Here is a 1153433-nt window from a genome sequence, read left to right on the forward strand (position 1 = left end):
GTGCAAAATGTGAAGCACAAGTCCAACCACGTTTGGTTTTGGGGTGATAAGGCAACTTGTAGTAGTTTCCAGAAAAGGGGAGAATTCCTTCCGGACTTTGCCCACCATTGTTCTAAAATTTCAAGAAATAATTTTTGTGTAGACTTCTTGTAAGAGGCTTCTCCGTAGGCAAGTCGGTGAGAGTTAACACTGTGCCTGGATAGAAGTGTGGGGATATGAGCGGCTTTATGCTAATATTTGCAGAATACAATTGCTTTCTTTATAAGGATCTGCTAGAGCAAATGTTCTCAACCTTGGATTCCCACCTAATGACTGTCAGTCTCTTCAGCGCTAACCAATTATCTCTCCTGTCTCTGAATTTAAAGAGAGCCCCACCTCTCTAATCAGTGTTTCCCCCACTCTGTTTTGTGTTAAGTCTGTTCAGATTTGTTGTTGAAAGTATTCATGTTTGTCAGTTTGCTGCTCATTTTGTTCAACTGTAAGTAAAGAAAATGGTTTTTATTATTTTATTTATTAATGAGAAAAGGGATGGAGAACTTTAAGCTATTTTGCTCTGTGAATCCCTGTACTGTACTTCTGCTGCATAGCTAGAGGAGAGGAGTTTAACAACAAATTCAAAATTCTGTTGTTGTTGTTTTGACTTATATACTGCCCTATAGTGCTAGAGCACTTGCTGGGTAGTATACAACATAATTATTCAAGGAATATTTTGCCCCCCAGTAAACTGGGTACTCATTTTACCAACTTGCCCCTTTTTTGTAACTGCAATGGGATTTCAGCCAATAAGTTACAATTGTAGTGTAATTTTTCTACTTTTCTCATTCAAATAACTTACTAATTAGAAGCGACAGTTACTTATAACTAATTACTTTTAAGTTTTGCAGGGGAAGAACTTTAATGCTTCCATATGTGCTTAGTAACAAACTCAATATCTAGTTTTTCTATTGCTTCAGAACAAACAGATAGTGATGTGTTTAAACTACAGGTTTTTTTTTAGCAAAGCAAGATATTAAGCCAGGATCTAATCCTAGCTGGATATTCTGCCTTACTGATAAACTGTGGTTTGAACAAACATGGCTGACTTTTGATGCAAGAACAAACTGTGGTTTATTCTTAACTGGGACTGGAAACTTTAACTCTTACTTGTGAGTTTTTGTTTTTTTAATGCAACTGGTTATGCCCTTTGTACCAGTTCGCTCCCCTTCGCCAGGAAGAGATGCCCTCCTCATTGGGTGGATACAAATACTGGGATGATGCATTCAGATCTGGAACGACAAAAAAGCAACAAAACAATGCAGCACAACAACCGGACAACACCACTGTATGGCTGAACCCATCGTGTCACTGAAAACTTCCTTTGATAACAAGCTGTGATCTGATTAGAGGAGACCTTGATTAACTCCTGTTGATTGGAGACATAAAGGGTGCTCTGTATTTTGACAAGATTGTACTCATAACTTACAGCTGGAAGCAGCTGGATGTAGGTTCTTTATCCTATAGAGGCACATAAGGAGTCTGTGCAAATCCCATTGAAATGAACAGGATTTAAACAATTGCATGGTACTTGGGTGATCCACCCTGGCAAATATGCAGAGCATACAAAGCAGGAGCAATTCTGGCTTCAGGAGAATGAACTGAAAGACTGAATAAGCTAAGTGACCAGTGTTGTGCAAACAAAGGGCTGTGTAATACACTTTACATGATTGTGATTTTTTTAGAGACCTCTAAAGTAGTAGTTATTTTTTGAAAAACAACCCACCAAGGTGATCTAACACAATCAGCTACTTGGCCAAAGGTTGCTTTGCCAGTTAAATTGTTAGAAAATAGCTATGGCAGGCTTTCAGGTTAAAACTCTATGAACTAAACCACTTAGCTAGATTAATTGAATGTTCCTTCATCATTTGAATTAATATGAAAATGAAGCTACAGTAGGACCTCTTGATCCATGGGATCAGTATCTGCTGAATCACTTATCCATGGTCTGAAAATATTCAAAATATTAAAAGAAAAATTCTAGAAATATATTGTTTCTAAAGGTGAAATTGCTAGAACTGGCCACTAGAGGGAGGAAGAAAGCATTCTGTGGATAGCATTCACATTTCTACAGTGTCATTACTAAAAGTGGCCACTAGAGAGAGCCAGAGATCATGCTCTGTATAGCATTCACCATTATCCACATTTTCAGTATCCACAGGGGGACTTGGGATCAATCCCCTGCAGATACAGAGTCGTGTTGTAATTCATGCAAACAACGAATAATCAAAAATTAAATTTTAGAATTTTAAGGATTTATTCTTGAAATTATTTTGATAAATGCCCTCCTTGCTCTCAAACAGTGTTCAGGACCTTATGTTTGCAGTGGCCAAAGATTGACTGTTTAAATCCTATTCATCTGTAAATCAGCTTCAAATCCACCCATGAGAAAACGATCCTTGTCATCATTGTCACCATTATTAGGAAAAGAAATAAGTGAGACTTGCAAAAATATATTTCAGTCTCGGGTGCTCCATTCGCTGGCTTGCACCTTGTAACTTGCAAATAGGGAAATAGTTACATCTTGAGCTACAATTCAGAGAATCTCCTAACCAGCCTGCCAAGTCGCTATGCAGCCTGGGAGCTGTAGACCAAGAAAGTAACTTCTCCTATCTCTGGTTACAAGTAATTTCCCCCCATTTGTTGTTGTTTTGATTTATATACTGCCCCATAGTGCTAAAGCACTCTCTGGGCGATTTACAACATTTTGTCTCCCTTCTCCCCTGGATAATCGTTTTATTGTCCATGGAAGACTAAGTCGATCTATCAGGATCGAACTCAGCTTGTGAGCAGAAGCTTGACTGCAGTACTGCAGTTTAACCACTGTGCCATGGGGATTACCTGCTGCCTCCTTCCCTGAGATGCAGCTTGCTAGTTGCATTTCTACTGACAAGGAAGTTCCATTATGTACACCTTTCCCCAAGTAGCACTACACAGAGTTGCCCCCTTTATTACAATACCTTGTTTTGTTTTGTACCCTCACAATGTGCATTGCATGCTGTGACTTTCTTCAGCAGATTTACGAAGAAAACACAAAACTTTTACCTTGACTCTCTTCAAGCACTTGATGTATCCAGACCATATTTTTCCCCAGTGTTTATCCAAATAACAATCAAAAGCACAGGTGTCGGGGGAGGGACCATAATAATTTTTTTTTTAAAGTGGGAAATTACTGGTTGCGTGTTTATAGCATGTCTCAAGAAACTAAAAAGTAAGGTAGCTATTTAGAAGGTTTTCATTGTTACTGTTATGTACTGTCATGTAGAAACTGAGTTACAGCAACCTTAATAGGGCTTTCAAGGTAAGTGAGATATTTAAGGAGTAGTTTTGCCAGTCCCACAGCCCGCAGGGAATTTCCATGGCTGAGCAGAGATTTTTAACCCAGGTCATGTGAGTCTGTGACTGTCCACCAGACCACAGTGGGTGTTATGCTAGATCCATAAAAATTCATTAGACCTGTCATTAAACCCAGAAGAATTCCTATTATAGAGAAAATAAGCTTTCCTCTAGTGTTCAGAGGCCATTTGCTCACCCAGTTGCATTCATGGAATGGGACTGTATTCTAATGGTTCTGATTAAGAGTTGGCATCGAAAAATCTAGCCAGAATATAGTGGCTCTAGAACTGCAGCATAAATTAGTCTGCTTGTAATGTAAGAGGTGGGGGGTTTCACAGACAGTAATGCTGCCCACCCAGTTTCCCCCCTGTTTATTTCTGCCCTCCCTAAACATAATTTTACTAACATTTGTGTGGCAAGTAGCTTCTGTTCTGTGTGAATATAGTTATATATCTATACAGAAAGGATGAGGAAACTGTGCTAATCCAGATGGTGTGGGATTCCCAGTTGCCATCAGCCTTTGGGATCAACATTTCAGCATGCAGAGAGCCGTGGATTTTATTGCTGTGAAGAATAGAGACATAACTACTGTACTAGGAAATGACAGTTGTTACTACTTCTTGACTTTATTAATTCAGTCTGGCTGCTATAGGGTTGTTGAATGTTATTGTTTTTCCATGTCAGTAGTTGGCAGCCGAAAAACAATAAAGGCAGTAGAAAGCCATTTACCAGCAGCTTTATGTCTTGATAACCTTTGTATTACCTGTACTGTTTTTAAATGTGTGGCTGACTTTTAAAATATATATATATAGTGATAAGTTTTAATAGGGTTTCTCCCATGTATTTATTATAGCAATTTAATATCAATATTCTTACACAAACAATTCATATTTCCTTAAACCGGCTACACCAGAGCCCCGATTCATTTTTATTTGTCATTAGTAGTAGTAGTAGTAGTAGTAGTAGTAGTAGTAGTAGTAGTAGTAGTAGTAGTAATAATAATAATAATAATAATAATAATAATAATAATAATAATAATAATAATAATAATAATAATAATAATAATAATAATAATATGCCATCAAGTAAATTCCGAAAAACCTTTTCAGGGTTTTCCAGGTAGAGATTGCTCAGAAGTGGTTTACTACTGTATTCCCTTCTCCTTGAGTGCCCTGGGACTGTGCAGCTTGCCCAAGGCTACACAGGGTGGCTCTTTTCCCAGGAGGCCCAGTGTTCCAACCAGACACCTAACTCAGTGAGCTATCCAGCCAGCCATTTATCAGTAGCCAAGAGTAAAAATTAAACCATAAACATGGATTTCCAGTGAATCTGCTCTTTCCGTTATGGTGTTGCTTCCCATTTCTCCAGCTCCCTACTTTGTCCTAGGAAATCTTAAGCTGTACTGTTTGGCACCAAGGTAACCTTTTCCAATCTATTTTCCTCCCCTTGTATTGATCTGTAATTCTCCAAGTCCACAACCAATAGAAATGCAGCTGGCTGTGGATGGCGGGAGCTTTGGCCCAATTCATTTGGAAGGTACCAGGTTTGGGGATGCTGGAAATGTTGTCGTGATCTTCGTGGAGTATATTTACACTGTACAGTTGCAGCAGTGTGACTCTGCTTTAAATGTTATGACACCGTCTGAAGGCATCCTGGGAGTTACTTGGAATTTTTGGCTAGAGAGTGCTAATGCAACTAGAATGCTAGGTTTCTCCAGCAGGGAAGTGTTGGACAACTATCTGCTGTGACTGTTTAGTCACAGATTTACCCATCGAGAAGAAACTTCTACTAGGAATTTCTGGCATTCATTGGCTCACAGAGGGGTTTCCTCCCTTATTCCTCTAGTTCAGTGGTTCCCAAATGTGGGTAAGGTGTTATTGGACTGAAATTCCCAGAAGCCTTCACCACTAGCTTGCTGGCTGGGGTTTCTGGGAGTTGAAGTCCAAGGACACCTGGGTTACCCAAGGTTGGGAACCACTGCTCTAGTTCAGGTTACTATTTGCTGATCTACTTTGATTCTGCAATCCAAAATCCACTCTGATTTTAGTTTGCAATGGAATGGCTAGGGGATTCTGGGATGTGTAGTCCAGAGAAGTAACTTTCCCAAGATCTGCTAATATCTCTGATCTGCTTAAGAATCTGTGACAAAGGGACATGAAAGATAGAATGAGCTGATTTCTCTTAGCTACGTGATAGGACGAGGACTTGAAAGTTCAAGTATCTTTTCTTTCTGGACCTTGGCCATTTATTTGTCCTATAAGGTCATTTGGCAGCCTGGATTCATGCCTCTGAATTACAGTTGATTAGAAAAAAACATTTATAGGTGTGTAAGGAATTACAAGCTGAGGGAGGCCTGGTTATTATATCCTTAGGCTGCTGTTTTGCAAAACGAAAGCCCATTTTTTGTTTTCTTTCTTTTCTTCCATTTCTCCTCTTTGGCGTCCGCTCTGGTTGTTTACTAGAATTTCTGTCCTCTGAATGGTGTTTTATTCCTTGTGGTGGCGCTTCTAGCAATAGGGTGGTTTTGCATTTTGGAATTGCTCCTCCTCACTCAGCAGAAAGTGAAATGAAGTCTATTTATTATGCTAAAGCCGTTGTTGCGATATGTCTATTTGAATCGTTGGAACTTATGGAGGACTTGACTCACCAAATCCCCATTGAGGAGGGTTTATATGCCCACACCGAGGGCAGCTGTGACAGTACCCAGTCTGGCAAGTTTTCTGTTCTCCCTTAGTCGGGCATTGGCATGCCTGCTGCTTTTTTCTCCTCCACTGCCACAACTGGCTAGTGATGAGACTGAGCCTTCTGTTGCTGCTATGTCCCCTCCCAACAATCCTGCTCCTCCAGCAGCTAGATCAAAGAGGGGTTTGGGATTTTGATACCTTCTGTCTTCCTCCTTATAAGCAACCAATACGAATTTGACACAACTCCGGGAGGCAGTGGAAGACAGGAGGGCCTGGTGTGCTCTGGTCCATGGGGTCATGAAGAGTCAGACACGACTTAACTGTACTAAGACCCTCCCCAAGTCACCAGGGGCTGAGGTTCTTCTGGGGGATCCACTTCCATGTGGTGGCCTTTTGGGAGGGATCCTCTAAAGCAGGCATTCTCAACCTTTTCTTGGTCATGAAGACAATATGAAATGAATATAGGCTGAATCAGGATCCTATAAATCGCATAACAAACCTTACAAGGTGATGTGTGAAGACATGTTTCCAGTCTGTGGCCCCTTCAAATGTTCCAGGGGACCCCCATTGAGGGGTTCCACATCATCCGCTATCATGTTGGGTAAGAGATCACTCTTCTGCATGCCTAGTTCCACCTTTCTCTTCTCCTCCTCTAGGGATTTCTCTTTCCTGCCTCCAAAGCCTCTCTCCAGTTCACAGGAGCCCCTCTACCCTTTGTTCCTGTAAGAGGCCTTCTTCTTTGCTGGGTTCTCCGGTGGCGCCTCCTCTTCTGGGACCTCCTCTCCTGGGTCCCAAGTCACAGACTCCTGGGCCTTGAGTCCTCTGGCACCCATTCATTCCAGAGCGCATTGCCCAGATTTACTATGGAACTGCTAGTCACACATTCTCCTGCCTCTGTTGGAAAGGGAGATACAGTATTCTGTCCACCAAGGTGCCGGTGTCCTCCTGCTTTTCTTCCTCCTCACAACCACTGATGCAGATCTAAACCTGAAAAATGTGGTCTAAGTTGCTAGCTTCCAAATAGCGAATGAGTCACCCATGTGAGGAGTCCCTGAAACATATTTTGGATGACTTGGGGCTTACAATAGCTTCAGTTTAAAATGAAAGTTGTTTTCATTTGCACTGGTTCTAGCTGGAGAGGTAATTCAAAATGTGTGGGGCGTATGCAAATAAAATGGGGAGAAAAAGTACCTTTAGCATATATTGGTTTATTTACTAGATTTGTGTGTCACTCTTTTTTGGTTAAAGCATTCAGTTTGCTTCAATAATAAATTACAAATGAAAGACAAATAATGGGGGTTGTCTTAGGCTGCTAGTGGTCTCCTCAGGAACCTCCTCTCCTGCCCTCCTTCATGTAATAAATGTTTCATGTTCTACAAACATCAAGACCGAGCTGGCAACATTGTTCTGAGTGGTAAAGAGCTCATTGCCAAATTATGTATTTCATTGTATCCGGGGGGGAAGAGGGGAGTGGTTTCTTCTGGGATGAGAAAGCTGAAAGCTGAGGAATGTGATTCATAATACTAGACAGGGAGAAGGAAAAGCTAAAGCAAAGTCAAGCATATTTATTTATTTATTTATTTATTTATTTATTTATTTATTTATTTATTTATTTATTTATTTATTTATTTATGAAGGGAGCTATGATAACATTTTTCACATGACTGAAAGGCTGTCACACAGAGGAAGGGCAGGATCAGTTCTCGATCATTCCAGAGTGCGGGACGTGTACTAATGGACTCAAGTTACAGGAAGGTTGAATATCAGGAAAAACATCCTAACTGTTAGAGAAGTACGGCAATGGAACCAATTACCTCAGGAGGTGGTGAGTGCTCCAACGCTGGAGAAATTTAGACAACCACCTGGCAGCTTACATCATTAAAAGACAGTACAGTGGTGCCTCGCATAGCGAGGTTAATCCGTTCCGGATTAACCTTCGCTATGCTGAAGCATCGTTGAACGGGGCAGGGAATTCCATTGGAACGCATTAAACATGGTTTAATTAGTTCCAAATGGGCCGAATACTCACCGTTCAGCGATGCTTCTTAATGGCCAGCAGCCATTTTCACGCCCTCCTCTCGCTTAACGAGGGCGCGAAAACGCTGCGCGCGGCCATTTTGGGCCATTTCCGGGCTTCCGGTGGCCATTTTGGCCGCTGAACAGCTGATCGTCGGGCTTCGTTTTGCGAAGATCGGTAAGCGAAACGCTTACCAATCTCCGCAAAGCGAATTTTGCCCTATCAAAAAAACGTTGAGCGATCGCATTAGCGATCCCAAAAAAGGGATCGCTATGCGATTTCGTCGTTGTACGGTAAGCTCGTTAAGCGAGGCACCACTGTATTTAAAGCTAACCACAGGGATTAGACAAATACAAAAGGATCAAACTGATGCCATACTAAAAAACATAAGCAACAGCAGGCACCCGTTCACTCAGGGAAAGCTGGCCTGAAGAGAAAGGTCTTGGTCTCCGGAGTTATAGAAGGTTTATTTGTAATAGAAATTATTTTATGTACTATGAGTTGAGAGGATGAGGAGGCAAGGGAAGTATATGAAGGCTAGCATCAGGATACTGTATCTAGGAAGAAAAGAATTGCGTAAAGGGCAACATATTATAACATAAACTTGTGGGAGCTTGCAAGTTACATTTACTTTTAGTTTGTAGTAAAGACTTCAGCGTTTAGGAGGCAATGGATTCCTGATATGTTTACAGTTGGCAGACCATAGGCAGCTTGTGATGGGCACAGGAGGGCGACCTACAAACATTTGGGGTAGCATTCCCTTCTATCATGCTTACGTTAGGCACGAGGTACTGTGAAGCCACTGAAATCAGGAGGATTTTGATTCATGCACTTTCTAGTTATTCTGCTCTGTGGCCTCAATCCAGTATGGTGCTGGTGCTGCAGAATCAAGTGCAGCAGAATGTCAGCCAGACCCCCAAAGCTGTCCACAAAGTAGCTGCAGAGGGCTAAGGGACCTCCAAGGTGGATTTCAGGGATGTGCAGAGTGTTTCAGGGGGAAGAAGATACTGTATTCTACTGTTCCACGAGCAGATGACCAATTTTGGCACCTGCCCCCTGGTTCTGATCTTGAAGATGTACTTCATTAAGGGATCTAAACTTTTTTAAAAAATATTGATTCTAGGTTTGGAGGATAACTCTCTTGCGGGAAGGGTCTAAAATGTAGTGTTACAGTTTCTCCCCATTTAAGACATAATTAATGCATTTCAGAAGAGAAAGGTGAGGGTAATAATAAGTCTAGAATAGGTGTGGGCAAGCTGTGGGGAGCCAGGCCTTGCCTTTTTGGTACCCTGTAAAGGAAATTCAAAATTAGTACTGTAGAAGGTTACTCAAAGTTCAGAGCATAACAACAGCAGATCAGAAACCCTGACTCTTTTTTTTTTTTGCCAGAATAAGGTATGGGGTACACTTTGTCCTGTAAGAGAATCATCCCACTCCTCCCCCAAGGCAAACATTTCCCAGTTTTTGTTCTAGGGGGGAAATCAACAAACATTTTGAGTGCAAAGCTATAGTTTTTCTTTGAAGGGAGAGCTCCAAAAGCTGCTAAAACTGAGTTTTTACAACATCTCATGCTGCCTGTAATTTGTGTAGTCATGTGGGAGTTTCCTGGGCTAGGGTGGCTATCAAGCTATCCAGCACTAAGCAATCATTCCTTCCTACTTCAGAATTCAAATCTTTGCTAAGAGTTATTTTTCTTTCCCTCTCGTCTGTTGAAATCTCTTGTCAGTTGTTTGGTATCTGTTCCCAATTGTTAGTAATGAAACTTTTTTTATTATTTCTGCTACTATTGTCTCGGTGTGAGTTATAGAGTCTCTACATGCCAGTTAATGAGAAAAGGGGTGGTCTGGGAACTTGAAAGTATTTGACTCTGTGAATCTCTGTACTTCTGCTGTGTATCGAAAGGAGAATACTAACCAAAAATTCAAAACTCTGCAACAAAAACAGCCATGGGCTATATCAGCGGTCCCCAACCTTGGGCCTCCAGATGTTCTTGGACTTAAACTCCCAGAAATCCTGGCCAGCAGAGATGGTGGTGAAGGTTTCTGGGGGCTGTAGTCTAAGAACATCTGGAGGCCCAAGGTTGGGAACCCGTGGGCTATATGATTCTTATCTCTTGTGTTGAAGAGTGAAAAGCTGATTTTGAGGAGCAAGGAAAGGAAAACTGCTTAATGTTGATATAGTGCATGTTGAAGCACATTTACGCATCTGATGATGTTCTAGAGCAGTGGTGCTCAACCTTGGGCCTCCAGATGTTCTTGGACATCAACTCCTAGAAATCTTGGCCAGCAAAGGTGGTGGTGAAGGCTTCTGGGAGTTATACTTCAAGAATATCTGGGGGCGCAAGGGTGAGGATCACTGCTCTAGAGAGGATTGATTGTAAAAAAGGGCCTCTGTATTTGGAGGGAATTGGGTCCACGATCTGCTGCAGATGCCTGAAACTGTGGATATTAGCAAATCCTATGCACAACACATAAGGGGGGGCAGGATAAGGCTTTCAAAGCCCATCCCCTGTATGTAGTATATAGGGCTGCAGCAAACCACGGATAACTAAAACCATGCATATCAATCCCACAGATATGGGGGTCCTACTGTATAATATGCTGGTCAAGGAAATCACATTAGCAGTGTCTTCACACATCACCTTATAAGGTTTGTTATTTATTTTTATCCCGGCTTCCTATCTGGTGGCTAGGCCACTACCCTGGGCGGCTTACGCCATATTATTGGCAGAATCCAGCAGCGGCTTGAAATACCTCCGGGTGAAGGCGAGAAAAGAAAGTGCAAAAGCAGGTCTGCAGCTGAACACCAAGAAGCCAAAACCTCGTGACTACAAAAACAAATTGCTACTTTGATGCTGACAGTGAAGAAATCCGAATGAGGGCTGCAGCCAAGAAATCCTAAGACTGAGACTTGGGAGGGCAACTGCGGAGGACCTAGAAAACCACCAAAGTTGCATCACTAGAGACCATTGTTGAGATCATCAGCATAATTGTATTTCCAGTTTCTTTGTATGAATGTGAAAGTTGGAGAGTGAAGAAAGGTGGTGCTGGAGGAGAACGTTGTGGATACCGTGGACGTTCAGAAAGACAAGCAAATGGATGCTAGATCGAATCAAGCCTCTCCTGAGGAGAATATTGAGATGGCTGCACTTTGGGCACGGTCTGAAAAGACAAGGCTCGTTGGAAAGATCTGAAGACAGCGGGAAAGAAGGAAGACCAGTATGAAATGTATTGACTTAATGAAAGACACGGTGCATGGAGTTTGCATCCTTGTGACAAGCAGTTTGAAACTTGACGGCTTTAATTTTGGGGGCTTGCCAAGCAGAAGCATTTTTCAGTCTTGTGCTATTTTTAGTAATCAAGCTCATCTTACAGAGTGAGCCTGTTACTTAACTGTCCCAGTGTAACTTTTGCACTGGACCCTGCTGTGGAAAAGCAACTTTTGCATTGGAGACGGCTGTGAAAAAGTGCCTAGATCCCTGTCTCTAGAGAAGCTGCAATGTTGGTCCCTTGTAAAATTGTCAATAAAAGTTCTCGTGGTGGTTGGAAGATCAGAGAGTTTACATTGGTGTAAGCTCTGATGTACAGAAGAAATGAACTGTCGTCTGTCTTAGATGTCTGTTTAAGAGAGAGTTTGAAATTGTGAGAGGCTGTAATTTGGGCAGGCCTCGGCTCTGGGGTCTCTTTGCTGGGCATCCAGTCAGAATATCTGCAAAAAGGTTAGTTTGTTCATTTATTTCAACAGTCCCATGACTTCTCTCAGTGCTAATCTTTCCTACATTGCTCACTTATATAAAAACATCAATAATCCAATAAAACCTATTATAATGGTGCATAAAATCAAAGGCTATATTGAAACATGGTTTGTTTCATCTCAAGGCCATCTTTTTCCTAGTGAGGGAGAACATTTATTGCAACAGCCTTCCTAAACTGGGCACTCCCCAGGCATTTTGGACTACAACTCCCATTGTTCCCAGTCACCATGGACAGTGCTGACTGGGACTGTAGTGGAGGACATCTGGGAGGTGCTGGCTTGGAGAAGTGTGCATTAAAACAAGGACACAGCACTGTGTGCAGTAATTAAAAGCAGCTTACAATAGAGCATTAGAGAATACAGTGATTAAAAAAAAACTTGGAGCACTCTAAATGCTAATTTAGGAGCAATTTAAAATGAGGAAGGTCTTTAATGCTGACCGTAGAAACAGAGAAAGCAAGTTTCACAGAACTTGTTAAGAAGAGAGGTCCAAAAAGGAGCCAATGTTAAGGAGGCCCTGTCTTTCCCTCAAAGACCTTGCAGCCATTTTAGCGGGTCTAAAAGCAGAGCCTCTGAGGTCCATCTTAGGACCAGGTAGGTTCATATGGGGTCAGATGGTCCTTCAAATAAATTTATTCCCCATTGCTTTATGTAAAAATAAGAATAAATTAACTAACATTAATTAACATCATTTCTTGCTGTTATTCATAGCTTGGACTAGCACTAGATTTGGTGCTAGTCCTAAATTCTGTCAGATTGTATGTGAAGGCCCCTTTCTTGTGGAGCAAAATCTTAGCGCTGTTCATTTCTTAATTGGCAGATCTGAAAGTGTCATTAAATTAACCTCCTCCTTCCCATTCATTACTCTTTTCCCTTTCTTACAAGTTAACACATACAGGAATTACCTCACTTCTGTTCACATATGATTTTAAATTATTAGCATGATAAACTGTAAACAGAGATAAGGTAATTTCTGCATGCGCTACATGAAAGTAAGAGAAAAGATTAATGGATGGGAAGGGGAAGGGGCCAATCCTTGTTATGGAATCAATCTGATATGTGAATTATGATGTATTTTGAAAAGTTACTGTTCAAACTTTTTATAATCTGTACGCTTAGACTGTTAAGAACCTTTCCATGTTATTTTTCTATAGAAAAGTAGTAATCTGAAGCTTCGAATGAAAAAGTGGCTTCATAGTGAATCATAAAAAGATTGGCAGGCAGAACCAGACGAAGGAAGGATTAGCAGAGGCGGGACCAGAGGAAAGAAAGAACTAATGAACTCCCAAATCAGTCAGCCTCTGTGTGAGCACTGATTACAGTTTGAAATGTAATACAGGTTGCAAATCAAATCACATCAAAGTGTAGTCCCATCCTAAGTTGAAAGGGGACATACATACCTTTCTTCTACACTTTTACAACATTTGAAAGTCAGGCTGAGAAGGAACTATTGGTTGAAGGAGAACCAGTAAGTTTTTTTTTTGTTTAGAGGAGACTTGAACCAGGATTGACTAAGTCTTAGCCCACTGTAGTGGTGGTAGTGGTACTACAGTAATAATACAAGATGGAGCAAATACATCAACCATATCACATAAATTTAATGAGATTCTGGGCTGAGGTTAGATTAGGTGGCACTTCTTTACAAGCTGAGTCCTTAGCACTTCTCTTGTTGGAAATGAATTTCTGGTTCCCAGACCCGTCTACTTCTGAAGCAAATACATCATGCGTACCATGATTAATTACCTCTTAACTCACTTTGTTTCTAAAGCTAATCTATTTATCTGCCAACATCAGTGCTCTGTTTGCTTAACTTATATGAGCTGTTATTTCATTTTGCTTGCCTGGTGCCTGGTATTAATTTTGCCTTGGCACAATAGGGGCTGTGGTTCCCTTTGACAGATGAGTGTTTTATGTTAGTTGCTAATATACGCTTTTGTGTGGCAGAACAATGAACTGTACTTAGAAACTTTACATATTACTGCTATTGGAAACAAACATAGCTTCTTAACTCAGGAATTTCCCAGCTTGGTATTTACTGTATTATGTAGCCCTAGATGGAGTGGGGAAAGAAACCAACACCACTCAGTACATTACTGTATTCTGAAAGCATCATAATTTACTGGTTTATTCTGGCTGGAGTTGAAACATTTAATTCCTTTTTTTTTGTTATTAATTAAATTTTTCCCTTGTAGGTGCTTGTCCGTCTTTTGAGAGGCAAGTTCTGTGAGCTAGGTCATGGCCTCTTTTGAAATAACAGTGAGGGGAAGGGTCCCATCCTCAGCCACCAATGCATTTTCTCCTGAATTGGGTGGAGAAATCTGACCCCAACGAGAAGTTTTCTCCATGCCTTCATCTGATCTATGTAATGGGAAGTGGATGTGCAAAGATCTCACGTTTGGGGGCTTCAAGAGGAAAAGTGGCTAAAACAAATTCGCCCAATTGGCCAGGCTTCGTAGGCTTGAGTTCAGGTGTCTGACAAATACAGTGGTGCCTTGCTAGACAGTTGCCCCGCATGACAGTTTTTTTCGCTAGACATTGACTTTTTGCGATCGCTATAGCGATTTGCAAAACGGTGATTCCTATGGGGGAATTTCGCTGGACAATGTTTGGTCCCTGCTTCGCAAACCAATTTTCGCTAGACAACGATTTTGACAGCTCCCTCCATGCTCGCAAAATGGGTGTTTTCGGGACCTACGCTTCGCAAGACAGCGATTTAAACAGCTGATCGGTGGTTTGCAAAGCGGGTTTCCTATGGCCGATCTTCGCTAGACAACGACGATTCTTCCCCATTGGAACGCATTAAACAGGTTTCAGTGCATTCCAATGGGGAAATGCTTTTCGCTAGATGATGATTTCGCTAAACAGCGATTTCAGTGGAACGGATTATCATCGTCCAGCAAGGCACCACTGTAATATGTGCTGTTAAGGGGCATGTAGTGCAAACACTAAATTGTCTTAAGTTCTGCATCATAGTTTCTGCTTTATGTTGTGAGAAAAGTAGAAGATCCATTGGAAGGACAGGCATTCTTCCCCTCTCCAGCCTGTGAATGACCTTGTGTGACAAGAGGAGGCTTGGTTGCATAAGGGAATTGTGCAGTTCTTCCCCCTCCTTCCCAGAATTTAAAGAACGTGACCAGTACTCACAAAATCGCTGCTCTATGTGATGTCTCAAGTCTCACCATGCGGAGACTCCCCATCAAGACTTTGATTGGCACCAACTAGGTTTCCTAGTTTACCACCAAAAGGAGAGCCCTTTCTCATTCTCCCTTTTATTAACTGATAGATTGATTTTGTTTTTCCCGTTCTGCAGCTTGGTGTTTCTTCTGCTCTTCCCAAATGAGTCCTGCAAAGGAAAGATGTTGTTGTGTACATAGATTGCGGTGGCCCTGCACAGTTTGGCATGTCATCCAGACAGAATGACCTCCTGAGAAATCCCTCGAGATTTCTGAAGGGGGGAAATTGCAGGAAGAAATTTCACTGTGAATAGAAAACAGTACTCCCCTGCCTCATTTCTCTCCTAGAGTAGGAGAGTCTATGAGATTCCTAAATTAAATCACCCAGTGATTGCTTCATATCTTAGTTAATAAGAATTGGGTGTTGCATGTTCTTAACAGTTCAGTCCTGTGCATCCAGGATAGGGAGACTGACCACCCACATCTTCTGGGATGAAAAGACACAGTGTGTCTTTGTAGAGATGCACTTCCATCCATGACGGTCTATAATCCCCAACCCAGCAGAAAAAAAATGAGTGTTTATCAGAACAGAGAAAGAAGAGCAGAATTCCTCAAACGCAAGAAGAAACTGTTCCTGGATTGGAGATTAGTGCAACTGAGTGTGTGCTACTGCTGTGTTACCAGCAAGGGTAACATATTAGATATTACAATATTCTCAGAATATTGCCTTAATTAAAAGTATACACACAAACTTCAGGCTAGCTAAAATTCAGGCTTGGAGAGCAAGAAGGCTGGCTATCTTGGTTCTAGAAGGCGTGACTGGTCATTAATTAATTATATCCTGCCTGTCTGGTGGCTAGGCCACTGCTCTGGGCGGCTTACACCATATTATTGGCAGAATGCAGCAGCGGCTGGAAACACCTCCTGGTGAAGGCAAAAAGAAAGAAAGAAAGAAAGTGCAAAAGCAGGACTGCAGTTGAACACCAAGAAGACAAAACCTTGTGACTACAAAAACAAATAACAACTTTGATGCTGACAGTGAAGAAATCCAAATGAGGGCTGCAGCCAAGAAATCCTAAGACTGAGACTTGGGAGGGCAACTGTGGAGGACCTAGAAAACCACCAAAGTTGCATCACTAGAGACCAGCGTCAAGATCATCAGCATAATTGTATTTCCAGTTTCTTTGTATGGATGTGGAAGTTGGAGAGTGAAGAAAGGCGGTGCTGGAGGAGAACGTTGTGGATACTGTGGACTTCCAGAAAGACAAGCAAATGGATGCTAGATCGAATCAAGCCTCTCCTGAGGAGGATATTGAGATGGTTGCACTTCGGGCACAGTATGAAATATATATAAAAGTAAGCAATTTGAAACAGTGTCAGAGTTACTACACCCTGTTCAGTTAATCCCTGTTAGAATTCAGCCATGGTGGAAAAAAAGTTAAGTATCACCACATAATGAGCCTACAAAGGTTCTTTAGATGGCTCACAGCCAGGTCAATATCATTTGCTCATTTTGAATTTAGGCAAATCCTTTGCATATTTTCCTGTTATTAGTCATACATTCTGCCCTTCAGAAAGACACTGGAATTTGAAAGCAAAGGTCAAAGAACTGACAACATTTTCTAGCTTGTGCACTCTAAAAAACAAATATTTTGCCTGAGTTTATTAATGCATGATGGACAAAAATCCATTCAAGTTGTTCAGCTAAAATCTGCCAGGACCAAAAACAATACTGTAGATTCAAATGTCCACAAGTTTGAAATTAAATTGTTACTGAAACAAATTAAGAGTTTGCAGCTGAGTGTGTCAGTTACTGAAGTTGACAAATTGCTTACACATTTATTCCAAATTTGATTTGATTCTGTTTTTTTCCCTTGTATAATATATAAATGAAAGTGGAGTCCTCTCTTCAGAAGCAGGACCTTTTGAGTTGACTGTAGCTTAGTGCCAGATAAATGTGTACACAATTGCAGCTTAAAATACACTAGAAAGTTCATAATTGTGCTTACAAAGGGCTGCAGTGGGTAAGGGGGTGCATTATCTATGGCACACAATTGTCGTAGTTCAGGGAACCCGGCTTATAATTAGTCCCAGTTCTGTAACACAGCCTGTTGTAAAGCTTCCACATCAACGGTGTGCTTCTGCATTTTAAACACTCTTGAACTGCCCTAGAGACATACAGTTGGATGTCACTGGTGACGCAGACAGGTTCCCTTCTTTGCCTGGGAGGAAGCAGGAGATGACAAAATAGGAAGAAGGGGAGGATGAGACAGGAAGAGGAAGCAACGGGAGTTAACTGCCTCTAGATTTAAATATACTGTACTTAGCCTCCCATACTTTTGGGAAGCTATGTTTAAGTCTAGAGGCAGGGAAGCAGGGCTGGGTTAAGATGAGTTGATGCTGAGGCAAAGAAAGAAACAGGCAAACTGTCTCTGGATGAATATAAGAGTCTGGTTTCTCAGGTGGAAGGTCCTCAATTTGCTTGCTCTCATCTCCAGTACAGGTAGCAAAGGTTGTTCCTGGTCAAAGTAGAAATATAGAGCCAGATAGACTTAAGAGTTTGACCTGGTGAAGGTGGCTTTCTTTGTCTCCTCTGCTTTTCATCTTCCTGCCCACCAGCCCTGGGAGAATAACAGTTTACACTATAAAGGACTGCTTTTTGTCCAATAAACTGTGAAGTAATAGGAGTCCTCTTGTAATTCTCCTACCAAGAGAAGCTGCACGTTAGTTATACAAATGCACAGTGTTTCCATCTTTGTTTGCTTTCTGCTGGAGATGTTTTCAGAAGAAGAAAGGTAGACTTTGCAGGAAGGCTCAACACCTGTTGAAGGTACCGTATTTTTCCGTGTATAAGACAGCCCTACATTTAAGACAACACAACTTTAAGAAAACAATATTTTAAGCATAAGTCAGAACACATTTGATATTTTTTAAAGTATTCAAATACTAAATGCATAGGCTATTAATTTTAAGATACATACTGTACTATGAAATTATGTATCACTCTTAGTTCCGGGCATATCACTTTCTTCAAACTCTATTGCCTCATTGCTATCTTCTGAGTCACCATCTCTATATATGAGATCATCCTCAGTTCCATCCATGGCATCGCTGATTCCACATTTCTTGAAGAACTTCACAATCCCCTCTTGTTTGAGTCTATTCCTTGAGTTTAGGACCCATTGCAGACGTCAGTAATGGTGGGTTTTCCCACTCTTCCTGTTGGTGTCAAGCTGTTACGGGCTTTTTATTTCTCATCTATTCCATTCTTCTTTCATCAGGGCTTTAAAGGGCTTGTTGACGGACACATCTAGTGGATGTAGCTGACCTGTAAGTCCACCAAGAATAACTGCTAGCTGTGTTTGCAAATGAGATGCTTCTAGAGATGGGGGTATTCGTATTCGTATATGGATATTGCCCCCCAGGTGGAAATAACGAGAGTTATTTCTACTTTGATGCAAGCTCAACAGAGCCTTCCTGTCGTGCCATTGTCTGCAATAGATTAGCCACTCCTGGCAGGAGGCGGGAAGACAAACCTCTCTGCCAGGTCGCAGAGTTACTAATCCATTGCAGACAACTGCGCAATAGGAAGGCTGTGTAGAGAAATGATGAGTGGACAGTCTGGCCCCATGGGGCCAGACCTTCATTATTTCCATCTGTGAATGAATACGAATACCCCCATCTCTAGATGCAACCCTTTTTGTCCTTTTTGTTAAATGTGCTCAGAACTGATCAAACACAAGCAGAGCTGGCTTCTTCAAGAGCCCCCCAGGTCTTCTGGACTAAACCTTTGCAAACGAAATAGCCATAATCTCTTCATTCATCCAGCCCTTCTCATGAACTTGCACAAAAATGCCAGGTAGTATGGTCTCTTCAGGGTATGTAGCATCTGCAGAACATGAAAGGACAGCAGTATAGTGTATCTTTACATGCCTGCTTGTTTTGACTGCCAGTGTTTTGATTTCTTCCATATCAACAGTTCTGTTGGAAGGCACATCAAAATTGAGAGGCACTTCATCTATGCTTGGAATCTGACTTGGTTCAAAATAATGTTTTCTGAAGTTTTATGACATAGGAGTGAAACTGTTGGATTTTATCCTCATAAACTGGTGGCATTTTCTGGACTAACTTGGTTTGTGTTCTTAAGGCCAATCCTTCTCTCCTCATGAAGCTGAAGCTCCATTTTGCCTTTCCTGTGAAATCAACAATGTACATTTCCCTTTCAAACTGATTTGCCTGATATTGAATAAGCTTGGCTGACACATATACAGTGGTGCCTCGCTTAACGAGGATAGTCCGTTCCAGCGAAATGAAATCCTCGTTAAGCGAAATAAAAAAATCCCATTGAAATGCATTGAAAACCCGTTCAATGTGTTCCAGTGGGCTGAATAACTCACCATCCAGCGAAGATCCTCCATAGAGGTGGCCATTTTCGGTGCCTGTAAAGCGAGGAATCTGTCCAAAAACACAGCGGGAAACCATTTTACACAGCAGGCAGCCATTTTGAAGCTGCCGATCAGCTGTTTTAAAAACGTCATCTAGCGAAGAATCGGTTCCCAAAGCAGGGAACCGATCATCAGGAAGCAAATTTTGCCTATTAAAACATTTTGCGATCGCAAAAGCAACCGCAAAACAGTCATCGTATAGCGGTTTTGTTGTTTAACAACGTAATCATTAAGCGAGGCACCACTGTATTACACGGTAGTGCGGCTCCATAAACCATGTCTTGAGCCTCTGCTCCAAGTTTGGCCATTTTGCTTCTTTTCCTCTTAAGGCCACTTTTTTTTTTTGCATCTTGAGTTGTTTTTCCTATTTTCTCCACTGTCTGATCACTCAGTGGGAGGACTTGAATTTTGTAGAATATGACATTCATTTTTAATTTTCGGACATTTTTATGGGCGAGTGCTCAAAATACTGTTCATGCATTAACTTTTGCATTTACACAATAACGCCAAAATGCTACCCCCTCCAACGGAGCTGTAAACATATGGATGTTTTCAGAGTTCTAATTGGTTTGTTCAGAATCAGCTGATAATGACATCAATTGACAGAGTTACCAAAGGCCCGTGATTGGCGGAACCCTGATTTCAGAGACAAGGTGTCAGAGATTTTGCCACAGAACCGTGGGGTTCTCTCAACTGGTTACTGCCAGGTATAAGACGACTCAGAGTTTTTCATCTAAATTTTTAAAGAAAAAAGTATCATCTTATACACAGAAAAATATGGTAGGTTGGATTTCTCTCTATTCTTATCTCCCCTGATGCTCCCATGCAAAGATCTGCTTTATTCTCTGGAACTGGAAGTTTTACTGGTTGGTGTTCACACTTCTGGTGGCTGTTTAGAGTGGACTGAATTAAGTAAAAAGATCTGTGTGTATCCAACCGTAATAAAATGGCTGCCATACACATGATAATTACTAAAGGTTATAGCAAGAATAGCAGTCATGCTGGCTGGGGAAGCTTGTGCAAGATTTGCTAAGGGGGATACACCATTGGTAGTTCTGTGTTCATGCCTCATGTTTATGGAGTAAGAGATAGCGTTACAATGAACATCACTTGCTTTAAATTCAGCTGCTATTTTTCTGCTTGCATAGACAATTATCTAGGGCGATTCTTATGACCAGTTTGGTCGAAAAGAGTGTCTTGGGACTGACTAAAATAATTAGTGGTTGGATGTGTAAATGCTCGCACAGGCTGCGTAAAGGAGTGAATATTCACTGCATGTGCAGCAGTGTGCAGCAGAACGCACACTTTAGGGCTCTCCTAGGTAAGGCAACAGTTCTGGTTGTGTTCCTTACAGCTTGTTGTGAAGCAATCATGTGCACATTGCACTGTAAAAAGCTCTTGCATCTCCTGAAGGCTAACAACCCTTTCAGGCTGTGCTAGAAGATAGGTGATTTTTTTACGAAGTAGTGTTGAGGTCCTAGCAGCAGAAGAAATGCATCACCAGAAGAAAAATGCAAGAAAGACAGCTGGCTGTGGGTGTAGGGGTTGCTTTCTCTAATTTCTCCATATATATTTTTAGTGGGCAAAGAAGGAACATAGGATGGACATCCAATTTTTAGAGGCAAGGGTGTGTAGCACTAGCATCTTTTATTTTATTTTTTTAAACATATTTTTTGAAATCTGAAATTTGTTTATTTGCTTTATATACTGCCCCATTAGTACAAGCACCACTCTGAGCAGTTTACAGATTAAAACCTGAAAAACCACACAAGACCCCATATAACAACATACATTAAAACCATATTGGGATACACAACTATGAAGTCTAAACTTCATGCAGAAAAAAAGAGAAGATAAAATAATTACAGAATCTAAAGAGTCAGTTGCTGACATCAGCTTTGAACAATTCAGATTTTACCAATTTCTTAAATATTGGGAGGGAAGGGGCTTGGCATATCTCAGTTAGTAACTTGTACCAGAGACTGGCAGCCACCACAGAAAAAGTTCAGTTCCTTGTCATCGCCTTTTTGGCTTCCTTGGTGTGGCACATTTAGCAATATGGATGGAGCAAGTAGCTGATTACTGGAGAGACGATACAACATGTTCCGAGTCGCTAAACTCTTATGGGCTTTATAGGTCGTAACCGCCACCTTGATTTGCATATGGAATTGAGGTCAGGTAGAAGTATGATATGCCATCAGCGTGATCCTTGCATCCAAATGGCACATAGACCTCAAGTGACCTTATTTGGCCCGGCTCCTTCTGCTGTCAATTTCCAGTACCATGAAGTGGCTTAATAAGCGAGTCACTTCAGAATATCGGCATATTGAACATTTCCCTTGCTTCTTATTTTTTTAAAAAATTATTTGCATTGTATAAAATGCCCATCCAAACTGCACCTGTGGGGTGTTTTTCAATTGGCAGTCACCCATATTTTAAAATTTTGATCTAAGTGATACCAAGGCCAAAAAAAAAAAAAAAAAAAAATCTCTTCCCTTGCCCCCTCCACAGAGGAGCAGAGGAAATGTTTTATTTGCTGAAGTGACTAACTTATTAAGCCACTTCACAGTACTGGAAATTGACAGCAGAAAAAGCAGAACCACCTGACGAGATCAAAAAGATGCAGGTAGAAGTACTTGGAATGAATTGGTTCACTCTGGAAATTACATTATCTAATCACGATAACAAAGAGTAAATCAATCCGTTCCCACAATGCACCAAGCAGCGAGACAAAGACCTATTGATTGAGCCCTATTACAGTGGTGCCTCGCTAGACAGTTACCCCGCATGACAGTTTTTTCGCTAGACATTGGCTTTTTGCGATCACTATAGCGATTCGCAAAACAGTGATTCCTATGGGGGAATTTCGCTGGACAATGTTTGGTTCCTGCTTTGCAAACCGATTTTTGCTAGATGATGATTTTGACAGCTCCCTCCGCGCTTGCAAAATGGGTGTTTTCGAGACCCAAGCTTCTCAAGACAGCAATTTAAACAGCTGATCAGCGGTTTGCAGAGCGGCTTTCCTATGGCTGATCTTCGCTAGACAACGACGATTCTTCCCCATTGGAATGCATCAAACAGGTTTCAATGCATTCCACTGGGGAAATGCTTTTCTCTAGACAATGATTTCGCTAAACAGCGATTTCAGTGGAATGGATTATCATCGTCTAGCAAGGCACCACTGTATTTTTTTTCTACAAATCTGGGGATGAAATTTAAAGTGATGTGAAACAAGAGCTTTGAAATGTTATTATTATTTTTGTAACACAGCAGCCATACTTGCTTGTCATCTAATCAAGCAGCATTTCCAAGCACTTTAGGGTTGGGTCTAATATTCTTTCACAGTCGGTTCAGGAGGAGTGTGATTCTTTATAAAGGAATTCAGAGAATGCCTTCTTGGTTGCTCCACCTTGACATCCCTGTTTTGTGAGACTCATCTTGTCTTCTTTGATGGTCTCCCACTGAGAAAGATGGCAACACAGGTGCTGCTGCTCCCTTCCCCACCTCATCTGGCTCAATCAGCCACTCACCGGGCCCACCTTGCTTGTTTTTCCCCCCGCCTCCTCTGCTAATCTCCCAGTCACGAGCAAGAGCACAGACTTCTCTGCCCTGTCCTTTTTGCCATAGCAGGAGATCAGCCGAGAGGGCAGGGCAGAGAAGCCTGAGCTGTTGCCAAGACTGGAAGATCAGTTGAAGATCATGGACGATGGGCCTGTTGAGGGGCTGATTGAGCCAGAGGAGGCAGGGAAGGGGAACAGTAGCACCTGTGCTGCCACGTTTGTGAACTAGGATGAACCGTTCATTCCCATCTTTTATACAGAGTACTCAAAGGTGGTTTTACCAGTTCTTTCTTCTGGGGACATTCTGGGACTGTGCAGTTTGCCCATCTCTACTTTATACCTTAAAAGAAAAAACCTGGAAAGGGTTGCCATAAGTCAAAATCAACTTGATGGCACATGATTATTTTAGGAGCAACTCACCCAAAAGCTGATCACAGGCTACTCACATCTTACCTTCCATTAACTTGGTTTTGAGTTGAAATCATTATCTAAAAGCTCTCATCTTTAAAATAAGATCCAGGGATGTTTTATAATGTAGCTGATTAGAGCTTACATGTTAAATGATTACCACCATTTTCCCCAAACTAATAGCAAATAATTGCTTTTATTTAAGGGTAGTTTGCTTTGTGCAATTTTAGTGAAACATGGACTTTTAATTATCATGGGCATTGGAGGCTGGCAAAGAAATCTTCACTTGACAAGGTAATAAAATTATCCTTGTAAAAAATTTGGAATTTAATATCTGTTACTATAAAAACTAGAAAGCTGGCTTTCTTCTCCAAAGCAGTAATAACTGTCCAGATGTTATTAAAAGGAGATTTAACACAAAAGGGAATTTGTCATGGTGGGAAATTACATCTTTATTTAAGAATGCAATTTTTCAGTCTGGTTTATAACCTAGCTGTCATCTTGTTGTATTGGACAGATGCGCTTCCAGAGCTATTGATGTACAAAGGGTAGCAATGGGAAATAGCTCTTTTTGGGGTTGAGGAGGAGCAACTGAGGGTGACATTTCAACAGGCAGCATTTGCATGTAAGCACAAGCCTTACAAATACACTGCAGGCCAGTGATTCGCAACCTTGGGTTCCCAGATGTTCTTTGGTGACATCTCTCATAAATTCTGACCAGCACAGCCAGAGGTGAAAGCTTCTGTGAATTTTAGTCCAAGGACATCCAGGCACCCATGGTTGGGAACCACTGTTGTAGACAGTGGCGCCTCGACTTACGAACACCCCTACCTGCAAAAATTTCGAGTTACGAAAAGCTCTGGCCGCAAAATTTTGCTTCGACTTGTGGCCAGAGCTTCAACCTAAGAACAGAAAAAGGCATGGAAAAAGGGTGGGAAATTCAAACCGTTGGTGGTGGAGAGGCTGCTTCTTTGTACCTCTTTCGCCCCAATGGTTAGAGCAGGCGGTTAGGGAATTTTTTTACTCCTGGTGGTGCAAGAGGAGGAAGGAGAGGCGGGACGGCTCTGGATCGCCGCCGGGCGCAAGAAGCTGGAGCGCTCCCTGCCCATCCCTGCCGTGAGTCTACTCATGAGTAAGGCTGACCGAAGGTGCAGGCCTACTCACAAGTAAGGGCGGCCAAATGCAGGGAGTCTACTCATGAGTAAGGGTGGCAAAAGGCGCTGGGCTAAGGCGCGTGGGTGGGAGGGGCTTCTCTGTGGATGGGGCATGCAGCGGTGCAGGAGGAGGCCCCCCACCGGGGAATGAGTTCCATTGGAGGAGGCTGCAGTCTGTTTTTTCCTTTTTAGAAACTTCTGGGTGGGTTTTGCAGGGTGGATTTCGGTTGAAGGGAGGTTATGTTTCTGTGCTGTGTTGTTATTTGCAGTCCCAGCGTGGGGATTGCTCAATGTTTATTTTTGGATTTATTTATTTTTTTGCAGCCTTCGGGGCTTGCTTTGTTTATTTTTGGTTATTTTTTAAACCCCCAGCGCGTTCCGATGGGGCTTTCTGTGTTCTTTATTTTATTATCATTATTATTATTTTGGTATTTTTTTGAAATGCTGGAACGGATTAATCCCATTCCCATGCATTTCAATGGGAAATGGTGCTTTGACTTACAAAAAAATTGAGTTACGGCCACTGTTCCAATACGGTTAATTTTGTAAGTCGAGGCACCACTGTATATAAAATCAAGACTCTTGTTTGATATATTAGGTGTTAGATTGGACCCCTTAAAGCTGCAAAAGTGGGATCCTATATTTTGATGCTCCTTCAGGAGCACTTACCCCTTGTGGGTTCAAGGTTGTCACTTCAGAGAGAAGACTTGGGGCTTTTTCAGTGCAGGCTAGCTTCATGTGTATTTTTTAAACTCTTGGAGAGCACGTGAACATTGTATACTCTCACTTGCTGTCAAAAGTGGCACAGTCCAGCAAAGATTATATATCTGAATGGGGTGCTGCTTGTATATCCTGGCTACTTTTCCAAAGTTTTCATATAGATCCAAACTAGACAATTGCCTTTTCATCAGGTGTTCACTTCCTTAAAAACTGTAAAATTTGCCGGACTGTCCAAAGTGCGAGCTCAGGTTCCCCTGCGTGTTGCAAGCTAGTTTGCTTTTGTGTTGCACCTGGATGTTGTGAGGTGAATATAGGCTTACGTTCCAGATTTAATTGTGTTTTGAAGGAATTGTGTGCTTGGAAGGAAATGAGTGAGGTAGCCAAAAAAGGGGGAGGGGAAAAAGGGGGAGAAAAAGACAAGGAAAAAGGGAAAAAACCCAGGGTTCTATATTAACATATAATTTGTACCTTAGTCTTCTCACTGAGCAGTACTAAAGTTATTTAATATCAAGCCCAGATCATCTATAATGCTGGCCATAGTGATGGCTCATTCTTTTGTATATTGTAGAAATTGGGTAACTTTGAGTATTTTGCTTAATGAACAAAAAGTCTTCTGTTGTCATAATTAAATCTTTGAAGGTGTAAGCTTTCCTGCCATGGATGGCTTGTGAGTTTAGGAATGGACCCCTGGGCACTACCATTCACTGCTGTGTAAATTGGCTGGAATTTTGTTGACCAAAGGCTACGGCAAGCTGCAATTCACAGAACACATGTCATTAATAAAATTCATAGTCTTAAGGTCATGGGGTTCTTTGCTGCTTCTAGTGCAAGAGGCTGACATGGTATCACCCTTTCCCTAAAATTTCCACGGACTTAAAGCACTTTAAGATGAATCAGAGAATAGATAAAAATGTAAATGATCCCTTGAGACACAAATGCCAGTGGAGAAAAGGCCAAAAAGGAAGAACCTGGAATATACAGATTAGTCAACATCAATTTTAGGGAAAATTCTGGATCAGATTATAAAGCGGCCACTCCACAAGCACCTTGAACACAATGCAGTAATAACTAGAAACCAACATGAAATTGTCAAGAATAAATCCTGCTGGACTAATATTATCTCAGTTTTTGATTGGGCAGCCTCCCTGTTGTGTGGTGGGAATGCTGTGGTCATAGTATATCTTGACCTCATCAAGTTTTTGAAAAAAAAAAGCCCAATGAGATTCCGATTATTAAGCTAACTAGGTGCGGGATGGATAGAATATCAGAAAGATACACAGTTGGTTACAGAATCGTACTGAGGGAGTGCTAATCAATGACTCCTTCTCAAGATGGGAGAAGGCAGCATGGGATAACACAAGGTTCAATCCTGGGTCCAGGGCTCTTCAACAGTTTTATTAATGACTTGGATGAGAGGGTGCAAAGAATGCTTGTCAGATATTCAGGTGGCCCCAAATTGGGTGGAATAGCTAATACCCTGGAAGACAAGAAACAAAATTGAAAAATATCTTGATAGCCTTGAGCATTGGTTTGAAAAGAACAGAATGGAATTTAATAGGGATAAGTGCAAAGTTCTACACATGGTGGTGGAGGGAGACAAATACACCATTACAAGATGGGGAATAATTGGTTCAGTAAGTGTACGAGCAAGAAGGATCTTGGAATTTTGTACATCACAAGCTGTATGAGCCAAAAGTGTGTAAAAGGCAAATGCCATTTTATGCTGCATTAAAAGAAGTACAGTCTCCATAACAAGTGAAATGCTAATTTCCTTCTATTTGGCACTGGTTAGGACTCATTGTTAATCCTGCATCAATTTCTGAACACCGCACTTCAAGAAGGATGCTGACAAATTGGAACAAGTTCAGAAGAAGACAACAAGGATGATCAGGGAACTGGAAACCAAGCCCTATGAGGAAATACCGAAAGAACTGGGCGTGTTTAGCCTTGAGAAAAGAAAATTGAGGGGGTATATGATAACACTTTTCAGATACTTTAAAGATAGTAATACAGAAAAGAGGCAGGATCTGTTCTCTGTCATCACAGAATTCAGGATAGATAATAACAGGCTCAAGTTACAGGAAGTCAGATTTCAGTTGAATATCAGGAAAATTTCCTAAGTTAGAGGATTGTGACAATGGAACCAATTACCTTGGCAGGTGGTGAGCATTCAAACCCTGGAGGTATTCAAGAAACAATTAGACAACCATGGAGCAGGGGGTTGGATTCAATGGCCTTATATGCCCCTTCCAACTCCATTATTCTGTGATTCTGTGATTGTTATACAGTGTTTTCAGCCCAGACTTTATCACTCCTAGCCATGCTCCTGAGCTACAACTCTGTGCTATCTCTAATAGCTCAAAATGAAAAACTATTTTACTGCACATTTGTCTTTCTGCTTCTCTAATCTTTACAGGATTCTTCCTAATTTTGTGTAACTTTAGGTAGAAAAGGTCTGTGTTGTTTTTTTAAAAAAAGAAATACTGTACATTCACTGTCTATGTCTGTCAGAGAACAGTTTACTAATAACAACTGACTGATCGTAATAACACTTTGCTAATGTCACAGTGACCCCTGCATTGTTAAGGTCCATAAGATACTGGCTTTTCATCTGTTGAGTCATGTTAAACAGGAACAGATTGGTTTGTTCCTGTTTAATATGACCCAACACAAGAAGAAACAGAAACGTGGCACTTTAGAGGCCATACGATTTGCCTTTGAGTGTCCAGATTTCTTTTAGCAGTTGGTAATAAAACTGATCCTAGGATGTACTTAATTTTCTAACCAAGCAGGTAAAAAATAAAAGTCAGAGAAAGATTAATTTAATGGATGGTGTGATAGTAATAGTTGGTTGCCAAAATGAAAATGCCCTCTGGGTTTTTGAAGTGAATTGTCTTGAGAACCTTCAGCCTGAAACACCTTTCATAGACCGTTCTCTCTTCATTTCTGTGGAAAAAGTATACCAAGAATGGCAACAAATATGAGTAATGTTGTTTTAGAGATTGGTCTAGTACACTGGTTCTTAACCTTGGGTTACTCAGGAGTTTTGGACTGCAACTCCCAGAAGCCTTCACCACCAACTGTGCTGGCTGGGGTTTCTGGGAGTTGCAGTTCAAAAACATCAGAGTAACAAAGGTTAAGAACCACTGCTCCCAGATGTTTTTGGTCTAAAACTCCCTGAAGCCTTCACCACTAGCTCTGCTGGCCAGGATTTATTAGGGTTGTAGGTCAAGAACATCTGGGGACACAGGCCCGGGGACCTGTGCTCTATATTTAATTGTGTACAAGCTATCTTGAAAAATTTCTGGAATAAAAAGCAGGATACAGAATACTGTACATATCTTGTACATCCAAGTGTGTATATAAAGGGGCATGAGCTAGTGGGTTACTTCCATTGACAGACATATTCCTCTTAGTGGAAACGGGAGGGGAGCAAAACTCCTGTTTCCTTCCGCCACACTTGTTATTCTGGAAGCTATTCCAAACAACAGAGAAATCCATTTTTTTGTGACGTGAAGGGTTTTGGGAAGGAGGGAGAAGAGTTTTGTTGTGCTAGTGGTCAGGTACTATAACTTTGGGCAGGGTGTATAAAAATCAATGATTATTAATAATCAAATTGATTTAAATCACAATTTAAATAGAAAAATCGATTTTTAAAATTTAATTCATCAAAAAAGCTGATTTTTTTAAAAAAGTACATCATGATTTAAAACAGTTTGATTTAAATCAAATCCACCCCAACTTCGGGTATAGGACATATCTGTCTATCTCTGTGTGTACGGACTTCGACCTTTCATTCCCTGTGGGTGGTGGGCTCGAGTATGGAGGTTTCTTTGGTCAAACCCCAAACTGAATGGAAAGGGTGTGAGTGTAAGAGTTTGGGGAGAGGATTAAATCAGTTGTGAGAACAAAAACTGCTGGATAACTCAGCAGTTTACCTATTAGTTGCAGAGCCAGATGTTGGAAATGTTTTAGTGCAGTGGTCCCCAGCCTTTTTGGGACCATGGACCGGCTGAGCCTCCGAGGAAGGCGGCCCCCTGCAGGTGCTAGTGGGTGCACGTGCGCTCTTAGGCGCATGCGCGAAGCAGTGGGGGAGTACCTGCCTGCTTGCCTCTGCTGGCGCGAGTGCTCCCCCACACCTTTGCACATGCGCAGGGGTGCCTGCACGCCTGCCCACCCACCCCTTCGTGCGGGTTCTCAGGTGCATGCGTGAAGGGGTGGGGGAGCACTCATGCCGGCACTGCCATGCGCGTACATGCACAAAGCAGGTGTGGGGAGGGGAGTGCATGCAGGGGGGGCAGGAGGTCTGTCTTCACAGCCTGGTCAGGCTCAAGCCATGGACCGGTAACGGGCCGCAGACCGGCGATTGACGACCTCTGTTTTACTGACTGTGCTGACTCGAGTTGGGGGTGATGAAAATTCTATTCAGAGGGCACCAGGATGTGGAAGGCCGTTCTAGGGAATAAGCAGCATTGAGCTCAGCTATTGGGAGCTGCTTCTGAATAAGTGTGAGTAGACTGATGTTTGAAATGTCTTATGACTCTTCTGTTTCCCCCCCCTCTTTTTCTGAGGTAAGTTTGATGTGAGCTGAATCAAATTGTTAGTCCAACTGGATGGGACTTGTTAAGTCAACCATATGTAAATCAAGATTACTCTTTTGGAATATACCTCCCAGAATCCCCCAGGCAGCTCTGTTGACTGGGGGATTCTGGGAGTTGTGGCCCAGAACAGGACATTTTTCCCAGCTCTGTGTGTAAATACAAACTTTGAATTAAGGCAGGCATAGTCAGTCTTTAGAGTTCTTAGGCATGCTCAAGGTCACCCACCTTTGGACTTTGGGGGGAGGGCACACCAACTCCCGGCCCATCTCAAAATATTTTTTATTTTTCTAAGACTTTATTTGGGGTGAATTGAAAAGACCTATCCCCACACCTTTAGGGGCTGTTTCTAACATGTATATTATTTTTTGATACATGTGTGTGAGATGCCCAGGAATTGGGGAGAGTCGCAAAACAAGGCAAATTTGCCTTAGACAGCCCCAGGGGACATTTTGAGGTTAAATTTGATTACAATACATTTATTTTTAAGTTCTTGGGGTTCAGTGGGATGTGGGGGCTGTAGTGTATACACCCTGTGGGATGCATTTCGTCCACATCTGATTTAATGGCTCTACTCCGGTTGGAATTGAATTTATCAATCATCATGTGAGCAACTTAGTAAATAGTTTAATGCAGAGTCTAGCTATGGACTTTGTCCGTCCTTCCCTCCATTGATCTATTTATCTAGTTTTCTGTCAGATCAAATCTATATGCCACCTTTCTTTCAAAGATGGGACTCAGAGTAACTTACAGTAATACTTAAAAAACCAGAGACTACAATTAAAACACAAAATAAGGCCAGTAGTGAAAATTAAATTAAGTTAAAAGCCCAACTAAAACAGTTAAAAACATTGCTTAAAAATATGTGTAAAAAAGATACAGAACCGATTCAGCAATAACTGCATTTAGAACCAGGCTAATTGCCAATTGCAACTTCAGATGTCTGGGGAGAGAGAGAGAGACGCTGAACATCCATTTCTAGTGGGAATGACCTCTGAGAAATACTACACACTGTTAACTAACCTTCATTTAAAATGTTTATACATAAATTGTTATTGAGTTAATCTATTATAATTATGGTTATTGTATTTGTGTATGTTTTTGGTGAACTGGTTTGAGTGGAATGTATTGTAGAAAAACTGGTATGTAAATAAATGGACTATGGCTTTTTTAGCACATGATCTGCTGATTTTGGTGAGAAAATATAGATTTAGCTTGTTCCCCATGGAAATCAATAGGATTCAGAAGCCAAAATCCTGTTGCTTAGTGTATTAAGTCACAAGTAGAGTAGGCCAGTTGAATCAACTGATCTTTTGGCAGTGTTGACTCATCATATCCTCACTGATTCAATAGGCTGACTCTAGTTATGACGTGGTACACCAAGCAACAGGATTTCAGCCTCTGAATCCTATTGGTAGGAGACAGGGTTGATACGAGACAGAACTATTGAGAGGACATATATACTAAGCTATAGGATTTCAGCCTTTTTGTCTTATCTTTATGGTGGGATAGTGTCCTGATTCTTGTAGTGTGTTAAAACATGAGCTTCAGACTGTTTCACCTAACAGTATTTTCTCCTCTCTCCCAACTGTCTTGCAGGTCAACATAACTATTTATGCGCTGGCCGGAACGACTGCATAGTGGATAAAATTCGTCGAAAGAACTGTCCCGCTTGTCGCTTGAGGAAGTGCTGCCAAGCTGGCATGGTCCTTGGAGGTAGGCCCTTTGTAGAACTGGGGAAAATGAAAAAAACATTACAGAGATGTAAGCCCACGGGGCTTAGCAAAAGGAGGGGGAACAGCAGTGATCAAAGGGCTGCAGGATCATTTGATCCATTCCCCCCTCCACTTGTTTTTGTTCTCTCCTCAGCTTACTTCCATGTATAAGACAACCCTAAATTTTTAGTCTAAAGATTTTAGATGAAATTATTGTCTTATACATGGAAAAATACGCAAGATATGCAAGAAAAAATAACAATAAAAATTAACATACAAGATATATCAAATGGTAAAACAAAAAGATAAAAATACATATACTGTAAGTTACATAAAATCAACTCAGCACACAAAACTGATTTGTGCAGCTATCACTGGGACTAATAGAGATACATAGGGGGACCCTCATATCTCTGGGGGATTGGTTATGAGCACCCTCTTCCTCACTGAGAGATGTAGAACACAACTCGCTGTTCACCTCCTGGGCGGGAAGATCACATCCTGAATATGTTTTCCGTCCTGTGATAACTTCATTAGAAGCTAAAGATTTTTTTGTGGAAGGGCCTGCAGTCTATTTCATGAATCTGTTTTGAAGTTCCAAATATATGATTAATCAATAGATACTGCTCGCTCTAGTAACAGTGAGCTAGTGTATGCACTCCATGTTTTAGTTCAAAGCTTATCCTGAACCTATGTTGGAGGCAGCTGTATATATCTTCTGTAACACTGAGACTAAAAATCAGAGCAGATTTGACACCTCACTGACATCAGAGCCACTACCAGCTTTCATGGTGATTACTTGTGTTTTGTTATTTTTTTTTCATCCTATTCTATAAGAATTTGAATCCACGATAGAATCTCATTATTTAGACACTGGGAAATAGATTCTGTAACTTACTTTATGTATTCTAGAACTTCACTTAATTAAAACATCTGGCAAACCTGAATTTGCTTTCCATTGTAAACACAATTGTGTTCTTATTTAATACATATAGTGTTGTGGGTCAGAATGTGGATTGTTACACATGAGTTCAGGGCTGCAACAAAATATTGCATTTTGTTCAGGAAGTTCTACTGTCATTCTTGGGGCTTGCTGTTTTTAGTCATTAAGTCGTGTCTGACTCTTCGTGACCCCATGGACCAGAGCACGCCAGGCCCTCCTGTTTTCCACTGCCTCCCGGAGTTTGGTCAAATTCATGTTGGTAGTTTTGATGACACTGTTCATCCATCTCATCCCGTCGTCCCCTTCTCCTCTTGCCTTCACACTTTCCCAACATCAGGGTCTTTTCCAGGGAGTCCTGCCTTTCACATGATGTACTGTATACTGCATATAAGTTAAATAAGGAGAGAAACAATGTACAGCCTTGTCATACTCCTTTCCCAATTTTGAACCAATCAGTTGTTCAAAACCAAGAGTGTTTGTGATGACGAGCTTGTTCTCTTGACAAAACTCTATTAGCCTTTGCCCTGCTTCATTTTGAACTCCAAGGCCAAACTTACGTGTTGTTCCTTTTATCTCTTGACTCCCTACTTTAGCATTCCAGTCCCCTATAATAAGAAGAACATCTTTCTTTGGTGTCAGTTTTAGAAGGTGTTGTAAGTCTTCATAGAATTGGTCAATTTCAGCCTCTTCAGCATCTGTGGTTGGTGCATAAACTTGGATGACTCTGATGTTGAAAGGTCTACCTTGGATTCATATTGAAATCATTCTATCATTTTTGAGATTGTATCCCAGTACAGCTTTTCCCACTCCTTTGCTGACTATGAGGGCTACTCCATTTCTTCTACGGGATTCTTGCTCATGGTAATAGATATGGTAATCGTTTGAATTGAATTTGCCCATTCCCATCTATGTTAGTTCACTTATGCCCAGAATGTTAATGTTTATTCTTGCCATCTCCTGTTTGACCATATCCAGCTTACCAAGGTTCATAGATCTTACATTCCAGGTTCCTGTGCAGTATTTTCCTGCATCAGACTTTCCTTTCACTTCCAAGCACATCCACAGCTGAGCATCCTTTCGGCTTTGGCCCAACCACTTCATTAGCTCTGGAGCTACTTGTACTCATCCTCCGCTCTTCCTCAGTTGCATGTTGGATGCCTTCTGTGTCATATCTTTTAGCCTTTTGTTTCTGTCCATGGAGTTTTCTTTGCAAAGATACTGGAGCGGCTTGCCATTTCCTACTCCTGGTTGGATTGTGTTTTATCAGAACTCTCCACTATGACCTGTCCGTCTTGGGTGTCCCTGCACGGCATAGCCCATAGCCTCTCTGAATTACTCAAGCCCCTTCACCACGACAAGGCAGTAATTCGTGAAGGAGTACCTCCTTGGGGCTTACCTCCTAGCAAATTTGTTTAGGAGTGCAGTCATAGTACTATGAAACATCTTTATGGAGCAAAATTGTCCTACCTAAATTTTCCTTGCAGCAAGAAATTAAGATAAAGTGGGCTTTTGAAGACTGGATTAAGAGGCCTGTCACTTGATTAATTATCTGTGGGCATTCATGTTATTGCTGGGGAGGACTATTATTTAGTTTTAATTGTGTGGTGCATGAAAGTGACCGAAAATAGGTCCTTCACATCCCGTGGTCACCTCTCATTCTCTAGAGGTGAGAGGTGTTCATTTAAAATGGGCATTCAGGAAGAGTCTTTTGTGAGAAGGGAAAGTATTCTGACACAAACTTAAATAGATCACTATTACTGTATTTTAATTTATATCTTCCACAGAGGCACCTTTACACATTGTCAGAATGATACTCTAATCATTTTTAGACTAAGGCTGCAATTACATTGGTGCAATTTGATTCAGAGCCTGTATTTTGGCTGAATTTGCAGTCTGGTCACATAGGGGCTATGGATTGATTTTGGAGTTCAGTGTTCACACTTGATATGATGGGATTTGCATTTCAGCTCAAACCCCCACCACCACCTTCTTTTCTTCTGTCTTGCCCTGTCTCTGCTAATCTTTTATGGTTCACTGTCAAGCCGCTTGGGTTTGGAAGGTTTCTACAATGTTCCAGAAAAGGTAGCAGAATTCCAAAGTTTAATGTGTACAGAAATAATAAACGCCACATAAAGGTCTTTTATTTTGTCTCTGCTGTTTCTGTTCTGTTTGCAATTTAATTGTTTTTCCTCTCATCTGGAAGTGATCTAGTGCTAAACTAGGATAACGTGATCTGGCGCTATTCTCATATATGTAAAAAATGTAAAAACATTTTAGAGGAAGATTGAGGGGAGTGAATGTAGGGACAAGCGTATTTTAGCTTAAAGATCTTATGTCCAGTAACTGATCCTTTGGAGAAACATTTCAAGCTTAAACAATGAGAAATAAACTCAGGCAGACACTTGGAAACCACCAAAGAGTGGTGATGCGGAAAAGGAAATCTGGCCATTTGAGGAAGCTCAGAGGGCTGGATTTAACCCTAAGGCTTAATGTTCTCCAGTCCACTCCAGATCTGGAGGGGAGGCCAGAAACGTAATCCTCCAGTTGTGCTTCCAGATACTGTAACAATCAAGACTTGTATCGGTATAGTTCTGTGAATGTCTACTCAAATGTAAGTCTTGTCACATTTAGTGGTGTTTACTTTTCTGTATCGCAGCTCCATACACCCCATCATCACACCATGAGATCCCACTGGCTTCCCTCCAATGCGTTTACTTACTCTTAAGCCAGTGATAATTACCAAAGCATCAACTGACTAATGTCTTGATGCAGCAACTTGGATTGCCTTTTTAGCAGGAACTTGGAAGCTTATCCTTGTGTGACTGTACTCTTTTCTTAAAAACATGCTTTTACTTATTCGGACTTCAGATGCAGCAGCTCTAAATGATCTTATATTGCATCTAGAGAGATCTCTAAGGTCTGTATTAAGTGCTCATTATTCAAGCAGATTCTTGTCAGGGTCAATGAATAGTGAATTTCTAGTCACTGTTCTACTGAGAACAGCATAGAAGTGCTGATTAGTTATTTATAGAGGCCTTGCATACTTGTTAAATGTAATATTTAAGGTTTATTATTTTACTATCTGATCTAGTACCATCAAGAAATATATAGCTCGGCTGGAACACATTTGCTCTGAGCAAATTGTTTCAGAACAAAGGCTGTGAAATCTTATTGTACTTGTTACGTGCTGTCAAACTGGAACCAAGTTATAGTCACCCTAATAAGCCTTTCCAGTTAAGCCAGATATTTAAGGAGTGGCTTTTCAAGTGCCATAGCCCCAGTTAGAAATGAAAAATGGCTAGCTATGAACCACATCATCATCATAGGCATCCTTCAGTCTCAAGAGACTATGGTAACGTGCTCTGTATGGAGGATTTGGAACAGCGTCTAGTGTTTTGACGCTGTACGTGAAGCTGGAGTGTCCTCTCCAGGGCACAAAGCCTGGGTAAAATAATGTGGAGGATAGGCTGTTACCCAACCAGCAAATCCCCCCTCTCCATGTCACTGAAATAGTCCAATGGAAAGGCAAGAGCCAATACAGCTGGTTTCAGTGACGTTGCAGGAGTTGGCAGAATGATAGGAACTGCCTCCGGGACTCCGGCTCCAGATTTTGCCTTGAGGTTAAACTCCTGAAGCCTTTTCCATCAGTGGATATAGCCACAAGGCCATGAGCCACGAACCAACCAGAAAACCAAACTAGTTCACAATTTATTTTTCAGTTTGTGCCCTCTGTGTGTGTGTGTGCGTGTGCGTGTGTGCACGCAATCTGCTCCTGTCATGTCACCACTATGCTGCCACCACCCTGCCTCCACTGCAGTGCTGCCACGGTGCCACTATTTGTCACTAATCTTACCGCATGGATTCCATCCTGAAGAGTTCTGATCTGAAATTGCAACAGCCGTGTGAATCTTCAAAATGCAGGTTGAAAAAGAATTTGCAACTACCTTGTCAAATAAACTAATGTAAAATATGGGTGTGGGGGCAGCCTTGTTAGTTCTTTTCATTGGCTTGTATCCGCTGGGAGTATTAGCAGCAAATCTCAAATCATGACTTAAATCCTTTTGTAAATTCATTTTCCTGCATATTGGTTGAAGATAATGTTTATAAAAGCAGAAGTAGCTCCCACATGGGATGTATATGTTTCAACTAGTGTGCGAAATTAATATTTAATTTGAAACTCGTCCTTAATTGAGTATAAATGTACTTACTGATCCATGTGATATAAAACATTAGCAAAAAGCAATTTTACTAACCAGATTTAAAATCCAGGATGATTAACATATTTTCATTTGTTACCTCTGCTTGTAATTGGAATCCAGTCGCAGCATTTGCAAATCACAGTGTATGAAAGAAAATGAAAACTAGGCTTTATAAATTGGTTGCTAAAGGCTTCATTTCCGCAGCTTTAAAATACGAGTTAATAATGCATGTAGAAGTCCTGCTGCCTCTGAAACATTATAGTGTTGTTAAAGGAAATTACAGCAATTTTGAACTAAAAGAGAACATTACTGTTAATATATTTAAAGCATTTCTCTTTCAAATAAGGCACATTAATAGGTTACTTAGCAACTCACAAAGCCAATGGTTATTCAGACAAAAATGGTCACATCCACACATGGCATATTTTGAGCACATAGTACTAGGAGATGCAAGCCAAAGTAATCCTGTGTAACTCTTCAAAGGGCATAACTTTTGGAGGCAAATTGCATCGATTGAGAAATCCCTGTAGACATTATCATTTGCATACCACGTCATAAATCTCGTTGTGCAACTGAAAACGTCTGCATTGATTTCTTAACTCGCCATTTGCCCCCCATTATTATGCCAGTGTAAGTAAGTAAGAGGATACTAGCCATTGAGTAAAGCATCCAGTTTAGAAGCCTGGATTGGCCTGCAGTTCCCAGAACACCCCTGCCAGGGTGGTTCCAATCATGCTGACTAGGGAATTCTGGCGCTGCAGTCAAGAAAAAAGAAATCTTTCCTCGTGCTGCCGATTACTTACACAGAACAGCATGAGCAATAAAAATATCTTCCTATTCTGTAGAAAGGGAGAGCCAGATGTCTTATAGTGCAATCCAATTTATTATAATCATTCTGGATGTTTAAATCTAGTTAGTAAAATTGCTTTTTATCAATGCTTTATATCGCAGAGATCCTTAATTACATTTATATTCAGTCCAGTGAGTTTCTTTTCCCAAGTAAAATCCACAGAGTTGGGAGTGTGCGCAACCTTACAGGGCAGTCCATCCATGCTTACTCAGAATACAGAAACTGCTGTATTGTGTAAAGCTTAGCTTTGAGTAAGAAATGTAGGATCACATTTTTAGTATAGGTTCCTTATCTCTTAGCATCTTGTGATATTCATCTTGTAACTAAACGCACAAATCGAACCTACTCTGGTAGGTTTGATTTGTGCATTAGTTAAAACAACACTGTATTTGTTCCCTGGAAGCTCTTTGAATTTACTCTCATTCTTCAGAAGCTTCAAGTCGAGGCTCTGTTTTTTTCTGATATTTTCAGAGTTAGCCTAAGGAGTGCTGTCCAGAACTCAGAGCACTTCTTTTTTTGTTGACTAGAAGCTACAGTGGCTACCAGCTGTAGTCTTGCCTTCTGCTCCCTGTTGTAGATGACAGATGAGTGGAGCGATTAAGGAACAAAAAGTCATGGTACCTTTTGTATGTATAAGCATATGCCATTGCCTGCTTCCCTTCCTTTGCAGTTCACCTTTTCTGTGCTGCTGCTTCTGTGTTAATCTTGGTGAGATACGGTGTGTGTGATAAAATGTTCCTATGGATTAGGTGCACCATTTGTAGCCAAAATAAAAGTAATATGCAATGGCTGGAATTTGTGGGATTTTTGATGCAAAGTAAGTAAGTTTTATTATGCAGGCGTACACCCAATTACAATGATGCCTCGCTAGACAGTTACCCCGCATGACATTTTTTCACTGGACATTGACATTTTGCGATTGCTATAGCGATTCGCAAAACAATGATTCCTATGGGGGAATTTCGCTGGACAGTGTTTGGTCCCTGCTTTGCAACCAATTTTCGCTAGACGACGATTTTGACACCTCCCTCCTTGCTCGCAAAACAGGTGTTTTCGGGACCTAAGCTTCACAAGACAGTGATTTAAACAGCTGATCGGCAGTTCGCAAAGCAGCTTTCCTATGGCCGATCTTCGCTAGACAACGATGATTCTTCCCCATTGGAACACATTAAACAGATTTCAATGCATTCCAATGGGGAAATGCTTTTCGCTAGACAATGATTTCGCTAAACAGCGATTTTAGTGGAACTGATTATCCTCGTCTAGCGAGGCACAGTGGTATATGGGATTTTTAAGTTTTAACATGTAAACTTCCCAGAATAGTGCATGCACTATGGAGCGGTATATACAGGAATTCAAATCAAATCAATCAGACAATAATATATTCTCATCTTGCAATCTTGCTTGGGGGATGTTAAATATCTGTATTTGGGTGTAGATGGTGCTCTAGTCAGCTATTCAGAGTATTTTTCATCATCTGTTGTCTAACAAGAAAGGGGCAAATATGAGATATTTTCTTCATTGTTTATTATATAAATGTCTTGCCATTCCGCTAAATGGTAATACGCCATTTTGAATTTGTCTGTTCCCTTTTTTCCTCTTTCTTCTCCACAGTGATTCCTCCTCTGAGGTCCTATTATGAGCAAACTGTAATTAGACCTCACTAAACGGTGACAAACCCTTCAACTGCCAGTTTGGATGCAGTACCGAAATGTGGTTTATCTCAAGCCATAAAGAAAGGAAGGTAGTCACCTTGGGCAGAATCCTTTTTGGGGAAAAAACAAACAAACCCAAAACTGCACAGTGTCAGTTGTGTAATTGGGAGGGCTGTCTGTCAGTTGCACAGCAGACACTTTGGCAAACAATAATCCCTGTGTTTTTTTCTGTAAGGTTTCTAGCCCCTGTGTGATGGAAAAGGTGAGAAAGCAATATGAAAACCTAAGGTTTCTCACTGCTTTCAGAGCATCAAAGTACGGTTTGGTGTTATGAATAAACCAGAGCTTGGAAGAGTTAACTTTTGGGGGACTACATCTCCCAGAATCCTCCACCCAATATGATCCCTCACTGTGTAGGCTGGGGATTTTGGGAGTTGTTCTCTAGAACAGTCATGTTTTCCATCTCGACCCCCTTTGCCACGACAAGGCAGCACTCCGTGAAGGGGTACAACTTGTTAAAAGTACAGGTGTATCAGTTCAGAACTGTATCTATAAAGACAAATAATTTTTCCAGAATATTGCCGTGTCGGTTCCACTATGCAACGTCATATGCTTACACTAACTTCCAGCTATTTCCAGCTGAAATTTATGCCGATTGCATTACACTAGTGTAAAAAGGTAATAGGGATCCAGCCAATAAGAACAATAGCTGTAATTTACTTCCTTCCTTTCCTTCTGGCACTCAGAACAGAGCTAGTAAATGTATTCCCTCAGGAAAGCGTCTATAGTTGGTGGGTGGTCATAATGGTTTTCAAGCTTAGGCGCAGAAAATTAATACATGTACTGCCATTCCCACCATATTTCCATAAGGCAGGTTAGGCTAAATAACAGCAAATAGGATATGCTCACTCAAGTGACTTCACTGAGACCTGGGATTTGCATACAAATAAACCTGTTGCAGATCCATACTCTACTCCAGGGGTGTCCTACCTTTCACCTTCCCTGGGCCACATTAGAAGATGAAAATTTGGTTTGGGCCGCATGGGGGGGCAGCCCTAGCCGTCCTCCGCAGCCCCGCTCCAAGCACGCTTACCGGCAGCTGCAATCTCAGACAGCAGAGGCTGCCAGCTTCAACTCTGGTGGCTTTATGGGGCCGGGAGGGGGTCCACCTATTGACGGGGATGGCGCAATGCAGTCACGCAGCCCCCTCTTCCCTCCCACTCCTTTCCTTTCCTCTCTCCCCCCCCGTTGTGACATGTCCCAGCTGCATTCTGTCCGCAAGTGCCGACAATGTACCGTATTTTTCGCTCCATAAGACGCACCTTTCCATAAGACGCACCAATTTTTTAGGAGAAGAAAACAGGAAAATATAATCTGTTTTCTTCGCTTCATAAGATGCACAGACTTTCCACCCCCCTGTTTTGTGGGAAAAAAGTGTGTCTTATGGTGTGAAAAATACGGTAAGTCGAATTTCTTTAAAAATAAAAAATTGCACTGGGCCGCATTATGAGCTGATCAGGTTGGACAAGCCTGCTCTACACCAATACTTGCTTGCTTGTGTTGTTACTGTTGATTTTATTCTCAACCACACACTTAAATGGTGCTGTGATCCACAGATGCAAAGGAGGATGTTTCCTATCCATAGGGTGACGCTGTGAAAGACGAGGCACAGAACTTAAAAGGGATGGAAACAGAAGAGAAAAATCCAAACAAATTTGGTGCTCAAAGCTGTCATTGCTTGAAGTGATCCAAAAACTGCTGGATAGCTCATTGGTTTAGGTCTGTAGAGCCAGAGGTTGGGAATTCAGTTCCCCACCATGTCTCTTTGACAGAAACTGGACTCAATAATCCGTAGGGCCCCTTCCAGTTCCAGATGATGATAATGATGAGCAGCTTGAATTGAAGCTGTTTAGGGACAGGAGAGGAGAAACGACAGCTGATCTCTTAGCCAAGCAGATGGAATATGTTCCTGCAGCTCTGTTTTTCCCTTTTGCAGTAGTCAGATGCTGATGGCTTGCTGTTGACAGATGATGGTTGAGCAAGAGGTGGAACCAAATGGACGCTTGTTCCAATCAAGCCATTTTGGACTACACTGCCCAGAATCCCTTAACCGCTGTGGTCATAGCCTAGTTAGTTTGAGAAGTCTACAAGGTGTAATCCAAAAAAGGAAAAGCTCTGGGCTAAATTAAACATATTAGATAGCCCCCATTTTAGCAGCAGAAATCTGGCAGAGAAGGTAGAAGGTTGTCCCAATTTGTCCCAATTTGTAAAGGTGCACAGACGCTGCTCCTCCCCGCCCTGCTTCCTCTGGCTCAAATAATGAGTTCGGGAATTATTTTATTTTATGGTGTTTCCAGAAAATAAATTACATGGCTAGTTCTTTGAAAAATACAATAATGAAGGGCCATGAGCAGAGAAGGATCTAGAACTGAAAAACAAAGGCAATGCAGACTTTTCACCTACGAATACAGGTGGTTCAACTCAGAAAGACATAGTTAAGTCTGTTGGGGTCAGCCTTGCGTTCACCTCTGTGCTGTTTGAATGATAAAATCAGTGCCACAGGCAGTGATAGAAAAACAAAGCAGCCTAATGACTCGTAATAGTAACATACTTTCATGCTTTAAGTAAATATTTAACGGATAGTCCAATACTGATGGGCAAATGAACCTTATAAATTCGACACCATTTGCAGCCATCAAGTGAAAATATGCTTTATTAAGCTAAAAGATTTTATTCCATAGCCATTAGAAAGCTTTCCAGGGGACTATAGGAGGAATAAGGCCACTGTTTTGCCTCTCTCTGCAGGCAGACAGAATAAAGAAATGACATTTGCAGTTGGATTGTGGGCAGCAATGGGTACAACTAGCTGGGATTTTCTGATTAATTAATATCATCTCCTTATGAGGAAACTGCTTTAAAAACTAGAACTATTGGTCTGCTAGACCACACTCATCTTGCCTATTTGTTGAAGACTAGAGATTTGTCCCGTTCGATGATGGATGAGGGCAGCACAGGTGCTGATGCTCCCCTCATCCATCTCCTCTGGCTTAATCATCCACTCTCCATGTCCAGCGTGCTATTTTCCTGCACCTCCTCAACTGATCTTCCAATCCCGGCAACAGCTCAGGTTTCTCTGCCCTTCCCTCTTGGCTGATCTCACATTCAGACAAAAGGGCAGGGTTGAGAAGTCTGTGCTCTTGCTTGTGACTGGGAGATTAGCAGAGGAGGTGGGGGAAAAAACAACAAGCAAGCTGGACCTGGTGAGTGGCTGATTTAGCCAGAGGAGGCAGGGAAGGGAGCAGCAGCATCCATGCTGCCACCTTTATGAACTAGGACAAACCAGTTTGTGCTCATCTCTATTGGAGACTATGCATGACTAATTTTGTTTTGTCACGTAAATAGCAGTTTGTGAAAATCCTCAACAGCCTTGGGAGCAGGATACAAGGGGAGGAGAAATGTAACTATTTCTCTTTCTCAAATTCCAAAAGAAAGAAAGAAATCACCTCTCCAAAGATGCATTTTGCAACTCAGAGGAAGTTTCTGTTAATGTCACTGGAAGCTTTCCTTGAAATCTAAGTAGCAGGTTTGCAAGGGGATTTCTTAGCTTCACATTTAGCTTTGTTCTTGGTGCCTTCATGATCCCCAGATTTTGTAGACTGCATAGAAACAAACTTGGACAGCTAAAGGTATTGCTGCCAGAGATAACATAGCCAACATGGATTGTTTCTCAATGTATCGCTCCTATTGTGCTGGTCTCATTGACTGCATAACATGCTTGTTCAGAACTTCAAAGCTATTATATGTTAACATTGTCATTAGTAGCTTTATCTTGTTAACTTTCTGCTGTGGGTTAGTGCAGTGGCTTACAGATGCAGGAAAATGTATGATCTAGCTGCAGGGAGTGCACTACAGCTCCCTACCAGAGAATTCTGAGCATATCCCCAAGCTACAACTTCCAGGATTCCTTAGAAAGGAATTGGAACTAGGAAAATTGGCTACCAGACCATAGTGGTGTGATATAGGTATGCCTCTAGAATCAGTGAGCTGAGTAGATTCTATTGATTGCTGTCTCTGTGGCTTTGGTGCAGAACTCCAGGGCAGCTGTGCCATTAATTACACTACATACCGTATTTTTCGCACCATAAGACACACTTTTTTCCCACAAACGGGGGTGCAAAGTCTGTGCGTCTTATGGAGCGAAGAAAACATTATATTTTCCTGTTTTCTTCTCCTAAAAAATTGGTGCATCTTATGGAAAGGTGCGTCTTATGGAGCGAAAAATACGGTAATTAACAACTTGCAGGGAACAGAATAATTGGATGGGCAAGTGTTATGGGAAATATAAGAGGCATTAATGCAAGAGAGATGTTAAGGAGTGCAGAGGATGGTGCCAAACACAGGAGAAACTGGTGGACAGAAAGTATTAAGGGTGTTTGGACCACCTTCTAAGTTGAATCTTTCTGCAACATCTTGCAGGTAAGGCTGGACGTAATTTATAGCAGTAGAAGGGATCAGGTCATTTCAGAGTGCAGGGAGAGCCAGTTCGTTCTGAATACCGTACTCCTTTGTGTTTGTTTGCTTTTTAAATTCCTACAAGTAGAATAGACCACAACAGGAGAGGCTGGCTTAGAATGGCTGCTTTCTAAGAAATCTTAGCATGAGCAGGATGGGAAGCAGTACACCCCCCTCTTGCAGGATCCAGTAATACTGTCAGTCCTATAGTTCCATTCTGCAATGTAGAATAGCCCTGCAATTAAGCATTATTTCCTTGTACACGGCATATTCCTGCACTCTTTTTTCCATTAATTGGCACGGTGTCAGATCTGTCATCATTTTTCCTAGCAATAAAGCTCAAAGGACTGCAAAGCCTATTGTTCTGCTACTGATCCGAAACAATGACTCTGCCCATGAGGTCACCATAATTTCATTAGTGATCAAAGGCACAAATGAGGTGAGCTCTTTTTCCCTTGCAAAAACTGATCAGCTTATAATTGCACCTTATATTTAGTTTACAGTATGGTGTTTTATTTATTATACTCCCTCCATGACGCATGTGGCAGGGTCAAAGGTTAGTGAAACAGAAAGAAGACCTAAGATTCCCAGATTGTCTTCTTGTCCAATATAAATAAGTACTGCATTTGCAATCCCTCTTCTAACTGTGGATGCCGTGCTTCAGCTGCAGTATTTCAGTCAAGACCCAGGTTACAATCTGAGTTCACTCCTGGTGGGCTCAGGTGGCCAGCTCAAAGTTGATTCGGTGTTCAATCCTTCGGTGGTCAGTAAATTGAGTACTTAGCTTGTTTGAAGGAGGAGGTCAATGTGTAGCCTGCGTAATTAAATAGTTAACTGCCCAGAGAGTGCTTTAAGTGCTATGAGGCAGTGTAGGAGCAGCACACTTTTGCATTTACAGTAAGTTTTACAAGAATTAGATACTGCCTGTTGCAAGAACCATAATTCAGTTGTAGTGCCTTTATTTCTTACACATGCCAGGAATTCCTTGAATATGTAGTGAGCCTGGGTGAGACACCTTCTGTGGATGTGGAGGGATGCCAGGTTTAAGGGAGTATGTAGATATTCAAGGTTGGAGAGCCAAGATTATCCTTTCAAGAAATAGCTGGTCTGAGTCAGTACATGCTTCTTATTCATTATTTGTCAGATCTATCCCTGGACACTACAGAATCGCACCAGTATGATCATCTAGCTATATTATCCATTTATAAATATTCTGATATGTTTTGTTTATGTCACGCTTCCACGCCGCTGACACATATTAGGACATGTTGCAAGTGTAGTATTCTGAATTGTTGTTACAGATAGGGTATTTCCAGATAGGGCATTTGTACTCCTTTAAGTTTCCTGTGAAGCACTGATCTTAACAGGAGCACCTCCCCCTGACATCCAGATGACTGCTTTCTTATCTTGGTACGTTCCATTTTCTTTTTGGTGAGTTCCCAGAACTTTTTGTCCTTCTCAAATCCCTTGGTGTATTTTGTCCCAGTTCATAATGGGGACAGAATTTCGCACTTGTCTTTTCAATCCAAGGCTGGCTAGCTGGCAGGCTGGCTCATCGAAGAGGAGAAAGGAGCATTCTGCCTCTCCAGATTGTTTTCAAAACCTGGAGAGATGGGAAGAAGTGAACGAAAAGATGTTGGCAGTCCTTTGGACCCTAGAGACTTTTCTGTTAGTGTGTTGTGAGAGAGATGTGTTGTGTTTTCCCTCCATCTCCTCTGCCTCGCTTGCAGTGTCATGAGTTATCTGTCAATTTCCTGAGAGAGAGGAAAGCAAAGCAATTTAGCCATTCAGCATACAGTCCACACCACGTTCCCTGAGGCAGGCAGAGGCTCCCAAGCTATTGTCCCCTTGCATTGGACCCAGAAATGTGTGTGTGTGTGTTGCCACCTTTCAGAAATGGGGTTTGCAGGGATGATGCCTGATCTTGGATCTGGAATTCTTGTTTTCCCCTCCGATTTTTCCATGGGACTTCCTGGCTCCACCCAGGGGAGGATGAGCCTATAGCTGATGGATGCAAGTCCTGGAACATTCAGATGAACCCTGTAGCCTTCCATAAGAGAGGGATGCAAAGAGGTACGAAGGGGAAGAGAATCAAAACAGTACAGATACCACATCTGAAAGAGGTGATAGGCTTAATTTCTGCCCTCTTTCATCTACGGAAAGCACAGAATACAAGGAAAATCATCTCCAATCCTACTCTTCCCACCGCAGTAGAGCTCAGTAGTAAAACTCAGTGGTGACACGGAGAAGACTTGGAATTCCTAAACAGGACTGGGAAAGACTTGATTCCTCTTGTTTTCAAGAGCCATTAGGAATAACTAGTAGTCAGTAGAGCAATAATTCCCAAATCTGAGTACCACATCTTATTGTAAGGCAAATCGTATTGATCACGCTGGTTGGGGCTTACCCTGAGCTGATCTCCATCCATATTTGGGGGTGCCAATTTGTGAACTGTTTGTGGAGACAGTATTGGGCTAAAGTGGATTATCTAGTTTGGTCAAAGACAGCTTCTTACCTGAGATCAGGTTGTCATCATCTTCTTACTTCCTTTATAATTGTAGTTGTAGAAGGGGTAGCTGTGTTAGTCTGTGCAAGCCTTACTAAAAAAAAAGTTTTAAAAAAGAAAATGTGGACTGTCCACAAAAGTTCACATGGTCTTTTATACCCACTTTTTATTTCTATTTTGCTTTTACCTATTTCTCCATTTAGGAATCTTGGAGAAAGAGCAAGTTGGTGGAAGGGAAAGTCATCCATAGAGGTGTATATGTTAATCATATCTTTTCAGTAAATGATTAACAGGTGCGCCTTTCAGATTTTCTGGAATATAAATCTCATAATTCTCCATTCTGAGAGTTCCACCAGCCCTAGCCACACCTATAGACACCAAAAGTTTGCCTAGCTTCTCCAGGTGAATACAAAATGTAGATGTCTGTAGGTGTATGTATGGCAGCTAGAACTACCAGAATGAAGAATCATGGGGTTTGTAGCTCTGAAATCCAAAAGGCAGACCACTAATGATTAAAGTACATGTTGGGTGAACAGTCTTGAGCAAGAGGAGTTAGTTCCTATCTTAGTGATTTATATAAGCATTAAACCGGTCCAAAAGTTTGTTTTTCTTAAAGTAGTGCCACAAATTTTGTGATGGCATGAGACCCAATGTAAGATCTTCCTCTGTTAGTTAGAATAGTGCATCACACTAATGGGGTGATATATAAAATTAATTAATTAGTGGTGGGCAGGGCCAACACTCAAAGGTGATGGGAAGAAATTCAAGCATCCTTCAGTGCAAAGGTCCCACTGCCAATAATTAAGCCGTAGCAGAGGTGTTTCAACTGTTTAGAATGAGAAGAACCCCATACAAAAGATGGGAAAACAACAAAAGGTGGTCATGAAAAAGGGGGAATGTTCATTGATCCCGAACCAGAGGTCCCGATTGGAACTCCAGGAGGGACTGATTTGGTCCCAAGGCTTGAGATTCCTTGCATCTCAACCAAAGGAAAAAGAATGTTATACCCAGTCATTCTTCAACACATGGGTTGGGCCTACAACAAGGCTACTTCCCAATCAGATAGGTTGCTTCCATACTGCTCTGAGGATTTTATTTTCAGAGAAAGAGGAGGGGCTTTTTCTCTCCTGTGCTAACTTGAAAGAGTATATGCTGCTGGTGCATTATCTTGCCTCTCCCCATTGGCCTAGCACAGTGGTTCCTAATCTTGAGTCACCAAATGTTCTTGGACTGCTGCTCTCAGATGCTGTTGCCAACACAGCTAGTGGTGGAGGCTTCTGGGAGTTGCAGTCCAAGAACGTCTAGGGACCCAAGGCTGGGAATCACTGGCCTAGCAGGATAGGTATCCAGGGCGGCACACCCTGAGAAAGAAACAAAGATTACATAACGGTGGTGCCTGTGCTGACTTGTTGCCTCACATGTATACACAGAAGTTGACAGTCTAGGCTACACCTCACCATAAACACTGACTCATTCTGCACATTGCCCGAGCCTCCGGATTCATTGGTTCCTTCCTTCCCTACTGGGCAGTGTCCCCAAATGCATGAATTGTTGGAAGTGGGTGGGCACCATGTGGCAGTGAAGATCAGACTACTGGCAACTTGAAGAGTGCTTCTTCCATTCCATTTTGTCTTCTCATGAGCCACTTCAGGTTCATCCTCCTCTACCTCTGTAGTTGTCCTCATACATATCACATCCTGAAGCAGTTGACTGTATTTTCCAAGTAAGTTTTTTTTTCATGAGATGTTACTCCAGATTCTTCATTGAAATCTTGATGTATCACCTCTGCTTTGTTCTCCTAGCTTGGGTAAACTCCTTCTGGAGAATGCGCAGAACACTCCGCTTTAGAAAACTGCTGGGGCAGAGTGACCTTGGAGGCAGGATTGTGGTATGCTGTCAGGGAAAAAAAATTGTCAAGCATTTTTCACCTGCTCAAACAGTGAAGCATTTTTAGTAGAAGCCTGTCCATTTTTGATGAATTATCTGGCACAACTCGGTACCTTGACATCCAGCTTTTTTTCCAAACTCTCTGGAGGGTAGAGAAGGCCTAAAGGGAATAAATCTAAATCCAGGACTATATATGCATATTTTTAGGAGATTATGACGAGCATACTTCATAAATCATATTGTTGTATTTGCTACATCAATACTGGACTAGTGAGTTTCACAGAGCCCAAATGTTGCCTTATGGAGAACTGAGGTGTTCGTGGTTTTCCCGTTATTTCTGAGGACAGTTTAGCCTTGCGGATTCTGGATGTAAATCCATGTGAAGGAGTAAAAATTCCACTCATTCTGGGTTAGGTTTAGAGGAACTATAAAATTGTTCCTGTATCTTTTTAGAGGGTTCTGACAGGGAAAGTCAAAAAATGTAAGGAAGGTTGAAAGTTCAGAGAGGGAATCCAGCACTGAAGAAGGGAAATGAATTCACAGGATGGTCAAAAGTTCAGTCCATGGAACTATCTTAAGAGAGGAAATGACCTCAGAAGAAGATCAAAGTTCAACAATGACAGGGAAATAGGAACTTAACCAAAATAGAAGAGCTCTGCCAGATCAGATTAAAGATGTACAGTATTTGTGTGAACATTTTATTTCCACAGTCACCAGCCATATGCCTGGAGGAAGTGCACAGGCAAGATACAAAAGCATTACGAGCATCTTCCATCCCTGAAACTGCCATAAAGTGGCACGCTGCCTCTGATACTGGAAGTAATAGGTAGCTCTCATAATTTTGACAACTGATTGCTGGAGATTCTGGAGAATCTGTTCCCCTCATGATTGGGTGATCCAGTTAATAGAGTAATGGATCAGGACTCATGAGACCTTCATTCAAATATTCCGTTTAGCCATGGACACTCACCTCGAGGATGGGGGAAGGGTGTGGTAAAGCCAATCCTTAGAAAAATCACTTACCTTGAAAGCTGTATTAATGTCTCTGTAAATCGGTTCCAGATTGACAACACATAGCATATGCATGATGTTGTTTTGTTTGCCGTCAAGTTGGAACTGAAAGACCTGGTAAGTGAGATAAGTGAGATATTTAAGGAGTGATTTTACCAGTTTCACACACCAGTGATCTCCCATGGCTCAGCAGGGATTCAAACTCAGACCTCCTGAATCTGTCACTTTGTTCACTAGACTAGACTAGGCTACACTGGGTGTTGCAACACACGTAGATGATTGTCCAAAAGTTGGGAGAGGGAATGAAATTTCTATGAAAGTGAAGATGGCATATCAAGTTGAGTGATAGAGGAGTTGTAGATTTAGAAAGGGGAAGAAAAGGAGAAATAGAGAGAGCCAGACTTCGAGTTACACCATGACCACAGAAAAAAAGCCAGGTGGAGGCAGACTGGAGAAACTGAGAAAGAGAAAGCTGGAAATGGTCAGCGAGAAATACGATCTTGGTTAGAAAGAGACTATCTAGAATATGTTTCACTGGACGTTGACAGTTCAAACTGTTAACTGTTTAAAGTGCTTTCAGATTTGGGTGAAACACCCCACCCTGGCTAACTTGTTGCTTTGTTGTATTTTAAGTAAAAGGAAACATAGAATAGTTTTGCCTGAAACCATTTTACTCACCATACGATGACTGCGTATCGTACTACCCATTATGGAAAATTGGTCAGGCTAATAATTAAACCTTCAAAATTAAAAGGCTGTTTTGTGGAGTCAGTTAGGTAATGAAATATCCACTTAGTGACAGCCAAGAGGGTCAAGAAGGAAGGCCTGGTTGGGTGATTGGCTCTTCTTCTGTCTGCTACCTCTGAGATCTACAACCAATGTAGTCAGATATGCAAAGGTCAATAGGCAAATTTCTGGTATCACTTTTCATATTAGCTCATGTACACAGTTCAGGTGCCATTATTACTGTGCTTTGTTTCCCACTCAGAGCATAATCCTATGAAGATTTATTCAGTAATAAGTCCCAGTGTGTTCATTTTGAATAGTGGGCTTGATGGTGCATAGACTGGGCTTAACCAAAGCCCAAAGGTATTGATCATTAGAAGCCAAAATGGAATTTGTCAAGAACAAATCCTTCCAGACTAATCTTATCTCATTTTTTGATTGGGTAACCTCCCTCATAGGCAGTTGGAATGCTTGGGACATAGTATATCTCAAGTTCAGCAAAACGTTTGTCAATGGTATTCTCATGAGCAAGCTGAGTACAGGCTAGATAGAACAACTGTCTGGTGGATCAGGATTGTATTCAGAGTGCTTATCCTTCTCAAACTGGGAAGAGTTAACAAGTGGGATACAGTAAGATTCAGTCCTGGGCCAAATGCTCTTCAACATTTTTATTAATGATTTGGATGATCAAATTTGCGGATGACATAAAAGTGGGTGCAGTAGCTAGTGCCCTGAAAAACAGAAACAAATTTCAAAGAGATCTTGATAGGCTATAACACTCGCTTGAAAACTGCAGAATAGATTTTAACAGGGACAAGTGGAAGTTCCACAGCTAGGAAAACAGAAATGAAATGCACAAGATAGAGGAGATTTCGCTCAATAGTACTACATGCAAGAAGGATCTTAGAATGAATGTAGATCACAAGCTAAGTATGAGCCAATGGTATGATACAAAAAAGTCAAATGCTGCATTAGGCTGCATTAACAGAAGTATAACCTCCAAATCCCATGAGGTGCTAGTTCCCCTCTTTTCAGCCTTAGTAAAACCTCATCCTGTGCTCACTACCATTCAGAAGAGATACCAAACAAGGGAAAATCCCAGAAGATGACTTCATTTTGCATGAGTTAACCACTTCTCACCCAAACACAAAGCAATTGTTAGGACTATTGTTCTACAAATGTGATTGGTAGTGAGTAGAAGAGGGTATCCTGCAGAGCATGTTTACTGCTGCCATTGGTGGTGTTAACATTTCATTGCTCTCAAAACATGTCCCTTCCTAGCCCATGAAGCTGTAACAATGTTTCTATTTTGGAATTCTCTTGCTGGTAAGCCTGTTTCACTCATGCTCAGTTTTACAACAAAGTGGTTGTTTTTTCCTCTTGAAAGGCTTTTTCTCAGGATCAGTATTTCAGCCCTTGCAGCCTGGACTATTTCCAAATAGAAAAAAAGTGGGTAGGACCAACCATTCTCTTTCAAGATAACCAAGATTGGTCTTTTCAATTTGTATGAGCTATTTTAAATCTGGGGATGTTTATTATTATTTCTGAATAGAGGGCAATAGTTTTACTTTAAAAAAAATCAAAACTTAAAAAACCTTTGCCCAAACTTCCACAAAATTGACACAGAACAAGAACAGACTGTCTGCTACAGTACAGCTATGCCAAATTTGGTGATTCAAAATCTAGTTTCAAATTATAATTTTTTTGTTTGGGCTGCCCATATTTTTAGAATTGCCTTGTAGAACGCATATGTTTCCTCTGCTACACAGTAACATAGCTGAACTGTTGTGGGAGTGGAAGCTAAGGCCTTTGAGGAAATACAGAATGATTTGGCCATGTTTAGCCTTGAGAAAAGAAAGTTGAGATATAAAAGCAGTCTTCAAATACTTTGAAAGATTACTATACACAAGAGTGGGAGAGTCTGTTCTTGATCATTCCAGAGTGCAGGAGATATAATAATGAGCTCTAGTTACATGAAGCCAGATTTCAAATGAGTTTGGATAAAAACTTTCTAATTGTTAGAGTAGTACAGCCATGAAACCAGTTTCCTCAGGAAGTGGTAAGCTCTCCAGCATTGGAAGCATTTAAGAGAAAGATAAACAGCTGTCTCTTAGATATAAACTCCTACATTGGGGAGGGAGTTGGACTTGATGATCTTCTAAGCCTCTTTCAACTCTAGTATTCTGTAATTCTGCGATAGACACATATGCCTGTTTCATATCCACATGACTAAACTACCTGTCATTAATTTTCCTTGTCAAAGCAAAGATGGGTCCCCATTGTGTATCCATATATTTGAATTAATGCTCCTTATATTTCCATACTTTTGTTCTCCAGCTTGCTTTGCACTTTGCAAATAAAATAAAATAAAATGTCTTGCGTGCTATTAGCAGATATGTAAAAACAGCTGACAGACTTGCTCCTGTATTCAAAACATTTTGCTACAGCTGCAAACGCTGGACATGATCCATGGATAGTCATGCCATTTATGATACAAATTAATTACCTTTTAACATTTTGATTACATTAAAAAAAAGGGTAGTAGACACAACACTGACTGATCCTACGGAAGAGTGAGATAAGCATTGGTTGGGTTGGGTTTTCCCTGAAGGACAAAGTGCTTAGCTTGGAGATTCTCCTGGACATAATGCTATCTGTCAAGGCACAGGTAGCATTGGTCACCAGGAACACCTCCCACCAGCTTTTACTGATTCGTCAGCTGTTACCTGTCTGGATAAACCAAATCTTTTAATAGTAATCCATGTCTTGATCATGTCTAGGCTAGACTGTGTTCTATGTAGAACTTACTGTTAGGAGGCTCATGCTTATGCAGGGAGGGGGGACTTTTTTCCTGTTCGTAACTCGAGGGAAGTTCCCCTATAGGGCAGGTTCGCAAGTTGAATTGTTCATAAGTAGGGTCGTTCGTAAGTCGAGACCCCACTGTAGTGGGAGAGACCTTTCTCTCAGTGGCCAGATTGGATGTCTCAATGAATGGTTGCACCAGTTTTAAATGTGCAAATGCTCTCCTAGTTACCTAGTCCCAATCAGTTTAGGGTTTTAGGATGACAGGACACTTTAAACTGAGCCTTGAAAGACATGGGTAACTATTGCAGCTGGTACAGTATCCATATACTATTGTCTCCCAACCTGTCTTGCTCCTGTGAGCAGCTGGATGTTTACTTCTGCATAAACACGAACCTCCCAACCTTTTCCAAGCTCATTTGATGAGGACACGAGAAAGGGCCTTTTTGATGGCTGCTCTCAGGAACTGGAATATCCTGCCTCGAGAAGCTGGGTTGGCCCCCTCTCTCTTGTCTTTCTGTCAGGCAAAGACATGCCTTCTCAGACAGGCTTTTAAGAAATAGGTGTGTGGGGGGAGAGGGTTCCTCAGGAATGCTATATTTGTTGAACTTAGAGAGTCTAAGATGTTTTTAATTTGTAGTTTTAATAATTGATAATTGTTTTTTAATATGGGTTTTTACTGTGTTTTAATATCTGTGATTGCTATATAGTTTTAATTGTTGTGGACATTCTAGGGTCTCCTTTAAGAAAAAGATGACATATACTTCAAATAACCGAAATAATGAATGAATGAATGAATGAATGAATGAATGAATGAATGAATGAATGAATGAATGAATGAATGAATGAATGAATGGGGATGATGTGGTGGCATAGAGAGGCAGGGTGGGATGAACTAATTACAAGTTGATCCCCCCCCACATCAGAATAATCAATGTTTGGCTTACAATGGTTGTTGTTGCATTATGTCAAGTACTTGTGACTTACTATGGACCCTATCAATGAGTGAATCACAAAAGGTCTTATCTGTAACAGCCCTGCTCAGGTTTTGCAAACTAAAGGCCATTGATTCGTAACTACTATTAGACTGGGAGTTTGAGAGTGGACAGAGTTTTTTGGGAGTTTGAGCGGGAGAGCGGTGGTTGAGTGGTGGGACTGAAGGAGGATGTTTGTTAAGAGTTAACAACATTGCTTGAAATATCTTCATCTGTAACAATAAAACAACTTCTGTTTGGTTCTTTTAAAATGACATATGGCCTGGACCTCGATCATTAATAGTAGGTAATGTTGATGTAATCATCTGGTGGCAGCTGAGGGGCATGTAGCGTGAGCTCTTAGTTTGGTGAAACAAACAGAGGCCATGTGGGGATTGTGACAGAAAGTATATGCTTTGAACTGTCCAGTTCCAAATTTCACACATTCTAATGACACAAATTGCTTGCTTTTTGAGGTAAGTGATCTCTGCTATATTGCTGAGAAAGGCAACCGTGTAATGGTAGAGTGTTGCTTTTGTATGCTGAAGGTCCCCATTGTGAATCCCTCCTTCACCAAGTAAGGCTGGGCAGTTCTACTATCTGGGCAGTTGCTCCCGGTCAATGGTTTTAAACCCAGTGGTTAGACCTCCCAGCTATTATAGAGCCCACTAAATCCATGTCAGAATGGTAGGGCAACACTTCATTAATCCCGTGGATCTACTCAGGTTGGAGATAGCAGTTGCATTTGAGCAAAGATAGACAATGCTGAGCTGGAAGGATCAGTGGGAACTTCCTACATTCCTATAAAGTTTAAACTGTGTGTTTATCCTTCTCTTAGACATCACTAAGATTTGTAATTATTTGATTGCAGGTCGAAAGTTTAAGAAGTTTAATAAGGTCAAAGTTCTAAGAGCACTTGATATGGTTGCACTCCAGCAGCCCACAGTCCACCCGAATGAAAGCCAAGCTCTTGCCCAGAGGCTCTCCTTTTCTCCAACCCAAGACATCCAGTATATCCTTCCACTGATTAATGTCTTACAAGGCATCGAGCCAGAAGTTGTCTATGCAGGTTACGACAACACACAACCGGAAACTCCGAGTGCTTTGTTGACCAGCCTTAATCAACTGTGCGAGAGACAGCTCCTCTGCGTTGTCAAGTGGTCCAAGTCTTTACCAGGTAACAGAATCTTCTTGATGATGGCAATAGCGCAGTGGTTTAGCTATCAGCTGGGAGTTCAGTTCCCCACTGTGCCTCCTTTACAGGGGCTGGACTCAATGATCCATAGAGTCCCTTACAGCTCTGCAGTTCTATGATTATGATAATAATTGGTAGACCTGGTCAAGCCTCCCTTTGTAATATCCAGTTTTGGACTGCAGTTTAAGAAGCTTATTGCCAAACTAGAATGCTTCCAAAGGAGGGTAGCAGAAATGATGACCGGCTTGGTCACTTAACGTCCTGTGAAAAAAGGTTGAAGGTGGTGGGCATATTTAGCCTTCAGAAGAGATGTTTAAGAGGCAGGCTGATAACCATCTTGAAATGTCAAATAAATAGTGGTGAAAACAGTATATTCCACTTAATTACGGAGTGCATGCACCTTCACTTTGTTGGGCTCAGGCTGCATGGTATGTGACCCACTAAAACAAATGCAACCCACCTGCTGTATAAGACAGTTTAAAGTGTTGTGTCCGTATATGTCACGTACTTCCAACATTTCTCATTTTCTGTGGTTTTTTTGAGTCTTACCATGCTAGGACTTGTCAGGACTTCTGCATGCCCTTGGCTTCCTGATAAAACAAGATGATTGCATTTTTCAATCTCAGGTTGTTCTTCTCATGAGCATGTGCTTTGCAGATTTTGGTAAATTATACAACCAAAAATAAAATAAAATTAATTAATTAATTAATTAATTAATTCATTCATTCATTCATTCATTCATTCATTCATTCATTCCACCCATCTAGTAGCATGTCACTGCTCAGGGTAGTTTATAAACATAAAAATTTACTCATCCACTCAGGTTAAACTCAATAGATAACATTATTTCCAGCATTGTGAGGGGTATATGTATTTTAATGGCAAGGAACCTCTCGGTTTAAGAAAGAAGTAGCAACTCTAATTCAGCACTAATATAGTTGCAATCAGCAGGGATTCAAACCTAGATTCTAGCACTCAAAGCCCTGGGCCTACATAGATGAGTCTATTGATTCTGGTTTCTCCCCCATTCAGTTTTTTTTTTAACTTTTCAGTTTTTCCTAATGTGGATATCAATCATTACGTTTGTACATTTTTAGGAAACTCTTATAAAAATGAATTGAAATGACATTATTCCCCACCCCTTTGCCAGACAGTAACACTTTAACCCATGGGTTTTGATTATGAGAGAAAGTTTCAGATTAAATATTAGGACGAACCTCCAAACTCTTCCAGCTCTGCAGTTCTAAGATGATGATGATGATGATGATGATGATGATGATGATGATGATGATGATGGAGGGTGAGACTGTCTGATAAGGTGGTGGACTGTGTAGTAGGAGAGGTTTGTAAGCAGAATTTGAATGACCAAGGAGATTGTGGTAATGGCTTTCCTTCATCTGAGTAGTTTTGAACCTGATAGACTTTACTGAAACTTTTGATAGGTCCGTGGTCCTCAAACAATGGAGGAATTTACTTTAGAGCAGTCTTTAAATAAACGTTAAGCCTCCGCTCTTCAACATGTCACCTTTTGTAACTGTTATTGTGAAATAAAGAACTCCAGGATTAAATCTCATCATGAGGAATTGTTTACGTATTCCTTAGTTACACAGCACGTTATATCATGAAAAATGTTTTCCCTAGATAATCCTTTAATCCAGCCACTTGGTTCAAAGACTGAGGAAGGGGGCTGTTAGTTGTAACAGAGATGGAAGTGTGTTTGTTTTAGGGGATATAAACAGATGTGATGAGAGAAGGCGGCTTGCTTTGGAATTGGATATGATAAAAGAAGAGCTGATACTTTAATGTGCAGCAGGGGATCAAGGAATCTTCAGCACTATCACTAATTTGAATTGTAGCTTCCGTTATTCTTATTATGCGCTATACTGATAAAACAGTGGTTCCCAGCTGAGGGTCCCCAGATGGATTAAACCTCCCAGAGTCCTTCACCAGTAGCTGTGCTGGCCAGGATTTCTGGGAGCTGTAATCCAGGAACATCTTGGAAACCCAAGTTGGGAATCATTGTGATGGAAGTTGCATGGTGAAACATCTGGATGAAGTGAGGTTGGTCTTATTTTCCAGTCTAACGCAAGACAGTGGTGTTCTCATCTAAGTTTTAACTACTGCTCTAAGTAACATCTGGTTGCAGAGTAGAGATGCAATATGGGCAAAGCTCTCAAGATCCAGGGTTTTTAATTAGTAGGGACAATTATGTTATTTGCCACCTGATCAGGTTTCCATGTTGCCTCTGAATTTAGCTGTGATCCTCACTGTACCTATAGGGGGAAAGGAAGGAGAGATTTTCTTAACAATATATTCCATTTTGAGCTACAGTGGCGCCTCACTAGACAGTTACCCCGCATGACAGTTTTTTCTCTAGACATTTACTTTTTGCGATCGCTATAGCAATTCGCAAAACAGTGATTCCTATGGGGGAATTTCGCTGGACAATGTTTGGTCCCTGCTTCGCAAACCGATTTTTGCTAGACGATGATTTTGACAGCTTCCTTCGCGCTCGCAAAACAGGTGTTTTCGGGACCTAAGCTTCGCAAGACAGGGATTTAAACAGCTGATCGGCGGTTCGCAAAGCGGCTTCCCTATGGCCGATCTTTGCTAGACAATGATGATTCTTCCCTACTGGAACGCATTAAACAGGTTTCAATGCATTCCAATGGGGAAATGCTTTTTGTTAGACAATGATTTCGCTAAACAGCAATTTCAGTGTAACGGATTATCATTGTCTAGCGAGGCACCACTGTATTTGTTCTGCAATATGAAGTATTTGCTGCGGTTTTGTCAGCTCCGTTCAGTGACTGATTCAGCACCTATCTTAGTACTGTGCTATTTCCGTACAGCACACTCTCGTCAACATTTGCCATCACACTGTTGGCTATGGGAAACGGGAGAAAAGAATGCAATTCTGGAGTGCATGTAGCTTCACTTTGTGTGGGTTGGGCTGCATGATACATAACCCACTAAAACAGATGCAACTCACCTGCTGTATAAGGCAGTTTAAAGTGTTGCATCCATAGCTGACAAGTACTTCCAACATTTCTCATTCTCGGTGGTTTTCTGCGTCTTTCCATGCTAAGACTTACTCCCCATGCCCGTGGCTTCCTCATAAAATAAGATGCTATTTTTATTTTTCCCTTTATTAATCCCCCTCCCAATTTCTTGGCCATTGTTCTTCTTGGGGAATGGTAAAATTCTGTGTAGCTTAAGGCACTTTCCATTAAATCCTGCAGAGGAAAATTGCCCTTTTAGACAGGAACTGTAATAATCCTGCACAGTTTGGCATTTTATGGGGGGAAACAACTACCACAAAACTTCTGAGAAATCTTGTGGAATTTCCCATGAGATTGCTTTTGGGAGGACAGGAGAAGAATATTGTTTTTCTGAGAAGTCTCTCCAGGAGAAGAAAAAGGGGGATGTACCTTCTTATTTCTCTCAAAAGAGTAAAAGCCTGCAAAATTCACACCATGATTGCTAACATTTCCTATAATTTCTCTCTTTCTCTTTCCTCTCCCTCCACATCCTGCATTGCCTGTTTCCAGGATTTCGGAACTTACATATTGATGATCAGATAACTCTTATCCAGTATTCATGGATGAGCCTAATGGTATTTGCCATGGGATGGCGGTCCTATAAGCATGTCAGTGGCCAGATGCTGTACTTTGCTCCTGATTTAATCCTAAACGAGTAAGTAAAGGTTTTTCCGCTTCCACCTGTCCCTCATCTGCCTGCTTTTACTCTTTGGACATTGCACAGTTTAAACAATGTTGTTTCTAACCGCCAGTTTAAAACTTGCTGTTCTTCTTCGTGGCCTCTGTGAATCACACTATGGGTAATCCATGCATGCGCGGAGACTTGTTGGAATATTCTAGAGCTTCTGCGGTAGCAAAGGAAAATACATTAACATAGACCACCTCCCCCATGGTATATGTACATTGGCACCAAGGCTCTCCCTTCAGTTTCTTTCAACTGCCGTTTTGAGAGCCTCGATCGCTGCTTCTGTGAGAAATCTGAAAACGAAAGAAGGAAAATTATCATCATCATCATCATCAAAAGATATGCTCCAATCTTAAGGCCAAAGAGTCTCTCCCCCACCTTTCCATTGTTTTCTTTTCTAAACCAGTTCTCGGTTCATGGCCTTTTAAGGCCCATTTAAAAGCTGCATAGCCTGCGATATCGAGATCCTGCTCTCTGATGGCCACGCTAAATGCCTTTTTTGCTTTGGTGATGCCATTAAACTTCCTCTTCCCCTCACTGCAAAAACTTTAAATGTGGAGTTCTTCGCAGTCACCTCTCTAGACTCAAGCTTCAGTTCTGGGAGCAATCTCTAAAGCCACAGATGAAGCTGTTTTCGAAGCGACAAAACAGCACCCGTCAGCTGCTCCATCTTGTTCCGATCATCGACAACCTACTCTGGCCTCAATATAGATGGTCACGTGAGTGCACAAAGCCAAACATTTGATGTTGAAACCCTCAACATTGAAAACAGCCTCTAAGAGAAAACTATCCATGGACGCTTCCTCGGCATGGAAACCATCACCTCCAAAGAAGGCTAAGTCTTTGAAATCGAAACCTTCCACAACCATTTCCCCGACTCCACACCAGGGTCTGGGAACCTCATCTGCATCAGCTCTCTTTCAGATGTGGAGACATTTCCACCTCATCAACCTCACCGTCGGCCTCCCCGCTGTCACACTTTTTTCTTTATGTGGCGGTTGACCCAACTGAAGGGAGAGCCTTGGCGCCAAGGTACATATACCGGGGGGGAGGGGGGTCTATGCTAATATATTTTCCTTTGCTACCACAGAAGCTCTAGAATATTCCGACGAGGCTCTGCGCATGCACAGATTACCCATAGCGTGAATCACAGAGGTCCACTCAAACTTCAATTACAGGTAGGTAACCTGTCGTTATTTTTTACTCAGTTTGGCTGAGTCCTGTTGTGCATCTCTGCATGGGCAATGGGAAGGACATCAACAGCAATGGCAGATTGCCACTAAATAAAGGCTCAATGTCATGATTTTTGGCTGTGCACAGCTTTCACAAATAGGATGACACAGTGTGCACCTTGAAATCAAAACGGAAAGCCTTTTATCAGCAGCAGTCCAGTGCTGATGATGTTATTCCTACCAAATAGAATTTTGGCCACTGGGTGCAAGGGAACACAGGATTTCCTACAGTCAGATATTGATCTGTGGACCAAATTGACCTGGCCAAGAATCAGGTGGTTTTAGCTTCTTGCTCTTTCCCCAGCAACATCCATATGGTTTTTTAAAAAAACGATGCCAGTAGGAAGGATCATCAGCATTGTGCTGAGCGTCATATTTTGGGGTAACCGACTTTCTGCTGTCTAGAAAACTGTAACAGCAATATCAACAAGCATTTGTATAGCAGTTCAAAGTGGTTCAAAAGCATCACATACATTGGGAAAAATCCCGTTGGTATAATTTTGCACCAGTGTCACCGGGATCAGACACCAGGAGGATTTAATTTAAATGTATAAGATGTTTTGTATCTCACCATCGATCAGGTTCCAGGGCTCCCTAGAACTTCCTTTTGGGAATCTTGCAGATACAGGATGGGTGAGCTCCTGTAACAGAAAAAAATGCCACTGGTTCGCCACTGACAGCCCACAATTCTGAACGTGGAAATTTGACTCCCTCTCTATCTGTTTCCTGAGTCTCCCAAAAGCTTCCCAGGGCAAAAAGGAGCCCTTAGGGATTCTCAGAACCTGATGCAGGGAGGATAGGAAACTTTCTGTGATTTTAAATGAAATGTTCTGGGACCTGATCTGAAGTTATGCCAGGGCAAAGGTATGCAACAGGATACTGATCTCTGTCTCATTTTAATAGTTGTAAGAGCTCAAGATGGCTTAGGGTTAAGATCCTTGTTTTGCTTTGTTTATCAAATACATGGTAGGCTACTTGTGACCTTCCAGATATTCCTGGCCTGCGAGAGCCAGCGTCTCTCCTTATTGGCTGTTGCTGTCTAGAGTTAATGGGCATTACAGTCTGACAGCATATAAAGAGCCATAGTTGATTAGCTCTATTTCTGCTGAGGTTTGCAGAGCAACTTGCAGCGAACATATAAAAATGCAATATAGAAAGCAGAGCAGCAGCTACAAATAGAGTAAGCATATAAACATTGCCACATAAGACACATCCCACACACAGAGAGAGAAAAACAATTGAAAATGAATTGTTTACTGCCAAATGGCAATGAGAACAAAACAAGATGAACATCTTTGGGGAAGGTTTTCCAGAAATGTTGGACTACAGCTGAAAAGATTGGTTTGTGGAAGAACTGAGGGAAGAACCAAGCCTTTAAGACTTGCCAGCTCAGTTTTTTTATCTGGTTTTATCAGTTTGAAGGGCTGGTTTCAGAATTCTGCAAAGGGAAAGCCTTCTTGATGACAATATAGTGATATTATTCATAACATATTCTTCAAAGGTACAAACGCTGAAGAGCCACCTATTCTGTGTGCATGTTTTATTTAGCTTGTTTTCTTTCTCTTCTTGGGATGGGTGTAAGACAGAGGATGAAGGAATCATCGTTCTATTCACTGTGCTTGTCCATGTGGCAAGTCCCACAGGAGTTGGTCAGGTTACAAGTCACCTGTGAAGAGTTCCTCTGCATGAAAGCTTTGCTCCTCCTCAATACAAGTAAGAACCATGTTATCTTCTCACCCTCCTTCTCTTCCTCCGCAATCCTCAGGCAAATCCAGTGGTGCCTCACTTAACGATTTTAATTGGTTCAAAAAAATCGCTATGTGAAAACATCGTTAAGCGAAACACCATTTCCCATAGAAATGCATTGAAAACTGGATAATCCGTTCCAATTGGAATGGATTACCGTCCTTAAGCAAAAATTGCCATAGGAAAAAACGCGGTTCCTCCATTGAAATGCATTGAAGCCTATTTCAATGGGGGAAAAAAATTCACAAAAAATTCAAAAAGACTCAGAACAAAGCCAGATTAAGTTAACGAAGGTTTTATTAGGTGCACTAACGATTCCAAGCATTTTAAACATTTTTTAAACATTTTAGAATATTTTAAAAATAGCAAAAATGGGGCTGTCAAAAAAAAGTTAAGCGAAACAAGGGGACCTAAAACCAAAAACGTTAAGCGAAGCATGGTCCCAAAATCGTTAAGGAAAAATCTCCCATAGGGAAAATTGTTAAACAAAGCGCAAGATCGCTCCGGAAAACATTAAGCGAATTTTTCGTTATACGAAGCAATCGTTAAGCGAGGCACCACTGTATTTGTAAAGTGCTTCAGATTTCATCCAGCTGCCTAGATGAAAATAGTTGACCTGGCATAAAACAGTTTACAAACGAGGGAAAGTTACTTTTGTCTGGCTCCCTGATTTGCCCTGATGGCTGCATAATCTGGCAAGTTGCATTATAAAAAGTAACTTTTTCCAAGTTTCTTCCCATGCACCTAGTTTAGTACTGGATAAAGGAGCTGCCATCATGGTTCTGATTGTAGGTAATGCACTTCTTAAAAATTCAATTTCCATTATTGTTTAATCATATTATAGATAGTGTAAACTCCTTTATAAATGACTCATTCTTTTAAATAAACTGGGGAAAGAAACTGCCATTGTAGAGATATGCCAGTTGGGAAACTGAAATGTTCTATGAAAAAAAAAAAAAAGACAAAGTGTTTATTTGTTTTATTAACAAATTAAAAGGTACCAAAATCAGGGATCAAGGCTGTATTGTTGACAGTGGAGATGTGATTACTTAATAGCATTTGACACTGATTGACAGGGTTGTGTGTGAGGTTCCCTGGCAGACAGTGATACCTTGAGATAATTTTAGACCCTGGATGCACTGTTTTTAGAGGAGGCCCCTGTTTTAAATTACCATGTATATTACTTCACTTGCGGATAACTCAGTTAGTATTTCTTTTCTTTCTCTTCCACCCTGGCCCTCTCAACTCCATGCTCCCCATCTGCTCCCCCTTTCCTGATAAGTTACAGCAAAAAGAACCCAGTTGTCAACTCTTTGCAAGCCGGTATGGGGAAAAAGAAATTAATGAGCACAGGGACTTTTGAAAAGAAAACTAAAAACTAAACTGCAATAAAAATTTCTAGCTACATGCCTGTCTACCTCCTACCTGTAAAGGGGAAACATAATAATGGATGGAGTTTTAGAAGAGGCTTAGTCTGTGCTAGCGTATCGGGTCAAACAAAAGAAAAAAAAAAAAGAACAGTAAAGAAGACAAAAATGTTGTGGCACCTTAAAGACTTAGCCGCCTAGAGTGGTCTTGTATGACCAGATAGGCGGGATAGAAATAAAATAAAATAAAATAAATAAATAAATAAATAAATAAATAACCTGCTGTACAGTATTTTAATCTGAGCTTTAAACGGACAAGTCCACTTCCTTAGACATAAGAGTGGGATTGCATGGCAAAGATTTATACAATTAGATGTATAGGTATACAGATAACTGTAGAAATAATACTGGATAGTGTTGTTGTATCTGCATCAGCCCAGGGACAAATGTGAGACCCATTGTCTGTCATCCTCTAGTGGGCCTTCCTCCGTGGGGGACCCTAGACTTCAGCCTGAAGGCTCAGCCTTATCTGCAGTGCTGCTGGCAAGCTTCAAGTTTGGGTTTTTCCTCCAGGGTCAATGGAGAAAAACTGGGCTGGACTTAACAGGTGCCTGAACACGACACATGTGCAGAAAGGTTCCCTGCAGACATCACTTTATTCATGACAGCAGAAGCAGGGAAAGAAGCCGTTTGAGCTCTTGATGTGTTCTGTGTTGTGGGTCTAGGCCAGTGATTCCTAGATCGCCTTGGTGTTTTAGGACTACAACTCCCAGAAATCCTGGCCAGCACAGCTAGCGGTGAAGGCTTCTGTCAGTTTTAGTCCAAGAATACCTGGGGACCCAGATTTGGGAATAGACATGGGGACGAATAAAACAACGGATCACGATATTCATCAGAAATTGCTGATTTGTTAAATATTCTTCCTTTCATATTCGTGGGTTCCAGACACCCTGATGAATTCTAAGGGATGAATATTTCTCTGTTTTTATTCATCCCCCATATGAAGAGAGGGAAGGCTAGCCTTCCGTCTCTTCCTATGGCTTTTTCATTCTGCCTACTTGCCTTCCAATCAGCTGATCTGTGGGACAATAGGCAGCCACCCCCACGCAGCCTATCCCCCGCCCACTTCCTCTCCCTAGTGTAGCCGCCCCCCCATGCCACTCCCCGCCGTGCCACACTCTTCCCCGTCACCCCCACCGATGGATTCTCTTAGCCTACCTTAAGGGAGCCCAGGCTGCCCTTTGCAAAGATGGCAGTTGCAGCTTCCCTACCCTAAATGAAGCCACAGCCGCCATATTTGTAAGGGCAGACAGTGTCCCTTTCTACAGGCTGTGGCTGCAGAGGCCAGCTGGTGGTGGTGGCGATTATGGTGGGGGTGGCATCAGTGGGGTGGCGGGGAGCATTGTTGTGGGTGACAGCGCCGGCGCTGGGGGGCGGGGTGGTATCTGGCGGATCAGGCTTTTTTTTTTTTTTTAGTCTCCCCACAAATCAACAAATAAATTTATGTGTTCTCCATTCATCATGAGGAGTCAACTTTTGGTGCTGTTAACCGGAGTGTTGATATTAGCTGAAACTTTGGTTTCACATCTTGATTTACCAGCAAACTTTAGCCACCATGCGGTTAAATATATGGATTTACATGAGAGGAGAGAACGGAATGTATGTTCTGCTTTATGATTGACTTTTAAATCACAGAGAGACAGTAACACTGGGTGTTTCTTCCCCTTTCTCTTAAAACACAGTACCTTTGGAAGGCCTGCGGAGCCAAACCCAATTCGACGAAATGAGGGCGAGTTACATCAGAGAGCTGGTCAAGGCCATTGGGTTGCGACAGAAGGGGGTTGTGGCCAGTTCCCAGCGTTTCTATCAGCTTACAAAACTCATGGACTCCATGCATGATGTAAGTAGAGGCCTATTCAGGCTGTTTTTGCTCCACGTAGTCTGCCTATTAAGGCCCTGATAGATCATATACATAAGGTGTGGGAGACCTCTTGGTTAGAAATTATGCCTAGTAGGATTTGCACCCACCTGAGGGTCAACAAGAAGGGGATGCTCCAGAAGGATTACATTCCAGATTGCCTCATGCACGTGTAAGAATGATAGATCAGAGTGGATTTTTTTTTCACTTCAGACTCCATAGGTAGGTGTGTTTTGTTGCTTGCAAGCTATTTATTTAAATTTAGGCTCTCCAAAGGTTGAAGGAAGGTCAGTGAGAGAGAGTACATGCTTTGCATATAAATGTTTCAAATTGAGTCTCTAGCATCCACTGCCAGGGAATACCGAAGTACCCTTTCGGACAACCTGGAACAACATTGTCAGTCGCTATACAGAGCTAGATAGACCAGTGGTCTGATGTAACTTAAGGCAGCATTGTTTGAAAAAACACATAAACGTTTATTCCTTACTGGAAGTAATTGTTATAAAAATAGTTTTGATTGCTGGGCATTTGAAGAGATTATTTGTAGCTCCAAGCACCTAAAAAGTAGCAAATGAACATTTATATATTCCATTTAAGGAAACCTTATGTTCCCATTTCTCTCAAGTCACTCTAATAGTCCCTGTTCAGTTACTTTTTCAACAACAGTACCCAAGTGCTGTGAAGTGCTGGCAAACCTCTGAATGTTGCATACCTGTTCATCTTGTTATTGCCTTCACCACCCTGCAACAGAGCATGAGGCACAACACATGACAGCACGTGAACTGAGTGACAGACCTCCTTTACTCCATAACTACAAAAGGAATGAAAGTGTTACAGTTACTTTTGAAAAAGCTTGAAGATATCACTTGTTAATTTACAATTCTAGCACTTGTTACTGGAGAAGGGAGTTGCTATTTGTAAGCCCCGGCTGAGCCTCGTCCTGTACCAAGAAAGATTCACAGCATTCCCAGATACTTCTCCAACTCCCCATCACACTGCCTTGGTAATGCGTAGGAACACACTGTATATGTTGTTCCTTCCCATCCTGCAAAAGGGGTGGGGATTCTCTCTAGGCAGAACATGGGCTGGGGAGGGGTTTGGAGAAACAGGGGAGATGTAGGACGACAGAACATATTTTGCATAGCTTATACTTTCATTGTGTTGCTGCCAGAGCATAACCATGGGCCTCTCTTCAGCAAATTAGAAGCTAGGCAGTGGAAGTCCAAATTGATAACCAGAGGGCCAAGCCAGCAGGCATGACCAAAGTCAGGTCTGAAAAGGAAGAGCAGAAACACAATGGATGGCAGAACTGAGTTACACTTTCCTGCACTGCTGTAATGGGAAGCCCTTTATATTGCTGGCTGCGGCGGGGGGGGGGGAGAATTAATCCAGATCTTGAAGTTTTCTGAGATATAGCCATTGAGGGCTGCAGGTATGCATTGCGCCCTGAGCGATCTCGGCGATTCCTGAGAGAACCAAGTCAGTGCAACAATAGAAATGAAAACTGAAGTAATCTGTGCTCCAGATCAGTTACTTGTTACATTTTAAAAGTCATTTGTTAAAGTTACTTGATAGGCTAGATGGTGCACATTACCTGACATGTTATATGACACGTTCTTTCAAAGTTACTTTTTAAACTTCCTTTTAAAAACAACTTTCAAAAATGATTAAATGGACTCGAACCCCTGGAAACAACTCGAAAATGCATTATTTCAAAGCAATATGCCTCTTGTCAACGCAAGAATCTAATGGCACTATAAGTCTCCAGATGATTGTTGAAAAGTTAGACTACTAACCTCTTTTTGGTTTTCAATAAAGGCAACATATCACCCATTTTAACAGATAATGACATGATACATAATATTTTACTTGCCAGCTGTCTCTCTGCTGCATGTATAATGACTGGTATGTCTTGTGTTTTTAAAATGCAGCTTGTGAAACAGCTCCATCTATACTGTCTGAACACATTTCTCCAGTCCCGGGCGCTGAGTGTTGAATTCCCAGAGATGATGTCAGAAGTGATTGCCGCACAGTTACCCAAGATCTTGGCAGGAATGGTGAAACCGCTTCTCTTTCACAAAAAGTGAAAACACGTCTCCTCCCGTTCTCTTGTTTGTAAAGATAATGCATACAAACGCACATTAAAAAAAATACGTGGAGCTGGGGGAAGGATTTTAAGTGCCGAGATACTTGCAGTCATTGTCCCACTTCACATGCATACCAAATTATGGATTGGATCCACACTTAATCATACATAGAGGAGACCCACTGAGATTAATGAAACACCTATGGGTCTTCACTAACCTAGGTTTAATTCAGTGAGCTTTACTCTAAATGTGACTAAGTTTGCATTCACCCCATTTTGTCTGCAAGCCTTCAAATGCTGCACCGTGTGCTCCATATGGTGGCCTTTTAAATTCCTTTGCAAAGTGTATTTTTTAAAGCATGACCAATGTTTGTCATAAGACATGTTTTATAATAGGCCTGATTGGATTTCTGCTGAGGAATATATTAAAACCATTTTTTGTTTTGTTTTTTTAAACAGGAATTTATTACCTTGTACATTTTCATATTATTCATTTTTAAAATCCGGCAATGGAGTAAAGCTTTAGCCTTGAATACATTTGTGTGTGTGTGTGTATGTGTGTCCGCGCGCGTGTGTGTGTGTGTGTTTGGCTATACGTGTATATGTACATAAATTTCAAAGAATATGATGAAATTAAAATGCAGATTATCTTCTCAATTCACAGTCTATGTCTTTTTCTGTCCAATGTGTTTTGTTAACTCACTCCCAAGGATCTGGTGGAGGCCTTTCAGTGCCAATAAGTGGGCATACAGGGAAGAGTGCATATGAAGTTTTAAATGGCTCTTGCTTCAGGTAAAGGCTTTCTTTTGGAGGCAACAAGGAGATAAAAGTGTCCCCTTTGAGAAACACTTGATGAATTTTTGAAGTGTATCAGGTAGCATTACTCATTTTTCCTAAATACTATCTTCTGGGGGCTCATTTTAGAGGACTTCTGGCAGTTTTTGTATTTCTCTCTCTCTCTCTCTCTCTCTCTCTCTCTCTCTCTCTGTGTGTGTGTGTGTGTGTGTGTGTGTGTGTGTGTGTGTAGTCTGTTTAAAACAACAGTAGTAGAGGCCCAAGGTCCGCATAGTCAAAGTAATGATTTTTCCTGTAGTGATGTATGGAAGTGAGAGCTGGACCATAAAGAAGGCTGATTGTCGAAGAATTGATGCTTTTGAATTGTAGTGCTGGAGGAGACTCTTGAGAGTCCCCTGGACTGCAAGGAGAACAAACCTATCCTTTCTAAAGGAAATCAACCCTGAGTGCTCCCTGGAAGGACAGATCCTGAAGCTAAGGCTCCAGTACTTTGGCCATCTCATGAGAACAGAAGACTCCCTGGAAAAGACCTTGATGTTGGGAAAGTGTGAAAGCAAGAGGAGAAGGGGACGGCAGAGGACGAGATGGTTGGATTGTGTCATCAAAGCTACCAACATGAATTTTAACCCAACTCCGGGAGGCAGTTGAAGACAGGAGGGCCACGACTTAATGATTAAACAACAAGTAGAGGCCCAGCAAAGGTGTATATTACTAAAAAGGAAGGGCTCAACTAAGTCCAAGAGGATGCCAGCATGGTTAATAAGCTTTTATTATTCCCCATATGTTCCTGACATACGACTATTTTGCATTACAACCAGCTCCAGCCACAAAATTTTGCTTCAACTTGTGGCCAGAGCTTCCAGTTAGGAACAGAAAAAGGCAGGGGGAGAAGGCAGGGAATTCAAATTGCTAACCATTGGTAGGCGAAGAGGCTGCTTCTTTGTAGTTCTTTCACCCCGACGGTTAGAGTGAGTGCGATCAGAGGCGGCTTCAGACTGCCTCGTAAGGTAAGGTGCTGCTTTTTGCTTTTAAAAACTGTTCTGGGTGGGTTTTGCAATGTGGTTTTGGGCTGGGTGGTAGGACACAGTTTCTGTACTGTGATGGGTCCTGCACGGTTTGGTTTTTTTTTGGTGTTTTCCCCCCATTCCCGATGGGTTTTGGGGGGTCTGTTTGCTTTTTACTTTGCTTTTTTTTTTTTTGCATTTCTGAAGGGTCTTGTATGGTTTGCTTTCTGTTTTGTTTTTTTTGTTTTTGTTTTTGTTTTTTTGTTTTTTGTTTTGTTTTGTTTTTTGCATTTCCAATGGGTCTTGCACAGTTTGTTTGCTTTTCTTTTCATCCCCCCCCCTTCAGCCGGAACGGGTTAATCACATTTCCAATGGGTCTTGCAGGTTTTTTGTTTGTTTGTTTGTTTTGATTTTGGTGATTCCGTTCTTCAGCCGGAATGGATTAATTGCATTTCAATACATATCTATGGGAAATGGTGCTTCGACTTATGACCATTTTGAATTACTACCGGAGTTCCAGCACCAATCAAGTTCATAAGTGGAGGCACCACTGTATACAACTTGTCCCTTAAAATGGCCAGTGCCAGAGGACTAGAGTATAGTACATGTCACACCTTTAAAAAGGGGAGAGTGTGTGTGAAACTACAGGCCAGTTCGTTTAGCAGCCAGACAGATGTTTGGTATTTCAAAGCCCCACCTCCTCTGGTGGATGCTCACTTAGAGACACAAAGGAGGGAGAGCTGCTGTCTCTAAGTGGCCTCTAAACAAACCAACATAAATAGCTAGCTGAATTGGTGGTTTGTGGCCACCTCTTCTCATGACACTTAGTACTGTATGGAAAAGATTGTCCACGCTATGGAAGAGGACCTCAGTAGAAAGAACTGTTGTATTTCTCTCTATGTGTGTGTCTGTGAATCCACTGTTTATGATTTGTAGTGTATTGGGGGGGGGGGAATAAGAGTTATATGGATTTTAAACTACATGGGGATCCAGTGCTCCTAACCCTAGTGTTGTTGAAGGGAGAAGTGTACTTTTTTTGCACTACATTTCCCAGAATCCACCAGCCCTAGACTGGTCAGGTTCGGGGTAATGTACATTGTTTCCACTTATTTCCACCCTATATAACTTCAGGTTAGGCTGAGACATAATGATTGGTCCAAGGTGAATATCACAGATTCACTTGGCCCTGATCTGTTTAGCTCAGGGAAAAAAACCTGCCCAGATACTGCTTGACTCCCCAGGAGTCTTAGATAGGGTAGCCAGTGGTTAGGGATTATGGGAGTTGTGGTCAAAATTATCTGGAGAGTTGTTCAGCAGTATTCAAATCAGACACCTAACCATGGTGCCGAACTGGCTCCCATTGGAGTTTGTTTTGCAGGATAGAAAATAAAATAAAATACAAAATTGTTCAACGGGACAAAGCATCTTGTAGCACTTTTAAGATCGATATGTTTCATTTGGTATGAGCTTTCATGCACTCAGAGCCATGAGATAAAATTTTGAAGCAACTGGCATTCTTCTGGCGAGCAGCTGGTTCCTCGTCCTGAAATCCTGGGAGTGGAGTGCAATCGTCAGGCTGGCCTACACTGCCGAAGCCTTCCTAGCTTTGCACAGCTCAGAAACATGTGGAAACACTGCCGGGCTCAGCCTGATCTGTCAGGCTAATCAGATTTATTCGCCTTGGCTGTTTCATGTCAGGATGACCTAGTCTTCAGTACAGGGCTTGTTTTTAATTTTAACTCCTACCCACCCTTCCCTGTAGAGTAGAAGAAGGGGGAAACTCATTTTAAAGGGTTTGAAAGTGGAAAAAAAAACTTAAAAAAAAAAAAAAGACTGCTTACAATTGAGTTTATTATCTGCCCCTAAGCCTTTTTCAGAGGGAGGTTTCTTCTTGGTATTTTGGAAAGTAGGCTTGGAATGGTCTGAAACAAGTTCTGATTTTGATCCGTAGTGTGGATTGCTGAAAGGAGGCTATGGGAAAAGAAAAAGCAAGAAAAAAGGAGTTTCCTTCAAATGCAGTCACTGGTTTTAAAATGTATGTGGACTCCTTTTAAGCTGGGAGCCAAAGTCTTTCAACAAAAACAAAAACAGCTGGATGTCATCAAGTATATGCTGACTCATACTGACCCTTTTGAGGGTTTTCCAGGTAGAGAATTACTCAGAAGTGGCTTCCTCTTCCCTTCTTCTGGGGGCGTGCTGGGACTGTGTGGCTTGCCCAAGGCCACCCAGGCTGGCTCTTCTCCCTGGAGACACAGTGAAGAATCGAACTCTAGATACCGAAACCACTGAGCTATCCAGCTGGCTATTCTTTCCGAGAAGCTTGAAATCAGAAACAGAGACTTGTTCTGTGCACATACAACTTTGCAAAATAAAAACACGCAGCTGCTTTTTCACGGGGCTCATGTTTTCATACCACAGCTTTCCCAGTTCCTCTCCATGGGGGCCGTTCAAGCTGGGGCCGAGGAGCATAAAGGTGGGTGTCGTTTTCATTTTGTTCCAGTTTCTCTCTAGAAGACCAGCAGTTGTAATTTTCTCCATAATTGGGATGGAAAGAGCTTGAGATTTTTTTTTTTTTTAAAAAAGAAAGTTTTGGGAGAAAGAGAAAATGAAGGATTCATCCAGTCAAGATCTGAGCCTTTCAACCAGGAGTGGGAGGAAGCAGCCCTTCGCCACTCCTGGGGCTGCCCAGCACACCCACACCAAAGCACATCCGCACTGACACCCATTAGACAGGCAAGAAAAGAAATGAGTTCAAAAATCTCCTTGTGGCCTCTAGGTAATCTGGCAGGAAAATTTGCCATGTCTTGAAGGGGTCCCAATCATTTCGGAAACTAGAGTGTACAAACGGATTTTTTCAGTTTAAAACACTGGGGGAAAATTTTTTTGGGGGGGGGGGAGCTGGGGTGGATTTGTGGGAGTATTTTCACCCTGCCAGAGTCCAAGGTATCCATGGGTTTTAGACCCCTGCAAATCATCCACCCCTGCTTGAAACTCTAAATATAGGTATAAAGAGTTTGAATTCCTTTTCAGTTACTACTGCTAAATCAGAGTCAATACCATCACAGAATTGTAGGATTTCTCCTGCAAATGTTACGTTATAGCATTAATTACAAGACAGGAGCAAGAATATAAAAATGCAAAATGAATACAATGCTCTTCTCCCTAAAGCCTTCTGTGCTGCCCAAAACAGACCAAGAGAGTTTGCTTGCTCTCCAGAGCTAGTTTTGAGATAAGATGGAGGAGGGTATTGAATTCCTCAGGCTTTTAGTCATTCCGTGGTTCTGCCGTTCTGCCAGTGGCAGTCTACCGTTGGATCCTTCCCTATAATTGCTATGCCAACCATTCCCAACACCTTGAAGTATTGGGGAATTTCAAGATGCCTCTCACCTAAAATCAGCAAACAGAAGTCTAGTATGGTTCTTTCTGTAGGTGGTGAACACCTTTCTCACACCATATTATTGTTATTCCTCATGAAATATCCAGTTATTCATAATCACTCAGAAGATATTTGTCTGCTATTTTGGTTTCAGAAATAAATGCATTTATTTGTCCTATTTGAATATTAATGTGTTATTTTACAACGATGTGAGAAACTGGTGTGGCATTTGCAAAGGAAGACGCTGAAATGCTAACCGAGTTAAAGCATTAGAAGCTCCTTGATGTGACGCTGCCGTTTTCATCAAATTGCAATAATCCAAGCGTCCAAAACCTTTGAATTAGGTGGCCTGGCTATCGGTCACAGCCTGCCCTGGAGAGGCTGATTCAGTTATCTGTGAGGTTCTGGATCCTGTTTCATTCAATTTTGTCGGTGAGTTGATTTTAAAAATGACCACACAGTTCCCTAACACCAGGAAGAAAGCAAGAGTGGGGAAGGGAGGCTTGTGTTTGCCAAGTGATGTTCACAGAAGCCTTTATATGATACAGACGTTATCTCTCTCTGCTTTATTGAGTTGTTAAATTGAATTATTTATGAAGGTTTACATTTGGTGGTGGTTGTATGTCTTTCGGGCTCTTCGGCTGTGTTCCGAAGGTTTTTTTTCATAATGTTTCGCCAGTCTCTGTGGCTGGCATCTTCAGAGGACAGGAGGTAGAACTCTGTCTGTGTTCTGCTGTAGTGTGTAGAATAGTTGAGTATATGTAGCTGTGGGATCAGCTTTTGTCCTCTTCAGAAGATTGGGTGATTATGGTGATCAGGGTGGCTTTTGTTTTTTTATTTTTATTCTATTGTTTTATTTTTGTTATGATAAGTGGGGGGAATGGTCTGTCACTATGATTGATGGGTGCCATTAGCTAGTCTTTTGTGTGCAGTGATCACTGGTCCTTGTGGCTGGGTAGAGTTCGTTGACCTTTCGCAGTCTGTATTTTTCATTGCTGGGAGCCAGGCTTTGTTGAGTTTTAGATTTTCTTCTTTTTTGTTGAAGCTCTGCTGGTGTTTGTGGATTTTAATAGCTTCCCTGTGTAGTTTAACATAATGATTGCTGGTGTTGTCCAGTACTTCTGTCTTTTGAAATAGGATTCCATGTCCAGTTTGTTTCAGGGTATGTTCAGCTAATGATGATTTTTCTGGTTGTTTTAGTCTGCAGTGTCTCTCATGTTCTTTGATTCTGGTGTGGATGCTGCGTTTTGTGGTCCCAATATATACCTGGCCACAACTGCAAGGTATGAAAAACCAATGGGTTAGTCAGGTATAATCTAAACAAAATCCTTTATTAATACACAGTGGAAGTGAAGAACAGATTTAAGGAACTAGATTTGGTGGACAGAGTGCCTGAAGAACTATGGATGGAGGCTTGTAACATTCTACAGGAGACAGCAACAAAAAACAAAAAAGAAAAGGAAATGCAAGAAAGCAAAGTGGCTGTCCAACGAGGCCTTAGAAATAGCAGAGAGGAGAAGGGAAGCAAAATGCAAGGGAGATAGGGAAAGTTACAGAAAATGGAATGCAGACTTCCAAAGAATAGCAATGAGACACAAGAGGACCTTCTTAAATGAACAGTGCAAAGAAATAGAGGAAAATAATAGAAAGGGAAAAACCAGAGATCTGTTCAAGAAAACTGAAGATATTAAAGGAACATTTTGTGCAAAGATGGACATGATAAAGGACAAAAATAGTAGGGACTTCACAGAAGCAGAAGACATCAAGAAGAGGTGGCAAGAATACACAGAGGAATTATAACAGAAAGATCTGGATGTCCCGGACAACCCAGAGAGTGTGGTTGCTGACCTTGAGCTAGACATCCTGGACAGCGAAGTCAAGTGGGCCTTAGAAAGCACAGCTAACAACAAGGCCAATGGAGGTGATGGCATTCTAGTCAAACTATTTAAAATCTTAAAAGATTATGCTGTTAAGGTGCTACATTCAACATGCCAGCAAGTTTGGAGAACTCAGCAGTGGCCAGAGGATTGGAAAAGATCAGTTTATATCCCAATCCCAAAGAAGGGCAGTGCCAAAGAATGCTCCAACTACTGTACAATTGCACTCATTTCACACACTAGCAAGGTTATGCTCAAAATCCTCCATGGTAGGCTTCAGCAGTATGTGGACCAAGAACTCCTGGAAGCACAAGCTGGATTTTGAAGGGGCAGAGGAACTAGAGACCAAATTGCTAACATGCACTGGATTATGGAGAAACCCAGAGAGTTCCAGAAAAAGATCTACTTCTACTTCATTGACTACACAAAAGCCTTTGACTGTGTGGACCACAGCAAACTATGGCAAGAAATGGGAGTGCCTGACCACTTCATCCATCTCCTGAGAAATCTATATGTGGGACAGGAATCAACAATTAGAACTGGATATGGAACAACTGATTGTTTCAAAATTGGGAAAGGGGTATGACAAGGCTACATATTGTGTCCCTGTTTATTTAACTTATATGCAGAATACATAATAAGAAAGGCAGGGCTGGGGGAAATCCCAAGTTGGAATTAAAATTGCCAGGAGAAATATCAGTGACTTCAGATATGCAGGTGATACCACTCTGATGGCAGAAAGTGAGGAGGACTTAAAGAACCTCTTAATGAGAGTGAAAGAGGAGAGCGCCAAAAATGGTCTGAAGTTCTACCTAAAAAAACTAAGATCATGGCCACTGGGCCCATCACCTCCTGGCAAATAGAAGGGAAAGATATGGAGGCAGTGAAAGATTTTACCTTCTTGGGCTCCATGATCACTGCAGATGGTGACAGCAGCCACGAAATTAAAAGACACCTGCTTCTTAGGAGGAAAGCGATGACAAACCTAGACGGCATCTTAAAAAGCAGAGACACCACCTTGTCGACAAAGGTCCACATCGTCAAAGCTATGGTTTTTCCTGTGGTGATGTATGGAAGTGAGAGCTGGACCATAAAGAAAGCTGACCGCCAAAGAATTGATGCTTTTGAATTGTGGTACTGGAGGAGACTCTTGAGAGTCCCCTGGACTGCAAGGAGAACAAACCTATCCATTCTAAAGGAAATCAACCCTGAGTGCACCCTAGAAGGACAGATCCTGAAGCTGAGGCTCCAATACTTTGGCCATATCATGAGAAGAGAAGACTCCCTGGGAAAGATGCTGATGTTGGGAAAGTGTGAAGGCAAGAGGAGAAGGGGACGACAGAGGACGAGATGGTTGGACAATGTCATTGAAGCGACAGGAGGGCCTGGCGTGCTCTGGTCCATGGGATCATGAAGAGTCGGACATGACTTAAGGACTAAACAACAACAATGCGCCTGTGTCTGCTACACCCCCAACACATGCTCCATGTGCTTCCACCAGGAAAGACTGCAGAGATGCACCCGCAATTTGGATTCAATCTGGTTAATGTTAGAGAGTGGAGTGAGGGGAAATGTGGTTGCAGTGATGTTCCTCCACTTCTCATTGGCTCACAATATCAAAGTCTCTTCTAGACCTTCTCCCTAGAGAAGGAAGGCAAGGTGTTATGGTGGTTGTAGTCCTTCCTGGAGTGGCTGGACCCAGACTGTGATCCTGTGGGATCCCCACTGATATATTGGTGTGCATCAAAGTGGTGTCTCTTTCCCCTTTACCTCCACATTTTCTAATATCCACATTAAATCATTGGGAGAAATAACCGAGCAGTCTGGATGGTGTCCAACCTTACCCGTCTTTTCCACTATCTAATCCCAGAGAAGGAGTTGAAACCCTAGGCATTTTCTGGAGCAGCTTTGGAAAGGTCAGGAATGAATAAGCTCAAGCCCATGTTGAGATGAGAGTTTTGAATGGAATCCAGCAACCAACTCAATACTGTCCAACTTGATAATCAGCCTGGTAGGTCTCAATAAAACAATTCACGCTCAATATTTGGAATCAGTTGAAATTCTGTAGGAATTGTGGTGCTGACTCTGCAAATCAGTTGGATACCCTATGGTGGCTCATGGGAGTAGTGTTCAATTACAAATTAATTAGGGAAATAATTAATAAAAAAACCCCATACCCTTCCATCTACTGTCACAAATAGGGAAGTGTGTTCAAAAGATTTAGTGTTAAAAGAAACCATTATTCATATGTGGATTGGGGAGGGGAGGTACAATCAAGGAAGAGTCTTTCTGACATATTAAAGGGCTTCTTTACTCTCTTGCTTAGCTCCCTGAGTCTTTTAAGAAGCCATTTCAGCAGTTAATATGACACCTGTTCGTTGATAAGGAACTGTATCATATATTCCCTTCCTATTTCTCTGAGGCTGCTGAGGAAAAAATTCAACTGGAAATTACTCCATCTTCACATAATAGTTTCGTTTCAACCCGCTCGGCTCTTGCGCAACAACACAATAATCCCATAACTAAGGTCTTTCTTCTGGTGGTCCAGAATCTCAGTTGAGTGCTGCTTTTCCTTTTTAAGAGCCAGGCTATATAGAATTACGTAGCTGTGCAGGCAGCAAAAGCTGAAGAGCTGGAGACTGATTTAGCTCCCTCCTTCCTACTCTCCTAGTATCTGCTGTTCTGATAACAAACTAATTCTGTGAATGTGGGCTGTTATGTTTTACTGACCCATAGGCTCAAGGAAAGGGGCACAAGTTCCTCTTCCCTTGAGCCTACTCAGGGGAGGTGAATGAATGGAGAATTCTGCGAAAGAGCATGGCCACTTGCAACCTGGTGGACCTGGAAGAGATCACCAGGACATCACGTCCATATATGCACAGCATCCCAGCAAAGTTTTGCATGTGTGGCTCTGTGTTGTATGGCATTGATGGCTTGAAAGAGAGAGAATCTGAGGATGGATTGAGACCAAAATCTTGTTGGTCAGATTATCAAACCAGCACCTATGGAGAGGAAAAAGAGTCAATCGTCAATTATGAAATGAAGAACACTTTGACGATGATCATTCATTTGCTGATTTCTTGGAGGTCCGGGTTGCCCACCTCCCACAGGGAAAAGACAAAGCTAGCAAAGATTATGGTTCTTTCTTGTCACTGCTATGACTTGCCCTTTTGACTCAAAGAATGGTAGGGTAGGTAGCAAGGAAGACCAGGGACAGCACAGGAACTGGATTCAGTAGCAGCACGACAAAATGAACGCTGCGCATCAGCTAAAGGTCTGCAGTCCACATGTTCTGTCTATAGGCACACACAAGTATTGGTTTTATGGCTGACTCCAGACTTGGTGCTTTTATTTATCCTGCCTTCCTTGTTTAGATGATGATGTGTTACCGTCGCACTGTTGTTAAAATATGGTAAGCCAGCCCTGCTGCATTGGGGGCACCCGGCTCATTTCACTTAGTGGGGCCTTGGACATTTGCCCCAAACCCCTTGATAGCACTGTTGTTAGCATTTGTTGCCATAAGCTGCAAGCCACCTTGAGGATATTTCAATTGAAAGGCTGGGTGTAAATCTTGAATAAAAGATAAATTATAATCTTAACGGCTTTTGTTATAGTAGATTTAGCTCATTTACATCTCTTATTAATAGGTCATTAACATTTTATTGGCTTAGAGATGAGTAACATCTAACTAATTTATAGTTCTTCAATTTAGAGCCTTTTCTGTGTGTCTGTATCTGTTTTTAAGCTCCAATCACCAGTGATCTCCTGCAAGATATGCTTTCAGTCTGCCTTTCCAACAGAGCAACCCCAGTCTTTCTAGCAAAGAGGTATGACTTAAGACATACCAAAATTGTATATTGGATTGCTCGTGGATCATACCACTCTTAGCACACATTCTTAGGCCAGGGTAATCATGGGCTTCCGTCTGAGCAATTTTGGGGACTGTGTTAAGTCCAAATGATCTTTTTCAAGGGCAACTATTCAGCATTGAAATGTTAGAGGCAGAAAGGCACCTCCTGAAAATGAGGGATAGGGAGGAACTAACCATGACACTGAAGAAAGAAGCACAACTTTATTTGATCACATCTTCCAGCCCAAGATTCTTGAGTGCTCAGCTATTCTTGTGTTCCTGCCCTGCGAACCTTAATCATTTATAAGTCTGTTTCAAGAGGAATTTTCATTACAGCACACTCTTAACTATGCAAGGATGATATGAACCTGCCACACGTACATCACTGTGCAAAATTAAGGAAGAAGCTGTTGTTGTTTTTATCTTGCAAGATACAGAGGGCATCTACAATATACAGTTATAGCAGTTTGTAAACACTTAACGGTGCCTTGGCTCATCCAAAAGAATCGTGAGTCTGCTACCAAACTCTAGCACATTCCTCTTGAATTATGATACTTGAGCTCTCTAGTGGAAAATTTAAAGCGTGCTCACCAGACTGCATGTCTTGGTTTTCCATTGGATGGAAAAATATAAAGTGGCATAAACTTGCTGAAGTGCTGGTAGCTTAGAATCAAATATTTTAGTTCACATGTGAACTGGAGTTTTCGTTTCGTTTTGTTTAGTCGTGTCCGACTCTTCGTGACCCCATGGACCAGGGCACGCCAGGCCCTCCTGTCTTCCACTGCCTCCCGGAGTTGTGTCAAATTCATCTTGGTTGCTTCGATGACACTGTCCAACCATCTCATCCTCTGTCTTCCCCTTCTCCTCTTGCCTTCACACTTTCGAACCGGAGTAATCACATGCAGAATAACCATAGATATTCCTCTCTCTTGCAGCTAAGGAATATTCCATACCAGGAATATCTTCTATATGATAAATTCAGGCCAGCTAACACAAGGCTTAAATTTTTAAATAGCTGGGTTACTTGGTAAAAGCCTATGAAAAATAAGGTTGTCTGAATCCACTCAATCATGTGGTTTTTTTGATCTCTTATGTCCTATATCAGGCAGACCTTGTAATGACATCTGGATTACTACACTCGCCAGTTTGGCTGTGCTCCCTGCTTTAAATTCTTATGTGGCTGATAATCTCAAGAAAAACAATAGCGGCATACAAAATATATACTTATTTGGAATTCCCTTCCTGAAAAGCATTCCGAGACAAAATAGCCAATCTTCAGTCATGGATTTAATGCAGAAGGGCTCTTCCTTCCTGAAAGACAAGTGGAGATATTTAAAAATCCAAGAGGAATAGGAGTGCATATCTTTCTCCCAGGGTGGATTCTAGTCCCTTATAAGGAAACACCAAATACGCTGCCAATAATGGCATGTGAAATATACTGTAACTCAGTAAATCTAACTAATTAACTTCTCAGTTATGCTGGCAGATAAATAGGGAATAAAAAGACTCCTTTCTGTACAGACAGTGAAGGTCACTGAAAGCTCCCATGAATCCTTGGGCTGTTTATACTAAAAAGTACACCATGATCTTTGTCAAAGGGTCTCCTGCTAAGTAAATTATGTATCTGACTATTTTACTGTAAGGACAATGGAAAGCCAAGAGTCTTGACATTACTGCTGAAGAATTTAAAACAGCATTTCAACTGGAAAGCTGCCTTTCTTTCTCTTTTTTGGCAGTTAGTCACGTACATAGGTGCATCACCAAAAAACTGAAAAGGTAGCTGGTCATTACCTCCAGTTGACTCAACTACCCTATCTTTAATTATTAGCATTTCCAACCTCAAATTAGTTAGACTTCCCTTAAACTGAAGCTTTATGCTCCTCCATAGTGGTTCCCACATACATCTGGGCATCTAGCAGAAAAATGTCTGCCCATGTATTTCCTCTAGTCCTCATGCTTACACAAGGAGGACCATAATGGACAGAACACATACTTTGTGTGGAGACCCTTCCAGATTTAGTCCTGTATATTTATTTATTTATTTATTTATTTGATTTGTATCCCGCCCATCTGATCAAATAGACCACTCTGAGCGGCTGTACATCTTCAGTTAGAACAGCCTTCCTCAGAACAGCCTTCCTCAGCAGGATCTGTAGGCTGAATCTTAGTCCCAGCTAGACTAAACAGTATAAATCATCTGTATTTATACAGTACAAGTGTTGAATTAAAATCCAACAATTAATTCAGTCGGCCTATTCTGTTTGAACTAACTAGACAAATACTGTAAGTAGGTTCGTGGTCAAATCAATCCTGAAATCTCACTAGAAGCAAAAATGACTAAACAGAGCTTATTGTACACCAGACTCACTGGTAAGGACTGTAATGCTAGGAAAGGTTGAAGGCAGCAGGAAAAGAGAAGGACCAAACATGAGGTGGATTGACTCAATAAAGGAAGCTGTGGGCTTTGGCAGGACCTGAACAGGGGTCTTAAAGACAAGAGCTTCGGAGTTCACTGCTTCATAGAGTTGGTATAAGTCAGCAGAAACCACATAGCACAACAATGAAGTCTACTTGAATAATGGCAATGGGATTTATGTTTTGGATTATAACCTCCACCACCATGGCCAGTGTTGGATGATGAACCCACACTGGAGGAAGTCAAGTAAGGAGGATCAGGTATTTGGATTCTATATTAAATTAAAAATGGACACCTACTGTCAGAGCAGAAAACAGTGGGCAAGATGCCTCAAAAGTATGACAACATATTGATTGTATTTATATCCCCTCTATATGGTCAGACGATCACTCTAGGCGGCTAGACATATGACACAGTTCTCTCTGTTCCTTAGTGTGTTTATATAACACAAACAACAAAACCCTCTTCAACTAATGCTCCTATAGTCAGTATTATGACAAAGCATATGAGTGGATTCCCCCCCCCCCATACCATTATGGACACAATCGCAGAGGAAATGATATCACATGCTGGACAATGAAAAGTGTTTGAAAAGTGCATATTCCATAAAAGAGACAAAAATCACATATCATTCACACCCTGTTTCTAAAGAATCATGATGAAGTATTATCACAACCCAAGAACTTGAATTCCAGAACTCAATTTATGGCAAAGGTGAGAACCTTCTTAATCCCATACGAAACTAGAAACTGTTACTTGGCTCTATGAATCCACACATTTTCTGATTCTAGACATCTGGGGTTAGTACAACCTTCTTCATTCTGGTGTGTTCCAGATGTGCTGGGATACAACACTCTTAATCTCCAGCCACTATTGACTGTAGGTCCTACTGGTAGGGAATAGTATCAGGTGCAGTCTAACCTATCAAGGGCTCCAGGTTGGCCAAGATGGAAGTAAAAAACAGACCATTTATCACCATTGTCAACAATTCATGGGTTGAGTTCAACAGGCAGCTTGTGAACAGTACATATTGAAAGGAGAACTGAATCTAGAAGGCAGAAAAGAGTAAATAGAATAATTTAAAATCTTGATATGGCAATAAGTACAGAATGGATGAAAGTATGTTATTGTCTCCCCTCTTCCTCATCAATCCCAATTCCCTTTTCCTTTTTGTTATCCCTTATAAAAAATAAAAAATACAAAAAAAAAATTCATGGGTTGAGTTGAGACATGCAATATGTCTTTAATGTAGAATAAATTGTATAATCTGTGCTGTTTAGATGTTTCTGATGTAGGAAAAGAAGAAGCTGCTCCTTCTTGCAGTCAAAACTTTATCCACCTAGGCTGGATTTACCTTACATATTCTAAAAGGCTACCTCAGAAACAATTAAGATCCCAAGTATTGAAACCTTCTGCATGAAAAGCATGCCATCTACCAAATAACACTCACTAGTCAGCTTGGTTTAAATTCTTAAGTTTTTTTAAAATATATAAAACAAAATCATATGAACCTAAAGACATCTAATAACACACAAAAAAGAACTATACAAATTGTTTTCTCCCACTCCAGGACTATTTGTAGATACGTATAACCAATTTTTCTTTCCTTTATGGAGCCACATTCGTCTTCCGAAATTATCTAACTTCTTGTGAAGGTGCACAACCCTTCCCCTCTTATTTCTTCAAAACTGATAAACTCTCCAATATCTATTAAAAATGCTTACTTATCAACCCCTTCTTTACACATCAACTTATTCTTAATAATTTTATCCCGAACTCTTTATACTATTCATTTAATTGAAAGCCATATTTTGTTTTCCAGTTCCTAGCTATCATTAACCTTGCCGCTGTCAGTAAATTGGCTGCTTTATGAAATTCTACTGTCTATCTTCCAATGCTCGGCTCATTAAACTTAATATCTGCCAATAATACTGAGGCCAAGTTATAATGCTTGCAATAATTAATGCTTGTAACCTCAATATAATGCAGTGATAATTGATAGTTGTAACTGCATTATTACACAGTCTTCTGCTCATCCTTAGTCTACAATTTTGTTGATTAAACTGCTACAAGTATGATGTTCCAATATCTGTGTTATCAGCATCTTCCTAAGAGTAACAGAGCTCTCCAAACAACATCTCAAATGAAGGGACTGTTTGCATGCTTTCAGTTACAAATGCCATCAACTTCAACCTGCATGCCAATGGCTAAGGACAATGGGAGTCATAAGCCAAAGCATCTGAAGGTACCAGATCCTTTGCTTAATCGGAGCTATGGAGATCATAACATGCTTGACTGACTGGCCAAAAGTGGTCTCAAGATTTACGTATCTGCCATTCTTAGTACCCTGAACAACAGCAACACATTCTGCAACATGGTGCTTATAGTTTTTGTGTAATGTAGGTCTTCCACACAGAACCTCTCTTCAGATATGACAATGTGAGCTAGGGAGGCCATTGAATTTTACACAAATTGAAACAAGATGGTGCATCTGTTGGCCTACTTGGAGAAGTCCCTGTAGAATCAAATGGTAAAATATAGGTCTCCACTGAAAGCTACCAAAGAAATGCTTCCTGCATCTCCATTTGATAAATGGTGGCATATCGACCTGAAAAATGGGTTGCAGAGAACATGTTCTGCTTAACTCTCTTCTCCATCCATTGTTAATCCATTAGTATCTGGCCTGGTTTACACTCAAAGTATTCAAGGCCAGCCATATTAGGCCCAGTGAGTGGGCTGCCTCACACTGTAAGCAATGGAACTTCCAATTCTCAGCTAGCCTTACTTAAATCTTCTAAGCCAATGGTCCCCAACCTTGGGCCTCCAGATGTTCTTGGACCACAAGTCCCAGAAGCCTTCACCACCACCTCTGTTGGCCAGGATTTCTGGGAGTTGAAGTCCAAGAACATCTGGAGGCCCAAGGTTGGGGACCACTGTTCTAAGCTAACTTGTTGTCCTCAGGCACTGCCCCCTTTTAAGAACTGAAGACTGCCAGTCCAACCAGATTCTGGAAATAGGATATCGGGGGCAGTCCTATATGGTTCCTCACCTTCAAGTAACAAACTATTTTGAGTCTTGAAGAAACCCATCCCTGCAACCTGATCTGCAGATGGGTACATGCATCTTTTGTAACTTCATTCAATGTAGCAAGCATTCTTCTCTACCCAACTTTAAAAATTGGGACTAATTAATTGTAGTTATACCCCACTGAATCAATGGGATTTTGGCAAATCAGCAACAATATAACTCTATTGTTTTAATGCCTCTACTCTGGTTGAAACTAATAATTGCCTGTAGGCTCTGGAATCATAGCTCTGTTCCACCTCGTTGGAAGGCTACTTTGGTAAATTCTTGTGTCAAAGTATTCGGGAAAATCATCTTTCATTGATACAACTCCTTCTGTAGAGAATGGGAACAATTCTACAACTTAAAAGAGATGAACACTGCAGTCAGAATAAAAGGAAAACAGTTCCTGCACATGAATTAATGAAATGATGAATGTACAACAAAAAAGAGGTAATAGTTGATTTTAATTTTTTTAAATACCTTACATTTCTAGTGTAAAATTACTTCACAGCTAATGCATGCTGGGTTATTATTTACACATATATGTACAGAGTGCAGATAATTAACAAAAGAGCATACTACAAAATAAACAAAAAACTCTATAATTTATTTGCAATAATTTCTTAAATATAAATTGACTTTATGGTATTACTGGATACAGATTCTCTGTATTAAAATACAAAATAATATTGAAACATTATAAAAACTCTAGTACCAGAAAAAATAATAATTTAAATAGAATTCACAGATATGTCACCTGCTCAGTCTTAATTACCATATTTTTCGCTCCATAAGACGCACCTTTCCATAAGACGCACCAATTTTTTAGGAGAAGAAAACAGGAAAATATAATCTGTTTTCTTCGCTCCATAAGACACACAGACTTTCCACCCCCCCTGTTTTGTGGGAAAAAAAGTGTGTCTTATGGTGCAAAAAGTATGGTATGTCTTTTATATTCTTCGAGGTTTAGGGAAGAAGTTTGATTATGAGTTCTCTTGTGTCCAAGACAACCAAACTTTGTAAGAAGGGACAAAGAGCACCATAACTTAAAGAATTTATGTTATATTAATTCCTCACAATAGTAGGTTTTAGCTGTGGTGCTAAATATAACTGGCAGGAAATATTACAGAAATGACTGAACAAAAGGGGCCCAAATCCTCCATCAGTCTGCGTAATCATCTTTAAAAGTTGAATTTTAAGTTCTATAGTAATGGTTTCTAACCTTGGGTCCCCTAATGTTCTTGGACTACAGCTGCCAGAAATCCTGGGCAGCTCAGCTAGTGTTAAAGGCTTCTGGGGGTTTTTGGTCCAAGAACATCTATGGACTTGAGTGAGGTTGGGAGCCACTGCTCAATAATAATGTAGAACCACAGAGCTGGAAGGGGCCCTATGTAGGGTTTATCGAGTTCAGTCACTGTCAAGGAGGCTCAGTGGGGAAATGAACTCCCAATGTGTGATTTTGCAGCCAGATGCCTAAACCACTGAGCTGTCCTATTTGGAAAAGTATACATCCCCCCACTTCAGCTGAAAAACACATGCACATCGAAGTTGGCTTCTATACACACGTATTTTGGAGGACATTTACATGCACTTTATAACCTAGTCTAGCTTCTGCGGCTGTTCCTCATTTGAAAGTCACCAGTTACGCTAGTCAAATGCTCAGGAGTGGATGAAGAGACTTGAAAAACTGACAGTAGCCAACTGTTATATGGGGCTGCCTATTGTCTCCTATCAAAAAAGCACCGAGCTCATTTCAGAGTTCTGTATCTCGCCATCTCCACTTTCTTTGAAAGATAAAATTGATCTTGTCAAGCTGCATGTTTGGGCACAGGAAGAGAAGGCAGAGGGGAAGAGCAGCTTCACTGCTTTCCCATTGGTCTTTCCCAGCTCTACATCACCCTCCCCAAGCTGCTTTTTCACCTAAGGAGTGTACATGTGCACCAGCGGGCAAGACTTTTCTTTGGCTTACTAGGTGGTTGCTGTATTTTCAAAACATGGAAAGTTTATTGCTTTTTCTGCCCTTTTCTGTTCCCAGCAAAAACTCGACTTCATCAGGTTGAAATCTTAACACCTCACCCACTCTTCTGCAATGTATGAAACATCTTCCCCATTACATGTCCTGACAGAAGGCACGCAGGCTGCTTTGCTCCAAAATCAAGCTTCCGAATGCTCTGCCCGTCAACACCACTGCTAACAAAGGAATTTTGTTTTAGATCTCAAAAGTTCACACAGGGATTTTTTGTGCTTTTTTAGCTAACAGTGAAGATAGCTCCACTGCATGTACAGTATGTATAGAGAAAGCTTTCATTTATGTTAGCAGTTTAAAATCACAGCAGAAGATTTTCTCCTTATGAAGGTTTGGACCAGAAGCTCCAGCGTAGTACGGCACACAGGAAGAGACCAGGTATAACTGCAGAGGATATTTACTTGTTCTACATATTTACATAGTGCTCACAGGAACATAAACATAAGCATTCAGCAGTCAAACGGACAGAGGTAAGCATGACAGTCAAAATAGAACTGTGAAGGGCACACTAACCAGTCTATTAATTTATACTACCTCCAACCAATCAAATTAGTGGTTCACCTCATGGTACTTAATTCCACACGGCTGTGTCTTTCTTGTCACGTAGGCAGTAACTAAATAACTCCACCTGTTAATTACATTTCTTCTTCTTAAAGACCTAACAATTTATACCTATCAATCTAGACAGGACATACAGTATAGTGGGGTCTTTGCAATAGTAATAACCATGTGTCATCAAGTCAATTCTGACTTATGGTGACCTTTTTCAGGGTTTCTAGATAGAAAATACTCAGAAGTGGCTTACCATTCCCTTCTTCTGGGGGTGATCTGGGACTGAGCAGCTTGCCCAAGGCTACACAGGCTGGTTCTACACGCAGGAGGCCCAGCGGGGAAATCGAACCTATGGCTCAGCAGCCAGATGTCTAAATCATGGAGCTCTATTGTAGAGAATCTCAAATTCTGAATAGGTGCATTTGGAAAGAAGCAGGCTTTCAGATATCTCTGCCCAATGCAGAAGTAGTCAAAGTCACCACATTCTGTGACAGATACCAATATTCAGTAACAACTGATTTTGGAAAGGTATTTCCATATGATCAGCTTGTGGGTAGGACTATGGGAGCAGGGTGGGGAGAAAAAAATATTGAGTGGAAAGACCATTTCTTACTAACTCAGTACTTTTTTGAGGAAGCTGAGTTAGTAAGAAATGGTCTTTCCACTTTTGTTAGTAATTTTTTTGAGGAAGCTAACAAAAAAAGGTCTGATTTTGTAGTTAACAGAGCTCGCCTTGCAAATATTGCAATTCCTTTCAATTGTGCTTCTGGTTGACATCAAAGCTATTTCCTTGATGGTTTTAGGACTGTTCACATGACTTCCCTGCCAAAAGAGTAATTTTTCTCTTTCATTCCAGTGGAGAAAGTTGATCCATACCAAAATCCCCTCTCCCTGGAATGGATGGTGCATGTGCAAGACATCCATGTGCACACAAATGGGTTGTTTTCTTTCTCCTTGCTGAAGGGCTTCTCATTAGGCATGCCTTTAATGAGTAATGTGCTAATGGCACACAGACTTTTACACCCTCTCCTTCCCTTTATGTTGAGTGTTTTGCTTTTCTCACAGTTACTATCCTCTATCTGAGTGGTTCCCAACCTTGGGTAACCAAGGTGATCTTGGACTGCAACTCCCAGCAACACCAGCCTGCACAGCTGAGGGCGCAGACTTCTGGAAAATGGAGTCCAAGAACACCTGCGTTACTCAAGGCAGGGAATCGCTGCTGTATCCAAATTTAATTATGACATACAATTTAAACTCATATGATCGCAACTTTTGTTTGCAAAGCATATCACTAAGAATCATTTTTTTAAAAAATAATAAAATAGTTTCGTCTTGTGATATAACAGACGACCCACTGGTTATTATGTGTAAAATACTAACCTCTGCTATACGCACAGCGTAGGAGCCTCGTACCAAAATGCTTAAACTGCAGAACTGCAGCCAAAACTCTGCTCATGACCTAAATTCAATCCCAGATTGAGGTTATATCAGCCTTCCATCCTTGAGTACCCAGTTTGTGGTGGGGTGTGTGCATGCAATGAGTAACCTACATAAATAAATTGTAAACCACAAACATAGTGGTTTGTGTGCGTGCAATGTGTAGCCTGCATAAATAAATTGTAAACCACTAACAGAGTGGTTTAAGTGCTATGGGGCAGTGTATAAGCAGCACACTTTTGTTTCCACTTTGCACTGTGGTAGTGGCTCAATAGTCTGCAAAATGCTTTTGGCCCAAAGGCAACAGAAAAGCCTGTGTACACTATGCGAAGCAAAGCTCCCGTAAACTACAAGCACCCCTTTTCAAATTATTGTCAATTGTCACTTTAATTATGGGACACTAGACAGGATTGCTGTTTAAGCTCTCCTTGGTTTTTCCTTTATCAGTTTTGCTGTACATATAAACAGAAGCAAATCTGTGCCATCGGGATCTGCCCCCTCCTTGACATCAGCCACAGCACTGTACTTCATCCATGGCATTTTTGCCGCAGATGCTGACGTTAGGAACAGAGCAATATACTCTACGGGTGGGTGAAAGGGCAAAGTTCTATGCAAGCCACAGAATGACCTACCTGGTCATGTGTTCAATGGTGTCTACAGACAAAAGCCTAATTGGGGCTTAGACCACACTTAGGGCAGAACCATTATAATCAACTGGTGTTTGAGTCCAACTAACTCTTTTACATTTTTTTTAAAAATGACATTCCTTGAGAACTACTGGATAGCTCGGGGTTCAGGTCTTTGGCTGTGGAGCCAGAGGTAAGGAGTTTGATTCCCCACTGTGTCTCTCCTTGGACAGCGGTTGGTCACCATGATCCATAGGATCCCTTCCAACTCTGAATTTATAAAATGATGATGATTAAAAGAAGATCCAAACATGTTTTTGAAAGCCAGTTATTTACACAATGGGATGATTAACTATACAGATCAGTGGGTGGCAACTTCCACAGAACCGGTGGCCACACGGGCCCATCGTCAGACCTTGAAGAGTTGCATCTGCTCCTACAATTCCTTACCTTCCCAAAATATTTTTCTTTCTTTTTTAACTGAAAAAGCTCTTCCCCTCCCCCATCAACCCTGTGGCATTTTTCAAAGAAATCTTTTTCAAAACATCTTTTGAGGGGTCTGTGTGAGGATTCTGGGCAAAATAAGACAAAACTGATCCCTGCCCCCTCTGTGAGCAATATAATACTATTTGAGGGAGGGGGAAATAAAGATTGAGGAGACTACAGACAGTGACGTATGCTAAGTGGGGGCACCATCTAAATTTCTGGAGCGCTGCACTCTGACCTGCTGAGCTGCAAGAAGAAACGATCATGTCAACATCATAAAAAGTGCTGTTGAGAAAGATGAGTTTCATGCAATGAAAGAATCCTTCTAAGATGTCCATACATTAATTAAGGTAAGATAAAGATCACACCTCAAAATTCTGCTTATACACTGATGGGATATGGCCTATAGCAGTAGTTCTTGAAAATACACCTCAGCCTGTTTTCTCTCAGCTGCTGGATTACAACTATGTACATCAATACAGACCTGTGAACTGGTGTTTTTTTTAAAACCAGGAATTACTGCACATACAGTGAGCGAGTGTGGTGTAACAGATAGACAGACTCAGACTCAGGAGATCTGGGTTCAAATCCTTGTCCAGCTGTGGATACTCACTGGGGGAGCCAATAATAAAACCACTCCTTACATATCTCAAGTATCTTAAAAATCCTATTAGGTTTTGCCATAGGTTAGAGGCTACTTGTTGGTATGTAGCAACAATAACCGCAAACAGATTCCAACTTCTGATTTCTGAGAAATGACAGAGATCTAGTAAAGCATTATCTCAATCATCTACTATGAGAATAGTGATGGCAGTTCAAGGAACTCTACCACCCACACAACTCTCAAGATGCAGAATGCTAAACATTATTGCCACATACATTTACTACCTTTACAAATAGGGAGTGGTGGCACTGAGGGTTAAACCACAGAAGCCTCTGCGCTGCAAGGTCAGAAGACCAGCAGTCGTAAGATTGAATCCACACGACGGAGTGAGCTCCTGTCGCTTGTTCCAGCTCCTGCCAACCTAGCAGTTCGAAAGCATGTAAATGTGAGTAGACACATAGGTACCACCACAGTGGGAAGGTAATGGTGTTCCGTGTCTAGTCATGCTGGCCATGTGACCATGGAAACTGTCTATGGACAAACGCTGGCTCTAGGGCTTGGATACGGGGATGAGCACCACGCCCTAGAGTTGGACATGACTGGACTAAATGTCAAGGGGAACCTTTACCTTACAAATTGGAAAGATAGTGAAATGGGCCCCGCAGATGCCAAAGGCTAGTAATAAGATGGATGAAGTAGATAGACTCTCAGTCTTTCCCATCTTTTTTTGAAAGACAAAACATTATCAACTAAAGGGGCATTATCAGCGGCAACTGCCTAGCAACCGTTTTGCCCTGAATGCATGTTTTTGGGGTGAGATGCAAAATGAAGAATGAGTTTGTTAGTTTTGCTCATTGGGCAATTAATCTTGGGCTTGGTGGCATCAGAGTTCCTTTTCGAACAAACGTTTTAGCTAAACCGAGCAATAAGGTCCATCTTTTCATGAACCACAATGCTAAGATCAGATACAGTATAATCAGTTTTACAGCACACTTCTTCATAGAGATTTTCAAGATACCAGGAAAACTTCAGTGAGAACAACTTGGAATCAATGCATTTTAGTCTGGCTAGGGCAAAGAGCAAGAATAGAAGTCAGACAGGGCACCCACCAAGGACGTGACAAATCCTCTGCTTCTGAAGTTGAAGACAGACTGCAAACCCAATTAATTTGGCAAAGTTAGCTCTTTGATCCACACTGGCGGCAGCTCCCTGCGGCTTCAGAAAGGATTTCCTAGCCCCTTCCTGCAAAGTCTGGGACTAGAATAGAAAATAATACATATGAGCTCTAAGTTATGGCCTCTACCCCATTGAGTTTGATGGGATTACAAGCTATACCGGCCCTAAGTCTCCTATAACGGCAGCAATGCTAGACTGAGGAAACAAATCAGTTGCACTCCAAATTATGAAGCTGATTTGGCAAAGGGGAAGCCCACATAATTCCAATAGTTTCATCACAACAGCAAAGTTCTTATACATGTGGATTACATTGCTGGTATGGGTTAACACTGTCCCAGTTATGTACGAAGCAGGATCGAAAGCTGGGAAACATAACAGGAGACAGGATGCAATTATCACCAGTTCCCTTCCAGGGGCAGTTCCATTTCCCATGAAGTCTAAGCAACTAAGCCAAAGAAGTACTTGATCAGGGCTTTTGAAGATGACTTGAGTTGCTCATTTCAGCCAGTGAACAAGCTGCAACAGACCTTGATGTCAGTCCAGGCCACATCCTTGCTACTCATGAAAGGAAGAAACGGATGGTAGCAGAACAATCCATCATTGTGATTTCACATGGATCCAGATGTCATACACACTGGCTTGAATCAGGCTGACTGAGTTTCAGAATATGAAGCTGGACTGAATCTTGTACACAGCCTATCCTGTTCCACTATTGAGTGTGCTAGTTTTCTACCTGCACTGCTTTTTTTAAAAAAAGAAAAAACATGTTTTCTTTTAAAAAACTTTTTTCAGTCTATAGTTTCTTCATTCAGCAAAAGACTGTGCAACCTCATCATTTTATAGTATATGTAGACTGGAAAAGAGTTGAGGAGACATTCCTGTATGAAAATTATCTTTGCATTTGTATTCACGAAAGCTTTCACGGCCAGAATCTAACGGTTGGGCTCTCTGACCGTGTTCTGAAGGTTGTTCTTCCTAACGTTTCGCCAGTCTCTGTGGCCGGGCATCTTCAGAGGACAGGAGTAGCTCTGAAAATGCCAGCCACAGAGACTGGTGAAACGTTAGGAAGAAAAACCTTCAGAACACGGTCAAAGAGCCCGAAAAACCCACAACAACCAATATCTTTGCATTTGCTAGCGTTAATAGACATAAATAATACACTGATGAACAACAGACAGGCGACTCATAAAAGGGATCCAGCAATACAGAACAGAAGTCTTGTTATAGTACCACAGTTTACTGCCTGATATTTCAACAATGGGATAATCAGAATGGCAACTTCAGATAGAAACTAATCATACCAATATAACATAGAATTTTCAGAAGATTTGATTTTATGAAACTTCACTAGCAGGACAGTTTGGGCAAATGTCCAAGACCTGATGCTGCAACATGAACAGAACTGAGAATATATCGGAGTTGGCTTGTTATGTTTTGAAGTGAGTCAAACAATACTCAGTACCATGGCATGTGTGTGTAAAATCATTAAGCCCAGTGCTTTCAGAAGACACTTGTCAAATTTGTAGAGGAAAACTCAAGAGCTTGAACAGTCTCATGTGTTAAACCACTGGTGAATGGATTTTGGAGACATAATGGTATTTACGTAAAGCTACACTTACTCGTGTTCATTACCTGTTCATTTTTGCAACATTATAAACTCCAGTTTTATTATTTCATTTGTACTCAGCTATTCAGCTGGGGTCCAGCTGTCTTCCAATTGGAAGGGCCCAAAGTAAAAACAGAAAATAAAACACAAAGCCATGAGTAATTTATCTTCTTGACGTTCAGGTTATGTTTTCTTTTCAGAGCAGACTGCTTCTATAAATATAATTTATTAATAATTTTGTGGATAGAACATAAAATAGTGAAGAAACCAAGCCAATCATTCAGGTACTGTCTTGAAAATGCCTTTTAAAACAAACAGACAAAAAAACCCCTCCACATTTTTGTGAAATGGTGTTCAAATCAATGGCATTTTCATGCCTAATAAGTGACATTCATTCCACTTGCAAGTTGTGAATTATCAACAGTTTTAAATACTAGTTTAAATCAAAGACTTCCTTAGAAATGACTTGGACCAACTGAAAATCAAAATCAGCTCAAAAAGAGGCTGATGCTTCTCTCTTTAAAAAAAACAAACTACAGTTACCAATGGAGAATGATAGAAAGAGTACCATTTTCAGTTTGAAAACATGAAATATTTTTTTAAAAAACACAAACAAACCCTGTTGACTATTTTCATTAGGTTTTGTTCCACTTGTAAGAAGCTACATAGTCTGCAGTAGCAGACGTCGAAGGAAATCTACCACATGCAGGGCTAACTGGCAGACCCCTGTATCTGTGTCAGATTAAAAAAAATCATAGTGCTTATTGCCATTACCATGGATACCATGAAGATACTGCTGTCTAAGTTTTACTAGAAAAAGACAACGTAATTTTCTGGAACAAGTCCTGTATTGCCTTCATATGTTGCTTTCAGCCAACCTGGTTCCACAGAGGGATACACTGTTGAGAAATAGAAAACACTGAAATTATTTTCATAGAATCATCAAATCATAAAATAATGGAGTCGAAAGGGGCCCATTAGGCCATCAAGTCCAACCTACTGCTCAATGCAGGAATCAATACCTGATAGATGTTTGTTTATTTTTCTCTTGAATACCTCCAATGCTGAAGAGCTCCTCACCACTTCCTGAGATAATGGGTTCCACTGTTGTACTGTTCTAACAGTTAGGAGGTTTTTCCTGATATTCAAACTGAAATTTGTCTTCTGTTACTTGAGCCCATTATTACACGTCTTGCACTTGGGGATGACTGAGAATATATCCTGCCCTTCCTCTCTCTGACTATCTTTCAAGCATTACTTTCAACTGGTAATCTCTTTTGAATCCATGTTTTAAACCAGTGGTTCTTAACCTTTGTTACTCGGATGTTTTTGAACTGCAACTCCCAGAAACCCCAGCCAGCACAGTTGGTGGTGAAAGCTTCTGGGAGTTGCAGTCCAAAACTCCTGAGTAACCCAAGGTTAAGAACCAGTGTTTTAAACAGTAATACTGTGCTCTCTCCTAGACAAATGTTTCAAACAGCAAGAGCAACAACAACAAAATGATGACAACATAAGGGTACAGTGGTGCCTCGCATAGCGACGTTAATCCGTTCCACAGAAATTGCTGCAGAACGAAAACGTCGCTATGTGATATTAAAAAGCCCATAGAAACGCACTGAAACCCCTTCAATGCGTTCCTATGGGCTTAAAACTCACCTTTGAGCAAAGATCCTCCATAGCGCTGCCATTTTCGGTGCCTCTAAAGCGAGGAATCAGCGCGAAAACACAGCGGGTGGCCATTTTGTTTACCCGGCGGCCATTTTGAAACCGCCGATCAGCTGTGCGAAAATGGGGGCTTTGCGACGATCGCTTCCCTGCGATCATCGCAAAGCAAAAAAAAAAAAAAAACCATAGGAAACAAATGCGTCGCTAAGCGATTTCGTCGTAAAATGGAGCGATCGCTAAGCGAGGCACCATTGTATATATGTCCATGCATATGGAACACACATACTGTATATACCAGCACAAGTAAACGAAAAACAGGGACATTCAGATTTAAGTCTGTTGCAGCCAACCAAAGACTTTGTTTTTTCATTCTTTTTCATGCAAAATAGAAATGTGCATACTTATAAGTCCTTCAACACTGATGTTACTGTTCTAATAATAACCATAAAACATGCTGCATCTTACCATTGGAAAATATTGCTCCCTGGGGGAAGGAGAGCTCGTGACTATGCTCAGCCTTGCAGGAGTACATGGCTTTGGCTTGCCTGAAAAATCATAGTGGTCATTATTACATTAAAAAAAAATCAGACAACCTAGGAATGAATGGAAGGGCATTTGTATTAAATAAAAAAATGCACTAAGGATTTTTTTTTGTCAGTAAAGTACATTATGGTGAATAGTACCCATATCTTAACATTCCCTCCCCCAAAACCTTAAACAGATTTAAAGCAGTGCTTCCCAACCTCGGGTCCCCAGATGTTCTTGGATGGCAACTCTCAGAAATCCTGGCCAGCACAGCTGGCGGTGAAGGCTTCTGGGAATTTTGGGTTAAGAATACTTAGGGGCACAGGGTTGGGGAAAATACTGATTTTGAGGCCACAAGGAGCCTTTTTAAGGAACAGGATATAACCGTGTAGCTTTGTAACCTGTATACCTCTGATGTACAAGAAGGTCTACACCTTGCTATATTGAGTTAAGGAGGGGGCAGAAATTAAGAGATTTAAAATAAAAGTATAATTTAAGATAATATTTTAAGAACAGGCAAGGTAGAAGAGGTCAAGGTACTGATGGGGAGATATGCAGATATCCCACTGCAAAGACTAGAATAATTCACAAATGACTGTAGACTAAATATCTGGTATTTTACTTTTGTTTTCTGACTTCAAGCTTGCCCACCCCATGCAGCAGCTGTATATAAACACTTAACCCAGCCATACAGCCAGTGAGTATGCTTTGGGGGAAAAACCTTTTCCTCTGAGATGCCTCAGTTGTTGTGAGCATAAAAACAACATAGATGGATGCTTTCATTCTTGAAAACTGAATCATTTTTGCTCTTACTATACTCCTTCTTTCTAAAAGTTCAAAGTGACCTATAAGGCGTAGGTAATCATCTATTTAGATCCAAATCAGCAAAATACTGATCAGGTTTTAGCACTCATTGTTGTTAGTCCAGCTAACAACAACTTTGATTTTATGAAATAAGTGGCTGTATTGAACAGATGACTAATGAAAAAAAGGTTTGCAATAATTTGCTTAACATGATCTGACCAAAGTTTGAAGTTGGTTTGTGAACCACAATTCTGGGTGGGGTGGAGAGGGAAGCTTCATCATTTGCCTTCCTATCTGAACTCAGAAACCTTTGCTTAGATTTTAACCAGCAGCTTCTTGGACGGTGTGTGTTAATCTTGACTTAAAAGAGATATATCTTTTTTTCCAAACCCAAACTCTTCTCTAAGGCAAATGAATGGAGTTTTGCGTAGCTCAACATCACTCTGTCACAAACATGTTCTCCCCAAAAAATTTTCACCAAATTACACAGCTCACATGAGACTAAAACAGATCCTACAATTTTGGGAGGCGTAGTCTAAAAACAGCAGGACTAGATGAATCCCAAGAAGGGATTAAGATTGCCGGAAGAAATACCAACAACATCAAATATGCAGATGATACCACTCTGATGGCAGAAAGTGAGGAGGAAACAAAGAACCTCTTAATGAGGGTGAAAGAGGAGAGCACAAAATGGTCTGAAGCTCAACATGAACAAAACTAAGATCATGGCCACTGGGCCCATCACCTCCTGGGAAACAGAAGGGGATAGATATGGAGGCAGTGAGAGATTTTATTTTCTTGGGCTCCATGATCACTGCAGATGGTGACAGCAGCCATGAAATTAAAAGACACCTGCTTCTTGGGAGGAAAGTGATGACAAACCTAGACGGCATCTTAAAAAGCAGAACCATCACCTTGCTGACAAAGATCCGCATAGTCAAAGCTATGTTTTTTCCAGTAGTGATGTATGGAAATGAGAGCTGGACCATAAAGAAGGCTGATTGCCGAAGAATTGATGCTTTTGCATTGTGGTGCTGGAGGAGACTCTTGAGAGTCCCCCGGACTGGAAGGAGAACAAACCTATCCATTCTGAAGGAAATCAACCCTGAGTGCTCACTGGAAGGACAGATGCTGAATTTGAGGCTCCAATACTTTGGCCATCTCATGAGAAGAGAGAACTCCCTGGAAAAGACCTTGATGTTGGGAAAGTGTGAAGGCAAGAGGAGAAGGGGAGGGGAGAGGACGGGACGGTTGGATAGTGTCATCGAAGCTACCAACATGAATTTGACCCATCTCTGGAAGGCAGTGGAAGACAGGAGGGCCTGGTGTGCTCTGGTCCATGGGGGTCACGAAGAGTTGGACAAGACTTAACGACTAAACAACAAAAGTCTAAAACATACATTTACATATCTCTAGTTTTGAAGATATTCTCTTGAAAATGGGCAAATGGATGAATGACAAGGTATGAAAGTGAGGAAAACAAGTAAGAATGTAAACAGTTCCCTATTTCTTATTGTCTCTACCTCTCTTAAGAGAGAGAGTTTAATATCCAAGGCAGTATAGTTAAATTCTTTACCTTTACCAATTCATTTTTAGAGCACACGTTATTCCTCCATGATCTCAGGTAAGTCCTTTAAACTCTCCTACCCTTGGAGAAGGAAGGAAGGGTGGCAGAGAGAGTTGGCTGAGGACAAACCTGAATTTGGAGAGGTCTGAGCTCAGTTTGAAACAGGATAGAGCACTTCCTATTTTGCTTTTAGAATTCTCTGTTTATTACTCCTACCACCTCTACTACAACTCCAGGAATATAATGAAAAACTCATCACTAAGTTCAAGCTAAGGGCCAGAATTCTATTGGTATCTGAGTAACCTGCCACAGCTGATCAAGTGTGGTGAAGGTATCTCCGTCCTATGCCTAATCATGTAGCCGGTTTCACAACCAAGAGGTGTCCAGCACCTTGCCAATCTGCACAATTGGTTACAAGAAGTTATGCAAACCATATGCAAAGACAAATAGAATTCCAGCCCATGATTTTCAGAAAAAGTTTCTAGTCCACATGAGTTCACAGCAGAAGGGGCATGCATGATGTTCAAAATAGGGAATATTCAAAGAATACAGCATCGTCGAAACACATCTTACCTTCCTGGGGGAGTCTGTTTAAGTGAGCAACCACTTTCGAACAGCTGGGCCCTTGCTGCTACACTACAATGAAGAACACAGTTGAGAGTTACACACAGCCTGTTGAAAGTTAAACACTACCCCCCCCCCGAACAAAACAAATTAGGCCAACTTACACGGACCCTGGTCTCTGATAGCCATTACTTGATGCTGCATCTAATCGCAGTCTTCTGCCCATTTTTGGAGGCAGATCTGGGTTTTCTGGAGCCTTTGGTGTCTCTTTGGCATCTAAAGAAGTTAGACTGTGTACTGAGCCACTGCAACTTTTGTTACCTAAGTAACAAAAAGATGAAATCAGCTTGAGCATCTTTTAGTTCTACTCTACATTTGCAGACGCAAACTGAAGCCAGAGAAATCTACATTACCACCTCAATTTAACATCATGCAAGATGTGCACTTACAGAATAGAAATCAAAGACAAAATGGGATGACACTTCAACCCTTCCCATGCCTGCTACTTGGCTCACACAATTTGCTACACTCACGTGGAAAGGAAAGCATGGGGAAAAGTTATAGGTTGTGCAATGGGGAAAGACAAGATTAATCCTCTCCCTTATCTGTGCTCTTCCCAGTTTGCGAGATTCGCATTTGCTCCTTATCTCAATCTGTACTAAAATGCCAAACATGCAACATAGCAATTCTCTTTTTAATGAGGCAGGAGCTACTCTGGTGTTTGATAAGACAAAAGTATGCGTTGAATCATGAACATTTTAAAAATGGAAAAATCCTATACAGTAGTGAAACTAACTTGAATTTTAATCATTGCTGAGAAAAGCTTTTGGTACTGTCATGTAAATAAGTACAGTGGTGCCTCGCTTAACGGCGATAATCCGTTCCAGGAAAATTGCCGTAAGCAAAAACATCGTAAAGCGAAACTAAAAAGCCCATTGAAACACACTGAAAACCTTTCAATGCGTTCCAATGGGCTTAAAACTCATCATCCAGCGAAGATCCTCCATACGGCGGCCATTTTTGCTGCCTATATAGCAAGGAATCCATCCCTAAACACAGCGGGGAACCATTTTATTTACCCAGCAGCCATTTTGAAACCGCTGATCAGCTGTTTAAAAATCATTGTTTTGCGAAGAATCAGTTCCCAAAGCAGGGAACCAATCATCGCAAAGCAAAATTCCCCCATTTAGACCATCGTTTAGCGACTGCAATTGCGATCGCAAAAAGATAGTCACAAAGCGGATTCGTCGTAATGCAGGGCAATCGTAAAGCGAGGCACCACTGTAGCAGGAAAGGTGAAGCTTTTTGTTTCTCAAGACAATATTACTGAAGCTTCCAGTGGCTTTTGCACCAAATCCAGACAAAATTAATGAATGAAATAGTAAGTATGGACCTCTCAATGGCCTAGAACTGATGTCCACCTCCACATTTGATTAAACTTTTAGTGATTTGCCATTGACTAATGTATCAACTTATAGACCAGTAACTCCCAACGAATTCTGGCTTCTGGGACCTAAGGGAAGGAATCGCTGTTATAGATACTTATTGTATATAAAAAGATAGAAAAATTATTAGTGTCCTCATATAAAAATAAATGTTCACAGTGATTAAAACACTTCAATAAGTTATGGTATCCAGTTCTAAACTAGAACAACCCAAAACAAATCTCCAGTACTTGCTGGGGGATTCTGAGAATTGTAATATTATTTTTTAAAAAAAGAAAACCTTTCCCAAGCTCTGAAATATATAGGTTTTCTTTCTTATCTATTATGCAGTGTTATCACACAGCACTTACTTTCCGCAGAAGGGATGGACCTGGTGGAGGAAGCTGCTGACCTTTTCAACCCAGAGAGACTATACAGCCCTCTTTGGGTCAGGTCTACTGGGGAAGTCACATTCTCTGGACTGGTGACCGAGGTAACACTCTGACAGTCAGACTCTATGTCAGTTTTTGTGGTGTCCTCCTTGGAGGAGGATTCAGGGCTTGTGGTCCAAAGGCCTGAATTTTTCTGCCCGTTGGATGATGGAGGCGAAGTGATCCACGGAACAGCTCCTGTTTTCTCCCGGGGCTGAGAAGAGGCAGCTTTTGTGGTGCTGTTTTGTTCCGAGGAGTGAGAGGAGAGGGATTCTATGCTGCCCATGGGGGTGCTGTCTGGACTGCTACTATAGGAATCACCTAGAAAGCAGGAAGATTGAGAGGAAGAAAGAGAGAATGACTCAAAGGGCAATTTTTTTAATAGGATGGCAACACAGCTATTTGTCAACGAAAGTACACAGGAATGCATCATGGTCTAATGGCATTGTACCAAGACGCATCGGAAGTGCATGTATTATTCCACAATTCTGTAGAAATGCAGGATATACCGAGGCACTAAGAAAATTTGCAGAAAAAGCCGAGACATTCTTTCATGCACTTACTTTCCCCAGTCATGGTGCTCAAGAGAGTACACAGTAGGACCACTTTATCTGTGGGGGATTGGTTCAATTTCCCCCCCACCCCTCACATGCTGAAAACCATGGTGAATAGTGAAGACTATACATATAATGAGAGAAAAAAAATCCTGAAAAACATATTTTCACTATGGCTTAACAGAACTGGCTACTAGAGGGAGCCAGAGACCATACTATATACTCTTCAAAAATTAAGAATGCCCATCATGGTCTCTGGCTCCCTCTAGTGACCAGTTCTGGTAACTACATCATGAAAATATGTGGCTCTAGCTTTTTTTTCTTTTAATATTTTTAATATTTTCAGACCGCGGACAAGTGAAACTGTGGATACTGATCCTGGGGGTCCTGCTGTATTTCAGTGTCAGATTCTGGAGATACCCATTTTGAGATGTCTCCATCACACCGAAGAACTCATATTGATAGCTTTCACTCTCTTGAAGACTTGCAGAGCATCACCATGTTTCAACGTATTGCCTTTTAGCCTCTGTTCATATTTCTGTCTTTCTACTGCCTTACTCTGTCAGCAGCTCATCTGAAGCCCATTCCTAAAAAAGTCATTAACACAGCGAAATTTTATAACTTTTACATTAATTTTCCAAACAATCTTTCATTCAGGTGATGGACGAGAAGTCCAGACCAGCTTAGATTCAACACAGAGCCTTCAGTACATGCCCCATGACTTGTATTTAGACCTGCTGGGGCAGGGGGATAGGGCAGAGGGGTAAAGAACCTTAGCCGTCTGTTGAGCGTCACTGTTGTACAGAGGGACTGGGGACCAATCCATTTCCCTGCCTTTACTACGCCTCAGCACATCCAGACGATTTTTGCTGGAGGAAAAGAGGGAACGAAAAGACAACAAAAGCTTGGAAACTTTCAGGTTATAATGCAAGATCTCCTTTACAGAATGTGAAGTGCCGGCAGCAAGAAAAGCCAAGATCCGTACTCTTCTATCATTAAAAAATGGAACAAAAAGCTCTGCAGAGAAGCACCCCTTATGCTTAGCACAGAGCACAGGATTACCGCCCATTAATTGCCAACAGCGAGAAGTGAGAAATGTGCTAGTGCAGGAAGCTGCACTTACTATCTGGGTCTGCCAGGCATGGCGTATACCGTCCTTTGGGTTTCCGAGTGCCTGTGGAAAGGCAGATTGCTCTTGTTCTTCTTGAGCCTGATCGGGACTGAGGCTGCGGAAGAGGAATGTTGGGGTCCGGGGCTGTGTGGAATATCTGTCGATTACAAAGAAGGATGTTACACATATCTATGTTCCTGAGAAGTTTTAGGAACACCCACAATTTCTTTAGGGCAAAAGACCAGGCCTGATCTTTGGCCACTCCACAGTTTCACAGTCTTTCTTAGATCGATACATCACATCGACTCCAGCACAAGACAACCAGGCAAGAGACAAAGAAGCACCCGGATAACAGCACTTTCAAGACAATGACTAGATGTCCCAGCCTTACAGTTTAATACCACCAGGCTGCCAGTTGGTATATCCAAGCTGTCTTTTCCCAAAAGACCTGCATAATGTTCACCAACTAATTAAACAATATTACAGCCAGGAAAGAATTCCTTTGCAATATGACAAGTGGTTGGCAAAATTAAAGCAAATGTCTTCACCAAGAAAGAGGCAAACCAAAGCAGAGAAACTGATGCAATGATACACCACCAATGGGAATTTCTTTTAATCATGATTTATGACATACCACATTTTTCCATATATAAGACGCCCCCCCACTTTTCTAATCCAAAAATTAAGAAAAATAAGTGGGGCTTAGCAAGTGTAGGGGGAAAGGGATCAAAGCGCTGCAGGATCACTTTGATCCCTGCTTTCCCCTCCACTCATTTTTGTTCTCCTCAGCTTACTTTCGTGTATAAGATGAGCCTCAATTTTAGTCTAAAGATTTTAGACAAAAGTATAGTCTTATACATGGAAAATATGCTACATTGGTTAAAATCCTGTTCAGTGTGGTGCAATGTAAAGATATGCTAGCAGAACTGTGTTGGGTGTTATACACAGGGAACCAGCACTGTGCAATTTGATTGCACAATCATCACAAGCTTCCCATCGTGATTGTTGCATGGCATGCATGGGGAAGTGTTTCCATCCTGCCATGATCTTCTATGCTGCTTCTGCAGGTTTGCATTATGCACACAGAGCTTTACAACAGGATTTTGGCCATCATGTCAAAAATCAACAGAACCAACAGCTAATAGTACGTCTCCTAGATAAAGCTACTATCTATCTATCTATCTATCTATCTATCTATCTATCTATCTATCTATCTATCTATCTATCTATCTATCTATCTATCTATCTATCTATCTATCTATCTATCTATCTATCTATCTATCTATCTATCTATCTATCTATCTATCTATCTATCTATCTATCTATTTAACTTATATGCCGCCCACTCTACCCAAAGGTCTCTGACATTGGTGCTTTGGCAATGTACAAGTCCGCTTGATTACCTATAGACTACACAAAGAAAGTATTTACTGCCAACAATGCCTTGCCTCCATCAGTTGGAGCAAATCTCTTCTAAGGAACTTCTGCCTTTTCCCCGAAAGAAAAACAGATGTGGGTTCACACTGAAACCTCTCCCCCTAATTAACTATTTCTTCTCTGGAATAATTAGTGGACCTATTTTGGAGAGTGATCATATTATTCAAGTCTTATTAGATTGGTCTAATCATAGTACTTCTCCAAAGTTTTTAATACTTATATAACACAACCTATAGCAACAGGTAACAGCAATCCTGTTGCAGAAATGTATCACTTAATTTTATTCTGTTAAGACTGAAAAAAATCACTATTTCTGATTCAGAGAGTTAGAAACAGCAAACAAGTTGAAAGGGCAGTAACTGCTTGTGGTCATCCCACTATGTATTTCCTTGGATTTGTACACAGAGTCTTCTGTCTCAAGATAATGCTGAGTATTAAACTGTTTCTTAATCCATACAACCAAAACAATCTTCTTTCATTTACTCATAATTTTATCCTGGCTGTTAAGAGATAATCACCAATACCCTATTAGTTAATTGTCCCCTGTTACATTACACCATCTTGAACTCTGTTTTTCACTGCTATATCCTTGCTGCTCCATCAAACACTAGAGGAATATTCTCTTCTTGCTCCAATATATTTGTAGCTGTTGTCTGAAAAGAGCTTAGGGATTTGTATTTTAACATTCTAATAAGCACACAGAACAGTGTCATGTTTTGTACCAAGTCTGAACAGTTAAAACGGGTGCCCCAGCTGCACCCAATCCTGGAGATATACAGTATGCCGTACGGATTACTACAACATGCTCTACACAGGGCTGCCTTTGGAAATGTCTGGCAACTTCAGCACATCCAAAATGCCCCAGCCAGATTGTTAACCAACTGGGTACGGGAATCACATAAGTCCCATTACAACAGCTCTACGGACTGCTGGTTCATTTCTGGGCACAATTCCAAGTGCTGGCTTTGATTTACAAAGCCCTGACTGACTTGGATCCAAGCGGCGAGAAAAGACTGCACCTCCCTTTATGAGGCTATCCAGGTTTTAAAAATCCTTAGGGAAGACCTTTCTCTCTGTCCCACCTTCCTCACAGGTGTGTTTGGTGAGGACACAGGGCTTTCTCTACTGTTGTTGCCAAGCTGTGGAACTCCCTCCCAATGGGAAGCCAGGTTTCTCTTCAGGAAGACATTTTCCTCAGTGACCGGATCCCTAAGAATGGCCCTGTGGAACACACAATTAGGGGCATTTTTCTGGCCAATTGCATTATGAGGATATTTACTAACCCCTTCCTACTCCCATATAAGCCATGGGGAAATTGTGGGCTTTCATAACTGCAACCATCATCACCATCATCATCGCTGCCACCACCATCAGATTCTACTCAATGCATTTTATGTACTTAAAACAAAGTCATTTAGACTTTTTTTAAAAAGTATTTTATACACCTCAATTTTCACCAGGAAATCCTCTCATCATATTTCATCCTACAACTTTAGGATTTCTGGACATTTTATACCTCTATTACTAGCTACTGAGGCACTTGGAGAAGACATGACATTAATCACACATCTGCCAGTGCAAGTGCCAGAAGCCATACACTTAGCTCCCTCCTCAGCAACTGCAAGTAGTACTTATCTGTGTCACGATGCTCTGCATTTCTTGTTTTTCTTATGATACACGGTGGGGAAGGGGAAAGGCAGAAACATGACAAAGTGGCTTCAGGGAAAGGAAAGGGAGAGCCAGCTTCCCAGCCTCCATTTTTCAAGCAACAAATGACCATCTATCAGAGCAATAATTTAGGAATAATCTTAATACTGTTTGTTAATAAAGTTATAGAAATTCTACCGTGTTTCCCCGAAAATAAGAGGGTCTTATATTAATTCTTGCTCCAAAAAACGCTATAGGGCTTATTTTCAGGGGATGTTTTACTTTTTCATGTACAACAATCTACATTTATTCAAATACAGTCATGTCGTCTACTTCTGGTTGCTGCACAATGGTGGAGGGCAGGGTTTCACTTAACTAGGGCTTATTTTGGGGGCAGGGCTTATATTACGAGCATCCTGAAAAATCATACTAGGGCTTATTTTCAGGGAAACAGGGTATTTTGCATCAGATGACACTTGAGCCCCTAAAGGCTTACATCACTTTATACATTTGAGGCAGACAACTTTGACAAAGCCAGGGGCTAATTTTATGTCCCCAGATAGATCACATGGGATATGCCTGCACCGCTGGATGTCACATGACACTGAAGTTCTTAGAGAAATCCTTTAAAAATATCTTCCCTGTTTTCTCAAAGCTTAGTCATGGCAACCGGACTTTTTTCTCATTAGGTTGAAATGTTTTGCTACTTATCTTCGGTCTGAAGAGAGTTGGTAGGAGATCCCTGATATATCTTCCAGGTTGTTTTCACTTCCCTCTAGTCTGAGTAGGCTCATTAGAAGGACAAAGGATGGGAGGTGAGTAAAAATCCCACCTCTGCAGTCCTTCTCCACCCATTGACATGGGTTGTTTCAACCTAGTAAGAAAGAAGTCCAGTTGCCATGACTGAATTTCCAGATAGACACCTGGATGACTGAGAATCTTCACATATATCTTGCCTGTTCATGTGTTTAAAAAGAAGAAAACAATTGACTTTACTGGGTTTTTGGATACCTGGAGTTTCCAAATTTTGAAAATGTGAATCCAAAGGGCTGTCATTCTGAATACAAATTCTGGTGTTTATTTATGAATGTTCAAAAGATTCTTGTTTTACCTTTTCATAATGTTCTATGAGAATCTCAACCACAATATTCTGAAACTTGATGTTCATCATAGCAGCCACCGTTTCCTCCTGGGCTCTCATCAGTGTAGGACCAAATATAACTCCAAGGTTGGAGATGGTCATGAGATTTTGCTGACTATGTAATGATACTCTGAAAAACAACAAGGACGTTAAGCATTGCATAGGAGCTTTCCACTCACACAAGAGACTCAGCAGACATATATGGTATTCTGTCTTTTTCTACATACATCTACGCTGTAAGAAGCCATTTTGATTTGGTGATACAAACAAGGGAAACCCATTTGGAACAAATAACATTTTATCAGAGAAATGCTGGGGACAGTTGGTAGTACAGTGGTGCCTCGCATAGCGAGGTTAATCCGTTCCGGATTAACCTTTGCTATGTGAAAACATCGCTGTACGGATCAAAAAAAGCCATTGGTCAAAAACTCACCGTACAGCGATGTTTTCTGGGTCCGGCAGCCATTTTCGCGCCCTCGGTAAGCGAGGGGAGGGCGCAAAAACGCTGCGCGCGGCCATTTCGGCCGTAGTGAGACCGCGGATCAGCTGTTCGGCGGGCCGACAATGGCCGCCGGAACAGCCGAAATGGCTGCGCACAGCGTTTTCGCGCCCTCCCCTCGCTTACCAAGGGCGCGAAAACGCTGCCCGCGGCCATTTTGGCTGTTCCGGTGGCCATTTTGGACCCGACGAACAGCTGATCCGCGGGTCGGAAAGTGAAGGTCGGTAAGCGAAACACTTACCGATCTTCGCTATGCGAATTTCGGCCATAGGGGCCGATGCAATGCCTTCGCATTAGCGATCCCAGAAAAGGGATCGCTATGCGAATTCATCACTATACGAGGCGCTCGTAAAGCGAGGCACCACTGTACTGTAGTAAAAAAATTCCCTAAATGCATTTCAAACGAGGCACCAAGTTTTAACATGTTTTGAGAAGCATCTCTTTTAAAAAATATACATTTTTTCAGTTGCTAATTTCAGTTTGTGGATTGACACTTTATATTTAACAATTATTTTATATTATATATTTATTGCATTTGTTCATCCTCTTTCTGCCTCCTAAAGCTCCCTAGGTGATTTACAATGAAATTAAAATAAACCCAAACAGGTAAAAGACACTCAAAACAAAGGGAAAATATTCAAAACATTCTCTAAAAGACAACTTTCAATAAATGATTGAGGTGTGCCCTGTGGAATCAACAAGTGGATAAGAAGGGCAGAAATAAATGGTCTCTCTCATTTCTTCCAAAATGCACTTACATGTTTCTTCAGCTTTGTTCTGTAACACTTGCTGCCATAATAATAATACATCACATGTATTGTGATAATAACACATCACACGTATTGGTGGGAAGAACATTACATGGACTATCATTTTTGTCAACAGACCTATTTTGTATAACAATGTTCCAAACTTAAAGGCCTAACCCTGTGGAAACAGATTTTTGAACTAGATTTTTTAAAGTCATGCTACACCACTGCTTCCCCTCTGCCCAAGATGGAAAACTGGCTTGATGAGGTACTATAGGACCATGTTAGGTCCTATACTGATAAATTTTGAAGCAACGAGATCCGAAAAACGGTAAGAGAAATGAAGTTTCCATCTCATTATAATTTATCACTCCTAACTATGTTATACAATTTAGGTTGTCTTGGTGACAAATTGGGTCCTTAAGTAACACAACAGAAAACTGATTTTGGTATTGGCTTGACTAGCAATCAGTATGAACAGGTTCAGCACAGCCTCAGTTTTTTTAAAGGAATCTTAGAAATGTGCTTTTTAAAATGCTAGCAAGATGAAACTTTTTTTAAATAGCCAATTTTCCCTCGGGCCTTTTTTATCCACTGCCCACCCCCTTCCCTGCCTGGGATAATGAATAGATATGGGCTCAAATAATCAGGCATTGAAAGATGATGATATCTTTTATTCCCTAAAGAACAAAATTGCTATCTCCTGAAACTCTCTTTGCACTATTCCATAGGTCAATGTGCAATCTGCAGAATGCAGTTTCTCCTTATTACAAAGGTGTGAGTTATGGAGTGAATTTTCTTCTGCCTTCTATATTAGGCTCTTTTCAATGACGTTAGTCTCTTTTAGCTCTTCTTATATATTGGCCAAAATTCTCTTGCCAGTGTAATGCCAACGATATATCTTTTAGATGTTATCTGTTGATAACATTATTTCAGTGCACAACAGTTAGTGCTCGTGGTGATTTCTTCTATGGGGCAATTCACCTCCAAAATGTAAGCTGTATGCATAACCCTGCAAGAGGATTGTGGCCTATATATACATAAATATATATCAATATATATCTTTGTTATATTAATCAATCATTCTATCTTTCTATCCGTCTTTATCTTTGTTATTATCTGTTAAGCTGGCACAGTAATCGAGTGATTTCTACTGCCAAATCCTAGAAGTTGAAACACCAGATCTGTTCATTTCTATAGGATTTTGCATGACCTGTATTTTTGTACAGAACGTTGTATGGGTCCCTAAATAGACCCAAGCTATCTCAAGGACCACCTCTCAAGCCTGTTCCAAGTGTTACGAGCAACTAGTGAGACCTTTCTCACAGTCCAGCCACCCTCCTAGGTATATTGGATGGGGACACAGGAGAGGTCCTTCTCTGTTGCTGCTCCCAGACTCTGGAACTCCCACCCCCAGGAGGCTGGCCCCATCTTTGCTGTCCTTCTGCAAGCAGGCAAATATCTTTCTCTTTGGGAATCTTTTCCTCAATGATTGGCTCTCTGAGTGGGTTTTTAAAAATGGATTATTATGCCTTACTGCTTTGAATGTGTTTTAGTACAGTGATGCCTTGCAAGACGAATGCCTCACACAACGAAAAACTTGCAAGATGAAAACCCTTTGCAATTTTTTGGTGACTCGCAAGATGAATTTTTCTATGGCTGTGCTTCTCAAGATGAAAATTTCCCTTTTTTTGGTTTGTTTTAAATCACACAACCGTTAGTACCATGCTTTGCAAGATGAAATTTTCGCAATACGACACGACTTGTGGAACGAAATAAATTTCGTCTTGCGAGGCATCAGTGTATTGCTTTTGTTTATCATTTCTCAGAGTGATATCTGCCTGATATATTCTCAACTCCTATGTCTGAGAAAGTAGACTTGATCCCAAAACTCACATTAAAATATATTAGTTAGTCTTTAACATTTTCATCTCCTTTATCTTTTTCTTTTCTTTTCTGTTTTGTTTCTTGTCTGATATGCATGGAGAGACTAGCATATCTACCACCTTTTTTGGCCACAGCCATAAACACAACATAAAAGAAATATAAGCCGAACCAGGAATGTATACATTGCATAATGAACCTTATAAGTTGGTGCATGGAGAATTGTTTCCAATCTGTGGCGCCCTTCAAGTGTCCCAGGGCCTCCAGGGGGCCAACACTCCCCCCCAAAAATGGCCGCCTTTGGGAATGGCTGTTCTAGTAGACCTCTTTGAGACAAACAAGACGAACAACAGAAACACCTTCTCCCACCATCATTCCTTTCCTCCTTTTCTCTCACCCTTTCAGTGTTACAATTAAAACAGAAAATACTTAAAAGATTTCTTACTTAACCAAGTGCTTGATTAGAATATCCAGCATCTCTCGGTTTTTCTCTGGCAGTTTGTGAACAAGGGCATGGACTGCTTCCACTCTGTAATTCTGGTCATCAGACTCTATTAAAAGGAGAATAGTAACAATGAAAAAGCAAAAAAGCAAAGCGTGCTGCTTATATAACACCCCGTAGTGCTCAAAGCACTCTCCGGCCAGCTTACAATTAAATTATGCAAGCTACACATTGCCCCTCCCCGAGCAAGCTGTTGTTGAAGCAACAACAGTAAAAAGAAGACAATTATTTTAAGAAGCTCATCAGATAATTATTGCTGGCTCGATAATTCATTGAGTTAGGTATCTGGCTGAGGAGGCAGAAGTTGGGAGTTCAATTCTCCACTGAGCATCCCAGAAAAGCCAGCCTGTCTAGCCTTGGGCAAGCGGCACAGTTCCAAGATGGCCCCCAAAGTAGGAAATGGTAAGCCACTTCTATTAACTACCTAAAGGTAAAAGTTCCCCTTGACAATTGGACATGTCCAACTCGACGCGGCGGTGCTTATCCCTGTTTCCAAGCCATAGAGCCAGCATTTGTCTGCAGACAATCCTCTGTGGTCACATGGCCAGTGTGACTAGACATGGAATGCCGTTTACCTTCCCACCGAGGTGGTACTTCTTTATCTACTCATTTTTGCATTTTGCATGCTTTCGAACCGCTAGGTTGGTGGGAGCTGGGACAAGCGACGGGGGCTCACTCCGTTGCGTGGATTCGATCTTACGACTGCAGGTCTTCTGACCTTGCAGCACAGAGGCTTCAGCGGTTTAGCCCGCAGTGCCACCATGTCTATCTACCTAGGAAACCCCTCAAAGGGGTTGCCATAAGTCATAACTGACTTGATAGAACACTGTTATTATTATTAGGAAATTATATCATCATGCTAAAAACAGAAAAATCAGCAAAAGGGTGTATAGATAAACATGAAAGAATGTACACCCCAACCTCCAGCCCAAGAAATGGAACCCAGCCCAACGCTGATGAATTCTTTAAAATATGTAAGCACTTTATCTACTGATCTATTTGGTTCCTTCTAACTCTGACTGTCATCTTATTGGCGTACAACAGGATCATAACACAGGGAAGGGGCAGTCATTATGCAATGCATCAGGTTGCTGCAACTTCCTGTAGCATCTCTTAAGTAGGTGAACATAAGGGTGTCCCAGTGTTGGCAAAGGATTTTACATCTTCTTTTTCAACAGAATGTTTACTTACTAACTGCAACAATAAAATCCTTGTGTAACTTGAAAGTCATCAAAGGCTCTGCAAGACACCTGGGTAAAACAGTTGGAAAGGGGAAAAGCTGCATGTGTTACTGTATATAAACTTATTTTCTAAGTCAGAATTCCAACTCCCAATTGGTTGTACCCTAGACTAACAGACAAGTGACACAACGTTAGTGTTAATGACATTTAAATAGCAATGCATCTGGGAGATGACAAAGTAAGACTTCCTGCCACAGCCTGTTAAATTACATATACATCAGCAGAAGAAAGCAATTTTTACTACTCATTTCCAACTAATTTCCAAATTGTTTTCTGCTATAGAGATGATCATGCCATCTCCATAGTATTACAGAAAGGAAAAGGATCCTTACTTTAATTCTCAAGTAATGCCACTGTTCATCTAGCTTAAAACTATACTGTATTCCAATTGCCAGTTCTTTTCCCCAGTAGAGGACTTTCCTGCTCATAGTACTTGACTGTCTCAAGTTCGGCTTCTCTGCTGTGAGTCACTCCAGGTGTGTTAGGTCACACACACCCCTTCAGTCTCTGGCACACCATGGCCAATGGTCAAAGATGAAGGAGATGTAATCAAAACCTCATAGAGGGGAACACTGTTTTACAGCAACAATCAAAACTTAAAAGACGTTTTGGATGAAATCCTGTTCAGCTATTACTCAAGAGGAGTAACATTTGGAAGTGAATTGCCTTGAATTATGAAGTCTCAGTAAAAAGCAAAGTGTGCTGCTCATATACTGTCCCACAATGCTTAAAGCACTCTCTTGCTAGTATACAATTTAATTATGCAGGCTACACATTACGCTCCCCGCCTGCTGGGATCTGAGCACTCAGTTTACTGCCCTGAGAAGGGTCGAATCTCGGGACAGCTACCGGAGCACATCAGAATCAAACTTAGGTCATGGACAGACTCTTGATTGCAGTACAGCAATGTAACCACTGCACTACAAGGCTCCTCTGTAGACTTTTATCAGTTGCATGCAGAGTTGCTTGACTCAGTATGGAACAAATAATGTCCCGGGAAATTTTGCATCCAAAAGATGCACCTTTTGTGTAGCAGTGCAACAAGATTTCAGCCTTTGCATACAAGATTGCACTAAACCAGCCATTCTCAACTATTTTTTGGCCATAGCCGTAAGCACAATATGAAAGAATTATGCACCAAAACAGGATTGTATAAATCGTATAACATGTTATAAGTTAGTGTGTGAAGAAATGTTTCCACTCTGTTGCCCCTTGCAATGTGCCAGAGCCCTCCAGGAGGCCATACAGCCCCTGTTGACAATGGCTGTACTAAATTATAAAACATTTGCTCATTTGTACAAGATATCAACAATTCTAAGTAGCTTTTCTGGACAACTTGTGCACCATCCATTTTCCATCTCCCTGCAAAAGTAATTGTGTATATTACAAGATTTTGAAAAGAAGACTGAGAGTTATGGCTGTATTCATTCTGCCCTAATAATAATAATAATAATAATAATAATAATAATAATAATAATAATAATAATAATAATAATAATAATAATAATAATAATAATAATAATAATAATAATAATAATAATAATAATAATAATAATAAAGAAAACAAGGCTGCACTGTTTTGATAAATTCACCAGTTAAAGCAACGTATTGGCCAGAGCTGTGAACATTAGATACCAATTTACAAATTAAACATGTTTCACCCCAAATGAACAGCTTTATAGCACACAGGAACCAAGATGGATAGCTATTCATATATGTTATATTGGATGCTTCGCTCCAACACAATGCAATGGTGTATGCATTATGACAAGCAGGCACAGTTATTAGAAAATTTGGATCCACACAGTGTACTCACCTGAGGTAGTTCTTTAGCCCACTCGTTATAGTTTTATTGTCCCAAACTTCCAAATCAATGTCCATATCAGGAGGGGATTTAGGAGCTATTAAAAGGAAGATTGAAGACAAGACAGCATTATTCCCTCGCTGAATATGGAAAACTATTAATTAGAAAAAAAAGGAATGTGCCAGTACCATCTTTATGTTGGAGATTTAAAAAAGAAAAGGGGACATATTTACATATGTGATGGATTTGTGAAACGAGGAGGAAGGAATTTTTCTACTATTTTAAAAAGAGATTTCGGAAATTATGGGTGTTTACGATGTACAAAAGTGTCCAATGATAGCTTTGTTGAATAGGATTAATTAATAATTATTCTGCTAATGGAGACGAGACTGATATTTGCAAGGAATTGGAAGAATAATCAAATTAATATGGAGTAATGGTCCATGGGGTCACGAAGAGTCGGACACGACTAAACGACTAAACACACAATGGTATAAAGAAATGTGCCAGATGGCCATTAACGATAGTGGGACGTGGTGGCGCTGTGGGCTAAACCGCAGAAGCCTGTGCTGCAGGGTCAGAAGACCAAGCAGTCATAAGATCGAATCCACGCGACGGAGTGAGCGCCCATCGCTTGTCCCAGCTCCCGCCAACCTAGCGGTTCGAAAGCATGCAAATGTGAGTAGATAAATAGGTACCATCTCAGTGGGAAGGTAAACAGCGTTCCGTGTCTAAATCACACTGGCCATGTGACCACAGAAAGATTGTCTTCGGACAAACGCTGGCTCTATGGCTTGAACAGCGGGATGAGCGCCGCCCCCTAGAGTCGGACACGACTGGACAAAAATTGTCAAGGGGAACCTTTACCTTTACCTTTACCTAACGTGAAATTAAGATTAGAAATGGAATATTGAATACAAATAATTTTAAAGGAACTTATTTTTTTAGTGCACGTGTTTGAGAAAAGGAAAGGTTACATCCCTGGAAAGAATAATTATATTTCTAGATAAAAATGGGACAGATACAAAACATAAAGTAAAACAAACAGGTAAATTAGTCCCGAAGGGGAACACAGGGTAGAAAATGTAGGCTATATATATTGACAGGTTCGTTGAATTTTCTTTTTGATGTTTTGTTTTTGTTTGTTATATTATTATCATATTATTGTGTATTTTTAAAATTTTAAAAATAATTTAAAAAGGGATGTATTACAAAGCTTTTAAATTTTTTTAATGTGAGCTTTCATGCACAAGTTCACTTCATGAGACATATTTTGTTTTCACCTATAATGCTTGCACAGACTAACAAGGCTACCAAAATACAATAGCAAATCATACAGTATTTACAAGTGATAAAAGCAGATTGAAATTCAAATTGTAGTTTAGTGTGAGTTCCGAATCTGATTACTGCAGTGATTTAATCACCTGTTTTCTTCTTAGGCAAGTCACTGCACAGAATTTTACAACCTTAGCTGTAATTTCACTTGATGAATCAGAGAGGAGAAAAGAGATATAATGTTTATCAGGTCTACCTGGATAATGTTTTAAAATTGGGGAACTAAGTAGACTGAGTGAATTTTTATAATATGCGCAACACAACAGGACATGTTGCACAGTTTCCACCATAATGGACTGTCAGGAACAAAAATGTTGATCATAGGGGATATGTGAATATTTCCCCTCTATAGAAGCTGAAGGCAGAGCATCGAAATAGGCCAGCTCTACTGCAAATTCTAAATTATACAGCTAATCTGCTGGGATAAAGATTTTACTGTGATTCCTGGCCATTGAGTAATAAGGGACATGTGCTCTGTTAAATTGATTCTCTTTGGCTTTCACAAATCTCAAATGTAACAGGGTGAGAGAGGGTCACCCATTAGACAACATTTTGCTTAGGCTGAAGTTATCTATTAAAACCAGAGGTGCTAATCTGATAGGATTAAGCTTTAACTTCAGACAAAAATGGATTACTCTAGTGCCTCTTCAACATCCGTTATTGTGCGCAACTGAGGTTTTCTGTGAACTGTCAACTTACAAATAAAGGGTTCCATATACAGACTGCTCACTCTTGTATCTGGAGTTGTACATATAAAATGAGATGGAAGAGCGAAGATACAGAACAGGTCTATCAAACCCACTGCTAATGTTCAGTCTAGGAAAGGAGAATTTTAGAAAGTCCTTTGGCTAGAGATGTGTAGGACCTCCAGTTTTGCTTTCTTCTACATTCAGGTTTTTGAAACCTGCTTTCAGTTCTCTGTATGTATTTTGATGAAATCTTCAGAAACAAAGCAAAATGAAATTCATATCCATTTCCAGTATCCAAGTCCAGTAAAAAAAAATATTCTATCACTGAAAGGAATGATGATGAAATATTTAAACATGAGGAGCATCTCAGAAAAAGATCTAGACGGAGTACTAAAATGGCTGCATATACAAGGGTCTAAATCTAGTTGGTGATTCCAACTAGAGTAGTTCTACTGAATCAATGGGAATTTTGTAAATCAACAATTAGGCACACTGGCCAACTGACTGTTGGGATTAACAACTGGATTTAGGACATGATTTCAAAGACAGACCTGAAAAGAATATGCATGTTAAATGGGCTAGCTTTTCAAGTTGTTTCCCCCCCCCCGTCCCAATCTTAATTAAAGGGGGGGGGCACTTCTCAAGTGCTTTCATCCAAACATGAACAGCAGTTGTGAATTTTGTTAGATTTATCAACAAAACCTAGACCAAAATGAAATGGTAATCCATCCCTACCTTTAGCTGCATCTCTCCTTAGACTGAATAATTAACAACATCTGCAATGTGGGTCTCCCCTTAGTTTAAAACCTGCCCATTACCATTAAAAATGATGAAGTAACAATGGTTTCAAACTACCTGGCCTATCTAGTCTTGCCGGTATGTTCAAGCAGCAAATACACAGTGGTAAGTGAACTGACAAAGCAATGTGGTGCAGGTTGGTGCATTCCAGACAAAATACTCACATAGCACTGCCATACTTACAAAACACAGTATTCATTAGCTTCTGAACTTTGGAGTTTACACCACCTATTCGGTACAACCCCAAGATTGTGATGCCTTCAAAGGGGAAAAAAAAACAGAACAGAACATAGTGAGGATCTGTTCTGGAACAGAGTTATGTTTCTCCATTCATATATTTATTTGATTTTATTTAATTATTTATAGAGCTGTACTATGAAGTCTGGAATTTGCAACTGCATTTTTAATATACATGTTTTAGAAACTATCTCTCTCTTATTTCTGCTTGGTACACACAGAGGTATCCCATGAAGACTGTAATCCTATGCATACCTAACCAGAAGACACAGTAGTTTACTTATAAATAAACAGGGACATGACTGGGCTGCATGACTGCAACAGTATAAACACTTAATTGAGAACTATTTCCACCGAACACAGTTTACTTTCAAATTGTATGCATAGTACATGGTGTAAAGCTTTATTTGCCTCCTTTTAAAGTCACAGTGCTATGCTTTAAGATAAAATTCTTGTTATGCTCAGATTTTTATTTCCACCATTTTTAGCACTGCTGTTGTCGGTTTGTCTTGTTCAAACAGACACCTCAGAACAGAAAGCTTTCATCTACTGTACTCACTTTGTACTCTGATCACAAAAACTTCTCCTAAAGTAAATGGAGGTTTCACAAACCAGTATTTTCAAATACAAAAGGTTTATATTTAAAACATTCTCAGCATCTAAAAGCTTGCTTTTAAATGGTATATATTTCAGCAGCACAAGAAACTACTAATTGCTTCTATGCCATTTTAGTTTATTGTACATTTGTATTGTGCCTCACGGTGCAGAGGTTAAAATTGCAGTACTGCAGCCAAAACTCTGCTTACAACCAATCCCAGGTTGCTGGCTTGAGGTTCACGTAGTCTTCCATTCTTTCAAGGTCAGTAAATGAAGTACCCAGCTGTTCCATATCCAGTTCTAACTGTTGCTTCCTGTCCCACATACAGGTTTCTCAGAAGATAGATAAGGTGGTCAGGCACTCCCATTTCTTTAAGGACTTGCCATAGTTTGCTGCGGTCCACACAGTCAAAGGCTTTTGCATAGTCAATAAAGCAGAAGTAGATGTTTTTCTGGAACTCTCTGGCTTTCTCCATTATCCAGCGCAATCCAGCTTGTACTTCTGGGAGTTCTCGATCCACATACTGCTGAAGCCTGCCTTGGAGGACTTTGAGCATAACCTTGCTAGCGTGGAAAATGAGTGCAACTGTAGACTGATATTTTCCAATCCTCTGGCCACTGTTGAGTTTTCCAAACTTGCTGGCATATTGAATGTAGCACCTTAACAGGGTCATCTTTTAAGATTTTAAATAGTTCCACTGGTATTCCATCACCTCCACTGGTCTTATTGTTAGTCATGCTTTCTAAGACCCACTTGACTTCACTTTCCAGGATGTCTGGCTCAGGGTCAGCAACCACACTATCTGGGTTGTCTGGGACATCCAGATCTTTCTGGTATAATACCTCTGGGTATTCTTGACATCATTTCTTGATGTCTTCTGCTTCTGTTTTTTGTCCTTTATCATGTCCATCTTTGCACAAACTGTTCCTTTGATATTTCCAATTTTTTTTAACAGATCTCTGTTTTTCCCTTTTCTATTATTTTTCTCTATTTCTTTGCACTGTTCATTTAAGAAGGTCCTCTTGTCTCTCCTTGCTATTCTTTGGAAGTCTGCATTCCATTTTCTGTAACTTTCCCTATCTCCCTTGCATTTTGTTTCCCGTCTCTTCTCTGCTATTTGTAAGTTTCAGACCGTTTTTGCTTCTTTGGACAGCCACTTTGTTTTCTTGCATTTCCTTTTCTTTGAGATGGTTTTTGTTGCTGCCTCCTGTACTACGTTACGAGCCTCCATCCACAGTTGGTGCTTTAAGCAGTATATAAGCAGCACACTTCACTTTTTCAGTCAATGTTAGTAAACACCATGAAACTTTGCTGCCAAATAAATTTAAACCAAAAAAAGATTTCTGTTGTTACATGCCATCAACTCGCTTCTGACTTATGGTAATCATTTTGAATCAGTGATCTCCAAAATCTATCCTCAACATCTCTGCTCAGCTCTTGCAAACTCAAGGATGTGGTTTTCTTGAGTAGGATAATCTCAAGTTTGTCATTATTGCTTCTGGGGAAGGTTCAGGCTTGATTTGTTGTAGGACTCACTTGTTTGTCTTTCTGGCAGTCCAGGGTATCCTCAAAGCTCTTGTCTAGCCAGTATTTCAATGAATATTTTTTTCTCCCCTGTCAGCCTTCTTTATTGTCCAGCTTGCACACCCACACTCAAATCAGAAATACAATAGTGTGAATGATCTTGGCTTTGGTCTCCAGTGACACATCCCCTCACTTGATGATCTTTTCTTGTTCCTTCATTGCTGTCTTCTGAATATCAGTCGTCTTCTGATTTCTTCGCTGCAGTCTCCATTTAGATTTATGACTGAACCAAGGTATACAAAGTCTTCAACAGTTTCAACTGCTTCATTATCAACACTGAAGTTGCGTAGTTTTTCTGAACATGATTACATGCCCCAAATTGAATAATTTGTGGAACAGAAAGATCCAGTCACTGAAAAGAGTGGAAGTGGTGCACTTGCATGTGGAACGAACAGACCTCTATCTGTTTACCTTTGTGGGGCTGGGATGAGACACATGTGAACAGATGTGGATGAGGTTTGGATGTTTAGCTTTTCCTGGAGGCTAATTTGTGAAGGCAAGAGGAGAAGGGGACGACAGAGGACAAGACAGTTGGACAGTGTCATCGAAGCTACCAACATGGATTTGACCCAACCCCATGAGGCAGTAGAAGACAGGAGGGCCTGGCATGCTCTGGTCCATGGGGTCACAAAGAGTCGGACATGACTTAACAACTAAACAACAACAAATTTCCCAAGGTAGCAACTTTACAAAGCATATAGGGTCAGATGTGATGGAACTGGCCACAGTTCCCCAAGTGTAAACAGGTAAATGCCCCTCAAAGCATCATAAAGTTTATTTTTCGAACACATATATGCACAATACATACCTCTTGTTTCCACTGCATGAATACATTTTCTTACGAAGTTAAAACCAGCTTCATTTAGGAACACTATCAAAAGGGAGGGGAAAAAATAACCAGCACTTGCAATATCAGTCACAATTCAGTAAGCAAAACAAAATGATTACTGCAACACAACTTATCTTAGTATTAACAATATTAACCTAACTTATCTTAATATTGACTACAATATTAACAATACTTTTAACCTAATTTTAAAAACCCTACAAGTTTGATTTATTATAGGAATTCAGCAACAGTATTTAGAAAAAAAACAGAGTAAGTAACAGAATCCTACCATGCCATGCAAAGCAAGATACTTTGTCCTACATGTTAAATTATCATCAGGATTATCACTGAGTACAACTATATCAATATACATATATTATATAGTTTTCACATATTATAATTACTTCTTACTCTTCTGCTTTATTTCTAAAGGGCCAAAGACAGATTAGAAAATATAATTAACTAAATTTATATGATTAATATAATTAATGTTATTCAATTAATATAATTCATTAAACTAGAATAAATTTTCCCATAATTAAAGATAAACTTACTTTCTTCCTTCTTGCTTATAATAGCTGGCAAAGTGTAAATCTAAAAAAGAAAATGGATTATATTGCATTCAGACTGATCACTAGGGGGAGGATTTCTATGACATGTCACATTTTCTCTGCAACCTATACCTGAACCGACAAGCAAGTTTAAACATGTTTATGAGTAATCTGGCCTTTCTCACCAGATTACTCATAAACAGGTCCAAACCCACATATCGATTCATACACAGGCTGCAGGAAAAAATATGTCGTGTCATAAAAATCCTCACATACTCATCATATGTGCATTGCTAACCTTCAGACAAGAGTATCCTAGTTTATTCTCATCAGAACTCTATGATGTCAGATGGAAAACTAGAGGAGGAGAGACTAAGCCCACAGACTTCTATGGGTGTTATACCTATCTAAAGGACTAAAACATGTATGTTTTTGTGGACTGCAGACCATTTCCTCAGATGCGTGGCATATGGAAAGTATTTATGAACCTGCTAGGGCATGGGAATAGGTGTCACACTGAAGTTAAAGTGCTTATTTGGTATCTAGGAATGGCGTGTTACAAGTCTTACGTTCCACAGCAGCTCTTTGCCTGGCATCAAGTGCTACACTAGCAGGTCACTAGAGTGATTTGTCACATGTAAAGGCTGGGCTTACAGGGCCCCAGCAATTGTGAAGTATGTTCAGTTTGTTCAGCTGTGGTCAACAACAGCTCTCCTGCTTCCTCTTCTTTGTATCTACATTGGTTTCTGTCTCCCTATGTCAAGGCTAAATCTTAGCCCACTCTAGTGTAGAGTCATTGAGATAAAAAGGGTGTATATTAATTGTGACTAAGAAATGTCAATAATTTCAGTGAGTGTCGTCTAGGCAAGGCTAGAGTGGATTTAGTCTTCTCTCTCTCTCTGTACATAGACACTTAGAGCAATAAACTATTTCTTTGTCCTATAGCTTTGAATTTCTCTTAACTATTAGCTAAAACCTTTGGTTTTAACTTATTGTTAGCTGCCCAGAATAGTGCTTTTGCACAAACTGGGCGGTGTACAAATGAATGAAATAAAACAAATAAATAAACTGAATTATTCTTAAAAATTACAGCGTCCATTTTAAATTCTTTGCCTCAGAACCAAACCCAGATCCAACCAACACCTACAGAACATAATATTTCCTTACTGGTTCTTTTCCGTCCATAGCTTCCAACCACAGCTTTCTGTTGGATTCGGAAAAAGCCTGCAGCGTAATGATTCCGTGCCTATTTGAAATCAAATAATCATACATATGTAACAGCAATTTACATTTTTTTTAACTTCTCAAATGTGAACATTAAACATGAAAGGTACAAAAGGGGGAGGATGAAAAGATGTTAGGTGCTAGACTAAATCTGAATTGGATGATTCTAGTGCGGCTCTCATCAACTGAATGGTTCTGTTTTTCATGTAAGGTGTTCTTTGTCTCATTATGAGAGTTTTCAAATGGCAAAAAAGCAGGGAAAACTAAATATCACAGTAGGATGAACAAAACAAGAAGAACACTTAGATTCTGATGGAGACATAATGTCTGCAGTGTCAAGGGGGCCTTCTCAAGGAAATCACACGCAAGCTATAGAAAAAGGAAATGACAAATAAAGAGCTTGGGGGAAAGCCTCCGCTCAACTCAGATCTTCTCTTTTCAAACATATACAAAATATTTTAAATCAGTGGTTGGGAACTTAATCGTCACTAGCAAACACGACGGGGAACTTTGTCACCACACAGGGAAACTTTTGTTACAATGTGGTCCATAAATAATGTAAATAATTAAAAACAAACAAACAAGTATACAAACATTCCTAGTTGTATTTGTATGTCTGCAGGCTTCCAGTGATGTACTTGTATGTGATAACACCAAGACAGCAGGAGACAGTAACTTGGCTCTCCAGATATTTTTGGAGGGCAACTCTCATAATCCTTCACAATTGGTTATCCTAGCTAAGCTTGATGGGAGCTGCAGGCAAGAAAAAAAATCCTCTGCAGGAGAACAGGAAGGCTATCTGTAACTATGGTTCTTCAAACAGTCAGCTGTGAACTCACATACCTGGACCACTCTGAAATTGTGCAGCTGCGCTTGCAACCTTCCAGAACAGTGGTTACCAGATGTTCTTGGGCTAAAACTCCCAGAAGCCTTCATCACTAGCTGTACTGGCCAGGATTTCTCAGTGGTGCAATCCAAGAACATCTGGAGATCCAAGGTTGGGGATCAATGTTCTAGAGTGAATACAGAGTTTGGCAGGAGCCCCATGCCCATGCAACTCTGCATGATCATTTGGGCTCCCACCCTCAACTCTGTAGAAGGGAGGAGGCTGGGTTTCATGACTTCAGAGTAGCACTCAAAAAGACAAAGTTACAAGTGTACATCTTTGGTCTGATTCAAGGTGGTTGTTATCTCTGAACAAATAAAGATAAGGTAACTTTAGGTTCTGCATCCCAGTGGAATGGAAATGAAGCTTTGTGACATCATATTAAAGAAAGGAGTTTGCCAAGAATGGTCAACAGACAAAAAGAGAGCATAGAAAGTTTCAGAGGAGGGAGATAGTTGCCAGGAGCCTTTTCCTACTGGTAAATCCAGCTCCTTGTTGCAATTTCCTTCCCAGCCAATTGCATAAGGAACACAGAATAGATCAGAGAGCCCTGATAATCCTCTGAGATAAGCTAAAGCTTTTCCCTTTACGATGGAGATTAGGATAACTGGTCACCATTTCCATATTGCCAATTGGAAACTGCAGGAGTTCAGTTAAGAATCCTGTTACTTCACGCGCTAAGTCACAAGTACAGCAGGCCTACTGAATTAATAGTTATGGAGCTGACTTACCAAAGCAACAAATCTATTCTAAGTGTGATTTACTATGCTACGCAACAGGATTTCATACAAAATTAGACTAATATTTAGGAAGATGTGTGGCTGTACTCTCTTCAATAACTTCAGGCTGGAGTGTTATCATTTTTCTTCAACTATTCAAAACCATGTGAAACATGCAGTATGACATTAATGGCACCATCACAGTTGCAGAAATGTCCCCCAGCAGGGACTGAGGAATCCCCTTATTGACAGGTTTCAAGCAGGCATTCTAGATGATTCTATTTTAGCAGGCTTTACATTGATTTGTTTTGATGCAGACTAGACACTGCCCCCCCCCGCAATATTTTTGGTCTGTGCCTGAGTAACAGCACACAGATCTTAACAAGATTCACCCTCCAATGTTGGTGGGATATTTTTAACTGATTTTCTACTATGGCATTTTTGTGTGCTACTGAATCTCCAGGGCGGAATGGGGAATACCATTCCTGCAAATGGAGATTGACAGGTTACCTACCTGTAATTGTGGTTCTTCGAGTGGACCTCTGTGATTCACACTGTGGGTAATCCGCGCATGTGCGGAGCATCGTTGGAATATTCTAGATCTTCTACGGTAGCAAAAAGATACATTAGTGCAGACCCCTCCCCCCCGGTATATGTACCTTGGTGCCAAGGCTCTCCTTTCAGTCAACTGCCACATAAAGAAAAGGGCGTGACAGTGGGGAGGCCAGGTCGGGATGTGTGAATCACAGAGGTCCATTTGAAGAACTACAATTACAGGTAGGTAGACTGTTCTTCTTCTTTGTGGCCTCTGTGAATCACACTGTGGGTGACTAAAAAGCTACGTCACCTGGAGGGTGTCACACCAAGGTAGATGATAATATAGCATGCCCAAAAGCAGCACCAGATTTCTGCCGAACGTCCAATTGATAGTGATTGATAAATGTGGATGGCTGTGACCATGTGGCAGAGGCACAGACGTCAGTGAGGGGGATCTCTCGAAGAAATGCCGTAGATATCACATGCACTAGTGGCGCTGGAACTCGAGTGAGCTGATGAACAAGCTGGATGGGAGATGCAATTTACTTGGATATTCTCTGTGAGGTAACTTGGAGACCCTTGGCAGGAAAGTGGTAGCTGACAAAAAGTCTAGCTGAGGGTTTCGACGTCAACTGTTCGGCTTTGTGCACCCGCATGGCGGTCGATGTCAGGGGTACAACAGGTTCTCGGTGTTCAGAATGAGATAGAGTAGCTGAGGGACGATGTTTTGCCAGCTCGGAATCAGCTTAATCCATGGCTTTTGCGTGGGATATCGATTTACAAGAAGATTGGTCTATGAGTTTAGCAGGTTGAAGTGATTGCTCCCAAAGCAGAGGTTTGAGCCTAGAAAGGTGATTGCGGAGAACTCTGTGCTTAAAGTTTTTACAGTGAGGGCACGAGGGAGTTTGATGAGCCTCACTGAGGCAAAAAAGGCATTTAGTGTGGCCATCAGAGAGTGGGATTTTGTTGTCACAGACTAGGCAGCATTTGAATGGGCCTGAAGAGGCCATGAACTGGGAAGAAAAACAGAGTGGGGGGGCATTCCTAAGGCCAGAGCGTACTTGATTTGGAAAATAATAATAGGGATTGGTAAAGAAAGACATGTTTAAATAATAAAGCTTAAGTAAATTCCATTCTTTCATTTCAGAAAAAACTCATAGAAACTATTGATCAAGGCTCTCAACATGGTGGTTGAAAAGAAACTGAAGGGAGAGCTTTGGTGCCAAGGTACATATACCAGGGGGGAGGGGTCTGCACGAATGTATCTTTTTGCTACAGCAGAAGCTCTAGAATATTCCAACAAGGCTCTGCGCATTCGCAGATCACCAACAGCGTGATTCACAGAGGCCACGAAGAAGAAATGCAAATAGCTGTAAAGGGGGCGGGGATTACATAGAGCTCTCAGAATTCTTTATGGCAGAATTAATTACCACCTTCAGCCCATAAAAAACAAGAAAAAAGAAACGAAGGTGTTAGGAGGAAAACAAACCCTAATGTCCTAAAGTGAAATTCCAACCTAAGCAGTCGTATTGTGGTCTCGCAGGGGTTCAGTTCCAAGCCCCCTGTGGATGCCAAAAAACATGGAAGCATCAAACACCATCCATTGCAAGGTCTCTGCCTTTGTGGGAGGTTTGATTTAGTATTTCAGGCAGCAGATTAATGGATCAGTGGATACTGATCCCATAGATGGGGGGGTCATACTTATAAGAAGGCAGACATTCATCTGCACACATATGCACACTCAGTACTTACAGCGTATGTAATAATAATTAGAAGGCATAAAGAAAATTGGTGAATGCAATGACAAAAAGCTATCTCAATGGAAATCCCTCACATCACATTGCAGAAAAGCAAAATGCCACCAAGAATGGATGCCAAGGGATAGTAACCCAGTGACCTCACTGAGACACCTTCTCCAGTGTCCCATAGATGAATTATTTATTTATTTATTTATTTATTTATTTATTGATTGATTGATTGATTGATTGATTGATTGCATTTATATGCCGCCCATCTAGACATAGTCTACTCCGGGCGGCTATGCACTCATTGCCTTTAATAGGATCAACAGGCTTCAATAGCAAGAAATCTTTCATATAAGGTACCAACAGTTTAATTTTTTCCTTTCTTTTAAGTCTTGTCATCTCTTCTTTATTTTAACATTTTAAGCCAGAACAGTAAATTTAACAGTAGGAAACCATGGTGCACTTTGTTATTTACTGTACCTGCGGCTGCCAGAGAAGCATACGAACAGTGCATATTGGATTAATGCACAGCCTTATTTCAACTATATGCTGATTTATTAGCAGATACATTTATTTTGTTGTTTTTACTTAGGAGCCAAATTGTGGAAACCATGGTGAGTTAAAAGGGATATATGCAAACTTTTCTATATTTCTGCAAATACTGTATATGAATTTTAGATAGTTCGTCCATCTACTCTTGGTACTGTGAAATTTTCAGACAATAACGATATAAAAAATTAAAAGTCTCAAACCTTTCAACGACTTCAATATCAAAACAGAAGCGCTTGTCAATGGAATCTGTCTTGCGTCGGATACAGGACTTCAACTTGAACACTTCTGGTGTGCTTGGAACAATGCCATTCTAAAAAATATCAGGAAGAGTGAAAATGAAATAACAACTCATTAGATTATTAGCTGTATATCCATATAGAACTGACATCAAATTAAAAGAAAACTTAGTTAATTAATCATGTGAGTTTCACTCAGTCGAATTTCCATGCGGGTGAAAATACTGTGAAGCTGGATGAATAATTTCTTTGTTTTTAGATGCACATGTTTATCATAGCAGTATCTCAGAACAAGAATTTGATTTCTCCATGAACAGGGAGAAGTATACCTCTTTTAAAGTTGGATTTGCAATCTGCTGTTTTTTGTAAACATTAGTCCAACTCAGTGATTCCCACCCTTGGGTCTCCAGATGTTCTTAGAGTACAACTCTTAGAAATCCTGGCCAACATGAGTGGTGAAGGCTTCTGAGGGTTTTGGTCCAAGAACATCTGGGGAACAAGGTTGGGTGGGAATCAATGGTCTAACTCGTTAATCAGAAGCATTGCAGCCCTTTACATACATATGCATGTAAAACACTTGGTTACACCTCTCCTTGTCTCTTTCTTACAAAGTATCCCAAGCTATTCCATGTTGCTGCATGAGACAGAGTGGAGATCTTCTGCTAACCCAAACATCTGTAAAGGCAACCAGCTATTAGCTATTAAGCTATTTTGTTGCTGCATGAAATGCACTTGTTAGATGGACCCACCAGGATCATAGAATGTAGGAATACCTTACAAGGATGAAGGGGAGAAGGCCTTAGATCAACAAACAGTAATGGAAAAGCCTTACAATGGCGAAGACAGAAAGGTTTTAGAATGACAAACAGTAACAATTAACTTTTTTCAGGGAACTCGCAGGCAAAGGAGGAAAGAACACAATGAAAGAGATGACAAAAATGACATATAAATGAAAAGATAAAAATAGCTCTATCAAATGTTCCTAGGAGTTTCCTCAGTGGCAACTAAAGGGATCTGAGGGATAATCATTAGGTGCAGGGTTGTGCACAGTAGGGGGCACTATTCTCAGCAGGAAATTTTTGTGAGAAAAGATGTAGATTTCTAGTCAAGATCAAAAGATAGAGGTTTATAGAATGTGTCTAGTTTCCATCTGAATGAGAGCAATGTAAACTATATTTTTTTTAAAAAAACTAAAAAAACAAAACAAACCACAACCACTAGTTTGGATACACCAAATTCTTTTTTGAAAGGTACATGGTCCGTAACTTGAAATTAAAAGTCACAGTAGTTTTTCCTGCCAGACTGGGTAATACTTACTACTTTCCCTCCAGATTTTGCTTCAGCGAGGCTCATCGTGAATGTTTTTGATCCCTTGTCATAAGTACAGTAATGCTTTATCCAAGTGAACCCTAGAGGTCCTGAAAAGAAAACAAAATGGGGAAAAAACCCAATATATATATATATATATATATATATATATATATATATATATATATATATATATATATATATGTTTATTCTGTTTATTAGAACAAAATCCTTCTGAACAATGATAGTAACGGCAAAATAGGTAAGCAGTTTAAGTACATGTTGAAAACTCTTTTATTCCGCTCAGGATCTGATAATTTTTAAATGAAGGTGAGTCATTACCTTTGCATAGAAGACCACATTGAACATATTTATAAAATGCAAATATAAAACATAACAACAAGAGTGAAGCTAGCACTAACCCCATTATCTAGTGTTCGGCAATACTCATGAAGTATTCACTCACACAGAGACTAAAATGTTGAAGAGTGGATTTCTTCTCATAATTCCTGGCATTTAAATAGTAGCAGGCCAATGGACCAATCACCCCAACCTTCAAAGTAATGGTTAGTCTTATGCTGAAGAGAATAAACTACTGGCGAATATCATCATGACTTTTGTGCCAGCTTTGTCAGTTCTGTCAGTGCGGTAACTGTGGCCGTTATTGCTATTCCGAATGACAAAATTATACTGTAGACTAGAGATGGGAGTATTCGAATATGAATATCCCCGCGCAGCTGGAATTCATAAGGGTCCACCTCCTGGGGCCGCACTATCCACTCATGCATCCTGTGGTGGCCTCGCTCATCCTTCGAATCACTCCTGGAGCGCCACTCTCTTCTTGCTCGGCTAGCAACTTGCCAGCTGCGCAGGGAGACTTGTCCTCCCTCCCCTTGCCTGGATTGGCTAAGCTGAACAGGAAGAGAGTGGGACCCCAGGAGTGATTCGAAGGATGAGTGAAGCCACTGCCACTGCTGGACGCGTGAATGGACAGTCTGGTCCCACAGGGCGGACCCTTATCAACTCCAGCTGTGCGGAGATAGTCATATTTGTATATGTAAACAAATACACTCATCTCTAATGTAGACTTTTGCAACTGCATTCTCAACAATCAGCTTTGGCCAGCCGAAAGGAATATGATTATGATGGGGGGGGGGGACCTGCGGTGCTCTAATTTCTGAGGCCCTGATTGGGTTTGTGTCATTTCCCCTTTTAGCCAAAACAAATGACCAAATCCTTTCCTCCTCAATGAGAGCATGTCATGTTGGCCTTTTGCTATTTAATGAAGCTCTGCATGTGCCCAGCCTTTCATGCTGTCCTTGCTCCCTGTTAATAATGGCCAAGGTAATTTCCACCTGACAGGATTTTTCCCCACCTAAGATTTCATTATTATCAGTCAATTAAAGGGTACAAAAGCTGCTCAAAGCTATCTGCCACTGTTACTAAAGCAAGCATGATTGTCTCAGAATAACACAAAGAGACCGGGAGAGAGGCTGGCTGGGGAGGGAGCTAATCTTCTCTGGATTACCTGCTTCTTCATAGGAACAAAAAGCTAATGCGCTTAGTAAGAAGGCCATCATCATCTCATAACTACACTGTGACGGCACACATGATGCTAAAGCTTCATAGAACCTCAGACCCAGCAGCCTAGAATCAGTGTATCTTTTTAAACTGCTGCAACAATGCCACAAAGCCAAACCAAAATAAAAATAAAATAAAACAATTTTTTTTAAAAATGAAAAAGACGTACCCCAAAAATTGGATTCTTGGAAGGTTGTGTAACACAGGCACAACATGGGCACCGGCATAACATTTTGAAATGCCCCAGAACTAACAACTTTCATGCTTTCATCATATGATACCTTATGCAACTGACATCACAGGAAATCATATGATGACTCCCTGACTAGGAAGTGTTGAACTCCATAGCAGTTTCTAGCAAAAACAGTTACAATATGATAGCAGCTAGCCATCAATTTAAGAGCTGGCAAAAAACAAACCTGTTACCATGGAGGACAAGGAGGTAGGTTAGACCTGGATACTACTGCTGACAAAGTCTCTCTGATGACTGTAAAAAACAGACTACCAGCTTCATGTACATCATAAACAGATAGCCATTTGTTGAAAGGAGACGGCAGGAAATGACTATTTCATTGTAAGAGGTACCATCCTATGCTATGCTCCTAAGTATGCAATTCTGTGTGGATGTATTTACTACTCACGTTTCTCTTGTACATAGAGGTAGCCTTCCATTGTCCACTGACTTGGTGGCCTGTAATCCTGGCTAGCAGATTTCATTCTCTGCATTAGTCGCTCTACTTCCTGCCTGGTACTTTCAAAATTATTCCGAGTCTATGTAGTAAGACAGAGAAAAATAAAAGATGAGTTGGAGTTCCATTGTATTCAGAGTGATCAGCTAGGGTTTGCCACTTATTACAGTGCAGCTGTAATAAGGCAAAGTGACTGGGGTTTTGGCCCAGTGTACTGAAATTTAAAGGGCCAAAATATGGTGCTGAAAGGGTGAAAGCTTGCATTCCATGAACAGTTGTTTCCAAGCAGTAGGAAGAGAAAAAAACGAGCAAGTACATGTTGAAAACTAGTTGTGTATTCAGACATAGGCGAGCCTCCCCATTCTATAGGAGGACAGTGTGCATAAGGATTACCATCACATTAGAAGAACTAAAATGTTCAACAGCCAAACAAAAGATGTAAAAAGAGACAACAGCAACATATATAACTCATGTATGAAGTCTCCAAATTTTCCTTAAAAAAACCAACCAACCAAGTATTAAAATTATAAAAACAATCAGTGAAATCATAGAATAAGCATGTCAGAAGGGGCCTATAAGGCCATTGAGCCCAACCTCCAGCTCAATTCAGGAATACAAATCAAAGGGTATGTGTTAGGTGATTGTCTAAATTTCTCTTGAATGCCTCCAGTGTTGCAACACTCATCCCCTCTTGAGGTAAATGGCTCCACTGTCGTACTACTCTAACAGTTAGGACGTTTCTCCTGATATTCAACTAAAATCTGACTTCCTGTAACTTTAGCCCAACAGTTCATGTCCTGCACTCAGGGATGATCGAGAACAGATCCTGCCCATCCTCTGAATTACAGCCTTTCAAGTATCTTAAAAGTATTATATATACTCTCAGTCTTCTTTTCTCAAGGCAAAACAACCCCAATTCTTTCAGTCTTTCTTCATAAGGTCTGGTGTCCAGCGCCCTGATCATCCTTGTCACCCTCCTCTGAACTTGTTCCGGTTTGTTAGCATCCTTCTTGAAGTGTGGTGTCCAGAATTGGACATAATGCTCAAGGTGAAGCCTACCCAATGCTGAATAGAGGGGAACTAGTACCTCGCAGGATTTGGAGACTAAACTTCTGTTAATGCAGTGTAAAATAGTATTTGCCTTTTTTGTAGCCTCATCACACTGTTGGTTCATATTCAGCTTGTGATCTACAACTCCAAGGTCCTTCTTGCTCATAGTATTGCTGAGCCAGGTATCTCCCATCTTGTAACTGTGTGTTTGGTTTCCTAGATGCAGTACTTTGTACTTAACCCTGTTAAATTTAATTCTGTTGTTTTCAGCCCAGTGCTCAAATCTATCCAGATCAAACTAACTTAAGGATACTTAGTGACCTGGTCTACTGGTAGTGCTTTATAACTGCCACATTAAAACTCTCCTACATGCTCTTAATGTCTCTTGTTCTGACTTTGTCAGTCTGCTCCCTGGTCTTCTCCCTCTTGTACACCTCGGCGCTCTCATTTCTGTCTAAAACCTCTGTGGAAAAATCACTTGATTCCTTCCACAGACTCCTCCACTGATCTCCATTCTTTTGGTGTCCAACATAAATGCCTTGTCTTTACTTTTAAAATTATTCATAGCCCCACTACACGTAGCTCAGTAGATTAGGCATCTAGCTACAGAGCCAAAGGTTCAAAGTTCAATTCCTCACCGTGTCTCCTGGATAGGGGCTGGACTCAGTGATTCATAGGGTACCTTTCAGCTCTGCAGTTCTAAGATTAAGATTACCGTATTTTCCGTGTATAAGACTATACAGTGGTGCCTCGCTTAACGGGCGCCCATTTAACGACGAATCCGCATAGAGACGAATTTTTGCGATCATTTTTGAGATCGCATTGCGATGATTTAGATAGGGAAAAATCGCTTTGCGATGATCGGTACCCTGTTTCGCATACTGATCATCGCATAGCGACGATTTTCCAACAGCTGATTGGCGGTTCCAAAATGGCCGCCAGGTAAAAAAATGGCCGCCTGCTGTGTTTTTGCCCAGATTCCTCACTTACCGGGCAGCAAAAATGGCGGCCATATGGAGGATTTTCACTTAAAGGTGAGTTTTAAGCCCACAGGAACGCATTGAAGGGGTTTCAATGCATTCCTATGGGCTTTTAAAAATGGCATAGCAATGAAATCGCTTTGCAGCGATTTTTGCTGCACCGATTATCATCGCTATGCGGGGCACCACTGTACTTTTGTCTAAAATCTTTAGACTAAAAATTGAGGGTCATATACACGGAAGTAAGCTGAGGAGAGAAGAAAAACAAGTGGAGGGGAAAGCAGGGATCAAGGCAATCCTGCAGCACTTTGATCCCTTTCCCCCTACACTTGCTAAGCCCCACTTAGATTTCTTAATTTTGGATTAGAAAAGTGGGGGACGTCTTATATATGGGAGCATCTTATACACGGAAAAATACGGTATATCATTTAGCCTTTATTTACCATTATATACTTACCTGGGATTATGTCCAGTATTACCACCTCAAGCTATTTTAAAGTAGTCTGCCCTTACTATCACCTTTGCCTACTCTCCCTTGCTATCATGGAACTGCCTGCTATAATCTCCACTAGATTATACACTTTACCATATATTTTCTTGAACCCTATCCTCTTCATTTAGCCTTTGGATTATCTGCTTAATTCTCAATCTCATATACAATTAAGTTAGCATAATGGCATTTGTCCATGCTATTTGGCCTCACACTTCCTTCCTACAAATTTTCAACTTGATTCTACTGAATATATAAACAGGCTTTCAGATATTAAAACAATGTATTTGCCCAATGCTTCCATACTTCTCTACTGAGATTAGAGCACGAATATTTTAAGAAGATGCCCTGGCGGTGGTCAGGAGTGCATGTGCATCAGCGCTGCCCTTTTCTGGAGATATCTGATATGGCAAGAGTAAGACACGTCTTCATTACATCCCATTTTGGACTACCATAATGCGGTCTATATGGGATTGCCTTTGGAAAGTGTTTGGGCCAGATTGTTAACAGGGGCCAGATACAACAATCTTATAATTCCCCTGTTGCAACAGTTCCACTAACTGCCAGTCTGTTTCTGCACACAATTCAAAGAGGTAGTTATTAGTTATAAAGGCCTAGACAACCTGAGTCCAAACTACTTGAAAACCCATATTTAGCTTCATGAGCCTGGCCAGGTTTTAAAATAATCAGGGGAAGCCTTTCTCTCAGTTCTGCCCCTCTCAGACGTACATTTGATAAGGGCATGAAATAGGGCCTTCTCTGTCACTGCTCCTAAGCTGTGGAATTCCCTCCCACAAGAAGTCAGGCTGGCCCCTTCTTTGCTATCTTTACACAGGCAGGCAAAGATCTACCTCTTCAGGCAAGTTTTTTTTCCTCAGTGCCTAAGAGGTTTTTGTTTATTTGTTTTCCCCCTTTCTTTCCAGTTTTTATATCGTTTGTCATTAATATTGTAAGCCTCCTTGGGTCTTCTTGAGGAGAAAAGTGGGGTATATATTAAACAAACAAACGAACAAAAATCTTGGACTGTAAAATGGTCTTCCCCTTGCATACAAAGCTCCTTGTCAAAACCAGTCTCGTTAAAACACTCACCAACAAACCATTTAATGGGACCATCTTGTTTGATGTCTGTAGGGCCCTAGACGTTAATCTATTAATAATCTTAACAATGTTCTCCGAAGCACGGATGCTCAGTAATAAAATAAGCAAAGCAGTTAATGGCTCTGCATGTCTTCAAAACTGTGTAACAGCATTATTGCCTATGATAAAAGCCTAAGCAGTGACTAGTATATTACTTCTCAATTACATTAAATGAGAAACTTTTTCTGGTACAAAAGCACCCTGATTTTAAGGCCGTAAGATTATAATATATGTGCTAAGTTGTCATTTTGTATATTTAATACTGTTAGCCAGGTGTTAAACAAGAGGCCAAACAAACAAAATAAATATAAGTTTCTTGAACACAAATGCTAATATAGAGCAAAAGCATTATCTCCAAGAGTGGCCCCGGCTGCAAAATGGGCAGCATAAATCAAAACATCATCATCATCATCATCATCATCATCATCATCATCATCATCATCATCATCATCGTCATTTTATACTACTACTAATAAAATAATAAAACAACAACAATAACAACAATAACAACAATAACAACAATAACAACAACAATAACAACAACAACAACAACAACAACATGCCTGTTCTTCTGCCATGCTGCTTCTGCAAATTTCATACATCCACCAAGTACAAAAAGATTAAAAGGTTTTCAGACTTGAAGAGGCAGCATGAAAAATGAAAAGCACAAACAAATTCAATGCAAATTGGTCTGCCATTATCATGGCCACTATTCACACTACTCACACAACTGTAGAGGTGGAAGTGACCCTGGGTATCACTGAGACTAGTCCCCCTGCCAAATCAGAAAAGCCCCAGCTAAAGCATCTCTGACAGATCGCCATTTAATGGTTTAAAAACCTCCAGTGCAGGAGACTCCATCACCCTCTAAGGAAGTCCATTCTATTTCAAATAGCTCTTACTCTTAGGTTCTTCCTAATGTTTAGGTGAAATCTCCCTCTCATTATCTGAATCCATCACCTCAAGTTCTATCCTACAGAAAACAAAGTCACTCAAACTGCTATATGCTAGGGCATCAGATATTTGAAGATGACAAATCTTGACAGCATCTTAAAAAGCAGAGACATGACCTTGCCAACAAAAGTCCACATAATCAAAGCTATGGTTTTCTCAGTAGTGATGTATGGAAGTGAGAGCTGGACCATAAAGAAGGCTGACCTGCAAAGAATTGATGCCTTTGAATTGTGGTGCTGGAGGAGGCTCTTGAGAGTCCCCTGGACTGCAAGGAGAACAAACCTATCAATTCTAAAGGAAATCAACCCCGAGTGCTCACTGGAAGGACAGATCTTGAAGCTGAGGCTCCAGTACTTTGGCCATCTCATGAGAAGAGAAGACTCCCTGAAAAAGACCTTGATGTTCGGAAAGTGTGAAGGAAAGAGGAGAAGGGGACGACAGAGGACGAGATGGTTGGAGAGTGTCATCGAAGCAACCAATATGAACTTGACAACTCCAGGAGGCAGTGGAAGACAGTTTTTGTCTTCCTCATCACACTCTTCTGGATACATTCCATATCTACAGTGAGGAATGAGGTGTCTGACCAAGAAGAGTCTAAAATGGACAGGTGATTACATGTCTAACCGTAGCGATAGAAAGCAAAACCACTGGGTCTACTTTCTGCTCCAGAATACATGGAACTTTTGCTCAGAGTCAAGAGTTGGCTTTGCTTCTATTCAACTTACTTCAGTGAACCTTTTCCAACTTGGGCCTCCAGATATGTTAAGCTACAAGTTGCATGATACTCAGTGATTACATCAATGAGATTTCTACTCCGATATGTCTGGAGGGCACCCGCTTTGGAACTACTTTGAGGTAACAAATATCCACATAACAACGTGTTTCTACAATCACAGAAACTACAGTGGGGTTATCCTTGAACTGCGTAAATTTACAAGATCTTCTCCATGTAATCCTGTACCTAATGATAGTCAGGTGGGAACACAGTACCCAGACTAACTGATGTTATTTACCCCACTATAGACTAAGACTGCAACAGTATATGCTCTTGCCACTGAATGAACTCCCTGGGACTTACTTTTTGGTAAACACACACAGGACTGCAGCACCTTATCCTATTACTATTGTAGATCACACTGGATATTGTTGGAATTGATTAGATTACAAGCCAGACACAAGAGGATCAAGTTACTGCAAGAGATACAGATACTGTGAGAACACCTAACACTTGCCAAGGGACATGATATAATAATCAAGACTTTCCGTCCTGGAAGGAACATGTGGTGAATTTGCCAAAAAGCACGGCACATTTGGATATACCTGCTTAAAATCTCATAATCCTTTCTGGAACTACACAGTATTTATAAACACCACTTTCTTCCTCTTCTTACATGTAAAATTTCAATAGCAAGTTCAGAGATGATCCGCAATAAGACTGAATAATTACAATGGTACAACTGGACGTGTTATGTTTCATTAGTGTGTGGTAACGACTAAAAGCATGAGAGGAAAGGCCCTCTCATGTAGGCAACAAGAACTAAATGAGCCAGCTTCTCACAGTCACTAGCAATAAAAAGAAGATATTTCCTATGTAATAAAGCAACAGTGACCTCTGGTGCCTTTCAAATCTATAGTTTAGTTACAACGCCAGCGTCTACTATTTTCTTTGCTTCCATATCACACCAGAAGCATTATTAATTACATTTCTGAAGCATGAAAAAGATGCAAGTTGATTTCCAAAGGTCAGATTCTACTCCGGGTATTTCCCAAAGGTTTGTCTCAACTGGCCACTACACTTCTGTTCTAGTATTTTCAAGTCTGAGAGAACAGCCCATTAACTTCTAAAAAGAATTCCATATTTTCTGGACCCTTTCTTATGTTACTAACTAGCGGCACACAACCTACCTCCATGACACTGAGGTAAAATGGAATAGCGGAGCACTCTGTGAAGGGCCAACTGCATCTTTTGCCCCTTTGTAATGTGTAGCTCACATAAATAAACTGTAAACCACCGAGAGAGTGCTTTAAGCGCTGGACGGCAGAATATAAGCAGCACACTTTGTTTTCCCTGACTCGGAAGGGCTCTGAAAATTGGCCCTATCTGCACAGCACTGAGCTTTTCAAACATCGCCTTACTAGAATGAGGTTATGTCACAGGAAAAAGGCTCATGTCTACGCAAGTATTATCTGATAAACCTAACAGGAGTATCTAAGGAAAGCCTCAAGCATTTGGAAGCAAGCCAATTAACACATCTCTCTGTAGAGGTAATCTGCACACTTTCCTGCAGGTGTGTGATTCGTTTATTAAAGATTCAAATTTCTGTGTGGAAGCTTAACAGAGAAAGACAAAAATCCTACCAAGTATGTAATATGGACATAAGATGGAATTCCTTTGCCACACTTCTGCATCATCCTGGAAGGCATTTGTTTTTAAATGGACCCTAAACTTCTGAGCCATGTTCAAACTCTTGTTACCTGTCTGCCCAGTTTACAGAAAGACTTCAAAATTCTCCACACAGATCACATTGAAGCAAACAGGTTGCTTAAACGATGACATTTCTTAACGTTTTTGAAAATGGATCGTACTATTCCTTACCTGAGGTCAGGGCAGTCTAACACTGAACTTGATACTGCAAGGCGCCTTAAAAGACTAGCACTCCGGCAAAAGAGATCCATTGTTCAGCCCCAGAGCCCTAAGCCCTGCTGTTCTTCCCCACTGATGTTGCCGCCTGCAACCCTGCCCAGTCTGTGTGTGTTGGCATTGACCCCCCCAAAAAAAGAGCAGCCGCCCCCACTTTTCTTACTTTCTTTGCTGTGCAATAGTGTAATTTGGTCTAGAGCAAGGATGAGCTTTAATTTCATATCACTGGCTTAGGAGGGATGGATGTTTCCACCCCAAAATGTTGTGGAAGCCACAGATACTCATCTCAAGCTTAGAGGGTGAAGCTGAACAAAAGGACCATTCCAATACAGTGGTGCCTCACTTGACGACATTAATTTGTTCCAGCAGAATCGCTATAGAGCGAAAACGTCGTCAAGCGAAATAAAAAAGCCCATTGAAATGCATTGAAAACCGTTCAATGCATTCCAGTGGGCTGAATACCTGCTCGTCCAGTGAAGATCCTCCCTACGGCAGCCATTTTCGGGTGCCTGTTAAGTGAAAAATGCCTCCTAAAAACAGCGGGGAGCCATTTTGAACAGCCGGTGGCCACTTTGAAAACCCGACGATCAGTGTTTTGATCATTGTAATGCGAAGAATCGGTTCCCGAAGCAGGGAACCGATTGTCACAAAGCGAAAAAACACAATTAAAACATCATTTTGTGATTGCAAAAACATCGTCGTGAAGCGGATTCATCGTTATATGGGGTTATCATTAAACAGGGCACGACTGTAGGGATGGAGACACAGTATGGCGCACCAGTTGTTAATGTAACGTAAGGATGTAAATTCAGTGAGAAGGAACCACACATCAGAATGTGGTATTGGACATACAGTATGGTTTGATAAGTTCATCTGTCATTTGTTTATTGATTTTTAGATTATGCCTTTTTAAACAACCAATGGGATACGAGTGTAGGCATTGTCTACTGGTGTAGGATTCCCCCAAAGTGAGCTGGATAGGGTTTCTGTAAGCAGATAGGTAGGGGCTTGGTAGCTTACACAGCTTCATGGATAATTTAGAGCTTTGATTTTAGGAAAGACTCCATACAGTCTTGTCTAGACACAAATCAGAAGTGTCAGCCCATTCGTTCAATTCTGTATTCAAGGCAGGCTTTATGCCTGTTTTGCTTTACTCCCTTTAACTCACTAGACATCCTGAATGGAATGATATTTCTAAACCGGGGGCAGAGCAAGTTGTACTCATTTAAAGCTGAGAGGCACGTGCGATCAATAACTGGATTTCCCAACAGAAGGATGAAACTCAACATGACTAAGCAACACATAGTTTCTTGCATTTATATATGAGATTAGTTGACTTGTGTGCTAGAGCAGAGGTCGTCAACCCCCGGTCCGCGGCCCATTGCCGGTCCCCGGCTTGAGCCCGACCGGGCCGTGAAGGAAGACCTCCCGCCCCCCCACACACTCCCTCCCCTCCCTCACCCCTTCATGCAAGCCCCTGCGTCCGTAAACCAGCTGTGGGGAGGGAAGTGCCTGGGGGGGAGGTCTGCCTTTGTGGCCCGGTGGTGGCGACGGGGCTGGGAGAGAGCCGGGAGGGAGAGCAAGGCCCGGGTGTTTTTGCAGCTCTCCTCCCGGCAGTAGCGGCGGCAACGGGGGTGGGGGGTGGCTGGAGAACTGCCGGCAGGGAGAGCAAGGCCCGGGTGTTTTTGCAGCTCTCCTCCCGGCAGTAGCGGCGGCAACAGGGGTGGGGGGTGGCTGGAGAACTGCCGGGAGGGAGAGCAAGGCCCGGGTGTTTTTGCAGCTCTCCTCCTGGCAGTAGCCGCGGCAACGGGGGTGGGGGGTGGCTGGAGAACTGCCGGGAGAGCAAGGCCCGGGTGTTTTTGCAGCTCTCCTCCTGGCAGTAGCGGTGGCAACGGGGGTGGGGGGTGGCTGGAGAACTGCCGGGAGGGAGAGCAAGCCCTGGGTGCTCTCCTCCCGGCATCGCTGGTGGCGATGGGGGTGGGGGGGGTGCAGAGCCGGGGGAGAGAGAGAGGCAAGCATTTACGTTTACAGCAGGAAGGGAACAGAGGTAGGACTTCCACCTGTAAGGAGGCAGAAAGACTAGGTATGCTGGCTTGGGATATTCGCAGCCTCAGGTTGGGAACCATCATACCCCATTTGCAAACTTCTTGCCATGCCTCTGGCGCGTGTGCGCGCGCTCCCCCACTACTTGGCATGTTCGCAGGAGTGCCTGCCCACCCCACCCCTGCGCGTGGGTGCATGCTTGAAGGGGTGAGGGAGCGCCTGCCAGCGCCAGCAGCCTGGGAGTCTGAGCATGGCTGGGGTGCTCCTTGCAGCCGCTCGCCTCCCAATCTCCAACAAAGCTAGGGTCGGGAAATTCAAATGGTGGAGGGCGGGGAGGAGCGTCGAAGACTGATGCGGGAGCCTCGGCAAGCAGCCGCTGGTGCCGGTTCCGGAGCTGGAGGCACCAGCGGCCGCATCAGCCTCTCTCTCTCTCTCTCTCCCCCCCCGGCTCTGCAACCCCCCACCCCTGTCGCCACCGGCAGTAAACGTAAAAGTTTGCCTCTCTCTCTCTCTCTCTCTCTCCCCCCCCCCTCGGCTCTGCAACCCCCCACCCCTGTCGCCGCCGCTGCCGGGAGGAGAGCACCCGGGGCTTGCTCTTCCTCCCAGCTCTTCTACACCCCCCACCCCAGTCACTGCTGCTGCCAGGAGGAGAGCACCTGGGGCTTGCTTGCCCCCTCCCTCTCACACCCACCCACACACATTCACACTCTCTCGCTATATCTCCCGGCTCTGCACCACCCCCTCGCCGCCGCCCAACTGTGAAAACAGACCTTCCCCCCTTACTCCCTGCTCCCTCACCCCTTCAAACATGTGCCTGCACACAGGAGTAGGCGCACGGGTGGGCAGGCACCCCTGCACATGCGTGAAGTGGGGGGGGAGTGTGCGTGCGCCTCTGGCGCGCGCGATCCCCCACCACTTCGTGCATGCATCCGAGAGCGCGAGCATGAGGGGCCGCCCGACCTCCCTCAGAGGCTCAGCCGGTCCGTGGTAAGGAAAAGGTTGAGGACCTCTGTGCTAGAGAATTTAGCATCACAATGCACTGCCAATTGTTGCTTCAGTCATAACTGAAGTCAAGCTGTGTAAGAAGTAAGTAGTAAATGCAGTTCAGTCTTACGTTCTGCAGATTGAATTGTAGCTGTTGCTTGTACGGTGCAAACTCCTGGGCCAGCTCGTATCCCTCATGGTAAAACGTAAATAACCCCTGAAGAAATGCCAAAAGCTGAAATGGAGAAAAAAGAAAAAGAAAGAAAAAAACATGATTCAGAATAAATTATCAAAAACATCCGTTGCACACTTTATGGAGCCAAAAGGGAGAAACAGAGATTATGGCTTATTGGTACATCCAATAATGATAGAGTGGTGCTTCACTTAACAACGTTAATTCATTCCAGCGAAATCGCTGTAGAGCGAAAACGTCGTAAAGCAAAATTAAAAAGGCCATTGAAATGCATTGAAAACCGTTCAATGCATTCCAATGGGCTGAAAACTCACCATCCAGCGAAGATCCTGCATAGGGGCGGCCATTTTCGGTGCCTGTGCAGTGAGGAATCCATCCCTAAGCACAGCGGGGGGCCATTTTCTTTAGCTGGCAGCCATTTTGAAACCCGACGATCAGCTGTTTTTGATCATCGTAAAGCGGAAATAGGTTCCCGAAGCAGGGAACTGATCATCATTAAACGAAAAAAACCCATTGGAATCATCATTTTGCGATCGCAAAAACCTCACCGTCAAGTGGATTCGTTGTTAAACGGGGTAATTGTAAAGCGGGGCACGACTGTAGTAATAATCATGTGCCATCAGTTTTTACTTATGGTGAACCTTTTAAGGGTTTTCCAGGTATAGAAGATTCAGGTGGTTCAGCATTCCCTTCTTCTGGGGCTTTGTGGCTCAGCAGCTAGATACCTAAACCAATGAATCCCATGCATCCAACAAATGGCAGTTTATAGTGGCAATGAAGCCTCTGGTGGTCAGACTGCTGTTGACATCTCAGAGGGATTAAGAAAGATGGCAAGTCTAAACAAATCTCACAGTGGCTGGAGCTTCCTATGGAGTAGGATAGCAAGAGAAACCTAGGAGCCTATGAAAACAGAAAGATGGGCCTCAGATATTAACAGACCACAGAAGGGTGCAGAAGAATAAATGAACCAAAAGCTAGAGAGATGAGGAAGCTTTAATTCATGAATTGTTTCAAAACAGGTATTGAAAGAGGCCTTTCTTCAATAAGTTGGCTGGTTAAGAAGCTTTTTAAAAAAAAGATTTTATATTGGAAGCCACCTAGAGTGGTCCGGTGGGCCAGATAGGCGGGATATAAATAAATAAATAAATAAATAAATAAATAAATAAATAAATAAATAAAACTTTTAAAATGTTTATATAATTGTTTAAGTTGTTTTTGAAACATGATAGTTTAATGATTTTTAATATTGCAATAATTTATTATTTTTTAAACTTTTAATGCTGTTTTAATATTGTGTCCTCTTTGGCAGAATAAAATAAAAACTATAATGGAAATGAAATGAATGGAAATGAAAATAAAATGAAAAACTAGACATTTAATTACAATGGCTAGAATCCACTTGTGCATTATGTAAAGTCATAATTTTAAGCAGTGACTTGTTGTGTTAAGATGTTTCTGTAGGCATGATTACCAGTTGCAGATCAAGTGGTAGGAGTCAGTATTCAGCGGATAATGTCTATGTAGATTTCTCAGCTTATGACAGTTCATTGCTAAATGTTACACCTTTTGCACAACTGCACAACAGGATTTAAGCCAATGGATGGGATCTAAACGTGAGCTCTATGGAGCTCTGTTGGCAGCAGAACAAGGTAACAAGGTGACAAATTTAGCTGATTTCATTTTCTTTGGGAAGCCCACACCATCACCTCCCGTATAGTTTCAGTAGGGAGTAACACCAGAGACCACAGAAAGAAGAGGCAATTGGCCGAAAGTTGCAATCCTACACTCTTCCTCCAGGGCCACGTTCCTTCTGTCAATAGTAAGATAAAGAAAATATGGATTCCACTGAAATCTTGCAGATGAGTCTGCAGGGGAGATGGGCTGGTTTGTTTGTCAGCCAAACAGCTCATCTCAGCCAAACCTCCTCTGGTCGACAACCATTCAGAGGCAGTATCCAGAGGAGGCAGAGCAGGGGAGCTGGAGCGCTGCCTCTGAGTGGGTGCCTGCCAGAGGGGGTGTGGTTGGGAAGCACCAAACACCTGTTCGGTTAACAAACCGGCACGAATCGCAAAACCGTCAAGTTGTGCCCATCTTTATCCTGCAGATACAAAACAGTGAAACTGTGCTGTTCTCTAACTCTGGACTATAATGGGGTACGGAAGGGAAACATCAAACCCAAATGCAACCCTCTCACCAAGAGGCTACCTGCTGTTTTGCTTTCAATTTACAGTGGTGCCTTGCCTGACGACCTTAATCCGTTCCAACGAAATCATTGTTGAATGAAATCGTTGTCAAGTGAATTTTAAAAACCCATTGAAACGCATTGAAAACCGTTCAATGTGTTCCAATGGGCTAAATACCTCATCGTAAAGCAAAGATCCTTCATAGGGTGGCCATTTTCCGGTGCCTGTATAGCGAGGAATCCATCCTAAAGCACAGCGGGAAGCCATTTTGCACAGCAGGCGGCCATTTTAGAGCCGCCGATCAGCTGTTTGAAAATTGTCATCTAGCAAAAAATCGGTTCCCAAATCAGGGAACTGATCATCGTGAAGCGACTTTTCCTATTAGAACATCGTTTTGTGATAGCAAAAACCTCATTGTCAAGCGATTTCATCATTTAACGAGGTCATCGTTAAGCGAGGCACCACTGTATTTTAATCAGCCTTAGTGCAAGCAAAGGTAGCCGACCCATAGGGCAAGACATCATGAATGGCAGACAGCAACTGAGATTTTGCTTAGCATCTGCCAATTAACAAAAGGACAAACTTGTGAGCATTTTTTTTAATCCAGGAAAATCTTTCTGTTTTACTGACGATGGCCAATTTTAGTTCCCGTTGACAAAAGCTCCAATAAAGGTAACCTTTAAGTTTCTGAAACAACTCCTTGCCATTTTCTTTGCATATCTGTTATGCATCTCAGTTCACTATTAGTGTACCGCTAAAAGGTCACTTATGCCTTGCCTGAAGTCTTTTCTTCAATTCACATTTTATAGGTCTTCTCATTCCAATAGCACTAGGTGGCAGCAACGTCAAAGTCATTGTGAATAGTTCCATGTGTCTCTACTGAAAACTACAGAACTCTGATATTTCAGTACAGTATTTTCCACTGTAAGACTCAGGATCCTAGAGGTATCGGACAAGAGGAATCTCCACTGTCTCAGGTACTTTTCCTCCAAGGTGCTTCTAGACCAGGAGTTCTTACTGCTTATAATCATAAACGGCACTGTGTACCTAATAATAATTGTGTGCCATCAAGTCAATTCTGGTTTATGGTGACACTTTTCAGGGTTCTCTAGGTAGAGAGTACTCAGAATGGTTTACCATTCCCTTCTTCTGGGAGCATCCTGGGATTGTGCAGCTGGCTCAAGGACACACAGGCTGGCTGTTCTGGGATGCACCGTGTAAACTGAATTCCCAACCTTTGACTTCACAGCTAGATACTTAACTCACTGAGCTGTCCAGCCAGCACTGTGTAGCTATTTTTTTTCCCAGCAAATATACTTTGGTCAGAAAAACACATAGGTGGCAACTGGAATGAGAAACACGCTCGAAATGTCTTTTTAAAATATAAGTAGAGCAAAAGAGGAGAAGAAACTGTGTGTCCCTGTTCTGTCTAGTCTGAACTTTGTTGTTATGGGACATCAGGCTGCTTCAAACTCATGGCAACCCTGATAGGGTTTTGAAGGTATGTGAGATATTCAAGGATTGGTTTACCGTTGTCACCCTCAGTGAGCATCTATGGCCAAGTGGAGGTACACTGGCTATCTTAATCCGATGTTTAATAATCGCTTAAACGACAAGAGACAGAGTGGGCACAGTGAGAATTCACACATGATTCTCTGACTTACATTTGGGACCAAACTAGATATTTCATATACCTTTCCTTTCAAAAATATAATCACACAAAATGGGATTAAATAATCAGCCGGTAGCAGGGAAAGGGTTAAGTAACCCCTTCCCTGCTACCACAAAAATTGCAATGTTGATGTTCCTTTCTGAATTCGGAAGGCCAAGGAAAAAAGCCAAAACTGGGGAACAATTGGGTGTGCAGAAAGGGCAGACAGAAAGCACCTCTTTTTATCATTGTTCCCGTGTCAATGCTGCCCTAGAACTTCTTCTTCTTCTTCTTCTTCTTCTTCTTCTTCTTCTTCTTCTTCATTATTATCATCATTATCATCATCATCATCATCATCATCATCATCATCATCATCATTATCATTATCATTATCATTATTATTATTATTATTATTATTATTATTATTATTATTATTATTATTATTATTATTATTATTATTATTATTATTATTATTATTATTATTATTATTATTATTATTATTATCGCAATCAGGGAAATATTATACACATCTGTCTATCATTGCCAAGAGCAAGAGATGAATTTCTCAGTCGATGGATTTAAATGCAACTGTTTTAAACCTTCTTTGTCCTGTCAATTCATGTTTATTGTTAAAACAGTCCACACTTTGGATGGCAATATCCTGCACCATCTTCATCAGGGAAGGCAAGATATAAACTCAAACAAAGCCAACTTTAAATAGCTCCATATAAAATCCAGGTATTTAAGGTTAGTTTTGTTTGAGTTGATATCTTGCCTTCCCTGATGGAGATGGCACAGGATATTTTAACAATAAATATGAATTGACATGTTTGGAAACCCATGAGCTGTTTACACAAAGTGTTTGTCGTGAAAGACTAGGATCTCTAATTGTTTTAAACTTTTGATTCTGTTATCAGATCTGGTGTCATTTCCCTCTACAACATATATCTACTCCTGAAAAACTGGTTAGATTCAAACAAGAAACACACATTCTCCTTGGTCCCCACTTTGGAGATCAGGAGATTTTGCTTCAATGTTTGACTAACCACAATTGAAAATTATATCGGAACCACAAACAATGATTAGTTTACCTACGATTTATTGAAATAAGCTAACTTCACACCTTTGTTTATGAAATAGTCTTATTTCAATAAACCATTAGTCACAGTTTGGACCAGGAATCATAAACCTTTTAAGGGCAGGAGCGTAGATTATCCTGAATGCCTGTATAGGATGGATGATGCTGGAGAGACCCACACTTCCAATATCACCAGATCCCTAGTCAAAATGCCACTGGAAGCTCCTTCAGCTAGCTACTGGATAAGGAGCCTGCTATAGTCATCTTTCACCTTCCCTATCTAGGGAAGATAAAAAGCAAAACACACCCGGCTCAATAGGAGGATCTGTTTTTATTACTGCAGCTCAAAGCCAGGAAAACCTGCACCTAATAAAACCTCCTTGTTAATGTAGCTGTTTAAACCATGTGTTTTCTACAGAAAATAATGTGGCAACTGAGCAAGTTCCTATGGCGGCTACAGCTGTAGTAAACAGCTAGTCCAATTACATTGTGTAAAAACCAGACATTTCCTTTCTCTCTCTTGTATTAGAGACTACCAACACCACAATTTTAAAACTGGATATCCCTACTATTACTTGTGCTATCTCTAATGTTATTTTCCTTTAAAAACTGAACCAGGAAGACAGTAACTTCTTGGCTGATGAATTGAAGGCTGGAGGTCAAATTCCTACCCTATCCAAATGGAAGTGCAATCTTCTTCCTGTGAGAATGAGATGACCAAACAATCTCAGGGTCACCAACACTACATAAAAATAAATAAAAGACTCTTGCAGGCTTTGGATGCTGTCTTTTTGCTTGCTGGAATCTCTGTAGCCCAGCTGCTAACAGAGTCACTGTTAGAACTGCATTAAATTGATAGATCTGAATTGATTCACCAAACTGGTTGATAAGGGGAAGCAAGAAATGCTAACTATATAATTTTGGCTCTACTTTTGAGATCTTCCAACAGTGTGTTTCTTTTGCTTATCATGCACGTCTGTTGCTTGATAGCTGTTAGCATGAAGTTGTGAATGGCACATGTGAATGCATGGTTGCAAGTAGCTACCACGTTTGTATCAGTTCTAATGCAGTACTTCTCAATAACTCCAGTTCTGGCTCGGAAATTGTGGGATTTGTCACCCAAAGAACAAATCTGAAAAGTCCCTGTGTCAGTAGATTCCAAACACACTCCTGTTTATCTATTCTTGAGTGTTATGCAAATTTGTGGGTATCAAATTAAAACGACCCTTTCATTCATTGTTATTTATTCTAGTTCTGGACTGCTTTTGTTATGGTACAAATTGAGGAGGGTGACTATATTTTATCAGGAAATACTAACATAGTGACACCAGCTGATACCTAAACATGAATAGGATTATTTTTACAGCACATACAAAATAGCTCTTCTCCAGAATGCCAAACAACATCTGAGCTGCTTCTTTTTCTCTCTCGGAGCATCTGCAGCTGCTCTCAATGCGCTGGTGCTTTGCTAAAAACAAAATTAACAATTCAACAGAGTTCAGGAACACGGCCATGTAGGAGAGTTTTTCTTGGTGTGAATGTGAATCAGATGACCGGCCCATCTACAGTAGGGAGGGTCCCATGGACTACGGGCATTGTCCCCAGCACATTCCGCTAAGAGCTAAAAACAAACAAATAAAAAAATCTGGGACAAAAAATAGCTACCACTAACATCACTTTGCCAAAATAATAATAATAAAATAAATAAAAACAATAACAAAAACAGAAACTCAAACCCAAAGCAAAAAATACAACATCAGCAGTAGATGTCCAGTAATTTCCAGTTTGGGGATTGTTGGTGGGTGGGTGGGTTTACAATCCTTCCCTACTTTTTAAGTCCGGTACAGCACTTCATGGGTACAATTTTTTTTTGCCTCCCCAGGCTTGCCACATTTGCTCATTCTAATTTCTTGGTTGGAAAATTTATTTGCAGCGACCAAGATGGCTGGGAGTTGTACTCCAGGGGCAGGAGACTTTTTAAACTCTTGACAAAGAGTTTAAGCAGCAGGCAGACTCAGGTCAATTTAGGTCACAGCTTAGAGAAATTACATTTCTGGACTCATCATCATCATCATAGGCATCCTTCAGTCTTCTCTAGTGTGGCTGAGAAGGCCAATTCAAGAGTGACAATCCCTTCCACACTTAGGACAAGTACAATCTGTACCCCGTCTAGCTCCCTGATTTTGCTGCTTTCGTGACTGCCTCTTTGCCTCAGCCTGCTGGGTGAGGGTCTCTTCAAATTGGGAGAGGCCGTGATGCACCGCATGCCTCCAGGCTGAACGCTCAGATGTTAGGGTTTCCCATCTGTTGAGATTCATTCCTAAGGCCTTCAGATCCCGCTTGCAGATATCCTTGTATCGCAGCTGTGGCCTCCCTCTGGGGCGATTTCCCTGCACTAATTCTCCATACAGAGATCTTTTGGAATCCGACCATCAGCCATTCTCACAACATGCCCAAGCCAACGTAGGTGTCGCTGTTTCAGTAGTGTATACATGCTGAAAATTCCAGCTCGATTTAGGACTACTCTATTTGGAACTTTGTTTCTGGACTACACCTACCAGAATTCTCCAGCCAGTATCATCCCATGGGCTGGCAGATTCTGGCAAATGTTAAAAAGAGATACAACCACCATCACCACTACCACAACAATAAGAAACAATAACTTTTCCTAGCTGTGAGGATGAGGTAGTTCTCATAGCTTGCCTGGATATATAGGATGATTCTTACAGAGTCTGGCCTCCACCCTACATCTGGGCTGCATGGAAGGACAAAAGTTAATACTCATTAAAGTTGCTTCTAAGAATGATTTACTCTAAAAACCAGTGTAGTGTAGTGGGTAGAGAGTTGGAGTGTGACTCGGGAGATGTGGGTTTTAATTCTCAGTTGGCTATGGAATCTCATGGGGGCAGAAGTAGCACCAGTATAACCAATCCTTAAATATCTCGCATATCTCAAAAATTATGCTACAGTCACCTCATGTTGGAATCAACTTGACTCCAGAGATCATGTGTGTCTACACTAACCAACTACAGTTTCAGACTGAGGTTTTTTCCAGATATATCTGAGCAAGCAAGCAAAGTATTAAACCTGGGGCTTTCTAACTAGTCTGTCCTTTACCATTTATTTCTCCAGTTCACAACAAGGCCAAGAGTTTCCCTTTAGAAATGTGTTCAACTTTCTTTTCACACACAAATATATTCACTTCTGCCAGGAATATTTGCTTTGGTAAATGCTCAGGAGGTATCATAACGTCATACAGGAAGGATAGCCTCAGTTCCACTCTGGTTGTGGCTCTGCTTTAGTAACTCATTTTTCCTACACTGCCGAAGAATTGATGCTTTTGAATGGTGCTGGAAGAGCCTCTTGAGAGTCCCCTGGACTGCAAGGAGAACTAACCTATCCATTCTAAAGGAAACCAACCCTGAGTGCTCACTGGAAGGACAGATCCTGAAGCTGAGGCTCCAATACTTTGGCCATCTCAGGAGAAGAGAAGACTCCCTGGAAAACCCCCTGATGTTGGGAAAGTGTGAAGGCGAGAAGGGGACGAGACAGAGGACAAGATGGATGGACAGTGTCATCGAAGCCGCCAACATGAATTTGACCAAACTCTGGGAGGCAGTGGAAGACAAGATGGCCTGATTGTGCTCTGGTCCATGGGGTCACGAAGAGTCAGACACGACTAAACAACTAAACAACAACGTCCATCTTACAGTCAAAGCCTTCTGTCCCACACAGAGTCCAGAGTTGACTGCTCAAGCACCATAAGGTACCAAGTTCACTTTTAAACAACCGTGCACCGAAATGAAGGTTACAGCATGAATCGGTCTCTGCTCAAAAGACTGACCGATCAGGTTCAACTGGATTTACTTCCTGGCAATATCCCCTCTAATTTTCCGCTAGCACAGGGTTCCAGATGTGTCTGGAAGCAAATGGGTGGCAACCCTGTCTTGGCTATATGGCCCCGATCCAGTTCCACGCAGTGACACAGCTTAGAGGGAACATTGTTCCCAGAGAAACACAAAAAGAACTGCAGCCCTAATGAGTCAGGATAAAGCATATGTTGTCAGTCACTGCTCTGTTCACAACAGTTCCATTTTAAACAAATAGTAATATAATTTCTATACGCCTCCTTTCTTTTGCTTTTTAAAGAAAGGGTTGAATAGATTTATTGAAGTTTGAAGACTACTGTCGTGGTTAGGCATTTTGAGCCAATTTTTACATTATGAAATACTTGTCATGTGTTGCACAGACAACATTACTAAGTGCAAGTCATTAAAATGTCATGCAGATAGATGGCAAATCATCTGCAATTTCATTCCGAAAGAGAAACCTTTTACATGAGCATTTAAGAAACTGAGGTTATTCTTGAGGCCAAACTTTCAATAGCTTCTAATATTAAATTCCTGCCTGTAATTAACTAATATATTCCACTTTAAATGCATTTTCTACAGGCATAACTTGGAAGTTTTCAAGAACCGTGTTCCTAAGGAACCACAAAGTTCCTGCAAAGTTCATCAAGAACTCCTCACAAGAATACACTGTTAAGTGCATATAAGTTGCGCAGAAGACAGCTTGGCTCAGCTGAGGAGACATCACATGGGGGTTAAGAAAGCTACCCTGTGCCTTAGCATGATCTCTGAGCTATCAAAACAGGGTTTCTGTGAGCAGACAGTGATTCATGATCAGAAAGTGAAGTTTCCATTTGAAAGGGGATAGTGGTGCTGCACCTGAGCTTTGCACAAAATGTGGCTTGGTATGAGATGGCAAATGAGAAATTATAGTTATGGCTGGTGTTTTTTCTCCACAGACATCTGCATTGTAGAAAGAAAAAAGCAGACAAGTAGCTTTAAGTGAACAAAAAAAAAGAGCCCTTCCCAATGTACATTATCTCCACAGCTAATCTATAGGGTCCCAATGGCAAAAAGCAGAGAATTCAAAGAGGGTTTAAAGCTTGAAGAGTTGAACCACAGATTTGAAAGAAGGAACTGATTTAACGGAAGGAAATGTAACACAAACACAATGGCACAAAACGGTTGTACAGCTTAGCCAATGTTATGTGTTATAGGTACGTGAATGCATTTGTACTTTCATTAGCATCAACTTACAGGCTCAACGAATTCAAACTTCTTTCTCTCTTGCACTTCTTGAATTTTAAAGACATATTCTAATGATGCTTCAAAGAAATTTTGATGTTCTCTGTCAATCTGGGTATCTGCCTGAAAAAAGTAACGTTAAGTCATAATAGAGCTTAAAACATTTTATTATTAGATCATTGTCATTAATACAAGACAAAGGGTTTCCACAATGGAGAAACATTGATATAGGCTAATGGATCTGTTTCCATCTGTTAAATCACAGATTATTTGACTGACATGATCATCTAATCAGAGGAGGTATGATTAATTAATTGGTAGAGCCTCTTTAAAGGATAGTCGAATCATAGAGGACTTTGTATGCAGCCCTTCATGTATTCAGCCCCAACTGTGATTAAAAACACTGTGTAGATTTGAAAGGCTTTATAGGTATGTCATGCTGAGAGGGATTTCACTCTCCTGTCTCTGAAACTCTTGCTGGCCCAGTGAGATGTTTGAATTGGGTCTACATTTCTTCAGAACATGGTTGCTTAGTCTTTTTGGTCACCTGAAGCTTTCTCTAGTGCATCTTTTTACTTTTTCTGGCACACTGTGTTCCCAACAAAAAATCACTTGCATAGGGAAAGGAAGATGATATGATTTTTGGTTCCTTTCCAATCCCATGAGTGCCGTATTTGCTGGTGTATAAGACAACTGGGCGTATAAGACGACCCCCCAACATTTCCACTCAAAATATAGAGTGGATGGCTCTGCTGCGGTGCTGGCGGCAGCTGCCCGGGGCTCTGCCTGGGCCCACCCTGGAAGTTCATGGCCGGCAACGAGGCCTGAGGAGGGTGAGGAGGAGGGGAAGCGGTTGAGCGGGCGGCGGTAGCGGAGGAGGAGGGGAAGTGGCTGGGCAGGTGGCGGCAGCAGAGGAGGAGGGGAAGCGGCTGTCTGGCGGCGGGCTCTGGCCGCTCAGGCATGGCCGGCTCTGCTTCCCTCCCTGCATCCAGACCAACCACCTGCCTGCCCGCGTGCCTTCCTCCCCAACCGGCGCAGCCCCGCGTCAGTCACTCAACGGCGGTGGCGGCTCCTTCCTGGCCCAATTGAAGTGCACCCGGCGTATAAGATGACACCCCCCCCCAATTTGGAGGCATGTTTTTTGGGCCAAAAAAAGTTGCCTTATACGCCGGCAAATACGGTACTAAATTCAATGGTCAGAATTTTTAGCATCATACTTGGCTTAATCAGTTGTTGAACTGGCAGAGCACATGGCAGATCTTGCTAGCTTACAGCAGTTATTTCCACCATTCTTAAACATTTCAACAACTGTCACATTTTAAAGCATCCTTTTTAAAGAATCTGTATATGTTGTGGAAAAAGACAGCTAGGCGGCAGTCAATGAATAAGATAGCTATGCACCTGACTCTTTTTTTTCATAGTTTTATATGTCTAAGCTGAAGACAAAAATATAGTTCTACTACTACTGTATATATAACTGTCTTTCAGTGAAATGGTTTGTATACTACATTTTGAGAAATAAATCTTGGAATTGCCCTTCTATAAAAATGAATTCATTCTAGATCAAGAACAACACTAGTACTTAATTCTATTGATCTAAACCACAACTTTGAGTTGGTAAAAATTCTATCGAGCTTTTATGCTAGCTTAACACTGATGTTAATCTCACTGCCCACCTGATACTAGCTAGTGCATGGACACTATCTGTTGCATACTGAGTTCTGCCACGTGGTCTGAGGATGTTGGCAAGGTAAAACATGCTGTAAAGCTACTACCTCTTTTTAAAATCCTTGCCCATCTTGGCTTTTAAAATTCACCAAGAATACTATGGTCAAATGGGCCACCCATGGAATCAATGCTTCTCTTCAAGAAGGCCATGTGTCCTCCTATTTAAAAGAATATATTATAGTAAGGTCAATTCTTAAGCAAACAAATTTAGTGATGGATGGATGATTTGAACAACTACAGACCCATCTCAAATGTTCCTTTCTTGGGCAAGTTAATTGAGTGTGTTCTAACTCTCATGAGTTCTAGCAAGAAACTGATAATCTGGATCCATTTCCATTGAGGTTTAGACCATGGCATGACATTAAAACAGCACTGGTCACCTTGAAAAATCATCTTCTATGGGAAGGAGAAAGCGGAAGTGTAATCCTGTTGGTCCTCCTGGATCTTTCTGCAGTCTTTGAAACCATCGACCAGAGTATCCTTCTGCATTTACTATTAAATTTAGGGGTTGGGGGTTCTGTTATTTGGTGGATTCAGTCCTTTCTTGATGGCTGACTCAAGATGGCAAAGCTTGGGGATGCCATCTCTACCTCCCTGGGACATCCATGGGTTGACTTATCTCTCCAGTGCTTTTTAAATTTTACATGAGGGCACTGGGAGAAATCACACAGAGATTTGTGGCTCACTGTCACTAGTACACTGGTGACACACAGCTGCTTCTCTTTTTTTCTTCATCTGCGAGTGATGATTGAGTATCATGTAACTTCAATAATAATGGACTAGATGAAGGCCAATAAACTGAAACTGAGTCCAGATAGGATGGAGATCCTCCTGTACTAGTTAGAAAAAAAATTATCTGGCCTCAATGAGAATACACTCCTCCTGAATGGCTGGGACTACAGCTTGGGAGAACTCCTCTTAGACCCAGAACTCTTTATGGAGGCTCAAATATCTGTTGTGGCCAAGAGGGCCTTCTATCAGCTTTGGTTGAATGCCCAGTTGCATCCCTACTGGGATAAGAAATACCTAACAGAAGTAGTTCACACATTGGTAATCTCAAAACCAGACAACTTTAATAGACTACTCTATTTGAAATAGCATGGAAACTTCAGCAGGTCCAAAATGCAGCAGCAAGACTGATGATGGCAGATAATAAAAACAATTATATATCCCCAGTCTTGGCATGCCTGCATTGGCTCCCTGTCAGTTTTCTGCTCAATTCAAGGTGCTGGTTATAAACTATAAAGCCCTTAGGGCCTCAATACTTGTTGGAACATCTCTCCCAGAAATCATTTACCCATTGTACCTGCTCCTCTCAACCCATGTTATTAAAAGTGGCAACATGAAAGGTGGCCGAAAAGACGACTACAAGGAGTTGTGCCTTTTAGGTGGTGGTCCCAGTCTCTGGAACAAATTAGCAACAGAGATAAACCAGGCTTCTTCTTCTTCATGCTCAGGAAACTGGTAAAGACATCATTCTTTAAAGCTGCCTTTAACAATCGATGCTGTTCAATTTCTTAATATAAGAATTTTATAGAGTGATTTATATTTATGGTTTAATTACTCTTGTGTATTGCCATGTTGTTTCTGAATGCATGTTTGTTGTATGGGGTCTTGAAGGCTTTACATTTTAACCTATAAACTGCCCAGAGTAGTGCCTGCACTAATGGGGTGGTATATACTGTATATTTCTGTGTATAATACGCCCCCACGTATAAGAACACCACCACTTTTCTAACACAGAATTTCTTTCTTCGGAATTAAGTGGAAGGGGGAAAGCACTTTCTTGTGAGGAATGTGGAGGGGAAAAACACTTTCCTTGCAAGAAAGCGCTTTCTTGCGAGGAAAATGCTTTATTATCTTCTGAGGAAAGTGCTTTCCCCCCTTCAGTTTCCTGGCAAGAAAGCACTTTCCCCATACACTTTCTTCACAAAAAGTGGAAGGGGATAAGCAGGGATCAAAGCGCTTTGATCCCTTCCCCCTCCTTACGTCTGTGAATAAGACGACCCTAAATTTTTAATCTAAATATTTTAGAGAAAAGTATCATCGTATACATGGAATTGGTGAATTTCATTTATTACCTACACAGGAGTAAGTAATAACAAATGAGATGCTGGCAATGCTGAACCTAAATGATTCAGGGCCTTCTAAAAATGTATAATTCAGCTACTGCCCCCTCCTCATCTCTCTGATCTATGGCAAAAGCCCAGTTCCAATTCTGGAAATCTCCAATTTACAAATGATCAGGAAGCCAGTGATGGGGAAAAATCCTAGCTCTCTGCTGCTGAAAGTTACTCCTAGTCAAAGTAGACAACACTAGACTGCCTGGACCAATAGGTCATGATCTGCTAAGAAGACTGATATATTAGGTCCTGTCAGGGTTGGTAAAATGGTAGACTACCTAAGCAGAAAAAAAAATATGTTTTGAGTTTGCTGTGTGTATTTGTGAAGACTTTTTAAAGGCAAACATGGCAAAAGTCCTAGAAATGTGAAGTGGATTAATCTTTTCCCAATAGACACACTTCACCTAGCCTTTTCTCTCCCATTTTTTTGGAGAAGTGTTGGGCAACATTCCATAAACCTCAGTGGAGACTCTTCTACCCTTGCCTTGTGTTAGCAAACTAACAGTGAAGAACAACAGGAAGTAAAGCAATGACATTTTCTATCTGTTATTATATTCTTCTGTTGCAAGTATTAAAAAAAGAAAAGCTCCTTGAACAGAAGATAATTTATGCACAGAAGAAACTATTAAATAGATTTTTACAGATAAATGTGTCTGTGGAATTGAAAATCACATTAAACATTCATAAACAAATCATTTAGCAATTTATTTTCACATCATAAATGGTGTTGTGTTTCCAACTTAAGTTAAACAAAACTATATACGTATTATATGACGGTGAAAATAATTTCTGTTTTAGGAAAAGAAGACAAGAAGTGGAAAAAATGTTTGTGAAAGCGTTCCAAATAACTCCAGATTTGAGTTTTGAAGTTATGGAAAATATTTCAAGTATTATATTCTATCACATAATCAGATCCTAAATCAAGCAGAACATGAAAATGTTAATGGTACCAAATCCATTGGTCTTAGGTTTTCACAATAACTTGACAAGCAAAGACTAAATTGTATTTATTTTTAAACATATACTGTCCTGCAATAAAATTTGTCATGGTAGCTTATAAAACATCAAATCAAAAGTCACCATAAAACACATTCACGGCAAGAAAAGGCAGATGCAGAGCTAAAAATAGCCATTTTATAAAGGCAACAGCAATAAAGTTCAGTTCACATTTATAGTATAAAATCACATAAGCACTTCCTTAATGCAAAGTTTATTTTGACTTGGAACATTTAGCTTCAATACATATGTTTTAAATCCCACAACAGAAGCCCGTATTTCTGCTCTACCTACTTTACAATGAAAATAAAAACCCAACAATAAAAGCTTACATCTTGCAGGTGTGACTCCTTCTTCTTTGCCGATAAATTTAAATGCTTTTCAAGAGTGGAATAATACTTCTCACTTTCCTTGTCAAACTTCTTCTTTCCTTCCTGGAAAACAAATATTCCAAAGTAAAAAACTGGAAACACAGGAGCAGAGGTGTGACATGTATATGGGGGAAAGAAAAAGTCTCACAGAGCCTTTGAGACAGGAATGAAAGTACAACCAGGTCCCCTTATCCATGGGGTCAGTGTCCATGGCTTCACTTAACTGAAGTCTGAAAATAATAAAAACATAAAAAGAAAAAACCCAGAAATTGTTATTTTCATGATGTGATTATCAGAACCAGCCACTAGTGGGAGCCAGAGACTATGCCATGTATACGGTTCACTATTATACACGTTTTCAGCATCTGTGCAGCAGATACTGTATGAAGGTCGTATTGTATACAGGATTTAATGCCTAACTAAGAAGGAATAACGAAAAAGCACCACAAAACAAGCATGTCTGAATCCACATAAGTGCACAAGGACTCATAGTTTAAACACCAGAAAACAAAGCTTTCCAGCAAAGTTAGTCCATACATTCAACAGTAAGCTATCTAGTGATGGACAGGGTAGGATGCTACTTATATCGGCTGTAAACCAACCTGCAATGGCATGCATGTACCCAGCAGTTGGCAAAAATACTGCAACTTCAGTTCAGAAGAATCCCTCTATTCTGTACTGCTGCATCCCGCGCATAAATACACCTGCTTTGAAACCTTAGTCCATATTAGAGAACTTCCAGGTGACAGTAGCTGATGTCTATGTTAAAAAGCTTACCGACATTCTAGCACATTAGGCAGCTGCCTGCAAGGCATAACATTACAGAGTTTTTGCTCAGTTCCTTACTCACTACTTCTGGTTTTCATTTTAATGGAAGAGCTTTTCCTTTCTTACAGCCTACATACTTCATTCACAGATGATATGTCATCATGATGTTTTCCCCTTTGCATTCTCAAAGTAACCAAGATTGGCTACTAGAAGGGAAAATGTCAAAACATTTTCTTTGCAAAGAAAGTGTCTGGAAAGATTTGGGGATAGAACAAAGCTTTTTTTTACTCATCTTGAGTACTGTGTCCAGTTCTGGACGCCATACAGTACTTCAAAATGACAAATTGGAACAAGTTCATAGAAGGGTAACAAAGATGATCGGAGGTTGGAAACCAAGCCCTATGAGGAAGGACTGAAAGAAATAGGCATGTTTAGCCTTGAGAAAAGAAGATTGAGGGGAGATATGATAGCACTTTTCAAATACCTGAAAGGTTGCCATACAAAGGAGGGGCGGGATCTGTTTTCAATCATCTCAAGTGCAGGACATGCAACAATAGGCTCAAGTTACAGGAAGTCAGGTTTCAACTGAACATGAGGAAAAATCTCTCAACTATTAGAGCAGTATGACAACTGAACTTATTACCTCAAGAGGTAGTGAGTGCTCTAACACTGGAGGTATTCAAGAGAAACTTAGACAACCACCTGGAAGATATCCTTTGATTTGTATTCCTGCATTGAGCAGGGGGTTGAACTCGATGGCCTCATAGGCCCCTTCCAACTTCGTGATTTTCATTATTTCTAATCTACACTCTTGATTTTGTAGGGTTTTTTTTCCAAGCGTAGAAAAACAAAACAAAACAAATCAAAACACCGCAGTAGATCAACAAAATAGCATTGTTTGGTTATGCAAGGAGAATCCACAAATATAAGGTTAGATTGATGTATGCCCACAACCACCTTTGCTTTCTGAGAGAAAGTGGGAAAGGCATTTAAGCAGATGCTAAGACCTGACCACTTTAAAAAAGAATAACTGTTCCTTCTGTTCAAAGTGGTGAGGTCAGCCCTTGAAGCCTCTGACTCAGACAGCATCGCAGTCCTTATTCCAGACATGGGTTTGGCCCAGAGTGTTTTTGGCTGATGACCTGAGCAATTCCTAGCAATGTCCTGCCCATGTACCCAAGGAGTAGCTTTCTGGAAAAGGCAGACAAAAAGCTACAGTAGACAGTATATTCCCACCTGCTCCATTTTTGGATTATTTCGGTGGCGTTGTGGCTGGCAAAAGATGGGTCATGTCAACAAAATAAAAAATTCCTGCTGCGAATAGATAAAAAGCTCTGGGTAAATGCAGTATTTCTACAGCTTCTCCCCTTTCAAATGCCATCCATATTCTTTGCAAGAAGTAACACCTTGTTTTAAGAGATGGCTAAATTTGGTTACTTAAGTTATTTAATTGTTTAAAAAATCCCTTCCTTTCAGAAACTGTTTTCATTTTTGCCTTCAAGTTCTCCTCAGGTGAAGTAAACAACTTAATTTTGTTCCAGCTGTGTATGCTGAAGCATATGGGAGAAATACCAAATTCAAACCATCTTATGCAGCTGCAGAAGTTTCAACAGGCTAAAGAAAATAAAAATATAACAATATTATGCACAGTGATTATATTAATGTGGGTGGAATGGATGAAGAGAGCACTCTCAGCTCTAATTTTTGAGAAGAATACAGTAGTGCCTCGCACAACGATGTTAATTGGTTCAAAAAAAAAAGTTCTGTGAAACATCGTTCTGTGAAACACCATTTCCCATAGGAATGCATTGAAAACCGGTTAATCTGTTCCAATTGGAACGGATTGCCGTCCTTAAGCGAAAATCCCCATAGGAAACATCGTTGAGGGAAACGCGGTTCCCCAATTGAAATGCATTGAAGCCGACTCAATGCATTTGAATGGGTTTGCGAAGTCCCTTTTCGCTCCTGTAAAAGTGCCTTAAACTGTTTGAAACCTGTTTTAAATGCTTGGCATTGATAGTCCAGCTTGTGAAACGTATGCAAACTTAATTTGGTGTTGTTCTGAGGCGTCCTTAATTTTTGGTGATTTTTTGTTTTCTCCATTGAAAGCCATTGGACGGACCGCTCTTTGATCTCCATTTCCCTGCTTTTGAAGCTCTCTCATTGAAATGCATTGGACGGACAGTTCAACAGAGTTCAATGAGAGAAAAAACAAAAAATCACCAAAAATTAACAAAGACTCAGAACAACACCAAATTAAGTTTGCATAGGTTTCAGGAGGTGGGCTAACAATAGCAAGCATTTAAAACACTTTTCAAACAGTTTAAGCCACTTTTACAGGAGCGAAAAGGGACATCGGAAAGGGCTCTTTGATCTCCGTTTCCCTGCTTTTGAAGCTCTTTCCAATGTCCCTTTTCGCTCCTGTAAAAGTGCCTTAAACTGTTTGAAACCTGTTTTAAATGCTTGGCATCGATAGTCTAGCTTGTGAAACGTATGCAAACTTAATTTGGTGTTGTTCTGAGGCGTCCTTAATTTTTGGTGATTTTTTGTTTTCTCCATTGAAAGCTATTGGACGGTCAAACAGTTTAAGGCACTTTTACAGGAGCGAAAAGGGACATCGTTGTGCGAAAATTCCCCATAGGAAACATCGTTGTGTGAGGCGGCAAATTTTTAATGAAAAGCCATCGTTGTGTGAATTCATCATTGTGTGAGGCACTCGTTGTGCGAGGCACCACTGTATTGAATAAAATAAAGCACTATCATTAAAAACATCTCTAATAACATGTTAAAACAATAATTTTCATATATTAATTTTAAAAGATACTGTCCTGTAGTTAAACAATTCCCTTCAAGGGAATTTTTTTTACTACCCTTCATCTTATACCATGCATTGATGCCACTATTAAAAATAATGGATACTTGTCTGAATTATGAATGTACAGTAAGTCCTCCTTATGTATAGGATCTTTACCCACTGACTCAATTATCCACAGTTTGAAAATACTAAAAATATTAAAAGAAAAATCATATTACAACATGTTTTTAAGAATGATATTACCAGAACCAGGAGGTTTATCTTTAGAGCAAGTGGCAAAACTGACCAAGGCTAGTCTGAAAGGGGAAAAAGTCAACTTTGTGAAAGTATGCCTTATGCAAGCAAAATTTCTACTGACATGTTTAGCACTTTTAAAATATTGCTTTTTCTCACTAATTTAGTTAAGATTAGGTTATGTACTTTGCACTTTTGATCACACCATGCTCATTTAATAACAATGCTTACAGTACAACCTAGGTGTCTACTTAGAAGGCATGTCTTCTCACTGGTTTCAATGGGCGCTTACATTCTAATAAGTGAATGTAAGAGTACATTCTCAAGGCTGCAGACATTACTGGCATGCAGAGATATATAACTGTTAACAAGTGATGAGTTAATGTAATTTCTCTGTGTGCTTTAAAGCAACAATTCCTAAAGGAAGGAAATCGTTTCTGAATGTTCATTTCAGTCAACATTTAAGTGAAATGAAGTGAGATGATACAAAACAAGGTTCTGTACCAGACAGTTCTGCACTTAATGTGTTCCAACTATGACAAATCAGCCTTTTAAGTTCTGCAACATTTCAGATAAACCCTACTAAGATTCTGCCCACCTGAAGGCATTGCTAACCAGGAGCATAAATTCCAACCTCCCACATGAAGGAAAACAAAAGGTAACCTGTTGTAATACAGTACATGCAATATTTTTTCCCAGCCTTAACTATGTATTGTTCTGAAATGACTTTGAAAGAGACATTAACCACCCCGGCTTCCTGTCACCAGGGCACCCTGTGGACATTTACTGGAAAGTAGCAACACAATTTGGTTTTGAAGTTTTCTCTTGGCTGTTGATCCCATGCCAATAATTCTCTTTTCCCTGATCTTCAATAAAAATTGTCCACAACAACTGTAGCAGGTGTCCGGATCACCACACCACAATTTCAACTGAATCTACATCTACATTTTTGTTTAAACCACGATGGAACGAGTGGGAATCTCTAAACAGGAGCCAACAAGATGGCCTTTCCTGGCTTTTAACAAGAAATTACTTGGACAAATATCGTCAACATTGTTCTAAAACAAAAGCGCCAGTCTTTCAAAACTATAGGTCAGCAAGTCCTACATGTGCCAAAAACTCATATTTGATTCCACTGCAGCACCTGTTCCTCAACTTGTTAAGACTCAAGAAGACCACCAACGAAAGGCAGGTCAGGAGATCAATTCTAATAGCAAAGGAATTGCTTTGTGAAACCCACAGATGTTTCTAAGCATGACAAAAATCTCTTATCCTAAAAAACATTGACATGAAGGTCATAAACACTGGCTGCTGATCTGTTTCAGGGTACAATTGAATGTGCTGGTTTTGCATGACTTCTGTAATTTTGCACTGAACATCGTATAGGCTCCTAAATGGATTGAGTCCAAGCTAGCTCAAGGACCACATCTTCTTTTATGAGCCTGCTTGGATGTTAAGATCATCGGGAGAGGCCTTTCTCTCGGTCCCGCCACCTTCACAAGCGCATCTGATGGGGACACAGGAAAAGGGTCTTCTCTGTTGTTGCTCCCAGACTTTGGAAGTCCTTCCCACAAGAGGCCAGACTGGCCGCATCTTCGCTGTCCTTCAACAAACAGGGAAAGACTTTTCTCTTCAGGCAAGCTTTCCCTCAGTGAAAGGAAGTGGGATTGCCTAGGTGGCATTTTTTAATGGATTGCTATGTCTTACTGCTTTGAATGTGTTTTTAGTATTGCTTTTGTTTACCATTTCTCAGAGTGATATTATGTGTCTGAGGAAGTGGAGTTAATCCCTGAAAGCTCACATTAAAATACAGCAGTTAGCTTTAAGGTGACACATTTTCCTTTATTTTTATTTTTTGTTTTGTTTCTTGCTTGATATGCTTGCAGAGATTAACACAGCTACCACTTCGAAAAGTCTTGTGCATAGTATTTCTTCCTGGCCCTTGCAGAATTCAGCTGATCAGATTGCAACTAGGGGTGAACCATTCTGGATACTGCCCTTAGGGAAGGGAGGGCTCCAACTCCCAGAATTCTTAAAGCATTCCCTAATCAGAATTCTGGAGGTTTCAGCTCACAGACCCACACCTACAGATGCCTTCATTCACCCGCAAGAGGGCCTCTATGGATCCAAATTTAGCTAAGCTAGGGCTTCATTTCCTGCAATGTTTTCTAAGTGTAGTAGTTCTTTAGGAGGCGCCTTTCATAGGGTCTAAATGATAGTAAGATTACCATGTCCAGGGTGATCACATCCTGGATTTTCACACTGAGGGACAACACACTTTCCAACTCATTTCTTCACATCTGCAAATTGCTACCTCTGTCCCTCTCAAACAATAGCTGCCTATCACCATGATATTTCTCCTCTTCCTCTAGGAAACAGCAAGAATCCTCCATCCACAGGCTTCTCTGCAATCACTTTTATTTATTTATTTATTTTTATTTATTTATTTATTTATTTATTTGATTTTTACCCCACCCCTCTAGACCATGTCTACTCGGGGCGGCTTACAAAATAAAACAGAACAGTATAAAAATATATAAAATCATAAAATTACAATTACAATTTCAATTTAAAACAATTAATTTAAAGAGAGGATTACCAAGATGGAATAGCAAAGACAAGAAAATAGCACTCTGTGCTATTTGCTTTCCTTCTTCCATATCAATCAGCCTCAAGCCAACAAATATAGCCTTATCGCACCTCTTCCACCAACTCCGTATAGAACATCCCTGTCTGCAATCTTCATAAGCTCCTGCTCAAAAGTTTGAAGAGATGGCGAACATTATTTGATGACTTATCGCATACTGCTCTAACAGCCTTTACCTATGTTTCAATTCCATTGAAGTATTCAAATACTGTAATGTAGTAAAAGGGGAAAAAAAGGAACAAATAAAGAAATCAGCTGCTTTGGCCACTCTTCTTTCCACTTCAAGTGTGCCTCTTGGGAGCCTTCAAGCAGCCAGCCAATCTGGAAAACATGCCCAAGGACCACCTAAATTGCCTACTCATGATTTTTAAACGAGTACTATTGGATTTCCATTTGAGAATTAGCAGATGACTTTTGCTACTGTTATTGATCTGTCCTTAAAAAAACCATTTTCATTTGGAGGAGGAAACCATCTTTTGGCAAATTTGTTGGCTAATGAAATAAGGAAGCAAGATCCAGTGACCTCTCTGATTCTGGCTTGCTAGGAGACAGGCAAGTCTGTTTGTAAGGCAAAGCTTCTCCCCTATGCTCTAAGATCAATGACACAACACACATGGATACACTTATTGAAAATGATGATGCCGGGCTATGTCTGAACTGTGTCAATTATCAGACACTCTGGCCTATGTTCTCATTCGTTCTATAATTCCTTAAGCAGTTCTTTCTTCAAACAGTCCACAGAGGAAGCTTTCTCCATATTTCCTAAATAGAAGACTGGAAACAATGGGAGGAAAGTCTTCATCTACTGTATTTGCCTTTCAGATAGGCAAGATAAATGACTTCTACCTCTTATATAAACAGCCAACTGGGCAACAGAATTCCAGGAGGTGAATTCTAGTTCCCATCAGAGCTTCTGATACATTGATTATTGCTGAAATAATAGTATCAGAAGCTTCAGCCCACATAATAGAAAGTTACAAAATGGCTCCTATGGTAGAGCTGAAATCCTCTTGTGCAACTTTCTGTGACACAAGTAGGATGATGTCATCATTCAGAGACAGTACTAATTAATTCAAAGTAATTGCAGGCTTCCTGTTCCCCCTCTTTCAGGTCTCAAGACTCTCTAGGGCTTGGTTTTGACTTGGGGAAGCCCTTAGAAGCCTCAGGAAGGCTTTAACAGCCAAAAATCACTGTTGGATTGCCAACATCAATCTTGATCTCGGTGGTGTAATCCAGCAATGATTTTTGGGCTATTAAAGGCCCATTTAATCCTGAAGCTCCCTGAGGTCAAAAGGAAGCCCTAGGGAGTCTCAGAACTTGAAAGAGGGGGGAGACAAGAAAACTGCAATAAATTTACATTGAATATTACTGACACAGGAGGAGGATGCCTGCTTGCATGGCAAAAGTTACGCCAAGAAGATTTCAGCCTTATCACGCTCTTCAAATCTTTATCCAACTGTGTTATGCTTTGGCTATAGAGCCCAAAGCCCAACACTGTTTCTCCCCCCCCCCCACGTGTATGAGATCCTACATTCAGTCTTTATCACCCCACCACCACCACTAAGAGTATCACAGAGTTTATAGACTTGGAACCCGGTCATATATTAAGTGCTTTGCCCAAAACATACCAAGAGAGTTGTCCAAGAAACCCACTTGTCTATGGGCCAAATGTTTTCCTGTAATATGTGACTACTGCAGGCTTTGAGTTTACAGCTTGCAGCATCTAGTCAAAAGAGGTCTAACAACAGCCAATATAAACATCTTAATGAGCACATTTCTGCCAGAGATTAAATACTACCGTACTTGCTTCAAATGTCATGACTACAATACTGTAGATCCATCATAGACAAAGGAACAGCACGCCTTCTCCATTGTGGATAGTTTAGAGATACATTAATTGGATCTAGCAAACTAATGCTGGACAAATGCACATATTGGGACCACATCCTCTAATGAGATCTTGTGTGTTACAGTGAAGCCATAGGAAACATTAAAAGGTCAAAGAGGAGAAAATCTTCATACTCGTAATTGTCATCAGCCATTCCCAGGATGTTTCACAAGACAAATATTACAAATGAGCAAAACATGTCTATTTCTGGTAAGCAAAATACCATCTCTTTAGGGCCAAACTAAATGGCAACAGATGTGTACATTCCTGCCCCTATTGCTACAATCATATAGGAAGTGGAGGGATGGTTTACCAGAGTAAAGTTTAAATAGCAAAGCAATGGGCTTAGACCATTGCTATGTGCATGCTGCGAACTGTGTTAAGGATGGAAGTCTTCTGTCTTCACCTCTGTCAAGAAGGTGAATGTGGGAAGTAAATATTAAGTATTTGACTCTTTACATGGTGGGAGGTAAGCAGATCCATGTACATTTTAGATCTGCAACCTTGTATCTCCACCAAGCACTCTACCAAGGTTGAATACCTGAGAAGCAGAAAAGGGTCTGTCTCTGTAACTAACACTTGACAACATAATTTTGGGGGGGATTGCAACCCCCAGAATTCCCCAGACAACGTGGCTCACTAGAGCAGGGGTGGGCAATTAATTTCTTTAAGAGGGCCACATGAAAAATCTGAACTGTGTCTGGGGGCCGAACCATCTTTACTTAAAAATAAAATGAAACAGTGATGTTACGATTGTTTTTATTTTAAACTTGTCAATCTTTACAAATACTAAAGAGGTTTTTTGTGGTGTGTTACCTGATCAACTTTAGACAAAAAGCTATAAATGGTTTTGATGTTCAAAACTGTCCGTGGGCCGGACAGGAGTGGCTCACAGGCCGCATGTAGCCCTCGGGACGCACTTTGCCCAGGTCTGCACTAGAGGAATTCTGAGAAACGGAGTCCAAAAAGTGACTCTTGCAGGGGTCAGGAATAGAGATGGTGGTATTCACATTTGTATGTGAATATCCCAGCACAGGTGGCGTTAACGAGGCTCCAGCCCCATGGGGCTGGACGGTCCACTCAATGATCCACCTTTGCTGTGGATGCCACAATTCTTCCAATGGCTTCACAGATCACAATCCGCTCGCCACTCTTCAACCTTGCAGAGAGGCTTGACCTCCTGCCAGGAGTGGCGAGCGGACCGCACGCTGCGGAGCCATTGGTAGAATCGCACCATCCACGTCCGATCAGTGAGTGGACTGTCCTTGTTAACGCCACCTGTGCGGGGATATTCGTATACAAATACAAATACCCCCATCTCTAGTCAGGAAGCAAAGTGTGCTGCTTATATATCATCCTGTAGCACTTAAAGCACTCTCTGGGCGGCTTAAACTTTTATTATGCAGGCGACACGTTGCTTCCTCAGTGAGCGGGCTACCTAATTTACTGTCTCTGGAAAACAGAAGGCTGAGTCAACCTTTAGCTGCCTACCTGAGCTTGCTGGGATTGAACTCAGCTTGTGAGCAGGGTTTTTTCTGCAGTACTGCAGTTTAACCACTGCTCCACGAGGCTCTTCTAACAAAGGAGCCCAAATAATACAAGATTTAATATTGGCATGAGAACAGCTAAGGAATCCTGTTGAGTTTTAACTTCCCACTTCCAGTGCCTTCCCAAAACTAGCTAGCTACAGATTGGGCTTTAAAGGTGTAACTTTATCTGGGTGGCACACATATAATCTCATGTGTATCTATTATGTTTACATACGTGCAACAGTGCACAGAACTAAAGCCTAAGATATGGAACATGCAGATAGTTGCAAAATATGCAGCATACTAAAAATGCATCAGTGTATTTGGTACAGGATCTTCCGAATTCTCCCTTCCAATGATAACATACGACAATGCTAAAAAATATTTCTAAAAATCCCCTTCTCTCTATTTCGTATCTCCCACATTTAAAAGAGAAACAGCTTGAAAGGCAAGTTTTTCTCCTATAGGGAAGGGAACTAGAGATAATTAATCTCACTATAATATATTTTCAAACGGTGATCCCTGTGATGGAATGTAATACCTTCCTTAAGAAAATCAAAGAAGGGATGAAAACATTTATTTCAATATATTACTTGAAGCAGTATGTGCTTTGAAAATGAGCAACTAACCCAATGGGCTCCTGATACTTTCCTTATTGATCTCTTTTGACTGTGTTTTAATGACTGTGTATGTTCTTTGGTTCATCATTAGGAACTGTTCTGTCAGATAAGTTAAAAGATTCTTCTAGTTCAGGGTTCTCTCTCCCAACTGCATGCAATGCGACAGACATTTACAGACTCAAATCACAAAGGTAATATGCAAGCAGCTGTCTTCTGATATTTCTACCAAATCTTTGAACTGTATTCTTTGGCTGTTCGATTTAGCTGTAATGAGTAGACGAAGATGAATCCTGCCGGCACAGGTGGCGGGCCCAAATAGCACCCCGCCCCCAGAACCCACCGGATCTCTTACCGTGCAGCGCGTATAGCCAGCGTCATTGGCAGTGTGCCAATCGTGGCACTAGCCTAACTGCTGGAGCCCCGCCTCTCCGCTCACCTGGCCAAACAACAGCTGAGTTGGGAGAACTCATCATCCTGCCCTCTTGCCAGAGTGGCCGGCTAAGCAGGGAGGCAAAGCTGCACCAGTTGGGCTACTGCCGCGATTAGCACACTGTTGATGATGCTGGCTGTGCGCACTGCACGATAAGCGGTCCGCTGGGTGTTAATTGTCTTCGTTGATGAAGATTAATCCCCCATGTCTAATAAAGAGTAATAGCCACTGGTGGTCCTATCCATTTCTTGCCTGTGTTTCCCAACTTTGGGTCCTTAGCTGTGCTTGGACTACAACTCCCAGAATCCTTCAGAATCCTAACCGCTGATCTAAAGGCTGCCCTAGGGCTGAAAAAATCTTTTAAAACACACACGTGACCAACTAATTGATCAATTACAGCAAGGTTGTATTTCAAAGGGAGAGACTAATCATTTTATTTTATTCTGTCTGGCCATAGTTTTGAAGGTTTTGCATGGTCAGAGAACCTAAAAGTGTGATATACTGTACAGGAAACACATTGAAAGATAGTGACATAATCTATCTTTCACAAATTTCAGAAGGTTTCAGGTTTAATCTCTGACACTGCCAGATAAGGTTGGCAAAACTCCCACCTGACACTTTTGACAGGCAGTGTCAGTAAATGTAGACAATATTGAATTCAATTGATTTATAACCCTCTCATTATATGGACACGTCTTATATTCCAATATATTTTAAAGCCAGCTGAAACAATTAATTCCATCGGTTAAACATGCATAATGTGATGTTCCTTCATTTGTCTGTCTCAAAACTTTCTTCAGTCAATTTCACAGACTGAATTTCACTATTAGCTATTACTTTGAGTGGAGACTATGAGTGGTTAATTATAAACTATTATCATGTCACCCTTCATCATCATTTTTTGAAACTAAAAAAAACCACAAATATTTCAGCTTTTTATCACAGCACAGTCCTCCAATCACTTGAACATTTTACTTGCGCTTTTAAAGGATCTTTAATTGAAAGTGGCTGACATGGCAAACAGTGGAAAAAATTACTGATCAAAGTTTATTTACAGATTTGTAACCCTCTTTGTACCATTCACAAGGGCTGCTGATGGACAGAGCAACAAACTTTAATCAAATACAACATCTGCTAAAATGGATTTTCCCAGGAAACTATCAAATAACATTGCATCACATAAGCCCTCACAGTTGGGAGAGCCAGGGCTATTTCTGAGAAAACAGTCTCATGCTCCTGCTTACAAATTGTTTACAACTGTTCTCCTGTTTACAGACAGAAAATGGGCAAATTAAACATAAAGTTAATCAGGGTGATCCAGTCCTTTACATACACTGGTAAGCAGTAAGAGGAAAGAATGAAATAACTGGGCATGTATAGCCTTGAGAAAAGAAGACTGAGAGGAGACATGATAGCACTTTTCAAATACAGTACTTTAAAGACAGTCATACAGAAGAGGGGCAGGATCTGTTCTCAATCATCCCAGAGTACAGGATACATAATAATGGACACAAGCTACAGGAAGCCAGGTTTAGGCTGAATATAAGGGAAAACCTTTGACCAAACTCTAGGAAGCAGTGGAAAATAGGAGGGCCTGGCGTGCTCTGGTCCATGGGGTCACGAAGAGTCGGACACGACGTAACGACTAAACAACAACAATGAAGGGAAAACTTCATAACTGTTGGAGCAGTATGACAATAGAACCAGTTACCTCAGGAGGTGGTGAGTGCTCCAACACTGGAGGTGTTCAAGAGAAAATTGGACAACCATCTGTCAGATCTGCTTTGATCTGGATACTTGGCACTGACTAGGGAGTTAGACTTGATGGCCTAATATGCCCCTTCCAACTCCATTATTGTACGATTGTATGATTCCGTGATTCCAGCATGAGGCCCATTTTGTTGAAATATTTTCCACTGCTCACAGATTCTATTTTCTGTTCAGAACAAGCAAGTATGCAAACTAAGTCCCAGCCATTCTGAGAACTAAGGATTATTGGTACAGATCTTCTATTAAGATGCAGAGAACTCAAATCGCATTGTGAATTTTTGTTGTTGAAAGCCTTCCCTGTTGTAGTTCTAGTAAAGAGACTCAGGTTTTAATGATTAAACTACAGTACTCCAATCAAGCCTCCGCTCACAACTTGAGTTCTGTCCCAACAGATTCAGGGAGCCGGCTCAAGGTTGACTCAGCCTTCCATCTTTCTGAGGCCAGTAAAATGAGTTCCCAGCTCGGTTTGTATTGTTGGGTTATCCACTGCCCAGGGAATGCTTTAGCACTATGTGGTGGTATATAAGTTGAAACAAGAAGAAATGGAATGGTCTCCTCACTAAGAATAGGTGGGGTGTCAGTTCTAGATATATCTGCTATCAAATGAAGTCCCACCTATTAAACTGCTAGACAGCTCAGCAGTTCAGAAGTTGGGAATTCGATTCCCCTTTGTGCCTCCTTGACAGGGCTGGACTCAGTGATCCCTTCCAACTCTGCAGCTCTAAGATGATGATGATGATGCCTATCTTCCTCTTCCTTAATGCTATCAGTTTCAATTAATTGATTGATTTTTTTAATTTTTGGGTTATTTTTGAGGACAGGCTTTATTGTATTTCCTTATATTACAAATCCTTTGGACTTTCTTTCCACCTCAAAAAGAATACAGATACACTTTTAATTTTATTTATTTATTTAAAACATTTTCACCCCAAGGCGGCTTACATAATTAAAACACAGAAGCTTTAAAGAGTGAATAACTCAGATACTAAAGAAACTAATAACATATTAATAACATTAGGTAAAGCATTACTAAAGTAGATTTAGAAGCAACAAAATGTAAACCATCTTGTTTTAAAATATATCCTAGACAGTATGTCATTAAGGAAAAGCCTGTCTGAAGAGAAAAGTCTTTGCTTGCTCGCAGAACGATAGCAATGATGGGGCCGGCCTGGCCTCCTGTGGGAGGGGCTTAAAGAGCCTCCCACATCCCCACCAAGCGCATCTGTGAAGATGGTGGGTCAGAGAAAAACGCCTCCCCGGATGATATGAACACCCAGGAAGCGTCAGAGAGGGAAATACAGTCTTTGACATTGCTTCAACCCAAGCCGCTTAGGGCTTTATAGGTTAAAACCTCTAAAATAAATAAGCAACTAAACAATTTTGTGCAGTTATTCGCCAGGCTGCAATACCGTAATACCTTACCAGAGGACTGAATGTTGGAAAGATCGATACAAGATAATGTAGACTGAGTGCTTTGAACTCTCTGAAGTGCTGCTGAAATACAAAGCACTGTTATTCTTATGATAGATACTGAGCCATATCAACAGGGAAACAAACAGACCCCGTCTGTTGCTGTGCCAAGAGCAACAGAAAAAAAAGAGGGAACGCAGAGCTGTGCGGAAGCGGGTGGGGGAAGAGAGAAGATGCCTTCAATATCTTGAAAAAATTCTTGGTTGGCTCCTGTCATCTACTTTGATCTGACACTGTAGTGGCCAACCAGTGCTTGAACAAATGCTGCTACATACATTACAGAATGGATACCAAGGAGCCACATGGAAGCTTGCTCTAAACGCACTCACCATGGTAATCTCTGAACTGCACAACATTACCAGCTGGGAACCAGCAAACCACATTGACCAAATAAGGCAAGTGAGTCTCTGTTTGAAATCCTTTCCTGCTTAGCTCACTCCAAGTTTTCCTATGATTTGTGCTATAAATGATAGAGGTCACTCGCCCCCTCTTTGCAGAACATCTGACTTTGAAAGAATGAGCCGCTAGGCTAGAGTTGGGTTTCTATACCCTAGGGGTGGGGGGAAGAACAAGGACGAGACTTTATTATATTTACAAACATTAATCTTATAGAGGAAAGGGGGAGCACATATGTTTTCTCTCCTCTCTCTTTCACTCTCATCACTACAAAGCAATATAGAATTTAAGAAGCTGCTCTTCTAATGACACATTCCTGTTGCCCCTCCATCCTGAAGATCTGGCAAGGTAATGGGCAGGTATTCTATTGCTTCCATCCACCCCTACAGTCACCAGATCATCCAAACAGCAGACAAACTGTGGAAATGCCATTTCGGAAAGGTGTACATTTTAAAGTTAATTTTTAAAAAAGTTCCAAATAAGTTACTTTCAATGGGAGACCCAATCATTCTTTTGTGTTCAACTTCTGTGTTTTACCTTCTTCTGGGACACATTTTTCAGGCATTCTGATGGGATTTTGAAGGATCAGACCTGCAAGTTTTAGATGGACAGAATGAAGACTCCCTCAAGATTTTTCCTTTCTTTTCCTTTCCTTTTGGAGGTTAGGCAGATGCCTTTGCTTTGACTGATCTAAGGAACAGCAACTAAATGAATACAATGCGCCTTGATCAAGCAGATATGACTCACTTATTTCACAAACATACTAATCCTCTATTCCACCATGGCAAAAACATTCTCACAGTGATGCAAGTTATCAGAATTTTGAAAGGACGCATTCTGATATATGTTCTAACTACTCATTGACTCCCAAACACAACTTGAAATTCTGATATAGTAGGACTATGGTACCTGCGGGAGATTGGTTCCAAGGTTGATATATTCCACAATATATTTCATTACCAAACTTTTATGTCACAAATATGTATAGATATAAATAGGGAATACCAGCATAAATAGGGAAAACCATTCATTGTGACTAAAATTCTTCTTAGTCAAGTTTTTTCATAACTTAAACTTACAGTTTGCTTCATATACTGAACGTATCTTTAAAAATTTTAATGTCATAAACATTAGCCTTATAACAAAGCCCAATGTGTGTGTTTGGTTATTAAAGTTTGTATTTCTAAGTTAATGTTTTTCAACAAGCTCCTCCCAGGTGGGAAAACAACTATAAGAATATCTATTGAATATTAAACTGTGAGGGCTCCCAACTGTGAGCCTTGAAGCTACAAATCTCCTGAGAATGTGAATAGTTTGAATCACTAAAGACGTTCATGACCTGAGGAGGTTCCCTCCTCCTGATCTGAAACCACATCATAACAACAATTTGAACTGTTGACTTCCCACACATCTTGGCATGAAGGAACATTCTGAACAACCACCCAGTGCCCATATATCCTTCCACCCAAATACCTCACTCAGTGAGGGAAGCTTTGCAATTTTTTTAACACTCCAAAACAGAGTACCTGAAAGGTGGCGATCTGCCCATCACCAGAGGAAAGGAAAGCTCTCACAAACTCTCCCTTTCTGCACCATTTGGCACAGGACACAGAGCTATGCACCAAACAGTATTTATAAAGAGCAAATCTGCATGTGGACAGGAGCAATACTCCTGAAGCATGGACATATTTTCTTTGTATCTACATTGAGTAATTAAACTAAGAATATAGACTGCATCTGCACAACATAGGTAGAAGAAAATAGTTTTGAGTGTACAGATGTGTATGTAAGCAAATTAAGTATCCTGTTATTCCAGATGCTTAATATGTAGATTAACTTAAGATCATATTGAATATAAGACCAGTGTGCAGGTGAGAAAAATAAGCATGAGCCTGAGTAAGGAAACATTTAAGTGCATACCTACAGCCTCCTTCCTTATCCAGCTGCATCAACTAGATTTATGTATTTAAAATATTTTTATCCCACCTTTCTCCTTAAAAAGGCAGCTTACATCATTAAAAGGCAATATTTGAAAGCTAAAAACAGCAAGGATACAAATATTAGAAAAGAATCAAACAAACGCAACACTAAAAACAGTAATAAGATCAACTGCCAAAACACATTCAAAAGCAACAAGGCATAACAATCTATTTAAAAGCTCCTCTCAGGCAGCCGGTCACTAAGGCAAAGTCTGCCTGGGAAAAAAAGGACTTTGTATGTTTGCAGAAGGACAGCAAAGATGATGACATGCTGGCCTCCAGCCACATTTTGGACCCACAGAAGGTTCCCAACACCTTCCAAAGAGAACTTATGGAAGAGGTGACCCACCAAATCCCCACTGATTCAGTAGGTCTGCTTCAATTCAACTTACTACATTAAGCAACAGGATTTCAACCACTGGCTATTTAATTCACTCAGTTATTTGGCTTTTATCCCACCCTTGTTCCCATAGTGGGGACCAGCACTATCAAACCTATCCTCCACACGTTACACATAAAAGGAGAACAAAATGAAATCCATTGTTCGCATGCACTCAAATTCCTTATAAACTGTATTACAGAGTCCATAAATCTCTAGTTGTCTTACCCCTCCTCTTTCTTGCCTTTCCTGTTCTTCATGTACCCATATTTGGTTCCTTTTCTAGTTCAGTGCCTAGAAAAGTTTGATTTATTGGGTCTCCACTCTAACTAACTAAATGTGAATGGACTATATGGGGTTGATCAGTCGGATCAACGCACAGGAAATAACAATTTTACTGGAGCTAAAAAGCATGTTTTCTTTGTTTTTGAGTTATACAGGTGTCCTGAAAGGATACATGAATTTAGAAAAGGTAGTACTGCTTTAAGTGAAAGAAGGGAGAATACTTCCTAAGGCGGTGCTTGGAGATTTTGTGTCCTTGCATGCTGCATCTAGTAGGTGTGGACCGGAAGAGATCTTTCCGGGCTGGGCTGACCGTCAGTCAATAACCACACTAACCACTTGTTCCTTCCCTGCCTGTGGTTTCAAAGAGAGCCTACCTCTCTGCTCCTTTCTCCCCATTCCACTCAGTCAGTCATGTTTGTTACCTTGCTTTTATCTGTTCACTGTAAGTAAATGAACCTTTTTATTCTTTCTATTACTAATGTCTCAGAGTGAGTTATTGAGACTATAAGTGACAGTTGATGAGATGAAGGGGTGGGCTAATCTTGGGAAGTTGAACCTATTTCTGCTCTGTGAATCCCTTCATTTCTGCTGTACAACTAGAGGAATTTAACCAAAATCCAAAACTCTGCAACAGCATTTACCTTTTGTAGCTCTGACGTGCAAACCTTTTTAGCATGTGTGAATGCCACTGACTAATAGATGCAGGTGTACCATTTGACTCTCAGCCTTCGTACAAAAATATGCAATGGTATTCCCCCCCACAACATGAGTCAAAACTTGCCAATCACTACAAATGAATTATCAGAGTTAACTTCATTCCAACAGTGTAAATGTTTAGATGTGTGAAATACATAATATTCACAAAATTATTACCCAAATGAGGAACATACAAGGCATCAGCTTGCAGTTTGGCTGTGGGAATGGATTAAGCAGATAAAGTGGTGACCTACTGTACGTAAGATTCATAGGAAACTTACTTTTGCGGCACCTATTTGTTCTTTACGAAATTTCTCCAGTGGTGCTATTAAAACATCATTTGCATTCTGGATCTGAAACATCAAAGAAATAAATGTTTTAAAAATAAAAGGCCACAATTTCAACATGGATTTTTGAACAGAAGTAATTTCATTTGCATTTGCAATCTTTATCCACAAAACACTTACTTCAGAAACATTCATATCTGTAAAGCAATTCCACGGACTTTAGTAATAAATAGTCCCTAAAAACAGACTATATCAAGCCTTCTACAATTGTAACAAAGCAAAGTGTGCTGCTTATAGACTTTTAAGACCTCTGTCTTAAAATACTTATTAGAAAGTAAAACCCACTGCATTCGGTCCAATTTAGTGTTGAGTGAATATGCATAGCCTGGCAATGAAAGTGCCCAGTTTAGATGAAACAATAAGGTACAGACTAAACTGTGCTGCTTAAATACCACCCCATAGAGCTTAAATCACTCTCTGAGTGGTTTACATTTTTTTTATGCAGGCTACACATTGCCCCCACCCCCAGCGAGCTGGGTATTCAATTTACCCATCTCAAAAGGATGGAAGGTTGAGTCAACCTTGAGCCCAGGATCAAACCCAGGTTTTGAGCAGAGTCTTCACTGCACTACTGCAATTTAACCATTGTGTCACGAGGCTCTTTCCCCTGCACATCAGTGTAAGTGCTTCAGTCACTGTATCACTGAAAACTAGATTTCTATTATGTCTGTAACTAGATTTCTATTACGTATGTCTGTAATAGAAACTAGATTTCTATTATGTCTGGCAGTGTAGTTTAATGCCAGTAGTCTATGTGGCATGAACTCCATATATCAGTGGCTACAGGGAGAGTATGATTCTCACTCCAAACTGAGTAACTACAGTTTATTATGCAAAAATCATTGTGTTCAAGCTAGCTCAGATCTCACTTGGGACTTGATTAATTTGCCCTATTGGTTTTTCTCATTCATGTCTAACTAGGTAAGTCTGGTTTAGTTAGGTCAAATTCCAATTAGGTCAGAATACGAAGAGGATTTCAGTCAGACTCACACGTTTCATTGGAGTGGAGTCAAAGTGTGCTGCCTTATAAAAATATCAAAATATTACCGATTTAATGTAACTTTTTCAAAATGCTTCTAATTAGATTCAAGCATAACAGCAGCGGCAGAGTTCCTTACTATACAGAGCAGTGTCAACTTAGGACAACTGTATATTTATAAAATGGCAGGTGAATACACTGAACATATACAGCTTAATATAATACAGTATTGATTTTAAACATGGATTTTCTTAAGCTAGTGGGAGATCTTGTACCTGCAGTTTTCGTTTTTTATTTCCTTCTCTCTAAAACTGTAAAATACAACTATGTCATGAGTCTTTATTGTCCAAAGCCCTCTTTGCATAAAAGTCAGATGCCAAGAGAGAAATCTCAGTGAAGCTCCAGAAAGGTTGTCAGCCAGAACTTGATGCTCCTTTGCAGCTGCAAGAACAGAATGGCTTAAAGCCAAAAAAAAAAGGGTGGACTTACAATGTTTTCCCCGACTGTCATAGCATGTTCATGCAGACTAAACCACTGCTCTTAGGCATCAGCACCAATTGTCGGAGTAACCCAGTTTATAACCAATGTTTCTGCTCTGCATTTAAAACTAGATAGTTGAAGACGGATGAGGACCAACTTTAAATTCTGTTTTCTGTAGAAATCTGTCATTTTTATCTAGTTTTCTAAAGTGTTTTTTAAAATTATATTATAGAATCGTAGAATCGCAGTAGGGTTGGAAGGGACCTTGGAGGTCTTCTAGTCCAACCCCCTGCCCAAGGCAGGAGACTTCATACCATCCCAGACCTCATACTATCCCAGACAGATGGGGGCACCCACAAAATTGGGACACAAGCTGTTCCACTGTTTAATGGTTTTCACCATCAGGAAACTCCTCCTTATTTCCAGGTTGGATCTCCCTCCGACGAGTTTCCACCCTTCGGTTCTTGTCCTACCCTCAGGCACAATGGAGAATAAATTGATGCCCTCTTCCCTGCCGCAACCCTTCAGATAATGGAAGACTGCTATCATGTCTCCCTTCAGCCTTCTCTTCGTCAAGCTAAACATACCTAGTTCTTTTAGTCATTCTTCATAGGATTTAGCCTCCAGTCCCGTTATCATAATTGTTGTTCTTCTCTGCACCCTTTCCAGGGCCTCAGCGTCCTTTTTGTACTGTGGTGACCAGAACTGGACACAGCACTCCAAATGTGGCCTCACCAGTGTGGTATAGAGTGGTACTATCACTTCCTGTGATCTTCATACTATTCCCCTGTTGATGCAGCCTAGGACTGTGTTGGCTTTCTTGGCAGCTGCAGCACACTGTTGGCTCATCCTTAGGTGGTGGTCCACCAGGACACCTTAATCCCTCTCACAGGTACTACTGTCGAGCCAGGTACCACCTATCCTGTACCTGTGCATCTGTTTTTTTCCTGCCAAAGTGCAGGACCTTACTCTTCCCGCCACTGAACGGCATCTGATTGGATATGATTCTTTTTCAATACACTTTATCAATCCAGAGCAAACAATAGCTATATTAGGATGACTGACTATACATAAGGTGGTGTGTATATATATATATAATGATATTAAGGATGTGCAGTGAAAACTTCCATTTTGTTGTCACTTCATTTTGTAGGCCGCCTCTATCCAGGGTGGATAAAAATCAATGGTTTTTTAAAAACAATTAAATTGATATAAATCACAATTTGAATTTTCAAAAATTCACTTTTAAAATTTAATAAATTAATAAATTAATAAAAAAAATCCCCCCCCTAAATTTCTCAGCTCCATCTTGCCTCTATCATTTTCATGCACCAGTCCTTTTGTTTGACATGAAAGGGACCCAGTTCTTTCAGGTAACTTAATTTCATTTTCTGGAACTGAAGTCGGGAAAGAACCCTTAAAAACAAAAGGCAGGAAGGCAAAGCAATGGAAAATAAAACCAATCTACTGCAAAAGTGGGCAACAGAGATGGGGGGGATCGGGAGGAGACGGGGCAGGGAGAAGGCTTCTCAAGGGGAGAAGGCTTAGTAGGAGGGCTCTGAAACTCAGATTGGGAGGCTAAGATAGGGACAGGCTCTGTGGAAACCATTTCTAGAATGGTTTTACCCCAAGCAGGATCTGTGACCGGTTGGCTAGCTTGTCCTGAGCTCAAAGGATAGAGTTCTGAGGGGACAAAGCGAAGGCCAAGGGCAGATAAGCGGAGGGGGGCTCAAGTCAGCTAAAACTGTGAAAGTTTGAAGCTGTTATTTAAGGTTATTTGGTGCCTGAGGCAGGGAGAGAAACTCTGTCTTTGGTGAAAGGCCTGGCTGGAAGACAGAGGCCTAGACACAGTAGCTTACCAGTGGATGAGTGCTGGGGAAGCTACTATACAACACATGTCTCACTGAATAATTAGTATTGAAACTGAAATACTGGTGGCAGCAATTGAGTAGGAGAGTGAGCACCTCCTGGAGGCCTGAGATAATAGAGGCTTCAGTGTACTCGCAACATAAATTGGGCTCTACATTCGAACTAGACCTGTCAGCTTAGTAATGACCAGGAAGAATGGGAGCTGGAACCAAGAACATCTAGGTATTGTAAATTCAAGATCTTCTGATGTACATCAAAATAAATACACCACATAATAAAAACACAAAGAAAAGTAGTGTACTGAAATCCAATAGTAAGTTACAACTAGAACAGGCCCATTGGTGAGCTAACTCCTCCATAAATTCCACTGATTCAATAGGCCTGCTCCAGTTGCAACTTACTACTGGATTTCAGTGACTCATTAAAATCCACTGATTACAAAAGGGCACAAGTCATAATGGGCAGCAATAGAACACCACTGAAGGACTGAGAGGAGATGAATTTGTTCTCTGTGAGTAACGAAAGGTAGCCATCTGCCTAGCGTCCAAAAACACAGCTTTGCCTCTTGTTCTTAATTTGGCAGGCAGGTTCCTGCCCGTTCAAACATGGCTAATTTAGACTAAGTACTGTATATCTTAAGTCTTTACTGTGTAGATACACAGGTAGTCAAAAGCAACAACAAAATCCCTGTGTGCAACATTTCGACAACATAGATGAATGTTGCGATTCTTACAAAACACGGATTAGAAATGACACAGAAGGTAATATTGTGGGAAACTGCATTCACCTATTCTGGTAAAACCCTTCCTACATGTAAATTTTATATATCCAGAAATTTCCACATGCTTCGAGTGTTGCATTTTAGTAAAAGAAAATATGTGTTTTTTTATGAAGTCATCCTCTAAAGGAAAAACATGAAACTCTCCCAGACACCCAAGTCCAGACATGTAGAAATTCCTATGAAATGCCTGTAATATGTTCCTGATGTTATTCGCAGCTTCCTCCTCAGACTGAATCCAAATCTCTGCATCTCAGCTTGAAGTCAAGCATTAACACAAAAGAGAAATTTAGACACAACTGTCTTCATAAGATCTACTGCCAACAAACATATTTAAGGGAAATATATTATTAAGAAATAATAGCAGCTTTGAGTAAACAAAACAAAATCATGGATTGATTTTCTCTTTCTCCACTTAATGGACAAAGTTAATATAAATGAAGCAGTGCCATTAGATTACATCATCATGGTGGCTGGCTCAATGATAAATTGGGATGAGGGTCCATTTTCTCTATTATGTTATGTCCCACCTTAGGAAGGTTTCCAGGTCAGACATTTAAACACACAAACACACCTCATAATACCACAGTATAGTCTTTACATTAAGGTGCAGTATAGCTTCCAATAATGGTATGAAAATGTATTATTTCCTATATTTAACCTATTTCATTTCATAATGAGAGGCTTTACTCTGTAGCAGCAGATACAGCAGTCCAGCTAGTGGCAAAAAGGCAAAACAGCAGAGATATGAAAAATTACTTTCCTGAACTACAACTGCCAGAATACCCTGGACAGCACAGGATAAGTATCCATGTTCCAGATGTAGCTTCAAAAGATATATAAGCATTAATTTTCTGTGGCAGGTAGACAGGTTTACACAGAATTGTCACAGTCCGTATTTTTGTATTCCCTATCATCCAGTTCAATAGCGTGATTCTGCCCACCAAGCCTGCAATATCAGAGGCAAGGAGAGGGATAAGAATGCATATATATAAACCAGCAAAATGGCAATGATATTTAATGCATCCGATGAAATGGACTCTAGTGTATGCCATAATGGGCAGGATCCTTTTGCTTTGATACACAGGTGAAATTTGACATTATGCCCATGATAGCTACAGCAACACCAAGATGGAAGTGCTATCCACAAATCACTTCCGTCAGTGCACTGCTTAATGAACCCAATGGGAATTGTATGACCAACTGCACAATCAAATTGCACAATACCCTGTTGTGAGGTATAACATCTGACACTTCTATGCTCATGCAATTTGACGTTACGGCTGCACAAACAGGATTTTGCGCATGAATACATAACACAGCTAGGCCATTCAAATGGCTGTTCACAGCTTTTATTGACTTTTCCTCTGCATTTGACACAATCACCAGAAATTGCCTGTGGGATAAGCTCGCAGAGACTAACATCGATAAGAGACTCCTAACCCTAATACAAGAACTATATTCCAACACAACGTTGAGGGTAAGGATTAGCACAGACAGAAGGCTGACAGAGGAAATTCATACTAACAAAGGGGTAAAACAAGGGTGCTTGCTTGTACCCCTACTCTTTAACCTTTATATTAATAATATTGTAACAGCCTTAAACTATCCAGATCACCCCCTCAGTTAGGAATTATAAGACTGCAAGTGTTACATATGCTGATGACACTGTATTACTACAGTGGACCCTCTACTTACAGAATTAATCTGTATTGGAATGGGGCTGCGGGTTGAAAAGTCTGTAGGTCGAGTCTCCATTGACCTACAATGCATTGAAAACCAATTAATCTGTAACCAGACTTTTTTGTTCCCTTTTTTGTTCCATTTTGGTTTTTTTCTGGTCTGTAGGTCGATTCTCAGGCTGCAAGTCAAACCTAAAAGTCTGTAAGTTGAGCCATCTGTAAGTCAAGGGTCCACTGTATCTATGAACAAAAAGGGACTGAAGAGAAGCTTAAATAAGATCTAAGAAGAGTTCAGCCACCTAGAGCAGTGATGGCAAACCTTTTTGAGCCTGAGTGCCCAAACTGAAAAAACAACCCGGTGGGTGGCGGTGGAAGCAGAGGTGGCGGCAGCGGAACTAGAAGTGGTGGTGGAAGGGGGAATCCCGGGCATGGAGGTGCCTCTAGACCCCCACTCCGGATCCGCCTCTAGTTATGCCCAAACCTGCCACTGCCTATAGCTTAGCTGGGCTGCCGCCACCAGGGCCATCTGCTCTGGATCCTGGCCCACTGCCTGTCAGGGCACTAGCACCTCCTCAGGTCTGGCTGCCAGGGATAGTGATCCAACGTCTTATGGCTTGTGTACCCACAGAGAGTCTCTGCATGCCAGCTGTGGAACGTGTGCCATAGGTTCACCATCACTGACCTAGAGCAACTAAAAATAAATTACAAAAAATCTAAAGTGACGGTTTTTGGAAAGCATTCCCCCAAATTCAGCTGGACTCTAGGCAAAAATAAAATAAAACAAGTCCAGACCTTTAAGTACCTAGGAATGCATTTCGATGAGAAAAACTGCTAGAAATCTCAGATGCAGAGCACCAAAATATCAGTTCAGAAATCTAGCCACGCTCTGGCCAAATTTTTCCATTCTAAAGGTGGTAACCTAGTAACTCCAGCTTTAAAAGTCTTTTAGGGGAAGGTGAGCTCTCAAATGCTTTATGGAACTGAGATCTGGGGTATGAATCAGAACAACCTACACCATCTTGAAGTAGGACAGAACAAGTTTCTGAGACACATCCTCGCGGCCCCCCAGGGGACTCTAGCAGCTTTTCTTAGAACAGAGACAGGCATGGTGTCCATTAAAGCCAGGGCAACTCTAGCTATTTTCTCCTACTATAAGAGGGTGATGGATATGTCTGATCACTGTCTACCTAAATGCTTTATGGTACAGCAATGGAAGAGTGGTGGCTGGGCAACTTCAGTTCAAACCTTACTAAAATCTAAATCCCCCTCCACAGACATTTTTGTATTTTAAACACTTGGCCAATACAATAAACTTGAACTTGGAACATAACACAGTTTTCAATCTTTTAAAATTTATTTTATGTTTTCCACTTTCCTTTACAATCTTTATTTAATACATTTATTTATTTATTTACCTCTGATTTTATTCATAAATGGGACTTCAGCAACAGAAATAGGTGACTGAATTTTCTGTTGCTAATCCCACCCTGGTACCAGAGTGGGAATAGCAGAAGGCATATACAGTAGAACCCCTATATCTGCTGGAGATTGGTTACAAGCCCCCCGCAGATACTGAAAACTGCAAATAATAGCGAACGCTATATATATGGCAAAAGCAGTTAAAGAAAAAAAAACAGGAAAAAATCTCATATGCCTTACCAGAAGTAGCCACTAGGGGGTAAAATAGACCATGCAATGTATTCTTCACTAACAAGTATTCCTAACATGGTCTCTGCCTCTCTCTAGTGGCCAGTTCTAGTAATACACGTGAAAAACGTTTTTCTATATTTTTTTATTTTAATATTTTTAATATTTTCTGACCGTGGATAAGTGAATCAGTAGATACTGATTGTGTGAATAAAGGGGTCATACTGTGGATGATCAACTTTACTATCAATAATAGTAACCATAATGCATTATTATCATATATATAAAAATGTGATAGCATTTTTCATAAGAAAAAGCCCTTGCTCCCTCAGAAAGTAGAATACAAAACAAATCTCAAATACTATTCAGTTTTCTTACTGCCTAAAGAAACTTTTAGTAGAATAGTGACTCTTGTATTCATTGAGCAACAGAGGCAGCAAAAGATATTAGGGGGTGATGGCTCTAAAGGACTCTCAGCAGAAGGCATGCAAGGATGACTGTTGTACTGGAAGAATGTAACTGATGACTGTCTTTAAAACAAGTTTTCATGAATGAACATATGCAGGCACTCGGCCAAATGTAGTTGTTTGTAATGGTGCTCTGCCTGGAAGCTTCAAATTTAGGACTAATCTGCAGCTCTGGATTTAAGAAAGACAGAGTTAATCATACAAATCATAAAATAGTCTCGAAACGAAGTACAACAACATATATATAACGTGAAGGGATGGGTAAACGATGACTTTACAGGCTAGACTTCACTGCCCCGAAGCAACTTTTGTTCTCATTTCTATGGAACCTACACTCTAAAACCTACATATGTCCTTGAAACGGGGGAAGAAAATGTCTACTGAACTTGGGATAACTGAATTGGAAGGAGCTTATAAGACCATTGAGTCCAACCCCTGCTCAGTGCAGAAACCCATATCAAAGCAGATCTGACAAATGGTTGCCCAATTTTCTCTTGTTGGAGCACTCACCACCTCTTGAGGTATTCAATCTTGTACTGCTCTAACAGCTAAGAAGTTTTTCCTGATATTTGGTGTATATCCAGTTTCCTATAGCTTGAGCCCATTGTTACATGCCCTGCACTCTGGGATGATGGAGAACAGATCCTGCCACTTCCCTGAAAGACAGGGTGTTATATCACTCCTCAGTCTTCTTTTCTCAAGGCGAAACGTGCTCAATTCTTACAGTCTTTCTTCACAGGGCTTGGTTTCCAGTCCCCTGATCATCTTTGATGTCCTCCTCTGAACTTGCTCCAGTTTATTTGCATCCTTCTTAAAGTGCAGTGTCCAGAACTGGACACCGTACTCTAGATGAGGCCTAACCAGTGCTGAATAGAGAGGGACTACTGCCTCACAGGATTTGGAGACCATATTTCTGATAGGAGAGTATACAGTGTGATGCACTGGACTCCCTAAAGTGCCGCTGGGCATTTGGCCAGAGAGTTCAACCAACACTTATCTACCACCTTTGCACTGGGGCAAGTCCCGAGACCTCAGCAGTGAGTAGCATAAGCCCTTTGAACAAGTCTGACCTAAAAAGAACACTTTGCACTTGCTCAAAAACTTAGGAAGTACAAACACTTGGGCTTTGTGATTCCTTAGAACTCACAACAGCTCAGTACGTAGGACTCTGAAAGATAGCTAGTTGGTTTCCCTCTCCCTTCCTGGATTTAGCCAGATCCTGCTGCTCAAGAGACTAGTTCTTTGTAAGGATTTTTATAATTAATTTTTATTAGAAAAATAGAGTTTCATTAGAAATCAGTTTATATTGCATAAGCATTAGCATCAAGAAACATATTCAATGATTATTGCAGTTAAATAAGATGACTATTTCCCATTTAAAATAATAAACACTAAAAAGCTAAACTAGGGTAGGCTATAGTGGGCTAGCCCCCCTCTTCTTCTTTTTCCTTTACTTACATCCTCTCTCCTTTATGGAACACACAAACCATCACATTCCATCCTCCTCCATCACTTTCACATAACCCATTGTTCATTTTATACCCTCTTAACTCCTCCCTTCTTCATGGTCTTCCTGGCTGTTAACCAATTAACTTTTTAGAGGTTGTACCACCTCTCTCCTCCCCTTATTCCCATGAGTCCAGGTGTTGTTTTATCTCTTCTGTGACAAGCTTGGAATGTTGAGTCTTCTATGGCCTCTGAATTTGGCCTTCGAGATATCTGGATCCTGGCTGTAAAGGTCTTCAGGAAAACACTCTCATGAAAACACTATCACAGCACTTAAAAAAAAACATTCCAATGTCCCTTAAATCAGTGGTCCCAACCTTGGGCCTCCAGATGTTTTTGGATTTCAACTCCCAGAAACCCTGGCCAGCAGAGGTGGTGGTGAAGGCTTCTGCGAGTTGTAGTCCAAGAACATCTGGAGGCCCAAGGTTGGGGACCACTGCCTTAAATCATCTCCACACAGAACTCCATTTTACATTTCTCTGACTCCATATGCCATCATCATGACATACAGTACTTCTGTTAATGGAGACTATGTTTCTGTTAACTTAAAAGAACTCAGATATTCCACATTCACATTAAGAATCTTTCAAATTTTGGATGCAATGCCCTATTAATAAATTAATAGCCAGGTTTTAAGTTTATTCCTGAAAACATCCAGAGAGGTAGCTGTACAGTATGTGGAGCAACTACTACAAAGCTAGCAGCCGTTTCCTCTTAAAAGGTGCCACCACAATTATGAACCTAACAACCCTCAAAAAGGTATGTTTGCACAACAAAGTACTCTGCCATCCTCTGAACCATTCCCTAGAGACACTTCTGGGCTCTACCAATTCAAAAGTGTGTCATTCTTGCATTAAGTGATAACAAATGTGTAGTCAGTGAACAGGCTCATCTTGAAACCTGGATGTCTCCTTTATTACGCAGAAGTAATTCAGGAGAGTTGGCTCAAAATAACATTTTTAAAGCACGCCTACGTTATCTTCTCCCACAACTGCAGTTTCAAAAAGAGACAAGGATATTCAGTGGCTGGGGGGGTCGGGGGAGTGATGGAGCACTTCCTATGAAACCAAATTTCCTCAGAAGTTGACTGGGGGAGTTATAAGCAGAGAACGTTCACATTTAATTTTAAGAGACAAAAACAAACAAACAAACAAAAATATTCTGTATCTCCTCATTAACATTTAATTTAGACAAAATTGAAATAGATGCAGAAGTTCTTGCAGAAAGGAAAGGAAGGTCCCTAACAAAGGTAGTTTGGAGGAAAGATCAGCAGCAGTAATTCACAATTTTTCCTGTAACTCTTTTCCTGTAAAGCAAATGTAATTAGTGTTGGAATTATGGGCAATTCAACGTGCAAATTAATGCATGATGGCCTGAGAGGAAGAAAGTGCAAAGCTGATCCTTATTTTCAATTGTTTTACCGCCTTTGTTTAGTAAGAGAACCTTTGGGGACTTCGAAGAGGAAGGATGCTCTTTTGAATTTGTCCTGTCCTCATGTCCACCATTTTCTCTCAGCCATGAGAGAACCCACTTTTCGTTTTTACTACTTTAGCCTTTTTCGTCATTCCTTCTGTGAGACTCTGAAGCTCTGTACTTTACTGACGTCTTCTGTAACCACGTTCAAGGCCACAACTTGTAGCCTCAGTGAGTAAGGAGCTATTTTCTTTTTATCTTAAAAACACTGTCCGACTACAGTGGGGTCTTGACTTAAGAACGGCTCGAGTTAAGAACATTTTGACTTAAGAACCACTCTCATAGGAAAATATTGACTTGACTTACATACTTAGATTTAAGAACTGAAAAAAAAAACACGTGGTAGGCAGGGAAAGTGCAAAATTTGAACTTTCAGTTAACTGTTGGCCAGTGAAAAGGGTGCCTGGCTGCTTCCTCACTCCTCCCAGCGTTTAGAGAGTGGATTGGGAGACAGTCTTCAGACTGCCTGGTACTGTACTGCCTGGACTATTTTCCTTGCCTTCCCTGAACCTTTCTTGACCTAAGAAAAAAAGAAACAAAATATCCCCCTCTAGTGGTCGAAGGCGGAATAGCAGCTTCCCATTAGTTTCTATGGACGGAAAAGAGTAGATACGGATCAAATGGTTTTCAATGCATTCCTATGGGAAATGCAGATTTGACTTGAGAACTTTTTGACTTGAGAACCGCCTTCCAATACGGATTAAGTTCTCAAGTCAAGACCCCACTGTAATTACTTGAGCTAGTTAAACGCAGTGAATATATGTGTGTCTGGGAACTTGCTACTCAATTTTAACTCTTAAGATTACTTCAGTTGTGCAATTAAAGGGAATTAAAGATAGTCTTCTTTTCTGGTATCAAAACCCCATCACTATAATAATTGGGACTGACTCTCTTCTTTCCACCGGTCTTCCGCACAGATCTGCCATAAATCTGCTACAATTCAAGTATACTGTACCATGCATCTTCATTACAGCCAATTCTCTAAATTTCAGCAAGTTTTATATTTACTCTTGTCCTCTCAGTGCTCTATACTGATTTTCTGCAACAGATTAACAGAACTATTATTGGAAATGGGGGGGTACAGAGAGACTTAAAACTATAAAATGTGCTCATTAGTCAATGTTCTAAATTGTACAAAGAGTGAAAAACCCCAATTACTCCAAAGCAATAACAAGCCATACCAAACAACAACAAAACCTTAGGGTCATGTTACCTTAGGCCAGACCTGCAACAAAAGAAAGAAGAAAGCCAAAGATAGACAACACAGTTAAGTCTATTAGTTGCCTTGCATAAATATAAGACACAAATTTAACACCATGCATGCTCTGACTTACTCTGAGAGGGTTGCTGCACACTATGATAAGACCCCCCAAGCACTTCTGAACACATAAAAGCACAAGCTAAGATACTGATAACCAACAACTTCTAACATTTAAAATAAACAACTGCCTTTATGTCACAAGGGAGCATGCATTATTGCAGCTGAGAGATCTGGTTGAGATGGATTTTTTTTTTATAAATGAGAAAGCAGTGTTACCATTTGGAATCCCAGGCAATTATGAGTTTGTACTTTGGCTGAACCCAGCCGAGCGATCATTCTCTCTCCCACTCCCACAGAGAACGTGTTTCAAGACAAGAGCACAAAGAGGTGTAAGTGCACCTTAAAGGGGAAAAAAAGGACAGCTTTGAACGCTGCACAAGGAGTATCCTGCTTTGACGCCTTGGTGAGAGGTACTGTAGTGGATTTCTCTCTAATGTGGGCCGTGTTGTTTGTTAAACGAAGCAAAAAGTAACAAAGAAAAATCTTAAGTGTATATCGTGGTTTGCAATCAACACCATTTGTGATATCTTTTCTGGAGGGGCGGCTACGAGGCGCTCTGTAGAGCAAAGCAAAGATGTCTCTCCAAAGATATTTCAGACTGAAGATCAAAGATTTCCACCTGGCGTGTTCTGCTGTGGTTTCTTTCTAACAAGGAAGATTAATCATAACACCTTGACGGTGAGAAACAAAGGATATTGAGGATTTTAACTCACACAAGGGTTGGCAGAGATACCAAAAAATCTACGTCAAAACCTTCTTGAGCGACAGGGCAGAGAACTAAAGTAATGTTAATAAAGGGACAAGAAAGAGAAAGAAAAAAAAGTTTTTTCTAATTTCAGCCAGGGTATTTCCTCAGCCTTAGGAAGAATGAATTAGACCTCACTGTGGATGCTGCAAACACTGAAAAATATCCTTTTAACTATATGCTTAGGTCCTTTAGATCAGAGGTCATCAACCCCCGGTCTGTGGCCCAGTGACGGTCCGTGGCCTGAGCCAGATTGGGCCACGAAGACAGACCTCTTGCCCCCCCCTCGCACGGACTCCCCTCTCCACAGCTGCTTTGTGCATGTGCGGGCATGAGCGCTCCCCCACCCCTTCATGCACGCGCTCGAGTGCCCGTGCAAAGGGGTAGGCAGGCGGGCAGGCAGGCATGCAGGCAACCCTGCACATGCACAAAGGGATGGGGGAGCGCTCACGCTGGCGCTGGTGGGCACTCCCCCACTGCTTTGTGTATGCGGCCGAGCACCCGCGCGAAGGGGTGGGTGGTCACGCAGGCAAACATGAAGGAGTGGGGGAGCACTCACACTAGCGCGGGTGGACGCTCCCCCACTGTTTTGTTTATGTGCCCGAGAGCGCTTTGCACATGTACCCCAAACTGCGAGGGGGCCCTGCCTTCCTCAGAAGCTCAGCTACTCAGCGGTCCCGGGACAGCTGCTTTAGATGAGTTAGGCTCCACAATTAAAGTCACATCTCCTTATAAGAAGCTGCCTTATGCGATACAATTTGTCTATTCTCTTATTGTCTACTCTGACTGTAAGTAGCTCTTGAGTTTTAGCTGAACTCTCTCACAAAACTTGTTACCTGATCCCCCCCCCCCCCGGCAATTAAACTTAAAACCTTCTAAGGGCGAAACATGCATTCTGAATCAGTGATTTATAGAAGACAGGGAGATGTGATCCTGTGTTACTATACTGATGAGACTTTCCACTCGGAGAAAACTCAGCAGGATACTGCCCTGGATCAATGTACACAGCACGTATGACTGCACTCACAGCAAGCCAGCCAGGTGCTAAGGCCTGAGGCAAATGATGACTGTTATGATGTTATAGGTGTGAACTGTGATGGATGCTATAATGCTTATCTCCCCACACCCAGTAATTTTGATGGGGGGAGTTATCTGAAAAAGAAAACATGCTTTCATGTGGACTGTGAACTACATGATGTGTTCAGTCATAATTCTCATGGTGGAGCAAACTCACAAAGATTTTGGACCCACAAATCTAAGCAGGGCTTTTCCCTCAGCGGTGACTAGTATGAAATGGAATGCACTTTCCAGAGAGTTGTGCTTCCATTCTTATCCTGGTTTTCTTCCACCAGTACATCAATGGTTTACTTGTTTTTGATTACAGAAGGGTTTAGTCTTGCTGCTGTTAGCCTCACATTGCTCTTGTTTTATTTGCTTCATTATGTTTTAGCTTTGTAGGTTTAACTGCTTTTAATCCATGCTTATCTTGTCTCTGTCACCTTAATTCCCTCTTTAGAAAAGCAATGCAGGACAGAAGAAAGAAAGTCATAGTTATTTATATAACAAGCATAGACTGCCAACTTGAGCCACAGGTACCATAAATGAATGAGCGGGGAAGCATACCTGACTATTATATAGAAATAATATTTCACTCCTCCCTTCTCCTGGATTATCCGCCTAGCTGCTTCTCAGCTCAATAGTCAACATGTTTAAAATATTCATGATCCATCTTTCTTCCTGTAAGATCCTCCAGGGCAGAAGATAGTAAGGGAAAAGCCAATGCACAAAATCCTTTTGAAGGCCATGGTGATTTAAGAACACCATGGGGGACAGTTGTGAAAAAAAATCCATATCCTCCCAGGCCTTAAATATCGCTGGTAGAGAGATAAAACCACAGGAAGGCATTAAGGAGGGTGTTGAGAATATATATTACAAGGAAGGGCTACTGCTCAAAGAACATTGTTTGTATAAAAACAGTTCCAAATTAAATTATTGATACATCCATTAAAAGCATCAGGGGATAGGTAGTTTTCCTGGAATTTTATTTTATTTTCTAATAAACACTGGCAACAAAATGAAATGCATAAAATATCTAAAGAACTTTTTTTTTAAAAAAAAAACTCACTAAAGGTGTGGCTGCATAGGAGAGGAACACTAGATTTAATTGGCTTTCTTTTAAAAACCTTGTCACTGTTAGCTGTCCACAGCAATAACATAAATTATCCTGTTGCAAGAGTTCACTCTTCATTTCCCTTCTCCACACCCCTTTCTCTTTATGAAGAAGTACGACATTCACTTTCCAGTAGTTTTGACTATTTTACTTCTTTCTTTTCGAAATGACACAGCACTACTTTGAAAGACTTAGCTTCCCACAAAGTTACTTTTCCAAAGTAGAGAGGTAAAGATAAAGGCTTTAAAAGGACCAATTGTCCCAATGGAAACAAAAGCAAGGCAACCTTGGCACTAATGTGATACAGCACTAAATCTGATACTATACGGAGGGACAAGAGGAAGGAAGGAAGGAAGGAAGGAAGGAAGGAAGGAAGGAAGGAAGGAAGGAAGGAAGGAAGGAAGGAAGGAAGGAAGGAAGGAAGGAAGGAAGGAAGGAAGGAAGGAAGGAAGGAAGGAAGGAAGGAAGGAAGGCTGACTGACTGACTGACTGACTGACTGACTGACTGACTGTTTGGAAGACAGACTATAGGCCATCACTTGACATGGATTATCAGGGTTTGAAAATTTTTAGAATGTCTCACCACTCAGTCAAAAATTTCACCAGTCAGCATGACTGGACGATAGCCTTGCAATTTATTGGGATTGGGAATCACTGATTTATACCCTCAGACTTGGGTTGCTTTATTAGCCTGTGGGGGTCACGAAGCTTGTATTTAGAATGCCTTTCTTTTGAATGCTTCCAGCAAAAATAAAACTGAAAGTGCTCGGCCTCTTAAGGAACCATGGTTCCCTCCCAGCTCAGGATGTGTCCTCTTTCGGTTGAAATTGGGAGCAGGGAATCTACATATTCTCTAGCATGGGACTACTCTACATTCTCCTGCAGAGCTATGTCTCTATATATCACTTGAACTCTCTTCTCATGAGAACAGGGCAGTTTTCCTTTTGCAGTGGGAGGGCAGAGGGGAGGACTGCAGGATTAGAGAGAGAGAGAGACAGGCAGAGGGGAAGGAGGCAGGCAGGCAGGGACCTGTGACTCATCGAGCAGCATTTTTCACTTGTCATAGATGAGTGGACAAGTGCATTTTTCAAGCCTTGTTGATTATCCTTCTGTAATGGCACACTGGCTTCACTAAAAATATCACCTGAGGCCTCAGTGGTACATTTAGACCAAGCCAGGTGATCACACTTGACAGAAAAAGGCAGAAAATATACTGGCTGCATCAGTTCAAAATAAACAACCTCCTGTTAATGGTTCAAAAAGGAATGAGTAATTCCAGAAAAAGCATGGGCTTCTGTGCAATTAGGTTTATGTTACTTAGTCAGAGAAAAATGCATCAATTTCAAATGTTGAAACTCTTGACACAAAAAAGCAGAGTATAATACAGTGTATCCACATCTTAAGTTTAATTCTTAGTTTATCACAGATAAGCTTGTGGGACATATAAAATAAAGCAGCCAATGGAAGACTGGATTTTAAATGAAAAAGTGTCTTTGCATGTAAGTACATGCATCTGGGTAGATGTATGCCAGGAACAAAATGAAACATGGATACTTGACTGGAATTTAATCAGAATTCTGGAGAACTTCCTTGGAAATAATTAGAAACATGCTACTATCATTTATTAGGTATTCATTTATAAGTTAATTAGATATCCAAACTTTCACCCAATATACTCAGTATGTCGTTTAAAATTAAAATGAAAGGTAAGATACCTTAAATTGTTTCATTATGTGAATATATGTCTCTGCCTAATCACAGTCTTTCCTTGGGGTAAAAGGATTGTCTGCCCCACTGTAAGAGGTTCAATCATCAACATCTCTAGACAAAGGAAAGAGAATAGTAGGTGATGTGAAAGATCCTGGTAAGTTTTTGCCAAACAGACCAGCAATACTGTGCCAGATGGACTAATACGCTGATGCAATATGAATTAGCTCTGTATGCCCATACAGCTCTAATATACATTAGAGAGGTGCTATCTGAATTTCTGAATTGAACAGAATGAAGGCAGTGCCCATGCTGATGTAATTACTTCCAGCAATGTTAATTATTCTGAATTGCCAAGGACAGCTCTGTATGGCCAGCTTCCTTGCATATTATTTGAAGAAACGATTTTTTTCATGTCTCCAAAACTTTTGTGAATGGGAATTTGAAGATGATACCAACCAATCAAAGGACTCCAGAGCTGAAAGGGACTGTATATATAATCAGGTCCAGTCCCCACCCATAAGGCATTGTGAGGAATCAAATTCTCAACCTCTTACCTAAAACACTAATGTATAGTTTAGCATATATATACTAGTATAGTATATACAGTGATGTCTCGCAAGACGAATGCCTCGCGCAATGAAAAACTTGCAAGACGAAAGCGTTTTGCAATTTTTTTGGTGAATTGCAAGACAATTTTTTCTATGGCCATGCTTCGCAAGACGAATAGTAACACATTAAATAAATTTCAATGCATTCCTATGGGAAACCGTGCTTCGCAAGATAATATTTTCGCAATACGAAATGACTCGCGGAATGAATTATTTTCTTCTTGCGAGGCATCACTTTATATGCTATTGTTTTTAACTAGGTTAACTTATATATCTATGCAGCAAGGCAGTTTGGAGACCTGTGGCTCATCAGACATTGTTGGAAATTCTCACTAGCCCCAACCAGCATAGCCAAAGGTCTAGGTTGATGGGGTTTGCAGCCTAGCAATATCCAGAGGTCATCATATTTCACTCTACCTTAATGTTGTCCAAACATTTCTTCATTCCCTTCAGAGTCAAACAAATGTAAGGCAATGGAGAGACAGTAAAAACTATTTCTAAATTTCTCACAGAGAGATAACTTTGTGCATCTTAAAAGAAAAATGTGACAATCTATATGGAAAAATCAAACTTTTAAAGCCATGAGAGGAAACAAGATCAAACAGGAAGAGAAAAATAGCACCATTAGAGAAAAATGAATAATTATAACTGTCGCAAAATGCCTTCTTGTTAGTCTCTGTAAAGAAAGCAAAATGAGGCTTCACTCCCCATAAAGAAGAGTGAGGTGTTATGGCTCTATTAATCTTCCAGAAGTATGAAGGTTTCACTTGGCACTCCATTTCCCTTATATAAAAAGATACATAGCTTTGTCCTATCCTACACTTCAATGCTCTAGACAAAAACTCTTGGCAAGCAAATGTGTACTTAAAGCCATTTTTCATTAGCTAGAAAAAAGGGAGTCACAAGACTGGGAGTCGTTACTTATTTCTGACTATAAATGACTACAGTGGAATGTTGCTTGGTGTCCCCATCTATTAAGATGCTCTCTTGAACAAACACAATAAATGACTCCATCTAAACCTTAAGCTGAAATAGCAAACCACGATGACTGAAAGGCGTCTATTCTCAGGCTCAAGAATGCATTCCGGAGATGCTGATCATAATACGTGCAAGAGGCAAGCTTTTATCGTACATGAATGACTTGCTTTCAACCTACTTCTGGATGTCTGTGTGAAAGCTTAGAAAATAGTGTACACTCACACATAAAATAACACAGTCTAATATATAAGTAAAGACTGTACCAGGGATTCATTCCAAGCAAAGTTTCATAACATAACTTCTGGCACACACCAAATCCCCCAACCAATGTGCTTGCTAGAAGATTCGGACAGCTGTAGCCCACGCTGCTGGGGCACTTGAGAAGGCTGGAGTCAAAAACATAGTTAATTTCTCTGAGGTCTGATCCCGAATGCTACTGAAACATGATCAAAGGCCACACTGTCCATTCCTCCACAGTCTTTACCATACAGTGGTGCCTCGCTTAACGAGGATAATCCGTTCCAGCGAAATCGCTGTAGAGCGAAATCCTCGTTAAGCGAAATAAAAAAGCCCATTGAAACACACTGAAAACCCTTCAATGTGTTCCAATGGGCTGAAAACTCATCGTCCAGCAAAGATCCTCCATAGGGGCGGCCATTTTCGGTGCCTGTAAAGCGAGGAATCCGTCCTAGAAAACAGCGGGGGGTCATTTTGTACACCCGGTGGCTATTTTGAAACCCGACGATCAGCTGTTTTTAGATCATCGTAATGCGAAAATCGGTTCCCGAAGCAAGGAACCGATCATCGTGAAGCGGATTTTTCCCATTTAAGCCATTGTTTTGTGATCGCTTTTGCAATCGCAAAAACCTAATCGTCAAGCAATTTCCTCGTTAAGCGAGGCACCACTGTATTAGAATGTGGAGGGAAGGATGCACAACTGAAATGCTTCCCACTGCTACCAGGAAGCAGCAGATGTAACATCTGGAGCCACATGGCCTGAGATGCCAGGGGGCTTATTTATGGCAAGCACCCTGAGTCCTCTGGTCACTGTGGTACTTCGAATGAGCTGGAGCACTAGCAATTAACCTCTCTAGGCCTGGAGTTTATACTTAATCTTACTGTCTGCTTATGCCTTCAGTCACCATTGCTGCCATGAACAACAAGGAATCTAAAAGGATAAGTGCCCATCCCAGAGAAAAGAGCCCTCCATGTCTCTTTACAAGAGTAACCATGCCCTAAAGCAAGGACAGTTTTCAACACCAAAAAAAAAAAAAAAAAAAACAACAAAGTGTGCTGCTTATACACCATCCCACAGCGCTTAAAGTACTTTCTGGGCAATTTATAAGTTAATTATGCAGACTAAACATTGCCTCCCTACAAGCTGGGTACTCATTTAACCAACCTCAGAAGGATGGAAGGCTGAGTGAGCCTTGAGCCAGCTACCTGGGATTGAATCGCAGGTTGTGAGCACAATTTGGCTGAAGTACAGCAGTTTAACCATTGCACCACAATGCTCTTCTCACTAGCCTCCTGAAGTAAAAGTATTTTAAATAAATTTAAATAAATGACTACAGAAGAACAGCACAATGTTAATGTTGACAATGAAGAAATTCAAATAGTGTAAGATTTTGTATACTTTGGTCCAATCATCAATGCAAACGGAGACTGCAGCCAAGAAATCAGAAGATGACTGAAATTCAGAAGGGTAACAATGAAGGAATTAGAAAAGATCATCAAATGTCACTCAGGACCAAGACCATCCACATTCTTACATTCCCAGTCAAATTTGGTATTCAAATTCAGCAAGAGAAATTGTAGAATGGGAATCATATTTTCATAGCCAACATGACATGTAGCTAGACATGGGCACTTTGTATTCGTATTCTTGGGGATATAAATATGAAGCGCAGGGAGGTCCGTTCACTCCCTCCAGAACCAGCCAGTCCACTCACCAGTTGCCGTGAGCATCCATTGTCATTGACATCACACCAATCACAGAAGCAGCCCAGCTGGCACCTCCCCACACAGCCAACAACAGCTGAGCGGAGAGACCCTTTATCCCACCTCCTCGCTGGAGTGGTCAGCTGCGTGAGGAGGCGGGGAAGTGCTGACCAGGCTACTTCCGCAATTGGTGCAATGTCGACAACAATGGACATGCATGCCGCACGATGACCAGTGAGTGGGGAGAGGGAACAGACCTCTGCGGCAAGTGTGGTGTCACATTTGATACAGTGGACCCTCTACTTAAGGAATTAATTCGTATTGGAACGGTGGCTGTCAGTCGAAAAGTCTGTAGGTCGAGTCTATTGACCTACAATGCATTGAAAACTGATTAATCCCACAATTGGCAGTTTTTATTCTATTTTTGTTCCATTTTGGTTTTTTTCTGGTCTGTAGGTCGATTCTCCGGCTGCAAGTCGAATCTAAATTTTGCAGCCAGAGAAGTCTGTAACTCGAAAAGTCTGTAAGTCAAGCCATCTGTAAGTCGAGGGTCCACTGTATTCGTATCCCCAGTGATACAAAAATGAAGTGCTCATGTTTACCACTAGCCCGATAAATGCTCAGCTCTGCAGTTGAAAAGCTTACTACAGTTCTAATGGCAAACCTACTTCAAAGGGCAATTATGCCTTTCTGAATGTTTAGGAAGATGGTTGTAAATACTAGTGATTATTCTAATAGCAATCTACTTTGACCTAGTATGCAATTTTATTCCTTGGAACTGCATAGCGTAAAAAAAAAACCACCCAGTGAACCCTTCTGGGAAAAGAGGCAATGGGGATACTGGAACATTTGGATTTTTCATTAGTAGTTTGAGATCTGTGCACTGACAAGAAAACTTGCCTTCTTTTGAAAGAAAACTATGTTGAAACATGCTCTCATTCAAAGATCCGTGAAAGTACCTCTAAAGATTAATAGATGACCCACATAAAATCTAAAGGTGTTAGTAGGTGAATGGAACTCCATAACGTGCTGCAGTTTTTACAACCTTGTATGCTGCCTGGAAAAGATGTGGCTGAGAAGGGAATGTTTTTTTTTCTGGGCTGGAATGACTGTCAATCTATCCAGAAGTAATCAATGGTTCCCTCCCTGCCTCTCAATTCAAAGAGAATGCCTCCTCTCTGCTCACTGCTTTTCCCTTCTCTAGCATCTGCTAAAATCTGATTGTTGAAAGCACTCACATTTTTATCAGTTTGCTGTTTGTTCTGTTCAATTGTAAGTGCCAGCTTATGAGAAAAAGGGGTGAATTACTCTGGAGAATTTGAAGTAATTCTGCTCTGTGAATCTCTGCACCTCTGCTGCACAGCTAGAGGAATTAAACCAACATGTTAAAACTCTTCAACATAAAGCAATGTCAACAACCTCCTCAAGGAGGGCCAAGGAACTCTGGGCAAACTCGAAAGACCTGTCCCTACTGGAATAGATCCACTGAATCAATGGGGCTAATGTAAGGACTGACTTACTAAAATAGCATTATTTTAAGAGGTCTCTTTTTGATGCAATGAATAATTGGATTCAGTCCACCATTCTTCATACACAGAGAAACCAAGGAGGCTGCCCCCTTTTCTGTCCCCCCCCCCTTCTGGGTTTTCAGCAGGGGGCTGCTACAACAGAGGTGGAAATTTCCCTCTATCACAGCAACAGGTATGGTAGAAGTTTAGCTCCAAGAAATTCCTAATAAAAATCAGAAATGTTTTAGTTCCCTAAACTCAAGAAGTGACAAGGTCACTATTATGTTGGGTAATGGTGACCTTGTCCATTCAAACCACAAAACAATGTGCAGTGGTGCCTCGCTTAACGATTGCCTCGTTTACTGATGTTCTCGCTTAACGATGGTTTTTTTAAAAAGAATTCTATGCATCATTTAACGATGTTTCCTATGGGTGATTTTCGCTTAGCAATTTCGGGACCATGCTTCGCATAGCGAATTCATTTTTAGGTCCCCTGTATCGCTTAACGTTTTTTCAATTTTAAAAGTATCTTAAAATGTTCAAAAATGTTTTAAATGCTTGGAATCGTTAGTGCACCTTCTAAAACGTGTGCAAACTTAATTTGGCTTTGATCTGACTTTTCGTTAATTTTTGGTGAATTTTTTTCTCCCCGATAGGAAACAATGGAGCTGTCAAAAGTTGGGCTCCATTGTTTCCTATGGGGGAGAAAAGTATTCATACAAAATTAACGAAGACTCAGAACAAAGCCAAACTAAGTTTGCACACGATAAAGAAGGTGCCCTAACGAACCCAAGCATTTAAAACAGTTGCTGACTTTTCGTTAATTTCTTGTGAATTTTTTCCTCCCCCATAGGAAACAATGGAGCCCAACTTTTGACAGCTCCATTGTTTCCTATGGGGGAGAAAGAAATTCACAATAAATTAATGAAGTCTCAGAAACTGTTTTAAATGCTTGGATTCGTTAGAGCACCTTGCAAAACCTGTGCAAACTTAGTTTGGTTTCGTTCTGAGTCTTCATTAATTTTTTGTGAATTTATTTCTCCCCCATAGGAAAGCATGGAGCTGTCAAATTTTGACAGCTGTCAAAAGTTGGTGGGGGAAAAAATTCAGCAAAAATTAACGAAAAGTCAGATCAAAGCCAAATTAAGTTTGCACCTGTTTTAGAAGGTGCACTAACGATTCCAAGCATTTAAAACAGTTTTTGAACCTTTTAAGACACACTTAAATTTGCAAAAATGGACATCACAAAACCATTGAAATGCATTGAATAGGCTTCAATGCATTCCAATGGAGGAAACATTGTATCGCTTAACGATGTTTCCTATGGGTTTTTTCGCTTAAGGACAGCAATCCGTGCCTATTGGAACGGATTAACCGGTTTTCAATGCATCTCTATGGGAAAACACGTTTCGCTTAACGATGTTTTCCCATAGTGATGGGTTTTTTGGAACCAATTAACAGCGTTAAGCGAGGCACCACTGTATTCATTCAGCATTTGCCAAGAAGTCGCAGTTTCTTCTCTGCTTGGATTTTCATAAACATGAAATACAGCATCCGAAGATCACTGAGTGAATCATTAAGGGAAATGATGAGAATTCCACAATTGTATTCGATGACAGACTTACCAGGCGTCTCCTTTCTTCTTCTACAGCAATCAACAACCTGGCAAATTCCTTCAATGACTGGGCTACAAAAATATAAAAAGAAAGGAAATACTGTATTATTTTTATGTCACAAAGCCATGCTAGAAGTCACAATGGTCTGAATGCTTTAGAACAAGAGTAGGAATATTCTCAGCAAAATATTATCTACAACCACGGCCACAATCTTTCCAGAAAGCGAAATATCACAACTAGAAACCATCAGGAGAATCACCAAATATTGAACCCAAATGTTGTTTTTTAGGAGGCTATGCTGAGGACATGGTGGCACTGTGGGTTAAACCGCAGAAGCCTCTGTGCTGCAAGGACAGCAGATCAGCCATCGTAAGATCGAATCCACGCGACGGAGTGAGCTCCCGTCGCTTGTTCCAGCTCCTGCCAACGTAGCAGTTCGAAAGCATGTAAATGCGAGCAGATGAATAGGGACCACCTCAGTGGAAAGGTAATGGTATTCTGTGTCTAGTTGCACTGGCCATGAAATCATGGAAACTGTCTACGGACAAATGCAGGCTCTACGATTTGGAGACAGGGATGAGCACCATGCCCTAGAGTCGGAAACAACTGGACTAGATGTCAAAGGGAACCTTTAGCTATGCTGAGGAACATCGTCACACCTACCCCTCAAAATTTTGCTATAGAAAAAAATATATAATTCTTTGTGGTTATTCACCACCTCCCTACAGGGCTATACCTCCTCTTTATTAGGAAGCACAGATCAAGAGCCAGGATTTTGCTCTGGAGTGTCTGTCTTTCTACTAAACACTTCAACATTTTATGTAAGGGGAATAAAGGGTATGTCACAGGATGAATGGGGGCTAGTTGTCCTTTGAGATATTCCCGGTCTGCTATTTCCAACATAGAATGGACGTGGTGGCACTATGGGTTAAACCGCAGAAGCCGCTGTGCTGCAAGGTCAGAAGACCAGCAGTCGTAAGATTGAATCCACATGATGGAGTGAGCGCCCATCGCTTGTCCCAGCTCCTGCCAACCTAGCAGTTCAAAAGCATGTAAATGTAAGTAGATAGATACCACCACGGTGGGAAAGTAACGGCATTCCATGTCTAGTCACGCTGGCCACATGACCACAGAAACTGTCTAAGGACAAATGCTGGCTCTACGGCTTGGAGATGGGGATGAGCACTGTGCCCCTAGAGTCAGACACGACTGGACTAAATGTCAAGGGGAACCTTTACTTTTACCTATTTCCAACATCCCTCATATTGGGCTACGACAGCTAAGATGAAGAGAGTTCTAGTCTAATAGCATCACAAAGTATATATTCCCCACCCCTCTGGAAGGAGAGACAATTTTCCATGGTTTTCCTCTGTACAAACAATGCAGATTCCAGGGAGGGAGGGAGGGAGGGAGGGAGGAAGGAAGGAAGGAAGGAAGGAAGGAAGGAAGGAAACCTACTCTCACTAAAATTCTTTCGGCTGTTGTTATTTCTCTGTGTATTCATTTTTGAGTACTGACAAGACAAAGTACCCAGGGAGAGGAACGCAGTTTCTTTTCCAGTGGAAGATGTCGTATTCTGTCCAGAAAAATATCACTTTTATTATTTCTCTAAAATGTACAATCATATGTCCTTCTAATCAACAGCTACTCTTCTATGCAATGAAGGGTAAGACCACATTGCATTAAGCCACTGCTTCTGTACCCAGTGTAAGCCACTGCTTCTGTACCAGAATTCTGGAGAATTCAGGCTTATGGTGAGTAAGCTACATGCTGCTCCACACAGTCCATATAGTTCTACTTCTCCTCCCAGTGGGATTGGTTAAACTATCCAGAAATAAGAAGCATGATATGTCATCCATTCAGAGTTCCAGACTATTGTTCTTACTGGGGTTTTTCCCCCCTTGGTTCTTGGCATATGAATTATATCTTGGAAATGGAGCAACAAACCAGTACAACATGCCCTCCTTGTTACAATATGCTAAACTTCTAATTTCTGCTTGTTTCAGCCACTCCAGTGGAAGGTAGAGAGAAGCATAAGCAAACAGACTGCATGCACTAATACACAGAACATTCACATTGAGTCATAATTGTAGCTTATCCCTGTGTAGAGGCAGAGTCAATGGTAGGCTGGCAACTTACAGAAGTTCAGTGTGGTACAGAATGACACAGCCCAGGACTGATTTAATATCTTGATTAAGAATTTTACCTTGGATCCCCCACACAAAGGGTCTATCATTATTCCTCAAGTGCTAAATCTACTCTGCCTTTTCCAGAAATAAAACAGAAGGTGAAACCTTTCCAAAAACATACTATATAATTGACAAGCCCAAGTAGGTATAGCAGATATAGAATGGCAAGGTCCAAGGAGGAAGGAATAAGAATGGGTTATTCATTTCCCATTTTGCAACGAACTGCCAATGCGAAAGAACAAGAATATTTTTTACAAAAAAACCAGAGAATAAGCAAAACAAAACAGCAGTGGAAGGAGAGATACAACACTGGAAGGAGAGATACAAAAGACAACAGACACTTATAACAGAAGATAATTTTAAAAGGTTAAGAATTACATCTGTAAAGTAAACAGTTACATCTGTAAAAAGCAGCCTGCTCTTTCAAGGTTCATCCTATGAGCCTACACAGTACAACCAGAACAGACTAGTGTTAACAGAATAAATCCAAAGGGCTTATATAATTGTTGACCTGCAATTCAGAAAATGGTTCACTGGCTGAAACCCTGTATGTTATGGCAATACGCCCCTGGATGTCAGTTTATAAATAAAACCTGAGAGAACAACATTGTTCCTGTATGCATCTGGTTCTCAGCAGCACAGAGACAGTTTGCTTGCAATTGTTATATCAGCCACTTAACATATATGCATATCCAGGAAAGGACTGAATTACTAAATAGGGGCACCTAACTTAGATCAAAGCGGGAACCCCAATACAAATTAGCAATACAAATCATCTTTTTCTTGGGGACTGAAAATCGATGATTTGGGCCACAAGTCTTCCAACGTTTTCAAACCAAACCATCTCAGTCTACAAGACCACCCTTTAAATATATACTGTTATTTATAGTAACTGCCCAGAGTGGCCTTGGCTGCAAGATGGATGGTATATAAAAGGAAGGAAGGAAGGAAATTAATTAATTAATTAATTAATTAATAAAGGTCCATGACTTTTTAAATTAAGCAATATTTTATAGGTATTAAAAGCCATATGGACAGAGAAAGAGCTGCAAGCTCACATGGAATAGGCTGGAAAATACTGTCTGTTGGATGAATAGGGGCCAAGAAAATTAATTACTGTACGCTGGAATCTCCTGCTTGGAGACTGATAGATACACAAACATCCTTCTTACATATCCACGCATGTTTGTACATATACATACAACACACCCAAAGAAGGAAGCATACTTCATCATGGATCCCCAACCTCTCCTTCTGCTGTATCCCATTCCATCCCCATTTCTCTTTCTTTTCTGGGCTTTATCTTGCAGATGCTTTAAAAGAACCATCCTTAAGCCAAATCCAAAATGGTCAACTCTCCAACTCTTCCAAATTTCATACAGGCCAAATGAAGAAAAGAGTGAATGTCATTTTCTGGTGTTGGTCTGCACTCAGCTGCTTGAATCAGTTGCACACATGTTTGGGACTGGTTCCTGCCCCCCCCCCCCCGCAAGTTCTGTGACATCGCTATTAGGAAGGTCAGTACAGAAGCTGGCATGCCCATCTGGAAACCTTCATCAAGCAGACAGGAATCAGCAATACTTTCAAATTCACTCTCATTCTGCAAATCCAATTTCGCAGAATTGCATTTCTAGAGCAGCAGTTCTTCACCAGCTTCTCAAAAGTTGTTCTAATATAATCACCACCAGTAAACAAACCACAACAGCCATCTCCTGCGTACTTCTTTTTCCTGCCAGTAGAAGTTGATATAAAATTATCATGGACATGGGATTATCTCGAACACGCAATTCATGCAGGACCAACTTTTTACATTTCAAATTGGAAGGCACAGACAATCCTATTCATTTGTGGCAAAGATGGCAAAGAACATACTGTTTGAATTTTCATTTATAGTCAGAGAAGCACTCTGTAAAACAGTTGAGCTTCTTGTAAAGTCAGCAAAACAAACTGCTTCCAGATTATCTCACGCTAGAAACTAGTCAGTTTTAACCACAACACGCTCTGTAACTAGACACACAAATTGCAATTTCACTAGTAGTTATTCTTCACCACTTTCTGGTGCGGAGCAGCGTGCTTCAAAACCACTTCTTTAATAAAACAACATCCACAGATGATGCCATAAATAAAAACTAGTACACTACATTCTTCCTCAGTCTTTCCATGTTTCAGGATGTCTCGCCGATACATTTTCGAGTGCTGTGAGACTGACTACTAAGCACAGATTTAGGAATCTTGGCCTGTTAGGCCTCTATACAAGTGGTACCCAATCTTGGGTTCCAAGATGTCCTTGGACTATAATTCCCAGAAACCCTGGCCAGCACTAATGGTGATGCTTTCTAGGAGTTTTAGTGCAAGAATATCTGCAGACCCAAGGTTGAGAACCACTGTTATAGACACTTACTGTATATAAAAAGATACACAAATAAATTCATCCTCATAGAAAAATAAATGTTTACAGCTATTAAAATACTGCAAAATTACATACTGTATTTGCAAATTATTTTTCATGAATCCCTATGACACTTTTTCAAGGTATGCATAGCCAACACAACCAGTGGAAAAGGTTTCTGGGAGTTGCAGTCCAAGAACATCTGGGGACCCAAGGTTGGAAACTACTGCTTTGTAGGATACATTCACTACATGTTCCAGAATAGTTTTCAAACTTTCCATAAAGTACCTGGTTAGCCTATATGAAACACATGGGGAGTGTTTCGTATATATGAACTAAGACAGAATTCCAGGTGCCATTTTCTGTGCTTCATATCTTGTCAAAGCATGTAGGAACAAGACCTTGTAAATGTTACTTTTGGGGGGGGCAGCATCATCCATAATTCCTTAGCCAGCATAGCTCTTCCAAGCATTTCACTCCTGATGCAAGAATTCTTCTATTAAAAAAACCAGCACATACCCACACCCAAATATTTTCCAGAAGCAACATAGGACTTGGCTTATTCTAGCAGTTATTTCTAGCAAATAAGAAGCGAAGAGGCAGAGGAAATTTAGACACTGTTATGGGGTGCTTGTTTTAAATATCTGAGTGACCTAAAACTATAAGTCAATCACCTCCGATTGAACTTTAGGAAAAGTCTGGTGGGGAGTTATCAGTGTGGGGGCCCAGATGATCAACTGACCACATTCTGGTGGCTACAATTCTTGCAAATATCGTATTTTACATTTCAGCTGGCTTCCCTACACCTCCACGATGAGTCACAAAACCCTGCTTTGGAGAGCTTGATAAACCCTTTTCAGCAGGTGCCATAGTGGACTGCAGTAAAGGAGGAAGCAAGTTCAGTTCTAGTGGCTCAAGATGCACAACTGATTTTCCCCAATGATTAGGGTTGCCAGATGCATGGGTACCAAAAGGAGGACATAGAAAGACAAAAGAGAGGACAGAGGAGGACGTATTGAATGTTTCATTTGACTTGTTCCGGATTATACAAAAAAACCCAACATTATTTAAACAGCCAATTGTACAATTATTACCTTTATAATCTTTATTAATTACACGACATATTTCTCGGAAGAGCCAACTTTTTGCAGATCTTCATTAGCAATCATATATGCATAAAACTGTTCACAGCTAATATTCCTCAAATTGTACTTCTGGGCTCCAAGTGGGCTGGGTGGGCATGGCAAATCGCTGAACAGCTGCAGTGGTGGCAGGAGGGGCGAGGGGTGCACTCCGGGACTGGTGGCAGATAACGGGGGGCAGGTGGGTGGGGCAGCGAAAGACAAGGGGGTCCTTCCAACTCTCCCCCTCCCATTCAAAATTATAAGATAGAATATACAAAAACCAGACATTTTAAAGGTTTTTATCTTTGCCTGCCGGACGGAGGACATTTGCTTCTTATCTGGACACCTTACCAATGAATGAAAGGCTAAATTAGACCAAACCAAAAAGTCATTTATTCTCTTTCTGGCAGGAGTGAACCTTAAAGAAGGAAGAACCAACAGCTCATGAATTGCCAAGCAAAGTGTTTCCAGGAGAAGCCAACCAATACAGTCAAATGTCTAGGAGACAATATGGTCAAAGGGTCTAGGAATCAAGTCTTATGAGGGACAGTTGAGAAAGTTGGGCATGTTTAAGGAGAAGACTGGAGGCTTATATACCGTAAGTAGCCATCCACAAATACCTGGACTGTCAGATGAAATATGATTGTTTTATGCAGCTCCAGAGAGCAAGACCCAAACTGATGGATTGAATCATAAAAAGATTTCAACTAAACATCAGTAAGGACATCCTGACAGTGAGATCCGTTCAATAATAGGGTGGGCTACTTCAGACTTCCCTTTGCGATGTTCAAATAGGCTGAACAGCCATTTGTCAGAAGTGCTTTAGCCGTATCAGCAGAGGATTGAACACGCCCAGGGTCCCTTCCAGTTTTATAGTTCAATAAGTCTAAACAGCAGTCCAGATAAAGGATATTCACTGAAACACAGGGAACTGATTTACCAGCTCAATATGATGTGCAGTGACTGGTAGTTCCTTTCTAGGATTTCCAACAGGTATTCTATTTCATACCTTTCCCAGCCCTGCCTGGAGATGCTGAGGCCTACATGCAAAGCCAGGTGGCCCTCTGCTGAGCTAATGGACTCTCCACCAAGGAGAAATTGCCACCTTAAGTTAATTTATTGCAGATGATTCTGGTAAAGGTATAAACAGAGAGGATGGAAAAGTTATTCTGGGGGATGACTCCAAGAATCCTGCTGCCAGGAAAAATTGGGAGTGATCATCCACCCCAAAGTAACTTTTCCAAGAAAGACTATATGTACACTATATACATTCCAGAATATGTAAGAATACTTATTATACTGTTGAGATGGATTGCTTTGATAAATACTGTACAATGAAGCTGATTTATAAATAACAATGCCACCATTACATAGACTGAACTCCAGTTGTAAGTCACAACTAGAATAGGTCAACTGAATCAGTGAGAATCAGTGGTCCACATGCCTACTCTAGTTGCAACTTACTCCTGGATTTTAGCCTTTGTAAAACACAGGCTGAAATCCTGTTTCATAATTTATACTGCATAAGATTGATGACATCATCAGCTGCAGTGATTCCCCCCCCCCCATAGAAATAAAAGAAATTCAATCATCTTCAAAGGCCAAATAGGATCCCTTTTGTCATGGGGAAGCTGTGGAGAGTCATGGGATGGGGTTATGGTCTTTAATTTTCAAAAATCACAGCTAATAGGATGATTTTACCTACAGTGACAATTTTCCAAAATTGAATATTTTTCCTTTGTTCCACAGCCCCAAAAGCATCTCCAAAGAGATCCCACAAGAGCCACAGGACCTTGAAGGAGAATCAGTGTTGTTGTTTTTTTAATTTATGAAAAATGGCCACTAATGACGATGTCATCAGCCTTATCTTGTCTCATACTCTGAACAGGATTTCAGACAAAGTACGTATGATAAGAAGCCCTTATCTCTGTTCAGGTTTCTGGAAACAGACTAGAACTGTGGTTTGTTTAGAAGACAACCCTTTCTGTCTCTTTTTCCACCGGTGCGGAAAGCGGAGATGAAGCATGAGAGCTTGAGGTTCATCATGACTGATACATAACAGTGGAAAACTAAAGTCAAAGCATAACTCTTCCTTGTAAGTTCTACAATGGGTATATTTGTCTTCAAAGCCATGGGAAAAAAATAAAGATAGATTGTGAAAGAGACATACAGAAATGAAAAGCCTGGTAGGTTTTAAATTCTGTGAATACTTTTACAGCCTCATTTCTATAGATATATGCTGTTTTTAAAATCAAACATATCACCACATTTACCACTATAATAGAAAGGCTGTTTCAAACCAGCTTTAAGGTATAAAAACGACTGATTTCTCTTTGTTTTTATGTTTGATGGTTTCTTTCATCAAAGTTAAAACAGGTTTACAGCTGTTTTCTCTGGAGCCTTCCCAAATCTAGAAAAAGCTTCCAACAGCCTGAATTGCCAACAAAATTGCAAGCTTTTTATTCTTTCATCAAAAAAAGAGCCCTAATTCGTCTTCACTAGAAAAAACAATATGACTCTAATTGCCTAATATCAATGAAAATTTACAAGTTATGCTCATAGTAAGGTTTCTGGTGTCTATTAATAAGTAATATCAAGGTCTGCTCCATCATCAGAAATACATATAAAATATGACCAGACACACTGTCTACTTCAGGATATTTTAAGATCAGTCATATATACTCTACTCTATTTCTAGAAGAAAAAGAAAAATATGTTCTTTCTGTTTTAAGCCATTTCCTGATATACCTCCTTAACAGACTTTAAAATAAGACTAACATGACGGATTGTATTTCAGACCTTAGCCATTTTGTCATGAACGTATATGTAAAATTCCTTCTCTTGACATATTTTCTAACTAGGATATATATAGAGAAACCACAACAGTTACTTCAGGAGGTCACAAATCAGCTGTGTTTTATTGTCGCCATCTAGATTTTGAGTTCATCACTTAAATACATCAAAAACAAGTTTTGAATTCGAAAGACATTTGAAAATTCCACTGAAATATTTGAGTCTCTTTTGACAGTTTAACAGTATGAAAATACTACACCTAATTAATTCCTACATTTCATATTTTACTTGTCAGTCACTGGTTCATTGTTTATCTTTTAAATTCATTAATATTGATTTGCTTAAGCTATAATTAGCAATCTTGGTCAAGGGCACAAATATTTCATTAAACAAAATTAAATATATTAGTTTATCAAGTAACTATTATAAGGCCAACATAATATTCAGTATTTACATAAGCAGAACTGTAGCTGTGGAATTTGCCAAGGTGATCTGATGAGGTGCTGGTCATGTATCTGCTCATGCATGAACACCAGCACCCTCTCCGATCACCACACCAGTTTCTGTAGCTAAATCTTTGCATTCACATAAATAGTGAACAGGAAACTGCTCTTAATGTCTGAGGCAAACATACCCTAAACTGAGCTTTATAGGCATACCACAGCCTCCCAGCTAAGACTCTCCCCAAATCCTATAAGGCTTCTGTTTGATTTGATCATCTTCTGCATGCATGGAGCTTTCTTCATATCCACTGAAGACGCAAGTGGGAAAACCTATGTGTCCAGAGAAGCGACTGAAAAATCAACGCAATTCCAGAGTGGGGAAAATTAATTTTAAAGTTTCATAAAATCACCAATTCGAGCCAATATTAATAATGCTACATAAGATATTTCTTGGTTTCATATTGTGGCTTGATGTAATGATGTAAATCCTTGTTTTATATTCACAAGATACTATGTCCCATCCTTTCTTTATTCATATCAGAACACTGCACAATTTTAAATTATATGGACATAGAAGAAATATAGGTAATGTAAGATCGACAGCTTTGTCCCTGTGGTACTCCACAGCAGAATATGTTAGTCTTAGTGATATAAATCAATACATGACAAACAAGTGAATGCAGCTCTTAATGACTCATGCAGGATTATTACTAGCTGTCTGAAAGCTGAAATCCCATTGAAAAAAAGTTTATTATTTGGCTGCCCCTCCAGACGTATGTTGAGAAGAGACAGCAAAAAAAATGAACAAAATAAATAATACAGCAGCAAACCCATCTACTTTATGGACAACAACCCCCTAGACAACAGCTAAAATCAAGGAAAAGTTTGCTGCACACAACTCAAGCTCTAAATACTAAACCAGAAGAGGTACCGTTAGGCTAAACTTACACAGAACAAAAACAACACACCTTGATGAATGCATGGATACTGAAGAGGGTCTCTTACCAGGACAAGACTCGAGCTGAACCATCTGAATGTCACTTAATAGACTTTGAATTCAAGTAGGACGATCAAAGAACAACCAGATAAAATGGGGCTACTTCAATACGGGACAAATTTTCTGGGACTGTGAAGAAACCCAATCAATGCGACATTTATGTGCATCCAATTTATGACCCACCAGGTGTCTAAGAGACAATAAGGAAATGCTACATTCTTCTCCTTTGAAAAAGAAAAAGGAATGTGAAGGTGCTCTTGATATCACTGTTCTCACAGTGGTAAGAACAGCACTCAGAGCAAACGACTGTACCCAGCTTTATTGTTCAAAACTGCACAATATGCATAAAACTAGAACTCCTTGGTGACATGCACTTATGAATCAATGGATGCTTTGCCTGCTTTGTTCTTGGAAATCAATTGTTCTGTGCTTGTTGTGCACTTCGCTTTTCAGGGAGAAAAGATACTACTTAAACACGTAGAGATATAAACTGTCTATCATGGGAATCTTAATGAGAGGGCAAAGAATCTCCTTGTCTCACTTTTGGGTGCCAGAGAAGAATCTCACAGGGCTTTTAAATTCCTCCTGAAACAATCAAAGATGAAGGATTAGGCAAATATACTTTTCATCCACACTTTGGCTAAGTTATAATTCCCCAGGTTCAACCAACTACAAAAGGTTAGTTTTTTAAAAAAAACCACCCAGGATAGAAGCCCCAAAAGACATACATAAACATATCTATCTATCTATCTATCTATCTATCTATCTATCTATCTATCTATCTATCTATCTATCTATCTATCTATCTATCTATCTATCTATCTATCTATCTATCTGTCTGTCTGTCTGTCTGTCTGTCTGTCTGTCTGTCTGTCTGTCTGTCTGTCTGTCTGTCTAGATATATATGACATATATATAAGAAATTGTCATCTATAGCAGAGGTCATCAATCCCCGGTCCACGGCCTGGTGCCAGTCCGTGGCCTGAGTTGGACCAGGCTGCGGAGACAGACCTCCTCCACGTACGCACTCCCTCCCCATAGCTGCTTTGCGCGCGCACACACGCATGCCAGCACCGGCATGAGCGCTCCCCCACCCCGTCGTGCATGCGCCTGAGTGCCTGCGCAAAGGTGTGTGTGTGTGAGGGCGTGCAGGTGCTACTGCACATGCGCAAAGGGGTGGGACTGGCACTGGCGCACATGCACGCACTCTCCCACCACTTTGTGAATGCACTTGAGAGCGCATGAGCATGAGGGGGTGCCCCGCCTTCCTCAGAGGCTTAGCCGGTCCACGGTACAGCAACCCTCCTACTCATGTTTGATAGACAGGATCAAGAACTCATAATGGGAAAACACATCTAAGTAAGTAGGTTCTGACAGGAATACGAGATCATCCAGAGTAGGCTTCATGGATGATATCATGATAGCAAAACGCAGAGGTAATTTAAAAAGTGGATGTATCTGAGTGAGATTTTTGTAGAATATGCTGATGGAAATTCAGAAAACAAACTACCTTGTACTTCTCAAACTACTTTAGACACAATGGGGATTTTTAAAACCTCTTTAATATAAAGCAAAAAATTCCACCGGACATGCTCAGTCCCCTGGCTATGCATAATATAGAAAGCAGAACTGCAGCCGCCGTAATTTGATATCAATGTAAGTGATTCAGTTATGATTGTTTATCAACCTTAAAAGGATAGAATTTTTTTTAAAAATACCCTCCAGTTTTTCAATGTGTGATATTGTGCTTCTATAGCCACAATTTAAAACACCAGGAAAAGGTTCAATATTTCTGTATGATATTGTACATGTGTTGACAGCAGGAAAAGGAATGTCAAGCTTTACATAGCAAAGGGGAGCCTTAATGTCGACACCACCAATGGCATTAGTCAAGATGGTTTGCAGCAGCCATTCTCAGTGGGGCCCATTTGGCCCCCTAGGGCAGTGGTGGCGAACCTTTTTGGGCTTGCGTGCCCAAACAGGAAAAAAAGGGCAGGTGGTGTGTCGTGGTGGCGGCACCAGAAGTGGCGGAACCAGAAGTGACAGCGGAAGGGAGAATCCCGGCACGGAGGTGCCTTGAGACCCCACTCCGGATCCGCTGCCAGAACCAGCTACTCCGGATCCACCTGCTGAAGTGCCAGCACCATGGATGCAGCCACCTTCTCAGTTTTGGCTGCACAAGGGGAAATAGCAATCTGGTGACTTATGGCTCACGTGCCGGCAGAAAGGGCTCCGTGTGCCGGCTGTGGCACGCGTGCCATAGGTTCGCCATCACTGCCCTAGGGGACCCTGGTGCATTTGAAAGGGGCCACAGACTGAAAAACGAGAGAAAAGGAGCCCTCCTTCATATGTTCATGTTGTATCCTTGTTTGACAGGGAGCCCTGGAACCTGAGAAGAGCTTCTAAAAGAAAGAAAGAAAGAAAGAAAGAAAGAAAGGAAGGAAGGAAGGAAGGGAGGGAAGGGAAGGGAAGGGAAGGGAAGGGAAGGGAAGGGAAGGAAAGGAAAGGAAAGGAAAGGAAAGGAAAGGAAAGGAAAGGAAAGGAAAGGAAAGGAAAGAAAAGAAAAGAAAAGAAAAGAAAAGAAAAGAAAAGAAAAAAGGTGAAAATAGCTGGTCTACAGGATACCATCTTCCTCTCACTACCTATTCACACTTGTTGAGAAAGAGCCCCAACAATTCTTTATGTTTGGGTGAGAAGTGGTTAACTGATGAAAAAAGGAGAGAGATTCTAAGATTTTCCCTGGGTTGCTGTCACTCTAGGAATGGTAGTGGTCACAAGTAATTAGCCGCCTAGAGTGGTCCTCACCCGACCAGATAGGCGGGATATAAATAAAATAAATAGAATAAATAATAAATAATAATTTGGTGCTGAACCAAAGTCCTGTTTCAAAGTTATAATTCTTTGGGCTGCCACCATTTTTAAGACTGTCTTGTAGAACGTTGATTTACCATGCAGTTATATTAAGGCGGAGTGGATTAACATTAACTCAGGACAACTTGATATGCCGTTATGTTAACACGGCAGACACAGCAGGTTTTGTAAAACTCTTTATACAAGTGTGTTAGAACAAATTTTATGAGTTCAGTTCCAACAGGATTTGTCTGTCTGTACATTACACTATGGCTGACATGCTCCACTGTAAACCAAGGACAGTTAGCTTTGAACACAAAGATAACTTGTATTTCCAGATCAGCTCTCGTCCCCAATCTCAGCCTTCTAGGGAAAACCTCACACTCAAGGGACTGGGCCACATTCCTTATTTCGTTCACCCGTTCATGACTCTGCCAGATTAACCTGCAAATTGCAGAATACAACAATGAACTATTGTGTCCATATATAGCATGTCTGGCCTCCCCAGCAGATGTTTTTCCCATGGTTCTTCATGGAGAATGCAACCTTTAAAATGAATGTTTTCATGTTTAAATAACCGTGATTATAGGATTCAGTTTGTTTATTTGTACTACATTCCAACTTCATTTTAAACCCAGTTCCTTTAAAAAAAGAATTTAAGTTTCAATTTAATTACAGGGTGTTTTTTTTAAAAAATGCTTTTAATTTTAAACTCATATCATTTTATTATTCCTTGTCTCGCACACTGAATGAATAAGCCTCTTTTTTTATTTGCCCATAGCAGTTTTGCCCATAGTAGCTGGTGCAATGTTACATTATATTCCTCTTTAACAAAGACGGTGTTTATCATAATCTTAGAACTGCAGAGCTGAAAGCCACCCTATGAATCATTGATTCCAACTCCTGTCAAGGAGGCACAGTGAGGAATCAAATTCCCAGCCTCTGGCTCTGCAGTCAAAGAGCTAAAGCCACTGAGCTATCCAGCAGTTTAGCTTAAGGACTGGACAAATCATGAGAGGTCAAGACTACACAGAGAAGACAACAACATCAGGAAAAATCCGAGGCAAAAAAACAAAACAAAACAGGGAGATCTAAAATGAGATAGACTGACTCAAGAAAATAGCCATAGTCCTTAATCTGAAACTTACTGTTAATGATAAGACCTCTGAGAGGTCAATAATTTATAGGGTCACAATAAGTCAGAAACACAACTTGATGGAACATGGTAATAATACCATGTTTCCCTGAAAATAAGCCCTAACCTGAAAATAAGCCCTAGTGTGATTTTTCAGGATGCTCGAAATATAAGCCCTACCCAAAAAATAAGCCCTAGTTAAGTGAAACTCTGCCCTCCCCCATTGCGCAGCATCCAGAAGAAGATGACATGGCTGTAAAATAAAACATCCTCTGAAAATAAGCCCTCATGCATTTTTGGAGCAAAAAATTAATATAAGACCCTATCTTATTTTTGGGGAAACACGGTAGTATCATCAATGTGGGATGGATAAGACTCTGCCTGAGAAGTACATTTGTCCAACACCAACACAAGGATGTACAGAAGAAGGTGCGGGGAATTACACATCCTGAAAACAGTCCAGTTCATAGATAACACCTATCTCTAAAGACTCTCCACAGTCATGGATAACACGGCAACTTTGCTGTAGCAATGATTATGCTGTCACAGTGTCTCAAGATCTACTTTCTGAGTTCTATGCTGGAATCGATATTAATGCAGAATCTGCTGCTTACGGCCCCTACCTCTCTGCCCTTGGACTAGGCAAATAAGAGATGATCAAGGAAAATTAGACAACCATCCGTCTGATCTGCTTTGATTTAGATTCCTGCATTGAGCAAGGGGGTGGACTCAATGGTCTTATGATGCCCTACCGTCTCCACTATTCTATAGATTCTATGAAGCTTGGCTTATCCAATTATTATCAAGAAATGAGACAGAATGTTTAATGTAAGCCACCTAACTGAAAGTAAAGAATTAAAAATCCAAAAACAACCACAGAACCCCCTAGCACTAAATACGGAGGTGGAATAGGAAGAACCCTGAACCACAGGGTGAAACATTCTTATCCTTTTTTTTTTTTTTTTTACACAGAGCTGGCATATTGCACAAGTTCTATTTGCAGGAATTTCTTAGAAATCACAGCTCTCATTCTTACCGGGATCGCGTTCAAGACTGGTGTGAAGCATCTGCAAACACAGCAATGGACTGAATCCTGATTCAATAAGTGCAACAGTCCACTTTTAGGCACATCCTCCTTTCAGCTCTCATTAACTCTAACAAAAATCAGACTTGTCGAAATTAGAAGGTCTCCTGCAGACCATCCAGACACAACTGAAAGCGAAGCTGGTATTTCCTGTTTGCCAGGTGCAGCATTTTAGTGTTTATAAATACACTACATTTTTGCCATCATTTATTTTGGAGTAAATTAGATTTACTGTGTGTCGAATATCATCATTTACTTCAAAGGATGTCTTCATTATCAATCCAAGCTGCTGGCTCGTGATACTTTTTTGGAGCCTGAATTCAATAATTCTGACAGTGCATTTTGCCTCTTGGTTATAAAAGCCAACCTTCTATATGTGGTTTAGTATAATGAGAAAGAATCCAGATTGAACAAAAGACAAACTATTTCAGCAATGTTCTGTGCTGCAGTTGTTTCTGTAGACTTACCGTCCTTATTCATATACAGTACCTTCAAAATGTGTTGGGCTATAGCTCCCATCATTCCCAGCCCCAGCAGCTGAGGATGATGGTACTTATAGTCCAACACATGTGGAAGACAACAGATCAGGGCCAGTATCTTTAGTCATCTTCTGGGTTTTGGGTAGTGAAACTTTCCTTTCTTACTTCCTGAACAAGTGCCAATTAGATAACAGTTCATAACAAAATAGAAATAGTTGTAGCAAGTCTGTACTGTATTACTAACCACTTAGGGCTACAAGTGAGAAATCAGATCTCTACATCTCACTGCAACATGAGGATGAGTCACACACTCTTCTGGAGCACTAAATCATTACTCACTAATCTGGGAAGAGATTTACTATTTGTTGAATGGTAGAAATACAGTAACAGCATGCCTCCTGAATTACTTCTAGACAGACCCACTTCTGAACATCTGGAGGAAACTTGGGCACATTCAGAGCAGAGTGGATTTTATTTAAATCAAATTGAATTTTAAAAATCAGATCTTTTCCGGATTTAAATCAAACTGGGTTTTTTTTAATTCAGATCGTGATTTAAATCAATTTGATTTTTTTTAAAAAAAATCATTGATTTTAATCCACTTTTATTCAAAGCCGCACTAAATTTAAATCCAAGGAACAAGTGACAAAACCCGGATCTACCTGCAAAGCAGAGGGACGTAAGGAGGCTCCATGTTACACGTAGCAACAAATCTAGGTTGGCCTAATGTACACCTAAATGCATGCCCGCACAAATAAACTCAGGAGGAGCAGATAAGGAGACTCCCAACTCTAAACGTTTAACAAGCATAATGTCATGATCCATGTGTTTTCAAATAAACATTTATTATTTTACACAGTGCACCAAATGCACCGCGTGTATAGGAGAAGAGGCAGGAAAAGATTTAGATTTAACTATAATTGCTGGAGTGGCCATACCTGTTGGGGATTCTGGGAGCTGCAAAGTAAAAACTACAGCTTGCCAGGGTCTAGTGAAGAGGCTCAACATTAATGAGAGAGACCTATGAATATTCTAGCACAGTGGCTCCCAAACCTGGTTCCCCAGATGTTCTGGCCAGGATTTCTGGGAGAGGTAGTCCAAGAACATCTGGGGAACCAAGATTGGAAACCACTGTTCCAACACGTCCACAACCGACTTTCAAACAGATGTGTGGATAATGTGCAACCAGTTATGATAGTTTTCAAGTACACGAGGGAGGTGAGCACCATCCTATATGTAAAAAATTTCACCAGTGCAAACATTTCTGATGAGAGCCCTCCCAAATACAGTCTTTTCTATGTATGTATGCTGGGCTCCAACTTCTACTTTCACAGTTAACATGACCTATCACCTTTTTGGCCAAGAATCATACAGACTGTAGCCCAACACATCTAAAGTGGTAAAGATACCGTGAACACTATGTGAGATGGAACAAATGGCCTTTATTCTAGAGACAACGTCTATAAACTTTTGGGTTCCACTGCTGAGAGCAGTTTGTGCAGAAAAGCTATGGGTATATTTCAGGACAAGCAAATACCTTTGAATTCATCTCTTAACATGAGTTTCACAGCTAGAGTTTCCAAAACAATGATTGCAAACTTTTTTCCCTTTTACTATTAGTTTTATGGGAAATAACTTGCATTAACAACCAGCAGTAATCCTGTCTCTACGAAAATAACTGTAAGGAATGGTAGAGAGGACCAAGCATGCTTAGATCCATAAACAGTTTCGAAAGTAAGCCAATAAAGTTGGCATTATTATCACCTAATCAACTTCTATGCTACTTCCCACAGCCGGGTATCTCAAAATGGTAGAGAACAAATAATAGGTTAACATTAACAAAACCTCTGAACTCAGAAGGAAGTAGCCCAAGACAATCCATGTCTTCTAAGAACATTTACAATCATTTGGCAACTTCCCTCTCAAGGATGTGGCCCAAAAACGAGTTATAAGTAACTAGACAGTCTTTATTACACATCTCCTGCTTCAGGGAAGACTTTTTCACTAGTGGACACATCATCACCTCCTTCAGTGTGGCATCCTACTTTGCATATTTAAAAACTGTGTATGAATATATAGAATTATACACGCACTGTGACTTCTAATCAAGCTGAATACCTCAAGCTTTACTTTCACCACAGATTTAGATACAGTACTGCAAGGGCATTCACTGGATCATCAGATATCCAGAAAGTCATAAATAACACCTATGTCCAACTAGGATAAGGCAGGAGCGTATTCAAGGATTTTTTTTATTGCAACGAAACTATATATCATCCTGAAGCACTGACATTGTTGCTTCGAAGATCCTTTCCTTAATAACACGAACACTTAATAAATTTTTTACATTTTGAACCAATTTGAACCTAGCCTAAATTGTGAACTTTTAACTCCAAGAACGAGAGCCAAGGAACTGTCCATCGTCGCTTGGAAGATGGATTATACAGATCTACCACACATTTATCTATGCCAAGAATACTGTAACAATTGGTACTTTAAATGACCCATTGCATCAATGTTTTAAACTGCAAGACTGAACCATTAACTTTGTTTCTTTCTCTAGACATTTAAACACATTCTCATTTTCTGAATTGCTTATTGTTTGAGTAACCAGTTAAAAGTTCTGTAGAAGGCGAGTTTATTAAAGAAATGAAAGGAGGACAGCTCCACCATGACAGGCGTAGGCATGAAGCTTTCCCTGACTTTTCCTGGAACAGACTTGACTGCAGAGTCTGAGTGCTACAGTGGGTAATAATTGATTCAATGCTACTTTCATCTGGCTGTTTCTTTTATGGTCCCTCCAGCTGTTTCTGCTTTCAGGTGCTTGCCTGTGGAGTGAGGAACTAAGCACAGCAAAGAAAGGATTCTGCGGCTGGGCATAGAAATCGCTTGCCCAGCCCCCAGCGATGTGTGGCAGAAAATATTCCACTTTTCAAAATGCATTACTGCAGAAAATTAAATATACAGTAGTAGTCAAATCTAAATCAAAGTTAAACGTACGTCATTTCAGTATGGTAGCTCAACAGCAGAGCATATTCTCTGCATGCAAGAAGTCCAACATCAATTTCAAGGAAGACCTAGGAAAGAAACTTGCCTAAAACCATGAAAATCACTGCCAGTTGGAGTCAAAAATACTGGACAAGGTGCACAAAGGCTGAGTCAGAATATACGGTCACTGCTCATGGAGGAGGCTCTTGAGAATCCCCTGGACTGCAAGGAGAACAAACCTATCAATCCTAAAGGAAATCAACCCTGAGTGCTCACTGGAAGGACAGATCCTGAAGCTGAGGCTCCAGTACTTTGGCCATCTCATGAGAAGAGAAGACTCCTTGGAAAAGACCTTGATGTTAGGAAAGTGTGAAGGCAAGAGGAGAAGGGGATGACAGAGGATGAGATGGCTGGACAGTGTCTGCGAAGCTACCAACATGAATTTGACACAACTCCGGGAGGCAGTGGAAGACAGGAGGGCCTGGCGTGCTCTGGTCCATGGGGTCACGAAGAGTCGGACACGACTAAATGAACGAACGAACGCTCATGTTCCATCTTGAGAACAGAGGCTGAGAACCCTTGATCGCTCCGATATTGGACTCCAACTCTCAGAATTCTCCAAGAGTTTCCCAAACAGAATTCTTGGAGTACCAGCTGACAGACCCATACCTAAAGACATCTTCATTTCACTCTTCAGCAACCATGACTAGTCCTCCAAGGCTCCATGGATCCAGAATAAGCTACACTAGGCCTTCATTTCCTGCTACAGTGCTTTTTGGGAACAAGCTGCCATAATCCTTCCTGGGCCTGGTAGACTTGCTGCTCTTTAGGATCTAAAGTGTCTCCTAAAAACCTACTCTACCCAAGAAGTATTGTGGTAGGAAATGCAGGCCTAGAAGACCTAGAAGAGATGTTGAGATCCACAGAGCCTTGGAGAACTAGGCCGGTTGCTGTAGAGCACAATGAAGATGTTAGTAGGTGTGGATCTATGAGCACCAACTCCAGAATTCTGTCTGGAAAGTTCCTGGAGATTCTCTCCCCCCCACTCAAAAAATGGTGGAAGTTAAAAAAAAACAGAGAAAGAAGGGCACATCTCTAGTGTGCATCATTCCATCAGCATCTCTCTGTAAATACCTTACTTATACAGTCGTGCCCCACTTAACGATTACCCCGTATAACGGCAAATCCGCTTCATGACGATGTTCTTGCGATCGCAATTGCGACCACAAAACGATGTTTTAATGGTTTTTTTTTCACTTTGCGATGATCAGTTCCCTGCTTCGGGAGCCAACTCTTCGCATTATGACGATCAAAACAGCTGATCGTCGAGTTTTCAAAATGGCCGCCGGCTGCTCAAAATGGCTCCCTGCTGTGTTTTTGGATGGATTCCTCGCTTTACAGGCACCAAAAATGGCCATCCCCATGGAGGATCTTCGCTGGACGGTGAGTTATTCAGCCCATTGGAACGTATTGAACAGTTTTCAATGCGTTTAAATGGGCTTTTAAATTTCGCTTTACGTTTTCCCTCTACAGCGATTTCGCTGGAATGAATTAACGTCGTCAAGCGAGGCACCACTGTAATTTCTAGCAGGCTTTAAGTGCCCATGTCAATTTTGTAGGAGTCACTGGCCAGAATGTTTTTCCTCCAGAACTGAATCACCAGACAACGGGTCCTCATTTTCATTCATCACTCTAACTCCACACATAAACAGTGTCTTGAAGAAAGCATGGGCAAGTTACATGCACAAGGCAGATTTCTAAGCCAAAAAGGTATCCAAGACTTGTATATGCTTTCTCCCTGTCTTTTTGATTACGTTCAAAGCAATATAGATAGGCTTTCTTAGCTGTATCACGAGCACAACTCTGGGGCAGATAAGACACAAAGGCATCTCTTGGGTAAGGCCATCCAGCAAGTTCCATGGTTGAACAGGTTGCTAAGCCCAGTTCTTCCTTATCAATCCAGTGCTTCCTTCTCTATGTTATACTCCTCCTTTCATAGAACAAACATGAACTCTAGTTTCTACAATGAAATATAACTTAGCCTTTAAAAAAAGAAGAACCTAGAATGGAGAAACAATTGTTGCTATCCATCACTCCTTAAAGCAAATTAAGATTCCGAATGAGGAGAAACCACCTGATATTTCAATTATTGCAGCTGTATAATCATTATAGGTGGGTGGCTCTGTGTGGGTGAAGCAATAAAAAGCAGTCGATGGAAAATAAGAACTATGAACTACTTTTGTGCCTCATTAAAGAGGCACTGGTTTTTAAAACACATTCACTGTTCAAGGAGGATACTTTCCTGAAATATTTTCTGAGTTTGGAAAGCTGAAGCATTTTAACATGAGTTCTATTTTTCCATAATAAGGGGGGGGGGGAGAGAAGAGAGCTTCTGTGGATCAAATCATCTTCTATAGACACAAAGAATGCAAATACATGTCCTTTGTATTTAATGAACTGCAGATATTATAGGTCTGTGGAATAAACTAAAGCTAATGGTGTAGTACTAAATTTGGAAGGACAAGTGGTCCATTATCAACCCCTACTCAGTAAGGTCTAAAAATGCAGGCTGCCGGGTCTGTCCTAGTACCTTAACTCCCAATGAAATGTACCCACCATTAAAGAGCAACACTCAGAAAAAGCCCTGAGTCTATAATGCTATTTAACACAGTTAATCATGAACTAACCATCTACATTTCAGCTGAGAATGGTAGATCAAAATGATCTGACCACCATGACCATTACTGCTAATCAGTGATGCCTAACTCTCCTCTGCCACATTACAGCAGAGGAATTTTGTCCCATTGTGTGACTCAAACCTTCCATCAACTCTGTGACCCGTAGGTGACTCAATGTTTACAAGGTAAGCTATTCAAACTCCTTGCCATTTACTATTTTAGATTCTGGAATGACTGTTGGCAGCAAAACCATTGGAAACACTGCAGTGTTTATCACAGTCTTCTTGAAGTAACAGCGCTGTAGTTATAGCATCTACTTTTTAAGGATGGCTTTCAGAGACAATTAGAGACGTGGTGGCACTGCGGGCTAAACCACAGAAGCCTCTGTGCTGCAGGGTCAGAAGACCAGCAGTCGTAAGATCGAATCCACACAAGAGTTAGCTCCCGTCGCTTTGTGCCAGGTCCCTGCCAAACTAGCAGTCTGAAAGCATGCAAATGCGAGTAGATACATAGGTACTGTTACATACAGCACTGATGTTACCTGTCTGTCATGGGTTTGGAGGGAAAGTTCCATCCTATGGGGAGTGGAAGGCGGGACATCAGGAGGAGGGGCTGTACTGTATATATATGTGAAGCCTGTGTGGTGAGAGAGAGATGCTGAGAGACACTGAGAGACACTGGGGTGTGACGAAGCAGCAGCTGGGAAGAAGAAGCTGTTGTGGGAGTCTGTGTGTCAGACAGGGTACTTCTGTGTGTCAGAGTACCAACCTGATAGGTTCAGGTGTCTGTTGGTTAGCCAGAACTGATAGGTTCAGGGTCTGTGCTTCAAGTTAAGGGTTCTGGGTGAACCAAACTGTATGATTGTATGAGTGAGAATAAGCCACGTTACTTTATCTTATTTACCTGATTGTTTATTTTTCCCTGTGTGTATTTAAAATAAACCTTATTCTTTTTATTGTTTAAAAATCCATCCCTGGTCTGTGTGACTTCTTATAGGGAATGGTTGGTGGCAGCTTAGTGAAAGTGTGGCAGATCCCAGTAGGTCTGGGTTTGTCACATTGATTGGTGTCCAGCGTGTGGGATACGACTGGTCCAGTTGTCCAGCGGTCCAGCAAAGCCTTGGCAAGTGTGCCCAGAGCAAGGGGGGTCTAGTCAGGGACAGTCTGAGGCGCGTAGGTAATCTTCTAGGTGTACCTCACGGGGAGGTGCGCTAGTAGAAGAACGTGCCAACTGGGGAGACTTAGATTAAGGTGCTCTGAGGCAGCCTAGTTTTGGCGGGAAAAAGCTGAGGCAAAACTGCTTAGTAACAGTGAGCTAGCTTGCCAGCTGAGAGGCCCAGCAGAGGGGGGTAGACTCTGACTCGATACTGTTGCAAGTTAGTGCTGAAGAACAGCAGCAATCTCTAGGGAGAGCTGGTTCTGAGGCAAGAAGGAAAAAAGTGGTCGTTTTATTTTGAGGCTTGACTTTTAAAGCAGCCTGTTCTGAGGGGGGATTATGCCCTTGACTCGAAGCCAGATGGCCGAAATGAGTGAAGTGAAAGACCCCCAGATTGACCAAGGTTCTGAGGATGAATTTGGCTCAGTGCAGGGTGACAGCACAGTAGAGCAGAACCCAGAACTTAGAAAATTGCTCATAGCCCAACAGCATGAACTGAGGATGAGGCAATTTGAAATGGAGGAAAGGGAAAGAGAAGAAAGGGAAAGGGAGAAACAGCGGCAATTTGAATTAGAGAGAGAGAGATTGGAAAGAGAAGAAAGATTAGAGAGAGAGAAAATTGCTCTGGAAAAAGAAAGGATGGCGTATGAGTTAAGAAAATTGGAAATGATGAACCAGAACAATAATAACAATAGGGATTCTGAGGGAGGCCAATTGTCTAAGGCTGACCTGAAGAAATTCCCTGTGTACCACAAGGGAGATTGTCCTGAGGTGTTCTTTTCCTTAGTGGAAAGAGCGTTTGTGGACTTCTCAGTGAGGGAAACTGAGAAGATGACCATCATGCGATCTTTAATCAGTGGTAGCCTGGCTGAGGTTTATGCCGAGATGCCTGAGGAACTGATGAAAGATTTTGCAGAGTTTAAAAAACTGGTCTTTGCCAGACATGGGATAAATGCGGAGCAGCTGAGACAAAGATTCAGGTCCCTCACCAAGAAACCAGAACAGACTTTTACCCAAGTGGGGGCCCAATTGGTGAGGCTGCTTGAGAAATGGCTATCGCAGGAAGGGACAGAGACCTATGAGCAGCTTAAAGACTTGATAGCACTGGAACAGTTCTATTCAGTCCTGCATGGGGAATTGAAATTCCAGGTGAGGGAAAGGAAACCGAAATCTGTGGCAGCAGCCGCAGAGATCGCGGATTTTATTTCCCAAATAAGAAAGCCCTTGGGTGAGGGGAAATCTGTAGGTAAACCCAAAGAAACCTACAGCAAGTACTCTCAGGGACCAGGGAAAAGCCAGCAAGGGGGAGGGGCCCATGGTGAAGGGAAGCCCTCAGACATGAAACTAAGACCTCAGATTTTGGAGGGAAAACCAAAACAAGATGAGAGAGAATCAAAATACACCAGAAAATGTTATTTCTGTCAGGGAAAGGGTCATCTAATCTCAGAGTGTGAGAAATTAAAGCAGCTAAAAGGAATGGTGCCTCAGAATTCTAGTGGGACCAAGCCAAAAGCTGTGTTCTGTGTCCAGAAAGAGCAAGGCTCAGTGTCACTGAGAGAGCCTGTTGCCATGGCTACTCAGTCTGGAACAGCTACCTCTGCTGATCAGGCTGAGGAAAATGGTCCTCTTGTGGAGGTAAAGCGCTGCTTGCTGGTGAAAACAGATTCTCAATTGTTTGAGACAGCCGGGGTGGACGTAGGAATACTTGACCGTCAGTATAGGGGGCTGCGGGACACTTGTTCCCAGGTAACCCTGTGCCATCCAGATATTATTCCTAGGGAGTTTATAATCCCAAATGAGAGCATGAAGGTGGCAGGGATTGAGGGGCAGGTAATCTCTCTGCCAGTAGCAGAGGTACCTGTCAACTATCAAGGCTGGAGGGGAGATTGGCGGCTAGCGATTTCATCGACTCTGCCAGCAGCCGTGCTCGTGGGAAATGACCTGGCTGAACATGTGAAACGGGTGCTAGTGATTACACGCTCACAAGCCACCACAGGGACAGTTCAGGGGGGTAATGATGAGCCAGAGACGGAAGCAGAGGGGAGTTCAGAAGCTGTGGTGGAAACCTTAACCACAGACAGCAGATTTGGACAGGAGCAAAAGGCAGACGCCACTCTCCAAAAGTGTTTTGAACAGGTGACTGACGCCCAGCTAACACCTGAAACCCCAGTGAGATTTCTGGAGAAAAAGGGGATTTTATATAGAGAAACCCTGAGGAATATCTCAAAAGGGGGAGATGGGATCAGAAGTCAGCTGGTGGTACCTGAAAAGTATCGCCCCATGATCTTACAAAGGGGGCACTCTGACATGTTTGCTGCACACTTAGGGGTGAAAGGGCCCCTTGATTTGATCAAACAAAATTGGGAGCAGATCACCCAGGATGACCCACAAGACGTTGTGACTTACATAGACACCTTGATGAATGACCTAAGGAGAAATCTAGAGCTGGCAGCAAAAAACCTGCAAGCTCAGAAGGTCAGACAGAAAACATGGTATGACCACAAAGCTAGAGAGAGACACTTTGACCCAGGGGAGGAAGTGCTTTGGCTTAGGCCCTGCAGAGAGAATAAACTGCAGCTCAAATGGGCAGGACCATATAGGGTCATTTCCAAGATGTCAGACCTGAACTACCTAATAGAGCAGGAGGAGAACCAAGCAAGGAGGGTGGTTCATGTGAATGCCCTAAAACCCTACTACAGAGGGGAACAGAGGGTTTTATTCGCGATAAAAGCAGCTGAGAGTGAGGAAGCTGAATTACCCTTCTGGGAGGGTAGAGGGGAAGTAAAATACAACCCAGAGGAGGTAAAGATCAGTCCTGCACTCACCCAAGACCAGCAGCAAGAACTAAAAATGCTGCTTAGTAAATATCAACAGGTGTTTTCCAACAAGCCGGGGATAGTGAAGGGAGTGATGCATCGGATCCACACAGGGGATGCACCCCCGCAGGTAGTATCCCCATACCGAGTAACGGGACCCTATAGGGACAAGGTGCGGAAGGAGCTGGACGAGATGCTTAGGGAGAACATAATCGTCCCCTCTTCTAGCCCTTGGTCCTCTCCGATAGTCCTTGTGGACAAGCCTGATGGGAGCATTAGGTTTTGTGTCGATTACAGGAAATTAAACCGTGTAACCACTCCTGATGCCTACCCAATGCCCAGGCTAGACAACCTGATTGAAACCATAGGGGGTTGTCGGTTCATCTCATCATTGGACCTGGTAAAGGGATATTGGCAATTAAGAATTGATCCCAGGGATCAAGAAAAGACTGCCTTTTGCAGCCCTTTTGGTCTCTATGAGTTTCGAGTCCTGAGCTTTGGTCTCAGAAATGCACCAGCCACATTCCAAAGGCTGATGGACCAGACCTTGGCAGGGCTCAGTGACTTTACAGTGGCCTACATTGACGACATAGGGATCTTCAGTAATACCTGGGAAGATCACCTGTTACACCTGGAGTTAGTGCTGCAGAGGTTAAGTGCAGCAGGGCTAACAGTAAAGGCCAGCAAGTGTCAGCTGGGTAGCCCAGAAATAAAATACTTGGGTCACATGGTAGGGGGAGGAGTGATAAAACCCCTGGAGGCCAAAATAGAAGCTGTTCGTGATTGGCCTAGACCCAACACCAAGAAAAAAGTCAAATCATTTCTTGGGTTGGTGGGCTACTACAGAAAGTTCATCCCGAGGTTTAGCGAGATTGCGGCTCCGCTGACCGATCTGACGAGGAAGAAGGCTGATGACCGCATCCCGTGGACCAGCGACTGTGAGGCGGCGTTCCAGAGGTTGAAGGAGGCGTTAATCAACTATCCTGTGCTGCGGGCTCCAGACTTCGACCGGGAGTTCATCATCTACACCGATGCGTCTAACAGCGGGGTAGGAGCAGTTCTGTGCCAGGAGGATGAGAATGGTGACCAGCATCCAGTATCCTACCTGAGTAGGAAACTTCAAAAAGGTGAGAGACATTTGGCAACCGTGGAGAAGGAGTGTTTGGCCATAGTCTACGCGATCCAGAAGGCCAAGCCTTACATCTGGGGAAGACATTTTATTCTGTGTACTGACCATTCACCATTGCAATGGTTAAAGACAATGAAAACCCACAATAGCAAACTTATGAGGTGGGCTTTAAATCTACAGGACTATGACTTTGAAGTGAAGGTGGTCAGAGGGTCAGTGAACTGTGTTGCTGACGCCTTATCAAGAAGACCTGAAGATTGAAGACGGCGAAAGAAACATGGACTATGTGTATATAATGATGACAAAAAGTTAAAATGTACCTGGTTTTGAATTTGGTTTGTATGAATAAAGGTAAATTGATGTAATGTATATGGTAAATGTTTAAATGCATAATTGCTATGGTTAACTTAGAGTGTAAGTATAAGTAAGTATTATATGGTATGTATAACTGTTGTTGTGTATTTTACCCAGGTTGTTTTTTGGTGAAAAGCACGTTAGCTTTCCCCCTACAAAACAACTTATAAAGAGGGGAGGTGTTACATACAGCACTGATGTTACCTGTCTGTCATGGGTTTGGAGGGAAAGTTCCATCCTATGGGGAGTGGAAGGCGGGACATCAGGAGGAGGGGCTGTACTGTATATATATGTGAAGCCTGTGTGGTGAGAGAGAGATGCTGAGAGACACTGAGAGACACTGGGGTGTGACGAAGCAGCAGCTGGGAAGAAGAAGCTGTTGTGGGAGTCTGTGTGTCAGACAGGGTACTTCTGTGTGTCAGAGTACCAACCTGATAGGTTCAGGTGTCTGTTGGTTAGCCAGAACTGATAGGTTCAGGGTCTGTGCTTCAAGTTAAGGGTTCTGGGTGAACCAAACTGTATGATTGTATGAGTGAGAATAAGCCACGTTACTTTATCTTATTTACCTGATTGTTTATTTTTCCCTGTGTGTATTTAAATAAACCTTATTCTTTTTATTGTTTAAAAATCCATCCCTGGTCTGTGTGACTTCTTATAGGGAATGGTTGGTGGCAGCTTAGTGTAACTGTGTGACATATCCCAGTAGGTCTGGGTTTGTCACAGGTACCACCTCAGTGGGAAGGTAAAATGATGTTCCCTAGTCACACTGGCCACGTGACAATGGAAACTGTCTTCGGACAAGCGCTGGCTCTACGGCTTGAAAACGAGATGAGCATTGCCCCCTAGAGTCGGACACGACTATTCTATTTTATTTATATCCCGCCTAAGAATGTCACGGGGACTAAGAATGTCACGGGGAGCCTTTACCTTCTTTCAGAGACAATTACTCAGGGCTAGCACTGAGTATGGAAAACAACAAAGTCAATTCAAAATAAATCAAAAACTGTGATTAGAATTAATCTGTGACAATCATTGCCAGTAACCCTCCTCCACTACTTTTCCCAAATGCCAATTAATAAAATTCTTACTTTCACCCAATTATCTTTTTGCAATCAATTCAGCTTTCTCTTCCTTCAACATGCCAGAATTCCATGCAATCTTCTCTCCCTACCCTGCTAAACACAAATCCAAAACATACACTGTTACAGTTTTAGCTCTGATTAACTGAGGCAGTTTTCCCCAACTAAATCCTTCCTAGAAATTACAAAAAAAAGTTGAATAAATTGATCAAATGCCATCAATTAACCCTAAGATGTAGGCAAGGAGCATTCAAAAAGGATGGGTGATGGCCTCTGCTACTCTACTTTAAATTAAATGAAATAATTTTCAGATCCCTGAATCTATAGTGAAGGAGACAGGGTATAATGCCAGGGATAGTAGGAATAATAATAAAAAAGAAATACTGTATGAACACAGGGTATTCTGAAAACCTGCTGAGCAAAACTAGAGATTGCTGACATCAATATTCTACTTTTGAGCAGTTCTTGAAATGCTATGCAATATCACTTCTTTTAGCAAGCACAGTCAAATCTGACTTAATCAGAAATAAAATCACATCACTTACAAAGCACATACAAAGATTTGACAATCTTTGCTTGTTTATTCATCACTTCCCTACACAACCCAATAGTTGGAGTTGTATGGCTAGAACACATGATAAAACGTCTTTACCTCATTTAAAAAAGAGAACTCCTTTCTGGATTTTGGAATTCAACAATCAAAAATACCATAAAAGGCATTCTAAAAGACCACAAGAAAATGTGATACGCATATTATAGCCAAAATGAACACTGTCATCAATTAGGACAGATATTTAAAGTGGTCCCATAATTGTTCTTCATAGCTCAAATCCATTCCATGTGATTAGCTAACATAGAAGACTACTAAGCAAAGTTTGTGAATCTGCAGAAATACTAGCCTCCAAATTCTTAACACTATGAAATCTTAACACAATACCCACATACTGATAATCTTGAAATCAGGTTATATGTGATTTATTTCCAACTGGCCTTACAATTTATTCTGAAGATAAAACTAATGGAGAATACAGCATAGGGTTATTGGGATATCTAGCCACAGACTATTATATAATCATGGGTAAGCTTCGGGGAAGCCTGGGTAGCCACGGGCAAGCTGCAGAGTCCCAGAGGCTCCCAGAACAAATAGTAAACCACTCCTGTATATTCTCTACCTGGAAAACCCTGGAAAGTGTTGTCGTAAGTGAGAACTAATTTGACAGGGCATAATTATTATTAAAAGATCTGTGCTTGCTAATCTGCTACCCAGCCAGGTTTAAGGTATCGGGCCACCTTGAGTCCTTTTAGGGATAGAAATATTTTAAATAAATAAACAGTTAAATAAAATTAGCCCTGGAAATTTGGTATTAGCTGATTTTCAGGGAAATGGCTACCCTCATATTGTTAAAGTAGGAAAATATCAGCATCAACTGTGCAAATAACATAGATTAGATTAGGGATCCTTCAGTCTCCAGAGACTATGGTAATGTGCTCTGTATGGAGGACTTGGAACAGCATCTAGTGTGGCTAAGAAGGCCAATTCGAGAGTGACAATCCCTTCCACACTGAAGACAAATACAATCTGTCCCCTGTCCAGCTCCCTGAGTTTGCTGGTTTCGGAAATGCCTCTTTGCCTCGGCCTGCTGAACAAGTGCCTCTTCAAATTGGGAGAGGCTGTGATGCACCACCTGCCTCCAGGCTGAACGCTCAGATGTCAGGGCTTCCCATCTGTTGAGGTCAATTCCTAAGGCCTTCAGATCCCACTTGCAGATATCCTTGCATCGCAGTTGTGGTCTCCCTCTGGGGTGATTTCCATGCACTAATTCTCCATACAGGAGATCTTTTGGAATCCGACCATCAGCCATTCTCACACATATAACAAATAACATGTATGGATAAACAAAAAAGTGCACATTTTCACTTTAGGTTTATTGAATTTTTTTCTTGAACAAGAACTTGACACAATTGATCCAAATGTCCCCATTCCCTGACAATTTATATTTCTCCTCCGGTTTCCTAGATGAAAGCTCACTTCATGATAATGCATCTTCAAGAGCTAAGACGTTTGCATCCTTGCCATCCATCATCTGTGGCTGAAAGATTACAAGTGTCGTTTTGGAAGATGGAAGAAATATAGTCGCCAGCAAAAGGAAGAATAATGTGTTGCACCTTCAATACAAAATCCTTCTAGAAAGAAATAATATACCCACATCATACTACCACACCGATGTCACATTCCCCGCCAATTGGAACAACAGTACCTTTCAAATGATTAACATTCTATCATTTTCCATCCATCTTTCCAAAGCTGGAATCCTGTCTTTCTTAAAAATCAGTCCTATCTTGTATGTAGGATCAACCTCTCCCTCATATCTTTAGGTACCTTAAAAAAAAAAACAATAAAAAACCACACCAAGTTTCAAAAGCATGTTTTTCAGGTCACATGTCACTATGCCATTGATTAAATGTCAGGCTGGCAGGATAGCCATGAATCTGACACCATCATAGTTCCAAAAAGCTTTGCTCAAACTAGCATAGATCCTTGGATAGCCGTAACATAAACCCTCTGGTAATCTCATCAATGAAAAGCAAATGATCATGTTCGTAGCAAAGAATGCTTTCCAGAGCTTCTGCACACATTGTCCAACTAAATTAGAAATAGTGAGGCAGAACAGCAAGTATAATAGGATTTAGTGATTCTTAATATTCGCTAGTAATGAAAAAAGAACACAGCATAAGGCTACATATCTGAAATGAGCCTAAAGCTGAAATTCAGAAAGGGAACTATGGACACTCAAGTGAAAGCTCTCATCTTCCAAATGGCCATGGCAATATGCAATACAAATATAGCATGGACAGAGTTCCTACTCCAGTCCTCTGGAGGACACAGAGACTGGCGAAACATCAGGAAGAACAACCTTCAGAACACGGCCAAAGAGCCCAAAAAACCCACAACAACCATCAAATATAGCTGGCTTCTCCGTCTGCATCCACTCCTAAGAGCGCTCCAATTAAAACTCTCAATTTGTTTTTTAAAGTATTCCTGTACTATCCTTAGTAATAGGCAGTCCAATGACAGTACCTCACCATGCCTATTTTGTTCCTGGCCACTCAATATTCCTAAGAACAAAAAATAAAGACTGAAAAAAAATCATCAGAAGCATCTGATCATCAAGCTTTTAGAAAGAAAGTCTGGACTGCACAATTCCAAAGTTCTAGAAGAGCCACATTCTAGACTAGTCTCAGCAAGAGCACTATTCACAAGCTGATCCTAAAGAACGCTAACGGAAATTGCTTTCGTACATAAAACATGCAGAGCCAACATTGTTTTATGGAACACACCCTAGGACCCTTTGGAGGCTCACCCTGCCCCCCCCGGGGTCAGAGGGGGCGAAATCGCCAGCTTCTGGGACTTGAGGCTTGGGAAGCTTCAGAAGAGTCCCAGAAGCTGGCGATTTCCCCCCCTTTGGCCCAGTGGGGGGGCAGGGTGAGCCTCCAAAGGGTCATAGGGTGTGTTCCAGGACCCTTTAGAGACTCACCCTGCCCCCTCAGGGGTCAGAGGGGGCAAAATCACCACCTTCTGGGACTCTTCAGAGGCTTCCCAAGCCTCAAAAGACTCCCAGAAACTGGGGATTTCGCCGGTGCTGGCCCTGTGCGGGGGGGGGGGAACATAGCAAAGGTCCTGGGAGGCTCCCTCGGACCCTTGCCATGCTCCCCCCCCCACAGGGCCAGGGGGGTAAAATCGCCAGGTTCTGGGAGTGTTTGGAGGCTCCCCAAGCTTCCAAACACTCCCAGAACCTGGCGATTTTGCCAGCGCTGGTCCCGTGCGGGAGTGGGAGGAGCGTCGCAAGGGTCTGAGTGAGCTTCCAGAACCCTTGCCACGTTCCCCCCACCTGGAAGCTGGCGATTTCGCCGGCGCTGGCCCCGTTGGGGTGGGGGAGCCTCGCAAGGGTCCTGGAAGGCTCACCCGGACCCTTGCGACGCTACCCCCCACGGGGCCAGCGGCGACAAAATTGCTGCCTTCGGTCCGTAAGATGCACGGACATTCCCCCCCACATTTTGGGAATGAAAAAGTGTGTCCTAGGAGCAAAAAATACGGTAGTTCTGTTTATCAAGTGGCAGTTCTAGAACCTAGAGGACATGGTATTCTAAAGCCAATGAATTATGTTAAGGGTTCAGGTCATGATATATTCAGGGAGCTAGACTCTCAATCCAGATGTTTTCCCTGATTTTAATGCATGGATTTGATTGTATCTTGATTCCTACCAAAGACAAGTCCGAAAGGCCACACTATTCAGAGCTGAATTGTCTAGACACTGGTTGTTTCAGCTTCTTAGTGAAGATGTAGCCTTAGGATGGCAGATTTAGGATTTCTGAATCCTAGAAGATGGCAGACTTAGGGTTTCTGAATCTTCCACGTAGGTCTGTTGTTGTTTTGTCTACATACTGCAGACAGCATCCTGGCCGTCTGCACTCAATGAAATGAATTACATTGCAAGACCTACAGCAGATGTTTTGTTTAATACAGGAGATCCTGTCAGTCACAGTGCTAGTAGAAGTGACGGTCTCTTTCAGAGACACACAGATTACACTGTGTTTGGAATCACAAGGGTGTGACCCAAGATTGCTGAGGGCAGCTCTTATAAATAATCACTATGCATTTAGGAATTGGCGGAAAGCTATCACAGCAGGCTTACTGACGGCTTTTGCAAGACACTCCGGATTTGCTGATAGCAAATCACTTTCGGTAATTCCCTTGCCACAATTTGGAGATGCGGGATGGATATCTACCATGAAAAGAGTACATTGTTCACTGTTTACTTTTATAAATTCTTACAGAAAAGATTTTCTCTTGAACAAGAAAGCAGAGCTTTTGATTTAAGAATCAATGTTAATTACGAGATATCCTCTGTAAAGCAAATGTCTCTTCGCGTTTATGTACTCGTTTTATGTTTTAAGTGATGAACTGTATCCTTTGTTCCAGAAATCTTTGCTGAAATTATGTTTAGAGCTTTACAAAAGAATCAACTATATATAAACACCCATTGTACGCATGTGTATGCATGTAGTTGATGCTAAAGACAAACTCACCTGGCCAAACTCAGAAGCCTTATACATATGCAGTATTTTTGCCCAAAGACTAGTTTTTATCTATTCACTGTTTTTGAACAACATTGCCTGACAATTTAGACTAGCAATGCTGCAGGTATCTATTCCATTTAGTACCTTAGGAGGGTGCTGGTGACTAAGCATACTAAAGGCCAAAATCTTTTGCTCAGTAATTTGCACACAGAATTTCCATTCTAGCAAAAATTAAATGGGGGGAAAAAGCATAAAATGTCTGTGAGAAAAGTCTAAAGTTTTCACACTTTAAAGGCTAACTGATTTATTTCATTGTGAGCTTTCATTATTAAAATACACTTCATAACACACAAGGACTGCAAACACATTTTCTTGAGTTTGTTTTTAAAGCACCACAGCATTTTGATTTCTCTCCCTCTCCCCCCCCTTTTCTATTCTCCCTTTAATGTTTCCAGTATGTTGAGAGAGATTAACACAACTACTTCTTTGAAAAGAATACTTCTATTCACATTCAGAGAAGAAGCAAAGTCTTCTTCCACCTGCAGTCTTAGAAAGTAACTGCGTTGTGCATCGTTTAATGGCGCCTTAGGAGAGCTGGAAAATCTTTGTGTAAGCTCCAAACACAAAATGCACCCGCAATCTTCAATAGTTCAGTTGAGCTGCATTTCCAGTTTTGACGACCTTCCTAATTCCATTTCCCCCAATACCTGTGTGTTACCCAGCTGAATGCTGTAGCTTTTTTTTTTAATTAAAAGGTGGGGGGAGAAAAAGAAAAAAAAGAAAAAGAAAAGAGTCTCATGGCACAGTGGTTAAACTGTAGTACTGTAACCAAAACTCTCCTCACAACCTAGCGGAAGTCAGTATATATGTTTACTGGTTCAATCCTGAATAGTTAGCTTGAGGCTGACTCAATTTTCCAGCCCTCTGGGTGGGGGGAATGTATAGCCTGTATAATTTGTAAACCATCCAGAGAGTGCTTTAAGCACTATGAGGTGGTATATAAGCAGTACACTTTGATTCGTTCTCAAAAAGCTAGTAGGCGTCCAATTTCTCAACTTCTACTGGTTGAAAATAATATGCGGCACTACAACATGCACACATGCATGCACACACATGCATACATGCTTGCACGGATGCACGTGTGTGTACGCGCATACCCACACACCCACACACACCCACACACACCCTATCTGTATGTCTCAGGCACAAATAGTCCTTATTCATAAGGCTAGACAGGATACAGCCTCTGCAGGCTTAAGGCAGCGCAGCCGGTATTCCATTATCTTGGCTAGTTAGAACTACGCCCAAAGTCTAGTCTTTACTTCTCTCTCCGGAAGTGTACACTTTGGAAGGGAGTGGTATGGCCTGAGTGTATTCATGAGACCTTTTGCCCAGGAACCTGCTCTGCTCTTTGAGACAGTAACCATACAAGGATTACTGGAGATGGAATCACTATAGACAAAATATAGTGACAATAATTGTGACAAAATATATTATGAAAAGTATACAATAAGGTTACAGAAAGCAAGGCTGCACTTCTGGGGGTGGGATACATGATTAAACTTAGCCTGAGTAGTGATTTAAATTGTGATTTAAACCAATTTTATTGATTGATTTTTATTTAACTATTTAATTTATGTACTGCCTGATTAGTGAATTCACACTACTCTAAGCTTAAAACAAGCAAAACCCCACAACCACCCACCCTTCATTCCCATAAGAACATAACATAATCAAAATGGCACTATCAGAGACTTGAATGTGGTCATCTACAGAAAACCTAAAATTCAAACTTTAAAATCAACATCATTTGAGGATATGATTTTTTTAAAGCCTGTCTTTATAATTCTGTCTTGAGTAGTTTATTCAATATTGGGAGGGACAAGCTTGGCGCACCTCAACTGCCAGTTTGCTCCACAAAGTGGGGGACTATTACCAAGAAAGCCCCACGCCTTGTTGTTACCTTCCTAGCTTCCCTTTTTAGATTAAATCCAAACTGATGGTCTATCAACTACAAATCTAAAAGTAACACCATCAAGCCACATTTTATTAGCTTGCTAAAAAGATTGTCATGGATGACTTGGTCAAAACTCAAGATGTCCAAAGATCATAGCACTTCCTGATCCAAAATAATAATCTAAATTCCAGATTACTGGAACCTGAATTACACATGGTTGGATGGCCCCCCCAACCCCAAATATAAGATATATATACAGCATACCATGGCATATAATGTCCCAAACCCTACACAATATTTGAATAAAAACATCTGAATATAAATATAATAGAACACTTACCAATGCTGATTTCATCATCTGTTTCAGCATCTCCAATACATTCAAACTGAAAATCTTGAAGTGACTGAGAAAACTTTTGTACGGCCATTGACAAATCTGTAAAACAAAAATGATCCAAAATTATTGTGGCGCTCATGCTTACAATACAAATTTTCATTAGAACACCTTTAATGAAGCAACCTATTCCATTTTCCTAGTACAAGAAAAAACATTTTTTTTAAGTTTGCAAAAGTTAAGGCACTATCAAAATTACTGAAAGCCTGGTACCAAATAATTTTGTCTGCAATTCAACAATGGAGTTATTTGCTTAGAAGTTCAAAAATCAAGTATACAGCAAAGCCTAACATTGGAACCATTTGGCTTGGTGACAATGACTGCAAATATATTCACAGGCTGTACTAAAGCATGCAGTTGGAAAGCATGGCCAGGATGGCCATTAGTGAAGAACAGGCAGTCATCTCAAGAGGAGAGGAGCTTCTATTGCCAGACACACTACTGCCCATTAGTTAGCCACAGCTGCCATCAATCGCTCTTCCCATTGCTGCTGTTTGCATGTGCATTTCCACTGGAAGAACACCCCACAGCCTCATAATACTCACCAGAGACAAGGAAGAGGGAGGTGCAAGTACAGTCATGGCCAAAAATATTGGCACCTTTGCAATCCCGTCAGAAAATGCAACCCTTCTCTCAGAAAATTGTTCCAGTTGCAAATGTTTTGGTACTCACATGTTCGTTTCTTTGGTTTGCATTGTAACAACATAAAAAAAAACCAGAGAAGAAACGTCAAATCTGATACAATTCCAAGCAGAAATCCTAAAATGCACTGGCCAAAATTATTGGCACCCTTAACTTATTTGGTAGCACCCCCTTTGGAAAAAATAACTGAAATCAATCGCTTCTTGTAACCATGAATGAGCTTCTTACAACTCTCTACTGGAATTTTGGACCACTCTTCTTTTGCACACTGCTCCAGGGCCTTCAGATTTAAAGGATGCCTTCTCCCAACTGCTGTTTTGAGATCTCTCCACAGGTGTTCTGTGGGATTCAGATCTGGACTCACTGCTGGCCATTTCAGAACTCTCCAGCACATTGTTTGTTAACAATTTCTGAGTGCTTTTTGAAGTGTGTTTTGGGTCATTGTCCTGCTGGAAGGCCCATGACCTCTGGTGGAGTTGCATCTTTCTGAAATTGGCTAAAATTCTTGGGTAATCATCAGATTTCATGATACAATTCACACAGTCAAGGCATCCATTGCCAGAAGCAGCAAAGCAACCCCAAGACATCTTTGAACCATGTTTGACTGTAGGGACTGTGTTCTATTCTTTTAATGCCTCATTTCTTTTTCTGTAAAGAGTGCCATGATGTTCTTTACCAAAAAGCTCTACTTTTGTCTCATCTGTCCACAGTACGTTCTCCCAGAAGGATTCTGGTTTTGTCACATAAATTTTAGCATAATTTTTTATGCCTTTGTGTCAGCAGTGGTATCCTCCTGGGTCTCCTTCCATAATGTCCCTTTTCATTCAGATGGTGACGGATAGTGCGAGCTGACACTGTTGTACCCGTGTCTGCAGATCAGCTTGAATTTGTTGGGAAGTTAATCTGGGTTCTGTATCCACCATTCAAACAACCCTTTGTTATAATTTTTCAGTAATTTTGCTCTTCCGTCCATGTCCAGGGAGGTTAGCTACAGTGCCATGGGCTGTAAACCTCTTGATGATATTATGCACAGTGGACACAGGAACATTAAGATCTCTGGAGATGGACTTGTAGCCTTGAGATTGTTGATGTTTTTCCAGAATTTTTTTCTCTCAAATTCACAGACAACTCTTTACACTGCATTCTTTTCTCCATGCTCAGTGTCACAAGCAACACAAAAGTTTGAGTCAACTTTTCTCCATCTTAACTGGTTGCAAGTGTGATTACTATATTGCCCACACCTGCTACTTGTGACAGGTGTGTCTAAATACAAATTAAAAGAGCATCACATTCTCGAAAAGCAATTATTACAGGGTGCCAATAATTTTGGCCAGTGCATTTTTGGGTTTCTGTGTGGGATTGTATCAAATCTCACTTTTCTCTTCTGTTTTTTCTCTCTCTCTCTCTCTCTGTGTGTGTGTGTGTGTGTGTTGTTCCAACGCAAACCAAAGAAATGAACATGTGAGTAGCAAAACATTTGCAACTGGAACAATTTTCTGAGAAAAGGCTTGCATTTTCTGACAGAATTGCAAGGGTGCCAATAATATGACTGTAGGTAGAAAGACATTGTTGACTTTCTACCTACTTGTATACATTTCACAACCAGCTCTGGGAATAATATATTCCTGTTGATTAGCACTTGGGGTATGCAGGTAGGCAGTAGTAATTAGAGGAGTATTATTGCCACCTTCCTCTCACCCTTGTTTGGGGTTAGGGGTAAACAGCGGAGCCCCTTTTCCTTTGATAGGATAGCTTAGGCTACTGTGGCTGCAAATAAGGTTTTAAAAATATATAATGCATATGTGAAAAATATTCCTTTGTAAAAACACACACACGGGAAACACACTACGCAGAACATGCAGAGAGAGAAATGAGGTGGAAATGGCTTTTTAAGAATGGATAACGACCTCCAGAGAAAAGTGTTTACACTTGCAAACTGCATAAAGAAAAATACTTGAAACGTCTCATTGGCTGCAGTGATACATTCTTTACGTGTATCCCACTTGGATTATTGTAAGACACGTGGGGCTATCTTCAAAAATGTTTCAGAAACATCAAATGATTCAAAACACTGAAGGCAGGCTGCTGACCAGCTTCTACCCAAGTGCAGTATTGAGTTTAAATGCGGGGTCATAAGTTTTTGGTGGAATTTTAATTGCTGGGAGAAACGGGGTATCTATATTTGTATGGTGAGTGTTGTGTATATTTTAACTTTTTTTTTGTAGTGGTGTTGTCCAGTTTTACCTTGGGGAAGAGCACCTCATTTCGTTGCACCCACTCGTGAGTGCAATGACAAATAAATTTCTTATGTCTTATGTCTTATGTCTTACACGGAGGATATAATGCAAGTTTCAGTGGTTCACGGTTCATATTTGGCATAAATTCAAAGTACAGGTTATGATGTACAAAACCCTGTATGTCTTGGGGCCAGACTATGGGAAGGACCATATGTCTCTATATGAGCTTTTTCGGCTCATAATATCTTCAGGGGAGTCCCTTCTCTTATTTCTTTTCTTTTTACAGTTGTGTGTGGTGGGAAAATCTTTGTGGCCGCTCCCACTTTGTAGACTGACGTCCCTAAGATTGCTAGGTTGGCCATCTTCCTCCTGCCCCTCAGGCATCAAAGGTAGACTCTCCCCAAGATGGTGCTTATAGGTCTTACATGTGCTTTCAAAGGTTGAATTAGTGTTTGTATTGTCAATTTTTATGTTATCTAATATTTATTTATTTTTTAAAATTGTATATTCAGTGTCCTTTTTGGCTTTACTTGAAATTTAATAATCTTGAGTTCATTTATGGGAGAAAAGTGACACAGGTTGAGATGGTAGCAAAAAACTTGTGGGAAGGGAGAAATCCTGTCATCCTCCAAGGATCTCAGGGCATTCTTTCAGCCTCACAAGGAGCACAAGTCTGTGATATAAGAGATTGGGATGTAGAAGAAATCTTACACTGTACCACCACTCTTTCCTTTGCTCATTACACAAGACAAAAAGGCACCGCTCACTGCACTGTGCGGTTTGTATAGAGAGGATCCCAAGGTACATGACAAGCACCTCTAGAATTATATACCTTTCTTGGTGCATCAGGAATATAGCAAATACAGATATTGCATTTCCTGTATTTTTATGTTTTGTTTTGAACCCTTTTGTTTCCTTTTATCTTGGTCCTAGAATGTTTTTAAAATGGGGGTGGGGGTGGGATTCCTGACTGGCATATTAAGGAACTTCCCCAAGCAAAACAGTTAGTTGTCTGGGGGGAGAAAAAAAAGCTAAATGAATTCCCTTAGCCCAACGTACAGTACAATCTTATCCTGTTATCAAACACCCTTACCATTGAAGGTTTCTTTGAGTTAAATGTTGTAGTTAGTATATAACATTATGTAGTATGAATGGCCCCTCACAAAGAAAACGGGATGTGTCCTCAAGGATCTTGTAATCTAAAACTCCACATAAATTATCTTACCTTTCCCTTCCGATCTACAATTCAACGTTGGGTAAATATGTTTCTCCCTATTGTTTTAGATCTACGAATAATGGTCTCTGTAGCCCTGTGTTCCTAATTCCTGAAGATCACATTGTAAACTGAATTATGATTATCAGAAATAGAGCATCAGCTGGTAGTCTTCTTGATGTATTAAGCCCTCATGCCATTTCTATATTTTATTAAATATCTGCCTTTAATTATGAAAGACTTTGAATGAAATTTCATCAGCTTTGGTGGATGCTTTCTATTTCTAACTATGTCTAGAGAGCAGATGCATCATTTTTCATAGCTGGTGCGTATCTGAGATTAGATAATAAAACTGCAAGTGTAATGACCCATGTTTTGGCATATAAACACATTCTTCTTTCCAACTGCACTCCAGGAAGACCTGTGTTCCTCATGCAGTTCTATGAAGGGTTTTTCAGTAAGAAAGATCACTGAAATAGTAGACAAGGCTTTCTAGAAGTCAACTACCCAATATCCATGCGTAGCTACAGGGTAGTTCATGTGAGCCTAGACCCAACAGATCTAGCAGGTGCCCAATGAAAATAGGAGTCTATTCCAAAAGGTGCAGGAAGTTTCATGACAATGGATCTTATGGATACACATGTAGTCCACAGTAGGCAAATGAATGCAGGAAGGAGTTTCCGAAAGGTACTACATTTGGAAAATTAAAAGCCCAATCAAAGATTAAGAAAATGAACATTCTGTTAGTCAAAAACAGCACCTTGATTAAGTGAGATTTAAAAGAAACATTTTACCAGTAATGACCAGAATCAGTTTTCCCCTTTAGAATAATTTTTCTCCCTTTTCAAGAATTTTACCATATTTTCTGTGTATAAAATGACACCTTTTCCTTAAACAATCAGACACAAAATTGAGAGTTGTTTTATACATGGAATGCTGCTGCTTTCCCCTGCCTTTTGCGAAGCCACGGGGCTTAGCAAAAAGGAAGAGAAGGCCCCCTTTGGGTAAAGCAGCCATGAAAGGGCTGCACAATCACAGCCCTTTAATCCTGAAGACCTTTTATCTTTGATTTACATGAAGGGAGTCTTCCCTTCCTTTTTGCTAAGCCCCGTGTGGCATCGCAAAAGGCAGGGAAAAGCGGCAGTCAAAGGGAGCCCTTTGATCTCTGCTTTTCTCTTCCTTTTGCTAAACCCCATGGCTTAGCAAAAGGAAGGGAAAAGCAGGGATCAAATTTTCTAATTTGGGGTTAGAAAAAGGGGTTGTCGTCTAATACACTGGATCGTCTTATAAACGGAAACATATGGCATTTATAACAATGGAAATCAAAATTAAGAATTGGACAATGTTCTGCCTCTCTCTCTGTATATATACACATACATAGAGTGAGTGAGTGTGAGTGTGTGTGTGTGTGTGTGTGTGTGTGTGTGTGTGTGTGAGAGTGAGAGAGAGAGAGAGAGAGAGACTTAATGGAATGAAATGCTGCACCTATTTTTTCCATGTGATAAAGGTCCCGACCCAGCTCAAATTTTGAATAACAGACCAGATGACCGTACAGCTTCATCAACATCAAATGGCGCATCCAGACAGTTCAACAGAGTTTGGAAGAACTTCAAGAAATGGCTGGACATGCATGTGAAGCTTTGCATTCACAGTGGGTATGAATATCTGAGGCTAGATAAGAGCATATAAAACATAAAATGAACAGAGAAATGAATCCAAGTAATGGCTTCAGAAGTGAGAAGTTAGTGGGTCCTAAACTGAATCTGTGTGCATCTGACCTATGTAGACAACCAGACTCTCTGGGGCACAGAAATTAAATCTTTATACAGAACTTTTACCTCTCAGCACCATCAATTGTGCAATTAACATGTACTAAGCAGGGGGGAAAGATGTAATGTTTGATCAAGTCATCAATCTTGAACTTATCTAAGTCAGTTTTCTACTCCTCCTCTTCTGACTAAACAGTAGCAGGTGGGAGTTGACACATCAATGGCAAGGAAGGAATTGACTAAAAATAGAGAGTGGATACTGAAAATATAAATATTTTATTATAATTATTTAAGAAATGCAGAACTACAAGGGTGTTTCTGGCATTTTTAATACCACTATTCCTGCCTTAACAGATATTTTATTAATGACTGCTGATCTGTTTCTGGACACAACTCAAAGTGTTGGTGTTAACCTATGAAGCCCTAAATGACTTGGGTCCAAGCAATCTAAAAGACTTCATCTCCCTCTATGAACCTGCCCGTGCATAGAGGAGGCCTTTCTCTCAGTCACAGATGCACTTGGTGGGCATATGGGAGAGGGCCTTCTCTGCTGCTGCTCCCAGACTCTGGAACTCCCTCCCACAGGAAACTAGGCTGGCCCCATCATTGCTGTCCTTCTGGAAGCAGGCAAAGACCTTTCTCTTCAGGCAGCTTTTCCCTTAATAACTGGTGGTCTGAGAGAGGTTTTTAATAGACTGTTGCGGCCTTTTGCTTTAAATATGTTTAAATATTAATCTTACTAAGAAGTACCCCTCAGTGTTGATTTGTTTTTAAAGTCTAGGCAACATAAAAACTGAAGTATGAACATGATGGCAGGCAGATTGAGAAACAATGAGGTTTTCTTTACAGATATGAAAGCTGTCATTGAAATATCCTAAAATGCTAAGCCTAAATATATTTCTCTGAAGCTGCAGGGGCTTCACGAAAAACTAGTCTGGCGACGGTATAAAGCTTTCCTTTCTGGCTGCTGTTAACACTTTCACTGCTGGCTGTTTATGAATTTGGCTTAATGATCTCTGACACTCTCTCCCTAGATGTCGAGCTGGACAAACACCTTGGCAAAGCAGATACCACATTTTATAGACTTGACCAAGATCCAGGTCTATAGAGCCTGTGTCCTGAGTATACTCCTGAAGCAGTGTGAAACAGGGCTGTGTCCTTGCGCCAACCCTTTTTGGGATTTTTTTTGCTGTCATGCTGAAGCACGCCTTTGGAACTGCAACAGAAGGTGTCTACCTCCGGACTAGATCAGATGGAAAGCTCTTTAATCTCTCCAGATTGAGAGCAAAGACCAAAGTCAAGCTGAAATGCACGCAGGACTTCCTCTTCGCCAATGATGCAGCCATTGTTGCCACTCTGCTGAAGACCTCCAACAATTCATAAATCGTTTTAGCAAGGCCTGCCAAGACTTTGGACTATCAGCCTGAAGAAAAAACAAGTCATGGGCCAGGGCATGGACTCACCTCCCTATATTACCATCTCCACGCAAGAATTGGAGGTTGTTCATGACTTTGTGTACCTTGGCTCAACAATTTCTGACACTCTCTGCCTAGATGTGGAGCTGGACAACCGCACTGGCAAAGCAGCTACCATGTTCTCTAGACTCACAAAGAGAGTATGGCTTAATAAGAAGCTCACAACATAGACCAAGATCCAGGTCTACAGAGCCTGTGTCCTGAGCACACTCCTGTACTGCAGTGAATCCTGGATCCTTTGTGCATGGCTGGAGAGGAAGCTCAACATGTTCCATATGCGTTGTCTCAGATGCATTTTTGGTATCACCTGGCAGGACAAACTTCCAAACAGAGTAGTCCTAGAACGAGTTGGAATTCTTAGCATGTATACATTACTGAAACAGCGACGTCTGCGTTGGCTTGGGCATGTTGTGAGAATGGCTGATGGTCGGATTCCAAAAGATCTCCTGTATGGAGAATTAGTGCAGGGAAATTGCCCCAGAGGGAGGCCACAGCTGCGATACAAGGACATCTGCAAGCGGGATCTGAAGGTCTTATGAATGGACCTCAACAGATGGGAAACCCTGACATTGGAACATTCAGGAGGCAGGTGGTGCAGCATGGCCTCTCCCATTTTGAAGAGACACTTGTCCAGCAGGCTGAGGCAAAGAGGTAGTCAAGAAAGCAGCAAAATCAGGGAGCTGGATAAGGGACAGATTGCATTTGTCTTCAGTGTAGAAGGGATTGTATTCGTATTGACTGTAAAGGAGTGAGTTCCAGATATTACCAAATATTGTATTTTTAAATTTTGAATTCCGAATCTGAATTTTAGTGCAAGCACACATCCCTGTTATTAACTCAAGCTGAGACGATGTCAAGAGCAAAGGTTGCTTGGGTTTCGCTTTCTACCAAAAATCTGCTCAAATTTTGAAGAAACTGCGTTTTCGACAAGAATTTTTTCTGTGCCAACTTCTCCAACAAAGTGCTTGGGGAGAACTAGCCAAGACCAGTTAAAAATAAATTAAAAAGCAATTTAACGAGAATAATCTGGAGGGGAGTGAAGAAATCCCTTCCATAATGAAAAGAACAGAAACAGAAGAAAACTTTGCAGGAGACTTAAATGGCTGTATCTTTTCCCCATTGGGGGCATAAGGACCTTTAGTGGACGGGATGATTTTTTTTTTTTGCGAAGGAAAATGGCGTGAAGGGCAAAGATCAATAAACCCCTTGTAGCGGGCCACTCTGAAGCCTCTGTCAACTCAGGCCTCCCAGAGTGCTCACTATTCCTCAAACTGCTGCCACCAACCTATCCTTAATACTCAAAAAGGACAAGTGTTTCTTGTAAAACAAAAACTGTGTTTATTGATTTGACAAAATAAAAAGGGTGAATCACAGGTAATAAATCAAGTTGTAAATCACGTTTCTCAATTACTAAATTCACACAGACTTTTCCCTCACTGACTAGCTCTCACCAATCTATCTCACTCTCTCAAACAATTTCTCTCATCTCTCTAAACTCTCAAAACTCCCTCTTTCACACATCACACACACCTTATATAATCCAGCTCCTCCCCCTTCTGCATCACCCTCCGTCCTCTCATTGGCTGAGGTTCCCCTGCCCAGCTGTGACGGACAGGTGAGAGCAGAGCTGTATGCCACACCCCTCCTGTGACAACCTTCAATTTGCAGCCTCAGGAAACAAAAACATGGAGTTTTTTACTTTGCCATTATGACACAGGCACAATAAAGATGGTAAATGTACTTCTCTGAATAAGGAGGGCAGCAATGCCTAACTAGTGTGGGGTGGCCATGTCTTCTTGGCCCTTGCCTTCCCCTCTACCCACCCAGACAGAACCCTGCTATTCCTTTACTTTCAAAGTAAATAAAAAAGACATAAAGCTTGACTTCATACTCCCAAAGAACTGCAAGCCGGAGAACTATATCAATAATCAAAAACATACTGAAGGAACAAGAGCCCCTCGCTGACAAGTACTGTGCGCCAACAGCTGTCATGGCTGATACAGTCAATTTCATTCTAAATAGAACATGCCACAGTGGGACATCTTTTTTTTTTTCTTCCCCTCACAGCCGAGACTGTAAACACGCCAGCTGGAAAAGCGATTCCGCTAACTGAAGCCTGGAAGAACTAAACAGCATTAAAAATACTAATAAATAAGTCTCTTACAAATCATTATTAGTGGAAATTTCTTATCCCGTTTCATATCATGAATAAAACTAGAGAAACTATTTGCAGGAGCTGACAAAATGCAATGCTAGCTGAGAAGGCTGAAGGAATTTTGAACGCTGGCAAGCTGGAAAAGATCTCGGTACCTCACTTCTCTGCCACCACCATGCCAATCTCGTCCACCTCAGGGAGCTAGCTGCCTATGGCCCATGTTGCACTGGTCTTCAGGTGGTAGATCTTCCCCCATCTAAAGGATGTGTTACTTGAGACCGAAACCAAGATCATCCACATTATTGCATTTCCTATCACAAAGCAAAGCAAAGCGTGCTGCTTATATACCGCCCCCCATAGCACTTCAAGCACTCTCTGGGCGGTTTACAAGTTAATTATGCAGGCTACACATTGCCCCCCCCCCCCAGCGAGCTGGCTACTCATTTTACCGACCTCGGAAGGACAGAAGATTGAGTCAACCTTGAGCCGGCTACCTGGGATTGAACCCCGGGTCGTGAGCACAGTTTTGGCTGCAGTACAGCAGTTTAACCACTGCACCACGAGGCTCTTTGAACATATCACCTTGTATGGGTGTGAAAGCTGGACAGTAAATAAAGCAGACGGGGGGGGGGAAAATTGATTCGTTTGAAATGTGGTGCTGGAGGACAGCTCTGCTGGACTGACAGAAAACTTAACAAGCGGGTCCTAGAACAAATCGAGCCTGAATTATCTCTGGAGGCAAAAATGATTAAACCGAGGCTGTCCTACTTTGGGCAGATCATGAGAAGGCAGGATTGTCTAGAAAAGACAATAATGCTAGGAAAGGTGGAAGGCAGCAGGAGAAGAGGAAGACCAAATACAAGATGGACTGACTCCATAGAGGAAGCCACAAGCATGAGTTTAAAAGAACTGAACAAGGCAGTAAAGGACAGGGCATATTGGAGATTGCTCATTCATAGGGTCACCATAAATGAGAGGCAACTTCATGGCACAACAACAATAGACCTTCCCTCACATTCCCACTTTTGTTATTACTGTTATTTACCATCAAGTTGCCTCTGACCCATGGTGACCCTAAGAACAAGTGGCCTCCAACGTGTCTTGTCTACCAGCCTTGCTCAGTTATTGCAAGCTCAAGGACATGCCATCCTTTGTGGAGTCAATCCACCTCATATTTAGTCTTCCTCTTTTCCTGCTGCCTTCAACTTTTCCTAGCATTATTATCTTTTCCAGCAAATCTTCTCATGTTGTGTTCAAATTACAGTAGCCTCTGCACTCAGTAATACTCTAGAAACCACATGTAAATTGAAATCAGATTTTTTAAAAGAAACCCACAAATATTCCTCTGAATCTGACACCACACAATCTGAAAACCAATTAAGACTTCAACAGCCTCAGAATATATTCTTAGAGAATACAGTAATCACTTTCTCCAAGACTTAAGGATGCAGACAGCTAGGGTGTGTGGGTGTGTGTTCCAACTTTACAAAATTTTGATATAACTAAAGAGAAAAGGCCAGTTAGCTCAGTTGTTTAGATATCTTGCTGCAGAGCCAGAGGTTCGGAGTCCAAATCCTCATGGTGTCTCCTGCAAGTAGACAGGACATTGTGTCTCCTTGTGTGGTCTCGGGCAAGCTGCACAGACCCTGGATGCATCCAGAAGAATGGAATGGTAAGCCGTTTCTGAGTATTTGCTACCTAATAAATCCTAAACGGGTTGCCATAAGTCAGAACTGACTTGTCGGCACATGATTATTACGATTATTAAGGAAAAAAGAAAGATGGCAAAACATATAACTCAGTCTCATCCATGGCAACAACGATTTCTGCAACTTTGCAGTATCACTTTTACTATTAATCACTCTCTTTATCCACAGAGAAAGACCTTTTATATATCAAATACACAGAGTCTGAATACATTACTTCTACTGACACAAAAATAGAACTCAGATACACATAGCAGCATCACACAGCTCAGCGAAGCAAGTCTTTTAAAAGAGGATTAGAATATCCAGCAGAACATCATCTGAGTACGATAATATGGGCTGCTAGAACCTTAAAATGCCATCACAGACCAATAGCATATCCATTCAGTTTTAGGCCAGCCAGGTTCCAGAAAATTCAGGAATGTTTATTTTTAAAGTTTTCTTTACATTTATATCCCACTTTTCACCCCCTAAAAAAAGTTGCAGGTCGTCTTTCCCTAAAACGTCTTAAAGATAAACTATTAAGATTGTTGTTACATTACAAGAATCTATGTATGAGTATATTTATACTTCAGTGCTTTTTATTTTTTTACTTTTTCTTTTCTTGTCTAAAAAAAAATACAAAAATTACTTTGGACAGTTAGCAGTTTATCAGAATCAGGCTCTCCCCCCAAAGGAAGGCAAGGAAGGAAAAAAAAACAGTGTCTATTTTAGTAATGAACACATGAACTGGTGAAAAAAAAAACCATGTTTGCTCCCACGGTAAGAAATACAGTGGTGCCCCGCTTGATGATTACCTCGTTAGATGAGGAAATCGCTTTACGATGAAAATAGAGAAAAAACGCTTTACAACGATCGGTTCCCTGCTTCAGGAACCGATTTTTCGCTTAAGGATGATCTTTATAGATGATCGTCAGGTCTTCAAAATGGCCGCCCACTGTGCAAAATGGCTCCCCGCTGTGTTTTAGGACAGATTCTTCACATTACAGGCACCAGAAAATGGCCATCTTATGGAGGATCTTCGCTGTACGCTGAGGTATTTTGCCCATTGGAACGCATTGAACCGGTTTTCAATGCATTTCAATGGGATTTTTACTTTCGCTTGATGACGATTTTGTTCTACAGCGATTTTGCTGGAACGGATTATCCTCGTCAAGCGAGGCACCACTGTACCACTAACACCTTACAAGTCACTGCTGGTAACTAGAGAGCTAATTTTAATCACACAGCCTCTTTTGCTTTCTCATAACCTGTCCAATTCCCCACTGCCTTACCATCAGTAATCACAACCTTCCTCAACAAATGTACCAGGACAATTCAGGAGCTACCGATCTATTTAAACACATACTTTCCATTTCAGGTTAATAAGCAAGCCTGTTTTTCTCAAGGCCCATCTATAGCTATGATTGGCAAGTGCACATTTAGTGAGACAATATAGCCCCGCTGGTCAGAAGGCTGAAACAAGCAGGAAACAGCCATCATTCTTTATGCCTTTGGAAATTTCCTAAACAGGACACATGGCTGCTAAATGTCATAAAAGAATGATTAATTCAATGGACTGAGTCAAATCCATTCTTCTGTTCTTGTTCCAAAGTCCTTCCATCTGAAGCGATTTAGGAAAAGCCATACTGTTTTATGGAGCATAACTTGCTTCACATCCAATTTGCCTTCTCCTAGCAGAATTTAACCATGCTGTTGTTTTGAACTTATTTTCTTTTCGGAGACGGAAGTTAGAAAATGGTGTACCTTCCTCAAGAGTTTATTAATGCATTGTAAATGGGTATTAAAAATAAAAGCTTCTGGTAGTGAAAAATGAGGTTACATGCATGAAGGCCCATAAAGGACACTGAGCTCACTCAGCAATAACCAGCAAAGGGGAAAGAAAAGCCCACGCTTATTTGGACTTGAGTGTCTCGTGCAAAAAAAAAAGGACATGAAAAACGCCTGCTAGCCATCATTGACAGAGCATTTGTTGTTGTTTTCAATGAATGCTCTCTCACATCCTTGCTGAATGCATAACATTTCTGTCATGTGCCAGCTTGTAAACAACGGAACAATAACGAGGCACAAGATGTCATTTTGGGATTGACTTTTCTCCTCAAATTAGGCATCCATGCCAGGGCTGCCTAAAGAAGCAGCTTGGAGGTAGGAGGAAAAAAACGGTTGCCTTTATTCCAGTAAACTCATCTTCTAATTCAAAGTCGCACGGTACTAAAAGGGACTTCCTTTAATATAAACTTTACATTATTTATACAGTGGTACCTCAACTTACCAACTTAATCCGTATTGGAATGGCATTCGTAAGTCAAAAAGTTCGTAAATCGAGGCAAACTTTTCCACAGGAATGCAGTGAAAACTATTTAACCCATATTTGCTGTTTTTTGTTCATATGCCAAGGTGCTGTTCGTAGGTAGAGGCATTAGTTCCCATAGGAACTAAGGCAAAGCCGGTTAATCCATTCTCTACCTCTAGGGGGCAATTTTTTTATTTTTTTCTTCTTTTGACCTAAGGTGAACTTAGGTCAAAAAAAAGGGCAGGAAAGTTTTGTGGTTTTTTTGGCTCCGTCCGCAGGTCGAAGCAACTTTTTGCGAACTGAGCTGTTCGTAACTTGAATCATTCGCAACTAGGGACGTTCATAAATCGAGGTACCACTGTACTTAATAATTCCAGTTTTCTCTGAGTGTACACTTCTGTACGCCATCTCTGTACCTAATAATGAATATATGTACAACACCTGGCTTTTAACTGCAATCATTTGAACTTTAATGTTCAAATGCAAACAAAAACAAAAAACTTAGTCTACACTGGTTTTAAAAATGCCCTTGTTTCCTCCATTACTGTGAAGTGTTCAGTTTCTCTACGACATATGTGATGTCTACAGCACTAAAAAGGAAACAAAGTGGTGATTCATAACTATAAAGTTACAAACTTGATGTGATGCAAGCTAGTCAAGGTCCCTAAATTTCTCTAAAGTCATACTTCAGTGGCAGAAACCCGTAACTAGCTTTTCTTTTTAAGACATTCATAACCCAAGTCTTCTCAACCGAATGAAAGACAGTTAACAATAAAATGGAACAATGACAATAGTTGTAAACACTCACAGACCAGAAGTGGGAAAAGACTACTAAAAACAGCAGAATAAAAAAGATTTAAAAATAGAACAGCCATTAAAGGTAATCTAAGTGTCAAGTTTCTGTCAAGTTAAAATTCAGTGAGAGGGCAGCCAGAAAGAAGATTTAATCTCTTATCAGAAAGCCATTATGGAGTTTCCATGCCCTTCTGCTGCTCCCCTCTAGTTTGACCCACTTTGGTTTCCACAAAGATAAATATAGTCAGACAGATAAAAGGAAGAACTTCACACTGATAACAGAACTGTAAAATTTGCTTCCTTAAGATCTAGGGACAGCTGCCAATTCAGCTTTGGAAGATGGCTGGACAAATTCATTGACGATTGCACTATCAGCAGCCATCAGCAGCACTGAGCTATATCCACTCTAGTACGAGAAACAGAATGCCCCTGAATAGCAGTTATTGGGGAACATAAACACAGTGATCTACTCATGTCCCTCTTGAGAGATTCCCACAGGAAACTGGTTGGCCACTGGTATAAACAGAATGGTGACAGGTCTTAGACCTGATACACATGTCTGTTAAGCACCTTCACCTTCCTGTACTGAAATGGATCTCACACTGGTCCCAATTAAGCTTATTTCTGGGGAGACCGAAATTCATAGAAGGGTGTCTGCTGAAAATCACAGCAGACACACCTAATCATTCCAAAGCAGTCATTCAGATATCTTGATCCTGATTGTGAGGGCTATTAAAGGTCATCACCAACATTTTAAATGTAGGTTTTTAAATTTTAAATTAATTAGGTCTGGAAACAAAACAGCATAGCTATTTCAGTGAATACTTCTATGCTCCTTGCATTTGATCTCTGGCTATAACACAGTGGATGAAATATAATTCTAATTTGTTTGTGACACTGACAGATTCTTTGTACAGTCACTGGTAGAAAGGTAGTAGATCATGTTCCTATGTATTAGAGTAGGAGCCCTGTACTTGAAACTGTGGATATGTGAACCCTGTATCTATAATAGGTCCTGATAGCTCAGTGGTTTAGGTATCTTGCTGTGAAGCCAGAGGTTCGATTCCCCACTGTGCCTCCTGTGAGTAGAGCCAGCATGCATGACCTTGGGCAAGCTGCACAGTCCCAGGGCACCCCCAGAAGAAGGGAATGGGAAACTACTTCTGTGTACTTAAGAAACCCTGAAAAGGGTCACCATAAGTCAGAACTGACTTGATGTTATATGATATACAACATGCAACGAGGTGGGACTAAGACCATAAGGTGATGCTCTTGTATGTTGTATTTAGGGCAGTAATAAACCACAGGAAAGTGAAATCATGGATATCAGTGCCATGGATTCCAGGGTCCTACTGTATATTTGCTTAAGCATAGATGTTAACTTTCATTTGAGCCACTGATATTATCCCAAATGTGGAGCATGTACAATGCAAAGACCTGCAAGTTTAACAAACAACACTACCAGTTTTCTAAGATAATGACTCTGTCATGGCAGCTTTTCCAGTCAAATTCATACCGTACTCAGCAATTACAATACCAAGCAAAGACCTGTCTCGTCAAAGCTCCATCATCACAACTAACATAAAAAGAAATTTCATCTCATTTACTACCAGGCTTTATATTGTATTTCAGCACAAGCCGTTCAGATACATAGCTGTGCAACACTGACTGATGTACATTGACGTGCAACTCAGTCCTTGTTGTGCAATTCTTTTAGAGCTGGTTCATACATTTTCTCTTATGTCTAAGGTGGGGAACCTGGGAACCCCTGAATGTTATTGAACTGCACCTCCCATAACTCACTGTCCAAAAAAAGAGAGACTCAGTTATGCAGTTATGAAGGGCAACGATGATATGAATTGTAGCCTGACAACGCACACAAGGCTGTTACGATCCCCATCCCTACCTTCAGTGACTCAAACACAGTTGGTCAGCTCATGATTTCTAAGAGCATGCTTTCATGCACACCCAATAACAAACAGAATTAGAACTCAACAAATTAATTAGTGCCAGATAGCCACTTGACAGCTCCTTAACCTCCCTTTGAGCAAATACTGAACATTTTTCAAGACAAGTACTAACAGACTTTCAGATGAACGGGCACTAGTAAAACATGTGTTTGAACCCTCATTACAACCCTAGACTATATCTAGAAATGCATGCGTTTTCTGCTACTTTGGATGTAAACCACTCAAGAAATAAAGATTTGTTTCATATATTACAGGCAACTTTTCCATTCCTCTGTGTCCTTTCCTACCAAGGACCTCTATTTAAGAGACTCAACTCAACAGTAGGTTTCCTTAGCGCTTAATACATTCAGAGTTACCATGAGGAAGCAATTTTGGTTTACATTAACTCAGAACCCTAAGGCATTTCAGCAGTATTTCTTTATTAACTGCTTGGTATTATTTACATCCCATTGTGTTTGGCAAACAGAACTGCAAATTCTCCCCACAGACAAAAGAAAAAATAATAATTACTGTAATTGTACTCTTATTATAGGGCAAAATAAAGGAGGAACTAGCCTTCCTAATTTTGTGGCCCTACCCTAATTTCAAGAGAGGAAATTGTAGGAGTGGGTGTCAATTAGATCTCAGATTGATTTTGATCAAAAATTATTATGGTTCACAAAATTCATATGTGAGAGAAAGCAAAACTGTTAGATTTGCTCATATCCAGAGAATTAAGGATCTTATAAATAAAAAGTACTGTAACACTCTCACCAATGCCAAACATTTAAAGAATTTAGTGCCTATGAACTGATATTCCATGAATTGTTCTTTATTTTTTTTATCCTAAAAAGCTTTCCGATGCCTTTTTAAATTACGTAGTTTTAAATTAGATTTAGTTATTCTGATGCTTTTTGTGTATGTGGACTGATACGTTTAATTTTGGTTTTTCATATAACTATTATGTTTAGTGCCTTTTAAAGTGTTGTCTGTTTTATTGTGTTGTGAATCACCCAGAGTGGCCATGGTAGCCAAATGGGTGTATAGAAGTTGAATAAATAAATAAAACAAATCAAGCAATGGTTTTCATATGCATTGTCTAAATTAGATCTATTCTGAAATATTTTATCTGAAATAAAAATGTAAAGGTTCCCCTTGACATGTTTAGTCCAGTCGTGTCTGACTATAGGGGGCAGTGCTCATCCCGTTTTTCAAGCCGTAGAGCCAGCACTTGTCCGAAGACAGTTTCCGTGGTCACGTGGCCAGCATGACTAGGGAGTGCCGTTTTACCTTCCCACTGAGATGGTATCTATTTATCTACTCAAATTTGCATGCTTTCGAACTGCTAGGTTGGCAAGGAGCTGGGACAAAGCGACGGGAGCTATAGATACATCTTATTATATTCTTACCAAGAAAATCACACTAACCTTCAACCTAACAGACTGGATCCCTGAAACAAATAAGGAGGACTCAACCTAGAGGGACGTGGTAGAACTGCAGGTTAAACCGCAGAAGCCTCTGTGCTGCAGGGTCAGACGACCAGCAGTCATAAGACTGAATCCACGCAACGGAGTGAGCTCCCGTTGCTTGTCCCAGCTCCTGCCAACCTAGCAGTTTGAAAGCATGTAAATGCGAGTAGACAAATAGGTACCACCTCGGTGGGAAAGTAATGGCGTTCCGTGTCCAGTTGCACTGGCCATGTGACCACGGAAGCTGTCTTTTGACAAAACGCTGGCTCTATGGTTTGGAGACAGGGATGAGCACCGCGCCCTAGAGTCGGACACAACTGGACTAAATGTCAAGGGTAACCTTTACCTTTACCTAACCTGGAGATAAAACACTGTAGAACTCAAAAATAATTAGAATCCCCTGCTAGGGAACCACAGAGCCGTAGCTGAGACAGATGCACAAGAACTCTGTAGCAAATCATTCAAGACACACTTCTCCTTTCAGCAATGCTGGGGTTGGGGACACCAGACCCCTGTGTAGTTCAAAATCCATGTATAACTTTTCTGCCCCCCAAAATGTAACTAAAGCCTCTATCACAGGGGGACGATGGAAGTGCAACCTCTCATCCTCCCCCCAAAGAAGCAGTACGCCACTGTGATTTCCCCCAACCCATGTCAGCCTCTGGGAATACCCCCAACACTCTCCCTGGCCACCACATGGAGCTACCATGCCAGGAGAGGGGTCTGGCCAGGCCACCACCATCAGACTGGGGGCCCACTGTAGTACCTACAAGAGGGGCCCTGGTAAGTGGCCTTGGTAAGTTCAAGACCCACCTTTCTCTGACCACTTCCTGGAGACAAATAGCAGCATAGTATTTACTGAATATTTATTTGTTGAATATTTTTTTTATCAGGGGAAAAAATTTGTGTAAAGACAAAAACATGTCGCTCAGAGCTGTGCAATTCAAGTGTATTTCACCAAACTACAAATCCTAGGAATCTGTATCATGAATATATGGCAGTTAACGTGTTTTCTGATTGCTATAATGGTCGTGTGAATACACACTGTAATTGCATTCAGCTGATCACCTTTATCTCAGTTGTGTTGGAAGCGATAACAAAAAAAAAATCATTTGGCGCTCATAGCATTCATTATGCAACATGCAACTGTACTACTTTACCTGAACTGTCTTGATGATATCTGACAAACATTATCTTGTTACTTCAAGCGAGACAATATTGTACTCCGCAAACAGGCAGGTTTTGAATAAGTGAAGAATTCTTGACACCTAGCTCAGTGGTTTAGACATCTGGCTGCAGAACCAGGTTTGGCATTCGATTCCTCACTGTGCCTCTCTGAATAAGGCTGGACCTGATGACCCATAGGGTCCCTTCCAGCTCTTATTGTTCTTATTACTTTTATGAGATGGAAAATCAAGATTATTCTGAAAGATCTTTATACACAAGGACCGATCACAGGACAGACAAAAATAAAATGATTGGAAGCCAGTGTGCAGAAATCAGCATCTTTCTTCCTTTTTTTAAATCTTCATTTTATTTTCTTCTTATTCTTTAAAAAGTTTCACAAGCCTTTCAGTTACTATAGCCTGTGCCACCCAGAGCCCCAAAGAAATAAAGTCTAACTGGAAAGTCATAGGGGATTGCTGTGTTTAAAAAGTTATTCTGCAGCTAGGGTAGGATTCAAAAAGTAATTTTAGACACACCCAGGAATTCGCACATGCCCAGTGGGATTTTTTTTGGGGGGGGGGAAATACTCAAAAGATTAACTGCTGTTTAATAGTAAGATCGTCAATACTGCTGAATATCATCAACATCTTCTCTTGAGTTTTCTTTTCAAACTGTCTTACTATGGGGAAAGGGGGCATTTATAAAACATTTATAAAATCAGAAGCACACAGCTTCTATGAAGTGGTTGTACTGTTATTCTCAGTCTAGCCACCAAACAACAGCAGTAGAGATGAACAAGAACTGAACTACGAATCTAAAAAAAATCCACAACACGGGCTAGTTTGTGATTTGGTTTGTGTATTCTATGTTGCAATTAAATGTCAAACTTTCCTTGGTCCAGCGCTTCAAAATGGATGGCCCCACCCTTTCCTTCGCCCCCCCCCCATCACCTCTTCTTCCTTTGCCACCACTGCCATCTTCAGAAACAACAGCCCAGCTTCCTTTCTTGGGAGTCGGGCCTGCTTTCTCTGCACATGCGCTGGTCTATTAGTGTGGTGTGAGAGCGCCATGGCAGCAGCACAACCGGAAAAGGTAACACACCCCCCCCCGGGCATGAACCAAAAACTGAACTGGTTCACAGTTTGGCTTTTCTGGTTGGCTTGTGGCCAACCACGAACCATCGCAAACTACCATTTTTCAAGTTCATGTCCATCTCGAAACAATGCACTTTAAAAAAAATCATTGTCATGCATGCAATTTTTTACTTCCTCATTAATATTTGGAATGTACCTGTCGCGGCTGCCACCTCCTCCTACGTCACCACAAGAGATGACAGGCCACGATCCTTCACACACACACAGTACTTCGCTGCCACCAACCACACATAAACCTGACACTTCAGACTTATTGTGGATTTAAAATAAAAATGATGTTTTATTGATTACAGAAATAAAAAGGAAATCACTGATTAAAAGAATCACTTATTTAAACTATATTTCTCAGACCTTCACCCTGCACAGTTCTTTATTTCTTAACACACAGTTTCTAAATCACCTAACCTATATCTAACCCTGTCACTCTCCAATTCCCCAACAACCACTCTCAACAACCTTTCCCTCCTTGTACACCCCCCTTATATACACAAGCTCCACCCCTATAAGACCCACCTCCTGCCTTGCCATAGGCCAGGAAACTCCAGCCTTAGCCAAGACAGGCAGGTGACGTCATGGCACACGTCACATACCTTCCCCCTTTAATAAGTTGTTTTGTGGGGGAAAGCTAAGGTGCTTTTTCCCCAAAACAACTGCAACAAACATAAAGCATAACATTTATTACACACTTTACCACAACTACAAATATACTTACACTTTCTCCATACAGGTAAATAAAAACATGCAATGTAAAACATTTATCAAACACAATACATAACTTTCCAAACACTTTACATTGCCATATACTATACACAGAGTCCATAAGTCCTTTAGGTGTCGTCTTCTGGTCTTCTGGATAAGGCGTCAGCCACACAGTTTATAGTCCCTCTGACCACCTTAACCTCGAAATCATAGTCCTGCAAAAGAAGCGCCCACCTCATCAGTTTACTGTTCTGTGATTTCATAGTCCTCAACCACGATAGAGGTGAGTGATCAGTGCACAAGGTAAAATGTCGACCCCAGATGTAAGCCTTCAGCTTCCGGATCGCAAAGATGATCGCCAAACATTCTTTCTCGATGGTAGAAAGATTCTTCTCCCTGGGAAGCAACTTCTTGCTCAGGTACGCCACTGGATGTTGGTCTCCGCTGTCATCCTGTTGGCACAGTACCGCTCCCACACCGGCATTAGACGCATCTGTGTAGATGATGAACTCTCTGTTGAAGTCAGGAGCATGCAGCACTGGATGGTTGGTTAGAGCATCTTTCAGCCGTCCAAACGCCATCTCGCACTCTTCCGACCAGGAAACGCTGTTGCTGCTCTGCTTCTTTGTCAGGTCTGATAAAGGTGCAGCAATCTCACTGAAACCGGGTATAAACCTTCTGTAATACCCTGCCAGACCTAGAAAGGACCTCACTTTCTTTTTAGTGGTAGGTCTGGGCCACTTCAGGATTGCTTCTACCTTGGCCTCTAAAGGTTTGATTAGGCCTCCTCCCACTATGTGACCTAGGTACTTCATCTCTGAGTTACCTAGCTGACACTTACTAGCTTTAACAGTTAAGCCAGCATCTTTCAACCTTTGTAGCACTAACTCTAGATGATGCAGGTGATCTTGCCAGGTGTTGCTAAAGACCCCTATGTCATCGATATAAGCTACTGTGAAGTCACTAAGCCCTTTCAGAGTATGGTCCATGAGCCTTTGAAACGTTGCTGGTGAGTTTCTCAGGCCAAAACTGAGGACTCGCAATTCAAACAGGCCAAATGGACTACCAAATGCGCTTTTCTCTTGGGCCTTAGGTTCACTTCTTCCTTCAATCATCTTACTTATGTCATCAAGCCTAGGCCTAAGATAAGCATCAGGTTTAGTTACTGAATACAACTTGCTGTAATACACACAGAACCTGACACTGCCATCCGGCTTGTCTATTAAAATTGCAAGGGCTAACCAAGCGCTAGATGAGTGTACAATAATTTGATCGTTTAGCATTTCGTCTAGCGTTTTGCGAATATTGTCACAGTAATAACCTCTTACTCTATATGGTGTTACAGACTGAGAAGCATTCCCTGTGTCAGTCCTGGGTAGCACTCCCTTGTCAACACCAGGTTTGTTTGAGAACACTTCTTGAGGTTTTGTAACCAGCGCTCCACAACTATTCTGCTGTTCTCTGGATAGAGCAGGGCTGATCTGCACCTTTTGTGTATTGAACTTTTGTGGGCCCCTCCCTTCCCCGAAGGGCAACCCATGTTCCTCCTTATCAGCCTCTTTTATTGCAAACTGCACATGGATGGTCTCTCTGTAATAAGGCTTCAGGGCATTTATGTGAATGACCCCCCTGCCTAACCTTTTCATAAGTTTGGATATATGAGAGGTTCCTAAGTCTGTGATTGTCTCAGAAGGAGAACCCATCCTACTCATGTAATTCACTAAGGCTTCTGCTACAGTCTGGGTCTCTATAGTTAAAATAAATCTGTTCCCCCGCTTAGTGGCATTGGGCATTGGACCTATGATATCCACCCCTAGACGTGTAAAAGGAGTTGAAATCACTGGTAATGGGCATAGCTTTGCTCTGGTTTTATCACAATTAGAGCCCTGTCTCTGACAAATATGGCATCTTTGACAGAAACTCTTAATATGTTTACCCATATCAGGCCAGTAAAAGTTTTGGGCTATTCTTTGTTTGGTCTTGTTAATCCCCATATGAGCTGAGAAAATGTCTGCATGTCCCTTTTCCAGAATCATAGGGCGATATTTCTCAGGCACCACCAACTGTCTCTTAACTTCAGGCCCCCCTTTTGAAATATTATTCAGTTTTTCCCTATACAGTAAACCACCCTTAATAATAAAGCGTTCAGGGCACTCAGGTGATAAATCTTTATCAGTCACCTTTGCAAAACAGTCTTTTAAGGTGGGATCTGCTGTTTGTTCCTTGACAAAGAGGCTTTTCTGAGGTATTTCAACTGAGAATGCCTCAGGTTGTGGTACAAATTTCTCTGGCTCTTGAGAGTCATTCCCACTACTGGCTTCACTTTGTACTGATTGTGCACGTGTTACCACTAGGGCACTCTTGACATGCTTTGTTAAGTCATTACCAATAAGAAAAGGGGTAGGGATCTCAGAAGACACCCCCACTCTCCACAATCCCTTCCAACCTTGATATTCAATTTTCAAGTCAGCTACAGGTAGTGAAACTAGTTCTGACCCAATCCCTTTCACAGATAGAGTCTGGTCAGCAATCATACAACTTTGTGGTACTATGTCTGAGTGGCATATGGAAATTTCAGAACAGGTGTCTCTCAAAGCTGAATAGTCATTTTCAAAAACTTTTATCCTGTCCCCAGCAGATTCCAGTAAAGCAGCATTGGTCTGTATGTAATAACAATGGACAACTTCAGCGAGAGGTAGCTCCTTCAATGTATCCAATTCAGAGCTCCTAACTGCCTCTGCCTGGGTTTCCATGACAACAGAGCTTTCACTAGAAGAAGCTTGAGGTTTACTCTGAACACAAAATACAGCCTTTGCTTCTTTTACATTAACTTTTTGAGGTGGAATTTCTTTATTTTGCCTTGTATTAAAACATTGTGAAGCAATGTGGCCTTTCTTTTTGCAAATGAAGCAGATTCTCTCCCCCCATGAGCTTTTCCCATCAAATCTCTCAAGTTTCTCTTTTCCCTCCAAAACTTGTTTACTGTGCTGGCCCTGTTCTGAGGGCTTTTCACTAAAATGGCCGCCTACTTTAGTCTGTCTCTGTGCTTGTTCTTTAGAGAACTTTGGGTCCCATGTTTTCCTCACACTTCTCCCCTCATAACAACTAGGACCCCTTATTTGAGAAATAAAATCAGCTATTTGAGCAGCGTTTCTAACATCAGTTGGTTTTCGTTCTTGAACTAAAAATTTAAGTTCCCCATGGAGTAAGGAATAAAACTGCTCCAGGCCCACAACATTTTTCAATTCCTGAAAGGTTTTTACATTCTCCTGTTCAAGCCACCTATCTAAACACTTTTCTAAGTTAAAACCCAGTTGGGTATAAGATTCATCTGCTCTTTTAGAAAGTTTTCTGAACTTCATTCTAAGATGTTCTGAATTAATGCCAAACCGATTATAAACCATCTTTTTGAACTCTGAATAATCTTTACTGAGCTCAACTGGCATATCAGCATACACATCAGCCATTTTTCCACTCAGGAGAGACCTCAAAATTATCATTTTCTCTGTTTCCCTCACAGAAAAATCAGCACAACTACGTTCAAAGATTTTAAGGAAGTTTTCAGGACAATCCCCCTGTTTATATGTAGGAAATTTCTTCAAATCTGCTTTTGATAATTGGCTCCCCTCATTTTCCCTATTATTATTATTGTTCTGATTCATCATTTCCAATTTTCTTAATTCAAACGCCATACGCTCCCTCTCTAATTCCATTTTCTCTTTCTCTAGGGCAATTCTTTCCCTTTCTATTCTTTCCTCCTTTTCTATTTGTCTCATTTGAAATTCATGTGCCTGGGCTAATTGAATTTTCTTAATTTCTGATAACTGTTCACCAATAGCTCCTTCCTGCACTGAGGCCACTCTTCCCTCACCATTTGACTCATCCCCAGACCAGTCTGACATTGCTTGGTCTCTTTGTTCACTCACTTCTGCCATTTGACTGCGCGTGAGAGGCATTTTAATCACACAGAAGGCTCTTTTCTATTTTCAAGCCTCTGTTTAAAACGTCACTTTTTTTTTTTTTTCTGTGCTAAGGTCTGACACTCTCTAACAGGGTATATCAACAGATATGGCTAGGCTTGTTACTGTAGTCTCTAATGGCTTCTGCCCCTTCACTGGGCCTCTTGCCAGATTTAGAGCTACTTTAATTTTCTGCCCTTGGCTCTACTTCCAAATCCACCACAGCTTCACCCTCTCTCAGGTTCTGTAGTTCACTAGGGAGATCCCAAATCTTCGCTGCCCTTGGTCAGTCTGTCCCTTCCGAGTTCTCCCAACTCTGGACTCTCAGACCAAGTCACAACAGCCTCCTACTTTTGGGTCAATCTCCCTCACAAAATGGACCTTCTAGAGCTCATAAGTCAGTTCCCTCACTCTGAAGTTTAGGTGCCTCTCTACTAGATCTGCTCCCCCCTGGAGACAAATCCTAGAGAGTTACCCACACCCCACTTCAGGTGCTCCTAACTGAAATCCTTTTGCTCTGGTCACACTAGCCAAGGCTTTTCTGGGCAACTGGGCAACTGGACAACTCGTATCCCACACGCTGGCACCAGTTTTGTCGCGACTGCCACCTCCTCCTACGTCACCACAAGAGATGACAGGCCACGATCCTTCACACACACACAGTACTTCGCTGCCACCAACCACACATAAACCTGACACTTCAGACTTATTGTGGATTTTAAAATAAAAATGATGTTTTATTGATTACAGAAATAAAAAGGAAATCACTGATTAAAAGAATCACTTATTTAAACTATATTTCTCAGACCTTCACCCTGCACAGTTCTTTATTTCTTAACACACAGTTTCTAAATCACCTAACCTATATCTAACCCTGTCACTCTCCAATTCCCCAACAACCACTCTCAACAACCTTTCCCTCCTTGTACACCCCCCTTATATACACAAGCTCCACCCCTTTAAGACCCACCTCCTGCCTTGCCATAGGCCAGGAAACTCCAGCCTTAGCCAAGACAGGCAGGTGACGTCATGGCACACGTCACAGTACCTGCGTTGTAAATGGCCAAAATCCTCTTGCGTAACATGCTGGCCTGACACTAGTGGCGTAACTTTTTTTTTCTGCAGCGGCTTCATCATTGTTTCTTTTATCAACCCTACCTTCTATATAAGGCATCTTTGGATCCAGCCAGGTAAACAAGTAATATAAAGTGCATCAAAACATTACATTAAACATAAATTGAAGTTTATTCACTTGACCATGTGGGCACACACAGATACATACAAACACACACACACACATCTTATAGGAACTATTGACCAAAAAGCACAACTATTGACCAAATCCCAAGATTTGCCAGACAGATCTTCCTTGCGAAATGTGAGAGACTTGTTTGTTTGTTTGTTTGTTTGTGGCATTGATATACTGCCGCATTATTCTGGGCAAAAAAACAGCCAAGTGGCACAATACAAGCAAAATAAAACAGTCGAACACAACAGGAAAATAAACCAACATCTAATTCTGGATTCTGTGTATTTTTATTGGCAAACCCAGGTCTGCCACTAAAAGAAAAAAAGTGAAACCCTACATACAATTAGAATATCATTATCATCATCATCTTAGAACTTCCGAGTTGGAAGGGGCCCTATGGATCATCGAGTCCAGCCCCTTCGAAGGACGCCCAGTGGGGGAATCAAACTCCCAACCACAGCCGGAGACTTAAACCACTGAGCTACATATCCAGCAGTTCTTACAGCTGGATAGCTGTACAAGTAATGAAAAAGTAATGAAAAGGGCACAAAAATGCAAAGTGAACTATTTTTAGGATGTTTATTTTGCAGACGTTCAATTAGCAAATATTCAATTATTCAACTTGTGTAAGGCTAATTTTACCATCAGAAGGCGGGGCAATGGTGATGGAAGACATACGAAACTACAGCAGTTATCTAGGCATTTCAAGTAATAATCTCTTGGAACAACAAGGACAACACTTAGAGCAAGGGTCATGGGAAAGAGGAGCTTCATTCTCTCTTTTTCCTGGCAAGATTTTGTATAGTTGGGTGGGGAGCAATCTTGGCTTTGCAAGAATGAGAGAAAAGAGGAGGGCAGAATTAAGAGGCATCTCCTTGTTTTAAGTTTTCTTTTTAAAAAAAAGCAAAGCACCCTCTTTCTTTAAAGGAAATGAAACACATTCTATGATAAATTCCTTTGAGCCCTAAACAGTCAGTGTGACACACAGCCACAGATCAACAGCCTTTGATCACAAAGCTTGGATCTGTCACATGGTTTTCAGGATTTATACAGCAGTTGGCTTCTCTTAAGCACACACATAAAGAAAGCGGATGTGTTCCCCAACTGTTTATGTATAGCTACAGTGAGAACACACACATCCTCAAACCTTAAACTCCACTCCGGGACAGATGAAAAACTGGAAATAACTGTGGCAACCCACTAAGAAGGCAGCTACGGGTCAATGAGCTGAAAATAATTGAATTATCTGGTGTGACTAAGACTGGGGAAGTCATCTGAAATTAAGCAAAGAACACTCTTCCGAAACTATATCCAAAAGGGCACATTTCAGTTAAGAGAGCTGCTTCTGTTTCACTGGAGATCAAAAGATAGTCACCCACACACAATCAGGAAGAGAGCAGCACAAGAATTGTGTCTGTGATACCTAGAAATGCGTCACAAAGCCAACACTCTAAACAACACCTCACTGTTAAACTCTCCAGATGCTTGATACTTCTGCCCTAATCTGGAGTATAGTGGTGCCCCGCTTAATGACGAATCCGCTTCATGCTGATATTTTTGCGATCACTATTGCAATCGCAAAACGATGGGCAAAAACCGCTTTGCGACGATCGGTTCCCTGCTTCGGGAACCGATTCTTCGCATTACGACGATCAAAACAGCTGATTGTCGGGTTTTCAAAATGGCCACCGGCTGTTCAAAATGGCTCCGCACTGTGTTCAGGATGGATTTTTCACTGCACAGGCATCGGAAAATGGCCGCCCTATGGAGGATCGCTGGAAGCTGAGATATTTCGCCCATTGGAATGCACTGAACCAGTTTTCAATGCATTTCAATGGGCTTTTTTATTTCGCTTGACGAGGATTTCGCTCTACAGCGATTTCGCTGGAACGGATTATCCTCGTCAAGCGGGGCACCACTGTATGTAGCTTTCTCTTCACTTAAGATTAAGTTAAATTGAGTTTACGGCCCAATGCAATGCTAATTATGAAAGGCACACAAATCTCAGGATGTATAAAAAGGGTAGATTTACTTCACGTTAAAACCTGCCCAATGCCTTTCAGCCCAAACAGTCTGCAGCCTTTTCCAGGGGTTATACAAAGAAAACACTGGATCCCTGGACTCTGAATTGCTGGATAGCTGAGTAGTTTAGGTCTCTGGCAGCTGAGCCAGAGGCTGGGAGCCTGATACCCCACTGGGCCTTCTTGACAGAAGCGGGACTTGATGATCCATAGGGTCCCTTCCAGCTCTGCGGTTCTAAGATGATGGTGATGATGAAATAAGAGTCTGTCCCCCTTCATTACTGCTGAAATTTTCTGCACACAATCCCTCTTGTAGATGAATCAGAGCAACCCTGAACAACAGCTGCAGCAAGATAACATCCTTGAATATGGGATTTTCTTGCCATTATGTCATCAGCAGTTCAGTGGAGCTGTGAAACAGACCCAAAGAGATATTCACTATATATAACAAATGACTCATATGTATCAAATAACAAATTAATTTGTTAATCAAGAGTGATCAATAATAGGGTCTACGAATGCTCTCGTTGTGAATAATGCATATGAACATTTTAGATGGTTGGATGTAAATGTAAAAAATGATTTGTCACAGCTCTGTTATTGAGCGCTTTGAGTCTGAAGGCCACTGGCTAATAAACCTATCTTATCTATGATAGGTGGATTGCAATGTGCCTATTATAATGGCCATTCAGTGTGTTGCTCCTCTTTGTATGGCCACTGAGGAATGCCACAAGCAGTTCAGGCCAAAATGCACTGGGGAGAGTTTAAAGTGGAACAAATCTACATTTTTAATACATCCTGAGATCTGTCTGTTTTCCATAATTGGATCAACTGGATGTTTCTTTTTTTTTTCCCTGTTTCTTCCAATATAATGCTGCCAGATCTTCTAAATAAGTGCTTCTCAACCATGGGTCCTCAGATGTTCTTGGACTACAACATCCAGAAATCCTGGCCAGTACAGCTGGTGCTGACTCGTCCTCCTGCTCCCTCCCTGGAGTGGGCAGCTGAACGGGAAGACAGTGGCACTCCAGATGTGAGTGGAAGGAGGAGCGGAACCAGTGCCGCAGCAAGACACAGGGAGCCGGCCCTCGTTAAATCCAGATGCACAGGGATATTCATATTCCTATACAAATACCCCCATCTCTAGTGCTGAGACTTACAGTTCAAGAATATTAGGGACTCAAAGCTGGGAACCATGGTTCAAAGTGATTAAAAGGCAAGAGAGCATCACATCAGCATGAGATGTAGAAAGACAGAAAGGAGACTAAAGTTCATCTGCACTCACACTTACAGATTAAGTGGTTCCTCCTATCTTTACGGCACTGGTCAGGCCTCATCTTGAGTAATGTGTCCAATTCTGGATACCACAATTCAAAAAGGATGCTGATTGGAACAAGTGCAGAGGAGGGCAACAAGGATGATCAGGGGGCTGGAAACCAAGCCCTATGAGGAAAGACTGAAAAAACTGGGCATGTTTAGCCTTGAGAAAAGAGGGGAGATATGATAAAATTTTTCAAATAGCTGAAAAATGCAGAGGAAGGATAGGATCTGTTCTCAATCATCCCAGAGTGTAGGGCACGCAACAATGGGTTTAAGTTACAGGAAGCCAGATTTTGGTTGATTATCAGGAAAAAATTCCTGTTCAAGAGATACAACAACAGAATTAATTACCTAGATAGGTGGTGAGTGTTCCAACACTGGAGAAATTCAAGAGAAATTTAGACAACCACCTGGCAGATATACTTTGATTTGTATCCCTGGACTGAGCAGGGGTTGGACTCAATGGCCTTAGAGGACCATTCCAACTCAGTTATTCTATCATTTACGATAATGCTCTACTACCACTTAGGTTAACTTTCCTTAAGGATGATCAATGTTTCTCAACTAGTCAGGTTTGGAATATATTATGCTCTTGAGTGAATGCCAACATCATATTTACAATAAATCCAGTTCTACTGATAAACATATTGTGGAACGCAAAGCAACAGTCAACCCTTATTTTTCAGATTTTAATTTAGCATGCTTCCAAGCACCTGCTTGCCATATCTATATTTTAAGTTACGAAATGTATACAATTTCCAGACCTTGAACAGTGAACAGAACGTTGGCTGCATGTTCAGGGCCACCGCATAAGTATCAAGCATCCACAGTGTTAAGCCATTGCAGTGTGGTTTGTAATGTTGGCTGTGTGACACGTTTCTGGGTATCACATACACAGAGAATTTGCAAGGTATAACTCAAATGGCACACTTAAAGGTTTGGAGGTTGGGAATCAAGACATGATGGTCATTCAGACAGCACCAGCAGCTGCCCGAAAGCAATCATCACAGTCCTTGCAAACCAGGACCTATGAACAAACAACCCTAACTTATCAGGAGAGTAAAATCAGGGTGGGTAAAATCAATGTTTTTTTTTTAAAGATAAAATTAATTTAAATCAAACGCACCCTGCAAAAAATCCTGAAAACCTTTGGAAGTCCAAGAAGTTATCTAAATTGGGGGTTGGGTAGCAGGACACAGAAACTAAGCAAGCCACTATGGTATAATTTAAAACTGCTCTTGTTTAGTATAGAATTATGATTCAGATTACATCACAATGCCTAACTCCATCTAGCATCTGTAGCCAATTCATTAACTGCCAAGGAAGAACAAACAGATTTGAAAGTTGCCCAAACCAATAAAATCCGTGGCTTTCAACATGACTTCAAGCTTGGAGATTTGGTTTCAACCCATTCCTTGCACATGATACCATCTTTTGGGACCAAGGCTAGCCACCCCCTTCCTAGAAAGCTCAGCAGTTGGAACCACAAACAAAAGCTTAACCAAGCCATTGAAAGCTTTCAAGAAATCAATGGGCTCAGTCCAACCTTCCGCTGGTAAAAGTTTGTTCTTCTCCACTCTGTCTCGAAGTCTTCAGCATTTCCTGAAAATTAGTTCCAGAGAGGTTCAACGCCCTCCAGAACTGGTTTTTTGGGGCACACAAAAGGCTGCAAGAGAGGCACCCCTCTCTGTGGTTCTGCTAAATTCAGGTATTCCCCCCAGGGATCAGTGTCTTGCACAACTGACTTAATATCCAGTACTAGGTGGTACAAGAAAGTGCCTCACAAGTTTAAAAACAGATACAGATAAAATGAGATTAATAAGAAGCATAGAATCAAGTCTTGGGAGTCATATAGAGGAGGGGCAAGTCATAGGAAGCCAGATTTAGGCTGAATATCAGGAAAAACTTCAGAACTGTTAGAGCAGTACGACAACGGAACCAATTACTTAGGGAAGCGGTGAGTGCTCCAACGCTGGAGGCAAACAAGAGAAAACTGGACAAATGTCTGTCAGATCTGCTTTGATTTGGATTCCTGTATTACAGGCCCCTTCCAACGCAATTATTCTAAGCCACCTTTTTCTGACAGCTACCAGTCCGCTGGCAAAAGGCTGCCTGAATATAAGTTTTTTGCATGCTGGCAGAAAGGTAATTGAAAGACTAGTGCAATTTCCCCCGCAGGGAAGCTCTATAGATTAGGAACCCATCACCAAGAAAGCCTGTTTTAAAAATCCTGCTCCGGATCATCCAGCAGAGGCAAACTATAACTCACTGTCAATCTGCACACGCGCAGTGACAAGCCTCAAAATCTGACCTTTTTTCTTTCATTTGGCCCTAAGACAATACGGGGATAAAATTTTACTCTGGATGCCACAGGGCAGCAGATATCCTCAAATCATTGCCATTTTACTATGAGGATAAAGGTAGACACATGTTACCTACAGCTTGTATTTAAATAAATAATAATGGCAAGGATGTGCCTGTGAAGATCAAACAAAACTCTCTGAATCTCCCTGAATCTCAGAGTGAGCATGTTTAAAAGAAAACTAGCTTCAAGGGTCATGGTGGTGCGGCGGGCTAAACCGCAGAAGCCTGTGCTGCAGGGTCAGAAGACCAGCAGTCGTAAGATCAAATCCATGCGACAGAGTGAGTGCCCGTCGCTTGTCCCAACTCCCGTCAACTTAGCGGTTCGAAAGCATGTAAATGCAAGTAGATAAATAGGGACCACCTCAGTGGAAAGGTAACAGCGTTCCGTGTCTAAGTCGCACTGGCCATGTGACCACAGAAGATTGTCTTCAGACAAAACGCTGGCTCTATGGCTTGGAAACGGGGATGAGCACCGCCCCCGAGAGTCAAACACGACTGGACAACAATTGACAAGGGGAACCTTTACCCAGCTTTGTTTAGAAAACTATTTTATTTCACGGGAAGTAAACATGATTCACAAACTGCCAAATATGTCATGGTTCGTTGGGTTTTTTGGAATTACTCTAAAAAATGCACGACAAATACTCAAGCTTACCATATTATAATGCATGCATAAATTCCTTATATTTTTCAATAAACATACATACTGATCAGGATTACCACAAGTTATATAAAGCCATTTCTGAAGTTCTTTCAAGATGAGAACAACAGCTGTTGTTGCTTTTGTGGGAAGAACTAAATTCAATCTCAATTCTTTCCCACCATTTACTGATAAAATAATGCTGTCGGAAGATTTGGGCTTACAGTGACATTTCCTAGATTCAAATGCCGGAAATGAAACTCAGTGTGACTCTTCACAATCTGCTCCAATGACAAGGCATCTAGAAATGAAGTTCTAGGAACACTGGTTGCCATAATGGTTGTGTTTGCACGCAACCACAATCTCTTGGGTATCTCAGACAGAATTCACTGAATGAGTTGTGGCCATCAGGTGGCAACCAACAACTCCTTTTCCTGAACAGCCACACTGAGCATTAACGATATCACCTCTCATAGTCTGCCAATAAGTTTCATGGCCATCACAACTGCTACTTCTAAAAGTCACTTGGCAACTGAACCAGCAAATGGTACCCACTGGGTCTTCTGCTGGCAACTGGCAAATTACCAACTACAGGTATGTTTCTCTTTTGCAAATTCAACACCAGTGGCTGTGACTGATGGACAAATTTTCCAGATAGTAGCCCAATTTATGCCTAAGTTATGGGATAAGTTATCAACGGGCACTGATATCAAAGACAAAGGTAATATGCAGATACATCCCAAGACTGCTATCAAAACCACACTTCCTTGGTACTAGATCCTACCGCAATCAATGTCACTTCTGTAGAGAAATTGTTGGAATTCAGCTGTAAACTTTCTATTATTAAAAAATATTTAAAAGTGGACCTACTTCTGGAATAAAGCTTGGGGAAGTTAATTTTCTGGATTACAACTTCCAGAAATCCTGACAAATAATGATACTGGCATCAATGCTGCCATCTTTTGACTTTCGTCCTTAAAATGAAACCACCTAAATATCAAGCCCAAGGGAGAAAACCATTACTCAGTAGCAAGATGAACAGAAGCTGGGGGGAAAACAGTGTTTCCTATAGCAAATGCAGACATGTTTGTTGTTTGTTTGTTGGGTTGGAGCTCCCAAAACGCACCAGCTAGCAAGGCTCAGGAATTCTGTGAGGAATGGTTATAAATAATTGAAAAAGCAATTTCTCCCATCTCCGCATTTACTATACAGTACTGGTAAAATCACTTTCCTACTCAGTGTCCTTTGAACATATCGTTACAAATCCAAAAAAACAGACTATCAAATGTGCAGAAATGGGTATCTTACAGATGTGTACACACATTACATATTTGGTGTCTCCTGTTGTAATAATCATCATGTGCTGTCAAGTCAATTCTAATTTATAGCAACATTTTTTTTTCACAAGGTAGAGAGTACACCGAAGTGGTTTACCATCCTCTTCTTCTGGGGATGCCCTGGACTGTTCAGTTTGCCCAAGGCCATCCGGGCTGACTCTTGCTCACAGGAGCAATCAAACTTCCAGCCTTTAGCTCCACAGTCAGATATCTCAACCACTGAGCTATCTAGCCGTTTGGTGTCTCCTGTACGCGTATCAACCAAAATACCTGGACTTGGATGGGACTTTTGAATTCCCAACAGCATTTCTGTTTTGTTTCACAGGTTAGTGTTGGAAGAAGAAATATAAGCCCTATGGGTTTGTTCCAGGTCACCACAATGCTCCATGGGAAACGTAATTCTGCGAGGTTCACTCTACAGATCAATAACAAGACTACCTTTCCCATGAAGCATTGTAGGAACTCACAACACGCACGGGGACGACCAAGAAGCACCAGAACAGTCTCCCTCCTAAAATCACAAATACATGAAACACAACACAAATGCTGCTGGAAATACCTCTCATTTTGCCTGTTATTTTTGTTCTCCCACTCCCAGAATTACTTCCATTCTGGGAGCGGAAGTTCTAGAAATCCCAAGGTTTCATCCCTAATGTGGACCTGCCCAAATTCCCATGAAAGGTTTATCTCCATTGTATACCTTACTGAAATTACATAAGTCAGTAATTAAATGGTCTATTACAATAAATGATTTATGGTTCGCACCTGTGACGTCATCTAGACAATTCTGCCCTTTAATATAAAGATATGGGCCTATATGTGTGGTGCAAATATGCTGATTTCATAAAATTAGTACAGTATATGTAAAGTTCATACTTGGAAACAGAATTGCTTTTTATCTACAAATTCGAGATTCCTCCAGCTGCTAAACAAGTTGGCAGAAGGATTTGGAGAGTAATATTCCAAAGTAACATTTCCACCATTTAGAAGTCTCACAAGTTAGAAAAGCGAGCATTTTGCTGCATGTCTAGCTCACTTATAGTAATGAGTTTAAGCACAACTAACTTGCCCACCATACACTGCCATTTTTTCCTTATATTATTAGCACCACAAAAGTAAAATCACTGCATTACTTCAAAAGAAGACACACAGAATAAAAACCTATATAGAACATTGTCTGTTATAAACAGATACCTACTGAATTTGTAGCTGAAAAAAAAGACAGCAAAAACACAATCAACTACCACAAAAGGTCTAAGCAACATAAACAGGAAGTGACAAGTTTATACACACCATGAAACATTTACACTTTTCTTTTTTACTTCCAGATGCAAGTAAAATGCAGACAAACAATAAGCGAGATATCTGAATTTTTTTTTCTAAGATAGTTTTTTTAATAATGGAAGTTTTAATAGTATATTTAAAATAAAAATTCACTGAATAAAAATGAAACAAATAACACCATACATTCTCTGAGACCTGGGTGAAGAATTTAAGCACATCCATTCTAAACAAATGATGTTACATTTTAATGCTGATAAACTAAGCTGCTTTGAAGGCCTTGAAAAGACTGAGAACCAATGATAAAAGCACTGTATAATAACACAGAAGCAGATAAAAGCACTGTATAATAACACAGAAGCATTTAAAAAAACCCACAGCAAAAATGGAGTAGAGATGCATCCAAAGACAACCTTTATTTTCAACAGCCTGATGGAAAACCAAAGTGTGCTGCTAATATCATCCTATACAGGTTAAAGCACTCTCTGGGCACTTTACCATTTAATTATGCAGGCTACAGATCCCCCCCCCCTTGAGCTGGGTACTCAATTTATTGACCTGTGAAGGATGAAAAGCTGAGCAAACCATGAGCCAACTACCTAAGCCCATTAAGATTTAATTCTGTTGAGCAGAGTCTTGACTGCAGTACTGCACTTTAACAACTGCGCTACAAGGCTCAACTTGAAAAGAATGATTTCAGAATGCATGAGACTTTTATGGAACTTCACTGGCACAAGATGTATCATCACTGTTATAACAGTTTGATGCCACTTAAATGCTTGGCTCCCTCGTACAGAATCCTGGAATTTGTCATTTGGTGAGGGACAAAAGAGAATTATCTGTTGTGGTTCCTTGAGTGAGACTCACTAGCAAGGAGATCTAAGTACTTTATTGAACTACCAAGTCCTTAGGGGCACAATACAGTAGCTAAAATGGTATTAAACTGATAGATCTGTGCTGATAAACTTGCGAAGCAGAGATGCATCTTGATTATCAGATGCTAATGACCAAAGGCAACACATGGAGATGCAGATGTATGCCCTGACCTTGTTAATGAAATTCTCCTTGCCCTTACTCTGCAATATTTGATCCTCAGGGTCACTTAACATTCTTTTTCTATCATCTGGCTTTAATTAAATAAATTCCACGGTAAGGCACTAGGTTGAGCCGCAAGTTCAGTTCAACGGGACACACAGCTGCGAAAGTAAACAACATACCTCAGCTCATAAAGATTGTCTGGTGCCTATCCTTGTGTCGCTGGCACCAGTCTCAGGACCTTTTGTTAATCAGGTCTTATTTTAGGGGGCCTCAGATGCTGGGATCCGAGAGCTAATTTGGGAGGGGCAGGAAGCAAAATTTTGTTTCACAAGCAGCTCTAGTTTTGTCCGAAAGATACAGCTGCTTAGATCCCAAGATCCTGCAATATAAGGTTACCCTAACAAAGCTTTTTCAAACCAGGGAACCGCAGATAAGAATGGCAAAGAGATAGAAAGTTTGTTGCTCCCTGCAAATCGTTGTCTCATTGAGCCTAGGATGTCCCTTGCGTCCAGATAAGGGTGTCTGTTACATCATCCCATCCAAACAATGGAAAACTGTTTCCGCAGGTCCTTATTCCACCCATCTGCCCTCACCATCTCACACACCAATCCAGAACAAAGTTTCCACTTAGCAAGTGAGAAGAAGAAAAAGGAGAGCCATCTGAACTCCATAAAATCTGGGGTGTCGGGTCATGCAACAGCATCCCAGAAGATTTTCCAGGTCCTCATTTCTTTCTTTACATTTTATTTTTTGTTGATTTTTTTGGGGGGGGGGTTGTTAGCAGATATTGCTTTGTTTTGAAACTTTCGGGTCTCAGCTTGCATTCAACCACCTTCTTGGGAAAAAATGGGGGAAAAGATTTTCCCCCTATTTTAAACATATTTCTTTCCTATATTTGAGGTAGTTTTTAGGCGCCTCTCACCCAAGCTCATTTTTTACAACTGGTTATCCAGCTTCAGAGTAGCTTGGGGGGGGGACTCCCCCCCTGCAAAGATCTACATCTTTGTCGCTTTAACACACACGGCCCTTTCCTTTTACCTTCCAGCCAATGCTTGGCTCCATTGTATTATTTTTTAAATTTGCTCAACTTTCCATCTGGACTAATTTTGCACAGACCTTTTCCCCTGGATTAAACTTTTATCTGGACCTTACATGAAAGCTGACCACCGAAGAATTGATGCTTTTGAATTGTGGTGCTGGAGGAGGCTCTTGAGAGTTCCCTGGACTGCAAAGAGAACACACCTATTCATTTTGAAGGAAATCAACCCTGAGTGCTCACTGGAAGGACAGATCCTGAAGCTGAGGCTCCAATACTTTGGCCATCTCATGAGGAGAGAAGACTCCCTGGAAAAGACCCTGATGTTGGGAAAGTGTGAAGGCAAGAGGAGAAGGGATGACAAAGGACGAGATGGTTGGACAGTGTCATCGAAGCTACCAACATGAATTTGACCCAACTCTGGGAGGCAGTGGAAGACAGGAGGGCCTGGTGTGCTCTGGCCCATGGCGTCATGAAGAGTTGGACATAACTAAACAACAATAAAAGGAGAGATCCTTTCAATCACCAGCTGAGTCCACAAGAATCTGTCCACTGGAGCACCGCTGTGGATTAGGTACAGTACATATATAAAAGTTTCCTTTTCCTTTTTTTAATACTTGGGATAAGTACAGCTGATAATTTGAATGGTGGTGGGCTAAACTTAAAAGGTGTTTTCATTTAACATCTAAAGGTTTCGTGCATTAGGCAGAACTAAATAACAATTCAGGCTGCTACTGCTGCTGCCTTACCATGCCATTTGCAAGCCACCGCTATTTCATCTGAAGATCTAAGATGGTTTGTTTCATATTTGATTTGCAAAGCAAACCTCCAAAATTGAATGGCAGCCAACATGGCACATTTTTATCTTTGCATGTAACCATCATTCTGCCTTGTGGTGTTTAGTTAAAATTCCATTTCCCCCACATAAAAATTATATATTTCCCATTTTATTCCTAGATATACAGTAATGTCCTTCTGCCTTTGCTCTCCTCCGTGCGTTCAATTTCTTGGATGCTTCTCTCATGTCACATGCAACATTTTAAATAATCCAAAGTACATTCACTGTTCAAAATTCCAAAGACATATTTTCAATGTATTTCACTTACAGTCTCAGGACATTTCTAGTTACTACCTTTTGCCCATTGGAGGATATAGGAACCTCATTTTTAATTTCCCCCCTTTTTAATGCAGTTTTTGCCTTCTGATTGTTGTTCATCTGTTACTTCGTTTTTAATTGTTTGAGGCTCCAATCTTACATACCAGGGATCCCCATCCCCCAGGCCGCGGACTGGTAACAGTCCATGGCCTTGGAAGGACTGGGATGCCAGGACCGATGAGCGGCGAGCAGGAAGTGAGCGGCGAGCGAAGCTCCGCCTCCTGTCGGAGTGCTCCTATTAGGTTCTAATGTCGCTGCTGATCTGACAGGAGGCGGAGCTTCGCTTCCCACTCTCCTCTTCCTGCTGCTAGATCAGTTCTGCCTGTGGCATTAGAATCTCATAGGAGCCTGCACTCCTATTAGGTTCTAAGCTGCTGCTGATCTAACAGGAGCTGGAGCTTCAACTGCAGCTCACCTCCTGTTCCTGCTCGCCACTCATCTGTCCTGGTACAATACATGTAATGAGCTTGATTCAAAGTCTTCAATTAAAATGTCCCTGTTGTCAAAAAAGTTTGGGGACCACTGCTACACACAACAAATATGGTGTGTGGGAGATGGCTCTTCTGCCCAGCTGGCTGGGAGGTTACAAAACAGAACACAGGGTGAATTTTAGTAATATAACCATAAATCTTACTGCTTTCAAAAGCAAAGAATCACTGATACACAGAGCAGATATATATATATAGCAAGTCTTGGTGAATAATAAAACAGGTTACTCTTTTATAACTCCAAGTGGAAAATTCCAAACTGAGCAAGTGCAAGAAAGCATAACAAACACATCTACCGAAAAGCAACTACAACTGTGTTAGGCTGTTCAGACTCCATGATTAGAATGTTTTTAATCTGTTATAATGCTTCTGTTTGACCTAACCCAAAAAATACAAACTGTCCAGATCTACTCTAATGCCCAGATATGGACATTTTCACATACCACTTCTTTCTTCCTCTACATTCTCTCTCACTCTGTCCTTTCAGGGTGTACCCACAAAAGATATGGACCTATGACTATCCAGATGTTGCCAGACGACAACGTTCCTCAACTGGCCTCTAGTCATGTTGGCTCCTACTAGTGTCAGCTGGAATTCAACAACATCTGGAGTCCCACAGAGCCTTCTCCCACTATGTACACTAAGGTAGGAATAACTCCCATTAGATCTAATGGAACATATCCTGGAACAGACACAAAGTTTATTCCATTTCTTGTGTTGTCGTTGTGAATTCGCCTAAGAATTCTGCTTCAGAGCACTCTATAAATGCATGAAACCAAATAAGGCAAATTAAAGGCCTTTGCCTTATTGATACAACTGTCATCTTTTATGCTTTAAATTGGTACTGATTTTTAATATTTAAAGTCCAAGTTAATTCCTTATGACACAATATTGTAGAAACACTTCAGAGTAAGCGGCTCACCGAATGAAGTGGTTTTCTGAGCAAACACAGTATTGCACAATAAACTTGGCTTTTAGCAGCTTTCATATAAGTGATTTTAAAAAGTATGCTTGTCTCTTGGTGCAAGACTGATAAAAATAAACAGAGTCAACTTCTGACATATACATGTAAAGAAAGAAAGAAATGCCACCAGGCTATTGGGAAAAAAGGACCATTCTGTTTCATAAGCCTGAATATTTAATTCCTTAAAATGTTTGTTCTACCAGAGGTCTCAGCGTGCTGTCCCTCTACAAAGGGAAGGAAAACAAAGAAATGCTTCCAATAAGAAGAAAAATAAAAAAAAAATCTTGTCCTTGGTACAGCTGATGAAAATAAACCTATGCTGCACAGAACAGATAAAAACAGAAAATCATTTTGAATTAATTGCAACAGGAAACAGCCATGTTGCCAGGACAATTCCCAGGCTGTAAATCCTCAGGAGATCCACACAGACTCTGTCAAGTCATTTTTCCACTCTAATGAGAACAACATTCACAAAACTACTTTCTCAAAAACCGAAGCTATTTATCTTATTCATTTTGGGTAAAGTTAAATATTGAACAAAAGAAAGAAAGGGGAGCCTGCAAATTCCATGCCTATTTAATCAGGAGTAAGTCCCATTCAACTCAGTGGGTCTTCTTTGCACTTATGTACAAGCCTCCACTATAAGGCTGTTAGAAATGAGGGGGGAAATGACTCTTGCTAGGTTTGTTTTCTTGGATTTACAGACCCATATAAACAGTAGTAACTAAAACTGGCTACTGAAATTTGGTATGATTTAAAACTTCGCCTTGGCTTCCTATTCTTCTTCTGTATCCAACGTAAGTCAAATATAGGAAATATGCCAAGTTTGTGAATGTATAATTTGACCTAGGTAATGCCTTTGTTATTACCTAGGTCAAATTACACATTAAGCAGAAGGCATACTCAGTGGTTTATTATGCCATGTTCCATAACACATTTTTTCTCTGAGACACCTAGCCTTAGCAATCAGACTTGTAGATGAGCTCCCATTATTACCTTCCAGTGACCAATCACAAAACAAAGCACACTAAATACAAGATATGGGGGTGAAGAAGATCTTGTACTATGGCAAATAAATGTCTTTCACCACTTTGTGAGGTGAGAGCAAATTGATGTGCCTTCAGGTATTACCCCTTGACTACCATCTTCAAATCTCATCTCATGACAAGTTCATCAAATAAGCCACAATTAAAGATACAGATGCCAGAAACCAAGCGGCCCAGAAAGCTCCCAAACACTGCTGCCCGTTTCGGCTTCCCATCTGACTCCTCACATCGTTGATTGACAACAAGCAACCACTGCATTTCAAACTCTTATAAGCAACGCAAAGGGGGGTGGGGGGTATTTTTTAAAGGCTATGGCAATCTACATGAATAGACAAAATGTAAAATCAGTCCCATAATTCCTGAGCAATACTTTTATTAGGAACAACTATAAATTCACGACATGTGCAAGTGTTTTGAGTCCACCAAAACTCTTTTATCAGGTTAGATCAGTAGTTTTCAACCTTGTTAAAACCCCAGTACTCTTGGACTGGATAGGTTACATCTTAGTTCACCATGTTGTGTGAGGCTAGAGGCTTTAATCTAAAAGAAGTAACATTTCCATCCCAGAAGAACTGGGATGAGTGGATGGGAAACAGGGGATAGGAAGGAGGAACTGTGGCAGGCCTTATTGGTTAAGAAGCCTGGTAAAAGCTGAATGGGTACAAGGATGTAAAGAGAGAGAAAATCATGGAGAGGAAGGAAAACAGGAAGCTCCAGGGTAAGGAATAAAGTGAGGCACATTTGCAAGGATACAAGTAGTTTTCAAGTATCCGAGTACAGAGGCCCCGCCAAATTGCTTCAATATCTAAACAGTACACCAGGCATTTGGTCAAATATTTGCTAGAGGAAACAGCCGCCCACTGGAAATAGTTTACCAATACTGTGGTTGAACTCTGGAAAAGGCATTTTGCCTGGAGAAGAATGGCAAAATAAAAAGATCAGCCTCGTTTCATAAGAAATGTGCCTAAATGCTGAACTGTGCCTCTTCCCCTAGATAGCTTAATTATTTACTTTATTGTTCTCCGTCAAGGCAAACTTTTACCCAGCTGCCCTGATTAAAGTAAAAGAAATGGGCAGAAATCTGGCCCAATCTGGTGCCCTCCATGTGCTTTGGACTTCAAATCCCATCAGCCCCATCAACAAGGCCAAAGGTCAGGAATGCTGGAAGAGGTACACTGAAGAGCACCATATTGGACAAGGAAACTAAATACACATACACAGAGAGAGAGAGAATGTTTTATATAGAAAAGCCAGAGCTTGGGTTACTTTTTTGGGCGACAAAGCCCAGAATCCCCAAGGCAGGGTGACTGCTGACTGTGCCAGCTAGGGTTTCCTCTGGCTCTGGGAAAGAAATTCTGTGTAAACCAGGAGCTGATACCCCACAGAGCAGACCTGGGCAAAGTGCGGCCCTCCAGGTGTTCCTGAACTGCAAATCCCAACATTCCTCACTGTGTGGGCTAGGCCCAAATCTCCTCACTATTGGCTGTGTGGGCTAGGAATTATGGGAGTTGCAGTTCAGCAACATCTGGAGGGCCGCATCCCCCCCCCCCGCCATAGAGCATATGCCTGCTGTAAGGAAGGTAAGGAATATCCACTGAGATGTACTGGACAGAATGATGGACTAGGACTCAAGAAGCCTGGGTTTGAATCACTGCTCAGACATGGAAGCTCACTGGGGTAAAACTACTCCTTAGATATCTGACCTCGAAAGCCCTATCAGAGTTGCTGTAAGTGGGTTCTGACTTGACTGAACATAACAACGGAGAAGGTAATGGGTATGTTGACACACAAAGACAGCCGTCAACCCAATGTGTGTCCGAATAGATCCTAGATTGCCAATTGCCTTCAAGGAATGTCAAGACTGAATTTTTGCTTTCAGTAGAAGAACTGCTTCAATCGAAGCATTGGCATCAGCTCGATTTGATCCTCACTAGACGTTCTAGCTTTCCTAGTAGTACGATCACACGCAGCTACCAGAGTGCTGATTGTGACACAGATCACTGCCTGGTATGTAGTAAAGTAAAATTGTGAATAAAGAGATTGTACCATATGAAAAAGGAAGGAAGACCATGAAAGGCACATGGGACTTCCTCTTCGCTGATGATGCAGCTGTTGTTGCCCACTCTGCTGACGACCTCCAACAATTCATGAATCGTTTTAGTAAGGCCTGCCAAAACTTTGGATTAACAATCAGCCTGAAGAAAAAACAAGTCATGGGCCAGGGTGTGGACTCACCTCCTTCTATTACTATCTCAACACAAGAATTGGAGGTTGTTCATGACTTTGTGTACCTTGGCTCAACGATCTCTGACACCCTCTCTCTAGATGTTGAGCTGGATAAGCACATTGGCAAAGGAGCTACCATGTTAGACTCACAAAGAGAGCATGGCTTAATAAGAAGCTGACAGTATATATCAAGATCCAGGTCTATACAGCCTGTGTCCTGAGCACACTCCTGTACTGCAGTGAGTCCTGGACTCTTCATGCAGGGCAGGAGAGGAAGCTGAATATGTTCCATATGGATCCTCTCCGACACATTTTCGGTATCACCTGGCAGGACAAAATTCCAAATAGAGTGGTCTTAGAATGAGCTGGAATTTTTAGCAGGTACACATTACTGAAACAGTGACGTCTATGTTGGCTTGGGCATGTTGTAAGAATGGCTGATGGTCAGATTCCAAAAGATCTCCTGTATGGAGAATTAGTGCAGGGAAATTGCCCCAGAGGGAGACCACGGCTGTGATCTAAAGATACAGTGGTGCCTAACATAGCGAGCGCCTCGCTATGCGATGAAACCGCATAGCGAGGGGTTGTGGGCCATCGCCGGAGCGTTCGCTCAGCGATGGCCCCTATGGGCTTTTTTCGCTATGCGATGATCGCGCAGACGCGATCAAAGCATAGCGAACAGCTGATCGGCGGTTCCAAAATGGCCGCCGCTAAAACAAAATGGCGACCGCTGTTTTGCCTCGCTAACGAGGCATCCAAAATGGCCACCGCAATGGAGGAACCTTGCAGAACGGTGAGTTTTAAGCCCATAGGAACGTATTAAATCAGTTTTAATACGTTCCTATGGGCTTTTTAAGTTCACTTAGCGATGTTTCGCTGGGCAAGGGTTAATCTGGAACGGATTAACCTCGCTAAGCGAGGCACCACTGTATCTGCAAGCAGGATCTGAAGGCCTTAGGAATGGACCTCAACAGATGGGAAATCTTGACATCTGAGTGTTCAGCCTGGAGGCAGGCGGTGCATCATGGCCTCTCCCATTTTGAAGAGACACTTGTCCAGCAGGCCGAGGCAAAGAGGCAGTCCCAAAACCAGCAAAATCAGGGAGCTGGAAAGGAGACAGATTGGATTTGCATTCAGTGTGGAAGAGATTGTCACTCTTGAATTGGCCTTCTCAGCCACAATAGACGCTGTTCCAAATGTTCCATACAGAGCACGTTACCATAGTCTCTCGAGGCTGAAGGATGCCTAATCTAAGAAGAACTGCTCTGCCAGGCAACCAGTAGCATTTAAAGCCCCTTTATGGTATAGTTGAGTAACGTAGCAATGACTCTGCCCATGCAATCCCAACCTGAAAGGGTTCTTGCCACCAATACAGGATCCAAGAATACAGCCAGGAAGATTCTTGCAAACTACAAGGTGGCTTCCACTTAATTCAGCATTTCCCAAGGCCTGAATGAGAAACAAAAATCCCACTGCAACTTCCCTTATGCAAACGGCTGTCCAAGTAAACAGATTCCAAGAACCGTGAGAAATATGCGCTACTTTTGAGCTTACATTTCAGGGTATTTTTAACAATAACAAGCATGCAACATTCAGATGTGAACTGAAGCTTAAAGCAACGAAATTCTTCACTGTGTTTGCAGCAGACGCCCACAGCGAATGCAGCACTGAAAAGGGAAAGGAGGTCCTTGATCTTTTTATGGGGGCAACGGGAGGGCTGCAGAAGCCCAAAGGTGATTCCCAAACATATTCAAGCAGCTTTGTTCCAGAACGGAGCAAACGGATGCCTCAGCCCACTGGAGATGTTATTATCACCATTCCCATCCCCATTCTTGAAATGTTTTTTTTTTAAAATCTGGAATAGACAACAGAGACTTTATTTAAAGAATAGTACCTTGTTTAAGAACAGGAACAATTCAGGAGCACATCCTTCTGAAAAATTTAGTCATCAAGCAAGTAATTATCAATAAGTAGTTATCAATAAAGGTCTCAAGCAGAAATGCCCCAAACGTTTGCTCACTCAAGACTTTGCATTATCACAATCACCTGAACTGCTTATCGTCTGAAAAGCCTAGTTCTTTCCTTTCCATTGGGTCCCCCCCCCCCCCGTTTCAGTTAGTTGTGTTTTCTACTCAGCCAGCATTAAAGAACTGTGTTTGCTTGCTTGCAATAAGATATTGTTTATTCTGCTTTTATTATGATGAACAGAGCAGGACTGGCTGCTTACTCCTAATGACATTTTTTTTCTTGAGTAGTTGATAGCAAAAGGTTAAAACAGTCCTGGAGGAACAGAGAGACCGCTATGCATACTATAGTTAGCTGTCTAGCTGGTCACCCAGGTCAGCCATTCCCAACCTTTTTTGGGCCACAGCCATAAACATAATATGAAAGAAATACAGGCCAAATCAGGACAATATAAACTGCATTTAAAAAACTTATAAAGTGGTGTGTGAAGAACTGTTTCCAATTGTTTCCAACCCCTCCTTCAAATATACCATATGTTTCCCCCCCTCCCAGGTTGAGAATGGCCAATTTAGCCTGCTGTTGTCAGTTTGACAACAGTTTGGGACGTGATGGTGCTGTGGGTTAAACTGCAGAAGCCTCTGTGCTGCAGGGTCAGAAGACCAGCCGTCGCAAGATCGAATTCACATGACGGAGTGAGTGCCCATCACTTGTCCCAGCTCCTGCCAACCTAGCAGTTCAAAAGCATGTAAATGCGTGTAGATAAATAGGTAACACCATGGTGGGAAGGTAGCGGCGTTCCGTGTCTAGTCGCGCTGGCCACGTGACCACAGAAACTGTCTACAGACAAATGCTGGCTCTAAGGCTTGGAAACGGGGATGAGCACCGCACCCTAGAGTTGGACACAACTGGACTAAATGTCAAGGGGAACCTTCACCTTTACCTGTCAGTTTGAATCATTTAGTTAGTCCTTCACATAACAACCTGTCAAAATTTTCCCCTTCATCATCCAACATAGAAAATCTAAAGATCAGAAACAAGGTTAAAAAGAGAAGCCCTCAACAAGAAGTTAACAAATATATCTATCCGCTAGGACAGAGGTCCCCAACCCCCGGTCCGCAAAACCAAACCACGGAAACAGATTTCCCGCCCCTCCCACACACACATGGTGAGCATGGTGTGCTCACGTGCATGCATGGACGTGGGTGGGCATGGCATGCTCACGTGCATGCACATGTACATGCCCCACTCACCCGTGAGTGCACCATGCCCATCTGTGCCTGTGCACAAACACACCACACTCCCCCACACATGCGCATGAGCGCACCACACCCACCCACCAGCATGGCTGGCGCCCCCACTCCCCTGCACATGGACACCCCCCCCAAAATGGTCCTCTGTTCCGAAAAGGTTGGGGACCACTGCCCTAGGGGACATAGTTATGATTTTAAATAATCAAATCCATCAATACATTTTATTTGGTGTATTTATTTCCCCAGTCTCTTGCTAACTTGTTTTATGGACAGGTTTTGGGTTTTTTTTTGGGGGGGGGGGGATAGAACCTAAAACTGAAGTATGATTAACCCAACATTAATGTCAAGTTTAGGAATCCACTGACATTAATGAGGTAGCTCAGCTCATGAAGAATCAGGACACAGAGACAGAGCACAGGTGAAAAGAGGACTGCAGGAACAGGCAAAGTCAGGTGTTCATGCCCGGTACTCCTGGGGATCTTCCAGAAAAAGAGAGAGATTGAGACGCAGATAACTCAACAGATAAAAGATTGCTGCTTTCCCCTGCCATGGCTGTCATATATTCTCTAACAATGGGGGTGGAAGGTGGGTGAGCTTATCTGTCTCTACCAGTCTCCCCCTAATGGTTCACATGGAAATATGGCTGGTCCACCTAACAAACTACATATTCCTGTTTAAGAGACTGAGAAACATACAGGGTGAGGAAAACCCACATTTCAGTTCTCACTGTCCATAAATTCCACCAGTTGACCGTTTTTGACATGGCTTACCTTACAGGGTTTTTGTGAAGATCAAGTCAGAGAAAGCAACCATGTATATGACCCTGACTTCCTTAGACAAAGGGAGGGAATACAGTGGTGCCTCGCTTAACGATTGCCTTGCATTACGACGAATCCGCTTTACGACTATCTTTTTGCGATCGCAATTGCGATTGCAAAACGATGGACTAAATGGGGGAATTTCACTTTGTGATGATTGGTTCCCTGCTTTGGAAACAGATTCTTCGCAAAACGATGTTTTTAGAATAGCTGATCGGCAGTTTCAAAATGGTCGCCGGGTAATTAAAATGGCTCCTTGCTGTGTTTAGGGATGGATTCCTCGCTATACAGGCAGCGAAAATGGCCGCCGTATGGAGGATCTTCGCTGGACTGTGAGTTTTTACCCCGGGTTTCAATGCGTTTCAATTGGGTTTTTATTTTCGCTTTAGGATGTTTTCGCTTAACGGCGATTTTCCTGGAACAGATTATCATCATTAAGCGAGGCACCACTGTAAGTCCTAAACAGTTTTTAAGTTGAAACTTCTTGGTTTTTGAGGTACATCATGTGCATTAACCTTTTGACCAATAAACCCATAAATGTATGTAAGCTCATTAATTTAAGTTACGATACTAACTAGTAAATGAAGAGGAACTTTTCTTCAACACTGTCTAATCAGAAGCTACCTGAGTGAGGGCAGCAAGCATTACCCTTGCCTCCTGCCTTCACTCCAATTTGGCTTAAGGGTGATGCACAATGCAGCCAAATTGGAATGAGACGAGAAAGCAAAATGAATGCATCCAGCTCTCAGCCTGGAATGTTCTGAATGCTGGAGGCAGCAAGAAGACTAAAAACCTTGGTCTTTTCTTATGTTACTAATGGAAACCACCAAATTTCACACTCCGTGCACAAATGCGCATACACAAACACACTTCATAGCCTGTGAATAGGATGATGAAGTTGGGGATTCAATTCAGTCTCAGTTATTTTTGACTGTGACAAAGAAATAGATTGATTCAAGGAGCATAACACAGTAGCTGGTCAGTTATTCAGACAGAGAATAATGCCTTCCTGCCTGCCACTTGGCAAAAGGGCTGAAGAGGGGAGAGGAGGGAGAGTGAACAGAGAAAAGGGCTAAATGAACATAGGATGTTGTTGTTAATGTGCTCTCACGTCACATCTGACATGGCAATTCTAATAGAGCTCTGTAAGATATTCAAAATGGGCTTTACAACTGCAGTTCCCCCAGTGATTTTTCTCTGCCCAGAGGGGTTTTGAACTCGGCTCCTAATTTGATACTCAATCCACTAGTCCTAGTCTGACTATCTACCACACCGCACAGGTTCTGTGTTGGAACCAGTGTGGAAAAGAGAAGCAGAGGGAAATGAATGAATGAAAAGGCTGAATGGGTACCAGAGAAGATGGAGAAGAAGACCAGTAAAAAGAAGAAAAAAGATGGGAAAATAAAGGAAGAAAATTAAGGGAATGGAAAAGAGCAATGAAATGGGCCATGAAGTCAAAATAGTTTCTAAATCAGAAAAATCTGCTCCTTCTGCTGGCAAAACTGGAGTCACACAGATCACATCACAAGAAGTTAAAAAGGAACTTGGAAGGAATCACATTCATGATGTGCAGCTCTAGGCATATTCTAGGGTCAAAACCAAGTTTCCTGTTCATTTCCAAGCTTGCTAAACATATTTGTGCCAAAGTCAGAAGTTATGGGGGTTAAAACTATATCAATAGACTCCTCCAGAATCACTTGCAAACTCAAGAACTACACACACAACAAGCAGAATCATTCCAAAACTTTGCTTCTATTTTGGTCCCCAACCTCAGCTGTCTACCTGTTATTTAAGAATGGAATAAATTACTAGGGTCATGCCATAGGCATAAAAGCCAGGCACCATCTTCTTCCAGTGTACGAGTGCCTTTTAGATCAAAATTCACAGAAATCTCATTGTCAAACATGTTTGCTAAGTATCAATACAAAGCTGTTAAATACTGTGCCATTCTCCACCCCTTTCACTCCAAATAAACTGATTATTTACCTGCACCATATGCTGAATGTGATTCTGACTTCTTGGCCAGAAGAGCCATAGTAGGGACTTTAGGTCCATCCTCGTTCAACCTACCCCAAACCTTGCAAATGTAATTTTTGGGTGTTTACACTCTTCCAAAATGTCCCAGTCAGCTGGCCATAGCTTGGGGAATTCTAAAAGCCTTCATTTAAAAAAGCAACTTTTCCAAGCCTCGTTTATTGTCAAGACAAATCAAGATAAGCTCAGACATGGTGGTCTAAGCTTACTATAGAAAAAAGGGATGTGTGCAAAGAAAATAAATGAAATATCTATTTGGGGAAGGGTGATATCTCAGTGATTATGTCTATTCACTGCTGTCATAAATTCACAAATCCAATATTTGTCATCTGCAACTAAAAGAAAGTGGTACCAAGCCATAAGAAAAGGCTCTTTGCCTGAATCCTCAAGAACTGCTCTTATTGCCAGTCAGAAGAAAGCAATAACAGGTCAACAAACAGACTGATTTCCAGCTGCTTCTAAACTGATCAGCATCAGAAACAAAACACTCCAGGTGTTTCCCCAGACTTTGCAATAGCCCAGGTTGAAAACACAGGAGAAAATGAAAGCTAACACCACTTCTGAGCTTTTGAACCTAATTCCTAATACTGTATGCTTTCAGGGAAACAATTCTTAGTAAATGTATTTAAGGGTTTTATGCCATTACGGAAGATCAGATGGAGTGTGACCCATCATGTACTTACAGTAGGGATCTACCCAGCGATCTAGTGTTTGGAAAGGTTACTTTTTCAAATATCACTTCCAGGAACACGGACAGACAGACGCACAGATGGATGGATGCACACACACCCCAGAATGGCTAGTTACCACTGTAGTCCAAAGCAGCAGCTGTCACAAGTTTGGGACAAATATATCTTTCTGATGCCTTTGCAAATATGAGTGTCTTAGAAAACCTGTGCCTTTGTTACCTTAATAGGAAGCCCAGGTAAATTTGTGGGATGTGCTCTCAAATTAAACGTCCATAGGAGAGACATAATTTGGAAGGCTTTCACTCTGCAGTTACTTTTATGATATGTTAAAGTATGTTTTACCAATGATTTGGTAAATTCTTCCCTGTACATTTTTAAGAGTGTTTTTTATTGGGGTATGTGTTGGAATCACACTAGAATAGGCCCATGGAAACAGGGGGGATTTAGTCAACTCCTTCACACACTCCATTGATTCAAATGAGCTTACTCTATTTAGCACAGTGTTGCAACTAGAATAGGCCCGTTGAATAGATGAAACTTACAGACAAGCTGACTCACCAAATCCCCATTGATTCAGTGGGTCATTAGGAGCCTCCTGGTGCAATAGTTAAACTGCAGTACTGCAGTGAAGACTCTCCTCATGATCTCACCTATCCCAGCCTGAGATAGCCAGCTGAAAGTTGACTCAGCCTTTCATCCTCTGAGGTTGGAAAATTGCTGGGGGGGGATGTGTAGCCTGCATAATTAATATGTAAACCACACAGAGAGAGCTTTAGATACTATGGAACAGTAAATAAGCAACACACTTTGCTTTACCTTACACTGAGCAACAGGCTTTCAGCTACTGTTTTATCTATTACCCAAAGAACATAATAGGAACGAGAAACACATATTATAGTGAATAATAGAATGAATTATAATGCTTAAAATAGTGTTATGGGAAAGACCATGAGGCTCTAATTTTTGCAATATAATTCCCAGTAAGTAACCCTCCTTGACCAAAGTACGATACAATCCACACCTGCATGAAGGATAGGGCCCGGCCATCCAGGACGTGTGACTGTGAACTCCTAGGGAGCAGAGACCTGTTATTCTGCACGGTACCATGGATGGAGCAATATAAACAACAAAATGACTCAAAAAAAAAAAAAAACCGTGCAGAGAATTATCAAAGAGATCCTTGTGTTTGCCTGTGCAGCAAAAATCACACAAAGTAGTACTGACACCCCCAGGCTAAATCCAATCAGTCATCCCAGCTGGAATGATTCTGAATTTATCCTTTATTTATTACTAGTTCTTTAGAATGAATGAACAGTACTTGTTAAATTTTTACCAATGTAAGTCTTGCTGATCCACTGGGCCTTCTCTAGTAGGAACTAATGACTGAAGGGTTTTTTTTTTAAATGGACTGTTGTGCTTTGTTGTTTTAAATGTGCTTTAAAATTAATCTTAGTTACCATTTTATTATAACACTTGTTTAATTCTCTCTCTCTCTCTCCTTACAGTTGTTAAGCTTTTCAATGCTGTTTCAACGACGCCAGCCACCTTGGGACCTTTTGGGGAGAAAAGCAGGTCAGAAATATTTTAAATAAACACATATCCTATTTGGCCACGAGTCTGCCCCCCGTTCAGGGCCTTTCTCTCAGCCTGCCCTACCTCCCAAGGCTGTTGTAGGGATAAAGTAGCGAGGGAGAGAGAGAGACCCTATTTACCGTGCCCTGAGCTGATGACAGGAAAGGAGAGAGATGCCCTGGCAGCCTAGAAATCAATGGAGTTTCCTGCAACGTCGCCAAAGCTCGGTATTTTTCTCCTCAAAAAAAAGAGAGACTTCTCCTCTCCTCCCCCCCCCCCCCCGCAAGCCTAACTTTTTTGTGTCCCAGCCCCGAAGCCAAGGAACGGCCGGTCGAGGAAACGTCTCGGCTTCCACCAGGGGCGCCCTCCCCGTCGGAACCATTCAGACAAAAGAGCAGCAGCTCCTTCCTCCCCAAAACGCCGACCCCAAATCTCGCTCCCCTTTCGCTTCCAAGAACCCCCCCTTTAAAAAAAAAAAACAAAACTCACTCCGGAGCGCCCCGATGAGGAGGCTGCCGTCCTTGATGAGCTCCTTGATGAACTTGTTGGTCCTTTCCAACTCCACCTCGTGACATTTGAGGCGCTCCCTGAAATCCGGGCTGTCGAGGTAGGAGTCGCTGAACTCCAGCGTCGGCAGCCCCATGGCAGCGGCCCCGATCCCTCGCCCGGAGGGGGGAGTGGGAGGAAAGGAGACGGGCGCTCCGAAGGGTGGCCCGAACCGCAGCGCAACGAGCCAAGCGAGGTTTCCAGCCGGTCCCCCGGGATCGGTCTACTTAGGAGGAGGAGGCTGGTCCCCGGAGGGCGCCGTCATCAGCTGGCCCCATCGCCCAGCCCGCCGGACATCGGCGGATCCGCGCCGCCGCGCCGCTCAAAAAGCGCCCTTCTTCCGGCAGATCGGGGCCGTCCCGCCGCCTCTTTCTCTCTCTCTTTCTCTCCTCCCTCCTGCGCGCTCCCGTTTGAGCCGCCCCTTGCCCGGCCGGGAGAGAGAGCCTTCCCAGCCTCAGGGCAGGAAACGTGGGAGAGAGAGAGAGAGAGAGAGAGAGAAGAGGGGGGGGGGACTCTACTTCGGAGTCACGATCCCGACCCGATCCGTCTCGGGTGCCCGGCTTTGCCCCACCTCGAGTCAGCTTTTGCGCCCTGCCGCGCTCCCTTCCCCGTCCGCAGGTTTGCAAAGGGGACGCCCCAACCAGCCAGCCAGCCCCCCCCCCAAAATGTAGATCTCCCAAATGACACTAAGTCCCGTTTTCTTTTAATTTAAAAAAAAATCTAATTTAAACATTTTTCTCGTCCCCTCTCGTTTGGGCTGTGCCAATAGTAAAAGGATGACTTATCAACTGTTTTTTGCGTTTCAACCCATTAGAGAGTTAATGGCTTGAGTCGCCTTAAAGTGGCCGCTCCCTCCCGAAGGTTGGAGGTTTCTTAACTTAAGAAAGAAGCTGCTTAGACTGGGGTGGTTTAAAAAAAAACTCCTTGGAAGCACACGGTTGATCTTAATTGTCCTTAGGGAGTAAGCCTGTATTAATATTTTATTTATTTATTTCATTTGTACCCCGCCTATCTGGTCCTGCGACCACTCTAGGCGGCTTCCAATACAACATAAATCAGCAAATAAAAATATCACAAAATTATTATGTAAATAAGTTCCATGACAATTTATAAAACAAGAAAAATAAAATAAGACATAAAATAGAGAAAATAAAAAGATCAAGTATTGACTGGAGGGAAGGCCTGAATAAACAGCCATGTTTTTGATTGATTTTTAAAGGTACCCAGCGTAGAAGCACAGGGTTGTCTTAATTGTCCTTAGGGAGTAAGCCTGCATTAATATTTTGCAAATGGAGATAGTATTGAAGCACAGAAGTTTATGGCTGGCCTGAGACAGAGCTGTTTTGGCACTTGGGGCTTTACTGCCTTATTGGTTAAGCTGGAGTCATATGAGGGTGTGAAGGTGGGAGAGGACAGGCGGATGGAATGGAGCAGGTGGGTCTGAGTAGAGAAGTAAAAATTCTGAAGCAATATAGAACAGTGTATTCTCGTAGGCTTTCACGGCCAGGATGGTTGTTGTGGGTTTTTCAGGCTCTTTGGCCATGTTCTGAAGGTTGTTCTTCCTGACGTTTTGCCAGTCTCTGTACCCGGCATCTTCAGAGGACAGGAGTCAGAACTGGCGACAGTTCCTCAGAATCGGACACAGAGACTGGCAAAACGTCAGGAAGAACAACCTTCAGAACACGGCCAAAGAGCCCTAAAACCCCACAACAACCATCAATATAGAACAGCTTTGGGGGAAAAAAGAGAGAGAGAAATCAGTCTCTTCCCCCCTCCCAATTTTTCCATTCCCCCCCCCAAGCCTTCCCATCTCTAGGCCTGAATGTGCAACTGCCATATTGGTGCTGTACTGAGTCTTCTTCTTTCGTGCTTCTTTGTTTGAAGAGCTGGGGTGTGACTTCCAATCCACAACTGCCTCAGCATTCACCTTAAAACAGCAACCACTGCTTCCTTGCACCTCTCCTGATTTAGATCTAAGAAAGATATCTGTGAAGATTCTCCGTCATCCAGGTGAGGTTATCTGGAAGTTGAGTCATGGCAACTGGACTTCTTTCTTGTTAGGCTGAAATGTTTCGTTACTCATCTCGGTGGACGGAAGAAGCTACTTGGATGAGCAGCGAAACATTTCAACCTAACGAGAAAGAAGTTCAGTTGCCAGGGCTCACCTTCCAGATCTAAGAAAGATGTGCCCGGCAAAATCCATCTTGCCATGAACTTTTGGACTTTTAATTTCTTCGCACTGGTACAATCCCAATGAAATGGTTGATCCACAAAAGCTCGCACAGGGCATGATTAATTTCTTAGTGGTTTGTAAAAGTCTTGCCCTTGGATTCTCTTCTTTCGCGAGTTCCTTTTATCCAGGGAGGATGACTGAGGCAGTGTCAGGGGGCGGTGGTTTTGCACCCTTCCAACTGCCAATATTTTTTTTAATTTTTATTTATTTAAAATGTGTTTATACCACCTTTCTCCTTGAAAAGAACCCTAGGAGGCTTACGGCATTGAAAGACAACATTTAAAGTTGAAAGTATACAACATCATTAAAAGACAAGGTTTAAAGCTAAAAAAGACTGAGTATCAAGAGGCATCGTTAAAAGGTAATATCAAAGCTAAGAAGAATAAATATACAAATATTTAAAAAAAACACCAGATGCCTCTCTGAGAAATGGAAAACACAAGTAGTGCTAAAAATCCAGTCAAAGCAGTAATGCATCATAATCCGTCTAAAAATTTCACACAGGTACTGAGGGAAGGCTTGCCTGAAGAGAAACACCAAGAGTTGGGGCTGCATCCTGTTAATTTGGGCACCCTGGGCTAAAGTCCTAGTCATCTTGTCCAAGTTACAGCTCTGGAATAAGATTTATTCCCAGAACTGCTAGCTCACAGCTTCTGCGTGTAATTCGCAGTCACGCAGACATCCTCGGGGAGAGAGATTTTTTTTCTCCCCCGAGATGGTGATGCAGATTCATGGATGGAAATTTTTATCTGTTGTGTTTCTGCTAGGCTTGCAGCTGTTAAAATCACAGCAGACTGGTCTAGTCTATCCCATCAAGTACTCATAAACCAGTCCCGGAACTAAATTCCAGCAGCTTTCTGCGAAAGGAGATGAGATGGGAAATAACGTGGCTTCATTCCCTCTGCTAAAAGTAACAATACTTTGCTTGTGCTCCTCTATACCCCTAACCAGTTACCTTTCTGGACTGTAGCTCCCATGCCCATAGGAGAATTCTGGGAAGTATATCCAGAAAATTGGGCAAAAACACAATAAAAATGAAGAAGAGAAAAACACTGTGCCACCTTAAAGACTAAATCCTATATTTTAATGTGAGCTTCGATGGACAAGTTCACTTCCAAAATAAGTGTGGGACTACATGGCAAATGTTTATACATTTTGAGAGAGAGAGAGAGAGAGAGAGAGAGAGAGAGAGAGAGAGAGAGATGGCTCCAAAGCAGAGACAGTATTTGGGCACAAGTAGTTGACCCTTGCAAAGACCTTTAAGAGCCCTGTTGATGTTCAGTTCCCTCTCAGAAAGCATTGTTCTGCAAACAGTAGCAATGATTGGTGACTAAATAATCCCAGGTTACAGATAAGAACCAAGAACAACATAGTAATGAGTATCTATAATGATCCATAGGGCTTGTGAGGTGACACTGGTTTGTTGGAAAAGAAATACAGTTTGGGATACAGTAGACACAACACAATATTTTACATTTGATAACGGTCTAGGAAACCTTGGCTTATACTGAGTCCATTCGGGTGGGTTTTAAACATATGTATTTATTTTATCTAATCTCTCTCTCTCTGGATTCTTGTCCTGTAATTTTTCTTCTGTAGAATGGCAACTTTCAGATCTTGTGTAGAACATTTAGGTAAATTTAAATATTTAGAAACAGGTTTCTGTGTATAACCCATGTTTATGTCTGAGGCAGGGAACTTGTTCACAGAGGGTCACATTAAAGTACAGCAGTTAGTCTTTGAGGTGCCACAATGTATTCATCCTCTTCATTTTTATTTTGTTTTTGCGTAGTATGCTAGCCCAGAGTAACATGGCTATCACTTCTAAAAATATCTGGAAAAGTAACTTATCCAAGCTTTCTCCTAACCTATCACCTTTCTAAGGATCATTGTAGAACAACAATTTAACTTAAAGGATTTGTGCTTGAATGGAATGAATGAATGAATGAATGAATGAATGAATGAATGAATGAATGAATGAATGAATGTATTTTCCCTCTACCTTCATTGTTTTTCCCTTTTGCATTGCGAATTTTAGAGTGTAAATCTGTAGCAGGTATACTTGTTCTTCATAAATGTCTGCATTTCTCTGAAAGGAGAGATGAAAAAAAAGTTCATATTTAGTTAGTAAGTAGAAGAGTGAGATCAAAGCAGGTAAGATTAAAACACATCTTCTAAAACATACTATTATTGTTATTACTCACTGTATGATATTCTCCAGAAATGATTATTATCCATATACGATCATGGTCTGTGGAGGAAGCTAAAGGTAACATAATTAACAACATCAGCTGGGAAAATTGCCTTTTCATGTAGGTTTAAGTGCTGTATTGTACTGTTGATATTAATGTAATTAGGTCTATCATTCTGGTTTTGCCTCAAAGTGATTTCCTAATCGAAATCTGGAATTTAACAAAGGAAGGTTAATATTGTATAATGTCTATGGACAGTTCCCTGAATGGTCAATTTAACTGCAGGTTTTGGATCTTAGATGTGTGTCTGACAGTTTATGTGTAGGGAAACAGCAGGTTTTGGAACACATACACACACAGAGAGAGAGAGAGAAGAGCAGTAAATGACAAATCTTGAAAGCATTTCAAAGTTTAATAGTATCTCTCTGCAGAATTGATGTGATATAAATCACCAGGTATTGCCTGGATATCCAGCTTTTGTGGACTACATTTTCCAGACATCTTCCCAGTCAACATTATCAGGCTAGTGAGAGGATTATGGGAACTGTAATGTAGAAATAAAACCTGTGATGGATATTTTGCAGTCCATTTTTCTGTTCCCATGTTAGGCAAGAGATAGTTGATAGGGTGCTCATAAAATGGGACACCTACTCTAATAGCGCCCTCCTGCTTAATGTTGCCCAGGAACTGGGATTGAGACACCCCCTAGGATACTGGAGGTAATGAATGTAACCCTCAGGAACAGTAGACCTCTTTGCTCTGCAGTGGCTCCCAAACTTGGGTAACCCAAGTGTTCTTGGATGACAACTCCCAGAAATCCTGGTCAGCATGGCTAGTGGTGAAGGCTTATGGGAATTTTAGTTCAAGAATATCTGTGGACCCAAGGTTGGGAAGCATGGCCTAAAGGAATGGAAGCCCTCATAGCTCTGCCCTTGGAATATCTCACTGTTTGATCAAACAGGAAGCAAGTAAGAAATTCCATTAGTTTCGCAAGTCAAATTTATTCTATCGGACAGAATTCTGTTGGCGTTTGTGTAAGGTTTGCATAATTTGCTGCAGGTAGTTGTGGCTAACTAATGAGGTTTCATGACTGAGATGAATTAGCTGCAATTATCTGTGGTGAGTTACTCAGACCTTACATGGACATCAGTAGGGTTCTGGCCGTTGTCATAGAAGTAAAATGAATAGTGTAGCTGAGCCAGAAAAGAAGTAGTGAGAGCAGCATTAATACTCCTATCAGTAAAAGTCTGGGCAGCGTGGAGGCTAAGTTATAACCTGGAATAGACACTAGTAAGCAAAGTGATGGTGTTGCTTTTGTGCTAAAATGCAACTCAGCCATAGGTATGGATAGAGTCATTGGTAAGTGAAGCAACAATTCTGGGTTTCTACAGACTAGGAACTATCCATTATTGCTTTCTTTTAGTGGCAGCTGACCTATTAAAGCCAATGGGGCATGTCTTTACCTCAGGCTACTTCTGCCAGCCCACTTCTGCTTGCGTCCTTATCAAAGGCATATAATCAGAGCCCCGTTCTTCATCTTCCCTTTGTAACTCTCAGCCTCACGCCCTCTTGCGGAGAGGGAGAAGATGGAAAGAGTAGTAACTAGCAGCAGGTGGTTGTTGCTAGCTCTACCCACTGTTGAGTGTTGTGCCTTCCACCACACCATCCACAGTCACCACTAGCCGCCCCTGTTTCCTCCAAGGAGAGTGACATGCCAACAGAGGAGAGATTCCTTCTCAACTTTTGAGCCCGCCATACAAGCAGGAATGCCAGTCTTCAAGAACCATACTGAGTGCCTAAATGTAACCAGCAACTTTTTATTTGCATGTGTGGCACTGTTCACATAGAGAAAGTGATCGTGACAAGTGGAGGGAATCTAAGCAGTCCCATTGTAAGCATGAGTGAATAAGTAGTAACTGAACAGCAACCAAGCTTAAGCATGACGGTTGTTATTATGTGCCATCAAGAAAAACTAAGTTGTAGTGACCCTTAATGGGGTTTTCAAGGCACATGAGATATTTAAGGAGTGGCTTTGCCAGTTCCACATCCCAAGGGAGTTTCCATGGCAGAGCTGCGGAATCGAACCCAGGCCTCCTGAGTCCTAATCTGTCACTCTATCCACACTACACAGGCCCTGTGTCACACGGGGCCCCAAGGCATGACAGTACAAGTTTCTTAACATCTTGGGCCATGGGATTCAATAGCCCAGCCCAGTGGGAAGCCCGTTCCTGCACACCTCTGAACAACCAAAATGAAGAGGAAAGACTAGAGTGGTCGTGACGTGGATTTTGTTGTTGTTTAGTCGTTTAGTCGTGTCCGTGACCCCATGGACCACGTCAGGCCCACCTGTCTTCCACTGCCTCCTGGAGTTGGGTCAAATTCATGTTGGTCGCTTCGATGACACTGACCATCCATCTCGTCCTCTGTCCCCTTCTCCTCTTGCCATCACACTTTCCCAACATCAGGGTCTTTTCCAGGGAGTCTTCTCTTCTCATGAGGTGGCCAAAGTATTGGAGCCTCAGCTTCAGGATCTGTCCTTTCTGAAATTGGGTCACTTACGGCCACCTTAATGTTGGAGTCTGTCCTGGATATTAAACACAGCCACGTCTGTAAACATATAACTCTACTTATCTCTGTCCGAATAGCAAATAAAGACCTCTGAATGAGAAAAATATCTCAAGACATATTCAAAGCAGTCTGGAAAATGTAGGATGTCTCAACCTGTTTGTTCTGCTCTTGGTGGAACTGGATTAGAAATGGGGAGACCTAGATCTTAATCCTTGTTTAGGCCATCATTGTCCCACAGACTAATCTTCCTCTCGGGACTGCTGTGAAGATAAAAGGGGCACAGGAATTGTGTTGAGTACTTTTGAGGAAAGGTAAGATATAGCTAATTGAGGTAATAAAAATAATCATTATCATCTTAATCGGCATGCAGAGCAAATTACATTATACCTGTCCCTATTAAACAGTGATAGTGAAATCCCGTATCTGTTTTATTTAAGCTGCCCAGGCCACTATTAAACCAAAGAACCTCCCGAGGTTCTTTGGCAATTCTATTATAATAGTATCGGTTCCTCACTCCATTCTAATCCAGACCCACCCAAATAGTAAGAGAAATTTACTGTAAAAAAACATTTTTTTAAAAAAAAATTCATTCCTCTCTTGATAGGATTTGGGAGGGCCACATTTTCACACATTTGCACATACAAGTAAAGACAACATTTATAGGAAGAATGGAAAATGAACTTCATCTGAACTCTCTGCACCCCTTCTACCTTTTACAGTGCTTTGTTATTTTTTTTAGATCCCAGTGTTTTTCTTGCATTATGGAAGCAACAGGAGGGTCTTCATGCAGACAGCTTAATGGTCATCCATTTCCTCATTTTGCAAGCCAGTGGAGAATGGTTTTTCACCCATTCTGTTGCTTTTGTATCAATATTTTAAAAGCAAAACAAAACAGAACTCTACAATTCCTCCCCTCCAGTCCTGCTTTCTACCAGTACTGTTGAAAGTTGCCATATTCAGCATTTCCTTAGGAGCCTTATTAGCTACAAATACATCTCAAATATATTTTCCAAATATATCCAATTTATTATCAGTCATCTTGTGGAAAGCAAGAATGTTTCCACCTCAACCGAGCAAAAACAGATGATCACACGTTAAGGTCAGCCCTTTCCTTAAGGTTGAGAATCTAAGGAACAACAAACTGTGACTCTGTGGAAAAATAAGCAGAACTAGCTTGGGGTGTGCAAAAGCATACTTGGGTGGGCTTTGTAGCGTGGCCACTGAAGCATCACAAAAGAAATACATCATGCACACACACATGTGTGCATGCACACACAGAGGTCTAAAGAGATACAGATTTGCATATTATTTGTATTTGCTCATTTATGAGATGTATATTCAAAAAAATTATTACAGTACTATAATTTAAATGTAAATATATAGCAAACCCCAAGGGAGCTGTTTCAGTTCTAGATCAGTGTCTGGTGACAGTAATGGATGAGGGTGAATACTCTGTGACAGGTCAGTCAAAAGGCAAATCAAAGAATAGAAATTCAGCCTCTAATGGACAGTTTACTACAGTCGTGCCCCGCTTAACGATTACCCCACATTATGACGAATCCACTTCACGACAATGTTTTTGCGATCGCAAAACGATGGTCTAAATGGGGGAATTTTGCTTAGCGATGATCAGTTCCCTGCTTCGGGAACTGATTTTTGCTTTACGATGATCAAAAACAGCTGATCGTCAGGTTTTCAAAACGGCCTCTGGGTGCTTAAAATGGCTCCCCGCTGTGCTTAGGGAAGGATTCCTCTCTATACAGGCACCAAAAATGGCTGCCGTATGGAGGATCTTCGCTGGACTATGAGTTTTTAGCCCATTGGAACACATTGAACGGTTTTCAATGCGTTTCAATGGGTTTTCAAATTTCACTTTACGTTTTCGCTCTACAGCGATTTTGCTGGAACGAATTAACGTCGTTAAGCAAGGTACTACTGTATACTTCCACTGAAAACACAGGTATGCAGTTTGGGTGCGTGCCTGGACTCACTCCTGAGCCTAGATAACCAGGCTTTAAAGCTAGTGCATTAGCGGCATTCATTCTTGAAGATGCCTTATCTAGCCATGGTGACACATGCCTTAGTTCCATCCACTTTGGATTACTGCAATGTGCTCTATGCGGGGCTGGCTTTGGAAAGTGTTTGGAAATGTTAGTGGGTATCAAAACACTGCAATTGTATTGCAATTGTTGCTGTTATGTGCTATCAGGTTGCTTCAAACTTATGGTGACCCTAGGAATTTGTTACCTCCAAAAGGCCATGTCAGTAACAGCCTTGCTAAAATCCTTCAAACTAAAGATTGCCACTTCCTTTACTGGGTCACTCCATCTCATATTCAGTTCTCCTATTTTCTTGCTGCCTTCAACTTTTCCCAACGTTATTGTCTTTGTATTCGCGAAGGCTTTCACGGCCGGGATCTAATGGCTGTTGTGGGTTTTTCGGGCTCTTTGGCCGTGTTCTGGAGGTTGTTCTTCCTAACGTTTCGCCAGTCTGTGTGGCTGGCATCTTCAGAGTACAGGACCAGAGCACAGAGTGCTACTCCTGTCCTCTGAAGATGTCATCCACAGAGACCGGTGAAACGTTAGGAAGAACAGCCTTCAGAACAACAACTATTACAGTACTGTATTGTCTTTCCCGGTATCTCCAAATGCCTGTAGATAATAATCATGTGTCATCAAGTCAATTCTGACTTATGGCGACCCTTTTCAGGGTCTTCCAGGTAGAGCATACTCAGAAGTGGTTTACCATTCCCTTCTTCTGGGGATATTCTGCAGCTTGCCCAAGGCCACACAGGATGGCTGTACTTGGAGGAGGCACAGTGGGGAATTGAACTCCCAACCTCTGGCTCCATAGGCAGATACCTAAACTACTGAGCTATCCAGTTTCTCTATTTAATGTTATTTTATTCTCCCTAACACTCATAAGTCTCCTTTGGTCACTTCTCATTTGTTAAAATTCACAGGTCACAAGGATCAGTGTGGTGGTTAAAAACTGGGGTTCCACCTCTCTGCAGTTGCCCACTCCTTCCTGCCTTAGGCAGAAAAATCCTGTTCAGGCCCATATCCGCCTTGCAACAGCTGCCTTCTGGATTAGTTGTTTACTTTTTTAAAAAACTTGAAGTATTTATTAATTTCTTATCTGGTCACTTAAGCTCCTAAACCAATGTACAGCTTACATTTAATTTTAAAAACTTACTGGGAGCAATTTCTAAAATGAGTTTTTTGAAAAAAACAGCATAAGGAGTTATTGCGGCGTTCACCCTCGTCCCCCTTGCCTGACCCTCCAAACACAGAGCACACGAAGGCAAACTTCTACTCTTTTTTTACCCCGCTGCCACCAGTTGATCACTAAATCAACATTAATTATGGAAGGATAAAGATGTAGGTCCAAACTTCACTGTCTTTTAAATAAAACATTTTTATTGAATACAGATGTCTGAATATTAATCATAGGTAACTTCTATTATCATCAATCTCACCCTTCTAGTTATCATTATAGCTCTTATTCACTTTTCACTCTAATCACACCTCAGATCTCCCAAATATCACACTCTAGCTCAGGCTTGTCCAACCTGCGGCCCGAGGGCCGCATGCGGCCCAGGTCAGCTCGTAATGCGGCCCAGTGCAATTTTTCATTTTTAAAGAAATTCCAAAGTTTCAAGTTACACTGCCGGTGCTTGTGGCCGGAATGTGGCTGGGACACGTCACAACAGTAGTGGGGGAGAGAGGGAAGGAAGGAAGGAGTGGGAGGGGAGGGGACAGGGGTGCTGCATGACTGCATTGTGCTGTCCCCGTCAATAGGTGGACCCCCTCCTGGCCCCATAAAGCCGCCGGAGTCGAAGCTGGCAGCCTCTGCTGTCTGAGATCGCAGCTGCCGGTAAGCGCGCTTGGAGCGGGACTGCAGAGGACGGCTAGGGCTGCCCCCCCCATGCGGCCCAAACCAAATGTATGTGTGGCCCAAACCAAATTTTCATCTTCTAATGTGGCCCAGGGAAGGTGAAAGGTTGGACACCCCTGCTCTAGCTCCTTCTCCACTCTCTCACTCCGATTCTCACTCTGACTGACTCTAACTCCCTTACTCACTGACTCCCTCTCTGACTCCGCCTCTTTATTACATTTCTCTCGGCTCCGCCTCTCAGCAACATTAGCCTGCAATATTAATATATTTCTGAATAGTTTTCTGCATAGTTTTTTATTCCAGAGCTATAATTGCACTTAATAATGAGCTTAAAGACCACCAGTAGTGAATAGTTAGTTGGACTGTGTTACTTGGCCTGCGGTGTAGATGTTTGTATTTTTAGTGGGGACTTTTATTGGGTGGGGAGTGTTTGGGGAATTTTATGTGTGTGCATGTGTCTGGTCTCTGGGTGTCTGTGAATTTCATTGTATGGGTATACTGTGTATATACTTACAATAACAATAAATAAATAAATAAATAAATAAATAAATAAATAAAATAAATAAATAAAATAAAATAAAATAAAATAAAATAAATAAAATAAAATAAATAAAATAAAATAAAATAAAATAAAATAAAAATAAAAATATTCATAACTGGTTGTTGTGGGTTTTTCGGGCTCTTTGGCCGTGTTCTGAACACGGCCAAAGAGCCCAAAAAACCCACAACAACCATTAGATCCCGGTCACGAAAGCCTTCGCGAATACATATTCATAACTACTTTACATATTAAGGGTAAACGCTACAGTTATATAGTTGTAACAACTTGTAAGCTCAACAATGATGAATTGGGAAGACTTGTCCACAATCAAGGTGCGATGAAGCTCTCTCTTGTCTGTCCACCAATCTAGCTTCAAAGCTTGATAGGAAACAGAACTGGGGCTCTGCTGGGAAGGTTTACTTACATACAAAGAAATGGTCTTTCCGTTGTCATGGTCAAACTCTTTCAATCCTGATTCAAGTGTGACTCAGGAGCGAATGAGGTCAGATCTTACTCAACAGTTCATGCCTGTTGAAACTTCAAGAAAGGGACTTGTAATTTCAGGAGGGAGGAAGAGGAAAATAGTCCCCTTTCCTCTCTTCCACCCCCAGGCTTTTCCTTCCTGTTAAATCAAGTGCTCACAAATTCAGGTTTGGGGCTGGCCTTTAATCAGATCTTGAAAGTATCTAGTTACAAGTCATAGAAGGAGTTAATTACAAGCCACTTCATGTAACAGTTCAAATTGTATGTAACTCAGTTGCTTATGAGCATCATAGGCATGATCTTAAGTTATAAGTAGCATAGTGCAAGTACAAAGTACAAGTACCATAGTTACTTGTAAGTAGTTGCTTTTTATAAGAAGTAATTTATTAAGTAATTAAAAAGCTACTTTATGAACAGAATCTTACTGCTGTTTCATTTGCATATGTAATACTTTTAAGTTCTATGGGGTTATTTATTTACTTAGATATCTATTGATGAACTTTGCAGACAACAATCTCACAAAACGATTCGCTGCTTCTTTATATAACGGACAACATGAGAAATTATAACAACAACAAAATGCTACAATTTGTGCACCCAAGTCCTTGGCAACAGCACCAGTGCAGACATTGCTTGTAGAATTGCAAAGTGGAATTGAAATTCAGACAAAAACCCCAAGACATCATCCTCAGCTTGGTTGGGTATCCATATTATTTTTTTTTCTGTCCTGTCCAGTACATCGATACATTGCTGAAAGTACATCACAGCCAGGAATGTCTTTTTCTTTTCTTTGTTTTAAAAATCCATATTAACAATACACTGAGGACAGTCATCATTACTGGCCACGTGGAAACAAAAAGGTTTACAATCAAACCTTCCTAAATGCCTGAGTGTTTGTTTGTTTGTTTGTTTATTACATTTATACCCCGCCTATCTAGTCAAACGACCACTCTAGGCGGCTTCCAACGTACATAACAACATATAAAATATAACAAAATTGTAGCAAAATTGTAATAAAACTAACAAAATTGTGTAGGTGGAGCCTGCCACCTTTACTGCTGAGAATGTGCCCTTTTTTTGTATTATTGGCCCCTTTAGATAGATGATACCCACACGGCTTGACTTTTTCTGTTCCAGTAGACATATGGTCTATTGTGTGCAATGCATTTTTGCAGGATCAACAAGTGCAATGGAGGATACTTCTCAAAAGAGAAAAACCCTTAGACTTATGTCAGTATATTGATAAAGTGAATAATATATATTTTAATTGTATTTTTAAAATATATAAATATATATATATATATATTTTAAATTTTTTAAATTTAAATATTTAAATAATATATATATTTAAATTGAGAGCATAAATAGACAATTGAAGACAGAAAGAAAACAACCCAGCAACACTGGCTTGTGTACATTGGCTTGGATAGCTGGCCATATAGATTCAAACTGGAGGAAAGTGACCACTGCTGCTAAAAGTGCTTGGGAGATTCATACCAGTATATATATCATGTGACCACAATCCAATTCAACATATGTATGGAAAGTATTGGAAGAACTGCAGAATATTTCCCTTGTGTGACCAGGGCCTAAGATGTAAACAGGTAATACTCGGGTAGGAATGTGTCAAATGTTACTTTTCAAGAAAGTTTCGAAGCATTTTTGGAGATGCTATTACAATACATTTTCAGGTTTTCTGTCATTCTTTTATCAGTCTTAAATAACAAGGGAAGTCATCTTTCATTTTGTCAACCGTATGTCTATAAACATTTCCACGATGCAATATCAGAACTGGCGTCTAGAACCAAATAGAGAATTATTCTATGTGTTTTCCTGGCTCGCAACGCAGTACGATGAATTAATTTAGCAGCCGGAGCAATCATGAGAATACCAACCTGGCCATCAATAACTAATAAATGCAACAAATTCCTGTAGTGATCTGAGAATCTGCTTTTAACTTGCACATGCTTCTCTGTGTGTGTAACCTAGGAAGCTCCTCAAGTATGTGTCACTCATATATTCATTTTTTTTTAAAAAAAGAGTGGCCCTGTTTTTCTTCCACGCTGAAAAGCATTTGGATTTGCTGTTACAGGGAGTGGGTGGGTGAGCATTGCTTCTAACTTTTCTTGGCATATTATCCCATATCTCCCCATGCGTTACCCAACATAATGGATTTTCCTTCCTGGTAAAAACTTTGCCAAATCTAATATTATTGAAAATAATATTTACAGGAGAACATGCTATTCAGGTGATCACATTGTGTTCATTTTGGGAGACATGTTGGAGGAAGAATGAGAAAAAATGTACCCTGTTGAGATGCAAATGCACGTAGGTCATAAAATATATTCTCCATTTTTTGGAGCTCCAATGACCTACATCCGTTAGGATGTAACTTTGGTATCCATTTCAGCTGAAATGGGTGTAGCTGGACATTTTCTCTCAAACAACGACTTTTTTGTTTGTTTTCCTGCTTTAGAATTATTTCTCAATTTCAGCTGGAGAACAATTCTGTAGTAGAGCAGCAGTTCCAAACCACGGATGTTCTTGGACTAAAACTCCCAGAAGCCTTCACCACAAGCTGTGCTGACCAGGGTTTCTGGGACTTGTAGTTAGAAATGGACATGAACTGCCACTTTGTTTATCAGCCAAACAGGTGTTCAGAGCTTCGAAGCCCCACCTCCTCCAGCAGGTGCCCACTCAGACCCAGTGCCTGGAGGAAGCAGGGCAGGGAAGCCAGGACACTATCTCCGAGTGAGCACCTGCCAGAGGAGGTGGGGCTTTGAAGCACTGAACACCTTTTTGGCCAATAAACAAACTGGCATAAACCACCCATCTCTAGTTTTATTCCAAGAACATCTGGGGACCCAAGGTGTGGAACCACTGCTGGAGAGGATTTGTACTATGGGAACATGCAATGTAATATCAGTAGAGGCCCAAGTAAACTGACAAAATGTCCATGAAATTAGCTGCAGCTGGAATCCAGTCAATTTTCATTTATTCAATTTTTGCAAATACGAAGTGTCCCTGTTCGGTGTTCCAGTTTCTCCTCCAATTCCTTTTTTCCCTCCAATCTCTCAATCCCTCAAGGTTTCCATTTTTCCTTTTCTTGTCAGCTAAAAAGTATTCTGTACTCAGTAAGCATGCCTAGTCTCCCTTGGGCCATATTTCAGTGAATTTTGAAGAATTAAATGTGATGCCTATTATACTTTTAAAATTGGGCCAAAATAGAGAAATGTAGCTTTTCTGAAAAGGAACAGTGGTAATATCACTTTTTTAATTATTTTTATTTCCAAAACAAATGCAAGAATACAAAACAGTTGTTGTGGGTTTTTCGGGCTCTTTGGCCATGTTCTGAAGGTGTTCTTCCTAACGTTTCTGTGGCCGGCATCTTCAGAGGACACGAGTAGCACTCTGTGCTCTGGTACAGTTTGTTTAGGAGTTGAGTATTTATACCTGTAAATACTGCACTCTCTTTTGCACAAAGAGAGTGCAAAAATGGTCTGAAGCTTCATATCAAAAAAAATTAAAATCATGGCCACTGGTCCCATCACCTCCTGGGAAATTTAAGGGGAAGATATGGAGGCAGTGACAGATTTTACTTTCTTGGGCTCCATGATCACTGCAGATGGTGACAGCTGCCACGAAATTAATAAGACCCCTTCTTCATGGGAGGAAAGTAATGACAAACATAGATGGCATCTTAAAAAGCAGAGACATCACCTTGCCGACAAAGGTCCGAATAGTCAAAGCTATGGTTTTTCCAGTAGTGATGCATGGAAGTGAGAGCTGGACCATAAAGAAGGCTGATCACCAAAAAATTGATGCTTTTGAATTGTGGTGCTGGAGGAGACTCTTGAGAGTCCCCTGGACTGCAAGGAGAACAAACCTATCCATTTTGAAAGAAATCAACCCTGAGTGCTCACTGGAAGGACAGATGCTGAAGCTGAGGCTCCAATACTTTGGCCATCTCATGAGAAGAGAAGACTCCCTGGAAAAGACCCTGATGTTAGGAAAGTGTGAAGGCAAGAGGAGAAGGAGATGACAGAGGACGAGATGGTTGGACAGTGTCATCGAAGCTACCAACATGAATTTGTCCCAATTCCAGGAGGCAGTGGAAGACAGGTGGGCCTGGCGTGGTCCATGGGGTCATGAAGAGTTGGACATGACTTAAAACTAAACAACAACAAAATTTTGCACATTCTAGCTAATAATTTTGAGTTTTTATTGCTAATTTTTTTTAAAAAAACTTATTTTTATATAGGTCAAATTCCTCTGAGCTTTCTCTATCTCTGAGTTTTCTAGTTCCTTTCTCTTTGCCTGAATTTCTGCCAATATCCTTCTATGTCTTTCTAAAAAAACTTGCTTTCAAAATTTCTCAATTATTTTAAATAAATAATAAATTCTTCTTCCAGTTTTTTCACGTTTATCTCCTTTATTTTTTTCAGTTTTCTGGATTCCCTTATTGTTATTCCTCTTGAAGTAGCTTTTATTATGTCCCATAACAGGCCTAATTTCATACGTCCTGCTTCATTTATTGTCCATAATTCTAACCATTCTTTCTTTATCTTTTCTATTACCTCTGGGTACTGGAAAATGTTAATATCCATTCTCCATCTTTTAGAGTCTTTTAAATCTTTTTTAATCTTTATCACCATTGACATCAAAGCATGATCTGTTATTTCTATAGAATTAATCTCAGTATTAACCATCTTAGGAATTAAATCTTGAGATGTGAATACAAAATCTATTCTAGAATAACTATTATATACTGCTGAAAAATAAGTATCTTCTTTCATCACCTTTCATTACCCTCCAAATATCTTTCAAGTGGTTATTTGTTACCTTCTTGCTCAATATTGTATTTCTTTGGAGAACATCATTCCGTTCCTAAAAAGTCTTATCCTTTATCTTCTCCATAACCATATTGAAATCCCCTGCCATAATAACATAACCCTTCTTTATCTTCTCCATTTCTTTAATAACTGTTTCATAAACATCTCCTTGTTTATTATTAGGTGCGTAAACATTAACCAAAGTACATTCTTCCAAACCCATTTTACCCTGTATTATTATAAATCTACCATTACAATATTTTACTACCTGTTTCATTGTAAATTCACAATTTTAAAAAATTATGATTGCCACACCTCTAGATGGAAGCATTATGCATCTGAAAGCCGCCTAGAGTGGTCGCAAGACCAGATGGGCGGGGTATAAATAAAATAAATAAATAAAATAAAATAAAAATAGATTTAGATATTCCAAGGTTTTTTTCATAAATGTCTATATTATTCATCCAGTGGTAATATCTCTTGCAACATTTCTACATGACATCCCATTATCCCTGTTCACATGTTTGCAAACTCCTCACTAATTTAATATCCTAAATCAAGCAAATCCAAATTCCAAAATCTGCATAGGGGGTGATTGTTATATTGAACCAAAAAACAAAACAGCAGCAACAACCACAAAATCATGTTTACCTGTCACAATTTCAGTTCTCACGAATTCATTTCCTCTTCCTTTCCAGGCACTTTAGCTCCCCCTACTGTTCAAGATCAAGATCATCCACACTGTTGCACTTCTGATCCCCATGCATGAGTATGAAAGCTGGACTGTGAAAAAAGCTGCCAGGAAAAAAAAATTAATTCATTTGAAATACAGTGCTGGAGGAGAGCTTTGCAGATACCTTGTGCTGCCAGAAAGACAAAGAAGTGAGTCAAATCAAGTCTGAACTAGGCAAAAATGTTGAAACCTGAACCCCTCCAAGACCCTACTAAATTCCATACAGTGGTGCCTTGCTAGACGGTTGCCCCGCTTGACGACAAAATCGCTTTATGATGGTTTTTTTGTGATCGCTTCAATGCATTCGTATGGGAAATTTGGTTTTGCAAGATGATGTTTTTGCAAGACAGCGATTTCCATGGAATGGGTTAACATCGTCTTGTGAGGCACCACTGTACCTGAATGGCCCCCAGTATCAGAACAGGAAGTGTATAAACCTATTGAAGCTCTAGCAAAAGACAAAGCACCTGTCGAGGACATGATCCCACCAGAGGTGTATCAGAACATCCTGGGATGGTGGGCCCCAGTCCTAGCACAGCTGTTCTCTCACATTAATGCTACAGGATTTTTTTCCGGGGGGGTGGAGGCAGAGTGCATTTTTCCGTATGTATGCTTTTTCAGGTGACTTTCCCTGGTTGTAACACAGTTTTGTGCACCCTCTTCATTGTATGTGTTTTGTGCACACTTTATGTTTATCGACACATCCGGGAACTGCATGGCCAGAGGGTCTGCAGATTTTGAAATAGAGCCTTATCTCATCTCTTTTATTTGCTTGGGATGTGGGAAATTCCAGAGAGAGAAAAAAGGAAGCATTTTCCCACAAAGAGGAAGGGTGAAAAGGGGATTTTGTTACCATAATATGTTTTGATTCCTGGAACTTAAATAGCATTAGAAGAGGATTAAGTAAATTCACAGAGGATGGGACTATCCGTGTCCTTTCCTGGACAGTAATATGTTTTGTCACATTGACTCACGCGCTGGTAAAGTCATAGCTTGATGATTGTACGTAATGCACTCTCTGTGAGTCTTTCTTTGAAGCTGGCTCAGTGCCTGCACTTCTGAGGTCATCAGTAAAGGGTGTGCCTTATAAGTGAGAACTAGCTGGATATCTAGCTGGTATCTGACTGCAGAGCAAGAGGTTGGGAGTTTGATTCCTCACTGTGTCTCCTGGGAGAAGAGCTAGCCTTTGTACTTTGGTAAATCATTTCTGAGTACTCTGTACCTAGATAACAGATACTACCACCGCCCTAAAAGGGTCAACAGAAGTCTCCATTGATTTGACGGCACATGATTAAAAGGTTTTAAATTTATGAGTCAGATATCACAGTTGAGCTTTTTGAACCTTACTTGGCTACACAGCCGTCTTCAAGGTCTTTTTAATTGTGTATGGAGCCCTAGAGCAGTGGTTCCTGACCTTGGGTAATCCGGGGTTGACTACAACTCCCAGAAACTCAAGCCAGCACACGTGTGGGGAAGACTTCTGGGAATTGAAGTCCAAGAACATCTGGATTGCCCAAGACTGAGAACCACTGCCCTAGAGCAAGTGGCCCTCCAGATGTTTTTGGATTTGCATTTCCAGATGCTCCAACTACCATGGCTTGTATGTATGTATGTATGTATGTATGTATGTATGTATGTATGTATGTATGTACGTACGTACGTACGTACGTACGTACGTACGTACGTACGTACGTACGTATGTACAGTGGTGCCTCGCACAACGAGTGCACCGTAGAATGACGAATCCGCACAACAGGGCCGTTCTAGCGATTGCAAATGCAATCGCACACCGACGGCCCCTATGGCTCAAAATCGCAGAGCAAAGGTCGGTAAGCGGTTCGCTTACTGACCTTTGCTTTGCGACCCGCCGATCAGCTGTTCGGTGGCTTCAAAATGGCCGCTGGAAGCCCCAAAATGGCCGCGCACACCGTTTTCGTGCCCTCGTTAAGCGAGGGGAGGGCGCGAAAATGGCTGCCGGCCATCGGAGAAACATCGCTGTACGGTGAGTAAAGCTGCTATTGGAACGCATTAAACTAAGTTTAATGCGTTCCAATGGCTTTTTTTGATCTGTACAGCGATGTTTTCACACAGCGAGGATTAATCCGGAACGGATTAACTTCACTGTGCGAGGCACCACTGTATGTATGTGTGTGTGTGTGTGTGTGTGTGCGTGCGTGCGTGCGTCTGTCTGTCTGTCTGTCTGTCTGTCTGTCTAATCTTTCTCATCTTTCTTATCTTTCTGCTCTTTGTTTCCTCCATAGAAGTTTGACCTAAGTAACACATGCTTTGATTATAAACCATATTTACCACTGGCTGAAAAGCTCAGTGAATTAGGTATCTAGCTACAGAGCCAGACGTTGAGAGTTCAATTCCCCATTGTGTGTCCCAGAATAACCACCCTATGTGGCCTTGGGCAAGCTGCCCAGTCCAAAGGAAATCCCCAGAAGAAGGGAAAGGTGAACCACTTCTGACCGTTGTCTACCTGGAAAACCCTGGAAAGGGTCATTGGAAGTCAGAACTGACTTGATGGGACAGAGTTATTATTATATTTAAACCTTACCTTTCCACTACAAAGTAGTATTCAAAGCAGCTTTTCATCTGCATAAAACAGTAAAAACAAGTATTCTAATAAAATTTCAAATGAACAAACCTGAAATTTAAAAATCCAAAGTGTCTGACAAAATCACTCTGCTTCAAAGAAAACTGAAATATATCTTTGGTTTGTGATCCTTTAATATTAGAAGGTTTACATACGTTGGATCTGAATGTACTTTAACCAAACTCTTCAGAATTTTCCTATTCTTTTTATAACTGTTCTTGACATTGACATGAAAACTATTTCTAACAGAGACAAAACTTGGGTAAAATAGTAGAATCCCATGACTTTAGTCAAACTGATATTTATTTCTTGATAATTTTTTTTTTGGGGGGGGGGAGATGGAAGTGTAGAATGGATGTGAAAAGGAAGAGTACCAACAAGGGGAAATTCTGAAATAGCTGCATCTCAGACCCTTCTTAGCTGAACTTCAAACATGGAAAAAAAAACTTAAGAAACTACTATCGGCATGCATAACCTTTTCAGCTTAAAGAATAAAAGGTACTATTGACAGCTACTGTCCAACAAAGGGAGCACTTTTATTGCAAATGACATGTTTAGAACTAGCTGGCTCAAATATCTGTCGAAGCTAAAATTACCATTTTTAGCCAGTGTCCCCAAATCCTTTCAATCAGAAATCAGAAGCCTGAAAAATCTATTCTCTATTTGCATAACTTGGTCCTGAGTGCCCTCTAGTGGGAATAGATAGAAGATACAGGGAGTTAAAATGGGTGAGAAAGAACATTGCAGGTTAATAAAAGGGGATGTGTACTTTGTAATAATCTCAGAACTGCAGAGCTGGAAAGGTCCCTATGGATCACTGACTCCATCGCCTGTCAAGGAGGCACAGTGGGGAATCGAACCCCCCAGTGTCTGGCTCCGCAGCCAGTATATAAAAAACAAGCAAGCAAGCAAACCGAGAAAACACAGCATCAATATCATCGATACTTCAATGGGCAGTGTTCATTTTGCCTACAGAACTTGTAGCACATGAAGAAAGACAATGCAAAGGGCGAAGGGAAAGATTTGCTTTTATTGGATTTGAAATATTTTAAAAGGTCAGCTTTTATGCCAAGAGCATAAAAAAGCCAAAAGATATGTGTGAATGTTTGCTTAATTTTTGTTCCTTTTGCTCTGTTACTATAACTAAGGTGATCCTGACACATCAGCATTGGTCCTGCAGCTAAATCCACGATGATGTAATAGAGTAGGAGCTTGGGAGAAAAATCAGTCTTTTTACATCTGAGTTTAAATGCCACTATCCTTTGAAATTTGCAGCTCTCTGAATTTTTCTGAGAAGTTCCTGAGTCTAAAGATGAGTTAAAAATGCATGTATTATGGAAAAGTGCACCAAAAAAACTTGGTTTCTAAGAAGAATATTGAAGATGTTTTATATCAGAACCATAACAGTAAAAAAAAAATATTTTTCCAACTAATATACCACCCCATAGTGCAGTGATGGTGAACCTTTTTGGGTCCTGTAACAGCCACCCTCAAACCTCAAAGAGTGGTTGCTACTTTACTTTGAAACTCTGCTGCCACCGACTTATCCTTAAAAATCAAAAGAAGGACAAGTGTATCTTTTCAAAACAAAATCTGGTTTATTGATTACAGGAAATAAAAATAGTAAATCACTGGTAAAGAATCAATCTCCTTCATGGATTGCTGCCTTGTCGTGGCGAAGGGGCTTGAGTAACTCAGAGAAGCTATGGGCTATGCCGTGCAGGGACACCCAAGACGGACAGGACATAGTGGAGAGTTCCGACTAAACGCAATCCACCTGGAGTAGGAAATGGCAAGCCACTCCAGTATCTTTGCCAAGAACGCCCCATGATCAGAAACAAAAGGCTAAAAGATATGACGCTGGAAGATGGGCCCCTCAGGTCGGAAGGCGTCCAACATGCTACTGAGGAAGAGTGGAGGACAAGTACAAGTAGCTCCAGAGCTAATGAAGTGGTTGGGCCAAAGCCGAAAGGACGCTCAGCTGTGGACGTGCCTGGAAGTGAAAGGAAAATCCAATGCTGCAAAGAAGAATACTGCATAGGAACCTGGAATGTAAGATCTATGAACGTTGGGAAGCTGGAGGTGGTCAAACAGGAGATGGCAAGAATAAACATCGACATCCTGGGCATCAGTGAACTAAAATGGACAGGAATGGGCGAATTCAGCTCAGATGATTATCATATCTACTATTGTGGGCAAGAATCCCGTAGAAGGAATGGAGTAGCCCTCATAGTCAACAAAAGAGTGGGAAAAGCTGTAATGGGATACAATCTCAAAAATGATAGAATGATGTCAATACGAATCCAAGGCAGACCATTCAACATCACAATAATCCAAGTTTATGCACCAACCAGCATTGCTGAGGAGACTGAAATTGAACAATTCTATGAAGATTTACAACACCTTCTAGAACTGACACCAAAGAAAGATGTTCTTCTCATTCTAGGGGACTGGAATGCTAAAGTAGGGAGCCAAGAGATAAAAGGAACAACAGGGAAGTTTGGCCTTGGAGTTCAGAATGAAGCAGGACAAAGGCTAATAGAGTTTTGTCAAGAGAATAAGCTGGTCATCACAAACACTCTTTTCCAACAACACAAGAGGCGACTCTATACATGGAAATCACCAGATGGGCAATATCGAAATCAGATTGATTATATTCTCTGCAGCCAAAGATGGAGAAGCTCTATACAGTCAGCAAAAACAAGACCTGGAGCTGACTGCGGTTCTGATCATCAGCTTCTCATAGCAAAATTCAAGCTTAGACTGAAGAGATTAGGAAAAACCACTGGGCCACTCAGGTATAATCTAAACCAAATCCCTTATGAATACACAGTGGAAGTAAAGAACAGATTTAAGGAACTAGATTTGGTGGACAGAGTGCCTGAAGAACTTTGGATAGAGGCTCGTAACATTGTCCAGGAGGCAGCAACGAAAACCATCCCAAAGAAAAGGAAATGCAAGAAAGCAAAGTGGCTGTCCAACGAGGCCTTAGAAATAGCAGAGAGGAGAAGGGAAGCAAAATGCAAGGGAGATAGGGAAAGTTACAGAAACTTGAATGCAGACTTCCAAAGAATAGCAAGGAGAGACAAGAGGGCCTTCTTAAATGAACAATGCAAAGAAATAGAGGAAGATAACAGAAAAGGAAAGACCAGAGATCTGTTCAGGAAAATTGGACATATTAGAGGAACATTTTGCGCAAAGATGAACATGATAAAAGACAAAAATGGGAAGGACCTAACAGAAGCAGAAGACGTCAAGACGAGGTGGCAAGAATACACAGAGGAATTATATCAGAAAGATTTGGATATCCCGGACAACCCAGACAATGTAGTTGCTGACCTTGAGCCAGACATCCTGGAGAGCGAAGTCAAGTGGGCCTTAGAAAGCCTGGCTAACAACAAGGCCAGTGGAGGTGATGGCATTCCAGTTGAACTATTTAAAATCTTGAAAGATGATGCTGTTAAGGTGCTACATTCAATATGCCAGCAAGTTTGGAAAACTCAACAGTGGCCAGAGGATTGGAAAAGATCAGTCTACATCCCAATCCCAAAGAAAGGCAGTGCCAAAGAATGCTCCAACTACCGTACAATTGCACTCATTTCACACGCTAGCAAGGTTATGCTCAAAATCCTACAAGGTAGGCTTCAGCAGTATGTGGACCGAGAACTCCCAGAAGTACAAGCTGGATTCCGAAGAGGCAGAGGAACTCGAGACCAAATTGCTAACTTGCGCTGGATTATGGAGAAAGCCAGAGAGTTCCAGAAAAATATCTACTTCTGCTTCATTGACTATGCAAAAGCCTTTGACTGTGTGGACCACAGCAAACTATGGCAAGTTCTTAAAGAAATGGGAGTGCCTGACCACTTTATCTGTCTCCTGAGAAACCTATATGTGGGACAGGAAGCAACAGTTAGAACTGGTCATGGAACAACTGAGTGGTTCAAAATTGGGAAAGGAGTACGGCAAGGCTGTATATTGTCCCCCAGCTTATTTAACTTATATGCAGAATACATCATGCGGAAGGCTGGACTGGAAGAAACCCAAGCCGGAATTAAGATTGCCGGAAGAAATATCAACAACCTCCGATATGCAGATGATACCACTCTGATGGCAGAAAGTGAGGAGGAATTAAAGAACCTTGTAATGAGAGTGAAAGAGGAGAGTGCAAAAAACGGTCTGAAACTCAACATCAAAAAAACTAAGATCATGGCCACTGGTCCCATCACCTCCTGGGAAATAGAAGGGGAAGATATGGAGGCAGTGTCAAATTTTATCTTCCTGGGCTCCATGATCACTGCAGATGGAGACAGCAGCCCTGAAATTAAAAGGCGCCTTCTTCTTGGGAGGAAAGCGATGACAAATCTTGACAGCATCTCGAAAAGCAGAGACATCACCTTGCCAACAAAAGTCCGAATAGTCAAAGCTATGGTTTTTCCTGTCGTGATGTATGGAAGTGAGAGCTGGACCATAAAGAAAGCAGACCGCCGAAGAATTGATGCCTTTGAATTGTGGTGCTGGAGGAGGCTCTTGAGAATCCCCTGGACTGCAAGGAGAACAAACCTATCAGTTCTAAAGGAAATCAACCCTGAATGCTCACTGGAAGGACAGATCCTGAAGCTGAGGCTCCAGTACTTTGGCCATCTCATGAGAAGAAAAGAGTCCTTGGAAAAAACCTTGATGTTAGGAAGGTGTGATGGCAAGAGGAGAAGGGGACGACCGAGGATGAGATGGCTGGACAGTGTCTGCGAAGCAACCAACATGAACCTGACACAACTCCGGGAGGCAGTAGAAGACAGGAGGGCCTGGCGTGCTCTGGTCCATGGGGTCACGAAGAGTCGGACACGACTAAACGACTAAACACACACACACACAAAGAATCAATAAGTCAATCACTGTTAATAAACACTGGCTCACACAGACTATTTCTCACTGACAGGCTCTCTCACTCACTATAACTAACAATCACTTTCAACTCTCAGCTCAGACTCTAATCTGCCCTCACACACTCTTCACCCCCCTTTATATACCGGCTCCTCCCCTTAAGTTCCACCCTCAGTCACACCATTGGCTGATGACTCACTGCCCAGCTGTGACGGACAGGTGATGTTTTGGCTGCCCGTTACAGGTCTGAGTGCCCAAATTTAGAAACAAACAAACAGAATACGGTGAGTGGCAGCAGAAGCAAAAGTGGTGGCAGCAGAAGTGGTGGTGGAAGGGGGAATCCCGAGCACAGAGGTGACTCCAGACCCCACTCCGGATCCGCCTCCAGTCGTACCCAATCCCGTCACTGCCTATAGCTCGGCTGGCCTGCCACCACCAGGGCAAGCTGCGCCAGATGCTGGCCCACTGCCTGTCGGGACACTAGCACTGTGCCTGCAGTAACCTCCTCAGGTTTCGTTGCCAGGGATAGCGATCCAGTGAGTTATGGCTCACGTGCCCACAGAAAGGGCTCCGCGTGCTAACTATGGCATGCATGCCATAGGTTTGCCATCACTGCCATAGCGCTACAGCACTCTCTGGGTGGTTTACAACATAGTTCTGTAAACAATACTTCGTTTTCTCTGCCAGTTGGTTATTCATTTTACCGACCTCAGAAAAATGGAAGGTTGACTCAGCCTTGTTCTTTTCTATCTGTACTTTCTGTTTTAACTCCAAGGAATCCGTTTAGGCTCTAATGGACAGGATGAAGTCAAAGAAATAGACAGTTGATCTAGATAAGATAAAGATGACCTGTCAAGAGGCAGATTAGGAAACAGGGCTTCAGTCTGTGCTGGATGGAGTTACCGTACATTCTCCCAGAAAACTCAGTGGGTTTTCTGAAGCTTGGGTTAATCTTGGATTAAGCCTTGAGCCTGGATCCCCAGGTCATGGTGGTCCCCAGGATTAGGTTTGCATAATTAAAGTTAGGGCTCTAGCTGGGCTCATTCCTGGAGAGTTCTGATCTGTTAATGATGACACATCCCTTGCTTATTGTAATGTGTTCAACGTGGGGCTGCCCTTGATCAGAAATCTCAGATGGTGCAAAACAGTGTAACCTGCCAGCAAACTGTAGCTGGTTTCAGGAAGTATATAACTCCCTCGTTACAAAACCCCACTGGCTTTCTGGTCCCAAGCCCCATCCAAAGTATTAATTTTGCATTCTAAATCTGTATATGACTTGGGTCCTTCCAAACTGTGTCTCCTTATATGACACTCCCTAGTTTTCAGGATCTTCCTTCTCTCAGTTCCACCACCTTTGCAGAAATATTTGGTGAGGACATGAGAGGCAACCTTTACAGTGGAGTGTCCTCCCCCTGGAAGCCAGGTTGGCCAGCTTTTTGCCTGTACTCTTTCGATGGATGGATGGATGGATGGATGGATGGATGGATGGATGGATGGATGGATGGATGGATGGATGGATGGATGGATGGATGGATGGATGGATGGATGGTGTGCCATCAAGTCTTATGGCAACCCTTTACATGGTTTTTAGATAGAGAATATAAAGAAGTGGTTTACCATCCCCTTCTCTGGGGGCATCTCTCCAGCTGTGGAGCTTCCCATGACTACACAAGCTGCATCTGCTCACAGGGGGCACAGTAGAAAATTAAATTGCCAACTTCTCACTCCATAGCAAGATACCTAAACTACTGAGCAATCCAGCCAGCACACTCCTTGTAGGAAGGTAAAAGCCTTCTTTAGACGGACATCTAACAATTAAATTAGGCAGAGAGAAGGATTCCTGTTGTGCAATGTTGTACTTTTTAATAAACAGACTGTTTCCAAAAGGATTTTAAATGACTCATCTTTTTGCTATTATCATATGCTTAATATGTTTGTTTGTTAGTAGCCTCAAATAGCACCTGACCTATACTGATCGTAATAGAGTTTTAAAGGTTTGGGATTATTTAAGGAATGGTTTTACTAGTGTCACCCCAGTGAGATTCTATGGCTGATTAGGGATTTGAATTCTGGTTTTCAGAGCTCTAGTTGGTTAGTCTATTTGCTCCACCACGCTGGCTCTCAGATGTTTACTGAAGCATAAAAGGGAACATCTGGATGTTGCTTAGGCCAAGGTTGACCCAAGACATCTTTTTGCCAAAGGAAGGGCACTGCACGGTTCCTCCCATACTCCAAGGTCAAGATGCACAGTACCCAAAGCCAGTGAAGTTATTTCAGTACATGAGGCAGGAAACTATCTGTGCTTCTCTCAGACATAACTAATAATTTGCTGCCTTTTCATAATTCATACACCTATATCACTTATCTTTGCCTAACAAAAGAACCAGCTCTGATCTAAGCAACTGGCCAACTCTCTCTCTTTTTTTCTCTGTGTTTGGTAGGCACTGAACGTTTGATGTTGAGAAGAACTGTTGACGGAAGAGGACTATGAGCTTCATATCGGTTTCCCAGAAGTGTGTGGTTAGCCATAGTGGAAAGTAGGGCAATGAACTAGATTCCCAAGCTGAGTCAGAATATTTGGCCCCCCTAGAAGCTGTCTGGATACGAGCTCAGTGATTAAGGTATCTGAGCCAGCGGTTGTGAGTTTGATTCCTCACTGTGTCTCCTAAGAGAAGAGCCAGCCTGGGTGGTTTTGTGTAAGCTGCACAGTCCCAGGGCACCCTTAGAGGAAGGGGATGGTAAACCACTTCTGATTTATCTCTACTTGGAAAACTCTGAAAATGGTCACCGTAAGTCAAAATTGACTTGATGGTGCAAGATGATGATGATTAAGTCATCATTGTCAGGTCTGATTGGCAGCACCTCTTCAGGCTTTGAAAGTAAGATTTTTTTCCCTTAGCTCTGCCTGGAGGTAACTTGTCTTCTCTGGGGGTCCCCCACTCAAGCAGTAACTGACCTGAACTCTTCTTAGCATCAAAGATCAGACGAGATGATTGTGTTCAGGGCGTAAGGCTGCTGAGCAGGTTTTGTATTCAGCAATGCTTCTATTGTGTTCTTACATTCGCTGACAGTTGGAGATCTTTGAATAGAAATTCTGGCTCATTCATCCATACATTTGGGCACTTAATTCAAGCATTCAAAGAAACCTGGGTCTGATCTTTGTTTAAAGCAAGTGATTTTCAACACAAACCAATCATGTTCGCTCATAAGCAATAAGCAATTATTCTCAGCTTCAGAGATCTCTGCCTTAATCCCAATAACTCCTGCTGTGAAAAAAAAAGTATCTTTAGCAGTCTAATAAAAGAAGCCAAAGCTAATAGACTGTTAATGCTTTCTGAACAAGTGTGTATCTCTTAACTAGGCTATTCCCCAGTTATTATCAAAAATCTTGCCTGTTGCTGATAATAAGGTATTCAGCTCTGCTAGAGCAGTTAATCTTCAAATGTCTTTCTCTGAGAAGAATGTAACATTGATTAGATGGCTGTAAAGAGATTGCCATTGTATATAATTTTTCAATACATGGCTATGCTGACAGGATAGCAAAAGCAGCACCAATACCTTGTTATTGATCATGTTACCTCTTGATAACCTGTTCAGGTGCAAATCAGAAACAGGCAAGGTCCTTCATTCCATACTGCTTTCTATTTTCTCAGTGACTTAATCAAAGTCTCTTCTCCTTTCCTGGAGGTTTTCTTTTTTAGGAAACCATTTAGGTATAGCCCCAGGCAACAGTGACACGTACTCAACAATATTTATCTCAGTCAGCTTCACATGAACCTGCTTCAGACAGAATAGCACACGCTGTCTGTTGCGTGAAGGTTAAACAGGTAATAGACATGAGACTTTTACATGACATTCAGCTTGGATTTTGTTGGAAATGACAGGAGCAAGTCAGCTCCCAGTGAAGACACACGTGTTGCATGAGAAGGAGCAAATAGGTGTAGGAACGTCCTCTCTTTTTGTAGATTCTCCTTTACCTGCTATGACGTATGTTGACTTTCCCCCCCAAATTTGACTAAGGGTGCAGTCAGATAGGTATTTCTCCTGTAGTTTGGTCCACATGACATATTTGCCATTGTGAATCAGCCTACATTTTTGATTGATGTCAACTTGAATTTTTGGGGGTCCTTGTCAAAAGCTTCTCCTTCTCTTTCTTCTTCTCCTCATCATCCTCCTTATTGGATTGCTCCATTTTGGGTTGGTTTCAGCATGTGTGATTGCTGGAATTGTGTCAAAGTGTCTGTCCCTTTGTTCAAGTCACTTAATGATCTTGAGAAATGGAAAGTGTCCTTGCTATTTACCTGCAGAAGGGAAGGAAGAGGAAGTTTCCCATTTCTGTTTGCTTTTTCTTTCTCTTTAAAGGAGCAGGAGATCTCCAGGTCATGCTAAACAGGATTGCTTGAGACATGATGTGGTTGATTCTTGGATGTGGATGCAAAGATTGTCCCAAATAGTGTACCATATCTCAAAGCAACCCTGTTTAGCACAATTTAGACCAATCCAGGCCAAGACAATTGGGCCATTTCGTTGCACCCTAATACTTTTAGGGTTGGTGGGGCACCGCTTTCTTTTCACATTATCTCTTGTCCTTCTCCTTTCATTTCCTTCTTCTAACCTTATTTATTGAACTTCCTGGCAGTCTTCCTGTTCAATATGATCTGTACAGGTACCTTTCAGGAAAAATAACACACACTTAATGCCCTGAAGTGATCACAGACCTTAAGCCAGCATTTCCACCATCTCTGTGAAGAGTCATCATGTACAGCAGAAGCCTTATTCCTCAGCTGTAAGTTATTCAAAACACTTGAGAGGACTTTGATTTTTTTTTAAATTAAAGCCTCAAGAATTCTAGCTGAAAGCCCCTACTCGTAGAGTTTTCCATTAGATAATTGCACTCGAAACATATAGTAGTTTTTTTTCAAAGCACTAAACATGTCCCTTCTCAAATATATTCTCCATCATCGTCTTGGCAAGCAATCAAGCAACGTAACACTACTGCATAAAACAACACGCTCCGTTCTATTAAAGTCCCAGCTTTTGAGCCTTAGGCTCCCCACTCTGCTAACTAAAGGATAATATGGAGAGGGTTTATTGGATTCCAAATGTAGCCTCATTTACACTTCCACTGCTACTCATAACTCTAGCGACAATGTATCTTCCGTAGAGGGAGGAGTGGTGGAATAGCGAGGGAGTGAGATTTCTTCCACTTTAATTTCTGCTCTTTTTTTTCCATTTTCTTTCTTTGAACTTTTTTTTAAAAAAGAAAATGCTTATTTTAGTTCGTTTTTGCTTTAATCAGGACACTGGCTTCTAATTTAGGAGTATTCGCTTTAAAAAAGAAAACTGAAGTTACAATCATTGCATCGTATGAGGGGGGAACATCTATCCACTAATCAGAAAGAGCAGATTTTTGAGCTGACTGAAGCATGATTCATGATAGTTGTGAATGTGTTTTATTAGCTCTCCTCAGATAGCACTCACTTTGTATGTGCAATAAGAGCCCAATAGCATTTTTGTTTTCGTTTTGCTCTGTAATTCATTGCAGTTTTTTGTGACAGTTAAGGGGATGCATTTTGTCATCCTTTCAGAGAAAATGGTAAGATTTTATTTAACAAAGCCTAAAAATATAATCGCTTTGCTAAGGGGTGGGTTGGGGAGAAAAGTGCAATTTGACCTTGGAAATGATAACATTTGGAAACATGCCTTTTGGGGATGATAATTTCTGTGATCCTTATAGCTGAAAAAGCTTCGCAAAAGGGTTTCAGGGCATTGAGAGTCTCATAATTATTGGGTGTTTCACTGGCAGAGTTAAGTGGCCTAGTGCTGAGCTTGTGAATGTTGAAACAGGAATAGCCACTGTGGAAAGAGAAAGTAAGGCAAATGACAACAACAAAACCAAGCAACATTAAAAGGAAGGAGCAGTAAGAAGCAGACAGTGAAAGAAGCCTTGGAATACCAATCTGTATGAAAAGCCAGAGAGGAAAAACTACACTTGGGCTAGGGAGGAAGATGCTGGAAGTGACAACCAGATCTATACCTCTGATGGTCTACCAACCCTATCATCTGCTTGGGGGGGGGGTGGAAGAATGGGAGGGGAGTAAGAAATACCCCTGACTGTCTTTGAGTTGCCTCCTTCCTTTACACGGCTTGGAAAAATAACCTTTTTCGGACTACATATCAAAAAAATCTCTCAGCTAGGATGGACAATGGGAATTGTAGTCCAAGGAACCAACTTTTCCAAACACTGCTGTGGAGTTTTTCTCCTGAGCAAATCTGTGTCAGCCATATTGTTCAGTATTTCATCCCAATAAATCCTGAAGAAGGAAGAGATAAGTTTCCTTTCCCTATACAATGTATGCTACAGTCTCAATGACAATTAACCCAAATTAATTAAAAGTTAACTAATTAAAAATGATTCATTAAAGTAAACCAGTCACAAACTGAAAATGCAATTGATTTGATCATTTGAACTCCTGAGTATATAATGTGATATTTGGCCAAAAGGGGTCAAGGTGTCAATGCTGTAAACAAAAAGAACAAAATTCCTTATGGAATACTTACATTCTATAGTGCTAAACCGTTAAAATCTAATCCTTGTGGTTCCAGTTGGGGACAAATTAGTAAGAGAGCACTTAAGGAATCACATAAATATAGTTAAGGTCATAAAAAGTAGATTGCAGTGTTTAGCATGTTATTTATTCTACCATAAACATTTAATGGATTTCTGTTGACTTTAGGAAGAAAAAAAACCCAGAAGAGATGTTTGTTTCCCAGCAAGGAACAAAGCCTTCAGTGTCTCAATTTCTTGAGTCAAACTGAAAGATGAAAACGTCATTTATTTGGACTTGTAACTCCCAGAATAGCCACAGCCAACATGGCCTGTAACTATACTGATCGGGTTATTCTGGAATGAAAAAATGTAACTTTTCCTGATTTTGCTTAGAACCTATAAATGTGGCCTCTAACTGGCAGTTACTACACTAAATGCATCTGTCATATAAAACCAAAGCACCTTATAGACTGACTGCATGGTTTTGCTACTTCCCACTGTAAATTACCTCACTTCTTTAAAACATTCTGACTTCTTAAAACCATGCCATCCTTCTGGCCTACTCCACAACAGTATGGCACTGACGTACTGATTCACAAGATCCACTGTATGCTGTGGTGTGGAAGAAATCAAGCATCCTTGTACAAATAACAAAACTAGATTGGGTGGAACAGGGCTTTCTCTGTAGTGGCACCCTATTTATATAGAACCTCTACCTAGAGGGATTGGATTATCTCTATCTTTTGATGAGCAGTGAATGCATGTTCATTGAGTCCCTGCAAACTAGGAAAGAAATACTGGTCTCGTTTGCATCCATCTTGCTGATCTATGTTTAAATTTATCATTGAAAGGGTTTTAAATCCTATATACATCCTGCACACACATACCCATGAACCCACTCCATCCACGTGTCAGGTGGACATGCATGTGTTTACATCAAAGGTTACACATCATGCTTTGGAAGCTTGTTCTGCTGAACACTCTTAACAGAGTTTCCATAACTGAGGGCTCTGGGAAGACACAACAAAAGTAAGTTCAGTTCAGTTATGAACATATGGAAGTCTGTTTGCCTTCAAATGTGTGTATGTGTGTGTAAATGCATCCGCCCATTCCCACCAAGTTGCAAGCCCAACCAATTTCTTGAACGTTGCTTGAATAGGGCATCTGAAATCCTGTGAATTCTTACTGACTCAATCAAATGTGAGTTGAAACAGATAGCATAGGTTACACGTCATATACTCCTGGTTTAGCATGCTTGAAATTAATTTAAAAATATCTGCCTAGATGACATACAGTTAAGCACACTTTTGGGGGGGCACATAGCCACGAGAGGGTTGTTTATTTTAACTTGATTATCGATGCAATTTATTTTGAATCTTTTCAGCGTGTGTGAACACCTGTGTCAGAGTAAATAGTGTCTGTGGGGGAATCTGTGGAGTTTGTTGAAAGGGGCACCAAGTACAAGAGGTTTTGGACTGCAGACCAAATCTTTGTTTCTAAAAAAAAAAAGTTTCTATTTTTAGTGCTGCCTTGATCTTGCACTATGGCACTTCTAGATATATAAACAATGAAATATTTAAATTTTATATATTCAAAAATGAAAAGAACAAAGGCACAGAGCCCACAGTGGCCCAAGAGGAGTTTCTTGCTGGGGAAAAATGTGAAGCTCATCTCTTTCTCCCTCCCCCTAGCCTGGAGTTGGGAATGGAGAGTGAGCCACACACACCGGGTGCAATCAGCCCCCTCTCCTCCTGGGGTGTTTCCACTTGCAAATGTGTTTGTTGCAACTACTTTGCCCTCCTACCGCCCTCACCAACAACCTGATGAGCAGGAAGTAGTTAAGGAAGTGGGGGAAGGTAGTAGTTGAGGCAGCAAAGGAGGATTGGTAGCTTGCAAGACAAAATGGTGGCTATTGGTCTTTCTGCTTCAAAAAAACACAATTGTTGCTGTCCCGCAGCTTGAGCTCTTGTCAGCATCGACTTCCATGGCCTTGCTCAGAAGGTTGTAGTTCTTAGGGATATGGGAGTGGGTAGGTGAGAAGGGGGAAAAAAAGTCCTTAAGAGCAACTGACAAAATAGTTCCATGAATGCATACACAGACACAAAACCCATGTGATGATTTATAAAAATCCAAACTGGCTCCCAATTTGATTCAACAGGATAGTGGTGCCCATACAGTACGTAATATCCCAAATAAGCAGTCTTACAGTTCAGTGAATTATATACCTGGCTGCAGAACCAGAAGTTGAGAGTTCAGTTCCCAGACTGTGCCCCCTACAAGTAGAGCCAGCCTGTGCGGCTTTGGGCAACCTGCACAGTCCCAGGACGCTCTCAGAAGGAAATGCTAAATAACTTTGGAGTACCTAGGAAACCCTGGAAAGGGACACCATAAGTCAGAATTGATCTGATGGAGTGTAATTACTACTGGGGCAGTATATAAATGAATGAATGAACCAACCAACCAACCAACCACGCACCCAACCCAACCCAACCCAATCCAAACCAAACCTTCCATTTCTGCATAAAGTTTCTTAGGACTGGACAACAAGTAATTGCAAGGTTATAGAAATGTGATTTAAAGAAATATGTTGGAATAGAACAAATTTATGATTCTGATGCAGGATGCAACATATTCATTTTTCAAAGTGTATGTGTACTACTTCCTGGAAAGTTTTGCAGTCCATGATCAATTAGTCAGGTTAATTGTGTTTGGCTTATAAACCTCTTTGGAACTGATATAACTAATTATATAACAATGGAGTTAAAAACAAATGAAGAGACACCACAAGTACAGCTTATACTGTTAGCTTAGGTTGTTTACCATTATAGTCCACCCGGAGTTTGTTCACCTAATTATCCTCTGCATAATATTAACCATCATAATTACTTGCTAAAATAGCTTGCTGAATGTTATTTCATAATGTTTAATGTATGCAATCTCTAATATATGCAACGGCAGTTTTGATTTAGCTGGATGCATTTAGAGAAGTGGAGAGCCTTATAGTGATTAAAAATATTAACAGTTGTTATAATTCATCCATTTCCAGCTAAAATAACACAGCATCTGCTTATGAATGGTTCCATCAATTGCCCAGAAGTGGTTGCCCATTCTAGCTGTTTGCAGTAGATAGTCTTATGTAAATACACTGAATTTTCCCGGTAGTGCTGTTCTAGTGTTAGATACAGTGTATTTACTGAAGGTTATTTGCCTTTTGAAATGCTTGGCGGGAGCAGTTGGTTGGATTATGTTCATACCTGAAAAAAGAGAGTTCAGTATCATAGCAAATAGCATTTCCTTTATGCAGAAATGCCCCTTTAAGAGCTAGGCTACATATTCACCTGCTAGACATTGCTTAAAGGTAAAGGTAAAGGTTCCCCTTGACAATTTTTTGTCCAGTCATGTTCGACTCTAGGGGGCGGTGCTCATCCCCGTTTCCAAGCCATAGAGCCAGCGCTTGTCCGAAGACAATCTTCCGTGGTCACATGGCCAGAGCGACTTAGACACGGAACGCTGGTACCTTCCCACCGAAGTGGTTCCTATTGATATACTCGCATTTACATGCTTTCGAACTGCTAGGTTGGCGGGAGCTGGGACAAGCGATGGGTGCTCACTCCGTCACATGGATTCGATCTTATGACTGCTTGGTCTTTTGACCCTGCAGCACAGACTTCTGCGGTTTAGCCCGCAGCGCCACCACGTCCCTATTTAGACATTGTTTAGTTCTATCTATATTGAGTGCCAACTCTACTTTTAGGCAGGGCACAGCAGCTATCTCTGGTGGCACATTCTGAATAATGCAGAATAAGTAGAACTATATGTGCCTCTGTGACCTCTGGGCTGCCCATAAGTCCTCAGAAGGAACTCTGTCCTATCAAGAGTATTGAAATAAGATTCAGATGTCAGTTGACTGCTGTGGTCCATAGATTAGGAGATGGGGCGAGGTGCCATCTGATCCTTCACTTCATGCAGAAAAATGGGGATGGCTCTACCCAGATGAGATGATTGCAATGTATTCTCATTGGAACTCCCTTTCATACATGCTAACAAACAAGAACTGATTCACAACACAGTTGCTAGGGTTTGGTGGGAATCAGTGTGGAGCTAACTATTTACAAGCATCACATTTCCTTTTCACTAGTTCCTTTTTGGCTAATAAGTAATGTAACTGGTAGTTACAAAGTTACAGTTTAGGTGTAATGACAACATCTAAGTTACTTAGGTATAATGGGTCACAGTAACTTCCAGAAGTTAGTTCTTAAGGGAATTCTAATCCTTTTTTGGAGACACTTTAGCAGGCATTTTGCATGTTGTACGGAAAGCTCCCTTTGCATTAAAAAGATGCCACATCACAGAGGGAGAATGTTTACAGGCAACCCTCTTTTTGATGGGACAGTTCTTGTTTTGTGTGTACTGGAAATACACAAATCTGATTCCTATCAGACCTGTAATGCAGCCTCTGATAGATTCCATGCTTTTAGTCTGTAGCCTTCGACGCTTAAGGAAAAAAAGACCTCCACAATATTTAAGCATCATGATATCTCCTGCTGGAAGTAATCAAATTAGTTTCTACTTAATGGAACATAGTCATGGGAGTGATCAAGGACAAAATTGTACATTTACAAAACAGGTACATGGCAAATAGCCAAATGATTCCTTATTTTGTTTGGCCCTAGGGAAAGCTGAAATGAGATGCTAATCACTCAACAGAGGCAATATCTGGACAAAGACTATAGTCAAGAATGCATATTCTATATGGAAAAGTCCTAGGTTCAGCTTCTACCTCTCAAATTCAAGAGATCAGTTAGTTGTCTATGTCTACAGCTACTACCCTCCATAGGCATATATTACTACAAAGCATTATTGCACCTTTCTGCACCATTAACACACTTGATTGAGTGGAGCACCATATAAAGAAGAAGAAAATGAGAGAGAGGCCCAGAAGGAAAAGACACGAAACCGGGCCCTCTCGGCGGTGGCTCCTCACCTCTGGAATAATCTCCCTCCTGAGATTCGCGCCCCCCCCTCTGGGCACTTTTAAAAGTCAACTAAAAACATGGCTTATACATTCAGGCCTTCCCTCAAGCTAACACTTGATTTTTTTTTCTTTGTTCTCCCTTTACAGTATTTATTTTTATTCTATTTTTTATTGTGTATGTTATAATATGATTTATGTAATTCTTTGTATTATTTTATTGCTTATATTCACTGGAAGCCATCTAGAGTGGTCTTTTAGGCCAGATGGGTGGGGTATAAATAAAATAAAATAAAATAAAATAAATAAAATAAAACCTGTGTACAGAACATGAATTTTTCATGGAGAAAACTAGAATTGAACTCTTTTAGCCAGATATGCTAGATTCAAGATGACACAATAGTTGAAAATGTGAGGAAAGTTTGGGTTTGACATTTAGGTGTTTGACTTGGCATTTCTGCTGGCAATTGTGTTTTAATGCGTTTCTATGGGCTTTTTAATTTCGCTCAGCAATGTTTTCGCTTAGCAACATTTTTTCCTGAACGGATTAACATCGCTAAGCGAAGCACCACTTGTATGTGGCAAATGGCATTGGCAAAACAAATCAGAGATCCTTGCAGGGTGGGATTCTTTTGTATGGGGAAACACAATGGATCAGTAAACCATTCAGCCTGTATCATCACTAATAGTCGCCTTTCTCTAAACGGAAAAGAGGACTGTTGCACATCACAGGGATTTTCCAGCCCTTGTAGAAGGCTACGTTGTGCATGGCAAATAGATATACAGAAGCTCTAAGAAACCAAGCTGTGCTGCTGTCTCTTCTGGGTTCCCAAACCAATGGCCTATCATAGAAATTGTGCTTTGTTTGTCCATCCATCCATCCATCCATCCATCCATCCATCCATCCATCCATCCATCCATCCATCCATCCATCCATCCATCCATCCATCCATCCATCCATCCATCCATCTCTGTTCAATTGATCCCACAAAGCGAAAGATAAAAAATACATATTAATATTCTGTGCATTACTGTTACAAAACTCTGATACACTATTAGAGTTTCAATTAAAAGAACTGTTAAGAACTTTTCTTAAGACAGATTTACAAACAAGCAAAGTTTTCTTCCTGTCCAATGAGTATCTGAGTATTAGTAAAAGGCGAAAGATTTATACAGCTGAAGAGAAACCAGAGTATTAGTCAGAAATGGTGTAGGTTGTTTGAATGAATCAATCTCTTTACAACAATACTATTATAAGTCCCATCATTTCAACTGTTCTTTGTTTGAGGGGGGATAATGATTGGATTTAACCACAGGGTGCTGTCTTCTGTCTGTCCAACCCAGTTTTGTCTTCTTTCCAAGGTATCAGGTAGATATCTTTGGCACAGCAGGGAATCAAACTCCCAATCTCAGGCTCCACTGAACTATCCAGCCAGTTTGATAAGGTTCTTACAGCCCATCACTAATCTTCGGTGACACCTGATAAAACCACAATTGCCATCTTTAAAACTGAAATCCCACCTCCCATTTGGAGAGCTACATCCCAGGTCTACCATCCCAGTAAAAACATGGCTACTGTCTTTTCCATCCTGAAGGAAAGATGATTGCTGATCAGGTTTAGGTCACTTTTCACCTCATATGGAGCTAATGAGCCAGTTTCATGCCATTTCCTTTCCTTGCCAAGCATATTACAATGATCAAAATCTTTCTATTACCAGCGCAAACCCTTTACCCATCAAGCCCAGAGCATTAAAATTAAAATTGCATGAAACTTTGATCTTGCTCTCCATTAATCATGCCAGTTGACTCTGCACACAGGTGTCAGCTTCCCTGTTACATGATCCACTGTTTGCTAGTCTGAAGACAAATGGGGTGGATGGGTGCGTGCGGAGAGAATGAAACCTCCAAATTTGGTGTGTATAAATTTAAGGAGGAAAGAAACGGAGGGTCTTTTTGTCAGAAAGTCAATGCATGCCACATCTAAAAAAAAGATACGACCTCTTATAGTTCTTGCAGGACCAGAAATATTGCATACAGATTTTTTTATTAGCATCTTTTAATAGCATTAGCCATCACAGCCTTAACCTAATATTTAACAAATGTCCATAAAATCCTAAGGCTGCAGTCCTGAATTTCCATTGATTTAGATTGTGCAAAAGTCATTCTGCCATTTCTTGTGCCCGTCTTTTAATCCCACCGATCCCAGATGCTTACAAAGTGACACAGACATTGTCATTGATACTCTTTCTGGGACAGAAAAGACAAGAGAGGAAGCAAGGATTGGAATTGTCAATGAACTGTGGGGCTGAGACAAAAAAGGGGGAATTCTCTCTCTCTCTCTCTCTCTCTCTCTCTGTGTGTGTGTGTGTGTGTCTCAGAAAGATGATAATGTTGATCAGTGTCAGTCATCAACACTTCCAGTAACTTTTCAGGAATTATGGCAAAAAGGATGGGATATTAAATTTAGGAACATGGAACAGTCTGGTTTTCCCTCCGATACTTGCCCGATCTGTTTCAGTCCGACTCGATGTCTCTGATAGCGCTCTTCTTCTCTGTGTCCCTGTTTGGCCCCACATCCGCCAATCATTTAAAACAGACCAATGGGAGAACTGCTATATACATGTACAAATCCTCAACTTCCTCTCTATGTTGGGGCTCTTCTTATTAAAGCGATGACAGAGGGGCTGAGGTTAGTATGTTCTTGTCATTGCATGAGCTGTTCAGACACATGAAGAATGTCTGGATAGGGCTTCTGTGTCTGCTGAAACATGTAGATGCCTACATTAAGTGATTTCCTTTGCTAATAGTAGGTTGCATTTCCATGCCTTGTTAGGGTGTGCTAGAGGTGGAAATCTGCAATTCGCATCTGGGATTCACGAGCAAAAAAAGAGTGACACTATTACAAAAGTGTTTGCCTACACAGGAAATCTTGCCCTGAACAGGCTTCATTTGCTCTCACACTTCTGACTGATATGTGATCACCCCAGAAATTTTTGCCCTTACTCTGAAGGAGCTTTGTTAGTTCTTACTGACACCAGTTTTTAATAATAATTGTGTGTCTTCAAGTGAGTTCTGTTTCTAGGAAAAGAATACACAGAAGTGGTTTATCATTCCCTTCTTCTAAGGGCATCCTGGAACTGCACGGCCTGCCCAAGGCTACATAGACTGACTCTTCCCCTAGGAGGCATAGTGGGGAATTGAACTGCCAGCCTCTGTAAACCACTGAGATATCCAACCAGTTAACACCAGCTTTTAGCCAGGCCTAATTGGCTATGTTGTGCCAAACTGTCAAGGACAGAGTACAGGGAACATGTGAAAATTCTTGAAAATTCTTGAAGGACAAAGAAACTCTAAGAGGGGTGGGGGGAAGTAGCAATGCTGGTCCTGAAGCAGGAGGTCAATGCTAATGTAAGCACTCCTTAACAGGAGCTCACAGGAAATTCCACTTCATCTGAATTTATTTTACTTCCTTGTCAATTTTATTCAGTCAGGTGTATTTCTGAATGCAGAAGATTTGGATTCAGGTCCTACGTCATAATCTGGATGAGTGAGGTACATCAAGCCAACTCACAAACAAACTTTTTTTCCACTCATGAAAATTGTGCCTCATGAGCTGGAACTTTGTTTTATTTGGGCACATGAAACAATAGATTCAGTTGGTCATGTGTAAATTCTACTAAATGAAAGTAAATTGTGCTTGGAAATGAGACACCCTCTTCGCTGATTTCTTTGTTCATGTGAGAAGCACCACAGTGGAATTAATAAGTACAGGAGATAATTGTCGATCAATGTAGGAAACATCATGAGCATTGGGGGCATCTAACATTGAATCTTCCATGGTGCATGTTGAAGCATAGAGTGGCATATGTGTGAAGTTGCCTTTTCTTCTCCACACTCACAAAGAGCTGTGTGCTGTTCAAAAGCTCAATTTTCTGAGGCCCACTTTGGTTCTGCTAACTCCAGTCTGCAGCCTATGAAGTGGCTCCCAAGCAAACCAGTTTTAACTGTGACCGGGTGGGGGTGGGAGCTAGATTTTCCTGGAGTCCCATCCATTTAAAAAGCTGGATAGTTTGCTTTTCTCCCATTATGGCCAGAATCCTGTTGGCACAGGTACACCTCACAACTCTGATGATGTCATCAGCTACTGCCATGCTGCAGCCATTTCAGGGGAACTTCGGTAAGCCTAAGGCTCTCCTTCATCCTAAGAAGCCCTTGGGAATGGTAGAATGGAGGTAGGAAAATTTAAAGGCCAGAAATGGCCACCACCAGTCCTGATAATGGGGCTGGGGCTGGTGATGGTGATTTTGGGGCTTAAAATCCTTCACTACATTCTGCAGTTTCCAAAAGCTTCCTAGGGTGAATTCCCTAGGGATTCCTGGAACTTGGTGGGAGGTAATAGGGAGATTTGTAAAATTCTATACAAGGACTATGATGAGCTAAATAAACTAAATAATGTTTAGTTTATGTTAAATAACTAAAAGAATGTACAAACTGCCCTTTACTTTTAAGAAATAACACTCAAAAAACACATGCATGCAAGCAGAAACAGAACAAGCAGAGGACTGTCAAAAGATGCAAAGAACCCATCCGGTGCTCCAGACTTTTAAAAAACCAAGGAACAGCCATCACAGGTACTGCAAACTTGGACAATTTGTGCATGCAAATTCCTTTAGGCAAGTGGCCTAAAGGAATTGGCTTACATAAAATTGCTCGAAGGAATTGGCTTGCTTTTGTATAAAACCATCCTATTGGTAGAATCAGAAAATATTTTCTTTCCGGGTATGAAGAAGAAGAAAAAAGATGCAATTCCTGGTCTAGGAAGGCTTTATAACCAGCAAGGGTTTATTTATAATCCTAGTGTGGCCTCACTCAGGGGAGAAGGAACATCATCTGATTCAAGTGCTGTAACCCATGCCCTGTTGTGAGTGTTGAGGCAATTAGAAGGTGGGCAGGAGGAGACGTTGAATGTGCTTTGTTCACAGACACATTCACTTACATGAATCTGATTTTGTTTAAGTAACTAATTTCCAGAAGAAACAGAAAAAATAAGCAGTTACTTTTAAATTGTACCTCTAGTAGCAGAACCTTAGAACTAGAACTGTAAGCAAGCGAGGTTGGTGACTTTGATGTCATGAGGTGGTAAAGTTGTGAATGTTTTTCAGTCTGAAATTTGAAGGAGCTATCATAAGTTTTGAATCACTATGGGAGAAGAAATAGAAATTATACTTAACATGAAATTGGAAGGGTGAATTCCTTAGTTGTTAAAAGCCTCTAAGTGCCGAAGATTTTCTACTTCATATACAATACACGTTAGCTTATTTTGCTTTGTGATTACTCATAAGGATATAAGTACAGGATTTATTTGGTTTCTCAAACACAGAAGACTGTATAAATCAAATCTCTTCAGCTTTAACCGTGCCATCTATAATGACTGTAGCCTGAATATTATTTTGAAACATATAAGAAGGGACATATTCTCATAGACAAATAGCTTTTTGTGAGTGAGGTAATACAGAGGGAGGAAATACATTGATATAACTCTTACTGTCCATTTAACCTGCATTTTCAAAATAGGTTTTATGCCACATTATAATTTTTCAGATAATGTCTGAGGCAGTTTATCCCTCTTGATCCAGGATGGATGAAGGAGATTCCATAATGATCCTAACACTTCTTATATGTGCACATGATTCTATATGTCTGTTGTGAGCATGTGTTAATTGTTTTAAGCTGAAGGTCATAAAAGGAAAGACATTCAGAAAGGAATACTTGAAATCATCTAATTGCTAGATTTAGTTTCCATTTTACCTGCAGCGTTTTGGCTCCTAGCGTTTGTCTGTCTGGATAATGAAAGGAGTGTTAATGGTACCAATTAAGAAGTGTAAATGTGATTTAGTGGTCTTTGTTACTTTCCAGGTCACTAAAGATGCAACAGGAAGACACACATCCAGCAATCTAAAGACAATTTAAACTGAAGCAGTTCTTTGCAATTTAGGCATTTAATTAAAAGCTTTTAAAGTTTAATTAAAAAGTTAAATCATTAGTCTAATGCTGGAGGTGGTGGAGTTTCTGGTTGTGCACCAATTATATGGCAAAAGGAAAGCAAAGAGGTGCACAGTATTTGGGCTGCTGACGTTTGGTCAATTTTAGCAGATGAAGGCTAAACCCATTAAAATAATTTTTTTATTACAGCAGCAGATAGATAAATGGTTCAATTAAAAGCAGCAGGAAATACCCATTTGAAGAAGTGTTATACTATTATTCTTTCAAGAATGATAGCAGGAGAATATTAATGTTCTCCTACTTGCATCAATTATGTCCTTTTTTTTTTGACAAAATTGTCAATTGTCAAAAAACATTTCTCTTTTTGATGGCTTTGTGAGGTAGCTTTGAAAAACATGGATCTGCATGCAGTCATTGTTCTGCACAGTCTCATACAATTTTAGCAACTGACTTCAGTAAGGTTGATTTCAGAAGTTAGTCAATTCTAGTCAAGATGGGGTGACGCCATCTTGTCCGCTTTCTTGGCTGACCTCTGTGTATTTGCCTCATAGGCCATGTAGCCCCATGATGGCCTCACACTGACACCCTGTCAGTGCTCTTTCCACTCTGGAAGCACCTTTAGTTTGCTTCCAACACACAGTGAAGAAGGGATGAGGAGAAAGAAGAGATCACATTGACATATTTCCTGATCTCCTGAGATCAGCTGTGTGGAGAAAGAAACAGGAAAAAAAACCCAATTAGCTCCCTTTTTTTGTTGTTGCTTAGGTGGGTTATGTCATTTTGGTTTGTATTGGCTCTTTTTTTTAATTAAAAAAACCTTTTATGGTAGAATTTCTGGTTGAAATGAATTTTTGCTGTTTTCTCCCTGACACTTTACTGTCTTCTTGTTTCTTATTTTAATACTGTATCACTCTGTGTTCTAAAGTGATTTTAAGATATCATTCTGTTTGAAAACTTATGTTCCCTTCAGCAAATGTTGCCATTTGCAAAAATGGCTTATACTTCTTTAATAAATGCACAACAGAGCCTCCTGTGTCTTTCCCCAACACACCTGCCAACTTTGGTGAAGATTGGATATCAGACATCCAAGTTATTCACCCACAATTTGGGCCTCCAGAACACAGGCAAATAACCCAAAAAACCCACAAAAACCATAAGCTGTTGAAGGTTGCCCAGTTCTCATCGTCATCGTCATCACCATCTTGTCATCTTTCTCTTCCTCCTCCTCCTCCCCCACCTTGCTTTAATTTTTAAATTTACGGCATTAAGTCTTAACATACAAGGACTGCAGATGCAGTTATGATGGTATCAATGGAACAGAGGAGAATTAAGGAAAAGAGAAACACCAATTGTGTAGTTCACAGCTGAAGGAACACACTCAGTCATCCACCATCCTCTTCAGATAAAATCATGAAGTCCAAGTCTAAAATTGGCCATTGATGCCAGTGCTTAACACCCTTCACTGGGTTTAGATTGTGCCTACGTCTGTTGGTTTGTTGTGGTTCCTATTTTATTGCTCCATCCGTCTTTGTCTTATTTAGTCTCATGTTTGCAATTATTTAATTAAAATGTACTTATTCTTTTAGGATGCTTCTTGTCTATTAGACTCTAGTCAAATGCTGTCCCTAGTTCATGCGTTGTGTTAGCTTTTCCAAAGTATCCATTACTAGTGAGATGAGATTTTATAGGCAGGTTAGATATATCCCTTCCTTTATAGAAATGAAAACTATGGCAGAGCCTCTTAAACAGATTTTCAAGAAGTCTCAGATGGTGAAAGGTGATTTTTCCCCCCAGAGACATTGTTCCTTTTTAAAGAATAAAATTGGTCCAAGTGCTAATGAGAATCAGAAAACTGCTCTTCTGTGGCCGAGTAATAGCAAAAGGGCATTCCCAACTTGTGGGAATATAACCTTTTTTTCCAATTACATTTTTCAAATGCAGCAATTAATGAGCAGGCAGAGGGTCCCACTTCATGACCAGAGGACTGTGTGCAAATCCAATGATGTGAATTAACAGTGAAGAAAATCTTTTAATAAGGACAAGATTAAAAGTATATTGAATATTATCACCTTTCTTTGAAATAACGTAGCACCCACATTCTCTTGCTTAAACCTTCCTGCTTTTCCAAGCAGAGAGAAGTTGCAAAGCTAGTGTAATCCTGAAGGAATCTGAGAGTTTCACTGCATGAAAATAACCTTTTTTAAGTTTTCCATTATCACCCTTCTCTTGCTTCAACTTTTATTTTCTGAAGGCTCTTGCAGACAGAGTGTTTGTTCTTTACTGAGGTAATCAGTATTTCCCCCACCATTTATATGTTAGCCTCGTCTCACTTAGTATAGCATTCCTCCCCCCCCCCGTCTTTCCTTTTTAATTCCTGCTGAAATCATGGTTTATTTCCAGCATTTTTTTGTTCTTTTAGGAGTAGGGAGTCTCAAGCTATGACACTCACCTTTGAAATGGATGTTTTTAGTGAGAACTTCCCAATCGGAAGCTTTCAGTGAACACTCAAAATAACAAGCTGGGGGGTGTGTCGAGCTGATTTCTTAATTATTTTTTTTTACAGATCCCCATAAATATTTCTAAAAGCAAAGCTGCCTTCATAAAAAGGAGATAAATGAATTTTTAAAGAGCAATGTGGAGATGGGTCCTGGCCAACTCCACATCCCTTGGGCACTAACTGTTGGAGCAGGAGGGATCCAAAAGCTGCCGCAAGTTATAAACCCATGAATGTCATTGTAACCCCTATGGACCGTTTGGTGGGGCTCAATGGGTGGGGAGGTCTTGGGCGGGGCTTTGGGATTCGAGATTTCAGTTAAGAAGGAGCAGAAGTCAGTTTGGGCGGGAGGGGCACTCGAAGGGTGAATACATGATTTGATGTCTTTGCCTTTGAATTTCTGTTGTGGAGGTCCTACCTCGGTAAATAAATATATCTGAGACTTTGTTCTTGCCTGGGTTCGAAGAGACATTTGAATTCTTCCTTGTTCCATGCTCTGGTACTGGTGACAAGACACTGAGGTGTATATGTATATACATATGTTTTGTTGTTTTTGTATAAGTATTTGTAAAGTTGTATTGTCACCTTTTCAAATACAGAGCTAAGAATGCCTATACTTACTTCCTGCTACCCACCTTGCTAAACTAAGCCGACAGAATCTCTGGGATGACTAGTGACAAACCGACTACATCTATATTGGTGAAAGATGCCCACGTATGCAACAGAGGCAGATATCTTGCAGGATCAAGCATGTGGATCAGGATGTGTCACCACATCCAGGCTCCCCTGTTTCTGCTGAGGTGCTGAAATAATGGTTGGAGGGGGAAATACAGTTTCACAGGAACAATCTATATTAGATGCTATTTTTGTTGTAGGGCAACATATTTGAAAGGGATGGTTCCCTTTCACGAGAAGAGAAGACTCTCAGCTTCAGAGTCTTCTCTTCTCATGCGATGGCCAAAGTATTGGAGCCTGCCTCAGCTTCAGGATCTGTCCTTCCAGTGAGCACTCAGGGTTGATTTTCTTCAGAACTGATAGGTTTGCTCTCCTTGCAGTCCAGTCAAGCGTCTCCTCCAGCACCACAATTCAAAAGCTTCAATTCTTTGGCAGTCAGTCTTCTTTATGGTCCAGCTCTCACTTCCATACAACACTACTGGAAAAACTATAGCTTTGACTATGCGGACCTTTGTCAGGAAGGTGATGTCTCTGCTTTTTAAGATGCAGTCTAGGTTTGTCATGGCTTGCCTTCCAAGAAGCAGACATCTTTTAATTTTGTGGCTGCTGTCACCATCTGCAGTGATCATGGAGCCCAAGAAGGAAAATCTGTCACTGCCTCCATATCGTCCCCTTCTATTTGGCAGGGGGTGATGGGACTAGTGGCCATGATCTTGGTTTTTAATGTTGAGTTTCAGACCATTTTTTCCTGCTCTCCTCTTTCACCCTCATTAAGAGGTTCTTTAATTCTTCTCACTTTCTGCCATCAGAGTGGTATCATCTGCATATCTGAGGTTGTTGATAGTTCCAGAAATCTTAATTCTGGCTTCGGATTTATCCAGTCCTGCCATTTGCATGATGTATTCTGCATATAATTTAAATAAGCAGGGAGACAAGATACAGCCTTATCGTACTCCTTTCCCAATTTTGAACCAATCAGTTGTTTCATATCCAGTTCTAACTCTTGCTTCCTGTCCCACATATAGATTTCTCAAGAGATAGATAAGATGGTCAGGCACTCCCATTTCTTTAAGAACTTTCCATAGTTTGTTGTGGACCACACAGTCAAAGGCTTTTGCCTAGTGAATGAAGCAGCAGTAGATGTTTTTCTGGAACTCTCTGGCTTTCTCCATAATCCAGTGCATGTTAGCAATTTGGTCTCTAGTTCCTCTGCCCCTTTGAAATCCAGCTTGTACTTCTGGGAGTTCTCCATCCACATGCTACTGAAGCCTACCTTTTGAGCACAACCTTGCTAATGTCTGAAATGGTGCTGGAGTAGGGTCTTCAGAGTTCCCTGTACTGCAAGAAGAACAAACCTATCCATTTTGAAGGAAATCAACCCTGAGTGTTCACTGGAAGGACAGATCCTGAAGCTGAGGCTCCAATACTTTGGCCATCTCATGAGAAAACTCCCTGGAAAAGACCCTGATGTTGGGAAAGTGTGAGGGCAAGAGGAGAAGGGGATGACAGAGGACGAGGCGGTTGGACAGTGCCATCGAAGCTACCAACATGAATTTGACCCAACTCCGGGAGCCAATGGAAGACAGGAGGGCCTGGCATGCTCTGGTTCATGGGGTCACAAAGAATCAGACATGACTTAACAACAAAATGATTTTTCAGGATGCTTGTAATACTGTATAATCCCTACCCCAAGAATAAGCCCTAGTTAAGTGAAACCCCGCCCTCTACCATTGTGAAGCAACCAGAAGAAGATGACATGACTGTATTTGAATAAATGTCGATTGTTGTACATGAAAAAAATAACACATTCCCTGAAAATAAGCCCCAATATGTTTTTGGAGCAAAAATTTATATAAGACCCTGTCTTCTTTTCAGGGAAACATGGTACGGTCAGAAAGAGAAATGTTTAACTCAATCTAGTAGTTCATTTCAGTCTTTAAAATGCCAGAGTATTTCTGTTCCATGGTCAAGTATTTCATTTCCCCCCTTCTCTAATGTGTGGTTTGTGCACTTTTAGGGACAAAATAGAAGGAAGGAAGGAAGGAAGGGAGGAAGGAAGGAAGGAAGGAAGGAAGGAAGGAAGGAAGGAAGGAAGGAAGGAAGGAAGGAAGGAAGGAAGGAAGGAAGGAAGGAAGGAAGGAAGGAAGGAAGGAAGGAAGGAAGGAAGGAAGGAAGGAAGGAAGAAAGAAAGAAAGATCTCTAGAGCAGGAAGATTTATTTTTCTAGTGCAGTTGACCGAAGATGATTGTAGACCTAATTAATTTCTGACATCAAGGTCATTTATAGTGTAAAGGAAAAGAAATCTTTTGGGCAGCGCACAAATAGACCTAGGACGATTGTAGAGGATATTCCACCACCCGCATCCATGACCAAGGCAGAGTTCAATGCCACGAAACAGAGTTATAGCTGATGATCAGCATTTTGCGATTCTCTCTGGGAATATTTATCTTTCTAAGCAAGAAGACACTCTAGCTGCAGTTAGGCAGCCAACGCAATTGAAGCCATGTATTAACTCTGAGGCGGAGGATCCCATTGGCCACCTGAGATGGATGGAAGACTGTCAGTTTTCCATTCTTGTTTAATGGTAGAGTGTATTTTTTTACACACAGAATATTTGAGGGCACAAAGAGGTGTTGCCAATAAGTTGTGATCAGGGAATCTCTAGCCTGTGATTAAAAGCAGGGTTGGCCAAAGGTGGCATCTTAGGTGGCACAGTGCTGGAATGCTGGCAGAATGCTCACTGTCTCCCGACTTCTGCCACCTGAGCTAGACACCAGTGGCTCTCTCCCTGCTCCAGACACTTTTTTAGCCAGCTATGTGCATAATGTGCCATGCCTAGTCCCAAGGACCCTCCCTATTATGTCTCAGCCCCCAGATTTCTATATGTTCTTTGGGGTCAAGCATGATGCATTAGGTTCATTGAGAAGTGCCTGTTCTGTGGAGGTGGAAGGCAGCTATCTGAAAGAAGGTGCCTCTGCTGTTGAGTGTAGTGTCATGGCAGTGAGTGGAAGGGGTGGTGGTACTGGCGATGATGGGGCTTCTCTTCCCACCTCAAACTGTAGGATGGCTTTCTCACCAATGGAGAGAAATCTGCCGCAATTGCAAATCTCACGTTAATTCCATCTCAAATACGAATAAATCTGCCACTCATGTCAAAACATTAAATTAAAAAGCAAATGGAATGTGGAGATGAGGAACATCAACATTCTTCTCTTCAAGCCATGGGAGGATGCTTTCAACAAGAACAGACAATGAGAACAGAGAATGAGAAGTGTGTATATTTAGGTGTATTGATGGATCAGTCAGCCTCACTGTGGAAACAATGGAGTTATATAAACTGACAGTAGTTGCTGCGTTCATGCATGGACTTTTAAAAAATCAGTAAAATCAGAAAGGCTATTTATTTATATCATTTATGCAATCATCCAGTCATTCTTGTTGTATATTTACTTTTCTTGAAATGAAGGCAACTATTGTGTGGAGAAACCATTTCTCCAAATGATGGGGATCTCCATGAGAAGAAAACACTGTTCCTTATCTTGCTCTCACCTTAGGTTCAGGAACCGCAAAGGACTTGAATGTTCCTCACCAAGGTGTCTCGTCAAGTTGAGACAGCCATACCAGAGAGAATGAAGAACTTTGTGAGCTTTCTTTACACCTCTAGTCTGACTCCCTTGAGAGCTGTTTCAAAGCTGGGTAGACAGTCCTAAAAAGCTAGACCATGGCAGTATAATGCAGCTTCCTACATTTCTGTCAAGCAATCTGAAGTCCTCATTTTTATGGAAGTCTGTGATGAAATGTCATTTGGACCCTCTATTCATAAATCCAATATCTATATCTATATCAGCTGCCTGGATAGCTCAATAAGTTAGTTATCTGTGAAGGTAGAGGTTGTGAGTTCGATTCCCTACTATATCTCCTGGGGGAAGTCAGCCTGTTGGCCTTGGGCAATCTGCATAGTCACATGGCACCCCGGAAGAAGGGAATGGCAAACCTGAGTATTCTCTACCTAGAAAACCATGAAAAGGGTCTGCATAGGTCAGAACTGACTTGATGAGAAGTTATTATTATATATAGATATACATGCACTCCAGCAATACTGCAGTATTCTGCAAGATTCTAGAAGATCTATGTAGTACTTAAGAAGACTGTAATTGTAATACAGTGGTGCCTCACAAGATGAAAGTAATTCGTTCTGCGAGTAGTGCCATCTTGCGAAATGTTTGTCTTGGAAAAGCGGTTTCCCATAGGAATGCATTGGAATGCATTCCTATGGGAACCTCGCAAGATGAATTAATTATTTTCGTCTTGCGAGGCATCGGTCTTGTGAAAAAAAATCGTCTTGCGAAGCACGGCCATAGAAAAAGCTGTCTTGCGGGACATCAACCCCATTGCAAAAACCATTCGTCTTGCAGGTTTTTCATCCCTCGAGGCATTCGTCTTGCGAGGCACCACTGTACTTCCACTGAAGGAATCCACCCACTGTAAATTGCAGCAGCAACAACAACACAACACAACACACGCAAACACATAGAAGACATTGTTTTCAGCAGCAAAAATTGTGAAACAGTTGTAATCCTGATTTTTAATGTTAAAAAATCCAAAGCAAGGCAAGGAGGCTGAAATCGAGATGGGAAGCTGCTTAACCCTGCCCCATTGGGGTGTTTATTCCCACAACACCATCTCTGGGTGCTTTTTTTCTAGGGCAGCAGTCAGGAAACTTTTTTACCTTTTACCCCACCCCCCAAAATTATATACACTGACATTACCCCCTTGATTTGAAAGGAAGGATCTTGGTTATACGCGGCCAGTCGAGCGCTGCCACCAAAGCCTTATCACCCGCACCTGGGCGGCAGTGGCCGCCTTCTCCTCTGTCTGGTGGGGCCGTGCTCAGTCCTTGGCCCCTCGGGGGCGGCTCCCCTTCTCCATTGGCAGGCGGTTCCTTGGGTGGCTGTCAAAGAGCAGCAGGTGGCTCGCCCGCCGGGGGCGCCCAATGCCGCCTCCTGCTCCGGCACTGGATCCAGCAGCTGCTCACTGGGGTGGCCACGTCACGCCTCGGCATCAGGGCTCCTGCAGGCCTCGCCGTTGAAGTGCCACGACAGCTGCCGCACGGAGGGTGAGAGGCTCTGCCAGGCCCCCAGCCGGCATGGAGGTGGCGCTGAAGGAAGCCACATGGCTGGGTGAGTGCTGCTGCCTCCTCAGGGAACAGGGATGTGAGGCCGCAGCCCCGCGCCAAGAGGCTTCGCCTGGCCCGGGCCACCGTTGTGGCCGTCCCACCCCCCTCTGCCTCAATTTACCTCTCCAGGCACTGGAAGGAGAGGCTCCTCTTGGCTGGGGCACTCCGGCTGTTTGCCCCAGCAAAATGGTTACTTTTTTGGACTATAATTCCCTAAATCTGGGTGTTGTCATCCAGGGATGGGCATTGGAGTTGCGGGACTTGCTATCAAGTCGGACTTAAGTTGCACCAGTGACGACTCAGGGTTGGTTTTTCAATGAATTCAACTTGACACACAACTTGGAACCCAACCACCTCTCTTCTCTTTTTTCTGGGGAAGAAGTCTTATTTTTAATAGGGAATCAGACTTGGGGACTTGGTACCAAAGACATGGACTTGGGACTCTGACGTGAAGACTTGCTGACATCCCTGTTGTTGTTTAAAATAACAATATTTCCAAGCTCAGTTTATCCACCGCTGAAAACAAACCTCCAAGTGCCTATATACACTCCCATTCCTTCATTTTTTTTTGCCGCTGGATTTTCCTAGAATTTCCCCCACCAACTAGTAGGATCGTTCTGCTAACGCTTCAGCAAATTTTGTTCCCTTAGTAACGATGAGGCACAAATCCTTCCCGTTGCTGCCAGAATAAGTGGTGCAACTAATGCTTGCCAGAATCTGTGGCCTTCTGTGAAATAGCTTCCCATCAATACAGCAAATGGGCTGCTCTTGAATGAAGGGTGGGTTTTAAAATGATGTGTTATTATTTTGACTGGGGCTGCAATTTGTTTACACAGATTGGATTTAAAAAAAAACAGTTTAGAGCTGAGTAGACGAAAATTAAACAACAAATTCAAGAAGTCAGGCTAATTTCTCTTCCCCTCCATTAAGTTTTTGATTTATGATTTGTTTGCAAACAGCCGCTGATGCCTCATGAAAATTTGCAAAACCCAGCCACCCTATAGATAATTCAGCTAATACATTGTGTAATGTTGTCATTTCTGCTCCCTTTTCTTCATTTTGTTTGCATAAACTGCCATCTAGCAAAGAAATGCTGCTATATGTTAAGGAAACTAAAGTAGAGATGAGAATGTTTTGCGTGGGAGGTTCTGGGTTCAAGTAGTCTATTATAGACTTTCAATCAAATTTCTCAACTTGTGTGGAAACCAAAGTACAGTATGACAAAGGTTGATGCCTGCCTGCCTGCCTGCCTGCCTGCCTGCCTGCCTGCCTGCCTGCCTGCCTGCCTCTCTATCTATCTATCTATCTATCTATCTATCTATCTATCTATCTATCTATCTATCTATCTATCTATCTATCTATCTATCTATCTATCTATCTATCTATCTATCTATCTATCTATCTATCTATCTATCTATCTATCTATCTATCTATCTGTCTATCTGTCTATCTGTCTATCTCTCTCTATCTATCTCTCTAATCTCTCTCTCTCTCTCTCTCTCTCTCTCTCTCTCTCTCTCTCTCTCTCTCTCTCTCTCTCTATCTCTCTGTCTGTCTCTCTGTCTGTCTGTCTGTCTGTCTGTCTGTCTGTCTGTCTGTCTATCTATCTATCTATCTATCTATCTATCTATCTATCTATCTATCTATCTATCTATCTATCTATCTATCTATCTGCCTGCCTGCCTGCCTGCCTGCCTGCCTGCCTGCCTGCCTGCCTGCCTGCCTGCCTGCCTGCCTGCCTGCCTGCCTGCCTGCCTGCCTGCCTGCCTGCCTGCCTGCCTATCTATCTATCTATCTATCTATCTATCTATCTATCTATCTATCTATCTATCTATCTATCTATCTATCTATCTAATATATTGCCCATTAGTGCAAAAGCACTACTCTGGCTAAAACATATACTAAACAACAAAAAAAAAGCAGTAAAATCAAATTGCTAACAGCCATTAAAAATATATCAACAATCTCCGATATGCAAATGATACCACTCAGATGGCAGAAAGTGAGGAAGAATTAAAGAACCTCTTAATGAGGGTGAGTGCAAACAATGGTCTGAAGCTCAACGTCAAAAAAGAAAAACTAAGATCATGGCCACTAGTCACATCATATTCTGGCAAACAGAAGAGGAAGATATGGAGGCAGGGACAGATTTTACTTTCTTGGGCTCCATAATCACTGCAGATGGGGACAGCAGTCACGAAATTAAAAGACGCCTGCTTCTTGGGAGGAAAGCGATGACAAACATAGACAACATTTTAAAAAGCAGAGACATCACCTTGCCGACAAAGGTCTACATAGTCAAAGCTATGGTTTTTCCAGTAGTGATGTATGGAAGTGAGAGCTGGACCATAAAGAAGGCTAACTGACAAAGAATTGATACTTTTGAATTGTGGTGCAAGAAGAGACTCTTTAGAGTCCCCTGGACTACAAAGAGAACAAACCTATCAGTTCTGGAGGAAATCAACCCTGAGTGCTCACTGGAAGGACAGATCCTGAAGCTGAGGCTCCAATACTTTGGCCATCTCATGAGAAGAGAAGACTCCCTGGAAAAGACCCTGATGTTGGGAAAGTGTGAAGGCAAGAGGAGAAGGGGACAACAGAGGATGAGATGGTTGGACAGTGTCATCTGAGCTACCATCATGAATTTGTCCCTATTCCAGGAGGCAGTGGAAGACAGGAGGAGGGCCTGGTGTGCTCTGGTCCATGGGGTCAGACACAACGACTAAACTTCTACAACAAAAAACAAATGGCAATTTCCTAATAATATCAGGACATGAGATGAACAGTCAACCAGGGTCAGTGTGAAAGGCCTCTCTGAAAAGCAATGTTATATGTTGCCTTTGAAACGACAGCATGGAGACAACCGGTTGTATCTCTTCTGGAAGCTGATTCCATAAGGTCTGTGCTACCATGAAGAAAGGCCTGCCTCTTGTCTGTCTTTCCAGCTTTGAAACAGCAAGTGACCCAGTATTTCCACAATATTTATACTAACAAGTTATCCCTGTTGATGTTGATGGAAGTTGCATCCGCCACTATAAGATTGAGAGCTTTATTTGGCCCAATAATGAGTATAAATAACCTGCGAAAACCTTGTGGGCAATTTACAATACCATTGGTTGAATGGTCAGTGAGACTGTAGCCACATAATAAAAATCAAAATGAGGTGGTCTGAGGGAGCATCCTTAAGACAAAGAATGTAATATGCAGCAGAAACCTAACTTGATTTGAGAATGTGTATTGCAGAGCACTGTGAGTTCTCATGCCTACTGTATAGCATGGAATGGTGGGTTTTGACACCGTATTTGAAATGTAGTTTTATCACAGGATCCTAAGGATGCTATGGAACAAGAAGGGAACTGTCAAAGAAGTATCAAAGCAAATGAACAAACATCAGGAAACTATAAAACATGTAAAATGTAGAAAGCTAGAATACACTGGCCATGTATTGAAAAGTAGAAAGTATTGATTTTTGCAGCAGATCATTCAAGGCAAAATAAATTTATTTTTTTTCTTTAATCAGTCAATTTATATACCACCCCATTAGTGCAATGAACTATTCTGACCAGTTAACAGTAGATTTTTTTTTAAGCACAGAGACAAAACAGTGAAAATCATGCAGATAAATCAAATCATAAAAGTTACAAAGCCTAGATGGCACAACATGTCATAATACATTGGTGGGCACAGGGTGAAATTCATGAGAGGTTGCAAATCAAAGCCTGTTTGAAGAGCAATGTCCTCTGCAACCTCTTAAAGGTAGTCAGCAAGGGAGGCAGGTGTAGCTTGACCACGAGTCAGTTCCAGAGCATTGGTGCCACTACAGATAAGGCCTGACTTCTAGTTGATGTTTTCCTTGCCTCTTTCAGGTGGCTACCCAGAGGAACATTGCCTTGGAGGATCTGGTGGCTTGGGTGGATGATCTTGAGGAAAGACACTCCACCAAGGAACAGGGTCTCAAACCACGAAAGGCTTTGTAGGTGAGCACCAAAATCTTGAACTAGACCCCAGACATAACTGGGTGTGGGAACATATTGGCTGAAGAACCTGGGGGACTGGTTTGGGTGCAATTCAACATCATTGTACAGATCGGCTGCATCAGAAGTCAGACCAGCCCATAATGATGTCCAGCCTTTGGAAGAAGACTAAGTAGAAGCTGCTGGTGTATGTAGAATTTGCCCAAAGCGTTTGTTCTACAGCTGTAACACATGTAGACCCCTGAGCACAACACTTAGTTGAAACCTGCCACCAACAGAACCGATCAAGTAGTTCTTTAGAGAGCAAAAGAAGTGTGTCAATTAAAAACAAATTAAAAGAGATCCAGGTACACTCCGTGGCTTCCCGTTTTAAGAAGTGCCATTTGAAAAGTATCTTTAGATTAAGGATCTCTCGAGTCTACTCACTTAACTGCTTATGACCATCATCCTTTGCAAACCGATTGTGCTAATTGAGCTAGCAGCTTTAAGAGCTCCCTTCCTAACCATTAAACAAAACTGTCAGGCTCACCTCTCCTGCTTGTCCTAGTCTGTCTCATTTAGCCAATGCTTTCTTCCAAAAGACTGCAGTTTATCTTTCCATTTCGTTACACCAGGTCTCCGGGAGGTAATTTAACCCTAAAATGGAAGCCATTTTCTCAACCTGTTTTAATTCAAACTGTTAAAGGAGCCGCTTGGGAAGCTGAGCAGGGGATAGGAAGGGGCTCTTTTGTTTGAATTCAGTAGGCATTGAGCCAAGGAGCTTTATAACATTACAGGAATTTAACCCTTGAAATACATCTTTGATAAAAGGCTCTTCGTGGGTGGCGAAACTTTGATCTTTGACTTGGGCTTTTGACAAATGATTCTATACGGAAATCCATCTTGGGTTTATGACCTTCTGGTAAGGTCCACAGTGAGTTCCTCTTTCTGTAGGATGGGATGTGTGTAGGTTGTGTAGCAATGCACTGTGAGGATGGTGACTGTGTGCTGGTTCCATAATCATTTGTATGATTGTTGACAAAGTCCTCCCTGAGTTGTAGGCACTGTTGTAAGCCTCAAGGTTCCTCTGGAAGTTCATCTGAAGAATTGTGTGTCGCAGAGTTTGCATTCTAATAGAATTCCTTTCGTTATGCAATAGAAGGACAGGGACTTGCAGAAGAGAATAGCTATGAGTTCCCCAGAGCCCACCCCTTTCTCATTAACTGGAACTTAAAGTCTCATTAACTCCCTCTGAGACATTTAGAGGAGAAAAAGTAAAAAATATTCATTTACTTACAGTTGCTTGTAATTTGAGACTTATGTGTGCTGTTTTCTAAAACCGTACACATACTTAGCAACCAACTGAAGAGATCAACAGCAAACACACAAAGAACACTCAGCAGAGAGGCAGGGCTATCTCCAAAAACAATTGTGTGCTGCTTTTTCAAAGTTTGGAAGAAAAGATTGGTAATTGCTGGATAGACAGCCCGAACAGTCCCTCCTGGTCACATAAACTATAACAGCATGAAAAGTTGCAAATAAAACTCCAACAGTGTGATTGGACACTTGAAAGCATATGAAAAAAACTGAGAGTAAGAAACAGGATGCACATTTCCCTGAGAGAAGCTGAAGATGTCAAGGTTGGTTAAAGCTTTGCCTGGTAAGTAATAATTTGATAACACGTTAAGATTTATAAAAAAAGGGAAATGAAATTCAAGAACTTTCTGGAATTTTCCAGAAATTCAGTTTTCCCAGTATGAGTGTCTTCATTCCATCGGCTAGGAATTATGAGTTTCTGTTCCTTTTCCTCTGCCTTCACAGCATCACTAGCACCATGGTGGTTGCTTCTCAAGGCCTGCTTCAAGTGTGAGACGAAGTGGAGGTCACAAAGTGCAAGAGCAAGGCCGGAGGGAGACTTAGGGTTAAGACGGGGAAATAATTCATTCATCAGTCACTCAGTAAGTTTGCATTGTGTCATTAACAAGTGTATCAGTTAAAAAAAAACAATAGTAACCTATTTAAGGCACATTGGCACACCTTCCAAAATAAAACTCAGTGTAACGGCTACTCACTAAATACACATTAAGATATCAACTCATTAGTGTGATAGGACCAAGAGAGACCTGGACCTATTACACTACTATTAATACATATTTATTATACTACTAATACACTTTGTTACACCACTAATAATACACCTTTATCTTGCCCATTGCCCCATCTTGATTTTTAGATCTGTTATTTTGTTATATAAATATATCTTATTTTACATATTTTGGTAAGGGTTGGATTTGGCTTTTCTTTATAAATTTATTTTACTGCTAGAAACCACCCAGAGTAGTGACAAGGCCACCAGATGGTATGATATAGAAGTATAATTAATATATAATAATAAATAAATATACCAATGCGCAAGACATCTACTGTTCAGCTACAACAATCAAACAGACCTTATAGACTGAAAGACTATGGGAAGTATGCTGGGTGTGATGACATCTGTTTTATCTTTTGGAGTTCTGAGAATGAAAATAGCATTGAAGACTTTTGTCATTTCAAAACTAGATATGCATCACGTTGTATATCTGTAATATCCAGTACAAATATTTGCAACTATTATCACTTATTTTATAATATTTACAACTGATTGATTAGGCATCCTTCAGTATCAAGAGACTATGGTAACATGCTCTGTATGGAGAACTTGGAACAGCGTCTAGTGTGGCTGAGAAGGCCAATTCGAGAGTGACAATCCCTTCCACACTGAAGACAAATCCAATCTGTCCCCTGTCCAGCTCTCTGATTTGCTTGTTTCGGGACTGCCTCTTTGCCTCGGCCTGCTGAACAAGGGTCTCTTCAAAATGGGAAAGGCCGTGATGCACCGCCTGCCTCCAGGCTGAACACTCAGATGTCAAAGTTTCCCATCTGTTGAGGTCCATTTCCAAGGCCTTCAGATCCCGCTTGCAGATATCCTTGTATCGCAGCTGTGGTCTCCCTCTGGGGCAATTTCCCTGTACTAGTTCTCCGTACAGGAGATCCTTTGGAATCCGACCATCAGCCATTCTCACAATATGCCCTAGCCAACGTAGATGTTGCTGTTTCAATAATGTATACATGCTAAAAATTCCAGCTTGTTCTAGGAGTACTCTATTTGTCCTGCCAGGTGATGCAAAAATGCGTCGGACACAATGCATATGGAATGTTTTGAGCTTCCTCTCCTGCCGTCCACAAAGGGTCCAGGACTCACTGCGGTACAGGAGTGTGCTCAGGACACAGACTCTATAGACCTGGATCTTGGTATATGCCGTCAGCTTCTCATTAAGCCATACTCTCTTTGTGAGTCTAGAGAACATGGTAGCTGCTTTGCCAGTGCGTTTATCCAGCTCGACATCTAAACAGAAAGTGTCAGAGATTGTTGAGCCAAGGTACACAAAATCATGAACAACTTCCAATTCTTGTGTGGAGATGGTAATAGAAGGAGGTGAGTCCATGCCCTGGCCCATGACTTGTGTTTTCTTCAGGCTGATTGTTAGTCCAAAGTCTTGGCAGGCCTTGCTAAAAGGATTCATGTGTTGTTGTTGGTCTTCGGCAGAGAGGGCAACAATGGCTGCCTCATCGGTGAAGAGGAAGTCCCGCCTGCATTTCAGTTGGGTTTTGGTCTTCGCTCTCAGTCTAGAGAGATTAAAGAGCTTTCCATCTGATCCAGTCCGGAGATAGACACCTTCTGTTGCAGTTCCAAAGGCGTGCTTCAGCATGACAGCAAAAAAGATCCCAAACAGGGTCGGCACGAGGACACAGCCCTGTTTCACTCTGCTTTGGATGTCAAAGGGATCTGATGTTGAGCCATTAAAACTACAGTGCCCTTCATTTCCTCATGAAAGGACTTGATTATATTAAGGAGTCAAGGTGGATATCCAATATTTACAACTATTATCACTAATTAGTGTCTCTTTCTGAGAGCCAGTGTGCTGTAGTGGATAAAGTGATGAACTAGGACTCATGAGGACTGGTCTCAAATCCCTGTTCATCCAGGAAAACTCCCTAGAGTTTTGTAACAATAAAACCACTCCTTAAATATTTTATACGCCTAGAAAATCCTATTAGGGCCACTAGAAGTCAGATGTGACTTAATGGGACTTCATAAGCTATCTGTCTGAATTTTTAAAATGAACATTCCAATTATTGTTACTTATTTCCTTCTCCTATTACTCTTATGACTTTGTGAAAATGTACATGCCAAGTTCCATTGTCAGCACAAACCCCATCCATTCATTCCTCATTTCAGGATCAATATTAAGGTAGTGATAAGTTACACTTACCTCCCAATGACCAGTCACACATACACAGCTTGCTATAGTGCAAGATACAGAGGTGAGGAAAAGCACATGCTAGTACAGTACAGGTAGTACCCCTTATCCATGGTGGGATCAAGTCCTGCCCCCCCAGATGCTGAAATACATGGATTATAGTGAATGATATTTTAATAGCAAACACTATTCATAGTGTGGTTTCTGGCTCCTTTAAGTGGTCAGTTCTGGTAACTTCATTTTTTAGAAATATATATTTCTAGAATTTTTCTTTTAATATTTTTAATATTTTCAGACTGGATAACTGAATGCATGGATACCGATCCTGTAGATACAGGATTCTACTGTACAAAGAGGCTTCTTTTACCTCTCAAAGAAAAACTGTTTCTAATGTCATTCTTAATCATGTTGATTAATTTGATCACCAGAGAAGGGCCACAGAAGACCTAAGCTGATTAACAGGTTCCTATAGAAAATTATTCAAATTTAATAGCATACACTGGGATATAAATTGGCAGTTGGGAATCTATCACTTTTTTACTTCAACTGGTTCTTAACACCTCCTCACTGCAGAACTGTACAGTGGGGTCTCTACTTAAGAACTTAATCCGTATTGGAAGGTGGTTCTCAAGTTGAAAAGTTCTTATGTTGAATCTGCATTTCCCATAGGAATGCATTGAAAACCATTTAATCCGTATCTGCTCTTTTCCGTCCATAGAAACTACAGTGGAACCTCTACTTAAGAACTTAATCCATTTTGGAATGGTGTTCTTAAGTTGAAACGTTCTTAAGTTGAAGCAAAATTTCCCATAGGAATGGAATGAAAACCAATTAATCCGTTCTGGCTGTTTTTTTGTTATGTAGAGGTGCGTTTGTACATTGAAGCATTAGTTCCCATAGGAACTAATGCAAAGCTGGTTAATACATACTCTACCACTAGGGGGAGAATTTTTTTTAACCTAAGATGACCTAAGGTTAAAAAAAGAGCAGGAAAGGTTTTTTTTCCTGTTCTTATCTTGGATTTCTGTTCTCAAGTAGAATCAAAATTTAGCAAATGGAGCTGTTCTTAAGTTGGATTGTTCTTAAGTAGAGACGTTCTTAAGTAGAGACCCCACTGTAGAGCATGTTTAAAATAATAAGTTTCAGGAAGTGCACCCACAATATCCTTCAAAAGTCTACCAGCATTACTTGCAAAATATGGAAATACCTGTTATATGAATCACAGCATCTTCTGTCACAGAGGAAATGTATGATCTTTTAATGGACCCCAAAGATTACGATATTCAGGGAAGAGCAGGTAAGCTCCAGAAAGACCTTTTTGCTGCAAGGGATCAAACTGTAGATCTGTCAAGGATGACCTGGAAAGATTTTCTTCCTAAGCCTTCTACCAATGTAAGACTTAACAGCCATTCCTCAAAGGCATGACTGAAGCCTGAATACCAAACAACTTCCCAGGAGATACATTATGCTAATCGCTGTTGCAATCAGTTATTTATCATTCTTATAGACATGTATTTTCCATTTATGCTAACAGGGTGGTTGATTGGATTCTGCTCATTAAATGGGCAGAGTCAAAACCAGTCTTATAAACTGCTGTTCAAGTTAATTGGGGAGGACTTTAATACTCAGAAACTGAAAATTAAGGTTTTAAAATTATAACCTACATCAACCAGGAATTCTTCTGACATTAAGCCAAAAATCAATCCTCTTAGTGTGTTCAGCATAAAGCTAAAGTAAAGGCAGGAAAACGCTGCATTACCACTTTTACTGTTGTTTGGAAGTACAGTGTTCTCGGCAGGAAAATACTTGGGAAGAAGTTATTTACAATGTTTTGTTTGGGTTGTTCGAGTGTATTCGATAGTGTATAAATCAGTAACGAGAAAAAGGAAATATGAAAATAGAAGAGTCAATGTCATGCCCTGTCATTTGTCTCCTAGGATGTATCAATTTATTTAAATCAGAAGAATATCACCTTTTCTACCCTCTGCCCTCCTTTCCAGTCACCGCTTTTCTAGTTACTCTAGCTAAAAAGTTTTGTAATTGCAAACTGGCATATCTTCTTTCATTGTGGGGGACGCCAACAGTCTCCAAAAATTCCCCAGGCAGAATTTAGGGGTACATCAGAAAATTGGTACATTTTCAGAGAGAGACCGGGGAGTTTCAGCCCATGAACTATCATTTAATTCACCTGGAGAAAGGCTTGTCTTTTGTTTAAAAAAAAACAGAAGAGGAAGTTGCCACTGAGTTTCTTGGGAGTCATAGTTATTTGGGAGGTACCTTCTATTGAACCTAATGAGCAGTGAGAATATAACTTCCAGGAAGCACCACAACAGCACAGGCTGTAAGAGGCCACGCAACCTCATGGGTAGCTTGCTTCTCCAGGTGAGCAAAAGGCAGGTATGAAATTCCCAGAATTCTGCCTGGGGAGTTTTTGGAGAATTCTGGAAGTTCAGAATCTGAAAAAATAATGAAAGAGCACTTTCGTAACTGGCCATTTATTAAACTGTATTACTGGTGATGAGATGGAGGATTAGGTCATTTGTATGGTTCTGCTTTCAATATCATCGGACACCATAGTCACATGATCTGATAATGAGCTCAAATGAGGGTGACAGTGAGTACTGTTGCCAGACAGAGTTGTAACTCAAGCAAGGCAACTGGGGCTTTGACCCAGGGTCCCAAAATATGAATGGTCTGGATGAGTAGTCAGATGGCTATTTTGGAGTTACTTTCTGGAGCTTCGTAGTAGCAATAGCAGAGGTTTAGCTCTTTTGGACTACAACTACAAGACTCCCCAGCCAACATGGCTTCAGGCCATGTTGTATGGGATTCTGCAAACTAAAATCTGAAATAGTAACATTTCCAATTCCAATTAATAGAGAACATTCTTTTCTCCCATTGATATGAAGCAGCAAGTATAAAATGTTTAAAAATATTGAAGGATGATTTCCCATTTCAGCATCAGGTACTTGTTTTGAAACATAAAGGAGGAACAAGTTTTCTTCTGATGTACCATTAAGAGAGACAGGTCTAATGCACCAAGGATAATCCTTATCTCAGGTGACATCCAGTACAATACAGCCCCTTTCCCAGGACAGCTTTTCGATATATAGATGGATTTAGAGGCATGTTTGCCAAAGATAATGGGTTGTATGGGCAGGGTGCTTTCCAGCTTGCAGTATATATATATATAAAAGGACATCAGAAAGGACTATTGGATCTTGCCATCTCAAAAAAAGAGAGAAAAAGCTCACTTCATGTCACAGATAAGATGCCGTATCATTAGACAATGGAAAGCGCTTGCTCAGCCAGGCATGCGATCAACAGAATAAAATTCCCCTTGCTAGAGCTTTGACACAGATACGCTTCACAGAGCTTTCAGCATCTTTAAAACAAAATCAGATCTTTTTTTTTCCCCTGGAAAGGAATTGAGGCAATTTCCTACCATAAACAGCTGCAGGAGTTCAAAATGACTTGAGTCCTGTCACTCCTGACTGATAAATGTCAACCTCCCACATTTCCTGTTCCTATGGATAAGCGTCCATCAAGTGGATTTTCTGCAATTTTGTGTCTTGCTACAGACGTTCCCTGTTACAAAAAAGTACTGCTTCCTTCTTTTTTGGAGAAGGAACAACCAATAAAGAAACCAGTCACGTGCGTATATTTGGGCACCTTTAAGAACCAGGTGATATTAGAACGGCTGGATAGGAGTTCAGTTCCCTACTGCATCTTCTTGACAGGGGCTGGATGATGATCCTTAGAGCCCCTTCCAGCTCTGCACTTCAATGATGATGATGAAACATAAAGGAGGAACAATTTTTTTTCTGATGTACCATAGAGAGAGAGAAAGGTCCAATGCACCAAGGATAATCCTTATCTCAGGTGGCATCCAGTATAATACAGTCCCTTTCCCAGGATAGCTTTTCGATATCATCATCACCATAAACAATTTGAAAAGAAATTAAATAGCTGGAAAAATAAACCACTACATGGACAACACCTGCAAAATATTTATGGGAAGCATGAACGTAATTCAACATAGGCATGGCTAAAACTGGGGACCCGTAAGAAAGGAACCAAAGGCTTGATTTGTGCTGGACGAGAACAAGCACTCCAACATGATGAAAGCTAAGATCCAAGGAGTTAGTGCTAACAGCAAATGTCGACTCTGCCAACAAAAAGATGAAGCTGTGTCACACTTCATCTGTGAATGTCCAAAGATTTCACAAACAGGTTACAACATTAGACATGATAGAGTGGTAAAGTTAGTGCACTGGTCGTTATGCAAAAAAATATAACTTGCCGGCCTCCAAAATCCCATGGGAACATCAGGTAGAGAAGATGTCAGAAAATGAGGAAGTCAAGATCTTGTGGGATTTCTGGATCCAGACGGACAGGCACCTTGAACATAATACACAAGGTATAGGAGTAATAGAACAAAAAAGTATGGATCACTGACATTGCAATTCTAGGGGATGCCAGAGTTGAAAATAAAGAATTCGAAAAACTAAGCAAGTACAGAGAGAGACCTGGCAATCGAAACATCTCGCCCTTGGAAGAAACACACTTTAGCGGTCCCCACAGTCATTGAGGCGTTGGGAACAATATCAAGAAATTTCACATAGTACTATAAGCAGTTTCAGATCTCAGAAATCACACCACCATCAGAGCTACAAAACCCGGCAATATTAGGAACGGCATACATAATGTGTCAAAATTTAACAGATACTTAGGTTTTTGGTTAAAACTTGTATTGGTTATATAATATTTGTCTATGTTTTTGACTGTGTCTGGAGTTGTTTAATAATAATAATAATAATAATAATAATAATAATAATAATAATAATAATAATAATAATAATAATAATAATAATAATACTTGACTTGTACCTTATGACAATTTCTGTGTAGTGTTATTTGCGAAGTCTGGAAAGAATATTGGCTTTCTACATAAACAGTATGTAGGTTTATATCATGCTGGCTGGGTTATTGATATGACAAATTTTCCTTCAATGTCTAATTCTTCACAAATTTCTCAGTTTCATCATCCTGAAGAGATTTTTCTCAGCCAGGCTGAGATCTCCTGGCATCGCTAGAAAATGGCTTTTGTTCATTTTTCTTGTTTTTTTCTTGCAATTCAAACTCCTTGCAGGAATTGGCGTCCTTTTTTTCCTTATCACAGACTGTTTTGCTGTCTTAGTTAGTAATTATGGAAGGAAATGTCTTTCATGTTTGCAAGTGTGGGTGATGATGGTTATGAAAGGACAAGAGTGGATTGCAGATGGATAGATGTTCTGAGTGGCCTATGGATTTTCAATATACGCTGTTGTCTGTGTCAGCAAAAAAACAGGTCATTACAGCCTTCTGTGACATTCATAGCTAATTTACTGGAAGGCCTCTTGTAATATGCTACTTAAGCAACAGCCATTTCGTAATTGAAATCTTGGCTGAAATGCCGACAGGAACCATCTATTTTTATTTCCCAAGCCATAGGTTGTTTTTTATATGGAGACACACACAAAAAAACCCTTGATGTGATATTGCAAAATCACATAGCCTTATCAATATGTATGCCATTAAAATATGATGAGGGCTCATAAAAGATCCAATCAAAGTCAGATGATGAAAAGGCAAAAGGGATGTTCTCAGAGAACACTTGAGGTCTTCTCAAGCCCTACAGAGGAGTGTCTGTCCGTCTGCCTGCTATAGAAGGGGGAGAACATTGAATTGTAGCATGTAAGGTAGCTTGACCACTCATCGCTCATAAAGAGGACAACACAGGGCACCAAGATAGGTGAACAGGTATATGCTGATTTATATGTACATTGTTTAAAATAATTTTTATAATTTCAGCAGAATTATGACACATCCCCATTGAATGAGGAAGACAAGGAACCTATTACCTGTGTATCTACAGAGACTGTAGTCCAGGTGGATGGTCACCTTCATTTTTCTTGATTTCCCTTGTTGTGGGCTTTTGGTTTTACATCAGAGCTAAACTGGACAGTTTTTCATAGAGGGTACGTTCAAAATTTATTTATTTGTTTCAAGTATTTACACCTTGCCTTTCTCCTAAAGAGGAGGAAGAGATAACGAGATAAAGTCTTGTGTCACTTTGAAGACCCATTTTGTTTCGCATAGGTTTTTGTCCACTGTAGCCCTTGATGAAGTCAATGAAAGCTTATGCCAAATAAAACTTGTTAGTCTCTCTCTTTCTCATGAGATTCAAGGTGGGCATGAACCAGAAAGCTAGTTTGTCAGTTTTTCTGGTTCATGGTTCGGTTTGTGCCCATCTCTATTTGAAACCTATATTTGTAGTGACACAGTGTACTGTACAGAGTCTGGAGTCTTCATTTTTCAAAAGATATTCTCATTCTATGGACAAAGTGTGCTGCTTATATAAAGCAAAGCGTGTTGCTTATGTGCCACCCCATAGCACTTCAAGCACTCTCTGGGCGGTTTACAAGTTAATTATGCAGGCTACACATTGCCCCCCCCAGCGAGCTGGGTACTCATTTTACCGACCTCGGTGGGATAGAAGGCTGAGTCACCCTTGAGCCGCTACCTGGGATTGAACCCCAGGTCGTGAACACAGTGTTGGCTGCAGTATAGCAGTTTAACCACTGCGCCACGAGACAAGACCAGTTAGTAAATGGAGCTTTGGGGTCTTTGTGTATAATAAAGATGACCAGTTAAATAAACGATATTTGACTAATGCAGGAATATTTGGGTGGGTGGCTACTCAGTGTGTTGCACTGGACAGAATGACAACCTAGGAGACCTCAATTTGTATCCCCACTTGGCTATGGAAACTCACAGAGGGTGTGACACTGGTAAAATCTCAAAAGTCTCACCTTGAAAGCCCTATTAAGGATGGTTTTGACTTGAGAGCATGCCACATTCATGTGCATTGGGCATTTGTATTGTACTGCAGAAAACCTCAGACTAGAAGTGCAAACTTACTAGGAAACAGGTGCACAGCAGTTACTTGGCAGGTAAAACCTTCTTTGACATCTGTAATATTAATACTTGGAAAATTTAATCAGAACAAGGGAAAGTTACTTTTTGTACCACCGTTCCTGGAACCGCCTTGCTCAGCCTGCATGACCAATTTGTTTCACAATGGCATAATGGCTAAAGAACCATAATTTCCCGCTGGCAGAACATGCAAGTGGCAAACTACTAGTTACTAGTTCATTCCTTTCCCTATATTTTAGAATTCCTTTCCCCAGTAATTACATTACAGTTGTACCTTAACAATCCTATGCCCCAATTCCTTTCTGGTGTAACTATTTATTTCTTGTATAGTTAACAGAGGTGTGGCCTCATGAAATGCTAGAAAATGAACACTCCCCTTAGTAGTTCAAATGCTGGATTGTCCTGTGCTTCATGCTGCTGAACAGAAAATATTGATTTATTTTTAAAGGAGCTTACAGCAATTGTTTTAGCTCTGTTCATGAAATGAGAACATATCACTTTTTCAAAATGAGAACTATAACAGAAAAAACTGTAACTAAATAACTTTAAAAGGTAAATTTCCATATAATATTGTTGCTCACCAAAATAAATAACTGTAACACATTTCAACATTCACAGCAGCTAAATTTCCTCCTAGCATGACAATTGGAGTTAAATTCGAGTTTAATGGATATCTCCCCTTAAGCAGACACTGAAAGGCAGACTTTACGTTTGCGAGATCATTTGTTTTTTTATACTAGAATCCAAAGATCCACTGTCTTGACCCAGCTGCAAAAGCCTTAAACAACAAATCAGATAAGTTTGATGCCAAGAATTTGTTCTGGGGGCAGAAATAAATTGAGCTTCTGTGGCAGGCATGGCTGCCTTTTCCTGGTATTTATGCAAGGTGACATTCATAAAACTTTCTGCTAGGGGAAGCCCTGTTGCTTTCAACTGAGTGATCTGTGACATGAGCGCACACATGCCAGAGAGGTTGGAGGTTTTGGGAGCACTCCACCTGTGGGGCAGTGATGCTCTGCATTTCCTAACAAGAGTCTGCCAGTTGAATTTTATCTATCTTTTTATTGTTAGCAATTGTGTGAGCCTGTTTTGTGTGTGTGTGTGTGTGTAAATCTGGGCTAATCAAAAGAGAAAGAAAGAAAGAAAGAAAGAAAGAAAGAAAGAAAGAAAGAAAGAAAGAAAGAAAGAAAGAAAGAAAGAAAGAAAGAAAGAAAGAAAGAAAGAAAGAAAGAAAGACCGACCGACCGACCGACCGACCGACCGACCGACGGTTTTGGTTATTTCAGCAGTATTTAGAGCATGTATGTGTGTGCATTCATATATCTCTCTGTGGGCAGAGAAGCCAATTGGTTTTTGCCATTAATACATAATGGGAGTCAGCTTTGAAATCTGTTGGCAGTTTGTGATAGGCCCCCCCTTTGAAATTTTGGGGTGATGTTGGATCACAAGCAACTCCTGTTTAAATGTTTCGGAGATCTAATGAAACTGGGGCTTCAAAAGCAAGAGAGAAAAAGCAATAACCTCCAGGATTTTTTTATTCCTAAGGAAAGTTTTCATTGTCTTCTGCTCTGAGGACAGAGAAATAACCCCCCCCCCTTTAGCATCTGACAGGAGAGAAGATAAAAGTCAATAAAAAGAGAATAATTTATTAAAAAGATCTAATGTTACAAGAACAGTACACAGGAACCAGTATTTGACTGTGTCTTTCACATAGTATATACCATTATATATAGTAAATATATACAACTGTATACAAGATATCTAACATTTTAGGATGGGGTTTTGTTTTGGTTTCTGAACCAAGATTCATTTTTCTGATCACTTTTAAATTTTCACAACATTGTACAAAAATACCGTCTTTCCAATGAAGTTAGACTGCTCTGTTACAATCTCATCCAAAGAAAACGAAAACAATCAAAACTTTTTTTCTGAACCCCTTCCAACCCCCCCCCCCCCCCGAAAACAGCAGCAATGAGGAAATAAAATCAGCATCATGAGATGGACAGGGTTGTCTTCTACCAAGGAAGATACATGAGAATATGGAAGTACTTAAAACGTTCATAAATGTTTATTCATTAGCAGAAAATGCCAGATCAGACATCCTGCAAAGGCTGGTTAGAAAAAAAGGGGGATAACTTTCCATCTCAACTTGGCAGAACGCTTACTCCCACCTAGTTCTACCCATGTCACACGTGTGAGTCAGGAGGTGAGGCTGAGGAGCCTGACGCCGAGGGAGGCCCGGAAGGAAAAAACAAGAAACCGGGCCTTCTCGGCGGTGGCTCCTCGCCTCTGGAACCATCTGCCTCCGGAGATTTGCGCGGCTCCCTTGCTGGGTACTTTTAAAAACCAGTTAAAAACTTGGATGTTTGGGCAGGCCTCCCCCCACCCCAGTTAATTCCCAATTTCCTTTCCCCTCTTCTATTTGTATTATTTTATACACTTTCCATCTTGCTGAATCGTGTAATTGTGTTGTACATTTTTATATATGTGTTGTACTCCATGTTGTAAGCCGCCTAGAGTGGGCGAAATGACCAGATAGGCAGGGTATAAATATAATAAATAAAGAAATAAAATAAAGAAATCTCTGTGGTGCAGCTACCCATCATGATAGTGGGTCAATACAGCTAGCTAAAGCTTGACCATTCAGAGCTAAAGTGTTAACTGACCAAGAGGTTATGTGCCATGTTGTTCGTGATGACTCAACGTGCTGGCCATTATTGGCGAACTATATCAATGTGGCCATTGATTACAAAGTGGGAGACTTCAAGCATGCAAAGTTCCCACTTTTAGGGCATGCTTGTTTACTGTAGACGGCATTCAATATTCTGTTTTCAAGATGCCATTTCCATTTGTTGAGTTAGAACAGGTTTTTTTTGTAATCCAAGGGGGAAATCTAAGTATACAGACTTCCTAGATAATGACAGAGGAGTCCACTGCCTTGATATTTAAGTAATTTTTGGATGTCTTCTGTGGAAGCAGCAATAGCCCGTTAAAGATGATTTGCATTAATAGAGGACAGGATATTAAAGCCCCTCTTAATGACATCATGGGGGTTCATTGAGGCATGTTTCTTAGCCTTTGGTCTTCCAGATGTTTTAGACTTCAATTCTTGGAAGCTCCAACTTGTAGTAGCCAGCAATGGATTTGGGAGTTGAAGTCCCAAGCATTTAGAGAGGACTGAATGGCAACTTTTAAGATCCCTCCTTCCATTCTTAGGATCCTTAAGATGACAACCAATGGCATAGGGGCAGAACTGAAACTAGTACCTGGGATTGTTGTGCAATCGGTTAAGCTTGGGTCACATGAGATTCTGGGGAGAAGACAGTATGATGTAGTCATGCCTGGGTCTGCACTCATGAGACCCATACTATGTTCTGTCTTAGTAAAACTTAGCTCTGAGCTTGTCTGATTTGTGTTTCTTTCTGCCTTGGGAGAAGTGACTGTAGATCCTAAGTGTGCTTGATGCAGGCAGGTTGCACCGTAGTAGCAACAAATGCTGATGGGTGAGTTCATACCTCGCAGCAGCAAATATTAATAGCCTCGGTCAAAGTCACAGACACCCTAGTTACAGCTCTTTCTCTCATGTCTATCACAGGACCCTCTCTGATACTGGATGCTTTACACTAGTTATGGTGGCAAAGAAGGCCAACTTAAGGTGCTCATGTGTCCTATTTTAAAGAGACGGTGCTGTTTGGTTCCCAGATGTTCTTGGACTAAAAACTCCTAGAAGCTTTTAGCACTAGCTGTGTTGGCCAGGATTTCTGGAGTTTCCGTCCAAGAAGATCCTAGGGCTTTGATTGTGTGAGCCTTGGTCTCACTACATACCCAAAATCTGGTGTCTAACACAGCTCCCTCATACAACTTAATAATAAGGCTCGTCCTAGTTCTTGTATGCTGACTGGATAGCTTACTGGTTCAAGTATCTTGGCTGTGGGCCCAGAGGTTGGGACTGTGTTTCCTGCAGGTACAGCCAGCCTGTTTGGCCTTGGGCAAGCTGCCTAGTCCCTGGAAGAAGGGAATTCTCTACCTAGAAATCCCTGAAAAAGGGTTGCTATAAGTCAGAATTGACTTGATGACACATGATTTTTATTATTGTCCTTGTATATGATTCTCTCAAGCATATGCTATTTAAAATGTTATCCCTCTGTGCCACACAATCACCATGTCGAAACATATCAGCGCACATACTCAAAAACACAACAAATAAGGGGACGGGGAAGGAATTTTGCTGGTGGGCTGAAATCACAAAAGGCCTTTGAAACGGCCATGTGTGTCTCTTCCCCACTTCATTCTGTACTAGAAAATGGACATACGACACCATGAAAGAATGTCGGCAATTAGAAATGGCAGCAAATGATCAAAACCAAGGGAGGTCCGAGATGCTATGTGACCAAAAGAGTCGAAAGGGCAACAAGGGATTTTAGAGCCATCACTAGGGTAGAACAACTGGGGCTTTGGCCTAAGGCACCAAAATTTAGATGGCACTAAATTTAATTGTGAGCTCACTGGAGAGTGTCAGAGAAATAAATGGTCATACGTCCCAGTACTATTTACTTTTGGGGGAATCGTTCCACGGCCTGAAGCAAAATACCAACCTTGGCCTTGTTTCCAGGGAAAAAAAGGAAGTTTATGCTTTCAAAGAAAAAGAAGCCGATTAAAGAAAGAGGAAAAGGAAACAATTATTATTAGGGTTACTGTAACAAGACTGATATTTGCAAAGAATTGGAAGAATAATAATCAATTTAATATGGAAGAATGGTATAAAGAAATGCGGAATATGGCTATTAATGATAAATTAACTTGTGAAACTAAGGTTAGAAACGGAATATTGAAGTGTAATGATTTTAAGGATATATGGGAATTATTTTTTGGGGGTACACTAAAGGTTGTTTTTGGAAAGAAATGAGGCGATATGAAATATAATTAAAATATAAATGTAAACTAGTCCTGAGGGTGGGGGTTGCACAGATGATTGCAGTTTTGTTTAGTTTTAAATTGATTTGTTAGTGTGTTTGCTTTATTTGTTGTTGATTTTTTTTTCATTGTTTGGAAATTAAAATAAAATTTGTTTTTAAAAAAGCGGGGGGAAGAAAGAAGGGGACGGTATGGCACCCTCTCTCTCTTTCGCTGTATTGGGCAATGGTAAAGACCATTGGTGGTGAGTGAACTCTGCATCACATGCCCAAGAAAGAGGAAAGAGTGCAGTGGCATTGCGAGGCTGCCATGACCCTTTGCAATTCTGCTGGCTGTGAGTGCCAAAATTGCACATTATAGCTTTGTAATGTCTCTTCCATTCTAAATTTAAAAGTGGTGTAATCATACCATACCGCTAGAGAAAGGACAGTATCCTCCATGGTACCTGAGACCAGCATGATAAATTAGGTGATGCAGGACATTAAGCCCATGGAGTAACCTCTGCTCCCTGCTTCTCAAAATCACTTTGCCTATAGGCAGGGTCGGCACTGGTCCAAACTGTGAAATCAATATTTACGCAGACAGGACATAGTAGTCCAGATGACTGGTCTTCAGATAGGAACTCGTGCTCCTCAAACTAAACTAATAGATTGCCAAATAACTAGTATGAGCCAGACCGATGAGTTATGACCATCTGGTGAATAGAAAAGTAGAAAGACAGAAGAAAAGAGAAGAAAAGCTCTAAATAGACACATGTGTAATTGAATGGGTGCTGGCTGGATAGCTCAGTGGTTAGGTATCTGGCTGTGGAGCCAGAGGTTGGGAGTTCAATTCTCCACTGTGTCTCCCGGGAGTGGAGTGGTCTTGTGTGGTCCTGGGCAAGCTGCACATTCCCAGGATGCCCCCAGAAGCAAGGAATGGCAAACCATCTTTGATTACTCACTACCTAGCAAACCTTTGAAATGTTCATCATAAGTCAAAATTGACTTGACGGCACATGGTTATTTTATTACTTTATAAATTAATGAGAAAAGAATACATGAGATAAAAACTGGAAGTCAGTCCCATGTCAGAGATAGCTGAAGATAAAACATGGCTCTTGGAAAGCAAAAGGTTCAGAAGGCAAGGAACACTGTCTGACGTTATCCAGTCCAGTGCAGTATTGAGCGCAAAATTTGAACTTCGTGCATTTTTATTGGCAATAATCCAGGCAACACCATCCTGTTCCAATCCTAATAAGCTTCTTGATATCATTTCATTTAATCACCAAATATAGACAGTACAGTACCATACAAAATGGACTACAAAAATAAAGGTCTAAAGACTGAAAGCTGTTTGAGGAAGACAGCTTAGTCTCTTTGCATTCATTTCTCACTTCCAGTTACCATTTCCTGGAAGGGGATCATGAAGTGTCCTCTGATGCTTTCATTGCTGTTGTGTCTTCAATCAGCTATATTCTCGCTATTAAAAACAAGCATTGCTCCTTCATTCATTAAGATAGACAATAACCAAGGCAAAGAGATAGGGGGCTACATTTTCTCCTTTGCTCAGATGCTGCAGATTTACCTTGGGTTAAAAAGAGCTACTTATACACCCAGGGAATACAAACAAGAAAGAAAAAAAAATAGAAAATGATCATACTTGACCACCTTGACTTGGCATTATTCATAAAAAAAGAGAGAAGGTGCTAGAGTAATTTTGCAAGGGACCACGTAATGTATATATTGTCTTCATGCCTTGTCAACTAAGGCGAAAGAAAGCAAGCCAGCCTTTATGAAAAGAGGGAGGAGGTTGGGACATAGGGGGGACCCAACAGATTGCAAATATTAATCAACTTGTGTTCTTTTAAAAAATAATCCGTAACAACTCAAATGAAATAGATGTACTGTACTAGACGTCACGGCCGAAACTACTAATGATACAAGACTGATGTCAGCTAATATATAAACAGATTAGAAAAGTAAAAGTAAAATTTGACAGAATTTTTCATTTGTTTACAAAAGTTCATTTTGTATAATCTGCATATTCTCTGCTGGGCAATAAACATCCTCTTCTCCATAAAGGATATTTGCAAAAATTGAAGAGAAGAAACCTGATGAATTAGTTTAGCATGAGTTCCCTCCCACAACACTCTTCCTGGTGCGCTGTGTGCTATTCCCAAACATTCCAGACCCTTCGCTCTTTGCCTTTTCCACCCTTTGTGGACACAGAGTTCCATCCCTCGGTGTAATCAGGTGAGCCCAATTGAAGAGGTGAATGAGGAAAGGCCTGCCCACCCGCCTGTCGTCTTCACCAGGAGGTTGAAGGGACCATCAGTACCAAGAGGAATGTTACAGTCGACGAGGAAGTGGAGAAAGCCCGCAGGCCAGACTGAGAATTTGTGACTTTTCCACCTAGAAGGGACAAAACAAAAGAGAAACTGAAACAGCAGATCCCTGGAATATTATTTTGGCCTTTTGCAGATGTGAACACCATGGAGTCCTTGTGTCTCCTGGTGTAGTCTGAGTTGAAAAATTTAGGCCTAAATACAATTGTCAGTCCCGATTAGAGCAGACCCATTAAATCAATTGCTGGATGGTGTGCTGACACGTAGGTGAATCCAGCTGGTTCAGTGACTCTAGCTAGGATTGCCAACAAGATTCTCTCTCTCTATTTTATTTATTTATATGGCACATTTCTTCCCATCACATTAAAGTACAATTGCCAGAATCCTGTTTATGCAGCTCCGCATGTATTAAGCTATGGACTTTAATCTTTAATTAAAAGTTTCCTGTTCCTGTTCCAAGGCTCATGGGGATCCCCTTTGACCAGACGAAGATTAGGGTTCTTGAGATGGGCAGGAGCCTCTAATGCCCAGAAATTGCAATTGGATTCAAGTCTTAGTTGGCCACTGACTTACAAATGTTGAATAGCATTTGATCTGTGTTTGTATAAGGTTTGCATAACTTGCTGTAGCTAATTGCCACTATTTTCTGAGGTGCTGTGGCCTGTCTGATCTCAATTGCATACCTGACCATCCCGGGCCTAGTTGCGCAACTACACGATGTTACATAAATGTTAAGTGAACTCCAAAAGAATTCTACCATTAAAACAGACCTAACTCATTACAGTGGTGCCTTGCTTAGTGACATTAATCCGTTCAGGGGAAAAGGTTGCTAAGCGAAAACATCGTTAAGCGAAATTAAAAAGCCCATAGAAACGCATTAAAATGTGATTAATGCGTTCCTATGGGCTTAAAACCTCACTTTTAAGCGAAAATCCTCCATAGCGCCGCCATTTTCGCTGCCTCTTAAGCGAGGAAAAACAGTGGGCGGCCATTTTGTTTTCCCGGTGGCCATTTTGAAACCGTCGATCAGCTGTTTAAAAAAGGGTTGCTTTGCCCTGATCGCTTCCCTGCGATCATCGCAAAGCGAAAAAACCCGATAGGGATCATCGCAAAGCAATCGCTTTTGCGATCGCAAAAACTCTGTCGCTAAGCAATTTCGTCGCTCAACAGAGTGATCACTATGCGAGGCACCACTGTATATTATTAAAACATAGTTAAATTAAAATCCCTAGAAACCTCTTAATTAAAATACCAATAATATTTTAGCTAAAAAAGAAAAGCAGCACAGCCAGCTGAAACCCTGTTGTTAGAAGGCTGTCAACTGTTAAAGTGAAAGCTGCAGAATTAACATATTTTTCTGTGTATAAGATACCCACACTTTTCTAACCCAAAATTAAGAAATCAATATTTTAAGCATAAAACAAAACACATTTTCCTTTAGTAATTAGGTAACATTTACATACCAGTACTGTCATATTATGCATCACACTTAGCTTTGAGCATATCAATTTATTCAGCCTCTGGGCTCAGAACGCTCAGACATTATTAGTCCCTGTTGCATCTGAGCACTGCCTACATGCGCCACCTCCAAGGAGGTGTATTCCAATTGGTTTGTTCAGCATCAGCTGATGTAAGTTACATAAGGCTCATGATTGAAGGAAGCTAATTCTCCTGACTGTAGGATGCTAAGCCTCATCATTGGAGGCAGCTAGGCCTCGTGATTGAAGAAAGCCTGTTTGCAAAGGCAAGATATGGGCAGTTTTGCAATTGTGCGGTTCTCTCCTCAGCTTACTTCCATGCATAAGACAACCTTCAATTTTTACTCTAAAGGTTTTAGACAACAGTATCATCTTATACACGGAAAAATATGGTATTACTGGATTTGAGAAGCCAACCCCTACTGCTAAAATCAATTACATAGCAGGCACTGCATCCAGTGAGACACAGTGAAAGACTCAAAGAATATACATCAAATGCACATCCACTCTTTGGCTACCATGCCACACCTCCCATACTAAAATCAAGGACAAGCCTTTCCAAAAGGAAGACTTGGTGTTAATTGTCCCCAACACTTTTGATGTTACCTGTTATTATTGATTAGTATATATTCATTAGTGGTCCTGCAGTCTTAGCCTTTCTTAGCAGCAAGCTCCAAAGCATGTGACCAGGATTACACCTACCATTCTAAAGCCCCAAACAGTCAAGTCTTTCTGGACAGTGACATTATTGTGAGTGAAAAAGTCTTTTCTGATAGATACTGAGGAATCCTAGAAGGATGCTTGTGGCTCCAAAAGCTCAGTTCCATCCCTGACACCTAACTGACTAGGAAAAAACAATGGATGAAAAAAAGTGTTGGATACAAAAACCTGTGAGCACTGCCAATCCCAACTAAGGTGGTGACAGTGGGAAGTCTCTCCTCTGCTATGGTCTCCATAAACTAAAATGACTAAGAGCCTGTCTACATTAAAAAAAACACACACACAATATGTAGTGTTTTAATTTTAAGCCAATTCACATCACATGGTTTTTGAGCTGTACCAATTTGAGAGGGTACACAAAAGAGGGGGAAAAGCTCATTAAAGCGCCACCTGGTGGTTTTAAATAGGGCACACATGGGGAGGCTCCCTTTTAAAACCAGCTGTTAAGATTACAACTGGCTAAATTGATTAACAAAACAGCATGCTAAAATGAACAGCCCTCTGGTGGCTGTTTATTTTAACTCACTTCCTAAGAAAATGAAATGGATCAGGAGGAAATAAATGCACACTTTGAAATTCATTGTGTGAACATGAAACGATTCTTAGCACAGGCCAAATCCCAGGTGTTGTTTTTTTTTTTGGCTGCGTGACCAGGCCTGTTTTTGCACATCTTCCAATGGAGGGTATTTTTTATTGTGCACATTCATTTGCCTGCGGTTAAAAGGAAAGGAAAGGAAAGGAAAAGAACTGACCCTAGCAAATTCTGCCCAGGCATTTGTACATATTTTTAATAGTCTCACTAACCACAAACTGGATAACTAGGTAACAAAACAAATTTAAATAAAACAAAACAAGTTGATTTGCCTATTCCTTTAAGCTTCAAATCATGAGATGGAGTGAAGTAGTGAATTGCCATTTCGAAAACAATTTCTTCTTTGACTTCTCCCCAAAGTCTAAGAAAGAGATTGTAAATTCTCAGAGATTCAGTTATATATTGAGAAGGGATGGAAATATGTCTCCGAAGCTTTCTACTCATTGGTTGTTGTGGGTTTTTCGGGCCCCAAAGCCAACTACACCAGAGCACAGAGTGCTGTCCTCTGAAGATTCCGGCCACAGAGACTGGCGAAACGTCAGGAAGAACAACCTTCAGAACATGGCCAAAGAGCCTGAAAAACCCACAACAACCATTAGATCCTGACCGTGAAAGCCTTCGCGAATATATTTCTACTCATTGCTCTTCTACAATGACAGAAGAAAAAGTCATGGGTGAATATCTGAAGGTTTTAGTGCACAGATGAAGGCCAAATGAAGGACTTGCAGCAAATGATGCGGGCTTCTGATGTTAGCTGCTGAAGCTGAGATTTATGGACCTCTAACAGGCCGTTTCTTTATTTGGTTAGTTATACACTCTGTGGACATGGATGTGTGTGGACAAGATTCCCTACAGATGGATGAGCAGACTGCTTTTCTTCTATGGCTGGTGATAGAGGCTGCTCCAACTTGACATGGACACAGAAAAAAATGGGTGAGCCCTACTGGAGCAAATATTCACTCCTAGCACCCTCTATGGATTGCATCAGAGCCCAAATTCATTCATTTTATCCCTCAAATAACATGCCAAATGCCCATTCACAGCAATGAATTCTGGGTTTCTCTTTGGGTTTCTTCACCTTGCACCCCTTTTAAGGTAGCATTTTTACATGGGGGCATAATCTGTTTTTTTTGGGGTTACCAGTGACTCATGTGATCCTTTTTGGCTACCCTATCTTTGGAGGGAGACTGCTTGGGCATAACTTCTTTCAAACCTCTGCAGCCATACATTTACCCTATAGGAAGTGCAACAGGATTTTGGCTGTTACTCGTATGTCTTCCATTGCTCACTGGTAAGAATGAATGCATTATTCAGTTTTGTTAGTTTGCATAATTTTTTTAGCTTGCACATCTAGCAGATGGTGTAACAATAGTGGTAGAACTTAATGCAATGATAGGGGTTTTCACTTCTGGTGTTTGCAGAAACGTTACCTGAAAAAGAGGTTACTCTAATTTGGGAGCTGGGTGTTCCATCCCCTCCTTCACTCACGGCACGGACCTCAATGATATAGACACCAACAGCATCAGGAAGAAGTAGCATTGCAGATGTTTTCTGTGTTTCTATGACTTGACTGTTGCTGTGACCTTCTTGTCGAAACAAGACCTGTGGATGACAGAAACAGGTGTCGAATATCTGACCTTTAACAACTTTCTAATTCCAGACTTGAAAATGTCAAGATAGGATGAAGGATTTGGAAGGATATTGGAGACTTAGGCCTACACCATTACTGCTCCTTCCATATTTCAAGTCCTTCAAAGGCTCACTTCTATGGAAGAACACATCCAACTTGCATGCCTCTCTACAACTCTGAACCCTTGGCTTGCTACAGATGTAAAGGTAATCTTTTCAGGATTAGGAATCTGCACAGAGTCTGCACAGTCCATCCCTTCTTTTCTGCTACACAGATTCTAATTCCGTCCTTTGCTGATGGGCAAATGAAGGCCATTTTCTGCCACACAAATTCCAATCCCAAGAGATGGGCAAAATCTGTTAATTTTGCTATCTCTTTCATTCCCACACACATATTGTGCAAAACTATAGTACACTCTGAATCAAAACCAACAAAGAGTGTGGCTACACAGCAAGAAGAATTCTAATTCACTGGCTGTGAGGTCACACATGGAAATTTGCATTTCCCCAGGTCTGTTTAGGTCTCTCATGTGGCCATGGAAGAGAGAGAGAGGACGAGGAAATTGACTAAATAGTATTGCTCGCAGCTTGTTAACATAGATCTCTCCTGACTGGAAGGAGCATAACTACAGGAGAACTGCCACAATAAACTGTAAACAAGGGTTGCGTGGCAATTTCCTTCTCTCTTTTCCTCCTCTCATTCTCTATTTATTTTCCTTTTTTCCCTTTTCTGATTTGGTTTCTTGGTGCCCTAGCAGAACAGTGCTGGGACGAAGCAGTTTTTTTTTTAAAGAAATGTAATTACAATCACTGCACCATTGTGCCAATCATCAGCACACACTTTCCTGCATAGTTCAAGTGATCATACCGTATAAACGGATATAAATTGCCATGTGGGGGGAAAAGAGAGAGAGAGAGAGAGAGAGAGAGAGAGAAGGGAATCAGGCCCTCTCTCAATGTCATAGCATTTCCTGTAGTATATGTGAATGTAGTCATACCCAGACTGAAACAAAATTCTCACCCACCAGTTATAAAAATAATTTATATTTTAACCATGGCTAATTTTTAATTAGTTCAGAAAGTGTTATTGTGACCCTGGTTAATGCTTACTTCAGTGCTGAACACAAGTGGAAACAGAACATATGTAACTCACTTCTCCCATTTCTACAAATAATTCATACTAACACAATTAGTTTTTAAACCAAGTCTTACAAGAAAATACTGGGTGGGAATATGACAGTACCTGCTGATCCATTTGCCATTTCTCTCCATTTGAGAATTTGGTCCAGCTCTACACGTGTGTGTGTGTGCATCAAAGTACAGTACATGTCTCGGAATATAGCTATCCAGATTTGTGTTCTCAGGCTGTAGTTCCCAGAATTCCCTAAACAACATAGCCACAAACCTTGCTGTTAAGGGAATTCTGGGAATCATGTCCAAAAGCATGAATGTGTACACCTCTTCCCGAGAGGAATACTTCATATGCTTTCCATTTTTTTGATCTAACAACCATTTTCAAACAACATCTGGGCAAAGATGAACTTAATCTCCAAACCACCCAAACGTTGAGGAAGAAAGCAAGTATCCTATCAGCACAGATTATGGAAAATTCCCAACATAATCAGAACAAATCTCAGTATTTGCACTTTTGCTCTACAAAGAAAATACTAATTTGAATGGCATTTACAGCATCTCATGCTCCTGCTTTTCCTTCAATCCCATTGCAAACACTGTCAAATTGAAGCATTAGCATGGATTTTGCAGCTGCCTGTTCCTATTAACAGTCAAATGAGTTGGTGGCAGCACCACCAAGCTACATATATTGCTTTGTTTACAATCTCTGCTCGATGAGCATACTAGGTAAAACCCACCAGCTATGATGTTAAAGTCATTTTTCCCACCCAAAGAAGTTATTCCTTTCATATGATCTCTATGTTTTATACCGGAATGGAGGTAATGTCCCTCAGAGTCATTTTTGTGACCTCTCACCCTAGAGTTCTCCAGCCCCATTCAATCCATTTTTAAACACCACCACCCACCAATTTCTGCTCCTGGTGGTCTCCATGGGTTTTTTTTGTTTTTGGAACCAGGGGAGGGGAAATCTCCACATCCCTTACCTCTCTTCAAATTCAAATATTTTTTGTTTCTTTTTAAATTAGTGTTTTCAGCCACTTCCAGGCCTGGTGAGGCCCAGGTGAGATGCGGGCACTACAATTTGTCTTCAAGCCCACCAAGATCTCCCACACTGTTTTAAATACAGTATAATAAAAATTGCCAGTGGAAATTGTGCAAGCATTGACTTAAGATTCAGCAATTTATCCAAATGTCTACTCTAGTTGGGACTAGCTATAGGTTTTAGACTATGGTTCTTCCCCTACTTGATTGCTGGGGTTGAATACACAGTACCTTGTCCCCAATTATTGCTTTGCTGAATTTGATAAATTATAGCCAACTGAAGAGAGAAGAAAAGGAACTAATTATAATGGTTATGGGGGCAAGGATAATATTGTTGTTTGCCTGGAGAATCAGACTTTTGAAGTATATTAGTGGTTACCTTCCAATGACCCATCACAAATCACAATACTCCGAAATGTGAAATTATGAAGTGAGGAAAAGTTTATGCTAGAACAAGCTGACAGGCTTCACCACTTAAAAATGTCCTGCTTCTACACATAAGCTAAACACACCATGTGGAAAACTGACCTTGTATCCCATGACGTCTGATTCGTTTTCTAAAGGTCTAACAGGTTCCCATCCAAGGGACACATGGGCGCCATCTTGCATCCACATAATATTGCCTGGTGCTTGACTAGGAGCTGAGGAAAGATAAAAATATATACATACATGATATAATATTTTGAAACACATTTGGAAAAAGAAAAGAAAACACTAAGGAGAAGTTTAATTTTTTATTAGGTTTCCATTTGATTGCTAGCTATGCTAGATAAAGCCCAACAGCATAGTCTCTTGCTGAAAAAGTGTCATCTTAATAGCTTCTGGTGAGCCCTGAATCATTTAATCTCTCTTTGCTGTTCCACATCAGAAACATTTAGCCTTGTTTTCCAGAAAAATAGCCCTTTGCCTCTCATGGATACTAAATGTTCTCGGTCACATTTTAAAATACTGATCCTTTGAAGCTTGCTCATGAATCAAAACAGCACCACAACTTTGTTTTGTTATCTGATATAACTCTCAAGAAAAGGAAAACTAAATCAAGGGAACTGAAGCCATTTTGAGAGCTGCACATTATGGGGAGAACAGAAGTTTGGAAACCTACGAGATTTCTTGGTGGAGGCACGGACGATATTGCTAGGTGGTCCATACCCCGCGGAGTTGTAGGCCTTCACTCTCAGGTGGTATAAGGTGTTGCCCTCTAGCCCCGTCAGAACGATGGATGATTCATTTCCTTCTGTCCTGGCTTTCTCGGCAGCTTCCTCTTGTTCTATATCTTTCCAGTAACCAACCTGCCAATGGAAGTGTGAGGGATTAACCAGTACATTTGTGAAGTCCTTTCATGAATTCTGATTCTTCTGATGTCTATAGCAGTGCTTCCCATCCTCGGGTCCCCACATGTTCTTGGGCTACAACTAGAGATGGGCACAAACCGGTTCGTCCCAGTTGGTAAAGGCGGCAGCAAAGGTGCTGCCACTCCCCTCACCAAGCCCAGAGTGCTAGCTTCCTGCACCTCCTCAACTGATCATCCAGTCCTGGCAACCCCTCAGGTGTCTCTTGGCTGATTTCCCACTCAGACAAAAAGGTGGGGCAGAGAACTCTGTGCTCTAGCTTGTGACTGGGAAATTAACTAAGGAGGTGGAAAAAAATGCAAACTGAGCCCGGGGAGTGGCTTGATCAGCTGAGGAGGCAGGGTAGGGGACTAGCAGCATCTGTGCTGCCACCTTTACAAACCAGGATGAACGGGAACAAACCGATTCGTTCCCATCTCTAACTACGACTCCCAGAAATCCTTGTCAGCATATTTAGTGGCAAAGGTTTATGGGAGTTTTAGTCCCAGAACACCTGGGGACCCAAAGTTGGGAACCATCGATCTATAGCATGTTTCAGCATATAAACTTACTGAAATACCTTTTTTGTTATCAGTGAACTTTTGATGTCTTGCAGAAGCCCGAGTAATACCTGTGTGTCCACTCTGACCTACGGCAATATAGTCAGGCAATATAATTTAGCCACCTCCTTTCTTCTACTCTTCAGATGCTTTCGATCAGAATTGTCATAAATAGTACAGCTTTGAATCTCTGCCTGTCTTTAATAGAAATTCATATACATTTTCCATAATGTATATATTGATTTATACCATTTCCCAACATTTGTTGCTTTGTGCACATCTTTCTCATTGACTAAAACACATGTTTGCATATTTTTCATATTTTTACTGTTCATAGTTTTAAAATGAATTCATTATTTTGTGGATAGAAAATGTACTGAAAGCTTTTTAAATGTCTGATTCACCCCAGATTTTTCCCAGTACTTACTTACATACATACATACATATTCTGAGCATACACGGTTCGCTCAGGCTCACTTAAGCCAGAACACAATCACAGCTACAAAAATAATCTGGGTTTGCTTCTGGTTTCACAATAAGTAATCATTTTGTTAAAGAAAGAGGGCCATGGTTGACACTATGCCAAGGTGCCACCAAACACACTGCCCTCAGTTCTCCTGACTTGTGGTCTTTGTCCATATTGCAAATTGATTTTGACACTGAGTGGTGGTAACTGTCTAGACTTCAGACAAAGCAGTTCTGAGGCCAGCTGAGATACCAAGACCTGAACACAGTTCCCTTTAAATTAAAAAAATCTGTTTAGCCACTGAACTACAGCTTTTTGAAAGTTGAGGTTGAGCTGTCATGGCTGAGTAAAGATCTGAAGCTACAATGCAATATTTTAATCACGATATCATGGTGGCTTTCATGCCTAATGCTGTGAAGTCTTCCAAAATGTGCTATTTGTGTTGTTTTCGTTGCTCTAAGAAATCTCACCTGTATCTCTAGGGTAATGTCTGAAGAAAACCCACAGCTCTCTCTTCAGTGGGGCATTTGACATGCTCAGCCAGCCAGCTGCAGGATGCAACTATGTTAGCTTCCTGAAATTCAGTGCATCTCAGCATTGCCAACATGGGATATTGTGTGACTTGTTGGACAGGACTAGCAAGAACGAGTGCTGACAGAAAGTCAAAAGCACTTGAAAAGATTCAAGGGCAGCCCACCTCTGGTGGGCATTCAAAGAAATTTACTATTCAAACCTGGCAAGCTTTGACTGATTTCTGTGAGGAAGTGGCTTGAATAATATTTCCTTCCTTGGTGAACGCAGTGCACAGCGGGGAAGCTCTGAATCTGTGTAATGAATTGGAGATGACAGAACACCTGAGGAAACCTTGTAGTGGGTTAATCATACGGAGCAGCATCGCTTGGGGACAGAGAGGAAAGCCGAGGGTTTGGTCTGAGTTACTCAGATGGGAGCAGGTTTCTGTCAAATGTAATTCAGGAAGAACCCTCTCTTTGGATCACCCCCTCCTCGTTTGCGCATAGAAGACCAAATCGCTTTTGATGTTTACAAGTCTGTGGCAGTCGCTGCTTGCCTTCGCTGCGTTTTCGCTGCTCTCTAGAGGTTTTGCTGGCAGTGCGTGAATTCTGAATAGTTTCTTTGTAATCCATTCAGAGTAGGTGTCTACTTCTTGCAAGGCATTGGTTCTGCAGCTGGAAAAATGCTTATTTCAGGATAGCACTGGAGTTACTTCCACTGAGTGAACACAGTACAACTGCTATTGAGTTATTATAGTTGTTTTATACAAAAGACCTATGTCTCATTTTTCTGATGAGAAGATGGATTTTTACAGAGCAGGAGAAATGCAGTCTGTCTACACATGGACTTTGAGACTAAGGGCCTGTCCGTACTGGGTTGTTTTGGGTGTGGGTGTGGGTCGAGCTACAAAGGTTCTATTAAGGTGCTCTTCCCATCCCCATGTAGCCTGATCAGCTGTCAGAGGGACAGGGAAAATGGGTCCTCTTCTCCATCCTACAAATCTATACAAATCAAGATTTATCTGGTTTACTTATAAGGAAGGAGACAGTTGCAACAGCAGCCAGAGGCAGATATAGTGTGAGGGGAGAACATTGAGGTGAATGTTGGCCGCCATTCCCCCAACTTTTTCTTCAGCTGGAGTTCTGATAGGGCTGCGCCACCTTGTGGGGGTGGAGCCCATGGAGGCAACATAACCCCCTTCCCTGCCATTTCTATTGGCCATCATTCAGCAACCGGCCATGGCTTTCTTCTTTGTTTGTTTGTTGGAGAAAAGCAGCATATTCAAATGGCAATTCATCGACTTGGCATGATTTTAGAATTTCACTGCATCGGTCAGGGAAACATTAAAAATGCCACAACCCAAGTAATGCATTACAAGGTTGTCTCCGCAGTTAACACTGCCACCAATGTCATTTCGGTGAAAGAGCTATTTTGCATCTGAATGAATCATCCTAAAAAGATCTTAGCCCCATGCCAGTTTGGTACATGACAACTATTAAAGGGAAAGGATGGCTCATTTTTAGTCTAAACACAAGCAGACAGGGTCTTTTCCCCCCAAGCCAAACTGTGCCATGAGAGAGCTTTATATCATAACTATATGCCAGTGTGGACAGGCTCTAAGTGTGAACTCTCATCAGCTTTTTAGCAAATTTTGCTATATGATAGTACGACAAACTAGTTCAACCCTTTTCAGGTAAAACACCAGTCAACTAAACCTATAATTGTGCTCTAACTGATTTGGAATTCCTTGTAACTAGAAATGGGCACAAATTGAAAAATGAATTGTAAGATTCATTAAAAAAGCAATAATTTGTCGACAAATGTAATAATGATATATACCGTTCTCTATCACATTCTGTATTTTTTATTTACCCCAATACCCTGATCCAAATCCCTATACTCTTCCCTTACCCAATGGAAATGGATTTTTTTTTAAAAAAATCACTAATTTGTCAATTTGTATTCATACAAATTAATGCCCTCAATGAATACAAATCAATTATTTTTTAGGGATTTTTGATTTGTCAATTGGTTGAGCTATAAAATGCCCCCCCCCATGCACCTAGAGGCACAAAAATCACAGAAAACTTTCCTCTGATTCTCCTCCATAATATCTCCCAGTCTGGTAAAGATTGGGTTTCCCCAAGCCAGCTGCTAAAGGGCACTTTCCTGGGGGGACCCAGTTTGTGAGTGTATAACGAATCTGAAAGGACTTGTAGAGGAGAGTCAGGGGAAGCTTCTCTGCAAATTTTAAAGGAAAAAAATGAATTGATGAAGTGCTGAATTGTCAATTTATCAGGAAAAAAATGTAAATTTATGATTTGTGATATGTCAACCTTGATGATCACAAATCAAAACAAATCACATTTTTTTTCCTGATTCATGCCTATCTCTACTCATAACTCAAACATCTTCAACACTTAAGGGATTGGTTTAAAAAATTCATGATATTTTAACTGACATCTTCTGTAGCTCAACTCAAATTTTAAGGATAATACATGGAAATAAGACAGGAGAACTCATTATATTAAGCAATCATACTAAATCTCTGTAATAAACTAGCACTGAGAACTGTCTTAGCTAAAATAAGGGAACATTCAATGAAATGAATTCATAGGTAGCTTTAATCACTGCCTATATTTAAAACTTGTCCCTGGACAAAACATTTACTTTTCACTTGAAGAATTGTAATTATATTAGGTAATTTTAATCATATATGGTGGAACAGCAATACTGGACAAAATCCTGTTTGTATAAAATTATGCAGTGGAAACTGATGATATCAACAGCCTGTGACAGTAACAATTTAATAAAACCAATTAAAAGCTCCCTGTACCTCCCTAGGGCTCCCTTTTGCCCTGAGGAAGCAATTTCAGAGCCTCAGGAAAGAACGCAGGAGGTAGAAGCTTCAAAAGTAAAATATCACTGCTGAATTTCCACACTGGCATCCAGACTACTGGCTGCAATCCGGCAATGGTTTTTCACTTTTAGGAGTTTCCCCATCCTCTCCGTCCATGTGGGAAAATGTTATTAAAAAACATTCTACCTAATGATTTGAACTTCATCCCTTTCGCAAGGGCCCAACAGCTGATTTTCTAGCATCTTGATCCTTCTGGGGGCCACTCCATTTTCTAAAAATACACCTGGACACGTGTAGAAGAACACTTTTTATGAGTGGTGTTCTCATAAGCAAGAACTATCTTTCTGAAGCTATCCATTCTTTTTGCCACTTTCTTTCTTGGTTGCAGGAGATGAGGATGAACTTCATCGTTGGAACTCTATCAATTGACTGAAGGTTTGGCTTCATGTGGCTCTCTCCCCCAAACTTGGAACATAGAAGCACTTATGGCTGTGCTCACCCATTCTCCTTTTCACATTCCTGGCTTTTTATAGAGGACCGTGCCATGATTCTAATTTTATCCAGAGGGCTATCTGGCTCTGAAGAATCTGCTCATAATTATCTGGACAACATTTTCTCTGAGAACGAGCCTTACAGTCCAATTGTACGACAATGCAGTGAAACAGGAGCTCACAGACTTGGGAAGTTGCTTCCGGCAGCACATAGACAATCTGCAGCTGCTAGCAATTTTTCAGGGTGAGTAGGGCAGAGGTGTGAACCTCTCTGTGAGTGCCCCTGCAGCTAAACACAGGGCCTGGCTGCAAAAATAGTACTGTGGATTTAGGAAAGAAAAAGTTCAACAAAATAAAGAGGCCTAGAGTAAGATAAAAGAATGCTTGTGAAAGGTAGAGCTGGGAACATAATTCCGAAAACGTCCTGTTCATGACTACTGGCTGGAGGATTCTGGGAGTTGTAGTCCAAAACAGTAACTTTTCCCATCTTTTTGGAAACTTGTCCCATGTTTGGGTAGTAGGTAATAATTTAGCCAAGCTGTCGAATCCAGCCCTGTAGCAAAGAAGACTTTTTGACAACATCAAAAATTGTATTCTAACAGATTAGTGTGGTGTTAACTCCAACATATGCCGCTATCACATAGGTTTGGAATAACAACCACCTCAGAACTGCAGAGCTGGAAGGGGACCCTATGGATCATTAAGTCCAACCCCTGCCAAGGAGGCATAGTGGGGAATTGAACCCCCAATCTCTGGCTCCATAGCCAGAAACCTAAACCACTGAGTTATCCAGCAGTTTTGAGCAGGAGCTTCTTATGCTAATTGTTCTCAGAAATCTGCCAGCAAGATGACCTGCTGGCAGAACTCTGGACTAAGTAGAAGAGCCAAGAGATCTGCCTAAGGGTGTGATCGCATTGTGAAATAGGTCACAATTTGGACTGCAACCTATTTCCTGGTGATCACACAATACATGGAGAAATGCACTCTGATCTGTGCTCTTGTTGGATCTTTTTGGCTTATACTTTTTTGTGATCATCATGGAGTGATTCCCTGGCAGTTGGAAGGGTCACTTTAAGGGAGATTGTTCCTGTTACAGCAAACCCATTCCAATGCAATTAGATGTGTGCCTTTTGTAGTCACCGGCTTTCCCCTTAGATCAGTCAGTGATAGGAGAAGAGGTGGGTGAGGGAGGAAGTGAGTTATGCCAGATCCAAACTTCCATCTCAGAGATACAACCATTATGCCAGCATGAAGGCAGGCCAACAGCCCTGGGCTGGGCAGATTTTGGGTTCAGCACAAATGGCTCTCTGTCAACTTAGCTGATGCTCAGCCATCCTCAGACAATTCCAACTGTGGCCTAATTTTGTGCTGCCACAGTGGCTGTGAGTTTGGGCTGAAAGGGGTTTTGATCTGGAGTCAATCAGTGTCTTCCCTTCTCTGCTTTTTTCAGCTCTTCTGCTGGATGATTGTGCCAGCAGATCTGAGAATGGCTAACGTAAGGGAAGATGTGCCAGCAAAAGGGGCTTCTGCTCATTCCAAATCTATGACAGCTGGCTTATCTTTGAGTCTGCACTGTCAGTCATGACTGGAAAATGTTCCAGGATTTCATCCGGTGCAAAATTTTGAAGTTAATTTGCCTGTTCTCTTGTATCCCCTGTACTTGTGTATGTTGGAGAACAGCTATCTTTAGGATTTTACATTTCTGTGAATGCAGCTGTGCCACAAATATTTAGACATGTGTATATAATCTGGGTCATTCCCTGAGGAGACTACCCAGAATTAGGTGTGCATTAGTATGTTATGGATGTGAAGAAATTTCATTGAATTACCTGTTCTGAGTGAGACGGGCTGTCTTGACACATCAGCCGGTCAGAGCATGTTGGGGAGATTTCCTTAGGTTTTCTGATATTTCCTGCCCCCAGCATAAGAACAAGCTAAGGAATGGTTTTTCTATTTGAGATTTCTTAATTTTGTGGAAAATATAATTAGCAGAAAACAAGTGCATTTTTGTTTTTGTGAAGCAAGGCGTATGCAAACAACAGGCACACAAAGAGTGACTGATTGCTCAGAATGATACCAAAAACCCATCTGATGCCTCTAATTTCAACAGTCCATGCAACAAGGTAGTAGTTTCCACAGCTTAGTTCCACAATCTGTGCAATTTTTGCAACTGGCATAAAGATTGTTCTTGCAAATACAGAAATTTTGATGAGAACAGCAGGAAACATCTCACTATCTCACAGGCAGAAAACATATGCAACAATTTGCATATGTCTAAATATATGAAGGGGATATGTATATATGCCAAGGACAGGGGAAGAAACAAATTTGAGACCTGAATTTCATGTATGACTCAATTATGTGTTCACTTCACTTGAGGCCAGTTTTGACCATGTGAAAATTTGTTAAGACATAGCTCAGAAAAGTTCCTTTAGGGACTACGTTCGTTCGTTTAGTCGTTTAGTCGTGTCTGACTCTTCGTGACCCCATGGACCAGAGCACGCCAGGCCCTCCTATCTTCCACTGCCTCCCGGAGTTGGGTCAAATTCATGTTGGTCACTTCGGTGACACTGTCCAGCCATCTCATCCTCGGTCGTCCCCTTCTCCTCTTGCCGTCGCACTTTCCTAACATCAAGGTCTTTTCCAAGGAGTCTTCTCTTCTCATCAGATGGCCAAAGTACTGGAGCCTCAGCTTCAGGATCTGTCCTTCCAGTGAGCACTCAGGGTTGATTTCCTTTAGAACGGATAGGTTTGTTCTCCTTGCAGTCCAGGGGATTCTCAAGAGCCTCCTCCAGCACCACAATTCAAAGGCATCAATTCTTCGGGGGTCTGCTTTCTTTAGGTAGTCCCTTCATGCAGGGACTACAGTTCCCAGAATCCCTAGCCAACATGGTCATACAGATTTAGTTCCACAATTTGTGCAACACATGTGATGGCACCATTTATGTAAATGTTCTTTTTGCAAATGCAAACCTCTTGTTGACACCAACATAAAGTATTTCACAAGTGAGGAGGTGGCCGTGATGTCTGGGTTATTTTTGAACTTGCGGGAGGGGGGCAGCATATCTTTGCTAAGGTTGGTAACATCTCGTGAAGCAGGAAGAAAACCAGCTCAGTTTTATTTTATTTCACTCGGCTTTAAAAGTTTGAAGTCTCCAGTTTTCATAAAGTGTATTGGGGGAACAATCCAGGGTAACAGTGGTCTTTGGATTGGTGCCTGTGCGGCCACAGATTATGATGGCAGTCTCTGTGGGCAGACAGTTTGCTATTAGAGGTCTCCCTTGAATGTTGGCAGAAAGATCCGCAGCCATGGTTCCTCCTTCATGGCTGCTCTAATGGCAGAGTGGGCCAAAGCATGATATTCTAGAATTGGCTTTAGATCCACCAGTCCCAACCCCTCCTGTTTCTCAAAACACCTGAAGAATGAAGGTGAAAGGAGGTTCCTCTTGGAGATGCCCAACAGAAAGGCAAGTGGGAAGACAAACATATAAGAGCCTGTCTTTTTCAGATCCCTCTCTGCCTGCAACAAGCTGGCAGGCTGGTGTATTTTTGGCAGTCTGTGAGCTGGGATGTCTACCTTCCCCCAGTAATGTAGTATTACTTGGTTAATGCATCTGCCACACAAGTTTGCACTCCTCTGAAGAGAACTGTGGTAGTACATGCAAAATCCAGAGCCTTATAGATCTCTTAGGCTGTTCGGACACACAGTTGGTCACCACTGTAATTTGCATGGTTACATTAAGCAATGGGGAGGCACTAGAGTTTGTGTCACTGCATAGGAAGTGGTCTTCAGCCAACATAGATCATCTGCCCATCTAGCCCACTATTGTTTATTCTGAATGGCAGCGAATGTCCAGAATGTCAGACAGAGAAAGTATTTGGACTAGAATTGCTGGGAATTGCTCTTTTCACTTTTGTGGGGTCCTTTCCTCAAACCAAGAGTGCAAAAGTAGGAACAGAAGCAATCTTTCCATCCAAAACCTCTCTCTTGGGGTTTGTGTATATGTTGTTTATGCAGTCATTTAATTTAGGTTATTGGTATGTGAGAAATGAAGAGGAAAATCACATCAAAACCATTGACTCACGGGGAGATATTTTTCCCATTTCTGGGAAACGGCAAGTTTTGCCTGTGCCCAGCCTGCTGATCTTAAATTAATTAATTAATTAATTAATTAATTAATTAATTAGTTAGTTAGTTAGTTAGTTAGTTAGTTAGTTAGTTAGTTAGTTAGTTAGTTAGTTTGTTTGTTTGTTTGTTTGTTTGTTTTTAATACCACCCATCTGGCTACCAAGGCCACTCTGGGCAGTTTAATCAATAACAACTTAAAACGAAATGTGAAAATAATGAAAATAAAATACATTAAAGTAATAAAGGCCTGGCAAAGGGTTGAATGTATAGTTATTAAAAGCACCACTGTATCAGGATGTTCCAGAGTTTGTGATGACCTGTCTAAATAGCCATGTTTTTAATAATCTTTTGAGAGTTCCCAATAAAGGGGCCAGGCGAATTTCAGGTGGGAGACTATTCCAAAGTTACAGAGTGACCACCAAGAAGGTCCAATTCTGGTTGTCATTTTCTGGGCCTCTCTCGGGGTCAGAACTCTCAACCACCTGGCCTAAGAAGACCTTACAGGAGAGGCAGATTTAGTTGGAAGGAGGTGTTCTGTCAGATACCAGAATTTGAGAAAGTGCCCATTTGACCTGCAGCTCCTGTCATTTTTCATCCAGGACAACCATTTCGAAACCTTAGTATTCTGTTCAAAGATGTGGAGCATAAGGGTTCCAATGTGTACAGCATTTAACATTTGCCCTGTATAGCTATACAAGCTGGTGACTGCCCTGTTGCAAACAATGGGGCTTTACACTTGCAGATGGGGTTGCTAGATCACCCCTTTCATGAGTAGCATTAAAAGCAGGTAACCATGGGTACAATTACACAGTGAGGGACATGTGATTTCACTCACATGAATTAGCTGTGAAGTCCTACCTGAGAATGTAGGTTTTCCCAGGTCTATCCACATTAATAAAAGAAAAGCCTTGTTTGCAGCTTGTTTGCAACCCTATTTATAGCCCTGCAGGTGGCACAGTTAAAAGGGAAATGCTAATAAGGTGTAACAAAGGCTTCCTCCTCTCATTAGCTTTTCTGCTCTTTAGCCACCTTTGGTTCTTTTTAAGGAGAAAGGTGGGATGAAACTATTTTAAATATATAAATTTCTGTAACTTGTTTTTAAAAAAGAGAGAGATTGTGTTCACCTCTAACTTTTAAAAAAACCACAAAATATCTTGCTGATACTTCTTTTGCTGTTCTCTGAGTGTGTGCTGACATGGTGGCTTTTTTGCATGAGTTCAATCAATCACATTCTAAATTGATGTGAATGGATCTGTTTTTCAAAAAATAGAAGCCCCAGCAGCAGACAGAAAAAAACCCTATGGATTGGGAGGAGCAAAATTCTGGTTCACATTTGCCTTTGCATCATATGGTGAATGCCAAGGTATTTCCAATATTTTTCCAGTGTTGTTTCACCCAATGTGTGGAATGGACCATTTCTTATACAGGTTTCCTCAAAACAGGACACTGCCCAAAATCTGCAAAATAAGATACATTTTTAAAAAGCTGAGGTCCTCGTAAAGGAAGCAAAGCTTCTTCACAAAAGCTCATGTGGGCTCGAAGTTAAACAGCTGCCTTAGAGTTCCTGAAAGCCTCAGCAAAAACAAATGCTCTGATGACAAATGATTTGCTGGAGGACAGATAGCAGTGGTGATTGCCCCTGTATTTTAGTTTTTCCATCAGTTTGCTTGTCTAGAAACTGCAAAGGAAGTCAGCTTTTTTTTAAAAAATGGAACCGTGAACTCCATGCAGACATAAAGAAGAGTCAAAGATAGTGGTGATTATGGACAAAACATGGAGGAGAATCCAAAGTAATGCCAGTCCACACTAACCTTTGCATGATCCAACATCTTCTAAATCATTTGTTACTCATTTGTTACAAGGATTAAATTTCTGACACAAGTTGTAGTGTGTGATTTTCATTTGTTAAAAAAGAAGAAGAGATTCCCCATATCTCTGACACATCATATTATATTCTGTATTAATACCTCAAATCCCTGCGGTCTTCCCAGACTTTCTTTACTATGTCTCCACGACACAAGAATCTCTGATACAGACAGTCCTGCAGCCTTGATATCAGTTGGAGCTGTGCTGGGTTCTGCAGGAAGAAAAGAGATTGAAGGAATAAACTTCAGCTGTAACAGCTTGTATCTATCAAAAATACTAGGACAGAATTTGTCAAATACTTTCTCCTTAGTGTCTCTTATTGCTGAGGATAAAACGTCACGGTTGTCTTGACTATCGGGGAGAAAAAAGAAAAGAAAAGAAAAATACAGCGACAACCATTATTTCCATGGTATTTCCTTACATCTTCTCATCTTACCCAATATCATTGTCAGGGCCAGAAAGATAAGCTTGGCCGTGTAAAGCAGCCGTCAGGCATTGGATGTTTCTAAACAACTAGCAAAATGTTCAGCAGTCTGATGGACAGAATATGAGTGAAGAGATCAAAAGAAAATAAACTCAGAGTGGGTCATTATAAAATAACTGCAAGATGAAACAATTCTAAGAAACTCTCATTGATGTAATCAGAATTCAGATTGCAAAAAGGAACTCATTCCTTTCTCAGCAGATAGTTTCAGGAATTGTTCTTGTGGCTTTCATCACACAAGCGATTTGTTGTGTTGTGCATTATTAATATGTCGAAATGCCATTAGCCAGTGGGCTGGGAAATAAAATAAATCCCTGTATACGGTTAGATGGCTAGATAGCTCAGCAAGTTGACTAGCTGGCTACAGAGCCAAAAGTACGGAGTGTGGGTCCCTATTGTGCCTCCTGGGAGGAGAGCCATCCTGGGTGGCCTTGGGCAAGCTGCATAACCTCAGGAAAACCTTGAAAAGATGAGGATGGTAAACTATTTCTGAGTACCTAGAAAATCCTGGGATGATACCCAGTATGGTGTAGAATGACAGACTAGGATTCTGGAAACCAAGCTTCAAATCCTCACCTGGACTTGAAAACTCACTGGGTGAGTGGAACTTGTAAAACCATTTCTTAAATATCTCACTTACCTTAAAAGCCCTAATACAGTTGCCGTTAAGTTCAGTTCTGATTTGACAACACATAACAAGAGAAAATACTGGGAAGGGTTGCCATAAGTCAGAATCGGCTTGATGGCATGTACTTACTTTACTTGTTTAAGCCCAACATTTTCATTTTTGACAGGAGGGACTCAGGCAATAATTTTGCCTGTCAGCTGTGGTCTAATTTGTAGCATGTAACTGGAGAGGCGTAGACTCAACATGGGCCTTCAGCATGCAAAGTATGTGTCCTGCCATCTTTCCCCTGTAAATCAGCATCTCCCCTCACCTCTGGAAAGCGAAAACTTCCACTTTGTTTTTTTTGTGACACTGCAAATGAATTCCTGTGTTTTCATAGCATAAAACAAGTTATGCAGTCAAAGCAATATTGATGCTTCAGTGTTTTGCACCCAATATGATTTTCTGTGCAACAAGCACACTGCATTTTCTGTTTTATGCATTATAAAAATGTGTGCATGGAAAGCCATTTCCTGAATTTTATATCACTGAGGCAATTACCTTGTTGTCAGGGAAGATTGCAATGGGACAAATAATTTGTGATCTACACAGACTGTTGGGTGGCAGTTTTCTATAAATGCAGAAATCATTTCCCTTTCATGGAACTGCATGGCTCAGAATGAAAAGTAAGCAGATGAAAAATATAAATAGCTATTTGCCATGTGGGAGTAAACATCAAGTATTTCTTTCTAATGCAGGAAGCAAATGTGGTATGTTCATGTGTGTATGTGCATGCACATGCATGCATGCACATGCATGCTCCATGCAGATATGCACCCATGTTAGACACTAAAAATGCAAATATTCCAGAAAAGCTTGGGTGCCCACCATCTATGAATAAACTAATAATCATCTGGAAGTTTATAGAGATGAAATGGTAGCTTTTACTGATTTGGACAGGAAAAAGGGACCATCAAATCTGCTACAGTTTGAAATAGCTCATAACTCAGTACATTGCTGAATGCTATTTGACTAACACTAAGATAGATGGGTTCATTAGGTTTTCCTATAATTGCTGCCAGTGTTACGATCATAGCCTTTTATTAATATTACAGCATCAACTATAAATGCTTTTGCAGAAGTGCGTAGATGAAGTCCAATATCTATAAAATCTGTTTTTATAACATTTAAAAAATTTTCATGCCATAGATCAACCACACTGGTTTCTCACTTGCAGAGCACAGTAGCTGGAATTCAATATTAAGTGTGCCATATAGTACTGTTCGGACAACAGCGCACCAGTGACACACCTGCATTTATTTGGTGAAATATTAGAAAAGGGATCACAGAATATACTGATACTAAAACATGTACTCCCTTTATATGTCAGCTTAATGCTTACATTTTTTCAAAGATACTTGGACATTCTAACTGATGGACGTTCAGAGAATGCGAAGTTAGGATTTCCTACATATACTCAGAGAACTACTGTTGAGAGTGCCAAAGAAAAAGCAGTCTATTAAATTGGTTAAATCCGTAAGGTTATAGGCAAGGCTAGCCGTCTTCTTTGAGAACAGAAGCTCTTGGAGAAATGGATTTCCTTTCTTTTGCTCTCTACAAACCACATAATATTCTCTAGATGAAGGGGGCAGAATGTTTGTACTTCACTCTGGGGCTTAATTAATATTCCTTTTTTCCCCCTGCTGAGGGAGATCAAGGCCATTCTAATGAGGGCTAGATTATCAAAATGACTGGCAGGCTAGTGATTTTCACTATACAATACTGGTGTACCAAAATAGTAATTTTCCCTTAGTTAAAGGAATCTCTTTCAGCCACTTGGCCTTGAGCCTATTATTTTCACAATACAATGCTTATTCCTGTGAAGAATAAAATATATATGAGTTAAGTAGGCAATTTGATCAATAGAGTATCCCCCCTTCATTAAGTGGTTCACTGAGACAGCAATTTTCAAGTAAAAACCTTGCCATTGATCTACAGCATACTGCCAGAACGAGACTTTTTTTGTAACAAGTGCGAATGTGTGGCAAAATGGCCGTCTTGTGTGGGCTTTTTCTTCTTCAGCATCTTCATCTAGCAGAGCCCGCTCTATCATTAGGCATGAGGTGACTGGCTCCGGTAACTGATTAGAAGTGCTATGAAAAGGGAGCACATTTTCATTTATGACAATTCATTTTTGCTACATTTTATTTTGAAGCATGATGCTTCTGATGTGTTTTCTCCCCCCTTCAGCTTTCAAAATAAGGTGGTTGAGGTGGCGCAATATGAGTTGAATTGGGTGGGTGGAGACACTGTTTGGTGCTCTCAGTCCAGCAGGAAAAGGTCTTGGGCGGACCCTGCGATGAAGATGCCCTGTCCTAGCCATCGTTTTCCCTCCTGACAATCTACTGGGAGAGAATGCTAATGAGATACAGATCGGTGTGAACTATGCTTGATAAAGATGCCTTCCTTTACTCATAGAGATATTAATTATCTCCCCAATGGCTCTCTCACTGTAGAGGTAGAAAATGGACAGCCTGATTGATGGAAGAAGGGATCTGTAAGATTAAAACTTCTAAAAGGCATTTCCATGTTCATGAATATAAATGGCACATTTTGTAATATAGTAGCAGAGCAGCTGGAGTTTTCAAAATAACAGCCTGCTGTTGCTCCTGCTCCTGCTGCTGATGGGAAAGAGGAAGGATATGCATGTGTGATACTGGTGTGGGCAATGCACAGCCCCCAAACAGCTACGAAGGCTCCTTGGGTCTGGTTTTAGCCCAATATAACCTTCGTTAAAAATTTAAAAAAGCCATTTGAGGCCAGAAACTGACCTGTGGAGGCTCACAATAGCCCTTAAAGGGCCAATCTCAGCCTCTGAATAGCAATAAATAAAAAAACAGCAGGCATAGTTGCTAAGTCATCAGGTCATTTCATATTCAAACATAAAAACAAAGACATGCAAAAAAGGCAAAGGGATCTGTACCGCGTGTAAATAAAATACCAAAATCTGTATTAGGGCAATGCTCTTTTTAAGTAGCCTCAGGATTAGAGATGGGCACAAATCAGTTTTTGCTGGGTCATTGTGAGTCATCAACATGGCACCACAGGTGCTATGTGTTCCCTCCTCCCTCTCCCCATCCGGCTCCCCCACTCACCAGCCGGCATGCTCTGCTTGTCTCTTCCTTTTCGCACAGCCATCCAGTCTCAGCAGGATGGTGTGCTGCCTCCTCCGGCAGCTGGCCATGCAAAGACAGCACTGTAGGAATCCTTGCCCCACTCCTGGTCTGAGTGGCCAGCTGCTGGAGGAGGTGGAGGAGGGAAGTACACACTCCTGCTGTGATGGGGTGGCTGCACAAAAAGGAGGAGAGGAACAGCACGCACTGGCTGATGAGTGGGGGAGCCAACCAGAGGAGTGGGGAAAGGGAACGCTGGTAACGTGCAACGACCCAGCATGAAGCGATTCATGCCCATCTCCACTCAAGATCTTCGTAAGAGTATACAAGCTTTGGGGGAATGAGTAGAAGAGGACAAGTGGCTGACATTCATGCCTTCAGGTCTGCATTTGGGTAAATACCTGAATTTAGAGGATATATCCAGGAAGGAGGAAGAAGAGCTACTTTCCCATGTGATAGGCTTGATTTACTAAGTAGTCGGAGATCATTTGTATAGTTTGTATTTGTACAGTCAGCCTCCGATGCAAAGGGGACAGAATCTGGTGAAACTGTTTCAGCAAACTAATTGTAACCCTTGTGGCACAGTGGTTAAACTGCAGTAGTGCAGCCAAGGCTCTGCTCACGACCTGAGTATGGTCTCAATGGATTCAGGTTTGACTCAGCTTTCCATCCTTCCAAGGATGGTAAAACTAAGGATCCAGTGGGATTTGTAGCCTGATAATTATGTTGTAAACTGCCCCGAGAGTGCTTTAAGCGCTACCGGGTGGAATATAACACTTTGCTTTGATTATTAGGAATGACTGAAATTGGAATATTACTGTGGCATCTGCCCAGGTCATGAACATTAATGTGCTATCTGTATGGACCAATGAGAGTGCTGGAGAGGTGGAGTCACGAGATATAAGAATCTCTGCAGGGGGAGGAGTTAGATTGGAAGGTTGCAAGATTTGTGAATTTGGAGTGGATAGAGGGGGTTCGGGGTTGAGAGTGGATGAAGTAGGATGTTTTGTTAAGAGTTAATGACATTGATTGTACGTTCATCACCTGTAATAATAAACTTTTTGGTACTTTTTAAAATGACACATTGCCTGGACATCTGTGATTAATAATAAACAATGTTGATGTAATCAACTGGTGGCAGTGACATGACACATAGCTTGTGCCCTTCGATTGGTGAAACAACCAAGGGACAGGCCGGAACGTGACAATTACAAAAATAGTAGCAGAGAGAAAAAATGAAGATGAATCTACTTCCAGTTCGATAAAATGGCAGCTACCTTGTATACAAGAAAAATTAGTGGGATTTAAGCAACTGGAGTGCTGCCAATGAACTCAAGGGCATATTCTGGAAGGTCCTAAATAGAACTTTGGATGTCACTTAAATTTATTTCAAATGGTGAGATAAAATCAATATTTCCTAATGGGAGTACAAGTGGCGAAACATGCTGATCATGATAAAATTAAAGTGACTTAACCTTCCCATGCTTTATCATGTGTGGCTACCATCTGTCAAGCAAGTATACAACTTGTATGTCTCTCTATATTTTGCAGTTTGTTTTTATGTGTCACCAAACTACCTCAGATTTAAGGTGATTCTATGAACTGGTGAACTCCAAAAAGACCTGTCATCAGCTCCTGCAGACTTGAGGTCATGGCTTCCATTACTGAGTCAATATGTCTCTATTTAGGTCTTCCCTTTTTTTACCAGCTGCCCTTGTCCTGTTAATGCATGGCTTGGCAAATGTGGACTATATCAAATTACCGAAAAATTTGCAAACAGTAGTGGAGACAGAATTGGCCGCCTACGTTCTAACAATAAAGAATAAACTACATGCTACATGACACTGTTTTGCATTGTGGTGGTGGTGGTGGGAGCTGATCTGGATCGGAGTCATGGCCTACGGAAGAGATGAACAACTGTGCCGGCAAACCTGAACCCACTGCGGGCCACACATCTTTGCCATGCATCAAATCTCCTGTGGCAGCAAAAATGCTGCAGTCTCCTTGCAACCCTTTCTTATCAGTGGGATCACATTTCTAGGAGCCTTCTGGGACTGCAGATCCCACTGTAAGCAAGCCAAATGGGATTTTTTTTTTACAAGGAAAGTGTTTTTTTTTGTGTGTGTGTGGAGGCTGTCTCAAGGTGGTTATAAGTCCCCAGGACACTACACAAATGGCAAAGGGGGGGGCTGTGTGGCTTATAGGATGCACACTGCCCATATCTTGCATGCAGAAAGGGAATGCCTGTGTCAGGTACTGTGAAAATTATGCCCAGAGATGCAGTGTGGCAGCTGTCACGGCTCTTCAACGGCGAGGCCCGCGGCCGCCCCAGCGAGCAGCCGCCGGAACTGGTGCCGGAGCGGGAGGTGGTGTCAGGTGCCCCTGGAGGGTGAACCACCTGCTGCTCTTCAACAGCTGTCCAGGAGCCACCCTCCAGTGGAGAAAGGGAGCCGCCCCCACGGGGCCAAGGACTGAGCATGGCCCCGCCAGGCAGTGGCGGCAGCCCGGGTGGCGAGGCTCGACTGGCCACGTGTGGCCGAGATCCTTCCTTTCAAGGGGTAATGTTGGCGTATATACATTTTTTAGGGGGTAAAAGGTAAAAAAGTTCCCTGATCCCTGGATTATAGGGGTGTCATTTGGAATCCCCATCCTATTGAATGAGGCATATCTCTTTGTAGGAGTTCAGAAGAGGATGGCACCCACCACAACTGGGACAGTAAAATTTGCCTTTGTAAGTTTTCCTACCCTGATTTACTCACTTTTGCCATTGCTTACTTCCATGCTTGGAAAGGTGAATAGGCAGGAACTGCAAGAACAACTGAACTTAACGGCTTAGGGGCTGTCTGTGGTTGGGGAACAGGCTTCCTGCAGGAAGTGGGCTTCATTATGTGTCCCATGATGCCAACCTTGATTTCAAGCTTGCATCATGAGGTAAATCCATTTGGGAAGTTGGAAGGAAGGATTTCCTTCCATCTATGCATCAGATCTCACATGTCTAATCACCGTTATGGAATCTAGGCAGCAGATTTCACTTCCAGCCTTCTTCATATTTTACTCAGTCTTGCTGACTGATCTTACATCCTGTTAAGTACATTTAAAATTAAAATCATTTTAATAAGATGTACAGACTCACCTCCCTCGGCAGAACAGATAATGACAATTGGGCTGAATGGGCCATCTCCTTTGTTGTTATAAGCACCAACTTTCACTTCAAATGGAGTCAAGAGAGGCACACTTTCATCTCTATAGATGAACTTGGAGGCGTCTGAAGATGTGACCATTTTTTCTTTCCAGCCTCTTGTTCCATTGGGCCTGAAAGCTACGATGTAACCAAAGCCTTCTCCATTCTGAAACTCTTCGGAGACTGGCTGAAGAAAGACAGGTTCAGTTATGATTCCTCAGGCATCGTACATTTACACTGAAATGGAAGGTTGCCTGCACAAGTCTAATCTTAGCTTTACAACATATTTAAACACTACAATGATGAAGTTGGCCAGTAGAGGTCCAGAGATTGTATTTGGGAACACACCTAATGCAAGCTTTGGAACCAAACCTGCAAAGTGGCTTAAAGTTTAAGAAGTTTAGAAAGAAAGAAAGAAAGAAAGAAAGAAAGAAAGAAAGAAAGAAAGAAAGAAAGAAAGAAAGAAAGAAAGAAAGAAAGAAAGAAAATAAAGATCTACCCAGTTGTGGCTTTAACATCGTTGTTATGGGTTAACAGTTCTTGGAAAATGACAAATACAGATCTTAATTGTGGGCATTAGCAGTCTTTCAAAGGTCATTAGTTGGTGAGCCCTTCACCCACAAGTTTTGAGAGGTACTCTTGTTAGGCTATTTCTGCAGCAGCAACAACAAAACAAAAAACAGAGGCACCGTGGGACGCTTCAAACAAATTCACTTCCGTGTGAGTTTTGTGGATTACAATCCACTTGCACTTTTTGTCTGAAGAAGTGGATTGAAATGAATGAAGTCTCACATTTGTTGACTTACATTTGCTAGTGTTAAAGTTGCTTTTGCTGCAATACAGACTACCCTTCTGAGAATTTCTGCTAGAAATGATGATAGATTAAAAAACTATGCAAATATATTTTTAATACAATATATTTTATATTTGTTGTTTTTGACTCTGTTGTGTTTCCTCTCTTGCCTGATATATACAAACAGAGTAATCCCATTTCCTCTGCAACCTTACTCAGAGGGAAGTCCCATTCACATGTGAATAGAGTTTATGTAATATGTGCCCTATTTTATTGAGGATTTCCATCTGTTTGAAAGGCTGAAGGCTGACAGAAGACTAGCCTCTGCTAGAAGGTATCTTTTTGAAGCGTCAGCCAAGTTCAAACATAAAAGGCTGAATCTAATTGTTCATTTCAATCAGAGGAGATCCACTGAGCTTTCCCAACATGTTGAATTTTCAAAATTCCATTGGTTCAGTGGATTGAATCTAGATGGCACTAACAGTTGCATTTAGCCCAAAGTGATGTCAGAAAGGAGAGCAGAGTTGTCCCCTTGCAATAGACTCAACAGGCACATGTGCTGTGTGGCCACAGGATTCCCTGCTATGAAGAAATATATTGTATTTTTAAAAAAATTACAACCATTATTTGAAAGTTTGCATCTCCCTATATAAGCAGTTTGTGATTAGGATTGAGGGGGTCACTCCCACAGAAATTTTGGGTGAGGTATCCCCATCGCTGAGCTGTCCTAGCGTATGTAAAAGGCATGGTAATCATTGCTGTTTTGTTATCCTTTCTGTTGACTCTGGCTTAGCCACTCTGAGAAGACAGCAGGAGGAAAAGAACAAGAAAATACATTTCACAGAAACTGAACTTTACAGATTATTCCGGTGAAGTATGTCAAGAGAGAATACATTGCTCTAATTTAGCTTTTTTTTTTTTTGTAAAGGAGAAAATTATTTTTTCCCCTTTAGAATGATGATTCTATTTTTAAAAGATGTGCTTAAAACACAGAAAATAACATGCTTAAACACAAAGGCCAGCATTATATACATTCATTATTTTTAGCTCCAATTATGCCACAGAAAGGGAGGAAAATTTCCAAGAAAATATATGAAGCCGGCCAATCAGTTTCTTTCATTTAATTCTATTTATATCCAGAGACCTCTCTGAAAACAATATGTGCCATCATCCGAGTAGAACTCATCTGTGTGTTAAATGGCATTCTGCTTTTTGAAAAGAAAAAAAAGTAAAATTAATATGGTGAGATTTTGTGGAAGGTCCCTTTGTCCCTTTCCTTTTCCTTTTTTTTTTTTTTTTTAAATTCTGGCATATCTGTAATTATTTCCTGGCATTTCAAAATGGGGTGGCTATATATCAAACAAGTTAGAAAGTGAGTTCCAACAGACAGCATCACTTTTCTGGACAATTCTCAAAGGCTTCATTAATATAAAGTGCTAAGTACATTTCTACTTCAATTTGCAAGCCTTTTACAAGGACTCCGGGCCAATATAGACATGACATTTTTTGTCAATTGAAATGGAAGCTTCCCCTCCATAGAAATACAAGAGAGGAAGAAAGAATCTCATTTCAATTATGATTGCACTGGGGTGGGGGCAGTGAAATCATGTCACAGTCCTAGTCACAGTCCTCATGTCACAATCCTAGTTGCCCGACTTTCCATCCCCTACATTGAATTTTTAAGCAAATAAATATTCAAAGCCACTTTGAGTCCCCTTTTGAGGAGAGAGGTGGCATCTAAAACAAACAAATAAACAAAAAATATGAACCATGTTGTGTCCAAATTAGTAACAGTGGCTCATAATAGGAGCATGGGCTGACCCCTTGAAATTTTGAGCAGAGGCATCTGCTTCCAAATTTGCTCCTTTCCATGTGCTGAACTTTCTAAGAACTGTTCTCCCCAGGAGTAACCCTTTAGAGTTCTGATTGAAAGTGTCAATTAAAACTGGATCTCTCTTCATAGGCATCCTTCAGTCTCGAGAGACTATGGTAACGTGCTCTGTATGGAGGACTTTGACGCTGTATGCGAAGCTGGAGTGTCCTCTCCAGAGCATGAAGCCTGGGTAAAATAATATGGGGGATAGGCTGTTACCCAAGCAGCAAATCCCCCCTCTCCACATTGCTGAAATAGCCCAATGGAAAGGCAAAAGCCAATACAACTGGTTCTAGCGACGTCGCAGGAGTTGACAGAACGACATGAACTGCCTCCGGGACTCCAACTCTGGATTTTGCCTCGAGGTTGACTCCTGAAGCCTTTTCCATCAGTGGATATAGCCACAAGGCAGTGGAGGTTTGAAGTAGGAGTTTTCCTTCTCCCAGATGGGCTGCCTTCCTAGGCTAACAAGCCCTACCTACCCGGCTGCTATTTTCTAATACCACCAGTATTTGCTAATGCGTGGGAGTCCTAGGAGTTCCAATTAGTTCAACAGGATTTATTCCTAGGTTAGAATGGCCAACATGTGACCCTCCAGATGTTGTTGGACATCTGGGATGATCGAACAGGAAGGGATCTGCAGGACTACACATTGCCCACTCCTTATCACTGTACTCAATGGGGCATAACTCAGAGTAATGTATAACTTTGCACTGCCAATCCACCATACTATATGCCTCTGGTTGAACTGGTACCCCACCCATAAACAGATCCTTCCACTGGATCTCTAGCACCCATGACATTCCTACCAGGTTCAGCAGGAGTGCTCTCCTGTCGCCCTTCGGCATGTGGCCAATAATTGAGCCACCTTCTCTATCTGTGGAGATTTTCTGTAAGAAATGGAATTTGGTAAAACCAGGGTTTTAATTCATGTGAGAACCTCCATGGATATGAGAGGCCAAATCCAAATCATAGCACTACCAAGTGCAGTAGATCCATTTAATCAAGGGGGTTTACATAATTGTTAACGTATCATTCAGCAACAGAGATGGGCACAAACTGGTCCATCTTGCTTCATCCTAGTTTGTAAAGGCAGCAGCATGGGTGTTGCTGCTCCCTTCCCTGGCTGCTCTGGCTCAACCAACCACTCATCAGGCCCAGCTTGCTTGCTTGCTTTTCCCACCTCATCAGTTAATCTCTCAGTCATAAGCAAGAGCCTTTACAAACTGGGATGAACTGGGATGAACTGGTTCATGCCCATCTCTATTCAGCAACTGATCCCATGGGTCTCTCCTGGTTTGGCCCTAGTTCAGTGGTGGCGAACCTTTTTGGGATTGGGTGCCCAAACTGGGGGGAAAAAACAGCAGGCGGTGTGCTGCCACTGCAGCGGAACTGGAAGTGGCAGTGGCGGAATCGGAAGTGGCAGAGTAAGGGGGAATCCCGGCATGGAGGTCCCTCAAGACCCCACTCTGGATCTACTGCCAGCACCAACTGCTCCGGATCAGCCTGCCGAAGCACCAGCACCACAGCTGACAGACGCTCCGCCTCAACCTCAGGGCATCTGATCGCAGCTCCTCTAATCTCGGTGGGCTGCAAGCCCTGTCAATCTTGCCCAGAGTTGCCACTGCCCCGCCTGCTGCTGCCGCCGCTTTGGCTGTCCTGGGAGGTCTGTCCTGGCTCGAGCGGGAGGAAGGGAATTGGTGTCGCCCCGGGAGAGAGCCTGAATGCTTCTGGTGGAGCTTATTTTTTAGGGCACGCGGCTTCCTCCGGTCAAGGAAGCCCTCCGATCCCTTTCTGCTGTGGATGAGGCAGCAGGAGGGGGAAGCATCTGTCTCTTTCCTCTTCCTCTCCATGACCAGGCTTCCCTCTCTCCCAGTCCCTCTCCCTTGCTCGGCAAAGGTCCCCTCAGCAGTGTCCCCATTTCCTGCCACTGCTCTTTTTAAAACAACACACAGCAAAACACCCTTTGCTGTAAATGATCGGGGTGTCGTACCCCTGTCTCTGCGTGTCCGCCTGCACCTCCTTGCTGCCGCCCCACCATTGGGCATGAGCTGCAGCCGCCTTCTCAAGTTTGGCTGCACCGGGGGGGGGGGAGTAGCAATCCGGCGACTTATGGCTCGTGTGTCGGCAGAAAGGGCTCCACGTACCAGCTGTGACACGCGTGCCATAGGTTTGTCATCACTGCCCTAATTGCTTGAACATGCTGGTGCTGAAAGCTGACCTGTGGCTTAAATTTAATGTTGAAAGGAGAAGGAAACTAAAAATTAATTTGGAATTCTGTTGTGAATGATAGGTCTCCTATCCTACCGGCACTTATTCCTCACATTAAATTGTGACCCACAGGGAGGTTTTAACAGATGTTTAAGAAACGGTCTTTTGTGTCCCCCTCTTGACAGGCTTTGCTGCACAAAAACCCCAGTGCAGACCTCCATAGCCTGCCCTCAAAGACACCAACATGAAACAAGGACTTTAATCAAAAGACTTCCTTACCTCCCATGCTATTACTAATTCATGCCGTCTTCCGCTTCTGCCACTTACATTAGCAGGAGCTGTCTTTGGAACTGTGAACAAAGGGAGAGGAAGAGATGGAGAGAAAAAGAAACAAGAATATCCAAGTTAGGGAGTTTTCCCCAGACATCGTCTCCTTGTCAAGAAGATGAAGTGCCCTGGGCAAATCAGGTCAAAAAATAACAATAATTAAAAGACGCACATTGTTCCTGCTTGCATTTTGCGACTCAGTTTTAAGGAAACCTGCAGTGATGCCCATTAATCATAGTGCTGCAAGAAGATTTAAATGGAAAATGTATGGAGTAGGCAAAATACATTACTTAGGTGTTGGCTATGTTGAACCCTGGCTTGTTTTTAAAATTACAAAAACAAAGCTGCTTTCCTATTGTAGCTATCAAATTTAAATGAAGACCCAGTAGAGTCAAGCGAATGGCTATGGCAAGCTTGTAGAAAGGGTGACTGCAAGGCAATAAAGCTAGAAGCACACCATAAAGCAGGGGTTGCTCAAAAACCACGTGGCCCTGGATCATTTGCCCCCATTCCCATGATATATATATTTTCCCCCAGAAAATCCAATCAGATGCTTTTACGAGTGGAGAAGCATAATACCACGGAGAAGGAGTGTATCCATTTGTACATCCTTTGGACTGGGACCCCAGGAAATCCTCATTTGGCTCAAGAGCTTAATGCTCCCCAACTATGCAATAAGTGTATGCTGTCAAGTTGATTCCAACTTATGCTTTTCAGGGTTTTCTAGGTGTACTCAGAAGCAATTTATCATTCCCTTTTTCTGGCGGCCCTCTGGGACTGTGCAGCTTGCCCAGGGTTTCCCAGGTTGGTTGCTCTCCCAACCTCTTTTTACGCAGAGGTTGGGAGAGCAAGAACTGAACTCCCAACCTCTGTTTACGCAGCCAGGTACCCAACTCACTGAGCAGCCCAGCCAGCTACCTAAATTTACCATATTTTTCCACCTATAAGATGCCCCCGTGTAAAAGATGCTGCCCCCACTTTTCTAACCCCAAATTAAGAAAACGTAGCTTTGAGTATTCAGCCTCTGGGATCAGAACGCTCAAACATTACGAGTCCCCGTTTGAATATGAACACTGCCTACAGGCGCCACCTCTAATGAGGTGTGTTCCAATTGGTTTGTTCAGCATCAGCTGACATCAGTTCCATAAAACTCGTGATTGGAGGAAGCTAAGTCTCCTGACTCTAGGAAGCTAAGCTTCATGATTTGAGGCAGCCTGTTTACAGGGGCAACGTATGTGCCGTTTTGTTCTCTCTTCAACTTGTTGTTTAGTTGTTAAGTCATGTCTGACTCCTTGTGACCCCATGGACCAAAGCACACCAGGCCCTCCTGTCTTCCACTGCCTCCCGGAGTTGGGTCAAATTCATGTTGGTCACTTCAATGACACTGTTCAACCATCTCCTCCTCTGTCGTCCCCTTCTCCTCTTGCTGTAAGTTGCTTCTCAACTTACTTCCGTGTATAAGACAACCCTCAATTTTCAGTCTAAAGATTTTAGACAAAAGTATTGTCTTACATACAGAAAAAATACGGTAGTTATCACTGCCAGTACCACTGGTAGCATCAGTACCCTCAGACTTCTTTACTCTTCCTTTGGTACAGTGAGAGATATGAAATCAGAGAGTTCTTTCTTTTTACATTCTTAAAAGAACCCGCTTACTTCCTGGAGCAGGTAAGGTTTGTACCTTATTTATTCATCTGTCATTTCAGATGATTTACAGCACAACCTTGATTTGAAGTATGTACGCTGATGGCCTTGTTTGTTACTCAGCCAAAGATGAGCCCCTTCCTAGAGGATTGTTAGTAATAGCCTTGTAGACTGAAGCCCTACTTAAATGAGGAGATGTTGAAAGAATAAACCTGTCCAAAGAATAAATTTCCTTCTACAGCAAACTGTAAAATATCGGGACGTACTGAGAAACTCTCTTGAAGGAATAACTGTAACAAAATAAATATGTCAAAGCAAATGTTTTTCCTTCTGCATTGCACCAAACGAAGACCAAAAACCAGAGAGAGAAGCAGTCCTCTTAAATGAATAAATGTTCAATGAAGAGAACAATTAAAATCAGCCATTTCCACCATCGTTGTCATTGCGACTGCATAATTGCAGCTTCCCCAGAAACTTTTCTTAATGGTATGGAATACACTTTTATACCAAGAGCTATTTGGCTATAAACTGTGTTTATTACTACATAATCTGTACCTTGTTGCAAATCCAGATATTAATTATGAGCCATGATGCAGATATTGGCCAATAAATACAAAAGGTGTGGATGGAAAAGTAGCCAGAAAAAAGTTGTAGGAGAACTGATCTGAATAATTTCTCATAGGTAATGTATTTAATGCCTTCACTTTCTAATGAAACACAGGGATCACAAACATAATGTGTTTTCTGCCAAGTAAAGTGTATCATTCATTAGTTATACTGTTGGTTTTTTGAACATTTTTCAGCGGAGAGCATGCTACTTGCTAAGATATAAATGTCATTTCTATATGGCTACATTGAGTAGAGTTTAAACGAATTTGGTTTTTTCCCTCTTTTTTAAAAGCTCAGGATCAGGAACAATCTTGGATGACTCAAGGAATGGGCAGAGCATAAGAATATACATGCTTTTCACAGATCCATAAATACGAATTAAGAAGCTGTCCACAAGGGATACGGCATGTAGGGAACACTGTTTAGGTTTTTCCAAACCAAGTGGGAAAGGTATGTTTGATGGACTGTACTTAGGATTGACATGAGCTGTCTTAGAAATGAGATTCTCAAAGGAAGGGTCCATCTCAGTTTTCTTGAGACTTGCCTTGGAAACTTGAGCATTTGTAAGAGTCGAGGTTTATTTTGGAGAAAAAATACGCATGAAATGATAATTATATTTAAAAAAATATAAGTTATTCAAAATACGTTTTGCTGAAAAGTAAGCAAAAATACATTTCAGTTTATAGGAGAAAAGATGCCTTCTTCTTGATGCTAACTTCTTGATGTTAACTTGCTTTCCACGCAGGGCTACCTCCTGAATTAATGACCTCCAAAAAGTCGTATGGGTAACAGCCCTGCTCACATTTCACAAACTGAAGAGTACTTTCCTTTACTGAGTCAATCGATCTCATATTAGTCTTCTTCCTTTCCTATTATCCTCCACTTTTCTAGCAATATTGTCTTTCCAGTGAGTTTTTCCTTTTTACAATAGGTCCAAAGTACAATAGCCTCACCTCAATCATGCTTTCAATAAGAATCCAAGCTTAATTTGATCTAGAGCCCACTTAGAACAGTATGTACATTTGGGGGAAATGCATGCACTTTAGAATCAGTTACATTTCATTTTTAGATTATGGTTCCCAGAATCACACAGCCTGTGTGTATTCTGGGAACTGTAGTCCAAAAAATATTTTTTTCTAAAATTAAGAGACAATCCAAGCAGAATATCAATTATATTCATCTCAGATCATTAGGTCTTATGGATCCATTCTGGGATTTAGTCTGTTCTTTATAGGAGTTATCGGAAGTGAGAATCTATTTTGGGGACAGGGTTCAACGCTATGATAGCGCCTGTAAAAGGCAGATTAAAATTCAAGCTGGACTCATAGCACTTCCAAAAACGGAGTCAGGAGTCTCCAGCTTTGGATGTAATGAGCCAAGTGAGGGAAAGTAGAGAGTCTCATGTGACAGAATGAACAAGTGTTGAACTTTTCTGTGGACAGGAGCAAACCTTAGGGAGCTTTAAGGAGGCGGTTTTGCTCTGAGAGACCAAAGATTCCCCTAAGACATCCTTGGGTCATAAAAGCAGTACTATAATTTCTGACTATTTTTCTCTTAGACCAAGGCTCCATTCAGAACGGTTGTTTGGTCTTCATGAGCACTAACTGTTGTTGGCTATTCACTTCTGATACCTAAGAGTTCTCTTTCAACTCCTTTGAAGGAGATAAGCACCACATCTTGGAAAAAATGACTGCGTAGCAGAGAAGAGAAGTGAACGAAAGACGTGTGTCTGAAACCAGCAGTGTTAAAAGAGCTGGAGACATCTTGTAAACAACCCTCTGGAGCTAGCCACAAAGAAGCTGATTTACTGTCTTGTGAGATTATAATCCATTTTGTACAAAAAAACAAGTACAGTACTGAAAAAAAATCCAACTAAGTCACCTGCTTGGATTACTGTAATGCAAGTAGAGTTGTCATTGAAGATATCTCAAAACTAGCACAGTGTCGCTGTCAGAATTTTAATTTTCATAGAAAGTGTGGTTCACACTTAGTCCAGAACTACCCTGGTAGTTACTCATGTATAGAACCATTTAATTAATTGTATATAGATTAGTCAATTGTGACTTATGGTGACCGTTTTCAGGGTTTTTCTAGGTACAGAACATGCTGAAGCAGTCAACCATTCCCTTCTTCTGGGGGTGTTCTTGATCTGTGCAGCTTGCCCATGACTACACAGGCTTGCTTTTCTCCCAAGAAACACAATATTTGGCTAAACCACTGAACTATCCAGCCAGCTTATCTTTAAACCCCTAAAAGGCCAAGAACCTAATATCTGAAGGAACAGTACTATAAGCATGCCATCAAGTTACTTCTAATTTATGAGACCCCTATGAATTAGCGACTTCCAAAAAGTTCTATCATTAACAGAACTGCTAATGTCTTGCAAATGGAAAGCTGTGACTAGAGATGGGCATGAACTGCTGGTTTGGCTGTTTGTGTTGGCTTGGCCCTCCAACTGCCTAGCTATTTCATGGGTGCCCTGACTTCCCAGCCCCACCTTTTCTGGTGGGTGCCCACTCAGAGGCAGCGGTGAACGGTGAACCAGCCTGGAGTGATGAACTGCAGTTCAGGCCCATCTCTAGCTGTGACTTCTTTTATTGAATCAGTCCACCCCTTATTTGGTCTTCCTCTTTTCTTCAGCTTCAATGTTTGCCTGCGTTATTGGCTTTTCAGATCAAAAGAATACTATCCCTTGAGAGTCACCGTTGATGCTCATTTTGCAAACATGCAGAGCCCAAGTTAAGGCATTGGTTTCGCCCCTGTTATTTCAAAGTGTATACAATGCCTCTGCACCATTTGCTCCTTCCTGTTCTGATACAATACATTATGGCTATTACTCTTTTACAGCATGCCATGATGGAATCTGATTCCATGACGGGAAGTATAAAAAAATTATAGGGATATAAAAATGTTGGGAGGCATTTAAAAAAGTTTTAAAATAAATCCAATCAATAAGCAAGCAACCACATCTGAACAGAGTGCCTGATGGAATGTCCTGCTGCCCAGGAGACTGTGCAACTTTGTCCCACTGAAATAGATAAGATAGAAAGTGTTTTTAGGACATTCTAAAACACATTGCCTAGGACAGGGTTGTCTCTTGCTGCTTCAAGGTTAAGACTTAATCTGTGTTTTTGCTTGCTCCTACCTGCTCTGCCAGGATCTTTGGAGACTGACAGCAATTAGAGGAAGCAACACTGGGCTCCGATCTTCATTCTGGCTATTAGAGGTGCAATACTTGAATACCCAAGCCTACTGTGTTTGTGACTGGAAATACATATTGGTTATGTCCATAGATGGATGGGCTCCTCAATTTTTTTTTAAAGGCTCGGTACCTGATGTACTTGCTATACCTTGTTCTGGAGTATTGAGGTGAGACACAGGAGGTTGGTTGAAATAAAGGCCACACTTTGTTAAACATTAACACAAGACCCCTTTTCACAAGGGGGCCTACAGTAGGGTGGAATCATCTGGACCTGGGGCCGGCCTTGTCCCAGACCCAGACTTTCACTGGACGAGTTTCCATAACAACTGAGTACCCCCCCCAGGACATAGGCTGGATGAAACTCCTCACCTTTAGCTCATCCAGTGCAGAAACTTCAGGATCTTTAGCTTACGTCCCTAGCGGGTGCCCATTAAACTCACCTTCCAACTCATGACTTCTGCCACTACTCTCCAGTGTGACCAATGATAAGCGACCTCACCCAACCCCAAGGCCAAACGAACAAAATTCAGATGGGATGGGTGAAAACTCATCTGCTCTTTTAGGGCCAATTATAAGGACAGGTCAAAAATTCCCATCCGGCCGTGAAGCGACCAGTTAATCTTGCTTTTCACATATGGTGTGTGTGTGAAAGCAGCCCATCTAGGAGGAGGAAAACTCCGATTTCAAACCTCCACTGCCTTGCAGCTATATCCACTCATGGAAAAGGCTTCAGGAGTTAACCTACAGGCAAAATCCGGAGCTGAAGTCCCGAAGGCAGTTCGTGTCGTTCTGCCAACTCCTGCGACGTTGCTGGAACCAGTTGTATTGGCACTTGCCTTTCCATTGGACCATTTCAGCAATGTGGAGAGGGGAGATCTGCTGCTTGGTAACAGCCTATCCTCCATATTACTTTACCCAGGCTTCATGCTCTGGAGAGGACGCTCCTCGATTCAGAGCATGTTACCATAGTCTCTCGAGACTGAAGGATGCCTATGATGGGTGTGTGAGCCAATGAGCATGACACAAAGAGGACAAGGATGGGAGGAAGTTGCCTTTTAAAGGTAAACATCATTCCCCAACAATAACCTGTCCTCCTTCACGCACCTCACCCAGGTGGGCAGGCAAAGAGCTCCTGCCTCTGCAGCAGTGGTTACAGAAGGAGCCTAATGGATTTACATACTAATTTAAAAATTGTGAAGTGACTTCTTAGGTAGCCACTAGTACATGATCTGCATTGATCTCAATCTTCATCTTAGAACTGCCTCACTGAAAGGGACCCTATGGTTTGAGTCCAGTCCCTGTCAGTTGATGGTGTTGTCTACCTCTCTTGTTTTGTCCAAGGTCCTTAAGTTGAGACATTATATGTGCCAAGGCCTTTTCTATGCATCAAAATCTGAAAAAATTGCCTTTTTCTGTTTTTGCTTTCATTAAGCTTTAATAACTTGACAGCTTTCATCTTATTTCAAATTGCAATGTGTAAAATGTTGCCTTAGAACATATGTGATCTAGATCTTATTTTGCTAGTGGGATACTTTGTGACCTTGGTCAAATTATTTTCTCTCCCTTCCCCCTGCACTTCCCTTTATCCTCTCTTGGCAATTTAGTGTCTTCTTTAGTCCTCTGTCAATATTTATCATAGCTTTTATCATCATTAAGATTATAAGTTTTCAAAGCAAAAGACATATACGGTAATCCAGTATATAAGATTAATCAAGAAAGGGACATGGATTAGGAATGCCTTTGCTAAAGAAAGAGATAGATTCAGCAGATCAGTCACTCACAATAGTTTGGTCACTATTGCCAAACAGCAAGTACTGGGAAGAGGGCTTCAGGACCCAGGAGAGGAGGCAGTGGGCAGCTGCTCAAATGGTCAATTATATAAAATTACATGGCATGAGAAAATAATAAATTGAAATGGGGAAATTCCACTGAATGAAAATAGTAGAAATGAATATGAAATAGCCATATTTTATTATGCTTTGAGAACTAGGGTTATTGTCATTTGTTTTAATATCTCTATTTTTATTTTTGTTTTCTATTTTACAAGTTGTAACACATGCAGGGTAGTGCTGTGACATTAATGGGAGTGGGATACAAATTGAACGAATGAATGAATTAAATAAATAAATAAATAAATGTTTGCACATTGGATGGGTGATTCTATGCTCATGCTCTTGAGTCAAGATCCTGCAATCTATGCAGATGAGAAAAATAAGTTGTTGAGACATTAACCTCCTGCAAACCCAGAGTAAAAATGCCAGTCCTTTCCCCATCATCGTCATCAACAACAACATTAGCAAACAAATGAAGAAAAAATGTCAGGTTTTCTGGGCATACATATGTATAGTGTGTTAAAAAGTTTGTATTTTGTGCAGAATGCACACTTTTGTGGAAAATACGACTTTTTGTACAAAATGCAAGGTTTTGTGCAAAAACCCCTCTATTTCTCTGAAGTTCTCACAAAAATCTTGCAAAACTGGAAAAATGCATAAAACAAAAACAAAAACTCACCCACCCCTAACCCTCTCATAATCTCACATAGCAGCAAGATAACTCTTTCATTTCCACCTGTATGTATAAAATGAGCAAAGATTTGTATCCCTATCCTGTGTGATATCTGACAGCAACTGTGTGGGGCTTTGCCCCTTCAATCCCAATTAATGATGCCAGTCAACTGCTACTTGTTAGGATGATTTGTCAGCTGCTACACATTGGGCAGAGTGAGGCAATTGTCTCAGGCAGCTGATTAAGTGTATCAGGAAAGAGCAGAAATGCTTGTGGGATTCTCTGTCTCATGGTGTGCAATAACATAGTTAGCCTGGGATACTATGTACTGTGTGCGTTGTCTTTAGGTTTAGGGATGGCATTGTAGATTACCACTGAGGGAAGTAATGAAGACTCAAATATTTTCTTCTCAGTGAAAAAGGTGTAATGAAACACTGAGAAAGCCAACTAAAAAAGCCCAACTGCTCTGGATTTTTTCACTTTTGCACAAAGGCAAAAACGAGTTAGTTTTTTTTTTTTTGGTCAGCAATGCCATTATTTTGCGCAAAATGCAAAATTTATTGCACAGAATGCATTTTTCCCAAAATTGCAAAATTCACTTCTATGAGTCTTTCACCATAAAAAGTAAAAAAAAAATCTAATGAAACCCTCATAATCTCCCCCAATAGTTCTTATCTACACAAATTAAATAAACTTTTACTGCTCATCTTAATGTAGTTAAATATTCTGGAATGGCCTTGGTTGGCCGTGTATCATCCTAACTAGACATGTTAGGGATCAATCTTGGAGTTGTCTTTACATAAAGCATGTGCTCCACTGTCAGTCTTGCAAAGACTTCTGGGAAGTGTAGTTCGAAAAACAACATTCTCAAGCTTTGCTCCCTCTTGAGCTGAGACCTTTCTCTCTAGTACTCTCAAAGTAGCCAGAGCACTATAATTTGGTGGACATGCAAAGTCCAATGAGCAAATGGCCCCAGACAATTGCTCCCATTGTGCTCAGCTGACAGGACAAATGACAGTTCACCTTTATAATGGAAGTTGTCATTTTCACTCGGAATAAATAAAGCTGCATGGCACAGGAGACTGGGCTGCTGGGGTCCTGTGGCTATTTCCATTTGATAGAGTTACTTTTTAAACTAGAATTCCTCAAATTCCCATTTGGCATGCCTGGTGGAGTTTGCAGGAGGGAGAAAAATAACTTTTTCACATTCTGACCATCTCAAATGCTAGAATTCATTCTAGAGATTTTAAACCAACACACAACAGTGCAAGTCTGAAAACATCCACTGGATATCCTGTGGGGGAATTTCCAGGAATATCTGAAAGCATACCTATCTGTTTGCAGAACTGGAGACATAGAAACACAGGAAGCCATTTCACCTGAAGTCAGAATACTGATTTATCCACCTTTGTGATCTTCTGGTGGGTGGCCCAAACACCATATTATTTCCAATGGCTTTTGGTTCATGTAGCTGATTCCACGACTGGCACTTTAAACAATATTTTAAATCTCTTTTTAAAGAATGCTTTTTATTCATCTCATTGTATCTTAGTGTATCACGGGGTGGCCAGAAAACATGCTGACAATGGTTGGCTTTCCAGAATTACAGGAGGACGTTTTCCTTCTCCTCCCTGGAGATGCTATAACGGATGTTTCTGCACTCATAGCAACTCAGCTGCAAACCTTTGTGTATGTATTTGTGTGTGTAATGTTAATCATTACTTGAGATCTATTCAGGGTTTTAACTACCTGCAGAGACGAAACACACAAGGAGGGGAAACACACTAGTTGGTGCATCTCCAGGCCTCTTGCCTTCATACAGTACATGTGGAAGGAGACTGAAGTGCAGTGCATCTGCTATCCGTGGAGACTTTTCTCATTGTTGTTGTTGTTGCTGTTGCTGTGATTTCTATACTGTAGTACCCCATAGTGCTACAGCGTTCTCTGGGTGGTTTACAACATAATTATGCAAACAATAACTTGACCCCCAGCAAGCTGAGTACTCATTTTGCCAAACTCAGAAGGATGGAAGGCTGAGTCAGAATTGAGCTGGCTACTTGAACCAGTTAGGATTGAATAGCAGATTGTGCGCAGAGGCTTGACTTCACTACTGCAGGTTAATCACTGCCCTATGGGGCTATTTGGAGTGATTTGGACTTCTAATTTTCCAGGGTTCTAAAACATGTGGTGACTGTCCATGGATGCAAAGAGTCCCCTCTTCAGATTCACTGCCCTTCACATGTAGGTTTGGGGCCTCAACATTTGGCAGATCGTCTTCTCCCACCCAGATCTACCCGAATCACCCGCCATAGCCAGCAGGGACGGCTGAGGGGCCTGACGCCAAGAGAGGCTCGGAAGGAAAAAACTAGAAACCGGGCCTTCTCGGTTGTGGCCCCTCGGCTGTGGAACGCCCTCCCAACAGAAATTCGGCTGGCACCCTCGCTGGGTGTTTTTAAAAGACACTTAAAAACTTGGCTATTTAGGCAGGCCTTCCCTCCAGTCAGCTAAGTCTTTTTATTTCTTCTTTCCTTATCCTACCCCATCTTGGTAATCCTTTTCTTAAATTAATTGTCTTAATTAATATAGTAATTGTATTTTTAATGATTATATATATTTTATATTGATTTATTTTATGTTGTAAGCCGCCCCGAGTAGACATGGTCTAGAGGGGCGGGGTATAAATTTAATAAATAGATAGCTAGATAGCTAGATAGCTAGATAGCTAGATAGCTAGATAGCTAGATAGCTAGATAGACAGACAGACAGTTAGATAGACAGACAGACAGACAGACAGACAGACAGACAGACAGAAAGAAAGAAAGAAAGAAAGAAAGAAAGAAAGAAAGAAAGAAAGAAAGAAAGAAAGAAAGAAAGAAAGAAGGCTGGGCCATAAATGTTTTGGCCCCTCGGTTTCACTACTTTGTTGGTTCTGTTTGGATCACATGATATTGGTTTACACAGGGACAGGCCAGAAGAATGGAGAGAAGCACTTCTGTTTTTGAGCATACACCACTTCTATTGGTTCTGCAGAGAGCCTTCCTCTTGCATTTCCTTGGCTGGAGGCTGCATTCCTGTCCTTCCAGCAGCATTTCTTTTTGCACACACTACGTTTCAGTGGCCTGGATCGAAGCCCTGCCTTAGGTGATTGGGGGGAGTGGGGGGAAAGAATTGCCTGCAAATTCTCCTTCCTTCTGTGCTTCATCTGCAAGTACATTTAATGCCTGAACAATGCTATAGCATTAAACTATCTATTATCCATTAAGCTTTATATCCATTAATAAAATAGGTTTTCCAACAGCTTGCAGGAGCTTCGGGATGCAGAGATGCAAATAAAATGAGTCACAATCCTAGCACTTCAGCTGAGCCTTGAATGTCTTTGCTGTCGTTTGCCTCTCTCTTTTTCCTTCAAAAATATAAAATAAATCTTTGGCAGGTTTTTTTTGTTGTTGTTTCTTTTCTTTTCTTTTCTTTTCTTTTTTTGCAGTACACATCTGTGAAGCCTACAAATGTTAAGTGAAAACCCTTTCACGGTACGAAAGGGCAGCCCTTGAGTTCTCACCCTCCTAGGAACACATTTCACATCTCATCTCTTCTGGAATTAGATGTGAAAATGTGTCAGCTCTTTGAAAGGAATCAGTCCAACGTATTTCACACAAGTAAAGGAAAAAATAATAGGGAGAAAATTACAGGCCCTAGTTTGACACATCTCGTGCGGCTCAGATGTTTCTTCTCTTCCAGTGTCGGAGCTATTTTGGTATTTGTTACTGGAAATTCAGCAAGCCTCCCCCTCTCCTTATCATTATTAGCCCTCTAATGTGGGTAAGTCCGACTTGACAGACAGTCCCATGACCTGAGCCCCCTCCTGGTGCATATAAAGTCAGAGTGGATTCACAGAGCTGCCTCAAAAGGGTGTGCATCCCATAATTCACCTTTCTGGGAGTCCCACATGCAGGACCCAGTGCTTACATCTAAATTGTGCTCACCAGGAGAGAAGACTTAGCTGACAGGCTTTATGCCTTGGAGGGCCTAACCTCCTGTTTGGAAAGGAAGTTGCCTAGCAACTACTAGAGTTTCCAGCAACTATTGGGGACAGAGTGGATCTAGTGCTGCCCTCCAGAAGTTTCCAGATGGCAACTCCCAGTTTTCTTTATCTTTGACTCTCTAGGGCAGAGGAGAGGTTCGGTCCAACATCTTTTAATGACAAGATGGGAGATGCTGGATGTGGCGTTCGACTTTGTTGCCCCTGTTTATTTTGGCCCTCAAAAAGGCTCACACCCTTTTCTCTTCTAGCTGCCACCAGGTATTATCCTCCTAATACCGATTAGTATGTATGTTATACATGTGTGCTGCCAAAGCTAAGGTTTATTGAACTTAGGAATCGGAGGTTTTAGTAACAAATATTCGTTTATTGTCAAGTAAATCACAAGGGTAAATCACGTATGGACTGTATCAGGTATTACCAAGGATTTGATTATATATGGGGTTGCAAGTACTTTTATTCCGAATTACTATATACTTTTAATCAATATCTCTCTTATAGTACTTATAATTTCATTCCTGCTTGTTCACTATATTTTAACCTTCTCAATTCCCTCTCCTAACACTCTCAGCTCAATTCATTAACCCTCTTCTTCTCTCTCCTAAACCCTAACTGCTATTTCACCTCCCCAACTGTCTCTCTGACTCCGCCCCTCCTGCCCTATCCTTGGCTGCTCCCTTTTGATCTTCTGTGATGGATAGGCAGGAATGACATCACCTGTTGCCATTTCGCCACACTGGGTTAGGTTAGGGAAGTTAGTAGACCCAAAATAGACCCAGATTACATCACTTTACGTAGTGCTCAGTGGTTTTGGTATCTGGCTAAGAGTCGGAGTTTGGGAGTTTGATTCCACACTGTACGTCCTATGAGTAAAGCCAGTCTGTGTGGCCTTGGGCAGGTTGCACAGTCCCAGGGCAACCCCAGAAGAAAGGAATAATGAACCACTAGTTGGAAAACCATGAAAAGGGTCACCAGAAGTCAGAATTGACTTGATGGCACGTGATGTAGTGCTTGGAGGGGATAAATCCTTACAAAATTATCTCAATTTCAGGTGATGTAACATCCTCTTCTTTTTTTTTTCAAGTGGGGGTGGCAGTTCATTGTCTGATGACACTGGGAAAAAGCCCAACACATAAATTTTTCCAGTTTGTGGGGTGGAGAAGCTGGAGGAAGAAAACCAGGGTGGAGAAATACCTTACACACTTGTACCATTTTGACTCCTTACCCTTTAGTAGAACTGAAAATTCTGTAGGAGTTTGTAATCAGCGGAAAAATTAAAACTATCTTTATCTAGATAAAGAACGAAAACAGGCTGGTGTGAAGTAGCTCATTATCCACAGTTTTTTTTTCCTGTGGAAGATCTAATTTGGAATCAGGCCTTCCCTTCGCCCTTCTTAATGCCTGCACACATGCTGCTCCTGATAAATGTCACCAGCTTATTAGCTCATGGAATCCAGCGTGCATGCATGATTAGCAGGGTAAACTCTGATTCTACTCAATTTCGACTCTTACTTCCCCATGAATAGATAATGTAATTGATGCCATGCCCCAAGGCACCGAATGCCCAGCTGCTTTTGTGGAATGTCTTGCACGTTTCAATTCGTGTTACCGGCTCTTTTCTAATGTAGACCTATAAAATATGTATCAGAGCCAGCCATAATGAGAATAGGGACACCTATGTTACAAGAGACAGCAGAGGAATTTGGAAAAAATCGCCATCACTGCCGCCACTCCTTCACCACTGCTACCACCTTCATCACCATAATCAAGCTGCTTTTGATCTGCTTTCTAACCTATTTATTTGTGTTGGAATTAAAGATGGACATGGACCACTGGCTCGTTTATTGACTGAACAGGTATTTGATGTTTCCTGGTACTACCTCCTCTGGAAGGCACCCACTCAGAGGCAGCTTTCCTGCCCTGCCTCCTCTGGGCATTGTCCCTGAGTGGCCTCCCAGCAGAGGAGGTGGGGCTCGGAAGTGGCAAATACCTTTTCGGCTGATAAATGAACCACCAAAGTGGCAGTTTGTGCCCATCTCTAGTCAGAATCCTGTTGAACATCGCTGTGCATATAAGGACATTTTCTCAATTCTTGGGCTGACCCTTGTGAAGCCAGTCATGTGATTGATTGCACAAACAGAGAGTTACTGGTCATATGACAACTCAGGAAAGCTGTAATATTGCTTGTATGATTGCCTTTCCTGATCACACAAGCCAAGGGGAATCTAACTTTGCTATATTGTTTATGTTTGTAGAATTGTTTTATGTCGTATTCACTCAGATCCATTGTCCGCTTCACCAGGAATAACTGACTAAACCCAATGCTAATCTCAACTCCAATGGACCCATGGAAATCATTGGAAAGTATATTGCTTGTGATTAAAAAATCCTATTCATTTCAATGACTGTAGTCTGATCAGTTATAAGACTGTAAGTAAAATGGCACAAGGCTGGTCTCCTCCAAATGCAAACAGCATTCTATTAAGCTGCTGCATAGGTGGTATTTTACACCACTCCATTTTAAGTTGTATCAATAAAGAAGCCAGTTCACTCTGTTGGCAGAAATGTGAGAATATCACCATATGCTTTCATACATGGAGGACATGCCCTTTAAAACTCTGTTTTTGTTTTAGATATTAAAAAAAACTGAATCTGAATAACAGTTAATCAGGCAGCCAAATGTAGATTGCTGACTAATAAACTTGATAAATTTGCCACTTAGTTAGATTCAGTGACTCAATTTTTGACAGTTATACAAATAATATGCTGCAAAAGACATGGTAGAGTTTGAAGCAATTATGAAGCGATGGGGCATTCATATACCCTAAGGACTTCCATTCTCATAATTTGTTGAGACCAGACCAAATAATGGGAGTAAAAACCCCCAAATTCATCTGGCAAGAGATAGACAGATTGTTACTCGTTGCTGCTTTTATGAAGTTTTTAGTATTGCTTGTGCTTACCATTTCTCAGAGTGGTATCTGATTGTTTCTTCATATTTGTACACGTTGTTGTTAGCCTTAAAATGGTCTTTTAATCACATAAGCTGCCTTTTCATGCTCATTGTTTTTACCTTTATATATTGTGTTTTGATGATGTAAGCTACCTTTGTATACTCATTGCTCTTAGCTTTAAATATTGTCTTTCAATGATGTAAGCAGCCTTGTGTCCTTTTTAAGGATAAGGGAAGGGTTAAAATGTTTTGAATGAATGATGAATAAATAAACAAGGTGATTCAGTCCCTCCACACCAGAACATAAGAGTTGCAAGTTATATATCATATGCAGCTTATAAATTAATGTCCTTTCTGCATTTAAAAATAAGGTATGATGTAGCTTATGATTGTAACTTAATAAGGAACAACTGGATTCCTTTTTGTGGTATAACTTTTTCGTTTCCTAATTCCATGAACATGGCGTTATGAGAGGAAGGCTGAATTGTTCTGCTGACATTTCTCCCCATCATACTTGAACACAGAAAATGGCCGTCTACTGAGTCACGCCCAGAACTTGGAAATAATTTATTCAAAATTACTTCATTACCTCAATTTGTTAATTTGTCCAGATATCAATTTAAAATTCATGGCTCTAATTGTTAAAAAGCCAAAAAGGGCTCTTCAGCTATTTCTCATTGTTCCTGTCAGAGCCATTTTCAGCTGTCCTAAGTGATATTGTAAAGTTAATGGTTTAACAAATGAGTCAATGAATCAACTAACAAATTGATTAAAAAACAAACAAACCCAGAGGAAGCTGCCCTGCACTGAGTCAACCCATCGACACATCTAATCATTTACTTCTAACGCTTGACTGGCAGCAACTTGCTAGGTTTCAGATTGAATTCAGGCAGCATTATTTCCCAAGGCCTGAAGAAACTGAAATCGTTAGAGATTTGGCATTTCTTGGTTCACTAATTAATTCTAATGGAGACTGCAGCCAAGAAGAAGAAGAAGAAGACACAGACTATGAAAGGCAGCAATGAAGGAACCAGAAAAGACCATCAAGTGTAAGGCTGTGTCACTGGAGACCAAGACCAAGGTCATCTGCAGTATTGCATTTCCTATCACCATGTATGGGTGTGAAAGCTGAACAGTAAAGAAAGCAGACAGGAAAAAAATGGATTTGTTTGGAATGTGGTGCTGGAGGAGAGCTTTGTGGATATTCTGGATAGCCAGAAAGATGAACAAGTGGGTCCTAGATTAAATCAAGCCCAAACTATTTCTGGAGGCAAAAATGTTGAAGCTAAGGCTCTCCTACTTTTGGCATATCATGAGAAGACAGGATTCTCTGGAAAAGACTATAATGCTGACAAAGATGGAAGGCAGCAAGCAAAAAGGAAGTCCAAATATGAGGTTGACTGACTTCCTAAAGGAATCCACAGGCTTGAGTCTGCAGGAGCTGAGCATGGATGTTGACGACAGAGCATTTTGGAAATTGCTCATTCATGGGGTCACCGTAGGTCTGAGGCAACCTCATGGCACATAACACCAACAAAACAACAAACCTGATGTACTAACCAGAGTCAACCCTGTTTGTCTTCCAAAATAAGACAAGTTCAGTGCAGTTTAACATCTGTCCTTGATGCTTCAAGATCAACAGATCAACTAAAATCATTGAGTCAATTAGATGTATACGATATTTAGCCAAATTTTATTATTTATGCCCATAAGTGAATTCCCTCAAGTTTTAAAATCAAGTTCCTTTTAATTGAATGAGTTTACTTTAGTGGAGACTGCAGTTTGGACTACTTATGTCATTCGCACAAACTGATTTTTAAAAATGTTTTTATTTCTCTTTCTTCTGATTGATACTATACAGTAGATAAGATTTACCTCACCTTGATTAAGCACGGTAGTTGCAAGAATGCAAATGAAAAATTCAAATCAGATGGGTTGAGTTTGCTGTAGACACGTTAGGGAGAAAAATATTAAAATAGTCTGGGCAGATCTGAGAAAAGGGGAGGGGGTATAGGAGAAAATGAACAAACTAGTATTCAGAACAAAGAGGAACAGAAAAACAAAACAAAAACAGAGTTTTGAGAAGGTTTTTTTTTTTTAACTGTGAAGAAAGAAGGATAACATAAGATGTTCTGTCTAGTAAGCACCTTCTATTTGGGCGGGGTAAGGTAACACTTGTACAAAATTAGAGCAAACCTGTGTCATGAAATTTTAAAAACCTGAGCCGGCATGGAAATTATGTGCTCACAGCCTCAAACACATCTGGCCCATTAAAACACAGAACTTGCCCTTTAAAATGCAGGATAGGCATGAGGAATTCTGAACGAACATGGGCGTTGGGATGCAACCTATCACTAGCAATAAGCTTCCTGTTCTGTGTCCATGTCTCCTTTGATTTGTGCTGCCTGGCTACACAGAGGGAGAGCGAGACTCTCGGCATTTGACCGACTGTGTACGTACGGCGCCAAAGAGCCATTGACATCATGAGGTGTGTAGTAAAAGCTTTTGCAAACACATCCATTGGTGAAGGGACTCATGCATTTTTAATGTTGTTTGCCTTCTTTCCCATAAGACTGTAACGGAGCAAAGTATGGCGCTCGTTCCTTTTGTTGGAAAGCAAACAGAGGCTGAAACTCCGGATAACTTTCAGGTGTCATTTGAACACATTTATTTATTTATTTTACTTTAAGCGGCTGTGCTTTGGCTCTCCCGACCGATTCCGCCTGAAAACAGTTGCTAGAAAGGGATGCGGGCAGTGGCAGGCCAAGAAAGAGTCTTAAGCCACAGGGATACTAGTCAAAAAGGGTTTAATGCAGTGTGAGGGAGCTTAAGATCTTTCTCAGCAAGAGTTCAACGTGCGGTTAACTACAAATCGTTTTCCTATAAGCAGATCTAAACTCAACGATATGTTGACTGTAGTGAGAGCTTGGAATGGGCACAAACCTGCCATGCCAGAAGGGCGACATTTCAGCTGGCGCACCTGGCCTTCTCCTATATGCCAGCTCAACTATGTCGGTCAGCACAACTTCTGCACTGCCTGAGATAATCTGGCAAAAGAAGCAAAAAGGGGAGGAGGACGAGATGAGGAGAAGCATGGGAGAATTTATATCAGATCCAAACCAGGGATATGGCCTCTGTGCCAGCACAAAGTCAGGGCAGGGGCAGGGCAGCCCTAACCAATTTACAAAATACCTCATATCTCAAAGTGATTTATTGAGCTTGTAAGTACCAGGTGATGAGAAAAAGGAGTGGACTCCTCTGAAGAACTTAAAGCTATTCTGCTCTTTAATCCCTGCACTTCTACTGCACAGCTAGGGGCATTTTATCAAAATTTAAAACTTTGCAACAAATAGTTCAAGGAAAACTTTGACCTAGTATATGGTAGCCACAGAAAGGCCCAGAAGTCATTGGAAATTGATTTTTAAAAAGAGAAAAATTCATCATGGTTTATTATCGAGGTGGGTGCAGGGCTGCAGGCTGTTGCTTTGATTGATGTCAAGCCCCGTCCCAGCGCCATCAGACTTCTGTACCAAAAATGGCCACCATAAATGTTTTTCCACACTGAGAATAGGTAAACTGATGCTACTAGAAGCCTCCAAGAGTGGAAATATATTTTGCAAATACACACTGAAAAATGTACAATGTTTTCAAAAGTGAGAAGTGGGATGCCAGAAATTTCTAGTCCCTTTTCTCTCCGGTTCCCACACACCGCAGCTCCAGCAGTGAGTATAACCATTGGAATGACCTTGATGGGGGCAAAATTTGCGACCTGACTCAGTAAATCACAGCTCTGCTTTATATAAAAATATCGTGCAACCTCAGGGGGTAGTTGGGGATTCCAGTTATGGCTTTCCCCATGCAGTTGCCCTGCTCACCGCTTTTCAGTCCTGTATGCAAAGCTTTGTCACCTCTTTAAAATAAGGATAAGGAACTTGTGTCCCTCAAATGTTGTTGGTTTGCTGTTCCCCAAACCCATCCTCTCACAAAAGGAGTGGATTCCTCTGAAGAACTTAAAGCTATTCTGCTCTTTAATCCCTGCACTTCTACAGAGAAACCAGCTGGTTACAAGGTGGTCCCCAACCTTTTTGGCATAGTGGACCAGTTTAGCATGCATGTGGGGGGAGTGCCTGTGTGTGCATGTATGTATGTGTGTGGGAGTAGGTCTGTGTGTGCATGGAGGGTGAGGTGTGCACAGGGGGCATCTGTGTGTGCATGCAGGGGGCATGCATGTGTCCATATATGCATGGGGTGTGTATATGTGGGGGTTGTGTGCATGCATGCATTCATGTATGCATGTGGGGGGCGTGCATCTGTGCATGTGGGAAGGCAGGAGAGCTGTCTCCGCGGTCTGGTCCTTCCAAGGCCATGGCCCAGTACGGGCTACAGACCTGGGGTTGGGGACCCCTGGTTTATGGGATATGCAGGCTGACAATATCCTCAGCCTTGTTTTAAAGAGCTCACATAATTTTCCATACATATTCAGTACTCAGTCTGCTTCACATCAGCAACAGGAGAACCCAGTGCCTTCAGACTACTTTCTGGGACAGAAATGTGATAGAAAACACCATGTACACAACTAAATAATAGATTAAAACAGTAATGTAGCTGTAAAAATAAAACAATATAATGTAATTATTAAGTGTACTTTTATAATTAACACACATAATTTAAGGGGGGAAATAATGCAATTTAAAATGGGCCCCAGAAAGCAAGCACGCTGCATTGAGTGTTTTTCCCATTTGGAAATTTTCTGCACACAGAAGCAATTCTGCTGTTTTCTACATGGCAGGTACATTGTAAAAAACAGCCCTTAGTGACTAAAGCCTTGTTAATATGTCACACCATTAAGCCAGAGAACAAGTATGGTGCTGCATTTTAATGCATCAGGTGCATAATTGTCTAGGAACCAGAGTAGAGCTAATTGAATGAGACCAACGGTTAAAATCTATTATAAATTTATTAAAGCCATTATGTATTACTTGGAAGCCATCTATGTTAGAAACACATTTAAAACAGGCTCCATGTGATCTACCAGGCTCGCTTGGGGAGATATACATTAGTTAGAAACCTCTTAAACCAGAAACTATTTCACTTATTTTCTAATTAAAATATTTATATTCTGCTTTTCAACCCTTCACAGACTCTCAGGATACAACTAACACGTTAAATTAAAACAATATATAAGCCATAAAACAATTAAAACAAACAAAGTAAAAATACAGAAAGCAAAAAATTAAAAATTAAAAAATCCCCCTTTTAAAAATCCATAAAGCAGTGATGAAACCTGTGAGGACCCGTGTAAGGTAATTTCATGTCTAAGGTGAAACAGCAAATAGCACTCCAAGCCATTTAAGTCAAATAGCATAGTAGTCAAGCACATCCATGTTAACTTAGCATAGGAAATAGAGAATCCCACAATCATTTTTCTCAAACCTTGACAGTAAAAATTCAATAATAACAACAAATTTAATCCCAAGCAATGTTCTGTCCTTTAGTGATACCTAATGCAGGCAGTCTGAGGCAGTTGTCTCAATATACTGAATTGTAGGGTTGGCCCTAAATTTGAGTCCTACCCATTCACTATGGTCAACAGACCTATTTGGATGGTACAATACTAGACATGGGGTGGGGTGGGAGGAGTTGGCTGGATAGCTCATGGTTTAGGCATATGGCTGCAGAGCCAGAGGTTGGGAGCTCGATTCCCCATTGGGTCTCCTGCGAGTAGAGCCAGCCTGTGTGGCCTTGGGCAAGCTGCACAATATGAGGCTGCCTACCTTGAAAACCCTTAAAAAAGTCACTAAACATTAGAATTTACTTGATGGCACATGATTGATGATGATGATGATGATGATGATGATGATGATGAGGATGAGGATGAGGATGAGGATGAGGATGAGGATGAGGATGAGGATGATGATGATGGTGGTGATGATTGGGCAAGGTAGGGAGAAGTTTCTAATAGTGCAGTAGAAAGATGGTACTGATAATTTACAATTGCGCACAGATTTCATCCTTGCTTAAACCACAAGCACTATTTCAGTTCCTAACACCTGGGATTTGCTAGATTCATATAAATCAGATTAATAACAAGCTCAATTCTATATGTAGTAGCCCCCGTGGGACTGATATGGCACCATCAAGCACAAGAACACTTCCATAAATAATACAAAATCTTTGCTGGGGGGGGCGCAGAAGCAGGGTGGACCCTAAAACAGCTTGTTTTGTACAAACCGAACTCTAATTAGCTTTCAGAGAAACCAGAAATTATAAACATTACCTTAGCTGAACAGCAGCATTACATACTACAATACTTTGCTGTAGTTGCCACTGGAAACTCAGAACTTCAGCATGGGTTTGTATTGTCTGTTAAATCTGTTAACAGTTCTAGTGTGGCATTTCAGCAAATGCAGAATGTTGCCGAAAGGATGAAGTAGGAGACCTCAATTACATTTAGAATTGACTGGATTCAGATAAAAGCTTGGAGACATTGTTCTTTTTATACTACAACTCCAGAACCCACAGCCACCCAATTGTAGTAATATATGCATATATAAAATTATATATATTACCACCCAATTAAATTATATATATATATAATTTTATAGCTTTGCATGGAGAACAAACCTATCCATTCTGAAGGAAATCAACCCTGAGTGCTCACTGGAAGGACAGATCCTGAAGCTGAGGCTCCACTGAAAGACCCTGATGTTGGGAAAGTGTGAGGGCAAGAAGAGAAGGGGATGACAGAGGACGAGATGGTTGGACACCGAAGCTACCAACGCTTAGGAATCTGGCTCCTATCGCAAACAACAACAACAACAACAACAACAACAACAACAACAACAACAACAACAACAACAACAACAACAAAACCTTTTCTCCCCAGGTATGCTATGTGAGTTTCTGTGTCTATGTGCGGGAGAGAGAACTGCACTCCCAATAACCTACACTAGAGGGAGCTGTTGCGAGGAAGGTGAGGAGACAGACCACTCCTTACTGGGGGAGGTCTCACGAGATTCCTTGATCCCCTGTGGCTTCCTCTGCTGATGGGCCGTTCACAAGGGCAGTCGTATGACTGCTCGCCTCTTTCTAGCCTGGCAAGCAGTGTGAGACCAGCCCCTTCCCTCAGCAGCAATAAAATTGGGGGAAAGGAGGGTGGCGCTCATGACTTTGGATCACATGACCTGTATAGCTTCTTCTCCCAAGGAGGCATTACTGGTGCCAGTCTCGTGAGGCGATGACACACAATCATTATACGTCAGGGCTAAGATGGAGCAGGATGGTGGCTGCAGGCCATGCCATGCATCCCTGTTTTCCCCATTTGCTTCAGGTTCAGCATTGTGTACACAAATCAGTGCTGTTCATATCTCCCATCTCCTTTCCAAAGAGAGAGAGACAGAGAAAGAGGAAGGAGGGGGACAGATAAAGTAATTTCAAAGTTCTTGTCACCTGCTTCCTTGGTTCGGATCACTCTAGATGGTGCACTTGGATCTCCAGTCCCAATTTTGTTCGTTGCGACCACTCTAAATTCATATTCCACCCACGGGTTGAGTTCGACAGCCATGGCAGACTCCATGTCACCACTGATGTTTTCTGGAACTGTGAAGAAATTGGAATAACTCCTTAAAACCATGTAATCTGCAAACAATTCTCTCTGAAGTTAGTGAACAGACATGGGAGGAATCCATTGAAGAGTCATTAGGGCAATTAAGGATGTGCGAAACAGTGGTTATGCTGAGTGAGAAATTCTAGGAGAAGCAGTCCAGAAACACAGTAGGACCTCTAAGAAGGATTTTGCTATTAGTTGCCTGTGACACACTTCAATGCATGAGAAGTACAGTAGGTATCCATGAGATCGGTATCTATGGTTTCACTTATCCACGGTCCGAAAATATTAAAAATAAGAAAATTAAAATACTGTACTAGAAATATGTATTGTCATAATTTATTTACAGAACTGGCCACTAGAGGACGCTCTGGGGGGGCTTGGAACAAATCACTGGCAGATACAGAGGTCCTATGGTATGTTCCAGAAGCTTCCAAAGCAATCTTTACAGAAAACTGTACGAGCAATAGGAGATTAGGGTCAGACAAAAACTCCTTCTAAAGGGCATGTCCTTTTGCTAACAGGGTCCTCTCCTCAGTTGAAAAACATTTATACATGAAATCTGACCCCCAGACTTTGTCTCTTGGAAAAGTTGCTTTTGCTCGACAATATTCAGAATTCTCTCAGCATACATGGTCATACCAGTGGGGAAATGCAGGGAGTTGCAGTCTCAAAAAATAACTTTTCTGAGGTCTGGATTTCGGTGTCTATTTAAAACAAACAAACAAACAAACAAACAAACAAACAAACAAACAAAAACAAACAAACAAACAAACAAACAAACAAACAAAACCCAAAACACCCTCTCACCAGTTTTCACAGTCTGCCAGCCAAGTGAAAATGGACTTCGGGCTTGGAGGTTGTAGGAAGTGATAGGGCTGTGATTGTCTGCTCCAGGAGTCCAGGAAAGTGTGGCTGTGGTCTCTGTGATCTCCTCAACAATCACAACTCCTGGGGGTCCAGGTGGACCTGGAAGCAAAAGAAAAAGGTTGGCTGCACTACCTCTAGACTTAACAAGTATATGCACAATCACATCAGCATATTCTGTTAAATAACCACAGTGAAGAATTGCAATTCTTTATTAGAATAATATTCTAATAGTTTTCTTTATTATGCTTCTGATACCCTCTCTGTAAGTATATATATTTTTGAGGAAAGCAGATTTCCATGAAAGAACTCTACTACTTTACTGCCTGTTGCCTCGAGCATCTTTTGTGAGAAATGTTGCAGAGTTATGAAATTTTGTGGTTATCCTTCCTTAGAATAGTGACTAATTTCTAGACAATCCACCTCTCTCTCCTTAACTGGCACTTACAGTCTCAATGACTCATCCTGAGACATTGATAGTATAAATAAAATTACTCCATTTTACTTACAACTGTGAATATATCAACAATAAAGTAATTAACAACATGATTGCTTTTAAACAACTCTGCTTCAGTTTACTTTTACAGATTTTTTAACCAGCCTCTATCAATGGACATTGATAGATTCTCTAAGGAAAAAGAACTTTCAGCAGAGAGATAGGGCTGTCCTCGAATTCTGACATGGGGTGAACTGTTGGTTAATATTGGCAGATAACAGTCCCTCCCATCAAACAAGGTAGAAGGCAGCATTTGAGGTTGTAATAACGCCAACAGGAAATGGGCTTTTTAAAAGAAGCCCTGTGGTACAGTGATTAAACTGCAGTACTGTAGTAAAGCTTCTGCTCATGACCTGAGTACAATCAAACAGGTTTATGTAGCCAGCTCAAGCCTTTGGAGATGGTAAATTGAATATTCAATTCATGGTGTGGGCTGGGGGACAATACTGTATTTTTCCTTGAAAACTTACATTTTCTTAAAATAATTAGAAGAAAAATTGAGGGTCGTTTTATACACGGAAGTAAGGAGGGGGCAGGGATCAAAGCACTTTGATCCCTGCTTTCCCCCTCCATGATTTGCAAAGAAAGTGTAGGGGAAAAGTGATTCCTGCTTTCCCCCTATTCTTTTGTTGCAAAAAGCTATTTTCCCCCTACACTTTTTGCAATGAAAGTGTAGGGGGAAAACAGGAAGCGCTTTGGTTCCTGCCTTTCCCCTCCAGTTTCTTGCAATGAAAGAAATTTTGAGTTAGAAAAGTGGGGGCGTCTTATACACTAAAAAATACATTATTTAGCCTGCATGATTGTTTTGTAAATCACCTAGAGAGTGCTTTAAGTGCTATGGGGCAGCACACTTTGCTTTTAACACATTAATTTTTGTTGTTTGTTGTGAGGTTTTTGGGCTGTTTGGCCGTGTTCTGAAGGTCGTTCTTCCTAACGTTTCGCCAGTCTCTGTGGCTGGCATCTTCAGAGGACTGGAGTCAGAACTCTGTCTGTGCTCTGGTGCAGTTTGTTTGGATAAATTAATTTTTGTTTTTCCATATCACTTGCACAAATGTAGACACATTTTATTTCTCATTCCTTCTCCCTTCTTGCCCTCTCTGTTCTCCCCCATCTTGTTTTCTTTGTCTGTTAATCCTGTCTTCTCCTCCTCCACTTTCTCTGTTTCCTCGGCGCCTTTGTGCAATGTGCCTGTGAGTGCATTAAAAAGAGATGGACATGCAGAGATGTGGGGAACAAAAACAGAGAAGCACAGAGGGACACTTCAACTGAAACAAAAAACCAAAGTGGTTTGTAAAGCTATGTTTGTTCATCTCTTTATACAGTACATTATACTTTTAGTCCACCTCATAACAGAAGTTCTTTGTGTGGATTATATGACTGAAGAATAAAACAATACTGCACAGTAAAACAGTGAAAACCATCATTGGCCCAAGACTGAAATATAAAAATATATAATCAGCTCTTTCAGGGCTTCCTGCAGTTTATATACGACTGTAAAAGAAAGGTGCATTAAAAAACAACAACAACAACACAGAGAGCATTATAAAGACTGATCACAAGTAGAAATCCGGATTTTTTTTTAAAAAAAATCAGCAAATGTGGTTTGCTTACATATTCACTTCAGTCACAACAAATGTGTATCAGCTATCCTTAGCAGATGCCAGTCTAGGGAAGGGACCCTGTTGATGGGAGTTGTGTTGTTGTAAATGTTGCTCACATCATTAGCCACCCCGTTAATCTTAATTTAAACTTTCCTATCTTTTCCCTCCACCAAGCTTCTGGGGATGCCTAGGGATCCCTTTAGATCTGGAGCCCCATTTTGGAACTTCAGGATATGGGGAGGAGGGGAGCCTTTAATCTCTAAAAATCACCCCTGCCAGTCTCTCTCTCTCTCAGAAGATGAGGCTGGCAGTGGTGACTGCTGGATATTAAAGGCTTCACCTCCAAGTCTGAAGGATTCCAAATGCTTCCCCGGGTCCAAAAGGATCACTAGAGAGTCTCGGAACCTGAAATGGGGATATAGGAAATGTTAAATCAAAATTAACATTAGCAGCGTTGATGTCATCAGTATTTAAAACCGTGGAGTTGCATAAGAGGATTTCAACTGATATGTGAGGGAAAATGAAAATCTCATTAAACTGTATGCTCAGCTGTAATCATTTGCAGTGTCAGAGCCAAGAGAACCATCTCCATTCCCACAGGACGGTGTGTATGTGTTTTCTGGACCCCCTTCAAGTCTTCTTTTAAAAAAATACACCAAGAAAAGCCAACAGACTGTCAATACAATCTACTCAATTGTGTATTTATATGCTTGGCACAGAGTATGCCTGGAACAAGTGCAGCCAGTCTCTTTGGAGAAAGCAAATTGAGCTCAATCCCATTGTTACAGAATTAATACGAGTAAGTAATGCAACATGTAGTCACTTGACCAAATATTGGTAGTAAATGTGAAGTTACGTGACCCAGTGTCATGGAAAGTTCAGGGAATACTCCAGTACAGAAGCTAGATAAAAACTTCACGGTCCTTCTCCAGAAGGAATAACTATGGGAAGGTCTTGATGGCACCCTGATACAACCATTAACATCTACTGACTAAGCCAGGGTTGGTAACTGTGAACTCCCCTATGCCCTGTACCATTTTTGGATCTGAATCTTTCTGAAGATTCAGACTTTTATGAAAACTGGAAATGCCCTCCCAATCATTTCTGAGTTTGGAAGAGGGGGTGAGTGGGTCAGTAGGATCCAGTGCGCATATGAAAATAGCATGGTTGTAGTCCCTGGACCAATGGGAGATGTCCATCACATTTAAACCATACAATGGTGTTATCCACACCACAAGTTACATGTGGAATACTTTCAATTGCAGCTAAATTAATAAATGGCACTGATCTCTACCCGTTCCCCTCTTCTCTCTGAGTGATGTTTCTGTACGCTTGCTTATTTATTTATCACACTCTATCATCATAATATTCAAAGCACTTCACAAATTAAAAATAATTAAACAAAAGCAGTCACAAACCACTTAAATCCTCAGAAGCCAATTGGACAGAAGCCAGAGATGCAATTAGTAAAGCATTGGAAGAGCACCAGAAACATACAAGACCGAGAAGAAAAAAATTAAGACTTCTAAGATGGAATTCAAGCCAAAGGCAAAACCAAGAAAAAGCAAAATAAAACCAGCTTGACTCCAAGTGGGGATAGAGAAGTACTTTAGTTCCTTCCTATTTGCTAATGTAAGGATCAGAAAAGCCAATGGATTACACACATCTCAGAATGTGTTCTGCAACTTAAAAATGTAAATAATAGAGAAAGCGGCATGCAGAAGAATGGAAATATCTGTATATTTTCAGAAATCATAGTGATGGAGAAGCTGATTTTTTTTAAAAAAATCATGACTGAAGAAAAACTGGATAGCACTGAATGTGAGTGGTACTGTGAAGACCTGATACAGACTTAAATTTGCACCTGCCTTTTAGAGAAGTGGTCCCCAACCTTGGGTAACCCAGGTGTTCTTAGACTGTTAACTCTTAGAAGCCTTCACTATTAGCTGTCCTGCCTGATGTTTCTGGCAGTTGCAGTCCAAGAAGACCTGGGTTACCCAAAGTTGAGAACCATTAATCAAGAGTAATCTGCAACTTTTATTTCTTGCTTTCCAGCTGTGTGACATTTGAGTTGGCTCATTATTCTCTGCCACACAATGGACAGTAAGACTATTCCCGCTGTCCCCATCTACTCATGCACTACGGTGTCCAACTTTTAATCTCTGAACTGTTGGAGAATATGTATTTGCGAAGGCTTTCACAGCCAGGATCTAATGGTTATTGTGGGTTTTTTGGGCTTTTTGACCGTGTTCTGAAGGTTGTTCTTCCTAACTGGCGAAACGTTAGGAAGAACAACCTTCAGAACACGGCCAAAGAGCCCGAAAAACCCACAACAACCTGTTTGAGAATAGGTGGACTGGAGAACACAATTCTGTGGCTTTAAGATCACAGATTTGTAAAAGAAGAGGCAGGACACATGTCACCAACAGCTCTGAAGGAGCAGGGAGTACTGTGGCTATTCTAAAATCCTGAAATGTATAGTCCAAAAAAGGGACCTTTCTCTATTTTTGTGCAGGATGTGTTTGGTTGAGGCTCCAGACCCTGGAGAATTCAAACAGCAATCACCAGCACTTTGTATATGGCCTGGAAAGTTGGTAAAATGGATCTGTTCCCATCAAGAGAGCCAACTCCATATTCTGTGAATAACTGGTGTTTCTGGAACACCTTCAGAATCAAGTTCATATAAGAAACCTGTTGAATCGCACGAGAGGAATGACTGTCTAGTCCACTGAGCCAACCTGATGCTTCTAGGAAGCCTACAAATAGTAGCTGAGTGCAGTAGCACCCTCGTACTTATGTCCAGCATTAGATGGTGTCCATTAGCACCTCTCTTAACCTATGCAGAAATGGTGACTCTGGTTACATGAGCCTGCCTGAACATTGGGATAAGCACGGGCCTGTGTTGTGTGTTGTACTTTCTGCCTCTTGAGGGCAGTTAGCTAGAGGAAAGAGGTAGTTCTATGCTGTGGTCCCACAATTCTTGAATTAATGTCTGTTTCAGTCTTTCAGCAAGTTTCATGGTTACAAGCAGGCTTCAAAAAAGCCCCAAAGCCTCCCTTCCCTCTTTCCTTGAGAATGCTTTAGGATATTGTTCTTCACTTTAGCTGCCATTTTATGTTTTGATATCACCTGGGATGATCAACATCCTCTAGTTTTATTTTTGGGTAGGGTGTTTAATAATTTTAGTTTTAATAATGTAAATGGCCTTGGACAAGTTGAAATAGTGATAGCAACAGATCACATCAGAGAAGGTACACCAAAGGATGATTTTGTACCAAAAATTGTTATCAGCAGGAGTCATGAGCTGAGGCATGTAGCTGAGATCGGGGTGGGAAAATCTCAGAGGGCGGCCAATGAAGGGGTCAGTCAGAACTTCGAGTGAATAAATATCCCTGGGTGCAAGCAAATGGGACAGAGGCGCGTTGCCTAGCAACTAGAGAGAGCCTAGAAATTTCTTTCTAACTTGGGCGTGTTACATATTTTTAAAAAGTACAGTATGGGTTGAATTCGGTGTGACATTCTAGTTCTTTCTCTCTCTCTGTGTGTATGTGTGTGTTTTGTGTCTGTATAAAATTTACCTCTGGAATTACAAGTATCACAATTCCTCATCTAACGGCCATGCTTTTGGAAACAGAAGTTTGCAGAAGCAAATTTTCCAGGAATCAGCTCTAGGACACTTCATAAAATAGGGATACTTTTTCTTTTTCTTTTAAAGTACAAACTGCCTCCAAAAAAAAGCTCCTTTGTAATGTACCAGTGAGATTTTTCTGGGAGCAGCTGGTGGCCATCATGTTTGCATCTCACTGTAGTCTATAATCTCAGTCATAATAGATGACACCCATTTGGGTTTCTGAAACATATACTTTAAGTCCCCATTTGGAGATTTAAAGGGTAACACCTGTCATGCTCTTGACAGCAAGCCTGCTGAAATAAAATAAAAACTATTGTGCAATGAACTTAAAAGGATAGGGCAGGAAAGTTGAGAGTGAGCGAGCAGCAACGTATTTTAGAGATGGAGCATTTAAACTGAACAATGTGTGCAGCGGTTGTAATCATTTGTTATAAAAGCTTTAGACGATGACTAACTTATGGCGACATAATTCATAATGCAGTCAGTTCCAAGGAGTTGAGATGTAAACGACTAACTGGTTCCATCTTATGCACTGAAAAGGCCGCACAGAAATGATTCTTCTCAACATGAGGTATTCAGGGGTTTGTTTTTTTTTTAAAAAAAATTGGTCTCAGAGAGAATTTGCATATTTCTGAGAATAATTTCAGTATGTTTCTTCGAACCTGCAAAAATTAAAGTTATAACACGTACTGCCTTGTTGCAGGGACTAATCAAAGAGAGATTTGTTAGATTAGTTGTTTATATATTTGTGAACAGCCAGCCTATTATGTTGTGTTTGCTGCTTATGCAGGAAAGGGAAAATAAATTTTGTGTAATTTGTGCAAATGATGCAGGGAAAAGCATTTGGAGTCTCGGTCTCACACTGAAGGTGAGATGTCTTGTGGGCCATGAGAATCCTCAACAGACTGTCTCACATTAGTCCGGACAGTCTGCTTCAACCATAAATGAGACACTTGGTATATTTCTTCACATCCCTATGTTTTCTAGCTTAGTAAAAAGGAATGTCATATCACAAAACATTATCCGATAAATAAAATAAAATGGCTTGTGCAATTGTTTTGCCCCTAAGCAAGATCAAGAAAATGAGCCTTTTTTCATTACAAAAAAACAGTCCTTCAAAACAATTATTTTCCTGAGCTAGTCTTGTATTTTGCATTAAAAATCTGATATTTTTGTGCAAAATTCAAGGCTCTAAGTACAAAATGCAAGGACCTGTGTTCTCCAGACGATTTCCACACATGTACTGTAACTACCCTTTTGCAAGCAGCGGGAATATTTGGCAAGACATCCGTTGTGACTGGTTGTGCACGATCAGTTGCATAATCAGTTGCATGAACAAACACTCAGGAATCACCTCACCAAGAAGCACAATCAATTGAACAAAGTTAGTTGCATAGGGAAATTCCTAACAAGATGCTGACTAAGGATTCCATGCAAAATGCAGTTCTTTCTGTGTATAAAAAAGGTATGTGGATTTTACTCAAAAAAGTGTTGAAATGTAAAAATGCACAAACACTCTGATAATCTCCCACAGAACACTTATGAAATTATTCATTCTCTCTTATAAGAAACAAATTTCTTTGGAATTTTCTTTTTAATTAAACGTCTCCCATGTATTGCATGGATCTGAGCAGCTTGGTTTTAGTTAAACAACGTTCCCCCAAGAATGAACAAACTAAGAAACTAATGAACTAACAAACTAACAAACTAATGAATTAAAGAACTAACAAACTAACAAACTAATGAACTAACTAACTAACAAACGAACAAACTAACTGATTGTTTAATGTTATGACGTTTTTCTGTTTTTATAATATTTTATGATATTTGTAAGCCGCCCCGAGTAGATGTTGTCTAGGGGCGCGGGATAGAAATCAATCAATCCATCCGTCCATCCGTCCATCCGTCCATCCGTCCGTCCATCCATCCATCCATCCATCCATCCATCCATCCATCCATCCATCCATCCATCCATCCATCCATCCAATAAACTAACTAACTAACTAACTAACTAACTAACTAACTAACTAACTAACTAACTAACTAACTAACTAACTAACTAACTAACTAACTAACTAACTAACTAACTAACTAACTAACTAACTAACTATATACTATGCTTCTATGCAGCTCCAGGAAGTGGCTTGTTCACATTGTGGGCAGTGTGGCAGCCCCTTGGTCTGATGGGTCCCATTGCTGGCAGTGTGACTACCCCCCTCTCCTGGCATGGCAGCTCCACTTGGTAGCCAGGGAGGATGCTGGGGTATGCTGGGAGGATGACACAGATCAGGGAAGGTCTGTATGTCTGTATATGTATGTACGTTTTGTTAATCAACTGTATATGCTTTGTAGTTACATTTTGGGGGGCACAAGAGTTATAGACAGAATTTGAACTATGTGGCAGTCCAATGCCCCTAACACCAGTACTGTTGAAGGGAAAAGTGTAATTTGAGTCCCTCCTGAACATCAGAAAACAAGCCCATTCCTCCTTTCATGAATATTTCAAGATGACTGTTACCTCTACGTTTTCTCTTTTCAAGGCTAAACATACGCACCTCCCTCAGGCATTCCTCACAGGGCTTCATCTCCAGACCTTCTACCATCTTGGTTGCCCTCCTCCAGAATGCTCCAGCATGCCAATAATCTTCCAAAACAGCAGTGCCCAAAACTGAACACAATACTCCAAGTGAATTCTGACCAAATCAGAGTGGGGTGGAGCATTATATTTCTGTTGATGCAGCCTAGAATTGAATTAACCATTTTCTCTATCACACCACCTTGTCCCCAGAAAGATTAGGACCACACACACACCAGAAAGACAATGTTAACGACCCATGACAATAGGTGGAGAAGCACTGCAGAAGTGGGATTATCCCTCGCCCCCAGCCTTTTGTCCTTCTAATGAGCCTATTCAGACCAGGGGCAAGTAAAACCAACATGGAGGATATATCAGGGATCTCCTGCCAACTCTCCTCAGATTGAAGAAGCTGCTTGGATGAGTAGCGATACGTTTCAAGCTAACAAGAAAGAAGTCCTGTTGCCATGACTCAACTTTCAGATAACCTCACTTGGATGATTTCACAGATATATCACTTTGTTGAGTGTTGCCTACTAACAGCCCTAGATCGTTTTCATGTGTATAAGCTGCCTAACCAATGGTGAAGAATCATGGGAATTTACAGCCCAGCAATCTCTGAAGAACGAAAGGTTTCCGTCCCTGAGTTAGAAGTTGAAATTTTGAATTATGCTGCCTTATATGTGTCTACTTTATATATTCCTTCTTCAATGAAATCAGGAATACCAGAAATCCAACAAGGGTCATTGATCATATTTTGTATTCCAAGTTAAAAATAAATTCCACTGTGCGATCATGCCAGCTGAAATGCATCAGACGCAGCTGAGATTTCAGACAAATAGGAGCTGGCAGGGACAAGTACCAATCAGAAAAGGAGATTTGCTCTGGGATCAGAACCAAGAACCGGACTAATCATGCACTGACAGGAGCAAGACTTGATTTGCTCCCCTGAAGAGAAACTTGACAAACAGAATGACGCATCTTTCCACAGTGTCATAAACACCCTTTCCCCAGTGTGAATACCTTGGATCATTTGAAGAGCTTCTGTCTGTTTCTCTCCTTTCCAGAAACACAAAAATCAATTTGCACTGGGATTCAAACAACAATGAACACACTGAGCAGTGATGTCACAATAGAAAATGACTTCGGGAAAACATGTCTCATTCTTTTGCAAGCCGAGAATGAAAAATTGGCAGGGTGTGCTAGAAAATGAGAGTGTTTGGGAAGCTGTTAGACAACAGAGCCAGTGTTTCATTTCTAGTAGGGGTCCTGTGGTTGTAACAGCTATGCGGCTGGCAAAAATGCCTGGAATTGTCTCTCAGAACACCTGCCGAATGCCACCACATTTCTTTCCTTGAAAATCTCTTCTTACACTCTGAAAATGCAGGTGTACAGCTCGAGGGTGCTCCTGGATGCATGTCTGAGCCTAGATGCTCATGTTTTGGTGGTGCTCCTGGATGCATGTCTGAGCCTAGATGCTCATGTTTTGGTGGTGAACAGGAATGCCTTTGCATAGTTAAAACTAGCGCACCAGCTGAGCCCATTTCTTGAGAGTGCTGATTCGGCCATGGTGGCACGTGTTCTAGTTACCTTTCGGCTGGATTACTGTAACATGCTCTGCCTGGGGCTGACTTTGGAAAGTATTGAGAAACTCCAGTGGGTCCAAATGCCACAGCCAGATTGTTAACTGGGGCTGATTAAAGGGAATAGATAATCTCCCTGTTACAACAACTGCACTGGCTGCTGATCCATTTCTGGTCATAATTCAAAGTGATGGTTTTTGTGGGTGAAATTACTGTAGCTGTCAAGACAACAAAGGTCTGTTTGGAAAGGAGGTCCAACAGCAGAAATAGAATCTGCCTTTGATCTGACAAGGTGCTAATTGGCAATTTCCATCCTTTCTTTTCTTTTTTTTAAAAAATAGATTTTTTTCCTAAGTGATCTAGTGATAATCTGTTGCAGCACTGATTTTTACTTACAGGAATCACATTGTTTGGAGACAACAGGCGTGCCCCTTGCCTTCAGATCAGGTACTCACACCCAGCAGAAAGCGGAGAAAAGTGATCCTAGACAATTTGAGCAAATTTAACCCCAGCACCACCATCTGAACAAAAAATATTATTCTCCTCTGAAAAGAGATGATTCTCCACTAGGGTTCTTACATTGAGCTTTGTGTCGTCTAGTTGCCTGTTCAATTTCACCTGCACCTAATCTGATGCAAATTGCAAGTCAATGTAGTTGCTCCCTTACCCTGCTTTTTCTCCAAGGTGTTTATGTGGTTTGGTTTCCCAGCACGATATGTGAGCAACAAATGAAGCAAAACCAGGTGAACCTATATCACCAAGTATTATTGCAATCTCCAGCTCAGATCCTCCCTGGGTCATGTATGTAAAGGGGTGAACATGTATTTATTCATCTTGATGCACAATACAGGAAAAGATGGAAGCAATGGACAAATATGTCATGTTGGTACTTGCTAGATTCCTATTTCCCCACTCTTAGTTTTAATTGTCTCATTTCTGTATCAGTCTGCATCTTAAAAGTATCCTGGGATATCATATTTCTTGTTATATAATTTTTTGTATGCACTTCCCTCCTAATATATGCATTTTACAGGCAATTTTGGCTCATATAATATGGTTCTGTACCTTATTTCATGTATATATATGTTTTAATGTGTACTGTAACATATACATTTACATTAAAGCAACTGGTAAAACATAGTCAATATTAATGAAATTGAATACTGAAATATAGTAGGACCTCCATATTGGGGGGGGGGATTAGTTCCAAGCCCCCCCGTTGGATGCTGAAAAACATGGATTGTAGCAAATTCTGCACCTTGTCAATTAGCTACAATTAGCTGTTCATACAAGGTCATGCAAATCTTATATATGAACATGAATATGATTTGGGCCTGAAGATTTAACTGAGATTTGAGTAATGTATTTTATCCAAGATTATTCGGAAGTTAACCTTTCATTGATTTGATGAAGTTCTGAGCTGGGTTTCAAAGGTTATTTAGGCATGCCTGATCATATCCATAGTTGGCAAAAAAAAATGTCCCAATAAGCCAGAATTATATCTGGCCTCACCAGTGTTATGAGTGCTCACTATATCTGGAATGCAGCCCATTGAGACCCTTCTCAAATTAGAATTTGCTCCTGGGTTTAAAAACTAGACTTTAATAGATGCTTTCTTGCTATTTTGGCTGATGCTGACTTATTTTATTTATTCGGAAGAGTTGTATTTTTGGGCTCTACCTCTCCTAAAGTCCCTTGTCTGAGCAATGAAAAAGAACCTCATCGTTGGTTTTACGCATAATCTGCTCTTATGGGATCCTTTTGCACTTGTTAATGCTGACTTATTTTAATATCCTCAATTTCTACAAAATTGCTGCTTTACTTTTGCTTAATGCACTGTAAGTAGCCCTGAGGGCTTTTAAGGCTGTGTGTGGTGGGAGCACAAATGTAAAATAAATAAACTGCTGTAAGCCAAATAATGTGCTAATCTATAATAAACAGTATCTAATAGGTGATCCTGCCTGCCTCAGACTTTGACAGAGGCAATTTAACACATGTGAAGCCAATACCACAAGAGTTCCTTCACTTCCTACCCTCAAGAAAAACAAAACACAAGCAAGGTGGGAAAAAGCCTGATTTATGTCTGCAATCTATCACAATGTTAACTCCAAGTAGAATGTTATCAGAGCATTTAAATGCAACCCTTCCAATATTCAAAATCATTTTTCCTTTTACCTTCAAATTCAGTAGTAAACAACCGGAATCTTTAAAAAAAAAACAAATAAGACTTCTCTTGCAAAGGTTTCAGAAGAAGAATCAATGTGCAGCTTTTAATAGTTTTAAGGGACAGATACTAGATTTGCTAAGGAGAGTGTTTCCAAAGGTTTGGAAACAAACAAATGGGTTTTGAAACAAATAAACAAATTCATGGAGGGGCCCTAAGGATGGACAGTTTAGCTGTTTGCACTATCAACTGATCTCAAAGTGCTTCCTTTGAATTTTAAGAGCCAAGCTGTACATTACAGATAGCCTGTGATTAGAAACTGAGATCAATTAGCATTCCACTGATGTGACAGATCCTTCTCGATTGACCAATCAGATAAGAGAAAGAAACCCCAAACAAATCACAAAACAAACCAAAATGTGCAAACTATGGAAAGCACAAGAACTCTGGTGACAATCATGTGTTATTCAACATTGGCGGAATACCCTCTACTAATGACATGTTGTCTGTACATTGGTGCCTCGCTTAACGAGCGCACCGTTTAACAACGAATCCGCACAGCGACGTGTTTTTTGCGATCGCTAATGTGATCGCACTGCGATGTTTAGATAGGCTAAACATCGCATTGCGATGATCGGTAAGGATTTCACTTATCGATCTTCGCATTGCGATGTTTAGAAAACAGCTGATCGGCGGTTCCAAAATGGCCGCTGGGTGCAGAAAATGGCCGCCTGCAGCATTTTCGCGCCCTGCCCTCGCTTACCGGGCAGCAAAAATGGCGGCCGGATGGGGGAATCTTTGCTTACCGGTGAGTTTTCCCCCAATAGCAACCTATGGGTTCCCCCCCCCGCATAGCGACGAATCCGGATAGTGACGTTAATCCTGGAATGGATTAATGTCGCTAGGCGGGGCACCACTGTAATGTGTAATTTGATTCTGCATCTAGGAGTTTTGAAGCAATATTATTTTAAAGCATTGCTTTTTAAAAAACAAAATCACTCTTTATTCTGAAACAGAAAATATTGCATGATCTTTTCATTTCAATTCTTTTCTATAAAATTTAAAATTTTTAAAATTGACAGTCCATTAAAAATAACATAAGAGAGACCTATAAATTATAATACAATGCTTTTCCAAATGACCAACGTTTTTCAATGGAAAAATGGTTTGGTATATATTGTCAAGTCACTTCTAACCTATGGTTAGAATTAATGATGTCCAAAAGGTCCTGTCATTAACTGCCCTGAAAACTAAAGGTCATGGCTTCCTTTATTGAGTCAGTCCATTCCGTATTTGAGGGACGTGGTGGCGCTGTGGGTTGCTCTGTGCTGCAAAGGTCAGAATACCAGCAGTCGTAAGATCGAATCCACACGATGGAGTGAGCTCCCGTTGCTTGTCCCAGGTCCTGCCAACCTAGCAGTTCGAAAGCATGTAAATGCGAGTAGATAAATAGGTACCACCATGGTGGGAAGGTAAAAGTGTTCTGTGTCTAGTCGCACTGGCCATGTGACCACGGAAACTGTCTTCGGACAAAATGCTGGCTCTCTGGCTTGGAAACGGGGATGAGCACCGCACCCTAGAGTAGGATACGACTAGACTAAATGTCAAGGGGAACCTTTACCTTTTACCTATCCCATACTTGGTTGTCTTCTTATCCAGTTGCCTTCCATTTTCCCTAGCAATACTGTCCCCCCTCCCCACGAATCATTCCTTCTCATGGTATGTTCAAAACACATTAACTTCAATTTAGTCATTTTAGCTTCTAGCGAGAATTCAGGCTTGATCCGATTGCTAACCCATTTATTTGTCTTTCTGGCTTTCATGGTACGTGTGAAACTCTTCTACAGCACTATATCTCAAATAATTTTTTTTTCCTTCTCAACCTCTTTCATTGTCCAGCTTTCTTTCATTATCTGGTTCCCCTCTTCTTGTTGGTCTATTCTATTTCTTTGCAGTGATTTTTTTTTTTACAATAGTTATCTTTGCCTCTAATTGCAGGTCACTGAAAAGTTCCTTTTAGGTTCCTGACCTAAGGGTTCTGCCATCTTTTACTTTTGCTTTTCCTCTAACATTACAATTTTAAGAGTTTCATCAGTCAGCCTTTGTGGCTTTTCCTTTCTTTCTATTACAATAACAGTCTTTTTGCATTTTTCCTTTATAATATTTTTGGATCCAAAGCACAGTTCATCTGGTCCATGATCAGTTAAATGTAGCAAGGCAAATATGTCCTTTATATGTTTTTTAAACTCTTTCAGGATATTGTTTAAAATATACTGCATTTTAGCATTATTTATTTATTTATTTGACTTCTATGCCGCTCATCTGGCTGCCAAGGCCACTCTGGGCGGTTCACACATTAAATAAATATAACATCAAACAGGTAAATCAAAATTAGACACATATACACCAACAAATTTAACTAAAAATAATTACTGTATAGTGAGGCGTAAGCAAGATGGTGGGACTAATAATATAAATGTTAAAACAACCCCTGTATTAGGATGTTATAAGGTCCGGGAAGACATGTCTAAAAGCCATGTTTTTAGTGATTGTTTAAAATAGGCTTGTCCAACCTGCGGCCCGAGGGCCGCATGCGGCCCAGGTCAGCTCGTAATGCGGCCCAGTGCAATTTTTAATTTTTAAAGAAATTCCAAAGTTTCGAGTTACACTGCCTGCACTTGCAGCCGGAATGTGGCCGGGGCATGTCACAACAGTAGAGGGGGAGAGAGGGAAGGAATGAGCGGAAGGGGAGGGGACAGGGGGGATGTGTGACTGCATTGCACCGTCCCCGTCAATAGGTGGACCCCCTCCCGGCCCCATAAAGCCGCCGGAGTCAAAGCTGGCAGCCTCTGCTGTCTAAGATCGCAGCTGCCGGTAAGCGCGCTTGAAGCGGGTCTGCAGAGGAAGGCTAGGGCTGCCCCCTCCTCCCATGCGGCCCAAACCAAATGTATGTGCAGCCCAAACCAAATTTTCATCATCTAATGTGGCCCAGGGAAGGTGAAAGGTTGGATACCCCTGGTTTAAAAGTTCCCAGTGAAGGTTACCAGTGGATTTTGGGTGGGAGGTTGTTCCAGAGGTAGGGAGTGACTGCCAAGAAGGCCTGGTTTCTAGTCTTCTCTTTCCAGGCCTTTCTTGGGAGCAATACATTTAACTGCCTGGCCGGAGAAGATCATATAGGATGGGCAAATCACACTGGAGGAGACGCTCTGCCAGGTATCGAGGTCCCAAACTGTTTAGGGCTTTGTAAGTTAGCAACCTTGAAGTTGGCATGGAAACAAACAGGTAATCAGTGCAGGGCCACCTGAGTAGGGAAAATGTGATGCCATTTCTTTACACCACTCAATAGCCTGGCCGCCATGTTCTGGTCCTGCTGAAGTTTCTGTAGCAGCCTCATAGGCAGCCCCATGTAGAGAGCATTGCAGTAGTCTAATCTTGAGAGTACTAATATGTGGACCAGTATGGTGAGGGAATGCAGTGTCAAGGTAGAGACACTGCTGGGCAATTTGCCTTAGGTGGAAATAGGTGGAGCGAACCACATACGCTATCTGGAACTCCACTGATGACACTGGGTCCAGAAATACACCCAAGCTGCAAACCTCATCCTTAGAGGAGAGAGTGCCCCCCTAGGAGAGGGAGGCCTCTCTGTGACTATTTTAGTATTTTTGTTCAGCTTTAATCTAATTTTTTGATACTACTAGTTTGTGGCCAGTACTACACTCCTCTACTGATCTGGTTTTTGCAGAGATGACAGAGCTTCTTCACCTTCTTCTTCCAATTATACAGCCCAATTAATGTCTATATTGGCCATTGGCCATGCATACCATTGTTTGATAGGTTGAATGTATTCGCGAAGGCTTTCACGGCCTGGATCTAATGGTTGTTGTGGGTTTTTCGTGCTTCTTGGCCGTGTTCTGAAAGTGGTTCTTCCTAACGTTTCGCCAGTCTCTGTGGCCGGCATCTTTAGAGGACAGCAAACTGTGCTCTGAAGATGCCGGCCACAGAGACTGGCGAAACGTTAGGAAGAACCACTTTCAGAACACGGCCAAGAAGCCCGAAAAACCCACAACAACTGTTTGATAGGTTGTCTGTAGCATGTATTTCCAGTGAACAAATTGTTTGCTTTACAGTATTCTATGCTCCAGCTGTTTTGGAAAAATTAAAAGCTTCCCATGGATTCCGTTCTAGAAAACCTTTGGGAGCCTCAGAATGGGATAGAGAAGGAGTTAAAGCCAGAAAACTGTGCAGGTAGTCCTGGAGATGGGGCTGAGGGCTGATAGAAGTGATTTACTGACTTTCCATCATTCCCTACCCAGATCCATTGCTCCCAAAGTTTTTCGTCCAGGACCAATTGAGCATCATCTGACCTACAGTAGGAGTTTCATCTTCCAGCACTATTTCTTGTTTTGTTTGCATTGTCCCATCATAGGATTTTTGAGGTATGAATATTCAGAAATAGTTTATCATTGCCTTCTTCTGCACAGTACTAACAAGTGTTAGCTTGAATATCCCTGCTTTTGTCTATTAAAGGTCTTCCACCAGTGTCATTTTTCAGTGTTGCTACTGCCCCATAGCTGCCTGTCAAGAATTTCTTCTCTTCCACTGATGTGGCTGTTAGTTTTTGAAGGCTCAATCTCAGTATTGACCATTCTGCTTTGGTGAACCTTCTAAATGTCTAGGTTTGTAAGAGAGTCTAGCCTCCTGATAGTATTGTTTTCAGTTTCTACAAAACACTCACCACATAAAGGTGTCCATAAAAAGAGGGATAGGAAAAAGGCATGAAGAAAATCTTGGCAAATGTAGGGAAAGGCAAAGCTCATAAATCTTTCTGTTTTTCTGTGATTTCACACTTCTGGCATCACTTCTTCATCACTAGGTTCTCTTCCTGGCCCCTACTTTAGTGTAAGCGTGTTGTCTTTAAAATGGCAGCAGCATAATAATATTGCACATTACAACCTACTCCATGAGGTTTGGGATGATGGACACCCAGCATCTTCAGAATCCCAGTAGGTTGATCCAGATTTCTACAGTATCAGTAAGTTGACATTGGACTGGTATTTCAATAGTAGAAGGGGAAAAACAATTTTAGAGTCAATAATATTATAGAAAAAATGTCTGGAGTTTGTATATAATGAGCATGACAGCTGTCTCCCAAAACATAAACATCATAATCAGATGAACTGATCAGACAATTGCTCATTTCTAAAATTTATATTTGCATCTATCCGTATAAATCAGTGGAAACATATTTATGGACATCTATGTCCCGTTTTGTCCTCTCCTTGGTAACCACAGCCCTTATAACTCACTGGCTGTATTTAAAGAATGAAAGAAAAAGTAGCTGCCCACAGGTACAAATACTCAACTATCCCACACACTACACCAGAGCACAGACAGAAGTTCTAACTCCTGTCCTCTGAAGATGCCAGCCACAGAGACTGGGGAAACGTTAGGAAGAAAAACCTCCAAGACACGCCAAACAGCCTGAAAAACCAACAACAACCATCAGGTCCTGCCCATGAAAGCCTTCGAAAAAGTAGCATGTATTTCAAATGTACCTTTCCATTACAAATGTTTGTTCCATTACTGGATCAGTGTTAGACAACATAATCCACACAGACTTTATTGGAAACATTAAGTGCTGGGAGATGACCATGCATGGAAGAATGACCTGGAGTGGCTTTGGAATTTACAAAAGGAACAGGGAACGTAAGAAACTTGCATACTTTTGTAATTTGGATTTCAACTACTGTAAAATTCAAAGGCTCCCCCAGGTGATCTTTCTATGTGTGTCCATCTGTTAAGGCTCCGTGTATCTAGGCAATGGGATGCAGCTATCTCCCTTTCTTCTTCTTCTTCTTCTTCTTCTTCTTCTTCTTCTTCTTCTTCTTCTTCTTCTTCTTCTTCTTCTTCTTCTTCTTCTTCTTCTTCTTCTTCTTCTTCTTCTTCTTGTTATGCAATTTCGGTTCCTTTTTTCTTTTAAATGCTCCTTTTACTTTAAATTTTTTAAACAGAACTTCAGTGTATATAAGGTTTAATGCACTATTGGTAGAAAGATGAAACAGAAGTTTCCGAAACTACACACCATGGAGAATTAAAAGTTTTATCTCTAATACTCTTGAGCTAGAACAACAGTTATGAACCCGTATATCATTTCAAAAGATTTTTAAAAAAATCCCCAAATGAATAAGCAATATTTTCTATACAATTTATATTCCCCTCGCCAAGACATTGAAGTCTCTTCCCTATTTCTTTACTGCAGTGGAGGTTAATCACAGAGGGCTTTAAAGTTGTCAGAATTATCCGTTTCCAACTGGTTTTCTATCAGCATCTGCACATTTTTAACCACATGTTCTTGGTTCAAAAAACACCCTGTTTAAGACTAACAGACAAATGATGCCCAAAGAAAGGAAAACAAGCTCAGTAGGCAGTAGAATAGCTGAGGAAAAGGTCCATTTGGAAACCCTTATGATAATTTATGTTGCTCACGTCCCCTGTTATTAGAGTACTCACCCCTAACAAGAAGTTCTGCCTCATCTGATACAGTGTCTGCTGTGGTCTGTATCTTGCAGCCGTATCTCCCAGCATGCATCAGAAGAATGTTCCTGATCATTAAATCTGCAGAGGATACTTGCTGGGGAGGAAAAAAAAAACAGGTGAAACAATAGTACCAACTTAATAACATTACAAGTCACTCTTTTTACAATGAAAAGGAGGAATAGCTTTTACCGAGTGTTCTGGAGGCACCTATTCCAATCTGAAGACCTAGCGCAACTTTGCCGATGTCCCCCATCCCACTCCACTTTTGTGCCATTGTGATAGAGGTGTTAATGATGATTAATGTGAGCACATGAAGGTGCCTTCTGACAGTACCTGCAGCCTTGTGCCCTTTGCTGAAAGCAGCTTTTGGAGGGCTCTGGGTGCTTGTTTTACAGCCCTGGTGTCTGATCCGTTTGAAACTAGAGATGCCAAGGACTCTGTTTGGGACATTACATCTGCTCCACTACAGTACCATATACTTCTTATGGCAAGGTGGCTAACCTTTTGCCATGGGTTCACAATGGACCCTCTCAAACCACTAGAGGCCATCTTTGCACCTTCAGCACTTCTACTTCTCCGATACGTTAGCATTGCCAAGATTGTGTCCGCTACAGTTATTATTAGAGATGGGGATGAAGCACCAAAATGGTGCTTCGTCTTGACGACCCACAACCCCCCCATGACCTGATGAACAAGGAACCATTTTGTCATTAGTCAGGTCATTATTATTTTTTGCTTTCCCTCCTCTTGCTATGTCCCCATGGGGCAAAGCAAGAGGAGGGAAAGCAGGGATCAAAGTGATCCTGCAGTGGCTGGCATATCGTTTTGATCCCTTTCCTCCTCCTCTTGCTGTATCAGCGGGGCATAGCAAGAAGAGGAAAAGCAGGGATCAAAGCAATCCCAAAGCACTTTGATCCCTTTCCCCCTCCTCTTTCTATGCCCCATGGGGCAAAGCAAGAAGAGGGAAAGCAGGGATCAAAGCCATCCTGCAGCTGGGGGATCCCTTTAATCCCTCTTTGATCCCTTCTCTTCTTATGCCATGCAGGCACAGGAAGAGGAGGAAAGGGGGACCAAGCCATCCCCCAGCCCCAGGGGTGTCATTCCTTTAAGGCAGGTTTTAGCAAGCTGCCCGAGGGGAAAACCCCTCTCTGCTTATGCCCTGAAGGAACAGGGGGGGCATAAGGACATATATAACTAAGGGACATATATAAAAGGGTTATATCCATTGCTCTGCATTCATTGGGCTCTCTGGACCCCAAGAATACAAAGCAAGGAATATCGGACGAATCAGGGATATTTCACGAAAGCCTTCTCTCCGGGCACTATTTAATTTTCTTTTTATTTTCTCCATCTTGAATTACTATCTATGTGTTGTTAACTGCTAATTTATTTATATTATTTTATTTTGTGTTCTGTGAGCCTTCCAGAGTAGACTATGTCTAAATGGGTGGCATATAAGTTCAAGAAAACAAACAAACAAACAAATATCCTGATTTGCTTTTATATTCGACCCCATGTCTAGTTATTATCTATATTCAGCGACCAGATCTGAACATGAGCATTTGGAAGGTAACAAAGAATGTTGAAAGTTTTCTCCTGTGCATTTAGACTGTGCTGAAATCTTAAAAAACTAGTGGCTTATGGGGGTAGGGAAAGTGTTCTGGCCTGAGGGCTGCACAACCCAATAGCTTTCTAGGGTTTGCATGTCAGTAATGGGCAGATGCCCTGTAAAAAAATAAGGGGGGGGGAGTAGTAATGCTTATGCCCTTTCCACTCACATCCAGGACGTTATCCACATTTCATATATAACACACTTAAATGCACATACATCCATTCTTGCACAAATGCACATAAATCACAGCCATTTCTTAACCTTCTCTCTTCCTGTTCGTGGTGTACTAAAGCCAGCACTCAAAAGTTCAATGCTGCAGGACAGTTAATGTAGTAGGGACTACGGCATCATCCACTCCCTTCAGGCTTCCTTATCTCCTATAAACTCACAGCAGTTTGGAGAGAAATGGATTTTCCCAGCAACCATGTACTGTTGAAACCTACGTGTTCTAATACAAAATATTTGAGGATGTTTTGAATGGACATTTAGGAGCCATTAACCATACAGGAAACCTGTCCTCATTAACTGTTTACATGGTCTAAATTACCCATAGTTAATAAATTACTGTCTGTATATTGTGCCTGCTCATTTTTTTTACCTATATAGAATTATTAATGCAAACAAACATTCACAAGAAAGTTTGTATATACACAAACTGACAGCCAGGGTTTGACCAGTTTCATTGATGTGAGGAAGCAATGGAGTTGTTCTCAAATAAGGGACACGGTACATTTAGTACAACGTAATCTGTTCTGCTCTACGTTGAGTTGTTTCAATATTTGTAAGCCTTGATGCTGCTGAGTTTTTTTTTAATGCACCACAAAAGCGTTGTTCAAAGGAGTATGTTAAAGTAGAGAGAGAAAGAGTAACAACATTTGCTTGCTTTTAAAAAATGTAGAGTGGCAGGTGATGAACTAATCTTCTTAAATAGCTACTACATTTCTTAGAAATGCTGTGCTGTACTTAATGACAAAAAAAAAACATTGTCCCTTATAAGGTTTATGCTGGGTGTTTTCTTGCTGAGCTGCACCTTGCTTTGTAGAATGCTTATAGTGTGCTATTACTGTATTTTAAAAAGTTATGGTATCCTTACTTTACTTCATCTCTCTCTCTCTCTCTCTTCTTGTTACTCTCTGACCCACCATCTAGTGTCCTATGTATCATTTTTCTTCTTCTAAAATATATGATCAAACACAGTATAATGGCTGAATCCTGATACTTCATGCATTGGGACAAACACAGTTAAGAAGCTCACATAAAGCTCTTGGTTGAATGACACTGAGAACTCAGCAAGGAATCACTGCCCAAAATGCCCAATATTGCTCGTCGTTCGTTCGTTCATTTAGTCGTGTCCGACTCTTCGTGACCCCATGGACCAGAGCATGGCAGGTCCTCCTATCTTCCACTGCTTCCCATAGTTGTGTCAATTTCATGTTGGTTGCTTCGCAGACACTGTCCAGCCATCTCATCCAATATTGCTACTATGCCCCTAAGAATCATTCCGCACTTATACTATAATGTCATCTGTCTGTGAAGATTCTCAGTCCTCCAGGTGAGGTTATCTGGAAGCTGAGTCATGGCAACTGGACTTCTTTCTTGTTAGTTGAAACATTTCACTGCTCATTCAAGTAGCTTCTTCAGTCTGAGGAGAGTTGGTAGGAGACCCCTGATGTATCCTTCATGTTGGTCTCACTTCCCCTGGGTCTGAATAGGCTTGTTAGATGGACAAAGGACTGATGAGGGAAGATCCCACTTCTGCAGTCCTTCTCCACCTATTGTCATGGGTTGTTAACATTTGCTAACAGTGGTCTTTCTGGTGCATGTGGTCCTGATCTGTCTAGGGACAGATGAAAAGGCAACATTATAAATAGGAGACAGATAAATAAGGCCTCCATCCCTGTTGAGTAAGGGGTTTTCTATATGCACATGTATGGTCTCCTTGACCCAACTCTCAAACCACCTATGTATCTTCTCAGTCTTGGTCATCAAATGAGTGTCCTTTATCCTTCAAATGAAGGACCACTGCTGATTATGGTCCTGAGCCATTGCCCCTCCTGTGCTGGGCCATTCTCCTGTATAGTGGCTGTTTGGGTTCTCCAATGTAGAGCTCTGAACACTCCTCTTTGCACTGGACCGCATATACTATATTCCTCCTGTTGTCTTTTGGGTGGACGGGTTTCTGCCTTAGTGTGTCTGTGGATTTGAAGTGCACTGGTATGCATGCATGCATGCATGCATGCATGCATGTATGTATGTATGTATGTATGTATGGATGGATGGATGGATGGATGGATGGATGGATGGATGGATGGATGGATGGATGGATTGAATTTGTACCCTGTACCATCTGGCAACCAGGCCACTCTGGGCAGCTGACAACAATATCAGCAACAATATTAAAACATGATAAAAATAATTAATACATAACCAAATAGGGTAAATTAAAACAGATGGTAATGAAGGTGGTAAAAAGAGGTGATGGAGAGGACGGCAAAAAGAATGGAAAAGAGCGAGGGTAAGATCCTAGTGCTCCGGGAAAGTCTGGCGGAAGAGCCAGGTCTTCAATGCTCTTTTGAAGCCATCCAGCGAGCGTCAGGCAGATCTCAATGGGCAGGTTGTTCCATAGGTGGGGGTCAGGTCTCCGGGGTCAAGGCCCTCAACCACCCTGCCTGTGAAGAATGATATTATGGACAGATCTGGCTAGGAGCAGGTGTTCTGCTAGATACCAAGGTCCTAAACCGTTTAGGGCTTTGAATGTTATCATCATAACCTTGAAGTCGATGTGGAAATGAACCTGTAGCCAATGAAGGGCAGCCAGAGTGGGGGAGATGTGCTGGTATACAGCTTGGTATTTTACCAAAAATCCTTTTGAGCTTTTCAGACACACCCACCATGTAAGGAATGCCATCATATTCTACATCTTGTTCTCATCAATGACAGCAAATGGAACATTGGAAGGCTGCTTTACACTGAGGGAGCCTGCCAATTCTTCTACTCGTCCCAGTCTGGCTGACACTGACCAGCAGCCGCTTTCTTGGGTTTTAGGCAGGACTCCTTCCCAAATGATGTCAGAAAACAGAACTTGGGTTCTTCTGCATGTGAAGTACATGCTTTATTCTTGATCTGTGCCCTCCCAATGGGGATGCCAGAGACTGAATGGGGATTTTAACAGGAAATCCCAGGATTTAAACCCAGGAACTCTGGATGAGATCTATTACTGTTAGTGGCCAAGCTGGCTGGGGATTCTGGTAGCTGTTGTCCAAAACTATGGTTATGGCATCCTAAATAGTGTCTCTCCTCCTCCTCCTCCGTTTCCTGGTTAGGCAGCATCATAGCTATTCAGACTTTGGATGTGACAGCCCTAAACATCAATGTTATATTGTGTCCAAACTTCCTATAAGGTTTTCCAACCAACACTTCTCTTCTTCAAAGAACTTCACCCATTGTTTGCACCAAGGTAGAATCAAGACAAAATTCCCCTGGTGGACACTGACCAGCACTGCAAGCCTCTCTTTGCCAATGGCAATGTGGGCCAGCAGCTTAGGGAGTGTGGTGAAAGTTTCCACCTTCTGTGAAAAGAAAAAAAAACAGGAGAAGGAAAGGTTATGATGGCAGATGAATGCTGATGCCTTCATCCCCTGGCTGGGAATAAACAACATTGAACTCAATGGGCTGTACATGTAAGTGTACATGTGTGGGGGTCAGTTTAAAACAATTGCAACTAAAAACAACAGCTGAGACCCCCTCCCCCCAAAAACCCACTTTGCCACCCCCTTGGGGGACCTGATTCCCAGGCTGGGAACCAGGGATCTAAGCCAACAGTACAGTATGTTGAAAAGAGAAGCAAACCATCAATTCCCATTTTTTCAACTGTAGAATTTCAGGCTTTCTCAGGTGCTTCGCAACACAGTTAGCTTGTTGTGACTCTGCAGATCAACAATGTGATGAATTGCTATATTTCACTTCAGTAAGATGCCAACTTGGGGATACAAAGTTTGCAGCTTGTCTAGTGTGACAATGCTTATTAGGCATGAAATATAGGGTATTCAGGAAGATGAATGGTTTTTTTTTTTTTATAGAACCACAGATAGTTACTGAAGTAAGACTAAGATCAGTCTCCATTTTCTTTCCCCACAGAGAATAATTTACATTTAATGTGTGGCTTTGTTGTAAATAAAAACTATCATGTAAACAGTGACTGTCTGGTTTTATTGCCCCTGTGCTTTTAAAAATTGTATCTGACACTCTTCAAGGGGGTTCACAGTGATGGAATTCTAATGTGCTTCTCACAAAAGCAAGTATGCACTGAGGCTACCTACCGAAATGGCAGAAGGAACAGGCTTCAATTTTGAGATGGGAGAGAAAAGAGAAATGTGTGTGGCAGAGTTACTCCAACAAAATGGAGTAGGGTTGCTTTTAGGCAGGCCTGCACAAGCTGTGGTCCAGGCTGCCGGTCTTATATTATAACCTAGAAGGGGACTCATAAGGCTCCTGTGTCTAAGGGATGAGTCTGGCAGAGTTTTTGATTTTGGTTAAATTCCTCTCGCTGCGAAGCAGAAGTACAGATGCTTGAAGAGCAGATTAGTCCCCTTCTTTTTCTCATTAACTGGCACTTACAGTCTCAGTAACCCACTCTGAGACATTAGTGGTAGAAAAAGCAAAAATCATTTTCTTTACCTACAGTTCTGAACAGGTCAAACAGCAAAACTAATCAGAGATGGCTGCCTGAGCAACAGACCTCAACAGCCTCCCTGCTTCCAACAGACCACAGAGAAGGGGGAAGGCTATAGAGCAGAGAGACATGGCTCTTTTTGAACTCAGGGGCAGGGAAGGAACAATTGCTTAAAGCTGGATAGATAGGCACTCATCCATCCCAGACAGGTCCCTCCGAGTCTAATCTACTAAAGGCATCGTGAGAGGTTTGCAAAAACTTCAACAGGGAGCCCCACCATATTAGGCTTGATGGTTCACAGGTTGCACAGATCTGCTCTTTGGAAAGAAATGTACACACATTGCAGTTTAAGGTCCCATGAGGTTTGTTGAGAAGAAGGCTGGGGAAAGTGCTTTGGATAGTATCTTCCCTCATCTCTGGCCGGCAGACCAAACTGGTGCTTGAATGCACCCAGTCTTATTTGGAAGCTAAGCAGGGTCAGGCCTGGTTACGATTTGGGTGGGTGGAAGTTAATTGGAATACAATAAGGCCCCTTGTATCCATGGGATCATCCACAGTTTCACTTCTATAAAAGTCTGAAAATATTAAATAATATTAAATAATGGCAATGAGTTCAGCCATTTAGCATGTGTTAGGGAAATCTTTGCCTCCTTTGTCTTGTTCTTTTGGGGATATATTTCCTCTTTTAGGATAATGAATTACCGGTAATGGCTACCACAGGACCAGTTCATACTGGGATACATGGATCTATCTTTAATACCAGTCTGTTATGTTATCGGACAATGTGGCCTTAAGATGAAAATACCTGCAGTCAACTTCATGTCAATAAAAACTTGGCATTGTTGTTTCCACTGGGAATTATTTCAAGTTCAGCTTGAATGATTAGCTTTGTTTGTATTTTATTATCTGTGAATCAAAGTTAAGATTCTGAGATATCAGAACCTGGAATAGTCCTGAAGAGTCATTGAGCCAAAACAGGACAGATTTATAAATCAAGAGTAGATAACTTCCTAGTTTTTTTCGTCTTCATTACCTGAGGTGGTATGAATAAAATTTGACAAGTTTCTTTTTATACCTTCTGAAATCTTGGTCTCATTGTATGTTACTTCATTAGGAAGAAATTCCCTAAGTAATCTAAAGATAGTGGTGGTGTGTTATCCCGCATGTTATTCTAACAACAACTGTTGTGAAGTGTTGCACATCTGTTTGTTTCCTCTTGTGTGCTTAGTTATTTTATATCCCTCCCTTCCAATAAAGTTTTGTGAGAATCCACAATGCTTCTTCTGTGAAGCCTGAACACAACACTCTTCTGCGTTAGTGCTGCTGAATTCCCAGTTCTGAGGATTTCCTGTCCCTGTCTAGACTTCTAAAAGTCAAGGAGTGTGGCTTTAAGCAACAAAGCAGAGGTGCATTCATGCACGCACACAAGCATGGACACACACAGACACACACAGAAAATCCATAGGTCTGCTGTAGTGGCACACACTGCCTATGCGATTTATGGTCCAATTTGGAAGCTTTTTTCCTCATGAGAAAGCCCTGCGCCATTTCATGTCCCAGTACAGACAAAAATCGGCATGCCAGAGTTGGCATTTTTCTGTGTGCAGGAACGTGTCATGTCAGCAGAGATTCCAAGAAAAACTGCAAGTTAATGTTCTGTTAAATGGTTGTGGAAATTATACATTATTACTCTTGCAAGAGAACTTTAGAAGTTACCATAGCATCGCGGGAACCTCTTGCCTCCACAGCCAAGGCAACTGATGGAATCCAAAACATGTAAGCAGAGTCAATCATAACAGCCTCTTGTATCTTTTCTCTGACTTTTGCTGATCCAATTCTGCCATTCTTAGCCATCCACAGATTTCCTGCTGAAGGAAATCATTCCAACCAGAGGGTGTTTTTTTTAATGGATTGTTGTGCTTTGTTGATTTAAATGTGTTTTAGTATTGATTTTATTTACCATTTTAAATATAATACTTGCTTAATTCTTTTTAAATACTTATAAACTTACTGTTTTTAGCTTTTAAATATTATGTTTTTAATCATGTAAGCTGCCTTGGGTCTTTTTTAAGGAGAAAGGTGGGATTTGCTGTCATTTTAAATAAATACATAACAGTAAATTTCCCCTTGCTATGCCTTATGGCTGGAGCTCCCTGCCAGAACAACTCTATCCAAATAAGCTCCCTTATGTTCTTTAAATCCCTCCTCAAAATATTTTTCTAGGACGTTTTTGCATGCCCCTCACTAGGCCCTTAGACCAGCTATTCTAGACCATTTTCGGACAGAGCTATAAACAGAATATGAAAAGAATGTAGGCCATATTCCCCTGTTGAGAATGGCTGCCCTAGACTAATTTTGGCAGGGCTGACTTTATTTTTCACTTACTACATTTATACTCTACCCTTCCCTTTGTACTCCACGTAGGTTCCATATGAACCTACCTGGCAGTTAAGATCTAGCCAAGGGGCCCTTTTGAAAGAGCTGTCCCTTAAGGAGGTAAGACAAAGGGCCTTTTCGGCAGCTGCCCCCAGACTATGGAATGCTCTCCTGACTGAGATTCGTCTGGCACCGACACTGATGACATTTTGGCGCCAGGTCAAAACCTTCCTGTTCCAGAAGGCTTTTAATTGAAATAATATTAGCTATGGGTCCGATGGCAATTTATATATATATTTAATTGTATTTTAATTGTTCTTAATTTTTATTGTATTTTAAATGTTGTAAGCCGCCCAGAGACCTTTGGGTAGTGTGGGCAGCATATAAATTAAATAAATAATAAATAATAATAATAAGCTCAAGGATGCTTACAAGTATAAAACAACAAAAACAGCAGTACAAACATATTCATTGACATCCTTTTCTTTTCAAAAAACCTTGTTTAAGAAATCTTGTTGGAATGTTAATTAAAAGCTTCCATGGAGGCTCTCAATGGACACCAGCTTCAAATGAGAAATCTTGTTGGAATGTTAATTAAAAGCTTCCATGGAGACTCTCAGTGGGCATCAGTTTCAAATGGGAAACACAAACGGCGAAGTTCCACCTTCCTATGTTGTGTCACAAAATAGTACACGCAACATGGCAAGTAAACTATGGTTTCAGGAGGAATGCAAAGACCTGGGAGGCCATAAAAAATCACCTTACAAAATGAGACAAGAGGCATAGCATATGGTTGGTAGGAACAATACCAAGAACATCAGTACAGAGTCTGGTTCACTAAGGGGAACCAAGAGTCAATCTGTAAGTGCCTGGAAGCAGTTGTCATGAGCAGAGCCATTCCTCTCGTGGAAAGCAGATCCTAGATCCAGCCAAGGGTTATGGTTACTGTCTTTGCTCAATCAGTTTGGTTCAAAAGGAAACCATTACTGAAAACAGGAAGTGATATTGGGAGGATGAGATAATAATGTAACTCATCTTGAAAATATTTGTCTTCTTTTCTTTTCTTTTTCCTGCCACTGGTAAATCAACCATACACCTTTAGGATGACTTAGAACATTTCTTTGGCAAGAATTCTCCAATTAAAACATACTTGTATATCTTTGAAATAATGTATTCTAAGACAGCCTCAAGCATAAAATATTCTACTTAATTAGCACAGCATTTTCTGACAAGTGACACTCTTTCTTTTCCTATTGGCTTTCTTACAAGCAACCTCAGGGCTTAATCACACCTGCCAAAAGAACCCCAGTTATACCAATTCTTTCCATACCACTGTTACACCAATACATTTATTTTTGAGGTCACGTGGTATATATATATAATTTTCCTTGATATTTCCTGGGGCACTGGTGGAAAACTCTAACTGATATATTGATATAGCAAAAAGGGATTCCTGTTTGGGAATGGTTGATCTGCAGTGTTTGCATTTCTGGAAGTAATGCATTGCCTGCCATGGTCTTGGCCCCCACCATGGTCTTGGCCCCCACCTGTACAGCTGTGCCACTTGGCAGACAGTAAGTAAAGCATCAAGCAGTAAACAGGACAAATGGCACATAGAAGTCAAACCATGCTGAGATTGTCCTTGTAAAGCCGTAGATCTTGGTTTCTCAATGTATCGATATACTTACTGCTCATGAAAACAATTAGAAATACAGTGGACCCTCGACTTACAGATGGCTCCACTTACAGACTTTTCCAGTTACAGACTTCTCTGGCTGCAAAATTTAGGTTCGACTTGCAGCCGGAGAATCGACCTACAGACTGGAAAAAAAATGGAACAAAAACGGCCGATAATGGATTAATCAATTTTCAATGCATTGTAGGTCAATGGAGCCTCGACCTACAGACTTTTCGACCTGCAGCCACCATTCCAATATGGATTAATTCCGTAAATCGAGGGTCCACTGTAATAATAATCTCAGGGCACCCGTTTGGCAGTCATGGAGACTGCCTTCCTTGGGAACCAAAGATGGGGAAATAATCTATAGGAACATGCACATGTGCTATACTGGTAAGGAATGAATTGATACATCATCGGTACAATTTTAAACCACCCTCTTGGTGAGGGGAAACAAACTGGAAATAAACAGCTGGCCAAGAAACATGAGTCGATCCTGATTGTGCGTTCAGATGTTTATGAAATGATATAACAAATGGCCAAATCAGCATAACTGGAGTTCTTTTGCTAGATGTGAGCAAGCCCTCTTAAGTGGTCTCTGAACTTTGCTTAGGCTAGTGACTTTTTAAAAAAGGAAACGGATTCCAAAGAGAGTAGCAATTGGAAAGTTAAACAAGTAAAACCATTAAGAAAGAATATATATGGTAAAAGAACGGCTTTCAGATTTCTTGCTTTCAAGAAAACACAAGTTGGTCTGTGATGTTTTGTGCTAAATCTTATTGTTAGTCTCAATGTGGTATACTAACTAAATCAATGGGAATTACATAAATATTTACATAGCCAAGTTCCATTAATTGAGTGGGTCTGCTTTGTGAAGCCAACAATCAGCTTTTGTTCTTTTCTCCTTTGGATAAAGAAGAAAATAGAGACCCCCCCAATTCCATATGTAGATCCGAACTGAATGGACACCTAAAACTTACTTCAGCACTCGTGACAGGATAGTGTCCTTTAGCATAACTGAGTCAGCAAGCTAGATGTAATATTGCAGAAGGTGGATACATTACCACTGTAGTTCAACATGGGGTAACTTTACTTCTTTTGTAGTGTAACTTAGTTATTGTAAGAATTACTTGCGTATGTTCTCACATGGTATAAGTACCGGCTTGTGTCATACCTCTGATTCGGCCTCGGCCTCATGCTCAGTTGTGGTTTTGGAAGAAATGACAATGGAGGAACATATACAGTGGTGCCTCACTTAACAATCGCTTCGTTTAACGATGAATTCGCTTAGCGATGACTTTTTTGGAGCGTTTTTGCACTCCGTTTAACGATGGTCCCTATGGGTGATTTTCGCTTAGCGATGTTGGGACCATGCTTTGCATAACAATTAAATTTTTGGGTCCCCTGTTTCGCTTAACGATGGTTTAAACAGCCTCATGTTTGCTGTTTTTTTAATGTTATAAAGTTAAAGTTTACTGTTTAAAATGTTTGAAATCATAAAGTGCACTTAATAAACACTTTGTTAACCAAATTTGACTTTGTTCTGACTCTTTTTTAATTTGTTGTTGAATCCCCCCCATTGAGATGCATTGAATAGGTTTCAATGCATTTCAATTGGGGAACTGCGTTTCGCTTAGCGATGTTTCCTATGGCGATTTTCACTTAAGGATGGCAATTCGTTCCTATTGGAATGGATTATCCAGTTTTCGATGCATTTCAATGGGAAACCGCATTTCATTTAGCGATGTTTTCACTTAGTGACGAATTTTTTGGAACTAATTAAAATTGTTAAGCAAGGCACCACTGTATTGTTTTTGAATTGCAAACTACCAAACTGTGACCTTTAGAGGTTTTTCAAAAAATAACTAAACTATTTTAACCACCTTTGAGGAATGGAAAATATAGATTTCCTTTCTTTGAAAGCATCACTGCAACAAACTAATGCCTGAGTGGGCGGAAGGGGGAACTGGTACTCCAATTACTTTTTTAAAGGGCCTTTCCAAGCTCTGCATATGATTAAAGATCTTTGTACAGTATGATCCGTATTCTAACTAAATTCATGATCTCTTGCCAACTGCCATACTATAAGAGTCATGGGTATTCTCGGCTAAAGCGAACATTCCCATACTTCAATTAACTTGAATGAGATACTTGTTGAGGTAGGATTTCTTCTCTATTCTTTCCAGTGAAAATGCTTGCATAGCAAACAGCGTTCTGTAAGGGTTTTTTCTCCCCGAATAAAATGGGATGTTGAGCCACACTTACCGCCCTGATACTTTCAAAATGTCCTCCTTCTCTCTCAAAATCAATGGGCTGCCCATTCAGAGTCCAGCGGAATATGACGTCTAAGGTGGGGTCATGAATGGCCTTGCAGCTGAGGACAATGCTTTCACCCACAGTTAGCTCTGTCCGCTTAGGAGACAGTTCTATCCTGGTAGGCTCTAAAGAGAACAAAGAAATCAATGGTCAGAATAGCAGTGTAACAATTTCCCTTTATAAATAGCAGGGTGGGGGGACTTAACCTCCAAATTTTGGAGGCATGCTCTGACCTGAGAGTAAACCACCTGTCAGTAACACTATCTCTTTGCTGTTTCTCAACGTAGATAGAAGGCTTAGGTAAAATACATGGGTTTACTCACCATTTTGCAGCAGGGCAGAGGGAAGTGCAATCGTCCAGATGTTGTTGGACAGCACATCCCATAATACTTAACCATTAGCTCTGCTGGTTAGATGGAGCCTGATAGAATTTGAACTGCCAAATACTTCCCTGGCCTGATTTATGGAAAAGATTGGTTTCTGTTTGTCTGCACCATGAAGATCACCAAGTGTGGAGGTGGGGAAAAACCTCTAACGCAAGGTAAACAAACTACCTTGAGCATTTCAGTTAATAACAGGCGTCTTCTATGGGGTATCGTATATGTGTTTTTGACTATGACTCATATAATCCCTGACCTATGGTCATCCTGGCTGGAGATATCAAGAGTGGAAGTCCTAAACATCTGAAAGACACCATATTAGGGAAGTCAGTATGATATAATCATCACCAAAACCTAGAACAGTTGGGAAGTTTTGTTTCAAATAATGTCTGAAGCACCTATGGGCATGCTTCCAGAGAGGCTGTGATGAGTGTACCTCATCTATAAAGCGGTCCCCATTTTGGTAGTGGCTTCACAACAATCATTAGTGGGAAAGCCCTTTTCCTCCCAATTAGCATCTCATAAAGGTTGTAAATGAAGAACAATAATGTATGTGATATGTTATTTCTACTGCAAACAATGGAATTTCTAGGATTACCTGCACTGACATTTCTATTTACGTTGTGTTGTACCCTTTTGATGTTCTCATATCCTCTTTTTACATTTCTATGGCATTTGCAATTGCTTGCGTTGGGACTGCAGATAAGTGGCAACCTCTAAGATAGGAGAGTCAGAAGGTATGGAGGAGGAAGCAAGCCAACATGACCATCTTGCCCCTTGATCTCTCCCTTCCTCATGGACCGGGTCAACAGGTATTCCTGTAGATGCTCCTTGATTACAGGTATCCGTCTTAAGAGGCTGTCTGAATCAGATATACACTTATGTCATGGTTAATCACCTGGCAGATATGCTTGGATTGTATTCCTGCGTTGAGCAGAGGGACTTGATGGCCTTGTAGGCCCCTTCCATTTTTATGTTTCTATGATACTATGGTTCCATTCATAGCTAGATCAGGACAAGGTACCTGTGCTTTAAAAAGCTACAAAATTTATATAAAGCAAAGAATACACATTTGTGCATCTGTAGTCTTACCTTTAACAAATACAGAAGCTGTTATGTCTGCGGAACCAAATACATTTTCTCCTCGGCAGACGTATCTTCCTTCATCAGATTTGGTGGCATTCAGGATTCTCAGGTTCCCATCTGGAAGAACAGTTATCCTGAAAATTATAAAAAAGGTTTTTATCCTGAAATAGCATATACAGAATTATCTTAAATGCAGACAGCTTCTTAGAGTCTTCTTTTCAGTCTCATAAATAGACCAATGTGTCTTGTCTGATATTTTTGTACAGTGACGACAATACCAATTCAACTGTGCCAGTCTTTTAATAGAAACGAAATATAAATAATTTTCATATTCACTTCTTCAGTAACACAAAGAATACGTCCCATCCCCCAGTGGATTTATCTGCTAAGACATCTTATAAAACTGATGGACGTTAAACATATGAGTTTTTATTAAAAAAGACGTCGGTATTTCAGATTTGAAAAGTGCAACTATTATCAAAATATATTTTCATATTAAGCACCAGCTGTTGAACTGGAATCTAACAGTATTCTCAAAGATTAGATATGTAAAAGAATAGTGTTAAGAAGTGAAAGACGGTGAGCAAAGAAGGAATTAATTGCATATAGCCATAAGATTATTAATAGTACATTGTATGGAAGGTTAGCAAAAAGATGAAGATGAATTTTCACCTGCAATCCATATTATTTTCATTTCCTATAATTATGCGACACATTATCTAAGTGAAGTTGGAGGTGCTAAAGATGGGACTCAACCTCATAAGAAATGCACCCTGCTTTTGGAAATTGACCTTAGTAGAGAAATTTATCTACTATTGTGATGTAGTCACTGTGACCCAACCTGCGAGACCCTTACTCCAGGCTGCACAGGGAAGATACACACAAGCACACTGTTGCTCCTTGTTGCAAATCAACCCTGCACAGAACATGAAACAACCCCAAATGCTTCAGAATCTCCGAGTGTCCTCAAACACTGGATTAGCACCTTCAACTCTTTAGCAGCTGTCTGAATCAACAACAGCTTAGGTAAAATTTTTATTGTTTTATTTTTTTTAAGTAGCATAGCATAGACAAAAATTTCCATTAATTTCAGCAGTGAATACAAAAACCATCCTCAGGGATCATAAGCAGAACTTACAGAGCAAAAGTCATGATAAAGCTGTTCCCACAGAAAAGAAAGGAAAGTGAGCTCTCTAACTATGCCCACAGACATGTACAGAATTCTTCAGAGCAGATAGCATACCAGCATAGCATGACCATACTAAGTCATAATGACCACTCCATGATGATGATACAAGATGGAAGGTGTCTTTGTTCTTTTTCACTCTCTCTTAAATCCCATCATCCCACTGACCACAAGCCTGCAAACCAGCCAATCATGTAGCTTCATAGAATGGGCCCTAGCTCTACCATCCACGTTAGTTAATTAGCTCACTTCAGTTGCAAGGTATGCTCAAGGTCTAGACCGTCTTGGTCCTCCCTTATCTGGAGACAGATTCTCAATCCACATTCTCAAAACAAGCGAGCCCATCTGCCGCATTTCACAGCATTTTAGAACTTGAAATGAGCCCTCTATTCACTCCATACATATTATGGACTTGGTGCTAATCCACAATCATATGTTTAACGTCCATCTCCCACACTAACACACATGATTGCAAGGCTTGATGTGAGACAGCAATGATGGGCTGACTTCTTAATTTGCAGCCATTTCAAAACCTATTAGAAACATGAGCAGGGGCCTTCAGGGGCCTTCAAGATGCTCATCCACAGCACCTGAGCAGTTAGCCCACAGGTCACCCATCTGTGAAGGCTAGGCTGATTACAGGTACTGTACATAGCAGTCTTCCTTGCTATATGGTATGACATGGTCATTATTTATAAATTGGCATGTGTCTGTATAAGTTAGAACACATGTACTATATTCTCTTTTTTCTAGTTCATTGTCATCAGTTATTAAAGAGCAGACCGGGTAGGTGGGGCTCATCATCCATGGAAGGCAGCCCATCTAGGAGAAGGAAAACTCCAACTTCAAACCTCCACTGCCTTGTGGCTATATCCACTGATGGAAAAGGCTTCAGGGGTTAACCTAGAGGCAAAATCCGGAGCCGGAGTCCCGAAGGCAGCATGTGTCGTTCTGCCAACTCCTGCGACATTGCTGGAACCAGTTGTATTGGCTCTTACCTTTCCATTGGACCATTTCAGCAACGTGGAGGGGGGGGGTCTGCTGCTTGGGTAACAGCCTATCCTCCATATTACTTTACCCGGGCTTCATGCTCTGGAGAGGACACTCCTCAATTCAGAGCATGTTACCATAGTCTCTCGAGACTGAAGGATACCTGTGTCATCAGTTCCTCCCCTTGCTTCCCACTATGGCCCATTTATTTGAAATGTGAATCCGGCTCTAAGTTATAAGAAACTCAAGGGGTGGGGTCAAGACATGTGGAAGAAAATCCAGGGGCATGGAAAGGTCAGGTGCTCTGTATACTGCATGGAGCAGACAGGAAAAATCCAAAGGAGGGAAAAAAACAAGACAAAAACATGGGGCACCTTAAAGACTAGCTGTTATATTTCAATGTGCACTTTCATGGATCAAATCCACTTCTTCAGACATACGAAATAAAATGAGATACAGAGGGAAATACAGAATTTGCAATTAAAACATTCAAAACATTCATTGGCTTTAAGAATCTTGGGCATGTGGTTACCTTGTTGAGCCTTCTTGCTCAAAGAATGACTGGGCCAAGTATTTCCTGTCTTGTAACTGTGCATTAGGGTCCCCCTTCCCCCCAGGTTTAGAACTACAATCTACAGCACATGATTGTTTTCAAAACAAAAAGAGATCACTCCAGTTATATCAACACAAGGCAGGGCAGATGTATGATAATTATAGAAATAAAATTTCTAGACACGTAATTACAGTAAGGACAATTTAAACAGGAAATGATGATAACATGTGTAGTATGTTGCTGTTTTAGACTGTTTTTCACAATTTTTGACTATTTGTTTCAAGTTTGCTTACTTGCTGCTTCTGCTTAACAAAATATTAAGAAAGACAAGTTCACATTTGCTTCATTCACAGAAAAGGATCCGATTATACAGATCAGTGCGTTCATCAGCTTTGCTTTTTATCATATGATTTTGCTGTCAGCTCTAATAACAGAGTAAAAACATCGAGAAAGGGATCCTTTTCTCATGAGAAGACTTTATGTTAAAAGATAACCTACTGAGATTGAAAATAGGTGAAATCTGCTTGGTTGATCTTATCTGTAGCAGCCGTACAGCAGACAGACAAACAGGGAATCAGTATGGGATAAGTAGCTCTGCATGCATGGTGTGATCACTGGAATGCTAAATTGGGACTTGGAATGTGGGAGATCCCAGTTCCCCTTCTTACAGTGACAAAACTCACTAGGTGACCAGGGTCTACTCTAGAATATTGACTCAGCCTCCTGCTCTACCTCACAGGGTGGTTGTTGCAAGGATAAAATGGATAGGAGGAGAGCCATGCAGACTGCCTTAAGGACACTGAAATAAATACGAGATACAGATATATGACTTACCCATGTATAACTCAGCCATTATGGTGTGGGGCATAGAGTGGAGGACTGGGATTCAGGAGACGTGGGTTCAGATCCCCACGTAGTCATGGGAATTCAGAGGTAAACCATCCTTTGGGGCTAGTCTGAGATCCTTAGTGGTCTTGTTGTTGTTGTTTCAACAACATACAGTCCCACAGTGCTACAGCACTCTCTGGGTGGTTTAAATGTAATTATGCAAGGAATACTTTGCTCCCCACCAAACTGATTACTCATTTTACCAATGTCGGAAGGATGGAAGGCTGAGTCAATCTTGAGCTGGCTACCTGAACCCATTGGGATCAAACTCAGGTTATGAGCAGAGGCCTGTCTGTAGTACTACAAGCTAACCACTACACCATAAGGTTTGCAATTCCCAAGGAATATAAAAGCAGTTCTGCTGGGTCAGTTTAATCACTATTTAGTCCAACATTCTGCATTGCACCCAGCTGGGCTTTTCTGTTCATTGGAGGACTTTTGATCCAGAAAAGCTAACGGGAACAGGGGGAAGGTGCTATTCCCTCTTTCCTTCTACAGATCCCTTGGGACCTCTGAAAATCTAGTCCAGAAGCGGGACAGAAATCTTAACTAGTCTCAAGTGTTAACTAGTGCAAGAATGAAGAAATGCTAATTTATTCTTTTTGCTCAATAAGTCTGCGAGCTGTTTTGCAGAGGTCTTGAAAACAAAAGAGAATGAGAATAGGAGCGCCTTTTCTTTTTTGCACAAATTTAGCAATATTATGCAAATAGTGCTTTAACACAAACAATGCAAAATGCACACAATTACAGCATCTGCTCCTGTGTTCCATGACCTTTCAAGGACCAGAAACACTGAAGGTGATATGTGCATCTTTTAAAACAATCAGTGACTTGTTCTTTACTTGTGTTTGCACAGATGATACGGAGAATTTGAGCATTTGTGTAAAAACCCTACATCTGAATTGGATTTAGCATATTTTAAATCCATTTTCAAAAACATAACACACATGGAAGCGCAGATTATTTTAGCTAGGAATCGTGGTATTTTACTGAGCCGGCAGAGGGTCGTTTGTTTTAACTCGGATACCAAACTGATTTATTTTCAACCATTTTTGGCATATGTGAATGCCTGTGTTTGTGTAAATTGTATCTGTTGCCTCACAGCCACTTGCGGCAGCTGCTGGGTAATTTTTAATTTTTTAAAATTTCTGTCTCAGTGGAATAGCAACAGTATGACATGACAGATTTAAAAAAAAACAGATTGGAATGCAAGCTTTCACATGTACATGGAAACAAACAGGTTGAGAGGAAAGACACACCCATGAATTGAAATTTACAAGCTGGCAGAGCGAGAAAGGTTGGATGAGGGAAAGCCCTCCACCCTCCTTTGCAAGCCAAGAAGCTCCCGACTTAGTAAATTTCTCTGATCGTCATTTTCCTTGCAAAGGAAGAAAGGCTTTCCCTGCGTTTTTGGTCATTCAGATGGCAGTGCCACTGGATAATACCCAGTGAGGACAACAGGACTTACTTCCAAGGAACCATACCCTGGATTGGGCCATTGCTTTGTTGCATGCATGCATATGCTATTTTAAAAGTTGACCTTGATTCTCACATTTCCTTAGATGAGAAGTCGAAATAATAATGAAGGAATTAATGTAGAACAGCATTTTTTTTAAAAAAGAAACTGGCCAAGGGGAAGGAAAATCTAATAAAAGCTTTCTGTCAATCCCATACCAGCAAGTAGGTTAAACTAAAAACAAATATAAGTACAAATGGTTTTATTTCTTATTTCCTACTTTTCTCAGTTGACATCCTGATTGGGGGTATGAAATTGGTTGGCACTGAGTGCTGGCAAGGGGGACTTTCGAGATGCAAAGCGCATTTGGGAACGCCGTTGACTCATTTGCCCTGTGGCCTTTTGCCGTGTTCAGAACCGAGCAGTCTGTCATTTCACATTAGCTTAAATGCAAAACCTGCCAATATTCTTTAATGCAGATTATGTGGAATGACGACAAGTATTTGTAAATATCTTAAAACCTTTATTTCCCCTTGAAAGTCTCGTGAGTCCTCCCATCTCTTCCCCTGTCTTTCATAATGGACCTTTAAGCCTCCAAATCTCACAGGAGCCGGAAGTTATTGCTATGTTTGAATATTCTCGGGTAACCAAGATACCCACCGAACGTATATGAATTTTTGATAGTCCTGCTCTGCATTGCATTCTCCCTTGCGCCAATATTTTTTGACCTAATTAGAAGGAACTTGATTGTAGTTAAATCCCACAGCTCAAAATAAAATTGCTAGAATCTCTCACACAGCCGATTTTTCTTATCCTCATATTTAAAGTAGATTATCTCCTAATGCTGGAGTGTGGAACCATAAGGTCACTGGAATACTAAAACTAAACCCTCAAGATTCAGTATTATGGTGCCACAAATCCACTTCCTGCTTTTAGCCAAATGCAAAACTTTGCTCATGTTAAAATCGGTGGGTTGCCTGTCTTTGAACTGGAAGTGTGGGATAACGGAACCACTAAGAACTTTAAAACAGCTGGCTGTACAGATTTCTTTTTAACAGTACTGCAAAATCCCTTCCATTACATTCCACTGAAGTAAGGGTGAGCAACCTGATACGAGGATACTCAGAATGTCACATCTCAATAGGGGTAGGATGACCCCTGGTTCAGGCATGAAGTCAAGTTGATAACTGGCTGCCTTTTCCACACCAAAACACTACTTGCTTTGGTTAAATTGGTTACTAATTGACCTAAAATGTTAAATGTTTTAAAATTTGTTTACTATTACTCAAAGGTAATATTTATCGATTTAGCCAGTATTTATTGTATATTTTCTCCTTAATCCCACACTTTCTCTCTCTTTTTCTACAGTGTATTTCGTTAATCAGACACTAACCTTCCCATTATATATATATATTCCCTTGTTTATATTCCATAGTATTTTTCATTTGCAATCAGTTTCTCATTTCTCTCTCCTCCACCTCTTCTGACAACCTTTCAACATGTATTTTAAACTCTTGGAATAAAGCCTATTGAACTCAATGACACTTCTGAGTAGGCATGAACTGGGGTAAACCATTAACTGTTGCAAGGAGCAGGGGTGTTGTCAAATTTTTGGGTATGAGTCTCAAGTCTGAGTCTTTGGTACCAAGTCCTGAGTCCCAAGTCTAAGTCCTATTAAAAACAAGTTATTTTTTCCCCCAGGAAAAAGAGAGAGAGGGTGGGTGGGTTCTGAATCACAAACTGAGTCCTTGAAACAAACCCAAGTTGAGTCATCAGTGTGACTTAAGTCTGACTTGACAGCTTCTCCCTGCTAAGAAGAGAAGGAGAGAAATGTCCTAGAGAGACGAGAATCTTGTTTCTCACAGTAACCAACCAGATATATAGATATAGTCCACAAACAGGAAGGAGAAACAGTCATTTCCTGTAATTGTTTCCTAGTAACTGGGAATCAGAGGCATGGTGCCTGTCATCATGGAGGCTCTGCAGGCTTACCTGCTCATTAATCTGCAATGATACACTCCACTGTTTAGGTTGTATTCAGTGGTGAAAGGACCGCTCTTTTATAATGCAAAGCATTTGATTTTCACATATCCACCCTACCCAGTAGGGTGGCAAGCAAGTTCTCATCAAAAGAGAGAAACTGCATCATTGAGAGAGATGGTAAAGTGGACACAAATTTCCATATGCAAACTTATAGGTGTCGATGCAAATTTATAAATAATTGTCATCTTTAATTAGAAATTCTGGTTGGATAACTCAGTGACTTAGTTCTCTGGCTGTGGAGTGAAAGGTTAGGCGTTCAGTTTCCCACTGTGTATCTCAGAAGAGCCAGCCGGTGCAGTCTTGGGCAAACTTAACAGTCTCAGGTCACCAGAACTAAGAATTATGAGTTCATAATTATGAGTTCATAATCATGACTAGAGATGGAGTTATTAATATATGACTACGAATATTCCCACACAGGTGGTGATAATGAGGGTCCAGCCCCATGGGGCCAGACAGTCCACTCACCGATCTGCTGCTCCTGTGGACGGCATGATTCTTCCAATGGCTCTGCAGATTGCGATTGGCTAGCCACTCTTTGACCTTGCAGTGAGGCTTGTCCTCCTGCCGCCTGCCAGAAATGGCTAGCCGATTGCGATCTACGGAGCCACTGGAAGAATCGTGGCATCGCGGCAGCAATAAATCAGCGAGTGGACCGTTTGGCCCCATGGGATTGGATCCTCGTTATTGCCACTTGTGTGGGGATATATGAACATGAATACCCCCATCTCTAATGATGACACATCATTATTTATTATTAAATAGAAATTCAATACATCTTGCTATACAGGCAGAAACAGACTAAATGCTTGTCCAGTCTTTTTTTTCCAGATGCTAATTGTAAATGAGCACTTAACCCCCTTTTAAAAATTCTTTAAACTGGACTTAGGCTGGTTGCTTTTTCAGTAGAGGACTGTCTTCTGCAAGTTAACATGGATATCCTCCATACCACCAAAGGAAACTAAGAGCAGTCTGAAATTAAAAACTAAATTTAGCAGTATTGCAAGCATAGTTACACAGAAGAAGCCATGTGAGAGCACTTTTATGAGTTAAATCTAAATTCTGCTGTAGTATCCATTGTCTATTAATTTTACAACAGCCACTACCACTTGTACAGTTTGAAGCTAATGGAATATTTAATATTTATTTCCCTTGAAATCAGTCTCTAGATTGTTCATTAAAGGCAGAGAACAATAGATTTAGGATCAAATACTTCACCACTGTAAATCTCTCTTTAGATTTCTGAATGACAGAAGCAGAAAATTAGCCCATTTGCAGACAATTCAACTTAAAACAGACACCTCGACTCCCCATAAAGCTCCTGGAAGAACTGTCTTCTTCTGTACCTCCCACTGCCATACAGATGGCTATGAAACGTTTAGCTGGTTTTGAGCATTAAATTAGTTTCAAATATTTTAAAAAAGACATTGGAACTAACCAGCCTCTTACTTCCACCATCTAAGACTTTAAACCAAACAGGAAACTTCAACACACAATCGAGAAAGGTGTACAGGTTGCAATGTGGGGGGTACTTTTGCTCGGAATCTGCTATTCCATTTTCATCATTTGGGGTTTCATTGTGACCTACCCCATGTTGTTCAGCCTTCTCTGACCACTGCACATGTTCACAGGGTACCAGACTGGGCCCCGAGATTACTGTTTTGGGGGACCATTTTTTCAGTCTTGGGAGCTGCACCCCATATTTCAGGGAATAGGATGCCTCAACCATGCCACCTTAAATTTTGAGGTTCATTCTCATGCTTTGCCCACATGTGACTTAAATTTGCTCAGAAGCATACTTGTCATTTTCATTACCTCGCATACTCTAGAGTAGTGGTTCTCAAATGTGGGTCCCCAGATGTTCTTGGACTACAACTCCTAGAAATCCTGGCCAGCACAGCAAGTGGTGAAGGCTTCTGGGAATTGCAGCCAAAATATTCTGGGGACCCCAGTTTGAAAACCACGGCCTAGAGCTGCTACTGTTGCAAGTCATGTCCTATCCTTCAAGCTTGCCATATATTCTCTGCCTTGCTGCTCTGCCAAGCATGCTGGTCTGCAATTGTTGCTGAAGAGACCTGAGTTCAGGTTTCCCCTGAACCCTTATGCAACTGCATACTGTAAACTCCACCTGCAGTTAGGATTTTTTGAGCCACCCCTTCTTATAAAGATTTTTTTTTTCTGAAAACAACAAAGGTACTTTTGGTGTTCCCCAGCACTCATGATTATCTTCTCCCTGCCGCCTTATACAAGGGTGTGGCCTTTTTGGTTCTATAAGTAATGGCTAGAGATGGGGGTAATCGTATACAAATATCCCCACACAGTTGACGTTAACGAGGGTCCAGCCCCGTGGGGCCGGACAGTCCACTCACCGATCTGCCGTGGATGTGGACGGCGCAATTCTACCAATGGGTCTGCAGTGTGCAATCCGCTTATCACTCCTGGCAGGAGGTGGGAGGACAAGCCTCTCTGCAACGTCAGAGAGTGATGAACGGATCACACGCTGTGGACCCATTGGTAGAATGTTAACACCACCTATGTAGGGATACTCGTATACAAATACGAATATCCCCATCTCTAGTAATGGCACTGAATTGAAGAGTGGAATGAAAGGAATATTCAGTCTGCTGTTTAAAGATGAGGGCCATTACTTGTGCTGGTAAAACAGCACCGGAAATGTGTATGGAATTGGCGGAAGGCCTCTGAGTATCATTTGCTGGGGAACAATGGTGGGAGGGGGCTATTGCCTACATTTTCCATTTTGGGACTTCATAGAGCAATAGTTCCCAACCTTGGTTTCCCAGATGTTCTTGGACTACAACTCTTAGAAATCCTGGCCAATGCAGTTCGTAGTGAAGGCTTCTGGGAATTTAAGTCCAAGAACATCTGGAAATGCAAGGTTGAGAACCAGTGCCCTAGAGAGATCTGCTTGGCTATGACGGGAAACAAGATCCAGGCTAGGGTGGCCACTGACACATCACCAGACAGAAGAGGACATCTATCTGCAGAAGCTAATTTTTATGCAGAGTTGCAAAATCAGAAACAATTTTTATACAGTGGTGCCTCACAAGACAATGTTAATTCATTCCGTGAAAAACGCTGTCTTGCGAAAACATTGTCTTGTGAAACGCGGTTCCCCACTGGAATGTATTGAAATCTATTTAATGCGTTCCAATGGAAAAATTGTTGTCTTGCAAAAATCGTCCATAGAAAACATCGTCTTGTGAAGCACAACAGCGATCGCAAAAACCAATTGTCTTGTGGATTAATCATCCCGCAAGGCAGTTGTCTTGCGAGGCACCACTGTAATTTGAATAGAATTACGATTTATTTTACCTGGGCTGGCATATGGTCAGGTGATCTGTTTGTCTGCTGAGTCCACCACCCAGGTACTAACTCAGGATGAGTAAATGTATGGTTACGACCCTCTCTCATGCTGGTTATTTTTAGGCCCTACTTGGGCTGAACAGGGGTGACTCATGGACAGGGACAGGTGGAGTACCCCACCCCAAAATTTCAGCACCCCCTTCCCTAGTCACTAGCTGCCCTCACTTTCAAAGGGAGGATACCTTTAAAAGGAGGATTGTCACCTGGGCAGCCTTCAAATAAGACTGCCCTCTTTAAAAACAAACAAATATTGCCACTGTATATTCATTTGATCTTCCAGGGCTCTTCTTAAGTTTGCATCACTCTCTTATACACACAGCAATATAGAGAAACAGATCTTTATCTGGTGTAAATTTAGCACAACTCATTTACTTCCACAGAGATTTATACTTCAAGATTGGGCCCAAGTTATTGTAAATCTGAAGGGCAAAATCGGTTCCAGATGCCATCATGTTAACCTCCAGAAATCTATAACAAGCAAGGGAATGACTTCCATATTTTTTGAATCATAAGAACAGATTTTAATTTTGTTGAATGCAACGAATGTAATGTTAAACGTTTCTCATTGGCTGTTTATACCCAAAGTTTCCCTATGCTTGGGGTGATGATGGCTGAGTTAAATCATTTTTATTATTTAAATGAGCTCTGGTAATATTGTCCATTCAAATGGAACCTACTTGTCATATATATATTTTTAAATTCAGATAAATAGTGTCAGAATATTAACAACAGGTTGCATCAGATTCTCATGCTTGGCTGAATACGCTCTTTGTTTAGAAGGCTGTATCATATTTCCCAATAATTAGAGTTCACTGATGACAGGCAGAGAGAGGAAGCACTAATATGTTGCCCCAAGCAAAATTCATCCAAGTGATTTTTTTGGATTTCTCATCAGATGGCATATTTGCTAGGGTTCCAGGGAAGCTTGGAGGAGTTCAAGTTGAGCATACCTAAGTCTTTTTATTTTATTTTATTTAAGTTTAAAATCATCCTTGATGCTTGTCAGAATGTCTCTCCCAGAAATCAGCGACCCAGTCCACCTGCTCTTCTCAGTCCATGATGTTGCTATTCCCACCACTTGCCTAAGTGCTGACTTACTATTCAGTGGCCCAAATGTGTAACTATGCAACTGTTGCAACTTTTGGAGGCAATTTATCCCAAGTTAAAAAATCAACACAGATATTATCAGTTGCACACTAAAGTCGTACAACTCAGTGTACAACTGATAATGTCTATGGTGATTCTTTAACTTAGAACTGGTCTACAGACCTTTCTCTTTTGTCAGAGTTGGCTCCGATATGCAGATGATACCACTCTGATGGCAGAAAGTGAGGAGGAATTAAAGAACCTTGTAATGAGAGTGAAAGAGGAGAGTGCAAAAAACGGTCTGAAACTCAACATCAAAAAAACTAAGATCATGGCCACTGGTCCCATCACCTCCTGGGAAATAGAAGGGGAAGATATGGAGGCAGTGTCAAATTTTATCTTCCTGGGCTCCATGATCACTGCAGATGGAGACAGCAGCCCTGAAATTAAAAGGCGCCTTCTTCTTGGGAGGAAAGCGATGACAAATCTTGACAGCATCTTGAAAAGCAGAGACATCACCTTGCCAACAAAAGTCCGAATAGTCAAAGCTATGGTTTTTCCTGTCGTGATGTATGGAAGTGAGAGCTGGACCATAAAGAAAGCAGACCGCCGAAGAATTGATGCCTTTGAATTGTGGTGCTGGAGGAGGCTCTTGAGAATCCCCTGGACTGCAAGGAGAACAAACCTATCAGTTCTAAAGGAAATCAACCCTGAATGCTCACTTGAAGGACAGATCCTGAAGCTGAGGCTCCAGTACTTTGGCCATCTCATGAGAAGAAAAGAGTCCTTGGAAAAAACCTTGATGTTAGGAAGGTGTGATGGCCAGAGGAGAAGGGGACGACCGAGGATGAGATGGCTGGACAGTGTCTGCGAAGCAACCAACATGAACCTGACACAACTCCGGGAGGCAGTAGAAGACAGGAGGGCCTGGCGTGCTCTGGTCCATGGGGTCACGAAGAGTCGGACACGACTAAACGACTAAACACACACACACAACACAGGATCATGCTTTCCAAATTTCAGATGAATAGATACAGGCTTTTATCTTATTTTACTTTGGCCATCTCTCTGTATATTTCTGACTTTTAAAAAAATGGAGCCAATCTTGTGTGTGGGATAGTGGTTGCCAAATTAATGATATGTCATTCTCTCACCTGCAGTTTCTGATCTTCAGCAAATCAAGGTGAATGTTCTGTTTCCAACCATCTTTTCATCCCTTAGATATCAATGCACACAATGCACTTTAATTACAACCATGTGAAAAAGAAATCTCACTGTGCTTCTGTGGAAGTTGCTATCTAGCAAGAAATAAAAATAAGGTGCAAACTACAAGCTTGAATGAACTTCACATAGGCTGATAAAGGTTTCCCAGCATGCTTGGATCAGAAAGGAAGATTTTGATCAAAGTTCTGCTGTTTTACCCAAATATGATCTGTGACTGTTTTGGAGCAGGCGTTTCTCCAAAATGGGATTAGGGATGTTTATAAAATTTGTTCCATCAATCCTTACTCAAGCACCTGTTGGGCTGAACATGGAATGAACACGGAAACAGGTATAATTTTTTGTTGGAAGTCTCAGAGAAAGGAGACCTTTATAGTTTAGAGTACAGGTCTGAGAGTTGTACAGCTGACCCCCTGACCTTGACCTTGTTGGCTATGGGATTCTGAGAGGTGACATAAACAAAAGAAATAAAATACAAGTCTTTCCCACCTCTGGGCTCTGCGTTGATCAGAGGGTTTGTGATAAAATCCGTGAAAGAAAAAAGGCATTCAACCACATGTAGATGTTTGAAAACAATGCACAAGAACTAATTAAAAAAACATGTGTGTGTGTGTGTGTGTCTCATATATGGATAGGCAGGCAGGCAGGCAGATAGGTAGGTAGGCAGGCAGGAAGAATTAAAAATACAGAATTGATGCGGAACAGACTGGGAGGTAGAGATGTCATCCATAATTATAAGGCTTGACCTTTTTGTCCTTAAATAGAATGTGGTACCTTTAAAAAGTTCTCTGGCTACCTCATTATTATTTTTCATAAATCTTATGATTTTTTTTCCCTGAAGATTGGCTATAGCTTTGATTTTACATCTGTTGGCTAACTTAGTAATGCACTGAAAAGTGTGCCTTTGTGGATTCAGTGTGGATCAGCTTTCTCTGTTTTTTTCTTTTTCTTTTCAAAATAGTGGCTGTATTTGTTCTGTTTTTTTTTGTTTGTTTGTTTGCACATCCCTGTACATCTGGGACATCAACTTGCTCGAGCTCATGTGAGTTTTTTCCTGGGAGCATCTGGAAGGCCAAACTTTGCCCCTCCTGCTTTAAGTATACCTTTTGGGCTGGTGCTTTTTTTTTAAAAGCTGAACATATGCCTTATTAGTGCTACGCTCAACCAGTCAGCCGAATCCCGAAAGCATTAAATGCAAACATAACAATCTGGGTCATATTTGCTTGCTTATCCTAGCTGATTTCTAATTCCCTGGCCCTTTGATATTCAAGCCACAGGTTAATAATCAGACAGATAGTTTCTTCTCTGTTTAATCTTTTATGAGAGAGTTATAAATAAGTACTTCAAATTATATGGCAGAAGCACCATCTTTCTCATGTTTCATACAATGCCCAGTTTAACCTTGGTTATTTAGACACCTTGGAAAGGAAGGAGACTGGAGTTTTGAGTTGTCAATCACTCCGAGCACTTTTTCTGCTGCTATAGAAAATGCTCTGGTATGTCAAAAATAGAATTCTCTCTCTCTCTCTCTCTCTCTTTCTCTCTCTCTCTCCCCCCCCCCCCCCACACACATGCTCCACACTCATGGGATTAGCCAAACAGTGTGTTGGCATCTCATTAGACCTTTGACACTGGCTCTTTGCTCTCCAGAGTTCATTTATGATTCTGAGGAACAATTGAGTTATCATGTGCTATGATTGGGGAATGGGATAAGGCTCCATCCATCTCTTTTTGCTAACAGTACATGGAGAATTATAGGTCTGTGAGAGAGAAGAGGCAGTTAAAAAGATAGATGTGTCCTTTTCTGAGGAACTTTATGGCTGCTAATATTAGGAGGTGAAAAGGGCATTAGTTCCTACGAGCAAACTAACTATTGATTATAAGATGTCCAGAATGTGTAACCTATAGTTTCCCATGCAGGGGCTCTTGCTTTTTAGCTGTAACTTCAGAACTTCTGACAATGAGCCTTAATGGCAGTTTCCCTAGGAAATGTCTTTCTTTTGTTCAGTGAAATATCCTGTAGCAACATCCCTGAGTAAAGGCGAACAGAGGTGAAGCTGTGCAAGTATGCAAGCTATGCAGTAAATTCCTTTAAAATATAGTATTGAGTTTCAAGAGAAAATACATAGTAGGGCTTTTCATTCCAAAAACACAGAAAGTTTGCATCTCTCTCTCTCTCTCTCTCTCTCTCTCTCTCTCTGTGTGTGTGTTTAAACAGTTGTGTGAAAAAAAATCACACATTCGATGAATACATGAGGGGGGCCTTGCAAATATTTCAGTTTAAAAACAAGAGTTCATAATCTTTTCATTCCTCTCTCTGCCCCTGCCCCCACATCTACAAAAGCATAAATAAATATATACTTCTCCTTGCTGCTGTTCCACTCATTTTGTGGAACTGTATGGTGAGGAGAAAGATTGTGTTTAGGTAGCCCTTTTGCATTCTGGGATATTCTTCTCTTTCATTCTTCTCTTACTTGGCTTAGTTGACTGAAACTTAAAGCAAAGCAAAGCAAAAACACAGTGTGCTGCTTGTGTACTCCATCCCATAGCATTTAAAGCACTCTCTGGGAGGTTTACAATTTATTTAGGCATGCTGTCCCACCTCCCAGCAAGCTGGGTTCTCAATTTACCAACCTAGGAAGGATCAAAGGTTGAGTGAACCTCAAGCTGGGTACATGGGGTTAAACCTGGGTTGTGAGCAGAGTTTTGGCTGCAGTATGGCAGTTTAACCACTACTCCCAAGGCTTTACTGAAATATATTGAGTGCTTATGTGATTGTGGAAGGATAATTGTTGTATGTGCTTTGAGTGGATACGTAACACATTTAGGAGGCTGTTAGCCCCCCACCCAGGTCACAGCTATTTCATATCCTGTCGTTTGCTGATACTTATTTAAAAACAGTATGGTGGAGCTGGACATGCTGCCCAGGTTGGGCCCTCACCTCCATGCCTCTCACCATATCCATCAGCAAGTGAGCCATGCTCAGTTACTGGTACTTCATGAGAGTGGTCAGAGGAAAGGGTCCAACTCAGCCAATGCAGTGTGTGGGACTGATGGTCCAAAGGGAGTGGAGATGCCGGACAGACTTGATGTGCAAGTGAAGGTGTCAGGTGAAAAAAAAAGGAGCTGTGTGTGGGACCTTGATTATAAAGGGTATAAATGCCCTGGGACAAGAGGATGAGGGTGATGATGCAGGTGGCAAGTAGACGGAGGAGGAGGTGGTGAGCAGAAATATTGACATGACCACATCCCAGTGGGGACTTGACCCATTGATACTGGCCTCTGCAGACTGTGCTCAACTACATACTTGCACAAGTGGCTTACCTCAACCCAGAAGAGGCAGTGGTGGCTCTGCCACCAGAGGGAACTGAGGACTCGCCCCCTTTAGTTGATTGGGGTGCCGTTGAGACACACAGACATAGGTGAGGAGAGCCAACTGAGATGAGGACTGGGTACCCCCAAGGAAGAGTGAGCGGAACCACTGTTCGACCTGCTCCCATGGACTTGGAGAGACTCAGAATGGGACCAAGGGCCAAGGAAGGCCAGGAAACTGCTAAATGTAAGCTTCAGTAAAGGAATGATACAGGACTGCATTGACTGGCTGCCTCCTATGCTGTTCCCCCATGAAATTTTCACACTCCCTTAACTAGAGAGGGCCCAGAAGACCAGAAGAAGAGATCCTGAAATGCATAGATAATATCACAGACCCAGGAACAGGGCAGATCATAATGTTTCGTAGAGGATACAAGATGGATTGGTCCTGATCTCTTTATTTGGGTGCAGAATTCATTAAGGATTTGTGGAATTTTGCACATACCTATCCCCCGCCAGCAGTGAGCTTGAGGTGGTGTATATGGTTTTCTTCCTCCCCCACTTTATCCTCAGAAAGAGCCAGTCAGGTACGACACATGAGAGTGTGTCTGGCTCAGAACTCCATTGTGAATGTATGTCTAACTAGGGGATTTGTATCCAGGTCTCCTACCTTAATCCAACACACTAACTGCGACACCAACGGTAGTTTGCAACAGTAACTTCTTGGAGAATTTCTGGTTGACTGATAGTGGAGACAGGATACTGGGCAGATCTTGGCCCGATTTAGCCACACCTAGGAAAATTTACTTTTTTGGGGGATTTATGGTTCCTGTAATCCTGAAGCCAGCATGGTTGATGACCAAACTGGCTACTGGATTCTGAGAGTTACAGCCCCCCAAAAATGTAACTTCCCTAAGCTCTGGATGCAGCAAGATAGTTCTTAAATTCTCCAGAAAGCATTATAAGAAGATGTGGGTCCTTTTAAGAAGAAAGTTGTGTTAAGCATATTTTAAATAAAATATATAGTGGTAAGACATGGCATTGCCCATTGCAGTAACAGGTATTTGGTATCACACTCCATTGTGCTCATAAAACTGTGGAAGGATATTAAATTTCTTTATATTTCCAGTCCTCCCTCACTGTCCTTCATGGTCGCCCTCTTTATGAATAAACTTTAAAGTGATATTAAAAGATGCTAGACTCATAAATCAGTACTTATGGTAAGCACTGAGTTATTATCATATCTTTCCAAAGCTTGGCTAAATACCACAATATCTAAGAGAAAAACTAGTACTCAGCCAACCTTCTCCCTTGTTCCCGCCTTCCCCACAATGCATCTTGCAACAATGAAGGTCAATTGCCTACAGTTTGTCCTTTGCCACAAAGGCAGTTAATAAAACAGTGATCTGATTTTAAAAAGACAAAGCCATTAGATGCAAGCCACAAAACCAAAACAATGTGAACCATACAGCAATAAATAACTTTCGTTTGCTTGTTTCTTGGGGGAAAAATACAGTATCTGGTTGACACAGTCTTCAGTGCGATGTTATTGGCACCATTTGCCTCATATACACATTAAGTGTTTAGAATAGTGGTTCCCAACTTTGGGTCCCCCCATATTCTTGGACTAAAACTCTCCTAACTATTTGTGTTGCCCAGGATTTCTGGGAGCTGTAGTCTGAGAACACCTGGAAACCAAAGGGTGGGAACCACTGGTTGAGAAGGTTAAGTTCTTTAGAGGAGAAAAATTAGAGATGTCTCTTAAAAACAGAACACAGCAGAAAGGTCTGTAATGATTAACATTTAGAGACATCCGTGAAGATTCTCAATCATCCAGGTCAGGTTATCTGGAAGATGAGTCATGGCAACTGGACTTGAAACATTTCACTGCTCATCCAAGTACAGTAGCTTCTTCAGTCTGAGGACAGTTGGTAGGAGATACCTGATATATCATCCTCCACATTGGTTTCACTTCTCCCTGGTCTGAATAGGTTTGTTAAATGGCCTTTTGGCTAAGATCAAGTGTAGCATAGATGGACAAAGGATGGGGGGGTGAGTGAAAATCCTATTTCTCCAGTCCTTCTGTACCCATTGTCATGGGTCATTAACAGTCATTAACAGTGGTCTTTCTGGAAGGTGTGGTCCTGATCTTTCTAGGGATGGATGAAAGGGCAGCATGTTAAATAGAAAACAGATTGTATCTAAGGTCTCTACCCCTGTTGAGTGAGGGATTTTCTATATGCCCTGACCTCTCTCTCAAACCATCTTCACTCAACAGGGGTGGAGGCCTTAGATACCATTTACAAAAACAGTTTATAATGTGGCAGGGTCCTTTCTTCAAAAAAACAAAGAAAACAGACACAAATATTCCATGGGCTACCACCAGCTCCAATCAAGAGCCAAAGCACCTATCTGGTATTCCAGCCATAATAAATACCTTAAATTAACCAGTAATTCAGAATAAACAAGATGCTTCCATTGTAATGAAAAAAGGATAAAATTAATGATCATTGATTAAAGAAACAGGAGGAGGAAAAAACTGATCTTGTGGTACACTGGACTAATTAGAAAAACGAGCCACCAAAAGACAAAGACACCTTGCTTAAATTCTTATCGCTGCTGTACAAATTATTTGCTCATGGTACCTCCTATAGTAGAGGACAATGCACTTCTGAAATTAAAACAAATGTGGTGGAAAAATCTATTGGTCCAGACCAAAGAACTAGTTACCATGAGACAACAGCAAAGAATTATCCCAACATGCTGCCATCTAATAAATCACAAACAGTAATGAACCAGAAGCGGTGGCTTATGAGATCGTCAGCCAATATATCTGGCAGAACGAAGGAAGCATCATTATCTGGAAACAATTAGTTAAGATATAATTGAGCCAAAGTATAAATGAAAGATCATAAATCTCGAAGACCCAAGGTGATAAAACAATGCCATTGAATCAAGTAGAACTAAAAACAAAACAAAAATAGTCACATTTGGACATCAGATGTGAGAGGTAAAAGTAAAGGTTCCCCTTGACAATTTGTCCAGTCGTGTCCGACTCTAGGCGACAGTGCTCATCTCCGTTTCCAACCCATACAGCTAGCGTTTGTCTGTAGACAATCCTCCGTGGTCACATGGCCAGAATGCCGTTTACCTTCCCACCGAGGTGGTCCCTACTCTCATTTTTGCATTTCGCATGCTTTCGAACTGCTAGGTTGGCGGGTGCTAGGACAAGCGACAGGGGCTCACTCTGTCGCATGGATTCGATCTTACAACTGCAGGTCTTCTGACCTTGCAGCACAGAGGCTTCTGCGGTTTAACCCGCAGCGCCAACACGTCAAGAATTATCAAGTAGAAAGACTTCTTGAGAATTCTGGCTTACCAGGTATGTAACTGTGTGTACAGGTTCCACCCTAGGAAGATCCAGTGGTTTCTTCCCAGGTCATTTTTCTAGGTTGTTGGAGGAGTGCCAGAGTGTCACCTCACCTCTCACTGGATTTGAGCATTATGCAAAGCAGATCACAACCCAAAGCTCTCTGGTTGATTTAGCTGCACTTTCTTGCATAAGGCACTGTCGGCCAACATGAAACGGTATGTTTGCTCAAACATGATAAATTAGAATTCCAAAGAATGTGGTCAGAGGCAGCGAATGCTAGAGAAGATTTTCAGAAAACAAATGGCAAGCATGCAACTGTTTCTAGCTCTCGGAATGCAAATGTATTGTTATTATGTGCCACCAAACTGGTTTAGACTTATGGCCTCTCTATGAAATAGTGACCTCCAGCAGGTCCTATGACTAACAGCCTTGCTCAGGTCTTGCAAAGTCAAGGTCACAGCTTCCTTTATTGTGTCAATCCACCTCATATCCTCTTTTCCTGTTGCCTTCATTTTCCCCTGAACATTATTTCCCAGTGATTTCTATCTTCTCAGGATGTGTTCAAAACATGACAGCTGAGGTTTATTCATTTTAGGTTCTAAAGAGCGTTCAGGGTTAATTTGATCTAATAATAGAGAACTCACTTACTTGTCCTTTTGGCAGTTCATGGTATATGTAGATATCTCCTCTAACAGCATATTTCAGATGGATAATTTTTCCTCCCTCTCCACATACAATAAGCAAGCTTGGGCCACCTCCCTGCATAAGAAACTTTTTGCTAATTTATTTCTTTATTTATTAGATTTCTATCCCGCCCTTTTAGAAAGAGTCTACTCAGGGCAGGTTCTATCAAACATTATAAACTAAAACAGTTAAAACAATTCAAAACAATAATGCTAGTAATGCTCAAGATGGGAAAAACAGAAAACTGTAGTAAGGAAAAAGTCAAGTATTGACAGGAGGGAAGGCCTGCTTGAGGAGCCAAGTTTTTAATTGGCTCTTAAAAACACCCAGCAAGGGAGCCAGGCGGATCTCTGATGGAAGGCTATTCCAGAGCCAAGGGGCCACTGCCGAGAAGGCCTGGTTTCTTGTTCTTTCTTTCTGGGCCTCTCTCGGCGTTAGGCCCCTCAACCGTCCCTCCTGGCTATGGCAAGTGATTCAGGTAGATCTAGGTGGGAGAAGGTGATCCGCCAGGTATCGAGGTCCTAAACCGTTTAGGGCTTTATACGTCATCATCAACACTTTGAAGTCAATGCGGAAGTGAATGGGCAGCCAATGCAAGGCAGCCAGAGTGGGAGAGATATGCTGTTATTTTCTCACTCCACCAAGGAGTCTGGCCGCCGCATTCTGCACCATTTGAAGCTTCTGCATCAATCTCAAAGGTAGCCCCACGTAGAGCGCATTACAGTGGTCCAATTCCTACTCAAAACCCTCAATGTACACTGAAGAAATGCAGAGTGTATGCAACAGCTCAGTGCATGCAACTGGAATACCAGAGTTTAGAAGTAATGCACTGCATGCAACATCGTTTACCTATAACAAGGTACTTTGGGGGTAAAGAGGGTGTAAGCGATGTATTTCAAAAACAGTTACAAAGGCACTTTTGGGAGCTAATGAGTAAGAAAAGAATAGGAAGCTATTTTAATTGTAGACTTCCGTAGCAATCTTTTGTGAGCTTGTGTGGCTAAAAGGTACACAAGCCCACAAATGTATTCCAGCAAGGGCACCAAAAGAAAGAGGCTAGCTTTCACTGTCTTGAAACGTTCAAAACAAATTGAAAGAGGAAGAAATTAGCCATCTGGACATCTCTGGAAGAAGGATAGTAATCTTTCCAGCTTGGCGTGTCCCTGAACATCCATTGCTGGCAAAAACTCTACACAGAGGAAATCTTAATCTGACTGTTGAGCAATCAACCAGACAGCCTATGATTGATAGGAATGGAAACTACCCTCTATTAAATCTGCAGGCATCTAATTGCTTAGTTCAGTCAAGTAGCACTTTGAGCCTAGAATATTGTGCCAGGTATTTCTTCATTACTGGTGAAAACTATTCACATTTAAGTGGCTTGTGGGCACTGCCACCTGTGTGAGGAAAATTGGGAAGGCAATGAAGTGACTTATGGTTCAGCATAACTGCCTCCCCCGCCCCTCTTTTCCTCCCTCATTTCCTTACTATTCTCAGGTTTTCTATAAAGGTTAAATAAGATTGTGTTTTATTAGGATGGTTTGCTAGTTATTTCTCCTCCTGCTGCAATCTCATGTCATAACTACAGTCTTATTATATTGATCAAGCTAAGCAGAACTGGGTTAGCATAGAATTTGGAAATGGAACATGCTTGGAATATCTGAGTCCCATGGGGAAAATGCTAGTTCTTCTCTATGCAAATCTGTCAGCGAATTGGCTTCCCCATCATTCCAACTGGCTGGTAAAGATTGAGCAGCATCAGACAAGGCTTTTATGATGACAGCAGTAAAAAGGCAGCTAATCTGTTCTATCTTCTCAACAAATTTTCCAAGGTAGGAAAAAAATGTTTGGGCCCTTTGCTAATGATTTTTAAAAAGTCACTTAAAAATTGTTATTTGGGCAAGCATTCCAAAAATGTTATACCTGTGGATTCAGCTGAGTTTAGCGAGCTTACTTAATAAAATCCAGCATTTTAAATGTTTTTATGCAAATATACTTTTATGGTTTGACTGTACTGTTTATTTGTATTTTGTATTATCTGGAGACCCTTATATTTCCAGGTAGTTTCATCTACAAGCATTACCAGGTTCAACCCTGCTTAGCTTCCTAAACCAGACAAGGTCAGGTAGGTACAAGCAGCTTAATACTATGAGCATCAGGATCGCACTACGTACCATCAAAGTATCCTTTTAAGCGCCAGATTTTTGCAAAAGGTCTTTGGTATCAATGCACCCTTACGTTGTGTTCTTTGCATGGCTTCCTGTGAGGTGGTATGGAAACATGTAAATAGTTTAAGAAATGATTTTAAATATATATTTTGCCTTGCACTTCCTCCCTTGAGCTCCAAAATGCTGTGTAAATGGATTAGGCAAGGATCAATAAATGGTTTCCCTTGATTTGAGCCTGGACATTCTAACGATTGGTAATTGGAATCAGCTGCAAAGTCATCAAATGCTGATATTCAGCAGTAAAACACTGGTGCCGGATTGTTATTTGCAAGCCCTCTTTCCTGTCCCACCAATCCTCAGCTAATATGCATTCTACCTAGGAGGTTCGGATTTATTATTTATGAATTCAGTTCCACCCTCCCCATAAAATATTAAGAGAAGTTATATATAGTGCTGAGGAAATGGGCTGATTTCCATCTGAGGTATACTGTATACTATGGTGGCGCTCAATGGTAAAAGCTACCCATAGCTTAAGGGTCGAAATTATGCTTTTCTGCTTTACCCCTCACCTTGAATGAAAAAAAAAATGGGGAAAATATATTTAGATAAGTCTTTCTAGCTGGTAAATTATTAAATTGGTAAAATTGGATTGACAGAATAAAGTAATGCTGGAGGGGGCGGTCTCGCTCACTCCTCCTTTAAGGTCGTTCTGCAGTTCTTTTGTAAGTTCTCAATAATATCGCCCTATAGGTAACGGCCTTGAAGGTAGACATTCTAAACAGAGATGGACTGTGGTCACCAAGAGGTTCAGGTGCTTTCAATCAGAGCTAAGATCAATGTATGGCTGATCTAAGATCCCTTACTAACACGGATCCAACAACATGCCAGGTTTCCTGCCTATTTGACTTTATTTTATTTACGGTGTCTCTTCTACTGAGTGCTCAGAGTGGATAGGAATAACTAAGAAACAAAAAATCGCAGTGTATCTCCCAACTGGTATGTGGTGTAGGAAATGATAAGCACGGTGGAAATTACACCTTGCACAGGATTGGGACACACTGGCTGAAGTACCGTTGTGGAGTTGCACAGACAGCGTAACATTTGGAAGCAAATTGCCATAAGTCAAAAGCAAAGCAAAAGCAAAGCATGCTGCTTATATACTGCCCCATAGCACTTCAAGCACTCTCTGGGCGGTCTAGAAGTTAATTATGCAGGCTACACATTGCCCCCCCCCCAGCGAGCTGGGTACTCATTTTACCAACCTCGGAAGGATAGAAGGCTGAGTCAACCTTGAGCCGCTACCTGGGATTGAACCCCAGGTCATGAGCACAGTTTTGGCTGCAGTACAGCCGTTTAACCACTGCGCCACGAGGCTCTTCAAGACATATTCGTAGACCATATCCATTCAATACTGAGTCACACAACTATGGAGATTTCTTAACTCATGCCATGTATGTGTGCAGCAGGATCTCAGCCACTGAGTGGAAGCTGGTTATACCAATGAGAAGGCAAGGCAGGGGAAGCAGGGAACCACTCCAGGTTCTAATTAGAAGCTGTCAAAGAAGAATCTATTTTGGAGGCAAGGTTCAGGACCACGGATAGCTCCTTTAACATTGCAATAAAAACCCAGAATGGATTTGATCCTGTTGTGAAATGAAGGTCTTCAACAGGCTTGGACAGACCTAGTGCTATCTCTTCCATTTTGAGTAGAGGACATTTAGATATATTCATCATGAGGTCCTTTATTTATATACTAGATGGAAATAATAATTAGGCAGCAAAATCAAGATATATGTCATTCTTTCAAATTATATTCCTTAGAAGAGACTGTATCAAATAATCAGTAACTGCAACCGCTCAGATATATAATAAGCAAATAAGCCAACAGATAATAATAAAATACTGATAGCATTGAACATGTGAACAACTTCATGCTGGCTGAGTGTGCAGTAGAGCAATTAGTTGCAGCAACTTATATAAGCTGTCTTGAAAGCACATGCCATTCCAAAGGGATTTGGGCCAATAAGTAACACATTGCTTATTAAAAATAATATTCTGAGGTCTGTCAATAAGTAAATATCTTACTGACTCATTGTCATTTGAATTTTAAATTTGAATTTTGAATGCATGGTATTTGTAGAGCTTGGAATTTCTAGAAATTCAGTTCAATGAGCCATAGTCTTAAAAAATGAACATTTCCAAGATTTGGTGGAAACCCCTTCCTGAGCAGGTCAGACTGCTTCAATATTTATTCTGCTATATTTCTGTCCTATTCCACTTCGAATGCCTTTTAGCATAGCGGTGATAAAATTTTGTTGGGTATTGCCTGTGTACTTTGGCCTCTATTTGACTAAGTCTTAATGGTTTGCTATGAGGCTGTCCTATTTTAGGCACATCATGAGTAGGCAGGCTTCTCTGGAAAAGACAATAATACTAGAAAAGGTGGAAAGCAGCAGGAAAAGAGGAAGACCAAACATAAGATGGACTGACTCTGTAAAGGAAGCCACAGGCTCAAATTTACAAGAGCTGAGCAGAACTTTTTGAGGACAGGACATTTTGGAGATTGCTCATTCCTAGGGTTGCCATAAGTTGGAAGTGATTTGATGGAACATAACACACCACCTTGAGAAACCTGTTTAATTATTTCAGTCATTTTAAAGTAAATATTCTTATGAGCAATTACAATAAGAGTGTTAATTATTACTGGTACCAGCTTTGAGGATAGTAGTTTAGTGACATATGAACCTTGAAACTGAAATTGTAGGAGATCTTTGTGATAGAAAGGGTTAGAACATTACACTTGAAAATGACATGTTGCATTATGTGTTACTTTTTGGGAGCCAAGTTGCCATTGCCATTGTAACTGTTCCAACTATTGTAATTATTGCAAGTAATTTGTTGTGTTGTGTATTCTTAATGTGCTACATTGTAGCTACCAACCAGCCAGCAAAATATAAGGAAATATCCTTGGATCCCTTTAGCGACCAGTTCTCATACTGCAGGTTGGAAATATTTACAGAAAGGCAAAAGACAAAAAATACTTCTCTTGCCACTTACTGCTGATAAGAGAGTGCCATAAAGCTAGAAAACATGTTAAAAAAAGTCATTGAAAAGTAACTTTTGGAAGTCTGTCTGAAATCGTGCTGCATAGCTTAGGCTTGTCAATAATGATGTCCATAATTCGTCCTACTTCTACCCTGTGACTTTCTGACTTCTGTGTAGTGCCTTTCATAATGTGTGAACCGTGGGAGACAGAGAGCCTAACGAGGAAATCTGTAATTACGGAAAATATCTCCCTGCTAGTGATGTCATCCGGTAGCAGTGATTTTTGTTAATTAAAGACTTCTTCCTTCTGTCCCCCATTTCCCATGGCTTCCATTACAGCCATTACACAGGAGTCAGAAAAGCTACAGGACAAAAGTTGAAAATAATCTACTTCTGATGATATCATGAGCCTTCTGCAAGTGTAGTTAAATCAATCCTCACATTTCTGGCTGATTTTCTTAGTAATAGTGTATTGTCACTAGCTGTTATAATGCAAAGTATTTGATAATGTCTTGGTATTGGATGGGTGGTAAAGGATCATTAACTTTACTAAAGACCTGCTCCTCATCTTTAAATATAGACTGATTGAGCTTCCTGCATTTGGGGTCTCAAATTTTGGCTGTGAGGACTCTCATGATGGCCACTTGTACTACCAAATTTACCACTATTCCATCTGCCTAGACTTTGGGGGCTATTCCTTGGCTCCCCCACAAGTAGTAGAAAGATCTCAGAGATTTGCTACTTGCCTGTTTTGCATTTGGTGGTCATGCTGATGTCAGGTGACTATCTTATTATCTTCCTCAACCTTTTAACTTTTTATTGCTCTAAAACTGTTGTGAAATCTCTGCCATATGGTCCTGTGCTGCCTTTTCATGCTGCTGGTGTGATTTAATGGATGAAACCCATTTTTGTGAGAACTGTGGGAGCTTAGTTTTTGGTAATCAATGACTTCTTTCTTCTGTCCTGCAGTATCCATGGGTTCCATGCAGTTTCAGAATCAGTGTAGGTTTGATGAATCAACTCTGTAAATTCCATTGATTCTGTTGGCCTAGTTTGGTTAAGACTTAGTACTAGATTTCAGCCATTATATACACATATCTTTAATTTATGTTTTTTGTTTTAACTTTTCAGCTGTCCTAACTTTGTTGCTCCAGACTGGAACGTTTCATTTTATTTATAGAATCAACTGTATAGAAGAAAGATCAGTATGATAAACTGTGATTGCAGACACAGCCAAGGCAAAAAGAGAAGAGGAACAAAGGAAAAAAATAAAAGGCAGTTTGTACCCTTGGCACCTACTTAAAGAGGACTACCAATAATGAATACTGCCCGAAACATAATAATGTTTCAGACAGAAACAAAAATAACAATACAGATGAGGGCTGTGGAAAATATGACCAACGCAAATACAGCCAGACCAGTTTTGCACCTTTAAATGCAAATTGAACATAGGCAAAAGAAATGTGTGTGCGCATACACACATGCACATTATCTGTCTGTCTGTCTGTCTGTCTGTCTGTGTGTATAAACATCTTTTTTTAAAAAACTAGCTATAGGAGATTGGATCAAAAATATTGATTTATCAGATTTATGCTAAAATATTCCATTTTGCAACAGCACAGGGGAGAACAATTTATTTGAGGCAATATTTGAGGCAATGTTTATTTGAGGCAGATTTCTGAAAGGAGTATAGCTCTGTGGTAGAACACACACATTTGCTGTGTGCTAGAACACATTCTGTTTACAGTAAATTGGCACTGCCTATAGAAAAGCCAGATACTTTAGGCTGATCTTAATAGACTATACCATCCATTTTGAAATTCACTTTAAGTGAGTGAGTTTGTCCTTCATATCTGGCCAAGATTATTTTTGTTTTGTTTTGTTTTTTGAAAATTTTATTTTTTCATTATTTCTGTCTCCCAGCTCTGCAATGCTTTGCCTGGTGAAGAATCCTATTGGACTCAAAAGCCAACCTGAGTCTATTTTTGTGATCTAATCAAGGTATCTAATCATGCTATCTTTGAGATTTTGTGCAAAGGTCACATGGCTTTTTTCTTTCTGTCTTGCGTCTAGAGACGACTTGACTTTGTGCCCCTACTTGGTTAAGAAATGCCTTATTAACAGTGGTTCGTCGTCGTTTAGTTGTTTAGTCGTGTCCGACTCTTCGTGACCCCATGGACCAGAGCACGCCAATGTGTGAACAGTGGTTCACACATTGGAAATCTTAAAAACAGACTACTGTAATGCTCTTTAAGTAGGGCTACCCTTGAAAACAGCACAGGACCTTTAGCAGGTCCAAAATGCGGAGGACAGTCTCATTTCTGGAATTAGGAAATTCAATTATATCTATCCAGTCTTGACCCACATTTATTGGCCTCCTGTCAGTTTCTGGTGATCAGTTTCATTACTTACAATTGTGAACAGATCAACAGCACATTAACAGACAGCTTCCAACAGACTAAAGAAAGGGAAAGAGAATATTCAGCATAAACATTAACTCTTGCTGAATTATGGGAATGAAAGTCCATTAAATAGAAAAGTCCTATCTCTACTAATCCAAACTTCCAGAGGTGAAATCTCAAACTGATCACCTATGAGGTCATTTTTGCATTCCCCCCTTTCAAAACTTTTGTTAGAAAAAGGCACATCTGGCACAGTGTCCTCACTGAATCTCAGTTCTGAGACATTTACATTCCTTCTGCATCACCCTCTGTAACGCTTAGCCTGAGGAAGGCTTCTGCAAAGTTGAAAGCTAGTTTCTGCTTGTGATATTTTGGTGTTCTAATAGCCCAATAAATTAGGTATTAGGCTGCAGAGCCAGAGGTTGGGAGATTTTTGACTCCGGTGGGAGAAGAGCCAGCTTGTGTAGCCTTTTGATACTAAAAAAGATCAACTAAATACCACACTTTAAAAAGGCAATCAAAAGCAACACCAAAAACACATAGAAAGCAGTAAGGCACAACCATCCATTTAAAAATCTCACCCAAGCAGCCAGTCATAAAGGGAAAGCCTGCCTGAAGAGAAAGGTTTTGTAGAAGAACAGAAAAGATGGGCCCAAGCTGTCCTCCGGTGAGAGAGAGTTCCAACATCTGGGAGCATCAGGAGAGAAGACTCTCTCCCAGGTCCCCACCAAACACGCCAAGAGACAGGCTCAATGCACATCCTCTGCCCCTCTCCCCATGTGTGCCAACTTCGCATGGTTCAAACGTAACCATGGCAGCAGTGAAGGTACCAATTGAGGTACCACAATGGCTAGTTATGGCTGCACTGCACCCTCTATTTTGATCCATGATAGAGAACAGCTTTCTAGGCTGTTATTATCCATCCTAGCCTCTGCAGCTGAAATGCCTCCTGATACTTTGCAGCACGCAAAACAGTGGTTGTGCCGGGAAAAGCGGGAAAGAATGAATGTCTTCAACATTGTTCACTTAAAAGTGTTAATACTATACTCATGGACTTGACAGAAAAAGAGATTAGGCATTATCTCAATTGTCTTGTTACATCTTCCGCTCGCATCTTCACGCTGTGTCACCCGAGCCAGTGTCCTGGCAGACAAAGATCCTCTGAGAATGACGAATAGTTATATTTAAAGGTCAAGTCACCCCTTTTATATTTCAGGGCAGGCAGGCAGAACTCTTCCCCCACTCTTTATAGATGTTTGCTACCGCAAAAGCACATCAGACTATAATAGAACCCATCCTGATGAAACAGAAATTATATGCTTTGGAATCTGATAGCCACCATTCCCTTCGCGAAAGAATATCTGCTTTTGATATATTACAAATTAAACTGCCACTGGGCCTGTTAGACTTTTCTGAATCATAGCAATGAGCAGACCTGGGCTGAACTGATAAGGGGGTCTTATTTTTGTTCTGTGTTTGCTTTGCAAAGCTCCCCGTAGAGTCAAACTGCGGCCTGAGTACCAGTTTTGTTTTCTACCAGAAACCGTTTGAGGACTAACTTCTATTGAGTGTCATCATACGGCTTCATTGTTGTTTTCTCACTCATAAGAAAACAGAACGTAAGGGCTCAACGATGCTACTCAGGTGTATATTATTTAGTGGGCTCCATGCGTATTGAGTGTTTGGTGAGCAATCCAAACTCTGTTATTCCATCTGGTTTTTAATACTGGCTTTTAGAATTGTTTTTAAACCATTTTTAAGTATTCAATTGCAGAGATGGGGAAAAAAGCTGTTCAACTCCCAGAGTACTGCAGTAGGAGTAGGAGTTGTTGTTATTGTTTTGCGCCATCAAATGGCTTCTGACTTATGCCAGCCCTATGAATCAGCCATCTCCATTCCTACTTCATTACTTCATTTAGTTCAAGGCAAACGGTACAGCATGTGGATTATTTGAGGGTTGGGTTTGGAATTGGGGTAGGAAATGACGGGGGACATAGGAGCAACTAAAGATTGCTAGAAGCGACTGGCAAAGATTCTAAAATAAAAGAATATTAATATATGTTATTATTCCTGTGAGTTGTGGCAAAACCAGGTCTAATTGTTCAAGAGGCAAGTTGCATATCAGGAAAACTGTTAGCAGTGCAACAATGGAACCAACTATCTTGAGAGGTAGTGAGCGCTCCAAGGCTGGAGGCATTCAAGAGAAAACTTGAGAACCAACTATCATATCTGTTTTGATTTGGATAACTGCATTGAGCAGGGGGTTAGACTCAATGGCCTTATAGGCCCCCATTCTAACTCAAATATTCTATGATTCTGAGTTAAAAAGAGAGGTAGGACATAGAGTGAGCTTAGCCCTCTCATCTACTAATGCTTCCCAAATAGTGAGGATGGTGAACAGCTTCCTAGAGTGAGGAAACAGACCTAGGAAAGTTCCATGCCTGTCAAATTGGAGAGTATCTGCCAACCAGAACCAACAATAATGGGCAAATAGACCAAGGATTGGGCTCAATATAGTCCCATTGGGTTATTTTTTTAAATCCCCCAAACCTTAAAGTAAGCTTGAAAAAAAATGTTACTCTTTTTTGCAACCGTGTTCCAAGAGTCTCCTTCCAAATTCTGAAAGTTATCCAGAAGATAACTTTTCAGATTTCTGATCCTGGGTTTTGGTTCCTTGGCCCCTCTAGAGCATGAAGGAACATTTGGTGCTGGGTCTTTTTGCACCTACATCTTGCTACAAACAGAAATGGAAATGGCAACTAACAACAATCTCTGTCTATGTCTGCTTGTGTCCTTTGGGGGTGTCTCAACTCATCTGACAGAATGAGGGTGTCTGATTTCCCCTGGGTGCAGGCTTCTAGCAGTATGAGCTCCGAAAATGTCATTTGCCTTGCTAGCACTATTCTGCCCATGAAAAATGAGCTGATAGGGCTCAGTGCAATCCATTACATACCTGATGGAGCTGAAGGTTGCTGGAACCAAGGAGGGGGAGAAGATATGCATGCACTGGAGAAGGAAGGAGGGAAGTAATATTTTAGGGATATTTCAGGCTTTTTCAGTCTTGTAGTAGATGTCTGGGAAAGCCCTGAAGACAATCTAGGGCTTGAGAGATGTTTGGAAGAAGGCAAGGATTGCTTATAGTCAGTTCATGACTCAGGAATCCACTGCCGGTAAGTAACGTGTGGAAATAATGGAAAATAAGGAAATTACTCCAAAAACATGAGGGAACAAGACCCTTCTTCCTTCCCTCTGAAGAACCTGGATGAAGAGGCAAAGCATGTTCTAAGTAGGAACAAGGCCTGAGCCTCAGGTGCAGTGGTTCCCAACCTTGGGTCCACAGATTTTCTTGGACTAAAACTGGCAAAAGCAACATGACTAGATGTGCAGGCATGGATTTCTGAGAGTTGTACTCCAAGAACATTTGGGGATCCAAAATAAAAAAGGGAAACCACCAAATATTTCTCTGAGAGTCTCTCTCTCTCTCTCTCTCTCTCTCTCTCTCTCTCTCTCTCTCTCTGTCTGTCTGTCTGTCTGTCTGTCTGTCTGTCTATCTATCTATCTATCTATCTATCTATCTATCTATCTATCTATCTATCTATCTATCTATCTATCTATCTATCTATCTCCCAATAAAGGAACACAACAACAACTTAAGATATATAAATTTGAAGCAAATAAATGAAGACACTAACTTTAAAATATGATTAAACCAAAAGGGACGTGGTGGCGCTGTGGGCTAAACCACAGAAGCCTGTGCTGCAGGGTCAGAAGACCAAGCAGTCGTAAGATTGAATCCACGCGACGGAGTGAGCGCCCGTCGCTTGTCCCAGCTCCCACCAACCTAGCGGTTCGAAAGCATGCAAATGCAAGTAGATAAATAGGGACCACCTCGGTGGGAAGGTAACAGCGTTCCGTGTCTAAGTCGCACTGGCCATGTGACCACGGAAGATTGTCTTCGGACAAAATGCTGGCTCTATGGCTTGGAAATGAGGATGAGCACCGCCCCCTAGAGTCGAACACGACTGGACAAAAATTGTCAAGGGGAACCTTTACCTTTACCTTAAACCAAAAATAGTGTTAAAAGTTTTCACTTGTCATTGGAAGGACTTTAAGGAGATGGTCAACCTAGCCTCATGAGACAAGGAATTCCATAAATTGGGAGTAGCCACCGAAAATACTCTCATTGAATATGTCTGGGATGATGGTGGAAATGAGAGATTTCCCCCCAAGAGATCATGGTGGTTATATGAGGAAATATGCTCCTTCAAATACCTGGGTCCAAGCCCTCTAGGGCTCTCTGGATCATAATTTGACACAAATAACAAAAACCACAAAATGATGTGCTCCTTGGTTCCATGGTGTTTTCAGGATTACCATGGAACAAAGGAGCAGACATCGCCATTTTGTGACATTTTTGTTAATACTAAAGTGTGATATTTTAAGGATTGCCAGCTGGATAGGTTAGTAGTTTAGGTATGTGACTGTAGACCCAAAAGTTGAAACTACGATTCCTTACTGTGCCTCCTGGGAGAAGAGCCAGGCTGTGTGACCTTGTTCAAGCTGCACAGTCCCACCTAGAAGAAGGGAATGGTAAACAATGTGTTCTCTGAGGCTTTCACGGCCAGGATCCAATGCTGGTTGTGAGTTTTCCGGGTTGTTTGGCCATGTTCTGGAGGTTTTTTCTGCCTAACGTTTCACCAGTCTCTGCGGCTGGCATCTTCAGAGGACCAGGAGCTAGAAAACATAGACAAAGTTCTAGCTCCTGTCGTCTGAAGATGCCGGCCACAGAGAATGGTGAAACATTAGGAAGGAAAACCTCCAGAACATGGCCAAACAGCTTGAAAAACCCACAACAACCATCAGAATGGTAAACATTTCTGAGTTCTCCCTACCTAGAAAACCCTGAATGGAGTCACATGTCAGAATTGACTTGATGGCACATGATTAAGGAAGAAGATCCTGCAAGTGCTCATTATAGTCTCAGAATTGACTTGACACGTGATCATTATTTTAAGGATTAGAATAATTGCTCAAGGCTTTAGAACCAATTTGCCAGTCCTTTTGTGCCCGATGGATAAATTGCTTCTTGGAGAGAAGGGACACTAGTTTTGCACAGACAAAGTGCTGCATCTCTGGTCCCATTTTGGCTCTTCCTCTAGCTGGCCTTAGTCTTCACAGTGGCCAGACTGCAAATCTTCCACCAGATGTCTGAGGTCAGGCTGCAGAAGGACAGTTGCCTTTCCCCCTATTCCAAACCTAGTACAGCTGAGGCATTTTTGAGTTAGGTTTGCACTGGCTGCCTGCAGTGTTGTTGTTGTTGTTGTTGTTGTTGTTGTTGTTGTTGTTGTTGTTGTTGATGATGATGATGATGATGATGATGATGATGATGATGATATCATCATTGCCGCCTAGAGTGGTCGCAATGACTAGATAGGTGGGGTATAAATGGAATAAATGGAATAAATAAATAAATAAATAAATAAATAAATAGATGATGATGATGATGATGATGATGATGATGATGATGATGATGATGATGATGATGATCCGTCAAGTCAATTCTGAGTTATGGTGACCCTTTTCAGGGTTTTCCAGGTGGGGAATACTGGAAGTGGCTTACCATTCCCTTCTTCTGAGGTGCCTCGGAGCTGTGCAGCTTGCCCAAAGACACACTGGCTGGCTGTATTTGCAGGAGCCACAGTGTGGAATTGAACTCCCAACCTCTGGCTCCATAGCCAGATAACTGAACCACTGAGCTATCCAGCCAGCTCCCTGCATGCAAAGGTGCCTTTATTTTCATCTGAGAAAATACTGGAGACCAAAAACTGTGTACTGAGCAGTCATGCATCTCTAAGTTTGCTGCAGGGCTGCTGTCAGTTCAACTTTAAGAGACATCCTCTGCCATCATTTTAAGTGCTCCACTGGGGGCAAGAGAAACGGGTCATTCTTTCTGAAAGAAAAGAAATGGTTATTAAATCCTATTTCAAAACTGAAATGAAAGGACAGGTTGTACAACACACTACTGGGTTGGTGTCTCTCTTATCCTTGTCCCTTGATAAATATTGATGGTAGGTTGGAATTTTTATTCATATCTTGCTCTCTGCAAACATCCCAAGAAAGTAGCAACAGCATTCAGGCACTCAATAATAAAATGCAATATATAAGCATATTACTAAAATCCAGAAGTAGTTAGCTATAAGAACCAGCAATCCACTATAAACACAGTATTAATATATTCTCTAATAAATGCTTGTATATAAGCAGGTAATCAAATGTCTATTAGCCTGGCACCAAACCTTTACTGAAGTTGGTACTTCTCTTGTGACAGGGCATTCCAAAGTTAGAATACCCATCACAAGGAAAGGCACATTTTATGTCATTGTTGTTGTGCTGTCAACTCACCTCCAACCTATGGTGACTCATGAATGAGTGATCTCCAAAATGTCCCATCTTCAACAGCCCTGCTCAGCTCTTGCAAACTCATGCTTGTGGCTTCCTTGATGGAGTCAACCCATCTCATATTTTGTCTTCCTCTTTCTCTGTGGCCTTCAGCTTCTCCCAGTATTGTCTTTTTCAGAGAATCTTGCTGTCCCATGATGTGCTCAAAGTAGGACAGCCTCAGTTTTAATGTTTTTGCCTTAGTTCAGGCATGATCTGATCCAAGACTCATTTGTCTGCCTTTCTAGTGGTCTGGAATATTCACAAAGCTCTCCTTCAGCACCATATTCCAAAAGGATCATCCCCCCCTCCTCTTTATTCTCCAGCTTTTATACACCCATAGATGGTGACTGGAAATACAAGAGTGTGGATGACCTTGGTCTTGGTCTGTATTGACACATCAGCACACTAGATGATCTTTTCTAATACTTTCATGACTGCCCTTCTGAGTTTCAGTCTTCTGATTTCTTCGCTGTAGTCTCTATGGATGGATGATTGAACCAAGGTATACGTACGAAAACTTTAACCATTTCAACTTCTTAATTAAAGCTGTGTAATTCTTTAGTAGTCATTTTTTGTCTTTTTAAAGTTCAAGTCCTGGTTTGGCACTTTCTTCTTTCACCTTCACTAAAAGTCATTTCAAGTCACTGATGCTTTCTGCCAGTAAGATGGTAACATCTGCATATCTTAAATTACTGATGTTTCTTCCACCAATTTTCACTCTTCCTTCATCTGAATCTATTCTGGCTTTCTGTATATGTTCTGTTTGAACAGAGAAGGGGATAAAATACACCCTTGTCTGACACTTTTGCCTATAGGAAACTATGCTGTTTCTCCATATGCTCTCCTAACTGTACAGTGGTGCCTCGCTTAACGAGCGCACCGTTTAACGACGAATCCGCATAGTGATGCTTTTTTTGCGATCGAAACACCGATCGCATTGCGATGTTCTGAATAGGGTAAACATCGCATTGTGATGATCGGTAAGCCAATCAGCTGTTCCAAAACATCGCAATGCGGAAAATGGCCACCGGAAGAAGAAAATGGCCGCCCACAGCCTTTCCGCGCCGATTCCTTGCTTACCGAGGCGGCGAAAATGGTGGCCGGATTGAGGATTCCCACTTAGCGGTGAGTTTTGTCCCCATAGGAATGCATTAAACAGTTTAATGCGTTCCTATGGGGTTCCCCCCCCCCCGCATAGCGACGTTTCCGGATAGCGACGTTTTTCCTGGAACAGATTAATGTCGCTATGCGGGGCACCACTGTATCTTGTCTACAATACAGGTTACACAGCAAGACTATCAAGTACTGAGGCACACTTATTTCCTTCAGAACAACCCATAGTTTCTCACGTCTCACTCAGTCAGAGGCTTTGCTGTAGTCTATAAAGCATCTTCTTCTGAAATTCTTTGGTGCTTTCCAGTAGCCATTTCATAGACATTCACATTTCATGGAATTGTAGAATAATTGAGTTGGAAGAGGTCTACAAAGCCATCAAGTCCAACCTCCTTCTCAATGAAGGAATCTAAATGATAGCATATCTGACAGATGGCTGTCTAACTTTCTCTTGAATGCCTCCAGTGTTGGAGTACTCACCACTTTTGAGGTAATTGGTTCCATTGTTGTACTGCTCTAACAAGTCAGGATTCCCCCCCCCCATTTCTTCTAGCAGTGGAGCAACATAACACCAGCAGGATGGTACAAGGAGAAGATTTCTTCAGAAATCTGGGTCCCAATTCATATTGGGATTTATACATCAGCATCAGTGAATTCATCCTGCAAACCAAATAGATAGACAACACATGCAGCTCTTTCAGAACTGATTATGTGTCCTTAGATATATATATGCCTCTCAGCATCCTGGCAGCTGCATTTTGTGTGACTTGAAATTTCCATCCAGAACATCCTATGGTCAAGGTCCAGTGTATGACACTCCAACAAAGTCCTCAGAGCACTATATGAATTATAATAGTTCTTGGTAATTTGAGTCTCTAGGAGTCCACCACAGTCAACATTTTACCCCAATGGGGTTACTTTCAGTGTGAGGTCAGGAAACAATGTCAATCATATCAAAGTCCATCTGGGTATCAAGTATCTCATCTATTTTCAGAGGATGAGAACAAACCTTTGTTTCATTCGAGGTGAGGTAAGTTGTTCTTTAGACATTCCTGGAATATACTATGTACCCTTTCTAAATAGAAAATTATTTAGGCAATGTCAGGCTGGCTATTTCTGCAGGTTTTATCCACCTAGTTGCTATTCCCCATATGCATAAAGAATAATATCAAAAATTGTTGAAAACCCTATTTCATTTTACAGAAATAAATCTTAGAGAAATAAATTTCTATGAAAAAAGCTGTAAGTGCAAATGCTTAAATCATATAAAAATCATTCAAAATTTCTTACAAATACAGGAAGTTGCAAACAGAAGAAATTCACAATCTATGAAGGCAAAACTTAAACTGCCTTTCAAAATGCTGGTTAAAAATCATGTAGTCACTAAAGCTACAGGCAAGAGCTTAATTCATGTTATAATTATGTTTCAAAGTTGCAGGAGCCTAAAAGGTACAATGAAAATACCAAAGAGAATGTTTTAATTACATTCTAAAAATCAAGGTGCTTATAGCCTTAAAAGGCACATTGAAAAGCAGAGAGCACATCTCTTAAAATATCAAAGTTTTTAAAAGTAAAAAATGTATGAAAGTAGAATATATTACTTAGCCTTTTAGCCTATTACACAGACACACATGAAAATTATTTAATGCTGTTCTCACCCAGCCAAACCAAATATTTGAATCTATGGAGGGAAATCTATGACCTCTTTGTCTATTCTGTCTCTTTGCTGAGGTGGAAGAGAAAGAATGTTGAATGTGGAATGTAGAAATGATGCCATATTTGGGAATGAGAGGGATTCTGGAAAGTTGTGTTGCTGAGTCAGGTCAAACAGAGGTGTTATGACAGATAAAGACACTTCCTGGATAGAGAAATGGTCCTCACACTTACATACCGTTATTTATATACAGTATTATACATTCCTGTTTGTACTCAGCTTGTACTTTGGAAGTGGAGGATATATCAGGGGTCTCCTACCAACTCTCCTCAGACTGAAGAATCTACTTGGATGAGTAGCAAAACGTTTCAACCTAAAGTCCAGTTGCCATGACTCAACTTCTAGACTTACTGCTTATATGCAGAACTTAGAAAGCTACTTTTAAAAAGTAAATTATTCCTGTTATTCATGGCAGTGTGTGAAGGAAGTAAGCCACTATTAGAACTGATGCTAATGTTGAAGAAGAAATTTGCTACAGTGTTTGCTGCACTCATTACTTTTTTGTCATCAGTTTAAGGAAAATCATAGAATTGATCAAAGAACAGGATAAAACCTATTAAATGTATCTAAATATGTCTTGAACTGCACTTATAAGTGAATTTGAGAGCATTTGAGAGCAAAAGGATTTTACTCATTACATCAAAGTAATTTAAGTTACTTCATCATTTTCGAAAATAACTAGAAGCATTTATTCTAAAACCAATCATTTTTTGTATTTGTAATGTTAGTGTGGAAAAGTGCCTTCTTTATATCTAATTACCTACAAGTAAGTACTGTAGTTACAAGTAACTATGTTACTTATAAGACCTTATATTTTAGTTCTCACCTTCCTTTAATAAGGATACAGTATGTTCTCATTATTTCATGAAAAGATCTCTACATAGCTAGCAATCAAGCCCATGATGATGGCAGATTTGGTGTGCTTTGTATACACAAAACTTCCAACAGTTTTAGTGAATACTGATGCCATGGAATACCACCTTTTTCATTTGCATACAGGTTTTCTGATGTGTGCTAATGAGGATGAAATCAAGAAGAAAGTGATATTTTCTGTGCATCCTGCTGAGAAGCACGATCACAAGACATGATCCAAAGCATCAAGTGATGCAGATGCTAGGAATTTTACATCACTGTCAGATCAATTACAAGGCTGCAGGTGGTTAGGATTAACTCAAGGACGAATGAGAACATATTATATACTTACAAGATGACGATCAAAAAGCATGTACAAAATTGCTTGTTGTTTTTCAAACAACAAAGGCAAGGAAGTTTAAGATTATAAATGACAGCACTGGTTTGGGGAGGTTGGTGAGTAAATATCTTAGACAATTTACTACTGATTGCAATATATAAAGCATTTCATGTTTGGCACAACTGTCATTCAGAACACTTCATTCTGAAAGATGCTAACGCTACCGCATCGCATCTATCAAAGGAATAATGACAAATTGTCAAGCTTCACAAATCAAAAGGAGCTGAAAACCCATTGTGAGAAAGCATTGTCTAAATACAGTTGTGTTCAAAATTATTCAACCCCCACTGAAATTGAATGTTTTGGCCATTTTGACATTGATTTTGATCATTCAGTCATCTTGCTTACATTTACATGAAAGAGGCACTTGTAGGTCAGAGAAATATAACCTTAAGTTTATAATGAAATAACCACAAATGTCTTTTCTGTGCTCACATCATTATTAGTTTTTATTCAACCCCCAAGTGACATTCAATCTTAGTACTTAGTACAACATCCTTTTACAGTTATAACAGGTTTTAAACGTGAAGCATAGCTTGACACAAGTGTCTTGCAGCGATCTACGGGTATCTTCGCCCATTCTTCATGGGCAAAAGCCTCCAGTTCAGTCAAATTCTTAGGCTTGCGCACTGCAACTGCTTTCTTTAAGTCCCACCAGAGGTTCTCAATCGGATTTAAGTCTGGTGACTGCGATGGCCACTCCAAAATGTTCCAGCCTTTCCTCTGCAACCATGCTCTAGTGGACTTGGAGGTATGCTTGGGATCATTGTCCTGTTGAAAGGTCCAACGTCTCCCAAGCCTCAGGTGTGTGACGGACTGCATCACATTTTCATCCAATATCTCCTGGTACTGAAGAGAATTCATGGTACCTTGTACACGCTGAAGCTTCCCTGTACCTGCAGAAGCAAAACAGCCCCAAAGCATTATTGACCCTCCGCCATGCTTCACAGTAGGCAAGGTGTTCTTTTCGTCATATGCCTTGTTCTTCCTCCTCCAAACATAGCGTTGATCCATGGGCCCAAACAGTTCTAATTTTGTTTCATCAGTCCACAGAACACTATCCCACAACTTTTGTGGTTTGCCCACATGACTTTTGGCATACTGCAGTCGACTCTTCTTATTCTTGGGAGACAGCAAGGGGGTGCGCCTGGGGGTTCTGGCATGGAGACCTTCATTACGCAGTGTGCGCCTTATTGTCTGAGCTGAAACTTCTATACCCACATCTGACAAATCTGTTTTCAGTTCCTCAGCAGTCACACGGGGACTTTTCACCACTCTACGCTTTAGGTAGCGCACAGCAGTCGAAGTCAGCATCTTCTTTCTTCCACGACCAGGTAGCATTTCAACAGTGCCCTTTGCCTTGAATTTGCGAATGATGCTTCCTATGGTGTCTCTTGGTATGTTTAACTTCTTTGCAATCTTCTTATAGCCATTGCCCTTCCTGTGAAGACAAATCACCTCTTCTCTTGTCTTCCTGGACCATTCTCTTGACTTCACCATGTTTGTAACCACACCAGTAAATGTCTAGAAGGAGCTGAGTATCACAGTCATTTTAAAGCTGCCTAATTGGTGCTTATTATGCTTGATTGGTGCTCGGTGACATCCACAGGTGTTTTCAATACCTGATCGAAAACACCTGAATGAACCTCTCTTCTTCAGAGTGGTAGTCTTTAAGGGGTTGAATAATTGTGGCAATGAAGAAACCACAAAAGAAACATTTACTACTGTATTACATAAACAATTGATGTTATTTTAGTTGCATTTGGTTCTTTAAAACGTCCTTGTAGGATTTCATTCTGAATACAATTCCAAATGTACACTATAGTCCCTAAACCCCTTTACAGCATTGGGGGTTGAATAATTTTGAACACAACTGTATATACATCGATGAAAGCACAGGATTTTAAAGATAGGGAAATAGGTCTTCTTTTACAGGAATCCATATACTTCGCCCATCCTTCTGCCAGTGGCCAAGTTCTACACCGCTCAAGACGATAGATGCATTTATTTAAAACATCTTTACCCCACCTTTCTCTTCAACAAGAACTCAAGGTAGCTTACAGCATTAAATATTTAAAGCTAAAAACAGTCAGTAAACAACTAAAATGGATCAAGCAGACACCAGAAGGCAGACAGTAAACAGAAGTAACACCAAAAACACATTCAAAACAATAAGGTACAACCATCCATTTGAAAAATCCCACTCATGCAGCAGCCAGTCATTAAGGGAAAACTCATCTGAACAGAAAGGGCTTCACCTGCTTGCAGAAGGACAGCAAATATGGGGCCAGCTTGGCCTCCTGTGGAAGGGAATTTCAAAGTCTGGGAGCAGGAACAGAGAAGGCCTTCTCCCGTGTCCCCACCAAGTGCACTTATGAAGATGGCGGTGCCAAGAGAAAGGCCTATCATGATGATCTTACAGGATGACAGCCTGTTTCCAATGATTCCACCAGTGAGATCTGTTGGGTTAGGGGTGGAGCATTTTTAGAGTTAGCAAAAGGGTGATCTCCAGAAGAGATTTTCTTATGCAGCCAGTTGTGCAAAAGGCTGTGTGATTGTTCGCACAACCTCTTCTGTACCTACCTGCATAACCATTTTCACTACACTACTGTTATCCTAAATTAACACCTGTTTGCCCAGCAGCAGTCTTGGGATGCAAACCTCATTCTTTAAGGTGAACGTGCTTTTGTGCTGATAAGGAAGGAAAATGTAGAACTGCTGCCCATTTCAAATCATGAATGAGTAGCATGGAATGCACAACATTTTGAAAAGCAACTATTACGACAGTTAAGGTTCAGATCATACATGAAGGCAAAGTTGTATGCCCTCTTCTTTCACGGATTATTTCAGACTCACAAAAGAGACAGGCAGAAACGACAAAATGGAGCCTGATGACTTGGTGACATCGTTAGGGCAAGTAACTTCTTGTTACATTATTTGGTCATTACTAGAGATGGACTATTCATAGTCATATCTCTGCAGCTGACCACTCATCGACTGAGTGGGGAGACTCTCCGTCCTCACTCCTCATGGAGTGGCCGGCTGCATGGGGAGGTGGGAAGAACTGGCTGGGCTCCTTCCATGACTGGCTCGATGACGATGATGATCCAAGTGCCACGTATCAAATGGTGAGTGGATTGGCCAGTTCTTGGGGGAGGCAATGGACCTCCGTTGGCACCTGTGGTGCTTCTATTCATATTCGTATCCCCAGGGATACAAACACAAATAGCCCATCTCTGGACTCCTCACCTCTTAAATAAGCAGAGTTACTAGATACAGAATATCTCATTGAGGAGGATGTTCAGTCACAGACAACAGGAACATAAAGTCATTATTGATAAGCTTTTCTTCATCTCTCAGAATACCAGAACCCAGACTCATCACTGAGAACCAGGACTCAGAAAGTCAGACTATGGAACGTATTTTCACTAAACTCAGTAATGGTTGCCAGTTTGGGCAGTTTTAAAAGGAAACAGGACATATTCCAGAGGATGAGGATGTTATTGGTACCTAGTCATGGAGAATATATATTTCTTCCAGCACTAGAAGTGGTATCAAGCACTAGTATCAGCTGCTGGGGACATGAGAGTGATGCTACCTTCATGTCGTGATAGTGGGCTTTCCATGGGCTGCTGGCTGACAGCTGTTGGAACAGTATGCTAGACTAAATAGCCCTTTAATCCTCTCCAAGAAGTCTGCTTTTATGTTCTAATGTTCATATCCTTTGTACTGACACAAATTCATTAGACAACATCATGTATTTTACTGTTTAGTTTGTGTAATAATGGATGATACTGGCAGGGGAAGACTTTTCATAATTAAAGACCTCCTCCTTCTGCCCCACAGTTCCCCTGGACTTCCACAAGATTTATTTATTTATTTATTTATTTATTTTATATCCCGCCCATCTGGTCTTATGACCACTCTAGGCGGCTATGAAAGGGCTAGATAAAAGGGATTACCCAGGAGTCAGAAAAGCGTTAGGATAGAAGTAGGAAGTATTTAATTACCAAAAATTGCCCTGTGCTGATGACATCAACAGCTTTCCGCAGGTATAGTTACTCCAATAGGATTTCAGCTGCTGAATTAAATAAATATTTGGAAATGCAAATATTTAACATAAATTTCACATATACAAGTACATTAGTATTCAAAGACAAGATTCAACGTTGCTTTCTATGACCTTTCTTGCTTACAGGTAAACTAAGGGCTGTTGACAACCCTGGCAAACCTAATAAGACCTATGTGCTGGTTAGCAACTACTTTTCTGCTACATCTTAAAATTCCATTTGCTTCCATGTTATAGGCAAAGTGACACAAAAGCAAAATGCAAGCTACAGATCAGGATGTGAGTTATAAAAAGCATCTTTCAACATAAAAATATTAAATTTAATTTAAATAAGTTTAAATATTATTAAATATGAATAATTAATTATAATAAACCTTACATTCCATATTAAAATATTCATCTAATGGCCCTATAAAAGTTTATCTCTATTTCGATGATGTGGGGAGTGAAGGAGGGAGGCTGTGTGGTTTTTTTAAGGTTTTGGGAAATGTTTGGATAAATTGGTAGGTAACAGGAAACATAAATATGTTATTTATATAATCTAATTAAACCTTTATACGGATTATTACTTTGGTTAAAAATTTAATCTTGCAAGCAATTGCATTTTCTTTTCATTTTGCTCAGTGAACAAAAAAAAAGTACAATACAAAGAATGAGGGAAATTTCTTCTAATTATTCTTAATCATCTTTGGGGACCAAGCCTCATCCTGTCCGAAATAATAATTTTTGTCTAGGGAAACATCATATACCTACATCCTGTACTGGCAGTATAACTCTTACAAAGAGAATATTACACCAAGCACAAATCTGGTAGGTAATACAATGTAACTATGCCAGAGGGACAATTAATTCAGGAGAAGGCTCTTGATAGCTTAATCGGGTGGTGGGGAGAGAGGGGAACCCAACATTGGGAAGTTACTACAACAGAGAAACAGAACAGACTAGAAGAAAAAAATAAATCCATACAACCCAGCAGGGAAAGTGAGTAGCAGAATGGGATAGAATAGCGTGGAAGAAATTGAAGGAGACAGTCAAAAAGCAGGCAGTTGAAAGGCCATCTTTCCCATAATGGCTTCATGCACTAGTAGGCTGACATTTCTTCTGACTCTAGATTATATTGGCTATTTAGCTGATGGATGCTTGTCAACTTCTGTGCGGTCATCTATGTATCATGTGCTGCTGTTTCAGGCTCTCCCTATACATTTTGCATATGTGCGTCTCTGTGTGTGTCTGAATATGTATTTATGTATATGTATTTATGTATTTCTGCTTTGGCTGAATACAGAACACAACTGGGTTGATCCGAGGAAATTGGGAGACAAAAAAACTAAAAAGCCCATATCCTTTGATTTGTATTCCTGCACTGACCAGAGGGTTGGACTCAATGGCCTTATAGGGCCTTCCCAACGTCTTGATTCGATGGTTCTACGATATCAGACAAAACAAACATAAAGCCAAAATCTTGTGGCCACAATATTTTTGTCATTTTTGTTTTGTTTTGTTTCCTGTCTGACAGGCCTGCCCAGACTCACACAGCGACTACTTCAAAAAGTACAACTGATGCAGGAAGTTATTACTATGTAATATAGGAAATTGGGTTATACTCAAAGACTTCTTCTTGACTCCCAGATTTTCCACCTAGGCTCTTGTTTACTACCTACACTTTCTCATCTTTGAGCAACTTTGCCATTCGGGTTTAGAGATTTGTGTTACAATCTTTGATCTGTCACAATTAAAAGGTAGATTTCAATTTGTGTGCACAACTCTGTGTGTGGGGTGTATGAGGGATCATGCATAATAGGCAATTGGCTCCACCCTAAGCCACCATTTTGTGTCTGGATTTGCCCTTTTGGCTACCTGGGTTCTCTCACTGAGGGGCGTCTGCATCCCACTGAGAAACAATGTAAACTCAAAAAGCTTGAAATCTACTCCAAAAAGCTTGTTTTATGAGGAGCACAGGTGTTGTAATTGTGATTTCTCCATCTAGGGTACTGATTAGCACAGATTATGCCAAGGGACGCCCTGCAAATCCAGCTAGAGCTTGACTAAACCCAGGAAAATTTGGATAGATTTTAGATCCGCCACATCTCCCTTTCATTTCTCTTTCACATTTCTCATTTCTCTTACTCGTGAGCATGAGGCAACCTGCTGAACTATGCATTTTTAAATACCAAAACTACCAATTCAAAGGAAAGTGGATTTCTTCTGATTAGAACCTTTCGCTTCCAGAGCAGGATTTCCTCAGAGATATATATTTCCACAATCAGGTTTGCAAATGAAGCCCCTGTCTATCTTCCAGTAACCAATCACAAAACAAAGCATGTTAAATGCAAAATAGGCAATGAAAATCATTGCTATAAGAGACAGGCGTCTTTCAACACTTGAGGGATTATGTCTGCAAAAATAAAATAAAATAAAAAAAACACCAGGCAATATGTGATGTTTATGTTGACCTACAAAGCCACAATAGCACCACAACCAAGAAGGAAATATTTGTAGAGTTGAGGAATTCAACATTTTGCTGAAATATACACAGACACACACACACACAGAGAGAGAGAGAGAGAGAGAGAGACACACACACACACCTCATGAAGGAAGAGAGCCCAAAATTATCACACTAGAAGACACACACCCCTCATGAAGGAAGAGAGCCCAAAATTATCACACTAGAAGACAGTACGCTCAGTGGTCATGAATGCTAATTGTTGGGCTAGAGAAAAAAGGAACATACAATCCTGTAAAACAAAAAGGTGTGGATTGAGCATTCTGCATCCCACCATTTTGTGGGAGACCTCATCTCTGGATGTGGTCACACTAATGAAATGTCCCCCTGTCATCCCCGACTGCAGATCATGGAACTGTTGTGCTTTGCTTTCATTAACATATACTCCATGACCTGTTTCCCTATATGTTTTCCCAATTACTGATATAATTATTTGCATTTGTTGCAGTATATGTGGCGACACCTAAATTCTTGGATCTTTGTCTCCTTTAGGTCACAGTGTCACCCCACTTTTTTAAATTAAAAAATATTTTTGATGTGTCAACAGTAGGATTACCATAAGCCAGGGGTGCTGAGAACAGGTAAGAAACAAAACAGAACAAATCCGACAACCCAGGGGCTCCCTTCTAATATCCCAGAGGCAGTGGTGCTCCCACGGCAATCATACAAGGCTTCTCATGAGAGACCGAGCAGGCCCTGATCACAATATTTAAATTCGAGATCAAAGGGGATGAAATAGGACAACATTTCATAGGTGTGATCATTTGTTGTTTTTGTTTAGTCATTAAGTCATGTCCGACTCTTTGTGACCCCATGGACCAGGGCACACCAGGCCCTCCTGTCTTCCATTGCCTCCCGGAGTTGGGTCAAATTCATGTTGGGCGCTTTGATGACACTGTCCAACCATCTCATCCTCTGTTGTCTCCTTCTCCTCTCGCCTTCACACTTTCCCAACATCAGGGTCTCTTTAATAACTATGTCATGGAGGGAATTTGAACAGGCATGCATAGCTTGAAGGAGGACAGCTCATGGGACAGGGAAAGTTCCCTCAGCCCCAGTCACAATTTGCCCTCAGCTTGTGCAATAAATAATCCTGAGACGGTATCTCAAAATGGCAAACATGTTTTAAAGCATTTGATACAGCAAAACTAGATGTTTTGCACCTTGAATATCAAGGGAAACTCAATGATTACTTTACAATAGAGCCTGCCTTCATTGTTATGAGTTGTGCTTGCGATTTCTCTCTCTTTTTCTTAATATAAATATCGCTAGTTAAAATGACATGAATAAAATGCGCCCAAATTGGTAAATAGCTCCCTTGGGTCCTTCTTTGTTCATAAATCACAGCCTATGAAGTTGCACCAGAGCAATCAAATTTGCCGAGCATCGTTTAATTAAATCCCGTCTTTTCAGATGCTGTTTATAAACAAGGCTCTGTCATTCTTTTCCCAACTGCAGGAAATTAAGAATCTGGATTGTGATTTACACATGAGATCAGCAGATTTGGTTTTCCTCGGTTACACCATTAACAAACAAGTGCTTTCCCTCAGAAAATGTGAAGAATGTAATAAATGCCTTGTCCAATCACATCAAGGCCCACAAGTCTTTTTCATAACCATGGCCAGAGAGAAACCTCCAGACATTCACTTTCACCACAAGTTATGTATTCAGACTAGAAAATTCGAAAATTCCCATCATAGAATTCTGGAAGTTGTAGTTTAAAAATGCAACTCTTCCAAGGGCTATCAATGATAACGATCCTTCCTTGTCTCTTTCTGGAGTCTGGTATTCAGAGATATAGTGCAGCTGTGTATGGAAGATTATTTAGAATTATTTGTTGAAAGCCCATAGCAAGTCACAATTAGAGTAAGACCATTGAATCTGTGGAACTTACAGATGAAATAACTCACCAGATTCCCATAGATTCAATGAGCCTACTCTAGCTGCAACTTGCTACTGGATTTCAATAACTAAGTTTGAGGAGGTTGTCAGATGAACTGTGGAAGGTGTGACATTGAGAGTCAGAACATTGCCCAGCTCACCACAACAGTCCCCCTATTAAAGTAACTCACTGTTAAGCAGTTCCTCCATGAATTTTTTTTTTTTTTTGCAATGCTCAAGTGAAACCTACCCTTGGGTATTTTAAGCTAATTCATTCTAGTTCCACTTTTTAGACTAGAGCAACAGTGATGTCTCATTCCCTTCCATGTTTTCTTCTCTAAGCTACTATTTTCTCCTTCCCCAGACTACTATTTAACTATTAATATGTACCAAAGACACAAAGAAATATGTCACATTTAAAAACGTGCAACGAATGGACATCAGCACCTCTCAAGGTAATTATAAATCAATGTAAGTATTGGCTGGAATTTTCCTGGTGTTTACATAAGGAATGCACAACTTTCCGTGCCTGACTGCGGCTAACTGCTGAGATGCTGCAGCACATTCCAGTTGTATTGTTAGGCTCATTACAAGGCATATGGCCACATTACACACTAGCAGCTCATGAATAAGTCACAATTAGTTGTGGCAAGTTATACAAACCTTAGGCAAAAATCAGTAGGATTCTGGCCATCGTGTCGTCTTGATCCAAAGCTCCTATGTCCCATCTTCAAAAACCCTTAAGAAACACATTGGGTTTGTTTCTCATACAAGCTGAAAAGATGCTTGAGTTGGTGACTCATGCACTAAGTAAAGAGAGTACTTCACTCCACTACGGTGGGGTGAGGTTTCTCCCTGGTCACTAGTTTAATGAATTAAAACCTATGAATATCCTGCAGTGAACAGCAGGCTCCAGAAATAATTTGACATCAGTCCAAATGGAGAGTTGTTTATCTAGGCTAGCTAGAATCAGTTTGAACAACTTTTTTGAGAAAGGAATAAAAGATCCTGCCAAGAGATGTTTTGGCAACTCTCTCTTTTGGGATAACAGCAGTTACTTTCCAATCAAGCTAATCAGTGGTTAAACTGACAGGTATCAACAAATCTCTGTGATGGAGCCTGAATTAAAGCCATCAATGGCCACTGTGTGAAACTAGCAAAACCCTGAATTTTAATGTTATTTAGTAATAAGAGTCACTGATTAAAAATTGACAAAAGTAGAGAAAACGGTCTGTACTGCTTACAATGTAATCTCCATAATGTGTGAACAGATTGGACTTTTTCCATCCAACTAATTGTCAACACCAGTAACAAATCTGGCTCATTTTATCATAAACCAGCTACGGGCGTCTAATCTAAAATATTCCCATTTTAAAAATAACTTTTCTTTGAAGGTTTTGCAATCTAATTTTTTTATTTAGCAAAAGGTTATTAGGCTATTTCAAAGAGACAATGATATCTTTCTCAGCAGGATATCTTTCTCCCCCCCCCTTTTTTATTCTAAAAAAAAGGCTTTTTATACTTCGTTTTGGAAATCATTGCATCTTTGCAAATGGGATGGCCACTTAAGTTGCAATTCTCTGCCTATAGGTTTTTCTGTGCTCTCAGTTCTCATTTTTTATAATTAGTTTGAGTCAGCTCTCTACTGAGATAGTGACAGTTCAGCCTCCAGTTTTCCCAAGATCTGATTCCCTGAAAACTCTTTTAATTGCTTTGATAACTTTCGTGCATTGAACTTCTTTTGTGTAAAAAAAAGAAAAGAAAAGAAAAGCCTGGGGACAAAGCCTGAACGAACATACTATTGATCAAAGTCCTTCTTCCGCTAAATTTTCAACCTATTGATGGTTTTGTAAAAAATACCATCTTCCTGAGTGGTCCTTTGAGTGTCATTTGAAATCCTGAACATCCATCTTCTCTTTCAGTCACTCACCCGCAGCGAGACAAAAAAAAATCTTGTGGAACACAATTTCTGAATTTTCAGTTTCTGTCAGAAAAGCTCATTAGGTAGTCTGAGTTTTAATTCAGCAATGCACCTCACACACTACTATGGAATAACCCAAGTGAGTTTTAAAATATTGCCCCATTGATCTGATAATTGTTTTCCAAAATGTTGTGTATTTCTTTTCTGAACATGCAATCCTGATTCAAAGACAGGAATAGGTGCAAATCAAGTAATAAGCACAGACCTCTTCTGCCAGCAGAAATCTGCTGATGGAACAATCTGCTGGAACAATTGTTCTGCTAGTTTAAGATCTGTTGACGGAAGAGCCAAAAAAGTGTAGAAAAGGGGTTAAGCAAGGAAGAAGCTTAAGAGTAGCAGATTCAATGTTCCTGTAGCCTAGGAACAAAGACATACTGCAGGCAAAAAGTTAGGTCAAGGCCAAGGTAGCCCTAACTAATTTTCTAACCTCTCACCCAGCCGCTTGTTGGCTCAGCCTTTGCAACAAGTTAGGCCTGTGACTCAAGACAGTAGCTGTAGGTTGAAACTACACACATGGGGGGGAGGAAGTGGGTAGAATTCAGAGCAACGTCTCCTGCTGAACATGATGCAAGCCCTACTGTGTACCATTTTAAACCAAATGGTTGGTTGTGGTAAGAGAGTCCTTTCTCCTCCACTTGCTCATCCAATGAGTGGCTGATGATGGTGATGGCCAGGGAGTGTGGTGGCAGCAATGGTAGTGGCTGACAGTCTTGACTGAAGCCCCGTGGCTCAGTGGTTAAAGTACTGCAGTCAAGATCCAGCTCATGACCTGAGTCATGATGGGATCATGAATCCTGATGGGATCTGGTAGCCAGCTCAGGTTGACTCAGCCTTTTCTCCTTCCAAGGCTGGTAAACTGAGTACCCAGCCAATGTGCAGCCCTCATAATTAATTTGCAAATTGCCCAGAGAGTGTTTTAAGCACTATGGGGCGGTATATAAGCAGTACATTTTGCTTTGATACCTGGAGAGAACCACCCACCCACTTTACCAAAGTGCTTCTTACTTGCCACAGCTGTCATCCAGCCAACAGCAAGCCTTGTGGAGGAGGAATGGCCCTCTCCCTGACCAACCATGGAGGGAAACCTACTGCTGCCACCCGAAAGTATAAAGTCAGTCTCTTTTGCCCTGACTTTCTACCTTCAGGTGGCAGCAGTGGGGGTAGGGGACGTGCACCTGAAAAAAATGCAAAAAGCAAAGTGTGCTGCTTATATTCCTCCCCACAGCACTTCAAGTACTCTCTGGCTGGTTTGCAGTTTAATTATACAGACTATGCATTTCCCCTGCCGCCACCACCCCGACCTGGATACTCAATTTACTGACCTTGGAAGGATGGAAGGCTGAGCGAGCCATGAGCTGGCCGCGTAGGACTGAACCCAAGTTGTGAGCAGAGTTTTGCCTGCAGTACAGCAGTTTAACCACTGCACCATGAGGCTCCAAGGAATCACATTAAAACAGACAGCATGTGTTTTAAGAGGATTTGCTTATGAACCTCATCTTTATATCACAAACGTATACACCCAGATCCCAATATGGCGACGAATATAAAATCAGTTGAAATAGAAATCAACTATTAAATAATTAAATAGTTAAATAGGAAGCAGGTGGTCAAAGGCCTGGGTAAGGCTTGTCTCCTGAATGCAGCTCTGCCCTGGTTGTGAATTCCATAATGAGGTGGCAACCACTGAGAAGACTTGGTTCCTAACAGTAGACTTCTGGGCTTCCCTCGGGGTGGCTACCTGCAATTAGGGATTGGGAGATGCACGTAGGATGGTTGGTAGACCTGAGGGACGGGTGCCTTGCCAAGTAGCAAGGTCTCAAACCATTCAGGGCTAATTTAGGCCTTATTTGTTTTCCAGAAAGGCAATAGATTGATGGCTATCTTCCTCCCTATTGTAGTAAGTACTTAATATTTACAAATTCTGGCATGTATTGACCGAATCTACACCTCTTGAACTGGTACAGATTGATTCTTAGTTATCTGCTGGTTTTTGCACTTCTTCCATGTTGTGACACGATTCTTGGCTCAAAGAATCTTCTCAACAATGCCTTTTCAAATAATTGAATTGGAAGAAAAAGCATTTAGAAAAGTATTTCAATGCAAATTGATCACATGTTGATTAAAATATATAATCAATGAATGTGAAAATGGAAAGATTTGTGTGAAATCCTGTAAAAATTGCATAGATCAAAACCAGGCACATTTGCTTGTCTCTATCACTCTTGTCATGTCTAGTCACGCTAGCCACGTGACCATGGAAACTGTCTATGGACAAACGCTGGCTCTACGGCTTGGAACCGGGGATGAGCACCGACCCCTAGTGTCAGAGACGACTGGACTAAATGTCAAGGGGAACCTTTATCATTCTTGTCCCCACTGTGGAACATGTATATGCAACAATTAAAATGTTAAATGGCCAGCTTGTAAAATACTCATCAGGGCTGCTTATGCTAGCAGTATTTCTGTTTATCCTAATGGATATAATTAATTTTAAGGGGTAAAAAGCAAGGCTGAACCTTTACACAACTAAACCAACTTAAATTAACTCAACTCACATAAATAACAAGCATTTTATGTGATTCAGATAGGATCTGAATTCTTATCCAAACCCTATGAGTGCCTTGTCTTGTTCCTCATTTGTTGGGCTGAGAAGTGGTATCAATGGTTGTTCTGGGTTTTCTGGGCTGTTTGGCCATGTTCTGAAGGTTTTTTCTTCCTAACGTTTCAGCAGTTTCTGTGGCCGGCATCTTCAGAGGACAGGAGCTGGAATTCTGTGTGGCCAAACAGCCCAAAAAACCCACAACAACCATCGGATCCTGGCCGTGAAATCCTTCCAGTACACAATCTCATCAATGCTTGTACCATCCAAAATTGCTGGGGAGGGACAGATGGAGAGATCCTCAAACATATTTATCCTACATTAGAAGAGTAATGTCCATATCAGGAGTAATTTAGCTTTACCTGGAGTGTAATTTAGACTTTACTCTTCAACATGAACAGAGAGGGAAAATAATACACTTTTCACCTACAGAAAAAGTAACTTTTTCTATCTTTGAGCATCACATTTTTAAGACTGGCTTTTAACTGGCTTTTTACATATCATCATCATCTTAGAAACTAGACCTGAAAGGGACTTTATGGATCATAAAGTCCAGCATCTGTCAAAGTGGCACAGTGGGGAAATGAACTCCCAACTAGACATGGGCACGAATCAGAAAAAAATAGTGATTCATTTTGATTTGTGATTTGTCAAGGTCGATGAATCACGAATTACAAATTTATGATTTTTTTCTGATGGATCGATGAATTGATTTGTCAACTTGTTTTTTAATTCAAAACCCTATGAAACAGACTCCCAAGCACCTAGAATCACCTAGCATCACAGAGACACTTCTATCAACCCTCCTCTACAATTCCCGCAAGTTTGGTGGAGATTGAGTTTCAGACATCCAGGTTATACAGCCACAAAGTGGGTCCTCCCTAGGACACTACCCTTTAGCACCTGCCCTTCTCTACTCTTAATCTCCTGCCCCACAAGATCAATACCTAAATATCCTGCATATTGTGATATTTCAAATGAATGAAAGAAGTCTGAACAATCCCTAATAAAGAAGATCTGGGCTTTTCATATAGCTTGGAGAAGCATGGTATTTGAGCATATTTTCTATAACTCCAATGCCCAACCACTCTCCCGCCTACTCAAACACGCAAATAGCCAACAGTTTAATGAAGCTATCCAAATTGGAGAAATCAAAGCAGAGTTTCTAAATGGTGTCGACCGATTATTTCACACTATTCTGGAGCAAGAAGCCGGCATCATCTGTTCTACACACAGTCGATTGCACTTGTACAATTCTCTGCACCCTTCGTTTCAGTCGGAAGCATGTGAATTACTTCTTTTTAATATTATGTTTATGCAATGAAAATTCTTTCATTAACTGTATTGGGAAAATTACTTCCAGCAGAACAAGCGGCCCCATACTAAGGAAGAAATGATTTTTAATAAATAGGAATTCATCTTCAGCAGTAGCTGCCAGGGGTTATAATTTTTCACTCTCTCCAAGATATCCTATTACACACTAGGGGTTCTGTTAGCTACCCAATTTGGGCTGTGCCTTCTGGTAGACGCAATTATCCACACATCGTGGAAAAGGAAAACTGAATGCAAGAAGTCAAATTACAATTAAAACCTCAAAGAATGAAAGACAACGCATGCAGGTGGAAATACGTATGGCTGCTCCCTATGTTACTTTATTGTTTGATTTACTGGCTTTCCAGGGGCTCCACCAGAGCACAACTGGTCTCAAGTTACAAAGAGCTGCATCATCCGGATGTACCTCCCAAGAAGTGTGCTTTGTTGTTACTATGTGCAGTCATGTCACCCCCAAGTTATGATGGATGAAGTGACCTCCAAAATGCCCCGTCCTCAGCTCTTGCAAACTCAAGTCTGTGTCTTCTGTGTCAATCCATCCCATATTTAGTATTTGTTTTTTCCCTATTGCCTCCACCTTTTCCTATTAAGGAGTCCCTTAAAGCACCTGGAACAGGGGGCGTAATCTCAAATGGGATTCTATATGAGCTACAGATACTCTTACTGTCTTGTGGGTCAAGTGTTTACAACATGTAACCTCCTTGATTTATAGAGAGACCACTGGAACAGTTCATTTCTAGAAATCTCCTCTCAAAGCAAAAGCAACAAAGCAACAGAAAGCTCCAAAGTGGGGACCAATTACCTTTTACAATAGTGATATTTTCTTTTGCTTCTTTTAGACATGTGTGTTGCTCCTTCTATCCAGTCTTTGCCCAAATCAGGGCACACAGGCCAGAGTTTCACCTGCCCTGTATCCTTCTGGAGACACTTGAACCTGATCCTTATTTAAAACAGTGACAAAATTGGTATCTGGATCTCTGTTTTTTTAAAAAAAAACATTCCCTTCAATGGGGAAATTCAAACGGTGATGATCTGGGGATAGGAGGGTTATTGAGTGCCATTAGAATTTTTTTTTTTTTTAAAAAAAAGTTGTTTACCTACTTCCAGCCTAAAGAGCATAAAGAGAAAGTGAAGCAAGAGACATTTATTAAGAACTTTGGCAGTGACACCACTACAGCAACATGAAAAGAGAAACCAGAGTGTGGTGGGGGAGAAAGACAGACCATCACATCTTAAAGTGAAGTTCTGCCCTAACCACAAGAATGCAGGCATTAGTTTATCACATCACTCCGTTCAGCTACACATGCACGTTTAGTCTTGTGTAATGTTAACTAACAAGGCTTTTGTTAGAATTTTATGTACAACCCACTTGTCTTTTATAGCTTGAATGACTGGAAGGGACTTTTCTGGCTGGGGCGATTGTCTATCCTTCCAACACTAACCAATAGTTTCTTCCAGCTTTTGAAATTCAAAGAGAGCTGTGTCTCTCTGCTGAGTGTTCTATTACTCTTTCATCAGTTGGTGGCAATTGTTATTACTATTGATCTGTTCAGTAGGTTGCTAGTATGTGTGCAGTAAAGAATGCAATACACACAAGTCTGCCTTTCAAGTAAAATAAGTAAAGAAATGTACTCTCGAAGGCTTTCACGGTTGGAATCCGATGGTTGTTGTGGGTTTTCCGGGCTGTTTGGCTGTGTTCTTAAGGTTTTTCACCAATCTCTGTGGCCGGCATTTTCAGAGGATAGGAGTCAGAACTCAGTCTGTGCTGTGGTGCAGTTTGTTGGATAGTTGAGTATTTATAGCTGTGGGATCAGCTTTTGTCCCTTTCAGGAGATTGGGTAATTATAGTGATCAGCGTGTTTTTGTTGTGGGTGTATTGTTGTGATAAGGACGAGAGATGATCTGTCACTGTGATTGATGGGTGTCATTAGGTGGTCTTTTGTGTGCAGTGATCACTGGTCCTTGTGGCTGGGTAGAGTTTGTTGACCTTTTGCATGCTGTATTTTTCAGCGCTGGGAACCAGGCTTTGTTGAGTTTTAGACTTTCTTCTTTTTTTGTTGAAGCTCTGCTGGTGTTTGTGGATTTCAATGGCTTCCCTGTGCAGTCTAATATAATGATTGCTGGTGTTGGCCTGTACTTCAGTATTTTGAAATAGAATTTCATGTCCAGTTTGTTTTAAGGCATGTCCAGCTACTGCAGATTTTTCTGGTTGTTTTAGTCTGCAGTGTCTCTCATGTTCTTTGATTCTGGTGTGGATGCTGTATTTTATGGTTCCAATATATACCTGTCCACAATTGCAAGGTATCCGGTATACTCCTGCAGTGGTGAGGAGGGTCCCTTTTGTCCTTTGTTGACCATAACATTTGTTGTATTTTTGTGGTGGGCTTGAATATTGTTTGTAGGTTGTGTTTTTTTAAAAGTTTCCCCATGTGGTCCGTTACCCCTTTGATGTATGGCAGGAATACTTTATTTGTGGCTGGCTGTTTTGGCATTGTTTTCTTGGTTTGATGGCTCCTGTGATTTCATTCATGGAATAGCCATTTGCCTTTAGGCCCAAGATGGTTGAGTTCAGTGCTGAGAAATTGAGCTTCACAGTTCCGATTTGCACTGTCTAACTGTGTTTTGATTATGCCTCTTTTTTGTTGTGGTTGATGGTTGGAAAAGGACAAAAGCTGATGGCACAGCTGTAAATACTCAACTATCCAACAAACTGCACCAGAGCACAGACAGAGTTCTGGCTCCTGTCATCTGAGGATGCCAGCCACAGAGACAGGCGAAACGTTAGGAAGAAAAACTTTAAGAACATGGCCAAACAGCCTGGAAAACCCACAACAACCATAAGTAATGTTTTTTATTCTTTGTTACAAATGTTTTGACACTACATGCCAGCTAATGACAAAGGAGTGGACTCTGAGGAACATGTCTCTATTCTCTTTTGTGGCTCTAGGTATTCCTACTGCATAACCAAAATTGAATTTTATCTGAAATTCAAAACTCTGCAACAGTTTTTAAAAAGACTTCTAGATGGGTAACAGTATTTAGTTGTTTCCTGTCAAAATACAAAGGAAATACATTTGTTCCCCACCTTTAAGCAGAAGACTGTTGGTTACAGGTAACAGCAAGTACATTCAATTATGTCTTAATGGATACTTAATATTGCCTTGAGTCAAGTGGAAAATCAGTGTTTATACTGTTTTAAGAGAATTTTTTTTTAAGAGAGTGGGAGAAGAGAGCATTTTTACCAAAGTCATATTGTGGAGGTGGGCATCTGAATAGATAGCGGTCTCACACCCAACGTATGCACCAAGATACATATAGTTAACAAGAAAAATACAATAGCTATTCAGAATATAGCTGCCAAGAGTGGTCGCAACGACCAGATAGGTGGGATATAAATAGAATAAATAAATAGATTCCAATTGCAAGGTTGTCAGAGAAAAAATTAGTACATGATGCGCTCTGAGCCACAGATTGTTCAGAACTCCTTAATGTGTGAAATCAGATTCAGAAGGAAGGGTCAAGAAATGTGTATCTCTAGTTGGATAGCTACAAATAGGCATGGAATACCACTAATACTGTCAGGATTGGATAGTGGAATTGTTGTTTGGTTTCATTTACATTTTAAGTATACTGGATGGTTATGGACACAAAGGCCATTCAGTTAACCCTTCTGAGCATATGGAGAACATGTTGCACTGTGGTCAACTCTGACCCCAGCCATTATTCACAGCTACCAAAGAACATGGGAAGTGAAGAACCCAGACTGGTCAAACCAAAGATGTGTACAGTCCAACATTCTGCTTCCCACAGTAGCTAACCAAATGCCTATGTGAAGCTCTTAAGCTGAGCATTCGTGGAATAGCCCTCACCCATGTATGACCTATGATTATGGAGGTAATATCCATCTCTCATAATGAGCTGCCACCAACCTCCTGGTTTTTAATGGATGTGAAGAATTCCACTTTAGAGCTGTGTGAGTCAGAAGCCATCATCTTGGAGAAGTCAGTTCCATAGTTCACACTTTAAGAAGGATGCCAACAAACTGGAACAAATTCAGAGAAGGGCCACAAGGATGATCAGAAGACTGGAAACAAAGCCCTATGAAGAAATACTGGAATAACTGAGCATGTTTAGCCTTGAGAGAAGAAAACTGAGGAGAGATATGATAGGACTTTTCAAATACTTGAAAGGCAATCATATAGAGGAGGGGCAGGATCTGTTCTCAATCATTCCAGAAGCAGGACATGTAATAATAGGCTCAAGCTCCAAGAAGCTAGATTTAGAGTGAGTATCAGGAAAAACTTCTTAACTGTTGGAACAGTATGACAAGGGAACCAATTACCTCATGAGGTGGTGAGCACTCTTAACGCTGGAGGCATTCAAGAGAAAATTGGACAACCATCTGTCAGATTTGCTTTGATCTGGATTCTGCCATTGAACATGGGGTTGGACTCAATGGCTCTAAAGGCCCCTTTAAACAAAATTATTCTATGATTCTAGGATTTTATGAGCCTATATTTTGAACAGTGCTTGAAAATGTGACTTTTTCAGATGGTGTATCCTAGAATTTTCAGAGCATCATAGCCATGTAGTAGCTGGAGGAATCTGAATGTCCTTGATCAATGTGGCAACATCTCCAATCTTTAGGATTAACAATTTGCTGAGTAAAGAAGTACCGCTCTTTTCCTGTCATGAATATTCTATCATTCAGCACCATTGTAACTTTAAATATTAGGAGAGGAAGAGGGGTGAAAACATCTCTCAATACATTTACTCCCCACTATATACATTTTCATTATGTCTTCCTTTTGCCCACCTTTTTTCCTAAATAGCCCTAATCATGCCAGAATTACTATTCTTCATGTTTCCTATCAATATATCCTGATCAGCTGTCTTACTTTCCACTCTACAAATTCTCTGCTATGATATTTATTGCAGTTTCCAGGCTGATTTACTTTTATCTTATAATAAGCACAGACTAGCTGACCTAGTGTTGATGGCAGTTTCTCAACTTTTTAAAATATTTCCAGTTTGTTTTACAAATCTAATTTTTATGATACAGCAAACAGACACTGTTAGTTTAATTTTGAACCAAACCTTCTTGCAGTGTGTACAGGATTTATTGGCTCTTTGAGGTTCAGTTGATGCAGCTTACCAATCATGAAGGGATGGAAAAACACATTTTATTTAGTCTTGGAGTATGTACTCTGCCATGGAGTCATTATCTATATTTTTATAGTTTATAAAGTATCACTCTATATTGCAGGAACTAAATATTTTGGGAGGTGCATGACTGCAGAAAACACCATATCTATTTGTCTTCCTCTTTTTTGCTGAAAGTCATCAAATCAAAGAATTATAAAGCTTGAAGGGACCTAACAGAAGAAGTGTCACTGGGATCTTAATAGCTGTTCATTTAACCTGGTGGTTCAGGTAGTTCTGGATAAATTTATGATGGGAGGGGGGAAGGAGAGAAGGAGGGGCTACTGTTTTGGTAGAATGTTTCTTTTAATATCTGAACAGGCTGAGCCCAAGTTGGGTGGACCTTGTACAAGGTCAGCTGGAAAAGAACCCTTGCAGGGTACAGGAAGTTTGTGAAACCTTGCAGTACCCCAAAATCCCATGCTGATGGGGTCATCACAAGGTCCTGGGTCTTTTCCAATGTGACATTAAAGCACAGAGCCTCTGCACTAAAGTGGGTTCACTCACCATGCTCACAATTCTGGAGAGCAGCTAGTGTCCATGCTGTGTGGGGGATTCTGGCAGCTATGCTCTGAAAAAGTACCTTTTTTTCATGCAACCTCTATGAAATATTGGTTCAATCCAAAGGGGTTAGACTAAGAAAGAGTGGGGCTGTGGGTAAGAGAATAGCAGGATAATTGAAGAGGCTGGAGCTGCTGTTAAGTTACCAAGGGACTGCTCAGGCCCTTGCCAACTTGGTCTAGGTATAATTCATATATGTGTGTGTTGGAGGAAGGAATCCACATAGTGAACCCATGTATATGCCATTGAATTGACATTTTATTCTAGAGTTTTGAAGATTCTGCATGTGGAGCAGATTCTTCTAAGTTATGGATTTTCAACCCAGTTGGGGAAGATAACTTGGATTTTGGTCTGGATTTGAATTCAAAAGGACAGTCAAACTTTGCAATTCTGCAAGCAACTTCTGAGTTGGTGCTGTCACCCAGGACTTGGGTGCACAAATGGTAGCATTTGGATGTTGTTCTAATTGCTCATGTTGTCTGTTATGCAACAGTAAATAAGAAGAGACTCCATTTGTGAAATTGTGTTTGCAAGGTTCATCAAGAGATATCTAAGTAAAGAAATAGCCCGAAAGAACTTAAAAGTGTTACATTTACATTCTCCATGTAGCACTAGAGAGGGTCCTAATGTTGGCTTTCACCAACAATTCAACTAGACATATACAGTGGTGCCTCCCTAGACAGTTACCCTGCATGACAGTTTTTTCGCTAGACACTGACTTTTTGCGATCGCAAAAGTGATTCCTACGGGGGAATTTCGCTGGACAATATTTGGTCCTTGCTTTGCAAACCAATTTTCGCTAGACAATGATTTTGACAGCTCCCTCTGTGCTCGCAAAACGGGTGTTTTCGGGACCTAAGCTTTGCAAGACAGCAATTTAAACAGCTGATCAGCGGTTCACAAAGCGGCTTTCCTATGGCCGATCTTTGCTAGACAACGACAATTCTTTCCCATTGGAACGCATGAAACAGGTTTCAATGCATTCCAATGGGGAAATGCTTTTTGCTAGATGATGATTTCGCTAAACAGCGATTTCAGTGGAACGGATTATAATTGTCTAGTGAGGCACCACTGTAAATCCTACACACTGCTCTTGTTTATCTATATCACTTAGAAAGAGCAACTTGTAACATAAAATGAAACTGTGGTGCTCTAATTGAATGAAGAAGATCTGATCAAAATATTATCATTCCTAAAGCTGGTCTGGAATCTATCCCACCATTAGAGAAGTCTGCCCAATTAATATAACAGCATCATTTGGAAAGAGATGCTATTGTAGTTCATTTAGATGACAAAGTCAAAGTTGTCATTGTTTTCTCTCTGTAATTTATATCCAAATTTCTTGTTCCCATTATGAACTGACACAGCTAAATTAAAGTATGATTTATGTATGGGGAAGAATAGGAATGAAAAGCAGCAACTACACAATTCTCACTGGAATATTTCCCTTTTTTAATTCTGTTATAAAACATCTTTTCCCATCTTTTAATGTAAGTGTTCTCTGAAAATTGCCTTTTTGTTACATTATAGTCACTAAAACGCCACGTGGAAAACTGGAGAATCGGTTGGTTGTGTGCTTTGAGATGTTTAAATTCTGGCATATTTTTGGAACAGATTTCTCTTGAAGACAAAGTCAATAGTGGTACTGTGTTTCCCCAAAATAAGACAGTGTCTTATATTAATTTTTGCTCCAAAAACCCATTAGGGCTTATTTTCAGGGGATGTTTTATTTTTTTCATGTACAACTATCTATATTTATTCAAATACAGTCATGTCATCTTCTTCTGGTTGCTGCACAACAGTGGAGGGCAGGGTTTCATTTAACTGGGCCTTATTTTTGGGGTAGGTCTTATATTACGAGCATCCTGAAAAATCATAGCAGGGCTTATTTTCAGGTTAGGTCTTATTTTCAGGGAAACAGGGTAATTAAAACTCCCAATCTGTGGCAGACCTCACAAGCTCCACTTATCAGAGCCACACACTCCCTTTCTCTTTCTCTCTCCCCACTTGGCCAAGTCCTCTTTTCAACCTGTGGGAGCGCGCATGAAATCAAGCATGGGAGCCTTGTCTTTCCTGTCCTCCCCCCCTCCCTCAATGCCTCCCATCATTCCAGTTCCCTGGATGTTTGGCTCCTTTTAACCCTTTCTCAAGCCCTCCCTTCCTCTTCTCCTTCCCATTCTCTAAACATCCCTGGTGCCACTTCCTCCAGAGGTGTCTCCACTGCCCCTGCCTCCTCCGCTGCCGGGAGGCGCCATGGTGGTGGCCTGCATTCCTCCAGCAATGGTGCCCGGGCTGAGGCTCCCATTGGGGCTGACAGGAACTGGGTTCATTCTGAGGGAAATGACAGTGGTGTTGGTGGCTGCGACGGTAGCAATGGAGGGGAGCAGCCTAGGTGTGGAGGGCAGTGAAGGCCTGAAGCCAGTGAGCCCGGTTGAGTAGAGGGTGGCGGCAGCAGCGGCTTCAACATGGCAGTGACCCTGCCAGCGACACCAAAGAGGGAGCCGAACAAGATGAAGGTTAAAAGAAGTTCTAAGTCTCTCTCAAGGACTTGGAGCATCCCAGTGAGTCCTTAGCGGAGGGTGGAGTTTCACTTAACTAGGGCTTATTTTTGGGGTAGGGCTTATATTAAAATCATTTTAAAAAAATTATAGTATAGGGCTTATTTTCAGGGTAGGGCCTATTTTTGGGGAAACACGGTATGGATAGTGTTCACTACAGAAATGGATTTCTATGATGTCATTATAAGAAATGGCCACTAGAGAGGGCCACATACCACTCTATGTATAACGTTCACTATTAAAATAGTGTTCACTCTAATCTGTGTTTTCCAGCATCTGTTGGAGGTGGCTTGGAACCGATCCCCCTTGGGTATGGGGATCCTACTGTATTCTGCAAAAATGGAAGGTTGTTTTGCAGGGTTGTTGTTACATAAAACTGGGCCTCTACCTTGCTCCGTCTCTGTGTTCTGTGTTATCCCAAATCTGGGACCTGAAGGGGCTTGCATGTTCTTAAAATTAATGTTTTCCTCCTTCCAGAATAGAATTGCCTCAGATAAATGTGCCTTGACCATCACACTTGAAAATTAAGCCTGCGTTTATCATTCACTAGCCAATCACAAATAAAAGCACACTAAATGCAAAATACAAAGGCAAGAAAGATGTCACCTTATGAAAGAGAAATAGTTTTCACCAGTTGGCAGAGCACCACTGAGAAAAAAGAAGGCAGCTTTTCAGGCTGCCATTCATTTCTTCCTTTAACTCCATTACTGATGCTTCTTGGTTAGCATCTTGTTCTGCAACTCCTCCAGTGCAATGCAAGTGATGGCACCGGGTACAGCAATTGCCACTAATTAAAGAGTTTCATTTTTCAAACTGGTTTGTGTTTGACCTCCTCTCATTGCATGTGAGCTGTGCACAACCCAAAATCAAAGTTGGAACTAATTAATATCAGCAATCTGCTGCTGCTGACATAACTTGTACAGACAAAACTATGGACTAGGCTATGAGCCTTTTTATCTTTTGCATTTGCCTGTCACTTTCAATTGCTCTTCTCATTCCTATTCATGAGAGTGAGACATCTTCCTTTTAGTGATCCTCACCTGTAAGAGAAGGTATCTCCTGTTGCTCTCACTGAGAGTTTATGCAGCTGCAGGAACAATTTTGGGCAGTGTCTGCCAGAGATATTGGCAAGTCTTTGGGTCCGAGTCCCAAGTCTGAGTCTGAGTCTTTAGTCCCAAGTCTCAAGTCCAAGTTCCTGTTAAAAATAAGCACCCCCCATAAAAAAGGGAGGGAGTGGGTGGGTTCTGAGTTGTGAGATGAGTCCGAGACATTGGGAAAAAAGACAACAACCTGAGTCAGGTTGCTGGTCTCCTATCCCTGATTTCTGCACAGCTAACGTGCCATAGCTGCTGCCTCACTGAATAGAATTTCAATAATTAGAAGCATTGGATTCAGTAATTGGAAGCACTGTTTGTATCATGGTGTTTGCTGCCCATCAATGAGGCAGCCCTATGTTTGTTGTGTAGGTGTGTCACAAAGGGCAAATACACTCACTTTATGGAGGGACCTTTTGTGCTCTTTATAGGACACACACACACACACACACACACACACACACACACACACACACAAAGATATGCAATTTGCTTTCCTGCTGGAGGAAAGATGTTGGGAGGGTTAACAATCCACAGCCTGTATGAACAGGTCAAGACAACTGGCTTCATCAAGGTCCAGTAAGTTAACGAGATTGCTCTGTGAGTACCTGGAAGTCTAGATGCACATTTCTTCTCCTTTCAAGCCTTTTATGGCTACCATGAGGAGAAAAACGTGCACCTATATTTGTAGGGACTTTGGGATGGACCGAGAGAAGGCTTTAGGAATTACTGGTTATGGCTCATCTCCGCATCCTTAATTCTCAAACTTGTTGCTATCCTCTGAAGATCCCGGCCACAGAGAGTGGCGAAACGTTAGGAAGAACAACCTTCAGAACACGGCCAAAGAGCCTGAAAAACCCACAACAACCATTAGATCCCGGCCGTGAAAGCCTTCACGAATATATTGTTGCATTCACTTTCTATTACTTTACTCCACATGTAGGATAAAATAAGACATACCCACAGACTATGTTCTCTGTCAGTTATGTTCAAGAACTCATCTATTCTTGAAGTACCACAAATAGACAATACAAGACTGAGGGCGAAACCCTTGTTGGCAAAGACAGAGTCTAATGGCACTGTGCCCAATCCTGGGATTGTAATTAAGTGTGCTAGAAATTGACAGCAGGGGGCCTTCCACAGCACAAGGAGATAGTGAGTGCTTTGTGAAAATTCAGTTGAAAAGACAACCACACATACAATAGGCTGTTGTCTATGCTGTAAAATTGAATAGATTTTGGGCTAAAATTTCAGAGTTTTTGGTGAAGACTCTTAGAGATGCAACAAATGGGCCAATGATTAATCAACAGTCTACTACACTACCTTGACCTCAATTTTAAATGTAGCCGGCAGTTTAGTATGATGAAATGCGAAATGAATAGGGGAATGAAAAGTCTAACAGCTTTTATTGGCACAAAGATAATCTGACCAAACAATTAAATGCTGGAAATGAACTTCCATTGACCATAATTTTTTTAAAAAAAAAAACACAAATCTTGAAACGTACACAATTTTAGCCTGATACTGTCATTCATTTTCAGGAAAGGCTTAACAAAGCAAACCAAGCCCATTTACATTTTTTTAAAAAAACAAGACACCATTCCCCTGAAATTAGATTTTTGTTGGCTAAAAGCAGACAATTAAAACACGTTCTCTTTTGCAGATGGAGCAAAGTAAGCAATAATAGAACCTTAATAGGATTTTCCTTCGCCAGAGGGGTGTGAGGTGATTTTATTTTAACTATAATTAATGGTCATGTAATGGTGATAATGAGCTGAAATGAAAGCACAATAATGAGAAGATATTTCCATTTGTGTCTGTGATGGGGAGAGAGGAAGTTGGAGGACAAAATGAACAAAGACCTGTTTTTGTTTTTTAAGTGTGTGCCTATGACAGACACACACACACTCAGTTCACTAGGCTTAAACCCGATCTGCATTTTGTGAAGCAAAAACAGATTCAAAGCAGTGGTTCACACTGTGGTCTGGAGAAACCAAGAATGCTGTGGAAGCTTATAAGGGCTGCTCTGTGAGAAAGGTGGGGTTGGTTGGCAAACTTCCTTGGAAGATAATCTATCCAACATGACTGATCATACGCAGTAGCTCCTGGCTACCTTAAATCTGCCTTAACTTCACATGGCATAACAGATTTGCTATCTCTCAAATTCTTTGCATTAAGAGCACACGAATGCTCAGAGTAGAGATGGGGGTGGTCCTCAACCTTGGGCCTCCAGATGTTCTTGGACTTCAACTCCCAGAAATCCTGGCCAGCAGAGGTGGTGGTGAAGGCTTCTGGGAGTTGTAGTCCAAGAACATCTGGAGGCCCAACGTTGGGGACCACTGTATTAGACTACATTAAATTAGGCATCCTTTAGTCTCAAGAGACTATGGTAATGGGCTCTGTATGGAGGACCTGGAACAGCATCCAGTGTGGCTGAGGAGGCCAATTCAAGAGTGAAAATCCCTTCCACACTGAAGACAAATACAATCTGTACCCCGTCCAGCTCCCTGATTTTGCTGGTTTCGGGACTGCCTCTTGGCCTCGGCCTGCTAGACAAGGGTCCCTTCAAAATGGGAGAGGCCATGATGCACCACCTGCCTCCAGGCTGAATGCTTAGACGTCAAGGTTCCCCATCTACTGAGGTCCATCCCTAAGGCCTTCAGATCCTGCTTGCAAACATCCTTGTATCACAGCTGTGGTCTCCCTCTGGAGTGATTTCCCTGCACTAATTCTCCATACAGGAGATCTTTTGAAATCCAACCATCAGCAATTCTCATGACATGCCTGAGCCAATGTAGATGTCACTGTTTCAGTAATGTAAGCATCCTAAAAATTCCAGCTCATTCTAGGAGGGAGGTGAGTCCATGCCCTGGCCCATGGGCCAGGTAGTCATATATGAATACCCACACAGAACTGGCTCTGGCCCAGTGGGGCCAGACTGTACACTCATGTGGCCGGAGGCAGGGGCAGCTCTGCTCTCCCATCCAATCACTCCAGAACTCACAGCTGGCTATCCACTCATGAGCCTGTCAGGGAGACTCAGCTTCCCTCCTTCTGCCAGGAGTGGAGAGCTGACCGTGAGCTCCAGAACGATTGGGAGGGAGAGAGGAGCCAGCTGATCCCAAGCCAGGCTCTAGATGGCCTTTTTTTTTAAAAAAGGTCAGCACTAGAGATGGGCACAAACCATATGTTTGTTTACTGGCCAAACAGGCATTTGCTGTTCAAAACCCCAACTGCTCTGGTGGGCGCCCATTTGGAGGCAGCATTTGGCTTCCCTGCCTTGCCTTGGAGGAAGCAGTAAAAGAGAAAGAATTTCAACTGGCAAGAAATTTGTTTGGAGTACTTCTTAAGGCAGAGTAGAATTATTTAAATAAATAAATAAATAAATAAATAAATAAATAAATAAATAAATAAATAAATAAATAAATAAATAAATAAATAAATAAATAAATAAATAAATAAATAAATAAATAAATAAGAGTTGATATGAAACAATAGAGGAGGAAGGAACATTACACCGTTGCTTAGGCTAGGATTGTGGGGAAAGACAAACAAAGAAAACAAGGAAAGTTTTGATCTCGTCAGACAAACATGGGAGGATAATGATTGCTGTGGATCCCTTAACGTAAACATTTTGAATAGCACACTTAGTGTATATGAGTCAAAGCTTCAGACTAAGAAATATTGCATCAGCATTGTTAATCCTTAAGAGGAAAGTATTTCATTAGGTTCTATGCACTATTCATACTGTGCTGTCCTTCATAAAACCAAGACTGCCTCTGATAAGTAAAAGTATACAACATACATTAGGAACTATAATAAAAATAATGGAACGTCACACAATTTCCTCATTAAAGCATTTGACATTTGAAGCCAGCCACTGCCGCTCAAACATGCTTGTCTGCTATCTCTTTCCTGCAGGCACATGTGCCATCAAAGGCAAACATTAACAAACTGACATCTGACCTTTTATTTTCTCGCAATGCTTTGTCTCCTTTCTTCCACGTGATGGTAGGTTTGGGAGAACCTTGCGGCTTGCACTCGACAGCAACTTCCTGGCCCTTAGTCACAATGATTATTTTCTTCAGCTGACTTGGGGGGAAAGTTGGAGCAGACGCTGTAGGAAAAAAAATGTCACGCCATTAACAGTTTAACTAAACTCCTCCATGGATAATTTCACAAATTTCACAATATCCATTTCTTTCTTCCCTTCTTTCTTTTTGGTTTGGATGAATAACCTTAGGAAAAATCCTACGGCCAATAGGAAAGAACGAAAAGCAATACAGAAAATGACAATTAAATCAATTAAGACTGGTCATAAATTTTCAAAGAACTGGTTAGCATAAATGTCCTGGAAATATAATGTTATAATGTTACGCTATGTGCTATTGCCATTGTGCTTAAGCTAACCAGCCTTTGAAAGTTTATGACCAGTGTTAATTAATATAATTGTCATTTTCTGTTTTGCATTTCATTCTTTCACGCCCCTACGATTATAACCTATTTCTAGAGAAAATTTTATTCCACACAGCTGAAATAGTGAGCTATGCCAACGAAAGTGGACACCAAATTAAATTTGTTCTTCTTAGAAGTTGTCTGTTGTTTTAGTCTGAGTAGAAGAGCCTCTGAAACTTGTGGCTGCTTTTTACATGATGAAGAACATGATCAAGAAGCTTGGATTTCAGGGTTATGAAGTACATGCAGAAATTTCCATGTGCAGCATGTAGTTCTGGAGGGCAACAGCAGAGGGCGATAGAATGCCTCTCCTTTGCTTAAACATAGAGTTTTAAACACCTGCACAGTCCTAATAGCAATAATTACATGTCATCACATCAATTTTGATGTACAGGAATTTCTAGGTAGAGAGTACTCAGAAGTAGTTAACATGCCCTCTTCTTCTGGGGCATCCTGGAACTGTGCAGCTTGCCCGAGGCTATACTGGTTGGCTGTTCCCCTAGGAGGCACAGTGGGGAATCGAACACCCAACCTCTGGCTCTGCAGCCAGATAGCTAATTCACTGAACTATCCATGCCTCCAGTCTTTTTAAAAAAAGAGTAGAAACCACTGAAAGAATAATAAAAGCAGGGTGGAATGTGTGAGCTACCAAGTATGCATGTACATATGGAGGTAAACGCAGACCCATCTTTGATTGCATCCACTTTTTAATGTCCAGATTAATGCAAAAGGCCTGAGATGAAACTACAGTTCCTAAATTTGACTTATCTGATTTGTTCTGACACTCAGACACAATAAACTATTTGTATAGAACTGAACAGAAATGGGTGGAGATTTTCCCTTCAGTTCATTTTCAAAATAGGGATTCGCTAAAATGTTGAAGAAATTGACAGGTTAACAACTGGGTGCAGGGTTTTGAGTGCTTATTTCCTGAACATCTGGCTTTGTATCCCTTAGATTTCAGTTATATTTGTGCTGAACTGAAAGCCTGTTTCTCACTTGTGTACCCATATATTGAAAAGCACTGAGTTATTCCTAGAATATTCTTTGACATGCCTTGGCATTTCAGTCTCCTGAGAGTTAGCAGTGGAATTAACGGTGTGGCTAGGTTGGTGGATTCAGATTGGATGTCACATACTGTATTCTGTTTGCATTTCTTGAATCCATTGAGAATTCCAGCACCCCTCCCCTCGATGGGGACAGCCTATGGTCCCCAGTGAGTGAAGCTGACAGTACACTGCTTCTTGGTGTTATGGTTCACCCCAAAACTGTGCAGAGTATTCTTTTTCGTTAAAACCGATGGCTGGAAAAAATATCCCTATGCTAAAACATTAGATTCATTGGGACAATTTTCATATTTTTATTTTTTGTCTGTAAGAAATAAAATAAAATGGGCAAATATTTAAACTTGGGGAAAATTTTCAAGTGATGACACTTCTGGTGCTAATCTGGAAGCTGAGTCGTGGCAACTAACCTCACTTGGAGAATCTTCACAGATATTCTGGTGCTAATGTTGTAGAATTCCTGCCCTCTAAAACTAGTTTCATGTGAATTCTGCAACCATAAGTGACCTCAGATCTTCTATCCTTGTTCTTCAGGGCTAACAACCTATTCTCTTAATGCTAGCAGCCTAAAATTCCCAAACTTGTTATGCCACCATCTACCAGCCTTTCACAGAGATCTGCTTTGGAGAAATTCCTGGTATATCACACTATATACAGTATATCCAGTGTGTATTTTGAAGGAGAAACCATGGAACTGAATTATATACATACCCAAAATCCTCAACTCAGCACTGGTATAAATGGCTCCATGCTTGTTTTCCGCTACACACTGGTACATTCCAGCATCAGATTGATTGACACTGTGGATCATCAGTACACCATTAACCATCTCAATCCTGCTCTGTAATGGAATAGAAAAATAATTCTACAAAAGCAAACAAAACCAGGAAAAAAAAGAGTTGGGCTTTCAGCTTTAGGTGAAAGAAGGAAAAGAAAAAAACATTAATGAACTTCCTCTGCATGAAATCTGGTTTAACGAAGGCAAAGATTATGTTTTCTTTGTATTGTTCTGTTCTTTACCCTGTGTTAATGCTAAAGTGCTGTATATATTCATTCATACAACAGATGTTGCTGTAGTTATCAGCTTTCATTCTAAGGGTAATAAGAATATATCTAATAATGTGAAATAACACAGTTCTGCACAACTGACTCATTGCCATCTTCTGTCTATAGCATGATGTGAACATCATGCAGTCATCTATCATTTTCCCTGAACCTTTCTGGAATTTCTTCCTTTCCTTGTTTCATACTGTTAGGTTTTCTTCTTTTCTTTCAATGGTATCCATTTTAACATTTGCATTTCAAAGTATGTGCATGTTCCCACACATAGTTTATTTCTCCAAAGCATCCCAGAAGCCTTTTAAAGTTGTAACATAGTATGCATTTCCACTAGGAACAAGTCTTTGGAGGTGCTACTCTTCTTGAGCTTGTCTAGTTCAATGGAAATATTTTCCACCCCTAGTGTACAGTTCTGAGAAACCATGAAAACCTGGTTCTGTGCACCACAATGAGAATAAAGATGTGGGTAGAGCAGACTACTGTATTTTGTAACCCATCTCAAAAATAGCCCATTATTCTGTCCATAGGGAACACATTAAATCTCTTTGGGTGACAAAAGCAGGGGAAATGTCAAGAACTTAAGATACAATCTGTTTTTGTTTTTGTTTAGCCATTAAGTCATGTCTGATTCTTCGTGACCCCATGGACCAGAGCAAGCCAGGCCCTCCTGTCTTCCACTGCCTCCTGGAGTTTGGTCAAATTCATGTTGGTCGCTTCGATGACACTGTCCAACCATCTCGTCCTTTGTCATCCCTTCTCCTCTTGCCTTCACACATTCCCAACATCAGGGTCTTTTCCAGGGAGTCTTCTCTCCTCATGAGATGACCAAAGTATTGGAGCCTCAGCTTCAGCATCTGTCCTTCCAGTGAGCACTCAGGGTTGATTTCCTTCAGAATGGCTAGGTTTGTTCTCCTTGCAGTCCAGGGGATTCTCAAAAGTCTCCTCCAGCACCACAATTCAAAGGCATCGATTCTTCAGTGGTCAGGCTTCTTTATGGTCCAGCTGTCACTTCCATACATCGCTACAGGAAATGCCATAGCTTGGACTATACAGACTTTTGTTGGCTAGGTGATGTCTCTGCTTTTTAAGATGCTGTTGAGGTTTGTCATCGCTTTCCTCCCAAGAAGCAGGCATCTTTTAATTTTGTGGCTGCTGTCTCCATCTGCAGTGATCATGGAGCCCAGGAAGATAAAATCTGACACTGCCTCCTTATCTTCCCCTTCTATTTGCCAGGAGGTGATGGGACCAGTGGCCATGATCTTAATTTTTTTGATGTTGAGCTTTAGACAATTTTTTTTTGTGCTCTTGTCTTTCACCCTCATTAAGAGATTCTTTAATTCCTCCTCACTTTCTGCCATCAGAATGGTATCATCTGCATATCTAAGGTTGTTGATATTTCTTCTGGCAATTCCAGCTTGGGATTCATCCAGTCCAGCATTTTGCATGATGTATTCTGCATATAGGTTAAATAAGCAGGGAGACAATATACAGTCTTGTCGTACTCCTTTCCCAGTTTTGAACCAATCAGTTGTTCCATATCCAGTTCTAACTGTTGCTTCCTGTCCCACATATAGATTTCTCAGGCAATAGATAATGTGGTCAGTCACTCCCATTTCTTTAAGAACTAGCCACAGTTTGTTGTGGTCCACACAGTCAAACAAAGGCTTTTGCATAGTCAATGAAGCAGAAGTAGATATTTTTCTGGAACTCTCTGGCTTTCTCCATAATCCAGCACATGTTAGCAATTTGGTCTCAAGTTCCTCTGCCCCTTCGAAATCTAGCTTGTACTTCTGGGAGTTCTCAGTGTAGCCTATCTTGTAGAATTTTGAGCATAACGTTGGTAGCGTGTGAAATGATTTTGGTGGGTTATAAATTGGAGAAGGCTGGAACAGATGGAATTAACTAATGTTGCTGTGCATAGCTGCTACTGCAGAACTCCTGTTGTGCAACGATCAAACAGAGTTCCAAAGGACTTTGGTGAACATCTAGTTCAACCTCTGCTGAAGGCAGGGTCCGTGATACAGGATGTGGCTACAAAATGCCTGGCCGACGGTCATCCAAACTCTGTCTAAATAGCTCCAGCAACGGGAAACTGAGGACTGTCTCAAGCAGTGTGTTCCACTGCTAAATGACTTGCACTGTTAGGATATTTCTCCCAATGGTAGATGATATTTGCTGAAATTTCTGGCTGTCAGTTTTAGTCCTGCTGTCTGCAGCAACAGCGAACAAGCGTAGCCCTACTTCTGCATTAAATTGTGTTCAACAGAAGAATGTGTATTTAAGTAAGAGCTAAAGGAATAGATACTTTGACATATTAGCAATACTTCATCCCACTTGAAAATCATGGATTTTAAATATATATCAGCTATTAAGGGCTTTATAAATAATTTTGGACAAAATCCTGTTGCATATGGCAGGAAGAGAACTCACATCAGTAAATTGCTGCTAATTCAGAAGTGCCCACTTAGATTCTGAGTCATATGTCAAACCATTCAATTGGCCAACAGTATGGTATCCAAGTGGGGACTCGTTAATTAGCTGCAATTTGCCACTGCAAGTAACTTCCTTTCCTTTCGGCCAGTATAAGTATGCAATAGTATTTGGGCTATTCAGTATTAATTTATGGCTATGTTCCTCTTCCTGTGAAATAATATATTGGCTGAAATCTTGTTACTCTTTTACACATGCAAAAGGTAGAGCAACATTCAATTACCTTTAGCTGACAATTAACGAGTCCCAAGTATATGCAAAGCCAGTAGACGTAGATGCCCCTGAGACTTACAGTTACAATTCTTTGTGTTGTTCTGAGCGACAAATTAGTTTAAGAATGAGGGCCTGGAAGTAAAATAAAAAGACTATCTACTTACCCCTGGCCAGAGAGGTCCTCCATTTTTAAGCCAACGATAGGTAGGCCTGGGCTTCCCGGTTGCTTTACATTCCCATCGAAGCTGATCCCCACTGTCTAACTGCGTATCATTCAGCTTCTCTGACCAATGTGGGTATGCTGACAATAAACAACAAAAGAAGATCACAATGATGAATATTGCTGAAAATGTAGCATTTATTTAATTGAGGAAATGTCCGTGGCAGATTTTAAAATATGTCCATTTTGCGAACAATGGGGTGAGAAAGAATGGCAGGCTTCAGCTAAACAGGACTGACTTCAGCTAATCAGGAGTGAAATTTGAGTCACAAGCTGTAACTGGACATTATATGAAAATGTCAAGCTGCCCTGGGTCTGCTTTGCTGAGAATGTGGATGAAGCTCTTTAGATGCCTTCAAGTAATAACACGGCAGTAAGTAAATCAGAAGCTTTCTCTACTGCAGGAATATGGAACTTCAGAGGGTCTTGGGGATAATTTTATACATCCAGGATCCATGGGGGGGGGGGGGGGAAGCATAGCTGAGCCCAATTATTCTTTTCCAAAAAGTATTTCCAGTACCAGGAATTCTAGTGGTTTTGTTTGCTTGCTTGCTTGTGGCCCGTGGGGCTTTGTGTGGCCCTGTTTCCCCCTTTTTATGGGAAAGGCAAGTGGTTTCCCCAGTTCCCCCCCCCCCCCAGTTGGAGCATATGTAGCACAGCTTCCCCAAAAGGCCTTTGAAAACCACATATGGACTGTGGTTGCAAGCTATCATCCTTGCCCTACTGGTTTAGATTAACCATGGTTTGGTGTAACTATAGGCTATGGTTATCCAACTGAGGTTAGTACAACCAAGTTCAACAGAATATGGCTGCAGTTAATCTGAAGCTGAGGTTCATCTAAAACAGGAGCAAAATCATCTGGGCCCCTCCTTGTGGGTGAGCTTGGCATTTGAAGAATACTTGCTAAATCCCTTACTTTTTAAATCACCCGAGTCTCCCTAATTCATGTGAGTTTCTCTTTTTATAACTAATGCCCCTTTCCTTTAAGAACAAACACATACACATAGACTAAACAGAAACACTAGCTGGTTGTTTAAAACGGTGCAGCAACTCATCCAAAAAGTGTAAAAACTCCATACAACAAAGCAGTGGCTATTATAATTTTATGCTTACTGGGCAATTTGCACAAATTTGTTTTGAGCTGATAGCACCAGCAAATATCTCATTATTTGGATGAGGAGGAAAAATGTGCAATTTTTGGTGATTTTTTTTCCAAAATAGGGAAATGTCGGGATTTACATTCCATAGCTGAGTCTAAGCAAGGTGGTCTGTGTGAGGCTGGAGGTCAAAGCCTGACCTATTCGTCTAATGCTGTTTTCTTCTTATGTCCAACTGAGGCTGCCGCCCGAACCCAAACCGAATGGACTTCCTTCTATTTTCAAACCATTATCTATGTGTATATTCTCATAGTCTGAACATGTATTTCCCTGTCTTTTGTCCCAGCTCTGAATCCCATTCTCCTCCTTAGCATAAGGTTTTAGAAACAATGCTGCAAAATTGAGACCTTAATAACTATTCCACAGATGCCCAACTCCCAAGGAAAAAAAAATCCTTCTCAAATTAATAAGGCTTAACTCATTAATCCAAAGTGCTGCAGAGGAAAGCTTTTAAATCTCTTCTGTACGGCTTTGCAGAGTATCAAGTGTCAGTGGCCTTGACATCAAGAGATGCAGAATAATATATATGGCAGGGATGGTTAGCAGCTGAGAGTTAGCGCACTGAAGGATCTGCTTTGGACAGAATAAAATCAATAATGCACTTTAATAACAGCTCTTGTGGCGGACTGAATTTAAAAATAAATCTTATAATCTTTTTGGTATTTGACCAGTCACCACTCAAAGTTTTGAGAAGCTGTGAGAGTGGAATAGCGGTTCTGCCTGACACAGGAGCTAAAAAGAATATAAATCAAGTTGATGTTTAGGATTTCCAGGTCAGCAGCATCCTATTCCCTGAGATTTCAGGACCCGAAACTGTCTCTTCTGTTGAAGTCTCATGAGATAATGGAGATCCACCTCTTGCCTTGCTTCATACAGCACAACGAATCTAATCACACACACACACACACACACACACACACCAATCTTCTTGTTCTTGGCACCTGGGGCTTCAACATGGTACAGGCACAGCACTAGAGATGGGCATGAACCGGTTTGTCCCGGTTTGTCCCAGTTCGTAAGGTGGCAGCACAGATGCTGATGCTCCCCACCTCCTCTGGCTCAAAGAGCCACTCACTGGGCCCAGCTTGATTTTTTTCCACCTCCTCAGCTAATCTCCCAGTCACAAGCAAGAGCACAGCCGCCTCTGTCCCATCCTTCTGTCTGAGTGGGAGATCAACCCATCAACCTGGTGGGCAGAGAATCCTGAGCTATTGCCAGGACTGGAAGATCAGTTGAGGAGGTAGGAAAAAAAAACAAGCAAGCTGGGCCTGGTGAGTGGCTGTTTTAGCCAGAGGAGGTGGGAGAGTTTTTTACGAACTGGGATGAACCAGTTTGTGCTCATCTCTACAAAGCACACGCAGAAATAACATTATGCTGAGCCAGTGAGCCCTGGCATCATTTGGGTCTGTGTGGATGTGTGTGTTCACACACAAAGCAAAGCTTTTATCTCCTCTACCACTCCCCACCATGAGATTTTCCTCCCCTCTGGAGATCTGGAGAAATGAAACAATTATCTAGAACTCCCACCAGCACCTGAAGACCTCATAATCCTACTGGTGTTTGGACTCCTATACACAGGGAGATGGGTGCATGCACCATCAAACCAAAGGTGATTGATTAACTGGTTAACTGATTAATTGATTGATTGATTGATTGATTGATTGACTGACTGATTGATTGTTTGATTTACACCACCCATCCGACCGAGGACCACTCTGGGCAGTTTACAAAAAACATAAACAGCATAATCAAAATACAATTTCATAGAACAGGAAATAAAAATAATGAAATACAAATAAATAATATAATAAAACACATTAAAATTCATGTGCATAAAAAAACATTTACAACATTTTAAAGGGCAGACATAATCAAATTAGGCCAACTAAGCTCAATTTACTCCACAGATGGACCTCTGAGTAGACCTGCACAGGATTGTGTGGTTTGTCTTGTGCTAGAAAATGTGGCAGTTGATCATGAATGTATGCAGATTTTTTTTCACAATTTTCCAATGTATGTATTAATTTATGCCACACTTTTCTACTAAAAATAATGCTGAAGGAGGTAATAATGGACAACCAGCATCATTACACTTTATTTTATTTCATTGAAAAATGTTAAAATTTTAACATTTCCTAATTTAAAACTGGGGATAGGGCAGGGAAAAATTTTAAAACTGGCAAATCACCACTGGATCGCTGGCAGCAGTCCCGAGCTGGCAGTGAGACTACTGCCAATGATATTCTGATTTTAAAACCTTCTCTGCATGTCCAAAGGCTCTCAAAGAATTTCCCAAGGCAGAAGGGATCCCGAGGGAGCTCAGGGAGAGAGGTTTGTTGTTGTTGTTGTTTAGTCGTGCCTGACTCTTTGTGACACCATGGGATGTAGACTGATCTTTTCCAATCCTCTTGCCACTGCTAAGTTTTCCAAACTTGCTGGTGTATTGAGTTTAGCAACAGCCTTCATCAGCCTTAAGTGGCATAAATTACACCACTGGATCTGAGCAACTACGTTCCAATATAAATGCTACAAAGCTTACACATTGAGATTTACCAGTGTTGATTTACCAAGCCCTTTCATTCAGTGACTTCTTCCCTAGCTGGGACTAGCAGACTGGATTCATCTCTTGGTTGTGCTTATAACAGTCTAGAGATGTAAATCTTTGGCTTAATTCATCCGAGGAGGTGGGACTGAAAACTTTCAGAACTCCTCTTTACAAGAGTTTTCCTGTATTTATTTGGCACCTTAGCCTTTTCTCTCCCCCCCCCCCCAAATATTGACAGAAGAGGTACAAATTATTTTTGGTGCAAAAATGTTTTGCACAAATTGCAAGTGTTCCCCAAACCCACAAAACAACAACAAAAAAGATTTCTTGTGCATTTTTTTGGCTAATGCTGTTGTTGACAAAAAAAGACTCTCTTTTCACTTCTGTATAGTAGACAATCTTTTTTTGGCGGTGGGGGGCATAAGGCATCTTGTTGTATCAAGGTAACTGGGAGTGTTTTTTACTTGCATTTAGTAGATTCCTTAGGGACGTGGTGGCGCTGTGGGCTAAACCGCAGAAGCCTGTGCTGCAGGGTCAGAAGACCAAGCAGTCGTAAGATCGAATCCACGCAACGGAGTGAGCTCCCGTCGCTTGTCCCAGCTCCCGCCAACCTAGCGGTTCGAAAGCATGTAAATGCAAGTAGATAAATAGGGACCACCTCGGTGGGAAGGTAACAGCGTTCCGTGTCTAAGTCGTACTGGCCATGTGACCATGGAAAGATTGTCTTTGGACAAAAACGCTGGCTCTATGGCTTGGAAACGGGGATGAGCACCGCCTCCTAGAGTCAAACACGACTGGACAAAAATTGTCAAGGGGAACCTTTACCTTTTTAGTAGATTCCTTAGAATTAATGCCTGGCTGAATAAGTTTGATTTTCCAATGCACCTCTGGTGGCCTTGAACAAGCTGCACAGTCCCAGAAAAAAGGGGATAGTCAACCACTTTTGTGTATTCTCTACCTGGAAAAGCCTGAAAAGGAGCACCATAAGACAGAATGGACTTGATGGCATATTATTATTATTCAAATAAATAAGACCAAATGTGCTTATTCCAAACAAGTCCAATTGGATTCTATGTGTCCCTTCTAAATATGGGTACAATTGCTTAGGACCTCTCCAATTTTAAATCTAGTTTTACATTTTTTAATGGAGAACTGTGGCAGAAGTACACAAAAAATGAAAGACAGATGCATTCTGGTTCATGTACCATTTGGGGGAGTACAACATGGGTTGAATTGGAAATTCAAATCAAAGAAGGATAGAGACTGTATGCACTTTCTTTATCCTGTTATGTTTTATAACCCTATAAAGCATTCAGGTGTGGTCAATGAAATAGAAAGGAACATTTGTTTTGGTTAATTTTAAATCTGAGGAACGTATTTAAGGAATCCTTCAGTTATCAAAATTAAATTCAAATAACAGGAGTCAAAAAATCAAACTCAGATTAATATTATTCCCCGAGCAAAAGTAACAATGGGCAAGACTTGAAAAGGAAAAGGGGGCCCTTCAATTGTTAACCCAATTATGGCAAATTGTGAATATTAAATAAGTTTCTATGGGACTTGTGGAAAGCAGCTCAACGAAAGAGTGCTTTTGTGATAAATGGACGCTGTTCATCATTTACGAGAAAACAAAAATTAATGAGAATAACCCAGTCAGCCAATTGTGCACTTTAATTAGGCATATTGGAGAACATTAGGTTTGCTCGGATAAGGTGTTAAAGTCCGGAATGTTTTGTTGGCAGGTAATGACTAAAACGCGAGGAGAATTATGATAAAATCAGTTTGACAAGCACACACAAAAAGTTTAAAAGGATTTTGAGCTTGTATTGCTGAACATGATTCGAAAGCATGACATCTTCAGTTCAGGCTGCAATATCATCCCTCCCTGCTAGACGATGGCCAACTGTTTTCTAATTGACCCAGTCCTTGCCAGCCTCGGGTGTTGACTCCTAGAGGAGCCTGTAAAACATCAACAAGGAATCACGCTTTCTCTGCAAGGGCACCCTCTGTGTGAGAATGCACTGTCATAGGAATTATGCCAGGTGCTCTCCCTTCAGGCCTTTCAGAAGCCCCTGAAAATGGAGCTTTTTGGTGAGGTCCTCCTTAGTTAATGGGGCAGCGGAGGAAAGACAAGAAGAATTTTGACTCATGGAACTGCTTATGGTTATTTTTATTGTTGCATATTTTGATATATGCAGTTATAATTAGTTAGAGGTTTTTGTCATAATTTTATAATGTATTTTGTTTTCTGTATTTTGCGGTACACCGTCCAGAAGAGTGGTTTTGCTAGATGGGTCATATAAAAATCTAATAAATAGATAAGTACTGTACATAAATACACACTGCCCTCTTAAGGGCTGCAAACTCCTATCTCTCTAACCTGGAAGGCCACACCCATTCCCATGAGCCACACCCACCAATTTCTTTCTTTCAATTGACCTCTAATAGCTGAATTTGTATTTAAAAAATGTTGGAAGGCAGGGATGCTGGAAAGTCCGCAAAACATGGACATTTCCCCCCAATGCTTCCTAGAGGCCACATGGCCATTTTTTTACTCCCCTCCTCCAGGATTTTCTTTTATATTTTAATTTGTGGGATTTGCGTTGAATGCTGTTGGGGCAAGGGATGTTAGGGCACACATTTTGCCCATGCTTATTCTACAGTGGTCCTGCTTGTGATTTTGTAACCCAGAACTGAAGACAGTTACACACAGTGAATAGGTGCATATTTATCTCCAGATTATTTTTGATAAGAAATTTGCCAAATTTCCCTGGTATACAGAAACAATATAAAGGTTTTTTTTTTTTTAAATGAAACGGATGCCTTCTAGCTTTGGTGGCCTAAAAATATGAATTTTTCCAGTCTTCAGCAATGAATGATTTGTAATGAGTGGCTTCAAACTCTGAACTTACTTTGCGGGTTTCCCGGAAGCATTTTCTGCTACTCTGGGAACCAGAGTGTTAGACTAGAATCACAGAATAACTGAGTTGGAAGGGACCTATAAAGTCATTGAGTCCAACTCTCTGCTCAGTGCAGGAATCCATATCAGAACAGATCTGACAGATAGTTGTCCAATTTTTTCAAGTGCCTCCAGCATTGAAGCACTCAGCACTTCCCAAGGTAATTGGTTCCATTGTCATACCACTTTGACAATTAAGAAGTATTTCCTGATATTCAGCCTAAATCTAGCTTCCTGTAGCTTGAGCCTATTATTATGTGTCCTGAACTTTGGGATGATCAAGATCCTGTCCCCCCTCTGTATGACTACCTCTCAATTATTTGAAAAATCGTATAAGACATAAGACATAAGACATAAGAAATTTATTTGTCATTGCGCTCACAAGTGGGTGCAACGAAATGAGGTGCTCTTCCCCAAGGTAAAACTGGACAACACTACAAAAAAAAGTTAAAATATATCATCTCTCCCTTCAGTCTTCTCAGTCTAGAATGGCCAGGTCAGATCTAAGGACCCTTCTTACGTTCTTACATTGCTGGTTTTGAATAATTCAGATGGGACCATGGTAAGATCCAGTCCTTCAGAAGAATGTTCTCTGCCCTGCACAAACTACATGTGGGCAACCTCAAATCTTCCTAGAACCATCTGAAACCTTCAGCCACTCTTTGATAGAAAGGTCAAGGTGGAATTGGTTCTCTGAAGTTAGAAATGCTGGAAAGCCACATTTGTTCTTGGCTATGAAATCAACAGATTCTGGACAGTGGTAACAACAAATCACAGGTGACCAAAATGACATGGTTGGAGAATGTGGACTTCTCAAAACAAGACAGCAAGGCAGGCAAGGCAGGCATCACAGCCCTGGCAAAATTGAACGTGAAGTGTTTTTTTTTGTCACTGGCAGGGATGACTGTCAAGCCAAGTGGCTGAGACAGACGCGGTGATCCCTTCCAAAGTGTCAGCTGTACTGGACAATCATGGTGCATCTGGTTGTCAGCGTTAGGGGAGGATGGGAATCAAACCAGCCTCTGATTACATGAGAGCAGACAAGCGGCCTCAGTAAATTCTGGGCATTCCCCAAAGCGTTGACAGTGAACTGGATCAAATTCAGCTGACAAACTGAACCTGATGAAGGCAGACAGAAAAGCTAGTACTAAAGTATGAATACAGATCAGAAGATTCGCTTGAATGAGAGCCATAATCCCATCACCTAGTCTGAAGCTGCCCAAGAAACATCATTTCTCTTGCCAGGCAAAATCCAAAGGGGAGTGGGGAACTTTTAAAAAGACAATAACAAGTGGCATCTTAAAGACTAACTATTCTATTTTAATGTGAGCTTTGGTGGATTGCACCCACTTCTTTGGACACAGAGAATAAAATGAAATACAGTGGTGCCTCGCTAGACAGTTACCTCGCAGGACCGTTTTTTTCCCCGCTAGACATTGACTTTTTGCAATCACTATAGCGATTCACAAAACAGTGATTCCTATGGGGGAATTTTGCTGGACAATGTTTGGTCCCTGCTTCGCAAACCAATTTTCGCTAGACAAGCTTTGCAAGACAGCTATTTAAACAGCTGATCGGCGGTTTGCAAAGTGGCTTTCCTATGGTCGATCTTCGTTAGACAACGACGATTCTTCCCCATTGGAATGCATTAAACATGTTTCAATGCATTCCAACGGGGAAATGCTTTTTGCTAGACAATGATTTCACTAAACAGCAATTTCAGTGGAACAGATTATCATCGTCTAGCGAGGCACCACTGTACAGGATAAAATACCAAATTGACAAGTAAAACATTCAAAACATGTGTTGGCTCCAAGTGTCTTGCATAAGTGGTTATGTCTCCTGTGCAGTAATTTGTGGCCTACGTTTTGTGCTAAGTTCTTTTGTAAACATTCCTAGAGGAGACAGAAAACAGATAACCAGGCAAGAGCAAAAAAGATTGGGGGCAGAAGGGGTGGAGGGCTCTACAACTTAATTTTGTTCTTAGTTTTGCCATTGATAAGCAAAGAAAAGCACTTTGCAAGATTATTCTATCCTGTATGAGTATATTTCAGTTTTGAAATCCTGAGGCACAGGGTATTTTTTTTTGGTCTTTTCCACTACCATTCGACTCATATGAATGGGAACATGTGAGAAGGCCATCTTTCCAGGTTCTGGAAATCATTGCAAAGAAATGCTAGGCTAGTTGTGCCTTGGTTGGACCAGGCGAAGCAGGCAATGACCAGAAGGAAAAGATCTTTTTTAAAAAAAATTATTCCAATAGGCATTCGGCTTGGGATCCAACTTCCTTGCTAAAGGACACCATCCTAACTAATGAAGAGGACTGACGGCCACCTAAGCTAGCATTAAGCCAGCAGATGCTGTGTTGCACATGAACCTCTCCTACCTTAGGGATGTTGGAACCTATTTAGGGCCACCTTCTCTTGGGTCTAGCTTTGTGCTGCAATAAAGACTGTGTCCATAGGCTACAGGAAGTTTGGTCCTTCCCTCTTCCAGCATCCTGCCCCACCTTCATCTCCCTTTTAACTCCTTGGCAGGCTGACCTGAGCCAGCCCAGCAGCTATAGCAGCAGATCTACATATCCTTCTGCTTGTAGATCTCTGAGATCAGCCAGCACCACAAAGTTTTGCTGGCATGTAAGCAGTTCTGACAGCTCGAGAGGTTCCTATCTATTCCATAGCCTGCCAAATCCATTTGAATCCCCTATTTTAAATGGTGTTTAGTGTTTTCACTTTGATATCACCCTTTTGCATTTCATCTGTGCTTGCCTTGTTTCCTCCTTGAAGGAGGAGAAAAGAGCTATAAATCAAACAAACTGCATAAATTAATTACTGAAACAAATTACAGACAGCGTGATCAACATGGGCATAATTCACCAAGATTAGAAGGCATCTGCAGGGAGAGAGCATGGACTGTTTCACTCTGGGTAGCAAAGTGTTTCAGGCGGCTATACTACAGGTCTGAGCAGCTAATGAATTTGTTTGTGCCACCAAAGTGGCCAAGTTCAATGCACCCAACTTGAAGGGACCCTTCAAGAGCAGAGGATGGGCTATTCGGCCCATCAGACTCGATAATTCCAGCCAGCCCATGGCCATCTGCCTCCTCACTAGAGGCAGAATTTGCTGGAATTATTGCACTCTCATATGTTTCCTTTAAGAGCCTTTGACTCAGAGGGATCTTTGTGGATGGGGCGAATGTCAGTCCATCCAGCAGTGACCAATGGTTTCCTCTGTGCCTCAGATTTTGAAGACAGACAGCCATGTCTTCTTTTCCCACTCTTTTTAGTCAGACAGTCTGAAGACAAAGTTACATAGTCAGTGAGTGTCAGACATGTAGAGCATGAAGCTATTTAATCAATTAAATCTCTTCATTTAGCCAGTCATCATTTTTCCACAGAATGCTGTTTTGTTTTGATCTATGAAGAACTGTAAGTAAAACGGGACCTTTTTTCCCTCTTACCATCATCTCCAAGTAAGTTATTGAGATAGTAAGTGCTAGTTGAGAATTAACAAAAGGGGTGGTCTACTAAGGGGAAACTTGAAGCTAATTCTGCTGTGTAGGTCTCTGAATTTTATCCACTGCATAGGCAGAGGTTTTTGAAATCATAAATATTCACACTCCACCAATAGAATTTGCCTCCTATTGCTATATAGTTTGATCACACTAAAAAAGAGGGGAAAAAAGGTCATGGTCCTGTGTTCAGATATGCACAATCAAGTTTCCTTTACATCAGCTGTAATGCATAGATGGAAAAGATGCCTTCCTGCTCAGAAGACTGAAAAAGCCTGGTTTGATTCTGCTAACCAAAGACTATTCTGTTAATACAACTCTTGAGGATATGTTCCATGCACATAAAGGAGGACATGCAGTGTCCGCCCCCTCCCGCAGCTACCCCTTCCGCCATCATGCATATGATTGTGAGACCACTTGTACACCCAGCTTCAAATCCAGGCTCACAAAGGAGAATCTGGGGGGGAGGGGATGCTTGTGTGATTGGGCTTGTACAATCAAGGCAGGATTCTGATCCAAGAAATACATGATCTGTCAGATTTTTGCCACTTCCCCCCTGGTTTTCTAAATCTGTTAGTCTAAATAACTACAGCTATCATCTGTCTTTCTATCCCTCCCTCTCCCCACCCATCTCTCTCTTTCTCTCTTTCTCTCTCGTCCCACTATGTTCATTGGGATTTACTCCCACGAGTACATAGGCCCTCAATCTTAGGCTTGAATCCTAAGCAGAGAGAAACAGTGTTCTGGCAGAATGCTGTTGTCTTTCTCTGTTGTCTAACTTGTCTGTGGCTGCATGTACCTAGCAACTACTAGTTGCTCAACCAAAATTGTCTCGCTTTCCATCCTTGTACAAAGTCCAAAACTAGAAGTCCACATGTGCATCATTACTGGTGCTAGTAGATAGAGAGGCTAACTTCAGTTAAATGTGCTCCAAAAATGCATATTTTCAGCCAGAAGCAAGCAGGACTACTGTTGCCATTGTTAAGAGAGAAACTTCACTACATACTGTATATTTGCAGCTGTCCTCGGAAGACATTCCTTCCCCGGGAGTTTTCAGCCTTGCATTCATACGTCCCCGCATCTTCTAGCTGCACGTTTGGGATCTCAAGCACGGCTTGGGACTTCCGCAGGCGGGCTTTGCTCGGATTGGGGCCATTAACTTTCCTCCACGAGATGGTTGGAACAGGGCTGAAATATTTAGTGAAGCCATGATTAGCACTTTCCTGCCATTAAGAATAGATCCTGTTACCTGCTAATTTAAGAACTTAATCATCTAGGCAGCAATAAAATGTTATCACAATTAAGGCTCATGAATGGCTTGATAGATTTCACTTGCAGTTGAAATTACTGTATGTAATAAGTGCCACTGCTATCATGGACAGTTCCTGTTTATCGGAAAGGGTGTTCAATCTTTACTCGGGACTAAGCCATGGAATTTAAGTGGAACATGCCATCTTTCAGGGACACAGAGGAAGAGTGTTGCAGAACTGTAGAGAAAATGTCATACAAGCAATTCCTTCTGTAATGCTATTGTGTTCTCAGCAGGAGTGGCTTGATCTCTAAGCTGAGCCACTATGCAAGAGTAAGGAGTGGTCATTCAGTTTAGATGCTGGTGCCATGGTGCCATCAAAGTTGCAATAGGTTTGAAAAATTTTAAATAAGAGAATAAGTTCAATAAAAACAAGGGTAGAGGCAACTGCATATTCCCGACTATGACATATAGATGTGGAAGTTGGATAGTGGAGAAAGTTGCCAGGAAGAAACAGGCTGAGATTCATTTGAAATACGGTGTTGCACGAGAGCTTTATGGATACCATGGACTACCAGGAAAAAAAAACAAAGACAAAGATCAAAACAAGCCTGAACTATCCCTGGAAGTTAAAATGATAAGGACTAAGGGTGTTGTAATTTGAGCACGTCATGGGAATACAAGGGTGCCTGGAAAAGACAATAATGTTGAGAAAAGTTGAAGGTAGCAGGCAAAGAGGAAGACCAAATACTGTATGAGATGGGTTGGAACCCATGGCCTTGAGTTTGGGAGAGCTGAGCCCTGTCAATGACAGGACCTTTTGGAGGTCATCCATTCAGAGAGTTGTAAGAAGCCGGAAGCAAGGTGGCACATAACAACAACAGGAGCAATCCTCCCTACAATTGGAAGACCCTTCTCCCCCAAACCATCTGTTTGCCCTCCAACACTTTTGTCTGTCTCAACCCTCTCTTTCATTTCAGAATTTAGGCTAAAATGTCTTGCTCCTCAAAACTGGGAGAACATATTGAGTAGAGATCCTTTGACAAGAGAGGAACTTCTTAGTCACAGTTAACTTCAACCTCACTGAGTTCGATGGATCTACTCTACCTGGCCTGAAATTGGATTTAGCTTTTTAATTACTCTAGAATGTCTTACTTGCAAAATTAGTATTCCCAATATGCAATGATGTACTGTAAAGGTATAAATATACAATGATCAATGCATGCCACTAAGATCCTTGAAACACCATTACTCAAGAGCTTTGGACCTTGAAAGGTAATTTCCAAGAATATTTTCATTCTTCAGTTACGACATACTGTTAATTGACTTATTTATTCATAAATTTTGCAAAGCTTCATACTGTTGCTGATAACCTTGCACTTTTCTCATGAACTGCCAGATAGCTCAGCGGCTTAAGCATTTGGCTGCAGAGCCAGAAATTGGGAGGTCACTTCTCCACTGTGCCTCCTCGACAGGGATTGGACCTGGTGATCCACAGGGTCCCTTCCAGCTCTGCAGCCCCACAATTATTATTTTGTAAGCATCCATCAGTCTCAAGAGACTATGGTAAATGATTATTATTATTATTACTACACAAAATTTGTAATATTTTGTGCAATAATATTATTATTAATAATACAATGGCTTTCATGTTCCCATTACAGCATCCATCCACAATGAACAGACAGGCACGGGGAAATATACTATAACATCTGGATTGCTGTATATAGGGAAGGAACCATAGCTTTGTAGTAGACGACCTCCTTTGCAAGGTAAATGACCACAGTTGAGTTCCTAGCATCCTTGTGGTCAAGCTGTGTCAAGATATCCTTCTTTATGAGCTTGTTTAGGCTTTGGAATTCCTTTTCTCATTCCTCCTACCATCAGAGGTACATATGATGAGAATGAGAAAAAAGGCTTTCCCAGCTAAAAAAGATGATAGTGCATCATTACAAAAGAGCCTAAGCATAATGGCTGAAATTCTGGTGCTTAGTGTAGTAAGTTACACTAGAGTAGGCCCACTAAATTAGAATTGGTGAATCAATTTCTCCATAATTTCCATTAATTCAAATGAGCCTACTCTAGTTGAAACTTACTACAGTGGACCCTCGACTTACAGACGGCTCGACTTACAGACTTTTTGAGTTACAGACTTCTCTGGCTGCAAAATTTAGATTTGACTTGCAGCCAGAGAATCGACTTACAGACCAGAAGAAAACCAAAATGGAATAAAAATAGAATAAAAACCACTGGTTATGGGATTAATCGGTTTTCAGTGCATTGTAGGTCAATGGAGATTCGACTTACAGACTTTTCGACTTGCAGCCACCATTCCAATACGGATTAATTCCTTAAGTAGAGGGTCCACTGTATGTTAAAGTAAATCACAGCTAGAGTAGGCCCATTTGAATTAATGGAAATTATGGAGGAGCTGACTCACTAAATCCCTATTGATTCAATGGGCCTATTCTATTGCAAGTCAATACTTTATGCAACACATTTCAGGCAACATCTTCAAATAAACGTGGTAATGTTACATATATTCTTTTTCCTAGGAAAAGGGGAATAAAGGATTGCTTCATCTAACACTTTAAAAATAATACATTTAAAAGAAAAAATAACTCTGTTTCATGCATTGAATTTTAACCTATGATATGTCTGTCTGTCCACATTCATTCTCTAAAAAATATATCATTTTTGGCCTGTACATCTGTTGCAGATTGAGAAATTGCCCATTGCTGTGGTATCAATCGACAATATAGAGACAGGCATAGGGAAAATATTTCAATTTAATTGAAGTGATTCATCACATCAGGAATGATCTAGCAGCAGAAGAAAAAATAATTTCACTTCCCCTGACCCTCTGCAGCCAATCAAAAGAAGTGTTCAATTGTAATCCACTTCAGGATACCAGAAATTGACACTGGAGGGAACTGCAAGGCAATAGTTTAGTCCATTCCCATTGCTGGAATACAAAAACCTGGAGCCCTCAAACCCACATCAAAACAATAGAACTCCCAGACAGGGGTTCAAAAAGGTGTGGGTTGGGGCAAATTGGTCTGCTCCAGCAATGTGGATGGCAGAAAAAAACAGCGGACTCCTCAGTGCACCACAAACACCTGCATGGACATGTTTTTAGTCTAAAACAACAACAACAACAACAACAATGATTCCATGTTCCAGTTTCAAACAATTTTGTTTAATGATTATTAATTCACTGAGGATTTTTTTAAAAAAATTATTTCTTTCATTGCTATGATTGTTAGCCATCTTGGTTCTACTACTTGGGGAGCACAGTGGAGTTGAACATGGAAATAAACAAACAAACAAAGCATCTCTCAGTTATAAAAAAATCAAGTACTAAGTGGTGAGAAAGACCTTTGTTTGAATATGCTGACGAGTTACTGGTGATCAGAGAAGGCACTACTGGATTAGATAGGGAAAATCGCGTCATATATAGGAGGAAGCTTCCTATATTTCAAAGAGCTCAGAAAAATTGTTGGACTACAGTTCTGGCCGCAGGAAGGACGTTGCGAAGTCCTTGAACTGCGGAGCCGGCTTTGCCCTTCCTGGTTCTGGAGGATGCAAGCCAGCTCCGCTCACGTGACCAAAAGGGAGGGGGCTAGTGTTTACTTAAGGGAATGCTAGCCCCCGAAGTGTCCTCTTTCTCTTTCTGGCACCCACCCGCCCACCCTTTTTCCAGTGTGATATTTTGGTCGCCTTTATGGGGACGGATAGGAATTTTTGACCTCTATCCTGATTGGCTACTGGATGGAGGGATTTTTCGCCTATCCCACACTGGAGAAGGGTTGTTGGCATTTGATTGGTGGTTATTCTCGGTCACACTGGCGGGTAGTGCGGGAAAAAACTGGTTGTCTTGGTGTGTCCCTTTGATAATTATGGTAAGCCAACAGTGCATCCAACCTCCTCGCTCTGCGGATCGTGTGATTACAGGGCCGGCAGTGGGAAGATGCGCTGGGCCACTTTCGGACCAACAGTCATCAAATAAAGATGGCTCGAGGTCTGGGGTGTTTAATAGAGGCCAGCCTGGTTCCTCTTGTTGTCAAGACAGCTGGAACCTGGGGCCTGGGACTCACCCATTGACTGATAAGGGTATCATGGATGCCCTGCATTTCTTTCTCCGCACTACCGCAGGCCCCCTCATTTTATGAGGGCAATGATATTTACAATCAGAATTGATTTAATAAAGTGTGGACCATATTTAATCCATATCACTGTCTTGCATCCGTCTTCATTTCGGGACCTGGGAGGGCAAAAATCCCATTGCTGTCTGGGAGATTTTTGGAGTTGAAGTCCAACCCCCCCCCCCAATGTTTTCAACGTCTGATATTTCAAGAAAAAGGGAAGACTCTTCTCCCATAAATTTCAGGAGCTCCAAAAGTTTCTAAGCAATTTGGTATAAGCAAACTTCGAATGGATTTAACCAGACTTCTATCTTGCTTTAATTGTATGCGGCATCAACTTTACTGCTATCAATTATAGCTGGAGAGATGCTGAAGGATTTTTTTAAAATGTCATTGCCTAGGCCATTAACAAGTCTCTTTCAAAATTTTGCTTTCCCCCTCCTAATGATGAGGAGGTAATAAGCCAATTTTTCAAGGAGAGTGAAACACTTTGGCTGTAAAGTTTTAATGATTTCAAAGGAAATTGCTCCCAAATTGCAAATCGCTATTCAAAGACAAGTTGTAGCTTCCCTTAATGAATCTTTTTTTTCTCTTGCTGAAGTCACCAATCACATGGATTTTATAGCTGAGATGAAAATATATGTAGGTGTGTAGATGCAGAAATTTCTCCTTGGTGGCTTTAAGAAAATTAAAAGACTTGCGATTTTTAAAAAATGATTTAGTATGACCTGTAAATCAAGAAAGATTTTATAAAAAAGAGTCTAAATTGTGATTCCAAGATATGTTGGAAAAGTTGGTCACTCCCTTATTTTTATTTTGGAAAATGTAGTAAATGAGGAAAATGATTTGAAAACAGACGAGAAGCACATATCCTAAGAGATAGTATGCAGACAAACTTAGAAATGTATAATTTAACAGAAATTCTTTATAGTCTTCACACTTTGTGAAAAAAGAAGACTGTAATAGGCAATGCTTATATCCTTTCTGAAAACACATAAATTCAGAAGACTTTGAGTGTCTTTCTGACCTCTCCTATAGTATTGTGACTTCCTCAGACACATAGTGTAGCCATTTGGAATAATTTCCAATAAGGTAGCCATGTTAGTGTGTTACACACAGACACAACACACGTGCATATTATGAATGCTGAGGTACTGAATGTTCAGTTCAATCACCTTCATAATTGAGTTTGGTGGGGATATAGGAGGGGGCCTTCTCTGATGCTGCACCCAGACTCTGGAACCCCCTCCCAGAGGAGGCCAGGCTGGCCCCATCTTTGCTATCCTTCCACAAGCAGCTGAAGACCTTTCTCCTCAGACAGACTTTTCCTCAGTGACTGGCTGTCTGAGAGGGATTTTAAATGGGTTGTTGTGCCTTACTGCGTTGAATGCATTTTTGTTGATTTTGTTTACCATTTATAATGTGGCATTTTAAAAAAATATTTTCCAGTATTTGTATACTCATTGTTTTTAGTATTAAATATTGTCTTTTAATGATACAAGCCACCTTGGGCCTTTTTAAAGGGGAAAAGCCAGGTAAAAATATTTTAAATTAATAAATACTGTTGGAAACAAGAAAATAATTTACAGGCTGAATATTTGTTCAGTGTCAAAGCAATGACATAGCTTTCTTTCATCAATTTTCTATGAAATGGAACAAACCTTCTAAAAATATTAACCTCTATTGGCATGTCAAGAACAGCAAGAAGGGATCTACCACAGGTACTGAAGACCTTGGGTCCCTTCACGTCTCACCCATTTCATCCGTGGACTCATTCACTATGTCATCCTCTGTCAAAACACTTAGGTTGGATGTCTACAAAAGAGAAACCTGATCTATTGACTTCTATGGGTGCAAATACTTCAATGGGTGCAGGCTTCCACTGGTTCAAGAATCACTATCCTACAGGTTTCATCATCCCACAGAAGTTTATTTGTTTTATATATACGCCTCCTATCTCCCAATAAGGAGCTCCCAAGGCAGCTAACAATATTAAAAAGAATTAAAAGTGTAAGTTAAACATTAAAAATGATATGCTAATTAAAATACACTTGAATAATTAAAAGCAAATAAACGTCTTAACTTTAAAAAGGCATTCAGGGACTCAATCATGGTTGTTAAAAGCTTGCCTGAAGAGATGGATCCTCAGCTGTCCGCAGAATGATAAAAGCGAGGGGGGTCAGCCTGACCTCCCGAGGGAGAGCATTTCATAACCTAGGAGCTCCCACAGTAAAGGTCCTTTCCTGGGTCCCCATCAGCCGAGCCTGTGCTGGCAGTGTTGACAGTGGGACCAGGGAAGCCATATTATATTAGAGGTAAGGCCAGTAGTGTTTAGTATTTACAAGTACAATGGAATGGGAAGATTCAGGAAAAATCCAATCAGAACTCAAATTTCTGGTTGACATGAGAAAGTGTTTTATTTCAACACTTGATTAAGCAAACAATTACAGGAGTTTTAGAAGAGGTAGTCGCATTAGTCTGTCAGGCAAAATCCAAAGAAACAAAAGAAAACGAGACAAGAAACATGAGACTAACTATTATATTTTAATGTGAGCTTTCATGGACAAATCCACTTTGTTGAACATAGTGGATTTGTATTTCAGTATTTCAAAACAATGAAATAGTGGATGAAATACGAATTTCACAAGTACAGGATATGAAATATTCATTGGCCCTAAAAGATCAGGTTTTATGTCTATGCTAAGGTATCAGGCAAAAATAAAATAAAATAAATAAAGAAGACAAAAACATTGTGGAACCTTAAAGACTAATTACTATATTTAAGTAGCACTTAGTCTTTAAGGTGCCACAACATTTTTGTCTTCTTTGTTGTTGTTGTTGTTGTTGTTGTTGTTGTTGTTGTTGTTGTTGTTGTTGTTGCATGAAACTATATGTGTGTAACTATGGAAATAGTTCCATTTCACCGAAAACCAAGAAAAAAAAATAGGGACAGGGTCGCTCTGTGGGTTAAACCACAGAAGCCTTTGTGCTGCAAGGTCAGAAGACCAGCAGTCATAAGATCGAATCCACGCGACAGAGTGAGCTCCCATCACCTGTCCCAGCTTCTGCCAACCTAGCAGTTTGAAAGCATGTAAAAATGCAAGTAGATAAATAGGTACCACCACGGTGGGAAGGTAATGGCGGAAACTGTCTTCAGACAAAGGATGACTCTATGGCTTGGAAATGGCGATGAGCACCGCGTCCTAGAGTCAAACACAACTGGACTAAATGTCAAGGGGAACCTTCACCTTTACCTAACTATGGAAATACAAATGCTTCATCCGAACAGTCTAGACAAATTAGGGGGAAAGCTTGATCCCTTTAATACTAAAACTTCTAATTACAAGATATCTGGGCCATTTTTAGTGTACTGCCATTTTAATATACCACTGATTTAATGCACCCATATTCACTGCATTATCCAACATGAATCTGTATTTTCTATTGCAGAGAACTCTGTTCAATATTACCAAGATCAGTTAAACAATGAGATGAAACATGATGATTTCCATGGTGGTATGTCATATATGACATGATACTCTGTATTAAGATTCACCAGATTGCTTCTCTAATATCATTTTGTCAACAGGTGAGCATCTTTTAATTGCTGAATGGGTCTCCAATTCGGCAATTGCTTTGAGATTGTTCTGAATTTGATATTCAGTTTCATTATGATGATCTATTCTATTTGCTGGTGATCCTTTACAATGATGCTTTGCAATTATTTTAGTGTTGTTATATTGGTCAGGTCGCATTTTTGATTGATCATGCGGTCAATAAATGCCTTAATATATTACCGTTAATAATTAGGGTTGTCATATAATTAATGAAATCTGAGAAGATTAATTGAATGAGATTTAGCTGGTTATCTTTCAATTAAATTTCCATATGAGAAATCCAATAGGTGTAAAACAAGAGACATACTTTCTTTGTCTTTACTAAGTATACATTTGTCATAAAACACATCATCTTAAAAGAGGAATTTCCTTTTAAGCAAGAGAAGAGGAGAATACCTCTTTCACCATGGTACTGTAACATGTCACCTCTTTTATTAGCCAGAAATTCAGGTGGGGTCAGAGAGATTTAGCCAAAATTGGGCCAATGAGAAATATTTACATACTTGAGGCAATACTGAGAGTAGCAGAAAGAACATGAAAAACAACAGTGCACTCCCCTAAAAAAAGAAAATAAGAAATAAAAATCCTGGTGCAATAATAGCTGGGCATGCTCAGTAGCTAGGGAGTATAGTGTGGCAGATGGAAAAGAAAGAAAATAGATGATAGGCTGGAATGATCTGTTTACAAGGCATTACTGACTGGAACTCCACACAGCAGCCATTTTGTCGGGAGACAGAATATACCACAACATTTTACTATAGATCCCATTAATTACAAATCTTGTTTAGCAGGTTTGTTGCTGATCTGACGTATACTGGCACTGCTGATGCCTACTTCTGGAGCCAGAACAGCCCCAGTGAGGCCACTCTTACTCAAATTCTTTTTCTGAGTTCAAAAATATTACTCTATTACAAATAAATTAATGAGTGTACAATAAATTACTATATGCCTTTGTTCACTAGGTCCTTTCCCCCCCTACCCGTCGAACTATCAAGTCACCTGACTTGAGTTTGACAGACACATACGGTGCCTTTTCCAAGTTAGTTTTTAATTCTAGGGGCCTGTGGTGATTGGCAAACATGATTAATAAATCATTAATCTGTAACTAAAAGCCCAGACTCTTCGAAGGCAAGCTTGCCAATTGCCTACCACAGAAGGTCTCTCAGGAATATTTGTCATTCTCACAATTACAATGGAACAGAAGCCATTTGAGGCAGCCTGAGCAGAAATTGCAAGGAAAACAAAATTACAGAGCCCTACAGCAAATGGTGTTTGGAAATTAGGGATAGCTCGCTTTTGTTTATTTTCACTAAAATGTTGAACAATAAAGAGTTTCTGTTCCCTAATGGTTGCCTGGTGAAAGGTAACAATAGAAACATTTGTAAATGCTAGTGGGGGTTGGTAAGGAAAGAGGTGAGATGAAAACCAAGGAGGAGAACGAATTTCATGCATGTTTACCTCCTGCCTCAGCCCTCAGGTGTGAGATGAAGCCTGAAATGTCATTCATCTAATTATTACACAATGAAATCAAAAGCAGTTTCGGCATAGCCAGTTGCCTGGTTGTGTACTAGAGGCTGGGAAGGAGAGATAATGACTGCTAAAATATCATCCTGTTTCACTATAGATAAGTTTGATGTATTAAACAACTATAATAATAATAATAATAATAATAATAATAATAATAATAATAATAATAATAATAATAATAATAATAATAATAATAATAATAATAATAACGACAACGACAACGACGACGACGACGACGACGACGACGACGACGACGACGATAATAATAATAATAATAATAATAATAATAATAATAATAATAATAATAATAATAATAATAATAATAATAATAATAATATGCCACAAAGTTAATTCTGACTCTTTTCATGGTCTCTCAGGTAGAGAATACTCATTTTGTTCTGCTGGGGGCATCCTGGAGTTATGCAGCTTGCCTAAGTTCACGCAAGCTGGCTCTACTTGTGGCTGTGAGGGAATGAAGATGATGTGACAATACTCAGTAAGATGTTCTTCCTTACAGTTTATCTACATTACACAGTTGTAGCAGTTTGATCTCGTTATTGTTATTGTTATTGTTATTGTTATCGTCGTCGTCGTCATCATCATCATCATTATCATCATCATCATCATCATTATTGCTGGTGCACTCCTCTGCACTAGAGAAGAAAATTCTAAGTATCCCTCTGAACCACAAATCTCACATTTTCATAGGACGGACCCATGGAAATGACAGTGAGATCAGGCTGTTATAAGGAAGATGATGAGTTGGTGACAATGGGGAAAGAGAGTATTCTTTTGACCTCAGAAATGAACCTGCCTTTTCTTTCTGGCTTCAAAGTCATTGAAATTATCTAACAATTTGCAGTCACTCTTGCAACCAAAAAGGCAATGCCACCAATTTCAGATGCAGGAAAGTGAAGGAAGCGCTGGGAAATGTGGAGGCTCATCTGGAATGTCTTCCACTTCTCCCCCACCCCTAAAAGAAATGAACCGTGTTTTTTTTTTCCTTGAATAAACTGTATTATAGTTCTGATGGACGGGGCAGAAAAGAGTGAGAAAGCAACTAGGAAGCAAGTAGAACTTGGGGACATTGCTCTTTTGGACTACCTCCCAGTATCAGGCATGTTGATTGGGGGTTCTGGGAGTTGTAGTCCAAAAAGTAATCTTTCTAAACATCACACTTCTCTGTAGCAATGCAGTGATGTTTGGGTAGTGAATGAACAAGATATTTTTAGAGAAGACTGTCTTCTGATGAACCAACTTAGGCTAAAATCTAGTAAAGTAGACCCACTGGTCTACTTTATTAATGGACTTTACACAGGTGTTGAATCAACAAATTCAAGGGGCCTGTCCTAACTGCAAATTATTCCTGAATTTCAACCTCTGATATGTTCCCAAAGAAGCCCACATTTTCCTAGAAACCAGTCTTGCAAATCGGTGGGCTAGCCAGTAGCTGCCCCATCATTGCAAGGCTCTGTCACTCATGCATTTTTTGGTTTAAATAATTTTCCTCATTTTTCACTAAAAACTCTAAAGATGGCTCACGACTAAAGAAAACAATCAGAACCATGAAATAACATAAAGGAAACAAGCAGTAGCAAAATTAAAGCAACTGAGGAATAAAGCAGCAAGACTTAAAGGAGGAAAAGTAAGAGGAGATTCAGATGATGTTCGACAGGACTGAGATAAATCAGAAAGGTATTCGGTTCCCAAAGGACATAAGTTCAGTTTCTGTGTGTTCTTCACTGGAGACAGCACAGCACAACCAGCATCCCCCTCCCCACAATAACTGAAGATCAACTATTCCTGAAATTGCCATCGGGTCTTCAGCATTGTTCAAACTGAGGTCTGGTCTGCTTTACAGACATCCTTCTTCATTTTATATGTCTCCCTACCCAAATCAGCCTGATGCAGTTATGGGTTTGGGATGCGTCCACATTCCTCATTATTCTTGATTAAGATGTCCCAATGCTACAAGACCTCAATGAAGACATCTACAGCCATACCAAATTGTTCGCAAATAGCTGAGAATTAGCCAAACAGCACTTCAAGTTCTCTAAAATATGCACAGCATGAAGCAATGGATAATAGTGGGGCTGATGACATGGCTGTTCAGCCTGCTGTTTGGTCAGATTGGTGTGCTTCTAAACCTGGCAATCAAATGATGTCTTTGCTGAAGTGAACTGGCCTGCCTCCAGAGTGTTCCCATATGCATTTTTCTGGCCACTGTCGAGGGTCCTCTACTTTTCTGATGCAGGTAGGATTGCTCCATTTGGGTTCATGTCCAGCACAGGTGATCCTTGGAAACAGACCAGAATTGACTTTTCAGTTGTCCCGGCTCCTTCAGCTGTCAATTTGCCACATAATGTAGTGGCTTAAAAAGAAAGCCACTTCAGGATATTGGCAAATTACACACTTCCTTCTCCATCTCTGCGGAGAGGTGGAGGAAGTGATTTTTTTAAAAAAAGATTCTGTTAGGTCAGTGAAGATGCACTGCGTAATTTATAAAATAAAGTTTTATAAATAGAAAACATCTTCCCTGGCTTGGGAGGAGATGAGAGGGGCAATGAGGAGCATTTCCCCCTTCTTTTCTTTAACTTGTCTTAAAGGTCCGGTACAGAACCTGCCCACAGTCAAATATACTGCTCAGTGAGGGCTGGCTTTGGATTTGGCTGCAGGCAGCTTTTTGACTAGCTCTTTAAGAAAGTGGGAGGACCCTGACAGTGTGGGCTGCCCTCCTAGGGACAGAGAGGCTACCTGTGTGTCCAACTCAGGGGCTGCTGCTCACTCTTCATTCTGTTGAGGACAGCAGGGCCACTCAATGGCCTATGCCCAGATGGCTAACTCCGAACATGTTTCTCTGGTCAGCCTCAGATATGATGCAGAGGATCTGATAGGGATCCATCCTCTGTACTATTGCTAAGAGCTATTGGCAGCTGTAAGCAATACAGTTGTGGCCAGTTTTATGCTAAAATATGTTGTACATGTGTGCTTATTTGGTACTCCAGAACTTGGACCCCCGTTATGATAAATACTGAAACACTGTAGCAATTATTCCAGTTTACAATTTTGTGCAAACCCAGCATGTTTGTGCAAACCACTGTTCTTGCCAATGTGAAAACTCTGTAGAGAGTGACAGGAATTTCCTCAGCATCCAGAGCCTTGTGACAACCAGAGGTTGCGGTTCTGTACCGTTACATATAAGGGCAAAACAAGAATTTTATATCCACTATTTTGGTTGAATATCAGGAAAAACTTCCTAACTGTTAGAGCAGTACAATAATGGAACCAGTTACCTTGAAAGATGGTGAATGCTCCAACACTGGAGGCATTCAAGAGAAATTGAGAACTACCTGGCAGATATCCTTTGATTTGTATTTCTGCATCAAGCAGGGTGTTGGACTTAGTGGCCTTATATGCCCCTCCTAACTTCATTATTCAATGATTCTATGATTTTAAGCGTTTTAGGGGTTTTTTCCTCATTGCACATTGCACCGAGCAGCTTTACAGTGCAGTTTCTTGGCAGATTGACATTTTTCTCCTTATATCTGGCCTGGAATATCATAATGAAGCCAAGATGGATAATGAGTTGCTTGGATTTATTTTACATCTCTGTAGTTTCTGTTTTTAATGTCCACTGGACACTGGATAGTTACGCACCCCACAGTCATGGAATATTATGTTACATAAATCCAGAATGGTTCATAATTTCATAATCAATGTAAGACATTTCATTTTCCTCTGCCTTACTGTTTTATCAATTTCCTCATTCTGGACACTGAATTCTTTATTGATTTGACTTTGTCAGGTTGCTAGTTGACTATCTTCTTGGAACTAGCAGGAGGAACACCTTTGTTAAGAGTAGATAGTGTTCATTTTACTTTTGGCAGGTGATGAATAGTCACATGGATACTTTTCACAAGGCTCATGACTTCCTGTGAGTTCTCAGTGAGTATTCAGGCTATGGCAGATGAAATATAATACCATTGTATCACATGATGAAACCCATTTCTTTCTCTGCAGTGACTTTCCTCCATTACATTGTGAAACAAGAAGCAGTTAATAAGGTCTAGAAATCCACCTTTCCCCTTCCCTCCCCCTGCCCTTCCCAAACATATTAGAGATGGGGATGAACCTGGTTTGTGGTCCATCAAAGTTGACAAACCATGAACCACAAATCTCCTCCTCATGAAACGACAAACCACAAATCGGGGGATTTTTTTAAAAAGCTGAACCCCCAACCTCACAGCCTGTCCCCCTGCCCTCTTCCCACTATCCCTGTCGCCTCCTCACCTTGGTTGCTGGAGTCCATGCTGCCGCCACTACCTCCATCACCATCCATGGTGGCCGGCACCATGGCAACCTCCGCATCCAACATCCACCGCTACTCGCTGTGATGGTGCTTCGCCTAGGAGAAGCTGCAACTGCCATCTTTGCAAAGGGCAGCCTGGATTCCCTTAATGCAGGCTATAGCAGTGAAGGCCATCACAGCCAGTGTCTGTTACAGCACGTCGTGGCTGCAGAGGGTGGGTGGTGATGATTGGCAGTGGCAGTGGGTGGCGATGGATGGCAGCAGCGTTGGATGATGGCAGCGACCAAGGAAGGGAGGGGAAGGGGGCAGGGTACAAGCTGTGGGGCTGGCCAGCTGTGGGGCTGCCTGGCTTCCTATGGTCCCACCAATCAGCTGATTGGCAGGCCCATAAGAAGAGCGAGAAACCCATAGGCAGAGAGGGCAGGCTAGCCTTCCCTCTCTTCCTATGATGGACAGATAAAAATGGGGCAATATTCATCCCTTCGTATTTGCTGGGGTCTCTGGAACTTACAAATAGGAAGGGATGAATATTTAATGAACCATTAATTTTTTTTATGAATATCATGATTCATTTCTTTATTCGTCCCCTTGTCTAATCTCTGTCCCTTGGCCTAAATTTATATAAGCCAACACTTATGGGAATAGACTGTAAGGAGCCTGTTACCGTAGGAACAAAGTATTCACAGGTGATCAGTTCTAAACCCCGCCCCCCCAAGATGCTGAAAACTTCAGAAATAGCAAATACTACATATGGAATGGATTTGGGCTCTCTGGAGTGGCCTGTTCTGGTAAATATGCCACAGAAATATGCAGAAATATGTATTTCGAAATGGATAAGTACTTCTTGATTTTTTTATTTAATATTTTCAGGCAATGGATAAGTGAATCTGTGGATACTGATCCCATGGATAGGAGGGTCCTACTGTATTATCCAAATCTTGCATTTTTTACCCTTATTGTGTCCTTTTGATTGGCACAATAATATAGTCCAGTACAGATTTTATAGCTAAGGAGATTGTCAAGATTTGGGATGTGAGAGATGGTTCTGAGCCAAGTCAGTCTTCAAAGTAGACAGCAAAGACGTGCACCTCTCCAACACAACACTCCACACATCACCAGAGTGTGGCACTTATATAGTTTGAACAACGAATCACTGGGCACATCACCTGATGTTTTCTCCCAGACATTACCTCATGTCCAATAAACATTTTATGGATTGTATCAGCTTCATGTGCTGACTCTGTGGCTGCACACCTGTTTTAAGATGGATGCCTTTTAGCAAACTTTGGATCATGCACTAAAGAGTAAATTCTATCTTGTGGGTCATAATATCCTCACAGAGATAACCCTAATATCTACACATGTCTTCTTATAACACAACCCAAATATTGCACAACCTTCCAACTTATACAGTTTGGGTTGGCTCAAGACTTAATGTTACTAAAACACACCTGTTAACAAAGGATTTAAAGTTAGTAATGAATGAATCAAACCTTTTATTTGATAAAATATAGGGTTGTAGCAGGCTCTTTACAGTCATTCCCACAGAAGCCGACTTACATACATTTAGGCTAAGGATCAGGGAAGGGGGTGTTTTGATCCCCAATGCAGGAAATACTGTTAAAGAATAAAGCACTACAATAAAATATGTCACATTTTAATAATCAACTGTGTCTAATTATGGAAGAATATGTACTTACTTGCCCAGCGCAAAGCACTCCATCTTAACAGTAGATCCCTTGGCAGCTGTAACGGTGTATGGGAAATGGACTTCAATTTTCGGCTCATACTCCCCCATCACACCTGGGAAATAAAGAACGGTCTTTAAAAATAAAATGGATGTCACTGTTAGTTTCCACATGTATAAAGTTTATTGTCAGAGACTTTGTGGCAAGGTTGTTAAAACAGTTTGTGAGCCAGCTACAGCCAGCTGGGGGAGGCCCTAAGCCCTCCCCCAGGGAAACAGCAGTAGCTGAGGTAGATATAGAGGTGAGTGAGCAAGGAGAGGGAGAACCGGACATTTGGGAGGACACCTGGGAGTTTCTGCCACCTTTGGAGAAGAGAGAAAATAGTCTGCCCACCAGGACCTGCTACCTCATCATGGATACAGTGGCTGGGGCTTCTCACACAGTCAGAAAGCAATGAAGTTCATTGTGAAAGGAAATGATTACAGTTGGGATCAAATTAAAAAAATCACCCAAAACACAGAATTCCTTTCCATCCTATCAAAGCAATATTTTATTTTTAAACAGCAGCCAATCCTTTCTCATGGTGTAGTTTTCAAGTCAGAATTAGAAAAGGCTAGAAAATACGATACACTTTTATGAAGCAAAATTCAGCTAAAAACCTTGTACTGTGTAGTTATACCAGCATAGAAAAATTTGCTATAATTTGCAAATTGAGGATAATTAACAAGTCTCCGTTTGGATTCCACATCTTGTGTCATTTGGATAGCTTGGTGCATAATGAGGATTCCAAGCAGAGATTTGTTACTTAGTGGCAATTTGCTACTGTGAATTATACCATTTCCCTTATGTGAGTTATGCTATTTCCCTTATGCTAATGTTAACTATGCAATGAATTCTGCACAGTGTGTTAATATTTCTTCTTTTTCTTCCAACCAAAGAATAGTAACAACAATTTTTGCTGTTCCACAAAATGAAGTATCCAGTTATATTATTGAATTGTGAGCCAATGAACACTTCTGTGGGAAACCGGTCCCTGAAAGCTCAGGAGAACTAATTCAGAATAAAGAGGTGTAGGGCTAGGTTGTATAAAAATATGGAAAAATATTAAAACTTCAGATGACTTCTCTTTTCAGTGAGGTGACAAATAAAAAATATGTTAGATAACATTCCTTAAGTTGGTTGTTGTGGGTTTTTCGAGCTCTTTGGCCGTGTTCTGAAGGTTGTTCTTCCTAACGTTTCACAAGCCTCTGTGGCTGGCATCTTCAGAGGACAGGAGTCAGAACACTGTTTGTGCTCTGTTGCAGTTTGTTGGATAGTTGAGTATTTATAGATGTGGGAACAGCTTTTGTCCCTTTCAGGAGATTGGGTGATTATGGTGATCAGCGTGTTATTGTTGTGGATGTATCTGTCTCTCGAGAAATTGATGGGTGTCATTAGTTGGTTTTTTGTGTGCAGTGATCACTGGTCCTTGTGGCTGGGTAGAGTTTGTTGACCTTTTGCACGCTGTATTTTTCGGTGCTGGGAGCCAGGCCTTTGTTGAGTTTTAGATTTTCTTCTTTTTTGTTGAAGCTCTGCTGGTGTTTGTGGATTTCAGTGGCTTCCCTGTGCATTTCTTTTTTCACTATCATGCAAGAGTACAACTCTTTTTAATATCTCTCCCAAGTACGGAATAATATTTAGCTTACACTGTATGGAAAAATTCCATGTACTAGAAATAATGTAGAAAGAGTGATAGCTAACCTTCTTGATTAATTCCCTAAGCATCACATTCAATATTTACTGCTCATTTGCTCTATGATGCAGTATTAGTATTTTAGCAAATTATTCTTTCAACTCTGAATCCTTCACATCCATATCTATATTTGGAACTAATAAGTCCTCTGGCAGTCTCTGACATGCGCTGTGTGAATTCCCTACTCTGCAGTGTGCTAAACTGCTAATATATCCATAGTTCTACTTGAGAATCTGGGAGAGAATGATTGTCACATCGTCCTCATCCCACTGGCAAGACGTTCTTCTTTAAAAATCTCTAGCTGAAAAGAATTTTAATATTGCATTTATGAGAAGGGAGGAACTTCCAAAGACTACCTAGCCAACAAATCAGCTGCTTTTTATCTTGCAACACATTTTGAAATAATTAGGAACAAGCGTATGCAAAAATGAATATTGCCAAATAAACAGATATGGCTGTGGTCACACTAGAGAAATGCTCCTATTTTCTCGCATTCTCTGCTTCCTGTAGAGTCTCAAGCTGCCGTCATGTGACATATCTCGTGATAGTGGTTCATATGGTTTTTAAACATTCCACGTTTTTAAATTAAATTAGATATGGTATTAGATATGATATGCATTGAAGCATAACATTTTGTCTTTTTGTGTATTTCTCTGCCCTGCTTCCCCCACTTAAAAAAAAATTGTGCAGGTACATCGGTGTGTTGGGAAAACATCCTTGCTGGCCACGTACTATTCTGAGGGCATTTTATCCTGTTTCTGCACTGCATTACACTCAATGGTGGAGAACCCACAGTCCTTTTGACATAAACAGACCAACATACTGAAAGGGGGGACTCATATGTCCACCAGCTTCATTGTGTGTACCAGGACCAGAAGTAGCAATTTTGGGACATTTTGGATTCCCACCCCCATTTCACTATTCCCAATTGCTTCTGCAGGATCACAGGATTCCTAACAAAGCTTAGGAAACAGGCAGCAGGGTGATGGTGGAATAGGAAACTTTTTATTACCAAAATATGGCCATAGCTGACTTGTGCAGTGTACATTATTGCCTTTCAGCCACTGGATCAGGTTGAAAATTGGTTTAAATACATTCTTCTTCCATACACCAGAAAGGTTGATCTTTCTGGTCTGCTAAACCTGCTTCCTGTGTGTTCAACTTCCTCATTTCTCCACATGTTTTGCAAATATCCATGCCAAATGTCACATTTTGACCTAGACTCTGCCTTGGGAGGTTTGTCAACAGTTAAAGTCTATGACCCTTTCCAATTCCTCCTGTTTTCCGATTCTCATACGGCTGCTTCTGTGAGGCACAAAAGCAAACAATCATTCGGCTCCTTTGATGGTGGTGACGCCTGCCCTATTTGATGTGGGTCAGGCTTTCCACTCTGCTTCTCTCAGTTATAACAGACTGAGCAAATACCTAAGATTGCTTTTAGCATCTCTGATATCCAATTAAGCTGGAAATCAGCTCCCTAAATGAGAAACGCTTGTCTGCTAAGTGTAACCCACATGTGTCATGCAAAGCAAAAATCCAGGACATCTCATCATTTCATTGATAGTCCAGAGCTCAAAAACATGTTCCTTGATCAGCCACAGCACTCCCTCCCAAATGTCTATTATTTCACTGCCTATGGCAACCAAGTGTCCTCATTACAGAACAGTCTTTCTGTCCAGAAGCCAAATAGTTGCTGTTCATAATCAGATCATTTCAGAGAGCGTTGACATATGACAGGAAATGACAAGTGACTTTTGCCGGATTCCATGTCATATGCCAAGACCATAGGGAAAGCTTTGAGACAGGTAATATGCCAGAAAAGGGCTTAGAGTTTGGGAAAATAGAGGTAAATAAATATCTAGTTTTTCCGAATACCACCATGCCTACCAGGCTAAGACTGGCTTGCCAATTTGCCTTTGATTATGTCAGAAGACTGAACTTCCCCTTGCTGTCAAGCCCAAAAGGAATTGTAGAAATGACTGGAAGGGACCATACAAGGACTGTGGTCTCCTTCTAGGTCCCAGATAATGCGTAAGAGCTGGCCATGGGGAAGAAACAAAAAAAAACAACAAAAAAATTCCATCCAGAAGCCTCTTCTTCCCTTGCAACTTGTGTTAATGAGCTGTCATATAATGCTGTATGCCCAAGGTCTTGTACAACCAGATAAATCTTTCAGCAGATAATTAGCAGACAGAGTAACAAAACACCTGCACCTTCCACTGACGGAGGCAGTCATTTTATGTCAAATCAATAGCCAAACCTAACTCTGATTTCACTAATTTATATGCAGTAATTCCTTAGGTGATTGCCCATGCCTGGCCTCTTCTTCTTGCAAGAAATCAGACTGAAACATATTCTTACAGATCCATAATCTTAATGTACTGCTTTGTCAAATGCAGTGTTGTACCCATAAACTAAACAATGCACCAGTCCTAGTGGTTTGCCAGAGGCTCTACAAGGCTCCTGCTTTATTTGCTTGTTTGTTTTCCTATGGTCTTGAGATTGCAAAAATGGTGGTGGGATAAATAAGAATGGATTGTCAAGCAGCTTGCAGATATTGGGCCTGGCTGCTGTATGGTTTAAGATGGAATGAAGCAAAAGAAGACAGGGAACGATAATGGCGTATAATTAAGAAGAGTAATTATCAGATGTTCCAGATTAGACTGATATTACAATTTTAAAAGTGGAGTAACCTTAAAAGCTAAAACATTGCCCTCAAATCAAGGGAAAAGGGCAACATGGTGGCACAACAAGCAAGCAAACAGGAAGCAATCCAAGATGGCAGGCTCCAGGAGCTCAGCACATAGTAATCCTATGAGGAATGACTGAAGAAAAAAATGCTCCTCACTGGGTTCGATGCCATTTTACAGATTCAAAATTTCTGTTCCCTTCCTGGATTGGCTGACTGTTTACAGCCCTCATGACACCATTGCATGAAAAACCTCTGAGGCAGTTTGACAGGAAAATGATGGAATGGTACCAAAAGACTGCATGAAAGAAGTAACAAAAAAGAAATGTAAAATGTTTATGCACACTTGTTTCACAAACATAAATCAGTCATGCATCATTTTAAAATTTTTGTATATTTATTGATCTTTGCCTTAATATTGCCTGTTAATTGATATAACAGGCAAAGTTATAGACATTGTCTAGAGGGGCGGGGTAAAAATCCAATAAACAAACAAACAAACAAACAAATAAATGCCTCCTTATTCATTGTTCATAATTTTTAAATATTGTCTTTTAATTATGCTAACCTCCATTGTATACTCATTGTTTTCAACTTTAAATATTGTCTTTCATTGTTGTAATCTGACCTGGGTCCTTTTTAAGGAGAAAGGTGGGATAAAAAATATTTTAAATAAATAAATAATCAAAGAGGCTCTCAATTGCTGGAAGAACACTAACCACAAGAAGGACAACCTCTTTTATGTTTAGGGCCTTTAGTTTAGCAGCATCCTTTCTGCTACAGTAAGTCAGTGTAGAGATAACAAGTTTCAGATTTCACGTCTGAGGATGCAGATTAGAATGTTTCTCTCAGTATTAAAATACAAGAATGAAAACTAAAAAAAAAATTCATACACTGCCAATAATTCAGCACCTTTCCCAATGCCCAGCCTGATGAAGCCTTTTGTAGAAGCTGAAAGCTAACTTCTCCTTGTGATATTTTAGGCATCTAATAAAAATATCACCCACTCTTGTGTTTGAGTTCCAGTACAGTGGATCCTTGACTTACGGAATTAATCCGTATTGGAATGGTGGCTGCAGGTCAAAAAGTCTGTAGGCTGAGGCTCCACTGACGTCCATTGACGGCCAGTTACGATTAATGCGTAACTGGCCATTTCTGTTCCATTTTGGGGTTTTTTTCCCCGGTCTATAGGTTGATTCTCTGGCTGCAAGTTGAACCTAAATTTTGCAGCCAGAGAAGTCTGTAACTCGAAAAGTCTGTAAGTGGAGCCATCTGTAAGTCGAGGGTCCACTGTATTGGATCTCCTGCATCACAATTTTTTTTTTTTTTACAATCTTGGTTGAGTAATAAATTATGGTACAGTATGTTGGTTTAGGTATCTAGCTATGGAGTCAGAGGCTGAGAGTTTGATTCCCCACTGTGCCTCCTGTGAATAGAGGCAGTCTGTGTGGATTTGGGCAAGCTGCACCGTCCCAGAGCACCCCAAAAAGAAAATAATAACAAACCAATTTTGATTATCCTCTACCTGGAAAACTCTGAAAAGGCTAATCATAAATCAGAATTGACTCGACGACACATGATGACAACGACGACGATACAGATATAGATCATCAGGTTAATTCCAACTTACAGTGACTGTTTTCAAGTTTCTATACATATGAGGGTCTCTGATTTTGGTTTATCAGTCCCTTTTGGCAGCACTCTGGAATCACACAGTTTCTTTTTCTGCCAGGAGGCACAGTGGATGGGTAGAGAAACTCCCAACTCTAGGCACCATAGTGGTCCAGGTATAACCACTGAGTTATTCAGATACTTAATATTTGGGGAAAGATTGTGATGAGAGAAGTCCTGGGGAAATATATACAACACCTGTATTATGGGTTTATATCATTCTTAGGGGGAAAACGTGCATATCAAAACCTTTGTATTACATGTATTAGGGGAGAGAGTAACAACATCATTAAAATATATGAAATTGAATTAATTGGACCTTTAAAATTAAGTGGCAAATGTTTTCAGCTCTCTGAGACTTCTTTTAATTCTGTGGAAATTTCCTCGGTCTCCCTCTCCCACCCCATTAAAAGCACTATTTTATTGCTTTCACTTGCTAACAGACTGCAAGCATCATCCTAACGAACAATGCTTTTTTTACTGCTTGTAAACACTTATTAAATAATTCTTCGGTGTTTCAAAGGCATCGCAACAGGCAGCTAATGAAATGATACATGATCTATTTTTTTCCTGATGAAACTTTTTATCTCTTCAGATAGAATTTTAAATTGTTTTTGTAAGTCTGCACAAAGTGAAATTGAATTGTGTAGAATGACTGATTGCCAAGGACATCTGCACAAATGAGGTATTCATTTTATTCAGAATCCATTCAAGGATTTCTTGATGTTTTTATTTAATTTGCTTCCTATCAAGGAGATAAGTTTCCCTTTGAGGCAGAGCTCTGAGGAAATAAAAGATTAATATAAAGACAAGTGAATTCCTACACTCTTGCAGGATTTGACATAAAAGTATAATATTATTCAGCTGCTTCAATGAAGATAAATATATAGACATGTAGTCTCGGGAGCTTTCTTGTCATAAGATGCCAGGTCCCAGTGGCATTGGCTACAATTGAAAATTCAAACAGGAAGTAGTAGCCCATGAAATTTCAAATCACAGAAAGGATTATTGTAATTGGATTATTCTGAATTTAGCTCTTTTCAGCTCTACGCCCTCCTTCCAGCAAAAAGCACACTTGCATGAGTCAAGATTATCTTCTGGAAAGAATTCTTGGTAGCTCTTCTCGCCAATGTCAGTCAAGGGTACAACGAAATAACTTCTCCTCTACTAACTTCTTCCCTCCTTAGGCCCCACGTGAAGATTTTCTTCCAGAACATTTTGTGATGTCATTGTTTCTCCAACCAATGTGGGCGAAGAGGACAGGAAGCTAAAATTCACAGAAAGATTCTGAGCTGCGGCTTGGTTTTCAGAGCTTTGCTTGGCTGGCTCTTGTTTCAACTCAGTGTTTTGTCTCCTCCAATTATTCGTTCCTTGCCTCTCCCTTTCTTTTCAAAAGTCCTAGAAACCTCTTTCTATTTCAGACCAAACCTAAGTCATCACATGTAAGAGGACAACTTCCACCATTGCTGGCATGGAATGATGAGAATTGGTGGTATAACAATCCCATCTCCCCTCCTCTCTCCCATCTTTCAAGAGGATGCTTGATACTGCGTTATTTGAAGGGCATTGTCCTTTAAGTCAGCTCTGATTTGTGTTTGCTGTTCTTTGGTTTATTGGGTTTGTTGTTGTAAATCGCTTAGAGCCGGGCTTTTCACTAAGTCAGCAGGAAATGAATGAATGAATGAATGAATGAATGAATGAATGAATGAATGAATGAATGAATAACTGGTAAGTCAAATTTTGAAGAAGTTTCACATAGATTTTATCACTCTCCTACTCTACATTCTCCTATCATTCCTTTCTTCCCTCCTGGTCTCCATCTCCATATTATCATCTTTATAAAAAAGAAAAATAAGAGCAAATGACACACCGAACAAATACATTCAAACTGTTTCTTCCACGTATATTTCATTGTCTTTTTTTTACTGAGCCATACCTCCATGCTTTTTCTGCCATTTACCCTGTGATATCATAGCAGTATAACCCATGTCTAATGATGAAGTTTCCCAGACTGACAGGTGAGCAGCCAGATTGCCAAAAACAAAATGCTAAAGTTGCAATTCTTAAAGTTATCTTTTTCTGTATTTTAATAGGAAATGCAGTCCGTATCCATGTGACATTGGCACAGAAGCCCCTTATCCAGTATTATGATATAGATTATTAATGTAACAAGGAGAAAGTCCAACATATAAATCAATGTGTTTGCCCTAGGGATTGAAACTAACAAGATGAGCAAAAACACAGAAGGCTGCTAAGAAGTCCGGGGGAGTTTTCACACTGTTCTTGGAGACCTGTCCAGCTAGCAAAGTCTGTTTCATCATAGAATTATTAGACAGACACTTCTCATATTATGGGCACTGCCAAGAGAAATTCGTATTAATAAGAAAGTCTGGAAAGATGGGGCTTTATCTGCAGAAGGGATTAAATTCAATCAAACCTGGATAAAGATGAGAACTTTGAACCATACAAATTGGGCATCCTTCTGTTTTGTAATGGTGAACTGCACAATGGGCAGAGAGGAAAGAGACATGAGAGGACATTGAGCTGCATTCAATAATCTGTTCACGTCAGAAAAAAAACCTAATTAAAATAAATCAAATCAAGGTCATAGTCTGCCATTGCTAGCAACTGAGGCATTTAGAACAAATGTTAAGGGACTTGTTTAATTTCTACTCTAAAGGCATCTGTCTATGGATCAGAAATCACAAAACAAAGACTAATTTGCAAAAAGCAGATTGAGGTAAACTTGTGAATAGACAGTCTTTTACCTCTCCAGAGAGCTCTGCTTCAAATGATGTGTTACTTGGACTGTTCTCTAGTTCCAGTGCTCCAAGTCTGCACAACCCAATTCATGTAGTGTACAAATTCTAGCTTGGGCAATTGTAAAGAGAAATCTATGTGCCTGAGAATGTCATGCTAGTGAAGCTGTGCTAGTCTCCTGATCACAAACTGCAAAATGGATTAGTTTTCCGTCTTCCTTTCTTTTTAAAATAGCAAATCACACAAATACAGCACACTATTTTTTGCATGGCATTTCCAATAGATTTCAGCACTGGTATGGAGGTCATGGAAGAACCCCCCCCTCCCGACTGTGAGGACTGTAAAATCTGGGCATCCATGGGTAATGACAATGCCCTACAGGCTGACCGTTCCACTCCAGAAGCACTACTGGTTTGCTCCAGACATGAGTGAAGCAGCAGCATTAGCATCATTTACACAGTAATAACATCTGTGAGAGCCAATTTGTGAGCAATGATCTCAATGCTGGACATGAAACAGTGAGACCTAGACCTCTCAGCCAGACTCACTTTACTGGGCATTTTTTGGGATAAAATGGAGAGAGAAGAATCATGTAAAATGTCCGTGTACATTGCTGCAGCATAAAAATAGATAAATAATGATATTTTGTCTGGCGCAAGGGCTCCTGGCCATACTCTCATAGGATGGCTTTCATGTTTTGCCACCTATTTTTATGGATGGGGGAAAAACCCTACAGGTCCACATGATATCCCCATTAGTGACACAGTGCCATCTGCTCTGCAGTGAAAAAAAATGCAGAGGAAAGTGAGAGCAATCTGTAGAAATCTGGTGAAGAAAAAAAGCATGATTTCTTTCAGAGATATAGATTTTATTATTATAATTTAAAATCCTAGCTTAACTTTATTTGCCTATTCAATTTTTTATCAGAATACATGAAAACAAGCACTAGGAGCCTCATGGTGCAGTGGTTAAACTGCTGTACTGTGTTTTGTTTTTGTTTAGTCGTTTAGTCGTGTCCGACTCTTCGTGACCCCATGGACCAGAGCACGCCAGGCCCTCCTGTCTTCTACTGCCTCCTGGAGTTGTGTCAGGTTCATGTTGGTTGCTTCGCAGACACTGTCCAGCCATCTCATCCTCGGTCATCCCCTTCTCCTCTTGCTGTCACACCTTCCTAACATCAAGGTTTTTTCCAAGGACTCTTTTCTTCTCATGAGGTGGCCAAAGTACTGGAGCCTCAGCTTCAGGATCTGTCCTTCAAGTGAGCATTCAGGGTTGATTTCCTTTAGAACTGATAGGTTTGTTCTCCTTGCAGTCCAGGGGATTCTCAAGAGCCTCCTCCAGCACCACAATTCAAAGGCATCAATTCTTTGGCGGTCTGCTTTCTTTATGGTCCAGCTCTCACTTCCATACATCATGACAGGAAAAACCATAGCTTTGACTATTCGGACTTTTGTTGGCAAGGTGATGTCTCTGCTTTTCAAGATGCTGTCCAGATTTGTCATCGCTTTCCTCCCAAGAAGAAGGCGCCTTTTAATTTCAGGGCTGGTGTCTCCATCTGCAGTGATCATGGAGCCCAGGAATATAAAATTTGACACTGTACTGTACTGCAGCCAAAATGGTGCTCAAGTGTGACAACTTCCATATACTATTGCCTCTACTTCTGCACAGTACATTTCCCCCCTGAATCTTCTACTAATGATGCTCATGTGCTGCCAAGTCAGTTCTGACACACTGTGACCTTTTCCAGGGTTTTCTAGGTACTCATAAGTGGTTTACAATTCCGTTCTTGTAGGGGCACCCTGGAAATGTGCAGCTTTACTCAAGGCTACATAGGCTGGCTCTTCTCCCAGGAGACACAGCGGAAGATAAAATGTTGGCTTATCTAACTGCCCCCTTGTATGATAAATGATGTTCAAGCACAGTTTTATTCCATTCTCATATGCTTTTATCATTTTATATGTACAATTATGACAAATCATAGGGGTATATAAAAAAAACCAAACCCATCCATGTATGAAGATACCCCATGAGTCATGTATGTGAGAAGTTCAGGCTTTCCAGAGACTAGTGGCCAACTTGAATATTTTTCTTCTTGATTGAGAGAGAGAAAAAAAGTAATTTGATCAAATAAAAATAGAAGTTAGTTTGAGAATCATTTCCATTGCCTTACAAAGAAAAGTGAGGCTTGATCTAATAAATATCAAACAACAGTGGCTGACTTCTGAAAAAGCCAACATGGATTAATTGAGGATGGTGTGAAAGCAAAATAAATTACTAGGGCACAAGGAACAACTTCTTATATACAATTCACGCTGCGCAAACATGGACATTTTCTAGCCAGCAGTAATGAACGGGGATCAACTTATTCCAGGCTAAGCTCCGTATGCATATATAGTGTATCAAATCAGATCATTTTTATAAAGCCTAGACTTTGTAATATTCTCACAGTGCTCAAATATTTATAAGCCAGAGCAAGTATCTTACTGTGTTTGCATGTTTTATGGCTTTGCTTAATACTTACTCCTGTGAGCTTGTGTGTGTGCGTGCATGCGCTCAAACTAGTTTCTTGAAAAGGCACAGTTACTGAAAATAGCTCTGTATCTCCATTCTAAAAATACTTTCTATAAACACTCCCTTTAATTAAAAAAAATAGTTCATTCGGAAAAAGGCAGTAATTAAGGGAATTACAATATATGCATATAAGATTAGCCTCAAACAAGTACCTATAAGGCATACATACAGCTTTCTTATATAAGGATAGGACTTTTACTAATCTAGTCCAGGGTACCCTAAGCTGAATGCAGAAACAGACAAGATAAAAGATTTGCAATAAGAGGGTCGTGAGACATGATCTTTTTAATTTCATTTTTAAACCCCCAGATTTACCAGATGATAAGATAATATGCATCTTTCACCCCAAAATAAGTCAATATATTTGAACTTTGTTCAATTCTGGGCACACCAATATGGAGTGGTTCAGTTGAGATTGGACCATGACAGTTGTGCTTAGGTGTTGATTCTTCTGTTGCTTTGTGAGAGCAACTTACTTCATGGAGGGGAGGAGACCTTATGGTGAACATTATGCAGTCAACACTCTTTTCTATACTTATTAGGCCTTCAGGTATCTGTTAGCATATTATTATTGTCATGTGTCATCAAGTCAGAACTGACTTACAGTCAACCTAACGGAGTTTCAAGGTAAGTGAGATATTTAAGGAGTGGCTTCATCAGTGAGTTTCCACGCTGATAAAGTGAGTTTATATGGTTTCCATGTCTGAGAAGAGAAGACTCAAACACCCTGACATTGGGAAATTGTGAAGGCAAGAGAAGCAGGGGACGACAGAGGACGAGATGGTTGGACAGTGTCATCGAAGCTACCAACATGAATTTAACCCAACTCCGGGAGGCGGTGGAAGACAGGAGGGCTTGGCATGCTCTGGTCCATGGGGTCAGGAAGAGTCAGACACGACTTAATGACTAAACAACAACAAAATGGCTGAGCAGGGGTTTGAACCCAGGTCTCCTGAGTCCTAGTCCACCACTTGATCCACTACATCACACTGAGTATCTCTTGCTACCATATACTGTGCATATATTTAGCAACATAACAACAATAAAGAGCCCTGAAGTGGAAGGAAATGACATATAGTAACACCATCCACTTATTTCAGGATGGAAATGACATGTAGCACAAATTCCGATTACAAAACTCCAGTTTGGGCATTAAGCATGAATGTGTGGCAGTGATAGGAAGGATGGAGCAACCATATAAGCTCCTCCCCCATGTCACCAATTCACCCAGAAGTAAGGTAGACCTCCATGTGTTCACAGGATAAGTTCTCACAAAAAGTACAAAATGAAAAAAAAAATCCCAAGTAAATCCTATCTCTCTGATGGGCTTCTTTGCTTCTTTCTTTCTATTTTGCTCCTTCTTCTTCCCCATTCCTCTTCCCATTGCCTTTTGTAACATCAAGCCTAAAGAAGGGACATTAACCCTAAAAGTTTGCTTAGAACTTTGTGGTTGTACTCTTGCTGGGCAGGGTCAACCTGCGCAACCAGAATGAGGTCACCAAAAGCTGTAGATTAAAGACTTTTTTCCTGCTATTTTAGGGTGAATCTAACTTTTTCACATTGTGCACAAGCCATGCATACCCTGAAATCACAAACAGAAGTCTCAATTTTGAAGCAATTTGCTGCTTTCAATGATATTATTTCTGTTCTGCAGACACAGCTGCACTATAGGATTTCATCCTGTGTCTTCTTTTTTTTAAAAAAATGCAATAAAGGCACTGTCTTGATATGAAGGCTGGCTTTTGGATTTTGTTTATGGCTTTCTCTGACAATATGACTTCGTCCATGACCTACAGATTCTTTAGGCAAAATGTGCTTCTCACAATGAATCTTTGGATTTTATTTTATTTTATTTTTTTTGGTAGTGGAACGTCTGCATTATGAACTGGGAATGGTAAATATGAGCACATGGTATCAGCAGTTTCATTAGCTTATAATCCATTTGGGAGCCCTATTTAAAGTATCTGTGGCCACCTTTAAAATCCTAAATAGCATGGAGCCAGAGTTTCTAAAACAAGGTTGGCAAAGTGAAACCCTCCGGATGTTGCTGAACAACTCCCAGCTTTCTTTATTGGTTGCTATCCTGGTTAGGATTGATGGAATTGCAAGCAACATCTGGAAGATGTTTTTTATCCACCTCTGAACTTAAATAACACGACCACCCATGAGCACCTGCCTAGACTTTTAAGATGGTCTTTGGAAGCCACTATAGAATGAAATGAGCAGGGCAGTTGAAGACTTTTAGAGATCATTCATTCATAGAGTTGTCACAAATCAGGCTTGACAAGACATAAAAATCACAGTACATGATGGGATAACACAGTGGAGTTAGAGAGAAAGGACCTTCTTAGTGGTGGCACTCCATGTCTTGAATACACTCTCCCCTTTGCCTGATACACATAGTGATAACTTTTTGGTGACAAGTAAAGGCATTCTGTTCCTCCCTGTCACTTTAGAATTTGGATTTGAGATGTTATAGTTAGATCTGTGAATATTTTAAGCACACATGGAGCTGGAATGCTTCTGAGTAAATATAATGAGCAATGTGTAACAGCAAGCATTCTGAATGGCAGCAGGAAATATGTTAGTAATGTGCAGTTCTTCTAAACTGGGCATATCATGTTCAGACAACCATGTATTCCTTTGAGCCCCCTCCGGAGAGTTGCTGCATTCTGGACCAGGTAAAGCTTCTGAAGGCATCAGACATGGCTTGGTGCAAAGCATGTTACAGTAATCCAATATAGAGAAACTATGGTAATGTGCTCTGGAACAGCATCTAGTGTGGCTGAGAAGGCCAATTCAAGAGTGACAATCCCTTCCACACTGAGGACAAATACAATCTGTCCCCTGTCCAGCTTCCTGATTTTGCTGTTTTTCTAACTTCATCTTTACCTCGGCCTGCTGGACAAGGGTCTCTTCAAAATGGGAGAGGCCATGCTGCACCACCTCCCTCCAGGCTGAATGCTCAGAGGTTGAGGTCTATACCTAAGGCATTCAGATTCTGCTTGCAGATCTCCTTGTATCGCAGCTGTGGTCTCCCTCTGGGGCGATTTCCCTGCACAAATTCGCCATACAAGAGATCCTTTGGAATCCGACCATCAGCCATTCTCATAACATGCCCAAGCCAACATAGACATCACTGTTTCAGTAATGTATACATGCTAACAATTCCAGCTCATCCCAGGACTACACTATTTGGAACTTTGTCCTGCCAGGTGCTGCCAAAAATGTGTCAGAGACAATGCATATGGCTTGGTTACATTAGTCCAATATAGATGTAATTTAGTCCAATATAGATGTAATTAAAGCAAGTGTAAACAACAAGGGCTGTTCCAGCACCTTAAATACTAACAAGTGTTATATAGCAGAAACTTTCATGGAATGTAGTCTACTTGTATGCATCTCAAGAAGCAGTCTACTGTCTATAACTGCTAAGGCCAAATAAAACATGTTAGTCTTTAAGGAGTTGTTGGTTTTCTTTTTTGTCTTTGTTGCAACAGGCTATCATTGTTACACAAAGAAATTTATTTCCCAAGAAATTAAAGCATGACCAGAATCCTATTGTCACTTTATACTTACAGAAGGAAAACCATATAAGACTTAGAGGCCAATGGGTGCTTGTTAACAAAGTTCTGGACACCCACCTGATTACACAATGGGCCCTATGCCCAGGAATGCAATTATCAACTCATTAACAAGTGACAATTTCCCACCAAGACTTACATGATTTCCCTTGTGCAAGTGTAAATGGGCAACAAGTCTATTCCACACAGTTTATGCTTGTCCATTTCACCATGCCTGTGCATTTTATTACATCTGGTCATGTGTCTGAAAAACACTATGAAACAAGGGGCTGAAAAACCTGAAATAAAAAGAATCAAGGATGCACAAAGGAAGAGAGAAATGAGAAAGCAAACACATAACATCTTAGCAGCCCCAAAAGTCCAGGAGCTGCTAATATACCCCTGCTGTTCCCTTATCTTTCTGGCTCATATTGGATAGTTAGTCAACTGTGCACGCATCAGTATGCAACGGTTCAATAATTGCTCACTTCTTTTTCCTAAATGGTAAATCTGATGGATATGGTCTTCTTCACAAATGAAAGATATATTGTATGTGTTTGAACAAAATATTTGCAAATCTATGTCACACTGGCGACAAAAGTGGCTTACCATCAGTTCTCAGCGTCAGTGGCGTAGGAGGGCTGAGGACCCGGGCATTGGTCACTGTGTTCTTCACCAGGCATATGTAGCTCCCAACATCAGATGGTTGTACCTTTGAAATGTAGAGATTGCCTGTTTCTTGGGAAATGAAGCGCCGGCTGTCTTCTGCCACAAAGGAGGGGAACTCATTAAATACCCAACTGTAGATGATCTCTAGAAAAAACAACAGAAGAATACAATGAGTTAATTATTTTTTTAAAAAAATTAACTGAATTATATGTGCCAATCTGGAAATAAAACTGGCCCAAAGTCACATTTCTTTAAGGCATCTCAGCCTTCTCTTAAGTCACCTTGAGGAAAGTTGCATGAATGAGTCTCTTATAGCAAGATAGCTCATGTCAAGGCAGCAAGTGAGAAATAGTCAGAAAAGAGACCATATAACAGTCTTTAGTGCTTCTCCCATGGAGCAAGATAGATGGGCTAAATAAACAGAAACACATTTTCCTGTGGGCATTTAACAGTATTTTTAATGAACTATGAGAAACCTGTTTTTTCCTTCCAGCTTAAAAAGTGTTCTCATTCTGGCCAACAGCAGTTTCCCAGAATTTCAATCATTGTTCTTGCTTGTTCTGACAAAAAATGATACCTAATTGAAGGCACTTTCAACCTGAAATTTCCCAGCCTCAATTCCATTTTCTCCCTCCCTCCCTCCCTCTGTCTCTCTGTCTTTCTCTGTGTGTTGTTGGAGAGAGAACGAGACACACTGAGATCTTTGAGGAAATACCTTGTCTTAGTCCCACCACCATTCCAGACACATTTGGTGAGGACCCAAGAGAGGGCATTTTCAGTGGCTGCTCCCATGTGGAAAATGAGAAGATGGAAGTAGCATGAGGTAGAAATAGAATTGGGATCCTTTGGTAACTTGTAGAGAGAATGAATGAGTGAATGAAGTCCTGTTGGTATCCCTGCCTGCCTGATAATGAATGCCACCATTGGCCTGGATCTGCCTGTTGATGTTGGGTCCACTCACTCTTGGATGCTGTGTCTTCTGCCTCACCAACCACAGTGGGCACCAGCTTTACTTTATTTTTGCCTTTCTCTTAATAAAGGGGAAAGGTGGTGTACAACTACTAAAATATATATATATTAAAAATCGCAATAAATTAAAACATGAACATAACATTTGTCCTCTTGTTCTTGGCAAAGACCTTCCTCTTCAGACATGCTTTTAAGCAGTAACTGTCTCAGGAATGTCTGTTTATTGCTTAATTGTTTTTAATCTTGGTTTTTAATATTAATATATGTTTGACTGTATTTAATATTATATTTATATAGTATTTTTAAACTGTTCCTTTATCTTCTCATTTTAGTTGTTGTAAGCTGCCTATGGGGAGACAGGCAGCATATAAATAATATAAATACATAAATAGCATACGTTAAAGTATGACAGAACAAACAAGAGTGTTCCATGCTCCATTAAAAGTTAATTAATTAAAACACTTCAAAACATTAAATACACCTGATTAAAAAAAAGCGCTGCTAAAAATACACTGCACCACCATTTAAAAATAAATGCAGCCACGCAAGGGCATTTAGAGGTTAAAAGTCAATGTAAACAGGAAAGTTTTCACCTGTTAAGGGAAGGATTGTAAGGAGAGGGGGCAACCTAGTTTTGTGAGGCAAGGATTTCTGTGGGCTGACAGCAGCTGCTGAAAATGCCTTCTCTTGGATCTTCAACCCATGTCTGGGATGGTAGTGGGACTGTCCTCAAATATCTCAAAAAGACGGGAACAGTGAAATTAAATGGGTACAGTCATCCCAAGCTGTATATTGCAGTAGATAAAGTCCTCTTTCTGGCCAAGCTGTCTTTGAGGACATAGCTTCATCTCAATTTTTAAATTCAGTATTCTCCACTTCCATTATCGCGTCTTCTCCTCCCACTTCACCCCTCCCTCTGCCTCCCTCTTCTACGCAGCTGAACTCTTGACATCCAACATTAGCTCTGAGGCAGCCTCGATCTCCTGTCGGTTCCCTGACAGACTTGTCAGGCCTGGCTCTAAACGCAGAAATGTCAAGGTTAGCTCAGTAATAGAAAGTCATTGCTGCAGCTCCAAGACATATAATACTTTGCCGCTACAGTGAGTTCTGGGCTTTCAGCTACTAATTGTCTGCGTAGCTGTTTTCAGCCTGAGCAGCAGTATGAAGTCAGTAATCACAATTTAGTCTGATGGGACATTTCTTTCTAAAGTGCTAAAATGCCTCATTGCAAGACAGTGGTTGGGAAGTGTGGGGGGATTTAAGGACACAAAAGCTGGGGGCCATCTCCCCAATATCTTATTTTTTTAATGGATTCACACACTTTTCTTTAATTGACAAGAATGAAATTAGAATAGTGATAAATCCTTTACAATTTTTTTTTTAAAAAATCATTTTCATGGTCTGAAAGAGGGATATGCAGAGGTCCCTCAATCTGAAGGCTAATTTGGGTTTGTTTGTTTTTTAAAATATTGCATTTCGTGCCTTAACAAATGAAGATTCTGTCTCAGATATGAATTGATCCTATTGACTTGCATTGGAAAACCAGAACGGGTGTGTTTTTTCTGTTTCCCTATTGATATAACATGGGGTTTGGCGACATGATTAAGACCATAGGAGGCAGTCAACCCACCAAATTTCAGACAGGTAGTTTCAGAAGTTTGTCAACTGGTCATCTTTAAAAGTTAGTTTTAAACAAGAAAAGAAAAAAAGCTGAATGGTTTGTGCCTCATTTGGTCTGTGTTCTGGATATAAAGTGATTTGTAAATTCACTTCATTTTGCTGTGGACCTGATTGAATCTGGCCTTTTCACTTTGATCTCAAAGATATACAAATGGGTACAAATCAGAACAACGTAATTTGAATTTTGTGATTTGTTTCAGCTTGTTGCAGAGACCCTAGCTTGAAAGCATGTGATACAGCCACCCTACTGAATCTAAGCCGGTCAGCTCTCAAGAGCATCTCAGCTGGAAACTCTACTTTTTCCCTGGTTGCTTTGAGTTATGAGGTAAAGGTAAAGGTTCTCCTTGATATTTAGTTCAGTCGTATCTGACTCTAGGGGGCAGTGCTCATCCCCGTTTCCAAGCTGTAGAGCCAGTGTTAGTCCGAAGACCGTTTCCATAGTCACGTGGCCAGCGCAACTAGGCACAGAACGCCGTTACTTTCCCACCAAGGTGGTACCTATTTATCGACTCGCTTTTTTAAAAACATGCTTTCAAACTGCTAGGTTGGCAGGAGCTGGGACAAGCGACGGGAACTCACTCCATTGGGTGGATTCAATCTTACGACTGCTGGTCTTCTGACCCTGCAGCACAGAGGCTTCTGCAGTTTAACCCACAGCACTACCACGTATGGGGTATCACAAAGCAATTTGACTTGATCAAAGAAATTGGGATATAAATCAATTTAGCAAAAACCCACAACAAACGACCAATAGCAACATCAACCTCCATCACAACATCTCAGTTCAAGGAGCCCACTGTGCACCTCATGTGTCCAAGAGCTTGTATACACCAGGAGTGAGAATTAAGCAGTCAAACCATAACATCAGGAAAACCATGTCACTAAATGTGGGTGGTAAATTATTTTCCTGAATTCTGGGATTTCTTTTTAAGGAGAAAGAGGGGATAAAATAAATGTAAATAAATAAATAATAAAATTTGGCATCAAACAGGGACATCCCTATTTAAAGACAGGAAATAAAAATGGTCTCTTTGCTCACCTCTTTGCAGGAGTCCTCTATACCAGTGGTCCCCAACCTTGAGCCTCCAGATGTTCTTGGACTTCAATGCCCAGAAATCCTGGCAGCAGAGGTGGTGGTGAAAGCTTCTGGGAGTTGTAGTCCAAGAACATCTGGAGGCCCAAGGTTGGGGACAACTGCTCTACACTATCTGTGGTACATACGGATCAGATGTGGTGTTGCCTAACTGGTCCGTTGTTATTTTGCTTGAACTGACACTATAACTCACAGCAGTAATTCTCACTAACTGCTGTTTCAAAGAACATGGAATTCACTAGGCTAGAAGCAATATGCCCAGGTTTTTCCAAGAAGCACATGGATATGCTTTGAAGCAATCTGTTACATTTTAAATTTATGCAAAGTTGGTAAGCAAGAAGAATGGGGGTGAAACATTGCACATGTATGATGACATGGGGATGGAGTAAGTGTGAATTCTTAGTAATATTTATGAAAAAAAGGTGTTGTACCCTGAATACTGTGTCAGATCTGTGGAATGACTGAGAATCAACTTTATGTTCTCAGATATTCTTAGACTAAAACTAACAGAAGCCTTCATCACTAGCTGTGCTGGTCAATATTTCTGGGAGTTGTAGCTCAAGAACACTCTACAGCAGTGGTTCCCAACCTTGAGTAACCCAGGTGTTCTTGGATTGTAACTCCCAGAAGCTCTTGCCACTAACTATGTTGGCGGAAGTTGCAGTCTAAGAACACCTGGATTACCCAAGGTTGGGAACCATTGCTCTACCCCAGTGGTCCCCAACCTTGGGCCTCCAGATGTTCTTGGACTCCAACTCCCAGAAATCCTGGCCAGCAGAGATGGTGGTGAAGGCTTCTGGAGGTCCAAGGTTGGGGACCACTGCTCTACAGCACCAACCACCTACACCTGCATATTTTGCGAGATAATTTGCTGTTTTCTCCTTCTTTCTTTTAAAAGTTATTTGTTATGGAAATTTGACTGCAGATACTTAATTTCAAAGTGTGTAAATTCTGCTAATCTGTCACATATATATAGTACAGAGAAAGAGTGAAAATGGTTTTCTTCTCCCTCAACCATCTTAGCAGAATCTGTAACCACCAATGAGTGGTTGGAGATACAACGTAGACAGGAGGAAGTACTGCTTCACATGGGTAGGCATCCTTCAGTCTCAAGAGACTACAGTAATGTGACCTGAATAGAGGTCTTGGAACAGCGTCCAGTGTGGTTGAGAAGTCCAATGTTTCACATGTTGCAACGTGAAATGTGCTAAGAGGTGGAAAAGGTTGTCAACATGGGTAGTTTTAAATGTAGATTAAACAAATTTAGTAACAATAACAAGACTCTCAATGGTTGTTAACCACTAAATACTACCCAGGAGTAGAAATGCAAAGAATACTAATTAAATTCCTCATTCTCATCAGTTTTGGCAGTCTTGACATAACACTTGATGCTTCATCCTAGCAGAGACTTTTTCTCCCTCAGGGTTCCTCAAGATGTCGTTAGTCTCCTTCCCTTTGAGAAACAAAGCACAGAGACAGATGGCATGGACGGAATGGCTGGCTGATTAGTAGGAATTATGCCTGTGAAGAAATTGGGGAACATGGAACATGGGGCTCTTCTCAAATGTTCAGGCTTTTCTGTCAGTGCCTGGAAATGGCTGGCTACTAAACGTACTAATTTAAGCAACAGGAATTCAGGCAGAATGGATACATGGAATAGAGAGAGAGAGGTGAGGATGATGTAGGTGAGACATAAGCCCTATTTAGTCACTCTGTGCTTGGCTCCCTCCTTCCAAACATTCAGAATGCTTCTGAAGATGTTGTTTTACAGATAAACCTTCTAACACAACCCTGCTTGATTTTTATGCCTTGCAAGATGCATAGGAACATGGAATGTGCATAGGAACCTGGAATGTAAGATCTATGAACCATGGGCAGCTGGAGGTGGTCAAACAGGAGATGGCAAGAATAGACATTGACATCCTGGGCATCAGTGAACTAAAATGGACAGGAATGGGCGAATTCAGCTCAGATGATTATCATATCTACTATTGTGGGCAAGAATCCCATAGAAGGAATGGAGTGGCCGTCATAGTCAACAAAAGAGTGGGAAAAGCTGTAATGGGATACAATCTCAAAAATGCTAGAATGATGTCAATACGAATCCAAGCCAGACCTTTCAACATCAGAGCCATCCAAGTTTATGCACCAACCACCAATGCTGAGGAGACTGAAACTGAACAATTTTATGAAGATTTACAACACCTTCTAGAACTGACACCAAAGAAAGATGTTCTTCTCATTCTAGGGGACTGGAATGCTAAAGTAGGGAGCCAAGAGATAAAAGGAACAACAGGGAGGTTTGGCCTTGGAGTTCAGAACGAAGTAGGACAAAGGCTAATAGAATTTTGTCAAGAGAATAAGCTGGTCATCACAAACACTCTTTTCAACAACACAAGAAGCGACTCTATACATGGAAATCACCAGATGGACAATATCGAAATCAGATTGATTATATTCTCTGCAGCCAAAGATGGAGAAGCTCTATACAGTCAGCAAAAACAAGACCTGGACCTGACTGCGGCTCTGATCATCAGCTTCTCATAGCAAAATTCAAGCTTAGACTAAAGAGAGTAGGAAAAACCACTGGGCCACTCAGGTATAATCTAAACCAAATCCCTTATGAATACACAGTGGAAGTAAAGAACAGATTTAAGGAACTAGATTTGGTGGACAGAGTGCCTGAAGAACTTTGGATAGAGGCTCGTAACATTGTACAGTAGGCAGCAACAAAAACCATCCCAAAGAAAAGGAAATGCAAGAAAGCAAAGTGGCTGTCCAACGAGGCCTTACAAATAGCAGAAAAGAGAAGGGAAACAAAATGCAGGGGAGATAGGGAAAGTTACAGAAAATGGAATGCAGACTTCCAAAGAATAGCAAGGAGAGACAAGAGGGCCTTCTTAAATGAACAATGCAAAGAAATAGAGGAAAATAACAGAAAAGGAAAAACCAGAGAACAAAGGAGTCGACAACGGATGTCAGAGCCAGCGGAACCTACAGGCAACACCCTGAGAGCTCTTTTATTCACCGTATTTGCCGGCGTACAAGACAACTTTTTTGGCCCCAAAAACATGCCTCCAAGTGGGGGGGGGGGTCGTCTTGTACGCCAGGTGCACTTCATTTGGGCCAGGAAGGCAGGCGGGCGGGCAGGCAGGCAGGCAGATGGTCGGTCCGGACGGAGGGAGGGAGGGAAGCAGAGCCGGCCATGCCTGAGCAGCCAGAGCCTGCCGCCCCGCGCCACTGAGCCCACTCGCCCGCACACCACCGGAGAGCTTCTTCTCCTTCCCCTCCTTCTGCTGCCGCCGCCCGCTTCCCTTTCCTTCTGCCCTAAGAGTTGAGCCAGCTCGCCGCTTGCCTGCGCGCCACCGGAGAGCTGCTCCTCCTTCCTGCCCTCTGCCGCCCGCCCTCTTGCCCTTTCCTTCTCGCCCTCGTCCTCGCTGGCCATGAACTTCTAGGGCGGGCCCAGACAGAGCCCCATGCAGCCGCCGCCGGCACCGCAGCAGAGTGGATTTTGAGTGGATGTTTGGGGGGGGGTCATCTAATACTCCCAGTCGCCTTGTACGGCGGCAAGTACGGTACTTAGAATGATTTACATAGCATGTTGTGAGAGAGACAGTTAGGATACTAGTTACCTAATCGTAATCAGGGTTGGCTGAAATAACCCTTTGATCTTATGCTCTACCTCTAAGCCAAAGGGCAGAATAAGGGGTTACCCCGCCTGCTGGCAGCTGCCGCTTCCTGCCAGGAGTGTATGTACGTCACTGGAACAGAATGCAACTACAACCTTTAAGCAGACGTTTCCCACAAGTACTCCCACAATCGGATGCCTTCTCTGACACTAATGATAAATAATAATACAATATCTTCTATAGCAACAGAGGAACATTTTCAGAGAAAAACGTGTGTAATTAAAGGCACCTGCCCCTCGTTCACATGGAGAGAAACAAGTCTCTGATAATTAGTATGGGTTAGAGCCAGTTCACTTTGTTTGAAATGTAGCCATCACTTGGCTTCACCCGGGACTGATGTAAAATCAAAGGTATCTAATCAGCAACCTGACAGCATGGCCTTTTAATAATTCATCCATTGATTAGAGTGATGGCTAAAGAATAGAGTCAGTGGGAATTAGTTCAGCAGTTTTACTGAAAGGATAGTCTGTTTACCTTTGGTGGTGATCCGGGGTTCATTGGCATTCCTATAATGCTGTGTTTCTCCGACTTCTGATATCTGAGGCATAGGACTTCCCCCCGCATGACACATTTCATTGTTATATTCATAAAAGATATGGCTTTCACAATCTATTCCAAAAGCAAGTGCCAGCTATCTACCTTGCAACTGTCCAGCTAAGATGAAGGATTCACACATTTCTAAAGTTCGTGTCTCCACACATCTTTTTCCCCCCCCAGCACTATGTCCTATTCCTGCCCTCTTTTGTCATTTTTGTTTTGCTGTGATTTGTTTTACAAGGCAAAAGTTCTTCCTGTCTTTGCTTCCCTCTCAATTTGAGCACGTTTGTGAACATATTTTGCATGGTATGCATTGCTTGAATGATTTCCTCCAGCCATACTGCACATTTTATCTTTGCTCCCCATAGGTTATAGACCAAGTTTCACTTGAAAGGTCCTCCTTGTGGCTCACTCCATTGTAGGACCATGTGATGGGGACATGAAAGAGGGCCTTCTTTGTGGTTGCTCCCAGGTTGCGGAATGCTCTTCAAGGAAATAGATGAGCCCCCCCATTCCTTTTATCCTTCTGCCAACTCTTTAGGCAGACTTTTAATAGCTATGACTGAGTCTGTGGATGCTGGATTTTTGTTTCTTCTAAGTTTGCTTTTAAAATTTTAAATATAATTGTAGTTTAATACAAGCTTTTAAATCTGCAATTGATCGTGTTTTTAGTGTTACATTGTGATCTGCCTTGGGTCCCCTCATGGGAAGAAAGGTGGCCTACAAATAGTACAACATAAATAAATAAATAAAATAAATGAGATAAGAGATATGGGGAAAGAGGGCAGTGCTTTTGAAACAAAACAAAATTGACTAGAACGATGCATTCAACATAACACTTGATTTAACTGGCAGAATTATGACAGTTCTAATTCATGCAGACTAAAATGGATATGATACCAGCATTCTTCACCATGCCCACCATGGAAAGAAAAAACAATCTGTGAAACAAAGAAAGGATTTAAAAAGTCTTGTAAGGAGGGCATTTTGGAGGAGGGAAATAATGTAAATGACTTCTACTTTATTTTTATATGTATATCTTATATCTGAAGCATATGTCAGTTATTTGACAGAGATTATGCACATTCATCTCTCCCAGAAAGGCATGGATGCTAGTGAACTAATTTCTAGCATGAGACTTCAAACAACTATTAAGATGTGTTTGGTATACAACAAAGAAGAAGGTGTATGTACGTGGGGAGGGGGAGAGTCACGAAGGGCAAGGTTTAAGCCGTAAATTGGCATTCTCCTGGGGAGCAGAGATGGAGGTATTCTCTGCCAGTCAGCTCTGCTATTTACAAAGTTTGGGTGTTGAAGTGATTAAGTCACCATGGCGACAGCCAAGCTGGCATTTCATTTTATGAATAGCCCATCTTGTTTACTGAGATCCCTCCAGGAGTCCTATATCTACTTCCTGAAGGTCATTTGGAGAGCCTTTTTAAATGTTTGCACCTCTTCCTATATATTATTATGTTTTGTTTTATTTCTGTCGTCAGACCTGGAGGTGCATCTGAACTACCTAATAACAAAGACAGAGATGAAAAGACCAGATATTCTGCAGAGAAATATATTTAAGGGTTCTCTCTCATGAACTTAAAATTAATAAATAAATAAAATCTAGGGCTATCCATTTCTTATCTTGTTTCCTGAGTTGCCTCAATTTGATCTTTTCCCCCTGATGGAGAAATACTATATGGCTGTACCGGATCAGTATTCCCAGTGTTATACTATCTCCTAGAGTGGGTTTTCCAAAGTGGTACTGACAACAATGTGATAAGAAGACAGTACAGACTGACCTGACGCAGAAATCATCGCCAGGCAAATTACTGTATATACCTCCACACTTCTAGCTGTTGTGTCCTTTTAGCTGGAGTCTTGAAAGCATCAGATACGCCACAAAGACCTCTCAGTCTTTGAAATTTCTATTTTTTAGTCTTTACTCTTAACACAAAGTCTCTCCAAATATGGAGGAAATCATGAGCTTTCAGGCCTTTACAAGAAATGTAGCCTTATTGCACAGGATTTGATGTTAACATGGAAGACTGCGATGATGACTCACGAAACAAAACTTTATAACATATCCCAGTAAGATTGTTAGCATACCACATACATAATGATTGCAATCCACTTTTTTACAGATTTGTCTAATAATGAAATATTTTATTTACAGAGTGTGTATCTGTGTTAGTTGACTGCAGAAAAACTATAGCACCCCATTAGAGGAAGGCACTATTCTGGGCAATTCATAACAATAGATAAAACATACAGTAACAAACAAACATACTGTAATACAAACAAAGAGTCTTGTGGCAGCTTGAGAACGAATAGTTCCATAAAGGCTTAGTAATGTATGGAGGATTTTACGTATTGTAAAACAACTGAGACAGCTCCATAGAAGCAAGTGGCAGAGTAGGGACCTACATTTAGCTTAGTCTTTGCCCACAAGACAGTCCATGACCCTCCACACAACTGTGGAGTACAAGTGGAGGGGGCAGGATTGCAGCTTGAGACTGATAAATAAATAGACAAGAAGCATCTTATTAGTTTGAACAAGTTCAAATCTCCAGGGCTCAATGAACTGCATCCAAGAGTACTGGGAAGAACTGGGTGAAGAACTGCCAGAACCACTGTTTATTATTTTCTTGAAATCATGGAGGATGGGTAATGTGCTGGATAACTAGAGGAAGGCCAATGTTGTCCTTATCTTCAAAAATAGCCAAAAGAAGGGACCTGGGAACTACATGCCAATCAGCCTGACATCAATTCTAAGGAAAATTCTGGAGCAGATTATAAAGAGATTGTTCTGCAAGCACTTTGGAAACAATGCAATAATAACTAGTAGCCAACATGGACTTTTCAAGGGAATGCTGTAGACATAATATATCTTGACTTCAGCAAAGCTTTTAAGAAGTGCCCCATGATATCCTGATTAGCAAGCTAACTTAGTGTGGGCTAGATAGAAGAACAGTCAGGTGAATACATAGTTGGCTATAAAACTGTACTCAGAGAGTACTTATCAATACCTCCTTCTCAAACTGGAAGGAGGTAACCAGTGGGGAATCACAAGGGTCAGTTCTGAGCCTGGTGCTCTTCATTTGTAGATCACATGCTGAATATAAGCCAACAGTGTAATGATATTGGCAAATAGCATGTAATGAAGGCAAATGATGCTTTTAGCTGCATTAACAGAAGTATAGTCTCCAAATCCTGCGAAGAAGTAGTTCCCCTCTGTTTGGCACTGGTTAGGCCTAATCTTAAGTCCTGTGTCCAGTTCTGGACACAGCTCTTTAAGAAGGATGCTGAAAAAGAGGACAGCAAGGATGATCAGTGGACTGGAAACCAAGCAATATGAGAAAAAAACTGAAAGAACTGGGCATGTTTAGCCTTGAGAAAAGAAGACTCAGGGGAGATATGATAGTACTCTTCAAATTCTTGAAAGGTAGTCCATACAGAAGATGGCAGGGTCTGTCCTCAATCACCCCAGAGTGCAAGACATGTGATCGTTGTCATTTAGTCGTGTCCGACTCTTTGTGATCCCATGGACCAGAGCACGCCAGGCCCTCCTACCTTCCACTGCCTACTGGAGTTGTGTCAAATTCATGTTGGTCGCTTTGATGACACTGTCCAACCATCTCATCCTCTGTTGTCCCCTTCTCCTCTTGCCATCACACTTTCCTAATATCAACGTCTTTTCCAGGGAGTCTTCTCTTCTCATGAGATGGCCAAAGTACTGGAGCCTCAGCTTCAGGATCTGTCCTTCCAGTGAGCACTCAGGGTTGATTTCCCTTAGAATTGATAGGTTTGTTCTTCTAGAAGTCCAGAGGACTCTCAAGAGCCTCCTCCAGCACCACAATTCAAAGGCATCAATTCTTCGGCGGTCTGCTTTCTTTATGGTCCAGCTCTCATTTCCATACATCACGACAGGAAAAACCATAGCTTTGACTATTCGGACTTTTGTTGGCAAGGTGATGTCTCTGCTTTTTAAGATGCTGTCAAGGTTTGTCATCGCTTTCCTCCCACGAACCAGGCATCTTTTAATTTTGTGGCTGCTGTCTCCATCTGCAGTGATCATGGAGCCCAAGAAAGTAAAATCTGTCACTGCCTCAATATCTTCCCCTTCTATTTCCCAGGAGGTGATGGGACCAGTGACCATGATCATAGGTTTTTTTTGATGTTGAGTTTCAGACCGTTTTTTGCACTCTCCTCTTTTACCCTCATTACAAGGTTCTTTAATTCCTCCTCACTTTCTGCCATCAGAGTGGTATCATCTGCATATCAGAGGTTGTTGATATTTCTTCCGGCAATCTTAATTCCGGTTTGGGATTCCTCCAGTCCAGCCTTCCGCATGATGTATTCTGCATATAAGTTAAATAAGCTGGGGGACAATATACAGCCTTGTCATACTCCTTTCCCAGTTTTGAACCAATCAGTTGTTCCATATCCAGTTCTAACTTTTGCTTCCTGTCCCACATATAGGTTTCTCAGGACATAGATAAGGTGGTCAGGCACTCCCATTTCTTTAAGGACTTGCCATAGTTTGCTGTGGTCCACATAGTCAAAGGCTTTTGCATAGTCAATGAAGCAGAAGTAGATATTTTTCTGGAACTCTCTGGCTTTCTCCATAATCCAGCGCACATTAGCAATTTGGTCTCTAGTTCCTCTGCCCCTTCAGAATCCAGCTTGTACTTCTGGGAGTTCTTGGTCCACATACTGCTGAAGCCTACCTTGTATGATTTTGAGCATAACCTTGCTAGCGTGTGAAAATGGACATGTGATAATGGGCTCTAATTACAGGAAGCCAGATTTCAGTGGAGCATCAGGAAAAACATCCTAATTGTCAGAGCAATACAACAATGCAACCAATTACCTTCCCTCCGGGAAAGAAATTATTGAGACCTTGCGCACATCCTTTTAGAATGTAGTCTATATAGGATCAAACGTATTCGATATCTTGGTTCAATCATGAGCAAATGCACTGGTCTACCTCCCAAAGGCTATGTGAAGTTTCTGTTTTCTGGAGACATTCAAATAATAACACAGTTTGTGGCTACGCTTTTATTTTCAGCTATGAGAATTCTCAAAACATTATAGCCAGATTTTATATTATACTATTTAGTTATTTTATGTATTTTATCTTTGTTTAATAGGGTCTGGGACTGCATAATAAAACTTTACTTACTAATTACTTTCAACACTGAAACATTCAAGAGAAAATTAGCCATCCATTGGATCTGCTTTGATTTGAATCTGTGCACTGAGCAAGAGGTTGGAGCCAATGGCCTTAAGCCCATTCCAACTCCATGATTCTAGGATTCTATGAAGGATGAAAAATGGAAAGGGCAACTTGTTCTTCAGGAGGTCTGGAGTAATGGCCCTGTGGCCTCTCTCTTCTCCCTATAACAGATATCTAAAGTGGTAGGGGACGTGGTGGCGCTGTGGGCTAAACCGCAGAAGCCTCTGTGCTGCAAGGTCAGAAGACCAGCAGTCGTAAGATCAAATCCACATGACGGAGTGAACTCCCATCACTTTGTCCCAGCTCCTCGCCAACCTAGCAGTTCGAAAGCATCCAAATGTGAGTAGATAAATAGGTACCACCTCGGTGGGAAGGTAAAACGGCATTCCTAGTCACGTGGCCATGTGACAATGGAAACTGTCTTCGGACAAGTGCTGGCTCTATGGCTTGAAGACAGGATGAGCACCATCCCCTAGAGTCGAACACGACTGGATTAAATGTCAAAGGGAACTTTTACTTTTACCTAGAGTGGCTAGTGGGGGTGGTTCAAGAAGAAGCCTTCATATAGCAGGTCTCTCCATAAAGCTAGCGGACAATAAAAATGTCCAGGTTTCGTTCCGAGGATTAAATGTGTGTGTGTTTGAAATGCTTTGAGCAGTTCAGAATTCCTGCTATGTGTATCACATCATTGTTCAGTACCCTGGAAATGACTTTTCACTGACAACAGGGCCATATTTCACATCCACATAATAAGCTGGAGCTGAGCCATGCCACTTTCCACACTATTCACCACCCACAGGAAGCGTGCACGCTACAGCACATCTGTCTCCAAAACTTCTGAAAAATGTGTTGCCAGCACAGAGCTGTATTCAGAATTCCAGATGCCTTGCAAATAAGGCTTTTTTTGTTTTAAACCTTATCAATGAAAAACAGAGGGGATTAAACTCCAGATTTCCTAATTGATGGTGACTTTTTTGTTTGTGTGAGACTTAATTAAAATACTTTGGAACCTGCATGGAAAGAGAGGTCTAGCTAATTCATCAAAAGTTAGTCAACTGCCTAATGATGCTACTATTTCTGTTTAGCCATTTGCTAAGCTAATAAATCATGATCGGTGCAAGTTCCTCCCTGTTATCATTCATACTGTACTTGGCAGAGCAAAGACTGCAGCCCTCACCTGATCTTACGTATACATAAAACACAGCTGAGTCCCTCTCATGTCATGCATCATGTAGAGCTGCTGGAAGCCCAACAAATGGCTTCCATACATCTTCCTCTTGTCAAAGAATGGTTATTTAGAGATCATGCATAGCCATCTGTTGTCTTATTTTGAGCCCAGGGCTCTGTCCCACAATTACAACATTTCTTCAGCCTTTCAGCAATACCGGCCAACATGACATTTCATTGTTCAGTTCATAAGAATACACTTCAAAGGAAGAGGCAATGCTTTACTGCCAATTATAATCATATGCTGTCAAGTAGAGATGGGCACAAATTGATTCATGCCACTTTATACAAAGCTGTCAGAGCAGCACTCATGGTGCCGAGCATTCCCTTCCCCTCCCTCCCAGCCAGCTGCCCCACTCACAAGCCTTGGAGTACTGCCCAGGTCATCCTCTGTCACTGGTTGTCAAGTCCAGGCAGGAGCCAAGCCTTCCCTTCCCTGCCTCCTCTAGCAGCCAACCACTCAATGGCTGCACAGGGAAAATCCCCATCCTGCCTCCTTATCAGAGTGGCATGAATCAATTCATGCCCTATTTACTGCCATGTCAATACAGATTTATGGTGACCCCTTTCTGGATTTTTTTTTTTTTACATACAGAGTACTCAGAAGTGGTCTACCATTTGCTTCTTTTGGGAGCACTCCGAGACTGAGCAGCTTGCCCAAGGCTACACAGGCTGGCTGTTCTTCTACAAGGCTCACTGGAGAATCAAAAACCCCACCCTCTGGCTCTACCAGCCAGATACCTAAACCACTGAGCCACTTTGGCTTCTTTATTGTTATTTTAAAAAAATCAATATATCATCTAGTGATACGTTAACATATTCTGTGATTTTCTACACCACAAATAGATCTGTGATCTGTTCCTTCATGTGTAGTCAAATAAACAGGAGTTGAGATATCCCAAACCACATTCTGTTTAGTGATTCGGCATTGTGATTAAATATGAAATTCCAGCGGGAGTTAGACATTTGGGAGCAAACATGAAATTTTCAGTCTGGTATTTTGTCTTCAGGTTTGGGTTGGATTTTTTTTTAAAATGTGTTTTGTTTTGACAGTTGCATTCAAGCTTGGAAACGAATGGCTTGTTCACCATAAATAGCACTTGGGTGCAATTTCAGGTCTAGGGTTTGAGAACTGAAAACTATTTTTAAATTTAATTGATGGCCCAGGAATATATATATTCAGGGACATGAATTCAGTTGGCAGGTCTGACAAGAGTACCCCCACTGATCTGTGAGATTTACATAAGTGTTGATTTAAAATTCAGTAATCGATTTAATGGTTTTCTCTGTCTGAAACTGCTATTTGGATGTAAGTCAGGTTGATCAATAAAGCAACATGCCTGCATGTTAATACAGTAAGGAGTAGAATAATATAAAGCATTAAAGATGTGTTTCTCTTCTAACAATTGGTGGTAGTCTTTGTTTATCAATTACTTTACAGTTTATAAATTGTCTTACACTCCACTCAGGTTCTTCAAACAGGCCCACAGTAATTTAGATGTAATTACAAGTGATTGATCAAAGAATAATAATAAATTCTCCAGGTCTTTGACAGCCGTACATGAAACACATACAAATCTCTAAAGGCAATTTGCAAGTGACAAAATGTTGTAAGGAATGACAGGTCAGTAGCAGACAGATATCTAGTTTTCTTAATTTGAACTTAATTTTATTATATTGAAACTATTTCAAAAGATAACTCAGACATAATCATGTGGAAATCAGATGCATTCAAATTTGTGATTTGTGATGGTATCTCATTACAGACATAGTTCCATTTATAGTGGTGCCTTGCTTAACAATTACCCTGTTAAATGACGAAACCGCTTGACGATTAGTTTTTTGCGATCGCTTTTGCGATCGCAAAATGATGTTCTAATAGGAAAAATTCTCCTCATGATGATCGGTTCCCTGTTTCTGGAACTGATTTTTCACTGGACGACGATTTTAAAACAGCTGATTGGCAGCTCTAAAATGGCTCCCCGCTGTGTTTTTGGACGGATTTCCCGCTTTACAGGCACCGGAAAACAGCCACCCTATGGAGGATCTTCACTTTACAATGAGGTATTTAGCCCATTGGAAAGCATTAAACGGTTTTCAATGCATTTCAATGGGCTTTTTCATTTTGCTTGACGAGGATTTCGCTTAACAGGGATTTGAACGGAACGAATTATCCTCGTCAATCGAGACACTACTGTAATTATATTTATATACTACAAAGTTGATCTCTTCTTACGATGATCCTTTCCAGGGTTTCCTGGGTATAGGGTGCTCAAATGTGCCCCTTCTTTTGGGAACCCTTTGGCTTTATGTATCTTACCAATGGCCACACAGGAGGGCTCTTCTCCTGGGAGACTCAGTGTGGAATCAAACATCCAGACCATTTCTCTACAGCCAAATGCTCCTACCAACTAAGCTGTCCAGCCAGCCAGCCAGCCTCAATTTTCTGGGATAAAGTTAAGTGCCTGGTTCGTATGTGATGAATCAAATAAGCAAAAGGGACATAATCTGTCAAACATTTGTTCTGCAGACAAAGAAACACCCTATTAAAAATGCAATGATTTAAATGTATTTAACCCCCTGTTTTAATGCCTTTTCAACGAAGCTCACAGTGAAAGAAACAAAGCCTGCAAAAGTAGACTTTTAAAAAGGAATTAAGCCTAGGCATAAAAGAAAAAGGGACAGCTAGGTAATGTTTTATTCTGTGTATGTTATGTGCCATCAATCAGTTCCAACATACAGTGCCTTGAGTAGGGTTTCCAAGGCATTGAGATATTTACACTCACATGTTTCCCTGGTGGAACAGGGATTTGAACTCAGGTCTTCTCAGGTCTCTTCCAACATTTGATCCACCATAACTACACTGGCTCAATGTCTTCAGTGTAATACCAACATATGAAGAAAAACAAAAAGCAGGCATTTGTCTCCAGAAATTTCTATCAGCCTGAATTTAGAGATAGAGGTGATAAGTACAAAATCCATAATTCATCTTGGCCAAAAGTTATTGCCATGGAAGTTGTAATTCCTTCTGTTCTAGAATGGACACTGTAAGCGTGGAGAGCAGCTTGCTGTGTGGTGTCACCAGGTTTCATCTCAGGGGAAGTAGAATCAATTGCTTCTATCCATCTGTATGGACAGATGGCTTTCAGGCACTTAGTGAACTCTTCATGGTGCTGAGACACCCTGATGAAGGCTAGCATCTGCCTCATGAAGATTTCTGAAGGATTGTCTAGTTTGGTAACACCAAGTACATGGCCTCTGCATTAGCTCGGAGCAGAGGCATCAGGTAACAGAATATGCTACAGAATAGAATTTAAAGCTGCAAATCAACACATTAAATCAGTATTGCTATTGTTATATGCCATTGAGTTACTTTGGACTTATGGTGGCCATTTTGAATGAGTGACCCAAAATATTGTCCTCAGCTTTTATAAACGCAGCTCTGCTTAGCTCTTATAAACTCAAGCCTGTGGCTTCCTTGATGGAGTAGATGCATCTCATTTTTGGTGGTCTTCTTTTCCTGCTGCCTTCAACCCTTCCCAGCCTTAGTTACTTTCCGAGAGAATCTTGCCTTCTCATGATGCTCCCGAAGTAGGACAGCCTCAGTTTCATCATTTTTGCTTTGATAGATCATGAACTTTGAGAGATCATTCAAGGTTTGATTTGAGCTAGGGCCCACTTATTTGTCTTCTAAGGGGTCCAGGGTATCCACACCAAATTAGCCCCACATTCTGATCTTCTGCAAAGGACCTATGTGAAGGGGCGGAATCATAAACCTATTTCCACTCATTCCCCACAACTCTACACATGAATATAGTGGATATTATTCTCCTTCTTATAGGTATGGCCCAAGGTACTACTAGGACTGACTCTTCTATACCCAGTTCACCAAGGAAAGTACCTTCTTTAGCCTTCTTTCGGTCTCAAAATGAAATACTGTATACAGTAGTTTCAAATGCCCCTCAGAAGCATAAAAGGGGAAAGACACAGAATACTGCAAGTAAAACATGAAGAAGTGCCTACTGACAGGCCTCATGCTACAGCTTCAGAATTACACCAACATGTTATTAGTTTATTCAGCTGACCCCACCCAGGTAGCCAATTGGCCATCCACCACGGGCCACTGAACACTGGAGCATATGGGACTGCCACAGCCCAAACCCCTGCCTGGCCCTTCCCATCAGTGACCGAAGGGGGGGGGCGCATGTGCAGACAGACCTCAGTGCATGGCAGCTGTAATCTAGGAGGTGCAATACTTGCTTTGTGTCAGGTGCTGGCAACCCACACTATGCCACTGTATCACAGTATGGATGATATCAGCCAGTGACATCGGGTCTTGTCCAGTTCCTTCATGGCTACCCTTCCTCACCTCCTTGTGCTTTCTCAATCCCAGTCTTCATTTGGATTGAGGACAGCTGATAAAGTTTCAGGAAATCTTTTAACAATTTTGATTGCTTCACCTTTAACCTTGAAATTATGTGATTATCCCATAGTCACGATTTTTATTTTCTTAATGTTCAGCTGCAATCTTGCTTTCTTTTTCAAAACCTTTCTCAGTAACTGTTTCCAGACATTTCTGTTTTGTGCCAGTAATATAGTATCACCTGCAGACCCTGAATTACGGATGCTTGTTCTACCAATTTTCGCTCCTCCTCCATCTGAATCTAATCCAGTTTCCTTTGTGATATGTTCTGCACATGAAAATCAAAGGGAATGTTGTTGTATCCCTCAAAGGAAATAAAATGTACCTTTGTCTGATTCCTCTGCCAAGAATACAGCATTCTGTATGTTCAGATTCTGTCCTAAAAGTATCTGCTTTTCAAAGTATAGGTTACGCATCAGGACACATACATTTTTGTGGCACCCTTTCTGGTAGATTCATCATTTATTTTAGAGTGATCTATAATTCAGATGCGCAAATGTCATCTGCTTTGATGACAATCTTTAGGCTTTAGCAGCAGACAAAGCATTTCATCCTTGCTTTTAGCTAGAGGAGAAACTGCACACCCATCATTTTAAGAGGAAAGGCAGTTTGCTCGTTGCCAATATGTGATCCATGATATTTCATGGGAAGGCGACAGAATTCAAAAAAAGAGGAAGCCTGCGGGACCTTGTGAGTCTCATATACACTGAGAGTGCTTCCATAAGCAAGCAGCATATGAGACAACATTTGCTCCCCCGGACTGAGTAGTGGCAGCCTATGACCTGCCCCAGTGACTGAAATATGATATATTTTCCATAGATTGTTTTATATGTTTAAGGCAGACTTCACCAAGTTGGTGCTGGCTTGTTATGTTGGATTCCAACTCCCATTGTCCTCAACTTCACTGCAACAACAGATAACATGTGGGTGCACCAGATGGTGGAAAGTTGAATTTAAAACATTTGTGCATTGCCCTCACTACAAATTTTATCTATCTATCTATCTATCTATCTATCTATCTATCTATCTATCTATCTATCTATCTATCTATCTATCTATCTATCTATCTACCTACCTACCTACCTACCTACCTACCTACCTACCTACCTACCTACCTACCTACCTACCTACCTACCTACCTACCTACCTACTATTTATTTATTTAAACCCACCTTTCTCCTTAAAAAGAACAGAACAGCTCACATCTTTAAAAAGACAACATTTTAAAAGCTAAAAACAGTAGGTTTACAAATATTAAAAAAAGAATTAAAGAAATATATTTAAAATGGCAATAAAATCTAAACTAAAACATATTTAAAATAACAGAGCACAACAATCCAATTAAAAAACCCTCTCAGACCACCAGTTATTAAGGAAAAGCCAGTCTGAAGAGAAAGGCCTTTGCCTGCTTGCGGAAGGGCAACAAAGACGGCGCCAACCTAGCTTCCTGTGTCAGGGAGTTCCAGAGCCTGGAAGCAGCAACAGAGAAGGCCTTCTCTCATGTCCCCACCAAGCTAAATATAGCCTATGACATCAGATAAAAAGAAATTACCACAAATCATAATAACTCAATTGAAGTACAACTGAAAAACAAACGTTTAAAAAAACAAAGCTCATGCAATTAATGCAAAAGGACTCTTTAAATTTGTAATACTATCAGCAACAAGATGATTCAGTAATATCCTTAAAACTAGTGATGGTACCAGATTAAGCCTGCCAAAATTATGATGTTAATGTGGATAATACTGATGGATACAGACAGCTATTTGGGCACACAGATACTCAAGAAAGGAGGAGAGATTGAAGCTCAAACTTCAACAGTAGGTAGAGCAAATTTACAAAATACACTGTAGATTAATTGGATGTTCTGTAACAAGCTATCAGCCTGTCTCTGCAGAGTGGGAAAATCCCTCCCTGTCCTTATTATCCCATATATCAGGAACTGTATAAGGAAGATGCCTAAGAGACTGTAAAGGACATGGCCAGAGGCCAACCATCTCGCTGCATTTTTCAAGTTAACTAATTGCCTTCGTTTTCTCTTGATACTTCTCCCCCCCCCCCTTGTGTTCAATTTACTGTAATGGCATTTGGACTTATACTTCTTGACAACAGTAACACTACTGTTGCACGCTAACGAAGATTCCTGGTTGGGGCTTCCGATCTTTCCTGCACAGAGTGCAGACTTGATTTGACAAGGTCAGCTTGTTTTCTTTCTCACTCCTGATTTTCATCAGCCCCTGGGGGAAAGCCATGGCAATGTGTGAGGCCTCACATCCACAGCCACAACATTTGGTGGTGGTCAGCTGTACCTTATGTCAAACTGGGAAGTGGGAGGAAAAGAGGTCTAGGAGAACTCCACTGAATATAGGTGATGGTGATAACAAGACAGATTTTGAAAAAACAGAGATCTTAAAAGGACACGTTATTAGCCCAGAATGCCCAGAATACCCCAACTAACAGAACCATTTCACCTCCAGGACAGTGGAGTCTAGGGGGTCTCATTTTGTCAGGTGGTGAATTTTCGCTGGACTGTTATTTGAACTTTAAAGGAACTGTCCATGGTGCTGATTTTGGGGGAAGTGCTCAGCACCTGGGAAAGCTCCTATAAAATTTGGACTCAAACGCATAGCAAGTTCAATGTTAAAACCAGTCAGCAACCTCTGATGCTCCACGGTCTGAAGCCTTTCAGTGTAATTTGCTGAAGAACACCAGGCTGATAATTATTTCTCTCCTTCATCTTTGGCAGTTTCCCAGAGGCATCTGATTGGCTGCTGGACTACATAGGTGTTGAGTTCCCCTCTTTGATACAAAGGTTAATGTAAGCCTCAGAGAAGCTCAGAACAATACTTCAGGAGGTAGACTCTGTTATGATTGTAGACTCCTAACAGAGTCCTGAAAGTGAAAGAGTCACCAGACTAAGATGCATACATCCTGTCCAGCAGTTAAGGGCTGCATCATATTAATAGTTTTCATGGTGCTTGAGGTGCAAAAATTCCTAAAGGGCAGATAATGGGCGGCAGCAGTGGTGGAAAGTGAAATCGATAGAGGATCTATCATAGGCAACATCAGTAACTGTCAAGCTAACTCTTGTTAGTGCACAGAAGAAGGCAATAGTAAACTACTTCTGAACAATTTATGACTTAAAGGCCCGATGATCATGAGGCAATTTTGGGGAACAATCAAGACATAGTGCTGGAAGTTGCGACTCACAAGTCAGAATGCACTCAATTGGCTACTAGGGAAAAGCAAAGGATAAATCTGATTGATACTGTCTCCAATGAAGCAGCTAGATTAAAGGTGAAAAAGCATATACAGTTGCTGAGAGACAAAAGGAAATTCTTAGGTTGTACGAGACATATAAGTGAGACATGGTATGTGAGAAGTATAAATCGATGCAAGCTCTAAACCATAAAACAGGACATGGGGTATTTAAAAACTGTACTACCTGATGTGATGAAACTGAAGTGGGGTGAAATAAACCAAACCTGGACTTTCACCGGAAGCAAACCTAATTAAATGGAGGGTTGTCATTCTTTGGACATGTTATTGGATGACAGGACTCAATGGGAAAAAAACAGGAATGCAAGAAAAGTTGAATGTAGTAGGAAAAGAGGGAAAATGTACCATGAGATCGAAGGACTTAACAAAAGAAGCCACAATCTTGTAAGACCTGAGCAGGGTTATAAATGACAGGAGCTTCTTGAAGTCACTAATTCATAGGGTCACCATAAGTCAGTAGTGACATGATAGCACCTAGAAACAGCGCTTTGGGCTGGCTAAGCCATTTCTTTGTAGCTTTGTCTTTGTTAGCTGCTGCAGGCATTGTGATTCATCCTTTGCTGCCTAAACACACTGTTTACTGCAGATTGTCAAACAGTTTTGAATTTGGTTTTAGATAGTGTTTTAACTTGCATTATAAGCCATCACAGGAAACCCTGTGGGACTAGTAGGTGGTACAATTAATGATGATGACAATGATGATGACGACAGTTATGATGATGATGATGATGATGATACTACTACTACTACAAATAATAATAATAATAATAATAATAATAATAATAATAATAATAATAATAATAATAATAATAATAATAATAATAATAATAATAATAATAATAATAATAATAATAATAATAATAATAAACAGGAGAACATTTAAGAATACTCTTCTATACCATGTGGGAGGTACAACACCCACACCCATGGGACACATTAAATAATTTCCAGGAGAGACCCAGTTGCAGAAATGCAATGAACGTATCTTCCAACAGATGCTGGAGTGAAATCTCTTTGCATCTCCTTATATAAAGTGGACAAAACAAGCTACAGGGGTTCTCTGCACAAAGAATGTGGCTTAGCAAATCCACATCTTGCTAAGAGAAATGCACTTGGCAGGGTGGGGGCATTATGTATTGCAGTGGCTCCAATTAAAGTGAACTAGACCTGCCCTTTAGAGCAGAGTAATAAAAATTTCAATTTAACATCTGTACAGCTGTTACATCAAAGAATTATACTGCCATTGACAGTACATTATGTCCTTTAAGGCAGTGGTGGAGGGAGCCCCCATCTACTTTTCCTAATACAGTTTGATAGTGAGAACATTCTCACTTTCTTTTAGCTGACCATAAAAAGTTTTATTTGATGGTTTTAATTTTTTAATTAAAAAAAGACCTGAAGCCCTTAATTCTCTTTTCTTATTCTTCTTTTAAATGTTCTGCATCATGTAATTTGAATGATTAAGTGATAGGAGATCAGACTATTCACTTTAGGTAGAATATCTCAGTGCAAAAATGTGAACACTGTCCAAAGAAAACAGTTTGCTGGGGGAGGAGGAGATTCATCCGAATTTCAACAGGCATTCTAGTGAGTGGTCCAAATACAAAATATTATATATTTAGCTTTATGTCAAAGTTGCTGAAATCTGTTCATCTCCTTTTACTCTGATTGAGAACAGATGGGAAAAATTGGGAGGGTCTGGATTCTCTTACCATTTAGCAGGCAGTTATTTCAGCTAATGTAAATCCTATGAAATACTGGTTCAGTCCAAAGGAGCAGGCGTAAGGAGGAGTGGGGCTGTGAGTAAGAGATTTGAATCAGAAAGAGTGGAAGAGTAGAACAGGCTGGAGCTGCTGTTGCGACTTAGACTGCTAAGGCTTCTGCCAACTTGGTCTAGGTATAATCCCTATATGTTTGTGTTGGAGGGGGTGAATCCATATTGGAAATTCAGGCATATATTATTAAATTGGTATGGTTTTGAAGCTGATTCTTTTATGTTATGGATACCCAATCCAATTGAAGAAGACACCTTGGATTTTTGTCTGAATTTGAATTCAAAAGGACATTTTAACTTTGCAAATTCTTCAAGCAGAATTTGTGAGGTTCATTGAGAGAAATCTAAGTAAACAAATAGCCCCATAGAACTTAAAAGTCTTTACACTAATACTACCTTTCATTGCAAGTAGAGAAAGGTGCAACCCTACCTTGAATTAGGAAAGTCTACACGGGGCAGTAGTGTTGCCTACAGGGCAGAACAGTGGCTGAAATAGATATTAGGGCCAGCTGAATATTTGCTCTTTATTTTGGGCTGTCTCTTCCTTGCTTATATATTCAAGAAAGTCTTCACCTTTTTTTTTCTCCCAAGAATCCGGTCCCCTCTCTCTCCCAAGCGGGAAGCCAGTCAGTATGACCCAAAGTTGTCTCTCTATTTCTAGACAAATTCAGAAATATATTTTATTTTCCCTTTGCCCTAAGTGGTCTTGGCTCCTTAATCAAGCACCTTTGACCCTAAAAACTAAAAACAACATCAAAACCAATATAAGAGAACAGAAAGAGTACAAACCTATTGCAACTAAGAAAAACAGTTTAGTCCAGCCTCTAAAGGCAAGAAATCTTCCTAAGCAGGACTTTCAGACCATAATCAATAGGTAAATAAGAAAAATTGACTGTTGTTTTTGGAACATAGGTAAATAGAAGCAAAACAGTTCATTTTCTCATTTAATTAGAACAGACTAAATTTATAATCTCTGCCATATATGCAGCATCACGGTCAATCAATAAAACTTAATTACAGAGGACCCAGACACCAGGTGTCAAACAGAAGAGTAAGCAGGTTTCTATTTGATCGCTATTTCTTCACATAGTGCATCCTTTAAGAGGACATTTAGTGTCACTAGATGTGGTGGCAATTTATTTATTTATTTTCATAGACTTATACACCACCCAGTTAGTGCTGGGCGCTACTTTGGACAGTTTACATCCAAGAATAATCAATATACATGTATTGTACCAGACAGACAGAGATAACAAATCATCAAATAAAAAACAAACAATGAAAAGAAGAAGTAACAATACGGCTTTGCAAAAAATCTTAAGCAGACCTAAAACAATGACAATGCAGTGGCAAAAATCTAAACCAACATTTAACCGAGGATGCTCCTAAAGGGTTTTGCAAAAGGTTTTTTAGCATATTTGTAAAGACAATGTGATGATTGCTGGCTTAGATCAATGGTTGGCAGTAGAGATGGGCACAAATCCAGATTGTCCAACTGACCTAGACTGCCATACCGGTACCACAGGTGCCATGTAGTCCTGTACCCCACCTCCTGGCTGGATTCTCTGTTCCTCCTCCCCTTCATTCATTTCACCAGTCATGGCAGGAACATGGACTTCCCTTCTGTGCCTCCTCCAGCAACACAGATGAGGCAGTGCAAGGATTGCTGCAGTGCTGCCTTTGAGTAGGCAGCTGCTGGAGGAGGCACAGAAGTGAAGTTCATGCTTCTTCCATGACTGATGAAATGACCCAAGAGGAGGAGAAGGAGAGTGAGGAACAGGACCATGTGGGGCCGGTGGGGCTGGTATGATGATCCAACACAACACATCTGGATTCACAGCCATGTCTAGTGGGCAAGCTTTCAGCTTGCGAAAGTTTTACTAGCCTTCTGAGGTCTATAGAGTGAGCAGAAATAGTCGTCAAGTCCTTGCCATAAAAACTACCCAAATAAGTAAAAGAGATGTCTATATTCAGCTCTAAAAAGATGATAAAATTACAATTAAGGGATTTTTCCTGGTGAATCCATTCTAGTTTGGGAGAGTGGGGAGATTGAAAGTGCATTCAGTACTCTAAAGCAGTGGTTCCTAACCTTGGTCCCCAGATATCCTTGGACTACAACTCCCAGAAATCCTGGCCAGCACAACTAGCGGTGAAGTCTTCTGGAAGTTTTAGTCCATGACCATCTGAAGGTTGGGAACCCTTGCTCTAAAGGTATGTCTACACTTCATAGTTAGCTGTTTGATATCACTTTAACTGCAATATGGAACTTTGAGAGTTTGTTGAGATAAACATTCTCTGCTAGAGTGTAGGGCACTCCCTTGAATGCTTAGTCTCTCATCAAAGTAGAAATCCCAAAATTTGGCAGGAAGCAACAATGGCAGTTAACATGGAATTAAAATGACATGACAGTATAGTTCAGAAACAGCCTCCAAATTACTCCTTATATTTTCCTAATCAAAGTGGAAATTTCAGGAGAAGCAGGAGGAAAACACTGCATAACATATGGCATTTTCCATGTATGCAAGGAGAATGCAAGGAGAAACTACATTTAGGACTTAACATCTGATCCAGAAAGGCTCTGTTTAAGTTCAATAAGGCATGTTGGGAGTTTTTTCTTCTCTTAAGTCGAAACAAAAACAAGTAGTCAAAACAAAACATTTGCAATACGTTTGCAACTGCAGATTCTCCCAATGACAAAATAATCTTTATCTGGAAACTCTTGCTCAATGGCATTTATAGCGAGTGATGAACTCCAGCGGTCGTCCTGCAACTGGTGAGGGATCTGATTTTGCTAATACTCCACAGTCAAGCTCATAGCTGAAAATTACCAAAAAGTCAGATTGTATCGATAGAAAATGCATCTGGTTGTACCTGGTGAATGAAGTGGAGGAGCACACATCAGAACGACGCCTTGACCTTCCCGCACCGACACGGCGCTTCTCGTCCGGCCGCTGAAATTCCCCAGATCTGTTAACATAATACAGCAATTTAGATTCATGGAAAGAAAGTTTTCAACATTATCATCTGTACAGATTTTGCTGCTTCCCCTTCCCATTTATCTTCTCGCTCATACACACATTTCATGAGGAAGAATGCTTATTTTTATCCTTGAAGTTTAAAAGGAAATGTCCAGCTCTTTTGTAAGAAATCTATTCTGGCTGATTACATCAGAAAATAGAAATATTTCCGGCCCTAGATCAACAGCTTTTTTTTATTGCTCCTGATAGGATATGAAAACGATGTCAGCAAAAAGGAAAAAAAGAAACAAGAAACATTAGGCAGTATCCCCTTTTGTAACAGACATTTAATAGCTCTTTTATTTCTTTTTACTATTTCCTGCTTATTGATTTCCTCTCTAGTAAAAGTCATTCCGTTCATAGTGAAAAGAGATATAAAGAGGGAGAGGATGCATTGCATCTAACTTGCATCCCATTTTAGGCTCTTGGGCATCATCAAAGAGATGCTGCAAACAGCATAATATTAAAATGTTCAGAACATAGTAAGCAACACTGGATCTACCGGGAAATCTGTTCTACAGTACCTGAATGGTAGTGTATTAATATTATTAAATGCTTCTGTAGCTTCCACTAATGCAAAATACGTTATAATTGAGCTATATCCTAGGATTTAACTACAGGGGTTGCCCACATTCCACTTAATGATTAAGGAAGTGAAGGTGTGTCTTATCTCCCAGTGTAGGAAAAAATCATTCAGCAGGAGCTGACCTTGAGCAAATGTTTCCAAGAACAGGTCATTCCTGAAGTCAGTATGGGAAACATGTATTTTCAAAACACTAACTCTCAGAATTGGATACCCAAAATGAAATGTTTCCTACCTTTGCCCCAGACAAGCCCATGATGCCACATTTGGGAACTGTGTTCCCTCAAGCAGTGGAAAATGTCTGATTGTAAAGCATGTTAAATGCAGAAGTATGATTATATCATTGGACATGAACATAAACATTTACAAGTCTGATAGCTGAGATGTGCATCCCAAAAAAGGAATATGTCACTACAGGGAAAACATCATAGCAACTGAAAATATGTATTTCTGTGAATGTTGGTTTTAACCGTTATTTGAAGAAGAATCACAGGAGGGCCAGGGACTGGTTCACAGGTCTGAAAAGGTACAATCTGGATTTCATTTGCTTTAGCCAGTGAAGGGGAAATTTTGGACAAGTCTTTAAAAGACTTTGAATTCTTGATGCCAACATGGATTTGTCAGTAACAAATGCCAGACTAACCTGATCTCATCTTTTGATTGGGTACCTCGCTGATAGACAGAGGGAATGTTGTTGACATAGTATATCTTGACTTCAGCAAAGCGTTTGACAAAGTGCCCCATAATTTTCTGATAAACAAGCTAACTAAGTGCAGGCTGCACGGAACAACTGTCAGGTGGATACACAGTTGGCTAAAGAATCTTACTCAGAGGGTGATGATGAATGGCTCCTTTACAAAAGGAAGTAACAAGTGGGGTACAGCAGGGTTCAGTCTTGGACCCTGTGCTAGTCAACATTTTTATTAATGACCTGGATCAAGGGGTACAGGGAATACTAATCAAATTTGCAGATTAGACAAAATTGGGTAGACTAGCTAATACCGTGGAAGACAGAAAGAAAACTCAAAATGATCTGGATAGGATTGAGCACTGGGCTGAAACTGAATGAAATTTAACAGGGATAAGTGCAAAATACTGCACTTAGGAAAAAGAAACCAAACACACAGGTACACGATGGGGGATACCTGGCTCAGCAATACTATGAGCAAGAAGGACCTTGGAATTTTCATACATCACAAGCTGAATATGAGCCAACAGTGTGACGTTGGTAAAAAGAAGGCAATCGCTGTTTTAGGCTGCATTAACAGAAGTATAGTCTCCAAATCCTGTGAGGTGCTAGTCCCCCTCTATCAGCAGGGGATAGGCCTCACCTTGAGTATTGTGCCCAGTTCTGGACACCACACTTCAAGAAGGATGCCGACAAATTGGAACAAGTTCAGAGGACAACAAGGATGATTAGAGGGTTGGAAACCAACCCCCCAAATGAGGAAAGACTGAAAGAATTCAGCATGTTTAGCCTTGAGAAAAGAAAATTGAGGGGATATATGATAGCACTTTTCAAATACTTGAAAGGCTATCATACAGAGGAGGGGCAGGATCTATTCTCAATCATTCTAGAGTGCAGGACATGCAACAATGGGCTCAAGTTGCTTACTTCCATCACTCCCAGAACTTACTCAAATTTATTCAGCACACATGTTTCTTAAAAAGGGAAGGAAACCCTCCCCATCAGCGGATAGCGGATCTGCCTTGTGTGTTATGTTTGCCCCCTGCTGTGTCTTGAAGACAGAGACACACACAGTGAAGAAAGAGAAAGGCACAGTGCTGCAAAAATAAAACCCAGCAGGAGGCGTGAGAGAAGCGAAGTTCAAAATGGGGTGTGTGGAATAGCCTGGCTTCTAGTCCTAATTCTTTTGTGACCCACCCTACCCGAATACGCCACAATGGTAAACATTTCATACAGGCAATTCAACTGAATTGAGACTGAATACCTGAAAGCAAATAAAATAAAATAAGCAAATAGCTTATTTTATTAGCTGAACATGCCCTGAAACAAACTGGACATGAAATTCTGTTTCAAAATACTGATACACTGGACAACACCAGCAATCATTATGTCAGACTGCACGGGGAAGCCATTGAAATCCACAAGCACCAGCACAGTTTCAACAAAAAAGAGGAAAGTATGAAGCTCAACAAAATTTGGCTCCCAGCTCTCAAAAATACAACATGCAAAAGGTCAACAAACTCTACCCAGCCACAAGGACAGGGGATCACTACACACAAAAGACCAGCTAATGACACCCATCAACCACAGGAACAGATAAACTCTTCTCCTTAGCACAACAATACACCCACAACAATACACACTAATTACCCATCTACAGAAAAAGACAAAAGCCTATCTCAGAGCCATAAATACTGCACTCCCAAGCCAACTACACCAGAGCACAGGTTGCTGTCCTCTGAAGATGCCGGCCACAGAGACTGGCGCAACGTTAGGAAGAAGAACCTTCAGAACATGGTCAAAGAGCCCGAAAACCCCACAACAACCATTCATTCATTCATTCATTCATTCATTCATTCATTCATTCATTCATTCATTCATTCATTCCTGCCTTTCTTATTTTCTCCAAGATGCTTTCCTTGCACAATGACCTCTCATCACAATGACAGGAAATTCACTCCGAGGGGTTTGTGATTGGAGTTTCCAGGATTGCTTGGACTTTTCATTTGATCTCTCTATCTCCCTCTGCTTTGGGCTTCCTAGTTCTCCTGTTATGGCTTTGCTTCTCTTTTCCAAGACAGTGTGTCTCTCTCTCTCTTTTTTTAAAGTCATCTTTTTAAAATCCTTAGAGTGCTGAAGCCCTGGTTTGATTTGAGTGCCACTTTGGACTTTTTCATTTCCTCTGGATTGATTTGGAAACTTACAAGATACACCCACTTCACCTTGTATTCTGAATCATTTCCAAATACAAAACATATTCCTAATTCCCACTATAAAGCCTAACACCTGGACGATATAAATGGCTGAAATGTTTGACTACTGAGGGAAAAAAATGCACAAACATGCTTTTGAGAAAGGCAAAGCACTCCCTGTCTCCCTTACCTTCCTCTTCCTCATCTGATTTATGGAGGAATTGGTGAATATATTTACACATTATGGAAAAATATGCAAAAAAAATTCACTGAGGGAAGAAAAAAAGTCTTACAACCTGATGTGAAGAAAATATTGAAAAGAAAAGCAAGTGGCTCATGGAGAAACATGATGGCATGTATCCTTTGAGGTATATATTTTTTCTACATATTACTCAGGATAATGAAGGCCATTCAACATCCTATTTGCCTGAAAAAGAATTATGACTTTTAAAAACAGCTGTTACCTCCTCCTGATCTCCTCAAATAAGAGCTGTCCTTCTAACAGAGATGGAACAGCAGATAGTGGAAAGTGGTATATTTTATAAGTGGGATCAAGCAGGGAAGCTTGCTTCTTGCCAGCTCTCTCTGCCATGATTCTACTGGCATGCATGCCAGCAATATCTTTTATTCCTTTGTGCTCCTTTTGTAATTGTTGGCCTGCTGTCAACATTTAGGCTGCAATCTCCTCATGGCAGGAAACATAGAGTATATTTAAAAAAAATTATTCGGTAAACCACTGGGTAAAGAGATGGCACTGCATTCACCACAAAAATACTAAAGGAATAATGAAAAATAACTCTTTTATATGCAAATAAATTTCAGTGAAATGAAAGCAGAAGTCCAATGACGGTAAATCCAGACATGTTTTATCTAAGAGGGAAACACAGGAAAATAACATGGAGAAATAATATATTTGAAAGAGGTCATCAACAGTAGGTCTCCCATCTATGTCTCTTGTGAAGGAGACAAATACAAACTGCAAAAATCTTTAGATCCTGTCCTGTTTCATTTATGTTTAAAATCCACAATTCGATGAGGTCTGTTTCTTTAAGTATTTGCAACATAAATGCACACGTGGTGCCACTAAGATCTTAAAAAAGACACTGGTTTCAGCTCATACAAATTATCTGGGGCATGGAGTAACAGATTCATCTGCTAGCCAAACAAACATAGGCAAGCCTTCAGGAGAGGTTTCTCTCTGTTGTAGTGTCTGTATGAGTTTTCTAGAGTGAAGCATCAAAAGGACAGTCCATGGACTGCGACTTAGGCCATGAAAATTATCACAGACATATTTGTTCTTGTTGATTTTTGTTGTTTCTCTATTCAAGTCCTGCAGGATTGTCTACTTGCAGGCAAAACTAAGACAACCACTGCTGTTTGTATTTATCAAGATCTCTGTCATTTGTGTAATGTGCCTCAGTACAAAAATTATGTCTTTTCAGGGTGGGACACAAAACATACGCGTAGCAAACATTGAACCACTGGATGATGATTGAAAAATGTATTAATCACCCTTCTGATTTTTCCAATCCCTAGACGTCCGTACAACAAAACAGTTGCTGTGGTCCTTTTGAACAATTTGCATTATTTGAGCAATTTTTCTCAATTTCTTTCAACCTCTAAACCCCAACCCTCATTCTCTTTCTTCATCAAGAGTATCATTAAATGTCCTGGCCTTTGTGGTGCAGAAAATAACTTTGCAGTTCCTCATCCTCATGAGGATGAGATCAGGAAGTATTTAATGGTGAAACACTGGGCAAAACCCTAGGGAGATGTTATGCCACTATAATGATAATGCAATTGGAATAAATCTCATTCACAGTTTGTCAGAAATCTAGATGCTAGCATAAGTGTTTGTCGTGCTAAGTAGTATGATTTGGCACTCAACAGCAATTGCCTACACTAATGTCTTAAATTATGACAAATTGCCAATGAAATTTACACCAATAAAATTACAGTGGTGGGTGTAACTACTAGGATTTTGGGTCACTACGGCCTATCACAAGGCTATTCTAGGGACTGCTGTGGATTATAAACTGACAGTGCCAGGCCTGAGTGACAATTATAGTTGTGTTCAGAATTCATAACGTTCGCCAGAATTCACTCAAATTCACACTATATTGATGTAAGAGAAAAGACAGCTGACAGGTTTGCTCACCTCTACCCAGGTACACACAGAATCTGTGTGATACCAAACTTTAAATACTATGAAGAAATCAGTTTCGCTGAAGTGTATGGATTAACATAGTAAAGAGGAAAACTTTCTTGCAGCCACACCATCCTGTAAAACAATCCACTCTGTTTTTCATAGAATTACAGGATAACTGAATTGGACAGGACCTATAAGGCCATTGAATCCAACTGCTGCTCAGTGCAAGAATCCAAATCGGAACAGATCTGACACATGACTATCCAATTTTCTTTTGAATGCCACCAGCATTGGAGCACTTACCACTTCCCAAGGTAATTGGTTCCATTGTTGTACTGCTCTAACAGTTAGGAAGTTTTTCCTGATATTCAGATGAAATATACGTTCCAGCAACCAAAGCTCATTATTACGTAGTTCTGCTCTCTGGAATGACTAAGAATTGATCTGCCTTTCCTCTTTCAAGTGTTTGAGACATGCTAGCATCTCTCTCATTGCTTTTCTTTTCTCATGGTTAAACATGCCCACTCCTTTCAGTCCTTCTTCATAGGGCTTCATTTCCAGTCCCCTGATCATCCTTGCTGCTCTCCTCTGATCTTGTTCCAGTTTGTCAGCATCCTTCTTGAATTGTGGTATCCAGAACCTTTTCCCTGATGACTTGCTTTTGAATAGGATTTCTATAATTTTCCTGAAGAGGAACTGAGGCAGGAGGTGCCTGGGTAGAAAAGCTCTAAGTGTTAGTTAGTGGTCCTCTTGGAAGACAAGGTCCGGCCGCTGGAGGCCTGTGTTCTAATCTCCACACTATTAGGGAGCAGGCCGGGTAGGTGGGGCTTGTCAGCCTTGGAAGGAAGGAGAAGGAAAACTCTGATTTCAAACTTCCACTGCCCTTGTGGCTATATCCACTGATGGAAAAGGCTTCAGGAGTTAACCTTGAGGCAAAATCCAGAGCCGGAGTCCTGGAGACAGTTCGTGTCGTTCTGGCAACTCCTCCAATGTTGCTGGAACCAGTTGTATTGGCTCTTGTATTGACTATTTCAGCGACTTGGAGAGGGGGGATTTGCTGCTTGGGCAACAGCCTATCCTCCATATTATTTTACCCAGGCTTTGTGCTCCAGCTTTGCATACAGTGTCGAAACAACACGGGAAATAGAAGTTACTGTATTAAGATCACACACAGTTACCAGAGTGCTGATTGTGATACTGATCACTCCCTGGTGTGTAGCAGAGTAAAACAGCGAACAAAGAGATTGTATCACACTAAAAAGAAAGAAAGACCATCTATTGACAAAAGCAAAACTCGCAATCAAAGAAAAGTGGAAGGATTTCCGAAGCGCTTGAAGAAACCCTTCCAGGCCCGGCTGATGCAAATGGACCTGAACAATGGGAACATTTCAAGAACACTGTTTATAAAACTGCTTTGTCCACATTTGGCAGGAAGACAAAAAAGACAGCCAACTGGTTCGAAGCCCATTCAGAGTAGTTGATGCCAGCCAACGAGGATAAGAGGAGAGCTCTTGCAGCATACAAAGCCTTTCCTAGCGAGTACAACTTGCAGGCTCTTCAAGTTGCTCGTAGCAAAGTCCAGCCGGCTGCCATGAGATGTTCCAACGATTATTGGCTTCAGCTCTGCTCTCAGACACAGATAGCAGCGGACACAGATAACATCAAGGGAATGTATGATGGTATCAAGCAGGCTTTAGGTCCAATACAGAAGAAATCTGCTCCCTTGAAGTCTGCTACAAGCAGGATCATCCAGGACCGAGCACAGCAGATGGAACACTGGGTGCAGCTGTGTTTCTTACTGAACTATATTCCAGAGAGAATGTAGTAACTGAAGAGGCACTAAATAACATCGAGTGCCTGCCTGTCTTGGTGGAGTTAGACAGCGAACCAACATTAGCAGAAATAAAAGTGGCCTTGGATTCCCTCATCTCCGGCAAGGCACCTGGGATGGATAACATCCCTGTTGAAGTGCTGAAGTGCTGTAAAGAGATCATCGCTGCTGCACTGTATGAAATCTTTTGTCTTTGCTGGGGGGGGAAGGTGGAGTACCACAGGACATGAAGGATGCAAACATAGTCACATTGTATAAGAACAAAGGAGACAGGGGTGACTGAAATAAGTACCATGGCATCTCTTTTCTTAGCGTTGTAGGGAAGCTACATGTTGTGCTGAAGAGACTCCAGGTGCTTTCAGACAGAGTCTATCCAGAAACGCAGTGTGGATTTCGAGCTAACAGATCCACCACTGACATGGTATTTTCCCTCAGACAGTTGCAGGACAAATGTAGGGAACAATGACAGCCACTCCTTGTGGCCTTCATAGATCTCACAAAGGCCTTTGATTTGGTTAGCATGGACAGCCTTCTTAAAATTCTTCCTAAGATTGGATGTCCACCTCGACTCCTTAACATCATCATGTCCTTTCATGAGGAAATGAAGGGCACTGTAGTTTTTGATGGCTCAACATCAGATCCCTTTGACATCAGAAGCGGAGTGAAACAGCTCTGATATCTCTTTTGCTGTCATGCTAAAGCACACCTTTGGAACTGCAACAGAAGGTGTCTATCTCCAGACTAGATCAGATGGAAAGCTCTTTAATCTCTCTAGATTGAGAGCGAGGACCAAAGTCCAACTGAAATGCATACGGGACTTACTCTTCGCAGATGATGCAGCCATTGTTGTCCATTCTGCTGGAGACCTCCAACAAATCATGGATCGTTTTAGCAAGGCCTGCCAAGACCTTGGATTAACAATCAGCCTAAAGCAAACACAAGTCATGGGCCAGGGCGTGGACTCACCTCCCTCTATTACCACCTCCACACAAGAATTAGAGGTTGTTCATGACTTTGTGTACCTTGGCTCAACGATGTTTGTCTTCAGTGTGGAAGGGATTGTCACTCTCGAATTGGCCTTCTCAGCCACGCTAGATGCTGTTCCAACTCCTCCATACAGAGAATGTTACCATAGTCTATTGAGACTGAAGGATGTCTAATCTAATCTCTAATTTGGCTCCCATTTTTTTCAGATGGGACTAATTTTGTGCAGCAACAGACGTGATCTTAACTTCTCCACTGTGTTTCTTACTGTGTTGTATGCTGACCTTTTCAAGAAAGGTTTTCTGTTTTCAGTTTTGTTGATTTCTAAAATAATGGAATGGTATTTCCATTTCTGGCCACCTCAGAGAACCATTAGAGGCAACACTTATATTCCCAAAGACTACAGCACGATATGGAAATGCAGGTACTTTTCAATGCCCATTTCATCTATCATTCACTTTGAGGGCATTTTGCAGGAAAGGGAGCAGCATTCAAAGGAAATTAATGACACCTTTGTTGTTCTATAATTGCATTTCTGGAAATACAGTGCTTCACAGAGATGCCACAAGCTCCAGCACTTCACAAAATTGCTCTCAAATTTGTCCTCGCTGACTGTAAACAAATTATAGTTCATTACGAGCAAAAAGATGGAAATCTGTTTTTATTGTTGTCAAAAGCAATTTGCAGATTTGGAGGGTCCTCAGATAGTGTGATCGTTAATTAACAATTGAAAATAAAATCTCTCAACAAGTAAAAACATATTGGGACATGAATTTGTCCACACAGTGACTTCCTGCAGTAATTATCACCCTTTCATTGATTAATGGCTGCTCTGCTATGTAAAAACACGAGAAGAAACAAGGCAATGGAGATCTTAACTGTGCAAAAGCATTTATGTGCACATTTTTGTAATGTACATATAAGGTGAGTGTGGAGGAGGAAGCAGGATAAGAATGGAGGAAGGTATTTCACATTCCTTCTTGGTATGGTCCTCTGGGTTCATAGGCTCCATTGGCAAAATATTTTTCCTGGGTTTAAAGTACTGAATAAAGATATAATAGCTCAGTGAGTAAGGTATCTGGCAGTGGAGCTAGAGGTTGGGAGCTGGATTCCCCACTGTGCTTCTCGGGAGTAGGGCCAGCCTGAGTAAGCCTTGGGCAAGCTGCACAGTCCCAGGGCACTCCTAGAAGAAGGGAATGGTAAATCACTTCTAAGTACTCTCTACCCAGAAAACCCTGGAGAGGGACACCATAAGTCAGAACTGACTTAAGGGCACACAATTATTAATTAAAGTACCAAACACCCAGTGTAGTATAATAGATAGAGTGATTGACTAGGACTCTGGAGAACAGGGTTCAAATCTCTACTTAGCCATGGAATCTCCATGGGGGAGTGGAACTGGTAAAACCACTCCTTAAATATCGCACTTATCTTGAAGCCTTATTAGGATTGCTATAAGTTTCTTCTGCACAGACAGCACAAAATTAACTAAAACACTGAACAGATTCTTACTGCAGATGGGCACCATTCCACAAAGAATAAGGAGAAAAATTAAAAGGTGGGAACAACTGGGCAGAGTAGTCTAAAGGAAGCAACAGTCATGAGGAGAACTAAATTGACCAAGAGATGTTGATGTAATCGGGATGGAATTAGAAGAGCATGGTTTTCTAGCATTTTCTCTCGCCGCTCCAGCTCGCCGCTTGGGACTTCTTCTCTCTTCTTCTCCACTTTCTTTTTCTTTTTTCTTCTTCTCCTTTCTTGTCCCCCCTCTTTTTCCCCTATTTGCCTGGAGCCGGTGTCTCCCGACGGTGCTAAAACTTACCGGGAGAGTTGCGGAGAGTCGCGGAGCGTGGGACTGAGGTTGGCTGGACCCTGGAGGTGAGGCGGCTGCGGCTCGAGACACGCTGTGGAGGTGTGGAGTCGTGGGGGTCCGCAGCCGGCTTGTTGCTGGGGGGTCCGGGAGCCAGGAGGTCCTGCTGTTCTCCCCGACGGGGCCGGTCTTGGGGAGTGACTGGAGCGAACGGAGACAAGTGGAGTCCGAGCCCTGAATACAGCGGTCCGTGGCTGGAGGTTTTTTGCACAGCCCTGCTTGGCCCTGGAGGATTTGGTGGAGTTTCCTTGCGGGGGACTGATTGACTGGTGACCGGAGGCCGGCGGGATCCCCGACGAGTGGATGGAGCAGGGGGATCGGAGCCGACCAGAGCCAGGAGAGCGTAACGTTGTCCTGGGAGCCTGGAAGAACTGCGGGATCGCCAGGACGCCGGAGCTCCTGCGAGCCGGCGCCATGTTGGCGGCCCTTTCCTCTGTTTTCGGCTACCCCGCTTGTTGCTGTTCCTTATCTAACAAAGGTGTTCCCCAAATTGACTTTCCAAAGTTGGGAACGGCAGGGACTAAGCCTTTACCATCTTGGCTTTTGACGCTTTTGCCCAGGCTCAGAACTAATATCAACGTGGGCTCAGAACTAACAACCAAGATCTGTGAGTCTCTCCCCATGAGTAAGAACTATAAATTAGCCCCACCATTGAGTCCAACGACAAGGCTACAGGGTGGAAGAGTGCAATCTTCGAGCACATGTGGGGGATAACTGTGTTATTCTGTCATTAGTATTTTTTCCCCATTTTATTGTATTATTTTTGATTATTTTATTTCATTTTACTTTAATTATTACTAAGTTTGAGTTGTTATATGTGTTTTTTTTTAAAAAATGGTGTATTTAGTTAGTCTTTGTATTGTGAAAATTTTGATTTTGTTAAATTGTATTAAGTTATTAGTTTTTCTCTTTCCTTTTCTTCTATTTTTCCTTTCGTCATGGAATGGAGGGCCTGCCTTCCCAGCGAGGGGCCACAAAACATCTCTGTGATTACGGGTAGAGGGCGATATGGCTTTGGCTCCGTCCCTACTCGTGTTAGAAGAACTATGAACAGATGTTTAAAGGCTGTTCCTTGTTCTGAGACGGAGACCAACCCCCAGTATCGAGGTAGCCAGACCAGCCAGCCCTCTACTCTACGCCTGGTGTTGTTGAATGCCAGGTCTGTATCTAATAAAACCCAGCTAATTTACGATCTTATTCTGGAGGAAGATGCAGACCTGGCTTGCATAACCGAAACATGGATTGGCGGAGAGGGGGGTCCCCCCTAGCTCTCATTTGCCCGCCCGGTTATGCTGTCCAACACCAGGGTAGACTAGAGGGACGGGGGGGGGAGTAGCTATCGTTTACAAGTCTACCCTAGAGGTAGTTAGGCGCTCCTCGGTGGCAAAGCCGGGTCTTGAGGCCCTCCATGTGTGGATTGGGGCTAGGGACGGAATTGGGATCTTGCTGGGTTACCGTGCTCCCCGCAACCCAGCCATTTCCCTTCCGGAGCTGGTGGACTTTGTCTCCGCGGCATTGCTGGGTTCCCCGAGACTATTGGTCCTGGGGGAATTCAACATGCATGCGGGGGCAGAGGCTTCCGGACCAGCTCTTGAGTTCCTGGAGACCATGGCCTTCTTGAACATGTCCCAGCATGTCAACGGCCCTACACACGTGGGCGGCCACACACTAGACCTGGTTTTTTCCACCAACGGGAGTGAGAGTGGTCCGATGGTGACTGACCTCGAGTCGGTTCCCTTGTCATGGTCGGATCACCACCTAATAAAATGTGTCACCAAGATGGCTCTCCCCCCTCGCAGGGAGCAGGGACCTATTGTCATGGTCCGCCCTCGAAGGCTACTGGATCCGATTGGATTCCAGGATGCCATGAGAGGAGTTACGGCTGACCTGGCTGGCGCTCCTGTCGAGGCACTGGTTGACGGCTGGTTCACCGCCGCTGCTAGTGCCGTAGACACGATCGCGCCTAAACGCCCTCTCCGCCGCAGAGATCGCCCGGCGCCCTGGTTTAACCAGGATCTCCGGGCGTCGAAGCGGGTCAGGAGACGGCTAGAGCGCAAATGGAGAAAGGACCCGACGGGTTTCAATCGTATAGCTGTTAAGGTCGCTACTAACCTTTACCAGGCTAAGGTAAAGGCTGCCAGTCGAACTTACCTCGCTAACCGGATAATCGAGGCGTCTAACCAGCAGGCGGAATTATTCTGTATAGTACGCAACCTATCCGGAATTGGCCCGGGTGATAGGCCTCCCCCTAGTTTTACACCGGACCAATTTGCAGCATTTTTTAAATCTAAAGTGGAGGCCATCCGCCGGGACCTCGCTCCTTTTTTGAATACAGTGAGTCGAGTTGAGATGTCCAGCGCTCCGTCTTGTCCGGTGATTTTTGATACCTTTCAGCCTGTTTCGTCCGATACTGTCGCCAGGACGCTTGACCGCTGTCGTGCCACCACCTTCTCCTTGGACCCTTGCCCGGCCTGGCTAATCAAAGCAGCCAGGCCTTCAACAACGGAATGGGCTACGGTAATAATTAATCGGTCTTTCCTTGAGGGCAGATTTCCCTCTGCCCTCAAGGAAACACTCATTAGGCCCATTAGAAAGAAACCTAATTTGGCGGCGGACGAAATTGGCAATTATAGGCCCGTCGCCAATGTTTCTTTCTTAAGCAAGGTAGTCGAGAGGGTGGTGGCCGATCAGCTTCAGGCGTTCCTGAATGAAACAGATGCCCTGGATCCATTCCAGTCGGGCTTCAGGCCGCGCCACGGAACAGAAACGGCATTGGTCGCCCTGTGTGATGACCTATTGAGGGAGGCCGACAGGGGCAAAATGTCTCTGCTGGTCCTCCTCGATATCTCAGCGGCCCTTGATACCATTGACCACGGTATTCTCCTGGGGAGGCTCACCGAGTTGGGAATAGGTGGCCAGGCTTTCGCCTGGCTCCGTTCCTTCTTGGAGGACCGCCCCCAGAGAGTACAGCTTGGGGAGAATGTCTCGGCCCCGTGGAGCCTCAATTGTGGGGTCCCACAGGGGTCGATCATCTCCCCAATGCTGTTTAACATCTATATGAGGCCGCTGGGGCAGGTCATCAGGGGGTGTGGAGCGATGTGCCATCAATATGCGGATGACACGCAGCTCTACATCTCTTTTTTTCCAACTGCAGGAGATGCTGTTCTGTCCCTTCAGCGTTGCCTGGGGACCGTATTGGAATGGATGCAGGAGAACGGGCTGAGGCTGAACCCGGACAAGACGGAGGTACTAAGGGTGGGCGCTCCCACAGTTGGGGACTTGGGAAACTCCCTCACTTTTGGGGGTGTGACTCTGCCCGCCAGGGATGGGGTCCGCAGCTTGGGGATCCATCTGGACCCGGCGCTCACTATGGAATCTCAGGTGGCGTCTGTGGTCCGTACCACTTTTTTCCATCTTAGGCGGATAGCCCAGCTACGACCCTACCTTGATGTGGGGGCGCTTACTACCTTGGTGCATGCGCTCGTAATCTCAAGATTAGACCACTGTAATGCGCTCTACGTGGGGCTACCTTTGAGGTTGCTGCGGAAACTACAGGTGGTGCAGAATGCTGCGGCCAGATTACTTAGTGGAGTGAGAAGATTCCAACATATCTCGCCCACTCTGGCCGCACTGCATTGGCTGCCCATCCGATTCCGCATCGACTTCAAAGTGTTGATGCTTACCTATAAAGCCCTAAACGGTTTAGGACCTCGATACTTGGTGGAACGCCTTCTCCCACCAAGATCTACCCGTGTCACTCGTGCGAGCCAGGAGGTGAGGCTGAGGGGCCTAACGCCGAGAGAGGCCCGGAAGGAGAAGACCAGAAATCAGGCCTTCTCGGCGGTGGCTCCTCGTCTCTGGAACAACTAACCTCCTGAGATTCGCGCGGCTCCCTCGCTGGACATTTTTAAGAAACAACTAAAAACATTGATGTATAGGCAGGCTTTCCCAACAGAAAACTCCTGACGATTTTTCCTTTCTTATATCTTTCTTTGATTTCTATCTTAGTCTAGGTGCAATGTTTTAAAATTATATTGTTTCTTTTATTGTAAGCCGCCTAGAGTGGGCTAATATGTCCAGATAGGCGGGATAGAAATAAAATAAATGAATGAATAAATAAATAAATTCTAGTATAGCTCAGTGGTTTATTTTTCGGGCTGCAGAGCCAGATATTGGGAGTTTGATCTTCCAGTGTGTCTCCTGTGAACAGAACTAGCCTGTTTGGTTTTGGGCAAGCTACACAGTCCCAGGGCACCCCCAGAAGAAGGGAATGGTAATCCACTTCTGAGTATTCTCTACCTGGAAAACCTTGAAAAGGATAATCATAAGTCAGAATTGGCTTGACAACACATCATGATGATGATGATGATGACGACGACGAGTATACTTTGTAGACTGATGACGTAACACGCTAGAGCACCATGTTAATGGGTGGGGACTCTTTTACTGAGCAAGTGGACAAAATTATTTTATTTATTTATTTATTTATTTATTTATTTTATTTATACCCCGCCCATGTGGTCTAAAAGACCACTCTTATAACCAAGAATGAGTGAGAATTTTGTCTGTCGTCTTCTTAATCAGAATTTTTCAAAAAGCAGAATATCCCATTTGCCACCAAGAATTACACCATTTCCCTGTGCCTGTGTACATTTCTGGCCGTTCCACCAGACAGAAAAAACCTATTTAAAATATTTTAGAAAATAGCATTGTTTGGTATGCATCAACAGAGAAGCAGAGTTTAAAGGCCAGATTGTAGGTGGCTCTCCTAAAATATATCTTTCTATTCTTTAAAAAAAAAAAAAGATAGCTTCGAGCACAGGGAATGAACAACTGGTAGAGGGCAGCATTCCACCAGATGGACAGTTTAAGATGAGAGTGTAAAATACCCTGGAAGTAAAGAAGCAGCAGAATTTGTGAGACTGGTGTTGAAAAATAAGAATATGTTTTGCTTTAAAGTGTGACTGGCAAGTATGACTGTCAGTGTTGTGAGGAACTTCTGTAGAAACCAGTGAAGCAAGGGACTGAAGGCAGAGAAAGCTGTTATTTTTTCCCCCTTCATTTTTCTACTTTTACCTTGGCACAATTTAAAAGTGATACTGAACAAGTTTTTAAATATATATCAATATATATATATTTAAAGGACCCCTGTTTGATTTTACAGGACTGGTGTGACATTTAATTTTTTTAAAGAATCACAGTTCCTATGTATGCATCTTCTGCATAACACGGATAATGATCTTGAGGAGACATCATGCATGTATTATTTGTGGCTGAAAACTTAATGAATTTTATTAATGTGTCAGGAGATATGACTGTGCAATTCTCAAACCATATGATTCCTGCTTCAGAAAACGAAAGTCTCATCCTTCTAGATGTTAGTTTTTCACTTAAGAGTTACTCTGAATTGCTTCATATTATACGTATGGAAGTTAGAGCTGGACCATAAAGAAAGCTGACCGCCGAAGAATTGATGCTTTTGAACTGTGGTGCTGGAGGAGGATCTTGAGAGTCCTCTGCACTGCAAGGAGAACAAACCTATCAATTCTAAAGGAAATCAAGCCTGAGTGCTCACTGGAAGGACAGATCCTGAAGCTGAGGCTCCAATATTTTTGCCATCTCATGAGAAGAGAAGAATCCCTGAAAAGACCTTGATGTTAGGAAAGTGTGACGGCAAGAGGAGAAGGGGACAACAGAGGATGAGATGGTTGGACAGTGTCATCAAAGCAACCAATCTGAATTTGACACAACTCCGAGAGGCAGTGGAAGATAGGAGGGCCTGGCGTGCTCTGGTCCATGGGGTCACGAAGAGACGGACACGACTGAACGACTACGATACAACTCCTTGCAGAAAACACAATCTATTACTCCAGTCATTTCTGTCAGCCTCCAAAACTTTTCCCTTAAATTCCCTTCTGGCACATCATGGTACAAAAGCTGAAAATCCTGATCTGCCTTGTCTTTACCCATAGTAGATATGCTGGGTTTCTGCTTGTTAAATGGTTTCAGAATTTATACACACACCAGTTCAAGTGTAGTATTAAAAAAACCCCACACAGTATAAATGATATTCTCCCTTCTGTGCTAACAGTTGAAAGTAAATATTCATTTTGTCCTGGTAAACCACTAAAGAATGTTTACTATTTTAAAACAACAACATGTAGAAGAATAAATTAAATGTGTTTATAACAGTTTTATAATATATTCTTAGCAGGCATAGTAACAGACCAACAGAAGAAGTAGACTAAGCTGACTCAGGAAGAATAAATCAACTTCTTTTTCTGTCTGGCAGTTAACCCACTTAATACCCATGGTGAACACCAGATAGAATCTGATTAATTACCTAAATTCCAATATATTAATTATACATCCCATATTATACATTTCCACACACACGTACACTCATACATACATGCTGGGTTGTAACACTATATATTATAAAGCACAGATGAAGTTCAGAGAGTTGCCACATTTCTCTCATGAGTCTCCAGGTGGGAAGACAAATCTTAGGGAAAGTGGCTGTTGAGTGGGGGAAGGTTAGATTTTGGTGTATAAGTGTACCTTTGAGGAAGAAGGTTGTATGTAATGTTGATTTTAATATCCACAAATAGCTAAGTCTTGAGGCACTTTAAAGGTTGACAGGTTTTCTGAGGCAAATGCTTTCACAGACTATGCAGACTGCAACCCTGTTCTTCTGGTTTATGAAAGCTTCTGTCATGTAAAACATGCTAGCCTTTATGGTGGTTCAAGATACCCTGTTATTTGTTATTGGTCCATTTCTTTATAAAATTGATATTTGTAAAGTGCCACAGAAAATGAAATTTTAAAAATTAAATAAACCGAATGTCATATTCTTATCACCAATGTCACACAAGAAAGTGACTACAAATAGGTCTGGATTTTTCTTTTTGTTAATGTTTGGTTAGATCAAATCAACTGGGGGGGGGATCTGAGAAATAACCTAAAAACAGGCTTTGGAATCACTGAATGGCCAATTGAAGTTGAAAGAAAAAGCAGAAACTAATTCAGGTTGAAATGTCTTTACTTGGCTTTTATATAGCAGTCAAGGTGACTTTTCCCAACGCTGAAGTGTCGTCATTAAATTTAACAAAATCAAACTGAAATGGAATGTGTGAAGAAGCTTGTTGCTGTTTTATCATGAAGGAGTACAGAGGGGGGAACATTTCTACTTAGGAAATGTAATGAAAACAACTCTTGCCCTGCCACATTCATTATGCCTCAATTTATATGCATCAAAAGCCAAAGAGCTTAAAGTGAGGGAGGTTACCTGGGCATTTGCAAAATTATTTCTAAAAACAATTCCTGTAGAACTGCGCATTCATTGTATTAAATTCAATTACCATTGTAAAAGACTTGTTTCCAGTAAACAGTACAAAGCCTTATTTGCAAGCACAAATTAATTGCTATTCAGGTGCTTCCAGGCTGAAAAAGCAAATGCTCCACACCAGAGTGCAGGCAGATCCAGCCTCCATTTGTAGCTGGAGGCTTCACAGCCTTGGCTCTAATCAAATCAAAGTGGTTAATCATCTGTAAAACAAAGACTGAAGATTTAACACCTGTGCTATGACACTGGACAAAGCCTACCAAACTAGTTATCTGCAGGAGCATCATTCAAGAGAGGGGCATGTTGAGGGAGGGGGAGCAAGCTACATAGGGCGTGATCAGATGACAAGAAAGGATCATGTTTGATCATGCTGGAAAGAATCACTTTGCGGTGAATGAGCTCCCATAAAACAACCCTTCTGTCTCTACAGGAATTGTTTCAGCCAGCCCTCCCCACAAAAAGAGTAGCCCTATCATTGGACCAAAAAGGTCCAACTTGGGCACGGAGCTGGTTCACAATCTCCTGTGTGTCATGTGTCTGCAGGAAAATAGTTCACTCTAGGTGCCACAAGCGGCTCAAAATATGAATTATTTTAAGGGATGCTGGCAAGTCTTTGGGTCCACGTCAGAGTCTTTGGTACCAAGTCCCGAGTCCCTATTAAAAATAAGCTTTTTTTCAGAAAAAAGGGAGTGAGTGAGTGGGTTTTGAGTTGTGAGTCCAAGTCATTGAACACACACACCTCCAAGTCAAGTCCTATCATTCTAAGAGTTGTTGTTGTTGTTTAGTCATGTCAGACTCTTCATGACTCCACGGACCAGAGCACGGCAGGCCCTCCTGTCTTCCACTGCCTCCTGGAGTTGTGTCAAATTCATGTTGGTTGCTTCGGTGACACTGTCCAACCATCTCATCCTCTGTCCTCCCCTTCTCCTCTTCCCCTCACACTTTCCCAACATCAGGGTCTTTTCCAGTGAGTCTTCTCTTCTCATGAGATGGCCAAAGTATTGGAACCTCAGCTTCAGGATCCGTCCTTCCAGTGAGCACTCAGGGTTGATTTCCTTCAAAATGGATAGTTTTTTTCTCTTTGCAGTCCAGGGGACTCTCAAGAGTCTCCTCCAGCACCACAATTCAAAAGTATCAATTCTTCGGCTGACAGCCTTCTTTATGGTCCAGCTCTCACTTCCATACATCGCTACTGGAAAAACCATAGCTTTGACTATGCGGACCTAAAACAATCTAGACAGAGCTAAATACAACATACTGTAAATACAAAAAGCATAGTCTAAAAATGTAACAGTGGTGCAAACCAATTTTTGGAGTGAAGCAGGATTGGATGTGAGGCATTCAACTGGGGTTGACCTGAAAGGCCTCCCTGAAAAGTAGTGTTTTTTACGGCCTCCTAGATCAGTGGTTCTTAACCTTTGTTACTCGGATGCTTTTGAACTGCAACTCCCAGAAACCCCAGTCAGGACAGCTGGTGGTGAAGGCTTCTGGGAGTTGCAGTCCAAAACTCCTGAGTAACCCAAGGTTAAGAACCAGTGTCCTAGATGAGGACAAGGAGGGGGACAGATACAACACAGGGTGTTTCTCTCCAACAGCTGGTTCTTTGGGCCAACTAATTTCCATGGTTTCAGCCAAAACACATCTCTATACTTTATTCTGAATGATGCAGAGAAGGAAGGAAAGAGTGAGCAAAAAGAACTGCAAGTGAGCAAGGAAATTAGCAGTTCCATGGTGTTGGCAAACAGTGAGTTTGGGGCTATCATCTTGTATTTGTAAATTAACAGGTGTGTTTGTGAGTAATAGCTTTCACATCCTTTTCTCTACAATTAGCATTCATCACTTCGGCACAGGTGCTGCATGCACTTGTTTGGATTGTGCACAAAGTCTGTAGATGGTTCCAGCATGCAGAAGATAGAGGCATACACAGGGAATAATCATCACATTCTTTCATACTTTCACATTGTTTTGAATACCATTTGTGGCATATGTTTTTAGCATTGATTTATTCACCATTGTTAATATAACATATGTTTTTTTTAAAAAATATTGGAAAACATACTGCTTTTAGCTTTTAAAAATGATTTTTTTAATGGTGTAAACTGCCTTGGGTTCTTTTAAGGAGAAAGGTGGGCACAAACAAACAAACAATCTAATTAAAATAAAATCTGTTTTATTTCGAGTGGGTGGCAAATGATGACCACGTGGCCTGTGTTAAAAGTCTGACTTTTGATTTAAATGCTGTGGGGAGTGGTAGTGACAGAGGCCATAAGCAGGCTATTAGGGTTTCCGGGTCAGTAAGAAAGCATTCTTGAAATTTCAGGACAAAACCTGGAGGCAAGTCTTCATGATCTCATAGGGTGGATCTACACAAGGTCACAGAGGCAGGGCAGACATGGGTTGGGAACAGCCTACAGCTGATATGGGAAATGAATACAACAGAGACCCACTTAAAGACCAGGGAAGCATAGAAATTCCCTGAGACTTCAACCAGGACCCTGAAAATTCTCAGCTCTTCTATATGGTAAAAAACTGGGCAAAGTCACATTCTGAAAAGTAGCCAGCTGGAATAAAAAACCCGCACATTCAGAGCATGATTTAATACAGAATGTGAACAGTTACATTCCTGAAAGGTCCTAAAAGAACACCAAAATTATAGACCCACATTTTCTTAGCCCAATTTTTACACAGAGCAGATGATATATTGAAGTTGTGGCTGGACTGTAACACTTAATAATACCAGTTGTGGTCCAAATGAGGGGATTTTGCTCTGTCCCCCACTGCTTCCACACCTCCCATACATAAATACAAGGAGAGAGGGAAGCTTGGGTGAACTATATGGACTGAACTAAGACAAGCTTTATTTTCTCCCCCTCATTTCTATAAGTGGCAGGTGAGGAACAGATCAAAATTCAGATGAATCTGAAGTGTAATAACTCAATAGGGCTGCTTTGTTACCACTCCCATTTCTGGTTGCACGAAGTTAGATTTCTACAAATGGGAGCGGTAACAAGACAACCCTATTCATTTGTTATATTTTAATCCATACAGGACTAAATGGGTATTCAGAATAAGGATGTGCACATAAGCCCCAACTAGTTCACCAGGCCCAGCTTGCTTGTTTTCTTCCACCTCCTCAGCTAATTTCCCAGTCATAAGCAAGAACACAGACTTATTTGTCCCGCCATTTTTTGTTTGTTTGTTTTCTGAGTGGGAGATCAGCCAAGAGGGCAGGGCAGAGAAACCTGAGCGGTTGCCGGGAATGCAAGATCAACTGAGGAGGTGGGGGAAAAAAGCGAGCTGGGCCTGGTGAGTGGCTATTTGTGCCAGAGGAGGCAGGGGAGGGGAGCAGCTGCACCTGTGCTGCCACCTTTATGAACTTTATTTATTTAAAATATTTCTATCCCATCCTTCTCCCCAAAAGGGACCCACTTTGGCTGCCTCACTCTAAGACATGAGGCTTACATGTATTCCCATATCCCCATGATCTATTTAGCCTTATATGCCTGAATTAGCACCTGAATATTGAGCCAGCCAGCCAGCTAACCTTTTTGGGAGGATATTCCATTCCACCTCCCTATCCTTCAAATTTCCATTTCTTACTGCATAATCTTGACTGTCTTCAGGGGGCATTTTCTAGAAGTTTCTGTCCCCTTTCTTTTCACACTTCTCATACTGATGTTATTAAGATCTGATTGTGGCAAATCCACTAATTTCATGTGAACTGGCCTGCTGCCCATATCACAAGCCAGCTGTGCTCTGGAGAAGCTATATTTCTATATCAGTTCAAAGCATATGTGCACAGTGTCCCTGAATGCAGAGAAAGAATAATTCTCTAAGACTCAGTAAGTGTTGTGTACCAAACACAAAAAAGTTTTTGTGTACCATCACCAATAAAACTATTGATGCCTAGGCCAGTATCTTGTTCAGTATTTACATACACAGAACCTCAATGACAGAAGTGTCGGCAATTTGACGAGATGCTGGTGTGGTACCTGATCATGCATAGTCAGCACTTTGTCAGATTGTCACAGCATTATTTCCACAACTAGAGCTCCACATGAACATAAATACTGAATGGGATATTGGCTATAAAGCCTCATCTTGGAGGGAAGACAGGATATATAAGTTACATAAACGAAACTAGCAAAAGATGGAGCTGTAAAAAACAACAACACCTAAGCAGCCTAAGCCCAACAACAGTGAATGCCTTGCCATGTTTTAAGACTTCCACTGTTGAAAGGTGCGGTAGTGTAAGACTAAATCTAAGATTAGAATAACAGAAGCAAGAGCTGCTATAGCAACTACAGTAATAGTGGTATTTATAGTCCAGTTGTGAACTGAGAGGGACAGTGAAGATGTTCCTGTTAAGCTGTGCAGCTTTTTCCCAACCAGAACACATCCTGGCACAACAAATGTCACAGCTGTATAAACACCAGGCTACAGACTAAATGTTTTTCTCTGTTTCTCTTTCCGAGATCCTGCTTAAATATGTATTCTTCCTAGGGTTTAAAATGTTGCTCATTAAGCAACCTTTCCTTACAAGAAGATTACAAAATATATTTCGAAACAAACTGTGTGGCATGCTTCATCAATTTAAAACAAAAAAAATACTGTAGAAGTTAAGCTGCCTTATTATCACAGAAACTCAGTTTGCACATTAACTTTCTGGTGACAAAAATACTTCGAATGCTTGGTTGTTACAAATGAAAATGGGTCTACAGTATTGTTTACCTTTATGAATCTACTTTTCCATGTGGTGCATGGACAAACAGCAAAAATGACAAACTACTTTTACTCAGGAAACAGAGGGAGCACGAAAGCCACTCTCCCATTTTTAGAAATGCTTGAAAGGGAAGAAAAAAAGGGGATTTGTTGGCACTTTCAGAACCAAGCCTTTGGTGGATGGTAGATTGGCACAAGAACAGTTTTGTACTATGGACCAGTGGCCAGTGTGGTAGAAGGTTACTCACAAGCCATTGCCATTTCCTGAGATATCAAACTGAAAACCTAAAGGCAGAGCCATGTGTGATGTGTGTTTTTGTGATGTCACGGAGCAAAGCTTCAGCAAGAACTGCAAAAGGATATGTGTGTGACAAACAGAAACTGTGGAGACACAATGGTGAATTCAAGGACCAATACCTCTAAAACAAGGGTTTATTTTCCAGAGTCTGTTGGGATAAAGTGGTTAACTGAACATTGCAAAATACAGCAGGAAGCTAGTATATTGCTAAGGAGTGCTTTATAAACCAGAGGTGGGACAAAAAGATGACTTCTTTGGAAACAACTGGAAAATACTGTTCATTGGTGCTGTCAACTCCATGAGAAGACTATATGGTGTTTACTGTTTGTCTTCTTCTTCTGACCTCTGTTCTAAATAGGTGGAGAGAGTTACAGTAGAAGAAAGAATGATACGATTCATTTTAATTATTATAAAATTTGTGATGCTTCTTTCCATTTTTTCCACTCTTCTTAGACGGTAAAAAGTAAGATCTATATAACTAGGCGGAATATGGGGCAGCAATCTGCAGTCATTTCGTTAAAGTATAGGGAACATCCACAATTTTGCTCCTAGAAAACTCAGGCTTTTGTATTTGGAAATTTTAAAAGTGAAATAGTACAATACTATACCTTAATTAAGATATAAATAAAGTGTTTTACATTTCTATAACCATAAAATAGCTGTATTTATAAAAATAATTATTGCATACTTTCCAATTTCCCCCTAAATCTCAATTTTTCATTAAAAGAAAAAAAAAAGAAATAAAAAATCCCTCCCTTGTGGTTGCTGTGAGTTTTTCAGGCTCTTTAGCCATGTTGTGAAGGTTGTGCTTCCTAATGTTTCACCAGTCCCTGTGTCCGGCATCTTCAGAAGACAGGAGTAGGAACAGAGCATGGACAGAGTTCCTACTCCTGTCCTCCCAAGATGCTGGCCACAGAGACTGGCGAAACGTTAGGAAGAACAACCTTCAGAACACAGCCAAAGAGCCCGAAAAACCCACAACAACCACTAGATCCCGGCCATGAAAGCCTTTGAGAATACATTGAACCTCCCTAATGGCTTTAAAATTGCTGGGGATTTTTACTTTTCTAGTCAGCAGCAGAGTTTTTTTGGCCATGGCTGAGCCAGAGAGTGATGTCAGAGAGAAGATGGGAGCGAGGAACCAGGAACTAGTTCCCCTATGTTATCTATAGCTTGGGATTAATTAAGGCACCAATCATTATAATTACAGTGGGGTCTTGACTTAAGAACGGCTCAAGTTAAGAACATTTTGACTTAAGAACCGCTCTCATAGGAAAATATTGACTTGACTTACATACTTAGATTTGAGTTACAAACTGAAAAAAACCCACGTGGGAGGCAGGGAAAGTGCAAAATGTGAACTTTCAGTTAACTGTTGGCCAGTGAAAAGGGTGCCTGTCTGCTTCCTCACTCCTCCCAGCGTTTAGAGAGTGGATTGGGAGACAGTCTTCAGACTGCCTGGTACTGTACTGCCTGGACTGTATTTTCCCTGCCTTCCCTGAACCTTTCTTGACCTAAGAAAAAAAGAAACAAAATATCCCCCTCTAGTGGTCGAAGGCGGAATAGCAGCTTCCCATTAGTTTCTATGGACGGAAAAGAGCAGATACGGATCAAATGGTTTTCAATGCATTCCTATGGGAAATGCAGATTTGACCTGAGAACTTTTTGACTTGAGAACCGCCTTCCAATACAGATTAAGTTCTCAAGTCAAGACCCCACTGTATTTACTGAACAATGTTTCCTGGAAGTGGAACTGAATATCAACACTGGTCTTAATGGTCGTTGCCAGGCGTGAAATGCTGCAATATCAATGAATTGTGTCCAGGAAACAAACAGCCTCTTTGTTTTGGGCCATGTTTAACTGTATAAATGTTTGCCATGCAGTCTCACTCTCATGTCTGAAGTAGTGGATTTGTCCACGAAAGCGCACATTAAAATGTAGCAGTGGAGATGCCAGCCACAGAGACTGGTGAAACGTTAGGAAGAACAACCTTCAGAACATGGCCAAAGAGCACAGAAAACCCCACAACAAACAGTAGCAATTAGTCTTTACGGTGCCACACTTCTTTATATTTCCACTTTTTGTTTTGTTTTTGCTTCACATACTCAAGAAAGTAAAGGAGTAATTGTTGTGTTAGATTACCTTATCCAATAGTCTATGCTCTTGGAGGTGAGCAGCAGAACACAATTAAGAGAAGCCAGGAATGAGAAACCAGTGGTCTCTTTGGAGCCAAGAAACCAGTGAGAAGTGAAGGACCACGAATGGCCCAGGAGAGGAACACACGAACAATGACAGAATCAGGAAGATGTGACAATCATGCATGGATGTGCTTTACATACTATGTTTTCTATCCAGTACGAAAGATGCCCAGTTCTAGTGTTGGCTGTTTCTGACACTGATTCTCATTCAGAAAAAGGGAAATGCATTACCATTCTAAGCAGCAGATGGATAAAAGGCCCGTGTACAATGTTTGCAGTTTTCCAAGGACAGTCAATACTGCATTGATGGCAAGCTGTCACTTCTACCTGTAGCGTAGTTGACAAAGTGGTTGCACGTCAGCACTAAGGAATGAATTGTGACAGGGGGGCAGGCCATAACACTCATATTCAGATTTCCCAGAGTTTTAAAAGAACATGTGCTGTGACACTTACAAAGAAAGGTCAGCTTCTGACAGTGCCATTGCTGGTCCATGGCATAAGGTGGAAACACATGGTATTCCCTGCAGCTAAAAGGCACAGGTTTAAGTCCAGCTGTCACTGAATTTTCTGCATGTGTGGACAGAAATAATAGGGCTTTGTATTGGTTCCAAACATGACAGCTCCAGAGAGTCCAGGACATAACAGCTTAGGTCTTATTGCTAATCTCCTGTAGTCAACAGTTCTAATTCTTGATTTGACTTTGTCTGTGTTTTATATATATATATAATGACATTTTCAATGTGTGTGTGTTTACAGTATGCCTCATGTTTTCTCTCTCTGTGTGTACATTGGGTGCCTTCAGCAGCAAAGATATCACAAGGTTTTAAATGTTACGTGTTATCATGATTGTAAAAAGCTACAGTATTTTATTTTTAATGTAAAAGGGATCAAGGAGTATTGGATTGAATTTTTACTTCACATTTCATGTTTACTTGTCTTATTATATCCTAACTCACACATTATTCATGTGAGTTTGGTAAGGACATATTTCCTGCTTTTTGTTTGTTGAATTATATGTCTCATCTTGCGTCAACAACAGCCAGGCTTGCTTGAATTCATGCAGACAAGGGTCCCACAGCATCTGAGGGACCAGTTCCCCTAGCTCTGTGAATCTGACAGTTTCATTAAGCACAGTGTGAAGATATATTCATTCATTCATTCATTCATTCATTCATTCATTCATTCATTCATTCATTCATTCATTCATTCATTCTCCTCAAGAGAACCCAAGAACTTTATTCTTTTTCCCATTTATTGGCTCTGAATCTCCCACTTTTGCATTTTGTTGGGTGACTTTGGGTTTTGAAATAAAGTAGAATAGTAGAATCATAGAATTGTAGACCTGGAAGAGATGCCAAATGTCATCAGCTCCAACCAACTCCCAGAAAAGGAAACCGATCACTAAAGTATCCCTGACAGGTAACCATCTAGCCTTCACTTAAAAAACTGCGGTGAAAGAGAATGCACCCTTCTAGGTAGTCCATTCTTCTCCAAGCTAAACACACCCTGCTCCTTCAACTTTCCCTCATAGGGCTTGATTTCCAGACATTTTATAACCCTGGTCAACCTTCTCTGGACACATTTCAGCTTGTCAACATCTTTCTTAAACTATAAGAGCCAGCCACAGCTTTCCACACAATAGCTAACCAAAGCAGAATGGAGTAGTACTGGTATTTCACTTGATCAGAACATTATACTCCCTCGTAGTATTGTTTGCTTTTTTGCTAACCCATCATGCTGCTGACTCATGTCTAGCTTGTGATCTACTAAGACCCTCTTTTCACACATACTACTGCCAGCTGCCACCCATCTTATATTTGTGTATCTGCTTTCTCCTGCCTAAACGTAGAACTTCAGATTTTTTCCTTGTTAAAATTCATTTTGTTTTGTCCTGGTTCTTAAATCTGTTTAGGCTGTCTTAAATTTGATTCTGTCTTCTGTAGTATTAATTACTTTGCCCAACTTGGTGTCATATACAAATATGATGAGCATTCCCTCATTCCCTTTATTCAACTGTTTTATAGAGATGCTGACTAACACAAAGTCCAAGAAAACAACCCTGTTGCATTCCACTTGTCACTTTTCTCCAGGATTATGATGAGCCCTTGGTCTGCACTCTCAGAGTATACTTCTGCACAAAATAAATACAGACTTATAGAAAAATATAACCTCTCGCTCTGTCTCTGGGTTTGTCTACGTGGGTTTAATGAAAGTTGGCTGAAGTGGGCTAAATAAGGTTGCTTAATGTTACATAGGGGTCTGGTGCAATACTTGCATCCAAATGGCATATGTACCGCAAGTGACTCTACTTGGTCACCTCCCTTATGAAAATAACAACAAAAATCTCCCTCCCTGCCTGCTCCTGTCTCCTCCTTCTCCCATTCTTGGGAAAGAGTTGTCAATTTTTAATTTTTCTTTCTTTCTAAAATGGTATAGTGAATCAGCACTACCATCATAGACTTTTTTAAAAAGCTTTTGCTTTCTTCCTCTGCCCCTCCATGAAGGGGAGAGGAAGTGTTCAATTTTCACAGTTTGAAGTGTCTAAGCTGTCTTCTTAAGCCACTTCACAATACAGTGGGGTCTCGACTTACGAACTTAATCCGTATTGGAAGGTGGTTCTTAGGTCGAAAAGTTTGTAGGTCGAATCTGCATTTCATAGGAATGCATTGAAAACCATTTAATCTGTATCTGCTCTTTTCCGTCCATAGAAACTAATGGGAAGCTGCTATTCTGCCTTCTGCCACTAGAGGGGGATATTTTTTCTTTTTTCCCCCTTAGGTTCAGGAAACAAGGAGGAAGGCAGGAAACAGTTTTAAAAGCACTTTAGAAATCTTTTTTTTTCCAACAAAACCAATTTTAAATCATGTTTTAAAGCATGTTGTGCTGATTTTTTCAGCACAAAGACACAGAGGCAGGCTTTTCAGGTGCTGAGCAAGCCTCCCCAAGCCTCTTCAGAGCCAGCCGATCAGCTGATAGGCGGGGAGAGGAGGGTGCAGGAGGGGGGAGCACAAAATGGCTGCCAGGCTCCCTTCTGGTGTGGGCTTTTAGCTGTTTCCTGCTCTTTTTCCTGTTGTTTGTGGGCTACCAAGGCCTGGTAAGTGACTTTCTTTTATTTATTTTAAAGTTTCTGACCCTTTTTTCCCCTCCAGAAGCCTCTAAGGGGAGGGGGCACTTTTTTTCCTGTTCGTAACTCGAGGGAAGTTCGTATGTTGAGTCCTTATTTCCCCTATAGGGTGGGTTCGTAAGTTAAATTGTTCACAAGTAGGGTCGTTTGTAAGTCGAGACCCTGAAAGGTGAAGGGAAGTTTAAAGCTGCGAGCTCTGCTTTGGTTTCATCCCAGTGATTGCATGTGCTGGAAATGAACCAAAATGGAGCAGTCCTACCTGTACCAAAAACAGTAGCCCTGACAGAGATCCAGAAAGATGCAGGTCTTGAGGACAGTCTTGTTTGCTCCAGCAATTATCATCTGATTGCAGAAAAAGGATTGCAGAAAAACAGGCCTTCCTGGCAGCAGACCAAAGAGCAAGACAAATGCTGATTTTTCAGATGGGTAGTAAAAGAAAAAGCCCACCAGATTAGATACTGATCTATCAAGAGAAGGATGAGTGCCAACCGAAAGTTCAAATTACACGGATGTATTGTTTTGCACTTTTAGTAAGATCTAAAAAGTCTATGCTGTTACCATTACTTTAAAAAGAGTAATGCGCATCATAGCTCTTAGAATGCATCAGGACTTCCAGACATTCAGTTCTACTTTGCTGTAATGTACACTTATGGGATGAAAATGATGAAACTGACATTTATAAGAATCTCCATAATATATAACTTATTGCAGAAATCAAAAAACGTCATGCTTTCACTGAGTAAACTCTGCCAAGAATCTGCATAAACTGTAAACAAGAGTATTATAAATCAGCTTTTAAGTGCTTAACCATATTTCCATTTCCAGCTGTATTTTAAAAGGCTGAAGAAGGAACCTCATTTTCCCAACCATTATAATTCAAAACCTGAAACTTGTAAACTTTCTATTACAGTCTTTTCTCATAACACTGAGACTTAATGTATCAAACGTGATGCTTTCACACAGTTTGCTGTATCCAGGCAGCTTGAACAATGAAGGTGGTATTATTCACCGAGCATAGTTTGCTTTGAGGTGATATCTATAAAAAGGTAAATATATGACTCTTGTAATTACCTCAGACCAATTCTGCTGTCATATTGAATAAATCAAAGACACCCAAAGCTTCCCAAATGCAAGCTGGTGTTCTTTAGCTTCTGAAAGTCTTGAGATTTCCAGGAAGGGGGGGGAAGTGAAGTAAAGTATAGCCTTAGCCAGAAACTCAGGGCTCGAGGAACAAATTGCTGTATTATAGAAATTCTTATGATGTAGACAGTTAGAGGAAACTAAATCATAACGATCCCTTCTAGACTTTATATTTATTGATGCCCATTCTGGACAAATGATAGGCACATACAGATCCTGAAGGTAGAATTTTGTTATATAGTAAGTACTATGTTTCCTACTCTTGAGTAGCAGATTTTGAAGGAAAAACTATTCGATCATTTAAATTCCAGTCAGAGCCATTCATACCGCTACTCCTTTACAACAACCCATTGCATGTTTGGCAGAAGGGACCCAGAAATGCAATTTAATTTGAGTTTACTCTCACATTCTCACTGCATAATAGGCTTTAACGTCTTAAGTAGAACGCTGCCCTGCAATAGTTTTTCCTTGGTTTCCAAGAGGTAACAGAGAGTGGGTTCATATGAAAGGATTAGTTCATCTAAAACATAAATGTAGACCAAATAAAAATAGCATGATACACTCAATCTTTTCTGAAAACAAAACAGCTTCTATTAGGGGAGACAAAAGGGGGCAATTCCCTCATGATCTCAAGAACCTCTCTGGAAGATAAGGGGTACAGCAGGGAGGAAAGGAGGAGGAAGCCCTGTTGCTGAGGTGGAAGTATGTTCATGCAACATGAGTTGTTGCCGATGGAAGGCTTGTTGCACTCCTTTCACAAGAGGTTATTAAATGAAGTACCCAACTCTCTGGGGAAGACAGGGAATGTGTTGCCTCCAAAATTAAACAGCAAACTGCCCAGAGAGTATTTTAAATGCTATGGGGTTCATAAATCTCACAAAGGCCTTTGACTTGGTTGGCAGGGATGGCCTTTTTAAAATACTTCCCAAGATTGGATGTCCACCTCGGCTCCTTAACATCATCAGGTCCTTTCATGAGGAAATTAAGGGCACTGTAGTTTTTGATGGCTCAACATCAGATCCCTTTGACATCCGAAGCGGAGTAAAACAAGGCTGTGTCCTCGCGCCGACCCTGTTTGGGATCTTTTTTGCTGTCATACTGAAGCACACTTTTGGAACTGCAACAAAAGGTGTCTATCTCCATACTAGATAAATGGAAAGCTCTTTAATCTCTCTAGATTGAGAGCAAAGACCAAAGTCCAGCTGAAATGCATGTGGGACTTCCTCTTCACCGATGATACAGCTGTTGTTGCCCATTCTGCTGAAGACCTCCAACAACTTATGTTTCATTTTAGTAAGGCCTGCCAAGATTTTGGATTAACAATCAGCCTGAAGAAAACACAAGTCATGGGCCAGGGCGTGGACTCACCTCGCTCTGTTACCATCTGTACACAAGAATTGGAGGTGTTCATGATTTCATGTACCTTGGCTCAACCATCTCTGACACGTTCTCTCTAGATGTCGATCTGGATAAACGCATTGGCAAAGCAGCTACCATGTTCTCTAGACTCACAAAGAGAGTATGGCTCAATAAGAAGTTGATTACATATACCAAGATCCAGGTCTATAGAGCCTGTGTCTTGAGCACACTCCTGTACTGCAGTGAGTCCTGGACCCTCTGTGCACGGCAGGAGAGGAAACTGAACAACTTCCATATGCGTTGTCTCCGACGCATTTTTGGTATCACCTGGTAGGACAAAGTTCCAAATAGAGTAGTCCTAGAACGAGCTGGAAGTTTTAGCATGTATACATTACTGAAACAGCGTCATCTACATTGGCTTGGGCACATCGTGAGAATGGCTGATGGAGAACTGGTGCAGGGAAACCGCCCCAGAGGGAGACCACAGCTGCGATACAAGGACATCTGCAAGTGGCATCTGAATGGACCTCAACAGATGGGAAACTCTGACAACTGAGCGTTCAGCCTGGAGGCAGGCGTTGCATCATGGCCTCTCTCAATTTGAAGGGACCCTTGTCCAGCAGGCCAAGGCAAAGAGGCAGTCCTGAAAAAAGCAAAACCAGGGAGCTGGACAGGGGACAGATTGTATTTGTCTTTAATGTGGAAGGGATTGTCACTCTCGAATTGGCCTTCTCAGCCACACTAGACGCTGTTCCAAGTCCTCCATACAGAGCACGTTACCATAGTCTCTCGAGACTGAAGGATATGTTAAAAAAAGGGGGTGGTATTTTGGTATCACACTTTGCTTTGCTTTTTAAAGTAAGGATGAAGGTTTTTTTTTCCTGAGGTAAGTGAGGAGGATGCATTTTTTAAAAGAATATTTGGCTGATTCCCCCACCCCACCCCACTCCCCCACCATCTAAAGCTCAAACATGGCAAGGAAGGGATAGGGAGTAAAATCAAAGGTAAGCTTTTTCGCCTTCATTCTGGCGAAGCTTTTAGTGTACCAACATAAATCCGAATGCCAATTAAAAATTAACGTAAATGTAAAATATTTCCCCCTTTCAAAACAAACATAATTTAATTAGATTTTTAAAGCTTATTAGCAATTAACCTAATGTGTGGCCCTTTTCATTAATATTCCAGTCTTTGAGCTTTCTGTAAATGAAAGAATGCACTGTAAATTCAATTGAAAACTCATTTTTAAAAGCAACCTGACTTTTTAACATCCATGACTTGACAGCCCTCAGCAACAAAAACCATAACTCTAAAGGACCAAGCTTAAGACCTATGCCTGTCAATACCTGGTCAGCATAGCTAGTGGTGAAGGCTTCTGGCAGTTTTAGTCCAAGAACATCTGGGACGCAAGGCTGAGAACCACTAACTAGCCCAATACTTCAAGATTAATGGATGTTAACTAAATTTACCATTTTCAGATTATTATTTTTTGGCATTTGCTAAATCACAGACTATTCTTTCCATTTTAAGTTATATTTAAAATATGCTTGAGTCATTTGCCACAGGTGTTATACACTTTGATTAACAAAGATAATGAAAAGTAGGATATTTGCATAGAGTATTAAAAATGGGGGGCTACGTACAATAAAGCTTAGTGTGTACTTTTTCAATAACAACAAAAATGAACAAAACACATGACTGCCCATGATAAAGTGAAATTGACTGTTTGCTCTGTGTTCACTCTGTGTAGTCCAGAACGCTGGTCTTTAAATTAAAAAATCAACAACACATCTAAATTGGATAATTTTTAAAGCTAAAGCAGTTGAAACAGAAATGTTTGCACATTTCCTAACCTTTTTACAGATCTGGAAACAGGCTGGGAAAGATAAAGAGACATGGGACCCTCTATTGGGTGCACTGCTTTCCTCCTCCTCCACTCCACTTTCCCAAAGGCTGGGCTGCAGCTGCCATGGATATTGTCAGGGTAGCTGATCTTTTTACTGTTCCAGGCAGCACCACAGCATGAGTGGGATGCTCACCCTCAGGAGGCACTGCTTTGCACCACCACCCAACAAGGAGAACAGCATCCTCCTGAACCTCGAAAACCTGCTCCAGGAAAGACCTTTCTCTTCAGGCAGGTTTTCCCTCAGTGACTGACTCTGCCTGAGAGGGATTTTTAAAATGGATTTTTATGCTTTCTGCTGTGTTTCTAGTACCGCTTTTAATTTACCATTTCTCACAGTGTTTATTTTTTCCTTTTTAATATTTTTATACTTATTATTTCTAGCTTTAAATATCGTAGTTTAATGATATGATCCACCTTGGGTCCTTTTTGAGGAGAAAGGTGGGGGAATCAATCAATCCAATCAATCAATCAGTTTCTTGCTGCCTGGTGTAATGCCTGGCACATTTATATTGTGTACCGTTACTATAAATGATAAGATTATTTATATACCAAGCCCACTGATGCTCTCTATTATGTTGACTGGATACCCCGTGAATAAAGAGAAATGTTTTATATATCTTGGATCTAACACTAAAGGAAATTATTATTTTTAAATAATATATAAACTTAAGAAATATCTGCTTCACCAAAGATGGCCTCTTGATTATTGTTGACTAACTTCAAAAGAGCTACTTCATTTTCAAGGGAAAATCTTTTTCATCAGATGAAATGAATCTAACCATGAATCATACATTTCTTTAATGATGGATTTCCACCTGCCATCTCCAAATTATGGCATGGCGATCAGAGAAAGCTATCTCAACTATTAACAAAATTAGAGGGTCTACCGAATCAGCTATCCTCAAACCACTAGTCAGCAATCCTAGATCACACCCTTGTGATTCCAAACACTTTCTAATCTGTGTATTTCTCAGGTAAACAGTCACTTTTCCTAACACTGTGACTGGCAGGACCTACTATATTAAACAAACATCAGCTATAGGTCCTGCAATGCCATTCAACTTCTTGAGGGGAGGTGATAGGATGCCCTGTGCAGTATGTAGGCAAAGCGACAACAGACCTCTGTACAAGATTTAGAAACTGCAAGACTGCTGTTTTGAACTATAAGATCGATGAACTAAAGAATGCTGCTTATGTGAACTAGGAGCTAGATACTTGAACTCTAAACATTGCGGCCAATCTGACTTTTCTTTGGTTGGAAAAGAAGCACCGCCCAATCCAAGCAGATTAGAAAAGAAGGGAAACTTCTAGCTATACACACTGGCTACTATAACATCATTGATCTGCTTTGGAATATCCTGTCCCCTAGGTTCTCTAATGCAGTGGTTCTTAACCTTGGGTTACTCAGGTGTTTTTGGACTGCAACTCCCAGAAGCCTTCACCACCAGCTGTGCTGGCTGGGGTTTCTGGGAGTTGCAGTTCAAAAACACCTGAGTAACCCAAGGTTAAGAACCACTGCTCTAATGGACATTTGGGAAACACGATCATTCTACAGTGTTGTTTAGTTCTCTCTCTCTTTGTGTGTCTACAGATAATGAGAATACAGGGCCCTTCCAACTCCATTATCCTATGATTCCATAATATATACCTGTCTGATTTTGATTACATGTTTGAGAACATGTCTGGTGCTTCTCAACCATGGCAGGATGGGAAACACAAGTTACTCGTATCTACCAGGAAATCCCATTTAGGCAGGACTCTGTGTTACTCTATTCTGTTCATAATAATCATCTTAGAAGTGCAGAGCTGGAAGGGACCCTATGGATGTTTGAGTCCAGCCCTGTCAAGCAGTGGAGAATTGAACCTTTGGTTCCACAGCCAGATATATAAACCACTAAGCTATCTAGCAGTTCGAATCTCCAATTCAATGATTTAGGATTTATGGGTCTTTAGAAAATGAGGTCCTCAGTGACTGTTTCCATGAAGAACAATATGTGGAGGGAATGCATGAGAGTGAAAACTCTGTGAGCTTTCCATGGGGATCACATCCCCTGCAGCTATGCTTATAACAACGCTTTACAGCAACTTCCACAGTGCTCTTTAGATATTCATAGCTGCTAGCTCAGTTTTCTTAAAGGCAAACTGTTTGGAAAACAAGATATTAATGACTAATGCCTAAGGTTACGATTAAGTCGCCATCACCGCCACCTTTCTTTTCAACCCAGGGAAATAGTATCCTCTCTGTCTTTTTCCTGTCTTCCATATGTTATCTCATTAAGCTCATTATGTTCCGTTTCCACAATATTTGTTAGAAAGAAAATGCCCAACATCCTGCCGTTGTACAAAGACAGATTTAATGTTTGTGAAAAAGCAAAGCATTCTATTTACGCTTCTCTGTGGATTACCTGAAATACAATCTCTCAAAATGTACATTTTAAAAATGTGTCCTCCTAGTTTGGAGGGAAATAGCACCAGAAAATTTAGGAAGTATGAAAGTTGACAAACAATTATGTTTCTGTTCTTACCAGGAAAGAAAAAGGGGAGTAAGGAGATAAATTATAGAGATGCAGGAAGGTAAGCATGTGGAGAAAAATACAGAGAAGTTTTTAAAAATCTTGTAATACTTGTATCATCCACTGAAGCTGAATGATGGAAGAGTAAGGACAAGTGAAAGGAAGTACTTTTCCCCATACCATGTACTGTAGTTAAATGGTGCCATTTGCTGGTGAACAGATGTACTGATAGCTAGGGATGTGCATGATAATTTTTTTGTCTCTTTCCTTTTAGGTTCTTTGCATAGAGGAAGCAAGTAGCAAAATAAAAACTCACACATACCCTCTTCTAAAAAAAAGCCCAACAAGAAAAGAAAGCAAGGAAATCAAGGCCAAAACAAACAAACAAACAAAGAAAAAAAAACCACAGCCCGTCAGATAAAAATTACTAGTATATATTTCTCTTCCTCCTACCACCTGATGCCTTCTTTTATCTGAGTTCAACAGACAGCAGAAAAATAATCCAAAGAAAGGGAGGGATTTCCCCAAAAATGAAAGGGAAAAAAAGGGAGGGAAAGGAAATGATCTAAAATGAAGGGCAGGAGTAGCTCAGCAGCACGCCCAAAAGGACTGAAGCATAAAAGCACTTCTCCCTGGGTTCAAACCAATCCTGTCCCTTTTACAGATTCATCATTCTTGCTCTTGGTTGTTCTGTTTGTGGCTGAAGACAGCAGCCCTCACAAAGCTCTTGGATTTCTCAAGGTAATTTGTCAAGCAACGGATGAAAGAAAGGTTAATGAAAGAGGAGGAAGCCCAAAAGAAATGTGAAATGGTTGAGTACTATGCTTTGGCTAACATGAACCATTTGTGCTTTAGAAGCTCTCTTTCAGGAATCAACAAAAGTACATGACCCACAAGAAAGAGAGCCTCTTTTTCTTTCTTTCTTTCTTTCTTTCTTTCTTTCTTTCTTTCTTTCTTTCTTTCTTTCTTTCTTTCTTTCTTTCTTTCTTTCTTTCTTTCTTTCTTTCTTTCTTTCTTTCTTTCATTAAAACATGAAAGGTCCATCCTTAGTAGTGGCTGCCAACCTGGAAGGCCTCAAAGGGGAATTAGATAACATCATGGAATTTAAAACTATCAATTTTTCAGGCTTGGCATAAATCTTCTCCGTTATATTGGGCAGTGTGACTCTGTGTATCAGTTTAAAGGTAACGGGAGTGTAGCGAAATGGCAACAGGGGACGTCATTTCTGCCTGTCCATCACAGAGGCTCAAGGGGGAGGAGGCAAGGATAGGGCAGGAGGGGCGGAGTCAGAGAGACAGTGGGAGATGTGGAATGGCAGTTAGAGTTAGGGCTTAGGAGAGAGAAGGAGAGGGTTAGAGAACTGAGCTGAGAGTGTTAAAAGAGGGAAGGTTAAAGGATATTGAACAAGCAGGAATGAAGTTATAAGCACTATAAGAGAGAAATTGATCAAAAGTATATAGTAGTTTGGAATAAATGTGATTGCATACATAATCCAATCCGTGTTAATACCTGATACAGTTCATGCGTGATTTACGTTTATGATTTACTTGACAATAAAAGAATATTTGTTAATTAAACCTCTGATTCCTAAGTTCAATAACCCTTAGTTTTGGCAGCACACGTGTCCAACATACATAATTGGTATTAGGAGAATACCTGATGGCAGCGTGAAGGAAAAAGGGTGTGATCCTTTGTGAGAACCATATAAACAGGGGCTACAAGGTCAATTACCACAGGGAGATAAATGGCACAGTTGCATTTGTATCTTGCTGGTGGACCTTTTCTGGACATCTGGGTGGCTCTTGTGTGAAGAAAAGTCTGGACCAGAGAGGCCTTTAGGGTAATGCCACACAGCCGTCAGGTCTTTGACCATTAAAAACATATTTAAATGCAAACGATGGTGAAAATCTGTTTGCACAGAACTCTAAAATCTAGGTTGATTTCTTAATGTAAGGCAATTGGCCATTTAAATAATAAAATAAATAAAAATAAAATAAATAAAATAAATAAAACCCACCTAGAGTGGTCGCAAGACCAGATGGGTGGGGTATAAATAAATAAATAAATAAATAAATAAATAAATAAATAAATAAACAAACAAACAAACAAACAAACAAACAAATAAATAAATATTGCTCAAAGCACTCAAAACCTGATGCTGAGAAACAGGAGCCAAATGGGGCAGGACCATCAATTTAGGAATGTATGAGTGAAGAATTGATGAGCACCTCAAATCTACTTGTTCCTCTTTCACAGAGTGTAGCTTTATGTAGCATACTCTCCAGCTCTCATGTCTGAGAACCACCCACCCACAAGAGTCTCTGTCTAGTCTGGATTTTCTCGTTCTTGTCCTTTATCAAGCCCATCATTGCATCCAGACACTATGTAAAAACATGTACAGTCTCTCTTGATTCTGATATTATGGAGAAACAGACCTGTGTAACATCAGCATGTTGATGTCGCCTCAGGTAAAATCTCCTAATGATTTCCCATAGCAGCTATTACTATAAATTTTAAATAGCACGGGCACAGGACAGTATCCTGCAGTACAGAAAATTATGCTGTGGTGTTGAGATACAGTCACCCTACATTGCTTCATGCAAGTAGGAACACAAATGCTATAAAATGGTCATCTTACCTCCCAACTCACAGAGAAGATACAAAAAAAAGGCCTTATTAAAATACACTGAGAGATCAAGGAGGTCAACAGAGTTGTGTTATTTCTGTCTCTCAAAACAGAAAGAAAGAAAGAAAGAAAGAAAGAAAGAAAGAAAGAAAGAAAGAAAGAATTCAATAACACAGCATAAATGTCAAAGATGGGGAAAATATCTTAATTATAATTTACAATTGTTTTCTATTTCTACATTCAACGATCTTCTGCTGCATTAACTCAAGCATCTCTCATAATTATATCCAAACACCGAACTTCATTAATTTGCTCTAAAAGCAGAGAGCCCTATTAAAAATGTGGGAGGGGGTTTCTTCTGTTTATGCATTAGTAATTAATTAAAAGACTGGGCAATAAATAAATGGCAAATGAGTCTCTATTAAAGTGTACTGTCAGAGAAATTAAGCATTAATTGTTTACAGTCTTCCTGTGTACTTCAGTACATGTTCTGTTGGATATATGGCAAAAGAACACTAATCTTGGTATTTGTTACACTGCCTCTAAAATTTATTTATTTCCTTTCACTTGCTTTGTCTCTTCCTTTTCTCCAAATTCAGGGACACAACACACCTTTTAAAACAGTGGGGTAGGGAACGATAGAGACATTAATTTAAATATAAATTAAAATAGTATGAGTTCTATTTATTTATTTATTTATTTATTTATTTATTTATTTATTTTGCGTACCCCGCCTATCTGGTCAAAACGACCACTCTAGGCGGCTAGAGTTTCTATGAAACCATTATGTTAAAACAATTCAGTAACAAAAAACTCAATATAAGAAATAAACACATTTAAAGACCTTGAAAGGGGAAAATTAAAATCTGAACATCCCTGGTAAAACATTCTCTCTGCAGCTGAATTGGTGGCTAAAATCAGACTGAAATATTTTTATCTGAAGACAGAAGGACAATAGGGAGGTGGCCAGTCTTCATTAGCTGGTTCATTATCATCACAGTGTGAAATTTTAAGGCCAACGTCCCCAAAGGAAAAAAAAAGGAAAAGTGAGCAGTTCAATGTGTGTGTTTAGTCGTTTAGTCGTGTCCGACTCTTCGTGACCCCATGGACCAGAGCACGCCAGGCCCTCCTGTCTTCTACTGCCTCCCGGAGTTGTGTCAGGTTCATGTTCGTTGCTTCGCAGACACTGTCCAGCCATCTCATCCTCGGTCGTCCCCTTCTCCTCTTGCCGTCACACTTTCCCAACATCAGGGTCTTTTCCAGGGAGTCTTTTCTTCTCATTAGATGGCCAAAGTACTGGAGCCTCAGCTTCAGGATCTGTCCTTCCAGTGAGCACTCAGGGTTGATTTCCTTTAGAACTGATAGGTTTGTTCTCCTTGCAGTCCAGGGGATTCTCAAGAGCCTCCTCCAGCACCACAATTCAAAGGCATCAATTCTTCGGCGGTCTGCTTTCTTTATGGTCCAGCTCTCACTTCCATACATCACGACAGGAAAAACCATAGCTTTGACTATTCGGACTTTTGTTGGCAAGGTGATGTCTCTGCTTTTCAAGATGCTGTCCAGATTTGTCATCGCTTTCCTCCCAAGAAGAAGGCGCCTTTTAATTTCAGGGCTGCTGTCTCCATCTGCAGTGATCATGGAGCCCAGGAAGATAAAATTTGACACTGCCTCCATATCTTCCCCTTCTATTTCCCAGGAGGTGATGGGACCAGTGGCCATGATCTTAGTTTTTTTGATGTTGAGTTTCAGACCGTTTTTTGCACTCTCCTCTTTCACTCTCATTACAAGGTTCTTTAATTCCTCCTCACTTTCTGCCATCAGAGTGGTATCATCTGCATATCGGAGGTTGTTGATATTTCTTCCGGCAATCTTAATTCCGGCTTGGGTTTCTTCCAGTCCAGCCTTCCGCATGATGTATTCTGCATATAAGTTAAATAAGCTGGGGGACAATATACAGCCTTGCCGTACTCCTTTCCCAATTTTGAACCACTCAGTTGTTCCATGACCAGTTCTAACTGTTGCTTCCTGTCCCACATATAGGTTTCTCAGGAGACAGATAAAGTGGTCAGGCACTCCCATTTCTTTAAGAACTTGCCATAGTTTGCTGTGGTCCACACAGTCAAAGGCTTTCGCATAGTCAATGAAGCAGAAGTAGATATTTTACTGGAACTCTCTGGCTTTCTCCATAATCCAGCGCAAGTTAGCAATTTGGTCTCGAGTTCCTCTGCCTCTTCGGAATCCAGCTTGTACTTCTGGGAGTTCTCGGTCCACATACTGCTGAAGCCTACCTTGGAGGATTTTGAGCATAACCTTGCTAGCGTGTGAAATGAGTGCAATTGTACGGTAGTTGGAGCATTCTTTGGCACTGCCTTTCTTTGGGATTGGGATGTAGACTGATCTTTTCCAATCCTCTGGCCACTGTTGAGTTTTCCAAACTTGCTGGCATATTGAATGTAGCACCTTAACAGCATCATCTTTCAAGATTTTAAATAGTTCAACTGGAATGCCATCACCTCCACTGGCCTTGTTGTTAGCCAGGCTTTCTAAGGCCCACTTGACTTCGCTCTCCAGGATGTCTGGCTCAAGGTCAGCAACTACATTGTCTGGGTTGTCCGGGATATCCACATCTTTCTGATATAATTCCTCCGTGTATTCTTGCCACCTCTTCTTGACGTCTTCTGCTTCTGTTAGGTCCCTCCCATTTTTGTCTTTTATCATGTTCATCTTTGCGCAAAATGTTCCTCTAATATGTCCAATTTTCCTGAACAGATCTCTGGTCTTTCCTTTTCTGTTATCTTCCTCTATTTCTTTGCATTGTTCATTTAAGAAGGCCCTCTTGTCTCTCCTTGCTATTCTTTGGAAGTCTGCATTCAAGTTTCTGTAACTTTCCCTATCTCCCTTGCATTTTGCTTCCCTTCTCCTCTCTGCTATTTCTAAGGCCTCGTTGGACAGCCACTTTGCTTTCTTGCATTTCCTTTTCTTTGGGATGGTTTTCGTTGCTGCCTCCTGGACAATGTTACGAGCCTCTATCCAAAGTTCTTCAGGCACTCTGTCCACCAAATCTAGTTCCTTAAATCTGTTCTTTACTTCCACTGTGTATTCATAAGGGATTTGGTTTAGATTATACCTGAGTGGCCCAGTGGTTTTTCCTAATCTCTTCAGTCTAAGCTTGAATTTTGCTATGAGAAGCTGATGATCAGAACCGCAGTCAGCTCCAGGTCTTGTTTTTGCTGACTGTATAGAGCTTCTCCATCTTTGGCTGCAGAGAATATAATCAATCTGATTTCGATATTGCCCATCTGGTGATTTCCATGTATAGAGTCGCCTCTTGTGTTGTTGGAAAAGAGTGTTTGTGATGACCAGCTTATTCTCTTGACAAAACTCTATTAGCCTTTGTCCTGCTTCGTTCTGAACTCCAAGGCCAAACTTCCCTGTTGTTCCTTTTATCTCTTGGCTCCCTACTTTAGCATTCCAGTCCCCTAGAATGAGAAGAACATCTTTCTTTGGTGTCAGTTCTAGAAGGTGTTGTAGATCTTCATAGAATTGTTCAATTTCAGTCTCCTCAGCAATGCTGGTTGGTGCATAAACTTGGATTATTGTGATGTTGAATGGTCTGCCTTGGATTCGTATTGACATCATTCTATCATTTTTGAGATTGTATCCCATTACAGCTTTTCCCACTCTTTTGTTGACTATGACGGCTACTCCATTCCTTCTACGGGATTCTTGTCCACAATAGTAGATATGATAATCATCTGAGCTGAATTCGCCCATTCCTGTCCATTTTAGTTCACTGATGCCCAGGATGTCGATGTTTATTCTTGCCATCTCCTGTTTGACCACCTCCAGCTTCCCAGTGTTCATAGATCTTACATTCCAGGTTCCTATGCAGTATTTTTCTTTGCAGCATTGGATTTTCCTTTCACTTCCAGGCACGTCCACAGCTGAGCGTCCTTTCGGCTTTGGCCCAACCACTTCATTAGCTCTGGAGCTACTTGTACTTGTCCTCCGCTCTTCCTCAGTAGCATGTTGGACGCCTTCCGACCTGAGGGGCCCATCTTCCAGCGTCATATCTTTTAGCCTTTTGTTTCTGATCATGGGGCGTTCTTGGCAAAGATACTGGAGTGGCTTGCCATTTCCTACTCCAGGTGGATTGCGTTTAGTCGGAACTCTCCACTATGTCCTGTCCGTCTTGGGTGTCCCTGCACAGCATAGCCCATAGTTTCTCTGAGTTACTCAAGCCCCTTCGCCACGACAAGGCAGCAATCCATGAAGAAGGAGCAGTTCAAACTGCATTCTTTTTCTTGGAAAGTGTATCTGCATTTTTTTAAATAAATAAATAAATAAATAAATAAATAAATAAATAAATAAATAAATAAAAAGTCTTTACATCTACAATGGCAGGTGATCATGGAATAGACAAAGGCCTGTCTAGTGCAACAGATCGTTTTCCTTTCCCACTTTTGGTCATCCAGATGTTCATTTGAAGTCCACATGTTTAGGGTTATATATCTTGGCAGGTCTTGTTTCCATGCATGACAAAGGAAATCACAACCTTTTTATATTTGCTTGCGAGCTGGTGAGATATTTTCTGTCACTTTTTGGGCAAGTTTTTCCATATTTGTCGGAAAGTTGGTTTGCTCAAATAATGCAGTAAGACAAACTATGCACATCATACAAACCTGTAACAGCTGTTGCTTTGCTGCATGGACTTTTAAGAATTAGAAGAATTAAATGGTTTATTTGCATCTTTGCGCAAAAGGGGTTCTTGTCTACTGTGGGAGGATCAATCAAGTCAGAATTTACATCCCTATACAGATGGGTGGTTAGCAAAAGAAAGATATTTTTGGTGGTTGCCCTTTGGTGGATGTTCACCTGGCACTGCTTTTGCTATATGTAACATGGAAGTCAAAGTCTGCCTTCTTTAATGAGCTTCATTGTGCGGTGGCCGTACTAGAGCCAAAACTGTGCTCAGGATCTGGGGTTCAATTCCAGGGAGCAAGCTCAAGGTTTACTCAGCCTTCAATCCTTCTGAGGTCAGTAAAATGAGTACCCAACTCTCGGGGGTGGGCAATGTGTAGATTGCAAAATTAACTTGTAAACTGCTCAAAGTTTGTAAACAAACTGTAAGCAGTACAGTTTTAAGACTTTTGATGTCTAGGACTACGGCTTCTGATTGTGGTGCAATTGTATTGGTTTATGGGTTCCTTTGTAACTGTATACTTGAGATATGATCATTTAGTTCAGTGGTTCCCAACTTTGGTGTTCTTGGAGTGCAGTTCCCAGAAACCTTCACCACCAGCTGTGATGACCAGCGTTTCTGGGAGCTGCAGTCCAAGAACATCTGGATTATCCAAGGTTGGGAACCATTGTGTTAGTTAGTACTGACTGGTGTATTTTTTTTAAAATTGGGTTACGCCTACGTTTTGGTATTTTTAATGGATTTTTAAAATGCCTTGAATACCATGTTTTGTCAGAAAAGCAGCGGGGGGGGGGGGGGTGACAAGAAAACCACCCATGGCCTTTACTTCCGGAAGTGAAAGCAAATGTTAGAAATAAATCAGTGACAACTGGCTGAAAAAAATCTTCTAAAAAGTAATAAATGCTTCAATACCTTATTTTTCAGGTTGGCTTCTAGTTAATTTGTATGTTGCTGATTTTTTTTTAAGCTGTAGGAACATTTTTTTTTCTGAATAGTATTGTGTAGATTATATTCTTTTAAAAAATTGCATAAACAGTAAAATGGTTAAGTTTATTTAATTTATTCTAATTATGATCAACAGATGGTATCAATCCACTTCTTGCCTTGTCTCCTTATCACATGAGAAGTGGATGTACATGTTGGCGAGGGGGGGGAGAGAGTTTAGTATATAGGTGAATGTTTCTTCCACATTTTCTGCTACAATTCACTGTGACTAGAGCTGAAGATTCAAATTGCCCTGGAAAGACAGACATGCACAGATACAGACACTAGAATTCTATTCGTTAGTTATGCTGACATAAGTGTAATGGCATAAAGACCAGCAACTAATTGGTGCTGCTTAGCAAGCTGCTGTGTGTATTTCTTGTCATGTATCAACTGTCACAACTGATGTATGATAAGGAATACAAGTGAAAACATGTTAACTAGTGGCAAATCACTGTCGCAGTTTATGCCATTGCACTTATGCCAGTGTAGCTAACCATTAAGATTCTGGCGGTAGTTACAAATCAAGATGCAAAGATACTTCCACAGAGCAATGTTTATCTTGGCCCCAAAGAAATGTGTGGAGGCATCTGCTAATGAAAATGGCGCCAGCACACAGAACCAATAGTCCCTCCTTACAGAAATTGTGCTGGATTGGGTCCCATTCTTTTACTACTTTGCAGGTGGCAGCAAACTCTCCAGAGAGCTGCCAAGAGTATTTCATGATGGAATGTACAGCACGCAGGCTGTCTCCCAATCCTCTATTGATTTATTTGTCTGTGTCATTGCGGACTTCTTATCCTGTATCTCAGTGGACAGTTATTATGCTACAACCATTGGCAAAGGGAGATATGAGTTATAGCTAATCGGTACTTGTCTTTTTGTATCCTAAATGGGGAAATGGATTTAGGGAGCAAGAAATGCCAAGGAAGATAAAAAAAGGGGGCTGTAATGATCAGCTGAATGAAATTGGAAGCTGAAGGCTGAATTGAAAATTTACGAGATAGATTTCGAGGAGTGAATGTAAATAATACAGTCATGTCAAGTCCTCAAAGAGCAAAAATAATCTATGTCCAACCCCCCCGCCCAAATTTTATTGCATTAAGGAGAGCATCAATTATGTGCCCGAGGAGAGATGTCAACAGAGGAAGTGAATTAACAAACAAAAGCCCACAGTGGTATAACCCAGCTTACAGTTAGGCATAATACCTTTTAGCATGTCTTGGTATACATAACTGTGTGCTAAGATACATCCTCTCCTGTTTCAGCTGAAACAACTATACTTTATTTAATTGTTATTTTAATGTGCCACCTTGGGTCCTTTTAAGGAGAAAGGCGGGTAAAATTATTTTAAATAAATAAACATTCTACAAGTCAACTCCAAAAAGGAGTGCAGTCCAAAACAAAAAGTTATACAGTGGTGCCTCGCTAGACAGTTACCCTCCATGGCAGTTTTTTTGCCAGACACTGACTTTTTGCGATTGCTATAGTGATTCACAAAACAGTGATTCCTATGGGGGAATTTCGCTGGACAATGTTTGGTCCCTGCTTCACAAACCGATTTTCGCTAGACAACGATTTTGACAGCTCCCTCCGCGCTCGCAAAACAGGTGTTTTTGGGACCTAAGCTTCACAAGACAATGATTTAAACAGCTGATCAGCGGTTCGCAAAGCGGCTTTCCTATGGTCAATCTTTACTAGACAACGACGATTCTTCCCCATTGGAACGCATTAAACAGCTTTCAATGCAGTCCAATGGGGAAATGCTTTTAGCTAGACAATGATTTCACTAAACAGCGATTTCAGTGGAATGGATTATCATCATCTAGCGAGGCACCAATGTATCTTTGAAACTGGACTTCAAATCAGCACCAGGTTTGGCACAGATATAGCACACCCTGTGCTCTTGCTCTTTGCCAAATTTGTGGATTTTCCAGTAATGATTACTTAAAAATAAAACTATTTTATCATCTGTGCAGAAATAAAGAATCCTGAATGTCCCCAGATTTAAAATAGATCAAATCAACTGAAAAGACAAATCCTGCTTATTTTGAAAAGAATAGTTGTTCCCACCTGCTTTAAAAAAATTGGAGAAATCCAGGCTGCAGACACTGAAATATTTATCCTTTAAATGTGCAGGGATATTCGTATTTGCATACGAATTGGTATATGAATTTGTATAAGAATACCACCATCTTTAATGAAAAAGTATAAGGGACACTCGACGCGATGGAGTGAGCACCCGTCGCTTTGTCCCAGCTCCTGCCAACCTAGCGGTTCGAAAGCATGCAAATGCAAGTAGATAAATAGGGACCACCTCGATGGGAAGGTAACAGCGTTCCGTGTCTAAGTCGCACTGGCCATGTGACCACGGAAGATTGTCTTCGGACAAATGCTGGCTCTATGGCTTGGAAACGGGGATGAGCACCGCCCCCTAGAGTCGAACACGACTGGACAAAAATTGTCAAGGGGAACCTTCACCTTTACCTTTTATAAGGGACAAATGAAAAGGACTTCAAGGGTCACAGTATTGTCACCTATATCCTTTCTATTTCCTTGCACAGACAAACAGGGCTGTAGCTCCCTGTTTTATTTCTAGATTTTTGTACAGGTTGATATGTCAAGGTCAAATGTATGAGACTCAGACAGCGACATCAGAGCACTCTAAAACTTTATAATACTCTGCTAGTTTGAGTCCGGGTCCATCATAGCTGACATTTATCTATGTGAAGCTTAATTTCAGCTGTGAAATCGAATAACCTTCTCAATCACATCAGTGTTGATCTGAGTATTAAGGTGTCAGTATTTTCATTGTTTAAATGCTCCATCACCTTTCAAAGTATGGGAATGAACCACTGTTTCAATAATGATAAAGTAAATCTTTCTTTAGATATCCTTGCATATTCATGCTACTTTTCCCAGGTAAAAAGTTAATTCCAGGCCAAGTCAGCTTGCCTAATTCTACAAGCTTTATTTCCCTACGTTTCCCTCGATGGTCCATATGCATAAAAACGGTTAATAATTGTTGAAAATATGGAACCTAGAAGTTTTAGGCACGTTATTTCTTACAAAAAGAGTTCTTACAACTATTAAAAATGTACGAATGCTGAAAGAGAAATCCATTCTTGCACATTGTGAAAAGCTGCAGGTACAATTGTCATCCAAAATTCTCACAAGTATGGAAAATTGCAAATAGAAGCACAGCAGCAGTAGCATAGATAAACATTTCCCCATGACATGGACTCCAATTCTGAAGTATCAATACAAGCTGTATACATAAAGCTTAAGCTTTACGGTAAGCATCAATAATTTTCAGACCCAGCAATGCAATTCTGCGTATATTGCTTATGACTAGGCATGTCCACTGTCTTTGGATACACATGTGACAATGGAATAAATCTATCAGAGCTATTTGGGGGTGAGCACTGAGTATATCAAGCAGATCATGGTCACCCATGTGTTGGAAACAACTTCAGGGATCTCTCCAATCCCATTCAACATCTGTGACATTAAAAAGTTTTTAACCAAATGTTGGGCCTGGCATTTAATGGGAAGTGTCTGTCTTCCATTTTGATTGGTTTCCATGTTGTCCTACTGTTCTCACAATTCAGAGATGGAGCAGAGGACAGTCAAGCTGAAGTTTTGGGAAACGAAGGGAACTGGAAACAACAGATGTGATAATCAAACCCTGCTAACGAGCTTATTTATGCATACCTGAGTTTACCATGGGGTGACACTGAATAGGGAGCAAGTAGTTCACATGCCTATATCACTCTTCAAAACATGAACTAATAATTTATTACCCAGCCGCAACTTATTAATGTAAACACAATATAGATATATAAAGATTGTTTATACATGTATTCAAACATCTTGCCATGACCTGTAAATCATGCTGTTGATCATTCTACCTGTTGGGTACCTTTGTAAGTTACTCAATAAATTTATATCCTTGTAACTAAGCCTGAAGCTTTCCTGGAATTTCCTCAGCATCTTCTCAAATCCCGCTTCCCTCCCTCCCTCCCTCATGACAGCTGAATTCCCCTTACTTTCAAAACCAAAGATCTGGGTCACCAGCATATCTACCTCTGCCAAGCACAGCAGCTGCTTTCCTATAGACTATACTTATTCCTTTCCTGACCCAAGTGCAACGGTTAAGGGACCCCACCTCTTACAAGGTGTGTGTTTGCAAAATAACTATTATTTAAGGTCTACTGTGTCCTTGAAATTGATGGTGCTTGTGCTGTTTGAGCATTTCCATTTGTGGAATGAGATATTTCACTGAGATATAGAAACAAAAACATTTGTGTCTTTGTTAAAACATGTCAAGATGTTTGATTGATTGCGTGTTATCCTTTATGCATTTCTGGGAGGGGAACCAATAGGCAAATAGACTAGCCGTATTGCCTAAATTTATTTTTCACCCTTGTTACATGACTTTAAGCCTTAGGATACAAGAAAGATCCCTAGATGACTTCTTCATGGGCTGGTATGTTAGCGGTTGACATGCTCATTTGACTCAACATTCAAGTTGGTTCAACATTCAAGTTCCTTCAATGGCAGTACCATTTTGGGAAAAACAATTTAAACATAGTGTCTAGTTAATTCACTAGCCAACACAATGAAAAACATTCACTAGGTTGTGTTGTCAAATTGTCCTATCAACATACCCTGAGGGCAGATTACATAAGGTTCCCAAGGAAAAGACCTTCTGGCTCTGTGATAATGTAATTGTCTTAAACATTACAGTGGTACCTCGATTTACGAACTTAATCTGTATTGGAATTAAGTTCGTACGTTGAAAAGTGCATAAGTCAAATCAGACTTTCCCATTGGAATGCACTGAAAACCATTTAATCTGTATCTGCTGTTTTCCATCCGTATGTTGAGGTGCTGTTTGTAGGTAGAGGCATTAGTTCCCATAGGAACTAAAGCAAAGCCGGTTAATCTGTACTCTACCACTAAGGGGCAATTTTTTTTAATTTATTCTTCTTTTGACCTAAGGTGAACTTAGGTCAAAAAAAAGGGTAGGAAAGGTGGTTTTTTTCTCCTTTTTTGGTTCATAAGTAGAGGCTCCATTCGCAGGTCGAAGCAACTTTTTGCGAACGGAGCCGTGCGTAACTCGAATCATTTGCAAGTAGGGACGTTTGCAAGTCGAGGTACCACTGTATGTCCCACTTTGCCCCTTTAATATGTCAACAAGATGTATTAAAGGGCATTGCATTACATTGCTGATAATTTCATCCTTTCAGTAGAATGTATAAGCTACTTTTTGGTGCATGGATTTTCTTATATTCGTTGTCAAATGGCCATTTTTATTTTACTTTCTTTTAAAAACAGGAAGAGTATGATTTATCCTAGACCTACTGGATATTTGCATAAATTGTAGTTTCAAGCTTAGCCTATGCATTTGGATATTTTTATTGCATCATCTGCTCATTGCATCTGCTCATTTTAATATCTGTATTTCACATATTACTTTTATGCTTAAGTCATGCTTTACTATTGACCTGGCATTATAACAATAAACTACTACTGCACAAATACCATAATGGACCTGAACCAAATTCAGGTTACAGTATCGAAATGACATAGGGTAGACTGGGAAGCAATCTGTGCACCCTATTTTAGGCACAAATAAAGTTGAGGGACGTGGTGGCGCTGCGGGCTAAACTGCAGAAGCCTGTGCTGCAGGGTCAGAAGACCAAGCAGTCGTAAGATCGAATCCATGCGACGGAGTGAGCACCCGTCGCTTGTCCCAGTTCCCACCAACCTAGCGGTTCGAAAGCATGCAAATGCGAGTAGATTAATAGGGACCACCTCGGTGGGAAGGTAACAGCGTTCCGTGTCTAAGTCGCACTGGCCATGTGACCACGGAAGATTGTTTTCGGACAAAACGCTGGCTCTATGGCTTGGAAACGGGGATGAGCACCGCCCCCTAGAGTCAAACACGACTGGACAAAAAAAATTGTCAGGGGGAGCCTTTACCTTTTTAAAGTTGAGAGTATGGTACACATCTTCTGTTAGCACCAGAATAAATGTATGTATGATTTTCAGGTTGGACATAGTGCATGTGGTTTTACTTTGCAAGTGTTCTGTGTGGAGGCAGGGTGAAGTTTATGAGAAAAGAAGGCTTATCCTTTTGTCTCCATTGTGATTGGGACAATCTCCTCAAAAATGTATCAAGAAAGATTAGATAACATGTCTTCATTGATGCAAAGTGGGGTGAACTCCCCTGAGTTTGCAGAAAGCTGCCTTATATCGTGTGAGGCAATCTGGTGAGTTTGATTCCACTTGCAATTGATCCTTCTAGCCTGGGATGATGCCTTGACAAGCAGAAATTTCTTGGGGTTTCAGTTCTCAGGTTTATCTGGGGATACTTGGAATTAAAGATGGGAGTCTTTGATCTGCCACTAAGATGTGGTCTGAATCATGCAAACGATCCAAAAAGAAGCATGCTCTGCATCTAGAGACAGTCTTAGTTTGGTAGAGTAACTTATGTGGAGACTTTGAATCTAGGAACTAAGCAGAAATTGGGAACTCTCCTCCTTACACTCATTTTGCATTTGATACAAATGTGTAAATATCTAGGCTTTTGATAGATTGCTAGCTGTGTGCAGGTTCTAAACTCAGCAGGAACTGAGGGAAGCAGGCAATGTCACTTTTCAGTTCAAATACCTTAACAGCATGGCAACAAGCTCAAATGGTAGGGTGACAAGTTTATACTGGCAATTGCTGCACATCATTAAAAATTACTGTATCTCAAGAGAGAGTATTTGTTGTTGTGGAGAGCTCTAGAAATGTGAAAGGAGTTATTCCGCATTTTTCCCTCTTTCACGAGAAAGACACATGCTAGGATGTGGGTAAATTAGCAGCAATTTACTGGTCAAGAGAGGCAAGTGTAAAAATATAGGTTGAGTCATTAGTAATGCCAGAGTTGGAAAAGTTACTTTTTGGCACCATGTAATCTTCTAGCCTGAGGAGATGCCTACCTTTCTGCTAGTGTTATCATTAGCGGTCACATACTCCTCACACAGTTGTAGGCACCACTTTTTAACACCTTTAATGCCTAAAATCCTAACCACTAGTCCTTAGTACCACTAGGGAAAGTGTTGCCCTCAATGAACAACCAGCCTGAAAACCCATATCTAAGTTCTTTCTACACTGTCCCAGCTATCTATTTATTTAATATTTATTCATTATTTTCATTCATGTGCTGTTCTTCTTTCCAAAACTACCCAAAGTGGTGCACAACACAAAAAACAATACATAAAAACACACACAACAATAAAATACTTCCAATAAGTGATAAAATTCAGTAAAACTTAGCAATAGCATAAACAAATGTATATTGTATACATTAACATGTACAAACGCACGTCTTGTGCGTAATGGACTAGCAGGGACTCAGGAAGAGAATTCCAAAACATGGGGTACAACATAGAGCCTCCTTTAGCTCACACTTACTTACTTACTTACTTACTTACTTACTTACTTACTTACTTACTTACTTACTTACTTACTTACTTACTTACTTACTTACTTACTTACTTACTTACTTACAAACATAATCACACAGCAAGACACAACAGACACTAAATAGTAGGGAAAGGGCAAATGTGGCAGTCCTTTATAATTCAGACTCTTTCCCCTTCTTATTCAGACTAAAGTGGTTTAATGCCGTCATTCAAATCGGGCAAAGTAATAGAATCAATTGTAGTGGATTGTTACTTACATGCAAACTGAAGTGTAGCTTCTCGGCTCAAAATGCTGCCAAAAATATTGGTGGTAAAGCACTGGTACTGCCCAGCATCCTTTGTTTCACTGGGATTATTGATGATGATGTTTCCTTCTACCATGCTGTAGCGGTAATCACTTTCAACGTCTATCTCTGTTCCATTCCGAAACCATCTTAAAAAGGAAAGCAAAGTAAATAGTCAACCATTTTCCATAGGGTAAATGAGATGCCATTTTTCTATCTTCTAATAGCATCTCCTGACATTCAGACACTGATATTTTGTTCAGAGACCTTTCAGAATATACAGCTTTGTATATCTGTTCCACCCAAACAATCTATACTCAATATGCGTATATGTGATACACATAAATGCTGTCTATAGACCAGATCAGAATATGCCAAGACTAGACATGTATATATTTGCTAATTTCATCCTTGCACATGAAAATGAAAAGTACTCAAAACTTTTTCCCACTGAACAAAGTTATTAGTCTTTATAATTTTTTTTTACATATGGTGAATTCCCCCCAAAAAACTTTGCAGAAGTATTTTTATGCAAAGCGCACAACACAAAAACCTCCCTTGTATTTTGAGCTAAAACTTGTATGCTGTGAAAAACACAGGGGTTGTGATTTTTGACACAAAATGTTCACTCTTGTTTCAGCTGTTGGTGATATACACTGGCCTTTTCACTCTTGAGAAGGAGTGAAAAGTTACCTAACGGTTGGCTTCCTTTTCTCGACAACATGTTTCAATGTGCTGAGAAACTGTTCTCATAAGGATGGGAAAAAAATCATGAGTGTAGGTCTGTAGTACAAGAGACGAGACCCGGAAGGTTCTCGCTGGAGTGTCGTCTCTCAGGAAAGCATCTAGAAGCATGCAGATTACTCCACCACCTACCCCTAAAATGGTTCATCAGGTGTTAGACACCTGGGATTTGGAAACGTGTCTGAAGGGGTTAACCGTCTCTACCAGACAGAGCTGGAGTTGGTGGGAAAGGAGGAAGGAGGGCGGTCTGTGGTAGAGGCGGGCACAGGGGATATAAATATGAACCGGGACAACATACCGGAAAGGTGGGAATTAATCTGGTTGGAAGACCCGTGGACCGGACGATGGGAGCGGGTAAAAGTGCCAAAAGAAGAGGCTGATTATCGTTGACGTTGAGGGTTACCCCAACGCCCATCTTATTGGGGTGAATCTGAGACAAGGGAGCAGAGATGCCGCCTGAGAGAGGAAAAGGAAGCGGTGGCAAGAGAAACTGCAGAATGCCAGGCATGGCAAGTAGAAGAGATGCAGAGGATGAGGTGCTACCAGGACCATGGGGTGCCTGTGAGGGAGAGGGAACCCCCATGTGGGGATGGACTGGGGATGAGGAAACCCTCCCGTTATTAACACCTGAGGGAGTCGATGGAGATGTTCCTGAAATAGAACCTGTACTGGCAGGACCTTGGGAACTTAAGTCTCTTAACCCGTTTGAAACAGAAATGTAGTTGCCCTTTGCGAGACTCTTGGTCTCGCAAAAGAAGTTACAACAGAAATCAGTTAACGGTGTTTTGCAGTTACCTGAAATAATAAACAAAGACTCTTGAGTTCAGTTTACAAATGACTCCTGGTTTATTTGAAAGAAAAAGAGGCCCAACATCTGAACCCTCACAAGGTCAAACCACAGTCTTATGCAGCTCAGCAGGCATGATCCATCTCCTCTCCATCCATCAATTGGTTGATTATTTCTCACATTTACTCACCTTGCAAGGATTCTTGTAGACTTCGGAACAAGGGCAAATTCCTCACTTTCTAACAGGAACATATGGATATTGATTCTTTAGATCTTGTTGGAAGCAAAACTTTCCTCATCCAGGACCACTGTACACACTGACTGGGTCTAGTCCCACACCATCAAGTTATGTGAATCCTCCTAACCACAAATGCTAACACACTATGCATGCTAAAGTGTGTGTATTTGTGAAGGCAGCATTCCACAAAACACATACATTACAGGAAAATGCCACCCTAAAATGTACAGAAACCTGATTAAAAAGAAGAGTGTGTCAGGAGAAAGATTTTGCATATTTTTGGCTTAAAGATCACACACTAAAGCAGAAACAAGGATAAATGAAACTGGGATTAAAACTAGGATAAATTTATAAAGACAAAAACAAACAGTTTGGCACATTCCTACCAGCTTGCTCTTTACCTGTAGGTTGGAGCAGGGTTTCCTCGTGCTTGGCAGTTGAGGGATACTTTCTTCTCATCTGAGTCCACAGGGAAAATCACATTATCAGGTTCTTGTATAAACACCGGCCCATAATCAATGCTGTCTGCAAATGGGGAAAGGACAGTGCTTTCAGAGGTCAGAGTCAAAGCTTTCCACAAGGTCAAAACAATAAGATCTTGGATTTGCCTCATATCTGCAGGTATTCTTCACTTGGAACCAGCAGGTGAATGACTGAATGAGCTATTTCAGTTTTAACATGATAGGTAGCCACAAGATATTTATACCTATGATTGGCAGTCAGAGGAACCAATCAGATTAGTGTCCTCCTGGACTTTTAGCAGAACTTTGATGTGCCAAAATCAGCAGTGGGAATTTTTCTGACATCCAACATTAGCACCAAATTGTGGACAGAGAGGGTTGAGGTAAACAGGCCTCCCGTCTCACCACTGTCCCTACTGCTCATTCACTTGGCCAGATCTTCTGAGCTCAACCTACACTATTGCTTAGGAATACAGTGGTGCCTCGCTTGACGACTTTAATTTGTTCCAGCAAAATTGCTGTAGAGTGAAAATGTCGTCAAATGAAATTAAAAAAAAAAACCATTGAAACGCATTGAAAACCAATCAATGCGTTCCAATGGATTGAATACCTGCTCGTCCAGCGAAGATACTCCATATGGTGGCCATTTTCAGTGCCTGTAAAGTGAGGAATCCATTCTAGAAAACAGCGGGGGGCCATTTTCTTCACCCGGTGGCCATTTTGAAACCAGATGATCAGCTGTTTGCTGATAGTTGTAAAGCGAAAATCGGTTCCCGAAGCAGGGAACCGATCATTGCAAAGCAGAAAACCCCCATTTATATCATCGTTTTGCGATTGCAAAAGCGATTGCAAAAACCTAATCATACAGCAATTTCCTTGTTAAGCGAGGCAATCGTTAAGCGAGGCACGACTGTATAAATCTTAAGTACCCTCTGGTTATTCTCTGAGAGGGACTCACCCCACCAATTCAGGAAAAGCTTTCCCCCATACTCCAGTCATGAACAGCCTATGATATTGGGCATTCCATGTAAATGTGGAAATTTTAAATGGGTCATAGCTGTGGAGTGTAGGGCAAAGGAGGGCTGAGATCAATGCTTATGGGCCCTCACAGTTGTTCAAGAGTGGTGGAAACTACCACCAAGCCTGCTTTTTCCCCCCAATACGGAATCTCCATTTCAGAAAAAGCTTCTTCATTTGAATTTCTACTTGTGACAAATCTTCCAGAAGGAAGAAAATTGGCAGCTGTAACTTCCTGGGAACAAGATAAAGTTACAGCACTTTGCATAATCACTGCTCTCTATAAATGATAGAATAATTTGCTTGGTATCTTTTGGTTTTCTAATTCCCGCGACACGGATACTCTTAAACAAGCCAACGATTTTCATCTGCTAATTTGGAAGATTTTCACATGCACAAAAATACCCTTGTGCATAAGTGTTTGCATGATTGGGCTCTTCTGCTTCTCAGCAGACATAATGATTCAGATCAATCCTTGTCAATTTGGGTCCTCATAGGAGCATGAAGGAGTTGCTAGCAAATTACAGATATGAATATCAGCAATCTATCTACGGGAGACTCCTAGGAAGACATCTGCAGATATTTATTTTTCATTACACTTTTACTCCACCCACCTTAAACAGATAAGAGTAGCTTCACAGTGCATAAAAACAGCACAGCCAACAATATATTTAATGTTTAGAAAAAACCATCCATGTAGAATTGATGGCTTTTAAAAGGCTGAAGTTTTACCTGGCAATCCTATTTAAAAATACTGTATATCATATTGAGTACAATAGGGCTTACCTTTGAGCAGTGAGCAATGTGAATACTTACATTACTTTTTAGTAATAATGAATAAGATCAAATCTAAGTTACTGAAGTATAACAAGTAAGACCTGGTTGCTTTGAAAAGTTATTTTAAAGGTAAATTTTAAGGCATTTTTGAGAAATGCAATGGATTCATTCAGGTTTTGTGTCATTATTTTATTGATCCTCAGTGAGAAGGAAAGAATTCCTTGGTTTTGCCTTTGCTGTTATAAAGATTTCCAAAGTGCAATATTAAAATCTCCCTCCCCCCACTAGCAGGAACCTTCTACTTTTCTGGCTGCTTGAGAGCAACACAACATGTTAATAACATGCAACCATCTGGTGGTTGAGAAGCAATCAGTAACGTAAGAAGTTTTTTGATGTGTAATGTTTCTGGCTCTGCTTCTAAGTAAGCATGCCTAGGACTATAACCACAACATTATTTTCAGAAGCTTATGTCATATTACTGACAGCATAGAACAAGCTCTCTGTATCTTATAGCTGTAGGATTAAAATCCCACACATGCTTTGTTGTTCTTGTTGTCTGCTGTCAAAACAGAACTGATTTATAGTGACCCTAATATGGCTTTCAAGGTAAGTGAAATATTTAAGGTGTAGTTTTGCTAACCCCCCCCCCCCCCGAATTCCCATGGCTATGGATGCATGGCTACTCATAAGTAAATCTCACCGAGTTTCACAGTGTATATGGAACTGCAGCTTAAATGACTACATTAGTTACATATTCTCATTCCAAAGATGAAAGAAAATTACAGAACAATTAAACAAGACATGTACATTTGAGATGCTAGGAGGCATGGAACTGAGGTATTGAGTTGTCAGGATTATGGAGGTGCCATTTGGATTTTTCTGGACTCCAACTCCCAGAAACTGTCAAGAATTCCCTCAGGCAGAATTCTGGGAGGTGCAGATTAAAAAAAACACAAAAGCCTACAGACCACCCTTTCTCACCTCCATCAGTGCCTGTGTTGCTATGAATCTTCTTTCAAAAAGAAGGAAATTTGCCCCATGCCCCCTGGGAACTGCAAGACCTCAAAGGAGGAGCAGTTCTCTGGGAGAAGCCCTTCGCAGGACCTTATGGGCAGCAAAACCAAAACCATCCATCCCATGAGGCCTTGCATCTCCCAGGGAGTACCAGGGTAGTTTCCTCCTTTTTGAAATGAGAGTCACAGGGATGGATGTAGTAAGATAAACTTGCTCTGTAAAATTCTGTGGGTTTTTTGTTTATTTGTTTTTTTTGGGGGGGGGCTGCATCTCCCACAATAATGCCTGGGGGAATTCTCGGTGAATCCTGGAAGTTGGCATCCAAAACAAAACTGAATGGCAAATCCCTAATTAGGAACAAATCCCTAATAGGTACAAGTTAGAGCTCCCTTTAATCATTTTATGAAACTTATAAGATGTAATGTGAAGAGTATTTACAACAAAATACTAAGCCTGTCAGAGTAAAGTTATAAATCCCTCAGGAATGCAGTGTGACTTACCCCTGAGTAAGTTATACACTATGCTACCTTAAAATGACCCAATCTTGTTTGAGGCTGCAGTCACACTGGCAATAAAAACCACATTTAAGCATCATTTAAATCAATTCAGATGTTATCATTCATATAATGCAAGGATGAAATTGATTTACATGGGCTGCAAAGTGAATTTTCTTCAACTGTCCGGCAGGGGCTTTTAAAATATCTCACTTTTAAAATCGATTCAAGTCAGTGTGGTTTTGTGGATATCAATGCTGCTGTTGTTTTAATTTGTGCCTATGTGAATTTTGGATGGCATGGGCACCACAGTTTTTCCTTTTAATTTTTTAAACTCTTTCTTAAAATGTTTATCATTACTTCATGTTACCTTTGGCATTACAACCTCCTACCTCATTATCTCCATTCAGCCAATGAAGGAGCCAGCAGAGTAGTGGAATACCAGTGGATGCAGAGCAGGCATGCCTCAATATGGAGGATGGTTTGTGCACCAGGAGCATTGCTCTGCAAAGCTCGTGGTAGCCTCCCCCACATTTTCATTTTTTCATCATTAATCAGCTGGCGTCACCTCTCCAGTGTTTCCCCTTTCCCCCATGATTTGCAGCAACTATTGTGACACCAGGTGGCATCTCCCGGACACTTGATGTGTCAATATATCACTTCCTTTTTAAAAAATAAAATAAAATCCAAACCTTTAAGAGCAGTGTGCTTCTAAAACAGAAAGAAAATGAGGCAATTTCAGCACTGGAGATATCAAACCAGTTTAAATCATCGGAAATAAATAGATTTCCATTCAGTGCATGTGAACATGGCCACAAGTTTAAACGTCACATGACGTGAACCTCATTTTTAAAAAGTCTGAACAGAAATCGATTCAAATAGCCGGTGGGACTTTCAAACTAGCCATAGTTTGAAAGGTAAGCATGGTCAGACCTAGTTAGTATGTAGAAGAGGGGAACTCAAAGTAAGACCAAGAATGTCCAGGTAGAGTTAGTAGATAATTTGGCCTGAAACCTTGGAGAGCCATTGCTAGTCATAGTTGACAACACTGATATAAATACAGTAAACGAATGTTCTGACTCGGTGTAAGAGGACTTCTTCTGTTCCTTGGCATGTGCATCTTTGGAACAAATACAGTAGAAACAGCTCTCGCCTGTGTAAAGGCTTGAGGTGTTATAACAAGTACAAAGCAATCTTACCACTGGAGAAGGGAGAGAATGACCTGAAGATGAGAAGGTTTCAAACCCAACCAGACTTATATTGGCATCATGGAAGGGCAGGAGGAGTGGCACTCCACTCTCCCCACTCTACTAGTCCATGATACTTTTATTTATTTCCCCCAGTTCTTTCCCAATTACTGGTTGATAGAGATGTGACACCCATACTGATTGGGCCTGGAGTTTTCATTGGACTTTTATGGGCCTGGATTTTTCATTGGACTTTATTTTCATTCTGGTGCCCAATGTGGTATAATGGATAGAGTAATGGACTAGGACGCAGGAGACCTGGGTTTGATTCCCTGGTCCTGCTATAGAAACACATAGGATGATGGTGGTGGTGAAACTGGTAAAACCACTCCTTAAATGCCTCACTTAACTTGAAAACCCTTAGGTAAAGGTAAAGGTTCCCCTTGACATCTAGTCCAGTCGTGTCCAACTCTAGGGCGTGGTGCTCATTCCCATTTCCAAGCCATGGAGCCAGTGCTTGTCCAAAGACAGTTTCCATGGCCACGTGGCCAGCACGACTAGACACAGAACACTGTTACCTTCCCACCGAGGTGGTACCTATTTATCTACTCGAATTTACATGCTTTCGAACTGCTAGGTTGGCAGGAGCTGGGACAAGCGACAGGAGCTCACTCCGTCGTGTGCATTTGATCTTACGACTGCTGGTCTTCAGACCCTGCAGCACAGAGGTGGTTTAACCCACACTGCCACCACGCCCCTTAGAGCTGCTATTTATAGATTGGCATGATTCCATCTATACATCATTTTCAGGGGTGTTGTAGGCTTTGAGCACTGGGTTATCTTGTGCACAGACATGCAGCTTTTTAGGTATGGGGTCCCACCATGTTTGTACTTGAGCCAGGCAAGGAATAATCAGCCAACAAGATCAACAGCAAGACCGCGGGTGGTGGATACTTTTTGGGCTGTGCTTCATCTATATTTCCAAGGCACTTTATAGACCTCGCTGGGTATTTTTAAGAAACAATTAAAAACATGGATGTTTAGGCACGCCTTCCCAACAGATAACTCCTGACGACTTTTCCCTTCTCCTATAGCTCTCCCATTCTGTTTAGTATTTTCTGTTATGTAAATGGTTTTATATGTATATTATATGTATTATTTTTATGTTGTTAGCCGCCTAGAGTGGTCCTAACACGACCAGATAGGCGGGATATTAAATAAATAAATAAATAAATAAATAAATAAATAAATAAACAAACAAACAAACAAACAAACAAACTATAAAAATATAAATACAAAAGTGAAATGTACACAGAGCCTCAAAATTATAACACAGCAGAATTATGAATAAAAGTTAGCAGAGTTCAGTTTTCATCTAAGAAAAAGTTCATGAAGACAGGGTGGCATTTGACTGACACTGAAAGGACAATAACATGTGGATTATCTCAAATGACATACTTTCTTCTTCAATATTTTTCCTACATTCAAAAAGTAAATCAGGATTATTTTATATGATTAATTTTTGCTTGCACAGCCTGTCTTAGTCGGGTTGACTTAGATGCTCAAAGGTAGCACACATTCTGAAATGGATTACTTTAATCTCTTACCCTTAACTTAATGAAGGTTGATTTATTTAGTTCAACTGATTTAATGAAATAATTAAATATGGCAATACTTTGTTTTTAGCCATCAGATTTGCAGGGACTGTCCAAAATGTGAGAAAGTCAGCCATAGCCTATGGGAATGCAGCATGTCGATATGACCTTTGGAGTAATTCATGAGTCTGATGATTCATTTTTAAAAAGCAACAATAACACATGAACAAACTACTTTTGTGAACCCCTGAACAGTGCCAATACATGTGTGGTGAGAACAAAGCACATGTGCCAGGTATTACGACCAAATATAGAACTTTTGAACATAGCAGTCAGAATTCTATTGTAGGCTTACATAGGTATAAGTGTAATGATATGAATCATGGTGAAAAATTGCCACTAATTAACAAGTTGCTGTTTGCAATCCTAATTCCATGCCAATTCTTGTGACTGGCATGAAGCTAGGAATACACGAGGCAACTCATTAATTAGCAGCAATTCAGAGCTGCAGTTTACTTCGTTATATTTACACCAGCACAAATCTACAATAAGATTCTGGTCAGCATGCATTTTCAAGCTTCCTCCCCTCCCAAGGATGTTCATAATTGCTCATAATTGTATTCAGTCAATTTTGAATTTAGCTGAGGGAATTTGCCCATCTCTTGCTGCAAATGGTCTTTGGTGAAAGTTGGAAGTACATTGTTCCCAGTTCATCGTGGATCATGGCCAAATGAAAAATCATAGCCCAACCATTTCCAGGAGATATAGTGTGCCACAGACTCCCAGTGGGAATTATTCTATTGCTTGTACCCTAATCTGTACTCTGTTGTTTGTTATTGGTGCAGCAAGCAGTCATACACTGATCCAATTATCTGAGAAGGTTGATTATGACCCTCCTCTGACACTGATAATTACAGATTTTATTAAAGTTGAAAAAAAAATCATATACTATAAAGCAAAGGGTTAGCATGGATTGCAAATATTGATGCCCCCAAAGAACAGATGGGTGAGAAAGTTGTTTCAGCCTTGTTAGGCATCCTTCAGTCTCGAAAGACTATGGTAGCGTGCTCTGTATGGAGGACTTGGAACAGTGTCTAGTGTGGCTGAGGAGGCCAATTCGAGAGTGACAATCCCTTCCACACTGAAGACAAATCCAATCTGTCCCCTGTCCAGCTCCCTGGTTTTGCTGCTTTTGTGATTTCCTCTTTGCCTCAGCCTGCTGGGCAAGGGTCGCTTCAAATTGGGAGAGGCCACGATGCAGTGCCTGCCTCCAGGCTGAACGATCAGATGTCAGAGTTTCCCATCTGTTGAGGTCTATTCCTAAGGCCTTCAGATCCCGCTTGCAGATATCCTTGTATCGCAGCTGTGGTCTCCCTCTGGGGCGATTTTCCTGCACTAATTCTCCATACAGGAGGTCCTTTGGAATCCGACCATCAGCCATTCTCACGATGTGCCCAAGCCAACGTAGACGTCGCTGTTTCAGTAATGTATTCATGCTGAAAATTCCAGCTCGTTCTAGGACTACTCTGTTTGGGACTTTGTCCTGCCAGGTGATGCCAAAAAATACGTCGGAGGCAACGCATATGGAACGTGTTCAGCTTCCTCTCCTGCCGTGCACAGAGGGTCCAGGACTCGCTGCAGTACAGGAGTGTGCTTAGGACACAGGCTCTATAGACTTGGATCTTTGTATGTGTCGTCAGCTTCTTATTGAGCCATACTCTCTTTGTGAGTCTAGAGAACATGGTGGCTGCTTTGCCAATGCGTTTATCCAGCTCGACATCCAGAGAGAGGGTGTCAGAGATGGTTGAGCCAAGGTACACAAAGTCATGAACAACCTCCAATTCTTGTGTAGAGATGGTAATGGAAGGAGGTGAGTCCACGCCCTGGCCCATGACTTGTGTTTTCTTCAGGCTGATTGTTAGTCCAAAGTCTTGGCAGGCCTTGCTGAAACGATTCATGAGTTGTTGGAGGTCTTCAGCAGAGTGGGCAACGATGGCTGCATCATCTGCGAAGAGGAAGTCCCGCATGCATTTCAGTTGGACTTTGGTCTTCGCTCTCAATCTAGAGAGATTAAAGAGCTTTCCGTCTGATCTAGTCCGGAGATAGACACCCTCGGTTGCAGTTCCAAAGGCATGCTTCAGCATGACAGCAAAAAAGATCCCAAAGAGTGTTGGTGCGAGGACACAGCCCTGTTTCACTCCGCTTCGGATGTCAAAGGGGTCTGATGTTGAGCCGTCAAAAACTACAGTGCCTTTCATTCCCTCATGGAAAGATCTGATGATGTTAAGGAGACGAGGTGGACATCCAATCTTGGGAAGTATTTTAAAAAGGCCATCCCTGCTAACCAGATCAAATGCTTTTGTAAGGTCTATGAAGGCCACTAAGAGTGGCTGTTGTTGTTCCCTGCATTTCTCCTGCAGCTGTCGGAGGGAGAATACCATGTCAGTGGTGGATCTATTAGCTCGAAATCCGCACTGTGATTCTGGATAGACTCTGTCTGCAAGCACCTGGAGCCTCTTCAGAACAACACGGGCAAGCAGCTTCCCTACAACGCTAAGAAGAGAGATGCCACGGTAGTTATTGCAGTCACCCCTGTCTCCTTTGTTCTTGTACAATGTGACAATGTTTGCATCCTTCATGTCCTGTGGTACTCCACCTTCCCTCCAGCAGAGACAAAAGATTTCGTACAGTTCGGTGGTGATGATCTCCTTACAGCATTTCAGCACTTCAGCAGGGATGTTATCCTTTCCAGGTGCCTTGCCGGAGGCGAGGGAGTCCAAGGCCGCTTTTATTTCTGCTAGGGTTGGTTCGCTGTCCAGCTCTTCCAAGACAGGTAGGCACTCAATGTTATTTAATGCTTCTTCGGTTACTACATTCTCTCCGGAATATAGCTCAGAGTAGTGCTGTACCCAGCGTTCCATCTGCTGTGCTCGGTCCTGGATGAGCACACCTGTAGCAGACTTCAAGGGCCTTAATTTAATGCAAATATATATGACATTCATACCTCTAGAACCTACAGATGAGCCAGAATGTAATTATATGGTGATATTCACTGAATTCGCGAATGCTTTCACGGCCAGGATCTAATGGTTGGTGTGGGTTTTTCCACTCCCAAGCCAACTACACCAGAGCACAGAGTGCTGTCCTCTGAAGATGCTGGCCACAGAGACTGGTGAAACATTGGAAAGAACAACCTTCAGAACACGGCCAAAAAGCCCAAAAAGCCCACAACAACCAACTGATATTCACTGACATCTCACATTTTCAAGTGTGATAGACAAGCACAAATGCGTACAAAAATGTTGATAATTGAGAACCACACGCAAAAAAATTCATTATATTAGGGACAATTGCTTGATGGAAAAAAGGGGAAATTTTAACATAACATATTCATAAAATATGATTATAACAAAACATATTCATAAAAAGATATACATTTTTCAGCAGATTTCTTTTTGGAAAAAATCACAAATTGATATCACAAACACAGAATGTACTTAATGCTAGAAAAAAGGAGAATTTAGGAAAACTGAACCCAACAGATTTTCTTATTACTGCCCCTAAACAAGAGATGGAGAAATGTCAGATGTTCAAGTTGGATTCAGAAAATGGAGAGGCACTAGAGATCATATTGCAAACGTTTAGTAGGGACTGTATGAATTTTAGAAGAAATGTAATTTGTGCTTTATAGATCACAGCAATTGTGTTCAATATGCAGAACTTTCAGATGAAAAACTGGCTTATCTTTTTGTGTGGTAGCAACAGTGGGGAAAAAGTCTCTGACACACAGACCAGTGATTTCCAACCCTGGGTACCCAGATGTTCTTGGACTGCAGCTCCCAGAAATCCTGGTCAGCACAGGTAGTGATGAAGGCTTCTGAGAGTTTTAGTCCAAGAACACGTGGGGACCCAAGGTTGGGTACCTTGCCACAGACCACCAGAAAGACCAAAAGAAAGAGAGAGAGAGAGAGAGATCAAATCAAAACTAAATTTCTAGAAGGTAGCATAGCATTACTATATGCTTTAACGCTTAGAACATATCCTGAGAAGCCAAGAATTTCTGGAAAAGGCAATAATACTAGGAAAGACTGAAGGTTGCAGCAAAAGAGAAAGACCTGGCACAAGATGGATTGACTAACTTACAGAAACCATAGGTTCTTTTTTACAAGGCTTGAGCAGAGCTGTTAATGACTGCTTCTTCAATATGTCTTTGACCTGAAGGAAGTCAGGAATGACCTGAGTTATTTAACCTTCTGAATGCTGCTTTGGGTTGCTATGTGGTAAAACAGCAACCCAAACCAGCACTCAGAAGGTTAAATAACTTTTTTTAATCCACTAAGACAAGAATTGCGATCAATCAAATAAAATATCTTCAGTGCTATTAAAACAGCAAAAATAACAACAAAAACACAGAATCAATGGATGATATGGGTGGATCCTGAGAGCACACAGAACTTCCAACTCCACAGAGCCCAGATTTTGTAAGCTGTGTACGTACTACCTTGTGTTTTCTAACTTTATTTCTAATATCTGAGCAAGAAGATAAAAGAGGAAAAGCAATTAATAGGTTATAAAGAGTCATGACAAGGATGTTGATATGTAATAAATCAAAGACTTTCCTTAATAAAGACAGATCTGTTGAGAAATAAATTTAGACAGGCATATGCCATCACTTACGACTGAAATTTCCCGTGGGCAACATTCCTCTCTCTCTCCTCCCCTATGTATCATCATGACTTTTATAGCAACACCTGTCAATTTTTGAATTCTTCCACTTCTGAAAATAGGCACGAATGGTGCTTGTTAGCGTCACAAGTATGTGTTTTTCGGTGCTGAGTTGTCTTTAAATGCATCTTATCGTGATATAAGTTAGTTTTTCATGTGGGACAGCTTCACTGGGACCCAGAAATGTTCTTCAGACATACCGTATTTTTCGCACCATAAGACGCACTTTTTCCCCACAAAACGGGGGTGGAAAATCTGTGCGTCTTATGGAGCAAAGAAAACAGATTATTTTTCCCTGTTTTCTTCTGCTAAAAATTTGGCGTGTTTTATAGAGAGGTGCGTCTTATGGAGCGAAAAATACGGTATTTTGAGTTGTGCAAGGGTGACTCATTATGATAATCTTTAATACCATCAGAACTGTTAAAAAGTTTTCAACATCTTGGTTTAATTATCAGTCCAAATGGAGATCGTAGCTGAGATATTAGAATAAGACCAAGATTTGGGAGGAGAATTGTGAAGGAACTAAACAAGACTGTCAAGTATAAGGATGTGTCAAGTGTGCAGCACGTGATGCATAAGTATAACATGTGAGGTCATGCTTATGGAAGAGTACTTTATTATTTTGCAGGGGTGCTGACTCAGGTTGTGAGACTCACTGTCAAGTCAGACTTAAGTCACACTAGTAACTTGACTTGGATTTGACTCCGTTTTTCTCCCCAATGACTCAGACGTGGCTCAGAACCCACCCACCTCCTCCCTTTTATGTGGAATAGGCTTGGGACTTTGTACCAAAGACATGAACATGGACTCAGGACCCAAAACCTCCCTGCGTCCCTGCTCTTTTGTTTGACCTGGATTTCTGTTGAATTATGGAACCACAGTAAAAGGGAAAACTCTCCTATCCCATGCTATAGAATATTCATGTGAGTGGGACCCCATTTTTTTAAAAACTAAAAGTGCCTCAAAAGTTCCATTTTGCCATGATTGTATTTCAAGACTAACTCACCCTCTCAATCTATGCAGATTGCCCCAGTATTTAAAGCAATGAGCCTTTTTTTTAAAAAGAAGGTAATGGGGGAAATTACACAGTGATTTGGGTTTGTGTCGGTTTTGATGATGGGTTGAAACCAGACTTAGAATGGATCTACTCAAATGAATCAGGTTGCAGAGATGACTAATAGAGCAAGCTCAGAGACACGCTGAGTGGGTTTGGGATGGGTGGAAACCTCTTGGACAAAAACAGCTTCCCTTTTGGCAGCACAGTTGCTCTTCTGCTGTCCGATCTCACTTCTCCTGGTACAAGAGAGTCGGCCAGCACAACCACCATATTGGCTGAGATTTAGTGGAAGAACCAAAACAAAAAACAAAAAAACAAAGTGGGGGAGAAGGAGACTGAGCTTTCTTATGCCAGACCCAAATCCCCTTTAGCCCAGCTTCAAAACTATTGTACCAGTACATTAGGCTAGGGTTGTGTGTGTAGGCATCCTTCAGTCTCGAGAGACTATGGTATCGTGCTCTGTATGGAGGTCTTGGAACAGTGTCTTGTGTGGCTAACAAGGCCAATTCGAGAGTGGCAATCCCTTCCACACTGAAGACAAATCCAATCTGTCCCCTGTCCAGCTCCCTGGTTTTGCTTGTTTCGGGACTGCCTCTTTGCCTCGGTCTGCTGTACAAGTGTCTCTTCAAATTGGGAGAGGCCATGATGCACCGCCTGCCTCCAGGCTGAATGCTCAGACATCAAGGTTTCCCATCTGTTAAGGTTCATTCCTAAGGCCTTCAGATCCCACTTGCAGATGTCCTTGTAACGCAGTTGTGGTCCCCCTCTGGGGCGATTTTCCTGCACTAATTCTCCATACAGAAGATCTTTTGGAATCCAACCATCAGCCATTCTCATGACGTGCCCAAGCCAACGTAGACGGTGCTGTTTCAACATTGTATACATGCTGAAAATTTCAGCTCGTTCTAGGACTACTCTATTTGGAACTTTGTCCTGCCAGGTGATACCAAAAATGCGTCGGAGACAACGCATATGGAACGTGTTCAGCTTCCTCTCCTGCCGTGCACAGAGGGTCCAGGACTCGCTGCAGTATAGGAGTGTGCTCAGGACACAGGCTGGATTTTGGTGTATGCCGTCAACTTCTTATTAAGCCATACTCTCTTTGTGAGTCTAGAGAACATGGTAGGCTAGGGTTAGGGGAATCCTATATGCTGGATAGTTCAGTGGTTTAGGGATCTGACTGCGGCAATGGAGGTTTGGAATTCAATTCCCCACTGTGCCTCCTTGAAAGGGGCTAGATTCGATGTTCCTTAGGGTCCCTTCCAGCTCTGCAGTTCTAAGAGTACATAAGAGTAAGTAATCTCCAACTAGAATGGGAGCAGTTTGGATTTAGCATAGCTTTAGGTGGTCTATTAAGGGCTCTTATGAACCTCAACTGGCTTGGCTAATTAGGATCGCACTAATCCTGGCCAGAACCCCTGTGAGCTATGGCTGCACTCTCAGGACCAGACTGCAACAAAATATTCACATGCATTTTTATATTTAATTTTTAAATGGCAGTGACCCCAAGGCACCGCGAGAAGCAGAGTTACCCAGCTTTATGGTTTACGATGCTTTATTTACTGATAGAAACTCAGGGGAAATGATCCAAAAATGACAGAACAATGGAGGTTAGTTAACATGGAACTTCATGAATATGCACTGTATGTAGGGACTTGGAGGACAATGATGATGAAACATAGATACTGTGTAGACATAGGCTATTTGAATTCATATCTCAGGTAGCCCACTCTCTCCCTCCCCCCCAGAACCAGCTGGTCCACTCACCCATTGTCACACAGTGCTCAGGTCCTTTGTCATAATTGTCATGCCAATCTGGGAAGGGCTGGCACTTCCCTGCCTCCCTATGCAGCTGACTACTCATCAGCTGAGTGGGAAGACTCCCCATCCCACCTCCTCACTGGAGTGGTCAGCTGCACGGGGAGGCAGGGAAGCACCAGCCGTGACAATGACAAGGATGAAGGACTCAGCTGCACAGCAACCAGTGAGTGAACTGGCCAGTTCTGGGGGGAAAGAATAGACCCTTGTGCCACCTGAGGTGCCATGACTGGTATTCATATCCCCAGGGATATAAATATGAATAGGTAAAGGTAAAGGTTCCCCTTGACAATTTTTGTCCAGTCATGTTCGACTCTAGGGGGTGGTGCTCATCCCCGTTTCCAAGCCATAGAGCCAGCGTTTTGTCCAAAGACAATCTTCCATGGTCACATGGCCAGTGCAACTTGGACATGGAACGCTGTTACCTTCCCACTGAGGTGCTCCCTATTTATCTACTCACATTTGCATGCTTTCAAACCGCTAGGTTGGAGGGAGCTGGGACAGGAAACGGGAGCTCACTCCGTTGCGTGGATTTGATCTTACGACTGCTGGTCTTCTGACCCTGCAGCACAGGCTTCTGCGGTTTAGCCCACAGTGCTACCACGTCCCTTAAATATGAATAGCCTATGTCTAATACTGAGGTCTTGCAGCTGCTTAAGTACAGTACTGATAGAGATGGGAACAGGGTTTGTATTGAAAAAAGAACACCACTTCTCTTGATTTTGTGAAGAAGGAGAAGCTCCCACTGCAGCAGCAAAGGCCGTAGCATGGATAAAACTAATCTGGTATTATCTGCTGTGCAACACATCATTTTCACTTCGGTATTCATTCTTTTGAATATTTGCTTTCCATTTACAAATGCTCTGGATGTGCTTCAAGTGATAGCTCTTCAGGGTCTTTCAATTAACCTTCATTACTGTGGAAAAAGACAGTCTGATCTCTTAATCAGTTTTGAAATTCTCAAGATAATGCATAGAGACAGCAGATTCAATCATACGAAAGTCGGGCATTTTAAGTTATTTTGAACTAAGTATCCAGAATGCCTGGACAGACAATAACTTCTTTCTTTTAAAAAAAGAAATCACCCCTGGACATGGACAGTGGTGTTGTCCTGACTCAGGGGCACAGAAAACAAAGCTCATCAAGAAACAATGAAATTGTCCTCTTTATACTCGATAGCTCAGTGGTTTAGGCTTCTGACTGCAGAGCCAGAGGTTGGGAATGTTCCCCTCAGTTCCGCACAGTGCATCCATGAAGAGCCAGCCTATGTAGCCTTGAGCAAGCTGCAGTCCCAGGGCACCTCCAGAACAGTGGTCCCCAACCTTGGGCCTCCATATGTTCTTGGACTTCAACTTCCAGAAATCCTGGCCAGCAGAGGTGGTGGCAAAGGCTTCTGGGAGTTGTAGTTCAATAACATCTGGAGGCCCAACGTTGAGGACCACTGCTCCAGAAGAAGGGCATGGTAAACCTGAGTATTCTCTACTTGGAAAACCCTCAAAGAAGATCACCAAAAGTCAAAGCTGATTTAACAGCACATTATTATTGATATATACCCTGTTAAAAAATCTCCTTCAGTTCATTTCCCTCCACAACAAACATATGTGAAGTTGATTAAACTGAGAATGTAACTGGCCTGAAGACACACTGTGAGTTTCAAGGATAAATGGAAATGTGGACTTCCCTAAATAGGTCAATGAATTAGGCATCTGGATGAGACGCTAGAGGTTGGGAGTTCAATTCCCCACTACGCCTTCAGCAAGAGGTGTCAGCCTGTGTAGCCTTGGGCAAGCTGTACATTTTCACACAACCCCCACAGGAAGGGAATGGTGAAACACTTTTGAGTATATCTGGATAACCCTAAGGAGGGTCACCATTAGTGTAAATGCCATTATGTGCAGAAAATGGCAATATGATTTTGGCCTTTGGAAGCAATCTTAACTGGACCGGATGTCACAGATTTTTGTGTGTGTGTTTCTAGCACATTCCAATGAATTTAATTTTATTTTACAGTAGGGCCCTGTATCCACAATAAAAATATTAACTATTAAAAGAACAATCCTAGGACTATATATTTCTAAAGCTGAAGTTACCATAACTGGCTCCTAGAGGCAGCCAGAGACCATGCTATGAATAGCACTTGCTATTAAAGTAGTGTTCACTATTATCCACTTTTTTCAGCATCTGCAGGGGTCTTGGAACTGATCTCTGTGGATATGGGTTTTGACTTTATTATATTTTACTTTAACCACCTTTCTCCCCCTTATCTGCTGGATGAACATCCATGGATTCACTTATCCACCACCTGAAAATATTAAATAAAAAAACCCTACAGAAATATGTGTTTAATATGTATTTCCACAGCGTATTTATAGAGAAAGCTGCTAGTGTTCACTACTTCCACATTTTTATCATCTGTGGGGATGGTTGGAACTGATCCCCCACAGACACCATGGTTCTACTGTACTAAAAATCAGATTATCGTTTTAAAAATTGTCTTATACTGTCTTATACATAAACCTTTGGATGTATGCTGTTAACTCAATCCATGCATGCATTCATTTCTTGCCAATGTAAAACATATTAAAATAATGTTTATAAAATAAAAAGGAATATCCATATCTGTATTTATTTCTTGTGGATTTCCACGGACACAAATCTCAGCTCTTCCATTCTGAAGACTTTGATACTATTTATTTAATTATTTACATTCATCACGTTACGGTTAGAGCTGCTGCCATATACAACATTGAAGAGTTATTACAGTTCCTCACAAAACCAGAACAAATGGTGAAAGAAGATTTCATCAGAATAATACATACCGTTAATCATCTCTGAGGATTTTTTTTCATTGGAGAATTGCAAAGGTGTACTTTGTATGTATTACGGAAGACTTTTATAAAACATGTTTGACGGATGATAAAATTAGTTTGATAAATAGATCTTCACGGTTATAAACTACATAACTAGTGTTATGGAATCAATGTGGAAAAATACCAGAGCAATCAAGGCAGAAATATATTGGTTTCTCAAGCTTTTACTCTATTGACTTTCAAAGACACAGACATAAGTAATATAGATCAGGCTGTGTTGTAATGCAATTTCATTTCATGTCTCATTTTCCACAGATATGTTACTGCAGTTTCGCTAACAAAAGAACCCTAGGATATAAGTTGGAAGAGCTTGCTTGAAGATCAAGAGATTTTTTAGAAAAGTGATCCCCCTGGATGTTGTTTATTGAAATTTAACAGAAGAGGCAGAGACAAGTGGAATACAATAAACAATCTTGGAAAATCGTCAGAACTGTATGAATGCGGCGGCCAGGCTCCTTACAGGAGTGAGGAAATACCAACACATCTCTCCAACGCTGGCCCCATTGCATTGGCTGCCCATCTGTTTCTGTGTCAACTTCAAAGTTTTAATGCTTACTTATAAGGCCCTAAATGGTTTAGGAACTCGATATTTGGCGGAACGTCTCCTCCCACCAAGGTCTACCCGGATCACCTGCACGAGTTAGGAGGTGAGGCTGAGGAGCCTGATGCCGAGAGAGGCCTGGAAGGAGAAAACATGAAACCGGGCCTTCTCGGCGGTGGCTCCTCGCCTCTGGAACAATCTCCCTCCGGAGATTCGCGTGGCTCCCACACTGGGCACCTTTAAAACCCAACTAAAAACATGGTTATTTATCCAGGCCTTCCCTCCAGCCAACTCCTGATTTCTCTCTTACTTTTCCTTCTTTATTTTACTGCTGTTGCTGTTTGATTATTATGTATTTGTCTATGTTTTTATTATCTGATTTTATATTGGAAGCCGCCTAGAGTGGTCCGGTGGGCCAGATAGGCGGGGTGTAAATCAAATAAATAAATAAATAAATAAACTGTGCCCCCCTTTTTTACAAAGGACCCACAAAAAAGGGTAGGGGAGGAACCAAACATACCATCATGTCTGAAGGCCTCAGAGACTTGATAGAGGTTTGTCGGTGTGTGGTATTGTTGGGCTGTGGCTGCTGCATGCCAACTTGGTGATGAAATACTTCCAAAGGAAGGGCTGCTTGATCGTTGCCTACTTCTCGAGGAATACGACGAACTTAAAGATTTCAGTCGTAAGATAGCAGCGTAGGTTGTAGGGATTCCTGGAATACCTTTGGAGTCTTCTAGTAGATGTGGGGAAGAAAAGAAATGTATTTTGAGTTAGAAATGATCTAAACTGTAACATAACACATTTTTTGACACAACACAAGCACCCAACAATTCTTTGCATTTCCATATTTGTTTAAAAAATGCAGCCGTATCTATAAATTAAAATATGCTGCTTTCCAGGATGTGGCTATCCAGCCTTCCCATACAGATTATTATTTCACACTTGTTAAAAAAAAAACAGTCCAGCGTTTGGATGTGAAGTGGTTAACTGATGAAAAAAGAGAGTCAGCTTCTGGGATTTTCTTTTGCATGGTGTTACTTTGTGAATGGTAGTGAGGAGAAGAAAGCATCCTGTACACCAGCCCTTTCTGCTGGCATGCGAGCCATAAGTCACCGGATCGCTACCCCACCCCTGCACAGCCAAACCTGACAAGGCAGCTGCAGCTGCGGTGCTGGCGCTTCAGCAGGTGGATCCGGAGTGCAGTATTGAGGCACCTCCATGTTGGGATTCCCCCTTCCGCCACCACCTCTGGTTCCACTGCTGCAGCGCGCCGCCTGCTGTGTGTTTTTTTTAATGTTTGGGCACATGAGCCCCAAAAGTTTCACCGCCATTGCTGCAGACCATCTTTACCACTTTCACCAGTGTTGTCAACATCTAGGCTGCCTTTTGCTATGGAAGGCTTGGCTCCCTTTTTTTCTGCTGACAATGTGGGCACCATATTGTACAGCAATATTAGGCCATTTCCTGGCTTTTTAAATTGTGGGCACAGAAGCATTCATAAGCCAGAAACCTTTTTTGAAGAATTGAATTAAAATATGTAGCCATCCAGTACCCAGATGGTCCATCCCTACTCAAACGAATATCTGTATTCCTCTGGGTATCTGTATTCCTTTGTCAGAGCTAAAGGAGTATGTCCTCCAGCACTGATAACATGGGACTTCAACAAATACATTATTTGAGACTACAGCTCCCACACTCCCCATGCTAGCTGGAGAATTCTTGGAGCCGTCATCCAAAAAAAGAGGAGCATTTCCAAGCACTACTTTGTCATAGGGCAAATATGTCTTTAGAAAGGCTACATTGCCTGTGCAGCCCTCACTGTGGAATCCATCTTAGTAAGATTGCAAACTTTGGCCATCTTCAAACATTATGTCCCTGCATGATTGAGAAATATAGGAAGTTTAGGATTACGAACAGATTCCCAAGGTGATGTAGTGGATAGAGTGATGGACTAGGACTGGAGAACAAAGTTCAAATCCCTACTTGGTCACAGAAACTCACTGGGGATATGGAACTGGAAAAACCACTCCTTAAATATCTCACCTACCTTGAAAGACCTATTAGGGTCACTATAAGTTGGTTCTGACTTGACAACACGGGATTTGGAACAGAAAGGTTGTCATTTATCCAGTAAGTCCACAGGTTCATATAGCTCAATATTGTCTACATTAACTGGGAACAACTGTCCAAGGTTTGAGGCCGGAGTTTTTCCCTGCATGTGGCTAAGACTGTACCTGGGAGTTTTTGGAAGAGAATAAGATATACTCTTATCTCGAAGTTGACTCATGGCAACTTGGCTTCTTTCTTATTAGGTTGAAACATTTTGCTACTCATACTTGCTACAAGTATATATTGGTAATCAAGTGAATGTCCTTTGTCCTTCAAATGAAGGAACACTGCTGACTGTGGTCCTGAGCTACATACCCGTACACTTCAAACCCACCAGCACACTAAGGCAGAGAGCTGTCCACTCAAAAGACCAGACACCAAAACACAACAGGAGCAATATAGTATACGAGGTCCAATGCAAAGGGGAGTGTTCGGAACTCTACATTGGAGAAACCAAACAGCTACTAAACAGGAGAATGGCCCAGCACAGGAGGGGAAATGGCTCAGGACCACAATCAGCAGTGGTCCTTCATTTGAAGAAGAAAGGACATTCATTTTATGACCAAGATGTACTAATTTTGGATCAAGAAGATAGATGGTTTGAGAGAGGGGTTAGGGAGCCTGTACATGTGCATATAGAAAATCCCCCACTCAACAGGGGTGGAGGCCTTAGATACAACCTGTCTCCTATTTATCATGCTGCCCTTTCATCCATCCCCAGAAAGATCAAAGTCCTTCACCTGTCCTTAAGTTACTTTCCTTTCTGCCAACAGTCTACCATGCTCTTTCACTGACTTTCCATTCCAGGCTAAAGAAACGGCTCAGACTACCTTGGATTTCTTCCACAGTTGCTTCTACTTTGCTGGTTTCCCCCCCCCCCCACACACATGCTTTCTCGCTCTCTTCCATCTTCTCTCTCTCTCCCTCTCCTGCACTCATACCTACCTGAATGCACACTTACAACTATCTTAACTACACATCTAAACGCTCATTGTGACCACATACGGGCTAATGCAGGAGAAGACCTTATAGAACATGACGAACACTGTCAGAGACAACGTGCAGTAGTGCCTTCTGTGGTTCTTGTCAATCAAATGGGTTTTCTTCTATTTCAGAATTCAGTATATATTGGCAAGCTGTCAAGTATGATAGGAATCATTATCTTCGATCAGCTGTAGGTGGCAGGAAACTGCACTCCTCTTTGGGTTATTAACTCAGGAGGCACAGCAAGAAATAAACAGCTGCTGAGTCAGCTTTATATATCCATCTGGCTCAGCTCTGCCTTCTCCGACTGGCAACTGCTCTCAGGCAGTGATCTCTGTCAACTGGGCTAATGGATTCGTATAGGGAATAGTGGTAGGTAAAGAATGTTGGAAAAGGGGCATCAAAAATACATTTCCTAGTTTGGAAATCTGTGATTAGAAATTAAGATCAACACCACTTCGTATTTCAGTACATATTTACTATTCCATTCTTCTGAAGGTGTCCTTGGATTGTGCAGTTTGTCCAAGGCTACACAGGCTGGCTCTTTTTCTTGCATGCATTGTGGGAGGAGCAAACTCCTAATTTTTTAACTCGCTGAGCTATACAATCATCCAGCCCAATCCCTTTATGTATAAATACATGATCTTCTGCCTATGTCAAGGATAATTTCCAAACCTGAGACAGAGGAAGGTTTGTGTTAATTAGCAGCCATGTTTGCACAGATGTGCAAGATGCTGAGTCATGCAGAATGCTGAGTCATGGATGATGCAATATCTGCAGTGATTAGCTGTATCCAAATATGTATGTGTATATTTGTATGGAGATATACTGAAGATGTATCGGATCTCTTCCTTGGATGTCATCCTGTCGTGCTGCCGGTTGAAACTGCTGTATATACTGTAAATATACTTTGGTGTTGGGAGAAGCTGCCTGTATGTGTGTGAGTTATTTGGACTGCCTGGATTGGAAAAGACTCTGCTAAGTTTATGTCAGTTTTGCACCAACATGTCTACCAGTTTCTTTCCCCTTCCAATTATTTATTTATTTAACTTATATGCCGCTCACACTACCCAAAGGTCTCTAGGCAGCTTACAACAATTAAAATACAGTTAAAATAACAATTAAAATATATACTCTAAAAATTTCACAATTGGAAATAAAAAGTCTTGTATGGGGTGATTGGACAGGAAGTGAAATAGCAGTTGATGGGATGGTTAAAGCTGAGAGACCTTCTACTAAGCATGCGCAGAGTTTCTGTTAATGATAGAGCATCTGGTTCATTGACCAGGAGCAAAAAAAAGGCCAGCTGGCAAGAACTTGGCTACAGAGTTACAGTTTGGGAGTTGGATTTCCCACCATGCCTGCCACAAGAAGAGTTGGCCTGTGTAGCCTTGGGCAAGCTGCATAATCCCAGACTGCCCCAGAAGAAGGAATTGATAAACCACTCCCAAGAACTCTATGGAAACAGAAAAAAACATGGGGAAAAAAACCTATCAAGTTGGACTTGACATGATGGCATGAAATTATTATTAACAGAAGGCTGTAATACTCAGAGCTCACGTTTCCAGTCAAGGTGCTGAGCATGGTCAGAACCTTGCACTGTACAACCAGGAAACCAGCTTTAGCTAAAACTATGCTGTTTTAGCTAGAAAACTATGCTGTTTAACCTAGAAAACCTGGAGATGTTTGGAAAGGAAGTTTTGGGACAAGAGTGGTGACATCAGGGAAAATTCATCAGGCATCCTTCCAAGTTTTAGAAAAGTTGCTCCATAAACGACCAAGCTTGATTGCCATACCTGGAGAAAAGATGGAGGAAGGGGGAGAGTTTTATGTTTCCTTCTACTCAGGGAGAGGGGAATGAAGCTCATTTGCTTGCCTGGGGTGAGCAGGTTCTTGCAACAAATCCCGTGGGCATGTTTGCACTCTTCCAGCAATAAAATATTTAGTACCCTAGGTTGAAACCATAGCCACCCCACTCTGTTACAGCTCTCCTTCCACCTTCATTGTCTGGTGACTGAACAAGAGACATTTGCCAGGCACAACATGAGTTTTTCCACTGAGCTAAACCTGCACCCTAAATATACACTTGTTCCCAGCATTTGCGGGGTGGGGGGGAGTGGGATTTGAATCCATGACCTTCACAGAAAATTGAGGACAGTTATACAGCTCATTTAAACAAGGCATCTTGTAGAATTCCAGCATAAGTATCAGTATCAAAAGAACATAAAAAGGAAAAGAAGAAAGATGAGAGGGGTAGATACTTCAGTCCTCTTAATTTTAATTTCTTTGTAGTTATTATCATTTCCTTTAGGTAAAGCAGATAACAGCACATATTGAATAAAGTGAAGAAGTTTAACTTTTACTATGACTTATACTAACACCTATGAACTCCGTATGCATGGGCAAGAGGATGTAATTAATCCTGAACATCTGCCCAGGGTTACATTCAAATTCTCTCAGCCTGAACTCTTGATGGACTTTCGGGTTTCATTTTTATTTTTAGAAGAATTTTCTAAAATTTGCAACTTTTTAAAAAAACAAACAAACAAACCTCATACAGATGGATCATCCATCCAAATCCAGAGATTCGAGAGGTTAACTTTTAAAAACATGAATTTAACATCTTGTGTTATTGTGTGAGAACTGGGTTGTCAGCTGTATCTAACAGAGGATATTCATTTGCATTTTTTCCTTTCTTTCTGACAGACATCTCCTCTTTGACACATATATGACGGATAGATCCAGCATGGCTTTTCCATGCTGGGAATAGCTGGAGCTACTGAATCTTGTCAATACAGCCAAACGGGGGAAAAATCATTGAAAAATTTGCAAAAAAAAAAAGTCTAAATCACATATTCAGGATGGAAAGTGCTTAAGGTACAAACAATTCAAATGTGACAAGAAAGCACAAGTGACAGATTTTCTCAACCTCAATTGCCTCCTTCCCTGGCTAGAACACTGGGGGTAAAATTCCTACTTGTGCCAACTTTATAATCACAGAAACAAATATTCCTAGATTAGTTGTGATTTGGACAGTCAAAGAATTGCATGCACCTCCACCTTGCATTGCATTAATGTTCCTGCTGTATTGAATAGAAAGGGAAAGCTAAGAGGCACCATCATTGAGGGTAGCTTGTGAATGAAAACAGAGGGTACCTCCCTGCAACTAATCTCTAGGAACCCATTAAGAGATTGATTGTGTCCCACGATCAACCTATGTTCCCCAAATTCAGGTTTGGAACTTATACTGAAGAATAAGAATAAGAATAAGAATACCATGGTTACCCGAAAATAAGACAGGGTCTTAAATTAATTTTTGCTCCAACAATGCATTAGGGCTTATTTTCAGGGGATGTTTTATTTATTTTTTCATGTACAACAATCCACATGTATTCAAATACAATCATGTCAGCTTCTTCTGGTTGCTGCTCAATGGTGGAGGGCAGGGTTTCACTTAACTGGGGCTTATTTTTGGGATAGGGCTTATATTACGAGCATCTTGAAAAATCATAGCAAGGCTTATTTTCGGGGAAGCAGTGTAAGAATAAGAATAATAAGAATTTATTCAAAAACATAATTTGCCAGCCTCCAAAAACCCATGGGAACATCAGATAGAGAAGGTGTCAGAAAATGAGGAAGTCAAGATCTTGTGGGATTTCTGGATCCAAACGGATAGACACCTTGAACATAACACACCAGGCATAGTAGTAATAGAATGAAGAAAGGTCCGGATCATTGACATTGCAATTCCAGAGGATGCCAGAGTTGGAAATAAAGAATTGGAAAAACTAACCAAGTACAGAGACCTGGCAATTCAAACATCTCGCCTCTGGAAGAAACACATTTCAGTGGTCCTCATAGTCATTGCGACTTTGGGAACAATATCAAGAAATTTCACATAGTACTACAAGCAGTTTCAGATCTCAGAAATCACACCACCATCAGAGCTACAAAACCCAGCAATATTTGGAACAGCATACATAGTGTGCCGATACGTAGGTTTTTGGTTAAAACTTGTATTGGTTATATAATTCTAGTCAATGTTTTTATAATTTTGACTGTGCCTGGAGTTTTAAAGTAGTAGTAGTAGTAGTAGTAGTAGTAGTAGTAGTAGTAGTAGTAGTAGTAGTAGTAGTAGTAGTAGTAGTAGAAGAAGAAGAAGAAGAAGAAGAAGAAGAAGAAGAAGAAGAAGAAACGGGCTGTAAAGTCAGTTTGCTATTCCCTTCTCTGAGAGTGCATGAAACTGTGCAGCTTGCCCAAGGCTACACAGCCTGGTTCTACTCTCAGGAGGCTCAGTGGGGAATCAAACTCCCAACCTCTGGCTCCACAGCAGATACCTAAACCAACCAACTATCCAACCAACTAATAACAATGCTCCTAGACCTGCAGGGCTGGAAGGGACCCTATGGATGCCTCTGACAATGAGGCACATTCAACTCCCAACCTTTGGCTCGGCATATGATTTTAAATCTAGTTATCTTCCCCTCATTTCTCTCCCTAAAATCCTTCTATTTCTCAGAAGAAGAAATCAGTCAGTTTTCTAATATGATAGCATGTGACTAATAAAAAGAAGAAAAGAGATAAACTTGGGGATGTAATGATAATACTAAAATTTAAAATAAATCATGGACACAGGGCTTCACATAGCAGTGCCACTAGAAACCTCCACATAGTCATATAATGTAGTTTGCTTTACAATATTATCTTCTATTCTACCTTGATATATTTCTTATCATATTTTAACAAGATCTATATTATGCCAGAAGATAGCACTTGTAGACTGATTGCAGGCCTGGAGACTTAAGCAAACATGACATGAAGTAAACTGTTTGGTATTCTGTATGCACATTCACTCTTTCAGAACAAATATCATCCCGTATCTTACATCTCAAATGATTCCAATGGGAGTTTTATTTCTCAAGATACTTAGAACAAGAATGCTAAGATAAAAACAATGAGTTCCAACTGAAATAAGGTTTACTTATGACCCCTTGTGTTGATAAACTGCAAGGTAGCAATGTTCAGTAGAATTTGCTAAACCTTTTATGCCCTTGTCTCAACATTTAAAACAGGTTTTTCATAGCAGAGTGGGGAGCAAATGGTAGATTTTGGTATTTTACTTTATTTATACTGCTTGTTATTAGGTTCAGCTCTTAAAAACCCCAGGTGGTGCACACAAAGTTATCACAGTTTGCCTGTGACGCAGATGAGATTGGGAGAGATAACAATTTTCCCCAGTGCCAGTCATTGGGTTTCACAGCCAGCTAGATACTCATACCCAACTTCTTCCAGTCCAGTTTTGTATTTCTAAAACTCATTTCTTTAACTACAGGTGTGTGGATACCCTCTGTTTTGGTTTGGTTCAAATTATTCATCTGACAAACAGCAATTGATTCACTTCAAAATGATTTGTAGCCTGTTCACTTCTATTATATACCATAAGATATGTATGTATTTGTATGGCTCCAAATGTGGGGCGGGGGGGAGGAGAGAAAGAAAATGGGGAAATAGAGGCATCTGAACTGGATGGAGGGAAGGTGAATCCTAATCCAGTATGTAGTCAAAGCTCCAGTCAATTAACTTCCCTCCCTCCCTTCTCTATTCCTGCCAGGCACTATGTAACTTACGCTAATCTATTTAAACAAAAATGTTTCTTGAAGGGTAAACAAATACCGGTGGTTAGTAGTATTGTAACTTCACTGGGTAGAATATGTGATTGCTGCCTTTTGTGTCATGTTTACCACCTAGCCTCACATGGAACTCGGGAAGGCAGAGCAAAAAAAGCAAAAAAGGAAAACACCACAAAAAGCCTGCAGCAGGCATAAGTGAAATACAAATTAGGGGGGGATGGGGTGGTGGTGGTGAATAGCACAGACCCTATTCCTAATGTTAAGGTGACCTCCTCCATTCAGATCATACATGGGAGAACCATGGCACATTCTCACACATTTACACACCCAGGCAGTCAATTAATTGGATTCTAATGTGTCATGCAAATTGTGATCTGCAGCTGCCTAAAAGAAAATGAGAAAAAAAGTTATCTAGTGCACACTTGTATTACTGAAAACTGAAATGATATAAAATAGCAATCTATAACAGACTAACACTCTTTTCATGCCCAGCAAAGATGTGAATTGTCTGCTTATCATGGGACAAAGGAATTTATCTGGTTAACCTGAGTCCTCTCAGGATCTTAATTATTGAGGTTTTCAGCAGAGCTTGGACTCTTCATTTGTGCTTGAGCTGTCCATCTCCATCTTGGCTTTGGTCTTCCAGTTCTGCTGAACTGTTGCTTTTGTTTTCTAAGTGAGACTTGATGGAGCCATCAATAATAATCTGTAGATAGTATAATTCAAGAAATATCATAGTGTACAGTAGAAGAATGATATAGCAAAATCGGTGGTTGTTAACAGTTTTTTTCTTGACAGCTGACATCCTCATCTTTGAGGTGCTTCCAGTTCTGCTGCTACTGGCACTGTGGGAAATGATCTACGTAGATCTTTCATACTGAAAAATAGGAAGATGGGAAACAGATATTTTTTTACTGGCCCACCTAGCCTATAAAAGTACTGGCTTTTTTAGATGTCCTTTGTCATCTAAGCTACTGAAATACACATGCTTTTATAGGCTGGTAGGCACAGGAAGAAGGTATTGTTTCTCACTGAAATGCTCCTGCTCCTGAAATGAAAGGCATCAAACTCATCGTTAATGATGAAATAGTGTGTGTGAGGTGGTTTTATTTTAGTTTTTAATGTGAGTGGGCATTTTTGTGTGAGCCATGGATTTTAATAGTTGGGTGTACTTCCCACTGTATTAAAGACATACGTTGGGTAACAGAAGTAACTTAAAATATGTTATATTTCCTTTAAGTGGAAGCTAGCAAATTGGCCAGTCAATCAGAATGTGAAGTTCAGAAACCATATCACCTAATTTAATTTTCTGGTTAGGAATCCCTTCCAGCTTCAGATTCGCAGGGTTCCTGAGACTTTCCTGTGCCACCTCTCTTAATGGTGTATTTTTCTGAAATTATAGCAACCTAAATATTAAGCCTTTAAGAGGTTTGGATAGGAGGGACTTTGGAGTTGAACGTCCATCACACAGTGGCAGCCAATTATTCCCTCTACCTAAAATTCCCTGCCCAACCATTTACTAGTCAGGGTTCTGACAGTATCAGCGTCAGCAATGTCAGAACTAGTGTTCTGTCAGTGATCGTTGTGGAGTCAGCAGTTAGTCAAGTACTGTATTTATGCAACCAGTCAATTAATCAAATAATGAAGTTAAAGCCTCTGGGCTACAAGGTCGAAAGCAGTTCGAATCCACGTGACGGAGTGAGCTCCCATCATTTGTCCCAGCTCCTGCCAACCTAGCAGTTCGAAAGCATGTAAAAATGTGAATAGATAAATAGGTACTACCATGGTGGGAAGGTAACGGCATTCTGTGTCTAGTCCCGCTGGCCACGTGACCACGGAAGATTGTTTTTGGACAAACACTAGCTCTATGGGATTGGAAATGGGGATGAGCACCACCCCCTAAAGTCAGACATGACTGGACAATTTGTCAAGGGGAAATTTTACCTTTTTATGTAAAAAATGAATATATTTGTTATTCTGATATACTTTAAGATTTCTGAGTGAAATAGAAACATTTTTCATTCTTCTCAACACCAGTCTCTCTGACTGAATCTATTGAGACTGTAAAGCCAGTTGAGGTAAAACTAACAACAATAAGGGATGAGATATTTGAAGGAGACCTGTAATTATAATAATTTGTCCTGTAGGTCCCATCCCTGTCTACACTACGTACCTGAAAGTTTTAAGCCAATAATTCCCACACTTTGCATATAATTTTTACATTGACTCCTGGTGTCTTCTGCTCTTTTCTTAACATTTATTTCTTTTGTCCATATTATGTTCTGTATCTCAATCCACTATTTCCCTTACAATCTTCCTTTAACGGGTTTGATTCTGGAGACGTTGTTCTGAAGACTTCATACCTCATAGGTCCTTCCTCACTCCTCTGCTTCATCAGAAACCTATTCCTGTTCTGTTGACTTGTCTGATGTTTCAATTAAAAGTGCAAAATAATCTCACAGTGTTGCCAGTATATGTATCCTGCATCAAAAATAAACTCTTAGAATGGGTACTGTTTTGAAAATAGGAAGGTATTGCTAGAGAAAGTGGGAGATTCAGAGAGTCAGAGACTTTACTCAGACAGTTTTACAAAGCAGCCCAAGTGTTTTTCTTGCTTAAAACTTTTTTTAAAAAAACTTTAGCATCCTTATCCTGTCTCTCAGCTTCTCTGGTTCACTGGCGGACAGCCTGCTTGGCTTAGCATCACTGCTACCTTTGTAGCTTCTCAGAAGGGATCAGCCAATAAGATGCTAGCTCAACTTCCCAAACAGTCACTCCATCTTTAGAGGGTAGTGCCAAACTGTGGATTTCATGCTTGTGAGTTTCTTAGTTGTGCAAAATTGGCTGCAGCTCAATAAAAGGGGTTAGGTTTCTTTTGAAGAGTGAGAACAGCTGAAAAGGAGGGCCATGCATCTTCTCCTTAATTTACTTGTACATTCTCCACTATGCTCTCTGGCGCAGGGAATATATTGTGCCATGGGATTCCACTTTCTAGTCAATATGGAAATCATTTAAGTATTTGAGGTACATTCTGGATCTCCTGTCTTGAGGGAGAAATGGTACAAATGTTCACATTTCACATTATAATTGAGATATTTTGGAGTATTCATGGCTCAGAGGGAATTTTTCATAGAAAAAGTATTCTACCATTTTTGGTACACACCAGTAATTCCCAAACCCCTCTCTCTCACACAGAGATATTAAACATCTTGGAGCTAGCTAGAGATGTATCATAATTTGTTTTGAAGGCATTTCTTAACTATGCTTTTCTCCCAGCCACCATATTAATATTTCCTCCCGTTCTGGTGACTTTGTAATGAGTCGGTCTCATTAAATTATGGATGGGACCCTTAGCTTCTTTGTACTTGTAGCTGCAGAGAGCTTGGTACGATCAGATTTAGACATAATTTACCAAGATAATACCATAGGCAATGCACTCATCGAAATTCTCAGTGGCTTGAACCCTCGTTTTGCAGATGAGAATTCAGATTCACTCAGTGTGTCAGAGATGAGAAATTTGTTAATATTATTCACAAAGAACATCTATTATGGTCCAGGATCAAATCATTACATTTCATGAAGCCTATAGGTACGCCGGGTAAGGCATGGGAAGTAATCAGATCAGTTTTGGATCCAAGAACTGCAGACATTTCAACTTAGGTTAGTTGAAACATCATCAAGTTTGCCACATAAGGAGGCCTAGGAAGCTTCAGGCCCCTGTAAAGGTCTCAAGACACTGCTGGAGCTGTTGCGCCCTGGGGATAGCCCACTCCTAACTCAGATGTAAAGAATCGCTAGGCTCTGTGACCTCATTGCTTTGGCCTGCCCAAAACACCTCTACAAGGAATTTTTACCTTCTTCAAGATACTTTGCTTTCAAGAGAGAATGAGCCAAGGAACAATATTGTTTTCTCAACAGGGTCTTTTAAATTTGCACAAACTGTCTCTGTGCAAAACAAATACTTTTTCAATTAAAAGAGCAAAGCACCCACATGCAGCAAGCGGAGAAATACTGGGCTGATGATCAGAAAAGATACAAACAACCCACTGAATGCTTCTAATCCTTAGAAGTCCATGGGCCAAAGCAGCTGCCACTATCTTTTGGCACAATTTGAATTATTTTGTTACTTGTGCCATTTTGCTTCACTTTCACAAAATTTGTCCACATTTTCCTGTCGATATCACACCCCGTCAAAAGATATGGAGAAACAATTTTTCATTTCCTCATCCTTCTGTTTGAGGACGAGGTGAGCAAGGATATTTATTCTTCCTGCTAATATGTGTCCTACTCTCCTTTTTTTAAAAAAATCCTCTCTGGTCTATCAAGTGGCAATAATGTCAATTTATATTTCCCATCCTGCCTTCAGCTCTGCAGTTCTAAGTTGATGGTGATGATGACCATCATCATCCTGTAGCATTGCTTGGCTTACTGTTGTTGCCTCTCATTACTGTCAACACCTACCAATATGTAAAGCAAACCAAGAGAAGAACTTTTTTTCCTTCTCAGACTGAAAGTGCTATAGCTTTCTTCATTTTCTAAAATCCTGCTAAGAGAAGGATGTGTTCTGGCTGGCCTTCACATTTTATAATTACTCATAGCTAGCGATGGTGAACAAATGCCCCATGGCTCAGTCTGAAAAACCTTTGGTATTTTTCAGCTCACGACAACGTGGCACAAATCATAAAGTTGGAAAGGACCTCTAAGGCCATCAAACCCAACCCCTTGCTCAATGCAGGACTCCAAATCAAAGATTATCTGCCAGGTGGTTGTCTAAATTCCTCTTGAATGCCTCCAGGGATGGAGCACTCACCACCTCTCAAGGCAATTGGTTCCTCTGAAATACCCAGGTGTTTTAAAGAAAAGGTAAAAATAACACCATCCAGATGAGTGAATGGAATCTCCAGTGTCAATACAACAGGACCGTGGTATTTATGGGAGATCAGTTCCAAGCCTCCCAGCAGATGCCGGAAAGCATGGATACGAGTGAGCCCTATATTAAGCATAGTCTCTGGTTCTCTCCAGTGGCCAGTTCTTGTCATTACATAATGGAAGCATGTATTTCTGAGTTTTTTCATTTAATCTTTTTAACATTTTCAGACCATGGATAAGTTTAATATTGTGCGTGTGGATCCTACTGTACTTCCCCTCTTATGCTTCTTTTCTTCTTTCCAATTTCAGGTTGGATAACACGAAGGCTACTCTGATTCTGGATGCAGCAGTCCTAAATAATAACGTTGTGATACAGCCAAACCAGTCTTCAAAGTTCTTTAGACAATATATTCATCTTTTTTTGGTCCAGTTTCTCTCTTCATTTCTATTTATTTATTTATTTATTCCATTTATACCCCGCCTATCTGTTCATCGCGAACACTCTTTGAATGATGAGCTCTAACAATCTAAACTTCCCATTCCTTACTTCATGACCAAAGATTCTAATGTCTTACATTTGATGTAGAAATGTAGAGTGTCTTGATCTTTATTCATGCCTTTGCATTTCTCTATACTGTTTCTCCCTTTTTATGTAAGCTGTTTTAAAAGTCACAATTCCATCCCAAACATTAGAAGTGAAAAAACATAATACCATATAAAGTGCTTTCTCAAAGCCAATTTTATAAATATTTTTTCCTGCTATATTACTTTCTTCAGCTGAATGAAACTGCAGCAGGAGATCACTCTTCAGATGCTTATTGCATGACTTTGATTCCAATGTTTATTCAACCAAATTTCAAGGAACTCAGCCTTGTCAACACTCTCAAACTTTTCATTTTGGATCTTTAACTGCTGCTTGCTTTTTACTGATTACCATGAATGTGCTTTTCTTAACATTCATTTTTAGACCTTGTTCATTACTTACTTCATTAACTTTTATTGAGTAACCTTTGCAGATCATCTAAATTATCAGCTTGTGGTGTTTCACCTACACACCAGCTGTTCTTGCTAAACTCACTATTGAAGATGATGCTATCATTTTAATCAATAAGTGATTCTCTAAAGATGTTCTTGCAGTACAAACCAAACATTAGTGGCAAAAGCAGACTACCTCTGTCATACGATCTTCAGTGTTCAACCTTCCCTGCAGATTTTGTTCTCAATTATATGAATATATTTCAGATCCAGACCTTTTTTGACTAACAACTCAACTTGTTATGCTGAACTTTGTCAAAGGGTTTCTCACAGACTATAAAATGGATCCTACCGCAGCAAAAAAAGACCTATCTTTCAGATTGGCAGGAAACTATAATCTTCCCTTACTTAATGATTTCACATTAAAATCCTGCACTTACTTTTAGACTTCTCAATAGCTCTGCTCATTTATCTTAATCTTGTCTTGTCTTATCTTGCCTTATCTTATCTATCTTATATTATCTTTCCCTCTGCTGGTACCAATCTTCTTACCAGAGCTGGGCACAAGCCACCAAAATCGTAATTTGTGTTGCTTCATGGAAATCCAAGAACCACAAACCACGAATTTATGCATTTTTCCTGAATGCACCACAAATCCGTTCATTTTTTCACTTGAGATTTCTTTTTTATACAGCAAACCCTGGCTGCTTTCCTACCCACAAAGCCTGCTCCCACCCCCTTCCCAATGCCCCCTTTGCCTCCCCAGCTTTTCCTGCTCCTGCCTCTTCCTCCACCGCTGCTGCCATCTTGAGAAACTGCCAGCCCCTGCAGGCCAGCCAGTCTCTGTGCATGTCCCGGCCTTCCAGCTGTGTCGGGGTTCTCAAGACGGTGGCATCAGGGGAGGAAGAGGAGGCAGTGTTAGGAAAAGATAGGGAGGCGATGGGGCAGTGGGAGGAGGGTGGCAGCAGGCTGTGGTTTGGAAGAAGTGAACCAGGAGATTCTGAAGTTGCTCCCAAAATTGTCAGTTTGGGAAAGTTCGGATTCTCCAGTTTGGATGAACACGAACCAACCTGAATCAACAAATTAGTGATTGTTGATGAATTTCCTGGTTCCTTTTGAACTCTGAGCCAATCTCTACTTCTCACCTTCTCTATTCCATGTTTGAATTCTGTTCCCTAGCCATGCAAAACCTTCCTCCTAATATCACATTCTCAACCTCTGTTTTAGGCATAACCTGAAATCATATAGGTTTGTCCTTGTTACTCCAATTACCTGGATTTGTTTCTATTTTGTTTTCTCTTCTTCCCTAGCATCCCCAGAACCAAACAGAGGAAAACTGCAGAAATGTAGGCAACCCAGGGAAAAAAACTTGATAACACCCACACATATCATTGATATCAATACTACTTGGGTATACCATTTGTAAGTCTGAGTCCCACACATTTCATCAGAAAGAAAATGTGATTAACTTTCTTTAGCTGTGCAATTAAGCCACAAAACAGTACAGGTAAGTATCCTTAAATACAACTGTAATCAATGAGATTAAACTCTTCTAGATCGCTGTGTTGAAGCCAGAACAAAAATACTTTTCTCCCTTGACCTTTCACAGGTCCAAGCAATGCGGCTTTTGTTATACTGTATATGGATTTTTTAAACAAATAAACAAACAAATAAATAAATATTTCAGCTAACCAACCAACCAATCAATATTCAACAAACAAACAAACAAACAAACAAACAAACAAACAAACAAACAAACAAACAAACATTTATTTATTTATTTATTTATTTATTTATTTATTTATTTATTTATTTATTTATTTATTTATTTATTTATACCCCGCCTATCTGGCCCGCCGGACCACTCTAGTGTATTCTACACTGTGCTGCAATTCATCTTCAGGAAGTAGTCTGAAAAAGGTGGGTCTCAGATCTATTGAGGCCCCTATTGTTGGTGCTGTGGTGGCCCTCTATTCTTCATGACAGCTCCATGTGGCATTTGGGGAGGGTGTTGGGGCATCCAGGAGTCTGAAGCAGGTTGTGGGAGGTGTCTCTATGTATGAATCAACTGTTTATGCTTTGTAACTGTTCTGGGTTATACATGGATTTTGAACTATAATAGCGTCTGGTGCCCCTAATTCTCTTGCTGTTGAAGGGAGAAGTGTCCATATACAGTACTGTACTTAGAACTGCTACATTCCATAGTACTGGTCAAATGAAAGAGCAGAAAAATTATAGACTCTCTCAAGTGATCATAACCTGAAATTTAATAATTAAAAATGCACTAAAGTAAAAGTGGATATACAAATTTCTGATAACACTTCTGCCAACATCAAGAAGAGATAGTTTGGAGTGACAATATTTCATTCAGGAAGCTGTGTCTACTGTCAGCTCTCATTAAATTCATTGTGTCACTCCTGATTGAGTAGAGCCAGCGCTGGGAAACCGTAGCGGTAAAGACTCCTCTTGATGATTAACTCCAGTTGTGTCCAACTCTTGGGGCTGATGCTCATCCCCGTTTGTAAGCTGAAGAGCCAGTGTTTGTCCATACACACTTTCCATGGTCATGTCGCCAGCATGACTAGACATGGAACACCTTTACCTTTCGACCAAGGTAGTACCTAATCATCTACTCACATCTGTGTTCTTTCAAACTGCTAGGTTGGCAGGAGCTGGGCAAGCAACAGAAGCTCACCCCATTGAACAGATTTGAACTGCCAACCTTCCGAATGGCAAGCCCAATGGCTCAGTGATCTAGCCCATAGTACCACCTGCGTCCCTTGGAAACTATAACACCAATCTGTTAATATACCATTGTTGTGGGAAACTAATTTATAGAATTTAAAATATAAAGGCCCATATGCTGATCAATTTTTCAAAAGGGCAGAGCTCCAACTTGGAACACTGCAGCAGTGATTTAGCCCACTGGTTCTTAACCTTGGGTTACTCAGGAGTTTTGGACTGCAGCTCCCAGAAGCCTTCACCACCAACTGTGCTGGCGGGGGTTTCTGGGAGTTGCAGTTCAAAAACATCCGAGTAACAAAGGTTAAGAACCACTGATTTAGCCAGAAGCTGGTCATAAGTGGTCATGTGCCCAAATGCATGACCAGGTCATGTGACTGCATGCCATTAGATTGCTGTGGCAGCTTCCGCCTTGGGAGTTCCACATATGTAAATATTGAATGAGACACTGGCCTAGGAATTTTAAAGGAAAATTTAAAAGAACTTTATTTTTTTTAAGGCAATAACATTGTGGCACCTTAAAGACTAACTGTTATATTTTAATGTGAGTTTTTGTGTGCAAGTCCACGTCTCCAGATATCTCCAGGAAAGCTCACATTAAAATATAGCAGTTAGTCTTTAAGGTTGCCACAACATTATTGTCCTCTTTACTTTTTATTTTTTTTCTTGTTTTTGCCTGACATGCCAGCCCAGACTGACAAGGCTAGCTCCTCTAAAACTACAACTAAGAATTTTAGTTTATTCATTGACTTGCTAATTAATTCAACAATCATTAAATCTCAAAATACGGAACTGCTGAAAATGGTCATAATGGGTAAATACCAAGCACAACAGGAAAATGGGCATTTGGCATTTTAACCATTAAAATATTTCAAATGTGTTGCTGAAAATAATGAATGAACTTGGGACACAAATTGATTTTTAACACATCATTTCCACGCTTTGGTTAGAGAAGTCTAGGAAGTGCTGGTCTCACTTTAGAGATGATGTTTGCCATCAGAGAATTAAACTAGATAAATTATTTGGTAGATGCTGATGCTAAAGTATTTCTGACTTCCTAGATGGAAGTTGTGACTTTTGGGGGCATCTGGTCAGTGACTAGGCCACAATGACATTTACTGGTTCTAATTAAAACAGAGTCCTCTGGCTGATAATACTTGCAAATGTGACCTTCCTTATGTGGAATATTTCTCTTCATTTTATTCTCCTAACTCGCATGTTTAGCCAAATGTCACAAAAACTCAAAGCCTCCGTTCGTCCGTGTCGCAACTTTTAATTATGTTGTTCCAAAGGAAAAGTTCGTTTTATTCTGTAACTGTGGCTTATTTAAAACAAGCAATTTTGCTTTGGAAAGACCAGACTCTACTAGTGTGGCTACTCACTTGTACTTAAACATAGGCATATAATGATGTTTGCTGATTTCCGTTAGTGGTATATGTTCCTGAGCATCCCCCCCAGCCACCACGGGACTTCCAACATTGCCCTCTTCCATAATTTGTTCCCTAGTAAAAGACACCGATTTGATCAAAACAGTGGGGGTTTTTAAACTTGGAGACAACTCAGCAACTTGATCATCTTCAAAAGATTCAGAACATTTCTTAGTTACATCTAGTCTCAGTCCTTTCTCCCCCAACTGCTCACTTTAGTTAATTTCCACCTTTTATGATACAAAATAAACCTAATATATATTTAAAATTACGTTAAATAATTTTTTTCAGGCCCGCAGAAGTTTAGCAATGCTGCAAAATGAAAAGAAAAGAGGTGGCTTCACACATATTCCTTTTAATATTCAAATATGTTTATGCCAGACGGGTATCTCTTTTTATTGCTAGCTAAAGGACTGCATTATAAAAATGAAATATACACCTCTGTACGTGTACATATTATGAGGCTATGATTTTGTCTCAGTGTTCTAAGGACAAAAAAACCAAAACTCATATGCACTTCTTATGGTTTATGTTACTACCCTGAACCTTTTAGGCATGCTTGGGATAAAAAAACAAAAACAAATTACTTCTATAAGTCCTGGGCAGAAATAAAAAGAGAATATTTTTAAAAGACTCAAATTCTTTTTGAAAATAATTATTAAAAATACAGATCACAAAGCATTGAAGAAGCAAAGGTATGAGAGGAGTCTGAAGTGACTAATAGTCATTGAGGTTGCCATAACATGGGCATTTGTCTTGTAGATTGGTCTGGGTTGGGCATGGGCTGGTTTACTCCTTTTTCTGGTGACCACATGACAAGCATGTCATCATGAACCAATCTATTTCTGTGTATTCTCGAAGGCTTTCACGGCCAGGATCCAAAGACAGTTGTAAGTTTTTCGGGCTGACTAAAACAACCAGAAAAATTGGCAGTAGCTGAACATGCCCTAAAACAAGCTGAACATGAAATTCTATTTCAGAATACAGAAGTGTTCAATGGCACAGGGAAGCCATTGCAATCCACAAACACCAGCAGAGCTTCAACAAAAAAGAAGAAAGTCTAAAACTCAACAAAGCCTGGCTCCCAACACTGAAAAACACAGCCTGCAAAAGGTCAACAAACTCTACCCAGCCACAAAGACCAGTGATGGCTGCACACAAAAGACTAGTTAATGACACCCATCAATCACAGTGACGAATCATCTCTCCCCCTTATCACAACAATAAACCACAAGAAAAAACATGATGATCACCATAATTACCCAATCTCCTGAAAAGGACAAAAAAGCTGATCCCACAGCTATAAATACTCAACTATCCCACAAACTTCACCGGAGCACAGACAGAGTTATGAATCATGTCCTCTGAAGATGTCAGCCACAGAGACTAGAGTCCAACATCTGCAGGACTAGACAGCAACTTGCCATCTATTGTTTTGGGGGGTGGGTAGGGTCCAATTCATCTTCGTTGAGAAGTGCTGCAGTAAGGGCATGAAACCCTTGTTCTTGCAACGAAACATCCAATTATTACCCTTGTTTAGTGTTAGGGCAAGGTACTATTTGGACATCTTGACAAGAGAGGAAAATGAGAATAATATGTTTGTGAAAATTAAGCAAAATTATGCAAGTAAGTTTATAATGCAGATATTGCACAAAATGGCAATGGCTGCTGCTTTGTTGCCTGCACTTTTAGAGATTAAGAGCAATCAAGGGGTGCTTTCATCTGACCATTTATAAAAATTATTTTTGTGTCTACATGACAGTTGCTGAAAAGTTGCATTCAGAATTCTGACCTTGCTTCTGTCACTGTTTACTTTTGTTTCTTGCCTCTACATAACAATTTAAAGTGTCCCCCCCCCCATAATCCATCTAGTAATGGAAAACCATTGCTAAACTTTTCTTATGTTGAAAACCCTATGAGTCCAAAATTAACCATGAGATAGTGCTGGTAGATGAGATTCTCGGGACAGAAAAATTCAAACGCAAGATGGTTTATAAATTCTGGTATGACGTAGGAGGCTGAGAGAATAATTTGACAATCCATTGATTTTGATGCAGAGCGGAAAGGTGAGGGTGCTGAACTTAATTAAAAAAAACATTTCAGTCCAAAAAAGGCAGCCCATCAGATGCCTTAATTTAAGCCATTTCACTTCCCTCCCAAAAGTTCAAGTAAATCCCCAGTAAGCATTCATTTACAATGAAAGACAGACACTGCAGACCCCTGAGAATGATTTAAAATATTTTGCAACAGGTATCCACACTTTTTCTTTTTGCCTTCTCTCTAATTCTATCTGTGTTGTGTTATACTCCTGAGCATTAAAGAACACAGGCCTTGAAGGAACATCACTGAGACTTCTTCACCAATACAGATGGCTGGGTGTGCTGTGTACTGGGTTGCACAGGGCAAAAACACACCAAATCCCTGTAAAATCCTTGAGGATTAACAATCCAGTAACTTCCAGCTGCTCAGACATGTACTTGAGTGCTTACAGTTAATCTGAAAGACACATTTCTTTTTGGCATCTTGATTACTTTGTCAAGCAATAGATACCTAGAGAACTTGTTGAAAAATAGCCCTGACAATAGTTTTGCATGTTTGGGTGAGAACTATTTAACTGATAAAAAAAATGTGTGAGTTTCTGAGATTTCCCCTTGCTTGGTGTCTGTCTGTGAATGACAATGAACATAAGAAAGGTGTCCTGTGTAGACCATTTCGACTGCTGACACGGGTGTTGCCAATGTGCAGGCTGCCCTTTGCCGCATAAAGTTTGGCATCCTCCTGCTGGCATCTTGGGCATGATATTGTGCAATGTGCAGCAATTTCAGGCCATTTCCTGCCATTTTGAATCATGGGTAAAGAAACACACAAAAAACCCCACAACCATTCATAAACCAGAGATTCTTCGGCTTTTTTGAAGAATTGAATATCTATAATATCCTCAGGTTTTCTTCTTTTTTAAAACTGATGTTCTTTTGCTCTGTGCTGCACTTCCAGATCCTTGAATAATATTTTGTGCTATGGCCTACTGCCTGCTAAATATTTTTACAGCATACCATTCACCTTGGTGTGCATTGCTGAGACCTTTCTGTGGCTCAGTCTTTCCCCCAGGAATCCCACAAATTAATCACTAGATGTGTTGTCAGCACTGTAGGAGACGCTTGTAAACAGCTTTTGCTAACACTTAATTAAACTAACCTTTTACTTGTGAAGGTTGAAATTCATTCCAGTCCACAAGAGTGTAAATGCCCAAGCCTTTTTATTCCAGGTTGTTTTAAATATACATAGTTTCTCTTTTTTCAGCACCTGGGTGTCCTCCAGGTTGTATAGTTTAACTTCTTTCAAACTGTCAAGTTCAGATCTCCCTCTGAACTTGGAGGCGGGGGGAACAGGATATCCTAAAAAAATTACCTATAATTCTAAAATTACCTACAAAATCCAGGTTTTGTGAATCTTTGCATGAACTGACCAGTTAGGCACCTTTCATAGTAACAAGAGGGCTAGATTTTACAGGAGCACTGACTTCCACACTACCGGAATGTTCTATGGCAATACTCAGCTTTAAAAAAATGCTTAAATAAACTTAAAATTGCAAATTTTGAGAGAATATTCTTTTTTAAAAAACAATACAACAATTGAATTTTGGGCACATTTCCCTTTTAAAAATGGAAATCCACGGATTATCATAAAAATATGGAGTTACGAGTTTCATCTGGATGTCGCTTTGCCTTACCAAAAAGTCTTTTGCTCACTTAGGCTGGCTCGCTCATTTTTGCCAAACTCACATCCTGCTACAGTCTGCCACAAGGTTCTGTTCTAGAATTAACCTCAGTTCTCAAAGGCAGCTGCAGGAGGCCCATAGAAAGACAGGATTGAATGAGAAGGTGGAATGGGGGGTGATTGTGTGTCCTGATTTGTGTGAGTATTTAATAGTGCTATTTCAGGTTTAAAATTTAATTTCTGTTGAATGATCTCTTTTATTATTTCCCACACCTGTGTCCAATATCTCTTGACTTTTTTGCATGTCCACCACATATGATAATAAGTTCCTGCTTTTTTTTACACTTCCAACAAGCATTGCTATTACCCTCTGACATTTTTGCCTACCTTGTGCCTGCTTGTATTGAGAAAGCAGCCGGAGAGGAAGTCGGACTAGTCACTCCTCTGTAACCACATGGATAAAACTGGATTAGGGAATTATTAAATAGGTTTTAAGGGAAGCACGCAACAAGATGTAATCCCTGAATGAAGACATAGCAACCAAGTTCTTATCAACTGCTGAAAAAAATGATTCATTCTCCTGATCTGCAATGATCTTATTTCTTTTCTTTTCAGAAAAACGAGCAAAGTATTTGTGGAAGAAAGTGAGACATCATCATCATCCATTAAAGTAACCATAGTGATTCATTGGTGGACCTATAATTGGTGTTAAGAAGGAGATGCTGAAATATTTAGCTTGCCCTCATTGTCCCTTAGGCACCCTAAAAACACCTTCATGTGATACACCAAGGGGAAAGGCCTAAATTAGAAGGCTTTGAGGCCTGGACTAGGAAGGGCAATAGGAAGCTCCACCTAAGCTTCCTATTTGGAAAAGAAGCATTAGGGTAGGGTTGCCAGATGTCAGGCAAAAGGAGGACATGTCCTCCTTTTTAGCCTAATGTCCTCCGTCCATCAGGCAAAGATAAAAACCTTTAAAATGTCCAGCTTTTGTATATTTTATGTTATAATTTTGGATGGGAGAGGGAGAGGTGGAAGGACCTCCCTCCCCCTGCCTTTTCTCACCCCCACCCACCTGCTCCCTGTTACCTGCTGCTGGCGCTGGAGCACAGCCTTAGCCCCTCCCACCACCACCGCAGCGGCTGTGTGATCCACCATGCCCGCCCAGCCCATGTGGAGCCCAGAAAGGCAGCGCAAGCAGAGCGCCGCCCGCCAAGCCAGGCAGGAGCAAGTAGCACCTGAGTGCATCGATGGAAAGGTGAGCACCCAGACTTTGTGTGTTCAAAGTCCCTTTCAGGGACTCCAACTCCCAAACTCCCCAGCCTTGAACTTACGACCCTTGGGGGAGGGAAGGCTGCCTCATTCCGTTTTGCCTGGTGCCACTTTCCCCCTGCCTGTGCCGGATCCTTGTTTGGGTGTCCAGATTAGCAAGGTTGCCTCTGAGCCTGTGCAGAGTGTGAGTGGCCAGGGGATCCAGCAGCCGGGCCAGGGTGGGTTCGGGTACTGTTGGCTGTTTAAATAATGTTTTTGGTATTTTGAAAAAAGCCTCCATTGAATTTATTTTTATTTTTTAACATGACTGTTTCTTGGTCAGTTCACTAAGAGACGTTTATTGGCAGCAATTGTAATACAGTGGTGCCTCGCAAGACAAACGCTTCATTTGACGAAGAAATTGCATAACGAAGTTTTTGTGATCGCAAAAGCGATCGCAAAACGATGTTTCCTATGGGTTTTTTTCGCTTTGCAATGATCGGTTACCTGCTTCGCAAAACGAAGATTTTCGCACAGCTGATCTGCGGTTTCAAAATGGACGCCGGGTAAAAAAAATGGCCTCCCGCTGTTTTCTGGGATGGATTCCTCGCTGCATGGGGCAGCGAAAATGTCTGCGCTATGGAAGATCTTCGCTGGACGGTAAGTTTCAAGCCCATAGCAACGCATTAATCGGGTTTTAATGCGTTTCTATGGGCTTTTAAAAATCGCTTTACAATGTTTTCGTTCTACAGCGATTTCACTGGAACGAATTAACATCGTAATGTGAGGCACCACTGTAAAATTGTATTGATTGTGGGTTTAATCTGGAACAATTCAAATGAAACATTCAATATGTCCTCCTTTGTCCTCCTTTATGTCTTTCTATGTCCTCCTTTTGGTATCAATGTATCTGGCAACCCTACATTAGGGTAGGAACTGGAAGATTTTCCTAGCTAAGCCTCTTAATTCAGGCCTATCCCCCAGGGGCATCATCTTCAAGCTTTTGTAAAGTAAGCTAGACAAAACTCCCAAAATAGAGAATTAGGCTATTTGTAGTTCAGAAAATAAAAAAGTTTAAAACAACAACCCATCTCTATCAATTAGTTGCACAGCTGGTTGCATAAACAGGTGGATGGCAGATTGCAAAAATGGCAGCGTGCTTTAGGAACCATGGAGGTTGAGTAGGAAGTACTATCACATGTGCAACTGGGGAAAAACAAAGCAGAATTGCCATTTTCCTCTACTACAATTATGCTGGAGGCAGACTTAGGTATACTACTTAGGAATGTGAAGGGTATTCCCTAAAGTCCAGACCTTCTTAGATTGTGACATACAGTGGTGCCTTGATTTACGAATGTCCCGACTTACAATCAATTTGAGTTATGACCACCTCTGGCCACAAAATTTTGCATCAACTTGTGACCGGAGCTTCGAGTTATGATCAGGAAAAAGGTAGGGAATTCAAACTGCTAACCATTGGTGGCGAAGAGGCTGCTTCTTTGTAGCTCTTTCGCCCCAGCGGTTACAGAGTGTGCGTTCAGAGGAGGCTTCAGAATGCCTGGTAAGGTGCTGCTTTCTGCTTTTTAAAAATTGCCTGTTCTAGGTGGGTTATGCGGTATGGTTTTGGGCGGGGGGGTTATGTTTCTGTGCTGTGATGGGTCTTACAGTCTTTGGCTTTTGGGGGGGAGTTTCACATTTCCAATGGGACTTGCAGGGGTTTTCTTTGCTTTTTGGGGTTCTCCCCATTTCTGATGGGTCTTGCAGGCTTTGTTTGCTTTTGGGGATTTTTTGTTTTTGTTTGTTTGTTTGTTTGTTTGTTTGTTTTGCATTTCCGATGGGTCTTTTTTTTGGTTTTGGGGATTTTGTTTGCTTTTGGGGATTTTTTGTTTTTGTTTGTTTGCTTGCTTGCTTTGCATTTCCAATGGGTCTTGCAGGGTTTGTTTGCTTTTTGGTGTTTTTTCCCTTTGGTCAGAGCAGATTAATCATGTTTCCGATGGGTCTTGCTGTTGTTGGGTTGTTGTTTTTTGTGATTTCCCGCCCAGCCGTAATGGATTAATCGCATTTCAGTGCATTCCTATGAGAAATGGTGCTTCGACTTACGACCATCTTCTGGAACAAATTAAGTTTGTAAATCAAGGCACCACTGTATTTCTATCCCAAGAGATACCTTCACTAAGAATTCGAGAGCCCTACCAAGAGGAAGACAAAGGGTTTTACCAAGGTCACAGTAAACACACACAGCAAGCACCAAAAGGCTAGAGGGCTGTTAAGAAAGTCACAAAGAAGGTATTAAAGGCTTAAAATCAGGAAATGCGGGATGCGCCTAGCTTTACTGCGTTGCTTCTATTTTTGAATCAGTGCCAAAAAACTGTCCTCTGAAATGTAAGAATATCTTAGCAAGTCTTAGAGGGCAAGGAAAAGCATGGTGCAATTCCTCACCTAATGCTTACAAGAATGAGACAAGATGGGATTTACAGGCCAAGCCCAAGACTCTTTACAGTGAGAGCTGTTTTCATTCCTTTTTTTAAAAGCAGCCTTTTTAGCTGATCTATTTATATCTGACACTGTAGAGTGATTTAAAACGGATGGCAGGACAGAACTACTAGAACTCAAAAGCTCATAAAGTATAGCCACAGATTTGCCTTCATACTCTGAGGGCTATACATCCGGAGACGAGTGGGGTTGCAGCTCATGGCCCTGCCCGACGTATCATCCACTGGCTGTGCCCTCATATCCACACCTTCAGTCTGGTTTTCTTAAAATAATTCTATGAATGCACATCCATTTCAGAAAGGGCAGTGATGTTTACATTTTTTAATATCGTAAAACATCATTTATTGCTGAGCTTCGGCTTTTAATGACTTGTTCAGTTTTCTTATTACAGTTCTGTGCTATTGCGGAAGCAGCTAATTACAATAAATAACAGAGCCATACAAAGGAGACAAATCAATCTGCCTCCTCTTGGAGGAGTTTAACGGGAAAATTGGCTTAAAGTGGGGATTGGATTTAAGAGTTATCACACTAGGAGCTTCTTCAAGCAACTGTTAAGAGTAGACATGGGGGATTTGTATTCGTATCCCTGGGGATGAAAATACTAAACGTGGCACCATAGGTGGCATGGAGGTCTTTTCCCTCCCCCCAAGGCCATTCTGGCCCACTCACTGGGCTTTCTGTGGTGTGTGTGGCATCACTGGTAATATCACGCCAATTGCGGATGTAGCCTGCCTGGTGCTTCCCTGGCTCCTTGCGCTGCTGACCACTCCCATGAGGAGCTGGGATGATGAGTCTCCTCGCTTAGCTGCTGAATGGTCAACACAACAGGGAGGTAGGGAAGCACTGGGTGGGCTACTTCCACCATTGGCGTGATGTTACTTACAATGGCCGTGCATGTCACACAAAGCTCGGAGAGTGGACTGGGATGGTTCTTGGGGGAAAGTCCAAAGGGCCCAACCACCTGTGCTAGTGATATCCGTATTCATGCCCTCCAGAAAAAACTATGAATATTCCATGTCTAGTTAAGAGCATTGCTGTGTTTAAAGGAAGCAGTAACTAACAAATTTCTTATTGAGATTTGTAAGGCAAGTAGCTATAAGGTTGACTTTAAAAGTCCCGTTTACTGTTGGTCTGCGCTAGCTGATACTAACAAGTTGTTGTTGTTGTTTAGTCGTTGAGTCGTGTCCGACTTGTATTCGCGAAGGCTTTCACAGCCAGGATCTAATGGTTGTTGTGGTTTTTTTCGGGCTCTTTGGCCATGTTCTGAAGGTTGTTCTTCCTAACATTTCGCCAGTCTCTGTGGCCGGCGTCTTCAGAGTGCTGTCCTCTGAAGACGCCGGCCACAGAGACTGGCGAAACGTTAGGAAGAACAACCTTCAGAACACGGCCAAAGAGCCCGAAAAACCCACAACAACCATCGTGTCCGACTCTTCGTGACCCCATGGACCAGAGCACGCCAGGCCCTCCTGTCTTCCACTACCTCCCGGAGTTGGGTCAAATTTATGTTGGTCGCTTCGGTGACACTGTCCAATCATCTCCAACCATACTAACAACTAGATTTAACTTATATAACTTTTATGAATCTCTAGCTGTTTTATCTGATACCTCCATAGTTCAGTGCTTTAGGTGTCTGGTTGTGGAACCAGAGTTTGAGTAGAGCCAAGCCTGTTTGGTTTTGAGCAAGCTATACAGTCCCAGCCCCCCCCCCCAAAGAAGGGAATGGTAAACCACTTCTGAGTATCTTTTACCTGGAAACCATAAGTCAGAATTGACTTGATGGCACATGTTTTCAAAAAGGTGGTTGTGTTAGTTTGTGCTAGCATATCAGGCAGAACCAAAATACAAATAAAAAAATTAAAGATTACAAAAAAGTTGACAGCACATGATTATTATTATGCCCTCTATGGTAAGGATAAAGGTATGTGTGTATATTTTATGTGCTGTCATATCGCTTATGATGTATGGTGACCCTAGCAGCCAAACAATGTTTGACAGGGATGTCAGTAAGTCTTGGGGTAAAAGTCCGAGTCTTTGGTACTAAGTACAAAGTCTGAATCTTTCGTACCAAGTCCCGAGTCCCAAGCCCCACGTGTGAATACCTATTTCTAAAAAGAATGGTTTGCAGGTCTGTGAGGTGTCATTGGCTTGTCACTGCTGCTCCCCAGTGAATTTCCATGTCTAAGTGGAAATTTGAAACCAGGTCTTCTATGTCTTAATCCAACACCCTGTCCGTTGCATTCCTCCCTCCCCCCTCCCTCCCTCCCCCCCTCTCCTTCTTTACCTAATAGATGGGAAACATTGGGAATTATACCCAAAAACTATTCCTTCCCAATAATGAAGTATCCAGAGATGGGATGACCTGAGGCATTCCTCAACACAGATAACCACAGAAACTGGCCTTCAATCTCTGTTTCCAATGCTGCCATAATTAAGCCCACAAGTTCAATTTTTGAAAGCTTAATTCCTCATGAATTCTTTTATTTTCTGACTTTATATAACCTTTTCATATTCTCTTTGAAAAGTAAGTAAATAAACAAATATATAAATTAATAGGAAAAAAGAGATAAAAGCAAGAAATAGGAAAAGGAGAAGGGGAAAAACAGCTGAACACTTAATGTTATTGGTAACAAACATGAAATTTACCTTAGCGCCTGTGTAAATGTTCAAAACTCCTTGCAATAGAAAGAGTGATGAACAAATAATTCTATCTCTGTTTGCTTTAGAACACAACTCAAATTCCACAATAATTTCACCACACAGAAAAGGCTTCTCCTTATATGTGTTTTTTATTCTCTATTGGCACAGGCAAGAATTTCTACACTTTTTGTAAGCAACTCAGTTTTTCAAAAGCTTTTAACTAGGCAAGAGGTAGCAGTCTGAAAAGTCAATGATTAAAGTTCTCTACTAAGTTTGTTTGTTTATTATTTCTATCCCACTTTTCTCCTTAAAAACACTAGGCGGCATATATCATTGAAAGAAAGTATTTAAAGCTAACAACAGTGAGTATAAAAATACTGAAAAGGGTCAAACAAACACCGTGCTAGAAAACATAAGCAACAACAAAGTACATTCAAACCAGTAAGGTACAACAATCCTTCAAAAACTCCACGCAGGCAGCCAGTTACTGAGGGAAAGCTTGAGGCAGCCAGTTACTGAGGGAAAGGTGTTTTCCTTTTTGCAAAAGGACAGCAAAGAGGGGGGCAGTCTGGCCTTCTGTGGGAAGGAGTTCCAAAGTGTGGGAGCAGCCACAGAGAAGGCCCTCCCCCGTGTTCCCACCAAACACAGTTGAGAAAATGGTGGGACTGAGAGAAAGGCTTCTCCTTATGATCCTAACACTTGAGCAGGCTCATAAAGGGAGATGCAATCCTTGGGACTCCCTAGGGCCAAGCCATTTAGGGCTTTAAAGGTTAAAGCTAATGTTTCGAATTCTTCATGTCCCTATGCCCATTACTTAAGTTGGATTAGAGACAGTATGTGAAAAAGGTACAGAAACCATTGCCTGACAAATTGCATGTTATGTTATTTTTCATGTGACATATAACCACAATGTCTCATCTGACATATAACAACCCTGAGTCTTTAAGATGTACAATATACAACATCGTATTTAAGGAGTGGTTTTACCAGTGCAACACCCGTCCCCCACATTTCCACATCTGAGCAGAGATTTGAACTGAGGACCTTGAGTAAGACCCTCTCTGTTTATTTTATTTTTTATTGGTTTAATAAATATATCACCTGTCCTTGCACTCTATCCACTGTACCACAATGACTCATGAAGAATTGTGTACATCTTATCCAATCTCTCCCCTCTTCCCACTTCCATTTTGGCTGTGGGCATAAAAACATAGGATCATGTCTTATAATAAGCCTTATACAGAGTTAAGCCATTGGCCCAGTTTGTGCACTATTGTCAACTGATGGCAGATGTCCAAGGAGTATTTTCTCCCAGTCCTAGCTGGTTGTAGGGGATCACACACGGGAACTTTTCCATGCAAAGCATGTGCTCCAACATTAAGTCGCAGCCTCATTGTTACTATAAAACATGGGCTTTAGGCAACACCTACTGGTATGTCCCGGACATCTTCCCACCACCATTTCCCCTCAGAAATGTCCCTAGTGGAATCTTGAGGCATCTGAAGTATCCTCCAAAGAAGAATACCTAATGCTTGCTCTAAACATTACCTTAGGATAAACGTCAAAGGCATATACATATTAATTTTACAGTTACCTGCACGGAAGCTTTGAAACTACAAGGTAACAGAGTTAGGACTGTTCACAGCTTTCCAGAAAACCCATCTTCTCTGAAGTGGTGCAAATTACATAATTTAGACTCTAGGCTTCAGGGGCTTGTTGGAGTGTGGCTTCTTTAAAGGCAATGGGCATCAAATGTCAATGTTGACATTTTTTTCAGCCAGTCCTCTTGATCATTTTGACTGGGGACTTTGACTCCACCTCTATTCAGATATTATAGAACCTGGCGAGATGAACGTGTTTGGAAGGGAACATTTAGACCTGTTCTCCCTGCATTGCTTTATTTTTCATGGTTCCAGCACTGGGTCTGAAGAGAAGCTCCTTGTCATGTGTAAGCTCTACACCCAAGCAAGATCCCTGGAAAATCTGTGTTCTTGGTTGTGTGCAGAGCCTATACGCAAGTACAACCTTCTCCTTTTGGACTCAGTGATGAAACTATGAGGAACATGATGACAGATGGAGTAAAGTTAAGCACTGCCCACTAAGCATGTTATCTTCACAGGTTGTATAATGCCTAAATAGGGCTTCTTTCTATCTACTCTGATAAATCTGCTATTTATTTCTTTATTCAAAGGCAGAAACCTTCACAATATCATTTTAAACGTTATTGTTTCTCGTTTAGCTGCATTTCCACCCCTCCTTTTGTTCGTTTCGGACTGTGAATCTTCATTTCCCCCCTCCTGCAAGCATATTGACACACATTTTTCACAGTGTGCATAACTATTTATGGAGTGTCTTCATGTATGCATTTCTGTACACATTTCCCCTACTGGCGACAGCATTTCCAATTTTAAACACAGCCATTCACATGTTTAACATGTGTTCAGGACTTTGCATGCACAGTATTGGAAACCTCATGGGTACACAGATTTGTGCAGGGAGCTAAGAGATGGGGGCAGTTTTAGTGAGAATCTTGAGTCCCTGAAATTCATTCCTGGCTCTAGTTTCTGCAGCCAGAGTGCTTGATTTATATTTGGAGGCAAGACACTTGGTGCACAGGCCACCCTTCCCATGCACAACTTTGAGTAAGGTGCTGTTTCTTCTCTGAGGATGGTAGCATGACCCTCCCTCTGCCACTCTTGAATGCCCAGAATTTCTTGAATTCAGATTAGAAAGAAATGGAAAACACCAAAGAAACCAATGATTGGGCGAAGCTCCCAAAACCTCTTATTAGCAATTTTTTTTGTGTGTTTATACCTTTATTGATCAAATGTAGACATTGGTTTGCTGCAAGCCTATATTTAACTTGTCTTGTAATGTAAGCGTTTACATTTGTTTCTGAATTGATTTTAGTTCTGCAGAACCAGTGACGCATCAAGCCAAACACAACCCACTGGCCACACAGGGTTCCCTGCCAACTGCCTATTAGCTCTTCCCACATACATTCCCTTGATCTTGTGTGCAATTTTAAAAATACAAACGAACGAACAAAAGACAGACAGACAGACAGACAGACAGACAGACAGACAGACAGACAGACCTACTTTAAAAAAGCACTTGAGGCAGCTTACAAAATTTTAAAAGAATAAGAACACAATTAGCTAAAAAAGATATTAACTCACTATCCAGGCTGGCTGCATAGCTCAATGAGTAAGGTATCTAACTGAAGAGCCAGAAGTTGGGAGTTCTATTCCCTACTATGGCTCTAGGGAGAAAAACCAGCCTGTGTTGCCTTGGATAAGCTGCACAATCCCAGGACACCCAAAGAAAAAGGGAATGGTAAACCACTTCTGAATATTCTGTCTGGAAAACCCTGAAAAGGGTCACAATAAGTCAGAATTCACTTGATGACATGTGATGATGACTAAAATAATAAAATCTTGTAAACCATCCCACTGTTTTAAAATTAACCCATTAAATTAAGTAAATAATAATATATTTTTAAAAAGACAAAAAAAAAACCCTATGCCACCTTTCATTATTATATTTTAATGTAAGCTTTCATGGACAAGTCCACTTCTTCAGAGATATTGAGTGAAATACCCTTATAGACTTCACAAGTAAAGTGAAGTTGTACTTATCAAGTATTTAATTGTATTTCACTCAATATACTTCATTCTTGAAGAGTGTAGCAAAGCCTTTCAATCTCTGATTATCCCTTCCTTCCAAGAAAACAGCAAAAAGCAGACATTGTGGGGCTGGAACTCACTATCTGCTCAGATCCTCAAATTAATGTATGCTGTTTATATTTCCGGCCCAATAGTGTTTAAAGCTCTCTCTGGGTGGCTTACGATTTAGTGCAGGCAACACATCCCCCCACCACCCATGAGCTGGGTACTCATATTACTGATCTTGGAAAGATGGAAGACTGAGTCAACCTTGAGCTGGCTACCTGAGTCTACTGGGATTGAACTCAGGTTGTAAGCAGAGTCCTGACTAAAGTACTACAGTTTAACCACTGCACCACTAGGCTCCTTGAATGTCCAAATAGGGGTCATATCTCCCTTACATGGATGGTTGTTGATGTTGTGATTTTTACACCCACTGTAACCCATGTCCCATGTGGAAAATCAGAGACAGTTGCAAAATGCATGGTAATCATTAATTTCATTCAAACAAATTAATAAACAAAAGGCAGCAGCTTGACAGAAATATACAATTGTTAGAATAAGCAAAATAAAACCCATGCTTTTTTCATGTTTTCAACTCCCCCTTACATTCTCTAGACATTTCTTATATTTCCATGTCAAAATTCATTCTCCTGTTTTGTCTTTATCTTAACCATCACCGGCCATCTGAGGCCAGATCCACTGTGGAAAGAGCCAGCTTTAGTCGCAGTTTCCCCTTTCCCCTTTGCTGGAAAGTTACAACTGATCTAAGCTGAAACAATATTATAATGTAGGAAAACAATTTTTTGCCATAACAGTTGACAAGTTGAAGGGGGGGGTATCGTGTACAGGGGTAGGCCCTAGAAAAAGTGACAGCTGACATTTTAATTTAAGATATATATTGCCCACGAAACAAACAAAATGGTAGGTGGATCTAAAGTCAACCTTAGTTGAAGCTAGGCTGAAATAACTGTAGCTTTGTCCCAACATGAGCATGAAAGTACAATTCCTTGACATTTGGACCAAAATATCAGTTAGCATAGACAAATGGGAAGCCTATTCTTAAACATTTCTGATCAAATGGAATAAAGAGGGAGACTATGACAGCTATGAGGTGGTGGAAAAAAGTGAGAAATTGGGTGATTGGTGAAGGAGGTGTTCATGGGCACTAGAAAGCATGGCTACAGGAAGGGACATCCAACAGCAGAAGCCTTTCGTCACTGTGTATATTCGCCAAAGTAACTTGAAGCAATAAAAATGTAGTGAAGAAAGGAGGTGTAATTCAAAGACAAACTTTTAAAAAACTTAAAATGTACTGGTCTTTAATGTTACCTTAACATGGATGTCTGAGGCCAGAGCTACAGTACAATGGGGTAAAATGCAAATAAATGAAATATAAATAAGCATACCAAAAGTACACACAGAGGGGATGGACTTCAAGTGTGGATTACCCACAGCAACAAAAGGCAGTGGAGAATTTTCTCTTCAAGTGTCCTCTTAAACAAGCCGAGTGGCACATTTGGATTTAAGATTGCAAGACAGTGGGATAAAAGCTGCTTAATCTCATATGAAGAACTGCCAGTAGTTAATTATGACTCCAGTGTCTTAATTTTCATTATGTATATATTTATGGGATAATGCCAGTAGAAAAAAATGTGCGGCTGCTGGGATAACAGCATCAAACTGCTAAATAAATACTGCTGCCCACTGTCTTCTCTTTAGCTCCACAGGGTGTAAAGAAACACACCAATTATGGCTTTCTACACTCTTTATTGTTCTTTCCAACTGTGCCAAACAGCTCTTTGATTGATGCTCCGCCCACCGTGCTTCTTCCAATTAAAAGGAACTGATTATGCTGGGTCCATGGAATGTTACTGACAAAATCATGTTTTTAGGGGCTGCTTTTTTTTAAGGTGGGGGAAGGTTGGCCAACATTCAAGGTTTCTTTTGTGTGTGTGCGTGTGTGGTGTTTTCGTACAATGTGCATTTCAGTGCGTTTTTTTCTTTCTCTTTTTTCCCCCCTGGCTTTGGGAGACCGTGAAAAAGGAGGATTCTTTTTTAAGTTCTGCAGAATGAGGGCAATATACTGGACAGACAGCCACACATTCAGTTGCTTTATTTAAATGAATCCGTGAAATCTAACTCTCCTCATCTCCTGTCCAGATGGGCACATTTTCCATCCATGTAGTCTCTATTTGTCAGTTCTCCCACACAATTCCAGGTGGAACAAAACATTATAAGGAAATACGGACTTGAATATGAATACAGCACATAGCTAAACTGTGGAATTCAATGCCGTGCAATGTCTCAATGGCTGCCCAATTGGATGGAGGAGTGAATAAATTCATGGAGGAGACAATCACCAGCATCCGACTTCAGGATGGCTCCTCTATAACAGATGCCAGGATCAGAAGCAGGATGCCTCTGCGCATCCGTGGCTGGGGAATGTGAGGCCGGAGGATGTGGTGGCATTCATGTCCTGCTGGCACCCTTCCAGTAGGCATCTGTTTGGCTTCTGTGCAAACAGAATGCTGGAACAGAAAAGCTTCTGGTCTGCTCCAGCAAGCCTCTTCTTATATTCTTGGCTGCAACTGGAAACTTTGCTTCTTCCTCTCTTTCATAATTTATATACAACTCTCTGCCTGGCAAGAGAGAAAGAGTTATGTCAAAGCCACCTTCCTCCTTTGGTTCTGCTAATCAGACAGCAGTGTGGGTTAAGTCCTGGATACTTGTTTATCGAAGTTTCTTCTATATACTTCACTAGTAAGGGTAGGGTCTTCACAATGGACTGTTTTGATGAACAGATCCATGTTTCCCACTGTTCAATTCACTCTCGGATAAGTGCACATCTTTCCTTAAAAGTGATCGCTTTTAAGTCAACCACAGCTCCTCTTTCACACTTTCACCATTGTGCTTTTTCCTCGAGCAACTTGTGCTCCCATCTCCAGCCTTTCTTCTTCTTCTGCCACACAAGATTATGGATGGAAATGAATTTCTTTTCAGATAGTTCAGATAATTTTCAAGCAGAATTTACAAAACATTTCAAATATCTTCATATTTGCTGTCTGAGATGGAAGGTTTGAAAGTGAAATGCCAAGATCTGTTTAAAAACAAGCAAGGTGCTCCTTTACCTTTGGACATGGATCATTTATATATACTGCTGGGCCTGTTCTCATGGCTGTCAGTTCAACTGGTACCTTTTTTGCTTTTTGTACTGGTTTTGTAGGTTACACATACAAATTGATTCATTTTCTGTCCTGTCTCTTGGTTCCCCCTACCCTAAATTTTTCTTTGTTTCTTTCTTTTTTTAAACTTCATAAGTGATACAATCACGTTAAAAAGAAAGTACACCCTCTTTGAATACTATGGTTTTACTGTACATATCAGGACATAATAAAAATCATGTGGTCCTAAGCATATCTGAAGATTAGGTAAGTACAACTTGACATACAGTCAAGGCCAAAAATATTGGCACCCTTGGAATTCTGTCAAAAAATGCAACCCTTCTCTCAGAAGGTAGTTGCAGTTGCAAATGTTCCGGTACTCACATGTTCATTTCTTTGGTTTGCGTTGGAACAACACACACACACACACAAAAAAAAACAGAGTAGAAAAGTCAAATCTGAAACAATTCCACACAGAAACCCAAAAATGCACTGTAAAAACAGAGAGAGAAGTTAAAATTACGCTTACTGTTCTGAGATGTACCTGCAAGTTTCTAAAAACACACTGTTCCCTTCTCAGAATCAACTCTCTGGCATCCCCACTCCATCCTATTTTTTTTAATTTCCATATCCCCTTCCCAGTTCCTTCCTTCCTTCCTTCCTTCCTTCCTTCCTTCCTTCCTTCCTTCCTTCCCTCCCTCCCTCCCTCCCTCCCTCCTTCCTTCCTTCCTTCCTTCCTTCCTTCCTTCCTTCCTTCCTTCCTTCCTTCCTTCCTTCCTTCCTTCCTTCCTTCCTTCCTTCCTTCCTTCCTTCCTTCTGGCCTGCTTCCTCTTACAAACTTCCAAACTCCCTTGTTTTCTCAATTTTTTGCACTGTCCCCCCCCTTTTTTTTTTACATTTGCTAACTTCCTCCACTCAGTCCTTTGCTCTCCTCTCCTGTCTTCTCCTCCCCATAATCAAAGGGTCAAACTAGATGCCACAGAGAGCACCTCATGAGAAGCATAAATGCCACAAGAGTTTGAAAAACATCTGTTAATCACAGTGTCCACTGGCTCACTTCCCTTTTTTGGCAAATTAACCTGCTTTTTTTTTGCTGATTTGCCACCAGGAGGTAAACATAGACTTAGCATGCTGGTACAATTGCTCAAGTATGAAGCTGAAAAGGAACAATTGTCAGCTTCTAACAGTGTGTTATTTTTAGCATCTAATTTAATTCTGTGGAACTTTCCGCAATCACACAGGTTGTAGGGGTTTCTTAATCACTCAGAGCTGACTAGAGCTGAGCTGTTACACTCAATTACTTACCTAGCGACACACTGAAATTCTGAGAAAACACACATATCTCTTATTTTGGAAAAATAAATCCATGCTCTGATCACCAAGTGGTTTTTTAAATGAACTATAGCCACTTTAAGAAGTGCAGCATGTAGAAACATTATCTTTTTAAGGAAAAAAAAAACAACCAAATCCACAATTGCTAGAATCATTGAGGCAAGAGTGGTAGAGTCTACCAGATGGGTGGGATATAAATCAAATAAATAAATAAACAAACAAACAAACAAACAAACAAATAAATAAATAGCCACTGGCTGTATTTTGGAAGCTTTAGTCTCAATAAAAATGAAAAATAAAATAAAGAGCTCTCAGAAAATTCTGCATTACAAGCTTGCTGACATCTTTGGTTCAGGAGAGTTCACTGTAAAGTTTTTTTTTTTTTTTTTAAGGACCAACATTCTTCCCAGTCGACCATATTCTACATTGGTGGTTAAAATGTGACAATTTACAGTTGAATGTGGATAGTGAGTGACATAAAGTTGTAATTAATAAGGATAACCAAATGCTTTATTTAAAAATTTATAATAATATTTAAATTAGCATATATTTCAAAAGTGGCGGAAATCAGATCCAGCTGGACACCGGTTGTCAAAGAAAACAATGTGTCATTCAACCTTCTATAGTGGTCCTGACATGACCAGATAGGCGGGATATAAATTAATTAATTAATTAATTAATTAATTAATTAATTAATTAATTAAATAAATAAATAAATAAATAAATAAATAAATAAATAAATCTGCCATGGAGAAAAGTCCTGAAATGTCGAGTGAAGGCGAGGGTATTTGTTTGCCTGTTTGTCAGAAAACCAAAAAAAAAAAAACCAAAAAAAAAAACCAAAACAAATCATCATGAAAATACTCGACTACTTTAAATGTTCAGATTTATCACAGACAGTTGGAAGAAGAAAGGGAGATAGCATCAAGAGTTTTCGGATCCCAGGTTCAAATTCTGGACGGTGTTAGTGAGGAGAGGAACTCAAGGAAAGGTGCAGATAATCAACAAGTAGCCCATGTCTCATGATGACAAACTAATAAAAGGAGAATGTTGATCGTTCCTGATAGTATCCCCGGACACTGGTACGTAGAACTGGATTCATCAGGAGTTTTAACCTATTTCCTTCAATATAGACCAACTTCTTTTTTCTTTATACTTACTCTGAATGACTTGGACCATAAAGTTCACATCTTCAATTTCCTGAATCCACTAGGAATTCACTCTCCAGAATGGGACCAACCCACTGACGAACACAGCATACTACTTCTGCTGCTTGGTATCATTATCAATTATATGCCATCAAGTTAATCCTGATGTATGGTTAACCCTCCCAAGCGTAACATGCTGAGAGGTCTTTTGCCAATCTTTCCTTCTGGCACCGTTGTGAGACCTTGCAGTTTGCTCAAGGGTGTCCAGGTTGGCTCGTATCCCGGGCATCAAACACAGAACCCCTGGCTCTGCAGCAAAGTGCTCCAACCCACTCAGCCATCCATTCAGCCCACATTGTGGCATCATGGTTTGCTGAAATATTTGTCATTGTTGTTTTGGTCACAATGGTCAGTATCCTAATTTTTTTGTTGTGTAATGTTGCGTAATTTGCCATGGCTAATTGACGCTAACTGCCAAGGTGCCAGGACATGTCTGCGGCACATGCCTGGCCATTCACCCAGGGATGGATGTGAGGACCTTGTCAATTAGGCTGAATAAGCCACAGCAAGCTATGCAAAAATTACGCAAACACAAGTAGGGTTCCAGCTAATGTGTTACATTGGCCAGGTTGGAGAGGCACCTGATGGCAAAATATAACAGTTTTGTTGGGACAGTTTTTATTCCAACCACTTTTTTTTCTTTTAGGAAACAACGGATCGTCTTTTAAAAACCCAGCAAATCACTGTCACTTAGTGACATTGTTGATGATTGCCAAGGTGACAATACCTTGGTACTATTTGGAGTCGGATTCTGTACGAATTCTGCAACAAAATATGACTCAAGAGGGTTGACATTTCCTGTCGGTGGGCAGGAGGACGACACAAAATGTGGAGGCAGATTTGGAGGCAGGCCAGTTTTCTAAGACTTGGGACAAAGGATGGTGGTGAATCTAAAGTAAGACTTCAAGGCAAATGTAGGTGGTTGAGAGAGACATATAATGAATCTGAAGGGAAAGTGAGAAAAGTTTTACTGGGACTAATGACATTTCACAGAAGGGATTTTGCACATTCCTATAAAATGGAAGCATGATGTTGAATTTGATTAGGACATGCTCTCTGTATAATGGGGATAGCTGTGTGTGGAATTAAAACTAGCAACCACTGTGCCTTGAGCTCAATGCCGATTTGCCTGAGAGTTGCAGTGCGCTTAGTCTCTAAAAGCCTCTGAGAGAGGTCTCAGCTTTGTATAGTATTTCATTTCCCATCTTGATACTTCCAACATATGGGTAAACACTAGCCATATAGAAAATGCCTTTAAAAATCTGTATAACAATCTATAGATTAAAAAACAGAGAAACATTTTTCCTACCACCATAGTGAGATCTCCAATCTCCTATTCAGAATTTTATTTCAGCTCATTTTTTCAAGAACTTAGTAAAATTGTTAAAGTTTTCTCAGATTTGGAACAGAACCCTTCAGGTTTATGAAATGAAATGTGGGAGAAAGTAAAGGTCAAAGTAAGCATGAAGGGAGATGTGAATCCTGTGAGGTTGGTTCTTTTTCTGATAGTGACTTCCACAGAAATGTGTTCCTGGGTAATCAGACTTGCAAATAAGACCTGTGTTTACTGTCCAATGACCAATCACAAAACGGTGCTCATTGGAATGCAGAATATTGAGTTCACTGAAAGGAAGACTTTATCTTTCGCCACTGAAGGAACTACTGGTTTCGATGACCTTTAATTGTATTCCTTAGCTTGATCCTGACCCTAACTGATTCCCCTGTCCTGGGAAACCACAGTGAATAAGACATGAATGCTAGTGGCTGAGAACTCCAGGCATTAGATCCTATGAGACACTGGTGCATGTATCACTCTAAAGACAGCTCAGTGATGCACCAGGCAGAAGAACATGCCAAAGGGTATGCTGGTTTACCTCATGCAAACAATGAATTAAATCTCATTTTTGCACAATTGCTGCCTAAGCTCTAAATACTAACAAGTTACATGTACCTGCTCTCTGAAATCAAATAAATGAGTGTTTTCTTGCTGTGTAGTTTTGTAAATACCCGCAAATCTATTCTCCGCAGAGCAGCACAAGAAAGGAGGGTTAAAAGACATGAAATGTGCTGAGGCGGACGTGGCCTTTAAAGGTTTATTGCTGCTATGAAAAATTGTGGGCAACTGACCAAAGACACATACGGCTGGGGGTGAAGCTCTTCCCAAATGTATAGAGGAGCTGTTATGAGCGTTTTCTCCATCGCTAGCAGAATTCTTCACCATTATGGTGTCTGCTCTGTTGAATGTCTGTGTTAGAGGCTTTGTGTACAGCAAAATATCCTGATGGATAAAGCCTGCTGCGAGACCCCCATCAGGAACCTTTTGGGTCACCCACTGTGATGGAGAGCAGATTTTGCTGTCACAGTAAAAATGCTCCTAAGTGCAACACTTTGCTTTCCCCAGTTGAATGAGGGCAAGCCTTGGGTGAGTGCTATTGTAGCCTGTGATTGTGTGTGAATCTAATGTGCCTCTATTTTTGTGTCACCCTTTCCTGATTCATATTCCATGTGTGTGTTGGGGGTGGTTATCATATTTTATACATGCACATCATTTGACAGATAAACAGCTACCATTCTCATTCATCCAACATTAGGAAAGTTCTGATTTTTTTAGTACAAACCCCATCAATCCCTTGTATCTGGGAGCTGCAGTCCTTTAAAGAAAGGTTTGTAAGCATGGACAGATGTATGGGTGTATGGGGGTAGAGGAGGCATGCATGTGGCAAGGTCTCTGCAGAGGGACAGGAAGTTTCTCTGTCAAGAAAGAGGAATACATCAGAAGCCAATAGATGCCCGGAAGTCAAGCTATCAGTGTTCTATACCAGATGTCTGTACACCTCTCTAAGAGTAATGCTGTATAGTAGGAGAGAATGGCAGCTGTTCATTTATATAGGATAAAGTAGTACAACACATTTCAGGACACCACCAGGATGATAGCTAAAACATTCCTTTGCGTCCCGCTAGCCATTAGAAGCTTAGAACTGTAGAGCTGGAAGGGAACTTATAGATCATCAAGTCCAGCCCCTTTTAAGGAGGCACAATGGGGAATCAGACTGTCAACCTACACAGCCAGATGCCTAAACCACTGAGCTATCCAGCAGGAATGAATCTTACTGAAATCTCCAGGTTGCTACTCCTTGATCTGCATATTTCACTCTGCATCCTGTTTCTGGATCATATTACAGATTATTTTTTTTAAATCTTCAATGTTTTATAAATCCTACTACCAGCACAGATCGAAAAAAAAAAGTATTTTTCCAAAGCAGGTGCAAAGCATCAGTCTTTATTCTTTATTATACAGTCACAGACCCCAAAGCATCATTCTTATGCACGTGCACTCTGCAGGCTGAGACGGCTTTATGCTGGAGGCAAGAATCTCAAGGAACAACTAATATTTGGTCTTTGAGTTTGACACAGAAACAAAGCACGCATCCTTGTGTTCTGTAAAGCAAGGAAAGGCAGCACAGCTGAACAGCTGTAGAGGATTCTGTCAACAGCAGGCAAATGACGTCCTTTGGTGGAGAGCCGAAATGCAAACCTACATGGAAAGCCCAAGCTTCCTTTTCCCTTGAATCATGCCCCCTCTTTTCTCAAACAGTATGCCTGAAAATGTTATTGGACAGAGAGAAATGCTACAGAAGCTGTTAAAAGCCTGGTCTCTGAAGATTTGAGTAAGACTTTTTAACATGTTTTTTTTCATATGCAGACTGTTCTGCAAATACTGGCTGAAAACTGGAAGAAGAAGAAAAAATCAGCGATCTTTCCACAGAGGAAATTCCTGGCGAAGTTTTTATTCTCAGCATTCAGTGCAATGTCTGCTTGGAATGTAGAGGCATCTTCCTTTGAGAAGTGGATATAGAGTGAGCAGGGAAAGCCAAGGTTTCTCTGGTTTGGTGGGTCTGAACCCTTGTGGGCAGTGAAAAAGATCGTGTAGTCTCTGCAAACAACAGAACAGGGATGTTGAGACCTGATCTACTCGTAGTAATCACCAGGGTAGTTTGTCCGACTTGGGAGATTCTGTTTTCTAGCTGCTTTTCCTATTCTACCTCATTCTGCTCTTGAACCTTAAATGTTTTTTTTATAAAATAATTTGTTCAGCTTAGTTTAAGGTTTCTCCACTCAGGCAAATTTCAGAGGAGATTTCTTTTGAATGGGTTGCATTTGCAGTTTGGCTGCACAAATACAGAAGCATTTGAAAATGTATGTTTGGAGAGATAATGTTTCTTAGTGAAGCTGGCATCTCATTTGTTTCTACCCTAATACTCTAACTGGTACACTGCACTGGCTCTCCATTTCATAAAATTTAGTTATGAATATATTTTATTTAATTATTTAGAAGTTGTATAAGATGCCTTCCAAATAAACTTATCCAAAACAGCATGAGATAGAACCATAAAACTGTTGGAATAGCAACCTGCATATTATGCTTTTAAGAGGTTTTAATGGGAGGGACTTTAAATGTCCATCATGTAGAGTAGCTACAGTAACTGTTTCCCTATCTTCCTCAGATTCCTTTTCCCAGCTTTTTACCTCAGTCAGAGTTCTGCATCTCTTAGAGACAGTTTATCAATATCAGGGTTCTGAAAAAGTTAGGTCATGACATTGCCAGTGCTGTGAGTGGTTATGTAACCAGTCAGTTTGTCAAACAAATAATGAAGCTAGTCAGTTAAGATATCGTACTATGCATCAAGCAAATACATTATTGTTTGTATTCATATATGAAGATTTTGTGAGTAAAAGAAATAAGATTTTTATTCTTTTTCAACACCAGACTTTCTGGCTGAATATATTGAGACAAGACTGTGTGCCAGTTCAGGTAAATCTGACTGAAACTAACCCTCTATTTGAGGAAAACTTGTAAACTATACTAATCTGCTCTCTAGGTCCCTGTCTGGAATTTTTTTCCTGCTGTGTAGCTGGAGGTTTTTAAACCAGCAATTTTCCACATACTGTACTCTGCTCATGCTAAAATGATGGTGAAAACAGAAGATCAAAATTGTCAGATAAAATCAAATAATACTATGTACCTTGTCATCTCAACAGAGCCCTTTAAAATCTCAGTTATAAGCCAAGACAAATAGATGAGTTTAGGGGTTGCTTGGTCTTCAATAATGGGGTATCACAACTCAGTTGGAATGTTCTATAAGGGTGGGGCTGCTGCTAATAAAGTTATATCACTCATCCTAGAGAGATTAATTGTTCAGACAGTCACAGAACACTTGAGTTGAAAGGGGCCTATAAGATCATCGGGTCCAAACTCTTGCTCAATTCAGGAATCCCAATCAAAGCAGATCAGACAGACAGCTGTTGAATTTTCTCTTAAATGCCTCCAGCGTTACAGTGCTTACCACCTCCTGAGGTAATTGGTACCATTGTCATAATTCTCTAACAGTTAAGAGGTTTTTTTCTGATATTCAGCCTGTTACTTCAGTCCATTATTACATGTCCTGCACTCTGGGATGATCGAGAACAGATCCTGCCTCTCCTCTGTTTGATGGCCTTTCAAGTATTTGAAAAGTGCTATCACATCTCCCCTTAGTCTTCTTTTTTCAAGGCTATATATGCCCAGTTCTTTCAGTCGTTCCTCACAGGGCTTGGTTTCCAGTTGTCTGATCATCTTTGTTGCCCTCTTCTGAACTTGTTCCAGTCTGCCATCATCCTTCCTAATGATGGGCACAGTACTCGAAGTCTAACTTGTGCCAAATAGATGGGAAGTAATACTTCACAGGATTTGGAGACTATCCTGTTAATGCATTAACATAAAGAAAGCTGACCGCTGAAGAATTGATGTTTTTGAATTGTGGTGCTGGAGGAGCCTCTTGAGAGTCCCATGAACTGCAAGGAGAACAAACCTAGCCATTCTAAAGGAAATCAACCCTGAGTGCTCACTGGAAGGACAGATCCTGAAGCTGAGGCTCCAATACTTTGGCCATCTCATAAGAAGAGAAGAATCCCTGGAAAAGACCCTGATGTTGGGAAAGTGGGAGGGCAAGAGGAGAAAGCAACAACAGAGGACAAGATGGTTGGACAGTATCATTGAAGCTACCAACATAAATTTGACACAACTCCAGGAGGCAGTGGAAGACAGGAGGCCTGGCGTGCTCTGGTCCATGGGGTCACGAACAGTCGGACACGACTTAACGACTAAACAACAACAACAAAATATAATTTGCCTTTTTTGCAGCCATTTCACACCATCAGTTCATATTAAATTTGTGATCTACAACCATCCCAAGATCCTTCTCACTCATAGCATCACTGAGCTAAGTATCCCCCATCTGGTAATTGTGTATTTGTTTTTATTTTTCTCCTACATATACAACTTTGCACTTAACTACCTGCTAGATAGGTAGTCAAATTACTAGCGTTGCTAAAATTTATTACACCACACAAGTTGATTTGCATTTGTAAGTGGCTTTTCAAGTACATGACTGTATTAATTAAGTTTGCAGTCAAAAACAAAACAATGGGAAGCAGAGTTACAGAAAATCTTTTGAATTTACATCACATACTGTACTTTGATTGGCTAGGTCGGACGCAATTGATCACCAAGCACTGAACCTTCTTTGTAATGAGTTTTGCAGGGTTAGATGTCAAACCCTGAACTGGCCAGCTTCAGGATGAATCATATTCTATACCTCCATGCAGAGCTTTCCTAGAAGTTACAGTATATACATCCAGTCCATATAGAGCTCAAAGAACATTGGTCTCCGAAACAGTGCATTTTGCTTTTTTCCTTCTCTTATGCTTTTTCTGCAGTACAAAAGTAAGATGAGAGGGCCAAGGTGCAATATGGTCAATTCAAAAGCACAGCAACACAGCACCCAGATGTCACATACAGTATAAATGAGGACCTAAGTTTTCACCTTCACTTAAATACTAGTCAATGATCTTATCACACACACACACACACACAAAAGGAATGTTTGAAACTGTCTTTGAGTCATCATTCCTTATTTGTCTTAGAAAGTACGAACAGTTCCTATATTTTGTGTTTGTGGAAATTATGCCCCCTTTCGGGTATTGTTTCCTTGGAACAAGCTAACAAGGCTGAAACTTTTCATCCATTTAATAGTCACTGAACGAACAGGTTTCTATCCCTCATGAAGAACTGGGTGTATCTTCTTGTTTATTTTAGCTTGGAAGCCATTATTAGAGTTTTTCAAGCTCTAGCAGGTATGGCTGGGTTGACTGTTAATCTGCCCAGCACTAACCAATCATTCCTTCTCTACCTCTGAATTTAAAGAGAGCCCCACTTCTTTGCTAAGAGTCCCCCCCCCCTTTGTCTGTTGGAAGCAGTCAGCCAATCTGTTGAGGACTGTTGATTGACATTGTCATGTTTCTCAGTTTGCTGTTATCTGTTCAACTGTAAGTAAATTAAACCTTTTTATCCTTTCTACTACTAATGTTTCAGAATGACTTATCAAGACGGTTAGTGTCAGTTAATGAAGAAAGGGGGGCTCTACGGTGGGGATCTTGAAACTATTCTGCTCTGTGAATCCCTGTACCTCTGTTGTGCAGCTAGGGGAATTTAGCCAGAAATTCGAGACTCTGGAACAGCCATAGCACTATCCAGCTGATGAAAATAGTTCCAAGAGTGAATTGCTTCGAATAAGCAGCAACGCCTGTTTTAGAGAAAAGCAAAATAAGTTGTATTGTGGAACTTCCATCTAGAGATAACCATCACAAAGTGAAGGCTAAGCTAGCTACATGCTTGGAAAAGAGAGTTGAGAAAACTAAAGGGGATGTGAAGTCATCTCTGGAAGATCAGTTTACAGGCAAAGAGAGGACAGATGAAGCAAGACAGGAGGGGGACACTGATGACCACTGTGTATTCATAGACCTTCGTGGAAGGGTTGCATCTTTCTCTACTTTCAACAGCAAGGGACAATTTCTCCTTTCTCTACAGTTCCCAACCCTTTGTCATTTTTTTCCAGAAAAAAGCCTCATTGAGCTAGTAGATGTACAGCAGAGACTTAGTCAATCATCAAAATGCCATCAAAACAATTAGAAGGGAGGGCCTGGCTCCACCTCCTTCCACCATCATTTTATCCATGTGGTAAGAGAGGTGTCCGAAACGCAGGAGCTCTCGGGATTCTTGCTTGCTGACATCAAAAAAGAAAAGGCCCAGTGGCTTAATATTTATTTCTAAGGAGTTGGTGAATACATTGGAAAATAACACTCAGATTGTGTCAGAATTGGCATGGTTAGATTGAATGTTTTTCCAATGACTATATACCCGAAGGAATGTATCTCCCCTATATGACTCCTTTCAGTTTAGGAGGCCCTCTTGGTTTAGTCCCACTGCTAGTGTAGGCATGGTGGATGAGGACATAAGAGAGGGTCTTCTCTGTAGTTGTTCCCCGGTTATGAAACACTCCCCCTTGAGTGGTTAGGTTGGCCCCCTCCTTTTTATCCTTCCATGGGCAGCTGAAGACCCACCTTCTCAGGTAGGCTTTTAATAATCATAACTTGAGTCCCTGAATCCCCCGCTTTTTATTTAAGATGATTTTAAATGGTTTATATGTTTTAAATTATTTAATGTATTCTAATCAGTTTTACAGTTTAATTGTTTTTAATGTATTGTGTTATAATTATATCCTTTTTAATACTGTGAGCTGCTTTATTGGGAGAAAGGTGGCCTATAAAATAAGACAAATAAACAAATAAACAACATATAGCTAAATGCAAACCAGCCCATTTTTTGTTTGTTTTGTTTCTTCCATTGTTTTGTTTTGTTTTGGTTGTTTGTTTTTATTTAACTGGTGAAGCTTTTTGGGGATATGTGCCAGTGGCTCAATTTGCATTGCTTTGTGGGGTAATTAAATGTTTCTGTTTGGATGGTAACAATGATTTAAAGGCCAAGGGAAGTTGTGACTCAACTCAGTTCCAAAACAGATTAAGGAATTTGGACTTCCCAGTATAATTGCACCCTTAGTGATTTTTCTTTAAATGTTATGCTTAAGGGCACAATAGTATATGGCTGTATGCATGAAGTCACACAAAACAAGATGTGCACTGAACTCTGTACTTACGCCTCCAGTCTATAATGAGAGACTCAGGAGACTAGTAGCGGTGTGAACTAGCCACAGAATCCATGCTGAGTTGCTTAAGAATATGTAGTACCTAATTGCCATTCCTCCATCTGAACAGGTTTTCTCAATGCATGGTACCAAAATGGGTTGGACGCCTGTGTGTGGACCTTTTTTGTACAGCATAAGTGACAGCCGAGGCAGACTGCATTCTAAAACTGTGAAGCCAGTTCTGTAACTGACAAAAAAAAAGGATGAGCAACGACAACAACCCACAAAAGTGTCATGTACTCAACAGTGTGAAAAGCTTGGAATGGCATCTCAGTGACCATAGCTAGGAAACTGCTACAATTTAGAACATAAAAACAATTACAATTGGGCCATTTCTCTTTGGTGAGCTGCAGAACACATTGAATATTTAACAGTAATTACAGAAGATGAATAAAATAATAGCTACGCTATTACATGCAAACTTGGTCCTTGAGGTACTTTGCATTGTTACTTTTGCTGTTCCTTCCTATTGCTCATATTGTTTTGGTCTTCTGTAAGCTGAAGTCAAACACATCTGGAGGGCTAAAGGCCTCCCCAACTTTGATGGAGACCTGATCACCAGATGGTATAACACAGCTTCCAGGGTCCTTCCCTATATACATTTTTCCAGAGTCTACTCTAGATCATATCTATAGAAAGTAGACACAGAAAGTTAATAACCATGGATGCTCTGTGCACAAGTTCAAATCAAAATGAAAAGCGGTACAAAGTTGGGAATATGTAGTCCTCTACAACTCCCTGCCTACATAGCCAGTGGTGAGAAATAACAGCTGCAGAAGTCCAAGAACCTATGGAGGGCCATACATTTGTCAGCCATGACATTGAGGCAGTCAACAGAGTTTGAGATGATTCCTTTAGTACTGTCAAAAGATCAGATACAGATCCCTTCTCCATGTGTTGATCAAAATCAACTTAAGAATGTCTGACATAATTATGTAGAACAGAGGTTCCCCACCTTGGGTAACCCAGGTATTCATGCACTGCAACTCCAAGAAGCCTTCACCACTAGCACTGTTGGCTGGGATTTCTGGGAATTGCAGTCCAAGAATACCTGGGTAACCCAAGGTTGGAAACCTCTGATGTAGAAAATATGATCCAACGACAGCAACAAGGTTCTGGATTGTGAGCAGGGTTCTGGATTGATTGATGCCGTTAATGGATCACTAAAAAATTATGAACAAGCTTGCCAGTTTACTAGAATTCTTCGTCAAGCAAAGGAGATGTGCAGTTTTGAGATTCATGCATAAGAGTTCTGGAGAAATCAAAAGCTCACCTTATTTGTAACTTCATAGTCATCCAATAAAAATATTTTTCCATTTAAAAATCTACTGATTACCGTATTTTTCGCTCCATAAGACAGACCTTTCCATAAGACGCACCAATTTTTTAGGAGAAGAAAACAGGAAAATATAATCTGTTTTCTTCGCTCCATAAGACGCACAGACTTTCCACCCCCGTTTTGTGGGGGAAAAGTGCGTCTTATGGTGCGAAAAATACGGTAATCTGCTGATTAAAGTTCTGTCCCTATTATCATTTAGGACTCAAACAAATTGAGTTGTAGTTAATTAACCTATCAATTAGAGTTCAATCCCTGGGTATCCTCTCCTAGGAATGAGCCAACTGATTAATCTACCAATTTAGGTTAAAGCCCCCAAACAAACATTTTTATCCCCCCCCCCCCGGGATAGTCATTCATCACTCCTATTAAACAAGATCATTTATTCACCTTTCTATGGCACATTTTCTGATACATGGATCACAGAAAACATTAAATTCTGTCTGTCAGAACCAGGCATATTTAAAGAAAATTATGATTTTCTTTTTTAAAGTCTCCCAAGGATTCAGTACTGAGCTATTTATATCAGCTTTTGGGACTGACATACTTGCAGCAGGCACAGTGAAACAAAGAACTAAAAATAAGTTCTTGACAGCCTGTAAAATAGTATATATCCCCAATAAACATCCCTTGTTCTTTTATAACAGTTCTGAGTAAATAAAAAAACAAGCTTAGTCAGAGTGAAGAGAGTTTTTCATTAAAGTCAATAGAACAGCATCAAAGAGTGGGAGAAAAGATAGTTGTGATCGCTTTGGAAAGACAAGAAAAAGAAAAAAATACAATACAAGGAAAGGTATTTTTGGATTATCCTTTGAAGCTCGAGCAAGGCTATAAAGGAAAATGTTTTCCAAAATGCTGCAGTTTTATGACAATATATAGCAAATCATATTTGTTTCACAGCACCAAATGTAGAAACAGTGTCTCCTGTTTTCCTTTATTACTAAATAAAGCAGTCATACACATTCTACCTAAAAGCATGCTGAAATTTAACCTTCACGTTGTACTTGTTCCAGGTTTACTTTTCAGTCCCTCACAGGAAGTTTATATCTCAAACAATATTAAACGGGAAACTTGCATTGCTCAAAAGCCATGGAAAGAGTGATTAAATTAGGCTTGTGATGGTATTTCCATCTAACTAAGGATGGGGCTGGTGACTTCTCAGGTGGCAAGGGTCGAACTACCGTGTTTCCCTGAAAATGACACAGGGTCTTATATTAATTTTTGCTCCAAAAATGCATTAGGGCTTATTTTCAGGGGATGTTTTATTTTATAGTCCTATCATCTACTGGTTGCTACACAATGGTGGACGGCAGGGTTTCACTTAACTGGGGCTTATTTTTGGCGTAGGGATTATATTACAAGCATTATAATATAATCATACTAGGGCTTATCTTCAGGTTCGGTCTTATTTTCAGGGAAACAGGGTAGCTGCGAGCCACACCAAACAACGATGCAGTCTTTCTAGGTTTATGAAGCAGGGAGAATGAAAAGTCATGCTGCGGTTGATATTCTAATGAGACCTGATCACAAAGTTCAGGAAGCAAATAGGATGGCTATTCAAAGTTCAAGCCAAAGTCAACCATAAATATAAGACACATTGTGTCATCAGTGCAAACACGAGTCAGCTGGAAGTGTAGTCAGTGAGAATCCATGTCAGGTCATTAAAGAATCAAGCAAGCAGGACTCCAACAAGATCACAAGAGGCAACAGAGATAAAAACTAGGTCATTCTTGAAGAGACAAAGCAGGTACACATTCAGGAAAACAGGCTGGAATTTAATATTTTAATATTCATAAACAAATGTCAAAATCCTGTTGTGTGGTTGTGCAAAAGATGTAACTTTCAGTGGTGAGTTCCTGTGAGTTAAGAAATCTCCATAGGCATTATCTATTGTACACTGAGTCACATGACTCAGTAAGCAACAGGTAATATCAATGAAGATTTCTTACAGCAATTCCCCACAGAACGTTATGCCGGTTACATAGCTATGGGACAAAATAGGCTTGAGCACTGAGATGCAAACAACAGAATGAAACTCAACACGGATGAGTGCAAAGTACTGCACCTAAGAAAAAGAAACTAAACGCACAGTTACAAGATGGGGGAAGAACCTGGCTCAGCAAAACTACGAGCGAGAAGGATCTTTGAGACACGCGACAATGGGCTCAAGTTACGGGAAATCAAGTTTTGCTTGAATATCAGGAAAAACTTTCTAACTGTTACAGCAGTACGGCGATGGAATCAATTACCTCAAGAGGTAGTGACTGCTCCAACCCTGGAGGCATTCAAGAGAAATTTAGACAACTATCTGGCAGATATCCTTTTATTTGTATTCCTGCACTGATCAGAGGGTTGGATCCGATGGCCTTATAGACCCCTTCCAACTTCATGATTCTAGGATTCTGGCCAATGTTTTCCAGTAATCTCCCGGTCTGTAATTGAAACACTTGTAACAGACCTAGTATAGATGTCACACAAAGAACTGGCTTCAAGCTTTCCACGTCCCTTGTAATCAGGCATTGTACAAATTGCTTCCAGCCCAGCCGATGCCTTTGGTTTGGCATCTACTTCCCGGACTGGGAGGAGAGCTTGCCTCCCACAGAGTCTCCATCTCTAGACTCACTGCCCTGTGCTTATCTGGTAGAGAGGAGCAGGATCCTTGTCTCAGGATGATTTCTTCAGCAAGCAACATGATAGTAACAACAAGAACACCTGTTGAGTCATACAGTAGAGATATCAAAACGAACATTGGTGTTGATATATGCACCATTATCCATAATGAAAGAGGGAAATTCACAAAGGACAGGAACTTTGAGTTCATCCAATGCTTGGGTGAGCAGAAAATAAAAAAAAGATCTAGGCGGCCATGAAAATCTTAATATGAACTAGAAGAAACATAGGTCATTCAGGACCAAACACTTTGATACAGTGAAGGTAGAAGTCAACATGAAAGGAAGAATATTGTTATTAATACTTGGGCATCCTCAGTATTAACACATTCTTTTGGAACTGTGGACTAGAAGTACAGTGAATTTGATCATTTTCAAACAGGAAAGCAAAGCTTCCTGCCAAAATGGTTTAGGCCCAAGCTATCTTAAGGACCACATTCCTCTTTATGAGCCAGCTCAAGTGTAAAATCATCAGAGGAGGCCTTTCTCTCAGTCCCACCACCTTCACAGGTGTGTTTTGTGGGTACATGGGAGAGAACCTTCTCTGTTGCTGCTCTCACACTTTGGAATTCCCTCTTACAGAAAGCTAGGTTGGCCCCATCTTTGCTGTCCTTCCATGAGCTGGTGAAGACCTTTCTCTTCAGGCAAACATTCCCTCAGTGATTGGCTGTCTGAGTGGGGTATTTTTTAAATGGATTTTTAAATGGTTTGGGCCTTACTGTACCTAACTGCTTTGAATATGTTTTAGTGTTGCTTATGTTTTTTGGTATGGTATTATTTGATCCTTTTAACTATTTGTGTATTCACTGTTTTATTGTCTTTTAATGATGGAAGCCGCCTGTGGTCCTTTTAAGGAGAAAAGTGGGGTAAAAAAATACCATTGCCCTCATCCAAAAGCATGTACAGAGTGTCTTGATTTGCCATAGAGCATGCCATAGAACACACCTGTTGACCTCAAAGAATTGCCAGATATCTCAGTGGTTGAGGCATCTGGCTAAGGAGCCAGAAGGTTGGGAGTTCAATTCCCCACTGTGCTTTCTTCACAAGGACTGGACTCCATGATCGTAGGGTCTCTTCCATCTCAGCAATTCTAAGATGATGATTATTTGAACTAATCTGTATATAGGTTAAATAGCAGAACTTTAAAGCTATTTTTGTGGAAGCATGCTTCCGCTTCCTCAGATGATAGTGGAAAATGATGAAGGATTAACAAGATTAACACTTCCAAATAAGAACCATTCTATATTAATGAAAGACTCAGAACATGGCGTGAGAAATTGTTACATGGACAGCACCCAGTTACCTCCTGGATGATCATGTCAATAAGCAACAATTTGAACTTACGACTTAAACTAGTCCATATGCAGGCTGAAGGATTCATATGTGTAGTCTGATACCATGTTATCTGCACTAGATTCTATCATAAAATAATTATAAAATAAGGTGGAAGGCATATGTGTAAGGCTTGTCACAAATCTAAAGAAACAATTCATCATATCATAGCTGCATGTCCTAAGCTAGAATCAACAGTTTATTTGTGAAGCATAACCAAGTTCCAAAGATAATTTTTCAGCAGTTGGTTAAAACCTATAGATTACTTGCATCTTTCCCTCTGAACTATACATTTCAGCCACCCTCAGTTTTAGAAAATGAAACCACAATGTTGTAGTGGGACAGGCAAGTTATCACTAATAATAGAGTTGATCTAATACAGTACTCCGAATATTATACTTCTGGAGAACCAACAAAGAAATACATACCTTAGAGTGCCATCAACAAGCAACCTCACAAGTACATAAAACATCAAAAATGCAAAGTATTAACCATTAAGGCGAGAAATTAAAAGGCTGTTGAAGCAAGTTCAGGTCCTCCTACACTAATTTCAGCAACCAGTTTGAAGCAATTGCCAACAGTTGCTAACTTGCTTCTTGAAGTCCTAAAATCAGTGATTTTGCAAACACCTTATCTCCCCCACAAATTTATAGGGATCGGTCCCTAATTTTTAAGATTCACTATTTGTTCTGTCCCATGCACAAGAAATGCTGATAAATAACAACAATGGCATCCATGCACGCGCACGCACGCACACACACGCACACACACACACACACACACACAGAGAGAGAGAGAGAGAGAGAGAGAGAGAGAGCTCTACAAATGCTTTATACTTTCATATACACTTGAAGGCCATACTGTATATACTTTCACCACCATTTCTGCTTTATTACTAGTGGCCATTATGCATGTATCTATGTATATATGTACACACACACACACACACACACACACACAGAGAGAGAGAGAGAGAGAGAGAGAGAGAGAGAGAGAGAGATGTATATGTATATAAAATATAAAATAATATATATAATTTATATATGTAAAATAACCCCCCCCCCAAAGCCCCAGCACCTTTTATCTGGCACAAAGTCCAAGGAGGTTTTATGTTTTATACAAACTACAACGGATTTTAATGCAATATACAAACTGGGGCAAATGGAATTTATTTCTCAAAACCTCATGTTGTTTTGCTAGTTGTGCTACTGACAAAAAACCACTCTGGACTAGAGAGGGCTAAAAGCAAAGCCTCAGGCTATACAGAGGAAACTCTCAGTTTTGGATTCTCCTGCATTCACATCTCCCTCCCTCCAGTTCATTCCACTCAGAATAGGAAGCAATTTGAGAATTCTAGACTTTTTTTTTTAAATAAAAAGTCATAAAACAATCTCCATTGCATATCATTCTGAAAGCCCAAGGTCATTGGAACAGAAGAGGCAAAATCCAGTTTCAAATACCAAGGACTGTTACACTCTTTTATTTTATTTTATTTTATTTAGCAGATGTTGGTATTTTTTTTACCTTTGAATGAAATATGGCACTTAACGAGGTAAGCATAAAGATAGCAGACAGTTCCGCCCCTGAATATTAATGCATTAATTAATGCACTCGGCATTTTCCTCCATGTATAGAAGCTATGATCCCGTCATGGTAACTGTTGCATGAAGGACAAAGGAGAAAGACACACACACACTGCCATGCAGCTGGAATGACGAGACAACATCGCAGGTGTCTGATTTGCAGGTTCAGCTTTTCAACAAATTGACAAGGGGCATCATAAGTCCCATGATTGAAAAAAAGATAACTGGCAATAACAGTTCAAGAACAATATGCCCAGGTGGAAGATGTGTGGGCTCAGCTCTCATTGGAGGTGAGGAAGCTGGCAAGGTTAAGAGGAGAGAGAAGAAATGGCCAATTACAGATTCATTGTGGAGAGATGGGAAAAAAAAGGTTTGGATTGCCAGTATATTCATTTTTCTTCGATGGAACAAGAACCTTTAGTCTTCTCACAGGATTTATCTGAAAGGTATATGTATTATATAGATATACATATAGATCTTATTTATTTTATTGATTTATATACTGCTCCATTAGTGCAATGCACTAGTCTTGGCAGTTAACAGACAATAAAAAACAAGGACAAACAATAGCAAAACCCAGGAATGAAACAATAAAATAAAAAACAATTCAATCAACTATCGAACGCATGGCAGCACAATATTTTCAAAATAAGATGGCAAGGCACAAAGCAAAGGAAATTCAAATGAGATTGCTTTCAAAGGCCTCTCTGAAGAGCAGTGTATTCAGCAGACTTTTCAAGGAGGACAGTGAGGGGGGCAAGCACAACTCGACAAGGAGTCCATTCCAGAAAAACTGGTGCCCCCGTCAAGAAGGTCTGGTTTCTTGTTGATTATTTCCTGACCTCCTTTGGGTAAATACCCAGTGTCTCTGTAGCATTCACCCTTATAATGCAGTAATCATGCATATTCATGCTGCAGGCTAATGTTGCTGAGAGGCGTAGCCGAGAGATACGTAAAAAGAGGCGGAGTCAGAGAAAGAGTCAGTCAAGAGAGAGATCAGAGTGGAGAGACAGAGTGTGGTATTTGGGAGATCTGAAGTGTGATTAAAGTGAAGAGTGAATAAGAACTGTTATAACAAATAGAAGGTTGAGACTGATGATCAATAAATCTGTAGAAGCTACCTATGATTAATAATCAAACACTGTAATCAATAAACAAGTTTTATTTAAAAGACAGTGATGTTTGGACCTGCATCTTCATCCTTCCATAATTAATGTTGATTTAGTGATCAACTGGTGGCAGCGGGGTAAAAAGGAATAGAAGTTTGCCTTCATGTGCTCTGTGTTTGGAGAGTCAGGCAGGGGCCATGAGGTGCGAACATCACAGTCTCCTTCAAGTTAGGTCTGCCCATCCAATAAAATCATCACAGGCAGGGCGGCCAAGAGTTTTGACCCCAAGAGAGGCCCGGAAAACAGCTACGAGAAATTAGGCCTTCTCAGTGGTAGCCCCACAATTGTGGAACACCCTCCCACCCAAAGTGTGCCTGGCACCTTTAAAAAGCTATTTAAAACCTGCTATTTAGACATGCCTTTCCTGAACAAATAACAGCCTGATGCAACAGTGCCTCCACTAACCTAATATTCAATATACCGCCATGTTTTTATGCTATTAAATTAATGTAATGTATTGTACTGTTTCACTATGTATTCCTATGTATTTTATGGTATTTTGATTTGCACTTTTAATCTATTGATGCTGTCTTATTTTGTTATTTACTCTTTCTGTCTAGTTGTTCTGAACTTCCCAGAAGGGCCTTGGCTGCCAGATGGGTGGGAAATGAATGAATGAATGAATGAATGAATGAATGAATGAATAAATAAATAAATAAATAAATAAATAAATAAATAAATAAATAAATAAATAAATAAATATTTGGAGGAGCATTGTTTGGGAGGATCTGGTGGCACAGGTAGTTGTTGACTTTCAACACTTAGCTGGTGCAGTGTTGATGTGCCTTACAAAATCATGTTTCCTGGGCAATAAGGGTTCTTCCTCTTGGTTAGCCACACTGTAAGCATCGTTCATTCTCAAGAGACTAGGGTAACATGCTCTGACTTGGAACAGGATCTAGTGTGGCTGAAAAGGCCAATTCGAGAGTGACAATCCCTTCCACACTGAAGACAAATACAATCTGTCCCCTGTCCAGCTGCCTGATTTTGCTGGTTTTGAGACTGCCTCTTGGCCTCGGCCTGCTGAACAAGTGCCTCTTCAAATTCGGAGAGGCCATGCTGCACCGCCTGCCTCCAGGCTGAATGCTCAGATGATAACCATCATCACAATCTTAAACTGTCAAATCCAATCTGATTTATGGTGACTATTTTCAAGGTTTTCCAGGTACAGAATACTCAGCAATGGTTTACCATTCCATTCTTCTCTGGGCAGCCTGGGACTGTGCAGGTTGCCAATGGCTACACAGGCTGGCTCTTTTCCCAGGAGGCACAGTGGGGAGTTAAACTCCCAACCTCTGGCTCCACAGCCAGATATCTAAGCCCTTGAGCTACAGGGTTAGTCACCAAGGAGCCAAAAATCACAACTATTCTTTCCTGTTTGTCACAAAGGATCAAAACCTGGAGTCTCTTCAGGAAATCCTAAGAGAATCGTCAGTAAACATGAATAAATTCTTTCCTCTACTGAGTGTTTTTTTTTAATTTGTGTGCATGTGTATGTGTGTGCACATACATAGCTAATTGACAACCGCATCAAAAGCTTCTGGCTGGAGGCTGTGACTGCAGAAATATACGTCCATGAGGAAGCACCATAGCGCTAAACTCTGCCCGGAATGAATCATGATAAAATAAACAACATGCCTCAGGAGGGGACAAAAATGCATGGAGCATCTTGGATTTTTCACTGAAACAAGCCTTATATCCTATGAGTGGCAGGGAAAACACTGATGAGATCAACAGCAAACGAGGGACAAATGGAGAACAAATACTCCATCTGGAAGAGCCCCCGAGCCACAGTGCCTTTCATTGAACTGGTTTTCATACCAGCTTTGCTAGAAAGAAATGCACCCGGGCCTTGGTTTTTCAGCCCAGAGCATCCTTCTTTTTACCACCAGCACTACAAGGCTGATGGTAATGGAAACAGTGGAAAGTATTCACAGCTCACCTCTAGTACTGATATAGTTAACATGCCTCAGTCACATTTGTCTAAGCGAAAGGAGCAGCTTGGCTCCACCAGATCCAAAGCCAGCTTTTTCCCCCACTTCCACACATGGGGCTCCTCAAATGAAGCCTTTCTGCCTGCTACTGCTGACGTCCATTTTCTACCTGCCAAGATGCAGCCAAAGATGTGGAAACTGCTCTTTTGGCATCCATCTCCCAGAAAAATCTATACCAACATGGTCACCAGCCATGCTGGCTAGCATCTGCTAGGACAGTGGTCCCAAACCTTGGGCCTCCAGATGTTCTTGGACTTCAGCTCCGAGAAATCCTGGCCAGCAGAGGTGGTAGTGAAGGCTTCTGGGAGTTGTAGTCCAAGAACACCTGGAGGCCCAAGGTTGGGGACCACTGTGTTAGGAGATGTAGTCCAAAGAAGTAACCTTTCCCATCTCTAAGCACAGCCGGTGCCTCCACCACAGCTGAGCCCATTCCCCTTGACAGCCCTCTCATGCTTTGGTGAGGAACAGTGGACAGGAAACCAAGGTGCCATCTTGACCCCCTGCAGCCCCGTCCTCGGGAGCAAAGACAGACTTTCACCTTTAGCCACTGAAATAACAGCCATTAGAGCAGAGGTGCAAGACAGTTTAAATTTCACTTTCAAAGACACAATCAAATCACTGTGGGCAGAGGGTCTGTACAATGCGCACAGAGCCGCACTTCCACACACACCCCAGCCTTTCCAGAGGTTTATTTTTAGATAAGACTGTGGAAAATACTCAGTCAAAGGGCCATATAAAGAGGTTTTGCTTCCATGGCAACTCAATCCCCACGTGCAGCAGGAATAATGGGCTGCCATTCACCTCTTGTTTGGAACATGTTTATGACATCCCACTGGGCTCAATAGGAACCAAGCATACCTCTTCCTCCATACCCTCAACCCTGACGTTCATATCTTGGTCACACTGGACTGTAGCAAAGAAATGAGAACTAGCAAATGGCACTGGAATACTTCTTTTTTGATAATATTGTCACTCTGCATAATTTCCACCCTGTTGCCTATTTCATTATATTTGATGCCTTAAATGCAACTTGACATGTGTACGATCCTAGTGTCTATAATTTGTACCGTTGTTGATTATGCTGCTTTCCCAGCTATCAATGTCTGTAGGGATAGGCTATTTTTAACTCGGCTCCTTTGTACTCTGTTCCCTCCTCATATAAATGCTGTTCAGATGAGTAATTTTCACTAGGGATTGCTGCGGATGTTTCTCTTTCTGCATTTATTTTTAGAAAACTTTTAACTTTGGCTTGGCTGGCATATTGAGTTCTTTTGATCTTGAAAGCCCCTAGACAAGAATGGCTACTTCGTTAGATGTAGTGCAAACCAGTAAAACCAGCACTCGTGACAAGTTCACCACAGTAGAGTCGATTCTCCTGAGCTATCAAAGGATTTCTCACTATTTAGAATAAATGCTGGGTTGTTGCACTCTGTCCAACTGTTTACCAAGGGATATTCCCCTATTTTGGGGGAACCTACTTTTATCAAACCATTGTCCTGCCTGGAAATAACCTAGCCTTCGTCAGAATTCAACACTTCAGAATTCTTCAGAATTCAGAATCTATCATTGTCATCATCAATGGGTGTCTATATGGCTAATAAAGCTCTGGCTATATAATTGAATATACCAACATGAATTTGACCAAAGTCCGGGAGGCAGTGGAAGACAGGAGGGCCTGGCATGCTCTGGTCCATGGGGTCACAAAGAATTGGACATGACTAAACGACTAAATAACAACAACATATAATTGAATAGCACTGATGAATGTGGAAATACAGAGATGGATAATAGTAGACAAAGCGGTGGAGAGAGCAAAAACAAGCCCAACCTAGACGTCTAATGTGTGATAAAGATATACAGCGCAACATTTTATGGAGAAAAATCACACGTGTAAAGATAGCTGTGCAGTAGCTTTCTCCTAAAGGTTGGCTCCTTTCAGTCAGGAGCTATACACAGCTCAACAAGGCATGCAAGCGGCTTTCTTACTCTTGAACAGGGGACATTTTAAGAGCAAAAACTGTCCATGATTTTAATGAAGCTCATTATGTGGCTCAGCTATCAAAATCGGGGCTTGATTACACAATCCACTGTTGTAGCCCGCAATTCAGATATAACACAGTGAAGTAAAAGACGTGGGGGAGGGAGTCATCTGTCCATTTTCTTTTTTAAAAAAAGAAAGACTTGCAAACGACTTTCCAGTGCACATCCTGCTTTTCCATCTTTGACAGAGACAGTATTTCAGAAGATACCAGAGAGACGGTATTTATGGCAGGTGCATTACTACTTAGAAACTAATCTTGCACACACGGCTGTTAACGTGAAATATGGATTTTAATAATCCCAGCTCGGTGAGAGATGTGAGCCTGCCTGGTGGGGATGTGATTAGCCACAGTCTGTAAGATTAATTGAGATGTACAGCACAAGATTACATCCAGAGAACTCCAAACCTGTCTGATTATGCAAGAGATCGCTTAGTTAAGGCGATATCTTTACGGATATAAGGAACAGATAAATTTATGTCCTCTAGCTTGGCAAAGGATAACCTTCCCTTGTTTTCAAATCACAAAGCAGAACAGGAAGGTGGGATGAATTGGGCAGCTCAGAATCTGAAAGTATTATAAACAAGGATGAGGCCTGTTGCCTTTTACTGCTGGCTATGGCTAATAGGAACTACCATTTACCAGTGTCACTTCAACAATATCTAGAGGCCACAGAGTCTCCAATCTTGTAATAAAAGAAAGGAGGTTTACTTCCAGTATTTTCTCCCTTCTCTTTTTTTTACAACCAGTACTCAGAGTCAGCCAGTTGCATTGATTGGCAGAAACTGTGGCCAGGCAAAGAATATTCTTCTTCATACAATGTGTAAATCCATGTATAGCAGTAGCTCCTAACTTTGGATAACCCAAGTGTTCTTGGACTTCAGTTCCCAGAAACCCTGGCCAGCACAGCTGGTGGTGAAGGCTTCTGGGAATTGCAGTTCAAGAACACCAGGGTCACCCAAGCTTGAGAACCACTGTTGTATAAAAGTCACTGTCATAAGATCTGGTGATTGCCACAAGTTTATGTGTTTTCAAAGAGTATTTGGCAAAATTATAAATCTATGGTTATTAACTGAGATGACTAAACAGAGCTGCCAGAGAGTGCTGGATTTATACACAAGCTAAGTAACCACAGTTCAGGCCCTCAGATTATGATGAGCATCTTTCTTTCCCAAATGTTGATTACTTTCTATGCCTATTTCATTCTAAAAATCTTAAAGCTGCTGACAGTATTTCAATAGTCCTTTTAACCCGCAAAACACAATAAAAGCAAATAACAAAGAAGGGATAAATCAGTTTAAAAACCATGAGAACAATAAAATCACAAAGGTTACGGAGTAAGGGTGAAATCACACATTATGAGGGATGTGTATTTTCTATTATTGTAATGTTTTCCCTCCAGGCACAATAATCCTTCAAAGCGCTGAGCCTAAAACCATCATACTCAGGTCCTGGAGTTGTATGTGTTGTAAGCTGGCTTCCTGTGGTTCTGCATTGTTGTTATATGCTGAGGAAAACATATAAGGAACAGAGGAAAGCTTGTGCTTGAGTAAACCTAGATCTTGAGAGAGTTCTACTGTAATGCCATTCCGTTCAACCTCTATGACGGTAGCAGGAACGTGCTGAGGAAACCGAACAGTGAACAGGGAGCATGTGACTCTCTTATTACAACAGCTTCTGTTTCCAGACCCAATTCAAAGTGTCTTATGAGACCTCAGAGAATAAAATGTTTTTATTTGGCAAAGCTGAGGATAAATAAATTTTAGGCCTGTCTCCAATGGTGTCATATTCAGAGTTGTGCCATCTAATATAGTTTTTATTGTAAATATAGCTTCCATAATTGTTTGCACCATCATGTTCACTGGAACACCTGATGTTCAATAAGATCTTATTCTCTACATTTGATAAATGCAGTCAAAATGTGTTGTGTGCTACCATTACCTATGGACCATACCTGAAGGACCATTTCTCCCCATATGACCCTTCTCAACATTCAAAGTGATCAGAAGAGGCTGTCCTCTCGGTCCCACTGGCAGTGCAGGCATGATGATGGAGACACGAGAGAGGGTCTTCTCTGTGGCATCTCCCAGGCTATGGAATGCTCTCCCTTGGGTAATCAGGCTGGCCCCTCTCTCTTTTGTCCTTTCGCCAACAGCTGAAGACCTATCTTTTCAGACAGGCTTTAAATAATCATGATTGACTCCTTGAATGCCATTTTTAAAGTTAAGACCGTTTTTAATGTTTATTTGCTTTTAATTATTCAATTGTATTTTAATTAGTGTACGGTTTAATTGTGTTTTTTTTAATGTTTAACTCATCATGTTTTTAATTCTCTTCTGTTAATATTGTAAGCCTCCTTAGTTTCCCTTATTGGGAGAAAGCCGGCCTATAAATAAAACAAACAAACAAATACATATTTATTGGGGAAGGCTCTATTCTACATAACCAGATCAAGGGGAGGTGGATTTAAAAGTCTGGCATGTTATGTTGACAGTCTATTACTTGTCCTCAAAAGAGTGCAATCTGCACGCCCGAAAAAGCTTCCTGACAATTGCCCACGAATATAGAAGGCTCCAGCTAATTTATATGCTTTACCATAAGGCACCAAATCTGCATATTATTTCTTCAGCTTGTCACAGATGCTATCACACAGAGGCCACCTGCCCTACGTGGCATTTTGTTCAGAGAGGGAATATTCCTTGTGTGCTAAGAAATATAATATAATAAATATCTTCCGCATTTCCAGGTCTTCTTCCCCGTCGCTGACAAATGTCATGCTGCACTATAAATCTGAATTGGTTTGACTGACATTGCCTTCTGGGAACTAGAAAGTTGTCAGGGGAATTTACAATCACAAATTGGAATCACATTGATAGAACTATAGTTCTTTGATGGAAGCTGTGACAGTTCAGTCAGTTTTAAACCCCTTTGGTTTAAATCTAGTGTATATACCCTATAGCCTTGCAGACGTTGCCAAATTATAACTCCCATCATCCTTGATCATTGACCATGTTGGCTTGGCATGATGGGAGATGGGTTGCAAGAATCTCTGGAGACCTTCAGAGTGTCTATAATACATGGGGCACCTTAACACCTTTCTAATGTTGTTGAACTACAAATCCCATCAGCAGTTATCATTGGCCATGCTGGCTGGGGTCGATGGGAGACAGAGTCTAACAACATCTAGCTGGGCACAGGAGAATTCCATTTTGTCCAACACTAACTTGTCTGTCAGATCAAACTTTGACAATCCAGCACATTTCATCACACCACAATACGTACAAATGCACTTGAGGAAAGTCTATTTCTGGTTGACTCAATATCGGCATGTGTTATCCTTGAGGATGCTCCATCCTCAGGATGGAGCATCAGAGCCACCTACCCTGGCTTGCCATCAAGGAAATGGCATTCATATTTCCATGGGCATGGCAACATCCTTGGGGCTGCCTCAAGTTGTTTGCTAGATTCCAGCCAATCTACTAGGGTGATTCACCTTCTGACATCTGTCTCGAATATACTTTCATCTCACTCTGAAAAATTTCTCCTTAAGGGTAAGTATGGAATGAAAAAAAAAGAGTTGGAGGTATTCATTAATTCTTAGAATTAATGGGAAACTCTGAACTATATTGCTAGCTGACAGTGGAGGAAAATGCCAAGAGCAGGAGTGTTACTCAATGAAATTACTGAACTTGGGTGAAATAGGATGAGGGCACATTTGTGTGGTATAAATTATCAATGACTTCCCTGTTCATTCTGTTCCATTTGGATGAGTCTGAAAGACTAAGATTTGTCAAGCATAGCAAAGCAGAGGATCTATTGTAATAATATTAATTATGATTACACCAAGAGACAGTTAGGTTATTATATAAAATGTAATAATATTCAGCAATGTCATGAAGCAGTGAGGAATCATTCTTGATGGCTGACCTGAAACAACATCCCGAGTAGGAAAAGGAACAAGCAAACCAAATCCGGAAACAGTCTCCTTCCATTGTAATAACATATTGTGGGAATATTTCTTAGAATCATAGAACTGCACAGCTAGAAGGGACCCTATGGTTGACTGAACCCAGCCTCTGTCAAAGAAGCACCGTGGGGAATCAAACTCCCAACCCAGATGCCTAAACTACTGAGTTATCCAGCAGCTATTTGATAAATACTTTATATCCACCTGCATAACTCATGGTTTACGATTCCCAGTTAAAAACCACAAAGTCATGCTTGCAAACTTACAGAAAAGGATCCTAAAGAAGCAGGAAATGTGAAAATATTGCTGCCAGATTTTTAAGAGTATGGCAGAAGCCAAAGTATTAGATGCATCTATAATTAAGGCAGGTGAAAACAGCAATGCTGATATTATAAAAATAATTCAGAGTGTGTTAAGCTGTTTTCACCCATGTTCTTGAATCCTGATGGTCATGATGAGCTTATTGCAAATAATAATAATCATGCAGCATGCAATGGTGATTCTGACTTGTGCTGTAAGTGACAGATTTTACTTTCTTGGGCTCCATGATCACTGCAGATGGAGACAGCATCCACGAAATTAAAAGACGCATGCTTCTTGGGCGGAAAGCGATGACAAACCTTGACAGCATCTTAAAAAGCAGAGACATCACCTTGCCAACAAAAGTCCGAATAGTCAAAGCTATGGTTTTTCCTGTAGTGATGTATGAAAGTGAGAGCTGGACCATAAAGAAAGCTGACCGCCGAAGAATTGATGCCTTTGAATTGTGGTGCTGGACGAGGATCTTGAGAGTCCCCTGGACTGCAAGGAGAACAAACCTATCAATTCTAAAGGAAATCAACCGTGAGTCCTCACTGGAAGGACAGATCCTGAAGCTGAGGCTCCAATACTTTGGCCATCTCATGAGAAGAGAAGACTCCCTAGAAAAGACCCTGATGTTGGGAAGGTGTGAAGACAAGAGGAGAAGGAGGCAACAGAGGATGAGATGGCTGGACAGTGTCATCGAAGCAACCAATATGAATTTGACACAACTCCGGGAGGCAGTGGAAGACAGGAAGGCCTGGCGTGCTCTGGTCCATGGGGTCACGAAGAGTTGGACAAGACTTAATGACTAAACGATGACGACGATTGGGAACCATCATGATGGGTGCTGACATTCCAAATGTGCCACTACACCACAGGGCATATGGGGACTGAAATAAAGACTGGGCTCACTCAGAACTACAGTACATCCCAGTTACAGCTGGGAATTTAGATATCTGTTCAATTCCCCACTGGGCCTCCTTAACAAAAGCTGGATTTGATGATCCATAAAGTCCCTTCCAGCTCCACAGTTCAAAGATGACAACAAAGACAATTATCAAAAAATACATGAATCAGTTGACTGGTATTATATAACAGATACAAGTCTTAACCGAAAATGTAAGTATCAGTTAAATATTGGTCTAATACATATTCTGTTCCTAATTTTGCCAGGTTTTTTGCTGCTCTCATGGTGTTATTTCAGAGAACTGCAGCTCATTGTAATATTTTATACAATTCTGCAATATTGTTCCCAATGACCCAATGACTATGGAGACCACTATGGGGATGATGATGATGATAACTTTTATGGGGATTTGGTAATGAATTCGATTAAAAAGGGCTATTTCATTGATTCCAGCTGGGGGCTTTGCATCGTTCTTCAGGCAAAGCTGCAAATAATGCTACTGCCTGCTGAATCTTTAAGACATAACACAGAAACTTGTTCAGAGAAGACTAAAACACAACAACAACAACAACAACAACAACAACAACAACAAAAACAACAAAAACGACAACGACGACGACGACGACGACGACGACGACTACTACTACTACTACTACTGCTACTACTACTACTACTACTACTACTACTACTACTACTACTACTACTACTACTACTACTAATAATAATAATAATAATAATAATAATAATAATAATAATAATAATAATAATAATAATAATAAATGGCAAAACCACATGTACTGGCCATTAAGTGATTATGGTTGATAGATAAATAGTCTGTCTTTCACAATCCAGAATAATTTACCTAAGTATGCTTGCCAAACAAACCTACAGCATTCATATTTAATAAGCTAAACAGCCACAATGGGAGGAGATGGGTAAGGAAAGTATAATAGAGATACATTTTAAAAACAAACAAACAAACCTCCAAGTCTTAATTAATAGCAAACTGTCTTATCATTGGTACAGTTCGGCAGCTATGAGGTACTTGTGCAATTAAAACACTAATTAACCCTCCACCGCATAAGCAAATCATTGGTAAAGCAACTCATTATTTATATTATATATAAATAAAATAATAGGATCATAGAATGATGAAGTGGGAAGGGGCCTGTAAGGCCATCGAGTCCAATACCCTGCTCAGTGCTGGGATCCAAATCAAAGCAGTTTTGACAGATGGCTATTTAATTTTCTTTTGAATGCCTCTAGAGTTTTAAGGTAATCACTGTTGTATCACTCTAACGATTAGGAAGAATTTTCTGATATTCAGTCTAAATCCGGCTTCCTGTGGCTTGAGTCCATTATAGCCGCCTAGAGTGGTCTTAACCGACCAGATAGGTGGGATATAAAATAAATAAATAAATAAATAAATAATATTACATGTCATGCACTCTGCTATGAGCCAGATCAGATCCTGGCCCTCCTCTGTCAAATATCAGACTATCTTTCAAGTATTTGAAAATTGCTGCCATATCACCACTCAATTTTCTTTTCTCAGGGCTAAACATGCCCAGTTCTTTCAGTCTTTTCTCATAGGGCTTAGTTTATAGTCCCCTGATCTCTTTCTTATCCTCCTCTGACCTTGTTTCAGTTTGTCAGCATCCTTCTTAATGTACAGTGTCTAGAGCGGGACAAAGTGCTCAAGATGAGTCCTAACCAGTGCTGAATAAAAGGGAACTACCATTTAATAGGGCTTGGAGATTATATTTTTAGGCTGTTAATGCAGGCTAAAAGAGCATTTGCCTTTTTTGTCGCCTCATCACGCTGTTGGCTCATGTTCAGCTTGTGCTCTACAACGACTCAAAGACCCTTCTCTCTCATAGTATTACTGAGCTAACAATCTCTCATCTTGTACCTTTGCATTTGTCTCCCCCCACACACCTGGTGTAGAACTTTGCACTTATCCCTGTTAAATTTCATTCTGTTCTTTTCAGCCCAGTGCTTGAGCCTATCAATATCTTTTTGGATTTTGTTTCTCTCTTCTGAGTTATTTGCTACCCAATTTTGTGTCAACCAAATTTTTTGATAAGAATTCACTGCAGCCCCTCATCCAGGTCATTAATACAAATGTTGCAGGTCAGTAGGCTCAGGATTGGATTTGTGGTACCCCACTTGTTACCTCCTCCCAGTTTGAGAAGGAGCCATTGATAAGCATTCTATGAGAATGATTCTGAAACTGACTATGAATCCACTTGACATTCTATCCAGTTTTAATATCATGGGGTACTTTGTCAAAATATTCACGAAGGCTTTCACTGCTGGGATCTAGTGGTTGTTGTGGGTTTTTTGGGCTCTTTGGTCATGTTCTGAAGGTTGTTCTTCCTGACGTTTTGCCAGTCTCTGTGGCTGGCATCTTCAGAGCATGGACAGAGTTCCTACTCCAGTCCTCTGAAGATGCCGGTCACAGAGACTGGCAAAACGTAAGGAAGAACAGCCTTCAGAACATGGCCAAAGAGCCTGAAAAACCCACAACAACCACTTTGTCAAAAGCTTTGCTGAAGTCAAGATATATCTACAGCATTCCCTCCAACTACCAGTCAGGCATCCTTCAGTCTGGAGAGACTATGGTAACGTGCTCTGTATGGAGGACTTGGAACAGCGTCTAGTGTGGCTGAGGAGGCCAGTTCGAGAGTGACAATCTCTTCCACACTGAAGACAAATCCAATCTGTCCCCTGTCCGGCTCCCTGATTTTGCTGCTTTTGTGACTTCCATCTACCAGATTATCTGTTAAAAAAGAGGTAAGAATAGTCTGGCAGGAATTTTTTCTTGTCTAAAAATGGGCATGAAGCACGGGGTTGGCAGTTCATACAATTCATTTACCACCACCATGTGTCCAGTGGTTTGGTGCCTTACTCCCTCCAGCAGTGCCCACTGAGAGGCATTGTCCTGGCTTCCCTGCCCTGCGTCCTCTGGGTGCTGCATTTGAGTGGGCACCCACCAAAGGGTGTGGGGCACCAAACCTCTGAACACCTGTTGTGGCTGCAAACGAACTGGCAGGAACCCTTGAACTGGCGGTTTGTGCCCATCTCTATTCTTGACAGATCTGTGTTGCCTACTAGTCATTACTGCATTGCTTTGCGGATCAACTGCTTAATCTGCTCCAGAATTTCCCCTGGGATTGATGTCAGATTGACTGGACTGTCATTCCGAAGCTCCTCCCTTTTGCCCTTTCTGAAGATGTGGACAACGATAGCCCTGCAGAATCTTTCCTACTCTGTGGCCATGCTTACTTCCCATGTAAATAAGGGAGGCTCCCCCTTTACATGCCACGGTAGCAGGATGAAGCTTGCAGATGAAAGCCAATATAGGTACACATGGACTAGCTTGTGAGTGATTAGGAGCAGTTCCCAACCTCCATGCTATCAGCAGGGAAAATGGGAAATCTTCTCAAAAGTAGGGCAGTCAAGGGAAATCAAAGAACTGTATACATTAACTTGGGGGTACTAAATTGTTGTATTGGAGTGCCAATGAAAGAAATGGGACATGGCATTTTAGCCATTTCCTTTTCATTGCTGCTTATCGGCTGCTCACACCCACCCCCTTGGCTGCATAACACAAGTTATGAACAAACCCTTTTTGTTCTCTTAATTGTATTTTGTTCTTGAGAGTACTTTTGCCAGCAGCATATTTTTCTATCCTTACCAACAACTGTCTGCCCTTTTACTTATCCTTCAAATCTATTGCCACAGGGAGCTCTTAACTCCTTCCTCTTTGATTATGCAAAGGCAAAAAGGCAGTGCCCTTTGGACTGACTCTTTTTGTGTTTTGAATGTTAGATTTGGGAATGTGCTTGGCAGACAGCTGGAAAACATCACTGATGTAAGCAAGATGAGAGATGTGCTTACATGTACCAGATTCCTTCCTCTGAATGCAACCACAATTCCTGTATGAGTATTTGTCACTTAGTATTCAGTGGTTTAGCCGGCTGGTTAGTTCAGTGGTTAAGTACCTGGCTGCAGAATTAAAGGTTGGGAGTTTGTTTCCCCACTCTGCGTCCTGCAAGTAAAGCAAGCCTGTGTGGCCTTGGGCAAGCTGTACAGTCCCTGGACGCACCCAAAAGGGAATGGTAAAGCACTTCCGTTTATTCACAACTTCAAAAATCCTGCCATAGGTCAGAATCAACTTGATGGCTTATCATCATCATCATCATCATCATCATCATCATCATCATCATCATCATCATCATCATCTTAGCATTCAGATTAGGGAGGGCCAACTTCTGTATCCTCAAAGCTAATGTATTTCTAGACCTAAGTCAAAGGGTTGAAAAAAGCTGACTTCTCATGTGGATGATCAGGCTTTTTAATATATTTTGCACCATATATAACTACTGTATTTTTCTGTTTATAAGATGACCCAGTGTATAAGATGATCCCCCCCCCTTTTCTAACCCCAAATTTGATCCTTGCTTTTCTCTGCCTTTTGCTAAGCCACGGGGCTTAGCAAAAGGAAGGGAAAAGCAGGGGTCAAAGGGTTGCACGATCACTGAGCCCGGAACCAGCGGTGGAGGCAGCAGCAGGAGGAGGCGGAGACTGAGGCAAAAAAGCAGCCAGGCTTGGTCGCCTCTCAATGCTGTCCATCGACTGCTGCCACCGCCACCCAATCACAAGGAGATGATCGCTGGAGGGGCCATTGGGCGGTGGCAGCAGCAGTCAATGGGCAGCCGTGAGAGGTGGCTGAGCCAGGTTGCTCCTTTGCCTCAGTCTCCTGCTGCTGCCTTTCATGTATAAAACGACCCTCAATTTTTTTCTTTGATTATTTTAGGGAAAAGTATCATTTTATACACGGAAAAATATGGTACATAACTTCACATATACAGAACAAATAGATACTTAGGTAATATGAGGCCAGCAATCATGGATACACACCATATTGCTTGTTGAAAGGCCAATACTAGGACAAATACACACAACATAGATATACACTTCTTGTCTTTTTTTTCTATGTTAGTGCATGGCAAGCATTTGCATTAAGATGCCTTCTTTCAAAAAGTCCTGCAGGTCTCTCGGGAGCCAGTTAAAAGTTGTTCTGAGGGCCAAGTCTGGTCCATGGACTATGACTTAGATGTCTGTGATTCGGATAACAAAACCATTTCCAGTGTTCCTCCTGGGGATCAGCAATATGGATGGGCTATAAGTGGTAACAAACTCTTTTCCATTCAACGTTTGTTCATTCAAATATCTGAGGAGAGACATCTGTAAGTGCATCTGTGGGGACTGCCTTCAGATGTTCGAATGAATGTGCAGAGAACAGAGCAAAGCTTGATGTCATCCACACTCTTTTTATGATCCTTAGAGTGAACACTTGAGACAAGCTGTTGAACTTCTTCAAAGAGGCCAGAAGAGGAACAAGAAATGAAGCTCAGTCTAGACAACATGGAGATACTGTCAGCAGGTGGGTTGTCTGTCCAGGTGAGTGATGTTCAACCTCTTGTAGAAGGAACTGCATTGTAGGGATTGTTCAGAGTGCTGACAGGTCCACTTGCATCATTAGAGACAGAAGTCTATAATGTCCCTTGTAAAGCACAGCATCTTTTCCTAGCTACGGCAGGTACACCAGCTTGGTCCTTTCTTAGAGCCAACTTACTTGGCACGAAGTCAAGGAATTTAAAATACAGTGGTGCCTCGCTTAACGATTTTAATTGGTGCCAAAAATATCGCTATGGGAAAACATCGCTAAGCGAAACGCATTTTCCCATAGAGATGCATTGAAAACCGGATAATCCGTTCCAATGGGAACGGATTGCCGTCCTTAAGCGAAAATCGCCATAGGAAACATCGCTAAGCGAAACGCGGTTCCCCAATAGAAATGCATTGAAACCTATTCAAGCATTTCAATGGGGGGGGGGAATTACAACAAATTCAAAAAGAGTCAGAACAAAGTCAAATTCATTTAACAAAGGGTTTATTAAGTGCACTTATGATTTCAAGCACTCTAAACCTTTTAAAAACATTTTTAAACATTTAAAAGACAGCCAACACGAGGCTGTCAAAACCATCGTTAAGCGAAACAGGGGACCCAAACTGTCATCGCTATGCGAAGCAAGGTCCCAAACTTCGCTATGAGAAAATCGCCCATAGAAAACATCATTAAATGGAGCGCAAGATTGCTCCGGAAAACTAATTGTTAAGCGATTACATCGTTAAACGAAGAAATCACTAAGCGAGGCACCACTGTAGTTTAACATGGTAACTTACTGACTGAGGCTGCGGTCACACCAGCAAAATGTTTCCAAGTTACTCCTTGTGAATTTTGACTCTTTAGCAGGAGACGGAGTTGGTTCAGGCAACACAAGACCATTATAGATTCTTTTGTTCGCCTTCTATCCTATCTCTGCATCAAATTCAGCCTGCTGGGAGGCTGCTACTATATTTGTTCCAGATTTCATCATGCAGTATAACCAACATCCAATTGAACTGACACTCCAAAACCAATTCATTTCCTATGCATCTGGTGTGTGATCCCACCTCCCTCACCTGCTGTCATTTGATACCCTTAATGTTTTTTATTTAATTTAAAAATGGGAATGTTGGAGAGTTGGTATACTTCTGTCAACTATGCAGCATCTGTCCCCCTACTGTCTTTTGACCGCCACTGCAGTGTGCTGTGGATTCTCCTCCATAGAAGGTAACAAAGCTTGGATGGAAGGCTGAGTGAACCTTGAGCCAGCTACCTAATCCTGGGATTGAACTCAAGTTGTGAGTAGCATTTTTCCTGCAGTACTGCAGTTTAACCATTTTGCCAAAAGGTTAAGGAGAAGGAGACCCATGAACACTGCCTTGAGTTCACTGTAAGAAACGAAGGATCGTGATATAATAAAGAAATAAACAAATAGTATTTTTTTTAAAAAAATAATAACCCCAAGCTTATCCTATTGTGTTTATGAAGATACATGCTGATTTTTGAAAGTTCTTACAAAAACAGCATTTGATAAAAGTTTTATTTATCTTGATTCAGGAATGGGCTTTTCTAGTATTAACCCCCTCCCTGTTATCAAATACTCACCCCAGAGAGATCTGTCTGGCGCCTACTTTCTTATTTTTCTGTAATAAGCAAAAGCATCTTTCTTTTTTCCCAAACCATTAATTCCTTCCCATATTTTTCTCCGTTATGTCATGTTTTCAAGCAGTTTTATTGTTGCATTACATTTAGGTCTTCTTGTTACGATGTCTGGTGTCTTAGCTTCTGCTGCTTTTAATGGAATGCTGTCTTTAATTGGTTGTTTTATTGTGCTGCTTTTGTTTTGATTTATACAGGTTTGGATTTTATGTCTGTTTTATATTGTTTGCTGCGCTGAAAGCTACTAGCTTTAGGGTAAGTAATAAATCTTAGAAAATGACTAAATAAAAGAGAATAGAGTAGCAATTCTCCCTTTGAAAGGGCCCTCTGAACATGGGCCATAGATTGCGCTAACCTTCTTTTTTTAATTTCCCCATAAACTAATCAGAAACTTCTCATTTATTTAATGTGAAATAACCCATATTTTAGGGACAACAAAGTGAAGGCTGATGGTTCTGATTGTTCAGTGGCAGGTAATCAATTCTGGCTTTTAGTCTGAAGTTTATATGATCTACCCAAGTGCTGAACCCACCTCCATTGGAGAAGTTCCAGAACTAGCTTGACACATTCTTCCATTTGAGTCAGAGCAGCAAAAGGTAACCCATGTCCCAAGTAAAAATATTCAGGGCTAAATCCAAACGTTAGTTCCAACCAGAGTTGACCCATTGAACCAATGGGACTTTCCTAAGTATTAAATTTTAAAAATCCCATGTCTCTCCCTCTGATTTGTTCTGTGTGTGTTTTCTGTGCTGTCAAGTTGGAACTGACTTATAGCGACCTTAATAGGACTTTCAAGGTAAGTGAGATATTTAAGGAGTGGTTTTACCAGTTCCACTTCCCCAGGGAGTTTCTATGGCCAAATAGGAATTTGAACCTCATTCTCCAGAGTCCTAGTCCATCATTCTATCTGTTGGACCACACTAGGAATCCCCTTTCACCATTTGGAGGACTTGATGCCATCCATCAAGGAACAGAAGAGAGCTCTGGCAGTATACAAAGCCTGTCCTAGTGAGTACAAGTTGCAGGTTCTTCGAGTTGCTCGTAACAAAATCCAACAGACTGCCAGGAGATGTTCCAACGATTATTGGCTTACAGCTCTGCTCTCAGATACAGATAGCAGCGGACACAGGTAACATTAAGGGAATGTATGACGGTATCAAGCAGGCTTTAGGTGCAATACAGAAGAAATCTGCTCCCTTGAAGTCTACTACAGGTGTGATCATCCAGGACCGAGCACAGCAGATGGAACGCTGGATGCAGCACTACTCTGAGCTATATTCCAGAGAGAATGTAGTAACTGAAGAGGCATTAAATAACATTGAGTGCCTGCCTGTCTTGGAAGAGCTGGACAGTGGACCAACTTTAGCAGAAATAAAAGCGGCCTTGAATGTCCTCATCTCTGGCAAGGCACCTGGGAAGGATAACTTCCCTGTTCCAAGTGCTGAAGTGCTGTAAAGAGATCATCACCACCAAGCTGTATGAAATCTTTTTACTGGAGGGAAGGTAGAGTACTGCAGGATGCAAATATTGTCACATTGTACAAGAACAAAGGCAACAGGGGTGATAGACAGGGCAATAACTACCATGGCATCTCTCTTCTCAGTGTCGTAGGAAACATGTTTGCCTGTGTTGTGCTGAAGAGACTCCAGGTGCTTGCAGACAGAGTCTATCCAGAATCACAGTGTGGGTTTTGATCTAACAGATCCACCATTGACATGGTATTTTCCCTCCAACAGTTGCAGGAGAAATGTAGGGAACAACAACAGCCACTCTTTGTGGCCTTCATAGATCTCACAAAGGCCTTCGATTTGGTTAGCAGGGATGGCCTTTTTAAGATACTTCCTGAGATTGGATTTCCATCTCAACTCCTTAACATCATCAGGTCCTTTCATGAGGGAATGAAGCGCACTCTAGTTCTTGAGGGCTCAACATCAGATCCCTCTGACATCCGAAGTGGAGTGAAACAAGGCTATGTCCTTGTGCCCACTCTGTTTGGGATCTTTTTTGCTGTCATACTGAAGCACACTTTTGGAACTGCAACAGAAGGTGTCTATCTCCAGACTAGATCAGATGGAAAGCTCTTTAATCTCTCTAGATTGAGAGTGAAGACCAAAGTCCATCTGAAATGCATGTGGGACTTCCTCTTCGCCGATGATGCAGCTGTTGTTGCCCATTCTGCTGAAGACCTCCAGCAACTTATGTTTCACTTTAGTAAGGCCTGCCAAGATTTTGGATTAACAATCAGCCTGAAGAAAACACAATTCATGGGCCAGGATGTGTACTCACCTCCCTCTATTACCATCTGTACACAAGAATTGGAGGTTGTTCATTATTTCATGTACCTTGGCTCAACAATCTCTGACACTCTCTTCCTAGATGTCGAACTGGATAAACACATTGGCAAAGCAGCTACTATGTTCTCTAGACTCACAAAGACAGTATGTCTTAATGAGAAGCTGACAGCATATACCAAGATCCAGCTCTATAGAGCCTGTGTCCTGAGCACACTCCTGTACTGCAGTGTGTCCTGGACCCTTTGTGAATGGCAGGAGAGGAAGTTGAAGATGTTTCATATCCTTTGTCTCTGACGCATTTTTGTTATCACCTGGCAGGACAAAGTTCCAGATAGAGTAGTCCTAGAATGAGCTGGAATTTTTAGCATGTATACATTACTGAAACAGCGACATCTAAGTTGGCTTCGGCATGTTGTGAGAATGGCTGATGGTCAGATTCCAAAAGATCTCCTGTATGGAAAATTAGTGCAGGGAAATCACCACAGAGGGAGACCACAGCTGCGATACAAGGATATCTGCAAGCGGGATCTGAAGGCCTTAGGAATGGACCTCAACAGACGGGAAAACCTGACATCTGAGTGTTCAGCCTGGAGGCAGGTGGTGCAGCATGGCCTCTCCCATTTTGAAGAGACCATTGTTCAGCAGGCCGAGGCAAAGCGGCAGTCCCAAACCCAGCAAAATCAGGGAGCTGGATAGGGGACAGATTGTATTTGTCTTCAGTGTGGAAGGGATTGTCACTCTCAAATTCGCCTTCTCAGCCACACTAGATGCTGTTCTATTCAGAGCATGTTACCATAGTCTCTCGAGACTGAAGGATGCCTACACTGTCTTGATTGTGGTTTTAAAATATTTTTTTGCCTTTTATCTCTAGTGGCATACAAAATAATTAAAAACCACAATCAATGAAATATATATCAATGAAAATTTAAACTTGGATCTGCAAATCTTTGAAAACAGTGTTCAAAAAATAACAAATCAGATTTCAAAAGACCTTCCCATCTCAGTTGCCTGCTGACTTCCCAGAAATCTATTTAAACAGGTAAATTTTCAGCTGCTGGTGGACCAATAATTTGATTGAGCTCTTCCTGCCCAAATTTCGGTAAATTATTCTGGTTTCAAAAAGCAAATCCCACAAACACTTCTCCTTGACACTGAACATGCAAAGTGTTATATATTAAACAATGGCAATGGGGGCAGAATTACTGTTTTTCCAGGCACCTACCTCACTCTGCTTAGTAGTAAATGTGCAACGAAGAGACAAACAGGATATTTATCTCATAAGACTCCAAGGCTTGGGGTACTTTTTCAAAAATTTGCATCATAATGACATTTAATCCAAGGAAACAGGCAAGAAAATAACTCAACAGAAATTCAATAAGTTCTCTAAGGAAGAAATCCAGTAGTCCTTATTCAGGCAAAAGAAAGTTCTATTGAATTTTAAAGGATGATTTATTTAAGGTTGGTGAAATCTTAAGCACTGCACCTTTAATGAGGGGTGAGGAAAGGCTAAATAAATAATGTGACAAGTAATTACCAGGAGCTGAATTTTTGGCTCAGACAAGCCATTCAGGTTTCAGATACTGCCTGAAGACTTCACTTGGTTGCAAGGGAGGGGGGGGGGAAGGGCTAACTAGCATTTCAAATGCTCCATTTTGTGGAGAAAGTAGCTTTTCAGTATTGTGTTGGTCTTGTGTACTTAAGCCGCCTAAGAGACCTGTGTGCCTTGCCTAAGGGTCAAGATGGCTGCCACCAGCCTTGTATTTCCCCAAATGACAGATTGTCATATAATCTCTTTCACTCCATGATATATTTTAGATGTTATGTGATAGCTGCAGAGTTAGCCCTAATTCATCAAGCCTACATTTTGTATCTTGGACTTATGTTTCATTAGCACCTTCATGGCCAAAAATGTCTAGTGATATGTTGGAACTTCCATGCCTCTTCCCCTTTTTTCAAGTCCTTGCCTGATGAGAGATTCTGGAAAAATCCAAAACCTCACATACTATTCCAGCATTGTAGTTCATCCTAATAAAGATGTTGACCTCTTGTGAATTTTGGATGTTGTTTTGTTCTTCTAGATCATCTTGGCTGCCTTCATTTTTCCAGTCTGGTAGTGTAATCCTGGTGGAAGAAAGATCGGTAATCTAAAATATGAAGATGATACCATTTTACTAACTTCCAGAGAAAGTGAAAGGAAAAAGTGCCAAAACAAAACTACAGTTGAACATTAAGAAGAGGAAAATCATGACTACAGAAGAACTAAACAACTTTAATGTTGACAATGGAGAAATTAAAATTGTTAAAGATTTTGTATGCTTGGGTCAATCATCAATTCAAATGCAGTCTGCAGCCAAGAAATGAAGGACAGCAATGAAGGAATTAGAAAAGATCATCAAGTGTGAGGATGTGTCACTGAAAACCAAGACCAAAATAATTCATACTACTGTATTCCTGATCGCCATGTATGGGCATGAAAGCTGGTCAGTAAAGAAAGCAGACAAGAAAAATATTTGGTCCACTTGAAATATGGTGCTGACTGAGAGCTTTGCAGATGACCCGTATTGACAGAAAGAAGCTGTGTTATATTGTGAGAAGGCAAGATTCACCGGAAAAGACAATAATGCTAGGAGGTGTTAAAGGCAAGAGGAAAAGAGAAAGATGAAATATGAGATGGATTGACCACATTATGGAAACCACAGGCTGACTTTACAAGAGCTGGGCAAGGCTATTCAGGACAGGACATTTTAGTGGTCTCTTATTCATATGATCACCATAGGTTGGAGGGGACTTAACACATAACAACAACAAAGTGGAGACCTGTGCTAAATGGACCAAATGGAGCAATGAGGGGCCTTCTTCTTCTTCTTCTTCTTCTTCTTCTTCGTCTTCTTCTTCTTCTTCTTCTCCTCCTCCTCCTCCTCCTCCTCCTCCTCCTCCTCCTCCTCCTCCTCCTCCTTCACCAGAGTTGTCTTACTGCACTTCAAAGTTAGAATACTAGCCCAAACTACTTAAGCCTGAAATCTTCCAGTGTTTCAGTCTGAAATGCCTTTTTTAGAAACATATGAATCCAAAGCAGCTTCTTCAAAATTAGAACACTGCAGGCATCACATTAGAAGCCTGCCTGCCTCCTTGATTATGTAAAATGCTACCTTCTGATGACTCATGCAGAGTAATCCACAGTAATAGGGGCTGAGTAAAAGAGTGGCATTAACATACAAGAAAAGATGTCGAGATAAATATTCAGAACTTTGATGGCCCAGGAGAGAGACAAAGCTATTAAAAATGTTTGCATGGTCATGGCTGACATGCTATGCCCATTTACTTGACAGTAAATCCCATTAAGCTGCATGTAATTCTGAGCAGATCTGCACAAGGTTATACTGGAGCATAACTGGCAAGACCTTTACATGGAAACAATCCAGCCAAAGTCAAGTTTGTAAGCAAAATGTCTTTGAACAACAGAGGCAAGTCCATGTTTTGTAAGGCACGTAACTTTAATTGAATTGTGATGGCCAGTAGGTTTAAGGTAAATTTGGGAAACCTTTGGCCCAAGGGGTGGGTGAAGGTAGTGGAAACTGGTGAACCCAAGGTCCTGCAGGGTAGGGAATCAGCTCCTGAGTTTTAGTCTGTATCAGTGGTTCTTCACCTTTGTTACTCGGATGCTTTTGAACTGCAACTCCCAGAAACCCCAGTCAGGACAGCTGGTGGTGAAGGGCTTCTGGGAGTTGCAGTCCAAAACTCCTGAGTAACCCAAGGTTAAGAACCAATGGTCTGTATTGATGACAGCTGTCCAGGGATCTGACCCCGTATGTTCACTGCAGCACCTTGGAGAGCTCCTTTTAAATAGCAAAACATGTTCCTTACATCAGTGGTCCCCAACCCTGGGCCCCCAGATGTTCCTGGACTACAACTCCCAGGAGCCTTCACCACTACCTCTTCTGGCCAGGATTTCTGGGAGTTGAAGTCCAAGAACATCTGGAGGCCCAAGGTTGGGGACCACTGCCTTATATAACTGCTCCATAGCACTTAAAGCACTCTCTGGCTGATATACACGTTAATTATGCAGGCTATACAGTTAATGGTGTAACTAAAGTTTTAAGTTGCCAGTACAGCCTGTGCAGGCCACTCAGATATACATGCTGCTTAATGGAATTTAATACCAAGTAAATGGGCATAACATGTCAGCCATAGCCATGGCACAGATTCAGTGCCCCTGTAACATTGGAGTCATGAGCTTAGAAAGTCCATGCATGTCCCCATCTGGCCTGCCAGCTTGCACTGTCATATCAGACCACAATCAGAGGCTATTTAAAACACAGGGATCTGATGCATAGAAGAGGCTCTGTTTTCTAGCCCAGGAAGCTCCTGCACGACAGCTTATCCCAGAGTAGAAATGTGTAGCTGTAATTGAGGTGATAGAAAGTTCTTGCACCGGAGTTTATCCATTGATTCCTACACATGGAATTAATCTCTGCTTTGTATGCATGGTGGGAAACTATCCACAGTGGTAAGAATTACAGTTGGATTCCTTTGCTTTGGCTTGATCCTGTAGGGTGGTCAGATCTCAGGATACCAGCTAAGGGTATTACTATGCTACCTTGGGCACTCCAATAGTTGCAGTGCTCATATCTGGTAATGTCTCCCAAAGCCTTGGCTCATATTAAGTCCTTTGATATCTGTGTCTAGTGTGTGTATATTTTATCTCAGAATCAGCTAAGATACCGTACTGTACTGCACCTTCCAGGTATTCTTCTCCATCTTAATAGATCCACCTTAGAAATTTCTAAGGTAAAACAGATTCTACTCTGCTCTTGTGGTCATCCATTGTCTGAGGTAATTTACACACTATTGTAACTGATTACAAAGAAAAGCTTGTAGGGGGGAAAGTTCATCAACGACTGCAAATAACCATATTGATGTAACTCTTCCACTGTTATTTTATAACAGAGGTTCTCACATTCTTTACAGCACAAGCTTCTACTAAAACCTGCATATCAAAGACACTGTCATCACAATGTTTAAGTCCACTGACTTTCTTACCAACCAACCACAATCTATGCATTCTGATATCTATACCTTCATGCCATATATATATATCTGCCTTGTTATATCTCCTTCTCTTATGTTTGATGAAGTGGACTTGTCCATGAAAGATCACATTAAAAAACACAAAAATTAGTCTTTAAGGTGTCTTCTTAAAAACTTCTTATTTTGTTTTCAGCTATAATGCTTGCACAGACTAATACAGCTACAGACCAACCCTTCTACAACTAAAAGATTAAAATACATCAACAAAGCGTATAATATTTACAATCAAAACAAAATAACAGGAAATTCAAATTACAATTGAGTAATTCCTTGTTTAGTTAATGCAATGATTTTCTAATCTGCCTCCTTATTGTGTAGGCCACTGCACAAATGTTTGCAGCAGTGGCTGTGGTTTCACTAGAACAATCAGAGAGGAAAAGAGAAACATTCAGCTAAACCTGGACAATGTTTTAGAATTCAGCGAAATGAATAGACAGCAGGGATCTTTATACAATGTGCATTACAAAATGACATATTTCACAGTTTCCATTATGCCAGATTGGCAAGGGCAAAATGCTGGGCATAAGGGATGCATGAGTATCTTCCTTCTAAAAAGGCTGATGGCAGAGAATTGAAATGGGCCTGATGAAAGTTCTCTGGTGCATAGTGAGTTCTAAGTTCAAAAGACAATCTGCTGGGGTAAAGATCTTGCTGTGATTCCCAGCTATTGAGTAATGTGGAATCCATGCTATACAGAGCTGGAAGGCCAAATCCCAGATCCATTTTTTAAATAGCTTCTTTAGCTGTCAGAAATCCCAGATGTAACTGGTCTGGAGGAAATAACTCATAGGCCAATTTTCCCTGCACTTCTCCTTGATTGCTCAAGTGAAGCCACAATTAAGGTTGCAAAAATGAGTGCAACAATATGTATAATAAGGAGATAGTTGACCAAATTTTTGCATTTAGTAAATTCAATTGTAATTCGAATTTCAGATTGCTTTGTTATCTATTAAAATCAGAGGCACTGAGGTACAGATTGCTCTAGAGTATATCTGGATATACAAAGACGCTCTGAACTGGCTACTTTCAAACCAAATCAGAGGACCTGTGCCCAGCCTTAACACAAATACTTCAATAAGGAAAGGCACAAAAGAAAATAAATCAATGAGGTGTCATCTCCATTCTTTTGTGAATTAGGGATGTTTCAGTCACATTGAACATATCCTATGCTATGGACACCGTGGAAAGAAACTATATCAGCGCCTCAATTAATGAGCGCTCTTCATAGACTAGTTGGTATAAGCCCAGAGAAGGAGGTGGTCTGTAATATACAGAGTCTTAATCCCTCGAGAGCTTTGTTGTACACATGACACTTGGTAAGACTCATAAAAAGATCTGTAGAAAGGTTAGAGCATTAGATATATCACTCCTGTGTAAATGTTATGCCCACGACTATGATAAGGTGAACCTTTTCTACCACAGTACTCTTATCGCTTTTCAAATCCTAATAAAATAACTGATTATCTTGGCATTTATGAAGATTAACTTATAATCAACATATGGTTCTTCACCCCCTCATTTAATATAATGCCCAGTACTGCAGTGAAAGCTCTGGGGCATTTTTAAAAAGCAAAAGCTGTGGATCCAAAGGTGCCAAAATACCTCCTTACAGCCTCCCCAATTCTTCAGTTGTTCTGCATGTAAGCAGAAATAATCAAACACTTTTTCACAAACTTTAGACAGAGCTGAGAAAATAGTTTTTATTTCCTTGGTAAATGTGTTATTATGAAAAGAAAGAATGTGGGAAAGTTACTCCTCTTTGTAATGCAATCCCTCAATTACTATTGTAAAATTTCCAGGCTCTAGAATATGATGGTAATTGTTGCTATGCAGTAGAGATGGGCACAGACTTTGGTTCGAAGGATCGTGCCAGTTCATACGTGAGGCATCACAGATCCCTTCCCCTGCCTCCCCAGCCAATGACCCATTCACCAGTCGGAGCATGCTCCTCTCTTGCTCCTCTTCAGTTGTTCAGTCCGGCCCTGGCAGAAGCACAGGCTGGCCTGTCCTGCCTCCTTGTCTGAGTGGGCGATCAGTCATGGAAGTGGGGCAGGGAAGCCCATACTCCTGCTGGAGACTGGTCAAACAGCGGAAGAGGAGGAGGAGAGGATTGTGTGCTGACTGTTGAGTAGGAAACCCAGCAAGGGAGGCAGGGAAGGGAATGTGTGGCACCTGTGGTGCTGCATGTATGAACCGGCACAAACCTCTGAACTGAGGTTTGTGCCCATTTCTACTGTGCAGTAATACTTAGTCTAAACCTTGTTTCTTGGACTTCAGCCCCCAGAATTCACCAGGCATTTCCCCAACCAGAATGTGGTGGCTTTTGCCAAAAAATTAAAATTGTCACAGGAGTTTTTAGCTACAACATAGGTGGAGAATGAAGGCTCTGGCAGCCATTATCTGTCAGTGAGAAAGAAAGAGGAAATGGCGGAGGGAAGCTAAGCTCTGTGTGAACCACAACAAATCAAGTGATGGTAGTTATTTGAGAGGCATCCTGTATAGAGACCAACCGCCATAGTGACTAACAGTCCCATAATCGTTTGCATCTCCCATGGAGCTTAGTCCACCCCAGCCTCTTCATCTTTCTTCACCACAGCAAAATAATAACTGTCATCATCCAGCATCCATGATTTTAATTCCTCCACTAGCCCCACCCCACGTTCTGCTGGGGGAATTCGTAGTGAATTCTAGGGGCTGAAGTCCAAAAAATACAGAAGTCCAAGTCTATTGATCATATTTACAACAATACATTCGCCAATGCAATAAATGCAAGTAAACAGACTGAATGTATTTGGTGTTTATAATGTTATAATTATAATGTTAACTCATCATTAAAAGCTGAGATTCATCAAGGTTCCTGATTCTGGCAGACCTTGGTGACTGAGAATTATATTTTCAAATCATGCTGGCATTTACCTTCTGATAACCAGTCACAGAACAAAGCAAGTTAATTGGCCAACTGTGAGAGATGCGAAAAGCTTCTGCTCTGACAATCAGACGATCTCAGCAGTTAAGGAATTTCCCCTTCTCACAAAAAAAAAAACCTATCAGTAATGTACATGCCAATCTGGAGTTTCATAAATCTGGAGTTTTATTTTATTCTCTTAGCCGCCTAGAGTGGTCTCAACTGACCAGATAGGCGGGATATTAAATAAATAAATAAATAAATAAATAAATAAATAAATAAATAAATAAATAAATAAATAAATAAATAAATAAACAAACAAACAAACAAACAAACAAACAAACAAACAAACAAATAAAGCAAATAAAGCAAATAAAGCAAATAAAGCAAATACTGACATATCCCTACCCAAATGACTGAACAATGAGAATGTAAATGAGTTTGGGAGTGGAGTATTATATAATACAAGAGAATAACTTTTTATGCAACTTTCAGGAATGGACTGGAGATAAAGAAAAGAAAAAAATCACACACATATGAATAATAGTGTAATTCTAGACCTATCTCCCACTCTTATTGCAGCCGAGGTAGACACTTCACCAACAGTATACGTACATCATCAATGTATCTTTTGATTCTGGATCATTATTACCTCAATCTTTCCAATAATACCACTTTTCCAACACTGCAATACAAAATTGTACTGAACTCAGCTAGTATTATCTTGTTTTGCAGTAAAGATGTGGAAAATACTCAAACATTTCTCATTTTCCAGTTTTTGCCATGCCAAAACTCTGCCTTCAGGCTTCTAGCTCCACCAGTCTGTTTCCCCAGAAAAGTGAGATCTTTGTTTTGTTTCCCTCTCTGTTCCAGTTTTTCTTTTAACCTGTTTTCATAAAAGAACTGTAATAATTCTGCACATTTCATTGGGAAAGAAAGGACCATGAAAAAAAATCTGAGAAATCCCACAAGATTTCCCTGCAACATTTCTCGGGGGGAGGGGGATTGCTCAGAAAAATCTTGCACTCTCCGTTTCATGCCAAGAGGGGGAGGCAACAACATCCATTGTCTTCTTTTATGGTGAGGAAAACACACCCAAGCAATTTATGAAAGGTCTAGATTAATCCAGAAAGCAACTTCAAATAAAATATAAAATTGCCATTGAACAAAGTTTTTGAATGCTCATATTTAACATAGATACTTAACAAAACCCTGTTGTTGTGCCATCAAGTCATTTCCAACTTATGATGATTCTAAGAGGGTTTCTAAGGTATGTGAATTGTTCAAGGAGTGCCTAACCATGGTCACTCCCAGAAAGTTTCCATGCCAGGATGGGGGTTTGAACCCAGTGTTACATACAGCACTGATGTTACCTGTCTGTCATGGGTTTGGAGGGAAAGTTCCATCCTATGGGGAGTGGAAGGCGGGACATCAGGAGGAGGGGCTGTACTGTATATATATGGGGATCCTGTGTGGAGGAGTTTGGGAGAAGCTGGAGGAGAAGAGCTGAGAGAAGAAGCTTGAGTGGGAGTCTGTGTGTCAGACAGGGTACTACTGTGTGTCAGTCAGTACCAACCTGATAGGTTCAGGTGTATGTATGGGTAGCCAGAACTGATAGGTTCAGGGTCTGTGCTTTAGTTAAATGCGTTCTGTGTGAACCAAACTAGTGTATGTATGATTGAGACTAAGCCACGTTACTGTATCTTATTCATTTGATCATTTTATTTTCCCTGTGTGTTATGTAAATAAACCTTGTTCTTTTATTTGTTAAAAATCCATCCCTGGTCTGTGTAACTTCTTATAGGGAATGGTTGGTGGCAGCTTAGTGAAACTGTGGCATATCCCAGTAGGTCTGGGGTTGTCACACCCAGGTCCCCTAAATCCTAGCTGATCACCTATACACTACACCATGCTCTCTCTTGTTGTCATATATTAGTAAGGATTTGGAAGCAGTTTGTTAGAATTCACACATGTATACATTACCTATGTCATAATAATTTATACACCATGGTAATCCTTTAATTTGCAAGTAAAATAACAGTCATATTCATTTTCAGTTGTGGCTTGTATTTACATATTCCGCTTTTGGTGGTGTAGAAATTCAGCTGAGAAACATGTGCATGATCTAATTACACCTAGACATAGATATTTCCAAAGCCTGTATTTTCACTACAGTTTACACAAGTTGACTTGACACCATAGGCTACAAGCTGTCCTCTGGAGTGCAAATTTGGACAAAATTTGTCCAAAGTATATGCCAACTGATTATTAGTTTTATAGTCCCAACAATAAAGCCACATACAGCGAGACGAACCATAGTGGTATCTTAAAGCAGTGGTCCACAACCTTGGGCCTCCAGATGTTCTTAGACTTCAACTCCCAGAAATCTTGGCCAGTAAAGGTGGTGGTGAAGGCTTCTGGGAGTTGTAGTTATCTGGAGAACATCTGGAGTCCCAAGGTTGGGGGCCACAGTCTTAAAGAACAACAAAGATGTCCTTCGGTTGACCCTTTGGCTGATACTCATCAATTACAATTAAGCTTTACTCATATCCCCATCTGTTTATTACTGTATTTATTTATTAAACTATCTCTGCCTTACTCTACAACCTGGGTGTGGGCCAAATCAATCAAACAAACTTTAACCCAATTTAACATGAGCTTAGGTTTGTTCATACCAGCTAAAATGTCAACATACCAAACTAGGAACCAACAGAGTGAAAGACAAAATGAAAAATCTACCACCTCAGAATCAAGTCATGACTCCTGGACTCCCAAAGCTTAGGTGAACAGAGAAGTTTGAATGTTCAGTGCTGATCAGACCTCCAGGAAGAGGGCATTCCACCAATTGGAATGTCCTCTCCAGTCGGTAGATTCCAGTACTACTTCCAAAAGTGGGATTCAGAGGCAAGCCCCTTCAACAGATCTTAATGCTCAGACAGGTCTATAGAGGAAGGGAATCACCCTAAAATATCAACATTTTCCACTATAGTTTCATCATCTGCCTCATTAACTACACTGTTCCTGTTGAAAGGTGGCAACCTACATCTAATACCTACAACTAATACATATTTCACTATGCCCTTTCTTTTTTAAATACATGACACCAACCAGAAGGACTGGGCTTTTGACGGTGAGTTTCCTGCAAACTCACTGGAAAATTTTAGTCAAACATAATCCATAAATCCTGTCCATCTGTCTGGTTCACTTGCATTTCAGCTGAGCAGCCTACAGACCAGCTACTAAATCCTTCATCTGCCATTGAATTTACTTGTCACAAGCAGGAAGATGTAGGGGGTTCATGCTATGTTTAGAGTGTAAAGCTGAATACGCTTTGAACTTTGATGCTTGAAAAGGCAAGACCCCCTGGAGGGAACTCTAAGCAATGTTAAATATGAGCTCAAGAATTTCATGCAAATCCTCAATGTAAAACGTCGGAGTGCCAAACAAATCAGCTTTGATCTACTTTTCCATATGAGGAACACTAAGCTAACTATAACATCTTGATCATGAACTCCTCTTCCATATGACTCAACGTGGAGGGCAGCAGTGTGGCTGAATAAGAAATATGGTTTTCTCCAGCAATAATGTCTTATGCCAACAAGCTTTACATTATCAGCAGAGATGGGAGTATTCACATATGAATACGAATACCTCCCCACAGGTGGGGATAATGAGGGTCCGGCCCCCTGGAGCTAAACTGTCCACTCACCATTCCGCTGCTGCCACGGGCTCCATACTCCCTTCTTATCACTCCAGAACTTGCGGTGGATTAGCCACTCCTGGCAGGAGGTGGGATGATGAGCCTCTATGCCAGGTCAAAGAGTGGCTAATCCACTGTGAGCTGAGGAGCATTAGGAAGGGTGTGTGGAGCCTGCATCCGCAGCAGAATGGTGAGTGGATGGCCTGGCCCCAGGGGGTCGGACCCTCATTATCTCCACCTGTGGGAGGGTATTTGTATATGAATACCCCATCTCTAATTATCAGTTATATTGCTCTTACATTATCACTGCACGAGGGTGCAGTTATGTTATTGTGCTAGCAGAGCAAATCAACATTCCACAAAGCAATTCTAAAAATGGGGCACCAAATCTGGCACAGATCTAGCAGAGAGTTTCCTCTTGTTCTATGCCAGAATTGGGGACATTTGGTCAAAGAGTTTTCAAATTATGATTTTTAAAATGTAAAACTTCTTTTTTAAAAAAATCCATGCAGAGATAACCTTGAAAAATCTGCAGATTTAAAACAGATCACTGAAGACTGTCTTCAGTGTGGAAGGGATTGTCACTCTCGAATTGGCCTTCTCAGCCACACTAGATGCTGTTCCAAGTCCTCTACTCAAAGCACATTACCATAGTCTCTCCAGACTGAAGGATGCTGTCACATACAGCACTGATGGTACCTGTCTGTCATGGGTTTGGAGGGAAAGTTCCATCCTATGGGGAGTGGAAGGCGGGACATCAGGGGGGAGGAGCTGTACTGTATATATATGTGGAGCTTGTGTGGAGAGTAAGGAGTTGGAGTCTGTGTGTCAGACTGGGTACAACTGTGTGTCAGTTAGTACATACCTGATAGGTTCAAGTTTCTATTTAGGTAGCCAGAACTGATAGGTTCAGGGTCTGTGCGTTACCTTAAAGGGTTCAGTGGGAACCAAGCTGTTGTATGTGTGTGATTGGGGTTATGCCACGTTACATTATCCTATTTACCTGATTCTTTTATTTACCCTGTTTGTTATTTCAATAAACCTTGTTCTTTTATTTATTAAAATCCATTCCTGGTCTGTGTGACTCCTTACAGGGAATGGTTGGTGGCAGCATAGTTACAGGGTGGTATACTCCAGTAGGTCTGGGGTTGCCACATTGATTGGTGTCCAGCGTGTGGGATACGACTGGTCCAGTTGTCCAGTGGTCCAGCAAAGCCTTGGCAAGTGTGTCCAGAGCAAGGGGGGTCTAGTCAGGGAAAATCTGAGGGCGCGTAGGTAATCTTCTAGGCTTACCTCACGGGGAGGTAGGCTAGTGGAAGAACGTGCACACTCAGATTGGGGGGGACTAGATTAGGGAGCTCTGAGGCAACCTGTTTTGGCAGGAAAGGGCTGAGGCAAAGCTGCGTGAAGTAACAGTGATCTAGCCTGTCTGCTGAGAGGCCTAGCAGAGGGGGTGGATTCTGCCTGGCAACAGTTGCAAGTTGGTGCTGAAGGAACAGCAGCAGTCTATAGAAGGCTGTTTCTGAGGCAAAAGAAAAAAAGTCGTCATTTTATTTTGAGGCTTGACTTTTGAAGGCAGCGTATTCTGGGGGGATTATGCCCTTGACTCGAAGCCAAATGGCAGAAATGGGGGAAGAGAGAGAACCACAGGGAGACCAAGGTTCTGAGGAGGAATTTGGCTCAGTGCAGGATGAGAGCACGGGAGAACTGACCTCAGAACTCAGAAAAATGCTCCTAGCCCAACAGCATGAACTGAGGGTGAGGGAAATGGAGGAAAGATTAGAGAGAGAAAGAATGGCGTTTGAAATAGAAAAGGAGGAGAAACAGGAAAGGGAAAGGGAGAAACAAAGACGATTTGAAATGGAACAGGAAGAGAAACAGAGACAATTTGAGTTAGAAAAAATGGCGTTTGAGCTGAAGAAGCTGGAGATGATGAGTGGAAATAGGAATAACAATAATAATGAGGGGAACCCAGGGAATGGGGAAGGCAGCCTGTCTAAAACTGACCTGAAGAAATTCCCTGTGTACCACAAGGGAGATTGCCCTGAGGTGTTCTTTTCCCTCATGGAAAGAGCGTTTGTGGACTTCTCAGTAAGGGAAACTGAGAAGATGACCATTATGCGATCTTTAATCAGTGGCAGCCTGGCAGAAGTCTATGCAGAGATGCCAGTGGAACTACTGAAAGACTTCGCTGAGTTTAAAAAACTGGTGTTTGCCCGACATGGGATAAATGCGGAACAGCTGAGGCAAAGATTCAGGTCACTCACAAAAAAACCAGAGCAGACTTTTACCCAAGTGGGGGCTCAACTGGTGAGGTTGCTAGAGAAATTGCTGTCTCAGGAGGGGACAGAGACCTTCCAGCAGCTCAAAGACCTGATAGCGCTGGAACAGTTTTATTCAGTCCTGCATGGGGAACTAAAGTTCCATGTGAGGGAGAGGAAACCTAAATCGGTGGCAGAAGCGGCCGAGATCGCAGATTTTATTTCCCAAATAAGGAAGCCCTTAGGTGCTGAGGGGAAAACTGTGGGTAAGCCCAAAGAAACCTACAGCAGGTACTCTCAGGGACCAGGGAAAAACCAGCAAGGGGGAGGGGCCCATGTTGAAGGGAAGCCCTCAGACATGAAACCACCAAGACCTCAGATTTTGGAGGGAAAACCAAAACCAGATGAGAAAGACTCCAAATACAGCAGAAAATGTTATTTCTGTCAAGGAAAGGGCCATCTAATCTCAGAGTGTGAGAAGTTAAAGCAGCTAAAGGGAAATTTGCCTCATGATTTGAGTGGAACCAAGCCAAAAGCTGTGTTCTGTGTCCAGACAGAGCAAAGCTCCTTGCCACTGAGGGAGCCTGTTGCCATGGCGACTCACTCTGGACCTGTTACATCTGCTGATCAGGCTGAGGAAAATGGTCCTCTTGTGGAGGTCAAGTGCTGCTTACTTGTGAGAACAGATTCGCAATTGTTTGAGACCGCAGGGGTGGACGTAGGAATACTTGACCATCAGTATAGGGGGCTAAGGGATACTTTTTCCCAGGTGACCCTGTGCCATCCAGATATTATTCCTAGGAAGTATATAATCCCAAATGAGAGCCTGAAGGTGGCAGGGATTGAGGGGCAGGTGATCTCACTGCCAGTAGCTGAGGTACCTGTGAGCTTTCAAGGCTGGAGGGGAGTTTGGCGGCTAGCGATTTCATCGACTCTGCCAGCAGCCGTGCTCGTGGGAAATGACCTGGCTGAACATGTGAAACGGGTGCTAGTGATTACACGCTCACAAGCTACCACGGGGACAGTTCAGGGGGGTACTGAAGAGCCCGAGGTTGAAGCAGAGGAGGGTAGTCCCGAAGCTGTGGTAGAAACCTTAGCCACGGACAGCAAATTTGGCCAAGAGCAAAAGGCAGATGCCACTCTCCGAAAGTGTTTTGAAAAGGTGACAGACACCCAGCTAACACCTGAAACCCCAGCAAGATTTCGCGAGAAAAAGGGAATTTTATATAGAGAGACCCTGATGAATATCTCAAAAGGGGGAGATGGGATCAGAAGTCAGCTAGTGATACCTGAAAAGTATCGCCCCATGATCTTACAGAGGGGGCACTCTGACATGTTTGCTGCGCACTTAGGGGTGAACAAAACACAGCAGAGAATCACACAAAATTTTTACTGGCCGGAAATAGGGAAGCAGATCAAGGAGTTCTGTAAACAATGTGATGTGTGTCAGAGGCAGGGGAATAACCATGACAGGACCAAAGCGAAGTTGTGCCCTTTGCCTGTGATTGACACCCCGTTCAAATGTATAGGAGTGGATATTGTGGGACCTTTGCCCAAGGCCACAAAGAGGGGGAACCGGTTCATTCTCACCATTGTGGACCATGCCACGAGGTACCCCGAAGCCATACCCTTGACTAATATCGAAACTAACACAGTGGCAGATGCCTTGGTGGGGTATATGTCCAGGATGGGATTTGCCTCAGAAATAATCACAGATTTGGGCACATCGTTTACATCAAAGCTCATGAAACGGTTATGGCAAATCTGTGGAATTAAACACAAGGAAACCACTGCCTATCACCCCGAAAGTAATGGGTTAACAGAGAAGTTCAATGGGACTCTGATGCACATGATTAGGGCTTACTTGGCAGAGAATCCAAACAATTGGGACCAGAAGCTGCAATCCCTTTTGTTTGCTTATCGATCAGTGCCCCAAGCCAGTACCGGGTTCAGTCCGTTTGAACTTTTGTTTGGGAGAAAAGTAAGAGGTCCACTTGATTTAATCAAACAAAATTGGGAGCAGATCACCCAGGATGACCCACAAGATGTTGTGACGTATATAGACACTTTAATGAATGACCTGAAGAGAAACTTAGAGATAGCAGCACAAAACCTGAAAGCTCAGAAGGTCAGACAGAAAACCTGGTATGACCAGAAAGCCAGGGAGAGGCACTTTAACCCAGGGGAGGAAGTGCTTTGGCTTAGGCCCTGCAAAGAGAACAAACTGCAGCTCAAATGGGCAGGACCATACAGGGTCATTTCCAGGATGTCGGATCTGAACTACCTTATAGATCACCTGAAACACCTGGAGATAGTGCTGCAGAGGTTAAGTGCAGCAGGGCTAACAGTAAAGGCAAGCAAGTGTCAGCTGGGTAGCCCAGAAATAAAATACTTGGGTCACATAGTAGGGGGAGGAGTGATCAAACCCCTAGAGGCCAAGATAGAAGCAGTTCGTGATTGGCCCAGACCCAACACCAAGAAAAAAGTCAAATCATTTCTTGGGTTGGTGGGCTACTACAGAAAGTTCATCCCGAGGTTTAGCGAGATGGCGACTCCGCTGACCGATCTGACGCGGAAGAAGACTGATGACCGCATCCCGTGGACCAGCGACTGTGAGGAGGCGTTCCAGAGGTTGAAGGAGGCCCTCATCAACTATCCAGTGCTGCGTGCTCCAGACTTCGACCGGGAGTTCATCATCTACACCGATGCGTCTAACAGCGGGGTAGGAGCAGTTCTTTGCCAGGAGGATGAAAATGGTGACCAGCATCCAGTGTCCTACCTGAGTAGGAAACTCCAGAAAGGTGAGAGACATTTGGCAACCGTGGAAAAGGAGTGCCTGGCCATAGTATACGCAATTCAGAAGGCCAAACCTTACATCTGGGGAAGACATTTTGTTCTGTGCACTGACCACTCACCACTGCAGTGGTTAAAGACAATGAAAACCCATAATAGTAAACTTATGAGGTGGGCTTTAAACCTGCAAGATTATGACTTTGAAGTGAAGGTGGTCAGAGGGTCAATGAACTGTGTTGCTGACGCCTTGTCAAGAAGACCCGACGAGTGAAGACGGCGAAGAAACCATGGACTATGTATATTTTGGTGACCAAAAGTTAAATGTACCTGTTTAGTGAACAGGCTTGGTTTGTATTAATAAAGGTAACTTAATGCATTGCAAATATTAATTTTTAAATGCATAAGTGATATGTTTGACCTAGAGTGAGTAAGTATGGGTTATGGGATTGTGTTATAATGTATAACTGTTTTGTGTTCTGATCATGGTTGTTTTTTTGGAGAAAAGCACTTTAGCTTTTCCCCTGCAAAACAACTTATAAAGAGGGGAGGTGTCACATACAGCACTGATGGTACCTGTCTGTCATGGGTTTGGAGGGAAAGTTCCATCCTATGGGGAGTGGAAGGCGGGACATCAGGGGGGAGGAGCTGTACTGTATATATATGTGGAGCTTGTGTGGAGAGTAAGGAGTTGGAGTCTGTGTGTCAGACTGGGTACAACTGTGTGTCAGTTAGTACATACCTGATAGGTTCAGGTTTCTATTTAGGTAGCCAGAACTGATAGGTTCAGGGTCTGTGCGTTACCTTAAAGGGTTCAGTGGGAACCAAGCTGTTGTATGTGTGTGATTGGGGTTATGCCACGTTACATTATCCTATTTACCTGATTCTTTTATTTACCCTGTTTGTTATTTCAATAAACCTTGTTCTTTTATTTATTAAAATCCATTCCTGGTCTGTGTGACTCCTTACAGGGAATGGTTGGTGGCAGCATAGTTACAGGGTGGTATACTCCAGTAGGTCTGGGGTTGCCACAGATGCCTACACAGAAAACCAGATCAAATAAATTGAATGCACCACTTTTGTTCATCTTGAAAGAGAATGATTGGCCCCACAACCTTTTTTTTAATTTTGAAGGAATTCAGGCTGAAGGGGCTGAAATATTAAACCTCCAAAAGGGCCTTTCAAAGGGGAAAAGCAATCACTTCGTCATAAGACTGAATGCATGGAACAGGCTTACTAATAAGAGCCTTACAAAGTAGATACATTGTTGCAGCTTTGTAAGCCAAGAAGGAAGATGTTTGGAGGGCAATGAAAGGTGGCAGAAGAAGGCAAAAGACAGTTTTCTTTAAACAGTTAAAAAAAGGGGGGGAACAGGCTTGCTTTAAAGAAAGTAATGGAGCGACAGCATTCTAGAAATGGACATTTTGCCATCAGTCTTTAGAGAGTTGGCATACCATTCAAACTTGTTGAAACACAGCCTTGACAATTTCTTTATGCTTGAGTGAGAAGTGATGGGAAAAAGGGCCAGCTTCTAGGATTTTCCTTTGTTTGGTGTCACTTTTTCTGGACTTGAGTTGGATAAGCACTTCTGAATACGTCATACCTAGAAAACTCTGGCAGTGAGCACAAGAGGGTAAACCATCTTCACTGCTCCTGTTGGTATTGTCAACATTTGGGTACCCTTTGCAATGTAAAGCTTCACATCCCTTTTCCTGCTGGCAGCATGGCCACAATATTGTGCGACAATATCAGGCCATTTTTTCTGGCATACAGTATTGAATCATAGCTATAGAAGCTCAGTAATCCACATTCATAAACCTGATGGGTAGTTGGTTTTTTTTTTTAAATGAATATATAAGAAGAAGAATGAATCTTGATAGTGGCTTTGTCTTTCACTAATCTTTCTTGAGCGATATGCATTATAGCGTAGTGGATATGATGATGGGCTAGGATTCAGGAGCCCTGCTCAAGCATGGAAACAAGTCACTTGGAATACCTGATCAAGCATGGAAACAACTCACTTGGGGTGTGGAACTAGTAAAACCACTCCTTAAATAGATCACTTACCTTGAAACCCTTATTAGGTTCACTATAATTCAGTTCCAATCTTAAAGCATGCAACAACAACAATCTTTCTTTCTTTCTTTCTTTCCTTCCTTCCTTCCTTCCTTTGCAGAAGAAGCTTTACTACATTCTCACTGCAACATGTTCCTCAGTCTTACAACTGTGATCTTCAAATGCAGAAGAACAAACCTTCGCTACCACCCACTTTTTGCCTTCCCTCTTTTTTGCCTGCTGATCTATGTACAGAATTTAATTACTGCCAGTCAGGTTATGGAGTTCTTTCCTTTGTGCAGATCTGAGGACAGCTGAACATATGAAACTTGGGCAGAAACCCAGCAGCAAGTTGTAACTAGAGTAGGCCCACTTGAATTGGTGGGACTGATGGAGGCGCCAACTCACCAAATTCCAACTGATTCAGTGGGCCTACTCTAGTTGCGACTTACTAGTGCATTTCAACCTTTCTAATTAAAAAGTCTTAATTAAAATGAGGACTGTGCCTTGGGACACATGCATAAAAATGGACTGAGGCAGGAGTATTTGTGTAATTCCAGACAGCTCGCTGACCACCTCTGAGGAGGGAAAGAAACGCCACAACAGATCCTTTATATCTGGTCTGGCATTCGCAGAGTACAAAAGATGGTCACTTAACTGAGTTGAGGAAGTGCCAAAATGAGGTCCCCTGGAGTGTATGTGGCTGATGAGGTGTCACCTGTGTTGCCTGGGACAAGGTGCAAATTGCATAGTCCCACAGCAACGCCAGAAGGCGAGGCTGGTTAGCCACTTTTGAATATTCTCGAAGGCTTTCACGGCTGGGATCTGATGGTTGTTGTGGGTGTGACAGATAATCTCTCCCCCTTATCACAACAATACATCCACAACAAAAACACGCTGATCTCCAGCATCACCCTATCTCCTGAAAAGGATAAAAGCTATTCCCACAGCTATAAATACTCAGCTATCCAACAAACTGCAACAGAGCATGGACAGAGTTCCTACTCCAGTCCTCTGAAGATGCCGGCCACAGCGACTAGCAAAACGTCAGGAAGAACAACCTTCAGAACATGGCCAAAGAGCCCAAAAACCCACAACAACCATCACTTCTGAATATTTCATACCTAGAACTCTGGAGAGGTTGCCATAAGCTGAAATCAACTTGATGGCAGATAATTAAAATTAAACATATATTTTAACAATCACTATGCAGTTTAGGGACGTGGTGGCGCTGCGACAGGGACATGGTGCTGCTGCGGGCTAAACCACAGAAACCTGTGCTGCAGGGTGAGAAGACCAGCAGTTGTAAGATCGAATCCACGCGACGGAGTGAGCACCCGTCACTTGTCCCAGCTCCTGCCAACCTAGCGGTTCAAAAGATACAAATGCGAGTAGATAAATAGGGACCACCTCGGTGGGAAGGTAACAGCGTTCCGTGTCTAAGTTGCACTGGCCATGTGGCCACGGAAGATTGTCTTCGGAGAAAACGCTGGCTCTATGGCTTGGAAACGGGAATGAGCACCGCCCCCTAGAGTCAAACATAACTGGACAAAAATTGTCAAGGGGAACCTTTACCTTTACCTTTCTATGCAGTTTAACGTATCACATTGTCTTTGTAAAACTTTGGGAGGGGGACGGTTAAAGCACCCTCCTCGACTTTATTGTTTTTATCTGGACTTGATTTGGATAGCTTGTTGAATAGTCTTTTGTACTTGGTAAAGTAAAACAGACAATTCTTGTGGGGGGGGGAATACAACATAATATATAAAATTATTGTTTGGCTTCCAGAAAGAATTATGATACATGGAAATATGAGAAAACCCATTGTTTATCTTCACAGCTGCAGTCTCTCCCTTCCTCATTTATCAGAGTCAGGGTGAAGTGCTTTTCCTTACCCATATTATATATAATCTACATGTTTATAATTTAAATTTGGAAATAGGATGCGAGCTGAACATTTGAATCACTGTCAGGTGGCTTCATCTCCCTCCCTCGTGAGTCACTGAGCAGAAAGGAAACTTTCCTATCTCTTTATTTATGGCTTAAGTCCATTCTTCTTGGATTTAAAAGCATAATGCAACAGCTTGTCTAGTTGTAGTGATGCAGAATATATATCCCAATAAAAAAGAAGAAGAATCCCATATACGCCTCCACTTTTCAATGGAAAATAATACTGGAAGGGATAATAAACAAGATTTTGTCACACTTAGGACTTACAACATTTGGTTTGGCTTTCTTTCTTTCTAAGGAGATGTACTGAGCTTACCATTGTCCCGATTCTTTTAATGTGCAAATATTTCATCAGATAATATTTGTTAACAGGTATTGTACTAATGTATGAAATTGTTTTCTGCAGCTATGTACAACAGAATCCCTGCTCTAGAGTTGTAAAATTGAAAGCAATTGAAGAGAATATAGAATTCAAGGCAATTGAAATATTTCTGAAAAATCTGATTTATTTTCGCAAAGGCTTTCTAATGGTTGTTGTGGGTTTTTTGGGCTCTTTGGCCGTGTTCTGAAGGTTGTTCTTCCTTTCACCAGTCTCTGTGGCCGGCATCTTCAGAGGACAGCACTCTGAAGATGCCGGCTACAGAGACTGGCGAAACGTTAGGAAGAACAACCTACAGAACACAGCCAAAGAGCCCGAAAAAACCCACAACAACCACTGATTTATTTTATTTTCTCTAATAATTTCCATAGGGGAAAAGATAACTTCAGAGAAAGATAACAATTAAACATAATCATGTGGTTATGGTATTCTCCAATAGCATCTTATGTATAGTAACTTTAGTAAGTTATGTATTGTCAAGTCAGAACTAATGATGGTGACCCTAATAGTGCTTTCCAGGTATTCATATTTAAGGAGTGATTTTATTCCCCCAGTGAGTTTCCATGCCCAAGTGGGGACTCAAACCCTGGTTTCCAGAATCCTAGTGATGACTCTACCCACTACACCAGAATGGGTATGACATCCCATGTATACTTGAGATGAAATCCTATTGGTCACAAGGTCTCTAAGATATACTTGAAGTCCCACAGGCCATGAGATACTGTGATTTCTCTCTGAAGAAGGGGAAGTCCATGAGCAGAGATGGAAGACAACAGGGATGGCTGATGCTCAATGTGGTTGCTGGACCAGAGGGCACCACAGCTAAATGGTGGGCAGAGCTAAGGGGAGCAGCCACAGGGAGGCTCAAAAATTCATATTCATGTTTATATTAATTTCTCTCTCTCTCTCTCTCTCTCTCTCTCTCTCTCTCTCTCTCTCTTACACACACAGAGAGAGACAGAGAGAGAGCAAGAGAGAGAGAGAGAGAGAGAGAGAGAGAGAGAGAGAGAGAGAGCTGAAAGGAAACACAGGTAAGGCCATGACCCTCTGTTTATGCTGAGGCAAGTAGGAATGAACTGGCTGGGGGTCACCTGAGTATGATGTGAGGTGGCACCTCCACACACTGTAATGTTGAGCAAAGACTGAGAATCACAGTTAGAAATTCTGAACAGTGGTTGTTCTTTTGCTGATGCTGATCCGACAGTACAGGCATATTAGGGATAGATTCTGGGAGCCATAATATTTTCAACATCAAAATGTTTCTCATTCTCCTAACATACTTTCCACAAGGGCACAAAATAGTATATTCTACAGATGGCATAATATTTCTTTTGCCTTTTGAGTCAATGGATGAAAACATGTTAAATTCATACTTTAAGGTAGATGATGACATCATCTGGCAATGGAAACCTTTAATTTATTTAAATTTAAAATTTCCTATCGTCCCACTTTGGGTTCTGAAACTATCTATCTATCTATCTATCTATCTATCTATCTATCTATCTATCTATCTATCTATCTATCTATCTATCTATCTATCTATCTATCTATCTATCTATCTATCTATCTATCTATCTATCTATCTATCTATCTCTATTTCATTTCATTTTATTTTACTGCACCTTCCTCCTTAAAAAGGACCTAAGGCAGCTTACAAGAATTAAAAGACAGTATTTAAGTTAGTAACAATGAGTATAAAATACTAAAAGGATCAATGAATATAATACCAAAATACCAAATACCAAAATACATAATACAAAATACAATGGTGCCTCGCACAACGATTGCTTCATACAACGATGAATTCACACAGCGATGGGTTTTTTTGAGGAATTTCCCCCATCGTTTAACAATGTTCTCTATGGGGGAATTTCACTTAACGATGTCCCTTTTTGCTCATTTAAAAGTGTCTTAAAATGTTTGAAACCTGTTTTAAATGCTTGGATTCCATAGTGCACCTTGTGAAACATGTGCAAACGTAATTTGGTTTTGTTCTGAGTCTTCATTAATTTTTGGTGATTTTTTTATTTTCCCCATTTAAATCAATTGAATGGACAGTTCAAAGCATTTAAATAGGGAAAACAAAAAATCACCAAAAATTAAAGACGACTCAGAACAACACCAAATTAAGTTTGCATAGGGCTCAGAAGGTGGGCTAAAGATTGCAAGCATTTAAAACCTGTTCCAAACATTGTAAGGCACTTTTAAATGAGCAAAAACGGACTTCGCAAAGCCATTGAAATGTATTGAGTCGGCTTCAATACATTCCAATGGAGGAAACATTGTTTCACTCAACGATGTTTCCTATGGGTTTTTTCACTTAAAGACGGCAATCCGTTCCAATTGGAATGGATTAACCGGTTTTCAATGCATTCCTATGGGAAATGGTGTTTCACAGAACGATGTTTCACACAACGTTGATTTTTTTGGGACCAATTAACATCGTTGTGTGAGGCACCACTTACATAAACCACACCGAAATACATTCAATGCAGTAAGGTGCAACAATCCATTTAAAAAAACCCCACTCGGCAGCCATTCACTCAGGGAAAGCTTGCCTGAAGAGATCCCTTTTGCCCTTGGGATCCCTTTGGGAGCCTCAAGATGGGAAAAGGAAGCCTTTAATATCAGAAAATCACTGCTGGATCACTGCCTAGTCATGCATTACAGCATACAAGGAAAGCAATCAAATCCTGTCAGAAGAAAACCATAAAAATGCAACAGGATAGCTTAACAAATGGGAAATGTCCCAACAAGCACATATATTTTAACCTGGCTAGTAGTAAGACGATGGTAACATTGACAAGAAAGCTCAAATGATTTATTGTTCAGCAATCTTACACATACAACAGACTTCTTCAAGAATTCCCACACCTCATCCCTTCCAGAAAGACTTTTAATCATAAAAAAGCATAAAAAGAAGCACACATCACAGCCTTGGTTAGATGTAAAGCAATGCAAAAATGCACCACCTCAGTTTGTGCTATACATAAAGTAGTTTTTTTTACTGTATCACTTTTCTAAACCTAAGGGAGGCCTCTGAGGATTGGATCCCCTCCCCATTTTCAACCCTTCCCTCCCCCCCCACACACACCTGTTCTGCTGTCTGGCCTGTAAAATCTGTAGCTATAAATCTTCACTTATTTCATTTTTACAGGTGACAATGAACCATTGCAGAAGATTAGATAGATCTTGATCGGCACAATTATGAGTATTTTTCTTTTCTTTTCTTTGCATCTTGGGAACTTTTTTTGCAAAAAAAATCAAGGAAAAAAAATCTTGCATTTTGCACACAACTCCTTGCATTTTGCACAAAACACATTCCATTGTTGTTGTTTTAAATGTGAAATAAATTTATTCCAGGGAAGTTAGTAGCCAGCCCCTCTGATCCAGTCCATGGCCATATAAAGGGTACACCGATTCAGCCATGCCTGCCCCATGACCTTCAGGGGATAAAGTTTGGTCTACTTCTTGTCTGTACATTTCCAGATTCTTTCGGTTGGTATCTTTCTGGTGAATGGGAAAATATAAATGGCTATGACCAGTGGGGTACGAATGGCAGCTATATAACATTATCAATTTCAGAGATGGGATAATCAAGCCAATTTTACTTCTACCCAAAGGCAGTGGAAAATCCACTGGAACAACTTGCCAGTGGAGATCCACCTGGCTTCATCTCTGGGTGTTTTCAGGAACAAACTTAAAACCTGGCTATTTGGGCAGGCTTTCCCTCGTGCCGTATCTTAATGTCTTATACTTTTGCCATCTTGGATTTATAATATATGCTTATTGGATTTTTTTTTTAATTTGTAAATTGCCCAGAGTAGACTTTTGGTCTAGATGAGTGGGATAGAAATCTAATGAATGAATGAATGAATGAATGAATGAATGAATGAATGAAGGAAGGAAGGAAGGAAGGAAGGAAGGAAGGAAGGAAGGAAGGAAGGAAGGAAGGAAGGAAGGAAGGAAGGAAGGAAGGAAGGAAGGAAGGAAGGAAGGAAGGAAGGAAGGAATAGCTATGGCTCATAGCATCAGTGAGCACAAAGAAGAGAAAAGGTGGAGTTCGAGATAGAGGAAGACAGATCCTGATGAACCAATTCTCCCCTAAAAGAGGAAGGCAGACAGTGATCTACTGCCACACACTCAATCCTCGTAGCAAACAGTTTGCTAAACTAACGAAGCAAGACAAGGAAGAAAAAAGAAAATTCTAGAATACAAATTCTATCCAATAAGAGTGATGCAAGTCTTTCATGCTCTACTAAACATACACAAAAAGGATGGTTGAGCAGCTGCAAAGAGATGCATTACGTGCAGTGGCCTCAATCTAAGGTCGCCCTGGTGCCTCAGTGATTCAGGTGTACAGAGGAGATAATCATTTTATTATATATTTTTGGAAGTTCACATCTCACTTGCCTTCTTCTTTGGTGCTACCAATTCAGTCCTCTTGTTTTCTATTTCTTTCCTTCAGATTCCAGGGTACTGTTGGCTAAAATATTTCAACCAAGTGATCTTTGTTTAATCTTTTAAAAAATATATCATAATAGTTTATTATTTGGTTTTTAACTTATGTTTGTTTTAATACTCTAATCCCCCTTGGATCCTTTAGGAAAAAGGTGGCATATAAATATTTTAAATAAATAAAACAAAAATACCAGGTAGAACATGAAGGTTCTGTGGGGATGGTGCTCCATCCTGTACGTGACCAGCAGCTCTTCACTCTGCCCCACAGTAATACCCTTTTTCGGTATTGCTACTGCCAGCAGAAAAATAAAATAAAAATTAAAAGAAATTAAAGTGCTGGTCTTTTCACTCTGGCAGGAGAGGAAAACATCTCAAACTGCTTGACAATATGTGCCTTAGTGCATCAAGGACGCCATGTTTTGTTGCGGTGTTGATCGTCAGACTGTGAATGCTTTCTTAAAGTGGCTCGTGACTTTCCCAGGGTGAATTGCTTGCCTGAAAAGTTTGATACAATGTTTTCTACTATTCCTGTCACATTTATCCCACTACAGCCTGTAACAGCCTCCTCATGCGTCACAAAGGGGCTATTACGTCACACTCACTCACACTTAATTCACGCTGCCAGCAACCATTCCCTCAAATAATACTTCAGGCCAATGTATGATTTCAAAATAAAAGAACTTGTGTTTATTGTGTACAACAAAAGGAATGGTAAATCACTTGAAGAAAAATAATAAGGCAATCACTATAATAAAGTAACACTCACACACACTCTCTCGCAGACCCTCACTAGATAGCACAGTTCTTACTTCACAATATCTTCAAACCCTATCTCCCTAGCATAACCCTATCTGGTCCCTAACCAGCCCTATCTCAAATCCCTGTCTCAGACCCTATCACGTCCCTATCTAAAGCACTCACACCATTCACTCCCCTTATATACTCTAGCTCCACCCCTTAAGTCCCACCTTCCGTCACGCTATTGGCAGATGACATACAGCTTCAGCAGTGACAGACAGGTGATGTCAACGTTACTGTAACACAACCTATTCCACTCTCTCAGACATGACCACCCACTATGGCCATGAACATACCACCCCATAGCGCTTAATGTGCTCCATCGGTGGTTTACAAGCTATACATTGGCCCCTCCGCGAGCTGGGCACTTATTTTACCAGCCTTGGAAGGATAGAAGACTGAGAGTCAACCTTGAGCCAGATACCTGGTCTTGAACCCCAGCTCGTGAGCACAGTTTTGGCTGCAGAACAGTAGTTTAACCACTGTGCCATGAGGCTCCATAATAAAGTTTGCAATGCTGCTGCTCCGTGTTCCTCACGTTCATTTAGCCTAGTATTGACCACTGCCTTGATGAAACAATCAGAACGGCCACTTATAGATCTCCCACAAGAATAAGGAACCCTGCAGAAGCCAGAAAAATTAATATCCCAATAAAAGAGTTTTGTGACTCCAAATTTCCATAGCATTGACCTCAGATTACATTTTATTGAATGAGACCTTAGCACTGAAGAATTCAGGCTAACATTGTGAACAGTGAACAGAATAACATAGAGCCCTTAACATAGTACACTTCACTTTGATTGAAATTCTATGTAAACCTCATGTAAATTCTGTAATGCCTGAGGGAACAACTTTTGAACTACTCAGTGTCTGCAGCCGTTCCAAACATCTGTCACTCCTGCATCCAGCCAAGGTATTTAAATGCCCTTATTACTGCCGTAATTCAGTGTTTTGCAACATTGTTAAATAATCCTGAGTGGCAGGAAATGCTATCTTTGTTTTACAGAGCATGGATCTTGAGGCACAGAAACAAGGATCCAAAGGGAATCTACACAAGTATACCAAGGAGACCTTCCCTCAGATCTTCTGTAAATCAATAGATTACCAAAGTCACCCTCCATGGATGCTTAGGCCATATATCATGAGGCCATCTACCTTTTCTTATTCTTTTCAACTACACCATAGGAAGATTTCAAATCCTGGATGTATATATCAAGGAGAGAGAATAAGAGTGGATCAGGATGCGATAATTGGTCAGTTCAATTTTTTAAATCCACTTCGTGCCTGCCTGCTCATCCTGTCTGAGTTCCACCTCAGTTCCCAATGACTACTTTACTTTACTTTAATTAGATTTATACCCCGCCCCTCTAGACCAGGTCTACTCGGGCCGGCTTACAAGCATAAAAACATTACAAACAAAGTCTTAAAGCATTAAAAACATCAAAATATCAAAATTGTAACAATTATATAAAAGCCCAGCCAAGATGGAAAGATTAAAGAAAAGGTGAAGACAGTTTAATTGACTGGAGGGAAAGCCTGCCTAAAATACCATGTTTTCAAGTGGTTTTTAAAAACATCCAGCGAGGGTGCCAGTCGAATTTCTGTCGGGAGGCTGTTCCAAAGCCGAGGGGCCACTGCCGAGAAGGCCCAGTTTCTTGTTCTTTCTTTCCGGGCCTCTCTCGGCGTTAGGCCCCTCAGCCGTCACTGCTGGCTTTGTTGGGTGATTCAGGTAGAACTAGGTGGGAAAAAGAAGAAGCAGCACTTCTCCTTTCCATTTATTTACATTATATTATGAATGTACTTCATTTTAAGCCATTCCTTCACACCACTGACCAAAAAGTACTTCTAAAATGTATGGAGTTTTTAGTCTTCAGTGTTTACTTCAGTATAATTTGAAACATTTAATAATTTTGACATTCATCCTAATGATGGGGTACCGGAAGATAACATGTACTCCTTTCTTAATAGTTTTATAGACCATAAATTATATAAGTTCATAAAAAGCTTGGTCAATAGGAATTTCCTGTCCATCTTTATACATCTTTATACCTCTTTAGTTCAAATCTGGTGGCCTTAAAAGTGATGAGGTGGCAGGATAGCTCACTGGTTTAGATATCTGGCTGAGGAGCAAGAGGCTGTGAGATTATTTCCCCACTGGGTCTCCCAGGAGGCAAGCCAACCTGTGTGGCCTTGGGCAAGCTGCACAGACCCAGGATATAACCAGAAGAAGGCAAGGATAAACCACTTCTGAGTATTTTCTACATAGAAATCACTGGATAAGGTCACCATCTCAGAATTAACTTGATGGCACGTAACAACAACAACAACAGTGATGACACATGTCAAGAATGGTGCCACATTCCCCCCTCCTCATTGTTATTAACAGAAAAACTTACATGTATGAATGCTTTTCTGAAAACTCTTATGCTTTTAATGGAGACTTTAAAAATAAAAACATATTCATTTTTTGTTGTTGTTGTTCTCACTGATTTCGGTGATATAACAATTCAAGGAAACTATTCTCATGCCTACAGAATTTCTTCCCTCTCGTCAAAAAAATGTGACACAAGGAATACTACCATTTTCCTATCAAGATCTCCATAACTTGTGAACAATGGTGGCATAGACCCAAAATTCTTTTCTTTGGAGAAGCAAACTATACATGCACACACCCAGCAAGCACAGAAAAACTAATTTATACTTCGAAAAGCTGCAGACATCTTTTCCAATGTTTCCAATACTTCAAAATCTATTCAAATTTTTTTTTTAAATCAGCAACCACTATCATTTTACGCAGGTTGCATTAAAGCATTGTTTGCACAATTTTGCTCAACTTTTGCAACACAAACAACAAAATAATGTTCTTATTCTCTTCTCTTTTCAAGAGTCAACAGAAATGCCTTGCCTTTTTAAAGGGTGAGGAAGATGATGGTGGAGTGGCACATTCTTACCTGCAAGGGCGAGATGAGAGAAGATCTACATCCCCAGCTTTTAAATCAGTGGGGTATGTTAAACTGCTAGCAACTGATCTAAACAAGTGAACCAGAAAATTGGAAAATCATCTTCTCACTAATAGATACCAATGCATTTTTGCAAATCAACACTTAAAGCATATGATGTCATTTCATGGCAATGCACAAATTTCTGCAAAAACAGGTAAATCGCCTTGTAGTCCAGTTTTGAGAAGAAAGATGGGCTAGATGTTAAACAAACAAACAAACTGAAGCTGAACATGCCCTAAAACAAGCTGGACATGAAATACTATTTCAAAATACTGAAATACTGGACAGCACTAGCAATCATTACGTTAGACTGCACAGGGAAGCCACTGAAATCCACACGCGCCAGCAGAGATTCAACAAAAAAGAAGGAATTTAAAACACGCAAAGGTTGGCTCCCAGCACTGAAAAATACAGCATGCAAAAGGTCAACGAACTCTACCAGTGATCACTGCACACATAAGACCAGCTAACGACACCCATCTATCACAGTGACAGATCATCTCTCCCCCTTATCACAACAACATACCCACAAGAAAAAACACACTGATCACCATAATCACCCATCTCCTGAAAAGGACAAAAGCTGATCCAACAGCTATAAATACTCAACTCCCAAACAAACTGCACCAGAGCACAGAGTGCTATTCCTGTCCTCTGAAGATGCTGGCCACAGAGACTGGTGAAACCTTAGGAAGAACAACCTTCAGAACACAGCCAAAGAGCCCAATAAAACCCACAACAACCAAACAAAAACAGCCTTAACAAACCATGACCAGATGTGCATGCCAGTCTGTTTGGTTAAAATCAAGCTCCAACATTGGAGCTGGAGACTCAGGTCAGAGGTATAGGTTTCAAGATGTCACCTCAGATGGTGTGGATTAGAATGTCTCCCCACAATCTTGCTGGACAAAGGCTTGCCAGTCATTCATCATTCCTTCCATCTGCCACTCTATACTGAAATACAAAGGGGTCCAGAAACCAAGCACTATGAGGAAAGACTGAAAGAACTGGGCATGTTAGCCTTGAGAAAAGAAGACTGAGAGGAGAGATGATAGCACTTTCCAAATATTTGAAAGATTTTCACATAGAGGAGGTGCAGGATCTGTTCTCATTTATTCTAGAGTGCAGAACACGCAACAGTGGGCTCAAGTTAAAGGAAGCCAGATTTTGGTTGAATATCAGGAAAAATTTCTTAACTGTTAGAGCAGTATGACAGTGGAACCAGTTACCTTGGGAAGTGGGAAGTGCTCGAACACTGGAGGCATTCAAGAGAAAATTGTCAGATCTCCTTTAATTTGGATTCCTGCATTGGGCAGGAGGTTGGACTCATAGGGCCATATAGAGCCCTTCCAACTCAGTTATTCTATGATTCTAAAGTTTCTTTACTCTGCAAATAGAGGCACACAAAAATGTAGCAAATCTATCAGGAAAGTTGGGATAACATTTAGTCTACATGCTAGGTGAACCTACTGTTGCCAATTAACAATATCACCTAATGGTTGGAGGAAAATGTCCTCAGTTCACAGTCCCACTTGGGTGGTGTTTAATATCGATCTCTAGTTGCAGATACAAGGTTTCTATGTTCCTCTTTTCCTGACAAAAAAGAACCTTATGCTGTGATATAGGACAATGGTGTGTGTTGGAGAATGCTGAATGAAATTAGAAGCATCATTCTAATCCAGAGATGAATTCTTAAATCTACACCTCTGACCTTTTGAAATTTGCTCTTAACAAAGGAACGTGGCATACACATCTGGCCATGATTTTTGGAACTTCTTTGTTTTTATTGCACCACCCCAGCTCTATTGTGCCCACCCTAATGAAGACCTATATGGGGTTGAAAGGTAGTTTATGCTTGTGATCTTTAGTAGTCTAATAAAAGAATCACCCACTCTTGTCTTTGCATTTTTAGACTATGTCATCATTGACTTAATGAACTTTATTAAGTAAACTTTGCATCTGGAATTGTCGGCCACTTATATACTGGATGCTGCTAAGAACCTCTCCACTGACAATGATACTATCATTTGAATCATTAAGTGCTTATCTAAAGATGTTATTTGAATACAGATTGAAAAGCAGTTATATGAGTACATATCCTGTCATACTCCATATTTCTGTGTTCTCTTGTCTTCAAATTTCAATGTAACTTTTTGGTTTACGTTTATATTTACATAATTGATGCTGAATTACTATGTACTTACACAAAGTGGTACTTATACAAAGTGCAATCACAGTTTGTGCAGAACAAGAAGCAAAAGAGAAACACGGATGTAAAGAAATCTCAGCCCATTTATTGTTCTCATTGAGACAGGCTGCTGAGGTTTCATTATTCCCAGTAACATTTCTCATCTTCAGTATAAGAGCAGAACTTCCATGTGTCTTCACGCTCTCATGTCTTTTTGCAAAACTACATGCCTTTCCTTTTACCAAGGATGCAAAGACTGAGTAAGCACAGGCATGCTAGTTGACTGAAAAGGTGCAAACTCCATGTTAAATTTTTCTCCTTTTAAAAACACAACACAATAAAGCAACATCTTTCAACGTTTTGCACCATATGCCCCAAAATCCTTCTTATAAATGTGAGAGCACTCATTGATTCTGGCAGCAAATAATTCACCACCTCATCTGCAAAGATAAAATGTTTGCAGTTTATTGCTAGCAAGAACAAGACAAGTGAAGATTAACATCGCTAACAGAGAGACATTTATAATTGAGATCTGCAGTCTGAGTGCTACTAACTTCCAGGTTTCCATTGGAGAGCAAAATCTGCACCAGACACTATAAGGGAAAACTGCTCTGGGTCTATCATGCCCTTTCTAATTATGCCTGTGAAGATGGAAGGACCAGGATATGGGCCTCCTCAAAGTTCTTACATGCCAGTGAGGTACATATTAACATGCCTTGTTAAGTCAACTCAACACTTGTGTAAATTCCACTGATTCCATAAGAAGGACAGATCCTGAAGCTGAGACTCCCTGGAAAAGACCCTGATGTTGGGAAAGTGTGAAGGCAAGAGGAGAAGGGAACGACAGAGGACGAGATGGTTGGACAGTGTCACCGAAGCTACCAACATGAATTTGACCCAACTTCGGGAAGCAGTGGAAGACAGGAGGGCCTGGCGTGCTCTGGTCCATGGGGTCACGAAGAGTCAGACACGACTTAACAACTAAACAACAACAACAAGAAGATCCAGCCTTGTTCTCAGTGATTCCAGAGTGCAGGGCACATAATAATGGACTCAAGCTACAGGAAGCCAGATTTAGGCTGCATATCAGGAAAAAAAACTCTTAACTGTTAGAGCAGTACAACAATAGAATCAATCACTCAGAATGTGGGGAGTGCTCCAGTGCTGGAGGCATTCAAGAGAAAATTGGACAACCATCTGTCAGATCTGCTTTGATTTGGATTCCTGCCTTGAGCAGGGGGTTGGACTTGATGACGTTATGAGCCCCTTCCAACTCAATTGTTCTATGGTTCTACGATTCTTGTGAATATTTCACTATTTTGTATGGGGAAAAGTCTCCCACATGTCTGGAGCATTTGCCCTCCCTTTTGAAATCTAGTCTGTCCTCCTTTTCTGCCTAAGCTGTAAAAATACAGCAACACAATTTATCCACACTAAAATAAACAAAACAAAACAGATGCTTTCAGCTGCAAATAATTCTTGCTCTAGGCAATGTATTGCCCGGGTGGAAAAATCAATACTGAGAAATGGACTCAGCAAAAACAAATTAACTGTGCTAGTGGCTGAGACTAGTTCTGCAAACTTTTATTCTCATGTTTTAAAGCCTGTTACATAGGTATTCACCTTCCAGACAGCGAAGAAAGAAAAGAAAGGGAAATAGAAGGGATTAATTTAATAACAGCTTGCTATCAATTCACAATAAAAAATAACTGATTTCTTTCAAAAAAATCAGATATTTCTGGTGCGTGGACTGGAGTTCTTCTAACATTTCATCACTGGAGCTATGACTTTCTATTTATTCCTAGCATTATACAGCTAGAGACAGTTAATTCTGCTTATGACTGTTTGCTCTTTCCTCCTGCCTTTTCTTTGCTCCATGAAGTGTTATAGACATTAAAACATCCTCATAATCCTTGTAATGACATCCTTGTTAGAAAGCCTGAGAAATGAAGATTGGAGAAACATTCCTCGCAGCGCAAACACAAGCCGGCTAGGAAACTGCCTGCAAAAGGACTAAGAGGATCATTGTCAGTTTGCAAGAAAGCACCCAGCGAGAGTCTCCTGGGATTTCTGCTGTGTCTTGTACTTTGGAAAAGTGGGTATAACACTTACTGGAGGACTTGCATACGTAAGAAAATCAGGATCTCCGGAGCTGTGTTTTGAACCATTGCAAATTCAAAAATAAAAAGAGCTGATAGCCAGGAAAATTAGCTACCTTGGATATGGGAGTAATTTCAGCAGACGGGTTTGGTGGCGATGCAGCTATGCCCCTTTCTGTTGTAGCATTTTGAATTTCTGGGGAAAAAAATCTTTTTGCTATGTAGTAGAAGTACAGAGATCTGTGCAGATGATCCACAGAAGAGAATAGCTATAAGTTCCCCAGAGTCCACTCCTTTCTCATTCACTAACACTTAAAGTCTGAATAACTCACTCTGAGACATTTGTGATAGAAAGAATTACTGTAATTAACATTTCTTTATTTACAGTCATTTGGAGTTATAGACTTCTGCATATTGCTTTCTTTATTACACACCTCCTTAGCAACCAAACCAACAGATCAAAAGGAAACAAAAAAAAAAAACCTGCCTCCAACAGACAACAGAAAGGGACAGAAAATACTAAGGCTCTTTTAAATTCAAAGGCTGTAAGAAGCAAGTAATTAGCGCTGGATACACAATCAACTCAGTCCAGAAACGTCCCTCCCAGTCATACAAACTACAGATTGGATGCAAGGGTGCAAACATTACTCCACTACTTTCAGGATCAACTAGGATTTGAGCTGGATTTCTTTTTTTTTACAATGAGACAGAAATGGCAAAAAAGTAACACGTTAGCAATGTGTTGTTCTTAAAGTAATGACTGTCCTTTTTTTAACGTTGCCACTAATATTGTGTTATTTTTTCCAAAATAATGTTCCGGGCTATAAATCAATGTTGTTGATGTTCCAAAGCCTGACCTAAGCAACAGATGTATTCCATCCTTTCCCAGATGGCTTATCGACTTGATATTATACATTATGTGCATGTTATACATCCTGTAGACTCATTATTACGTGTTCATTCAGGGATGGGGGGGAGAGCCATTCTGAGCATGTGCAGTTTGGCATTTTAAAAGCACTTAAATCATAATATCAGCATGGAGCTTGCTTCTCCTATTCTGTTGCTGAACAGATGTATTTGAGAATTAGCACAGTTTGGAATACACTTGTCATGGCAACAGATGCAGCTATGTCATTATGCAGCACCACAAGCAAAAAGACTTACCCTTCATGTTGCAGGCTGACAATACGCCGGGGAAGGGTTAATAGTATGAGCTCCGTAGTTGGAGCTCCTGTGGCTGAAGCTCACAGATGTTGGCCAATAAGATTTGTTCTGGGAGCTTTAGTCTACGGAAAGAAAGTTGGTCACTTTCATTTGGCCATGATGTGGAGTTGACTCTTGAAACTGTCATTCGCTTTTAAGAGTTTATTCCCTGCTAAGAAAATGCCTGAGGGGGAATCAGAAAAGTTGGGTGGCTCTGAGTAACATAGAGAACATGTTGATAAACATGTGAGGCATGTCTGTTTTGTTTTATTGTTATTCTAGTTATCCATAAATGTTTGAACGTGTTTGTTTAATTAAGTTGGGCCCAATAAAGAAACCCTGTGTTATTATTCTATATTTGCACTATTTCTTTTTATAAAACAGTAGGCCTTGGCTTGCAATGGTCCCTGATTCAATATGGGTCTTTTCACTAGTCGTGCCCCACTTAACGATTACTCCGTATAATGACGAATCCACTTCACGACGATGTTTTCGTGATCACAAAACAATGTTTTAATGGGCTTTTTTCGCTTCCTGATGATCGGGAACCGATTCTTCACATTACGACAATCAAAACAGCTGATCGTTGGGTTTTCAAAATGGCCACCGGCTGCTCAAAATGGCTCCCCACTGTGTTTTTGGACGGATTCCTCGCTTTACAGGCACCGAAAATGGCCACCCCTATGGAGGAACTTCACTGGACGGTGAGTTATTCAGCCCATTGGAACGCATTGAACAGTTTTCAATGCATTTGAATTGGCTTTTTTATTTCGCTTTACGACATTTTCTCTCTACAGCGATTTCGCAAGAACGAATTAATGTCGTCAAGCGAGGCACCACTGTACTCTGATTTTCAACAAGATCTGAGGTAGTGGGGCTCTGTTGTTAATAATTACACTGTCAGCATTTGCTTTTTCCTTTGGTGGAAGCTGAGGAGATAGGGGACCACCCAGGTTATTGTAACACACACAATTTCTGTGTGCAAAGTACTCACACAAACGGCTGACAGAAAACCTGGAGAGTGCTTCACAGATACCTTTTTCACACATAAACATGCATACTTTCAAAAGATACTCTCTCCAGTGCAGAAAGATTAATGGACTAGCGTCTTTTCATTCTGGTGTCGTAGACAGATAAGGAAGCGTTATCCATCTATGACACCTGAAACCAGGTAGGGCTTCTTGTGGTGTAGTGATGTCGGGATGCAAGAACGTCCTGCTGCCATGTCCCCAAATCACCCATAATGCAAAACTGTGAAGATCCATGACAGTGTTTGTGCTCCGTCGCTGTATTTGCATGTTTTTATGATGGGAACTCTGATAAAGTGGGATTGCCTGTTCCTTTCCCTGCCCTAGCTGGTTTCATGTAGCCAGTGACAAAAGCTGTTATAAATAAATGCCCATTAGATGTTACATCAGTCTGAAACATAAGTATGTTCTTTAAAAGACGGTTGTTTATTTAAAAAGCTCATCATTTGTCATCCCCAGGGTTTGTGAGGCAGGAAATTTCCTCCTGTTAGCAGATGTATTTCGGGGTGGTGTTTGAATGGGAAATCCAGAGAGGATGACCCTGAAAGAAATACAGATGCTCTCAGTTCCTTAGTGGAAAAGAGGCAGGACATAAATGACATGAAAAACTTAAAACGGAAAGGATTTTTTTTCAAATTTGGCAGCCTCAGCGAAAATAGAGTTCTTGCACTTCCTGAGACCTGTTGACTCAAATCCTCTTGTGCAAGTTGCACAAAAGGTGTAAATTTCAACAGTGAAATTAAGAAATCTCCATAGGTGTGATCTGTTGCATACTGTGTTCTGTGTTCTTGGCTAGCAACATATAATATCTACTGAGATTTCTTAACTTACGGCAATTTGCTGCTAAAAGTGATACCTTCTGTATAACTGTGCAACGTTATTTTGGCCACTGTGGGAAGACACACACCTCCTCTCAAGCATCTGCAAATCTGTGAAGTTTACAGGATATTTCTGAGAAAAGAAATGTAGATTTTTAAAAGCACAAATGGCTAAAATGCACATAACTGGGGTGGGGGGGATACAACCAAATGTGGTTTAGTCAACAGGGACAGCTGCACAAATTAGATAAAATGTGCAAATAAATCTGTATATCATGGAATAAAATCCAGTAAATAGATCTGTATTTAAGGGGGAGGGGAATCAATTTAAATACCTGTGAATTCTACTCCAAAAGGAAAATAAATTTTGCAACCTGGTAGGAAAACAAGGATAGGGAGACGATGCAGGGAGATTGAGAGTATTGTAGTGGAACTGAAACAAATATGTTTTCAGTCCCTGTGAAAAATAAAGACTTATTTGATCACAAGGCAGTTCTACATTGCTGGAGAATACTAAGAGAGCCCCTGCCCCCAACTGCATAAGACTATGAATGCATTTGAACAATTATAGCTCCCAGTTAGCTGATCTTTCCATTCTGGAAGTATAACCTCTATGAAATATTGGTTCAATCCAATGAGGTGGGACTAAGAAAGAGCAGGGCTGCAAGTAAGAGATTTGAATCAGAAAGAGTGGGAGAGCTGAAGAGACGAGAGTTGCTGTTGCCGCTTAGACTGCTAAGGCTCTTGCCAACTTGGTCAATGTGTAATTCCTGCATGCTTGTGTTGGAGCAGGGAATCCACATAGTGAATAAATGTATATGTGATTAAATTGATTTTTTATTCTAGGGTTTTGAAGATTCTGCATGTGGAATTGATTCTTGTATGTCGTGGATACCCAATCTAGTTGAGTTAGATAGCTTGGATTTTTTTTTTGTCTGAATTTGAATTCAAAAGGACTTTGAAATTTTACAGAAACTTCTGTACTGGCATTGTTGCCAAGGTCTTTGGTGCATAAACTGTCTAATTTTGTAATTTCTATAATTGTTTGTGTTGTCTGTTATGTAACTTTGAATAAGAAAAGACTCATTTTGGAGGTTGAGCATCGACCTAACAACAGACCTAGTATTTGAGCAGTCTCACAGATGCAAATTATCTATGAGCAGTGAACTTGTAGTCATCACCAGGGACCTGATGGTTTGGCAGCCTTGCTCTGTTTTCAGAGCTGTGCTGTACAAACTCCAACATGTGAAACAATCAAGATTAAAATGCCATGATTTGGCAGAGTCCCTTGGCCTCTGCGTGCATGCACCATCAACATCATTGCTCTAATGCTAGCTATGGCAAAAGAAAATGCAAATGGGTATGTTATTTTAGCTATTGCTAATTCGTGCAATTATTGTGGTCAGCCGTATTGATTCCTACAGCGTGCCTGAACAAATTGGCCCCGGCGAAAGCACTCAAAAATCATTTTCTAATTATTATCTCCCTGTAAACAACTCATCCATCATGAATAATCAAGTCTTTAACATGGATGTGAAAATATCTGATTGCTTCACAGCTCTTATTGAGCTGAATGAAAGTGGTGTACAGACAATCGTAAATGCTGAAGTTTTTTGTTTATGTGAACTAGGCAGTATAACACGCAGCTTCCCCAACAGTTGTGTTAATTAGACATTAATTAGAAAGAATAGAAGGGGGCATTTTAGGTGATTAGTCTGTCCTGTTATATTTCCCTGCTTTTACATTTGTTTAAAAATAGATGCCCAGTGTGGTTTAGTGGGTCAAGTGATGGACTAGGAGTCAGGGGGCCAGGGTTTAAATCCCCACTTAGCCACGGAAATTCACTGGGGATGTGGAACTGGTGAAGCCATTCCTTCATTATCTCACTTACCTTGAAAGCCTTATTCATTCATTCATTCATTCATTCATTCATTCATTTGATTTATACCCCGCCTATCTGGCCCACCGGGCCACTCTTATTAGGGTGGTTATAAGCCCATTCCAACTTGACAGCACATGTAAACAAACATTTGTTTAAAAGGGAAATGTTTGAAGCAGTTGTAGGTGGAGATGTAAAGTGAAGGAACCATTGCAGATGGGAAGGCCAGCAATCCATTGGGTCAAAGGTAATCTCTAAAATAGACTACTGTAATGCTCTCTTTGTAGGGCTGCCCTCGAAGCTGGTACAGAAACTTCAGCAGACCCAAAAATGTGGTGGCCAGACTGATCACAGGTATCAGCAGATATGGACACATATGCCCAATCTTGGCACACCTTCATCGGCTTCCTGTTTCTGTACCAAATTCCAGTTTTGCAAATCTGGGTTGTTTGGTTTGGTCTGGTGCTAAAGGTTGTACACTGGGCCTGCAACTTATCTAAAAAGCCAATTATTACTCTTTAAAGTTTCCAGTAGCAGCAATTCATCATTTTTGTTCATGTTTGGGATTTCTTTTATTTTCTTGTAGAGGGAGTCATGGGAAGTTTCAGCACTGCAAAAATAGCCTCTGTGGGCCACTTTGCTCACCCTCAATGTAAGACCCGACCTTGGAGTCCCCAGAAGTCCTTGGACGAAAATTCCCGGAAGACTTCACCACCAGCTGTGCTGGCTGGGGTTTCTGGGAATTGCAGTCTAAGAACACACGGGTTTACCCAAGATTGGGAACCACTAATATGGTTTCAACCACATCTTGCTTGATGTGACGTTCTCCAAATTCCTTATGCATATCTGTAATTTTTATTTTTTTAAAAAAGTTCCCTAAGTGCTACACCATGGTTGAAATCCAGTGATGGAATGTAAGCCTCATAAGGCTCATGACATCATCGGCCGCAGTGGCTTTTTGGAAATTAAACATTTCTGATTCTTCTCTGCCCCCTCTGGACCTGGAGGTCCCTTGGGATGCAGTTTGTCACAGAGATGCTGTCGTCAGGCCATGAAACAGGGAAGTCTTTAATTTTCAAAACTTGCAGCTGTGGGTAAAATCATCCTAGTGGTAATAGTCTTCAGAAATTAAAATTATTCATTCATTCATTCATTCATTCATTCAGTTTTTATTCCGTCTATCTAGATCTAAATGAATCTACTCTGGGCAGCTTACAGTCCAAGCAATATAAACCAGGAATTAAAACAGACAATATCAGAACAACAAAATAATAATAATAATAATACTCCCACCCCCTCTCCTGTGGTCCACAAAAGGCTTTCAACCATGAAAGGGGTCCCAAGGGAGAATCCAAACATTCAGAGGAAAGGATAGGAATGTTCTAATTTCCAAAAACCCAATATAGCCAATCACACTATCATCATAATGTCTGACAGTAGGATTTCAGCCACCATGTGTTAATGCCAAGGTTTTTCAGACTGCAGTTGGATACAAAATGTGCAAAGTTAGAAAATACTAAATGTATAGTCTGGCCATTTTCCACGCTAGGGCAAAAGATGATCATGTATTTCCTTTCTGTAATAGAAATGCTTTTACCCTTTCTTAGGAAGGATATATTTTTCAAGTTCCATGAGACAGTCAAGGAACAGTTTGCCATTCCCCTGCCCGTCCTCCCCAAGGACATATCCAAGGCTCACCAGGGATTCAGGCTCTATCACATCCTCTTCAACATCATGCTGGCGTTCAATATCGGAGGCGGGTGACTGTGATTTCATGGGGCAGTGATGAATTCTCTCTGCATTTCTGCCTGAAGTTTATAGGAACTGTTCAAGATGCCAGACTGTTTCAAAAAATAGGTTCTGATTCTTGAATGGTTCTTGTACAGTTTGGACTAAAACCCACAGCAAATGAATGTCAATTGTGAAATCACAGTCACTGCCTTCCATTGGCCTTCATCCCACATCTTTAGATGCATTCTGAGTTGACATTCAGAAATCTGATATCAAGGGCTCCTTGGAGTAATCAGGAAATGTAACAACAAACAAGAACAATCTTAATTTTCACTTATGCCAGTGAAATATGTGAGTCCTGATTAAAATTTGGTCTCCGTAGTTCATCAAGTGAAATGTAATTTGATTAATATAAGCAGCACACTTTGCTTTAATCTACCTATGAAATCCATTTAAAAAGTTTGCATTCCTCAAGAATAGATGCATATAAGGCTGCTGCCTTTAATTCACTTCCAGGAAGCCAAGAGCAGACCATTTAGCGCTATATATGAATGTTAAGCAATAAAACTAATTTATTTCCAAAACATCCCATCCCTTCTCAGCAAACAGCCCACATGGGCGTCATTAAAAATGCCAGAGAATATTCGGCATGGTAAATAATTAAGATATTGGTCAAGAGTTTAATATAAAGCCCCCCCCACAGTCAGATCTGCAAATTAGAAAGCCCTGTGAGTCCACCTGGAGTTACAGAAACGGGTAAAAACACACAGGAAGTGACTGAAGTTAAAGCACTCATTCTGACACAATAGTAGTTAGTATTAAATATTAAATAAGGCCAGATTTGAAATGCAAGTAAGTTTCCACCATGATCCAATTTATGGCTCTTACCACATCTGTGGCTTACATAAAAGATGGCAATCAAAGCTTGCCTAGAAGAAGGGCGGTAGAGAATGTGAATAGAGATGTAGAAAACGGATCCGGCAATCTCTTCTTCAGTATCAATTAAGACACCACAATGTCATTTATAATTCCACTGCATTTTATGAATATGAGAATAAATATTTTGAAAAATGGTAAAGAGGAATCTTTATTTATTTATTTTTATACTGTCCATCTGGCTACCAAGGCCACTCTGGGTGGTTTATAGGGTTAAACCATAGATCATTAAACAAACAGTTAAAACAAAATATATTTATTTTATTTTATTTATTTATTTGATTTATACCCCGCCTATCCGGACTACTCGTCCACTCTAGGCGGCTTACAATATAGGATAAATATAATAATATAAATCCAAATTAAGTATAAACGTATCAAGAGAATTTAACAAATAATAACTAAAATGATAAAAAAGGCGGGGTGGCAGGATTGATAATATAAGTGCTAAGACCAATCACTGTTAAAGGTTCGGAAAGGCCTGTCTTAAAAAAAAACATGCTTTTAACAATCACTTAAAAGTTCCCAGTGAAGGTAAGGGTGGATTTCAGGTGGGATGCTGTTCCAAAGTTGGGGAATGACTGCTGGGAAGGCCTGGTTTGTAGTCCTCACTTTCTAGGCCTCACTTGGGGTCAATTCTCTCAATTGCCCAGCCTGGGAGGATCGTAAAGGATGGGCAAATGTAATCGGAAGGAGGCATTCTGCCAGTATGGAGGTCCCAAGCCATTTAGGATCTTATAAGTTAACACCATCACCTTGAAGCTGGTATGGAAACACACAGGCAACCAGTGCAGGGTGGCCAGAGTAGAAGAAATGTGTTGATATTTCTTTGCACCACTTAGTAGTCTGGCCACCATATTCCGGACTTGCTGAAGTTTCTGTAACAGGCCCATGGGCAGCCCACGCAACCAACACTGTAGTAGTCTAATCCATTGATAGTGTTGGGTCCAGAAGTACACCCAAGCTGCGAACCTCATCCTTAGTGGAAAGACTGCCCCCCTCAAGGAGAGAGAGGCACCCAGACCACAAAAAGTATGACTTCCATCTTGCCTGGGTTCAGCCTCAGTCTGTTATCCCTCATCCATTCCAGCACAGTGTCCAGGCAGGGCTCAAAGGACAGGACAACATCCTCTGCAGAGGGATGGAAGGAGAGATAGAGCTGGGTGTCATCCGCATATTGCTGACACAAAGCTCCAAAACTCCTGATGACCTCCCCCAGTGGCCTCATGTAGATCTTAACCAGTATTGAGGAGATGATCAACCCTCATGAGACCCCACAACTGAGAGTCCAAGGGGAGGACATCATCTCCCCAAGCTGTACTCTCTGAGGACAGTCCTCTAGGAAGGACCACAACCAGACCAAAGTCAGGCCACTGATCTCCAACCCAGAGATCTTCCCCAGGAGGGTACTGTGGTCATTGGTATCAAAGGCTGCTGACAGGTCAAGGAGGACCAAAAAGGATATTTTGCCCTGAGCAGTCTCCCTCAGAAGGTCGTCTTGCAGGGCGACCAATGCCGTCTCCATGCCATCCAGACTGGAATGGATTGAGGGCATTGGTTTCCTTCAGGAGTGCCTATAGCTGATCAGTCATCACTCTCTCCACTAGCTTGCTAAGAAAAGGAACATTGGTGACACATCTATAGTTGCTAGTATTGTCCACTGCCAAGTTGGGCTTTTTTATGCATTGGCCTAATGAGCATCTCCTTGAAGGCTTGGGGAACCCTGCCTCAAGGAGAGACCATCAATAATAGCTGTAGCCCACTCTGTTGCTAAAGGCCTGGCTGCTTTTATAAGCCAGGCTGGGCAAGGATGTAGGGAGGTTGTGGTGGCCTTACAACGTCCAAGCACCCTGTTGACCTCAGCTGACATCACAGGCTGAAACTTTGTTAAAGTCATTGGGCAAGGTGGTGTTAGTGGACATCTTGCCTCAATCTACTGGAGAAGAAATGTGATCAAGGTCCTGGTGGATGGACTCCATTTTATGTTTTGAAAAGGCTGCAAATTGGTCACAGGAGATACTACAGGGAGGCCCATCATTGTGACCAATTCCGGATGAATCACATACTATCTGAAAGAGTTTGGCCTGATGGTCTCCTTGTGGCCCTCATCCTAGCTAAATAGATGCTTGACACTGTTTTTGCGGCTTTTAAATTAGATTCCATTGGAGCACATCTCCAGATGCTCTCCAGCCTCTTATTATTTTGCTTCATTGCCCATAGTTGTTGATTGTACCAAGAGGCTTGGCAGGCTTGGCAGTGGAGCGGGCATTTGGGTGCAATCATGTCAGCAGCCCTGGTATCGGTGGCATACCGTCCATCCACCAGGGCTTCGACGGGAACACCAAACAGATCACCTGGCATCCCCCGTATTGCATCTTGAATCCAATAGCCTGTGGGGGCAGGCCATCTTAAGATCCCCATTCTCTGAGGGGTTGGGGAAGTGCCACCTAGAGACTGCATTTTATCAGGAGGTGATCCAACCATGACAAGGGGACCAACACCAGGCCAGTCACCCTCAGGTCACTCTCTCCATGCCCTATTGAAAGCACCAGGTCTAGCATATGGACCCCCATGTGAGTGGACCGTTGATATATTGGGATATGTATAAGGACGCCATGGTTTCCAAGAGTTGGACCAGTGACCCCAATCTCAACATGGATGTTGAAGTCCCCCAGGAAAAGAAGTCGGGGGACCTCAACACCACTGCCGAGACAAAGCCTGCCAGCTCTGGAAAGGAGAGTGCTGGGCTGCAGGGACAACAGTAAAACCAACACTATCCCAAATCCATCCCTAGTCCCTGCCAACACGTGGAGGACCTCTAGGCCTGCGATCACCAAGGCAGAGAGCCTGACAGTCTCTAAGGTCTTTTTATAAATAATGGCACTGCCCTCTCCCCAACCCTCCAGTCTACCTTACTGTTGGAAGGAATATCCATCCTCATGTGGAATTGTACAATAAGTCATGGGCTTAGGAGGAAAAGAAATAGAGCAGATCTACATATAAAATTGATTGGGGAAAAAAACTGTTCCATTTGCTTTTATTTCTAAATTTGTTTCCTCCAAACATCCTTTTAGGTGCTTCAAAATGATTTCTGTGAGATTTTCTGCAATGTGACACCTTGTGATTTCTCTTAGATGTCACTTTTTAAAATGAGTACAATAGGACCCCCTTATCTGCTGGATTGGTATCCACTGATTCACTTATCCAAGTTTGAAAATGTTTAACATATTAAAAATATATATGAGTTTACAAGAGCTGAGAACAGCTGTTGAGGACAGGCCAATCTGGAGGTCACACATTCATAGGGCCACCATGCACTGGAAGCAACTTGATGGCACATAACAACAGAAACACATTGGGCAAAACTGTTGCATGACTTTGTGCCAGCATAACCTGGATTGGGCATTGAACATATATAAGTTAAAGTGGTTAAAACGTCCTACCTCTTCTTTTAGGCTCTGAAGCCTAAAACATCTCCTGAAAATAAGCCCTAATGCGTTTTTAGGAGCAAAAATTAATATAAGACCCTGTCTTATTTTGGGGGAAACACGGTACTTCCTATTTACTTCTAGGGGAACATGAAAAAATTAGCTAGACCTCTACCCTTAACAAATCAACACAGTTCAGTGTTCGTGTTTTTTCATTCATACGCCCCATCCTTCAGCATTGATAATCCACTCTTGTCTATAGAATATGGCTACAGACAGGAAGATGATCAAATATAGGTATAGGGAAAAGATTATGAAATATGGTGGGCAGAAAAGATAATAGAATACGGCTATAGAGACAATAGAAAATTGCTATGGAGCAAAAGGTTATGAAACATGAAAAAGGAAGGATGTCATTATTTTAACCTAGACTCTTCATGGGAACCCTAATGTTGAAAGAGTGTAATATCAAGTTTGGCACCAGGACCGAGAGCCATAGGGAATTACAGGAATCCCAAATCTGACGCAAGGTTCACTAGCACTAATGTATGTTCCCACCTCCGATTTGTGAATCTGAGAACCTCCATTTTTAATTTCACTTCCTCTTTCTGCTATAGTGTTGCCTCCGGTCATTGGGAGAAATTCAGAAGATTGACCTGGGTGTTTCTAAAGGTGGCCTGCTTCTGGAAGCCAAATTGCTCCAACTTGGGGGCCACACCCAAGCCAACCTTGAGAAATCTGGACATCTATGCCTTCTCTTGACAATCACTGGTAATACAAAAACAGGTATAACTCTTGTCATCTTCACCATAACTGAATAAAACCCATGCCTCTAGTAAGTATTCAGGAGAGCAACTTTCCAGTTTAAGGGCACCCAAGACAGGTTTTTAAGTGTACTTAAAATATTTTTTTTAAAAAGACAATCTCTTAAAATGGTTTGCTTTGATTTATTTGTACTTGTTTTCATTGTTTTATCATCTCATTCAGGTTGCTTTATTGATCTTTTAATTGCACTTTGATTTTATTTCATTCCCTACCTTGAGGATAGTGATGGCTATATCTGTCAGCCTTGATCTCATCACAGTTCTCATTCAATACTGTTCAAGCCTTACTCACTTCTCTAGCAGGAAAAACATACCCATTTTTATGTATATTTTTAAAATGTAGACTTTTAAAAATGATGTTGAATGCATTTTTTTCTTTTTGTAATGCATCACACACTTTGTATGCACAGTTTTCCACTTGCAGGGTGTGTTCAGTTCTATATTGGGAGTCTGTGATATGGAAAGTTAGTAGATCTGTAAAAATAATCCCAACATGGAGTGTATTATTCATTCATCCCTACATGAGAATTTCCATCATCAGAAGCAAAAGACAAGTGATATTTGCAAAATGGGCTAGACGCCTTCCAGTTAATGAGATGGCCTGTATGACTGGACATCATTTTACTTCCCAAGATCTGCAATGAATAGTTGTATTAATCCGTTGCAGGAAAACAGATTAATATGCTGGTTCTGCAGTACTTCAGTCCAAACCTGAAAGCGTTAGCTTTCAGAATGACATCTTCAGAATCTCTTGAAAGAGGACTAGAACAATGGGTCCCAAACTTGGATCCCCAGATGTTCTTGGACTTATACTCCTAGAAGCCTCCATCACTAGCTGTGCTGACCAACATTTCCGGGACCTGTATTCCAAAGACATATAGGAAACCAAGATGGGGAAGCAGTGAACTAGAATAGTGGAGAAGGTAGGCTATGGGTTTTCAGATAAGTGAATGGGACTAACAAAGATGTTTCTTTAGATCCCACCCCCATGGCTTCTGATGGCCTATTTTGCACTTACTACAGAGTTCCATTGGATATTGGTAAAACACTGTGTCAATATGTGAGGAATTCAAGTAAGGATTTAGGTTCAATGTGAATACTTTAGCCAGTAACCACAGAGAAACCAAGGTAAGAAATATTATCCAGGATCTGATAAGAAATAGGAATGCCAACTTGGAACAGGCATGCCATTGTTTCTGTCTGTAGACATTTTTGTTTGAAGTCTGAGCATGATTCAGCCAAGGTTGGTTAGGCATCCTTCAGTCTCGAAAGACTATGGTAGCGTGCTCTGTGTGGAGGACTTGGAACAGCGTCTAGTGTGGCTGAGGAGGCCAATTCGAGAGTGACAATCCCTTCCACACTGAAGACAAATCCAATCTGTCCCCTGTCCAGCTCCCTGGTTTTGCTGCTTTTGTGATTTCCTCTTTGCCTCGGCCTGCTGGGCAAGGGTCGCTTCAAATTGGGAGAGGCCACGATGCAGTGCCTGCCTCCAGGCTGAACGCTCAGATGTCAGGGTTTCCCATCTGTTGAGGTCTATTCCTAAGGCCTTCAGATCTCGCTTGCAGACGTCCTTGTATCGCAGCTGTGGTCTCCCTCTGGGGCGATTTCCCTGCACTAATTCTCCATACAGGAGGTCCTTTGGAATCCGACCATCAGCCATTCTCACGACGTGCCCAAGCCAACGTAGATGTCGCTGTTTCAGCAATGTATTCATGCTGAAAATTCCAGCTCGTTCTAGGACTACTCTGTTTGGGACTTTGTCCTGCCAGGTGATGCCAAAAATCCGTCGGAGGCAACGCATATGGAACGTGTTCAGCTTCCTCTCCTGCCGTGCACAAAGGGTCCAGGACTCGCTGCAGTACAGGAGTGTGCTTAGGACACAGGCTCTATAGACTTGGATCTTTGTATGTGTCGTCAGCTTCTTATTGAGCCATACTCTCTTTGTGAGTCTAGAGAACATGGTGGCTGCTTTGCCAATGCGTTTATCCAGCTCGACATCCAGAGAGAGGGTGTCAGAGATGGTTGAGCCAAGGTACACAAAGTCATGAACAACCTCCAATTCTTGTGTAGAGATGGTAATGGAAGGAGGTGAGTCCACGCCCTGGCCCATGACTTGCGTTTTCTTCAGGCTGATTGTTAGTCCAAAGTCTTGGCAGGCCTTGCTGAAACGATTCATGAGTTGTTGGAGGTCTTCAGCAGAGTGGGCAGCGATGGCTGCATCATCTGCGAAGAGGAAGTCCCGCATGCATTTCAGTTGGACTTTGGTCTTCGCTCTCAATCTGGAGAGATTAAAGAGCTTTCCGTCTGATCTAGTCCGGAGATAGACACCCTCGGTTGCAGTTCCAAAGGCATGCTTCAGCATGACAGCAAAAAAGATCCCAAAAAGTGTTGGTGCGAGGACACAGCCCTGTTTCACTCCGCTTCGGATGTCAAAGGGGTCTGATGTTGAGCCGTCAAAAACTACAGTGCCTTTCATTCCCTCATGGAAAGATCTGATGATGTTAAGGAGACGAGGTGGACATCCAATCTTGGGAAGTATTTTAAAAAGGCCATCCCTGCTAACCAGATCAAATGCTTTTGTAAGGTCTATGAAGGCCACTAAGAGTGGCTGTTGTTGTTCCCTGCATTTCTCCTGCAGCTGTCGGAGGGAGAATACCATGTCAGTGGTGGATCTATTAGCTCGAAATCCGCACTGTGATTCTGGATAGACTCTGTCTGCAAGCACCTGGAGCCTCTTCAGAACAACACGGGCAAGCAGCTTCCCTACAACGCTAAGAAGAGAGATGCCACGGTAGATATTGCAGTCACCCCTGTCTCCTTTGTTCTTGTACAATGTGACAATGTTTGCATCCTTCATGTCCTGTGGTACTCCACCTTCCCTCCAGCAGAGACAAAAGATTTCGTACAGTTCAGTGGTGATGATCTCCTTACAGCATTTCAGCACTTCAGCAGGGATGTTATCCTTTCCAGGTGCCTTGCCGGAGGCGAGGGAGTCCAAGGCCGCTTTTATTTCTGCTAGGGTTGGTTCGCTGTCCAGCTCTTCCAAGACAGGTAGGCACTCAATGTTATTTAATGCTTCTTCGGTTACTACATTCTCTCTGGAATATAGCTCAGAGTAGTGCTGTACCCAGCGTTCCATCTGCTGTGCTCGGTCCTGGATGATCACACCTGTAGCAGACTTCAAGGGAGCAGATTTCTTCTGTATTGGACCTAAGGCCTGCTTGATACCGTCATACATTCCTTTGATGTTACCTGTGTCCGCTGCTAACTGTATATGAGAGCTGAGCTGGAGCCAATAGTCGTTGGAGCATCTCCTGGCAGCCTGTTGGACTTGGCTGCGAGCAGCTCGAAGAGCTTGCAAGTTGTACTCGCTAGGACAGGCTTTGTATGCTGCTAGTGCTCTTCTCTTAACCTCGATGGCTGGCATTAACTCCTCTGAATGGGCTTCGAACCAGTCAGCCACCTTTTGGGTCTTCTTGCCAAAGGTGGACAAGGCGGTGTTATAGAGAGTGTTCTTGAAGTGTTCCCATCGTTCAGGTGCATTTGCAGTAGCTGGACCTGGAAGGGCTTCCTCAAGTGCTTGGGCAAATTCTTTCACTTTTCTTTGATCGCGAGTCTTGCTGATGTCAATACGTGGTCTTCCTTCCTTTTTCGTGTGATATACTCTCTTTGTTCGCAGTTTTACTCTACTACACACCAGGGAGTGATCAGTATCACAATCAGCACTCTGGTAACTGCGTGTGATCGTAATACTAGGAAGGCTGGAACGTCTAGTGAGGATTAGATCGAGCTGATGCCAATGCTTGGATCTTGGATGTCTCCAGGAAACTCTGTGTTGCAGCTTCGTGTTAAAGAATGTGTTGCTGACGCAAAGACCATAATGGCAGCAAAGCTCCAGCAAGCGCTGGCCATTTTCATTCATCTTTCCAATGCCAAAACGACCTAGACAAGTGGGCCAAGAATTATGATCAGCACCAACTCTAGCGTTAAAGTCTCCAAGAATGAACAGTGCCTCTCTTTCAGGGACTTTTTTGATAGCAGCTGCCAGATCGTCATAGAATTTGTCTTTCACTTCTGGAGTGGATGACAGTGTTGGTGCATATGCACTAATGAGGGTTACTGGTCCTGCTGATGAGTGGAGCTGCAGAGACAGGATTCTTTCACTCCCCACAGTAGGTGGAACAATGCATCTCAGGAGAGTATTTCTGACTGCAAAGCCAACACCATATTCCCTGGTCTCATTCGATGGTTTTCCCTGCCAGAAGAATGAGAAGTTTTTTTCCTTGACAGATCCCGAGTCTGGCAATCTTGTCTCTTGCAGGGCAACAATGTCCATCTGCAGTCTACTCAGTTCCATGTCAATGACAGCTGTCTTGCGCACATCGTCTATTTCTTGCAGGTCATTAGGAAAGCCGTAGTCAGGAAAGCCAGGGGTCATCTTACGATTGTTGCATGGTGCACAGTTATCGATCTGCTTGTCGGGTTTGACCCTAAACCCCACGCACCCCGTGAAGTTAACAGACCGTGGCGAGGTAGCACCTTACTGGCTGGGGGCTGCCCAGCTTAAGGCGGGCGGTATCTACCTGGTGAGGTGTAATGACCTCTCCCACCGTCAGAAGTAGCCCCTGGCGTCATGCTCTACGCCAATTGAGCAAGGACTTATAACCGGTAACTGCTACTTCCCGTGTTGTTTCGACGCTGTATGCGAAGCTGGAGTGTCCTCTCCAGAGCACGAAGCCTGGGTAAAATAGTATGGAGGATAGGCTGTTACCCAAGCAGCAAATCCCCCCTCTCCACGTCACTGAAATTGTCCAGTGGAAAGGCAAGAGCCAGTACAATTGGTTCCAGTGACGTCGCAGGAGTTGGCGGAATGATATAAACTGCCTCCGGGACTCCGGCTCCGGATTTTGCCTCGAGGTTATCTCCTGAAGCCCTTTCCATAAGTGGATATAGCCACAAGGCAGTGGAGGTTTGAAGTCGGAGTTTTCCTTCTCCTAGATGGGCTGCCTTCCAGGGCTGACGAGCCCCACCTACCCGGCAGCCAAGGTTAGGTACTCAAATATGTGTAGGTTGTCTTCACCAAAAACAGGAGAAACTATGTCCATCATTACAGGCTGTATATTAGAAGGAGCCGCCCTGAAGAGCAGAAACCATTGTAAGTACACACGGACATCCCCTAGATGACAGGATACAACCAGACAATCCTTCATTTCCAGAAGGGTTGTACTGCAAATTTGCTTAGGAGCAAAATGACCCTGCAGATGACAATAATTTCTAGCATTATAATTTGTTTTTAATTTTTACTTATATTTCATATATGTCCGTAATTTAAAATTGTGCAACACTCTGATACAAATAATGAAAGTAAGGCTGTCTTTTGCCAGGAAATCAGAATAGTAGTAGTAGGCATCCTTCAGTCTCGAAAGACTATGGTATCGTGCTCTGTATGGAGGACTTGGAACAGCGTCTAGTGTGGCTGAGGAGGCCAATTCGAGAGTGACAATCCCTTCCACACTGGAGACAAATCCAATCTGTCCCCTGTCCAGCTCCCTGGTTTTGCTTCCTTTGTGACTTCCTCTTTGCCTCAGCCTGCTGGACAAGGGTCTCTTCAAATTGGGAGAGGCCGTGATGCACTGCCTGCCTCCAGGCTGAACGATCAGATGTCAGAGTTTCCCATCTGTTGAGGTCTATTCCTAAGGCCTTCAGATCCCGCTTGCAGATATCCTTGTATCGCAGCTGTGGTCTCCCTCTGGGGCGATTTCCCTGCACTAATTCTCCATATAGGAGATCCTTTGGAATCCGACCATCAGCCATTCTCACAACGTGCCCAAGCCAGCGTAGACGTCGCTGTTTCAGTAATGTATGCATGCTGAAAATTCCAGCTCGTTCTAGGACTACTCTATTTGGAACTCTGTCCTGCCAGGTGATACCAAAAATCCGTCGTAGGCAACGCATATGGAAGGTGTTCAGCTTCCTCTCCTGCCGGGCACAAAGGGTCCAGGACTCGCTGCAGTACAGGAGTGTGCTCAGGACACAGGCTCTATAGACCTGGATCTTGGTATGTGTTGTCAGTTTCTTATTGAGCCATACTCTCTTTGTGAGTCTAGAGAACATGGTGGCTGCTTTCCCAATGCGTTTATCCAGCTCGACATCTAGAGAGAGGGTGTCAGAGATGGTTGAGCCAAGGTACACAAAGTCATGAACAACCTCCAATTCTTGTGTGGAGATGGTAATAGAGGGAGGTGAGTCCACACCCTGGCCCATGACTTGTGTTTTCTTCAGGCTGATTGTTAGTCCAAAGTCTTGGCAGGCCTTGCTGAAACGGTTCATGAGTTGTTGGAGGTCTTCAGCAGAGTGGGCAACAATGGCTGCATCGTCTGCAAAGAGGAAGTCCCTCATGCATTTCAGCTGGACTTTGGTCTTTGCTCTCAATCTAGAGAGATTAAAGAGCTTTCCATCTGATCTAGTCCGGAGATAGACACCTTCTGTTGCAGTTCCAAAGGCATGCTTCAGCATGACAGCAAAAAAGATCCCAAAAAGTGTTGGTGCGAGGACACAGCCCTGTTTCACTCCGCTTCAGATGTCAAAGGGATCTGATGTTGAGCCGTCAAAAACTGCAGTGCCTTTCATTCCATCGTGGAAGGACCTGATGATGTTAAGGAGACGAGGTGGACATCCAATCTTGGGAAGTATTTTGAAAAGGCCATCCCTGCTAACCAAGTCAAATGCTTTTGTAAGGTCTATGAAGGCCACTAAGAGTGGCTGTTGTTGTTCCCTGCATTTCTCCTGCAACTGTCGGAGGGAGAATACCATGTCAGTGGTGGATCTATTTGCTCGAAATCCGCACTGTGATTCCGGATAGACTCTGTCTGCAAGCACCTGGAGCCTCTTCAGAACAACACGGGCAAGCAGCTTCCCTACAACGCTAAGAAGAGAGATACCACGGTAGTTATTGCAGTCACCCCTGTCACCTTTGTTCTTGTACAACGTGACAATGTTTGCATCCTTCATGTCCTGTGGTACTCCACCTTCCCTCCAGCAGAGACAAAAGATTTCATACAGTTCGGTGATGATGATCTCCTTACCGCATTTCAGCACTTCAACAGGGATGTTGTCCCTTCCAGGTGCCTTGCCAGAGGTGAGGGAATCCAAGGCCGCATTTATTTCTGCTAGGGTTGGTTCGCTGTCCAGCTCTTCCAAGACAGGCAGGCACTCAATGTTATTTAATGCTTCTTCGGTTACTACATTCTTTCTGGAATATAGCTCGGAGTAGTGCTGCACCCAGCGTTCCATCTGCTGTGCTCGGTCCTGGATGATCACACCTGTAGTAGACTTCAAGGGAGCAGATTTCTTCTGTAATGGACCTAAGGCCTGCTTGATACCATCATACATTCCTTTGATGTTACCTGTGTCCGCTGCTATCTGTATCTGAGAGGAAAGCTGAAGCCAGTAGTCATTGGAGCATCTCCTGGCAGCCTGTTGGACTTGGCTACGAGCGGCTCGAAGAGCTTGCAGGTTGTACTCACTAGGACAGGCTTTGTATGCTGCTAGAGCTCTTCTCTTATCCTCAATGGCTGGCATTAACTCCTCCGAATGGGCTTCGAACCAGTCAGCCATCTTTCTGGTCTTCTTGCCGAAGGTGGACAAGGCAGTGTTGTAGACAGTGTTCTTGAAGTGTTCCCATCGTTCAGGTGCATTTACATTAGCTGGACCTGGAAGGGTTTCCTCGAGTGCTTGGGCAAATTCCTTCACTTTTCTTTGATCGCGAGTCTTGTTGATGTCAATACGTGGTCTTCCTTCCTTTTTCATGTGATACAATTTCTTTGTTCGCAGTTTTACTCTACTACACACCAGGGAGTGATCAGTATCGCAATCAGCACTCTGGTAGCTGCGTGTGATCGTAACACACACATTTCCTGAATGCCAGGAAATCAGCATTCAAATAATAAACGTCAGCTTCTACCACTGAATGGGCTTAACTTCATTTTTGTTTGAGAGAATAATTAATTATGTTTGATAATGCAACTTAACACAGAAAACAGGTTCTGAAACCTGTTTGCCAGGCATTTTTTTTTTTAATAAAATGACTGAATGTCTCCTGTAAGATAATTTTTAAAATGTTGAATCCAGCTGATGAATTGAAATTAAACTATCGTAAATCTTCCTTTAATGCTGAGAAAATCCTACCTTGGCATGTGATATATTGTATCCACAATCCTTTTCCATCCCATCATAACTGCTGGAAAGTTATCAATGAACTCCCTTCCTCTCCAGTTCGGCTTTAATTTCATTAAAGCAAATTGATAGTGAGCTAGTTTGCTATTAAGACAGCTGGGGCTGTAAATTTTATTCTAATGGAATGGGATGTATCATCTAACAAAACCCAGAGAAGGCCACCTGCTGTTTTGAATATATGAGTTATTAAGTCAACTTGTTATATATCAACCGCCATCCATAAAATCGTTTATGTTAAATGTGCTGGAATTTTTAAAAGATGCAATTAAAAGGAACCAATCTGTTGTGATTTGGCTAATGCTTGGAGAGTAACCAGGGAATTGGGCCAATGCTGGTGAAAGAAAGTAGTAGGAGCAATACAGTTGCGGACCTATCATTGTGGATCAAGAGAAAATGGACTACATTTACCTTATTGTGTTATTATACCTTCAGTACACTGTTGTGTTTTGTTCTATTTGTTTGCATCTGTGTTTGTGTTTGGTTTTGGCTAGTTGCTGTGCCAAACTTAGGATCAATTCAGTAACGGACCAAGTTATCATTGTTATCTTGTATTTCTAAAGTCCTGCATTTTTATCACTACCATACCCATTAAACAAGGAGCTGAGTTATTTACTTAATTTTTGGAATAAATTATGTGCTTCCTTTTTTTTCCTTTTTCCTTAGACATTGTTGTAACTAGAGCTGTGTGACCAGGGCTTTGATCTGGGGTGCCAAAACTTAGAGGACATGACCGCACTCTTTGGTATTTTCTGCTGAAAGGATGCAAAACTGCTTGTCTCAGGCAAGTGTCCCACTTCCAGGTACTCTTATCTGGGCACAAGGAAACAAAAACAGGCTGGTTAAGGGCACACAGGGCAAAATATCCCCCCTTCGTCTCCCCACATAGGCCAATCTGACATAACTCAAGGTTAATTCCAAGGAAGTTTGCTCATCCAATATTTACTTCAACTTGCAGCATTCCTACATATGCTCAGGCTCTAGACCAGGGGTTTTAAACTCAATTTACCTGGGGGCCGCTAGAGGCAGCGTCTGGGTGAGGCTGGGCTGCATCAGATTTTCCGCCAAGTGGAGCAAGAGCCCCAAGGAAGCCGCCCAGGAGTTTCCTTAGCCGACAGACAGGTGGGCTGGCTGGCAGACTGCAGTTCTGGATGGAGGGTGCAAGAGGTGCTGTCTTGGGAGAGAGCCGGCGAGCGAGGCAAGGCTTTTTTTTTTACTCTTGACAACAGAGGATGTGTGGGCGCTTTGGGGTGCAGGCAAGGTGAGGACCACAAACTATCATCTGAGGGGCTGCAAATGGCCCCCGGGCCGCATGTTTGAGACCCTTGCTCTAGACTATACAAGATCCTTTTAGGTCTGAGAATCTTTTACGCTGGAAGCAACAATGACCGCACCAACAACAACAAGGATTGACCCTGGCACATTTTGCTCTGACCTCAGAGCCATGGTACTTCTTATATAATGACTCTTATGTGGCTCCTATTGCAATGTGGATGCTAGCTCCTACGCACATCTCTCTTTTGCTGGATCAGGATGCTTAGTTTTGCCTTCCGGAATGGAACTCCCAGGAATTCTGCTATGCTAGACTTTAATTCATCAAAATCATGTCCTGTTTTTGTTTCAAAACTTTTGCTGAAATCCTGTTGCTTAGTGTGTGAAACTTGTAACTTTCGGTCTGTTCCTAAACAGCGAATAAAAGCCCCCCCCTCCAGTGTGATTTCTCTTGATGTGTGCACACATCAAGAATCACAGCAGGACTTGTTCCCGAGTTTGCTAAGCAACAGGATTTCACTCACAATGTACAGCGATTTAAAGCACTTCTTTTATTTTAATATTTAAGTTCGATCAGAGGTTTTTGTTTTGTTTTCAAAAGCCAAAATTCCCAGTGTTAGCAATTTTAAGAAATTCTTCAAAATAGTTTTATTTAAAATTATTCCAATCAGTTGACCAGGCTGGATTTTAGTTATTAAAATGTACATGTTCTGAAAGAGTGCACAGAAATTATTAACCACTGCATGTGCACAGATCAATGCAGCCAATTTCAAAACAACACCCTTTCGTATTTTGGCCTGTTAGATGCAGTGACTAATCTATTAATTCCATCAATGCTAATACATTGAGATTAGAAATAACAGAATCTATGTAAAACTAATTAGCAGAAATCTTTGCCACTTGGCATAACCATGCTTCTTTAATCAAAAGTTCAATTTACAATTTCACTTTATTATTGCACCAAGAGGACAGAGTTATGGGTTTGTGTGTTCAGAAGTTTACCCTCAAGAAGTATTAATCAGCTTCCTGCAACTCATACTGTGAATACATAATAAAGGCTTAGACCCAAATTTGGATCTTGATGCAATTAAATACAGAAAGGGGGAAAACTGGTTGTTAAAAACTCCAGCTTTGTGGGTGGGCCATTTTCATAGGTATTGATTGCTTTTTCTTCTTCTTCTTTTCCCTTGGTACAAAGATGGCTTTCTGGTACTTATTCCTGATGATTTGTTAACTCTACTTTGCTCTGGGCTACACGAAAGAACAAACCTTCCTATTTAGCTACCTGGAGATCTAAGCTTGCTGTGCTGAAACATGGACTTTGTTATCATGGTTTCAGTCATAAAAATGTCATGGGCTGACACTAAACTTTTTCAAGTTTAATATTTGGAGGAAGGCAGTGAGTGGAGTGCCAGGATCAGAACTAGTGAGTCTTGTTGCACCTCACTGGATACAGGAGCGGGCTTTCTCCTTCTCCAAGTAGGCGAAGGGAGGGTTTCCATTAGTAACAGAATGTCCAGGAGAGATTTTAAAATAAGATGGTTTGTATTTAGTTGACTCTAAATGTGTTTTTTAAATTAATGTTTGCTTACCTAACATTTTTTAGTATAATGCTATTAATTCTTTTTAAAATATTTAAATAATTTACTGTTTTAAGCTTTTAATATTGTGTTTTTAATTATGTCAGCCATCTTGGGTCCTTTTTAAGGAGAAAAGATTGGGTATTATGAACCAAACAACCACCCAAACAAACAACCACCCACCCACCAACCAACCAACATGCAAGCAAGCAAGCAAGCCCTGGCAGCAATAGTGCATGTTCTAGAAAAAAAGGAAGCTACTCTAGGGCTGATGCTGAGCCTTCCAAAAATTCCAGGAGTAGTTGAGAGCCTATAAAATACTCCATGTATGTCACGTGTTGGTTGTTCTGGGTTTTTCGGGCTCTTTGGCCGTGTTCTGAAGGTTGTTCTTCCTGATGTTTTGCCAGTCTCTGTGGCCGGCATCTTCAGAGGACAGCACTCTGTGCTCTGGCGTAATTGTCTTGGGAGTGCAGTATTTATGGCTGTGAGATAGGCTTTTGTCTTTTTCTGTAGATGGGTGATTAGTGTGTATTCTTGTGGGTGTATTGTTGTGCTAAGGGGAAGAGATTATCTGTTCCTGTGGTTGATGGGTGTCATTATGTCACGTATATTCTATGGATTCACGCCCTAGCAGAAATGGTGGCAACTAGTATGGATATAGTTTTCCACCTGGCCAGCCACCCAGAACCTGGGTACTCCCTGTGCCCTGGGTTGCCACATTGCATGGCTGGTCAGGCTGTATTGAGGTCAGGCTGTATTTCAGGCCCAGTTTACATGGATTGCCTTTTTGACCTTGTTCAAATGCATGGACCCAGAAACAAACTGGTTCATTTTCCTGGGACTTTGTGATGGTTTGTGGTCAGCCATGAATCTATTCCAAACCAGACATTCTATAACTGATATAACTAATTACTCCAGCTTTCTGTTCATTCCCTGGCTGTTCTTGCATTGTGCACTTAGATACATGCTTGGTTATGTGGCCAGGCACACAGCAGAGAGCCGGAAAATTCCAAAAATTGCTTCCATCATTCCCTTTATGCATGCAATATTTCACAACAGGATTTAGGCCAGTGTCTTTACTAGTTCTGGAACTGTGAGAGGCCAAATTTAGATACCACATAGAGTATCTAATGTGATTTTCAAGAATGTTACAGCAAAGCAGAAGGATAGACCTCCCAACCAAGTTGTAGTGCAAAGGTTGATAGAGGTGAATGACCTGATGAATAGGTATTAAGAATGTGTCTATGTGTGTGTTTAAGAAATATGTTGTATGATCACATCCTCAGGAAAATACTTATTTTTCTATTGATAGCTATTAACTGAATTGATTCATTTAAAATGTGGTGCTGGAGAAAAGCCTTGCAGATACTCTGGATTTAACTGGATCGTAAAACAAATCAAGCCTGAACTATCCCTGGAGGCAAAAATGTTGAAGCTGACACTGTCCTATTTTGGGCACATAATGAGAAGATAGGATTCTTTGGAAAGGACAATAATGCTGGCAAAGGTGGAAAGCAACAGGAAAAGGACCAAATATGAGTTGGATTGACTCCCTAAAAGAGACCATGGAATAAAGTCTGCAAGAGCTGAGGACTGGGCATTTTGGAGAATGCTCATTCATAGCAGCGCCAAGTCAGAGGCGACATGACAGCACATAACAGCAACATTAACTCTGAATGTGTGTATCAGGTTTTTTTTAAAAAAGAAAAGTATTGTATGATTAAATCCTCAAGCAAAGAAATATTTATTTTTCACTGAACTATGAAGTAGACACATTTTTAAAACATATTGATATTAGTGTCTTTTAAAGTACATCACAAATTCATTGCTATACATCCCTCCATTTTTTATTTTGAAGCCACACAATTTCCATTAATAGCATGCTGGGAGAACAAGGAATAGGCTTTTTGTAATTTTACAGTTTCTCATTTCTTAACCATCAGGCAGACACCGTGAGTGCCATGATTAATTCTGCATCTTTAGCAAAGCTTATCTCCCAAGAGACAGACCGATAAATTATTTACAGTGCTATACATTTTGCAGCGATGAGTAATATTTCTATTTGATATCTCTAAATACTTGGAGGACCAAACAGTTTCTGGAAACAAGCTGCTGGCATTACTCTTAAAGTGCAATTCCTCTCTCTAACCTACTGTTTTGTCAGGAACTCATCCTTCTCAGTATGACCAGCCTTTCACATTTGGTGATCTCAGCACTTCTTTTTCTCTAAGATTTCTGGAGTTCCAAAGGAGTTGGTCAATCCTTCCTATGTCCAGTAAGAAATGTCGTTAGAGGTTAAATTGCTCCCTGAAACTCTCTTTAGGAGTAGCAGCATGGAAAGAGAGAATATAATTTCAAAATATTGTTCTACCAGCACTGGGGGTTGTACAGTGGTGCATCACAAGACAAATGCCTCGCAGGACAAAAAAAACGCAAGACAAATGGTTTTGGCAATTGATGACGCGCAAGACAAATGCTCCTATGGCCGTGCTTTGCAAGACAAATGTTTTCCGTTTTTTGTTCCTGCCTCATGTTTGCTGATTTTAAAATGTTTTTCTATGATTAAAAAGTTAAAGTTTTTTTAATTGAAAATTTTAAAATCATCTGCACAATATGTATGGCTTTAAAGACCACTTAATAAACCCTTTGTAAACCAAATTTGACTTTGTTCTGACTTTTTTGCCCATAGGAATGCATTAATTAGATTTCAATGCATTCCTATAGAAAAACGCATTTCGCAAGACGAATTTTTCGCAAGACAACATTAACCGCGGAACGAATTAAATTTGTCTTGCGAGGCACCACTGTATTTTTTAAAAATGAGAAAATGTAACTACTATTCAGTCATCACAGGCAGAAGCACTCTGGAGGAAGTGGGTTATGCCATTGCTCAAAACTCCACCATCTATTTCAATGGCTGAAATCCTGTTGCTTAGTCTAAAAGGTTGCACTAAACTAGGCCCATTGAATCAGTGGGGATTGGGTAAGTAAATACTTCTGTAAACTCCCTTGATTCATGTTTGGCTGCACAGCTTCTCTCATGAGCACCCTGGCTTCCCAGCCCTACCTCCTCCAATGGGCACCCACTCAGAGGCAGTGGTGTGGCCTACCAGCCCTGCTTCTTCTGGACATTGCCTCCAAGTGGGTGCCATTGGAGGAGGCAGGACTGTGAAGCTGAAGCACCATGGAAGAAGCTGTGCAGCTGAACCATACCAAACTGTGCCCATGTCTAGTTGTGAATTACTCTGCTAAAGAAAGTTGTAACTAGAGTAGGCCCATTTACAGAGGAGTTGTTTATTTATGTAAAATATTTCTGTGTTGTCTTTCTCCTAAAAGTATCCAAAGAGGCTTACAAAATTTTATTCACCAGATCCCCACTGATTCAACAGGCCTGCCTGAATCTGACTTATTGATTGATTACCAGACCACTCTAGACTTATTATGTTAAGAACAGGATTTCAGCCATCATCTGTAAATGGGGCATATAAATCAGAAAATCAATTTCATCTAGAATGAGCAAAGTTGCTTTTCCAGACTACAACTCCCAGAATAGTAACCTTTCTAAGTTCTGATTACGCCCAAGCATTAGCCAGTATCAAATGCCTTGGGAATCTTCATTTCGTGCCATGATTTTCTCACTCCAAAAGCAAACATTTAGTTGATATTTTACCCCACTGATCTTAGAAATGTCAAATAGACAATGGTTCATATGCATCTCAGAGCAATTAAAGAGCAGGCATGAGCAAAAGAAAATATTTTGAAATGGGAAGAAAATTATGACTTAATAAGATATTAGCAAATTTTTCAGTTCAAGCAGGTGAGAAAATTAGAACACCTTCCAATTATAGTCTTTGAATATCCAGCAAAAGCAGTGCTTCGTTTCTATTTAATCACCACTAATATACTGTTCTGCCCTTTCAGGAATTTCTTGATTATTTAAAGCAAATATAAAATGTAAATAGTGACCAGCTCTAGTTACTCCATAATAATGGCGTATTCTCATTTTCTAAAAGTGCAGAATGAATTTTTTTTACACCTTTCCATTATTAGTGCAGATTATTCAGTTTGAAATACAGTTGATTACAAAGTCACTCTAAACTAACCACACAACAGCATTTAAAAAACTGGTTTGGTCTTTTTAGATAAAAGCATTTTTTTAAAAAATCAGAGGAAGCAGATAAATCATGCTGGAAAATCCTCTCCTTTCCAACACAATAGGCATTGTTTCTTTGTGGACATCACAAAGAAATTCAGAGATCACTTCTTTTATTGTTGTTATGGACTATAAATGGGCACGAACTGAACGGCAAACCAGAAAAACAACAACAATGAAACGGAGTGGTTCACAATTCGGTTTGTGACCCAGTTTGGGGATTCTGTTTTGCAGAGGCAAAACAAGTTGCCAAACTTCTAACCCTTTGGAGCTTTGCTTTGTCTGGCCAAAGAGATGTCTGCCTGCCTCCTTTCCCCTGTCCCTGTTGCCTTCCTCCCTGGTCCTGTGGCTGCCTCCCCCTCCCCTGTTGCTGTCACCATCATCCGCAGAGGCAGCAGTCCCAGCTTCCCTGCCAGGAGCTGGTTGCTGCCTCTGCACATGTGCCCATGGAGGCGGCAATTGCAGAGGAGTTGGAGGTGCAGTGGAAGCAGCAGAAGCAGGTAAGGTCCTCCCCAGCATGAACTGGAAAAATGAACAATGAATCGGTTCATTTTTCCAGAGATTCATGGTGGTTCGTAGAATCCATGCAACATCACGAACCACAGTTTTCCCGGTTTGTACCCATCTCTTATTGTGTACCTTCAAGTTGCTTCCAACTTATAGATGACCCTATTAGGGTTTTTCAAGGCAGATGAAATGTTTAGGCAGGAGTTTATCATTCCTCCCTTTCAGTGAGTTTCCATGGTCAAGGTAGGATTTATTTTCATCATTAAAAGATAACATTTGAAACTAAAAACAGTAAGTATACAAATATTTTAAAGGATCAAACAAATATCACACTAAAAGACAGGAAAAAGCAGCCCAGAAACATATTCAAAGCAGGAAGGCATAACTATCCATTAAAAACCCAGTCAGGCAGCCAGTCATGAAGAGAAAGGTCTTTGCCTGCTTGTGGAAGAACAGGAAAAATGGGGCCAGAGTGGCTTCCTGTGGGAGTGAGTTCCACAGTCTTGGAGCAGCAACAGAGAACACTTTCCTGGGGCCCCACCAAACGCACCTGTGAATGTGGTGGGACCGAGAGAAAGGCCCTTCTTGATGAACTTAACATCCAGGCAGGCTCACAAGAGAGATACAGTCCTTGAAATAGTTTGGACCCAAACTGTTCAGGATCTGAACCCACATAACCTAAGACCTAGTCTTACATTCTATCCACTAAATGACATTGGCTCTCTAACACCTTTTGTGTTATATCCTGTCAGGTTGCATCCAACTTATGGCAGCTCTAATAGGGTTTTCAATGTATCTGAGATATTTGAATGGTTTTATCAGTTCCACCCTCCACCCCAAGTGAGTTTAAATAACCAAGTAGGGATATGAACTGAAATCTTCCAACTCCTAGGCCACTACTCTATCCACTACACCTTTTATTAGGGTCATTAAATTGATGGAAAGCTTGGAGAGCTTTCAAGTTTTCCAGAACTCTGTGTAAGGTAAGATAGTACAAAAATGAGGTGACAGACAAAGAACAAAAGGATCCAAAAATCTGACCTGCTGCATCACTCACTGAGTGTCTATTTTCAACTGCAAGATTTAGACTTAACTAGATGATGTACCTAGCACATTTTTTAAACAGGGTTTAGGAATCTCAAAGCCTCTTTTCCTGGACATAAACTGATGTTGGGGCAGGAAATTTGTCTGAGCAAGAGATGATGATGATGATGATGATGATGATGATGATGATGATGATGATGATGATGATGATGATGATGATGAAGAAGAAGAAGAAGAAGAAGAAGAAGAAGAAGAAGAAGAAGAAATGTAAATTGCATTTTTGACGCTTTTTGTGTATTTTTTTTTTCTGGAACAAATGCACAGCATTGCAGGGGTATGACCTTTTCTACAAAAAAATGACCTTTCTTTGCAGGATTCATCCAGAAGAGAGGTCAAACTATGCTGGATTACTATAATTCATGCCAAAAAATGGTACCTTTCTTGCACAACATTCATTGCAGAGAGTGTAAAGCTGTGCAGAATTTGGTAGTTTTTCAGATATGGCAGAAGGAAACAGAACAGTCTGTATCAGTCGAGCTGGAAATTAGATTTAGCTGATACACATAAGTTGTTTGATTTTTTTTTTCAAATTCAGTTGTACTTACACTGTAAGTGCTAGCTAATGTTTTGAGGCAATTGAAGTGAGAGCTCCAACTAGGGTAAGGAACTAGGGCTTCGCCCAGGGTTCCAAAATTTAGAAGACACTGTAATCTGGTGATGCATTTACTGGTGACGGTTACAAAAATAAATGGCAAAACAATCCAGCCCTATTCTCTCTCTCTTTGTTTGGAAATCATAAACATGTTCTTTCTTCTTGGAGGACACCAAATTCTACTCATCCGTTTTCCTTGGGAGACGGCTATTTCATGCCCACGCCTAAGGACAGATTGCATGGCATATGGTGCTGTTTGCCCTCGGTGTAAAAATTGCTAGTTACAGCTCTTGCTGAATTTCTGCTGGCGGTAAGTCTCTCTCGGGTGTTGAGAACTTTTATCTCATGATAAATCCATCCCTGGGCAGCTAACGGTTGCAGAGTTTTGAATTTTGTATTACATTCCTCTAGCTGCGCAGCAGGAGTACAGGAATTTACAGAATGGTATGGCTTCTCCCCCAAGTAGACCATCCCTTTCTCATTAACTGACAGTCTCAATGACTCAGTCTGAGACATTAGTAAGAGAAAGAATAAAAGCTCTCATTACTTCCAATTGAGCAGAACAAATAGCAAACTGACCAACATGACTGCTTTCAGTAAGAAACATCAACAGACTAAAGAGAGGGAAAGAGCTTAAAAGCAGGGAGGAAGGCTTTCTTTGAATTCAGAAGCAGGAGGGAATGACTGGTTACAAAACTCCAGAACTAACTGTGGTATTTTCAGTAGGAAATAAGGAACACAGTAGCCACGTGGCCCATCAGGACACCTGAAATGTCAACCAAATACAAGGATTCCTGGAGCATACCTGTGGGGGGAAAAACATGCAAGTTCCACTAAATAAAGGAGGACCTTAAAATCCAAGACAGATGCTCTTAAGTACATAGAAGGAAAACTCACCCATTGCTGCTATTGTGGAACAGTGGCACCTACTGATGAATCAGCCACCTCCCTCAATGATGTACATCATCTTCCAAACCCTTTTTCTTATTAGTGAAGTTTGGCTTCTGTGAGTCACACTGGAGACAGCCAGAGGGAGAGATACAGTTTCCAGGTCTTATATTTATGCCCCAGGTATGACTCTTCACAATTTAGCATAGATGCCAACTGCTGAATACTAATTTTAGACACACAAACATGACCTTCCTTGTATGGAGATAATTGGTGCCATGATTTAAGACAGCCAGTCCATTATTGTGAATCAGAAATGTCTTTTTTCTCTCTCTTTTGACTGGCTAATGCAACAGGGATTTATTAGCGTGACAGAAGAAACTAGATTTATGAAAGTGATGATTTCTCATATACTTTATATCCTTTTCTTTCTTGATAGTGATATAATTAAATCCTATCATAGTTTTTAATCTTTCCATTAAGTTGGAGACTTAAAGATGTAGCCCACCAACCCCAGGAGTCAAGACAAGGTTTTCTATCTTCCTGTCTGCACCAGTGGTTATATTAGAGATGGGGACAAATTTTTTAAAAAGGTGATTCATTTTGATCCATTATTCGTCAAGGTTAACGAATCAACAAATACGAATATACGAATATATGAATATTCTTCCGCAAATCAATCTGTTGATTTATCTGCACTTTAGATGCCTCTAACACTGGCCCCTGACAACCTAAAGACACCAAATTCACAAGGAAGCTGCCTCAGATACTTTCCTACAATTCCTGAATGTTTAGTGAACATTGGATCATGGACCCTTGAGTTATATAGTCACAAAGAGGACCACACAGGAAAGCTCCCCCCAGGTACTTAGAGACTCCAGAATCACTATGGAGATTCCAATATCTTTCCCCAACATGCCTGCCAATTTTGGTGAATATTAGATATCAAAACTCTGAGTTATTCACCCACAAATTGGGTTCCCCCAGGAGAGTTTACCACATGGCACAGAAGCCAATGCATTGAGGGAGTTATATTTATTATTTATATTTATTTATTTATTGGACTTATATACCGCCCCATAGCGCTACAAGCACTCTCCGGGCGGTTTACAATTTTAATTATAAAGGCTACACATTGCCCCCCCCAGCAGAATAAGAGGGCCCTTTGGCAGAGGCATGCATGAGGCATTGAGCTTGTCTTCAGCTCAGCACAACATTACATTTGACAGTGAAGTAGAGTTTGCCCTCAGGAGGACTGGAGGCAAGGAGGTATTTGGCAGCAAAGCAGGCTTTTGGCTCCATCGGGCACTCAGGAAGTTGACAACAGGAAAACAGGCTCTTTTGGCCCCATCGGGCACTGAGGGAAAAGGCAGCAGGAAAGCAGGATATTTTTGACCCCATCGGGGCACTGAGGTAGTTGGCAGCAGCAAAGTACCGTGTCTTGCCCCATTGGGGCACTGAGGCAAAAGGTAGCACAGCAGACTCTGGTCTTCTTCAGCAACATCAGGTTTGCTTGCAAAGGAAAGGTTTTTGCCCCCAGGAGGTAACTGAGGTTGCTTGCAACTTCCAACAGCACCAGCAGCACCATCAGATGGACAGGGTCAGTGCTGCTAACAGGCTGTTTCTAACAGCCACAGGGCTGTCAGAAACAGATCAGCTCTGCAGTCTGAAGCCAGGCAATGGGGCAACAAAGATGCTCGTTTAGAATGGGAAAGCAGCGGATTGCTTGCAACTTGGCTGCTGAGACCACCCGGATATGATAAAGATTGCCCTCAGAGGTTTGGGGGGGAGGCTTAGACAGGCCGGCCCCCTTGGCACGGGTTAAAAACCAGATGAGCTCTGCCATCTGAAGCTGGGTGATGGGGCGATCGGATGACGCTTGGACAGGCTTTGGGTGGGGGCAGAGCCTGGACTAGGAGACTCACCTGTCCACCAACTAGACTTGCTGACAACCTTCAAAGAAAGAAAGATGCTCGGGTTGAAAACCAGATGAGCACTGTCATCTGAAGCTGGGCGATGGGGTGATGGGGCAATGCCTGGACAGGCTTGGATGGGGCAGAGCCCAGCTTTGGCTGTGCCAACATGGCTGGAGAACCCTCTGTCTTGGCACATGATGGGCATCACCCAACACTTTGCTCTTGTACACTTTAGTTGTACAAGAGCAACTATTTAATCATTTTTCTTACTGCTCAGTCTGGATCTGCCAAGAGACCTGGACAGCCCTCTTTGCTTGTTTGGGGGTGCCAGGACCAGCTCTGGGTGTGCCAGCCAAAAAAGGGTTAGATGGCCCTCTTGGCATGTTCGGGTGACACACAGACAAACTTTGGGTGGGACAGAGCCCGGCCGCACTGCTACTACAGTAGTTAATCTTCAAGGCCGCTGGTGAGCTAATTCGTTTGGATAGTTTGTTCCAACTTCTGCCTACCTACTGAGTTGGCATGGGACTGAAAGCAGAGTGTGTTGCCCCATTGGGGCAGCAGCAAAGTACCGTGTCTTGCCCCAGACTGGCTGTCTGGATGCGATTTTTTTAAACAAATTGTTGTTCCTTACTGCTTTGAATATGTTTTTAGTCTCACTTTTGATTACCATTTCTTATAGTGGTATTTGTGTTTTGCTGTTGCGTATATTTTTAGTATAGTATTTATTTGACCCTTTTAAACATTTGAATATTTATTGTTTCTGGCTTTATTTTAATGATGTAAGCGACCGTGGGTCCTTTTTAAGGAGCAATATGGAGTAAAATATTTTAAATAAAAATAAATAATAAATGTTTATTGAGCTCTTTTAGCTTCTGACTTCTACAAACTGAACACCAAGCACTTGAAGTAGGTGGTAAATTAATGCTATGTTCCTGTTAGTGGTGTATCAATCTATAAAGTCTAAATTTATGGACTTCTGCAGTTCTCCATGCTTGAGTCCGGTCTATTTATTTTATTTTATTTATTTTATTTGATTTATACCCTGCCCATCTAGATCAAAGGTCTACTTTGGGAGGCAATATATCTATACCTCTCTTTTTTCTCAAAGTCTCTCTGGGGTGATTTGACATTGAATACATCTTGTATATAGCTATGTAAGTCTATACTAGCAATAGGATTCTGGCCAATAATTATTACAGCCATATGGGCTGTAATTAAAATACTTCTAATGTTGAATTCTAGAACAATAGAATAATGGAATTGGAAGGGGTATATAGGGCCATCAAGTCCAACCCCCGACTCAGTGAAGGAAGTATCCAAATCAAAGCAGATCTGACAGATGGTTGTCCAATTTTCTCTAAATGCATCCATCGTTCGAATGCTCACCACCTCCTGAAGTAATTGGTTCCACTGTTGTACTATTCTAACAGTTAGGACATTTTTCCTGACATTCAGCTGAAATCTGGCTTCCTGTAATTTGAGCCCATTACAGTGGTGCCTCACTTGATGAGGATAATTTATTCTGTTCAAATCGCTGTTAAGCAAAATCCTTGTCAAGCGAAATTTAAAAACCCATTGAAATGCATTGAAAACCGGTTCAATGTGTTCCAATGGACGAAATACCTGCTCGTTTTGCGAAGATCCTCCATAGGGTGACCATTTTCCGGTGCCTGTAAAGCGAGGAATCCATCCTAAAGCACAGCAGGGAGCCATTTTGCACAGCCACCGATCAGCTGTTTTAAAATCGTTGTCTAGCGAAAAATCGGTTCCTGAAGCAGGGAACTGATCATCATTAAGCGATTTTTCCCCATAGGAACATCGTTTTGCGATCGCAATAGCGATCACAAAAACTTCGTTGTAAAGCGGGTTAGTCGTTTAATGAGGTAATTGATAAGTGAGGCACCACTGTATTACATGTCCTGCACTCTGGGATGAATGAGAATAAATCCTGCCTACCTCTGTATGACAATATTTCAAGTACTTGAAGAGTGCTATCATATACCCTCTTTTTTCAAGGCTAATCAAGCCTAGTTCTTTCAGTCTTTCCTCATGGGGCTTGGTTTCCAGTCTGCTGATCATCCTTGTTGCCCTCCACTGAACTTGTTCTAGTCTGTCAGCATCCTTAAACATGGCATCCAGAACTGCACAGTGGCTCACCATGCTAAGAATTCCTTCAAGATGAAAAAAGCCCTCAATGTGCTTCCATTACCACAGCAGTGGGGTCTGGGGCACATTCAGCCTCCAGTCCAGTGTCTACATCCTTCTGCTTCCTTAACTGCATGTTTCCATTAGCACTAAGCTGAAAGGTGCTGGTTTGACCACGACTGCATATTAGACAAAATTGCAAAGGGAATATTAAAGTGAGTAAATACAATGAGATGTCTAAACAGTCTAGTCTTTAAAAGTGAAGCTTTCTGGAAGACAGATGCATCTGGGCTGCAAAGAAGAGCTAAAAGCTTAGAATACATGCTCTTCAGCATTATTGGAAGCTTTCACACTGCTGCACTTAATGGGAAAAATGCTACCTATCAAAACATTCCACTGAGCAACACGGTTACTAGACAAGAAATTTTAGAGAGCCAAATAAGAGCACTACCTCCCACAGCTGTAGCCATGAACAAAATAAACCCATTTCAACCTTTTCAGACTGAGCAGCAAATGAACTTTTCCCCATTTTTTTCCTGTTGATCTCAGAATCATGTCTTGTTAAACCAAAAATAACTCGACCAAAACACAGAAAAATTACTGTGAAGGAAACGTATTGAAGAACTATCTAATTTGCAGCTAGATATTTAGTCCAGGTGCCCTAAACCTGGCTATTTTACAGCTAAAACATATCTATTCGGTCTTCTGGGTCTGCTCTACAAGAGGCAGATTGAGTTAATTCCAGTTCAGCATCCAGGACTCTGCTCGTCAGTGAGCTATAGAATTCCACTGCCAAATGACAATTCTGTGCTGTCAAGTAGAGTCTGACTTATGGCAGTCCTTGGGTTTACTAGTTATAGAACACTTAGAAGCGGTTCACCATTCCCTTCTTCCAGGGATACTCTGAGACTGTACAGCTTGAGCAAGGCTACATGAGCTGGTTCTATCCTGCAGGAGGCACAACGGGAAAACAAGTTCCTAACCTCTGGCACTGCAGCCAGAAACCTAAACCATTGCTGGCTGGATAGTTCAGTGAATTAGGTATTGCTAAGCCAGCGTTTGGGAATTAAATTCCCCACTGTGCATCCCAGAAGAGCAAGCCTACGTGGTCTTTGACAAGCTGCACTGTCACAGAATGTCCCCAGAAGAAGGGAACTGTAAACCACTTCTGAGTACTCGCTACCCTGAAAATTCTGATAAGGGTCACCGTAAGTCTGAATTGACTTGATGACACAGTCACTGTTGCACAGTGATACATGCAGCAAAAATACATAAATAAACAAGCAAGCAAACAAACAAAGAAACAAATAGAGGATCATTCCTACCATTGGGCAAAGTAAGGCAGCAACCTCAGACATCAGAATTTGAGAGTCATAAAAAGGTAATCAAGTATTAATCACTTGATTAATACTCTGTCTAAAGGCTCTGGCAGAAAACTGCAGGATGAGATCTTTCTTGCAAAGGCCGATCCATCAAACCTCACTCCATGCATTCGGCTAAGAAAGAAAGGACAATGTTCTGTCTGTTGAATATTTATAGCCAGAATCCTATTGGGGATTTACACCAGTGTATGTGTTGCATAAATTGCAACAGCAAATTGTTGCTGATTAACTCAACACTCACAACCTCACACACCCTATTGTGTACTAGTCTAGTGACTTTCCATGCAACGATGAATCAACCCACAGCTTATTAATCAATAGCAATTTCCCTGCTGTGACTTAAGCAATTTCACTTCATCATCATAGGCACTCTTCAGTCTCGAGAGACTATGGTATCGTGCTCTGCATGGAGGACTTGGAACAGTATCTAGTGTGGCTGAGAAGGCCAATTCGAGAGTGACAATCCCTTCCACACTGAGGACGAATACAATCTGTACCCCGTCTAGCTCCCTGATTTTGCTGCTTTTGTGACTGCCACATTGCCTCAGCCTGCTGGACAAGGGTCTCTTCAAATTGGGAGAGGCCATGATGCAACGCATGCCTCCAGGCTGAGCACTCAGATGTCAGGGTTTCCCATCTGTTGAGATCCATTTCCAAGGCCTTCAGATCCCGCTTGCAGATATCCTTGTAGCGCAGCTGTGGTCTCCCTCTGGGGCGATTTCCCTGCACTAATTCTCCATACAGGAGATCCTTTGGAATCTGACCATCAGCCATTCTTGCAACATGCCCGAGCCAACGTAGACATCGCTGTTTCACTTATGCTGCCATAAATACCCAAAAGGATTTTATCCTTTTTCTTGTGTACCATTCAAAATCTGAAATGTGCTGGATAGATTTGTCATTACAACATTCCACAGTAAAGGACACTGACATTATGAGGTACGTTAGCTATTTCATGCAAAGCTCCCTTCAGATGAGAACTAGAAACAGAAGTGCTCAACTGAATAATTCTAATGGAACTATGTGGTGCAAATTTTTTTAATCCATTCTTTCTTTTGTTCTTCAGATCAGAGAGCTGCACAATTTACAATTATGGACTTCTATGAAATATAGGTAAAGTCAAAAACAAATTAAAATGTTAAGATGGACTGTTTTTTACTACTTCAATAGTGATATCTCAGCATATTTTTGGTATACTTGTTAGAGCATAAATTGCATGTACATAAGTACTGCATTGATTGAATTTCTCCATAGTCACAGAAAACTTGTCCTGTATCCAAATAACCCCGTATTATCTGTTTATTCTTTGATCTTCCTACTTCACTTCAAAGTCTTCCAGATGTTCTAGCAAGGCTGATAAGAGGACTCAATGTGGCTCACAATATTCAAAGGAATAGAATTAAAAACATAATGTTGAAGACTAAAAAAACCATTAAACTGTGCGTTAATTAAAATACAGCCAAAAAAATAACAGCAAGTAAATCTTAAAAATTATCTTAACTGATGAAAGCTCACATTAAAATATGATAGTCTTAAAGGTGTCACATGTTTTTGCCTTTTTTTTTTTTGCTTCATTTTGTTTCTTTGGATTTTGCCTGATATATCTTTACTCTAAGGAGGCATTCAGGAATTCAAACATGATTGTTAAAAGCCTGCCCGAAGAGATGGGTCTTTGGCTGTCAGCAGAAGGATGAAAGGGAGAAGGGAGACCATTTCATAACCTGGGAGCTGTCACAGAGAAAGTCCTCTCCCGTGTCCCTATCAGCCCTGCCTGCATTGGCAATGGGACCAGGGGAGGGCCTCCTCTGATTATCTTAAACACTGAGAAGAAGGCTCATATGGGGAGATATGGTCCTTCAAATGGCCTGGACTCAAGCTCTATAGGGTTTTATCGGTAATGACCATCGCTTTGAATTGGGCCTGGAAATGGACTGGTAGCTGGTGCAGCTGTAACAGAGGCATTATAAGATCCCGATAATTGACCTCAGTCAGTAGGTTGGCTGTTGCATTTGCACCAGCTGCAGTTTCCAAACCATCTTCAAAGGCAGCCCCACATGGAGCATGTTACAGTAATTCAAGTGGGATGTAACTAAGACATGCGTCACTGTAGCCAAATCCAACATCTCAAGGAACGGGCCCATTACCTAGGGCAGTGGTTCTCAACCTTGGGTCCCCCAGATGTTCCTGGACTAAATCTCCCAAAAGGCTTCACCACTAGCTGAGTTGGCCAGGATTTCTGGGAGTTGTAATCCAAGAACATCTGGAGACCAAGGTTGGAAGCCACTGGTTTAGGGGGTTGATGTCAGCAAAGTGGGTGGATTTTGTGCTATACTACCTCATTTTGTTGACTATTTGCTAACACCTCTCAGTGTACATCTGGAGGGGTGACATCTGTCAAATAATAGACTCTTTCAATGGGGGTATGTTTCAGGAAAGCCAGTAATAATCTTCCACGGTTTATTAAGAGCTGGATCCACTTGTTTGGTATGCACTGATTTATACCACATGTTTTCGACACTGTTTCTAAACTGCTTCTCATTTCACAGTGCTTTAATATTAAAGTGACCAGAATCCTGTTAGTTACACCCAACGGCATGATTCGGTATAGATCTCAGCTGTGAACTGCTGAAGGTTAGGAAGTCAGTGTAGGCATTTATTATTGCACACCAGTCATTCAGTGTATAAGACCAAATGCTTGTGTCAATTCCCAGATGAAATGTATGCAAATATGCTGCCATAATTGTTTCAGATGGATTCTAATTAGTTTAGTTGAGAATCTTTTATATATTTAAATCTGTTAAAATAAGAAAATCACTTTCATCTGTATCTGCTCTAAACTTGTTGTGATCCCAATTCTAAGAGAAAGGTGGTAAAAAAATTAAATTAAATTAAAAAAATCTCCTATGGGAAGAGCACACTCTCCTTTCAAATAAAACCCACCTACTTTCAAATATAATTACTTCAGCTTGTTTTCGTGAATGAGGCTGGGCTAATCTTTGCAGATGCGTTTTGACAACTAAGAACATGTATAAGATTGTAGTCTTTTGAGAATGAAGACATCTTTCAGGGTTGAACATATGTTTTTTCCCCCTCTGTGGTATTTGGGCAAGTGAGAACGGCAGTGCCTTAGGAAGGCACTGAAGGACTGCTTTTAGCAGTGTGCCACAATGCTGAAAGGGACAGGTTTTAAAAATTAAACCCAGTGGCTCCTCAGTGCCAACCTAGAGTTGAATGCTATCATTTCCTGGACTACACTGAGCTGAAAATGCTCCACCCCATGGTTCGCTTCTGCTGTAGTTGCTTTGGGGACATCCCAGCTGTGCTCACTGTGGTTTCTAAATGAGACTTCAGCTCTGTTTGAAAGCCGTCCTAAAAATCTTAACTGAGAAAAGCACAGGCAGCACTGCAATAAAGCAAGTCTCCGACTCCAAACATATCATCTTTCTTTTATCATTTTCACCAGTAGCTTCCTTTATCTTCTTGCTTTAAGTATAAGCTTCTTTGTGAACATAATTCTCTCCATGGTTTCACTCTCCCTTCTCGTTGCTTTCCTCTATATTTTTCTTCCATGTCATCCTCTTAATACGACCTGCTAAAAAAGCTTCCTTTGTCCTCGTTCCTTGTGGAAGTTAAAATAGTGTGCATGTAACTTGAATGCTTATTCTTTCTCTGTTTCCACTGTTGCATTGAGTTGTCTTTTGTTACTCTGTCAAGTATCATGCATGTTGATGGCCACACACTTAGAAAACCTGACTTATTTGGGACACCGTCCTCAGAATCCCCCCAGCTGGTGTGGACAAAAAAAAATAATAACTTCCACTTGCTCTAATTACATCTTTATGAAAATAATAAAATAATGGTGTTTTCATGAACTCTTTCACATGCTTTTTTTTCTCAATAGAGCAGCTTCAGTTATAACATCACCTTAAATGGAAATGACTGACACCACATAACAACAACTTTTATCATCCCTTCCAAGCACTGCAAAGACTTTGATGAATTTCCCTGCTTTTTCCTCATGGAGGGTTCCTCTTAGTTCAGAATGGTTTCCATTCGGACATCAAATAACTGAAAATTGTTCCTTTCTTTTTTTGTTTCCCTCTTCTGAATGTTATTCCTGTGGAATGCTTTTTTGACACAGTGGGGCAAGTGTTGGAACGGGACAGGTGATATTAAGCAACTACTAATTCATGGTTGTTGTGGGTTTTTCGGGCTGTTTGCCATGTTCTGGAGGTTTTTCTTCCTAACGTTCGCCAGTCTCTGTGGCCAACATCTTCAGAGGACAAGAGCTAGAACTCCGTCTGTGTTCCGGTGTAGCATGTGGGATCCGAAGAAACAACAAAACACCCATAACAAAAGCACACCCTGATCACAGGAAACACCCAATATCCTAAAAAGAACAAAACCTGAAATCACAACTACAAATACTCAACAATCCCACATTCTACACCAGAGCACAGACAGAGTTCTAGCTCCTGTCCTCTGAAGATGCTGGCCACAGAGACTGGCGAAATCTTAGGAAGAAAAAGCTCTGGAATACGGCCAAACAGCCAAAAAAATCCATAACGACCATCAGATCCTGGCAACGAAAGCCTTCAAGAACTACTACTTCACTTTGCTGGTTTTGGAGAATTGAGAAGGGAACCCTGTACTCATCATCATCATCATCTTAGAATTACTAAGCTAGGAGGGGTACCTTATGGATCATCAAGTCTATCCCACATCAAAGAGGCATAGTGGGGAATCAAATCCCCCACCTTTGACTCTGCAGCCAGATATCTAAACCACTGAGGTCTCCAGCAGTTCTTGAGCAACTTAGAACATGATGCTTCAGAGGAAAACACAACTATATGGAAGACTCAGGGAAGAAGTCTGCCATTGGTAGGAACAAATTCTAGTTCCAATCCAGTTGGTGATAATTTGACTCAGTGAAATTTTCAGTTCAGCCCACTTCAACCAACCAACCCTGCATTTAGCAAACTTTGCAAAATATGGGAGACACAATGCATGACAAATTTTCCAACTTCCTAGAAAGGACAGGTGAATTTTTTTTTTAACGTTTGTTAATTTTTTTAAAAGAGTTCAGCAACATTCACAGAATTCAAAGGTGAGAAAATGTGAAACACAGAGAACTCATTTCTAAACCCAATGGACAAAATCCTGTTGAAGAGTATAACACCCTGCTTGCATAAGATTCTGTGCCATTCCATTCTCAGATTGCAGTTGAACCAGACAACACAAGGGTGTAGTGAATAGGCCCTTGCCTGAATGCTGCAGAAAGAACAACCGCATTTGCAATGGACCATTGTGTACGTGGTAAATGGGATTCTGCCCAATGTGTATATCCTAAAAATGTTTATTAGAATGTCTGCTTACAGAAAAACAGCTCGTAGCTTCTTGACAGAAGAACAGGACTGAAGGATTTCTCTCAATAGTATCTTGAAGAAAATGAACCTTCAAAACCACATCCATTGTTGAGGGAAGGCCATTGTCTCAGGAGAAGCTGCTTTCTATACCTCAAAGCAAGATTTTAAGTAGTGGTCAAAGGGCACACGAGAATCTTTTTTCCTGAATTGAATGAATCTATCACGCGTCTGGTTAGTCTGCCTACAAGTTTTCTATTCAGAGCTGGCTGTGGTGGTTGTTGGTGTGAAATGACTCATACCACATGGGAAGAGGGCAAAAAAAGGCAATGGGCTAATGTCAGATTGGAACTGACAGGAAAAAAACTTAACCACACTTAACCGCTGACTTTCAAAACAGCTACAAATTCCACTTCATAAATATAAGAATGCTTGAGGAATTTGAACTTTAGGCTTCTGATACAAACTCAGAGGCTCTGCCTTGTCCAAACTCATACAAACCAGAATAAATGTTTCTGGATGTTACAAGACCATTCTTACCTTGAAAAAAAAAGTATCAAAATGTTTCTAAAAATCTGCATTTTCCAAAGATAATTTGTTTAGTGATACCCATTTCCATTCAAACAGCATTCTCACACACTCCCCACCTCCAAATAAACGTTTCCTTGACAACTTTCTTCTGAAAATGTCAGGGTTTCTCCCACAGGATCTCTCTCATGCCAATATTTATTTGTTCATTTGAAACATTTCTACCTAGAGTCATGAGGGGCAAAGCCTAGCCTTTTCTCCTAGTAACCAAATGTCAAATTACACAGAGTAAAGTCCGCTTTTTTCGATATCTATTTGAAGGGTTGTCCAGTGGTGCTATCCAGTCTGGGTTGAAGATAAGGAAACCAGCCCATGGATCTGCCCAGCAGAAGGATATCAAGTTTTGTCATTGCTTCAATTTTAGTCAAAGCAGATAGTCTCGACATGGAGAGACAGCGTGGTGAGAATTTTCCAAATCTGGCACAGAGTCTCACATTAAGGATGCAATGAATACCCACATTTTTTCTTGTTCTGAGTGAGAAAGAGTGTCTTGACACATTGAGAAACTCCACTGAAAAAAACAGCCATGAGATTTAACTCTGCTGTGAGAGCACAAGGATAACTCTTTTTTTCCTCGTTAGCAGCATTATCAAAAAATATCCTGTGTTTTATTCGATCAAAAATATGTATTTTGTATTAAAATCTTTGTCCTTTGTGTTCTAAAACACAGTAATTTTTTTGGTGGGAAATACATGTTCTAGTACAAAACATTTCCATAAAATTTTCACAAAAAACAAACAAACCACAAAATGTGAACAATGCAGGAAAATATCACCCAGTATGAAGGAAACTTCTGACATTTTTTGTTTTCACCTGTGACAAATCCTGCTTAACATATAATCTCAGGAGTGCTGAATAACACCCCTTTCTCCCTCAAGAAAGAGCTTATACAAGGTTAGACTGTGTGTCTATCAGTTCCACTTCTGTGTTCTCAAACTGGCAGTGGCCCTTCACAATCTCTGGATTTTAGATCTATTTGTTGTTGATACATATTGTCAAGCTGTTTTCAATTTACGGTGACCTGAGGAATAAGTGATCTCCTTAGTAAATTCAAGCCTGTGGCTTCCTTTAGGGAATCAGTCCAGCTTGTATTTGGTCTTCCTCTTTTCTTGCGGCCTTCTATCTTTTCTCAGCATTATTCTCTTTTCCAGAGAATCCTACCCTTCTCATGATGTGCCCAAAGCAGGACAGCCTCAGTTTCAATATTTTTGCCTCCAGAGATACTTCAAGCTTAATTTGATCCACACAATCCTTAAAGGAGGAAGAGAAGAACTGGCAAAGATGAACCTGTGAGGCGCAGCAGGCAAATCTATGCTTTACAACTAAAAGCAGGCTTTTTTCCCTCACTGAGCAAGAGGCCTCAGTGTGCCTCATAGTACACTAGATCTCTTTTTATGTGATGGAGGGCTTCAGTCTGCAAGCAGAAAGAAATATACTATAACAGCTTCTCTGGCAGCTAGCCCATTTTGTGGCACAATTCAAAATGGTGGGTGTAACCAAGAAATCCATAAACAAATCCCCCCCCCCAAAAGTGAAGTGGACAAGCAAAATGCCCCCTCCCAATAAGGCCGTTGCCCTCTGGCCTCATCCTGCTAATGACTTCTCTTCTGGATTTGCTGCCACTGCGAGCCACTCACAAGAATACATGATGGGCAGCTTTTCTTGTTATGTGGAGCAGTGACACCATTAAACAGGAACCAAACTCTCTCTCAGGTGTCACCATCAACCAACAGTCTCAGTTTTGTCATTTTTGCCTCCAGAAATGAACCTGCTTGTTTGTCTTTCTGGCAGTCTGGGTATCTGTAAGCTTTTCTCCAGCACCGGATTTCAAATGAATCAGTTTTTTTCTCTCTGTCAGTTTTCTTTAATATCCTACTTTCACACCCGTACATGGTGACCAGGAATATAAGAGTGTGGAAGACTTTGGTCTTGGTCTCTCGTGACACATCTTTACACTTGACAACATTTTCTAATTCCTCCATTGTTGGTTGCCCTTCCGAGTTTCAGTCCTCTGATTTCTTGACTGCAGTTTCCCTTTGGATGGATGATTGAACTGAGGTATACAAAATCTCCAACCATTTCAATTTCTTCATTGTCAGCAATGTAGCTCTTCTGCAGTCATGATTTTGGCTTCTTAATGTTCATATTCAGTCCTGCTTTCACTTTCATCAGAACTTGTTTCAAGTCATTGCTCTTTTCTGCCAGTAAGATGGTATCATCTGCATATCTTAAATTATTGATGCTTCTTCCACCAGTTTTCATTCCTCCTCCTCCTCCTCCTGAATCTAGTCCAACTTTCCATATGATATGTTTTGCATACAGACTGAATGGACAGGGAGATAGGGTGCACTCTTGTCTGACCCCTATCCTTAAGGCACTAAGGGTGCCTTACCTGCTGGAAAAAGAAAGAAATTCACAGAGATTGCTGAAGTCTTGCAGATGCTGTTGGACCTGATGAAACTGGACAGAAGGTACAGGAAAAGGAATGAAAAATAGCTCTCGCCTGTATGGGAGGCATACATATTAGATGGGGCTTGGTTAATGACTTTCAGGTCCTTTAGGCAATGAATTTTTATACTGGCAGAGGTTGCTAGGAATGGAAATGCTGCATGTTGAGCAGCTTTTGGGAAGCTTTCCGAGGTTCTCCCGTCAGTTAGATTCCGAGCCTCCAACCTGCCAGATGGAAAGGGAGGCATCTAATAAGAGAGCCGAAAGTTCTTTTTCCCACCAACAGCTGCAGGTCAGAATAGCAGGCAGGGTGCTAAAGCATGCATTAGTTCTACATGTGTTTATCTCTTAAGGGCTATTTTTGTAGTTGATGCCTAAGTAGCTTGACCGGCTGTTTGGCGAAGCCCTGCTGTTTCCGATTTGAAGCTTCCAATTTGGGGGTCCAGAACAGATGCCGGTGCTGGTGGATCCTTCGTCTGGAGAAACGGTTGTGTTTAGTTAAAGGCCAATGGCGTTGAGAATGGTGAAATACATTCACTTCCTCTTATTAGCAGTCTGTTTCATTGTCCTATATTTCACTCTTGGCTTTTGACTAAGATGCAACTGGGCTGAGCAGTAATGAAAGTCTGACGTTTTCATTCGCACTGTAATAGCTTAGAATAGAGATGGGGACGACTCACCATTTTGGTGAGTCGTCCTGCTTCACGATCCGTCAAAGTTGACAAATCACGAAGCTCCCCTCCATGAACCGACGAAGCACAAATTTATTAGTTGGTTTTGGGGGGATTAGACAGCCAGAGGCTGCCTAAAAAACAAAACTGACCCCCCACTCCCACAGCCTGTCCCTCTGCCCCTGTCACTTCCCTACCTTTGCAGCTACTGCTGCACTGTAATTGTTACTGGACTGCCGCTAAGGGAATCCAGGTCTAAAGGATTCCAGGCTGCCCTTTGCAAAGATGGAGGCTGCAGCTTCCCTACCCTAAATGAAGCCGTAGCTGCCATCTTTGAAAAGGACAGCCAGTGTCCCTTTGTGCAGGCCATGGCTGCGGAAGCCAGCTGGAGACTGCAGTGGTGACGGTGATGGATTCCAGGCGGTGACGGATGGTGGCAGCATTAAGGTAGGGAGAGGAAGGGGGTGGGAATAGGCTGTGGGGGTGGCTGGCTGTGTGGCTAGTTGGCTGCCTATCGGCCCACTGATCAGTTGATCGGTGGGCCCATAGGCAGAAAGGCTAGCCTTCCCTCTCTTCCTATGGGGGGGTGAATAAAAATGGGGCTATATTTGTCAGGGTCCCTGAAACTGATGGATATGAAGGGACAAATATTTAATGAATCAGCAATTTTAACGAATATCGCAATTCAATTTTTTATTCGTCCCCATGTCTAGTTTAGAAGCATAAGTTGTGCTTGTTTGTTTTTAATCATGTTTTCCCTTTATTTTTATATTTTTATCTTAATAAACCAGTCTGGCCAAGATCCTATTCCATGCTGATAATGCAAAAAGTCCTACAGGTGTATATACATGAGTTTCAGTAGTGGAATGAACAATGGCTGCTACCATGAAAATGCAACTTTTGTTAGATAATAAGGTGTTTCATGCCTCTGTGCATAAATGATGAAAATAACAGAACTGCTCATGCTATGACACATTTTGTGGCTAGTTTGATACCACGGGATCCAGTTAGGAAATTAGGGATAAAATGAAAGATGGGGCAGGGGGAGATACTAAAAATAATAACAAAGTAGAAAGGGGCAAAATTAAAATAATAAATTAAGCTGGCAAACACCAGCAGTACAGTAGAAAAGAAGGTGCATGAACTTCCGAAGGCAACACCAGATCCTGCCTGGGTGCTAGCTGGCAGCTCCCTTTCTGGGCAAGACATTTAAGTAGACCTTGGCATAGTTACACCTCCAAGCCTTCCAAATGAGGTCCTTCTCCTATATGCATCGTGTGAAGGTATTTGTAATGTGCCTGCAAGGTAGATAGAAGCCCCAGAATGGAGTATTATGGTATTGTGGTCCAGAAAATCAGAGAATACCAGCCCTTGTAACTTTATTACAGTATTTATATCTTGCCTCTAAACACGGTCAGTAGTGTCCAAATCTGTTTCATTACCATCCAAAAGAGTGCAGTCAAGAACACTGAAAGCTAAAATGTTAAATCGCCTGGCTTAGTCGGCCATGTGAAACACAAATCAATAGAAGAAAGCATTTTCAGCAGCCAACACACTTCAGTGACTGCAGTAACACAACACAGGTGTAATTGGAGAGCAATGCGATCAGATGTCAAAAGGGACACAGCCCAACAGGCATTGTTAGAATTACAGCTTACCTTGACATCTAACATGATCCCACCAGCATTGAATTCAATTATCTATATATCTGCGACACAATATTTCATATTCTGAGTTACACTGCAGGTTGGCACATACACACACACACACATCAGAAGACAGGAGGAAGTTATGGAGATAGAGGTGTCTTTTGTGTAGATTGTAAGAAGATCATCCTATGCTTTATAGGCTTCAGCAAAACCTTTGTGTAGATCATGAGAAATTTATAGGTTCTGAAAGAAATAGGTATGTCTCAACACTTGATTGTCTCGATGTGTAACTTGAACTATGGACAAGACACTATCATTAAGACAGAATATGGAAGGACAGAATGGTTTCCTATAGGCAAAAATGTCAGACCAGAATGAATTTTATCTCCTCTGTTCAATCTGTACACAGAACATATAATATGGAGCACTGGATTAGATTCAGAAAGAGGAGGAATGCAAACTGGCGGAAGAAGCACCGATGCAGATAACACCAACTTACCGGCAGAAAAGAGCCATGACTTGTTAAGGAAAGTGAACACGCAAAAACAGGATTGCAGCTGAATGTGAAGAAGACCAAAATCATGACTGGAGAAGAACCACACAATTTTAGCATTGAGAATGAATGGTTCAATCACCCATCCATCCATCCATCATTCCTTGGTTCAATCATCTAACCATCCATCATTCAGAAAGAAGACTGAGACTTGGAAGGGCAGCAATGAAGGAATTAGAAAACATCAAGTATAAGGACGTGTCACTGTAGACCAAGACCGAGATCATCCACACTCTAGTATTTCAAGTCACCTTGTATGGGTGTGGAATCTGGTGGGTAAAGAAAGCTGACAGAGAAAAACAAATGAATTGTTCGAAATAAGGTGCTGGAGGGCTTTGTGGATACCAGAAAGACAAACAAGTCGTTGCTAGATCAAATCAAGCATGCACTTCCTCCAAAGGCAAAAAAATGTGGAAGCTGAGGCGGCCCTACTTTGGGCACATCATGACAACGCAGGATTCCCTGGAAAAGAGAATAATGCTGGAAAAGTTGGAAGGCAGCAGGAAAAGAGGAAGACCCAATGCAAGGTGGACAGATTCCTTTCAGTTTACAAGAGCTGAGCAACATGGTTGAGGACAGGACATTCTGGAGAGCTCCCAGTCGTAAGGTTGCTATGAGTCAGAGGTGACTTGATGGCACATAACAACAGCCTTTTAATGTTCAGCATATAAATGAAGGGTTTCCACTTTCTCCTACTGACTTCTCACAGCAAACCCACAAGGGTGACTATTACATCTCCCTGTGCAGAGCATCCTAGAAAAAACAAATAAACATCTTTTCCCCCTCCTAAATCCTACAGATGGGTAACTTTCTAGTTGATGTATGTTCTATATTAGTGGGTTGTGTGGAAATTATTGCATGCAAATTTAAGAAATGCAAATATTATTTGTAGACGAAAACGTAATGCACAGTAATATCGAAGCAAGCATTGTTCTTATAGACAATAATCTTCTTTAGGAAAGCTGTAATAAACCTGGGAATCTTGTCAATGAATTAAAGCCAAGAACATGGTGAATATCTGGCAAGAATCAATGGTAACTAAAAACAAAAACAAAAGCAGAACAGGTGTTTAATTTTAAACAGCATTCCTAGGTGACTGACTGATGCTTTTGCTGTTTTGTAATTCTTCAGACAGATACTCTGCTTAGCATTTAATTTAAAACACCATGCAATATGGTTCCGTAATGCTAATCTTTCACTTTTTGTGGCTTATATTTCAAAGCATTGTTTGAGGATGTATGGATTAGAACAGTTGATAACAATAGATGCCATAATTTAGGCTTAGAAGTACACAGTTAAACTACACAAGTCCTGGGAGATCAAGGGTCATCTTCCAATACTTCTGTTTTTAGCTGAAAGCAGCCAGGGTGATGGGCTCAAATTGGAATGAGACAGAAGTCACAAGAGAAAATTTTCTACCCCTTCCTCCCAACGTTTGCTAACAGTATACAGTCGTGCCCCGCTTTACGATTACCCCACATTACGACGAATCCACTTCATGATGATGTTTTTCAATCGCTTTTGCGATTGCAAAACGATGGTCTAAATGGGGGAATTTCGCTTTGCGATGTTCGGTTCCCTGCTTCAGGAACCGATTCTTCGCATTATGACGATCTTTACAGCTGATCGTTGGGTTTTCAAAATGGCCACCGGGTGATTAAAATGGCTCCCTGCTGTGTTTAGGGACAGATTCCTTGCTATACAGGTACCAAAAATGGCCGCCGTATGGAGGATCTTCGCCGGATGGTGAGTTTTTAGCCCATTGGAACGCATTGAACGGTTTTAAATGCATTTCAATGGGCTTTTTATTTTCACTTTACGAAGTTTTCGCTTAACAGCAATTTTCCTGGAATGGATTGTTGCCATTAAGCAAGGCACCACTGTACATTTCTGTTTTTTGAGCTACTGTTTCTTCCACTGGAGAAATATAAATGTTTGTGTTTGTGTGTGCGCGCGCATGCGCATGTGTATGTGTGTGTGTGTGTGTGTCTGTGTGTGTGTGCGTGTGAGCATGTGCACGCATGTACTTTGCCATATGTATCAATGTATGTGTGTTGATTTGGGTCGCAACAGGTCACCTGGATGTGCTGACACAGCACAACAAGCACTCTCTAAACCAATGTTTCCCAACCTTGGGTAGCCCAGGTGTGCTTGGACTACAAGTCCCAGAAATTCGAGTGGTGAAGACTTTTGTAGTTCAAGAATACCTGGGTCACCCAAGATTGGGAACCCCTGCTCTAAACTCATTAAAAAAAATCTAATCTCAAGATCATGACCAAGAAAACAAGTGATATGTTTTCTTTGTGTTACATTTTTTTACAGTTTGTACAAAATGTCTCTAAAGCTAGTTTTCCTTCTGAAGCTAAGCAGATATACACAAAGCAAGATCAAAAGTACATTCTTTCATTTTCTGTCACTGGAACCAAAAGAGTGTGAGCACCAAATGAGATCTGGAACACAGTTCAGAATGACTGAGATTACTTAAAGATAGGAAGGAGGTGTGTTAGCAAGCAACCGATAATTACTAAGATTTTCAGGTTCTACAATTCACCAGTTCACTTCTTCAGACAAACTACTGCCTCTTTTTCAACAAATGAAGCTACCTGCCTCTCAAGAAGGCATTTATCTCTTCCTTGATCCATCTCGTGAACTGAGGAGCCCAATGGGATAAGTGGTAGATACACACAAAATGGCATGTCTAACTAACTTGCTTGGGTCCCCTGCCAAAAACAACTAAAATTGGCCCAGCAATAAAGATTTTCCCAACACCACAGGGCCAATCAGGCCTCTGGACAATTATGTAGACTACCACGATCAAAATATTCAATATAAGTAATTGAACTGTAGAGCTGGAAGGGATTCCAAAGCCCACCCCATTCCAAAGCAGAAAATACACAGCTCAAGTCGTTGTAGATGGACATCATTTTATCCTCCAAGTTCCCGTCAAATATATCACAACAGGTCTCAGAGACTTTCTTCACACTACCAGATAAGGTCAGACGGTAAGAGACCTAGCTAAACCCTTCACAGAGAAGCTGATTTATTTCTTGATTCTTTATCATTTATAACGATAATTTTCAATATATTCATGCTTTTATTACTATGCTTTATATAGCTTTCTTGTGGCTTAAACCATCACAGAGGGCCTTAGATGCTCAAAAGGTGGAGCATAAATTCAACAATAAAGGAAAATAAACAACAAATATGAACACAATTTCAGTCTGGCACTCTTCCTACACAACCATTTGCCTTTTTGAAGAACATGAGTCAAGAGGTAGAATACCAAGTTGTCAACAAAAAGAGCAATATACGGTATATAAGATAGGCTGGAGGAAAACCTCTTGACCTTTTGAGCTACTGTTACTGATTAGGTCTGATCTATGTGAACACATACTGTAATGCTTTTTTAAAATGTCCCTTTACCTGTGTGGTACATTCACCATGTAAATGCATTATGACATATTCAGAATTGGTTCTGGATTCTAACTGGACCCATTAAAATCAATCTGACCTAAGTTCGTCACATGTCCTGTCGATTGTTGTTGGTCTACTCTAAGTAATAATTCCATAATAGCATCTAGAAGTGCTCTGAAGTCTGAATGGTTGTAAAAATACTACAAAGATGAAGGAAAAATGAAGTTAAGCAAAGCTGTTTGAGACTAAGTATCCCTATAAGGAAAGATTAAAAGGTTATGATCTATCATAAAGGCACCATAATAACAGCAATGTAAAGTCAAGCTAGAAAGTGAGACAAGATGTTCTTTTGCAAGTGCCACCATTGGGTAGAGGGCAGAATATATACCATTTCAGCACCATGGCTTATAAGTTTAAAGCTCTGGTGCTTTTTGATTAGAAGGTCTGATGATCATCAATGACTATTTCATCCAGTTCCCCTGTTCACTTTCTGCTTAATTCCAGTCTTCCAGTAGCAGGAGGGCAAAGATATTTTCCCAGCAACAATACCTTGCTGATAGCTAAATTTGTTCAAATATAACGTATCTTGAGAGTACTTATTTTTGAACTCCCAATTAAGACCCATTAACTTTAAAAACAGCTTGTTCTCAGTAGAGACGAAGAAATGCTAGAACTGGTTCATTGATATGAATCAATGCCTACAATTTTGGAACCATCCTGGGAATGTGGCTATCAAAACTCTCATTAAGAAAGCCTCCATAATTTACACCATGGGAAAGAACCGTCATGATATCTAGAGCATGACATAGGAGTAAAATCCCAAATCTTTCAAATGCTATGGGCAACGAAGCTTCCTCCAACAGTTGGGCCTTTCCTTCTGTCCCCTATAACCAAGGCTATCTCCTAGAACACTGTCACCATACCATTTCTCTATCTTTTAAATCCTTCCTCAACAGTTACCAGAAAGGCTGGCACAAGCCTTACTGCCACATTTCAAATAGAAAGAAAACTCTATTCTCCCTCACTTACCCCAGCCTGTTTTCTTGCCCCACTTCTCCTATGGTCTCACTTATACTGAATACTTAAATTGTGAGCCCACTCCTCAATTATTTTATATAACACGATATGCACAGGGTCATATTTTGTAAACATTTATCATCATCATCATATTTTCATGCGCATAACAATCTTTTCCTCCTTGTATTCTTTTTCTGGAAATAAACCAACTTGCCATTAGGTCCTAAATTAGATACCTGGGTGCAGTTTCCCCAGCTTTTACCAATCCAGTCATAGAAGAAACTGGGAATGTATGGTAAATAAGTTCTCATGATGTCATCAACCAGAAACACCACACACATGGGTCTGTATATCCTGTAATATTAACATGAATGCCAAGAGTAGACGTTGCTGTGACAGTTTGAGGAGAGGTCCGCCATATTTGACCAGGAACATGATTGGCATCTTATCAAATTGGCACACAGCCACTCCCATAGTAACAGGTTTCATGGATGGAGATATAGCATATGATGCCAATCATAGTCTTACAGGTTATCTGAGGAAGGTCCTTATGTTACCGAAAGCAGTGTGGGCAACGGCCACATGGAAAGGCCAACCACTTAGAAAATTTAAGAACTAGGCCACTGCCTTCTTACCTCCAGCAGAAAAGACTGAGAATGTCACAAAGAGTGTTACAAATTGTGGTACGTCGCTGAGTAATGGCATGGCTAAAAAAAATCTTGTAAATAATTAAATAAATAAATAAATAAATAAAAGATAATTATATTAATCATTAGTTGGGATTAAAAAAAAACCCTGCAGGATTATTGCCACATATTCAAATCCCTGACATCTCTTCATAGTGTATCTATCAATGTGCAGGAAGGGTGATGAAGAGGATGTGGCATTGTTATGGCTCAGCTGTAATTGTATAAATTAACTCTTTTTCTTGTGTGTGGAATAACAGTTAGACGTATATTTCCTCCAATGCTTATCTGTCCTGGACAAAGTTTCCCTTTGGTGTTTCCCATTTCATTTGCACCTTCTTACAGGGATAGTACAAAGGTTCTGTTCTTACCTGTAAGACAGCTAGTGAGTGACAGAAACAGCAGCAGTTTCCATGACGACCACATGTTTTGCCTCAAAGGTCTTCTGCCCCTCAGCTGGTGTGAATTGTTAGCAGCTCTGAGGTTTCTTCATTAAAACGTAGCCTGGCGAAGCAAAACACAGCTCTTTGATAAGTATTCTTCCCACCCTTTTTTGTTTTGTTTTTGCTTACAAATGATTACAAATGGTTCTCTGTAAGCAACACTTGATGACCAGAGATGGCACCAGCATTTTTCTTGTCATGGCATTCTCAAAGTGTGTCCTTTATTGGTAGAAATTCAAGATGATAATAAATAAATAAATAAATAAATAAATAAATAAATAAATAAATAAATAAATAAATAAATAAATAAATACATACATACATACATACATACATACATACATACATACATACATACGTACGTACGTACATACTAAGGTAAAGGTTCCCCTTGACATTTAGTCCAGTCGTGTCTGACTCTAGGGGGCAGTGCTCATCCCTGTTTCCAAGCCATAGAGCCAGCGTTTGTCCGTACTTTCCATGGTCACGTGGTCAGCATGTCTAGACACGGAACGCCATGCATTGGTATACAAGAATGTTTGAGTTGTGGAATTTACTTTTTGGAACTTATGTAACCAATCAGATTCTGTCTGGTGTTAGCCAATGGATGTTAAGTGGGTCAACGGCCAGACAGAAAAAGAAATGACAATTCATAGTCTGTTAGAAATAATATGTGTAGTCTATAAGGTGTTGTCTGTTAGGAATCTGATTGTACTGTTAGTCTGACAAGTTGTCTGTTACTATGTCTGATAAGAATACGTTATGAAACAGTTATAAGTCTGTCAAGCACACAAGTCTATATCAAGTACAAATGTTTTCAAGCATTTTTAGTTTATTCTACATATGTGTCACACAGTAAATATTTTTATAGTTTTACCAAGACTAAATGAATATTATTTGAACTGTTGGCACACGCAAGGGAGAATACCATTCATGATCTATGTGATTTTTTTATATTAAGCTTGAACCTCTGTCTGTAAACTCTCAGTACATCCAACAACTGCAGCCTTTCTATGTAGATTATCTGTTATATAAAATGCATGGAGCACTCTGATCTCCCTTTCCATAATTGCTTTAGGATATAGCCAATATGACCTGAGCTGCATTATTAGTTGCAGCTGGTCTACCAAAGCAGCAGAATTAGGCAGCAGAATCTGGGGATGGGGTGAGGGTTAGACTGCAGGCGTTTTGCCATTTTTAATGTTCCCCTCTGTAAAACACCATCATACACACATAGACATACATTTGTGGAAAAAAATGTATTATGGAAAGTGAATCTCAGATGAGGTTGCCTGGTTTCAGGTTTTGACCTTGAGATTTACGTTCTGGGTAATAATACTCAGGTTTCAGACCTGAAATCTCAGGGGTTGGTATGCTCTTCTTCCCTGTACTGTATAAGAATTAACTTTCATGTAATTATTTGAACAAATGAAGACTCACCACGTTTTGTAATTAATCAAACAGAGACTCACATCTTTGTGTTTTAAAAACTGAATTAATTACCAACAGTAGCATGCTTTCATATGATATGCTTCCAATGCAAATTATCATCCAGCCCTTGGCTTCCCAAATACTAGGCCACTGCTCAGTTTTATCAAACTCAGCTTGACTCACTGTGAAATTGATGTCTCGTTTCTGCAAGTGCTCTCGCTTTGAATTTGGCTTTAGGTGAAACTTGTTGGCAGCTCTGCTCCAAACATGACTGTCCATCAAATGCTTAATGTATTGGTCACAATGCGATACCAACCATTACGCAGACTCTCTGGTAGTGACAAAGAAGGGATTGTACCCCTCCCGGCATCCTTGACTGGTCATATTGATGAGATATTTATGGGCAACATCTCCAACCAATAGAGCATAATGACTTCGTAGTGAAGTTTCACATATATTGTGCCTCTAGCATATCTACACCTCAGAAAATATTTCTCAATTAAATATTATGGCTAGCTGTTTTCCCCCCACTTCTGTGAGAATCTGAGCTTCAGTATTCTCCCCAGACTGCTGAGCTATAGCTTTCATGAATATTTTGATGACCTTTCCCCCCTCAGAGCTTATTTACTCTCTTTCCTGCTTAGCGGTGGATCACTTATGGCACTACGACATTGAGAATTAAGTTTTGGGTACTCCTTGTTTTGGTAGTTTAATGCACCAGAACGTATAATGAGTGACGTGGGACACAGTAAACAGGTGGGTACAGGGCTTAGGTAACATCTTCCCCTCTTGTTTTTTCTATGTAACCACTTGTTGATACGGAAATTGCTATTTTCAGACTTTATTTCTTCCTTCTTGGAAATAAGCTCATGTTCTGTTTTGTTAGATAGGTAGCACATGGGGACCCTTTCAAGATGGCTATAAGCATATAAGTTATAAGCATAAATCCATACATTTTAAGTCCATACATTAAGTTCTGTTTAAAATTTAGAATTCTTTCTTCTGCATTGCCTCAGAATGGCTTTCTTAAAACAATAAATATGTGTTTTCTATTTTATCTAATGTCTACAATTTGCTAGCAGAAATTTATCAGTGTATCCGGTAGACCATCCAGACTGCAGCCATTGGTGTCATCAACATTCAAGCTGTTCTTTCCTATGTAAAGCTTGGCGTCCTTTTTCCTCTGGCAACGTGGGTGCCATATTGTGGAGCGATACTCGGCCATTTCCTGACATTTTTATTGTGGATAAAGAAGAGCAACATCCTACATTCATAAACTGGAGGTTTTTTGAACAACTGAATTCATGCAATTTTCCCTCGAGTATACCAGTGGGGGCAAAACAGTAACACATTAAGAGGGGTTTTGTTTTCATTTTGTGTTTTGTTTGTTTGTTTTGGTACAAGGAGCCTCGTGGTTAAACTGCTGGACTGCAGCCAAAACTGTGCCCACGACCAAGGGTTCAATCCCAGGTAGCGGCTCAAGGTTGACTCAGCCTTCTATCCTTCCGAGGTCGGTAAACTGAGTGACCAGCTCACTGGGGGAGGGGGCAATGTGTAGCCTGCATAATTAACTTGTAAACCGCCCAGAGAGTACTTTAAGCCCTATGAGGCAGTATATAAGAAGCACACTTTGCTTTCTCCCCCCCCCCTTTGGTAATTGATTCTTGGTTCTCTATATCTGAGATGTTCCCAGGCATATTCAGACAGAAGGATATAGTGTAAATGCTCTAATTTCTTTAATAATCTCTTGGAGATTTATTAATTTGTTAGCACAACAACTGCAACATTCATACATCAGTATTTTGGACTGTCAACATGCCCACTTTGCATTGTGTGGATATTTGCGTTCTCATTTCAAATGCTGAAATTCCCAGCTATATTTCTTTGATATCTACCAGTGCCGCCTCACAAGCTCCATTGGTGATTAGAGATACCCATTCCCATGTGGTTCCTGCTCGTTATCTACAGCCTGGAATTAATTTAGCCACCAGTCGTTGCCATTGTTTATTGAACAATGTTTCCTGGGAGGGTAACTGAGTATCAACAGGGGCCTTAAAGGTCATTGCCAGGTCAATGATCTGTACCCAACTACAGTCTCCAGTTTAGGACCATGTATAAATGTAAAAATATTTGCCATATCGTCCCATATATTTGCCATATAGTCCCAATCTAATGAATGGGGAAGTGGAGTGGTCCATGAAAGCTCACATTTTAAAAACCCAGTTAGTCTTTACGATGCCACAACATTTTTGTCTTCTTTTTTGTTTTATTTTGTTTTCTTCCTGATTGATCATCTCCAATGGTGGATTAAAATTACCCAACCTCACTAGTTTGACTCTGTTTTTAGTATCTCCCAGGGATGTTGGCAAGTCTTTGGGTCCAAGTCCCAAGTCTGAGTCCAAGTCCCAAGTCTGAGTCCAAGTCTTTGGTACGAAGTCCAGAGTCCCAATCCCCAAACCAGAATCCCTATTAAAAGGAAGCTTTTCCCCCCAGAAAAAAAAGAGGGGGAGGGAGGATTCCAAGTCATGAGTCAAGTCCAAGTCATTGAGGGGAAAAACCTAAGTCGAGTCACTAGTACAATTCAAGTCCGACTTGACAGCAAGTTCCACAACGTGAGTCCCTATCGCTGGTATCTCTCCCCCCCCCCTTTTTTTTTAGCAATTCCTTATACTGCCAAAATTCTTGCCAGTGGTACAATAGATGACCTGGCTCACCAGCTGGTCTTGCAACCTCTCTTTTTTAAAAGTTTTCCCCAAGTTTTCTAGATACTTTCTAAATATGGATTTATTTGTAGACCACATGAGAACACTGCACTACAAGATTACTGTCTGCAGGATATTGCTCAAGCATTTATTATTACCTGTGTTGATGACAAAGAAAGGAGGATTGATTGCCTGCATCCCTAGTGTCTGGTGAACAATTAAAAAAACAATATAACAGGAACAAAAACACAAAGGCTACCCATTTGTGCTTCTAATTTATCCCATTGGCTATGCTGTATTACACATGAAATAGTTGCAGCAAAACCTCCTACATAGTGTGATGGCATAAAACAGTACTTCCCAGCATTGGAACCCCAGATGCTCCTGGACTAAGACTCCTAGAAGCCTCCACTGCTAGTTGTGCTGACCAGGATTTTTGGGAGTTGTAGTCCAAGAACATCTAGTTATCCAAGATTGGGAAGCACTGGCCTAGAATGTTTAGTTATTCAGGGAACAAAACAGTTATAGTCCAAAAAATCTGAGAAAAGGAAAGATTATTAATTAGACAAGGGTTAAAACTTGATGAACAAAACTGAAAATGTGTGGGTGAACAAAACCATTTATGATTAGTTTTCTGCATGGTCAAAAATACAAATTCCTGTACAGTAATATAGGAGGGGGAGATTACCTGCTTCATTGAGAACATTTGGATCAACATAGTTGTGATGAAAAACAAAAGGAACATGGTAATTGGAATCAACTACCAACTACCCAATGAAGGAGGTATGCAGATAAAACTTGAAAAACAAATTGCAAGGATTTCAAAGAGTCATGATGTAGTAGTGATGGAAGATTTCAATTATCCTGATATCTCTTGGGAGGCAAATTTTGCCATGTATGGTCCTTCTAAGAAATTCCTAGTTTGTCTGGCTGATAATTTTCTCCTACAAAAGGTGGATAAAGTAACTAGAAGAGTAGCGATCCTTGACTTGATTCTAACAAACAGAGATTACTTGGTGGAGGAAATGTCAGTAAGGGGAACTCTGGGCAAGAGTGACCATATTTTGCTAGAATTCTTGATTTCAAAAGAAACCAAAGCAGAGTGCAGCCACACATATATGCTGAATTTTTTTAAAAAGCTGATTTTAATAAACTCTGACCAAACATAAGTAAGGTCCCATGGCAGGAAACAAGAAAAGGAGGTGGGAGGGGGAGATTCTTAAAGAGTAAATTCTGAAGGCATAACTACAAACAATCCCAACAAGAAAAAAAAGGTGGAGACAGCAAAAAAGACTAGTGTTGCTTCACAAAAAGCTCAGAGGACTTGAAAACAAAAAAGGACACATATAGGAAGTAGAAAGAAAGCCAGGCCACAGAGGAAGAGTCTAGGCAAGTAGCAAGGAATTGCAGGGATGGCATTAGGAGGGCAAAAGCTGGGAATGAGCTGAGGTTAGCTGAAGACACTAAAAGCAACAAAAAAGCTTTCCTGCTTCTACGTAGCAAAAGATAAAGATAAGAAGGAGTGGCTCAGCTACTCAATGGAGGTGGAAAAATAATAACAGACAACAAAGAAATGGCAGAAGTACTCAGTCTGAGCTCAGTCTTTTCCTGAAGAACAGACTATGATCCTCCAGAGAAATGTGAAGTACAAGTGGAGGGGACAGACAGCAGCTGGAGATTGGTGAATAAATAGTCAAGGGATAACTTATTACCTTGAAAAGGTTCAAATCTCCAGAGTTGGATGAACTGCATCCAAGAGTATTAAATGGCTGGCTGAAGAATTCTCAGAACCACTGTCCATTATTTTCTTGAAATCATGGGAAATGGGTGAAGTGCCTGACAATTAGAGGAGGCTAATATTGTCCCTATCTTCAAAAATGGTAAAAAGGAAGAACCTGGGAACTACAAACCAGTCAGCCTGATGTAAATCCCAGGAAAAATTCTGGAACAGATTATAAAGCAATCACTATGCAGACACCTAGAAAACAATGCAGTAATAACTAGAAAACAACACATATTTGTCAGCAACAAATCCTGCCAGACTAATTTGATTTCATGTTTTGATCAGATAACCTCCCTGATAGACTTCTGGAATGCTGTAGACATTGTACAGTAGTGCCTCACATAGCAACGATAATCCGTGCAGCAAAAATTGCTGCAAAGCGATTTTGTCTCTATGCGATATTAAAAAGCCCATAGGAATGCATTGAAACCCCTTCAATGCATTCCTATGGGCTTAAAACTCACCTTAAAGCGAAAATCCTCCATATGGCAGCCATTTTCGCTGCCTGGTAAGCGAGGAATCCATCCCAGAAAACAGCGGGCAGCCATTTTTTTAACCCAGCGGCCATTTTAGAACCGCCGATCAGCTGTTAAAAAATCATCGCTTTGAGATGATCGGTAAGCGAAACAGGGAACCGATCATCGCAAAGCGACTTTTCCCCATAGGGAACATCGCAAAGCAATTGCAAAAAGTTAATTGCTATGCGATTTCATTGTTAAACAGGGTGCCCGTTAAGCGAGGTACCACTGTACATCGACTTCAGCAAAGCTTTTGACAAAGTGCCCCATGATATTCTGATTAGCAAGCTAACTAGGTGTTGGCTAGATAGAACAACTGTCAGGTGGATACACAGTTGGCTACAAAATCATACTCAAAGGGTGATAATTAATGACTCCTTCTCAAACAGGGAGGAAGGAACAATTGGAGTACCCCAGGGCTCAGTCCTTGGCCTAGTACCATTTTTATTAATGACATGGATCGGGGGGGTGGAATGTTAATCAAATTTGTGGATGACACAAAATTGAGTGGAACAGCTAACACCTGAAGACAGAAACAAAATTCAAAATGATCTAGACAGATTTGACCAACTCCAGTCCCTCCTGACTACTTTTCAAGTATTTGAAAAGCGCTATCTTAACATAAATAATTATATCTCCCCTCAGTCTTCTTTTCTCAAGGCTAAAAATGCCCAGTTCTTTCATTCTTTCCTCATAGGGCTTGGTTTCCAGCCTCCTGATCAGCCTTGTTGCCCTCCTCTGAACTTGTCCCAATTTGTCAGGATCCTTCTTGAAGTGCGATCTCCAGAGCTGGACACAATACTCAAGAAGAGGCCTAAACAGTGTGGAATAGAGGGGAACTAGTGCCTTGCGGGATTTGGAAAATATACTTCTAAAATAGCATTTGCCTTTTTTTGTAGCCACATCACACTGGCTCATAATCAGCTTGTGATCGACAATGATCCCAAGATCCTTCTTGCACATAATACTGTGGAGCCAGCTATCCTCCATCTTGAGAAATTCCACAACTGGGACACCACACACCCCGAACCATGCTATAACATCTAAGGTTCTTCAGCCCAGAACCGTTGCCTACTCTAGTCCACCATTTTAGAAACAGTCAAACTACCTGAGATGCTTTGCACTTAGAATGTGATCACATGTTATCAATTTAGATTTTTTACAATCAGACATGCTATCTATAGTTTGTTTGGCTGAGAGGGACCTGTCTAGGCTGGGGTGACTGTCAATTTATCCAGCATTGGCCAATCATTCCTTTCTGCCTCAGAATTGAAAGAAAACGCCACCTCTCTGCTAAGAGTTATTTTCCCGTCTCTTTGTCAACAACAACTGTAAGCAATGAAACATTTTTCTTCTTTCTACTACTGATACCTCAGAGTGAGTTATTGAAACTGTAAATGCCAGTTTATGAGAGAGAGGTCGATTACCTGGGAACTTGAATTATTCTGCAAATTTCTGTACTTATGCTGTGTAACAAAAGGAAAATTATAAACAGAGTTGTAAAGCTCTGCAACAATGTGGTCCTTCCAAACTACAATTATCTGCAAAACCAAGTTGCAAATGAAGCTCTCCTGATCACCATCATCAGGAACTAAACAAAAGGAAACTAACTGGCAACATGGTGAATCCTGGAAACCTTCTGGTAGTATAAACAGAATCCCTTTACCTCTTAAAGAAGTTTCACTTCTGCTTATTTATTTAGTGTGTCATATAGTCCAGTCAATACACTGAAGTGTGTGAGAGTTTATTGAAGTTACAAATATATATTTTTTATTATTATTATTATTTTATTATTATTATTTATTTTATTTATATCCTACCTATCTGGTCTTATGACCACTCTAGGCTGCTTCCAAATACATACATAAAATGACATATAAATATAACACACAAATTATTACATTAAATAGCAAATTCTTCAAGATGGAAAAAATAAAATAAATAAAGAAAGAAAGAAAAAAAAAACAAATATTAACTGGAGGGAAGGCCTGCGTGAACATCCATGTTTTTAATTGGTTTTTAAAGATAACCAGCGTAGAGTCCGCATGAATCTCCGGAGGAAGATTGTCCCAGAGGTGAGGAGCTACCACCGAGAAGGCCCGGTTTCTTGTTTTTTTTCCCCTTCCGGGCCTCCCTCAGCATCAAGCTCCTCAGCCTCACCTCCTGACTCACGGGTGATACGGGTAGACCTTGGTGGGAGTAGGCATTCCTACTATATTTTTAATATATATATTTTAAAAATCATTCCAATCAGTTGATCTCCAAAGCAAAGCAAAGTGTGCTGCTTATATACTGACCCATAGCACTTAAAGCACTCTCTGAGTGGCTTACAATTTTTTTTAATTATGTAGGCTACTCATTACTCCCTGAGTACTTAATTTATCAGCCTTGGGAGGATGGAAGGCTGAATCAACCTGGGGGTGGCTACCTGAGTCCATTAGGATAGAATTCAAGTTTTGAGCAGAGTCCTGACTGAAGTATTGCAGTTTAACCACTGTGCCATGAGGCCCCATACTTCTTTACAAGGTACTTACTTCTTTCTCACAAGGCCTTTTGCCTTCAAGTCATTAGCTGTACATTTCCCTCACAGAATTAACAGAACCCTCTCTAGAAAAATACAGTGTCACAAAACATTTCAGCCTGAACTACTTAGAAATGAGTTTTGGAACTACACCCTGTCACTCAAACACTGCCTTAATTGGGGATTATACAACATTTTTAGTTGAGCAGTCTCTTGCTTACAAAGTATTCAAAGTAAGTATGAAATTTTGCATATAAATCCAAACCCTGACATATTAAATCAAGACTGTTTGGGACAGGTTCATTGGCTAGATTGGTAGAGTAATGCAAGCAGAGAAGTTAAGATACCCCAAGGATATTAACTTGTGCGGATTTCTTTTGCATAATAATAGGATTTAAATAAGCTCAGAACCCCCTTTCTTACTCATTAAAAAGGAGAGATGGCATCTCCATCCCACTTTTTTTTTGGAAAAAAAAAAAAACAAAGCCCATTTTTATTCTTATCACATTTGTGTTACCGTGTACAGCTTCATGAAATCAGCTTTTTTTAGATGAGGAGAAGATAAAATTTGCTTACTGGTAGCTGAAAGGGGAATCGTCATCTGTAAATCAAAGGCAGCAGGTAATCTGAGACAAAAGCTTTGTCTGGGAAATTTAGCCCCTGTCTCATCTCACAGGTTATCTGAAAAGGTAATTTTGCAGGTCCCTTGTCTTAGCCAGTGTGTTTCTGTCTCCCAAACCTTGTGACAATTTAGTTTACCATTGATATAAAGTGCACTGATTTGTTGAGGAAATTAAATATGGAGGTGTGCCTGCATTCTCATCTTTATTCATTTGTGCAGCACAGTGCAATGGGGATCTGCAAAGCAGTTGACAAATCCTTCATCCGTACTAATGTAGTCTGTCTTGATTCAATGCCACACCTCAGTGAGGAATTTGAAAATTCCACAAGATTCTACACCTCCATCTAAGAGCAACACAAGGAGGGTGGGGTTTTTTTGTTCTTATTTTGGTTTATTTTACCTCTTTAAAGGGACATATAATTTGCATAGCTGGCTGGATATCTCAATGAGATAGGTATCTGGTTGGGGTTCCCAGAGGTTCAGAGTTCAATCCACCACTGTACCTCCCAGAAGAATGAGCCTGTATGGCCTTGGGCAAGCTGCAGAATCCCAGGATACCCCCAGAAGAAGGGAATGTCAAATGTAAGCCACCTTTGAGTACTTTCTACTTAGAAAACTCTAGAAAAGGGTTGCCGTAAGAGAGAACTGACTTAACAGCATACAATTATTATTACTTATAATTGGCACAAACTGTATCTAGTGTCATTTCACACACACACAGCAAGACCACAGAACTGACTTATAAAACAGATACGAACACCCCATTCATTGCTTAAATTCCTAAATGGCTCTGAAACAAAGCAGCAATTGTACTAGTTTCACACAAAGTGTGCAGTTGTACTAATTGCTCAGTTTTGCACAAACCCTGAAAACTTTGTTCTGAACAGTGTGCAGAGCACCTGCATATTCCTCACGATCCTTGGTGAGGTGATGGATGTAGTCATTCTCCAACCTCACCTGCAAGAGGGAGAAAGTGAGGATATACAGTGGTGCCTCGCTTAACGACGTTAATTTGTTCCAGCAAAATCGCTGTAGAGCAAAAATATCGTAAAATGAAAATAAAAAAAAAACACTGAAACACATTAAAACCTGGTTAATGCATTCCAATGGGCTAAAAACTCACCCTCCAGTGAAGATCCTCCATATGGTGGCCATTTTCGGTGCCTGTATAGTGAGGAATCCGTCCCTAAGCACACTGGGGAGCCATTTTTAGCACCCGGTGGCCATTTTGAAAACCCGACGATAACCTGTTTTGATCCTCGTAATGCGAAGAATCGGTTCCCGAAGCAGGAAACCGATCTTCGCAAAGCGAAAAAAACATTTAAAACATCATTTTGCGATCTCAATTGCGATCACAAAAACATTGTGAAGCGGAGTCGCCATAATGCGGGGTAACCGTTAAGCGGGGCACGACTGTACATCTGTACTGTGCAGTACTGAACTGATGCCTTTAAACCTGCAGCAGGCCTGCAAATGCTGGCAATGACATGATGAATGGGGGCAAAAAACAGGACTAGTTTTGCTGGACAGCTAGGCCCTCAACAGATGGGAAACCTTGATGTCTGAGCATTCAGCCTGGAGGCAGGCAGTGCATCACGGCCTCTCCCAATTTAAAGAGACCCTTGTCCAGCAGGCCGAGGCAAAGAGGCAGTCCTGAAACCAGCCAAATCAGGGAGCTGGACAGGGGACAGATTGCATTTGTCTGTAGTGTGGAAGGGATTGTCACTCTCGAATTGGCCTTCTCAGTCACATTAGACGCTGTTCCAAGTTCTCCATACAGAGCACATTGCCATAGTCTTTCGAGACTGAAGGATGCCTATCCATAAAATCATAATCATGAGTTATCAAGTCCAAAATCCCTTCAGAAGCAGGAAATCCACCACTAAGGCAACCCTGATACGTTGCTGTCCAACCTCCATTTAATAATCTCCAGTGAAAGAGATTCTATCACTTTCCAAAGCCGTCTCTTTCCAAAATCCCCAGGCTTCAAAGTTGAGGATTCTGGAAATTGTAACGAATGCCTATGCTGGCTGGTTTACTTTAACAGTGCAGATGATTTCTGTGGTTCTCATTCGAAACTCTTAGACAAATGATGGCATCACATTACATGCTTGGACTGGAACTCTTAGAACCTCCCAACTAACATGAGCATTGGTAGGAAATGGTGGGCCATAAATACCAGTTCTTGTAGAATGCAGGACAGAAGGTCCAGTTTCACTGGTGTCTACTGGAAGAATCCCTGTAGGCAATGAATTCACCACCATATGCACACAATGTCAGATGAAGTAGGCGTTTGGTCTCATTCAGCCTGGCTTTTCCTTATAGTCTTATTTTTTTAACTAAGGTACAATGCATGGAATGTAATCTTTACAATTAAGTTTCCTGTGTGAAACAGATTAAGCTCCTGTTGAGTTTTTCAAATGATGTCGCATGGTTACAGCTCTTGGTCTTTGGATTTGAGAAAATGTGTTTAACCGAGGAAAATCCATCTGTGAATATGTTCCAAAATAAGTTTCAATAACAGCTGTTGCTAGAGCCCCCTCATCCCCCATCACACAGTTCTTCCCCTTTCAGTTTTTGCTCTTCAAGAATGACTTAAGCTGCTTTTTTTCAGATACATTTGATTTAAAGAGACTACATCTATTTGTCATTCTACAATTTATGTATTATGCCCATTCACACATACACTGTATATACCTTCATTTTATTCATTACATCATGGATAGACTGAACAGCTTGCGATGATCTGACTGTGCTCTGTGAAGATGAAATTGTATGTAAATAAAGCTCTTGTCTGTGTGACTGCTTGTTTTAGGCCCATTAGGCTATTGCACTAAATGAAATTGTTATGCAGATTGTCATTTGCATATGTGCATTTATATGCAGATGGGTAAATGCACTGTAATCTCAATTGATCAGGCATGGAGGGACACACACATGGTCCTCTCTTTTTGGCTTGATGAAATAACCATAAAGGACATTGTGGTTTATCATTCTCCTGCAGTAGAGGTATAACAAAGGAATTTACATAAAGCTTGGGAAATTACTTTTAGGAAGGATTTCACTTACTGAAACAATCCATAGTGGAAAAGATGATACTCTGGGTTTCAAAGCATCCTCCTATCAATTATAGTGTGATATCACATGCTATTATAGCCACTTACAATTTCTGAAACCAAACATTTTGCAGTGGCTTATTACCTCTATCATTTATTTCCTATGGAATGAAACTGGGTTTGAAAATTCCTTTTTGATGTGTCTCATCAGGCAGTCTAAATTAGCCCTGTGCACCAGCTTTGATCAAATAGTAAACTCTGGGTTGAATGGGGCACTTCCTGTCAACCCAGCTAACGGAAAAACAAAAAGACCTAACCCAGTTCTGATGGTGATCAGAACTATCCCAGATTACACCATCACAAATTTGGCATTTGGAAGATTAAAATGAAAAACCTCAGCTGAAAAGTGGGGAAAGGGGAATAGAAATTTAGGATACTATGTACTGCAGATGCAAGGTGATAACAAAGAGGGAGCAGACACACAGTTTTACCAGCAGCAGCTAATTAATTAAAATGACTTTTCCTTCACACACACCTATTGATGAAAGTGCAAGGAAGTTCCCTGAGTGAGATCAGCTAAGCTTTATATTACCTTGCAGATGACATACCTGTTTGGTTCTTCTATGTACTAACTGAATTACAGGAGGTGCTGTGCTGTAATGGCTTGTTTAGTTCCACTTTGATCTTGAACTAAGCACATATGGCTGTGTTGGGTAAGTATACTTTCTTGTTTGGGTTTGAAGAGAATAGGCTTTCGTCAGTTTGAACACAGCAGAGTCTTTGTACTTGGTTGTGTTCTCTTTTTTTCTGGATTTTGGGGGTTCCTAATTCTGTTTGTCACTTGCCTTTCTTGGACTGGACTTTTCTACCGGGCATTAGCCAAAGCAAACTTGTTACTGTGGAACGAGCAGTACTCTGCCTCCTGTACACGACCTCCAATGCAAGGAACATCCCTATGTTGGCAGGAGTATGTGGGGAAAGGGGGGGGGGAAGGAAACCTACAGCAAATTTTGGAAGTAACTTGTTTCCCCAAAATGCTGTTTGCAATTTGGCATGGAGACTCTAGCATCCTGCCCAGGTTCATAGGGATGTGTAACCCTGTCCCCATAAGTTATAGCTATTTGTCCCCAGTCAAGTAAAGGGGAATTCCAAATATTCCAAGATCTAAATATTTTGTATTCGCGAAGGCTATCCTATGTGTACATATCAGGCTAAATATTTTGTCCAGAATCAAGCCTGGATTATATTAGATAGGGGAGCAGGAAAGGATCATGCTATGTTAAACTGCACCCTGATCCAAAGTGATGAATAATGAACTCAGAATAAGAAATTCAGCAGTTGAGAAATTTGGTGAGCATTCTTCAGATCCTTATTGTCAAGTAGTTGTAGGCAGGGTTGCATCTTCAAAAAGGACTGGGACTAGAGATGGGCTGATAGGTGTGCCCATGCGCACAGACAGCAGTTCAGCTTCCATAAATCATTTCCCCCCCTGTGGTTTATGGGTTATATGTGGTTTGTGGGCAGCCACAAACTGCTCTGATTTGTCATTTTAATGGGTTGTGCCTATCTCTAATTAGGACTCCTGTGCTTGGGCCAGGAGGAGAGCAGCCTACAAATCATGCAAAATTAAATAAACAAAGTAAAAATAAGTTCCCTGACACCATAGTTTACCCTACCTCTAAACTGAACTGGTACTGTGTGTTTTCAATTATTCTTATTTTACATCAAGTGACAACCTTCGAGGTAAAAGGCAAAGGTAAAGTTTCCCTTTGACAATTTGTCCAGTTGTGTCCATCTCTAGGGGGCGGTGCTCATCCCCGTTTCCAACCCATAGAGCTAACATTTGTACGAAGACAATCATCTGTGGTCACGTGGCCAGCGCAACCAGACATGGAACGCCGTTACCTTCCCACAGTGGTGGTACCTATTTATCTACTTGCATTTTGTATTTTGTATGCTTTCGAACTGGTAGGTTGGCGGGAGCTGGGACAAGCGATGGGGGCTCACTCCGACATGTGGATTCGATCTTATGACTGCAGGTCTTCCGACCTTGCAGCACAGAGGCTTCTGCGGTTTAACCCACAGCGCCACCACACCCTCTAACCTTCGAGGGGGTAGCCCAGAATTAATATAGTGAATATGTTATAATCGTGGCTACAGTTTAGGTTTCCAAGACATTCCTTATTTTAAGAGGCTGTTTCTAAACTACAAACATCTTGATCCTATAGGGAACCATGTCTTTTCTCTCTTTTTTCCCTCCCAGCACATTACTAAGTATAATTAATGATGCTGATTCCAGACCTCAGGCCCCCGAAGTGTCCTTTATTTTCACGTTTAATGTTGGGAAAGCAAGCCTGACACCAGTGTAGTACCCCATAGCAAATAAATAAACAACGGGCATTTGGGAGAAGAGTCTCTCTTGGCATGCTTTGGCTTTCATTCATGAGAATGTGTTTGCATACTGAGCAGCTTGTGCTTTGCATAAGGACTTCAAGCTGCATCTTGAGAATTTGTTGAAGCTATCACGCATGAAGTCAGATCATCCATTTCATTTTGTTCAATTTTGTCTGCTCTCTGGAAGCAGCTGTTTAGGATGTGAGCCCACTTCTTTTCCCCATCAAAAAGCATAAAAGCTTGCTGCTTCTATACCGCCCCACCATGCTTAAAGCACTCTCTGGGCGATTTACAATTTAATTATGCAGGCTACACATTGCCTTTGAGTGAGGTGGGTACTCCATTTACCAAGCTTGGAAAACTGGAAGGCTGAGTGAACCTTGAGTCGGCTACCTGGATTGAACCTGGGTCATAAGCAGAGTTTTGGCTGCAGTACTGCAGTTTAGTAACTGCACTACGAGGCTCCTCCATCACCTAATCCTTTCAGTGAAAGATGCCAAGGAGTTGTTCCAGAACTTCCACAGTTCAATGGCCAAGTGGTCTACTATTGATCTGTAACCCCAGTGCTGCACATTTAGATTTTTTTTTCCACATTAGTAGAATGCCATGTTGCTTGTATAAGGATTTGTTCATGGAATTGTGTGTATTGTATTTTCAGTTCTTCTTCCACTCATAGACCTCTAGATCAGCTGTTCCCTGAGATTTTGTTGAACTTCAGCTTCCAAGAGTGTCTTCCCCCAGGACAAGACTCTAACAGGACCATTTGGAAGTTACTTAACAGACTTGGAAGCAAAGTACGAAGATAAAAAAAAAATCAATTAAAATGGAGTTACTTGGATACAGGAGAAATTTTCTGAGACCATGGAGACATTCAACCAGTGCAGCACATCTACATACAATTTATGCCCCACCATCTGTACAGAAAATCTAGCAAATGTCTGAGATAATGCTATTGAAATAGCCCACTTGTGGTCAAAAACTGTTAACAATGTTCAGGAGATCGAGCTTTTTGACTGGGGAAAAAACAATAATGATTAGTACTGAACTTTTTATCTGGAAAAAAATTATAATCATTAGCGCTTTTCTAATGAAAAGTATCAGAACACTTTCCTACCAGTCAAGCACAAATTAAATTACACTAAGCAAACTGTAAATAGCAAAATGGTTTCTGGGACTGATTGTGGCCCTAAGGGGAAATATATTTCACTAGGATTGTACTGATCACTTCCCTTTTTATGAAAAAGGGAAAATATTCTGTGTTTGTTAATTCATTTATTAAGGGCAATGGAGTGGGGCATAGCTCTTCCATGTCAAATATAAAATGGTATTGTAAACAGAGCAGCCAGTTAGACACCACCTAAGAATCATAGAAAAGTGAAGTTGGAAGGGGCCTACAAGTCCACCTTGTCCAACACCCTGCTCAGTGCAGGAATATAATCAAAGCATATCTGCCAGGTGATTATCTAATTTTTTCTTGAATATGTATTTGCGAAGGCTTTCACGGCCGGGATCTAATGGTTGTTGTGGGTTTTTCGGGCTTCTTGGCCGTGTTCTGAAAGTGGTTCTTCCTAACGTTTCGCCAGTCTCTGTGGCCACAGAGACTGGCGAAACGCTAGGAAGAACCACTTTCAGGACACGGCCAAGAAGCCCGAAAAACCCACAGCAACCATTTTCTTGAATACCTCGTGTTAGAGCACTCACCCACTCCTGACGTAACTGGTTCCACTGTCGTACTGCTCTAACAGTTAGGACGTTTTTCCTGATATTCCACTGAAATCTGGCTTCCTTTAACTTGAGCCCATTGTTGCATGTCGAGAACAGATCTTTCTCCTCCTCTGTATGACAGCCTTTCAAATATTTGAAGACTGCTTCTATCACCCCTCAATCTTCTTTTCTCAGGGCTAAACATGCACAGTTCCTTCAGCCTTTCCTCATAAGGCTTAGCTTCCAGCCCCTGGATCATCCTTGTTGCCCTCCTCTGAACTTGTTCCAATTTGTTAGCATCTTTCTTGAAGTGTGGTGTCCAGAGGAAATTTTATATATATAGATTAGTACATTTAAGTATGTAAAAGGTAAAGGTAAAGGTTCCCCTTGACAATTTTTGTCCAGTCATGTTCAACTCTAGGGGGCGGTGCTCATCCCCATTTCCAAGCCATAGAGCCAGCGTTTTGTCCAAAGACAATCGTCCGTGGTCACATGGCCAGTATGACTTAGACACGGAACGCTGTTACCTTCCCACCGAGGTGGTCCCTATTTATCTACTTGCATTTGTATGCTTTCGAACCGCTAGGTTGGCGGGAGCTGGGACAAGCGATGGGCGCTCACTTCGTCGCGTGGATTCGATCTTACGACTGCTGGTCTTCTGACCCTGCAACACAGGCTTCTGCGGTTTAGCCCACAGCGCCACCACGTCCCTATAAGTATGTATGTACACATAAATTAACCCATGCATCACCAAAAAGGCAAAATACTGTGCTGATCTAGGAAAATTGCAAATGCTAATTCATAAGCAAAGGAACAAACGTAGACTGTTTCAAAAATAATATAAACAATTTTGTTTTTACAGACTGAAGCCTGTGGGTTTCTTTAGGGATTCACTCCATATTGTGTTTGGTTTTCCTCTTTTCCTGCTGCCTTCAACCTTTCCCAACCTAATTGTTTTTAAGGACAGCCTCAGTTTCAGCATTTTTCCTCCAGGGATAGTTCAGGGTTGATTTGACCTAGGAACCACTACGTCATTTTCTGGCCATCCAGAATATCTGCAAAGCTCTCTTTTAGCACCACATTTCAAATGAATCAATTTTTCTCCTGTCAGCTTTCTTAACTGTCCAACTTTCACTTCCATACATGGTGATCAGAAATATAAGAGTGTGGCTGATCTTGAGCTTAAATTGTGAAAAGCTATGTGGATAAAGGCAATCACCTAGCAGTTTTATCAGGAGACTGATTTCAGGTGACAAGTTTGCCTGACATGTTTGCAGTCCAGGTGCTACTACGTTCCACATTTCCTCCTTCTAGTTCTTTACCTTTAAATCAGACTTCAGGAGGTTAGTGCTGAGAAATGGTCTCCTGGCCTCTCAAACAGAGAACTGTCTGCAAAAAAAGGACACATTGCCACCCTAACTGTAACCCCCCCCCATATACTAGTACATATGATAGATATTGATGTCTAATTAGCTGGCCACTAATAATCATCTTAGAACTGCATAGTTGGAAGGGACCTTATCTATCACTGAGTCCAGTCCCCATCAAGGAGGCACAGTGGGGAATCAAACTCCTGACCCCTAACTTCACAACTACATTCCTAAGTCACTGATATCTGGGCGGAGGGAGGGGACGGGGTTTCAAATAAGCCACTCTGTAAACAGTATTTCTGCAGGCTGTAGGTCACTGGTTCTCAAACTGGAATCTCTAGATGTTATCAAACTGCAACTCCCAGAAATTTTGGTCAGCTGAGCTAATGGCGAAGGCTTTGAGGTATTTTAGTCCAAAAACATCTGGGGAACCACTGATGTAGATGGACTGATTGATTGATTGATTCAGTCAGTCAGTCAGTCAAAATATTTTTGTCTCGCCATTCTCCTTAAAAGGACCCAGATGAAGAGGAAAGCACAACCATTCTCTGCTGTTCTTGTTCCAACCAGCTTTCTCTCTCCTCCATCTAAGAGCCAGGTTGCTGTAGTGGTTAGAGTGTTGGACTCTTAACTCCAGAGACCTTGTTTTCAAGCCCCCACTTTACCACAAAACTCATCAGGTGGTCTGGACCCCAGTCTCTAGGCCAGATGTTACCTCATAGGATTGCTGTGAAGACAAACTTTGAGAGGAGAGTTTTGTACAACACCTTGAGCTTCTGGGAGGAAAAGCAGAAGAGAAATGAAACTAATAATAATAATAATAACTGTTATCCAGAAGCTTTATCCTGCTTTGTACAAAGTTGTCAGGTGCTGCATATTCCCTTTCCCCAGCCAGCTGGCCCATTCACAAGTCTCAGTATGCAAGCCAGGTCATCCTCTATCACCAGCTTTCCAGCCTGGGCAAGGCCCCGGGCTTCCTTCCCTGGTCTCCTCCAGCAGCTGATCAGCCCGACTGTGAGGTGGGATGGGGATTCTCCCTGCTCAGTCGTTGACAGGTTGGCTGGTTGCGTGCAATGCAGTGGTATATAAGCAGGATACACTGCTTATCTCTACCTGGAAAACCCTTAAAAAAAGGTCACCATAAGTCAGAATTGACTTGATGGCAGATGACTATTAAGACAATTGTCTCATTGATCTAAATGTTCAGAGTATGAATGTTCATTGGATGAATAAATCTGGATCAAATCTGTTGAACAATTCACTTTCTTTGGCAAGACAACTGAAGGAGAAAAAGCAGGAGGAAGAGGAATGGGAAAGTTAAATGAATGGAAAGTAAAACAAACAAATATCACATGTTGATAATGCAAAATGAGGTTTCAGGGAGTGACGTTTAGGCTTGTTGTTTTAAAGCAGTTACAGTCGCTTAAGTGGTGGCAATTTTGCCTGTAGCTGTTTTTCCACTTGAATTACTGGAGTGATTTTTTTTATATAAAAGTGCCACACTGAAGGATATTAACGACGCAACAAATTGACTGGTATTCTTAGGATGTATTTATCAATTAATTTTTATGAGTGCGCTTAATTGCACATTTTTCTTTAAGTTTATAATTATAACATCCTCTAAAAACAACTTCTAGTTGTTAGAAGATCCATTTTTATACGGAGTATGTTACATTATTATTATCTCTACTGCAGATAATTCACAGAGAAACAGTGTCAGGAAATGAGGGTGGATTAGAAATCACATTACTAATACAGCAGCTTGTCTACTAAGAAAAAGGGCAAATAAATAAAGTACTCCATGCAGAGTAAGAGCCTTTTCCATTCCTATCGCAAATCTCATTTTATTAGAATTTAAGTACCGCTCTCATAGAACAAAGAGTTAGCACAATCTAACTGGGATATTTTTTTAAAAAGTATCAGTTTTGTATTTTGATGTGTACATTTTTGTACACTTCAAGGGTGGAGAAGACTTCAAACATCTGAAAGATGGCCAGTGGCCACACTGGGTGGGAGAATCTGTAAAAAATCTGGGAAGTAAACAAAAATAGAGAAATATTGCATGTTTTTCTTTCAAATTCTTTACTATTACATATCATTTTTGCTTTTCCTGCATTGGAATTTATTAAATCTCAGGTTCTTTTTGAATGATTAATGAATTATGGCAAACCGTTCAACATCAACAAAATGAAATGAAACATCCACTAGTGAAATCTGATATGTGCAGCTTTCGAGTGTAGGACGTATGCTTGTTTACGTACCATGCCATATTGTGTAAAGCTCTCTCTGGGCAGTTTACAATTTCATTATGTAAGCTATACACTGCCACCCAGCAAATTGGATACTCAGTTTACTGCCCTTGGAAGGATGGCAGGCTGAGTCAACCTTGAGCCAGCTACCTGAATCCACTGGGATTGAACAGAGGTCGTAAGCAGAGTCCTCACTGCAGTACTGCAGTTTAACCACTGTGCCATGAGGCTCCGCTGTAAAGGGAATTGAATCATGCTTGCTTGCTATATGATTAAAGAAAAAAGAAGTGACAGCCCTACCAGTACTAACACATTTAATCCTGGACCAGGACTAATGAATGTGTCAATTTCAGGTTCTGCATTCAATTAAAAACAAAAAAGAAACAAACAAAAATGTCTATTTATTTCCAGTCTCTCTGTGTGGAACAGGACGATAACAGACGTCTGTGAATTTAGAACATTCTTAACCAGAACTGAAATTATCTCCATCACTGTTTCTAAACAAAATAGGAATGTTAAAATAGGTCAGTTTTTTTTTTGAATTTGCGGTCACCTGTTTGCTGGCCAGTTCACTCAGGCGAGTTCTACAGCTTTAACAGTAAGTAGACTGAGTGGGTGCTTTCCCCCAGTCTACGGAGATCCTTACAGAACGGAACATGCACATTATCCCAGCTTTATCTTGCACAGAAATTGCTGCTGTATCCTTTGGCTGTAAATGACTGATCAAACATTATCCAGGAGAGGCCAAAGAGAGTGTATTTCTTCATTTGTTTGACAATCCTGTTAAACTAATTTCAGTCTAATAGTAATTGAATGTCATGCCCTTGGCAGCCACCTGGGATAGCAATGCTCCGAGAAAGCTTCCAACTGAGTCTGCACTTCAATTTATTTATTTCTGCACGATTTCATTTCATGGTGACTCGCAGTCAGTCAGCTCTTTTATAGTATTAGTCCTGTCCAGACAGGATAATTGGAAATGGTCCAGTTTACTTATAAGGTTCTTATCTTCAATGCAATCTATTTTATTTCTCACTGAAGTAATTCTCCCATTTCCATGGACATGTTTATTCTCTTGTGAGAAGGATCCACACGGGTCTTTGGATCACCAGTTTACTCATGAGCAAGGCTTATCTGGTTCACTCATGTGTATGTTTAACTGGTTCAACAGGCCTGGCTCCCAATACAGTGGTGCCCCGCATAGCGAGGTTAATCCCGAAAAAGGGATCGCTATACGGAAACATCGCTATACGGTGCACTCGCTAAGCGAGGCACCACTGTATTGAAAAATACAGCCTGCAAAAGGTCAACGAACTCTATCCAGCCACAAGGACCAGGGATCATTGCGCAAAAAAGACCAGCTAATGACACCCATCAGTCACAGTGACAACAGATAATCTCTCCCCCCCTTATCACAACAAAAATACACTGCTCACCCTATCTCCTCAATAGGACAAAAGCTGTTCCCACAGCTATAAATACTCAACTATCCAACAAACAGCAATAGAGCATGGACAGAGTTCCTACTCCTGTTCCTCTGAAGATGCCAGCCACAGAGACTGGCGAAACGTCAGGAAGAACAACCTTCAGAACATGGCCAAAGAGCCCGAAAAACCCACAACAACCATTTAACTGGTTTACTTGCATGTAAGGAGGCAGCAGCAACAACAGCCAAGGATAGCAGCATCCTGAGGGGAAAACACTAGGGTCAAGTTTGGGGAGATGGAAGGCAGGTACCCCCCCCCTTTTTCCTTACCCTTTTCTTCAGCTGGAGCTCTGTGGGGGCTGCACTGTCTTGTGAGGCAGGATCCCATGGAGTTAACTCAGTCCCCTTCCCTGTCTTTTCTCTTGGCCCTCATTCAGTAATGTTTCTTCTTGTTGTTAAATAAAGTAAGCAGCATATCAAAACAGCAATGCATCAAACTAGCAAGGTATTATAATTGTGCTGTGTCAATTAGGGAAATACTAAAAGAAGGAAAAGATGAAAATAGAGGAGGGTTTTTTTCTCTGTTCTCCCTTTTAATGTCACAACCCACTTAATACATTATAGGATTGTCATCTCAGAAAATGTCCCCCACAACTCTATTTGGGTGCAAAATAACCATCAGGGCGACCGGGGGGGGGGGTCAACCGAAAGGGGGCAGGTGGGAGATCCCAGTTTGCTGAAGCAAACGTAATGCCAAGGGGGAATAAGCTTGCCGTTTCATTTTGATTTGGCAAAATGGGACCCCCAAGTTGTGAAATGAACCAGAAACCAGCCCAGTTCATCACGTTTCTTGGTTCATGCCCATCTCTATTGGTATGCGATAAGACAAAAAAAACAAGAATTTTGGAAGTGTTAATATACTTCATTTCTGAATCATAACAGATTGGAGGTGTTCTGTTTGAATTAAATCAGCCAAACCAAGGACAAAAGAACACTTTAGAAATGCTAATGTTACATTATCACAATGGCCTTGTGTCTGCCTTGCTGCTTTCTATTAAAAATGCACAGGTGGTGCTTTATAAATGTAGGTTTTTCTCTTCTTCCTTGAAATAACAGTCCTTGATACATCAACTGGAATTGAACATGCAAAGTGCTATTAGAAAAGCAGTAATTTTGTTATCTACGGCTTGGTGGGGGTAGTAATGTGAAATATTGTTTCTGCCTTGATTTTGCTGCATTATTGGAATCCTTCCAGCATTTTCTTTTTTCATTTTGCCCTTTTTATTTTTCTAAAATGGGGTGCACGTTTCTGAACCAGGGTGCAGTTTGCTGCACAATGAATCAGGTTCAGAATGGATAATTTTGCCCAACCAAGTTATTTTCCATCTACAGTAGCAGGAGGCAAAAGGAATGAATGAATGAATGAATGAATGAACGAACAAATAAACAAACAAGCAAACAAAGAAATACAATTGTTCTGTTCCCCTACTATTATTACTGACTTCTGACAAAGTCATCATTGTTGTTTAGTTGTGTCTGACTCTTCGTGACCCCATGGACCAGAGCACGCCAGGCCCTCCTGTCTTCCACTGCCTCCCGGAGTTGGGTCAAATTCATGTTGGTCGCCTCAATGACACTGTCCAGCCAACTCGTCCTCTGTCATCCCCTTCTCTTCTTGCCTTCACACTTTCCCAACATCAGGGGCTTTTCCAAGGAGTGTTCTCTTCTCAAGAGATGGCCAAAGTATTGGAGCCTCAGCTTCAGGATCTGTCCTTCCAGTGAGCCTTCAGGGTTGATTTCCTTTAGAACGGATAAGTTTTTTCTCTTTGCAGTCCAGGGGACTCTCAAGAGCCTCCTCCAGCACCACAATTCAAAGGCATCATTTCTTTGGCGGTCAGCTTTCTTTATGGTCCAGCTCTCACTTCCATACATTACTACTGGAAAAACCATAGCTTTGGCTATGCGGACTTTTGTTGGCAAGGTGATGTCTCTGCTTTTTAAGATGCTGTTAAGGTTTGTCACAGCTTTCCTCCCAAGAAGCAGGCGTCTTTAAATTTCGTGGCTGCTGTCTCCATCTGCATTGATCATGGCACCCAAGAAAGTAAAATCTGTCACTGCCTCCATATCTTCCCCTTCTGTTTCCCAGGAGGTGAAAGTCAAGGCTAACATAAAAGATTTTACTGCCTTGGGAAGAGAAGCAAATGACATCCTGCCTTAAACATCAAGATGTATAGTACTAAAAATATGCCAAGTTATTTTGGCTCATAAGGCACATCATTCTACAAATACCTCTTCTCATATCTGGCAATAAAAATACACTAATATAGTTTTATTATTATTCTAATATCAATCAATCAGTCAGTCAGTCAATCAATTGTGTGCCATCAAGCCAATTCTGAGTTATGGCAACCCTTTTCATAGTTTTCTAAGTAGAAAATACTCAAAAGTGGTTCACATTTCCCTTCTCAGGATGCTCAGGGCCTGTGCAGCTTGCCCAAGGACACACAGGCTGTCATTTCTCCTGGGGGTCACAGTAGGGAATCAAACTCCCAACCTCTGGCTCCATAGCTAGATACCTAAACCAGTGAGCTACCCAGCTGGCCCTGAAACACAAGTTCTGTTACAAACTGGACTGAATTGTTCAAAAAAACTGGACTGAGATAAAATTCAGATTTATCCCCAAAGTAAGTTTTCACGAGTCTTTAATCACTGACTAGGAAATGACAACACTGTCTAGTAATTAAGGATATAATGGGAGGTCATGCATGCAATGCAGTCATAATGTATCGGGGGAGAGGATCATTAAATAGATGTGATAGGCTAGTTCTGCTTTGCTTTAATTAGAAATTAATTAGCTAGCATGTGGACAAACCGCACATTACAAATTCCAATAATACATTGTTTGTCATTAAAAAAAAGTTTTAAAGTATTGTTCATTATGCAGGACGTTGAGTTATCGGGTACAAGGTTATCCCTGAAGTGGCATTTTACCTTAGAAGGATGTAATAGGATTTATAAAATGGCATTCCGTGAATGCTGAAAATGTCAGTTAATCAATGCAGATTTTATGTATCTTTGGCAGCTACAGAAGGCTGAGGAGGAATACTGGAGATAATGAATTGCATGGGTGATTACAGGATATCTTGTGCTTGGTTAACATTACAGAATTATTTTGAGGACTCTGCTTAACTTAGGAACAGACCCCTTCTTTAAAAATTTGAGTAGGGCTCCGAATATGGGCCAAAAACCTCTTGCTGACAATGGCAAGTAGCACAAAGGTAAGTCCATTACATCAGTGGGGATTCGGTGAGGCGACTCCTCCATAGGCTCCATTCATTCAAAAGCGCCTACTCTGTGGAAGAACTACACATTGCCAGATAACCTGCAGTAAGCGTTTTGCTCCAGGTTATCTGGAAACAGGCATCGAATCACATGAAACATACACTGTTTTAATGTGGTTCTTCACATTAAAGCAAGACCTGTAGATCCAGCCACTGGCTGGCCAGTGCTGAGAGACTTCCTGGCTACCAGGGATGTGGATTTGAGTCACAGGAGCCGCTATTAAGTCGGACTAAAGTCACACCAGTAACGGACCGCATGGGGAAACCGCATGGGGAAAAAACACAACCTACAAACAGTATTCAAGCTCACCACAAAAATACAACAAATGTTACGGTCAGCAAAAGACAAAAGGGACCCCCTCACCACTGCAGGAGTATACCAGATACCTTGCAGTTGTGGCCAGGTATATACTGGAACCACAAAACGAAGCATCCACACCAGAATCAAGGACTAAAACAACCGGAAAAATCAGCAGTAGCTGAACATGCCCTGAAACAAGCTGGACATGAAATTCTATTTCAAAATACTGTACTGGACAACACCACCAACCACTAGGTTAGACTGCACAGGGAAGCCACTGAAATCCATAAACATCAACAAAAAAGAAGAAAGTTTAAAACTGAATAAAGCTTGGCTCCCAGCACTGAAAAATACAACCTACAAAAGGTCACGAACTCTACCCAGCCACAAGGACCAGTGATCACTACACACAAAAGACCAGCTAATGACACCCATCAGTCACAGTGACAGATAATCTCTCCTCCTTATCACAACAATAGACCCATAACAAAAACACACTGATCACCATTATCACCCATCTCCTGAATAGGACAAAAGCTGAACCCACAGCAATAAATACTCAACTCTCCAACTAACTGCATCAGAGCACTCCAGTCCTCTGAAGATGCTGGCCACAAAGACTGGCGAAACGTTAGGAAGAACAACCTTCAGAACACGGCCAAAGAGCCAAAAAGAAAAACCCACAACAAACATCACACCAGTGACTCAACTTAAATTCAACTCATAGTTTGTTTGTTTTCCCCAAAAAACTCAGACTTGGTTCATGACTCAAAACCCACCCACCCACCTCTCCCTTTTTTCTTTGGAAAAAAAGTTGTTTTTAATAGGGACTCAGACTTGGGGCTTGAAGCTCGGGACTTGGTATCAAAGACACAGACTCAAATTTGGGACACAGACCCAAAGGCCTGCCAGCAACTGGCTATGGAGAGCATTGGGGGCAGTGGAGCAGAATATGCAGCAAAAACTGAGCCATTGGAGCTGTCTTACCAGGCAAGTACTGAAGTGGCCGGGAAACCTTACAGCACTGGCTCCACAATGTTTGTACATTGAGGCAGCAGCATGTGGAATGGATGAGTATTCTGCCCTGCTGACCCCAGTACTGTTATCTGCATCCGAAAACCCTCCCAGCACCAGCCAGCCAATGACAGAAGCTCTCCTATGGTTTTTAAAAGTGTGTATTGGTGCCATTTTAAAACTGCAGTAGGGTTTGTGTAGAGAAAGACTCCCTCGAAAAGACCCTGATGTTGGGAAAGTGTGAAGGCAAGAGGAAAAGGGGACGACAGAGGACAAGATGGTTGGACAGTGTCATCGAAGCGACCAACATGAATTTGACCCAACTCTGGGAGGCAGTGGAAGACAAGAGGGCCTGGCGTGCTCTGGTCCATGGCGTCACAAAGAGTTAGGCATGACTTAATGACTAAACAACAACAAGGGTTTGTGTAGTGTGTGGTGGCAGTAGTCACTGTACACACCACTCATTTTTTCCTCAGCATGCATCCATGGCCCTAGTGGCAAATTCAAGCAAATCAAAACTTAAAGGAGTTGATTCACCAAATCCTCATTGGTTCAATGGGTCTACTCTACTGTGACTTACCATGCTGAGCAACAGGACTTCAGCTATTTTTTTTAATTACTAGAACCTCCCTCCCATGAGGGATCCATCAAAACGTGGCAGAGTAAGAAAAGGTGTTGAATTTTTTAGAAATGAAAAGATTGAACTTTAGAGCGAACACCAGAGCAATTCATATGGTGAATAAGAATGTGAAGAGATGGAAGCCAATGGTACGCTATTGTAATAATTTCTGAAAAGATATTGGCTTCACTATTTCTGGAACTAGAAAAAAAAATTGAAATTAAAACTGAAGCTTTCTATCTGTCCAAGAAGACTAACATTCTATCCTTGTGATTTACCACAGCCCATAAATGAAGTTTTTGATGAAATAATAAAAAATACTGTTGAACACTGTATAGCTGCGTATCTGACCCTAAAAAGTAAATGCAACTGATTCCACCATATACTGTTCCATCCTGTTCTATTTTCCTGATTCTCGATTCCTTCCCCATTAACAGTCAACCCCTGAGCATGCTCAGTCAACATATAAAGTTTTCTCTTCCAAACTCACTGCCTGAATAAAACTTCAGGTCATTCTTTCTGGAGGTTGACAAGCCTCGATCAAAAATGGCACCCCTTCCTAAAAGCGATAAGACTTCTAAAACTTTGAGACACTCGGGAAGCATTTCACAGAAGGCAACGAGCTACCAAAAGAAGTAGCAGCAGAACTCAAAGGCCTTGTCATTTAAACTTTCCAGGCATTTGTCCACATACACACACACAGACACACACACACCCCTTTTCTTTTGTAGAAAAGTTTCTTTGGCTGTAGCCCATTGCTTTAGGCGATGTGTTTTTAGCAGTTTCTTCCTTCAGAAATGTCAGGCTCTGTGAAGTGAATGGCTATCAGGAGGTGGAATATAAAATATAAAATAAGAACAAGAGAATGGCACTGACTCTTTTATGCCTTTGAGGGCAGGGGGATTTTAATTTTTTTTTTTTTTTGAAGAGTCATGGTAGAACTCACCTCTAGGAGGAAAAAATCCCAAAGGAGAAATGTCAGTTTTATTTTCATTGAGACAATACCAATAAAATGAGTGGCATCGTAATAAAATTCTGTTGGTTTGATAATATGACTAAGACTAAAAGTAAAGTAAAGCAAAACATGTTGCTTATGTACCACACCATAGCGCTTAAAGCACTCTGTGGGCAGTTTACAACCATGGAAGCAATACTTTCCCCCCAGCAAGCTGGGTACTCATTTTACCAACCTCAGAAAGAAAGAAGGCTAAGTGAACTGGCTACCTATGCCCATTGGAATCGGACTCAGGTCATAAGCAGAGTCTTGAGTGCAGTACTGCAGTTTAATCACTGCGCCATGATACTAAGATGTGAATGACTTCTTCACTGTCATCATTATCGTACCGGGCCATTGGTGAGCATGGAGCTTTATAGAATGAAAGAGGCCAAAGATCTTGTCGTCTGAAATTCAGAATAGGTGAAACAATAGATGAAGTGGAGGGAGGACTAAAAAGGTAAGGTAAAAGGTAAAGGTTCCCTTTGACATTTAGTCCAGTTTTGTCTGTTTCTAGGGTGCGGTGTTCATCCCTGTTTCCAAGCCATAGAGCCAGTGTTTGTCCGAAGACAGTTTCTGTGGTTACGTGGCCAGCGTGACTAGACATGGAATGCCGTTACCTTCCCACCAAGGTGGTACCTATTTATCTACTCACACTTTTACATGCTTTCTAACTGCTAGATTGGCAGGAGCTGGGACAAGTTCACTCCATCATGTGGATTCGATCTTACAACGGCTGTTCTGACCTTGCAGCACAGAGGCTTCTGTGGTTTAACCCGCAGCGCCACCATGTCCCTACTAAAAAGGGAGGCAATATTTGATTGTTCCAGTTGCAGATACTCGGGCTTCATTCGAAGCTGACTTATCATAGAGCATGGGAATGGGGCCATCTCAAAAAGAGGAAGAGAAGTGGCCTCAAGCATGTCTTCTGGGAAGCTGTCCAATGCAAATGAGGCCAAAATGGCCAAAGGGTGTAGCTTTGGAGACCTTGAGATGCCTACCATGATGGGAGCTGGAGGAGGAAGGGTCACAAGGCAGGATACAGAAACAGCTGTAAGCCCCCTTATTCATTCTGAGATGGACTGGCTTAGTGAAAACACCTTCTTCAGCTCTGCAGTACAAGAATATCACAAGCCATATGTGGAGCGGGGTGGGGGGAAGAATTGTAGAATAGAGGCAGTGGAGTGTGGTTTTTCTTTAGTTAAAAAAAGGAATAAAATAGCATTACACTAGAAATTAAATTCATTTGTAGCGCCCCAAAAGAAAGCTTTATCGCAAGCCCATCTACTCAATATGGCTCCTCAATCACCACTAACGTCCTAGCAGCAGTGGATATACATGTAAGCAATGTATGAGCAAGGACCCAACCATGCTTTTTTTCTGTGTAAGAACTGGCCTACATAGTGATACCCTAGTGAGGTGTCAGAGCATACAATACACTGTATCTAGGGATGTGAAAATGTGTCAGGCTTCTTTTAGTTGCACTGTTCAGTATTGCACCAACATTCTCATACCATTTGACTTCTGTATGAGACTTAAACTTTTCTAGAAGAAATCAGTGTATATTTTGGTACATCCTCACGCACCTGCTAGAGCTCCAGAATTAAGTTTTACTGCAGTGTTCACAGAGAACGAGAGTCACAAAGTAGGCATGACCACATGTTTATGTGGACAGTTGTAAGCAGTGTCTCCCCCCCCCCGCCTCGTGTTATATTCTCGTGAGTCAAGAGACTGGTCCCATTCAGGAAGCATGCTGGACTTTCATAAAAAGACTTGCTTACTTTATTAGATGAAATAATTTAAAAGACAAAGAATAGAGGTCAGTTATTGATTGGAGGGAAGGCCTGCCTAAAGAGCCAAGTTTTTAAATGGCTTTTAGAAACACCCAGCGAGGGTGCCAGACGGATTTCTGTTGGGAGGTTGTTCCATAGCCGAGGGGCCACTGCCGAGAAGGCCCGGTTTCTTGTTCTTTCTTTCCAGGCCTCCCTCGGTGGGAGGCCCCTCAACCGTCCCCGCTGACTATGCCAGGTGATTTGGGTATAGGTGGGAGGAGATGATCTGCCAAGTATCGAGGTCCCAGCCCGTTTAGGGCTTTGTATGCCATCATTAACACCTTGAAATCAATGCGGAAACAAATGGGCAGCCAATGCAAAGCAGTCAGAGTGGGAGAGATATGCTGATATTACCTCACCCCACTAAGAAGTTTGGCCACTGCATTCTGCACCATTTGAATTTTCTGCATCAATCTCAAAGGCAGCCCCACATAGAGTGCATTACAATGGTCTAATCTCGAGATTACGAGCGCATGGACAAGAGTAGTGAGGGACAATGTTCAAGCTAAAACAGTAAGTATGCACATATTAAAAAAGATAAAAAAAATACCACACTAAAATGCAATAAACAAAAGCAATACCCCAAACCTACTCAAAGTAGTAAGGCACAGCAATCTGTTTTTAAAGGTAGAGGGTCTGAGAAAAGGCCTCCCCTGGCGATGTCAACACCCGGACAGGCTCATAAAGAGAGACATGAACCTTGAGATACGTAGCTTGGACCCAAACCATTTAGGGCTTTACAAATTAGAACCGGCACTTTGAATCCCACCCAGAAATCGATCAGCTGCCAGTGAAGCTATTGTAACAGGGGAGTTTATGTGATCCCTGTGACCAGCCCCAGTTAGCCATCTGGCTGCCACATTTTGAACTTGCTGAACTTATACAGTGGTGCCTCATATAACGAGCGCCCCGTTTAACGAAGAAATCGCATAGCGATGGCTTTTTTGCCATCGCTTTTGCGATCGCACTAAGATCTTGCCTATGGGGAAAAATCGCTTTGCGATTTTTCCCCGTAGGCACCATTTTCCCCCAGCTGAGCGGCGGGAGCTTTGAAGCCCCGCCGCTCAGCTGGTGGAAAATGTTGGCAGTGGGCTGCGGCCTCGGAAGGACCCCGAAGCCACCATCCCCTGCCGACAATTGCATTCCAAGCTCTCAAAGGGCCCCCTCCGATATTGGAGAAAGCCCTTTGAGAGCTCGGAAGGCTCTCAGCGGCGGCGGGGGAAGGGTACAGGGGTGTCGAAGGCTTCCAGGCAAAGGCCTGGAAGCCTTCCGGACACCCCCCCCACCCTGTCCCCGCCACCGGCAGCCTCCCCGCGCCAGCTCCCCTGGCCGTTCTCGGACTTCTGGAAGTCCGAGAACGGCTGGGGAAAGCAGCGCGGGGAGGCTTCAAGCATCGGGGACAGGCGGGGGATCAGGAAGGCTTGAAGCCTACCCGCTCCGCTTACCCAGGCTGTTCTCGGAGTTCCAGAAGTCCAAAAACGGCCTGGGTAAGCGGCGTGGGTAGGCTTCAAGCCTTCCCGATCCCCCCCACCCTGTCCCCGATGCCGGTAGCCTCCCCGCGCCGCCTACCCCAGCCATTCTCGGATGCCTGGAAGTCCGAGAATGGCTGGGGAAAGTGACACGGGGAGGCTTCAAGTGGCGGCTGCAGGGTGGGGGGTATCCGCACCCAGTCTCCCCCCACGGGGAGGGTGGTGGCATTCCTGAAAGGCATTCCAATCCCACCATCCTCCCCCCACGGCTTGGATCCGAGCCGCGGTGGCTACCCCAGCCATGGCCGGACTCTAGGGAGTCCAGCCATGGCTGTGTTAGCCGTCGTGGGTCAGATCCAAGCCGCGGGGGGAGGGAGAAAACCGGATAATCCGTTCCAATTGGAACGGATTAACCAGTTTTCAATGCATTCCTATGGGAAATGGTGCTTCACATAACGATGTTTTCACATAACGTTTTTTTCTTCGGAACCAATTAACATCGTTATGTGAGGCACCACTGTATATGTATGTGTTTGTATGCTATCACGTCAATTCTGACTTATGACCCTTTCCTGGGTTTCTTTAGAGAGAGTACATAGAAGCTGTTTACCATTCCTTTCTTCTGGGGACATCTTGGGACTGTGCAGGTTGCAATTTTGTCTTATCCGCAAATTTGATTAGCATTCCTTGTATCTCCTGATCCAGGTAATTATTAAAAATGTTGAAGGGCCCAGTGGCCAGGACTGAACCCTGGAGTACCCCATTTTGTTACCTCCTCTCAGTTTGAGAATAAGCCACTAATCATCACCCTCTGAGTACGATTCTGTAGCCAAATGTGTATTTTCTTGAATAAGCTCTTGGATCTACTCATTTTTTCTTCTTCTTGAATAAAAATGAGTAGATCAACTCCCCCACTCCATGTACCACAGATTAAATACATGTCTCTTGGACAGTTTATGAAACTCACAAAGGACTAGAAGAATGAGAAGAATTCCTTGATGATAAGAGCTGTAATGAAGCAGTGCTGCCTCAGAAAGAAATGGATTTTCCTGCATGAAGGAGTTGGTATATAAAATGGAAGACAAATTTCTGCTTAACGTTACAAATCTTTCGTTATTATAAATTATAGTGTTTGCAAAAATGGAAAAATCTATCTGATCTATTACTCCTTTTGTATTTTTGTCCCTGTGTCCAACAGGAATTCTTCAGGCAGCAGTGTGATCTTCCAAAATTGGTTCTATGTAAGTCAAAACTTGAAATACTAGCTAGCCACAATCAATTGTGTCTCAAATTCTTCCATTCACAGTTTCTTACTTACAGCTGATAAGAAAATTGAGAAACAAAGCAACAGGAGCTTTTGCTTGGGCTGATAAGGTACTGGGATGTCAAGCAGATGTTGATTTCGGAGCAGAATCTTTTCAGGTAAAAAAAAGAAGCATGAGGCACAATGCATTTGGACATAATCAGCTGGCACCATTGTTTCTCCTCTTCACTCTTGAGAAGTGTACAGGTCAAGTGTAAAACTGACATGAAAACATAAGTAGACCATTACTTGTTCAGCCATGTGGAAGAGCACTGCTTTTTGCGATTTGCCACAAAAATCCTAAGTGTTTCAGCCAGCTCATTAAAAGGCCCTCCAGAACAGTGTTCCTCAACCTGGGGGTCATGAACCCCCAAGAGGGTTGCAAAAATTTTTTCTAGGGGATTGTGTCTCATCTTATATGTCTTGTGGCCCTTGTTAAATATTTTCTTCCTTGCCTTTTAGAGCTGGATATCAACCTTGTGTATGCATGAGAAACAGGCCCTTTTGGGGAGAAAGAACCCTCTACTTTATGAGAAAGAATGAATTCAGACCATTAGAAATGCCTTTTTATGCAAATGTCATGGGGTATGTGTGTTCCAGATTATAAAAGGGGGTTGTGACTCGAAACGGGTCAGGAACCACTGCTGTAGATTGTAACTGTTCCTACACAGCTTGCAGAGAGAAAGAGCATGCATGATGATTGTGGTCAGCAGCAGACAGAGAAGATAAGAAAATTCATTGTCAGTCTAAACTGGGCTGCAAATCCTTTGTGAAGGGGCCGTGCCATGAATGTGTCCTGCGCAACGGCAGAGCACCGTGTAAATGAATGCTAAATAGCAGCAGAAGGAATTCGCCCTGTAATCACCTGTCCAGCAAGAGTAAGAAGAATGTTTTGGAAAGTTGTTTCCTTCTTCTTTTCCCCAAATAATTAGCTTTCCCAGGGAATGGCTAGTTAACTGACACAGAGAGGATTGCTGTGAATTGGAGGAATTACTGAGCAAATAATTATGTCCTTAGTAGCTGTGAAGTCAAGGGTACTCTTTTAACTGTGAAAGGTCACTAGGGAAGCTTTATTTTTTTTAGGATGAGAGACAGAAAGAAAGAGAAATCACATTTTAGCTATAACTGTCAATATTTCTCAAATGAAGAGATAGAACTTGGAACAGCTGGAGCATATATGTGATCTATTCGCGAAGGCTTTCACGGCCGGGATCTAATGGTCGTTCTGGGTTTTTCGGGCTCTTTGGTCGTGTTCTGAAGGTTGTTCTTCCTGACGTTTCGGTGGTCTCTGTGGCCGGCATCTTCAGAGATGCTGGCATCTTCCCCCTCCTCTTTTCTTTCCTAATGTTTAACCCAATTGTCAAAAGTTTTTCTTTATGTAATTCTGCTGTTTTTATTGTTGTATCCCTTGCTGTAAGCCGCCTAGAGTGGTCTATCGACTAGATAGGCGGGATACGAATAAAATAAATAATAAATAAATACCGTATTTTTCGCTCCATAAGACGCACCTTTCCATAAGACGCACCAATTTTTTAGGAGAAGAAAACAGGAAAATATAATCTGTTTTCTTAGCTCCATAAGACGCACAGGCTTTCCACACCCCTGTTTTGTGGGAAAAAAGTGAGTCTTATGGTGCAAAAAATACACACACACGTGTGTGTGTGTGTGTGTGTGTATATATATGTATATGTGTGTGTGTGTGTGTGTGTGTGTGTGTATGTATGTATGTATGTATGTATGTATGTATGTATACATACATACATACATACATACATACATACATACATACATACATACATACATACATACATACATACATACATACATACATACATACATACATATATTTAACTTATATGCCGCCCGCACTACCTAAAAATTTCTGGGTGGCTTACAACATTTAAAAAAACAATTAAAAGACAAAACAATTAAAATGCAATTAAAATATAACACTTAACTTTTGTTAGTACCGCACAGAAGAGGGCTATGGTAAACCATTGCTGATTTCTTCAAAATGTTCAAAACCCTATGGTGAGACAATCCAATAAACATACACATATGCACATGTTCTGTTTTTCTGGGTATGATTTCTTGGATACCTTGGTCCAGACTTTTCACATTCTGTGTTCCAATTACATAAGCTTTTGACTTTTGCCTTTGTGCAAATCTACACAGATATCCTTTTGGGCTTAATCTAGTAGATTCTTTTGCAACACTGCTATTTGTAATTTATATTTTGGTCTTCCCCAATAGCTGATTGAGTGCCTTCCAGCCTGAGAGTCTCATCTTCCAGCACACTTTCCTACTGTGATTGGATTGTTTCATCATATGGTTTTTCCAGGTATAAAATATTCAGAATTGGTTCACCATTGCCTTCTTTGCAAAAGAAAAATAAAGTTAGTTTGAGTTTGATAAATGATTATATAAAATTTCTTTGTTCCACTCTGCAAATAATGTATGAACATACTTTCACTCACCTAGAACGTTTAAGGGTAGATAGCATATCAATGTGAAAATGTAACAAGGTGAGAGATAAGTCCAGGTGTTTAACCCTGAATTGTGGTGGAAGACATACTAGAATTAAAAAAAATCCAACAAACATAGCCATCTAGTCTACATACCATGACTGGTTATATTAAAATGAATAGGTTATACTTATTTTGGAGACAGTGTCTTTTCCACAAATTTTTGTTGAGAGTTCAGGCCAAGAGTTTTCCTGACACTCAAGGAAAATATATTGGCAGGCACCAGTGAGATTCGAATCAACAAATAGAAAATGTACATTTTTTAAAAAATCATCATCATCATCATCACCTTAGAACTGCAGAACTGGAAAATATCTTTTCCAAGCTATGGTTAGAGGAATTGTCCAAAATGTCACAAATGTTGTGTTTTATACATATGTGTGTGTGTGTGTGTGTGTGTGTGTGTGTGTTCAAGTGTTTTAAACTGATTTTAAATTAATGGTCTTTAAATATTATTCAATATGATTTAATATTATTATATATCCTTTAAGTATTATTACCTATTGTCTGCTTTTTAAAAAAAATCATTTTGTGAGCCATTTTAGATCCGTCAATTGGGAGGAAGTTGGAACAGACATGAAACAAACAATAATAAAGATGAAGAATAACATCTACGTAGGTTACTGGCCTCCAAATGGAATAAGATGTGTGCCCCTAAAAGTCATGAACAAATTCAAAAGGGGGCCACAAGACTTAGAGATTTTCATGATACTCATATTAAACTGCCCCCCCCCAGTTATTACTTATTCTCTTCCATTTATATTAACCTCTTGTGAAAAGCAAAACCACCTGTACTTTTGTTTCATTTAACATTCCTTTTACTAAGTTTTGCATTTCTTTTGAATTTTAAAATATAAATTGTGTGCTGCTGAAAAGATTAGGAAGTGTTGGTCAGGTCTAGGTAGCCATACCAGATTAGCTTTGCTTTTCCATCATGAATTTGTATGGGATTGCTATGAATGGCAAGACATAATGGTAGCGTTCACCTCTCTAAGGACCCTGTCCAAACCATCAGGCTGCAAAACCTGAAATCCATTAACACAAGACAAGCAGGGGACACAGTTTCAGTAGAGCCTAAATCCCCCTCGCAGCATCTAAGTCAGAGTGGATACAAGCCATGGCCTGCATTCTCTTCCTACAGACTTGCATGCAATGGGCTTTTGATGTCTTAAAGAGCTCTCCATTGGATAACCCTGTGCAGATGCAAAGATAGCAGAGAAGAATGACTCCTTCACCACTGCCACAGCCACAGAGGAGGTCTTCCAGTGGGCCTTAGCCCATGTTCGGCCAGATTCCGTGTTTTCTGCCATTGTTGCTCTAGTCTCCATTCCACTTGTTTCATCACTACCAGCTCCCCAATAAACTGGGGGTGGTGGTGGTGGTGCAGTTGTTCTGTACTTCATGGGAGCAGAGGGAGCAGATGAACAGTAAAGGTAAAGGTTCCCCTGGACAATTTTTGTCCAGTCATGTTCGACTCTAGGGGGCGGTGCTCATCCCTGTTTCCAAGCCATAGAGCCAGCGTTTTGTCCGAAGACAATCTTCTGTGGTCACATGGCCAGTGCGACTTAGACACGGAACGCTGTTACCTTCCCACCGAGGTGGTCCTTATTGATCTACTTGCATTTGTATGCTTTCAAACCGCTAGGTTGGTGGGAGCTGGGACAAGCGACGGGCACTCACTCCGTCACGTGGATTCGATCTTACGACTGCTGGTCTTCTGACCCTGCAGCACAGGCTTCTGCGGTTTAGCCTAAATACTTGAACATTCTATATGTAGTTATGTGTTTACAAATATTGATGTCCTATGTATGAACAGCTCAGCATGGTGGCTGCTGTATCTCAAAAACAGCTGTAGTCTAAAAAAGTAAAATTTATCATCTCTGTTTTTTTTAAAGAATTAAACAATTCAAGATAATACAAACAATACGTAAACAAAGATGAAGAGCAAACATGGGATGCAAAGGGAATGGCCATTTCAATTTCCATTTTCCAATTAAACATTGTTAAAATCTGATAAAATCTTTAAAAAAAAAAACAAACGAAAAATGCCCAGTTAAAAATAGAGATACATTTATCTAACATTTATTTATTTATTTATTTATTTATTTATTTATTTATTTATTTATTTTATTTATATGCCGCCCACTCTACCCAGAGGTCTCTGGGCGGCTTACAATAATTAAAATTCAATACAATAAGATGATTAAAATACAATTATAATACAATTAAAATACAATTAAAATTGCCATCATCAGGACCCACAGTTGTTATTTCAATTAAAAGCCTTCTGGAACAGGAAGGTTTTGACCTGGCGCCGAAATGTCATCAACGTCGGCGCCAGACGGATTTCAGTTGGGAGGGCGTTCCATAGTCTGGGGGCAGCTGCCGAAAAGGCCCTTTGTCTACAAGCCATCCCTCTTACCTCTTTGAGGGATGGCTCTTTCAAAAGGGCCCCCTGGCTAGATCTTAACTGCCGGGTAGGTTCATATGGAAGGAGGCGGTCCTTCAAGTATCCAGGGCCCAAGCCGTTTAGGGCTTTATATGTCAAAACAAGCACTTTGAATTGGGCTCGGGCAGCAACTGGTAACCAATGTAAATTGAACAGAATTGGCTTGATGTGATCTCTAGCGGCTCCACCACTCACCAGCCGCGCAGCTCGATTCTGGACCAGTTGCAGTCGCCGGACCGTCTTCAAAGGCAGCCCCACATAGAGCGCATTGCAATAATCTATACGAGATGTTACCAGTGCGTGTGTAACTGTCATGAGACTCCGCTCGTCCAGGTAGGGCCGCAGCTGGTATAATTTCCGCAGCTGAAGGAAGGCGCCTCTGGCCACCGAGTCCACCTGGGCTTCCAAAGTTAGACTGGGGTCCAGGAGCACCCCCAGGCTGCGGACCCTGTCCCTTAGGGGGAGTGTAACCCCATTCAGGGCAGGGAAATGGCCCTCCAACCTGTCCGGCGAAGCACCCACTAACAGCACTTCCGTCTTGTCTGGATTGAGTTTCAATTTATTAACCCTCATCCAGTCCATTATCAGGTCCAGACACGAGTTCAGCACAGAAACCGCCTCACCTGGATTGGTGGAAAACGAGAGGTAGAGCTGAGTGTCGTCAGCATATTGCTGACTCCTCAGCCCAAACCTCCTGATGACCTCTCCCAGCGGTTTCATGTAGATGTTAAACAGCATGGGGGACAGTATCGAGCCCTGAGGAACCCCATGACATAAATGCCATGGGGCAGAGCAACTGTCCCCCAGCACCACCTTCTGGACACGGTCAGCTAGGAAGGAGCGGAACCACCGTAAAACAGTGCCTCCAACTCCTAACCCAGCCAGCCTATCCAGAAGGACACCATGGTCGATGGTGTCGAAAGCCGCTGAGAGGTCCAGGAGTATCAACAGGGTCACACTCCCCCTGTCTCTCTCCCGGCAAAGGTCATCATACAGGGCGACCAAGGCTGTCTCTGTACCAAAACCCGGCCTGAAACCCGATTGAAATGGATCCAGAAAATCCGTTTCATCCAGCAGCGCCTGGAGTTGCCCGGCCACAACCCGCTCCAACACCTTGCCCAAATAAGGGAGGTTCGCCACTGGTCGGTAGTTGACCACCAGCCTTGGGTCCAGGTTAGGCTTTTTAAGGAGTGGTCGAATTACCGCCTCTTTCAAGGCGGTAGGGACCACTCCCTCTCTCAGAGAGGCGTTCACGGCCTCCTGGACCCAAGTGCGAACCCCCCTGGCAGATCTTCCAATTAGCCAAGATGGGCAAGGGTCGAGCGGCGTGGTGGTAGAACGGACAGATCCAAGCACCCTGTCCACATCCTCGGGTCTCAACAATTGAAACTCATCCATTAAAGTTTGACCTAAGCACGGCACACTGGACACATCTTCCGATTTTGCAGTAACAGTGGAGTCCAGCCCACTGCGAATCTGAGCGATTTTTTTCCTCAAAATGAATAGCAAACTCATCACAGCGAGCTGATGAGCAGTCCGGGACCTCCACCAGGTTTCCCGGTTGAAGAAGATCCCGGACCACCCGAAACAGCTCTGCTGGACGATATTCTGAGGAAGCAATGCGGCTGGAGAAATATTGCCGTTTCGCCAGCCGTATTGCCACGAAATAGGCCCGATAATGGGCTCTAAGTCGTGTTCGATCGGATTCCCAGCGGGACTTCCTCCACCTGCGCTCTAGCCGTCTCCCCTCTCGCTTCATCGCCCGCAGTTCAGAAGTATACCAAGGAGCTGTCTGGGCTCGGCGAGCAGGGAGAGGGCGCTTAGGCGCAATCGTGTCAACCGCCCGGGTCATCTCCCTATTCCATAGGGTGACCTGAGCTTCGACAGGAGCGCCGACCATATCAGACGGATAATCCCCCAGAGCATTCAGGAAACCATCCGGATCCATTAGTCTCCGGGGGCGGATCATCTTAATCGATCCCCCACCCTTGCAGAGGGAAGAAGAAGCTAATAGACTGAACTTGACCAGGAAGTGGTCTGACCATGACAATGGGGTCACAACCAGCCCCTCCACATCCAAATCACCACCTTCCAGTCCCGTTGAGAAAACCAGGTCCAAGGTATGGCCCTTCTCATGTGTCGGGCCGATGACACATTGAGACAGCCCCATGGTTGTCATGGCGGCCATGAAGTCCTGAGCCGCCCCAGTCAAGGCAGCCTCGGCATGGATGTTGAAATCTCCCAGCACCAACAGCCTGGGAGTCCTCAACACCAGGTCCGAGACAACCTCCGTCAGCTCAGGTAGGGAGACCGTTGGTACGCAGCAGGGTGGGCGGTACACCAACAGAATCCCTAATCTGTCTCGTAAGCCCAACACACAATACAGGCCCTCAAGACCTCCTCTCAAAGGGACAGGAAGCCTGGTCAAGGAGATAGAACTCCTATAGACTATAGCAACTCCCCCTCCCCGACCCTCCGAGCGACACTGGTGCTGGACTGAGTACCCAGGAGGACACAGCTGGGGGAGGGGGACACCACCTTCCTCTCCCACCCAGGTCTCAGTAATGCACGCCAGGTCAGCACCCTCATCCAGAATTACATCATGGATGAGGGCAGTTTTATTTTGTACTGACCTGGCGTTCATCAACAGCACCGTGTGGCTCGAGGGTTTGCTGATATGGTCGCCTGATACCATTTGGTTGGAGGTAGGACTAGAAGAGGGGATAGATGTAAGATATCTAACCTCTCTTCTCCCACGCGGGCGTGTTCTACCCCCACCGCCATTCCTTCCCCTACCCAGCACCACCTCAATGGCTGCCCCCTCCAACGCCCTCCCCCCTTCCTGTTCCATCAGGTCCACTGTGGGTCTTTATACAACCTGATGGCAATTAATAATACTAACAGTTAAAACAAACAAGAACAAACCCACACCCCTTCTAATGCCCCTTCTCCCCTCCCAGCCAGGTGGCTGGTGTTAAGGAAGGGGTGGCGTGGCCCAAAGCAGCAGCAGCAGCAGCAGCAGCAGCAGCAGCAGCAGCAGGGTCCCGGTCCTGAAGGGTAGGGGGAGTGCAGGCCAGAAATACTCCCAGACACTGTCTCTCACCCAGTGCCTGGGGACGGCAGATGTTACCAGCAACTCCCCCGAAGACAGGAACGTTGCTCTCAGAGAGCCCTGGCACCGGCTTCTTGCTTTTAAAGCTTCCCTCCCCTCCCAGCCAGGTGGCTGGTGTTGAGGAAGGGGTGGGTTTGCCCAAAGCAGCAGCAGCAGCAGCAGCAGGGTCCCGGTCCTGAAGGGTAGGGGAGTGCAGGCCAGAAATACTCCCAGGCACTGTCTCTCACCCAGTGCCTGGGGACGGCAGATGTTACCAGCAACTCCCCCGAAGACAGGAACGTTGCTCTGAGAGGGCCCTGGCACTGGCTTCTTGCTTTTAAAGCTTCCCTCCCCTCCCAGCCAGGTGGCTGGTGTTGAGGAAGGGGTGGGTTTGCCCAAAGCAGCAGCAGCAGCAGCAGGGTCCCAGTCCTGAAGGGTAGGGGAGTGCAGGCCAGAAATACTCCCAGACACTGTCTCTCACCCAGTGCCTGGGGACGGCAGATGTTACCAGCAACTCCCCCGAAGACAGGAACGTTGCTCTCAGAGAGCCCTGGCACCGGCTTCTTGCTTTTAAAGCTTCCCTCCCCTCCCAGCCAGGTGGCTGGTGTTGAGGAAGGGGTGGGTTTGCCCAAAGCAGCAGCAGCAGCAGCAGGGTCCCGGTCCTGAAGGGTAGGGGAGTGCAGGCCAGAAATACTCCCAGGCACTGTCTCTCACCCAGTGCCTGGGGACGGCAGATGTTACCAGCAACTCCCCCGAAGACAGGAACGTTGCTCTTTTTTGGAAAGAGAATTCCACAGACAGGGGCCTGAGTTTTATAATCCCAAAGTAATGTTTTCCGGCTGTTATAAAATCAGGTCACAAATATGCACACAAATCACTCGAAACCTCACAGCTTTTCAGTGCTTCTGAAAACAGTCAGCCTCAAACAGCAAAAAGACTTCAGAAAGGCAGTTTCAAGCTAGAGAAGACTTTTGTGGGTGTTCAAATTGCCTGAACTTGGTGGAGTCAAGGCCTTATCTTCAGTGCTCTGAGAGATAGCAAAGAAAACCAGCGGTGGATCCATTTTATTAGTCGTCTTATGTCTTACAAATTTGAAACATTGAAGTTAAAAATAGTCCTCACAATGTATGTATGCATGTTTTAGGATGCCCACTTTAGCTGCTGAGTGGTTGGCTGTGGGGAGAAGTGGGGAAGCGCTCTTCCGTGATTGGGGCAACAATGATCTGCATTCTGTGCAGAACCCAGTGAGTGGACTGGGCTAGTTCTGGGGAGAGGGAATAGACCGTTGTGGCACCTGTGGCACCATGCTTTGTATTCATGTCTCCTCGATACGAATATGAAGCACTCATGCTTAATCCAAAGAACTAATGGACGGGTTGTACATATTGCTTAGCTCTATGTTAAGTGACTTGCTTAAGACATCTGGTGGCGCTGTGAGCTAAACCACAGAAGCCTGTGCTGCAGGGCTAGAAGACCAGCAGTCATAAGATCAAATCCACGCGACGGAGTGAGCTCCCGTTGCTTTGTCCCAGCTCCTCGCCAACCTGGCAGTTCAAGGGCATGCAAATGCGTAGATAAATAGGTACCACCTCGGTGGGAAGGTAAAACAGCATTCTGTAGTCACGCTGGCCACGTGACCACGAAAACTGTCTTCGGACAAGCGCTGGCTCTACGGCTGGAAAACGGTATGAGCACCGCCTCCTAGAGTCGGACACAACTAGACTAAGAATGTCTAGGGGAACCTTTTTAAAAAATGGAACTGAGGGGAACTCTGGTTCAGCCTTCACAAGGGATCCCTGCCAGAATGCTGGGAAATGGCTGTAGCTCAATGGAAAAGCAAAAACTTTACATGGAGAAGGTCCCAGGTTTACTCTTCAGAATCTCCATGTAAGAGATCCTGACTGACTGGAAATTCACTACCAGTCAATTTTGACAACATTATGTTGTGTAAGCCAACAGGCTGTTTCAGTACAAGACAGCTTCTTATCTCCTTATCCCTGATGCCTAATTATGTCAGGCACTCATGCTGGTGCTAATGGAACAAAAAAGAAGATTCAGTGGTCAAATGATGCTTCCCAGTGAGCCTGGAAGTTTAAAATCCATCTTCCTTCTTGGGATGTTAAAAGTTTAATAGGGACCCAATCTATATATCTTTCATTCATCTTTCTTGGTCATGGTTAAGAAGATTCTAATCTGGTTTTGTTTGTTTGTTTGTTTGTTTTAGCAGTGGGTAATTTAAGTGACAAATTTGGGGGGTAAGTTTAAAAACAGGCAGACATTTCAGCTGCACAGGGAAGTGAAAGATGCTACAGAAATCAGCTGCTTTTCCAAAAGATGGTTTTTGTCACAACATTAAGTTAAATCTGTCATTTGAAGTCTCCTTAATCCCACAGCTAGAAAAATGACAGAAAGATTTCAGATAAGAACAGGATATTGATTCAGATCCTTTTATGCCTTCCAGACCAATCTGTTCTCATAATAATCCTCTTTTTCTCTTTGTGGCATGCATAAATGGTGGCTGTAACATTTTAAAATGCGTTTTCTTTGGGAGATTTGAACTTCATTTACAGCATGTTCCACCATTCAAAAGGTAATCAGGTGAACCCTATAGATCATGGGTGTGTGTTTTAAGATTAGCGTTCATTGGTTCTGTGCAACAAGTCTTAATACTGTATAAAAGGTACAGTTCCTTACAAATTAGGTGGCAGGACAGATCTGTGGGTTGTGGCACCAGGATCTCAGTGGCTGAGACTCTGATTTCACTGTGATCCCTGGCAGAAAAGCCAGGGCTCTCTGTGTAGCCTTGGGTAACATGCACAGTCCTAGAGCATCCTCAAAACAATTTCTGAGTATTTTAAGATACAATGGGAAAGGTCACCTTAAGTCAGAATTTATCTGACACAATCTCATATGACCTGCAGCAAATTTTACAGCCTTATGAGTAATGGTATATATACCATTATTCACAGGCTGTTAAATTTGCTCCACGTTGTATGAAGGTCAACCTGGGGCTTAGCACCACCGTAGATTGTATAATAATTGCAATAAGGGGTGGGGTGGAGATGGTTCTCTTCCTTTGGTATGGAGGCAAAGAAAAGTGAGATGGTTGGGATGCCTTGAGACTAGAGCCTATTCTGGATCAGCCCACTGGCTACTATTTAGGATGACTATATACCCTCTGTAATAATGCAGTGGAAATTTTGAAGCAAAAATCCAGGATTCAACTACACATGATGGAAACCCACTAACTGTAGGGAAAGGTGAATCACCTCCCTAGATACCATAGCTGACTAGGATGTTGAGTTGAGCATGGTGAGTCAGAATTTGGCCTGGTGGTCTCTCCCCTGTTTGAAAGCTGACTGGAAATTAACTGCTGAGGAAAAAATCACAGTGTGTGCTTTCAAATCAGTCTTTCCTCTGTGTAGGGATGTGTGAAGACCATTATCTTTTGAATTTCTCTGTAACAAAATGAAATGAAGTGAACCTTGCTTTTCAGCACTCATGACTTAATGTGAGGGTTGGAATGCAGGATTTCACACTTCTCAAACTGTTTCGTTGTAAGCATAAAAGTTGCATTTATTTAAGTAATTTGAGAGAAAAAAATAGCAGAAACAGTACTGTGAGAGGAAAAAATAACTGAAGCACAAAAAGCATGGGCAGATCATCCTCCCAGTGAAATCAGAGTGCTCTGAAATAGTTAGGGCTGGCATGCATGAGGTCAACATTATAAGTCTCAGGGAATCACTATGTTTCTCCTGGTCTACATGCAAGGAGACAACATCTGACTTGGTACCAGTGGAAACTGGTGGCTCCAGCTGCGGGCTAAACCGCAGAAGCCTGTGCTGCAGGGTCAGGAGACCAGCTATTGTAAGATCGAATCCACGCGACGGAGGGAGCTCCCGTCACTTTGTCCCAGCTCTTTGTCAACCTAGTAGTTCGAAAGCATGTAAATGCGAGTAGATAAATAGGTACCACCTCAGTGGGAAGGTAAAACGGCGTTCCCTAGTCACACTGGCCACGTGACAACGGAAACTGTCTTCGGACAAGTGCTGTCTCTACGGCTTGAAAAATGGGGATGAGCACCGCCCCCTAGAGTCGGACATGACTGGACTAAAAATGTCAAGGGGAACCTTTACCTTTACCTATGCCTGCTCCAGGTCTTAGCCAAATGTTTTATGACCTATCCAAGGTGCTGAACTTTACATCAACTGGATATAACCTGGAGCAAATTTAACAGTCCTATGAAATTGGTGTCACCAATTTGTACTGGCACAGATCAGCACTGAACAATGAGTTTTATGTGTTTGGGGAGGCTTAAAAACCTGATTTCAAACATATGTCCATCCTTTCTCAGCTGGTGTCTACAGAGTTGCCTGTTATGCTTTGACTGTACAGTATTTGTGAAATTTAAATTTTCAGACATTGTTACATATCTCCCAATTTATATTCAGTCACCTACATCTTCTTGCTTAGGTATATCAGAAGAAGTTAATTGCTATCACTCACAGTGGCCAATTGCTGCTAAATAAGGAGTCCTCACTCAGATCCCTCACTGTGCACCAGTCAGGTGGCTTGGCACGTGACCTGGAATTGGAACAGGGACTCTTTAATCAGCAGCAATTTGCCACCATTAGTTATGCCATTTCTCTTTGGCCAATGTAACAATGCAGTAGGATTTTGACCATTGCTTTCCTGATATTAATGTGTTCATTTCTTCTTAGTGTTTTCATTTCCTTTTTAAATAGTATATACTATTTAGTTATATGCCAAATAACTTTCTATGTATCTTTCAGGAAGATACCTTTTGGGCATTATTACTTTTTAGCTATTTAGAGACAATATTTGTGCAGATCTGTTGTAATATTACTCCCAATTGAGGGCATGATAAGGAAATTAGAGGACTTTGGAATTTATGCCTCCCAGCCTTTCTCCACTTTGGCAATAAAAAGGAGCAAGGAAAAAGGTTTTATAGTAAAACATGTTTAAATAGTCACATAGTTTCTGACCAGCAATTTAGTTTTTAAAAAAGAGAAGGCAAACATGCAGCTGCCGTGTTCAAAAAGATCATTGTCAAAGCAGGCATTAATGTCAGCACAAATCTCACGCAGAAAATATATGATCTGCAATGTAAACCGTACATACAAGATGAAACTACTAATGAAATTTAGATAGTTTTTAATAGCACTCATTGTCAAATGACCCATGCTACACGAGATTAATTTCCCATGAAAAGGAGGGCTCGTGTGTGGTGCTCAAGGCATTATTTTGCTCCAAACAGTGAAACGCCAATGCGTTATTGATACATGTAAATTGAAACCATCCTACAAATCCTTATCACAGATCTAGTGTTAATTAATATTAGTAATATACCAAAAGATAATTCATTTTTTTCCAGGAGGTCTACACATGCTTGCTTGTTTATTGGGTTTCTTTCTATACCTCCCAATTAGTGATAAACACATTTTACATTATAAAATGAAAAAAAAAAATACCCCTCCTTCCCACCTTCACCCAATTATGATCCTGGAGTGCTCCCAGTAACAGTTCAGAAGTGACTCATCAATGCTAAACTGTTGTATGAATTTACTAAGGCTGGTTCTGACAAACGTACAAATGAGGTTTGTATACCTTACGCAAATTTGACACGTTTGCGAACGTATGCGAACACTGATCAAAACAAACACGTAGCCTGGTTTTCTCTTCTTTTTTTTGTAGTTGAGGAAGTGTAAAATTTTGCGAAACCAAAATCTGTAATTTTATCCATACCTAGGTCCTGTTGGTATTTTAATTATCCATGAATGCACTGCTTTAATTATCCTCTGATAAAAAATCATCATCATGTAATGTCAAGTCACTTCTGACTGATGGAGATACACACTATTTACTTAAGCAAGCAGAAAGTGTCAATCATTTCCAGGATGCAAAATCTGGCTTGCTTAAGGCATGCCACAATTCCATAACGGGTCAAAACACTTTGTTGCTTCCGACTGGGCACTTTGCCCCAAACCTTGCATTAGCTATTCCAGTCTCACTTGCAATGCTGAACATTGCAGCTGAGCGACATTGGGATACCCAGATTGCCCACCCCTCTTGATATTTAATTAGTATAGGCAATGAGCCAGAGTGGCCCAGTATAGCTCATTGGCTTTGGAGAGCCTGCCTACGGAGCTGGGGGCTAGGTGTTCAAATCCCCACTGCAGCTCCCAAGAGAAGGGCCTGATGGAATCATCCAGAACATGTGTGACGGATGGGATTGCATGTTTTTCCACCTCTGTGCCCTTGGGCAAGCTGCAAAGTCCCAGTGTGCCACCAAAAGGAGGGGCTAGTAAATAACTTCTGAGTGGTTTGTACCCAGAAAACTCTGGGAGCATTTCCATCAATTGGATTGACTTCATAGAACATAATTATTAACCAATATTCTAGACTGGTGGTTCCCAACTTTGGATATCCAGATGTTCTTGGACTACAACTCCTAGAAATCTTCTTGGACTACAACTCCCAAAAATCCTGGCCAACATAGCTGATTGTAAAGACTTCTGGGAACTGCAGTCCAAGGACACCTGGATTACCCAAGATTTGGTACCACTGTCTTAGACCATTGGTTCCTGGCCTTGGGTCCCCAGATGGACTAAAACTTCTAAAAGTCTTCACCACTAGCTATGCTGCTCAGGATTTCGAGGGGTTCTAGTTCAAGAACACCTGGGGACTCACTGTCCTGGATGATACTCGGAAGCTAAAATATCTGTTCTAATTCTTAAGACCCTAGCTACAATACTTTTGTCTACTGATCTGGAAAACAATTAAAAATATATGATCTCCCACAAAAAATAATGGATATCTGTTGCAACCTGGAGTTTGATCTGCTAGTAAATTGGCCAACTTAGAGCTCTAAAAGAAAGGTATCATTTCCAAAGTAATGAAATAGCAGGCTTGATTGCTCCCAATATTGTCTGGTTGTTTTCAGAGCATTATTACTACAATGGATAGCAGCGTTGGTGTTGCTACTTCTATTGAACTCCAGCAGGAAGGTTTGACAGGCACATCCAGTACTATGATCAGGCTACAAATTTGGCTGGTTATTTGAAAATCTGTGTTAATTGCTATCCTCACTCATTCAAGTTAGTTAAGGAAATGTATAATTTCTGTAGTTTGCCTTATAGCACCACATACCCCCTGCAAGCTATAAAATGACTCTGTTTTGTAGACTAGTCTAGAGAAATATTAGAAGCAACAGGATTCTTCTTGTGTTATATTTGATAAAATATATCAGAGAAAGGGGACATTGTACATAGTTAAGGCTGCAGTGTTTTGACTTTTTTGGCTGTGAATTGGGCAGCCTTTTGCTCACAAAGAAAAACAAAGAATGTTTTTTTTTCTCCGAACTGTGAGATTTTTCTATTAGTTTTTTTTCCCTCCAAAAACCTTGCACAAGTCCTGTGCATCTTTCCTGCACAGGATTCCCTTGGAAGGGCACCAAGCTGCACAGGAACTGACCATTTGTTGCATAGAAGCACAGGTGAAAAATCGGGATATACTGCATATGTGGAGCATGAGGGAACAAGAGCAGGGCCTCATTTTTAAGGAAAGCTAGGAAATCTTGTTGGTGCAGATGGTTCAGGTGTCAGAGATTCTCAGCCCAGCAAGACTCTGAAATTCAGCAAGAATTAGATGCATTTTGAGTACTCATTGTATCCCTAGTAATGAGCAAGTTTGCCATTTGGCCAATCATCGCTATAGGTTTACAAATGCGCAGTAATCAGGCTTTTGTAAACGAGAATCAACAGTCATTAGCATTTCACTCGGAGCTCTGCAAAGGCTAAATTTCTCACATTATCAGAGTGTACACAGGCTTTCCATGTGTAAAGCCTCCTGCATGTGTAGCCTAAGATATAAAAGCCCCAAACTCCACTCTTGGTGCTCTGAGTCATTTATGAGGGTTGCTTTCTGCCTGGGTACAGAAGGAAGCAGCAAAATATTTTTCTCTGCTTTTTTGGCAACCATGCAAATTTACCTTATCTTGTCTGCGATGATCAAATCTGTGTTTTCATACTTCTTCAGCAGTGTGGTTTCATAAATAAATGCTGACAGAGCTGTTTCCCTAGATCCATTTTCATGTATTTATATATGTACTTGGAATTGACAACAACCCATCTCTGAGGCCCTGGATGTGCAATTTAATCTTATGATTTAGGGCTGTGCTGACGGAGAAGAATCATGTGGAATAACCAGGTAACATACTCTGTTCACGTTCTCTTAAAAAGATGAAGGTCTGAAAATAACTAGAAACTTTATAAGGCATAGGAAGGATTGGTCTAACATCTGTGAAGTGGATAAAAGGGCAGGAAAAGAACCAGCTCTTCTCAGTTGACCAGAAAACTGAACGAGCCTGATTTGAAAGTCTCTTCACGGAATAATAACATAATTGAGTTGAAAGGGGCCTATAAGGCCATCGAGCCCAAACCCCTGTTCAATGCAGGAATCCAAAATCAAACTAGGTTGACAGACGGTTGTCCAATTTTCTCTTCTCTTTTCTCCAGAATTGGAGCCCTCATCACCTCCCAAGGCAATTGGTTCCATGGCTGAGCTGCCCTGACAGTTAAGTATTTCCTGGTATTCAGCCTAAATCCTGTAGTTTTTGCTGAGCCCATTATTACACGTCCTGCATTCCGGGATGATTAAGAACAATTCTTGCCTCTCCTCTTTATGACAGTCTTCCAAGTATTTGCAAAGTGATATCATATTTCCTTCAGTCTTCTTTTTCATGACTAAACACATGCTCAATTCTTTCAGTCTTTCTTCATGGGGCCTGGTTTCCAGTCCCCCTGATCTTCCTTGCTGCCCTCTTCTGAATGAGCTCCAGTTTGTTGTCATCCTTCTTAAAGTTTAGTGTTCAGAACTGGACAAAATACTCTAGATGAGGCCTAGCAGGGTGGTAAATAGAGGGGAATCAGTACCTCACGGCATCCGAGGTACTGCAGTCCTTATCTCTTTAAATGTTCACATTTTTGCAGTTATCCTGATATAGTACTTTCTGGCAAATACAGTGGTGCCTCGCTTAACGAGTGCACCGCATAACGACGAAATCGCATAGCGATCCGTTTTTTCAGATCGCTAATGCGATCGCTTAACGTTTTTCTAATCGGGGAAAATTCGCTTTGCGAAGACCGGTAAGCGTTTCGCTTACCGATCTTCGCAAAACGAAGCCTGACGATCAGCTGTTCGGCGGCCAAAATGGCCGGCGGAAGCCCGAAAATGGCCCAAAATGGCCGCGCGCAGCGTTTTTGCGCCCTCGTTAAGCGAGGCGAGGGCGCGAAAATGGCTGCCGGCCATTAAGAAGCTTCGCTGAACGGTGAGTATTTGGCCCATTTGGAACGCATTAAACCATGTTTAATGCGTTCCAATGGAAATCCCTGCCCCGTTCAACGATGCTTCAGCATAGCGAAGGTTAATCCGGAACGGATTAACCTCGCTATGCGAGGCACCACTGTACAACGAAATTTGCCAGGAGAAGGAAAAAGAGAAGAAAAAACTTCTCATGTGATGGGGGAAGAAAAAACATATGTGTGCATGTGTGTGTGGAAGAGAATGGCTTGTAGACAAGGACAGAAGGGGATCCTCACACCAAAAATTTTGGGGGCACCCCTCCCATCCAGAAAGAAACAGAAGTAAAGAGAAAAGAGCAAGGTTGGGAGGTGGGGAGCCTATTTAAACTCCGGATTGCTTTTGAACAATGACCCACGAAAGAAATGCTAACTCCCAAATAGTTTTGACTATTTTTTCCCATATCTATAGATGAACTATGACAGAGTTGCAGTATACCAGGTGTGCCAGGTGACACCAACAAGTAGAGTTTCCCAGACTTATGAAGTTACCAGGCAAGGAAACAGTATTGATAGCAGAAATAATTGTATTGAATCAAGTACATTACAGGATATATACATACACATACAGCTTTGTCCTTTTTTCAGTCCAGTGGTCAAACACAGCAATTCCAATAGGCATAAATTAGATCAGAGTTCTTACAAATCAGTTCAGCAGTCAGAGTCCATATAATTCAGTCTAGCAGTCAGGATCCTTCTCCAAGATTCCTCTACAATGATACAGCACTTTTGACCATGACACCACTGAGTATGTGTGCTGGGTCTGCTTGCTTTATCCCAGGGTTAGCCAATCCTAGGTTTTCTTTCTCAGCTGATATGAGTCATGTATTACCCCAGCTGCATAAATTCTTACTTGGCTTACAATTCTTAGCGTGGAGCCTTACAATTACTTACAGTGTTTTTGCTCTTTTACAATGGCTTAGCACAAAACTGTATTAACAATTCTTCCAGGTTTATGTCAAACCTGTCAAACTATAGCTGGAAGGATAGCTCAGTGAGTTGGAACACCTGGTTGTGGAGCCAGAGGCCAGGAGTTTAATTTCTCACTGTGCCTTGTTGAAGAGCCAGCCTATGTGGTCTTTGGCCAGCTATACAGTCCTAGAGTGGGCCCTGAAGATGGGTATGGTAAACTATACTAGTACTGAGCATTCTCTCCTTAGAACATCCTGGAAAGGGCTGCTGTAAATTGAACTTCATTTGAGGGCATGTAATTAAGATTAATTAATAGATCCACTCCAATTCAGTGGGTTCTTTGGAGGATGAAATGTACTAAAATAAACGAAACCTAGATATGAACACATGTGTTAATGACAGTTTTAGAGACGAGTCATTGGTTTCTCAATTTAACATTTCTGATTGGTGTCAGCAACATTTGATTTAAAATAGACTGTCCCAGAGCATTCCTCCTCATTGTACAGATAGAAAAAATGTCAAATACATTGAGGTACTATATTAGTAGCTGTATGTAGAAGTCTCTTAGTTTGCATTTTCAGGAAAAAAAATCAAGGAGCTTCTAGTATTTTAATTGAAAGGAAATTTTCAACATAACCATGCACTCTTGGAATTAAGGCTGCTGGTTCTGATCACACCATGTGATCTTCCGTTAATCTTCTCTCTTGGGCCGTGGGAGTGAGAGACACAGCATGATGTGTTTAACACAAGGGACTTGCCACAATGTATTTAAGAGCTGTCCTTTTGTCAGTGATAAATTAAACTGTGCAAAAGATCTTTTCAAAGAGAAGAAGTAATTATGGAAATGGTTTTCAGCAGATGCATTTCAAGTCAGAAAAAATAATAAATTATATCAATAATAAATTAGCTCAAGAAGTGCTTAAAAACACCAGTATTTCAGTTGTTATGAGGCAAAACCTAGACTGCAGGCTAGTTTGGAAAGTAATGTTAATGACACTAGGGGGCATTAAAAATCAGTACAAGTACGACCATGGTATCCACAGGGGATCAATTCTAAGACCCCCCCCCCAATGGATGCTGAAAACCATGGATATAGCAAACCCTATATATTGCACAATCTCTGCTTCCTTTTAGTGGCCAGTTCTGGTAATGAACCTTGGAAACAAATATTTCTGGGGTTCTTTTTGCAATATTTTGAGATAGTGGGTAAGTAAAACTGCAGGTACTGATCCTGTGGACGCAGAGGTCCTACTGTATTTATTGCTCTTCTACGCACAATAAATGACTTGCAAACATAAACACACTCTGCTCCATATCCCTCCAAAATAAGATTGGACCTCGTGGCGCAGTGGTTAAACTGCTGTACTGCAGCCAAAACTGTGCTCACAACCTGGGGTTCAATCCCAAGTAGTGGCTCAAGGTAGACTCGGCCTTCTATCCCACCGAGGTTGGTAAAATGAGTACCCAGCTCGCTGGGGGGGGGCAATGTGTAGCCTGCATAATTAACTTGTAAACCGCCCAGAGAGTGCTTGAAGCGCTATGGGGCGGTATATAAGCAGCACGCTTTGCTTTGCTTTTGCTTTTCTTAAGAAGAGAGGCGGAATACAAATATTTTGGATAAATGAATAAAATAAATAAGTTGGCTGTATAAGAGTTGGTTTCTCTATTTGAACCTCAGTTGTTGGTGGACCACAGTTCCCAGAAGCCAACACACACAATGCCTGTGTTGTCTTAAACTTGTTATCCAAGAACATCTGGGCCCTCAAACCTGTGAACTACTCCCAACATAGAGCCAATGATGTTTGTTGCCAGTTTCACATAGATGCCATAGCACGATATCTTAGAATTTGCAGAAGAAAGTGTAGTGGGTGAGTGTTTTGTTTTGATTTTTAATTGGCCCTCTCTCCTACATTGGTATTGAGGCCATATGGAGAAATTTCCTACCACACCCCATTGCATCCATAGGACAGTTACACAACTAAAAACCACTGGCTACATCTCTCGTGGATAATTTGGTTAAAGAAATCTCATCAAAAATTTGCATTAGAAGCATTTTGAAGATCTTTTTGGAATATATGAGATGAAACTTGGATCACTTCCACAGGCCCTTCCCTAACAGCTACCCTGCACAGCTCTGAATGCAGCAAGATATTATTCCAGTAAAATAGAAGGGGGTATCTTAAGAATGTTTACTGTATTTAAGCCCCCTTTGAAGTACCATATTTTCCATGTATAAGACTATACTTTTGTCTAAAATCTTTAGACTAAAAATTGAGGGTCGTCTTATACACAGAAGTAAGCTGAGGAGAGAACAAAAACAAGTGGAGGGGAAAGCAGGGATCAAAGCGATCCTGCAGCACTTTGATCCATTTCCCCCTACACTTGCTAAGCCCCACTTAGATTTCTTACTTTTGGATTAGAAAAGTGGGGGCATCTTATACACGGAAATATACATTAAAAAGACAGATTAATTTGCCATGCATGAAATACATGGGCAAGGAACAACTGGGAAAGTATATGTCAGCATCAACCTGAGTGCGAGACAGGATGCCATACCAACTACGCATGATCTTTCCTCCTCTTTCCCACATGTCTCAGCCTCTACCTCATCTTTTATCACTTTGCTGCATCCCCACTTCCCAACCACCTCGAACTGCAGAAACTGAAAAGTCCTATAGCAGAACTGCCCACCATTGGCATCATGGGTGGGCACCACAGCTATCAAATAGCCCACAGTTTTAAATTGTGTGACTGTCTCCTGGATGTGGTAGGTATGGCTCCCTACACGGTCTCTTCCTGGTTATCCTTTCACCAACAGGAGAAGCCCTTTCTCATCAGACAATTTCTTAGCAACAGACCTCCTCCTAAGGAAACAACTCTTCATGGGGGCAGGGGGAGAATCCTTTAATTAATAAAAAACAATTTCAGATGTGCTTTTAAATGATTTGTAATCCACCTTGGCTTCTTAATTTGGCAGGCAGGCAGGAGGTGAATGAATGAATGAATGAATGAATGAATGAATGAATGAATGAATGAATGAATGAATGAATGAATGAATGAATGAATGAATGAATGAATGAATACTTCTTCCAATGTAATATCCATGTGTAGGAAGAGCTGGAAATGAGGTGACAGAAAATGTAAACATATCTTTTGGAAATAAAAAAATAAAGTTATAGGCAGAGACAGCTTAAGCATTAAATCAGTTGGATTTAAAAAATGAATGCAAAGAATGCCATTCAAATAAATTGAAAATGGAACAAAGAAAACATGTGAAAATGAGACCGCCCTCCCCATCATCCTTGCATGCTGGTAAATATACATTGCCATCTTCTAGGGCACACCTGTTCAAATATGTGTCTTACCAAGTTTATTTTCCTATCTGGTGTTTTAAGAATAGCAAATGTTTTCCTATTTTTGTTTCCCAGGACATGAAGAACGAGGGGGTTGGCAGGCATTTATCAGGCTGCAATACATGACTCGCAAACAAAACAAGAACAACCGTATGTTATTGGCTGATTGTACTCTTGGCAGGATTGCTCCAAACTGTCCTCCCCTCACCCAACTCTCTCGGAACTAGAAATGTTGGAAAAGTAAATACACACTGTATGTGTTGGATCAACTCTTGGCAAAGTGACTTCCTTGGAGTACAGTTTTATGAGTTCCCGAGGCAGCACAGTTACTAGCTGTTCTGCTTGGGGCATTCCATGTCAGGGATTTTGAGAATTATCATTCACAAAAATCACATTCTCAAGATCTGATGCAAATCATTGCACCTCAATTATTTTTTTGCCTGGGAGATACATGCTGGTACATCCCTAGAGATGATTCCCCGGGGGAACGCATTTCTGAGTTTCAGCAGAAACTCAGAAATTGTCGATCGTCCATTTCCTGAAATGACAGGAAAGTCATAGAAGGTTTAGTTTTATATTACATTAGTCCTAAGCAAACCTTTGGCAAGTCAGATAATGCCTGCAGTTTGTTCATTGTCACTCTTTCCTTTAAGGGGAGTTAAAATATATATCTCTTTGTTGTCATTTCCGTTGCTCCCGGTTATCTGATCATAAAATTTATGACAAGGTAAATGGTATGGGAAGTGTTGATTCGTTCCTTTTTTCCCAGGATGGTGAAGATGCTGACAGCTGACTTTTCTGCAAGGAAGACATCCGAAGGAGCAGAGGGAAGTCAGATCAGGAACAGTTTATTTGTCAAGTAAATCTTTTTGGCTTGTTTTGCTAAACAGCTAATGAAAATTCAGCGTGTGGTCTCAAGCTGAGGGCATGAAAACAACATGAGGGGGATCTTTACATCCTAGTCCAACTGCCTTGAAAATAGCTCTGATTTTTATTTGAGACATAAAATAGAACGTGAGGCAGAGGAATGGTGTATAATACTTTAAAAAAAAAAAAACCTCTGAACTCACAAAGAGAAGAAAGAAAGCAGACGTAGGATGTGACAAAACATACCAGATATCCTAATGAATAAATCAAGAGTCTGAAAGCAATAAGTTATAAGCATCATCTTCCACTCTAATGAGTAACTTTGGGGGGCACTGAGAGTATAATGAAATTAATGAAATTACATTTCAGAAGTAAGGTAATAAGGGGGAATGAAGTCACTTTATTAGTGGAAAGCTTAATGTTTTTTCATTATTTTAGAAGGACATGACTTATTTTTAGAGAACAGGTTTGGATACATTTTGAAAATAACCTTTGAAGTGGTTGTTGTGGGTTTTTCGGGCTCTTTGGCCGTGTTCTGAAGGTTGTTCTTCCTAACGTTTCACCAGTATCGGTGCCCAGCATCTACAGAGGACAGCATTGTTCTCTCTGAAAAGAACTATTATATCAGCTCAGCTGTCATCTGGGTTAACAAACATCTCTTCATAGTTTAGGAGATAGGCTACAGGCAAAAGGTTCAGCTCCATTCTCCCTGTGCCACACCTGTTGCATCAAGCAGGCACAAAGATAAGGAATACATTAGAAAACAGCACAGAACAAGAAATAGTTGAAGGAAGATAATGACGAGATTGTACTAGAGATGGGGATATTCGTATACGAATACAATATCCTTGCACAGGTGGTGATAATGAGGGTCCAGCCCCCTGAGGCTTGACAGTCCACTCACCGATCCGCCACTGCTGTGTACGCCATGATTCTTCCAATGGCTTCACAGACTGCAATCGGCTAGCCACTCCTGGCAGGAGGCGGGAGGACAAGTCTTGCTGCAAGGTTGAAGAGTGGCTCACAGATCGCGATCTGCAGAGCCACTGGACGAATTGCAGTGTCCGCGGCAGATTGGTGAGTGGGTCATCCAGCCCCATGGGGCTGGACCCTCGTTATCGCCATCTGTGTGGGGATATTCGTGTACGAATACCCCCATCTCCAGAGTGTACACCTGTTCTATCACTGTCAAGAACTTTAAAAAACGGGATGGAGGCAAAATCTATGTTTATACAGAAGCACAGCTTATACAGAAGCACAGCAAAGATATCCCTTGCCAAAATGGAACATTGTAGACGTTAAGTACATCATATGGAAAAATATTTATGTCACACAATTAGAAAAGTGGGATAGAAAAGAAGCTTGCTAGCTCTTTAATGAATAAGAAAAAAACATCTTGAGGTTAATATGGCAGAAATTCCTGATATATTTGGCAATCTACAAGAAGCAAACATACCTTAGAGAAATTAGAATTCCATCAATAAACACCTTCAGAAAGAAGAAAAAATCCAAAAAAATGTACAGAAATAACAAAAATACTAAGTACCAAACATTATGGCAAGAAATTAAAAGAATATGGGAGCAAGATCAAGTAAACCTTCATCCCCACACAAATTTCAGTAACTGGAGTCATTCCAAAATCTTTGATAACCAACTAAAGCCAGTAAAAGTTTTTTTATGTTGTCCTAGACCCGAATATACAAAGATAAATACATAGAATAAATACATAGTATAGTATAAAATCTTGTTATAGCATTCTGCAAATTCTCATAGCTGAAAATAAAAATGTAGCCACTAACTGCGTTATTATTTGATTCTGTCCGGACAACAGAAACTTCAGATTGTCCGTGGGAGGTAGACCAGTACATTTACTCATGACTGAACCAAGACATCAAATATGTTCATTCCTATATAAGCTACATTCTAAAATAATGTGTGCCAAGGTCTCAATAATTTATTTCCCACAGGGACAAATCTTTTAATAACCAACTTAAATAAATTGCTGATGTTTATCAATTTCCTTCCTGAAACCCAAAAATCAGCAATTTGCAAACATGTCATCTCAACTGCATGTTTTCAGGACTTGGCACCTAATGTTTAGGACTGATCCTTTTTTGTTTACCCTCCCAAGCCAGCAATGCTGAAAAACAAAATAATAGCAAAATGGCCAGAATTCTATTGGTATTTGTGTAACTTGCCAAAGCTAGATGTGATTTACTGATGATATTATTTGATTCAGTGGCTTAATTGGATGTCTTGGATTGCCTATTAACTCCAATTAGCTGCAGCAACTTAAAACAAACCTTACATGAACACCAGTTGGGTTCTGGCCAATGTTTCCTATCTGTGTAAATAAATAATATAAAAATACAGATGTGAAAAGCCACAAAATAAAACTAAAGTTAAACCAACAACAAAGTGGAAGAGCAATTCAAGGATCTGCAAAATACTAATGTATTAAAACTGGAAGAACAGAAAATACTGGTGAATGGAAGTGTTTTCACCTGGTTCTGAAAGGAGTGGTCTTAACCGACCAGATAGGCGTTATATAAATAAAATAAATAAATAAATAAAGATTACAGTTCCACCCGCACTAAAAAGGATTATTGGGCAGACAGGGTCCTCCACGTGGCTTCTGTGTTGACTGTTTCTAAATGGGTCTTAGGAGACCTGGCTATTCCAGGCTGTTTTAATTAGACCACCTGCTTAGATTTTGTCCTATAACATAAGCCAGTCAAGGGATGGCTGGCTTCTACAGAGCTGGTGTTAATTCATTAAAGCTTGCCTCCCTCCCTCCCTCTCTCTTTTTGCAAGTTGTTTTAATGAGCCCCCCGAAAACTTTTGTTTTTTGAGAGAGAGCTTGGCTCCAGAGACTTTTGCCAGCATCTCTACACTGCTGTGCGCCTGGTTTTTGAATTCTGAGGATTTACACTCAGTCTGGGAATTGCACTGCCAGTGTCAACAGCTGCTTTTCTAATGGACCCTTTCAAACATGTATGTAAATCTATACCAGTGTTCACAAAGACTCTGCTGGTTCTGAACAGGTATTAAAAATGGTTGATGAAGAAACTGGATGCATTAGGGGGGGCTGAGCAAAAGCCACCAGCCTTTTCTATAAATCCAGTGAGCACAGCTCCTCTGTTAGGAATAATGGGCTGTATGAAAGTTAAAAACCTTTAATGATTTTACTGAAAGTTATTTGAAGACCAGGGATGTCCCATTTTGATTGCTTTGATTGACTGACTGACTGACTGTTTGTTTGATTGTTTGATTGATTGATTGATTGATTGACTGACTGATTGATTGATTGATTGATTTTTGCTTGCAGAATTATCCATTCTAGGAATTCTACCTGACAGACCTAAACCTACAGGTGCCTAAATGTGGCTCACCTGGAGGAAGGCCTAGCTGAAAGGGTTAGTGGACTGGCTTCACAGCCTAGCTTCCTGTTAAGCTTCCTTTTTAAAGGAGGCAAAGAAGTAGCTTGTAAGACCAGAACTGGAGTTTTGTCCAGCTTCCTTTCCTCCATATTTTGTTGTTCCATCTGGTTCTAATGGGAACTGCTGGATAGCTCCATGGTTTAGGTATGGATGGAGGTTTCATTCCCCACCTTGACAGGGGCTGGACCTGATTATCCATAGGGTCCCTTCCAGCTCTGCAGTTCTAAGATAATACAATGATTCCCTGGTAGGAAATTGAAATGCTGTACTGTAAACAATCAAAGAAATAAAAGGTTCTTGTGTACCTGCCTTGTATAATAACACACAGAAGGCTTCCCAGCAAACAGCATTCAACAGGCATATCAATATTAATATCATGTTTCATAAGGGGACAAACTAACATGAAAGGACACAATTAGAACCATTTTTGCTTAGATGACAATGACACCGTGTGCACACTTAACGTTCCATTGAATGTTAGGTTATCCTTACAGCAGATCTCCACTTATAAAAGGCTTACAAACAATAGATTATTAACACCTTCAGAAGTGGTGATTATTAGTTCCCCTTTCCCCCTGTTTCTGTTCATGTCTTCCAACCCACTCTCTCTCACACACACACTTATCTGTTTTACCCTCACCCTGATTTCTGCTTCTCCGCCAACTTGATTGTTCTGATGACCTCAATCAAAAGGCAATTACCCAGTGAGGGCGGAAGGTAATTATTCTCATCAAGGAGAGATTGAACGCACCTGAAGAGACAGCTGCAGTTCTTCCAGGGATTACATTAGAACGCATGAAATTGCCTTTTGCTAATTTGTGATGCGTGTCAAATTTATGATAAAAAGCTGATTTGTTTGCAGGACAACTCAGGGCCTGGACAGTACCCTGCAATCTCCTTTCTCAGCCATTTACTCCTCCAATGGTGGAGAGAGGCAGTGATCCCAGGTTGTCGCTTTGATCCAGTCTGTCGACATCTCTCAGCATGCTAAACGATGGTAGTAATGTAAAAAAAAAAACATTGAAAGGAAGCAAGTCACATGGGCTCTCCACTCTAGACAGAAACTTTATAATTTCAAGAAATAATACAAAAATAGTATTATAATAGAGAATGGCACTTCCAAAAAGACTGATATGCAGAATTAACTCATCTAGTACAAAATCTAGGGACGTGGTGGCACTGCAGGTTAAACCGCAGAAGCCTCTGTGCTGCAAGGTCTATAGATCTGCAGCTGTAAGATCAAATCCATGTGACGGAGTGCGCGCCCGTCGCTTGTCCCAGCTCCCACCAACCTAGCGGTTCGAAAGCATGCAAATACGAGTAGATAAATAGGGACCACCTTGGTGGGAAGGTCTGGTGCTGACAGTGTTTTGTGTCTAAGTTGCACTGGCCATGTGATCACGGAAGATTGTCTTCGGACAAACGCTGGCTCTATGGCTTGGAAACGGGGATGAGCACCGCCCCCTAGAATCAATCATGACTGGGGAACCTTTACCTAGCATTTATTTATTTATTTATTGCATTTATATGCCACCCATCTAGACATAGTCTACAAAATCAGCTGAGAAAGAAAAGTTGTGACTGGAGCGGAGAGCAAGATTGTGAAAAATATTTACAATCTGCATCTCCCAGAAGGGTATCAGCATGAAACCTAGCCTGAACACAGTTGGCCTTGTCTCATATCAGAGGCTAGGCAGGGATAAACCTATTCAGAGACCAGGGACAGATCCAAATTAGACATTAATAAAAGAATACCAGGGATGTTAAGGTAGGTTCAAGAAAGAATCCTTCCTGAAATTGTAAGAGTCTGAGTGGACGATGCCAGTCTGAGAGGATGATGCTGGACTTGATGGACCACAGCTTTGACTCAGTACAAGGCATTTCATACATCCTTGAAGTACTAGAGCAGAGAGATGGCAGGTGAGAGGATCTCCCAATGTTTTATATCAGCCTCCTATTCTGGAGATGCTTCCTAAGGTATTTTACGTCTATGTACACATCAGAATTGATGCTTGAAATCTGGTGCTGGAGGAAAGCTTTGCAGATACCTTGGACTGCCAGAAAGACCTAACAAGTGAGTTCTAGATCAAATCAAGCTTGAATTATCTCTGGAGGCAAAAATCTTGAAATTGAGGCTGGGCAATCATGAGAAGATAAGATTCTCTAGAAAAGACAATAATGCTTGGAAATGTGCAAGGCAGCAGGAAAAGACAAAGGCCAAATATGAAATGAACTGACTCCCTAAAGGAATTCACAGGCTTGAGTTTACAAGAGCCGAGCAGGCAGATTGGAGATCACTTGTTCATAGGGTTGCCATAAATCGGAGGCAACCTGATGGCACACAACAACAACAATACATCAACACTTGGAAAAGTTACTTTATTGAACTATGTCTCCCACAATCTTCCTATGTAGTATGTTGACCATTCTGATTTTCATTCTTCATGACTGATCCCAAAGGAAGCACAATGCAAACAAGCTGTTTCTGGTGCTAATGCTGCAATTAGAATAGATATTTTGTCTTTCTTACGGGGTTGGCAAGACTGCTGTGCATCACCTCTAGCTGCAATTTATGACTTCACATTGAAATTTCATTTCTGTGCTCTCCAAGTGGAACTCCCATAAAACTCGCATTTCAGCTTTCCATAATAAATAAGGAAAGAGTGAATCTGCTTAGCTAAGCACTATCAAAGGATCTGGGGGCAACATTTATCAGTTTAAGTGAAGGTAATTCAATTTTCCCGGTCGTCAACAGTTTTATGTGCAGACATTTAAAAACATTGTTATAACTTTAATGTCCATGGATTTTAATACTTTGAGCCTTTGTTTTAGGCAGCTGCTTTTAGATCCACTACTAAGCTTTGATCATCATGATATAAAGGGGGGAAAGGATGAAAATATATTCCAGTTCTAGAATTTTCAGTTAGAGGGCATTGTTTTCACTGCTCTTCAGCAATGAAACTGAAGGAAATGTGCCATATTAACACTCCAGGGCAGCAACGGGAAACTTCAAGGCCTGTAGACACTGTTGTATTACAACTTCCATCAGCCCTAGCAAGCAAAATGAGAGATGAAGGGAAATATAATCTAGCCATCTCAGGATGGTCACAATTTATTCACCTTCAGTATGTTTTTTTATCTATGTTTATAACTGATTTAAGCCCTATTCAGAAGTTACGGCCTGAAACCAGGTAGACTTGGTTAATTTTGGTAGGAATGGGGGCACATAGGTGAATCCTGCCCCCTTCATCCCAACCCACCCAGAACTCAGGGAGACCTTTATGTGTTTACAGGGAAAGTTGGCAGTGGCTCTTGTAAGTGCAATTCAGCGGAATGTGTTTATAATGTTTCCATGACTGGCAGCCATGACTTATCTGAGCTCCTGTCTGAGGAAAGATGGGGCTCACGACTGCAAACTCCTCTGTGGATCTGAGAAGGTCTGCCTGTCTTCTTGGTTGGGATGTGAGATCCAAGACTTCTCTGTGAACTCACATCACCGCTATCCAGGGATGGGCACTCAGGTCGCAGGACTCACTATCAAGTCAGACCTAACTCGCACTTGTGTCTTGACTTGGGTTTTTATCCCCCAATAACTCATACTTGACTTATGACTTGGAACCCACCCACCTACTACTTTTTTTCTGGGGAAAAAGGCTTCTATTTAATAGGGACTTGGGGTTTGGGACTCAGGACTTGGTACCAAAGACTCGGACTTGGGACTTGATACCAAAGACTCAGACTTGGGACTTGATACCAAAGACTCGGACTTGGGACTTGATACCAAAGACTCAGACTTGGGACTTGATACCAAAGACTCGGACTTGGGACTTGATACCAAAGACCCGGACTTGGGACTTGATACCAAAGACTCGGACTTGGGTCTCAGACTCCCCCAAAATTGCCAACATTCCTGCCACCATGTGTCAAGCCCTATCTGGTTTCAGATATAATGCCTGAACAAGGCTTGATTCATCAGTATTTGGTGCATGCCTAGGAACACAACCATCATCTTGTTAACTAGCAGCTAATGTGATGTCCCTTATGTGATCTCCTTACATACATGTAAATTGGCAATAAGATTCCGGGGTTTTTGTTCAGAAACATTCTCATTTTCAGGTTCATTCAGGTACTGATTCTGTTGGTAAACCCAAAAATACTCCAATTTGTGGGATTTTTTCATTTCAGTTTTCCCGTTCTGGTTTCTGATGCAAGAGCCAAATAAGCCCCATATAACCCTCAAAACTAGTCCAAAAAAACCAGGGTCTGAGCAATACACAATTCTCCATTCTAAAAACTAACAGTACATGAGAAAGAAAAATACACATACCTATGTAGGTACCAGCAATACTTTAAAGTTTGTATTTATAATCACATCAACATTCTCATCACTGTCATCAGTTCATCACCAGGAGACAGTACAGATGAGAAAGAGAAATATCTTCATGATAGCCATAATCAAAATAAAAAACCCACACACATCCATTAAAGACAATATAATTAAACCCCTCCCACTTCAAAATATGGGAAATTGGGGAGACGGGTCTCCCTTCAACCACTTTGATAGCTTCAGTCCACCATTGCAGGCATCACTCTACCAGTAATCTTCAAGGGGTCAGTTTCTCATAAAATAAATATTTTTACTTGTATTTTATTTTAAAAATGGTTGCTTAAAATACATTTTGGTATATTTTATGAGACCCAAACATCAGAATTCAGAGAAGTTCAAATTCTGACAGAAACACATTTTCCCATTTGCACATCAGTCTGGGAGATGTGGATCAGGCCAATTCATATCAGAATTATTATCAAGGGAATTTCTGAACCATCCTTAGTCTGATTTAGGAAGAGATTGTGTTCTGAGAACACCTCTCATCATTTGACATCTAACCTAATAGAACAAATGGGGATCAGACTTGGAAATTTCTGCATGCAACGCACATGGCCAATCACAACTGCAAAGTGAGGTGTACCTGGGTGATGGCAGCAACCTGTCGGGTAACAGTATGCCACACCTGTGCCTATAATTTAGTGTCTTTTGCAATTGTGGATGCTCTTCTGGTGGAGAATGATTCAACCTCTATGCAATCAGCTTTTGTGTATAGAATGGGAAGGCCGCCATCTTGTTTTTTCATTTGTTTAAACAGAGCTATGCTCATTCCCTAATACGTATTTCACCCAACACACTTGTTTTGAAGGGCATGCTTTCTTTGTGGGAGTATATAAACATGTAGCTGGCTGGACAGCTCAGTGAGTGAGGTATCTATCTGGGGAGCCAGAGATTGGGAGTTTAATTCTCCACTGTACCCCTATATATAGTTTGGATCCAGAGTATTTGAAGCCTACTAGGTTTTTAAAATCTTCTGGGGAGGAGAAGACCTTCCCAATCTTCTTTGGTGAGGACACAAGAGTGGCTGCTCCCAGGCTTCCCTAAGAAGCCAGACTGGCCCCCTCCCTCTTTTCCTTCTGTTGTCAGCCAAAGACCTACATCTTCAGGCAGGCTTTTAAATGGTATGTTGGAATGCTCTATGACATTTGGATATTTAAATATGTTTCTAATATTTTTAAAATCTTGACCAGTGTTTGCCTTTAATATATCGTTTTGCATTATATTTTTAACATGGTATTATTACTGTATAATTTTCATTTTTGTGAGCCGCCTTGGACCCCTATGGGAAGAAAGACAGCACATAAATAAAATAAAATAATACCTTGTAGGAGAAAAATCCTATAGGAAGTCTGTAAGGACCTGCAAAACATAAATAGTCCCAAAGTGTCCCCAGAAGAAAGGAATGGTAAATCCATTTCTGAGTAGTTATACCTGGAAAGAGTTGCCATAAGTCAGAATTGACTTAATGGTACATTATTATTATTTCATTAAAATAGGTGATTCCAACCCTTTTATTTAATGGTACAGGTCAGTGATGTCATTTGAGTTTTTTCAATTCGGTACAAACTCTCTGTTGTTAAAGCATTGAAAATGAATATGTGAGTGGGAGAAATAAAGCTGAGTGATTATTTCCTTTTTAAACAGAACTTGCATTTTGAAGTTGGAAGGGATAAAAATGTGTCTAAGCTGCCTCTGTAGAATTTGTAGCTCTTAATAATAGGAAGGAACTGCGAACATGTGCAGTGCTACCTCTCTCTAGCTACTTGGGGGCTTGCTAATATTAAGCTGTTAAAACACAGGACACATGTCTGCATATTCATTGCCTTTCCAATAATAAACAGCAACGAACCACTATAAACGTCTTCTGAAGAAGTTCATGAGAGATGGATATAATGAACACACAGAGGGGAACATTTTAAATCCAGTGTGTGGCACCAGTAGGCAACAAACCAATTATGCAAATAATGTTCACATCACTCGAACACTGTTTTGCAGTTCAGGGAGTGCCATAAAGTTTCTTCTAATGAGAACTGTTGCTGATTGTTATCCAGGGAAGAGAGTCCCTTTACATTTCTTGGAAAACAAATTATTCGAACCCAAAGAAATGCTCCAAATTCTTCCATGCACTCTTATTCCAGAAAAAAAGGGAGCTTTACATCTACAGAATCAAAAAAAAAACTGGAGATAGATTATTATAAAACTGGGGCTGTCCCAAGTCAGTTCCTGTCTCAGAAAAAAAAGTTGGATTCACTACATCAGCACGAGCAGCTGGATAGTGCTTTCTCAAAAATTAGTCACAGTTATAGTTAATTTTCTTCTTCATGGATTGCTGCCTTGTCGTGGCGAAGGGGCTTGAGTAACTCAGAGAAACTATGGGCTATGCCGTGCAGGGACACCCAAGACGGACAGGACACAGTGGAGAGTTCCGACTAAACGCAATCCACCTGGAGTAGGAAATGGCAAGCCACTCCAGTATCTTTGCCAAGAACGCCCCATGATCAGAAACAAAAGGCTAAAAGATATGACGCTGGAAGATGGGCCCCTCAGGTCGGAAGGCGTCCAACATGCTACTGAGGAAGAGCGGAGGACAAGTACAAGTAGCTCCAGAGCTAATGAAGTGGTTGGGCCAAAGCCGAAAGGACGCTCAGCTGTGGACGTGCCTGGAAGTGAAAGGAAAATCCAATGCTGCAAAGAAAAATACTGCATAGGAACCTGGAATGTAAGATCTATGAACACTGGGAAGCTGGAGGTGGTCAAACAGGAGATGGCAAGAATAAACATCGACATCCTGGGCATCAGTGAACTAAAATGGACAGGAATGGGCGAATTCAGCTCAGATGATTATCATATCTACTATTGTGGACAAGAATCCCGTAGAAGGAATGGAGTAGCCCTCATAGTCAACAAAAGAGTGGGAAGAGCTGTAATGGGATACAATCTCAAAAATGATAGAATGATGTCAATACGAATCCAAGGCAGACCATTCAACATCACAATAATCCAAGTTTATGCACCAACCAGCATTGCTGAGGAGACTGAAATTGAACAATTCTATGAAGATTTACAACACCTTCTAGAACTGACACCAAAGAAAGATGTTCTTCTCATTCTAGGGGACTGGAATGCTAAAGTAGGGAGCCAAGAGATAAAAGGAACAACAGGGAAGTTTGGCCTTGGAGTTCAGAACGAAGCAGGACAAAGGCTAATAGAGTTTTGTCAAGAGAATAAGCTGGTCATCACAAACACTCTTTTCCAACAACACAAGAGGCGACTCTATACATGGAAATCACCAGATGGGCAATATCGAAATCAGATTGATTATATTCTCTGCAGCCAAAGATGGAGAAGCTCTATACAGTCAGCAAAAACAAGACCTGGAGCTGACTGCGGTTCTGATCATCAGCTTCTCATAGCAAAATTCAAGCTTAGACTGAAGAGATTAGGAAAAACCACTGGGCCACTCAGGTATAATCTAAACCAAATCCCTTATGAATACACAGTGGAAGTAAAGAACAGATTTAAGGAACTAGATTTGGTGGACAGAGTGCCTGAAGAACTTTGGATAGAGGCTCGTAACATTGTCCAGGAGGCAGCAACGAAAACCATCCCAAAGAAAAGGAAATGCAAGAAAGCAAAGTGGCTGTCCAACGAGGCCTTAGAAATAGCAGAGAGGAGAAGGGAAGCAAAATGCAAGGGAGATAGGGAAAGTTACAGAAACTTGAATTCAGACTTCCAAAGAATAGCAAGGAGAGACAAGAGGGCCTTCTTAAATGAACAATGCAAAGAAATAGAGGAAGATAACAGAAAAGGAAAGACCAGAGATCTGTTCAGGAAAATTGGAGATATTAGAGGAACATTTTGCGCAAAGATGAACATGATAAAAGACAAAAATGGGAGGGACCTAACAGAAGCAGAAGACGTCAAGAAGAGGTGGCAAGAATACACAGAGGAATTATATCAGAAAGATGTGGATATCCCAGACAACCCAGACAATGTAGTTGCTGACCTTGAGCCAGACATCCTGGAGAGCGAAGTCAAGTGGGCCTTAGAAAGCCTGGCTAACAACAAGGCCAGTGGAGGTGATGGCATTCCAGTTGAACTATTTAAAAGCTTGAAAGATGATGCTGTTAAGGTGCTACATTCAATATGCCAGCAAGTTTGGAAAACTCAACAGTGGCCAGAGGACTGGAAAAGATCAGTCTACATCCCAATCCCAAAGAAAGGCAGTGCCAAAGAATGCTCCAACTACCGTACAATTGCACTCATTTCGCACGCTAGCAAGGTTATGCTCAAAATCCTACAAGGTAGGCTTCAGCAGTATGTGGACCGAGAACTCCCAGAAGTACAAGCTGGATTCCGAAGAGGCAGAGGAACTCGAGACCAAATTGCTAACTTGCGCTGGATTATGGAGAAAGCCAGAGAGTTCCAGAAAAATATCTACTTCTGCTTCATTGACTATGCGAAAGCCTTTGACTGTGTGGACCACAGCAAACTATGGCAAGTTCTTAAAGAAATGGGAGTGCCTGACCACTTTATCTGTCTCCTGAGAAACCTATATGTGGGACAGGAAGCAACAGTTAGAACTGGTCATGGAACAACTGAGTGGTTCAAAATTGGGAAAGGAGTACGGCAAGGCTGTATATTGTCCCCCAGCTTATTTAACTTATATGCAGAATACATCATGCGGAAGGCTGGACTGGAAGAAACCCAAGCCGGAATTAAGATTGCCGGAAGAAATATCAACAACCTCCGATATGCAGATGATACCACTCTGATGGCAGAAAGTGAGGAGGAATTAAAGAACCTTGTAATGAGAGTGAAAGAGGAGAGTGCAAAAAACGGTCTGAAACTCAACATCAAAAAAACTAAGATCATGGCCACTGGTCCCATCACCTCCTGGGAAATAGAAGGGGAAGATATGGAGGCAGTGTCAAATTTTATCTTCCTGGGCTCCATGATCACTGCAGATGGAGACAGCAGCCCTGAAATTAAAAGGCGCCTTCTTCTTGGGAGGAAAGCGATGACAAATCTGGACAGCATCTTGAAAAGCAGAGACATCACCTTGCCAACAAAAGTCCGAATAGTCAAAGCTATGGTTTTTCCTGTCGTGATGTATGGAAGTGAGAGCTGGACCATAAAGAAAGCAGACCGCCGAAGAATTGATGCCTTTGAATTGTGGTGCTGGAGGAGGCTCTTGAGAATCCCCTGGACTGCAAGGAGAACAAACCTATCAGTTCTAAAGGAAATCAAGCCTGAGTGCTCACTGGAAGGACAGATCCTGAAGCTGAGGCTCCAGTACTTTGGCCATCTAATGAGAAGAAAAGACTCCCTGGAAAAGACCCTGATGTTGGGAAAGTGTGATGGCAAGAGGAGAAGGGGACGACCGAGGATGAGATGGTTGGACAGTGTCTGCGAAGCAACCAACATGAACCTGACACAACTCCGGGAGGCAGTAGAAGACAGGAGGGCCTGGCGTGCTCTGGTCCATGGGGTCACGAAGAGTCGGACACGACTAAACGACTAAACACAAAAACATAGTTAATTTTAAAAAACAACCTTGCCTTCACATTTCCCAAAGCCCATTTATTACAAGCAACCAGATGTTTGGAACTAATTATTTCGAAGAACTGGTTGAGATCCTCAGGTTGCTGTAAGCCCTCATAAAGGAGCGGAGATATACAGAACAGCCATCAGCTACCTCAGGCACTTAGTAAGGTAAATGGACCAATTCCAGCTTCTGCAAAATGAAAGTTGGTCCTCTTACTCATACTTTCCCTATTTTCTATATTGTATGAAATGTGCTTCCATGACTGTTTGCTTCATGAACTCCAGCAATATCTGAATAATTATTATATTATTATGATTGTGTATTTTATGTGGACCTCCCAGAGTAGTGCTGCAGTACTCACGGGAGTGATAAATAAATAAATAAATAAATAAATAAATAAATAAATAAATAAATAAATAAATAAATAAATAAATAATAAGTTGCAGTTAAGACAGAGGATAAAGAACAATATTATTTTCTATTGGAAAGGTGTCAAAGAACAGTGCATTTCATCTTCATATGCACTCATTTTATATGCAGAACATATAATATGAAAGCTTGATTATTTTGGATTACACAAAAGTGAAAATTGGTGGAAGAGACATCAGTTATTTAACATATGCAAATGATACCACATTATTGACAGAAAACAGCAATTGCTTGAAATGACTATTGAGAAGAGTTTGAGAAAAACATAGAAGAAGAAGATTACTGCTGAATTAGGAAGACAAAAATAATGACTGGAAAAGAATCATGCATATTTAATGTTAACAATAAAGAAGTCAAAATTGTTAATGATTTCCAGTGTCTTGGTTCAATGGAGACTTGAGCCATCAATTCAGAAGAGCATTAGGAGGGCAGTTATGAGGAATCTAAAAAAAGAACCTTAAATGTAAATATGTGTCTCTGGAAACCAATGGCAAGATCATCCATAATATGGTGTTTCTCATTGCAATGTATGAATGTGAAAGCTGGACATTGAAAAAAAGGTGTCGGGGGGGGGGAAATGATTTAGCTAAAATGTTGTATTGGAGGAAACGTCTACAGATAAGATGGACTGCCAGAAAGCTTGCTGTATGTCAGATTGAAAAGATATAAACAGTGCATCTGGTGCTCTTACTTACTAGACGTTGTGCAGTAAGAGTGGAGGCACAGAGATTTTGTGAAGTTCACACAATGTGTAATCCTAGATCCAGAACTTTTGATGGAACAATAAATTTCTGCCATAAGCAGGGCCCTTTTTTTCCAATTTAGGTGGATAGCTCAATTGTGCCCCTACCTGGACAGGAGATCCCTGACATGCATTGGTGATCTCAAGAATCGATTATGGTAATAATCTCTATGTGTTTAGAGAGTATTACCATATGCCCTTGAAAGTGGTTTGGAAACTCCAGCAGGTCCAGAATGTGGCAATCAGGCTGATTTCCAGTGCAAATAAACTTGACCATATCTGGCTTGCTTACACTGGCTCCCTGTTGGTTTCTGTGCCAGGTTCAAGGTGCTGGGTTTGACATACAAAGCCCTTAACAGTTTAGGGCCTCAGTATCTGTTGCAGCATCTCTCTCTCAAAGAATAGACATCTAGGTCACCTGCTCCTCCTAGGCCTCACTGCTGAGAGATTAGAAGAATGTCTACTAGGAAGGAAGCCTTCTTAGGGTGGCCCCATCCCTGTGGGGCCACCCTAAGTACGTCAGGCCCCCTGTCTCCAGATTTTCAGGAAACTAGTGATGACAGAGCTGTGTATAAAGACTTTTAGCAACATATTCCCTTCAGCTTAATTCATTATTTGTCATCTGTGTGCAATATTACGTTACCACCTGGTTTGCTGATTTTTCATTTGATTAAGTTTTTGATTTTGTTTGTTGCGGGTTAAGTGTTGATGGGTTAATGGGACTAATATTCTTCTATTTTCCATATCTTGCCCAAACTGCCCAGAGTAGTGGCTTTCGCTAATTTGGGTGGTAGAGAAATCTCATAAAGAAATAAATAATTTTGTGAAAATATCTTTCTGTCTAATATGAGAATCCTTGTTGAGGGCACCAGAATTTCCTTCTCCATCTTACAGGCAAGAAGGAAAAACTGAATTATTTTTGCTTTCATGGGTTACCCAACACAGATGACTAAGCACTTGCCATAATATTTTTGGTGTTTTTCTGACCTTAAAAAAAAAAAATCCTTTTTGTTACCTATGAAAATTCCGCCCATGTTTTGCTTGAATAGGAATATCCAGAACAACCCAACGACAGTTCATCTTGTCAGGGGACTACTGCTATGTCCTAACTTGGCCCAAGAGTGATCAGCGTTGCTTTTTAACTGTACTCAAAGCCATCGAAACATACTTCCATTCAGGAGAGAAAAAAATGATTCGATGACTAGAAAATAAGCAGGCAAGCAATGCCAAGCAAGCTGGTCTCGCCCCTTCAGAAAAGAAAAGGAGATGGTATCATGAGAGTAAGACAAATGCTTCTGTCATAGTCCTCAGCATTCACTAAAAAGAGCTGGCTTTAGCACCATGATCACCTGGCCTCTTCAGCCTTCTGCACCATCAGCAGGCAATTTATCACCTAAATGCTTTGCTCAACATTACTGGGTTCAACCTGCTGGGATTGAAGCATTTATCACCTCATAGTGGCATGATATTTCTTGAATATAAAGATAATACAGAGAGACACAACTACACACACGTAGTGCCAGAGTTTAGAAAGTTACATTTTTCGGACTGCAGGATCTCCCAGGCACTATGATGTGTATAGGATTCTGCTTGGGAGTTTCTGAGACTTGCAGTCCAAAGAGAAATGGGGGAAGACATGGTAGGTGAATGCACTTAGTCCTGTCACATCATGCAGAGATAGGGGGTAGAGTACCAGAATCTTGACTCCTGAGCCTTTTTGTTGAAGCTCTTGTGCCCTAGTAGCAAGGGTGAAGAATCTGAAAAAATTTGTGTGTGAAGGAAGGGGGTTTCTGTGGCTTGGTAGCAAGCTTCCCACAAGTCTCTGAAAGAGAGCAAGCCTTAGGAAAACTAAAACTTTTTCCTTACTGGTGCTATATTGCCGTATTATCAGGGTTGCAATATTCTGGGCCAATTTCTTAGATTGCTCTTGTGCCTCTTCCCAGTCCACTGGCCCAGAAGTAGCCCTGGCCTCTCTCACAACTGTTACCAATCCTATCAAGTTTCCCCCTTGAAACCTCAGGGACTCATGTGAAATGGAGCCTATGTACTTTGATAATTTCTTTTGGCTGCGAGAATAACACAACAGCTACAAATATATCTTCCATTCTTCTTCTCCGGGATGGATTTGTAAAGGTTTCCAATTAAAGCTGGATATTTTCGCAACCAACAACATTCATTCTGTTGTTTCCACAATTCTAATATAATTGTGTTAGTCACCCATAACGTAAAAGAATCAGCTTCAAACCCCTAGACTAAAATATCATTTTAATGGCATATACATGAATTCACTACGTGGATTCACCTCACTAGGAATTATATCTAGACAAAGTTAGCAAGCAGTCTAAGTGGCAACAGAAGCTCCGATTTCTTCAGCTCTCTCACTCTTTCTGATTCAAATATCTTACTCATAGCCCTGCTCTTTCTTAGCCCCACCCCTTTGGGCTGAACCAATATTTCATAAGTGTTCCACTAACAGCAGGCATCTAGCAGCAAACAGTCCTAACTGAACACCAACGTATCAACAGACAAGCATCATATTAACTTACTTTTTTCTTATATACGACAGTTAACCCCCTAAGCACTTATTGTTTGTTTGTTTGTTTGTTTAGTCGTTTAGTCGTGTCCGACTCTTCGTGACCCCATGGACCAGAGCACGCCAGGCCCTCCTGTCTTCTACTGCCTCCCGGAGTTGTGTCAGGTTCATGTTGGTTGCTTCGCAGACACTGTCCAGCCATCTCATCCTTGGTCGTCCCCTTCTCCTCTTGCCATCACACCTTCCTAACATCAAGGTTTTTTCCAAGGACTCTTTTCTTCTCATGAGATGGCCAAAGTACTGGAGCCTCAGCTTCAGGATCTGTCCTTCAAGTGAGCATTCAGGGTTGCACTTATTGGCTGACACTAAACAGATTCAGATTGGTTACACATATTCTCTTATGTAAATAATACAGCTCACACTTGCTTATATATATACACACACACACACACATATATATACCGTGTTGCATAATTATATATTCTAACGGTATCATGGCCAATTGCTCATAATATTACTGACAGAATTGGTCATAAACCATTTGCTCAGGCCAACTGGATTAGACCCACTGCATCAATGGGATTGGCACAAGCACTCACTATTCAGCAAGAGATTCAGTGGGTCTAGTCTAGTTGGAAGCAGCCCATTTTTTAAAAAGCCACCATTTCAAAGAAGTCATTCCCTGAATGGTAAATTCAATGTGCTAATCATGACCTCAGTGGCCATAACTTTTAATGTTACCTTCTATGAACATGACATTTGATAAGGGAGCACCTCCTCAGATCCTGCAGCCCTCAGTAGGACAGTCAAGTTTCAGCCTTCTACCTTAGCAGCTAAATGCTTTGAACAGATTTCAAGGACAACTTGAGAGAGGATATTACTGTCATCTAGCCTCAGGATATGGAAGGCACAGGGAGTTTTGCATCTATTAAAAAAAGGTCAGACAGCATGTTTGAATACTTCCAAAATGAAAATAGCCATATAAAAGTGATGTCTGAAATACCACGGGACGGGGCTTTAATGTTACGGATAATATCAGAGACATCACTTTTAAATAGATATGTAAAAAGAGATCATTAAAGCAAGCTACCTTTTCTCCACATCCACTATGAAGCTGCAGAAGGAGAGGTCCTTTCTAGGTTTGTGCATCAGGTTCAGGGGGAGGAAAAAAAAACCCAAATTGCTAACTTTATCAGCCTAATTCGGACCAATCTTGATGCGGTTCAGACTGAAGCAAAGTGGCCAGATTTAGTTCTTCAATAAAGTGAATTTAGAAAACTGTTCATCCTTAGAGTACAAATCAAATCAAATGAGGTACAAATCACTTTAGCCCTTAAGACGCATGCGAGGGGGGGGCGTGCACGCACACACACACATGCACGCACGCACGCACGCGCACACACACGCACACACACAAACACACACTGGTGATGGGGAGAAAACTTTAAAGGTGCCTAGAAAGTAAAAACCTTGAGTTAGCTGGGTGAAATCTGGCAAGCCGATACCCCTCTTTAGTTGACTAAATAGCTCAGTGGTTTAAGTATCTGGCTGTGGAGCCAGAGGTTGGGAGTTAGATTTCGCATCTGTGCCTCCTGTGAGTAGACTCAACCTACGTGGCATTGGGCAAGCTGCACAGTCCCAGAGCACCCCCAGAAGAAAGGAACGGTAAACCACTTCTGAGTATTGTGTACTAGTAGCTTGGCTACTAGTTCCGGGATGGATGGATGGATGGATGGATGGATGGATGGATGGATGGATGGATGGATGGATAGATAGATAGATAGATAGATAGATAGATAGATAGATAGATAGATAGATAGATAGATAGATAGATAGATAGATAGATAGATCGATCGAGCGATCGAGCGATCGAGCGATCGAGCGATCGATCTCAGGGGCAAATTGCCCCATGGTAAGAAAGAAATCAGACTGGTCTTTTGATGTTCTGAACTGAACTGCTAAAAAATACCAGCACTGCTATAAGCCGCTGTTCTGTGGTATGAAACATACCTAAGCAATGAGGGCACACACAAATTAAATAAATAAATAAAAATAAATAAAAATAAATAAAAAAATCATGGAGACAATACTATGACAGAGACTTCATATCAGGGTAGGGCACACATAAATTTAAAACAAGCACCTTATCACTCATTTGAAAGTGACATTCTGTTTCAAAGCCATTGCTTTTCACTTTTTGATTATTGTCACTTGTCTATAGGCACATTTCAAAGGTACAGTATATATTTCTCCCCTCCTCAAGAATAATCTCATGTTACAAGGTTATACTTCAGGTACAAGGAGGTATGAAAAAAATCAGCAGAGGGAAACTAAGAGAAAAACAATCCTTTTAAGTTTTTGTCTTTTGATTTAAAATAGGGTAGCCCTAAGCTTTCATAAAGTTATTCAGCCTCATTCACCCTTGTACTGTTGGGTTCAGGTGTAGCCTCGATGAACTATTATAAAAGAGTACTGCAGTGGAAAACTGCAGTGTCTTAAATAACATAAAATAGTTTTGAGAAAAGTAGAGAACAAAGGTTAAAATTCTTCCTGGTTTGACCAATATATTGAGTTTCTTAAAGAAACCACTTGGCTGATTCTTTCTATCAAGTTCATACTTCACAATGGATGGAATCTTGTTGCTCAGTGTAGTAGGTTGCAGCTAGAGTAGGCCCATTGAACCAGTGGAATTCACAAAGGAGTTTACTCACTAAATGTCTGATTAAATGGCATACAGTGGTGCCTCGCATATGTGAAAACATCGCTAAACGGAACATAAAAACCCATTGGAATGCATTAAACATCGTTTAATGCGTTCCAATGGGCCCTAAACTTACCGTTCAGCAAAGTTTCCTCCATAGCGGCAGCCATTTTCGTGCCCTCGGTAAGCGAGGGGAGGGCATGAAAATGCTGCGTGCAGCCATTTCGGGCATCCAGCGGCCATTTTAGAACCGCCAAACAGCTGATCCGCGGGCATCACAAAGCGAAGATCGGTAAGCGAAGCGCTTACCGATTGTCGCTATGCGGGTTTTGCCCATTGGAACGATCGGTATGCCTCCGCATTAGCGATCCCGAAAAGGGGATCGCTATGTGGATTCGTCGTTGTATGGTGTGCTCGTTAAGCGAGGCACCACTGTACTTTAGTTACTTTTCACTACTCTAAGCAACAGCATTTCAGCTAATATGTAATTTGGTGAAACCTGTAATGGAGTCTTCCCTGAAGAATGGTTAAGGATTATACCAGTGGTTCTCAACTTTATCCTATAAATGTTATAGGACTACAACTCCCAGAAATCCTGGCCGGCACAGTTAGTGGTGAAGGTATTTGGGAGTTTGAATCCAAGAACATCTGGGGATCCTATCTTGGGAACCACTAGATCAGTGGTTCTTAACCTTTTTGAAAGAAACGCCCCCTTGAGCCATTGAGGAAGTTATCATCGCCCCCCTCCCCGTGGTGATATCTTTTTTTTTATTTATTTTTTTATTTTTTTATTTATTTATTTATTTATTTATTTATTTATTTATTTATTTATTTATTTATTTATTTATTTATTTATTTATTTATTTAAGACACTTAAATCCAATGACCCCTGAAAACAAAATTAAATTCCAAGAAAATGAAATGCCCCCCAAAAAGTAACATTTAATGATTTAGTTGCAAGTGAATTTTAAGACGCAAAAAGAAATATAAAAAGGGCATAAAAACAAATGGAGGAACTAAAAATTTCAAGACAAAAAGTCTGAAACTAAATTAAAATTAGAGGAAAATATATATTCATGCTCACTGTAAAAAGGCTGCAGCCATCTTCACAGGTTTGGCTTGCTCCAGCACCCCCCTACCGCCCCCCTTCTGCTCCAGCGCCCCCACGCCGCCCCTTTTCGTTCTACCGCCCCCCTGAAAAATGAAATCGCCCCCTGGGGGGCATTATCGCCCACGTTAAGAACCTAGGCACTAGATTATACAAAGCAGAACACAAAGCATTTGTATCTCTCATCTCTAACTTAATATGTGCATCAGCTGTAAGAGACTATGATTTGTGTTTCTTTGCTCATCCTCACTTATGGTGAAGTGATGGGAAGTGCAGTCTATTAACATACCAAGTACTACGGTTTCATTGTACATACTTAACTGAAAAAACTCTGGCTTGTTTACTGAAAGTTTCCCTGTACTCCTTTACAATGATTCTGTCAGTGTATCTAGGAGTGCTCTCATGTATCACTAGATGAAAGTGTTTTAGCATGCGTTTTATATGGTTTAGAATTCTAGCTAGGAAGTATAGGGCATTATTATTATTCACATCAATTGGCAAACCATTCTACATTCATGAGACTTGCTTCAAAATAACTCGATCTTAATTTTTCAAAGTCAGATTAGGCCAGTGTGTAGAATTAAAGAAACAGAGTATTGTACAACTGAGATGAAATCCAAGAGCCACTGAATCCAACTCTTCCCTCCTACAAGAAAGCAGGAAATTCAACCAACCTCTCTTTGAAAACCAGTGATGGAGAATAGAGCTGCACAGCTGGATGTAATGAGGGTCCCCTCATGTGTCCGCTGCTGTTGCCAGCTCTGCTCTCCCTTCCAATCACTCCGGAGCTCGCGTTCGACTATCCACTCCTGGCAGAAGGAGCGAAGACATGTCTCCCTACCAAGCTGATGAGTGTATAGCGCACTGTGAGCTCCAGAGCAATTGGAAGGGAGAAAGGAGCTGGCAGCAGCAGTGGATGCATCTCCCTGGGGCCGGACCCTCATTATGTCCTTGTTACAAATACCCCCATCTCTAATAGAGAGCCCAGCAACGTCTGTGGTAATCCATTCCATTACTGAGCAGCTCTTACTGTTAGGAATTCATTCCTACACTTCAAAGAAAATCTTCTTTATTTTAACTTGAATGTACTGTTTCAGGGCCTGGAGTCACAGAAAACCATCTTCTTCCATCTTCCCACATGGCTACCTTTTAAATATTTTTAAATGGCTTCTGTGTCACTGCTAAGCCTTCTCTATTCCATGTTAAATAGATTGGGCTCCATCAACTGTTTTTCGTAAGGCACAATTGCCAGAACTTCTATTACCTTGGTTGCTTCCTTTGGGGACAATTCCAGCTTCTCAATAATCTTTCTTGAACTGTCCAGAGTACTCCAGTTGAAGACTAACCAAATCAGAATAGATTGGTTCTATTACTTCCCCTCATCAAGGCACTATACTTCTGTTGTTGCTGCCTACTATTACATTTGATGTTCTCATTGCTCCTTCACACTCTTACCTCATGTCCAGTTCATGGATTACTAAAACCCCGTCAATCTTTTAGCTTAGTTCTCCAGTCTGTGAAAATTCTCTTGGATCCAGAGTCTATGTACCTTCATGTTAACTGCTCATATGCATGGATGATGGATGAAATGAATGCACTTTAGCCAACCAAATCCTGTCAACTTCATCATATACTCTTATCACAAAGTCAACCACTAGAGCATTATAGTGACTTGCACTTTATTTCATTTGGCATTAGAAATAGGAAGCACACAAATGAGCAGAATTTTTTGTAACAGTCCTGCTAGCTGGATATGAACCTCCTCTGGCTTCAAAATGGGGAAAGGGAAGAAATATGTTAAAGAGTGCAAGATAAATGTACTCTACAGAAAGTGAGGAGGAATTAAGGAACCTTGTAACGAGGGTGAAAGAGGAGAGTGCAAAAAACAGCCTGAAGCTCAATATCAAAAAAACTAAGATCATGGCCATTGGTCCCATCACCTCCTGGCAAATAGAAATGGAAGACATGGAGGCAGTGACACATTTCACTTTCTTGGGCTCCATGATCACTGCAGATGGGGACAGCAGTTACGAAATTAAAAGACGTCTGCTTCTTGAGAGGAAAGCGATGGCAAACCTTGATAGCATCTTTAAAAGCAGAGACATCACCTTGCCAACAAAAGTCCGAATAGTCAAAGCTATGGTTTTCCCTGCAGTGATGTACGGAAGTGACAGCTGGACCATACAGAAAGCTATTGATGCTTTTGAATTGTGGTGTTGGAGGAGGCTCTTGAGAGTCCCCTGGAGTGCAAGGAGAACAAACCTATCTGTTTTGAAAGAAATCAACCCTGAGTGCTCACTGGAAGGACAGATCCTGAAGCTGAGACTCCAATACTTTGGCCATCTGATGAGAAGAGAAGACTCCCTGGAAAAGACCCTGATGTTGGGAAAGTATGATGGCAAGAGGAGAAGGGGATGACAGAGGATGAGATAGTTGGACAGTGTCATCAAAGCAACCAACATGAATTTGACCAAACTCCATGAGGCAGTGGAAGACAGGAGGGCCTGGCGTGCTCTGGTCCATGGGGTCACAAAGAGTCGGACATGACTAAACGACTAAACAACAACAACAATTTGCGTATCGCTCTTGATCTCTGAAACTTATGGAGTCCTTGCTTGCCTTCTTGCAAGCAGGCAAAGACCTTTCTCCTCAGGTAAGCTTTCCCTTAATGACTGACTGTCTGAGTGGTTTTCTTAATGGACTGTTGCACTCTGTTGTTTTAAAATATCTTTTTAGTATTTATTTTATTTACTATTTTTAATATAATACTTGTTTAATTCTTTTTAAAATATATGTATACTCACTGATTTTAGCTTTTAAATATTGTCTTTTAATTGTTCTGAGCCACCTTGGGTCCCAGCCAAACCCATCCTCAAATAGTTGACCTACTCCGCCTAATGACAGAATTGGCTCTAACTGAGTAATGAAGATCCCTAAATATCTGTGGATGTAACTCCGGCTATACACACTGCTACACATCCAGGAAGATGTGTGCACTAAGTCATCCCAGAATTAGACCAAACGATGAGAATGCCTTCACCCATATTGCAGGAAATACGTTCACAAGTTAACTTTATCATTACAAATGGCCTTAAATTTTACAGCCTATTTAAGGCCACCGCTAATTAGTGACAAACTGAACTGTATAATTATCTTGCTCAAAATTACATGGCTTGTAATTTCTAAGAGGATCAAAAGAAAATTGATAGAGGGTTATCTGGGGTATATTATGTATCACCTATGAAGTAACTCACCCTTTTAGCAGTATATGTCTTTTGCTAACGATCTTCATTTTACAGTAACCAGTTTTATTAATCCTCAGCTGATGCACCACAAAAGACAGAAAATTTGACACTTTATGCAGGTTATTTAAATCAATATTGATTTTTTAAAAATAATTTTCTACCAGTAGGGTAGTCTTATCCTGTGCAGCAATCTGATGGGAATAAAGTAAAAATAATAATAATGGAAACTGGTTATGCTGAATGTAGATGTCACAGCATGATGCTCAATTCAGTACGATAACTGCATGGGCACAATAACCATAGTTTAAAGTTACTGCCTCTTCTTATACTATTGCATATATAAGAAGAGGCAGCTGTGTCAAATTCATAATAACAATTAAGGTTCCAATACTTTGGCCATCTCATGAGAAGCGAAGACTTCTTGGAAAAGGCCCTGATGTTAGGAAAGTGTGAAGGCAAGAGGAGAAGGGGACGACAGAGGATGAGATGGTTGGACAGTGTCACCAAAGCAACCAACATGAATTTGACACAACTCCGGGAGGCAGTGGAAGACAGGAGGGCCTGGCGTGCTCTGGTCCATGGGGTCACGAAGAGTCGGATACAACTTAACAACTAAACAACAACAATGATCACAATTATTTATATCAAAATTACAGTATTTATGGTTACAACTGGGACACGGGTATTACAGGACAGGTATGCTAGATGGAACATTAGAAATAGGAACTATAAGAGGAAAATTGCACACATATTGGTGAGAAAGAATGTATCTGTGCCACAAGGCTGTAGAAATTTGGGAGTACTTTAACTCTAATGGTTTCTTCAGCTTACAAAATTCATGTATGTGTTTTTTGGTGAGAGACATACGTAGAGTGTTATCACATGTGGAAACAGATCACAATTTGGGGTACTTACAGAATGGTCTGGTGCCATCTATTTCCCGGTAATCACATGATGCATGGTGAAATGCCTGATGTTGATCCATGCCCAAGCTGGACCTTTTTGATCCAGCTGTAGGGCATCCACTTTATGAGGCTCGGCTAGATTGATTCCCCAACAGACAGAAGGGCTGCTTTAAAGGAGATTTGCTGGGATTAAAGCTACCCATTCCATTGTGATCAGGCACACTTTTGCAGCCATCTGAATTCTGTTTAAGATAATGCAATAGAGTTCTCTAGCTGAGTGCACTGCCTCCTAGGCCAGTGGCTTATAACATTCAGGTATTTTTTTTCCAAGTAAGTAAAAGTAGTAATTTTATTTATTTTTGAGAAATGGGAAAATACAGAGTTATTTCAAAATGTTCCTATAGTGATCACTAACTACTTCCTTGGTTTTGGAACTATAACTGTAAGTAACAGAGCAAATGTGTACAGCATGACGTACGGCGCAAGCCAGAAACTGAACCAAATGAAATTCAGGAAAAATCAGTGGAAGGATGAAATTCAGTGAAGCTACAATCCTGTTAACCTATAACCCCACTAAATATCCAAAGTGGTTGGGCTGTATTCATAAGGCTGACTGGAGTGAAATCTAGGGCAGTGGTCCCCAAACTTGGGCCTCCAGATGTTCTTGGTCTTTAACTCCCAGAAATCCTGGCCAGCAGAGTTGCTGGTAAAGACTTCTAGGAGTTGTAGTCCAAGAACATCTGGAGGACCAAGGTTGGGGACCACTGATCTAGGGGACTTGCAGGGAGTAGAGGCCTGTCAGTTGACCAGAGCAGGCTGTCAGCTGTAGCTGGGTGAAAGACTGAAGTGCCAGGGGTGTGTGTGCAAAATATCTGAAAGCCCAGGGACCCAGCCATAGGTTAATATGGCCCTGCAGTTTGATGCAGTGAATAGAGTGACAGACTAAGACTCTGGAGAACAGGGTTCGAATCCTTACCTGGCCATGGAAACTCATTTAAGAAGTTCACTTTCACTTACCTTGAAAGCCCTATTACGTTTGCTTTAAGTCAATTCCGACTTGATGGCACATAACTGGAATGGCACCATGACCCCATTCAGTGAAGCTATAAACCCAGCAGGATAAAAGTAACTAGAAAGGGACAGTTACACTGCAGAATGAGTTGCACTATCCCTTGATAAGTCAATGCTGTAATGTAATACAGTGATAATGTTGCTGTTGGGAAATGGAATTAATTCCAAGTAACTAATTATTTTGAACTTGTTGCTTTTAAAGCTTTGGCTACTGGCATGGAAATTCTCCACACAATCGTAAGCATGAAAGAGGAGCCCAACTCATAGTGCCTCTGACACTGGAGATTCCAAATACTAGTCATTAATGCCATCTTCCATGAATTTTTCCCTGTCCCCTATTAAAGTTTTTTTCCAGTTTGCAAACATCACTACACCTTGTGTAAGTGAACACTACAGTTTAATTATGTGCTGTGTGAAGGACTACCTTAGGATTGAGATGTGTTGACTGCTGTAGACACTAAGATTTTACAGCCACAGTGAAGAAAGACTTCACACAGATTTTTTTCTAATTCAGATGGTTAATGAGAATTTTGCTAAGGGGGGCTTGGCATGCTCTAGTCCATGGGGTCATGAAGAGTCGGGCACGACTAAACGATGAATGAGAATTTATACTTGGATCTATTTTCCACAATCTTCCCCTAAAGTCATGTGGAACTTGAACACATATAATTTTGAGGCTGCCATCATATGCATATTTACCTGGGAGTAAGTCAACTTGGGCTCAGTGGGGCTTGTTTCTGACTCGATGTGCATACGATTGTGCAATATGCATCTAATGATTGATGTTCAATAGTTCACATTCAATAGCTGATAGGCCGGTAAAAGGGAGTTCGAGACTGGAGCATTTCCAAGCAGGAAGGATATGGCACTCAAGGGAAACATAATAAGTATCAAGGATTCATTTGTTCTTTCTGTACGGCAATCAAGCATTGTTGCAGCTAATGAACCATAGCACCAGATCCAAGGCAAACCTTGGAGATGAATGTAGTCTTCTATAGCTGCCTGTATACTCTAGATCAGCACCAGGACTTACAGGATGACTACTTTAATGAGCAAATGGAGTGTGGTGGAGTAGAAAGCCACAAACTCCATTTCTAATATCATTTCTATCATAGCTAGCTCTCTTTACATGTTTCTCATCATCTTTGGCTTGTTAACTTGCAGGAAAGGAGTGTATTTAGTTTTGGGACTCCAGTCACTGACCTTTTACTTATATTTAACACAGACTTAGATTAACTTCTCAGGAACTCTTCCCAAACTTTATAACTCCTAAACCTTTCAACTCTGTCAGTGAACTCAAAGCAGGTGGTGCAGGAAAAAAAAAGTAATTTCAGAAGGATATTTGAGAAGGAGACAGCTGTAGGCTATGCCCAGTGTTTGTTGATAGGTTTAAACCAGTGTGTTCCCAACTTTAGGTGTTCCTGGACTGCAATGCCCGGAAGCCTTCATCACCAGCTGTGCTAGGCAAGAACACTTGGGTTACCCCTGGTTAAAACAGTGACAAAAGTTTCTTATTTAATATTAATCAGATGGCTTTCACCATAACCTGGTACACAGCCCAGAAGTGGTTTTCTCTCGCAGACGTCTGACCTCAGCATAATCAACTTTCTTTACTGCAATCAGAGCTCATTGTTTCAGCACTTCAAAGTCTCAAACCTCTATATGAGCCTGCTCAGGTATTAAGATCATCCGAGGAGGCCTTTTTCTCAGTCCCACTACCCGGACAGGTGCGCTTGGTGAGGACAGGGGAGAGGGCCATCTCTGCCATTGCTCCCAGACTCCGGGACCCCCTCCCACAGGAGGCCAGTCTGGTCCCACCTTGACTGCCCTTCCCCAAGCGAAGATCTTTCACCTCAGGCAAGCTTTCCTTTAGCGACTGGCTGACTGAACGGGGTGTTAAAATCAAGATGATTAGTAGGTTGTTGTTTCTTAATCTGTTTTAATAAGGCTCTTATTTAGCATTTTTAATTCAATGTACTGTATATTTAATTCTTTTTAAATATTTGAATGATTTATGGCGCAGCATAAAAGTCCAATAGATAGATAGATAGATAGATAGATAGATAGATAGATAGATAGATAGATAGATAGATAGATAGATAGATAGATAGATAGATAGATAGATAGATAGATAGATAGATAGATAGATAGATAGATAGATAGATAGATATTTTACTGATGTATGCCACTTTGGGTCCTTTTATGGAGAAAGGCAGGGTAAAATATTTCAAATAAAATAAAAGAAGCCTAACCACTGTGGATTAGTTGACAGGTGTTTTCCATGACTTAATCACGCTTACCTATTGCTGGAATGTTTTTGCAATCAACACTTTCAAAGCTCATTATCAGTGTTAATAATGTCATTGTCATCTTGTGTCTCATTTCACTTCCACCCTTAGGATCATGTACAATTCATATGCGAACCTGTGGCTTCAATACTGTATTCCATAGATTGGAGAAATAGATTTTAATCCATCAAAGCTCATATCTCTCTCTCCAGCAGCCATTTTGTTTTTGTTGCACCAACTATCGCTGAGGACAATAACCACACTGCCACAGGGCTGTCCTCTGAAGATGCCGGCCACAGAGACTGGAGAAACGTTAGGAAGAACAACCTTCAGAAAATGGCCAAAGAGCCCGAAAAACCCACAACAACCAATAACCACACTGTTTCTCATTTCACATAGAGCGGAGGAAGCTCCTTCCAGACATTCAGATGTGTTTCCATTTAGTTTAAGGACTTCAAAATTAAAGAATGGAGTAAAGTTCTGAAGTGCATAATATCTTGCCAGTTGTAATGCTCAGCAAGTTGTCAGGTATAAATCCTTTAGAAATCCAGGCTGTAGATATACATCTCCCTTCGCCTGCATGTTCAACTAGCTCTGAGCACTACTCATTACAATGCAGATGAGATGCATACCCTGATATGCATCTGGAAAACTGTTTTTATTACCAGATGGGGGCTTTTTTTTTTTAAATTGAAGAATGATTCATGGCAGAAAAATGAAAATGTATTGCAAGGGTGTTTCCCCCCCCTCAAATAATTTATGAAGAATTGCTGAGATAGCCAACTCAACCATGGTACAATTTTATCATGTATGGTGGCTTTAATACCTGGATGCCCACCTTTTTCTCACTCCATCTGACACTGGGATCAGAGGTGCAGGAGGAAGATGTATGCATCTGTTTAAGAAGATACATGAACCACAGTAGTTAAGCACTACTGCAGTCAAGACTCCTCTCATGGCCTGAGTTTGATCCTCATGACGGATTCAGGTAGCCAGCTCAAGGTTGACTCAGCCTTCCATCCTTCTCAGGTTGGTTAAATGAGTATCCAGTTCACAGGGAGAGCAAAGAATTCCTTGCATTATTACATTGGAAACTGCCCAGAAATTGCTCTTGCACTATAGGGCTAGGTGTAAGTCAAAATAACGACAACTTATTTCATGTTCTCGTGAAAATTTTACAAAATTCCAGAACATTCCCCAAAAGTCTGCCTCCTCTGACAAGGGCCTGCTCCTGGTGACATTGCAAGCATCTGCCCCTGGTTCTGGGTTTCAGCCTTGGGGAGGCTTCATGGTTAACAAGGCTACTTACCAACCTTGCTGATTTGGGAATTGTGAGAGTTCTAGTTCCCAAAGCAACTTTTCCAAGCCGTGTTCATTGTTGCACGGAAAGCTCCATCTCCTTCTGAAGTCAAACACAAAGGTGATAATCTGTCTCTTGCTGTTTCCGATTTTGTTTGTTTTTACATAATTACTAAGCCAATTTGCTGAACGAGGAGCGCTGTTTCATCAAAACACTTCCTTTTTTCAGTATTTTGGGCTCCTTTTGTTGCTATATTTATCTGTTTCAGCTCTCCTCTCATGGTATGTAATGATTAAATTCCATCTCTCTCTCTTTTTTTTTTTGGAAAAGCATGTAAATGGTAAACTTTTTTTTTTAACACTCTTGATTGTCTTCCCTGGAATCTCTCACCTCGCCGCTTTTTATAAGAAACCTATTAATGTTTCCCACAAATGGGTGTCTGCCTGTCAACCTGACAATATGAAAGCATTCAAACATTTACTATCTCCAAAATTCAGAGTGTTTTCTTTATGTATGTACTGTATATATATATATATAGTCACTAGGCAACCGTTTCTCTTTTCTCTTTCTTATGCAAAATATGTCCAGGAAAGAAAGGCATAGAAGGAAAAATTATTCCTGCAGTGAGATATTTTGACAGGGGGAAAAATTATTCCTTCATCAAAGAAGAAAACTACCTTGTCACTCATGTCTAATTACAGCCTGGTATCTGTCATAGTGAGAAGATGAAAACTCCCTGTGGTGATGTCATGCAATGACATTTGCAAAACACCACCAGATTTGGCCTCGGCTCCATGTTTGCCAGGACCAGTAAGTGTCAGGCACCCTCACTTAATGTCGGCAAAGACCATTTACACTTCCAATTATTCTCTTCTAACCTCAAGGAAAGTGCCTGTCATTTTTTTCTCTGTCTTTCTTCCTGCTTGGCTGATGTCTCTTGTTATAGCCGCGCACCAGTTTCTTTGATAAGTTATTTGTCAGATCTAAATTCTGGCTTTTTAAATTTTTTGACTATACGAGCCACTGGCCATACTGGTTCTGGGTGCTACAGTACAGAGAACTAGCTTTGCCAAATTCTGGAAAGGCCAGAAAGATCAGGACAATATGCCCAGGACTATATCAGGCACTCCATGATAGAGTCTTCTTTGGACGACAAAAGCCAGAATGATATATCTCAGCTGGAGAGGACAGGAGAAAAGCTTGATGACTTAGTGGATAGACCCTCCCCAGAGACACATGGGGCTAAGACAGGCCCTGGAGCTTCCAGAGATGACCTATTCCCTCCATATGAGGGGTTGAGACCTCTAAGGAGGAATGAGCCCCAAGTCTTGGGAATGGTAGCATTTCTCCAGCATGGACTAAAACTGCAATAATCTTCTCTGCTTTCACACAATAAATTATTACCTAATAATGTGGGAAATGTTCCAGGATTGGGATGGTCATATTCACATTACTTTTCTTTGACTACATGATGCGAAGCACAATATCAAAGTGTGCTGCTTATATACTGCCTCATAGCACTTGAAGCACTATCTGGGCAGTCTACAATTTAATTATACAGGCTAAAGTTTGTCCCTGCCCCCATGAAATGAGTACTCAATTTACCAACCTTGTAAGGATGGATGGCTGAGTCAACCTTGAGCTGGCTTCCTGAGTCCACTGGGAATGAACTCAGGTTGTGAGCAGAGTCTTGCCTGCAGTACTGCAGTTTAACCACTGTGACATGAGCTTCATCTAATTGTAAAAATCAATGCAAATCATCCTCGACTTTTTCTTTCCCATACTTTTTCCTTCTGCTGCTGGGGCTTCTGCTTGTTTTAGAACTGGATGCATTTGGTTCTTTTCAGGTGGTGTGATCGTTTGAATTGATGCAATAGGCAAGATGAAGCTCGCTCTCCCATTTTCCTAATTTAAGGTGGGAGACCAAAGAAGAAGAAATCACAAACAGCCATGTTCTGGTAGTCCAGATAGGTGGGGTATAAATCAAATAAATAAATAAATAAATAAATAGATAGATAGATAGATAGATAGATAGATAGATAGATAGATAGATAGATAGATAGATAGATAGATAGATAGATAGATAGATAGATAGATAGATAGATAGATGGATGGATGGATGGATGGATGGATGGATGGATGGATGGATGGATGGATGGATGGATGGATGGATGGATGGATGGATGGATGGATAGATAGATAGATAGATAGATAGATAGATAGATAGATAGATAGATAGATAAATAAATAAATAAATAAATTTGTTTGCAGCTTGTTTAGGTAGCCATGCTTCCTGAAAATCTGACTGGTTTACAAGGTGCTAACAGGTTCAGATTGACAATTTACTCTGTTCTCTTTCCTGACTTCTGTGTGATCCATTAAGGCTAATTCATTTTAAAAAAGGCCTACTTCCCATATCACATCAGGTCACTTTGAATCTTATGTGTTGTGTAGTCACACACTGAGATACCTTGGTGCACGATTTTTAAGCTCCACAAGATTCCGAGCTTCCAGCAGTCAAGCTAGACAAGGAGCTATTTTCTCCTCTCAGAATTTCCCCAATTTACACCAAGTGACACCAGGCAAAGACAGCATACCTCCTTTTTGAAAAGCAAAGTGTGCATGCACATGTATGTGTGTGTGCGTGCGCACGCACACACATGCGCATACACACACACACACACACACACACACACACACACACATAGAGCAAGTACATAAGGACTGGGTGATTATTCAGACAGATTAAGACAGACCACCTAAAGCTTCTGATTTTTAAAAGCGCATAAAACAATGCAGAATTGTATTGCAGCCTTGACTAACTAAGCTATTTTACAGAGTATGCCTTTCAATGCAATGAAATAGTGCAGAATGTCCAGAAGTACTCTAAAATAATAATTGCTTATATTAGATACTATGTCAAGCATATTCTTCCGAGGGTCCCACAACGACATTCTACATGACGACAACAGCAACAAATATACTGCTCAGACAGACGGCAAAAATAACATATTTCCCCAGCTACGAACTACAGCACAGCAAGTAAGCGAAAAATATTCTTCACAACCAAGATGTTAGCTGGAGGAAAGAGATGAACCTGGTGTTGATTTCATCTTGTACTTAATCTTGAAGTTTTTCTACTTCACCTCTATACTAATAACTTTTATGGGATCTGCTATTGGTGTAGCCTCAGGATTCTTATTTATTGTTTTAATTTTGTAGGACACTGCTTCGAGAAGGGTTTGCTTGGAAATCAGTGTACAGATATATTTAATGATGATGCTCCTGTTACTGCTGCTGCTGCTGTTCTTGGTGATGATGTGTACAAATGGTACCACGTTAAGTATGAAATACTTCCCGTATAAGAATTTGTTCAGCTATCATCCCAGGACTTCCCAATGTATCAGACTTTGAAGCATCTGTTTTTCCTTCCCTTAATTTCCTTTCTGCAATAGTTTAACAACTCACAAGTGCCAATTTCTTAGTCCCCACCAGAATAGGCTTACTGAATCCATACAGAAGTGTTGACCTTCGAAGTTTTGTTTGTTCCATGGGGCTACTCTAGATGGAAAAAATAAGTGGATGCAGGCCTGTGTTTCCAAGTTCTGACATTAAGGAGTGTGATCCTCAACTCTGACTCACACTGACATATCTCTCTTGTTCCAAATAATGCAAGCAAGTGTGACAAACATCTACTGGGGCTCAGGAGAAGATGCCATGGATTACAGATAAGATTCTTTTCAATAACACTTCCCTGTTCTTGAGGGTGGTTGTGACTGGCTGGATGAATATTGCTGGTTCAGCCAGACAGTCACTAGGTCTTGCATATCTATAGCTCCTAGATCTTGACCCTTGAAACTCCTCTTCTCTCTCTTCAGTCCCCTGACATCTACAAATACGGTTGGGGAAAATATTCAACAGGGACAACTATTGCTAGTCAGTGTACATTTGGGCATTGGGAATGTGTTGTTGAAATTATGCGTTATCAAATCACTTCCAAATTATGATTGACCCTACTTGGAATTTGGAGAAATGTGAGTTATTCAAGGGGTGGATTACCATTGCCATTCTTCAGTACTTTTCAATGGCAGAGCAGGGATTTGAACCCAGGTCTCCTGAGACCTCATCTGAGACTCTATCCACTAATCCAGTGGCTCCCAACCTTAGGTAACTCAGGTGTCCTTGGACTGCAATCCCCAGAAGCCTTCGGTACCAGCTGTGCAGGCCAGAGTTTCTGGGAATTTTAGTCCAAGAATACCTGGGTTACTCAAGGTTACGAATCACTGCACTAGACCACACTGGTTCTCCAGATCCTGTTGCTTAGTGATGTAAATTGCACTAGAGTAGGCCCATTAAATCAATGCGGATTTAGTGAGTCAATTACTCTGTAAGTTTCATAGATTCAGCTGGGCCTATTCCAACTGAGACTTACTATGCTAAAGTAAGTTGGTTCAATAGGTGTACTCTAGTGCACTTTACTACAACAGGATTTTGGCTGTTCTTATGCTGCAGTTCTCATCCTCTAACATTGGCTTTGGCAATTTCCAAACTTGTTTCTACACTCCCAAATTTAACATATACCCTAATTTCATCCTCATTTGTTTCCCTTGACCTCTTGACAATTCGGGTCTACAACCAAATGTAACTCTGGGAAATGTCAGTGTCATTTCCTGGTACATAATGTTAATGCAACTAGAAGGTAGCCACATACTTTTTGCCTAGCTACATTCAATTCAGCACCACATAACTTTCTTTCTTTGGGATATGGATGGTTGCTTTTCTTCCCGTGAGACACAAGCAATTGCTACTGGCATGTTGAGCCAATGGTAGCCTTTTGCCTTTGCTTGAGTTGATTTATGAGTATCCAGGAGGAATATCACCTTAATCAAAATATTGATTTATCCCAAGCACTGTTTCTGTAAATTCTGAACTATTGCCAGCTAGATTTGTTGAAATCAACCCCAAATGCTCACTGGAAGGACGTATCCCGAAGCTGAGGCTCCAATACTTTGGCCATCTCATGAGAAGAGAAATCTCCCTGGAAAAGACCCTGATAGAGGAGAAGGGGACAACAGAGGACGAGATGGTTGGACAGTGTCATCGAAGCTACCAACATGAATTTGACCAAACTGGAAGACAGGAGGTCCTGGCATACTCTGGTCGATGGGGTCTCAAAGAGTTGGACACAACTTAACGACTAAACAATAAAAGTTGATCAACTTTTCTCTCTAGGCACTATAATTCAAGAGATGTCTACTCAAAAGTAAAGAAGGACTACACCCCACCACAAGCCTGTTCATTCTTGATGAGAATTTCTCTCATTCACACCTACTGTAATGAAGCAGTGAGCAAAATTACATCTGCGATTTCATATCTCTCCAAGCTCACAGTGCAAATCACACAAAAAGGAGGAGTTTGGAAAAAATGCATACACATAAAAAATGCCCACACACTCATGTTAAGCAGTGGAAGAAGGGGGAAACCCTACATTTTAAAAAAGACTCACAAAGAAAGAATGTACAGTGGTCTCTCGCATTACGACGTTAATTCGTTCCAGTGAAATCGCTGTAAAATGAAAACGTCGTAATGTGATTTTAAAAAGCCCATAGAAACGCATTAAAACCCGATTTTCTTTTCCCTTTTCATAATAAGTGCCACTGAGCTTTATATGATCCTGGCTTGGAAGATGCTTACCTACATACGTTCTGGATATGCATTCATTTGCTTAAGCCATGCAATATGTTGTTACCAGACTGCATTTAATCTCAAATGAGCAAACTTCTGCTGATGCAACACAAATATTATTTGTCTTATTTATAGGCTGTCTTTCTTCTGATAAGGGATTCAAGGCGGCTCACAGTAGTAAAAAGACTAGAACTGAAAACACAGTGAGATATAAATAAAAAACCCAATTAAACCATAAAAACCAATTCAAATACATTGAATAATTAAAACAGGTAAAATGTTAAAAACTTTCTTAACTGAAAAATGGCCTTCTGAGACTCGGTTATGATTGTTAAAAACTTGCCTTAAAAGGTGAGTATTCCTCTTCTACACCTGCAGTAGTATCATACAAAAATTCTATCGCATGAGAATTTTTGACCGTGCTCAGTTCATTTGATACAAAAGTAATTCCACTTGAAAATAATACCAAGGAGGAGAAATGTTATATAATTTCTCTTCAGTGAAATTCAGGATTGATTTGCTGATCTCATTTGAAAGGTGGATGTGAAGGAGGTGTGGGTGTCTTGTGTTTTGTCATACAAACATCCCTGTGGCAATCAACAGCATTCCCATCTATCCACAATCCAGTTAAGAGCCTGTAGGGGGATGTCGTAAAGCAAAAGCGACGGCTTCCAAGAAACTTGTTCGCATCAGGATTTGTGAGCTGCTAGAGGAGCCGCAGAGGAATAATGAGATGTATAATAGAAAATGGAAAACAAATGCAGCACTCCACAATGTTATAGCAAGCTCAATAATAATAATAATAATAATAATAAGAATAAGAATAAGAATAAGAATAAGAATAAGAATAAGGATAAGAAGAATAAGAATAATAAGAAGAATAAGAATAAGAATAAGAATAAGAATAAGAATAAGAATAAGAATAAGAATATTTTTAAGGCCCTCAAAAACGAGGCAGAAAAACAGAAGTGGTTTTAATGAGGCAATAAAATATCTAGGAAATTGTGGGACATACTACCACAGAACTACCATCAACTTTTTCCCCTAGAGTTGGACACAAAGCTGCCCTCCCTCAAGGCCTGTGGAGAAAAAGCTGTATGAGAAGCCAATGAGCCTAAAATGTATGTACAATGGTCTGTCCAAAATGGGGCAGGAACTGTACATGCTTACAGGTCTCGCCAACCTAACATGCATAGTTAGTGAGGAGACAAAACAGGGGTTTTTGGGTGACTACTCCCAGGCTGCAGGACTCCCACAGGAGGCCTGGCTAGCTCCCGTTCAACTATCCTTCTGCCAGTAGGTAAAGACTGTTCTTTTTAGTTAAGAGGATTTCTGTGAGTAACTGTGTATTCAGGAAGAAGCTTTAACAGGGAAGTCTCGTATTTTCAAATGATGATGATGATGTATTTTTATATCACATCAAAAGTCTTTTTTATTCAATAGTTCTAAGCCCAAATTTCAGTATGGGTTTGGAAAGGCATGAAGAGGAGGAACGTGTTTAGTGGTGATGGTGGTTGTAGTGATGATTACTGTGATGATGATGCCAAGGGAGAAAATGCTATGCCTCCTGAAAGGAAGGAGATGAGGACAGAAAAGCAAATCCTGATGAGCGTGCTCCATTGGGTTTCACCTGTGTTTCCCTTCCTACAGCAACCATTACTCTCTGCTGAGGAACCTAATATATTAATAATACGGGCCAATGCGTTCTTGTTTTCCTTTCCTTCCCGGTGTTCTCCATTCTTTTTTCCAACAGGTTTTCTTGCTGAGCCAGGGGAAGAGAAGAAAGTAACAATGTGCTTTACTTAAAAAATGAACCTTTCTTGTTCCAAAACCATTGAGTAAAGCATCATATTCTTATACAGTGGCCACAGCACCATTAGCTTCACATCTAGGGAAGAGGAAAGGTGAGGAGAAAGAGAAAAGACAGAAAGTGCAGAGAAGAGCAGGACCTCTGCATTGCCTATTCAACAAGGAATAATAATAAAAAAAGACTGTGTTCACTGCCATTTTAAAATACCTCACTTAGACCCTACTTGGCGGCTGTCTTAAGAAACCAATGGGGGCTTTCTCTGAGTGTTTGAGAAAAAGAGAAAAAAAAATAGCACACCCAACTCTCCAGAGAGCTTCTGCCTGGCCAGCCGCCCTGCTGTTCTGCCTGGCTATTTCAGTCCAGGACTTGGCCTATCTATTTGCTTGTTCTCATTTCTGGAAATGGGGTTTTCCAAGAAAACTGGAAACATACATATGGAAAAGGATGAGGTTTGAGCATCTTCAGCAGAGCACAGACTAGGTGAGGTGTCAATCTGGGTACAATTTGGGCACGGAGGAAGTTGAGGGAAGCATGTTCTTAGTGAACAACTGTGTAACTAAGTCTAGTGGTGATGGTTTCCATGAACCAAGACAGAGAAAACTCGCTTCCTGCCTGCTGGCTTTAGTTCTCAAAAGCCCAAGATGGCTGTCAAAATTATAGTAAGAAAGAAATACTAGCAGCTGGGCTTTTGAACATATTTTCCTCTGGAGCAAGTGGAGTGAATTCATATAATTACCCTGTTCGTTCTTCCTCTGTCTCTCCTAGCCAGGCTCTGCGTGGCCATTAAGAAGAAAAGTTCAATTTTAAAATGAAGAAAACCTAATTATTTGCTTTTGTCAAATCCTGCCACATTAAAAAGAAAGGCTTTTAGTGGAATAGTAATTCAACTAATCTGAGCAGCTTTTCAACAACGCTCTTTGCTCCCCCGCCCCTGGTCTCGGTCGCATTAACCCAATTGTGTTAGAATACCAAATACAGATTTGCATTAGCTGAATTTTAATTAGGCTTTATTAGTTTTTAAAAGGTAATCTAAGACCAAGGGGGATTGACATTAGCCATGGGCCGACCTCCTGAAGTTAATGGAACCTTTGTGAATGGAGAGAGCAAATCTTTCTGAGTCAGGAAAGGTTGTACAACACATGCAGAAATGTGCTCGCTGACTGGAACCTCTGCTATTCTACCCAGAGAAACAATTCCCCCATCAGCACTGCCCCGTGTTCCAGCTTTGGTGAAAATGGTGAATGATCTTTGGGAACATGCTGCAGATCCTCTCCTTTTTTAATTTTAGTGTTAAGGAAATCCAGTTTGAAAACGGCCAGTTACAATTGCTTGTACTTCAGGTTCTTATAGTGTGCTGCTGTTCTCTGTGTGTGTGTGTGTGCGCACGCTCAAGCACTCTGCATATTTGGGGGGCACTGTTACTATTTTATGGTCTGTGGGGTACAGTGTCAGAAGGACGTGGACAGGGAAAATCTCTTGATTTCATTTCCACCCATATGTGAAAAATTTAAACCTCCAAATTCTTTTCTATCCTGAATATACAATTTGAAAACATAGGGCCATTTTTCAAAAATGAACCTCAAGTAATTAATTAGGTACAGCTGTTTGCAGCAAGGAGAGGACCATCTTAAACCTGCCTGCCAGTGAGGCACCAAAGAAATGTCCCACTTTAAAAAACTAAGTGGGAAATTCCTAGATTCCTGTTTAAAACACAATATAACATAACAAAACAAAAACAGGAAATAAACTACAGCTGTGGCCGGATCCCATAAGCCAGTTTGGGGCTTTGAAATGTGTTCTGATTCAGTCTGGCGAGATGGATAGATAGATAGATAGATAGATAGATAGATAGATAGATAGATAGATAGATAGATGGATGGATGGATGGATGGATGGATGGATGGATGGATGGATGGATGGATGGATGGATGGATGGATGGATGGATGGATGGATGGATGGATGGATGGATGGATGGATGGATGGATGGATGGATAGATAGATAGATAGATAGATAGATAGATAGATAGATAGATAGATAGATAGATAGATAGATAGATAGATAGATAGATAGATAGATAGATAGATAGATAGATAGATAGATAGATAGATAGATAGATAGATAGATAGATAGATGGGTGGGTGGGTGGGTGGGTGGGTGGGTGGATGCAGAAGCAATGCATTTGAAAACTTTAATAGTTGTAGCTCTTCCGCTGCCATTGATGTACATAAAACTTGGAGACAAGAAATTACAGAAGAATAAAAAGTCCTGGCAGAAGAGACAATAGGAAAAGAGGAGAAAAAGTTAACTCAGCAAGAAACCTAGCCAGATAGTCGGTAACACCTTCCCTGCAGATGCTGCTTAAATTTTAAATCTGCCCTAGCAGAGAAACCGCATCTGTGTTTGTTTTTTATTTCTTTCTTTGGCTGGGGGAATAGCAGAATTGGACAACCAATAACAAGAATAAAAAGCATTTGGAGCAAAATCAATAGAACACAAACAAAGAGAGAGAGAGAGAGAGAGAGAGAGAGAGAGAGAGAGAGAGAGAGAGAGAGAGAGACCCTTTGGATTGATATCTGGGATCACACAGCGGTAAACTGAAGAAAAACAGAGGGCTCCAACTTCCACCTGAAAAAACAGTAGCCTTGCTGGTAAACCAAAAAGGTCTGATTTAACACGGAAAAGGGCCAGGCTGCTTTACAGTCTGCTTTACATCACGTGATCATGTAAAAAAAAAAAAGATTGACCTTCTCCATGCCATTGGTTGACAAAATTGAGGGAGAACTCACAATGTTTCGTCAGCCGTATTGCCACGAAATAGGCCCGATAATGGGCTCTAAGTCGTGTTTGGTCGGACTCCCAGTGGGATTTCCTCCACCTGTGCTCCAGCCATCGCCCCTCTCGCTTCATCGCCCGCAGTTCAGAAGTATACCAAGGAGCTGTCTGGGCTCTGCATGCAGGGAGAGGGTGCTTAGGTGCAATCGTGTCAACCGCCCGGGTCATCTCCTTATTCCATAGGGCGACCCCTTCAACAGGAGTGCCAACCATATCAGACGCATAATCCTCCAGAGCATTCAGGAAACCATCCAGATCCATTAGTCTCTGAGAGTGGATCATCTTAATAAATCCCCCACCCTTGCAGAGGGGACAAACTTCACCAGGAAGTAGTTTGACCATCACAATGGGGTCACAATACAACCTCTGTTGTTCAACAGAGCTGTTTCGGGTGGTCCAGGATCTTCTTCAACCAGAAAATCTGGTGGAGGTCCCGGACTGCTCATCAGCCCACTGTGATGAGTTTGCCATTTATCCAAACCACCATCTTCCAGTCCCATCGAGAAAACCACATCCAAGGTATGGTCCTTCTCATGTGTCAGGCCGATGACACATTGAGAGAGCCCCATGGTTGTCATGGCGGCCATGACGTCCTGAGCCACCCCAGTCAAGGCAAGCCTCGGCATGGATGTTGAAGTCCCCGAGCACCAACAACCTGGAAGTCCACAACACCAGGTCCGACACTACCTCCGTCACTTCAGGCAGGGAGACTGTTGGTACGCAGCAGGGTGGGCGGTACACCAACAGAATCCCCAGTCTGTCTCTTGAGCCCAACACACAATACAGGCCCTCAAGACCTCCTTTCAAAGGAATAGGAAGCCAGGTCAAAGCCAGGAGGGGAGGGAGAGCGAGGGAGGGAGGGGGGAAACGGTGTCTTGCTGCTGGCTGGCCAGTGCGCCTAGCAGTTTGTGTGTGTGTGTGTGTGTGTGTGTGTGTAGTACACAGGTGCGGGCGAGCCTGTGTTGGAGGGGGGCGTGGAGGCAGCAGCGACAGTGCTGGCGCTCCAGGGATTGGAGGCACGCCAGCTCAGCCTCAGCCCAGAGTGCACCAAAGCCGGCGATGCTGCCTTCGCCACCGCCACCGCCGGCTGGGCATGGTGGCGCAATCCAGCGCAGGCTCCTTCCCTGCCCTGGCTCCTCTGGCATGAGGTGGAGGCTCTAGGCTGGCCTCCCAAGGTCTGAGCCCCATCCGCCTTACATTGCACTGCATCGCACAGCCAGTGTCCAACCACCCCTCTGGCCAACGATCGCTGGGAGTACGTGCGCTTTGTGTGCCAGGGTCACTGTCGCCACGCCTGCACTGCCACCGCCACCACCACTGCCCACTTTGGTGGGGCTGGGGAGCCGGAGCGAGAGAGTTTGGGAGAATCCTTGTGGCCTGAGGAGGGAGGGGGGGTTTGAGGCTCTTGCTCACAGATGGCTGTCACCCCCGTCGCCCGCCTGTGGAGCAAGGTGGCCGCCCGGCACCCATTGGCTCACTCAGCTTCCTTCTGAACACCCTGAGAGCAGGTACGGGAAGGCAGACAGGGGGAATGAACGAGCCAGCTGAGAAGGGGCTTGGAGGCGAAGCATGAGCGTGACACGCCCCTCCTCAAGTGCAACATGCCCCTCTGCAAGCATGACATGCCCCTCCACAAGCGCGGCACGTCCAGCCGGGGGGAGCGGAGTTCCATGTCCGCCTCCCAGTTCAAGGAAGCCCGTGGACTGGGGGGGGTTGGGGATCCCTACCTTAGAGCATTGTATACGCATTATTAGCTTAGATACTGTATTTTAATTGTTGTAAACTGCCTTGGGTCATTTTAAAGGAGAAAGGTGAGTTAAAAATAGTTTCAATAAATATAAACAAATAACATTTGGCTGCTACACTTTGAGAAATCATTAGGTTATAATTATAATTTCTGATTAATGCTAGAATTGCTTCTTTTATATTTCCAAGTGTTTAGAAACTTTTTTTCTCCTTGTATTCTAGAATTAAAATTGTTCCTATTTCACACCCTTCAAAAAACAAAAATACAGCGATGCTAGTACAGGAATAAAAATACATATAGATGCTTCAGTTGCAGTTTTTTTTGTTTAATCTTAGGGTTTTTTTTCCTTTTATAGTTGAAATGACATTTCCGCTCTGCATTCTCTCACCTGTTATTCCCCATTTTCTGGGTTTTTCCCCCTCTTTAGGGTCTCATACTGAATAGCTTATCAGAACACTTTAACTGTCAACGTTTTCACTTCATCTCTCTGGGCTTTGAACTCCGAATCATTGATTCCTCCAACAGGTTGCTGTCTCTCTCTTGTTAAATGTTCTTTCATCATTGTGTCCAGCGGATGAATCATTATGCTGATAGGTCAACATCTGAGATCTCTGGGCAAGGTACTGGTATGTGTTTGTTATTTCATTTAGATTTCTATTTGGTACAATTATTTAAATGCGGGATTCTTACCACCCTGTGTCACCAACCACTTGAATATTCAGCAGCTTCCTCATTCGCTTTCGACTCTGTTCCATTATAGTCTCCTCTTGCACAAAAGGCAATCCACTGCAGGTAATAGGAGTAGTGAATCCAACTTCTTCCTTTGATCTCTTATTGAAGCTGGATGATCATTTTAGTTCTAAAATGCAAGCTGATTTAAAGGCAATAGAGGATGTGAGTGTTAAACCCAGAATTCTTGTCAGAGTTAGATTTCAGTTAGGGGGGAAAAAAGTAGGCCATGGAAAGATTTCAACTTCTTTGCATGAGCTTTACGACCCCTGGAAAAGCTAAATATGATCTAACAGTCCAATGTGGCTGCAAAAAAGGCAAATGCGATTTTAGGATGCATTAACAGATGTATAATCTTTAAATCGCATGAGGTATTCATCTAGATGAGGCCTGACAAGTTCTGGACATCGCACTTTTAAGAAGGATGTCAACAAACTTTAGAGGAGTATAACAACGGAACCAATGACATCGTTGAGGTGAGCACTCCAAGGCTGGAGGCATTCAAGAGAAAAACAATCTGTCAGATTTGCTTTGATTTGTATTCCTGCATTGAATAGGGGGTTGGACTCAATGGCCTTATAGGCCCCTTCCAACTCAATTATTCTATATTTCTATGAAACTTGTATCTCAGCCATAGCTGAAATATGGCCTCATGCACAACTGTCACATATCAGAATAGTTGATTTACACTGAACATATGAAATTGCCCTCCGCACAGTCAGCCCATTGATGTAGTACTGCATAATCTTTCTGGTGGTGATGTTTCAGAAGATTTTCCCAGTCTTGTTAGCATCCTTTAACAGCCCCCTACTTAAGAAACCAGACAGAAGAAGAGGTTGATGGACTAAATGATGTCAGGGAGTGTGACTAGTTGGTGAATCTCAATGGAATGAAGATTTTCCCCACATTATTCTGCATCCTCCCCATACACAATTTCCACATATATTCACTACTTTTATTTTAGAATTGCTTTAGTCTCTTGCTTCACAGTGACCAAATCTATTTGACAGCTACAAGGGACATTCCAAAAGAAGGGAGAAAGAGCTATCCACACAATTGATGGCTTTCTTGAAAAGTTCTTATCCTGCCCCCTTAATCATTCAAATTCCTGACCTTGTAAAATTAAGGTGAATCCTATTGTCATTCAAAGTTACATAATAAATAAATAAGGAAACATTTGTGTTCATCAGATTTTTCATTGCAATACAGTAGGACCCTCGTATCTGCTGATTCTCTTTACCACTAGGTGGAGCCAGAGAGCTTTGATTAGATTAGGCATCCTTCAGTCTTGAGAGGCTATGCTAACATGCTCTGTATGGAAGACTTGGAACAGCATCTAGTGTGGCTGAGAAGGTCGATTCGAGAGTGACCATCCCTTCCACACTGAGGACAAATCCAATCTGTCCCCTGTCCAGCTCCCTGATTTTGCTGCTTTCGGGACTGCTGCTTTGCCTCGGCCTGCTGTACAAGGGTCTCTTCAAATTGGGAGAGGCTGTGATGCACCTCCTACCTCCAGGCTGAACGCTCAGATGTTAAGAGTTTCCCGTCTTTTGAGGTCCATCCCTAAGGCCTTCAGATCCCACTCCCAGCTGTGGTCTCTCTTTGTTTGTAGTTTTACTCTACTACACACCAGGGAGTGATCAGTATTGGAATCAGCACTCTGGTAGCTGCGTGTGATCGTAATACTAGGAAGGCTAGAACATCTAGTGAGGATCAAATTGAGCTGATGCCAATGCTTGGATCTTGGATGTCTCCAGGAAACTCTGTGTTGAAGCTTCGTATTAAAGAACATATTGTTGACACAAAGACCATAATAACAGCAAAACTCCAGCAAGCATTGGCCACTTTCGTTCATCTTCCCACTGCCAAAACGGCCTAGACAAGTGGATCAAGAATTGTGAACAAGCCAGAGGCCATGCTATGAATATTACAGGCGTACCTTGGTTTACAAATGTAATGTGTTCTATGGGATGTCATGTAATGCAAAAAATTTGTAAACCGAAATGTGGATTGCCATTGTCATAAACCAAAAAATAATTGGAGGGGGGAAACGTAAACCAAGGCATTATTTTCAATGGATTTTGCTTCGTAAACCAAAAATCACATTAACCGAGACGTTCATAAACTGAGGTACCACTGTATTTGCTATTAAAATAGTTTTCACTATAGTCTGTGTTTTCCTTCATCCACAGGAGACTTGGAACTAATCCCCTGTGGATACGGGAGTCCCTCTGTATATTAGAAAGAAAGAAAAATGAAAAGTAATAACATTTTGTTTATGATTTTGAAGCCGAATTGAGCACATTTTACCAGCCATGTCCTGATGTGCATGCTTTCCTAAATCCTAAATGAATAAGGCGTAAGACATTATAGCTTCTCAAGAATCTATATTCATGCAATGAGGCTACACATGCTCACCTTGCACCTAATGGTGCATACCATGTTAGCGTTGGAGTTTTATTTGCAACCTTGCATGCTGTCTGTGCTTTGAGTGACTGGGAGGGACTTTTCTGACCAGCAATAGTTGTCTATCTTTCCAGCACTAACCAATCGGTCCTTCCAGCCTCTGAATTCAAAGAGAGCCCTGCCTCTCCGCTCTATCTTGTTTTTCCCTCTCTTTCCTCAGTTGGAAACAGTTCTTTTCTGTGGATCTGTTCACAACTATAAGTAAATAAATCTTTGGTGCCTCCCTTGACGAAGATAATCCGTTCCAGCAAAATCGCTGTAGAACGAAATTGTCGTCAAGTGAAAGTAAATATCCCATTGAAATGCATTGAAAACCGGTTCAATGCGTTCTAATGGGCAAAATACCTCAGCATCCAGTGAAGATCCTCCATAGGGCGGCCATTTTCTGGTGCTTGTAAAGCGAGGAATCTGTCCTAAAACACAGCGGGGAGCCATTTTACACAGTGGGGAGCCATTTTGAAAGCCCGACGATCAGCTGTTTTGATCGTTGTTAACCGAAAAATCGGTTCCCGAAGCAGGGAACCGATCGTCGTGAAGTGATTTTTTCCTATTAAAACATCGTTTCCAATGAGGTAATTATCAAGCGGGGCACCACAGTAAATGGCTCAGAGCAAGTTACTGAGACTTGATGTGCCAGTTAATGAGAAAATTGTGGACTCTGGAGAACTGGTTGCTATCCTTCTCAGTGAGCCTCTGTACTTCTGCTGGGTGGCACAAGTAATTTTACCAGAAATTCAGAACTTTGCAACATAGCCTCTCCCCAGACTTGCAGGAAAGAAATACCCGTAGGCTTCCTTTTGAATTAAAACTGTGAATACATAGGGTTGTAGCCCTCTGGGATAGCTATGTTGCCCTAAGAAGGGCAGGAACGATAGTTACTGATGGCGAATTATGAGAGATTCAGGGTGAATAGAAGGAATTATAATGCATCACAGTTAAAACTGTGGTATTCATTGCCAAAAGATACTGTGATGAATGCCAACTTGACTACTACTCAGGATAGCAATAATGTTACTGAGGTGTGGTGGCTGGAGAATTTGGAGAGGCAGTTCAAGAAAGTAACTTTTTCTGGTTCCTTCTGTTGGCAGCTTCCTCTTGGACAACTGGCAGGCCATTCTACAAAGAGAAAGCTGAACTAGAAGGGCCTTTGGTTTTATCCTACATATACTATTAGTAACACAATATATAATGTCTTGCAACTCTGGACAGGGTTGGGAAAGTCTGCTATCTGAACCCTGGAGACCGATTGCTTGTCAGTGTTGACAATGCCGAATCAAAGGGATCAATACTGGGCTAGCTAGGCTATCATCTTCTGATGAATTAGTTATGTGGTGTCAAGTCAGAACTGACGTGGCTTATCTGAGATATTCAAGGTTTCACCTATTCCATGCCATCAGTAAGTTTCCATGACCAAGTGAGGATTCAAACCCAGAATACTAGCCCATCACTCTATCCACGCCCATCACACTAGGTGGTTACTGGGTTGCAATCTTCTCATTTATATGGGTACAGTCCTAATTAGCCAAGGTGGCAAAGGGCCAGCTGAGCTGACTCTAGTGCTGTTTCTAAAGCCTGTGCCCGTTTTTGGCTCTTCTGCTGGCTGATAGCCAGCATTACAGTAATGCTGGCTGATCCTTCTGGGAGATGTCGGAGGCCAGCCAGCACAAGGAGGGTCTGCTGTTTCAGTGCACACAGCACTATTCTGTGGATGAACCAGCATGAGAGGCTTCAGCCCAGCCCAAGCCCACTACAACTAGACCAACGTTGATTTAAAATGGCACTGCAAATCAGCTTCTCCTCCTCCTCCTATGGACGTGTACATTGCAAACTATCTTCCTTCATACCATCATCCAGGTATGGGCAGCTTTGGGAAGGGGCTGGCATACAATGGTGAGATTGGGGTAAACATGCCTTTTTCCATTGCTCCTTTCTACACAGCTGAGTCAGTTTGAATAGTGTGTGTGACTCAACAGCGTTTCCAGATAAAACCGTCTTTTTGCTTTTCCCCCTATGATCAGATACAAGTGGGTCTATTTGTTCCTCAACACTAAGGAGATAAAAACAGCAGCAGCAAAAACAACAACCCGTGCAAGTTAACGTGCCTGTTAGATTATGATAAACACTTGCTACACTGGTATTGATTTGTCCTCTCAAAGCCTGTGCTTACATAATGTTGGCATAATAAAAAATGAAAGGCGTGGAAGGGGCGATGGTGTGTGACTGTCACATTTGTTAACGTTAACTAACAAGTCTGTTGACTTGCGAGATGACTTATGTCAGGTGGTTAATGGTAACCTTAATAAGATGCTGCACACAGTCTCCAAAATGCCATTAAAATCTGTCCAAATGCAGAGGGCAATCTCTCACCCAACACGCTGTGGGCATTTGCTATGTTTGTGCAAATTTCAAACAATTTGCCGTCTTCCTGTGACAGACTAAAATGCCACTTCGCGGCACAGTCCAGGCCAGGGTAGCTGAAGTCCTTGTTATGACTCGTGTCACCGACTAAAGTGGATGGAAATTGACTCAAGAACCAAACACTGATTGCTCGGGACAGAAAGAAACTGCTTTACCTGCAAAAGGCTTTATTATTTTTTCCCCTGCACTAAGAAAAGTATTTAGACCAAAGGTTCTTTTCCCATCGAATGTATCAATACATCTGCGAGTGGCCCCGGCGCCTCCTTCCATCATGGCGCGACAAGTGCTTGCATGAACAAGCTCTTGTACTGGATCGACACATCAGTCCTTCAATAGAAGTGGAACCCTGTCTCTTCTACCAGCTCCACAATGGGCCAGACATGGAGTGCCACGGCAAGGATGCTGGATGCAGGTAGTCAGCTGCCCCTGGAGTAGCAGAACCTGGGCACCTTCCCCAGCTACTTCCCTATAGTCACTGTTGGCAATAATCACCCCATATGTGCAGTACTCTTCCTTGGGGGCATGGACAAAGTCTATACAAATATGGCTGGGCTTGCTGGAGTAACAAGTTGTGAAGGGAGGTGTGATGGGAGAGGAGGATTGGCTGGCTGGCCACCATTGTGTGGGTCCTTGCTGTGGGGCCATTGGCCCTGCTGCTTCCTTTTGCTAGTGCTGTGACCTTCTCTGATTCTTCAGTCGCTTTTCTTTATGCCATCTCGCCTTGTTTCAGTGCAACCTGGGCTTGTTTCCTCCAGCAATGCAAAGAAATCCTCCCAATGTCCGGTGTCAGGATCCCAGCAACAGATGGTCTCTCAGCTGGCTGTCAAGTGCTCCAGCAGTGCCAGCACCTCCTGGGTCTTGAATGCCTCCCAGCTGATGGCATCCACCTAACGGTCCTTCCTGTCCTCCTTACTCTCTTCCTTAAATCCCCAGCCATCCATGCTCACACATGTGGCCTCCATGTCAGTGCCACCAACAACACCCCAGCCTGCAAGTGAACTCCCTGTTGGGAATCTTGACCTTACTCTCAGGGAGCTGAAGAGCCTACTCTACCAGCAGGGGGATCAGGGTGGATCCCACCATATCATATATTTATATATTGACAGGTCTCAATTCAACCTTTAGGAATTGTTCATTGCAATTCAGTAGATAAGTTATAACAGGATCAGAATTTAGTGAGCAACATGTACCAAAGTAATACAGCTGGGTTAATTGAGACAGCTGTGGGACAACCAAGTTAATTGGAGCAACCAAGAATAAAGCTAGCTAAGCTAGCAGACACAAGTTGTTGGGTAGTTGGTGGTTGTGTAGTTGAGAGCTGTTTATTTGGTTGATAAGTTTTCATTGATTGTGAAAGAAATTTATGCTGCATCGCTGGATGAAGACTTGCTACATTGCAAGAGGAAGGTCCTGGAGGAAGACTATCTCCGTGGTGAGAGAAGACTTCGTGGATGCTGGACTATTTACATTGGTAACAGTCTTTGGATACTGAACCTGTAATTTACTATTGCAAACTGAAGAACTACTGTGAAAGACCAGGACTGTGTAAAAGACCAAGAGAAGTTGTATTTGTACCTGTATATATGAACTTTAATGTAAATAATTCTACCTACACTACAACAGTGTCTGTTTGGTTTCATCTCTGAGCAGTTCATTTCACCATAGCGCCCCCTGGTGTAGTCTGGTAACGCTGCACCTCTGTCATATATTTTCTAATTATATACAATCATCTTGGGTGGTTCTTCTCCTACAATATATACACACGTTTTATCCATACAGCATCTCTGTGAAGTGTGCTATGGCCACTGAATTAAGGTCACTTAATAAAGTTTATAGCTGAGAGAAGATTTGAACCTGGTTCTTCTGGTAACCTACATTGCTTTCCAGCATCATCTCCAATCCATCATTAAAATTTTTCACTTTAGCACAGTAACTTATAGGGGGGAAAAGAAATAACATATTTAGGCTGAAATCCTGTTGATGTAGTTATGCATGCAGAACGATGATGATATCAGCAACGGAGAGAGGTTTTCTACAATAAAAGATTTCTCTTTTTTCTCCTGTGGCTTTTCTGACTTGCAAACAACCCATTTCATTGCATACAAGCCGTGGGAACCACATGACAGGAGAAGGAAGTATTTCAATATTGAAAATCTCTATCATTGCTAATGTAATCCAGTGGCAGCAATTTTCAGCAATGAAAGACTTCCTACTTCTCTCACACACTTTCACTCAACATTGTTTTGAATAGATGTGAAATATGCAAATTTTTCTGTGTCCATATTTCTCCCTAGGATATGTCTGACCTGAAGCCATATTATGTTTTGTTGTTTAGTTGACATTTTTGTGTCCAATTTAGTCCCTTTATTTTAGACCAGTATCAGACTGAGAGACTAATAGACAGCATGAGAATAACAGAATGTAAGGCAAGTACCTTAGTTGTTTCTGATATTGGAACTATTATACTTGGTCAATGGTTGGGGCGGTAGTCAATGTCTACGTTGGCTTGGGCATGTCATGAGAGATGGTCGGATTCCAAAAGATCTCTGTATGGAAAATTAGTACAGGGAAATTGCCACAGAGGGAGACCACAGCTGCAATACAAGGACATCTGCAAGCGGAATCTGAATGCCTTAGGAATGGACCTCAACAGATGGGAAACCTTGACATCTGAGCGTTCAGCCTGGAGGCAGGTGGTGCATCATGGCCTCTCCCAATTTGAAGAGACCCTTGTCCAGCAGGCCAAGGCAAAGAGGCAGTCACGAAAGCAGCAAAACCAGGGAGCTGGATAGGGGACAGATTGTAGTTGTCTTCAGTGTGGAAGGGATTGTCACTCTTGAATTGGCCTTCTCAGCCACACTAGATGCTGTTCCAAGACCTCCGTACAGAGCACGTTACCATAGTCTCTCGAGACTGAAGGTTGCCTACTACTGGTTGGGGTGGGGAAAATATTGGTCATGGAGAACAGCTGATAGGGGCACATCTTCCCTGGCAGGTATAATGTATGGCTTTTTGAGTTTCACTGCCCAACATGTGAGAGGAGGCTTTGAGAAGCTCTTTTATGGAGAACATAAAATGGCTTGAAAAGTTTTGCCAAACCAATTTTTGTAGCCCTCCCGGGTGGTTTATTTGAAAGAGCTTTTTCAAAGCATTTCGTCTTTGATCCAGTCTTTATGCCATCTTCCCATCAAGGCATTCAATAAACATAAATGTTACCTTCTAGTCAGAGGTGAGTGAGGTGTTATGCGCCAGTCACCATGGATGGAGTTCAATTTGTGATCCACCATAATATATTGTTTTTGTGGACACTTAGCTCTTGTAGAGGCACTGGAGGTAAATGCAACTCACTTGCCATAGGCTGGAGGTTCACACACCAAAGTTTTTCAAGTAGCTTTGCAGTTGCTTTAATGCACCAACAAGTCTCCTAATAGCTTTACTTGCAAGAGCTAAGAAGGGATCAGGAAGCTGCAGGCATTAAAGCTAAAGACGGTAGAGATTCAAAGGTCATCAAAGCTCTTGAGTCTTACTAATCATTTGGATATGCTCACTAAGCTTCTCATTCCATATACTCCAAATTCACACTCCACAGCTACAGACCTTAGCAGAGATAATACGATTGTACAAAGAGTTCTTGGTTGGATAGAGGAAAGAATTACTCATGTATGAGAGGCAGAATGGTCGGTAGACACGCTGACTACGTATAGGAAACTGCATGCATGTTAGGGTGGTTATATGTTTACAGGAGATCATCCTCCATTTTAAGGGCCACCAAAGGACAGTCCTGCTTTTGAAGGGGTCTTCCATTTGAAGGCTTTTCTGGTACAACTCTGATTTAATGAACCACAAGGAGGGAAATAAAAGACCTTGATGTTGACCACCCACAGTCAGCAGCACCTGGACAAAAATCTTCTGGCCATAGCCTTTCCCCTCAAGTGAGATTCCTTGGAATGCTGTTCAAATTATAAAGTTTGTGTCTAATACAGCATCTGTATAAATAAATTGCATATGTATTGTGTGTGTGTATGTTCACGACTGGGCTTTCATCTTCAAAGGAGGAGCCCCTCTGGCACTATATACCAACTATAGACCATTAATGATGTTGGTGACATTTAAGGTATAAGCGAACTGATAGTTTGTTCTTTGACAGCTGAAAAATAGGCATGTGCTTTGAATTCAGAATTCATTCAGGTTCCAAAGCAAATTAGGGGCATCAGTCCACTTCCAAAGCAAAAGAAAAGTACCCAAAGCAGCACACAAATTGAAGCAGGGGTCTCTGAAGTCCCAAATGTTGGTTCACCACTTCAGGAGTTGAAAAAGCTTAATTAAAATGAAGCATTCACTGGGAAAAACGGAATTAGTAAAGCAATAAATCCAGAAAGTGCAAAAAGAGAAGGAAATTGACAGCTTATGTACTAATAAAAATTCCAGTTTTTCCTGGAAGCCCTAATCATGGGAGAGTTTTCCCATGCATATGGGAGGGAATTCCTCTGCATATATGATCAATCTCTATTTTTGTGAGAACCTCACTTTGAGGAATAGAGATTGCAACAAATTGATTTCATTTTCAAGAGAGAAGGAGAACTGGATAATTTTTTCTTCTACTTTTTTAGGCAACTGCAGATCTCAGTCCAAACAGTTAAGCATCTATGTGTGTCAAATGTGTGCCATTGTGCAGGATTTCAGTTGTGTAAGTCACAGTAGCATTAGGACTAGGACCTAAGCTATCTATATAACTCAACACTTGGCAGGTGAGGGGAGAAGAAGAAAAAATGATGGAAGCTTTGCATGTCAAGCAGTAATTGATGGCAGTGAAATTGACTCCGCCATCCCATATCAGAGCAGTTATTTCTCTCATTTTCATCCCTGTGCCACCACTATTTGGACATATATACATTCATGCAAATAGTTTGGAATATTTGGATTCAAAGCAAAGCAAATACACTACAAAGGCATTCAAAGCAAATCGGGGTGTGTGTTTTTCGTAAGGCAAGAACTTTAGAGCAAATCAAAATATAGCTTTGACCTCTGGACAATGGAAAGTGAAGCCACCAGAATGACTAGTTAATGCTTTACTGCATTTGCAGACAACCGCTCCCAAATCTCCCAGTCGGTGGAGCTAATGGCCTTTAGGGTTTCCAGGTCTTGGCACTAGAAAAAGTCTCAGTGAACCATCAGGATTCTTTGGGCCCCCAGGCAGGAAGACAAATCTCAGAGTGATTTAAAGGAGGAGACAGTTTGATACTGGTAAGTGAGATGGCATGAAAACCTGGGTACCATCTGTAATTCTTTCCAGCTTCCACCAAGGCTCTTTGGCTCAAAGCAAATATGTCTATGTTTCTGTTTTCCTTTTACCTGCCCTGCCTCTGTGACAGCACAAGGATCCACCCTTGAGTCTCTAATGTGGGCCCTGAAATCTCAGACTGGCAGATTCTAGGAGTTTCGGGTCAAAAAAGTAACTTGTCCAAGTTCTGATTTGATGTGGGCCAGCAGATTTGCTGCTTGCTGACATCTTTTGGCTCTTATCAGCTTTAATTAAAATAGTCCTCCCTACTCACCTGAAGAGGTCTTGCTTAGGATAAAGGATAGTGTGAAATGAATGCTTCTTTTCTGGATTAGAGAGTTTATTGAAAGCAATCAGGACGAATAGAAACAGTATTAATTCCCCCTTGGAGATTTGTTGGTGCTGAGATTAAATATGACCTTCGTTCATTCCAGCTGACTTGTGCCGGGCCTCATTATTTCCAGTTTCTGGGTGAAATTCCATCAGAGTTATAGCTAACTTCCACCCCAAAGCGAACAGCTTAAAATATCTAAACATTTAATCTCATTATAGCTCCACTGACAAACTCCTCCCTTCCTGATCACTCTTTAACACAGTACTTGAAACTAATAAGAGGACTTATTGGTGTGATTATGAGACTTCGAAGTCTGCACACTTTCCCCAAATGCCTTCAGTACATACTTTAACTTTTACATCCACCTGACCTTTGCAAAACCAAAAGAGCAGAGTAATAGGCTCAATTTAGAACTAGGACTACTATTAAATTTCTTCTGTGCTCTAGGTGATGGGTTGAATAGGTAACAATGAAGAAGATGGACTTTCCAGTCCTTACCATAATAATAAATCAGTAAACAATTATTGCTAAAGTAACAAATGCTAAATAAGGTAGCTTTCTTGCAAGAACAGGACTTTATGGGATACAAAGACTAACACCAACAGAAACTCAAAGAAAAATGCTAATGTATCTTTGCAGAGAACTGTTTTCCATTCCAAGAGGTCCTGGGGGGGAACTGTATGTTTAGGAGTGCCCTCTGGTTCAGAGGGCTGCTCTATTAAAATGAGGCGGGTTATCTCCGATCATGGGGTGTTCTTGGCAAAGATACTGGAGTGGCATTACCAATTCCTACTCCAGGTGGATTGCATTTAGTCGGAACTCTCCACTATGACCTGTCCGTCTTGGGTGGCCCTGCACGACGTAGCCCATAGCTTCTCTGAGTTACTCAAGCCCCTTCGCCACGACAAGGCAGCAATCCATGAAGGGACTGGTGTGCTCTGGTCCATGGGGACACGAAGAGTCGGACACGACTAAACGACTAGACGACAGGTTATCTCCAAAGGTCCAAAGGCCACACATGGTCTTCTCTAGAACTTTCACCTCCATTTTTACTCAAAAAAGACTTTTATGCCCTCTAGGGGATGGTGATTTGTTTGAAATGTGGTGCCTCCTAAGTCTGAATCTGAATTTCCAACTGCAGTACCTATTTCACAAATAGCTTTCACTTGAGTGACTAGAGTGAGATCATGAGGGCTGAGATTCTGGGAGTTGTGGTCAAAAACAATACACAACTGGTTCTCATCTTTGCGCAAGTTCACATGGGGTAGGGATCAACCATGGAAGCAAAATGTGCCTCTAACGAAACAGGCTACACTGCAATAAAATAAATCAAGCGTTAGACAAATGAAAACAAGTAGATGGAACCACCAGAACGTGCTCTTGGCCTACATGCTGTTTGATCGAAAGGCCACCATGCAATATGACTGTGTGTCCCCCCAATTTTTTTTTGATACATGCCAAATCTCTTTGTTCATGTTCCCTGGCACCATGCAGCATTCCTAAGAATGCCAGAAAAGCCATGATGGATCTGACAAAGGCCTATCTAACCTGGGCTACTAGGATGCCTAGAGGAAGCCCACAGGCAGAACATGAAACCATTTGTCTCCCTGCTGCTTTTCTCCCCCTTGGTTCCTGGCATTCAGAGTGATGTTGCTGCTAATCCTGGAAGGAGGAAAAAGCAGGAATGTTAAGATATTTTACCATTGTCTCTGTTTTAGTTGAGACATGTACATGATATTTCTTGAATAATTGCCTGTCTACTCCAACGTACCATCTGATTCACAGACTACCTATCTACCTATCTACTTACCTACCTACCTACCTATCTGTCTGTCTGTCTATCTGTCTGTCTGTCTATCTATCTGTCTGTCTGTCTGTCTGTCTGTCATCCCAAGGCAGTACATAAATGTTGCATGTTAATTTATGTATTGTATTAGGAATATTAATGCTAATACTTTTTGAAAATCATTAATGTGTAGTGTTGTCATATTCTGATGGAAAGTGTCAGAAAACTTCAGCAGGTCCAAAATGCGGCAGCAAGATTGCTGACTGGGGCTGGCTACAAGAAACACATAACTCCCCTGTTACAGCAGCTCCACCGGCTGTCAATCAGTTTTCCGGCACAATTCAAAGTGCTGGTTTTAACTTATAAATCCCTAAATGGCCTCGGTCCAAGCTATTTCAAATGCCATACCTACCATTATGAACCAGCTTGGGTGTTAAGATCATCAGGACAGGCCTTTCTCTCGGTCCCACCACCTTCACGGGTGTGTCTGATAGGGGCACAGGAGAAGGTCTTCTCAGTTGCTGTTCCCAAACTTTGGGACACCCCCCCCCCTTAGAGAAGGCTAGACTGGCTCCATCTTTCCTGTCCTTCAATAAGCAGGCAAACCTTCCCTCAGTAACTAGCTAGTAGCTGCCGGTGTATAATTTTTAAGATGGATTGTTATGCATTATTGCCTTGACTGGATTTTTAGTACTACTCGTGTTTTCCATTTGTATGCTTTCCATTTCACAAAGTGGCATCTGTTTTTGTTTTTTAATTTAATATTTGCATACTTGTTCTTGGCTTTAATATTGCCTTTTAATGGTGTAACATATCTTTTTATACTCATTATTTTTATACAGTATTTAAATATTGTCCTTTGACGATATTAACCACCGTTGTCTACTCATTGTATACAGCTTTTACTGTTTTCTTGCAATGCTATAAGCCACCTTTGGGTCCCTTTCACAATATTTTAAATAATTAATCAATAAATAAACAACTTGGCAAGACATAGCAACAAGAAACTGAATATTTCATTGTCTTGTCTTATATGTTTTCGGTTGTTGTCCACTGCTTAGAAATGTATCTATGGTAATTGTCAGAATAACTTCTCCCTAAACAGAATGTGATCTTGGGCAAGGAGTCATTGTTGGCAGAATACTACCACTTTTAGTACCTGAGGTAGGTCTTTTAACCCCAGAAGCACATAGCCTTTGACCTATGGACAAAGCTCAACCTAAAAAAAGAACTCTTGTCTGCTTACAAGGCAATCAACCATTGACTATCTGCTTCCTTAGATAGCACAACAGACTGGCTAGGTAGGAAGTCTCTATTTAGTAGCAATGAGTGACCTTTCCAATCTCCACTGGATTTAGGTACAGTCCTGCTGTTCAAGAGACCAGTCCTCTGTTGAAGAATTATATTTGTCTTTATTAAGAAAATAAAGTAGTTTCATTAGAATCCAGTGTAGCATTAAAAAGCATAAATCATGTCATATCCAATCAATTACCGTGATTAAAGCTTACTATTCTTAGATGAAATAATAAAAAGCTAAACTTAGTTCAGTAATCATTTTGACTAGCATTCTACATCTTAGCATCTAGAGTAGCTGGGTGATCTCTCCCCCACCCCTTCTCTTTCAAAAAGACAAAGCTCTCTCTTCTCACATTCCACAACATCACACCATCAATCTGTCACATACATGAACAACCATTTTTCTACATGTCTCTAGACCTCCCTCTTTCTGACACTTCCAAGCTGGCAACCTCTCGATTGAGAGCATATTATCCTACTGTCTCTGTGTATGGTTCACGAGCTGCACAGTGGCAGAGAAAAAGGCAATTCAAAGGGTGATTAAGATGGCCCAAAACATCATTGGCTGTTCACTCCCCTCTTTGGAAGAATTGTATAAGAACAGATGTAAGAGGAAGATATCTAACATACTGAAAGACTCCTCTCATCCGGGATATCAGCTCTTTAAACTATTACCATCAGGAAGGAGATTCAGGGTATTGAAAGCAAGGACAAGCAGATTCAAGAACAGTTTTTACCCAAGTGCAGTATTGAGTTTAAATGTGGGGCCATAGGTTTTTGGTGGATTTCAATTGCTGAGAGAAAACGGGGTATCTATATTTGGATGGTGAAAGTTGTGTATATTTTAACTTTTTTTTGTAGTGTTGTCCAGTTTTACCTTGGGGAAGAGCACCTCATTTCGTTGCACCCACTTGTGAGCGCAATGACAAATAAATTTCTTATGTCTTATGTCTTATGTCTTATGTCTATTAGGATCAAGTGGGCGTACACATTTCACATGAGATCTTGCAGGTGGTTTATCTCATATCAGTTAGAAGGTTTGTGGTGTTTCGTCTTCCCTTGATCTTCTCAACCTTGCTCCTTATCTTGGTGCCGGGCAGAGCAAGCTTAGGACAAGAATCCCATGAGAACATTTCAGTAGTTTAAATCCAACTGCACAATAAACCTAACAGACTCCATTCTTTATATGACTACAAGTCCAAGCTTCCTTCTAATTCCTTACAAGAATAAATAAATCCTTCAAAAAGCCTCCAGTTTCTGCTATTGCTTCTGTGTTCATGATTCAAATGCCAGGAAATGGCCTGACATTGCCTTGGAATCTCACGCTCACAAGGAGAATGGGGATGCCAAATTTTATGTATTAAGGACACCATGAATGTTGATGACACCAATGTCAGCAGTCAAGATGGCTTGTGGGATACCCTTCTATGCTCACTACCATTCCAAAACAGACCCCAAAGGAAGAGAAAATCTTAGAACCAGACTCCATTTTTCACTGGTATGTCACATCTCAGCCAAACACAAAGGGTCTTCTTTCTCTCAACAAATCTCCTGAGTTGTCTAGGCATAGAAGACTCAGAAGGAATTCACCATTCCTTTCTTTTAGAGTTATTCTGGGACTGTGTAACTTGCTCAAGACCACACAGGTAGTTGGGACTTCTCCTACTAAACAGAATTGAAATCCTGACCTCTGGCTCTTCAGCCAGGTGCTCCAACACACTAAGCCAATTAAGAACATCCCTTCACCAGACTTCTAGCTCTCCTGTCAGTATAGGACAAAACACATACTACCAAGATGGCCAGCCTCTTTGCCACTAACTTAACTGGCCTCCAAACAACCCTGAGCCTCAACTAAAAGACCTGTTGTTGTGGAGAGTCAACCTAATAATTTCCCAACCCAGCTTCTTATCTGTTTCTGTTCCACCTTGCTGAAGAAAGTTGCTTTTATCTCTGTATCTTCATCTAACTCCACCCTCCTTCTTTAACTGGCCTGTGATTCTTGCCAGCTGATCTAGGGAGCAGTTGTGCTGCCTCACTGGGTTTTCTGGATGAGCAGACCTCTGTTTCTAGCCCCCCACAGGCAGGATGGGGCCACCTTGCTGGAAACATCCAACAACGATGAGAACAAAATGTGGGTGGAAGTTGAAAAACTGCAACGAATTGGAGACAGAGATTTTTCCAGATCATCACAGGGAATACCATGCTTGGGGGTTTGATGACCCTCCACATTTAGGGAAGAGAGTACACCTTCGGGTCCTGTCAAGTTATCAATTTCTTCTTCTAAGAGTTGCAGCATTAGATCCCAGTAAATACACTTCACACATTCATTTCAAAGTAGTATCCCTGCTCATTGATTTGGTTTACCCACACAACCTTTGGCTTTTTGTTGTTCTTGAAAACCCCATTTCTTCAATAAAGGAAGCAAGTCTCTATTTTCAACTACTCCAGATGATATGGTTTAATGGTCTCTTCAGAGAGATGTATTCCCCAGTAATCTTAGTAATGCTCTTCCTTGAAACAATTTGGCCACGGTGACAACATGCCCTACTTAGTTCTCAGATGGATTACTGTAATGTGCTCTATGTGGGGCTGCCTCTGCAAACTGTTCAGAAAATTTCAAGAGTCAAAAATGCTGCAGCCAGGTTGTTAACTGGGCCTGGTTACAGAGCACACGTAACACCCCATTACAACAGCTCCAATGGCTGCCGATCCATTTCTGGGCACACCTCAAAGTGCTGGTTTTAACCTACAATACGATAAGCAGTTTGGGTGTTTTTACTGTTTTTAGCTTTTATATATTGTCATTTTAATGATGTGATACGTACATGCATACGTGCATAGGTGCATAGGTGCATAGGTGCATACGTACATACGTACATACGTACATACATACATACATACATACATACATACATACATACATACATACATACATACATACATACATACATACATACATACATATCATTTACTTTAAGCAGAAGCCTCCAGATTTACCTCAGCTTTCGTGTCAGTGGCCACTTGTTTGAGGAATGTGTTATCTCAGCCCTCAAAACACATTTACTTCAAGTTTACTTCAAGTTTCTTGAATATTCTCCTCAGTTGGGCACTTCCAATTTTGTCTTGAGGTAAATTTTTTGGAAAGGTTTTTTTTTTACCTCCAGCTTAGTTTAACAATGCAGGGCCAGCTATAACACAATTTGCCAGATATCTTTTTGTTGTTACCTTTTAAGTCTGTTAACTTCTGGAAACTCAACATTGATTTAAAAAATAAAAATGCATCTTATGTAAATTGAAGATGAATATTTCTGATGTGATGCTTGTCAGTTCAGTTTATTTATGGTAACATTAATTAGGGCCATGCATTGGGGCGGGAACACACACAACCCACACACATTCACCTCAGAAGACATTTAAGCTCAACCCTCATCTTCTGCACGCACATATAACATAAAAAGGCCTGGCATATTATTTCTTACAAGCAACACAGTAGCTAAGGGCTATGTTTTTCAGAACAGCATGCCTGGAGTTAGTTACGATGCAACTCTAATTAACATTAATGAGATCAGTAACAATAATCATTCTTGCATGGTTGTTAAAATGCACCTCCAAGGTCTATAGAGGATGTGGACAACCTATGCAAAACCCACTTCAAATAAACATGCAACAATGAGCTCAGCTTTAATATCACTGCTATCAGTAGATTCACTAAAACAAGGCATTACATGGAAATATGCAACAATGTCAAGCAGTTGTTCACATGTTCTTAGATGCTAAATAGCCATAGGAAGGGAGAACATGAACATTGGGAGCTTTTTTTCTTTGCTTATGTATCATATACATAATATCATGAGATCTCAAGATGGGATACAATAAAAAAAGTCTCAAACAATTTAGAATACAGTGGTGCCCTGCATGTAATCTGTCCCATGAAAATCACTGTTTAGCAAAATCGTCGTCATGCGGTTTAATGCTTTCCAATGGGGAAAATACATCGTTGTCCAGTGAAGATCGCCCATAGGGAAGCCATTTTACAAATGCCAATCAGGTGTAAAAATGGCTGCCCTGCGAAGCATGGGTCCGGAAAACACAGGGCAACCATTTTGTGAAGCCGAAAAAATCATCATCTTGCAAACAAACGGTTCGCGAAGCATGGACCTAATCAATGTCCAGCGGAAATCCCCCATAGGAATGACTGTTTTGCAAATCGCTATAGCAATCGCAAAAAGTCATCGTTATGCGGAGTCGTCGTTTAGCGAAGTACCAGTGTGGTTCAAAGCGTACAAAGCAGCTTGAGCTATTTAAAACGATTTTAAAATGGTACACTGACAATAGAACTACACACCATACTCAGGCCAAAATCCTTAAACCCCAAAGGCTTTGGTGAAAAACCAGATTTTAGCCTGGCACTGAAAAGAACACAATGCTGGCACAAAACAGATATATAAAGGGAGTGATTTCCAAAATCACAGCATCACAACGGAGGAAGCTGTTTCTCACTTTTCCATCTATTGTATTTCTCTCACTGGTGGAATGCATTGGTTCCCACCTTTGCTCCACGTAGTATATTCCTCCCACTTTCTCACTGAAGTCATCATTGGCAGATCAACTTTCAGAGGTTTATGGCCTTCTATTTATGTTAAAGCTGGCTGGATCTCAGATGCTAAACAACAGATAGCTGAGAATAAAATGAAAACACAAGAGTTGGAGGAGGTGAAAAGAAAAGATGCTAAAGTGAATCAAACAAAAGAAAGATTAGAATCAGTGCAGAAGGTTCAAAAACAAAATGAAGACAGATTAATAACACTAGAGATAATCAAAGATACTTAGATTCCAAAATGTGTCAGAAAATGAAGGGGAAGATATAGAGATAATAATGACTAAGGCTCTGGCTGCAGAAATAAGGATGAAATCAAGTGAACTGCAACAACTTTTGAGGCAACTTACAGGGTGAGCTCAGCATTTATAAGAAGAAATAACCTCCTGAGGATAATCCATTTGGGATTCACAAAGAAAGCAATTAGAGACAAGATTTTAAGAGCTATACAAGATAAACAATTGATAATAGAAGGCAGGAAAAAATAATGTCTTAAAACAAATTTCCTGGCAAATGAGGCAGAGAAGGAAGCAATACTCCTCCCTTACATATTTACTACAACAAAATGGAATCTCACATAAATGGCTGACACCAGAAGGTTTATTCTTCTGAACTGACTCACAGAGATACAATATAACTTCGTTGATGAAGGTGCAAGATTTTATGGGAAAAATGAGAAGGAACTGACAAAGCAGGGAGAAAGAAAGATGGAGGGAATTTTTTTAAAAAAAAGGCCTCAAGAGAAATCAGATCAGTCATCTGATGGTGAAAATCCAAAGAGAACCAACAAAAATGTTAATTATAAACATTTATGTACCAAATGAAAACCAAGACAATTTTTAAACAATTAGAATTAGAATTAACAAACAAAGATTATGATTACTATTGTATGATAGGAGACCTTAATGCTGTTTTTGACAGACACCTAGATACAAAATCAGATAAAATAACAAAAAACAAAAAAGAGAGGAACAATCTCAAGAGATTTTCTATAATTGGCGGAAGAAGTAAATATCATAGATGCCTGGAGGATGCAATACCGAAATAAAAAAGATTATACTTTTTATTCCAATAGACATAAATCGTGGTCATGAATTGATGCATGTTGGATCTCAGCAAGCCTAATGAAAGAAATGAAACAAATAGATATTTTGCGTAATACATTTGCAGATCATAATCACATTTCATTACAATTGGGTAGCAAATCAAGAGAAATTTGTTGGAGACTCAATACTTCACATTTAAAGAATGAGTAGTTTAACAAGCAAATAAAAGAAGACATGCTGTATTCATATATCCTTGGTATTACCAGTTAGCTTCCCATACAAGGACTAAATTGCCCCAATCTTTCCTAGCTTTTGAAATCACATGAGCTCATCTGAATGTTGGTATAACTGAAGTGTTTAATTCCCAAGCATTTATCCTATTGAAAGATTTAGGCTCTGACACAGCCATGGTTTCCTTCTGAGTAACATACTAAAGAATGTGATTCATTAACAGCTTGTTCTATGCTCAATTAATATGAAAGACTTTTATATGATTTAGGTTGAGCTCATTGCACCAGTCCATTGATTTCAGAAGGCCTGTATCAGCTTAAGCCAACTGCAGTTGGAGGTATAACAAAGCTAGGAAACTCTTTCGTTTATTTGAATCCATTCCCTGCTTCTTTGCATGCTGTTTTTCACAAGAGATTTCATACACATTCTCTTATGAAATGCAAATGGAAGTAAAAGTAGATAATAAAGCTTGCAGAATTAGACAAGTCCGGACTCACTGCAACAGGGAAAAGACCTTGATACCCAGATAAATTTTCATATAAATGATGGTCTTGTGTTATCCTGGAATTAACTCTTTTGGGGATAAACGCCAGCTGTGACAAGCACAGGCTTCTGATTTGCCCCCAGAGGTCTGTATGTATTAGGGTGATGTTCAGGCGCCCGACTTCTTGACTTGACAAGGCTAATTTCAGTCTGATTTCAACACCTTGAACAGCTTCTGGAAAGACTGGACTAAAATCAGGAGCAGGCGCGCTACCCCACACATATTAGATCCAACAGCTGCCTCTGGTTGGGGCTGAGAGGATTGTCCAAGGATGTCATATATTGGTTCAAGGCCTGCTATTATATGTATCAGTTCAGAACTGAGAACAGTGTAAGAACCTGGATCACACAATATTCAGAGCACTTTCTAGCCCTATTCTGAGAAACCAATGTGTGTGCCCCTTCCACTGCCGAAAGAGTGAGAGCTGGTAGGGAACTGCTCCTCATAAAAGAGAAGCAAAATCAGCACTTCTCGACAAAGGATTTGCACATCTCTGCGTCCTGCTCAAGTGGAAAGGAGGTGGGGAGGGAGGAGATTGTCTCACACTGAGGAAAGGATGAATTATGCCCCTAAACTATGCAGTAATGCACTGTAGGCAACGAGTGTGCATGAGGCTGGGCTGTATGAATCAATCTCACACCAGTTATCCTGACCATTTTAATCGCAGGAGACTGAAACAAGAAAGATTGGCTGGGTTTCCTCCCTTCTTTTTTATATAGCTTTATATCTTAATACTGATTCATGGGACGATACTCCTTTCACATAAACAGGGTTGCAAAACTGTATACATTTGGTCTCAAAATTACCTCAGATATGACTGTCATATAGTGAAAAAATGAGAATATGCTAATGTAAGTACCACTTACTTGTTTGACCAATGTATGCAGAATTAGGAGCAACTCAGTTCAAAGATTTAGATATTCCATTTAATAGATCTTTCCTGTATACTTCTGAACACTTGGCCCGATTTGCTTTTAGAAAAGCATTTTAAAGGAGGAAGGTTTGTAGTGATGAGAGCATTTTTTAAAGCTGAGCAAATTGTTTTTGTCAGAGTGCTGATCCTGGTTGATTTTTATTTGAGTCATGTTTTCATTTATTTTATACGACCTGTCCTTTGTAATGGTGATCACTACACAAATACACTTATTGTTCTTGTCAGGATGTTCTTTCAATGATTACAATCTGCCAGGGATGTTGGCAGGTCTTTAGGTCCAAGTCCCAAGTCTGAGTCTTTGGTATCAAGTCCCAAGTCCAAGTCCAAACCTTTGGTACCAAGTCCTGAGTCCCGAAACCCAGTGTTAGAGTCACAGGTGTATATATTCACATTATGTGTGTTTAGCCATGGTGGTGGGATTCAAAATGAAATAGGGTAAATAAAATGACAAATTGCATTCTTACTACTGGTCACAAACGACTTACATTAGCAGTGTACTTCATTGCAGTGGAGACTGGTCCTTTAAGGGTACTGGCTTTCTCCTATGGGAGAAAGCTCCTGGTCCCAAACATAGCTCAGTGGTTTAGGTATCTGGCTGTGGAAACTAGAAGTTGGGAGTTTGATTCCCCACTTTGCCACCTTGACAAGGGGCTGGACTAGATGATCCATAGAGTTCCTTCCAGGTCTGCAGTTCTAAGATTTCTCTCCAAAGGCCTCACCTGGGTGCCCTGGCTAGATTCAGGTAGGCAGAAACACACATTTTGAATTATTAGTGTCATATTCTTAAGTGTGAGAGAGAAGTGGTAGGAAGGAAGAGGGGAGTAGTCATGGGTGGGGGCATTTTTAATTTTGGGAGGGAGATGTCTCTCTCTCTTTTTGCTACAGATTGAATTAATTGAGTAGGAAGTGATACACTTTCTGACAGAATGTACTGAGGGAGACAAAAAGAAAGAGAGAGGGAATATGAATGGTTGTTCACCGTTTTTGTTACTGGCACCACATTTCAGTCCTGGCTCCTCCCACCATTGGTTGCTATGCCTTCTATGGGCATGAGACACATTGCTTAGCATAGACATTAAGAGGCTGGTTTTCACAACAGTTTTCTTTATAGCTGACATCTAATTAGGAAAAAAAACACATCACAATATGAATGCCACCAGGCGCTCAGGGTTTCAGCACAACAGAACTGCCACAATTTTTTATTTCCAAAATCATAGCACAAAGCTGTAGCACTTCAGGGATAATTAACTGCATGGCAGATTTGTGGATTAGCTAACATTATGTTTATCGTTCTTTAAACCTTACTTGTTCCCACAGTAGTTATGCTAACCAGCGATCTGAAAATTTATGAACAATATTCATAGCACAGTTGTCTTTTTTTTTCCTTGCTGTTTTACTCTGATCCTATCCCTACAACTACACACGCTGTGTTTAGGCCACCAAAAGTGGAAACAGCATTGTAGTGCCAAATACAAGGAGCGGTGGAGTTTTTTTGCCCATATTAACATAGGGTGACTGCAAAAATGTTGCTTCGGTCTATGAGGGGCACTTTGCCTGCCCATTAAGTGTTTAAACCAGGAAAGGAGAATCAGTGGTTTTTCTAGGTTGTTGGACTAAATAGCAGCTACTCCCAGGCTTTGGAATGAGCTGCGTTGAGGAGCCAAGTTGTGTTGCTCCCTCTTGTCCTTCCATTGTCAGGCAAAGACCTTCCCTTTGGGGCAGGTTTTGCAGGCAGTAAGTGAGGGTTTAGGGAACACTCTCTTTATGAAATTTAGATATTTTAAATGTTTTTTTATATTGCCATTTTTTAATCTTGGTTTTCATCTTGCTTAATATGTATCTGTTTTTAATATAGTCTGCATAGTATTTTAAACTTGTTATTTTAAACTTGTACAGTTTGCGTTGTTCTGAGCCACCCTGGACCCCTATGGGAGAAAGGCAGCATATAAATTAGAGAGAGAGAGAGAGAGAGAGAGAGAGAGTGACTACCATGCCCATAATCCCTTATCACTGGGTGGGCCAGATGTGATTTAGAGGCCAAGCTGGCTAGAGAGTCAAAGTTTCTTCACTGTTCGAGTAAACATTTTCCCAGTCATTTATGGCTTTTGCCTGAGGTAAAATGGATCAGAAATTAGGAGGAAAAGCCCACACTCACTGAAAAAAATCTTCCTTTTTTTCCCTCACAACCCATATCAAGTCTAAGATGTCAATAAATATGTACGTGGCATTTCACCCAGAACACACAGTTTATTTCAAATCCTTAACAGGCGTGTCCCTGAAAAAAGTGTAGTCCCTCCTGCCTCCAATTTCCACTTGTAGCTTTTCGTGGACAGAAATTTTTTTGGCATGCCACCAAACAGGTTACCATCCATGGGATAATGTGACAATCCGTTACCATTAACTGTGTCGGGAAAGGCTCTCAAGGCACACGAGAGAATTAAATGACCTAGAAAACGCAGTCTGCAGGAAAGTCTATTGTACTCATCTTCGTTATTTCCAGCTCTACGCATCACTGGGCCAGCGAAACAACATGATTTGCTGAGGTGACAAATAACAAAGGTCATCCTCCCCCCCACCCTCCACTGCTTTCAGCACAGACCCAGTCTAAGGATCTCTGCAATCCAATCACTCACTACTCTTCTATGTGCAATGCACATCTATTCTAAAAGAGTGGGGGAAAAGCTAAGTGAACAATAACTACTCAATAGTAAGAAATAAGCAGAGCTTGGAAATATTACTTTTTAGACAATTGCAATTCAAAAAAGAAACCTACACTTTCCAAGCTAAGGAAATAAGCCCTTCTGCTCCCATCTCCGCAGCCCATCAACCTTCTATGGACATGCTCATGAGCTCTGTTAATAGTTCTGCTTGCCTGTAATTTTGTTGTTGTTGTTGTTGCTGATGGCATCATCAATTTTATTTTATTTTTCTGAATTTTTCAAACTTCGGGGTTTTCCCAACCTTCCTTCTGCACATATTTTGCAGGGGCACTTGTTGGACATAGCAGGAGTGATCATCTAATTGTCTTAGAGTGGCCCATGGGAATTTGGTTCAATAGGTTGCACCTGTGTCTTGGATTAACTTGACCTGCTACTTTTAATGAGCACCTATCGTTTTAAAAGGAAAGAATATACGAAGAACAAGCTGGATGAAACCAGAGTCCTACCTCAGTTCACAGGGACCAAGACCCAAACAAACAAACAACAAACAAGCACAAGGACAATCATGCAGGCATTTTCCCCCAGTGGTGGGCTGTACTTTGCACAATCTGTCATACAACTGGTTGTGCATCCAACTTCATAACCAGTGCATGACCTGCCACACAAGAAGAACCTGCTGATGAGTGGAAAAAACTCTTGGATAGTTGTCATTTGATGATCAGATAAGTGAAGAGGATTCTGGCCAGAGTGGTGAATCAGTTCACTATGGGGAGACTTCCAGCAGGACCTGAGCACAACTGCATAACTACATGTTCTCCAGCTACTAATATGCAGATGTGTACTGCCCTTTATCCTACAGAAAAATGTACCCACACTGATTAACAGCCGTCAATGGCCTTATCTTCAACAGGGCCTCATCTGATGGTTGTTGTGGGTTTTTCGGGCTTCTTGGCCGTGTTCTGAAGGTGGTTTTTCCTAACGTTTCGCCAGTCTCTGTGGCCGGCATCTTCAGAGGACAGCAAACTGTGCTCTGGCCTCATCTCCTTGTACAAATATTCAAAATTTCTTCTCCATCCTTCTCCAACTTTCTCAGTTGACTCTACCACCTGTCATTCACTCTGACTCCAGCTACTATTCTACCTCACTTCCCTGATACCTGTCTTTATTAAAGTTGTTTTACTATAATTATTACAATGTGTCTTTCTGTTTGAGTAGAACAGGTGTTTTGATGTGCATCTGCAATGAATTTTGATACAGGAACACCTCCTTCGCAAGGACCAATGGTGTTGGATGGCTCTGAGGTCAATAGAGCAGTTTGCACACTCTGGGTTTTAGTTTGAACTTTATTATCAAAGACACTGAACCCTGTTCCGAAACAACTTCTCAGAAAATGTTAGTACCCTGGACAGCTCCCCTTAAAGTTCAGACTAACTTGATTAAAATCTTCCAGCCGGATAACATCAGAGCAACCAGTCTTGCCGGATAACATCAGAGCAACCAGTCTCCAATGTGACCACAGTTCCTCCAATCAAAACCAGACCTTCCTGCAGTTGCTTTAAAGCAGCAGACCAACTCATAGACCCTCCACAGCACATTTGTTTCAGCCACAAGGTTACTTCATAACTGGCAAGAATAAAAGATTAATCTGGGGTAGGAAACCTGCCTCAGTACAGATTCAATTTATGAAATACCAAGACATCTATTCCCTTCCTGTCTGAATAGAAAGACAGACCTGATTTATTTAGAACTGTTGCACTAGCTCCTTGCTGAGTTCATTCCAACTGGAGGCTGGAAGGGGTGTTTAAATGATGTCTCTCTCTCCCCCCCCCCACATTGGGATTTGAGTCACTGTAAGCAAGTGTGAAAAACAGAATCAGAGAATCATAAATCAGGAACAGTTGAGTTGGAAGGGGTCTATAAAGCTATTGAAACCAAATCCTCTGCTCAGTGCAGAAATCCAAATCAAAGTTTATCCGACAGATGGTTGTCAAATGTTCTTTTGAATGTCTTCAGAGTTGGTGCACTCATCACCTCCCAAGGTAACTGGTTCCATACTGCTCAAGCAGTTAGAATGTTTTTTTCTTGATAGCTTGAACCTATTATTATGTGCCCTGCATTTTGGGATGACTGAAATGAGTGAAGGAAAGGGTTGCCTAGAAAATTCAAACAACTTTGACAGTGGATTAAACCAGTTAATAAAGGATAAGGCAACACATGGTTGATAGTCATGATGGTTATATATTATTTTGGAATTATTTCTCTTAAACCCCCTGTGAGCCTTGAAGATGTGTGAAATCTTGAGATGTTGTGCATTGCTCCTCATGATGTGTCAAATGTGAAAATACAACTTCCCTGAAACTGCTGAGCCCAACAAAATCCTTTTCCATCCCTTGTTCATTTAAATTCTTTCTTTCCCATTGTGAGCAATGGGGGTGGGGCTGGTAAACCCATAAAGAATTGGCAAACATCCCCCCCTCTCCTTTCTGCTCAGCAGGGCTTTGGAAATATCTGAACATTCCAACCTTAGAACATTCCAACACAATTTTAGGATTAGTGTATCCGAGAATCCAAATCACTGGTGTATTTAGAGTGCCTTTGAGAGAGGTGGAAGAGGGAGGACGATCAAACTTATTTTTTTCTCTCCCCATCAGCGACAGTAAATTTCATGAATATTAAACAGCAAGCAAGAGATGCAGCTTCAGGCTCAATAGGTCACGGGAGTTCTGCCATCAATATAATCCAGATAAATTTAGAGGCTGGCCCTTTGCCAGCCATCCAAACCCCTTCCCTGAGTCACAGCCAGCAATAGGCACAAAAAAAGTTAGAAGTCAAAACGCTTCAGCCACAAAAACCGAAATCAAGCGCTCTTATGGAATGGATTACCCTTCAATCAAATCCCCCCTCCCAGCATGCAAAAATCCATCACTAAGTTGAACTGCCTGAATGCTTTTGAAGTGGTCATGCAATGACAGATCAGGTAGAAGGAGATGAATGGAGTTGGAGCGTATTTAAAGTGACACCGCAAATCTACTCTAATCGGGTTCATTAGTTCTAATTCACTTATGCTTGTTTTGGAGTGGCCCATCTCCCTCATTTGTTTCAATAGCTCTCTACCCCTCCAATATCATTCTCAATTAACTGGGCCGGCAGGTAAAGTGCTTGACATTGCCTCAAGTGAACTATCCACTTTCCAATCTGTTTGTGCAGATGGAAAGATATGCTTTTTAACAATGCTCCAGCTTTCCTTCTGCAGCTGAGGACTCTCCTTTATGAGCAGGTCAAGAAAGGGGGGGGGGGAGAAAGGAGAAACACCTCTAAAAATTAATTAAAGGTGTTTTGAACTACACAGATATAACTCAGTCTTCAGGTAAACGATGAAGTAAACCTGTTAACAGACCATTTGTGCCTTAATCCTCTTTCCTTCTTCTGCAATAAAATTTAATTGAAGAGCTGTCATCCATCTGGATAATGAGCTTGAGACCTGAAAGTCTCCTCCTTACAGCTGTTGGTCTAACTTGCCAGAGAAAATTCATTCAGAGAAAACAGACTTTTGACCATAGAATGAGCGGTAGGCAGTCGTGGAGTATATGCACACTCATTTCTTTATTGTATTTGTTTTTACTATCAAAAGGTTGCTTTTACATTACTAATTGGTAAAAAGTATATTTTCTGACCTATATAAAAAGAGTAAAACAATACTGTTTGAAGAGACCATTGGAAATAGCTTACCCCTTTTGACATCCTTGTGGACACATGAACTTAATTTATTATTGATTTTGATTCGCTGTCCAGGTTTCCTTCTTTTTTGGACATCCTCAGTTTTAATGGTTTTTGGTTCTCTTTATTTATGTCCTTGTGGGTGTGGTGGAGTTGTTTTGCTTTAACTGTTGTTAGCCACCCATCCTGGCATTAGATGGGCAGGATATGAATGGAAAAAGCAATAACATGTTCTGTTTGTTTGTGGCATATATGAAATATGGCTAGCATTTGCAGAACTCAAGAAGAACATTTTCTGCACCAAAGATATTACACAAATGGTTTCTGCTAAACCCTGGCAGCTATAAGAGTAGTAAAACTGCACTAGCTTCCTTTGGAATTTGTGTCTTCAAGAAAGTTGGGAGCGTTCTCAGATCATCATTTGTCTTGGGTGTTAGGCTGAACTTTGCATGAGCTATCTGCTGTGCTGAACCCCAACCCCCAAGTGGGCTCCACAACTTAGACAGCTCCTGTAAAGTTCAGACTGAAACTTGGAGAGATTCACTCCCCATGTGAAATAGGAATCACTGTGCCATATAAGCAATTGTGAAGTCTAATAGACATGGCCAGTATCATCTATGAAGTAGGATGGAATCATTTCCTTATAACAAAGTATGGGAAGAAAATGTTTTAAAATAATTAGTTTGGATCCAGACCTGATTATATATAAGAGAGATCCACAAAATTTAGGTCTTACTAATCTCTACTGATCCACTTTAAGAAAGATTGAAGGCAACCTATAGTTGTTTACAAGTTAAACTGGGCATTTTAGACATATTAAATTAGTTTCAAACATTGTTAAATTTCTACAACAGTTTCCTGCTCTAAGAATGGAGCACAACTCTTAGAGCTGTTGAATGGAGCACAACTGCTTCTAGTTGTGCTCTAGCCTGTACAGTCTGCTCAATCACTGGGTTGCAGTTGTATGAGTAAGACCACTCATGGTATAAAAGCTTTTGCAATAACATGGTGAATTCTGGGTACCCCCAAATTCCATGGATTATTTTACAACCCCACTTTTTATAATTATCTCAATATTAGCTAATCCCCCCAAACATCCAAAACTCACTGGGGCCAATGGGAGTGGTGCTGAAAACTGACACCTTTATGTTTTCCAAAGTGGCAGCAAGACAGCAGAGTGGAGACAGAGAAGAAAGAAGAAGTCAGAGGGGAGAGGGGAGAGTTTAGTAGATAAATCAGAGAGAGGAGGTGTGAGATGTAAGAAGGCAAAGGAGGCCTGAAGGAAATGACCAGCAATCAATCAAGAAAAGGTAAAGATGAGGAAGAAATGAGAAATCAGCAGAGGTGTCATTTATAAAGGATAAAAAATACTCCTGGAACAAAATCACTTTTTAAAAAACTTTGAGAGCACCAGGGAAATAGGGCTAGACCCCCAACATCTTGTTTTGTGGACAGTTTTGAGAAACCAATTCAATTGTGAGGCTTTGCTGATCTGCCTTGCACAACGGCAGGAAAGGATAACAAGATGCATCACAGACCGTTATCTGTAAAGGACTAAAGAACAGACTTGTGGCCTTCAAATTACTGTATTTTCTATGTATAAGACAACCCCATGTATAAGACCCCCCCCCCCACTTTTCTAACCCAAAATTTCTTTATTTGCAAGAAAGTGGAGGTGGAAGGCAGGGATCAAAGCACTTTGATTCCTATTTTCCCCTTCAACTTTCTTGGGAAGAAAGTGCTTTTCCCCTCCACTTTCTTTGCAAAAAGCTGTTTACACCTTCTACTTTTTGGGAGGGGGAAAGCTACTTTTTGCAAAGAAATTGGAGGGGAAAAGCACTTTCCTCTCAAGAATGTGGAGGGGGAAGGAAGGAATCGCTTCCCCCCTCCACTTTCTTTGGAAAAAGTGGATGGGGAATGCAAGGATCAAAGCACTTTGATCCCACTCCCATCCTTACTACCATGTATAAAATGACACTCAGTCTTTCCTCTAATTATTTTAGGAAACAGTGTTGCTTTATACACAGAAAAATATGGTAACTGTGTGAGTTTGTTTTTAAATGGTTGTAGGCCAGATGGAAAATCTTTGGATAGAAGCAGCTGAGAGTACTCCGACTCAAATGCATAAAGTGTATTCATGTTTTAGGAAGCCTAAAAAGGTTCAGATAAATACTGCCACATGGGCCAACTCTGTTCCCCAAGGAAAACAGTTCTCCACCCCTTGGCTGTACATTTCAATGTTTCCTAGAATCAAATATCCTAGAGAGAATCCTTTCATCAAGGCTCCCTCCTTGTAGCTAGAAACCCCGCCAAGTTGACAGTTAGCCACAGAAAAATGGCTAGCGGAGATGAAGTTAACAAAATCTATATGAAATTAATATGACTGCTGTTAGAATGACAAGCAGGTCTAGGGATAGCTGTGCTCCACTAGTAATTAATGCAAACTCATACTGTCTAATGAATTGGCAACAAGAAGGAAAAGGGTATAATATCACAACTTAACTCATTAAACTGCTCAGGATGGGGAGCAGCAAGCATAAGGTGTATAGCTTCAAAAGTAAGAAGTGGGTGACCAATTACTTAAGTACCCTGCCCAGTAGGCGGCAGAAGCAGAAACCATACAATTAGTGCATCTTCCTATTTATCACATGTGTGTACATCTTTTAAATTAACACAACATACTTTATATGAATGAGAAAAACACACATATATGTAAAAGCAGGATTCAATTATTTATGAGGAATAAGTAGCTAATATACTGTAGGGAGCCTGTCACGGTTGATTTCCAGATGGATATTGTTCTGGGAGTGTCAACTTTCTTTTAGTGTGCAAATCTGCAGTTTTTTGGGGGGACAAGGATGCAAATGGCTTCTTAATCTGTAGATTGCTACAGAAGCTGGGGAGTGGTAGCATTCTGAGCACCAGAGCATTGACTGGAATTCTTATCCCTGCTTGATGTCTCCCAGTCTTGCGCTTACTGTTATTGTAGTGTTTGTTCTCACAATTGGTACAAATGGGAGAAATTCAGGGGTCAGTCTAAAGATCTATCTAGTCTAGGTTGCAATTCGCCAACCAGTTGCCTCTGGGAACCCAACAAATAAGAAATTACAACAGTGCTTCACTCCTTCTCTACATAGATACACATTCCTCATACACAGAGGCACTCCATAGATCTTTAACACATACAAAGATTCAGCGCATGAAATTAAGTAGTTTTGGGAGCCAAATGCAAACTTTTCTGTTCCAGGGTGTGGGTTTTCTTTATGCAAAACATTCTGCAGACTACTTGCAAAAAATATCAAATATGAAAAATACACATTTTGTCCAGTGGACATTTTTTTTAAATCTCCACTTGCGAGATTAAAATAGGCCAATATGTATATCCCTGTTCTTGAGATAAGAAACTAGATATGGCCTATCATATGAATAGAACACAGATAACTGCATTTCTTCCATCCATCGTTCCTCCACACATTCATTCATTTCCAACACCCATTTCCCCATTCAGTACAATGAACACAATCAATTAATGGACAACAGTGTTTAAAACCGTTCACACAATAGAACGTAAAATGAGCATAACATCTCAAAGCACTTGAAATCTCAATGCACAAAGTCCCAGATGCCTTGATAATAAAATATTTTAAGAATAAAATAGATACTTCCTGTGTTATAGATATACAGTTCATCGTTTGGTGATCACTTGGTACATATACATAATAAACATTTGGACTTGATCTTTATCCTATTGCTGTGCAATCATATGGGACTTCTAACTGAATCCTCTGTATGCAGATATATGTGTGTAGAGCATAGTCAGGATTCTTATTGTGTATAGAAAGGCTCCGCAAGTACAAATGTATATGAAGCTTTTTTTTTCTTGTGAATGTTTGTTTACACTTGTTCAGAGATGGGAAATTTATATTTTGCAACCACCTCTCCTTGAATCTCCCAGCTGGCGATTCTGGGAGTTGATTTTCAACTATTTCCCAATGCTTGTTTCAGTTTCATTGCAATTCATGTAATTCACTACCACTATGGAAATTAAGGAACATCTTACCTACTTGCTGGTTTTCGTCCTATGAGCAGGTGCCTTTAAAAATGGATGCAGTTGCAGCAAAATAGTCCTTAATGAGTGTGAATGGATGAAGGAGTGGCACGTTGGGGGCAAAAAACAGAATCCTCTGAGATAATCTGTTGAAAATAAAAAAGGAGAAATCATTATTAACACTCGTGTTCCTTTCACGGTACTACAGATCTGAGAACCAAAGAAAAACTTTGATCATTAAGGCTGGGGCCTTTGGATTCTCTGGACTACAAATACCATAATTCTCTATTCAGGGAGATCTGTCCACCATACAGACAGCTGACAAACACCCAAATGTGATGCACTTGAGAAAACACCTTAGACTGGAAGGCTTTGAGTTCAGCCTAGCTCTGTTCAAGCTTCCTATTCATGCCCCAGTGGCACCTGGGAACTTTCTTCCTGTGCAAGAAACTTGAATGGCGTTTCCAGTTTAGGCCTTACGCCCAGCTGAATTCCATTCAGGTGTTTGTCAGGGGGCTGCAAGGTAGGTAGAACTCTCTGAATGAACTATGGTATTTATAGTCCAGAAATTGCCCCAAAAATTTTTTTTACATTTTTTCCTAGAGCAATCCCATAAGTAAAGTTAGCACAAGAATCTTGAACCTCACCTGTAGGTTCTTCTCACCTGTGGGAATTCCTTCGAAATTCTTTTCAAGGAAAATTCATTTTCTTTTGAATTCAATCTGAACTGTCAAAATTGTAATGGAAAAAAAAAATCAGCGCAGCACTGTTTTCTTTCTCTTTTCCTACTGAGGCGCATGATTCCCATCCTGGCTTGGGACACCTTTTCAGGCTTTATAGCTCCATGAATGTTCAGTCTGCATATCGGTGAATCAAGGCATGTGTTACAAAAAATGATGGATTGCCTCAACCAAAGGAAACTGGAATTGGTGATAAACATCTCATCCCCTGCAAGGGGGGGGGATATGATCCCCATTTCACCAACATTTGGGCATTTTATATATTGTTTGTCAGTGGTATGACTTAGTGCAAAGCACTACTAGAAGCAACTTACAACATGACAGTACAACAAAACAGCACCACCCAATACACCAACATAAATTATATCTGAGTAAACAAAAAATATATAAAATGCCCAAATGTTGGTGAAACAGGGAACATATACAGCGACTGACTTATGTGAGGATGTCTTTGAATGCCTCTCAGAACAGGACAGTCTTTAATATCCTCTTAAACAATGGAAGGGAAGAGTTCTGATGGATTTCTACCAAGAGTCCATTCCATACGGATGAGGCCACAGCCAAGAAGGCACAATTTTTGACACAAAGTTTTCTTGGCCTTTCTCAGCATGGCAACCCAGAGTAGTAAGATCTAAGGAAAACGGGTGGCACAGGCTGATGTTCTGAGGGAGAGATACTTTAACAAATAATGAGGCCCCAAACCATAATGGTCTTTATATACTAGAACAAGGATCTTGAACCTGGCCTGGAAAACCACAAGAAGACAGTGCAGAATAGGAGATATGTGATCAAACTTTTTCACATCTGACACCAGTCTGGCTACCATATTCTGTGGTCTCCAGGCCAGCAACAAGGACAGCCCCACATAGAGAAGATTGTAGTAGTCTTAGAGAGCAATAGTACATGTATAAATATTGTGAAACACACACACACACACCCGATAGGGGCATAACTAGACAATCAATCTAAGTTTCTTAAAGGCTAACCTGGACATGGCTGGAATCTGATATTCCATGGATAAGGACTTCAGGCACTGAATGAATGAATGAATGAATGAATGAATGAATGAATGAATGAATGAATGAATGAATGAATTTCCCTAACCATCTTCTTACATCTCATACCTCCACTCTCTAGGTCACCTGCTAAACACTCCCATATGATCTCTTCTTTCTTCTCCCTCTAAACTCTGCTGTCGTGTTGCCACACTGGATAACATAAAGGTGCTCATTTTCAGCATCAGCCATAGTTTTCAGCACAGTGGTGTAAAAGTGAATTTTGACATAGACATGAGCTATTTTATTCATATCCCTCGGGATATAAATACAAATTGAGGCACCATAGCTGCCACAGAGGCCCATTTCCTCCCTCAATAACTGGCTGGTCTACTCACCAGTCCCCCTGCAGTGCTGGGGTCCTCCATTCATCATGCCATTCAGAGAAAATGCCTGGATGATGCTTCCCCGTTTCCCCTCATAGCTGACCACTCCAGTGAGAAGGTGGTATGGGGAGTCTCCCTGCTCAACTGATGAATGGCCATCTATATCGGGAGGCGGGGAGAACCAGCCAGGCTCCTTCCTGGATTGGCAAAACAACAACGATGAAGGACCCCAGAATTATGCAGTAGATGGGCTGGCTCTGGGGGGAGAGAATGAGACTCCATGACACCTGTGGTGCCACAATTCATATTTGGATCCCCAGGGATATGAACACCCTGTTTTCCCAAAAATAAGACCTAACCTGCAAATAAGCCCTAGTATGATTTTTCAGGATGCTTGGAATATAAGCCCTACCCCAAAAATAAGCCCCAGTTAAGTGAAACCCCGCCCTCCACCCTTGTGCAGCAACCAGAAGATTACATGAGTGTATCTGAATAAATACAGATTGTTGTAAATTAAAAAAAATAAAAACATCCCCTGAAAATAAGACCTAATGAGTTTTGGAGCAAAAGTTAATATAAGACCCTGTCTAATTTTTGAGGTAGTCCATATCTGGTTTTGAATATTTGGGGGGAATTGGCTAGTACCTGTATTGATAAGGCTGCTGGGATTTATAGTCCACCATGATCATCTGGAAGTTTTCAAAACCTTAGGATGAACTTTCAGTAATTGTGTTTGTGTGGGGAGAGGGAAGTGATAGGCAAGAGGGAGCAGGAAACTTTTTAGCAGAAGCATTTTTATGCTACCACAGTTTCAAATGTCACTTTATATAATGTATCAGTTCAGGAACAGAAACATCTCCCTTTTGAAGCAGACCTGAATGCCTATAAATATCCAGTGAAAACATATGTGTTTGCTCATTCATTTATTTGCTGTGGGGATATCAGGTGGTGAAAGGTAGTTTGATCTGAATGTGACATCAGCTCCCCCAACTGCACAGTCAGACGTTTAAGGGGATTCCGATTTCTGCATGGTTAACAAAAAGCCCCATGGTTACGTTTTGAAACAAAGCTTGAATTTCATGACAATTGCCATTGTTGCACAGTTTTAAAAGGCAGCTTTCTCTTTGTGCCAGATTAGCACCATGGGGTGGGAGAGGATCAGCACAAGAATTAAAGGTATGAAATCCCATAGTTAAAAATATGAAGATTTTACTGGCGTATCACATTACAATAGGTCTTCAGAAGAAACTTTTAAAAAAGGGCACCACCATGTACTCTAATGAGCTTTGGAATCATTACATTGTCCGCAAGTCCATCCAGTTCGCCTGTAAAGGTTTATTTATTTATTTAATTTATTTGTTTGTTCAACTTATATACTGCCCATCTGGCCAGCGGCTACACTGAGCGGCTCGCAACACAAAAATAACACAAACTTGTGTAATACAACTCAATTATATAACAGAATAAAACAATAGCAAACAATATAAAATACTTTTTGAAATACCTAAATATAAAATACAATATGAGAAACCCAAATATTTAATGTGGTGGTAATCAATGACATTAGCGGCTGTTGGCTTCTGTTCCAGTGGGCTTCGAAGATGATGTGGTTTGAAAGAATATCCAAGTTTTTAGTGGTTTCTCAAATGTCCCCAGTGGAGGGGCCGGGCGAATAGCAGATGACGTTTGATGCCATGGCCGAGGAGCGACCGCTAAGAAAGCCTGATACCTTGTTTTCTCTCTCTGGGCCTCTTTCAGATTCAGCTCTCTCAACTGCCCTGCCTGGGATGAACAGGTAGGACAGGCAGTCCTAGCTGGGAGTACAGTAGGTGTGCTGTCCGGTATGGAGGTCCCAAACCATTTAGGGCTTTGTAGGTTAAAACCACCACCTTGAAGTTAGGATAGAAACAAACAGGAAGCCAGTGTAGAGCAGCCAGAATCGGGGAGATTTGTTGGTATCTGTTTGCTCCATTAAGTTCAGATTAGAAAAGGATAGAGGTGGTTAGAAATGGACCTCATGTTCTTCTCACAGCAGGGATTTGACTCTGATCACCTTGAAATAGATCATAAAGGTTGGAATTACTTTTGAGCCTTCAAGTGTACAAGAGATGGTTCTGAGAGACAGGAATGAGGTTGAACAGATTTCCAAACTTCCAAGTGAACATATCTGGAGGGACGTTTTGCAAACCTATTGCAATTTGTGTGCATTTCTGCTGCCGCTTTGTTACCTGATTTGCAAAAACAAATCCTTGCAGACTTAACTGGGGTTGCATATTCATTTTAAAAGAGAGCCACAAAGAACCCAGAAGAGTTCTAAATTTGCAGGAGGAAGTCAGGTTGAGCACACCAACCCTCCTCCCAGTTTCATCACCCTCTACTACGGAGGATGAATGTTCTCGGAGGAGAGCTGTCCTTATATACAGGGGCTTTCTGTTGAACTTTAAAGCAGTGGAAACACAGGTAAGTCTCCACAGCTAGGAAAAAAACTGTTATCTGCAGTCACTTGAGAGACACATACAGAGAGAGACATCTTTATTACAGCCAACAGATCAGATAAATGCAGTCAGTTGTCCTCTGAGGACAGAGAGTGACAAGTACAGCGAGAAAGGGAGCACAATGAACATACTCATCACTTGTTGTATATACTGGTCCTTGAATGTGGTCTGTGCTTAGATAAGGGCACACAGATCAGGGCACAAAGACCCTCCCTTTATGCAGATACTTGAACCTCAGCCTTATCTGGATATATGCCAGGATTTGTGTATTTCCAGGTGTCTATGGAAAAAAGAACATTCCCTTGAAAAGATAAATTATCTAGCTATGATTTACAGGGAGATTATATAGAACTAGGAGAATTATTTCTGGTTGGTTTATTTGCCCACCCCAAGCCAAAAGAATGCAGGTTTATAAATGTGGGGTACTGTGCTTTTGTATCCATGATTCAAAATGCAGGATATGGCCCAATATTGCAACACAATATCACACCTGCTTTGCCAGCAGGAAAAAGAATGCAAAGCTTTCCATAACAAAAGGTAGCCTCAATGTTGACAATACCAATGGCAGCAGTCGAGATGGTCTACGGGATACCTTCTTGTGCTCATTACCATTCACAGGAAGACACCAAGTAAGGGGAAATCGCAGAAACTGACTCCTTTTTTTCAGTCAACCACTTCTCACCCAAACACAAAGCAATCATCAGAGCTGTGTTTTTGACAAGTGTAAATGGTACTGAGCACAAGAGTGCATTCAGTAGATCTTTCATTTTTAACCCCAACAGTGCAGGATTGAGCATGATGGAACATGATGGAACACAGTGCCCCACATTTATAGAGGGTGGCAATCCACCCCATGGGCAACTAGGTGCTGCTTGATGTGCCCTGTGGTCACCTGATTATCCATTTTTACACATTTATCCAATGATGGTTACATCTCTACTCATCTCTGTTCTCTCATTTGCCAACAGAGTTTACTCACAAGAAGAAAGAATAAGGCTGAAGAGAAGAGAAATTTGCTTTTCTGGTAATCATTTTGCATTCAATAGCTTTTCAGTGTGATAGGTTTTTTCAGTGCTGGGTTTTCCACTAATTCTTTGCCCAATTCTGATTACTCTTTGCTACTGATATTGGTAAATTTTACTCCTCCTTAATAATAATATTTCCTTGCAATTGTAAGCCACAATCACTTCATCCTCAGGCTAGATTTTTGGTTCCTGGATAGCTTTGAATACCTCTAGTTTTGCTTTGTTGTTGTTTAGTTGTTAAGTCATGTCCGACTCTTCATGACCCCATGGACCAGAGCACGCCAGGCCCTCCTGTCTTCCACTGCCTCCCGGAGTTGTGTCAAATTCATGTTGGTAGCTAGTTTTGCTAGGTTTCCATTATTTTATGCCATTTCCTTTTATTTTATTTCCCCATGAGGCTCAAACCTCCCTGTTTTATTTTAAACATTTTCTTCAATGCCCATATGAATTAATTTTCTGTTTGGATTCCATTGGGTTCTGTAACTTCCCTCTAAGAACACAGAAGCCTGTCTCTTCTTCGAGTAGGCAGCAAAAGCCAGAATCCTGTTGTGTGCTTCTGCCTGTATAATTGCAGCAAGCATAGCTGTCATGGGCAAACTGCTGAAAGTTAAATATTCAGAGCAGGCATGTCAAGTCACATACCTGGTGTTCAACAGGGAATGCTTATGCCAGCTGCTTGTAGGAGCTTCCACTGAAAGTCACACTAAAGATGTTTATACTGGTGGGTGCAACTAACAGGATTCTGGGCCATAGATGTTTCTTCCCTAATCTGTAGGTAATACTGATACTTATACAGAAAAGAACATAGTGAGTATTAATCAGGACACTAGAAGAGGATTGAGACAAATATCGTGTTCTATAAAGGTTGTCCTACAGTCAAAGTTGCACAAGTATTGTATGGAAGAGTCACTTTATCTTAACAATTAATCCAAATACATATACTTTGCAGATTTAAATTAACCATTGTATTAAATTTCATCTAAAATTCATAAAATTTCCTCTGTCTTTCTGCATATTGTGCTTCTATTTCATAAGCTCAGCTTCTTTGTTTATCTGCTGTGACTTCACTAAAACTTTCAAAGTTTCTGTATCCATGAATAACGTTAGGTCATCTCTGGTCATATCCTCAGTAAATGTGTCAAATAAAAAAAATCTAATTTTCAGATGTTGGAATAGATAGGCTTCTGGACTGATCAGTCAGGGGTCTTCTATTTTTATATCTCCTTTATCATTGCACTTTTACTTCTAAGTCATGCCATAGGGGGGAACAATGCACCAGTCAGTAAAACTTGATAACAGCTAAACAAAGAAACAAACAAGCAGATAATGCCAACGATTGACTGTACACCTTCAGGACATGCTTGCTTCGCCTTCTCTCCTTCAAATTTCGTGCTTAAAATCCAGATACTCAGGCTAGATAGAGGGACAATGATAAAAAGTCCACACTACTTAGAATGTTACTTCTAAAAAGTAAGCAGTTGGAGTGATAGTACCAAACCCCTAAAAGTAGTTAGTTGCCTTTTTATAGTTACAATATATAATAGTTACACAGTACTTTTATGTTTCACAAAAAAAAAAAAAACTGAAATAGCTGCTTTCAGTAACATTAAAAGAAATCTTGGAAATACTGCCATTAAATGACCAGCCTGTGGTGCATCCTTCCATTGCATCCATCTCACAATCTGCACAAGGACAATGGAACATGACACAGCATTAGCCAACATGTGGGCTATGGGAGGCTCTACTCTTATAACTATAGATGCAATCCAAACTAACCAAGATGGCTGGGGGTAGATAAATCTAGAGAACTTGAACCAATTTTCTATGCAAATCCCTACACTTCTGCCGTGCAGCTAGAGGAATTAAACCAGAAATTCAACACTGCAATACTTCTCTTCTTCTTTTTCTTGAGGAAGGTTCATGCCGATGGCTTAGGGGGAGATGGTGCATTTGCGTCAGGTGCCAAAATTGGTTCTTACAGCTCTGTTTGGAGTCGTGCTGTGTCCAAACGTCTCTACGTCCTAGAATTACTGGGAGTTTTGTAGAAATGCCCCCCCCCTTGGCCTGAATTTGTATCAGCAGAGTAGGTATGTCCCTGGGAGGAAGAAGATTTAGATTTGGCATAACTTGCCTCCTTCCTTGTCTTCTTTTCTTTGTTCTTCTGCTGGCAGGTCTTAGCCAGCAGAGATGTTCTGTCAGCAGATGAACCAACACAAAGAGATTTTGATGGCTCAAATCGCTTCAGCCCATTCCAAACCCACTGCTTTCAGTGTATCTTTCAGTAAGGACCGTATATGCAAGAAATTAAAAAGTTATAGTAGGACAGCTAAAGGAGTGACACTTTCCCTTGTTACTTTACAGCTGCAGGGTTCAACATCTATACCATTATCATGGGGGGGGGGAGAGAATAAATTATCTATCACAAGTTACTTCCAAGCTCTATAATTTTATTTGAAATTCTTCCTGTTTAAAGTCCTCACTGTGACTTTAAACTGGAAGAGCATCAGCATATAATGTTTCATCCTGTTCTAGGACAAACTCTTTCTAGTTGACTAACTCAACAGGATTACACTTCTAATGAGAGCCATTCTCAGCTGGGGTTCCAGACGTAACCCAGTTAATGTGTTAAAATGAATGTGATAATGAGACGGTATCTGGGTGTTATTTAAATAAAAGCAGGTTTTCATTGGTGGTCTCATAACCCCTCACCGGAATGATCCAGGGAGAGAGAGAGGTAAAGAGAGACACAGAGATTTTCCGCCTGCTAAAGGAGGCTGAAGAGAGACATGATGAGAACAGAAACAAAATGAAATATTAGAGAATGTCCCCAAGCTATTCTCCTTCCTAAAATGAAGGGCAACATGCAGAGAAGCTGACTGAGCTGATAGTTGGATCTTACTGGCAATCTGGGTGCACCCTCTACACACCATGGAGCAAAAGGCCAATTTGGAAGGACAGTCCATGTTGTGTTCACAGTGTTGTTCTCTAACAGAAGGTAACAACCAGAGTTCCAGGAAAAAAGTTGGGAGGTGACCAGCAGCTTCCATGTCTTGAGATGACTGCTTTCTTCTGCTTAAAATTCAGAACTTAGAACAATTATTATTAGAGTCGAGTTCCTAGAAATCCTCAGATATCCGTTTCCATCTAAGAAACTAACCTGGCCTTTACACCAGCGGTCCCCAACCTTTTTGGGACCGCAGACTGGCTGAGCCTCTGAAGAAGGTGGGGCACCTCACACACTCACGCAGGCACATGCCGGCGCATGTGCACTCTATCTCAGATGCATTCATGAGTGCTCTTGGGTGCATGTGCAAAGCAGTGTATGAATGTTCGTGTGCCCGCAAGTGCCAGCATTGAATGCTCCCACACCCCTTCCTGCAGGCGCAGGAGTGACTACCCGCCCACCCGTGTGCCTGCCCACCCCTTTGTGCGGGTGCTTGGGCGCATGCATGAAGGGGTGGGGGAGCACTCATGCCGGCACTGGCACGCGCACACATGTGAAAAGCAGCTGTGTGGAGGGGAGTGCATGGGGGCGGGAGGTCTGTCTCCACGGCCCCGTCTGGCTCAGGCTATAGGGGTTGACGACCTCTGCTTTACACCATCAGTCATGTGAGTTTGGAACTACCCATAAGAACTTGATGCGCAGCCTTGAAGAAGATTTATCATTAAAAGCTCACTGTTTGTTTGATTTTTTGTTTCTTTGTTTTATATTCTTAATGGTATTAAAGGTATTTGCATTGTTTCCTTGACCGTGTGGCCTTTCCCTGATTTTTCCACAAAAGAACAAGTTTTTCTGAATAAAATAAAATAAAGTATTTTTCTAAATAACAACAAAAAACATAGAAACATAGGGAGATACCAAAGGAAACAACCAAACACAAAATGTTGCCTTAAAAACAAAACAAAAAACAGGCAGCCCAACCAGAATATGAAAATGACACCACTGTAAGGTGGGATCAAGAGGTGAAATTGAAAAGGTGATGCATCCTGTCAATGGCTTTCACGTCAGGATTTATAGTATCTGTTGATCACACACCAAAACCACAAAACCGTCCCTCTGCTCAACATTGTTGTAAACTATCATTCCACATGGCAGGTATATATTCTTCAGGACTCTTCTAAAGAGTTTTTACAGCTATGATGTAAGTAAGCTGTATAGCTGTGACGCAGGAATGCCTCATAATAAACTGTGTGTAGTCTTATTCAGTAGTGCTTTGAATTTTGTGGAGCCCACATACATTGAGGTGAGCGCAATAGCCATACGCCTCTCCATCGAATCCCTAATCCATTAACTCCCTGAAGAGGGAGGACTGCTGCGTCTAGACGGCCACCCCACAAGAGGGACAGCCTCAAAACATCCGGAGTCAGACTTTAGTGTAGAGGCTATAAGTGTCTCCTCTTCTCCAGACATATGTATTCCTATGATTAAAGTGTGACTGAATTAGGACTTCTGACGGCATGGTTACACTGGGAGGAAGGGAAACGGTATTTGAACCAGGTTTAGCACATTTTAAATTGATTTTTTTTTAAAAAAAAAGGTGACTACACGATGCACATGGAAGCATGGACTATTTTGACAGGGAATAACTTTCTTTTGCTCAAAAGTGAGGTATTCTACTTTTCTGCCAGAGGGTGGTTTATTTGAACTCGGACTTAAAATCGATTTAAGTCAGCGTTAATTTTTAATGAGCCCTCGCGGTGGTTGCCTGTCACAGCCAGTTGTCCCTAATGCTGTGGTGCTGCTTTTTAATATCTTTTTAATTTTTATCAATTTCAACAACAGCACCACATATCCCAAAGCATTTTATTAATGTAATGGCACTGTTAAACTATTTGTTTAATAAGTACTACAGATGCATGTGAGCATGAGGGTACTGTACCCTAAAGGGCACTCTTCAGGACATGAGAAAGGGGGAAGGGGACAGTTAGAAATTGAGGAGGAAGAAGCATGTTGGGTGAAGGAGAGTAGTAGGATAGTGGTAGCTTTATTCAATCTCAATTTTGACAGGTGCCACGCCCCCTTTTGGGACCCTGGACCGGAAGGGGAGGGACTTCCGGCGCCTAGGCTGGACCCAGGCCCCTTCCGGCGGAAGGGGTGGTCCGAACGGTGACGTCAGGGGTTGTGGGGGTCCCCATGGGCCTATAGGGGTCTTTCCCTAGAGTCCGGGGTCCCCCGTGACCCTAGGGGTGCCTGAGGATTGGACCCCGAGGGGTTGTGCCACCCCACGACCCCGTAGGCCAATGGGGAGCGGTTGGAGGTCCTTGGCTAGAAAAGGGGTGGTCGTAGACCATGTCTCGGCTTGCCCCAGCCCCCTGCGTGACGTCAGGGATTTCGGGGGCCCCGTGAGCCTATAGGAGCCTTTTCCTAGAGGCAGGGGTCCCCCGTGACCCTGGGGTGGCCTGAGGATTGGTCCCCGAGGTTGCGTGCCACCCCGCGACCCCGTAGACCAATGGGGAGCGGTTGGAGGGCCTTGGCTGGAAAAGGGGTGGTCGTAGGACATGCCCCGGCTTGTCCCTAGGCCCTGCAAGGGTGGGAAAGCCCCGGGGAGTTTGCTGAGAGGCTATAAAAACGTGGTTCGGGGACACTTCTGCGCGCTCTGTCAGCTCTTTGCAAAGGTCCTGCGGTTTTGTAGACATGGCGGAGAAGGAGAACAAAGTTCCGGAGCCCGTCCATAAGCCTGCGGGAAAAACCAGGAGACGCCTGCAGCCCAAAGCTTATTACAACGGACCGGTGGGGTTCTCTAGCCCCTTGTGTCCATTAGGAAATCCGGCAAGCCTAAAGAATAGCCTACCCAAAGACCCAGAAAAGTTAACAAGAGAAGTCAAGCCTGCAGAAGACGTTTTTGTTTTTTCTGCAAAGGCGAACCCGAAGCAGAAAAACACAAGAAAACTGGCCTGTACCATGTTGTGGGGCGATGAGGAAGATGATGAACAAGGTATAAAAAGAGATTTACCGGTCCATGGCAATGGTCCTGAGCAGCAAGTGTTGGCACAGCCTCCTGATGAAGGTTTTGAGAGTGCTGAAGAAAATGCAAGCTTTCTGGTAAGAACAATTCTCTTTTTAAAAGATGGACATTTAAACCTCTGTTATAAGGGGGGGGGGGGAGGGGAGGGGGGGGGGGTTGTTTTAAAACCGGTAGTTATGGCTATGTTAGTGATGTGGCTTTAAGTTCTTTTAAAACTTACTGAAATTATGTTTCATTCCCAAACACAGGATAAGACATTTATCTTGGAAGATGGCCTTGAGTGTGATTGCTTTTATGGTCCCACGGCTCATCTGGAATCATCAGGGTTCATTGTTTCAAGAGAGAAACCATCCTAAATGAATATATAACCTTTAAAAGCCTGTATTGTGTGTTTCTACCTTCTGTAAAAACTAAAATGCCTGTCCTATATTTTCTGTTATTTAGATGTATGCTTTTAATAAATATGCATTGTAAACCCTCATCGGGGGTAGTCAAATGATGTAACTATTGCATTCTTAGGATTTCAGGTATCAGAGAATGCAGATCTAATGCACTGTCATGTCCTTCTCTGCTTCAGGAGGGAAATTATTATTTCTCACAACATAATAACCAATAAGATATATACTGTATTGTGCTTTTCTGCAAACATTGAGATTTAGATGTATGCGTTACAATATGGACTTTACTGTATATCATAATACTCACTTTATTGTGTTCATAACATGTATTGTGTATTTATACAAGCACTGTGATTTTTTTTTAAAAAAAAAATGTATGCGTTACAGCATCCTTTTAATAAAGAGCATAAATCCGCCATACACTGTTCTTTTATTAATTTTCCCTTTCTGATTAGCTTTCTAATATCAAAATATCACATTTTTTGGATCTAAATACCCTCCTAAAAACTGAAATCTTTAAAAACAGGGGTCATCCTGCTGACCTGTAAAATAACAGGACCTCTGTGGCTTAGATAAGCATAGTTCTGACGGCCTGCAAAATACAGACCCATCTGTTTGAGTAGATAAAAATAGTAACAATCTTAGGATGTGTAGACACTTCCCTTTGTCGTGTTCCCTTTCAAATTAGGTGCCAATGAGATAATGGGTAATCACTGTAAATCATGAAAAACAGCAGGGGTAGACTGCTGTTTCCCTCAGCTAACCACACAGAAACACAGGTCAGCTATTTACAGGCAGGGGTCACAGAATAAATTTATGCCACAAATGTAAAAATGCTTGAATTAAAAAGCAGATGATTTCATTAGAAGTATACAGAAATTCACCCTTAAATGGACTGTAAAGATCATGGATTTTCGCAAAATCTTATAACCAAGAATTAAAAGAAAAGAAAAAAATTATGATAAATGATAAACAAGTTGCCCCTTTTTAAAAATACATGTGAAACTAAATTTCAAAATACAGCATATGACTCCAAACGAACTCCCCGCCATATTAGGCGGTTGGATTGGCAAACAGACGTTATAGAACCTCAAAGTCACAGCAGCAACAGTTTATGTATTTGTATACATTTAGAATAGTATAAAACATTTTTATTTATCACAAGGAAGCAACTCAGTTTGGCTGTAAGGTGAAAAAATAAGTCATTTCTGTTTCCCAAATGAATATTTCAGACGCTTGAAGGCAGCTTTAGTAAGTAAGCTAGAAATAGTGAAGAGCAATAAGTTGAGCAGTATAAAAAACCCATGTTTTAGTAAATGTCTTTAATACCATTCAAAGTAAAAAAGTTTTCCACGTGTTTATACCCAAGGAAGATTCCTAGAATCTCTCTGTGTATGTGTGTGTGTGTGTGTGTGTGTGTGTGTGTGTGTGTGTGTGTGTGTGTGTGTGTGTGTGTGTGTGTGTGTGTGTGTGTGTGTTTCAAAATTCTTTGAGATTATTATTTCTAAAAGCCCTGTGATTTAAGAATGTATGCGTTACAGCATCCTTTTAATAAAGAGCATAAATCCGCCATACACTGTTCTTTTATTAATTTACCCTTTCTGATTAGCGTTCTAATATCAAAAATATCACATTTTTTTTTTTTTTGGATCTAAATGCCACTCCTAAACTGAACTCTGAAAGAATAGGGGTCATCCTGCTGATCTGTAAAAAATACAGGACCTCTGTGTCTTAGATAAAACATAGTCCTGACGGCCTGCAAAATACAGACCCCATCTGTTTTGAGTAGATTAACATAGTCAGGTCCTCCTCAGTTAGCTGAATAGATAAGACAGCATGTGTATTCTCTTCCTTTCCTTTTCAAATGATGTGTCATTGAGATAATGGGTAATCACTGTAAATCATGAAAAACAGCAGGGGTAGACTGCTGTTTCCCTCAGCTAACCACACAGAAACACAGGTCAGCTATTTACAGGCAGGGGTCACAGAATAAATTTATGCCACAAATGTAAAAATGCTTGAATTAAAAAGCAGATGATTTCATTAGAAGTATACAGAAATTCACCCTTAAATGGACTGTAAAGATCATGGATTTTCGCAAAATTTTTATAACCAATAATTAAAAGAAAAGAAAAAAAAAAGTTATGATAAATGATAAACAAGTTGCCCCTTTTTAAAAATACATGTGAAACTAAATTTCAAAATACAGCATTTGACTCCAAACGAACTCCCCGCCATATTAGGCGGTTGGATCGGCAAACAGACGTTATAGAACCTCAAAGTCACAGCAGCAACAGTTTATGTATTTGTATACATTTTAGAATAGTATAAAACATTTTTATTTATCACAAGGAAGCAACTCAGTTTGGCTGTAAGGTGAAAAAATAAGTCATTTCTTTTTCCCAATGAAAATCTGTCAAGACATATTGAGGCTCCTAAAAATTTGTACAGCATCCTTTTAATAAAGAGCATAAATCCGCCATACACTGTTCTTTTATTAATTTACCCTTTCTGATTAGCGTTGTAATATCAAAGAATCACTTTTTTTTTGGATCTAAATGCCACTCCTAAACTGAACTCTGAAAGAATAGGGGTCATCCTGCTGACCTGTAAAATAACAGGACATCTGTGGCTTAGATAAGCAAAGGCCTGGAGGCATCTGTTTGAGTAGATTAACATAGTCACATCCTTCAGCAGGTAGCTGAATAGATAAGACAGCATGTGTATTCTCTACCTTTCCTTTCAAATGGGTTGTTAATGAGGTGCCATTGTTTCACGGTAATTGTGTATCTTTCAATCCACATCATGATCGGCTGTTGTTTCCTGAAGCAGCATGAGTCGTGATCAGAAAAACTTTTGCTTCCCTTTCAAACGGTATATAAACTAGAGTTTTGAGCTGTCTTTTATCCGATCTTCTCTGTCCCTTGCCAAGACAAGCTAATAGGTGAGTAACTTTATACATCTATGAGATTTAATTCTTTTTAAAAATAGACCTGTCCTTTTTAAAATATGTATTCATTATGTGACTTTTTTTTTCCCCTAGGCTTTCAGCATTAATAACTCAACACGCCGAGATGGGTAAGAGATTGTTCTTTTTAAAAAAACTTATAGACATTGCGTAGAGTTTTAAATATATATTTTATTTACTGCATGGCAGAGAATATTTTTTTTTGTATTGCAAGCAGCCAGCTGAATAAATAATACCATCTTGATGGCGGGGTCATAGCTTGTCTTAGAAAGGTATTTAAACTTCTTTCCTGCAGGAGACAGAAATATGAAGCATTTTATGATTTTATAGAATAGATATTTATAAGCTGTTATTAAATTTGAATTTAGGAACAATACTTACGGTTATGAATTTCAAATTCCCTTGTCGCTGAGTTACACATGTCATGATATGCCGTGATAGAAAATCCATTTCATTCTCTGCCAAAAGCCGTATCTTCTTCTGAAAAAATCTGATTATGTATGATGCAAAAGATAAAAATGTAAAAATTCTTCCATAATTAATTTTATCCTGAAAAACGTATTGTCCAATTAAAAAAATTGCAGAATTAACATCTGACAGACTGCTTATCTGTATTTTCGCCAAAAATTCTTTTATGTCTCCTTCCAATTGTATTTGAATCAAAGAGTCTAGATTTTTTAATTGAAGACTCATTTCTGATTTAGCCTCTGTATTTTCAGATTCTCTGCAATTAATTTTGAGATAATTTAGAACCAGACAATACAGCTGTGATTCAATAGCATCCATCTTGCAGTTTTTAAAAACAGGGATGTCAAATGTTCATCAGGCATGCCCTAACATGTTTCTGTTCTCTACAGCCGGGAATTCCAAGGAAAATAGCCCAGCATCCGATGACTCCCTGGGTAAGCTCATTAACATATTGGGGGTTTAAGGAGGACTTTTTTACTTTTAAAATCCCTAATGATTTAGAAATACTGTTTCTTTTTCAGAGAAATATTTTCGCAACTCTGATGATAATGAATTTTTTACACAAAATCAAGCTGTGGTGCCATCGACTAGCTACAATATACCAAGGACAGACAGGGCCCTGTTTCATAGATATACCTTTAAGAGAAGTGCTAATCAGAGTAAGTGTTGGCAGGGGCATATGTTTAGAGTTCCTGGGGTGTTTTTTCCACGGCTGTGCCCTCTGTTACCATTCTGAGGATTGGAATCCTCTGTTAGGGAAAACCTATGGGGCTCTTTTCAATGCCACACAGGAAAGGACAGCCGTTTTGAGAAGCAAGGGCTTTGAAGTCAGATCAATTTGGGAGCACGAATGGAAAGAGATGGTGAGAAACGACAACGATGTCAAAAATTACCTTGCTACAGCTGATTTTCCAGATCCCTTAGCACCTAGGGATGCTCTCTTTGGGGGTCGTACAAACGCGATCCGTTTGTACTACAGAGCTAAACCGGGAGAGCAAATTCTTTACTATGATTTTACCAGCCTTTACCCCTATGTCAACAAAACTAAAGAGTACCCTCTGGGGCACCCCAAAATCATATATGAGAATTTTGAGCCTGTGACTGCCTACTTTGGTATCGTAAAGGCAAAAATCTCACCACCTAGAGGCCTCTTTTTTCCAGTTTTGCCAGCCAGGATTGGTGGAAAACTTATGTTTGTGCTGTGTGCCGCCTGTGCAGAAAGCAGCCAGAGAACCCCTTGTGAACATACCGATGAGGAGAGAGCTTTGACGGGGACCTGGTGTACTATAGAACTGAATGTAGCCATAAATAAGGGGTACAAGGTTGTGAAAATCTTTGAGGTATGGCATTTTGAAAACAGATCGGATGAACTGTTTTCAGATTACATGAAGCTGCACCTTCGCCACAAACAGGAGGCATCAGGCTATCCCTCGTGGTGTGTCAGCGAGGCAGATAAAAACAAATATATTGCTGATTATGAACAGAAAGAGGGTATAACCCTACGTAAAGATAAAATTGCTGTAAACCCCGCAAAAAGACAGATTGCCAAGCTGTTTCTAAACTCTCTGTGGGGTAAGTTTGGTCAGAGAACGAATCTGCCTAACACTCAGGTGGTCAGAGATCCGGATGAATATTTCAACCTCTTATTTTCAGAGTCTTACAAAGTGTCCATGTTTGAATTTTTGGCGGATGATGCTGTCTGTGTGTCATGGAAACATGCGACTGACAGATTAACCACCAAGGGTAGGAAAAATGAATTCATAGCCTGCTTTACCACAGCTTATGCACGTCTTGAGCTTTACAACCTGCTTGACAAACTGCAGGATAGAGTTCTTTATCACGATACTGACTCTGTTATTTTTGTACAACGGGAGGGTGAATGGAAACCCTCCTTAGGGGACTACCTGGGGGACCTCACGAGTGAGGTTCCTGAAGGCATGCATATTACAGAATTTGTGTCCGGAGGACCAAAAACGTACGGGTATAAAATCTGTGACGGTAGTGCGTGCATGAAGGTCAAAGGGATCACACTGAATGTGACTAACTCTGAAAAAATTAATTTTGACAGTCTCAAGGATTTGGTTTTTACGTACGCTTCTGACAACCGAGATGGTTCGCTCCGTGAAATAGTGGTAGAGCAGCCAGGCATTGTCAGGGATAAGCGGCAGTGGTTGATTCATACAAAGCTTTTAAGGAAAACTCAAAAGGTGGTTTATGACAAAAGAGTGATTGTCGAAGACTTTAAAACCCTACCTTATGGCTACTGAACTAAATACGTTGTGGGTTCATCCTTTTTCAGCTATCCTAGCAGGACCCAGTGGTTGTGGAAAAACATTTTTTATTAAGAATATGCTTGACAACGCGCGCAATGTATTTTCTGACATGCCTGAAAATATTATCTGGTGTTATGGATGCTGGCAACCTGTATATAAGACTCTTCTCTGTAAATATCCCTGTATTCATTTTGTAGAAGGCTTGCCGGAAAAGTTTGATGATGATGTTCTGTTACCCCCCACTAAAATAAACTTCTTGATTTTAGACGATTTGATGCAGTCTGCCTCTGATAATAAGGAAGTGGAAAAGTTATTTACACAATATGTGCATCACAGGAACGTAAGTGTTTTTTTAATTACTCAGAACATTTTTTCCCAGGGAAAATCTGCCCGATCCATTAGTCTGAACGCAAAGTTTTTAGTCCTCTTTAAAAACCCCAGGGATAAGCAGCAAATTGCCACACTAGCCCGTCAGATGTATCCGCGAAATGTACAGTTCTTCATGGAAGCTTTTGCAGATGCCACAACTCCTCCTCACGGTTATCTGTTGGTAGATTTAAACGCCAATACCCCTGAACCTTACAGACTGAGAACAGGCCTTTTCCCACCGGACTGGCCTGCTGTGTATACCTTGAAGAAATCTGCTACAGGCAACAAAAGACGGCTGCTTTGAAACCCTTTTCTTCATTGAAGCCGATTCAGCAGTCGGATAACATGTCTGAACGTATAAGGAGAAACCTGCCACTTTTGAAGCTCCTTATTAAGGCCCCCCTGCGGCAGAGAAAAGCCATTTTATGTGCTGCTTCGGATGATCTGGTCACTGCCATTTCAGAGATTGCTCTGAATACTTTAAAAGGAAAGATAGCTCTAACGCCTAATCAGGTACGTGTTTTAAAGAAGAAACGAACACTAATTAAAACCTTGAGTAACAAGAGGGTACCCCTACGGCGGAAAAAATACCTGGTGAAGCAGTCTGGAGGTTTCCTGGGACCCTTATTGGGTATCGCTGTCCCTCTAATAACCAGTCTTTTAACTAATAAGTAATGGATTATGCTGAAAAGATGTATCTGGTCCCCAGTGCTCAGCTACAAGAGCTGAGGGGTGTACCAGAAAACATCAGGGCCACCACGGTCAGACGCTTGGATTCTGAGATGAGAGAGATTCTCTTAAGGTCAGACTTGTCAGAGTATGAAAAAGCTAAGCTTTACAATGGCGTTCTACAGAGGTTTTTAACGCTGACCAGGCAGGAGGATATGGAAAAAACAATGCAACCGCCCCCACAGCCCGCCGCTCCTCCCCCCTCGTCACCGGTCCCTCAAGAGGCCCTACCCGAGGTTATTCAAGAGGTGTTAGACAGTCTGCCCAACCGTTACAAGAAAAATGCAGAGATTTTGCTAAGTAAATTAAGGCGACATCAAGACATCTCTTCATGGGATGACAAAGGGGCCTTCCGGTACCGGGGGGAGCTCTTACCTGGCTCTAATATTCTGGACCTGGTCAGAGGCATCACCCAGTCTACAACCCTTTCTGATAAGAGAAAACCCAAGGGGTGGGACGTTTTTCTTAAAGCTCTGGCCGAACTGAACATCCCCACATCTATCGCGGGAAATTCAGCCGTTAGAGAACAATTAGAAGCGCTGAAAACAGCACCGCCGTCTTCTTCCTCCCCGCCTGCCACATCCGCTGTTGTCCGACCCAAGAAACAGTTCAAGAGACCGGAATGGCTGCGCGTCAAGGAGCTTCCAACAACCCCTTGGAGACCCGTGGTCAAGAAGCCTGAATGGCTCACTTTATAAAATACATTAATAAAAACCATGACAGATAAAACATTTAACGTTTGTCTTTTATTTTATTTATGCACAGCTTACATTTTTTATGTTTTACACAGGGGTCCGCAGGCTTGAATATGATGAAACGGGTGGCATGCGGGGGGTGCTCTTTGAATTTTCCTGTTCTTGACAAACTCTACAACCATGCGGTCATTTTTGGTAGTATCATCCGAGTACAACTTTAAAATTTGATCAAACTTCAGGCCTTTTGTTCTGTTCTGTAAAAAGAACACACAGTGATAGCCGCAGGTCACTGCCGAAGGGTGTTGTAGCTGTCTCTTCTGGAATATTATTTCATTGCCCTGACGCCATAAAAAACCTGTAATTGTTTCAGGTATCCGCGGGTTGTCCGGGTCTATGCCGTATGAGTCAAAAAACTCTCCAGGACCATTAACTGGTAGATAGAGGGCCAGCCAGTGTTCCCCAGGCATCGTGTGGGGGTGTGTGTTCACCACTATTCCGGTAGGTCTTTTGGTAACAAGGGCCCTTGGTAAAAGGTCGCAGGGATAGACATCTAGAAAGGTCTTATCTCGTTGTAATACGCTTAATAGCTGCAGCGTGTTCATGTTCACATATAATCAAAGAGGACGTTTCTGCTATGGTTGATTTCAATCACGTTGTCAAATACCCCGTATAAGAGCATGTTAATAGTTGCCGCTAGGGGTTGGGCAAAGCGGATCTCTGCTCGAAGATTTCCAGTCTTGATCAGAGAATAATGTTCCGAGCAGCCATGATCCGGTGTCAGATCAAAGGCATATAGGGTGTATCCGTGTCCAAATTCGTTAGGGGTGATGAAAATGTCTTGGTCCTTCATGGCTTTTCCGGAGGTTTGTACCAACTGCATGTACTCTCGGACATAAAGGCCGTTTGCATAATCCGGCTGGAGGGGCTTTGCTGGAACTTGCACCCCATCAACGTACAAGGCGATAAAATTAACATTGAAATGTTGGAAATTGTAAGGGTTTTTGTCATAGGCTCCGCTGAAAGCATCATTGTCAACAAAAGTAATGACGAGCTGTTTCGGCAACTGTCCCAGAAAAAGGTTTTCTTGATTGCACACAAGGCTTCCTGCCGGTATACTGAACACTTTCATTCCCACGCGTTCAACGGGGTATTTTGCATTAGATGCAAGAAGAGCCTCTGCGTGTCCTATGCGCACCCCCGGGGACACTTTCACCCTTTTGACAAACAGAGAGGCGTTTAAAATATCCACTTTGTACCTCTCTCCATCATCACCACTCATCAGGCAGAACGTATCCTTGCTACGGGTAAGTTTGATTTTCACATCTACACCGTTCAGTAACATTTTCTCCTGAAAAAATAGCTCATTATGCAACGGCCCCATCAGATTCCATTTCTTGCTGTTCCCTGTGTGTTCTGCTCTCATTCTAAAGCCCCAGTTTCCAGTGTTGTTGGCTACGGTGGTTTGTTCCATGGCTGTATAACCATCTCTATAAAACCCGCCTGCCGCGAATTGGGTACTCATGCTGTCGGAGCCGTAATTCATAAGCAGCTCTATCATGGCCCTATAGGGGTAGCAGTTGTTACTCTGACTGATGAGCCGGTCCCCAAGGGTGACGTCCAGTTGGCTAAAGAGCGCTGCAATGGGATAATTTACAAAACCCACTTTAGCATCCGCGGCGATGTTTGTCCCATTTGCTTTTGTGATCTTACACACCACGTAGAGCAAGGTATTGTTTAAATCGAGATAATCTTCACTGTTGCCTGTTACATAAAATTCTATTTGACCGTTGGGGGTTATGGCCGCTAGAGGGGGGACTTCTATATACATACAGCTTTCCACGCTGGTTTGTGTAGGCGATAGTTGAAAAATATCCAATTCAGATTTGGCACACTCTTCGGAGGAGCTGTGAATGAAAGCCATTTTAAAAGATGTCTCCGCGGACGCGCTTCAGACCCCTAATCTTACGGCTTGCTTTCTTCTTCTTGCTCTCAAGCTTCTGACGTTTTTTGGGTGGTAATCCGCTGTTTAACCGTTTAGGAGGACCTAGGCGTAGATGACCCGCTTTTCGCTTAACTCCACCCCTTCTTTTCAGGTATGTGAGTCCTGAGCCTTCTTGGGGTCTCACTTTTTTCATAACATGACCCACGACGTCTCCGGCGATATTATGCACGGCGGTCTTAAGGTGCGGCTTAATGAACTCAAAGCCTCTCCTCAAGAGGGGAACAGCCTTTCGGAACAATCCACGAAAAATGCCGCCCAGCCCCGCCCCGTACATGTTTACAGATCCGTGAAAGCCAGGGATGCCCCGCCCTGCCTGGGCCTTATAGTACGCCCTATAAACATTGACATCTCCGTAGTCTTTCAGCACCACCATTTTAACGTTCTGCTGTTCTCTTTCTAAACACAACCCTTTCGGGGGCGAATATGCAACCGCACAACAACTTTCCCCAGAGTGAATGGCACGGGTTGGTTCTGGTCCGTCTTTATTTCAATGGTTATTGTGTTGATGTGATTCTTGCTCATCAGCACGTAATGCGGCTTGTCGTAAGTAATTGTAACACATTCGTAGGTTTCTCCCTTGACGGGGATGCAGCGTAACAGAGGTACAGAGTGGTCTCCCACGATTTGGTGCTCGATGATATCTGTATAGACGTACAAGGAGCTGAAACCGCCGTTAATGTCTGCAGCATGCGGTATTTTCCTGACAGCCACATACGGAGGGGCCCCCAAAATGTGGGCTAACTCCGTCCCCGCCGAGAATAAGTAATTTTCAGGGCCTGTGAATCTAACTTTGCCCATGACGGTGTCGTAGGTCAACCACGTTTCTTGTAGGTCTATAGCTTGTTTTATCGTATCATTCATGTTCTTCAGAAGATCAGGAATGTCCTTGTAATAGCCCCTGTGTAAATGAAAGGTCCATTTCTTTGGCCCCTCAAAAATTGAAAACGGTGTATTTTTAAGGAGTGTGTACCAACTCCGAGGATACTGTATCTCTGCTAGACCAACTTCCCAAACACCGATCAAATCTAAGGGTTTGGGCAACATTGTCGTATAACTGGCGTTTGTATTTTGAGGAAAAACCTTCTTACAGGCATTACTCGGGAGTGTGATGTAAAAACCATGATCCCCCATTTTGCTTCTCAGCGCCTAAACAACCTTAGAAATCTCTGAGGCAGACACCCAGCTGTTAAACTTGCTAGGCCAACCTAACCACTTCACTAAGTGGAGTTTTCTTCGACCACGGCCTTTTGTGTCCAAAATCTTTTCAATTCTGTACAGTCGATCTTCCCGGTCATTGATCTTCTGCAATTCTTCAGGATAGAAAGTACCGATTATGGCATCCCCATCATAATCCGTCAGATGGTATACAGGCCTCTCTTTACCTTTGACAACACGATCTACGATAAATATCTCGGTGGTGAAATTCTGCTCATACCCCTTATCAAATACGCCTTTGCTTTTAGAAACCCTCACAAGGTCCCCTTTTCTGAGTTTTGAAACTTCTTTTTTGGTTCCAACAGAGGGCTCATAGACTCTTTTCCAGACCAACAGGTCATTATGATGATTCACATCTACAGGCCTACATTTAATAGTTCTATGAATGCTATGATTGTAACTTTTAAGGAGTTGCTGCAATACATCCACATACCTGTAGGTGTTTTTAGCCGTGAAATACCTCCACATTTTTGTTTTTAATGTTCTGTTAAACCTCTCAACAACCCCCGCTTTGACCTCATTATTGGTGACAAAATGCAGTATTCCATATTTCTTGAATAAACCGGTTACAGGTTTGTTTAGAAATTCACCGCCACGATCCGTCTGTATTTTGTCAGGTTTTCTCCCGTCTTGTTTGAAAACGGCTTCAAAGGCGCTGGCCACTTCTTTGCCTGTTTTACCTTTGAGCGCTTTTACCCAGCCGTACTTAGACAGAATGTCTATACAGACCAGAATATACTTGTAACCATTGTTGTGCCGGGCATATTGTTGCATATCAACCAAATCTGCCTGCCATTGAGCATCTACTTTGGAAACCACGGTCTTATTTCTTTTAAAATGAATTCTAGCAGGTCTATGCAACGTATAGGCATCCTGATCAGACAGCCATCGTGAAACATCTCCGAGCTTCAAGGTTTTGACCTGTTTTTTGGCCTCCCTAAAGAGAGGCTTGAGACCTCCAAAACTCCCCGCTGCTGAGGGTGTGTAATAGATATTGTGCAGTAATTTTTCCCGTGCATCCTGCTCAGCCATTAGCACTAATATGATCAATGTATGGTACAATAAATGCTCTTTATTAAAAACAAATCAGTATATTACAAAAATTATACATTTTTTGTTTTTGTTTTTATTCAATCACGCATGTTTGGACAACAGTAAAAATGACAATCGTATACTTGTTGTAGTGTTCGTTTAACAATGTCTAGATATTGTTCATCTGTCGACCTCAATAGTCTTTTTAAAAAGTTATATGACTCGTCAGAAGCTGTTAAGCTTTTAATAATCTTGTGTATGTAGATCAAGGTTCGATTTGTCATGCAGAGCTTCTTAGTTTGGAAAGCTGTAATGGTGATAACAAGGATAACTTTTTTATAGCAAAGTTTCGAACATATCTCGTTCAACATCTTGGAATAGTCAGCATCGTTCCAACCTATGCACGGGTGCGCTTGTTGCCCACACAGATCTTCCTGGCATCCATAGCACCTTTGAATCAGATGTTCAGACAAAGCGTCTTTTAGCATTGCGAAGAGACAGGCCCTTGTAAGGGCCTGCATGTCCTTGTGTTTTTTCAGAGAATAGCCTCCGGCTTGGAAGTACCGCATCTCCTAAAAAAAAAAAAAAATTCAAAAAAGGGGTTTTTAGCACACGTAATAAACATCTATAGCGCTCCTCTATCAACACCTTACCCCAGGGGTTACCTACCTGCGTTTCAGAAGTTTTCTCATTATAACATGATGTTTTCCTAGGATGACACTGTCCGTCAGGTTCTTCAAGCCGTTTTAATGCTCCTGGAGGGCCGTTTTCACTGTCGGAATCTGAACTCATGTAACGCTTTCGGGGTTTGGAAAGGGTCATGCAGGCCGTGACCTTTTGCTCCTCTGGCTTATGGACGGGCTCCGGAGCTTTGTTCTCCTTCTCCGCCATGTCTACAAAACCGCAGGACCTTTGCAAAGAGCTGACAGAGCGCGCAGAAGTGTCCCCGAACCACGTTTTTATAGCCTCTCAGCAAACTCCCCGGGGCTTTCCCACCCTTGCAGGGCCTAGGGACAAGCCGGGGCATGTCCTACGACCACCCCTTTTCCAGCCAAGGCCCTCCAACCGCTCCCCATTGGTCTACGGGGTCGCGGGGTGGCACGCAACCTCGGGGACCAATCCTCAGGCCACCCCAGGGTCACGGGGGACCCCTGCCTCTAGGAAAAGGCTCCTATAGGCTCACGGGGCCCCCGAAATCCCTGACGTCACGCAGGGGGCTGGGGCAAGCCGAGACATGGTCTACGACCACCCCTTTTCTAGCCAAGGACCTCCAACCGCTCCCCATTGGCCTACGGGGTCGTGGGGTGGCACAACCCCTCGGGGTCCAATCCTCAGGCACCCCTAGGGTCACGGGGGACCCCGGACTCTAGGGAAAGACCCCTATAGGCCCATGGGGACCCCCACAACCCCTGACGTCACCGTTCGGACCACCCCTTCCGCCGGAAGGGGCCTGGGTCCAGCCTAGGCGCCGGAAGTCCCTCCCCTTCCGGTCCAGGGTCCCAAAAGGGGGCGTGGCACCTGTCAAAATTGAGATTGAATAAAGCTACCACTATCCTACTACTAAGGAGAAGGAGGGAAGAGAAGGATCTATAGATCCTTACTGGGGCGAGACGGAAGAGAGAGAATAAAGGAGAAAGCTAAGAGAGTGGCAGCAACATGAGGCACAAAGAAGGGAGAAGAAACCAAGGGCAGACCATCCTGGGAAGCCCCGTGGGACGAGCCCATTCAGACCGAGGATGAGCCAAAATGCAAGCAAGAATGTATGGGAGCCACCAGTGGGCTGGATTTTCCACCCTCCCCAATAAGATCAGCTACAAGTATGCCTGAGGGATCAGGTATTCCATTGAGGTGGGGTTACAGAGACTTGAGTTCCACCCCTAAGCAAATAGAAGGGTATTTATTATGGTTCAATGGGAATAAAAGAGGCACAATGTTCCTTAAGCAATAGACGGAGCCTGTCATTACTGTTGAAGTGAACAAGTTGTTGAAGAATAAAGACTTTTTATTAAAAAAATACAGATGTCCCTGAGTCATCTCTCCAGCCAGATCCAAATAAGGGAGAAGAGGGAACTACGCAAGTTGACAATGCATCAGTGGAACTGATTGAACAGGGGCTGGTGGGATCTTCCAGCTCTTGAAAGTACTACGATTCTGAATTTCCTCGATCAGTCTGGGGTTGGACTAATGGGTCCAGAAAACCCCTTTCCATTTCATGATTCTAGTATTAGAGTTTATATTCTCCACATGTGTCCACAGGATACTTGCATTGATTGCTTCTATACCATGATCCCAGAACGGCATGCAGCCTTACACCATGGGGTCAGGTTAAGGAATTTGTTCTGCTAAATTCAGCATTAAACAAGGAATAACCTTGTTACTGTTGCCTATCACACATTTCCCAACACAGCTGGTATCTTGTCAGATTCTCACCTCCCCAAAGCCTGTGATTAGAAAACAAAATCTCTCTGAATAAAAGTCTAAAGGAGTGGGGGGGGGGGGGGGAGAGGAGAGCACGAGAAAAAAGCAAAGCTTTTGCCAATAGGATTGTCCAGATTTCTATTGCAGGAGCCTACTGTTCCATTTCTCTGTTGTGGGTGCTGCTATTACTATTATTTTGGCTATTTGTGCAGAATGTGTCCAAATGAATGAATGAATCAATGAATGAATGAATCAATGAATGAATGAATGAATCTTGGCATGACCTCTGGCAGAAAATTAAAATAACCATATAGCCAGAATCCTATTAATAATCCTGATGAGAGCAGTGCTTTGAGTGACAGTTTTACCTAAATGTTGGTTCAACACTCAACCATTCATTCATTCAATCACTCTTCTTTTGCTGGCAGTAGCAAAATGATTAAGCCCATGGGTTAGTAAAGCCTGAAGGCTTGGGGGGGAAACTGAATTCCCCAGCTTCATGGGCCGAACCAGTTCTGGAAATAGCTGAAGACCTCCAGCCATCATACTGGAAGTGCCTATCAATCAGGGAAGATGGAAAAAGAAGTGATGAGCAAGTTTACTTACACAAATGTCCTTAGATTAATTCAGGATCCATGCAATCTACCTGAGTGATGTGCTCATCCCACTGCATTTTTTTTAAAAAAAAACAATGTTTCTGAAGAAGAACCAGTAAGCATTGTGTTCGGACCAGGGTTTTATAAGTGGACTAAATTCAAAAGCCAATCCACATTGCAGGAACTAAGAGGAAGACAGCAATACATTTACCTTTCAGATACTATGTTTGCCTTAAAGAAAAAAAAAGTCATGAATTTATCACAGCTCGAGAACTATGAACAAAAATGAGGTGTGCTGAATTTGTAATTCAAAGAATAGTGTAGATATTAATGAAAATAAATGAAGAAAAAAAAATCCTCCCATAGAATCATGGAATGTAAGAGGGCTTTCTGGGCTGTGCAATCCTAGATGGATATGTATGAAGGGGAAAAATAATGTGTATAGCTAGGAAAAGAAAAATGCATAAACAGTAATGCACATACACACAGACCAGTTTGATAGGGGAAGCTGTATTTAAAATACCTAAAAATGAGTATTTTAGGGAAACTTCTATACAAAAATAAATAGTAATTGGAATTATTGAACTTGGATGGAATAAACACATATGAAATTGATGTGGACCAGATACGGACTACTGAATTCGGCTCCTACTTAGGTCTTCAAGGTCCAAAATGTTTATTCCACTATCAGTGCCTTGCAGTGTAGTGGTTAAACTGCAGTAGTGCAGCTAAAACTCTGCTCACAACCTGGTTTCAATCAGGTTCACTCAGCCTTCCGTCCTTCCGAGGTCACTAAATTGAGTACAAAACTTGCTGGGCAGAGGAGAGTAATTTCTGCATCATCAAACTGTGAGCCAACCAGCCAGTGTTTCAAGCCCTACAGGGTGGTACAAATCTGACCATGCCTTGGAGAGAGAGAGAGAGAGAGAGAGAGAGAGAGAGAGAGAGAGAGAACCAATATTAACTGCAGAGGAAGTATTCCAGGAGGAATGGGTGGGAGTTGCTCGACTTTTTAAAAATCTTTTTAATGAAAGTCAAGTCTAACAAATATCTTCCTATCAAAATTTTGAGCACAAAGTCCATTAGAGTCAATCTTGCCCTTGTGAACACAACATCATTTTAATATAAATTATATTAAAGGGGGTTACAGTGCACCCACAGCAATAAATTAAAGTAGAAAGTATATTCATGGCTTATACTTAGTACTTCTGACATTCCTTCTCACCTCCCCCTTCGCCCTACGAATGCCTACAAATGCTTTCAAATTATTTTAGCTGTGCTATCTATCAAATAAAGTGTTGAAATGAATATTAAAGTGCTGCAGTTAGTAAGCATGATAATAAATTTGCTTATTTGCTTTCGGAGGAGAACTGCCGAGGAATACGACAGTAGGCAATCAAGATCTGCCTGGATCTTGCACATAGTTTTCTCTTTAGTGTTGCTTAAAGTCAGCACAAGGTTATTTACTCTGGGTTAGTAGCATGCTAAATTATTTACACTTCTTCATAGACAGGAAGAAATGATAATATGTGAAAAGAAATAAAAAGGAAAAGAACATGTGCATGTTTGCATATGTTGGATATAGATGTATAGACAAGATAAGGCTCCTTTCAGGAAGTTGAGGACTGAGCGGGTGTAAGCCCCCCCAATTTCAGTTTCCAAATACCTGTGGCCCACCCTCCATTGACATAAAGCCCCTAACATATACAACCCAATACTGTAGTTTGTGGAAGACCTTTATTCAAGGGTGGGAAAAGTTTCTCAAATACCTGGGTTTGATTGAGGAAGTGAAGAGAGTTGGTAGTTTTAAATTTCTGGGCACTTACATCTCAGAGGACCTCTCATGGAATATAAATGCCAACATGCTAGTGAAGAAGGCACAGAAGGGCTGGATTTCTTGAGAATGCTTGGCAAATTAAATTTATCTCGGCATTTACTTCTGTCATACTATCGTAGCACCATTGAGAGTGTCCTAACCTATGGTATTCTGGCATGGTTTGGGAGTAGCTCTGTAGCAGAGAAAAAAGCTCTACAGAGAACCATTAAAATTGCCCAGAATATCATCGGGCTCCAGCTACCAACCCTGGATGACATCTTCACATCCGGCTGTCTGAGGAAGACATACAGCATCCTGAGAGACTCTTCCCATCCTGCTTATAACTTTTTTGAACTGTTGCCGTCTGGCAGAAGATACAGAACAATTAAGACTCGGACCACACATTTTCTGAATAGTTTTTATCCCAGAGCTATAATTGCACTTAATAATGAGCTTAAAGACCACCAGTAGTGAATAGTTAGTTGGACTGTGTTACTTGGCCTGCGGTGTAGATGTTTGTATTTTTAGTGGGGACTTTTAGTGGGTGGGGAGTGTTGGGGGATTTTTTTTAGTGGGTGGGGAGTGTTTGGGGAATTTTATGTGTGTGCATGTGTCTGGTCTCTGGGTGTCTGTGAATTTCATTGTATGGGTATACTGTGTATATACTTACAATGACAATAAATAAATAAATAAATAAATAAATAAATAAATAAATAAATAAATAAATAAATAAAGGAATTGTGGTATGACTCTGTGAAAAGTGACTTTGTATGTCCTTCTTACCAAGTCTTGTTGTTTTTGGGTGCTCTCTTTCTCCTCTTCGCTGTTTCACCCTCCTTTCTCATCCTCTTTCTGGAAAAGTAGACTTTGAGACCTGAGTATTATCAGACCATTTAATTCTATGGTGTCAGGTGTTAGCGGAAGACCTTCTATTCCTTTTTAAAAGGAATTTACCATGTATTACCGGGCACTACATAACTTTCTCTTTTTTCTCTATCTTTATCTACTTTGTTCTGTGTAAATATTGTAATTGTTATTTGATATTAATTGTTTTTATTCTGCATTTTGTGAGCCGCCCAGAGTAGACTATGTCTAAATGGGCAGCATATAAACTCAATAAATAAATAAATATTAACGGGCTTTAGATGCAGCTCTTTCGTTAAAGAAATTCCTTCCAAAACAAAATGTTCTGCCAATGTGAAATGCAAAACTATACATTTATACAAATTACGCATGTAGTGCCTAATAACCTGAAACCTGGCATATGCGATCTACTTCATGAGGACTAGGCACCATATGTGCCAAGTATAGACTAATCTGATAAACATCTCCAGAGCTGCAGCAAATTAAAAAGCACAGGAAATTCACTCACTGGCCTTTTCCTTCTTCTAAGACATATTTTATATTTCAGTCACACTTTACTGAAAACTACTGATGAACTTGACTCAGTACAAGCCACAGAAGGAAGTCCTTTGTTGCTTTGGTGGAGGTCTGAGTAGTGGTTCAAAAGTTATTGAGATTTTTATATCTCATAAAAACCCTCTGGGAAAAGTACTGGCAGAATCATCTTCTGCAGTTTCCAGTTTTCATTCAAACAGTGCTGTTGTTCTCTTTTTTAAATACCCTCCTATGGGCTGGTGTTGGAAATCAACAAATAATTATATCTGCTCTCTCTTCCCCCCCCCCCAATCTTTCTATCTCAGGATTAAATGGCATTTTCAAGCATAGTAGCCCACTGTAAGAGTGTTACATCAGACAAATGTGAGACAAATACGTACAGGCCATTTTGTGCCAGGCATCTTTATATCCTGATACTGTATTTTTAAAAGAATGCATGATTAGATGGCTGAATAACTCAGTGGTTTAATTATCTGGCTGTGGAGCCAGAGAGTGGAGGTTTGTTTCTGAGAAAAGAGCCAGCCTGGGTAACTTTGGGCAAGCTGCACAGTTCCAGGTCATCCCCAGAAGGTAATGGTAAACCACTTCTGAGAACTCTCAGTCTTGATTTGATCTAGACTTTACTGAATACAAACAACAAACCTGTTCCTTTTTGCCTAAGAATAAATTTAGGCTGTCATACTTTGGGCATGTAATGAGAAGACAAGGTGGGGGAGAGGGACTGAAAACAAAAATCAAGAATGTCACAAAAAGTTGAAGGCTGTAGGAAAAGAGGAAGAACAAATAAGAGATGGACTGAGTCAATAAAAGAAGCAATAGCCTTCCCTTTTCAAGACATGAACGTGACTGTTAATGACAAGAACTTTCAGTGGGTCACCATAAAGTCAAAGCAAAGTGTGCTGCTTATATACCGCCCCATAGCGCTTCAAGCACTCTCTGGGCGGCTTACAAGTTAATTATGCAGGCTACACATTGCCCCCCCCCAGCGAGTTGGGTACTCATTTTACTGACCTCGGAAGGATAGAAGGCTGAGTCAACCTTGAGCCGCTACCTGGGATTGAACCCCAGGTCGTGAGCACAGTTTTGGCTGCAGTACAGCGGTTTAACCACTGCGCCACGACACTCAGTCAAAGAGACTGGACAACACAAAATAACAAATGAAGGTATGAGAAGCACTGAGTTAACTCTCCCACACACACACACCCCGCACAGCATAACCAACCAGCAATGTAATGGAGCCAGGGATCATGGGAGCAAAAATATTTTCAGGAACCAGGTTGACAGTATCATCTGCTATCTCCTATTTAGGTAAAGGTAAAGGTTCCCCTTGACAATTTTTGTCCAGTTGTGTTTGACTCTAGGGGGCGGTGCTCATCCCCGTTTCCAAGCCATAGAGCCAGCATTTTGTCCGAAGACAATCTTCCGTGGTCACATGGCCAGTGCGACTTAGACACGGAACGCTGTTACCTTCCCACCGTGGTGGTCCCTATTAATCTACTCGCATTTTACATGCTTTCAAACTGCTAGGTTGGCGGGAGCTGGGACAAGCGACGGGAGCTCACTCCGTAGCGTGGATTTGATCTGACGACTGCTTGGTCTTCTGACCCTGCAGCACAGGCTTCTGCGGTTTAGCCCACAGCGCCACCACTCCTATTTACTCTGTCTTAACCACAGCCCTGACGGCAGCTCTAGGGGTTATGGGAAGAACAAACAGATTTTTTTCCTGGAAACAATGTAATTGGTTTTTAAATAAATGTGGTTTACTATTCCCTTCTTCTGGAGGCTCTCTGGAACTACATAGCTGACCCAAGGCTACATAGGCTGGCTCTTCTCCCATTGGGCACAGTGTGGAATTGAACTCCCAACCTCTGTGCAGCCACAACCTTGCTCATTGAGCTATCTAACAAGAAGGCCATTTGTTATCTTCCCTCCTTTAGCCTCCCAGAGATTGAAAGTCAATTCTTGACACTTCATTTCCAAAAAGACCAGGGAAATGCATATTTCTTGATCTTACAGTGTTTGGCCTCCACCCGCTCCAGTTCTTCAAAATTCCATTTCAGAGCAATTCACTTGCAGCTTAAATCAAAAGCAAGCTAATTTGCAACATACAGATAAGAGACAACTCCTTAAACAGACAATTTCTATTTCTTATAAGGTAATGCTGTTTTTAATGACAAGTTAGTTGTATTGGTCTTTCAAACAGGCAACTATTAAAACAAATGACATTTTCAGAACATTTAAACAGGGATGCATGAATTTCCATGGAAGGTGTGTGAAATCATTTCTGTTTGCAAGTTGACTTTTTTTAAAAAGAAAAAACAACAACAATATGATAGTTTGGTATTTTCTTTAATTGCATGACCTGCTACCATTAATAAGAGAAATCTCACTGTTAGGTTGACAATTACTCCACATTTTAAAAAAGAAAGAAAGTAAGAAATCAATTCTTAGAACTTGAGGGCACTAGCTTGGTCATCAAAATCAATATTAGAAAAAATATAGCTTGTCAAGACCCCTTGGCCTCTTATTGATTCAAATAAGAAACTGCCAGTGAACTGAATAATGATAACACAACGGTGGCTCAGGGAACCTATGGAAATCAAGCTGAGGAATGGAAATGGGATGCCAAAGCTATTAGTCACTGAAACCAAACCAGACCAAGACAAAACAAAACAAAAACCCACTTACCCAAATGTTTGGGCATTTCGTTTTGATTCCAGTTCAGCAATATACATTCTGATTTAGTTTGTCCTTGAGCAGTTGGTTAGACACCACAAGACCAATACTTGATTGAATTTCTTTATCCATTGATTTTGGGCATTTTTGAAATTTTGCAAAATGTAATAACGGTTGTCTAGTTGTATGAAATTGTTTACATCTTTGTCTTCAATTACTGCATCTTTTTGGGCTCTATCTCCCTCTCCTTGATTAACTTCATGGCACATGGTTGAACTGCAGTATTGCAGTTAAGACTCCTCACATGAACTGAGTTCGATCCTGAAGGGCTCACATAGTCAGCTCAAGCCTTCCATTCTTCCAAGGTCAATACCCACATTGGAAGGGGGCAATGTGTAGCCTTGCATAATTAAAATTGTAAATCACCCAGAGAGTGTTTTAAGTGCTATGGAGTGGTATATAAGCAGCACGCTTTGCTTTTTGCTTCAACTTAACAAATGGGGGGGGGAATAGTTGTTTCATGGGTTGGCATTTTGTGCAAATTGTGAAATCATGATGGGGGGGGGAATCCCAAATTCATAGATGTCTCAGCTGCACTAGATACAATATATTTTGTGACAGTTTCTGAACAAACTTTCTCACCAGGCCAAGACAGTCTGGGTTGAGCAAATCCTTAGCAAAATTGAATTTCCTACTTAGTTTCAGAACATGTACAATTTTTTTTTTGAAAAGAGTCTTGGAACATTTGAATTCTGTGTATCTTTTTAAAGACATTTATATTTACGTGCATGTTTTCAAGATATTGCAAATCAGTATTTGGTTTGCAGATTGGAGTGTTCATAATAATGCAGAACAGATTTCCTCATTCTCTTGTTATATTATAGATTCACGCCACACAACATTGTAGGCCATTTCAAAGTGCAGTCTGAAACCACACTGAGCAACAGCATCCCATATCCCCAGCAGGTCACTAATGGAGATGCCACCTGGACAAAAGAACAAAGCAAAGTATGCTGCTTATATACTGTCCCATAAAGCACCCTCTATGCAGTTTACACTTTAATTATACAGGCTACACATTCCTGCCCCTGCCCACCTCCTTCCCCAGTAAGGTGGGAATTTCTCAACCTCAGAAGGATGGAAGGCTGAGTCAGCCTTGAACCAGCTCCCTGAACCTTCAGGATCAAACACAGCTCATGAGCAGAAACCTGACTGCAGTAATTCAGTTTAACCACTGAACCATGAGGCTCCTACCCAAACTTTGTAGCAGGCCATGTTTAATAGATCCAAAGAATGAGCCATGAGGACTTCCAAATGCAACATAGGTTGCACAATACTTTTCAAGTAAGCATGATCATCCAAAGATGTGTGTGTGTGTGTGTGTGTGTGTGTGTGTGTGTGTGTGTGTGTGTGTGTGTGTGTGTGTCTCTCTGCAGGCACACATGGGGTCACATGTATGTGCATGTCCCAAATAGCATTAAGACCAGTGTTCTATGATTATCATGTTAAGTCACATGTGTATTAATTCGCCAAAATCCTGTTGCTTAGCTTAATAATTCGAGTAGCCTCACTGAATCAATTGGGATTCAGTGAGTCAACCTCTCTATAAATTCCATAGATTTAAATGTCTCTAACTGTAACTTACTGTGCTAAAATAAGTTGCAGTTAGAATAGGCCCTTTTGAATCCATGGGACCTATAGATGAGTGGACTCATCAAATTCCCGTAGACTCAATGCGCCTTCTCTAAGAGAATTTACTATGCTAAGTAATAAGATTTTGGCCACTAAATCACTGTGAAGCAAAGAGTTCATCTGAAAGAAGACTGGAAAATGCCGCCCAGAGACCTCTGGGTAGTGTGGGCGGCATACATACATACATACATACATACATACATACATACATACATACATACATACATACATACATACATACATACATACAAATAAATAAATAAATAAATAAATAAATAAATAAATAAATAAATAAATAAATAAATAAATAAATAAATAAATGGACTTTCCATGGTGCCTGTAGCATCTGGCATACCTAGATTCACTTGCAAGTATGTGCAGAAGCTTCTAAGGGCAATGACAGTTATGAGATATTAATTCCTGTTTAATGGATCCAAAGATTTTATAATTCTAGAATACTGAAGAGGCTGTTTAAAGGATGGTGACTGCTTTGGTACTAACCATGTAATATTAATCTTACTTGCATGATTCTTATCTGATTCCTAATATATACATTTCCATTTATTTACAGCCTCTTTCTTCAACGTTTTTTTCTTCTCTCAGTACGAATGAATCATTAGACCAGATGGTAGGGGATTATCAATAAAAGGTGCTGTTAGCTTCAGTATAAATCCACTGCACTCAGTCATCATGTTTTGCTGAGCCACCTGCTCATTTATTACACTGCAAACCACTCTTTGCTGCTTGAAGATCCTTCTCTACCCTCCCTTGCAGTGCTGGTCTTGCAAAGTAAACTGATTTTAAAAGTTAAGCAAAGGTGGAAGCTTGAAAGATATAAACTTTTCATGGGACCAATGTCTATTTCCCATGAAAGGCCTGGTTGAATTGTAACATTTGAGTGGGTTGTTTAACAAGATACCAATTTTTTTTATATTTTACATGTGACTACAAAAGAAAAGACAGCTGTGAATTATTGCATTCCACATTATAGTGAAGAAATTTGGATAATCCATAGCCATTTCCAAAGCAGAATGAGGAAAACTGTTCTAGCTAGTTGAGGAATTATACTCCTTTCTCTGTCTCATCAAAGTGATGGAGCTATGTGTGTGTAGAACTATGTTAAAAGGAAAGGAGAAGAAATCTAGTGAAAAGAAACAATAATCATATTACGAGCTTTTAAGATGGGTTTATTTTATCCCCATCCTTCTGTCACCCAACTGCAGAGGTAACATATTTTTATGCAAACACCAATATGGATGTTCTTAAGGATAGGAAAGAAATTTGCATCAATCACAATACATATGAAGTTATCCAATTTATGGCCTGTGAAACTAGTGATGGAAGCATTATGTATCTTTTTGTTCCCTGTCATCGGGGGTGGGGGCATAATCCTATACGTATCACTTTTCCCCTTTTTTCTTGAATTATACGCAGGTGCAATCTTTATACTGTATATGCAAAAATGTTCAGAAATATGCTTTAGTCAATGTATTTAAGTGGCATACATTTATAAATTATTCATTAAAATGTGTTCACTAGGAAAAGTATATTCCGAGATACAAAACAAGTTCTGTAGAGAAAGAAGAGAAAAATTAAGTCCTACAATTCACTGTAAAATTTGGATGGGATGGGAACGCTAATGGGATTCTGAGAAAAGCATTGAAACTAAAACTACCTAATTTGTTCATCTTTTGCTGCCAAAGCATACAAATAACTCAATAAGGTTTGTTTAGCTTTTTCATCCACACCAAGAAGCAAAACGTATGAACTGCATTGACTTAAACATCACACAACCTAAAGCTGTGTGACATGATCCTGAAGAGCAGTGGTTGTCTAAAGTTGCTGCAATAATCATATTATTGTCATTATTCATTTGTACTACTAAGCCAAAATAAAAAATAAAGAAACCAGAAGAATTTAGAAAAATGGTTCATTAGAGAAGATAAAATATATACACAAATTTCCCTGAGAGGCTGGTAAATAAAATAAATGTCTACCAAGGACTGCCTCGGAAGAGAAGTCTTTCCTAGTAGTTGAAATACTATACACAGACATGCCAATGAAGTCAAAGATTTCTCCATTACAAATTTATTTTGAGCAACGACCTCTAACGTTATCCATCTAAAACTAGAGCAACTCTGTCTTTACCCGCAGTGTGCAATAATCAACTCTCAATGTCTTTCCCAGTGGCCACACCTCTTCAGGTGTTCAATGCTGTCTTTCTGCATCACTGTTCTTGTGATTCTAAATAGATGAGCATTGTTGGTCTCAGAGGGGATGACCTTGTTACTTGTTGAGGCCATAGAGCCTTGAATGGAGATTGAATCAGTGGAGCCTGGTGACTCTGATTTTCCCAAATTATAGAATCTGCACAGTCCATGTTTTGGGTTGGACTGTGAATGAGCTATCCAACCTGTTGAACTTATTAGGGGAAAGGAGACTCACCCTTTGGATAGCTGCAATAAAGTTCTGACTGAAACCTAGAGAGAATTCACCCATCCCCCAAATCAGAGCCAAGCGTCCATTGGCTCAGATAAGTTACTTAATTAAACAACTAGTTCTGTCATCTGATATTTGTAGTTAGGGAAAATCAAAACGTTTCCATTGTTTTGCTCTGGTGGCAAGTCCCAAGGAACTCTCACTACTTCAAAAGTGCCTCTAAGAACTGCTGAACAGTTCAGTGGTTTGGTAGAGGTTGTGAGTTTGATTCCCCACTGTTCCTCCTTAACAGGGCCTGAACTGAGTGATCCATAGGGTCTCTTCCAGATCTGCAGTTCTAAGATTACCATCATCATCATTATTATTTCCTATCAGTGTTACTTGTGCCATGCATGGTCCTGTGTTTGTGACCTATCATTATTATCTACACCATGCCTTTCTTCTCAAGAGCACCCAAGGTAGTTTACATAAAAACAAGCAATATTAAAACCTGATGACAGACAGACAGACAGACAGACAGACAGACAGACAGACAGACAGACAGACAGACAGATAGATAGATAGATAGATAGATAGATAGAAAGACGGACGGAGGGGCGGGCGGGCGGGCGGGCGGATGGACAGACGGACGGAAATCAAACAAAACAAAAACAACAGCCCAATTTTTAAGAAACCCCTTTTAGGTAACCTTTTAATGAGAAAAAAAGCCAGCCTGAAATGAAAGGTCTTTGCCTGCTTGTGGAAAGACAGGGTCAACCTGGATTCCTATGGGAGAAAGTTCCAGAGATTGTTGGCAGTGGTGAGAAGGCCCTTTCCTCCATTCTCACCAAATGTACTTGTGAAGGTTGTGGGGCAGAGAGAAAGACCTCCCTGATTATTTCAAAACCTGGGCAGGTTCATAAAGGGGGATGAGGTTTTTCAGGTGTCTTGGACCCAAGTTGTTTAAAGATTAAGAGGTCAAACCAGCACTTTAAATTGTGCCTGGAAATGGTGTGGCAGCCATTGGAGATGCTGTCATCATCTAACAGCTATGTGGTAGGCACAATATGATCTTCTCTATGCTAGGACAGAAGATTATCTATTGAATTTGGCTAGTGCAAATGCTTCAGAAGTTTCTTTCACTTTACTTGTGGATTCACAAATTTCTTCATGTCCAAGATGGAAAGATGTGGAGTTTAAAAATTAAAATAGATGAGAAGTTGGAATGGCCAACTTTTGTTAGTTCTGTTTTTCAATAGTTTTGACAATTTGGAGTTAAAAAACTGAAATAAAAATGCATTTTAAAATATATAGTTGGAAATAAAATACACTTAACTGCCTGATAAATAAATTGGCAGAGAAGAAATATTTAATTAATTAAATGTGAATTTTCATGTGCATTCAAGAACACACACAAACATAGAACATTGCATCCATAGATTGGAACAGACTTATGTGCCTTGTGGCACAGTGGTTAAACTGCAGTACTGCAGCCAAACTCTGCTTACGAACTGGGGTTCAATCCCAGGTAGCTGGTTCAAGCTTCATTCAGCTTTCCATCCTTCTCTGGTCAGTAAAATGGGTAACCAGATTGCTGGGGGTGGGGGAATGCCTACATAATTAACTTATACACCACCCAGAGACTGCTTTAAGCACTATGGGGTGGTATATAAACAGTACATTTTGCTTTACTTTTGCTTTGAATGAACACATTTGTAACTGACAAGAGGCTGAAAATAGAATAATTTGTCCATGCCTTTTATAAAAGGAAGTATAGAATGATCTGCAATTTGCTAGCTTTGTAGTGGAGAAACTCAACAATGTTTGGCATCTAAGAAGCACTCAAAATGGAACAATGAATTTTTACTAAGCATATTCAAGTACAGTGTAAATATGCCTTAATCATAATATAATCTTCCAAAGTACTGATGACTACCCAACAATTACTTACAGCTATCAAACTGTCTAATTATGAATAATCATTTGACTCTCTCTCTCTCTCTCTCTCTTCCACAAGCATGCACATACACACATAATAGTACTTGTTATTTTTAATAACAACATATGAAGAATACAGTTTCTTTGATTTAAAAATTCAGGTAATCACTATTGAAAACAATGCTCTAGAGAAAACATCAAAGAACAAACATAGCAACCTCAAAAATGGCAGCCTAGCAACTATATCCTATTTAATTAGGTGAAGCATATTGATCTGGGAAGTCTGATATTCATTTCAATGCAACCATGCACTATATAAATGGAGAGACATGAAAAGTTACTGCTTTCTACTACAGCACCCAGTATCCCACAGGGAGTGCAGTCCAAAATATACAGCATTTTCCATGTATAAGATGATAATTTTGTCTAAAAATTGAGCCAAAAAATGGAGAGTCGTCTTCTACACGGAAGTAAGCCGAGGAGAGACTTGCGTGATTGCAAAAATGCCCATACCTTGCCTCCTTCAAACAGGCTTCCTTCAATCACCAGGCTTAGCTTCCTACAGTTACAGTGGTGCCTCGCTAGACAATGATAATCCGTTCCAATGAAATAGCTGTTTAGCGAAATCATTGTCTAGCAAAATGCATTTCCCCATTGGAATGCATTAAAACCTGTTTATTGTGTTCCAATGGGGAAGAATCGTCGTTGTCTAGCAAAGATCGGCCATAGGAAAGCCACTTTGCGAACCGCCAATCAGCTGTTTAAATAGCTGTCTTGCAAAGCTTAGGTCCTGAAAACACCAGTTTTGCAAGCGCGGAGGGAGCTGTGAAAATCGTTGTCTAGCAAAAATCGGTTTGCGAAGCAGGGACCAAACATTGTCCAGCGAAATTCCCCCATAGGAATCACTAAACGTCAATGTCTAGCAAAAAAAAACCCCCTGTCATGTGGGGTAACTGTCTAGCGAGGTACGACTGTACGAAATTTAGCTTCTTCCAATCATGAGCCTTATGTAATTGACATCAGCTGATGCGGAACAACCAATTGGAAAACACCTCATTGGAGGTGGACATATAGGCAGTGCTCAGATGCAACAGGGACTGGTAATGTCCAAGCGTTCTGAGCCCAGAGGCTGAATAAAGTTAGTGATATGACAGTACTGGTATGTAAATGTTACCTAATTACTAAATAAAAAATGTGTCCTGTTTTATGTTTAAAATATTGATTTCTTGATTTGGGGTTAGAAAAGTTTGGGTGCCTTATACATGGAAAAATACCTTTCAGTTCTCTATGTGTACACTGCTAAATGATGAATCATCTAAAACAACAACAATAATTAAAAAATCAAAGTTCCTTTCTCAGGTTGACGAAGCTCACAGGACCACTGAGAAATTGTGATATACGGTTAATCTATTGAATATATCAGCATGGATGTGTAGCTGAACAACCAAAAATATGTTTGCAAAAGAGAGATCTCAATAAAATGTTAATGGCAACTAGAGTAGACCCATTGCAATGAATGGGGCTTGTTAACCACATGTCATGGATGGTCTGTTGGCTTCGCTGGGTCAACTCTAGATAAAACTAACATTTTATGTGCCTTCCAGTCTAGAAAGTAGGTCTACTGAAATGAACATGACGAACCCTCCCCTGAAATAAACATAACCAACCTTCCCCCATTTGACTGGACATGGGTTGCTCTGCAGTTAACTAGTTGTGAGGTGCATCTCAAAGACTTTCACAGTTACATTTAGATTGCAAAAAGGAAATGTTTCAAAGGCAAAGTATCTTATATGAGGACACCATTAATTAGGGGAAATCAAACTTCTCTCAGAGATAAAAATGACTCCTGCTGCTACACATAATAATGCCTACTGTTACTAAAATTAAAAAAGGAAACCCAGTGGGAACCAATTTATTCTGGCTGCTTCTTTAAAATAGCAGCAGCAGCAGCCACTGCCAGAATGCTTCAACAATTAATAGTGTTTATGTGTAAGTCAGTTACCATTTATCAAATGTGTGGATCTCCATTTCGAGTTTCAACTCGACGATCAAGCACCCGTAAAAAAACAGAGTTTATGTTCAGCTTCATGCATGAACCTGAAGAATACTAATGAGCAGTTCTCTGGTAGTAAACTGTGACAAGGGTGTTGCTAGTCATGCCCAGGAATCAATGGATCAACCTACAGGCATTTTCAATCAATGCTGATTTTATGTGTGTTTATGTATGCGTATGTTTTATTTCACTTTTGTATTCTTATGAGAAGATCTTTTTAAATCCACAAACTTTACACATTTATGCATGTATTTAAATACACAGCCTAGATCCAATGTCATAATAGCATTGATCTTTCCCTCCCTGTAATGCATCTCCCTCCCATAGCCTATGGATCCACCTGAAAAAACTTTCAGTCCTCAAGTGCAGCTTTTCTCTATGCACAGAGGGCTGTGGAGGAGAAGGGAGATTTTTTTTCCTCCCACTGATATGGCATCACCAGATGTCAAAACTGGACATAGGCCATATAAATAGCAATGAAATTCTAAGCGCATAAGGTACCCAGTGGAAGGGGTTAAGATTAAGCACTAGCCCCTTCTACCAGCAGAGCTTTTTTTATGCTGGCTAATCTCAAATATCTTCCAGCACAGAGGTTTGCTGGCAGAACTGCTCTACTGACTAAAGAACTGCTGGCAGAAAACCCCAAGCATGGGCAGAAGAGGGCAAGGAATGAGCACCCGCCATGCTGTGCCAGATCCAACCATCTTCAAGTCCAAGGACATAGTGACAATGACTATGGCATATCGTTAGGCCTGGGTAAATGTTGGAACTAAGGGTTAGGATTTTTGGATTTTTTGGACTACCCATCCCATAATTCTCCATTCTCCCTGACAGACAGACACCTATATGTGGCTCACCTGGAAGAAATGCCTAAACTGGAAGGCCTTGAGGCCTAGGTCCACCTAGATTCCTGTTCAGAAAGAAAACTCACAGCTAATACTGGGGCAGAAACAGGACGCTCAGGTGGATTTAGGCCTGGTTAGGCTTCACCTGGGAGAAAAGCCTCAGTTTAGACCTTTTTCCCAGGTGAGGCACATTTAGTTGTCTGTCTGTCAGGTAGAATGCCCAGATCGGAGAATGACAGGATTGGTACTTCAAAAAATCCTAAAACCTCACCCCTCACTGGCACACAGGCCAGGTAGACCTTAAGGAAATTCCAACCTCTGTAGGCTGGAAGACATTTGGATTTAAAACAGCTTCAGCTGGCCTAGAGGCCACTTAGCTGGCCCTTGATCTTCACAGCCAATTAACCTCACACTATATATCTTCTGGGATGTATTTTGTCACAAAACATATATTTCTAAGCACATTTCCTTTTGAAATAGACATTGTAAACAGATTTTATCCTTAAAATGTACGTTTTTAATGCATAGTTGGACTGAGCTGTGATCTAAGCAGTACCACAGAAAATCTGGATAATTTTGGAAATGTGAAGAAGGGCAGCTCATATAGAGTTCCACCTGCAGAAGCTGTCACGATGGAACAAATAGGTCATCCAGTTAGCTACATGACCACATGCAACAGGGAGCTGATTGGATCTCTGTGGCAGCTTCGGCAGATAGATTTCCACACTTTTGACTATTGAACAGGATGCTGTCCCATAATGTTTCGATCCACATATTAGCCTGCAAAGTGTGGATCATATAATTTTACTTTGCAGTTAGCATGGATTTCTTCTTGCTGTCCTCAACATTCTGTGCTTATCTGTTTTGTGTGCAACATTAATCGCAAATTTTCACTTGAGAAGAAGTTCCAAGGATGTAAAAGCTAGTCTCACCTTTGTGGTGTTTCTTTAATTCCGTCATCATTCTTCCTCTTTTCTTTTTTTTTCATAATAGGTTAATTTTCTGCTCTTGAAATGCCATGAATTTTACCCATTTTTCCAGATACAAAATTTGTTTTACCTCATGAATATATCTTCCACCATTGACTAAGTGTATTTGGACATATGTTTTTCAGCTGTATGTCATTTTTGGCTGTGCCTATTTTTTAAGCACATGCATTGAGTTGTGATCATGTGGGTTTTTCCCCAAATGACCCATTGGTTTTATAAATGTGCAAATGTTTCTTCCAGAAGCAAATCTTGGGAGGTGCAAGCAAGCTGCATATTGACAAAATGGCAAGATTAGTTCCATTGCTCCTTTCTCGAGCAGTGTCTTCAATAATCTCACACAGGAGATTTCTGTGCTTTGTGGAAAACATGAACATAGGCAGGCCCCATCTTTGCTGTCCTTCTACAAGCAGGGAAGGACCGTTCTCTTCAGGCATTTTTTTTCTTAGTGACCAGCAGCCTGAGAGGGTTTTTTAAAAAATAGGATTATTATCCTCAACTGTTTTTTAAATGTATTTCTAGTACTGATTTTATTCACCCATTTATAATGTTTGTTTGATTTTTAAAAAATATTTGTATACTCACTGTTTTTAGCTTTTAATTATTGTCTTTTATTTGTTATAAGCCACCTTGGGCCCTATTAAGGAGAAAGAGATCTGTGTGTAAAAATAAATAAATAAATAAATAAATAAATAAATAAATAAATAAATAAATAAATAAATAAATAAATAAATAAATAAATAAATAAATAAGATTGACACCACTGGACAAATATTCTGCAGGTCTTTCTCTCTGTGTGTATAAGAACTCTCACTGTTTCTCATGAAAAAGAAATGGGTTCTAATGCTAGCACCTGTCGTTTGGTGAGATGTTTAAACCTGTAGGGTGGTTCAGGGTTCCATAGGTTGGAGTCATAACTGTTGAAGTTGTACTGAACTGATACAACTATGCAGTGCAGATGACATTGTAAGACACTGTCATAAACTCTTCCCTGTTGACAGAAGAATCCTGCAACTAGTCATGGAGAGAGCCAAAGGAGCACAAACATCACCATCCCGAATCCTGGTGGATTTGTGATAAGAGGGTAGAACAGAGGGCAAAGTATCCCCAGTTCATTTCTGTTCCAGGATCTTTGGAAACAATCTTCTTTTCATGGCAGCTTCAGATCAGTCAGCTACTCCCTGCCCTATGTCAGGGACAGATCTGTGCAAAGGGGTGGGGGGGAGACTTTAGTAATTCTTCAGTCTCCGAAGAAGCAACTTGGATGAGTAGTGAAAGGTTTCAACCTAACAAGAAAGAAGTCCAGTTGCCATGACTCAACTTCCAGGTAACCACACCTCAATGACTGAGAATCTACAGAGACACTTTCTGACAAGTTTGCAATTTAACTACAGAGACTCACTCCTCTCAGCAAGCTGGGAACTCAATTTACTAGCCTTGGAAGGACGTCAACCTTGAGCCAGCTCCCTGAGGCTGTTGGGATGAAACTCAGGTTGTGAGTAGATTCTTGACTGCAGTATTGCATTTTAACCACTGCATCACATTACAAGCCGTTCACACCATATATTCAGATCCAACCCTCTTTCTTATTTCTCAGCGTATGTCTCCTAACCTGGACTACTATTTCACACCTGATTCCTACTAGTAGATGTCTAGATCTTGTTCTAGACCCTGTGCGTCTGATATCAGGCTGTCCAAGGTTTAATTTGCACAATCTGCTGATCTGTGAGCCCAGATTACATGGCAGAGAAGAGACTGCATAAATATCTGCATGTAAGAGTCAAACACTCTGGTACTTTAAATGTATGTGTGTGTTTAGTCGTTTAGTCGTGTCTGACTCTTCGTGACCCCATGGACCAGAGCACGCCAGGCCCTCCTGTCTTCCACTGCCTCCCGGAGTTGTGTCAGGTTCATGTTGGTTGCTTCGCAGACACTGTCCAGCCATCTCATCCTCGGTCGTCCCCTTCTCCTCTTGCCATCACACCTTCCTAACATCAAGGTTTTTTCCAAGGACTCTTTTCTTCTCATGAGATGGCCAAAGTACTGGAGCCTCAGCTTCAGGATCTGTCCCTCAAGTGAGCATTCAGGGTTGATTTCCTTTAGAACTGATAGGTTTGTTCTCCTTGCAGTCCAGGGGATGTATACTGTAGTGCATATCTAAATTCCTACTTTCATTTTCATTCTGAAACAGGACTTCTCTTTAGCTGGTTGTGAGGTTCAGGCAAGGACGACCCCTCCTCTCCCCGCACAACATCAGGCATGGGCTCAGTTGAAACAGTTAATGGTTTACTCTTTCCATCATGCATCAACATATTTTCTTCTCTAATAAAAGACAGGGTTAAAACCTCACTCAAGTTCCATTCTTATTTAACAACCGTGTTTATAACAACCTCCTCAGAATTAACCGAACTATCAACAGCCAACCTTAGATCTCCCAACACTGGGGTAGAAGCAAATTTAACATTCTAAAATTGGTTCATTTCTGAAATATCCGGCCCAGGTTGGGCTACCATACTCAGCAGCCCAGATCTCTGCGAACTCAGACGGCCAGTTGGTTCTTCCCACAATTGGCCCTGGGGGAATCTAAACATGGTCTAATTTCTCTACAATTTAGCTTCCCGAGCAAACCTTTCCCTTTCTATTCTTCTTTGTTATCTCTCTTCATTTACCTCCCAGTAAGGAGGTTTTCTTACCGGCTTCTCATTCCATTCTCTTTTGGCCACCTCTGGAGGCACTTTTCAAGTAACCCATTCTCCACATCATGAGTCTTCTTTCACTATCTTCACCCAGTCTTTCTCCTCTGCGTGCTTTAGTTACTCAGTACTCTGCTCTTTCAACTAACTCTCCCCTTCCTCCTCTCCTATCTTTTAATCCTCTTTTCCTGCTAAAATGGCACCTGCTACTAGTTGACTCTTTCCCAGGTTTTCTAACATTTCAGAATTTAAATCAAAATTCCCAGTTATTCTGTCCATTAGTTCTTTCAGTTCAGCTGGGGTGATGTCCTCTACTTTCCTAGGAGTAGACAGCACACTTTCTTTCTGTACTGCTTCTTACACTGCTTCTTTCCAATTGCCAACCTTCATTTTGCGTGCCTGTACAGTGGGGGAGAATTACAACAAGAACAATGAAAAAAACATTGCTGGGGGAAAGGTTTACATCCCTACCCATTTGCAGTGGGCCCAATCTGGACTGGACTTCCACACACTGACTTCAGAGCAAAAGGAACATTTAACTACACATTTAAATGGAGCATGTAGATCCAGGGCACTCCAGTAGTTACCAAAAATATCTAACAGCAGTTTTCCACCTCATTCTGAACAGAAAATTAAGCTCAGCCCCATTTTCTAATGCCCCACTCAGCAGAAAAGAAAACCTTCAGTTCCAGCTAAAGGGTAATAAAATTGCATTATGTTGATGCTAATCGTGCCGGACTTTTACATCACATTACACTTTTGCCCTCTCTCTTTTAATTATGTGTATCCTTATAGCTGCATTTAAAAACAGAGGAAGATAACCTTGATCATTACTTGATCTCAAAGGAAACCTGAGACAATTGTAGCTGAAACACGATTAGCAGTGAACAAGGAGGCAAAAGATGGAAGCATCAACACAGGTTGGACAGTCTCCAAGATGGTAGAAATGGTACAAAAGGGGAGGAGCCAACCCTCACCCATAAAATAATAGTGCACTGCATGCTCAGTAGTAGCTGTGGAATATTGAATATTGCTTAGAAAATAAAAACAGCATAAAAGACTGCTATGTCCTCCATGAGCTTCTAGTGGTTTATAAAGAGGAACACATAATGGTTGATACTTCAGCTAGGATATTGCAACACATGGGGCTGCAGGCCCTGCTTGTTTAGCCATGTTGCCCATGAGAGAACACAATCTTCTTGTGTACAAACAATGGAGTGCCTGACCACTTTATCTACCTCCTGAGAAACCTATACATGGGACAAGAAGCAACAGTTAGAACTGGATATGGAACAACTGATTGGGTCAAAATTGGGAAAAGAGTATGACAAGGCTGTACATTGTCCCCCCGCTTATTTAACTTATATGCAGAATACATCATGCGAAAGGATGAACTGGATGAATCCCAAGATGGAATTAAGATTGCCGGAAGAAATATCAGTAACCTCAGATATGCACACAATAACACTCTGATGGCAGAAAGTGATGAGGAATTAAAGAACCTCTTAATGAGAGTAAAAGAGGAGAGCACTAGAAATGGTCTGAACCTCAACATCAAAAAAACTAAGATCATGGGCACTGGTCCCAAGAAGGGGACGATATGGAGGTAGCAACAGATTTTACTTTCTTGGGCTCCATGATAACTGCAGATGGTGACAGCAGCCATGAAATTAAAAGATGCCTTCTTCTTGGGAGGAAAGCGATGACAAACCTCGACAACATTTTAAAAAGCAGAGACATCACCTTGCTGACAGAGGTCCTCATAGTCAAAGCTATGGTTTTTCCAGTAGTGATGTATGGAAGTGAGAGCTGGACCATAAAGAAGGCTGACCACCGAAGAATTGATGCTTTTGAATTGTGGTGCTGGAGGAGACTCTTCAGACCTGGACTGCAAGGAGAATAAACCTATCCATTTTGAAGGAAATCAACCCTGAGTGCTCACTGGAAGGACAGATCCTGAAGCTGAGGCTCCAATACTTTGGCCATCTCATGAGAAGAGAAGACTCCCTGGAAAAACCCTGATGTTGGGAAAGTGTGAAGGCAAGAGGAAAAGGGGACGACAGAGGACGAGATGGCTGGACAGTTTCATCGAAGCTACCAACATGAATTTGACCCAACTCTGGGAGGCAGTGGAAGACAGGAGGGCCTGGCATGCTCTGGTCCATGGGGTCACGAAGAGTCAGACACCACTTAACAACTAAATAACAAAAAATTCAGAGTTATACCAACCATGTCCAAGGTTTTCTAGGTAGAGAGTAATCAGAAGTGATTTACCGTTCCCTTCTTATGGGGGTGCTCTGGGAGTCATTACATGTAACCACTCAGTGCTGGAGTAAACAACATGTAAGTTTTAGACAGAGAGAAAAGAAATGCTTTAAAAGAGGGAAGGGATACTACCTTGTTTATAAATAGGCCTGGTATCTTCTTGGATTTATCACATGCAGAGTAGCAAACGGGCAAGTAATTTTGCCATTTTCTGGGGTCTCCATTGCACATCCAGGCAACCCTGGTCATATATACAACTGGTTTGACAACTAGTTGTTCTACCAGTGTGAGATACAGAACACAACACAAATAGTGGAGAATGAGCAAAATCGCCTGCACTGCTTATATTCTGTACTCAGTAAATCAAACAGGATCTTGGCCCAGGAATATCCCCGAGGATGGTTAAAACAAGGCAGCCTGGAATCCATCCCAGAACCTGGATTTCTGAGTGCTACAAACAACAAGGTGTAATACGGATGGAAAAAAAGGTAGATCTGGAAACTCTTGAGTTAGCCCTGTTTGGGAACATCCAGGCATTTCATTTACAAGGAGAGGGAGTGAAGCCAGAGGCACTGAGCAGCCAGGTTTTGGCTAGGCAGTAATGAATCTATCAAAGTCACCTGACCGAGCAACTGTTAATGCAGTCTTTAAAACAGAGAAAGTGAGCTGAATAGCACTTGAAGGCAGAATGTCAGAAGTTGTACTTCTACCACCCACAGTGAATCATTTTATATTTCCTTTTCTTCCCCCACTCCCATCTATTATAGCATTATTAATAATTGCTAACTGGTTATCAGGTAATGATATAAGTTATAAAAATGTGTATTATATTTAGAAGTGGAGTCATTTCTGAGCACTCAACAGAGTGCAACGCAGTTTATATGAAGGAAACTCATTTAGCCACTCAGCTAGAGGTGACAGCTCATAAGGAGAGTAAGGATCGCACTGAGAAATAGGTATTTGACGGTGCCAGTGTAGCTTGGCTATATTGTGAGCCTTCATCGCCACTTTTAGGAGCTATTTGCTTCAGCATGAGACTGAAATGGCAACATTTAGAATTTTTTTTGGCCTCATTTTGGGAAATTCACATGCAAATCCTAATGAACCTTAAATAAAAAGAGGCTGCTTACTTAGACTTATGTTATAGGAAGGGCCCAGGACTAAATATACACAAATAACCTACAATGCTTTTGAGTTCATAAAGTTAAAACAACAACAGTTATTGTACTTTCTGCTAACGTACATTTTATTAAATGTGCAAAAACAAAACAAAACCCCAGAGAATGTCCCCCAAAGGGCAAATGTTGCAGTCATGCAGTGAGGTGAACATTCTTGCATTTTTCTCATGAACTATATGGACTGGATTGGATTAGGCATCCCTCAGTCTCGAGAGACTATGGTAACATGCTCTGTATGGAGGATCTGGAACAGCATCTAGTGTGGCTGAGAAGGCCAATTCGAGAGTGACCATCCCTTCCGCACTGAAGACAAATCCAATCTGTCCCTTGTCCAGCTCCCAGATTTTGCTGCTTTCGGGACTGCCTCTTTGCCTTGGCCTTCTGGACAAGGGTCTCTTCAAATTGGGAGAGGCCATGATGCACCACCTGTCTCCAGGCTGAATGCTCAGATGTTTATGTAGCTAAAGGAAAGTCCAAAATATGTCTCTACTCAAATCCCCTAACTGTGGGGACAACTCAGCTAGCCTCCACTGTCCAGCCCTCTGAGAATGTTCCATAAACAGGAAAAGCTAAAACAGGACATGAAACTGACATACAAAATTAATTAATAATTAGAGAAACAACATTTTGGTGATGTAATCCACCAGACTTTGGCAGTTTGCTCTTGGTTCTGTGCCGGAAATGGAAAGTGGTTGGTGAATAGAAAATGTGTGGTGGTGGATGGACAGCTAGCCTGCGTGCTGTACTAGGGTGGATATTGATCTGGGACCTGGAAAAATCTCATTTCTAGTTCTCAATTCATTGGAAAATCTGAAAGTTACCATCTTGTATATGTTATTGGGTGTGGTTTTTTTTTAAAAAAAGAATCCAGTGGGGAGGAGAGTCATTTATTTATTTATTTATTTATTTATTTATTTATTTATTTATTTATTTATTTATTTATTATTTCTTGAACTTCTATACTGCAGTTAACAATGCAAGTAATATAATATAACAATAATAAAGGAAACATGCTCTTCATGTTACCCATTACTGGGCAAAAATTATCTCATATTCTTATCTAAACTTTACAATATTATTTCTGTAAACCGGTTTGTATGTTGTATCTACAGTATATACAGGTTGTTGCCTAATTCTATATTGCATTCTGTCCCATGTATTGCAGTGCCTCTGACCCAAATAATGGAAGAAGGAATGCCTTCTCAAATGAAAGGTGAACTGTTATATTTCCACAATTACTGTCTGGGATGCGTTAAAATCTAGAGGATTCTAGAGGAAAGTGTTGTGTCTTTTCCCCCACTGCCACCAAACATATATTATTTCCTTCCTTCCTTCCTTCCTTCCTTCCTTCCTTTTTTTGAATAACAGTAGCAACCATGTTTTTGTAGGGGGGGGATCAGTGAGAGTAGAGTTATTTTATGGATCATGGAAAACTTAGATACGGAGACCATAAATAGTAGCCCTGCTGTCTGGAAGACTGAGAGCTGTAGTTCAAAAAATAACTTTACCAAACTCTGTTTTTTTTTCCTGCTCAACTTCTTTCCCCCACCCCCCACCCCTTGGTCCTTTCCTCAGGCTTTGTTGTAGAAAAAACAAACAAAACAACTGAGGGTACAGATGTAAGGAAGCAAAGAAGTAACAGCCAGAAGAAGAAAACACTGCTTTTGATGGTTCTTCTGACCCTCTCAATATCTTAAGGCTCGGCTTTTATGTTGAGGAAAAAGCACTATAGAACTATATCATACTGATTAAAAGGAAAGTTGCTTTTAATCCCTTGTCTTTTATAATTATCCTTCCCTGCTCTCTGATAAACTTCAAAGCCAGCTGCAACAGAACTTACCGTATACCTCCATTAAGAACCTAAAGTGAATCTGTCAGTGGTTTACGGATATAGGGGGGAAATGATGGACCATGTCCAATGACAGAGGAGAAAATGCAACTGGAGGAAAAACCACAGGCAGAAAGACAGTTGTAGAGCTGTTTTCTCATCCTACTGATTTCTATTCGCAAGATCACACACACACACACCCAGTTTCACACCCAATGTGACACTGGGTACATGGAGGAGGGCCAGCCAACAGCGAAGGAAATGCTTATATTATGGTCCTTAAGCAAAATATTTCAAGAAACTTGGTGGCACTGTGGGTTAAACCGCAGAAGCCTCTGTGCTGCAAGGTCAGAAGACCAGCAGTCGTAAGATCAAATCTACGTGACGGAGTGAGCTCCCATCGCTTGTCCTAGCTCCTGCCAACCTAGCAGTTCGAAAGCATGTAAAAATGCGAGTAGATAAATAGGTACCACTCCGGTGGGAAGGTAACGCCATTCTGTGTTTAGTCGTGCTGACCACATGGCCACGGAAACTGTCTTCAGACAAATGCTGGCTCTGTGGCTTGGAAACGGGGATGAGCACCGCACCCTAGAGTTGGACGCGACTGGACAATTTATCAAGGGGGACCATTACCTTTAACTTTAAATTTAAGCATAATATTCTAGCCAGAGAATATGGGTCTGATGGCAGAACTCAGTTCTGCACAGATGGAAAGGAGATCTTTAAAAGTTTTCTCTCTTTCTGTTTATCCACAGTATATTTTAGACCCAATCCAGCCAAATAGTGAGTGATTTTCAGTAAGTATGCGTGAAAGAAATCAAAGTGTCAGAAAAGGTGGTGGGCAGTCAAGATAGGACCTTATAGGCAGATAGGTATTGGAACAGGATGTAGCTGTACAATAAAAATGCAAGAAATATCACTAAATTACTCCTTCTCAGTGAGTAATTCCCCAAGTTTATCAACTCCCACAAGATTTCTCATTTTCAACATAAAAACAAGATGAGTTTTTTAAAAATAAGATCTCTATGAGTGCAAAAATGTTGGTACAACACTGGTATATTTTCCTTTTGTGAAGTAAAGCACACACACTACAAGCACAGAAAGACAAGATGGCAGATAAAAAGGATGCAAACCATCCATCCATGGGTACTGATTTTAAAACAGTCATATAACAGGGTAGCAGCCATCGTAGCTGTGATCTTTGTGCAACTGCACTGTTTTCACACTTCACATAATTGGAGCAAAAACTGAATGTACTGAAGAAATTAATGGAAAACATTATTTATTTATTTATTTATTTATTTATTTATTTATTTATTTATTTATTTATTTATTTATTTATTTATTTATTTATTAGATTTCTATCCCAGCCATCTAGACCAAGGGTCTACTCTGGGCGGTTTACAAATTTAAAAGCAATAAAACAAAAACATATATTATAAGTCCAAGATAGTGACGTATAAGTAATTAAGATATGGCAGTTAAGATATGGCAGGAGAGAAAGCCTGACCAAATAGCCAGGTTTTAAGTTTATTCCTGAAAACACCTGGAGAGGAAGCCAGGCGGATCTCCACTGGCAAGTTATTCCAAAGGTGAGGGGCCACTGCTGAGAAGGCCCTACTCCTTGTTCTTTCCTTCTGGACCTCCCTCGGCGTTAGGCCCCTCAGCCGCCCGGCCTGGCTGGAGTGAGTGACTCTGGCAGAACTGGGTGGGAGGAGGCGCTGTGCCAGATATCAAGGTCCTAAACCATTTAGGGCTATATATGTAATTGTAAGAACTTTGAAATCAACATGGAAACAGATGGGCAGCCAATGCAAGGCGGCCTGCTTGGAGGAAATTTCTTTCTTTCTTTTTTTTAACTATGTTAATTATGATATATATATGCTTGTTTTATTTGTTATGTCATATGTTATGTTGTAAGCTGCCTAGAGTGTTCGTGATGAACAGATAGGCGGGGTATAAATAGAATAAATAAATAAATGAATAAATAAAGAAAGAAATAAAATACGTTGGTACATTTTCACCCCAGTAAGAAGTCTGACCACCACATTTTGTACCATTTGAAGTTTCTGTGTCAGTCTCAAAGGCAGCCCCATGTACAGCACATTACATTAGTCTAATCTTGAGACTACGAGCGGACCAATGTAGTGAGCGCCCCCACATCAAGATAGGGATGCAGCCAGGCAATCCACCAAAGGTGGAAATATGCGGAGAGAATAGCAGTGTTATATATATACTCCTCAGACCCTTTATATTGAATGTTGAAATTCTTAAAGTTTTAACCATAGTTGTCTATCACCATATCGCCATTCTGGTTCCATAATGAGAAAAAAAAACTAGAAAAACCTAAAGACCCCATCCCTTATTAATTTAATCCTCCTTCCCCTACTCCTCCACCCTATAATAACTGTGTCTTCCCCTTTGATCCATGATGGTTCGAGTACCCCAATCATCGTTCAATCGAAACCCAAAACGGGGGATGGATGAACCACCTACCATTCCAGCCAGCAGCCATGCACAGCTCCCCAGTCTTCTACCTATTAATTCTTATATCCCTACATCGCATACATTCAAATCATAAACTCATCCCGACTAAACTTCCACGTTCTGATCCCATCTGCACCAATCTATTTAGGTGATCTTGCAATCTTACCTATGCTTTATTTTAATCTATTAAACACACTTCCCCTCTTTATGCATTCTAACTAACTACTACTGCCAAGTACTATTTAATTAACAAGCCTTCAAGGATAATTTACTGCTACAATCAAAACATATTCTAACACACCCATTTCTTCTTATCTTCCACCTTTGTAAAAAAAACACACACACAAAAACACCCCTTGTCATTTAAAAAAATCTCCCTTAAATTTTATCCTTTATTTCCTTTTAATGGGTAGGCACTAAAATCTAAAAGAACCTTGGCTTGCCAGCTCATTTATGTTTCTCATCAATTTCCCTTATACTACTTTCTCCCAGGATTTACTAATATGTCCTTATTTGCTCCCAACCGGTTCCTCAAGTTAACAACCCAATCATACTTGTCTAACATAACTAAACTGATCATTATACATTGTCCATTAGAGAGTTCACAAACTCCAACACATCTCCTTCGTATCTTCTTACCAGTTTTCTCTCTCTGTCTCTCCCTCAATCCAACTTCACAGGTTCAATGGGAAAAATCTTGTTTCCTAACTTGACATTCTGCCTACGACTTGACATTGTGCCCACAGTAGTTATGATAGCCCCAGGGTGTCCATAAAACACTCCCACCTACACACATTGTGCTATCAGTTGCACTGGGAATTCACAATTGATTGTTCGATTGAATAAAACCATTACTTATTGCTGGGCATAATGCTTGGCACATTTATCCAAATATCGCTTTATGACTCTATGAATAGGATTTTGCCCATTGTGGAGATGATGGGAAGGATGAGAGCTGACTAGAGTGCTGTGAGCTCAGTAGAAGAAAAGTGAGGTATAAATTTAGTAAATATGTATCTAATGAAGAATAATGATGGGAGGGAACCAGAGAAATAATACTTAGCAGTGGAAGCTGTCTGCGAACCAACACACTATCATATGAGCCAGTGCTGGGTCTACTTGCTTGAACAAATTTTATGTGTGTTCTATGTCGTCAAGTTGGACAATGCTGGTTTCATAAAGTGTGCCTTTTATGTCATCAAGTCAGATTTTGGTTTTGTCAAGTCGAAACCAAAATCTTGTGATCCTAATAAGTCTTTCTAGGTATACAACATATTCAACAAATGGTTTTACAAGTTGTAACCCCCACCCATCCTCACAGATTTCCACGGCCAAGTGGAGATTCAAGCCCAGGTCTCCACTTCCGTCAATCTCTCCACTACGCCGCACTGAGTATCTAAACAAGATATGAGGAACTTCTGTTGGTCTTGCAGAGGATTGTTGCTTCAAGAGGATTTCTTTTTTGCATTTGAAAGAATCTCATTTTCTGGCACTATGGGATGTTATTGATTCTTCTCTGTTTGCCAAGCCTCTATCAGTTCCCTCACAAAGAAGCAAAGAGTGGTGAAAACATAGGGGAAGATTTTATGTCTTGTTTCTCCAGATGCTTTTTTGCAAGGCAGCAATAAATACACAATTCAAAATCTTTCCCCATGCCCCAAGTCTTTGCAGTATAAAAGTCCTGCCTCCACAAACAGAATTGACACTACAATAGGAATATTGCCGGTCTGGTATTTTGAAATATTGAAAGCCAGTGGAAGATTTTTTAATACAGGAGTTCAGCTGATTGGAAGACATTTTCGTTGATATTGTTGTTGTTATTTTAAATCAGAGTAATGACCTTCTCCAACTCTCCAGAAAAGCCAGCAGTAGGAGATAAATTAAGGATTGGCTTGCTAAAAGTTGCTTTTTCAAATGTGCATTTGAAGAGCTTCCACGTTTTCGCCATCTGTGTGGTCAGCTGGATGGCATGAATCAGTTTAGGCAATGAAAGGGCAAATTACGTTTATTGTGAATTAGCTTTATTCCTGGATGAGATACTATGGAGTGATCTTCACAATATGAGGGATACTTGGCAGTCTTAATTTCCTCACATTTGTTAGTGGATATCTTGATCGCAATAATGCCTTGACTCGAAGGGACTCATGCAGCACAAAAGTAAAGCCATAGGTGTACAAGTCACTTTTAGGGAGAATCCCAGAATTAAGGAATTGTGGTCCAAAAAAATACAGACCGGGAATATAAGTCTTCACTTGTCTTAGTTATGAAGGCATAATCAATGGGGCTTACAAAGGAGGCCACCAAATCCTCACTGATTCAGTGGGCCTACTGTGGTGCAACTTATTATTCTAAGCAACAATGAAAATTTTGCAGTTGTAAGACTGTGCTTTTGTGCACATAATGAAAAGGAAGCAAGGCACAGAACTTGCATGGAACTGCATTAGCTGCTGCCTTTTTTCCACACATTTTTAAAGGATAATCATGCTTTGGCCGTGCAGCGTGTACGTGTTGGTTCTGAAAGGAGAAAGAGATTAGTTTCGTGCAGGGCCATTTTATGTGAGATCTCCACAGAGAAAGACACAGACTGACTGACTGAAAAAGGAATTTGCATGTCATTCTGTGCACCCTGCCAGTACAGCTGGGGTCTCACTGTGAATAGCTCCACGGGCTCCAGCCAGCTTCTTGACTCGTATCCATTTTTATTACAGCTACAGGAGCAGTCCCCTCTGCCTTTTCTCCCACATTCCCATACAGTTGAGTTACAGTCTCTAAACTACTTGCCAACTTGGGGGCCCCGTTAGTCTCACTGGAAAACCACCAGAGTCCAGGTTCTGGAAGGCAGGAAGGAGGAGAGAGCTTAGGTCCAGGATGCATCCCTTCTAGAGAAAGCTGGTATAAATGAGCACAAGCTCATCTCTCCAAGTCCCTTCCCTCACTTGCCCCTCCAGAGCTGCATCAGGGTTCAGGCGAACATAGCCTTGTCCAACCAAGCCCATGGTCGAAGTCTCCAGTGCCTAACTCCTGTCACAACCCAAGAAACTTAAACAGCTTCTTGCATCCTCACACACATCCTCTTCTTTCAAGATAGGCAGCAACCCCTTGCCTTCACAGTTGCTCTTTCATTCCCCTTGAGACCCTGCCTTCTCCAGTGGACTCTTATCAGGACACGGTCTCTCCTGCACCTTCAGGACTCTCTCCAGCTCACCAAAAAATGAAGCAACTCACCCTCCTCCTGGCTGCTTGCTCTTTGTGGGCTAGGGTCAGACAGCTCACTAGAGCTGCACAACTGCACCCCTTCACACACTCTTGCACAAAAGGCAAAGAATCCAGCAAGGTTTGGGTCTTTTTAAGGAGAAAAGTGGAGTAACAATATTTTAGGCAGACAGACAGACAATAGACAGACAGATGAAAGACAGACAGATAATAGATAGAATGATAGAACGATAGAGCGATAGATGGACAGACAGACAGACAGACAGACAGACAGACAGACAGACAGACAGACAGACAGACAGACAGACAGACAGACATGAAGGAAGGAAGGAAGGAAGGAAGGAAGGAAGGAAGGAAGGAAGGAAGGAAGGAAGGAAGGAAGGAAGGAAGGAAGGAAGGAAGGAAGGAAGGAACTTCAGCTAAGCCAAATAAAGTTGTCCAAAAAGTGTTAATTTGGCAGTGTGATCAGGGAGAGAGTTCTAGCCCTATTCTAACCTCTTATTCTCTACAATGAAGAGAAATGCTCAAAGAGGAAAACTTCTCAATGAACCAACAAGAACAAGAAATTTAGTTAGTATTTTTCACATCCCTGCAATGAAGTACCAGATTGTACTGTACATCTGCTTTATGGATTGACATTTCCCGTTACGGTCAGCATGCAGTTCCAAAACTGTAATATCCCACATCAATTCCCTTTTAAGGAATGCTGTGCAAAACAGACAGAATTTGATAGCGTCGGGTGTTTGTTTGTTTTAAACAGACTTAGATTTAGTGGCTTGGGTAAATACAAATGAAACAGAATCTTGTTTTCAAACTCCGTAAAATAACAAAATACACAAAGTAGGAACTTAAAGTAATCAAGAAATGTATATATTATATTTCAGGGCTAATATTATTGTCACTGTGCTGCCTTATAAGGAGAGAGAAGAAATTATTGAAAGATGATAGGTTGATCCAGAAGACATTCAAGGCATGGGTGTCATGGTTAACTCACATCTCTATTAGTACTTGAGAAGGGCACAAAGTGCTTCATCATGCTTCATATGAAGCATGCCACATGGCACCACCAGTGCTACACGGTCCCATCTCTCACCTCTCTGGCTGGCTGGCCCACTTTCTGCGCTGCCGAGGACCTCCTTCTCTGGCAGTGCGCCAGTCTGGGCAGGAGCTTGGGCTGCCCTTCCCTGCCCCCTCAGGTAGCTGACCACTCATCGGCTATGCAGGGAGAATCCCCATCCCACCTCCTCATTGGAGTGGTTGGCTGCCTGAGGAGGTGGGGAATGGCAGTCCTAGTAGCATGGGAAGAACAGTGAGTGGGCCAACTGGCAGGGGTGGGTGGGAGATGGCGTCACACAGCATGTTGTGTGCCAATATCTAATTGGTACTTCCAACCCCATCCAATTCATGGAAACCAAACCCATAGGGAACAGCTAAAATCAAGGACAGGTTCTCCACACACACACACCTCAGCCTCTAAATATTAAACCAGGAGAGGGTAGGCTAAACCAGTGGCTCTTAACCTTGGTTTACTCAGGTGTTTTTGAACTGCAACTCCCAGAAACCCCAGCCAGCACAGCTGGTGGTGAAGGCTTCTGGGAGTTGCAGTCCAAAAACACCTGAGTAACCCAAGGTTAAGAAACACTGGGCTAAACCTATGGAGAACAAAAACACACCTTGCCAAATGGATGAATGCTGAAGATTGTCTCCTACCAGGACAAAATTCCAACAGCATCTGGAAATCACTTAAGAGACTTTGAAGCAAAGTAGGAAGATGAAAGAATAATAAATTTGAAAGGGGCTATTTGGATACAGGACAAATGTTCTGTGACTGTGGAGAAATTCAGTCCTTATCGGTGGTTTTAAAGTTTTATTTCACTCTTTGGAAGTATTAAGCTTTCTGTGTTCTTCACTTAATTGTTTGTGTATTGTGTAAAGAACCATCTGAGCAGAATTTATATAAATAAATATGTTGGCACCCAGATGCATTTCTTAAAAATATGTATTTAAAATAAATATTGGGTTTTTTTCATTTGATTTTTTTAAAAAATCCCATATTTTGATATTTTGTAAAGGTTTCCATGAGTGGCCACAATACAACATAGGATCAAACAAGATCACATCCCAGATTACTCTGAAATGATTAGGTTAATCAGCAATTAATGAACACTGGCTATCTGTGAAAGTTCACTCATCAATGGCATAGAAAAAGGCTTTGCCAATGATCTTTCCACCCTGTAGGTTTGAGTTCCTCTCTCTCAGATGTGCATTTTATCAGGTTTTTGGCTTCCAAACAAGGTAAGATGTTTCTGTTTTGATAGACATTTGGCATTTCGGGCAAGCCAAGCAGATGGTAAGAGGCCAAGGTGTTCTAATCCATGGTGTTTTGTTTATTTGAATAGAATAATGAGGTTGGATGAGATATTGAATGTCATCTTGGTCCAACCCCTTTCCAATGTAGGAAATTTACGGCTACAATGTTCCTGGTTGATGGCCACCTAGCCTCTCTTTAAGCATCTATAAAAAAGAAAATACACCACCTACTGAAGGCATCTGTTCCACTGCTGAGGAGCTCATTTCATTAGCAAGTTCTTTCCAATGTTTACTTGATATCCCCTATTTTGTAATGCAAATATGTTGCTTTGGGTCCTACCCATAGGTAGCTCATAATCAAAGCAACAGGCACCCTATCCCGAAGATCCAATGTAAGGACCCATCCAATCCACGTTGGCCATGGTCCTAACTTCTGCATCAACAGAAAAGGAATTTGTTCCTTCTTCTATATGACAACTTTTCATATATTGGAAGAAGGCTACCATATTGCCATACCTGTTTTCATATACAGTGTAAACATACCTTCAAGCTTTCTTCATAGGACTTGGTCCTCAGCACAATCCTTTAAACAAGGGAGGGAAGCACAGCTCGTGGGTTGCATGCATCTCCTAAGCCATTTTTTTGTGCTTCCTAGTAAATTCCCTATGATTCTTAGCAAATAGAATGTGGTGGTTTGATGGCTGAATGCCAAATGTTGGTGTTAAACCATTACATTGGCTGCTTACCTGAGTCATTTTACCTTTTCTGCGTGTATGCGTGTGTTTTATGGGCCATCAAGATGCATACAACTTATGGCAACCCTCAAAGTGCCATCCTCCCTCTCCCATGAGTTTCCATGGCAGAGTAGAGATTTGAATCCAGGTCTCCAGAGAGCTAATCCATTGCTCTCTCCACTATACTATACTATTTTTTTTTTTATTCCTGCAGTAAATTTCACTACAAGTTTTTCCCTTAAGCATTTAGGAAGAGGAAGCGCTAATTACTAGTATCTTCTTGAGGTGCCATCAGTAAATTGCTTTCCTTAAGCTTCAATAGTTCTTCAGAAATACTTAAATCTTACTTATTATTTAAAGAGTAGACATGGTCTAGAGGAGCGGGGTATAAATTTAATAAATAAATAGATTTAATTGTTTATCTGAAGAGGAACTATTGTTCTCTGAAGATGCTGGCCACAGAGACTGGCTAAACATTAGGAAGAACAACCTTCAGAACACGGCCAAAGAGCCCGAAAAACCCACAACAACCATCAGGGAAATTTTGATTTGTAGACTTGCAGTTGCTGCTGCTGCTACTTCTAACACAGTAAGCCAGTGGTGTCGAACTGTGGCCCTCCAGATGTTCTTGGACTTCAACTCCCAGAAGCCTTCACCACCACCTCTGCTGGCCAGGATTTCTGGGAGTTGAAGGCCAAGAACATCTGGAGGGCCACAGTTCGACACCACTGCAGTAAGCAGTATGGCACGGTTCTCAGAGTTGATCTGAATTATTCTATAATATATCAGATTTATTCTGTAATGAATGAAAAGTAATATTTCACTAATAGTTCATCTGTACTTTAGTGTCAGTGGGTTTGGGGGAAAACATAATGACATTTTGTTATTTGTTTGTTTGTTTAGTCTAGTTTCTAGACTGCTGACTTGGTGAGACATCACTTCAGGTGGTTTACATAATTAAGCAGGACATTTATTTGTTTGTTTGTTTATACTCCGCCCATCTAGACTGAAGTCTACTCTGGGTGGCTAAACTTAGATAATAAAAGAATTAGTACAAAAATATAATAAGTGTATGGCCCTCAAACCTGTGGTAATACTGTATCTTAATGCTAATCAACACAATTTAATTCTATTTATTTATTTTATTTCAAGCATACTCACCACATGAAATTGAGAACAATCCTGGCTGGTTTGGCTTGTTTTGACCCCCTTCCTACACATGTCAGGTGACAAGTCATGGAAAGAGAAGACTCTGATACCTCTGGACACTGTTTACGTGAGTTAGGGCTCTGTTTTTCCAGCATCCCAAATCAGATGGAGAAGCTACTACAGATGGCGGAGCTCTTCTTCCACAGAATTACTGATCTCCATGTGTAGCAGTGTAACAGACATGATGACAGAAATTACTACAAAAAAGAAACAGCCTGTGTGGTCCCAAAGATTACACAAATGCAAGAGTAGGTTACATTTTTTATTGGGTCACTAAAAATTAAAACAAATAGCATGTTTTCATGGATGAAATCCACCCTAAGCACATCCTCTTCATGGACGGTGTAGAAAAATTGTCCAGAAATTTATGCTATGTATCTGGAAAAGGTGATCAGGCGAGCTTGGGCCTCTACTTTCTCTGTACCAAAGTTTGGAATTTTTACACCTTGGCTCTTGAGACCAAAAAGTTGTGAATTATTCTGTGATTACCCCTCTCACACACTCTCATGTTGCTTCCATGAAGGGGATAGCCTTAGAGCCTGAGGAAGTGGATTTCACCCATGAAAGCTTGCTATTTGTTTTATTTTTTTAGTGGTCCAATAAAAGGTCTTGCCTACTCTTGCGTTTGTGGAAATGACTACATGACCTTCACATTTCTTGGTTAGACCACTAGAGATGGGCACAAACCCACTGGTTCGGTGCGGTTCGTTTCCTGGCTCAACAACTGAACAGCGCTCCTCTAACGGGTGCTCACTTGGAGGCAGTGTCCAGAGGAGTCAGGGTGAGGCCTTGCCTCTGAGTGGACACCCATGGGAGGGGGCGGTGTGCTGAACTGCTGTCCAGCTGGGAAACCAAACCGCCAAATTAGCAGTTCATCTGTAGAAACCATACAGCACAGAAAAAAGGGACCCTTGAGGATTTCTGACCTCAAGGGTCACTATGCCTTTTCAGGAACACTTGAAGGGAATTTAAAAATCAAAGCAAAGGCCTATCTATTCTAGGAAACCGTTCCCCCACCCCCAGGGATGAAAAGTGCATGAGCAGAAGATGTGGCCACTACTTTCCTCCCACCTTTGTCTTCCGCTAGCTGGTATTCGAAGACATGCTGCTCTGACTGTGGAAGAAGCATAGGGCCAGTAGTCTCCATGGCTTTATCGCTATTAGCCTTGAGGTCCGCCACTCTCTACAAACACTTCTCTTTGTTGGGAGCCTGGAAAATCAGGGGCCAAAGAGTGCTCCCTTCTTGCATGTGTTATGAACACACCTCTTGCAGTAGCAACTTCCACTGTTTAACTCTGCGCTGTTTGAATAGTAGAAGTAGTTCCTTTTATGGATCCTGAATTATTCCCACCACGTGGCTTCGCTAGGTGGCTCCTCTTTCTTCATCACCACAGGTGGTTGGCCACGAAGGATCCAGGATGGGGGAAAGACTATCCATCTCATTTCCATTGCATCCTGAGATCTTGGTGAGCCGTATTCGCTCATGTCTGGCTGGAGAAAAGGCTGTTTGGGACCTAAAATAGGGCAAATGTGCCTCTTGAAAGCTTCTGAGGGAATATTTCTTTTTTGGCTGAATTTTGAGGGGACATGGGAGGGAGGTCTGGGGATAGGAGGAGCTGGAGGGATGCTGAGAGCCACACTGGAGAACGTGGGTTCATGTGACCCATAGAATTTGCACCCCTGCTCTGTATCATGTGTAATTTCTGAGTCCCATCATTTCCTTTTTTATTCACTATTTTTGAAACAAAAGACTTTCTTTTCTTTCAGGACTTGGAATCATCCCTATTGCCCTTTTTTGTGCCTTTGCAAGTCTTTCTACAAAGACTCTATTTTTGATGTTGAAGTATTGATGTCCAAATTGTTCTTGGCATTAGATGTGATAAGTTCTCCTCAGAATTCTTTATTTTCATTGTGTTCAGCTGTCTTGACAAGGAGAGACGAGAAAATGAGGTTCAGTAATCCATCCAGTGGATGGGAGGGTGTAACCACATATGATCTGAGGCAATTCACAGCTGCAATTAATTTGAAGATTTATTTAAATCGCAGCAGATAAACAGGGAATAAGCCCATTAAATGAAGACTCAAGAAATAAGAGGAATATCCATGAATTTCGAACACAGGACAATATTATGAAGAAATGAAAAGCATAATGAGGAACAATCAGGATTAAATTATCAAATAAAGTTATAGCATGGAAAATTAGCCACAGTCAGTCCTTTATAAAGCAGTGCATTTGCCCCTAATCTTCTACCAGCCTCTAGTTAAGGCTCACAATTTTCCTAGTCATTCCTGTTATCGCCGTCCTACGCACTGAGGTAAGGAGAACCACATCTTTAGGACAGCCTGTCATGTGTTTCTTAAGCTGTGCAATATTTCTCTCCTCCCCTGGAAAGAGACAAGGAGCAAATATGTCTTTGCTGCAAAACTGAGTCCTTCCTGCTTCCTTTTGTATAAAGTACACACATATATACATACACACATATAAGGGATCAAAAAACCATGTACAAGCCAGCAGATGCTGCCTGCATGTAAAAGTCCATGCCATAAGACAGCAGCTCTGAGTGACGGGCAGTAATTATATAATTTATGCAAGTGGCACAGACCACTAGAAAACATATGTTACCATTTCACAGGAGATCAGGGGGAAAAATGGGGTCTCATTCTCATTTAAGAAAACAAGTGAAGCGAGAATTCACATTCCTAATTACATGCATCATTTTTCAGGTTCATGCCCATCTCTAGTCCCAACTACTGATGAGTCAATTAAACTCGCATACCTATTGACTGAATCAGGCCCACTCACTGAATGGGTCTGCTTCATTCATTCATTCATTCATTCATTCATTCATTCATTCTCAGCCTTTCTCCTGAAGTATGTGTGATTTGGAGCTAACAAATGGGTTCAAGTCCAGGACATTTAATTCTCTCATCTCAAAACATAAGTACAGTGGTGCCTCGCTAGACAGTTACCCTACATGACAGTTTTTTCGCTAGACACTGACTTTTTGCGATTGCTATAGTGATTCGCAAAACAGTGATTCCTATGGGGGGAATTTCGCTGGACAATGTTTGGTCCCTGCTTCGCAAACCGATTTTTGCTAGACGACGATTTTGACAGCTCCCTCTGCACTCGCAAAACAGGTGTTTTCGGGACCTAAGTTTCACAAGACAGCGATTTAAACAGCTGATTGTTGGTTTGCAAAGCGACTTTCCTATGGCCGATCTTCACTAGACAACTACGATTCTTCCCCATTGGAACACATTAAACAGATTTCAATGCATTCCAATGGGAAAATGCTTTTCGCTAGACAATGATTTCGCTAAACAGCAATTTCAGTGGAATAGATTATCATCGTCTAGCGAGGCACCACTGTAACTTTTTACTATCAAAGACAAAACAAATGAAAGAGAATTAGAACCAAAATCATCTTGCAGTAGCAAAGGTGTCTTGTGACTGTGCAGCTTACCCAAAGCCACACAGGCTGGCTTTTCTAGGATTCACAGTGGGGAACTGAACTCCCAACCAGATACACACTGAACTATCCAGTCAGTTTAGGTAGAATGAAAATATACCCTTTACAGCTACATTTATTTAAGCAGAAGGACTTCGACACAGGAGATCAGCAAATCCTATTTTAACAATGAAAGGTCGGATTAAGAAATTGAACCAGTTTAGTTCTTCTCATCCACCACAAAGGCTGATCCAATTTTAAGAACAGCAAGGAGGGAAGCTCATGTTGTAACCTTTTGTCCTTCAAAATCTGCTGTTCCCCAAAATGGAGGCAATGCCGCTTCATTTTACATTTTGCATGCTGTGTGAAGCAAATTAAATTTCAGGGAGCTCGACCAAGAATTACCACATGCAGACGCATCAACTATGTGCCCAGGGATAAAATTAGAAAGAGATCACTCTGTCACAAGATATCATGAATAAGATGTAAACTCTCATGATTTTGCAAACAAGAAAAGAGAAGGAAAGAAAAGAAAAGGGAGTAGGAGACTGCAAAGCCAGGTTGTACTGATGTTTAATTTTTTAAAAACAAAAATCACTGAATTCTACACGGAGCAATCTATATTCCATGATCACAATTAATAACTCAAATCAAATTTACATAGACCTGCAGATTCACCATGATGTGACGCAGCATCAGTTCAAAGTGGGACCTGCAATAGAAATGTTGCATCGTTGAAATGCTGCAGTTGCTCCCTTGCAGGACACGCTGTTCCATTCTGTCCCTCATTTTGTGTCTTTCCCAAATGATCAGTCAGTATTCTGCAGATGTTGAGTATGATCAGTAATTAGTCACCTGTTTTCTGTCCAACTCCACATAGATTTTTTTGAAAAAACAACTATGGGTCCCCTCTGGGGGAGAAAAGTGGCAAAAAATGACAAATTAATAAATAAACTTTTTTTCTAAACATAAAGCTCCCCTAAGTCAGTTAATACATCAAGGATCAATATCTGCGGTTTCACTTATCCACATTTAAAATATTTTAAAAACAACTAGAAATACATATTTTCATGGTGCATTTACCAGAACTGGCCACTAGAGGACACCAGAGACCATGCTATGTATTTTTGTCATTAGAGAATAGATATCATGGTATCTTGCTCCCTCTAGTGGCCAGTTCTGAAAATATATGGTGCAAATACACTTTTTGGATTTTTCCCCCCCTTTTATCATGAAATGTATAGCATTTGCTGTTATCTGCATTTCTCAGCATCTGTGGGGCAGGGTCTGCACGGCAGGGCTTGGAAACAAGCCCCCATGGATATGGGGTTCTACTGTATCTTGCTCTTGAGATACTATTTTGGTCACATAAGCATGGGCAGTAAGAAACTAAGCAAGAAGTGGTTTAATTTTCCTGTTTGCTTTTGTTTTTTAACTAAATTTTTTTGGGTGCAATAAACTGCCAGATTCCTTTCTATGGAACCTTGTGCCTGAATAATACCATTATAATCAGGATTTGTAAAAATTTTGAATGAACTTGTTATCTTTTCCCTGAAAAAATTACAAACACCAAAATAAATGGGCAGTTTCTTTTAAAATAATGTGCATAGAAAATGTTGACTGTAAGTGGAAGATTCTTTTTTCTTGCTTCTAACCCACAGAGGCTGCAAAATTCACATCTGTCAGTCACAGACAGAGGGTGTGAATTTATCCCACTGTTTGGTTGGTCTTCTCTGGAGACAAGCAGGGAGAAAATCCTGCTCATAGTCTAAATATAGACAGTGAGTTAACAGATCAAGGGAAGGGAGAGAGTTAGGAAAGAGAAAAGAGACAGATACTAGCATGTGTGGTTAGTTGTACAAGTTTTTGCTTCTGTTGTGGGTGGAGAGACTAAGGGGTTAAACCAAAGCTTTAACAGCGCTGTCAGAACAGTTGAAAGTTGGTAGTAAAAGCTGCATTCCAAGAGAGCATTAACCAAGTCCCATCTAGTTAAACCCAGTTAATCTAATTTTAAAATGCTTAAATCAGCAATCCCATGAAAATGCACTTTATAGGGCATAAGCCCTTCCAAATTCCAGAGGATTTGCTTTCTTTAACCACGGTTAGGCTTTTAGTTGGGCAAAGGGCACTTTTCATACTTATTCCTTTTTCTCTTCTGCAAAACAAAACAAATTACCCCACCTTTCTGTGAATCCCCACCCCACCCCTTCCAAGCATGCTCCAGAATAGGTGAAAAGCATTCACCCATTCAGGGCAGGTAAGGAACTGTTGCCCTCACTCTGAACTGACTTTATAGCATCATCATGGTAAGAATAGGATGTTCTGATTTTCTGAACCACCAACAATCAAATTCTCCATTCTAGGAGTTCTACCAACCTTACAGGCCCCTTGCCTGTAAGGTAGGTAGAAAGGTAAAGGTAAAGTTTCCCATTGACAATTTTTGTCCAGTCGTGTTCGACTCTAGGGGGCGGTGCTCATCCCCATTTCCAAGCCATAGAGCCAGCGTTTTGTCCAGAGACAATCTTCCGTGGTCACATGGCCAGTACGACTTAGACACGGAACGCTGTTACCTTCCCACCGAGGTGGTCCCTATTTATCTACTTGCATTTGCATGGGACAAGTGACGGGCGCTCACTCCGTCGCGTGGATTCGATCTTACGACTGCTGGTCTTCTGACCCTGCAGCACAGGCTTCTGCGGTTTAGCCCTCAGTGCCACCACGTCCCTCCCGGGTAGAAAGTCTTCATTCAAAAGCTCTGAGGCTGAGCTAGGCCTAATGCCACCCAAATTGCCTGTTCAGAAAGAGAGCTCCCAGCTGGTAGTGGGGCATGAACACCATACTTGAGGACAGCTCCAAAATGAAGGCATCTGGATCCATCCATATGGACAAATATCTAGTAGGTCTTTTACAAAGTTAACAGTTCTTAAAGGTGCCTCCAAGACCCAACAATACTCAAAATACACAATGTGACCGCCCCAGACTCACCCAGTAAATTCCATGGCTCAGTCGTAAAGGGAACCTAGATATCTCAGGCCAGTGTTCTCACCACTGTAACGCACTGGACATTCCAACTCCTTTATGGGACTGCAAAGCTTCCACCACCCACCACCCCACACCAGTGATGCTTGTTTGACTAAGACATCAAACGGGCCTCTATTGTATGTCTGCTCTTTGGCAGCTGGATACCACAGCTTTCATGAGGAATATATATAGGGCATAAGCCCTTCCAAATATATAATGATATTGACACCAGACAGGCCCCAATACAAATGGACAGCAATTCGTTTGCTAATGATCAACATCAGCCATAACGGGCAGCCGCCAGTGGTTTCATGAAAGGAGAGAAGGAGCCTATTTAAATGTTTTAATTGTTGTGAGAGGAATGGATTTGCTTTTATCAGATCAATATTACTTTGACCAAGAATCAATTAAACTGACAAGGCTGCTGCTAGTGAAGCAAGAAAGGAGCATGATTAAATTCCATCTCAGCGATGGTAACGAAGAGGGAGGAATGAGCAACGGAGCAAGCTCTTTAGCAGATGGATGAAGAACATGGTTAAGAAAAAAGTTCTAAATTAAAAGGTTGGAGCACTGTGATTTCAACAGAACATTAACAGTGAGTGTACAGAAGGAAGCGGAAGGGTTAATTTTCCAATAGCTTGCTTTAAAAATGGGTTGTGCACTGTGTGGCCTTGGGTAAGCTGCACAGTCCCAGGGCGCTCCCAGGAGGAGGGAATGAGAAGCTACTTCGGAGTACTGTCAACCTAGAAAAACCTGAAAAGGATTGTCATCCTATTCATTTGATGGTACTACTACTACAACAACACAAGAAACAGCCTTTGACTGACTTTCTATAATAGATACAAGATTTAACTAAAACCTTAAGTATTGGTGTAATATTTATTCTATTCCTAATATTGCCGTTTTGTTTTGTTTTGAGTTTTTCTGCAGATCTGGTGATGTTATTTCAGACACTGAAATGTGTTTCATCCATTAGTGAGTTATTCTATTGCCAAGATCATCATCATCATCATCATTGTATCAGAAGCACAAATCAAATCAGGTGGTACACAAATAGCTCCAGCCTATTTCCTTCCTTCCTTCCTTCCTTCCTTCCTTCCTTCCTTCCTTCCTTCCTTCCTTCCTTCCTTCCTTCCTTCCTTCCTTCCTTCCTTCCTTCCTTCCTTCCTTCCTTCCTTCCTTCCTTCCAGAAATCGCACATTTGAAGTTCCTACTATATAAACTCTGAAGCTAGTGGTCTGAAAATGGGCTCATTCCACAGTTTAGGGTCTACCATGTTGCCAGGTTTCATGTAGATCACTGCAAAAACAAAGACATCATAGCCATTTTGGTTTTCCACTACAAGTCAGTGAGGGGCTTTACAAATCACTGGAGGAATCTCAAGCCAGAATTAAGATTGCTGGAAGAAATATCAACAACCTCCGATATGCAGACAATACTTCTCTGATGGCAGAAAGTGAGGAGGAATTAAAGAACCTCATAACGAGGGTGAAAGAGGAGAGCGCAAAAAACAGTCTGAAGCTCAACATCCAAAAAAAAAACTAAGATCATGGCCACTGGTCCCATCACCTCCTGGGAAATTGAAGGGAAAGATATGGAGGCAGTGACAGACTTTACTTTCTTGGGCTCCATGATCACTGCAGATGGTGACAGCAGCCACGAAATAAAGACACCTGCTTCTTGGGAGAAAAGCAATGACAAACCTCGACAGCATCTTTAAAAGCAGAGAAATCACCTTGCCAACAAAAGTCTGAATAGTCAAAGCTATGGTTTTTCCTGTTGTGATGTACAGAAGTGAGAGCTGGACCATAAAGAAAGCTGACCGCCGAAAAATTGATGCTTTTGAATTGTGGTGCTGGAGGAGGCTCTTGAGAGTCCTCTGGACTGCAAGGAGAACAAACCTATCCATCCTAAGGGAAATCAACCCTGAGTGCTCACTGGAAGGACAGATCCTGAAGCTGAGGCTCCAATACTCTTCGGTCACGAAGAGTCGGACACGACTAAACGACTAAACAACATCAACCATCTCTTCCAAAGCCTTGAACTGGCATCCAAACTTAATTGGGGCCATTTGTTTGTAAGACTAACCAGAGCTTTGAATTGGGCTGGGAAACTACAGCAGCTGTTAACATGAAGCCGCACCATTACAAGGATTTGCCACAGTTAACATTCTGGCCAATACAAAGAAACACAGATGATGTTTTTGCATGCTCTTCAAAGGCAGCCCTAGACAGAATTCATTGCAGTGATCCATCCATCCTATTTTCTTATTTGGTAAATAGAAATGCTTTCCTGAAACTCACACCATGCAGTTCTAAAAGAGAAGGGATAGCACGATGGAAATCACAGACTGTGAAAAATCAAGGGATAATAAGTGAATAACCAAGAGACCTCGATTCACAGCCGTTTGAGCATTAAGCAGATATGCAATATTTGCAGGTGGAGGATTACCTCAGCACTAAATGGCACCCCTCCAGTTCCCAGGAACCCAGAGCAATTATCACTGATGTAAAATAAAGCACCATCTTGGTGGAATGAGGCCCTGGGGAGGTCCCTATCTAAGCCACTTTGAGGGCGAGGGGAATCTGCTGTGTGGGATCCAGGCCGGAATTTGTTGGTGATGAAAATGAAGAAGAGTTTTTTGAGCTCGAAACTTCGGAAGCGGGACCCTTCCACCATATCCTGCTTCCTGCAGCTGCTCTCACCGAAGTCTTCCAGTGCAATGTCTATTTCAGTTTCTTTTGTCCTCCGGCCGCATTGCTCATTGAGGCAAGTAATTAGAGTACCAAATAATAGATCCAAGCTTTCAAATTAACTTCCAATGTGGTCGTCTCATTGCCAGGGGCTAAAACAATGATAACAATGGGAGGAAAATCCATATTGTTTCTTCCTGAACACAAATCGGAAGCAGCGATTCGGGGAGAACCAGATGCAGCTTCTTTGTTTTACAGCCTCTCCCTTCTGTGCCTTGTAGACTCGAGACTGCACAACTTAAGACGGCAAGGGTCGGGAACAATCAGCTGTCCAGAGTTTTGGCCACAACTGCCCAGCATGATCAAAAGGGCTGTGGGAGCTACGCGGAAAAAATGTCTGAAGGGTGAAATGTATACCACCCCTGCTAAGGTTTCTTTAATTCAGAACGGATGCCTTGGTTCAAACCTGTATAATTAGATATATTTATGTTAAAATTGAATCCAAATTAATTTTTGCCCCATCCCTTACATGGACATATAGCTTGAAGAACACAGGTAGTTTTATATATGGTTTAAAGTTGCTACAAGCCCCCTTTGAAATAAATGTTCAAAAGGTGAAATATAAAACTTTTAAACAAGCTAATAGATAGACAGTTCTGCCTAGAGATGTTAATTGATGTTTCTAGTAAATTTTCTAGTAATTTCTAGTAAAGTTCTTCTTGCTATGCAGTAGAAGTACAGAGATTCACAGAGGAGAATAGCTTCAAGTCCCCGACATAGTCCACCCCTTTCTCATTAACTGGCACTTAGTCTCATTAACTCATTCTGAGACATTTGTAAGCGAAAGAATAAAATACATTTTAGAAGATTTCCTGTCCTCTGAAGATGCCGGCCACAGAGACTGCTGAAATGTTAGGAAGAAAAACCTTAAGAACACGGCCAAACAGCCCGGAAAACGCACAACAGCCATCAGATCCCAGCCGTGAAAGCCTTCAAGAATACAATAAAATACATTTCTTCACTTACAGATGCTTGAAATTACAGGTTTGTGTATGCTGCCTACATTACTTTAGCCATTCTCAACAGGGGGCATTTGACCCCCCGGGGGTGACACATTTGAAGAGGGTCCTTTTTTCACACTGAAAAAATGTGAGAAGTTTCTGAAAAATATCTGTTCATGTTGTATCCTTGTTTGACCGGGGCGGGGGTGGAACCTGAAAACAGCTCTTAAAGGTACTGTGGCCAACAAAAGGTTGAGAATTTCTGCTTTACTGAACACGTATTTAGCAGCCAGCTGAAAAGATCAACAGCAAACAAATAACTGACTTCCTATGGACTAAAGAGAGAGCGAAAGAACTCAGGAAAAAGGCCAGGCTCTCTTTGAATTTAAAGGCTGGAAGGAGTGGCTGGTTAGTGCTGGATAGGCAAACACCCCAGTCCAGAAAAGTCTCTCCCAGTCTCACAAACTACAGACAGCATGCGAGATTGCAAAGAGAAACCCACCAATCTGCAGTCTCAGAACTGTGCTTGTAGTGGCGAGAACTATATTTTCCACAAATTGCTTTTATAATTTTGCCCCAGATTATCCAATTTGCCCCGAATGCTTAAAGCTGAAAGTAAACTATGAAATGTGCATATACGTAACTAGGGTGCTGCTGATACTCAGCTTTGTGGATTTAAGCACTGGATAAGCTACCATGTTCTCACAAAGAGAGCATGGCTCAATAAGAAGCTGATGACATATACTAAGATCCAGGTCTATAAAGCCTGTGTCCTGAGCACCCTCCTGTACTGTAGTGAGTACTGGACCCTTTATGCTGGCAGGAGAGGAAGCTGAACACCTTCTATATGCGTTGCCTCTGACGCATTTTCGGTATCACCTAGCAGGACAAAGTTCCAAACAGAGTAGTCCTAGAATGAGCTGGAATTTTTTTGCATGTATACATTACTGAAACAGCGACGTCTACGTTGGCTTGGGCATGTTGTGAGAATGGCTGATGGCCGGATTCCAAAAGATCTCCTGTATGGAGAATTAGTGCAGGGAAATCGCCTCAGAGGGAGACCACAGCTGCGATACAAGGAGATCTGCAAGTGGGATCTGAAGGCCTTAGGAATGGACCTCAACAGATGGGAAACCTTGACATCTGAGCATTTAGCCTGGAGGCAGGCAGTGCATCATGGCCTCTCCCAATTTGAAGAGACCCTTGTCCAGCAGGCCGATGCAAAGAGCCAGTCCTGAAACCAGCAAAATCAGGGAGCTGGAGAGGGGACAGATTGTATTTGTCTTCAGCGTGGAAGGGATTGTCACTCTCGAATTGGCCTTCTCAGCCACACTAGATGCTGTTCCAAGTCCTCCATACAGAGCACGTTACCATAGTCTTTCGAGACTGAAGGATGCCTAATCAAGCGTTTCTCTCTCTCACTCACTCTCTCTCTCTCTCTCTCTCTCTCTCTCTCTCTCTCTCTGCATCTTTCTGACAAATTCATAAATGCTGCTGGGCATCCAATCTCTCTGTGTGTCTCTGTGCATGCATGTGTGGGGGTTATTTTGCAAGAGGGAAAGATAACAGTTTGTGCAGTTATATTTTTTGCAGTTCATGTGGACATAATGGGAGCGGGGAAGCCCCTTGTCTTGCACTCAGCTGGAGGTAAGGAACCTCATGGGGCCTCTTAAATTCCTTGCAGACAGGGCAACTTGATAACAACAAGGAATTAGCAAGCATTCTTCCCTAGCGTTGTCCTTAATTGTATATAATTGCTTCTGACATTTAACTGCTCCTTTCGTCTTCTATCATTTCATTCAGTGCGCAGTTAACTATATCCAGCTTATACATAAGTAGCACAATGCCAGTGCTATTTTTATACGATGTTAATAGCGGTTGATAGCTCTGCAAAGCGTCCTTGTTTATTCTGATTTCGCTACTTTATGCTATAATTCTGAAAGTTCAAATCCATTTAAGTGTTCATTCACCTTTGAGTTTTTTTTTTAAAAAAACAACAACCCTGAAATAATTCACTTTGAATTACATGTCTTAACCAGGGGCCATTACACCATCTATCATGCAAAATATCCCAAATAAGAAATGTAAGCATAAAAAGATGTGCAAGATTTTTTTTAATGACATAACTACAAAGCAGTCCATCCATCAAGGGGAGGGTATTAAAACACATGTATGAAAAAAACGAAAGAAAGAAAAAATGTTCCAGCGTGGCAAGCAACTCTGGTCTGATAGGGATCATTTTTGTGCCAAACCATCCACATTTTTGCAAAATTATAACTAGGCAGGCACACTGTTCTTAGATGAATCTGCAAAAGTGGGTGTTTGGGGTATTCTAGGACTCAGGAGTAGAACAACGGCAGATTCTCTGTATCCCTTGAGACATTCATAAGTTTAAAAAGGCGGTGAGCTATTTGCATTGAGGAAAGGGGAAACTGAAAGGAACATGAAAGAAGGCAAGTGACAGCTGAAAAAGGTAAAGGTAAAGGTAAAGGTTCCCCTTGACAATTTTTGTCCAGTTGTGTTCGACTCTAGGGGGCGGTGCTCATCCCCGTTTCCAAGCCATAGAGCCAGCGTTTTGTCCGAAGACAATCTTGCGTGGTCACATGGCCAGTGCGACTTAGACACGGAACGCTGTTACCTTCCCACCGAGGTCGTCCCTATTTATCTACTTGCATTTGCATGCTTTCGAACCGCTAGGTTGGCGGGAGCTGGGACAAGCGACGGGAGCTCACTCCGTCGCGTGGATTTGATCTTACGACTGCTGGTCTTCTGACCCTGCAGCACAGGCTTCTGCGGTTTAGACCACAGTGCCACCACGTCCCACAGTAAATCCCAAGACTTCACCTGAAACACAAGGGAGGGTGCAGTCTATATATATAGGAAGGAATCTAAACAGGAACACAGATCTTTCTCTTTGATACATGGCCCTATGAAATGTATTGTAGAAATGGATTGTAGAGCAGCTGCAAGGGAATATATATATTTCTCTTTTTTTAACTTTTTATTTTGTTTTCACTTGTATATATATATTTCCTTGCAGCCGCTCTACAATCCATTTCATGGGGCCATGGACCAAAGAGAAAGATCTGTGTTCCTGTTTAGAGTCCTTCCTTCCTTCACATTCTGGGTTATTTGTTCTCTCACTCAGCGTAGTTTACTAAATTTTACTGAAACTCTATTACCCTATTAGGATTACAGGTGAAAACAAAATAAAAAGTAAAAAAAGAGAAAAATGTGGTGGCTAAGGTCAACTTTTATATATTATTTAATGTGAGCTTTCGTGGACAGATCTGCTTCATCAGATGTAAGAGAAGGAGATTCTGAAATCTCCTGAAAAGGACAAAAAGCTGACCCCACAGCTATAAATACCCAACTATCCCACACACTACACCAGAACACAGAGTTCTAACTCCTGTCCTCTGAAGATGCCGGCCACTGAGACTGGCGATACGTTAGGAGGAAAAACCTTCAGGAGACGGCCAAACAGCCCGAAAAACCCACAACAACCGTCTTAACAAATTGTTACTGGATTGTTTAAGAAGAAAATTGAGATCTAGATACTGCTGTGATGGGCACTTCACATTAGAAAGGATGGTGATGAACTGGAAGAAGTTCAGAAAAGGGCAAGAAGGGCTATCAGAGGACTGGAAAGCAAACCCTGTGAGGAAAGATCAGAGCTGGGCATGAACCACTGCAGTTTGTGCCTGTTTGTCTTTTGGCTGCAGAAGACGCAGGGCTGGGAAGTGCCAAACCCTTGTTCAAGCAAAAAAATGAACCAGCATGTGCCGTCAAATTGTTGGTTCATGCCCATTTCTAGGAAAGGCTGAAAGAACTGGGCATTTTTAGCCTTGAGGAAAGAAGATAGCACTTTTCAAATACCTGAAAGATGTTCATACCTCTGAGTGGGCACCTTCATGGGTCCGATTCACCACACTGCGCCAAAGCACCTCACTGCAGTAAGTGCTCATCTCTAACTGACACTTAATGTAGATCGGTACATAGTTACCCACCCATTTACACACTAATTAAATATCTGACTACAGTTCTTGGCAAAAAGATATAAAGATCCGTATGTCAAGCAAGCTATTTTAGAAGCAAACATTTAAATTAGAGATGGGAAATGCTGTCGATTTTAAAGGTGCAAATTGAGGCTTATTTCAGTTTTATTATTTTTTCAGTCTTAGATTCTAATCTAATCCAAGTTCTAACCCCCAGTTTGTGGCAGGTTTCCCATCTTCCGTTCATCACGGGCTTCTCATAGGGTTTGCATACAATTGTGAGTGCCTTTTTGCACACCGTCTTCTTCAAGCATAGATCTCTACCCCCTTTTTGCTGTTGTACACATTTTCACAAGCCAAATTTCCTAATACCATGCGTGTTCTGTTAATCATGTAATGTATTGTTTTAATGTTAATTTCGTAAAAATGTGTGTCGTCTAATACCCTGATGTCCCAATAGGATGAGATCGACATTTGAATGGAAACGCAGAAAAGTAATATGAACTGGAAATTGTTTGATTCCTCTAGTCCAACTGTTAGGGTCTCAGAACAATTCTATTTTGACTAGAGGTGGGCATAAACTGCTGGTTCATCGGTTCATGCCAGTTCATCCTTTGGATAAACAGGTGTTTGGCACTTCCCAGCCTTGCCTTCTTGGCCGGGGGGGGGCACTCAGAGGCCACACCTTGGCTTCCCTGTACAGTACTGTCTCCTCCAGATGCTGCCCTTGAGTGGGTGCCCATTGGAGCAAGCTGGGTTTGGAAGCACTGGACACTTTTCATCCAAAGGAGATGGTTTGTACCCATCTCTAATTGTGATCACTCATGTTACAGATCAGTTCCAACACAATATGGCATTCCGAGTAGACTTGGTCTAGAGGGGCGGGGTGAAAACCCAATAAATAAATAAATAAATAAATAAATAAATAAATAAATAAATAAATAAATAAATAAATAAATAAAATTCCGAAAGAGACTCAGCTGCAGGATTATCTGTTGTCCTACACAGTTCTCCTGTTGTTTCATATTACCTACTGCTTAAAGCGCTCTCTGGGTGGTTTACAAATTACCATATTTTTCGCACCATAAGACGCACTTTTTTCCCACAAAACAGGGGGGTGGAAAGTCTGTGCGTCTTATGGAGCGAAGAAAACAGATTATATTTTCCTGTTTTCTTCTCCTAAAATATTGGTGCGTCTTATGGAAAGGTGCGTCTTATGGAGCGAAAAATACGGGTAATTATGTAGACTACACATTCCCCCCCCACCTGTGAGCTGGGTACTCGATTTACTGACCTCAAAAGGATGGAAAGCCAAGTCAACTCTGAGCCAGCAACTGAGTCTGTCGGAGATAAAACTCAGGTTTTGAACAATACTGTAGTTTAAGCACTGCATCATGGGGCTTAAATGAACATAAATGCCCAAGATATACAGCAGAAACATAAGAACTGTGGCAGATCAAACCAAAGATCTATCTTTTCTCCCCCTACAGTGGTCAAGCCCATTTTGTTGCAAACCTTAACCCCACATTTTTCTTCAAGTGAAAATTGGTGGTATATCTGTGTATGAAAGCAATAGAGGAAGTGACCCCTACCAGTTACGACATTAAAAAAAATCTTCCCCCAAAGACCCTATTTATTTATTATTTTACTCAAAATATTTCTATCCCAGCTTTCTCCTCTAAAGGACACAAGTTGGCTTACATCATTAAAACAGTATTTAAAAGCTAAAACCAGTAAGTATACAAATATTTAAAAAGATTACGTAAGTATTATATTAAAATGGTAGCTAAATGGTAGCTAACATCAATATGAAAACATATTTAAAACAACAGAGCACAATGATCCATGGTAATGCACAGAACCACCTACAGGAGGATGTTGAAAGGTAGTTCCTTTAGCAGAACCATCGGACCAAAACATCACATTGACATTCAAGCCTTCTGGTTTATCTCCCACTGCAGAAAGTTTCATCAGTAACCTGTTGACTTGGGGTGTGGGATAGCTGCTCAGCTCTGAAAAGTCCCTTGGAACAAGGATGAATGTATTTATCACATTCCACCATGCTCGATTTAGCAGTATAATTATTTTAACGTGGTATGAAGCTGGTTTTACGTCCTTCCCACTTAAACCACGGCTGATTATATTTGTTTCAGACAACCCTGCTCCGTGAAGCAAACACACACGACTGAGCGCTACCGCATACTGAGATAAGGTAACATAGCCGGAAGGCAGCTGCAATATTCAATAGTTAGACCCACGCTTCATACTCTCTTTCTCTCTCAAGGGAATGCCTGCAGAAATTGTGGATAACATTGTGCAGAGGCAATGAAGGGCAGAAAAGAGTGGGAGATAGCTGCATTAGGCAGTTTATCAACGAGGGTGCTTCACGGAGTTCCTTTAAACGAACTGTGCGAGAGTTTCCAGAAATGTCTTGGGCAGCTCTCTCCTTAGGTAGAAACGTCTTCTTACACGTTAAAGAAGGCATTTGTTCTTTCCACCCTACTGGTTCCATACTTGTCCCCTCTCCTCAACTTCAAGCACAGAAATATAATGCTCATTATAACCGGGACACAGTGCACTTTTCGGTTAAGTCAACCTGCTTCTTCAAGATGTTGCAAACAACAACACAATCCTCTGGTAAGTTATATACAAAAGCGATAAAAGCGGATTGCTTCCTTTCACAGTGTTTGCTTGCGAAATAGACTTTAAAAACCAAATCCTCCGGAGATAGCTCAGTTATCCACTGTGAGTTCAGCGGGAGTGAAAGAAGAAGAGAAAAGAGAGAGGGCAGCAGAACCTCTCTGTGTGTGCATTTCCTCAGAAGTAAAGTCAGTTAAATAGGGCTTGCAAACAAGACAGTATGTGGAGGATTCAAGGCTGTTTCAACATTAGCCAGAAGTCTTAGGTGGCAAAAGACTGAGATCAAGAAGTGCCATTTATCCATTCTGTTTTTCATTGGTTAAATATTGGTCCAGAATATTTTGTCTAGTCTTGGGCATCACATGTAAAGGATATAGTGCTGACTAACGAGAGCATTTTGATAGAATAATAATAATGTACCATCAAGTCAATTCTGACTTATGGCGACCCTTTCTGGGGTTTTCGAGGCAGAGAGTACTCAGAGGTGGCTTACCATTCCCTTCTTCTTCTTAAGATGCCTTTGGTCCACGTGGCTTTCCCAAGGCTTACACAGGTTGGCACTACTCATGAGAGGCACAGTTGGGAATCTAACTTCCAACCTCTGGTTCCACAGCCAGATACTCGCCTCTGGAACAACTTACCTCCTGAGATTTGCGCGGCTCCCTCGCTGGGCATGTTCAAGAAACAACTAAAAACGCTGTTGTATAAGCGGGCCTTTCCAACACAAAACTCCTGACGATTCTCTCTCTATATCTTTTTAATTTCTATCTCTCTTAAATTGTAACGTTTTAAAATTATGTTGTTGTTGCTTGTTGTAAGCCGCCTAGAGTGGTCTAGTACGACCAGATAGGCGGGATAGAAATAAAATAAATAAATAAATAAATAAATAAATATTTTTTTAATATCCCGCCTATCTGGTCAGGTCAGGACCACTCTAGGCGGCTAACAACATAAATAATACAATAGAATTGATATATAAAACAATTATTAAATAATAAGACATTACACAAGGTGAGAGGAACAATAAGAGAGGGAAAAAAGGTGTCAAGGGGCATCAGGGATTATCTGATGGGAAGGCCTGCCGAAACAGCCATGTTTTTAATTGATTCTTAAAGATACCCAGCTAGGGGGCCAAGCGAATCTCAGGAGGTAAGTTGTTCCAGAGGCGAGGAACCACCGCCGAGAAGGCCCGATTTCTTGTCTTTCCCTTCCGGGCCTGCCTCAGCGTCAGGCTCCTCAGCCTCACCTCCTGGCTCGCACGTGTGACACAGGTAGATCTTGGTGGGAGTAGGCGTTCCGCCAAGTATCGAGGCCCTAAACCGTGGTACTTAGTGGTTTAGGTAGCTGGCTGAGGAACCAGAGTTTAGGAGTTTGATTCCCCACTGTGCCTCCTGTTAGTGGAGCCAGGTTGTGTAACCTTGGGTGGGCTGCACAGCCCCAGAACGCTCCCAGAGGTAAATCACTTCTGTTTCTTTTCTACCTAGAAAACCTTGAAGTTGACGGCACAGGATTGTTATTGATAGGATAGGAAACTGCTTTTGTGAGAGATTCAAAGCACTATTAACGGAACATTTAAGTGGATTTACTCAAAAGTTCAAGTAAATAGGGATGTGGTGGTGCTGTGGGCTAAACTGCAGAAGCCTGTGCTGCAGGATCAGAAGACCAGCAGTTGTAAGATCGAATCCATGCAACGGAGTGAGCTCTCGTCGCTTTGTCCCAGCTCCTCGCCAACCTAGCAGTTCGAAAGCATGCAAATGTGAGTAGATAAATAGGTACCGTCTCGGTGGGAAGGTAAAACGGTGTTCCCTAGTCACGCTGGCCACGTGGCAACGGAAACTGTCTTCGGACAGGCGCTGGCTCTATGGCTTGAAAAGCGAGATGAGCACCGCTCCCTAGAGTTGGACACGACTGGACTAAAAATGTCAGGGGGAACCTTTACCTTTACCTTCAAGTAAATAGAAGTGTGGGTGTGTGTGGAGGTGTGTTTGTCTGTTTGTCTCTCTCTGTGTGGGTGTGGGTGTGGATGTGTGTGTGGGAGAGAGAGAGAGAGAGAGAGAAAGAGAACCATAAATGCATAAGTAAGAAGGTATAATGATGTTAAAATACTATCTAAATTATTGTTTTCTCTCAACATATACAGTGGTGCCCCACTTGACAATGATAATCCGTTCCAGGAAAATCACTGTTAAGCGAAATTGTCGTCAAGCAGAAAAAAACCCATTGGAATGCATTGAAAACTGGTCAATGCATTTCAATGGGGAAATACCTCATCGTCCAGCAAAGATTGCCCATAGAGAACCGCCGATCAGCTGTTTAAAATTGCTATCTTCTGGAGCAGGGGTCTGGAAAACAGCCATTTTGCGAAGGGAGGGAAGCCATTTTATGAAGGGAAGCCCTTTTGCAGAGCTGGAAAAATCATCATTTAGCGAACAAACGGTTCGCACAGCAGGCTCCTAATCGACATCAAGTGAAAAAAACCCATTGGAACCATCGTTTTGTGATGGCAATAGCGATCGCAAAAAAACTCATCGTAAAGCGATTTCGACGTCATGCGGGGTAAGCATCTAGTGGGGCACCACTGTACACTTAAGGTGAGGGTCTCCATTAAACACAAGGAGAGTTGATTCCAAGCAACTTAGAATGTCTTTTTTAAAAACAGCATTTAAATGTGCTTTTCAATCCACAAAACAGCTGTGACGGTATCCAGAAAAGTTCAGAATCTGACGAACTGCCAAGTTACGACACACAAAGTAGTTCAAGAGGTGCAGATCAGGCCATTTTGTTTAGGAATACAGAGCTCCGATCCCTAAGCATTGTGAAACTGAGTTGAGAACAAAGGAAGAACAGAATAAGAATGTGCCAAATTCTTTAACGTTCCAGCATTTTTAGTGAAAACAAAGGCCAGCTTGAAGTTCAGTGTACTGGAATAGTTTGGAACTCTTATTCCTTGTGCTACAGTAAAACTACTGCAGCTATGCAATTCAAGAATTGCGACATACAGGGGGATCTGGTTGCTGCAACTAACCCTGGTTTATGTATTAGCCTATGAAAAGGTTTCCTTTTGGTCAGTGGCTATAGCTGTACAGAGGCTGACAACTTCTACAGCCAGCAGTGGAGAACAGCAGTGGAAAATTTCTCTCTAGACCTGTCTCAGTGACACTGCACTTATGTCTCTTAATCTCCGCCTGTGCCCAGCCCTTCTTGATGCAGCTGGAAGGAAGGAAGGAAGGAAGGAAGGAAGGAAGGAAGGAAGGAAGGAAGGAAGGAAGGAAGGAAGGAAGGAAGGAAATGGGAGCTATGGAAACATCTTTGCTTAACTCTGTTGCTGCCATTGTACCCAGGGTGGTGTAATGGATAATGGACTGGGATTCAGGAAATCTGGGTTCGAATCCCTGCTTATCTATGGAAACTCACTGGGGCAGGAGTGGCATTGGTAAAGCTACTTTTTAAAAATCTCACTTTTGAAACCCTGTAAAGGTTGCCGTAAGCTGGTTGTAACCTGACAGCACATTTCTCTCTCTCTCTCTCTCTCTCACACACACACACACACAGAGAGAGAGAGAGAGAGAGAGAGAGAGAGAGAGATGCCAGAAGCTGGCCACTGCCGAAAATGAGATTACTGAAACATAGTTCATTGTGTGGCTGGCACAACCATTCGTAATCAAAATCGACAACTCTGCCAACGGATTGATTGATTTGACTTAGTTTGATCAATTTGATTTGATTTATATCCCAAACAGTACAACTTGTCTCAGGTTCTTATTTTCTGCACCATAAGTTTGAGAGTTTGAGTAAAAAAAAAAAACACCACAATACATTTTGCATACAAATTTGTGTGCACTGTTTGTACAAATTTCTTCTAATATATGTATTTTGCATGCAGTGTACTCTCTTTCAATACACACTCGCATATCTTGGAAGCAATTCTTGGAAGCAATTTCTCAAATACAAGTTACAATATTGTTTTTCCCCCAATACACACATTTTTTGAGGGTCTTGCCCCTCCTATATGCAGTTTTTGTGTATTTGTTGACTGGATCGATCTACTGCAAAATCCAGACATCCATATTTAAAGGGCAGTTGACTTTAGTATACTGACTCCTTCACTTTCTTCACAATATTTATTTACCATGTTGTGTCTGCCAGAATCCCCAAATTCACATACAGAAAGACAGAAAATTAATTTTTTAAAAAAAGTTGAAAAACAATTTTAAAATGATGGCTTTTTAAAAAGCCAGCATTCAATAAAGGAGTGATTAAAAAGAATTTCAAAAGCCAATTTTAAAATCACTTTTAAAGTATGGCTTTCCATGGACCCAGAGAGGAGATATAGTGGTGTTGGGTCAAAAGCATTCGAGAGAGGTCAAGATGCTGAGGTCATATACGTTTTGCAGGTTACACTTTGCTCACCACTACTGTACATTTAATGTCCATCTCCTCCAATACTTTTACACTCAGTTCATACATTCATTTGTGACTTTATATGCTCCGTAAACATAACTAATCAGGTGCGGTACATATACGCACGAGTCAACTCACAGATGCATTGTGGGGGGGAACATACATTCTTCCGGATGATTCAGAAGATTTATAGTCAGTATCAGCTATTCTCTGTTCAGTTCTCTCATTCAGAAACTCTAACTTCCTTCCTCATAGGTTTAAAATACGGAACTGCCGTATACCAGTTTAGACTGTTGGTCCATGTAACCCAATATTGTCAAGTCTGATTGATAGTGGCTTTTCAGGGTTTGAGGAAGGGATTTTTTCTAACCTCATGTGGAGATCTCTGGTATTTTGTGGTGTCCCATCCAAACATAGGCCAAGTCCAACCCTGCTTAGCTTCTGAGATCAAATGAGATCTGGTGTTCAGCATTATATGTTGACATTTACTTACTTTAAATCATTTTACCTTGACCTTTTATGATTGCTTCATTTAGAGCAGTCATCGAAGTCAATGGAGATTTCATTTGAGTCTAGGGTCTGACATTTTCCCTTACTATCCAATATCCTCTCAATTTATCTAGCATTTTTCATATTTCCTCCCTATTCCCACAGGGACACTTAGGTGAATCCAGAAATGGAACTTGCACATTTTTCAAATGTTGCTCGTAAAATCCCATGTCCTGTTCTTATGGAGCTCTCCGTTTCAGACATATTCTTACTAACATTCAGTTTCACAGACAAGGAGTTGTGAAATGCATATCACTGAAAGGCAGATGTTCTTCCCCAGTTCTTGTACAGAATTTCTGCACCTGGAGCTAAGAGGCACCTTTAATATGTCCAGATCTTGGTGTCCCTAGTGGAGGAGAGTAAAAATTGCTCACTTCCAAAGTATTCCAAATGGAAAAGTAAGGGCCAGATAGAAGACCTCTGAGCATAAGCATAGATGACAAGTGGGGTTATAATGCCTATAGTCATCAAAAACTTACAACATATATTATTTTAGCTAGAAACAATCTCAAGAAGCTTTCCTTGTTAGGACAGCTTCATTGGTTACCAGCTCATTTCTTAACACAAAGTGCCAGGTATGACCTATAAATTCCTTTATAATTTGGGTCCAGGCAACTTGGAGAACCATATCTCCCCCATATGATCTTCCCTGGGTTTTAAAATCTCCAGAGGAGACCTATCCACCAATGTGGATACACTGAGGAAGAAGATGGGAGATGTCAAAGTTGGCCTGTTCTGACTAAAATTTGTAAAGACTTCAATCAGGTCTTGCCATTGGCCTGAAGCCTTTTTGAGTTTTAGTCAGAACAGACTGCTTTTCCAGCCACCTTTGACAATTCCAGCAGGAGGTCAAATACCTGAATCAGAATTACTTGATCCACTATGAGTGAAAGCAGCAATGAGCTATGGTTCCCTCTGAAACAAAGAGGCCTTTTCAGTGGCTGCTCTTAAGCTACGGAACCTCCTACTCACTCTCTGCTATCCTTCCACTGAAGAATGGGGTCAAGTTGTACTTTCGGCCAGGATCTGTAAGTTGTGGGACCCAGGGCTAACCAGATGAATGCAATTAGGAACAGGAGCAGCAGCAGGAGGAGCAGTTGCTGCTGAATGTACAGGTCCATGCTCTCTCTTGAAGCATCTTCAGATCATGAGGATCTGCAATGTTGAACCTGTAATTTGGTTGGGGTTGAAAGAAGGAATGCATGGAGTTTACTACCAATGGAACAGAGCGGCCATTTTCGGTGCCTGTAAAGCGAGGTATCCCTCCTGAAAACACAGCGGGGAGCCATTTTGCACAGCAGGCGGCCATTTTAGAGCTGCCAATCAGCTGTTTCAAAATAGTTGTTTAGCGAAAAATCGGTTCCCGAAGCAGGGAACCGATCATTAAGCGAATTTTTACCATTAAAACATTGCAAAAGTGATCGCAAAACTTCATCGTCAAGCAGTTTTGTCGTTTAACGAGGTAATCGTTAAGCGAGGCACCACTGTATATTGGTGGTTCCTGTAGCCCTTCCCTGTAAGGACAGAGGAAAAATGCAGGTAATTGTGTAGATCCATATCAATGAACCACATCTATGCATTTTTACCTCCACCAGGAACAGGTCATTCATAAAGCTAATGGTTTTTAATTGCTTATTCAGTGCCAAATTACTCCTAAATGCTTAGCATTACATAAGGGTTTTACCTCTCAACAATGGATTGTTGCTGGGAAAATCCATTTTCCTCTAAGCCCAGGTAAGGAACAAGGAAGCCTTCAGGCAGGGGATGGCAGAGGCTCTCATTACCCCGATAAAAAAAGAGTTATTTTTGTACCAACCTATATGCCACCCCGTACTACTACAGTACTTTCTGCGTGGTTTACAACATAACAACAACTTGTTGCTTAGAGAGCTGGATACTCATTTTACTCACCTGTGAAGGATGAGAGGCTGAGTCAGCCTTGAGCTAGCTCCATGAACTTGTCAAGATTGAACTCAGATCATGAGCAGAGGCTTGACTGAAGTGCTGCAGTTTAACCGCTGCACCACAAGACTAGTTGCTTTCGCACTATAAGAATTTCCTCTCTCATATTACTGGACCCAGGTTGTTGAGTTTGCCTGATTTGCCATTCCCCATGCAGCAATGTCTCTCTTTCTCTCCCTCTGACATGCATGGTTAAAAGTGAAAGTTGATTAAGTAGCAGCCTGGCAACCCTCCACAGTATCCAGGAAAGGAGGGCCTCATCAAACCACTTTTGTATGCCACTTCCAGTAAGAGATGGAGTAAATATTAACCTTTGCAATCACATGGCATGTATCTACATTTGACATGTTATACCAAAAGGACAACATTTTATCGTTCATGCTACAACTTAACGAATGTTGAGCTTGATAGTCTTGTGAGGTAATCAGAATTTTCTCCTAGTTTAGAGGAGTGCATTAAAGCTCCCAAGATATTGAAAGAGAACTTCAAATATCTTGCCAAACGACAAATCTGAAAATTCTGCTGGCATTTAAAATGGCATCAAACTGCTATAAATGTGCAGCGTAGAAGCCCTATTAACACCATAGGAAGGAAAGAAGCAGGCATTTCTCCACCTCTATAATATATGTACTTAGGGAAACAATTTTCCATAGTTCGAAATAAGGTGAAGCAGCGTGTCAAAACAACAGAACCAAACTTTGCTTCTCGCTCTGCTTTATGTGACATTCACAACTTCCCTTCAGAATGGAGGATTAACATAAAGAAAACAAGGGAAGTATCCATTTAACATTTCCACCCTATTATATTTGCGAGCCATGTATATATTCATCGTCGTTTAGTCGTTTAGTCGTGTCCGACTCTTCGTGACCCCATGGACGAGCGCACGCCAGGTCCTCCTATCTTCCACTGCTTCCCGTAGTTGTGTCAATTTCATGTGGGTTGCTTCGCAGACACTGTCCAGCCATCTCATCCTCTGTCGTCCCCTTCTCCTCTTGCTGTCACACTTTCCTAACATCAAGGTCTTTTCCAGGGAGTCTTCTCTTCTCATGAGATGGCCAAAGTATTGGAGCCTCAGCTTCAGGATCTGTCCTTCCAGTGAACACTCAGGGTTGATTTCCTTTAGAATTGATAGGTTTGTTCTCATTGCAGTCCAGGGGACTCTCAAGAGCCTCCTCCAGCACCACAATTCAAAGGCATCTATTCTTCGGCGGTCTGCTTTCTTTATGATCCAGCTCTTACTACCATACATCACGACAGGAAAAACCATAGCTTTGACTATTCGTACTTTTGTTGGCAAGGTGATGTCTCTGCTTTTTAAGATGCTGTCGAGGTTTGTCATCGCTTTCCTCCCAAGAAGCAGGCATCTTTTAATTTCGTGGCTACTGTCTCCATCTGCAGTGATCATGTATATATTATATATATTATATATGTATTTGTGTACGTGTATGTGTGTGTCTATGCATATGTATACGTATGTGTATGTATATGTATATATGTATGTATGTAGATGTATATGTTTTTTTACATATATATACAGTATGTAAAAATTATATGAGCCATGCAGATGGCATTTTAAAAAATTGTAATATCCTCTATTTACTTTCCGCAAAACATTTTCCTATCTCGAAATGTCGCATACTGTTCCCTTATGATTCTCTCTGGACTTGATTAGCCATTTCGGCAAGTCATTGTGTTTAAAGATTTTGTGCGGTAGCAGAAGAAATTTTACTCTGTGGCCTTTCTAGTCCAGTGAGGGATACTATACATAGGGAATCTTCAGTGCTTCATATCACAGCCATCCTAGCCCAGAAGCTGGCCTATAATATCTAATTGCATCATCTCACCTCTAATGAAAAACAAACCTTTCAGTTGAAACAACATTGATTTTTGGTTTTCTCAAGTTACGAGAAACAAATAGGAATAAGAAAATGCTGTGGGTATAGTTTTGCTCAGGGGAGAGAAAAAACATTCAATATTTCGCTTACAAGGTGTGCCCTTCAGCCCCTCTTTGGTTCCTCATTAAAATGAGAGAAAACACTGCCTTCATGTACAAACTATAGCTAGCAATGGGTACCTTGCCATTGCTACTGGTTTGCTCCACTGAAGATTTTTTTAAAAATTAAATGTTCGTTTGTGTTCTTTTTTTTTCATGTGTCTTCATTTAAAGAATGAGAGCTTAGAACAAGAGTAAAATGAAATTGGGCTGACTCAGAAAGTGGACAGCCAGATGTTTATAGAACTCCTCCAGCAGGACAGCAACAACAAAAATAAACAAATAAATTAACCTATCCTTCCACTCATGCTATCTGGCAATTGGTGTTCAGCAATGCATAGTAATACAGTGGTGCCTTGCTAGACAATGATAATCTGTTCCACTGAAATCACTGTTTAGTGAACTCATTTAGCAAAAAGCATTTCCCCATTGGAGTGCACTGAAACCTGTTTAATGCGTTCCAATGGGGAAGAATTGTCGTTGTCTAGCGATGATCGGCCATAGGAAAGCTGTTTTATGAACTGCTGATCAGCTGTTTAAATTGCTGTCTTGCGAAACCTAGGTCCTGAAAACACCTGTTTGCGAGCGTGGAGGGAGCTGTCAAAATCGTCGTCTAGCAAAAATCGGTTTGCGAATCAGGGACCAAACATTGTCCAGCAAAATTCCCCCATAGGAATCACTGTTTTGCGAATTGCTATAGCGATCGCAAAAGCCAATGTCTAGCTAAAAAACTGTCATGCGAGATAACTGTCTAGCGAGGCACCACTGTAATTATTAATGCTGACTTATGGTGACCCTTTCCAGGGTTTTCTAGGTACAGGGTACACAGAAGTGCATTCCCTGCTTCTGGTACAGAGGCTGGCTCTTTTCCAGGAGACCCACTGGGATATCAAACTCCCAACCTCTGGCTCTGAAGTTAGATACCTAACCCACTGAGCTATCCAGCTGGCTATTAATAATGGTGTCCTGTCAAATCAGTTCTGACTTACGGCAATCCCTTTCAAGGTTTTCAAGGTAGAGAATACTTAGAAGTGGTTTGCCATTCCCTTCTTCTGGGGACAGTTTGGAACAGTGCAGCTTACCTATGACTACACAGGCCGGCTTTACTCCCAGGAGGCCCAGTGGGGAATCAAACTCCCAACCTCTGGTTCCACAGTCAGATACCTAAACCACTGGGTTATCCAGCAACTTGTTATACTGTGGTGTCCTCCATCAAAATTATGTTTCCAGCACTAACTCTTCTTAGAATGCAACTGTAGGCAAAGACCATGCTTCTTGATGAAATTCTTAATTTTAACTCACCAGAGTCACATTTTGCTGCAGAAGCCACAGATCCAAACCTACAAGGTAGACATCTGACAACACTAGGTATATCTAGTAAACAGATATAGTTATAAGCATACTGTAGAACCCCCCAAGTTTCAACTGTATACAGGTTGGCTTGTTTTTAATCAGGGGAAAGAAAAACAATGAGGACACACATTTTTCAAATATATTTACAGTGGACCCTCTACTTACGGAATTAATCCGTATTGGAATGGTGGCTGCAGGTCGAAAAGTCTGTAGGTCGAGTCTCCATTGACCTACAATGCGTTGAAAACCGATTAATCCGTAACTGGCTGTTTTTGTTCCGTTTTTGTTGAATTTTGGTTTTTTTCTGGTCTGTAAGTCGATTCTCCGGCTGCAAGTCGAACCTAAATTTTGCAGCCAGAGAAGTCTGTACTGTAACTCGAAAAGTCTGTAAGTCGAGCCGTCTGTAAGTCAAGGGTCCACTGTACTGATTTGTTTTTGTTTCTACTTTTTGCCATTAGGGAACTTTTTGTTACCAACAGAGGGGAAAAAGTAGGGCCACTCGACACTGTTCAGGAAATTTAAGATGTGATCTTTTTATTAAAACCACAGTCCTTAACCCTAGTGCTGACCCTAAGAACATTACAATTCCAAAGGGATAAAAAAATTACAAAAACAAATTCTGCACCCAAATAACTCACTGAGTGCATCATCATCATCATCATCATCATCATCATCATCATCATCATCAACTTCTTCTTCTTCTTCTTCTTCTTCTTCTTCTACTACTACTACTATTACTACTACTACTACTACTACTACTACTACTACTACTATTATTATTATTATTATTATTATTATTATTATTATTATTATTATTATTATTATTATTATTATTATTATTAAAATCCTGACAAGTGACACTTAAAGTAAACATCTCTCTGTGGAATCAATCATGAGGAAATGCATCTGAGACATTTAAAACTATTTTAAGTGGTTGGAACCAGACATTTTTGAAAAGGGGAGGCTAGAGTGGTCCTCACCCAACCAGATAGGCGGGATATAAATAAAATAAAATAAAATAAAATAAAATAAAATAAAATAAAATAAAATAAAACAAACAAACAAACAAACAAACAAACAAACAAACAAACAAACAAATAAATAAATAAATAAATTGGGAAGAGTATATGCATTGCAGATTATCATCCCTGCAGTTAGTGCTATCCAACGGCTGGTAATGGATGTAGGATCACATGTGTCCGACTAAACTAAAATCATCACACCATAAACAGAATACCACTTTGCAGGCCAGTGTTACACAATTAATAGGAATAATTAAATATCACTCAACCACTTTCCCCTTGTGAGTACTGGGAAACTGTCAGTGTCCATTTTGATGGGAACGACTCAAAGCTGTGTGCAGAAGAGAACAGGATATATTACCCAATGCATTACCAACCTTTCATAAATCAAGAGTTGTTTCAAAAGGCTGGCTTAGAAGTATATGATAGATGGTGCTTTACCTGTAAATGCCTCTATTTTGTTCCACAAACAGCTTAATTATTTAATTTGAAGTTTACCCTGCATGAAATCCACATGAGGGTAAAGCTTGTTTTGCAAATTTCCCTAAGGGATAAGACCTGATACATATTCTAGAGTAACAGTTGCATAAGATAGAATATTTATCATCACTTTTACTACGCAAGCTCAAATGTTTAATTGTTTCAAACAAGTTCTACACAATTCCCAAGGGAATGCTGCTTTTGATACAACTTCACGTTAATGCAATTATCCAACAAGGAGATGGATGCATAAAATTCAACTCAGGCACAAATCGCATTCCTTATGTTGACCATCAGAGGAGTTGTCATCTGCACAACTCTATGGTGTGGACGAAGCACTTTTTCCCACTGAGTAGAATAATGGAAACAGGCTTCCCACAAACAAAGATAAAAGCTGGAATCTAATGACATGGTGCCACTGGCAATTTGAACTGATTCCTGTTCTGACTTTTTAAAAATCCGGTTGAAGTCATGTGGTATAGAAACTGGTAGCCACGTTCACGTTGATTTAGACAGCTAGACAAAATCTTTATTGCACAATCAACAGACAATTGCAATATGAAAATAAGATTAACACACCAATTTACCACATTTTTCTGTTTATAAGACACTAAAAGGTAAAGGTAAAGGTTCCCCTTGACAATTTTTGTCCAGTCGTGTTCGACTCTAGGGGGCGGTGCTCATCCCCATTTCCAAGCCATGGAGCCAGCGTTTTGTCCGAAGACAATCTTCCGTGGTCACGTGGCCAGTGCGACTTAGACACGGAACGCTGTTACCTTCCCACCAAGGTGGTCCCTATTTATCTACTTGCATTTGCATGCTTTCAAACCGCTAGGTTGGCGGGAGCTGGGACAAGCGACGGGTGCTCACTCCGTCACATGGATTCGATCTTACGACTGCTGGTGTTCTGACCCTGCAGCACAGGCTTCTGCGGTTTAGCCCGCATCGCCACCATGTCCCTCTTTTATAAGACACTACTTTTTCCTAAAATCGTTGCCTTAAAAATTGAGGGTTGTCTTTTACACAGAAGTAAGCTGAGAAGAGAACAAAATGGTACATACGTTGCCTCTGCAAAAGACTCCCTACAATCAGGAGGCTGAGTTTCCTACAGTCAGGATACTTAACTTCTTCCAATCAGGAGCCTTCTGGAACTGATATCAGCTGACCCTGAACAAACCAATTGAAACACACTTCCTTGGAGGTGGAGCCTGTAGGCTCAAGATTCAACAGAGACAAAATGTTTGACATTCTGAGCTCAAAGGCTGAGATTTCTTAATTTGGGGGTTATAAAATTGGTGGGGCGTCTTATAAATGGATGTGTGTTATAAACAGAAAAATACGATAGTACATCAATTATGTCATACTATAAGTATTTATCAATAAATATACTATGAGATAGAATAATACTAAGATTTATAAAATTAAACTTTAAAATATGGATTATACATCCTCATGAGGAGGATGTATAATCTCCAGGCTTAAAAGGAACGTACTTCAAAAAGCCAGATGCAGGGAAGGGATATCAGGAGACAGGTATCTAGTTGTCTTGTGTGCTCCCAGAGGCATCTGGTGGGGCCACTGTGAGATACAGGAAGCTGGACTAGATGGGCCCTTGGCCTGATCCAGCAGGGCTCTTCTTATGTTCTTATGTAATGTCTGTTATATCAGTCTGAGTGTATACATCAAAAAACCTTTGTTTGAAGTTATGGATTATCTCTCTTAGTGCCTGGGCTGAAAAACCAAGTTTTGCACAAAAGATTAAACAAATTTTGCAACCATGAATTTCCATACTTAGGGAACCTTTGCTCCACCAAACACATATTGGGCAATTTTTCTTCATTCAGGCTACTTATTCTGCACCAATATTTTACCATGCTTACATGTATCAAACCTGAAATATTTTCAACATCAAGTTGCACGCTTTGACTTAAATTAATATAATTTATTTTTGGTAGTTAAAAACAGTTTTGGCGATTACATCAATGAATCGACTAGTTTCTTTTCTGTTTTAGGAGCATACTGTTTGTTCCCTTTTAAAACAGTTTTTTTTAAAAATGATATATTGCTCAATTGATGGCTGCATTCATCTGACAGCATATTCAGAAGGTATGAAGTGATGCAATAATAAATTCTCAATAAAAAAGCTTGCAGTCACAGCACATTAAATGACGCCTCGCTAAAACATTTCTATAAGAACTTTTTAAAAAACCAGAAGTGTAAAAACTGCCAATTCTGCCCAAATTGAACAGGAGGACAAAATCAATCAATAACACTGTCCATAACAACCAAACCAATTTCAATTAAATTGATTTAGAAGCGAGATATTTTTAAAAGCCCCTGCTGGTTGATTGGAAAAAAAAAAACCACTTTGCAGCCCAAATAAATCGATTCTGTGCATCATGTGCCCGGGAATGTATAAATCAATTTAAATAACACTTACATCTATTTAACAGTAGTTCTTATTGCCAGTGGAACCACACCCTGCACCTATTATGGATACATGCAAAGTCACCTTGGCCCTCTCTTAACTCACCAAGGACTGTACCTCCCACCCTAACATTTCGATACCACAATTTTAAGTTTGCAAAATACTGGATCAAAGGTCAGGTTTTTCCTCTGAAACAAGGACACACAACATTTTAAAGTTTAAAAACAAGGTGTTACCAAGAGCTACACACCTTGATCTCCAGCTGATTAGCACTCCTGGACATCTCCTGGAAGTGCTTATGAAATGGAAAACAAATCTTTATTCACAGTCATAGTCTAATGGGAAATCTAGATTCCTTCCTTCTTTCTTTCTTTCTTTCTTTCTTTCTTTCTTTCTTTCCTTCCTTCCTTCCTTCCTTCCTTCCTTCCTTCCTTCCTTCCTTCCTTCCTTCCTTCCTTCCTTCCTTCCTTCCTTCCTTCCTTCCTTCCTTCCTTCCTTCCTTCCTTCCTTCCTTCCTTCCTTCCTTCCTTCCTTCCCTTGCTGCTCTCAGGGCTAGGACAACTGAAATTCATTTGTGATGGAGGGAGGATAAGAGCCACAAAACTGAATGGAGACTGCATGCGACTCATGTCCGGCCGATTCCCTATTGCACAGTGTGTTTCCCTGAAAGACAATGGAACCATCGCTCATGAGAACCCAGTGCAACCATCTCTACTATGCAATATGTCACAGAATGGTTTGCAGTGTGGAAGGGTTCCATTCTACCATCATCAATACCTTGTACCTTGACCACCATTGTCCCAAAATTACAAACCATCGAGTAAGATCTCCCCCATACATACACCGACACAGGCACACCCATGCTTGCCTCTCCGTAATGTGTGGGGAAAAGTTAGAAGCATAGTTAACTTTTATGTCAGAGAAGTTTGCTGGCCTCCGTTATGCTGATGCCACGGTACATAATCCACGTCCTGTCTAACCGGAGTAATAATAAAAGCAGCCTGCTTTAGAAACATGGATTCCTTCAAGGTGCCCCGGGGGAGCAGCCCTTCAGGATTTCCTGACTGCCTCTAAATGTTTAGATTTCTACTTGTGTAACGAACAATTATTTAACTTCCCCTGCAATCTCTGCTTATTTGCTTCCCCGTCCCGCCCTGACATTTCGAGTAACTTGCCATATGAGTTTTATCATTCAGGGCCATGAATTATTGATCAGAGTATTCTGTTTCTCCTTCAAAACAGCTGCAGCGCTCACTATCATCCCGGTGCAACTGGCTAATAAAGAACGGGAAATATAAAGTTTCTTTATGTGCCTTTAAAAGCTTCGCCATAAAGGCTTATCATATCCCACAGCGTGACTAGTGTCGCTGGAGTGCAATGAATCCAGACTTGTGGTTTGCAAACTTTCCCGTTCGTGTAGCATCTTCCAAATGATCAACAAGATTGAGGCGCTTCTTTTGCTCTTTCCCCCTTTTTAATTTATAAAACAGCAGCCATTCCTTCCAGTATCCCTGCATCATAATTGCCTCTTATATGTGCCAGTGTGATGATAATAACAATGATTACATGCTGTCAAGTTGATTCTGACTTCTGGCATCCTTTTCCAGAATTTTCTACGTATATAGTACTCAAAAGCAATTTTCTCTCCCTTCTTCTGAGAGAGTCTTGGGACTGCGTAGCTTGCCCAAAGCAGGGTCTTCTCCTGGAATGCAGGAGAAGAATCAAATCCCCAACCTCTGGCTCCACAGTGAGATACCTAACTCACTGTTCTATCCAACCAGTCAATGCAGTGACCAAATGCATGTCCATCTTTTTTTTTAGCAGTATTTTGGACCTAATCTAATTCACACCAGAGGCAAATCTGAATCAGAATTCAAGCTCCCATAGATTTAGACATAAAGAGCAAGCAAGGAGGGAATGAGTTTTGGAAAGAAATAGGGGGAAAGGATTGAAGGTTGATTACAGAGAGTATGAAGGAAGGAGAAACATGAGCTAATTTAGATAGAAGCCCCACCTCGCCCATTCAGAGTCAGTACCTGGAAGAACAAAGTTCAAAAGCTGTGATCAGAAAGTGCTGGTGAAATTGTTTGTCCAGACCACATTTGAAACAAGACACGTCTTCCCGCCCTCTTGCCAGAGTGGCTAAGTCACCAGGGTGACGGGGCTGTGGCAGCCGAACTACTGTCACGATTGGGGCACAGAATGACACCAATCACATGTGCCATACACTGTGTTGGTAAATGGTCCAGCAGGATGGGGAGGCAATCAGGCCAGCTACCTGTGCTGGACAGCTTCGTATTCATATATGAATGAGAAGCCTCCATCTTTACTCCCAACCTTTAGGCAAGCAGCCAGATATGTAGATCACTGAGATATCCAGCTAGCTGATCTTCCCCCCTATAAAGTTCTGTAAGAATCTTAAGGACATTTTCAAGCATCAGAATCCTTCACCTCATTAAGAGTCTTGAAGAAAGAGGTTAGTAGAAAAGACAAATAAAGAATTAGGCTAGGCTGTTCAAATTAACCAGTTCTAAAATATCTTAGAAGTGAAGTGACTGAGGTTCAGACTAATAGAGACAATCAGCAGCCAACAAAATACCCACTGCAGTATTTTGAACAATCTGCTACTACTGGGGGCAGGGGGAGGGAAGCAGACAATGAGCTGCTTGATTGAACTGAACCAGTGATGTCAACATAATTGGAACATGCTGGTGAAGTTCTTGTCCAAGGAAAAGATGAGAATCATAGAAAGTGTTCAAAGTCAACGGTATGACACTCAAATAATGACCTCGGCACTATAAAACTTGACAACACTCCTTGGTAGTCAAACCTTGAAAAGTGAACCTTCATCTTAATGTTTGGTTTAACTCTCAGATCCTTACTTCTTTAGATCCTGGGTGATGAGACCAGAATAGAGATGGGCGTGAACCGCCAAACTGGTTTGTTCAGTGGCCGAACAAGTGTTCAAGTGCTTCAAAGGCAATACTCCCTCGCAGGCAGTGGCCCGACTCCTCTGCCTTGCCTCTTCCAGGTACTGCCTCTGAATGGGCAACCACTGGAGGAGGTGGGGCTTTGAAGTGCCGGACACCTGTTCGGCTGCTAAATGAACCAGCATGAACAACCAAACTGGAGGTCCATGCCAATCTCTAGACCAGAAACTTATGCATAATATCCGCCTGCGGTTATACTGACTCGAAAGCCTTCCATTCTGTGAGTAAGCGTGAACTGCAACTGCTTCTTTTTTCAAACCACTAGAAGCTCTATTGTTAGAAAGGGAATAGAACATGTTGAAATTCAAAGCAAGCACTGGAAGTCAGACTTTCCAATGCTCAAGCATCTCATTTGGTCTATATTTAGGATGGAACAGCCCTGATATACACCTCCCGATGTAATGTGCAGATCAGAAGGCAATTATGCTTCTCATCTTGCACGTCTTCAATTTTTTGTGGGATGGCTTTTGGCTTTTAAAAAGATATAAACATCAATATAAAATGTGTATTTACTATTAAATAGCATATATATTTGATCATATAATGGGTACAAAATGCATATTTTAACATAACATGAATACAAATGAATTTGGGCAGAGTCATATTCAGTTATGCAGATGAGTGAAAAACAAGACAGAGTACACGTATGAATGAAGGCATGAGAAACTGAAATGGGCATAAAAGAAGCATGATCATGACTCAGGACTGCAAAATAGTGCCCATGTGTTGATTTTTTTTTTTAAACAGCAGAGCAGATAAAACAAACGTGGCAAGGAATGCTAGGTCCTGCCTTCTTCATTGTACAAAGTCAGATGGCCAGAGCAGGTCACTATGCAGTATGCTAAAAATTACTACGCAGTTTCATAAACATGTGACATCTGATTTTATTCAAGGTTTTGTGCTTCAAACACAATTGATCTGTGTGCCCTCAATGCATCTAAATTCTTTCTCCCTCTATTTCGTTTAAAAGAAAGGGGGGGACACAAGGGAATTACTATTATCATAATGTCCCGTTTGAGTCATCACATAATGTTCTGTTTGAGTAACCACTCAGGGGGTATGAGAGCTGAAGCTGAAGATAGCAGCAACAGAGAACAAAAAATATAATGAGAGAATACAGTGAAAGAAAATTTAGTGAGAGAACACCTCAGCATTCCAGAACTTTCTGTTTCTGATCTGAAGGTGGCCATCTTTGAATGGAGGAACTTTGGGGTGATTACACTGGCATTTTTGTCAGTGTTTGGTCCACTGTGGGGGCAGGCTGGTTCACTCCTTTTGCTGGTGAATAGAGGACACAAGTACCAGCCTATCCCCAAAGTGCTGCTACCCTCACCTTTTTGGGTCCCTCTAAAAATTGCTCTTTTTTACAGGAGCAGGTAGGATCAGTCCATTTTGGTTCATTTCCAGCATGTGTGATCATTGGGATTGAACCAAAGCAGAGCTTGCTGATTTTAAATATCACATCTGGTTGTAATTTCTCAGTATCATTAAGCTTAGCCACTAAATGATACTGCAGCCTTATGACACAGTGGTTAAACTGCTATATTGCAGTGAAAACTCTCTGCTCACAGAGACCCGGGGTTTTATCCCAGCTAGCCAGCTAAAGGTTCACTCAGCCTTCCTCTGAGGCCGGTAAACTGAGTACCCAGCTCAGTGGGGAACTAATGTATTGCCTGCATAATTAAAGTGCAGATTAAATTGTAAATTGTAAAGAGAGTGCTTTAGGCAGCATATAAGCAGCACACCTTGCTTTGCTTTTCTTTCAATGTGAAATTAAAAACTTCCTGTGTAAAGGGGGTATGAAGAAGACATAACTTTAAAAAGGAGAAAAAAATTATTAGGGCAGTGCTGATGTGCTGCATGGGAGGGAGATTAAAAATTGAAATCTGCCCCCTGAAGGAGGAGGAGAGAAGAGGGGGGAAGGATGTGGGCTAAATAAGGTTGCTTGAGACGTGCATGTCCATGTGGATGCAAGAAGTGCACCAAATGGCATACTGGACTTCTACATGACAGGAAGGCTGTGTAGAGACTTCAAAATGGGGATAACACAAACTGAATGATGGGTTAAATAAAATAAAATAAAAGCTTATCGACCCAGTGCTTTGCAGAGAAAGAATAAGCGAAGCGTGCTGCTTATATACTGCCCCATAGTGCTTCAGGCACTCTCTGGGCGGTTTACAAGTTAATTATGCAGGTTACACATTGCCCCCCCCAGCAAGTTGGGTACTCATTTTACCGACCTCAGAAGGATAGAAAGCTGAGTCAGCCTTGAGCCGCTACCAGGGATTGAACCCCAGGTTGTGAGCACAGTTTTAGCTGCAGTACAGCAGTTTAACCACTGCACCATGAGGCCATAAGATTAATATGAGTTTGAAGATAGCAAGAGAAGACTGGGATAGTCTAAATGAGGGTTACGCAAGGCATGAACTAAAGTCTTAGCAGAAGAAAAAGGCAAGGATTTTTTAAAAATCTGACGAGTTTACCAATAGTCTGAATATGAGGAACAGAAGAGAACCGATTCAAAAGCAGTGCCAAGGCTGTGTACATGATCTGCAGGATGGATATGCTTGTAAAGAAGCTGGTTTTGGAGGAGAGAAAAAAAAAAGAGCAACTCAGTCTTAGCCAGATTACATTTCAGATGACAATCGAGCCTCCAGGCTAATATGTGCAATGTTGTCTTTATTATAAATACTGAATGGCTGAAATCCTGTTGCTTGCCAAAAATAAACTGTATTCAAGTTCGATGGATTGAAGCAGGGGGCTTTGGTGAGTCATGTCCTCCATATGTTCCAGTGATTCAAATTGACCTTTTGTCGTTGTGACTTGAATCAATAGAAGTTATGGATGAGTTGACTCATATATATATCAGCATATATCTAGAAGCTAAGTGTTTTTCATCCTGTTGGCTAGGAAAGCTGTTGGTCTGCTCATCTCTGTGTGGATGTATTTGCCACCAATAAGTGACTGTTAAACAACTTGTAATGACCACTGTGGAGGTAACCACCAAGCGAGCACCTTAGGCAATTCTATTACCTTTTGCATCCTTTCCCTCTGCGCTTGTTTATGAAACTCTGCATACAGAGCCTTCAGTCCATGCATCAGATGAAAGCAAAGCAAAAGCAAAGCATGCTGCTTATATTCCACCCCATAGCGCTTCAAGCACTCTCTGGGCGGTTCACAAGTTAATTATGTGATTTACAAGTTAATTATTAACACTGTCCCCCCCCCCCCCCAGTGAGCTGGGTCCTAATTTTACCGACCTCGGAAGGATAGAAGGCTGAGTCAACCTTGAGCCGGCTACCTGGGATTTGAACCCTGGGGTTGTGAGGACAGTTTTGGCTGCAGTACAGCTGTTTAACCACTGCGCCATGAGGTTCAGTCCATGAAAGTTCATGCCAAAGGACAGGTCTATCAGATCCTACAACATGCATAAAATAAAATAACTTGCAGTTTTCAAGCTCTAGAGTAATAATAGTAATCATGTGCTACCAAGTTAATTCTCACTTAAGGCAACCTTTTCCAGGTAGACAATACTCGAAAGTAGTTTACCATTCCCTTCTTCTGGATTCACAATCCTCAGACTGTGTAGCTTGCCCTAGACTCTTCTGGAATGCACACTGGGAAATTGAACTCCCAACCACATACCAAAACTACTGAGCTATCCTCCCAACTCAAGCTCTGGAACAGGAATTTTAAAAAAAGGGGATCTTCAAAGGTAATTCTTGGGTACTCTCAAGAAGCACTGTAACATCTAAGAGTTCAATTATTTCTTAAGGGACTTGGGTGTATTTGAAGTTTTCTGGGCCATTTCTTTGACTCCCTTCCCTGTCTTGCGATTTACAGAAAGGGGCCATATGGAGTAATGGTCCTGAAAAATGCTTTCCTGGAACAAACTGTATATATGCTAATCATATGGAAATTCTTCACACTGTGTAGAATAAATTTGTGGGGTGAGGTGGGGAGAAAAGGTTTCTATTGAGTGAATTCATGTAGCCCAAAGGTGCTCCATTAATGCCTCTGTGCTATTTACCTGTGTTCTACGGAATGTTTACGGTGTTGTAAAAGTAACAGAGGGGCTTTCACAAATGTTTAGGCACCATTATGTGGCATTTACTCCCCTCCTGGGATTCACGGTATAACTCTGGAAGTATGTTCAGACAGTACTTTGTATTAACTTTTCCCTAAGAGAAAAGGTTAAGGTGGAAGACGTAGTATGCAACTGTTTTTTAAATCGACTCTTCCAGAAATCTCACTTCAGTCCTGAACACACTAGATACTAAGTTGGCATCAAGGATTGATGTCACTGGGTGCTTGCTAAGAAGGCAGTCGGGGAAGCACTGGCCACTCCTTCGAAACCCTACCTGTTCACTTGGCAATGACTGAAATCCATAAGTAGTAAGTCACAATTAGAGCAGGCCTATTGAATCAACATCTCCATAAGTTCCATTGATTCAATGGGCCTGCTCTAGCTGTGATTTACTACTGGACTCCAATCTCTCTTTCAAACAAATGAGCAGAGTGAAGAAAAACCCAGCCATCTCTACTCACCTTGCTTTCTTTGGTTTGATGTCCATGCATTTGGGGGCCTGAAGTGGTGATTCTTTAAAATGGGTAGATCTAATAAGGATCTAGAACTTGCATGTAACATTCTACAGTGCCCTCAGGGAAGCAGCTATCATCTTAGATATACCATATTTTTCTGTGTATAAGACTATAATTTTGTCTAAAATCTTTAGACTAAAAATTGAGGGTCATCTTATACACGGAAGTAAGCTGAGGAGAGAAAACAAGTGGAGGGGAAAGCAGGGATCAAAGCGATCCTGCATTGCTTTGATCCCTTTCCCCCTACACTTGCTAAGCCCCATTTAGATTTCTTAATTTTGGATTAGAAAAGGGGGGTGTCTTATACACGAAAAAATATAGTCTCCCTACTCCCAAGAAATATGGGGAACTACAATATGCCTACCTAAGATGTTGGTGGCTAAGATTATTACATTATAACATTCCATTGTCATCATAACAAAATGAAGGATAATTTCACCGTTTTTGCCATGTAATGATACCATTTTAATTACTCTTACAGTTTATGGGAAAAGTAAAGAGTTGCTTTTTAAATGGTAACTAACTATTTTGGAGGGACTGACATGCATGCTAAACGAACTGCATTGTAAAAATTACTTTCCAAGCTCTCTATGTTTCAGATATTGGGGGGGGGGGGGGTTATGAGGAGTGTATTTCATTTTTTAAAAAGTCCATAAAATCGATTATCCCTCTCCCCAGCTCCTCAGTGCTAAAGGACTCCACCTGCATTTTCCCAGAGTGACCACAGAACTGTGCAGTGTTGTCATGCTGCTGTGAGAAATACCGCTCCTCACATTCTTTCTCGTTGTAACTGGACAAACCTTTGAATCATCCTTGGCTTGGGTCTCATTATACGAGATTCTCTTCTAGCTCATGACTTCCTTACATCTCTGCACAATCCAGTCATCCACAGGGACTCACTCTTGAAGTCTCTCTAAGCCTATTTTGGAACCCAGTTCATTTACATGCAGAAAATTGACATTGCTGGTGGGGAGAGATGACAACTGGACCACCAACATTTCACATCTAAATTAGTCTAAGCTGTTCCTTCTTCATCCAAAATGTCTTTTTCCCCACTGAGAGGCAACCCATTAGCAAACCTTACCATGGAAAATGCTTTTCTATAATAATTACTACAATCATAATTATTACACTCGGTTGAAGGTTAATCCCTCTGGTATTAATTTAACTCCGGCGTAAGCAGATACATTGTTCACGTTCATCTTGCTGCACTTAGCATATTATGAAAGATTAAGGTTTATGTGGCCAAAAATAGAGATATTTGAAACCTGTACAGCAGGAATGTTATAAATTCAGCTTGCCTGAAATATGCTTTTTGTCCATCACACAGCAGTGAGCCTCACATTACAGCTTCCCAATAATGAGGGAAGTAATTCATGCAAAGAATGCCTCCTTCTTAAATGCAGAGTCTTGGTTATGCCTTGTCTTGTTCCTCTGAGTCTTTCTTGAGATGCCCGGAAAGTCCAAATCTCTATGGAAATGGCATCAGGACACGATCAGCTAAAAACTCACAGCACAAAAAGCCGGTATGTATCAGAGGTATCTATGTGGATAGATCGTGTTTCAATGGCATCTCTCTCTTTTTTAAAGGGATCAAGTTAATTAACCATACACAATTTTGCAGATTTAATTAAGATCATTCCACAGAACTGGAAAGATCATTATTGTTAATTATAAGGACCTCACTGCACCCATTGAAAATCAAAACAAATTAATCGCCTCTGTCAATTTGGCATTGCATCATGATTTAGGGTTGTTTCCTTTGAAAAAGAAGCATTTTCTACAAAAAAAGCACTTAAATTGCCCATGTGTTGAAGGGACTTACGATAAAGGTGATTATGATCTCAGTCACTGGCAACTACAATGGAGAAGAAAAACAAGAGAGAAACAGAGAGGCAAAAAGGGAAAAACTAGGAAGTATTCATCTATGTTAGTGGCAACATCAGGACTCCTAATAATGCAACCAAGATGGCACCATACATATAACAATGCTTGCCTCCATTTGTAAAAGTTAAAAAGAAAGAATAAAATACAAGAAAGTACCGAAAACAACCCAGTGAAGACTGAGCAGGCAGGATGGATTTATGATGCTGATGGACCAGAGAAGGGAATTGGAAACTCCAGGATGGGGGGACTGGAGTCTCCTTTAACCAATGACATTTTATTTCCAGTGATATCTGAGCACAATCCAATATGCTGCAGACTGGGACTGCACTCAAAAGCCAACATTAGTAGAAAGAAATGCCAGAATTCCTTAAAAAAAATGAAGTGTGTTCAACCAAACGGAGTCACAAGAAAAACACTCAGAGAGATCTGTTTCCGGGAGGCAAGTCACAAGAGGTGCAAAGATCGTACTGACCCCAACCCTGCTGCTTAGTCTCTTCCTTGTGCCCAGTGCACTCAAGATAACAGTGTGAGGTCATCCTCTGTGTCCATAGCTTACTCAGAGTAAGGTGATTCACATTGTCTAACACCCTTCCCCAAGACATGGAAGCAACGCTGTTGACTAGGAAAAAAAGAAGTTATTTAACCTCCCTCTAGACAAATTACAATTACTATCCTTTACCTGGACGGTGGCTGGCTTAACACCCAGGAAAGCAATGGCAGACAGCAAATCTGGTTCTCAAAAGGTAACGTTAGCAACAATGGAGCATGACACCCTGTAGATGTAATATTTCAATGCCTATGATACACTGATCACGCTGGTGGTGATTATTTTAGTCTTTGGGCAAGTTAATCCCCTTGGGTATTAATTTACTTACTCTGCCAGCTCTAGGTAGTTGCTGGTGTTTTAGCCCTTTGGGGATGGTCCCTATAATTAAGCTGCAAAGTTAAAACACTCAGCCTCTCTCCCTTCTTCCTCCCCCACCAGTTTAGCATCTCCTAGTTACAAAACCGACTACGACAAAATTAATGGATTAAGGATGACTCTGCACTGTGATTTTATGGATAATTAACAGAGAAGAAGATCCAGGAGACACAGTGGGATATACATTCAAGGAAACATGTGTAAGATAGAACGGCAAGAATGCCTGAGGCTACAGTCTTGTGTATGTTTCCTTGAGAGGCAGCACCACAGAACGCAGTGTGGGGGTTTTCTGTGAGCAAGCATGTCATGATCAATGAGTCCTCTTATCTTGGCTATTTATATACCAATAGTGTTGTGGGCGATATTTCAGTGTTGTAGAAAGTTTCATTCTGCTTAATTTGCCTTCAACCCCATTGAACTCAATGGGATTTACTAGTGAGCAAGTATGAAGTGAGTTCCCCTCACATTCAAAGGCGCTAAGCTGAATCTTTAATTTGGCGCAACAAAACAGTGTGGCTTTGTAGAAGCCTTCTCCACTGTCTTTCTGCCGCCCTGCCCCCCAAAGTGACATCCAAATGAAGAACTCGATACAGTGGTGTCTTGCAAGATGATGATTTTCGCGGAACGAATTAAAAATCGTCTTGTGAAGTTCCCTATGCATCGGTCTAAAAAAAAATCTTGCGAAGCATCGGTCTCAAAAAAAGTCACAGAAAAAAAGTCTTGCGAGGCACCATAGTGATCACAAAAAGCAATCGTCTTGCGGGTTTTTGTCCGATGAGGCAATCGTCTAGCACGGCACCACTGTAATAAGGTGCCCCTTCAGAAAACCTCCTTGGTGCTTTATAACCAGCACTGTAATTTGGACCTAGAAATAAACTGGACACTTGTGCTAAAGAATATGGTGTGATATATTCTGAGACATGGCAGCCAAAAATCACTATGGCTACTGAATTTTGTCCCAGCTGAACTATCTGAATCTGGAGCAACTCCGCATGGAGAAGCAGTTCAATCTGGATGTGACTATGTTATGAATGCTACCAGTCTATTAATACTACCAATTAGCAGTAGCGGCAACAATAACAACTGTATACCAGCCATGCTTCACTGTTGGAAAAATACCTTACATGCTTTATTTCATTAAAAAAGAGGGGGGAATTAAATCCTTTTAAATATTCGTAATAAGACACTAGAACATTCTATCCAGTTTCCAGGATACTTTGAAACTTCAGAATAAAATCACAAATATTTATTTTTTATGAACATTTATTTTCACATATTATTTTCCTTAATGCACACATTTCTGTACATATGTTTTGATTGAAGAGCTGCCTTGAAAAACTCAGAACACTGCTCAATTAGAAAGATGAACATGCTTCTATCCGGACATTGGGCCAGAAACTGAACATTCAGCTGCTTTGTTTTAATACATTTATTTACTTTTATTTTTCAAATCTTATCTTTCCTCTACAATCATAGTGTTCCAGGAAGCCAAGAAGCATCCATTAAAAGGAAAAGATAATAAAACAATAAAACACAATCACCAAGGAGCATGAACATAATTTAACCCTGGTCTACAAGTATAACAAAAACTCATTGGGATCAGCTGTGGATTTTTTTTAGGATCTCATGAGAATTCCGGTGCATTCAGGGTTAGCCGCAGGGTTAAGATCAATGTTAGAGGAATAGTCAGGATTATGTACACGTTTTATATTCCCTGGATCCATAGAGACTTCCGGTGCCCCCCGAATGGGCTAATCTATTGACAAGAACATAGACCCATTTCTTGGCATCACGGTTTGCTAACAAATGCATGGCATCTCCCCCTGAACACAAACACACTCCTTATTGTGGCTGGGTCCCAAAAGGAGGCCAATGACAAAAACAAAAAATGCACTTCATTTGTTAGGAGAATTTTTGTCCCCTTTTCTCCGTTTGCCAAAAGAATGATACATGGGTAGCTGAAGCTTGGAAACATTCTTTACAATATCAATAAATACTCACTTTGAGTGGATTCTGCTACATAATGTGACTCTGTGAATCTAAAATATTCTCTCCAGGTGCTTGAGGGTTTGGAGGCACGACTCAAGATATATATCTTCACATCCTTCGTAAAAGTACCAAGAGCAGCTTTGAGGACAACAATGTGAACAAAACAGAATTCTCTCCTATTTGTATTGTTCACAAACACAGAGGGATTCCTAAAGAAGGCAACATTCTTAAATCAGAATTAGCTGGCATCTTTCTCCATACAATCCACGGGGATAACAACGAGTCACAGGAGGCCCACAGATTTCCTGTTCTAGTTATTGCAATCCTGACACAGTTCTACTATACGAAATATGAAATATATTTCTGGTACTTTTCTTTTCCAAGCTCATTCTTATTTCCCACTGCTCAGTTACTCTACTGTGTTTGTTTGTGGATGAATACAAAACGTCTTGAATTTCACCCTTGTTTCCTCTTAGGTCCTCGCCAGTAGCTTCCAAGGTCAAGGCACATGACCTTTCTCCCTGCCCAGAAGCTTGGACAAGGCTTCTGGCCACTCATATCAATGCCGTGCCATGCATACTGGCTGGAGGAGTTGCTAAAAAGCAAGATAAGCTACTGTGCAGACCAAAGCCTGATTAAATAGTGCTGCCAGCATTTCCTGATCTCTAGAGCATGTGATAAGCTCAGACCTGAATGTTGATGCCATGCATGACAAAACCGTACAACATTGACCAAGCCAGATACAAAGAATGAAAAGGCCAGAAATAGCCCTTCAAGCCACTTGTTTTGTCTTGTTTTTAGCAATCCGAGGAACACAACCATACTGATTTGGGCTGCATTTTGCATTAGCAAAAATCCTCTGTGTCCACAGCATTGATTGGAATTGAATTATACACAATTATGTGCGCAATGACACTTAAATTACATGTGAAGCATGAAGGTTGATGGGTTGTTGTTCAGAACTTTCATATGGAAAACACAGCTTGGCAATTCACAGCATTTCTAAAATTACCACTATTAAGTACAAGCCTCCCAAATAGTTCTCATGATAGAACTCAGTGAGTTGGACACATGGCTGTTTGAGCTGATAGTCAGGTGTTGGATTCCCCACTGTGCCTTTTGGGAGAGAAGCCAACCTATGTAGCCCTAGGCAAGCTGCCCTGTCCAAGGACACCCCCAGAAGAAGGGAATGGCTGGCTGGCTGGCTGGCTGGCTGGCTGGCTGGCTGGCTGGCCGTCCGTCCGTCCGTCCGTCCGTCCGTCCGTCCGTCCATCCGCCCGCCCGTCCGTCCGTCCGTCCGTCCGTCCGCCCGCCCGCCCGCCCGCCCGCCCACCTACCTACCTACCTACCTACCTACCTACCTACCTACCTACCTACCTACCTACCTACCTACCTACCTACCTACCTACTCTGCCCAACTAGTGGTGAGGCCACTACTCTGGGCAGCAAACAAAGTGGGATAGCACAAAATACACAACAGACCCAATCAAAGATCCACCTAGACACAATCTCAAAAATACAATAACTAGTACCAAAGAATAATCACTATAAAACAAGTATACGTGCAAAATGCAGGAGTAATAGGCAGTGGAACAATTTTGCAAAATTGTCTTTGCAAGATTCATCAACAGTAAGCAAGTAGCCCTATATAATGTTAAAGTGTCACATTTGCTTTTCCTGGCCTTTCTTCTGAAAATGCCCGAAGTGGTTACCTTTCCTTAAAAGACTGGAACCCAATCCAGAAAGAGTTTTCATTACTGGAAATCAGAAACATGTCTGGGCTTGCTGCTTTACCACCTGAAGATAGGCAGAATCTTACTTACACATATGCAACTTAAGCATGTGTAAAGGAAACTGTGTAAGCCTTGGTAGCAAATTGCCACTCATTAATAAGTGCTGGTTGCATCCCTGGGCATGGACCCGACTGTGTGGTCAGGAACACAACCAGCACCTTGTTAATGATTGGCAATTTGCCACTGAGACTTTACATGGCTTCCGTGATGCAAACTGAAATTGGCAAGAAGATATTGTCATGTGCATTAGGAACATGCTTGTTGTCTTCGTCCGCAACACATTTAGAACACATGCACAACACACACAGCTTGTAGTTTATACTGAACAAAGCTGATAATGTCAGCAGCTGTGACAGTTGTTTCCCCAGAATGAAAGGGATTCCAAAGAAGTCTCAGGGTCATTGGAGAGGAACTGGAAATGTTTAATTTACAAAAAAAAATCCACCAAGGCATGTGATGCCTTCATCCTAATATAGCATAAAGTTGCATAATAGGACTTCAGCTACAGGCTGAAATCCTGTTGCTTAGTATATTGATTCACACTAGAGTAGGCCCATTGAATCAACTCTTCTATAAGTCCTATTGATTCAAATGGGCCACTCCACTTTTGACCTACTTTATCATAGTAAATTGCAATTAGAGTATGGGCCTTCTGTAGGAGTTGACTCACCAGATCTCCACTGGCTCAATGTGTGCATTCTAATGTCACTACACTAAGTAACTGTATTTCAGTCCCAAATTCCCCCAGAAAGGGGTAAACAATTTCAACCATTTGCCATCTATAAGGCTTTTAACAAACACGCAGACATACAAACAAACCAATAAGTATTATAGAGTTTTTGAATTTCTAGTAAATTTCCCTTTTGCTACACAGTAGAAGTACAGAGACTCACAGAGGAGAAGAGCTTCAAGTTCCTCGCATTGTCTACTCCTTTCTCATCCACTGGCACTTAATGTCTCAATAATTCATTCTGAGACATTTGTAGGAGAAAGAATAAAAACATTTCATTACAAACAGTTGCCAACAGATCAACAGCAAACAAACAACTTCAACACTCTAAAGAGAAGGAAAGGGAACTCTCAGCAGAGAGGTGGGGGCTCTCTTTAAATTTAAAGGTCAAAAGGCACAATTAGCTAGTGCTGGATAGACTGACAGTCACCTCAGTCCAGAAAAGTCCCCTCCCACTCACTCAAACCATAGGCAACTTGCAAGGCTGCAAATAAGGGTATGTAAAAAAAAGAGAGAAAGAAACAGAACAAAACCGATTTTTGTCATTGGGCTATTTTACTGAAACAGCCATAAAGAGCTAGAATCCAACCCAGCTGCATCCAGGCTGAAGAATGTCAGATAAGGGAATATCACACACACACACACAAAAAACCAATCTCACGTATAATACACTGGTGCTAATGTCAATAATCTTTAAACAACACAAAATAATGTTAAGTAAGCCAAGTTACTGTGTTTATTTAAAGAGAAGGACGGCACCTCCAGTCTTAAAACAGGTTTGTCAAATGTATACATCACATTTTAGCAGATAATTTTAATCTTTTCCATGTTTCCATGTTTAATTTTATAATTTTATTTTAAATCATATATTGTTTAATTTGTCTTTAATATTGAACTTACTGTGTTTTTAATTGTGTGAACTTTTATGCTGTGAGCTGCTTTGGGTCCCTTGTTGGGAGAAATGCAGCATACAAATAAAACTAATCATAATCATAATAGATTACACTATAACATTTAAGAATAAGTGAACCTCTGCAAAATGTCAGCCATTTTAGCTTTATTCAATCTTCTTTGGTTGTTTTGCCAATGCAATTTGCCTCAAATTTCATAACAACATAGTTTGTTTCGAATTCCCCAACAGAACTGACACAAGTATTTTACTAAAAATCAAATTATTTCTCTTCCTTGGTGAAATTCAAATTCACCTCAAATTTTTCTGGAGGGGAAATTCATGGCAAGTTGTAGAGACACAGAGTTTACCTAAGGAATTTCACTATCATCATCTCAAGATACTTGTTTAAGTTTCCCTCAGATGTTCTCAAACATTTATGAAAAGCAATAACTTCTCTTCAAATGTTCCTGGTAGACAATATTTGGTGGCAACTATAGGTTTTAACAAAACTTAGCAAGTTTCCTTCAAAGGTAGCACTGCAGACGTGTTACCGTCATGACCTTTCTTCAGCATTTCTTTGACTTTACAGTTTCTGCTTCAATTCCAGTTGTTGCTCATTAGCATGCATTGATATGCCAAAAACTTTCAGAAATCTCAGGCAATGATTGATGTCAACTATTGACTATATTTAAATTATGAATGTTCCAGCATGTTATTTCAAACGCTGATCCTGGAGTGCCACCACAGTGGAAGGAATCCATTTGTACTGCAGAACAATACTGAAATGTTGTACATGAACCAGTGGACTTTAATGGAAGAAAAAAGTAGCTTGCAAGCTCAGAAAGGTAACATTGGAATCCAGGGATGGAGAAATGGGTTCCCTTTGTAATAGCACCAGAAGAAAGAGGAGGTAAAATTTAAGAGATAAATTAACCAGGGTCACCTTTAATATTAACACTAGCATTAGTGATAAAATGACTCTACTCTGTGGAATATAGCAGAACCGGGAGCTCCTTCTAAACCCCTTCTGTGCCCCCACACCCAGATGAGCCAGTCCGTATCAAATCTTACCTTGCTTCACAGCTACAAACCACAGTGTTCAATTATTTGTGAGGCCTTCTTAAGGCAATAAACCCCCAAGCTAGATGAGTAATCTAGTTAGGCCTTCTCTTACTCCAATGAACTCCAAAGCCCTGTCCAGAGTAGCCCCACTCGCCATGATGCTGATAGTGATCCCAAGAACTCCATTACAGTTCTTCTTTCTCCCTTGGCTTTGGCTATGTGACCAGCCTATTTGACAAATTTCTTAGCCTGAAAGTGGGCAGTATTACCTATAAGACTATAAGAACATGAAAGGAATCTGGCTGGGCCAGATCAAAGACATATTTCAGCCAGAATTATGTTTCCACAGTGGTCCACCAGATGTATTTTTGTAGAAGGCTACAAGAAGAACGCACCCTCCCAGCCCTACTTCTCCAAAACTCTTGTAGCGTTCACCTTTGTGGCACCTCCGTGTTTGGCCCTCACAAAGGCTCATGTCACGTTTTCCTCTCACTGCAACCAGTGGATTACCTTCACTCACAATATAACATTTTTCAGGACGCTTGTCTTGTGAATTCAAACAGAACTTCTTTATTGAAGTGAATCAGATTTAATAATAACAGAAGTTCTTCAGATAATCATTGTACACAAGCAAGTTATTAACAGTCCTCTCAGTACATACTTTTCTCTTACAATATCACTGCTACCTTCTCTACCTGTTTTCTTAACCAGTCTTATCACTCTGTATCCGTCCCCCCCCCTCTGACTAACCAAACTCCCCCTCTGACTCTGACCCTTCTTTAACTGATTCAGGCTCTACCTTTTAACATCTCTTTTTCAGCTCCACCTCTCAAAGACATTAGCATAGAACCAGAATAATACATGACTTATTTTGTATAACAAGGAGTGAACGCTACACTCTTATACAGAGGCCTGCTGCTTCTGGTACTGGAGATAATATATGTCCATTATGATCAGTAGAGGTACATCCTCCATGTCCAGTCCCTTTTACATGCAAATTGGCAGACATCATTATATGGCTACTAGAGATGGGCCCAAATCACCGGTTCAGTACTTCATGCTGGTTCATTTATTAGTCAAAGAGGTGTTCAGTGCTCAAAGCTCCACCGACTCCAGCAGGTACCCACTTGGATACAGGAGCCTCGTTTCCCTGCCCTGCCTCCTCTGGACACTGTTCAGCTCATAAACAAACTGGTACAAACTGCTAAACTAATGATTTGTGCCTATCTCTACTGGCTACCTATACATAGCAGCTGTATTCCTACTCCTACTACTGCAGGTAAAAATAGTAAACACAGGAATGCTAACCAAGCCAGGTGAAGATGGATCAAAACTGGCTTATAATGTTTCTTACCCTAATCTCCTTGCATATTCCAGTATCCCACCTCATTTCTGGGATATCTGTATTGATGCCCCTTGCCCAGTGTAATCCTTGTGAGCATGGGATGAGAAATCTATCGCTATTCATTCTGGAACAGAGGATTCAGAGGAGTATTGGTTTACTTGGTATTTCCAGTCATTCCAGAATAGAGTTAACAAAGTGGGCATATGCCCCAGAGCACTTATCTTGTACTTACAGGACAGGAAGCATTTTAGACTGTGATCTGTTGCATTCTGAACATCCTATACACACCAAGACTGTGGGATCCCTCTCCTAGCCTGTAGCTTTAAAGGCTACAGGAAATACCTTTGAATATATAATAATAAAACCAAGCTTCTGACAGATTATTTTAAACCTCTGAATCACGACACTGCTTCCCTCTTCTGCTTTGCAAAATGGTCTATCACAAGTGAATCTAATTTTAACCCGAGATTTAGATTTGATTCATTAGCTCCCATTGTACAATCAAAGCACACTTTCGATGGAGCATAAGGTGTGTTTACACACTTAACAAAGAAGCCTGATAGAGGCATACTAAAAGATCCTTTCACCAATGGTGTCTCCCTAAATAACTATATTACAATTATAGGCATGCACAATACATTTTTGAACCCGACACCCCGAAAGAATTTAATAGCAAGTGGCAGCAATTCACTGATAAATGAATCTCTGATTTTCAATGGGATCTTTAAAACTTTATGTATATGTATTTTTTTATGGACAGTGATGCTGAATTCATGATGTCAACATAGTTTTTCGGATAAACTCCTTCAACTAATTGCAGAAGGGATGTGGAACTATAATGGTTGGGTGGCTTCTGTCTCCCCCATCTTTTTCTATATGTATCTTTTAAAATGAACTCTTACTGCATGTCACTAATTTTGTTAATAATCAATGTGGCATATCAGTTTTGGAAATTAAATAATGAATGATTTTTTTTTCTTTTCCATAGAGAGAAAAACAAAGATGGCTGATGGGCAGAGGTTGTGAGGGACTCAGGAGAGGGAAACATGACTAAAACCAAGGGGCTTTAATTTCCATTTCTATTGAGAACAATAAAACTTTCTGGTGTCTTCTAAAGGGATTATCTAAAGGGGTTATCAAGTGCCATGTTTCCATTTCTCATCCTGACAGTGTGTGATATAAAGTTCTTCAGAGTATAAACAAATTTTGCCAATATCTCATTTATGGTCAAAAGAAACTGGTGAGGATCTTCAAGTTTCCACATGAGATGTTGCCTCCAGTGCAAAAGTGAAACACTGAATATTTTTCTCTATCATATTTTATACACTTTGCAAAAATGTTTCTAGCTACTCTTCTCTTTATGAAACCGAGAACACAGAGAAAGGAAGTGCAATGGCACAAGCTTTGATCGATGTAAAGCCCATAGAATACTTATAGTTTTCAATAATCTGTATAACAAGGCAACAATTTTGATTCATTCAATTCTTGGACATTTCAAAAAATGTGCAAAATTGCTTCTGCAAATGTGCGAATTCTCTCAAGACTCAAAAAAGAGATCATTTCCATTTTATTGTGACAAGAATGAGGTATTGTATTCTCTTTTACCAAGTGAAGATTAGCTAGGTCGTGATTTCAGTTTCTAATACAGATGTTTGAAATCTGGAAGTTCCTAGGGAAGGAAGACTTCATGAATTCCCCCTTACCCTGATGGGATTTAACACTACAGCTCCTCAGGTTGACCCAAGACAGGTTTATGCCTTGAGGAACAAGCACAAAATTCTGCCTTCCTACCACTGAAATACAAAACTGGCAACTGAATTGTTCTGGAACAGGAACAACAGTAGAAAATCCTTAAAACTAGCTGAGGACAGCAAACTAGTACATGGAATAGAGAGCAGTATATTAGGAACCACACAGCTTTGTCCTACAGCATCTTGCCAGCCAGTTTTCTTCCTATCATCACCTGCCTGTGGCTGATTCACTTGGGAATTTGGGATTTGTCTAAGTCTTCTTTCATTTTGGATTGTCTTGTTATAAAAGAACCCACAGCCTTGAGTTTGCAAAAGCTGAGCAGGGCGGTGGAGGACAGGACATCTTGGAGATCACTCATACGCAGGGTTGCCAAAAGTCTGAAGCAATCTGATGTCAGGTAATTTGTTGTTGTTGTTGTTTAGCCGTTAAGTCATGTCCAACTCTTCGTGACCCCATGGACCAGAGCACGCCAGGCCCTACTGTCTTCCACTGCCTCCTGGAGTTGGGTCAAATTCATGTTGGTCGCTTCGATGACACTGTCCAACCATCACGTCCTTTGTCATCCCCTTCTCTTCTTGCCTTCACACTTTCCGAACAACAGGGTCTTTTACAGGGAGTCTTCTCTTCTCATGAGATGGCCAAAGTATTGGAGCCTCAGCTTCAGGTAATAATGCCAGGTAATAACAACAACTAAATCTTGTACACAGCTCTACTGGGAATCAGTTGATCTATCAGTTCTGAACCCACCAAGATTATTGGGTTTGAGGATTCTTCTCACCCATTTCTGCAAAAGTCGCTACAGAGGTGACAAATTTCAGCAATTAATTTTTTTGATTGATTAATTCAGTTTGAATTTCTCAGCATTGCACTCTGGAAATTGCTGCTTAAAACAGGTAAATTTTCCAAGCTCTGGATGACTTCATCTACAAATGATTTTGCAATTAATTCCTATATGACTTTTTTCTTTTTTGGTCGGCTGTCCTTCATTCTTCTGTTCTTTCTGCTTCTTAATGAATCATAGCTTGTAGGGGGTAAAAGGCTAAATAAAATCAGGAGGGATAATGTCACCTTTTGCCTTATCCTCATTACTCTTTCTAAACGGCTGAGTTAATCTGCAATGTGCAAAAACATGGCTGATTGATTTATTGTATAAATCAACCTTTAATTGTACATGTTATTCTGTGACTCCTTATGTCTGTCAGAGCCAAATGCTTCCTGCCAAGCACTGTCAATAACTGGTTTCAAGTCAACAAAATGATTAGCCATCTTTGTTTCGTTGAGTCTGTTAGGCCTGTCTGATTAGATGTATGTCATATTTAGATTCTCGAGTGAGTGTGTGAACTGAGGTAGGCTGAAGGCTGGCTGCCACAAACTCATTATGTTTTAGAGAAACTATTTTGGGAACGGAAGGCAGGTAGGTAGGGAAACGCTCCCTACACAGGAAGTGCCTCCTAAGAGTTGTAGTTTCGAACCCGTAATGCTCTATAGGAGGGCACCTGTTCATGACCTTCCACCGGGAACATTGCAGCATCTTTCTTCCAGGAAACATTGGGGCAAGAAACAAGGTCTAGAAGAGTGAAATGAAACTGTCTAGATGTTTTTTTGTGGGCTGGAATTCCCAGAATTTTGCCTGGGGAATTATTGTAAAATTCTGGGATTTGAAACAAAAAAAAATGTTGGCTCATACCTAGTGGGTATATATTCTGCTTTATTAATCAAAATCCTGTTGCTACACTGGCAGGATTCTTCGCTTAGCAGAATAGGTCCTTGGCCCTCATGTTTTCAAGCCTTGAACATCTTGGGATTCAAACTCATGAAGCAGCACCTTTCCCATATTTGTCTGTGGAGAACTTTCTCCGAGTGTCTTTCTTAGGGGCAGGATTTGGAAAGGAATGAGTTACAAGTGTCTGGTTTCTTTGCCAATAATGGTGTGCATAAGTGTGTGTGTGCAATGAATAAACATTTCCAAAATAATATGTACCAAGTAGGAAGAAAGCTACTTCATCTATGTGACAAACAGCATTCATTTAACTTCAAAAGGTACTTTTAGAGGGCATTTTGACAGGAATTTTTCAGGTTTGGTGCTACTCGTCTTAAGTGGCTTCTTTGTTTTTTCTTTATAAAGAAAAAAAACACTTTTAAGCAGTGAAATGAGTAACAACAGGTTTCTTTTTCAAACACAGTTGGTGTCAGTAATGAGCTGGTTTTTTTTTTAAATGCCAAGGCACTAAAGATGGTAATCTTTGCTATGACTGTTGTGCTTTTTGTAATTTTATTGGCTTCTTGTTTTCTTACTGATACGTTATTGTATTATTTTTATGATGGCTTGATTAAGTCTTGTCCCTTCTCTTTTTCTTCAGTACCTCAGTGTCTTGGAGACAAAAGGAGCTGTTATATGCCCTGCTTCTAAATAAATAGCTGACTGGACAGCACAGTGCAAGGCAGAGGCTGGGAGTTCAATTCTCCATGTAATTTCTGTGAGTACATCCAGTCGGTGTAGCCTTGGGCAAGCTGCACAGCTTGAGATTGCCCCCAGAAGAAAGGAAGGGTGAAGCACCAGAACAGGCTGGAAAGGGTCACCATAAATCAGAATTGAGTTGATGGCGGATGATGATGATGATGATGATGATGATGGTGATGATGATTGTTGTTGTTGTTGTTGTTGTTAACAACAACAACAAAACAACAAAAACAATAATAATAATAAATAATTAACTAGATAAGTAAGTAATTAAATACATAAATATGTTTAAATGAAGCTTCCTTTTTGGGCAGTGAGGCCTGGAGGTCAGGATACAAAGGTCACAGCAATTGGTTTCTATGTTCAGCAGAACTTCAACAAAAAAGAAAAGAAAAGAAGAAAGTTTAAAACTCAACAAAGCCTGGCTCCCAGCACTGAAAAATACAGCCTGCAAAAGGTCTGAAAAAAACAGCCTGCAAAAGGTCAACAAACTCTATCCAGCCACAAGGGCCAGTTATTGGTGTACACAAAAGACTAGCTAATGACACCCATCAATCACAGTGACAGGTCATCTCTCCCCCTTATCACAACAATACATCGACAACAAAAACACCCTGATCACCATAATCACCCAATCCCCTGAAAAAAACAACAGCTGTTCCCACAGATATAAATACAGTGGTGCCTCACTTGACGACGTTAATCCGTTCCAGTGAAATCGCTGTAGAGCAAAATCGTCATCAAGTGAAATAAAAAAGCCAATTGAAATGCATTGAAAACTGTTCAATGCATTCCAGTGGGCGAAATACCTGCTCGTCCAGCGAAGATCCTCCATAGGGTGGCCATTTTCTGCTCCCTGTAGAGCGAAGAATCTGTCCCTAACACAGCGAGGAGCCATTTTGCACAGTGGGTGGCCATTTTGGAAACCCGATGATCAGCTGTTTTGATCGTCGTAAAGCGAAAAATTGGTTCCCGAAGCAGGGAACCGATCATTGTAAAGTGGTTTTTTCCTATCTAAACATCGTTTTGGATTCGCAAAAGTGATCGCAAAAACCTAATTGTTAAGCGGATTTGTCGTGGAGCGGGGTAATCGCTAAGCGGGCCACCACTGTACTCAACTATCCAACAAACTACACCAGAGCACAGACAGCGTTCCGACTCCTGTCCTCTGAAGATGCCGGCCACAGAGACTGGCGAAACGTCAGGAAGAACAACCTTCAGAACACAACCACAAAGCTTGAAAAACTCACAGCAAGAATCAGATCCCAGCCGTGAAAGCCTTTGAGAGTCACACCAATTTTTGGAAGAAATACAACATACGAATTTTTGTAAATTCTTCAGAGTTTTCCTAGCCAACTATCTTTATAAAATTCTTCATCTCTATTCAAAGTACCTTTGAGGTACAATAAACAATAAGCCAAGCAAATAAGCTGCTTATATACTGTCCCATAGTGATTCAAGTTCTCTCTGAATGGCTTAGAATTTAATTATGCAGGCTATATGTTAACCACCACCCCCGTAAGCTGCCCCCCCATAAGCTGGGTACTCAATTAATCAACCTTGGAAGGATGGAAGGCTGATGCAACCTCGAGACAGGTAGATGAGCCTGGGATTGAACTCAGGTTGTGAGCACAGTCTTCTCTGCAATACTACAGTTTAACCACTGTGCCACAAGGCTCCTCATGTGTCCTATTTCCTTTCCATAACAGAATAAGGTCTAATTTTAAAGACCTGTATATTACAGCATTACCATACTCCCTTCACTCGTAATGTACTATGTCACTCTCCCCTCTCCCCACCAAACCCAAGCTATTCTATTTCTAAATATAACAAAATATTGACTGTAGAAATATCTCAGGATCCAACTGCTAAGACAGAAGCATCTGCTGTAGGACATATGGTAAGTAGCGTGCTCCATCACCACATTTTTCCTGATTGTATTCTTAGTGCTGCTGCCAAAGTTCGTAATTCCTTTGCTTGTAATACAAATGTCAGTGACTCACAGCGTTCAATACTTTATCTATCCTGGCAGATAAAATGCAACTTCTGCTTTCAAAACTCCTCTCCATTCCGGTTTAAGATGGTTATAGATTGCAGATTTGTGGACAAGCCTACCCTTTATGTTTCTGAAGAGTTCTGGACAGCTCAAAAAGCTGGTTCAATATTTTGTGATATTTTAATTCGTCTCCACAATGCTGTGGTTCTCCAGTAGACTTTGGATCCACTCTGCATGGACAAACGCAGCTGCTCATGCTTTTTGGGCAATGGAAAAAAGATACCGTGCATATTAAGCCTCCACAAAGTCCAGCTTTGATACCTCATTGTGGCATGGAAGCAACTCCTGGTTCTTGAAACTCTGTGAAGAGAGAACAAACTCTGGGAATTTCTACCAAGGTTTTAAGGGTAGGCTTAGTAGCAAACTGTGTGTTGGACATTCAAAGAATTGCCTAGTATGGAGGCTCTCATCACCAGAAGGCATGGTGAATTTGCCACCTAAAGTGTGAATACAGTGATGGATGGTGTAAAATAGTTGGGACTAAGACTGCAATTAAGTTTCCATCCTTGGTTTTGCAAAGGTAAAGGTAAAGGCTCCCCTTGACAGTTTGTCCAGTCGTGTCCGTCTCTAGGGGATGGTGCTCATCCCCGTTTCCAAGCCATAGAGCCAGTGTTTTGTCCGAAGACAATCGTCCCTGGTCACGTGGCCAGGGCGACTAGACACGGAATGCTGTTACCTTCCCACCATGGTGGTACCTATTTATCTACTCGCATTTTGCATTTTGCATGCTTTCGAACTGCTAGGTTTGAAACAGTGGGTTACGGCTGGGAGTAAAAAGGTGAAAAAATAAGCATTTCACACAAAACTCTGCATTTTGCTCAAAATACAACATCTTCCAAAGAAAACTGAGTTTTTTTCCCCATGATTGCTTGGGTGGGACATGTTGGCAAAAAAAAGTGCCAGCATCTAAAAAAACCACAACACACACACACACAAAAAACTGTTCAAACTCTTATGCACCCGTGTTGGTATTGGCAACACAAGCACCAGAAAGAGAAGCAGTGGCAGCTTAAGGAGTCAGGGGGTGCTAGCCGATACCACCCAGCTGCCTTGACTGGCTATCCCTGAGAGAAGCTGGGAGGAATGGTGAAGCACCCCAGCTGCTTAGGCTTGTGAGCCAGGGTTCTCCCCCTTTCTCCAGTAGACCTCATTAGGAAACAGGCGGGTGAGACTCTTCCAAAGGAGTTAGTGCCAGGAAGTGAGTTCCTCAGTGGACTAGTTGCCTGTGGGGAGGGTGACCTAACCTCTCCCTCTGTATCTCCAAGTCAGTCAGCAATAAACCCTATGCCTGTTTACACCATCAGTCAGGGACCTATGGAATTAGTTACTGGGGACCCTTTGAACCCTGGCTCTGCAGGTGATGGGAGTGGAGCGGGGGACTCCAAACTATGGCCTGCGTCCACATCCAGCCCACCTTGCCTTTTTATCCAGCCCGGTCTGATATGCTGGGGGTCAGAAGGAAATCTGATCCAGTTTTATAAATCTTTGCAGCCTGATCAGTTTCCAAATTTGAAGCAATTTGCTTGCGGATTTGTGTCAGTTTTTAGTACAACATACATGGGTAAAAAAAACCTTTTCAAGAAAGAAGTATGTCAGGTCCAACCATCAAGCAAGTTTATCTGATGAGCATCTTCAGTCCACTCTAATAATTGGCTCCTCAACCTTGAAACCTCAGTTTGGCAATATTTTGAAATTAAACAAGGAGTTGCATCTTTCCTATTAATACTGTAGTAGACAAGTACAAGTCTGTTGATTCATTCGTATATACAGTGGTGCCTCGCTTAGCGAATGCTTCGTTTAACGATGAATTCGCATAGCGAGGGGGTTTCTGGGGGAAACTACTGCCTCGTATAGCGAGGCAGTCTATGGAGGAAACTCGCATAGCGATGTTTCCCCCATAGGCCCCCGGCGGGCGCTTCGGAGCGGCCGCGGGGAGACCTCTCCCGCGGCCGCTCCAAAGCGCCTGCCCTGAGAATGCCGGCTGGCTGGCCGGCGCTTTGGAGCAGCCGCGGGAGAGGTCTCCCCGCAGCCGCTCTGAATCGCCGGCCAGCCTGCAGGCATTCTCCGGGCGGGCGCTTTGGAGCGGCTGCGGGGAGACCTCTCCCGCGGCCGCTCCAAAGCGCCTGCCCTGAGAATGCCGGCTGGCTGGCCGGCGCTTCGGAGCAGCCGCGGGAGAGGTCTCCCCGCAGCCGCTCTGAATCGCCGGCCAGCCTGCAGGCATTCTCCGGGCAGGCGCTTTGGAGCGGCCGCGGGGAGACCTCTCCCGCGGCTGCTCCGAAGCGCCTGCCCCGAGAATGCCGGCTGGCTGGCCGGCGCTTCGTAGCAGCCGCGGGAGAGGTCTCCCCGCAGCCACTCTGAATCGCCGGCCAGCCTGCAGGCATTCTCCGGGCGGGCGCTTTGGAGCGGCTGCGGGGAGACCTCTCCCGCGGCCGCTCCAAAGCGCCTGCCCTGAGAATGCCGGCTGGCTGGCCGGCGCTTTGGAGCAGCCGCGGGAGAGGTCTCCCCGCAGCCGCTCTGAATCGCCGGCCAGCCTGCAGGCATTCTCCGGGCGGGCGCTTTGGAGCGGCCGCGGGGAGACCTCTCCCGCGGCTGCTCCGAAGCGCCTGCCCCGAGAATGCCGGCCGGCTGGCCGGCGCTTCGGAGGGGCCGCGGGGAGGCCTCTCCCCGCGGCTCCTCCGAACCGTCAGCCAGCCCCAGCTGGTAGCCTGCCCGGGCCGCCTACCCGAGCCGTTCTCGGACGCCTGGACGTCCGAGAACGGCTGGGGTAGGCGGCCCGGGCAGGCTACCAGCAGCGGGGACAGAGGGGGGGGGTATCCGGAAGGTTTCCAGGTGAAAGCCTGGAAACCTTCCGGACACCCCCCCACCCTGCAGCCGCCGCTTGAAGCCTGCCCAGGCTGCCTACCCGAGCTGTTCTCGGACGCCTGGACGTCCGAGAACGGCTGGGGTAGGCGGCCCGGGCAGGCTACCAGCAGCGGGGACAGAGGGGGGGGTATCCGGAAGGTTTCCAGGTGAAAGCCTGGAAACCTTCCGGACACCCCCCCACCCTGCAGCCGCCGCTTGAAGCCTGCCCAGGCTGCCTACCCGAGCTGTTCTCGGACGCCTGGACGTCCGAGAACGGCTGGGGTAGGCGGCCCGGGCAGGCTACCAGCAGCGGGGACAGAGGGGGGGTATCCGGAAGGTTTCCAGGTGAAAGCCTGGAAACCTTCCGGACACCCCCCCACCCTGCAGCCGCCGCTTGAAGCCTGCCCGGGCCGCCTACCCGAGCTGTTCTCGGACGCCTGGACGTCCGAGAACGGCTGGGGTAGGCGGCCCGGGCAGGCTACCAGCAGCGGGGACAGAGGGGGGGGGTATCCGGAAGGTTTCCAGGTGAAAGCCTGGAAACCTTCCGGACACCCCCCCACCCTGCAGCCGCCGCTTGAAGCCTGCCCGGGCCGCCTACCCGAGCCGTTCTCGGACGCCTGGACGTCCGAGAATGGCTGGGGAAAGCAGCGCGGGGAGGCTTCAAGCGGCGGCTGCAGGGTGGGGGGGTGTCCGCTCCCAGCGACCCCCCACGGCTTGGATCCAAGCTGTGGGGGCAGGCTGAGAGGGTGGTGGGATTGGGATGCCTTTCAGGCATCCCGGGTTTGGATCCCACCCGCCGCCGGTTACCCTAACCGGCGGCAGGTGGGATCCAAGCCCGGGATGCCTGAAAGGCATTCCAATCCCACCACCCTCCCCCCGCGGCTTGGATCCGAGCCACGGCGGCTACCCCAGCCATGGCCGGACTCTAGGGAGTCAAGCCATGGCTGAGTTAGCCGCCGTGGGTCAGATCCAAGCCACGGGGGGAGGGAAAAAACCGGATAATCCATTCCTATTGGAACGGATTAACCGGTTTCCAATGCATTCCTATGGGAAATGGTGCTTCACATAACGATGTTTTCACATAACGATGTTTTGTTTGGAACCAATTAACATCGTTATGTGAGGCACCACTGTATAACTTATTCATTCGTTATAAAAGTGCTTCTCACCCACCCTTTGGCCCTCGAAAATGTGTAAAATATATGATGCGGCCCTCATACTGAAAAGTTTGGAGATCCCTGGGCTGGAGGCATGCACAGTAACAAATAAAGTCTACTATGATTTCTTAAATTGAGGCAATTTGCCTGCAAATATTATGCCACTGGGGTTATAGTGGCGTAATTGCACAAAAGGATTTTGGCCATTGGCTTCAAGGTATGTGTGTGTGAAGGCTTGCAGTGTAACGTTGAATCCATTTAGCTCCCCATAAAAGAATGCAGTGGGATGTTGCACCCCAACCTGGCACAGTTTTTGGATCATGTTTGCCTGTCAGCTTGATAAGCCCTTATACTGCAACTCCAACATGAGCTGTCAGCTCTAATTATCCCCTCCCTCACTTGGCTGTCTTTCCCTCCATTAAAAATCCTGGCTCAGGAGCCTTATACGAGTGGCAATATCCCAACATTTTCCTATCCAAGCAACTAGCGATTTGGTCATCCCATTTTTTTAAAGCTAGAAAAACGACATATACAGAACTTTCAACCAATTATGTATTTAGGCTGGCTTCCACGGTAACAATGCACCGATTTTAATTTGTAGAGCCTTAAGTAGTACTTGAGTGGGAAAATAATTGCAAAAGTAAGTTTTTTGCATCCTAGAGTAAGATAGTATGAAATTTTTTCTCAGAGGGTTTTGTCACTTTTTAAAATAGATCTTCCACATTTTTTCGCTTTGTAGGAAATGCAGGGGCATGCATTATTTACAGCTTAGCTTTCCTATCCAATTACTTTTCTTTACTATCTCATTTTATGTAAATATTTCTTTTTATATGGTGATGCCGAATGGTTTTAAGGCATTGAAGGTGAAGCAGAAATAGCTCTGTATAAAGAGCTCCAAAGTACGAAATCGAACACCCAAGTTATCTATTTGTCATATAGCAGTACAGGTTTATTAACAACGATGGCAATACAGCTCTTTAGCTTTCCTGGGAAGGCTTTAATGTGTATTTTTATTTTATGCAAAACACGCAGCTGGCCATATCTGCTGCAAAAAATATCAATGTGCTATTTTTATTCTCCCCCCCACCCTCCAAGGGACGGGTGGGGGAATCAAGTAAGATCCATTGCCTGGATATGTAATATAATTCTGGCAAAGGTACTCCTCTAACATAACTTCGCAACTTCCAAAATGTTTATAGCAAAGGAAGCCACAAACGGCGAAGCTCTCCAGCTGTATTTACCTGCCCCAAGAAAAGCTTAACCAACCACTTCATTTATGCTTCAGAGATAGGCAGCATGGGGGTTCTTTCAGTTTGTTTAATTCAAGAACATTTTAATGGCTTCTAATGCGTCCAGAGCACAAGTATTGTGGTATTTTTAAGACCAACCATTTTTTTTCCAGTAGGAGCTTTCAATGAAATTTATTAAGTTTTCAGTGAACACAATAAGGTCATTGATTCAGTGAGCTTTCAATGAAATTTATGGCACCGAAAGTTCACAGTGAAATAAAATTGTTAGCCGTAAACGTGCCGCTTGTTTGTTTGTTCCTGTGCCTGTTTTGCTTTTATTGCTGCTGAAATGGACAAATGCACAGCTACCACTCTGAAAAGTGCTGCAATGGCTTCGGACAGGTAAGTTAACATCAGTGCTTCTTTGCTTTTTTTTTTTTTCATTGTTCTCAGTTTTTATTGTGTTGGAATGTAAAATATTGTATTTTATTTACTTAATCTTATTCATTATTTATTTAAAATATTTTTACGCCACCTTTCTCTTCAAAAGGACCCAAGGCAGCTTGCCTCATTAAAAGCCAACATTAAAGCTAATAATATATATAAAAATCAAACAAATACAATGGTGCCTTGACTTACGAACGTCCCGACACACGACCATTTCGAATTACGACCAGCTCTGGCTGCAAAATTTTGCTTCTACTTGCGACTGGAGTTTCTACTTACGAACAGAAAAAGGCTGGGGAAAAAGGCAGGGAATTCAAACTGCTAACTATTGGTGGCAAAGAGGCTGCTTCTTTATAGCTCTTTCACCCTAGTGGTTAGAGAGTGTGTGTTCGGAGGCGGCTTCAGACTGCCTGGCAAGGTGCTGCTTTCTGCTTTTTAAAAACTGCCTGTTCTGGTGGGTTTTGCAGCGTCGTTTTGGGCTGGGGGGTTATGTTTCTGTGCTGTGATGGATCTTGCAGTCTTTGTTTGTCTTGGATTTTTTTTTCACGTTTCTGATGGGTCTTGCAAGGTTTGTTTGCTTTTTTGGATTATTTTTCCCCATTTCCGATGGGTCTTGCAAGGTTTGTTTGCTTTTTGGGTTATTTTTCCCCATTTCTGATGGGTCTTGCAAGGTTTGTTTGCTTTTTGGGTTATTTTTCCCCATTTCCGATGGGTCTTGCAGGGTTTGTTTGCTTTTTTGTTTTTGTTTTCCCCCTATCTTTGGCTGAACAGATGAATTGCATTTTCAATGGATCTTGCAGTGTTGGGGGGGTGATTTTTTTCCAGCCGGATTGGATTAATCACATTTCAATGCACTCCTATGCATTCCTATGCTTCGACTTATGACCATTTTGAGTTATGACCATCTTCTGGAATGGATTTAGTTCATAAGCCGAGGCACCACTGTACCATACTAAAAACATAGGCAACACCAAAACACATTCAAAGCAGCAAAGTATTGAAGGGATCCAGTTAATACATATAAAATATATGTTAGCCTAACTGTAGCCATCTTGCTTTCTGTAACTTGCTTTGCTATATTACTGTGTAAACCAGTTATATTAAGGTTTTGCTTAGGCAGGCAAGAATTAGCAAGGGAGGAGGGGGTGTCTGTCTGAGTTTCTTTCATTTTACAATTAAAGTATTTTCTAAATTGGAATCTTGTCCTTGGAGAAGTCTGAGTGTCTGACACGAAGGAATAAATTACTGCCCACAGCCGAGCACTTGCAGGAATTCCTACCAATTACAGAATCTCCTCCCATTTCACCCCCTCCTCCCAACCCCCTAGCCCCTCTTTCATGTTTTGCCTTCTAAAAATATATACATTTTGTGTCAGGGGTGCGCTTCTTCTTCACATGTTTTCTGTGTGTGAAGTTTGCATCTATTTGCTTGCTTTCAGCTGAAAATACTAAACAAATATCTATTGGATCTCTCTGTCTCTGGCTGATTGATTAATGCACTGGAGACAGCAAAAAGTCAGAAGTTAGTACTGGCTCCCTTCAGTATAATAAAATTAATAAATTAAAAAAAAACCTTCAGGCACCCTCATGGAAAGTTTGCCTGAAGACAAAGGTCTTTGCCTCCTTGCAGAGGACAGCAAAGATACAGCCAGTCTGGCCTCCTGTGGGAGGGAGTTCCAAAGTCTGGGAGTAGCAACAAAGAAGGCCCTTTCCTGTGTACCCATCAAACACATCTGTGAAGGTGGCGGGAGTGAAACAAAGGCCTCTCCTGATTATCTTAACATCTGAGCAGGCTCGTGGTGGGAAATGTGGTCCCTGAGATAGCTTGGGCCCAAGTTATTTAGGGCTTTTCATTAGATTAGAACCAACACCTTGAATTCATCCAATGAAATTACAGCCTACCAGATTTGTCGCTAAGAGGGACAAAATGAGTTTTAGCAACCTTGTATGCTGCCTTAGTAGGTTTTGGCTGGGAGAGATCTTTTTGGACCAGGTGACTGTCAATCAATCCAGCAGTAACTAATTGGTCTTCCCTGCCTCTGATTTCAAAGGGTGCCACGCCTCTCTGCTTAACAGTCTTTCCCCCTCCTTTTCAGTCTGCTGGCAGTTAGTTCCACAGTTAATAAGATGTAGTCTGCAAGAGTCTTTTGGAAGCAGTCAGAGTATCCTATTGAGGTCTATAGTTTTTGTTCAGTGTTCAACTGTGAGTAAACGTAACATTTTTATTCTTTCTCTTAACAGTGTTTCAGAGTGAATTATTCAGTCTGTAAGTGCCAGCTGATGAGATAAAAAGAGATAGTCCACTCTGGGGAGACCTGAAGCTAATTCTGCTCCGTGAGTCCCTCACTTCTGATATGCACTTAGAGGTATTTTTTAACCAAAATTAAAAATGCTGAAAAAAGAAACACCACGAGAACCAAATATATTATAAAAGAGAGAGAACCTTTCAATTTATAAAGCTGGCATTTTAACTTATCATGCCCTGAGAGGAAACCTGACATCATTGGTACAATCTGTCTATAACTACTACCCTGAAAACAGCACATTTTTGTTTTGAGCATCCGAAGAAGGCAGAAGCCAAAACATTTTTCCATTATATTTTATTTTCTGTTTTATCAATCACTCTACTAAACAATAGGTACCCAGTGTGTTACAGTGGATAGAGTAATGGACTAAGACTTAGGTGACCTCAGTTCAAATTCCTATGCAGCCAGAGAAACTCACTGGCCGTATGGAACTGGTACAACCACTCCTTAAATATCTCACTTACTGCGGAAAGATTTACTAAGGGTTTATTTCAAGTAATGGAGAATGGGTTCATTCATATTTTAATACAAACTAACAGAATTTCCCCTTCTGAATCCACAGATGTAGTTCTCCATTTAAAAAAAAAAACATGCACAAATATCTGTCTCAGACATCACATGCTTGGTGAACATTGCTTGCCAATATGTGCATATTAAGAGAAACATTCCTGAAAATTGATGAGAACTGAGGCCATTTCCCACTTTACTTTCACTTTCACTTTTTAAAATTTTATTGAGGGGGTGATCTGAGTCTGACACAGAAATAGAATGAGCTGAATTGAAGATTAGGAAGACGTAAAAATGACTGCTCTGTTCAATCGTTGCTGGGGAGACGGGAAAGTGTTATCTTGTCTAATCGAACAGCTGATGTTCTAGAACTGCTGGATAGCTGGATGGTTTAGATCTCTGGCTGTGGAGCCGGAGGCTGAGAGTTTGATTCCCCTGTGTCTCTTTGACAGGGGCTGGACTCTGTGATCTATAAGATCCCTTTCAGTTCTGCAGTTCTAAGATGATAATGATTAAATATATATGGAAAAACAGTACAGTTTCCCCCTGCCTTTTTTGAAGGTGGGAAAAAGGTAAAGGTTCCCCTTGACATTTAGCCCAGTCGTGTCTGACTCTAGGGCGTGGTGCTCATCACCACTTCCAAGCCGTAGAGCCAGCGTTTGTCCAAAGAAAGTTTCCGTGGTCACGTGGCCAGCGCGACTAGATACGGAACACAGTTACCTTCCCACCGAGGTGGTACCTATTTATCTACTCGCTTTCGAACTGCTAGGTTGGCAGGATTTGAGACAAGCAACGGAAGCTCACTCTGTCACTTGGATTCGATCTTACGACTGCTGGTCTTCCGACCTTGCAGCACTGAGGCTTCTGCGGTTTAAACTGCAGCGCCATCACATCTCTTGAAGGTGGTAATGGGATATAAATTAAATATATAAATGTTTTGATGGCAGAAACAGCAGGAATATTACTTTCAGACCTGATGCTTGAGAATACCTGCTCAGTCTCCATATTTCATTTTCAAATAAAAGATTAAACCATAAACCTTTACCTGCAAAGCTTTCTCTAAACCTTCTTTTGCTCTCCAAAGAGGAGGAAGCAGGAAACAATATGCGGACGATTTGTTCCAGACAGGTGCAACAGTTGGAATAAAATGCTCTCAGATATTTGCCCAACACGTACCTCTTGCGTGGGCTCCATTTCTTTTCCCATTTTCTGCTTTTCATAATGAGGCTTGGCCGTTGAGCCTTGGGCTATTTTTGTGGGCTTTTAAGCCATGATTTAAAAGGAGAGAAGATAAGAGCTTTGGAACCCATTTGATGTTTTATGTTTATTCAGTGAAGTTGCTGCCAGTCTCCTTTAATCATATTTGCCTTGTCTAATGTGTTTATGGGTTGATGGGTACAGTAGCCCTAAAGAAAAGAACGAGGGGGACTCTAGTGCCCCCAAATCCTCTCTTTCCCTCCTTCCATTTCTGTCTGCCTTCAGCAAACAAAGATCTTTTGTTCATATTGCTTTTGAGCTTCTGCGGCTGTTCTGTCATTATAGCATTTTAGACAATTTTATAACTACCAAACCAGCAAAGTCAGAACCTTGGGGGTGTCTTGAAATCGGCAAGTATAAATATAAAAGGTAAGAAAATAATCACAATACCGGCGCTGAGACGACTGATCTCAGCTATTTAAAAGAGTGCAAATTTAGGAAGCAATACTTGGGGCGCAGAGATGGGAATTTTCATCTTTCAGCTCAAGGGCTGAATTGACTCCAGGCAAAGAAGTCGGTGGGGGGGCATGCTGGCAGTGGGCAAAATGATACACAGAAACGGAAATAGAGGCTGGGAAATGTAGCACCGTCTTCCATTGGATGGGGTTTGGATGCTCCACCGTAGAATCATATGTAAAGCCTCCGTTGTGTGCAGAACATTCAGCGCCATTTGACTCTACACTGATGCTACCCTACGAAAGAAGTCCATGTTTTGCTTCCACACTCTGTTCTGCTCCACTCCACAATGCAGTGTTTCCCAGCCTGGGGGCCATGACTCCCAAGGGGGCAACAAAGTGTTTTATGTGTTGTAACCCTTGTTAAATAATTTCTCCTCAGTAAATATGACAAACAGGGCTACTTTCAGAAGAGGGAAGACTTCACCCCATTAAACACACTTTTTAATGCAAATATGGGAGAGAGGGTCACAGGTTACATAGCTATTTTAAAAGGGGGTTGCAACTCTAAAAAGGTTGGGATGGAAATAGCATGTAGACATCGCAAACTTTGGTCCATGACAAGTAGGCCTCTTATGGGTCAAAGAGGACAAGGTGGGAAGAGACACAACGTGATGAGAAATGTGCTGACAAAGAGGAAATGTATGATTGATAGCATGCTCAACAACAGTATATTAAGCAAGAACTGACTGCTACATGATTGACACCTGCAAAAGTTTACCATAACTGGAAAGTCCCACTGTGTACACCAGAGGTAAAAGAACCACAAAGAGCGTAAACAAGTTTTGTATCACAGCTGTAAAATGCTTAACATTGTGTGAGCAAATTCCCTTGGGCCACTGTCGTTTTCCTGTCTCCTAGGTAAAGGTAAAGGTTCCCCTTGACATTTTTTGTCCAGTCATGTCCGACTCTAGGGCGCGGTGCTCATCCCGTTTTTCAAGCCATAGAGCCAGCGCCTGTCCGAAGACAGTTTCCGTTGTCACGTGGCCAGCGTGACTAGGGAACGCCATTTTACCTTCCCACTGAGATGGTACCTATTTATCTACTCGCATTTACATGCTTTCGAACTGCTAGATTGGCGAGGAGCTGGGACAAAGCGACGGGAGCTCACTCTGTTGCATGAATTCGATCTTACGACTGCTGGTTTTCTGACCCTGCAGCACAGGCTTCTGCGGTTTAGCCCACAGCGCCACCACGTCCCTTCCTGTCGTTTAACATGCCCCAATTGCAATTAGTAGTTTTATCTTAAATAAAGCTATCTGCATTGAGGCAGTCTATTTGTTTAAGAGTCTTAAACTTCCTAACAGAACCACTGCCATAATGTTCCATGATGCCAGCTTGCTCCTTCTACAGAGTCTGTAAACACAAGGTCCTAGGAAGCAAGGCACTGTATGAAACAGCTTTCTCTCACACAAAAAATATTCCCTTCAGGTGATTTGGGTCAGTTTGTTTGTAGTATTTTGACTGTAAGGAGCCCACCATAGCAAGGCATGGTGGAATACAACTTCGAGGCAAGCCCCACGCCCCTTGGAGGGGCCCATTGCTCCTCTTCCTCAGCTTGTTTTAGCAACACAGGGTAACAGCAGAGGTATGGCGACGTACGTTTACCACCTTTACCATTATTCTGCCTGAGGCAATTACCTCAGTTTGCCTAATAGTAGGACCACCCTGACACATCCATACAGATGTTCACATTAAACATATGCTGAGCCAGTTTCCTGCTAGGACACTGCTGTTACAAAGCACCAGGAAAACTTGTTAAACATGTTAGTTACTCATAACCAGTGGCAGACTTATGGGACAATATACTCTATCCGATTTCCTATTCATAGGCCAGTTAGGCTTTTTATAGGTTTGAAGTGGGATGGAAACATATTAATGGCCAGTGAACTTCTTTGGGACAGGGTCCCCCCCCCCCTTTTAAACTCATTAAGATGCTCCTGATAGAAATCCCATAGCTGCATTTTCAACTAATCATAACTTCTGGTCACTTGCCTCTGGTATGCAATGTGATCTAAGCAAATATTCCTGGGTGGTGAAGACGAGAAGGGATTGTGAATTGTTCCAGAAGGATGTCTCCAAACTGGGAGCATGGGTGGCAAAATGGCAAATGCGTTTCAATATAAGAAAATGTAAGGTAATGCACATTGGGGCAAAAAAAAAAAAAATCAAAACTTTAGTTATCAGCTAATGGTTTCTGAGCTGTCTGTGATGGAACAGGAAAGAGATCTTGGTGTGCTGGTGGATAGCTTGATGGAAGTGTCCACCCAGTGTGTGGCAGCGGTGAAGAAGGCCAATTCCATGCTAGGTATCATTAAAAAGGGGATTGAAAATAAAGCAGCCAACATTCTAATGCCATTGTACAAAACGCTGGTAAGGCTGCAGCTGGAGCATTGTGTACAGTTCTGGTTGCCGCACCTCAAAAAAGACATATTAGAACTAGAAAAGGGGCAGAAGAGAGTGACTAAAATGATGACTGGGCTGGGGTACCTCCCTTATGAGGAATGGCTACAGAATTTGGAGTTCTTTAGTCCAGAAAAAAGGTGCCTGAGGGGGGACATGACTGAGATGCATAAAATTATGCAGGGGATGGATAAAGTGGATAGAGGGAAGCTCTTTTCCCTCTCACGCAATACCCGAACCGAGGGTCATCCACTAAAAGTAAGTGTTGGGAAAGTGAGAACAGACAAAAGAAAATATTTCTTTACCCAGCATGTTGTCAGTCTGTGGAACTCCTTGCCACAGGATGTGGTGATGGCATCTGGCCTAGATGCCTTAAAAAGGGAATTGCACAGATTCCAGGAGGAAAAGTCTCTTGCAGGTTACAAGCCATGATGGGGGTGTATAATATCCAGGCTTAAAAGTACCTCAAAATGCCAGATGCAGGGGAGTGGTATCAGGAGACAGATCTCTATTTGTCTCGTATGCTCCCAGAGACATTTGGTGGGGCCACTGTGAGGTACAGGGAGCTAGACTTGATGGGCCCTTGGTCTTATCCAGCAGGGCTCTTCTTATGTTCTTATATTGGATAACATTTCTGCACCAAAATAAAAGACCAGCTCTCATCTAATCAAAGATCTGTTGGAGTTTTCGCAACCTCACATGCTGCCTTTAGTAGGTTTGGCTGGAAGGGAACTTTTCTGGGTTGTGGGGCCTGTCAATATATCCAGCAGTAACCAACTGTTCCTTCCCTGCCTCTGAATTCAAAGAGAGTCCAGATTCCCTGCTCAGTCCTTTCCCCCCTTTCTGCCAGTCTGTTGGAAGCAACAAATATGTTGAAACGTTGTTGAAAAGCAGTCATGTTTTGTGAGTTTGCTATTTGATCTGTTCAAATGTAAGTAATGCAACCTCTTATCTTGTCTCCTAATCATGTCTCAGAGTGAGTTATCGAGACTGTAAGTGTCAGTTGATGAGAGAAAAAAGTGGTGCACTTAAGAGGGAACTTAAAGCTAATTCTGTTCCCTGAAAACCTGCCCTTCTACTGTGAAGCTAGAGGAATTTAACCAAAATTCAAAACTCTACAACAAGATCAGCATTCATGGAGCTACCACTGAGATAATGCTTTTGCTGCTCATCAGTTTGTGCATGCATATAAACACCTTTCACAAGGTAATTGGTGTAAATAATAGGAAGCCCAAGCTGTTCCGTATTGCCACAATGCCAAGCAGACATTTGATCTGATCATGGAACAGTTCATTAGCAAACAATTAAAGTAATAATATTATACACAGCGGAGATGGCAGTTTTACACTTGTGGAAAAGATGCTGCAGTCTAGTGAGATTATGTGGAAAATGTCCAGCAACCATTTTTAGTAACTGTAAAGAAGCAGTATCATGTGAAGGAGGGGTAGGGGAACACATGATCTTCTCTATACATTATTAAAGGACAATTCCTGTACTTCTGAATGACTGGAGCCATACTGAAGGCTCTGTGAAACAGAGTTCTTGTTAGCTATAAACACAAAGAGACATACAAAACTCAGCTGAACAGGACAGTTCCTTTCTCATATACAGGAAATTGTTAGATAGAAGCATTTAAGCCCATGTCAGTTGCTGCTAGGAAACATCACCCCCTAGGAAGGTGCTTCAGGTTTGAAAACTACAGTGGTGCCTCGCACAACGATTGCTTCATACAAGGATGAATTCACACAGCGATGGGTTTTTTTGAGGAATTTCCCCCATCGTTTAACGATGTTCTCTATGGGGGAATTTCACTTAACGATGTCCCTTTTTGCTCATTTAAAAGTGTCTTAAATATTTGAAATCTGTTTGAAATGCTTGGATTCCATAGTGCACCTTGTGAAACATGTGCAAACTTAATTTGGTTTTGTTCTGAGTCTTATTAATTTTTGGTGATTTTTTTATTTTCCCACTTTAAATCAATTGAATGGACAGTTCAATGCATTTAAATAGGGAAAACAAAAATTAATGAAGACTCAGAACAACACCAAATTAAGTTTGCATAGGGTTCAGGAGGTGGGCTAACGATTGCAAGCATTTAAAACATGTTCCAAACATTGTAAGACACTTAAAAATGAGCGAAAAGGGACATTGGAAAGGACTTCAAAAGCACTGAAGCCGGCTTCAGTGCTTTTGAAGCTCTTCTGTTTTCGCTCATTTTTAAGTGTCTTACAATGTGAAAATATGAAGCAAAAATATGAAGCAAAAAAAGCTGTAGAAAAGTGGAACAGAGCTGCAATCTGAAACCCCTTCAACCCTTATAAACAATCTGTTGTTTACTAAGATAGTGAAATGTCCCGTTTCCAAAAAGAAAACTATGTAGTCTTTGCTTTGCAACAAAATGGTCAGGAATCTCTCAAAGAGTAAACATTTACTATAGCAGGACCAAAAATATTTCCAACATTTTTGAGGGCCAAAGTCACAGGAACATGCATGTGTGTGTGCGTAGTTGTGGCTGCCAACCTGCACGCGCGTGCGTGCGTGCACACACACACACACACACACACACACACACACACACACACACACACACACACCTTGCCCCTTCACACATGCCTGGATGCCTGCCCACCCACACACATGCATGCACCCCCACCTGCTACCTGCACACACACACACACACACACACACACACACACACACACACACACACACACACACACCCTGCACGGACACATGGATGCCTGCCCACGGACACATGCTCAGACGCCACCCCCACCCCACATACATGCCCGTATGTGCTGAAGGGAACGGGCTTGATAAAATGGCAAGGTGGGCCAGATGTGGTCTGCGGGCCATAGTTTGGAGACCCATGTGCTAGAGAATAATCCATGTACAGTGGTGCCTCGCATAACAATGTTAATTGGTTCCATTAAAAACATCGTTATGTGAAAACATCGTTAAGCGAAACACCATTTCCCATAGGAATGCATTGAAAACCGGTTAATCCGTTCCAATAGGAGCCTATTCAATACATTTAAATGGTGAAAAAAAAACACCAAAAATTCAAAAAGACTCAAACGAAGTCAAATTACTTTAACGAAGGTTTTATTAGGTGCACTAACGATTCCAAGCATTTTAAACATTTTTAAACATTTTAGAATATTTTTAAAATAGTGAAAACAGGGCTGTCAAAAAAAACGTTAAGCAAAACAGGGGACCTAAAGCTGTCATTGTTAAGTGAAGCAAGGTCCCAAACATCGTTATGTGAAAACCCCCATAGGAAACATCGTTAGGTGAGGCGGCAAAATTTCCAGCAAAGGCCATCGTTATGCGAATTCATCGTTGAGTGAGGCACTCGTTAAGTGAGGTACCACTGTATTTCAATCAAGAACAAGCATGTGTTTCCACTGACTTCCAAATTGTTTACTGTGGTCAACATAGATGGATGCGGATGGGACATATCATCATTCATTCATTCATTCATTCATTCATTCATTCATTTATTTATTTATTTATTTATTTATTTATTTATTTATTTATTTATTTATTTACTTACTTACTTACTTACTTACTTACTTACTTACTTACTTACTTACTTACTTACTTACTTACTTATTTATTTATTTATTTATTTAACTTATATGCCGCCCACTCTACCCAAAGGTCTCTGGGCAACAATTAAAATTCAATTAAAATACAACAAAAGATTAAATGATTAAAATACAATTAAAATTGCCATCAGGACCCACAGTTGATGTTATTTCAATTAAAAGCCTTCTGGAACAGGAAGGTTTTGACCTGGCGCTGAAATGTCATCAATGTCGGTGCCAGACGAATTTCACTTGGGAGGGCATTCCATAGTCTGGGGGCAGCTGCCGAAAAGGCCCTTTGTCTACTGGCCATCCCTCTTACTCCTTGAGGGATGGCTCTTTCAAAAGGGCCCCCTGGCTAGATCTTAACTGCAGGGTAGGCTCATACGGGAGGCGGTCCTTCAGGTTTCCAGGGCCCAAGCCATTTAGGGCTTTATATGTCAAAACAAGCACTCTGAATTGGGCTCGGGCAGCAACTGGTAACCAATGCAACTTAAACAGAATCGGCTTGATGTGTTCTCTAGCGTTCCCACCACTCACCAGCCGCGCAGCTCGATTCTGGACCAGTTGCAGTCACCAGACCATCTTCAAAGGCAACCCCACGTAGAGCGCATTGCAATAATATATACGAGATGTTACCAGTGCGTGTGCAACTGTCATGAGACTCCACTTGTCCAGGTAGGGCCATAGCTGGCACAATTTCCGCAGCTGAAGGAAGACACCCCTGGCCACCGAGTCCACCTGGGCTTCCAGAGTTAGACTGGGGTCCAGGAGCACCCCCAGGCTGTGGACCCCTTAGGGGGAGTGTAACCCCATTCAGGGCAACCTGTCCGGCGAAGCACCCACTAACAGCACTTCCGTCTTGTTTGGATTGAGTTTCAATTTATTAACCCTCATCCAGTCCATTATCAAGTCCAGACACGAGTTCAGCACAGAAACCGCCTCACCTGGATCATCATCTTAGAACTGCAGCAGCTAGAAAGGACATTATGGATGACTGAGTTCAGCCCCTGTCAAGGAGGCACAGCAGGGAATCGATCTCCCAGTCTCTGGCCCAGCAGCCACATACCTAATCATTGATATAATAATAATAAATATTTTATTGTGGTCATTGACCAGGAAAAGTAAGCAACATTATTTAAATTAGGAAACAGAGAAGCAATCTTAAAGCACCAAAACATCTATATACATATATATAACTACATTCACACATCTTATTAAATATCTCCTGCCTCCCTATCATAGGCTTTGTCTATGGGCTATTGTAGCTTGCATAGAATGGCAGAATTGTTACTTAGAAACTCATAAAGCCTGTATATTCATTAAGGCCTCTATGTGTATACACCAATTTACAGATACTATAGCTGCACTTTGGGTGGAACTTTTCTGTTTGATGTTTTAATTATCTTGCTATCTTAACTATTTACAGAGTGGCTACACATGACAGTTCTTTTGTTTTTTTTTAATATAAAGTGCCTAGAATAGTAAAAAATTCCAGAATGAAAATTAAGCTCATTGATCTTGTGGGTTACTTTAAAACTGTACTCAGGATAAAGTTATTTTATGACAATTCTTGAGTTAAAAGTACACACACAGTGTTTATAGTATTGCATTTTGTATATAACATGGTGTACACAAATGTGGGTTTTTTGAACTTGCCTTGCTGTTTTGAGGTGGCTTTAAGCTCTAGGATTCCAAAAGATCTCCTGTATGGAGAATTAGTGCAGGGAAAGCACCCCAGAAGGAGACCACAGCTGTGAAACAAAGAGATCTGCAAGCGGCATCTGAAGGCCTTAGGAATGGACCTCTACAGATGGGAAACCCTGACATCTGAGCGTTCAACCTGGAGGCAGGCGGTGCATCACGGCCTCTCCCAATTTGAAGAGACCCTTGTCCAGCAGGCCGAGGCAAACAGGCAGTCGAAAAACCAGCAAAATCAGGGAGCTGGACAGGGGACAGATTGGATTTGTCCTCAGTGTGGAAGGGATTATCATTCTCTAATTGGCATTCTCAGTCACACTAGATGCTGTTCCAAGTCCTCTATTCAGAGCACATTACCATAGTCTCTCCAGACTGAAGGATGCCTAATCTTAAACTCTAGGGTCCTGCCTCCCTTTCTCTTGCATGCGTCTGCTCTGCAGCTGTGCACTTCGACTACTGAGGGATAAATCGTCATTAGAGGAGGTCTTCCTATAGGCTTTAACAGAAGATTAGGAGGCTGCAGTTAGTTAGCAAGGTGGTTGTACAAAGACATAGACACACATACCCTCAGTCACTCATAACTATATACATTGTATTTGTTACATTTATATTCAGTCTTTCCTTCTGTGAGCTCAAAGTGAAAGTCCCCGCCACTCTTCGGTTTTAACCTCACAGCAACTCAGCTAGAGTCCAGATCTCCCAAAGCTTAGCCCTAATGTCTGCAATTCACTGGCATGAGAAGCAACACTCTACAGTACTGACTCTAATAATCATGTGCCCACAAGTCAATTCCAACTTTTCAGGATGTTTCAGGTACATAATAATCAGTCAGAAGTGTTCCCACTCCCTTCTTCTGGGGGTGCCCTGGGACTGTGCATCTTCCCCAAGGCCACACAGACTGGGTCTACTCACAGAAGGCTGAGCTGGGGAATCAAACACCAGTTTCTAGCTCCTCAGCCAGTTACCTAGGCCACTGAGCTGTCCAGCCAGACACTCACCCTACTCCTACGAATTTCACCATATTTCATTGTTCCTCTGTGGGGTGAAATCACAGTCCATTATTTTCTGTCAAACCAAGTGAGAATGGGAGAAAAAATGTTTTGGCAGAGCACTACTAATAGACTTTACTGTGTTGTAATACGAGTATATCATTCTACAGTTTTACTGACTTTGAAGGGTGGAAGAAAATGCTTTAACTGAGGGTGTTTGAAAGGGCATCTTACTAAGTGCTGAATTTGATTGGAAAAGGATATAATTTGATTTAATTCAAATGTTAATTACTCAATAATATTGAAGAAAAATCACCTCGAGTATTTAAGCTTATTAACTATGGGAAAGTAATAAAGAAGTCTGCTTATTAAGGGATTTAATTGAACACATAGCTTGGTGCCAAGGCTAACGCTCTGTTTTTCCAGCACAAGAGCCCTCTGAGGAAATATTGCCATCACCCTTTTTCTCATTTGCAAAATATAATATGAGGCATAATATGTCATCACACTTATGATTGCGATTGAACATGTTGCTGAATTTAGCCAAGTTAAATCCAGTGAGTTAAGACTTCCAAGTCAACAACATCTCAATTCCTGGAATTTCAGGGTCATGAGAAGGAGCCATTGAGAAGGAGCTTGTAATGTCATGAGGCAGCAGTTGTGGAGCTATGAAAATTTGGGAGATAAGCAATCACAATACACAGGAAATCATCTCTGCATGGAGCCACAGAACCCTGGCACCAGCGGGGAATCAGTGAAGATGGGTGCTTCGGTGTTGAACATACATCTCATATTCTTTTCCTTGGGGATGCTCACCTGAGTTTTTGCCTCCCTGCTTAGAAATCATCATGATTCCTTGCAACCAATGACACCTGAAGAGTTGTTTGCATGTAAAATATTCAACCAGATTTCCTACCTCCAAATTGTACTTGCCATGGGGTGAGCTGCTATCTCATATTTAATTCCCAGGCTTGATTAGTGTTGTGGCCCAACAGTCCAGCTGTAATGTGGACACAGACGCAGAGGTTAAGGAACCATGAAGAAGACGCCAGTGCTGTTGCTGGAAAGCCAGAAGCCCATGTTGTATGTTCAAGAGACCAGAGACTCTGACGTCTGGAGGCTTCAACAGAGACACAGCAGCCCAGGTGAACACTGGCTACCACTGAGCCTCCTACCAAGATGAGAACAACATATATTTCTCCAGAACATCCATGATGCTTGGAGTCACTGCGCCAATGCAGAGATCGTGGCAAGCCTGGAATCATGGAGAGACTAAAGGAAAGCTACACCTCCCTTACAAGCATGGAAGGGGGTGGAGTCTGGATAGGGCAGCAGAGTTATAAAAGTTCTCAGTTGAACTTGGAGTGGTTGAGAACTTTTATACCTTTGAAGAAAACTGAGGGGTGATGCAATAGCACTTTTCAGATACCTGAAAGATACCGTAGTCATACAGAGGAGGGACAGGATCTGTTCTCGATCATTCAAGAGTGCAGGACATGTAACAATGGGCTCAAGTTACAGGAAGCCAGATTTAAACCGAATATCAGAAAAAATTTCTTAACTGTTAGAGCAGTACAACAATGGAACGAATTACTTCAGGAGGTGTGAGCACTCCAATGCTGGAGAAATTCAACAGATAATGGGAGAACCATCTTCTAGATCTACTTTGATTTGGATTCCTGCTCTGAGCAATTACTCAATTATACTATGATTCTATGAACTTTAGATCTTGTTGGGCCAGGTGATTCACTAAGAGTTTTCTCAGATGTTCTGCCTCTACTTTTCTGTCCCAGGATCTTCCAACCAGTTGGAAGGTAACACATGGCCAACAACCCAGTAGAGCATTACAAAAAGAGTGATATGCTTGTTTTGTTTCTTGGTTTGTTTGCTTGCTTGCTTGCTTATTCCAGGCACAGCAGCTAAAAGGGACTATTTGCTCAGCATTTTTAAGCAATCTTATTCAGCATTCCCAAACTCATATACACTGATTGGGCCACATTATCTCTTAGATTCTGCACTTCTTGTATTTTATGAGTGCATATTAATGGAGTAGACTCAGTGGCATAAGTGAAGTTGGGAATGGGTTGAATGGCATAGTCCCACTCAACTTTTCTGCACATTGCAGTGTTTTGATCAGCCAGTCAACAGGAACCCATGTGCTTCCAGATGTTGCTGGAGTCTGATCATCTCTGGTCTAATTGGCTGGGCCAATGGAAGGCAAGTCCAGTAACATCTGGTGGGCTTCTTCTTCTCTACCTTTGTTATAACGCAAGGGTTCCTACGTTACTACACTAAAGTAAAACCAACACACACAAGCTCCTGTGTCTTCTCAAACACAACAAGTCATTTCACAATACACATTGCAAAATATTTTTGGTAGCACTCCTAGACAATAACACTGCAAGATGAGCTGCAGTATATCTCTGTGGTTTGGGCAGAGGTTGAGAGTTCGATTCCCACTGTGTCTCCTTGACAAGGACTGGACCCCATGACCCAGTGGGTCCCTTCCAGCTCTGCTGCTCTAAGATTATTGCTATTAAAATGGAAAATTCACGGGGGAACCCGGGTACTGCATTAAGTTGTCAGCTATACAATAAACGTTCTAGGGTTCATTATAGCCTCTGAGTTTCTAAAAGAGGAAACAGACAGGAAATAGAAATACTGTTTTCTTTATTTTATTCCCTGCCCCCAACCCCCCTCCAAAACACAGGTGTATAAAAGAAACAGTTCCCAGTTTCTGTTGTTATACCAGCAATGAATCTTTGCATGTGATGAGCCTATTGAAAAATGCTAACACCGAGGCATCTTCCATATTCCACAAAGGTTTTCAAAAGATCCCATGATAGTGGAGGTCTCCCTTGAGGTCCGTCTTTCATCTGGAAGCCTTTCATCTCAAAATTTTAAGTACACTTGTGGCATCTCATCTGCCTCAGAGTTAATTCCTTTTGCTACTTTTCAACTGCCCAGCCCCAAGAAGCATTTGTGATTCAGTCATATTTCATATTTTTAATATTTTGTACACAACCCAGAGAAATGTCTTTCATGAGAGGAACAGGATGAAAGTACAATGAAACAAAGCAAATTGTTTGAAGTAGAACATCAGTGCAAGTAATCTGAACCAAGTGATGGGGCACAGACAGACCATTTTTTCCCCATCTTTTCTTTTCCTGATTGCTACACTTAGTCAAAGTTCCTTCTTTCTGAATGGAGGAGAAAGTGGAACTAGCAATAATAATAATAATAATAATAATAATAATAATAATAATAATAATAATAATAATAATAATAATAATAATAATAATAATAATAATAATAATAATGATGATGATGATGATGATGATGATGATGATGATGATGATGATGATGATGATGATGATGATGATGATGATGATGATAGAAGAAGAAGAAGAAGAAGAAGAAGAAGAAGAAGAAGGAAGAAGAATACAAAGGTTCAACATAAGAAACAACAATCTGAAAATAAATTAAACAGTTGGAAAAATAAACCACTAAATGGAGAACACCTGAGAAATATTGATGGAAAGCATGATCATAATTCAACATGGGCATGGCTAAGATTGGGGACCCTTAAGAAAAAACTGAAGGCTTGATTTTTGCTGCAGAAGAACAAGCATTCCAAACCAACACGATGAAAGCTAAGATCCAAGGAGTTAGTGCTAACAGCAAATGTCGACTCAGCCAAGAAAAAGATGAAACTCTGTCATACCTCATCTGTAAGTATCCAAAGACTGCACAAACATATTACAAAGTTAGACATGATAGAGTGGCAAAGTTAGTGCACTGGTCATTATGCAAAAAATATAACTTACCGGCCTCCAAAAACCCATGGGAACATCAGGTAGAAAAGGTGTCTGAAAATGAGGAAGGATTTCCTTGTAGGATTTCCAGATCCTAACAGACAGACATCGTGAACAAAACACACCACACATAGTAGTAATAGAACGAAGAAATGTCTTGGATCACTGACATTTCAATTCCAGGGGATGCCAGAGTTGAAAAGAATGAACTGGAAAAACTAACAAGATACGGAGACCTGGCAATCGAAACATCTCGCCTCTGGAAGAAACATACTTCAGTGGTCCCCATAGTCATTGGGGCTTTGGGAACAATATCAAGAAATCTCACCCAGTACTATAAGCAGTTGCAGATCTCAGAAATCACACCACCATTCGAGTTACAAAAAAACAGCAATATTAGGAACAGTGTACATACTGTGTTGATATTTAACAGATACTTAGGATTTAGGTTAAAACTTGTATCTGTTATATTTATTTATTTATTCTACTTATATAACACTAGTCAATATTTTTATAATTTTGCCTGTGCCTGGAGGAGGAGGAGGAGGAGGAGAACCCATCCCTACTTTTTGCCTACTCAACTCTAGAATTAGAACAGGCCAATCAACAGAATCAGAGGTTCTTCTAAGCACCCAAACCATCTGTTATAAATGAACCACTGAGTTTATGCTGGCATGGGCTTCACTAACACCAGAGGATCATTTCCAAGAAACAGATACAAATATCCTGATAGCTGCAGCACATTTTTTTAAATTTTCCTCTAACTGTCAATCTTAGAACACACAAGCCTGGAGATATTTTATTTGTCTCTTTGTTATCATGTTTATTCTCCTCTGTCAGTAAAAAGCTTTGGATAGGGCATGTGTTCCTCTTTTTTTATTGTTTTACATTTCTCTGAGTTTGGAGGGAGGCTGTTTGTTTTAGTAAACTGCCTTGTCAACATTGCCTGTCCTGTAATATTGTAAGCAAATACAAATATCGAAATTGTAGATGCTAGAGGCCTACATTTCCCAAAATTTATGCATAAACCAAGTCCAGGGACCTTTTTCCCCCCCTACCCTTAGGAATTCCTCATGGCTGGCAGGAGAACTGACAAAAAGGCAGCTGGAATTCGCTGGAATGCCACTTGCAGTTCTGTAGCTCTACTTTTGAGATTGGGAGGTAAACCAAGATTTCAGGTCTCCAACTACCTTTAAATCAAAGGTTTTAAAAATAGAACAGAATTAATTTGTGGAGGGGGGAGGAGGATTAGGGCCTCTGGGTAGTTCTACAACAATAGTCCTAGGAGATGCATGTGACACATAGTATAAATTATTTCCAGTGCTGTTTTTTCTACAGGGTGAAAGAAAACTTCGGAGATTCTGGAAAATGTCATTTGGAAGCAAACCTTTGTAATTCACATTTCATGTCCTATTACGAGAACTGCAAGATAACACAGTGGTTTAGGTCTCTGGGAGTTGAATTCCTCGCTGTGCCTTCTTGACAGGGCCTGAACACAATAATCCATAAGGTCCCTTCCAGCTCTACAGTTCTGTGATGGTTACACATATCGCAAAGTGTGTCAAAAAATAACATAAAATAATGTGAACTTCACTGAAAACTATGCTTATTTGAAGGGAAGTTTTCATGCATTTTTAAAAAAAGTCTCCGAATGATGGAGAAACAAGATGGAAATCAGATAGCCTTCCACCTTATAAACAGGATGCTTGGTATTGGCCAGCTACAGCCTAAAAACAAGGGGCAACTGTGGAGGCTGTTGGACAGGAAGAGTGAGAGGGAGCAAAGTTTTGTGGGGAAACAGATGGTTTGGAAAGGCAAGGGTAAAAGTTCATATTTGGCAGGGCTGTTACAGAGGGAGAAATGGGCAAGTGATCTCTCGTAGCAGTTGGCCCTGTATTGATTTGCTCAAAGTGCAGCCTAAAGCATTCTCTCTAGCAGACTGGTGCAGCTTGAACTGCCTACAAATAATGTGTTAAGTGAAATGATTTCCTTGCAAAGGCATAGCTAAAATAAGTTGGCTGAAATAAATTAGGCCACATAGGGCTGATGATGTCATCAACGACAGCGATTTTTCAGATATAAAACATTTCCAACCCTTCCCCCACCCCATGAAGGTCCCAAGGCTTCTGTGAATCTCCTTCATTTTTTGAAAGCCATTTGGGGCTGCTGGAGGGAGAGAGTTATTAATTATCAAAACTCGCTGCTCCCAGGGTAAGGGAATGGTGGGGCAATTGCTGATAATTCAAGACTCTGCATCTTGCAGCCTCGAGTAGCTTCTTGATGGTGAAAGAGAATCCGTGTGTGCCATGGATTGAGAGAAGAGAAATTAGACATGTTTTATTTCTGAAATATCATCATGGTGGACAATGTCATCAGCCTTATGCTGAGTAACTTACAGAACAGTTTTTCAGCTACTATGAGTATAACATAATGAATGGCATCTTCCCTTCTTTTGTAGTGTAATTATAACTTTTGAGATCCTTTTATTGTTGTGGGTTTGTGGTCTCACTAAATGGTAGACAATGAATCTCACACGGCTCAAGTGCTAGCTTGTGATGACACTGCTGGACATTTTTTGTAACCTCACGTGATGCTTTCAGTAGGTTTGGCTGGGATAGACCGTTCTGGGCTGTGGTAACTGTTAATCTACCCAGCACCAACCAATAAATCCTTCCGTGCCTCTGAGTTCAAAGAGAGTCTCACCTCTTTGTTCTGTTTCTTATTTCTCCTTCTGTTGTCTGTGGGAAGCAATAAGTCTGTTGCTGAAAGCAGCCATGTTTGTTAGTTTTGCTGTTTGATCTCTACAGTTGTAAGTAATGAGAGCTTTTATTCTTTCTATTACTATTGTTTCAGAGTGAGTTACTGAGACTGTAAGTGCCAGTTTACAAGGAAAGGGGGTGGACATCTGGGGAACTGGAAGCTAATTCTGCTCTGTGAATTCCTGCACTTTTGCTGTGTAGCTAGAAGAATTTCATCAAAATTGTAGACAAAGGGCCTTCTCGGCAGCTGTCCCCAGACTATAGAATGCCCCCCCCCCCGACTGAAATTTGTCTGGCGCTGACGTTGATGACATTTTGGAGCCAGGTCAAAACCTTCCTGTTCCAGAAGGATTTTAATTGAAATAACATCAACTGTGGGTCCCGATGATGGCAATTTTAATTGTATTTTAATCATTTAATCTTTTGTTGTATTTTAATTGAATTTTAATTGTTGTAAGCCGCCCAGAGACCTTTGGGTAGAGTGGACGGCATATAAATTAAGTTAAAAAAATAAATTCAAAACTCTGCAACAGTCACCAGAAGCGGCTACTCTTCTGTTCTATTGTGACTAGTGAGATGGCCACAAAGTGGATGGAAGGAGAATGCTCTTGGATTTGTAACTTTAAAAGTAACTTTTGCAAGCTCTGAGATTACCCCACTTTACACAAATGGGTTTGTGGGCATTTACTTCACCAGTTGTAAAGGTGAGTTGTTTCACAAATGTTCCCTGATAGACAGGAAATTATTGGGACAATGCAAGGAAAGCACAGATCAAGCTTGAGGAGAAAGCTAATTTTCTCCCCAACTGAGCTACCTTTCTCCAAAATATCTTTTTTTTTTCTATCCCTCTTTTCCGCTTTGTCAAATCTCTGAACCTGTTAGAGTTTCACAACCTTTCCCATCATTATGTAATGAGCCCACTTCAACAGTAATGATGCTGTGATCAAAGAGAACTCAAGACAGGACACAATTTATAGCTACTGTTATTTGCTATTATTTTCCCTTGAACTTCACTCAGCCTCCCATCAAGTGAAGGCTAGTTTCTCATGCTTTCCAAAACATCAAGACAACCCTTGTTACAGTTTCATCTTTTCAATTTCCAAAGATACCAATTGAAAGAGAGGGGAGGCATTAATTGAAGTCCTTGTCACAAGAATTCCAGCAATCCAGATGAAGTTGCTTTTGGAAAACATTCACATGCTCAAATATTTTATATGTCCTGGTGATGAAATGCAGTGATGACCCTTACAACAGATGTATTTCTGCTGTAAATATTTGGTAATGGTTAGATGTTCTACTTTCAGATGGGTCAAAGTGCAGCCACTTGTGTGCCATAGCCTTCTCTCATTATATTGGTGTCAACAATCTCTCTCTTTAGTTCACTTGGTTATTTAGGCAATTGTCTCTTTAAATAACCACAGTTCTCAGCTGACTTCACAACCTAAGTCTGAGTTCACCTCCTACGAGCAATAAAGCATGGACATCTGCCATGAAATTTGGGACTCTGACCTACAGCACCAAACTGGACTCTCTCAACATCAGCCACGGGGGCTTTTGAGGTGACTACAAACTGAAGAAACATCTACTCACCAGGTAAAACTATTAATTTGACTAATTTGGCTATAATTAGGATGTGGTGGCGCTGTGGGTTAAACCGCAGAAGCCTCTGTGCTGCGAGGTCAGAAGACCAGTCATCGTAAGATCAAATCCATGCAATGGAGCAAGCTCCCGTCGCTTGTCCCAGCTCCTGCCAACTTAGCAGTTCGAAAGCATGTAAATGTGAGTAGATAAATAGGGACCACCTTGGTGGGAAGGTAACGGCATTCTGTGTCTAGTTGCGCTGGCCACGTGACCACGGAAGATTGTCTTCGGACAAACGCTGGCTCTATGGCTTGGAAACGGGGATCAGCACCGCACCCTAGAGTCAGACACAACTGGACAAATTGTCAAGGGGAACCTTGACCTTTACCTTAGCTCCTTCTACTTGGTGAATAAATTAAGTTCTAACCCAAACCTTTTAACAGAGTTTCCTGTGTCCCTGCAAATTTTTTGTTTGGAGTTTGGGAAGGAAAATTGCAACCATGCTACAAAAGAAGTTGCTTGAAACCACACCTCCATACTGACTTTACAACCTAAGTCTGAATTCACCCCATACAGTCAAACTCAGCATGGACATATATCATTTATTTTCGGACCTATAATGATCTATAAATTTTTGTGCACTATTCATAAAAGGGCAACGCACAGCCTGAGGAAGTGGGATTTAACCCACAAAAGCTTGCAGTTTCTGTCATTTTTAAGTGGTTTAATAAAGGTATCACCATAATCTTGTGTTTGTATAATCCTGAATGGCTTTTTTCCTAATTATTTCAGGAATAAATATGTCTTCATTCATATTTCCTGTCTTCCTTTATCACTGTCATCGACCTTTAACTACTGCATGTGTGTATATTTGCTGCTGCACTCAGGTCTTAACAAAAAACCTTCATGTAACCACCCCCCAGGTATTGAGCCCACAACACTGCCTAAATTAATTTATTAAAACAACACTATCAAAACAGTTTCTAGACTTTGAAGTCATTCAGTACAATTTCTCTCTCTATCAACTTTCTCCATTTCCGACTCTCAGCTTTTCTTAAAAATTGACTTCTCCCTGTTCTCTCTACCTGCTACACCGGTGGTTCCAACCTTGGGCCTCCAGATGTTCTTGGACTACAACTCCCAGAAATCCTGGCCAGCACAGCTGGTGGTGAAGAATTCTGGGAGTTTTAGTCCAAGAACACAGAGGACCCATGGTTGAGAACCACTGCCCTAACATTGCTGCCTAAACCTGCACACTGTTCCACTCCCTTAGTTTCTCCCAGCCAATCAGAACCATCCTTAACAACATTCCATGCTCCTCACTCACCATCTCCCATTACATACTTACCAAACCAATGCGTTCCAAAACAATACGCTTACCATTACTATGTAAACAATACATGTAAACAGGCATCACGGGAGTTTCTAATCTGTTTTATAGTGTAGTTGTGGAGATGAACAGAATAACTGCCCTAGCTGGTGCAAACACCATCCACTGTGCAAGGAACAAACCTATCACAACTTGCAAATTAGGTAGGCTGAGTGAACATGCTAATTCATAACCAATCTCTGGCAACCATTCAAGATTATTGAGAACCGCTAACAAGAAGCAGGACTATGAACACGTCCCGAGTTTGCTCTGGGGGCCAATTTGGCACTTAAAGAAGGGAACCCAATTCAGAATGAAGCAATTTGGGCCTCACTCAATTTGATCGGTGCCCTGCATTCAAACTGATGTGAAATTCTAGATCACCAGCCTGCCTTTGATTTGCACTGCAAAACTAAATGTCAATCTCTTTTTCTCTCTCTTTTTCCACTGATGTACATGAAAGTCGGAGATGTGATACATTCTAAATAAGGTAATAAACCTGTCAAATTTCAAAGAGCTGGTTTCAGGGGTTTGCAGGCTAGGCAACCTTAAGTTTTACCTATTTAACAAATGAACTTCTTGAAAGCATGTACGGCCTACTGAGCACCCTGACAGGTTCGTGCTGCCTTCCCCCACTATCCTCGTAATATTGACACCTTTCTAAAGACCTGAGAAAACCCCCTAGTTTGCAGCTGAAGAAATAAGCCACCAAGAATTAGGAAAATGGGTTAAATTACTACAGTGGTGCCCCACATAGCGAGGTTAATCCGTTCCGGATTAACTTTCGCTATGGGAAAACATCATTAAGCGGGACGGGGAAACCCATTGGAACGCATTAAACTTCATTTAATGCGTTCCAAACGGGCCCAAAACTCACCATTCTCCGAGGTTTTCCCATGTTCCGGCGGCCATTTTTGGTGTTACGGTGGCCATTTTGGGTGTCCCGGTGGCCATTTTTGGTGTTCCGGCAGCCATTTTGGGTGTCCCGGCGGCCATTTTGGGTGTTCCGGTGGCCATTTTTGGTGTCCCGGTGGCCATTTTGGGTGTCTGGCGGCCATTTTGGAACCGCCGAACAGCTGTTCCCCCATCGTAATGCGAGCATGCCCTCGCATTAGCAATGGGGAAATCCGCATCACAATGCGGATTCATTGTTCAACGGTGCGCTCGTTATGCGAGGCACCACTGTATATTGAAAGACAGCAGAGAGGCCATTAAGCAGGCAGGCCTGGCAAAAATGGGCAGGCAAAGCTAGCCAGCTAAATCAAAGGTGGTCTTTCTAGATCATGGTTCTCCAAACTTTTGACCATGAAGACCACACCGGATGTTTTCAACAGTTTTGAGGGCTGAAGGAACAGGACCGTGTATGTGTGTGCGGGGGACTGCACGTATGTACACCTCCCCGCTGCCCCCCATGCCCCCACATGCACCACCACATGCACACAGACACACATGCCCCCTGCACACACACACCCACATGCACAGGCTGAAGGGAATGAGCCAGATAAATCAGCAAGGCGGGCCGGATGTGGCCCATGAGGGCCATAGTTTGAAGACAACTGTTCTAGATGGACAGAGTCCTCTTGCTTATGGTACCATGCTAAAGCCCTGAGGAACAGCTCAGGGCTGTTGTCAGATGTCAAAGTTAACATACTGCTGCATTAAATAGCACAACCAAGTCCCAATGTAATGGTAGAGTTTACTAAAAGACAGGCAACAAGAGTCCACCCCCACCCCCAAACACCCTTTAAGAAGCCATGTACAGAAAACAATTATCAGACACCTAACACGTAAAGTCAGTGGGGTGTGTAGAATAAGTTTTACTGGCCAGAATCCTAGTCATCTTCATATACAGTTTGCAGCTTGCGGTAGCTAACTGTGGCTCCACAGCACTGTGTAAATTATGCACAATTAGCCATGACAAGTTCTACAGACATTATTTTAAAAAAAACAGCAGAATTCAGGACACTAAAACACACTCTTTCATGCACACAATTAAAAGATCTTGCTATTCTTAAAAACTAATTTAAAAAGGAAAGGGAGGATTAGGCAAAAAACTACTTGAGTCAGACTGACAAGAAGATAGATAGGAAAATGGTTTACATTAAGCTCAGACTACAATACATACAATTTGGTCTTCAGAGATGTTTCACTCTGACTGCTCTGCGAAAGCCATCTCTGCTCCCAATAATATCACCTTGTTGGTGAAATGATGTCTGCCTTTTCCTGTTCATTTTAAATATTTGAATCTCCAGAATAGTCCACACTGCTCCAGATTACATATGTGTCTTGGATGAGAGCTTAATGGGTACTGTGAACTGCCGGAAAGACAAATAAGTAGGTGATAGATCAAACTAAGCCTGAATTTGCTCTAGAAACAAAAATGATGAAACCTAGGCTCTCCTACTTTGGGCACATTGTGAGAAGACAAAATCCCCCTGAAAAAAAGAAAACTATGCTAGGAAAAGTATAAGGCAGTAGAGAAAGAAAAAGACCAAATATGAGATGGATTGATACCCTAAAGCTTTGGGTTTGCACAATCTGAACAGAGCTTAGATAAAGGTAAAGGTTCCCCTTGACAATTTGTCCAGTCGTGTCCGACTCTAGGTGGTGGTGCTCATCTCTGTTTCCAACCCATAGAGCTAGTGTTTGTCCGCAGACAGTTTCCATGGTCATGTGGCCAGTGCAACTAGACACGGAATGCCATGACCTTCCCACCGAGGTGGTACCTATTTATCTACTCGCATTTTTGCATTTTGCATGCTTTCGAACCGCTAGGTTGGCGGGAGCTGGGACATGCGACGGGGGCTCACTCTGTTGCATGGATTCGATCTTACGACTGCAGGTCTTCTGACCTTGCACACAGAGGCTTCAGCGGTTTAACCCGCAGTGCCACCACATCACCACAAACAGAGCTTGGAGGTCCCTAATTCCTAGGATTGCCATAAATCAGAAGTGAATGGACAGCACTTAAAACAGCACATGAAAAGCACTGCCTTGTCAAGTTAAGATGTGTGTCTCTTCAGTTTGACATGTGCACAGATGTTCTTACATGGATTCTGGCATTCTAGTGTGTGGAAGGAGAGATTTCTAACTGCAACTCCTTCCTGTTTCCTGGTAGGGGGGGAAGCAATCTGAAAAGACAACAGTGGCTGAAATCTTGTCTATCTTTTATGTTGATAAAAGTTTTTAAAAGTTTGTCCTCTGGAAGTCCCAAGGCTACTGTGGAATCCCTTTTTGTCATCGGGTAGCCGTTGGAGGCTGTAAGACCCAGGAAGTCTTCAATGACCAACAAAATGCACCTCTGCCAGGATGAATTTTATGACAGCTTCCCAATGATAAACGTGATTTGACAAAGAACCTCACGGCATTCAGGAAGAAAGTGAACATGTTTTATTTTTGGAAAATGACATCATCAGTTTTACAGGATGTAATTTACAGAACAGGATTTCAACCAGTTTCTCCATGTTCCTCACGACGGGAGATCCTAAAAATTCAGGGTTCCCGGTTGTGTGGAAAAGCTCCACATTCTATAGACTGTGTCTTCCTCAGTCTCTTCCCTGCGTGACAGTAAAAGTCAGGGGACAGGGGTAGAATTCATTTCCTACTCCCACTTCCATAGCCCCTTTTTGAATGCCTGAATAAAGCTCTAAAAGCAATCTGCATCATCATCACCACCACCACCATCATAATCAGCAATAACAACATGACATCAAGTTGATGCTAACTCATGACAACCTTTTCCAGGGTTTTCTAGGTACAGTGGACCCTCGACTTACAAACGCCTCGACTTACAGACTTTTCGAGTTACAGACTTCTCTGGCCGCAAAATTTAGATTCAACTTGCAGCCGGAGAATCGACTTACAAATTAGAAAAAAAAACAAAAATGGAACAAAAATAGAATAAAAACTGCCAGTTATGGGATTAATAGGTTTTCAATGCATTGTAGGTCAATGGAGATTCGACCTACAGACTTTTCGACTTGCAGCCACCGTTCCAATACGGATCAATTCTGTAAGTAGAGGGTCCACTGTATTGAGTTCTCAAAAGCAGGTTCTCTTTCCTTTCTTCTGGGGTTCTTCTGGGGTACTGGGAACTGTGCAGCTTGCCCAAGGTAACCCAGGCTGCCTGTTTTAGTGGGATGCACAGAGGGGGGATTGAACCCCCAACCCTTAGCTCTACAGCCAGGTACCTGATTTACTGAGCTATTAGCAGTTTTATCTCTCTTTAAGCCTAGTGATCTGTCTTCTGTACTATATGTTTGGTTTTTATCCCTGATTGTTTTAAGAAGGGATCTTTATCTAAATGTTACATTAAAATAATATTCACAGGAAACCCAGAATAACCTTACACAACACACCCATATTCAGGGATCTGAGGAACCATGCACACACAACCCTGAACAGACATGCAAGGACAAAGATAGTTTGTCATATAGTCAGTTTTTCAACAGTCCATAATTACTATCTTTCATTTTGTTCACATCAGCCGCATGCTTTGAATGAATTCAGCAGAGACCCTTTCCCTGTTTGAACGGGGCCACTGTACAATCACTGAAATATAACAATTTAAAAAAGTAAACTCCCTTTCATATAATATGGCTTGATCATTTCCACCTAATAAAAAAAGAAGCAAATAAGCACATTATGTTTAATAGTATTAAGCAGGGAGCTTTGTTTACACTGACATTAATGGTGTGGAAGCTATGCTTGAGAAATTGGGTTTTCCCCCCCTCTCTGCACCCTTTTTGCATAAATTACACTGTGCAATGATTTCTGGAAAAAAAATTAACATATAAATATGGTAGCATTTAACAGACTCTCTGTTGTGTATAAAATATAATGTCCCATCAAGATTTTATTTGAGAATTAAAAGCTAGCTCTGCTACAACTGCAGTCTGAAGACGGACTTTCTTCAATAGATATTCCACGTTCAGTTAGCAATGTAAAACTTTGGTGTTTGGACAGACAGATGATTCTGTGCTGGAATCTTTAAGAAGAGATACTGGAAAAGGTCTTGTAAGGTAGAAAGTGATGGCTGTAATCTTCTGGGAAGTTCTCCAGAGCAACACACTATTGAACCAATTTTATCGGAAAGGATAAAATTGTTCCTGCCATCACCATATTATTCCCTTTTGCTTTCTTGTGGGTAAAGTAATTCAAAACTAGAAAAACTCGCTATGCTGGTTATAACTCCCAGAAAATGCCACCCAACCTGGCCATGACTACTGTACTCTTACATATTAACATTTTGAACCTCTGTCCAGATAGCTTTTTTTCATCTCCATTGGGTGGTATTCACAACTGGACATACATTTGAAAAGGTAAGTCTTATATGTCTAGAAATAGATCAATGGCTAAGGCACAAAACAAGGGTCATTCCTGTATCCTCCAGTTTTAATTGGTGGCCAGTTCAGGGCTAGAAATGGGATTTTTTAAAGATTTCTTGAATTACAGATCTCACCATTTTCCATTCTGGGAGTTCTACATGACTTATGCACATCTAAACATTGCTCACCTAGAAGAAAAGGCCTAGACTAGAAAGCTTTTTAAGCTGAGCTAGGCCTAGCTCTTTCTGGCTTCTAGTTCAGGAAAAAAAAGCCCCTAGCTAGCTCGAGAGCAGGAACAGGAAGGTTAAGTGGAGCTAGACATAGTTAAAACTCAAAGCCTTCAAACTGAGGGCTTTCTCTGAGGTGAGCCACATTTAGATGTCTGTCTCTCAGGTAGAACTGAAAATTGGTAGTTGTCTCAAGAAACCCAAAAAGCCCTATCCTTATCTGGGGATTTGGAATGTACCACAGTTTGTACCCTTGATCAGTTACCCATGAATGTATATTAGAAAAACAACAACATCTCAGATGTACCTGCACCTTCAACATCTTGACCTTGAAGCTTTACTTACAAGTGATATATGAGAGCATATTCGAATTTCCTTTGGATGTGAGAAGAACTGTTTTCATTTAAAATGCAAATACATGGCACAATTCAGAACTCATTTCCTTGGAAATGTCTTTTTTTCCAACTGAAGGTGTTTCAGCTATCTAATGCTATCTTACCTAACTGATGAAGGAGCAATTATATCCTTCCTTATCTTTCAACAGAGTGAATGGACTGAATAGCTTCACACTCCTTTATCTACTTCCCCAGGCACCTTAATTTTGTATCTTAATTCTTATTTAGTACCTAATTTGTATTCTTATTTAGTATCTTAATTTCGTAATAAAAATGGATTTTATATTTACAGCTAATCTTTTGTCTTAGGCACAGTCAGGCTGGACTTAGAAAAGCGGGATTTGGCAGTATTGCAATTTAAAGGTATGGCAATAGCTTTCTGTGTTCCTTTATAGGTACTCTATACATAAGGGGTGGATAGTTTCTAGAGGTCTGGGGGTTACACAGACCTTTGAGGACCACATGACCTCCTCCACCACCACCCTAATATTTTTTTTTTTACCAAAATGGAAGGCGTGTTGAAGTTCTCCCTTATGCCCTCTAGTGACAAAAATATAAAAGTTTAAAATTGGGTAGTAGGATTCCAGAACATGGCAAAATTTGCCTGCATACACCCTAAAAGTATAAGGGGACATTATGAGCCATTTAAGAAACATACTTTGGGCATTAAGTTGCTTATTACCCACTCCTGCTATGCATCCTCATTGAGTAGCATATACTGTACAAGATTATCCTAATGTATCCTTCCAGTCCTCTGTGTCAATGTTTCTGAGTAAACCAGATCTTGGGCATGAAACTCATAACAGCAGAATGGTTCTCAATATAGGTACAGCTATTTGCCGTGATCTCTCAAAATAAGAACTAGGAACTTCTTTTAAAAGATAATTTTTAAGTAAGCCCATTTCAGAGAATGAAGAAAGAGAGGATAATTGATGGACTTACTGTGTCACATTATACACTAGGGAAACTGGGTCTGTTATGAAGTGGGAAACAATAAACACCATGCATTATACTAGATAAAAATCCAATAGCTAGGTGTAAGATTTCTGCACAACTAAGCCATGACTGAAGGATTATATCTCCTCATATGAGTTTTCTTGGTGATTTAGATCATCAGAGGATGCCCCTCCTATCGGTCCCGTTGCCAGCACAGGCACAGCTGATGGGGACATGAGAGAGAGGGCCTTCTCTGTGGCTGCTTCCAGATTATAGAATGCTCTCCCTTTGGGAGGATAGATTGGTGCCTTCCCTTTTATCCTTCCATCGACAACTATTCAGGCAGGCTTTTAACAATCATGACTGAGTCCATGACTGCCATTTTTAACTAAGATAGTTTTTAATGTTTTACATGTTTTTAATTACTCAATGTATTTTAATCAGATTTAGTTATCTGTTTTTTTAAATGCACAACTTACTATGTTTTTAGTTCTCTTTTAAAATACAATGGTGCCTCGCTAGACAGTTACCCCACATGACAGTTTTTTTGCTAGACATTGACTTTTTGTGATCGCTATAGTGATTTGCAAAACAGTGGTTCCTATGGGGGAATTTCGCTGGACAATGTTTGGTCCCTGCTTCGCAAACCGATTTTCGCTAGATGACGATTTTGACAGCTTCCTCCGCGCTTGCAAAACAGGTGTTTTCGGGACCTAAGATTCGCAAGACAGTGATTTAAACAGCGGCTTTCCTATGGCCGATCTTCGCTAGACAACGACGATTCTTCCTCATTGGAACGCATTAAACAGGTTTCAATGCATTCCAACGGGGAAATGCTTTCTGTTAGACAATGATTTTGCTAAACAGTGATTTCAGTGGAACGAATTGTCGTCGTCTAGCGAGGCACCACTTGTATTATGATCCATCTTGAGTCCTTTTATTAGTAGAAAGGCAGTCTAGAAACAAACAAACAAACAAACAAGCAAGCTGGCTTCTTTTCTTTGGTAATATAACAAATCATATACTCAAGAAATTCTCAAGCTCATGACTCATTTCTCTCTTTCTGGTTCCCCTTAATAAGCTTTGCAAATAGCCATAGTGATTTATATTTTCCACCTTCCTCCTACGCACTTCTATAGAATGATATGCTTCACTAATACCTTTCACTAATACTTCAGCATTCGTCCTGATATAGATTCTGTATTTATTTAACTCTCACATATCTCCAGCATTTGGCAACCTATTATTTCAATCGTTGTATATTTTTTATCAGGCATGATCCTAAATCATCTTATTTTATGTTGATGTATTTCATAGTACTTTGCTTTATTTTAGGCTTACTTTTTTAAAAAAGCCATGACTTTGGGTAGAAACTCAAAAAACAGCACCTACACTGATTTTTCTGCCAAGGCTTCAGCTGTAAGTACTGGCTAGCTTTGCCAGCTTTCAAGCTGGACATGCCAGGGACTGGATCACAACTCTTTTGCCTGTATACCTTCCACTGAGCTTCGAGGGCTTCCTAAAATCATAGAATCAGAAAGCTGAAAGACATCTTTGAGGTTATTTCACCCAACCTTGTGCTCCATGCTCTGCAAGCTGCATGTGTGACGTATAAGTGGATAACATTTGCCCTTCCAGATGTGGTCCAGATTCCAATTCTCATTAGTTGCAGCCAGCATGCTCACTGGTCACAGAGTACAGGAACTGTTCCCACATGTTTGCTTTAGACACAGGGCTGGCTGGGTTCTTTTCTCTTCTAGCAACTAAAAATGACTAAACCCTTGCATTCCATTTTTACTCTGTTTGATTTCTTTAATTCTCCTCTTTTTCTTATGTTAATTACAACGGCCTGAATCACAGCAACATATCAATGTACAACGTTGATTTATACAGAGTTAGATCACTGATCCAAAGTTTCTGCCTGACAGCAGTATTTCAAGGTTTCAGGCCAGATTCCTCCTTGTAACTTGGTATTGTCCCACTAGAACCATGGGATTTCCTGGAAGTCTCCCATCCAAGTACTAACCAGTCTTGAGCCTGCTTAGCTTCTGAAACCAAGCACGATTGGTATGTTCAGGAGGTTACAGTGGCATTTGCAAAATCATCAGGGTTTGGGGTTTTTTTTCTTCATCTCTGCAGTCTTCTCCATCACCCTGGAATATGCATTGGGATGATCATAGATTTCTAACAGGAAAGAATGCTCCATCCCCCAAATACCCTGGATTCCACTCTTGCACAACTAGACAGTAAGAACATGACAGTATCAAATATTCAATTCTTTAAACACAACAACTCTAGTCTATCAATGTGAGATACAGTGTTTATCTATTATTTAAAACACTAGGAAATGGCCTGATATTGTTGTCTCTCCCATTTGAAAGGCCTTTTCAAAAGGAACTATATTTCAGCCCCTACAGACTGGATTCTTTCCAAATAATGAATAGTGGGTAGGGAAATAATTCTTTTTCAGTATATGCAAGACTGGTCCTTTCAATTCATGTGTGTTGTTTTAAATCTGCTGCAGCATGGAGTCATCCATTTCCGAATGGGAAAGATGTATCAATTCTGTGAGAAATTAGAAAGCATATGGGACCTGTAGTCATATAAAAAATGGACTCTGTTAAGTTTTCTGTATAGTTTGGATTTAGGCCACTGACTGTTCTCATGGGATTGTTGTTCTGAGTTTACTCTGGACTTGTGCCAAGATAGGGAACAAAGTTTAAGAAGATCAAGAGAAGAACAGAGGAAGACCAAACACCACATTCCTCCTAATTGGGAATGAGATAAACACCTGCAGATCTCATGTGAAACAGGGGTGGTGAACTTTGTTACGCCCGCATAATCCTAATTGGTTAACAACTTGAAAGTGTAAGAAAGAAGGTGGTCTGGAGACAAGTAGAAAAAATGATGTTTTCATGTATGTAAAAAAAAAGAGAAGAAAAGAGAGAAGTTTGTCTTATGAGAAAAAGGGAGGGAGGAAGATTCACCTGTTTTCCCTAGTGAGCTGTTATGTAGAATGTTTGTCATGATGATTACTTAGCATAGTTTTAGTTGTTGTTATTTTAACCCAAGAACAGTAAGCTTATTTGAATCATAGTAACTGCTTGGATAAGGGCCGTGATGGAGCTGCGGGTTAAACCACAGAAGCCTCTGTGCTGCGAGGTCAGAAGACCAACCAGTCGTAAGATCAAATCCATGCAATGGAGTGAGCACCCGTCGCTTGTCCCAGCTCCTGCCAACCTAGCACTTTGAAAGCATGTAAATGCGAGTAGATAAATAGGTACCACAGTGGGAAGGTAACAGCGCTCCATGTCTAGTCACGCTGGCCACGTGACCACGGAAACTGTCTATGGACAAATGTTGGCTCTACAGCTTGGAGTTGGGGATGAGCACTGTGCTCTAGAGTTGGACACGACTGGACTAAATGTCAAGGGGAACCTTTACCTTTACCCTACTGTTTGGATGTGTTTATGCTCTATGCTTTTAAATACTTTTAAATTGAGCTCACTCCATTGCGTGGAACTATCTTATTTTTCTAATAAAACAATTATAATTCTAACACAGGACTTATTTCTTGAATGGCAGGACTGCACCTAAATCCAGTGTGTATAGGAAAGATTGCTACTGTAACAGAGAGGTCCTACCTAGTCTGTCTATAATGCTGTCTAAGGAAGCACACAGTCAATGGTTTATTGCCTTGTAAATAGGCAAGAGGTCTACTTTAGATCAAGCTAGTCCATAGGGCAAGGACTACGCACTTCTGAGGCTAAAGGACCCATCTCAGGTAAGAAATTGGTGGTCTCTTGTGCCTACAGAGACTCCTCGCCCAAGACACTATCTCTTTAGGGAGAAGCAGGCCTGACAAATTCTACTTTTAGAAAACACACAATGCAAATAGCCTTTGTCCAAACATCCCCACATGTGGCACAGGACAAGAGCAGTATGTCTGCTATAATTGTGCCAAATCTGGTGTCAATCTGAATCTTATAATCTTTCGTTTCGGCCCTCCTTTCTAGAATTGCCTAACAGAATGTTGATTCACTCTGTCACAGAATATCAGAGGCATTCCTCTTGTGGGCCTGTAGTATGTTCCTGGTTGTAGCTCTCGTCACCTCTTACTGCTGTCTGAGATTTGTCAGACAGTGACATAACCCAACGCTGAAAGCAGGAAAACTACTGTAAGCCTTTTGGGGTTCCGGATGTGGGAGATGGGCAGGATACTGACCAGATCGAATCAGATCAAAACAAATCCATGGAACCTTTTGCAACCAGGGTCTCACTACATGTTTTGGAATGCAAACTCCAGCATGCCCAACGGTTGGGGATGATAAAAGTTTTCAGTCAAAACATCTGGAAGACTCAGCTAGGACACAGCTGTACAGATGCATCACTTCATGAGAGAGGCATTAAAAAAAAACGCTGAAGCCAAAAGGTTTAGAACTGTGGGTGCCCTCTTACACTCTGCTAGCCCTCTGGCGCAGTGAAGCTTCATCTTAAATATAGTGACTGTAATAGTGCAGCCTCAAGGATACATCTGGGTAAGCAATTTGGGAGCAGCATCCCAGCTGTTGCTTCATTATAGCACATGGAGAAAAATGCTGTAGGGTTTCTCCAGCTGTACTCCTGTGCTAGGAGTCGATGTCCTTGGAGTCAAATTGTTCCATTATTTCTTTGCTATAGTAAAGTAAAGCTCATTGCTTTTGCTTTCATGTGAAGTAAGGGGAAAATAAATTTAAAAAAAAATCTAACTGAATCAGATATGCATGCTAAGTAAAATGCTTCGTTCAATACCAAAGTATTAGAAATACTTTCCTTTCCATTCCATTATTGTCATATACACTGTGAGCTCCAAACTCTCTATTTTCTCCAGGATAACACAAATCTGTCCGAAAAAGTATAATTAAGCTGAAATAGAGTGGATTGATTCCATTAAAAGCACCTGCGCATGATCTGAGGCTTGAAGATAACCAGTTTGACATTTATTTCTTTTATAATTAGGTACCTACATGTTATAATTTTCCTCCAGTGAGCTCAAGGAAATATATACCCTTGTCTCCTCCACATTTATTCTTTCCAATGCCCTGTAAAATAGGTCAGAGAGACTGACCTAAGATTATCTAGTGAGTTTCATGGGTCAGGAAAGATTTGAATCAGGAAGCTCAATCTGCAAGCAAACAAGGATGAGGCATTAAACAGTACTTTTCTGAAGTTATAATCAAAGCTCAAGCTAGCCAGAGAACTTAATCCATAATCATGTAAATATTTGTATATGAACCCACTTTTTGGGTGGCATGAAATAATTTTCACCAGAAATGAAGTGTAAAACAAAGTATGCTGCTAATATACAATATCATAACACTTAAAGTATCCCCTGAGCTATTTAGAATTTCGTTACGCAGGCTATACATTCGCCCCCACCCCCATGAGCTGGGTATTTAATTTATCAGCCTCAGAAGGATGGAAGGCTGAGTCAACTCTGAGGCACTACCTGAGCTTCTAAGGATTGAACTCAGGTTGTGAGCAGAGTCTTAGCTACAGTACTGCGGTTTAACCACTGTGCTCCTTACAAGCAACTGTGGGAACTTCAGCTGACAGTGTAGAGATGATGATGATGATGATGATGATGATGATGATGATGATGATGATGATGATGATGATAATAATAATAATAATAATAATAATAATAATAATAATAATAATAATAATAATAATAATAAAAATAAAAATAAAAATAATAAAAATAATGATAATAATAGTGGAAAACACAAAGAGGAAAGGGTCGAAATGAACTGCTTAGATTTAACTGGCTGGGAATGGCCTTGGCAGAAAAAGCACTGCTATGTTGTGATGTTAAGGAAAAGATACAGTACTTCAAAGAGAGATGCTTTCTGTTAGTATAACTTTCTGATCACGCCTTGTAAAAACTGGTCTAATCTAATGTTCACCCTATCTGTTTGTATTCATCTACTGAACAGTGTATGGCCAGTTTCTTCCTTTAACCAGTGTGCAAAGAATGGCAGCATTTCTTGATTGCCTGTAATGAAACCCAGAGATGCTTCTATGATTTTCTTTTTTCCACCTGAAGGCAAAGAGCCTTTAATCCATCGCTTACTTTCCCTGGATTGTTAATGGCTACTGTCCCTGATGGGGGCCTGCTTTTCTTTTTCCTCCTCCCAGTTCTGCTGTACTCATCATCTTTTGTGCTTGCTAAGCCGGAGAAACACTTGGGCGACAACTAAGAGGCTGTAACAGATTCCTCCTGACAACTGCATTAGAACTAAATGGCCTTAGATTTGGAAGCCTAATGGAACCAACAAAGTCATCACCACCAGTTTCCATGGCAAAAGGGTCAAGGAACATTTGGAAACATTCAAGAAGCACAGGGCAAAAAGCAACAACACAACACTACCTTTATTTAATTTATAGGAGAGAAACACAAAGTCTCCCTGCAGGGTCCTTTTAAAATTAACTTCTTAGTTAGGATACATAAAGTTGTGCAAGGGAAAGTCAACAGTACACTAATACAACCGACAGCTTCATGTCAACGTCCTTACATACATCTCCATGCAACATCCAGGAATGTCTAACACTTGGCTTATTTCATTTTTCATTTCTCAGTGAGGATACAAGAATTAATGTGCATTTTTCGCTTTTTTGGTCTTTTCTCCTTTCTCCCAAATGGAAGTGGGTTTTGTGCATCCCCCTCAACCTTGCATTTTGTATTTTTGCACAGAATGCAAGCTTTCACACAACACTTCTCTCTGCACTTTTTTTTTTTTTGCTACTGCTGCTACAAATAGCGCTGGAGTTTTGTCTCTTGCACAGGATTAAAAAAATCTTATAGCAGGGGATAAACAGTCAAGACAAATCTTTTCATCAAGGACATGAACAAATTGCTTGTATTTATTAAATCCACAATAATATCTATATGTTGAAGTAAAGGCTGTTCTACTTTGGGCAAAACATGAGAAGGCAGGATTCTCTGGAAAAGACAATAATGATGGGAAAGGTCGAAGGCAACTGTAGCGGATAGCCCAGACGTCACCTGTCCATCACTACGGAACCTTGATGGGAGAGCCAATAGAACAGTGGTTCTCAAACTGGGGTCCCCAGATGTTCTTGAACTACAGTTCCCAGAAGCCTTCACCACTTGCTGTGCTGGCCAAGATTTCTGGGAGTTGACGTCCAAGAACATCTGCAATAGAGAGACCGGAAGGTGGGGGCCAAGGAGGAGTTTGAGGAGTCAGGAAGAAAGAGAGAGGGGGCTGAAAAGAGAGTTAGAGAGCTGGAGGCTTGGGAATTGGACCAGGAGGGTCAGAGATTGGTAGAGAGAGTTAAAAAGAGTGATTTGAATGAACGAAACCTTGTTTACTATATGTGATTCACTTCCTGTGATTTATATTGCAATTTCCAACCGATTATTAACCTCGCCCTGTTCAATAAACTGGTTGTGTTTGGCAGTATAAGTGTCCAGTACTTAAAGAAATAATATCTGGTGGCAGCGTGAAGAGGAGGAAGGAGCGTGAGCCTTTGGGAGGATGAGATAAAACAGGGGCCACAAGGGCGAGCACCACAGCAGCAGGAAAAAACGAAGACCACATACAAAATGGACTGATGCCCTAAACAAAGCCACAGACTTGAATTTACAAGAGCTGAGCAGGGCAGCTGAAGACAGGACATTCTGGAGGTCACTCATTCATGGAGTCATGGAGGCATTTATGGAGGCAGTTTGACAGCACATAACAACAATTTCTAAACAACATTCTTCTTGAGGGATCACACTTAAGAAAATGTTTATCTTGATTCCATTCTTTTTCTCTTTGTCTCATCTGTATTTTCTCCTCATTCTTTACATGGGGTTGCAAGATGTGGCACATTGTGCATGGAAATCCATATACATTTTAATGCTTTCCCCCTATTGTGGCTATGCATTTAATTGTTTAATCTAATTTACTCATTTACTCCACTTGCTAAATGTACGTGTTCACAGGTATTCCCCCCACCCCACAATTTGACACATTTTTAGTTTGCATTTCAAAATGAGCACCTTGATCTGTGAGCACATTACGAAATGCCCCCACAACGCTGCAAATGTGTGGATATTCAAGGTGAGGTCTGTTCCACCACCTAATGAGTCTCAGGAGGTGCAAAGATGCCTACTTTTCTCAAAACTGTCAAAACGAATGACATACTTTCCCATCTGTCTGTGGGGCAGGGCCACAGAAATAGCATGCAACACGTTACATTAGATATAACATCACTGTCATCAAGGTCTTTTATCAAGGCCAGTGACACTGCTCTGGCCCAGAGAAGCTTTCGGTGCAACACTGAATCCATGGAAGAAAACAGAGGAAAATGAGCAGGATTCATGCAGGAAGCAGAGGGCAAGGAGAGAAGATACCAGTTTTGATTGCAGATCCACCCATCCTTGTGAATAACCTCTAAAAGTATTCACTGAATTTTCCAATGGCACCATTGATGTGTGCTGTCAAGTCATTCTTTTGTCCACTCTTTCAGGGTTTTCCAAGTAGACAATACTTAAGAGGTGGTTTACAATTCCCTTCTTCTCGAGGCTTTCTGGCACTTGTGCAGCTTGACCAAGGCTACACAGGTTGGCTCTTCTTTCAAGAGTCACAGTGGGGAATTGAACTCCCAACCTCTGGCTTTGTTAGCCAGGTACCTAAGCCACTGAGCTAGCTCCATGTAAAAGGGAGAAGGTTAACAATGCATGGGCATTTGTAGCCAGACCCTCTCTGTACAGCATGAAAATACTGTAGCTGGCTAGTGGGGGTATAAACCTTTAAAGGTAAAGGTAAAGGTTCCCCTTGACAATTTTTTGTCCAGTCGTGTTCGACTCTAGGGGGCGGTGCTCATCCCCGTTTCCAAGCCATAGAGCCAACGTTTGTCCAAAGACAATTTTCCGTGGTCACATGGCCAGTGTGACTTAGACATGGAACGCTGTTACCTTCCCACCGAGGTGGTCCCTATTTATCTACTGGCATTTGCATGCTTTCGAACCGCTAGGTTGGCGGGAGCTGGGACAAGCGACGGGCGCTCACTCCGTTGCGTGGATTCGATCTTACGACTGCTTGGTCTTCTGACCTTGCAGCACCGGCTTCTGCAGTTTAGCCCACAGCGCCACCACGTCCCCACCTTTACTTGTCTCATTTTTGCTTCCAAGGATCACGGACTGCAAAACTATTCTTCTTGCTCTGCAAGAGAGCAGGTGCAAATTAAGCACCATTGTGCAAATAGCATTTGAATGTAAATTATGCCTTAATCCAAAGAGTGGAACTTGTGCTAAATAACTGTGGCTAATATTCTGTTGCATGGACTTTCAAGGGTTACAAGCATTTGAGAAGGCTGTCTCTCTGCTTTGAAATAGCAGGGGGGCTCTTATGCTCCTTTCTGTGTGTATGCTTCGCTACTGAAAGTGAAACAAGGGCAGCAGCCTTGTGCAAAACCAGTTTGTGATTAAAAAAAAATTCCTTGTGGAAGTATCTCATTGAGTCGAGACAGCCAAACTAAAACAAAACAAAACTCAAAGGATTCACTGAATATTCTTTACACCTGTCTGAGCATATCTTCTGAAGCTGATGAAAAGATTCTGCACCCCTAAGGTTACCTGTGGAGGAATTAAAGAACCTTGTAATGAGAGTGAAAGAGGAGAGTGCAAAAAATGGTCTAAAACTCAACATCAAAAAAACTAAGATCATGGCCACTGGTCCCATCACCTCCTCGGAAATAGAAGGGGAAGATATGGAAGAAGTGTCAGATTTTATCTTCCTGGGCTCCACGATCACTGCAGATGGAGACAGCAGCCACGAAATTAAAAGACGCCTGCTTCTTGGGAGGAAAGCGATGACAAACCTCAACAGCATCTTAAAAAGCAGAGACATCACCTTGCCAACAACAGTCCGAATAGTCAAAGCTATGGTTTTTCCTGTAGTGATGTATGGAAGTGAGAGCTGGACCATAAAGAAAGCAGACCGCCGAAGAATTGATGCCTTTGAATTGTGGTGCTGGAGGAGGCTCTTGAAAATCCCCTGGACTGCAAGGAGACAAACCTATCAATTCTAAAGGAAATCAACCCTGAGTACTCACTGGAAGGACAGATCCTGAAGCTGAGGCTCCAGTACTTTGGCCATCTCATGAGAAGAGAAGACTCCTTGGAAAAAACCTTGATGTTAGGAAAGTGCGACGGCAAGAGGAGAAGGGGACGACCGCGGATGAGATGGCTGGACAGTGTCTGCGAAGCAACCAACATGAATTTGACACAACTCTGGGAGGCAGTGGAAGATAGGAGGGCCTGGCATGCTCTGGTCCATGGGGTCATGAAGAGTCGGACACGACTAAACGACTAAACGAAAAGGTTACCTGGTCTTCAGCTACAGAGCTGAATCCATGAGCACCTCCCAGCATTGTGAACCCGCACCTTCCCGGAGTGTAATCTTGTCTACAGTTTAAAGCCATTTGCTTACATCAAATACGAGTACAATAATTATGCTGATACATTATTCTGAGTCAGATCAGGTTTCTTTTTAGGGGGAGGGTGCTTGGCAAAGGGTCTTCTGGTTCACACTGCCCTCTCCCCCAGCTATCTTAACGAACCCTCAATAACATGCAAGATAGCAACTGCAGAAGACAACAGCTGGATGGTCAGTGCTTGTAGCTGGAGTTATCAATTAAATTTCCCACAATGCCCCTCCTTTATTTGTTTGTTTGTTTGTTTGTTTGTTTGTTGCCTTTCTCCCAATAAGGGGACCCAAAGCAGTTCATTAAAAGGAACAGAGTTATAAACATAAACATTGGGGGGAAATTGAACTATACGTTAATTAAAATACAATGGAATAATTAAAAGCAACTGGACATTAAAAACTATTGGACTCTGAGAAGGTATTCAGGGATTCAATCGTGACTGTTAGAAGCCTGCCTGAAGAGATGGCAGAAGGACAAAAGGGAGGGGGCTATCCTGATCTCCCAAGGAAAGGCACTGTATAAGCTGGGAGCCACCACAGAGAAGGCCCTCTCCTGTGTCCCCGTTGCCTGTGCTGGCAATGGGACTGATAAGAGGACCTCCTCTGGTGATTTTAAAGGCTGTGAAGGCTCATATGGGGAGATATGATTCTTCAGATAGTCTGGATCCAAGCTGTATTATACAAACAGTGGAATTGTGGAAAATTATAATAGACATGACTGCCCAAACCACATTTATATCAGCTGTGGAGTCCTGCCAAAATACTAGTGCCTCAGCAGCAACTCAGGGAAGTTGGATGTCATATCATACCTACCACTGTCCCAGTAGATATTGTTGTTAAGTGCCATCAACGCGCCACTGACTTATGGCAACCTATGAATGACCTCCAAAATGTCCCATCACTAAGAGCCCTGCAAACTCAAGGCCCTGGCTTTCTATATTCCATCAATCCATGTCATATTTGGTATTCTTCATTTCTTTCTGCTTTCAACTTTTCCTACATTTGCACATCCATCATTCAAAACATTTGAGAGCAGCTGGGCTTTTCAGATCAGAATGTCCAGAATTCCATAACTGGCATGACCAGTGTCTGTGGGAGCTGTGTAACACTGAGATCCAAATGCCACAAAAATGATATCCCATAATCTCCCTTGTTTACACATCTTTTTGTTACTTCCCCATTTCCAAACTAAAAACTCAGTTTAAGGATGAAGCCTAGTGTAAATTTCTAGGGTGATTTGTTACAACATAAAATAAGTCTGTTTATGGGTATTTTATTGGCTTTTTCTTTTTTAAAAGAGTCTAACAATTGTCCCCACTGCAACCCACGCTCATCTTGGAATATTAATTGCCATTTCTACTTTTGTTTATCCAGATATCTTTCCAAATTCAACATTTCTTTTTATGAGAAAAATTTATCCTTTTAATCTCCTAGCAAGAACAAAAAGATACCACAGATGGCTGAGTTGCCTTGTTTCTCAAGCGGCCGAGTTTATATTAAAAGCTCCTTTGATGGCTGCAGACTTTGTCAATGTTATTATACCAGTCCAGCAACTGGAAGACATAATAGAGGTCTATTCTTGAGGTCTCTAATGACTGTAATGCATGGCCATAATAATTTTACTCATGGTACAATGCCAGTTTAAATACGTTTTGAGCTACTTAAAGTTCAAAATCAATTTGTAAATGTGACAGTTTGCTACTCATTCTCCTAAATGCAGTCAGGGGAAATTTATCACACAGCTGGCAAAAAAAGCATAGGCTGGCACTAAAGTCCTAGCACTGTCAGGGCTGACACACTGAACAGTTTTCTGTCATAAAAATGCCCGTGCATTTGTTTTAATAAAAGGTGGGATGAATAAGCATTACTTCATGATGTTGGGAGCAAAGAATTTGCTTCAGAAGGAAGGAAGGAAGGAAGGAAGGAAGGAAGGGAGGGAGGGAGGGAGGGAGGGAGGAAGGGAGGAAGGAAGGAAGGAAGGAAGGAAGGAAGGAAGGGAGGGAGGGAGGGAGGGAGGGAGGGAGGGAGGGAGGGAGGAAGGAAGGAAGGAAGGAAGGAACTTTAAAATGAAATAAAATTCACATTTTCAAGATCAAAAATCTACAATTAGATCAGAGGGGTGCTGCATAGGAATGAAAAAAAATTGATTTATCAAAATTATCAGTAAAAGTACTCATTTGCACTGCAGAGTGTTGCATTTCTGGTAAAATTCTCTTTTGCTAAGCAGTAGAAGTAGCGAGACCCTCAGAGGAGAATAGTTGCAATTCCCAGGAGTCCACTCCTTTTCTCATTAACTCACTCTGAGACATTTGTAGGAGAAAAAATAAAAATTGTTTCTTTACTTATAGTTGCTTGAAGTTACAGATTTGTGCATACTGTTTTCTTTACTGCACACATTAGCAACCAAGAAAACATATTAACAACAAGCAAATAACTGCTCCCAACAACAGAGAGGGGAAAGGGCAGTCAGAAGAGAAGCGGAGCGCTCCTTGAATTCAAGGAATGATTGGTTTTGCATTTTCAATTAAAATTCTCATTCCATTCACATCAAAAGTACACAGACTCGCAGAAGACAATAGGTCCATCCCTTTTCTCGTTGACTGGCACTTACAGTCTTAGTAACTTACTCTGAGACATTAGCAGAAGAAAAAAATAAAATGCTTCGATTCTTTACTTACAGTTATGAACAGATAACAACAATATTAACAACCAACTCACTAAGGACAGGCTTCAACAGAGAGGGCGCTCTGAATTCTGAGGCAGAAAGGAATGATTGGTTAGTGCTGGACAGATTGACAGGCACCCTAGCCCAAAAAGGTCCCTCCCAGTCAAGCAAACTACAGGCAGCATGCGAGCTTGTAAAAAATTCCAACGGGGAGATTCATAATGCCTGGTGAGAAAGGGAAGAGAAGGAAAGGATGAAGCAGGAGGGAAATGAGAGCAAGTGAAAAAAGAAAGAATGGGGAAGAAAAGACGAGGAACAACAGTGGAGTGAGGAAGTTAAAGGGGTGTTTAACCTAGCTAAAACTGAAACCAACTGAATGAGTGCCAGGGTGGAGAGAACAAAGACTGAAAGACCAATGTGGAAGAAATAATTTTGTGGATGAGAGCGAAGCAAGAGAACGAGGAATGAGACTTGTGGGTTTTCAATGCAGGTGACGTCAATACATTTGCTAGTTAACATTTTGCTGCATTGTAAGCAGAGTACTATTGGTGGACTGATGACAGTGTCTCCTTCATTCTTAGCAGGCATCATCAAAGTTATGAGCCAGATGACTTGTTTCTTCTGGTAGCTGAAAACCAATTTGAGGGTTATAATGCATATGAGCCGTGCAAACAGACCTGGGACATTTTGATGATGAGGCATGAGTTATAAAACGATGAGCATTATCCATTGGGAGAGAAGCCATGACAGATCTGAAGAGATATAGATCTATTTAGACAAGTATGGGTGTAAAGCCACCCACCATTATTATTACTGCTAACTCTGAATCACTATGAGATTACCCACATGTTTCCAAGTTTGTGGTTGTTATGTATCGTCAAATTGCCTCTGACTCATGGCAATCCTCTGAATGAGTGATCTCCAAAATATCTTATCCTCAACTGCCTTCTCAGCTTTTGTAAACTCAACCCTGTAGCTTCCATTAGGAAGTCAGTCCATCTTGTAGTTGGTCTTCCTCTTTTCCTGCTGTCTCCCATCTTCCCCAGTATTCTTGTTTTTTTCCAGAGAATCCTGCCTTCTCATGATGTGCCCAGTCTCAACATTTTTTGCCTCTGGAGATAGTTTAAGGCTTGATTTGATCTAGGACCCAATTGTTAATTCTCTTAGACCTCCTGTGATTAAGACAATGGGGCACAGGAATAATTGTGAACAACAATTTTGTTATATACATATTAAAAGTCTCTTTTGAAGAGGTGCTCTACAGCAGTCATCCTCAACCTTGGGCCTCCAGATGTTCTTGGACTACAACTCCCAGAAGCCTTCACCACCATCTCTGCTGGCCAGGATTTCTGGGAGTTGAAGTCCACGAACATCTGGAGGCCCAAGGTTGGGGACCACTGCTCTAGAGGTCAGATGGCTACAGGTACTGCTATTGGCCATTGTTACAGGAAAAGACCTTGATGTTTGGAAAGTGTGAAGGCAAGAGGAGAAGGGGACGACAGAGGATGAGATGGTTGGACAGAGTCACCGAAGCGACCAACATGAATTTGACCAAACTCCGGGAGGCGGTAGAAGACAGGAGGGCCTGGCGTGCTCTGGTCCATGGGGTCACAAAGAGTCGGCCATGACTTAACGACTAAACAACAACAACTTGTGCATATAGAGATGTGTGCACATGTATATGCAATCTGCACATTGGCTGTGAGATTCTTGGCCTATGAACCCAAAATGTAATTTGATGGCTGGGTAACTAAGAAGTAACTGGATGAGCTGCTGGATAGCTGAGTAATTTAGGTATCTGCCTGTGGAACTAGAGGTTTGGTGTTCAATTCCCCATTTTGCCTCCTTGACAGGGGCTGGACTCCAGCTCTGCACATCTGAGTTGATTGTGACTAAGTTCTGCAAAACTGCCATATTTAATTTAAAAAATGAAAGTATTGAAACTTGCACCATTTTTTTTTAAAAAACTCAGCTCATGCAGAACTTGGAAAAGTTACTTTGGATTACAACTTCCAAAATCTCATTCCCAGCAATCATTCTAACTCATGGGCTCTAGGAGTTAAGTCTAAAATGCCCTAGATGCAGGCTTTGTAAAATATACAGTATATATAAATTCACTTGCGATCTACAGCAGCGTTTTCTTTCTGATAGTCACCCACTGAAAACTCCCAAGCTGTAGCTTTCAACTGTGGTTCGCTTCACCCCACCTCCAAGACTGGGTGTTGAAAGACGTTTTGTCTTTTATTCCTTTAGTTCCATTTCCATAAATGATTAATAATCACAGATAGATCTTTTCTAGCCCTCCCTTAAATACACATCTATTATGGCCACACTATTTCGTTTTTACCGAAGGATCTGGTGTGCTGACCAAATACAAATAACAAGAAGTTTATGAGACACACGGAGGCATCTTCTTTTTCAGGTGTTAACTCTGAGGTTCTTTAGAAAGAAACAAAGCAGATAGGTATGGCTAAATATTGCTGGCAGTCTGTCATATTTATTTCGTGCGCTGGGAAGGTTCTACGCGCTTGGTGAATCAGATTTTCTGATACAAGCATTTAATTAAGGAAGACGTGATCTCTCTAAAACACCTTTGACTGGAGACAGAAAGAGAGGGAAGGACACACACACACAGTCAAACAATCTTTCAGAGTACAGTATATGATAATCACCAGCTGGAGAGCTGGAAGGGACCCTATGGATCATTGAGTGCAGCTCCTGTCGAGGCTCCATCAGGACTCGAACTCCAAACCTCTGTCTCCACAGCCAGATACATAAACCACCGAGCTATCATAATGAAAGAATAGAATTTATTTCTTGCTTTGATACGTGTGATCTTTCTGTAGGGAAAGTTTGATTTGGGGGCAGAAATATGCAGTATTTGATGAGGGAGATGGTATACATTTTAGTATCTTTTCTTTTCAACCAGCAAAATGGTTTTCTTTTCAACCAGCAATTACATGTGCATTATCTCCCCATTTTTGTCTTCTCTTTCTGCTAAAGCAGTTTTCTCCAATCAGTGCCCCTCAAATGTGTTGGACAAGACATGATAGAGCTAAAACTGGTTTGCACCTGGCCACTAACTTGATAGAAGGTTGCTCAGACTACTCTGTAACTTTACTCTGAATAATCCTTGTAAAATCTGATCGGTGTTTCAGATTCTCCATTGCTAGTGACCGGCAATCCGACTAAACCTTAATATTAAAGATACTGTCAAAGCCCTCTCCTTTGACCATTTCTTAGCCTAATACCCATCAAAACTATTTGGACTTCTGTTAATTGTGACTAACAAGCCCCATTCATTTCAACTGAACCTAGTATTTACTTGTTTTACATGCACACACACTGTTTCCTAAGCAATGAGAACCTTCAGGGATACCCGTTCTTACCCCACTTCCATTTTAATTAGAATTTGTTCATTGGATGTTGGTGGCTTCTCTCTGAAGTTGGGTTTATTTACAGGATAGTCAGGATAAGGGGCAACTCGAGCATCGTCTTGGAACTCTGATACTTTCCTGAATAGGACCGCACCACTTCAGAAATCCACTGGAATAGTCACACATTTGATGCTATCTCTTTTCAGCTTCTGAAGAGATGTTACCCATCAACAAGACAACTGAAAGACTGGTACATGGAAGAAGAAGCAAATGTGTTTTCTACTGCTCCAGAAGGTAGGCCAGAAACCAATGGATTCCATTTGCACGAGAGCATTAGGGAAAAAATCCAGATCATAAGAGTTGTTCAACAGTAAAAATGACTATCCTGGAAGGTGGCAAACTTTACTTTGGTGAAGGTTTTTGAACAGAGGATAGATTATTATCTGCTGGAGATTCTTTAGCCATATGCTCCTAAATTGACAAGGAGTTGAACTAGGTAGTCCTTCAAATTCCATGAGTTTAAGAAGACCATCACCTTTCTCCAAGCTCCATTAATTTTGCAAATGCAGGAAGAAGCATAGGAGGATTGGCCAGGGAAGGGGACCCGAGCTGTAGGACTTGTTGTCAACGTGGACTTAAGTTGCTCCGATGACTTGACTCAGTTTTTTTTTAATCTTCAACAGACTCAAATTGCAATTTGGAACCCACCTCTTTCCCTTTTTTCTTCTGGGGAAAATCTTGTTTTTAATTTTTGTTGTTGTTTAGTGGTTAAGTCGTGTCCGACTCTTCGTGACCCCATGAACCAGAGCACGCCAGGCCCTCCTGTCTTCCACTGCCTCCCAGAGTTTGGTGAAATTGATATTGTCCAACCATCTCATCCTCTGTCGTCCCTTTCTCCTCTTGCCAACATCACTTTGCCAACAACACTTCCTAACATCAGGGTCTTTTCCAGGGACTCCGATTTGGAACTTGGGACTCAAGACTTGGTACCAAAGACTTGGACTTGGGACTTGGATCCAACATCTCTGGGATTGGCACATTAAATCATTCAAACTCCCATGCAGATTTTGAGATAGTTCAGCTCCATCAGAGTTTTATGCCATGCGCTTTTGGCTGTGAACATGTGCAACTAAAAGTAATAAATAGAATGAAGATGCTGTCCTTTCGCTATGCTGCAGAACTATCTCAGGCACAGCCCTCACAATACAGTTAGTTCATCAGATCCCTTTCTTTTATAATTGTGTTCTTTTACAAAACATGAATAAATGCACCAGGAATCGATGTAGACTGTATTATATTTGGCAAACTTCGTCATTAAATACACTCTGTCAGGTAGACAGCCTATAATAAAGTGTGAGCATTCTAGGTATATTTTCCAAGCAATTTCACAGCTTTTCTACCCATTTGGATACCTGGTATTGATTGGTGTGTTTGAAGTAAGCAAAGAAATGCAGTATCTTCAGTAGGTCTTGCATAGCAATGTGTTATGTATCCTACCTGACTTGGACACCGTTGTGCGTCCAAGTTTATTCTACTAGAGGACAGGTCAGCGTTTTATGCGCAGTAGATTTTCAATTTCATCCCAATATACTCTGCGTACAGTGTAGCAAAAATGGTGTGTCTGCTTCAGAGAGAAACTGTAGCTCATTGTTGGGGCTCAAGCTTTCCATTCAGAAAGTTCCAGGTTAAAGCCTCGTCACCTGGTTTGGTCAATTTCAAACAGTTGTGCTAGCTAGTACATGGGATTGTGCACAAATCTTTGAAACTGACAAGTGTTAAGAGCCTGAAATTGACAAGTGCAGGTTCCATTCCATGCCACCTTGCCTGAAGCCTTGGAATACTGCTGCAAGCCTGAGTCAGTCGATGGTCCTACTCAATGTAAAGCAGCTTTTCATGTTCACTACCTCTGTCCTATTGTAATTGTGTTTCTATCTGCTTGTTTAACAGATGTATAGTCTACTTGACGTGCAGTGTCCTGACTTAGAACTACAAAATGCATAATCCCTAAAACCTTGGCAATCATAATCCATACAAAAAATAAGCAATAGTCTGCCACTAATCAGTTAGCAACAGAAAAAAAAAAGTTACCTAAAAATTAGTTATTAATATAGTTTGCTAAAAGTTAACCAAATACACATTGGGAATAATCCACATATGTTATATTATTAAATAACTAACACATAAAATTATTGTATTATGCAGAAATGGCACTACTTAAGAAGAAGCAAAATTTGACCCTCTCAGGATTTGAGGGGAGGGTTCAATCCTTACAGAACCACTTAAATTCCATAAGACCAAATATTTGGCTCACGGCTTCTCAATTATTAACGAATGAAAAGTCCTGCAAGAACTTCCAACAGAAATTCTTCTTTTCAGAATCGCTCTTAGATGACTGTTTGGGCTTCTCAGTTCATGTGCTCAGCAGAAGGCTATTATATTTTCATGAACAGCTTTCTGTTAGTGTGGCCAATGACTATCAATGCAAAGCATTTAGGAGAGTCAATGTGACGTAATAGAGCGTGAAACAAGGACAAGGGCTCTGGAGGACTGTTGAAAAACCTGCCAGGCCATGGAAATTCATTGGGGAATGTCAAAGGTAAATCAGTCCATGAAGAGCTCACCTATCTTGAAAACCCTACTAGGGTTGCCATGAGTTGGAAGTGACTTGATGGTATTTAGCAGGTAATGAAGGTGCCTTTTGCAATATCACATACTGTATGTTTTCTGCTGTTCCCCCAAAGCAGGTATTCTTAATTTTTTTTCGCCATGGCCATAAACACAATACAAAAGAAATTCAGGCCGAATCAGGACTGCATAAGTAACAAACCTTATAAGATGGTGGGTGAAGGATCATTTCCACTCTGTGGCCCCCTTCAAATGTGTCAGGGCCACCATAATGGCACCCAGTGAGAACAGCTGCTTTAAATTAGAAGAAAGCAACCATAAGTATTTATTTATGTTTTACTTTGTTTGAATATATATATAAGATTGGGAACCAATGCCTTAGAATATTAATTGTTTGTGGAAATTAAAAATCCCAGTGGTATTATGAGGAGTCACTTATTCTAATTTATAGCAACCTTAGTAGAATTTTCAAGATATATAAGATGTTCCAGGAGTGGTTTACCATTGCCATCCTCCTACCAAAGGGTTTCCATGGCTGAGCAGTGATGTGAACCCAGGTCTCCAGAGTCCTATTCCAATGTCCTGTCCATACTGCACCATACTGGCTATCCACCACCTATCTCGTTCTAAATCAGTGGCTCTTAACCTTGGGTTACTCAGGTGTTTTTGGACTGCAACTCCCAGAAGCCTTCACCACCAGCTGTGCTGGCTGGGGTTTCTGGGAGTTCCAGTTCAAAAACACCTGAGTAACCCAAGGTTAAGAACCACTGTTCTAGATGACACAACTGGCAGTGTACCAAACAGGTAGGAATGAGAGGAGGCAACTGGCCATAGAACAAGTGGGTACTCAGAATTTACCCCATTGTAACGCTTGCAGCAACATACAAACAAATACCTCTATGCTGACTTAGGGGGTCGTGGTGCTAACTGGGAATCAGCAGAGAATTGGATACTGTTAGATGCCAAGCTTAATACCACCAGAGACACAAATAACAAGCTTTTTTTTATTTTGCTCACTTTGAGATTTGCCCTCCTACCTGGAGATCAAGAAAAACTCAGTGATTCCCTGAGACTTCAGCCAGCACCCTGAGAACTGGCAACTTCACCCAGTTGGCCTGTGTTAGGTCAACACTCAGTTAATTTCTCTGTCTTAAATCAAATCCAGTGAGCTAAATTTGTGTCTGTATAGAGTCCTGAAGCATGAATATTTTGTCTCTTTTCCCTTGTAAGCTTGATGTTTGCGCACTGAACTGGATAATGCTTCATGAAGGATTCTTTAAAATAAAGAATAAAAAAAAGATTCTTGTGTGGTACAAAAACACTAGGTCCTTCAAGCTCTGCCATCACCAACACAATAAATCACCATTAATTTAAGAAGTTGGGTATTCTGGAATATTGTGACAAATCAAATTAGCTGGGCTGAGCCTTCTGGAGAGAGTTCATTAAGCAATCATTCCCTCTCTCATCCTCAGCAGCTTGTTTTCTCAAAGAAGAGACTGGAAGACTTTTGACTCCTTCCTTCCCCCCCCACCCCCACAAATGCTAAAAAAACACGGTCACCTGGCTAATTTAGCAAGGCTATTGCATGACTAAGGAATAGCAACCAACAACTTCTTTGTCATCTACACTGGCTGGATCAACCCACAGGGTTATGTGTCTCCTGGAATCACTTTCACGCGACACTTTAATTAGGAAATCCAAAAGCTGACAGCCTCCAAGCTAACTGCCCTGATTTCTTCTCTGGCTCCTCAATTTCTCAGAGCAAAGTCTGAAACTTGGTTATAGACTGAATCGATGAAAAATCTCTACTCCAGGAGTACAAAAATAAAATAAAGGACTGATGCTGAATTACCCGTACCTGCCCAATATGAACCATTTTATTATGATAAATGCAGAGTTTAGCTTAGGTTGAGATTTTCAAATAAACCTGCCAACACAATCAGAAAGCAGCATAATTCCTAAGGGATATGGACATACTGTATTTCTTTCATTTGAGGGGAGTTTCCATTTCCTTTCATTTTGGTAAAAAAATTAAATAAAAATAAATTGTGAACCATTTTATGCAAAAGGAAAACATCTATTTTCATTTGTTTCCTGTTTTCCCCGTTTATGTTTTTTGGGCACTCCAAAGCTATAAATAACTCTTTAAAACTACTCCAAAAAGTACTGTAGAGGCAAAGCAACAGAGAATCAATCTACTCCAAAACCAGGCAACCATGAGAAAGGAAAATCATCTTCATACCTATGTTACACTACACTACACTTGATCTTAGCCAAAAGGCCGAGAAGCGATGTTGGCAACTAGTTTATATTATCAAATTCAAAACAGCAGTATGAGTTCAGTGCTCCCACCCAGCACAACAGATCCTCTGTGTGTTTGAACACAACCAAGACAAAGCAAGGGAGAAACCAGCCAGGCAGGCATTGGCTGCTTGGCACACAGAAAAACTCATTCACTAAAGTAGCCAACAACAACAAAACACAAAGGCAACAAGAGAGAAATGCTCTGATTTGTGCCCATCCTACAATAATCCAGAGGCTCATTGGCAGAATCACAAAGTCTGTATCCTAACCCACCCACACCAAAGAAGCAAACAATACAGTTCTACCCACAGTCACCAAAATCTACCAAAAATACACAGTAAACCAACCAAATTTTTTTTCCAAAAAAAAATCAGTCACACAGAGAAAGCAGCCCCTCCATAGGCAAGCCAGGCAGCAGCAAAATTAATCTGGGAAAGGAAAAGGAGAAAAAAATCTCCAAAGAAATTGGGTGTTCCCCCCCCCCCAAATATACTGTAGTCACAAGGAAGTACACTGGCACAGGCATGAAAAAGAAATGTCGATGAATAAATAGAAAGAGAGTCAAATAAGCTTTGCATCTACTGAGAGGCCAGCTTAGAAATAATTACTATATTTTAAAGAGAAATAAATAGACCTGACCATAGGGAGCAGGCTGTGATTTGATGACTGCCTGTGTACTGTACCTGCACAGTTTTCCGTCAAGTCGCTCACTGGGAGTGAGCACCTTCATGGCCTCTGCTCTCACTTATTAGGGCAGCTGGTATTTCAAGGGGATTTGTACCAGACAGCCCTTCAAATAAAGAACAGAGAACTTTTGACAGCCCTTTAAATTGAGGACTGTCCTCTGGAAAACAATACACAAGACTGCCTTAATAGGTTGGGCAGCCGACAGATTCTGTAGTTCTGATGCTCTTTCTGTGCACACTCTTTCTGAACACTCTGTGAATGTGTTCAGGGGGCACCCCAGGAGAATTAGCAACCTATATCTTATCTAACCAAAAACAAAACAAATCTCCTGTACCAAATTTAGTGCATTTACACTGAAAATAAAGAGGAAAAATGAAGGACTTCAATGGGTTCACATTTTATTTTCTGTGATCAGAGATCTTCTGGTTACCCTAATTATTGCAAATTTTGATTCAGACTGCTAAGTCTGTAGGCAGCTCTGTTAGGAGATCTTTTAGTTAGTAGAGTAAATAGCAATGCGGTTCTTATGAGCTTTGAAGCTCACCTTATTGCTCTATTCTTTGGAGCAATAAACCAGGCAGAAGGTTAAGCTAAAACAAAGGTTATGAAGTTTGTTCAGAAAAATGATAGAAAAATGTCTCCTAAACTGGACAGAAATCCGTATCTCAAGGCCTGAGCACATAGCCCTGAGAGGAGGTGACAGGAAGTGGTGCATTTTTAACATTTTCAGGAGTGGTAATAGGACAATGAGAGATAGCCAGTGAAATGAAGAGTTATAGCCTATATTTACTTCCAGAAAGTTCTCGTGGGTCAAACTTGGGGAGAGGCACAAAAGAGGTTATCTTCTGGAAGAGCCTTCCAGCAACCAGAGAACCAAGAAAGACCCTGCTGCAGAACATATTCCAAGCAGATTTTACTCGAAGAAGTAGATTTAAAGTGGATTTTATTCAAATGTCTGTTTCTCAGAGACATGTAATGGATAGACATCATACAGTATTCTTCTGTTTTCACAATGGAGTCCTTCTTGTGAGCTCTTTGGGTGTCAGTCTTGTTCAACATCAGCTTTGAAAGTTTCACTGCCTACCCTTAAAATCCGCAGGAAGTTCTTCACTTCAATAGAAGAATACTGCTTCCTCAGACACTTCAAGAACACTCAATCGATACACCTCTGCACTCTCCGGTCTCTCCCTTTTTTGCAAGCGTTGTCTTCTGAAATCCGGCCGTTCCTGACTCTCAGTTATTCACCATGCCTGCAGTTGAGCTCGCATGAAAATATAGACCATGCTGCAAAACCATCTGTTTCAACGGAGTGATCTGTAACTGCTCAATTTGGACAAAAGGTGTTTTATCACAATACACGGCCTAAACAGGATTCTGACATAATGATGTTCAGTTTCCACATTTAGATCCTAGGGAGATAATGTCCCGATGGATATCTGGACAAGGACAGGCAAGAAGACAGGAGACAAAGTGAGTGGGCCAGGCACCTTCATTAGGGACTCTTGCTTGAGACATTCATTCTCAAAGAAATGGTGATTGCTGACTGCCTACTGTCCTCTTGGGAGGGAAGGAAGACTGCAGAGAAGAGACTTGAAACCTGAGCAAAGAACGTTCTGGAGAAGCAACGGCAAAATAAAAATGCAGAACCATTATGCTAGGCTGATATAATTTCCCATAGGTTCAGTCCCTCTGGAGGCATGTAATGAGGGGAGCATTTGTGGCTCACTTTTCACCTCAAGATGTCCTCAGAATCTATTTATTCATTTCTTTAGTTATATGGATATGCATCTTCAATACATTTTATCTACAATAAATCAGGTGAGCAACCCTTTTTTAAAGAAACATGTTAAATATCTGGAACAGAAATAAAAAGAAGTTATGTCCCTTCACTTCACCACTAAAATTAGTGACCAAAATAGAAAATTTCCCAGGAAACCTGAAGGGTTTAGCTGATTTGTTTAAAGACAAAAAAGTTACCAGATTGAAGGATTGGACGATTAAAATGAGATTAAAATATCAGATTATAGTTAAACTTCAAACTAATAAACTATCATGGCGTAATTATATCCAATTAGATAGTTGGGCAAATGAATGGTATTGAATTCAATTCTAAAATTGCTTTGTTGTCAATTTTTGATAAGATAGAATTTGATTATTGCTCAGAGGAACTGATTTCCAGTTTTATGACAAGTGCTAGAATATTAATAGCTAGGTTTTGGAAAGACAAAAATGATATTAAATTAGAAGATTGGTATAATGAAGTATGGGACATTGCATTAAATGATAAATTAACTACTGAACTTAAGATGAAAAGAGGGGAAATAAGTTCCAATATTTTAATGCTATTTGGAGTAGATTTGTTAAAGGAAAGAGGAACGCCTCTAAACAGCAATCAATACCATTTTGGAAAGGAGGTTCATATTAAAAGTATTGTTCCAAAGGGTCCTGTGGGTATGGGGGAGCACTGTGGTTTAGATTGTATTAGTAAGTATTTTGCATTTTTGTATTTGTTTTTGTTTCGGAAATTTAAAAATAAATAAATAAAAGAAAGAAAATGTATCTTCAGGGGCTAATTCGCTGCACAAGGGAGCTAACAGGAGTAAAAACTAAAAATGCAACAAGCACTAGCTGCAGTCTTTCTTCTTGTCAATTTTGGCTGCCTCAACTCAATCAGACACAAGGAGGAATTTTTAAGCCCTGTGAAATTCCTTCTCTCCAGTGCAAAAAACAAGACAAGAAATGCATCTTTATTTGTTTTCGAAGCCCTTATAATTTGTGCCAGTTGGCTCTGCACCAAATAAGAACTTTTCCCTTTGAGAATCAAAGAACATACACAGAAGCATGGAAGGACTAGTTGAATGTTTAATAAGAGTGGTGTCTCCTGCCAATACCTTTGATCCCGAAAAATCAATGCAACAAAGGTACAGCCATTGTCATTTTAAGAATAAGAGATGGGTACAAAGTGCAGTTCAGTGGTTCAGCCCAGTTCAGCGCAACACCCACACAGGTGTTCTGTGTGTGCTGCGCATTCCCCTCTCGTGCCTCCTTTGCACACTTGCCCATTCCCCAGCTGAAACGTGAGTTGATTGCCCACTTAATGATTGCATCACTCAATTCCCTCTTCCGCCTCCTCCAGCAGCCGCCCACTCAGATGAGCAGGTGGTGCAGGAATGGATCACCTGGCTGGAGAACCAGAGATTGTGAGTTTGATTCCTCACTGTGACTCGCAGGAATAGAGCCAGCCTGTGTAACCTTGGGTAAGCTACACATTTCTAGAATACCCCTAGAAGAAAGGAATGGCAAACCACGTCTGAATGCTTTATACCTAGGAAACTGTGGAAGGGTTTGCTACAAATTAATATGGACCTGATGACAGCTGATGACGTTCCTTCTCCAGGGGACTACCTACACTAGTCATCTACTTGGAAGTGGAATGGGATGGGATGCATACTAGACATAGGGAAATAGGAAGGCTAGAAATACAGTTCAGGTTGGGAGTCAGGAGGCACTCTAACTCCCATGCTTCCAGGCAGGACATTTTGAGTTAAGACAAAACAGCCAAGGGCTCCCTTCACTTGAGGACATGTTGTGCATACAGTCCTTGATTCCACCTCCTCAAAAGTAAGGTTGAATTCCAAAGCCCTGAATTGTGGCAGGACGCCACACACACACACACACACACACACGCACGCACGCGCACACACACACACACACACACACACACACAAAATATCTCTGTATATCTCTCTTTCTGTCTCTGTTACAAAAAGGCAGCTGTAATTCTGTATGCGCTCCTGGGCCATCCCAACACATTTTGTTGCTTGAGTATGAAATGTTGCCCACACACTGCAAGTCAAAGTGAAGTTTTATTCAGGGTTAGCAAATGGTTAGTTATTTAGATCAGGCAAAAGGGTGGGAAAAGCAAAAACATTGTGGCACCTTAAAGACTAACTTACATTTTAATGTGAATTTTTGTGGAAATTCGCCCACTTCTTCAGATATACAGTTATTTAAACTGTACAGTATTTCTGAACCACAAATGGTTGTGACTCTCCCCCCCCCCCCCCGGAATAAAGAGAAGGACTTGTGTGATTTCATACAAACCCCTACCCCCAACACCAAAATAACTTGATCATCATCATCACATCCTTTGCTTCTAGGAGCTAAAAAGCCCAAACTCTCCCTGCTCTCTGCTGTTTCCACAAAGAAAAAAAAATAACATTTCATGGAGAAGGTGAAAATAAATGCTTCTCTTTGAAATGCTAGTCTTGTATTGTGGGGATTATTGTTAAGTGGGAAAGCATCCAAAGTATATTAGTCCCCACCTATAGCCTGAAGCAGTTCAGTTCACCAGAAGGCATTGCACTTAATTCTGCTAAATGGATACAGTCACTTCTCAGTGGTAGAATGAGGGATGAAGTGAACTGTCATCTTCTCATTATATCATATTCATGCACAGTATGCAAATAACATGAACTTTCACGTGATAGGGCAGAACAATTAAGTTCCATCAAACCATGGTTGGTTACAGAATCCACACTAAAGTAGACATGCAACATCAACATTTTATAACGCACGTGTACCTTTCTGAACGATTTTCTTAAATTTCAACCTCTTGCCAAGTGTGTGCATGGGGGAAGGGGAATCTAATAAAGACTCTTTTTCCCTTTTCGTTTTCTGTCCTGGAGTACCATATAGTCTCCGCCACTGAAACATTAATACAACATAAATAGCCCATGTGGATGTAAGGGAACAGATGTGACAACATGCTGAAAATAAGATTTGCTGTTTGGAGGATAATCTTCATCATCCCCTCCATGGGCACAGGCCTTGTTGAGGCGGAGGGGCTTGCGTGCTTTAGTGAGGATGAGAGCTATGTTGAAGGGTCTCCCAAACCAGACAAGTCTCACCTGAGAAGCCAGACCGACTGTGTCTACCAACCATCAATTATGATGAGAGGAAATAAACAGAAATCCATACCGAATCGGTTGTCACCCAGGTCAACAAGGGCTGCATCAGATGCTATAGCCCTTGGGCATATGGTGACAAATGGGTGACAGGGCTCAGCAGACCTGGTTGAGGGACCAGGACAGGCTGCTTCAAAGCTACTGGAACAACATAAATGCAAAACTTGGACTCTCACTGAAAATCGAGAAATTATCAAACATTATTATGAGGCAAACCCAACAGCCCGTGGTTTTCAAAAAAGAATGATGGAAATTTGGAGAAGGAAACACCCAAGTAGACATTACTGAACAACACTTAATGGACCAGAGGTTTAACATCCGGAATAAAATGTTTTCAGGACTGGAGTTGCAAGAACTAGAAAAAGTGGCAAATTCAACACAGGACAATGATCATTGACATTGCAATTCTGGGGGGGTGCCAGAGATGAAAATAAAGAATTGGAAAAGCTAACAAAATACAGAGACCTGGCAATCAAAACATCTCACTTCTGGAAGAAACATACTTCAGTGGTCCTTATAGTCATTGGGGCTTTGTGTACAATATCAAGAAATTTCACACACTACTATAAGCAGTTGCAGATCTCAGAAATCACACCACCATCCGAGCTACAAAAAACCAGCAATATTAGGAACAGCATACATACTGCACTGATATTTAACAGATACTTAGGTTCTTGGTTATAACTTGTATCTGTTACATAATACCAGCCAATGTCTTTATAGTTTTAATTGACTGCTGGTGTTTTTGAACTACAAACAAACAAACAACAACAACAATAACTGCAGAGCTGGAAGATCACCAAGTCCAGCCCTTGTCAAGGAGAGACAGTGGGGAATCAAACTCCCAACCTCTGTCTCGGCAGCAGGATACCTAAACCACTGAGGTATCCAGCAGTTTGTTGTCAGACGATTAGCCCCAACTGAGAGAATGTGAATTTTTTTCTAGGAAGAGCATTAGGGCTCACTCAAGAGCGCCGCTCTGCTAGCCACTTGGCAGGATTGTAGGGAGACTTGTCCTTCCTCCCTCTGCCAGGAGTGGCTAGCTGACTGGGAAGAGAATGGCTCTTGGGAGTGATTGGAAGGACAGAAGGGCTGCCGATGGCAGCAGAAGTGTGAGTGGATGGTCTGGCCCCGGGGTCAGACCCTCATTAACTCTAGCTGCACGGGGATATTCTTATTCGTATATTTATTTATTTATTCATTTATTCATTTATTCAATCGATTTATACCCCGCCCCCCTAGACAGCATCTACTCGGGGTGGCTTACAAAAATCATAAAATAACATTGAATGACAATAAAAATATCACAATCATAATCGCAATCGTAATCAAAGGCAATCATAATCATAAAACATTTAAACAATAATATAGTATGATCAAGAGGGGAATGAAAGGACAGAAAGATATAATTCAAGAATTGACAGGAGGGAAGGCCTGCTTGAAGAGCCAAGTTTTTAAATGTCTCTTAAAAATACCCAGCGAGGCAGCCAGGCGGATCTCTGTTGGAAGGCTACTCCATAGTCGAGGGGCCACTGCCGAGAAGGCCCAGTTTCTTGTTCTTTCTTTCCGGGCCTCTCTCGACGTCCCTAAGTAGGTCATCCAGCAGGGCTACCAATGCCGTTTCCATGCCGTGGCATGGCCTGAAGCCCAAATGAAATGGATCCACGGCATCAGTTTCATCCAAGAGAGCCTGAAGCTAGTTGGCCACCACCCTCTCAACTACCTTGCTAAGAAAAGAAATATTGGTGACAGGCCTATAATTGCCAATGTTGTCCCCTGCCAAGCTTGATTTCTTTCTAATGGGCCTAATGAGCATTTCCTTAAGGGCAAAAGGGTTTGTATTCAGGCTGCAGTCACATACCGACGTGACATCAATGGGATTTACTTCTCGACATCAGTGCAGTTACGTTATTGAGTTTGGATCCTGTCAAGGCTGGGAAAAATCCTGCTTTGGACAACAGTTCCCAGAATCCCCCAACCAGCAGGTGGAAGATTATGAAAGCTGCAGTTGTGATGATTTGTGTTTTTATGTGTATTAGAATGGGATATGTAGTCCTAAGATTGTCCCAATAGCATCCATCTTGATTTAAAGTCTGCTCTGTAGTAGGAAAGTTTTTCATGCTGTTTCAGAGAAGCTTCGCTCTCTGGTTATCTCGTTGCTAAGATGAGCAGAGAGCAGAGACTTTCGTAGTCAAAATAATTCTGCCACAAAACTTGATAACAACTCTCAAGCTCTCATGAGAAAGTTAGGCGGAACAACAAGACCCAGGAGGGGGTGTTCCTTATGAAGAATTCTGGGAAGAAGAAGGAAGTTGGTAGGGAGTTGGAAAAAGATGGAGTTGGACTGAGAAAGGTCAGACACGTGCTTTTTCCTATAATGGATTATAAATTTTGCTATGGACTGTTTTTCCTACCATGGACTGATGGAAGTCAACTGGTTTTCATCTAGCGCCAGCCTATGAAGACCCAAGACACGTGAGATGGACTGTGTTATGGTTTTTATTAGTTAGCATAATTCTATTTCTTTATTTTTCCAGCTGGAGTGGGGAGGGGAGTATTCCGTTTGTCTTGATATGAAAATGTACCTACTGAACTATTTACTATCAACTGAAACCTTTACTAAAGCAATTCTTTTCAATAAAGCAGTAATGATTTGATCTGCATGCATTGGTTCTTGTACAGACCAGCTGAATGTCTAATTGGCCATGTGTGTTTGCTACCAAAGATTTAGAGCCAGATTATTCTGAGTATAACTCATGGATTTGTCTGTGTGTGTTGCTTTCTTAATAAAGGAGATTGGCTTTTGAGGAAGAAGTTTAGACAGGACCTTGCTGAGACCTAAGTGGCTCTGCTCAGCAGTCAGAGGTTTGTCTGGATTTCAGACTCATCCCAGTCTCCGGCACCCCCGTAAATCTCTTTGGAGATAAGGGGCTGCTTACAGCAGTCTATAAAAGGAATGTTTTCAAGTCTCATGGGGTACAGAGCTAGGGGCCCTCAGCCACTCTCTGTGTGGCAGGAAGTCATTATTCTCTATTAAATCATGGGTGGCACCTTTCAGAAATCTAAGTGACTTCAAACACATACACCCTCTGAATGTTGAACAGCAATATTTTCATGGTTGGAACAATCTTTCTTAGATCTTAAATAGCTTAGGAGGAAATGCGGTAAAATTAACCTCATTACAGGGATGAAGTAGCTTTTTTGGTCCAAAAATTGTAGAGTTTCAGTGGGAGGGGCCTCAGCTGCACTTTACCAGCTCAGTTTAAATAGAAAAACATCATACTATCAGGGGGAGGCCAAATTTGTGGAGAGTGCCCCAATGCCAACTGCCTACTTGACTGTCCAGATGCCAACTGTCAACAACGTCAAGCCATTTCGAACTGTCCCTTTTTTTGATTTTTCATTTTTCAACCACACTTGGATTTGACTGCCCTTTAAATAAAGGAATCCTTCAAATGGGGATTTTTTTCGTAATGTTGAACCTTCAGATTCAATAGATGAAAGTAGATGATTTCCATCTACTGGGAGAAGAAACAGATTTTGCCTTGAGAATTGCACATTTACAGGGTGCTTCAGAGAAATAAAGAATGCCCAAAAGAATGAGCATATTTTAAAATAGGAATGGCTAAAGGCATACATGACTGAAGTGGAAAATGTACCAACTCCCTTCAATGAAGGGGCCAATATGTGTAAGTTGGGTAAAAGGCATAAATAAATGTTTTTGGTTTTGCATAAATAAATGTGCACAGAATGAAAAGCGAGTTTTGAAAAAATGCACCCTCACTTCCAAGTAGGATAGAAACCCTCGACAAAGTCCCACAAACTAATACACAACAGAATGAAAACAAGACTGAGAGGCTTTCAGGTCTTTAGGCCTTCTTCATTGATGGTCTTAACAACAGAAGACTGTCCTCTGTGAAAAAGGAAATACCGTATCTACTCAAGCTGCTGCTGTCTAAGCACGCCCTACAAGGGAAAAATGCATCTAGAAGACCATACAAACCAAATGAAGTTTCCAGTTACATATGAAACCATTGAGGAGATCTTTGTGGGGTTTTTAATGGAAGCATTTTCTTCCAAGCAAATAACTCCCTTATTCCACTCTGGCCTTTGTAACCAGAAGTTCTTTCTGATGCATCCCAAGATATTAGAAGTTGTTAAGTCATGGAGTGTGTGGACCAACACCTATGTTTTTCCACAGTTCTGGGAATTCAAGATACTTAAGAAAGGTCAGTAGTTGAGCAGCAGTGTGGCTGAGGGGACTAAAAGGTGCTTTCCTCTAGGGAACTCTTTTTCTCTCCTGAGGAAAATTATATTTTAGTATTTGGACTTGATAGAGGAGAGAGAGAAAAAATACCTTGTGGATTTTTCACAGCCTATATGAAGTCCATCTGCCAGCCATTTTCTCTCCTGAGAAGATCATGTTATGAGTACATGATGGCAATGGCTGTGCAATGCTCCACAGCACCAGTTTTTCCAGTAAGGTATAGTATGGAAACATTTCCCTATTGCTCTTATGTACAGGGAAGCAGTGTTGAATAAAGTGGAAGAATACCAAACAAAGATAAGGGGATGAGCAGGGTGAACTATAGAGTAGCAAACACACTTCAGCGTACTGTTCCCACCTTTGTTGTTGTTTAGTTGTTCAGTCTATCTGACTCTTCATGACCAAATGGACCAGAGCACGCCAGGCCCTCTTGTCTTCTACTGTTTCCCGGAGTTGGGTCAAATTCATGATCGTAACTTCGATGACACTGTCCAACCATCTCATCCTCTGTCGTCCCCTTCTCCTCTTGCCATCACACTTTCCCAGCATCAGGGTCTTTTCCAGGGCGTCTTCTCTTCTCATGAGATGGCCAAAGTATTGGAGCCTCAGCTTCAGGATCTGTCCTTCCAGTGAGCACTCAGGGTTGATTTCCTTCAGAATGGATAGGTTTGTTCTCCTTGCAGTCCAGGGAACTCTCAAGAGTCTCCTCCAGCACCACAATTCAAAAGCATCAATTCTTCGGCGGTCAGCCTTCTTTATGGTCCAGCTCTCACTTCCGTACATCACTACAGGAAAGACCATAGCTTTGACTATGCGGACTTTTGTCGGCAAGGTGATGTCTCTACTTTTTAAGATGCTGTCGAGGTTCCCACCTAGCTGACCACAAAAAAGTTACAGAAGTTGCCTCCTATTTTTATTTCCCATAATGATCTGGAGCAGGACTTTTTGATGCCAAAATGCACGACTGAGGGGGAGGAAAAAACACACACGAGGTGATGGCAGCAAAATGAAGCAATGGTTTCTGAATCAGACGACTACCATCACCTACACCTCCGAAGCCAAATTGGAAGGGATCTTCTGAGGTCTTTCTGTTCTGAATTCTACCTCCCCACTTTTACGGAGCTTTATTGTTTAATTGTTTCTTCTCACATAGCCTTCAATGGGTCCAAGAAGAGAAAACTGGTGCTGCACCCCAAGGATTTGCCAATATAGTTATGGAGAAATACAGCTCTGTGCCAAGCACTATTGATTGGTTGGTTGGTAGGTTTGATTTGTATGTGAAGGTAAAGGTTCCCTTTGACATTTAGTCCAGTCATATCCGACTCTAGGGCATGGTGCTCATCCCCATTTCCAAGCCATAGAGCCAGTGTTTGTCCAAAGACAGTTTCCGTGGTCACGTGGCCAGTGGACTAGACACGGAATGCTATTACTTCCCACCGAGGTGGTACCTATTTATCTACTCACATTTTTACATGCTTTCGAACTGCTAGGTTGGCAGGAGCTGGGACAAGCGACGGGAGCTCACTCTGTCGCATGGATTCTATCTTACGACTGCTGGTCTTCTGACCCTGCAGCACAGAGGCTTCTGTGGTTTAACCCACATCATAATTTGTATACACTCCTGCTAATGCAAAATGCCATTTTTTTTACAGGAAAATAAAACAAGGTACCACTGTAAAGTGGCAGATTTCTCTAACTCGAGCGTACCCTAAGTCCAAGAGGCCCCATAACATTGCAAGAAAAAAGTGTACTTTTCCAAGAGTTGTCAGAGTATTTAGGAGACCACAATATCAACAGGCATGTATATCTTCCCGTACCTCATCCTTGCACTCTAAAGATTGTGCAGGATGAAGGGACAGCACCACTCTTCTCTTTTGCCAGCAAGGATGGCAATTCATTAAATTTGGGTAGTTGCTCCTTTATTTAAAAATTTGCAGCATTAAATGAGTTGTTGGCATCTTTTCCAACAATCTGCCGGTCCTTCTGGGCTTGCTGTGTGTATATAATATTTTTCACAAATGTCTGAGATCTTGACCTGGAAGAAGAGCTTTTTGCCTCACTCCTGGCCAGAGGCAAGAGGTTTTGCAATGCTTTAATATACTTCAACCAACTGAGAAAGCATCAGTTGACAAATTTAGTGTCTATTCTTCTCAACCCTAAATTTTCAGCTTGTGGATAAATCTGGCATTGGACCTAGCAGCAACTCCTGATCTACCATCTGCCTACTGTTCTTCTAAGTTAGGCAATGCAACTAATTTTGTGGGTTTTCCCCTCTCCTGAAATGCAGAAAAAAATATATATATCTTTAGTTGCTTTGGAACCCAAAACACCTAATTGTAATCTATTAAACAAAACAAGATTCTGACTGATGCTGCCTTGAATCTGTGCAATTATTTGTGCCAAATATGTAGTCCCATCATCATACCAGATACTGACGACCGCATGTTCAATTAACAGTATGGTGTTTTAAGCATCACTGTCACCCACACCAATGTTTTCCTGTGCTTCTTTCCCTCCTACACTAGGCATTGGAACCCAGGTTTAATCTTTGAGAGAACAGATATAGAACTAATTTAGCATCAGGGCCTACAGAACTTAAATCAGCTGTAAATAGAGATGCATTTTTTACTTTTTCATTTCTTTCCTGCAGCTCAAGTTTCCTTCCCCAATGTTATTTACTCTTCTGTTGTTATTTAGTTGTTTAGTCGTGTCTGACTCTTCGTAACCCCATGGACCAGAGCACGCCAGGCCCTCCTGTCTTCCACTGCCTTATTTAATCTTAGAACCCCACATTCATGAGGGGAATAATGGAATACAATTAAAAAGAATAGCATTTTGTTCTGAATATCAGTAAAGTGGTTTTCAAGAAATGAAACATGATTTTTGAGGAAGGTGTGTTGTCATGATCCCTGTGAGGTACTAAATTGGTGTGTTCAAAAGGAAGTGGTGGGATATAGAACTGTAAGGGTTGAGTTGAGCAGAATTAACTACTACCCTTACAAAGGGTAAAAGCAACTCTAACGCACTATAACTACCTAAAAGCCTCTTAACAGATACAAACATTAGCAAACACATAATAATTACAGTTTTTCCTCCTCGCTGAGAAGCCAGTGTATTGGTCTGCTCTGTAAGCACCCCAAGATTCAAAATGGTTCCTAAGTGTTCTCATCCTGCTCTGTTTCGAGCATTCTTTCCCATGACAGAACAGATGCTGGAGATCTAATAAAGGACAGCCAATTATATTTTCTCATTTACACTTAAAATGACATATGATTATTTTCATTGCAGGATTTTCAAACAGAGGCAAATTGACTAGAGAAGCTGCCGTTTGGTCTTTCTCACTCACATCTTCCATGTTGGTTCATTATTTTGGTGGATTTGGGCCAATTTGTTCTATTCTCACGGCACTAAAGTCCACATTAAGCACCAGGAGCATGGTGGGAAAGATTGGGGCACTGCCATACGTCCTTCCCAGTATGCTAGAGAACACAAAGAGGCTAGCATGACTCCTGTGTGCAGAGTTATTCAGCCCTGTGGGCAGGAATCCTTACAGAAGGTGCTCTTGGAGTTTTGATTCAGAGAAAAAGAGAGCTGAGCTAAAAATGAAGCTACTGTGTCCCACAGAGAAAAATCTAATGCTTGATCACCTTGATTTAAGCAATGGCTTTTCAGGTTGTGTCATCACACATAATCTGAAAAACCATTACTTTAAATCAAGGGCATTCTGTATTTTTTCTGGATTTTATTCCATGGTTGTAAGATTTTCCTATTTGAAACCTGAATTTTATCTGATTTGGACAATCTAAAAGGCTTTTCTTGGATTTATTGTTTGACTTTATTTATATTGTCTGACTTGAGTTATTGTAACCAGACTCTGAGGAATACCCAGGAAGCTGCCTTATATTGTCAGATTATTGGTCGGTGTAAACCAATACTGTATTGTCAAGTTTAATGTGCGCTCCTAGCGTTTCTGGTGATTTCACATCCAAGTAATTACAGTTTTGCATCCAAAAACAGAGGAGATTGGTATGTTCGGATTAGTATAGTAGACACTTCAAGCAATTCTCGCACTATAACTTTTTTACTAGAACCACATTTAATTACCTCATTCAATTTGGATACATTTGTATTGTTGCTGATTTGTTACCTGCTTTCAGAACACAAATTCTTGCAAAGTTAATTGCAGCTACAGTTTCTGGAAGATGTTGGACAAGGTTTATCCATGTTTTGCATTGTTGCTGCCAGAACTTGTGCATCAAGAAATGCTAGTATTCTGCTCTCTGCTTTGGTCTAAATGGCACGATGGTTCCATGCCAAAAAAAACCAGGAATGAATGGAGGGGGATGGGGAAAGAGAGTGGGTACATGCATGGGGGCCCACCACATCATTTTGAGAATAACACAAACAGAAACATTGCAGTGAGCCCTGGTACCAGCTAGGAAGAAGAAGTGGAACTGCTGGATAGCTTGGTGATTTAAATATCTGACTGTGGAGCTGGAGGTTGGGAGTTCAATTCCCCACTGTGCCTCTCTGACAAGGGTTGGACTCGAAAATCCATAAGGTCTCATCAGCTCAGCCATTTTAAGATGATGATGGTGGTAGTGCTGATAATGATTAAATTAGGGCACTGCACTCATATCCCAATTCAATTTGGGGGCCAATTTGGAACTTCAGAAGATATTTCAAATCAGATCATGAATTCATCTGTAAATTTGTAAAATCAGTGTACAGTATTGAAAAACAAACACAAAAGTTTTATCTCTGAGAAACCCTGAGGAGCAAATCTGCCAAATTTCAGACAGCTAGCTTTGTGGATTTGTCTACTTTAGAATTTGCTTTTTTTTCCCCCAAAAGCCTAGTAGGCTGATGTGTGCCCATCTGAATTGATTTGTGCCCCAAATTTACTAGGTTCAGCAACAGGTTGCCCATTGTTAAACAAGTAAGACGGAGGGATAAACCACTATTGAACGGGAAATCATACTGTGGTTTAGCAGGTGATCCTGGTCTATCTCCTGCCCAGAGCTGAACCTGGGGGAGGTGAGGAGAGAGAGGGAAAGAGAATTGGTCAGCAATTGAGAAACTAGAGACAAAGGCATAGTGAAAGAGCGATGGGCCACATGTGTTCACCAGCGAAGATGTCAGTGCAGAACATAACCTTCTGCTTCTCACCGTCTTCTGATTTTCAGTTTCCAGCTTTCAGGAGAAGAAACATGGAACATGTTAGCTGACACATTGGCTGCCAGCTTCTGGTCCTAATTTTGTGAGCTCAGGAAATTTTGCCTACAACCCCCACCTCTTGCCCTTGCAATGCTGCCGTATATTTGTTCCAATTTGTACTTTAGAGCTGGACACCCACACTGGGACGACAAAACAAGTCTAATCCTAACAAGCCAGCCTCCTTCAGCTCCTGAAAGAAATTAATTTTTACCCTCAGACATGTGACAGATGACTTAGGTGAACCTAATATAATAAAGGTTTATGTTTGACTTGATGAAACACACATCCAAGCAGAAGTACTGGCACTTTTCTCCAGAGTCTCCTGAGTAAAAACGACAAGTAAATTACTGGCATCTTTGCGAGCATCTCTCTGCAACAGCTCCTCACAACCTTTTAATGGGTATGATTGGATCAGTACAATATGAGATGTGTGTGTGTGTGGGGGGGGGAACAGAGAAAATATTGAGCAAGCAACATCCTGGAAAAACTCTGCCTTCCGAATGTGCACATGACAGAAAAAGCTTCTCCAGGTAAGAAGAAACCGTTCAAGATGACAAAAGAAATGTCCTCAGCTCTCAGGTAGGGTTGAAATTCACTATTTGTATGCATTCCTTCCTGTATGCATTCCTTCCTGTATGCATTCCTTCCTTAGGTGCAAAATTCAGCATTTGGTTGTTGTTGGGTTGTTGGGTTGTTGTTTTGCATCTGTTAAGTGTGTGGTTTGTTTTTTGTTGCTGCCAATGTATAATCAGGAGATTATGTCTGGAATGAATACAGCATCAGGTACAATCAAGTTCTCCAGTTGGGCTTAATTTTTTCCTCCGTCCTGTTTGAAGTTCTGCAGTGTCATTAGGCAGTAATCCACCAAATGTCTTGGAAAACAGATGCAAAGATTTGCAGAAGGAAAGCAAAATGTATGTAAACCTGCAGTGCTTAGAAGATGACTTGATATCTACAAGGAACCACCGCTCTTGAGTGAAGACTGGAAATAAAAATTGCCCAGAATGAAAACGGACCATTCTTCCACTTAAATTTTCCAATTTCAAAAACGCTGTATTTGCATTTAGAAGTTTGTTTGCTTGTTTGTTTTTCAGACATACAGAAGTTTTTCCTTGTCATTGAAATAAAAGCTTCAACGTTGTGGAAAGATACTCGTTCGGCAGAGCGTACAAGTTGTAGAAACTGCCCAATTCAATTCCTGACATCTCCATGGGTGGTTCAGAAAGACTCTGAAAACTCAAGACTGCATGACTGTAGCACAAAGGAACCACGAGATGCGCACTGAGCAGCTGAAGTTTGATGTCTCACGCCGAGTGGCCATAGTCACAAAAGAGAATATACATCCCCAAAAAGAGGCTAAAAGAGGATACCAGTTTGCATTAAAAGGCTAGTAATATTCATATTTTTGTGGACTCCAACAGAAGCACTTTGCATCTGAAAAGACAGGTTCAAGTCTTCAAAAATTTACACCAAATAAAACTTTTAGGAGAGGTAGCCATGTTAGTCTGTGCTAGAATATCAGGCAAAAACAAAATAAAAAATAAATAAAAGGGGAAAAAATAAATAAAAAGATAAACACCTTAAAAACTAACAGCTATATTTTAATGTGAGCTTTTGTGAACAAGTCCACTTCCTCAGACGTAAGGGTGAGACTACAAGGCAAATATTTACACACCCCGCCATAATTATGGTTATCTCACCATTATGTCTGATGTAGTGGCCTTGTCCACTAAAGCTCAAATTAAATTATAGCAGTTAAAAGTGCTACACGTTTTTGTTTTCTTTAATTTTTCTTTTTCTTTTCTTTTTGCCTGGTGCACAAAGAAAACCTGTTAGCTTTTAAGATGCTACAGGACCTTTCCTTGTTTTTGTCTGAAAAATAATACCCTGGTTCCCTCAAAATAAGACCTAACCTGAAAATAAGCCCTAGTATGATTTTTAGGATGCTTGTAATATAAGCCTTACCCCAAAAATAAGACCCAGTTAAGTGAAACCCTGCCCTCCACCACTGTGCAGCATTATGCAGCAACCAGAAGAATATGAAATGACTATAAAACAAAACATCCCCTGAAAATAAGCTCTAATGTGGTTTTTTTTGGAGCAAAACTTAATATAAGACCCTGTCTTATTTTCAAGGAAACATGGTACATGTAACAACTGGAACAGAATTATGGTCCATTTCATCTGAGTGAGGAAGACTATGAATATTTTATTTATTCGCATCACAGCATTGCATAATTTAAAATTATAGACATATGAAATACACATAAAAAGTAGAACAAATTGAAATGTTGAGATTAGAGATGGGGGTATTCATATATGAATACAAATATCCCCCGCAGCTGGAGTTAACAAGGATCCACCCCCTGAGGCCGGACCGTCCACTCATGTGTCCAGCAGCAGCCTCGCTCATCCTTCCAATCTCTCCTGGAGCCCTGCTCCCTTCCTGCTCGGCTAGCCACTCCAGGCAGTGAGAAGGAGGACAGGTCTCCCTGCATGGCTGCTGAGTGGCTAGCTGAGCAGGAGGAGAGCGGGGCTCTGGGAGTGATTGGAAGGATGAGCAAGGCCACCACCACCGGACGCGTGAGTGGATGGTACAGCCCCAGGGGGTGGACCCTCATTAACTCCAGCTGTGCAGGGATATTCGTATACGAATATAAATACCACCAGCTCTAATTAAGATAATTAAAGTATTTTTGACCACGATAGGCTGCTTCAATATGAGGAGTCTCATGATACAGTGGTTAAACTGCAGTACTCCAGTGAAGACTCTGCTCATGACCTGAGTTCATTCCTGGGCTCAGGTAGCCGACTTGAGGTTGACTCAGCGTTCCAACCTTCTGAGGTTGGAGAACTAAGTATTCCGCTCGCTGCGGTGGGGGGGAGTGTTGTCTGCATAATTGAATTGTAAACTGTACAGAGAAAGCTTTAAACGCTATGGGCCAGTATATAAGTAGAACACTTTGCTTTGCTTCAATAGCATTATCTTGGTCATTTACTAGATCTTTTGTACATGTGGTGGAGCATAAAATCCAAATGTGTCCTTATGAGAAATAATGAGCACTCCAAATATTGAAGGCCCCGATCTAGCGGCAGCATTTCAAATCCCACCAAATGTATTTTTCACTCTATAAGATGCACTTCCCCCCCCCAAAAAGGGGGGGAAGTGTCTGTGTCTTATGGAGCAAATACTGTAAAACAGCGCTCCCCAGGGCCCAGTGAGGGATGGTGGGGGGAGCCTTCCAGGACCCTTCAGAGGCTACCCTCACCCCCATGGGGCCAGCGGGGGCGAAATCGCAACCCTCCAGGACCTCAGAAGGGTCCTGGAAGCTGGCGATTTCACCCCTGCTGGCCCTAGGGGGTGGGGGTGGAGGGATCCTTCGAAGGGTCCTGGAAGGCAATCTCAGACCCTTCCGAAGCTCCCTCCACCTCCACTCCCACGGGCCCAGCAGACCGAAATTGCCAGAATTTTTTTTCCTGTTTTCCTCCCCTAAAAATGAGGTGCGTCTTATGGAGAGGTGTGTCTTATGGAGCAAAAATACAGTAAATATAAAACACAGGACTTTATCCAGCATGATTCTTGTTCTACGTATTATTATTATTATTATTATTATTATTATTATTATTATTATTATTATTATTATTATTATTATTATTGTTGTTGTTGTTGTTGTTGTTGTTGTTGTTGTTGTTGTTGTTGTTGTTTGTTTGTTTGTTTGTTTGTTTGTTTGTTTGTTTGTTTGTTTGTTTGTTTGTTTGTTTGTTTGTTTGTTTGTTTGTGAATATGATTTCTATAGCAAAGAAACACCTCATGGAAAGCCAGTGTGGTTAAAGGGATAGTTTGCTGGGCTTTAAGCAAAGAGGCCTCTCTCACAGAAAATAAGATAGCACTCTGCATGCCATGTGCATACACAGTTTTAGACTACCTGTAATTTAAAGCCAGAGCTTGGAGCCTGCTGGGATCTTTGGGGGTGGTCGTGGAATGATTTCCAAAATTGTTTAAGGAAAATGTAAAATAAACCTTCATTGACGTGACAGCGGAGATATTGCTCAGGAGATGAATAATTTGTATTATTGAAGTATCAGAGAAGCTAATTCGAAAAATCCTCTAGTAGTGAAGTGGATGGCTACACAAAACAAGATTCTGTTTCTTCTGGGCCTTTGAAATTTTGTGTGTGCCTGCAATACCACTCAAGTTTCCCAATTCTCTCTTGTAGGCTTATTGTGGCATATCCTGTACAGAATATAAATGCCTCATCAAGCCTAGAAGCCAAAACAGAGAAGTCAAGAGCAATGTTTATATTTGCTGTGTTATGAGCTTATCTCTCTCAAATGTAGTGTTCCTTTTTTACATTTTGAATTAGTTCCATTCTGCCAATAAGATATTTTTGTGCACCACAAAAGAGTTGCCCCTGCATTTATGCAGAATCAGGCAGCCAACTCAGGCAGCTAATTGCAAATGTCAGGAAACACGAACAAATTTTGAATCATATGTTTTATTATTATTTCATTTCATTAGGGTGCCACTCACAGGGGCCATGTAAGCATATTCAGTGAAATATGGTTTCAGATCCCTCAAGAGCCCTTCACCCCCAACACATCTGTGTCACTGCTACGTAAATGGCAGGATGGCCTCCACTCCCTTGAGAGGCCTTTTCCCCACTGTGAGATCGAGACACCAACTTTTCTCCCAATCATGATGGGCTTCTTTGTGGTTTGTCCAGACAGAATGTGTGCATTTTTATGGATTACAAATATTTCTCCATTTCAAAGAGGCAGTCCCGAAAGCAGCAAAATCAGGGAGCTAGACGGGGTACAGACTGTATTTGTCCTCAGCATTGAAGGGATTGTCACTCTCAAATTGGCCTTTTCAGCCAAACTAGATGCTGTTCCAAGTCCTCCATGCAGAGCACGATACCATAGTCTCTCGAGACTGAAGGGTGCCTATTCTATTCTATATTTCATAGTTCTTTAAAATGTAAAGTACTGCAAAATGTGTTAACTGGTGCCTTGTTGGCATGAAGTGGTAAAAGAAGCAGCACTGAATGGGTTGTATGGGTTCTTTTGAGCCATCTACCTGCTCTGTTGGGCTTGTGCTCCCTCCTTTTCTCTCTCCCTTTACCCTGTCTCTTTCTCTGCTTAGATTTTCCAAATTAAAAGAAGAAAAACTGAAAAACAACAACAATCCACTGTGATTTACCTTGAGAGACTTTAAATCAGGGGTGTCCAAACTTTCACCTTCCCTGGTCCACGTTATAAGATGAAAATTTGGTTTGAGCCGCACATACATTTGGTTTGGGCCGCATGGGGGGGCAGCCCTAGCCGTCCTCCGCAGCCCCGCTCCAAGCGCGCTTACCAGCAGCTGCAATCTCAGACAGCAAAGGCTGCCAACTTCGACTCCAGTGGCTTTATGGGGCCGGGAGGGGGTCCACCTATTGACGGGGATGGCGCAATGCAGTCACGCAGCCCCCCTGCCCCCTCCCCTCCCACTCCTTCCTTCCTTCCCTCTCTCCCCCTCTACTATTGTGACATGCCCCGGCCATATTCCGGCCACAAGCGCCAGCAGTGTAACTTCAAACTTTGGAATTTCTTTGAAAATAAAAAATTGCACTGGACTGCATTATGAGCTGACCCGGGCCGCATGCGGCCCTCGGGCCACAGGTTGGACAAGCCTGGTTTAAATGGTTCTTATGGCAACCTCAATGAAGTGTGAAATGGAAAAGTATAAGAACATAAGAACAGCCCTGCTGGATCAGGCCAAGGGCCCATCTAGTCCAGCTCCCTCTATCTCACAGTGGCCCCACCAGATGCCTCTGGGAGCACATGAGACAACGAGATACCTGTCTCCTGATATCCCTCCGCTGCATCTGGCATTTTGAGGTACCTTCCTTTTAAGCCTAGATATTATATATCCCCATCATGGCTTGTAACTTCTGATGGACTTTTCCTCCAGAAATCTGCCCAATCCCCTTTTGAAGCATCTAGACCAGATGCCATCACCACATCCTGTGACAAGGATGCTTTGTATTTCGCTGGGGGAAATAGCTATTTTTTTTGGGGGGGGACACAAGTTTGCAGCTTAAAACATGAAATGGCATCAGTTCACCAAAGCAGTTTTACAGCTCACACCAAACTGCAAGAAGGTTACATTTAACCTGCAGTTCTAAGATTACTTTGAAAAGACGCCCACTGAACTCTGAGTCTTTTGATCCAGACTCCTCACTGCAGTCAATGGGACCAGGTGAGGAAAAACAACTTTGCAGCTTCTTATCTTCCCATGTGAGGGCATGATAAGCAAGGATTTACATTTCTAAACTTCAAAGGCAGTGAAATCCTTTGGAGGCTTTGTAATGAGTTACAGAACAAATGATTTTTAACAGATAGCATTACAACTTTGCTCTTCAAACAGGAATGTTAACCATCTACTGTACATATCAGTCATGATGCTGGACATTTCAGTGGATGGTGATGTGTGTATATCAGATGGGAACTGGAACAAGAAAGGAGAATATAAAGATATGTACCCTACTCAGATTGAGACACATTGTACGTACACAGCCATAATGTGCTTGTGTGCACATGCCTACACACACACACAGAGAGAGAGAGAGAGAGAGACAGAGACAGAGAGAGAGAGAGATTGATCCCTACTAGTGAAGGCTGAGCCATCCTCTACTCCATGGATCAAGGATTTTCTCAGGGAAGCAACAGTACCATAATGTTCGGCTATTTCCATTTCCAAATAGAAAGGCCTAAACAGAAACAAAATTCTCACTCATCCCTCACATTCTCCAAGGGTCATTAGAAACCTAGCACATAACAAGTTGAGTAAAATCATTCACTGAGCCATGTCATCTTCCTATTGGCTTGTACAAGGAAGAGGGTTCCCACATGGACCTGTTTCTCCTCCAGTCCACAACCCCATCTTGAAAAAGAATTATTCAGAAAAATGTTATCTCTTCATAATGATACTTGACTCTTTCTCTCAGTAGTAAATATTCAGATAAGCAGTTTGAATAAAGTTACAGAAATGCCGCCTACCCCCCCCCAATGGACGAAGCAATTAAAATAAGGACCGTATTCGCGAAGGCTTTCACGGCCGGGATCTAATGGTTGTTGTGGGTTTTTCGGGCTTCTTGGCCGTGTTCTGAAAGTGGTTCTTCCTAACGTTTCGCCAGTCTCTGTGGCCGGCATCTTCAGAGGACATGAGCACAGAGACTGGCAAAACGTTAGGAAGAACCACTTTCAGAACACGGCCAAGAAGCCCGAAAAACCCACAACAACCAAAATAAGGACCATTTGGTTTTACAGGTTTGGTTATGTGCCATCCAGTTGCTTCCCATTTTTGGTGAAGTGAAGAGTTTTTGAGATAGGTAAGATTTTGAAAGAGGCTTTTACCATCGCCACTCCCATGAGCTTTCACGGCTAAGCAGAGATTTGAACCCAGGTTTCCTGAGCCCTTCTGGGAGTGCCCTGGAACTGTGCAGCTTGCCCAAGGTCACACAGGCTGGCTCTTCCCACAGGAGGCCCAGTGGAGGAATCAAATTCCCAGTCTCTGGTTCCACAGCCAGATACCCAAAACACTGAGCTATCCAGTCAGCTATGAATGTATTATCCCTGAAGCCTTAAAAAGACAAACCAAAACAAACACACAGAACCAAGTCCCATCTATTCTTTTGACATCTCTCAGTTTCAGTTTACTTAAAACAATACACCCATGTTCAGATTGCAAAACACTGCCATATTTCAAATTTGTGATTTATTATTTTAAGTATGTGCAAGAATATGTTTCCTCTCTTTCTTCCCCACCCCCCTTTTCCCCACGTAGCGATCCATTGCGAATAATTAACAATATTTCCCGCTCTCCATGACAGGCTCGTGAATGAGACAGAATGAATGGGCATATCTATAATTCAGAAACACAATAAAATCAGGCATTCTTACTAAAGCTTTTTTTTTAAGTATAAATCTCAACTATAGTTTTTTTTTATTTTGCCCAGAGGACTTTGCAGTCGCCGCACGACCCTGACCATAAAACCAAGTAAATCAAAATGTTGATATTAGTTTATAGATAAAGTTGAAGGTGACTCCAAGCCACTAAGAAGCTTCATCCTCCGTGCATCGCTTCCTTTGGAGTTCCAAAACAGATATGAACCGGGCAGAATTCAATGCAGGGTCTGGCCTAAGGAACTGTTTTCTGAAAAGGGGTGCTAAATTAATAATTTAACTAGTGTGCTTAGTTGGGTTTTCCCCCACGATTGTACCTATTATATGCAGTATCATCTACGGTATTTGTGGAAATCAAAGTGGATAATGTTTAAGCTAAATTTCGTAATACAAATAGTATGTAGTTGTACAGCATATAGCAGGAATGAGCAACTGGCTGGGTTCAGAGTAGTTGCATTTTTCTGCTAATCAGGTCTTACTGTTAAGCATCCAAGGAGGCACTGAGGACAAGGTCTATGGATGTACGAGCTGGACTGAGCTATATATATGGTTTATGGAATAGCCTACAGGCCTATGGAATGACCTACATGTTGAACGGAATGGAGGAAATCTTTGCTGTATTTCATAAACAACATGATTGATGTTTTCTTGAGAGAAATAGGGGGAGGATTTCTCTTAGCATGGACTTCCTCATTCTGGAATGAGCAAAAAGACTGGCACATGGTTTCTGTGGTGACAAGGCCTTGACCAAGCCGAAAGACAACGGAGCAGTATGGACAAGCTGCCAAGCTGACTCCATACGCAATAGACCATATACCCTCATAAGATGCTACCATCATGACTAATGGATGCTTCACTTTGTAGAAATAAAGACAGGGTAGTCCATTGCTTCCTTCTGACTTTGACTAATACGGAATTGAATTTTAGTCTGAGGGAAGAGAAGCCAAGTAGGAAGCAGGAAAATGAGCAGTGTCAGTGGGATTCTGCCGCTTCGAGTCCATTCACTGGGATAAAATGCAATCCATCCATCAATCAAAATTAGTTTTTGGCAATAGGAAACATGTGTAGACTTTTTCAGCTTATTTTTCTAATGTAATTTTTCATTTTGGCAGATTTGGGCTGTGCTGGGGCCTTGGGGCCTTTGTTTGCCTTAACTCTGAAGAATGTTTCAGTTTTTACAATGGGTTAAGTTTAGTTGCTCTGGGAGAGCCCACATTTTCCTAATCAGAGCTTTCCCTCATGATTTTTATAAAGAGCCTTGTTTTTCTAGGCTAGATTTTGGCCTATAAACGGTTCTTCATGAACTTTGAGTTCCCATCTTCTTTATTTTTACACACACACACAGAGAGAGAGAGGGAGAGGGAGAGGGAGAGAGAGAGAGAGAGAGAGAGAGAGAGAGAGAGAGACCTCCCCAGTGAGGCTCAGATGTCATTTTATTTTATAGTTTTCTTACAGTTTTCCCATCTGAATTTTCCTCAGCCAACATTCCCCTGCATTTCTCTGAATGTTTATATGTTTTCTTTTCTGCTAAATATCTGGGAATGCAGTACGCATTGACTACAAGGCTATAGAAGATTAGGGACAAATATTAATGTTTTTATAAAGGGCTAACGCAGAAGCCTCTGTGCTGCAGGGTCAGAAGATCAAGCAGTCGTAAGATCGAATCCACGCGACAGAGTGAGCGCCCGTCGCTTGTCCCAGCTCCCACCAACCTAGCGGTTCAAAAGCATGGAAATGCAAGTAGATAAATAGGGGTCACTTCGGTGGGAAGGAAACAGCGTTCCGTGTCTAAGTCGCACTGGCCTTGTGACCACGGAAGATTGTCTTCGGACAAACGCTGGCTCTATGGCTTGGAAACGGGGATGAGCACCGCCCCCTAGAGTCGAACACGACTGGACAAAAATTGTCAAGGGGAACCTTTACCATTACTTTTTAACCACAGATTATCTTGCATATCATAACTTCATCTGATACTTTAATCCATGTCATTGTATGTTACACATTTCACTGTTTTTCATTGATTTCCCTCTGAATTCTTTTATATGGTGCCTATCTTCCTTGGATCTCTTTGGCCTCACATCTGCTGTGCTTTGAATAAATTTACAGACTAATTGCAACTTTGAACAGTCTCAAGTCATCTTTAGTTATATGCACTCATCCATCGGTGAGAATATGGAAATATAACTTTCAGCTTTACTGTTACAAGCCATAAAGATCCTCTTGCAACCATTGAAACCCCATCTCCAACAGTGTCTATTGCCACTATCAAAATTCCAAGAATTCTGGGAAGGTAAAGGTAAAGGTTCCCCTTGACATTTAGTCCAGTCATCCCCGTTTCCAAGCCGTACAGCCAGCATTTGTCTGAAGACAGTTTCCCTTGCCACGTGGCCAGTGCAACTAGACACGGAACACCATTACCTTCCCACCATGGTGGTACCTATTTATCTACTTGCATTTACATGCTTTTGAACTGCAAGGTTGGCAGGAGCCGGGACAAGTGACGGGAGCGCACTCCGTCACGTGGATTCGATCTTATGATGGCTGGTCTTATGACCTTGCAGCACAGAGGCTTCTGCGGTTTAACCTGCAGTGCCACCACATCCCTAATAGTTCTGAGAAACATGGTACCAAATGGAGCATGTATATTGCTTCCCAGCAGATATATGCTCCTCAAAATAAATGGAGAGAGGGATTCTGGTGGGAAAACAAGGTGTGTGCTTCCTACAGACCTTGTTTCATGTTGGAATCCTTGAGCTTTCAGCAGTGGGCACTGAAAGTTAAGCAGCAAAGGCCTTATTAATAACTGGAGGCGCTCATGTTACAATAATGAATTTGTTTCTTTATGCACCAGTCCTTAAGTAGTCCGAGCAATGCCATGAATGCATAAGAAGAAGGTACCAATTCAGGATACAAAAAATTTCGGGTACAATGTAGACCTTGATAACTGGACTAAGATGTGGAAAGAAAGCTATAAGATTTTGAAACCAGCAAATCTAAGAGAAAACATACTCAAAATGTTTTACCGATGGCACTATACACCTGTAAGATTAGCAAAAATGTCAGAGGGTAACAGTAACATATGTTGGAAATGCAGACAAAATGTAGGAACTTATTATCATATGTGGTGGACATGTGAAAAGGTCAAAATTTATTGGACACAGGTATGGGATCTAGCAAAAGAAATTACACAGCAGAAGTTAGAGCTAAAACCTGAAATGGCATTATTGAATGTCATTTCAGGAGTAAATGATAATAAATCGAAGCATTGTCTTATGTATATACTCACAGCAGCTAGATTACTCTGAGCCCAGAAATGGAAAACAGAAGAGGTTCCGACGATGGAAGAGCTGCTAAAGAGGCTATGGGACATGGCAGAGTTGGACACTCTATCAGAAGCACTACAGGAACAGCCAAGAGACTATGTAAAACAAAGCTGGGGACTAATATATTCTTGGGCCCAGAAGAAGACAGGAGTTTAGGGTGAAATCTATGATATATGTATGAATTAATTTAATATAAACTGTAAACGGATATAGGGAGAATAGAGGGGCTAACGAGGCTGGAATCTTTGACTCCAAAGGGGGGTGGGGGCATTTCAAATAGAGGGGTTAGTTAGGTTTTTCTTTCCTATATATGTAGTATGGTTTTTCTTCTTCTTCTTGTCTCTCCACTTTTGTCTTTTTTCTATTTGCCTTTTTTTTCTTTTAGTGTCTTATGGCTGCTTGTATGTTAGAGATTATTAATTAATAAAATTCTTTTTTTGGAAAAAAAAAAGAAGGTACTGTGACAACCCCAGACCTACTGGGATATACCACAGTTTCACTAAGCTGCCACCAACCATTCCCTATAAGAAGTCACACAGACCAGGGATGGATTTTTAACAAATAAAGGAATAGGGTTTATTTAAATAACACACAGGGAAAATAAAATGATCAAGTGAATAAGATACAGTAACGTGGCTTAGTCTCAATCATACATACACTAGTTTGGTTCACACAGAACACCTTTCAATAAAGCACAGACCCTGAACCTATCAGTTCTGGCTACCCATACAGACACCTGAACCTATCAGGTTGGTACTGACTGACACACAGTAGTACCCTGTCTGACACACAGACTCCCACACCAGCTTCTTCTCTCAGCTTCTCCTTCAGCTCTCCTCCAGCTTCTAAACTTCTCCACACAGGATCCCCATATATATACAGTACAGCCCCTCCTCCTGATGTCCCGCCTTCCACTCCCCATAGGATGGAACTTTCCCTCCAACCCATGACAAACAGGTAACATCAGTGCTGTATGTAACACCTCCCCTCTTTATAAGTTGTTTTGTAGGGGGAAAGCTAAGGTGCTTTTCTCCAAAAAACAACCTGGATCCAAAACATACAAAAACATTTATACATTAACATACAATACCATACTTACTCTAGGATAAACATATCAATTAGGCATTTAAACATTTACCATTTACAACACATCAAGTTACCTTTATTCATACAAACCAACATGTTTAATAAACAAGTACATTTAACCTTTGGTCACCAAAATATATACATAGTCCATGTTCCTTTCGCCGTCTTCATTCTTCAGGTCTTCTTGACAAGGCGTCAGCAACACAGTTCACTGACCCTCTGACCACTTTCACTTCAAAGTCATAGTCTTGTAGGTTTAAAGCCCACCTCATAAGTTTACTATTGTGGGTTTTCATTGTCTTTAACCATTGCAGTGGTGAATGGTCAGTGCACAGAATAAAATGTCTTCCCCAGATGTAAGGCTTGGCCTTCTGGAACGCGTAGACTATGGCCAGGCACTCCTTTTCCACGGTTGCCAAATGTCTCTCACCTTTCTGGAGTTTCCTACTCAGGTAGGACACTGGATGCTGGTCACCATTTTCATCCTCCTGACAAAGAACTGCTCCTACCCCGCTGTTAGACGCATCGGTGTAGATGATGAACTCCCGGTCGAAGTCTGGAGCACGCAGCACTGGATAGTTGATGAGGGCCTCCTTCAACCTCTGGAACGCCTCCTCACAGTCGCTGGTCCACGGGATGCGGTCATCAGTCTTCTTCCTCGTCAGATCGGTCAGCGGAGCCGCAATCTCGCTAAACCTCGGGATGAACTTTCTGTAGTAGCCTACCAACCCAAGAAATGATTTGACTTTTTTCTTGGTGTCAGGTCTAGGCCAATCACGAACTGCTTCTATTTTGGCCTCTAGGGGTTTGATCACTCCTCCCCCTACCATGTGACCCAAGTATTTTATTTCTGGGCTACCCAGCTGCAGATTGTTCTCTTTGCAGGGCCTAGGCCAAAGCACTTCCTCCCCTGGGTCAAAGTGCCTCTCCCTGGCTTTGTGGTCATACCATGTTTTCTGCCTGACCTTCTGAGCTTGTAGGTTTTCTGCTGCTAGCTCTAGGTTTCTCTTTAGGTCATTCATCAAGGTGTCTATATATGTCACAACATCTTGTGGGTCATCCTGGGTGATCTGCTCCCAATTTTGTTTGATTAAATCAAGGGGCCCTTTCACCCTTCTCCCAAACAAGAGTTCAAACGGACTGAACCCGGTACTGGCTTGTGGCACTGATCGATAAGCAAACAAAAGGGATTGCAGCTTCTGGTCCCAATTGTTTGGATTCTCTGCCAAGTAAGCCCTAATCATGCGCATTAGAGTCCCGTTGAACTTCTCCGTTAACCCATTACTTTCAGGGTGATAGGCAGTGGTTTCCTTGTGTTTAATTCCACAGATTTGCCATAACCGTTTCATGAGCTTCGATGTAAACGATGTGCCCAAATCTGTGATTATTTCTGAGGCAAATCCCATCCTGGACATATACCCCACCAAGGCATCTGCCACTGTGTTAGTTTCAATGTTAGACAAGGGAATGGCTTCAGGGTACCTCGTGGCATGGTCCACAATGGTGAGAATGAACCTGTTCCCCCTCTTTGTGGCCTTGGGCAAAGGTCCCACAATATCCACCCCAATGCATTTGAACGGAGTGTCAATCACAGGCAAAGGGCACAACTTTGCTTTGGTCCTGTCACGGTTATTCCCCTGCCTCTGACACACATCATATTGTTTACAGAACTCCTTGATCTGCTTCCCTATTTCAGGCCAGTAAAAATTCTGTGTAATTCTCTGTTGTGTTTTGTTCACCCCTAAGTGCGCAGCAAACCTGTCAGAGTGCCCCCTTTTTAAGATCATGGGGCGATACTTTTCAGGTACCACCAGCTGACTTCTGATCCCATCTCCCCCTTTTGAGATATTCCTCAGGGTCTCTCTATATAAAATTCCCATTTTCTCTCGAAATCTCACTGGGGTTTCAGGTGTTAGCTGGGCGTCTGTCACCTGTTCAAAACACTTTTGGAGAGTGGCGTCTGTCTTTTGCTCTCGGCCAAATCGGCTGTCTGTGGTTAAAGTTTCCACCACAGCTTCGGAACTCCCCTCTGCTTCCGTCTCGGGCTCATCAGTACCCCCCTGAACTGTCCCCGTGGTAGCTTGTGAGCGTGTAATCACTAGCACCCGTTTCACATGTTCAGCCAGGTCGTTTCCCACGAGCACGGCTGCTGGCAGAGTCGATGAAATCGCTAGCCGCCAAACTCCCCTCCAGCCTTGAAAGTTCACAGGTACCTCAGCTACTGGCAGCGAGATTACCTGTCCCTCAATCCCTGCCACCTTTATGCTCTCATTCGGGATTATATACTCCCTAGGAATAATATCTGGATGGCACAGGGTCACCTGGGAACAAGTATCCCTCAGCCCCCTATACTGATGGTCAAGTATTCCTACGTCCACCCCTGCGGTTTCAAACAACTGCGAATCTGTTCTCACTAACAAGCAGCGTTTGACCTCCACAAGAGGACCATTTTCCTCAGCCTGATAAGCAGATGTAACTGTTCCAGATTGAGTAGCCATGGCAACAGGCTCCCTCAGTGACAAGGAGCTTTGCTCTTTCTGGACACAGAACACAGCTTTTGGCTTGGTTCCACTCAAATCATGAGGCACATTTCCTTTTAGCTGCTTTAATTTCTCACACTCTGAGATTAGATGGCCCTTTCCTTGACAGAAATAACATTTTCTGCTGTATTTTGAGTCTTTCTCATCGTGTTTTGGTTTTCCCTCCAAAATCTGAGGTCTTGGTTTCGTGTCTGAGGGCTTCCCTTCACCATGGGCCCCTCCCACTTGCTGGTTTTTTCCTGGTCCCTGAGAGTACTTGCTGTAGGTTTCTTTAGGTTTACCTATAGATTTCCCCTCACCTAAGGGCTTTCTTATTTGGGAAATAAAATCTGCGATTTCGGCCGCTTCGGCCACAGATTTCGGTTTCCTTTCCCTCACCTGGAACTTCAGTTCCCCATGCAAGACTGAATAAAACTGTTCCAGCGCTATCAGGTCTTTGAGCTGCTGGAAGGTCTCTGTTCCCTCCTGCGACAGCCATTTCTCTAGCAGCCTCACCAGTTGGGCCCCCACTTGGGTAAAAGTCTGCTCTGGTTTCTTGGTGAGTGACCTGAATCTTTGCCTCAGCTGTTCCGCATTTATCCCATGTCTGGCAAACACCAGTTTTTTAAACTCTGCAAAATCTTTAAGTAGTTCCTCTGGCATCTCTGCATATACTTCTGCCAGGCTGCCACTGATTAAAGATCGCATGATGGTCATCTTCTCAGTTTCCCTTACTGAGAAGTCCACAAACGCTCTTTCCACTAGGGAAAAGAACACCTCAGGACAATCTCCCTTGTGGTATACAGGGAATTTCTTCAGGTCAGTTTTAGACAATTGGCCCCCCTCAGAATCTCTATTGTTATTATTGTTCTGGTTCATCAGTTCCAGTTTTCTTAACTCAAACGCCATTTTCTCTCTCTGCAATCTTTCTTCTCTTTCCATTCTCTCTATTTCAAATTGCCTTCTTTCCCTCTCTAATCTTTCCTCCATTTCCCTCACCCTCAGTTCATGCTGTTGGACTATGAGCATTTTCCTGAGTTCTGGGTTCTGTTCTCCCGTGCTCTCATCCTGCACTGAGCCAAATTCATCCTCAGAACCTTGGTCTACCTGGGGTTCCCTCACTTCACCCATTTCTGCCATTTGGCTTCGAGTCAAGGGCATAATCCCCCCCCCCCAGAACAGGCTGCTTTCAAAAGTCAAGCCTCAAAATAAAGCGACCACTTTTTTTTTTCTCTTTTGCCTCAGAACCAGCCTTCTATAGATTGCTGCTGTTCTTCAGCACTAACTTGCAACTGTTGCCAGCCAGAGTCTACCCCCCTCTGCTAGGCCTCTCAGCAGACAGGCTAGATCACTGCTACTTCACACAGCTTTGCCTCAGCCCTTTCCCGCCAAAACGGGTTGCCTCAGAGCTCCCTAATCTAGTCCCCAATCTGAGGTGGCACGTTCTTCCACTAGCGTACCTCCCCGTGAGGTAAGCCTAGAAGATTACCTACGCGCTCTCAGATTGTCCCTGACTAGACCCCCCTTGCTCTGGGCACACTTGCCAAGGCTTTGCTGGACCACTGGACCACTGGACCAGTCGTATCCCACACGCTGGACACCAATCAATGTGACAACCCCAGACCTACTGGGATATACCACAGTTTCACTAAGCTGCCACCAACCATTCCCTATAAGAAGTCACACAGACCAGGGATGGATTTTTAACAAATAAAGGAATAGGGTTTATTTAAATAACACACAGGGAAAATAAAATGATCAAGTGAATAAGATACAGTAACGTGGCTTAGTCTCAATCATACATACACTAGTTTGGTTCACACAGAACACCTTTCAATAAAGCACAGACCCTGAACCTATCAGTTCTGGCTACCCATACAGACACCTGAACCTATCAGGTTGGTACTGACTGACACACAGTAGTACCCTGTCTGACACACAGACTCCCACACCAGCTTCTTCTCTCAGCTTCTCCTTCAGCTCTCCTCCAGCTTCTAAACTTCTCCACACAGGATCCCCATATATATACAGTACAGCCCCTCCTCCTGATGTCCCGCCTTCCACTCCCCATAGGATGGAACTTTCCCTCCAACCCATGACAGACAGGTAACATCAGTGCTGTATGTAACAGGTACCAATTCAGGATACAAATTTACATTAACCAGTGAATGAATTAAATGTATCCAATGCACGGTCTGTGAAAGTATTAATTAATTTATTCAAAAAACCTTCCAGTTTATGGATGTGGGATATTGTTTTTCTGTGTCCACAACTCAAAATGCTAGGAATTAGCCTGATATTGCTGCACAATATCATGCCAAAATTGCCAGCAGGAAAAAGGATGCAAATCTTTACATAGGAAGGGCAGTCTGAATGTTGACAACATGAGTGGCAGCAGTCAAGATCGTGTACACGATCCCCTTTTGTGTGGGAATGTATGCCATAGCTAAACATATAAAGGTATTTCTTGTCATGTTAATATCCATGTTGTATGAACCATGTTGATCTCCTCATGTGATGTAATATGGTGTGTTACTGAGCAGAGCGTCCTATTGGCTCATGTAAACCTGACAGTTGATGTTATGTAACCGGTAAGAGAATAAAAGGAGGTGCCAGGCATCATTGGGGAAGCTGATATCACAGAGAGCTGAGCTGATATCACAGAGAGCTGAGCTGTCTTCACAGAGAGCTGTTATCACTGACCATTTGAACAGCAACTTCAGCCAATGATCCTGAGCACGCTTTGAAAAGATTAATTCGACTGCAGTCTCCTTATTTCAGAGGTCTCTCCCTCCGGAACCTTTCAGGGACCTCTCCCATCACCACAGGTTGTTGGAGCCGGATTCCAACAAGTGGTGCCCTGCGTGAGGCCTACTCCACTGTGTGAGGCCTACTTAACAGTGTGAGGCCTACTCCACTGTGTGAGGCCTACTTAACAGTGTGAGGCCTACTCCACTGTGTGAAGCCTACATCACAGTGTGAGGCCTACTCCAGCGTGTGCAGCCTACTTCAGCGTGAGGCCTGCTTCTCAGCGTGAGGCTCCCAGAAGCTAAGAAGACCGGTGGAAGGTCACTCCCTCACCCACGTCCGGCAAGGATTACAGCGCGCGCCTCGCATCTTTTTAGATCCCGGGTGAGTGATCCTCTCAAAGTTAGAAAACTATGGGTTCTTCACTGTCTCCTCAACAGTCTAAATATGTTGATGATCTTTACTATCTTGTAACGGAAAATGGACACTCTGCTACTAAAAAGGAAGTCGAAGCCCTAGTTTGGACTATCGGCGATATGTGTCCATGGGTACCCGAATCTGGAACTTTTGATTTGGAAAAGTGGACAAAAATTGGCATGAATTTTCAAGGCAATCCAAAAGTGTCTTCTCGAATTCTGTTTACCTGGTGTAAGGTCCGAGCTTGTTTAAAGGGACTTACACCAAATAACATTCTCTTTAGTCAACAACTAGCATCTGGGAACAGCTCTTATCCTCCCTTGCCTCAAATCTTGCCTCCTCAACCTTTAAATCTCATGCCTTCAGCACCGCCGCCACCAAATTACAACCAGGGGCGGCTGCCACCAAAACCTCCAGATAAACTGTTGAGAGATGATGAGGACTCCAGCCCTGATCTATTTCCCACTGATGAACATAATAAGGCAGTACTAATTAAACCCTCTGCGTCAGGTTCAACCCCCCATGGGCACACTACTATGCTTTCCAGATCCCTTGCAGCTGCCCTTTGCGAAGCTGGGGCTACAGATAACTCTATCTTATCAGCGTTTCCTGTTATTCGTGGACGACCCGCTGTACCAGCTATTCCCGGTGCTGATGATAATGACCCTGGCGTAGCTGGCAGACCACCTGTACCTGATAGATATGAGCCTCAAAAAGACCCACCACGCAAGTCACCAACCTATCAGGAGGCCATGAATGTATCGGGAAACCAGCCACCAGAAATGAAGGCTGAAGCTGTTAGCAAGAAACCTGACTCTAAGAATGATGTACCTTTAGAAAACTTGGAGACATCTTATATATCCATTGCATGTGACTTAGTTAAAGAAACAAAGGACTTTGATGAATGTGCTTCACCAGCCTTTACAGATTACTCCAAGATGATGATTCCAGAATTTGTTCCACATCCTGTGCCCGAGTATACCGAACATACTGAGAAGGCATCACTGCCCTCTGGAAATAGTGACACAGTGAGGAGCCAGCCAGAATTTGGTTCTGGTGAGAAGGAGGAAGAAGCTGTGCAAGAGAAACCACTTGAAGCTACTGCCAAGATTGCACCAAAAGGAGTTCAGGAAGAGGTATCTCCTTCCCTTAGCAAGCCCTACTTGGAATCCTTCCAGCCTCCGTTGGAACCATCCAAAAACGAACCCACTTCTTGGTTTCTGGATGCAGAGGCTGCAGATCTGCCTAAGAAAGAGAAGATTCCTCAGCTGCAAATGGAGAATACTTATGCAGATGATGTCTCTGTTTCTACGGAGCTCAAAAAGGTGGATAAAATGGTGGTGTCCATAGAATCCTCTCCAGAGACTGAAGACCTCCCCACGGTCCCTTATCAAGCTGCTAAGGTGGTGGCAGGAGCTACAGAAAAAGTCACATTAGGGAACAGTAAAGTCAGAGAGCCTGGTGATAGTGTTGTCAAAGCTGAAGAGAGACAGTCTCCTTACCAAGCTCTTGCCCAGATAGCAGATCTGTTCTACAAAGCTTGCACCAGATGTTGTCAGCTTTCTGGACTTGATATTCAATCTGTGTATTCTTCCTTTCCACAGGGCGACGTGGTGAGACTTTTGCAAACTTGTTCCACATTCCAGGTTGCTTTTGCTGATTTCGTAGGGACTGTTCTCCCTATCCCACCAAAGGACAAAAGGCTAACATTTTTCTCTACTGTTTCTTACTCTTTAACCACTTGCTTTTCTCCCCAGCCATTAGTAGGAAAGCGCATGTTGTTTACCAATGGTTCTCCACAACAAAGAGTAGTTGTCTGGCAAGATTCTGAAGGGCATTGGATGTCTCGATTTACCAAGCAACAGACATCAGCTCAACGTTCTGAACTTGCTGCTGTTTTGGCATTTAACCTCTTTCGATATGAAGAATTCAACCTAGTAGTGGACACACAATATGTTTATCTTCGCTTCTTTCCCGATCCTGGTGGGCAGGTACTTCTCATGGAATTATTCCACCTATGGGTACTATGATGAATTATTATGACTTACATGCCTTAAACAACTGGACTATCAGTATGTTTAATGATATGATTACAGCTATAACTTTGCTAAAGAAAGAACAAAGTGAGATACGTGATTTTGTATTACAAACTCGTTACGCTGTTGATATGTTGCTTGCCTCCGAAGGAGGAATCTGTGCTGTTGTTCATACTCATTGTTGCATGTTTATTTCTGATTATACACCAAATATTATTGCTACTATATCACATATGGAAGATTCTCTTAAGGTTAACCTCTGATTCCTTTGGATTCAGAAGCAATTGGCTTTTGGGATAGCCTATGGTCTTGGCTGCCCAACCTTTCCTGGTTTCGTATCTCTGCCAGCGAAGAGAGTCGAAGACGATGGTTAGAGACTTTGCATAGAGAACTGAAAAACAATACAGATTTACTACACAAGTATCACAAAGGCTTCTTTTTCCGATGGGAAGTTCCTGTGCTGTAATCAGACTTGCAAAGCAGCTCCAGGATGCACAATATGGGGAAAACATTGTGTACAAAGGTGGCCTCCTGTATGTTTACCATTGTATGCTTAATTTTAATACTGATTGTTGGATGTGTGCTCATTCTCTGTATAATAGATATTGGCCTTTAGGCCCTTTCAGTTTTGTTAACACTTCGTTTTGGGCTAATGTATCTATCTTTAATGATAATGCTACTGCGTCTTCCAAGCAAACCCCCCGTGCCATTTCATTAGTACCTAACTACCTATGGCCCAAAGCTCCTATTTGTATTGAATCATTTAATGGTTATGTGGATCTAGGTTCTTATCCCTTTTGTAATCTTTCCATCGCTATTCCCTATGGTGCCATAGACTGGATTAATGCCTCCTCGGGATATGGCGAGTATGCCTATTTACCTACTTGCCCTTGTCCTGACTCATCCTGTGTTTTCACTGGTGGGACCTGTAATATTTTGGGTAATTCCTGTACTAGTAAGGATCTCACCTGTATCCCTTATACTGGCTGGCCTGATAACGTAACTCGATATGGTGCCCATATGTCACTCCCATTTCAACAATATCTTCTGTTTCGGACCATGCAATATCAATGTACAGATATTCATTTAGGAAATGTCTCTGAAAATTACACGTTTGGTTTACCCCCAGGCATTTTCTTCATCTGTGGTCATGCCGCTTACAAGGTTCTCCCTGCTAATTGGAAAGGACGCTGTACTCTTGGAACATTAGGTCCCTATAATTTGTATATTGCTCAGCATCACAACGTAAAACATGCTAGAAACCCTCATATCTATAAACGTGCACTGAATAAAACTGCTGGTATTGTTGCATTAGATATTTTTGGATGGTTTGTACCAGGTCTCAATGGGCTTGCCACCAATGCTAAGCTAGAATTAATCTCCCAAGATATAGAGCTACTTGCTAATGCTTCTAAAATTGCCATCAAAGCCCTACAAACTGAAATAGACTCTTTAGCTAACGTTGTTGTACAACATCGCTTGGGCCTTGACTTTTTGTTTCTTCGCAATGGTGGCTTGTGTGCCTGGCTCAATACTTCTTGTTGCTTCTATATAAATAAATCTGGGGTTATTGAGCAATCTGTCCTTCGGTTGCAAGAAGTCATGGATGGTCTTAGGGACGACTCCTCTGACCTATCTTGGTGGGAGTCTCTATGGTCTTGGCTTCCAGGTTTTGGCTGGGTTCATTCTCTATTGATGTATGTTATCATTATTGCAATATTGGTTGTTGTTTGTTGTTTTGTGCAGTGCATTTCACCCTTTCTCACTATGTGTATACAGTGTTGCAAGAAATCATCCAAAACTGTCTCCGGAAAACAATTATATCAAGTTAGGTACCATGCTTTGTATTCTTATGATAATGACTTTTAAATCTGTTAGTGTTTACATTTGGCAACATTTTAAATAAACAAAAACGGAGGGAATGTGGGAATGTATGCCATAGCTAAACATATAAAGGTATTTCTTGTCATGTTAATATCCATGTTGTATGAACCATGTTGATCTCCTCATGTGATGTAATATGGTGTGTTACTGAGCAGAGCGTCCTATTGGCTCATGTAAACCTGACAGTTGATGTTATGTAACCGGTAAGAGAATAAAAGGAGGTGCCAGGCATCATTGGGGAAGCTGATATCACAGAGAGCTGAGCTGATATCACAGAGAGCTGAGCTGTCTTCACAGAGAGCTGTTATCACTGACCATTTGAACAGCAACTTCAGCCAATGATCCTGAGCACGCTTTGAAAAGATTAATTCGACTGCAGTCTCCTTATTTCAGAGGTCTCTCCCTCCGGAACCTTTCAGGGACCTCTCCCATCACCACAGGTTGTTGGAGCCGGATTCCAACACTTTTGCGCTCACTACCATTCATACTTGTTGAAAAACAGTGCTGACAATTGCTTTGTCTCCAATGAGATGTGGTTAACTGATGAAAAAATGAGTCTGCTTCAGGGATTTTCCCTTGCTTAATGTCATTTTATGAATGTGCAA

At 41.3% G+C, this 1153433-nt stretch overlaps 6 protein-coding genes and 5 long non-coding RNA genes across 14 annotated transcripts; 6 read left to right on the forward strand and 5 right to left on the reverse strand.

Moving 5' to 3' along the window:
• The first annotated feature begins 402 nt into the window (after window positions 1-402).
• On the forward strand, window positions 403-67588 carry PGR (progesterone receptor). The gene is made up of 7 exons (XM_072993621.2): window positions 403-478; window positions 31481-31597; window positions 54533-54838; window positions 58408-58552; window positions 61397-61527; window positions 64670-64827; window positions 66777-67588. The coding sequence occupies exons 1-7, from the start codon at window positions 445-447 to the stop codon at window positions 66930-66932; spliced, it is 1047 nt and encodes a 348-aa protein (XP_072849722.1). The 5' UTR covers window positions 403-444; the 3' UTR covers window positions 66933-67588.
• Window positions 67589-92035: 24447 nt separating this feature from the next.
• Window positions 92036-281948, reverse strand: ARHGAP42 (Rho GTPase activating protein 42). Its single transcript, XM_072993618.2, has 24 exons — window positions 281679-281948; window positions 229960-230055; window positions 194911-194972; window positions 171358-171429; window positions 153132-153233; window positions 147965-148075; window positions 137885-137989; window positions 127428-127557; window positions 125215-125315; window positions 123862-123971; window positions 119166-119244; window positions 118002-118041; window positions 117427-117489; window positions 114383-114457; window positions 111390-111474; window positions 109524-109582; window positions 108276-108381; window positions 104669-104828; window positions 100486-100630; window positions 98749-99129; window positions 97118-97274; window positions 96963-97025; window positions 93959-94038; window positions 92036-92727 (listed from the first exon to the last, which is right to left on the reverse strand). Exons 1-24 carry the CDS (start codon window positions 281830-281832, stop codon window positions 92639-92641), a joined length of 2625 nt encoding a protein of 874 aa, XP_072849719.1. The 5' UTR covers window positions 281833-281948; the 3' UTR covers window positions 92036-92638.
• LOC144588074 (uncharacterized) lies at window positions 249248-256725 on the reverse strand. Its single transcript, XR_013543411.1, has 2 exons — window positions 255744-256725; window positions 249248-250173 (listed from the first exon to the last, which is right to left on the reverse strand). It is a non-coding gene; the product is annotated as an uncharacterized LOC144588074 (long non-coding RNA).
• A 70705-nt stretch (window positions 281949-352653) lies between the features above and the next one.
• CNTN5 (contactin 5) lies at window positions 352654-943155 on the reverse strand. 4 transcript variants are annotated; one of them, XM_078390096.1, is made up of 24 exons: window positions 943025-943155; window positions 813854-813986; window positions 654324-654536; window positions 636649-636772; window positions 634452-634627; window positions 583359-583454; window positions 556524-556727; window positions 540941-541043; window positions 525400-525581; window positions 514167-514303; window positions 510952-511081; window positions 508688-508838; window positions 442634-442761; window positions 441111-441286; window positions 428481-428601; window positions 409864-410022; window positions 408897-409046; window positions 386448-386518; window positions 381244-381478; window positions 373948-374057; window positions 362736-362922; window positions 362162-362274; window positions 359260-359431; window positions 352654-355106 (listed from the first exon to the last, which is right to left on the reverse strand). In XM_078390096.1, the coding sequence occupies exons 2-24, from the start codon at window positions 813906-813908 to the stop codon at window positions 355003-355005; spliced, it is 3297 nt and encodes a 1098-aa protein (XP_078246222.1). In that variant the 5' UTR covers window positions 813909-813986; window positions 943025-943155; the 3' UTR covers window positions 352654-355002. The 4 variants fall into 4 exon arrangements, with proteins under 4 accessions (XP_078246222.1, XP_078246220.1, XP_078246221.1 ...); XM_078390094.1 differs by having other exon boundaries at window positions 654324-654539; XM_078390095.1 differs by having other exon boundaries at window positions 943021-943155.
• Window positions 699288-701330, forward strand: LOC144588078 (uncharacterized). The gene is made up of 2 exons (XR_013543415.1): window positions 699288-699371; window positions 701157-701330. It is a non-coding gene; the product is annotated as an uncharacterized LOC144588078 (long non-coding RNA).
• Window positions 943156-954105: 10950 nt separating the features above from the next.
• On the forward strand, window positions 954106-955676 carry LOC140705577 (uncharacterized). Its single transcript, XM_078390104.1, has 2 exons — window positions 954106-954692; window positions 954864-955676. Exons 1-2 carry the CDS (start codon window positions 954285-954287, stop codon window positions 954969-954971), a joined length of 516 nt encoding a protein of 171 aa, XP_078246230.1. The 5' UTR covers window positions 954106-954284; the 3' UTR covers window positions 954972-955676.
• A 2458-nt stretch (window positions 955677-958134) lies between these two features.
• Window positions 958135-958472, reverse strand: LOC144588077 (uncharacterized). The gene is made up of 2 exons (XR_013543414.1): window positions 958363-958472; window positions 958135-958270 (listed from the first exon to the last, which is right to left on the reverse strand). It is a non-coding gene; the product is annotated as an uncharacterized LOC144588077 (long non-coding RNA).
• A 138-nt stretch (window positions 958473-958610) lies between these two features.
• LOC140707725 (uncharacterized) lies at window positions 958611-961709 on the forward strand. The gene is made up of 2 exons (XM_078390098.1): window positions 958611-958883; window positions 958971-961709. The coding sequence occupies exons 1-2, from the start codon at window positions 958797-958799 to the stop codon at window positions 960714-960716; spliced, it is 1833 nt and encodes a 610-aa protein (XP_078246224.1). The 5' UTR covers window positions 958611-958796; the 3' UTR covers window positions 960717-961709.
• A 5075-nt stretch (window positions 961710-966784) lies between these two features.
• LOC140705576 (uncharacterized) lies at window positions 966785-968043 on the reverse strand. The gene is made up of 2 exons (XM_078390103.1): window positions 967434-968043; window positions 966785-967336 (listed from the first exon to the last, which is right to left on the reverse strand). Exons 1-2 carry the CDS (start codon window positions 967653-967655, stop codon window positions 966863-966865), a joined length of 696 nt encoding a protein of 231 aa, XP_078246229.1. The 5' UTR covers window positions 967656-968043; the 3' UTR covers window positions 966785-966862.
• A 24852-nt stretch (window positions 968044-992895) lies between these two features.
• LOC144588076 (uncharacterized) lies at window positions 992896-993533 on the forward strand. Its single transcript, XR_013543413.1, has 2 exons — window positions 992896-992949; window positions 993312-993533. It is a non-coding gene; the product is annotated as an uncharacterized LOC144588076 (long non-coding RNA).
• Window positions 993534-1085902: 92369 nt separating this feature from the next.
• On the forward strand, window positions 1085903-1111117 carry LOC140705586 (uncharacterized). Its single transcript, XR_013543410.1, has 3 exons — window positions 1085903-1086039; window positions 1093655-1093708; window positions 1111008-1111117. It is a non-coding gene; the product is annotated as an uncharacterized LOC140705586 (long non-coding RNA).
• The last annotated feature ends 42316 nt before the right edge of the window (window positions 1111118-1153433 follow it).

This window comes from Pogona vitticeps, chromosome 3, assembly GCF_051106095.1.
Source record: "Pogona vitticeps strain Pit_001003342236 chromosome 3, PviZW2.1, whole genome shotgun sequence".
NCBI lineage: Eukaryota > Metazoa > Chordata > Lepidosauria > Squamata > Agamidae > Pogona > Pogona vitticeps.

Excerpts from the sequence above, each read along its gene's own strand:
- LOC140707725 (XM_078390098.1), top strand. The coding sequence starts at position 958,797 with ATGTTCATCAGGCATGCCCTAACATGTTTCTGTTCTCTACAGCCGGGA. Across the intron at positions 958,884-958,970 it reads AGCATCCGATGACTCCCTGG|AGAAATATTTTCGCAACTCT; the intron begins GTAAGCTCATTA and ends TTTCTTTTTCAG.
- ARHGAP42 (XM_072993618.2), bottom strand. The coding sequence starts at position 281,832 with ATGGGGCTGCCGACGCTGGAGTTCAGCGACTCCTACCTCGACAGCCCG. Across the intron at positions 117,490-118,001 it reads TATAAGCAAGAAGGAAGAAA|TGTTCCTAAATGAAGCTGGT; the intron begins GTAAGTTTATCT and ends CCCTTTTGATAG. Across the intron at positions 99,130-100,485 it reads ATGCCTGGCAGACCCAGATA|GTGATTCCTATAGTAGCAGT; the intron begins GTAAGTGCAGCT and ends CCTGCTTTCTAG.
- LOC140705577 (XM_078390104.1), top strand. The coding sequence starts at position 954,285 with ATGGCGGAGAAGGAGAACAAAGTTCCGGAGCCCGTCCATAAGCCTGCG. Across the intron at positions 954,693-954,863 it reads AAGAAAATGCAAGCTTTCTG|GATAAGACATTTATCTTGGA; the intron begins GTAAGAACAATT and ends TCCCAAACACAG.
- LOC140705576 (XM_078390103.1), bottom strand. The coding sequence starts at position 967,655 with ATGGCGGAGAAGGAGAACAAAGCTCCGGAGCCCGTCCATAAGCCAGAG. Across the intron at positions 967,337-967,433 it reads AGAAAACTTCTGAAACGCAG|GAGATGCGGTACTTCCAAGC; the intron begins GTAGGTAACCCC and ends TTTTTTTTTTAG.
- PGR (XM_072993621.2), top strand. The coding sequence starts at position 445 with ATGTTTGTCAGTTTGCTGCTCATTTTGTTCAACT. Across the intron at positions 479-31,480 it reads GCTGCTCATTTTGTTCAACT|GTCAACATAACTATTTATGC; the intron begins GTAAGTAAAGAA and ends ACTGTCTTGCAG. Across the intron at positions 54,839-58,407 it reads GTGGTCCAAGTCTTTACCAG|GATTTCGGAACTTACATATT; the intron begins GTAACAGAATCT and ends GCCTGTTTCCAG.
- CNTN5 (XM_078390094.1), bottom strand. The coding sequence starts at position 813,908 with ATGTGGTCGTCATGGAAACTGCTGCTGTTTCTGTCACTCACTAGCTGT. Across the intron at positions 654,540-813,853 it reads ACTCACTAGCTGTCTTACAG|AAGACTCCAAAGGTATTCCA; the intron begins GTAAGAACAGAA and ends CACATCTACTAG. Across the intron at positions 514,304-525,399 it reads AGGACAGCTGCAAATATACA|CATACCCACATTGGTCAGAG; the intron begins GTATGTAGTGAA and ends GTTTATTGTCAG.